Here is a 1,153,433-nt window from a genome sequence, read left to right on the forward strand (position 1 = left end):
GTCGTGCGGTAGCGTTCTCGCTTCCCACGCCCGGGTTCCCGGGTTCGATTCCCGGCGGGGTCAGGGATTTTCTCTGCCTCGTGATGGCTGGGTGTTGTGTGCTGTCCTTAGGTTAGTTAGGTTTAAGTAGTTCTAAGTTCTAGGGGACTTATGACCACAGCAGTTGAGTCCCATAGTGCTCAGAGCCATTTGAACCATTTTCCTCTTGTCAGCACGTTGTAGGTGTCTCCACCGACGCCAGTCTTGTGTGAATGCTCTGAAAAGCTAATCACTTGCATATCACAGCATCTTCTTCCTGTCGGTTAAATTTCGCGTGTGTAGCACGTCACCTTCATGGTGTAGCAATTTTAATGGCCAGTAGTGTATGTGCCTATACAGACAAAACCTGCGAAATAGCCGTAGGCGCCTATGGATAGGCAAGCTCTTGACATGCCTACGATGCCAATTGTCTGCCTGTCTGTCTGTAGGTACCTAGGACTAGCTCGCCTGTTTTCTCTGTAAAGGCATAATTCTTAACAAATGTGGTTTCTGATTAACTGGGAGGTTTATTCAAACACGTTTCAATTTCGCACCCCTCCGTCATCACGCTATATGAGGGAGTGAAACAGGAATATTGAAAATTAGGAGCACCCTTTGCTGCTTCGGATCACGTTCAAATTTCGTAGAATGCTTTTGGACAGTCCGTAGTGGCTCCACCCTCTACAACAGTGAAAAAATTGCGCTCGCACTGCACTTCAAAGGGATGAGATCATATTTAGTGGGGTTGCCAGCCTGCGGTATCCCGAGGAAAGGGTTGAAGCACCAGGGAAATCCAAGCAGTATCAAAGATTGTTAGGAAAACCTTCTGTTGCTCATCGCACTGGAAGCTGTCATTTTCTACCACGAAATTTGTGGGAATCAATGTCCCAAGGAAAGGGGTGGCTTCACTGGTACCCTTTAAGGCCTTTTCCTGTGGGTTTTGAGCGGTTGTGTGTCTGAAATGTTTTCCTTGGCCACTCATAAGAAAACCGTTTGATTTCAACTATGGGCTTCATGCTTCTGACCTCCATTGCAGGGGGGTCAAAAGAAGGGCTGATACGATCTTCCCATTGTGTAGCACGTCCACGTTGGTGCTGAGTAGAATTGTGGTAAAATTTGGTGCCAATGTTGCACCATAAATCCACTTCGTCCAGCTCATGTGATCTTCTGAGCTGTGGCCTTTTTTTTCCGAAAGCGTCGACATCTTGAATAAAATGTTCTCGTCTCGGGTTTCAAACCGCGTCATCTTGCTGTTTGAAGAGTGGCAGTGCCCCATGGTGACGTCACAGTGCGTCACCCTTTCGCACCATTGTAGACACCTTTGAGCCGAATTTCAAACTTATACGTCGCAATCGGACGGTTATGGGGTTTCAAAAAAGTGATCCTTTGATTCTGCTGCGCTGTATATTTGCAACAACAGAAAAAATCGGCACTTACAAGTAGAAATGGTCTTAACATCTGAACAGAATGCGACAAGGCAGATACCCTAAAAAACTTTTGCAATGTATACCCAAAGCGGTAAGGGATGGAGGTCGGCCAAGGAAACGAGAGAGCTAAGAGTTTCAAGCTGCAACAGGTTCTTCGGACCTAGTTGATGAATGCATACTGAAGCGCCAAGGAAACTGGTTTAGGCATACGTATTCAAATACGGGGTGTCCACAATGAGACTCCAACATTTGGACTCATAAAATCTGAGAGGAAACACAATTTATTGACGAACAAATAGAGGGAAATCATACAGCAGCTCGTCAAGTTTTCGTACACAGGTGGAGGGTTCAGTACACTTGACGTGGGCACCACTGGTAGCGCGAAGAATATCAAGTCTGTAATCGATTTCGTGCCATGTGTTGCGGAGCATCTGTTCTGTGACAGAGTTGATGACAATTCGTATGCGCTGTTTCAAGTCCTTCAGGTCCTTTACTGGTGCAGCGTATACCTGGTCTTTCACATAACCCCACAAGAAAAAATCGAGGGGGGTTGTTGTTGTTGTTGTGGTCTTCAGTCCTGAGACTGGTTTGATGCAGCTCTCCATGCTACTCTATCCTGTGCAAGCTTTTTCATCTCCCAGTACCTACTGCAACCTACATCCTTCTGAATCTGCTTAGTGTATTCATCTCTTGGTCTCCCTCTACGATTTTTACCTTCCACGCTGCCCTCCAATACTAAATTGGTGATCCCTTGATGCCTCAGAACATGTCCTACCAACCGATCCCTTCTTCTGGTCAAGTTGTGCCACAAACTTCTCTTCTCCCCAATCCTATTCAATACTTCCTCATTAGTTATGTGATCTACCCATTTAATCTTCAGCATTCTTCTGTAGCACCACATTTCGAAAGCTTCTATTCTCTTCTTGTCCAAACTATTTATCGTACATGTTTCACTTCCATACATGGCTACACTCCATACAAATACTTTCAGAAACGACTTCCTGACACTTAAATCTACACTCGATGTTAACAGATTTCTCTTCTTCAGAAACGCTTTCCTTGCCATTGCCAGCCTACATTTTATATCCTCTCTACTTCGACAGTCATCAGTTATTTTGCTCCCCAAATAGCAAAACTCCTTTACTACTTTAAGTGTCTCATTTCGTAATCTAATTCCCTCAGCATCACCCGACTTAATTCGACTACATTCCATTATCCTCGTTTTGCTTTTGTTGATGTTCATCTTATATCCTCCTTTCAAGACACTGTCCATTCCATTCAACTGCTCTTCCAAGTCCTTTGCTGTCTCTGACAGAATAACAATGTCATCGGCGAACCTCAAAGTTTTTATTTCTTCTCCATGAATTTTAATACCTACTCCGAATTTTTCTTTTGTTTCCTTTACTGCTTGCTCAATATACAGATTGAACAACATCGGGGAGAGGCTACAACCCTGTCTTACTCCCTTCCCAACCACTGCTTCCCTTTCATGTCCCTCGACTCTTATAACTGCCATCTGATGTCTGTACAAATTGTAAATAGCCTTTCGCTCCCTGTATTTTACCCCTGCCACCTTCAGAATTTGAAAGCGAGTATTCCAGTCAACATTGTTAAAAGCTTTCTCTAAGTCTACAAATGCTAGAAACGTAGGTTTGCCTCTCCTTAATCTTTCTTCTAAGATAAGTCGTAAGGTCAGTATTGCCTCACGTGTTCCAGTGTTTCTACGGAATCCAAACTGATCTTCCCCGAGGTTGGCTTCTACTAGTTTTTCCATTCGTCTGTAAATAATTCGTGTTAGTATTTTGCAGATGTCGGGCGAATGTTGCGGCCAAGGAAATGGACCTCCACGGCCAATCCATCGTCGCGGAAATGTGTCATTTACAAATTTTCGGACATCAAGGCTCCAATGGGGTGGTGCACCGTCCTGTTGAAACATCACAATTGGCTGCAGGTCTGTTATCTGTGGCACGGCAAATTGTTCCAACATGTCCAGGTAGATGGGTCCATCCGCAGTCGGATCCTGAAAGAAAAGCGGCCCAGCAATGCGATTTATCATCAAACTACACCACACATTAACTTTCGGACTGCCGCGCACGTGTTCCCTAGGTGCATGTGGATTTTCGGACCCCCAGATGCGCACATTGTGACGATTGACTGCCCCTGATACGTGAAAGGTTCCCTCATCAGTAAACATCATGCGTGATAAAAATGTCTCGTCCGCAGCAATGCGATCTAACATGACACATGCAAATTCTTCTCACTTTGATCGATCATCAGGCTTGATTTCTTGCACAACCTGCACTTTATATGCGTACAAACGTAATCGCTGACGAAGCACTTTGTGCAATGTTGACTGTTTCGTACGAAGTTCTCGTGCTGCCTGTCACACTGACTTCTGTGGACTTTGTTCGAATGACCGCCGCACTTGTTCCACACGATGTTCGCTGATCCCAGTCTTACCGGGCCGCCCGGGGTGGCAGAGCGGCTCTAGGTGCTACAGTCTGGAACCACGCGACCGCTACGGTCGCAGGTTCGAATGCTGCCTCGGGCATGGATGTGTGTGATGTCCTTAGGTTAGTTAGGTTTAAGCAGTTCTAAGTTCTAGGGGACTGATGACCTCAGAAGTTAAGTCCCATAGTGCTCAGAGCCATTTGAACCATTTGAACCAGGCTTACCACCACTGTGCCCTTTCGCAACACTCCCAGTAGCCAAAAACTGCTCACACCACTTCTTTATACTCTCGAACGACGGGGGCGCTTTGTTGTGAACTCGACGAAAGTTTCTTTGCACTTGGGTCGCCGATTTTGTCTCTGCATACCACCAGACCACTTGTGCACGCTCCTTCATATCAGCCATGCTGCTAAAGCAATTGATTGCAGATCCACTACGGCCACTTGCCGTATCAACTTTGCACACCACAAGCTTGTTGAGTTGCTCTGTCTGCCCCTTCAGGATTCACAGGTCCACCATCTGAAATGAGAAAGATATAGGATATTAAAGTGTTGGAGTCTCATTGTGGACACCCTGTATATAAAATAAGTGTCTGGCGCAGTTGTTAGATCGGTTACTGCTGCTACAATGGCAGGTTATCAAGATTTATGTGAGTTTCAACGTGGTGCCGTAGTCATCGCGCGAGCGATGAAACACAGCATCTTCAACGTAGCGATAAAGTGGGGATTTTCCCGTACGACCATTTCACGAGTGTACCGTGAATATCAGGAATCCGGCAAAACATCAAATCGACATCGCTGCTGCTGGAAAAAGATCCTGCAAGATCGGGACCAACGACGACAGAAGAGAATCGTCCATCGTGTCAGAAGTGCAACTCTTCCGCAAATTGCTGCAGATTTCAATGCTGGGCCATCAACAAGTGTCGGCGTGCGAACCGTTTAACGAAACATCATCGATATGGGCTTTCGGAGCCGAAGGAGCCCTCGCGTACCCTTGATGACTGCACGACACAAAAGCCCTACGCCTCCCTTGGGCGCGTCAACACCGACATTGAACTGTTGATGACTGGAAACATGCTGCCTGCTCGGACGAGTCTCGTTTCAAATTGTATCGAGTGGATGGACGTTTACGGGCATGGAGACAACCTCATGAAACCATGGACCCCGCATGTCAGCAGGCGACTGTTCAAGCTAGTGGAGCCTCTGTTGGTTGGTTGGTTGGTTTACGGAAGGAGACCAGACAGCGAGGTCATCGGTCTCATCGGATTAGGGAAGGACGGGGAAGGAAGTCGGCCGTGCCCTTTGAAAGGAACCATCCCGGCATTTGCCCGGAGTGATTTAGGGAAATCACGGAAAACCTAAATCAGGATGACCGGACGCGGGGCTGAACCGTCGTCCTCCCGAATGCGAGTCCAGTGTCTGGAGCCTTTGTAATGATGCGGGGCGTGTGCAGTTGGGGTGATGTGGGAACCCTGATACGTCTAGATACGTCACGTACGTAGGCATCCTGTCTGACCACCTGCATCCATTCATGTCCATTGTGTATTCCGCCGGACGGGCAATTCCAACAGGACAATGCGACACCCCACACGTTCAGGATTGCTACAGAGTGGCTCCAGGAACACTCTTCTGAGTTTAAACACTTCTGCTGGCCATCAAACTCACCAGACATGAACGTTATTGAGCATATCTGGGATGTCTTGCTAAGTGCTGCTCAGAACAGATCTGCACCTTCTCGTACTCTTACCGGTTTATGGACAGCCCTGCTGGATTCGTGGTGTCAGTTCCCTCCAGCACTACTTCAGACATTAGTCGATTCCATGCCACGTCTTACTGGGACACTAATGCATGCTCGCGGGGTCCCTGCACGATATTAGGCAGGTGTACCAGTTTCTTTGGTTCTTCAGCGTATATACCCAAACCGGAAAGGATGTAAGTCGGCCCAGGAAACGACAGAGCTAATAGTCTGAAGCCACAACAGGTTCTTCGAACCTAGTCTATGATTCTAGATGATGATTACTTAAACTAAAACTATGATCGGCATTTTATCCATTTCCCGTCGTGCCTTAGTTGCTTCAAAATTCACGCAGATGTACACTCCTGGAAATTGAAATAAGAACACCGTGAATTCATTGTCCCAGGAAGGGGAAACTTTATTGACACATTCCTGGGGTCAGATACATCACATGATCACACTGACAGAACCACAGGCACATAGACACAGGCAACAGAGCATGCACAATGTCGGCACTAGTACAGTGTATATCCACCTTTCGCAGCAATGCAGGCTGCTATTCTCCCATGGAGACGATCGTAGAGATGCTGGATGTAGTCCTGTGGAACGGCTTGCCATGCCATTTCCACCTGGCGCCTCAGTTGGACCAGCGTTCGTGCTGGACGTGCAGACCGCGTGAGACGACGCTACATCCAGTCCCAAACATGCTCAATGGGGGACAGATCCGGAGATCTTGCTGGCCAGGGTAGTTGACTTACACCTTCTAGAGCACGTTGGGTGGCACGGGATACATGCGGACGTGCATTGTCCTGTTGGAACAGCAAGTTCCTTTGCCGGTCTAGGAATGGTAGAACGATGGGTTCGATGACGGTTTGGATGTACCGTGCACTATTCAGTGTCCCCTCGACGATCACCAGTGGTGTACGGCCAGTGTAGGAGATCGCTCCCCACACCATGATGCCGGGTGTTGGCCCTGTGTGCCTCGGTCGTATGCAGTCCTGATTGTGGCGCTCACCTGCATGGCGCCAAACACGCATACGACCATCATTGGCACCAAGGCAGAAGCGACTCTCATCGCTGAAGACGACACGTCTCCATTCGTCCCTCCATTCACGCCTGTCGCGACACCACTGGAGGCGGGCTGCACGATGTTGGGGCGTGAGCGGAAGACGGCCTGACGGTGTGCGGGACCGTAGCCCAGCTTCATGGAGACGGTTGCGAATGGTCCTCGCCGATACCCCAGGAGCAACAGTGTCCCTAATTTGCAGGGAAGTGGCGGTGCGGTCCCCTACGGCACTGCGTAGGATCCTACGGTCTTGGCGTGCATCCGTGCGTCGCTGCGGTCCGGTCCCAGGTCGACGGGCACGTGCACCTTCCGCCGACCACTGGCGACAACATCGATGTACTGTGGAGACCTCACGCCCCACGTGTTGAGCAATTCGGCGGTACGTCCACCCGGCCTGCCGCATGCCCACTATACGCCCTCGCTCAAAGTCCGTCAACTGCACATATGGTTCACGTCCACGCTGTCGCGGCCTGCTACCAGTGTTAAAGACTGCGATGGAGCTCCGTATGCCACGGCAAACTGGCTGACACTGACGGCGGCGGTGCACAAATGCTGCGCAGCTAGCGCCATTCGACGGCCAACACCGCGGTTCCTGGTGTGTCCGCTGTGCCGTGCGTGTGATCATTGCTTGTACAGCCCTCTCGCAGTGTCCGGAGCAAGTATGGTGGGTCTGACACACCGGTGTCAATGTGTTCTTTTTTCCATTTCCAGGAGTGTATTTCATTTTGCAACTAAATGAAAGGCAGCTTATCTTCTGTCATAAGCGGTTCGTTTCTTTTATTTGTAAAGCTTCTTCAGTGTCCTATAATGCATTTTTGTTATGTAACAATAAATGCGTTATTTAATAATACAATACTCACAAGAACAGAAAAGCCGGCCGGTGTGGCCATACGGTTCTAGGCGCTTCAGTCTGGAACCGCGCGGCCGCCACGGTCGCAGGTTCGAATCCTGCCTCGGGCATGGATGTGTGTGTTGTACTTAGGTTACTTAGGTTTAAGTAGTTCTAAGTTCTGGGGGACTGATGACCTCAGATGTTAAGTCCCATAGTGCTCAGAGCCATCTTGAACAAACACAAAACAATAATATTCATGACATACTTAATGCACAGAAATGGTACACTTTAACATACAAACACACGGAATAGCAGATGTACTGAAGAAACAAGGATTACAAGTTGCTTGCAGAACAAGAAACACACTCCAGTCACATTTACAATCTGCAATAGACAAACCAGATCAATACCATGGAGCAGGCATATAGCAGTTAGAAGGTAAAGAATGCGAATCATTGTATCTGGGAATGACAGGCAAAAATTTCAAAACCAGATGTAAAGAACATATAAGAATATTTTAAACATGGCTGTGCTCAGCAACTGTAATTAATTACAATGTTAGTAACCTCCAGCCAACCGGTTGCAAGATCTTCAAACATTTTTCACTGAATGGTGGCCTCATATTAAATGAACAACTGCAGTTTAAATAGACTATATATTTTGGAAGAGTTACAGATCTTCAAAAAAACTAGAGCGATGTCCCTCATATTTTCCTTTTAACCACATGTGAGTATTTTTATGCAATTTAACTTGTAAAAATTAAGTATTTGTCCTATGCCTACCTGCTATTAATGTACCTTCCTGTGATATTGTTAGGTAAGGCAACAGTTTCTTCTGAAGATAGCGCCCCTAGTTGACGTTTAAAACCAGTTAAAGAATTTTATATTCTGTTTGCAACCGGTTGGCTGGAAGTTTGTAGCATTGTGACATGTAAGAAGCTGGGAAGTACGAAATTACCCATTCTGTCTATGGTGAACACCTGATAAAAGCTGAACATAAACCATCTAACATGGAACAGGAGACGAGAATTTTTAGAGTGGAAAATTACAACAAAACGTCTTGATATTACAGGAAAACTTTCATGTACAAACAGCACTCGCGATGAACAAGGAAGCGATTATTGACCAAGTCAGTGTAACCAATAACTTACTAATCATGTTGGCCACTAAAACAATTACGAACTGAGATGTAACCATTTTACGTTCTTTTGGACCCGCTGCATAGAATACGTCGGTACAAGACATTATGGAAAGCAATGCCCCAAATCAGCTGCGATGAGGTAATATGTTGTTTTTTTTTAATACAGGGTGTACATAAAGTCCGGGAACACTTTCAATTATTTATTGCACAAGAACCAAACATTGTACAGATATCAAACGTATGTCATTTTGAAGGGGAACCCTGAAAGTTTTTTTTTTTTTTTTTTTCCTCCATGTGCACCCCCTCAGCGTAGTTCGGTAATTTGCCGAGAGTCAGCGCTAGTTGCAAACATTGCGAGTTCAGGTGCGGAGAGAGCGTTTTGTGTATTGGACTTCGACATAAGCAAATATGCTACAGCTGTTCAACGGATGTTTAGAACCAAGTACTGGTAGCAGTTACTTCTGTAATATATCTGGGAGTATGCGTGCGGAACGATTTGAAGTGGAATGATCATATAAAATTAATTGTTGGTAAGGCGGGTACAAGGTTGAGATTCATTGGGAGAGTGCTTAGAAAATGTAGTCCATCAACAAAGGAGGTGGCTTACAAAACACTCGTTCGACCTATACTTGAGTATTGCTCATCAGTGTGGGATCCGTACCAGATCGATTTGACGGAGGAGATGGAGAAGATCCAAAGAAGAGCGGCGCGTTTCGTCACAGGGTTATTTGGTAACCGTGATAGCGTTACGGAGATGTTTAATAAACTCAAGTGGCAGACTCTGCAAGGGAGGCGCTCTGCATCGCGGTGTAGATTGCTCGCCAGGTTTCGAGAGGGTGCGTTTCTGGATGAGGTATCGAATATATTGCTTCCCCCTACTTATACCTCTCTAGGAGATCACGAATGTAAAATTAGAGAGATTAGAGCGCGCACGGAGGCTTTCACACAGTCGTTCTTCCCGCGAACCATACGCGACTGGAACAGGAAAGGGAGGTAATTACAGTGGCACGTAAAGTGCCCTCCGCCACACACTGTTGAGTAGCTTGCGGAGTATAAATGTAGATGTAGATGTAGATGTACTGTAAGAAGCCACCAACAAGGAAAGCCATTTACCGCAGGTATAAGAAATTCGTCACGACGGGTTGCTTGTGGCCGGCAAAGAGAAGTGGACGTCCCAGTGTGAGTGAAGTGAATGTGGAGCGCGTACGAGAGAGTCCAAAAATATCTCTGAGTCGTGCATCCCGTGAACTCGAAAGGGCTCCAATGACGTGTGGAAAGTCCTGCGACAGAAGCTGTCTATGAAACCATTCAAATTGGAGCTAGCGCAGAAGCTCAATGACGACGACAAAGACAAGTGTTTTGAGTTTTGTTCGCAGTTGCAACCATTGAATGACGATGGGGATGGCATTGTTGATCGCTTAATTTTTAACGACGAAGCCACTTTTCACACTAATGGGAAAGTGAACAAGCATAATTGTCAAATCTGGAGTACAAAGCATCCACACGAATGCATTGAATCTCACAAGGGGAGGCCGCCAATTGTGAAATTCAGATTCGATTCATACTGCGCATAATGAAAGCTCATGGCCAGAGGTGTAATGTGGCAAAGAACCAAGATGCACTTCTCAGCCGTTGTCGAGAAAATCGACAGTTAAAAGAAAACGTTGCGGTGAAATACTCTCGACGGTTAATGATTTCCTACAGCGTCGTGGCGCAGAGGTAAGCGCTTGGGTTCGTAATACGAAGGTCGCCGGATCGAATCCCGCACCATGCGACCTTTTTTTTATTATTAGTTTTTTGTAATTCAAATATATATATATATATATATATATATATATATATATATATATATATAAAATATTGATGAATTGCTTATGCATGTTGGTGAAGGCGGATCGCTCTCCAATTGTACCGCCTCCATTTTTCCGTTTTTTTAACAGGGTGTACCAAAGCTCTCCCGTCCGCACTGATTTTCGACGATGTTATAAGTTGCGCTAGGGACCGCATCTACCTTCTTTCGAAGTTAGCAGGCAACTACGCTGTTATGCAACTGCTCGTTTCGGCCCATTCAACATCTGTCCTTCAAGTGTAACGAGCGAGTAACGGAGTTTATATTTCATACCTGCCACAGCAAATTTGTGTTCGTGGCGTCTCTATTCTAATTCGAACGTTTGACTTACGCTATACGTATTCGTTTCGGAATATCGTTTCTACGTCTTCCGTTAACTAAACGTGGTTAACATTATGAAGATAGTTAATAACATTTGTGAAATACAACTTTGTTTGCGGAAAACATAATGATGTTCGAAGTCACCGGTTTTTCCACGACAAACGACTTTCAACAACTTATTATATGCATAATTGTTGCAACTGATTGCCGGGAATTTATATATATATATATATATATATATATATATATATATTTGAATTACAAAAAACCAATACTAAAAAAAAAAAGTTGCGTAGTGCGAGACTCGATCTGGCGACCTTCGGATTACGAACCCGAGCGCTTACCGCTGCGCCACAACGCTGTAGAAAATTATTGATCGTAGAGAGTATTTCACCGCAACGGTTTCTCTTAACTGTCGATTTTCTCGACAACGGCTGAGAAGTGCATCTTGGTGCTTTGCCACATCACACCTCTGGCCATGAGCTTTTATTATGTGCAGTATGAATCGAATCTGAATTTCACAATTGGCGGCCTCCCCTTGTCAGCGTGATTCCCCAAAGGTAAATGTTTTTTGCGCCTTGTCACGTCGAAAACTAATGGGCCATTCTTCTTCGCCGAGAGCACTGTCACTGCATATTCCTACTTGAACATGTTACAACAATGGCTGATGCATGAAATGCAGTCGGACTTTCTGCATCTAAATCTACATATATACTCCGCTAGCTACCGAGCGGTGAGTGGCGGAGGGCGCTATTCGTGCCAAAGTCATACACTCCTGGAAATGGAAAAAAGAACACATTGACACCGGTGTGTCAGACCCACCATACTTGCTCGGGACACTGCGAGAGGGCTGTACAAGCAATGATCACACGCACGGCACAGCGGACACACCAGGAACCGCGGTGTTGGCCGTCGAATGGCGCTAGCTGCGCAGCATTTGCGCACCGCCGCCGTCAGTGTCAGCCAGTTTGCCGTGGCATACGGAGCTCCATCGCAGTCTTTAACACTGGTAGCATGCCGCGACAGCGTGGACGTGAACCGTATGTGCAGTTGACGGACTTTGAGCGAGGGCGTATAGTGGGCATGCGGGAGGCCGGGTGGACGTACCGCCGAATTGCTCAACACGTGGGGCGTGAGGTCTCCACAGTACATCGATGTTGTCGCCAGTGGTCGGCGGAAGGTGCACGTGCCCGTCGACCTGGGACCGGACCGCAGCGACGCACGGATGCACGCCAAGACCGTAGGATCCTACGCAGTGGCGTAGGAGACCGCACCGCCACTTCCCAGCAAATTAGGGACACTGTTGCTCCTGGGGTATCGGCGAGGACCATTCGCAACCGTCTCCATGAAGCTGGGCTACGGTCCCGCACACCGTTAGGCCGTCTTCCGCTCACGCCCCAACATCGTGCAGCCCGCCTCCAGTGGTGTCGCGACAGGCGTGAATGGAGGGGCGAATGGAGACGTGTCGTCTTCAGCGATGAGAGTCGCTTCTGCCTCGGTGCCAATGATGGTCGTATGCGTGTTTGGCGCCGTGCAGGTGAGCGCCACAATCAGGACTGCATACGACCGAGGCACACAGGGCCAACACCCGGCATCATGGTGTGGGGAGCGATCTCCTACACTGGCCGTACACCACTGGTGATCGTCGAGGGGACACTGAATAGTGCACGGTACATCCAAACCGTCATCGAACCCATCGTTCTACCATTCCTAGGCCGGCAAGGGAACTTGCTGTTCCAACAGGACAATGCACGTCTGAATGTATCCCGTGCCACCCAACGTGCTCTAGAAGGTGTACGTCAACTACCCTGGCCAGCAAGATCTCCGGATCTGTCCCCCATTGAGCATGTTTGGGACTGGATGAAGCGTCGTCTCACGCGGTCTGCACGTCCAGCACGAACGCTGGTCCAACTGAGGCGCCAGGTGGAAATGGCATGGCAAGCCGTTCCACAGGACTACATCCAGCATCTCTACGATCGTCTCCATGGGAGAATAGCAGCCTGCATTGCTGCGAAAGGTGGATATACACTGTACTAGTGCCGACATTGTGCATGCTCTGTTGCCTGTGTCTATGTGCCTGTGGTTCTGTCAGTGTGATCATGTGATGTATCTGACCCCAGGAATGTGTCAATAAAGTTTCCCCTTCCTGGGACAATGAATTCACGGTGTTCTTATTTCAATTTCCAGGAGTGTATTTCGTCCCCCTCTGTTCCATTTGCGGATAGCGCGATCAAAAAACGACTGTCTGAACGCCTCAGTCATTGCGCGATTTGAAAGTTGGAGGTAATAATATATGCTCTACATCCTCGGTGAAGATCGGATTTCGGAATTTAGTGAGCAGCCCCTTCCGTTTAGCGCGTCCCTAAACGTTCGATGAGATTTGTAACGCTCTCGCTATGGTTATGTGTACCAGTCACGAAACTTGCCGCTCTTCTTTGGACCTTCTCAATGTCTTGAATCAGACCCAAATGACAAGGATCCCACACATACGAACAATATCCTAAGACTGGACGAACTAACGTACTGTAAGCAATTTCCTTTGTTGAATGGCTGCATCGCTTCAGTATTCTACCAATAAACCGCAATCTAGAGTTCGCCTTACCCGTTACTTGTGTAATCTGATCATTCCATTTGAGATCATTTTGAATAGTCACACCCACATACTTGACGGATGTTACCGCTTCCAAAGAGTGATCATATATTTTGTACTCGTACATTAATGGGGATTTTCGCCTTGTTATACGCAGTAGGTTACACTCACTAATATTGAGAGATAACTGCCAGTCGTTACACCACACGTTTATTTTCTGCAAACCCTCGGCCGGCCGCGGTGACCAATCGGTTCTAGGCGCTCCTGTCAGGAACCGCGCGACTGCTACGGTCGCAGGTTCGAATCCTGCCTTGGGCATGGATGTGTGTGATGTCCTTAGGCTAGTTAGGTTTAAGTAGTTCTAAGTACTAGGGGACTGATGACCTCAGATGTTAAGTCCCATAGTGCTCAGAGCCGTTTGAACCATTTGCAAACCCTCATTGATTTGTTCACAACACTCGTGTGACACTACTTTCCTGTAGACTACAGCACCATCGGCAAACAGTCTAACGCGGCTGTCAGTACCATCAACCAAATCGGTTATGTAAATCGTAAAAACCAGAGGACCTATTACGATGCCCTGGGGCACAACTGAAGTTACGCTTGTCTCTGTTGAAGTCACCCCGTTCAGGACGACATATTGCTCCCTGTCTGTTAGAAAACTTTGTATCCAACCGCGTATGTCAATGGATAGAACGTAAGCACGCACTTTTTGGAGCAAGCGAGAATGCGAAACTGAGTCGAACGCCTTTCGAAAGTCGAAGAATATGACGTTCATCTTTCAGCAGGATGGGGCTCCACCCCATTTTCATCGTGAAATTCGTGGTTACCTGAACACGGAGCTGCCACATCGATGGATCGGCTCTGCTATAGAAGGGGACAGCTGTTTCATGAAATGGCCTCTGCGATCACCAGATCTCACTCCGTGTGACTTTCTTCTGTGGGGACACATTAAAGACCTGGTGTGTGTACCGCCTCCACCACGTGATGTAGCAGAGCTCCGGGAGAGAATACGGGAAGCGACTGCCACAGTCGACGATGCCACGCTGGTACCGGCATGGCAAGAATTCGATTAGCGTATTGACGCCTGCCGGGTCACTCATGGTTCGCATATCGAGTGTTTGTAAAAAAATAACTTTCAGAGTTTCTCTTCAAAATGCAATATGTATGACATCTGTACAATTTTTAGTTCTTGTGCAATAAATAATTGAAACTGTTCCCGGACCTTATGTGCACACTGTATTTTACGTGAGAGGCCTGTTTCCGCTTACTGCCGTTATCGAGTGACGTCTAGTTGGAAATGACGACCATATTGCATCTATAGTCCAGTCTTTCTGTCATGTCTTGGTAATTGTAATAGTTCTTGTAGCCACGAAACGTAAAAATATGTTTTTGTCAGATATTTTGCCAGGTTAGTTTTGACAGTTCTTAACTGAACTATTAAAATATCTGACGAACACGTAGCACAAGAAGTATTATGCTTACCGATAGTATAACAGTTACCGATAGTATAATAGTTTTTGCAGTTCTGAAACGTAAATATATGTTTCCTCAGACTTTTGACAGTCCACTTTTGACAGTTATTTCCTAAAGTGTCAAAATATCTGACAAACGCGCACTACAAGAAGTATTATACTTACCGATAGTATAATAGTTAGCGATAATATAACAGTTACTGCAGTTACGAAACGTAAAAATACGTTTTTTCTGATATTTTGACAGTTCACTTTTGACAGTTCTTTGCTATTATACCGATAGTATAATAGTTACGGATAGTATAATAGTTACCGATAGTATAATAGATCTTGCAATTGTTGTTGTTGTTGTGGGCTTCAGTCCTGAGACTGGTTTGATGCAGCTCTCCATGCTACTCTATCCTGTGCAAGCTTCTTCATCTCCCAGTACCTACTGCAACCTACATCCTTCTGAATCTGTTTAGTGTATTCATCTCTCGGTCTCCCTCAACGATTTTTACCCTCCACGCTGCCCTTCAATACTAAATTGGTGATCCCTTGATGCCTCAGAACATGTCCTACCAACCGATCCCTTCTTCTAGTCAAGTTGTGCCACAAACTTCTCTTCTCCCCAATCCTATTCAATACCTCCTCATTAGTTACGTGATCTACCCACCTTCAGCATTCTTCTGTAGCACCACATTTCGAAAGCTTCTATTCTCTTCTTGTCCAAACTAGTCATCGTCCATGTTTCACTTCCATACATGGCTACATTCCATACAAATACTTTCAGAAACGACTTCCTGACACTTAAATCTATACACGATGTTAACAAATTTCTCTTCTTCAGAAACGATTTCCTTGCCATTGCCAGTCTACATTTTATATCCTCTCTACTTCGACCATCATCAGTTATTTTACTCCCTAAATAGCAAAACTCCTTTACTACTTTAAGTGTCTCATTTCCTAATCTAATACCCTCAGCATCACCCGATTTAATTTGACTACATTCCATTATCCTCGTTTTGCTTTTGTTGATGTTCATCGTATATCCTCCTTTCAAGACATTGTCCATTCCGTTCAACTGCTCTTCCAAGTCCTTTGCTGTCTCTGACAGAATTACAATGTCATCGGCGAACCTCAAAGTTTTTACTTCTTCTCCATGAATTTTAATACCTACTCCGAATTTTTCTTTTGTTTCCTTTACTGCTTGCTCAATATACAGATTGAATAACATCGGGGAGAGGCTACAACCCTGTCTCACTCCTTTCCCAACTACTGCTTCCCTTTCATGCCCCTCGACTCTTATAACTGCCATCTGATTTCTGTACAAATTGTAAATAGCCTTTCGCTCCCTGTATTTTATACCTGCCACCTTCAGAATTTGAAAGAGAGTATTCAAGTTAACATTGTCAAAAGCTTTCTCTAAGTCTACAAATGCTAGAAACGTAGGTTTGCCTTTTCTTAATCTTTCTTCTAAGATAAGTCATAAGGTTAGTATTGCCTCACGTGTTCCAACATTTCTACGGAATCCAAACTGATCTTCCCCGAGGTCCGCTTCTACCAGTTTTCCATTCGTCTGTAAGGAATTCGCGTTAGTATTTTGCAGCTGTGACTTATTAAACTGATAGTTCGTTAATTTTCACATCTGTCAACACCTGCTTTCTTTAGGATTGGAATTATTATATTCTTCTTGAAGTCTGAGTGTATTTCGCCTGTCTCATACATCTTGCTCACCAGATGGTAGAGTTCTGTCATGACTGGCTCTCCCAAGGCCATCAGTAGTTCTAATGGAATGTTGTCTACTCCCGGGGCCTTGTTTCGACTAAGGTCTTTCAGTGCTCTGTCAAACCCTTCACGCAGTATCTTATCTCCCATTTCGTCTTCATCTACATCCTCTTCCATTTCCATAATATTGTCCTCAAGTACATCATCCTTGTATAAACCCTCTATATACTCCTTCCACCTTTCTGCCTTCCCTTCTTTGCTTAGAACTGGGTTGCCATCTGAGCTCTTGATATTCATACAAGTCGTTCTCTTCTCTCCAAAGGTCTCTTTAATTTTCCTGTAGGCAGTATCTATCTTACCCCTAGTGAGACAAGCCTCTACATCCTTACATTTGTCCTCTAGCCATCCCTGCTTAGCCATTTTGCACTTCCTGTCGATCTCATTTTTGAGACGTTTGTATTCCTTTTTGCCTGCTTCATTTACTGCATTTTTACATTTTCTCCTTTCATCAATTAAATTCAATATTTCTTCTGTTACCCAAGGATTTCTATTAGCCCTCGCCTTTTTACCTACTTGATCGTCTGCTGCCTTCACTACTTCATCCCTCAGAGCTACCCATTCTTCTTCTACTGTATTTCTTTCCCCCATTCCTGTCAATTGTTCCCTTATGCTCTTCCTGAAACTCTCTACAACCTCTGGTTCTTTCAGTTTATCCAGGTCCCATCTCCTTAGATTCCCACCTTTTTGCAGTTTCTTCAGTTTCAATCTGCAGTTCATAACCAATAGTTTGTGGTCAGAATCCACATCTGCCCCTGGAAATGTCTTACAATTTAAAACCTGGTTCCTAAATCTCTGTCTTACCATTATATAATATATCTGATACCTTTTAGTATCTCCAGGATTCTTCCAGGTATACAACCTTCTTTTATGATACTTGAACCAAGTGTTAGCTATGATTAAGTTATGCTCTGTGCAAAATTCTACAAGGCGGCTTCCTCTTTCATTTCTTCCCCCCAACCCATATTCACCTACTATGTTTCCTTCTCTCCCTTTTCCTACTGACGAATTCCAGTCACCCATGACTATTAAATTTTCGTCTCCCTTCACTACCTGAATAATTTCTTTTATCTCGTCATACATTTCATCTATTTCTTCATCATCTGCAGAGCTAGTTGGCATATAAACTTGTACTACTGTAGTAGGCATGGGCTTTGTGTCTATCTTGGCCACAATAATTCGTTCACTACGCTGTTTGTAGTAGCTTACCCGCACTGCTATTTTTTATTCATTATTAAACCTACTCCTGCATTACCCCTATTTGATTTTGTATTTATAACCCTGTATTCACCTGACCAAAAGTCTTGTTCCTCCTGCCACCGACCTTCACTAATTCCCACTATATCTAACTTTAACCTATCCATTTTCCTTTTTAAATTTTCTAACCTACCTGCCCACTTAAGGGATCTGACATTCCACGCTCCGATCCGTAGAACGCCAGTTTTCTTTCTCCTGATAACGACGTCCTCTTGAGTAGTCCCCGCCCGGAGATACGAATGAGGGACTATTTTACCTCCGGAATATTTTACCCAAGAGGACGCCATCATCATTTAATCATACAGTAAAGCTGCATGTCCTCGGGAAAAATTACGGCTGTAGTTTCCCCTTGCTTTCAGCCGTTCGCGGTACCAGCACAGCAAGGCCGTTTTGGTTAATGTTACAAGGCCAGATCAGTCAATCATCAAGACTGTTGCCCCTGCAACTACTGAAAAGGCTGCTGCCCCTCTTCAGGAACCACACGTTTGTCTGGCCTCTCAACAGATACCCCTCCGTTGTGGTTGCACCTACGGTACGGCCATCTGTATCGCTGAGGCACGCAAGCCTCCCCACCAACGGCAAGGTCCATGGTTCCTTGCATGGTTCCTTGCAATTACGAAACGTAAAAACAGGTTTTTTGAGATATTTTGACAGTTCGCTTTTGACAGTTCAGTTATACCGATAGTATAATAGTTCTTGCAATTACGAAACCTAAAAATACGTTTTTTCAGATATTTTGACAGTTCACTTTTCGCAGTTCTTTACTGAACTGTCAAAATATCTTACAAACACGTACTGCAAGAAGTATTATACTTACCGATAGTATAATAGTTACCGATAGAATAACAGTTCTTGCAGTTACGAAACGTAAAAATAAGTTTTTTCAGATATCTAGACAGTTCAGTTTGGACAGTTTTTTACTGAACTGTAAAACTATCTGACAAAATCGTATTTTTACGTTTCGTAGCCACAAGAACTATTACAATTACCGAGACATCACAGCAAAACTGTACTATAGGTGCAATATGGTCGTCACTTCCAACTAGACGTCACCTGGTAATGGTAATAAGCCGAAACAGGCGTCTCATATAAAATATTAGAAAAAAAACATAACACTTTATTGCAGCATTCATTTCCATAATGTCTTATAGAGATATAACCAGCCGATATAACAAAATAGCCTTTCCTCTCTCTCTCTCTCTCTCTCTCTCTCTCTCTCTCACACACACACACACACACACACACACACACACACACACACACACACTTACTCTGTCTCCGTCACTCACATGCACACACTGAACAAATGAACAAATTTGAAACCACACTTACGCAACACAAACATAAGTCGAAAGATAAACTCACCACTACAGTTGGCAACACTGCATACTCTAAACGCACACATTTAATACACCGTGAAAAGTGGAGACGACGTGCTAAAGTAAACGTGGTCGAAAAATGCCGAAAATATGCCATCTGGAGTACTCGGACGGAATAACTACTTCTCCAAGAGGACGCACATGGACTGAAAACACCAGGAATCGTAACACCAAATAATAATTTAACCTCGCAGCTCTTGTGCTGAAAAAATTGTTTCTAACTTAAAAACAAAGAGAATAACAAGAGAAATGTAAGATAGAAATACATTTGTAACTACTATATACAGCGTTTGTTGTATAAATAAAACGAAAATGTGTTACAGGCCACTGAAAGCGCCTCACAAATAAAATAAGCGAAACGAGTCTGGCAAAAAAGCAAACTGACTTTGAATTTAGATGTACACGCGAAATACACGTCCATAAACATATAAGTATTCGGTTAGATAGAGCAGCAATCAGTCGTAGAATTAAGTTGCTTTAATATGACATTTATAGTCACAACGCAGATCAGATTTCGACCTGTGTCAGGTCATTTTCAATGCTAAAACAAATACAAGAGTATATATTACAATGTGGTTTACAAAAGTTATAAGTCCATCGCATCATTGTCTTTTAATGTTAACATTACATACCAGTGCGGAATTGTAGCAGTTGTTCGTGCTCAAGTGAATGGTTAGGTTACACAGTTCATGTGGTGTCACCACCAGACACCACACTTGCTAGGTGGTAGCCTTTAAATCGGCCGCGGTCCGTTAGTATACGTCGGACCCGCTTGTCGCCACTGTCAGTGATTGCAGACCGAGCGCCGCCACACGGCAGGTCTAGAGAGACGTCCTAGCACTCGCCCCAGTTGTACAGCCGACTTTGCTAGCGACGCTATACTGACAAACTACGCTCTCATTTGCCGAGATGATAGTTAGCATAGCCTTCAGCTACGTCATTTGCTACGACCTAGCAAGGCGCCATTACCAGTATATATTGAGATTGTAATTATGTATCATCAAGAGCGATGTTCTCCAATTATGGATTAAAGTTAGGTATTCCAGAAGCTATGCACTATTTTTGGCTACTATAATTCCTTGTCATTTTCCAGACCTCACGCCAGCCTGCGTGAGCTTAAACGCGTGCCTTTCGGCTTCCTTCAAACTCCGTGAATTGGCTCCTGCCAATTCACAACATTTCAACCATTACTGTCACAAAATGACATGTTGGTTTCACAGTACACATCGGTTTTGCGTATGGCGCCCTCTATGAGCTGCGCCTGAAGTTTACAGTTTTGACGACATTTTTTGTAATATTTATGTTGTATATTAACTAAGTAGTAACATGAAATTATTATGAGTAAAACTATGTAAAATTACAATTCTTACTTTTTATCATGTCTGTAATGTGCTAGATGTTTAAAATTCCTACGAGGTGCATTCAAGTTCCAAGGCCTCCGATTTTTTTTCTCCGGACTGGAAAGAGATAGAAACATGCGCATTGTTTTAAAATGAGGCCGCGTTCATTGTCAGTACATCGCAGAGATGGCAGCACCGTACGGCAGATGGAATTTTACCGCCAGCGGCGAGAATGAAAACTGTTTTAAACACTTAAAATGGCGGCGTTTTCCTTACTTGAACAGCGTGCAATCATTCGTTTTCTGAATTTGCGTGGTGGGAAACGAATTGAAATTCATCGCAGTTGAAGGATACATGTGGTGATGGAGTTATGGATGTGTCGAAAGTGCGTTCGTGGGTGCGACAGTTTAATGAAGGCAGAACATCGTGTGACAACAAACCGAAACAACCTCGGGCTCGCACGAACCGGTCTGACGACACGATCGAGAAAGTGGAGAGAATTGTTTTGGGGGATCGCCGAATGACTGTTGAACAGGTCGCCTCCAGAGTTGGCATTTCTGTGTGTTCTGTGCACACAATCCTGCATGACGACCTGAAAATGCGAAAAGTGTCATCCAGGTGGGTGCCACGAATGCTGACGGACGACCACATGGCTGCCCGTGTGGCATGTTGCCGAGCAATGTTGACGCGCAATGACTTTTTCTTTTCGTCAGTTGTGACAATGGATGAGACGTGGATTCCATTTTCAATCCAGAAACAATGCGCCAGTCAGCTCAATGGAAGCACACAGATTCACCGCCACCAAAAAAATTTCGGATAACCGCCAGTGCTGAAAAAATGACGGTGTCCATGTTCTGGGACAGCGAGGGCGTAATCCTTACCCATTGCGTTCCAAAGGGCACTACGGTAGCAGGTGCATCCTACGAGAATGTTTTGAAGAACAAATTCCTTCCTGCACTGCAACAAAAAAGTCCGGGAAGGACTGCGCGTGTGATGTTCCACCGAGACAACGCACCCGCACATCGAGCTAACTTTAAGCAACAGTTTCTTCGTGATAACAACTTTGAAGTGATTCCTCATGCTCCCTACTCACCTGACCTGGCTCCTAGTGACTTTTGGCTTTTTCCAACAATGAAAGACACTCTCCGTGGCCGCACATTCACCAGCCGTGCTCCTATTGCCTCAGCGATTTTCCAGTGGTCAAAACAGACTCCTAAAGAAGCCATCGCCGCTGCCATGGAATCATGGCGTCAGCGTTGTGAAAAATGTGTACGTTTGCAGGGCAATTACGTCGAGAAGTAACGCCAGTTTCATCGATTTCGGGTGAGTAGTTAATTAGAAAAAAAAAATCTGAGGCCTTAGAACTTGAATGCACCCCTTATAGCATGTAACAGTGACGGTTTGCGCCTCCTGGGCTAAAATTAATTATAAAACTGATCTGGCTACGCAAAGTATGTTATAGGAAGTACTGCATATTTTGTCGTGTTGGGACCTGTCTTAACTTAATTACACTCCTGGAAATTGAAATAAGAACACCGTGAATTCATTGTCCCAGGAAGGGGAAACTTTATTGACACATTCCTGGGGTCAGATACACCACATGATCACACTGACAGAACCACAGGCACATAGACACAGGCAACAGAGCATGCACAATGTCGGCACTAGTACAGTGTATATCCACCTTTCGCAGCAATGCAGGCTGCTATTCTCCCATGGAGACGATCGTAGAGATGCTGGATGTATTCCTGTGGAACGGCTTGCCATGCCATTTCCACCTGGCGCCTCAGTTGGACCAGCGTTCGTACTGGACGTGCAGACCGCGTGAGACGACGCTTCATCCAGTCCCAAACATGCTCAATGGGGGACAGATCCGGAGATCTTGCTGGCCAGGATAGTTGACTTACACCTTCTAGAGTACGTTGGGTGGCACGGGATACATGCGGACGTGCATTGTCCTGTTGGAACAGCAAGTTCCCTTGCCGGTCTAGGAATGGTAGAACGATGGGTTCGATGACGGTTTGGATGTACCGTGCACTATTCAGTGTCCCCTCGACGATCACCAGAGGTGTATGGCCAGTGTAGGAGATCGCTCCCCACACCATGATGCCGGGTGTTGGCCCTGTGTGCCTCGGTCGTATGCAGTCCTGATTGTGGCGCTCACCTGCACGGCGCCAAACACGCATACGACCATCATTGGCACCAAGGCAGAAGCGACTCTCATCGCTGAAGACGACACGTCTCCATTCGTCCCTCCATTCACGCCTGTCGCGACACCACTGGAGGCGGGCTGCACGATGTTGGGGCGTGAGCGGAAGACGGCCTAACGGTGTGCGGGACCGTAGCCCAGCTTCATGGAGACGGTTGCGAATGGTCCTCGCCGATACCCCAGGAGCAACAGTGTCCCTAATTTGCTGGGAAGTGGCGGTGCGGTCCCCTACGGCACTGCGTAGGATCCTACGGTCTTGGCGTGCATCCGTGCGTCGCTGCGGTCCGGTCCCAGGTCGACGGGCACGTGCACCTTCCGCCGACCACTGGCGACAACATCGATGTACTGTGGAGACCTCACGCCCCACGTGTTGAGCAATTCGGCGGTACGTCCACCCGGCCTCCCGCATGCCCACTATACGCCCTCGCTCAAAGTCCGTCAACTGCACATACGGTTCACGTCCACGCTGTCGCGGCATGCTACCAGTGTTAAAGACTGCGATGGAGCTCCGTATGCCACGGCAAACTGGCTGACACTGACGGCGGCGGTGCACAAATGCTGCGCAGCTAGCGCCATTCGACGGCCAACACCGCGGTTCCTGGTGTGTCCGCTGTGCCGTGCGTGTGATCATTGCTTGTACAGCCCTCTCGCAGTGTCCGGAGCAAGTATGGTGGGTCTGACACACCGGTGTCAATGTGTTCTTTTTTCCATTTCCAGGAGTGTAGTTGTTACTTGACAAAATATATAACGTGAACTTTATTTACAAAATGCACTTTGTTGGCGCTAGTAGCGCTTGTAAGCATCATTTCAATATGTCGCACCTAGTGGCCGAGAAATAAGAACAATATGATAAAGCGTTATCTTTTGAACACTTATTGTCGCGCAGACCGTAGGGTAATAGCTCCGTCTTCCAATGCATTAGTCACCCAAAACACGAATCGATTCAGTTGGCACAGCTCTCCACGACAGCCATTACTGGTTTTTAGCATCTTTCTACCTCGCTCCACTTTATAACGCCGTTCGTCACCACCTACTGTATCTTCGCTCAGCTAAGATGCGTTATGTGGGAATACAGCTGCGACGCCAACAGCCAGAAACGTCACAAAGGAACTGGTCCTATGGAGAGAACAACGCTACACGACTTGTTCCGACTCATGACGGAGGCAAGTAATTTATTAGCGGTGCCTCTATAAGCGAGTCTTATTTCACGTTAACAACCCAGTCCTATCCCATTACAACTGGACTCTCTCGAGCTACGAACCGCCCGATTCGGCGGTGACCGCGTGAAGAGACCGCTAGCTCGGGAAATTTGGGTGACACCGGAGTGGGGTTTTGCGGCAGTTTTGGCCGCTTTTAAAGCGACGGCGACTAAGTCACAAAATTTTGGTGTATTCCCACGCGACTCCGACACCGTCTTTATTGCGGGATGCGTAAATTAGCGGGCAGACACCAGAAGCGAGGAGGAGGTTGTATGTTACAAAGTCGGCGTTAGTTTCTGCGTACGGGAACAAGGCAGATGGAGCAGGCCGCAGATTTCCGTGTAGCGAATGGGACGTCTGGGTCCGGTTAGTCCCGCCGTGTGGGAAGTTCTACGCTGCTTGTCGTAAATTAAGCAACAAAGTAGAGGAGGTAACGCAGACAGGAAGAAAACTAATGCAGACTACGTGAGTCATACGTGGTATGATAGCTAAGATTGGTGGTAACAAGCTTTATGCGAACATATTTCCAGTATTTCCCTTACAAAAACGCACTACATTTAATAACACCGTAAGAAACATATGCGAAAACACAACAGCCGCTTTAGATGTAAACCTGACAACATTTTTCGTTAGTGGCGGCAGGTGGGTGGTGGATGGGGGGGGGGGGGAGGGGGGGGGATTGGTGTAGCATTTCGCTGACGCTTTTCAATATGCAAGGTGATTCAAGAAGATATGCAAATATTTTAATTTGCTATTTTACAAGTAAAACTAAAGAAAAAAGTTCATATAGGGTAAATCAGGGTGATATGGTGAACAAGGCCCCGGGAGTAGACAACATTCCATTAGAACTACTGACGGCCTTGGGAGAGCCAGTCCTGACAAAACTCTACCATCTGGTGAGCAAGATGTATGAGACAGGCGAAATACCCTCAGACGTCAAGAAGAATATAATAATTCCAATCCCAAAGAAAGCAGGTGCTGACAGATGTGAAAATTACCGAACTATCAGATAAATAAGGCACGGTTGCAAAATACTAACGCGAATTCTTTACAGACGAATGGAAAAACTGGTAGAAGCCGACCTTGGGGAAGATCAGTTTGGATTCCGTAGAATTATGGAAACACGTGAGGCAATACTGACCCTACGACTTATCTTAGTAGCTAGATTAAGAAAAGACAAACCTACGCTTCTAGCATTCGTAGACTTGGAGAAAGCTTTTGACAATATTGACTGGAATACTCTCTTTCAAATTCTGAAGGTAGCAGGGGTAAAATACAGGGAGCGAAAGGCTATTTACAATTTGCACAGAAACCAGATGGCAGTTATAAGAGTCGAGGGACATGAAAGGGAAGCAGTGGTTGGGAATGGAGTGAGACGGGGTTGTAGCCTCTCCCTGATTTTATTCAATCTGTATACTGAGCAAGCAGTAAAGGAAACAAAAGAAAAATTCGGAGTAGGTATTAAAATCCATGGAGAAGAAATAAAAACTTTGAGGTTCGCCGATGACATTGTAATTCTGTTAGAAACAGCAAAGGACTTGGAAGAGCAGTTGAACGGAATTGACAGTGTCTTGAAAGGGGGATATACGATGAACATCAACAAAAGCAAAACGAGGATAACGGAATGTAGTCGAATTAAGTCGGGTGATGCTGAGGGGATTAGATTAGGAAATGGGACACTTAAAGTAGTAAAGGGATTTGCTATTTGGGGAGCAAAATAACTGATGATGGTCGAAGTAGAGAGGATATAAAATGTAGACGGGCAATGGCAAGGAAATTTGTTAACATCGAGTATAGATTTAAGTGTCAGGAAGTCGTTTCTGCAAGTATTTGTATGGAGTGTAACCATGTATGGAAGTGAAATATGGACGATAAATATTTTGGACAAGAAGAGAAGCTTTTGAAATGTGGTACTATAGAAGAATGCTGAAGATTAGATGGGTAGATCACATAAGTAATGAGGCGGTATTGAATAGGATTGGGGAGAAGAGGAGTTTGTGGCACAACTTGACTAGAAGAAGGGATCGGTTGGTAGGACATGTTCTGAGGCATCAAGGGATCACCTATGTAATATTGGAGGACAGCGTGGAGGGTAAAAATCGTAGAGGGAGACCAAGAGATGAACACACCAAGCAGATTCAGAAGGATGTAGGTTGCAGTAGGTACTGGGAGATGAAAAAGCTTGCACAGGATAGAGTAGCATGGAGAGCTGCATCAAACCACAACGACAACAATATGGTGAACAAAAAATTTGGGCCTCGTAGAAGACAAGAAATTGTTTTAAATAAACAAAATAAAAACACTCTCCTTTCACAAAATACATAAGTAACACATTAACAGTACCACATCCTCTTTAAGGCACTCCAAAAGTTAAAAAAAAACAATACTTATTTTTATCATTTCACCGTTTCACCCATGTATATGTGTGAAATGGCGAATGCCCTTTGGGTGAAATGGTGAACATCTTTCCGCTGCTTTTTGCCACATACGTCACACATAGATTGATATTTTGAACAGTCTTCATGCAGCCAACGTTGCCAGCTAATACATTTGATCCAATCCACATCCTTTCTACTGCAGCTGTACAGTTCACCGCACCCTATACAACAACACTCTTTCATCATCCGCGCCGCCATCATCCTCTTGCAACTGGATATCCAGCGACGCGTCGGATCTGTGTCAGTGGTAGACGCTTTTCGTTTCTTAGGCTGCTTCTTTTTGAGAATTCCTTTGGTAGTCTCTTTGATTACGGTTTTTCCTTTGGTTACAGTTTTTCCTTTGGTTACGGTTTTTCCTTTGGTTACGGTTTCTCCTTTGGTCCTCTTTTTAGCATTTGCTCTACTCTTGACTTGACCGTGCTTGTGAAACTCCTTCCGATTTGCGGATTGAGAGTTCCGGATTTCTTTTTAAGAATAAATGTAGCCAGTCCATTCCAGCAATTTCCTTTTCTTGGTTAAATTTGTGATGTTGGTTATATTTCTCAGCTAGTTTCTATGCCATAGTACGTACTTGTGTCGTTGTCGCTGCAAATCCGATGTTTTGTAATTTTATGATATGTTTTACCAACTTTTCCTCACATACTTGTGTTGGTATAGGCGGCCCACCCAAAGGTAAAGCATCCGTTTGCTAATCGTCTCTTCAGCGTTGACCATGGAACGTGAAACTCCTTTGAGGCTTTATTCAGGCTAATTCCATTTTGCACAGCTTTTACGGCATCATCAAGTTGCTCCTCTGTCCAATCAGCACGGCTGGATTCTTTTTGTCTTTTGTAAACTGTAGGCATCTTTGTCTGGAACAATGGCGGTAGTTAGAACATTTACTTTTTTAATCACTGACAAACCAAAATGTACTCGCAAAAAAATATAGAAACGATTGTATTGAGACGTCGGATGAAACAGAATATATTTCTCGCACGGGATAGGAAACGCTAACATTTCATGACTTGTCAAAAACCCTGCTTGGGATGTACCTAAATAAAAGCTTTACATTTTACACATAAGAAAAGTACTTCACCGTATATACTCCTGCCCGAGTTCACCATTTCTCCCATTTGCTGTGGGTGAAACGGTCAATAGCACGGCAATAAATTCAAAGCACTAGACGCAACGATTTATAGGTTATGTAGTACATAAGCAGTATAAGATGGCAGAATATATCAAAAAATACCCCGCGGACTACGCTACCTCAAGTACATCTACAAATGCATGCAGCATATAAAAATTATTTAGCATCGAAAACAGTTTTGTACAAAGTGCTAATGGTTTTTAAAACGGAGCTGGTTTTCAACACGTGCACACTGCACAGATGATCAGAGACTGTTGGCATGCAGACATACAGAGACATCTGTTTCACCAGTACAGAATTAAAGCAATTCACCATATGACCCGATTCACCATATCACCGTGACTTACCCTAAACATAGATCCGCAAATGTTTAGTTACGGAGTTACAGCTAATAAAAGTTTTGCCTGAAATTTAGCAACTTCGCTAATATGAAGCCATCGCAAAACTGTACGAGGTTAAAATAAAGCACAATTTCCATTTATTTTGTTGTTGTTCATCTGGTAAATCTAATAAAACATGTCCCAGACGTGTATGTGCAGCAGTTTTCCGTAACATCCAGATTATGAACGCTAGGTATAGAACCTGTCTCGCATAACATTCGAAATACTCCACTCGTGCATTCGGAGTCCACCGAGTTGGATAACGTACGCGATATTCGTTAACTGCAGCCATAGCATTATAATCACATTTGCCATTAATAAACACCACATCGGTGATTCCTCTCTCGTAATTTCTTATAGGCATTCCTATTCCATAAATCTACAAACTACAACAGTTACTGTGTGGCTTCACTTAAATACACTGTTGTTGTTATGTTCTTCCACTGAACAATACAGAAAACTAACTCGTTTCAAGGTTAGAAAACCACTGAAACAACTCACTAACGGTTGCCAACAATCACATAAACGTTTCTATATTCTTAATGGAAAGTAAACCAATTTACTTGTATAGTAATCTTTGCTTCTCTGGGTGTTCTGGTAAACTACTGCTGATACACGTCTGGGACATGTTTTATTAGATTCACCAGATCAATAACAACAAAATAAGTGGAAATCGTGCTTTATTTTATAACCTCGGACAGTTTTGCGATGGGTTTATATTAGAGAAGTCGCTAAATTTCTGGCAATGTCATTTATTAGCCTAACTCCGTAATTAAACATTTGCGGACTTATGTTTATTTGAACTTTTTTCTTTAGTTTTACTTGTAGAATAACATATTAAAATATTTGCATGTCTTCGTGAGCATTATCAAAACCAACAAACTTCAGGGAAGGATTCGTGACTCGAAACGGAGGAAAAAAGGTCCTAAAACATGTATCCGGAAATGCATCATTGCCATGGTAGATGGCGCTGAGGAATGACAGTTCCTCTGACCACGTGCCGTGTGTTCACCATGTGTTGCTGGGTGTCTGATTCACGCAGCATACTACAAACAGCCGAATGGTCCGGTTTTCATGTCTGGAACGAGCCGAGATGGTGTTTGTGTATGGCCAAGTAGAGGCAAACATTCGAGAGCAGCACGGCTGTACCAAAACAAGTACCTTCACAGACACCGACCACGTTACACAACACTTTGTAACGCGACACCCTCCTCTAGCATTACTCTTCCTCAACATTAGTTGTCGATAGCAATATTATTTTTCGAATTTTGGTCAGGTCAATATTATTTCAGCTGCTTTTCTGAAAACTTTCATATAATTTCATGCACAATATATTATATTTGAAGCTAAAGTTCATGAAAAGGACTTGCTTTGTCTTCGATGTTACAATCGATAAGTACTGGCCCTGAATGTAGAGTTAAAATTATTTTTTTTAGAAACTTTTGAAATTACGTATTATTTGGCACATTTAAAATTAATATTATTCATTACGCAATCTAGTACTTCAGAATGAGATTTTTCACTCTGCAGCGGAGTATGTGCTCATATGAAACTTTCCTATCAGATTACAACTGTGTGCCGGACCGAGAGTCTAACTCGGGACCTCTGCCTTTCGCGGGCAAGTGCTCTACCAACTGGGCTACCCAAGCACGACTCACGCCCCGTCCTCACAGTTTAACTTCCGCCAGTACCTAGTCTGCTACCTTCCAAACTTTACAGAAACTCTCCTGCGAACCTAGCAGAACTAGCACTCCTGAAAGAAAGGAGAGCTTCTGTAAAGTTTGGAAGGTGGGAGACGAGGTACTGGCAGAAGTAAAGCTGTGAGGACGGGGCGTGAGTCGTGCTTGGGTAGCCCAGTTGATAGAGCACTTGCTCGCGAAAGGCAGAGATCCCGAGTCTCGGTCCGGCACACAGTTTTAATCTGCCAGGAAAGATTCAGTCTAGTACTGTTTACTATGTTTATTTCTGGATTCATTTGTGAAATAATAATCGAAATTAATAGAAATTCATTTGTCAACCAAAATTGTAAACCCTTTGCAGTATGGTTATTACAGCAGAGTGAAGTAGTAGTGAACATGCCTTTGTTATGATTGGACGTATTTTTTATCTTTGACGAACAATGTAATTCCGGCTTTGTTAATGTGAAAATTCGAAATACTGTATTGGGTGATCATGGGTCATTTCAGACAGACAAACGTGCACAGAAGCGGCGGACTGTGCATATTCCAGATTTGGAGGACAACTCTAATACAAGTTCGAGGCAAGCGGCCCGCCAACATAGTGTAAAGCAAATTACGAAAGAGTGCGGCGGTCCATGGTCCGACGTGTGAACGCGTGCATTGCATCACATGGAGGCCACTTGCACATCTGCTGTGACGTGGATGCGATGCAACTCTGTGCCGTGTTTCGGGACTATCTGTTGTTGCACGCACATCGTACATTTCCAGACACATGTTCATAGGACGTTTTTTCCCTCCATTTCCTGTCAGTAATCCGCCCCTGCAGCGGATCCGTTTTATTAATATTCACCCTGGATATATTTTACATCACTGTCACACATCATGACTCAACGGTGTGAAGCATATTCGCCACGCTTGCTTCAGAACGTACTGGCGATATGATTTTCAAGACTGTCCTTAACATTTATCTTGACTTCCGGAAGGCGTTAGATACAGTTCCGCACTGTCGCTTTACAAACAAAGTAAGAGCCTACGGAATATCAGACCAGCTGTGTGGCTGAATTGAAGAGTTTTTAGCAAACAGAACACAGCATGTTGTTATCAATGGAGAAACGTCTACAGACGTTAAAGTAACCTCTGGCGTGCCACAGGGGAGTGTTATGGGACCATTGCTTTTCACAATATATATAAATGACCTAGTGCAACGTCCCCTTAGAAAAATTATACATGACTGTCCTTAAACTGACACACAATATTTTTAGCGCAACGCAGTCTGTCTTTCAAAAATCCCTACAAAAGAATGGCCTTGACTAACAATAACCTCTACCTTTCATGAATCACTTACCTCACAAAAATCTTCGTTACTCGAACTACTGCAATACAGCGAACGCCAATACTGCCAGCTAAATAAAAGATTCTAACTACTGAAGTCACTAACTACTGATAGGCATAGTTAGCAAATGAAAGATTTTGATAGAGAACAAACAATGTATTTACCTTAATAGTGTCCAAAGGTCATAATACATATATCAGTTCATGACATCCAGTCTTACAAATTTACTGTCTCTGACGACACACGTCCAGATCATCCGCTCTCAAAACTCCGCTATCTCTCTCCCCACATCCACAACTGCTGGCCGCTCACCTCCAACTGCGCAACGCTACGTGCTGTTAACAGCCAACTGCCCAACACTACAATGGCGAATATTACTACAATGCCAACCAGCCACAGACTGCACACAGCACAGCCAGTGATTTTCATACAGAGCTACATGGCGTTACCAATATAAAAACCAACCAATATAAAAGCCTACTTACAATAGTGTCGGAAGTTCCAAGCGGATTTTCGCGGATGATGCTGCAGTATACAGAGAAGTTGCAGCATTAGAAAATTGCAGCGAAATGCAGGATGATCTGCAGCGGATAGGCACTTGGTGCAGCGAGTGGCAACTGACCCTTTAACATAGACAAATGTAATGTGTTGCGAATACATAGAATGGCTCTGAGCACTATGCGACTCAACTTCTGAGGCCATCAGTCGCCTAGAACTCAGAACTAATTAAACCTAACTAACCTAAGGCCATCACACATACATGCCCGAGGCAGGATTCGAACCTCCGACCGTAGCGGTCACGCGGTTCCAGACTGAAGCGCCTAGAACCGCACGGCCACACCGGCCGGCAGTACATAGAAAGAAGGATCCTTTATTGTATGATTATATGATAGCGGAACAAACACTGGCAGCTGTTACTTCTCTAAAATATCTGGGAGTATGCGTACGGAAAGATTTGAAGTTGAATGATCATATAAAATTAATTGTTGGTAAGGCGGATGCCAGGTTGTGATTCATTGGGAAAGTGCTTAGAAAATGTAGTCCATCAACAAAGGAGGTGGCTTACAAAACACTCGTTCGACCTATACTTGGGTATTGCTCATCAGTGTGGGATCCGTACCAGGTCGGGTTGACGGAGGAGATAGAGAAGATCCAGAGAAGAGCGGCGCGTTTCGTCACAGGGTTAGTTGGTAAGCTTGACAGCGTTACGGAGATGTTTAACAAACTCAAGTGGCAGACTTTGCAAGAGAGGCGCTGTGGATGGCGGTGTAGCTTGCTGTACACATTTGGAGAGGGTGCGTTTCTGGATGAGGTATCGAATATATACTTATACCTCCCGAGGAGATCACGAATGTAACATTAGAGAGATTCGAGCGCGCACGGAGGCTTTCCGGCAGTCGTTCTTCCCGCGAACCATACGCGAGTGGAACAGGAAAGGGAGGTAATGACAGTGGCACGTAAAGTGCCCTCGCCACACACCGTTGGGCGGCTTGCGGAGTATAAATGTAGAATGTAGAACATGGAGTATAGACGGCTTTGGCTGATCGTTCCTATGGAGTACACACTCCGCCCAGGTTGCTAGTTTTGGTCCGCTCCGGGTATGTCATTTCCCCTGTGCCACCCATATCTGGGAGACTGGGAGACTTTCCCCGCTCGGTCACCTGCACCTTGGGAGGCGCCGGTGATAGCCTAGCAACCCCGCACGGTCATATATATTTGTGCGAGAGTCTTCATCTCTGAAAAACTAACGCACAACCTACATCCTTCTGAATCTACCTCTGTTTCCATCTCTTGGTCTCCCTTTACGAGTTTTAGCCTCCAAATTTCCCTCCAATACTAAATAGGTGATCCCTGGACGTCTCAGAATATTTTGTCAACCGGTCTTTTCTTCTACTCAGGCTGTGCCACTAATTACTTGACTCCGCAGTTCTGTTCAGTACTTCCTCATTAGTTAAGCGATCTACCCGTCTAATCTCCGGCATTCTTCTGTAACTCATTTCAAAAGTTTCCATTTTCAGCTTGTCTACTGTTTATCGTCCATGTTTCACTTCCATACACGACTGAACTCCAGACAAACACCTTCAGAAAAAACTTCCTAACTCCTAATTCTACATTCGATGCTAAAACGCCTTTGCTACTATTGCCAGTCTTCATTTTATGTCGTCTCTACTTCAGGCATCATCTGTTACTTTGCTGCCCTTGTAAGTAGGCTGTTTAGGTTTTTATGTTGGTAACGCCACGTAGCGCTCTATATGAAAATCACTGACTGTGCTGTGTGAAGGCTGTGGCTGGTTGGCATTGTTGAAATATTCACTATTGTAGTGTTGGGCAGCTGAATGTTAACAGCCCGTAGCGTTGTGCAGTTGGAGGTGAGCCGCCAGCAGTGGTGGATGTGGGGAGAGAGATGGCAGAGTTTTGAGAGCGGACGATCTGGACGTGTGTCCATCAGAGACAGTAAATGTGTGAGACTGCATCTCATGAACTGAGATATATATATATTTTAAGGTAAATAAATTGTTTGTTCTCTATCAAAATCTTTCATTTGCTAACTATGCCTATCAGTAGTTAGTGCCTTCAGTAGTTAGAATCTTTTATTTAGCTGGCAGTATTGGCGCACGCTGTATTGCAGTAGTCTGAGTAACGAAGATTTTTGTGAGGTAAGTGATTCATGAGAGGTATAGGTTATTGTTCGTCAGGGCCATTCTTTTGTAGGGATTTTTCAAAGTCACATTGCGTTGCGCTAAAAAAATATTGTGTGTCAGTTTATGCACAGTCATTTATAATTTTTTTAAGGGGACATTTCATCCTAGTAGAAAACTCAAAACTCATCTCCTACTGTAAGTGTCTCATGTTTCGTTCCCTAATGTAATTCCCTCACCAACACCTGATTTAATTTTACTCTCTCTCTCGCGCGCTATCATTTTTTCCACGGTGTGTGTACACCTAGGGATTGATTAATGAGAGGATACGGGGCAAAAAATCTAAAGAACGTATCTCCGGAAATGCTTGCTTTCCAAGCTTTTTTGATTCATCAGTTTTCTGATTGGTTTGATGCGGCCCGCCACGAATTGCTCTCTTGTACCAATCTCTTTTTCTCGGAGCAGCACCTGCAATCTCCGTCTTCAATTATTTGCTGGATGTATTCCAATCTCTGTCTTCCTCCACAGTTTTGCCCTCTACAATTCCCTCTAGTACCATGGAAGTAATTTCCTCATGTCTTAACAGATGTCCTATTATCCTGTCCCATCTCTTGTCAGTGTTTGTCCACATATTCATTTCCACCCCAATTCTGCGCAGAACTCCTCATTCCTTACCTTATCACTCCACCTAATTTTCAACATTCGTCTCTAGCAACACATCTCAAATGAATCGATTCTCTTCTGTTCCGGTTTTCCCACTCTCCATGTTTCCTACAATACTACTAACATCCTCAGAAATTTCTTCCTCAAATTAAGGCCTATGTTTGACACTATTAGGCTACTCTTGGCCAGGAATGCCCTTTTTCCCATTGTTGACTTACTTTTAATGTCCTCCTTGCTCCGTCCGTCATTGGTTATTTTGCTGCCTAGGTAGCATTCCTTAACTTCATCCATTTCGTGGCCTTCAGTCCTGATGATAAGCTCTTCGCTGTTCTGATTTCTGCTACTTCTCTTTATTTTCATCTTTCCTCGGTTTACTTTCAGTCTGTATTCTATACGCAGACTGTTCATTCCATTCAGCAGAACACGTAATTCTTCTTCACTTTCACTCAGGATAGCAATGTCATCAGCGAATCTTATCATTGATATGCTTTAATTTTGAATTTTATTTCCAATCTTGAATCTTTCTTTTATTTCCATCGTTGTGGATTCAAATATAATGTATCATTTAATTTTATTAGTAACTGAGCACTAGAGTATATTTCGGTTCAAACGTAATGGACTACAACCTTATACAGTTTAATTCTATTTGCAACTGTGCATTAGATAATATTCTAGGTTCAAACATAATGAACTACCGTCCTCGATCGTCTAATTCAACTAACATGGGAGCAGTACAGCAAATTCTGTGTTCAAACGTAGGGGCCTACCCTCCCATGTTGTATAACTCAATTAATAACTGACCACAAGACCATACTTTTTGATTGGCGACTCGATGGAGTGCTGTGTGCACAACGACCATATATGTTAAAGTAAAAGGAAGGTCAGCGTTGGCTGTAATATTGATGTTTTATTGATAGCAGAATCGATTTTCGATCACATAGTGATCATCTAGAGTGCTGATATGTACAAATTAAACTCGGACACTGGTATCAAGTTATCAACAACCAAACCTGAGAAGCGATAACAATAGCTGAAATGTTCAGTTATTGTGATCGCTTCTCAATTTTGGTTGTTCATAACTTGATACCAGTGTCCGAGTTTAATTTGTACATATCGGCACTGAAGATGACCACTATGTGATCGAAAATCGATTCTGCTATCAATAAAACATCAATATTACGGCCAAAGCTGATCTTCCATATTTTTTGCTCAAACATCCTGTACCGCTTAATTTTGTTAGCAGTTCAGACATAACGTTCTGTGCCGTGTACCTCTAATTAGTTGAGGAGTCGAACATATTCTGGACTTAACATAATGATCTACCATCCCGTAATGTTAATTATGAGGGTTGCGCAGAAAGTAATGCACCGCATTTTTTTTCTTCAACAGTTCTTTATTGAACTTAATGAGAATTACACACACGAAAGAATGGTGTTTTATCTGCACACCTTATTTTTCCACGTAATCTCCATCACGTTCTATGGCATTCCTCCAGCGCAAAACAAGGGCGTCAGCCGGCCGCGGTGGTCTAGCGGTTCTGGTCGCTTCAGTCCGGAACCGCGCGACTGCTACGGTCGCAGGTTCGAATCCTGCCTCGGGCATGGATGTGTGTGATGTCCTTAGGTTAGTTAGGTTTAAGTACTTCTAAGTTCTAGGGGCTGATGACCACAGATGTTAAGTCCCATAGTGCTCAGAGCCATTTGAACCATTTGAACAAGGGCGTGTATTCTCTGTCGGTACGAATCCTTGTCCTGGTGGCGGAGACAGTGTTTACTGCATGAATCACCTCCTCGTCGTCCTCAAAATGTCGTCCACCTATGACATCCTTAAATACTCCAAACAAGCGGAAGTCCGAGGGGTCTAGGTCAGGGCTGTAGGGTGGGTGGGTTGACACTGTCCAACCCTGTTTTGCTACGTGTTCAGCAGTCCTCAGACTTGTATTATCGTGTTGCAGCCAAACATCTGCTGGGTTACTGTAGCGCCGAAGTCACCGGAAGCGCGTCTTTTGTTAATGTGTTGACATATGCATCTGAATTAATGGCACTGCCTCTTGGCATCTCATCAATCACAATCAAACCTTCACAGTCCAAGAACACGGTGATCATGACCTGACCGGCGGAAGCAGCTGCTTTGAATTTTTCCTTCTGTGGGGAGTGGGAATGGCGCCATGCCATCGACTTGTTCTGGGTTCAAAATGGTAAACCCAGATGTCATCTCCTGCCACAATCCGGGACAAGAAGGCCAACCCGTCAGCTTCAAAACGTTGCACCAAATCAAGAGTAACGTTTTTTTTCTGTGCGATTTGTGATCCACTGTTAAAGTGCGCGTCATTTATGTTGGCGGCCGAGTTTAGGTTCGTTCTGCGCATCTGACGTCACAAAACACAGTCAGCCAATGAACAGAGAACGACGTTGCCAGATCTCGACTGCAGTGCAGAGCACAGGGACGAGTGTCTCCAGTTTTAGAAACGTTCAGTCATAAAAAAAGTAATAGAACAAAAGCAATGTCTTGATAGCAGACTTTCTTTTATAGAAAGTTTGGAAAAAGCATTCTTTATACCAGTTGCTTCATATTCTATTAATTACTTAAACCAAACAAGCAATAAGACTCCTAACTCAGGCGATAGCAAGGAAAGGTGTTTGTATCAATCTCACGAACCGCTTTTTCGCAATAAAGAACAGCGGTAATTGTTTATTTCCTATTGTACTTTGACGAGGCTTGAGTAATTCATACCGACAGCGTTTGTCAGTATTTTGCGTGACGTGTTAGAGTCCTCATGGTGCATTATAACGTGTCTCATGGTGTATTATAACCCAATGAGCAACGTTAGTGTAAAAGTTAAGGTGTTGGTCTACAAAACGAAAAGTAATGGGTTCAAACCTTGTGCAGTGCATAATATTTTCTTTATTTAAAAACAATATCTAACTGTCTTACTTCACGGATTTTATTCGTTTGAATGCAGTTCTTTGAAATTTCTAGTGCTTTGTCTCTTCATTAACTCTTTCGCTGCTGCAGACACGCGCTCCCCGCATTCCGCGCTGTGCGCGATTTTGTCATCACTGCACTGCTCGCCTGTGCAGACACATGGTGTTCCCACTGCCTTGACACACTTATCATTCGATTTCACAAAAACTATTTGTCCCAAAAATTAGATTTTTACAAATCTTCTTGACCGATACCTTCCCCCCCTTAAATGACAATTTTGTTTCGATGTTCAGCGCAGTTATTGTGCAGTATTAGATGTAGTAAACCATTGCACGAAATTTTGCAGAGCTTGCAGAGGTAAAAGTCCATAGTGTATACTTTCCGTATGGTCGATTTTAGTTGCCGCAATGTTGAGAATGAAATGTGGACAACATACCTAAATTTCATATAAAATTTACTGTATAACAATATCTCATTTAATTTAAGTACCACATAGGTGTCGCATGTAATATTGAGAAATATTTCGTCTTTCGCGACTGTAATAAAAGTTTTTGTGGAATCGAATGATAAGAGTGTCAAAGCAGTCGGAACACCATGTGTCTGCACAGGCGAGCAATGCAGTGACAAAATCGCGCACAGCGCGGAATGCGGGGAGCACTTCTTTGTAGCAGCGAAAGGGTTAATGCGGCCTTGGTGGCTTTACTTCATAAACTGCGCGCTCCCCCCTAAACGTAAGCTTGCGAACTATGCTACACCGTGGCGCTGCTTTTCTTGACGCGTGCATCGTGTGCAACTGGCAACGCAGCAATCTCCCGCGTCTGGACGGGCATGCGCGAGCCGCCAAGATAAACGAATTGAACTAGACACCACAGGACCCATCTTGCATACGCTTTGTGTTCTGCCTTACGGCGGGTCTTGTCATGAGGGAAGCCTGGTCAGAGAGGTCCACCGCATCAGCATCTACGGAAGTGATTCCAGTGGTGGTTTCCCATTGGATTCCATTGGTGATGATGAAATAATAATAAGGGCAACACAACACCCAGTCCCTGAGCGGAGAAAGTCTCCGACCCAGCCAGGAATCGAACCCGGGCCCCCTGGCGTGAATATCCAAGAGTGCTGATAATTGCACCCACACATCCTTTTCTGATTGACAGATGCAGCGCCAACTGCCGAGTCGTAATGCATCTGTCCTCGTGAATGCTAAAAGGTACGTTTACACTGGGATACATGTATCGCGACATGTATGAGCGACATGTCAATTTGAAATGTCACGATACATCACCTCATACAAAAATTCACGGAACTTGTTGTGGACCCTACAGGTCATACATGTTGCGTATACATTTTGTATATCGCTTTTTGGCCTTATACGCGACATGTATGAGCAACATTTGAAGAACTCGCGCATGCGCAGTACGAGGTGCATTCAAGTTCTAAGGCCTCCGATTTTTTTTCTCCGGACTGGAAAGAGATAGAAACATGCGCATTGTTTTAAAATGAAGCCGCGTTCATTGACAATACGTCCCAGAGATGGCAGCACCGTACGGCAGATGGAATTTTACCGTCAGTAGCGAGAATGAGAACTGTTTTAAATACTTAAAATGGCGACGTTTTCCTTACTTGAACAGCGTGCAATCATTCGTTTTCTGAATTTGCCTGGTGTGAAACCAATTGAAATTCATCGACAGTTGGAGACATGTGGTGATGGAGTTATGGATGTGTCGAAAGTGCGTTCGTGGGTGGGACAGTTTAATGAAGGCAGAACATCGTGTGACAACAAACCAAAACAACCTCGGGCTAGCACAAGCCGGTCTGACGACATGATCGAGAAAGTGGAGAGAATTGTTTTGGGGGATCGCCGAATGACTGTTGAACAGATCGCCTCCAGAGTTGGCATTTCTGTGGGTTCTGTGCACACAATCCTGCATGACGACCTGAAAATGCGAAAAGTGTCATCCAGGTGGGTGCCACGAATGCTGACGGACGACCACATGGCTGCCCGTGTGGCATGTTGCCAAGCGATGTTGACACGCAACGACAGCATGAATGGGACTTTCTTCTCGTCGGTTGTGAGAATGGATGAGACGTGGATGCCATTTTTCAATCCAGAAACAAAGCGCCAGTCTGCCCAATGGAAGCACACAGATTCACCGCCACCAAAAAAATTTCGGGTAACCACCAGTGCTGAAAAAATGATGGTGTCCATGTTCTGGGACAGCGAGGGCGTAGTCCTTACCCACTGCGTTCCAAAGGGCACTACGGTAACAGGTGCATCCTATGAAAATGATTTGAAGAACAAATTCCTTCCTGCACTGCAACAAAAACGTCCGGGAAGGGCTGCGCGTGTGCTGTTTCACCGAGACAACGCACCCGCACATCGAGCTAACGTTACGCAACAATTTCTTCGTGATAACAACTTTGAAGTGATTCCTCATGCTCCCTACTCACCTGACCTGGCTCCTAGTGACTTTTGGCTTTTTCCAACAATGAAAGACACTCTCCGTGGCCGCACTTTCACCAGCCGTGCTGCTGTTGCCTCAGCGATTTTCCAGTGGTCAAAACAGACTCCTAAAGAAGCTTTCGCCGCTGCCATGGAATCATGGCGTCAGCGTTGTGAAAAATGTGTACGTCTGCAGGGCGATTACGTCGAGAAGTAACGCCAGTTTCATCGATTTCGGGTGAGTAGTTAATTAGAAAAAAAATCGGAGGCCTTAGAACTTGAATGCACCTCGTACTATCATTTCGTGTCGTCTTGTCGACTGCCGCTTATTTCGACGGTTAGCGCATGAGTAGTACCAGGCTCTTTGGCGGCTGTTTGAGTTTTGAAGGTGCCGACTGTCGTTTCGACGTTAATGTATCTGCATAGAATATCAAAAAGTCCCATATGCAACATTATTCTTCGTGTTTGCGAGGCCATTGTGCAAGTTTTATCCCAAGAAGTGAAGGTAAAAGTTTTATATATATCAGAGTATGTAATACATTCTATAACTTTTTCATGCATCTGGCACGTATATCAATTTTTTGCTATTATTCCGGCGGCCTCGCGTGATAATGTTGACAACGGATGCCGACAATCGTGTGTGAGACGTTGGCATTAGCAATCGCGCGACAATGCAAATGTTTTGTAATGGAATCTTCGTTTCAAGAGGAATCCCCAGTGGCCAAAAAACGGAGTGTTACTGCCAACTGATCCTCTGGTGGAATCGCTTCCCGAAAGTTTGTGTTGGTTTTGGACACAAGAGGAGCCACAAGTGATAACAAACCGCGGAAATCCTCCATAATCATCCTAACATAATTTCTAAAATATGCGCCATCCTCTAGCGTTAATTCGCGAGAAACTCTCTGTGCCACCATCTTCGTTTCCTCCGCCTTTTCTTCCTATCATCTTCCAAAAGAGCAAGTGTATCAGCACATAAAACTGTGAAATCTTCCAAATCATCGTCGGAAGCTATCGCACAGTGATACATATCAACCAGTGTAAACGCACGCTCATACATGTATGAGGTTGATACTTGTCAACTCATACATGTCGCGATACATGTCGCAAAGTCGCATATACATGTATCTCATACATGTGCCGATACAAATCGCAGTGTAAACGCACCTTAACATCATCTCGCTGCAACCTGTCAGGTGTGACAGCCGTGGACGGTCTCCCCGACCGCTGCAAATCGTGGAGCTCCGCCGAACCGTCTTCTGAAGACCTCACCATCCGTGCCCAGAGACTAACTGCACTTCTGTCCACAGCAGATGCTCCATAGGCTTTGCACAAGCGTTTGCAGGAATTCCCCCGCAGTTTCTTTCTCTGCAGTGAGAAGTTCAGTGGCGGCGCGTTGCTTGTAACGTACTGTTGAGTGGTACTTAAGTAAATAAATTAGTGAAATCAAAGTGAACTAGAAATTAGGATATAAATGAAAAACTTGGTTTAGTTTAGAGAGTTACATACTGGCAAACAGCGGGCAAAACAGCAGAACAGAAGAGACAATGACCGTGAAGTCAGCAAGTTCCACATAAGCTCACGTGTTTCTCAGTCGTCACGTGTGATCAAAGGCCCTCGCCTACATTCCAAGAGCCAATGACCGACGTTAAGAAGATTCTTCGAGGAGCTTATCAACGTGACAGAAGAGGGAATGACCGTGAAGTCGTTCACCTCAAGTAAACTGAAGTGAATAAATACGCGAGACGCAGTGGGAGTCCGTGGTTCGAGTCCGGGACACTGGCCTTGCCCCGCCGCGCCGCTCCGCTGGTCGACGCACAACACACGCGGCCGCTTAGAGAAGAGAAACACTGGGACGCCACATCCAAGGTATCACCATCCGATGCACGACTTCGCTCTCAATAATTAAACGGGCCACCTCGCGCTGCGCGTCTCCAGTCAACTGGGCGAGACGGCGACACGAGATACACACCGCTACGCGTAATCAGACGACGCCGCCGCCGCCGCCGCCGCCGCCGTTGCCGCAGCAGAAGACTTCACAAACGACACAGCTGCCGCTCTCCGAACCAGAACTTCCAGTAAGATACAGTTGTACAAATCTTCAATAAAAGTTATCTTATGTAAAAATGATGTTTCATTTGCACACTGACAGAATGCTTTGGAATGCTCATCCTGACAATTGACAGCATCAAAAGAGAAAACCCAGTTACATTTAGTGACAGAAGTGTCACTTTTAGTATCACAACTGTTACAGTAGGTCACCTACAGGCAACATTTTGAAACTGTCCTGCAGCTACGCTGTGTGTTGGGAGTGACGGAAACTTGGCGCACTCACTCAAGAGACTTCAAATAATACAGGGTGTTTCAAAAATGACCGGTATATTTGAAACGACAGTAAAAACTAAACGAGCAGTGATAGAAATACACCGTTTGTTGCAATATGCTTGGGACAACAGTACATTTTCAGGCAGACAAACTTTCGAAATTACAGTAGTTACAATTTTCAACAACAGTTGGCGCTGCAGTCTGGGAAACTCTATAGTACGATATTTTCCACATATCCACAATGCGTAGCAATAATATGGCGTAGTCTCTGAATGAAATTACCCGAAACCTTTGACAACGTGTCTGGCGGAATGGCTTCACATGCAGATGAGATGTACTGCTTCAGCTGTTCAATTGCTTCTGGATTCTGGCGGTACACCTGGTCTTTCAAGTGTCCCCACAGAAAGAAGTCACAGGGGTTCATGTCTGGCGAATAGGGAGGCCAATCCACGCCGCCTCCTGTATGTTTCGGATAGCCCAAAGCAATCACACGATCATCGAAATATTCATTCAGGAAATTAAAGACGTCGGCCATGCGATGTGGCCGGGCACCATCTTGCATAAACCACGAGGTGTTCGCAGTGTCGTCTAAGGCAGTTTGTACCGCCACAAATTCACGAAGAATGTCCAGATAGCGTGATGCAGTAATCGTTTCGGATCTGAAAAATGGGCCAATGATTCCTTTGGAAGAAATGGCGGCCCAGACCAGTTCTTTTTGAGGATGCAGGAACGATGGGACTGCAACATGGGGCTTTTCGGTTCCCCATATGCGCCAGTTCTGTTTATTGACAAAGCTGTCTGGGTAAAAATAAGCTTCGTCAGTAAACCAAATGCTGCCCACATGCATATCGCTGTGATCAATCCTGTGCACTATATCGTTAGCGAATGTCTCTCGTGCAGCAATGGTAGCGGCGCTGAAGGGTTGCTGCGTTTGAATTTTGTATGGATAGAGGTGTAAACTCTGGCGCACGAGATGATACGTGGACGTTGGCGTCATTTGGACCGCAGCTGCAACACGGCGAACGGAAACCCAAGGCCGCTGTCGGATCACCTGCTGCACTAGCTGCGCGTTGCCCTCTGTGGTTGCCGTACCCGGTCGCCCTACCTTTCCAGCACGTTCATCCGTCACGTTCCCAGTCCGTTGAAATTTTTCAAACAGATCCTTTATTGTATCGCTTTTCGGTCCTTTGGTTACATTAAACCTCCGTTGAAAACTTCGTCTTGTTGCAACAACACTGTGTTCTAGGTGGTGGAATTCCAACACCAGAAAAATCCTCTGTTCTAAGGAATAAACCATGTTGTCCACAGCACACTTGCACGTTGTGAACAGCACACGCTTACAGCAGAAAGACGACGTACAGAATGGCGCACCCACAGACTGCGTTGTCTTCTATATCTTTCACATCACTTGCAGCGCCATCTGTTGTTGAAAATTGTAACTACTGTAATTTCGAAAGTTTGTCCGCCTGAAAATGTACTGTTGTCCCAAGCATATTGCAACAAACGGTGTATTTCTATCGCTGCTCGTTTAGTTTTTATTGCCGTTTCAAATATACCGGTCATTTTTGAAACACCCTGTATATGCGTAACGTCTCGCATTCATAGAATTGTCCTCGGCTGAGGAAAAAAAAATAAAAAATAACCGCCGTGCATTACTTTCTCGACAACCATCGTAATTAGTGCCATGACTTGCCGTTAGAGCTCGGTACTGATACGGCGACGTAGGGCTGAAACACAAGCGTGAATGTCCATTACAGACGCGTCTGGAGAAGGTGAGCAGGATTTTATTCATAAAATTGATTTTATTAAAACTACAGTAGCACTGCTCTTTGCGAGTCTGACTGCCTTAACTGAACGCGGAGCGCTAGAGAAGAGGATTCGGAACTTCGTATTTGTGGTGTCACCGCCAGACACCACACTTGCTAAGTGGTAGCCTTTAAATCGGCCGCGGTCCGCTAGTATACGTCGGACCCGCGTGTCGCCACTGTCAGTGATTGCAGACCGAGCGCCGCCACACGGCAGGTCTAGAGAGACTTCCTAGCACTCGCCCCACTTGTACAGCCGACGTTCATAGCAATGGTTCACTGACAAATTACGCTCTCATTTGCCGAGACGATAGTTAGCATAGCCTTCAGCTACGTCATTTGCTACGACCTAGCAAGGCGCCGTATTCAATTGATATTTATCTTCTGAAGCATGTGCTGTCAAGAGAGATGTTCACCAATTGTGGATTAAAGTTAAGTATTCTGCCAGTTACCTCCTGTTTTGTTAGTCTTATTTCTCTGACCTGTTCCAGACCTCACGCCAGCCTGCGTGAGCTTAAACGCGTGCCTTTCGGCCTCCTCCAAACCCCGTGAATTGGCTCCTGCCAATTCACAACAGTATTAACTAGCGATTTGGGGATTGCTCCTAGGAGAGGCGGACTGCCAACTGCGCCACGAGTTGCTGAAGAAGTTACTGTAGCCGTAGCTGAGAATTCTCCACACAATGTACGACCTTCTAGTTGCACGAGCTGTCTCACGACAACTGAATATTCCATGCTCTACCGTTCAGAAAGTGCTGCGGGAAATTGTGAAATGGAGGCAACGTTTGTAAACTGGAAAGTAAACATGGTACCCAATTAACAGATGTTGCCCTTTAATGCGGAAATTACACTGAAGCGCCTAAAACCTAGTATAGGCCTGCGCATTCAAATACAGAGATATGCAAACAGGCAAAATACGGTGCTGCGGTCGGCAACGCCTATAATAAGTGTCTGGTGCATTTGTTAGCTCGGTTACTGCTGCTAAAATGGCAGGTTATCAAGATTTAAGTGAGTTTGAACGTGGTATTATAGTCGGCGCACGAGCGATGACACAGAGCACATCCGAGGCAGCGATGAAGTGGGAATTTGTCCGTACTACCAATTCTCGAGTGTACCGTAAATAACACGAATCGGTAAAACATCAAATCTCCGACATCGCAGCGGCCGGAAACAGGTGCTGCAAGAACGGGACCAACGAAGACTGAAGAGAATCGTTCAACGAGACAGAAGGGCAACCCTTCCGCAAATTGCTGCAGATTTCAGTGCTGGGCCATCAAGAAGTGACAGCGTGCGAACCATTCAACGAAACATCATCGATACGGGCCCACTCGTGTACCCTTGATGACTCCATGACAAAAAGCTTAAAAGCTTTACTCCTCGCCTGGGTCCGTCATTGGACTGTTGATGACTGGAAACATGTTGCGTTGTCGTACGAGTCTCGTTTCAAGTTGTATCGAGCGGATGGACGTGTACAGGTACGGAGGTAACCTCATGAATCCATGGACCCTCCATGTCAGCAGAGGACCGTTGCAGCTGGAGTGCTGCAGTTGGAGTTATATGGGACCCCTGATACGTCTCAAAAATGTGTGTGAAATCTTAAGGGACTGCTAAGATCATCAGTCCCTAAGCTTACACACTACTTAACCTAAATTATCCTAAGGACAAACACACACACCCATGCCCGAGGGAGGACTCGAACCTCCGCCGGGACCAGCCGCACAGTCCATGACTGCAGCGCCTAAGACCTCTCGGCTAATCCCGCGCAGCTCTGGTGCGTCTAGATACGACTCTGATAGGTGACACGTACGTAAGCATCCTGTCTGATCACATGCATCCATTCATGACCGTTGCGCATTCCGACGGACTTGGGCAGTTCCAGCAGAATAATGCGACACCCAACACGTCCAGAATTGTTGTGATTCTTGAGTTTCTCCCTGCGTATTTGATAATCAAAATATCCACGGGTGTACTGCCGGTCTACAGTGTCCAACGGGCACAATATTTCGGCGATCATACATGTCGCCATCATCAGGTGAACTGACGGACTGAGCTCCTGTGAACGTGCCGGCACGGAGATCCGTACACTATGGCTGATCCAGAAATGCACTTCCGAGTTTAAGCACCTCCGCTGGCCACCAAGCTCCACAGCCGGACTAGGTGGCCGACCGGTTCTAGGCGCTACAGTCTGGAACCGCGCGACCGCTACGGTCGCAGGCTCGAATCCTGCCTCGGGCATGGACGTGTCCTTAGGTTAGTTTGGATGTGTGTGATGTCCTTAGGTTAGTTAGGTTTAAGTCGTTCTAAGTTCTAGGGGACTGATGACCTCAGATGTTAAGTCCCATAGTGCTCAGAGCCATTCGAACCAAACTCCGCAGATATGAACATTATTGAGCATATCTATGACACCTTATAATGTGCTGTTCAGAAGAGATCTCCACCCCCTCGTACTCTTACGGATTGATGGACAGCCCTGCGGGATTTCTGGTGTCAATTCCCTCCAACACTACTTCACACATTAGTCGAGTCCATGCTACTTCGTGTTTCTGTACTCTGCGTGGTCGCGTGGGCTCTACACGATATTAGACAGTTGTACCAGCTTCCTTGGCTCTTCAATGTAAATTTCGTTCCTTTCAGCGGTTCATTCGTTACTTCAAATGTCCTTAAAAATGTTTCCACAAAGTAAAAATACAAAACAATGTACAGAGTGATTTTGCAAAATGTGGACAAAATGAAAGAAACGTTTCCTAGCAGGATAAGGAGCAAAAAACGTCATTGGATGGTACGGTCTGAAATCTGTCCCAAACGAGGAACACCCATTTGAAAGTGGAGCTGAAAAGATCTTTGAGAGAGCGTGGGTTTCAGTGATGGAAAGTGTGAAGGGTCTGTCTCTGCTGGTGTTTTAACTCCACAGTGTAGAGGGCACTGAGATGGAGCACCATTACATGGCAGCCATATCACCTTTTCATACCACCAAAGACATGTCTTCCAGCAGAAGAAGCATTGTCATACGCATTTAGTGCAGATATGCCTCTCCTGTGTGTCACGGTGAATGGATGTTTGTCCACGAGGTAGTCGCAGGCAATCCCTGTCCACAATTCGAGGCTGAACTAATGCTGGTGGTTTGCTGTCACCATACTGTGGCGATTCTCCCTAGCCCAAAGGTGGGCGTTTTGATGGTTCATGATTCCGCCCCTTGTACAGAGGTGACCTCATCTGTGAGTAGGATGGATGACAGATGTCTGAGCACAGTGGTGGTCTGTGTGACAATCCATGGACAAAACTGTACCCAGAGTGGCTAGTCAGTAGATAGATTTGCAAGCGTTGTGAGTTCTATGGACAGCGCCAACTGACGTTGAGAAATGTTCCACATGGTCCTCTGGCATACTGGCGGGCTACCCATCTGCTGCTGATACAGGGCTCACCATCAAAGATCGACTTTCATGTGGGTGTACCTCCCTCGGAATACCTTTCTGGCCATAATCCCACATGATCTATGTCATTCCTTATCCTCTCAGAGAAGGTTTCTTGCAATTTGTCTCCATTTAACAAAATCACTCCGTATATTTAAAAATACATGACTTTCGTATGTGTGACAATGACATAACTGTGAAGATTAAAAGTTAAATAATGGGAGTTATTATCTTTGTTCTCATGTTAACAGTGCTGCTGCTGGTACTCCACATGATGATATTGGGGATGCCTGGTACATGTGACGATGTTGGATGATGCTGTTGCAGGTACTCCATTTCATGGTGCAGGTGATTCTGCTGATGGTGGTGGTGTTGATGGTGCAGTTGGTGGCACTCCAATGTTGATCGTGCTGCTGCTGGTACTCCAACGGGAGGTGTTGGTGCTACTGATGACACTCCAAGTGATGATGCCGATAATTCTGCTGCAGATATTCCAGGTGAAGATGTTGTTGCACTTACTCCAGTTGGTGGTAAAGGTGATGTTGCTGAAGGTATGTATGTCTGGTGATGTTGACGATGCTGTTGCATGTGCTCCACTGGGCGATATTCATGGTGCTGTTGCAGGCATTTAGGTGATGTTGTTGCGCTGGAGGCATCACTGGTTGTAGATGAATAGCACCCCAGAAGTCGTGGATGGGCTAAATGGGGAAAGGACGACTAAGCTAATGGTAGTGCTTGAATAAGCAGCTATGAAGCATAGGATGTGGGAGGCTCTGCAGGTTGATGCAGGTTGATGATGATGTTTGGTTTGTGGGGTGCTCAACTATGCGGTCATCAGCGCCCATGCAAAGGCCCAATTTTCACAGAGTCCAACTTGTACACATTCCAATCCAGGCACTGTTGCGAGTGATGATGATGATGATGAAATGATGAGGACAACACAAACACCCAGTCACTGGGCAGAGAAAATCCCCAACCCAGCCAGGACTCTAACCCAGAACCCCATGATACAGAGGCAGCAACGGTAGCCATTAGACAATTAGCTGTGGACAGGATTGATTTTATAGGGTTAGGCCATTGGATCATGTGAGACATGTAGGCTGGGAGAGGGAGAGAGGGAATATGAGGTTTATTATGATAATGACGAAAGTGTGGGGAGAAACAAACTGAGTTGGGCCAGATGAAAACCATACATAATTGACTGTGAAACTAGGTTGCTTTTTCGTTTAGAGGGAAGGAGGCGGATGCAAAGGATCATTTGGCATAGGATGTAGGATCGTCCAACAGATGAAAGTCGTGAAGGAATGTCAGGAAATGGCTGATGTCTTCAACTATGGGGCTGAGAACGGAGTGGAAAGTTTGATTGGCGAGGAACTTCAACTTTTTCTGCTTTGCTTGGGGGGAGGCTTTGATTTAAAGTCTTGGTACAGTTTTTGGAGGGGGATGAGGATTCGGTATTGCTTGTGGAATTGCGGTTCTGGGACAGGTGGAAGGGTTTTTGCAATTGTTTGTTGATCGATCATTCTACATCAAGCAATTCTGGCAGTAATAGTGTTGGGGGACGTTTCTGGTTACTAGTAAACACAGTCCAGTCACATTGGCTCTAAGCTCTATGGGACTTAACATCTGAGGTCATCAGTCTCCTAGAACTTAGAACTTCTTAAACCAAACTAACCTAAGGACATCACATACATCCATGCCCGAGGCAGGATTCCACCCTGCGACCGTAGCATCGAGTCACGGTAATGTAACCATTGTGTGTGACCGATGCGAACGTGCAATAATCTCCCACAGGTGATAGATGGCAGCACTAGCAGTGGAGGTTACATGAAGTGTGTTGGAGATGCAGAAAAGATGGCATCGTTGTCGCAAAGCGGAAATGGAGCAATTTATCTGACGTCCAAAAGATCATGATCATCGGCTTCCTGGACAAGAGTGAAAGCATTTAGAAAACGGCTAAGTTTGTAGACAGTTTGGGTGCTGCCATGGTTAAAGTATACCATTTGCGGCAAAATGAGACTATCCAAAACATGCTCCAAGGCAACTGTGGTGTACCATGGGCCATACATGACAGGGGTGAATGATGGTTGGACAGATGTGTGCAGACGAATACACTTTTAAGTGCTGGGCAACTGACTGTCCATATGAGCCAAGGTGCTTATAAAAACGTCTCCTCAACACCCCTTCAGCTAACGTTCCTGCAGGTGCCTGGTTCGTGCATAGAAGCTGAGTGCTGTTCATGAGCGACGAAGTCTGGAATTTGCACGTTAGTACCTCAGCTCGACATCCAATAAGTGTCTACAGGTTCCCATTTCAGATGATTTACGTTTTATGTTCCGTTGTTGTGGTCTTCAGTGCTGAGACTGGTTTGATGCAGCTCTCCATGCTACTCTATCCTGTGCAAACATCTTCATCTCCCAGTACCTACTGCAACCTACGTCCTTCTGAATCTGCTTAGTCTATTAATCTCTTGGTCTCCCTCTACGATTTTTACCCTCCACGCTGCCCTCCAATTGGTGATCCCTTGATGCCTCAGAACATGTTCTACCAACCGATCCATTCTTCTAGTCAAGCTGTGAGAGAATGACCTCTTCTCCCCAATTCTATTCAATACCTCCGCATTAGTTACGTGATCTACCCATCTAATCTTCAGCATTCTTCTGTAGCACCACGTTTCGAAAGCTTCTATTCTATTCTTGTCCAAACTATTTATCGTCCATATTTCACTTCCATACATGGCTGCACTCCATACAAATACTTTCAGAAACGACCTCCTGCCACTTAAATCTATACTCAATGTTAACAAATTTCTCTTCTTCAGAAACGCTTTCCTTGCCATTGCCAGTCTACGGTTTATATCCTCTCCACTTCGACCATCATCAGTTATTTTGCTCCCCAAATAGCAAAACTCCTTTACTACTTTAAGTGTCTCATTTCCTAATCTAATACCCTTAGCATCACCCGATTTAATTCGACTACATTCAATTATCCTCGTTTTGCTTTTGTTGATGTTCATCTTATATCCTCCTTCCAAGACACTCTCCATTCCGTTCAACTGTCCATCAAAGTCTTTTGCTGTCTCTGACAGAATTACAATGTCATCGGCGAACCTCAAAGTTTTTATTTCTTCTCCACGGATTTTAATACCTACTCCGAATTTTTCTTTTGTTTCATTTACTGCTTCCTCAGTATACAGATTGAATAACATCGGCGATAGGCTACAACCCTGTCTCACTCCCTAACCACTACTTCCCTTTCATGCCGCCGGCCGGAGTGGCCGTCCGGTTCTAGGCGCTACACTCTGGAACCGAGCGAGCGCTACGGTCGCAGGTTCGAATCCTGCCTTGGTCACGGATGTGTGTGATGTCCTTAGGTTAGTTAGGTTTAAGTAGTTTTAAGTTCTAGGAGACTGATGACCTCAGATGTTAAGTCCAATAGTGCTCACAGCCTTTTGATTTAACCATTGTTGGTGCTCCACATCTGGTGTTTGTTCTGTGAGCCGGTGAAGCTACGAACCGTTCCGGCAGATGGCAGAGCCGTAGTACAGCATCAAAATGGCGTCTACATACGACTCACGTTACAAGCAGCGTGCTGTTATTGATTTCTTGTGTGCAGGAAAAGAAACTGTGGTGAACATCCAGTGTATGACGATGCTGCAGTTGATAGAACAGTTGGGCGATGGGTAAAGAAAGTCACAGCCTCACAGAAATGCAGAACCAGAGCTCGACGATCAGCGACGCTGTCACAGCCACTGCTCCAGAAGTGCTGAATTGTGCGGATGCCATTATTCGTGCCGACCGGCGCATCACAACTCGACAATTGGCTCTGCAGTTGTCGGTCAGAATTAGAAGTGAGTCCGTAATGATCGGATATTCAAAGAGGTACTCGCGATGGGTTCCAAGAATACTCACAGCGGACCACAAGATTCAAAGAAAGGCCATTTCATCTGAATTGTTGGAGCTTTTTGAGACTGACGGAGAGGCCTTTCTGCCACGGATAGTTACGGGGGACGGAAGCTGGGTGCACCACTTTGCGCCGGAAACAAAAAGGCAGTCTACGGTGTGACATCAGCCTCATTCACCCCGAAAGAGGAAATTCGAAACAACCCCATCTGTCGCAATAGTCACAGTGACAGTCTTCTGAGATTGTCATGGCGATATTCTCGTGGATGTGATGCAAAGAGTGTCAACCATCAATTCAGAGCCATACATGAAGACACTGATCGATCTGACAAGAACGCAGCAGAAATCTTGTTCCATCACGGTAATGCGAGTCCACACACATGTCTCACAACCCGGGAACACATCGCCAAACTTGGTTGGACATAATTGCCTCATCTACCCTACATCTACGTGATTACTCTGCAATTCACATTTAAGTGCTTGGCAGAGGGTTCGTCGAACCACAATCATACTATCTCTCTACCATTCCACTCCCGAACAGCGCGGGGGAAAAACGAACACCTAAACCTTTCTGTTCGAGCTCTGATTTCTCTTGTTTTATTCTGATGATCATTCCTACCTATGTAGGTTGGGCTCAACAAAATATTTTCGCATTCGGAAGAGAAAGTTGGTGACTGAAATTTCGTAAATAGATCTCGCCGCGACGAGAAACGTCTTTGCTTTAATGACTTCCATCCCAATTCGCGTATCATATCTGCCACATTCTCTCCCCTACTACGTGATAATACCATACGAGCTGCCCTTTGTTGCACCCTTTCGATGTCCTCCGTCACTCCCACCTGGTAAGGATCCCACACCGAGCAGCAATATTCTAACAGAGAACGAACGAGTGTAGTGTAAGCTGTCTCTTTAGTGGACTTGTTGCATCTTCTAAGTGTCCTGCCAATGAAACGCAACCTTTGGCTCGCCTTCCCCACAATATTATCCATGTGGTCTTTCCAACTGAAGTTGTTCGTAATTTTAACGCCCAGGTACTTAGTTGAATTGACAGCCTTGAGAATTGTACTATTTATCGAGTAATGGAATTCCAACGGATTTCTTTTGGAACTCATGTGGATCACCTCACACTTTTCGTTATTTAGCGTCAACTGCCACCTGCTACACCATACAGCAATCTTTTCTAAATCGCTTTGCAATTGATACTGGTCTTCGGTAAATTACAGCATCATCTGCGAACAACCTAAGAGAACTGCTCAGATTGTCACCCAGGTCATTTATATAGATCAAGAACAGCAGAGGTCCCAGGACGCTTCCCTGGGGAACGCCTGATTTCACTTCAGTTTTACTCGATGATTTGCCGTCTATTACTACGAACTGCGACCTTCCTGACAGGAAACCACGAATCCAGACGCACAACTGAGACGATACCCCATAGGCCCGCAGCTTGATTAGAAGTCGCTTGTGAGGAACGGTGTCAAAAGCTTTCCGGAAATCTAGGAATACGGAATCAACTTGAGATCCCCTGTCGATAGCGGCCATTACTTCCTACAGTCCAGAGATGGCACCCTCGGACTTACATATCTCTGGGCCGCTTAAAGATTCTGTACTGTCAACACACTTTGAAGATGACGAGAGTGTCAGCCATGCAGTGTAAACATGGCTACGCCTGCAGGAGAAGAGGTCTTTCACGACGTTTGCGTACGGCCATACAACGTGATGGAGACTACGTAGAAAAGTAGGACATGGACAAGACATGTTGACGTATACTGTCACCAAAGTGTGACACTTCACAATAAATATGTTCTGAGGAAAAAAAATGTAGGGCATTACTTATTGAACGACCTCGTATACACACTCATGTAACACCTTGAACGGCTAGAGATGGGATGTTCGTATTCACAGGATATGTACAACAGTATGTTCTGCAGAAATTATTAGCAATTCAGTCACTTAGGCAACGTCCTTGCCGCAGTGGATACACCGGTTCCGGTGAGATCACCGAAGTTAAGCGCTGCCGGGCGTGGTCGGCACTTGGATGGGTGACAATCCAGGCCGCCATGGACTGTTGCCATTTTTGGGGGTGCAGTCAGCCTCGTGATGCCAATTGAGGAGCTACTCGACCGAATAGTAGCGGCTTCGGTCAAGAATACCATCATAACGACCGGGAGAGCGGTGTGCTGACCCCACGACCCTCCTATCCGCATCCACCTTGAGGATGACACGGCGGTCGGATGGTCCCGGTAGGCTACTCGTGGCCTGAAGACGGAGTGTGTTATTATATTAATTCAGTCACTTAGGCTCAGCGTGTGTTTTGTTGCCTAGTACGCAGAGTCCCTCATAACTTGTTCCGTGTGTGATGGCAATCTCTGCCTGTACGAAGCGAACGGCGTCCTGTGGTACAGCCATCCATGCAGCATCCACCTGGTTCCAAAGTTCATCTGTGATGGCTGGCATTGGAACACAGCGCTACAGTCATCGTCTCACCATGTCCGACACATTTTCGACTGGCGACAAGTTTGGTGATCTGGCGGCCCACGGCAAAAGGCTGACATCCTCTGACACCAAGAAGGCACGCTTTCTTAAGGAACATGTGGTCGTGCATTGTCATGCTGAAAAATGGCGTCTGCTGTGTTGTGCACAAAGGGTGTGGCTGTGGGTGGCAGGATGTCATTCACGTGGGTCACTCTGGTGACAGTGCCCTGGACACGCACCATCCGTGGTTGTACCTAATAGCACACCACACTGTAAGACGTTGCGTTGGCGCTGTATGTCTTGAGCGAATGCAGTCAGTGTAATACCGCACCCCGTGTCCGCAGTGAACCAACATGTAGCCATTATTTTGAAACAAGTAGAGCAATAGAGCAAGAGGAGTCAACCCACGACATCGGGCTGGCCGGTGCGAGCTGCGACGCCGTGAGACGGGAGATCGGCGCGCCTCGCTGTGTCCGTTGAAGCGGCTGGCAGCGGACGGTTCGGGGGAGAGATGTGGGGGTGCTGCGCCAGGTCTTCGACAGAAATCGCAGTTTATTAGAAGTTAAGTGATTGGAGATATGTTGTTTCATTTACTTGTTAAATTCTACTTGTTTTCTTGGTGACGTCACCAGCCGCTTGGTTTTGGGGTCGTCCCACCATTCTTATCCGTTTGCCCACCCGCGGGAAGGTGGTTATTTGTGAATTGGGTGGTCCGTTTTTCCCTTGTGGAGGTGGGGAGGTTTAGAGCAATCTGCGGTTTGGGTTGTTTAGTAAACCCCCCACCCCCTGTCAATCTGACATACATTTATAGCTGCCTCTGTCATGTTTGTAGGATTCGGTGTTGACGAATTTATTGCTTAAAGGCCGAATTCTTGAAATATGTTTCTATCTTGCTTATCATCTTGCGAGGTGGTATATGTGTAGAGCATGTTGTACATTTGATGTAAGTCTGAATTTCACGAGTTTTATTTAAATAGTCATTTTTATAAAGTTGCCACCTTTCCACCGTAAGACTCATTTTAAAAACAAATTGCACTTTTGGTGGCAAATAATTTCTTAGTGTGAGTGTTTGTACCATTTCCATCCCTCTTGGGGCGCAGAGTTAATGTATTTGTGTGAGTTGTCAAAATTTTTAGTTTAAAGTAATCTGGTGTGTTGCAGATTTGCACCAGCGTAGTCTTTCAGAGGTGGTTGTGAGCGGTCGTGACTACGGCCGTGTCGAAAGGGAGCGGCAAGTTTCTCAGCCCGAAGGCTCATACTGTCAGTATTGTTCTTTCTGCCTCTAAATAAAATTGTAACTTGATATTTCGAGGGTGCTTTCCTGCTAATAAATTTTAAATCTGTTTTTGAAAAGGTTTTTATGAATAAAATTCCCATTTGTTATAGGTAATTTCATTTTCATCAGTTACTCTCTGGCAATTACTTCCACGCTCACATAGTGTGATTAAATGTGTTAATGTTCTTGATGAATCGCTAGTAAATAAATGCTTTAAGAAAAGATTTCGAAAACAAAGTCACGGTTCATATGTCTTGAGCGAATGCAGTCAGTGTGATGCCGTTCCCCCTGTCCACAGTGAACCAATTATTTTGAAACAAATAGAACCTGGATTCGTCCAAAAACTCCATCTGATGCCATTCCTGTTCCCAGTGACGTTGTTCCTAGCACGATTCTGCACATTACTGTGTCTGGACTGCGTGTACGGTAGTACATGTAGTACAGTGTTGTTGCGTATAGTTCACTGTTTTAGCAAAGTATGGACTACCAGAATAGCTGCAGATGTGCAGGACGTTGAATGTGCTAACGGCCCAGCAAGGGTTTTAATCCACAGGCTGTGGAAAGTGCAGTTCACGCCAGACTTAGTTCTGCGAAGTTGGGCGGGTTACCGTCAACATGAACCATATTTTCAGAGACCAAGAGTCATCTTTTCTTCTGCACTGAGCCGTGGTAAAAAAAAATTGCTGTTTTGAAGAGCACGCCGCAGCACGTAGTGTGAAGCAGTCGCCCTCCGTTTCTGGCGGTGGCACCGCTGTGGCAGTCGCAGCTTTGGTGACTCCCTCTGGTGGGAAAGGGGAAAGGTTGGCTGTTCATGTGCTATGAGCTCGCCAGTCAGCCCCCCCCCCCCCCAAATTCTAAAAGTCCCTCCACCTCGCTATCCGTATACGCCTCCCGTCCCCCACGCGGATCCTCTATGATCTCATTCCTTTCCCCCATCTGCTCCTATTCCTCGAACATATCCGCATCCTCTACACCTCCCGCCGCCTTGATCCCCCTCACCCACTGGTTGCTCCTCTCATCCCTGTCCCCTGCCACGACTTCACTGTTGTGTCCCCCCTACCCTCCATGTCTACACCCTTCATCTCCTTTCCCAAGGTGGCTTCCATCAACTCCCCATCCCAGATGATGCCCTCTCTCCCTCCATTTATCCCTCCTATCAAATCTGATCCTCACTCTCCTCTGTCCTCTTCCCGGGCTCCCTCTCTGCCCCTTCCATCCTCTTTCTTCCCCACCTCCCCTCTCTCTGCCCCGTTCTCTCCCCCAAGTCCTTTTGCATTTCCCTCCTCTGCCTCCTCTCATTCCCTCTCGCGTCTGCCCTGCCCCTCCCCCCCTTTATTAGTCCTCTCCCTTCTTGGTCCCCCCCCCCCCTTTTCGTTTTTTTTCCTTCCTCCCTCCTTGTTCTTCCCCCTCCTCCAGGTCCCGCTCCCCCCCCATCTGCCTTTCGCTCGGGAGTGTCGTATTTGTGCCACCCTTTTCGTGCAGTGTTTTACAGTGAGTGTTTTACAGTGAGTGTTCCGTGTTGTGTTTTTTTGGGAAGTGTTGCGAACGGCCATCTTACTGTCGCTGGGTGTGCTTTTTATCTCTTGCGAACAGAGACCAGACTGTCGCCGTGTTTTTTAATTGTGTGTGTACTACGTTACTTGTCTGATTCCTGTGTCTTTTATTAAAATTGCCAACCCCTTTTGCCTTCTGTTTTAACTTTCCGCATTTTTCCGCCATTTTACACTTTATGTCACCTTTTTATCGCCTGTTTTTCTTGTTTCTTTTCTTCTTCCATTTTTTAAAATAAAAGTCTGTAGGTTGTAGAGCAGCGTACTAAGCTGCTGCCAGCCCACCCCCTTCGGGGGGAATTGAAAACAATAACGGAAAAAAAACTCACCAGTCAGTCAGTCTGGGTCAGTCTCTCGTCCCCAGCTGGCTAGTCTGTCTCTCGTCCGCATTTGTTAGGCAGTTAGTGTCTGTCTGTCGTTCGGAGTAGTAGTATGTCCGTCGCTCGGATCAACCTTTAAAGCCGGATAAATGAGAGACTTTCCACTCCGCCAGTAAGAGAACTCAGCGAATGGGCGCCCGGTAGGGGCTGAGTTCCTGCATCTGAGTCTGCGCGTTAGGCCGCCAGTCTGCTCGAGTTGCTCAGGCAACGGTCACTGGCGGTTGGATCGATCGGTTCGTCGGTCGCGCACTGAGACACAGGATGACTTGTCCGTCTTGAGCGTCGGCGCATGTGAGGTCGCCACGTGAGTCCAGTGGGCCGCGCCGTATAGCGAGGGGTAGTGGCTTCGCGGTCGACACGAGAGCAACAGGAGTCAACCCACGACATCTGTCTGGCCGCTGCGAGCTGCGACGCCGTGGGACGGGAGATCGGCGCGCCTTCCTGCGTCCGTTGAAGCGGCTGGCAGCGGACGGTTCGGGAGAGCGTTTTGGGGGTGCTGCGCCAGGTCCTCGCAGTTTATTAAAAGTTAAGTGATTCGTGGTATGTTGCTTCATTTACTTGTTAAATTCTACTTGTTTTCTTGGCCAGTCTCTCGCCCCCACAGGTTCGAATCCTGCCTCGGGCATGCATGTGTGTGATGGCCTTAGGTTGGTTAGGTTTAAGTAGTTCTAAGTTCTAGCGGACTGATGACCTCAGAAGTTAAGTCCCATAGTGCTCAGAGCCATTTGAACAATTTTTCTCTCGTCCCCAACTTGCTCGTCTGTCTCTCGTCCGCATTTGTTAGGCAGTTAGTGTCAGTCTGTCGGTCTGCCGTTCGTTAATAGCTGCCTCTGTCATGTTTGTCGGATTCGGTGTTAATGAATAGATAGAATTAAGGTGTAAAGGCCGAATCCCTGAAATATGTCTTATCTTGCCCATCATCTTGAGAGGCGGTTTACGTGTAATGTAGAGCATGTTAGTACATTTTATGTAAGACTGCATTTCATGGGTTTTTATTTAAATGGTCATTTTAGCATATAAAGTTGCCACCCTTCCACCGTAAGAGTTTACTTTTAAAAACAAGTTGCACTTTCGGTGGCAAGTAATTTCTTTTAATGTGAGTGTACACCTCTTAGGCGGTGCATAGTTTATGTGTTTGTATGAGTTGTTAAAATTTTTAGTTTAAAGTAATCTGGTGTGTTGCAGATTTGCACCTGTGTAGTCTTTCAGAGGTTGTTGCGAGCGGTCGTGAAAAAAAAAATTGTTATTTCTGTCTCTGAATATATTGTAGATGATATTTAGAGGGTGCTTTCTGATTATAATAATTTAAATCTGTTTTTTTATTAAAGGAAAAAGTTTTTACGAATAAAATTTCTATTTGTTGAAAGCGAATTTGTTTTCATCAGTTGTTGTTGTTCCTGACACTTAAATCTATACTCGATGTTAACAAATTTCTTTTCTTCAGAACCGCTTTCCTTGCCATAGTCAGTCTACATTTTATATCCTCTCTACTTTGACCATCATCAGTTATTTTGCTCCCCAAACAGCAAACCTCCTTTACTACTTTATGTGTCTCATTTCCTAATCTAATTCCCTCAGCATCACCCGACTTAATTCGACTATATTCCATTATCCTCGTTTTGTTTTTGTTGATGTTCATCTTATATCCTCCATTCAAGACACTGTCCATTCCATTCAACTGTTTTTCCAAGTTCTTTGCTGTCTCTGACAGAGTTACAAGTTTTTATTTCAAAGTTTTTATTTCTTCTCCATGGACTTTAATACCTACTCCGAATTCTTCTTTTGTTTCCTTTACTGCTTGCTCAATATACATCGGGGACGGGCTACAACCCTGTCTCACTCCCTTCATAACCGCTGCTTCCCTTTCATGCCCCTCGACTCTTATAACTGCCATCTGGTTTCTGTACAAATTGTAAATAGCCTTTCGCTCCCTGTATTTTACCCCTGCCACCTTCAGAATTCGAAAGAGAGTATTCCAGTCAACATTGACAAAAGCTTTCTCTAAGTCTACAAATGCTAGAAATATAGGTTTGCCTTTCCTTAATCTATTTTCTAAGATAAGTCGTAGGGTCAGTATTCCCTCACGTGTTCCAACATTTCTACGGAACCCAAACTGCTCTTCACCGACGTCGGCTTCTACCAGTCTTTCCATTCGTCTGTAAAGAATTCGCGTTAGTATTTTTCAGCTATGACTTATTAAACTGATTGTTCGATAATTTTCACATCTGTCAACACCTGCTTTCTTTGGGATTGGAGATATTATATTCTTTTTGAAGTCTGAGGGTGTTTCGCCTGTCTCATACATCTTGCTCACCAGATGGTAGAGTTTTGTCAGGACTGGCTCTCCCAAGGCCGACAGTATTTGTATTGGAATGTTGCCTACTCCCAGGGCCTTGTTTCGACTCAGGTCTTTCAGTGCTCTGTCAAACTCTTCACGCAGTATCATATCTCCCATTTCATCTTCATCTACATCCTCTTCCATTTCCATAATATTGTCCTCAAGTATATAGCCCTTGTATAGACCCTCTATATACTCCTTCCGCCTTTCTGCTTTCCCTTCTTTGCTTAGAACTGTTTTTCCGTCTGAGCTCTTGATATTCATACAAGTGGTTCTCTTTTCTCCAAAGGTTTCTTTAATTTTCCTGTAGGCAGTATCTATCTTACCCCTAGTGAGATAAGCCTCTGCATCCTTACATTTGTCCTCTAGCCATCCCTGCTTAGCCATTTTGCACTTCCTGTCGATTTCATTTTTGAGACGTTTGTATCCCCTTTTGCCTGCTTCATTTACTGTGTTTTTATATTTTCTCCTTTCATCAATTCAATATTTCTTCTGTTACCCAAGGATTTCTACTAGCCCTCGTCATTTTATCTACTTGATCCTCTGCTGCCTACACTAATTCATCCCTCAGAGCTACCCATTCTTCTTCTACTGTATTTCTTTCCCTCATTCCTGTCAATTGTTCCCTTATGCTCTCCCTGAAATTCTGTACAACCTCTGGTTTAATCAGTTTATCCAGGTCCCATTTCCTTAAATTCCCACCTTTTTGCAGTTTCTTCAGTTTTAGTCTACAGTTCATAACTAATAGATTGTGGTCAGAGTCCACATCTGCCCCTGGAAATGTCTTACAATTTAAAACCTGGTTCCTAAATCTCTGTCTTACCATTATATAATCTATCTGATACCTTCTAGTATCTCCAGGATTCTTCCAGGTATACAACTTTCTTTTATGATTCTTGAACCACGTGTTAGCTATGATTAAGTTATGATCTGCGCAAAATTCTACCAGACGGTTTCTTCTTTCATTTCTCTCCCCCAATCCATATTCACCCACTATGTTTCCTTCTCTCCCTTTTCCTACTGTCGAATTCCAGTCACCCATGACTATTAAATTTTCGTCTCCCTTCACTACCTGAATAATTTCTTTTATCTCATCATACATTTCATCAATTTCTTTATCATCTGCAGAACTTGTTGGCATATAAACTTGTATTACTGTAGTAGGCGTGGGCTTCGTGTCTATCTTGGCCACAATAATGCGTTCTCTATGCTGTTGGTAGTAGCTTACCAGCACTCCTGTTTTTTTTATTCATTATTAAACCTACTCTTCCATTACCCTTGTGTGATTTTGTATTTATAACCCTGTATTCACCTGACCAAAAGTCTTGTTCCTCCTGCCACCGAACTTCACTAATTGCCACTATATCTAACTTCAACCTATCCATTTCCCTTTTTAAATTTTCTAACCTACCTTCCCGATTAAGGGATCTGACATTCCACGCTCCGATCCGTAGAACGCCAGTTACCCACTGGCAACTACTTCCACGCTCACATAGTGTGATTAAATGTGTTAATGTTCTTGATGAATCGCTAGTAAATAAAGTAAATTCCTTAAGAAAAGGTTTTGAAAGTAAAGTCACGGTTCATACACCTTCATGATGACCGAGCGAGGTGGCGCAGTGGTTAGCACACTGGACGCGCGCATTTGGGAGGACGATGGTTTAAACCTGCGTCATGATTCAGGTTTTCCGTAATTTCCCTAAATTGCTTCAGGTAAATGCCGGGATGGTGCCTGTGAAAGGCACGGTCGACTTCCCTCCCCATCCTTCCCTAATCCGATGGGACTGATGACCTCACTGTTTGGTCCCCTCCCCCGAACCAGCCAACCAGCCTTCATGATGAGTGTGCTGTGGACTCCGCATCTTCCAAGATCAACAGCTGCTGCACATATACCTTCCCGATTTAACAAACATTAGGGCATCCAATCATACGCCGATCCGTCCTCTAAATCGACAATCATCGTCTCATGGATAATGTTTGTGAACTATTTGGAATGGTGGGTAAACTGTGTCACTAAAATACAGGCAATTTGGTGGTTACTGGAGATCTAATCATTATGTTTCCAGTTTGCTATAGCACGCCTGAACAAACTCTTACATTCTGTTCCTCGCTTAACTGAGTCCATTATCATTGTTGGTAATCAAAATATCCACGCGTGTACTGCCGGTCTGCAGTGTCCAACGGGCACAATATTTCGGCGATCATACATGTCGCCATCATCAGGTGAACTGACGGACTGAGCTCCTGTGGACGTGCCGGCACGCTATGGCTGCTCAGGGGGAACTGGGTTCTGTCGTGGCGGCGACCGATTGAAATACCCTCCGCCCGCGGCGCACTCCCTCCGCCGTCCGCGCCACGGTCGCGCGGTGGAACAGATTGCGACGGCGTCTGAGATGACGTCGGTGTGATGGCTCTGTCCGCCGTGGTCCTCACAACTATACGTTTGCTCGATATACTCTCGATTAACCCAATCGCTGGTTCCCAAGCCTTGCTACGATTATAGCCACAGTCACGGTTTATGAGGTCGTCATTGGTGCGAATTTAGATGGCCTCTCTAACAACGCTGTTCCAGTATCTCGACGTCTGTGCCAGAATCCTCGTGCGTTCATACTCCATGGCGTGATTTTCCGACAAACAATGTTCAGCGACCGCCGACTTGCTCGGATACATCAGTCGAGTGTGCCTCTGGTGTTCACGGCATCGATCCTCGACGGTACGCATCGTCTGACCAATATACGACTTGCCACATTGACACGGAATCTGGTACACGCCGGCCTTCCTCAAACCCAGGTCATCTTTGGCGCTCCCCACCAGTGCACGAGTTTTATTCGGAAGACAAAACACAGTTCCGACCAGGCGTTTCTTCAAAATGCGGGCGATTTTCCCCGAGAGTGCGCCTGTATATGGAATAAGCGCAGTGCCTGCCTCCTCCCTCGTGATTTCATCCATCTCCACAGGTTGTGCTGTAGTGGTTGGGCGGAGAGCACGTTGAATCTGCCACTCTGAGTACCCATTTTTTTCGAAATACAGTTCTCAGATGTTCCAATTCCTGCGGTAGACTCTCTGCGTCAGAGATAGTGCGCGCCCTATGTATTAGAGAGTGCCAAAGATGATCTCGGTTTGAGGAAGGCCGGCGTGTACCAGATTCCGTGTCAATGTGGCAAGTCGTATATTGGTCAGACGATGCGTTCCGTCGAGGATCGATGCCGTGAACACCAGAGGCACACTCGACTGATGTATCCGAGCAAGTCGGCGGTCGCTGAACATTGTTTGTCGGAAAATCACGCCATGGAGTATGACCGCACGAGGATTCTGGTACAGACGTCGAGATACTGGGGCAGCGTTGTTAGAGAGGCCATCGAAATTCGCACCAATGACGACCTCATAAACCGTGACTGTGGCTATAATCGTAGCAAGGCTTGGGAACCAGCGATTGGGTTAATCGAGAGTATATCGAGCAAACGTATAGTTGTGACGACCACGGCGGACAGAGCCATCGCTCCGACGTCATCTCAGACGCCGTCGCAATCTGTTCCACCGCGCGACTGTGGCGCGGGGCGCGGACGGCGAAGGGAGAGCGCCGTGAGCGGAGGGTATTTAAATCGGCCGCCGCCGCGACCGAACCCAGTTCCCCCTGAGCAGCCATAGCGTACGGATCTCCGTGCCGGCACGTTCACAGGAGCTCAGTCCGTCAGTTCACCTGATGATGGCGACGTGTATGATCGCCGAAATATTGTGCCCGTTGGACACTATAGACCGGCAGCACACCCGTGGATATTTTGACACAAAAAATTGTAGAATTTATATGAGTTTGCATTTCTTGGGCGTTTATTTAAATGATCACTTTAGCATATAAAGTTGCCACCCTTTCACCGTAAAACTTTTCTTAGAAGTTAAAATCAAGTTGCACCTTCGGTGGCAAGGTTGATATTTTAATTGTTAGTGTTTTGTACCATTTCCATCCGTCCTACTGGAGGTGCATAGTTTGTGTGCTTGTGTAAACTGTTAAAACTCTTAGTTTAAAGTAATCTGGTGTGTTGCAGATTTGCACCAGTGCAGTCGTTCAGAGGCTGTTGTGAGCGGTCGTAACTACGGCCGTGTCAAAAGGGAGCGGCAAGGTTCTCTGCCCGAAAGCCCGTACAGTCACAACTTGTTTCTTTCTGCCTTTGATATTTAGAGGGTGCTTTCTGATTATAATTTTAAATCTGTTTCTTTAAAAAATGCTTTTAGGCACTATTAAAGTGAATAAAAATCTCATTTGTTAAAAGGAATTTAGTTATGATTTCATCAGTTACTCCCTGGCAACTACTTCCATGTTTACAGAGTGTGATTAAATGTGTTAATGTTCTTGATGAATCGCTAGTAAATGAAATAAATACTTAAGGATATTCTTTGAAAATAAATCACAGTTCAGTCATAACACGACGATATATGGAATTGAAATTTTGTAACTAATTAAAAGGTTACGATTCTTTTCCGGAGATAATACAGGGTGATTCAAAAAGAATACCACGACTTTAAAAATGTGTATTTAATGAAAGAAACATAATATAACCTTCTGTTATACATCATTACAAAGAGTATTTAAAAAGGTTTTTTTTTACTCAAAAACAAGTTCAGAGATGTTCAATATGGCCCCCTCCAGACACACGAGCAATATCAACCCGATACTCCAACTCGTTCCACACTCTCTGTAGCATATCAGGCGTAACAGTTTGGATAGCTGCTGTTATTTCTCGTTTCAAATCATCAATGGTGGCTGGGAGAGGTGGCCGAAACACCATATCCTTAACATACCCCCATAAGAAAAAATCGCAGGGGGTAAGATCAGGGCTTCTTGGTGGCCAGTGATGAAGTGCTCTGTCACGGGCTGCCTGGCGGCCGATCCATCGCCTTGGGTAGTTGACGTTCAGGTAGTTACTGACATATAAGTGCCAATGTGGTGGCGCTCCATCCTGCTGAAATATGAATTGTTGTGCTTCTTGTTCGAGCTGAGGGAACAGCCAATTCGCTAACATTGCTGGATGCGTGCTACATTTTCATCACTCGTTCTCGGCCGTCCAGAACTTTTCTCTTTGCACAAACACCCATTCTCTGTAAACTGTTTATATCAACGTTTAATACACCACCTATCAGGACGTTTAACACCATACTTCGTTCGAAATGCACGCTGAACAACTATCGTCGATTCACATCTGCCGTACTCAATAACATAAAAAGCTTTCTGTTGTGCGGTCGCCATCTTAGCATCAACTGACGCTGACGCCTAGTCAACAGCGCCTCAAGCGAACAAATGTACAACTAAATGAAACTTTATAGCTCCATTAATTCGCCGACAGATAGTGCTTAGCTCTGCCTTTTGTCGTTGCAGAGTTTTAAATTCCTAAAGTTGTGGTATTCTTTTTGAATCACCCTGTATACTGCGTTGTGAGAATTTCGTTGTGTGGGGAGAACAATTGCAAGCTAGATGTGCCATTTATCTCGACATAATAAAAACAGGTGCTGCATTTAAAGAGGACTGATGCTATGATTCGACCCGTAGTACGATAACTGGAGTTGTTAGCGAAATTGGCCTATCTTGTAAGTACTGCTTGATATTGGTGGTCATTGTCATCTGAATGTTTGGATACGTCTACTCGTAGTGTAATCGTCTCATTGTTCGATCACGACGATGTGTATAGTAAGGGTGTTATCACTATTGGATATTCGAGCCGGCTGTATAGTCAGTGGTTGAGGTTGCTGCAGTAGTAACTATACAAAGGTTGATCCATATCCAATTTCTCCCTTGGGAGTGTGATTACGGTACGAGCTAGAATCTAGTACACTCCTGGAAATGGAAAAAAGAACACATTGACACCGGTGTGTCAGACCCACCATACTTGCTCCGGACACTGCGAGAGGGCTGTACAAGCAATGATCACACGCACGGCACAGCGGACACACCAGGAACCGCGGTGTTGGCCGTCGAATGGCGCTAGCTGCGCAGCATTTGTGCACCGCCGCCGTCAGTGTCAGCCAGTTTGCCGTGGCATACGGAGCTCCATCGCAGTCTTTAACACTGGTAGCATGCCGCGACAGCGTGGACGTGAACCGTATGTGCAGTTGACGGACTTTGAGCGAGGGCGTATAGTGGGCATGCGGGAGGCCGGGTGGACGTACCGCCGAATTGCTCAACACGTGGGGCGTGAGGTCTCCACAGTACATCGATGTTATCGCCAGTGGTCGGCGGAAGGTGCACGTGCCCGTCGACCTGGGACCGGACCGCAGCGACGCACGGATGCACGCCAAGACCGTAGGATCCTACGCAGTGCCGTAGGGGACCGCACCGCCACTTCCCAGCAAATTGGGGACACTGTTGCTCCTGGGGTATCGGCGAGGACCATTCGCAACCGTCTCCATGAAGATGGGCTACGGTCCCGCACACCGTTAGGCCGTCTTCCGCTCACGCCCCAACATCGTGCAGCCCGCCTCCAGTGGTGTCGCGACAGGCGTGAATGGAGGGACGAATGGAGACGTGTCGTCTTCAGCGATGAGAGTCGCTTCTGCCTTGGTGCCAATGATGGTCGTATGCGTGTTTGGCGCCGTGCAGGTGACCGCCACAATCAGGACTGCATACGACCGAGGCACACAGGGCCAACACCCGGCATCATGGTGTGGGGAGCGATCTCCTACACTGGCCGTACACCACTGGTGATCGTCGAGGGGACACTGAATAGTGCACGGTACATCCAAACCGTCATCGAACCCATCGTTCTACCATTCCTAGACCGGCAAGGGAACTTGCTGTTCCAACAGGACAATGCACGTCCGCATGTATCCCGTGCCACCCAACGTGCTCTAGAAGGTGTACGTCAACTACCCTGGCCAGCAAGATCTCCGGATCTGTCCCCCATTGAGCATGTTTGGGACTGGATGAAGCGTCGTCTCACGCGGTCTGCACGTCCAGCACGAACGCTGGTCCAACTGAGGCGCCAGGTGGAAATGGCATGGCAAGCCGTTCCACAGGACTACATCCAGCATCTCTACGATCGTCTCCATGGGAGAATACCAGCCTGCATTGCTGCGAAAGGTGGATATACACTGTACTAGTGCCGACATTGTGCATGCTCTGTTGCCTGTGTCTATGTGCCTGTGGTTCTGTCAGTGTGATCATGTGATGTATCTGACCCCAGCAATGTGTCAATAAAGTTTCCCCTTCCTGGGACAATGAATTCACGGTGTTCTTATTTCAATTTCCAGGAGTGTAGTTGCCAGGCGCTCCACTACGACTAGAATCTTCTGAAATCTGTCAGCGTTCCATAGTCCTAACATAAATTGAAACTGTATCGAATTAAAGCTGTAGTGGTCGATTGGTTCGCCCACGTATTTTGCGCGGCAGGAAGCTATACATCAACGGCGTAGCGACGTTGGTACAGTACGATCCTTTGTCGTTGTGAGTTCGATCTTGGGTGCCGCCAGTCGCCGCGTTACACTGTACCGTCCCTGGTGAACTCAATCAGACTCGAACTTGGGACCTTTGCCTTTCGCGGGCAAGTGCTCTACCATCTGAGCTACCCGAGCACGACTCACGCCCCGTCCTCACAGCTTCACTTCTGCCAGTACCTCGTCTACTACCTTCACAGAAGCTGTCCTGCGAACCTTGCAGAACTAGCACCCCTGAAAGAAAGGCAAAGGTCCCGAGTTCGAGTCTCGGTGCGGCACACAGTTTTAATCTGACAGGAAGTTTCATATCAGTGCACACTCCGTTGCAGAGTGAAAATCTCATTCTCAATGAGACTCTTTTGTGCGCCATCGTCATTCCAACACTTCAACAGTGTGGATGTGTGGGAAGGGATCATTTCTGTGCAAGATGGCACTCCTCCACACACCGCACAGCCAGTGAAGCAGCTTCTGCAAAGAAAGTTTTGAAATTCTGGAATAGTAAGCCATTATTTCCCTACAGTCTGGACGTCCACATCATATCATAATCCATGTGACTGTGGGATTATCTAAAGATGATGTACTCCGTGCGGTGATTACAATCATGGCTCAGTTGAAGGCATATGCTGCGGAACACTTTCTGAAGTGACTCCTCAGACACTCCGATCTGTTGTGAAACATGCTGCTTCCCGATTTCTGCTTGCGGCAGAAAACAGTGGACGGCAAGTTGTACGCAACTTGTGGCAGACACCTGAAAGTTAAAAATCGATTTCATTATTGCTATTTGTACAGTTTTTGGCCTCAGGCTACTTAAAAACGGATGTCATTATTACTTTCTATGCGGTTTCTGGCTCAGAACAATTAAAAAACGGAGTCATTGTTGAAACTTCCTGGCAGATTAAAACTGTCTGCCGGACCGAGACTCGAACTCGGGACCTTTGCCTTTCGTGGGCAAATGCTTTCTTCCAGGAGAGCTAGTTCTGGAGGGTCTGCAGCAGAGCTTCTGTGAAGTTTGGAAGGTAGGAGACGCGGTATTGGCGGAATTAATGCTGTGAGGACGGGGCGTGAGTCGTGCTTCGGCAGCTCAGATGGTCTGCCGGCACGGTAGCTCAGCGTGATCGGTCAGAGGGTTAGCTGCCAGATCTGTAATAAAAAACTGAGTGAATATATCAACCTGAAGGGCGTCAATGGATGTCCGCCCTGAACAAATGCAATGAACAATATCGAACAAAATAAGATGGTATAGTACTTGCCCACGAAAGGTCAAGGTCCCGAGTTCGAGTCTCTGTCCAACACACAGTTTTACTCTTTCATGAAGTTTTACATCAGTGCACACGCCGTTGCAGAGTGAAAATTTTATTCTGGATCTCATTGTTGATTTTTATGCGGCTTTTGGCTTGAGAATAACTAAAAACTATCATTGTTGCATTTTGTGTGGTTTTTGGCTTTAGAACAATTAAAACAGTCTGTCTGGCTTTTATTGATGTTTCTGGCCTCTAGCAATTGAAACAAATGTTATTGTCGCTGTTTATGCAGCTTTTGGCTCGAGAATAATTGAAAACTAATGTCATTGTTGCTTGTTATCTGGTTTTTGGCTTAAGAACAATTAAAACCGTCTCACACTCTCTAAGTGCAAACGCAGCCAAAACCTCTCAGACAAACAGAAGCTAAACGATGACAAAGTTAGCGTAAGGAGCGCTATGCGTGAAGCGTTCAGTGAATTCGAAAGTAAAATTCTATGTACCGACTTGACAGAAAATCCTAGGAAGTTCCGGTCTTATGTTAGATCAGTAAGTGGATCGAAACAGAATATCCAGACACTCCGGGATGATGATGGCATTGAAACAGAGGATGACACGCGTAAAGCTGAAATACTAAACACCTTTTTCCAAAGCTGTTTCACAGAGGAAGACCGCACTGCAGTTCCTTCTCTAAATCCTCACACAAACGAAAAAATGGCTGACATCGAAATAAGTATCCAAGGAATAGAAAAGCAACTGGAATCACTCAATAGAGGAAAGTCCACTGGACCTGACGGGATACCAATTCGATTCTACACAGAATACGCGAAAGAACTTGCCCCCCTTCTAACAGCCATGTACCGCAAGTCTCTAGAGGAACGGAGGGTTCCAAATGATTGGAAAAGAGCACAGATAGTCCCAGTCTTCAAGAAGGGTCGTCGAGCAGATGCGCAAAACTATAGACCTATATCTCTGACGTAGATCTGTTGTAGAATTTTAGAACATGTTTTTTGCTCGAGTATCATGACGTTTTTGGAAACCCAGAATCTACTCTGCAGCAATCAACAAGGATTCCGGAAACAGCGATCGTGTGAGACCCAACTCGCTTTATTTGTTCGTGAGACCCAGGAAATATTAGATACAGGCCCCCAGGTAGTTGCTATTTTCCTTGACTTCCCGAAGGCATTCGATACAGTTCCGCACTGTCGCCTGATAAACAAAGTAAGAGCCTACGGAATATCAGACCAGCTGTGTGGCTGGATTGAAGAGTTTTTAGCAAACAGAACACAGCATGTTGTTCTCAATCGACAGACGTCTAGAGACGTTAAAGCAACCTCTGGTGTGCCACAGGAGAGTGGTATGGGGCCATTGCTTTTCACAATATATATAAATGACCTAGTAGATAGTGTCGGAAGTCCCATGCGGCTTTTCGCGGCTGATGCTGTAGTATACAGAGAAGTTGCAGCATTAGAAAATTGCAGCGAAATGCAGGAAGATCTGCAGCGGATAGGCACTTGGTGCAGGCAGTGGCGACTGACCCTTAACATAGACAAATGCAATGTATTGCGAATACATAGAAAGAAGGATCTTTTATTGTATGATTATATGATAGCAGAACAAACACTGGTAGCAGTTACTTCTGTAAAATATCTGGGAGTATGGGTGCGGAACGATTTGAAGTGGAATGATCATATATAATTAATTGTTGGTAAGGCGGGTACCAGGTTGAGATTCATTGGGAGAGTCCTTAGAAAATGTAGTCCATCAACAAAGGAGGTGGCTTACAAGACACTCGTTCGACCTATGCTTGAGTATTGCTCATCAGTGTGGGATCCGTACCAGATCGGGTTGACGGAGGAGGTAGAGAAGGTCCAAAGAAGAGCGGCACGTTTCGTCACAGGGTTATTTGTTAAGCGTGACAGCGTTACGGAGATGTTTAGCAAACTCAAGTGGCAGACTCTGCAAGAGAGGCGCTCTGCATCGCGGTGTAGCTTGCTCGCCAGGTTTCGAGAGGGTGCGTTTCTGGATGAGGTATCGAATATATTGCTTCCCCCTACTTATACCTCCCGAGGAGATCACGAACGTAAAATGAGAGAGATTCGAGCGCGCACGGAGGCTTTCAGACAGTCGTTCTTCCCGCTAACCATACGCGACTGGAACAGAAGCGGGAGGTAATGACAGTGGCACGTAAAGTGCCCTCCGCCACACACCGTTGGGAGGCTTTCGGAATATAAATGTAGATGTAGATGTAGATAGTTGCTTTTTATTGTGTTTTGGCCTCAGAAAAATTAAAAACCGATATCATTGTTGCTTCTTGTGCTGTTTGTGGCCTGAGGATAATTGAAACCAATTTTTCCCATTTGACTGCCTAACGAGCAGTGGGCCAACTGTTGGATTCCAAACTTGTGCCGTCATTCACCTCATCAATATGATTGGTTTAAGGGTCGTAGGATCTCAAAAATTTTTAAAAATTCGATGTTTCAAAAATATGCCTATTTTATAGCTCACATCTTCCTGAATAGTTTGATATATAAAATACGTACATTTGAGAGATTATAAAGCATGTTATTTGGTCTTAAGTGTACCGAGATGCTGCACAACACCCGTTTGCACAGCATTCATCTGTCATTCGTAAGTGAAGAATATCACCACTGGAATTCTCTTCTAACTGCTGTAATAGAAGCCATCAAACCTATGTTCAGGGACCTTGCAAATGAAAACTTATTGAAGAAATGTCTTCATTGCGGTACACAAAACCCAGATGAAAGTTTTAACCAATGTGTATGGGAAAGATTGCCAGAAGCATTTTTTGTGGGAAGAAATGCACTTGCTATTGGTGTTTATGATTCAGTTTCATGTCTTAATGGTGGTGTGCAAAGCAGGAAATATGTTTTAGAGAAAATGCGAATTAAACCCGGAGTGAACTGCATCAAAGCTTTGTGTGTGATAGACAGAGAGTGTGTATTGAAAGCAGATAAATCATTTTTAGAGGTGATAAAATCAAGAAGAGTGCATCATAGTAATGTGAAAAGGAAGAAAACTGATTTACACATTAAAAAGAACCTGCTTATGGTGCTGGACAGTTCTAAAAGAATGCCAAATTCAAGCAGAAACTTTAATGGCCATTTTCTGAGAAACACAAATTTCTGTACTTAGACACATCTAATATCCAAAATAAATATCCTATTACTTTTTAACTTGGTATGCTTATTTTACACAAACTCCTTAATGCAAAACTCTAGAATTTTCCAAATTTATTAAACACTGTGATAAAAATTGAGATAATTAAGTATAAAATTTGAGGTTTTTCTAAACATGAAGTTTAAAATGTAACAGCTCATTCATTTTTTTTAATTAAATAAATTCTAGAGTTTCATACACCTGTAAGTATGGTTTGTATGCTCTGCAAAATTTGCCGAAGAATCTCTCTTACTTACGAAGAAGTAAAAAAATTCTAGAGTTTCATACACCTGTAAGTATGGTTTGTATGCTCTGCAAAATTTGCCGAAGAATCTCTCTTACTTACGAAGAAGTAAAAAAATGATGAAATTTCAATTGTAAAAAAAATTATTTTGTCATGTTTTTGAAGTCCCACTGGTATGAGTGTGAATCCTGAATCCTTCCTGGTCACGCTGATATTTATAGGTTTTATGAATTTATTTGTAAAAGTGTAGACAGTGGAAATTAAAATGACCTGTGGTGCTTCTCCTGCTCCAAGTCGGGACGTTTGACGTCCTACTCTCTTAAATGGGCAACTCGCACAATAGCTTCTGTATTGCGATTCATCTGACATTTGTACGGGGTGTTCAAAAAGTCACTCCGCAGTGCCGTATGCCGCAGCGAATATACCGAAATGAAACTCACAAGGAGAGGCCGCCAATTGTGAAATTCAGATTCGATTCATACAGCGCATAATAAAAGCTCATGGCCAGAGGTGCAATGTGGTAAAGCACCAAGATGCACCTCTCAGCCGTTGTCGAGAAAACCGACAGTTAAAAGAAACAGTTGCGGTGAAATACTCTCTACGATTAATAGTTTTCCACAGTGAATTCATTGTCCCAGGAAGGGGAAACTTTATTGACACATTCCTGGGGTCAGATACATCACATGATCACACTGACAGAACCACAGGCACATAGACACAGGCAACAGAGCATGCACAATGTCGGCACTAGTACAGTGTATATCCACCTTTCGCAGCAATGCAGGCTGCTATTCTCCCATGGAGACGATCGTAGAGATGCTGGATGTAGTCCTGTGGAACGGCTTGCCATGCCATTTCCACCTGGCGCCTCAGTTGGACCAGCGTTCGTGCTGGACGTGCAGACCGCGTGAGACGACGCTTCATCCAGTCCCAAACATGCTCAATGGGGGACAGATCCGGAGATCTTGCTGGCCAGGGTAGTTGACTTACACCTTCTAGAGCACGTTGGGTGGCACGGGATACATGAGGACGTGCATTGTCCTGTTGGAACAGCAAGTTCCCTTGCCGGTCTAGGAATGGTAGAACGATGGGTTCGATGACGGTTTGGATGTACCGTGCACTATTCAGTGTCCCCTCGACGATCACCAGTGGTGTACGGCCAGTGTAGGAGATCGCTCCCCACACCATGATGCCGGGTGTTGGCCCTGTGTGCCTCGGTCGTATGCAGTCCTGATTGTGGCGCTCACCTGCACGGCGCCAAACACGCATACGACCATCATTGGCACCAAGGCAGAAGCGACTCTCATCGCTGAAGACGACACGTCTCCATTCGTCCCTCCATTCACGCCTGTCGCGACACCACTGGAGGCGGGCTGCACGATGTTGGGGCGTGAGCGGAAGACGGCCTAACGGTGTGCGGGACCGTAGCCCAGCTTCATGGAGACGGTTGCGAATGGTCCTCGCCGATACCCCAGGAGCAACAGTGTCCCTAATTTGCTGGGAAGTGGCGGTGCGGTCCCCTACGGCACTGCGTAGGATCCTACGGTCTTGGCGTGCATCCGTGCGTCGCTGCGGTCCGGTCCCAGGTCGACGGGCACGTGCACCTTCCGCCGACCACTGGCGACAACATCGATGTACTGTGGAGACCTCACGCCCCACGTGTTGAGCAATTCGGCGGTACGTCCACCCGGCCTCCCGCATGCCCACTATACGCCCTCGCTCAAAGTCCGTCAACTGCACATACGGTTCACGTCCACGCTGTCGCGGCATGCTACCAGTGTTAAAGACTGCGATGGAGCTCCGTATGCCACGGCAAACTGGCTGACACTGACGGCGGCGGTGCACAAATGCTGCGCAGCTAGCGCCATTCGACGGCCAACACCGCGGTTCCTGGTGTGTCCGCTGTGCCGTGCGTGTGATCATTGCTTGTACAGCCCTCTCGCAGTGTCCGGAGCAAGTATGGTGGGTCTGACACACCGGTGTCAATGTGTTCTTTTTTCCATTTCCAGGAGTGTATATATATATATATATATATATATATTTGAATTACAAAAAACAAATACTAAAAAAAAAAAAGTTGCATGGCGCTAGATTCGATCCGGTGACCTTCGGATTACGAACCCGAGCGCTTACCCTTGCGCCACTACGCTGTGGGAAACTATAATCGTAGAGAGTATTTCACCGCAACGGTTTCTTTTGGCTCTCGATTTTCTCGACAACGGCTGAGAAGTGCATCTTGGTGCTTTGCCACATTACACCTCTGGCCATGAGCTTTTATTATGCGCAGTATGAATCGAATCTGAATTTCACAATTGGCGGCCTCCCCTTGTCAGTGAAATACAAGTTATTAAATTATTCAATATTCATTTTTACTTACAAATTTTCACATTAAATGTTACAAGTCTCCCCCCTCCCCCTGTTATTGAATACACAATTCAATTCGTCTAATCATGTTTCCAAACATGTAACAGATGCAAAGAAAGTGGATATTGCAGTTTTCAATTCATCGACGGATTTTGTACTGTTTTTATGTACAGTTGCTTTCGCTGCACCCCAGAAGGAAAAGTCAGGTGGTGTTAGGTCAGGCGACCGTGGAGGCCAAAGTCCATGTGAAATTATGCGATCACCAAAAACATCAGCAAGCAGTTACACTGAAACGTGAGCTGTATGCGCGGTTGCACCATCTTGTTGAAAATAGCCGTTCAGTATTTCGCTTAACACAAGTCCTCCAATGAACGGGTACAGAATATCACTGCAGTATCGTTGTGCGTTTATTGTTTCGTTGAAAAATATGGGACCCACGATCCGACTTCTAGAAATTGCAATCCAAACTCCTATTTTCACAGAATGAAGTGGTTCCTCATGAATACACAATGGATTTCCAGTACTTTACATACCAGAATTTTGCGAGTTCTTGTACCGGGATAAATGAAACCACGCGTCATCAGTGGAAAACATGTCGTTAAGAATATCCCTTCCATTCTGTTGAACGAAATTTTTGAACCATTGACAATAATGCAGTCTCCTGCCATGATCAGTATTCTACAGTCCTTGCACGACTGTCACTTTGTATGGGAAAAGTTCTAATGTTTTCCTTACAGCTGTGTGGGCCATTCCGACACTAACATCGAATTCCTGGGCGAGTTTTCTTACTGTCTAGTTCGGACTCGTGGACATTTTATTGGAAATATCGAGTAGTTTATCTTCAGACAAAACGCTAGGTCGACCACTTCTCGGTGCATCTGTCCCTCAACCCGTACTTCGAAATTTGTTAATCAGATCTCGCACAGTATCGCGATGTGGGAGTGTTGTCTCCGGGAAAACTGAATAAAATGACGAACTGAAACTGTGTATTTACCGCCAGCTTCGAACACTTGTTCGCCTAAAAACGCACATTCTCAATGGTTAGCATTTTAAAAGTGACAAAAACGAAACTAACGAATAAAGGAACTAAACTTAAACGTTCACGTCAACACGTAACGACACACACCAACGATACTACTGACGCTGGCTGAGATAAACGAAACAGTGGAATGTTGGGAGAGTCCACGTGAAGGGAAGTAACCCAGGCAGGCGAACAATCATACGGCACGTGCGGCTAACAATCATACGGCACTGCAGAGAGACTTTTTGACGCCTCGTAGCTGAACCCATTTACAGTATCATGATTACAGCGCGATGTAGTGCGAAAATTTTCTTATTTTTTCTCTCTTTCTATGACGTTTCCAGTGTTCTAATGACATACCAGACGAGGATTTGAGATAGTTAGTACCAGAAGTACCGTGGACATCTATTCACACCAGGAAGATCGCGGCGCGCAAACCAGTCACGTTTACCCGCGAGAATCACGCTCCCTGGAGCAGCAATACGAGACTGGAATAGAAGGGAGAACCGATAGAGGTGCTCAGGGTACCCTCCGCCACACACCGTCAGGCGGATTGCGGAGTATGGATGTAGATATAGATGTAGATGTAGACGCGTGATTGAGTAACCGTGCACGAACAGAAGTTGTTGGCTGCAAGTTGTACGCTGGTCAGAGTCTTGCTAGGGAGATGCTGCATAATGTTCGTCATATCTACGTCTTGAAGTCACGAGAGAGATGGAAGCAGTGGTAACCAGGCAGATAGTGGGCAGTCTTCAATAGAAACACCACAGTGAATAGAATTATCGTGTATGGACAGAGACTATCTACGTGGGAATTTAGCTGAGTACTTTTAGTTTGGGACCGGTTTTTCATTAGTACATACGATTAGTTTTCTTCTGTCTTAGTTCAGAGGACATTATTTAATTTGGTCCAAAACGCGCTGCTCCTACTGTCGCAGGTTCGAATCCTGCCTCGGTCATAGATGTATGTGATGTCCTCAGGTTAGTTAGGTTGAAGTAGTTCTAAGTTTAGGGAACTGATAACCTCAGATGTTGAGTCCCATAGTGCTTAGAACCATTTGAACCATTGTTATTTGTGTTCGTGGAACCGTAGTCAACACAAGGCAGATAGGGTAAACCTGCATTCTACAATCTGCTCTATCCAGTATTACACCGAGCGGGGTGGCGCAGTGGTTAGACACTGGACTCGCATTCGGGAGGACGACGGTTCAATCCCGCGTCCGGCCATCCTGATTTAGGTTTTCCGTGATTTCCCTAATTCGCTCCAAGCAAATGCCGGGATGGTTCCTCTGAAAGGGCACGGCCGACTTCCTTCCGAATCCTTCCCTAATCCGATGAGACCGATGACCACGCTGTCTGGTCTCCTTCCCCAAACCAACCAACCAACCAACCAGTATTACACAAATTGAGTAATAAGTTTTACTGTTCACTATACTGTGTTACCTCCCTTGAATGTGTGTTGTCCTAGAACCCACGCATCCGTCCTACTAGGGCACCTTCATTAGCCTTTCCAAGCAGCAGCGAGATTTTTATGAAAGTGGACACTCCCAGCCCACAACATTTCCGACTTCTCCTGGGCAGCTGTTCTCTCTCTCTCTCTCTCTCTCTGCCTTCCATTTTATGGTGTTTTGGAACTTTGATTACACCGCAGAACCAAAAAAATTGGTACATTTGCCTAATATCGTTAGGGCCCCTACAAGCACGCAGAAGTGTCTGAAGTAGTAATGGAGGGAACTGCCAGCATGAAGGGCTCTCCATAAATCCGTAAGGGGTGGAGGTTTCTTCCGAACAGCACGCTGCAAGGCATTCCAGGTATGCTCAACAATGTTCGTATCTGGGGAGTCTGGTAGCCAGCGGAAGTGTTTAAACTCAGAAGAGTGTTCATGAAGCTACCCTGTAGCAATTCTGGACGCGTGCGGTGTCGCATTGCGCTGCTGGAATTGTCCATGTCTGTTGTAATGCACAGTGGACATGAATGGATGCAGGTGATGAGACAGGATGCTTGCGAAGGTGGCACCTGCCAGAGTCGTATCTAGACGTGTCATGGGCCTCACATCACTCTAACGACACACGCTCCACACCATTACTGATCGTCCATCAACTTGAAGAGTCCCCTGCTGAAATGGATTCATGCAGTTGTCTCCACATCTGTATACGTCCATCCGCAAGATACAATTTGAAACGAGACTCGTCCGACCGGGCAACATGTTTCCAGTCATCAACAAATCAATGTCGGTGTTGATGGGCCCAGGAGAGGCGTAAGGCTTTGTGCTGTGCAGTGATGGCGGTACACGAGTGGGCCTTCGGCTCCGAAAGCCCATATCGATGATGGTTCGTTGAATGGTTCGTACGTTAACACTTCTTGATGCCCCAGCACTGAAATCTGCAGCAGTTTGAGGAAGGGTTTGACTTCTGTCACGTTGAACGATTTCATTCAGTCGTTATTGGTTCCGTTCTTACAGGGTCTTTACCTGGCCCCAGAGACATCGTAGTTTTGACATTTTATACGATTAATATTCACGGTACACTCGTGAAATGGTCGTACGAGAAAATCCCCACTTCATCGCTGCCTCGGAGATGTAGTGTCCCATCGCTCGTGCGCCGACTGTAACACCACGTTCAAACTCAGTTAAATCTTGATAACGTGCCGTTGTAGCAGCAGTAACCGATGTAACAACTGCGCCAGACACTTGTTGCCTTATACAGGCGTTGCCGACCGCAGCGCCGTATTCTTCCTGTTTACATATCTCTGTATTTGAATACCTATGCCTACACCAGATTCTTTGGCACTTCAGCATTAACCATATTCTGTTTCTTGATTGTTGATCATCGATTCAACTCATTTATTGTGTTAGTGCTAAGTGATGGAAGCCGGCAGCTGTGGCCGAGTAGTTCTAGGCGCTTCAGTCCGGAACCGCGCTGCTGCTACGGTCGCAGGTTCGAATCCTGCCTCGGGAATGGATGTGAGTGATGTCCTTAGTTAGGTTTAGGTAGTTCTAGCGCTGATAATCTCATATATATAAAAAAAAAAATGTCGTGTGACTGGGACCTCCCGTCGGGTAGACCATTCGCCTGGTGCAAGTCTTTCGATTTGACGCCACTTCGTCGACTTGGGCGTCGATGGGGATGAAATGATGACGATTAGGACAACACAACACCCAGTCCCTCAGCGGAGAAAATCTCCGACCCAGCCGGGAATCGAACCCGGGCCCTTAGGACTGACAGTCTGTCACGCTGACCACTCATCTACCGGGGGCGGACATGCCCGTATGTGTTAAATCGCTCAGAGCCATTTCAACCATTTTTTAACTGATGGAGTATAGACTCGAAACTTTCTGGCAGATTAAAACTGTGTGCCAGACCGAGACTCGAACTCGGGACCTTTGCCTTTCGCGGGCAAGTGCTCTACCGACTGAGCTACCCAAGCACGACTCACGACCCGTCCTCACAGCTTTACTTCCGCCAGTACGTCGTCTCCTACCTTCAGTCGGTAGAGCACTTGCCCGCGAAAGGCAAAGGTCCCGAGTTCGAGTCTCGGTCCGGCACACAGTTTTAATCTGCCAGGAAGTTTCATATCAGCGCACACTCCGCTGTAAAGTGAAAATTTCATTCTAGAAACATCCCCCAGGCTGTGGCTAAGCCATGTCTCCGCAATATCCTTTCTTTCAGGAGTGCTAGTTCTGCAAGGTTCGCAGGAGAGCTTCTGTAAAGTTTGGAAAGTAGGAGACGAGGTACTGGCAGAAGTAAAGCTGTGAGGACGGGGCGTGAGTCGTGCTTGGGTAGCTCAGTTGGTAGAGCACTTGCCCGTGAAAGGCAAAGGTCCCGAGTTCGAGTCTCGCTCCGGCACACAGCTTTAATCTGCCAGGAAGTTTCATATCAGCGCACACTCCACTGCAGAGTGAAAATTTCATTCGAGTACAGCCTCATTTTGGAGTGCTTGTGGTAGAGTCACGGTACCCTCGCTGAAGGCCAGCCTGCCGGTGCATTCAGGATGGGGTCGTTGCATCTGTGAGACGTTCATCCGGCTACTGAAACAGTCCAGTCCACAGCCAGGCCGGGCGCAATTACAAAACAACGATTTCCCACTTGCCGCCCGATTTTTTTATTACTATTATGATTTTTTTCGCTCCCGCCGCCGCCTCCTGTTTTACAAGAACACGACCTCGCTGTTTAACGGGTGGTGTGTGAGCGCCGGCACGTCGGCCGGGAACGACCCGCGTCAAACTGGTAAACGAGGTGACCGCGGAGAGGTGTCGAGGTAAAGAGGTGGCGAGGGGGTGGGAGGGGGGAGGGGGGAGGGAGGGAGGGAGGAGGTGAGAGGAGGGAAGCGCCGACAGCGGCCGCCGGCGCGGAGGCTTGTAATCTGGCGGCGCTGGCCGGCCATTACGCGGGGTCCCTCAGGGGACAGTTCCGGGACCGCCGCTGTCTGCCGGCTCGCCACTCAGAACGCGTCTGCGCGCTCCACAACAGGTCCTCGCGCTACGCTCACTCCACTACCTCTGCTGTACACACCTCACTCCTGGATCTCGCTTTCTGAATACCTAATCAATACATTAAATCAACAATTACCACTGTCAAGACGACATACGAGGGGCGTTTGAAAAGTCCGTGCAAAAATAAAACCTACTTACATTCACAGCCTATTACGTGTCTTATGCCGGCCGAAGTGGCCGTGCGGTTAAAGGCGCTGCAGTCTGGAACCGCGGGACTGCTACGGTCGCAGGTTCGAATCCTGCCTCGGGCATGGATGTGTGTGATGTCCTTAGGTTAGTTAGGTTTAAGTAGTTCTAAGTTCTAGCGGACTGATGATCACAGAAGTTAAGTCCCATAGTGGTCAGACCCATTTTGAACAGATTGCTGGAGGTATCAATGTTGGGCCATCAAGTGACAGCGTGCGAACCATTCGTCGAAGCATCATCGGTATGGGCTTTCGGAGCCGAATGCCCACTGGTGTACCCTTGATGTACGTTCGGTGTATATATATTTCTTTCTGTAACTTTTATAATTTGTCCTTTTGTAAAATTTTCAACAAAATGAATGTGCTTGTAATAAAACTCAATACGTAAAATCACAGAATGTATGATCTGCTGTACGATAACAGGCAGCAGGTGTTTACTTGCAAAATAAATAGTAAATAAATTTCTGACTGATGTTCTCTCTGGAAAACTAAGCCAAATTTACGAATTAAACTGAATGGAACGTCTTTTTGATCTTGAGATAAATTTCCCATAACTCCAGTTATTGTTTATTTGTCATATCAACGGCGTTTTTACACCAGCCCATGCTAGTGAAGATTGAAATTTATCATTGATGATGATGATGATGATGATGATGATGATGATGATGATGATTAGATTGCGGGGCGCTCAACAGCGCGATTATCAGCTCCCGTTCAAATTCCCAACCTCTGCTCAGTCCAATCTCGCCACTTACATGAATGATGATGAAATGATGAGGGCAACACAAACACTCAGTCATCTCGAGGCAAGTGAAAAGGCCTGACCCTGCCTGGAATCGAACCCGGAATAGACCAAGAACGAGTTAATAAAGTATTACATACAGTGCAACCAATACATACAAAAAAATGTTCGACCTATTTCACTGTTTCTGTGAAACTTAACACTGAGAAAGAAAGTCGTATGTCAAACCTTCCACACGAATAACAAAAGCAACACGCCGTGACATGGAATGAGGCCTCGATAGGCCGCTAGAGGGAGTTGGCACCACATCTACGCACACAAGTCAACCAATTCCCGTAATTCCGGGAATGGGAGTAGTGAGTTCTGATGCCATATTCAGTCACATCCCAAATGTGTTCGTACGAATTCAGATCTGGCGAGTTGGGGGGGGGGGGGCAGCACATGAAGTGGAACTCGCTACTGTGTTCCTCGAAGCACTCTATCATACTCCTGGTCGTGTGACATGGCACATTGTCTTTTTGAAAAATGGCATTGCGGTTCGGGAATATGATGGTGACTGGGGGGGGGGAGGAGGGGGGAGGGGGGTGTACGTGCTCTGTAACCAGTGTACGATACCGGATCAAAGGATCTACATCTACATTTTGTAAGTAGGCTGTTTAGGGTTTTTTATTGGTAACGCCACCTCTGTATGAAAATCACTGGCTGTGCTGTGTGCAGTCTGTGGCTGCTTTGCATTGTTGTAATACTCGCCATTGTAGTGTTAGGCAGCTGGCTGTGAACAGCGCGTAGCGTTGCGCAGTTGGAGGTGAGCCGCCAGCAGTGGTGGATGTGGGGAGAGAGATGGCGGAGTTTTGTAATTTGTCATGAACTGCTATATTTATATATGATTATATCAAGGTAAATAGTGGGTCTGCACCTCTGGTGGCCCACCAATACCGTAATCTCTACCAGGACTACAGTGGGTCTGCTCTGTGATGACCTACCTACCAGTACTCTTCAAAACTTCGACTGACTCTGCTGTGGGTTTGCTCTGTTGTGGCCCATTACCTGTCTGCATGTCGAGAGTCAGCACTGTCTTTCCATTGGAAGGACAACACTACTTCTTCAAGACTGCATGGAAATCCACTACTTCCGTGTGCATTTTCTTTTACTGCTCAGACTTTGAGAAAAACACTGCTATTCTCCTGTTATGTACGATTAGGACTGTCTTTATGGACTGTGAGACAATTTTAGCTTTTGACCAACATTGTATCAATAAGTGTGTGCATTTGATTTCTTTGTTATTGTAATTATGAAAAAAATTTTTCAAATCTTTATTGGCCACTGCCCAATCCAATTTGTAAAATTTTTGTGGGGAGCATGGGGGCTATGTAAGTAGGCTGTTTAGGTTTTTTTATTGGTAACGCCACATCTGTATGAAAATCACTGGCTGTGCTGTGTGCAGTCTGTGGCTGCTTTGCATTGTAATACTCGCCATTGTAGTGTTAGGCAGCTGGATGTGAACAGCGCGTAGCGTTGCGCAGTTGGAGGTGAGCCGCCAGCAGTGGTGGATGTGGGGAGAGAGATGGCGGAGTTTTGTAATTTGTCATGAACTGCTATATTTATATATGATGATATCAAGGTAAATACATTGTTTGTTCTCTATCAATATCTTTGATTTGCTAACTATCCCTATCAGTAGTTAGTGCCTTCCATAGTTTGAATCTTTTATTTAGCTGGCAGTAGTGGCGCTCGCTGTATTGCAGTAGCTTGAGCAGCGAAGATTTTTGTGAGGTAAGTGATTTGTGAAAGGTATAGTTTAATGTTAGTCAGGGCCATTCTTTTGTAGGGATTTTTGAAAGTCAGATTGCGTTGCGCTAACAAAGTAATTGCAGTAGCTTGAGCAGCGAAGATTTTTGTGAGGTAAGTGATTTGTGAAAGGTATAGTTTAACGTTAGTCAGGGCCATTCTTTTGTAGGGATTTTTGAAAGTCAGATTGCGTTGCGCTAACAAAATATTGTGTGTCAGGTTAAGCACAGTCTCGTGTAGAATTGTTCAAAGGGGAAGTTTCAATTTATACTCCGCAAGCCACCCAACGATAGTGGCTGAGGGCACTTTACGTGCCACTGTCATTACCTCCCTTTTCTTTTCGAGTCGCGTATGGTTCGCGGGAAGAACGACTGTCTGAAAGCCTCCGTGGGCGCTCGAATCTCTCTAATGTTACATTCGTGATCTCCTCGGGAGGTATAAGTACGGGGAAGCAGTATATTCGATACCTCATCCAGAAACGCACCCTCTCGAAAACTGGATAGCAAGCTACACCGCGATGCAGAGCGCCTCTCTTGCAGAGTCTGCCACTTGAGTTTGCTAAACACCTCCGTAACGCTATCACGGTTACCAAATAACCCTGTGACGAAACGCACCGCTCTTCTTTGGATCTTCTCTATCTCCTCGCTATTTTGTCAAAGTCAAAGTCGACATGTTAAAAAACGTGGCTGTTGTACTTAAGGTTTATAATTTATATAAAAAACCGCTACCAGCCACATGTATGGTTTAAAAAGGTTTATTATCTTCAGACCATGACCGGTTTCGGATTTTTCTTTACAAATCCATCTTCAGATGGCAGATTACAAGCATTCTTAGTTGGACCTAGTTTTGTTTATGTTATTCGTTTGCTGCAGAGCTGTGTAGTTCTGCCTGACGAAATATTCGTGCGTTTATGTTTTCGAACGCAAGCTTAATACACTTTTCAATATGCACTACGTGAGTGCTATTCCAGTCAATGGACGTCACTTTCAACTTCATCATCTTAATTACACACGCAGCACACACGAATAACGTTTACAAAACGTGGCCCAGCTTCAGAAGTGACGTCCATTGACTGGAATAGCACTCACATAGTGCATATTGAAAAGTGTATTAAGCTTGCGTTCGAAAACATAAACGCACGAATATTTCGTCAGGCAGAACTACACATCTCTGCAGCAAACGAATAACATAAACAAAACTAGGTCCAACTAAGAATGCTTGTAATCTGCCATCTGAAGATGGATTTGTTAAGAAAAATCCGAAACCGGTCATGGTCTGAAGATAATAAACCTTTTTAAGCCATACATGTGGCTGGTAGCTTTTTTTATATATAAATTATAAACCTTCTCTATCGCCTCCGTCAACCCGATCTGGTAAGGATCCCACACTGATGTGCAATACTCAAGTACAGGTCGAACGAGTGTTTTGTAAGCGACCTGCTTTGTTGATGGACTACATTTTCTAAGGACTCTCCTAATGAATCTCAACCTGGCACCCGCCTTACCAACAATTAATTTTATATGATCATTCCACTTCAAATCGTTCCGCACGCATACTCCCAGATATTTTACAGAAGTAACTGCTACCAGTGTTTTTTCCGCCATCATATAATCATGCAAAATACTAACGCGAATTATTTACAGACGAATGGAAAAACTGGTAGAAGCGGACCTCGGGGAAGATCAGTTTGGATTCCGTAGAAATGTTGGAACACGTGAGGCAATACTAACCTTACGACTTATCTTAGAAGAAAGATTAAGAAAAGGCAAACCTACGTTTCTAGCATTTGTAGGCTTAGAGAAAGCTTTTGACAATGTTAACTGGAATACTCTCTTTCAAATTCTGAAGGTGGCAGGGGTAAAATACAGGGAGCGAAAGGCTATTTACAATTTGTACAGAAACCAGATGGCAGTTATAAGAGTCGAGGGACATGAAAGGGAAGCAGTGGTTGGGAAAGGAGTGAGACAGGGTTGTAGCCACTCCCCGATGTTATTCAATCTGTATATTGAGTAAGCAGTAAAGGAAACAAAAGAAAAATTCGGAGTAGGTATTAAAATTCATGGAGAAGAAGTAAAAACTTTGAAGTTTGCCGATGACATTGTAATTCTGTCAGAGACCGCAAAGAATTTGGAAGAGCAGTTGAACGGAATGGACAGTGTCTTGAAAGGAGGATATGAGATGAACATCAACAAAAGCAAAACGAGGATAATGGAATGTAGTCAAATTAAATCGGGTGATGCTGAGGGAATTAGATTAGGAAATGAGACACTTAAAGTAGTTTTGCTATTTAGGGAGTAAAATAACTGATGATGTTCGAAGTAGAGAGGATATAAAATGTCGACTGGCAATGGCAAGGAAAACGTTTCTGAAGAAGAGAAATTTGTTAACATCGAGTATAGATTTAAGTGTCAGGAAGTCGTTTCTGAAAGTATTTGTATGGAGTGTAGCCATGTATGGAAGTGAAACATGGACGATAACTAGTATGGACAAGAAGAGAATAGAAGCTTTCGAAATGTGGTGCTACAGAAGAATGCTGAAGATAAGGTGGGTAGATCACGTATCTAATGAGGAGGTATTGAATAGGATTGGGGAGAAGAGAAGTTTGTGGCACAACTTGACTAGAAGAAGGGATCGGTTGGTAGGACATGTTTTGAGGGATCAAGGGATCACAAATTTAGCATTGGAGGGCAGCGTGGAGGGTAAAAATCGTAGAGGGATACCAAGAGATGAATACACTAAGCAGATTCAGAAGGATGTAGGTTGCAGTAGGTACTGGGAGATGAAGAAGCTTGCACAGGATAGAGTAGCATGGAGAGCTGCATCAAACCAGTCTCAGGACTGAAGACCACAACAACAACAACAACATAATCATACAATAAAGGATGCTCACGTGAATGTTCCCCAGAGCATAATGGAGCCTCCGACAGCTTGTCTCCGTCCCACAGCACAGGCGTCAAGGAGCTGTTACCCTGGAAGACGACGGATTCGCGCCCTCCCATTGGCATGATGAAGAAGGTGTTGGGGTTCATCAGACCGTGCAACGTTCTGCCACTTTGCCTGTGGTGTCACCGCCAGACACCACACTTGCTAGGTGGTAGCTTAAATCGGCCGCGGTCCATTTAGTACATGTCGGACCCGCGTGTCGCCACTGTGTGATCGCAGACCGAGCGCCACCACAAGGCAGGTCTCGAGATACGGACGAGCACTCGCCCCAGTTGTACGGACGACATTGCTAGCGACAATACGGACGAAGCCTTCCTCTCATTTGCCGAGAGACAGTTAGAATAGCCTTCTGCTAAGTCCATGGATACGACCTAGCAAGGCGCCATTAGCCTTACCTAGTTTGAGAGTTATCGTATAAATGTCTCAAGAAGAACGTTGTAAACCAACATAGAATAAAGTTAAGTATAATCCGAAGCTACGTATTTTCTTGATAGCAGTCATAACGTATCCTGTTCCAGACTTGACGCCAGTCGGCGTGTGTGTACGCGTGCCTTTCGGCTCCCTTCTCAGTGTGGCGTAGCTAGCTTGCTGCGCCACAACATTGCCAACGTCCAGAGCCGCTGGTCACATGCCCATTTCAAACGTAGTTGCCGATATCGTGGTATTAAGATTGGCACGTGCATAGGTCGTCTCCTGCAGAGGCCTGTCGTTAGCAATGTTCTGTGTCCTGTTTTTACCACTCTGGCCAGCCTACGACGAGCGACATCTGTAATGAGGGGCGGCTGCCCTCGACGTCTGGATGTGGTTTCAGCTTCACCTCCGAGAGTCTACACACGGGCAGCATGCTCACTGGTGCTACATGCACCGAGCGTGTGTCGGACTAGCGGTCATTCCTCGGCAGGTGACGCTGCTATCGCCTGGACGAGTTTATGTCGATAGTCGGTCCGTGGTCATAATGTTAAAAAAAAAATGGTTCAAATGGCTCTGAGCACTATGGGACTTAACATCTATGGTCATCAGTCCCTTAGAACTTAGAACTACTTAAACCTAACTAACCTAAGGACATCACACACAACACCCAGTCGAGGCAGATAAAATCCCTGACCCCGCCGGGAATCGAACCCGGGAACCCATAATGTTCTGGCAGATCAGTGTATCAAGTTGTGACTATACCAGCACTGTTCCATGGATGCGAAAACTGGACTCTTCTTAAGAGATGAAAGATTAGAAGCATGTCAAATGAATTTCCTCAGATACGTGGTTCAAAAATGCCTCTAATCACTATAGGACTTAACATCTGAGGTCGTCAGTCCCATAGAACTTAGAACTACTTAAACCTAACCAACCTAAGGACATCACACACAGCGGTCGCTCGGTTCAGGACTGAAGCGCCTAGAACCGCTCGGCCACAACGGCCGTCAATTATTTCCGCAGAACATACTAATGTACTTGTCCCATGAATATGAACATCCTGTCTCTAGTCATTCAAGGTGTTCCGTTTTTTTTTGAACATGAGTGTATATTTCTTCTGGCGATATAACGTATATCCAGGAAGGATAATAGACTCTTGAGGACTCTCTGCAATAACTTCGACTCTAAATTGGGAAACTGAATTTCCATAATGAAAAAGCATTCTGTTATTCACAACCAGCTTTCTGCTCCACTGTATCAGCCTGCTCTTCGAAGGTGGCTGGGTACAACACACGTTGCTGAATTGAAGAATGTAATTGAATTTGCATTTGACTTTGCAGCAAAAGAATGTGATTCTGAGAATTGTCCAGATACTGCTTTCGACAAATGTGCTTATTCTGACTCGACTCTGTATATTGTTTCAGACATTTTGTTGAGGAACCTCACGTCCGATAATGGTCAAACTAAGAATAACACAGTCGAATGCTTTCACGCTACTCGTCACAGTAGGACGTAAAGCTTCTAAATACGACTGGAGCACCGAATTCCTGTTCGAGCCGAGAGATTTCCCTTATAAGTATTCTGACATTTTCATGTTCAAATTTGTTGACAGCTTCATTATGGGTCAACAGATGCGTCGCATCTGTAGTTTTCACACATCATGTAGATGTATAGCTTTCCTCTTCAGATCGCCGAATACACTGATGACCCACCATCATTATGACCACTGCCCTCCCCCCCCCCTCCACTCACCGCGAGGTTGTATGCTGCCTAGGTGGTGCTGAGGGCACGTTATGCACTGAGAGAAGTACACACATCGAAAAAAGTTTTGCATCTCTTCCGTTCCGAGAGCTTCGGAACATGTACAGGCAATTGGAATAGAGATCAACATTAACATCATTTCCGCCCTTTTTATTGCTCATGAAAACCACACATTGCATGTTTTACGACCATACAGCCTGACCTTCAGAGGTGGTGGTCCAGATTGCTGTCCACACTCGTACCTCTAATAGCCAATAGCACTTCCCCTTGATGCATGCGTGTATTCGTCGTGGCATACTATCCACAAGTTCATGAAGGCACTTTTGGTCCAGATTGTCCCACTCCTCAACGGAGATTCGGCGTTGATTACTCAGAGTGGTTGGTGGGACACGTCGTCCACAAACAGCCCTTTTCAATCTACCCCACTTATGTTCCATAGGGTTCATGTCTGGAGAACATGCTTGCCACTCTAGTCGAGCGATGTCGCTACCCTGAAGGAAGTCATTCACAAGATGTACACGATGGGGGCGCAAATTGTCGTCCATGAAGACGAATGCCTCGCCAATATGCTGCCGATATTGTTGCACTATCGGTCGGAGGATGGCATTCACGTATCGTACAGCCGTTACGGCGCCTTCAATGACCACCAGCGGCGTACATCGGCCTCACATAATGCCACCCCAAAACAGCAGGGAACCTCCACCTTGCTGCACTCGCTGGACAGTGTGTCTAAGGCGTTCAGCCTGACAGGGTTATCTCCAAACACGTCTCCGACGATTGACTGGTTGAAGACATAAGCGACACTCATCGGTGAAGAGAACGTGATGCCAATCCTGAGCGGTCCATTCGATATGTTGTTGGGCCCATCTTTACCGCTTCCAAAAAGGAACCTCGCCGTGGACGTCGGGAGTGAAGTTGCGCATCATGCAGCCTACTGCGCACAGTTCTGAGTCGTAACACGACGTCCTGTGGCTCCACGAAAACCATTATTCAACATGGTGGCGTTGCCGTCAGGTTTCCTCCGAGCCATAATCCGTAGGTAGCGGTCATCCACTGCAGTAGTAGCCCTTGGGCGGCCTGAGCGAGGCATGTCATCGACAGTTCCTGTCTCTCTCTGTATCTCCTCCATGTCTGAACAACATCGGTTTCGTTCACTCCGAGACGCCTGGACACTTCCCTTGTTGAGAGCCCTTCCCGGCACAAAGTAACAATGCGGACGCGATCGAACCTTGGTATTCACCGTCTAGGCATGGTTGAACTACAGACAACACGAGCCGTGTACCTCCTTCCTGGTGAAATGACTGGAACTGATCGGCTGTCGAGCCCCCTCCGTCTAATAGGCGCTGCTCATGCATGGTTGTTTACATATTTGGGCGGGTATAGTGACATCTCTGAAGAGTCAGAGGGGCTGTATCTGTGATACAATATCCACAGTCAGCGTCTATCGTCAGGAGGTCTGGGAATAGGGGTGATGCAAAACTTTTTTTGATGTGTGTAGGCCGCGCGGGTTTTAGCAGAGCGGTCTAGGGCGCTGCAGTCATGGACTGTGCCGCTGGTCCTGGCAGAGGTTCGAGTCCTCCTCGGGCATGGGTGTGTGTGTTTGTCCTTAGGATAATTTAGGTTACGTAGTGTGTAAGCTTAGGGACTGATGACCTTAGCAGTGAAGTCCCATAAGATTTCACAGACATTTGAACATTTGATTTTTGATGTGTGTAGTTGCCAACAAGGAAGAAGTTGGCAATTCCGCTTTAAATTGGCGACTGGAGTTTTGTACAGAGAGTAAACATTGATTCATAAAATTGACCACTTAACACATTAACAATAGTAATAAAGAGAGGAATCGCCGAATATCGGCTACACTTGTAATGCGACACAACCAGGGCACAAAGCAGTTGCACAGACTTGCAACACGAAGTATCTCGGACCCACGTCCAGGTGCATTAAGGAATGTCTAGCGAAAATCAAAGTGGCTACACGGAGCAGTAACATCCAAAAGTTCTGAAACGTCCCCTTAGAAAAATTAATGAATTACTGTACTGGTAAACCCGTTACGTTATTTGATTTTCAAACAGCTGAGCAAAACTGAACGTACTCAGACATTTCGCTCTTTACCTATTCTGATCAACACTAAACTGACACACAATGTTTTTAGCGCAATGCAATCTGACTTTCAATAATCCCTACAAAAGAATGACCCTGACTAACAATAACCTATACCTTTCATGAATCACTTACCTCAAAAAAATCTTCATTACTCGAACTACTGCAATACAACGAGCGCCAATCCTGCCAGATAAATAAAAGATTCTAACTACTGAAGGCACTAACTACTGATAGGCATAGTTAGCAAATGAAAGATTTTGATAAAGAACAAACAATGTATTTACCTTAATAGTGTTTAAAAGTCAATATATATATATATCAGTTCATGACATACAGTATTACAGATTTACTCTCTCTGATGGACACACGCCCAGATCGTCCGCTCTCAAAACTCCACCATCTCTCTCCCCACATCCACCACTGCTGGCGGCTCACCTCCAACTGCGCAACGCTACGCGCTGTTAACAGCCAACTGCCCAACACTACAATGGCGAATATTACAACAATGCCAACCAGCCACAGACTGCATACAGTAGAGTTGGGCAACACGATTCTTTTTCCCGATTCGATTCCTACGATTCAATCTCACATTGCGAATCCTACCATTCGTTCACGATTCTTTCACGATTCAATCTAGTCTGCGATGGCACGATTCTTACGGAATGCAAAACGTTCTACATCTTACTCACAGATGGCAGGACATGTCTAAAATTGTCAATGGGGTTAGAATCGAACTGTGTCATGATAAGATATTCCAGAAATAGTTTATTTATGAGTAAACATGCATATGGCGTTACAAGTGTGATTCTCGATTTATACGTGTAATACCTTAATTGATTGCATCTATTGTTTTATTTCAGTATGCCAGGAAAGAGGAGGCGATTTGTGCGAAAGGTGGTGCAAAATTACGTGGTATGCCAGTTTGGTTGTCTAACGACAGACGTCTGTTTTATAGTAACAAAATCTAGCAGTGAGGCAGACGTGGTTTGGCTCATATCATCCTAAGTTTTTCAGTGCTAAGATGTCCTTCGAAGTCCACATCAGCCTTGTAATTCGTAACGCAATTGACAGCCCTCCCACACAGCAAATTTAGCTTAACTTTCATTTCTTCTAAATACAAAGCATAGGTATTTTGCTTTTAATTTGTCTGAGAACTTGCCACTGTCACTACTATTTACGTGAGAAGACGACATTCTTCTAAACAGTAGGATTCAATCGTATACAGCGAGATTACTTCACTAAAATTTAATATGAATCTGAACACGATAACATTCGAAAACTCGAACTTGAAATTATTAATTAAAAAGCTTTTGTTTAAAGACGGTATTACACGGCGATCCGCCAAGAAAGGTAATGGTTAGAGAGCCTACATTCTCTCTACATAGGCTCTGTAATATTGGTCTAGTGCGACAGCCATTTATTGGCGGCACTGGTGGAACTAACAGAATTAGCAAATTAGCAGTGAAGTAATGTTGCTGTATGCGATTGTATCCTACACTTTATAAGTATGTCGTCTTCTCACATAAATACAGGGCTATTACAAATGATTGAAGCGATTTCATAAATTCACTGTAGCTCCATTCATTGACATATGGTCTCGACACACTACAGATACGTAGAAAAACTCATAAAGTTTTGTTCGGCTGAAGCCGCGCTTCAGGTTTCTGCCGCCAGAGCGCTCGAGAGCGCAGTGAGACAAAATGACGACAGGAGCCGAGAAAGCGTATGTCGTGCTCGAAATGCACTCACATCAGTCAGTCATAACAGTGCAACGACACTTCAGGACGAAGTTCAACAAAGATCCACCAACTGCCAACTCCATTCGGCGATGGTATGCGCAGTGTAAAGCTTCTGGATGCCTCTGTAAGGGGAAATCAACGGGTCGGCCTGCAGTGAGCGAAGAAACGGTTGAACGCGTGCGGGCAAGTTTCACGCGTAGCCCGCGGAAGTCGACGAATAAAGCAAGCAGGGAGCTAAACGTACCACAGCCGTTTACAATTGCTACAAGCCCTGACACCCGATGACAAAGTCAAACGCTTTGAATTTTCGGCGCGGTTGCAACAGCTCATGGAAGAGGATGCGTTCAGTGCGAAACTTGTTTTCAGTGATGAAGCAACAATTTTCTTAATGGTGAAGTGAACAGACACAATGTGCGAATCTGGGCGGTAGTGAATCCTCACGCATTCGTGCAGCAAATTCTCAATTCACCAAAAGTTAACGTGTTTTGTGCAATCTCACGGTTTAAATTTTACGGTCCCTTTTTCTTCTGCGAAAAAAACGTTACAGGACACGTGTATCTGGACATGCTGGAAAATTGGCTCATGCCACAACTGGAGACCGACAGCGCCGACTTCATCTTTCAACAGGATGGTGCCCCACCGCACTTCCATCATGATGTTCGGCATTTCTTAAATAGGAGATTGGAAAACCGATGGATCGGTCGTGGTGGAGATCATGATCAGCAATTCATGTCATGGCCTCCACGCTCTCCCAACTTAACCCCATGTGATTTGTTTCTGTGGGGTTATGTGAAAGATTCAGTGTTTAAACCTCCTCTACCAAGAAACGTGCCAGAACTGAGAGCTCGCATCAATGATGCTTTCGAACTCATTGATGGGGACATGCTGCGCCGAGTGTGGGAGGAACTTGATTATTGGCTTGATGTCTGCCGAATCACTAAAGGGGCACATATCGAACATTTGTGAATGCCTAAAAAAACTTTTTGAGTTTTTGTATGTGTGTGCAAAGCATTGTGAAAATATCTCAAATAATAAAGTTATTGTAGAGCTGTGAAATCGCTTCAATCATTTGTAATAACCCTGTAGTAGTGGCAGAAGCAAGTTCTCAGACAAATTAGAAGCAAAATACCTGTGAGGGCTGACAGTTGCTTTATTGTGAAATATAAGGTGCTGTGGAACTGGAAAGAGCACAGGAAAACGTAGGATGATACGAATCCGCGCATGTGCACGATATAGGGATAGTAAATGGGAAATGCCTTTACGCTTGTTCCCGTCAGCCACCGCCAAATGTCTGCTTGGTTTTCACGAGTAATATTACGGCCCACAAACTTCGTTTGTTCGTTCCGAGCTTCCTTTGTTCACACGCATCCTGGCGGTCGTAACCATTCGGCACGACTCGGCATGATTCGGAAGTTGCATTCGAAGCATAACGTACTAAGAATCGATGAATCGTTGGAACTTGGAATCGTCACGACTCGGAAACACGCAATCGTTCTTACGATTATTTTGAACGGCGATTCGTCCGTATCACGATTCGATTCTTACGATTCTTTATTTAGAGTCGTTCAAATGAACGACTCATTCACGAATCGCTACAACTCTAGCACACAGCACAGCGAGTGATTTTCATACAGAGGGCTACATGGCGTTACCAACGTAAAAACCTGAACAGCCTACTTACAGTTCCACCACTAAACCGCTCACCGTTTTCAGTCAGTCCAGGAGCTCTCCGTTAAGGGGCTCCGGAACGGCCTATACTTGCAATGTTAAAATAACGCTTATAAATTACATCTTTCCTCACAAAGAATTTGAGGTAGGAAGTTGAACTTTTTACAGATTATTTATTGGAATATGGGCTACAACTTAACACAGGGATTTTACAAAATTTTGTTCAGTTATTAAAGATGATTTCTTTTCAATTGTAATGAAAATTCACAACATTTTTTTGCAATTTTTTATTTTTATATTCAAAAATATACAGTTTTTTGGAAAAAGGCTGTGTTAAATTATACAGAAGGTACTGTGCTACATTTACTGAAAGTTTGAAGCAAATATGTTTGGAAGATCCTTAGAAAACATGTAATTAGTATCAGAAAATAAAAGTTTTGGGAATCGAGCGACAAAGATTGGATTAACTTTTTAGTGCATTCCAGGTCCATAGGATGGATTATCTTCATCCTCTGCAAACTCCTCCTCCAGCTTCCTCTTGTTCCTCCTCCTGTTTACTCTTGCTTGTATTTCTAGACTCTTTACAGTCCTGTCTGCAGCCCGAAGGCGTTCCTTGTCTAAAGCAAGCATCGCTCGTTGTTGTGTTCGTAGATTTTGCTACCATTTTCTTCAGTTGCAGTTACTGCAACACTGTTCCAAAAGGTGGTCATGTATGAACACTTATCACATTTCAGTTGCATTTCACTAGCAAGTCCTACGTGCTTTATTATGGAGAGTTCCAGACCAACTTCACTACAATGAATACATCTTGCACAGTTTGAAAAAATTCCTTTGAGAACCGACATATCAAATATTTCATTCACATCCGATTCGCCCATAAAACAATCATAGTTTTCACTCATTGAACCAAGCTTCTTCTGTGAAGTATTTTCTTTCCCACTTTGACTGCTATGGGCAGGTGTACTTGAGAGGTTAGGTTCACTCACTTGGTTATCGTCACTATTGTTTACAGTAATAACACATACCTTTGGCTTTCCAACATTTCTCCTTTTCTTAAAAGCCTTCAGAGGATTTCTAATAACTTTACTTTTACTCATTATTATACTTCAACAAAACAGAGACTCAAGAAACAGAATTAATTAAGAAAATTTCCGAGATAACGACAGAGTAAATAAACATGAAACAGTCGACAATCACACCAGCGATATATATTGAACCATCACAGGTTAGCCACAACACATACTTTATCTCACATCACTAAAATGTACCTGATGAACACGGACGTTAATAATAACACCATTTGACAGCAGTTTAACAGCGCCACAGTGGGTCACGCCCATGTAGAACACATTTCAAAAAAAAAAATTAAAAATAGTTGTAGTCTTCGGAATTGAATAAATTAGATATCTATTAAATGGTAATAGTCTGCAGATTCAGAAAACGCAAAAAAGTAAAAATTGAACTTTTCATGATTTTGAGCCTTTCCGGAGCCCCTTAACATACGCGTCAGGGTAAACTCCGGCGCTCTCCTCAGGATTCGAGATAGATACGACTCTTAAAGAAAGCCTATGTTGACCGGTGACTGTTCCCGCACTCCAGTTCCGCTTGCCGCCAGACCCAGGTCCAAGAATATCAACACCGTGCGTCCTCGCACCACACCAAGCGCCGACTGATTACTCCCGATGCTCCCTGCGCTGTCTTCCCTCTGTCGCTGCCACCGACCGAGTCTCCGTCACTGCCCCCAAGTCACAGATCAATAATGTTGCCCGTCCATCGCGCTACACCGACTTATAAATTTTTTTTGAATCCGTAAGGAGGAGGTGCGGACGACTCGGGGACACTACCTGCTGGTATCTGTGAAACAGTACAGTAGTTTCCGCTCTATAAGCAGCAGGTTTCGCTGTTCGCTCGCACCGGGAAATAGAAACAGAGGCGGCCCCGCAGCCAATTTTATTACACGAAGCGGCCGGCCGCGGGTGCAACAGAACCCATGTGGACGGGTGGAAAGTGTTGTGGATTGGCAGGAGAGCCAACCCAGGAATACTAGAGGAAGCCGAAAGGCACGCATTTTAGCTCACACAGGCTGGCGTGAGGTCTGGAACAGGACAATGAAATTAGAATTTAGAAAAACGGACGTAGCTGGTGGAATACCTAACTTTAATCCATTAATGGTGAACGTCGGTCTGACGGTACATGAATTACAAGATCAATAGCAACTGATAATGGCGCCTTGCTAGGTCGTAGCAAATGACGTAGCTGAAGGTTATGCTAAACTATCGTCTCGGCAAATGAGAGCGTAATTTGTCAGTGAACCATCGCTAGCAAAGTCGGCTGTACAACTGGGGCGAGTGCTAGGGAGTCTCTCTAGACCTGCCGTGTGGCGGCGCTCGGTCTGCAATCACTGATAGTGGCGACACGCGGGTCCGACGTATACTAATGGACCGCGGCCGATTTAAAGGCTACCACTTAGCACGTGTGGTGTCTCGCGGTGACAACACAGAAAGAAATGTGTCAGGCTTCATAATACGTACTTATATGTGTCGTGTATTCTGCATTTCTTGTACGTGGATGTGAATCTGCACATGAACTTTCCTAATCCTCCTCACACCTTTCCGTAAAGCGTGGCCAAATCTTAGTTGGGAAGTAGTTCTGTAGTATAGTAGTGCCAACCTTACTCCTGGGTAGGGGATCAGAGAGACAGCACAGGCAGGTAAAAGTCAAAGACTTTCCAGTGTCACAAGATTTGGAGCGGAGAGGTTGGTCACGGCTAAGTGGTTCGACCACCCGCCATATTCTAGGAGTGTTACAGAAGACGGGTAAGTGAGCAGATGTGCCCTCAGTGCGTCTGTCTCAATGTTCACGCATGGAAGAGAGGTATTTGAATATTTGTACTAATTCTTTTATTTCCAGCTTCGGATTGTGTGCACCTTCGGATTGTGTGCTCGTTTAATTCCGGAAATTTGACCCCCTGTGTTAAAGTATCTGGTCCCCAGTTTGCACGTTATCTTCCTCACATAGTGAATGTCCTATGTAAAATATTGGGAGACTTTGGTGGTATACATTTGGCCAACGCAATTCCGTCTTACCCGTAGAAATGTGCGTGCAGATTAGTATATAATATACCCGAGCTATAAGTTGTAAAATTGTAATATCTGTAAACTGAAACAATTGCTGCTATCGCTGTAAAGTCGAGTGATAATGTTCAAAATAAATGGGTAATCAACTGTCATCAATCTTTAACATACCTTAAAAAATTACATAGGAGTCCAGTTAAAGGAATTCATTTAAAAATAGAAGCTACAGAATGCAGGAACCCACACATCAGCGTGTGAGCCCTCCAGCCCCTCACCTAGTATCGTACAGACAGGACACGCTCTCTAGGTAGCGCTCCCAAGCTCCCCTCCCCAGTTATCCGTTGCGCAATTTGGATTCAGAGCTTGACATCGACTTTCATCTGGCATCCCTAGGCAAGGAGGTATGACGGTAAACTTTCACCTGGACTTGTTCGAGAGACGTGGGAGCTATTACCTGCAAAGGCTACCTGCTTACGGGAGACTTGAGCCTCGCACGCGCGCGTTGTTCACCTTGTTGGATGTGGGAAGCCGCATAAGAACAGTATCTAGGCTGGCAGCAAACGGGCCGTTGTCATTGAGCCGTGCACAGCTCGTGTTCATCCCGTTTATTGTTTCTCATTTTCTATTACGGCACTCCCGGTGAGCCGTGGCAAAAAAAATGCTGTTTTGAAGAGCGCGCCGCAGCGCGTAGTGTGAGGCAGTCGCCCTCCGTTTCTGGCGGTGGCGCCGCTGTGGCTATCGCAGCTTTGGTGTCTCCCTCTGGTGGGAAAGCGGAAAAGTTGCCTGTTCACCTGAATTTAAGGGGCGCTATCAGCTCGTAACGAGTTTCTATCTCACCATCTATGGCCGTCCCAATTTCTAAAATCATTGGGGGAAGTGGCAACAAAACGACTATTCACGTTGGTGTGTAGAATATATGAGTCTGGCGACATACCATCTGCCTTTCGGAAAAGCATCATCCACACAATTCCGAAGACGGCAAGAGCTCACAAGTGCGAGAATTATCGCACAATCTCCTTAACAGCTCATGCATCGGAGCTGCTTACAAGAATAATATACAGAAGAATGGAAAAGAAAATTGAGAATGCGCTAGGTGACTATCAGTTTGGCTTTAGGAAAAGTAAAGGGACGAGAGAGGCAATTATGACGTTACGGCTAATAATGGAAGCAAGGCTAAAGAAAAATCAAGACACTTTCATAGGATTTGTCGACCTGGAAAAAGCGTTCGACAATATAAAAGTGTGCAAGCTGTTAGAGATTCTGAAAAAAGTAGGGGTAAGCTACAGGGAGAGACGGGTCATATACAATATGTACAACAACCAAGAGGGAATAATAAGAGTGGACGATCAAGAACGAAGTGCTCGTATTAAGAAGGGTGTAAGACAAGGCTGTAGCCTTTCGCCCCTACTCTTCAATCTGTACATCGAGGAAGCAATGATGGAAATAAAAGAAAGGTTCAGGAGTGGAATTAAAATACAAGGTGAAAGGATATCAATGATACGATTCGCTGATGACATTGCTATCCTGAGTGAAAGTGAAGAAGAATTAAATGATCTGCTGAACGGAATGAACAGTCTAATGGGTACACAGTATGGTTCGAGATTAAATCGGAGAAAGACGAAGGTAATGAGAAGTAGTAGAAATGAGAACAACGAGAAACTTAACATCAGAATTGATGGTCACGAAGTCAATGAAGTTAAGGCATTCTGCTACCCAAGCAGTAAAATAACCAATGACGGACGGAGCAAGGAGGACATCAAAAGCAGACTCGCTATTGCAAAAAAGACATTTCTGGCCAAGAGAAGTCTACTAATATCAAATACCGGCCTTAATTTGAGGAAGAAATTTCTGAGGATATACGTCTGGAGTACAGCGTTGTATGGTAGTGAAACATGGACTGTGGGAAAACCGGAAGAGAAGAGAATCTAAGCATTTGAGATGTGGTGCTATAGACGAATGTTGAAAATTAGGTGGACTGATAAGGTAAGGAATGAGGAGGTTCTACGCAGAATTGGAGAGGAAAGGAATATGTGGAAAACACTGATAAGGAGAAGGGACAGGATGATAGGACATCTGCTAAGACATGAGGGAATGACTTCCATGGTACTAGAGGGAGCTGTAGAGGGCAAAAACTGTAGAGGAAGACAGAGATTGGAATACGTCAAGCAAATAATTGAGGACGTCGGTTGCAAGTGCTACTCTGAGATGAAGAGGTTAGCACAGAAAAGGAATTCGTGGCGGGCCGCATCAAACCAATTAGTAGACTGATGACCAAAAAAAAAAAAGTGGCCGTCCTATCACCCTCACTCCCACCCTTAAGTACCTTGGCATCACCCTCGACCGTCGCCTCTCCTGGACTCCCCATCTCCGGACAATCCGAGGCACGCTCCCGTCTCCTCGAGCTCCTTTCCGGCCGTACGTGAAGTCTGGACCCCTCCACCATCCTCCACACCTATAAATCCCTCATCCGCCCTATTCTTTGCTACGCGCATCCGGCCTGGATCTCCGCCCCCCCTATCTTTTATAAATCCCTCCAAATCCCTGAACGTCATGCTCTCCGCCTCGCCTATTGCATCCATCTCCCCTCCCCCATGCGGATCCTGTACGATCTCATCCAGTTCCCCCACCTCCTCCTTTTCCTTGAAAGGATACTGATCCCGTACACCTCCCGCAAACTCGATCCTCCTCATCCGCTCGTCTCCCCGATCCTCTCCCACCCCCACCTGCTGCCGCGCCTGTATTCGCACGTCCCACCCGGTCTCCATCTCTCCACCCTCCTCACCCTCTCCCAAGGTGGCTTCCGCCAGCTCTCCCACCCTGATGATGTCCTCCTCCCCTCCATCTACCCCTCCTATCAACTTCGATCCCCCCCCCCACTTCCTGTGTCCTTTCCTTTAGGCACCCTCCCTCCCTTCTTTCCTTTTCCTCCGTCCCCTCCCTCCACCCCACTTCCCCCGTGCTTCCCCTCCCCCTTCCTCCCTTCCCCCTATCTCCCCTGCCCATGGCATCTGCTCTCCCCTCTCCCTCTCCAACCCCCCCTCCTCCTCTCTTGGCAGGCCCCGGACTCGTACACGGTTAGTGAACATTCGCTCGATCAACGCCTCGTGTTCTGTCTGTGCCGTCGTTTTGTGCTTAAGTGGTTCAGTGCAATTCGTTTTTGTGCACCTACGTTCACGTGTGACACTATTCGTCTCTGTCCAAGTGTCTGAACAACTTTTATCTTGGACTCTACGCCCGTGAACGGGTCCATGTATGTCTCCGTTTCTATGTCCACCATGTTTTTTCTCTCAATGTCTTCATTTGTATCTTGTATGTTTCTCTGAGGCAAAGAGCGGCGTAGCATGCTGCTGCTGGCCTGCCTGTTACCAGATTTAAAAATAAGAATAAAGGGAAAAAAAACTCGTAACGAGGTCAGTCTGGGTGAGTCTAGGTCAATCAGTCGGAGGCAGTTGGTCAGCCCACGCTGGGCGAGTCAGGTCGGTTGGTCAGCCAAGTTAGTCTGGGTCTGTCTCTCGTCCGCACTGGTGAGGCGGTTAGTGTTTGTCTGTCGTTCCTAGTGCTAGTGTGTCTGTCGTTCGGATCAACCTTTAAAGCAGGCAAAATGAGAGTCTTTCCACTCCGCCAGTAAGAGAACTCAGCGAGTGGTCGCCCGGTCGGGGCTTAGTTCCTGCATCTGAGTCTGCGCGTTAGGCCGCCAGTCTGCTCAGGCAATGGGCATTGACGGTTGGATCGGTCGGTTGGTCGGTCGCGCACTGAGACACGAGATGACTTGCCCGTCTTGAGCGTCGGCGCATGTGAGGTCGCCACGTGAGTCCAGTGGGCCGCGCCGTATAGCGAGGGGTAGTGGCTTCGCGGCCGACACGAGAGCAACAGGAGTCAACCCACGACATCGGTCTGGCCGGTGCGAGCTGCGACGCTGTGAGACGGGAGATCGGCGCGCCTTCCGTCGTCCGCTGAAGCGGCTGGCAGCGGACGGTTCGGGAGAGCGTTTTGGGCGTGTTGCGCCAGATCTTCGCCAGACATCGCAGCTTATTAAAAGTTAAGTGATTCGTGATATGTCCTTTCAGTTACTTGTTAAATTCTACTTTTTTTCTTGATCAATCTGTGGTGTCACCGCCAGACACCACACTTACTAGGTGGTAGCCCTTAAATCGGCCGCGGTCAGGTAGTATACGTCGGACCCGCGTGTCGCCACTATCAGTGATTGCAGACCGAGCGCCGCCACACGGCAGGTCTAGAGAGACTTACTAGCACTCGCCCAGTTGTACAGCCGACTTTGCCAGAGATGGATCACTGACAATTACTCTCTCATTTGCCGAGACGATAGCATAGCCTTCAGCTGCGTCATTTGCTACGACCTAGCAAGGCGCCATAGCATTGGATATTATTTTATATTGTGGTTATAACATGTACCGTCAAGAGAGATGTTCTACAATTGTGGATTAAAGTTAAGTATTATATCAACTACGTACTTTATTTGCTACTATTAATTCCCTTAACTGTTCCAGACCTCGCGCCAGCCTGCGTGAGCTTAAGCGCGTGCCTTTCGGCTTCCTCTCATTGTGACTTGGCTATCTTGCCAAGTCACAACACAATCTCTCGTCCTCAGCTTGCTCGTCTGTCTCCCGTCCGCATTTGTTAGGCAGCTAGTGTCTGTCTGTTGTCGGTCTGCCATACGTTAACAGCTGCCTGTGTCATGTCTGTCGGATGCGGTATTAACGAATTTATTGCTTAAGGTGTAAAGGCCGAATTCCCGAAATATGTATTTATCTTGCCTATCATCTTGAGAGGCGGTATATCTGTGTTTGTACATTTTATGTAGGACTGCATTTCACAGGTTTTTATTTAAACGGTCATTTTAGTATATGAAGTTGCCACCCTTCCACCGTAAGAGTTTTCTTTAAAAAACAAGTTGCAATTTCGGTGGCAAGTAAGTTTTTAATGTGAGTGTTTTGTACCATTTGCATCCCTCCTGCGGGGTGTTAGTTTATGTGTTTGTGCGAGTTGTTAAAAGTTTTAGTTTAAAGTAATCTGGTGTGTTGCAGATTTGCGCCAGTGTAGTCTTTCAGAGGCTGTTGTGAGCAGTCGTGACTACGGCCGTGTTAAGGTTCTCAGCCCGATAGCTCATACTGCCAAAATAAAAATAAAAAATGTTATCTCTGCCTCTGAATAAATTGTAACTTGATATTAGAGAGTGCTTTCTCATTATAATGTTTTTAAAATCTGTCTTTTTTTTTTAAAAAAAAAAAGGTTTTTAGGAATACATTTTCCATTTCTTGAAAGAAAATTGTTTTCATCAGTTACCCACTGGCAACTACATCCACGCTCACCTAGTGTGATTAAATGTGTTAATGTTCTTGATGAATCGCTAGTAAATAAAGTAAATTCTTTAAGAAAAGATTATCTTGAAAGCAAATCCACGGTTCAGCATCCTCGTTTTCTCATTCCATTTACTGGCCTGCCTTACATGCCTGCGAGTGGCAGCAGCAGCGCCTATCGATAGTGCACTGTCGTACCATATCTGGAGCGACCGATAGTACTTCCGGGTTCAGTTGGGAGCTCAGTTGGACCAGTACTGCAGTCGGGGACGGAGCGCCAGTGAGGTGCGGACAGACAGTACTTGCCGACTGCTGGCGACACACACGCACTGTCCGACGGAAGGAGGCTGGAGCGGGAACGACGGTTGCTTCGTCGTTCGGTCGGCCGTCCCATCAGCCGACGTCTGTTTGGTCCTATGACCATTTCTGGGTGGTGGCTGTCGATAGGTTGGGGCAAAGCAGCGAGGAAATGTTGAGTGCACCTGACACTAACTTATTTTGGCCCCTTTCCACAAATACGAGGTGCATTCAAGTTCTAAGGCCTCCGATTTTTTTGTCTCCTGACTGGAAAGAGATAGAAACATGCGCATTGTTTTAAAATGAGGCCGCGTTCATTGTCAATACGTCCCAGAGATGGCAGCACCGTACGGCAGATGGAAGTTTACCGCCAGCGGCGAGAATGAGAACTGTTTTAAATACTTAAAATGGCGACGTTTTCCTTACTTCAACAGCGTGCAATCATTCGTTTTCTGAATTTGCGTGGTATGAAACCAATTGAAATTCATCGACAGTTGAAGGAGACATGTGGTGATGGAGTTATGGATGTGTCTAAAGGGCGTTCATGGGTGCGACAGTTTAATGAAGGCAGAACATCGTGTGACAACAAACCGAAACAACCTCGGGCTCGCACAAGCCGGTCTGACGACATGATCGAGAAAGTGGAGAGAATTGTTTTAGGGGATCGCCGAATGACTGTTGAACAGATCGCCTCCAGAGTTGGCATTTCTGTGGTTTCTGTGCACACAATCCTGCATGACGACCTGAAAATGCGAAAAGTGTCATCCAGGTGGGTGCCTCGAATGCTGAAGGACGAGCACATGGCTGCCCGTGTGGCATGTTGCCGAGCAATGTTGACGCGCAACGACAGCATGACTGGGACTTTCTTTTCGACGGTTGTGACAATGCATGAGACGTGGATGCCATTTTTCAATCCAGAAACAAAGCGCTAGTCAGCTCAATCGAAGCCACCAAAAAAATTTCGGGTAACCGCCAGTGCTGAAAAAATGATGGTGTCCATGTTCTGGGACAGCGTGGGCGTAATCCTTACCCATTGCGTTCCAAAGGGCTCTACGGTAACAGGTGCATCCTACGAAAATGTTTTGAAGAACAAATTCCTTCCTGCACTGCAACAAAAACGTCCGGGAAGGGCTGCGCGTGTGCTGTTTGACCAAGACAACGCACCCGCACATCGAGCTAACGTTGCGCAACAGTTTCTTCGTGATAACAACTTCGAAGTGATTCCTCGTGCTCCCTACTCACCTGACCTGGCTCCTAGTGACTTTTGACTTTTTCCAACAATGAAAGACACTCTCCATGGCCGCACATTCACCAGCCGTGCTGCTATTGCCTCAGCGATTTTCCAGTGGTCAAAACAGACACCTAAAGAACCCTTTGCCGCTGCCATGGAATCATGGCGTCAGCGTTGGGAAAAATGTGTACGTCTGCAGGGCGATTACGTCGAGAAGTAACGCCAGTTTCATCGATTTCGGGTGAGTAGTTAATTAGAAAAAAATCGGAGGCCTTAGAACTTGAATGCACCTCGTATAACCTCATCTTCTCTGTCCTGCTAGCTCAGGGATTTCAGTCGTCGATCCACTGGGCGGATTCATTCAGAGGCTGAGGTACTTCCGGAATCCCGGGAACGACGTGCTAACGCGGACCGCTTTCCAGGCGGGTACCAGGACCAGTGGTCATGTGGTGTAAATACAAAAATTCTTAAGAATCAGCTTGATTATGTTTAACTTCAAATTGAAAGAAAATTATACATAAAAACGCTGGAAATCTATATTAAACGCACGTTCCCGCAGACTATTGCGACAACAGATAGTACAAGATGTGATCGAGAAAATACGATTTGTTAGCTTTCTATAAAAAGTATTCTGTATGTGAAAAAACAGAATATATTGATTTCAAAAACTTTCTCCTCATGTAACGTGTGCTTTAGATATCGTATTCAAGTGCTGAGCAAAAAATGGTTCAAATGGCTCTGAGGACTATGGGACTTTACATCTGTGGTCGTCAGTCCCCTAGAACTTAGAACTACTTAAACCTAACTAACCTAAGGGCATCACACACATCCATGCCCGAGGCGGGATTCGAACCTGCGACCGTAGCGGTCACGCGGTTCCAGACTGAAGCGCCTAGAACCGCACGGCCACACCGGCCGGCTGCTGAGCAAAACTGACTGTCGGTTGGTCCCGTGTTACGCATGTGTACAGTGTCGTGAAGTATGCATGAAATACAAAATTTGAAATAAAGGAAACGAATCTAACTGAATGCAAAAAGAAAATAAATGTGTGCTGAATGTAAAGTATGTACTACACTGAAGAGCCAAAGAAACTGGTACACCTGCCTAATGTCGTGTAGCGCCGCAACACGGCCTGCCATGGACTCGACTGATGTCCGAAGAACTGCTGGAGAGAACTGACACTATGAATCCTGTAGGGCTGGCCATAAATTCGTAAGAGTACCAGGGGCTGGAGATCTCTTCCGAACAGCACGTTGCAAGGAATCCCAGATATGCTCCATAATGTTCATGTCTGAGGAGTTTGGTGGCCACCGTAACTGTTTAAACTCACAAGAGTGTTCCTGGATCCACTCTGTACCGATACTGGACTTGGGCGGTGTCGCATTGCGCTGCTGGAATTGCCCAAGTCTGTCAAAATCCACGATGGACACGAATGCATGCATGTGATCAGACAGGATGTTTACGTACGTGTCACCTGTCAGTCGTATCTAGACGTATCAGGGTTCCCACATCACCCCAATTGCACACGCCCCGCATCATTACAGAGCCTCCACTAGCTTGAACAGTCGCCTGCTGACATGCAGGGTCCATGGACCCATGAGGTTGTCTCTATGCCCGTAAACGTCCATCCACTCGATACAATTTGAAACGAGACTCGTCCGAGCAGGCAACATGTTTCCATTCATCAACAGTCCAATGTCGGTGTTGACTGCCCCAGGCGAGGCGTAAAGCTTTGTGTCGTGCAGTCACATTAGTGGGCCTTCGGCTCCGAAAGCCCATACCGATGATGCTTCGTCGAATGGTTCGCACGCTGTCACTTGTTGATGGCCCAGCACTGAATTCTACAGCGGTTTGCGGAAAGGTTGCACTTCTGTCACGTCGTCGTCGTTGGCCCCGTTCTTGCAGGATCTTTTTCCGGCCGCAGCGATGTCGGATACACTCCTGGAAATGGAAAAAAGAACACATTGACACCGGTGTGTCAGACCCACCATACTTGCTCCGGACACTGCAAGAGGGCTGTACAAGCAATGATCACACGCACGGCACAGCGGACACACCAGGAACCGCGGTGTTGGCCGTCGAATGGCGCTAGCTGCGCAGCATTTGTGCACCGCCGTCGTCAGTGTCAGCCAGTCTGCAGTGGCATACGGAGCTCCATCGCAGTCTTTAACACTGGTAGCATGCCGCGACAGCGTGGACGTGAACCGTATGTGCAGTTGACGGACTTTGAGCGAGGGCGTACAGTGGGCATGCGGGAGGCCGGGTGGACGTACCGCCGAATTGCTCAACACGTGGGGCGTGAGGTCTCCACAGTACATCGATGTTGTCGCCAGTGGTCGGCGGAAGGTGCACGTGCCCGTCGACCTGGGAGCGGACCGCAGCGACGCACGGATGCACGCCAAGGCCGTAGGATCCTACGCAGTGCCGTAGGGGACCGCACCGCCACTTCCCAGCAAATTAGGGACACTGTTGCTCCTGGGGTATCGGCGAGGACCATTCGCAACCGTCTCCATGAAGCTGGGCTACGGTCCCGCACACCGTTAGGCCGTCTTCCGCTCACGCCCCAACATCGTGCAGCTCGCCTCCAGTGGTGTCGCGACAGGCGTGAATGGAGGGACGAATGGAGACGTGTCGTCTTCAGCGATGAGAGTCGCTTCTGCCTTGGTGGCAATGATGGTCGTATGCGTGTTTGGCGCCGTGCAGGTGAGCGCCACAATCAGGACTGCATACGACCGAGGCACACAGGGCCAACACCCGGCATCATGGTGTGGGGAGCGATCTCCTACACTGGCCGTACACCACTGGTGATCGTCGAGGGGACACTGAATAGTGCACGGTACATCCAAACCGTCATCGAACCCATCGTTCTACCATTCCTAGACCGGCAAGGGAACTTGCTGTTCCAACAGGACAATGCACGTCCGCATGTATCCCGTGCCACCCAACGTGCTCTAGAAGGTGCAACTCAACTACCCTGGCCAGCAAGATCTCCGGATCTGTCCCCCATTGAGCATGTTTGGGACTGGATGAAGCGTCGTCTCACGCGGTCTGCACGTCCAGCACGAACGCTGGTCCAACTGAGGCGCCAGGTGGAAATGGCATGGCAAGCCGTTCCACAGGACTACATCCAGCATCTCTACGATCGTCTCCATGGGAGAATAGCAGCCTGCATTGCTGCGAAAGGTGGATATACACTGTACTAGTGCCGACATTGTGCATGCTCTGTTGCCTGTGTCTATGTGCCTGTGGTTCTGTCAGTGTGATCATGTGATGTATCTGACCCCAAGAATGTGTCAATAAAGTTTCCCCTTCCTGGGACAATGAATTCACGGTGTTCTTATTTCAATTTCCAGGAGTGTATTTGATGTTTCACCGGATTCCTGATATTCACGGCACACTCGTGAAATATTCGTACGGGAAAATCCCCACTTCATCGCTGCCTCGTAGATACTGTGTGCCGTCGTTCTTGCACCGACTCTAATACCACGTACAAACTCACTTAAAACTAGACAACCTGCCATTGTAGCAGCAGTAACCGGTCTAACAACTGTGCCAGACACCTGTTTATATAGCCGTTGGCGACCACAGCGCCGTATTCTGCCTGTTTACGTATCTCTATATTTGAATACGCAAGTATATACCAGTTTCTTTGGTGCTTCAGTGTATAACTCAGTATGGAAGTACATTATGAACGTTTCCTGATATCAAGTGCAATGTTTGACTTGGAAAATCAACAAAAATAAATTAATGCTCTACTCGGAAGAAAATAACTCTTTGAAATTACCACCACTGTTCACTGAAAATTTATCTGCTTGCGAACACGACACGTAACACTCCTGACTACACACAGTTTGCACGAGAAAGCGAGGTGCGATCTGTCCTGAAATAAAATGAATTACCTCCTGCTCAGCACGCTGTTTTGTGTATGGTGTGCTGACGTTCTGGAAAGCAAATACAGATCAGCAGATGCAGTAGCTAGAGGAAAATACTCGTAATCTTGTTTGTCCTATCTGTGACTTCGTGTGGCATAAGGTGCAATGCAACCTCTTAAAAATATACTGCAAATCAAGGAAGTGGGGTTAAACACTGGACTCGCATTCGGGAGGACGATGGTTCAATTCCGCGTCCGGCTATCCTGATTTAGGTTTTCCGTGATTCCCCTAAATCGCTCCAGGCAAATGCCGGGATGGTTCCTTTCAAAGGGCACGGCCGACTTCCTTCCCCGTCCTTCCCTAATCCGATGAGACCGATGACCTCGCTGTCTGGTCTCCTTCCCCAAAAGAACCCAAGGAAGTGTGTTTCACTCTAAACAAAATCGTTGTTGAGAAATCAGCACAACATAAGCGGATTCTAATAATTACAAAATTCTCTCATTACAAAAATTACAATCATACCCTTAAGATTCCTCCGAAATCTTCTTCATCAGTGTAGAGAACAAGTAGATATTACAAATGAATTTTCATCTCCATAATAAATTGTTCCAAATAGGTTCTCCCCAATTCAAAAATAACAGATCTCTGTCTCTGAACAACGCAACTGCTCGTTACTAAGCGTCCAATAAGAATGTCCCAGAACGACTCAGACTGACTAGCAAGTCAACCACAGATACAACTGAACACAAAGTCAAGGATCTTATTCATTACTGATGCAGTGCGCACATTCATCTTTGTCCCTGTACAATAGCAGAAAACATATGAGAATTTACAGGTGAACGAATTTTTTAGCAGCAACTCCTGATGCTAAAATCATTTCCTGTAATTTGTCTGACAGCCTGATCCGTTGAGACAGGCAGCGTCGTGCTGTAACTCTTTCTCACTTGTCAGTCAACGTCCGGAGGCGCTAGATTCCGGTAGTCTTTACCGTGTCTGTCGCGCATCGTCGACTCCGAACAACGAGAGAACATTACATTCTGCTTCAGGAAGCAAAAAAGTGCCAGAGAACCCCATGAGATATTGAAACTTATGTATGGCGATAATGCTGTAAATCTGTAGACTGTTTACAAGTGTTATGAGCGACGTAAAAGTGCAAATGAGTCTGTAAAGGACGAACAAACATCGGGAAGTCCATTATCGTCATAAACAGAAGAAAATCTCCCAAAAGAGGCAAAAATTGTTCGTTCAAACAGGCGAACAACTATTCGAGAGCTCACGGAAGAACTTAGGACCTCGTACTGTTCTGTGAAAATCATTTTAACCGATAATTCGCAGTGAGACAAGGGAGCGCCAGATTTGTTCCTCAGCTTTTGAGTGATGAACAGAAGGAAAAATCGTGTGTCATTTTGCACGAAGTTGAAGGATCGTCCTCACTCATATCCGGACTTCATGTCCAAAATTGTAACTGGAGATGAAACATGAGTCTAATGTGTATCACCCTTGCACGAAAATTCAGTTCTCAATGGAAAACCAGTGAATCTCCTCGCCCTAGAAAGGCACGTCAGACAGAATCGAATGTCAAGAGTCATGCTCATTGTTCTTTATTGGATATTGTGAGCACAGTGTGATCAGAGCTCGTTCGAAGGGGAATAACTGTAAATCCCGAAGTTTACAAGGGCGCTCTGTAACCTATGCGAAACGATATACGAAAAAAAAAGACCAGACAAATAGGCCAATGGCTTCCTTCTTCATCACAACAACGCGCCGTGCCTCACCTCGTTTTTGATTCGCAAGTTTTTGGCCCGAAGAAGTGTTCCTGTCTCCCCACGCCCTGCCTTACTCACCAGATTTAGCACCATACGACTTCTACCTCTTCCCCGAAATTAAAACCACGCTTTAAAAAAACGCTTTTGCACCATTACCTGCATTGAGAGGGCCATGACAGAGCAGCTAAACGCCCTTCCAAAAGAAGCCTTCTGGAAATGCTTCCAGTCATCCAGTCAACGTTGGAATAAGTGCATTGTTAGCCACGGACAGTACTTTGAAGGAGATAAAAGTAGATTCTGTGTAAGCTATTACTTTTCTTTGAAACAACTGCAATTTATATACAGCTGTTGCGAAAATGGCCACTACAAGAAACATGTTATTACTTTGTTTATCATAAAATTATTCAACTTACTTTTGATCAGTCCAGCCGGCCGGTGTGGCCGAGCGGTTCTAGACGCTTCAGTTTGGACCGCTACGGTAGCAGGTTCGAATCCTGCCTGGGGCATGGATGCGGGTGATGTCCTTAGGTTAGTTAGGTTTAAGCAGTTCTAAAGTTCTAAGGCACTGATGACCTCAGATGTTAAGTCCCATAGTGCTCAGAGCCATTTGAACCATTTTTTGATCAGTCCTAGTAAATTTCTTTCTTTATTTTTCTTTTTCTTTTTTTACAGTGTCCTGAGCTGAATCCTATAGAATACCTTTGGGATGTTTTGGAAGGCCGATTCGCGCCAGGCCTCACCAACGGACATCGATACCTCTCCTCATTGCAGCACTCCGTGAAGAATGGGCTGCCATTCCTGAAGAAACCTTCCAGCACCTGATTGAACGTATGCATGCGAGAGTGGAAGCTTTCATCAAGGCTAAGGGTGGGCCAACACCATACTGAATTCCAGCATACCGATGGAGGGCGCCACGAACTTGTTAGTCATTTTCAGCCAGGTGTCAGGATACTTTTGATCACATATTGTATATGGATATGAAAGTTTAACGATAATAATTCTTCCCACACAGTATTCGCGAAGGGAAGGTGGGAGAGGGTAAGTCTGCAGTACCTCAACTACTCTACACTGCACGCGGTAAGTTGACTTATGGAGCATAGCATGGAGATGTATTAACTATAATGGAAATGTAATGTTACATTTGGCATAGAAAGTGCAATGTCAAAGTCACAACTGGTGAATACTGGCAGCGGAGTTCGGAATGGAGCTTCGCAATAAGCACCTCCAGTATTTATCAGACGCCGACAGCACGGGCGCTGCTAAAAGGCATCGTATAATTTATTTGTTTACTTTTTAATAACTGTCTCTTTGCCGCCGAAGTGCTGGTGACTTCAATGAGTGGTCAGAAGAACAACCGTTGGCCGTGGAACCTGCAGCTGGTACTAGATTACTGGGAGACCGGTTTAGCCGAGTTTGCGATATCTGAAGTACCCTCCGCTACACTCTAGACACCGTAAGATGCGTTGTAAAGTAGAAGATATAGACATAAATATATCAAAACTATAATGGAAAAGTGAGACCTTAGGTTACGTTTGGCGTAGAGAGTGCAATGCCTAAGGCCGGCCGTAGGTGGCCGAGCGGTTCTATGTGCAACCGCTGCGGTCGCAGGTTCGAATCCTGCCTCGGGCATGGATGTGTGTGATGTCCTTAGGTTAGTTAGGTTTACTTATTTTTAAGTTTTAGGGGACTGACGACCTCAGAAGTTAAGTCCCATAGTGCTCAGAGCCATTTGATCCTTTTTTTTTAAAAAAAAAAATGCAAGCAGTCGGAGGTGTGAGAGTAATAAACCCCGTGTAACCAGCAGTCCGGTTTGGAGCTTAGCAGAAAGCGCCTCTGGCATTAATTATACGCTTGCAGCACGGGAGCTGCCATTGGGCATTGCATTATTATAACAGCCTCTTTTACCGCCGATGTGTTGGTGACTTCAATGAGTGGTAAGGAGAGCAACTGTTGACCCTACGTGGAACCTGCAACTGGAGCCGATTTGATGTTGACGGACATCATTTTGAGCATTTATTGCATTAATGTCGTATTTACAGGTAATCACGCTGTAACAGCGTGCGGTCTCAGAAATGATAAGTTCACAAAGGTACATGTATCACACTGGAACAACCGAAATGTGACTATTACAGCGCCATCTATGACAAAGCGAAAAAAGTGGTCCAACTAAAACATTCATATTTCTTTACGTACTACATGAATATGTAATAAAAAATGGGGGTTTCTGTTTTTAAAAAAACGCAGTTGATATCCGTTTGACCTATGGCAGTGTCATCTAGCGGGCCAACCATAGCGCCGTCTGGTTTCCCCCTTCAAGCTAGACGAGTTTCGTTCTTTGTAGTTTTTTCGTTTGATGGTTATTTCGTGAGATATTTGGCCTGGTCACTATTAATGGACGACCCTGTATAGATGTAAATGTATAGAAACGACAATGGAAAAGTGAGACCTTGGGTTATATTTGGCATAGACAGTGCAATCAACGCCGAAGTTACAACAGGTGAAGACGCGGCCAGCCCGAGGTGTGAGGGTAATAAACCCCGAGTAACCAGCAGAGCTCGGCGCAAAAAGCGCCGCCGGTATTAATCAGACGCCGGCAGCACGGGAGCTGCCATTAGACTGGCTTAACTCCGGCGGCAGCTCCGGGCCGGGCGATGTCGGCGGAGAAACAAAACGAGGCGAGGCGAGGCGAGCCGCTGGGTGACGACAAAAAGTGCGCCATTTAGCGGGCGGCAGCCAGCTTCGTCGGCCGCGGCCGTGGCGGATGCAGAGGCGAGATTACAAGTTAGCGCGCCCAGCGCGAAATTAATGGTCCGCGGTGTGCACGCGGGCCGAGCGGGAGGGGGCCAGAGGCGGCCAATGGGGTGTCGGCAATTAAGGCCCGGCCGGCGGCCGCTGCAGAGAGAGAGTCGGCAGCTGCAGCGGCCTTGGGGAGGCGTCTTGCCGGTTGCCGGCACCTGCCGAGGACAAAGAGCGGGCCGGCTAACCAGCGCGGCGGGCCAGCACGCCGCCGCAGCCGCTACAGCCAGGGGGAGGAGTCGCACTACCACCTCGAAATAATCAAGCTACTTTTTTCCGTATTTTCAGGTACACTGTGGATCTCTTAGAAGGCGATCAGTTTTCGAAAGGTAAAGGCACCAGAGGGGCAGTTCTGACGCACATAATTCTGCAGTCTTCTGGAAGACGAGGAATAAGGCCAGTTTCCTTACCAACTTCGAAGATAAGGAAGATGCTATGTCCGCTGGAGGACAGACCCGGCCTCCGTGTCCCTTGGATTAATAATATCCTCTGTGAGTGAATAAGCAACTACACTACTGGCCATTAAAATTGCTACACCACGAAGATGACGTGCTACAGATGGCGAAATTTAACCGACAGGAAGAAGATGCTGCCATATGCAAATGATTAGCTTTTCAGAGCATTCACACAAGGTTGGCGCCAGTGGTGACACCTACAACGTGCTGACACGAGGAAAGTTTCCAACCGATTTCTTATACACAAACAGCAGTTGACTGGCGTAGCCTGGTGAAACGTTGTTGTGAAGCCTCATGTAAGGAGGAGAAATGCGTACCATCACGTTTCCGACTTTGATAAAGGTCCGACTGTAGCCTATCGCGATTGCGGTTTGCCGTATCGAGACATTGCTGCTCGCGTTGGTCGAGATAAAATGTCTGTTAGCAGAATATGGAATTGGTGGTTTCAGGAGGGTAATACGGAACGCCGTGCTGGGTCCCAACGGCCTCGTATCACTAGCAGTCGAGATGACAGGCATCTTATCCGCTTGGCTGTAACGGATCGTGCAGCGACGTCTCGATCCCTGAGTCAACAGATGGGGACGTTTGCAAGACAACAACCATCTGCACGAACAGTCCGACGACGTTTGCAGCAGCATAGAATATCAGCTCGGAGACAGTGGCTGCGGTTACGCTTGACGCTGCATCACAGACAAGAGCACGTGCGATGGTCTACTCGACGACGAACCTGGGTGCACGAATGGCAAACCGTCATTTTTTCGGATGAATCCAGGATATGTTTACAGCATCATGATGGTCGCATCCATGTTTGGCGACATCGCGGTGAACGCACATTGGAAGCGTGTATTCGTCGTCGCCATACTGGCGTATCACCTGGCGTGATGGTATGGGGTGCCATCGGTTACACGTCTCGGTCACCTCTTGTTCGCATTGACGCCACTTTGAACAGTGGACGTTACATTTCAGATGTGTTTCGACCCGTAGCTCTACCCTTCATTCGATCCCTGCGAAACCCTACATTTCAGCAGGATAATGCACGACCGCATGTTGGAGGTCCTGTGCGGGGCTTTCTGGATACAGAAAATGTTCGACTGCTGCCCGGGCTAGCACATTCTCCAGATCTCTCACGAATTGAAAACGTCTGGTCAATGGTGGCCGAGCAACTGGCTCGTGACAATTTGCCAGTCACTACTCTTGATGAACTGTGGTATCGTGTTGAAGCTGCATGGACAGCTGTACCTCTCACGCCATCCAAGCTCTGTTTGACTCAATGCCCAGGCGTAACAAGGCCGTTATTAAGACCAGAGGTGGTTGTTCTGGGTATTGGTTTCTCAGGATCTACGCAACTAAATTGCGTCAAAATGTAATCACATTTTAGTTCTAGTATAATAGATTTGTCCAATGAATACCCGTTTATCATCTGAAATTCTTCTTGGTGTAGCAATTTTAACGGCCAGTAGTGTACATTGGTCAGTGCATCCGTACCGTTTCAGGCCGCCGAGTTAAACATGAACGGCACATTGAAAATTGTGAACTTGAGAAAACAGCAGATGCTGAGCAGTTTCAGAAATAGACCAAAATTCTGTTTGAGGAAACAAAAGTTTCTGGTGATTTTGTTTTAGAAGATTCGGTGCAAATAAGAATATGCAGGAACAGCTTCAACTAGGACAGCGGATATAATCTTAGTGATGCTTGGAAGCGAGCTTTCCATGCTGAGAAGAAATTCGTCTCATTGTTTACACTTCTGCGGAAGCGGTGGCACCACCAGCTCTGAGGTTGAACCCAATATATGGCAGCCTGACGTAATGTCCACCAATCGGAAGCCATCCGAGTGCCATGTAAGACCACCACTGCAGTAGCCACGACAGTCAGTTGTGGCTGACAAGAATGATGGTAGTAACTGTCGAAAGCTCTAGGTTTTACCCAGAACCGAAGCGGCAAGAAGTCCAAGAATATTTTATACTGTCGTCTAGTGAATTTTCTAGCGGTTTGCCAGGACAAGTGGATGGAGTTGTCAAAGATTCATCCTCCAGCGGATAACAGTGGAGCCTGCAGGCTGATGTTATACACAGCGTAAAGGATTAAACTGCAGATATTTTTATACGTGGTACCTTAATACGTACTCACAACAGTGTGTTGATTTTTCTCTGTGCTGAACAAACATCCCTCTAATATGTCACAAACTTAACGGCCTGACGTTTTCTGCACGGCCGTAACTGCACAAGTTAGTGGACTACGCCTGTCAGTATAGAGTAACCGTTTTGCATCCACACGTCCACACTTTAATGCGTGATCTGCTGCTCAGGGGAAAATTAAAGGCTTGTTCTCGTTATATGTATTTGGCGGCACCAACCAACCTAAAAACGTATTACTCCTAATAAATTTTATTTCAAATCTGCAAGTGAAGTAAATACTGTTGTAACGCTGTTCACTATATTATCCTCAATCGCTGAGAATTTCGATGACTTCCCTGGAGAAGAGAGCTTCGTAAGTCTTCTCCACAACGGGAACCTTCGTGTCGGCGAATTTTATTCCGTGATCGATGTCAGAAATTGTCTACTCTACGAGGTCCATTTCTTTGTCTGTCCTTGCCTGCAATGCCATTTATGATTGGTGATCCTGGTATTGATGGATCATTCAGTCATTCTAATTCAGATTTTTCCACGCAAATTCGGTATGCGGTATACTTCTGAACTGCGAACTTGAAGAGTAGTCTATGTTGTCGATCCACAAATGGCAAGATCATCAAACATACACCGTTACAAATTGGTAACGAGAATTTCTTTCGAAAGGCCCGACCCTTTTTGTTCGACAGTTCGTCCTTCTGCTTTGTCACTAGTCATCTCGTCGACGACGATACGTTAAACTCCATTCTCCCTTTTTCTTCTTGTGACTAATTACATGTCACGGTTGTGCTGCATTTGACTTCGTGTATCAATCGCGCAATTATAAAAAAATAAAATAAAATAAAATAAAAAACTGCTACGCACTGCCGTCTTTTACTAACTGTGAAAACTTGTGACAGTATAATGTCCGCTGGAACTTTGTGATGAGAAGCCTGAAAACAAATGTGAACGTACCACTTAAGCGTACTAAGTAAATAAAAAAAGTCTATTTATGAGCTGCGATTCATTATTTTGAGGGAAGAGCTCGCAGTACAGTGCCTTAATTACTCGATTAATGACTTCATTCCAAACTAGGAATACTGATACTACGAATGGAAGTAATAAATGGACTGAAAAGGCTGGGAAAGAAAACAACTATACGAGTATATAATGTTCAGGCGCTGCAAGAGAACTGCCGTTTGCGAGAGATGACTTAGTTTAGGGGCAAGTGGATGACGTAACAGATCTCCCGCACGGCGATGAAGGGATCGACCGCGCGGGAGGGGCAGCAGAGGGTGCGAGGGGGGGAATAATGCCTTAGTGGAATTCGCCCGCCCAAAATGGCGTCCTATCCCGCCGGGTTGCCGTCCTAGCCTTGCATTGAAGTCTCCACGTAGCATACCTGTGACTGACGCAGTTTCCGTTCCGATGAGAGTCGCCACCCTTCTCTCATACCAATCTTCTGACCCAGTCACCTAGACATGTACACATACACATTCAAATACACAGAGAGATAGAGAGAGAGAGAAAAAGAAAGGAAAGCCATTCGATCGCTGCTGCGCCTCCTAATTCCCAGTAGACTTTCCTGTGAGTCACGTTCCAAACAGGTTCTCCGTCTTTCAAGTAGAGGAACTTTCGCTTTTATACTAGCGAATTTGCTGTCCGGATGCGATGTTTCACTGGCATTTCCAGACGGTGACGTCGGTCGAATGCCTAAATGCGCACGGATATACGGACTACAATAGAGAGAAGGAAAGAAAGAGAAAGAAATCTTTACACCATTCGAAGTGGTTTGTACGGTTCGTTATTTTCTTAGTGAATGCTGAGGATAGTCTTGTAATGTACGGGATATTACTGCCCTCTCTTCATCTCCCAGAACTTTGTAAACTTTCTCAAGCAATCGCACACAAAACTGTTTTACACCAGCCCAGCTAGTCACTGAACACTGCAGCAAAATTCGATGTATAATATTGAACTGTAACGACAGCGACTGTGAAAAACAACGACTTCAGCTGCAGTCCGTATATTTTTTCACTGAAGTGTACGGTATACTATCCACTGCCGCCTAATATAGTTATAAGATTCGAACTTCCGCTAGTTTAAATAACGTTATCAAAATGTATAACTACAACTAGTGTTTGTAGAATTCGGAGTTTATAATGTAACAATATCACTTGTATCGTCGGACATTCTTGACTCCACGTATGCATTCCTTAAGATTTCAACTTATAGCAATTTATTCTACGATAGTTGCGTAATGTTGTTCTTTCTTTTGGCGACATTCAGTATATAAAACAAAAGAGACGACGAGCATAGGCAGTGTCTCAGCGTAATCACTCGGCGCTAATGCAAAAAAATAATTATTTGAACAAATAGAAAAAGTTTATAATTTGATTACTATGGCACAATAACTCCGGCCCCTGCTGGGAGCAGTGTAACATTACAACGGCTTGTTCTGTTTATGGTGTAAATTGAAGTCGAGGTACTCATGTTACACACTCTAAATGTGTAAACTAACATCAGACTTTAAATATGGTTCAAATGGCTCTGAGCACTATGGGACTTAACATCTGAGGTCATCAGCCCCCTAGAACTTAGAACTGCTTAAACCTAACCAACCTAAGGACATCACACGCATCCAGACTGAAGCGCCTAGAACCGCTCGGTCACTCCGGCCGGCTCAGACTTTAGAGTTGGGCAGAGTACAAGTCTCTCTGAACAGACAGTGCATCGAACAAACGATGGGCCTCCGCAGCCGACAACCTGTGCACGTGCCAGTGTTAACACCACCACATCGGCAACTACGGCTGAAATGGGCACATGACCATTGGCACTGGAGGTTGGGGCAGGGCAGAGCGCTGCACGGTCTGGTGAATCCCAAAACTTGCTTCATCATGGCGATGGGAGGGCGTGAATCCCTCGTCTTCCAGAGGAACAGCTCCTTGACATCTGAACTGTGGGACGGAGACAGGCTGTCGGCGGCTCCATTATGCTCTGTGGAACATTCACGTGGCCATCCGTGGGTCCAGTGGAACTCGTGCAGGGCACTATGATGGCCAAAGAATATCGTACACTCGATGCAGACCCCCGTACACCCCTTTCTGACGATCAAGTTTGCCAACGGCAGTGGTATTTTTCAACAAGATAACGCATCATGCCAGAAGGTCACCCGCCATATTGGCGGGTGACCTTGAACGGGACTTAGCCGCAGCACGAGGCGCCTGGCGGATCGCGCTAGAGTTTTAACTAAGCGCGATCCGCACTAAAAAGGCCGTATCCGGTCGCCATGTCAGTTTCAGAGCGCTGTACTTCCTACCGCGCCCAGTCCTATCAGTAGGCACATCCGCTGTGCAGGCAGCAGCACGCTCATTTGACTCGAGGCAGCCGCACGAAGCACACAGCCATGCCGTACAGGAGGAGGAGATATACAAGAAGATCAAGAATGCCTGTGTACAAGACTGTCCACACTTTTACTATGACTCCTAATAATGTAGCACAAGGAGAGCTACTGACAGGCCCAAATACTTTTGTTGGTGCTAAGATTAATTTTTCTTGTACAACAACTGAGGCTGTTACTGGTAACAGTTGGTTGACTATTGCTATTGTAAGAGGTAGTGATAAACCATTACAAGGCTTGGAGGCCTACTATGACAGAGACATTGTCGCTTATCGTACCTTCTCTATTGGAGTGGTTCAAGGAACATCGTGGCGAGTCCCAATTGATGTGCTGGTCCCAAAACTCCCCAGATCTGAACCAGATCGAACACATCTGGGATGTGATTGAACGTGGCGACGTAGCTTACGCCCCCTCCCCCCATCCCTTACCAAGGCGTCATTGCTTCCACGCCACGACTCATCGTTGCTGTTATCCATGCTTAAGTTGAACATAACGACCATTAGGTAGGTGATGATAACGTTCTGGCTGATCAGTGCATGATTATGAGTCAAGTGCCAGATGAATTCTATATTGTGGGACTGCGCTGCAGGTCAGTCTGTTGAACGTATACACAATTCATATAATGTGGACGTGGTGGTTAGATTTATATAGCCAAGACAGTCTGAGTCATATCCTCACCATCACTCAGATTTCCAAATCAACGTTCTTGTTTTTAAGCAGTCGCAGTAGCAATCTATACCACTTGTCATGTGCTACGACATCAAGCAGTAACTTCACGTGATACAAGGTGCATTCAAGTTCTAAGGCATCCGATTTTTTTTCTCCGGACTGGAAAGAGATAGAAACATGCGCATTGTTTTAAAATGAGGCCGCGTTCATTGTCAATACGTCCCAGAGATGGCAGCACCATACGGCAGATGGAAGTTTACCGCCAGCGGCGAGAATGAGAACTGTTTTAAATACTTAAAATGGCGACCTTTTCCTTACTTGAACACCGTGCAATCATTCGTTTTCTGAATTTGTGCGGTGTGAAACCAACTGAAATTCATCGACAGTTGAAGGAGACATGTGGTGATGGAGTTCTGGATGTGTCGAAAGTGCGTTCGTTGGTGCGACAGTTTAAAGAAGGCAGAACATCGTGTGACAACAAACTGAAACAACCTCGGGCTCGCACAAGCCGGTCTGACGACATGATCGAGAAAGTGGAGAGAATTGTTTTGGGGAATCACCAAATGACTGTTGAACAGATCGCTTCCAGTGTTGGCATTTCTGTAGGTTCTGTGCACACAATCCTGCATGACGACCTGAAAATGCGAAAAGTGTCATCCAGGTGGGTGCCACGAATGCTGACGGACGACCACACGGCTGCCGGTGTGGCATGTTGCCGAGCAATGTTGACGCGCAACGACAGCACGAATGGGACTTTCTTTTCTTCGGTTGTGACAATGGATGAGACGTGGATGCCATTTTTCAATCCAGAAACAAAGCGCCAGGCAGCTCAATGGAAGGCACCAAAAAAATTTTGGGTAACCGCCAGTGCTGAAAAAATGATGGTGTCCATGTTCTGGGACAGCGAGGGCGTAATCCTTACCCATTGCGTTCCAAAGGGCTCTACGGTAACAGGTGCATCCTACGAAAATGTTTTGAAGAACAAATTCCTTCCTGCACTGCAACAAAAACGTCCGGGAAGGGCTGCGCGTGTGCTGTTTCACCAAGACAACGCCCCCGCACATCGAGCTAACGTTACGCAACAGTTTCTTCGTGATAACAACTTTGAAGTGATTCCTCATGCTCCCTACTCACCTGACCTGGCTCCTAGTGACTTTTGGCTTTTTCCAACAATGAAAGACACTCTCCGTGGCCGCACATTCTCCAGCCGTGCTGCTATTGCCTCAGCGATTTTCCAGTGGTCAAAACAGACTCCTAAAGAAGCCTTCGCCGTCAGCGTTGTGAAAAATGTGTACGTCTGCAGGGCGATTACGTCGAGAAGTAACGCCAGTTTCATCGATTTCGGGTGAGTAGTTAATCAGAAAAAAAATCGTAGGCCTTAGAACTTGAATGCACCTCGTACTAAAGAGAGCTGCAGAGAGACTGTGTCCGATTAGTAGTTTAGTTTCCCTAAGGATGAGTGAAGATTAAGAATGTGACACATGATATCAAAAACAGAAGATTTCACACCTAAAAATATTTCAAAGTATTGTCAGAAGACTTGACAGAATATATGTGTAGTTTTTGTTTCTTCACGCGTATCCGACATGTACACTGAAGAGGCAAAGAAACTGCTACACCTGCCTAACATCGTGCAGGGTCCTCCGCAAGCACGCAGAAGTGCCGCAATACGACGTGGCATGGACTCGCCTGATGTCTCAAGTGGTGCTCGAAGGAATTGTCACCATGAATCTTGCAAGGCTGTCCATAAATCTGTATGATTACCGGGCGATGGAGATCTCTTCCGAACAGCACGTTGCAAGGCATTCGAGATATGCTCCATAATGTTCATCTCCGGGGAGTGTTGTGCTCAAAAGAAGTGTTTAAACTCAGAAGAGTGTTCCTAGAACCACTCCGTAGCAATTCTGCACTTGTGTGGTGTCGTATTGCCCTGCTGGAATTGCCCACGTGCGTCGGAATGCACAATGGACATCAATGGATGCAGGTGATCAGGCAGGATGCTAACGTACGTCACTCCAACTGCACACGCCCCACACCATTACAGAGCCTCCACCAGCATGAACAGTCCCCAGCTGACATGCAGTGTCCATGGATTCATAAGGTTGCTGTGGTGTCACCGCCAGACACCACACTTGCTAGGTGGTAGCCTTTAAATCGGCCGCGGTCCGTTAGTATACGTCGGACCCGCGTGTCGCCACTGTCAGTGATTGCAGACCGAGCGCCGCCACACGGCAGGCTAGAGAGAGACTTCGTAGCACTCGCCCGTTGTACAGCCGACTTTGCTAGCGATGGTTCACTGACAAATTACGGTCTCATTTGCCGAGACGATAGTTAGCATAGCCTTCAGCTACGTCATTTGCTACGACCTAGCAAGGCGCCATTATCAATTGCTATTTATCTTGTGATGCATGTACCGTCAGACCGATGTTCACCAATTATGGATTAAAGTTAAGTATTCCAACAGCTACGTACTTTATTTGCTAGACTCAAATCCTTTAACTGTTCCAGACCTCACGCCAGCCTGCGTGAGCTTAAACGCGTGCCTTTCGGGTACCCGTCAATGTGGATTGGCTGTCTTGCCAGTCCACAACAGTTGCATCCATACCCGTACACGTCCATCCACTCGATACAATTTGAAACGAGACTCATTCGACCAGGCAGCATGTTTTCAGTCATCAACAGTCCATTGTCGGTGTTTACAGGTCCAGGCGCAGCGTAAAGTTTTGTGTCTTGTAGACATCAATGGTACACGAATGGGCTTTCGGCTCCAAACGCCCATATCGATAACGTTCCGTTGAAATGTTTGCACGCTGACACTTGTTGATGGCCCATCACTGAAATCTGCAGCAATATGCGTCACGTTGAACGATTCTCTTCAGTCACTGGTGCCGTTCTTGTTGCATCTTTTTCCTTCCTCAGCGATGTCGGAGACTGGATGTTTTACCGGTTTCCTGATATTCACGGTACACTCTTGGAACGGACGTACGGGAAAATCCCCACTTCATAACTACCTCGGAAATCCAGAATGAGACTTTCACTCTGCAGTGGAGTGTGCGCTGATATGAAACTTTCTGGCAGATTAAAACTGTGTGCCAGACCGAGACTAGAACTCGGGACGTTTGCCTTTCGCGGGCAGGGGAGCTTCTGTGAAGTTTGGAAGATAGGAGACGAGGTACTGGCGGAAGTGAAGCTATGAGGACGGGGCTTGGGTAGCTCAGTTGGTAGAGCACCTGTTTCATACCTCGGAAATGTTTCAAATGGCTCTGAGCACTATGGGACTTAACATCTGAGGTCGTCAGTCCTCTAGAACTTAGAACTACTTAAACCTAACTAACCTAAGGACATCACACACATCCATGCCCGAGGCAGGATTCGACTGTGCGACCGTAGCAGTCGCGCGGTTCCGGACTGAAGCGCCTAGAACCGCTCGGTCACAGCGGCCGGCGCCTCGGAAATGTCGTGTCCCATTGCTCGTGTGCTGACAATAACACCACGTTCAAACGAACTTAAATCTTGATAACCTGCCATTGAGGCAGCAGTAACCTATCTAACAACTGCGCCAGACACTTGTTGTCCTACGCATTCCGGAGGGCGACGGTTCAATAGCGCGTCCGGCCATCCTGATTTAGGTTTTCCGCGATTTCCCTAGATCGCGCCGGGAAAATGCCTGGATGGTTCCTTTGAAGGGGCACGGACGACGTCCTTTCACGTCCTTCCCTAATCTGATGAGACCGATGACCTCGCTGTTTGATCTCTTCCCCCAAAACAACCCCCCAACTTGTTGTCCTATGCAGGGTGTTACAAAAAGGTACGGCCAATCTTTCAGGCAACATTCATCATACACAAAGAAAGAAAATATATTATGTGGACATGTGTCCGGAAACGCTTACTTTCCATGTTAGAGCTCATTTTATTACTTCTCTTCAAATCACATTAATCATGGAATGCAAACACACAGCGACAGAACGTACCAGCGTGACTTCAAACACTTTGTTACAGGAAATGTTCAAAATATCCTCCGTTAGCGACGATACATGCATCCACCCTCCGTCGCATGGAATCCCTGATGCGCTGATGCAACCCTGGAGAATGGCGTATTGTATCACAGCCGACCACAATACGAGCACGAAGAGTCTCTACATTTGGTACCGGGGTTGCGTAGACAAGAGCTTTCAAATGCCCCCATAAATGAAACTCTAGAGGGTTGAGGACAGGAGAGCGTGAAGGCCACGGAATTGGTCCGCCTCTACCAATCCATCGGTCACCGAATCTGTTGTTGAGAAGCGTACGAACACTTCGACTGAGATGTGCAGGAGCTCCATCGCGCATGAACCACATGTTGTGTCGTACTTGTAAAGGCACATGTTCTAGCAGCACAGGTAGAGTATCCCGTATGAAATCATGATAACGTGCTCCATTGAGCGTAGGTGGAAGAACATGGGGCCCAATCAAGGCATCACCAACAATGCCTGCCCAAACGTTCACAGAAAATCTGTGTTGATGACGTGATTGCACAATTGCGTGCGGATTCTCATCAGCCCACACATATTGATCGTGAAAATTTACAATTTGATCACGTTGGAATGAAGCCTCATCCGTAAAGAGAACATTTGCACTGAAATGAGTATTGACACATTGTCGGATGAACCATTCACAGAAGTGTACCCGTGGAGGCCAATCAGCTGCTGATAGTGCCTGCACACGCTGTACACGGTACGGAAACAACTGGTTCTCCCGTAGCACTCTCCATACAGTGACGTGGTCAATGTTACCTTGTACAGCAGCAACTTCTCTGACGCTGACATTAGGGTTATCGTCAACTGCACGAAGAATTGCCTCGTCCATTGCAGCTGTCCTCGTCGTTCTAGGTCTTTCCCAGTCGCGAGTCATAGGCTGGAATGTTCCGTGCTCCCTAAGACGCCAATCAATTGCTTCGAACGTCTTTCTGTCGGGACACCTTCGTTCTGGAAATCTGTCTGGATACAAACGTACTGCGCCACGGCTATTCCCCCGTGCTAATCCGTACATCAAATGGGCATCTGCCAACTCGGCATTTGTAAACATTGCACTGACTGCAAAACCACGTTCGTGATGAACACTAACCTGTTGATGCTACGTACTGATGTGCTTGATGCTAGTACTGTAGAGCTATGAGATACATGTTAACACAAGCACCGAAGTCAACATTACCTTCCTTCAATTGGGCCAACTGGCGGTGAATCGAGGAAGTACAGTACATACTGACGAAACTAGAATGAGCTCTAACATGGAAATTAAGCGTTTCCGGACACATGACCACATAAGATCTTTTCTTTATTTGTGTGTGAGGAATGTTTCCTGAAAGTTTGGCGGTACCTTTTTGTAACACCCTGTATAGGCGTAGCGGATCGGAGTACCATGTTCTGTCTGTTTACGAATCTCTGTATTTGAATACGCATGCCTCTACGAGTTTCTTTCGCGCTTCATTATACTGAAGGACTGTAAAGAGATATAAAAAAGTAGACGTGTAAGAAAAAATCTTGTGTGTGTTATTTATGAAATGTTCCTTGTATGTATAAGTGGTCGAAAACCCTCGTCGGCTGCAGGTGCGTGACGAATGGCGCGGCGGAGATTTCGGAGAGTGGGGCGAGCTGCGGAGTGCACGAGCCATCCGTGCAAAATTTGAGAAAATAAAGAGAAGAACAGGAGAGTGTTGGGGAGTTCCGCTGTAAGTCGTTGGCTGGGTCCGCGGGCGGCGCGCCACGGATAGGAGGTCAGACTGCGATGCGGCAAATGTCGACGGAGCGCGGCCGGGTGAGAAAAGGAGGAGGACGAGGAGAAAGAGAGGAAAAGAGGTTCGGGAAGGAAGGCGGAGGAAAGCAAACGAGGCGAAAGATGGAGGGTCGGCTGCTGCGTTGCCACGGCGCGCTGCGGAGTCCGCTATATAAAGAGGCCGACCGCCAACGCCAGGGCCCGCCGGCTGGTCGGGGAAACAACGGGCGGGACGCCGAATGTCGTCTCCCGGGTGGGGTCCCACAGGGGTCAGTATCTGGACCACTGCTGCTCTCGCGACATGCAAATCAACTTCCCACCCGGCACAAGCCGGGTGTCTTCATCTGTACACTTGTACTGCACCAAGTCACCTTACCGTCCCTCCCCCCCCCCCCCCCCCCCCCTGTGTGGAGACGAATTGCTGCTCCACTCGGTACAGTGTTAGGACCAATACTAGTCTTGCTGTATGTACACTATTGGCCATTGAAATTGCTACACCACGAAGATGACGTGCTACAGACGCGAAATTTAACCGACAGGAAGAAGCTGCTATGATATGCAAATGAAGCGTACCATCACGTTTCCGACTTTGATAAAGGTCGGATTGTAGCCCATCGCGATTGCGGTTTATCGTATCGCGACATTGCTGCTCGCGTTGGTCGAGATCCAATGACTGTTAGCAGAATATGGAATCGGTGGGTTCAGGAGGGTAATACGAAACGCCGGGCTGGGTCCCAACGGCCTCGTATCACAAGCAGTCGAGATGAGAGGCATCTTATCCGCATGGCTGTAACGGATCGTGCAGCCACGTCTCGATCCCTGAGTCAACAGATGAGGACGTTTGCAAGACAACAACCATCTGCACGAACAGTTCGACGACGCTTCCAGCAGCACGGACTATCAGCTCGGAGAGCGTGGCTGCGGTTACCCTTGACGCTGCATCACAGACAGGAGCGCGTGCGAAGGTGTACTCGTCGACGAACCTGGGTGCACGAATGGCAAAACGTCATTTTTTCGGATGAATCCAGGTTCTGTTTACAGCATCATGATGGTCGCATCCGTGTTTGGCGACATCGCGGTAAACGGACATTGGAAGCGTGTATTCGTCATCGCCATACTGGCGTATCACCCGGCGTGATGGTATGGGGTGCCATTGGTTACACGTCTCGGTCACCCCTTGTTTGCATTGACGGCACTGCGAACAGTGGACGTTACATTTCAGATGTGTTACGACCCGTGGCCTTACCCTTCATTCGATCCCTGCGAAAACCTACATTTGAGCAGGATAATGCACGACCGCATGTTGCAGGACCTGTACGGGCCTTTCTGGATACAGAAAATGTTCGACTGCTGCCCTGGCCAACACATTCTCCAGATCTCTCACCAACTGAAAACGTCTGGTCAATGGTGGCCGAGCAACTGCCTCGTGACAATACGCCAGTCACTACTCTTGATGAACTGTGGTATCGTGTTGAAGCTGCATGGGTAGCTGCACCTGTACACGCCATCCAACCATCCAAACTCTGTTTCTCAATGCCCAGGCATATCAAGGCCGTTATTACGGGCAGAGGTGGTTGTTGTGGGTACTGATTTTTCAGGGTCTATGTACCCAAATTGCGTCAAAATGTAATCACATGTCAGTTGTAGTATAATATATTTGTCCAATGAATACCCGTTTGACATTTGCATTTCTTGTTGGTGTAGCAATTTTAATGGCCAGTAGTGTAAATGATAACTCACAAATCAGATGAGTTCATCATCTATGTTTGTACTGCGCCACGTCAATCGTAGGAGAAATTACTACCAGGGTTCCACTCGGTACAGTATTGGAACTAATATTAGTCTTAAAACACACAAATGACCTTATCAGCTGACACTGATAACGCACAAATCAGATGGGTTCTTAATCTACGCGTATGTATTGCGCCAAATCATCTTACTGCTGCCTTTGATTGGGACAAATTACTTCTGCCACTCCACAGGGTTTAATATTGGGCCCAATACTAGTGCTGTTGGATATAAAAGACCTTCTCAGATGACACTGATAACGCACAGATCAGACGAGGTCTTCACCTGCATCTGAAGTACTCCACATCACCTTGCACCTGTCTCTGGATGGAGACAAATTAGTTTTGACGCTCCACAGGTTTCAACATTGGAGCCAATACTAGTTTTGTTACACGTAAGCGACCGTCTTAGCTGACACTGTACAAATTAGACGAGTGCTTCATTTGCATCTCTACTGCACCAGACCACCTTACTGCTGCCTCTGGATAGAGAGAAATTACTACTGCTGCTCCGCAGATTTCAACACCAGACCAATACTAGTCTTTCTAAATGTGAATGAAGTTCCCAGCTGACACTGATAACGCACAGATAAGACGAAGTCTTTATCTACATTTGTACTGCGTCAAGTCACCTTATTGCTTCCTCTGTGTGGAAACAAATTACTATTGGGTTTCTGTTCGGTATAATATTGGAAACCATACTAGTCCTCTTGTTATGTGGAAACGACTTTCCCAGCTGACTGATAACGCACAACACAGACCAGCACTTTATCTATTTTTGTACTGCGCCAGTTCACGTTATTACCTCCTCTTCGTCGAGGCAACTTACAACTCGGTTTCCGCTCTGTGCAATATTCGGACCAATCTCTCTTACTACGTGTAAACGTCTTTCTCGGCTGACCCACATATCCGATGAGTTCTTTATCTGTATTTGTAATGCGCAAAACCACATTACTGCCTCTGGATGGAGACAAGATACTTCGCTACTAGTCTCGTCAAATGTAAATAATCTCCTCATGTGACGTTGATGAGACGGAAACCGTATAAGGTGCTTGTCTGCATCTTCATTGCGCAAGTCATCTTACTGATACCTATGAGTGCAGAAAAATTGCTGCAGGGGTTCCACTGGGTTCAATATTGAGGTCACGACGAATCTTGGTTTATGTGAATAAACTTCCCATCTGACACTGCCCCCCTTCTAACAGCTGTGTACCGCAAGTCTCTAGTAGAACGGAAGGTTCCAAATGATTGGAAAAGAGCACAGGTAGTTCCAGTTTTCAAGAAGGTCGTCGAGCAGATGCGCAAAACTATAGGCCTATATCTCTGAATCAATCTGTTGTAGACTTTTAGAACATGTTTTTTGCTCGCGTATCATGTCATTTCTGGAGACCCAGAATCTACTCTGTAGTAGTCAACATGGATTCCGGAAACAGCGATCGTGTGAGACCCAACTCGCTTTATTTGTTCATGAGGCCCAGAAAATATTAGATACAGGCTCCCAGGTAGATGCTATTTTCCTTGACTTCCGGAAGGCGTTCGATATAGTTCCGCACTGTCGCCTGATAAACAAAGTAAGAGCCTACGGAATATCAGACCAGCTGTGTGGCTGGATTCAAGAGCTTTTAGCAAACAGATCGCAGCATGTTGTTCTCAATGGAGAAATGTCTACAGACGTTAAAGTAACCTCTGGCGCGCCACAGGGGAGTGTTATGGGGCCATTGCATTTCACAATATATGTAAATGACCTAGTAGATAGTGTCGGAAGTTCCATGCGGCTTTTAGCGGATGATACTGTAGTATACAGAGAAGTTGCAGCATTAGAAAATTGCAGCGAAGTGCAGGAAGATCTGCAGCGGATAGACACTTGGTGCAGGGAGTGGCAACTGCCCCCTAAACGTAGACAAATATAATGTATTGCGAATACATAGAAAGAAGGATCCTTTATTGTAGTGGAATGATCATATAAAATTAATTGTTCGTAAGACGGGTACCAGGTTGAGATTCATTGGGAGAGTCCTTAGAAAACGTAGTCCATCAAAAAAGGAGGTGGCTTACAAAGCACTCGTTCGACCTATACTTGAGTATTGCTCATCAGTGTGGGATCCGTATCAGATCGGGTTGGCGGAGGAGATAGAGAAGATCCAAAGAAGAGCGGCTCGTTTCGTCACAGGGTTATTTGGTAAGCGTGATAGCGTTACGGGCATGTTTAGCAAACTCAAGACTCTGCAAGAGAGGCGCTCTGCATCGCGGTGTAGCTTGCTGTCCAGGTTTCGAGATGGTGCGTTTCTGGATGAGGTATCGAATATATTGCTTCCCCCTACTTATACCTCCCGAGGAGATCACGAATGTAAAATTAGAGAGATTCGAGCGCGCACGGAGGCTTTCCGGCAGTCGTTCATCCCGCGAACCATACGCGACTAGAACAGGAAAGGGAGGTAATGACAGTGGCACGTAAAGTGCCCTCCGCCACACACCGTTGGGTGGCTTGCGGAGTATAAATGTAGATGTAGCTGTAGATGTAGATCTGTAATCATAGGATGAAGGCAACTAATAGAAACTGGTAACAGAAAATGACTGACATATCCCCTTTTTGAGTTAAACAACATTGTACTGAAATATTGACTTAAGCGGCACAGACTCTCCGCTCGGCGTTTTGATATGCCGTGGACTGCAATAATTAAGCTTTCTTGCATACGATAGTTTCCTTGAAGCCAACTTTAACCTGCAGATACAAGTGAATTTGTATCGTAAAACAAAAATCTACATAATGGTAATACTGTAACCCTATTAACTATATGCCTTAACTATTTGCCCTAAAGATCTTACAAAACGTGGATCAAAGATGTACATTATTCGGGAACGAAATGGTTAATTAAGTAATATTACTCAAAAATGTTCAAATGTGTGTGAAATCTTATGAGACTTAACTGCAAAGGTCATCAGTCCCTAAGCTTACACACTACTTAACCTAAATTATCCTAAGGACAAACACACACACCCATGCCCGAGGGAGGACTCGAACCTCTGCCGGGACCAGCCGCACAGTCCAAGACTGCAGCGCCCATAGACCGCTCGGCTAATCCCGCGCGGTAATAATATTACTGTTGTCATGCCAATTACCATATAATAATAATTTGCTGTCCTTCCACGATTGGTAATGGAATTTGGGCGTGGTCTCCTTGCTTTTGGAACGAAGGGAAGAATGTGAGCACTCAAGTACCCATCCTGTCCATCTTCGTTGGGCATATTGTTGAATTCTGTCAACAATAGTTCCTTCTCAGCAAATGAGAACTTCTCAAAACATTTACGCCGTCATCTGTAAACAGATTGTGGTGTGCGTACTGTAAGACCTTCGGTACACACACCATCAGATTATTTGACTTGTCGCTCTAACGAAGTAGGCGAGTGTCAGCAATATGTCTCGTGGTCTTATCATGGAATGTTCATCTTCTGCCGTTAGGTCGGACGATAGAAATCCCACTTGCACGCTTAGAGTAGCAGATTGACAGTGACCAACTTTAAACAGAACTTGATTAATTTTTACACACATTTATAAAATTAGTAACAAGCATAAACCTTACGTAACTTGATTCTGGATGCTATTTACAATTGACAAGCTGAAGTTCCTTTGGTCTTGGTACGTTAATCTTATTCTCACATACCTCTGATACTTGACAAAGTGTCTATACATTTCTCTTCATGGCTATGTACAGGAATATGACAATCTTCTTAGTTGCAGACTGAAACTTGACTAATGACTGGTACAGACTAATGCAGACTGGTACAGACTGGTGCAGACAAATGCAGACTGACCAATCGGAGGCCTGTACACTCGTTATAATACCTCGAGCGTTCAGGTATCACTGCGCGAGTGTGATCCGCAGGAGAAAAGGTTCTACGTTAGCAGGAATCTCATTGGCTGCGTTACATATTAATACGCGGATCGGCGGAAGCAGAATTTGGTCCGTCTCTAAGGCAGCGCCATCTCGTAGTGCGGAGACAGACGAGCGCTGCGCCTGCGCTGTTGTGCTTAGCGGGGCGCACTCTAGTGGGAAAGTTGTGTACACGCTGACTACGCAGAACTATGTACACAACACAGATATTAGCGTATTATTAACCTATATACTCGGCGAATAACATATTTCTACCGATTTCCTGTATCACAACTAAAACATAAATTTCAACTTGGCGTCCAAGAAAGGAATTTATACTCACATTTTAGTACAATGTTTCTACACAACTTGCCTCTGCTACAGAATATTACATTGTGTACAGTGAATTCAAACAGTGAACATTGTATGACTATTTACCTCCAATCTGCACCTGTTTCCCTCCTAGGAACAATGTTCCCTTTCCAGTTCGCATGCTCCAAACCCTTGACCTTCTTTTGCTTAATCACGTTCCTCTTGCACAATTCGGGTCGTCTTTTCTTCCTTCTAAATTCATGTAAATCATCTTCGGACTCGTCTGATGGTTCCGTCAGTGAAGCCATTTGGAAATCTCACAGTTGATTATAGCACACCGCTACAGTTTTGCCCTCACGCCTCGCGTTCTTTCGTGCAGTATAGGGATTTGTTTCTGTGACAAGTCCTCTTTCTGCACGAAATGTAATTTCAGCACTGATTTTGACAAGGAAAAATCACTGAAGAAGTCACATTTTAGAACCAACAGATGCGGAATCGTGTGATAATACCAACTACAGTAATAATTCATAACCCCAGAAATGATGACAATTCGCGTTTCTGATCTCAACGTTTCAATTGCTGCTGGCGTTCCACTCGGTATAGTGTTAGGATGAACACTAGTCTTGCTGCATGTAAATGACCTTCGCGGCTGACAATGATAACACACAAATCAGTTGAGCTCATCATCTACTTCTGTACTGCGCCAAGTCATCTTATTGCTTCTCAAAGTGGGGAGAAATTACTACTAGGGTTCCACTCGGTACAATATTGGAACTAATATTAGTCTTAAAAAACACAAATGATCCTCTCAGCTGACACTGATAACGCGGAAATCAGATGAGCTCTTAATCTACGCACCTGCATTGCGCCAAGTCACCTTACTGCTGCCTCTGGTTGGGACAAATTACTTCTGCCGCTCCACAGGGTTTAATATTGGGGCCAATACTTGTCTTGTTGGCTGTAAAAGACCTTCTCAGCTGACGCTGACAAAGCACAAATCAGACGAGATCTTCATCTGCATCTGCACTGCTCCATATTACCTTACTGCTGCCTCTGGATGGAGACACTTATGGCGCTCCACAGGGTTCAATATTCGGACCAAAACTAGTCTTGTTACGAGTAAATGATCTTGAATGAGATTTTCACTCTGCAGCAGAGTGTGCACTGATATGAAACTTCCTGGCAGATTAAAACTGAGTGTTGGACCGAGATTCAAACTCGGGACCTTTGCCTTTTGCGGGCAAGTGCTCTTTTTAATCTGCCAGGAAGTTTCATATCAGCGCACACTCCGCTGCAGAGTGAATATCTCATTCTGGTAACATCCCCCAGGCTGTAGCAAAGCCATGTCTCCGCAATATCCTTTCTTTCAGGAGTGCTAGTTCTGCAAGGTTCGCAGGAGAGCTTCTGTAAAGTTTGGAAGGTAGGAGACGAGGTACTGGCAGAAGTAAAGCTGTGAGGACGGGACGTGAGTCGTGTTTGGGTAGCTGAGTTGGTAGAGCACTTGCCCGCGAAAGGCAAAGGTCCCGACTTCGAGTCTCGGTCCGGCACACAGTTTTAATCTGCCAGGAAGTTTCGTAAATGATCTTCTCAGCTGACACTGATAACGCACATATCAGACAAGCTTTTCATCTACATTTGTACTGCTAGGAGTCACCTGATTGCTTCCTCTGCGTCGGGACAAATTACTGCTGTGTTTCTGCTTGGTATAATATTGGAAACTATACTAGCCCTCTTGCTATATGTAAAAGACTTTCCCAGTTAACTGAAAACGCACAAAAGAGACCAACACTTTATGTCAGTTTGTAATGCGCCAGTTCACATTATTGCTTCCTGGGATTCCTCTCTGTACAGTATTCGGACCAATATTAGTCTTGTTAGATGTAAATGACCTTCTCAGCTGATATAACATTTCGGACGAGCTCTTGACCTGCACCTGTTCTGTGCAAAATCATCTTACTGTTGCCTCTGGAGCCACCGGAGTGACCGAGTGGTTCTAGGCACTTCAGTCTGGAACCACACGACCGCTACGGTCTCAGGTTGGAATCCTGCCTCGGGCGTGGATGTGTGTGATGTCCTTAGGTTAGTTAGGTTTAAGTAGTTCTAAGTTCTAGGCGACTGATGACCTCAGAAGTTCAGTCCCATAGTGCTCAGAGCCATTTGAACCATTTTTTTGTTGCCTCTGGATGGAGACAAATTACCTCTGCTACTCCATAGGATTCAAAACTGGGTTCGCTACTAGTCTTGTCAACTGTAAATAATCTACCCATGTGACGCTGATGAGACGTAAACCTTATGAAGTGCTCGCCTACATCTTTATTGTGCAAGTCATTTTACTGAAGCCTATGGGAACGGAAAAATTGCTACCAGGGTTCCACTGGTTTCCAAATTGAGCTCACGACGGATCGTGCTACATATGAACTATCTTCCTATCTGACACTGAGAAGGCAGTAACTGAGTTAGCTCTTCGCCTGCATCAGATCACCTCACTGCTGCAAATTACCGTCGGGCTTTCACAGGATTCAATACTGCTACATGTAAATTACCTCTGTAAGGAATAAATAGGATGACTTCTTCATCTACAACTTTACTGTGCAAACGACTTTACTGCTGCTTATCGGTGGGGACAAATTAGTAGACTACTAGTATTCCGCTCGAGACAACATTGGTACCAATACTGATCTTGCAGTAGGGAAATGACCTTCCCGGCTGACACAGATAAGGCAGAAAGTGGATAAACTCTTTATCCACATTTGTTGCGGTGTGTTGCGAAGAATACCTTCGATATCCCTTTTTTCCACTCCTCTCATGCTCCATTCACAACATCCAACTGTAGGTAGTGTAGTATCCCAGATGCTATTACACTCCTGGAAATTGAAATAAGAACACCGTGAATTCATTGTCCCAGGAAGGGGAAACTTTATTGACACATTCCTGGGGTCAGATACATCACATGATCACACTGACAGAACCACAGGCACATAGACACAGGCAACAGAGCATGCACAATGTCGGCACTAGTACAGTGTATATCCACCTTTCGCAGGAATGCAGGCTGCTATTCTCCCATGGAGACGATCGTAGAGATGCTGGATGTAGTCCTGTGGAACGGCTTGCCATGCCATTTCCACCTGGCGCCTCAGTTGGACCAGCGTTCGTGCTGGACGTGCAGACCGCGTGAGACGACGCTTCATCCAGTCCCAAACATGCTCAATGGGGGACAGATCCGGAGATCTTGCTGGCCAGGGTAGTTGACTTACACCTTCTAGAGCACGTTGGGTGGCACGGGATACATGCGGACGTGCATTGTCCTGTTGGAACAGCAAGTTCCCTTGCCGGTCTAGGAATGGTAGAACGATGGGTTCGATGACGGTTTGGATGTACCGTGCACTATTCAGTGTCCCCTCGACGATCACCAGTGGTGTACGGCCAGTGTAGGAGATCGCTCCCCACACCATGATGCCGGGTGTTGGCCCTGTGTGCCTCGGTCGTATGCAGTCTTGATTGTGGCGCTCACCTGCACGGCGTCAAACACGCATACGACCATCATTGGCACCAAGGCAGAAGCGACTCTCATCGCTGAAGACGACACGTCTCCATTCGTCCCTCCATTCACGCCTGTCGCGACACCACTGGAGGCGGGCTGCACGATGTTGGGGCGTGAGCGGAAGACGGCCTAACGGTGTGCGGGACCGTAGCCCAGCTTCATGGAGACGGTTGCGAATGGTCCTCGCCGATACCCCAGGAGCAACAGTGTCCCTAATTTGCTGGGAAGTGGCGGTGCGGTCCCCTACGGCACTGCGTAGGATCCTACGGTCTTGGCGTGCATCCGTGCGTCGCTGCGGTCCGGTCCCAGGTCGACGGGCACGTGCACCTTCCGCCGACCACTGGCGACAACATCGATGTACTGTGGAGACCTCACGCCCCACGAGTTGAGCAATTCGGCGGTACGTCCACCCGGCCTCCCGCATGCCCACTATACGCCCTCGCTCAAAGTCCGTCAACTGCACATACGGTTCACGTCCACGCTGTCGCGGCATGCTACCAGTGTTAAAGACTGCGATGGAGCTCCGTATGCCACGGCAAACTGGCTGACACTGACGGCGGCGGTGCACAAATGCTGCGCAGCTAGCACCATTGGACGGCCAACACCGCGGTTCCTGGTGTGTCCGCTGTGCCGTGCGTGTGATCATTGCTTGTACAGCCCTCTCGCAGTGTCCGGAGCAAGTATGGTGGGTCTGACACACCGGTGTCAATGTGTTCTTTTTTCCATTTCCAGGAGTGTATTTACTACGTCTACATCTACATCTACATGGTCTGCAAATCACATTTAAGTGCCCTGCAGAGGGTTCATCGAAACACCTTCAGAATTTTCTATTACTCCAATCTCGTATAGTGCGCGGAAAGAACGAACACCTATACCTTTCCGTACGAGCTCTGATTTCCTTATTTTATCGTGGTGATTGTTTCTCCCTATGTAGATCGATATCAACAAAATATTTTCGCATTCAGAGGAGAAAGTTGGTTATTGAATTTCGTGAGAAGATTCCGTCGCAACGAAAAACGCCTTTCTCTTAATGATGTCCGCCTCAAACCCTGTATCATTTCAATAACACTCTCTCCCATATTTCGCGATAATACAAAACGTGCTGCCCTTCTTTGAACTTTTTCGATGTACTCCGTCAGTCTGGTAAGGATCCCACACCGCACAGCAGTATTGTAAAAGAGGACGGACAAGCGTAGTGTAGGCAGTCTCCTTAGTAGATCTCCAACATTTTCTAAGTGTCCTGCCAATAAAACGCAGTCTTTGGTTAGCGTTCCAATTTAAGTTGTTCGTAATTGTATTTCCTAGGTATTTAGTTGGATATACGGCCTTTAGATTTGACTGATTTATCGTGTAACCGAAGTTTAACGGGTTCGTTTCACCACTCACGTGGATGACCTCACAGTTTTCGTTATTTAGGGTCAACTGCCACTTTTCGCACCATTCAGATATCTTTTCTAAATCGTTTTTCAATTTGTTTTGATCTTCTGGTGACTTTATTAGTCGATAAATGACAGCGTTAAGTGCAAACAACGTAAGATGGCTGCTCATATTGTCTCCCAAATCATTTATATGGAAAGGGAACAGCAAAGGGCCTATAACATTACCTTGGGTATCGCCAGAAATCACTTCTGTTTTACTCGATGACTTTCCGTCAGTTACTACGAACTGTGACCTTTGTGACAGGAAATCACGAATCCAGTCAGGTAACTGACACGATATTCAATAAGCACGCAATTTCACTGCAAGCCGCTTGTTTGGTACAGTGTCAAAAGCCTTCCGGAAATCCAGAAATACGGAATCGATCTGCAATCCCTTGTCGATAGCACTCAACACTTCATGCGAAAAGAGAGCTAGTTGTATTTCGTAAGAACGATGTTCTCTAAACCCATGTTGACTGTGTGTCAATAGACCGTTTTCTTCGAGGTAATTCAAAATGTTCGAACACAAAATATGTTCCAGAATCCTGTAATTTAGTGGATTACTCCTACTACCTTTCTTGAATATTGGTGTGATCTGTGCGACTTTCCAGTCTTTGGGTACTGATCTTTCGTCGAGCTAACGGTTGTATATTTTTGTTAAGTATGGAGCTAATGCATCAGCATACTCCGAAAGGAACCTAATTGGTATACAGTGTGGACCAGAAGACTTGCTTTTATTAAGTGATTTAAGTTGCTTCAGTACTTCGAAGAACATTTCTTAACAGATGTGCTATCATCCTGTCCCTTCTCCTAATCAGTGTTTTCCACATATTCCTCTCCTCTCCCATTCTGCGCAGAACCTCCTCATTGCTTACCTTATCAGTCCACCTAATTTTCAACATACATCTCAAATGCTTCGATTCTCTTCTCTTCACGGTTTTCGCACAGTCCATATTTCACTACCATAGAATGCTGTACTCCAGACGTACGTTCTCAGAAATTTATTCCTCAAGTTGAGGCCGATATTTGATATTAGTAGACTTCTCTTGGCCAGGAATGCCCTTTCTAGTCTGCTTTTGATGTCCTCCTTCTTCCGTCCGTCTTTGGTTATTTTACTTCCTAGGTAGCAGAATTCCTTAACTTCACCTACTTCGTGACCATCAATCCTCATGTTAAGTTTCTCGCTGTTCTCATTTCTATTACTACTTATCACTACCTTCGTCTTTCTTCGATTTACTATGAATCCACACTCTGTACTTATTAGATTATTCTTTCTGTTCAGCAGATCATGTAGTTTTTCTTCACTTTCACTCAGGATAGCAAAGTCATCAGCGGATCGTATCATTGATATCCTTTCACCTTGAATTTTAATTCCACTCCTGAACCTTTATTTTATTTCCATCATTGCTTCTTCGATGTACAGATTGAACAGTTGGTGATAAAGACTACATCCCTGTCTCACACCTTTTTTAATCCGAGCACTTCGTTCTTGGTCGTCCACTCTTATTATCCCCTCTTGGCTCTTGTACGTATCGTATATTACCCGTCTCTCCGTACAACTTACCCTTATATTTCTCAGAATTTCGAACATCTTGCACCGCTTTACATTGTCGAACGCTTTTTTCGGATCGTCAAGTCCTATGAACGTGTCTTTATTTTTCTTTAGTCTTGCTTCCATTAGCAAACGCAACATCAGAATTGCCTCTGTAGTGAATTTACCTTTTCTAAAGCCAAACTAAGCATCATCTAGCACGTCCTCAATTTTCTGTTGCATATTATTTTTATCAGCAACTTGGATGCATGAGCTGTTGAGCTGATTGTGCTATAATTTTCGCGCTTGTCAGCTCTTGCAGTCTTCGAAATTGTGTGGATAATATTTGGTGCTTATCCAAATTACAGTGCCTATGAGCTCCTAAGAGGCCCCAGTAAAGGTTTACCTTGCCTTATTTAATCTTGTTTGATTATTAGGCGATTATTCTCTTAAATAACGGTTTACATTGTTTCTTGTTATTGCTAGGAAGGTTAACTTGCAGTATTTATGAGCGCACCACACCTGTACTGAATTTTTAGTAGTTGGTTTCCTTGAAAGTTATCTTTGACTCCCCGTTTAAGTGTGGATGTGTATGTTAATTTCTATCAAACTTGTTTTGCTGTTCGGTGTATGTTGACAGCCTTGTATCGGCAGTGGTTGACGCGTTGTTGTTCTGCTGGTCCGGGGCAAGGACGCGTTTTCCTTCTGCCTCGGCGGTTTTCCCGTAGTCGGATGAGGCCTAGGTGAAGGCAGGTCACACGCGATTCCAGCCTCAACTTGAGTAGTTTGTTGTCATTCTTTTGGTATCGCTCAGCGGCGGGGCTGTCGTCGGATGAGATGTATGCATTTTATTATTGTTATTCACGTTTGGGCCCTACTGGACCACGCGAAGTACAATCACGGGACATTCAGTTATTTTCTTTTAGACTTTCTCTCTGCCCAAATTGTTTTCATTCTCTCGGAATGAGCTCTTTTCCTTTCATCAGACCATGTGGTTCCAGTTTTCTTTGGTTTTTCAGCTTGACCAACTACCCAGTCATGAATTTTTTGCCCAAATAATTTTCTGTCTTGAATTTCATCTTGTTTTATATCTGCCTATTTCATGTCCTCTTTTATAGCAGCAATCCATTTTATTGTCTCAAATTTAGCTTTACTTCGATTTTCGTAGAATTCCACTACTTGTTTAGTTAGTCTGGTAGCATCCATTCTTTTAATATGCCCATAAAATTTTAATCTGCGTTTTTTCATATCCGAATATATGCTGGTGTATTGTTGAATTTCACTATTTGCTCTTAGCCTGTATGTTCCTTCTTCAGTATATTTTGGACCTAGAATTTTTCTGATTACTTTTCTTTCTCTTTTTTGGATTTCTTGAATGTCCTTTTTTCTGTTTAAAATTAGCGTTTCAGCCCCATAAAGGCACTTTGGTTTTATGACCGTGTTGTAATGTCTCAATTTAGAGTACCTCGAGAGACATTTTTTTTTGTAGATGTCTTTTGTAAGTCTAAAAGCTGTCTCCATCTTTTGACAACGAATTTCATTTCCAATTTTTTCTAGACCAGTCTCTGAGATTGTTTCACCTAAATATTTGAATTGCGAAACTCTTTTGATTTTTCCATACATGCATTTTAATGTCTTTTATTTAACATTTGTTGAATTTACAGTGAAAGGCCAAAGAAACTGGTACACCTGTCTAATATCGTGTAGAGCCACCGCGGGCACGCAAATGTGCCGCAACGCGGCTCGGTATGAACTCAACTAATGTCTGAAGTAGTGCTGGAGGGAAGTGACACCATGAATGCTGCAAACTCTCCATAAATCCATAAGAGTACGAAGGGGTGCAGATCTATTCTCAACAGCACATCGCAAGGCATTCCAGATAGGCTCAACAATGCTCATGTCTGGGGAGTTTGGTTGGGTTGGGTTGTTTCGAGGCAGGAGACCAGACAGCGAGGTCATCGGTCTCATCGGGTTAGAAAAGGACGGGGAAGGGTGTCGGCCGTTTCCTTTCAAAGGAACCATCCCGACATTTGCCTGGAGCGATCTAGGGAAATCACGGAAAACCTAAATCACGATGCCCGGACGCGGGATTGAACCGTCGTCGTCCCGAAGGGGAGATTGGTGGGCAGCGGAAATGTTTAAACTCAGACGAGCGTTCCTGGAGCCACCTTGAAGCATTTCTGGATTGGAGGGATGTCGCATTGTCCTGCTGGAATTCCCCAAGACCGTCGGAATGCACAATGGACATGAATGGAAGCATGTGATCAAACAGGACGCTTACGTACGTGTCACCTGTCAGTCGTATCTAGACGTATCAGGAGTCCCAAATGACCCCAACTGCACACGCCCCATAACATTCCAGAGGCTCCACTAGCTTGAACAGTCCCCTGCTGACATGCAGGGTCCATGGATTCATGAGGTTGTCTCCATACCCGTACACGTCCATTCGCTCGATACAGTTTGAAACGAGACTCGTCGACCAGGCAACATGTTTCGAGTCATCAACAATCAAATGTCAGTGTTGACGGGCCCAGGTGTGGCGTAAAGCTTTGTCTCATTCACCCATCAAGGGTACATGAGTGGGCCTTCGGCTCCGAACGCTCATGTTGATGATCTTTCGTTGAATGGTTCGCACGCTGATACTTGCTGAAGGCCCAGCAATGAAATCTGCTGCAATTTGCACTTCTGTCGCTTTGAACGAATCTCTTCAGTCTTCGTTGGTCCCGTTCTCGCAGCATTTTTTCTCGCCGCAGCATTTTTTCTCGGCGCAGCGACGTTCGAAGTACCGCTTGTGTACCCTTGATGGCTGCACGACGCAAAGCTTTACGTTTGGACTTGCCCCGTTAACACCAACATTGGACTGTTGATGACCTGAGACATGTTGCCTGGTCGGACGAGTCTCGTTTCAAATTGTATCGAGTGGATGGATGTGTGCGGGTATGAAGACAACCTCATGATCCCATGGACCCTGCATGCAGGGGACCGTTCGAACTGGCGGAGGCTCTATAATGGCGTGGGGCGTGTGCAGTTGGAGTGATGTGGGACCCCAGATACGTCTAGATACGACTCTAACGAGTGACACGTACATAAGCATCCTGTCAGATCACCTGCTTCCATTCTACATCTACATCTACATTGATACTCCGCAAGCCACCCAACGGTGTGTGGCGGAGGGCACTTTACGTGCCACTGTCATTCCCTACCATTCCTGTTCCAGTCGCGTACGGTTCGCGGGAAGAACGACTGTCTGAAAGCCTCCGTGCGCGCTCTAATCTCTCTAATTTTACATTCGTGATCTCCTCGGGAGGTATAAGTAGGGGGAAGCAATATATTTGATACCTCATCCAGAAACGCACCCTCTCGAAACCTGGCGAGCAAGCTACACCGCGATGCAGAGCGCCTCTCTTGCAAAGTCTGCCACTTGAGTTTATTAAACATCTCCGTAACGCTATCACGGTTACCAAATAACCCTGTGACGAAACGCGCCGCTCTTCTTTGGATCTTCTCTATCTCCTCCGTCAGACCGATCTGGAACGGATCCCACACTGATGAGCAATACTCAAGTATAGGTCGAACGAGTGTTTTGTAAGCCACCTCCTTTGTTGATGGACTATATTTTCTAAGCACTCTCCCAATGAATCTCAACCTGGTACCCGCCTTACCAACAATTAATTTTATATGATCATTCCACTTCAAATCGTTCCGTACGCATACTCCCAGATATTTTTCAGAAGTAACTGCTACCAGTGTTTGTTCCGCTATCATATAATCACACAATAAAGGATCCTTCTTTCTATGTATTCGCAATACATTACATTTGTCTATGTTAAGGGTCAGTTGCCACTCCCTGCACCAAGTGCCTATCCGCTGCAGATCTTCCTGCATTTCGCTACAATTTTCTAATGCTGCAACTTCTCTGTATACTACAGCATCATCCGCGAAAAGCCGCATGGAACTTCCGACACTATCTACTAGGTCATTTATATATATTGTGAAAAGCAATGGTCCCATAACACTCCCCTGTGGCACGCCAGAGGTTACTTTAACGTCTGTAGACGTCTCTCCATTGATAACAACATGCTGTGTTCTGTTTGCTAAAAACTCTTCAATCCAGCTACACAGCTGGTCTGATATTCCGTAGGCTCTTGCTTTGTTTATCAGGCGACAGTGCGGAACTGTATCGAACGCCTTCCGGAAGTCAAGGAAAATGGCATCTACCTGGGAGCCTGTATCTAATATTTTCTGGGTCTCATGAACAAATAAAGCGAGTTGGGTCTCACACGATCGCTGTTTCCGGAATCCATGTTGATTCCTACATAGTAGATTCTGGGTTTCCAGAAATGACATGATACGCGAGCAAAAAACATGTTCTAAAATTCTACAAGAAATCGACGTCAGAGATATAGGTCTATAGTTTTGCGCATCTGCTCGACGACCCTTCTTGAAGACTGGGACTACCTGTGCTCTTTTCCAATCATTTGGAACCCTCCGTTCCTCTAGAGACTTGCGGTACACGGCTGTTAGAAGGGGGGCAAGTTCTTTCGCGTACTCTGTGTAGAATCGAATTGGTATCCCGTCAGGTCCAGTGGACTTTCCTCTATTGAGTGATTCCAGTTGCTTTTCTATTCCTTGGACACTTATTTCTATGTCAACCATTTTTTCGTTTGTGCGAGGATTTAGAGAAGTAACTGCAGTGCGGTCTTCCTCTGTGAAAGAGCTTTGGAAAAAGGTGTTTAGTATTTCAGCTTTACGCGTGTCATCCTCTGTTTCAATGCCATCATCATCCCGTAGTGTCTGGATATGCTGTTTCGAGCCACTTACTGATTTAACGTAAGACCAGAACTTCCTAGGATTTTCTGTCAAGTCGGTACGTAGAATTTTACTTTCGAATTCACTGAACGCTTCACGCATAGCCCTCCTTACGCTAACTTTGACATCGTTTAGCTTCTGTTTGTCTGAGAGGTTTTGGCTGCGTTTAAACTTGGAGTGGAGCTCTCTTTGCTTTCGCAGTAGTTTCCTAACTTTGTTGTTGTACCACGGTGGGTTTTTCCCGTCCCTCACAGTTTTACTCGGCACGTACCTGTCTAAAACGCATTTTACGATTGCCTTGAACTTTTTCCATAAACACTCAACATTGTCAGTGTCGGAACAGAAATTTTCGTTTTGATCTGTTAGGTAGTCTGAAATCTGCCTTCTATTACTCTTCCTAAACAGATAAACCTTCCTCCCTTTTTTTATATTCCTATTAACTTCCATATTCAGGGATGCTGCAACGGCCTTATGATCACTGATTCCCTGTTCTGTACATACGGAGTCGAAAAGTTCGGGTCTGTTTGTTATCAGTAGGTCCAAGATGTTATCTCCACGAGTCGGTTCTCTGTTTAATTGCTCGAGGTAATTTTCGGATAGTGCACTCAGTATAATGTCACTCGATGCTCTGTCCCTTCCACCCGTCCTAAACATCTGAGTGTCCCAGTCTATATCTGGTAAATTGAAATCTCCGCCTAAGACTATAACATGCTGAGAAAATTTATGTGAAATGTATTCCAAATTTTCTCTCAGTTGTTCTGCCACTAATGCTGCTGAGTCTGGAGGTCGGTAAAAGGAGCCAATTATTAACCTAGTTCGGTTGTTTAGTGTAACCTCCACCCATAATAATTCACAGGAACTATCCACTTCTACTTCACTACAGGATAAACTACTACTAACAGCGACGAACACGCCACCACCGGTTGCATGCAATCTATCCTTTCTAAACACCGTCTGTACCTTTGTAAAAATTTCGGCAGAATTTATCTCTGGCTTAAGCCAGCTTTCTGTACCTATAACGATTTCAGCTTCGGTGCTTTCTATCAGCGCTTGAAGTTCTGGTACTTTACCAACGCAGCTTCGACAGTTGGCGATTATAATTTCTGACGGACTTGGACAATTCCAGCAAGACAATGCGACACCCTACACATCCAAAATTGCTACACAGTGTGTCCAGGAACACTCTTCTGAGTTTAAACACTTTCGCTGGCCACCAAACTCCCCAGACATGAACATTATTGAGCGTATCTGGGATGCCTTGCAACGTGCTGTTCGGAAGAGAGCTCCACCCCCTCGTACTGTTACGGATCTATGGACAGCCCTGCAGGATTCATGGTGTCAGTTCCCTGCAGTAGAACTTTAGACATTAGTCGAGTCCATGCCACGTCGTGCTTCGGCACTTCTGCCTGCTCGCGGGTGCCCTACACGACTCCTCAGTGTACCTCTTCAACGCAATATTTGATGGCTGGTCATCAGGTTTGACGTTGGTTATTAGTTTTGAAGTGGGATGCACTAAAGACCATACGCACTTACTAAGATATAAAGCTTTTACGAGGTCTGTTCAAAAAATTCCGGAACATTTGTAATTTGGCCCCAGTGGTGTTGGGGGGAATGCAGTTGACATCCGTGCAGACGTCTGTGATTAATATGTGACTGCCGGAAGTTTCATTGTTGTATGTCTATTAGCTGTTGTTTATTGCTGTATTGAGTAGAACGTTGTGTGGTACAGTTTGCGAATTTTGAGGTGTCACAGTTGGAGTAGCTACGCGTCTTTATTAAATTTTGCGTGAAACTCAAGAAAACCTTTACAGAGACACACCGAATGATGCGGGAAGCCTCACGCCAGCCTGCGTGAGCTTAAACGCGTGCCTTTCGGCTTCCTCTCATAGTGGATTGGCGCTCTTGCCAGTGCACAACATCTCCCTCGTTCAGAATACGCTTCAACGTCCAACGACGACGCTCATGTCAGGAACGTCAACGAAACTGTGGGTGCCAGTCGAAGATTTGACTGTCACAGAGATTGCAGAAGAATGTAACTTTTCAGTTGGATCGTGTCATGTAATCCCGACCCAACATCTTACCATGGATCGTGTTGCCGCCGAGTTCGTTCCACGGCTCATGAGTCAAAACCAGAAAGACCTTCGCCTCGCAATCTGTGAAGAGCTCTTGGATCGCAGAAATGAGAAGTAAATGTTCTCTAACAGAATCGTAACCGGTGATGAGACGTGGGTCTACGGCTATGACGTTGAGAGAAGGTTCAATCTTCGCATTGCTAGGGAAAGCTGCTCCAAGACCAAAAACAGTTCGTCAGGTCAGGTCAAATGTCAAAGCCATACTGATGGTTTTCTTTGACTTTGAAGGACTGCCGGCCGGAGTGGCCGAGCGGTTCTAGGCGCTACAGTCTGGAACCGCGCGACCGCTACAGTCGCAGGTTCGAATCCTGCCTCAGGCATGGATGTGTGATGTCCTTAGGTTAGTTGGGTTTAAATAGTTCTAAGTTCTAGGGGACTGATGACCTCAGCAGTTAATTGCCAGTGCTCAGAACCATGTGAACCATTTTGAAGGATTATTTCATCGTGAATTCATGTCAGAGCGACAAAGTGTTAATCGATGGTAGTATCCGGTCGTGTTGCAGCGCCGGCGAAATGACTTGAGAAGGTTCAAACGGCTCTGAGCACTATGGGACTTAACATCTGAGGTCATCAGTCTTTAAGAAGGTAACGGCCTGAAATGTAGCGAGTCAGTTCGTGGCTCTTGCATCACGATATCGCACCCGCATGTTCATCCCCGTTGGTGCGTGACTACTGCAGAAGAAACGAAATCACTGTGATGCTTCATCCTTCATACTCTGTAGGCCTAGCCCCTACGGACGTTTTTCATTTCCAGATTTGGAAACCCCATTGAAAGGACAAAGATTTCCAACGACAGACGAGATAAGAGAAAATCTGCAGACGGCGCTTCACGCAATCCAGCAAGAGGCGTATCAAAAATGCTTCCGGAAGTGTTAAAACCGTTGGGGGCGGTTTATGAATTGTGGAGCAGAATATTTCGGAGTCCATGCACATTAAATTAAAGGTAAGCGCAGAGAAATTATGTGGACAAAGTTCCAGAATTTTTTTGAACAGACCTCATTCTTGATTGTGAGCTGTGGCTGACTCGTGGTATGCTTTGCATTAAACCTTGGTTGCTATTCTGTGATTAGTCTCCCGCAGTTATCACGGTTATGCTGTTATCCTGTCTCTCCGCGAGTCGCAGCAGCAGCGTGTATCGATATTCCCACTCTTGTACTATCTTTGGCCTCCGCTTATAGTTTCCGGCTGTGCCGTTGCACGATACTTGCTTTACGCACCCTCGGCAGGCCGCCTCAATTTTATAAATGGCACCTGTACTATAGAAGACGCCGGCGGCCATTTGCAGCAACAAGCATCAATACACAAACTAAAGTTTTAGTCGGTGGTTTTGATCAAGTTAGAATTAGAATATTATTATAATGAAGTTTTAATACCACCTTACAGAGTTTGTTAAATGAAATATGCCCATGAGCGATTAACTGAAATACGCATACCAAATATTCTGTGAAATGATAAGGGAATATGGTGTGGCTGGGGGAAGTCACTGTAACACATCTATATAATAACACAATCACATTTATTCAATAAACATTACCATCTCAAATATTCCCTCTCACTTATCACGGAATGCTGGCGTGATACAAATAGTATAATGTCTAAGTAAACTTAGTTAAACATCCGGCTAACATGTGCCGTGAATCGACAATGACTACCGCCTGCACATTTCTATCGTCATTTAGCCACACAAAAACACACACACACACACACTAACATTCACTCTATTCATTTTATCTAACAGATAAAAGAGGAAGGTTCCCATACACCGAGTGGGACAACATTGGGAGAGAGCACATGGTCCAACTGTAACTTTAATTCGGGCAAGTCCCGTCTTCCCGTTTAACTAACTCCGCGAGTTTTACCAGATATTATGAAGGAACAATTAAATCACACGCGTGAATTTACGTAGAAGATCCAGCTCGATCACGAAATGTGATTACGTCGAGCTGAAGCTTCTCACCAAGGAATGCACGGGGTCTGCGGACCACGTGTTACCAATCTCTCCACAATCAGGAGTCAATAAACACATTTAAATAAAATACACTTTGCATATATACGTCACACTCACACTGAAATGCAAATTGAGCAATTTTATTACTCGGCAATAAGCGCCTGTTCACTCCCAAGTGCAGTGAACGCAAATTCCCATGAAATTACTTGGCAAAAGAAATCATCTCCCTATCTCTCCTAACCGAGATGATTCTAGGAAATACCATAGTGGCTTTCCTCAGCAGGGAAGCTGCTCGCAAGTTCAAAGTGAACATGGAATTCTAAATCTTCGCTAACTATCGGAGCGATAGAGCAGAGCGTGCTTACTCAGCCAGGTCTTCCCAGCAACCACCCCGATACGGTCTCCCTCGTCCGGGTCCACACATCGTGGCCGCAGGGACTCAGAGATACCGCACACGGTTATTTGCCAACCTAACGAGCGCTAACGACGCGCGTGGAGCTTATGCCTCTCTGGTCCAGTGCAGTCGCGCTCTACTAGATTCGAGGTTGGCTGCACTTCCACTGTGCCTATAGCACACCCACAGCCGACATCTCACGCATACCTCATCATACGTTCGCATTCACACCTTGCAGACAATTACCATGTCTAATATTAAAATGATCGTCCATATTTAAATAACCCTATCTTACTACTTAGGAATACAAACGTCTCAAAAGTGAGATCGACAGTAAGTGCAAAATGGCTAAGCAGGGATGGCTAGAGGACAAATGTAAGGATGCAGAGGCTTGTCTCACTAGGGGTAAGATAGATACTGCCTACAGGAAAATTAAAGAGACCTTTGGAGAGAAGATAACCACTTGTATGAATATCAAGAGCTCAGATGGCAACCCAGTTCTAAGCAAAGAAGGGAAGGCAGAAAGGTGGAAGGAGTATATAGAGAGTTTATACAAGGGCGATGTACTTGAGGTCAATAGTATGGAAATGGAAGAGGATCTAGATGAAGACGAAATGGGAGATAAGATACTGCGTGAAGAGTTTGACAGAGCACTGAAAGACCTGAGTCGAATCAAGGCCCCGGGAGTAGACAACATTCCATTAGAACTACTGATGGCCTTGGGAGAGCCAGTCATGACAAAATTCTACCATCTGGTGAGCAAGATGTATGAGACAGGCGAAATACCCTCAGACTTCAAGAAGAATATGATAATTCCAATCCCAAAGAAAGCAGGTGTTGACAGGTGTGAAAATTACCGAACTATCAGTTTAATAAGTCACAGCTGCAAAATACTAACGCGAATTCTTTACAGACGAATGGAAAAACTGGTAGAAGCGGACCTCGGGGAAGATCAGTTTGGATTCCGTAGAAATGTTGGAACACGTGAGGCAATACTAACCTTACGACTCATCTTAGAAGAAAGATTAAGAAAAGGCAAACCTACGTTTCTAGCATTTGTAGACTTAAAAGCTTTTGACAATGTTGACTGGAATACTCTCTTTCAAATTCTGAAGGTGGCAGGGGTAAAATACAGGGAGCGAGAGGCTATTGACAATTTGTACAGAAAGCAGACGGCAGTTATAAGAGTCGAGGAACATGAAAGGGAAGCAGTGGTTGGCAAGGGAGTGAGACAGGGTTGTAGCCTCTCCCCGATGTTATTCAATCTGTATATTGAGCAAGCAGTAAAGGAAACAAAAGAAAAATTCGGAGTAGGTATTAAAATTCACGGAGAAGAAGTAAAAACTGAGGTTCGCCGATGACATTGTAATTCTGTCAGAGACAGCAAAGGACTTGGAAGAGCAGTTGAACGGAATGAACAGTGTCTTGAAAGGAGGATATAAGATGAACATCAACAAAAGCAAAACAAGGATAATGGAATGTAGTCAAATTAAGTTGGGTGATGCTGAGGGAATTAGATTAGGAAATGAGACACTTAAAGTAGTAAAGGAGTTTTGCTATTTGGGGAGCAAAATAAGTGATGATGGTCGGAGAGGATATAAAATGTAGACTGTCAATGGCAAGGAAAGCATTTCTGAAGAAGAGAAATTTGTTAACATCGAGTATAGATGTAAGTGTCAGGAAGTCGTTTCTGAAAGTATTTGTATGGAGTGTAGCCATGTATGGAAGTGAAACATGGACGATAAATAGTTTGGACAAGAAGAGAATAGAAGCTTTCGAAATGTGGTGCTACAAAAGAATGCTGAAGGTTAAATGGGTAGATCACGTAACTAATGAGGAGGTATTGAATAGGATTGGGGAGAAGAGAAGTTTGTGGCACAACTTGAGTAGAAGAAGGGATCGGTTGGTAGGACATGTTCTGAGGCATCAAGGGATCACCAATTTAGCATTGGAGGGCAGCGTGGAGGGTAAAAATCGTAGAGGGAGACCAAGAGATGAATACACTAAGCAGATTCAGAAGGATGTAGGCTGCGGTAGGTACAGGGAGATGAAGAAGCTTGCACAGGATAGAGTAGCATGGAGAGCTGCATCAAACCAGTCTCAGGACTGAAGACCACAACATCAACAACACATCTTACTAATTATCATCAGGCTCTTCCCTGAGTGTCGGAAGGGCACTCAGGTGTCTTTAGTTGTGGGGTCGAGCCATGTAGCGGCTTACATGGAGCCGTTACACCGTGTGCGGGCAGCTGGTCAGTTGGCGTGGAGCAGCGAGGAAGTCTCCGCGGTCCGTGTCTGGCCGGGCCAGCTGGCGGCGTCCAAGCGCGGTCTGAGTGTGTGGGGCCGTTCCGAGTTCCCATTGCTACGAGGTCCGTGGCTCACCGATCCCGGACACGAAAGTTGAGTCTTTACTTGATCTGCCAGCCAGCCCCTACTGTTCACACTGTGTCGTTCGAATTTCGTTGTGGGCTGTTGGGACATTCTCCTGAGCAACAACGTTTGTTTTCAAGTTGGCGAAATTCTGGCCGCCCTCCTGTGAAGTTTAACTTAACTTGATTATTTTTGGATTGAAGTGGACCAGCGGAATCTTCTGCTTTGTGGCCGTTAACGTTCCGGTTACCTCCCCTGGCGCTGACATTAATTCAGGCAGTGTAGTTTCCTCGTCGTGTTGTTGCTGAGCCGGCTGCGATGGTCTAGCGGTTCTAGGCGCTCAGTCCGGAACCGCGCGACTGCTACGGTCGCAGGTTCGAATACTGCCTCGGGCATGGATGTGTGTGATGTCCTTAGGTTAGTTAGGTTTAAGTAGTTCTACGTTCTAGGGGCCTGATGACCACAGATGTTAAGTCCCATAGTGCTCAGAGCCATTTGAAACATTTTTTGTTGTTGCTGTCGAGCATGGCGTGTAGTTTGACAACTGAATGTGTAATTCGTTGTGGGCGCCGATACTTTCTGCGCTGTTCCATTGAACTCCCTGTTGTGTGCTGGTCGGGTGGAGCGGTTTGCTTGGTCCGCTGACTGTCTGTCAGTTGGGTTGCCGCCGGATTGGGAATTGTTGGGTCGACTGCCTGTCTCACCTAAACGAGCGTTAGTGTTTGATTTCCAGGCCGACCTTGGAAACTTCTGAGCGCCGTTTGATATGCTGCCTGTTCTTATTTGTCCTTTTTGTTTGTTTATGTATGGCTTCTAGCCGATTTTAAATTAGATAATTGTTTTGCCCTTAAGGCGGCAGATTGTTTGAGCTTTCAGCCTGATTTAAAGAAATTTTAGGATAAGGCCTTCTGCTTTTAAAATTCAAATTCCTGTTCTGAGCCTTAAGCTATTGCCCTTCAACCGATTTTAATTTAAAATTGTCTTGCCCTTATGCCATTTGCTCATGAGAACAGTAGCGACCACTTTACCCTTCGCCCTCGGGCTGAGTATTGCTCGGTTCTTTGCCAAGGTTTGTTCTTCCGGCAGTGTCAGTCGTACGTTAACGGCCTCTCCTGTCCAAACGTAAATCGCGATACAACTCCGTTTAACGAATCCTTCGATACCATTCGATACCATTCATATTCATATATTGAAAATTGCATATATTTTGTTCATTATAGGAGCTTTCGAGATTATTATGTTCTTTGGCGACTATTGTTTGAAATTTCATTTACCATTTTATATTTTTCCGAAAAGAGTGCAAAAAATGTAAAAGGACATAGAGAATACTCCAACGAACAATTTGAAGGAGGGAACCTGGAGTCGGAGAAGCCAACTGAGGGAGATATGGAAATGAACCTGTCTGCCGCCTGTTTGCTAGCGTATTTACAACTAAAATGTGTACAAGTTTACACGTACTGTGCTGTTTATGTACTATACATACATTCTTTATTTCCTGCAAGGAAGTACGAGGGCGTGGCTGATTACTAGGGAGTCATGTTGCAGGGCTTGTTTACTTTATTTCTCCATAAGGTGGCTGTGTTGCATCGGATCTACACTGTTCGTGAGAGGTTGTGCATCAAACATGACGATGCACCGCCTCACTTCAGTGTGGATGTCCGCAAACGTCACAGTGCTGTATTCCCTGGCCACTGGACTGCAAGGTGAGGTCGTATGCCATGCCCTACGATGTCACCTGACATGAATCCCCCTGTTTATTTCCTATGGGACTATCTAAAGTCATCAGTGCATGAGACGCCAGTGGATACGAAGATAAGAATTACTTGGCAGATTGTAGCTGCCTGTGATGTGACAAGAAACACATCAGGAATCAACATGGATTCCGGAAACAGCGATCGTGTGAGACCCAACTCGCCTTATTTGTTCATGAGACCCAGAAAATATTAGGCACAGGCTCCCAGGTAGATGCTATTTTCCTTGACTTCCGGAAGGCCTTCGATACACTTCCGCACTGTCGCCTGGTAAACAAAGTAAGAGCCTACGGAATATCAGACCAGCTGTGTGGCTGGATTGAAGAGTTTTTAGCAAACAGAACACAGAATGTTGTTATCAATGGAGAGACGTCTACAGACGTTAAAGTAACCTCTGGCGTGCCACAGGGGAGTGTTATGGGGCCATTGCTTTTCACAATATATATAAATGACCTAGTAGATAGTGTCGGAAGTTCCATGCGGCTTTTCGCGGATGATGCTGTAGTATACAGAGAAGTTGCAGCATTAGAAAATTGTAGCGAAATGCAGGAAGATCTGCAGCGGATAGGCACTTGGTGCAGGGAGTGGCAACTGACCCTTAACATAGACAAATGTAATGTATTGCGAATACATAGAAAGAAGGATCCTTTATTGTATGATTATATGATAGCGGAACAAACACTGGTAGCAGTTACTTCTGTAAAATATCTGGGAGTATGCGTAAGGAACGATTTGAAGTGGAATGATCATGTAAAATTAATTGTTGGTAAGGCGGGTACCAGGTTGAGATTCATTGGGAGAGTGCTTAGAAAATGTAGTCCATCAACAAAGGAGGTGGCTTACAAAACACTCGTTCGACCTATACTTGAGTATTGCTCATCAGTGTGGGATCCGTTCCAGATCGGTCTGACGGAGGAGATAGAGAAGATCCAAAGAAGAGCGGCTCGTTTCGTCACAGGGTTATTTGGTAACCGTGATAGCGTTACGGAGATGTTTAATAAACTCAAGTGGCAGACTCTGCAAGAGAGGCGCTCTGCGTCGCGGTGTAGCTTGCTCGCCAGGTTTCGAGAGGGTGCGTTTCTGGATGAGATATCGAATATATTGCTTCCCCCTACTTATACCTCCCGAGGAGATCACGAATGTAAAATTAGAGAGATTAGAGCGCGCACGGAGGCTTTCAGACAGTCGTTCTTCCCGCGAACCATACGCGACTGGAACAGGAAAGGGAGGTAATGACAGTGGCACGTAAAGTGCCCTCCGCCACACACCGTTGGGTGGCTTGCGGAGTATCAATGTAGATGTAGATGTAGATGTAGGAATAATATTAGAACAAATAAGCCCACGCTCACAAATATTACGTCAAAATTGACCAGGTTTCGACGCTACTATGAGCGTCGTCTTCAGAATTAAACTAACTGTTCTAAAACATATTAGGTATATAATACATTAATAAAATTAAAGTTTGTACTGACTGGAAAGAGATGCAGTACTTACAAGCCACATTTAATAAAAATCTAATCCGGAAAGGCGACGTCATGAATAGTTGTAAATAAGATGGCGAGCCGCTAAGGGCTGCTCGTACCTGAGTGAACAAGGGTTGCAACAAGACTGAGGTGCCCACGTTAGAAAGTGTGGCCAAGTAAACATGGTGTTGCTACGAGCGCCAGCTAGTAGCCGCAGAAACAACTAGGCTACTGTACATTCAAAATTAGACACATGGAATTGTAATGAAGCTGATTCAGGCATAACGTAAGCACTAATAATAATAGGATGAAGTTACATATTTATCTGCTTCAAACAGATATACATTTTGTAACGTAAAAAAACGTCAGTTATGACATGCAAGAAAACAGCAAAGATGTAACAGGAAAATACCATTTCGGCAAACTGCATGAGGAAATCTGAATCAAAGATCAAGCAACGGCTTTATACAGCTGCAGCTTTTCGTTGAGAATGAGGCCATCATGACGAGATAGATGTTTTGAACATCTCCAATTCCTCTAAAACATCTAACTTAAGCCCCTTCTTTTCGGTATGCAGAATATTGCTATCGCCTATGGCTTTAGGCACGTGTCCAGTAATTAAGGGGTGATCGGCAAAGGATGAATTTAGGGGACTGGTGCCGTTTTTTCTCAAAAGATGTTCTTTAAATCTGACCGTGAAAGCACGTCCAGTTTGCCCTGTATAATAGGAGGAGGAGGTATCACAGATGATCTTGTAAACGCCAGAACTTTCTGTAGGGGAGCGAATGGATTTTAAATTATGAATGAAGTTTCTCTTCAGATTATTATTAGTAGAGAAGGCAACATTGCAGTTGCATTTGTTGCGAAGCATGCGCTGAATCTGATAGGAAATGGGTCCTATTAAAAGAATAGAAAACTTTTTTTGGGGTTAATTTCAGTGCATGAGATGTTGAGGGTGCTAGTTCTTCTGCATACTGAAAAGAAGGGGAGTAGGTTAGATGTTTTAGAAGAATTGGAAATTGTCAAACATCTCTCTCGTCATGATGGCCTCATTCTCAACGAACAGCTGCAGCTGCGAAATAAAAACTTTTTCGACTGTATAAAGCCATTGCTTGATCTTTGATTCAGATTTCCTCATGCAGTTTACCGAAATGTTGTTTTCCTGTTACATCTTTGCTGTTTTCTTGTATGTCATAACTGACGTTTTTTTACGTTACAAAATGTATCTCTGTTTGAAGCAGATGAATATGTAACTTCATCCTATTATTATTAGGGCTTAAGTTATGGTTGAATCAGCTTCATCACAATTTCATGTGTCTAATTTTGAATGTACAGTAGCCTAGTTGTTTCTGCGGCTACTAGATGGCGCTCGTAGCAACACCGTGTTTACTTGGCCACACTTTCCAACGTGGGCACCTCAGTCTCGTTGCAACCCTTGTTCACTCAGGTACGAGCAGCCCTTAGCGGCTCGCCATCTTATTTACAACTATTCATGACGTCGCCTTTCCGGCTTAGATTTTTTTTAAAATGTGACTTGTAAGTAGTGCATCTCTTTCCAGTCAGTACAAATTTTAATTTTATTAATTTATTATATACCTAATATGTTTTAGAACAATTAGTTTAATTCTGAAGACGACGCTCATAGTAGCGTCGAAACCTGGTCAATTTTGACTCAATATTTGTGACCGAGGGCTTATTTGTTCTAATATAATTCTGACACGGTCACTGAACCTTAGCAGCTATGTTCAATTTTTTACATCAGGAATATTCGTCAGAGGGCGTCAGAATCTTGTTCGCCGATGTCATGCTTGCACTGAGGTTGATGTCTCTCAGTTTCAGCACATTTTATAAGACACAATACAAATGACACATTCATTGTGTCAATGATGGTATTTGAAGTTAACTGTAACTAATGTAAATAAAGAAGCACACAGTACTGTGATTTTATTTCTGTTACCTCCTTAAGCTGGCTTCTCTGACCCCAGGTTTCCTGCATCAAATTGTTCATTGGAGCATTCTCTATGTCCTGTTAAATTTTTAACGCTCATCTCGAAGCACACTATATTTTGAAACTCCATTTCTTTCTTTCTCACTTACGAAAACGTTAATTGCCATACGAAACTGGATTTGTTTCTTTCGCCAATAACTGGCAGAAGGTGCTTCAGCTGCCCCTACTGATAGGTTGTGTGCAACCTATAATGCCTTAAAAAACCACATATTGCATATTCTCTCACTCGCTACACACAAACTGTTGGTTCTGCAGAGGAATGAACAGGACCTTTTAGTAGGAAATTTAGTGTAGTTAAATTTTGTACCCATACGTTATATCTGGAGGCAACTTTTTTGAGTTATTAAAAAAAATGCTCGTTTGAAGGTAAGTTTTGTATGTTTTTCTTCACTAACTCGAAAATTACAGCCTCTAGCGAAAATATATACCAGTACAAAATTGAACTACATTAAACTTCCTAAAAAGAGACCTGTTCATTTTTCCCGTAGGACTGATAGTTCGCGCATAGAGAGCGTGAGAATATGAAAACTTTGCGAGTGTTATTTGAAGGTGTTGCGGGTTGCATAACACGTATTAAATCGGACCCGCTGTAACTGCCCCGATAAGACGCGGTGTCTTTGTTTGCTGTAATATAACTTTGTCATGGAAGTGGCCACGAAGTGATGGAGGGCGAGGTGGTAGGAAACCAGATGGTGGAAAATTCGTCTCGTGAGTCGACTACGGACAAATGCATTTTTATCAACAACATCAACATTTGTAAGACATCAATATCAGATGAAATATAAAACCAGTCGATCTTAAAAGCAATGTTTAACTGGAAAGTGATCATTTTTTAACCAGTGTCATTTATGACGTAAATTAAGAGATATTATTAGCAGAGTTGATTTCAAGAATGCAGTACGACAAATCATCACTAACTGGTTAACGTTTCTTTCGTAAACCTGATAAGACCAGAGCCTCTGGAGCAAACACACTCCGAATTTTGCTGGACGACAAGCGGGGCCAAAAATACTTACGAAAAATCAATGTACGTCCATTTATTGCTTTTAATTACTGTTACAATCAACTTAGGAACAGCCAATCTACAATTCCGTTACGCTACTTAACATATTATACATTTATACGTTAATGGATGCTGCTAAATGTCAAAAACTGATGGAATTCTACATATTATGTTCGAGATAACTGGAATTCTTAGAATTGATACACACCTGCCTACATAGGTTTACCGATGAACAGTTGGCCAACATGCAGCTTGTGTTTGGGTTCACTCCCCGGCGGTAGCAATCACATCACAATACTTTTGCATCTCTCTAAGTGTTGCTGAATTATTCTTTTTTGGCTTTAATATTTTGAAGAGTGCATGTTACAGGTTGATTTTTTCCACCGTGTAAACACTCTACGGATAGATCGGTGAGATGATACGGAACAAAAAAGGGCTAATAAATTTACACTACTGGCCATTAAAATTGTTACACCACGAAGATGACGTGCTACAGACGCGAAATTTAACCGACAGGAAGAACATGCTGTGATATGCAAATCATTAGTTTATCAGAGCATTCACACAAGGTTGGCGCCGGTGGCGACACCTACAACGTGCTGACACGAGGAAAGTTTCCAACCCATTTCTCATACACAAACACCAGTTGACCGGCGTTGCCTGGTGAAACGTTGTTGTGATGCCTCATGTAAGGAGGAGAAATGCGTACCATCACGTTTCCGACTTTGATAAAGGTCGGATTGTAGCCTATCGCGATTGCGGTTTATCGTATCGCGACATTTCTGCTCGCGTTGGTCGAGATCCAATGACCGTTAGCAGAATATGGAATCATTGGGATCAGGAGGCTAATACGGAACGCCGTGCTGGATTCCATCGGCCTCATATCACTAAAAGTCGAGATGACAGGCATCTTATCCGCACGGCTGCAAAGGATCGTGCAGCCACGTCTCGATCCCTGAGTCAACAGATGGGGACGTTTGCGAGACAACAACTATCGGCACGAACAGTTCGACGACGTTTGCAGCAGCATGGACTATGAGCTCGGAGACCGTGGCTGCGGTTACCCTTGACGCTGCATCATAGACAGGAGCGCCTGCGATGGTGTATTGAATGACGAACCTGGGGGCACGAATGGCAAAACGTAATTTTTTCGGATGAATCCAGGTTCCGTTTACAGCATCATGATGGTCGCATCCGTGTTTGGCGGCATCGCGGTGAACGCACATTGGAAGCGTGTATTCGTCATCGCCATATTGGCGTATCACCCGGCGTGACGGTATGGGGTACCACTGGTTACACGTCTCGGTCACCTCTTGTTCGCATTCACGACACTTTGAAGAGTGGACGTTACATTTCAGATGTGTTACGACCCGTGGCTCTAACCTTCATTCGATCCCTGGGAAACCCTACACTTCAGCAGGATAATGCACGACCGCATGTTGCAGGTCCTGTACGGGCCTTTCTGGATACAGAAAATGTTCGACTCCAAATCTGTCACCACCTGAAAACGTGTGGTCAATAGTGGCCGAGCAACTGGCTAGTCACAATACGCCAGTCACTACTCTTGATGAACTGTGGTATCGTGTTGAAGCTGCATGGGCAGCTGTACCTGTAGACGCCATCCAAGCTCTGCCCAGGCGTATCAAGGCCGTTATTACGGCCAGAGGTGGTTTTCTCAAATGGTTCAAATGGCTCTCAGCACTATGGGACTCAACTTCTAAGGTCATTAGTCCCCTAGAACTTAGAACTAGTTAAACCTAACTAACCTAAGGACATCACACACATCCATGCCCGTGGCAGGATTCGAACCTGCGACGTAGCGGTCATGCGGTTCCAGACTTCAGCGCCAAGAACCGCACGGCCACTTCGGCCGGCAGAGGTGGTTGTTCTGGGTAGTGATTTCTCAGGATCTATGCACCCAAATTGCGTGAAAATGTAATCACATGTCAGTTGTAGTATAATATATCTGTCCAATGCATACCCGTTTACATCTCCATTTCTTCTTGGTGTAGCAAATTTAATGACCAGTAGTGTATGAAAGGAAATGCTTGGTTTCCATGGTAGAAACCATTTATTCAACCAGACACTGTTACAGAGACCGCTGTGTAACAAGCGCTATACCACGCAGTCAGAGTACTGTATCTGCCGAAAGCGGTTTCCATGTGCCTGCGTGTACGCGCAGTAGCATGTTCTGTGTCACACATTCCCATCGGCCAGGCTGCATCCGAACAAAGGCAGCACGAATACGCTGCTACAGTGTCTCCACATCTGGAATGAGGCCTGCATAAGCGCTACTTTTGAGATGGCCCCATGACCACAAATCGCACGGGTTGAGATCCAGTGAACGAGCAGGCCATGCAACTGGACCTCCTCGTCCGATCCGTCGAGCAGGGAAGACGGTTGAGACGCGCCCGCTAGTTAACGGCGAAGTGGGCTGGGGCCCCGACACGTAGCAGCCACATAATCCTTGGAATTATCAACGGCACCTCTTCCAGCAGGGCAGGCAAAGTCAACCGCAGGAGACGCCGATAGTTCTCGCCTGTTAGGCGACGTGGAAGGAAGACTGGTCCCAAAATAAGATCGTCAAGTATCCCGGGCCCAAATTCTGGCTGCACCGATGCTGATGATTCGCTCCCACCATACCACCTAGCGAGGATCGGGGAGGGCTTGGCCTTTATCACGTTTATGACAGAGCGGTCGCCCTATTTGTGAGCACATTAGTCAAACTACGGCACCGCCGTCCGGACAGTCTGACCAGTTTGTTAATAGAAGAACTAGCACCGCCCTCCCTGTTGCCGCCTGTGCCGATACACCATGTCCCCTCCTCGCTCTTCTACATCGGTGTCTTTTACCTCGAACTCAGTTACGTTCGACTTGCCTTACCAGCGACTCACCTGGCGACGGCAAAGGCGGTTTATAGGGTCCTGCAACGTGGACGACCCGATAACGTCGTGGAGAGTAAGCACTCGAACGTCAACTGGCGAGTAGTGTGGAGGACAATTCACCACGTAACACTGGACACTGACGTCACGGCGATGTGGTATATCACTGTCAACGGTAAGCAGGTGACCAGATCAAGGCTACATGCGATCCACATGGTGGACTCACCCACGTGCACGAACTGTGGCGTTCAAGACGACGATGAACACCGTCTTAGCTGTAGCGAGTCTACGGCAGTGTGGCACTTAGTGAGGCAAATGTCAGCATACTTCCTTCGGGTAACGCCGAATCATATCGACCCCAAGACTATCTTATTCCCGGATGAAACGTATTACCCACGCACTAAAACTAATGCAATGACGTGGCTTCGTGGACATGCAGTGCATTATTTGTTTCAAGACGGCACTAAGGACACTATAGACTTTTGGAGCTATCTGCCGGAACGACATTGCAAGATCCTCCGTAACCCTAAGTATCGACAATATTTTTCCAATTTTTTGTGGAGTGCGTTCCACGACCCTCCACGTAGCTGGAACATCACGGGTAAGAGAAGCTAAAATTACAATACGATGATAGAACACTACACGGTACGACGTGGGATCTACTTTCATCATTACGAGAAGTCATACCTGGATGATACAGCAGATGGAGAGTTTCGTTGTGAACCCTCACACTCTGTAGCAGTATTTGCCCCATTTCCTCTTTTTGTCCCCGGTGCGAAAAGGTCTTCGCAGTTTTAGTTTCCCCATCCGGTGCAAGATGTAGCACTGGTTAATGGTGGTATGGATTCCACCCTTCAATTTTGTTTCATGGTTTCCTTCGCCCCGCACTTTGCTCTCTTTCTTTATGCCTTTTTCTGCAACTATTAGCATGGTTTTAGTTATTGTATCAAACTCCTAAATTTCTTGTAGGTTCATAATAGGTGTTTTTTCAATAAAAAAAAATTAAATGTGTGCAAAAAAAAAAAAAAAAAGCGAGGTGGCGCAGTGGTTAGCACACTGGACTCGCATTCGGGAGGACGACGGTTCAATCCCGCGTCCGGCCATCCTGATTCAGGTTTTCCGTCATTTTCCTAAATCGCCCCAGGCAAATGCCGGGATGGTTCCCTTAAAAGGGCACGGCCGATTTCCTTTCCTGTCCATCCCTAATCCGATGAGACCGAACTTCGCGGTCTGGTTTCCTCCCCTCAACAACCTCCAACCACCATACCATGAAGGTTGAAACGTCCCCTTAGAAAAATTATACAGGACTGTTCTTAACCCTGACACACAATATTTTTAGCGCAACGCAATCTGACTTTCAAAAATCCCTACAAAAGAATGGCCCTGACTAGCATTAACCGATACCTTTCACAAATCACTTACCTCACAAAAATCTTCGTTACTCAAACTACTGCAAAACAGCGAGCGCTACTACTGCCAGCAAAATAAAAGATTCAAACTACGGAAGGGACTAACTACTGATAGGCATAGTTAGCAAATGAAAGATTTTGATAGAGAACAAACAATGTATTTACCTTAATAGTCATCAAAAGTCATAATATATATAGGAGTTCATAACATCCATTCTTACAAATATCAAAACTCCGCCATTTCTCTCCCCACATCCACCACTGCTGGCGGCTCACCTCCAACTGCGCAACGCTACGCGCTGTTCACATCCAGCTGCCGCTGCCCAACACTACAATCGCAGACAACAATGCAAACTAGCCACAGACTGCACACAGCACAGCCAGTGATTTTCATACAGAGCGCTACGTAACATTGCCAATAAGAAAACATAAACAGCCTACTTACAAGGTTCTGCATGCTATTCTGCATACTATCTCACAGATGACTGTTATGAAAGCTGAAGATATCAGTCCGCGTAAAAGTGGCCTCATCTATGAATAGAATGGATGACCGACCGAAATCCCGGAATCGTGGTTGCCTGGTGAAGAAACCAGTGGCAAAACTGCTCCCGATGTGGAAAGTCTGTCGCTACTAAGCCCTGCACTCGCTGTAAGTGATAAGGGTAGTAACAATAGTCATGGAGAATGTTCCACATAGTCGTTTGGCTTTCCCTGTACTGGCGGCCCAACTGCCTGGTACTGACACGGCGGTCGCCTTCCACAGTGCTAATCACATTTTCCTCCAAGTCTGGTGTCCGAACATTTCGGATACGTCCTTCACCATATCCTGCTTCCTGAAACGACCGTCTCAGACAAACGGCGAAACACTGTTGCAAACATTGAATGTTTTGTGGCGGCGTTCGTAGCGACAAGCAATTCGCTGTAGAAACGGCTTACAAAGTCACCGCCACACTTTTAATAGCGGGCCGACCGGTCCGCTGGAACAGTGAACAGAAAGATGAAAACCCAAACACTCTGATTAAATAGAAGTCGGTACTTATCTTTATTAACGAAGATACAGAAACACAGTAGTGAACTCCGCGTCTACAGAAATCTGTCTAGTTCGAGTCGGAGCGGCTAGGTCAGCGTCGGCTGACGACAAACAACAACTCTGCTGCGATGAACACACAACTGACTAGCAAGTACACAATTCGGTGGCGAGTATACAACTGAGCGGCGAATACAGAACTGTCCTAGCGCTCGCGACTCCAGCGCTTAAGAAGCCAGAAGCCAGCGGTGGCGCGCGCAGACTTGCGGCGATTTCCTGTATCGCTGGCGCTGCTTATGCGGACGGCGTCCGGACTTTGATGCTGCCAACCTTTTGGCAGCGGGCTCGGGTGGCATTACTGGCTAGGACATAACAGAATGCTGTGGCTGCTGTCGGCGGAGATAGGTCTCCTGATACAAACTTGTGCCCGTCGTCCGTTGCCATTTGCCTTTCCGTAAGCAAACACCATGTCGGCGAGCTCTCGTTTCGAATACGGAACCATTGTGTACAACTCTGTATAAGGCGTGAGCAAGAGAAGTGAATCGGACACAACATTACTATTGCAGGAGAGGGTGCTAGGGCAGTACGCATGAGGAAAAGTAGCACCCTCTAGGAGGAAACTGTGGTGTCACCGCCAGACACCACACTTGCTAGGTGGTAGCTTTTAAATCGGCCGCGGTCCATTAGTATACGTCGGACCCGCGTGTCGCCACTATCAGTGATTGCAGACCGAGCGCCGCCACACGGCAGGTCTAGAGAGACGTACTGGCACTCGCCCCAGTTGTACAGCCGACGTTGCTAGGAAAGGTTCACTGAGAATTACGCTCTCAATTGCCGAGACGATAGTTAGCATTGCCTTCAGCTGAGTCAGTTGCTGCGACCTAGCAAGGCGCCATTTATCCTCTGCTATGTATCTAATGAAGCATGTACATCAACAAGACCAAAGTTCACCAATTGTGGATTAAAGTTAAGTATTCCAGCAGCTACGTACTTTTCTTTATAGCATTCATTACGTATCCTGTTTCAGACCTCACGCCAGCCTGCGTGAGTTTAAGCGCGTGCCTTTCGGTTACCCGCCACTGTGGATTGGCTGTCTTGCCAGTCCACAACAGAAACCATGCAACTGTAAACTGTTGCTGCATGGTACAGCGTGTCGTTGGCCGCAGCGTTTGTAACAAAGTATGATTGAATAAATGGTTTCCAGCACGAGAACCTTGGATTTCTGGTCATAAGTTCATTAACGTTTTTGCTCTGCATCCTCTTATCGATGAATCCCCAGGGTTGGTGCACGGGGGAAATAGATTACCCTGCAAAGGTTTCCTCACTGTTGGGAAGTGAATTTCACAAACAACAGATAACTGGCGTAAGAAACAGGATAACTGGTAATTACCTTATTAGCGCGTTCCGATTCACTCGAGAACACGGGGTACCAAAGCGCGCAGAAAATTTCCCCAAACTACCTCAGAATGTCTGTCGGAGCAGTTCAGGCTTCGACTCCATATATGTGAAAACGACAGTTTCGGTTATTCGCGGTGTTTTGTCTGCCAGAAAAGGAGTTTATAGTGTTACGGGGTGTTAGTTAAGCTTCATTTCACTCACTGTATTCAGTATGGGCACTCCGTTTCCCTTCAACTATGTTTTACAGAGGATCATCGGCGAGTGCGTTGGTTTAAATTTTGACTGTTACTCTGCCTGTTGCCTGGTCGCACGAGTGTCGTTTCACATTGTATCGAGCCGATGGACGTGTACGGCTTTGGAGAGAACCTCATGAATCCATGGACCTTGCATGTCTGCAAGGGACTGTTCAAGTTGGTGGAGGCTTTCTAATGGTGTGAAGCGTGTGCACGTGGAGTGATATGGGACCCCTGAAACGACTAGATACGACTCTGACAGGTGACGTGCACGTAAGCATCGTGTTTGATCACCTGCATTCATTCGTGTCCTTGTGCATTGCGACGAACTTGGGCAATTCCAGCAGGACAATGCGACACGACACCCGATTCGTTGAGAATTGCTACAGAGTGGCTCCCGGAACACTCTTCTGCTTTTAATCGCTTCCGCTTGCCACCAAACTCCCCAGACATGAACATTACTGAGTATATCTGGGATGCCTTCCAACGTGGTGTTCAGTAGAGATCTCTCCCCCCCCCCCCCCCCTTGTACTACACTCCTGGAAATTGAAATAAGAACACCGTGAATTCATTGTCCCAAGAAGGGGAAACTTTATTGACACATTCCTGGGGTCAGATACATCACATGATCACACTGACAGAACCACAGGCACATAGACACAGGCAACAGAGCATGCACAATGTCGGCACTAGTACAGTGTATATCCACCTTTCGCAGCAATGCAGGCTGCTATTCTCCCATGGAGACGATCGTAGGGATGCTGGATGTAGTCCTGTGGAACGGCTTGCCATGCCATTTCCACCTGGCGCCTCAGTTGGACCAGCGTTCGCGCTGGACGTGCAGACCGCGTGAGACGACGCTTCATCCAGTCCCAAACATGCTCAATGGGGGACAGATCCGGAGATCTTGCTGGCCAGGGTAGTTGACTTACACCTTCTAGAGCACGTTGGGTGGCACGGGATACATGCGGACGTGCATTGTCCTGTTGGAACAGCAAGTTCCCTTGCCGGTCTAGGAATGGTAGAACGATGGGTTCGATGACGGTTTGGAAGTACCGTGCACTATTCAGTGTCCCCTCGACGATCACCAGTGGTGTACGGCCAGTGTAGGAGATCGCTCCCCACACCATGATGCCGGGTGTTGGCCCTGTGTGCCTCGGTCGTATGCAGTCCTGATTGTGGCGCTCACCTGCACGGCGCCAAACACGCATACGACCATCATTGGCACCAAGGCAGAAGCGACTCTCATCGCTGAAGACGACACGTCTCCATTCGTCCCTCCATTCACGCCTGTCGCGACACCACTGGAGGCGGGCTGCACGATGTTGGGGCGTGAGCGGAAGACGGCCTAACGGTGTGCGGGACCGTAGCCCAGCTTCATGGAGACGGTTGCGAATGGTCCTCGCCGATACCCCAGGAGCAACAGTGTCCCTAATTTGCTGGGAAGTGGCGGTGCGGTCCCCTACGGCACTGCGTAGGATCCTACGGTCTTGGCGTGCATCCGTGCGTCGCTGCGGTCCGGTCCCAGGTCGACGGGCACGTGCACCTTCCGCCGACCACTGGCGACAACATCGATGTACTGTGGAGACCTCACGCCCCACGTGTTGAGCAATTCGGCGGTACGTCCACCCGGCCTCCCGCATGCCCACTATACGCCCTCGCTCAAAGTCCGTCAACTGCACATACGGTTCACGTCCACGCTGTCGCGGCATGCTACCAGTGTTAAAGACTGCGATGGAGCTCCGTATGCCACGGAAAACTGGCTGACACTGACGGCGGCGGTGCACAAATGCTGCGCAGCTAGCGCCATTCGACGGCCAACACCGCGGTTCCTGGTGTGTCCGCTGTGCCGTACGTGTGATCATTGCTTGTACAGCCCTCTCGCAGTGTCCGGAGCAAGTATGGTGGGTCTGACACACCGGTGTCAATGTGTTCTTTTTTCCATTTCCAGGAGTGTACTTTATGGACAGCCCTGCAGAATTCACGATGTCAGTTCCCTCCAGCGCTACTTCAGACATTAGTCGACTCCGTGACACGTCACGTTGTGGCACTTCTACGTGCTCGCGGGAGCTCTGCACGATATTAGACAGGTGTACCAGGTTCTGCCAAACGTTGTACGGTAACGATCGTTAACTTTATCAAGTACATTTCGTCACCCAACGCAGAACAATAAAGAAGTCACAAGTATTGCAAACGCGAAAAACATAGACTTGGAAAAAATGCGTTATCGTTATTTGTCATTGCCCGAGATATACCACGGGGTGGGTTCATCCACCTTTTGGAAAGACATTGGTCCCTATCCTTACGGGTATGTGATAGTTGCGTCGTATATGTGCATTTGCGGAGTGTAAATGAGCCCGGCCGGTGTGGCCGTGCGGTTAAAGGCGCTTCAGTCTGGAACCGCGTGACCGCTACGCTCGCAAGTTCGAATCCTGCCTCGGGCATGGATGTGTGTGCTGTCCTTAGGTTAGTTAGGTTTAATTAGTTCTAAGTTCTAGCCGACTGATGACCTCAGAAGTTAAGTCGCATAGTGCTCAGAGCCATTTGAACCATTTGTAAATGAGCGCAATGCCGCAATGTATCGTGCCTACTTATGTGCTGATACTTAAAACGTGACATATACGAGAGTTGGGACTTTAATGGTGGCAACTACTTATTTACTGCTTAAGCAAAACAGGTACAGTTTCAGAGTTCTTCTGTCCTTCAAAGTAGACACCAGCATCGTGTATGACTAGAGTTGCGCTCTACCAAAATTGCGATTCGGTAGTTCTGGTAAATAACACAAATGAAGTAGTAAATGGTAGGGTTACCGGTACTACTGATAGAATTGGTAGATAAACAAAAATGAATGATTGTGTGAGAGAGAAAATGGGAGCCGACAACTTTTGTTTGTTTATCTGGTTGATTGTTTTGCAAAAAAATGGTTCAAATGGCTCTAAGCCCTAAACATAAGGTACAATGAAGAAAATCTTAAAACAAAAATATATCGTACATCGCTTCAATACTTTGTCGAACTCATAGAAAGCATGTTACTCTTAATCATAATCAACTTTCACATTTATCAACTCCAACAGGAAACTCTTGCCTTCGTTCATGATGAAGAATGTTCTATTGAGTACAAAGTAACAACAAAAAGTATATACATGTATTTTTTTTATTTTTATGCATTCGAAATGTACACAAAATCACTTAATATCTGAAGTCAAGAGTCCCCTAGACTTAGAACTGCTTAAACCTAACTAAACTAAGAACATCACACACATCCATGCCCGAGGCAGGATTAGAACCTGCGACCGTAGCAGCAGCTCCGTTCAGGACTGAAGCGCCTCGAACTGCTCGGCCACAGAGGCGGGCGTTTGTTTTGCGCATAATTGCAACCGCACATCATTCAGTGTTAGCCCACTGTGTATTTTATATCCTCGCAGAATACAAATCGCATTTTATAAGTGATATAAATAAGTCGATCCCGTAACTACTGGGCTTTTATGCACAGTTTGTATGCACAAAAATATAAAAAATACATGTATATACTTATTGTTGTTACTTGGTACTCAGTAGAACATCATGAGCGGAGTCAAGAGTTTTCTATTGGAATTGATAAATGCGAAAGTTGATTATGAGTAAGAGTAAGATGCTTTATATCAGTTCGGCAAAGTATTGAAGCGATGTAGGATATATTTTTGTTTTGCGATTTTTTTCATGTACCTTATTTGTTGAGGAAACTGCGTTTTCTAGCAGTATATAATAAATCTGTATTTTATCTTTACTATTACGTCAACGTCTCCCTTTCATGTTACCAGTCAACAATTTTCGAATAAAACCTGAAATAAACATCGACATTTTCAGTTTTGCTGTAAATACTATCCATTCTTATATAACAGACAGGAGGACAACTATATAGTACAAAAATATTCCGTGGGCTACCTGGCCCCTGATATAGCTTCACTCAGTTTCTAGACGGTTCAGCGATTCTGTGTTTTAGAGGAACCTAACAAGACATCGCATAAGTAAAGAAAGCCATCCTTATGAGGTAACCCCTGATAGGTATGCAACACAACTAACGGACATGTAAAGCAGGCACGAACTTAACTGACCTAGGCTACCAGGTTCAAATGGTTCAAATGGCTCTGTGCGTCTTAACATCTAAGGTTATCAGTCCCCTGGAGTTAAACCTAACTAACCTAAGGACATCACACACATCCATGTCGACCGCGTTTTAATTCTTACCCGTCGTACCAATATGGCGAAGGCCATTGAATCTTTAGTTCAGGACCTTCGTTGTCCATACGGGGTATTTTGTGAACCTTTCCCCAAGCGGAAGTCCTTGTTTTATCTTTGTCTTTCCTTCCATCGATCGGGATTAACCTGTTGTCGCTTTTAATTCATTTTTCGTCTTAGCGTTCTAAGGTTCCTACATTGGCGCGTATGATCTTATTTGTTTTAGTGTCCTAAAACAAAACAAAATAAAACAAAGTGTGACCCCGAAACCAGTCGTTTGAAATAAACTTCTTTGATGATGTGGCTATGGTGGTTTGTTTGCTTTATTTAGTCACATTTTCTTCCCACATGATGAACTTCACTGTTATCGTCTTTCTGTGCCCCTGTGAGCAATGGCCTCTTGCGGGGTGTTGACTCCAAATGTTCACTGCATGCAGTTGCCATCGCAATGTCCTCTGGCTAACAGGTGGGGATGGACCTTCATTCACCGCCTGCAGCAATTCATGTCGGCCACGCGGGATTACCCGAGCGGTCTGGGGCGCTGCAGTCGTGGACTGTGCGATTGGTGCCGGCGGAGGTTCGAGTCCTCCCTTGGGCATGGGTGTGTGTTGTGAGTGTTTGTCCTTAGGATAATTTAGGTTAAGTAGTGTGTAAGCTTAGGGACTGATGACCATAGCAGTTAAGTCTCATAAGATTTCACACCCATTTTTTTTTTTTAATTCATGTCGGATCTGGAAGCGATTTTGATTCACAAACACTGAAAGGTGTCTCTGGTCCCTCCCGCTCAGGATTTTATTCTTATTTTTATTTTACACGTCTAGTTCCGTAGGACCAAATTGAGGAGCAAATCTCCAAGGTCATGGAACATGTCAGTACATGAAATTACAATATAAAAGTAATAACAGATAAAAATAAAATGTTTATAATGTTTATGAACCCCAAAAAAGACATGCCATAAGTTTATGTAAACGCAATCAACAGTATAACACAGGAATCAGTTTAATTTTTCAAGGAACTCTTCGACAGAACAGAAGGAGTGACCCATGAGGAAACTCTTCAGTCTCGATTTGAAAGCACGTGGATTACTCCTAAGAGTTTTGAATTCCTGTGATAGATTATTTAAAATGGATACAGCAGTACACTGCACATCTTTCTGCACAAGAGAGAAGGAAGTACGATCCAAACGCACACTGGATTTCTGTCGAGTATTAACTGAGCGAAAGCTGCTAATTCTTGAGAATAAGTTGATACTGTTCACAAGAAACGGCAGTAAAGAATATGTGTACTGAGAGGCCAGTGACAGAATACCCCGACTAATGAACAGGGGTCGACAAGAGGTTCGCGAACTTACAGCTCTTATTGCCCAAACTGCCCGTTTCTTTTTCGTATTTCGTGGCCACGTGTGTTACACCACTAGTTGTAGGCATCTTGAAGAGCCCGCCACGAAACACTAACAAATCCAGCAAAATTCGCACACCTAATGGCCACGCGCACAGCCAAACAGCAAAACAGGTCACTGTGCCACGTCCTTGCACTTACCCACGTTTACGTACGACGTCCGTTTGAAACATAAACGTCTCACGGATCGCTACTTCCTTACTCTCACACAGAGGCAGTGCGCGCCCGTTTGAGCGCTTGACTTCGATCGCTGCGCCATCTATAAAGGCTTACGATTCACCTGTGCGTAATTTTTTCTCCTTAAGCTTAGCAGTATGCGGCGGAAGCTCTCTGAGGCTAGCCGCGGATGACGAGGTTATTTACAAGAGAGTAGCAACTCCAGAAATTAGTAAAGACTTGCAGAATAACCTACAGAGTATTGGTGAGCGGTGCAAGAACTTGGCCGGCCGGTGTGGCCGAGCGGCTCTAGGCGCTTCAGTCTGGAACCGCGCGACCGCTACGGTGGCAGGTTCGAATCCTGCCTCGGGCATGGATGTATGTGATGTCCTTAGGTTAGTTAGGTTTAAGTAGTTCTAAGTTCCGGGGGACTGATGACCTGATGTTAAGTCCCATAGTGTTAAAACCCATTTTTTTTTTTTTTTTTTTTTTTTGCAAGAACTTGCTTTTGATCTCGAACGTAAAAACAGACGTTTTCAAGTCTCATACCTCTATGGTGTACGTATGCAGACTGAAGCAAGAATGAAAATTTTGTACCAAAATTTGTACCCGGGTTCGAATCCCGGCCATGGTACAAATTTTGATTGGTCGCTTAAGTCTATGTACATACATCGTAAATAAGTACTGTATATTACGCACACATAGGAAAAGAAATTGGCTGCTGAACAACTGACTGATGGCAAATTGTTGGAAAAATATCTAGGTGTATCTATCTATAGCGATCTTAAACGGAATGACCGCACAGAACAAAGAGTAAGAAAATCAGACGCGAGACTGAGATTCATAGGAAGGAAATGTAACTCATCCAGTAAAGAAGTGGCTTGTTCTACTAGTTCTTGAATAATGTTCGTAATTCTGGGATCCTTACCAGCTAGGAGAGGTAGACAAGATCCAACGAAGAGCGGTCCGTTTGGTCTCGGAATCTTTTAGTCGGCGCGAGAGCGCGTCAGAGATGCTCGACAAACCCCATTGGCACACGCTACAAGAGAGGCGTTATGCAACACGGAGACGTTAAATTACGAGAGTGTATTTTTCGGGGAAGAATCGACAACATGTTACTTCCCCCCTCACCCCTGTATACGTCTCGCGAAATGACCATGAGGAGAAAATTCGAGTAATTTGAATAACGAGGCTTGCCGTCAACCACTCTTCCCACGCGTCATTCGCGTGTGGACCAGGTAAGGAGGATCAGTTAGTGGTGCCAAAAGTACCCTCCGCCACACACCGTCAGGTGGTTTGCCGAATATTGTTGTAGAAGTATCAACGCAACAGGCGCTGCTATCCAGCGACTTTCACATCGCTGGTGACGGGTTGTAATCAATATTAGTGATTACATGAAACGTATTTGCAGTTGCGAATATGAACAATCATCAACTGTGTAAGGGAATATCTTTGATTGACTCACGGCCAGACCCAGACCTCAATATGTCGCCTTCCTGCGTAACAGCCTCTGCTCGTACACACATTATGTAACTACCATGCAGGGATGGGATGGTTTAATACAAAGTTGTTGCCTTCTGTCGGGGGGGATAAATGCGGTACTGCTGTGTCTGCGTTGTCAAGGAGAACGATGCGATGTTCGTTCGGACGTGCATTCCGGCGTTCTTCTTAACAATACAGGCACTGCAATATAGATGGTGACTACTTTTGAAATACAGTAAAACTTCGAAACATGTAACTGTTTGGCATGAGCTGCAAATAAATGTTTGCCACTGTTTAGGTTCAAACCCTTGTATTATTGTACGTTGCTACTTCAAGAGCTTTCGGGTCCCGTTACAAAATGAATAGCGTTCATTAAAAAAACAAAAGAAGTCCGTTGCTAAAAGGATCGAGAGTGTTAAACTCGGAACGAAATTACGCGTCTTTTGCATATCATCGTCTGTCGTTTGCCTCGCGCTTCACGAAATGAAAGTGGTGCTAGCTCTTACGCCTCGCGCTACATTTACACAATTTTCCAGTTTCCGTATTGGGGGAGCCACTAAATACGCTCCTCCGAGCGATAGCGGTTTCGGCAAGACGACTTTCGGGAAGCGAAGAGCGGCAGAAACGCATAAATCGCTGACGCAAGTAGGTGATAACAAAGACAAAATCCAAGGAAGTTGGGGGGGGGAGGAGGAGGGAGGGGGAGGAATAAAAGAAAATAAAGAGCGACAGAGGACGGGGGAGAAACGACGTGACAATGGTCAGAGAGCTTTTAATCTCGAAACGGAAATCTTTTTCTTGTGTTTCGCTCCTGGGAAAAGACAAAGGGCATTAGTTTTCGGGTGTTCTCTGGCTGGCGGCGGCATCGTCTGCTCTTCCTCAGACGCTGCCTCCCCCCCTCCCCCCACCAAACCGCTGCTGGGATGCAGTTCTTCACCCCTCCCCCTCCCACGCCCGTCACAAGCGTGGTTGCCTGCGCCGATGCTTAAAACCCGTTGTTCCTTTGCGGTTGACCGCTCCCTAATATATTATAAAATCTTTTACCTGTGAACGCGCCCGACACCGCTGGCTCCATCCGCCCCCCTCCTCCTCCTCCCCCACCCCAACCCCGCACCATAACTGCCGTCGGCTTTTCCCCCTCTGCGTCCCTCCTACCACCGCGCACGGGACAGCGGCCGAAAATCTCGGCTACAGCGGAGCCTGCGCCGGCCGCACCGCGCATGCGCGCATACCGCGTACCCCCACCACCGCCTCCAGCGTCGCTCGGCTGTCTTCGCCACGCCCTCACCGGCCAACGGCGGCGCGCCGGGCGCTGTGACGTCACCCGCGCGGCCGGCCAATGGCGCGCCGCCAGGTGGAGGGGAGGGGGCCAGCAGCAGCCGTGGCGCGCGTTCGACGGGCATTTTCGTACCGTTCTCTACGCCAGTCGCAACCGCTCAGCCCGGTTCCGCCGCGACCTGCCGGGGTGCGTCGGCTTCGTGACCGAAACCGCGAGTGCCGTGTTCCGCTAATCGACTTGCCACCTTCCTCTGCGAGTTTTTATTTATTTATTTATTTGAAGAAAGTGAAGTGCCTAGATAGACAAGGCCGCCTGTTGCTTCTATCAGCTGTCAACGACAACCGCCTCCGAACTTGCTGAACGAGGAGCTGTTTGTTTACAGGCGCACTCTCCAAGATCTTCGCGCATCGGCGTACTATCGTCGCCGAGGACTCTCTTGGTTTTCACAGGTAATTAACACACCGCAAGTTTAGGAAGCGATACAGACGCCTTGAAATATTCTCTGCATTCTTGCCGCGTCAATTTGCACCGCGTGACATGTGCCGGTAAAAGTAACGTAGTGATCACATTTTTGACAGTTCATGTACGATATATGTGCACAATATACACCAAAATTATATTAGAACAAATAAGTCCTCGGTCACAAATATTAAGTCAAAATTGACCAGGTTTCGACGCTACTATGAGCGTCGTCTTCAGAATTAGACTAACTGTCCTAAAACATATTAGGTATATAATACATTAATAAAATTAAAGTTTGTACTGACTGGAAAAAGATGCTGTACTTACAAGTCACGTATTAAAAAAGATCTAAGCCGGAAAGGGACGTCTTGAATAGTTGCAAATAAGATGGCGAGCCGCTAAGGGCTGCTCGTACTTTAGTGAACAAGGGTTGCAACAAGACTCACCACATACTCGTCGCACATTTGTTCATTATCGAATATACATTTTCTGAAATTACGTTGCAGGTTTACCGTTTATTCTGAAAAGTGCGATAAATGCGGTAGAATCCATTTGAACATGACGCATACGTAAATATCAGGCTGTGACCGCTACCTTGATTTGGCATCCTCATTCACTGGCTTCTTCAACTTACATCCAGATTATTGATTATTATCCTTCAGCCTAGCTTACACCTCGGGCTTCTCTGCAGAACCGACTACATTCGTCAAAGACATAAGTGCCTGGCAGAGGGTTCTTCAAAACGCCTTCGTATTATTTCTCTATCGTTCCACTCCCACCACAACAAAGATTTCATGTGGTCCAGTGTCACACTCTAGTGCAGGTTCCTCAAAAAATTGTTAGGGAAAGTTACTTCGAGAAATGCAGCAAGCAACGACTTTTCATGGAGCTTTTTTTACCACAGGAAGCTTTGCCGGTTTTCATTCGTTTTCAGTCTACATCTGCAAGGTTATTCTCTAATTCACACTCAGGTCTTTGACGCATTGTGTGTACAAATGCTGCTTTTCTGCCGTTCTACTCTCGAATAGCGCGTGGGAAAAACAAACAGCTAAATGTTACCGCAACAGCTCTGATTTCTCTCGTTTTCTCACGATGGTTCATTTCTTTTTACGTAGATGGGAGTCAGCAAAACATTTCGGCATTCGGAGCAGAAAAGTTGGTGATAGAAATTCCATGAAAAGATATCAGTCAGCGACAAAGGTCTTTTTTCACAAGCTGCGACATCGTCGCGAAAAAACAGTGAACCCGTATATGTAATAAGTTTCTTTTAATTTACGTCTATGGTCACAAACTTTTGTTAACAGATTACCTGTTTCGGTCTTTAATGACCATCATCAGATCTGCAGTAAAAATGGGAAAAACATAAATACACTCCCAAACTGTATAAGGTATTTTTCTTAATGACGCAACGCCGACTTCTTCATTATTTATGCGAGATGAGCGAAAAGCCGGACCTCGGCTTGCCGTAAATAAAGCTACACAGGACGATTTTGCTAAATGAGGACAGATTTCAGGAATCGATACCTGGTGGGGTAAGAAGCTAAAATGGTCATATGGACATATTGCCGGCAATGTGTCCTAAGACACTTGCAGGTGGAGATCTTTGACAATGTACGCTCCTGTATGATTGCGTTCGTCTTCATTCTCAAGAGGGCTATAACGCTGCCAGTGGCGGCACTGCATTCTTGTGTGTGTGGAGCTAAAACACAAATAGAGACAGAAATTGCCGTCTTTGCTGGTGCACCCTACAAAAGGGCGTACCTCTTCTGGAAAACATTTCCGGTCATATTTCCATAAGCCTATGGCCGTTTTTGGCTCCTTAAATTCTCAAGGATCGTTTCTGTAATTTATTCCCGTTTAGCAAAATCATCATGCGTAAAGAACGGACGCTGATTTCTGCTATTGTTCGACCACCACAGGTGTAAGAGGTGCGTCCTTGGCGGTAGACCCGTTGAAGAATGTTCGTGTATACTATGCTGTGACAGAAGCAGTGTTGACTTTCTCGGTTTAGGTTGCACGAAAGGCGAGTAGCACACAGAGGCAGAGATTAGCTTCCATATTTTGGTAACGGGCAACATTTCGGTGCGAGACGCAACTCAACTATATATACGATATAACAATACCGGTATTGCTTACAAGTATGATGTAGTTTTCCTTCGGACACCAAACACTGCGGTGTTTACAGCAGCAATGAAATACGTGAAAGGTATTCGCAGTTGCGAATACGGACAACCATCAGCTGTATAATCGAATGACAACGCAAAATTTGTCCCGGATCGGGGCACGAACCCGGGTTTCCAGCTTGTCGTGAGAGGTCGCCTTACCACAGGGCAATTCGAGCACAACTCACGACTTAGTCTTCCATATGTCGTCAATCGTGTGTCTACAGCCTGTACTCGTACGTCCATTATACAGGGTGGTCCATTGATCGTGACCGGGCCAAATATCTCACGAAATAAGCGTCAAACGAAAAAACTACAAAGAACGAAACTTGTCTAGTTTGAAGGGGGAAACCAGGTGGCGCTATGGCTGGCCCGCTAGGTGGCGCCGCCATAGGTCAAACGGATATCAACTGCGTTTTTTTTTAAAATAGGAGCCCCCATTTTTTATTACATATTCGTGTTGTACGGTACGTAAAGAAGTATGAATGTTTTACTCGGACCACTTTTTTCGCTTTGTGATAGATGGCGCTGTAGTAGTCACAAACATATGGCTCACAATTTTAGACGAACAGTTGCTAACAGGTAGGTTTTTTAAATTAAAAATACTGAACGTAGGTACGTTTGAACATTTTATTTCTGTTGTTCCAATGTGACACATGTACCTTTGTAAACTTATCATTTCTGAGAACGCATGCCGTTACAGCGTGGTTACCTGTAGGTACCACATTAATGCAAATGGTTCAAATGGCTCTGAGCACTATGCGACTTAACATCTGAGGTCATCAGTCGCCTAGAACATAGAACTAATTAAACCTAACTAACCTAAGGACATCACACACATCCATGCCCGAGGCAGGATTCGAACCAGCGACCGGAGCGGTCACGCGGTTCCAGACTGAAGCGCCTTTAACCGCACGGCCACACCGGCCGGCCACATTAATGCAATAAACGCTCAAAACGATGTCCGTCAACCTCAGTGCATTTGACAATACGTGTAACGACATTCCTCTCAACAGCGAGTAGTTCGCCTTCCGTAATGTTCGCACATGCATTGACAATGCGCTGACGCATGTTGTCATGCGTTGTCGGTGAATCACGATAGCAAATATCCTTCAACTTTCCCCACAAAAAGAAATCCGGGGACGTCAGATCCGGTGAACGTGCGGGCCATGGTATGGTGCTTCGACGACCAATCCACCTGTCATGAAGTATGCTATTCAATACCGCTTCAACCGCACGCGAGCTATCCATGATCTTGGAAGTACATCGCCATTCTGTCATGCAGTGAAACATGTTGTAGTAACATCGGTAGAAAATTACGTAGGAAATCAGCATACATAACGCCATTTAGATTGCCATCGATAAAATGGGGGCCAATTAACCTTCCACCTATAATACCGCACCATACATTAACCCGCCAAGGTCGCTGATGTTCCACTTGTCGCAACCATCGTGGATTTTCCGTTGCTCAATAGTGCATATTACGCCGGTTTACGTTACCGCTTTTGATGAATGACGCTTCGTCGCTAAATAGAACGCGTGCAAAAAATCTGTCATCGTCCCGTAATTTCTCTTGTGCCCAGAACTGTAAACGTCGTTCAAAGTCGTCGCCATGCAATTCCTGGTGCACAGAAATATGGTACGGGTGCAATCGATGTTGATGTAGCATTCTCAGCACCGACGTTTTTGAGATTCCCAATTCTCGCGCAATTGTCTGCTACTGATGTGCGGATTAGCCGCGACAGCAGCTAAAACACGAACTTGGGCATCATGATTTGTTGCAGGTCGTGGTTGACGTTTCACATGTGGCTGAACACTTCCTGTTTCCTTAAGTAACGTAACTATCCGGCGAACGGTCCGGGCACTTGGATGATGTCGTCCAGGATACCGAGCAGAATACATAGCACACGCCCGTTGCGCATTTTGATCACAATAGCCATACATCAACACGATGTCGACTTTTTCCGCAATTGGTAAACGGTCCATTTTAACACGGGTAGTGTATCACGAAGCAAATACCGTCCGCACTGGCGGAATGTTACTTAATACCACGTACTTACGCGTTTGTGACTATTACAGAGCCATCTATCACAAAGCGAAAATGCGGTCCAACTGAAACATTCTTATTCCTTTACGTACTACACGAATATGTAATAAAAAATGGGGGTTCCTATTTAAAAAAAAAACGCAGTTGATATCCGTTTGACCTATAGCAGCGCCATCTAGCGGGCCAACCATAGCACCATCTGGTTTCCCCCCTCAAGCTAGACGAGTTTCAAAATGGTTCAAATGGCTCTGAGCACTATGCGAGTTAACGTCTGAGGTCATCAGTCGCCTAGAACTTAGAACTAGTTAAACCTAACCAACCTTAGGACATCACACACATCCATGCCCGAGGCAGGATTCGAACCTGCGACCGGAGCGGTCGCTCGGCTCCAGACTGTAGCACCTAGAACCACACGGCCACTCCGGCCGGCTAGACGGGTTTCGTTCTTTGTAGTTTTTTCATTTGATGCTTATTTCGTGAGATATTTGGCCCGGTCACTATCAATGGACCACCCTGTATATTATCCCGTACCGGGAGACATTTTTAATTGATAGTCGATTGCCCAGTATCGGCGGATAAATACGATTTGTGGTGCCTGTGTTATTCCGAATTACGAAGTAAAGTTCCTTCGCGCTTGTATGCGTGTTCGAAGGAACAACACAAGCGCTGGAATATCGTATGTATCCACCGACATCGGGCAAGCGACTCTCAATTAAATAAAAATGTCTCCCCTCTACGGGAATACACAGAATTTACGTACGAGTGCAGGTTGTGGATACATGGTTGACGACATATGGGAGTTTGGGTCTAACTGTGTGTTGTGCTCGGATAGTCCTCTGGTAAGGCGACCGCTCACGACAAGTTGGAAATCTGGGTTCGAGTCCCGGCCGGGCACAAATTTTCATTGTCATCATTCCATTGCACAGTGGATGGTTGTTCATAGTCGAAACTCCGAATACACTTTACGTACAGCTTAATATCTTTTCACACCTGACGGTGTGCAGCGGAGAGTACCTTTTCCCTGTTCCATCAGCGAATGGCGCATGGGAGGCATGATTGTCTGTAAGACTTTGTATTACAGGTACCTCTTAATTTCTCGAAGTTTCTTTCGTTGTGGTTATTTCACGAGACGTGTGCGGGAGGGAAGTAATGCGCGGCTTTTCCCGGAAGTGTCCTCGAATTTTCAGTACTAAACCTCGCTGTGATGGACAAAATCTCTGTTGTAACGTCTGCCACTCACTTCTGTTGATTATCTCTGCAGCGGTTTCGCGCCGGCTAAACGATCCCGTGACGAAACGCGTCACTCTTCTTTGGATCTTGACTGTGTCTTCTATTAATGTTCAAATGTATGTGAAATCTTACGGGGCTTAACTGCTATGGTCATCAGTCCCAAAGCTTACACACTACTTAACCTAAATTATCCCAAGGACCAACACACACACACACCCATGCCCGAGGGAGGACTCGAACCTCCGCCGGGACCAGCCGCACAGTCCATGACTACAGCGCCTCAGACTGCTCGGCTAACCCCGCGCGGCCCCTCTATTAATCTAACCAATTTTTGACAGTGTTTCACTGTATCGAGCTAGATGTACGCACTGGCCCACCGTTCGGCGATTCAAAATTCAGTCCGACCATTGGGATTTCCGTTATACCGTGGTCTCTCGTTAATCGCCTGAGTTGACTGCCGGGGTGTTTCCTTGATCCATCCCGACCTTGTGCTCTGTCTCTGGTGATCTAGTCGTCGACGGAGCGATCCAAGTCTTCATTCCTTTCTATCTTGTTTACGTACTGACTGAGCTGCAAATTAAGTGGGCTTTACACGGGCACATATCGTTCGCGCACCTTTACTTATGCACTTAACGACTGGCGTCTAAACACCCAAAATCACACGTCGTCGCAATTTGCGCACGAAGAAATGAAAGCAGAAGCCGACTCTGGTTACTTGCGCACGTTGGCCTCCCCGCCCACTAGTTTTTCGTCGTCTTCGCGACATGGCTCTTCTTGTCAATGGCATACAATCTATTTTTCCGTTCGGGTGTTGACATCATGCAAATTTTGTTTCCGAGGTCTGAAATACGATGGCAATGACAAAAAAACTGGCCGTTGCAGTATGCTGTGCAATTTCTGGAACTGTACAAAGAACACCCGTGTTCGTATGTATACAGAAATATGAAGGAAGAAGCCATAAAAGACACTGTAAACGGAATGAGGAAAAATGTACCACATACTGATGAAAATGGAGTGAAAGCCAAAATCCGAAGTTTACGAAATATTTACATGATAGAGAAGAACAAAATTAAGAATTCAGTGGGAAGGTGGTTCTTCAACAAGCGCTGTTTATAAGCCAACACTGCCGTGATTTTCTATTGCTGATCGGTTTTGAAGAACATTGTAGAGCGATGGAAGCGAAAAAACAATTTTCTAATCATCCCCCGTTAGATAATCTTTTTTCTCTGAATAGAAGCGCCTACGAATCTGAATAGATTTTCAGCGCTACACCAGTTCATTCGAAAATGGTTTTCTGAAGAAAGCTTCGTTCTCATTCTCCAACTCCCTAATTAGCATTCTAAACGCTCCGAACTCATTTCCACTCGCAACCCCCTTCGAACCCAATATCTAAGTCTCCTCTTTTCCATATTCGAGCGTTCTGAAATTTTTTAAATTGCAGTTAAAGCCACTGTTCTAATAACCGCACTCATTAATGCAGTTGTCGCCATGTTGGAAAGCTACACTGGACTTGATTGGAGTAAAAATTTTCACGTCTGCATGAACGGTCACTGACACACGTTGAAGTCATTTGGTGCACGCTAACACGCCCTTGTATAACGCCCTTTACGTATTGGTATTAGTGATCGCTCGCTTCGATCATACAGTGATCACCTTCAGATCTGAAACAGGCAGGTGCCATGTTGTGTAACATTACAACAGCCCCGAGGATTTCAGAATTCGCGCTGAAAGGCTACGAAAGCAGTTACCGCTTCTTTCACAGCTATAGCTTCGGCAAATCCACCTACCTATTTACAAACCAGATGCGTTTCCATAACGCAACAAGGTGGACGTTATTACCCATTGATGCACAACAAAAGGGTCACGAAATGACAGCAACGAGAAAAACCACGGAAATTTCTGTTCGTACACAGACCCCTCAACAGTCGTTCTTGCAATACGGCATGGAGCAGGACAAGATAGTGGAAGGACTCAGTAGAAGCGCGCACCACCGTACTCTGAGAACGGCGAACAATAATCGGAACGAAAATTTTAGAATTTCTGCGTCACTCGCAAGGACTGTGCGTGTACGTCATTGAGCGTTAGGCTTGTATTATACTGTCAAAGTTCTTTGGTCAAGGACGTTGGTCAAACATTATGTCAAACTTATTTGATCAAAGTACTTCGCAGGGTCTATTACACTATCGTCAATTTTTTTTCTTTAACCGACCTGCGAACGTTCAGTATTTATTAACGTACTAGTTTGTCAGACCTTCAGTATATTAAAGCGGCCTAGCACCATAAATAATACTGACAAAAATCGTCAGCTGACAACGCCGTTTTACAAGGCTAAGATGTCGTATTCCGAAAAGAAAGCGTGTGCTGCAGTTATATTAGCCACAGCTTTCAAGCAACAGATAACAAGAAAATGAGGAAGTTGGTCCGAGAATGGTTCAAAATGGCTGTGAGCACTATGGGACTTAACATCTGAGGTCATCAGTCCCCTAGAACTTAGAGCTACTTAAACCTACCTAACCTAAGGAGATGTGGTGCTATAGACGAATGTTGAAAATTAGGTGGACTGATAAGGAATGAGGAGGTTGTATGCAGAATCGGAGAGGAAAGGAATATGTAGAAAACACTGATAAGGAGAAGGGGCAGGATGATAGGACATCTGCTAAGACATGAGGGAATGACTTCCATGGTACTAGAGGGAGCTGTAGAGGGCAAAAACTGTAGAGGAAGGCAAAGATTGGAATACGTCAAGCAGATAATTGAGGACGTAGGTTGCAATTGCTACTCTGAGATGAAGAGGTTAGCACAGGAAAGGAATTCGTGGCGGACCGCATCAAACCAGTCAGTAGACTGATGACCAAAAGAAAAAAAAAACCTAAGGACATCACACACATCCATGATCCATGCCCGAGGTAGGATTCGAACCTGCGACCGTAGCGGTCGCGCGGTTCCAGACTAAAGCGCCTAGAACCGCTCGGCCATACCGGCCAGGTCCGAGAACAATTGAAAAAAAAAAGATGAAGGGACTGATTACATATTATCTTATTGACAATCAGAATCATGCACCCGAAAGATTTAATATTTTTTCCGATTAGTCTTGCACCGTATCGGTATAACACGTTATTAAGGTCGAAATGAGATAAAACAGAGACGCAAGGTACGTTGATGAGTGGGACAATCGTAATCAACAAGAGATTAGAAGTAACTTCGAAATTTCTGGCAACATATAGGTTATTCTAATGCTCGAGGTCTAGTTCTGTAATATCAGCAAACACAATTACTAAAATTCTACGGAAACCTGTGAAGCAGTTATATCCGCCTGCCAAGGATATGTCCAGGCAACTGAAGTAAGACTTTTTTTTAACGTTTTGTAAGTTTTTGGTGAAACTGACATGTATTTCTCATATCTCTTACTAGTCACTGCAAGTATATAATGTATTTTTCGGAGTGGAAGCGTTTTTTCGAACTACTATGTAATTCACCAACGTATACCGTACTAAAATAAGAAGTATCATAGAGAAGCCTCCTTTGACCATATATACAATAATTACCCTCGCATAGGTGCAGTAAAATTGTTTTATGTTAAAAGGCCTCTTAAAAAATTGAATTTGAGGTACTCGTACTATATAAACAAAGGCGAACTAAGCCGGCCCCTGTGACCGAGCGGTTCTAGGCGCTTCAGTCCGGAACCGCGCTGCTGCTACGGTCGTAGGTTCGAATCCTGCCTCGGGCATGGATGTGTGTGATGTCCTTAGGTTGGTTAGGTTTAACTACTTCTAAGTCTAGTGGACTAATGACCTCAGATTTTAAGTCCCATTTGCACCATTTGAACTAAAAAGAAATAGTCCACACCAACGCCGTGTAGCTGATATGTGAAGCGCTGTCACGATCTAAATGGAGAATATTGCCAAACCGTCAATACTTGACCTCAAATGTTCCGTATGTATTGAAAATACTGGGAATATTTTGAAGGCCATCAATAATGGTCGTCAGTATTCCTAGTACTGACAATACATCAGTAGGCGCTCTCAGACTGAATATACTGGCGGTTTGACAATATTACTGAAAGTATGAGGAGCCGTTATACTTGTTGGAGATTGTTTGCCGAACACTTAATCGTCTACACAGCAGAATTTAACGTAATATGAAAAGCGCGCATCGCTTAAAAAGAAATGGAAACGATCGTGTGTGAAGCCCTGGATAGCGAGAAGAGAACGCTCGAAGTCTTCACCAGAATTTGTTTCGTTGGTTACTGTGCGAGGACATAGAGAGCTACCAAAATGTATACAAGTTGATGTAGATTTGAGAATGGACGGACAAACATTTCAGACTGTCGTTATGAAAGTAGGCCCACATATCTGCAAAGAAGATACTGACTTCAGAAATGCGATTTCTAATACAAATCGTCTCTCGGTTATGTCAAAATGCAATATATGCAAGTGAATATATATATATATATCAGTTAAAGAGGAATTCATGAATGTTACATTACGTTATTAACAGTAGCAAAGATATACATTTATTTCACTTACTACACCACTTTTCGGCGGAGGTTCTAGTCCTTCCTCGGGCATGGGTGTGTGTGTTTGTCCTTAGGATAATTTAGATTAAGTAGTTTGTAAGCTTAGGGACTGATGAGGTTAGCAGTTAAGTCCCGTAAGATTTCACACACATTTGAACATTTTTTTGAACATCTCTTTTATTGCTATGTCACCGCAGACACATTAGTTCTTTTAATTTCTTCCTTGCGTCATCCACAGAGCAACAACTACGAATGCAGCTGAGGACTGCAGCTATTTCTTGGTGACGGTCTGACCGCTTAGTGAGGTTTTTACAACCAAAGTGTTTGGTGTTACGAAGATCGTCGCTTTCTTCATACTTGTAAATTATCAGTGTGGTGCTAGCTACACGCCATGTCATTTTATGGGTTAGAATCAACTGAAGCAAGTAAAACAAGGATACTGTTGTAACATGGCGAACTTTGATCAAACTTAGGTCTGCACTCTAACTTTGAACAAAGAAATCTTTGATTCCCTAGTACGCGTCAAAGATCTGACCATACGGCTTTGATCAAAAACGTAATACGGGACTTACGACGATCACGCCACTTACCAAGTGAAAGTTGCCTGTTAAGCCGGGTTCACACGTGCAACAAAAGTGTCGCCACAGCCAGCGGCATACAGTACTTGCCATGCAGTTGCATGTGTGAACCCCCCAGTTTTTAGTGGCGCAACTTAAGAAACGCAACTTTCGTGACGCCACAAAAAGTTCAACTTGGTTATACTTCGTTGCACCACTTTCAGTACTGCTCCGTGGTGGCTGCATTTCGAAACACGAGCATTCTGTCGCTATTGACGTGCTGTACTCTATTCGATTTGAGCGTTTTTTGATTTCATTATTAAAAAAATCAAAACAGCGGTCAGCAAGTACACTTTCGCAGCATATGCACCTACAACAACAACCTATGTTTGATTTTTCGCAGCAGTGTATGTGTGTGAGTGTGGGGAGGGGGGGGGGGTTGTATTTGAAAACCAGTGACGTATCTCACAATTTTAGATGAATAAATAAATAAACTTAATATATATAATCAAAAAAGCGAGCCGTGTAAGTTTCGTAATTTGTGATGCAAAGTATTGTATAAACTGCCGATTATATGCGGGAAATAGCTCCTGAGTGTGATGTGGCAGATGTTGAACTAAACGTTAGTTATTCGAAATGCTTATATCAATGAGTGCAATAAGGTTCTAGAATGTTAGGAAGAGTGACAGATGATATTTACCTGGTAGCTGTTGGTTGGTTTGCCATTGCAGACAGCATTTTCGTCTCCGAGTTTTGTTTTCTTTATAAATGTGTTTGTAGCCCCTGATTTATCCCTTGCATTAGCTCTTGTCACGGCTCTAATCCCATAACCTGCGCCATAACATTCATACCACTGCATGTGATTTCACCTGACACCATATTGAAAGCTGTGTAGCTACGTAGAATTCGTGGCGTCCTGTGTGAGCGGTAGCTCACCATGCCACTACAGAAAGCCACAAGCTGTGGCGCCATATTAGTTGCGTGTCTGAATCCGGCTTTAGACGGCCGCTCATTCTGGAAAGCACCGGCACTATCAAGCAGCAATGTATCATGTTGACAGGGGAGTATATCGCATCTTGCAAAAGTGTGTGTGTTAAACCTTATGGGACTTAACTGCTAAGGTCATCAGTCCCTAAGCTTACACACTACGTAACCTAAATTATCCTAAGGACAAACACACACACCCATGCCCGAGGCAGGACTCGAACCTCCGCCGGGACCAGCCGCACAGTCCATGACTGCAGCGCCTTGGACCGCTCGGCTAATCCCGCGCGGCTCTTGCAAGAGTAAGAACTGCCGAATTCTGGTGTGAGTGATACTGCGCGTGCTTTTCTTTGCACAAGAAGTGACTTCTTTCGCCCATGGAAGATTGGGTAACTATCGAATAACACGTTTCCTACCAGTCACTTTCGGTGTTACGTCTGTTAAAGGCTGTCGGTGGCCGTATGCTGAACTTTAAAAGCGAACGTTTCAGTTCAGGCTTTACCGTGACTCTTACTGATATCGAATGAAACAAGAAGTTTACTGTTACCGGTCACTATTTATATACACGACGCGTTTCGAAGGTTTAAACCTCCACCATCAGATGCATTTATATGTGCCAGTGTGACGCATTTGCTTGTTGTGTTGCTATTTTGGGGTAATGTGTGGCAGAGTTTCCCGTGGTCACAAGATACTTTCTCTGTCTTAACACATCACATGTAAACTGTCGTATTTTGTTAACATACATGTTTCCAGAAGCTATTTTTGTTTACAAAATATGACAGTTTACGTGTGATGTGACCACTGGAAACTGTGTCACACATTACCCTAAAATCGTAACACAGCACACACATACGTCACGCTGACACATGTAAACCACCTGATGATGGAGGTTCAAACATTCGAAACGCGTCGTGTACATAAATAGCGACTGGTAACAGTAAACTTGATGTTTCGTTCGGTGTGCTAAACTGTTAAGCAAACGGTACCCTCAGTTCGAAGGTTGACCCAGGCACCACAATGGCTTGATAGAAACGGCCTTTGTAGGACAGTAAGGTAAGGGGAGATTTACACCAAGGCACAGAAGCCAAACTCACGACAAATTATTTGCTTCTCTCTCAGAAGAGGGAATGTTGCATGAGAAAGAAACGACTATTGATAGCAGAATTCTAGGATTTGGTTAGGTAAAAACAATACAATTGCTCTGTATCCGATTACTTCTTAATGACGGTACATTTCGGAGGCTTACGAGATAAAAATATGTTGTTGTGTAACTTAAGACGAATTACGCATCTGAAGCACATCGGTGTTAAGGAGCGTTACACATGGTGAATGAGCAATAAAATCCAAAAATACTAGGGCATGGTTGGTTGGTTCATCTGGGGGAGGGGACCAAACTGCGAGGTCATCGGTACCATCCGATTAGGGAAGGATGGGGAGGGAATGGGTCGTGCCCTATCAAAGGAACGATATCAGCATTTAGGAAAATCAGGATGGTCGGACACGGGTTTGAACCGTCGTCCTCCCGAATGCGAGTCCAGTGGGCTAACCACTGCATCACCTCTCTCAGTCCCAGGGCATGAGAAAGATTTTCGTAAACTAGTTCTGTGATAACATTAAGACTATACCGGCGAGCTAGAATCGAAGTGTCACGCGAAGGTGTGACCAAGCATATATTCGTGCGGTAGCGTTCTCGCTTCCCACGCCCGGGTTCCCGGGTTCGATTCCCGGCGAGGTCAGGGATTTTCTCTGCCTCGTGATGGCTGGGTGTTGTGTGCTGTCCTTAGGTTAGTTAGATTTAAGTAGATCTAAGTTCTAGGGGACTGATGACCATAGCTGTTAAGTCCCATAGTGCTCAGAGCCATTTGAACCATTTGAACCAAGCATATATTCAAATATCTGTTAGCAGTGGTTAGCACACTGGACTCGCATTTAAGTAATTTAGGAAAGCAGATTGACGACTTTTTATTCTAGAGTCTAGCTGATTGATCCCCTCTCCACAGTTATGCAGGCTGTCGAATAAACCGGACAGCAATATCAGGATCAAACATTCTGTGAAATTAGTCCATTTTTGCAATGAAACCACTTTAAAACAGAAAGGATTCCATGACGAGTACAGCATATTCTATTGATATCATGTCTATTATTATTCTCACTATGTGTTTCGCTCATCAGTTGGCTTGATGTAAATTAATAACCCATCAGCGATGCATATGCAACAAGCAGGGCTTTCCTTCGGGACAGACTGGTTGTTTTTCGACCAGTATTTACATCACATACGTTTTCCGTAAAATGAATTAACTCTTCAATCCCATCATCATAATAAGCAAAAACTAAGCAATCAATTATTTTAAGAAGATGGTTTCATTTTGGAATATAAATTTAAAATTTTTCACATAATTAACCTTTACTTTCGCAGTAAGCAGCGAATTCAAGAAGAAATTGCCAAGAGGTAAACAGTCAATTTTTTTGAAGTTGCGATTTGACTTTGGAACCACTAGGACATAACAGTTTTCACCTACTCATCACTACACGAGATATGACTGAAAGCAATTTCGCATTTTTTTTTCCCCTAGACACATTCCCACATATCGGAACTTCCAGGAGCTTATAATACCTCAAACAAATTGCAGTCATAACTAACAAGCTAAAATGTGCCTAAAATTTAATAAAATTGTCAAAAATATACATTGATACATTGGTTTCACTGCTAAACTATTCATAAAAGCATAAGTAAAAAACCTCAGATTTACTTTACAGTAGACATACTTACTTCCAATGTCGATGATGTCCTCAACATGATCACTATATAAAAAAGTACCTGTCACTATCTCCGCACTGACTATGCCTTTGAACGCGCCAAGTGACTGCTACAATTCACTACATTCGTAGAAGTACCTCGGTGTACCACTAGATGTCTCTGCCTTGCAGTAGCATCGGTACTTTAATGCGAAAGGCATTGGTACTTCAAAAAAGTTAAGGAAAACTATGGTTTAGGCAGAAACCGCTGGTATTCAAGGGATTAAGCAAAGGTGGCATTAGGAGGAAGCAAGTACAGATTTACGGTGTAATCAGCCATATTTTTTATTGACCCCTCTACGCGTTTAGTAGCACTGAGTCACATTTTATCATAATTAATAAGAGGTGTGAGTTTTGTATGAACGGTGCTTTGTTAGCAACCCGTAGCACAATCCTCTTGCGGACGCACACTGCTTTCCCAGCTGGTATTTACATCGTATATCTCTTCTATACACTTTACTAAGCTAAGATTACGCATTAGGGGCTAACAAGAGCAAATGTTTGCTTGTTAGCTCCTTATACGCCTCTAGATAAATTTGGATTATATTAGTCGTTGTCTTTGTGGCCGTCAGTCTAAAGACTGGTTTGATGCAGCTCTCCATACTATTCAAGCCTATGCAAGCCTCTTCATCTCCACTAATGCAACCTACATTCAATTAAACATTCTTATTGTATTCATTCTCTATACTTTTACGTCCCATACTTCTTCTCCCCGCCCCCTCTTCCCCTCAATTAGCAAACTGACAATTCCTTGGTGTCTCAGAATGTTTCCTATCAACTTACCCTTCTTTTAGTCAAGTTCTACCACAAATTTCTTTTCTTCACTGTGCGGTTCAATAACTCCTCATTTGTTATTCCATGTACCCATCTAATCTCCAGCATTCTTCTGCAGCACCACATTCTAGAAGCTTCCGTTCTATTCTTGTCTGAACGACTTATCGTGCAAGCTTGTTACTTCAGTTTATAGAAAATATTTTTTGATGTAAATACGGCTGGACAAGCAGTCGGCGTCCATTGAAACATAACGCCATAGGCTGTCCACAAAAAGTCGTTCATACAAATCGTACATGCCTTCCTAATACGATATTATAATGTCTGCGTTACCCAAAGTTGCAAAGATGCAAAGTTCCTTCGGATATGCACGCGTGTCCAACATTGCATCGTAATTTGGAATAGCACAGTCACTGCAATATGGTATTTATCCGGCGACACCGGTAAAGTGACTTTCATTTAAAAAGTTTCCCCTGTACAGGAATATACATAATGGATGTACGAATACAAGTTGTAGACGCCTGCTCGACGACCTGTGGATGTTTGGGTCTGGTCTGAAGTGTGCTCAGGTAGCCTAATGTTAAAACAAACGCTCAAGAGAAGCTGGAAATCCGGATTCGAGGCCAGGTCTGGCACAAATTCTCACTGTCATTTCATTATACTGACGATTGTTGCCCATATTCGCAACTGCGAATACATTTCACGTATTTCATGCCCTATTAATAACTGTATACAAACATGATGGACTTGTAAAATCAAAAAATGGTTCAAATGGCTCTGAGCACTATGCGACTTAACTTCTGAGGTCATCAGTCGCCTAGAACTTAGAACTAATTAAACCTAACTAACCTAAGGACATCACACACATCCATGCCCGAGGCAGGATTCGAACCTGCGACCGTAGCGGTCGCTCGGTTCCAGACTGTAGCGCCTAGAACCGCACGGCCAGTCCGACCGGCTTGCAAAATCCTCCAAAAGTAACATAGCTAAGTGTCTGGTTGCAGTAATTTATATTTTCAATTGATAACGGTGACGGTCAACCATAACGTAAATTGTTCTCATTTAATCATAAACTGCGTTTGTTGTGTTCTGCGGAAGGTAGCCACTTTTGTCTTCTTTGGTGGAATTGTTTTGTGAGGATTTCTTGCAACTCTGACACTGAAATTTGACTCCGACATCGATAACATTACCACTCAACTGACGTAGAATACGCAGCCACTTCTAAAGTCATCTTTGGTGCTGTTCAGTTGTTTCACGCCTTCAATCGACGAGCCACCGCTAGACAATATGGCAGCTGCTAACCCAGACTACCCAATATCCCAGCATGCTGTTGTTCTACAGAAGTAAGATTACCAAATGCTCATATATGTGCTGTAGTTGTATTGAGATCGGTTCACACAGCGCAGCACGGAGTATCAGAACATTCCTCAATACATTTCAAATGGCGCTCAGAAAGATCGTCAACGAAACGAAATGTTTAGTTTGGGCCGGGGGATGCAGGGAAAGACATTGAAGTCGTGTACTAACTATTTTCGGCTCTCTTACTCTCGCTGTAAGGTTTTTGTGTCTTCTTATTCTTTATTTTATATTTTGCTCTCTTCCTGTGTCGCCTAGCGAAAGTTGCATGACTTCAATATTTTGTCCTGTGAGTATTTTTCCAGAATAGATGACAAATGTCTGAAAGTGGAAAGTGATTCAGAGCAGAGAAAAAGTGTACACTGTTTGTAAATAAAAACAACCAAAGACGCACAAAAGGAGAACGGACCCAAGCGGACTGCTTAGAGGACGAGATAGCGATAGTTTAACAGAAGAAGATGCAAGGACACAACTCGACAACTTCAGCAAGACAGCGAGAAGAGAGGGGTTATGCATTACCTGGAACAAGATAAAGGCATCGAATAGCACAGTGGATTGAAAGACACCGTGTAAAAGGAGGGAGAATATGAAACAGTAAGAGTCAGTAGCAAAGATGGAATAACAGAGAAGATGATGTCAGCTTTCTGTATGCGCAGGGAATATTTCTACAGACACAAAGATATGAAACTCCAAGGCAATGATGAGGAATACGGTATTATATGAGACGATAAAACTAGCAAGAATTGGTGCAGAGCAATAAGAGAGAAAATACTAGGCCCTAGAAGAGGTAGTGACAGATGGATGCAACGACCCAGGGAAGACCTGTACGGGAGACTGAAGAGAGTATCAGGAGAAATGAGATTGAGAGGGTGAGAGTTTTGCCGGGCATGTAATCGGGATGAATGTGGGTAGGATGATGAAAGAGTGTAGGAGACAACAGGGAGGACTAGAGAAAAGATGGGAATCAAGTGGGTTGTTGAACTCTGGGTCGGAATTGGGGATCAAAGTGGACGGAAAGGAAAATTGGAGAAGAACCGACTAATATGCCGGATATAGTCAGCAATGGAGCAGATAAGAGAAGATGGTACTGAAGAACTCAGAAGATCAGGAGGGCGAAGAAGAATAGATGAGGAGGTTCTGGGAGGAGAAGAGGGAAATGCAATCCACAAAGGTGCTACACAGGGCCGTAACGCCAGAAGATGAAGTAAGAACACAAACAGATGACACAATTTTCATTAAAAAAAACGTTTTAATAGGAAATATATGGATATTTTAACTCTATTCGTAGTGCTTTGGAGAATGTTGATGGAGACGTACTTAATGCAAAATGTCGTGTACTAGAATTCAGACGATTTTACAGAATTTTTTAGGCCTTCGTGGCCACTTGTTGACTTATTGCCTGTTGGCTTTCGTCGTTGTTTCTTTGGCTGGCGTTTATTTAATATTTTTTTCTGACCTTTCGCCAGCACGAGTGGCTGGAATTGTCAATGATTCAACCACCAGTCCGTCATGAGCAATGGAGACTGACTCTTTGACACTCGTACTGGAGAAACGTCAGAAAAATCATCGACGAAACTTCAGCCAAAGTTCCCCAGGCGAAAGCCAATAGGGAACGATCCTGCTCAGTTTGTGAACTTGCTTGTTCAGTTATGCTTGTTCAGTTATCAGTGATCCCCATCGAAGCACTGGGTGGTTATAACTAAAGTGCACCTGCTCTCAGAGGTCCATTGTGGCTGCAATTATCGTAACACAGCGAAACTTGGTAGATACGCTGATGCGTCAGTGCTGATCTTAATTACGCTAGAAAAAATTAGTTCCAATTCTGGCCACCAGGTGCAAATCTCGTCAACGTCTCCGGTGCTAATGTTCAACAAGTTGTTTAAGTAGCGGTTAATAATAAAATCAAAGTTATGCCTTCCTCATTTGTTTAACCCTTTTTTTCTCACGTCCCGTTCCTAATCCATTACATATCTAAATATTTCTCCACTTCTTTCTTGCACTCACAGCGCCAGATTTGCACCTGGTGGCCAAAATTGGAACTAATTTTTTTGCAGCGTCAATCTGTTGCACATTAACGCATACTATAACTACAGCCCTCTGTGAGTAGTTACACTTTAATTATAACCACCCTGTACGTCCCATTTCAGTCCATGTCCGATTGGATTCGTTCCGTTCCCTGTTCAGAAAATTTCTGCCTGTCGTTTTTCGCGACGTTGCGCAGGAGCTCCGACATTTTCGCTCTCCATCGCAGCTTAATAACTTCCGTAATAAGCTGCTAATACCCTGTTATTGGGTTAATCGATTTTGGTGAAACTCGCCACAGTTTAAGGTCGAAAACCGATCTCGTATACATGCGGATGTAGTCGTGCATGAGTAACGACGCTAGACGGCTGGACGAATAAGTGATGCTTCCAAGACGGGGGTATTGCCAGATAGTAGTTAGTCATCATTAAACGGGCTACATCTTTTGCATCACATTTCTCCATAATACCAGCTGCAAACGCCATCCTGTGAGCATTTAGGAGCGTAAATTCCCCCCTCCTGTGTATACATTGTAACCTGTACGGTGGTAGTATAATCTCTGAGTGTATGTATCTGATGTGTCACTTTGAGTCTAAACGTCTGGGCGTGTCCCGCGCTAGTCATCGCCGCCATGAATTTTAATGCACGTATACGTATCGTAAATTCTAGCTGCTGTACGCGCGACGACACATTACACTGTCGTTAATGGGTCATCTACCTGACTAACAGCTACGACGAGGCAGTCTATTACAGAGTCTAGGCACACGTCGCTCACATCGAGCCGTCTCATAGCGTTAGCGCGTTGCTACTGCCGGTAATTCAGCATAGGCGTGCTGAGCAATAAGTTCGAAGTATTGCATATGGAACTCAATCTTTGTCGTACACTTTTCCCGATGTTTCCATCTCACTATCTCTATTCGTGGCTAGGGATATCATGTCTTGAAGAGTATGTTCGGTGATTTTAAATTTGATGCTGTTTGCCACTGAGTAGTTCATTACAACTCAGTACCACAAATAAAATCAGGGAGTTTGATTGTTGGTTTCATTCCCATCTGCACATCACTATTATGTCCCCCAGTATCATGATATAAACTTTGCATAACCAGCTCGTCTTCTTACCTTGCATTGAAGTCTCCAGCGCTTCGCAAGACGCTGTTGTGCAAAATTGATGCAGCCTGTTGTTGCAATCTTTTACAGATATATCTGTACGTAAAAATCACCAGCCTTTTGCTGCAGAATACGCTTGAAATTCTGAGTTAAACGTAATCAATTTGATCCCTAAAAATCGGACACTATTTTTCTATGTGTTCATCTCATTTACCATGCTTGGAGGGAATTAACAAGATTTCACATGGCCGGTGATTGTAAAACCGATGGTACTTGCCGTGGGGGTGGTCGTTACACACAATTTCAGGAGAATACTTCAAATAAAATCTGGAATTTTGTTAGCAGCTTTAGTTACCCTCTGTACGTCACTGATGTGTCCTTGGTATGGAGACAACAATTTTTGCATAGACTGTTCCTCTTCTTAACATACACTGAAATCATCAACACGTCGGTGGTAACAATGTTGTTATTTTAGCAAAAGTTCATACAATTTGTTGCAGCAGCGTAATCTTCTGGGGAGGCATCCACATATAAAACAATGGCAGAATGTTAATAGCTTCTAGCACAATTTGAAACTCAACATTTTGAGCAGGACTTTATTCTGTCGCTCAGGAGAGTGATAGATGTTGCATGTTTCGTTATCCTTTGCTGATTAAGCCAATTTGAATTCCAATCACTACTAATTTACATGTAATATTGATTTACACATAAAATTTCTCAGATAGATGAAATTTTACAAGGTATTGTTCATATTTTACGAGAGGTTCATGAAAAAATAACTTTATTGCAATTTACATATACGCTAAGTCGTGAGTATTCTGTTATGTATGGTTTAAATTTGATTGAATAACACTGGAATTCGATTCTTTTATTTAACTCAAAACACCGGTAGCACAAACATGAAGGTATTTATAAAACTTGTGACACAGCTTGTGGTCGTAACAGTGATCATTCTTATCGTGTCACTGTGGGGAAGTAGTAAGATTTTAGTTACATTGCGGTTTTACCCTATAGTTTTAAGAATTTTCTCCTACTGTTGAAGTTGTAATGCTATATAAAAAAGATAAACTTACAAGAAACACCATTCTCTGGTTTTCTTTTCAAGGTGAAGCTCATTACATTTGAAAGGCTTATCCTTTTGCTCTTTGCAATTACATGACAATTGTTCGAAAATAGAGTGGATCGTTTGAACCTCTTACAATAATGAACTTTCTTGCACATAAGAGAGTATTTAAGGTCACACATAGTCTATGGTACTACATAGTAGTTGGTGTGAGGTGGCATAACACATAATATTAACTGAAAAACGACAACGTTTTTGATTCTTGATAGTAGAAAGAGGACAATACGCTTCTTTGTTGTGAATTTAAGTTGCTACATGATCTTTCGGGCATAAGATAGCTTCCATGAGACAAAGATTAAACAATACGTTGACGTGGCACAATGTGCAGGTTTCAGTCTCTTGGAAAGAAGAGCATGAACAGGGGGAAACCATTGTTATGCACTGTGATGTGGGTTCCGAAGCATGTATGAATGAATTTACTTAGCTGTACGCCGGCCGCGGTGGTCTAGCGGTTCTAGGCGCTCAGTCCAGAACCGCGCGACTGCTACGGTCGCAGGTTCGAACCCTACCCCGGGCATGGATGTGTGTGATGTCCTTAGGTTAGTTAGGTTTAAGTAGTTCTAAATTCTAGGGGACTGATGACCTCAGATGTTAAGTCCCATAGTGCTCAGAGCCATTTGAACAACACAAGCTATTAAGCAGATGGTCATAATGTTTTGACTCATCAGTGTATATAAGATGAATAAAATCGGTAAATACATTTGATGGTGTTATCCTTACTACATAAGCCGCGAGGGGTAGCCGCGCCATCTAGGACGCCTTGCTACGGTTCGGACGTCTCCCCCGACGGAGGTTCGAGTCCTCCCTCGGGCATGGGTGTGTGTGTGTGTGTGTTGGCCTTAGCTTAAGTTAAAGTTAGATTAAGTAGTGTTTAAGCCTAGGGACCGATGACCTCAGCAGTTTCGTCCCATAGGAACTTACCACATAGCATTACATTGCATTACTACGTAAGAGATACGAGGCGTGTTTTTTAAGTAAGTACCGTTTCCAAATTTAAAAAATACGTTCTAAGATATCTCAATTATTTTATTGTTACATGAAAGCCTGTACCTTAATCTACGCACTGACGCCATTACAGTCTGATTCTTCCTTGTTTACGTTGCGTACTGAGTGTTGAAGATGCCTACGATAATCGTGAGTAGGTTCAAATGGCTCTGAGCACTATGGGACTTAACTGCTGTGGTCATCAGTCCCCTAGAACTTAGAACTACTTAAACCTAACTAACCTAAGGACATCACACACATCCATGCCCTTAGCGGGATTCGAACCTGCGACCGTAGCGGTCGCGTGGTTCCAAGCTGTAGCGCCTAGAACCGCTCGGCCACTCCGGCCGGCGATAATCGTGAGTCCCGCCGACTGTGAAGTACGGCCTGTTATAAGATTTCTTAGTGCTAAAGGCCTAAAAGCGATCGATATTCATCGTGAGATCTGTGCAGTTTACGGAGAAAACATTACGAGTGATGGAAGGGTGAGAAAGTGGGTGAGAGCATTTAAAGATGGCCGCACAAATGTGCATGATGAACAACGGAGTGGGCGTCCTTCGGTCGTTAATGAAAGTTTGGTGCAGGAAGTGGACAGTAAGGTGAGAGAACTCAGACTCTTTACGGTTTCCTCCTTGCGGGATGACTTTCCTAATGTTTCTCGTAGTGTTTTGTATGGCACTGTGACCGAGCACTTGAATTACCGAAAATTGTGCGCACGTTGGGTACCGAAAATGTTGACGGATGTGCACGAAACCAAACGTTTCGACAAAAAAAATGGCTCTGAGCACTATGGGACTTAACATCTGTGGTCATCAGTCCCCTAGAACTTAGAACTACTCAAACCTAACTAACCTAAGGACATCACACACATCCATGCCCGAGGCAGGATTCGAACCTGCGACCGTAGCAGTCGCGCGGTTCCGGACTGAGCGCCTGAACCGCTAGACCACCGCGGCCGGCAAACGTTTAGACAGTGCACTGACTTTCCTCGAGCGATACCAGAACGACGATGATGATTTCTCAAGCCAAATTGTTACGGGCGATGAAACATGAGTGGCCTATGTCACATGAGAAACAAAGCAACAGTCCGTGAAAGTTGAACAAGGGCATCGTTTTGCTGCAAGACAATGCCCGTTCGCATGTGGCGAATCAGACCTAAGATCTCATCACATCTTTTCGATGTGAAACTCTAGATCATTCTCCGTACAGCCCCGATCTTGCGCCCAGTGACTGCCATCTGTCACTGCACTTGAAGAAACACCTGGGCGGTCAGCGTCTTCAAGGCGATGACGAAGTCAAAACAGTGGTGATGCAGTGGTTAACAAGTCAGGCGGCAGACTTCTATGAGGAGGGTATTCGAAAACTGGTACAACGTTATGACAAGTGCCTCAATATTGACGGAAATTATGTAGAAAAGTAGATTCAGGTACAGGCTTTCATGTAAAAATAAAATTATTGAGATATCTTAGCTCGGCTTTTTAAAATTTCAAAACGGTACTTACATAAAAAACACGCCTGGTACAATAACAGCTGTTGTCCCAATATCCACAAGAAGATGGATGTACAGAGAATCGTCGTCCAGTGACACAATTCGTTGACGTCCAGTGCAATGGCAGGCCTACATCCATTAATAATGATTGATGTTCTCCGCAGTCGTTTAATGAACAAAGTAAGAGCATATTGACTATCAGACCAATTGTGTGTTTGTATTGAAGAGTTCCTAGATACCAGAACACAGCATGTCATTCTCAATGTAGAGAAGTCTTCCGAAGTAAGAGTGATTTCAGGTCTGCCGCAGGGGAGTGTCGTAGGACCGTTGCTATTCACAATATACATAAATGACCTTGTGGATGACATCGGAAATTCACTGAGACTTTTTTGCGGATGATGCTGTGCTATATCGAGAGGTTGTAATAATGGAAAATTGTACTGAAATGCAGGAGGATCTGCAGCGAATTGACGCATGGTGCAGGGAACGGCAATTGAATCTAAATGTAGACAAGTGTAATGTGCTGCGAATACATAGAAAGAAAGATCCTTTATCATTTTGCTACAATATAGCAGGTCAGCAACTGGAAGCAGTTAATCCCACAAATTATCTGGGAGTACGCATTAGGAGTGATTTAAAATGGAATGATCATATAAAGTTGATCGTCGGTAAAGCAGATGCCAGACTGAGATTCATTGGAAGAATCCTAAGGAAATGCAATCCGAAAACAAATGAAGTAGGTTACAGTACGCTTGTTCGCCCGCTGCTTGAATACTGCTCAGCAGTGTGAGATCCGTACCAGATAGGGTTGATAGAAGAGATAGAGAAGATCCAACGGAGAGCAGCGCGCTTCGTTACAGGATCATTGAGTAATCGCGAAAGCGTTACGGAGATGATAGATAAACTCCAGTGGAAGACTCTGCAGGAGAAGGTGCAGTAGCTCGGTACGGTCTTTTGTTGAAGTTTCGAGATCATATCTTCACCGAAGAGTCAAGCAGTATATTGCTCCCTCCTACGTATGTCTCGCGAGGAGACCATGAGGATAAAATCAGAGAGATTAGAGCCCACACAGAGGCATACCGACAATCCTTCTTTCCACGAACAATGCGAGACTGGAATAGAAGGGAGAACCGATAGAGGTACTCAAGGTACCCTCCGCCACACACCGTCAGGTGGCTTGCGGAGTATGGATGTAGATGTGACATAGAGTGAAAAGCAGTCATGGACTGTGCGGCTGGTCCCGGCGGAGGTTTGAGTCCTCCCTCGTGCATGGATGTGTGTGTGTGTGTGTTTGTCCTTAGCATAATTTAGGGTAAGTAGTGTGTAAGCTTAGGGACTAATGACAACAGCAGTAAAGTCCCATAAGATTTCACACACATTTGGAACATAGAGTGAAAAGCTTTTCGGAAGTGAAGAAATACTGCATCTAATTACGCAAAATTAGCCCAGCCCACTTAAACAGTTGTGTTTATTTACCTTGGTGATCATCCAGCCGTTGTCCCAAACTGCCAAGTTCACAAAATCTCAACAACAAGGTTTCTGACTTCATTGTTTGGCGTGCACTGTTTTCTCTTCCCCAGTTCTTTACCACAGTCACACGGCTATGCGTGTAGTACAAGAGCGCGGATTGTGAATTCTGCCACTGCGTCTCTCCTGCATTGCGGTGCATGCAGCGCTCCAGAGCAAAAACCTGAACACTTGTCTGCTGCTACGTGAGCAGCCCGTGGAATGGCGCCTCAGACAGTGACGGCTCACCGTGGCAGGCTCTGAGCAGTGGTGACAGTTCTGTGAAGCAAGTGAAGCTCGTACAAGTTATCGGCGATGTATCACGGGCAGGTAGGAAATGGATAGGTTAAAGTTATAGTGTGGTTAGTGAAATTTGGCGGCAGGAGAAACAGGAAAATACAGGGTTATAATTACAAACTCAGATAGGGGTAATGCAGGTGTATGTTTAATAATGAATAAGTAAATTGGAATGCAGTAAGCTACTATGAGCGGCATGGTGAACGTCAAGATACACTACTGGCCATTAAAATTGCTACACCAAAAAGAAACGCAGATGATAAACGGGTATTCATTGGACAAACATATTATACTGGAACTGACAAATGATTACATTTTCACGCAATTTGGGTGCATAGACCCTGAGAAATCAGTACCCAGAACAACCACCTCTGGCCGTAATAACGGCCTTGATACGCCTGGGCATTGAGTCAGAGCTTGGATGGCGTGTACAGGTACAGCTGCCCATGCAGCTTCAACACGATACCACAGTTCATCGAAAGTAGTGACTGGCGTATTGGACGAGCCAGTTGCTCGGCCACCATTCACCAGACGTTTTCAATTGGTGAGAGATCTGGAGAATGTGCTGGCCAGGGCAGCAGTCGAACATTTTCTGTATCCAGGAAGGCCCGTACAGGACTTGCAACATGCGGTCGTGCATTATCCTGCTGAAGTGTAGGGTTTCGCAGGGATCGAATGAAGGGTAGAACCACGGGTCGTAACACATCTGAAATGTAACGTCCACTGTTCAAAGTGCCGTCAATGCGAACAACAGGTGACCGAGACGAGTAACCAATGGCACCCCATAACATCACGCCAGGTGATACGTCAGTATGGCGACGACGAATACACGCTTCCAATGTGCGTTCACCGCGATGTCGCCAAACATGGATGCGACCATCATGATGCTGTAAACATAACCTGGATTCACCCGAAAAAATGACGGTTTGCCATTCGTGCACCCAGGTTTGTCGTCGAGTAGACCATCGCACGTGCTCTCGTCTGTGATGCAGCGTCAAGCGTAACCGCAGCCACTGTCTCCGAGCTGATAGTCCATGCTGCTGCAAACGTCGTCCAACTGTTCGTGCAGATGGTTGTTGTCTTGCAAACGTCCCCATATGTTGACTCAGGGATCGAGACGTCGCTGCACGATCCGTTACAGCCAAGCGGATAGGATGACTGTCATCTCGACTGCTAGTGATACGAGGCCGTTGGGACCCAGCACGGCGTTCCGTATTACCCTCCTGAAACCACCAATTCCATATTCTGCTAACAGTCATTTTATCTCGACCAACGCGAGCAGCAATGTCTCGATACGACAAACCGCAATCGCGATAGGCTACAGTCGGACCTTTATCAAAGTCGGAAACGTGATGGTACGCATTTCTCCTCCTTACATGAGGCTTCACAACAACGTTTCACCAGGCTACGCCAGTCAACTGCTGTTTGTGTATGAGAAATCGGTTGGAAACTTTCCTCGTGTCAGCACGTTGTAGGTGTCACCACCGGCGCCAACCTTGTGTGAATGCTCTGAAAAGCTAATCATTTGCATATCACAGCATCCCCCTCCTGTCGGTTAAATTTCGCATCTGTAGCACGTCATCTTCGTGGTGTAGCAATTTTAATGGCCAGTAGTGTAATTCGCGTAAATAACGGGCCGCAGATTTGCACTCGCGGTAATGACATTCGGCAGCGACCCAGATGGGTTCTACAGGAGATACATCAGACGAATGTGGTCGCCGAGACATCAACGTGAGTTCACTATAATGCTCGTCAAACCACTGTAGCACGGTTCTGGCTCCGAGGCACGGCCAATTATACTGCTGAAAGATGACATCGTCGTCGGCGAAGACATCAAGCGTGGAGGGATGCAGGTGGTTCACATCTGTCAGCGTGTCTTCGATTACTACCACAGGTCCCACGAAAATGCAGGAGAATATCTGCCATAGCATAATACTGCTCCCACCACCCTGCCCTTTCGAGCCGCCATTCACCTCGATGACGGCGTTTGTGGAGATGACCATCGACAGAGCGTAGCAAAAATGCGATTCAGTCGAAGAGCCGACAGGTTTACATTGATCGACGGCAGAATCCCGATGGTCCCGTGCCCACTGCAATCGTAGATGACGATGTCGTTGGGTCAACACGTGAACGCGTAGGGGTGGTCTGGTGCGGAACTCCATGTCCTACAGTGCACTATGAACGGTGTGCTCTGAAACACTTGTGAGTGCACCAGCATTGTGCTCTTTCAGCAGAGATGCCAGAGATCACCATCTACCACACTTTACACAGCAGACCAGCCTCCGAACCCCACGTTCTGTGAAGAGTCGTGGACGGCCAACCATTTAGCCCCATGTGGTAGTTCCACGGTCCTCCTACATCTTACTGTAGATTCTCACGACAATAGCACGTGAACATTCGAAGAGCTTCACCGTGTTCGAGGTGCTCCTTCACAGGCTCTGTGTAACAATAATCTGTCCTTTGTCAAAGTTGTTTATCTCAGTCGATTTCCCCATTTGCAGCCCATATCTTCGATAGGGTGATTCCCGTCCGTGTCTGCTCAGCCTACACACTTTTGTTACGGGGTCACGTGCCCGCAACGTCACCAGGCGGCATCCAACGTCCCGGTGGGGAGTAGTCGTAATGTTTCGGCTTATCAGTGTAAGCTCGAATGGGGGTGAAATTCTCAGTGAACGTTACATTTCAGATGTGTTACGACCCATGGCTCTACCCTTCATTCAATCCCTGCGAAACCCTACATTTCAGCAAGATAATGCCTGACCGCATGTTGCAGGTCCTCTACGGGCCTTTCTGGATACAGAAAATGTTGGACTGCTACCGTGGCCAGCACATTCTCCAGATCTCTCACCAACTGAAAACGTCTGGTCAATGGTGGACGAGCAACTGGCTCGACACAATACGCCAGTCACTACTCTTGATGAACCGTGGTATCGTGTTGAAGCTGCATGGGCAGCTGTACCTGTACACGCCATCCAATCTCTGTTTGACGCAATGCCCGGGCCTATCAAGGCCGTTATTACCGCCAGAGGTGGTTGTTCTGGGTACTGATTTCTCAGGAGCTATGCACTCAAATCGCGTGAAGATGTAATCACATGCCAGTTCTAGTACAATGTATTTGTCCAATTAATACCCGTTTATCATCTGCAGTTCTTCATGGTGTAGCAATTTTAATGGCCAGTAGTGTATTAAGAAGGGGGCCAAAACTTTTCGGCTCATCAGTGTAGATCTTTCTCAAATGATTTTCTTGTAAAGTCTGTACATTATGGTCACGTATTGTAGTGTGGTAGGGTGTTTTAGTTGTTCCCTTTCTTTGTTATTCACTGCTCTGAATCTTCTAAGTAATCTTTAATTGTTTAGCATACACTACTTCCGAAAAACTGTTTAGCTGCAAATTTCAAGAGAACTATTTTAGTAATTCTTTCAACTCCTTTGCCAATTTATTATACAGTTTTATTTCCCTGGTACAAAATGCCGTTTTGAGCTTTTGCTCTTGTTCCACGATTATGCACAAAACTATTACATCTACATCTACATGGATACTCTGCAAATCACATTTAAGTGTCTGGCTGAGGATTCATCGAGCCACCTTCACAATTCTCTATTATTCCAGCTCGTACAGCGCGGAAAGAACGAACCCCTATATCTTTCCGTGGACTACTTGGTAATGCTTTCCTTGATTTGCTCAACAGGCTGGTAGATGCACTCCCTTGTTGCAGTGAGGATACCAAGTTCTTTAAATAGCTCTTTACCACGAGCCCGAGTAATTCTTCTATAAAATGGATTAAAAACGGTGTTGACGCCTATAAAATATTTATTTGTAATGGTAACATGTTTCGATCAGAACGTGGCCATCTTCAGACGATTTACACCATGGTGGTAGGCGGTGGCTTTGAAGAAGCAGATGCCGTAGTTCCACGAACGTGTGAAGATGGTCGTATTCTGACGGAAACTGGTTAACATTACAAGTCAGTATTTTATTGAGGTCAAGACTGTTTTTAATATATTGTTAAGTATTTTAGCTAGACAGCTGATTTTCTCCAAGACAAATGTTCTCAAAAATTGCTACTTAAACTTATTATTCTTACTGCTCTTGAGTGTACTTAGGAATAGTACGCCAAGACAAGATACTGGCTGTTACAGATTGACGAGAGAACCTGTTCATAACAAGCTGATGGCGTTCTTGTTGTCGGTATCTTTCTGTGAGTTCATTCTATGTTCACTGACAAACAGTAATATCCCTCAAAACTTTGTACTTGTCACACAATGTGTGGATTTATCATCTGTGCTAATGTTACATCGTTGACAGTGTCTAAGGTCCATCATGACCCAAGATGTAAGTCGGCTGCTTAGGTTTTCTTATTGGTAACGCCACGTAGCGCTCTGTATGAAAATCACTGGCTGTGCTGTGTGCAGTCTGTGGCTGGTTTGCATTGTTGTCTACCATTGTAGTGTTGGGCAGTTGGATGTTAACAGCGCGTAGCGTTGCGCGGTTGGAGGTGAGCCGCCAGCAGAGGTGGATGTGGGGAGAGAAATGGCGGAGCTTTGAAATTTGTAAGACTGAATGTCATGAACTGTTATGTATATTATGATTTTTCAACACTATTAAGGTAAATACATTGTTTGTTCTCTATCAAAATCTTTCATTTGCTAACTATGCCTATCAGTAGTTAGTACCTTCAGTAGTTTCAATCTATTATTTAGCTGATGACATTGTAATTCTGTCAGAGACAGCAAAGGACTTGGAAGAGCAGTTGAATGGAATGGACAGTGTCTTGAAAGGAGGATATAAGATGAACATCAACAAAAGCAAAACAAGGATAATGGAATGTAGTCTAACTAAGTCGGGTGATGCTGAGGGAATTAGATTAGGAAATGAGGCACTTAAAGTAGTAAAGGAGTTTTGCTATTTGGGGAGCAAAATAACTGATGATGGTCGAAGTAGAGAGGATATAAAATGTAGGCTGGCGATGGCAAGGAAAGCGTTTCTGAAGAAGAGAAATTTGTTAACATCCAGTATTGATTTAAGTGTCAGGAAGTCATTTCTGAAAGTATTCGTATGGAGTGTAGCCATGTATGGAAGTGAAACATGGACGATAAATAGTTTGGACAAGAAGAGAATAGAAGCTTTCGAAATGTGGTGCTACAGAAGAATGCTAAAGATTAGATGGGTAGATCACATAACTAATGAGGAAGTATTGAATAGGATTGGGGAGAAGAGAAGTTTGTGGCACAACTTGACAAGAAGAAGGGATCGGTTGGTAGGACATGTTCTGAGGCATCGAGGGATCACCAATTTAGTATTGGAGGGCAGCGTGGAGGGTAAAAATCGTAGAGGGAGACCAAGAGATGAATACACTAAGCAGATTCAGAAGGATGTAGGTTGCAGTAGGTACTGGGAGATGAAAAAGCTTGCACAGGATAGAGTAGCATGGAGAGCTGCATCAAACCAGTCTCAGGACTGAAGACCACAACAACAACAACATTTAGCTGGCAGTAGTGGCGCTCGCTGTATTGCAGTAGTTCGAGTAACGAAGATTTTTGTGAGGTAAGTGATTTGTGAAAGGTATAGGTTAATCTTAGTCAGGGCCTTTCTTTTGTAGGGATTATTGAAAGTCAGATTGCGTTGCGCTAAAAATATTGTGTGTCAGTTTAAGGACAGTCATGTATAATTGTTCAAAGGGGACGTTTCATAAAGATTACGTCACTATCAGAAATATTTTAAACTAGGCTGAAAACATTTCGAAACGTATATAAGGCACCGTCTGAGAGCATTACAGATTATCCAGGAAACAAACTCTGGAAGTGGGGTGTTTGTACCATATCGTAAACAGTACAAGGTGTTTCTTGAAACATTTATCCTATTTCTCAAGCCTATACTTTTTACATGAATGATGATACAAACTTGTGTCAAATTTTTACCTCGCGCATTTTCAACAGAAACGTCTGATTTTTACAAGGGAGTAAGTTTCACCTGTCTGCGCATACATCCTTCAGGTATTTTTCACAGGTATGCTTAGTATCACACTTGTCATTTACCTTTCAGAAAAGTGTTCCTTGTGCTCGATAAAGATGATAGAAAATACGGTCTTTTGGAATCGAAGAAATCTTTTCGAACACCCTGTATTTTGTCCACAGTTGTACACGATTTTTCGTAGAATCAAGACTACAGTACGCCGATGACATGCCTATATCATTCCAGCCATATTAAAGGTATGGCTGCAAGTACTTTGACTGCGGATGTTATCAGAAACTATGAAAAGCTTCGCACAGCAGCCTCGTAAGACTTACTCTACTACTGCGTCTTGTGTTTAAGAAATTTCCTGCAGCCTCAGTTGGGTACTTTTTTTTCTCTCTTTACCTTCCTTCCATTTTATTTGGTTTTTTACTCCACCGTAAAACGCTCCTTGCATTCCGGCAGTTTGTTTCGGGGAAGCGGCGGAGGGGCAGAACAAAAATAGAAGGATCCGGGCAAATAGCATCAATCTTTCCAAGTACAGGGTGCACCGCAAGTCGAGACCCCGAGTCTTAACACGTGCTCTCGACACCGATGGCTGAATGTGTAGTACTTTGCTTCACCACAGTACGATATCTAGGTTCAAACGGGGCCAATACCGACCGAACGTTTTCCTTTTTATTATTTTAAGAAATTAATGTGCCTGACAACATCGAATGGCGTCAGCATGGCATATAACAGAGACCTCCGCGTCTGTACGAAATACCGATACACACCGTTACCACAGTCTTAACAAAACAGTCGCGAAAGTACGTCTTTTTTACGCGACAGCAGCGCACCAAGTGGGTATCAAGCTACACATCTCTTTATGATATCAGATGAGAGCGAATTGTGTCATTCACAGTGATTTGTAACAAGGTTTTTGCAGTATGGAGCGTGTGTAGCACCGCAGAAATATGATTTTCGGTATTTCATACAATTTTAGAAAACAGATCTTCAGGCATATGCGAATAAGCAAGGAAAAGAGTTTTTGGCGAAGGTTGATCACTGGTGTATAACAGAGAAGCAATATCACAGGCGAAAGTACGCCCCGCTTTTGTTATCGACTGCGACAACAGCGCACTAAGCGGTCAGCAAGTTACATTTCTGATTATGATTTTGTAACAAAGTTTTTTACTGTATATGACGGTAGTATCTGTTCCCGAAAGAACAGTTACCGTGGATGACCATGCAGCTTTGCTAGAAATGAAATGATAATTAAATGGACACCCTAACTGCAAACAGGCGTTGAGGTACTTCATTGGGGACATGTTGAAAATGTGTGCCTCGACCTTACATGGCAGACGCTCTATCCATCTGAGTCACCGCGTACACAGAGGATAGTGCGTCTGCAGGGACTTATCCCTTGCACGCTCCCCGTGAGATCCACATTCCCAACATTTTCAACATGTCCCCAATGAAGTACATCAACGCCTGTTTGCAGTTAGGGTGTCCATTTAATTAAAGTTTTTTACAATAAGAAACGTATTTAGCTCCGTAAAAAACGATGATAACTTAAAAGCGACACTAGCTGTGTGTTTCTTTAGTTTCCTAAAGCCTCTGAGAGGCATGAAACTGTTTAGGGGACAGTTTATTTACCATTCTCTTGTACCGTAAATTGGAGCGAAGTGGTACAGTGGGGTGAACCGAGTCAAAACGCAGTGCTCCTTTTTTTTTACTAATATGACTGGAAATTCAAAGTAAATGTTGGGAATAATGACCTGTCTTTGTTATAATATGTCTCTGGCAATTCAATGTTGGCAACAATGATGTTAGCCTGGTCATCTAGGTCAGTTCTAAGGCCTGTGACAGTCAACTATTCTATCCTGCCAACTTTGCTAATCAGTTGTATTGTTTACTTTGACAGTTTATATTGTGCTGTTTTTAAGTCACTGGAAACTTTGCTCTCTCTAGATAATATCGTACATTTTACTAAAGCTGGATTTGCTATAAAAGTTAAGGGATATGTCTATGATCAATAGCCCGCATCTCGTGGTCGTGCGGTAGCGTTCTCGCTTACCACGCCCGGGTTCAATTCCCGACGGGCTCATGGATTTTCTCTGCCTCGTGATGGCTGGGTGTTGTGTGATGTCCTTAGGTTAGTCAGGTTTAAGTAGTTCTAAGTTCTAGGGGACTGATGACCATAGATGTTAAGTCCCATAGTGCTCAGAGCCATTTTTATGATCAATAACTTGTTATTGTTATTAGAAATTTTAAAATTAAAAAAAGAAAAAAAGACGTTGGTACTGCCAGGGGTTAGGGGATAGGCATACATAATCACTTCAGTCCATTGAACCTAAATTCTACAGAATTCAATTTTTCTCGATTTTTCGGCTAAAACAAGATGCCATGGTTTTACAAGAGTGCCCCAGGGACCAGAATTAGAAGATTTGGAAGTATCTCATGATAGCTATGGAGGATATGAAGAAAACTATACGGACGCCTCAGAAGGTGAGAAAAAACCTAAAGTAGTTGAGCCAGCCCCAGAAGTCGATTACGTGACCCACAGTGTAGGTAACTTTTTGGTTGGAAAACTAAAAGACCAAATAACAAAAAAAGATATGTTGTACAGTTCACAAGTCTCATGTTTATCGGAAATCGGCAATAGTTGTAATAGGTTCATAGGAGGAAGGTTTCTAAAACAGTACATATACCACAGAGACAACTTTTTATGTCCGGAAATCGAGGAGTCCGGCGTTGTATAACGTCTTCCAACGCCTGCAGCTCTTCGCTGCAGTTGCCTTTAATTTCCAAAGAACGGTTGTCTAATTTTTTGTAAGTAAATAGTTTTTTAAAACAACTATGTGTCTCAGTTCACCACAGAATTGTTAGAACATGATACGGTAGTAATTTCATTTTATCTGAGGTAAAGTAATACACGTGGTTTAAAAAAATCATAGGTAAAAAAATTTAAAAATGATTATACGGATTTATACTCCTTACACAGATGTAATCGACCATTTGTATAAATCCATTAAAAGAATTTGTCATAAGTGTTAACACGTTTTTAATTTGCAAATTTCACCCCCGTTTTACGGTAACACACAGACAATTGCTGAAGAATGTGATGTTGCTTGAAGAACGAAAAAATGGCTGGTAAACGGCGGAAGACATGCCCTTTTGCAGAAAGACGTCGCACATCCACCAAAAAAAGTGAAGTTTCGCTCGCTACACTTACAGCCAAATCACAGTGAATGGAACGTAGGAAGTTTGTACGAAATGCAATACCCACATTATTTAAAGCACCAAATAACCCATCACAACCGTCGATGAAGAGAAACCCACACAGATGTCTCAATAAAGCATCAAAAACAGTAAAATCGTTTCTCAACACAGAAGGAACCAATTATTCAGTTGTTGCTACCTCTGAGTCACAAACAGCAGGAATCTTTAACACAGTTGTCTTTTGAAGAAAATGTAATTACATTTACAAAAAATTTCGTGAATTAGAAAGTCGAGTAAAGTCTAATAAGAAAGAATGAATCATTATATTTTCCATACAAAATTGCTACGTGCCAATAAAAATCGTTGTCGTAGTAAAAATAGACAGTAGCAGAAATATATACTTGTAATGCATGAAATATAATGTCTGTATTACTTTGCTTTCAGCGGAGTTTGCTGGAATTATACGCATGGTCAAAAGTGTTTCTTGAATTCAGTGAGATTTGATTACCTTTTTAGAGTTATTTCACAATAATTCATGTCTCTGATAATTTACTATTGTATAGAACGCAAAAATATAACAGCTAGTCGGCCGGAGTGACCATGCGGTTCTAGGCGCTACAGTCTGGAACCGAGCAACCGCTACGGTTGCAGGTTCGAATCCTGCCTCGGGCATGGATGTGTGTGATGTCCTTAGGTTAGTTAGGTTTAATTAGTTCTAAGTTCTAGGCGACTGATGACCTCAGAAGTTAAGTCGCATAGTGCTCAGAGCCATTTATAACAGCTATTTCGTTAATTAAGCGGAAAAATAATTAAAAACAAACATCCTTATGATACATGCGACTGTTTCCTTTCTCACCGCTTGGAGCGCTGCTGTCGCTCCAGCTGGTAAACGATAAAAACTATAAAGACGTGAATGTCGCGCGACCTTATGTGTTTGACTGTGCTGTTAGTTCGTTGTTTTTCCGATAGATAGCACTGGTAGGAGTTATTACAGACGAGATATTGGGATTGCCCAATAGCGGTATCTGAAAAGAGAAATTACATTCACAAAGACATGGTGATGTTTCGAGTTAAAAGGAAACTACTCGTTTTCGCTTTCGGAAAATATATCTCTTATGTTTTCCGAACGGCTTCAAGATCATTTCCAGAGAACACAAAAACCAACTATTTCACTTCGAATCTGAGTTAACTGAATGGCTGATTACAACTTCGAACATTTTTTTTTTTTTTGTGCTATCGAATCTTCTAAATTGCGGTACATTATAGGCGAAGAGAAACTACATTTGTGCTAGGTTCGTTATCTTGGACGGTAAAAAGAAAAAAAAAACTGGATGTAATTTTTGTCATACTTTCTCCATGACGCTTCAGCTTCCACTAATTCTTAACAGACACCACGAATGGCAACAATTTCACTCATTAACAAGAATCTTGCTTTCTTTGCTTCGACCTTGTAGTCACGTCTACATTCATTTATTGTCGCTGTGTGCGTGATGTTCCCTTGTTTCCTTTCCTACACAAATTCAGTGTCCATGTTGCTTTTTTTAGTGTATAATACAAAAGAATTCATTCAGCCTTTCAGAAGGAGGGAACGATAGTCGGATATCACGTGAAACCTTCCTAAAAAAAAATATAGTTCCTTGCGGATAAAATTATGTACGAGTTTTGTTATGAAACTTAGTAAGGAATGAGATTATTTTTGTCGAATATAATCGTGGTTTGATAATCTCACCACCGTAAGTAATGTTATAAGTAACATTAAGCAGAGAGGAAATATAAACATAAGCTACTAATTTAGTTTGTTCTCTGTAACCAGTTGTCAATAATAAAAAAAGACTTTTTGTGTAACACTCTATCGTCGCTTTAGCTGACAAATATTACCATTCACGTTGCACAAAACAAAATTTACAGCATTTCATTACCCTTTCGGAATTGAATCCTTTCCATCGCCGTATTGTAGTTCGAGACCTCCGACTTTGTGTTGGATATAACGGTATTTATACGTCCTTCTGTAGAAGCATTATGAATGTTAAAGAAATTTTAGCTATCGAACTTCTTTCTCCTTTTTTTCACCAGGTAAAAGTGGGGATAAAATATGTTTTACTCAGATCGGGAACAAGTTAACATCGCTTAACTAGCAGACATTTCCGTGCAGGCTATTAAAAGAAAAAGAAAACTTTAAGAGTTTGTGCCTTTGGTTCTGCATGAAGCAACCATTTTATTAATTTTTTTAGGCACATGTACCTTATGCATGAAATCACAGATGCTACTGCAAAGCAGATATCCAGTGGTCCACTGAGGTGCTATGGATGCACTTAAAAATCACTTAGGGAGTTTAAAGCAACAGCCGATGAGGAGATTGTGAAGTGCCTTTTACATTATACAGTGGCTGTATTGAGGAGATCATTGACAGCGTAAATCTAAAGCTACTGGAATATAAATATGAATTTGTACTATTACTTTTATGAGCGATTTCGGAACGAACCACTGGAGCAAAATGTCCTTTTGATTTATATTTATTAAATTTTTGGTAGTTTCTGCTTCTTATTTAGAGCTATAATTTGTTTTAGGCATTATGAGTTCATGGAAGTTTCGGAATGTGGGATTGTGTCTAGGAAACATGCGGAACTGCTTCTAAATATCTCTCATGGAATGATGGGTGGTTCAAATCTGTATGCGGTTCCAGAAAGGAAACACAACCCTAAAAAGTTGCTTGCTTGCTTTTTGCCTACTTATTCTCGCATACATTGTTTATTATGATAACAAAACAATTTTTTTTCAGGCGACTGTTTACAGCATCGATATACTTGCAGAAATGCATGATAACACACTGTGATGCACCACAACATATTTATTCACTACTGGTTTCCATCATAGGTCATCTTCACAGTGGAAAAATATCTATTTTGACAACTTCACACCTCATTCAAGCTATTTAACCAAAGTATACAAGCCGGCCGTTGTGGCCGAGCGGTTCTATGCGCGACCGCTACGGTCGCAGGTTCGAATCCTCCCTCGGACATGGATGTGTGTGATGCCCTTAGGTTAGTTAGGTTTAAGTAGTTCTAAGTTCTAGGGGACTGATGACCTCAGATGTTATGTCACATAGTGCTCAGAGCCATTTTTGAACCAAATTATACACCACTGCTGACTTGAAGATGTTAAAATGATACTTAACTCCATAATACCGGCTCAAGTAAGCAAAAAACGTTGAAAACAGGAAAATATGTAACAGCAGTAACTGTACAGCACCATTGCTGAGGCACTACAACTCCCAGTAGTGAGTAAATGTATTGTAAGACACCATAGTGGGTTATCATGCATTTCTCAAACTATTATAATAGATGATGACTAACTGACATCCTCAGCTGCCGACAGGTGTTGTTGTGATACCTCGATGTGGACAGCTGAAAACGTGTGCCCCGGCCGGGACTCGAACCCGGGATCTCCTGCTTACATGGCAGACTATCTATTCATCTGAGCCACCGAAGACACAGATGAATAGCGCGACTGCAGGGACTTATCCCTTGCACGCTTCCCGTGAGACTCACATTCCCAACTGTCCACAATTCTACATATGTATTGTACCTTATAGACATTTGCCCACCCACTCATTACTCGCGCACGCTTTGGCGATTCCCGTAAGAGTTTGGGCAACCTGTGCGCATTCGCACAGACGATGATCAATGGCTGGGTAGCCTTTAACTATATATCTGAAGACAGTAACTTGTTTTCCAAAGAACAGTTACTGCTGATGACCGTCCAGCTTTTCCCTGGAATAAATCATGACTAACTGACAATCTCAGCTGCCGACAGGTGTTGTTGTTATACCTCGATGTGGACAGCTGAAAATGTGTGCCCCGACTGGGACTCGAACCCGGGATGTCCTTCTTACATGGCTGACGCTCTATCCATCTGAGCCACAGAGGACACAGATGAATAGCAGTAACTGTTCTTTCGAAAACAAGTTACTGTCTTCAAATATACAGGGCTATTACAAATGATTGAAGCGATTTCATAAATTCACTGTAGCTCCATTCATTGACATATGGTCACGACACACTACAGATACGTAGAAAAACTCATAAAGTTTTGTTCGGCTGAAGCCGCACTTCAGGTTTCTGCCGCCAGAGCGCTCGAGAGAGGAGTGAGACAAAATGGCGACAGGAGCCGAGAAAGCGTATGTCGTGCTTGAAATGCACTCACATCAGTCAGTCATAACAGTGCAACGACACTTCAGGACAAAGTTCAACAAAGATCCCCCAACTGCTAACTCCATTCGGCGATGGTATGCGCAGTTTAAAGCTTCTGAATGCCTCTGTAAGGGGAAATCAACGGGTCGGCCTGCAGTGAGCGAAGAAACGGTTGAACGCGTGCGGGCAAGTTTCATGCGTACCCCGCGGCAGTCGACGAATAAAGCAAGCAGGGAGCTAAACGTACCACAGCCGACGGTTTGGAAAATCTTACGGAAAAGGCTAAAGCAGAAGCATTTCTTAAACAGGAGATTGGAAAACCGATGGATCGGTCGTGGTGGAGATCATGATCAACAATTCGTGTCATGGCCTCCACGCTCTCCCGACTTAACCCCATGCGATTTCTTTTTGTGGGGTTATGTGAAAGATTCAGTGTTTAAACCTCCTCTACCAAGAAACGTGCCAGAACTGCGAGCTCGCATCAACGGTGCTTTCGAACTCATTGATGGGGACATGCTGCGCCGAGTGTGGGAGGAACTTGATTATCGGCTTGATGTCTGCCGAATCACCAAAGGGGCACATATCGAACATTTGTGAATGCCTAAAAAAACTTTTTGAGTTTTTGTATGTGTGTGCAAAGCATTGTGAAAATATCTCAAATAATAAAGTTATTGTAGAGCTGTGAAATCGCTTCAATCATTTGTAATAACCCTGTATATTATAATACAGATTAATTTTGTGAAAAAATTTTGAAATCATATTCCAATGTGAAACCACCCCATCAAAATTAACTGATTTACTCTTTGCTAATTTCTTTTTCTTTTTTGTTGCTTACTGTGATGACAAAGGTCAGTTTTAATGAAAATTTTTGAAATTAAATTTTTGCTGTAGTGTTGGGATCAAAGAGTTTCGTGCAGTTGCACGAGCAGGGCTAGAAAATAATGTGTGGGAAATATATTCGCAGTTGCGAATATGAACAACCATCCACTGTGCAATGGAATGATGACAATGAAATTTCGTGCCGGGCCGGGACTCGAACCAGATTTCCAACTTGTCGTGAGCGGTCGCCTTACCTCTTTTTTTTATCCGATTTTGTTCTATATTGTTCGCTGAATTCGTTCGGAGCGGGCGTCCGATGACTCCCGTTCAGGCTCTTCACTGATCCGTTCACTCAGTTATTTTATTACAGAGGGTAGCTAATCCTCTGACCGAACACGCTGGCGTACCATTTGGCTACCTCAGCACGACTCAAGGCAGGACACCAAACTTCCACATGTCGTCATTCCATTAGACAGCCGATGGTTGTCCATATTCGTAACTGCGAATACCTATCCTGTATTTCATAACGGCTGTAGTGGCTGCAGTCCTAGTCCTGGTTCCTTCGGACATGCATGTTCTTGGTTCCCTTTTTTTTTTTTTTTTTTTTTTTTTTTTTTTTGATGCGGTCCGCCACGAATTCCTCTCCTAAGCCAACCTCTTCATTTCAGAGTAGCAGTTGCAACCTACGTCCCCAATTATTTGCTAGATATATTCCGATCCTTGCGTCCCTGTACAGTTTTTATCCCCTATAGCTCTTTATCCCCTATAGCTCCCTCTAGTACCATGGAAGTCATTCACTGATGTCTTATCAGATGTCCTATCAACTTGTCCATTCTCCTTGTCAGTGTTTCCCACATATCCCTCTCCGATTCTGTGTAGCACCTCCTCATTCCTCACCTCATCAGTCCACCTAGTTTTCAACATTCGTCTGCAGCACCTCACCTCAAATGCTTCGATTCTCTTCTGTTCCGGTTTCTCTACAGTCCGTGTTTCACTACCACACAATGCTGTCCTCCAAACGTACATTCTCAGACATTTCTTTCTCGAATTGACGCCTATGTTTGATACTAGTAGACTTCTCTTTGCCAGCAATGGCCTTTTTGCCAGTGCTAGTCTGCTTTTGATGTCCTACTTGCTCCGTCCATCATTTGTTATTTTACTGCCTAGGTAGCAGAATTCCTTAACTTCATCTTCTTCGTGACCATCAATCCCCTGATGTGAAATTTGTCGCTTGTCTCATTTCTGCTGCCTCTCATTACTTTCGTCTTTCTTCGAATTACTCTCAGTCCATATTCTGTACTCATTAGGCGGCTCATTCCATCCAGCACATCATGTAACTGTCCTTCATTTCCTCTGAGGATAGAAATGTCATCAGTGTATCGTATCATTGATATCCTTTCAACTTGTATTTTAATTCCACTCCTGAACCTTTATTTCCATCATTACTTCTTCGATGTACAGAATGAACAGTAGGGGCGAAAGACTACATCTCTGTCTTAACCCTTTTTAATACAAGTACTTAGTTCTTCCTCATCCACTCTCATTATATAATTGCAAATTACCCGTCTCTCTCCATAGCTTTTTCTCAGAATTTCGAACACCTTGCTCCATTTTGTATTTTCCAGGTCGACAAATCTTATGAACATGCCTTGATTTTTGTTTAGTCTTGCTTCGATTATCAACTGCAATGTCAGAATGGCCTCTCTGGTGCCTTTACCTTTCCTAAATCCTACCTAATTGGTTGTCATCTGCCGGCCGGTGTGGCTGAGCGGTTCTAGGCGCTACAGTCTGGAACCGCGCGACCGCTACGGTCACAGGTTCGAATCCTGCCTCGGGCATGGGTGTGTGTGACGTCCTTAGGTTGGTCAGGTTTAAGTAGTTCTAAGTTCTAGGGGACTGATGACCTAGCAGTTAAGTCCCATAGTGCTCAGAGCCAGCCATTTGCCAATCACAATCCCATTATTTATTTTGCCGCCAACGGTTTCAACCCGCGATGGGGTCATTTTCAGGGCAATTTACGCCATTTGGTCACTCGCTAGAGTCGTCACCCTAAATTAATCGCTGTCATCTCCACACAACTATGTTGTCTAAAAATTTGTGACCATTTTATTTCATATAGTTCAATAACTGTCTTCCTGTCTGTCATACTAACAAACGTAAATCCTCCTGATGATGAAGGTTTACACTTTCGAAACGCGTCGTGGAGATTAACAAACAATTTTTTCTTTTTATTTTCAGTTAACTGATTCAGAGGACACTGCCACCTCCCATCACCGCCGAAGCCAGCCGCACCGCGACCAGACCCACAGTGCAGTGGATTCGACTCCGCCGCGGCAGCGCAACAGGTCGGACGCTCAACAAGTGTCTCCGGAGCGAGCTGCGAGCAGCCAGGGAGCAGCCGGGCAGCAGGTGCCCCTCCCCCTCCCCCGCCACCGCCCCCGCTCTCACCTGCCGGCCGCTGCGCACGGCTCGTTTCGTCCTCGCCGTCCTTTTTCCGACCGGCCGCTCTCCGCTCTCTGGCCCTCTCGCTCTCGCGGTGTCCGCGTGTGAGTCGCCGCCTTTCCTTTTTTTCGCCTCTTTGTTCCCCACTCCCTCGCGCCAGCGCCCGGCCCGGGCTATTATTTCGCCCCCTGTACCACTGGGAACGAGCTCCAGCTTCTTCCAGCCCGGGGAGAGGGGACGCAACGTCCGTTCGCCTCGCCTTGGAAACTGCTCTCTCTCTCTTCGTCTGTCTTTCTTTCTCCCACCCCCTCCTGCGCCTCATCTGTTCCTGCCGTCATCGCCGGTTTCCTTTTTCGCCCACAAAAAAACGACCGAGACTCGTCGGGGTCCTCGGTGACTCCACTCCGCCTGGTGGAATCTGTGGAATTTCGCAACGCACAACTCTTCTCCACTGGTGAAGACTCCCTTCCATGTGAGACTCTCGCTCTCCGACGAGAACTTCTCTTACTTCTCAATAACTGCCCAAAAACACTGAACGACCATTCCTCTGAACTACCAACTGGGACCTCCAGGCCGGTCCAGACCTCAGGGTACAGCCTACGCAGGGATCTATTTACCTCTTAAATCTCGCTACTGAACCAGCCAGTTCTGGCACGAAGATATCTGGTGGAATCTGTACAGTCCTGGAACCTACTACTTCGCCACTGGTAAACTCCCTCCCCTGCAAGGGCTAGCTTCTTCATAGACCCTCAATCTCTCACGATATTTCCACCCATTTGTCAACATCCCCCAAAAAAACGCCCTTCTCTGCTTCTCTGTACCCTAAAGTGCCCAACTGGAACAGTGTTTAGGGACTGACTGATTAGTTTGATGTACTGCCACAGTTCCTCGGACTTGTAAAATCTACGAGAGTTCACAGACATTCCATTGGAGTGACTTCTCTTGTTCGGTGTTGAGCAATTTTGGAAGAATTCCTGAAAGAAGTTAACCAGTGGATTCCAACTGTTATAAACTCCTGAGTGGGTTGCCATCAGTGTTCCTCCTGCAGTGCTGCTGAGCTTGTCCACTCGACTGGTGAAGAGCACTCGGGTGTGTCAGGGCTCTGCGAAAATGGGATGCGGTGTCAGACTGCGAGGCCAGTTGCTATCGTGTGAGTGACAGACCCAGAGTGTCTCGGTGTGTTGGGTGCGGTGGTGCTTGACAAGTGTGGACCTGCGAGTAGAACAGGTGCCGGCCATTTCCGAAGTGACACCAATCGGGGGCTCAGCAGCCGGTATCGAGGTGCCTCGACTCGGAGTGACCTCGTGTCGAATTCGTCGTTTGCCAAGAGTGACCCTCCAAAAGGGGCGGTGAGACTGATTGGGAAAGTTGAGGTGTGCAGTTTGGTGCCTCGAGTGACTTCCGGATCAGGTGGTAGATCGGACTGGTGGAGGTCGGGAGGCGTCCGGACGCCGGACGGGACGGACTAGAGAGTGCGCGGGCGGTCCTCGGGACCGGTGGAGGGCGTCGCGGCGTCGACGATGCGCCGCCAGCCAGAGGCACGATGAGGGCGGCGTGGGTGGTGGTGGTGGCGGCGCTGGTGGTGGTGCTGGTGCCCGCCGTGGTGCTCGGCTGCGGGCCCGGCCGGGGCGGCGGCGGGCGCGGACCCAGCCGCAAGAGGCTGACGCCGCTCGTCTTCAAGCAGCACGTGCCGAACGTGAACGAGGTGTCAATGGCGGCGGCGGGCAAGCCGGAGAAGCGCGTCACGCGCAACGACGAGCGCTTCCGGGACCTCGTGCCCAACTACAACGCCGACATCATCTTCAAGGACGAGGAGGGCACCGGCGCCGACAGGCTCATGACGCAGGTCAGTCCGCAGCGCCTCGCATTCCCCTCTTACAAGGGGGGGAAGGCCTCAGACACGGCCAACCGATTTGGCTCAAATTTGGCAGGTCGCTTGTGTACAACCTAAAACGAAGGAATCTAAGATATTTTGGGTCAACACCCCTGCTTTTTTTAGAGAATCACCCCTAAACGTTATGACGAGCAGTCGACCCAAAATCGACGGGATTGATAGATAATTGTAAATAGAGCATTTTTCATCATCAAGTATGGGGTCCGCAAACGCAAACGTTTCCAGAAATCGAGGATAGAAACTTTTACAGCTGCAGCTTCTATACCCACATGGTAAACGCTTTTCGCCGACAGCACCGATAGCATGCCGGCGCGGTAGCTAAGCGTGTTAGGTCAGAGGGTTAGCAGCCCTCTGTAAAAAAAAAAAAAAAAAAAAAAAAAAAAAACCTCAGTTAATCGATCAACAACGAACTTAAGCGGATATCTTACGACGTCCGCACCGAGCAGGTGCAACGAACGAAAGCGAACAAAATGAGATTAAAAAAAAAATAGCGTAACGGCCAAGGTAACTGGCTGCGAATAGGAGAACCCGGGTTCGAATCTCCAAGAAACCTAGTGGATGTTCTTTTCGTTTGTATTTTTCCATATCTCAATTGATAGATATAACAGGGTTAATAAGGTAAGTAAATCAATAAGGAATGATAATAATAAGGTAGGCAAATAACCCTCCTATCCCTATCAATTGAGATATGGAAAAATACAAACAAAAAGAATAACATCCGCTAAGTTTCTTCGAGATTCGAACCCGGGTTTTCCGATTCCCAGACAGTTACGTTTTTTTCTGTTTCTTTTTTTTTTCATTTTGTTCGTTGTTGATCGTTGGGTTTGGTCGTTGTGGATGACATCCATTCAAGTTCGTTTGTTGATCCTTCCACTAAGTTTTTTTTTTATTACAGAAGCCAACCAGCTCTCTGACCGAACACACTGAGCAACCGTGCCAGCTTTACCTTGGCCGTTGCGCTATTGCGGCTGTCACGAAAAGTGTTTACCATGTGGGTACAGAAGCGGCAGTTGTAAAAGTTTCTTTCCTCGATTTCTGGAAAACTATGCGTTTGTGGACCCCATACCTGACGATGAAAAATGCTCTATTTACAATTATCTATCGATCCCTCCAATTTTGAGTCGATTGATCGTCATAACCTTCAGGGGTGATTTTCTCAAAATCGTGGGGGTGTTGACCCAAAATATCTTAGAGTCTTTCATTTTAGGTTGTACACAAGCGACCTGCCAAATTAGAGCCAAGTCGGTTGGCCGTGTCTGAGGCCTTCCCCTTGTTAGTCTCTAATGCTTTCAGGGAGACACCGAGTCCTGTCAGGGTCGCCATTTCAGATATTCCAATGGAAGCCACTTTGTGTGTGGTAGTAGCACAGTCTAGTGAGGACAGTCAAGACACTCTTTGGTCTTATTACTGTTTGACAGCTAGAGCAACACTAGCGCTCCAAGCAGTGAGATATACGTCAAAGGATAATGTTTGGTTTTAAGGGGGGATGTAATGCAAAATATAAACATTTATTTAAAAAATCATTACAGTCATATTTATTAATGCACAAATCTAAAATTTTGCATGTGTAAAGCAAAAGAGCTGTGTTTTAATGAAAAATACAATAAAATACGCATAATTAATATTTTGCCAGAAATCTGAATTTTTAATTTTTTTAATGTACTTATTATAAAAAGCCATAACTCTAAACATGCAGTTAATCTGAAAATTTTATTGTAGTGTCCTGGGAAGGTTATAAGACGACTGATTATCATTTTATGGTACAAATTGTATTATTAACAGAGTTTTTAATTTTTCACATCCAAAATTAACTTTTTTTCCTACAAATCAGAATGTCATTGTAGAATCTCGTATTTTTTAGCTGCGAACAGTTCCTGAAAACTTTATACCACTAGACCATATACTTTTTGAGAAAAGGCTTCTAATAACGTAAAAAATGAAACACAGAGAAAATGTGGTTCAACTATTTTCCTCTCATACTTGTACATGTAACAAGGTCACCTCAATTTTAAAATCCTCCATACTGATACTCATCCTCCAGGTTTCTCTTCTCTCCTCTTCGAATCTGCCTGCCCTATATTACAGGTAAGACACCGATCTGTTAGCTTGCTCGACCCTGCTGTCGCCGATGGTGTAAAATGCATATGTTATAAACACACCAGCGTCTGCACCAAATCTCTTCAGCACTTCAACAGTGGAAAAACGTTGTGTGGAGTGACGAGTCACGGTACACGGTGTGGCGGTCGGATGGCAGGGCGTAGGTATGCGGTCGGATGGCAGGGCGTGGGTATGCGGTCGCATGGCAGGGCGTGGGTATGCGGTCGGATGGCAGGGTGTGGGTATGCGGTCGGATGGCAGGGTGTGGGTATGCGGTCGGATGGCAGGGCGTGGGTATGCGGTCGGATGGCAGGGTGTGGGTATGCGGTCGGATGGCAGGGTGTGGGTATGCGGTCGGATGGCAGGGTGTGGGTATGCGGTCGGATGGCAGGGTGTGGGTATGCGGTCGGATGGCAGGGCGTGGGTATGCGGTCGGATGGCAGGGCGTGGGTATGCGGTCGGATGGCAGGGCGTGGGTATGCGGTCGGATGTCAGGGCGTGGGTATGGCGAATGCGCGGTGAACGTCGTCTGCCAGCGTGTGTAGTGCCGACAGTAAAATTCGGAGGCGGTGGTGATATGGTGCGGTCGTGTTTTTCATGGAGGGGGCTTGCACCGCTTATTTCCGGTATTGTAACATAAAACTGCATCTAGACACCTATTTTGAGTACTTCAAGTCCACAGAATCCAAACTAAGTTATTCAGACTTTCACTTGCATTCTGTGTCTTTCCGTGAATACACTTCCTCAATAAATCTGGGTTTGCATGAAACCTGAATGTGGGCTTAATTGAATTCATAACTGGTTCTGGTAATGTGTGATTACGTGATATACGTCTCATTTCTGTTATTGAACTTATACCAATCGATCCTGAATTTCTCTCCACGCCACCATATCTCTTCCTTCACCGCCTCTACAGCACCTCATATTCGTCGCGTTAGAGATGCACACCAGGAACAGATGAACAAAATATACTGTGTGGTCAAAAGTATCCTGAAACCTCCAGAAATATAGGTTTTTCATATTAGGTGCTTTGTGCTGCCACCTACTGCCTGATACTCTACATCAGCGACTAGTCATTAGACATGGCGAGAGGGCAGAATGGGGAGCTCCGGGGAACTCACGGACTTCGATCGTGGTCAGGTGATTGGGTGTCACTTGTGTTATACGTCTGCACGCGACGTTTCCAAACTCCTAAACATCCCTAGGTCCACTGTTTCCGATGTGATACTGAAGTGGAAACGTGAAGGGACACGTACAGCACAAGAGCGTACAGGTCGACCCCGTCTGTTGACTGACAGAGACCGCCGACAGTTGAAGAAATTGTTCAAATGGCTCTGAGCACTATAGGACTTCACATCTGAGGTTATCAGTCCCCTAGAACTCAGAACTACTTAAGCCTAACTAACCTAAGGACATCACACCCATCCATGCCCGAGGCAGGATTCGAACCTGCGACCGTAGCGGTCGCGTGGTTCTAGACTGAAGCGCCTAGAACCGCTCGGCCACACCGGCCGGCACAGTTGAAGAGGTTCGTAATGTGTAATAGGCAGACGTCTATCCAGACCATCACACAGGAATTTCAGACTGCGTCAGAATCCACTGCAAGAACTACGACAGTTAGACGGGAGGTGAGAAAACTTGGATTTCATGGTCGAGCAGTTGCTCATAAGCCACACATCACGCCGGTAAATGCCAAACGACGCATCGCTTGGTTTAAAGAGCGTGAACATTGGACGATTTAACAGTGGAAAAGCCGGCCGAAGTGGCCGTGCGGTTAAAGGCGCTGCAGTCTGGAACCGCAAGACCGCTACGGTCGCAGGTTCGAATCCTGCCTCGGGCATGCACCCCTTGTTGTTTTGCGAGGCACTATCACAGCACAGGCCTACGTTTATGTTTTAAGCTCCTTCTTTCTTCCCAATGTTGAAGAACAATTCGGGGATGGCGATTGCAACTTTCAACAAGATCGAGGAGCACCTCTTGATAATGCACGGCCTGTGGCGGAGTGGCTGGAGACAATAATAGTCCTGTAATGGACTGTCCTGCTCAGAGTCCTGACCTGAATCCTATAGAAGACGTCTGGGATGTTTTGGAATGCCGACTTCGTGCCAGGCCTCACCGACCGACATCGATACCTCTCCTCAGTGCAGCACTCCCGCTACGGTCGCAGGTTCGAATCCTGCCGCGGGGATGGATGTGTGTGATGTCCTTAGGTTAGTTAGGTTTAAGTAGTTCTAAGTTCTAGGCGACTGATGACCACAGCAGTTAAGTCCCATAGTGCTCAGAGCCATTTGAACCATATTTTTGCAGCACTCCGTGAAGAATGGCCCGCCATTACCCGAGAAACCTTCCAGCGCCGGGTTGAACGTATGCCTGCGAAAGTGGAAGCTGTCATCAAGTCTAAGGGTGGGTCAACATCACATTGAATTCCATCATTACCGATGGAGGGCGCCATTTTCAGCCAGGTGTCCGGTTACTTTTGGTCACATAGTGTACTTTATTGTCAACGTAAACCACCAAAAATTCAATTCGGTGTGTGCGTAGTGGACGTGGTGGCCATCGCGTTGGGCTGTCTCTATCGATCCATCTGTCCGGAAAGATAAATAGCGGTGAGAGCACATGAAGAAATGTGTCCACAAAAAACGTCATGAGTTAAGCTACCACTACCAAAAAATTGTGTAAATGTATGGAAGTGTATCCATAAAAACACTTATGAGGTAATCCGCCATCTAACACAGTCTTTTAGAAATAAATTTTTGTCGTCAGAGAAGGACTTTATGCTCACCCTGTAGTAAAGCCTTCTCTCTCATACACTCTATTCTAGTGGGAACTGGGGTGAGGTCGCATCTACTGACGATATATTGCGGCGATGTTGGCGAGAGGGATTTTTTTTCCCCCTCGGATTCCTAACTTAATTGGACGTAAAAATGAGAAAGTTTTCCGGGTGTTCAGAAATGGGATAAGTACTCTTCTGAGGATGTAGAAAGTTGACCAGGGTGGATGGTCTTCAGATGAGCCTAGAATGCCATCAGCTCCAAGTAGAGCGTTGGTGGTGACAGGCTCATGTTTGTCTGTACGCACGTCCATGTATTTCTCTATTCATGCCTTATGTAAAAAGGGATAATGGAAATTCTGTTATGGTTTTCAAATTCTCAGACTGGAGTGAGAATGAATGTGTGACTTTTAGGTACTGATATCATCATTCAGCGCCCCAGACACTAGTCAACTGTCTCCGCTTTTCCCCTTAGGAGGAGTGGTCATGTCGTAATATATCATTCCTGAACATGAAGAGGAGAGGATTTGGTGAAGCAATGATAAATTTCAGGTTTTATTTGGAGGTATTAACTTTTTGTTTATTAGATGGTTCAAAGGGCTCTGAGCACTATGGGACTTAACTTCTTAGGTCATCAGTCCCCTAGAACTTAGAACTACGAGGGCAGTTCAATAAGTAATGCAACACATTTTTTTCTCGGCCAATTTTGGTTGAAAAAACCGGAAATTTCTTGTGGAATATTTTCAAACATTCCCGCTTCGTCTCGTATAGTTTCATTGACTTCCGACAGGTGGCAGCGCTGTACGGAGCTGTTAAAATGGCGTCTGTAACGGATGTGCGTTGCAAACAACGGGCAGTGATCGAGTTTCTTTTGGCGGAAAACCAGGGCATCTCAGATATTCAGAGGCGCTTGCAGAATGTCTACGGTGATCTGGCAGTGGACAAAAGCACGGTGAGTCGTTGGGCAAAGCGTGTGTCATCATCACCGCAAGGTCAAGCAAGACTGTCTGATCTCCCGCGTGCGGGCCGGCCGTGCACAGCTGTGACTCCTACAATGGCGGAGCGTGCGAACACACTCATTCGAGATGATCGACGGATCACCATCAAACAACTCAGTGCTCAACTTGACATCTCTGTTGGTAGTGCTGTCACAGTTGTTCACCAGTTGGGATATTCAAAGGTTTGTTCCCGCTGGGTCCCTCGTTGTCTAACCGAACACCATAAAGAGCAAAGGAGAACCATCTGTGCAGAATTGCTTGCTCGTCATGTGTCAAAGATTGTTACAGGCGATGAAACATGGGTTCATCACTTCGAACCTGAAACAAAACGGCAATCAATGGAGTGGCGCCACACCCACTCCCCTACCAAGAAAAAGTTTAATGCCATACCCTCAGCCGGTAAAGTCATGGTTACAGTCTTCTGGGACGCTGAAGGGATTATTCTGTTCGATGTCCTTCCCCATGGTCAAACGATCAACTCTGAAGTGTATTGTGCTACTCTTCAGAAATTGAAGAAACGACTTCAGCGTGTTCGTAGGCACAAAAATCTGAACGAACTTCTCCTTCTTCATGACAACGCAAGACCTCACACAAGTCTTCGCACCGGAGAGGAGCTCACAAAACTTCAGTGGACTGTTCTTCCTCATGCACCCTACAGCCCCGATCTCGCACCGTCGGATTTCCATATGTTTGGCCCAATGAAGGACGCAATCCGTGGGAGGCACTACGCGGATGATGAAGAAGTTATTGATGCAGTACGACGTTGGCTCCGACATCGACCAGTGGAATGGTACCGTGCAGGCATGCAGGCCCTCATTTCAAGGTGGCGTAAGGCCGTAGCATTGAATGGAGATTACGTTGAAAAATAGTGTTGTGTAGCTAAAAGATTGGGGAATAACCTGGTGTATTTCAATGCTGAATAAAACAACCCCTGTTTCAGAAAAAAAAAATGTGTTGCATTACTTATTGAACTGCCCTCGTACTTAAACCTAACTAACCTAAGGACATCACACACATCCATACCCGAGGCAGGATTCGAACCTGGGACCGTAGCAGTCCCGCGGTTCCGGACTGCAGCTCCTAGAACCGCAAGGCCACCGCGGCCGGCTGTTTATTAAAGTATGGCGCTATAGACCTCGTCTTGACAAGGCGATCTTTGCTATTTTGTGTTCAGAAGTTAACCACTGCTTCCTTTTTCTTATGCCATTTTAATAAATTCAGTCTGGCTATGAATCACTCCCGGTAGATATTTACTTATTATGTGTCACTGTCTCTTTCACTGGTGCGACAAACGTCAAGATTTGAAACTTTCAGTCATTATTCAGGTGTAATGTGTACTGTTAATCAATTCAGTTAACGACGGCCCATCAGGTGTATCGCTCCCTTATAAGGTTCTAAGCTGACGTGTTATTCCGTTTGTATGTGACAGAATCCTTTTTCTCTCACAGATTATGAAATACCTGCATTATTGTGTTAAGATTTTTCAGAGACTGGTACCAATCACTATTTTTTCTCGACTGCCTTCAATTACTTAACAAAGCAACATGTTTCGAGGTACAAACCTCGTCCTCAGGTTACAATGGCAATACAAAACAAATCATTTAACAAAAGTGCGCATAGATATTGAAGTTGTTCTAAACGGTTTTGGTATGTGCGATGGCCATGCTGCGGAGAAAGATCAGGATAACCTAATGCAAGGAAATATTCCCTTCTTTTTTAGCCTACTGTTCACGTGGTAAACACTTTTAAATGATCACTCTCCTCGTACGAAATGGCTGTCTTCTTGTGCTGTGGCTCTCATGACGAAAGCACATATCGAAACTGTAAAGGATAATTTTGATATCTTTGCGTAGTCTTGTGATATCATTTTTGAATTGCCATTGTATTCTATAGACGAGGTCTGTATCTCGTTATATGCTTGTTTATAAGAACTTTAAGTAAATCAACAAAAATTAGCGACTGTTAGCGGTGTCTGAAAATCCTTTTCATATTTTTAAGACAATCTGTCAACAGTCAATTTGACCTTGACTTTTTTTTTTTTTGTGTATCATGAGGGTGAAGAACTTTTTTTTAGAAATAATGTCCCATAATTGTTCAAGTTTTACAGTGGCTGTGAAGACGTTAGCCAAGGGAGTGAATTCCAGAATTTATTAACACCCAGATACTTCGACACCTGCTGTACTACAATCGTCAGTCTGAGCCGTATTCCTCTCTTCATACGATACAGTTTGACTTCGCCATGCTCACTGGGTTCCCTGTGGCTTTGGTGCATACGTTGGCTTCGTTTACGTAGGTTAGGAGTGCCAAGGTCACTCTGCCCTTAGACCTGTATCAGCGATGCTGGTTAGCGACCGGTTGCCCTATATGTGGGAACAAGGCCCCGCTCACAAAGGAAGCCCTGTTCTTGCAGATTCGCGCGTTGTTTGCTGATTAAGCAAAAGAGAACAGAATGGGGGAAATCAGAGGACACGGGTCAACAGAGCAGGTGGATGTTATACGTTGGGAGGGCCATTTATCGCCTTCGGATCTGTCAGCGCGCTCTCGAGGCAGACATAATTTTGAATGAATTTACAGTTAATAAGCTATAAGGCGCACTTACACAAAATCAGAATCCTCCCAGCACGGATGAAATCCATAATACACTCCTGGAAATGGAAAAAAGAACACATTGACACCGGTGTGTCAGACCCACCATACTTGCTCCGGACACTGCGAGAGGACTGTACAAGCAATGATCACACGCACGGCACAGGGGACACACCAAGAACCGCGGTGTTGGCCGTCGAATGGCGCTAGTTGCGCAGCATTTGTGCACCGCCGCCGTCAGTGTCAGCCAGTTTGCCGTGGCATACGGAGCTCCATCGCAGTCTTTAACACTGGTAGCATGCCGCGACAGCGTGGACGTGAACCGTATGTGCAGTTGACGGACTTTGAGCGAGGGCGTATAGTGGGCATGCGGGAGGCCGGGTGGACGTACCGCCGAATTGCTCAACACGTGGGGCGTGAGGTCTCCACAGTACATCGATGTTGTCGCCAGTGGTCGGCGGAAGGTGCACGTGCCCGTCGACCTGGGACCAGACCGCAGCGACGCACGGATGCACGCCAAGACCGTAGGATCCTACGCAGTGCCGTAGGGGACCCCACCGCCACTTCCCAGCAAATTAGGGACACTGTTGCTCCTGGGGTATCGGCGAGGACCATTCGCAACCGTCTCCATGAAGCTGGGCTACGGTCCCGCACACCGTTAGGCCGTCTTCCGCTCACGCCCCAACATCGTGCAGCCCGCCTCCAGTGGTGTCGCGACAGGCGTGAATGGAGGGACGAATGGAGACGTGTCGTCTTCAGCGATGAGAGTCGCTTCTGCCTTGGTGCCAATGATGGTCGTATGCGTGTTTGGCGCCGTGCAGGTGAGTGCCACAATCAGGACTGCATACGACCGAGGCACACAGGGCCAACACCCGGCATCATGGTGTGGGGAGCGATCTCCTACACTGGCCGTACATCACTGGTGATCGTCGAGGGGACACTGAATAGTGCACGGTACATCCAAACCGTCATCGAACCCATCGTTCTACCATTCCTAGACCGGCAAGGGAACTTGCTGTTCCAACAGGACAATGCACGTCCGCATGTATCCCGTGCCACCCAACGTGCTCTAGAAGGTGTAAGTCAACTACCCTGGCCAGCAAGATCTCCGGATCTGTCCCCCATTGAGCATGTTTGGGACTGGATGAAGCGTCGTCTCACGCGGTCTGCACGTCCAGCACGAACGCTGGTCCAACTGAGGCGCCAGGTGGAAATGGCATGGCAAGCCGTTCCACAGGACTACATCCAGCATCTCTACGATCGTCTCCATGGGAGAATAGCAGCCTGCATTGCTGCGAAAGGTGGATATACACTGTAGTAGTGCCGACATTGTGCATGCTCTGTTGCCTGTGTCTATGTGCCTGTGGTTCTGTCAGTGTGATCATGTGATGTATCTGACCCCAGGAATGTGTCAATAAAGTTTCCCCTTCCTGGGACAATGAATTCACGGTGTTCTTATTTCAATTTCCAGGAGTGTATCATTAAAGGTTTCTCCAATGATAAGGCCACTGGGGGGATTTCAGTAACTGCTGTAAAGTGGAAAATTGCACATGGATATGAGGTCTGTTGAAAAAATTCCGGAACAAACGTTTTCTGCGCCGACATTTTACTTATTGTGACGTTCTCGTTCGAAATACTCTCCTCCACAATTGGTACACCGCTCGCAACGCCGGAATCAGTCTTGGGACGCCTCTTGCTCGATCGTCGAAGCACCGTCTGTGAGTTTGCTTTTGTCTCGTCTATAGCTCCCAGTGTTCGTCCTTGCAACGGGGTTTTCAGATCTGGAAATAAAAGGAAGTCCGCAGAAGGCGACTATGGAGGATGCGGCAGCACAGTGATTTCGTTTCTTCTGCAACAGTCGCGCACCAACAGGGATGAAAGTGCGGGTGGGCTACCGTGATGGAAATGTCGTGTGGCTAGGGCATCCCGTCGGGTAGACCGTTCGCCTGGTGCAGGTCTTTCGATTTGACGCCACTTCGGCGACCTGCGCGTCGATGGGAATGAAGTGAGGATAATTAGGACAACACAACACCCAGTCCCTGAGCGGAGAAAATCTCCGACCCAGCCGGGAATCGAACCCGGGCCCTTAGGATTGCCAGTCTGTCACGCTGACCACTCAGCCATGAACTCTCTCATTTCACGCCGTTAACTTCTCTCTCGCAGGTGTCGCAACACGTCGCGATAGTACCATCGATTAACAGTTTGCCCCTTTGGCACGAATTCATGATGAACTAATGCTTCAACGTCAAAGAAAGCTATGAGCATGTCTTTGACATTTGGCATGACCTGGCGGGCTTTTATTGTGGAGAACCTTTCCCGACCCATTGTGAAGATTGAACCTTGGTCTCAACATCATCACCGTAGACCCACGTCTCATCACCAGTTACGAGTCTCGTAAGGAACATCTTGTTCTCATTTGCATGATCCAAAAACTCTTCGCAGATTTCGAGGCGAAGTCTTTCTGGTCTTGACTCATGAGCCGTGGGACGAACTTGGCGGCAACACGACGCATTGAAAGATGCTGTGTCGGGATTTCATCACGTGATCCAGCTGAAATGTCACATTCTACTGCAAATTCTTGGACAGTCGAACTTCGATTGGCACGGGCGATTTCGTTGACGTTCCTGGCAGGAGCGTCGTCAGTAGACGTCGAAGGTTCATATGGCTCTGAGCACTATGGGACTCAACATCTGAGGTCATCAGTCCCCCTAGTACTTAGAACTACTTAAACCTAACTAACCTAAGGACATCACACACATCCGTGCCCGAGGCAGGATTCGAACCTGCGACCGTAGCCGTCGCGCGGTACCAAACTGTAGCGCCTAGGCCGGCCGAAGTGGCCGTGCGGTTAAAGGCGCTGCAGTCTGGAACCGCAAGACCGCTACGGTCGCAGGTTCGAATCCTGCCTCGGGCATGGATGTTTGTGATGTCCTTAGGTTAGTTAGGTTTAAGTAGTTCTAAGTTCTAGGGGACTAATGACCTCAGCAGTTGAGTCCCATAGTGCTCAGAGCCATTTGAACCATTTTTTTTTGTAGCGCCTAGAACCGCTCGGTCACTCCGGCCGGCAGACGTCGAATGGCGTCCTGAACGAGGGTCATCTTTAATCATCGTCCGGCCATTTTTAAACAGTGTGAACCATTCGTAACACCGTAGGGTTACTGCACCATTTGGTGTGTTTCTGTAAATGTTTGAGTTTCATGCAAAATCTAACGCAAACCCTTTGCTCCTCTAACTATGCCGTCTCGAAATTCGCAAACTCTGCGACACAACTTTCTACTCAATACAGCACTGAACAACAACTGACAGACATACAACAGTGAAACTTCCGGCAGTTACACATTAAACACAGGCGTGTACAGGGATGCCAACCGCATTTTGTTCCAACACACCATTGTCACTAAAATACGGATGCTGCGAGATTTTTTAAACAGACCCCCTGTAACAGTGACAATCAGTCTGTAAGAGAATTCTGGAACTCTATACGCTTCCACATCCCGACCTTTGTATTTCACTTTACTTTGTATATGACAAGGGCCTTATCGACCATATGCCTGCTCTACGAGCCTCGTCCATTCTCTTCTGTCGACTGCTATGTTTGTCGACTGCGTCAAAAAAATGGTTCAAATGGCTCTGAGCACTGTGGGAGTTAAAAATCTGAGATAATCAGTCCCCTAGAACGTAGATCTACTTAAACCTAACTAACCTAAGGACATCACACACATCCATATACTTATATAAAATTACGAAATATTCACTTATATGTTAGATCATTATTATTTCATATTTGTTGCGGCAGTACAAAGCACATAAACAAGCCTAACACGTCTTAAAGAAGTAACTGTCAAAGACTGTAAGCTCTAGAAGACACAATAAATATAGAAGCATCACAGATAAAAGCTTACAAGTGTTAAGTGTCAGCCGGCCGGAGTGGCCGAGCGGTTCTATGCGCTACAGTCTGGAACCGCGCGACCGCTACGGTCGCAGGTTCGAATTCTGCCTCGGGCATGGATGTGTGTGATGTCCTTAGGTTAGTTAGGTTTAAGTAGTTCTAAGTTCTAGGCGACTGATGACCTCAGATGTTAAGTCTCATAGTGCTGAGAGCCATCTGAACCATTTTTAAGTGTCATCCGACCACCTTAATCCTTTGGAGGTGGCGTTGTGAATCATTATCTTTGCATTTACAATAGTAAAAATTTAAATCAGTGCGTACATGTCTCTTGTTTATTTGCTTTGTATTGCCGCAAAAAATATGACATAATAACCATATAATAAGTAAGTGAATATCTCGTAATTTTATATCAGTGTACATCTAATATTTCAAAAAATTCAATTTTTTACTGTGTGTCTTACTATTTGCATGTTCCAGCTTTTAGCGTTGTACTTAATAATGGCATAAAAGCCGAAATCTAGATAGTACAGAAGATAAATACAGTAATAAACTGTCAAATGGTATCTTTGCCTTTCGCGGGCAAGTGCTCTACCATCTGAGCTACCCAAGCACGACTCACGCCTCGTCCTCAAAGCTTTGCTTCTGCCAGTACCTCGTCTCCTACCTTCCAAACTTTACAGAAACTCTCCTGCGAAACTTGCAGAACTAGCACTCCTGAAAGAAAGGACATAGCGAAGACGTGGCTTAGCTACAGCCTGGTTGATGTTTCCAGAATGAGATTTTCACTGAGTTGCGTGCTTGGGTAGCACAGATGGTAGAGCACTTGCCCGCGAAAAGGCAAAGGTCCCAAGTTCGAGTCTCGGTCCAGGACACAGGTTTACTCTGCCAGGAAGTTTCATATCACCGCACACTCCGCTGCAGAGTAAAAATCTCATTCTGGAGTCAAATGTTAGTTTGCTACTTTTTTTAATGATAGGTCGGTTAGTTGGAGTTTAAGTATCTCACCAACTGTAAAGTAAGTTTTGGACTTAACCTAATGTCAAAATATTGCTTTTCAATTCTGCAGGTGTGATAGAACCGGTGTCCTTTGTCCCAGAACCATTTCTGTGAATATAACTTCGAGTGCTGTGGCTGGCCCCTCTTCCGAAGGATTCGTCGAGTAGCTGTCAATCGTATGACAAGCATCATTTGTTCATTTATTTAAACGAACCATATAGGGACAGTTGCCGACCGCTGTGGCCGACGGAGAGAGGTGGCGCAGTGGTTAGACACTGGACTCGCATTCGGGAGGACGACGGTTCAATCCCGCGTCCGGCTATCCTGATTTAGGTTTTCCGTGATTTCCCTAATCCGCTCCAGGCAAATGCCGGGATGGTTCCTTTGAAAGGGCACGGCCGACTTCCTTCCCCTTCCTTCCCTAATCCGATGAGACCGATGACCTCGCTGTTTGGTCTCTCCCCCCAAACAACCTGTGGTGTGCGTACTGTAAGACCTTCGATACACACACCATCAGATTATTTGACTTGTCGCTCTAACGAAGTAGGCGAGTGTCAGCAATATGTCTCGTGGTCTTATTGGGGCGTGTTTATCTTCTGCCGTTAGGTCAGACGATAGAAATGCCACTTGCACGCTTAGAGTAGCAGATTGACAGTGACCAACTTTAAGCAGAACTTGATTAATTTTCACACACATCTATTAAAATAATATAAATCATAGAAATTACTTATCTTGATTCTGGATACTGTTTACAATTGACAATCTGAAGTTCCTTTGGTCTTGGTACGTTAATCTTATTCTCACATATCTCTGATACTTGACAAAGTGTCTATACATTTCTCTTCATGGCTATGTACAGGAATATGGTAATCTTATTAGGCGCAGACTGAAACTTGACTATAGACTGGTACAGACAAATGGAGACTGGTGCAGACAAATGCAGACTGACTAATCGGAGGTCTGTACACTCGTTATAATACCTCGTGCGTTCAGGTATCACTACGCGAGTGTGATCTGCGAGGAGAAAAGGTTCTAAATTAGCAGCAATCTCATTGGCTGCGTTACATATTAATACCCGGATCGGCGGAAGCAGAATTTGGCCCGTCTCTAAGGCAGCGCCATCTCGTAGTGCGGAGACGGACGAGCGCTGCGCCTGCGCTGTTGTGCTTAGCGGAGCGCGCTCTAGTGGGAAAGTTGTGTACGCGCTGACTAGCGGAACTATGTACACAACACAACCCAACCCCAGCTGTGGCCGAGCGGTTCTAGGCGTTTGTCCAAAACCGTGCTGCTGCTATGGTCGCAGGTTCGATTCCTGCCCCGGGTATGGATGTGTGTGGTGTCCTTAGGTTAGTTAGGTTTAAGTAGTTCTAAATTCTAGGGGACTGATGACCTCATAAGTCCCATAGTGCTCAGAGCCATTTGAACAAACTGTCGGAACCGCGATACGCTGAATTCTGGCGTATTACGTTCCAGAGATAGACAAACAAGATATTACGCAGGTGGTCATTAGGTTTCGGTTCATCAGTGTATACGCTACATGGCCTAGTAAAAGTATTAAACACGTACAGCACTTGCGCAGAGAACTGTAACTCTAATAATTTACATACTTGCTGACGTGTATGAGAAATGTCGAAGCTGTTGCTTGTTTCCTGAATAGAGGGCACGGTGAGATAGAAAGTGTTGGCAGCTTTAATTGTCTCCGGTGAATATCGCAACCGAAAACTGGCGAAAGAGGTGCTAACGACACCAGATCAGAAAAGATGTTCAAAGATTTTAGCAGAAAAGCCTCTATGTACCCCGAGAAGAACTAGCTCAAGGCGACCAAACTAAGACACTACGACAGTGTGCACTGTACACTAGTGAATGAAAGCACCAAAAATTGGTCGAGAGATATCGACACAAAAGTCCTCAACAAGATAACAGGTTCAAAGACCGTGGATGGACGGTGGAGATTGCAATAAAGGGAAGAAATGTTTCACGTAAATGAAATGTTGGTTGCGTAAATGAATACGTAACAGAAGAAATACATTTTATAGACATTGTTTAAGATGAGGCTGGGAAAAACAGATTTTTAACGTATTTGGCAGCTGATAAAAAATTTCCTACCAGTGTTTTACGTAGGTGAAAAATGATCCTCGAATGGGCCGTATGAAATCGTGTAGAGATCTTAAGTGGCCCTCACACGTTCAGTAATGTCAAACAGTCAATACACTGAGCGTCTGAGGACGTATATTGGTCTACTGTCAGTACTAGAAATATGGACGAGCAGTATTGATTGCATTCAAAATAGGGGACTGACGATGTGGTGTCACCGCCAGACACCACACTTGCTAGGTGGTAGCCTTTAAATCGGCCGCGGTCCGTTAGTATACGTCGGACCCGCGTGTCGCCACTATCAGTGATTGCAGACCGAGCGCCGCCACACGGCAGGTCTAGAGAGATTCCCTAGCACTCGCCCCAGTTGTACAACCGACTTTGCTAGCGATGGTTCACTGACAAATTACGCTCTCATTTGCCGAGACGATAGTTAGCATAGCCTTCAGCTACGTCATTTGGTTCAAATGGTTCAAATGGCTCTGAGCACTATGGGACTCAACTGCTGAGGTCATTAGTCCCCTAGAACTTGGAGCTAGTTAAACCTAACTAACCTAAGGACATCACAAACATCCATGCCCGAGGCAGGATTCGAACCTGCGACCGTAGCGGTCTTGCGGTTCCAGACTGCAGTACGTCATTTGCTACGACCTAGCAAGGCGCCATTACCAGTTACTATTGATATTGTAAAACATGTACCGTCAAGAGTGACGCTCATCATTAATGGATTAAGTATTCCACGTGCTACGTCCGTTTTTCTAAAGTCTAAATTCCTCGTCCTGTTCCAGTCCTCACGCCAGCCTGCGTGAGCTAAAATGCGTGCCTTTCGGCTTCCTCTAGTAACACGGTGTTGGCGCTCCTTCCAACCCAAACAAGATGACCTCACATGTTAAGTCCCATAGTGCTCAGAACCATTTGAATAGGCACAGTTATTCAAGATCATTATTCAACCGTCGGGTACTAATTAATCACAGGCAACGACCTACGGAGGGTTTCCACCGCTACCACAACAACAACGTATGAGGACAATCTTCTGACACAAGTTCCAGAGTCCTTAGTGGGGTCGTCCAGTTCCAGACCTCTGCCCACCTGAGGCCGGAGACGAACATTCGGAGTCCCGTGGTGCGACTGTCGGCGAGACTTCCGGTGGGTGCCGGGATGAGGCGCTGGTATCGCGACGTCAATATTTGACGTCGGAGCTGCCCCGGCCGCCCTCTTCCTGTGGGTCCGCAGCGCCCACGCGTCTGGGCAAACAACGGTGGCGCCACAGGACGGCCCCTCGTTTCTCCCCTTCGTTTCCGACCGGGAATAAGTCGGCACAGCCTCCTGCTTGCACCGTGTGGCCAGACATCTCAATATGAGTGTTTCTTGACTTCCGCAAGGCGTTCGATACAGTTCCCCACAGTCGTTTAATGAACAAAGTAAGAGCATATGGACTATCAGACCAATTGTGTGATTGGATTGAAGAGTTCCTAGATAACAGGACGCAGCATATCATTCTCAGTGGAGAGAAGTCTTCCGAAGTAAGAGTGATTTCAGGTGTGCCGCAGGGGAGTGTCATAGGACCGTTGCTATTCACAAGCCCGAGATAATTACCGTAATGCCTAGCACAAACAACAACAGCTACACTACTGGCCATTAAAATTGCTACACCACCAAGAAATGCAGATGATAAACGGGTATTCATTGGACAAATACATTATAATAGACCTGACATGTGATTACATTTTCACGCAATTTGGGTTCGTAGATCCTGAGAAATCAGTACCCAGAAGAACCACCTCTGGCCTTGATACGCCTGCGCATTGAGTCAAACAAAGCTTTGATGGCGTGTACTGGTACAGCTGCCCATGCAGCTTCAACACGATTCCACAGTTCATCAAGAATAGTGACTGGCGTATTGTGACGAGCCAGTTGCTCGGCCACCATTCATCAGACGTTTTCAGTAGGTGCGAGATCTGGAGAATGTGCTGGCCAGGGCAGCAGTCGAACATTTTCTGTATCCACAAAGGCCCGTACAGGACCTGCAACATGCGGTCGTGCATTATCCTGCTGAAATGTAGGGTTTCGCAGGGATCGCATGAAGGCTAGAGCCACGGGTCGTAACACATCTGAAATGTAACGTCCACTGTTCAAAGTGCCGTCAATGCGAACAAGAGGTGACCGAGACGTGTAAGCAATGGCACCCCATACCATCATGCCGCGTGATACGCCAGTACGGCGATGACGAATACACGCTTCCAAGGTGCCTTCACCGCGATGTCGCCAAACACGAATGCGACCATCATGATGCTGTAAACAGAACCTGGATTCATCCGAAAAAATGACGTTTTGCCATTCGTGCACCCAGGTTCGTTGTCGAGTACACCATCGCAGGCGCTCCTGTCTGTGATGCAGCGTCAAGGGTAACTGCAGCCACGGTCTCCGAGCTGATAGTCCGTGCTGCTGCAAACGTCGTCGAACTGTTCGTGCAGATGGTTGTTGTCTTGCAAACGTCCCCATCTGTTGACTCAGGCATCGAGACGTGGCTGCACTAACCGTTACAGCCATGCGGATAAGATGCCTGTCATCTCGACTGCTAGTGATACGAGGCCGTTTGGATCCAGCACGGCGTTCCGAATTACCGTCCTGAACCCACCGATTCCATATTCTGCTAACAGTCATTGGATCTCCACCAACGCGAGCAATAATGTCGCAATATGATAAATCGCAATCGCGATAGGCTACAATCCTACCTTTATCAAAGTCGGAAACGTGATGGTACGCATTTCTCCTCCTTACACGAGGCATCACAACAACGTTTCACCAGGCAACGCCGGTCAACTACTGTTTGTGTATGAGAAATCTGTTGGAAACTTTCCTCATGTCAGCACGTTGTAGGTGTCGCCACCGGCGCCAACCTTGTGTGAATGCTCTGAAAAGCTAATCATTTGCATATCACAGCATCTTCTTCCTGTCGGTTAAATTTCGCGTCTGTAGCACATCGTCTTCGTGGTGTAGCAATTTTAATGGCCAGTAGTGTATAACTGCAAATTACCCGTCTCTCTCTATAGCTTTTTCTCATAATTTCGAACATCTTTTTATGGTGACGCTTTCTGGGTACGCAAGTCAAATTTCGCGGCTCCAGCTTCGTTAGTTTTGCGCCAGGATGCGTTGCAGACCGTAGTTTGAGCAAAATGGTGAATATCGAGAGAATCAAGAACCGTGCTGTGACTGAATATATCATTTGAACCGAATGTTATCTGTAGAGAAGGAGACGTTACAGTTATATTTTTTATTTAGAAGACGTTTAATCCTATACGATATGTTACCCAAGAACGGGATGGAAATAAATTTTTTAGTTTCTTTGGTATCGGTGGGAAGGTTATTTCTCAAAGTCGAACAATTTTGGGAAATTTTTTTATCGAGCAAGTAATCGATCATATTCTGATTGTACCCATTATTAGCAGCAATCGCTTTGATGACATTCAATTCATTTTGTTGATCCGCAGGTGATACAGGAGTAGTTACCAACTTAGAACTACTTAAACCTAACCAAGCTAAGGACATCACACACATCCATGCCCGAGGCAGGATTCGAAACTACGACCGTAGCGGTCGCGCGGTTCCAGACTGAAGCGCCTAGAACCGCACGGCCACACCGGCCGACTCGGACGAGTGTCTTTTCAAATTGTATCGTACGGATGGACATGTACGGGTATCGAGACATCTTCATTAAGCCATGGACCCTGCATGTCATCAGGGGACTGTTCAAGCTGATCCAGGTTCTGTAGTAGTGTGGAACGTCTGCGGTTGGAGTGATATTGGACGCCTGATATGTCTAGATACGACTTGACAGATGACACGTACGTAAGCATCCTGTCTGATCACTTGTATCCATTCATGTCCATTGTGCCTTCCGTGAGACTTGGGCAATTCCAGCAGGACAATGCGTCACCCCACACGTCCAGAATTGCTACAGGGTGGCTCCAGGAACACTCTTCTGACTAAACCTTTCCGCTGGCCACCAAACTCGGGAGACATGAATATTGTTCAAATGTGTGTGAAATCTTATGTTACTTAACTGCTTAGTTCATCAGTCGCTAAGCTTACACACTATTTAACCTAAACTATCCTAAGGACAAACACACACACCCATACCCGAGGGTGGACTCGAACACCCACCGGGACCAGCTGCACAGTCCATGACTGCAGCGCCTTAGACCGCCCGGCGAATCCCACGCGACAGACATGAATATTATTGAGGATATCTGGGATGCCTTACAACGACCTGTTCAGAACACATCTCTCTACCCCTGGTACCCTTAGGGATTTGTGTACAGCCTCCAAGATTCATGTTGTCAGTTTCCTCCAGCACTACTTCAGACAATCTTCGTTGATCCATTGTGGATCGTGGTACGACGACTGGCATGAACTTCTTGATGCAATAATTTACCAACAGCCGTATGATTTGTAGAAGTTCATTTTATTTTATGAACGTACGTAGGCAAACCTACGTTTCTAGCATTTGTAGACTTACAGAAAGCTTTTGACAATGTTGACTCCAATACTATATTTCAAATTCTAAGGGTGGCAGGGGTAAAATACAGGGAGTGAAAGGCTATTTACAATTTGTACAGAAACCAGATGGCAGTTATAAGAGTCGAGGGACAAGACAGGGAAGTAGCGGTTGGGAACGGAGTGAGACAGGGTTGTAGCCTCTCCCCGATGCTATTCAATCTGTATATTGAGCAAGCAGTAAAGGAAACAAAAGAAAAATTCGGAGTAGGTATTAAAATGTATGGAGAAGAAATAAAAACTTTGAGGTTTGCCGATGACATTGTAATTCTGTCAGAGACAGCAAAGGACTTGGAAGAGCAGTTGAATGGAATGGACAGTGTATTGAAAGGAGGGTATAAGATGAACATCAACAAAAGCAAAACGAGGATAATGGAATGTAGTTGAAGTAAGTCGGGTGATGCTCAGGGAATTAGATTAGGAAATGAGACACTTAAAGTAGTGAAGGAGTTTTGATATTTGGGGAGCAAAATAACTGATGATGGTCGAAGAAGAGAGGATATAAAATGTTGACTGGCAATGTTGTTTATGAAGAAGAGAAATTTGTTAACATCGAGTATAGATTGAAGTGTCAGGAAGTCGTTTCTGAAAGTATTTGTATGGAGTGTAGCCATGTATGGAAGTGAAACATGGACGATAAATAGTTTGGACAAGAAGAGAATATAAGCTTTCGAAAGGTGGTGCTACAGAAGACTGCTGAAGATTAGATGAGTAGATCACATAACTAATGAGGAGGTATTGAATAGAATTGGGGAGAAGAGGAGTTTGTGGCACAACTTGACAAGAAGAAGGGACCGGTTGGTAGGACATGTTCTGAGGCATCAAGGGATCACAAATTTACCATTGGAGGGCAGTGTGGAGGGTGAAAATCATAGAGGGAGGCCAAGAGATGAATACACTAAGCAGATTCAGAAGGACGTAGGTTGCAGTAAGTACTGGGAAATGAAGAAGCTTGCACAGGATAGAGTAGCATGGAGAGCTGCATCAAACCAGTCTCAGGACTGAAGACCAGAACAACAACAACATGAACTTCTATGTGCTACCAGTTTCTGCATTACATTGATGCCATCTTTAGGCCCCACTCGTCAGTCGTAAAATGGCTATACACGGAAAGGGCCCATATAACTGGATCCGTGAATCAAATCGTCCTGCAACAGCTCTTGGTGGCCCGCTGTCACAGACTCCTGAGCACCAAGAGCTGCTGCAGCTGTTGTATCAGTTTCTTTGGCTCTTCAGTGTAGTTCCTTATTTTTGTAATCAGCGAAAAACTTTATGCTGATCCTGTATCTTCCAGGATTCGATAATCGAACCGCCAGCCTCTTGAGCGGAGGCGTAGTTCGCTAATGTCGTTCAGTGATCATGTAGATTGCGGTTGGTAGGAGGAATGTGTGGAAACGTGTAATCTGAAACTGCACAAAGGAACTACCATTTTTTTCCCAAATCCCGCCCACGAAACAGCGCCCAGAAATTTAATAATTTCCCAGAACTGGCTCGCTCGCGCTTCCTTTCGATTAATTAACTCTGCAATCACGCCGCGCTGCCCGTATCGATTTCGGCGGCGTATCGGTTCGGCGGGCCGCGCGTCACGACCTCTCGGACGTGTTCCTTTTGCCCGGCCGCTCTATTAATTCCACGCCCACGGGCGAACCACCCACCCACCCAGCTACACCTCCCCCTGCTCCTCCGCCACCACCTCCGACTGCGGCACAAAGGATCTTAACGGCTCGGGGGGCAGGGCCGTGCCGCGCCGAGGCGGCTCCAATTAAAATCGATTTGTCGATCGCCGCGTCCGATAGGCGGCGTCCGAACTCGATTTATTCCGGAGCAGGGCTCGATAGTCTAGCGCGCAGCGAAGCGGCCGACCTGTTCTCGACCGCCCCTGGTATCGCACGCTGCAGCTCGGTTACACGCAATGCCGTCCAACTCATTACACGCACGCGTTATGTGCTCGATAATACAGCTTTGACATGCAGGATGCCTTCAGCCATCCAAAAGACATGTATAACTCTCTCTTCGATGTGTTCCTTAAGGACGAAACTCCACGAATACGGAGCTGAAAACCATTATTCAACATGGTGGCGTTGCTGTCAGGGTTCCTCCGAGGCATAAGCCGTAGGTAGCGGTCATCCACTGCAGTAGTAGCCCCTGGGTGGCCTTAGCGAGGCATGTCATCGACAGCTCCTGTCCCTCTATATCTCCTCCATGTCAGAACAACATCGCTTTGGTGTCCGGCCCCGGTAGCAGCGTGACGGAATGTCAATCCTAAAGTCCTGGTTCGATTCCCGGCTGGGTCGGAGATTTTCTCCGCTCACGGACTCGGTGTTGTGTTGTCCTAATCATCGCCATTTCATTCCCATCGACGCGCAAGTCGCCGAAGTGGTGTCAAATCGAAAGACCTGCACCAGGCGAACGGTCTACCCGAAGGGAGGCCCTAGCCACACGATATTTCATTTCATCGCTTTGGTTCACTGCGAGACACTTCCCTTGTTGAGAGCCCTTCCTGGCACAAAGTAACAGTGCTGTCGCTATCGAACCGTGGTATTGACCGTCTGGACATGGTTGAACTACCGACAACACGAGCCGTGTACCTCCTTCCTGGTGGAGTGACTGGAACTGATCGGCTGTCAGACCGCATCTGTCTAATAGGCGTTGCTCATTCATGGTTGCTTACAACATTGGGCCAGTTTAGCACCATCGCAAAAATGAGAGATACACAGGGGATCGACACAAATATAGAAACACCACAAACACAACTCATTACTGTGCCTAATACGCGGAGGTGACAAACGTCATGGCCTACCATATCCTACACACATCAAAAAAAAGTTTTGCTTCGCCCCGGTTCCCAGAACTCCTGAAGATAGACGTTGACTGTGGATATTGTATCACAGATACAGTCCCTTAGACTGTTCAGAGATGTCACTAAACCCGCCCAAAGATGTAAACAATCATGCAAGAGCAGCGCCTATTAGACGGAGGGGGTCCGACAGCCGATTAGTTCCAGTCATTCCACCAGGAAGAAGGTACACGGCTCTTGTTGTTTGTAGTTCAGCCATGCCTAGACGGTCAATACCGCTCTTCGATCGCAACCGCATTGTTACTTTGTGCCAGGAAGGGCTCTCAGCAAGGAAAGTGTCCAGGTGTCTCGGAGTGAACCAAAGCGATGTTGTTCGGACATGGAGGAGATACAGAGAGACAGGGTCGATGCCTCGTTCAGGCCGCCCAAGGGTTACTACTACAGTGGATGATCGCTACCTACGGTTTATGTCTCGGAGGAACAAATAGTTCAAATGGCTCTGAGCACTATGGGACTCAACTGCTGAGGTCATTAGTCCCCTAGAACTTAGAACCAGTTAAACCTAACTAACCTAAGGACATCACAAACATCCATGCCCGAGGCAGGATTCGAACCTGCGACCGTAGCGGTCTTGCGGTTCCAGACTGCAGCGCCTTTAACCGCACGGCCACTTCGGCCGGCTAGCCCTCGGAGGAACCCTGGCAGCAACGCCACCATGTTGAATAACGCTTTTCGTGCAGCCACAGGACGTCGTGTTGCGACTCAGAGTGTGTGCAATAGGCTGCATGATGCGCAACTCCACTCCCGACGCCCATGGCGAGGTCCATCTTTGGAACCACGACACCATGCAGCGCGGTACAGATGGGCCCAACAACATGCCGAATGGACCGCTCAGGATTGGCATCACGTTCTCTTCACCTATGAGTGTCGCATATGCCTTCAACCAGACAATCGTCGGAGACGTGGTTTTAGGCAACCAGGTCAGGCTGAGCGCCTTAGACACACTGTCCAGCGAGTGCAGCAAGGTGGAGGTTCCCTGCTGTTTTGGGGTGGCTTTATCTGAGGCCGACGTACGCTGCTGGTGGTCATGGAAGGCTCCGTAACGGCTGTACGATACGTGAATGCCATCCTCCGACGGATAGTGCAACAATATCGGCAGCATACTGGCGATGGATTCCTTTCCATGGACGACAATTCGCGCCCCCAACGTGCACATCTTGTGAATGACTTCCTTTAGGATAGCGACATCGCTCGACTAGAGTGCCGAGTATGAGTATATTCTCCAGACATGAACCCTATCGAACATGCCTGAGATAGACTGAATAGGGGTGTTTATGGACGACGTGGCCCACCAATCCGTCTGAGGGATCTACGCCGAATCGCCGTTGAGGAGTGGGACAAAAAATGGTTCAAATGGCTCTGAGCACTATGGGACTCAACATCTTAGGTCATAAGTCCCCTAGAACTTAGAACTACTTAAACCTAACTAACCTAAGGACATCACACACACCCATGCCCGAGGCAGGATTCGAACCTGCGACCGTAGCAGTCCCGCGGTTCCGGACTGCAGCGCCAGAACCGCTCGGCCACCGCGGCCGGCAGGGGTGGTACAATCTGGACCTACAGTGCCTTGATGAACTTGTGGATAGAATGCACGACGAATACAGCCATGTATCAATACAAGAGGACGTGCTAATGGGTATTAGAGGTACTGGTGTGTACAGCAATCTGGACACCACCTCTGAAGGTCTCGCTGTACGGTGGTACAACATGCAATGTGTGGTCTTCACGAGCAATAAAAAGGGCGGAAATGGTGTTTACGTTGATCTCTATTCCAATTTTGTGTACACGTTTCGGAACTCTGGGAACCGAGATGTGCGTGACATCGTGTCGGATCTCCTTTTGCGCGCCATACTGCTGCAGTTCGCCGTGGCATGGACTCCGCAAGTCTCTGGAAGCCCCTGCAGAAATAGTGAGCAATGCCGCCTCTATTTTCCTTTTTTTTTGTTTGGCCATCAGTCTTCTGACTTGTCTGATGCGGCCCGACACGAATTTCTGCCCTGTGCGAACCTCTTTGCCCTCCTTATCGGTGTTTTTTATACAGGTTGATTCAAAAAGAATACCACAAATTTAGGAATTTAAAACTCTGCAACGACAAAAGGCAGAGCTAAGCACTATCTGTCGGCGAATTAAGGGAGCTATAAAGTTTCATTTAGTCGTACATTTGTTCGCTTGAGGCGCTGTTGACTAGGCGTCAGCGTCAGTTGATGCTAAGATGGCGACCGCTCAACAGAAAGCTTTTTGTGTCATTGAGTACGGCAGAAGTGAATCGACGACAGTTGTTCAGCGTGCATTTCGAACGAAGTATGGTGTTAAACCTCCTGATAGGTGGTGTGTTAAACGTTGGTATAAACAGTTTACAGAGAATGGGTGTTTGTGCAAAGGGAAAAGTTCTGGACGGCCGTGACAGAGCACTTCATCACTGGCCTCCAAGGAGCCCTGATCTTACCCCCTGCGATTTTTTCTTATGGGGGTATGTTAAGGATATGGTGTTTCGGCCACCTCTCCCAGCCACCATTGATGATTTGAAACGAGAAATAACAGCAGCTATCCAAACTGTTACGCCTGATATGCTACAGAGAGTGTGGAACGAGTTGGAGAATCGGGTTGATATTGCTCGAGTGTCTGGAGGGGGCCATATTGAACATCTCTGAACTTGTTTTTGAGTGAAAAACAACCTTTTTAAATACTCTTTGTAATGATGTATAACAGAAGGCTATATTATGTTTCTTTCATTAAATACACATTTTTAAAGTTGTGGTATTCTTTTTGAATCACCCTGTATATTCCTTTCCTCTGCGACTCTGTCAAGAACCTCCTCATTTCTTATTTTATCAGTCCACTTCATTTTCAATATTCGTCTGTAGCACCACATCTCAAATGGTTCAATTCTCTTGTCTTCGGTTTTCCCATAGTGCATGTCTTACTACCATACAAAGCTGTACCCCAGACATACATTCTCAGAAATTTTTTCCTATGTTTGATGCTAATAGACTTCTCTTTGCCAGGAATGCCCTTTTTGCCAGTGCTAGTCTGCCTTTGATGTCCTTCTTGCTCCGCCCGTCAATGGTTATTTTGCTGCGTAGGCAGCAGAATTCCTTAACTTCCTCTGCTTGGTGACCATCAATCCTGATCTTAAGCTTCTCCCTGTTCTCATTTCTCCTACTCATTACTTTCATCATTCCTCTTTTTACTCCCATTCCATTCTCTGTACTTATTAGGCTGTTTATTCCATTCAGCAGATCATGCAATTCTTCACTTTCAATCAGAATAGCAGTGTCATCGCCGAATCGTTTCACTGATATCCTTTCACCTTGAACTTTTAATGTGGTGTTGGCAGAAGAGCCAACACCGTGTTACAACTGGAGGCCGAAATGCACGCGTTTTAGCTCACGCAGACTGGCGTGAGGAGGGAAGAACTATACTGACGTGAGGTCTGGAACATGACAAGGAATTAGAATTCAGAAAGCGGACGGAATTAGTTTGATACTTAACTTTAATCCATTATTTGATTAACGTCGCTCTTGACGGTACATGATTCACAATATTATCTGTTCAGGATACATAGTAACTGAATATGGCGCCTTGCTAGGTCGTAGCAAATGACGTAGCTGAAGGCTATGCTAACTATCGCCTCGGCAAATGAGAGCGTAATTTGTCAGTGAACCATCCCTAGCAAAGTCGGCTGTACAACTGGGGCGAGTGCTAGGGAGTCTCTCTAGACCTGCCGTGTGGCGGCGCTCGGTCTGCAATCACTGATAGTGGCGACACGCGGGTCCGACGTATACTAACGGACCGCGGCCGATTTAAAGGCTACTACCTAGCAAGTGTGGTGTCTGGCGGTGACACCACATTTAATTCCACTCCTCAGCCTTCCTTTTATTTCCATCATTTCTCCTTCGATGTGCAGATTGAACAGTAGGGGCGAAAGACTACAGCCCTGTCTTACACCCTTTTTACTCCAACCTCTTCGTTCTTGGTCGCCCTCTCTTATTGGACTCTCCCCATAGCATACCCCTGTTTTTCTCAGAATTTCGAACATCTTGCACCATTTTACATTATCAAATCATTTTTCCAGCTGAATGCATCCTATGAACGTGTTTTGATTTTTCATTAGTCATGATTCCACTATCAACCACGACGTGAGAACTGCCTCTCCGTTGTCTTTGCCTTTCCAAAATCCGTAAAAGACCTCTATTTATCCATTCCGAGACGTCTGTTTTCAATACCAACGGCTTTCCAACACCGTGTTAGAGGTGATAATGTGTCGTGTTTTCGGTGAAAATGGTTCAAATGGCTCTGCGCACTATGGGACTTAACATCTGAGGTCATGAGTCCCCTAGAACTTAGAACTACTTAAACTTAACTAACCTAAGGACATCAATCACATCCGTGCCCGAGGCAGGATTCGAACCTGCGACCGCAGCGGTCGCGCGGTTCCAGACTGAAGCGCGTAGAACCGCTCGGCCACCACGGCCGGCGTTTTCGGTGATTCCATATTTTGACCACTTTCTACAGCTTGTAATGTCTCTTGCAGCGGTCTCTCCGAAATATTTTCAGCAATTTTATAAATTATATAACTCACTACATATCTCGAAATATCTCTTCTTATCTTATCGATTCCTAAACTTTAATATACGATGATTATCAACGCAAAGTAGTTTCAAGCCCTATTATTCCTTGGAGCGTGCATTTACTCCATGGAATAGCTTCTCTGCTATCTATGTTTTCTCTTATGAAAAGAATGATTCAGATCTTGCCGATTAGCCGTGAAAGAACGAAGATTTACATGTATGTATTGTTGAGCTAGTCGCCATCTTGATGAGATTCTGTATGAGAAGGAATTTAATACATGAACTAAACTAAAGTAAGTGTGTTCACGTATTATTTAACTGATTATTATTGACAGTGTCTGCTTACTACGCTGTGTTGCACGGGATCAGTCGGAAACGTCTGATTTACACTGGACGAACCTGCCGTTTTGTATGCTCAAGATATCCAGTTACTTCAGATAAATAGGCTAACACGGTTTTACCAGTAGATCTCCGGTCTTCCTCATGTGATCACCGAAAGTTAATGATTATTACAAATGTTTCCAGGAGATCGACTGACAATTTTCGTCGCACCGAGACTTCGAAATTGCTTCACTGCCTTATGGAATTTAAGTTAAGCTCAATTTAATCAGGATAGAACAGTATTGAACTGTGTGAATGTGATAAGCGTGCTTTGTGAATGAAAATTCCCTTAATATACCCATGTTTTTTACTATCCTGGTCGTTGTTGTTGTGGTCTTCAGTCCTGGTACTGGTTTGATGCAGCTCTCCATGCTACTCCATCCTGTGCAAGCTTCTTCATCTCCCAGTACCTACTGCAACCTACATCCTTCTGAATCTGCTTAGTTTATTCATCTCTTGGTCTCCCTCTACGATTTTTACCCTCCATGCTGCCCTCCAATGATAAATTTGTGATCCCTTGATGCCTCAAAACATGTCCTACCAACCGATCTCTTCTTCTAGTCAAGTTGTGCCACAAACTTCTCTTCTCCCCAATCCTATTCAATACCTCCTCATTAGTTATGTGATCTATCCATCTAATCTTCAGCTTTCTTCTGTAGCACCACATTTCGAAAGCTTCTATTCTTGTCTAAACTATTTATCGTCCACGTTTCACTTCCTTACATGGCTACACTCCATACAAATATTTTCAGAAACGACTTCCTGACACTTAAATCTACACTCGATGTTAACAAATTTTTCTTCTTCAGAAACGCTTTCCTTGCCATTGCCAATCTAGATTTTATATCCTCTCTACTTCGACCATCATCAGTTATTTTGCTCCCCAAATAGCAAAACTCCTTTACTACTTTAAGTGTCTCACTTCCTTATCTAATTCCCTCAGCATCACCCGACTTAATTAGACTACATTCCATTATCCTCGTTTTGATTTTGTTGGTGTTCATCTTATACACTCCTTTCAAGACACTGTCCATTCCGTTCAACTGCTCTTCCAAGTCCTTTGCTGTCTCTGGCAGAATTACAATGTCATCGGCGAACCTCAAAGTTTTTATTTCTTCTCCGTAGATTTTAATTCCTATTCCGAACTTTTCTTTCGTTTCCTTTACTGCTTGCTCTATATACAGTTTCAATAACATCGGGGAGAGGCTACAACCCTGTCTCTCTCCCTTCCCAATCACTGCTTCCTTTTCATACCCCTCGACTCTTATAACTGCCATCTGCTTTCTGTACAAATTGTAAATAGCCTTTCGCTCCCTGTATTTTACCCCTGCTACCTTTAGAATTTGAAAGAGAGTATTCCAATCAACATTGTCAAAAGCTTTCTCTAAGTCTACAAATGCTACAAACGTAGGTTTGCCTCTCCTCAATCTTTCTTCCTGGTCAGTGAAGCTAAATCAGGCCGGTGTGAGACAGGTTTTTTAAATTTCAGATCCCACAAAAAAATATTAAAAGCTGTTACGGCAAACGATTGAACCGCAGTAGAAAATCAATTTCTAAGATCTATTTTGCGTTACGCTGTACCTGTGAATGCATTCGGAACCGTTGTTCCAGACGATATCTCACCCTGTGCGAGATTGGCAGAGGGAGCGAGCGGAGAGTTGGGGAAACTACAAAATAAGAAGGCGCCGCCGAGCCGCAATCCGCTGCGGTCTTCTCGTTAGTCGTAAACTGGCGCCTGGTTCTCGCGCTCGGGACAGAAATCGACGAAAAGGAGCGGACGCACGCCTCGATAGAGCGCCAGCGGTCCGGCCGGTCGTTATGCGTGAAATCCGATGCAGGCCGATTATAATTTTCGCCGGCTGGTTGCACGCGCGGTCGGCCGGGAAAAAAAAAAGGAGCAGTACGAACGCTGATGGGCCGGCATTACCATTAAAAGTGCGCCAAATGAGCCGCCGGAATAGCGGACGGCTGAGAGGCTGTTCATTTCGGTCTCTGAGGCGGCTGACCGTCTGCGCATGCGCGAGAGCGCCGTGCTCTGCGGTCTCGTGAATCCAATCTGCGATAACCGCAGGGGCGTGGAGCGGCCGTCTAGATGCACCGGGTTTCAATCCTGGGTGCGTTATTGGCGGTTTTGCAGCGTCATTTCTACATCAGCTCACTAGAGAAAAAAATTAGTCGCCCCCAATGCGCTCTCACCGATGAATCGTTAAGCCTTCACAGATGGCGAAGGTATAGTCACGTTTTCAACCATGAGCGCACTGTCTCTACGTTGAAAGTTATCTCAATAAAAATAATGTGATGGTTGTTATTTATTAAAAGTTTTGTTTGCTGGCAGTACAAGCTGTCTGTAAAAGTAATATACACTGCTGGCCACCGTAAATGCAACACCCTGAAGGAAGCATCCGAATCAAGTGAAATTTACACCATGGGTTTGCAGCGATGAGATATGCAACTGATTAGAATTTCAGCGCAGACGCACATCACGCGCGCCTGTGGCGCCACCTCATAGCGCCATTTAAGGCTTGGCGATTTCGACGAGTGTGCGTTCGGCACGTGTGTTTACCTTGCGGTTGTTTCACAAGACGATCAGTTATGCCTCGTAGACAACAGCGAACATCGTTTGATCAAGTATCCGAGTTCGACAGAGGAAGGATAGTGGCTTACCGAGATTGTGGATTATCATACAGAGAAATCGCTAGTCGTGTTGGACGAAACCGAACAACTGTAATGCGGATATGTGAGCGTTGGATGCAGGAGGGTACGACGGACCGACGTGGTCGATCGCATTCACCTCGGTGCACCACTGCACGTGCTGATAGGCAAATTGTGCGCATGGCAGTGACGGATCGCTCAGTGACATCCCGAACCATAGCACAGCACATTGCGTCTGTAACGCATCATCCAGTGTCTACGCGTACCATTCGACGCCGATTACAGCAGAGTGGTCTGTCCGCAAGACGTCCATTGCTTCGTCTACCATTGACGCAGAACCACAGACGTCTCCGTCGCCAATGGTGTGATGACAGACGGATGTGGACGGCAGAATGGAATGACGTTGTCTTTACTGACGAGGCACGCTTCTGTCTGCAGCACCACGATGGTCGGATTCGAGTGTGGAGACACCGTGGAGAGAGGATGCTGGACAGCTGCATTATGCACCGCCACACTGGTCTTGCACCGGGTATTATGGTATGGGGCGGTATTGGATATTACTCTCGCACGCCTCTAGTACGCATTGCCGGTACTTTAAATAGCCGGCGCTACATATCCGAGCGCCAATGGTGTGATGACAGACGGATGTGGACGGCAGAATGGAATGACGTTGTCTTTACTGACGAGGCACGCTTCTGTCTGCAGCACCACGATGGTCGGATTCGAGTGTGGAGACACCGTGGAGAGAGGATGCTGGACAGCTGCATTATGCACCGCCACACTGGTCTTGCACCGGGTATTATGGTATGGGGCGGTATTGGATATTACTCTCGCACGCCTCTAGTACGCATTGCCGGTACTTTAAATAGCCGGCGCTACATATCCGAGCGCCAATGGTGTGATGACAGACGGATGTGGACGGCAGAATGGAATGACGTTGTCTTTACTGACGAGGCACGCTTCTGTCTGCAGCACCACGATGGTCGGATTCGAGTGTGGAGACACCGTGGAGAGAGGATGCTGGACAGCTGCATTATGCACCGCCACACTGGTCTTGCACCGGGTATTATGGTATGGGGCGGTATTGGATATTACTCTCGCACGCCTCTAGTACGCATTGCCGGTACTTTAAATAGCCGGCGCTACATATCCGAGCGCCAATGGTGTGATGACAGACGGATGTGGACGGCAGAATGGAATGACGTTGTCTTTACTGACGAGGCACGCTTCTGTCTGCAGCACCACGATGGTCGGATTCGAGTGTGGAGACACCGTGGAGAGAGGATGCTGGACAGCTGCATTATGCACCGCCACACTGGTCTTGCACCGGGTATTATGGTATGGGGCGGTATTGGATATTACTCTCGCACGCCTCTAGTACGCATTGCCGGTACTTTAAATAGCCGGCGCTACATATCCGAGCGCCAATGGTGTGATGACAGACGGATGTGGACGGCAGAATGGAATGACGTTGTCTTTACTGACGAGGCACGCTTCTGTCTGCAGCACCACGATGGTCGGATTCGAGTGTGGAGACACCGTGGAGAGAGGATGCTGGACAGCTGCATTATGCACCGCCACACTGGTCTTGCACCGGGTATTATGGTATGGGGCGGTATTGGATATTACTCTCGCACGCCTCTAGTACGCATTGCCGGTACTTTAAATAGCCGGCGCTACATATCCGAGCGCCAATGGTGTGATGACAGACGGATGTGGACGGCAGAATGGAATGACGTTGTCTTTACTGACGAGGCACGCTTCTGTCTGCAGCACCACGATGGTCGGATTCGAGTGTGGAGACACCGTGGAGAGAGGATGCTGGACAGCTGCATTATGCACCGCCACACTGGTCTTGCACCGGGTATTATGGTATGGGGCGGTATTGGATATTACTCTCGCACGCCTCTAGTACGCATTGCCGGTACTTTAAATAGCCGGCGCTACATATCCGAGCGCCAATGGTGTGATGACAGACGGATGTGGACGGCAGAATGGAATGACGTTGTCTTTACTGACGAGGCACGCTTCTGTCTGCAGCACCACGATGGTCGGATTCGAGTGTGGAGACACCGTGGAGAGAGGATGCTGGACAGCTGCATTATGCACCGCCACACTGGTCTTGCACCGGGTATTATGGTATGGGGCGGTATTGGATATTACTCTCGCACGCCTCTAGTACGCATTGCCGGTACTTTAAATAGCCGGCGCTACATATCCGAGCGCCAATGGTGTGATGACAGACGGATGTGGACGGCAGAATGGAATGACGTTGTCTTTACTGACGAGGCACGCTTCTGTCTGCAGCACCACGATGGTCGGATTCGAGTGTGGAGACACCGTGGAGAGAGGATGCTGGACAGCTGCATTATGCACCGCCACACTGGTCTTGCACCGGGTATTATGGTATGGGGCGGTATTGGATATTACTCTCGCACGCCTCTAGTACGCATTGCCGGTACTTTAAATAGCCGGCGCTACATATCCGAGCGCCAATGGTGTGATGACAGACGGATGTGGACGGCAGAATGGAATGACGTTGTCTTTACTGACGAGGCACGCTTCTGTCTGCAGCACCACGATGGTCGGATTCGAGTGTGGAGACACCGTGGAGAGAGGATGCTGGACAGCTGCATTATGCACCGCCACACTGGTCTTGCACCGGGTATTATGGTATGGGGCGGTATTGGATATTACTCTCGCACGCCTCTAGTACGCATTGCCGGTACTTTAAATAGCCGGCGCTACATATCCGAGCGCCAATGGTGTGATGACAGACGGATGTGGACGGCAGAATGGAATGACGTTGTCTTTACTGACGAGGCACGCTTCTGTCTGCAGCACCACGATGGTCGGATTCGAGTGTGGAGACACCGTGGAGAGAGGATGCTGGACAGCTGCATTATGCACCGCCACACTGGTCTTGCACCGGGTATTATGGTATGGGGCGGTATTGGATATTACTCTCGCACGCCTCTAGTACGCATTGCCGGTACTTTAAATAGCCGGCGCTACATATCCGAGCGCCAATGGTGTGATGACAGACGGATGTGGACGGCAGAATGGAATGACGTTGTCTTTACTGACGAGGCACGCTTCTGTCTGCAGCACCACGATGGTCGGATTCGAGTGTGGAGACACCGTGGAGAGAGGATGCTGGACAGCTGCATTATGCACCGCCACACTGGTCTTGCACCGGGTATTATGGTATGGGGCGGTATTGGATATTACTCTCGCACGCCTCTAGTACGCATTGCCGGTACTTTAAATAGCCGGCGCTACATATCCGAGGTGCTGGAGCCAGTTGTCCTTCCTTACCTCCAGGGCTCGGCCACAGCCATATTTCAACAGGATAATGCGCGACCACACGTGGCACGCATTGTCCAAAGGTTCTTCGTCAATAACCAGATTGATTTGCTTCTCTGGTCGGCTCGCTCTCCGGATCTTTCGCCGATAGAAAACATGTGGTCCACTGTTGCTCAACGAGTGACCCAGATTACATCCCCAGCTGCCACACCAGATGATCTTTGGCAACGTGTGGAAGCTGCTTGGGCTGCTGTACCCCAGGAACACATCCAACGTCTCTTTGACTCAATGCCGAGACGTGTGGCAGCGGTGATCTCCAACAATGGCGGCTACTCTGGCTACTGATTCTGGCAGGAACCACATGTCACAGACGTCTGTAAACGTAATCATTTGATACTTGGTCAACATGTTACCTACAAAATAAATCTTGTTGTGCTGCCTCTTGTCTTTCTTTGTGTTGCATTTACGGTGGCCAGCAGTGTACATAGGATCTTATAGTTAAATTTTGTTCAATACACTTGAATCCGTGCAACAAATTTAGCTATAGGATTCCCACCCTGATAGCGAGGAGACTCGGTTTCAAGTCCCGGTTGCGCTATAAATTGATTTCTTCAGCTTCCATCATTATCGTAGATAGACTCAAGTGTCTCGAGGTAAATTTAATTATAAGATCTGTCCTACAATTTAGGTACAGGATTTCCCCTTTACGTCCGATGCTGTGGTGCTGTTTTGAAGATCTAAGAATAAGCGGAACTGTTGTGAATTGAATTTTGTGTTGCGGAGGGCAGTGGACTTGGGCAGTTCGTGCGGCAGCGTTAGCTATAGTGCAGTGATGTTGTAATGGGTAGCATTGGATGGATGGGCTGGTTGACTTTTTTTGGGAGGGGAGGGGGCAAGCAGCGGGGTCGCATCGGTTGAGGGGTGTCGGCCGTGATGTGCCTTTCAAGGGAGCCATCCCGGCATTTGACGTGCGACCTTACGAGAGATAGCGCCGCCGTCACACGGCACGTGCTGGCTAACGTGATTTACTCTGCAGCGGCCGTTGAATCGTAGACGACACAGTTTCTTTGCGAAAATGCACGCTCGTAAAACTCAATCGGACTTTCATTCTGTTTTCGGTTGTAAACTGAATATAGTGATGGTATAGTGTCTAATGTCAGTCTGCGTCTGTGTAATACCGACATTCTCGAAGCTGTATTGACTACCAACACACTGAAGCAACGCACATCATCACATAGATTTAAAGATCAAAATTCGTTTCGTAATGTTATTGGAATGGTAGAGATTTTTTTGAAGCTGGTCAGCGCCGGCCGCGGTGGTCTCGCGGTTCTAGGCGCACAGTCCGGAACCGTGCGACTGCTACGGTCGCAGGTTCGAATCCTGCCTCGGGCATGGATGTGTGTGATGTAAGCGGCCGGCGACAAGCAGACGCAGAGTACGGTGCCTGCCGCTGAGAGGACTGCCCCGCTCCACGGCCGGCCGCGTGCGCCGTCAGGTGGGCGACACCCGACGCCGCCCCCCGGCTGCCCCGGCGCCGGGTCAGGTGTCGCCCCGCACGCGCCCGCCCCAGCCGGGCGACCGCCCACGCGCGGAAGCGGCGGCGGTGGCGGCGCCATCTGGCGGACACACCTGCCGTCACCGCCGCCTACACCACCAGCTGACCCCCGGACACTCCCCGTGGCGATTACAAGCGACAGAAGAAAGGACAGGACGAATTTTATTGTACCTGTAGATTGGAGCTGCCGGCCTTGCCGCAGTGGTAACCCCGCCAGATCATCGAAGTTAAGCGCTGTCCGGCTTGGCTAACATATGGATGGGTGACCGTCCGGGTCTGCATATTGCTGTTGGCAAGTGGGGTGCACTCAGGCCTACCAAGACCAAGAGGATCTACACTACTGGCCATTAAAATTGTTACACCACGAAGATGACATGCTACAGACGCTACATATAACCGACAGGAACAAGATGCTGAGATATGCAAATGATTAGCTTTTCAGAGCATTCACACAAGGTTGGCGCCGGTGGCGACACCTACAACGTGCTGACATGAGGAAAGTTTCCAACCGATTTCTCATACACAAACAGCAGTTGATCGGCGTTGCCTGGTGAAACGTTGTTGTGATGCCTCGTGTAAGGACGAGAAATGCGTACCATCACGTTTCCGACTTTGATAATAATCGGATTGTAGCCTATCGCGATTGCGGTTTATCGTATCGCGACATTGCTGATCGCGTTGGTCGAGATCCAATGACTGTTAGCAGAATATGGAATCGGTGGGTTCAGGAAGGTAATACGGTGCGCCGTGCTGGATCCCAACGGCCTCGTATCACTAGCAGTCGAGATGACAGGCATCTTATCCACATGGCTGTAACGGATCGTGCAGCCACGTCTCGATCCCTGAGTCAACAGATGGGGACGTTTGCAAGACAACAACCATCTGTACGAACAGTTCGACGATGTTTCCAGCAGCACGGACTATCAGCTCGGAGATTGTGGTTGCGGTTACCCTTGACGCTGCATCACAGACAGGAGCGCCTGCGATGGTGTACTCGACGCCGAACCTGGGTGCACGAATGGCAAAACGTCATTTTTTCGGATAAATCCAGGTTCTGTTTACAGCATCGTGATGGTCGCATCCGTGTTTGGCGACATCGCGGTGAACGCACATTGGAAGCGTGTATTCGTCATCGCCATACTGGCGTATCATCAGGCGTGATGGTATGGGGTGCCATTGGTTACACGTCTCGGTCACCTCTTGTTCGCACTGACGGCACTTTGAACAGTGGACGTTACATTTCAGATGTGTTACGACCCGTGGCTCTACCGTTTATTCGATCCCTGCGAAACCCTACATTTCGGCAGCATAATGCACGACCGCATGTTGCAGGTCCTGTACGGGCCTTTCTGGATACAGAAAATGTTCGACTGCTGCCCTGGCCACCACATCTCCAGATCTCTCACCAATTGAAAACGTCTGGTCAATGGCGGCCGAGCAACTGGCTCGTGCCAGTACGCCAGTCACTACTCTTTATGAACTGTGGTATCGTGTTGAAAGTCCATGGGCAGCTGTATCTGTTGGACTCAATGCCCAGGCGTATCAAGGCCGTTATCAGGACCAGAGGTCGTTGTTCTGGGTACTGATTTCTCAGGATCTACGCACCCAAACACATTGCGTGAAAATATAATCACATGTCAGTTCTAGTATAATATATTTGTCCAATGACTACCCGTTTGTCATCTGCATTTCTTCTTAGTGAAGCAATTTTAATGGCCAGTGCTGTACTTGACTGAGAAGTAGCAGTTAGCAGTCACGAAAACTGACAACTGTAGGGGAGCACAGTGCTCACCACATGCCCATAGCTGGTGACGCCTATCGGTTAGGGTGACACGGCGGTGGGTAGGTACCGCGAGGCCTTCCGAGGCCTGTTCGAAAGGAGATTAGGGCTCCAGACTGCAGGTACTACATAACCCAGTCTCATTAATGTTATCCAGCGTATCTTTGATGTCAACTTGCAATAAACACAGATAGCAGGTGGCAGTACTAGTAGAAAGGGTATATAAAGAGTATCGGGTGGAGGAGGGACCGAGGAAAGAGACGCTGAAAACAAAGCAGTCATTGTTGGTAGTCGGAGTGATTTATCTGGCGTCCATATTAAAACCGGGCAAACTGAGTGACCAACCTCAGAGCTACCGCCCAATCGCCTTACTCAGCATGATCTATAAATTACTGGAGAGACTTATGTACAACAGAATGAGCGAAGTCATCCTGGAGGCTGTACCGGTAGCGGGCTTCCGGCCGAAAAGAAGCTGCACGGATCAGGTCCTCGCTCTAACAACCTACATCGAGGCGGGCTTCCAAAGACAGCAAAAAACATCAGTGGTATTTGTTGACCTGACGGCGGCGTTCGACACTGTCTGGAGACAGGGCCTGATTTATAAGCTCCTCCGCATCGTGCCATGTCTAAAAACGGCTAACCTTATCAACGAAATGCTCTGCAATAGACCATTCCAGGTTGTCATCGGTAACAACAGAAGTAAATTCATGAAACTTAATAATGGCCTGCCCCAAGGTTCAGTACTGGCTCCACTGCTTTTCAGCATGTATATAGCCGATATGCCTAGGACGAGATCCAAAATGTTCGGATATGCGGACGACTGGGCCTTGGCCACACAACACCGAGTGATGGAGGAAACCACACTATCCAGCGATTTGACCACTCTAGGAAAATACTTCCGTGACTGGAGGCTCCAACCCAGCCCATCCAAAACAGAGGCCACTTGTTTCCACCTGAATAACAAATTAGCAAACAAAGAGCTCAAGATCCGCTTTGATGGCGGCATTCTTCCATATAATAGAACACCAAAGTATCTGGGCGTGACACTCGATAGAACATTGAGCTATAAACAACACCTTGTAAACACTGCTGAAAAAGTCAGAACTAGAAACAACATTGTCCAAAAGCTTTGTGGCACTAGTTGGGGGTCCACTGCCTCCGTTCTGCGTAGCTCTGCTCTAGGACTTGTCTATTCTGCAGCAGAGTACTGTTCCCCAATATGGTTAAATAGTGCTCACATCAAGAAGGTGGATGCAGTCTTGAACCAAACGATGAGGATTATCTCTGGAACGATCAGGTCAACTCCTGTCCAATGGCTGCCTGTATTGAGCCGTATCCCGCCGCCACATTTGCGCAGAGAACACGCACTTGTCAGGGAGTGTCGAAAAAACCAAAATAGCCCAGATCTTCCTATCCACACCCTGAGTAATGGCATTGAGCAACATAGATTGAAATCCAGACACCCCCCTCTCGCAAGTGCCAAAGATCTGGTAAAGAACGCTTTTATTCTTGAGGACCGCTGGAGAGAAGAGTGGGAGAAAAAGACACCGCCTCAGGTTAACACCTTATTGGGAACATGTAACAGACCTCGGGGCTTTGACTTGCCCCGCAAAATCTGGTCCACCCTTAACAGGATCAGGACGAGCCACGGCCGTTGTGCGGACTCCTTGTACAAATGGAGCATAGCGCCATCACCACAGTGCGACTGCGGCGCTGACAGGCAGACAATTCACCATATCGTGGTAGAACGCCCTCTGAGGGCCTACCCTGGGCCAACAAGGGACTTCATGGATGCGACTAACAGTGCAATCGATTATATTTCTAACCTAGATGTTTGTTTGTGATATTGTAACTGTTTTGTGTGTTATGTACTTTTAGATTTTTCATACGTGATTTGTACTTGCCATACGCTAAATAATAAATAAATCTGGCGTCCAAAAGCGCATGATTGGCCATGGGTTGAAGCATGTCCGAAACGGCCAAATATTGAAACTGTTCACGTGTCGCCCTTACACTGTACCCGGAAGAATGGAACTATCTGTCGTGCCCCACAGGTCTAGATGGCAGGAGTGAACGACACCTGCAAAGATCTGTAGGTGGTTCAAATGGCTCTGAGCACTATGGGACTCAACTGCTGAGGCCATCAGTCCCCTAGAACTTAGAACTAAACCTAACTAACCTAAGGACATCACACACATCCATGCCCGAGGCAGGATTCGAACCTGCGACCGTAGCCGACATGCGGTTCCAGACTGAAAACCCTAGAACCGCTAGGCCACAACGGCCGGCACGAATTTGTACCCGGAGGACCAACGACATGCAAAGTGAACGGCACACGTTACTAGATCCGCTTCGCCAAAATGTGATCCCTGTTGTATGGGAGAGAGATCTCACGTTCTTCTTGGGGTCACTCGGTTACCATGTGGCACATCTGGAGGAAACCAAATTACTTGCGGATCGCTGCAAACTACGTGGACACGAAGATTACCAGATTTGTATCGGTGTTATTTCTGGCTGTGGGGTTTCCTGAAGGACAGCATTTATCAACAGGACACTAACACACGTTGGAGATTGACCATGAACATAGCGAGGGAGGTAGCCGACATCCAACCTGAGATATTTCGGGCGGCAGTGGAGCAGTCTCTGGTGCCGTTCCAGGCTGTCGTGGATACAGGTGATCGGCACATCTGCGACATTTGTAACCTGTAACGTAAACGTGGAACGCAATTGGCGAATATTACAGTCGCACGAGGAACCTGAAGTGTACATTATATGATCAAAAGTATCCGGACACCTGGCTGAAAATGAATTAAAAATTCGTGACGCCCTCCATCGATAATGCTGGAATACAATATGGTGTTCGCCCACCCTTAACTTTGATCACAGCTTCCACTCTCGTAGGCATACGGTCAATCAGGGGCTGGAATGTTTCTTGGGGAATGACACCCCATTCTTCACAGAGTGCTGCACTGAGGAGAGGTATCGATGTCGGTCGGTGAGGCCTGGCACGAAGTCGGCGTTCCAAAACATCCCAAAGGTGTTCTACAGGATTCACCTCAGGACTCTGTGCAGGCCAGTCCATTACAGGGATGTTATTGTCGTGTAACCACTCCGCCACAGACCGTGCATTATGAACAGGTGCTCCACCGTGTTCAATGATGCAATCGCCATCCCCGAATTGCTCTTTAATATTGAAAAGCAAGAAGGTGCTTAAAAAATCAATGTAGGCCTGTGCTGGAATAGCGCCACGGGGTGGAAACCCGCTCCGTGAGAAACACCACCACACCATAACACCACCACCTTCGAATTTTACTGTTGGCACTACACACGCTGACAGATGACGTTTACCTCAGGTGCAATTTTTCTCATTTCTGAAGTGAATATTATGCTCATCTTTCCTCTCCTAGTAATTACGATACAAAGTGCAAGCAAGCAGAAGACTAACGATTATTGAATACTAGGTACTGCTTTGCGATCCCTCTCTAATAACACGGTCTTTTGGAATGAACCGATTCTCTTTTGTTAAAAGCCAAAATTTATGGAACTTGCCCTACCAACACGGACAATCATAGTTGTTGAGAATCATATCCGTCTGACTTGCTCGTCAATAACAGCGTCAAGAATTTTTCAGAGCCAGATATTGAAAAGCTGTTTCTTACGCTGGCTGCTAAGAAGAACTTTAACCTTGGGTGCGCTCGATTGCACTCAGGAGACCCCACGCATTACTGTAAAATTAATGAATTACTCTTTTTCAGCCAAGAAGACTGTAATTAAGATCCAAAGCACTAAATGTTTTATTTTTTATGAAAAAGTCAGTTTCAATTTTCATATTGAAAAGTAACGCCAAAGGACAAATTTATTTAAATCCTTTAATACCAGGAAGGAAAGAGGACGTGGTAAGGGTAGGGAAGAGTAGCTACAATCAATTTTGCAGCAGAAAGTTCCGTGACCGCCTGTTTGTTGTTTTTGCTCTTATCAGGAATACTTAATACTTTTTCTAGTGGCCAAGGGAGGGTCATTAGAACCTTGTTGTTGTGTGGTCTTCAGTCCTGAGACTGGTTTGATGCAGCTCTCCATGCTACTCTATCCTGTGCAAGCTTCTTCATCTCCCAGTACCTACTGCAACCTTCATCCTTCTGCATCTGCTTAGTGTATTCATCTCTTGGTCTCCCTCTACGATTTTTACCCTCCACGCTGCCCTCCAATACTAAATTGGTGATCCCTTGATGCCTCAGAACATGTCCTACCAACCGGTCCCTTCTTCTAGTCAAGTTGTGCCACAAATTTCTCCTCAATTCTATTCAATAACTCCTCATCAGTTATGTGATCTACCCATCTAATCTTCAGCATTCTTCTGTAGCACCACATTTCGAAAGCTTCTATTCTCTTCTTGTCCAAACTGGTTATCGTCCATGTTTCACTTCCATACATGGCTACACTCCATACAAATACTTTCAGAAACGACTTCCTGACACTTAAATCTATACTCGATGCTAACAAATTTATCTTCTTCAGAAACGCTTTCCTTGCCAATCTACATTTTATATCTTCTCTACTTCGACCGTCATCAGTTATTTTGCTCCCCAAATAGCAAAACTCCTTTACTGCTTTAACTGTCTCATTTCCTAATCTAATTCCTTCAGCATCACCTGATTTAATTCGACTACATTCCATTATCCTCGTTTTGCTTGTGTTGATGTATTAGAACCTTATCTGACAGAATTAAATGCTCTCCGGAAGCCTTACAGATTTAGTATGAACATGTCTGTGCGTGTGTGTGTGTGTGTGTGTGTGTGTGTGTGTGTGTGGTTCGGGTAGAGCGCGGGCTTCCAGTGAAAAGCTGTGTGCCGAGAAAGAGCGTATTCTTAAAATTGCGAGAGCTCATATTTCCAATGCTATTCAAGAAAGATTACTCTTCTTCTCACCTACGTCCACGGTTAAAGGCGCTACAGTCTGGAACCGCACGACCGCTACGGTCGCAGGTTCGAATCCTGCCTGGGGCATGGATGTGTGTGATGTCCTTAGGTTAGTTAGGTTTAAGTAGTTCTAAGTTCTAGGGGACTTATGACCACAGCAGTTGAGTCCCATAGTGCTCAGAGCCATTTGAACCTACGTCCAATCTCAGCATGTAATGCGCTTGTGGTGCTTCCTCCAAGTGGTGGAAACAGCCATAAGCTGAGGAAACCCGCTTGCGATTGTCGTAGTCTCCAGGCGAGATCTATCCCGCTGCTGAAGCTACGTTACCCGCCGCGCAGAGATTTCTCATAGCTCGGCGCCGTGACGTAAATTACCGTTGCGGGTACTAAAAGCAGGTGGTCGCTGTGACGGCGTCGTAAAAGCTAGGCCCATTACCCGCACTCGCCGTCAGCCGCTCGGCTCGGGTCTGTGACGCGTGCCTGCCACAACACGTAACCCTAAACCACTCAGGCCCCCACCTGCCCACGTGTGCTGGCAGCCAATAATTCTCGATCCTGTCTTCAGAGCTGGAAAATTCTGTAAAGGGTCTTACATCATCGATACGCTGAGTTGGAAAAAGTCACGGGATACATCATGCCCTTTCGTACGGCCTAGTGCAGGAACTCGACATAGCGTGGACTTAAGAACGCGTTGGAAGTCCCCTTGCTGCTATAGCCGTCCATAATTGCGAAAGTATTGTTGGTGCAGGATTTTCTGCTCGAACTGACTTCTAGACGCCGGCCGGCGTGGCCGAGCGGTTCTAGGCGCTACAGTCTGGAACCGCGCGACCGCTACGGTCGCAGGTTCGAATCCTGCCTCGGGCATGGGTGTTTGTGATGTCCTTAGGTTAGTTAGGTTTAAGTAGTTCTAAGTTCTAGGGGACTGATGACCACAGCAGTTAAGTCCCATAGTGCTCAGAGCCATTTTTTGACTTCTAGACCACTGGTTCCCAACAGGTGGTCCGCGGACCTCCAGGTGTCCGCGAGCTATGCCGGAGGGGTCCGCAAGATGCTGTTAGAATAAAAAATACCGGGTGATCAGAAAGTCAGTATAAATTTGAAAACTTAACAAACCGCGGAATAATGTAGATAGAGGGGTCAAAATTGACACACATGCTTGGAATGATATGGGGTATTATTACAACAAAAAAGCAAAGTATTGGTAGACGCGTGAAAGATATCTTGCGCGCGTCGTTTGGTGATGATGGTGTGCTCAGCCGCCACTTTCGTCATGCTTGGCCTCCCAGGTCCCCAGACCTCAGTCCGTGTGATTATTGGCTTTGGGGTTACCTGAAGTCGCAAGTGTATCGTGATCGACCGAGATCTCTAGGGGTGCAGAAAGACAACATCCGACGCCAATGCCTTACCATAACATGCTTCACAGTGCTGTTCACAACATTAGTCCTCGACTACAGCTATTGTTAGGGATGATGGTGGACATATAGAGCATTTCCTGTAAAGAACATCATCTTTGCTTTGTCTTACTTTGTTATGCTAATTATTGCTATTCTGAACAGATGAAGCGTCATCTGTCCGACATCTTTTGAACATTTGTATTTTTTTTTTTTTTTGTTCTAATAAAACCCCATGTCATTCCAAGCATGTGTGTCAATTTGTACCTCTCTATCTACATTATTGAGTGATTTATTCAGTTTTCAAATTTATACTGACTTTTTGATCACCCAGTATATTAAATATATTTCGTATGATAACAGATTTTTTGTTTTGGCCGCTTCCTGCATCGGCAGGGCTTTAGCGAACTAAAAATTAAAACTAACTTTATACTGATGCAGTACTCTGTTGTAACTGTATTTTTTCAAATAAGTAATACCTTGTATAAAATTAGTATATTCTTATTTTTCACACATGTCTACTCAGTGAAATCCCAAGTGTAGGACACTTGAAAGACCAATACACTCAGTTTTAATTTTTTCCTGTCATTTTCAGTTCATACTCAATTTTTGTTTTTTTAAGGAGTTTGTTATACTAAACACCCAGATTTGAAGACAAAGATATTGAGCAATAATCAAAGATTTAACAATAACAATGATGGCTAAATTGAAAAAGTTTTAAGGTCAATATTTTTTCAATAGTGAATATGTCAATGTCTTTTCGTAGTACCAAAAATGGAAAACGTATAAAAAGACTCTTAATTTGGCTTTTTTAGGTACTTGATACTGTGATAAGGTACCAATCATGCTCGATGAGAGGGCCCTCGAGAAAATGTTGTTGGGAACCCCTATTCTAGACCATGTCCCATAAATGTTCGATGGGATTCATGTCGGACGGTCTGGGTGGCCAGATCATTCGCTCAGAATGTTCTTCAGATCGATTGCGAACAACTTGGGCAAGGTGACATGGCGCATTCTCATCCTTAAAAATTCCATCGTTGCTTGGGAACATCAGCCCTGTGAATGGCTGCAAATGGTCTCTAAGTAGCCTGACATAACCACTTCCAGTCAATGATCGGTTCTGTTGGAAAAGAGGACCCGGTCCATTCCACGTAAACACAGCTTATACCATTATGAAGCCAGTACCAGCTTGCACAGTGCCTTGTTGACAACTTGGGCCGCCGGCCGCTGTGGACGAGCGGTTGTAGGCGCTTCAGTCCGGAACCACGCAACCACTACTGTCGCAGGTTCGAATCCTGCCTCGGGCATGGATGTGTATAGTGTCCTTAGGTTAGTTAGGTTTAAGTACTTCTAAGTCTAGGGGTACAGAAACCAGATGGCAGTTGTAAGAGTCGAGGGATATGAAAGAGAAGCAGTGGTTGGGAAGGGAGTACGAAAGGGTTATAGCCTCTCCCCAATCTTATTCAATCTGTATATTGAGCAAGCAGTAAAGGAAACAAAAGAAAAATTCGGAGTAGGTATTAAAATCCATGGAGAAGAAATTAAAACTTTAAGGTTCGCCGATGACATTGTAATTCTGTCAGAGACAGCAAAGGACTTGGAAGAGCAGTTGAACGAAATGGACAGTGTCTTGAAAGGAGGATATAAGATGAGCATCAACAAAAGCAAAACGAGAATAATGGAATGTAGCATAATTAAGTCCGGTAGTGCTGAGGGAATTAGATTAGGAAATGAGACACTTAAAGAAGTAGATGAGTTTTGCTGTTTGGGGAGCAAAGTGACTGATGATGGTCGAAGTAGAGAGGATATAAAATGTAGACTGGCTATGGCAAGGAAAGCATTTTTGAAGAAGAAAAATTTGTTAACATGGAGTATAGAGTGAAGGGTCAGGGAGTCATTCCTGAAAGTATTTGTATGGAGCTGTATGTTCAATGTTACACAGATGAGATGTTATCCGACACTGATTGTTATGAGTTGTCGGAAATAAATGTTCCAGGTGTTATGACTTCTTGAACGAGCAATGAGTGTCAGACATGTGTTTTTCAGTCTGCATTCGTATTCTCCAACCTTCAGATTAAAGAGAGATTCACGGGAGACAAGTGAAGGTGACTGTACAGTCGAAGCGCTTTAATGAAGGAAATGTTTACCTGAGTTTTTGACTGTAATAAATTTTGAAGGTATTTAGTAACGCAGTTATAAAATGAGCATACGCCCTCGAATTTTACAACAGATTGAAGTCTGTATTATTGTGCTTTAATTTAAATTTACATTATTGCATCTAAAAAACTACTCTGCAATTCACACTTAAGCCTTAGGCAGAAGGTTCACAGAACTCTCGAACAGTACGTGGATACAACGAACACCCAAATCATTCCCTGCGAGCTCTGATTTCTCTTATATTATCACGTCGGTCTTTTCTCCCCATGTAGGTGCGAGTCAGCACAGTATTTCGGAGAAGAAACTTTGTGATTTAAATTGAGTGAGATGATCTCGCCGCAGCGCAAAACCCGTTCCTTTTAATTACTTCCACTCCAACTCGCTTATTATATCCGTGAAACTCTCTGCCCTATTTCGCGATAACACAGAAAGAGCTGCCCTTCTTTGAACTTTTTCGATGATATCCGTCAGTCCAATCTGGTCAGGTTCCCAGACCACGAGTAGTACTTTAGAAGACGGACAAGCGTAGTGTAGGCAGTCAATTTAGTAGATCTAAATTTTCTAAGTGTCCTGCCAATAAAACGCAGTCTTTGGTCGACTTCTCCACGACATTTTCTATGTCATCGTTGCAATTTGAGTTCTTCGTAAATGTACGAATTTAATTGAATCAACAACATTTAAATTTGTGTGATTTATCACATAATCGAAATTTAGCTGAAATTTTTCCAGTAGCCATGTGAAGGACCAGGCACAATTTATTATTTGGAGTCATGTCCATTATAATTATCCGGGCTGTTATGCCGTGGTCGGTTGATGAATTCTGTGGTGATTGCCAACGTTTCGTCTCCGACTGCGGGAGACATCTTCAAGGGGGTCCGTAGCTTGATGGAAGGTCCAACACACACACTGGCTCGCTACTGACTGCGGCTAAATTCCGTGTCCGCGCGCCCCCGCGCCGCGGCGTGACGTCACGTGTTTTGAAAACGTCAGTGCAATTGGCCGCTGTCCGTCGCCATCGATCACCGTTGCCATCACCCAGTAGTGGACGAGTAGTACACATCTTGTTTAACACCGGCATCCATATACCGTTTAATTTGACGCCCTCCTCCTTTCGGTTGAAATTATTTGGGTGTTTAGCGATTTCGATTGCCTCCCTGTAGAGCCTTTCGTAGTATCCGCTCGTGGCCGCTAGTACTTGCGTCTCCTCGAAACGAATATTGTGGTTCCCTGGCTGGAAAGCATGCTCCGCAACAGCTGATCTGGGGAGGTTCCCTTGTCAGTTGTGTGACTGGATTCGCCGGCCGGAGTGGCCGAGCGGTTCTAGGCGGTTCAGTCTGGAACCGCGCGACCGCTACGGTCGCAGGTTAGAATCCTGCCTCGGCCATGGACATGTATGATGTCCTTTGGTTAGTTAGGTTTAAGTATTTCTAAGTTCTAGGCGACTGATGACCACAGCAGTTACGTCGCATAGTGCTCAGAGCCATTTTTTTGTGACTGGATTCGTAACTTCCTCTCAGAGGGGTCACAGTTCGTAGTGATAGGCGGTAAATCATCGAGTAGAACAGAAGTGATATCTGGCGTTCCGCAAGGTAGTGTCATAGGCCCTCTGCTGTTCCTGACTTACATAAATGATCTAGGTGATAATCTGAGCAGCCCCCTTAGATTGTCTGCAGATGACGCTGTAATTTACAGTCTAGTGAAATCATCAGACGATCAATTCCAATTAGAAAATTATCTATTGAGAATTTCTGTATGGTGCGAAAAGTGGCAATTGGTACTAAACAAAGAAAAATGCGAGGATATCCACATGGGTGCTAAAAGAAAGCCGGCCGGAGTGGCCGAGAGGTGCTAGGCGCTTCGGCCTGGAACCGCGCCACCGCTACGGTCGCAGGTTCGAATCCTGCCTCGGGCGTGGATGTGTGTGATGTCCTTAGGTTAGTTAGGTTTAAGTAGTTCTAAGTTCTAGGGGACTGATGACCTCAGATCTTAAATCCCATAGTGCTCAGAGCCATTTGAACTAAAAGAAATCCGATAAATTTTGGGTATACGATAAATCACACAAATCTAAGGGCTGTCAATTCGACTAAGCACCTAGGAATTACAATTACGAGCAACTTAAACTGGAAAGACCACATAGATAATACTGTGGGGAAGGCGAAACAAAGACTGCGCTTTTTTGGCAGAAAGAAGATGCGACAAACCCCTAAAGAGACAGCCTACATTACACTTGTCCGTTCTCTGCTGGAATATTGCTGCACGGTGTTTGATCCTTACCGCGTAGGATTGTCGGAGGATATTGCAAAAGTGCAAAGAAGGGCAGCTCGTTTCGTGTTATCGCGCAATAGGGGTGAGAGTGTCACTGATATGATACGCGAGTTGGGGTGGCAGTCACTGAAACAAAGGCGGTTTTCTTTGCGGCTAGGTCTATTTACGAAATTTCAATCACCAACTTTCTTATCCGAATGCGAAAATAGTTTGTTGGCAGCCACCTACGTAGGGAGATATGATCATCGTAATAAAATAAGAGAAATCAGACCTCGAACGGAAAGATTTAGGTGTTCCTTTTTCCCACGCCCCATTCGAGAGTGGAATGGTAGAGAAGTAGTATGAAAATGTTTCGATGGCAGGGGCCAGGCACTTACGTGTGAACTGCAGAAAAGCCATGTAGATGTAGATGGAGGACTTTCCATTTCGTAGGTAAGGATCCGTCTGTCTTCTTGTACCTGGGAATGGCACCAAGCAGCGCTACCGTGTAGAAAGGAGCCTCTTTCACCTGTAGCGGTCTCGTTATTTCTAGAGCCAACTTGAGCCGAGGTGAGCCTACAGTGTGGTATTGGGGAAAGCCTTCAGACACTTCCGGCGGTCGATGACTGGCTTAGGGGGGGAGGGTGGAGAGGGGGAGGGGGCGGAAGGTGGAAATCCCACCGGCAGACCGGGTTAGATGCCATAATGCCGCAGGGCCGCGTCCGCCAGGCAATCCTTGTGTTCAGTTCCCACGTTACGCCAGAACCAAGATGCACTGCAAATCCCCGGAACGGAATGCCGGAAAAAGCAAACAGCAGCTGGTGGAAAATTTAGGATTATTCAGGGTGTGGTGATGGCTTTTCTTTGAATGCATCTATATAAAACAGGTTCAAATGGCTCTGAGCACTATGGGACTTAACATCTGAGGTCATCAGTCCCCTAGAACTTAGAACTACTTAAACATAACTAACCGAAGGACATCACACACATCCATGCCCGAGGCACGGTTCGAACTTTCGACCGTAGCGGTCGCGCGGTTCCAGACTGAAGCGCCTAGAACATTTCGGCCACTGCGGAAGGCGCACGTACATACATACTCTCTAAAGCGTCGTGAAGTGCATGGAAGAGGGTACGATCCATTGTAACACAGGCTGCAGTTTCTTCTCATTCCTTTCGTGTACGTAGAGTGGGCTCTTAGCTCCACAGTATCTGCGGGGTGATAGTAGGAGATTGTAGGGTATTCTTAGATTATTAATTATTAAAAATTTTGGTGAAACCTTCAGCTGTCCTTTATTTTGTACAATTCGCTACTAGTTTCCGTCGAATTAACATTATCAAGGTAAGCTGGCAAAAACGGCAGGAAAGTTTGACCGAATCTAGTAACGAATTGTGCAAAATGAAGGACAGCCGAATATTTTACCACGAATTTTAAAAATTATTTGGCGGCTGAATATCTTCATCTGCAAACATACAGCAATATATTCTTTGATTCATCACTTACAACGAGACTACAAAGCAATCGGATTTTTGTAATCTTTTATATTTATGATACGTGAAGTTCAGAACTCAATCACCCAGAGCAATCCGATGCAGCTGTAAAAAATTCTCGAAGAATCGACTTTGATGTTTTCTGTGCGCAAGTAACAGCGTAAACAAAGGCAGATATTTCGAAAGCTGGCATGGCTGTGTGGTAGAATGCCCATTTGCAACATAGGATCTGGCTTCGAATCCTGGGCAGTACAAATTTTTAAAGGAAGTTACGTGTTCTGCCAGCATTTTCGCGAAAAGTAAAATACAAGGATACGAATTTTTGCTTTTAAATTTAAGCGGTCTTTATTAACAATCTTTTATAAAATATCAGTAATGAAGTATTTATTTCAATGAAAATTGTTTGTTTGCTTGTGATAGGTGATTAGAAATTAAAAAATGTGCATTTACATTAAAAAGACAGTTGTGTATATGTTGACTAGCATATATTTCATGAATTTTTTAGTTAACTTAAGTAAGTGGTACTAACTGAGGTGCTGTTTGAAAAGTACTGCATGCGAAGTCTGCAGAGCGGTGTGCTAATCCCACACACCTCCATACCGCACCCGAATGACGGCGTACGATTGAGGATAGCGTGGCGAACGGTAGACATCGCGCGGTGTTGTTGGACTGCCTCTAGGTAGTTGCTACCGCCTCGTTATGTGGTGACGCCGTATGGGAAAGGAATACGCGGCGGTCGGTCGGCGCCATGTGTCCCTATGGGACGGCCTGTAAGTGATTACTACCGCCCCATTCTGGCGTGACGCCGTATGGTAAGGGAAGATGCGGCGGTCGGTCGGCACCGTGCGGTCCTATGGGACGGCCTGTAGGTGTTAACTGCCGCCTCGTTTCGGCGTGACGCAGTATGACAAAGGAAGACACGGCGGTCGGTCGGGATCGCGTAATCCTCAAGGACCGCTACTGTAAGACTATACGTTGACGTATGCTACAAATATAGCACCATTCTTATCCATCATCTATCAGAGATCACTGGAACAGCGGAAAGTTCCACGTGACTGGAACAAGGTCAGGTCATGGCAATCTATAAAATGGGGAGAAAATCGGATTCACATAATTACCGGCCAGTTTCAGTGACATCGATTTGTTGTAGAATCACGAAACATATTTTGTGTTCAGACATGACGAACTTTCTAGACTGAGAAGCTCATCTGCAGAAGCCAGCACGGTTTTAGGAAACAGCTGTGCATGATATACAACAGGCTCTAGATGCAGGCTCCCAGGTTGATGCCATATTTCTCGACTTTCGAAAGGCGTTCGACTCAGTTCCGCACTGTCGCTTGCTACAAAAAGTGCGTGCTTACGGTCTATCCAATGACATATGCGTTTGGCTAGAATGTTTTCTAACAGACGGGGAGCAGTATGTCGTCCTGAACGGGGTAACTTCACCAGAAACAAGCGTAATTTCAGGTGTACTCCAGGGTGACGGAATAGGTCCTCTGCTTTTTACGATTTCCATAAATGATCTGGTTTCGTGGTATTGACAGCGGCATTGGACTGTGCCGATGATGCTGTTTTCTACAGGAAAGTAGTATCACACGAAAGTTGCGAACAAATCAACGAGAATTTGCAGAAAATAAATGCGTGGTGTAATGACTGGCAGTTACCTCTCAATATTAGTAAGTGTAACCTACTGCGTATAACAAGGCGAAAATCCCCATTGATGAACGAGTACAAAATAAATGCCTAGTCTTTGGAAGCAGTATCATGCGTCAAGTATCTGGGTGTGGCAATTCGAAATGATCTCAAATGGAATGATCAGATTATGCAAGTAACGGGCAAAGCGAACTCTAGATTGCGGTTTATTGGTGGCATCCAGAAGCAATGCAGACCTTCAACAAAGGAAATTGCTTACAACACGTTAATTCGTCCAGCCTTATTGTTCGTCTGTATGGGACACCAATTGAGTCTAGCCGGCCTTTGAGACCGAGCGGTTCTAGGCGCTTCAGTTCGGAACGGTGCTACTGCTACGGTCTCAGGTTCGAATCCTGCCTCGGGCATGGATGTGTGTGATGTCCTTACGTTAGTTAGGTTTAAGTAGTTCTAAGTGTAGGGGACTGATGACCTCAGATGTTAAGTTCCATAGTGCTTGGAGCCATTTGAACCAGTTGGGTCTGATTCAAGAGATTGAGGAGGTCCAAAGAAGAGCGGCAAGATCCGTGACTGGTACATTTAGCCACCGCGAGAGAGTTACAAATCTCACAGAAAGTTTGAAGTGGGACACACTTGCTGATAGACGACGCGCTAAATGGAAGGGGCTTCTCGCTAAATTCCGAAATCCGATCTTCGCCGGGGATGTAGAGCATAAATTATTACCACCAACTTTCAAGTCGCGCGATGATCACCATTCTAAGACAAGGGAAATTAATGCTCGTACTGAGGCGCTCAGAGAGTCGTTTTTTCCTCGCGCGAACCGCGAGTGGAACAGAGGTAGGGAAACATGACTTTGGCGCGAATTGTACCATGCGCCACACACCGCTTGATGGCTAGCAGAGTATATATGTAGATGCTTTGTAACGGGGTGACGCGATAGGGCAAAGGAAGATACGGCGGTCGGTCGGCACCGCTCGGTGCTGTGGGAGTGGCTGCAGGTGGTTACTACCGCCTCGTTACGGCATGGGAGCGTGCGTGGCGCAGGCGTGTCGGCGGTAATTTGTGGCGCCCTCGTCGGGACGGCGGATTTACAGCTCGGCGGAAGCCTCCAATAAAGGCCGCGCCTGCGGTGGAGGCGGCGAGGTGGCGCCTGCCACAGGGAGAGTGCGAGGTGGGTTAGCAGCCACAGCCGGCTGTACGGTCGTCCGCACCACATTATCTATAGTTTCCTGCTATACATGTCGTTTTGTTACCATTACTTCCTTCTCCATTCTGCCGTCAAGAACCTGAAACCACTTTCCCCGGATTCCTCATCCCTTCCAGAAGTACACGGCCCAGTCACGTTAACCTCACCACCGACAGTATTCGATGTCAACGTGCAATAACCATTCACAGACAGCAGCACTAGCAGTGGTGGGTACATAAAGCGTGACGCCGGGACGCGGAAAACAGTGCAGTCGTTGTTTCTCCTACTCACGTGTATTAGCTTACATTGGTCTATATTTAGAGCAAGCTGCCATTCATCACACCAACTAGAAATTTTGTCCGTCTTACATCGCCTTACAGTCACTCAACGCGCCGTCTTCCCTTACACCACAGCATCATCAGCAAAAAGCCACAGACTGCTTCTGACCCTCGTCGTCTACGACAACATACTGGGTAATTATTTATTTCAAGTTTCTGCTACCAGTCACTTTTCATTTTAGGCTTCATCTAACATAATTCAGCGCGTTTCGAACATGTTATGTTCATCTTCAATAGCTTGAAGATGAAAATAACATGTTCGAAACGCGTTGAATTATGTTAGATGAAGCCTAAAATAAAAAGTGACTGGTAGCAGAAACTTGAAATAAATAACTATCCCACACAGTCACGGTTCACAAACATAGCCATTATGGCTGAAAATAACACACTGGGTTCTTAGGAAGCCTTCCAGTCACTCACATATCTGGGAACCTATTGTGTATACTCGAACCTTCATTAACGGTCTCTAGTGGTCACGTTTTTAAACGCCTTCCGGAAATCTGGGAATATGATATCTGGCTGTTGTCCTTGGGCCATGGGTCGCCGGATGTCATGCGAGAAAAGGGGCAAGCTCAGTTTCGCACGAGCGATGCCCTCTGAATGCTTGTTGATTTTTGAACAGAAACTTTTCTATTTATTTTATATAATTATTTTATATATATCAAGATGGTATATATATATATATATATATATATATATATATATACAGGGTGTTACAAAAAGGTACGGCCAAACTTTCAGGAAACATTCCTCACACACAAAGAAAGAAAATATGTTACGTGGACATGTGTCCGGAAACGCTTCGTTTCCATGTTAGAGCTCATTTTATTACTTCTCTTCAAATCACATTAATCATGGAATGAAAACACACAGCAACAGAACGTACCAGCGTGACTTCAAAACACTTTGTTACAGGAAATGTTCAAAATGTCCTCCGTTAGCGAGGATACATGCATCTACCCTCCGTCGCCTGAAATCCCTGATGCGCTGATGCAGCCCTGGAGAATGGAGTATTGTATCACAGCCGTCCACAATACGAGCACGAAGAGTCTCTAAATTTGGTACCGGGGTTGCGTAGACAAGAACTTTCAAATGCCCCCATAAATGAAAGTCAAGAGGGTTGAGGTCAGGAGAGCGTGGAGCCTTGGAATTGGTCCGCCTCTATCAATCCATCGGTCACCGAATCTGTTGTTGAGAAGCGTACGAACACTTCGACTGAAATGTGCAGGAGCTCCATCGTGCATGAACCACATGTTGTGTCGTACTTGTAAAGGCACATGTACAACATTACCTCCTTCAATTGGCCCAACTGGCGGTGAATCGAGGAAGTACAATACATACTGACGAAACTAAAATGAGCTCTAACATGGAAATTAAGCGTTTCCGGACACATGTACACATAACATCTTTTCTTTATTTGTGTGCGAGGACTGTTTCCTGAAAGTTTGGCCGTACCTTTTTGTAACACCCTATATATATATATATATATATATATATATATATATATATATATATATATATATACAGGGTGAGTCACCTAACATTACCGCTGGATATATTCCGTAAACCACATCAAATACTGACGAATCGATTCCACAGACCGAACGTGAGGAGAGGGGCTAGTGTAATTGGTTAATACAAACCATAAAAAAATGCACGGAAGTATGTTTTTTAACACAAACCTACGTTTTTTAAAGTGGAACCCCGTTAGTTTTGTTAGCACATCTGAACATATAAACTAATACGTAATCAGTACCGTTTGTTGCATTGTAAAATGTTAATTACATCCGGAGATATTGTAACCTAAAGTTGACGCTTGAGTACCACTCCTCCGCTGTTCGATAGTGTGTATCGGAGAGCACCGAATTACGTAGGGATCCAAAGGGAACGGTGATGGACCTTAGGTACAGAAGAGACTGGAACAGCACATTACGTCTACATGCTAACACCTTTTTATTGGTCTTTTTCCCGGGTTCGCGTTCCGGTCGGGGCACACATTTTCACCTGACTTATATCAACGCCTGCATTCAGCTAAGGGTATTCACTTCATTGTAAAATTTCTTTTATTCGAACTCAGTGGAAATGACTTGGAATCCACAAAGGTAAAAGGAACAGGAAGTGTAACTTATAAGCTATTTATTGGGAAGAAGCAATCCACAAACATTATACGGAGAAGAAAAAAGTTAGCATAAATGACTTCCCAGCTTTTCTACCTCTGTTTAATATCTTTTTCAATGGTGATAGTATCTTCAAGGATAGTAGCAAAGTTTTAGATGAACACAGACGAATAGGGATGCTCCTTATAATCCGACCCTAGAGCTTTGAAAAATATTCTTTCCATCGTTAAAGAAAAAAAAAAGCTAGGTAAATAAATGTCAGTGCCTTATAACCTATTAATTGCTGATTGTTGATTACACTTCATCTCACTCTGTAAGACACAAATCTAATGAGTGATAGGAATTTTTAGAAACTTACCCTCGGAAATTTCGCAAACATTTTCTTAAGCAGCAATGCTGGTAAGTCGTTAGAACTACTTACAGGACTTTTTCACTTACAAATTGAATATTGACGCACCTGTTGGCTCGGTGAGGGTTGTTATATCCAGCGTCAAAATCGCTGTCGGTACCCGCGGATGTATGGACACCCACACAGACTACTCTCAACCCTCCCCACACGCCTTTACGGTGCTTTGCAGAGTACAAGTGTAGAGCCAGGTAGAAGAGATTTGTTTGTGGCGGAGTTTTCCAGCATAGACCGAACAGAGCTCTGGGTGCAGCCACGGTGAGCTACATAGCCAGAGTCCGTCTAGCGCGCAGAGCCGAGACGGTAACTGGATATGAGCTGCCTGTGTGTGCGTGGGTGTGTGTGTGTGTGTGTGACGCGTGGCTTCTCGCTTCCTGCGCATCTGCGCCTTTTCCTGCCCTCAACGTGTACGACATTGTGCCAGAAGGCACACCACTGACGTCACGATATTAGGTCCCTTACTGTGCACGTGCCACATATAAGAACAACCCGATGTAAACAAATACGCGACATCTTAAGAATGTCAATTTTTTGTGGGGTTGGCAACACTGAGTGGTAGCGGGGGATCCCCTGACCAGAGCGAGCATCGCAGCAACATGGTTGTACGCAAACTCACGGTCTAGTGTCCAGTTGCACAAAATACACTCCTGGAAATTGAAATAAGAACACCGTGAATTCATTGTCCCAGGAAGGGGAAACTTTATTGACACATTCCTGGGGTCAGATACATCACATGATCACGCTGACAGAACCACAGGCACATAGACACAGGCAACAGAGCATGCACAATGTCGGCACTAGTACAGTGTATATCCACCTTTCGCAGCAATGCAAGCTGCTATTCTCCCATGGAGACGATCGTAGAGATGCTGGATGTAGTCCTGTGGAACGGCTTGCCATGCCATTTCCACCTGGCGCCTCAGTTGGACCAGCGATCGTGCTGGACGTGCAGACCGCGTGAGACGACGCTTCATCCAGTCCCAAACATGCTCAATGGGGGACAGATCCGGAGATCTTGCTGGCCAGGGTAGTTGACTTACACCTTCTAGAGCACGTTGGGTGGCACGGGATACATGCGGACGTGCATTGTCCTGTTGGAACAGCAAGTTCCCTTGCCGGTCTAGGAATGGTAGAACGATGGGTTCGATGACGGTTTGGATGTACCGTGCACTATTCAGTGTCCCCTCGACGATCACCAGTGGTGTACAGCCAGTGTAGGAGATCGCTCCCCACACCATGATGCCGGGTGTTGGCCCTGTGTGCCTCGGTCGTATGCAGTCCTGATTGTGGCGCTCATCTGCACGGCGCCAAACACGCATACGACCATCATTGGCACCAAGGCAGAAGCGACTCTCATCGCTGAAGACGACACGTCTCCATTCGTCCCTCCATTCACGCCTGTCGCGACACCACTGGAGGCGGGCTGCACGATGTTGGGGCGTGAGCGGAAGACGGCCTAACGGTGTGCGGGACCGTAGCCCAGCTTCATGGAGACGGTTGCAAATGGTCCTCGCCGATACCCCAGGAGCAACAGTGTCCCTAATTTGCTGGGAAGTGGCGGTGCGGTCCCCTACGGCACTGCGTAGGATCCTACGGTCTTGGCGTGCATCCGTGCGTCGCTGCGGTCCGGTCCCAGGTCGACGGGCACGTGCACCTTCCGCCGACCACTGGCGACAACATCGATGTAATGTGGAGACCTCACGCCCCACGTGTTGAGCAATTCGGCGGTACGTCCACCCGGCCTCCCGCATGCCCACTATACGCCCTCGCTCAAAGTCCGTCAACTGCACATACGGTTCACGTCCACGCTGTCGCGGCATGCTACCAGTGTTAAAGACTGCGATGGAGCTCCGTATGCCACGGCAAACTGGCTGACACTGACGGCGGCGGTGCACAAATGCTGCGCAGCTAGCGCCATTCGACGGCCAACACCGCGGTTCCTGGTGTGTCCGCTGTGCCGTGCGTGTGATCATTGCTTGTACAGCCCTCTCGCAGTGTCCGGAGCAAGTATGGTGGGTCTGACACACCGGTGTCAATGTGTTCTTTTTTCCATTTCCAGGAGTGTATGTCACTAAGAAGTCCGGTGGCTCATTGGGAAAAGCAAACCAGTAATGAAACTTCCTGGAAGATTAAGACTGTGCCGGACCGAGACTCGAACTCGGGACGTTTACCTTTCGTGGGCAAGTGCTCTACCATCTGAGCTGCCCATGCAAGCTCACGCACCGTTCTCACATCTTTACTTCTGCCAGTATCTCGTCTCCCAAACTTCACAGAAGCTCTCCTGCGAACCTTGCAGAACTAGCACTCCTGGAAGAAAGCATATTGCGGAGACATAGCTTAGCCACAGCGTGGGGGATGTTTCCACAACGAGATTTTTCACTCTGCAGCGGAGTGTGCAATATCCTTTTTAGACAACAGTCCTACATCGGTGTTGACAGGCCCAGGCGAGGCGTAAAGCAGTCACACGAATGGATCTTCGGGCCTCAAAGGCCACATCGATGATGCTTTGTTGAGTGGTTCGCATGCTGACACTTGTTCATGGCCCAGCATTGAAATCTCTAGCAATTTGCGGAAAGGCTTCATTTCTGTCCCGTTGTACGATGCTGTTCGGTTGTCGTTGGTCCCGTTCTTGCCGAATCTTTCTCCGCCTCCAGCGATGTTTTATTGGATTCCTGAAATTCACAGTACACTCGTCAAACGGTCGTACAGGAAAATTCCCAATTCGTCCCTACCTCGGAGATGCTGTGTTCCATCGCTTGTGCGCTGACACGCTCAAACTCGCCTATTTTTTAATAATTCCCATTGTATCAGCAGTAACCGATCTAACAACTGCGCCAGACCCTTGTTGTTTTATACAGGCGTTGCCAAACGCAGTGAGTATTCTACCTGTTTACGTACCTCTGTACTTGAATATGCATCCCGATACCAGTTTCTTTGCCGGCCGAAGTGGCCGTGCGGTTAAAGGCGCTGCAGTCTGGAACCGCAAGACCGCTACGGTCGCAGGATCGAATCCTGCCTCGGGCATGGATGTTTGTGATGTCCTTAGGTTAGTTGGGTTTAACTAGTTCTAAGTTCTAGGGGACTAATGACCTTAGCAGTTGAGTCCCATAGTGCTCAGAGCCATTTGAAGCAACAAGTCTCTTTGGCGCTTCTGTATGTGTCCTGCCTGTATCAAAATGGTTCAAATGGCTCAAATGGCTCTGAGCACTGTGGGACTTAACATGTGAGGACATCAGTCCCCTAGAACTCAGAACTACTTGAACCGAACTAACCTAAGGACATCACACACATCCATACCCGAGGCAGGATTCGAACCAGCGACCGTAGCAGCATCGTGGTTCCAGACTGAAGCGCCTAGGACCGCTCGACCACAGCTCTCGGGGAAAATGGTTCAAAATGGCTCAAGTACTATGGGACTTAACATCTGAGGTCATCAGTCCCCTAGAAGTTAGAACTACTTAAACCTAACTAATCTTAGGACATCACAGACATCAACGCCCAAGGCAGGATTCGAACCTGCGACCGTAGCAGCCGCGTCGTTCCGGACTGACGCGCCTAGAACCGCTCGACCACAGCTGTCGGCCAAAATGGTTCAAAATGGCTCTAAGCATTGTGGGACAAAATCTGAGGTCATCAGTCCCCTAGACTTAGAACTACTCAAACCTAACCATCACACACATCCATGCCTGAGGCAGGTTTCGAACCTGCGACCGTAGCAGCACCACGGTTCCGGACTTCAGCGCCTAGAACCGCTCGGTCACAATGGCCGGCCTGCCTGTAACGTAAAATGACGTTGCATTCCTCCGCACGAGGCTAAAATCCGATATGCACTTCGCCTACAGGCTACGAGTGGCCTACCGGGACCATCCGACCGCCATGTCATCCTCAGGGGAGGATACGGATAGGAGGGACGTGTGGTCAGCACACCGCTCTCCCGGTCGTAAAATGGTATTCTTGACCGAAGCCGCTACTATTCGGTCGAGTAGCTCTTCAATTGGCATCACGAGGCTGAGTGCACCCCGAAATATGGCAAGAGCGCAAGGCGGCCTGGATGGTCACCCATACAAGTGCCGACCACGGCCGACAGCGCTTAACCCTCGGTGATCTCACAGGAACTGGTGTATCCACTGCGGCAAGACCGCATCGCAAGAACAGGGTAGTACGTAAACTCAGTTTCTAGTGTCTAGTTGCATGAAAGATGTCACTAAGAAATTCCGCGGCTCAGTAGGAAAAGCAAACACGTAATGTTCGGATAGAGCATGACGCAGTCACCTGGTTTAAGTATCTGAGCGTAACCTTGCAAAGCGATATGAAATGGAATGAGCGTGTGAACACTGTGGTAGGAAAGACGAATGGTCAACTTCGGTTTATTGGGAGGATTCTAGGAAAGTGTGTTTCAGCTGTATGGGGGACCACATATAGGATGCTCGTGCGACCTACTCTTGAGTACTGTTCGAGTGGTTGGGGTAAAAAAAGAAAAAAATAGTTCAAATGGCTATGAGCGCTATGAGCCTTAACATCTGAGGTCATCAGTCCCCTAGAACTTAGAACTACTTAAACCTAACTAACCTAAGGACATCACACACATCCATGCCCGAGGCAGGATTCGAACCTGCGACCATAGCAGCAACGCGGTTGTGGACTGAAGAGGCTAGAACCGCTCGGTCACAGCGGTCGGCCTGCCTGTAACGTAAAATGACGTTGCATCTCAGTTTCTCTGCAGGAGGCTAAAATCTGATGTGGCTGATTCCTCGTTTCACGCGCCGCAGTGGAATGGTACGCGAAATGCCACGCTGTGACGTCACCGGCCTCTCGTCAACGAGCGTTTTCACGTCCCGTGAGAGGACGGCTTTAGAGGGGACAACTATCGGGATCTGGCGCCGTACGAACGTCTCGCTGTCAGCTCCTACGGCCCAGATAGACGCACAGGGCAGCAGCGGCGGCCAGCCTGGGACCATTACGATAAGCGGCGGCCATTGTTACGTGAAATTACGGCGGGGGCCCATTGAGAACTGGGAACAGGCCGTAAACAGCGCCTCGCCAGAGGGGACCAACGCGCAGTACGTTAGGGCCGCGTTTAGGACACCGTAATGCCCAGCGGTGCGCATTTCTTCTTGTTTAGTACGTCGTCTCCCCTCTCATACGTGTACCTAACTGTGTACGTGTGCGTGGGAGAGGGAGAGGAATAATTTATGCGAGCGTCCAGCCACAACGTAGAGGCAGTATCGTTAATTCCGAGAGTGCATAAAAATGACCACGACCCGGTCTTTCAGTTTCGTGTGGCTCGCGGCCGACAGTCATCTCATTCGTTACGTCACTCTCCCGCCCCTCCTTCCCCGTCTCTCTCTCTCTCCCCCTCTCCCTCTCTATCTCTCTCTCTCTTTCCCCTTTCCCTATCCCCTTCCCCTTCCTGACAAACGACATCCCGGTACATCGCGAGGTGGACGTAATGGGAGGACACCAGCCTCTTAACGAGCGTTAATTTAGTACAGCAGGCAATCATATAGCGTGTAATTTCCAGCTACGGTTGCGTTTGCTAAGGACAGTGGATTCGTCTCTAGCACAAACCGAATCATAAATAATAATAACTCCTGGAAATTGTATCATAACACTTCCTACAACATCGGAACGACTTTGAAACTTGTTCAGCAGTTGAGCCACTTCTATTCAATTTCTTACCATAAATTATCTATCACATTTACTATTACGGTACGCAACCTATTCATCATTATTACTATCCTTTTGTCACCTCATCAGAACTACGACGGTGCTACGTGAACGATCTCTCTCCATCATCTCTCTCTCGTATCCATACGTATAAAAATGTACGTACGTATTTACCAGAAGTATGAAGCCAGAATTTAGTTGCATTTATTACACGTCTGTTGTTTGAAACTGATAAACAATACTTATTCAAAATAATCTCCATCGCTATTTATACATTTCTCCCACCTCTCCGGCAGGCCATGAACGTCACGCCAGAAAAAAAAAAAACCTTCTTTTGAAGGGAACCAGTTAGCGAGCCATTTTCGTACACTACTGGCCATTAAAATTGCTACACCGCAGACGCTACAGACGCGAAATTTAACCGACAGGAAGAAGATGCTGTCATATGCAAATGATTAGCTTTTCAGAGCATTCAGACAAGGTTGGCGCCGGTGGCAACACCTACAACGTGCTGACACGAGGAAAGTTTGCAACCGATTTCTCACACACAAACTGCAGTTGACCGGCGTTGCCTGGTGAAACGTTGTTGTGATGCCTCGTGTAAGGAGGAGAAATGCGTACCATCACGTTTCCGACTTTGATAAAGGTCGGATTGTAGCCTATCGCGATTGCGGTTTATCGTATCGCGACATTGGTGCCCGCGTTGGTCGACATCCAATGACTGTTAGCACAATATGGAATCGATGGGTTCAGGAGGGTAACACGGAACACCGTGCTGGATCCCAACGGCCTCGTATCACTAGCAGTCGAGATGGCAGGTATCTTATCGGCATGGCTGTAACGGATCGTGCAGCCACGACTCGATCCCTGTCGGGACGTTTGAAAGACAACAACCATCTGCACGAACAGTTCGACGACGTTTGCAGCAGCACGGACTATCAACTCGGAGACCACGGCTGCGGTTATCCTCGACTGCATCACAGACAGAAGCGCCTGCGATGGTGTACTCAGCGACGAACCTGGCCGCACGAATGGCAAAACGTCATTTTTTCGGATGAATCCAGGCTCTGTTTACAGCATCATGATGGTCGCATACGTGTTTGGCGACATCGCGGTGAACGCACATTGGAATCCTGTATTAGTCATCGCCATACTGGCGTATCACCCGGCGTGATGGTATGGGGTGCCATTGGTTACACGTCTCGGTCACCTCTTGTTCTCATTGACTGCACTTTGTACAGTGGACGTTACATTTCAGATGTGTTACCACCCGTGGCTCTACACTTCATTCGATCCGTGCGAAACCCCACATTTCAGCAGGACAATGCACGGCCGCATATTGCAGGTCCTGTACGGGCCTTTCTGGATACAGAAAATTTTCGACTGCTGCCCTGGCCAGCACATTCTGCAGGTCTCTCACCAACTGAAAACGTCTGGTCAATGGAGGCCGAGCATCTGGCTCGTCACAATACGCCAGTCACTACTCTTGATGAACTGTGGTATCGTGTTGAAGCTGCATGGGCAGCTGTACCTGTACACGCCATCCAAGCTCTGTTTGCCTCAATGTCCAGGCGTATTACGGCCGTTATTACGGCCAGAGATGGTACTGATTTCTCAGGATCTATGCACCCAAACTGCGTGAAAATGTAATCATATGTCAGTTCTAGTATAATTTTTTTGTCCAATGAATACCCGTTTATCATCTGCATTTCTTCTTGGTGTAGCAATTTTAATGGCCAGTAGTGTACACAGATCCGTGCGAAACCCCACATTTCAGCAGGACAATGCACGGCCGCATATTGCAGGTCCTGTACGGGCCTTTCTGGATACAGAAAATTTTCGACTGCTGCCCTGGCCAGCACATTCTGCAGGTCTCTCACCAACTGAAAACGTCTGGTCAATGGAGGCCGAGCATCTGGCTCGTCACAATACGCCAGCACTACTCTTGATGAACTGTGGTATCGTGTTGAAGCTGCATGGGCAGCTGTACCTGTACACGCCATCCAAGCTCTGTTTGCCTCAATGTCCAGGCGTATTACGGCCGTTATTACGGCCAAAGATGGTACTGATTTCTCAGGATCTATGCACCCAAACTGCGTGAAAATGTAATCATATGTCAGTTCTAGTATAATTTTTTTGTCCAATGAATACCCGTTTATCATCTGCATTTCTTCTTGGTGTAGCAATTTTAATGGCCAGTAGTGTACACAGAGCGCTGAGCGCAGAAGCTGTGTCCGTCCGCGAACAGCCATCCTTGGCTGCCGGCTCGCGACCTTGACGGACCCGGTGTTCACCGGACCCTCGAGCTGTTTGAACTCCTCTCCAGAGGCGGAGAGCTTTTGTACTGTCGACCGCGTCTCGCGACATACTCTCTCTGTCTTTCTGTGTGTGACGCACGCGCGGTCTACAAAAGGAAAGTGAGTCGGACAGAGAAGGAAGACGCGGGGTCGTTGCGTCACAGCGGCGCGGCCTCCAGACGGTAGCTGGAAGCTGGTAGCTGGAAGCCGGCGGCTGCCTCGCGCTCAAGGCCGGCGCTTTCGCCAAAAACTGGGGCCGACCTCCTCCCACTCACCTCGCCGCCATCTTGCCAGACTGCGCCATGTCTGCCGTCTCTGCACCGGAGGCAGTGCATTACCAAAACGCACTAACATAAATTCGTGGGGGTATGTTCCGTCTATGCAGCTACCAGGTGCGATTTGCAGGGGGGATGGGGGGGGGGGGTTTCCCCCCCCCCCTTTGCATCAGACCATCCCCACCTCTGGTTTTAGTTTATGCATCCCAACCTGGGATGTTTATTTCCCACGCACTGAAGTAAAACTTTACATATAATTTAAATTTGTGGAGCCGATCACTGTAAGTTTACTATTAATATGTTTGTTTATTAATTTCGAAAAAGTGTTATGTAGTAGTTAAGCATTTCAAAACATTTAGAACTAAATGACAAGACGACGCACGCCGCATTTCCGTAGCATGCCACAATGTTCCAAGACGTCGCCCCAGCGTAAACGAGGCTTTAGAGCCAGGTCTGTATTGTATGGTGGATGTGATGTGTTGCGTACGGAACTAAAACCTCCAATCAGATCCAAACGTTGTGGAAAACTGTGAAGAGGTGTCATCCTGCAACAAGATAACGCTCGCCCACATTCTGCTGACGCAATAAAGGAGTTGAGATTCGAGGTGCTGGAACATCCACCATACAGTCCAGACCTGGCTCCAAGCGATTTTCACATCTTTGGACCCTTAACGGAAGCACTACAGGGAAGAAGATTTGAAAGTGATGAAGACGGCATTGCTGCGGTGCAAAATTGGTTACAGATGCAACCGATAAACGTATTTTCTAATGAAATAAAAAAAAATCGTAAAACGACGGGAAAACTGCATTGAAGTCCAGGGAGATTACATAGAAAAATAACGCATGTTTCAGTTTTCTATCATCAGAATAAGTACAGCTTTTCACAAATGTGCCTTTACTTTTTGAATTCCCCTCGTATACCTGTATGTAGATGATTTTGTAAATAAGCTTTACCTATAATGTACTTTTAAAGATATAACAAGAGATGGCTTTTCTGATAGTGCATTAGCGTGAATAGTGAGTTTCGGCATTAACATGTATTTATAAACCATGGGTAACGCCACGGTCCAAGCTAGTAACATATGTAATTATACTAACCCCCTAAGACATCCCCCCCACTGATAGAACCACAAATCGCACACTGGTGTACCAGTATGAAATGAGCGTTTTTTTTTTTTGTGACAATGAAACACTAATTTTGAATTTAAAAGTGAAAACATTTTATTCAAAGTACTGACCATTGCTTTCTATACATTTTGACCACCTTTCTGGAAATTTTTGGACACCACGCTGTTGAAGCAAACCAATCAGACACCCAATTTTCGACTTCTTCGTAGGAATCGTAGAGTTCCTCAGCCAATGCGTGTCCCATTGATGAAAACAAATGGTAGTCGGAGGGGCCAAGTCTGGTGAATACGGCGGGTGGGGTAGCAGCTCCGAGCCAAGTGTTTTGATTATGTCCTGAACCAGTTTTGCTTTGTGTGCAGGTGTATTGTCGTGTAAAAAAATTGTTGTTGTTGTTGTTGTTGTCCTCAGGAGACTGGTCTGATGCAGCTCTCCTATCCTGTGCAAGCTTCTTCATCTCCCAGTACTTACTGCAACCTAAATCATAGAGGGAGACCATGAGATGAATACATACATGGCTACACTCCATACAAATACTTCCAGAAACGACTTCCTGACACTTAAATCTATACTCGATGTTAACAAATTTCTCTTCTTCAGAAACGCTTTCCTTGCCATTGCCAGACTACATTTTATATCTTCTTCACAATATTGTGAAGAATTTTAACAGTTGCTGCTGCAGCCATGTTTAAAATCTTGTTTTATATCTTCTCTACTTCGACCATCATCAGTTATTTTGCTCCCCAAGTAGAAAAACTCCTTTACTATTTTAAGTGTACAAAAATTACTTTCACATACCTTCTGACCCATTCTGGTCCTTTTTCGATCAATGCATAGTTCAAATTGATCATTTGTTGTCTGTAGCGATTAGTATTCAGTTTCACCGGGTTTTAGAAGCTCATGAGACACCACACTTTCTAATCCCACCAAACACAGAGCATTGTCTTCTTGCCGAATCGATCTGGTTTTGCAGTCGATGTTGATGGTTGTCCCGGATTAACCCATGATTTTTCCCGTTTAGGATTCTTAAAATAAATCCATTTTTCATCGCCAGTAACATTAAATGCAAAATTGATTTTCTTTCATGTCTTTGAAGCAAAATTTGACAAATGGTTTTTCGGTTTTCGATCTGTCTTTCATTACATTCATGTGGCAACCATTTTCCACACTTTTGGATCTTTCTCATAGGTTTCAAACGGTCAGAAATTGTTTGTCGTGCAACATTTAACATTGCTGCCATTTGCTTCTGACTCAGAGTATCATCTTCATCCAATATTGCTTGCAATTCGGCGTCTTGGAACTTTATTGGTGGTCTTCCACGTTCTTCATTTCTTACATCAAAATCATTATTTCTGAACCGTTGAAACCATCTTTTGCATGTTGCTTCTGATAGAGGACGATCACCATATGCCTCGACAAACATTCGATGCGACTCTGCAGCACTTTTTTTCAAATGAAAACTAAAAATTAATGCTTTCCGCAAATCATCACTTTCTGGTACAAAATTCGACATTGTTAATACGATGAAAACATATGATGTTGTTTGTTGCATGACTTGATGTATACTAAATATCTTTGACAGATATCATACCAACCAAACAAAAAAAAAAAATTAAGGCGCGTTCACAACAAATGTTCCCTACCCACAAATTTGTATCTTAACGCTCATTTCATCCTGGTACACCTGGTAATTGAAGGCAGTTTATTTATTGTCATACGCGTATCACTTCTTTTACCAATGAAGCATCTTCAGTGCCCTGTAAGACGTGTTTCTTTTGCAACTATAATAAACATATTATGCAGTAGTTACAATGTGTGACTATGTTGCATTTTATCGTCTTCTCCTCTTCTTTTTTTTAAAGTTAGAATCGACATCTGTAGCACAGATTTCGTGATTTGAAATTATCCTTCGGTGTTACGATTTCCAGCTCTGTTAGCCCGTGAGTCTGCTACATGTGGCCGGCCGAAGTGGCCGTGCGGTTAAAGGCGCTGCAGTCTGGAACCACAAGACCGCTACGGTCGCAGGTTCGAATCCTGCCTCGGGCATGATGTCCTTAGGTTAGTTAGGTTTAACTAGTTCTAAGTTCTGGGGGACTAATGACCTCAGCAGTTGACTCCCATAGTGCTCAGAGCCATTTGAACCATCTCCTACATGTAAATGTGTCACAAGGGCCTCCCGTCCGGGTACAAGACTTTACATTTGACGCCACGTCGGCGATTTCCGCGTCGATGGGCGTGAAATGATGATGATTAGGACAACACAACACCCAGTCCCTGAGCGGAGAAAATCTCCGACCCAGCCGGGGATCGAACCCGGGCCCTTCGGATTGACATTCTGTCGCGCTGATCACTCAGCTACCGGGGGCGGACCGTGATTCTGGTACTGCAGATGTTTTCATTAGTCTGCATGCTCCAGCTGGCCGATTTACGGCACTCTTTCACGCACATTTCATTCAAGTGATGTATGCGATGTGTTCTTTCACCCACATTTGATTCAACACATCGCGCACATCACTTGAATCAAATGTGGGTGAAAAAGTGCCATAAATCGTCCGACTGGACCATGAAGACTAGACAACACATCTCCAGGACCACATGCATGGGCTAACAGCGCCGGAAATCATAAGTATAACCGATTGATAATGTCACGTCACGAAATTTTTGCTACAAAAGTTGGTTGTAACCTAAAAAAGAAGGGGGAAAGACGAGAAAATGTAACATAGTAACATATTGTAACTGCCACATAATCCGATTATTATATGTATAAGAAGGAAAATGTCTTACAGGCTAGTAAAGATGCTTCACAAATAAAAGAAGCGAAATGCGTATGGCAATAAATAAACTTCCTTCAATTAGTTGCATAGACGGAAAATACCTCCACGAAGTTTGAAGCAACTAGAGAAGGACAGAAAAAAAATAATGACACTAACATAAAATTTGCGTACTACACACGACACAATCATCGAACACCATCACACTTCCGACAGACAAAACCAACCGTATATTAGAATCCAATTCAATGGTCGGCCAGGATGGCCGAGCGGTTCTAGGCGCTACAGTCTGCAACCGCGCGACCGCTACGGTCGCAGGTTCGAATCCTGCTTCGGGCATGGATGTGTGTGATGTCCTTAGGTTAGTTAGGTTTAAGTAGTTCTAAGTTCTAGGGGGCTGATGACCACAGATGTTAAGTCCCATAGTGCTCAGAGCCATTTTTGAACCAATTCAATGGAAAGTATGTGATAAATTATAAACAGGTCAAAATGGACGGAATTTAAATATTCGATACCTAGAAAATGTCAGGAAGAACGACAATAACCCGTCAACTTTCTCCCACCACTTAAAGAGAGAACAACACAAAGGGCTGTCCATGTTTCACACATTTCACAAAAAGGACCACTAATGAATATATGAAGATGGTATCTGTTCCCGAAAGAACAGGTATCATTGATGCCCGTGCAGCTTCTCTAGAATGAAATGATAATTAAATCTTTCGGGAACAGATACCATCTATAGTTAAGAGGTACCCGGCCATTGACCTTCTTCCGTGCGAATGCGCACATTTTGCCTGAACTCTTACGGAACTCGTCAGCTTAGTCTGGCGCGATTAATGAGTGAATGGGCAAACATCTATTAGGAACATTACGAATGTAAGTTGTGGAGAGCTGGGAATGTGGGTCTCAGGGGAAGCGTGCAAGGGATAAGTCCCTGTAGTCACACTATCCTCTCTGTCCTCGGTGGCTCAGATGGGCATAGCGTCTGCTATGTAAGCAGGAGTTCCCGGGTTCGAGTCCCGATCGGGGCACACATTTTCAGCTCTCCCCAATGATGTATATCAACAACACCTATCGGCAGCTAAGGCTTTCGGGTTAATTATCATTTCACTAATGAATGTACTTGAAGAGATCGAAACATACTAACATACACAAAATTACATTTAAGTAGTCTAAACGAACAGATCGATTTGAAACACAAACATTTCTGGAGGAGGAGGAGGGGGAGGAGGATATCAGTGTTTAATGTCCCGTCGACGACGACATCATTAGAGACAGAGCACAAGCTCGGATTAGGAGAGGACGGAGAAAGAAAGCGCCCATACGCTTTCGAAGGAACCATCCCGGCATTTGACTGGAGCGATTTAGGCAAATCACGGAAAACTTAAATCAAGATGGCCGGAGGCGGGTTCGAACCGTCGTCCTCCCGAATGCGAGTTCAGTGTGCTAACCGCTGCGCTACGCCACCCGGTGCAAACATTACATATATAATTTTATTGAGTTTATCCTCCCCAACACGAGATGAGTAGAAAAACAAAGTCTACAACATACCAGAGATCAGGTTACTCGAAATTAAAAATAACCACTGCAAAGCACGTGTTTGAGGGTAAAACAACATCGGAAATTGTCATAAACCTCTCACACTACACGCTCTCGTAAACTGACGCACGGCCGGGAGAGCGGTCTGCTGACCACATGCCCCTCCATATCCGCATCCAGTGACGCCTGTGGGCTGAGGATGACACGGCGGCCGGTCGGTGCCGTTGAGCCTTCATGGCCTGTTCGGAAGGAGTTTTCTCACACTACAACATTATCTGGCATAACAAAAAAAAGAACGATTAAATTAAATATGTGGATAGAACCACATAAAGACGAATAATATAAGCAACGCAATATAGCTGATAAGAACAAAGATGTGACCTACAGAAGAATACCATAGAGACAAATCATATAACATCGCCGTCAAGACAGTTGTCAAGTAACGCAATTATGAAATCAACTTTCATAGCTGGACAACATTAGAAATGACTGCTCCAGCTAAAGTTTTTAACACCTACTATCGTTCCAGGAACATGAAACAAAGGAGAAAACTTGTACAGTAGTGACAGCAACCAAGACAGCGATATCATATGGATATTAAGGCCACCTGATGTACAAAGTGAAAATTATTGAACTATATAAAAGAAAAACGTAAATTAGTTACACACTACGGAGTGCACACACTTTATCCAACATGTAAATATGCTAAATGGATAAGAGATGTTCGAGATACTCTGTACTTCTTATCAAATTTTGTTCTTAGGGAACGAGCTTTTTTCAAACTCACCAAATAAGTTATACAGGGCTATTACAAATGATTGAAGCGATTTCATAAATTCACTGTAGCTTCATTCATTGACATATGGTCATGACACACTACAGATACGTAGAAAAACTCATAAAGTTTTGTTCGGCTGAAGCCGCACTTCAGGTTTCTGCCGCAAGAGCGCTCGAGAGCGCAGTGAGACAAAATGGCGACAGGAGCCGAGAAAGCGTATGTCGTGCTTGAAATGCACTCACATCAGTCAGTCATAACAGTGCAACGACACTTCAGGACAAAGTTCAACAAAGATCCACCAACTGCTAACTCCATTCGGCGATGGTATGCGCAGTTTAAAGCTTCTGGATGCCTCTGTAAGGGGAAATCAACGGGTCGGCCTGCAGTGAGCGAAGAAACGGTTGAACGCGTGCGGGCAAGTTTCACGCGTAGCCTGCGGAAGTCGACGAATAAAGCAAGCAGGGAGCTAAACGTACCACAGCCGACGGTTTGGAAAATCTTACGGAAAAGGCTAAAGCAGAAGCCTTACCGTTTACAATTGCTACAAGCCCTGACACCCGATGACAAAGTCAAACGCCTTGAATTTTCGGCGCGGTTGCAACAGCTCATGGAAGAGGATGCGTTCAGTGCGAAACTTGTTTTCAGTGACGAAGCAACATTTTTTCTTAGTGGTGAAGTGTTTAAACTTCCTCTACCAAGAAACGTGCCAGAACTGCGAGCTCGCATCAACGATGCTTTCGAACTCATTGATGGGGACATGCTGCGCCGAGTGTAGGAGGAACTTGATTATCGGCTTGATGTCTGCCGAATCACTAAAGGGCCACATATCGAACATTTGTGAATGCCTAAAAAAACTTTTTGAGTTTTTGTATGTGTGTGCAAAGCATTGTGAAAATATCTCAAATAATAAAGTTATTGTAGAGCTGTGAAATCGCTTCAATCATTTGTAATAACCCTGTATAATAGTTCGGGTTTACAATTACGAATTGGATGATGTTGTGGGGAAAGCAAACTAAACATTTAGTTATGCAAATTACACTACACTTCCCCTCCCGCCGGATGTTCGATTCCTCCCACGGGCACGGGTGTGTGTGTGTGTGTGTGTGTGTGTGTGTGTGTGTGTGTGTGTGTGTGTGTTGTTCTTAGCATAAGTTAGTTTAAGTAGTGTGTAAGTCTAGGGACCGACGACCTAAGCAGTTTGGTCCCTTAGGAATTCACACACATTTGAACATACACTACACTTGTCGGCCCTCTTCTGGAGTATTGTTGCAGGATATGCATCAGATAGGATTTACGGAGGACATCGAAAAAGTTCAAAGAAGGGCAGCACGTCTTGTACTAACGCGAAATGGGGCGAGAGTGTCACTGACACGAGACAGCTTTTGGGGTGATTATCATTAAAACAGATGCGTATTTCATTTTCCATTTCGGCGGGATCTTCTCACGACATTTCAATCTACAACTTCCTCCTCCGATTGCGAAAATATTCTGTTACTGCCCAGCTACGTACGGAGGAATGATCATCATAATAAAATAACAAAAACCAGAGCTCGCAGGGAAAGATGCATGTTTTCGTTTTTCCAGCTCGGAAATTGGAATTGGAAATTTGTGGTAAGGCCTTCTGGGACCAAACTGCTGAGGTCATCAGTCCATAAGCTTAACACTATTTAATCTAACGTAAACTAACCTACACTAAGGACAACACACACACCCATGCCCGAGGCAGGACTCGAACCTCCGACGGGGGGAGCAGCGTGGACCGTGACAAGGCGCCCTAGACCGATCGGTTACCCCGCGCGACTTTTCCCGCTCGCCGTTTGAGAGTAGAAAGGTAGGGAACATTTTGAAGGTGGTTCGATGAACCACCTGCGAGACACTTACTTGTGAATTGCAGAAGTGTAGATGTAAATAAAACTTGATAATGTTGCAATTTCGGCAAAGTATCAGTGGACGCTCATGTGAACTATGTTAATATTTTTAAAAATATCGGGTACACGATATATAGAAATTTAAAAAGTATCATTATCGGCCATCTGTATATCGAAAAGAGGCATCGATGTACCAGTGGAAAAAGTGTCGATATGTCGGCCTATAAAAATATCGGGTGCACATTGTATATACAGGGTGGTCCATTGATAGTGACCGGGCCAAAAATTTCACGAAATAAGAGTCAAACGAAAAAACTATAAACAACGAAACTTGTCTAGCTTGAAGGGGGAAACCAGATGGCGCTATGGTTGGCCCACTAGATGGCGCTGCCATAGGTCAAACGGATGTCAACTGCGTTTTTCTGAAATAGGAACTACCATTTTTATTACGTATTCGTGTAGTACGTAAATAAATGTCAATGTTTTAGTTGGACCACTTTTTCCGCTTTGTGATAGATGGCGCTGTAATATAAATGATGAAGACTGAAGGTATTAGTGTCGCGGCAAATGACCAAATTAGAAAAAAATAATGAAAATGGCGGCCACAAAGGTCCCTTTCAAGGACAGTAAGGGGTTGGTATCTGGTTGCTGGTTCACGCCAGATGAAAATCCGGAGAGAATCACTTTTCAGACTATAGCTGGGCTCGTCCGTGAACATAACCTGGGACCGCTGTTCCAATGACCACGTACTGTGTTCTTGACGCCAGGCTTTACCACGGGTCAGTGGAATTTATCTTGCAGGTCTCCGGGCGAATATACCGTGTCTGTTCAGTCGTCTGTAGACTGTGTGTCTGGAGACAACTGTTCCAGTGGCTGCGGTAAGGACCCGAGCAAGGCTACTTGCAGTACTCCGAGGCCGTCTGCAGGTACTGATATTGAGATATCGGTCTCAAAAATGGTTTAAATGGCTCTGAGCACTATGGGACTTAACATCTGAGGTCATCAGTCCCCTAGAACTTAGAACTACTTAAATCTAACCAACCTATCACACACATCCATGCCCGAGGCAGGATTCCAACCTGCGACCGTAGCGGTCGCGCGGTTCCAGACTGTAACGCCTTGAACCGCTCGGCCACTCTGGCCGGCAAATATAGGTCTTCTTGTGGTGTTGTACACTGTGAACGTCCCGTGCTGTAGCGCCTGGACAAGTTTCCTGTCGGCTGGAATCGTTGCCATAATCTTGAGATCACACTTTGTGGCACACGGAGGGCCGTGCTACGACTTGCTGTGTTTGACCAGCCTCCAGTCGCCCTAGTATTCTACCCCTCGTAACGTCATCGTGTTCTTTGAGACAACACACAGTCACCATTAGCACGTCTGGAGTCGTCTGCACACTTAACTCTCTGCACGGTACTCCGACATGCACCCACACACCTCTGCGTATGTGCCAGCGCCACCATGCGACGACCGCAGGTCAAATGCACCGCATGGTCACACCCCGAGGTGATTTAAACCCGCAAACTGCCTACCAGAGCGTTGTTTCATCATGTATCGTCAGTGTCTTCAATTTATGAGCATGATTGTAGACGTATGGGTGACAAAAAGGGAAGTTGTGCGTGCTCAAAGCAGAAGCCTCTGAAGAGCGTGCATAGCACGGGAATGCTAGTTATGAGAGGGAGTAGGGAGCCAGCCGGGGTCCCTCTTTGGAGGCGGAGACAGTTCGGGCGAAGCGCCGGCCACCAGCGGCGAGAAATCCGCTCCGCCAGAGTGCCTGCCTGCTATACTTCGCTATGCTGTGCCCTGGACTGGACGCCGTAGCCAATCGCGGAACCCCCGGGGAGTCTTTTGTTGTCCGGCCCCAGGAGGCGGGCGGCAGCGCCTGTCGCCTTGTACGTGTGTGGGTGGCGGTCCGCCCACGCGTCGCTTTGTGTCAAAACTAGCGGCGCCTTTGTCCCGGCAGCGGCTCTGCGCTAGCAACGGAAGGAGGTCACCTCCAAGCGATCCTCGATCCCACCAGGTTCCACCAGCACCGGCTCGGCACCTATAGTGCGATGCTCAGGTGAAGGAGTCGCAGCAATCAGTTTGATTACAAGTTCTCATAGTCTCGACTGCAATTAGGCAACTGGGCACCAGTGTCCTTCTGGTTCTGTACCTCAACAGACATGCTCTTACAACATTCTGGATATTTTAAGAAGTCGAGTCCTAGTGATGGTTAACTAAATAACCATCACTAGGACTTGACTTGACTTGACTTAACACTGTTGACATCTCTGGTACCCCTTGCAGTGAAAGTATGATCACTAGGTAGTTGTCATACGACTTTATAGCTATCAGTATAAAGTAATTCATATGATAATTAAACCGACACCCTAGCTGCAAACAGGCGTTGATATACCGGGTGATCAAAAAGTCAGTATAAATTTGAAAACTGAATAAATCACGGAATAATGTAGATAGAGGAAAAAATTGACACACATGTTTGGAATGACATGGGGTTTTATTAGAACAAAAAAAAAGTTATCGGGCCTTTTTTCTTCGAGGAAATGGGTGATTCTGGTATGGAAACTGCTACCGTGACGGGTGAGATGTACGCCGATATGTTACAGAATCGCATCATCCCCAGCCTGGCTGATAAACACCTGCTGGAAGGTACGATATTTATGCAGGATGGCGCTCCACCCCATATTGCTAGATCTTACGCGCGTCGTTTGGTGATGATCGTGTGCTCAGCCGCCACTTTCGTCATGCTTGGCCTCCCAGGTCCCCAGACCTCAGTCCGTGCGATTATTGGCTTTGGGGTTACCTGAAGTCGCACGTGTATCGTGATCGACCGACATCTCTAGGGATGTTGAAAGACAACATCCGACGCCAATGCCTCACCATAACTGCGGACATGCTTTACAGTGCTGTTCACAACATTATTCCTCGACTGCAGCTATTGTTGAGGAATGATGGTGGACGTATTGAGCATTTCCTGTAAAGAACATCATCTTTGCTTTGTCTTACTTTGTTATGCTAATTATCGCTATTCTGATCAGATGAAGCGCTATCTGTTGGACATTTTTTGAACTTTTGTATTTTATTTATTTATTTATTTTTTGATCTAATAAAACCCCATGTCATTCTAAACATGTGTGTCAATTTGTACCTCTCTAACTACATTATTCCGTGATTTATTCAGTTTTCGAATTTGTACTGACTTCTTGATCACCCGGTACATCATTGGGGACATTATGAAAAATGCGTGCCCCGACCGCGACTCGAACCCGGGATCTTCTGTTTACACGGCAGACGCTCTATCCATCTGAGCCACCGAGGACACAGAAGATAGGGCGCCTGCAGGGACTTATCCTGTGAATCCCGGTCGGGGCACGCATTTTCAAAATGTCCTTAATGATGTATATCAAAGCCTCTCTGGAGCTAGGGTGTCGACATAATTATCATTTCATTCTAGAAGCTGCACGGTCATCAATTGTATCTGTTCGGTAACAGATACTATCTTCATATATAGATAAAATGATATCTCGCCACTGTAACTTCCACAGTTGCACTTTCGAACGTAAGTTATTTTCAAGTGGTAGAGTGCTGAAGACACCAGAGCCGTCAACATTATAAGTAAAATGGATGTGAACCTGTAAGGCTTACGTCACCATTAGATACATACACCACTCACGTACGGTCCAGGCACTACGACTCCAGTTTCACGAGACATTTCCATTTACGGCGTACGTTACTGACATCTGTAGGAACAACGAATTACGTTTTACGAGATTTACTTCCATATGTTACGTACCGATGGTGTATGTGATGAATTGCTGACATAAGGCATATAGGTTCACATGCTTTTTAATTTCATGGACGTTGAGAAGAGTATTTTCAACACCTGAACCAATTGAAGATAAGGACGAAACTACAATTGTCGACATTATATACTGAAGTGCCAAAGAATATGTTACAGGCATGCGTATTCTAATTCAGAGATACGTTAACAGGCAGAATACGGCACTGCGTTTGGCAAAGCCTGTATAAAACAACAAATGTCTGGCGCAGTTATATCGGTTACTGCTGCTGTAATGGCAGGTTATCAAGATTTGGTTCAAATGGCTCTGAGCACTATGGGACTCAACTGCTGAGGTTATTAGTCCCCTAGAACTTAGAACTAGTTAAACCTAACTAACCTAAGGACATCACAAACATCCATGCCCGAGGCAGGATTCGAACCTGCTACCGTAGCGGTCTTGCGGTTCCAGACTGCAGCGCCTTTAACCGCACGCCCACTTCGGCCGGCTTATCAAGATTTAAGTGAGTTTCAACGTGGTGTTATAGTCGGTGCAAGAGCGATGGGACACAGCACCTCCGAGGTACCGATGAAGTGGGGATTTTTTTCGTACGACCATTTCACGAGTGTACCGAGAATATCAGGAATCATGTAAGACATCAGATCTCCGACATCGTTGGGGCCAGAAAAAGATCCCGCACGAACAAGACTAACGACGACTGAAGAGAATCGTTCAGCGTGACAGAAGTGCATCCCTTTCGCAAATTGCTACAGATTTCAATGCTGAGCCATCAACGACTGTCAGCATGTGAACCATTCAACGAAACATCATCGATATGGGCTTTCGCTTACTCGTGTACCCTTGATGACTGCACGACACAAAGCTTTACGCCTCGCTTCGGCCGTCAACACCGACATTGGACCGTTGATTGGAAAGATGTTACCTCGTCGGACGAGTGTCGCTTCAAACTGTATCGAGCGGATGCATGTGTACAGGTGTGGAGGCAACCTCATGAAACCGTGGACCCTGCATGTCAGCAGGGGACTGTTCAAGCTGGTGGGGATTCTGTAATGGTGGTGTTGGGGGGGGGGGGGGGGGAGAATGTGCAGTTGGATTGATATGGGACACCTGATACGTCTATATACGACTCTGACAGGTGACACGTACGTAAGCATCCTATCTGATCACCTGCATCCATTTATGTCCATTGTTCATGCGGACGGACTTGGGCAATTCCAGCAGAGCAATTCGACGCCCGCACATCCAGAATTACTACAGAGTGGCTCGAGGAACACTCTTCACTTCCGCTGGCCACCAAACTCTCCACATACGTACATTATTGGGCACATCTGTGATGCGTTGAAACCTGCTCTTCAGAAGAGATTCCACCCCCTTGTACTCGTACTGTTTTGTGGACAGCCCTGCAGGATTCATGGTGTCAGTTCCCTCCAGCACTACTTCAGACATTAGTCGAGTCCATGCCACGTCGTGTTGCGGCACTTCTGCGTGCTCGCGGGGGCCCTACACGATATTAGGCAGGTGTACCAGTTTTTTTGGCTCTTCAGTGTAAATAAATACACCGGTAAATGCCGAAGACCACGTCATTTACATTTGTATTAAAACTTGTACTTCTGTTCGTACGATACTCTTACTTCGAAACCCAACGATAAAAACGTATCTCACCATAATTAGCAGCCGGCCGCTGTGGCCGAGCGGTTTTAGGCCTTTCAGTCCGGAACCGCGCTGCTGCTACGGTGGCAGGTTCGAATCCTGCCTCGGGCAGGGATGTGTGTGATGTCCTTAGGTTAGTTAGGTTCAAGTTCTAAGTCTAGGGGACTGATGACCTCAGATGTTAAGTGCCACAGTGCTCAGAGCCATTTGAACCACAATTAGCAATGATGTTCTCAGACGTGTTATGACAACTTGCAGTAAAATTTACTCAGTGATCAAAAAAGACATTTATATATTTTACTACAGTTACCGATCACAACATGTGGTGTCACCGCCAGACACCACACTTGCTAGGTGGTAGCCTTTAAATCGGCCGCGGTCCGTTAGTGTACGTCGGACCCGCGTGTCGCCACTATCAGTGATTGCAGACCGAGCGCCGCCACACGGCAGGTCTAGTCTAGAGAGACTTCCTAGTACTCACCCCAGTTGTACAGCCGACTTTGCTATCGATGGTTCACTGACTACATACGCTCTCATTTGCAGAGACGACAGTTTAGCATAGCCTTCAGCTACGTCATTTGCTACGACCTAGCAAGGCGCCATATTCAGTAATTACAATGAATTCTGAACAGACAATATTGTGTATTATGTACCGTCAAGAGCGACATTCATCATTAATGGATTAAAGTTAAGTATCAAACTAATTACGTCCGCTGTCTGAATTCTCATTCCTTGTCATGTTCCAGACCTGACGCCAGCCAGCCTGCGTGAGCTAAAACGCGCGCATTTCTGCCTCCTCTAGTAACACGGTGTTGGCTCTTCTGCCAACAAAACACAACATATTTTATATTTTATAAGACTGAAGATGATTATTGCTTACAGAAAATAAGTATCTGATGTATTTTAAAAAAAATATTGTGATACGTCACGGGGATAAAGTATATAAATTTTATGCAACGTTCCATCTGAAAGGAAAAATCATGCAAGGACAGGATATTTCATTTATTTCTTTAACAGTACAGAGTAACCCACCGCCTTGAAATGTAATGTGGGTCGGATGCTTCTGAATCTCATTGTTACAGTCTTATTGATATACAGTTGTTAATGCTTTTTTTTTAATATAAAGAACATAATCCACAAAGATTTTTCTGAGAACAGGACAGTTTAAGCTTTTCACGAAAACAAATCTAGTTTACAGTTCGGTACAGACTATGACGTAGACCGGGGCTTCCCAACGTGTGGTCCGCGGACCCCCTAGGGGTTCGCCGGCTCTTTCTAGGGGGTCCGCGGCCACCTTTCACCAAATCGTGTAAAATAATGAGTAAAATTATTGAATAAAAATGTGAAAATCAAATTCATCCCTTTTTTTCGTGTGAAAAACATGTGTACATTTACTTTAGGTCGTATTCCCAAGTAGCCTTTACTGTTCCTACAACTGAGAACGCATACACAGTTTAACGCCGGAGAATGCGGCTTCTCTGATTGTTTCGCAACAATACGGGGGTCGTTTGTGCGCCGGCTCACGGCGCTAGATGCGCTGAAACCTTTTACGCATGCGCGGAGCGAGCTTTGTCGACCAATCACAGCGCTCGCTGGGACGTATGCGGCCCCAGGCGTCATTAAGTGTTAAACTTGCCTGGCCAGTGCACTACCTGTTTCATAAGTCGATTCTTGACCTTCAAGTTGTTTTCATTCATCTCTAAATCAAAGACTAATGATACTTCGGGTTGGGGGGAGGGGGGGGGGGGGGAGGAGGAATCATTGGGAACATGGAACTTGCATTAAGAAGCTTTCAGTTCCCATGGGTTTCTACATCTACATCTACATTTATACTCCGCAAGCCACCCAACGGTGTGTGGCGGAGGGCACTTTACGTGCCACTGTCATTACCTCCCTTTCCTGTTCCAGTCGCGTATGGTTCGCGGGAAGAACGACTGTCTGAAAGCCTCCGTGCGCGCTCTAATCTCTCTAATTTTACATTCGTGATCTCCTCGGGAGGTATAAGTAGGGGGAAGCAATATATTCGATACCTCATCCAGAAACGCTCCCTCTCGAAACCTGGCGAGCAAGCTACACCGCGATGCAGAGCGCCTCTCTTGCAGAGTCTGCCACTTGAGTTTATTAAACATCTCCGTAACGCTATCACGGTTACCAAATAACCCTGTGACGAAACGCGCCGCTCTTCTTTGGATCTTCTCTATCTCCTCCGTCAGACCGATCTGGTACGGATCCCACACTGATGAGCAATACTCAAGTATAGGTCGAACGAGTGTTTTGTAAGCCACCTCCTTTGTTGATGGACTACATTTTCTAAGCACTCTCCCAATGAATCTCAACCTGGTACCCGCCTTACCAACACTTAATTTTATATGATCATTCCACTTCAAATCGTTCCGCACGCATACTCCCAGATATTTTACAGAAGTAACTGCTACCAGTGTTTGTTCCGCTATCATATAATCATACAATAAAGTATCCTTCTTTCTATGTATTCGCAATACATTACATTTGTCTATGTTAAGGGTCAGTTGCCACTCCCTGCACCAAGTGCCTATCCGCTGCAGATCTTCCTGCATTTCGCTACAATTTTCTAATGCTGCAACTTCTCTGTATACTACAGCATCATCCGCGAAAAGCCGCATGGAACTTCCGACACTATCTACTAGGTCATTTATATATATTGTGAAAAGCAATGGTCCCATAACACTCCCCTGTGGCACGCCAGAGGTTACTTTAACGTCTGTAGACGTCTCTCCATTGATAACAACATGCTGTGTTCTGTTTGCTAAAAACTCTTCGCTCTGAAATTTACTGTGCTCTTGACTGACTAGAGGTCCGCCACGGATTTTCGACTGAAGAACTGGTCCACCTGCTGAAAAGGTAGGGAAGCCCTGACGTAGAGGTTCGCGGCTCTAGACGTGAGATGGCGCCGTGTAGCGGCTGGCCCTACCTGGAGGGCAATAAGGGCCGAGGAGCGCGGGTCGCGACCCCGGGCCCTTTATGGCGCGGCCATCAGCGGCTGAGCAAACACGGCGGCCCTTAAAGGGCGACACGCGCCCAATTAACGCCGTTTAGGCGGCGAGCGGCCCTTTGCCGGCCACACCTCGCTCCGTGCGAAGCCATCTCGGAGGATGCTTCAAGTACCGAAATGCTGTGTATAAAACAGTCTCAGATTACAAATGAGATGTGCAGTCAGGAGTGAAGCGAACCACTGCAAAGCATCGTGGTAATAGTACGCCCAATCATGATCTGTTTTCTGGCACTTCCTAATAACGCAAAAAAAAGTGTGTGAAATCTTATGGGACTTAAGTGCTAAGGTCATCAGTCCCTAAGCTTACACACTACTTAACCTAAATTATCGTAAGGACAAACACACACACCCATGCCCGAGGGAGGACTCGAATCTCCGCCTGACCAGCCGCACAGTCCATGACTGCAGCGCCTAATAAAGCCGTCGGCACACGGACCGTGCATCCGAACGTTGAGCGTTGAGCGTGCCGAGTTTCTGACCTCATAGCGTGGAATAGCACGTCCACGTTTCACTTCCGTACATGGCTTCACTCCATACAAATACTTTCAGAAACGACTTCCTAACACTTAAATCAATACTCGATGCTAACAAATTTCTCTTCTTCAGAAACGCTTTCCTTGCCATTGCCAGTCTACATTTTATATCCTCTCTACTTCGACCATCATCAGTTATTTTGCTCCGCAAATAGCAAAACTCCTTTACTACTTTAAGTGTCTCCTTTCCTAATCTAATTCCCTCGTCATCACCCGACTTAAATCGACTACATTGCATTATTCTTGTTTTGCTTTTGTTGATGTTCATCTTATACCCTCCTTTCAAGACACTGTCTATTCCGTTCAGCTGCTCTTCTAATTCCTTTGCTGTCTCTGAGAGATTTACAATGTCATCGGCGAACCTCAAAGTTTTTATTTCTTCTCCGTGGATTTTAATACCTACTCCAAATTCTTCTTTTGTTTCCTTTACTGCTTGCTCAATATACATATTGAATAACATCAGGGAGAGGCTACAACCCTGTCTCACTTCCTTCCCAACCACTGCTTCCCTTTCATGTCCCTCGACTCTTATAACTGCCATCTGGTTTCTGTACAAATTGTAAATAGCCTTTCGCTCCCTGTATTTTACCCCTGCCACCTTCAGAATTTGAAAGAGAGTACTCCAGTCAACATTATCAAAAGCTTTCTCTAAGCACAAATGCTATAAACGTAGCTTTGCCTTTCCTTAATCTTTCTTGTAAGATAAGTGTTCAGTTCCCACGTTACGTCAGAATCAAGAAGCACTGCAAATCCTAGGAAGGGGAAATGCTGGAAAAAGTAAAGAGCAGCTGGCAGAAAATTTAGGATGATTCAGAGTGTGTTGATGGCTTTACTTTATATGTACCTACATACATACTCTGCAAAGCGCCGTGAAGTTCATTGGAAGAACTTTGTAACAGGCTGCAGTTTCTTCTCATTCCTTTAGTGTACGGAGAGTGGGCTCTTGGCTCCACAATATCTACGGGGGTGATACATTGGAGATTGTAGGGTATTCTTACATTATTAATTAACTTTTGGTGAAACCTTAGGCTGCCCTTTATTTTGTACAATTCGCTACTAATTTCCGTCGAATTACCTTTATCAAGCTAAGCTGGCAAAAACGGCAGGAAAGTTTGACCGAATCTAGTAACGAATTGTGCAAAATAAAGCCGGCCGGTGTGGCCGAGCGGTTCTAGGCGCTACAGTCTGGAACTGCGCGACCGCTACGGTCGCAGGTTCGAATCCTGCCTGGGGCAGGGATGTGTGTGATGTCCTTAGGTTAGTTAGGTTTAATTAGTTCTAAGTTCTAGGGGACTGATGACCTCAGCAGTTAAGTCCCGTAGTGCTCAGAGCCATTTGAACCATTTGATAATATTGGTGTGAACAAGCCTCCACAACGAATTGCACCGTGGCTTTCATAGTGTACATGCATGTATTAGGCAGTGAACTTTCCAGTCGCATATCACGTTGACGAGCTCGTTCCCTGTGACGGTTTCTTAGCGCTCACCCGTGCGGACGACTTTTATGGTATGGGGGCGGCGGGTGGTTTACCCGTGGGATCGGGTTAAGCGGCCGCGTCAGCGGACGCGATAAAGAGGGAGTCAGTGTATGTGTAGCGCGCGGCGCCTTTGTTCCTCTCCACCCCCTCCCCCCCTCCACCCCCACTCGCACACACACACCTGCAGACCGCGTCACGGTCGCGAACCGCACATCTCTCCCACGCACTGGTTTCACGGACCGGCTCGCCACGGGCGGCGGCGAAGACCGGCGCTCGTAAACTTTCGGAAACGCTCGTAAAAGTTCGTGACAGGCGCGCGCATGCGCCGCGGCGCGCGGTGCGTTGGACGCCGACCTCGTGACGTCAGCCGGGCGTGACGCGTGACGTCGTAAATGTGGCGGCGTAGCGCCGATCCAAGGCGTCGGATTCTCGCCGCGTCTACTCGGCGTGAAATCGGGGCGAGCGCTTCGAGAAACGCAGGCTAGCGCCGGCTCGAAATTTTACGGGAGCGGGAGATGGAGTGAAGAAGAGGGAGAGACAGAGAGAGAGAGAGAGAGAGAGAGAGAGAGAGAGAGAGAGAGAGGAGTGAGGGAGCGCGGCTGCGAATTTTTTACCGAATTGTAATTTTATTCTTTTTAAATAAACTCTTCTGAAAGGCTTTTGGGATCATAAATTAATTCTACGGACTGCTTAGGTATGATATTACGAGCGGAACAGTGCTCGTGTACGCGCGCAAAACATGTTCTTTCCAGAATGAGATTTTCACTCTGCAGCAGAGTGTACGCTGATATGACACTTCCTGGCAGATTAAAACTGTGTGACGGACCGAGACTCGGGACCTTTGCCTTTCGCGAGCAAGTGCTCTACCATGCCGGCCGGAGTGGCCGTGCGGTTCTAGGCGCTACAGTCTAGAGCCGAGCGACCGCTACGGTCGCAGGTTCGAATCGTGCCTCGGCCATCGATGTGTGTGTGATGTCCTTAGGTTAGTTAGGTTTAATTAGTTCTTTGTTCTAGAGGACTGATGACCTCGAAGTTAAGTCGCATAGTGCTCAGAGCCATTTGAACCATTTTTTGCTCTACCATCTGAGCTACCCAAGCACGACTCACGCCCCGTCCTCACAGCTTCATTTCTCCCAGTACCTTGTCTCCTACCTTCCAAACTTCACAGAAGCTCTCCTGCAAACCTTCCAGGACTAGCACTCCTTCAAGAAAGGATATTGCAGAGACTTGGCTTAGCCACAGCCTGGGGGATGTCTCCAGAATGAGATTTTCATTCTTCAGCGGAGTGTGCGGTCATAGGAAACTTCCTGGCAGATTAAAACTGTGTGCCGGACCGAGACTCGAACTCGGGACCTTTACCTTTCGCGAGCAACTGAGCTACCCAAGCACGATTCACGACCCGTCCTCACAGCTTCAATTCTGCCAGTACCTCGTCTCCTGCCTGCCAAATTCCACAGAAGCTCTTCTCCAAACCTTGCAGGACCAGCACTCCTTGAAGAAAGGATACTGCGGAGACATGGCTTAGCCACAGCCTAGGGGATGTTTACAGAATGAGATTTTCACTCTGCAGCAGAGTGTGCGCTGACATGAAACTTCCTCGCAGATTAAAACTGTGTGCCGGACAGAGACTCGAACTTGGGACCTTTGCCTTTCGCGAGCAAGTGCTCTACCAGCTGAGCTACGCAAGCACGACTCACACCCAGGCTGTAACTAAGCCATGTCTCCGCAATATCCTTTCTTCCAGGAGTTCTAGTTCTGGAAGGTTTACAGAAGAGCTTCCGTGAAGTCTGAAAGGTAGGAGACGAGGTACTGGCAGAATCGAAGCTGTGAGGACGGGTCGTGAGTCGTGCTTGGGTAGCTCAGTTGGTAGAGCACTTGCCCGCGAGAGGCAAAGGTCCCGAGTTCGAGTCTCGATCCGGCATACAGTTTTAATCCGCCAGGAAGTTTCGTGTTCCTCCTTATAAGACTCTGATAGAAACCTACTAACCAAAAGTTATGACATATGAACATACTGGTTGTCTTTCCCACAACCATGTACTCTGTACTCTGTTTCTCCTCTTTAATTTGTAACACTATTTTCCTTGTAATATTTCTGTAAGAATTTGTCATGAGCTCAAACTTCACCTTGGTGCCACTTATTAGAAGAACACCGTCTGCATACGGAAGCCCATTTATTCTTTATTACCTAGTCTTATTGCAGCTGCACAGAAATTTTTTTCTCTGTCTGTTTTTTCTAAAATTAAGTTGAAATGCATTGGAGAGTAGGAGTCTCCTTCTCCCAGTTCTGACTTCAAAATTGTCTGACGTTACTGTACTGATTTTTTCTCCACAATAGGTTTTCTCTGAACACACATGCACTGCACGTATTAGCGTTTGTGGAAACTGACAATTTTTCGAAACTTTTGTGATTGTGCTGCTACTTTGGAGTCATAACGATTTTTCAAGTCAACGTAAACTATGTTAATGTCAACGTTTCATTCTCTTCAGTATTATTCACTTAAGGACTACGACGATGAGACACGAGAAAGCAGGGTTCATACGGAGTCATATAGACACTCGTTTTTCACTCACTCTATTTGCGAGTGACATCAGTACATACTTTCTAAAATAGCTTAATAATAGCAGTCTTGTTTTAAATAATGAAAACTGCAGTAATTAAGTTTTGATGCTTAGCAAAACGCTTTTCGAGAATTTATTCTCATTGTGAAATTTTCTGCCTCAAAAGAGGCAGAAAATAGCATATGCAAACATCACCAAACATATGATTTATTCTCATTGTCAAGTGCATTTGTGCATATGAGTATATTTGGTGATGGTTGCATATGTGATTTCCTGCATCTCTTCGGCAGAAAATCACATATGCAAACATCACCAAACATAGCCGTGCAAACAAGTGCACAAATGCACTTGGAAATGATAATAAATTCTTGAAACGCGTTGTGCTAAGCATTAAAACATAAGTAACTGCTGCAAGTTTCATTATTTAAATCGTGAATAACACAGTTGCAGACTTTCCTGAAACATCTAATATGATGAACGAAATTAAACAACTTAGTTGCAGACATGTCATAAGCCTTTACCTATAGTTCCATCTGGGTGAACATCACGCGATGCATAATCTGCGAAAAATGTCAGTTTGCAACCAGTTCCATCCAACAAATTGTTAAGATACAGCACGCCTACCGTCTCTCCTATTACACTCCCCTGTAGCACGGCAGATGTTACATGCGGTGCCTCCTCTGGAGCCAGCTGGTGACGGTGTTAGAGGATTAGGGAGCTGAGATGTTCCTGACCAAAACGAAAAGCAGAATTGGGAGCAGACACCTAACAACAGAAACTGGAAGAGCAGGCGTAATTTATAGCGGGCAGCCTCTGGTCGGAGAACGGAAACGTTTTGTGTTGCGGGCGAGCATACTTCAAGGCGCTCGTGCGTTCATTGTCCAGCGATACAATCGTGCGGTGGTTTGCGGAGTATCCTGGGTGGATTTAGATGTAGATGCAGACGCTGATGTAGATGTAGCTGTAACAACAAAATGAAACTATACTCTGCAGTCACGTTACATGAATATGTTTCATTCACTACCCGGTTCGGTGTGGTTTCACTCAATGTGAGACCACCGACTGACAAGTCTGTGTCTGTTATATCTGTGATCTGTCCATGAAGGAGTGTTTTTATCTTGCTCAGACTTTCCAGATATATGTGAGCCATGATTAGAATTGTTAGTCAATTTTAGAGACAATTAACGTAGCCTATTTCGAGAAGAAATAAGTAAAAAGTATACAGGTGAATCTCGTTAAAGGCGATGTTCCGCCGAATAGCCGCGCATACCGAATTGGCGTAGATCGAGAGTCAATTTAGACAGGGTATTCGGAAATTTCCGTTACAAACTTCTAGGAATGAAAGAATATATTGTCGGTTGGAGGCTGTATTGTCCTTCCTTAAAATCGTGCTATTAATTGATGTCGGGAGTGAGCCATTATAAGGCATCTGAAATAAATCAATGTCTGCATAGGTCGTCACGTATAAATAAAGCATTCCATAACTCACATTATGTAGCAATTTACAAAGCAAAAAACATTATTTACATTTGCCTTGTCATGTATTACATATCGTGCTCACCATATTCTTTTACGTTACATACATAACACCAGAAATCGTATTGCATCGTAATATACTCTAGGTGCTGCAGTCTGACAACTAAAACAGCTGTTACGGTGTTGTCAAAGATCTGCTTACCTTGCAAACATTGTAAACGTATAGACTGCTATGTGCTATTACATTACATATACTGCTGCTGTGCCAGGTATCGTAGAAGTATTATGTACGCGGTAATCGGTGACCAGAGGTCACTTACGGGCAAATATATTCTTTACAGTACATTGCAAACATATATATATATATATATATATATATATATATATATATATATATATATATATATATCGTGAAGTATTAACAGAGAAAAAATCTGTTTATTACTGGCGTGCCAGACTTAACGAAAATATTGCGACGTAGGTCATCAGTTACTTAAAGCTACACACAGAAAATACAGATAAAAATAATTCCAAGACATGCATCGAATAGATTAATGTAACCTAAATAAATAAATAAATATATATATATATATATATATATATATATATATATATATATATATATGTGTGAAATGTCTTTAAACTGATCACTGTGTGTAAGCCTTAAACGCTAATTGTCTACGATAATGTTTACGCACTGAAGAACCAAACACACTGGTACACCTGGGTAATATCATTCAGAGCCCCTCTCCGCGCCTTACCTGTGTTGTTGACCGTCAAACACAACCATCCCATTACTACCACTGTTGACATCATACGTACGTTGCTCCGTTTTTACCGGTCAGTGTCTCTTCTGTCGAGTTCAGCGTTTTTCCAATATTTTTTTGAATTTTTATCGTGTCCGAGAGTTTATCAAGTGTTTTTAACTGTGCTCCCTGTCCACATTTTATCACTGTTTTTCAAATGATTCAAGAAAACAGAATTTTATTACTTATATTTCTCCCGTTCATGTCACTTTTTGAGTTATTTTTAAATTCACTGTATATGTGTCTCACTGTTTTCTTTTGTTTTTAGCATCTGTGTTAGAATTACGTCGTACTAACTGACGAGCGTTATTTATAGCTCTGTCAATCCACTCAACCCCCCCCCCCCCCACCCCCTCCGTCTGCATGGGACAAGGGGATATGAAAAAACAATAAAGAAAGAAAATAAGTTTTAAACATGGCTGAAACAACAACTGTTGAAATTCTTCACGGTAAATGACAACAGCCACTGTTTGACTGTTATCATTTACCGTGTAAAAAGAAAATAGGAAAAACGAATTTAATAACAAAGTTATCCCAGAAGTGTTCCGTTTTTATCAACTGAGATTCAGAACCCTAAAACGCGACGGTATGCAAAGGTCCTCCCCTAACTCTTGTTGCGAAGCACTGGCGGATATAGCACGTACGTCAGTACACTGTTCAACCTCTAGAAATAATTTTTTCGTATTTTTATACCAAATTGTTATTTGTTGTGTACTTTCATAACAACTGGCATATGGGACACATGATTTTACAACAATCTTCTCTTTCTTTCAGGTAAGAGACGATATTAACCGAAAACGTGCCATTTTTCTGAGAGTGTGGTAAGTCAAACTTTCCTCCTTATTTGTTTTGTGCTGAGGTCGACTGCGTGAAATAATTCACATGAAATTTCCGTGTTCGGCATTCAAAATTCGATAAGATGCACTCTGCAAGTCTTCGGTTGCTTGTAAGATATCTATTTCTCTAACTCAAATTTTGACATATTTAAAGGAGGGTCTGGTGGAATACAATCATCATTTTGGTCTAAAATATGAATATGTTTGAATTTTTTACTTTCTATTCGAACCATTCAGTCATCATGTATTTATTTGACACCAACGATTGATTGAAAATTTCGATTACGGAAATTTTAGAAATTAACCACAATTTATTGAGTCAGATGCATGCTGTATTCGATCTTTAGATAACAGATTTTAAAATGGACAGCTTACACCATCAAACCCCGATACGAAATTCCTCCATTAGTTGATTGTTGCCACATAGGGTGATTTAGCTGCCACTGCCGATGTCTTTTTATGTAGCCCGCAATGATACACCTGGCCTTCAAAAACCACACACAAAATTTTCAAATTCCCTCGCTTTGTTGCCCCAAGCTAATAGTACTATAGAAAAAAATGAACAGCAGTTTTTTATAGGAAATTTAATGTAGTTCAATTTTACACAAGGATATGTTTTCCTTGGAGGCCACGGTTTTTGAGTTATTCAAGGAAAATTCACAAAGGCATGTCCACCCTCCACACTCATTCCGCGCCATTCAGGATTTCTAGTACGTTGTTCGTGGTACTCCCGCCAATCACTGTAGAAAAATTTCAGGCTACACGTTCCCGATATTCGACCTTTTTTTGGTCTATTGATTGGGCTATTACACCAGCAGCACAGTCTCCTGTTTCGTTAGCATTGTTAATTTAATCGTATTCGTGAGAATATGAAACATCCCCTTAGGAAAATTTATATTTTACTGTGCTGGAAAACCTCTACGTTATTTGATTTTCAAACGGCTGAGCAGAACTGAATGTACTCCGACATTTCGCTCTTCACTTATTCTGATCAACACTTGTAACACACCACCCATCACTTAGCTGGTTTTGGCGTGTGTTCACCCCAACTAATTGACTAACAGATCAACAGATGACTCTCCTACCAGGCAGTGGTAATAAATTGTGTTTGCGTTGAGTAAAGCTCGATAACTCAAGAGTAATTCCTATCGACTGACCCAGGCGTAATGCGAAGTGCGAGAATAATTCTACAATACACAGCCCATGAAACCCTCGTGGGAACTTTGCCGACGCGATCCAACAAATTAATCAGTGGCCGGAGCGGGCGCAATATCGCCGAATTCAGCGTGGTGGAGCGGCGTCGTTGTGTGGACGTCAGCCGACCTCGTGGCGCTGCAAGGCTGCGCTCGTCTATTCACTCCTATCTGAACCAAAACTTCCTATTTCCAAGCTCAATCATTCCATTTGCTAAGTCCTAAACTGCAGAGATGCTCACTCTTTCTCAGACAAGCTGAGTAAAGAACGCCACATCTGCACTCTAGGCAAGCTGGGACCGGAAGACCTCTACGGGGACTTCTCCCAGTCCGCTCTTCGTCTCAGGTTCCCCTCCAGCAAAATCACTTACGCCAATTGCAGCGCAAGTCATGTTAATTATGCGTCGCTTCCCAGTGCCGACCAATGCCTGCTCTGGGCAGTGAACAAATTCCCACAAAATTTCCCTTCCTCTCAACTTCTTCTATTTAACTCCCCCCCCCCAGGCCACCCATCAAGGTTAGTGTCTGCACAAAACACCAAGTTTTCCGGAATTCTGACTCCCAGGAGAGTACTTCAAATTCCTTGGTCCTACGTTCCCAACGGACGCCGGCGTATTTCATTCTGTCGCTCTTAACCTGATGTACTTCAGACTCTGCAGACTGTGAATTCAGCGTGAAGTTGCTATAGTCACGAACACGCATATTTTGACCTCTGTTGATCGCTCCACTGTAGCTTTGCGCGGCTTTGTCGCATGTTTCACAGAAAACGGGACGACGGACATTTATCAACAGGGATACAAGTTCTCCGTCTGTTTCCCGGTACACCAGCATGGAGTCGGGGTCGACCGCCCACTCACTGTCACTCATCGTGTACCGACTTCGAGGGAGGAGGGAAGAATAACGAGAGAGGTGCCGCCAGACCCTCCTGAACGAGAAGACCTAGGACACAGCGCCCAGACGGCGGGAGAACTGAAGCTGTACCTGGAAGATGCTACGGCGCCTACACGCATGGAAACCATTTTCAACACATACTGTAACTGTGGCTGCACAGTACAGTGCGTATTAGATCGCAATCTCTGTAACACTGTGCCATAGAATAAATGGTGTCTAGCATGGAAACTGTTGTGTACATAGTTCCGCGTAGTCACCGCGTACACAACTTTCCCACTAGAGCGCGCCCCGCTAAGCACAACAGCGCAGGCGCAGCGCTCGTCCGTCTCTGCACTACGAGATGGCGCTGCCTTAGAGACGGACCAAATTCTGCTTCCAGCAATCCGTATATTAATATGTAACGCAGCCAATGAGATTGCTGCTAACGTAGAACCTTTTCTCCTCGCGGATCATACTTGCACAGTGATACCTGAACGCTCGCGGTATTATAACGAGTGTACAGACCTCTGATTAGTCAGTCTGCATTAGTCTGTACCAGTCTATAGTCAAGTTTCAGTTTGCGCCTAATAAGATTATCATATTCCTGTACATAGCCATGAAGATAAATGTATATACACTTTGTCAAGTATCAGAGATATGTGAGAATAAGATTAACGTACCAAGACCAAAGGAACTTCAGGTTGTCAACTGTAAATAGCATCCAGTATCAAGTTACGTAAGGTTTATGCTTGTACTATTTTAATAAATGTGTGTGAAAATTAATCAAGTTCTGTTTAAAGTTGGTCACCGTCAATCTGCTATTCTAAGCGTGCAAGTGGCATTTCTATCGTCTGACCTAACGGCAGAAGATAAACACGCCACGATAAGACCACGAGACATATCGCTGACACTCGCCTGCTTCGTTAGAGCGACAAGTCAAATAAGCTGATGGTGTGTGTACCGAAGATCTTATAGTACGCACACCACAGAAACCATACACTTCCGGACGTAAGTTCAATAGACCTTTTTTGTTCCGTATCCTCTCATCGATCAGTTCTAAGTACACGGTGGAAAAAATCGCCCTGTATGTGTGCTGTCCATCGAATTTTGTCACGGCATTGGATTCACGGCTCCAATCACAGTACAGCGTACACTCGCCCCAAAGTGGTAGGCGTGACCGCACTACAGGGAACACAACGCCGCCTGCCTTCGCCGTCGGGCGCGTACTCGGGTAGTACGTTCACGCGCGCGTTTCTTCGGACGCTCTCGGTGCTTGTGGACGCAGGGAGAAGAGGCTCTCGCATCGGCCATCAGCCCAATCATCCGCAAATGGGCGACGAGAGCAACGCAAACATTGGCTGCGTCGCATTCTCTCGCACTGAGCGTTTCCGCCACGCCTCTCCCTGTCCTCAGGGTGGGCAAACACGGCCAGATGTGGGGTCGGGTTTCGTCGCAGGTGCGTCGTTGCCCGGTGTTTGCACCCGCCGGTCGACAAAGGCCTTTGACTTTTCTAGCACCGTCCGTGCATTTCCTGCACTTACACAGCTTGTCTCTTCACAAGAGTCAGGTAGAATTATTTATTTACACCGGGTGGGTATAAACATTCCCTATTTAACACGTTAAAACACGGAAACTAACGTACCAGTACCAAACTTGGTAGCATTAGTCTGAAGGACATGAGGAAGAGAAATAATGCAGAATCAGTCCAACTGAAACACTCTTAATGGTAGAGCACTCGCCCGTGAAAGGCAAAGGTGCCGAGTTCGAGTCTCGATCCGGCACACAGTTTTAATCTCCCTTGCAACAACAGTCATTCAGCCACTTACACTTGTAAGTGGGCTATTTAGGTTTTTATGTTGGTAACGCCACGTAGCGCTCCGTATGAATGATCAACATACCGTAATATTTCACGCAACTGAGGAAGACAGGACTACAGAAGTTGAAGATGTCTTGTGTGGAAACTTTTAGTGACCTGTCTGTAGTGGAGCTGAAGCCCAATCTTCCGCAAGAGACCCGTGGAGACATGATAATGATGTTGGGCGTTCGTCTCTGAAGCTAAGTCGAAGTTCTATCTTAACGTATTGTGTTCCATTGCGTTCAAATCGCAAGTCTACATCTACAGCTATATAGATACTCTGCAAGCGACCGCGCGGTGCGTGATGGAGGGTGTCCTGTTGTAAGTAGGCTGTTTAGGTTTTTATATTGATAACGTGACGTAACGCTCTGTATGAAAATCACTTACTGTGCTGTGTGCAGTCTGTGCTGGTTTGCATTGTTGGAATATTCGCTATTGTAGTGTTGGGCAGTTGGATGTGAACAGCGCGCAGTTGGAGGATGTGGATGTGGGGAGAGAGGTGGCAGAATTTTGAGAGCGGACGATCTGCACGTGTGTCCATCAGAAAGAGTAAATTTGTAACATTGGATATCATGAACTGACATATATTATGACTTTTGAACACTATTAAGTTAATACATTGTTTGTTCTCTATCAAAATCTTTCATTTGCTAACTGTGCCTTCAGTAAGAATCGTTTATTTAGCTGGCAGTATTGGCGCTCGCTGTATTGCAGTAGTTCGAGTAACGAAGATTTTTGTGAGGTAAGTGATTTATGAATGGTATAGGTTATTGTTAGTCAAGGCCATTCTTTTGTAGGGATTTTTGAAGGTCAGATTGCGTTGCGCTACAAATATTGTGTCACTTTAGTGTTGATCAGAATAGGTAAAGAGCGAAATGTCTGAGTAAGTTCAGTTCTGCTCAGCTGTTTGAAAATCAAATAACGTAAGGGGTTTATTAGCACAATAATTCATTAATATTTCAAAGGGGATGTTTGACCTGCTCTGTCTATCAGCACAGTAATTCATTAATATTTCAAAGGGGAGGTTTCACACTGTGTGATCAAAAGTATCCGGACACCCCCAAAAACATACGTTTCTCATATTAGGTTCATTGTGCTGCCACCTTCTGCGAGGTACTCCATAGCAACGACCTCAGTAGTCATTAGACATCGTGAGAGAGCAGAATGAGGCGCTCCGCGGAACTCACGGACTTCGAACATGGTCAGGTGATTGGGTGTCACTTCCGTCATACTTCTATACGAGAGATTTCCACACTCTTAAACATCCCTAGGTCCGATTTTTCCGATGTGATAGTGAAGTGGAAACGTTAAAGGACACGTACAGCACAAAAGCGTACAGGCCGACTTCGTCTGTTGAGTGACGGAGACCGGCGACAGTGGAAGAGGGTAGTAAAGTGTAATAGGCAGACATCTATCCAGACACCTTTAATGTGCCGCTATGGTACATCGTACCATTACATACCGGTACCAAACTTGGTAGCATTAATCTCAAGGACATGCAGAATCAGTCCAATTGAAACACTCTTAATGGTAGAGCACTCGCCCATGAAAGGCAAATGTCCCGAGTTCGAGACTCGATACAGCACACAGTTTTAATCTCCGTTGTGACAACAGACATTCAGTCACTTACAAAAGTATCCGGACACCCCCAAAAACATACGTTAGGTGCATTGTGCTGCCACCTACTGCCAGGTACTCCACATCAGCGACCTCAGCAGTCATTAGACATCGTGAGAGAGCAGAATGAGGCGCTCCGCGGAACTCACGGACTTCGAACGTGTTCAGGTGAGTGCGTGTCACTTGTGTCATACGTCTGTACGAGAGATTTCCGCACTCCTAAACATACCTAGGCCCACTGTTTCTGATGTGATAGTGAAATGGAAACGTGAAGGCACATGTACAGCACAAAAGCGTGCAGACCGACCTCGTGTGTTGACTAAAAGAGACCGGCGACAATTGAAGAGGGTCGTAATCTGTAATAGGCAGACATCTATGCAGACAAGGAAGTTTCGCTTTTAATGTGTTGCTACGGTACATCATACCATTACATACTAGTACCGTTACTGCTATAAAAGGGTCTCAGTATGGGACCAATCAGAGTCCAGAAGAGTCTGAAAGCGCTGAATTGCATTCTGCACAGCAGAATGTTGTCCGCAGGTATGCTGGCTACATCTCTTGATATGCTGCGCTTCATGTCAGCACATGCGTGAATGTTCCCCTGGTAAGCCCTGTCCTTCAGGTAGCCCTACAACCATCAATCACAGGGAGTGAAACCAGGTTATGGTGCCAGCCAAGCATTTGGAAACGATCGGCTGATAATGCGATCGTTTCCAAAAGTGTTTCGGAGAAGCACGTGAACCTAAAGAGCGATGTGCGGTGGTGCCCCATCTTGGATGGAAACTGTTAAAGAGTTCAATGCGTCTCTCTCCTGTAGAGGGGTATGGCTTTTATTTATTTATTTTTATTTATTTATTTATTGCCAGGTTTGCAGGAGAGTTTTTGTAAAGTTTGGAAAGTAGGAGACGAGGTACTGGCAGAAGTAAAGCTGTGAGGACGGGGCGTGAGTCGTGCTTGGGTAGCTCAGTTGGTAGAGCACTTGCCCGCGAAAGGCAAAGGTCTCGAGTTCGAGTCTCGGTCCGGCACACAGTTTTAATCTGCCAGGAAGTTTCATATCAGCGCACACTCCGCTGCAGAGTGAAAATCTCATTCTGTTACCTGATGTTTAAAACAGGTCGTACTTCTTACAATTTTTGTTTTTCATCTTTTTACAGTTTTCTTTCCTTTTGTTTTATCTACAACATTTACAAAGAATGATACTTTTCAAAATAACAATAATTTATAGCATGCTGGTGAAGCAGATCGCAGTAACACTGGCCCGTCACATCGCTCGTCTTTGGTCCTTGAGCGCCAACCTGTTCAAAAAAGAATGGGCCAATGATGGGCGTAGCCGTGAAGCCACACCATATGGTGACACGTTCACTATACAGAGGAACTTCAGGCACAGTGAATGGAGGTGAACAGCCGGCGTGGCCGAGCGGTTCTAGGCGCTACAGTCTGGCACAGCGCGACCGCTACGGTCGCAGGTTAGAATCCTGCCTCGGGCATGGATGTGTGTGATGTCCTTAGGTTAGTTAGGTTTAAGTAGTTCTAAGTTCTAGGGGACTGATGACCTCAGACGTTAAGTCCCATAGTGCTCAGAGCCAAAGAGGACCCTTCCGTAATTGTTTCAGCCAGCGATATTCTAGAAGCGCAGCTGCTGCATTACTGTTGTTTTGATAACAGAGCTTCACCAATAATGACCTGCTCGTTTTGTCCGAGCTCATGATGACTCGTCAAGTGCACTGCTGCTTGTCAGCTTTAAATGGTTCAAATGGCTCTGAGAACTATGGGACTTAACATCTGAGGTCATCAGTCCCCTAGAACTTAGAACTACTTAATCCTAAGTAACCTAAGGGCATCACACGCATCCATGCCCGAGGTAGGATTCGAACCTGCGATCGCAGCGGTCGCGCGGTTCCAGACTGAAGCGCCTAGAGCCGCTCGGCCACACCGGCCGGAAATGGTCAGGTGTGAGAGACAATGAATCACGATGACTGATTATGGCACTTGGTGGCCACAGTTGGAACTGGACGGTGGCGCTGTGGTGCATGGAAACCATGCACCCCATACTCTGGACATTAACGCTACCAAGTTGGTACTCGTACGGTAATTAGTTTCCGTTGTATAACATGTTAAATAGGGAAAGTTTAATTACAACCACCTGGTATGTTCATTGAGCCAACGGCCGTGACACAGGGTAACACAGGTTCCCGTCAGACCACCGAAGTTAAGCGCTGTCGGGCTGGGCTAGCACTTGGATGGGTAACTGTCCTGTCTGGCAAGCGGGGTGCACTCAGCCCTTGTGAGGCAAACTGAGGAGCTACTTGATTCAGAAGTAGCGGCCGGGAAAGCGGTGTGCTGACCACCTGCCCCTCCATATCCGCATCCAGTGACGCCTGTGGTCTAAGGATGACACGGCGGTCGGTCGGTACCGTTGGGCCTTCATGGCCTGTTCGGGAGGAGTATAGTTTAAGTTTAGGTATATTTGTTAACATTGCAGAATGACACCACCTTGCTACTACATACTACAGAATTTTAATATTGTTTTTTATATAATTAAATTGTTAGTTGAAAAAGAGAAACAAAATAAAAAGCTCAAGATACATAAGGTACAATTTGGGAAAGGAAGGAAAGCAATCAAATTTTACTGTATTCGTAAGTAACCACTTTCCACACAGAGCACGTCCATGTCTCACCACTGACTTCTAGTATCAGCCGTACGCAGTTGACGTCGACAAGTGTATGGGCCTGAAGATGACGTTGTTACAACGTTGAAACTAGTTGCCAAAATAAAATCGACACCTTAAATACAGCTGGAGGAATTTCTTCATTTTTAATATAAATTTGTACCAGCTGGCGTCCCACTGTCGTCCATTTCAACAATGGGCGTACGAAGGAGTTATTCTAGTTTTACCGTTAGATATACGTTTAGTTTTTTGTCAAAAAAAGAACCCAAAACCATGTTCCGAAATAGTGTTTTGTTTCTGCACTAGACAGTGCCACAAGTTCCTCCAAAAATCGTAACGCAAAACACACGTTGTCATACTAACAAAAGTAAATCCTCCTGATGATGGATGTTTAAATGTTCGAAACGCCTCCTGTAGATAAGTAAACAGTGACTGGTAAGAGTAAACTTGTTGTTTCATTCGATAACCTAAACTTAACTAAATTTTTTAGTGTATATGTGGAAGACCTCACACTTTTTATCATTTAGAGTCAGTTATCACTTTTCGCAGAATTCAGATGTTGTCGATGTGGTCTTAAGTCCAGAGACTGGTTTGATACAGCTCCTCATGCTACTCTGTCCTGTGCAAGCCTCTTCATCTCCCAGTACCTACCGCAACATACATCCTTCTGAATCTGCTTAGTGTGTTCATCTCTTGGTCTCCCCCTACTACTTTTACCCCCCCGCGCTTCCCCCCAATTCTAAATTGGTGATCCCTTGACGTCTCAGAACATGTCCTACCAACCGAGCCCTTCTTCTAGTCAGATTGTGCCACAATGTTCTCTTCTTCCCAATTCTATTGAGTACCTCCTCATTAATTACGTGACCTACTCATCTAATCTTCAGTATTCTTCTGTAGCACCACATTTCAAGAGCTGCTATCCTCTTCCTCCATAACCGGTTTATCGTCCATGTTTCACATCCACGCCTGGCTACACTCCATAAAAATACTTTCAGAAAGGACTTCCTGATAGTTAAATCGATATATTCGATGTTAACAAATTTCTCTCCTTGCCATAATCAGTGTATGTCCTCCCTACATCGACCATCATCAATTATTTTGCGCCCAAATAGCAAAACTCATCTTCTACTTTAAGCGTCTCATTTCTAATCTACTTCCTTCCCTGATTAATTCTGCCACATTCCCTTATCCTCGTTTTACTTTTTTTGATGTTCATCTAATCCTCCTTCCACGACACTGTCCATTCCGCTCAACTGCTCTTCCAGGTCCTTTGCTCTCTCTGATAGAACAACAATGTCATCGTCAAACCTCAAAGTTGTTACTTCTTCTCCCTGAACTCTAATTCCTACTCCGAATTTTTCTTTTGTTTCCTTAACTGCTTGCTCAAAATATCGGGGATATGGTACTCCCTTCCCAACCACTGCTTCCCTTTCGTGCTCCTCGGCTTTTATGACTCCCATCTTTTTTCTGTACAAATTCTAAATTGCCTTTCTTTCCCTGTATTTTACCCCTGCTACCTTTAGAATTTGAAAGTGAGTATACCAGTCAACATTGCAGATACTTTCTATAAATCATTTTGCAATTGTGGCAACAGATTGATCTGTAGGTTAGTCAAGGTTTGCTGGTTCTCAATCAGCGAAGCCAAAAAAATTGAAACAGAAGAGATACCTGAGATGTCGTTCCGCAGAAATGACAACACGTGAATTTCGGCTAAAGTGTCAGTCGGCACGACAGCCACAAACTCACGTGCTTCGTTACGCAATGTCGGCTCGGTGACGACAGGTACCGTGCGCCCATGTGTACCTCCGACAGATGGCTTTCCGCCTTGTGTAACAGGGGGACGGAGCGCTCCCTAGGGTGGGGACCTGGCTGGAAATTCCGAGCCACGCTGTGCGGTAACGCCGGACGGCTTACACAGCGGACGGGCAAACACCTCCGTTTATCCGGACACTAATGGACGGACTCGCGGGCAAACCCGATTTCCATTCCTGTCCTCACCTCACCTTTAAAGGGGTCTGCACACATTCAGTATTTATTAACTCTATTTGCTTGTCAAACCATCAATATATTGAAATGACCTCACGCTATCAATAACATTGACAAAAATTCTCAGCTGACTACTAGGTTACGATGTCGAGGACCCAAAAGAAAGTGTGTGCTGTAGTTCCACTACGTGATCAAAAGTATCCGGACACCAGGCTGAATATGACTTAAAAAATCGTGGCGCCGTCCACCGATAATGCTGGAATTCAGTACGGTGTTGGCCCACCCCTAGCCTTGATGACAGTTTCTTCTCTCGCAGGCATACGTTCAGTCAGGTGCTGGAAGGTTTCTTGGGGAATGGCAGCACATTCTTCATGGAATGCTGCACTGAGGAGAGATATCGATGTCGGTCGGTGAGGCCTGGCACGAAGTCGGCGTTACAAAACATCTCAAAGGTGTTCTGTAGGATTCAGGCCAGGACTCTGTGCAGACCAGTCCATTACAGGGATGTTATTGTCGTGTAACCACTCCGCCACAGGCCGTGAATTATGAGTAGGTGCTCGATCGTGTCGAAAGATGCAATCACCGAATTGCTCTTCAACAATGGGAAGCAAGAAGGTCCTTAAAACGTCAATATAGGCCTGTGCTGTGATAGTGCCACGAGAAACAATATGGGGTGCAAGCCCCCTACATGAAAAACACCACCGCCTCCCAATTTTACTATTGGCACTACACACGCTGGCAGACGACGTTCACCGGGCATTTGGCATACCCGCACCCTGCGATCGGATCGCCACATTGTGTACCGTGAATTTGTCACGTTTTTCCACTGTTCAGTCGTCCAATGTTTACACTCTTTAATACCAAGCGAGGCGTCGTTTGGCATTTACTGACGTGATGAGTGGCTTATGAGCAGCCGCTCGACCATGAAATCCAAGTTTTCCGGCTTCCCGCCTAACTGTCATAGTACTTGCAGTGGATCCTGATGCAGTTTGGAAATCCTGTGTGATGGTCTGGATAGATGTCTGCCTGTTACACATTACGACCCTCTTCAACTGTCGGTGGTAGACGAGGTCGGCGTGTACGCTTTTGTGCTGTACGTGTCCCTTGAAAACTCCCCTTAGAAAAATTTATGAACGATTGTGCTGATAAACCCCTTACGTTATTTGATTTTCAAACAGCTAAGCAGAACTCAACGTACTCAGACATTTCGCTCTTCACTTATTCTGATCAACACTTAAGTGTCACACAATATTTTTAGCGCAACGCAATCTTACTTTCAATAACCTCTACAAAAGAATGGCCCTGACTAACAATAACCTATACCTTTCATGAATCACTTACCTCACAACGTTACTCGAACTACTGCAATACAGCGAGCGCCAATACTGCAATACAGCTAAATAAAAGATTCAAACTACTGAAGGCACTAACTACTGATAGGCATACTTAGCAAATGAAAGATTTTGATAGAGAACAAACAATCTATTTACCTTAATAGTGTTCAAAAGTCATAATATATATATAATCAGTTCATGACATCCAGTCTTACAAATTTCCTTTTTATGGAGGACACACATCCAGATCGTCCGCTCACAAAACTCCGCCATCTCTCTCCCCACATCCACCACTGCTGGCGGCTCACCTCCAACTGCGCAACGCTACGCGCTGTTCACAGCCAACTGCCCAACATTACGATAGCAAATTCCAACAATGGCAACCAGCCACAGACTGCACACGGCACAGTCAGTGAATTTCATATAGAGCGCTACGTGGCATTACCAATATAAAAACCTAAACAGCCTACTTAGGAGTGTGAGAAATCTCGCGTACAGACGTGTGACACAAGTGACACCCAATCACCTGACCACGTTCCAAGTCCGTGAGTTCCACGGAGCGCCTCATTCTGCTCTCTCACGATGTGTAATGACTACTGAGGTCGCTGATATGGAGTACCTGGCAGTGGGAGGCAGCACAATGCACCTAATAGGAAAAACGTATGTTTTTGGGATGTCCGGATACTTTGGATCACATTGTGTATACTACCCATAGCTTACAAGCAATACAAAACAACGAAAAAGAGAAAATTTGTCCGAGATTGGTTGAAAAAAGGAGCGACGGGTCTCACGTTGATTTAGTAAAGTCAGAAGCAGGGACACTATAGGTGTTTTTTTTTTTGTGGTAGTTTCCTATGGTACCAAACTGCTAAGGTTATCGGTCCGTAGGCCTAGACATTACTTAACCTAACTTAAACTAACTTACGCTAAGGACAACACAGACGCCATGCCCGAGGGAGGGCTCGAAGCCGTGACAAGGCGTGTGAGACCACGCGGCTACCCGAAAGATGTTATATATTATTTTCCGATGACATCTGTATCGTATGACAGGTTATTAGTTATGATATAGAGAAGCGAACTACATTAATGACAGAGGCAGTCGCTTTCGCCAAGCGATTAGGAGCAGCTTAGAGATGTCTGGAAAGAGAAAAGTCATTGTAATGATCGAAGTTTAGTTCTGTGATATCAGCATGCACAATTAGTAAAAGTCTGTGGAAACCTATGTAGCAATTACGCTGAAGCGCCAAAGAAACTGGTATAGGCATACCTATTCAAATACAGGGTTATTACAAATGATTGAAGCGATTTCACAGCTCTACAATAACTTTATTATTTGAGATATTTTCACAATGCTTTGCACACACATACAAAAACTCAAAAAGTTTTTTTAGGCATCCACAAATGTTCGATATGTGCCCCTTTAGTGATTCGGCAGACATCAAGCCGATAATCAAGTTCCTACCACACTCGGCGCAACATGTCCCCATCAATGAGTTCGAAAGCATCGTTGATTCGAGCTCGCAGTTCTGGCACGTTTCTTGGTAGAGGAGGCTTAAACACTGAATCTTTCACATAACCCCACAGAAAGAAATCGCATGGGGTTAAGTCGGGAGAGCGTGGAGGCCATGACATGAATTGCTGATCACGATCTCCACCACGACCGATCCATCGGTTTTCCAATCTCCTGTTTAAGAAATGCCGAACATCATGATGGAAGTGTGGTGGAGCACCATCCTGTTGAAAGATGAAGTCGGCGCTGTCGGTCTCCAGTTGTGGCATGAGCCAATATTCCAGCATGTCCAGATACACGTGTCCTGTAACGTTTTTTTCGCAGAAGAAAAAGGGGCCGTAAACTTTAAACTGTGAGATTGCACAAAACACGTTAACTTTTGGTGGATTGCGAATTTGCTGCACGAATGCGTGAGGATTCTCTACCGCCCAGATTCGCACATTGTGTCTGTTCACTTCACCATCACGAAAAAATGTTGCTTCATGACTGAAAACAAGTTTCGCACTGAACGCATCCTCTTCCTTGACCTGTTGCAACCGCGCCGAAAATTCAAAGCGTTTGACTTTGTCATCGGGAGTCAGGGCTTGTAGCAATTGTAAACGGTAAGGCTTCTGCTGTAGCCGTTTCCGTAAGATTTTCCAAACCGTCGGCTGTGGTACGTTTAGCTCCCTGCTTGCTTTATTCGTCGACTTCCGCGGGCTACGCGTGAAACTTGCCCACACGCGTTCAACCGTTTCTTCGGTCACTGCAGGCCGACCCGTTGATTTCCCCTTACAGAGGCATCCAGAAGCTTTAAACTGCGCATACCATCGCCGAATGGAGTTAGCAGTTGGTGGATCTTTGTTGAACTTCGTCCTGAAGTGTCGTTGCACTGTTATGACTGACTGATGTGAGTGCATTTCAAGCACGGCATACGCTTTCTCGGCTCCTGTCGCCATTTTGTCTCACTGCGCTCTCGAGCGCTCTGGCGGCAGAAACCTGAAGTGTTGCTTCAGCCTAACAAAACTTTATGAGTTTTTCTACGTATCTGTAGTGTGTCGTGACCATATGTCAATGAATGGAGCTACAGTGAATTTATGAAATCGCTTCAATCATTTGTAATAGCCCTGTACAGAGATACGTAAACAGGCAGAATACGGCGCTGCGGTCGGCAACGCCTATATAAGACAACAAGTGTCTGGCGTAAGTGTTAGATCGGTTACTGCTGCTACAATGACAGGTTATTAAGCTTTAAGTGAGTTTCAACGTGGTGTTATAGTCGGCTCACGAGCGATGCGATACAGCGTTTCCTAGGCAGTGACGAAGTGGGGATTTTCCCGTACGACCATTTCACGAGTGTACGGTGAATATCAGCAATCCGGTAAAACATCAAATATCCGACATCGCTGCGGCCGGAAAAAAAATCCTGCAAGAACAGGACCGTCGACGACCGAAGAGAATCGTTCAGCGTGACAGAAGTGTAACCCGAAATTAGAATTAGATTAATACATTCAGCTGCTAACGGGCGTTGACATATATCAACGGGGCCGGGTGAAAATGTGTGCTCCGACCGGGACTCGAACCCGGCATCTCCTTCTTACATGGCAGACGCTCTCTCCATCTGAGCCACCGAGGGTACAGAGGATAGTGCGACTGCAGGGACTATCTCGCGCACGCCTCCTCCGTACCCACATTCTCACCTTACATGTCCACACACTACATTCGTAGTGTCCCACCCCAACACACTCATTACTCGTGGAAGACATTCTCACCAAGTCCCGTAAGAGTTCGGGGAATATATGTGCATTCGCAGAGAAGAGGAAGGTCATGGCCGGTGTTGCCAGAACTATGTACTTATATCGATATGGTGTCTGTTCTTTCGGACATGTCCTTAGCAACTTGTATTGCTGTGTTCCTGAATTTCCCTCAACATTTTTATACTTCCTTCTTTCGTCGATCAGCAGAAGTGGTTCTTCTGTTACCAGTGCTTCCTTCGCAGTTACCTTCCTTGTGCCGACCGCCGTGGCCGAGCGGTTCTAGGCTCTTCAGTCCGGAACCGCGTTGCTGCTACGGTCGCAGGTTCGAATCCTGCCTCGGGAAGGAAAGAGCAGACACCATATCCATATATGAAGTGTAACCCTTCCGCAAGTTGCTGCAGATTTCAGTGCTGGGCTATCAACAAGTGTCAGCGTGCGAACCATTCAACGGAACATCATCGATATGGGTTTTCGAAGCCGGAGGCCAACACGTGTACCTTTGATGACTGCACGACACAAAGCTTTACGCCTCGCCTGGACCCGCCAACACCGACATTGGACTGTTGATGACTGGAAACATGTTGCCTGGTCGGACGTGTCTCGTTTCAAATTGTATGGAGCGGATGGATGTGTACGGGTATGGAGACAACCACATGAATCCGTGGACCTTGTATGTCAGCAGGGTACTGCTGAAGATGGTGGACTCTGTATCGGTGTGGAGCGAATGCAGTTGGAATGATATGGGACCCTTGATACGCCTAGATACGACTCTGACAGGTGGCACGTACGTAAACATCCATTCATGTCTATTGCGCATTCCGACGGACTTGGGCAATTCCAGCAGGATAATGCGACACCCCACACGTCCAGAATTGCTACAGAGTGGCCACAGAAACACTCTTCTGAGTCTAAACACTTCCGCTGGCCACCAGACTCCCCAGACATGAACGTTGTTGAGCATATCTGGGATGCCTGGCATCGTGCTGTTCAGAAAGAGATCTCCACGTACTCTAACGGATTTATGGACAGCACTCCAACATTCATGGTGTCAGTTCCCTCCAGCAGTACCTCAGACATTAGTCGAGTCCATGCCACGTCGTGATGCGGTACTTCTGCGTGTTCGCGGAGGCCCTACATGACATTAGACGTACCAGTTTCTTTGGCTCTTCAGTGTATATGGCTGCTCTTTACAGTTCGTCCAGTGCTAGGGACAGGTTGAGAGGTAGACGGCTACGGGCGCGCAGCCGGCACGTGGGCAGGGGCGGCGCGTATCAGTGCTGAGGCAGTCCCAGATAGCGCCCCACCCACTCAGCCACCACTGACGCACACCTCGAGGCCACGGACGTTGCCTGCCGGCCATTCGGCGGCTCCAGCTCCCTGGCCTGCACGTCGCGCGGCATTACCTCTGAGGTCGTCAACATTGCCAATATGACGTTACTAACTATCAATTGTACCGGGTGATCAAAAAGTCAGTACAAATTTGAAAACTGAATAAATCACGGAATAATGCAGATAGAGAGGTACAAATTGACACACATGCTTGGAATGACATGGGGATTTATTAGAACCAAAAAAATACTTAAGTTCAAAAAATGTCCGGCAGATGGCGCTTTGTCTGATCAGAATAGCAACAATGTAAGACAAAGCGAAGATGATGTAGATTATGCTTATCCATTACGGATATTCTAAAACCGTGACTGTATATTGAATGTAAATAAGTTATACACGACTGCAACCGCCGGCCGAAGTGGCCGTGCGGTTAATGGCGCTGCAGTCTGGAACCGCAAGACCGCTACGGTCGCAGGTTCGAATCCTGCCTCGGGCATGGATGTTTGTGATGTCCTTAGGTTAGTTAGGTTTAACTAGTTCTAAGTTCTAGGGGACTGATGACCTCAGCAGTTGAGTCCCATAGTGCTCAGAGCCATTTGAACCATTTGAACGACTGCAACCACTTTTTTGAATAATAATGCTTTATTCCATGAACCGGTTTTCGAACCTTTTCAGGTTCATCTTCAGATGGTTTTGGGAAGTTACATCATTACTGGTAGTAGCATAATACTGGATGCTGGTTTGCGACAGTATAGGCGGCTTTTTTCTTATCTGTCTGCCTCCATTTTGATGGAGGCAAACTATATTAGTTTACACTTTGACAGTTACACTTTTCCAGCATCCAGCATGCGCATTACAACTGTTGCTTGTAACAAAAATCTTGACAGAAAGATATGGCTCAAGCCTACTTTGTACAGAGATGTAATTGTTGTTCTTTACATGTGTTAAAGTCGATATAAGGGCAAGTATGTTAATCAGAATGGCGATAACATGAAAGCACAAGATAAAATAAATAAATAAATTATTACAAGAACAAATTTCAGGTGATCTGATATCTTATTTCTACTTCCATATTACAGGTACGTTCTTTACAGGAAACGCTCAATATCTCCACCATCATTCCTCAACGATAGCTGTAGTCGAGGAATAATGTTGTGAACAGCACTGTAAAGCATGTCCGGAGTTATGGTGAGGCATTGGCGTCGGATGTTGTCTTTCAGCATTCCTAGAGATGTCGCTCTATCACGATACACTTGCGACTTCAGGTAACCCCAAAGCGAATAATCGCACGGACTGATGTCTGGGGACCTGGGAGGCCAAGCATGACGAAAGTGGCATCTGAGCACACGATCATCACCAAACGACGCACGCAAGAGATCTTTCACCGTCCAGCAATATGGGGTGGAGCGCCATCCTGCATAAACCCCATGTCATTCCAAGCATGTGTGTCAATTTGTACCTCTCTATCTACATTATTCAGTGATTTATCCAGTTTTCAAATTTATACTGACTTTTTGATCACCCGGTATATTAGGCTACATAGTCTGTCTGAACAGCTCGGTAGGTAGTACAGTTGAAAAAAAAAATGGTTCAAATGGCTGTGAGCACTATGGGACTTAACATCTGAGGTCATCAGTCCCTTAGACTTATAACTAGTTAAACCTAAATAACCTGACATCACACACACCCATGCCCGAGGCAGGATTCGAACCTGCGACCACAGCAGCCGCGTGGTTCCGGACTGAAGCGCCTAGAACCGCTCCGCCACAGCGGCCGGCAACAGTGAGGAATTTACATCTCTAAAAAGGGTAATCACAGAAGATGGAAAAAAACATAGGTATAAGGAAGGTAACGGCGAAGAAAGCACTGGTAAGAGAAGAAGCAGTTCTGCTGATCGACGAAAGAGGGAAGTGCAAAAATGTTGAGGGAAATTCAGGAACACAGCAATACAGGTTGCTGATGAATGAGGAGGGGCAGGGAAGATAAGAGGAAATGGCTGCATGAAAAATGTGAAGAACTGATTGTCAGAAGGACTGACTCGGCGTACAGAAAAGTCCAAACAACCTTAGGTGAAATTAATTGCAAGAGCGGTGACATTAAGACTGCGAATGGGAATTGCACGGTTAAATGTAAAGGAGAGAGCGGATAGATAGAAAGAGCACACTGAAAGCGTCTATATGAGGTGGAAGAGGTGTCTGTCGATATGACAGAAAAACACGGGTCTGTAGGGAAGAGATAGGGATTGGCGACTCCATGTAAGTGTTGTGTGCACCACGACCAAATAGTGCATAGAATTGGAAGGAAAATCAGCATTGGCCGTATTTTGTTGTTTTATTGTCAGCAAAATCGATTTTCAGTTACTTAGTGACCATCCTCAGTGCTGTAATATACAATTAAAATTGGTAGGCACTGGTATCAAGCTATAACCACAAGCTTAGAGCCAGTATTAGAATCACAATTTAAAGCAGTTTTTGAGGACCTAAAATCAGATAAGGCAGAAGGGATAGACAATATTTCATTGGGGTTTCTAAAATTCTTGGGGAACGTCGCAACAAAACGACTATTGACGTTGGTGTGTAGAATATATGAGACTGGCGATATACCATCAGACTTTTGGAAGAACATCATCCATATAATTCCGAAGATGGCAAGAGCCGCCAAGTGCGAGTATAATCGTACAATGAGACTTCGAGTATCCAAAATGGTGCAAATTCTTGGAAATTCTCTGATAAATTGTTGTAACGTACAGAGAAAGAAGGGTAATAGGTACTACGTATAATTCCAAGGAGGAACAATAAAAGTGGAAGACAAAGCACGAAGTGCTCAGTTTAAAAAGGGTATAAAACAGCGACGTAGTCTTTCGTCCCCATTGTTCAATCTACACATCGAAGAAGCAATGACAGAAATGAAAGAAAGGTTCAAGAGTGGGATTAAAGTGGAAGGAGAAAGGATATCAATGATGAGTTTCATAGTGATGACATTGGTATCCTCAGAGGAAGTGAAAAATAATTACAGGGTGTGCTCAATGTAATAAACAGTGTAATGAGTACGGAATATGGACTGAGAATAATTCGAAAAAAGAAGACGAAAGTAATGAGAAGTAGCAGAAATGAGAACAGCGAGAAACTTAACATCAGGATTGGTGATCGCGAAGCAGGCGAAATTGGCAAATACTGCTACCTAGGCAGGTAAATAACCAATGACGGCGGAGCAAGGAGGACATCAAAAGTAGACTAGCACTAGCAAAAAGGGCATTCCCGGCCAAGAGAAGTCTATTAGTATCAAAAATAGACCTTAACTGGAGGAAGAAATTTCTGAGAAAGTATGTTTGGAGCGCAGCATTGTTTGGTAGTGAAATACGAGCTGCGGGAAAACCGGAAGAGAATCGAAGCACTTCAGATGTGGTGATGCAGACGAATGTTGAAAATTAGGTGGACTGGTAAGGTAAAAAATGAGGAGATTGTGCACAGAATCGGAGAGAAAGGAACACCTCAAAAAAAGAAAGGAAAAAAACTGACAACAAGAAGGGACAAGACGATAGGGCATATGTTAAGGCATCAGGGTCCTCGTTTTTGTGCGCATCTACGAAGTCTGTGCAAAAAAATCCGGAACTTTGTCCGTAAAATTTTCCTAGGCTTATCATTTACTTATTGTGCATGGTCTCCTTCGAAATACTCTCCTCCACTTCCGGAAGCAGCCTTGGTACGCCTGTTGCTGGATCGCGCGAAGCTCCGTCTGCGAATTCTCTTTTATCTCGTCTGTCGTTGCAAATCCTCGTCTCTCGGTGTGGTTTCCTGTTTTGGAAATAAAAAAAAGTCCACATGGGCCAGGTCTGGAGAGTACAGAAGATGAGGCAGCACAGTGATTTCGTTTTCTGTGCAATAGTCGCGCACCGACAGGGATGAAGGTGCGGGTGCCTTATCGTAATGCAAGAGTCTCGCCACATTTCAAGCTGTTTCCTTCTCACATTTTCTTGCAGACACGTCCGGATAGTACCATCGGCTTCCGTTACGGCCGAGCGGTTCTAGGCGCTTCAGTCCGGAACCGTGCGACCGCTACGGTCGCAGGTTCGAGTCCTGTCTTGGACATGGATGTGTGTGATGTCCTTAGGTTACTTAGGTTTAAGTAGTTTTAAGCCTAGGGGACTGATGATCTCAGATGTTAAGTCACATAGTGCTCAGAGACATTTTTTTTTTGTAGTACCATTGATTAACAGTTTGTCTCCGTGGCACGAATTCATGATGAACTTATCCTTCAGAGTCAAAGAAAGCTATCAGTATAGCTTTGACATTTGACCTGTCCTGACGAGCTTTTTTTGGTCTTCGAGAACCTTTCCCGACCCATTGTGAAGACTGAATCTCGGTCTCAACATCATAACCGGAGACCCACGTCTCATCATCAGTCATTATTCTCTTAACCAACATCTCATTTGCTCGACGCAAAAGCTCTTCACAGATTGCGAGGCAAAGTCTTTCTGGTCTTAACTCATGAGCTGTGGGACGAACTTGGCGACAAGACGATGCATTCCAAGATGCCGTGTCAAGACTTCATGACAAGATTAAAGTGAAATGTTACATTCTTCTACAGTCTCTCGAACAGTCAATCTGCGATTGGTACTCACAATTTCGTTGACGTTACTGACATGAGGTCTAGGTAGGTATCGATGGGCATCCTGAACGAGGGTCATCTTTAACATCTGTCCGTGACACCGGACCATTCGTAACACCGTAGGCTTCCTACATCATTTGGTGTGTCTCTGTAAAGGTTTTCTTGAGTTTCGCGCAAAATTTAATGCGTTGCTCCTCAAACTCTGCCATCTCTAAATTCGTGAACTGTGCGACGCAACGTTCTACTCGAGTTTTATGTTTATTCTTGGTAAATGTAAGTTGAGTCTATCTCTTATTGCATGTTCATGGACAGAGCTATTTATGCAGTAATTAGCAATGTTATTTTCGATGTGTACAACTGACTGGTAAATGTATTCACATGGAATGTAACTACGGACAACTACTACAGTAGTTACCCTGCAGCCCAGTATCTTTTAGAAAATGGGCTAGAAAATGGGCTAACGTTCACTGGAACATTGAAAAAGAACAAGAAGGAAATTCCTCCGGAATTTTTGCCCAACAGATCGCGAGAAATTGGAAATTGTCTTTTCGAATTTCAAGATGACTTTGTTTCGTGCCAAACAAAAAGGAACAAGGCTGTGCTTTTCCTGTCGTCAATGCACGAAACTGCTGAAATCGACACCGCTACAAGCAAGTCTTTTGTAAATTTGGACTACAATGCAACAAAAGGTGGAGACGATACTGTGGATTATATGTGTACATCCTACTCTACACAAAGGACCACAAGAAGATGGCCCTTAGCATTGTTTTTTCGTTGTCTGGATATTGCTGGGATAGATTCCCAGGTCTTGTTTTCTGCAAACAATCCAGAGAAAAGATTCAGAAGAAGAACCTGCCTAACAAACCTGGCCTCGGCTCTGATGGACTGCCATTTGAAAGAAAGGGCTCAGCTCTCTATCACGAGATATGGATTTCTGTCGCCCCATCCATCAATTCCCGCCAATCACGATGAGACTGTAAGAAAGTGTGGGAGGTGTCATCTTTGTGGTGGTAAAAAAAAATAATAAAACTACTGTCACTTGCAATAGCTGCAAAAGATTCACAGTCATGAAGCATCCGGCAGTTACACATTGAATACTGGTGCGTGCATGGATGCCAACCGCATTTCGCTCCAACACACCACTGGCGCCAAATTACGAATGTTGTGGAATTTTTTGAACAGACCTCTTAGATCCACACTATGTAAATCACTATTAAGGACTTCTTGCTGTATCATCTTACGAACATAATTCTGAAGATGGCTGACCTAATCTGACATACACATCAAATAAATTATTTTCAGTTTCCAGAATGAGATTTTTCACTCTGTAGCGGAGTGTGCGCTCATATGAAACTTCCTGGCTGATTAAAACTGTGTGCCGGACTGAGACTCGAAAGCAAATGTCCTGAGTTCGAGTCTCTGTCCGGCACACATTTTTAATCTGTCAGGAAGTTTTATTTTCAGTTTATTATGTTCATGCGGTAGGACGATGGTTCCTTACAAAATTTTTATCTCGATGCCTTATGTGGGAATTAAGGAACGAATGTTAGCATGCCACACTAATTTTTATGCCAATCTGATGATGCCGCAAATGGGCGAAACGCGTCATTTCCCGTAAATGAAAAAGATTTTGGAACTGAGACCGTCTTATTTTAAGAAATTCGTAACTGGTTGCTGCATCAGGCCCCCAGTATAGAATGGAACCAATTTTAGGCATTGGGAGATCCGTCTCCTAGTGGCATAAATCTGTCAAGCGTGTGGTGATTGCTTTTGAATGGGACCATTCCACGGTCCCGTTGTGACGGGTGTCGGGTTTTCATTTGACTATACAGGGTCTATTGATAGTGACCGGGCCAAATATCTCACGAAATAAGTGTCAAACGAAAAAACTACAAAGAACGAGACTCGTCTACCTTGAAGGGAGAAACCAGATGGAGCTATGGCTGGCCCGCTAGATGGCGCTGCCATAGGTCAGACGGATATCAACTGCTTTTTTAGAAATAGGAACCCACATTTTTTATTACATATTCGTGTAGTACGTAAAGAAATATGAATGAGTTTCTTGGACCACTTTTTTTTTTTTTTTTTTTTTTTTGCTTTGTGATAGATGGCGCTGTAATAGTCACATAGTATAAGTACGTGGTATCACGTAACATCCCGCCAGTGCGGACGGTATTTGCTTCGTGATACATTACCCGTGTTAAACTGGACCGTTTACCGATTGCGGAAAAGGTCGATATCGTGTTGATGTATGGCTATTGTGATCAAAATGCCCAACGGGAGTGTGCTATGTATGCTGCTCGGTATCCTGGACGACATCATCCAAGTGTCCGGACCGTTCGCCGGATAGTTACGTTACTTAACAGGAAGTGTTCAGCCACATGTGAAACGTCAGCCATGACCTGCAACAAATGATGATGCCCAAGTAGGTGTTTTAGCTGCTGTCGCAGCTAATCCGCACATCAGTAGCAGACAAACAGGGCGAGAATCGGGAATCTCAAAGATGTCGGTGTTGATAATGCTACATCAACATCGATTGCACCCGTACCATATTTCTATGCAGCAGGAATTGCATGGCGAAGAGTCTGAACGTCGTGTACAGTTCTGACACTGGGCACAAGAGAAATTACGGGACGATGACAGATTTTTTGCAAGCCTTCTATTTAGCGACGAAGCGTGATTCACCAACAGCGGTAACGTAAACCGGCATAATATGCACTATTGGGCAACGGAAAATCCGCGATGGCTGCGACAAGTGGAACATCAGCGACCTTGGCGGGTTAATGTATGGTGCGGCATAATGGGAGGAAGGATAATTGGCACCCATTTTATCGATGACGATCTAAATGGTGCAATGTATGCTGATTTCCTACGTAATGTTCTACCGATGTTACTACATGATGTTTCACTGCATGACAGAATGGCGATGTACTTCCAACATGATGGATGTCCGACACATAGCTCGCGTGCGGTTGAAGCGGTATTGAATAGCATATTTCAAGACAGGTGGAGTGTTCGTGGAAGCACCATACCATGGGCCGCACGTTCACCGGATCTGATGTCTCCGGATTTCTTTCTGTGGGGAAAGTTGAAGGATATTTGTTATCGTGATCCACCGACAACGCCTGACAACATGCGTCAGCGCATTGTCAGTGCATGTGCGAACATTACGGAAGGCGAACTACTTGCTGTTGAGGGGAATGTCGTTACACGTATTGCCAAAAGCATTGAGGTTGACGGACATCATTTTGAGCATTTATTGCATTAATGTGCTATTTACAGGTAATCACGCTGTAACAGCATGCGTGCTCAGAAATGATAAGTTCACAAAGGTACATGTATCACATTGCAACAACCGAAATAAAATGTTCAAACGTACCTAAGTTCTGTATTTTAATTTTAAAAACCTACCTGTTAACAACTGTTCGTCTAAAGTTGTGAGCCATATGTTTGTGACTATTACAGCGTCACCTATCACAAAGCGAAAAAAGTGGTACAACTAAAACATTCATATTTCTTTACGTACTACACGAATATGTAATAAAAAATGGGGGTTCCTATTTAAAAAAAACGCAGTTGATATCAGTTTGACCTATGGCAGCACCATCTAGCCGGACCAACCATAGCACCATCTGGTTTCCCCTTTCAAGCTACACAAGTTTCGTTCTTTGCAGTTTTTTCGTTTGGCGCTTATTTCGGGAGATATTTGACCCGGTCACAATCAATGGACCACCCTGTATATAAATGTGAACAGAAGCGTTTTAGAAATGACGCCCATACCACCGCTAGGAGATCAGCTGCTCGCTGCCACGGCAGACGTCTGCCTGTGTCCGGCCCTTCGTAAGTGGGTTAGCAGTGCGTGGGCGTCAGATAGCGCGCACTCCATCTGACGCCGCGTCAGCGCTGATACCTGTCCGCAGGGCTGCCAACGCCGCCTCTCGCCTCCCAACCGCGGCTCAAAGAGTCTGCTAGACTTTTCTGTCCAGTGCAGTGCATAACGCGGAAGAAATATGTAACACTGGAATTACGAGTGAAAAACGCCTTCAGTCGCAACTTTTAGTGTTTTATACGGGGTGAAAAGCATTTAAACCGACAAACTCTGGGAGGTTGTAGGAGACATCGAAACACAACATTTTTCACTAATGTCACTTTTTCCTGTAAGGAGTATTTAAACCGGTAGAGGAAGATTTCTCTGGCGGCAAATTAATTAAACCAACAAACACTTTCCCATTTTTTTATGACCAAGAATGACAACACATTAACACAGCCCTATTTTAATATACAGTAGATTTTCAAAAATGCCTCCATTGACATGTAAACAAAGGTTCCACCGTCGGATCATGTTCTGTCTGACAAGAGCAAAAACCCCAGGAGTATCCTGAATTGTTCCTGCTGCTGCTACTGTCCGGGCAGCCAGATCCTCTTCTGACGCAACAGGAGTTGCGTAAACAAGGTTGCGCATCTCTCCCCACACAAAAAAGTCCAGAGGGGACATATCTGGGGATCGATCAGGCCATGGTACAGGACCACCTCTGCCAATCCACGTTTCTGGGAACTCTCGGTCCAGGAATCGCCGCACACGACGACTGAAATGTGCCGGCGCCCGTCATGTTGGAACGACGTGCGTTGTCTTGTAGGGAGCGGGACGTCTTCCAGAAATTCTGGCAATGCTCTGGCGAGAAAATTGTAATAGTGCCTGCCATTTAATGGCCTAGGTAGCAGATACGGCCCAATTAAACAGTCCCCAACAACACCGACCCACACATTAACGAAGAACCGCACTTGATGAGCGCTAGTAACTGTGGCATGTAGATTATCCTCACTCCAAACATGCGAATTGTGTATGTTGAAGACTCCATCACGCCCGAACGTTGCTTCATCGGTAAAAAACACAGATGGAGATGTAGGATGCACTTCACACTGTTCCAGGTACCACTGGGAAAACTGTGCTCTGGGTGGATAATCAACTGGTTCCAGGGTGTGGACACGCTGTTAAGTGAGATGGACGTAACAATTGCTCTCGAAGGACTGTTCTTACATTAGTCTGATTCGTCCCCATGTTGCGTGCAATTGCACGAGTGTTGATTTAAGGATCCCGCTACACATGCTGCGAGACAGCTTCCTCAAATTGCAGCGTTCTTACCGTGCGACGGCATCCCTGTCCAGGTAATCTGCTAAATGACCCGGTCTGACGCAGACGTTGGTACACAGCAGCAAAGGTCGTATGATGCGGGATACGGCGATTAGGATATTGTTGTTGATAAACCCGCTGTGCAGCCCGTCCGTTGTGGTGCGCTACGTAGTACGCACCAACCATATCAGTGTACTCACTCCAGGTGTATCGCCCCATTAGTAGACAATTCACTACTACACTGGTAGACAGCAGTTGCCTACAACTGAATAGCGTAATACGGCCTCTAACAACTGGAGAGCGTAATACAGCCTCCACCGGTTTAAATAATCCTCACAGGAAAAAATTACATTAGGGAAAAATATTTGTTTTGATGTCCCCTACAACCTCCCAGAGTTTGTCAATTTAAATACTTTTCACCCTGTGGTAGTAGTAGTGTGGTATTCTGCCTTACGGCAGGTTTTGTCATGTGTTAAACGTCTTCCACTTTTGTCTGTCCATAGCCAGTCTTTTCATTTCTGAATATTTGCCTCCTTTGATATTGCCCAGCATTTGATGTCTTCTTTTTCCTCTTCCCCATTTTCGCTCCACCGTTCCTTCTATTCCTTCTTTCAATAAACAGGGGCATTCAAATGAAACCCGGTCACTAGTGTAAAGTGACGGTGACGATTTTATTAACTCAAAAATGTTGTTATACACAGTAGACATACTCAAAAATAGTCGCCGAAACTGTTGGCGCTTTTATCCCATTGCGACACTAGCAGGTCGATTCCATCCTTGAAGGAGTTAGTAGGCTAGAATGAGATTTTCACTCTGCAGCGGAGTGTGAGCTAATATGAAACTTCCTGGTAGATTAAAGCTGTGCCGGACCGAGACTCGAACTCGGGACCTATGCCTTTCGCGAGCAAGTACTCTACCATCTTTTTTTTTTTCATTTGTTCCTTATTGATCGTTGTGTTCGGTCGTAGCGGACGTCACATGACATTCATTCAAGTTCGTTTGTTGATCCTTCCGCTTACTTTTTTTATTACAGAGGCCAACCAGCTCTCTGACCGAACACGCTGAGCTACCGTGCCGGCATTATCTGAGCTGCCCAAGCACGACTCACGCCCCATCCTCACAGCTTTAATTCCGCCAGTACCTCGTCTCCTACCTTCCAAATTTTACAGAAACTCTTCTGCAAACCTTGCACAACTAGCACTCCTGGAAGAAAAGATATTGCAGAGACATGGCTTAGCTACAGCCTGGCGGATGTTTCCAGAATGAGATTTTCACTCTGCAGCGGAGTGTGCGCTGATATGAAACTTCCTGGCAGATTAAAACTGTGTGCTGGACCGAGCCTCTAAGTCGGCACCGAGTTCGAGTCTCGGTCTGCCACACAGTTTTAATCTGCCAGGAAGTTTCAAACTAGCAGGCTGCTGTCGGATTCAGGTCTGGACCCAGTCACACACTTCCATGTCTGTGAATACCTCGTTTTAGATGTTCAAACATATGAAAGTCACACGGTGAAAGGTCGGGACTGTATACTGTATGTTCCAGCGTTTCTCACGGGAACTGGTGCAATATCGTCTTCACCGCATTGGCCGTGTCTGGGGTGGGCATTGTCGTGCTGGAGGATAACGCCATTGGACAACATGGCGTTTCGACTCGATGGCTGGTCTAAGGTTCTGTAAAGTGGCTTGATGTCCCTGGGCATTGATGGTGGTTCTCCGTTCAAGGAATTCGACAAGCAGTGTGCCCTCGTAGGACATCGTAACCTTACCAGAACTGGTGTGCACGGCCTTTAGTTTCGTTGGAGGTGGTGAAGTCGCATGTTTCCACTGCTTGCTCTGACGCTTGCTTTCCGGTTCAAAATGGTGACACCATGTTTCGACACCTGTTACAAGGCGCGATAGAAACCCGTATTCCTCTTCATGATAACGTTGCAGATGACAAAGACAGTGCCATTCGAGTATTGCGGTGTTCGGCATTCAGTTGCTGGGGATCCCCTCTGCTCGCAGATTTTGTCGAAAGTTCCAGTGTTGATGGATTATGGTGTGGGCGGTGCCCACGCTAATACCCAGTAACCGACGGATCTCGTCCACGGTGATTCTGCGGTTGTCCAAGACTAAAGCATTCACCATTTCCGGTGTGATGACACGATCAGCCTGTCCAGGACGAGCTTCGTCTTCCAGTGACTCGCACCCCTCAACGAATCGTTCGCGCCATTGCACAACACTTGAACGACTCAGACTGTACTCACCGTACACAGCCTTCATCTGTCGATAGATTTCACGTCCTCCAGTTCCCTCCACCGCCAAAAGTCGAATCGTTCCTCGTTGTTCCTGCTTAAACACACATGACCACAGTCTGTGGCAGCTGATGCCACACTCACAGTTTAATGCACTGACTTGCTTTTTCCTTTCTTTTTAAATACCCGGTCCTTTTTCTAATCCTGCCATGTGGGAACAGACACGAGATGGAGGCGATCAGCGAAAATGGTGCCGTAATCCTTGCAAGTAATACGACCTTGCGGATTAGCCATGGGGCCCATGGAAGACCACGATCGAGCTCCCCAAATCGTCACCGAACCCCCTCCCCCCCTCCCCCCCACCATGTTACACACCTGGGACGTAAACTCGGAAAAAGCGCGAAATATGCTTCATCGGAAGAAATAACTTTCTTCCATTCCTCCATAGCCCAGGCTTCATTGATTCGACGCCACGCGTTCCTGTTATGGCCATTTACAAGAGTGATGAGTGGTTTTGGAATTCTAGCTCGTTCTGCAATAGAGCTACATTCGGCTTTTCTTGGTGCTGGCGGAGTTCGCGATATTCAGTTCTGCAGCGACCTTTTCAGCTACTGTCGGCTCATTTTTCGCCACAAAAAAATGGTTCCAATGGCTCTGAGCACTATGGGACTTAACTTCTGACCTATGGACATCACACACATCCATGCCCGAGGCAGGATTCGAACCTGCGACCGTAGCGGTCGCGCGGTTCCAGACTGTAGCGCCTAGAACCGCTCGGCCACCCCGGCCGGCTTTTCGCCACAATCTTCTTCGATAGAATTTTCTCATTTTCAGAGTATTGAAGGGCGAACATCCTTGATTTTAAAAAACATTCAAAAGACAAGATCGCATTAAAAATTTCTTTGTTTAAGACGACTTGTTTCAACAGTCATTACTGTCATATTCAGGTCTGTTACATCTTTTTGTTGCATAACATTTTCATTTTACTGTTAGCCTCACGCACAAGACATCAAGTGGATAAAATCCATCACAGTGCAAATCCATTCAGGGTGAAATCATCATTTTCTTGTGGCCTTTGTGCCACTTCAATGCGGGGTAGGCAGTGTTAGCATGGAGTTGGTGATGTTAGTGTCAAACGATGGCCAGATCCCCTTCTTGTCGCCACCCTTTACCCACCAGGACGGATTGAATGTACCCTAGCTGTCTGTGTCTAGTTTAAGCCATGAAAGTGTTTTCAATTGTCTGCGAGTCGTGTAACTGAGGCGGGACCTGGGAACCAGCCCAGTACTCACCTTGCCGGATGTGGAAAACCGCCTAAAAACCCACCCAGTCTGGCCAGCACACCAGCCCTCGACGCTAAATCAGCCGGGCGTATTCGGTCCGGGGTCGGCGCGCCTGCCCGATTCCAGGAAACGGCGCATTAGCGCTCTCGGCTCACCTGGCGGATCACTCAGCGTAAAGTGAAAATGTTATATAACAAAACGATGTAAAAGACCTGAAGATGATAGCACTGGCTGTTGAAACAGGTCGTCTTAAATAGAGAAATTTTTTATGCTATCTGGGCTTTGGATGACTTTTAACACTTCTCTTCAATGACTGTCCGTCACGGATCACTCAACACACTATTTTGTTCGCGTTATGATTTACGGGATAATGTTCTTCCTCTTTCGCTGCATGACAAACAAATCTTCGATACGATGCCTCTTGGAACACCAAACACTTTGACTACCTTGCTTACAGAAACACCCACCATACGAGTACCAAGAATTTGGTTTGAACTCTCTTAAGACCGGCCTAGTACACTCACAACTACATAGAACACTATTCTGACTGCGACAGCTACTGAGGACAATGAACAGAGCAACCTATATATATGCTTGGCTGGAATCTGCATTTATGTTCAAGGGCGCATTTTCTGTCGCTGTTTCCATATTATTTCCTAGCCCTTGTAATGCGTTAAATGTTAAACTGGAACAGCTGATATACGAGGGTCATTCGATGATCAAAGAGACAAATTGGTCTGGAGAAAAAAAGCATTTATTTTTACAAAAGAATACTTTTTCTACTTTTCAACATAATCCCCTTGTTCCAACGAGCTAAAAGCCTTTTTTTATTCCGGCTGCAAAGAACTCTTTATCTTGATGAAACTTCCTGGCAGATTAAAACTGTGTGCCCGACCGAGACTCGAACTCGGGACTTTTGCCTAACGCGGGAAAGTGCTCTACTAACTGAGCTACCGAAGCACGACTCACGCCCGGTACTCACAGCTCTTTATCTTGATGTTTGAACCAATTTCCCACAAACTTTTTCACTTCTTCGTTGTCCTGGAACCTCTTCCCACGTAACGCCACCTTCAGTGCACAAAACAAATGGAAATCACTAGGACTGGGCCGCATCAAACGAGTCAGTAGACTGATGACCAAAAAAAAAAAATCTACATTATTCCCTGATTTATTCAGTTTTCAAATTTATACTGACTTTTTGATCACTCGGTATATTCACTGGTTTCTCACCTTTAAGTGAAAAACGAATAACAGAACGTTGTTCAACTAATGTGGACGTTTCAAGCGGACTCACCATCTTGTATTTTTTAGGTTATAAACAAAACAATGTTGATACATCAGGTGATCAGGGCTCATCCTAGTGATGCCAACTTTTTTTTTTTTTTTTTTTTTTTTGTCATCAGTCTACTGACTCGTTTGATGCGGCCCGCCACGAATTCCTTTCCTGTGCTAACCTCTTCGTCTCAGAGTAGCACTTGCAACCTACGTCCTCAATTATTTGCTTGACGTATTCCAATCTCTGTCTTCCTCTACAGTTTTTGCTCTCTACAGCTCCCTCTAGCACCATGTAAGTCATTCCCTCATGTCTTAGCAGATACCAACTTAAAGGCGTAAAAGTACCAAACTTGCCCTACTAACAGTTTTTCCCCAGTCCACTTTGTCTCTTTGGTTATTGAATGCCCCTCGTAAATTATTTGCTTTGGACGAACAGAGGGTCATCAGAGGTTTGTGAACGATCATAGGGAGACCGCCTCTCTACTTTCAAAACCATTGCACTACTTGGGTTGGTGCGACTCGAGGAAGACTGAAAGCTAGCAGAGCATAGCGAGTGTAGATACGTGGGGTTAGTGATCTGTTCATGTGCGTGCGTGCGTGTGTGTGTGTGTGTGTGTGTGTGTGTGTGTGTGTGTGTGTGTGTGCGCGCGCGCTTATGTTTGAAGGGGGCCAGAGCTCTTCCGCCGGCAGAGAAAGAAGTTTGAAGCCCTCCTCCTAATAGACGCTAACAGCGTCTGCCAACTGGAGCCGGCGTCACTTAGAGGGGTCGGACTGCTACGTTGTTGGCGCGCGGGAAATCCTAGCACGGACCACTTCTTAGCTCTGCGTGTTCTTCATTTCCATCGTAATGACTTGGCAGACAATATTTATACTAAACTCAGGCTTTCTGCAGCTGATGTACGAGGACACTTCGAAAAGAGAGTCACATACACTACTGGCCATTAAAATTGCTACACCACGAAGGTGACGTGCTACAGACGCGAAATTTAACCGACAGGAAGAAGATGCTGAGCCTTTCAGAGCATTCACACAAGTTTGGCGCCGGTGGCGACACCTACAACGTGCTGACATGAGGAACGTTTCCAACAGATTTCTCATACGCAGCAGCTGACCTGCGTTGCCTGGTGAAACGTTGTTGTGATGCCTCGTGTAAGAAGGAGAAATGCGTAACATCACGTTTCCCACTTTGATAAAGGTCGGATTGTAGCCTATCGCGGTTGCGGTTTATCGTATCGCGACATTGCTGCTCGCGTTGGTCGAGATCCAATGACTGTTAGCAGAATATGGAATCGGTAGGTTCAGGAGGGTAATACAGAACGCCGTGCTGGATCCCAACGGCCGAGTATCACTAGCAATCGAGGTGACAGGCATCTTATCCACACGGCTGTAACGGATCGTGCAGCCACGTCTCGATCCCTGAGTCAACAGATGGGGACGTTTGCAAGACAACAACCATCTGCACGAACAGTTTGACGACTTTTGCAGCAGCATGGACTATCAGCTCGGAGACCATGGCTGCGGTTACCCTTGATGCTGCATTAGAGACAGGAGCGCCTGCGATGGTGTACTCGACGACGAACCTGGGTGCACGAATGGCAAAACGTCATTTTTTCGGATGAATCCAGGTTCTGTTTACAGCATCATGATGGTCGCATCCGTGTTTGGCGACATCGTGGTGAACGCACTTTGGAAGCGTGTATTCGTCATCGCCATACTGGCGTATCACCCGGCGTGATGGTATGGGGTGCCATTGGTTACACGTCTCGCTCACCTCTTCTTCGCATTGACGGCACTTTGAACAGTGGACGTTACTTTTCAGATGTGTTACGACCCGTGGCTCTACCCTCCATTCGATCCCTGCGAAACCCTATACTTCAGCAGGATAATGCACGACCGCACGTTGCAGGTCCTGTACGATCCTTTCTGGATACAGAAAATGGTCGACTGTTGCCCTGGCCAGCACATTCTCCAGATGTCTCACCAATTGAAAACGTCTGGTCAATGGTGGCCGAGCAACTGGCTTATCACAATACGCCAGTCACTACTGTTGATGAACTGTGGTATCGTGTTGAAGCTGCATGGGCAGCTGTACCTGTACACGCCATCCAAGCTCTGTTTGACTCAATGCCCAGGCGTATCAAGGCCGTTGTTACGGCCAGAGGTGGTTGTTCTGAGTACAGATTTCTCATGATCTATGCACCTAAAATGTGTGAAAATGTAATCACGTGTCAGTTCTAGTATAATATATTTGTCCAATGAATACTCGTTTATCATCTGCATTTCTTCTTGGTGTAGCAATTTTAATGGCCAGTAGTGTATACATTGTCCAGCAATATTACTGCGTCTACCTGCCAAAAGCCTGAATAACCGCATTTTGCATTGCGGACCGCTGCGACACGTGCAACATGAGAACCAGTGAGTTTCCGTCATGGACGTGGAGTCGTAGCGACGCCAATGCCTTGGTCAGCTGCGCTAGGTTGCTCACGATGTGAGCAGCTCGATCGAGCTATATATTTTTGGTTGGTTTAAATACGGGGCGTCTGCTGGCCAGGGCAATACGGTAAACTCGTACTGGTGCTCTTCCAAACACTCGCGTACACTGTAAGCTGTGTGACTCGTTGCATTGTCCTGCTGGTAGATGCCTTCGTGTCCAGCAAAAAGAAGAACTGCCTGCAGGGGCTGGATAGATAACATACTTCTTGATCTATTGTGGCTTCCAGAATGACGCAGCCAGGGAACGCTACGAAAATATTCCCCACACCATAATGCTCTCTACTACGGCCTGGACTCTTATGGCGATTGTTACAGAGTTTTGATTTCAGTCCGACGGAGCATAAAACGTGATTCACGTGAAAGGGCCACCTGTCGCCACTCAATGGACTTCCAGTTTACTGGCGTGCCAAATCTAGCCTTTGTCGCCGATGTGGAGCAGTCGGCACGGGAGCGTGAACCAGACATCAGCCGCGGAGGCCAATACGCAGCAATGTTTGCTGAACGCTCTTTGAGGATAGGCTGTTGGTAGCCCCTTGGTTGATCTCGGCGGTCTTCTGCTGAACAGTTGCATCTCTGTTCACCCTTGTCAAAGTATGGCCACAGTTACCTCAGCACCGGCTTCCGAAATGCTTTGGCCCCTAGCCCGATAACCAAACATCGTGCCTTTTTGGACGTCAGGTAAATCGCTGATTTCCGTGTCGCCCCCGATACCCTCTATACAGGGTGTTACAAAAAGGTACGGCCAAACTTTCAGGAAACATTCCTCACACACAAAGAAAGAAAATATGTTATGTGGACATGTGTCCGGAAACGCTTAATTTACATGTTAGAGCTCATTTTATTACTTCTCTTCAAATCACATTAATCATGGAATGGAAACACACAGCAACAGAACGTACCAGCGTGACTTCAAACACTTTGTTACAGGAAATGTTCAAAATGTCCTCCGTTAGCGAGGATACATGCATCCACTCTCCGTCGCATGGAATCCCTGATGTGCTGATGCAGCCCTGGAGAATGGCGTATTGTATCACAGCCGTCCACAATACGAGCACAAAGAGTCTCCACATCTGGTACCGGGGTTGCGTAGACGAGAGCTTTCAAATGGCCCCATAAATGAAAGTCAAGAGGGTTGAGGTCAGGAGAGCGCGGAGGCCATGGAATTGGTCCGCCTCTACCAATCCATCGGTCACCGAATCTGTTGATGAGAAGCGTATGAACACTTCGACTGAAATGTGCAGGAGCTCCATCGTGCATGAACCACATGTTGTGTCGTACTTGTAAAGGCACATGTTCTAGCAGCACAGGTAGAGCATCCCTTATGAAATCATGATAACGTGCTCCATTGAGCGTAGGTGGAAGAACATGGGGCCCAATCAAGACATCACCAACAATGCCTGCCCAAACGTTCACAGAAACTCTGTGTTGATGAAGTGATTGCACAATTGCGTGCGGAATCTCGTCAGCCCACACATGTTGATTGTGAAAATTTACAATTTGATCACGTTGGAATGAAGCCTCATTTGCACTGAAATGAGGATTGACACATTGGTGGATGAACCATTCGCAGAAGTGTACCCATGGAGGCCAATCAGCTGGTGATAGTGCCTGCACACGCTGTACATGATACGGAAACAACTGGTTCTCCCGTAGCACTCTCCATACAGTGACGTGGTCAACGTTACCTTGTACAGCAGCAACTTCTCTGACGCTGACATTAGGGTTATCGTCAACTGCACGAAGAATTGCCTCGTCCATTGCAGGTGTCCTCGTCGTTCTAGGTCTTCCCCAGTCGCGAGTCATAGGCTGGAATGTCCCGTGCTCCCTAAGACGCCGATCAATTGCTTCGAACGTCTTCCTGTCGGGACACCTTCGTTCTGGAATTCTGTCTCGATACAAACGTACCGCGCCACGGCTATTGCCCCGTGCTAATCCGTACATCTAATGGGCATCTGCCAACTCCGCATTTGTAAAAATTGCACTGACTGCAAAACCACGTTCGTGATGAACACTAACCTGTTGATGCTACGTACTGATGTACTTGATGCAAGTACTGTAGAGCAATGAGTCGCATGTCAACACAAGCACCGAAGTCAACACTACCTTCCTTCAATTGGGCCAACTGGCGGTGAATCGAGGAAGTACAGTACATACTGACGAAACTAAAATGAGCTCTAACATGGAAATTAAGCGTTTCTGGACACATGTCCACATAACATCTTTTCTTTATTTGTGTGTGAGGAATGTTTCCTGAAAGTTTGGCAGTACCTTTTTGTAACACCCTGTATAGAGGGGCCCAAAATATGTATCCACTGTTTAAAAGCCCATAACTGGCAAACTAATTGACAGAGGTGTCCCATCTTTGTTAGTGTAGTAGTTTGCAGATTCGGCAATCGCCACACAAGCGTGTTATTGCGTTGTTTTGTTTTGTCAAGTGACAGTCACCAGACAGTCAGTGTTTTGTTCCTACTTGCACCTAGTTACTCGAGTAAACATGGCTGGCGCAAGGCTTTGAAGTGGTATTTTAAATACGAAAACATTAATGAGGTTCAACGGCAATGGCGAAATGAGCATCAAACAGAGCCACCGACACGTTTAAAGTTTCGTCGCATTCGAGACAAATTTGAAGCCGAAGGCTGTGTTAAAGATGTACACAAACAACGATGTGGACGACCTGTAATAGTAACAAGTCCAGCTAACTTTCGTCGTGTGTTACAGCAATTCACTCGCTCACCACGGAAGTCTATGAGACAGTGTGTCCGTGAAACTGGAGTGAGTCGCTCAAGTGTTCGGCGAATTTTGAAGACAGCAAAGTGGAAGTGCTACATCCCACGATTGCTACACGTAATGAACGAGGACGATCCTGATCGTAGAATGGAGTACTGCGAGTGGTTTACTAACACGGTGTTGCAGAGATGATTGTGTGGTCTGATGAGGCACAGTTCAAACTCAATAGTACAGTAAATCGCCACAATTGCATCCACTGGGCCGCCGAAAATCCGAAAGTCCATGTAGACAAAGCCGTGAATTTGCCAGAAGTAAATGTGTGGTGTGGGTTGTCTTACCGGGACTTGATTGGGCCATTCTTCTTTGACGGCACAGTTACCGGTGAGGTGTACCTTCAGAAGCTTCAGACATCCATTTTACCTGCCATCCTGTCAACAACATGGTGCACCAGTCCACTACCAAAATCGTGTTAGGGCGTATCTCGACGAAAATTTACTAGGAAGATGGATAGGCCGTAGAGGTGCTGTGGAGTATCCACCACGTTCCCCAGACCTAACGCCTCTGGACTTTTACCTGTGGGGAACACTAAAGGACGTCGTTTATCGACAAAAGCCACGCAAGGCAATCGTAAAATGCGTTTTAGACAGGAACGTGCCGAGTAAAACTGTGAGGGACGGGGAAAACCCACCGTGGTTCAACAACAAAGTTAGGAAACTACTGCGAAAGCAAAGAGAGCTTCACTGGAAGTTTAAACGCAGCCAAAACCTCTGACAAACAGAAGCTAAACGATGTCAAAGTTAGCGTAAGGAGGGCTATGCGTGAAGCGTTCAGTGAATTCGAAAGTAAAATTCTATGTACCGACTTGACAGAAAATCCTAGGAAGTTCTGGTCTTACGTTAAATCAATAAGTGGCTCGAAACAGCATATCCAGACACTCCGGGATGATGATGGCATTGAAACAGAGGATGACACGCGTAAAGCTGAAATACTAAACACCTTTTTCCAAAGCTGTTTCACAGAGGAAGACGGCACTGCAGTTCCTTCTCTAAATCCTCGCACAAACGAAAAACTGGCTGACATCGAGATAAGTGTCCAAGGAATAGAAAAGCAACTGGAATCACTCAACAGAGGAAAGTCCACAGGAACTGACGGGATACCAATTCGATTCTACACAGAGTACCCGAAAGAACTTGCCCCCCTTCCAACAGCCGTGTACCGCAAGTCTCTAGAGGAGCGGAAGGTTCCAAATGACTGGAAAAGAGCACAGGTAGTCCCAGTCTTCAAGAAGGGTCGTCGAGCAGATGCGCAAAACGATAGACCTATATCTCTGACATCGATCTCTTGTAGAATTTTAGAACATGTTTTTTGCTCGCGTATCATGTCGTTTTTGGAAACCCAGAATCTACTCTGTAGGAATCAACATGGATTCCGGAAACAGCGATCGTGTGAGACCCAACTCGTTTTATTTGTTCATGAGACCCAGAAAATATTAGATACAGGCTCCCAGGTAGATGCTATTTTCCTTGACTTCCCGAAGGCGTTCGATACAGTTCCGCACTGTCGCCTGGTAAACAAAGTAAGAGCCTACGGAATACCAGACCAGCTGTGTGGCTGGATTGAAGAGTTTTTAGCAAACAGAACACAGCATGTTGTTCTCAATGGAGAGACGTCTACAGACGTTAAAGTAACCTCTGGCGTGCCACAGGGAAGTGTTATGGGAACATTACTTTTCACAATATATATATATATGACCCAGTAGATAGTGTAAGAAGTTCCGTGCGGCTTTTCGCGGATGATGCTGTAGTATACAGAGAAGTTGCAACATTAGAAAAATGTAGCGAAATGCAGGAAGATCTGCAGCGGATAGGCACTTGGTGCAGGGAGTGGCAACTGACCCTTAACTTAGACAAATGTAATGTATTGCGAATACATAGAAAGAAGGATCCTTTATTGTATGATTACATGATAGCGGAACAAACACTGGTAGCAGTTACTTCTGTAAAATATCTGGGAGTATGCGTGCGGGACGATTTGAAGTGGAATGATCATATAAAATAAATTGTTGGTAAGGCGGGTACCAGGTTGAGATTCATTGGGAGAGTCCTTAGAAAATGTACTCCATCAACAAAGGAGGTGGCTTACAAAACACTCGTTCGACCTATACTTGAGTATTGCTCATCAGTGTGGGATCCGTACCAGATCTGGTTGACGGAAGAGATAGAGAAGATGCAAAGAAGAGCGGCGCGTTTCGTCACAGGGTTATTTGGTAACCGTGATAGCGTTCCGGAGATGTTTAGCAAACTCGAGTGGCAGACTCTGCAAGAGAGGCGCTCTGCATCGCGGTGTAGCTTGCTCGCCAGGTTTCGAGAGGGTGCGTTTCTGGATGAGGTATCGAATATATTGCTTCCCCCTACTTATACCTCCCGAGGAGATCACGAATGTAAAATTAGAGAGATTCGAGCGCGCACGGAGGCTTTCAGACAGTCGTTCTTGCCGCGAACCATACGCGACTGGAACAGAAAAGGGAGGTAATGACAGTGGCACGTAAAGTGCCCTCCGCCACACACCGTTGGGTGGATTGCGGAGTATAAATGTAGATGTAGATGTAGACATTGGATGAACTTCGAGAATTCATCGTACATTCATGTGCAAAACATCCAGCTGAACACGTTGCAGTCAGTAGTTCGTGCTGCAGTTCGGCGGCATCGTTTGTGTTTGGATGTTAATCGTGACCATTTCGAACACCTAGAGTGATATCTGTAAGTTGGACTTTAAGCTACACTTTCACTAAAAATGACACAACTCCGTCAATTAATTTGCAAGTTATGGACTGTTAAACAGCGGATACATTTTTTTGGACCCCTCTGTATATCCCGCACCTGCCGTGTCGAATAAGAACAAGTAAGTGGTCCGAATTTGCCCTGTTACAGGAAGAAACATGAGATCCCAGTTCGAGTCCCGGCGCGACACAAACTTTCATTTATCACGAAAGACTCATTATTTGGGAGGTGTGGCATCTCTGGTCGACATTATTTCACGTTACTACACCTTAACTGCTGTAATTGTCACTGGCGTTCCAGTGGCTTTAATTGGATCTGTATTACTTAGCGGAAAACATGCTTTCACGACGCACGCTTTCAACGTCCCCGGAGCGCGCCGACATGAATATGCAGGACGCCGTGGACGCTCGTAAACTCGCATTTGATGTGACGAACCCAGAGGGCGATTTACGGCGCACCTCGTCTCCGACTGACAGCTCCGAGAAGCGTCATAAAAGCTCTGCCCATCCGACCAACCAGCGCATAGCTCAGTTCCTCTGACGTCTCGCCGCAGCTTACGGACAATATCAGTCGCAGCTGTCTCCTTCTCTCTGGTATGCTATAGGCATTCGAATCAAGAACAGGTGCCAACATGAGTAACTTAGAAGCAGATATCCTCGGAGTAGTGAAACAACTTAAAATACTTAATAAAAGGAAGTCCTTTCAGAGTATGCTGATTCAATAGCTCCATACCTAACGATCATACACAACCACTTGCTGCAGGAAAGATCCGTATCCAAAGACTGGGAAGTTGCCCAATTTTCAAAAAAGGAAGTAGGAGTAATCCATTACAGGCCCATATCATTCAAGGCGATATGCAGCAGGATTTCGGAACATACATTGTGTTCGAACATTATGAATTACCTCAAAGAAATGACCTATTGACACATAGTCAACACGGATTTACGAAACATCGTTCTTGTGAAACCCAACTAGCTGTTTACTCGCATGAAATGTTGAATGCTATTGACAAGGGGTTTCCAATTGATTTCGTATTTCTAGATTTTCATAAGGCTTGTGACACTGTACTACAAAAGCAGCTTCAAGTGAAATTGCGTGCTTGTTGAGTATCGTCTCAGTTATGTGACTGGATTCGTAATTTCCTGTCAGAGAGGTCACAGTTCGTAGTAATTGACGGAAAGTCATCGAGTAAAACAGAAGTGGTGTTATAGGCCTTTTGCATTTCCTTATCTGTGTAAACGACTTGGGAGACAATCTGAGCAGCCGCCGTAGGTTGTTTGCAGATGACGCTGTCGTTTCATTACAAAAGACTTAGAAAATGCCGGCCGCAGTGGCCGAGCGGTTCTAGGCGCTTCAGTCCGGAACCGCGCTGCTGCTACGGTCGCAGTTTCGATTCCTGCCTCGGGCATGGATGTATGTGATGTCCTTAGGATAGTTAGGTTTAAGTCTAGGGGACTGATGACCTCAGAAGTCCCATGGTGCTTAGACCCATTTGAACCATCTGAACTTAGAAAAAATACTTGTATTGTGCGAAAGTTGGCAGTTGACCCTAAACAATGAAAACTGTGAGGCAAGTCGCCCATTTTGGCGTTGACTCGGCGGCCTATCTTCCCCGGACGGGACCTCCCGACCTACAATGCCACACGCTAATTTCCTTTTTTTCTTGACGTTGTGATTTTTTTCCGTCAGTGTATATTATTAAATTGTAATTTAGGGAGCTATCTTTTATAGATTACGTCTGCTACGATACAATATACGATTCCACACTACGCACTATTTGCCAAAGAGGCAGAACATGAACATACAATTCGTATTTTTCTCTTATTTGCCACTTTTGGTTTTGACTTTTCATTAGTTTATGCGTGAATAATCCGAAACTAATGATACCAACATAATCAGGGCTTCAACGATAAAGTTTGTTTATAAGTAACTTTCTGCTAGTAGTCAAGATTTTATTTTATTTATGCTTTATTTATGCGTTTCGGTAAATGATACCCGTTTTCAAGTTTGTATTTATTTGTACTATTTGTACTATTCCATTTTTTCGTAACGTGAGTTTCTGCTCTGTTTTGTTGACATTACTGCGCTACATAAAAAAGTGCTATTTTTAGTCGTCGATTTTTATATGTAGTTAGTGGCGCAATTTGGAACGTCTTATACTTACAGCTTTCTTTGGTCCATTTGTGCAGACTCTCACACATGTTAAAAATCACTGTTGTGAGTGTTCCAGCCTTTCGATACAATTCGAAACGAGACTTCTCCGACCAGGCAACATGTTTCTAGTCATCAACAGTCCAATGTCGGTGTGTCCAGGCGAGGCCTAAAGTTTTCTGTGGTGCATTAATCAAGGATAGGCGAGTGGGCCTTCTGCTCCGAAAGCCCATATCGATGATGTTTCGTTGAATGATTCACACGCTGACACTTGTTGATGGCCCAGCATTGAAATCTGCAGCAATTTGCGGAAGGGTTGCCCTTCTGTCACGTTGAATAATTCTCTTCAGTCATCGTTGGTCCCGTTCTTGCAGGATCTTTTTCCAGCGCAGCAATGTCGGAAATGTGATATTTTACCGAATTCCTTATATTCACGGTACGCTCGTGAAATGGTCGTCCGGAAAAATCCCCACTTCATCGCTACCTCGGAGATGCTGTGTCCCGTCGCTCGTGCGCCGACTATAACACCACGTTTAAAATCACTTCAATCTTGATAAGCTATATCCCTATGTTTGAACACACATGCCTATACCAGTTTCTTTGGCGCTTCAGTGTACTATATGAACATTGTCGGCGACAGTACCGACCTTTGAGGGATTCCTTGTTCCAATGATTTTATGCTTGATTGTTCTTTATCAATTTTTACGAAAAACTTCCTGTGTGTGAGAAAGTCGTCTATGATTTTCATGTAGGGGTCGCGGACGCGGTCCTAAATACCCGCATGGCGGAGGTACACTGCTTCCTGATTTGCTGCCCGTGACACTGGAAGGTACAGCAAAAGGTTCGTCGTACAAGCGACCTCTCTTGCTGATTTACACGCCCTCTGTACTGTGGCGCGGTGTACGCAAAGATCTGCAAGTGACGGAATCTGAACGTCTTGTAGTCGCAGGGGCTGAGTAGGCAACCAACCCGACAGTGGTGTGTTGCGTGTGGCGCCCGCGCTTGACGCCTTTTGCGGCCCGACAGTCATCATAGCCAGCGGCTCATGTAAGCACAGATGAACATCAGAGGGAGCCAGCTCCTTGCTGTGTGGTGGGTGATCACTTACCACTGAAAACGCTGAAGGAGCGTCCTCATTTCCCCTGCAGAGGGCGGGCGAGAAATGAAAAATGAGATGCGTGACAGCTATGTTATGCGGGCTGCATGAAATCAGGCGAAATCGCTCACCAGACCCTCATACTTGGTGGGGGACACTACTTTTTACGTATCTTTACATGCTCACTTCGCGCTCAGAACTGAAAAGAGCGGCGTGACGCCATCGATGGCCATAGTGAAGACACTGCCCAACACATCTGTGCAAAGCTTCATCGGATTTTTACTATTGTTTCAATTGCATGATCAATCAGACCTTACTTTCCGAATAGTCCTCGTACAAGGAAATTTCATCCTGTTACCAATCGGAGTTGTGGGAGGGGGGGGGGGGGGGGGAGTTTGGCAGAACTGATACCGACAGAGAAATACATGCCTCTCGAAATAAAAACTAGTAAAAAGTTGCTACTGGTGGTGGGTGTTGCTGCTACTATGGTCATTTAGATTAGATCAACAAAACAAAAATGAGGATAATGGAATGAAGTCAGTAAAGTAGTAAAGAAGTTTTGCTATTTCATTTAATGTCAATAACAATCACGGTAAAGCCTAACGTAAAATGTTCGCATTTAAAGTTGGTACTCAACAAATTTTGTGACTGGGAGAGGTGTCTTTCCTTATTTTTGGAACAGTCACTGTCGATTAATGGTCAATATGGATTTCAGATCATTAAAAATGCTACTGATAGGGAAGTTTTCGATTCATTGTACTTCTCAGCTTTCTTTTTCTTTTTTTTCTTTTTTTTTTTTTTTTGCCAGAAATAGCGACTATTGCTTCTACGAAAGGGAGAAGAAAAACCAAGTAATTGAAAATTGGGTTGTTTTGAAAATTCGGCTTATGCATACACAAATAGTTTATTTTTTATATTTGCCTAGACATATTTCGACGCCTATGTGTCATCTTCAGTGGGTCAAATTTTTATTTCTGTAAAATACAATATCAAATTTGTAATAATTTAACTGTTGTAAGCGTAAGAATTACAATATATGCAATTCGCTTTGTTTTGTTTAGCGGCTCACCTTAAAATTACATCGCTAAATAAACTGCATTATAATACACCGTTTTTTGTGTTGTTTTTCGTCCTTTTCTTGGTTAGTTCGCAGACGACATGCTGTCAGAAAAACGACCAAAACGAGCACAAATAACTGGTGTATAATAATGCAGTTCATTTACTAACGTAATTTTAAGGTGAGCGTTTAAACAAAACAAAGCAAATTGCGTATATTGAAATTCTTAGGCCCAAAACAGTTAAATTATTATAAATTTGATATTGTATTTTACAGAAATGAAATTTGACCCACAGAAGATGACACGTAGCTGTCAAAACATGTTTTGGTGAGTACAATAAACTGTGTTTGCATAAGGCGGGTTTTCAAAACAACCCAATTTTTAAATAGCAAACACGGACGAATGTCAAGAGGAGCTAATTGCCCCGGCAAGACGTTACTTCGCAGTAAGAGCACCCCGCGGCTACCAAGTGCAGACAGGGGCCACGGGTAGCGCAGAGCCGGCGCTGCGTGCGTCTGTACAAGTCTGGGGCTGGCGCCGTGGGAGAAGAGTCCGTCTGACCCCGACCCTGCGCGTGATGCCCCGCAGGGGGGAGGGTGGGGGCGGGGGAGCGGGACCCGCCCACCGACACAACAAAAGCCGAACCACAGCGGGGCTCCTCACCAATGCCTCGGCTCCAGAGCCCTGTCCGCTTACGGCCTCGTGCGAGCGTTTCGATCCCCGCCGCGTCGTCCCAGCCGACGCCATAAATAACGCCAGGGTCGCCGCAGAACTTGGCAGTCCCTGATACACCTGGACTCGGCGGCTCACTCTGGGAACGTCATCAGGGCAAGAGTACTTGTCCTACAACTTGGAAGAAAGTTGCGATGGGAGAAGGGGGCGTTTATGGAGGATAACATTTTCAGAATGGCCAAAATATTCTGAAGTTAAGCCTCTTTACAAGAAGGGGGATGAAGAGATACCATAAAACTATCGACCAATTTCACTTTTTCCGGCTTTACCAGAAATACCTGAAAAGGTTGTGTTCAAGCGTCTCCTTAAGCATATGACTGCGTAATACAGGGTCATTCAAAAAGAATACCACAACTTTAAAAATGTGTATTTAATGAAAGAAACATAATATAACCTTCCGTTATACATCATTACAAAGAGTATTTAAAAAGGTATTTTTTCACTCAAAAATAAGTTCAGAGATGTTCAATATGGCCCCCTCCAGACACACGAGCAATATCAACCCGATACTCCAACTCGTTCCACACTCTCTGTAACATAGCAGGCGTAACAGTTTGGATAGCTGCTGTTATTTCTCGTTTCAAATCATCAATGGTGGCTGGGAGAGGTGGCCGAAACACCATATCCTTAACATACCCCCATAAGAAAAAATCGCAGGGGGTAAGATCAGGGCTTCTTGGTGGCCAGTGATGAAGTGCTCTGTCACGGGCTGCCTGGCGGCCGATCCATCGCCTCGGGTAGTTGACGTTCAGGTAGTTACGGACAGATAAGTGCCAATGTGGTGGCGCTGCATCCTGCTGAAATATGAATTGTTGTGCTTCTTGTTCGAGCTGAGGGAACAGCCAATTCTCTAACATCTCCAGATACTGTAGTCCAGTTACAGTAGCACCTTCGAAGAAAAAGGGACCAAAAACTTTTTTTGGCTGAAATGGCGAACAAATGTACAACTAAATGAAACTTTATAGCTCCCTTAATTCGCCGACAGATAGTGCTTAGCTCTGCCTTTTGTCGTTGCAGAGTTTTAAATTCCTAAAGTTGTGGTATTCTTTTTGAATCACCCTGTATATTCTCAAAGTCATAGTGTTGTGGGCTGGCAGGAGACCAACCCACTAAATTGAGAGGAAGCCGAAAGGCACGCGTTTTAGCTCACGCAGGCTGGCGTGAGGTCTGGAACAGGACAAGGTAATTAGAAAAAAGGAGGTAACTGGTAGAATACTTAACTTTAATCCATTAATGTAGAACGTAGCTCTTGTCTGTACATTATTTACAATATCAATAGCAACTGAACATGGCGCCTTGCTAGGTCGTAGCAAATGACGTAGCTGAAGGCTATGCTAAACTGTCGTCTCGGCAAATGAGAGCGTAATTTGTCAGTGAACCATCGCTAGCAAAGTCGGCTTTACAACTGGGGCGAGTGCTAGGAAGACTCTCTAGGCCTGCCGTGTGGCGGCGCTCGGTCTGCAATCACTGATAGTGGCGACACGCGGGTCCGACGTATACTAACGGTTCGCGGCCGATTTAAAGGCTACCACCTAGCAAGTGTGGTGTCTGGCGGTGACACCGCACATAGTTCGGGTTTCTTAAGGGTTTTGAGATAGAGAAATCTATTTGCACACACAGTGAGAATAAACTTAATTCATTCGATAACAAATTAGAGGCTAGTCGCATTTTCTGTGAGCTGTCAAAAGCCTTTGAATGTGCAATCACAGCATTCTCTTAAATAAATAAGAATATTATGGTGTCTCCGGCAGCGCTGCGAGATAGTTTAAGTCTTATCTAACTAACAGGAAACCAAGGGTGTCGTTGTACCTGCGCAGTAAACTGTCAGTCTTCATCTCATTGGGAATTAATTTCATGTGGTGTGTCTCTAGGTTGCATTTTAGGTCCGTTGCTTTTTCTTGTGTTCATAAATGACTCCTCGTCTGTCACATTGGCAGGTGCTAAATTTGTTTTGTTTTCCAGTGATACAAACATTGCAATGAGTAGCAAGTCAAGCATGATTTTAGAAATGGCTGCTAAACAAATTTTCACTTACATTAATGAATGGTTCAAAGCTAATTCACTGTCATTAAACTTTCAAAAGACTCACTACATGCAGTTCAGAAGCTGTTACATATTCCCTTCTAGTACGTGCATAACATGCGAAGACACGCAGACCAAAGAAGCTGACAGTGTTAAACTTCTGGAATTACAAATTCAGGTTGGAAGGGCATACCACAGAATTGCTGAAGCGCCTAAACAAGTCAGTATTTGCAATGCGAATGATGTCAGATGTATGAGACATAAATTTAAAAAAAACTTACATGTTTTGCTTACTTTCATTCTATTATGTTATACAAGATCATTTTCTGGGGTAACTCGTCAAACAAAGCAAAAGTTTTTAGGGTGCAAAAGCGTTTAATAAGACGCATTTGTGGTGGAAATTCAAGAAAATCATAAAGAGATCTGTTCAAGGGACAATGTATTCTAACCTCTGATTCTTAGTATATCTATTCCTTAATGAAATTTGTTGTAACTAATATATCTCTATTTCCAATCAATAGCTCAGTACATAGTACTAATACTAGATATAAGAACAGTCTACATAAAGACCTAAAATCACTTGCCTCAGTCCAAAAAGGGGTCCAATATTCAGGAGCACGTATTTTCAATAAATTGCCAGCAACCACTAAAAACTTGGTTTCAGATGAAACACAGTTTAAACAGAGTTAGAGAAACTTTTTGATAGGCAGCTCCATCTGCTCTATAGCTGAATATCTTAACAGGTAATGTTAGCCCAGCTTAAGTAAAAATGTCTGTTAGATTTCAGTTTTCACATAACTTGGTCACAACAGTGAAGATTAGGTATTTTGTGTGTGATAAATTTATTAAAAGTGCAAAACCATGTTCATTCTGACAGTGTTTTAGTTCCGTAAATATTAGCAGTTCCAGTTTGGTGTAATGTATTCACCTATTTTGAGAATCTCCTGACAGTGATCAGCGTAGTAAGTGTTATTTTGAAATGATTTATGTTTTCTATGTTATACTTTCTGAAATGTTCCACATCCACAAGAATCAATTCAGTTTAGGGTCTATGGAACGAAAACTGAATCTGTTGTTGATGTGGCCTTCAGTCCTGAGACTAGTTTGATGCAGCTCACCATGCTACTCTATCCTGTGCAAGCTTCCTCATCTCCCAGTACCTACTGCAACCTACATCCCTCTGGATCTGTTTAGTTTATTCATCTTTTGGTCTCCTCTACGATTTTTACCCTCCACGCTGTCCTCAAATGCTAAATTTGTGATCCCTTCATGCCTCAGAACATGTCCTACCAACTGGCTCCTTCATCTTGTCAAGTTGTACCACAAACTCCTCTTCTCCCCAATTCTATTCCATACCTCCTCATTAGTTACGTGATCTACCCATCTAATCTTCAGCATTCTTCTGAAGCACCACATTTCGAAAGCTTCTATTCTCTTCTTGTCTAAACTATGTATCGTCCATGTTTCACTTCCACACATGCCTACACTCCATACAAATACTTTCAGAAACGACTTCCTGACACTTAAATCTATACTCGATGTTAACAAATTTCTCTTCTTCAGAAATACTTTCCTTGCCATTGCCAGTCTATATTTTATATCCTCTCTACTTCGACCATCATCAGTTATTTTGCTCCCCAAATAGCAAAACTCCTTTCCTACTTTAAGTGTCTCATTTCCTAATCTAATTCCCTCAGCATCATTCGACTTAATTCGACTACATTCCATTATCCTCGCTTTGCTTCTGTTGACGTTCACCTTATATCCACCTTTCAAGACACTGTCCATTCCGTTCAACTGCTGTTCCAGGTCGTTTGCTCTCTCTGACAGAATTACAATGTCTTCGGCAAACCTCAGTTATTATTTCTTCTCCATGTTAACCTAATGCAGATCGTAACAAAGTACAATTATTTCGAATTCAATGGACAGCTGTACCAGCAACCTGATGGTCTTGCTATGGGCAATCCCTTTTGTCAACTCTCTAGAAGAGACATTTTTCAAAAATTTTTCCACTACCACCTTAGGAATTGTTTCATATTCTAGGTACGTCGATGACATTTTAATCGTCTATAACGGAACGAACGATGGCATTAACCACCTGTTCGAGATCTTTAAGGAACTACATGAAAAAGTGACCTTCACATGTGAACTTGAAAACAGCTCCTGTCAGTTAAATTATTTAGACTTAACTTTGACAATAGTGAATGACAAAATTTCTTTCAATATTTTTCGTAAGGATTCTTTTTCTGACCAAATTGTGCCAGCCTGTTCCATACACCAACGATCTCACAAAAAAGCATTTTTTCACTCTGCTGTCCATAGAGCAATCTCTACCCCTTTGTTCTCTGAAAACTTAAAAACCGAATTGAATCTAATAAAAACCATTGCAGTTAATAATGGTTACGAACCAAATATAGTAGATGATGTCTTCAGACAGAAAACCAATAATAGAATTACCACGCTTGGGACCACTATTGACGAGCCTAGAGATTTGAAGAAATACTTCTCTTTACCGTATGTAGGGCCAATAACCTACAGATTGCAACGTCTCCTTAAAAATAAATATGGCTGCAACGTAGTTTTCTCTGCCAACAACTCTCTCAAAAATAATCTTATCCATAATTTAGAACCAAGACGGTCGCCTCTGCAAAACTGAGGCGTTTATAAAATCACCTGTGACACTTGCTCAGCTTATTATATAGGACAGACTGGACGAGCTTTTTTGATTAGATATAAAGAGCATCTATTAGGGAAAAAAGGTACGAACGTACATAATTCGTCATTCGCTGACCACCTTCTTATCACAGGACACAAACCTAAAGATGTTCATGATATTAGTATCTTACATACAGAAAAGAAAGGCTTCAGACTTGATATTCTTGAACAGTTGGAAATTTTCAAAAATTTTTCCCGTAACGAACAATGAGCAATTACATTTACGTGATAAAAATTTATTTGATGGTATAAAGCCCTTCCTTAAAATCACTTAACGCGGAATATTGCTATTATGCTTCCCGTACTGTAGCCTTAAATATTGTTCTCTCTCTCCCTGTTTTACAGTATAATATTTTGTTCAGCTTTCGATCTGTTACATACTATCTGACATAATGTAATCAGCACATTACGTGCACTCCTGTTCCAATGCTTCTGACAGCTGTTGTCACTGTAAATTACCAGCATTCAGTACTAGATGGCGCGATACAAGGTGCCGACTTGCTAACATCGACGGCGCGCGCGCTCTGTCAGTCTGGTGCTGTTTACAGTGCCGGCCGCACACGCGACCCTTAGCGGCGCGTCTTAATCAAGTTGTGCATTCCTAGGAAAATTTTATAATGTACAAATATATTTTTATCTTTGAAGCGAGCACTGTTGCTCTAAACCATTTCATAACTATTTACTCTATGTAAGTATGCTTTCTTTGTCTACTGTACCGTAGCTGTTAGCTATGATGTAATTTTATTACATATGTTTAGTTTAATAATTTTTATGTTATTCCAGAACTCTGTTATAGGTAATGTAAAAATTTTTTACTTCTAATGAAGGCTGCCTTAATTCCTACTCCAAATTTTTCTTTTGTTTCCTTTACTGCTTGCTCAATATACAGATTGAATAACATCGAGGATAGGCTACAACCCTGTCTCACTCCCTTCTCACCCACTACTTTCCTTTCATGCCACTCATAACCTTTCACTCCCTGTATTTTACCCCTGCCACCTTCAGAATTTGAAAGAGACTATTCCAATATATTTGCAATATAAAAAAGTGTAGATCCAAGCATTAGAGCAAGTAGGCACAAATATACTATCATACCTGGTGTCAACGACGCTATTAAAGATTTTTTCTCGTCATGTCGTCCATTACTTTTGAAGGGGAATTTTACTGGAGGGATGCTAGCTGATGAAGTTCTTGTTTGTCTTTTTCTTATATTTATCTTTTGTTTTGACAGTCCTCTTTCTTTCTGTTTCAGGTAAGAGATGACATTCCTGATATGCGCAAATGTGCTGGCTTTCTGTGTGGTAAGTTAAACTTTCTTCATTAGTTATTCCGTCCTGAGATGGATACTTTTCTTCGATTGTACTATATAGTACTCATGAATTTGCCTGGTTCGACATCTGTAGTTCGATAAAAAGAATTCGGTTCTTGATATCGAGCGACCGTCACCCACGGGCGCTCACTACGGAACACCTCGTCTCTTCACCACTGGCTTCCCAGCAACTCTGCTTCCCACCCTCCTAATTCCGAAAACGAATCATATTCCCGAAACCACGGAATATTCTCCCTCTCTACAGACTCTTCCGAACGCCGACCAACCATATTTTAGTCTTTTGTCGTCCAGCGCGGAAAGTTTATGAGGAAAAACATGTACTCGTACAATGGAACGCTTTTGAGTGAAAATCGGCGGAAATAACCCAGCCTGCGTGGTTTCTGAGGTGACGCTTCCGCATTCCTCTGTTGCGTCCAAGATTTTCGTAGTTTCCGAAGTATAATCCTTCCCGTCCGGCTACAATACCGGCCAGTCGGGACTCTATTGTGCTCCAGCGCTGAGGTGTCTCAACATCCGTCTTGCTACTTCCTGTGTTTAAGCAGGACCAGCGCACCTGTGTGGGCCTTCCACCCAGGGCTTGAGTTCCACCTGCCGTTTCATCTCCACTGTCGTTCCAACTACTAGTATAGGCAATCATAGAAACTTTCTGGCAGATTAAAACTGTGTGCCGGACCGAGACTCGAACTAGGGACCTTTGTCTTTCGCGGGCGAGTGCTCTACCAACTGAGCAAACCACGACTCACAGCCCGTCCTCACAGCTTTACTTCTGCCAGTACCTCGTCTCCTACCTTCCAAACTTTACAGAAGCTCTCCTGCGAACCCTGCAGAACTAGCACTCCTGAAAGAAAGGATATTGCGGAGACATGGCTTAGCCACAGCCTGGGGGGTGTTTCCAGAATGAGATGTTCACTCTGCAGCGGAGTGTGCGCTGATATGAAACTTCCTGGCCGGTTAATACTGTGTGCCGGACCGAGACTCGAACTCGGGACCTTTGCCTTTCGCTCTACCAACTGAACTACCCAAGCACGACTCACACCCCGTCCTCACAGCAAAGGTCCCGTCTCGGTCCGGCACACTGTTTTAATCTGCCAGGAAGTTTCATATCGCCGGCCGAAGTAGCCGAGCGGTTCTCGGCGCTACAGTCTGGAACCGCGCGACCGCTACGGCCGCAGGTTCGAATCCTACCTCGCGCACTGATGTGTTTGATGTCCTTAGGTTAGTTAGGTTTAAGTAGTTCTAAGTTCTAGGGGACTGATGACCTCAGAAGTTAAGTCCCATAGTGTTCAGAGCCATTTGAACCATTTTTGAAGTTTCATATCAGGGCACACTCCGCTGTAGAGTGAAATTGTCATTCTAGGCAATCATTCATTACGCCGTTCTGATAATAAAGAGACTCCATCACCTTTCATGCAATAAGCGTTAATTATTTACAAGGCGCACGTGAAAACGTCAGTCAAGTATACAATGTACAACCTGTCACATGATACCTAACTTTGTTCACGGCAAAGAATGTGGATGAGTGCTTGTAAGGTGCGAAATAATAGCCGCCTTAGAACAGTATTCTCTCCGGTGTCATTCAAATGATCTAGACACTTTAAAGTGCTTGTAAAAAGTGCATATATTGACGTAATGCGCTGTATGTCTATATTTATGGGAACAGCAACACGAAACTTCTTTTTTCTGCTTTGTTCACAAATGCTCATTGCGTGCGTTGCTATTCAGGAGGCACACGTATAGTCTAAAGAACAATCCAGCTCACAAAAAAATGGCCCTGAGCACTATGAGACTTAACATCTATGGTCATCAGTCCCCTAGAACTTAGAACTACTTAAACCTAACTAACCTAAGGACATTACACAACACCCAGTAATCACGAGGCAGAGAAAATCCCTGACCCCGCCGGGAATCGAAACCGGGAACCCGGGCGTGAGAAGCGAGAACGCTACCGCACGACCACGAGCTGCGGACTCCAGCTCCCACCCGTCCCGAAGTGTCAACGTCTGTTTCATTCACAGCTGCCCTGACACGTCCCGGTATGGTAAGTCGGCAATGTTGTGGGTAGGAGTAGGAATGAAAACAGTGTCTTTGATGTGACGCCACAGGCAAAAATCAGTGCCAGTTCCGGTGAACGCTGGAGCCACGGCCAGATACTCCAGGTTGCCGGCTGAGGCAAGACCGATCCATTACTGTGGCAAGTCTGCATCCAAGAAGTCACGAACATGAGTGTGTAAGTGTGATGGAGCACCTGTGTGTATTGTCTTTAGCGTAAGTTAGTTAGATTAACTAGTGCGTAAGCTTAGGGACCGATGACCACAGCAGTTTTGTCCCATAAGACCTTACCACAAATTTCCAATTTCCTCATCGTTGAAAATCCATCTGCATGTGAAATCTCCCTCTTCGATTAAGTGCCTCACACCATTGCAAAACTCTTTCCGCAAGTGTAATGCAACTGAATCCGATATCGTTTCATTTGCAGGGTTTTCCTCACCCTATCCAAACAGTTGGTTGTGGAATTATTCGCTCGCGACTGGCAGGAAATGATGATTTTTTGCGTATTGTTGTTGTTGTGGTCTTCAGTCCTAAGAATGGTTTGATGCAGCTCTCCATGCTACTCTATCCTGTGTAAGCTTCTTCATCTCCCAGTACCTACTGCAACCTACATCCTTCTGAATCTGCTTAGTGTATTCATCTCTTGGTCTCCCTCTACGATTTTTACCCTCCACACTGCCCTCCAACGCTAAATTGGTGATCCCTCGATGTCTCAGAACATGTCCTACCACCCGGTCCCTTCTTCTAGTCAAGTTGTGCCACAAACTCCTCTTCTCCCCAATTCTATTCAATACCTCCTCATTAGTTATGTGATCTACCCATCTAATCTTCAGCATTCTTCTGTAGAACCACATTTCGAAAGCTTCTGTTCTCTTCTTGTCTAAACTATTTATCGTCCACGTTTCACTTCCATACATGGCTACACTCCATGCAAATACTTTCAGAAACGACTTCCTGACATTTAAATCTATATTCGATGTTAACAAATTTCTCTTCTTCAGAAACGCTTTCCTTGCCATTGCCAGTCTACATTTTGTATCCTCTCTACATCGACCATCATCAGTTATTTTGCTCCCCAAATAGCAAAATTCCTTTACTACTTTAAGTGTCTCATTTCCTAATCTAATTCCCTCAGCATCACCCGACTTAATTCGACTACATTCCATTATCCTCGTTTTGCTTTTGTTGATGTTCGTCTTATATCCTATTTTCAAGACACTGTCCATTCCGTTCAACTGCTCTTCCAAGTCCTTTGCTGTCTTTGACAGAATTGCAATGTCATCGGCGAACCTCAAAGTTTTTATTTCTTCTCCATGGATTTTAATACCTACTCCGAATTATTCTTTTGTTTCCTTTATTGCTTGCTCAATATACAGATTGAATAACATTGGGGATAGGCTACAACCCTGTCTCACTCCCTTCCCAACCACTGCTTCCCTTTCATGTCCCTCGACTCTTATAACTGCCATCTGGTTTCTGTACAAATTGTAAATAGCCTTTCGCTCCCTGTATTTTACCCCTGCCACCTTTAGAATTTGAAAGAGAGTATTCCAGTCAACATTGTCAAAAGCTTTCTCTAAGTCTACAAATGCTAGAAACGTAGGTTTGCCTTTTCTAAACCTAGGTTCTAAGATAAGTCGTAGGGTCTGTATTGCCTCACGTGTTCCAATATTTCTACGGAATCCAAACTGATCTTCCCCGAGGTCGGCTTCCACCAGTTTTTCCATTCGTATGTAAAGAATGCGCGTGATAATTTTGCAGTTGCAACTTATTAAACTTATAGTTCGGTAATATTTGAATATCTTCTTGAATCACCCTGCATACATACATTCACTGGAGGCGGCGCCTATAAATTTGGCAGTCTGTCGCGTCGTCCAATGATGTTTTCGAACGTTGGTTCCCCCCGTAAAACTTGATATACCAAGTCCCCTCTACATTCTGTTGATAACTGTTTAACCGCGGGTAACACCGCAGCCCACAGCAAACAATGAATAACATTATGCAGTACGTATGAAAGATATCTTATAACAATATTTTCTGCCAAAGCATTTCCGCATTGAGGTCCTGTCCTCTGCACGCCATTACTTTGCGGGGAAGTGGCGGCGGGAACCAGAGTGTCTGTAGCGGTTTGCCGCCTGCGGTGCAGAAATGGCGGACCGTGCTCGGCTGTTGTGTGTGTAGTGCGGTCTGCGTGGTCTTGTTAGCGGTCCGGCCGGCGGAATGTCGGTACAGGTGTAATCCGTCACGGAGGCCAGCGAGCAAAATAAACGCCCACGAAGGGCGGGACGCACCGCGCATGCGCCATTGGCGTGGCTCTGCCTGCCGCTCCGTACCTTAACCTTCGGGGCCTACCTCCAGGCGCCCGCGTACAGCTGGGGCCGGCGGGTACATTTCAAACAGGGAGCAACTCGGAGTTGCGAGCAGGAGCAACACCGACTCAAAGGAAGGCCTCGGCACTTGTTCGTGACGTCACGTCAGCTAGGCGCGGCGAACGCCAGGTCTGTTGCAGGCATACTCATAATGGTGGTGTCTCCCTCCCTGACACAGGAAAATGTGGAACTATTGGCGGTAGTTGACCAACACACATTGTTCTGAGAGATTTCTGCAATCAATTAATTGTGCAATTCGTTACACTTTGTAATATTGCTACATGAATTTGCTATGCTGAAATCGGGTGCTAATAGTAGAATAAAAGCTGGTTAAAAGCTGTGAGCTGTCTGGCGAAGTTAATCTTGTGTTACTAAGCAACTGTTTCATCAGGTATCTAGTCTAAGTTTACCAAATTCCCAAACAGACTAACATTGATTATAATCTTTTACAGTCATACAACAACCGGTAATATATCTATATATATAAAGGAGAATTTAAATAAAAAGAAAGAAATCAGTTTATATTTGGAAATTTATTTTAAGATTGTTCATTGAAATTTCAGCATATTATACGTGAGTTATAACTGAGCTGGTGCCTTGTTTAAGGATTGTAAAAATGTGAGATTTTAATCTTACGGAACACATCAAATATGGAGCCAAGATTGGGAGACTGCATACAACCCTGCATTCACAAAACAACACCCAAAGAACGTTGAAACATAAGCAAGGAGAAATTAACCACAACCAACAGATTCAGTTTTCACCCAAAGAAATTACGTTCGTAACACAATCCTGTCCGTCATGTAATTACCACACACTGGTATACTAAATTCATATTAACTCTTTGTAAAATCTTCCCAAAAGGAATAGCTGAAGGCTACTTTGATGATTACACCACATGCTCCACGTGGTCAACTTGGTTTACAGAAAGCGTATAACTCCACAGTAATTTTGATAATTAAAATAAATTCGATCGAAAAGCAATTGACAAAAGAAAAACCTTGAACTGGTTACTAACGTCTTACTATTAACCTGATGGGTCAAACAGTTATATAAGCACGTGGTACTGGTCTCGCAAAGTACACTCCACGTGGGTTGAACATAAAGAAAAGCATAAAGAAAAGTTGCTATATTGTAAAATATTGTCAAGACGAGACGTTATAATCACACAAGCATTCACATTTAAGATTGATGAACTTAGTTAGAGTTACTGATCAACACGTGGTTCCACTTTACTCACAAAGTAGTAACAAAGCAACAACCGGAAAATAATATGAACTTCACACGAGAATTACACTACGCTGCAATTGAAGATAACCTTAGATATTTTAGAGCTAAACCCGAAATAAAGATGATTAAATTTTCAGTTAGGCTGAACTTAAGAAATCCATTGTCCTACGGACTTAGCAGACACGCGCTTAGTCGGAGATCTTACCACTTCAGGCGCTCGCCACGGTCCCACAGCAACTGCCCTACAGCCGAGCGTGCTTCCTGAGGGTGGCTCACAAAGACCAACGGAAGTGGCCAGAGGGGCAGCTTCCTATACCAACATGACAACGGACGGACAGGACCATACTAAGGATAGAAACCTCTCTGCTTTAAGAAAGCGTAGCTACCTGTTCCGACGTTGGTCCTACTGTTCTCTAGCAGACAGCCTTGTCTGCTACCCTCAAGCATGCAACTACAAATACATTTGCTCATTCATACTCTCACACAGAAGGGAAGGGGGATGACAGTATCTTATCATATACAGTATATAAAAGAAAGCGGATGTAGGTTCCGTATGAGACTGTCTGGCATGAATTACATATAAACTGTGTTTTAAAGTGTAGTAGTGTGACAGATCGTTCTTGTTTATGTGTAAAAGTAACACGTTCCACTACTCAGTCTCCTCCCAGATAGTCAGAAACGCCACAGTAAATTTAGAAGAGGAATTTATTCCATAAATGATAACAGATTTAAGAAATCAAACATGAAAGGAATCCAACAGAGACCTTTCAACTTCTTAACAAATACTGTACTCCTGAACTTAAATTTCCGCCTGTTTTAAGGATTGACATACAAAAACAACTTCATGGTCCAGCAGCAACAGAATTCGTGCTTCTTTACCTTATTTGTAACTCTGAGGAAGTTACGTTTGTACTGGGTTGCTTTTACAAGAAACTGTGAACATATTGGTGCTCTTCTTTGGGTATCTTTAGGTGACTATGGGGTGAGGAGCACTGAATGTTAATGAAACATCTTGCGATTCTACACGTTGGGGGAGGGGGTGGGGTGTGGTGTCACCGCCAGACACCACACTTGCTAGGTGGTAGCTTAAATCGGCCGCGGTCCATTAGTACATGTCGGACCCGCGTGTCGCCACTGTCAGTGATCGCAGACCGAGCGCCACCACAAGGCAGGTCTCGAGATACGGACGAGCACTCGCCCCAGTTGTACGGACGACGTAGCTAGCGACTACACTGACGAAGCCTTTCTCTCATTTGCCGAGAGACAGTTAGAATAGCCTTCAGCTAAGTCCATGGCTACGACCTAGCAAGGCGCCATTAGCCTTACATAGTTTGATAGTTATCGTATGAAATGTCTCATCAAGAATGCTGTATTCACAACAAGGATAGATAAAAGTTAAGTATTCGAGGAGCTGCATACTTTTCTTATTAGAATTCACTACTTATCCTGTTCCAGAATTCACGCCCGTCTGCGTTACATAGCGTGCATTTCGGCCTCCTCTATCTACAAGGTGTTGGCACATTTGCCAACACATCATGGGGGATAGTAGAAGAGGGAAAAGAGAGATACTAGTTTTATCAAATAAAATTTTTTTATCTTATATAGTTTCTCCTTTCAGTTGCAAGAGGGGGAATATTTATCTTTTCTAATGTGCATGTTTCAAAAAGTTTAAGCTCAGCAGTATTTTCGATGTACGAAGCTATTTTGTTTCCTGTTTAGAATTCCTTTCGTTGAAAACGACTGTAATCTGATGACTGGCAACACATGTAAATTAGTTCACATTTCCAGTGATGATGTCAAACGAAAATATATTAATAAAAGAAACGAGTTCATTGTAAGGGGGTTGGGGTAAGTTTCGACAGCAAAATGGATCAAGTAAATATAGTTACTTGAATATAAAATTTCCGAAGCTTGCAATGGGGCAAAGCATCTTCTCATATTGATCTACGTTTGTTTCGACAGGATTCAGTAATACAGATGATCTCCATTTGTAGCTTTGCGATGGTAAGAATATCTTTCATCTAAATAAAACTGCGGAATCCAAAAGAATACCAAACATTTTGTCCAAAAATAAGAGATTTATAGTGATAAGCACGCCCAGGTCTTTCTGCCTGCAGCAGACCTGGCGGTCGCCGTGCCTAGCTGACGTGACGTCACCAATAAGCGCCGAGGCCTTCCATTGAGTGGTGTTGGCAGGAGTCACGCTAGGGGCTGCCATTTATTTTCAGAGGAGGACCTCTTCGGTTGTCATCCGCGGCACCTTACAGCACAGCGCTACCTCGACGGTAATTCTACGCTCCGTTTTGTTGACCTGCATGGCCAGCCACCCTGCGCTTACATTTCAGCAAGATAACGCCCGCTCGCACACGGCAAGAGTTTCTACTGCGTGGCTTCGAGCTTGGCAAACGTGGGTGTTATAGTAGATGAGAAATGGAGGTTCACCAGGCACAAATAGTTGTTAGAGGTCCTAAATAATCTCATCACGATAGGGCATAGGCGGTTCCATCTTCCCCCAAACTTCATCAAGTATCACAACACAATACTCGCCTCCATCGTGGGCTACGGGCCCGGAGTCTGGGCTCGCAGGCTCACGAGGGTCGTTCCTGCTACGGCCATGAGGAGAGTGCAGCGCAACATGCTACTGCATTCAGTCGGAGCCTACCGTACATCCCCAGGGGGAGCACTGTTGATTCTCATGGGGCTGTGCCCCTAGGTGTAAAAATCAGGAAGCAGGCTGCATGGTACTGGGCAAAAAGGGGACAGACTGAAAAAATTGAGGACATCATGAGGGTTCGAGTGGGGGGTAAACCATCAATCAGAAGAAGGGAACTATGGCAAGAGATCTGGGATGGGGATGAGACAGGGAGAAGAACATGCCAGTTACTACCAAACATCCAGGAGTGGTTAAGAATGAAGCATTTTCTGCCTAGTAAGGGAATGCTTTCGAAATGTGGTGCTACAGAAGAATGCTGAAGATTAGATGGGTAGATCACATAACTAATGAAGAAGTATTGAATAGGATTGGGCAGAATAGAAGTTTGTGGCACAACTTGACCAGAAGAAGGGATCGGTTGGTAGGACATGTTCTGAGGCATCAAGGGATCACCAATTTAGTATTGGAGGACAGCGTGGAGGGTAAAAATCGTAGAGGGAGACCAAGAGATGAATACACTATGCAGATTCAGAAGGATGTAGGTTGCAGTAGGTACTGGGAGATGGAAAAGCTTGCACAGGATAGAGTAGCATGGAGAGCTGCATCAAACCAGTCTCAGGACTGAAGACTACAACAACAACAACAACAAGGAAATGCTGCACTTCTTCACGGGGCATGGTCCGTATCCGGCACATCTTTGCCGTTTCAGTGACTGTGGTGCTGTGATAGGTACACCGGACCACGTGGTCTATGAGTATCCCATTTTCGATGATGTTTGAAACGTCCCCTTAGAAAAATTACTGACACACAATATTTTTTTGGCGCAACGCAATCTGACTTTCATAAATCCCTACAAATGAATGGCCCTGACTAACATTAACCTATACGTTTCACAAATCACTTACCTCACCAAAAATCTTCGTTACTCGAACTACTGCAATACAGCGAGCACCACTACTGCCAGCTAAATAAAAGATTCAAACTACGGAAGGCACTAACTACTGATAGGCATAGTTAGCAAATGAAAGATTTTAATAGAGAACAAACAATGTATTTACCTTAATACTCATCAAAAGTCATAATATACAGGGTGATTCAAAAAGAATACCACAACTTTAGGAATTTAAAACTCTGCAACGACAAAAGGCAGAGCTAAGCACTATCTGTCGGCGAATTAAGGGAGCTATAAAGTTTCATTTAGTTGTACATTTGTTCGCTTGAGGCGCTGTTGACTAGGCGTCAGCGTCAGTTGATGCTAAGATGGCGACCGCTCAACAGAAAGCTTTTTGTGTTATTGAGTACGGCAGAAGTGAATCGACGACAGTTGTTCAGCGTGCATTTCGAACGAAGTATGGTGTTAAACCTCCTGATAGGTGGTGTATTAAACGTTGGTATAAACAGTTTACAGAGAATGGGTGTTTGTGCAAAGGGAAAAGCTCTGGACGGCCGAGAACGAGTGATGAAAATGTAGCACGCCCAGGAAAATCGACCCGCAGAGCTAGCAGAGAGCTGCAAATTCCACAGTCAACTGTATGGAGAGTCCTACGATAAAGGTTAGTTATGAAACCTTATCGTCTGAAATTGGTTCAAGCACTGTCTGCAGTTGATAAGATTAAAAGAATCGATTTCTGTGATTTTATCCTTGCTCAAATGGAAACAGATGAATCTTTCGTTTCAAAGATTGTGTTTAGTGATGAAGCAACTTTCCACACTAACGGGAAAGTCAACCGTCACAATGTCTGTATATGGGGCACTGAGAATCCGCGGGAAACAACCCAGTATGAACGTGACTCGCCTAAGGTGAACGTTTTCTGTGCCATTTCAGCCAATAAAGTTTTTGGTCCCTTTTTCTTCGAAGGTGCTACTGTAACTGGACTACAGTATCTGGAGATGTTAGAGAATTGGCTGTTCCCTCAGCTCGAACAAGAAGCACAACATTTCATATTTCAGCAGGATGGAGCGCCACCACATTGGAACTTATCTGTCCGTAAGTACCTGAACGTCAACTACCCGAGGCGATGGATCGGCCGCCAGGCAGCCCGTGACAGAGCACTTCATCACTGGCCTCCAAGAAGCCCTGATCTTACCCCCTGCGATTTTTTCTTATGGGGGTAGGGTTAAGGATATGGTGTTTCGGCCACCTCTCCCAGCCACCATTGATGATTTGAAACGAGAAATAACAGCAGCTATCCAAACTGTTACGCTTGATATGCTACAGAGAGTGTGGAACGAGTTGGAGTATCGGGTTGATATTGCTCGAGTGTCTGGAGGGGGCCATATTGAACATCTCTGAACTTGTTTTTGAGTGAAAAAAAAAGCTTTTTAAATACTCTTTGTAATGATGTATAACAGAAGGTTATATTATGTTTCTTTCATTAAATACACATTTTTAAAGTTGTGGTATTCTTTTTGAATCACCCTGTATATAGCAGTTCATGACATCCAGTCTTACAAATTTCCAAACTCCGCCATCTCTCTCCCCACATCCACCATTGCTGGCGGCTCACCTCCAACTGCGCAACGCTACGCGCTGTTCACATCCAGCTGCCCAACACTACAATGGCAAACAACAATGCAAACTAGCCACAGACTGCACACAGCACAGCCAGTGATTTTCATACAGAGCGCTACGTAACGTTGCCAATAAGAAAACATAAACAGCCTACTTACATGTTGCCACGGACTTAAGGAACTCACTGCCAAACACAGACACCTTTCATCTAATCAGGAACCCGATTACCTTTAATATCATCGACAGACTAGCCAGCCAGGTATCCGCCAAGTCCTGCGAGAATACCGTAGTGAGATAGAGTAACGGATGAGCAATAAAGTGACATCCTACACCTATCCCATTCCACCAGGGCGCGTACTGGCCGACCGCTGTGACGATCGGGATCCGTCGCGTCCAGCATTAGAGGGAGGGTCTGAACCTACCGATTATAGAGACCGCACACTAATTATGACCCAGTAGTTAGAATTTACTAGTAGAAAATAGATTTTAGGATACTCTGAAAAGACCTGCAGCGATTTTCCATTAAGGCCAGCCCAGTGCCATGGGCACGCCCTCTAGGATTAGCTCGGTGGGCCAGGCCGACAATGTAGGTTTGTATTCTGCTGGCACACTTGTAACGCTGCAGGATGTAGCTTAGCAGAATAGAGTAGATAGATAGATAGTAGGTTAATAGTAGGTCAGATAGTAGGCATGCCCATAGAGCAGCTAACCTTCCATCCTGTAGTTAACACTAACAATAAGTAGATAAAGTCTTGGTAAATGCTGCTTGATAATTAAGAACTTTTATATGTTACTTCGAACCACTAATATTTTAGGTGGTGGCTTACTATGTATATTATGGGTTTCGATGAATTTCTTAAAAAAAAAAAAAAAAAAAAAACTGCCTTCGCCAGCAAAGTCGCCGGACCTCTCCCTAATTGGAAAAGCTTAGAGCGTTATGGGCAGGGCCTTCCAACGAGTATCTAACTCGCCAATTGCACAGGATTTAGCAGCATATCCATCAAAAGGACATTGTAATGGCACGCCCTAGTCTAACATATGAAGGGCGTTTGAAAAGTCCGCGCAAAAATAAAAACTTCTTACGTGTTAGGGGTAAATCTTTCTTATTTTTCGACATAGTCTCCTTTTAGACTTATACACTTCGTCCAACGTTGTTCTAATTTGTTGATCCCTTCCAAATAATAGGAATTGTCCAACTCTGCAAAATAGCTATTAGTTGTTGCAATCACCGCCTCGTTTGAATAAAATCTTTGTCCCGCCAGCCATTTCTTCAAATTGGGTAACAAATAGTAGTCCAAGGGAGCCCAGTCTGGAGAATAGGGGGGATGTGAAACGAGTTGGAATCCTATTTCCACTCATTTTGCGACCACAACTTCTCAGGTGTGTGCCGGTGCATTGTCGTGATGGAAAATGACTTTCTTGCGGCCCAATCACCGGCGTTTTTCTTGCAGCTCGGTTTTCAAACGGTCCAGTAACGATGAATAATATGCACCTGTAATAGTTTTACCCTTTTCCAGATAGTTGATGAGGATTATTCCTTGCGAATCCCGCAAGACATTCGCCTTAACCTTTCCGGCCGAAAGGTTGGTCTTCGCCTGTTACGGTACATATTCCCCCTTGGTACCCCATTGTTTACATTGTTGTTTGGTCTCAGGAGTATAGTAATGTATCCATGTTTCATCCATAGTGAGGAAACGATGCTTTAAGTCCTGCGGATTCTTAAAAAAAAAAAATGGCTGCGAGCAGTGTGGGACTTAACATCTATGGTCATCAGTCCCCTAGAACATAAAACTACTTAAACCTAACCAACCTAAGGGCATCACACAACACCCAGTCATCACGAGGCAGAGAAAATCCCTGACCCCGCCGGGAATCGAAACCGGGAACCCGGGCGCGGCGGATTCTTCCTGGACAGCTGTAAACCATCCTTGCAACACTTCACATGAATCCGCTTTTGGTCAAGCGTGAGCAATCGCGGAACCCATCTTGCGGATACCTTTCTCATGTCCAAACGTTTATGCAAAATATTATGCACCACTAGCAATCTCACGCACCTAAACTCTTCTGTCCATCACCATATTATGGATTTTATCAATCATTTCTGGAGTCGTAGCCTCCACAGGCCGTCCAGAACGTCCGGCATCACTTGTGCCTATATGGCCACTCCGAAAATTTTGAAACCACTTATAAACTGTTCTAACCGAAGGTGCAGAGTCACCGTAATGTTTATCAAGCTTCTCTTTAGTCTCCTCAAGCGTTTTGACTTTCATATTTAATCACCACACGAACTTCTTTTTGACAACCACTCGACTTCCTTCATTCACACGAATGCCAAACACAAAGTAATAGACCAATATGGCTGACTGACACTTGGTGTGCGTTCTTTCCAAAGATGCTACTAACTAAACATGATCTCGATACGCGCCGGTAGTGCCATCTTCCGGACTTTGCGCGGACTTTTCAAACGCCCCTCGTAAATAGACGATACTAGGAGCATTTTCGAACCTTGTATAAGTGAATCTCAGCTGTTTAACGAAATCTCATTTGATTTTGTATGCAGTGCGTCATATTTCGGACTAAAATCTATAAAAAAAAGTTAATGTGCTACAATCGACATGTACTAACTCTGTACATACAGTTAAAATTACTCTTCTTTGGGAAAATTTGAAATTACGAAATATGTGACACACTTAAAATTGTTACTATTATTTACGCAATCTGTCGTTATTAAATTTATTCCTGGATTCATTTACAAAATAATGGCTCTGAGCACTATGCGACTTAACTTCTGAGGTCATCAGTCGCCTAGAACTTAGAACTAATTAAACCTAAGGACATCACACACATCCATGCCCGAGGCAGGATTCGAACCTGCGACCGTAGCGGTCACGCGGTTCCAGACTGAAGCGCCTTTAACCGCACGGCCACACCGGCCGGCTACAAAATAATGATGTAACTTCTATTGTCAAGAAAGTTTGTAAACTCTTATGTTTTATAAACTCTTTGGAATATTGTTAGGACCGCAGAATACGTTAAGTAGTGTTCGGCATGCCTCTGATGGAATCTGACGTGTTTTTAGATTTGGTAATTACAATGTAAATTTCTGTTTTATGGGAGCGGAGATTGTAAAGACACTGTGTCTTAGAAAAGTGGGATAAAATAAGGAAGTCATAGAAACAGGAATAAGCATTACTTAATATTTATCGTATCATCAGGAACACACATAGTTACGAAAAAAATTAGCCTCAAGAATGTACCCCTAGACGTGACGAACTGCAGCCAACAACGAGAAAATGAAGATGCATAAAAAATTATCTGTAGATCTTACGGCTCTCGAAGATTTTGAAAAGAATTAATCTTTATGAAAAACTGAAAATAGACTGGTGTTGTGTGGGAGGGTAAGATTACAGCATCCAGTAACACCATGAATCAGTGCCAAGCGGAATAGCTGCTTGCATAAGGGGCCTGGAGGTGGACCAAAGCATTATTAACTTGCTCGGTTTCTGAAGCTCTTTCTCTTAAATAAATCATCCAATTTTTCCGAAATTGTAATAGTTCGTTTGTCCGCACACATACATCACATCCGCTAATTTCCGTCCCATTCGGATAACTGCTTAGTGGTGTGCCATTTTGTCTTGGAGTGTATGTTACTGAATCGCACAGTACCACGTGCTTTTGATGTTACGCTTCATTTCCAGTACCACTGAGCATTCCGTTTGGTTTCGTTAGCGAGTACAGGGGCCACGTTTGACTGCAGTGAGGCGTCGGCATTTCTCTTGCATGTACTACGAGTACCTGTACTTTAAATGATCATTAAATCAAAACCCTCAGCTGCCGACAGGCGTTGATATACATCAACGTGGAAAGTTGAAAATGTGTGCCCCGACCGGGACTCGAAACCGGGATCTCCTGCTTACATGGCAGACGCTCTATCCATCTGAGCCACCGGGGACACAGAGGATAGTGCGTCTGCAGGTATTTATCCCTTGCACGCTCCCCGTGAGACCCACATTCCAAACTTAATGTCTACACACTACATTCGTAGCGCCCCTGCCCGTTACACTCATTACTCGAGCCAGACAATCTTACCGAGTCCCGTAAGAGTTCGGGCAATGCGTGTGCATTCAGCGCAGAAGAAGGTCAATGGCCGGTTAGCCTTAACTATATGAAGATGTTATCTGTTCTTTGGCACATATCGAGTTCTTGAACGACTGTCACTTTGTATGGGAAAAGTTCTAATTTTTTCCTTATAGCTGTGTGGGCCATTCCGATACGAACATCTACTTCCTGGGCGAATTGATTTACTGACTTGTTCGGACTCGTGGACATTTTATCGTAAATATCGAGTACATTATCCTCAGACAGAACGCTAGGACGATCACTTCTCGGTGCATCTGTCACTGAACCCGTACTTCGAAATTTGTTAATGAAATCTCACACAGTATCGCGATGTGGGAGTGTTGTCTCCGGGAAAACTGAATTAAATGTTTGACGAACTGAAACTGTGTATTTACCGCCAGCTTTGAACACTTGTTCGACTAAAAACACAAGTTCTTCAATGGTTAGCATTTTAACACTGACAAAAACGAAACAAACGAACAAAGGTAGTAAACTTGAACGTTCACGTCAACACGTAACGACACACACCAACGATACTACTGACGCTGGCTGAGATAAACGAAAACAGTGGAATGTTGGGAGAGTCCACTTGAAGGGAAGTAACCCAGGCAGGAGAATAATCATACGGCACGCGCGGCTAACAATCTTACGGCACTGCGGTGAGACTTTTTGAACACCCTATATAATAACACTTCACGGAAGAAGCAAGATAGGACATGAAAAGCGCCGGCCGGAGTAGCCGAGCGGTTCGAGACGCTATAGTCTGGAATCGTGCGTCCGCTACTGTCGCAGCTTCGAATCCTGCCTCAGGGATGGATGTGTGTGATGTCCTTAGGTTAGTTAGGTATACGTAGTTCTAAGTTCTAGGGGACTGATGACCTCAGAAGTTAAGCCCCATAGTGCTCAGAGCCATTTGAACCATTTTGAACATGAAAAGCAGACCAGCACTGCCAAAAGGGCGTCTCTGGCCGACAGAAGTTACTGGTATCAAACTTCGATCGTGAATTGAGGGAAAAATTTCTAAGAATGTACGACTGGAGCACAGAATTGTATGGTAGTGAAAGATGGCCTGTGGGAAAATCGGAACAGAAGAGACTCGAAGGTTTGAGTTGGGTGCTACAGAAGAACGTTGAAATTTAGGTGGATTGACAGGGTAAGGAAAGGGGAGATAATACTCAGAATCGGAGAGGAAAGGAATATGTGGGAAACATTGAGAATAACGGACAGGTTGTTAGGACATGTGTTAAGGGGATAAGTAACACGGTAGCACAGGGAGCTGTAGAGGGCAAAAGCTGTAGACAGAGAGTGGAGTATATCGAATAAATAATTGAGGATGTAGGGTACAACACTGAGATGTAGTGGAGACAAGAGAGGAATTCGTGGCGGGTCGTTCTAAACAGTCAGAAGACGGATGAGTCAAACATAATAAGCGGTAAGCGGCGGCTCCGCGGAAGGGGGCCTTGTTAGCACCTTATTTTCAGATCAGCGCTGCCATTGCTTTGCCATTATACGGCTGCCGCTACACGCTAGCGGTCGCTTTCTGCTTAGCGTCTGTCAAATCAAATACGGATCACCTCTTGCCTCGGAGCTACTCCCAGTGAAGTAACGCGGCATGTCTGCTGCAGAGGCTTAATACGCTCTCCGAGTTCTTTTCACGACGAATGCAAATACGCTATGTGATTAAAAGTATCCGGACACCTGCCTGAAAATGGCATACACGTTCGTGGCGCCCTCCATTGGTAATGCTGGAATTCAGTATGGTGTTGGCCCACCCTTAGCCTTGATAACAGCTTCCACTCTCGCAGCTATACGTTCAAGCAGGAGCTGGAAGGTCTCTTGGGGAATGGCAGTCCATTCTTCACGGAATGCTGCACTGAGAGATATCGATGTCGGTCGGTGAGGCCTGGCGCAAAGACGGCGTTCCAAAACATCCCAAAGGTGTTCTATAGGATTCAGGTCAGGACTGTGCAGGCTAGTCCATTATAGGGATGTTATCGTCGTGTAACAACTCCGCCACAGGTCGTGCATTATCAACAGGTGCTCGATCGTGTTGAAAAATGCAATCCCTATCCTCGAATTGCTCTTCAACAGTGGGAAGCAAGAATTTGCTTAAAACATCAATCTAGGCCTGTGCTGTGATAGTGCACCCAAAACAACAAGGGGTGCAAGTCCCCTGCATGAAAAACACGACCACACCATAACACCACAGCCTCCGAATTTTACTGTCGCCACTACACACGATGACAGATGACGTTCACCGGTCATTCGCCACACCCACACCCTGCCATCGGATCGCCACACTGTGTACCCCGATTCGTCACTCCACACAACGTTTTTCCACTGTTCAATCGTCCAATATTTACGCTCCTCACACCAAGTGAGGCGTCGCTTGGCTTTTACCGGCATGAGCAACCGCTCGACCATGAAATCCAAGTTTTCTCACCTCTCGCCTAACTGTCATAGTACTTGCAGTGGCCGGCCGGAGTGGCCGAGCGGTTCTAGGCGCTACAGTATGGAACTGCGCGACCGCTACGGTCGCAGGTTCGAATCCTGCCTCGGGCATGGATGTGTGTGGTGTCCTAGGTTATTTAGGTTTAAGTAGTTCTAAGTTGTAGGGGACTGATGACCTCAGAAGTTAAGTCCCATAGCGCTTAGAGCCATTTGAACCATTTGAACTGTCAGTGGATCCTGATGCAGTTTGGAATTCCTGTGTGATGGTCTGGATAGATGTCTGCCTATTACACATTACGACCCTCTTCAACTGTCGGCGGTCTCTGTCAGTCAACAGACGAGGTCGGCCTGTACGCTTTTGTGCTGTAGGTGTCCCTTCACGTTTCCACTTCACTATCACATAGGCAACAGTTGACCTAGGGCTGTTTAGTAGTGTGGAAATCTTGCGTGCAGACGTATGACACAAGTGACACCCAATCACCTGACCACGTTTGAAGTCCGTGAGTAGTTCCTCGGAACGCCCCATTCCGCTCTCTTACGATGACTACTGAGGTCGGTGATATGAAGCACCTGGCAGCAGGTCGCACCACCGAATATGAAAAACGTTTGTTTTTCGGGGCGTCCGGATACTTTTGATCAGATAGTGTATCGCCGGATCTTATTATTTCTTCCGTAGAGCAAAGTGCATCCAGTTCTTTTACGGGAATATTACAAATAAACTTTCGGTACGTCAGATGGCTGTGAGTGATCTTAAGAAGATGCTGTGATATGCAAATGATTAGCTTTTCAGAGCATTCACACAAGGTTGGCGCTGGTTGCGACACCTACAACATGCTGACATGAGGAAAGTTTCCAACCGATTTCTCATACAAAAACAGCGGTTGACGGGCGTTGCCTGGTGAAACGTTGTTGTGATGCCTCGTGTATGGAGGAGAAATGCGTACCATCACGTTTCCGACTTTGATAAAGGTCGGATTGTAGCCGATCGTGATTACGGTTTATCGTATCGCGACACTGCTGCTCGCGTTGGTCGGGATCCAGTGACTGTTAGCAGAATATGGAATCGGTGGGTTCAGGAGGGTAATACGGAACGCCGTGCTGGATCCCAACGGTCTCGTATCACTAGCAGTCGAGATGACAGTAATCTTATCCGCACGGCTGTAACGTCTCGATCCCTGAGTCAACAGATGGGGAGTTTGCAAGACGACAACCATCTGTACGAACAGTTCGACGACGTTTGCAGCAGCATGGACTATCAGCTCGGAGACCACGGCTGGGGTTAACCTTGACGCTGCATCACAGACAGGAGTGCCTCCGATGGTGTACTCGACGACGAACCTGGGTGCACGAATGGCAAAACGTCATTTTTTCGGGCGAATGCAGGTTCTGTTTACAGCATCGTGATGGTCGCATCCGTGTTTGGCGACATCGCGCTGAATGCACATTGGAAACGTGTATTCGTCATCGCCATACTGGCCTATCACCCGGCGTGATGGTATGGGGTGCCATTGGTTACACGTCGCGGTCACCTCTTCTTCGCATTGACGGCACTTTGAACTATGGACGTTACATTTCAGATGTGTTACGACCAATGGCTCTACGCTTCATTTGATCCCTGCGAAACCCTACATTTCAGCAGGATAATGCACGACCGCATGTTGCAGGTCCTGTACGGGCCTTTCTGGATACAGAAAATGTTCGACTGCTGCCCTGGCCAACACATTCTCCAGTTCTCTTACCAATAGTAAACGTCTGGTCAATGGTGGCCGAGCAACTGGCTCGTCTCAATACGCCAGTCACTACTCTTGATGAACTGTGGTATCGTGTTGAAGCTGCATGGGCAGCTGTACCTGTACACGCCATCCAAGCTCTGTTTGACTCAATGCCCAGGCGTATCATGGCCGTTATTACGGCCACAGGTGGTTGTTTTGGGTAATGATTTCTCAGCATGTATGCACTCAAATTGCGTGAAAATGTAATCACATGTCAGTTCTAGTATAATATATTTGTCCAATGAATACCCGTTTATCATCTCCATTTCTTCTTGGTGTAGCAATTTTAATGGTCAGTAGTGTATATTTGTATTTAAAGCTCACCGGCCATTTCACCATTTTCTTCTGTGCAGATACACAAACAGTGCCCGATCGCTTACTGGAATCGGCGATAAAACCGCGAGTAATGAATGTGATTGGCAGGGGCACTATGAACATAGTGCGGGACAATAAGCTGCGAATGTGGACTTATCTCTGGCACGCCTGTGTCCTCGGTGGCTCAGATGGATGCCGCCGGCACGGTAACTCAGCGTGTTCAGTAAGAGAGCTGGTTGGCCTCTGTTATAAAAAAAACTGATGGAAGGATCAATAAACGAACTTCAACGGATGTCTTATGACGTCCGCAACGATCAACAAGGAACAAAATGCAAAAAAAAAGAAAAAAAAAAGAAAGGATAGAGCGTCTGCCATGTAAGCAGGAGATCCCGGGTTCGAGTCCCGGTCGGGGCACACATTTTCACCTGTCCCCGTTGATATGCAGCTAAGGGTATTCATTTCATTGTAATTTCATGATAAAATTTGAAACGTCCCCTTAGATAAATTATAAATGACTGTGCTTAAACTGACACACAATATTTTTGGCGCAACGCAATCTGACTTTCAAAAATCCCTACAAAAGAATGGCCCTGACTAGCATTAAACTATACCTTTCACAAATCACTTACCTCACAAAAATCTTCGTTACTCGAACTACTGCAATACAGCGAGCGCCACTACTGCCAGCTAAATAAAAGATTCAAAGTACTGAAGGCACTAACTACTGATGTATTTACCTTAATAGTGTTCAGAAGTGATAATATATATATCAGTTCATGACATCCAGTCTCACAAATTTACTGTCTCTGATGAACACACGTCCAGATGATCCGCTCTCAAAACTCCGCCATCTCTCTCCCCACATCCGTGGCTGGCGGCTCACCTCCAACTGCGCAACGCTACGCGATGTTAACGGCCAACTGCCCAACACTACAATGGCGCCTATTCCAACAATGCAAACCAACCACAGCCTTCAGACAGCACAGTCAGTGATTTTCATATAGAGCGCTATGTGGCGTTACCAACATAAAAACCTAAACAGCCTACTTACAAATTTATTGCACAAGTCGGCCAAAAGAAGGGATTCTGTATTGTGTATGGAACCGGGGACCTAGAAACGACGGAGAGGCTTCATCCCGCCGTAGCCCTCATGGTTCACAACCCCACAACAGGCCACAGCAGTCCACCCACCCCACCGCCGCCCCACATCGAACCCAGGGTTACTCTGCGGTTCTGGCCCCAGTGGAACCCCCCCCCCCCCCCCCCCCCCACACACACACACACACCCGGGAACGTCTCATACGAGACGAGTTAACCCCAAATGTTCGCGTGGTAGAGCAATTATGGTGTAAGACGGGGTTTGCGCAGCAATCGCCGACATAGTGTAACTGAGACGTAATAAAGGGAACCAGCCCGAATTCGCCGAGGCAGGTGGAAAACCGCCTAAGAACCATCCACAGGCTGCCTGGCACACCGGACCTCGACACTAATCCGCCGGGCGGATTCGTGCCGGGTGCGGCACGCCTTTCTGGTCGGGAAGCAGCGCGTTAGACTGCTCGGCTAGCCGAAAGAAGGGATTGGTTGATAGGACACATTATGAGGTATGAACGACTCGTCAATTTGGAAATATGTGTGGGTGGGGAGGTTGATTGGCTGCGGAGGAGGGGCGGGGGGAGGGAGTGAGGGAACAGAAGGACAGATTGATAAATTGATAAACTGTTAAGGGAGACCAATAGATGAATACAGTAAGCAGTCTGGAATTGATGTACGCTGCAGTCGTTATGCAGAGATGGAGAGACTCGCAGTCTAGGCTACGGTGGAGGTCTACATCAGACCAGTCCCCTTCTGTGGAAGGAGTCTTACTTACTGTACGCTACAATAAAGAAACTTTATAGCGATCTGCGGAGTTGTAGATGCAGATGTAGATGCAGATGCGCGTGTGCCGGTCCCTCCCACTGCACTCGGCGGCCTCATCGAATCCCAAAGCAGGGTCGGGGGTCGCGGCGATTATGGACCCCGGCTGCCGTGCGCCTGCTTTACGGCGGCATTGTCTCGCCGGCCCTGCCTTACATGGCGCTACGAGACTGCCGGCACGACTTGCTAATGCCGGCAGATCACATGCTAATGGCCGGCCGCTCCCGCCAGCCTCCTCCATCATACCCTCCACTACTGTTCGCCGAGGTTGCAACACCCAGGCGCATTTTAACATTGCCATCCACTCTTGAGGAGGACGCGGCGTCTCATCTCGGACGGGGAGCCAGCTGTAGTTGAATTAATTTCACGCGTTCCCCAGGGCACTGTGTTGGGACCTTCGCTGGTAACGCTATGAATTAACAACCTGCCAAATAAGAAAGTTCCCGGCAGATTAAAACTGTGCCGGACCGACGTTAGAACTCGGGACCTTTGCCTTACACGGGCAAGCTCTCCACCATCTGAGCTACGCAAGCACAACTCATGACCCAGGCGTTCCCCAGGGCACTGTGTTGGGACCTTCGCTGGTAACGTTATGAATTAACAACCTGCCAAATAACAAACTTCCTGGCAGACTAAAACTGTGCCGGACCGACACTCGAACTCGGGACCTTTGCCTTACACGGGCAAGCTCTCCACCATCTAAGCTACCCAAGCACGACTCACAACCTAGCTGTTCCCCAGGGCACTGTGTTGGGACCTTCGCTGATAACGTTATGAATTAACAACCTGCCAAATAAGAAACTTCCTGGCAGACTAAAACTGTGCCGGACTGCAATTCGAACTCGGGACCTTTGCCTTTTGCGGGCAAGTGCTCCACCAACTGAGCTACCCAAACACGACTCACGACCTAAGCGTTCCCCAGGGTACTGTGTTGGGACCTTCGCTGCTAAGGATATGGATTAACAATCTGCCAAATAAATAACTTCCCGGCAGATTAAAACTGTGCCGCACCGACATTTGAACTCGGGACCTTTCCCTTTCGGGGGCAAGTGCTCGACCATCTGAGCTACCCAAGCATGACTCACGACCTAGGCGTTCCCCAGGGCACTGTGTTGGGACCTTCACTGGTAACGTTATGAATTAACAACCTGTCAAATAAGAAACTTCCCAACAGATTAAAACTGTGCCGGACCAACATTCAAACTCGGGACCTTTGCCTTTCGCGGGCAAGCGCTCCACCATCTGAGCTACCAAAGCAGGACTCACTACCCCTCTTCACAGCATCAGTTGCGCCAGTAGCTCGTCTCCGAAACTTCATACAAGCTCTCTTGCAGACCTTGCAGAAGTTTCATATCGGCGCACACTCCGGTGCAGAGCGAAATTTTCACTCTGGAAACATCCCCCAGGCTGTGGCTGAGCCATGTCTTCGCAATATCCTTTCTTACAGGAGTGCTAGTTGTGCAAGGTCTGCAGGAGCGCTTCTGTGAAGTTTGGAAGGTAAGAGGCGAGGTACTGGCAGAATTTAAGCTGTGTAGCACGTCATCTTCGTGGTGTAGCAATTTTAATGGCCAGTAGTGTATACATATATGAAGATGGACATGTCCGAAAGAACAGATCCCATCTTCATATAAATATAAATTTTATCGCCATTTCGTTTCACTATCTCCTCATTAGCCACTCGATATACACATCGCATCTCGAACGTTTTTCTATGGTATCTTATTTCAAAAACTTCTGTTCTTGTTGTTGTTATGGTCTTCAGCCCTGAGACTGGTTTGATGAAGCTCTCCATGCTACTCTATACTGTGCAAGCTTCTTCAGCTCCCAGTACCTACTGCAGCTTACATCCTTCTTGATCAGTTTGCGCTATTAATCTCTTGGTCTCCCTCTGCGATGTATACCCTCGAGGCTTCGCTCCAGTAATTGGTGATCCCTTGGTGCCTCAGAAAGTGTCCGCGAATTCCTTCTCTCCCCAAAAAGCGCGGGGTAGCCGTAGTTTAAGTCAGATTAAGTGGTGGTTAAGTTTAGGGACCGATCACCTCAGCAGTTGGTCCCATAAGACCTTACCACAAATTTCCAAAATTTATCCCCAACTCAATTCAGTACCTCCTCATTACTTACGTGATATACCCATCTCGTCTTCAGCATTCTTCTGTAGCACCTCATTTCGAAAGCTTCTATTCTCTTCTTCTCTGAAATATTTATCGTCCATGTTTCACTTCCATACATGGCTACACTCCATACAAATACTTTCAGAAACGACTTCCCGACGCTTAAATCTATACTCGATGTTAACAAATTTCTCTTCTTCAGAAACGCTTTCCCTGCCATTGCCAGTCTACGTTTTATTTCCTCTCTACTTCGACCATCATCAGTTATTTTGCTCCCCAAATAGCAATACTCATTTACTACTATAAGCGTCTCTCTTCCTAATCTAATTCCTTCAGCATCGGCCGATTTAATTCGACTACATTCCATTATCCTCGTTTTGCTTCTGTTGATGTTCATCTTATATCCTCCTTTCAAGACATTGTTCATTCAGGTTGCTCTTCCAGGTCCTTCCCTGTCTCTGACAGAATTACAATGTACTTTCGGTCGTTGGACGGCTTGTAGTACACGACAAACTCTCCTGAGGAAACCGTGACAGGTGTGACGACCCTATTGCAGGAACGTATTATATCACCTTCACATTATCATCGTGACGTGCGGAAGCTACCAAGAATCAGAACAAATGATTAAGACACAATGTACGTAGTTTTTTTGTGTAGCATCTGATTCTGCAAAAAAAAAAATAAAAAAAATGGGAGTTCCCATTTGAAATTTTAAAGTTGCCTCCCGCACCACCTCCAGGCAGCTGGGGTGGCGGGCTAATTTTAGCACCAGTACATGTCCCCCTCGAAAATAATAAACGTTGGGTTCTAGATGTGAAGCTTATTTTTCGAGTTATTCTGGTTTGTCAACTTCAAATTTACACCCTGTATACTATGCTGTCACGAATAGAAAATAAGGCATTATGAAGGCATTCGCATAAAACAATACTTAAAAAAGTACAGGTTCAAATGGCTCTGAGCACTATGCGACTTAATTTCTGAGGTCATCAGTCCCCTAGAACTTAGAACTACTTAAACCTAACTAACCTAAGGACATAACACACGTCGATGCCCGAGGCAGGATTCGAACCAGCGACCGTAGCGGTCGCGCGGTTCCAGACTGTAGCGCCTAGAGCCGCACAGCCACTCCGGCCGGCAAAGAAACAGTACACATGTAATAATTATAATTTTTATAACTATGCTATTTCTGCTTGTTTTTAAGCTAAAGAAACCACTAATGATGGCGATGTTTGTCACTGAAAGTAGTTTGGGGAATAAATAAATAAATAAATAAATAACAAAAGCATTTTCCATCAGGGTGGGCCCACAAAAAAATGGTTTAAATGGCTCTGAGCACTATGGGACTTAACATCTGAGGTCATCAGTCCCCTAGAACTTAGAATTACTTAAACCTAACTAACCTAAGGACACCACACACATCCATGCCCGAGGCAGGATTCGAACCTGCGAACGTAGCGGTCGCGAGGTTCCAGACTGAAGCGCCTAGAGCCGGCCGGTGTGGCCGTGCGGTTCTAGGCGCTTCAGTTTGGATCCGCGTGACTGCTACTGTCGCAGGTTCGAATCCTGCCTCGGGCATGGATGTGTGTGATGTCCTTAGGTTAGTTGGGTTTAAGTAGTTCTAAGTTCTAGGGGACTTATGACCTCAGATGTTGAGTCCCATAGTGCTCAGAGCCATTTGAACCATTTTTTTGAAGCGCCTAGGACTGCTCGGCCACAACGGCCTGCAGCGGGCCCACAATTCCCCATGTTGCTGTTTTTGTATCAGTATAGTATTAATGTTTTGTGGCAAAGGCATGACACAGGCGCGCACTGAGCTTCTCTGAAACGAGGAAAATTCTGTACAAAATTGCATTCTGCCTGCCTTTTAGTACCTATTGCACGGAGAAAAATATTCCCAGTTGCGTCGTCTCGGTAATGGTCAGCCATTAGGGGAGTTGGCGTGTTCTTCGCACCCGGACCGCGGCTCACCGTAATCTGTCGGCATTACAGCGAGTTCGTGGAAACTCTTAGAGATGCAAATTCGCGGACTGCACTCCTGGCGCAGTATATGAGATTCGCCTGCAGCAATGCGCTGCCCACTTGAACAGCAGGGGTCGCCGCTTTTACGGGGAGGGGGGGGGGGGGGGGGGGGAAGGGGTAACGGAATTGCAACTCGCTGTTTATGGCACGAAAGTCCGAAGGGCGCCCTTCAGGCCGACACCTGATAAACAGGTCGTTTGGCTAACGCGGCGAAAATGGCCCCGCTTTTACGGGCCCACGTGAGTGCCATTTTGATGGCGATTGCTTGTCGCAATGTCCGCGCCTGAGAATTCCTTCTTATTACTCTCCGGAGCACGTCACCTGCCTAAAAAACAAAATTAGGAGAAAACACCATTACAGCTCGGTAACACTGCATTCCGCGCTCCCAGTCTCGTCAACATCTAAGGCATTATACAGGGTGATTCAAAAAGAATACCACAACTTTAGGAATTTAAAACTCTGCAACGACAAAAGGCAGAGCTAAGCACTATCTGTCGGCGAATTAAGGGAGCTATAAAGTTTCATCTAGTTGTACATTTGTTCGCTTGAGGCGCTGTTGACTAGGCGTCAGCGTCAGTTGATGCTAAGATGGCGACCGCTCAACAGAAAGCTTTTTGTGTTATTGAGTACGGCAGAAGTGAATCGACGACAGTTGTTCAGCGTGCATTTCGAACGAAGTATCGTGTTAAACCTCCTGATAGGTGGTGTATTAAACGTTGGTATAAACGGTTTACAGAGAATGGGTGTCTGTGCAAAGGGAAAAGTTCTGGACGGCCGAGAACGAGTGATGAAAATGTAGCACGCATCCAGCAAACATTTGTTCGCAGCCCAGGAAAATCGACTCGCAGAGCTAGCAGAGAGCTGCAAATTCCACAATCAACTGTATGGAGAGTCCTACGAAAAAGGTTGGTTATGAAACCTGAACGTCAACTACCCGAGGCGATGGATCGGCCGCCAGGCAGCCCGTGACAGAGCACTTCATCACTGGCCTCCAAGAAGCCCTGATCTTACCCCCTGCGATTTTTTCTTATGGGGGTATGTTGAGGATATGGTGTTTCGGCCACCTCTCCCAGCCACCATTGATGATTTGAAACGAGAAATAACAGCAGCTATCCACACTGTTACGCCTGATATGCTACAGAGAGTGTGGAACGAGTTGGAGTATCGGGTTGATATTGCTCGAGTGTCTGGAGGGGGCCATATTGATCATCTCTGAACTTGTTTTTGAGTGTAAAAAAACCTTTTTAAATACTCTTTGTAATGATGTATAACAGGTTATATTATGTTTCTTTCATGAAATACACATTTTTAAAGTTGTGGTATTCTTTTTGAATCACCCTGTATAGTGGAATTTAAAACTGTGATTTTTAAACCAAGCTACTGGTTCCTTGTGTAGCGTCTACCAAACTACATCGCCTAGCAGAAAAAAGTAAAGCATCCTTGGCGGGGGTGGGGGAAGGAGGCGGAAACGAAATGAAACTTCACTGGTTCAGAGCATGGAGCAAATACACTCAAGAGCCAAAAATTTGTACACCTGCCTAATATCGTATAGGGAACCCGCGAGCGCTCAGAAGTGCAGCAACAAGACGTGTCATGGACTCGACTGATGTCTGAAGTAGTGCTGGAGGGAACTGACACCATGAATCCAGCAGGACTGTCCATAAATCCGTAAGAGTACGAGGGAATGGAGATCTCTTCTCAACAGTACTTTGTAGTGCAGCCCAGATATGCTCAATAATGTTCATTTCTGGAGAATTTGGCGACCAACAGAAGTGTTCAGAAGAGTGTTCCTGGAACCATTCTGTAGCAATTCTGGACGTGTGGGCTGTCACATTGTCCTGCTGGAATAGCCCAAGTCCGTCGGAATGCACAGTGGACATGAATGGATGCAGGTGATCAGACAGGATGCTTACGTACATGGCACCTGTAAGAGTCGTATGTAGGCGAATCAGGGGTCCCATATCACTTCAACTACACGCCGCACACCATTACAGAGCCTCCACCAGCTTGAACAGTGCTCTGCTGATATGCAAGGTCCATGGATTCGTGAAATTGTCTCCATACCCGTACACGTTCATTCGTTCGAAACAATTTGAAACGAGACTCGTCCGACCAGACAACATGTTTCCAGTCATCAACAGTCCAATGTTGGTGTTGACGGGTCCAAGCGAGGCGTAAAGCATTGCGTCGTGCAGTCATCAAGGGTACACGAGTTGGCCTTCGGCTCCGAAAACCCATATCCATGGTTTGGTCGAATGTTTCGCACTTTGACACTTGTTGATGACACAGCATTCAAATCTACAGCAATTTGCCGAGGGGTTTCACGTCTGTCAAGTTGAACGATCTGCTCCAGTCGCCTTTGGTCCCGTTCTTGTAGGATCTTTTTCCGGCCGCAGCGATGTCGGAGATTTGATGTTTTACCAGATTCCTAATATTCACAGTACACTCGTGAAATGGTCGTACGGGAAGATGCCCTCTTCACCGCTACCTCGGAGATGCTGTGTCCCATCGCTCGTGCGCCGACTACTACACCTAGTTGAAACTCACTTTAATTTTGATAAGCCTCCATTGTAGCAGCAGTAAGCGATCCAACAACTGCGCCAGACACTTGTTGTCTTATATAGTCGTTGCCGACCGCAGTGCCGTATTCACCCTGTTTACATATATTTGCATTTGAATACGCATGTCTATACCAATTTCTTTGGCGCTTCAGTGTATATACCCTGCACTGCTAGTGCTTCTACCTGTCTTTTATGAGTGGTTATCGTACGATGAGATCGAATATAGGCGGTGGTCACATTAATGTTATTACACCGTGTAGTTTTTGGGAATAAATGTCTTCAGTTGTTTTATTAAGCTGGTAGGAATTCCCAAATTGTAGAGCCCGTGAATAAAGTTGAAAATCGATAATATTGGTACGAACAACCCTCCACCATGTACTGTACAATGGCTTTTTATAATGTACCGCAGCGCTGTATTCTGTCTGTTTGTATATCTTTGTATTTGAATGCGCATGTCTGTCTAGTTTCTTTGGCGCTTCAGTGTATATCTAAGGAGTGAGTATAATATACGGGGGTCGTTCTCGACATCAAACCAGGCCAGTCACGTGATTCTGGTACGACACTGTTTGTAATAGCGAAACTTGAATATCACGCGAATTCGCCTTGTTTTACACCCGTTTCTGCACGTTTGAGTTTTAGTAACAGCTATGATGCCACGGATGTAAAGAGAAGTACGTGAAAAGAGGACTAGTTACTTTTCATAGGTACGCACAACGAATGCATAATCGTTAACGTCTGATTGATATGAGGCACTTTACATGTTGCAAAATATAGCGACGCAGTATTATGCAGTCTTGAGTTGTAGAGATAATCTCTGCGATTTTATGATCATGTGTTTACGAGACAAGTGCTAGATAAGTATGCAAATGTGTGCAAGTCGAATGCCAGCCAGTCTACACACATGTTGCCGCTATGTTCATATGCAGATAAAATTTTTACATGACAGTCTGATTAATTTCATCCAATTTATGTAGGTTCTCAAACCCCTTCGTGTGCCGAAGTATTTCTGCTTAAGACAGTTTCCTATTCAGTGTCATTGTAGCGTGATTAATTGAAACAGATTTGACAACAGGAGTCAGTCCAAAAGAAAATATTAAAAAAAATATTGGTGGCTGTCACTTCTTTTATTACCACAGAATTCGAATGTTGATCTTGTACTTCTTATTTTTTCGTGGGCACTGTATGAATTTACTTTCCTTAAGAGATGGCGAAAAAATTTTATAGACATTTCACTTTATAACAAGCAGTAGGGTAAAGGAAAATTGAAAATAATAATTGATAAACGGGTGGTGGAAATGCTTACTGCATTTACTGTAACACTTTCATTGTTCCAAATGCGCTGCTTTTTCGTGACACTTGGACGCTGTCTACAATGTCTTGGTAACATAATTAATTACTGTCCGCCCCCGGTAGCTAAATGGTCAGCGCGACAGAATGTCAATCCTAAGGCCCTAGGTTCGATTTCCAGCTGTGTCGGAGATTTTCTCCGCTCAGGGACTGGGTATTGTGTCGTCCTAATCATCATTTCATCCCCATCGAAGCGCAGGTCATCGAAGTGGCGTCAAATCAAAAGATTTGCGCCAGGCGAACGGTCTACCCGATGGGAGGTACTAATCACACGACATTTACATTTCACATAATTAATTAGAAGAGAAATTCGACAATATTACGTGCAACAGAAAAAGTAAAAAAATATTGTTGGCTGTCACTTCTTATTCTGTCACCGAAGAAAGATAAATAAAGTGGTTCAAAAATGGTTCAAATGGCTCGAAGCACTGTGGGACTTATCTTCTGAGGTCGTCAGTCCCCTAGACTTAGAACTACCTAAACCTAACTAACCTAAGGACATCACACGCATCCATGCCCGAGGCAGGATTCGAACCTGCGACCGTAGCAGCAGCGCGGTTCCGGACTGAACCGCTCGGCCTCAGGGGCCGAAATAAAGTAGAATCTGAGCCACGATACTGTGGCGGAAAATCACAGTACTATTGCTCCTTACCATCTGTAAGCCAACTTCAACTCCTTGTTTCAAACTGTCAAGACGTCTCTAATACGTGGTAGTTGCACGGTACTTCCTCAGGTGATCCATCTGTAGCAGCGAAGTAATAACACTCAAAATACGCTACGTGCTATGCGGGCTAAAATGCACTGTCCCAAAATCACGTGACTTTAGCTGCAGGAGATGTTGCAGACATTATAGTTCTGCGCTTCCGAATGCTTACTCCGTAGGTATTTATACTCTGTGGTTCAGAGGCTGCGTGATGTTATTTCAGTGTTTATAGTATTGAGTCAGATTTGCGTAGAACTGGGAAGTGAGAGTCTACTTATCAGCATGATGCAGCACCCCTCTGGCCAGGATGAATGAGCTGATTCGGTTAGAAAGAGTGCCTAAGAGCCATGAGAATCCTTAGAGCGAAGGGGAAGTTCTTCTCAGATGCTATTGTGAAAATTTAGAGAACTAGCATTGGAAGCTGATTGGCGAACGATTCTACTGCCGCTAACGTACCTTTCGCGGAAGGACCATGAAGATAAAATTCGAAAAATTAGCGCTGATACGGACGAATACAAAGAGTCCTTTTTACCTTCCTGTATTTGCGAGTGGAACAGGGAAGGAAAATATTAGTTGTGGTACAATAATTAATGCAGCAACATGGACGAAAATATACGATGAAACAGAACAGATTAAATCGATGTTAATACGTAGCGACCATTAAAATCACATGCATAAAGATTCCCACTGGAAAACGAATGACCGGAATTAAAAATGAGAGCAATTGAAAAAGATAGTACGGTGATTAAAATGACGAGACAAAGGAATACAAATAAAAAATACGTTTAAGATCCCGGGTTCGATTCCCGGCGGGGTCAGGGATTTTCTCTGCCTCGTGATGGCTGGGTGTTGTGTGCTGTCCTTAGGTTAGTTAGGTTTAAGTAGTTCTAAGTTCTAGGGGACTGATGACCATAGATGTTAAGTCCCATAGAGCTCAGAGCCATTTTTTACGTTTAAGAAAATTAAGTGAATAAAAATAATTATCAAAGTAATTTCGATAAAGATTTAAAAGTATAAGATTTCAAAGCACCTAATAAGAGCCGGCCGCTGTGGCCCAGTGGTTCTAGGCGCTTCAGTCTGGAACCACGCTATCGCTTCGGTCGCATGTTCGAATCCTGCCTCGGGCACGGATGTGTGTGATGTCCTTAGGTTAGTTAGGTTCAAGTAGTTCTAAGTTCTAGGGGACTGATGACCTCAGATGTTAAGTCCCATAGTGCTTAGAGCTATTTGAACCATTTTGCACCACTGAGGAGAGGTATCAATATCGGTCGGTGAGGCCTGGCATGAATTCGGCTTTCCAAAACACTGCAAAGGTATTATGTAGGATTCAGGTCAGGACTCTGTGCAGGCCAGTCCATTATAGGGATGTTATTGTCGTGTAACCACTCCGCCACAGGCCGTGCACTACGAACAGGTGCTCGATCGTGTTGAAAGATGCAATCACCATTCCTGAATTGCTCTGCAACAGTGGGAAGCAAGAAGATGCTTAAAACGTCAATGTAGGCCTGTGCTGTGATAGTGCACGCAAAACAACAAGGGGTGCTAGCATCCTCCATGAAAAACACGACCACACCATAACACCACAGCCTCCGAATTTCACTGTCGGCACTACACACGCTGGCAGCTGACGCTCACCGGGCATTCGCCATACCCACACCCTGCCATCAGATCACCTCATTGCGTACCGTGATTCGTCACTCCACACAGAATTTTTCCACTGTTGAATCGTCTAATGTTTACGCTCCCTACACGAAACGAAGTTCGTTTGGCATTCACCGGCGTAATGTGTGGCTTATGAGCAGCTGTTCGACCATGATATTAAGTTTCCACATCTCTCGCCTAACTGTCATAGTTTTTACAGTGGATCCTGATGCAGTTTGGAATTCCTGTGTGATGGTCTGGATTGATGGCTGCCTCCTACACTTCACGACCCTCTTCAACTATCGGCAGTCGCTGTCAGTCAACAGACGAGGTCGGCGTGTACGCTTTTGTGATGTACGTGTCCCTTCACGTTAGCACTTCAGCATCACGTCAGAAACAGTGGACCTAGGGATGTTTAGGAGTGTGGAAATCTCGCGTACACACGTATGCCACAAATGACACCCCATCACCTGACCACGTGCGAAGCCGGTGAGTTCGGCGGAGCGCCCCATTCTGCTCTCTCACGATGTCTAGTGACTACTGAGGTCGCTGATATGGAGTACCTGCCAATAGGTGGCAGCACTTAATGCGAAAAACGTTTGATTTTGGGGGTGTCCGTATACTTTTCATCGCATTGCGCTTAAGGACTACGAAGATAAGTTTCGGGTGATTAGGGCTCATACGGAGACGTAAAGATAGTCGTTTTTCTCTCGCTGGGCGCCCGTTGTGGCCGAGCGGTTCTAGGCACTTCAGTCCGGAACCGCGATGCAGCTACGGTCGCAAGTTTGAATCCTGCCTCTGGCATGAATGTGTGTGATGTCCTTCGGTCAGTTAGGTTTAAGTAGTTCTACGTCAAGGTGACTGATGCCTCAGATGTTAAGTCTCATAGTGCTCAGAGCCATTTGAACCATTTCCCTCGCTCTGTTTGCGAGTGGAGCAGGAAAGGAAGGGAGAAGTACTGGTACAAGGTACCCTCCGCCCCGCTCCGTACGGAGGCTTGTGGAGTATCTATGAATACGTAGATGAAGATGAAGGCAGTCGATGGAGATGAAACTTCCTCGCAGATTAAAACTGTGTGCCCGACCGAGACTCGAACTCGGGATCTTTGCCTTTCGCGGGCAAGTGCTCTACCAACTGAGCTACCCAAGCACGACTCACGCCCCGTCCTCACAGCTTTACTTCTGACAGTACCTCGTCTCCTACCTTCCAAACTTTACAAAAGCCCTCCTGCGAAACTTGCAGAACTAGTACTCCTGAAAGAAAGGATACTGCGGAGACATGGCTTAGCCACAGCCTGGGGAATGTTTCCAGAATGAGATTTTCACTCTGCAGCGGAGTGTGAGCTGATATGAAACTTCCTGGCAGATTAAAACTGTGTGCCCGACCGAGACTCGAACTCGGGACCTATGCCTTTCGCGGGCAAGTGCTCTACCATCTAAGCCACCGAAGCGCGACTCACGTCCGGTACTAACAGCTTTACTTCTGCCAGTATCTCGTCTCCTACCTCCAGTCGATGGAGATGCAAACCAGACTTCCTCCGGTTTCCAGTTGCGTAATTTGTCAGGCAGATACGTACGAGTTCCTCGCGTCGCTCTGACGCCGATTACCTTCTCCGTAGGCAGCAAACGAGAGAGGACGTTAAACGGCAGATTGAAGTCCGCGATAAAGTTTAATGAGCTACACTGTAGCACTAGCTTGGGCGATTAATCATATCCTATTAGCAGCGAACGCCGGTAGTTGGCGCGCGCGAGGCCCTTGTGTTGAGCGAGTGGTAGTTCTGTCTGTCGTGCGTGCTGGGAGAGCGCGCGAGCATTTCCATAATGACATGCGGGACCGACGTCTAGGCGTGAAGAGTTGTCAGGTGCGGGAGTACGCCCGCCCGTGTGTGCGGGGCTAAGACCACGAGAGCGGCGTTGTGCGTCGCGGCCGTAACCTCAAAAGCTGGTCTCGTGTAGGAACGCATCGCGGGAGTGAAAGCCGTGATAATTGGGAATTCGTGTGCTGTCTGCCTCCTTACTGCGGCTTTCGCTCTCTGCCACCATTTCTTACTCCCATCCTCTCCCCCTACCCCCCCCCCCCCCCCCCCGCCCTCCCACGCCCTCACGAATACACTCCCCCGAACAAGAAAAAGAGAAGGCAACCGCGAGACACGGCCGGATGTCAATGTACGAGGGTCACTCCAAAAGAAATGCACATTATTTTTTTTTAATGCATCTCTTATTCCACATGTTTGAAAGTTTTACAGTGTGTAGATATATCCTTTAGGAAAAATATTTCTATTTCTCCACATAATTTCCATACCTCTCAACTGCCTTAAGCCATCTTGGAACCAGCGCCTGTTTACCTGCACGGTAAAATTCTAGACCAACCTGTTGGAGCCACTCTTTGGCAGCGTGCACAAGGGAATCATCATCTTCAAACCTTGTTCCACAAAGAGAGTCTTTCAGTTTCCCAAAGAGATGATAGTCACATGGAGCCAGGTCAGGGCTGTAAGGCGGGTGTTTCAGTGTCGTCCATCCGAGTTTTGTGATCGCTTCCACGGTTTTTTGACTGACATGTGGCCGTGCATTGTCGTGCAACAGCAAAACATCCTGCTTTTGCCGATGTGCTCGAACACGACTCAGCCGAGCTTGAAGTTTCTTCAGTGTCGTCACATATGCATGAGAATTTATAGTGGTTCCACTTGGCATGGGTGAATTTGCATGATGCCTCTCCATTGATTGCCTCTTTGGTGAAAAATGATGCCATGTTTCATCACCTGTCACAATTCTTCCAAGAAATTCATCTCCGCCATTCTCGTACTGTTCCAAAAGTTCGCTGCATACCGTTTTTCTTGTTCCTTTGGGACCCACTGTCAACATCCTAGGAACCCAACTAGGACAAACATTTTTTAACGCCAGCAGTTTCAGTATTCTGCAAACACTTCCTTCCCCTATCCCAACGTAGCGTGACAATTCGTTCACTGTGATACGTCTGTCAGCAGTCACCAATTCGTTAACTCTCTGCACATTGTCTGGAGTGTGTGCAGTACGAGGCCGGCCGCTGTGAGGACAATCCTCAATATTCCCGTGCCCGCTTTCGTCACGTAACCTGCTTGCCCACCGACTAACTGTACTGCGATCGACAGCAGCATCTCCGTACACCTTTTTCAACCTCTTGTGGATGTTTCTACTGTCTCGTTTTCGCATCACAGGAATTCTATGACAGCACGTTGCTTCTGACGAACGTCAAGTGTAGCAGCCATCTTGAACACATGCTGTGACGGCGCCACTCACGGGAACAGGTCGAAGCAAGTTTGAAAACAAGCGGGAAGCATGTATCTACACACTGTAAAACTTTCACACATGCAGAATGAAAACTGTGTTTTTATAAATATAGTGCGCATTTCTTTTGGAGGGACCCTCGTAGTTCCTACACATACACACCATAGGCGAGTAAGTAAATGATTATAGAGTTGCAATTCTCCGTGACTGTTAGAACGGCCACGTCCCTGCATCATCGCTCAGCCCTCGCAGAGTATACGCGGCGTCCCAAGAGGAATGGTCAGTATTCAGGGATATGGCAGAAACGATCATTCGAAGCAAAAAATTATGGCAAGATTGGCTTCTGAAATGCGTACCTTTTTTTTCAATTGTAATGAAAATTCACAACATTTTTTGCAATTTTTTATTTATATATTCAAAAATATACAGTTTTTTGGAAAAAGGCTGTGTTAAATTATGCAGAAGGTACTGTGTAACATTTACTGAAAGTTTGAAACAAATATGTTTGGAAGATCCTTAGAAAACATGTAATTAGTATGAGAAAATAAAAGTTTTGGGAATCGAGCGACAAAGATTGGATTAACTTTTTAGTGCATTCCAGGTCCATGGGATGGATTATCTTCATCCTCTGTAAACTCCTCCTCCAGCTTCCTCTTGTTTACTCTTGCTTGTATTTCTAGACTCTTTACAGCTCTGTCTGCAGCCCGAAGGCGTTCCTTGTCTAAAGCAAGCATCGCTCGTTGTTGTGTTCGTACATTTTGCTACCATTTTCTTCAGTTGCAGATACTGCAACACTTTTCCAAAAGGTGGTCATGCATGAACACTTGTCATATTTCAGTTGTATTTGACTAGCAAGTCCTACGTGCTTTATTATGGAGAGTTCCAGATCAACTTCACTACAATGAATACATCTTACACAGTTTGAAAAAATTCCTTTGAGAACCGACATATCAAATATTTCATTCACATCCGATTCGCCCATAAGACATTCATAGTTTTCACTCATTGAACCAAGCTTCTTCTGTGAAGTATTTTCTTTCCCACTTTGACTGCTATGGGCAGGTGTACTTGAGAGGTTAGGTTCACTCACTTGGTTATCGTCTTTATTGTTTACAGTAATAACACATACCTTTGGCTTTCCAACATTTCTCCTTTTCTCAAGAAACAGAATTAATTACGAATATTTTCGAGATAACGACAGAGTAAATAAAGATGAAACAATCGACAATCACACCAGCGATATATATTGAACCATCACAGGTTAGCCACAACACATACTTCATCTCACATCACTACAATGTACCTGATGAACACGGACGTTAATAATAACACCATTTGACAGCAGTTTAACAGCGCCACAGTGGGTCACGCCCATGTAGAACACATTTCAAAAAAAAAATTAAAAATAGTTGCAGTCTTCGGAATTGAATAAATTATATATCTATTAAAAGGTAATAGTCTGCAGATTCAGAAAACGCAATAAAGTAAAAATTGAACTTTTCATGATTTCGAGCCTTTCCGGAGCCCCATAAGAGCTACACTCAAGAGCCAAAGAAACAGGTGTAGGCATGCATATTCAAATACAGAGATATGTAAACAGGCAGAATACGTTCGGCAACGCCTATATATGGTGTAAGTAGGCTGTTTAGGTTTTTTATTGGTAACGCCAACTCTGTATGAAAATCACTGGCTGTGCTGTGTGCAGTCTGTGGCTGCTTTGCATTGTTGTAATACTCGCCATTGTAGTGTTAGGCAGCTGGCTGTGAACAGCGCGTAGCATTGCGCAGTTGGAGGTGATCCGCCAGCAGTGGTGGATGTGGGGAGAGAGATGGCGGAGTTTTGAAATTTGTCATGAACTGCTATATTTATATATGATGATATCAAGGTAAATACATTGTTTGTTCTCTATTAATATCTTTCATTTGCTAACTATCCCTATCAGTAGTTAGTGCCTTCCATAGTTTGAATCTTTTATTTAGCTGGCAGTAGTGGCACTCGCTGTATTGCAGTAGCTTGAGCAGCGAAGATTTTTGTGAGGTAAGTGATTTGTGAAAGGTATAGTTTAATGTCCCCCCCCATGAACCATGGACCTTGCCGTTGGTGGGGAGGCTTGCGTGCCTCAGCGATACAGATAGCCGTACCGTAGGTGCAACCACAACGGAGGGGTATCTGTTGAGAGGCCAGACAAACGTGTGGTTCCTGAAGAGGGGCAGCAGCCTTTTCAGTAGTTGCAAGGGCAACAGTCTGGATGATTGACTGATCTGGCCTTGTATCAATAACCAAAACGGCCTTGCTGTGCTGGTACTGCGAACGGCTGAAAGCAAGGGGAAACTACAGCCGTAATTTTTCCCGAGGGCATGCAGCTTTACTGTATGATTACATGATGATGGCGTCCTCTTGGGTAAAATATTCCGGGCGGGGACTACTCAAGAGGATGTCGTTATCAGGAGAAAGAAAACTGGCGTTCTACGGATCGGAGCGTGGAATGTCAGATCCCTTAATCGGGCAGGTAGGTTAGAAAATTTAAAAAGGGAAATGGATAGGTTGAAGTTAGATATAGTGGGAATTAGTGAAGTTCGGTGGCAGGAGGAACAAGACTTCTGGTCAGGTGACTACAGGGTTATAAACACAAAATCAAATAGGGGTAATGCAGGAGTAGGTTTAATAATGAATAGGAAAATAGGAATGCGGGTAAGCTACTACAAACAGCATAGTGAACGCATTATTGTGGCCAAGATAGATACGAAGCCCACGCCTACTACAGTAGTACAAGTTTATATGCCAACTAGCTCTGCAGATGACGAAGAAATTGAAGAAATGTATGATGAAATAAAAGAAATTATTCAGATTGTGAAGGGAGACGAAAATTTAATAGTCATGGGTGACTGGAATTCGAGTGTAGGAAAAGGGAGAGAAGGAAACATAGTAGGTGAATATGGATTGGGGGACAGAAATGAAAGAGGAAGCCGCCTGGTCGAATTTTGCACAGAGCACAACATAATCATAACTAACACTTGGTTTAAGAATCATGAAAGAAGGTTGTATACATGGAAGAACCCTGGCGATACTAAAAGGTATCAGATAGATTATATAATGGTAAGACAGAGATTTAGGAACCAGGTTTTAAATTGTAAGACATTTCCAGGGGCAGATGTGGACTCTGACCACAATCTATTGGTTATGACCTGTAGATTAAAACTGAAGAAACTGCAAAAAGGTGGGAATTTAAGGAGATGGGACCTGGATAAACTAAAAGAACCAGAGGTTGTACAGAGATTCAGGGAGAGCATAAGGGAGCAATTGACAGGAATGGGGGAAATAAATACAGTAGAAGAAGAATGGGTAGCTTTGAGGGATGAAGTAGTGAAGGCAGCAGAGGATCAAGTAGGTAAAAAGACGAGGGCTAGTAGAAATCCTTGGGTAACAGAAGAAATATTGAATTTAATTGATGAAAGGAGAAAATATAAAAATGCACTAAGTGAAACAGGCAAAAAGGAATACAAACGTCTCAAAAATGAGATCGACAGGAAGTGCAAAATGGCTAAGCAGGGATGGCTAGAGGACAAATGTAAGGATGTAGAGGCCTATCTCACTAGGGGTAAGATAGATACCGCCTACAGGAAAATTAAAGAGACCTTTGGAGAAAAGAGAACGACTTGTATGAATATCAAGAGCTCAGATGGAAACCCAGTTCTAAGCAAAGAAGGGAAAGCAGAAAGGTGGAAGGAGTATATAGAGGGTCTATACAAGGGCGATGTACTTGAGGACAATATTATGGAAATGGAAGAGGATGTAGATGAAGATGAAATGGGAGATATGATACTGCGTGAAGAGTTTGACAGAGCACTGAAAGACCTGAGTCGAAACAAGGCCCCCGGAGTAGACAATATTCCATTGGAACTACTGACGGCCGTGGGAGAGCCAGTCCTGACAAAACTCTACCATCTGGTGAGCAAGATGTATGAAACAGGCGAAATACCCTCAGACTTCAAGAAGAATATAATAATTCCAATCCCAAAGAAAGCAGGTGTTGACAGATGTGAAAATTACCGAACTATCAGCTTAATAAGTCACAGCTGCAAAATACTAACACGAATTCTTTACAGACGAATGGAAAAACTAGTAGAAGCCAACCTCGGGGAAGATCAGTTTGGATTCCGTAGAAACACTGGAACACGTGAGGCAATACTGACCTTACGACTTATCTTAGAAGAAAGATTAAGGAAAGGCAAACCTACGTTTCTAGCATTTGTAGACTTAGAGAAAGCTTTTGACAATGTTGACTGGAATACTCTCTTTCAAATTCTAAAGGTGGCAGGGGTAAAATACAGGGAGCGAAAGGCTATTTACAATTTGTACAGAAACCAGATGGCAGTTATAAGAGTCGAGGGACATGAAAGGGAAGCAGTGGTTGGGAAGGGAGTAAGACAGGGTTGTAGCCTCTCCCCGATGTTGTTCAATCTGTATATTGAGCAAGCAGTAAAGGAAACAAAAGAAAAATTCGGAGTAGGTATTAAAATTCATGGAGAAGAAATAAAAACTTTGAGGTTCGCCGATGACATTGTAATTCTGTCAGAGACAGCAAAGGACTTGGAAGAGCAGTTGAATGGAATGGACAGTGTCCTGAAAGGAGGATATAAGATGAACATCAACAAAAGCAAAACAAGGATAATGGAATGTAGTCTAATTAAGTCGGGTGATGCTGAGGGAATTATATTAGGAAATGAGGCACTTAAAGTAGTAAAGGAGTTTTGCTATTTGGGGAGCAAAATAACTGATGATGGTCGAAGTAGAGAGGATATAAAATGTAGGCTGGCAATGGCAAGGAAAGCGTTTCTGAAGAAGAGAAATTTGTTAACATCCAGTATAGATTTAAGTGTCAGGAAGTCATTTCTGAAAGTATTCGTATGGAGTGTAGCCATGTATGGAAGTGAAACATGGACGATAAATAGTTTGGACAAGAAGAGAATAGAAGCTTTCGAAATGTGGTGCTACAGAAGAATGCTGAAGATTAGATGGGTAGATCACATAACTAATGAGGAAGTATTGAATAGGATTGGGGAGAAGAGAAGTTTGTGGCACAACTTGACCAGAAGAAGGGATCGGTTGGTAGGACATGTTCTGAGGCATCAAGGGATCACCAATTTAGTATTGGAGGGCAGCGTGGAGGGTAAAAATCGTAGAGGGAGACCAAGAGATGAATACACTAAGCAGATTCAGAAGGATGTAGGTTGCAGTAGGTACTGGGAGATGAAAAAGCTTGCACAGGATAGAGTAGCATGGAGAGCTGCATCAAACCAGTCTCAGGACTGAAGACCACAACAACAACAACAATAGTTTAATGTTAGTCAGGGCCATTCTTTTGTAGGGAATTTTGAAAGTCAGATTGCGTTGCGCTAAAAATATTGTGTGTCAGGTTAAGCACAGTCATGTATAATTGTTCAAAGGGGACGTTACATAATCGTGGCAGGGTCGCCATATGTAACGTCCCCTTTGAACAATTATACATGACTGTGCTTAACCTGACACACAATGTTTTTAGCGCAACGCAACCTGACTTTCAAAATTCCCTACAAAAGAATGGCCCTGACTAACATTAAACTATACCTTTCACAAATCACTTACCTCACAAAAATCTTCGCTGCTCAAGCTACTGCAATACAGCTAGTGCCACTACTGCCAGCTAAATAAAAGATTCAAACTATGGAAGGCACTAACTACTGATAGGGATAGTTAGCAAATGAAAGATATTAATAGAGAACAAACAATGTATTTACCTTGATATCATCATATATAAATATAGCAGTTCATGACAAATTTCAAAACTCCGCAATCTCTCTCCCCACATCCACCACTGCTGGCGGCTCACCTCCAACTGCGCAATGCTACGCGCTGTTCACAGCCAGCTGCCTAACACTACAATGGCGAGTATTACAACAATGCAAAGCAGCCACAGACTGCACACAGCACAGCCAGTGATTTTCATACAGAGTTGGCGTTACCAATAAAAAACCTAAACAGCCTACTTACAATGGCACAACAAGTGTCTGGTGCAGTTGTTAGATCGGTTGCTACTGCTACAATGGTAGGTTATCAAAGATTTAAGTGAGTCTGAACGTGGTGTTTTAGTCGGCCCACGAGCGATGGGACACAGCATCTCCGAGGTAGGGACGGAATGGGGATTTTCCTGTACGACGATTTCTCGAGTGTACCGTGAATATCAGGAATACGGTGAAACGTCGAATCTCTGATATCGCTGCGGCCGGAAAAAGATCCTGCAAGGACGGAACCGACGACGACTGAAGAGAATCGTTCAACGCGACGAAGTTCAACCCTTCCACAAAGTGCTGCAGATTTCAGTACTGGGTCATCGTGGTCTCGTGGGCGCGTTCTCGCATAGGATAGGGTAGCATGGAGAGCTGCATCAAACCAGTCTCCGGACTGAAGACCGAACAACATCATGTTTTTGAAACGAATTCTGCGTCTTAATTTGTACTCTTTCCCATTTATTCTCCTCATTGGCTCGATTTTTCTTTGTTTGATGTGAAATTAATTTTTTTCGCCCTTTCCGCCCCTAAAATTCTGCCACCCCAGGCGGCCGTCAAGTCTTACCTAATAGCAGAAACGAAACTGCTTACACGTAAACAGGAGACCGAAAATCCGCTGCCGAAATGCGGTTTCCGTGTTGAGCCGGTTCTGTTGCCCGTGGACGTGGAGGCGCAACAGGTGGAGTGGGTGATTCATTACAGTGGACCACAGCGCCCCGGCGGACTCTGTCGTCCATCCAGCTAATTGGTGCTAAGCGCCTTCTCTGGATCGCGCGGCACGGAAGACACAGACAGAAGGGACAAGGGAAGAGTGCCCCAGCTGTGCCTTTGTGGACCGCCGACAACAGCTGCTGCTCTCCTAATGCCAGCTACGCGGCATGTACGCAATGCATACAACGCGCACCGTGTTGTTTAAACACTTCCTCCCCCCCCCCTCCTCCTCAATGTTCGAGCATCGTTCAATAAGTGATGCCCCACATTTTCTTTTCTCAGAACGTACACTACTGGCCATTAAAATTGTTACACCAAGAAGGAATGCAAATGATAAACGTGTATTGATTGGACAAATATATTATACTAGAACTGGCATGTGATTACATTTTCACGCAATTTGGGTGCATACATCCTGAGAAATCAGTACCCAGAACAACCACCTCTGGCCGTAATAACGGCCTCAATAAGCTTGGGCATTGAGTCAGAGCTTGCATGGCGTGTACAGATACAGCTGCCCATGCAGCTTCAACACGATAGCCCGCATCTCGTGGTCGTGCGGTAGCGTTGTCGCTTCCCACGCCCGGGTTCCCGGGTTCGATTCCCGGCGGGGTCAGGGATTTTCTCTGCCTCGTGATGGCTGGGTGTTGTGTGCTGTCCTTAGGTTAGTTAGATTTAAGTAGTTCTAAGTTCTAGGGGACTGATGACCATAGATGTTAAGTCCCATAGTACTCAGAGCCATTTTTTTCAACACGATACCACAGTTCATCAAGAGTAGTGACTGGCGTATTGTGACGAGCCAGTTGCTCGGCCACCATTGACCAGATGTTTTCAATTGGTGAGAGATCTCGAGAATGTGCTTGCCAGGGCAGCAGTCGAACATTTTCTGTATCCAGAAAGGCCCGTACAGGACCTGCAACATGCGGTCGTGCATTGTACTGCTGAAATGTAGGGTTCGCACGAATCGAATGAAGGGTAGAGCCACGGGTCGTAACATATCTGATATGTAACGTCCACTGTTCAAACTGCCGTCAATGCGAACAAGAGGTGATCGAGACGTGTAACCAATGGCACCCCATACCATCACGCCGGGTGATACGCCAGTATGGCGATGACGAATACTCGCTTCCAATGTGCGTTCACCACGATGTCGCCAAACACGGATGCGACCATCACTATGCTGTAAACAGAACCTGGATTCATGCGAAAAAATGACGTTTCGCCATTCGTGCACCCAGTTTCGTCATTGAGTACACCATCGCAGGCGCTCCTGTCTGTGATGCAACGTCAAGGGTAACCGAAGCCACGGTCTCCGAGCTGATAGTCCGTGCTGCTGCAAACGTCGTTCAACTGTTCGTGCAGATGGTTGTTGTCTTGCAAACGTCCCCACCTGTTGACTCAGGGATCGAGACGTGGCTGCACGATCCGTTACAACCATGCGGATAAGATGCCTGTCATCTCGACTGCTAGTGATACGAGGCCGTTGGGATCCAGCACGGCGTTCCGTATTACCCTCCTGAACCCACCGATTCCATATTCTGCTAACAGTCATTAGATCTCGACCAACGCGAGCAGCAATGTTGCGATACGATAAACCGCAATCGCGATAGGCTACAATCCCACCTTTATCAAAGTCGGAAACGTGATGGTACGCATTTCTCCTCCTTACACGAGGCATCACAACAACGTTTCACCAGGCAACGCCGGTCAACTGCTGTATATGTATGAGAAATCGGTTGGAAACTTTCCTCATGTCAGCACGTTGTAGGTGTCGCCACCGGCGCCAACCTTGTGTGTATGCTCTGAGAAGCTAATCATTCCCATATCACAGCATCTTCTTCCTGTCGGTTAAATTTCGCGTCTGTAGCACGTGATCTTCGTGGTGTAGCAACTTTAATGGCGACCGTGCATTTATTGTTAAGAGTCAGAATTTCGTGACAATGTACATCACCATGTCGTGCCCATGTCCTACTTTCTACATAATCTCCATCACGTTCTACAGTGGTACCCGAGTGCTGTGGAACAGCATTTATTCCCTGCTGGTAAAAGCTCTTGTCCTGTAGGCGTAGCCATGTTTTCACTGCACGACTGACACTCTCGTCATCTTCAAAGTGTGTTCCCCATAGAGAATCTTTAAGGGACACAAAGAAATGGAAGTCCGAGGGTACCAGGTCTGGACTGCATGGTGGCTGAGGCAATGATGTCCATCCCTATTTTACGATGTGTTCCTGGGTTCTCAGACTTGCGTGTGGGCGTGCGTTATCGTGTTGGAGCAAGATTTCTGCTGGATTCTCGTCGAATCGAACACGTCGGCAAAGGTCATGTGTGAATCCATGGTTTAGCGGCTATATGAATTAATAAGATTTTCTCGGGCTTCCAACCGCGTCAGGTGGTTAAAATCCCACGAGCTTTCGACCGAGCTCTCCTCAGTCATTGTCAAGTGGTAAGACTGACTGCTGACTGCGTCGTTATAGAGCCGCACGGCTGGCTGTGACGTCATTGGTGCTCTCTTCCTCGCCATATTTGGTAATGTTTTCATCGCGATGTTAAAACGGGCGCGGCGGACGCGGAATGAAAACATTACCATGTATGGCGAGGAAGAGAGCACCAATGACGTCACAGCCAGCCGTGCTACTATGTAACGAGGCTGGCAGGGTGACACAGCAGTCAGCCTTACCACTTGACAATGACTGGGGAGAGCTCGGTCGAAAGCTCGTGGGATTTTAACCACCTGACGCGGCTGGAAGCCCGAGAAGATTTTATTAACGTTGGAAAAGGTTCTCGACTTTATTCAGTGTCTTCACGTATGGTCCTGAAGTGATGGTTGACCCTCTTTCCATCACATCCACGAGCATGACGCCATCACAATCCCGCGACTTTTCCGACAGATGGGGTTGTCTTGAATTTCTTCTTTTGAGGTGAATCAGGATAATACCACTCTATGAACTGCCTTTTTGTTTCCGGCGCAAAGTGGCGCACCCAGCTTTCGCGCCCCGCAACGATCCGTCGGTCTCAAAACGCTCCAACAATTCAGATGAAATGGCCTTTCTTTGAATCTTGTGGTCCGCTGTGAGCATTCGTGGAATCCACCGTGAGCACCTCTTTGAATATCCGTGAGTCTCTATCATTGCAGCCGCACTTCCAATGCCGCCCGACAACTGTAGAGCCAATTGTCGAGCTGTGATGCGCCGGTCGGCACGAATAATGGCATCCGCACGCTTCAGCACGTCTGGAGCAGTGGCTGTGACAGGACGGCCCGAGCGTGGCTGATCGTGGAGATCTGTTTCTGCATTTCCTCAGGCTGTGACTTTCTTCATCCATCGCGCAACTGGACTCCTATCAACTGCAGCATCGCCATACGCTGCACACAAACGTTCACGGATGTTCACCACGGTATCTTTTTCTGCACACAAGAATTCAATGACAGCACGCTGCTTGTAACGTGAGTCGTATGTAGGCGCCATTTTGACGCTGTACTACGGCTCTGCCATCTGTCAGAACGATTCGAAACTTCTCCGACGCAAAGAACATACATCAGATGTGAAGCACCCACAAGAACGTTTGTCTACATCTACATAAATACTCCGCTAGTAACTAAGCTGTGTGTGGCGAAGGGCACAACTGGCGCCAAAGTCATATTCCTAACCCCCCACCCCCACCCCTGTTGCACTCAAGGATCGCGCGAGGGAAAAACGACTGTCTGAACGCCTCAGTACGAGCTCTAATTTCCCTTATCTTTGAATGGTGATCATTGCGCGATTTGAAAGTTGGTCGTAATAATATATGCTCTACATCCTCGGCGAAGATTGGATTCCGGAATTTAGTGAGCAGCCCCTTCTGTTTAGCGCGCCGTCTATCTGTAAGTGTGTCCCACTTTAAACTTTCTATGAGATTTGTAACACTCTCGCTATGGCTAAATGTACCAGTCACGAATCTTGCCGCTCTTCTTTGGAACTTCTCAATCTCTTGAATCAGACCCAACTGGTAAGGCTCCCATACAGACGAACAATATGACTGGATGAACTAACGTATTGTAAGCTATTTCCTATGTTGAAGAACTGCATCGCTTCAGGATTCTACCAATAAACCGCAATCTAGAGTTCGCCTTGTCCGTTACTTGTGTAATCTGATCATTCCATTTGATATCATTTTGAATAGTCACACCCAGATATTGACGAATGTTACCGCTTCCAAATACTGATCATTTATTTTGTACTCTTACATTAATGCAGATTTTCGCCTTGTTACACGCAGTAGGTTACACATACTAATATTGAGACATAACTGCCAGTTTTAACACCACAAATTTATTTTCTGTAAATCCTCGTTGATTTGTTCACAACTTTCCTGTGACACCACTTTCCTGTAGATTACAGCATCATCGGTAAAGAATCTAATGCCGCTGTCAATACCATCGACCAGATGATTTACTTAAAACGTAAAAAGCAGAGGACCTATTACGCTGCCCTGGGGCTTGTTTCATGACGACATACTGCTCTCCGTCTGTTAGTAAATTTTCTATCCAACCGCATATGCCATCGGATAGACCATAAGCGCGCACTTTTTGGAGCAAGCGACAGTGCGGAACTGAGTCGAACGCCTTTCGAAAGTCGAAAAATATGGCATCAACCTGGGAGCCGGTATCTAGAGCCTGTTGTATATCGTGCACAAAGAGGGCCAGCTGTGTCTCGCATGACCGCTGTTTCCTAAAACCGTGCTGGTTTCTGCAGAAGAGCTTCTCAGAGTCTAGAAAGGTCATTATGTCTGAACACAAAGTATGTGCCATGATTCTACAACAAATCGACGTCAGTGAAATTGGCAGGTAATTATGTGCATCCGATTTTCTAACCTTTTTATAGATTGCTATGACCTGGGCCGTCTTCCAGTCCCGTGGAACTTTCCGCTATTCCAATGGTCTCTGATAGATGATGAATAAGAATGGTGCTATATTTGTCTACGTATATTAATGGATTTCTTAAGAAATTGGGGCATAACTTATTGGACAACCCTCTTATATTGTTGTGGTGAAGGCAAACCAATGTCAGCGTTTTATCGGCAGAAGATTTAGAAGACGCAACAGGTCTACTAAAGAGATTGCCTACACCGCGCCTGTCCGTCCTCATTTGGAGTACTGCTGCGTGCTGGATGGGATCCTCACCAGATAGGATTGACTTAGGGAATCGAAAATGTCCAAAAAATTGCAGTTTCGTGTTATCGAGAAACAGGGGAGACGCGAGTTAGGGGTGACAATCATTGAAAGAAAGACGTTATTTATTGGAGTGAGATCTTTTCACAGAATTTCAGTCAACAACTTTCTCCTCTGGCAGCGGAAGTATTTTATTGGTGACAGCCTACGTTGGGATAAATGAAGGTCGTAATAAAACACGAGATGGAGTTCACACGGAGAGGTCCCCGTGTTCAGTTCTCTTACACGCTTTTCGGGAGTGGAGCGGTGAAGAAATAAAGTGTGATAGAGCGTAATGTCGGCGCCGGCACGCCAGTCGGGAACGACAGGGAAGAGGAGGCTGTGAGAAGAAGTCAGCCAATCGCACGCTGACCGGACCTCCCTTCCAGGACGACAACGCTACAGCAGCGGCCCATATGTGAAGAGGACACAAGCGGTGCGCCCGACTGGTGGGCGCGCACTTGGATAGCAGCTTCGATGCTGGCCACTTTGTTAGGAATCTCTATGCAGCACAAGCTAGTGTTTCTCTAGCCCAAAGAAGACTGATTATTTTGTGTGTTGCCCTTTTCTTGCGACACACATCGAAATTATTGTAATTGTCTTATTGTAATAAAACTGATTAATACGATTTGTTCGATTGTTTGTCTAGCCAACCGACTATGCAGGATTCAAACAAGAAGGTGTTTCGATGACCCCCCTACCAGACACTTACGTGTTCATTGCAGAGGAGTCATGTAGATTTGGATGATGTGTGTTTCGAACACTTGTATCTGCGCGATCTGTTCTGTTCTCCTGTTGAATATTACAGCTCGGCCCTTTGATCCATTAAAGCCTATTTTCTATTTACACTCATGCTCATAAATTAAGGATAATGCTGACACATGGTGAAACACCGCTCTGGTGGGCGGTTTGCGGGTTTAAATCACCTCGGGGTATGACCATACCGTGAATTTCACCTGCGGTCGTCGCACGGTGGCGCTGGCAGCAGTCCACATACGCAGAGGTGTGTTGGTGCATGTCAGAGTACCGTGCAGAGAGTAGGTGTACAGACGTGCTAGTTGTGTGTTGAAAATGGCTCAGAGAACACATATTGATGACGTTATGAAGGTTAGAATACGAGGGCGACTGGAGGCTGGTCAAACACAGCAGGTCGTGTGCCACAAAGTGTGATCTCAAGATTATGGCAACGATTCCAGCAGACAGGAAACGTGTCCAGGCGCTACAATACTGGACGTCCACGGTGTACAACACCACGGAGTACTGCAGGTAACCTTGCTCGAGACCTTACCTCAGTCACTGTTGTCTCCAGACAGACAGTCTACAGACGACTGAACAGACACGGTTTATTCGCCCAGAGACGTGCAAGATGCATTCCACTGATCCTGGTCACAGGAGAGCCCATAAAGCCTGGTGTCAAGAACACAGTACCTGGTCATCGGAACAGTGGTCCCAGGTTATGTTCACGGACGAGTCCAGGTATAGTCTGAACTATGATTCTCGCCGGGTTTTCATGTGGAGTGAACCAGGAACCAGATACCAACCCCTTAATGTCCTTGAAAGGGACGTGTGTGGAGGTCATGGTTTGATGGTGTGGGGTGGGATTATGACTGGAGCACATACACCCCTGCATGTCTTTGACAGAGGAACTGTAACAGGTCAGGTGTATCGGGACATCACTTTGCACCAGTATGTCCGCGTTTTCAGGGGTGCAGTGGGTCCCACTTTCCTCCTGATGGATGATCACGCACGGCCCCACCGAGCTGCCATCGTGGAGGAGTACCTTGAAACAGAAGACATCAGGCGAATGGAGTGGCCTGCCTGTTCTCCACATCAAAACCCCATAGAGCATGTCTGGAATATTCTCGATCGACGTATCACTGCACGTCTTCAAACCCCTAGAGCACTTCAGAAGCTCCGACAGGCACTGGCGCAAGAATGGGAGGCTATACCCCAGCAGCTGCTCGACCACCTGGTCCAGAGTATGCCAACCCGTTGTGCGGCCTGTGTACTTGTGCATGGTGATCATATCCCATATTGATGTCGGCGTACATGCGCAGGAAACAGTGGCGTTTTGTAGCACATGTGTTTCGGGACGGTTTTGTCAACTTATCACCAATACCGTGGACTCACAGATCTGTGTCTAGTGTGTTCCCTATGTGACTATGCTATTAGCGCCAATTTTGTGTAGTGCCACGTTGTGTGGCACCACTTTCTGCAATTATCCGTAATTTATGAGCAGGAGTGTATAACATCATTTTTCCAAGTCTTGCGGCTTCTGTCAATCGATTATGGCCGTCTGTCACGAGAAAAGATGGCGGTATCGTCGACGTGTTTACCTTGTTCCAGAGTTGGCGGCTATGGTAGGTCTGAAGTCCAGATTGAACCGAAAAACGGCCAGAGAACGTGTCCGTGCGACATTCCGTTTCTTGTGCGCTGGACAGTAAACGTGGCTACCTCGATGAGGATCTGCAAATTTGTGTGCTTAGCCTGTCCTCACTCGGGGCGAGTTAGCTGACGTTTACGTCGAGCTGTAAGAGTTTTGTGACGTCATTTCCTGTTATTTCACTCTCTGGATTCACTGGTGCGCGTGGTAGACAAAATAAGCTCTGCGATATTTCGGAAACTTGCCGTGAAATGTTGAACCAATCAGAAACAAGAACGCTCTTTGCGTCACAAGCAGAACTTCGGAGATACCATATTAGATTTCGTCGTTTTCGATCGATACCGATATCTACTGGGCTTCATGTTATCACTTACGTCCTATGAATATAAGCTGTTTCAGAGCATCAACGCAATGAAGATTCTCTAAAACGTGTCGTTATTGATACGATTTATTGAGATGAAATGACGCGGAACGTCATATTTGGGGTTAAAGAACTATCGTATTATTTTTGCATTATAAGGAGAGTTCAGATGGCTCTGAGCACTATGGGACTTAACGTCTGAGGTCATCATTCCCCTAGAACTTAGAACTACTTAAACCTAACTAACCTAAGGACATTACACACATCCATGCCCGAGGCAGAATTCGAACCTGCGACCGTAGCGCCTAGAACAGCTCGGCCACTCCGGGCGGCTATAAGGAGTGTTCAAAAAGTCTCTCCGCAGTGCCGTATGATTGTAACCACGCGTGCCGTATGCCGCAGTGAATATACCGAAATGAAACTCAGTGAAATACAAGTTACTAATTTATTGAATACTCATTTTTATTTACAAAGTTTCACATTAAATGTTAAGTGTCTCCCCTGTTGTTGAATACACAATTCAATTCGTCTAATCATGTTTCCAAACAAGCTGTAACATTTCTTCTGTAACAGAAGCAGTGGAAGTGGCTACTGCAGTTTTCAATTCATCGATGAATTTTGGACGGTTTTTATAGACAGTTGCTTTCGCTGCACCCTGAAAGAAAAAGTCAGCTGGTGTTAGGTGAGGCGATCGTGGAGGCCAAAGTCCCTGTGAAATTATGCGATCACCAAAAACATCAGCAAGCACTGACATTGAGACGCGAGCTGTATGCGCGGTTGCACCATCTTGTTGAAAATAACCGTTCAGTATTTCACTTAACACAAGTTCTCCTATGAATGGGTACAGAATATCACTGCAGTATCGTTGTGCGTTTATTGTTTCGCTGAAAAATATGCGACACACAATCCGACGTCTAGAAACTGCAATCCAGATACCTATTTTCACAAAAGGAAATGGCTCCTCATGAATACAGAATGGATTTGCAGTACTCCACATACGAGAATTTTGCGAGTTCATGTACCTGGATAAACGAAACCACGCCTCATCAGTGAAAAACGTTTTATTGAGAATATGCCTTCCATTTTGTTGAACGAAATTTTTGAACCATAGACAATAATGCAGTCTCTTGCCATGATCAGTTCAGTTCTTACACGACTGTCACTTTGTACGGGAAAAGTTCTGATTTTTTCTTAACAGCTGTGTGGGCCGTTCCGACACTAACATCGATTTCCTGGGCGAGTTTTCTTACTGACTTGTTCCGTCTCGTGGACATTTTATCGAGAATATCGAGTAGTTTATCCTCAGACAAAACGCTAGGACGACCACTGCTCGGTGCATCTGTCACTGAAACCGTAATTCGAAATTTGTTAAGCAAATCTCGCACAGTATCGCGATGTGGGAGTGTTGTCTCCGGGAAAACTGAATTAAATGTTTGACGAACTGAAACTGTATTTACCGCCAGCTTTGAACACTTGTTCGACTAAAAACACACGTTCCTCAATGGTTAGCATTTTAACAGTGATAAAAACAAAACAAACGGAGAAAGGAACTAAACTTAAACGTTGACGTCAACACGTAACGACACACACCAACGATACTACTGACGCTGGCTGAGATAAACGAAACAGTGGAATGTCAGGAGAGTCCACTTGAAGGGAAGTAGCCCAGGCAGGCGAACAATCATACGGCACTGCGGAGTGACTTTTTGAACACCACGTATCTTGGGTGTTAGAAAAGTATGCTGTTTGAAGGCAATGGCACATTGGAGAGACATCAAAACCGCATTGTTATTGATGGGATTTGCTGTAATCAAATGTCAGTTAAGAACATATAGGTGATAAAGCCTTCACGAGATGGTAACACTAAGCACAAGGTCGTGGGTTTCAGAAGTTCGGTATAGTGTAGTGGATAGTGGTTCAGAGTTACAACGTAATCTGTAGCAGGTTCAGATCTTTCTGCATCCAAAATTATTTTCATTCACTTTCACGTCCATGAATTTGTGGCGTTGTCTCCATAGCTGTACACGTCCACCCACTCGATACAATTTGAAACGAAACTCGTCCCCCTAGGCAACATGTTTCCAGTCATCAACAGTCCGATGTCGGTGTTGACGGACCCAGGCGAGGCGTAAAGCTTTGTGTCGTGCAGTCATCAAGGGTACACGAGTGGGTCTACGGCTCTGAAAGCCCGCATCGTTGTTTCGTTGAACGGTACGCACTCTGTCACTTGTTGATGGCCCAGCATTGAAATTTGGAGCAATCTGTTGAAGAGTTGGTCTTCTGCCACGTTGAACCATTCTCTTCAGTCGTCGCTGGTTCCGTTCTTGCAGGATCTTTTTCCGGCCGCACCGATGTCGGAGATTTGATGTTTTATTCCTGATATTCACGGCACTCTCGTAAAATGGTCGTACGGAAAAATTCCCACTACGTCGGTACCTCGGAGATGCTGTGTCCTATCGTTCGTTCACCACGTTCAAACTCACTTAAATCTTGGTAACCTGCCATTGCAGCAGCAGCAGCAACCGATCTACCAACTGCGCCAGACCCTTGTTGTCTTACATAGGCGTTGCCGACCGCAGCGCCGTATTTTGCCTGTTTACATATCTCTGTATTTGAATATGCATGCATATACTAGATTCTTTGGCGCTGTTTAGCAATATGTAAACAATTAAACAATGATAGGTGAGCCGGTTTACAATACCAAACGCCAGAAATAAATGAACTGTCAAATATGGCTCGTCCAAATATACATCGAGGGACCGTACACCTTTGAATGCAGAGGTGGATGATTTCCATAGCAGCTCTTGTCTTTTTGACACGTCAACAAATGCTGCATCGCAGCATTCCCTTAAGCCGTCGACACACGGACCGTGCATCCGAACGTTGGGCGTTGAGCGTGCCGGATTTCTGACGTCACAGCATGGAATAGCACGCTCGGGAGTCTTTTCGAACGTGCAGAGCAATATCTGGCATGTCAGATATTCTGAGCGTGCGTCAGAGCGTTGACCAATGAGATGTCACAACGCCACCTACGTCACAAGCACGCCGTCTCCCTTCAATACAGAGTTGTGAGGCGCCATATTGGCATTCATTACAAGCCTATACGTATATATGCAGTGTCTGAGCACCAGCAAATTGAGAATCACTGCAAAACCCGTTGTTAACTGTGTGATTCGTTCCAATAAAATAATGAGAAACATCACATTCGTGGCAAAAGAATTATTGTAACTTGCATTTTATGAGAGTAGGCTATTTGAAGGCAGCGACACACTGAAGATACACCCAAAACGCATTATTCTTGGTACAATTTGTTATAGTTAAATTTCAGTTAGTAACATATCTACGATTAAGGTTTTTAGCGACCGGTAAGATACTATGATTAGATACGAAAGGCGTCATGTTGCTTTAGCTAGCCGGCACGGTAGCTCAGCGTGTTCGGTCACTTGGCTAGCTGCCCTCTGTAATAAAAAAAAACTGAGTTAATGGATCAACAACGAACTGAAGCGGGTGTCTTTCGACGTCCGCCTAGAGGAAATACAACGAACGAAAACGAACAAAATGAGAGTTAAAAAAAAAAAGAAAAAGAAAGCGTATTCGGTCAGAGAGGCGGTTGCTATCTGTAATAAAAAAAACTGAGTGGAAGGATCAACAAACGAACCTGAACGGCTGTCATTGTGACGGCGGCAACGACCAAACACAACGAACAAAACGCAAAAAAAGCGTAATTAATAGGGTCACTGTCCAGAAATGAGTTTTTTTGTTGGTACGGTGGTCGCGTTCTGACACAACCAATTTTTTTTCGCCTAACATTCGCGTTTTTATTAGGTTCTGATACTTTAATAGTTCAATATATGTATATAATATTTGATGTTATGTACGTGGTGTCACCGCCAGACATCACACATGCTAGGTGGTAGCTTTTAAATCGGCCGCGGTCCATTAGTATACGTCGGACCCGCGTGTCGCCACTGTCAGTGATAGCAGACCGAGCGCCACCACACGGCAGGTCTAGAGAGACGTACTAGCACTCGCCCCAGTTGTACAGCCGACTTTGCCTGAGATGGATTACTGACAATTACGCCCTCATTAGCCGAGACGATAGTTAGCATAGCCTTCAGCTACATTGGCTACGACCTAGCAAGGCGCCATTACCAGTATATAAAAATGGAGATTATATCTGTACAAGAGCGATGTACACCGATTATGGATTAAAGTTAAGTATTCCAGCAGCTACGTACTTTTCTTTATAGCATTCATTACGTATCCTGTTTCAGACCTCACGCCAGCCTGCGTGAGTTTAAGCGCGTGCCTTTCGGCTTCCTCTCATTGTGTCTAGGCTGTCTTGTCTAGATACAACAATGTAAATACAAGTTCACCTTTTTTGAGGGGTGTCTTTGTTCGATTGGCTTAATCTATAGGACAGCTTGCGCTACTTGTATAAAGATATTTTGCTGCTTTTTCTTTTACGCTTCGTAATTCATAATAGGATTAAAAACAGCCGACCAGTTGCAAAGGATAAAGTAATCTTTACCTAGGTTTCGATAGATTTAAATCTATCTTCTTCAGAAGGCGGCAGTATTACATTAACATGGAGTGATATGTCATTATCGTTTTTACAAACATCTGCATAGCTCCATTAGTCCAAATAAAATATAGCCCTGAGAATAGGGTTTGTCAGACAAATTAAAATAAGTACATGGAAGTTGGAGAGCGCTCTCCAACTTCCATGTACTTATTTTAATTCTCAGGGCTATATTTTATTTGGACTAATGGAGCTATGCAGAGGTTTGTAAAAACGATAATGACATATCACACCATATTAATGTAATATTGCCGCCTTCTGAAGAAGATAGATTTAAATCCATCGAAACCTAGGTAAAGATTACTTTATCCTTTGCAACGGGTCGGCTGTTTTTAATCCTATTACGTGGAACCGTTGCTGTTGCGCAGCTATGTTTAAAATACTTCGTAATTCAAATGTTGCAAAGGTTCTGCTACTGGGTAGGAACAGTGATCAAGTAAGACTGACCTTGGGGTTTTACTAAAATGTGGGAGTGATGAAATTATGTTTATCAGATGTGGAGAAGTATTCCAAATTTGTACTACACTGTTTGTTATGGAACTTTTATAAGCCTGTGCCCTTACTGATTGGACACGGTACTTTCCTTTGCTTGGACGATGGAGGAAATGTACGTTCTAATAGAGCGAACGTGGAAATTTTACGCGCGCCCGTTGAGTAAACAGTGTGATTTACGAACTAGAAACATCCCTCAACTGCCGCTGGAGTGCGTTGTGATCGCGTGTACCACGTTGGGGTCCACGTACCGTATGCACAAGTCGCATCGTTCCTGAGCGTTCAGCAGCACGTTGAACTTGGCACGCTCAACGTTAACGTTCGACAGCTCGGTCCGTGTGCCGACGGCTTTACAGCGCGGGGGCCGTATCGTGTGGAGCAAGTGCCATGTGGATGCGTTGGGAGGATGCTAAGTTCACCGGACTTGGATACGATGTGACGTCATTATGACGCATACACGCTACATCGAAAACGATAGAAACCGTATATCGACTATTCGACTTTTGTGAACTTTCGAGAGATTGTGACATGGTAGCGCTGTGCTCTGCGCCATTCGATTAAATGTGTTTTGCGTTTAAATCGTGTATTGTACTGTGTTTGTGTCCTGTGCGTTGTTTTCCGTTTGCTCGTCTCTAATTATGTGTTCACCATTCGAGAGACTAATGAGAGAAAAGCTTACCACCATGGAATGCTTTGACACTGCATTCAATCATTTCATACGTCAATCAGTACTAGACACTAACCTTTGGTTAATATTACATTGAGAAATCCACTTCCCCTCGTATATCATCTCCGGTCGACGATTTTTCTTCAACAATGCCTCATATTTTTCTTTTTAAGTTCGAAATTCAATCATTCTACACATCAGTCATTACTGGATACTAAGGCACCTGTCCGAGTGTAAAATTACTTGGAATTATGGTTGATAAAAGACTATCTTGGGATGGACATATAAATTACTTAGCTAACAAACTTGCACGAGTTCTCTTTCAGCTATATAAATTAAGAAAAAAAAGTCAGCAAGTGTATGCTGCTGCAATCTAATATGTACTGACAAGACCAATTGTATGAAACCATACTAAAATGTTGATAATAAATAAATATTATTTTCGGCGTGAGCATTCAATACAACAATCACACAATCTAATCTGGTCGAGACATAAGAAGACTTCACTTTTTTACGTGGTGTTTTCAAGGCCACGGTCAGGAATATTTCTATTAATATCCATCTCTTTTATTTTGGCGAAATACATATACGCTACCACACTGAGCTGTTTTCAGAATCGCACGTGTCAAAACAAGCCACTAGCTGACGTCAGTTTAGAATCTCGAACGTTCGTAAAAGTCGATAGGTGTGTTAATCGACTAAAGCGTATATACGTCATAATGACGTCACATCATATCCAGGTTGGGTGAACTTAGCATCCTCCGATGCGTTGCTCCACAGAGTCTGTCAGACTGTGCTGCGTGCGGCAGGAGAGAGACAGTCCAGGTTTATTGTTAACAGCACTTGTGTGGGCCCTGCGGCAGGAGGGTTGAGGGGGTGGGGTGGCTGACACGTGTCGAGCATAAGCCGTCCAGGTGTCGGCAGCAGACCGCAGAGGCCAGCCGCCTGTCGCGAGCTCGTCAACTGCTCGGACCCAAACTCCTCGAGGCCACAGCGGCACTCGACGTTCGCTTCTCTGGTCAGCTCGCGCCCCGATGCCTAGGCACGACCTGTCTACAGAACGGCGAGGACGATGACGGCCTGCGAAAACACACCGCTCCGGAGCATTGAGAAAGTTTGGGGGAGGCTCGCCTGCCTTAGCAAACACTCGGACAGAGCGGCCGCCCCTCTGGATTTATTCAAACGTGTCAGAAACATCCCCCTAATATATAAGAAACTATCAGGCTCGATTGCGGTAATGAAACCAACCTTTACCTAGATTTCAGCCGAAATAATTGAGCCTTCTTTAGAAGATATACATGAATCTACACCACTCACCATTATAATTGCTACACCAAGAAGAACTGCAAATGATAAACGGGCATTCGTTGGACAAATATACTAGAACAGACGCGTGATTACGTTTTCACATAATTTGGGTGCATAGAGCCTGAGAAACCAGTACAGAACAACCACCTCCAACCGTCCGTCCGTAATAATGGCCTTGATACGCCTGGGCATTGAGTCAAACAGAGTTTGGATGGCTTGTACAGGTACAGCTGCCCATGCAGCTTCAACACGATACCACAGTTCCCCAAAAGTAGTGACTGGCGTATTGTGACGAGCCAGTTGCTCGGCCACCATTGACCAGACGTTTTCAATTAGTGAGAGATCTGGAGAATGTGCTGGCCAGGGCAGTAGTCGAACATTTTCTGTATCCAGAAAGGCCCGTACAGGACCTGCAACATGAGGTCGTGCATTATCCTGCTGAAATGTAGGTTTTCGCACGGATCGAATGAAGGGTAGAGCCACGGGTCGGAACACATCTGAAATGTAACGTCCACTGTTCAAAGTGCCGTCAGTGCGAACGAGAGGTGACCGAGCGTGTAACCGATGGCACCCCATACCATCACGCCGGGTGATACGCCAGTATGGCGATGACGCATACACGCTTCCAATGTGCGTTCACCACGATGTCGCCAAACACGGATGCGACCATCATGATGCTGTAAACAGAACCTGGATTCATCCGAAAACATGACGTTTTGCCATTCGTGCACCCAGGTTCGTCGTCGAGTACACCATCGCAGGCGCTCCTGTCGGTGATGCAGTGTCAAGGGTAACCGCAGCCGTGGTCTCCAAGCTGATAGTCCATGCTGCTGCAAACGTCGTCGAACTGTTCGTGCAGATGGTTGTCGTCTTGCACGCGTCCCCATCTGTTGACTCAGGGATCGAGACGTGGCTGCACGATCCGTTACAGCCGTGTGGATAAGATCCTTGTCATCTCGACTGCTAGTGATACGAGGCCGTTGGGATCCAGCACGGCGTTCCCTATTACCCTCCTGAACCCACCGATTCCATATTCTGCTAACAGTCATCGGATCTCGACCAACGCGAGCAGCAATGTGGCGATAGGCTACAATCCGACCTTTATCAAATTCGGAAACATGATGGTACGCATTTCTCCTCCTTACACGAGGCATCACAACAACGTTTCACCAGGCGACGCCGGTCAACTGCTGTTTGTGCATGAGAAATCGGTCGGAAACTTTCCTCCAGTCAGCACGCTGTAGGTGTCGCCACCGGCGCCAACCTTGTGTGAATGCTCTGAAAAGCTAATCATTTGCATATCACAGCATCCTCTTCCTGTCGGTTAAATTTGGCGTCTGTAGCACGTCATCTTCGTGGCGTAGCAATTTTAATGGTCAGTAGTGTATAATTTGTCTAAGATGGCATGGTGGGGAAATAAAAAAAGAGCCGGAATAGGCGTAGTCACACTTCAAAAATGCGGTACATAAGTACTAAGTCAACACCAAGACTTAAACTCTGTCGTGCGCCTCGTCTCCATTGATGCCGTGCTGTGGGGCTCGGGAGCTCCCGAGTGAGAAATACATTTATAGAAGATTTTGAAAGCGACAATCTACAGCATCAATACGCAGCTGTGCACGTCTCATCATAAAATTCGGCTACCGATGGCAGCAGTTTCAGTGCTGATCTTGTCTTTCAGTTCCTGTATTTGTGGATTTGTTTCACAGACCTTGCTCTTCAAGTGTCCCCACGGGAACAAATCGCGCGTTGTTAGGCCCGGTGAGCATGGTAACCATAAATCTTTGCTGACAGTTCGTTTTTCAGTGGAGACATCGCCAGGAGTTTGGCATGTTGCTCAGTCTTGCTGGAAGAGGCAGAATTGTCTTTCATATCCAATGCGTTGAGCACAAAATCTATCAAGAAGTTCCATATATCTACATCTACATCTACATCTATACTCCGCGAGCCACCTTACGGTGTGTGGCGGAGGGTACTTATTGTACCACTATCTGATCCCCCCTTCCCTGTTCCATTCACGAATTGTGCGTGGGAAGAACGACTGCTTGTAAGTCTCCGTATTTGCTCTAATTTCTCGGATCTTTTCGTGGTGATCATTACGCGAGATATATGTGGGCGGTAGTAATATGTTGCCCATCTCTTCCCGGAATGTGCTCTCTCGTAATTTCGATAATAAACCTCTCCGTATTGCGTAACGCCTTTCTTGAAGTGTCTGCCACTGGAGCTTGTTCAGCATCTCCGTAACGCTCTCGCGCTGACTAAATGTCCCCATGACGAATCGCGCTGCTTTTCGCTGGATCATGTCTATCTCTTCTATTAATCCAACCTGGTAAGGGTCCCATACTGATGAGCAATACTCAAGAATCGGACGAACAAGCGTTTTGTAAGCTACTTCTTTCGTCGATGAGTCACATTTTCTTAGAATTCTTCCTATGAATCTCAACCTGGCGCCTGCTTTTCCCACTATTTGTTTTATGTGATCATTCCACTTCAGATCGCTCCGGATAGTAACTCCTAAGTATTTTACGGTCGTTACCGCTTCCAATGATTTACCACCTATGGCATAATCGTACTGGAATGGATTTCTGCCCCTATGTATGCGCATTATATTACATTTATCTACGTTTAGGGAAAGCTGCCAGCTGTCGCACCATGCATTAATCCTCTGCAGGTCCTCCTGGAGTACGTACGAGTCTTCTGATGTTGCTACTTTCTTGTAGACAACCGTGTCATCTGCAAATAGCCTCACGGAGCTACCGATGTTGTCAACTAAGTCATTTATGTATATTGTAAACAATAAAGGTCCTATCACGCTTCCCTGCGGTACTCCCGAAATTACCTCTACATCTGCAGATTTTGAACCGTTAAGAATGACATGTTGTGTTCTTTCTTCTAGGAAATCCTGAATCCAATCACAAACCTGGTCCGATATTCCGTAAGCTCGTATTTTTTTCACTAAACGTAAGTGCGGAACCGTATCAAATGCCTTCCTGAAGACCAGGAATACGGCATCAATCTGCTCGCCAGTGTCTACGGCACTGTGAATTTCTTGGGCAAATAGGGCGAGCTGAGTTTCACATGATCTCTGTTTGCGGAATCCATGTTGGTTATGATGAAGGAGATTTGTATTATCTAAGAACGTCATAATACGAGAACACAAAACATGTTCCATTATTCTACAACATATTGACGTAAGCGAAATAGGCCTATAATTATTCGCATCTGATTTATGACCCTTCTTGAAAATGGGAACGACCTGCGCTTTCTTCCAGTCGCTAGGTACTTTACGCTCTTCCAGCGATCTACGATAAATTGCTGATAGAAAGGGGGCAAGTTCTTTAGCATAATCACTGTAGAATCTTAAGGGTATCTCGTCTGGTCCGGATGCTTTTCCGCTACTAAGTGATAGCAGTTGTTTTTCAATTCCGATATCGTTTATTTCAATATTTTCCATTTTGGCGTCCGTGCGACGGCTGAAGTCAGGGACCGTGTTACGATTTTCCGCAGTGAAACAGTTTCGGAACACTGAATTCAGTATTTCTGCCTTTCTTCGGTCGTCCTCTGTTTCGGTGCCATCGTGGTCAACGAGTGACTGAATAGGGGATTTAGATCCGCTTACCGATTTTACATATGACCAAAACTTTTTAGGGTTCTTGTTTAGATTGTTTGCCAATGTTTTATGTTCGAATTCGTTGAATGCTTCTCTCATTGCTCTCTTTACGCTCTTTTTCGCTTCGTTCAGCTTTTCCTTATCAGCTATGATGGTACAGTCAAAAAAATATCGCTCCAATTGTGAGCGCCCCTGCTACACCGCACCAAACGCCGATTTTTTTCATCATGGAGTCGTTGCTGAATCACAATGTTCAAGTTCTCCCTTGTCCATTACCTCGTGTTCTACGAATTCACTTGACCGGAAACATGAAACCATGCCACATCATCCATGACGTGTCCGCCCCTGGTAGCTGAGTGGTCAGTGCGACAGTGTGTCAATCCTAAGAGCCCGGGTTCGATTCCCGGCTGGGTCGGAGATTTTCTCCGCTCAGGGACTGGGTGTTGTTAATCATCATAATTTCATCTCCATCGACAAGCAAGTCGCCGAAGTGGCGATAAATCGAAAACCTTTCACCGGCGAACGGTCTACCCGACGGGAGGCCCTAGTCACACGACATTTACATTTACATTTTATCCGTGACCTAATGGAAAGGGTCTAACAAACCATACCGAGCGGGGTATGGTCATCACCCTGGACTCGCATTCGGAAAAACGACGCTTGAATCTCGCGACCAGCCGTCCAGATTTCGGTTTACCATGATTTCTCTAAATCGCTCCAGGCAGATGCAGGGATGGTTCCCTTGAAAGGGCGCAGCCAATTTCCTTCCCCATCCTTGAAAAAATCCGAGCCTGTACTCCGTCTCTAATGACCTTGATGTCGACGGGACGTTATACCCAATCTACCTTCCTTTAACACACCATCGTTGATGTTTCCCAAAAGCCACGTGCAGTAATCCACACGTTTCCGACTGGGATCCTCCCATAACTGCTGCACAACCGTCACACGATATGACTTCACATTAAGACTGTTCAATACCCTCTCGCAACTCTCCAACTTACATGCACCTGTTTACGTGTAGACTGTGAATAATTCTTCGCCGAATGTCTACACTAACATGTGGAGTGCGAACTGAAGGAATTCTGTGTCGTTTTACATTTTGCACAGATCTGTAGATGCATCAGTTTTTATACAGACTCTATATTTGGTCCGCAGCTCGTGGTCGTGCGGTAGCGTTCTCGCTTCCCACGCCGATTCCCGGCGGGGTCAGGGATTTTCTCTGCCTCGTGATGACTGGGTGTTGTGTGATGTCCTTCGATTAGTTAGGTTTAAGTAGTTCTAAGTTCTAGGGGACTGATGACCATAGCTGTTAAGTCCCATAGTGCTCAGAGCCATTTGAACCATTTTGAACTCTTATATTTCTCTCTTTGCTGGCAGCCCTCTATCCGGATACTTGACCCCGAAAATTTCGCGTCTCTTATTAATCGAATCTTCACATGCGCTTCCACAATTTCAATTTTTTCTTCTATCGACAAAGTCATCTTGTAGACTGCAAAGAGTAGCGTCTGAAATAAACTGAAATGCTGACAGAAGACTGCTAACAATCCATTATTATGGGTCCAACAACCCCCCCCCCCCCCCCTAAGGCTTCCATGCTATAGAAAATTTCCCTTAGTAGGATTTCGTATTTCTCATCTCTACAACAATGCAAGTTAGTTTCTTGTTGGTTGGTATTCTTGATATTCACAACAATCGGTTTACTTTCAGAGGAAGTGACTGTTGATGTCAGTCAGCTGTTATTTATCTTGTAAACTTGCAGTGAGTTAGTGCAGTTTCGAACACGTAGGCCTCCAGTAACTTTGGTGTCCTACACAGCAAAAACGTAAAAACTTACTGATGTCAACAATGCACCAAGATAAAGGCACTGTTGGAGGAGAGAAGAATAAAACCGAGATAAATGCATATTATAATTCCACTAAAGGTGGAATTAATACTATTGATCAAATGGCGCGTATGTACACCTGCAAGAGGGGAGCAAAGAGATGGCCTCTATCTGTATTTTACTCTCTCATCGACATTTGTGCTATCAATGCAACCACCATATACATCCAGCAACATCCAAGATGGAATGAAAAGAAACACAACAAACGGAAACTTTATCTTCTGCAAGCTGGGAGGGAACTAGTGAAATTGCAGGTAGAAGGAAGATGTGCCAATGCAAGAGGGTAATCTAACCAAATTGTTCAATCAATGGAGACTATTCTACAAAAGAAAATCAAAGAAGTGACAACAGAAGTACGTCAGCCTCCTGCAGGGAAAGGTCGGTGCCATAGTTGTGTAAGAGAAGCTAAAACAAAGAAGCAGAACTACAACAATCTAAGTAAACCAAAACAATATTGTGAACAGTGGCCGGCCAGTGTGGCCGAGCGTTTCTAGGCGCTTCAGTCTGGTACCGCGCGACCGCTACGGCCGCAGGTTCGAATCCTGCCTCGGGCATGGATGTGTATGATGTCCTTAGGTTAGTTAGGTTTAAGTAGTTCTAAGTTCTAGGGGACTGATGACCTCAGAAGTTAAGTCCCATAGTGCTCAGAGCCACTTTTTTGTGGACAGTGTCATAAACATTCAGAAAAAAAATTGTGAAGTGTGTCTCTTGCCTCGAAGTTGAGGACTCAGAGTAGTTTATTGTATATGAACACTTCTGTATTTTGTATTGTAATATGTCAATTTTTTATTCACTCAATCCAATATTTATAACAATCAACAACATTTATAAACCGATGCCTTAGTTAAAATACATAAACCATTTTGAATGTTGTAATACCTGTGTGCTCGCCGAACCCTTCCCCCCCCCCCCCCTTAGGCATCCAAGTTAGAAAAAAAGGCTTGGGCGTCCTAGGGTTAAAACTTCCTGGCTGATAGGCCGTGGTCGATGTATGAAACTCTACCGTGACGTTTCGTCTCCGACTGCGGGAGACATCCTCGTAGGTAAGACAGCGAACTGCAAAGAGAACTCGAGGAAGTGCTGATGATATAGGCAGTGCAGAGGGCACCACTGTCGACCACGTGACGTCGGCTATGAGACTGTCTCTGGTGATGCCAACATTCTCGATTGAAAGTAATCGATCGTCACGCTTGCGGTGCAACGCAGACATCCAAATTTTATCCAGTTTAACATCTTCGTCTTTCCTGTTAAAATTATTATGGTGTTTATCAATCGCGATAGCCTCTCTATACATGTGCGCATAATAGTGCGAGGTTTTAGATATGACGCTCGTCTCGCTGAATTTTATTTCTTGATCACCTTCCTGGTAAACATGTTCCGCTCACGGCCGATTTATCCGTGTGACCCAGGCGGCAATGTCTCTAATGTTCAACAAGACGGGTTTTCACGCTTCTCTTTGTGGTACCGATATAAACCTGTCCACCACTACAAGGAATTTCATATAACCCCGGTGTAGCCAGAGGGTGTGGTGCATGTTTTGAAGATCTTAGATATTCTTTTATTTTCCTGGTGGGTCTGAAAATAGTTTCCACTCCATAGTTGCTTAAAACTTTCCCAATGCGATCTATGACCTTACTAATGAACGGAAGAAGAATCTTGCCCTAGAGCGAAGTGCTCGATCTATATCCTTGCTAGAATAGCCATTCTTCGCGAAAGTTGACCGTAGATGTTCAATCTCATCTTTTAAATAAAAAGGTTCACAAATTTTGTATGCCCTGTCTACCAAGGTTTTCATTACACCTCTTTCTTTGTCTAGGGTGGTGGTTTCAATCTTTATGCAGATAACGATCAGTATGTGTGGCCTTTCTATACACCTTATGGTCCAACGTTCCGTCCCGTAAGGGGAGAGTTTTGTACATCGACCACGGCCTATCAGCCCAGAAGTTTTAAGTGAAGACAATACCAGCCGTGAAAGCCTATATTGCTTGTTAGACTTTTTTCTTGTTTTGGTCCACAGCACCATCTCTGAAAATTGCCTACCCTACAATATTAACAATAACAACACCAGTACGCGTGTTCCAGTGTCAGAGGAATCAGAACGATTTTCGCTTATAACTTTTGACCAGGTAGTTTCCCGACAACGGTCTCGTATCTCAAATTGTTGCATTTACCCCTCTCGACGGTCGCTGAAAGTTTCTAGCATCGTCAAGTAATCACCCTGTATATTTCAGAGTCATTATTAAAACGCTAATGTTGGATGCTCGGTTGAAAAGGTACACTCCTGGAAATTGAAATAAGAACACCGTGAATTCATTGTCCCAGGAAGGGGAAACTTTATTGACACATTCCTGGGGTCAGATACATCACATGATCACACTGACAGACCCACAGGCACATAGACACAGGCAACAGAGCATGCACAATGTCGGCACTAGTACAGTGTATATCCACCTTTCGCAGCAATGCAGGCTGCTATTCTCCCATGGAGACGATCGTAGAGATGCTGGATGTAGTCCTGTGGAACGGCTTGCCATGCCATTTCCACCTGGCGCCTCAGTTGGACCAGCGTTCGTGCTGGACGTGCAGACCGCGTGAGATGACGCTTCATCCAGTCCCAAACATGCTCAATGGGGGACAGATCCGGAGATCTTGCTGGCCGGGGTAGTTGACTTACACCTTCTAGAGCACGTTGGGTGGCACGGGATACATGCGGACGTGCATTGTCCTGTTGGAACAGCAAGTTCCCTTGCCGGTCTAGGAATGGTAGAACGATGGGTTCGATGACGGTTTGGATGTACCGTGCACTATTCAGTGTCCCCTCGACGATCACCAGTGGTGTACGGCCAGTGTAGGAGATCGCTCCCCACACCATGATGCCGGGTGTTGGCCCTGTGTGCCTCGGTCGTATGCAGTCCTGATTGTGGCGCTCACCTGCACGGCGCCAAACACGCATACGACCATCATTGGCACCAAGGCAGAAGCGACTCTCATCGCTGAAGGCGACACGTCTCCATTCGTCCCTCCATTCACGCCTGTCGCGACACCACTGGAGGCGGGCTGCACGATGTTGGGGCGTGAGCGGAAGACGGCCTAACGGTGCGCGGGACCGTAGCCCAGCTTCATGGAGACGGTTGCGAATGGTCCTCGCCGATACCCCAGGAGCAACAGTGTCCCTAATTTGCTGGGAAGTGGCGGTGCGGTCCCCTACGGCACTGCGTAGGATCCTACGGTCTTGGCGTGCATCCGTGCGTCGCTGCGGTCCGGTCCCAGGTCGACGGGCACGTGCACCTTCCGCCGACCACTGGCGACAACATCGATGTACTGTGGAGACCTCACGCCCCACGTGTTGAGCAATTCGGCGGTACGTCCACCCGGCCTCCCGCATGCCCACTATACGCCCTCGCTCAAAGTCCGTCAACTGCACATACGGTTCACGTCCACGCTGTCGCGGCATGCTACCAGTGTTAAAGACTGCGATGGAGCTCCGTATGCCACGGCAAACTGGCTGACACTGACGGCGGCGGTGCACAAATGCTGCACAGCTAGCGCCATTCGACGGCCAACACCGCGGTTCCTGGTGTGTCCGCTGTGCCGTGCGTGTGATCATTGCTTGTACAGCCCTCTCGCAGTGTCCGGAGCAAGTATGGTGGGTCTGACACACCGGTGTCAATGTGTTCTTTTTTCCATTTCCAGGAGTGTATTTTACTGCTACTAGTTACGTAGGGTTCTAAATCATCGTCCTTGAGGATGAGCAGTAATGCTTTGTAAACTGAGTGTTGTCGATTAATAGCTACATGTACCAGGGGCGTTTGAAAAGTCCGAGAGATGGCACTACCGGTGCGCATCGAGGTCATGTTTAGTTGGTAGCATCTTTTGAAACAACGCACACCAAGTTTCAGTCAGCCATATTGATCTATTACTTTGGCATATGCGTGAGTCAAGGAAGTCGAGTGATAGTCAAAAAATGGACGAAAAAGAATTTCGTGTACTGACTAAACATTACTTTATGAAAGGCAAAACGCCTCAGGAGACTAAAGAGAAGCTTGATTAACATTACGGTGCCTCTGCACCTTCGATTAGAACAGTTTATAAGTGGTTTCAAAATTTTCGGAGTGGCCATATGGGCACAAGTGATGCTGAACGTTCTGGACGCCCTGTGGAGGATACAACTCCAGAAATCATTGATAAAATCCATGATATGGTGATGGATGACATAAGAGTTAAGGTGCGGGAGATTGCTAGTGCTGTGAGCATTTCGAATGAACGAGTACATCATATTTTGCGTAAACAAAAAAAAAATGTTCAGATGTGTGTGAAATCTTATGGGACTTAACTGCTAAAGTCGTCAGTCCCTAAACTTACACACTACTTAACCTAAATTATACTAAAGACAAACACACACACCCCTGCCCGAGGGAGGACTCGAACCTCCGCCGGGATCAGCCGCACAGTCCATGACTGCAGCGCCTAAGACCGCTCGGCTAATCCCGCGCGGCTTGCATAAACATTTGGACATGAGAAAGCTATCCGCAAGATGGGTTCCGCGATTGCTAACGCTTGATCGAAAACGGAATCGTGTGAAGTGTTGCAAGGATGGTTTGCAGCTGTTCAGGAAGAATCTGCAGAACTTTAAGTATCGTTTCGTCACTGTGAACGACACATGGATACATTACTATACTCCTGAGACCAAACAACAATCTAAACAATGGGTTACCGAAGGACAATCTGCACCAAAAAAGGCGAAGACCATTCCTTCAGCCGGAAAGGTTATGCTGACTGACTGGGATTCGCAAGGGATAATCCTCATCGACTATCTGGAAAAGGGTAAAACTATTACAGGTGCATACTACTCAAGGCGAATTGACCGTTTGAAAACCGAGCTGCAAGAAAAACGCCGGTGATTGGACCGCAAGAAAGTCATTTTCCATCACGACAATGGACCAGCACACACCTCAGCAGTTGTGGTACTAAAATTAATGGAAATAGCATTGCAACTGGTTTCACATCCCCCCCTATTCTCCAGATTTGGTTCCCTGGGACTATTATTTGTTCCCCAGTTTGAAGAAATGGCTGGCGGGACAACGATTTTATTCAAAGGAGGAGGTGATTGCAGCAACTAATAGCTATTTTGCAGAGTTGGACAATTCCTATTATTCGGAATGGATCATCAAATCTAGGAGGAGACTATGTCGAAAAATAAAAAAGGATTTACCCCAAACACGTAATTAGTTTTTATTTTGGCACGGACTTTTCAAACGCCCCTTGTATGTTCCACGGAGTTTCTGACAGTAGCACCGCTCTTTCGATCATACTGGTAGGGAAGAAAAAATCTCACGCTCGGCAGATGGTTTACTGAGCTTATCCAGAAGTGCTACAGCATCAGAAGTGCAACAGATCGGCTACGGCAGCTCTCGGAAGTCAAAGCAAACAACGGGATTCGTTATCGGCTTTCAAGGCCGAGGTCGCTCGCGGAGAGTGTTCGCTACACAGAGCGTTTCCTGTACCATCGATACGCTCCTACCGACAGACGCACTAACACACACAAACACACACACACCCACAGAAAAGAGAGAGAAAGAAGAGAGATACAAATAGAGAGATGTATCACGGAGAGACAGTTGGGAAATTATTTTTGAGAATTTGAGAAACCAGGGGGGGGGGGGGGGGTTGGGTTAATTGAACAGTGCATAGTAGTCACACGTTCAATAATATTGCCAAACTGTCAATATATTGACTATCTCAGGGCGTGTATTGTCAATACTACACTCATGCTCATAAACTAACGATAATGCTGGTACATGGTGATACAACGCTCTGGTGGCCGCTTTGAGGCATTAAATCACCTCAGTGTATGACCATACGGTGCATTTGACCTGCAGTCGTCGCACGGTGGCGCTGGCAGCAGTCCACATACGCAGAGGTGTGTTGGTGCGTGTCAGAGTACGGTGCAGCGAGTAAGTATGCACACGTTTTCAGGCGTGCTGATGGTGACTGTGTGTTGAAAATGGCTCTAAGAACACATATTGATGACGTTATGAGGGGTAGAATACTAGGGTGACTGGAGGCTGGTCAAACACCGCAGGTTGTAGCACGGGCCCTCCCTGTGCCACAAAGAGTGATCTCGAGATTATGGCAACGATTCCAGCAGACAGGAAACGTGTCCAGGCGCTACAGTACGGGACGTCCACAGTATACAACAGCACAAGAAGACCGATATCTCACCATCAGTGCCCGCAGACGGCCACGGAGTACTGCAGGTAGCCTTGCTAGGGACCTTACCGCAGCCAGTGGAACATTTGTATACAGACGACTGAACAGATACGGTTTATTCGCCCTGAGACCTGCAAGGTGCATTCCACTGACCCCTGGTCACAGGAAAGCCCGTAAAGCCTGGTGTCAAGAGCACAGTACATGGTCATTGCAACAGAGGTCCCAGGTTACGTTCACGGACGAGTCCAGGTTTAGTCTGAACAGTGATTCTCGCCGGGTTTTCATCTGCCGTGAACCAGGAACCAGATACCAACCCCTTAATGTTCTTGAAAGGGAGCTGTATGGAGGTCGTTGTTTGATGGTGTGGGGTGGGATTATGATTGGTGCACGTACACCCCTGCACATCTTTGACAGAGGAACTGTAACAGGTCAGGTGTATCGGAACGTCATTTTGCGCCAGTATGTCCGCCTTTTTCAGGTGTGCAGTGGGTCCCACCTTCCTCCTGATGGATGATAACGCACGGCCCCACCGAGCTTCCGTCGTGGAGGAGTAGCTTGAAACAGAAGATATCAGGCGAATGGAGTGGCCTGCCTGTTCTCCAGATAAAAAACCCCTAGAGCATCTCTGGGATATTTTCGATCGACGTATCACTGCACGTCTTCAAACCCCTAGACCACTTCAGGAGCTCCAACAGGCACTGGTGCAAGAATGGGAGGCTATACTCCAGCAGCTGCTCGACCACCTGATCCAGAGTATGCCAACCCGTTGTGCGCCCTGTGTACGTGTGCACGGTGATCATATCCCATACTGATGTCGGGGTATATGCGCAGGAAACAGAGGCGTTTTGTAGCACATGTGTTTCGGGACGGTTTTCTCAACTTATCACCAATACCGTGGACTTACAGATCTGTGTCGTGTGTGTTCCCTATGTGCCTATGCTATCAGCGCCAGTTTTGTGTAGTGCCACGTTGTGTGGCACCGCATTCTGTAATTATCCGTAATTTATGAGCGTGAGTGTAGAAATAATGATAATCCATGTTGACAGGCCTCGAAATTCTCTCAGTATTGTCAATACATATTGAAAGTGTGAGGTCAAATATTGTCAATACCCTGTATTCAGATGTTGGCAGAGCTTCAGGAACCAGCCGCGCGGCGTTAGTGTGCACGGTTTATTTTTTCAATTCTCCGTCCTATATCTCATTCACCAGATTCAATTTTTAAGGAGTCTTTGTACACTTAGGGATTTTAATAAGCCTATACAAGGGTAATCATTGTACACGCCACTTCAGAATGGTTAACAGAGGATTCTCTATGACACTGCTTACTCCATTAATTTAAAAATGTAGTATAGATCGCGGTGTTACACAGCAGTTTTGAAAATCACTCCCATTTCGAAAAATATGTTATATATCTGCAATGACTAGTAAGAGGTCCCTACAACGCATGTCAATTTCACTAAATTACCGCAAAGCGTTAAAAATGTTTTGCGTTGATTGCCTGAACAGGTCCTTCACAGATAACTATAATTACTTGACAGGTTTCCATAGCACTTTACTAATTGTGCATGCTGCTATTACGGAATACTTCGAGAATTAGAATGTCGCCAGGCATCTGGAAGTTGCTCCTAATCTCTTTCGAATGCGGCTGCCTCTCTCATTACGGTATTTTCCTTGTCTATTTTATCTTGTATCAATGATAATAACTCGTCGTACAATAGTCATCGGACTCATCGGAAAATAATTTAGGAAATCTTCGGATCCGTGATTCTGATTTCAGTGAGTAAATTAACATGTGACTAGTGGCTCCTCTTTTCAACCAATCTCCGACCCATTTCATCTTTCTCGTTGTTTTCTGCTGCTTGCAAGCTGTAGCTAATGTAATTGCAGCACTCGCTTCCTTTTGGGTGTTCTACGTATTGTTGTTGTTTCTGTTGTTGTGGTCTTCAGTCCTGAGACTGGTTTGATGCAGCTCTCCATGCTACTCTATCCTGTGCAAGCTTCTTCATCTCCCAGTACCTCCTACTGCAACCTACATCCTTCTGGATCTGTTTAGCGTATTCATCTCTTGGTCGCCCTCTACGATTTTTACCACGCTGCCCCCCAATACTAAATTGGTGATCCCTTGATGCCTCAGAATATGTCCTACCAACCGATCCTTTCTTCTAGTTAAGTTGTGCCACAAACTTCTCTTCTCCCCAATCCTATTCAGTACCTCCTCATATGATCTACCCATCTAATCTTCAGCATTCTTCTGTAGCACCACATTTCGAAAGCTTGTATTCTCTTCTTGTCCAAACTAGTTGTCGTCCATGTTTCACTTCCATACATGGCTACGCTCCATACAAATACTTTCAGAAACGACCTCCTGACACTTAAAGTAATACTCGATGTTAATAAATTTTTCTTCTTCAGAAACGCTTTCCTTGCCACTGCCAGTCTACATTTTATATCCTCTCTACTTCGACCATCATCAGTCATTTTGCTCCCCAAATAGCAAAACTCCTTTACTACTCATTTCCTAATCTAATTCCTTCAGCATCACCCGACTTAATTCGACTACATTCCATTGTGCTCGTTTTGCTTTTGTTGATGTTCATCTTATACCCTCCTTTCATGACACTGTCCATTCCGTTCAACTGCTCTTCCAAGTCCTTTGCTGTCTCTGACAGAATTAAGTTTTATTTCTTCTCCATCGATTTTAATACCTACTCCGAATTTTTCTTTTGTTTCCTTCACTGCTTGCTCAATATACAGATTGAATAACATCGGGGAGGCTACAACCCTGTCTCACTCCCTTCCCAACCACTGCTTCCCTTTCATGCCCCTCAACTCTTATAACTGCTATCTGGTTTCTGTACAAATTGTAAATAGCCTTTCGCTCCCTGTATTTTTCCGCTGCCCCCTTCAGAATTTGAAAGAGAGTATTCCAGTCCACATTGTCGAAAGCTTTCTCTAAGTCTACAAATGCTAGAAACGTAGGTTTGCCTTTCCTTAATCTAGCTCCTAAAATAAGTCGTAGGGTCAGTATTGCCTCACGTGTTCCAACATTTCTACGGAATCCAAACTGATCTTCCCCGAGGTCAGCTTCTACCAGTTTTTCCATTCGTCTCTAGAGAATACGCGTTAGTATTTTACATCCGTGACTTATTAAACTGATTGTTCGGTAATTTTCACATCTGTCAGCACCTGCTTTCTTTGGGATCGGAATTATTATATTCTTCTTGAAGTCTGAGGGTATTTCGCCTGTCTCGTACATCTTGCTCACCAGATGGTAGAGTTTTGTCAGGACTGGCTCTCCCAAGGCTGTCGGTAGTTCCAATGGAATGTTGTCTACTCCCGGGGCGTTGTTTCGAATCAGGTCTTAACTTCGGAAAATAGCGTTGTTAACTGACAATTTCTGTCAGTTTTATTGGTAGTGTGAGGTCGCTTCGGTATATATTGAAGGTTTGACGAACTAGTATTGTCAGTAAGTATTGAACGTGTGCAGGCTCCCTTAACCGCGTACTTCAGTACCTAAGTCTACATCTACATCTACATGGATCTACATCTACATGGATCCTGCAGTAATTATCGTTGGATTGTGTAATTAATAATACGAATTTTAATTATGACAGATATTACGTAATTCCAAATATTTCTAAAATAAGAATAATTTTAGATACACAAACAGAGATAGTAAATATCGATTGTAAGAAATTAATTTCTTTTTGTATATTTTAGCCTGAAATACAACATATCGTATACAAATTCATATGAAATTATTTCAGTGAAACAGCCGAGATAATGATCACCCGTACGAGATTCGAAAATATTCCCGGTATCGGCTATTTCCATAAAGAAAGGTAATGTCAGAATAGGGTGTTCCATTACAAACAGCAAAGGTCCTAACATACGTACTCTCTTGGAACAGGCCTGAAGTCACTTCCTCATGTGTCTACGAGTCTCCGTCCATAATATGCTGCCTCCTCTCGACCAAAAAAATCCTCAATTCAGCCACAAATTTCGCTTGATGTGCCATGCAATCGCACTTTCGACGACAAACGTTAGTCTGGTACTGATCCGTGCCTGTCGGTACGATTCGTGCGCCTTCAACCTTCAATACTGCTCAAGGCTCTTGCGATTAGGCACAAACTTATATTCCATGACGATCGCAGTTTCTTTTCCTGTGCAAGCTTCTTCATCTCCCAGTATCTACTGCAACCTACATCCTTCTGTATCTGTTTAGTGTACTCATCTCTTGGTCTCCCTCTACGATTTTTACCCTCCACGCTGCCCTCCAGTACTAAATTGGTGTTCCCTTGATGCCTCAGGACATGTCCTACCAACCGATCCCTTCTTTTAGTCAAGTTGAGCCACAAACTCCTCTTCTCCCCAATCCTGTTCAATACCTCCTCATTAGTTATGTGATCTACCCATCTAATCTTCAGCATTCTTCTGTAGCACCACATTTCGAAAGCTTCTATTCTCTTCTTGTCCAAACTGGTTATCGTCCATGTTTCACTTCCATACATGGCTACACTCCATACAAATACTTTCAGGAACGATTTCCTGACACTTAAATTTATACTCGATGTTAACAAGTTTCTCTTCTTCAGAAACGCTTTCCTTGCCATTGCCAGTCTACATTTTATACACTCTCTACTTCCGCCATCATCAGTTATTTTGCTCCCCAAATAGCAAAACTTCTTTACTGCTTTAACTGTCTCAATTCCTAATCTAATTCCCGCAGCATCACCCGACTTGTCGAAACAAGGCCTCGAGAGTAGACAATCTTCCATTAGAACTACTGACGGCCTTGGGAGAGCCAGTCCTGACAAAACTCTACCATCTGGTGAGCAAGATGTATGAGACAGGCGAAATACCCTCAGACTTCAAGAAGAATATAATAATTCCAATCCCAAAGAAAGCAGGTGTTGACAGATGTGAAAATTACCGAACTATCAGTTTAATAAGTCACAGCTGCAAAATACTAACGCGAATTCTTTACAGACGAATGGAAAAACTGGTAGAGGCCGACCTCGGGGAAGATCAGTTTGGATTCCGTAGAAATGTTGGAACACGTGAGGCAATACTAATCCTACGACTTATCTTAGAAGAAAGATTAAGGAAAGGCAAACCTACGTTTGTAGCATTTGTAGACTTAGAGAAAGCTTTTGACAATGTTGACTGGAATACTCTCTTTCAAATTCTGAAGGTGGCAGGGGTAAAATACAGGGAGCGAAAGGCTATTTACAATTTGTACAGAAACCATATGGCAGTTATAAGAGTGGAAGGGCATGAAAGGGAAGCAGTGGTTGGGAAAGGAGTGAGACAGGGTTGTAGCCTCTCCCCGATGTTATTTAATCTGTATATTGAGCAAGCAGTAAAGGAAACGAAAGAAAAGTTCGGAGTAGGTATTAAAATCCATGGAGAAGAAATACAAACATTGTAATTCTGTCAGAGACAGAAAAGGACCTGGAAGAGCAGCTGAAGGGAATGGTCAGTGTCTTGAAAGGAGGCCTATTTCCATAAAGAAAGTAAATGTCAGAGTAGGGTGTTCCATTACAAACATCAAGTGTCCTAACATACGTACTTCTGCATCTGTCTACGAGTCTCCATCCATAATATGCTGCCTCCTCTCGACCAAAAAAATCCTCAATTCAGCCACAAATTTCGCTTGATGTGCCATGCAATCGCACTTTCGACGACAAACGTTAGTCTGGTACTGATCCGTGCCTGTCGGTACGATTCGTGCGCCTTCAACCTTCAATACTGCTCAAGGCTCTTGCGATTAGGCACAAACTTATATTGGATGATGATCGCAGCTTCTTTTCTGGACATCTATTATTGGAACGCTCTTGGAAGGTCGTGGCAGTCGTAAGGGGACAAGTGCTGGCTCATCCACGTCCCTTCAGTTTTGATGACGGACAGAGAGAGAGAGAGAGAGAGAGAGAGAGAGAGAGAAACAAACAGAGAGGGTCACTCGAGTCACCGAGAGACGAGCTGCGAAGGTCGCAGCTGCCCGGCTAGCGAGCTGGCTTCTCTTTCCTCATTCCTCGCCTCTACATGAGTTGACGCAAAGCCGTAGAAATAGTCGTCACGGCCCTGACATAAACGCCCACAAACAAATCACGAGTGCTCTTCACTTGTTCGCAAACACCTGCGGGGACACTTGGCGGTGACGACAGCCTGTTCTAGAAACAGGCCGAGCCTCTAGTGTGTTGGTAAGTCAGGCTGGGAACCGCAGGTAAAGGACATTGGGCGGACGCACCCAGCCGGCTATGCGGCAACCTACAGTTTAATGGGGGCTCCGAGCCACAGGCGTCGTGGAGACATTTCACAGAAAAAAGGAGTCCTGGGAACTACTCAGGATTCAACTCCAGACATTTACATTTGTGGTGTATACAATATGAGAGGATAATGGAATGTAGTCGAATTAAGTCGGGTGATGCTGAGGGAATTCGATTAGGAAATGAGACGCTTAAAGTAGTAAAGGAGTTTTGCTATTTGGGGAGCAAAATAACTGATGATGGTCGAAGTAGAGAAGATATAAAATGTAGACTGGCAATGGCAAGGAAAGCGTTTCTGAAGAAGAGAAATTTGCTAACATCGAGTATAGATTTAAGTGTCAGGAAGTCGTTTCTGAGAGTATTTGTATGGAGTGTAGCCATGTATGGAAGTGAAACATGGACGATAAATAGTTTAGACAAGAAGAGAATAGAAGCTTTTGAAATGTGGTGCTACAGAAGAATGCTGAAGATTAGATGGGTGGATCACATAACTAATGAGGAAGTATTGAATAGGATTGAGGAGAAGAGAAGTTTGTGGCACAACTTGACCAGAAGAAGGGATCGGTTGGTAGGACATGTTCTGAGGCATCAAGGGATCACCAATTTAGTATTGGAGGGCAGCGTGGAGGGTAAAAATCGTAGAGGGAGACCAAGAGATGAATACACTAAACAGATTCAGAAGGATGTAGGTTGGAGTAGGTACTGGAAGATGAAGAAGCTTGCACAGGATAGAGTAGCATGGAGAGCTGCATCAAACCAGTCTCAGGACTGAAGACCACCACAACAACAACACTATGAGATCAAAAGTATCCGGACAGCCCCAAAAAATACGCTTTTCATATGATGTGTATTGTGCTGCCACCTGCTGCCGGGTACTCCATATCAGCGACCTCAGTGGTCAATAAACATCTTGAGAGAGCAGAATGGGGCGCTCCGCGGAATTCAGGGACGTCGAACGTGGTCAGGTGATTGGGTGTCACTTGTGTCATACGTATGTACGCGAGATTTCTCCCACTCCTAAGTAGGCTGTTTAGGTTTTTATGTCCGTAATGCCACGTAGCGCTCTATATGAAAATCACTAACTGTGCTGTGTGAAGTCTGTGGCTGGTTGCCATTGTTGGAATTTGCTATTGTAATGTTGGGCAGTTGGCTGTTGACAGCGCGTAGCGTTGCACAATTGGAGGTGAGACGCCAGCAGTGGTGGATGTGGGGAGAGAGATGGCGGAGTTTTGAGAGCGGACGATCTGGATGTGTGTCCTCCAGAAAAAGGAAATTTCTAAGACTGGATGTCATGAACTGATTATATATATATATATATATATATATATATATATTATGACTTTTGAACACTATTAAGGTAAATAGATTGTTTGCTCTCCATCAAAATCTTTCATTTGCTAAGTATGCCTATCAGTAGTTAGTGCCTTCAGTAGTTAGAATCTTTTATATAGCAGGCAGTATTGGCGCTCGCTGTATTGCAGTAGTTCGAGTAACGTTGTGAGGTAAGTGATTCATGAAAGGTATAGGTTATTGTTAGCCAGGGCCATTCTTTTGTAGAGGTTATTGAAAGTAAGATTGCGTTGCGCTAAAAATATTGTGTGCCAATTAAGTGTTGATCAGAATAAGTGAAGAGCGAAATGTCTGAGTACGTTCAGTTCTGCTTAGCTGTTTGAAAATCAAATAACGTAAGGGGTTTATCAGCACAATCATTCATACATTTTTCTAAGGGGAGTTTTCAAGGGACACTACAGCACAAAAACGTACACGCCGACCTCGTCTACCACCGACAGTTGAAGAGGACCGTAATGTGTGATATGCAGACATCTATCCAGACTATCGGACAGGAATTCCAAACTGCATCAGGGTCCACTGCAAGTACTATTACAGTTAGGCGGGAGGTGAGAAAACTGGATTTCATGGTCGAACGGCTGCTCATAAGCCACACATCACGCCAGTAAATGCCAAACGACGCCTCGCTTGGTGTAAGGAGCGTAAACATTGGACGATTGAACAGTGGAAAACGTTGTGTGGAGTGACGAATCACGGTACACAATGTGGCGATCCGATGGTAGGGTGTGGGTATGCTGAATGCCCGGTGAACGTCACCTGCCAGCGTGTGTAGTGCCGACAGTAAAATTCGGAGGCAGTGGTGTTATAGTGTGGTCGTGTTTTTCATGGAGTAGGCTTGCACCCCTTGTTTTGCGTAGCACTATCACACCACAGGCCTACATTGATGTTTTAAGCAAATTCTTGCTTCCCACTGTTGAAGAGCAAATCGGGGATGGCGATTGCATCTTTCAACGTGATCGAACACCTGTTCATAATGCACGGCCTGTGGCGGAGTGGTTGCACGACGGTAGCATCTTTGTAAAGGACTGGCCTGCACAGAGTCCTGACCTGAATCGTATGGAACACCTTTGGGATGTTTTGCAACGCCGACTTCGTGCCAGGCCTCACCGACCGACATTGATACCTCTCCTCAGTGCAGCACTCCGTGAAGAATGGGCTGCCATTCCCCAAGAAACCTCCCAACAGCCGATTGAACGTATGCCTGCGAGAGTGGGAGCTCCATTCACTGCCGATAAGACCTTACATTCCGAATAACCCTCTTATATTCCTAGAGTCATCATAGTCAGGGAAATTTGCGCTACGTTATAAGAAAAACTAGCGTTTGACGCTTCTCACTGTTTGTGATTTATCCCCAGAACTATCTGCCGTACAATACTATAATTTTGCAGGTACGTTCTGTCATATATGTGCATACTTTCTGCAAACTGTTGCAAATAGAATTAGTAGCAAAGAAGTAGTAAATTAAAACACCATGCCTGATGCTGAGGCTTCACTGCATCTGTGACGAAGATCTAGTAAGAGATAAACTTTATTCTTTCTACGATAACGATGTAAGGCGAAGAAATTAATTAAAATTTGTGCTGTGGCCGGGATTTCAACCCGGGTCTGCTTGCTTAATGGGCAGGTATGCTAGCTATGACACCACCGCGGCATTATAGCTAACATACTTGTAGCAGAACAGACTCTGCCAAACACTAACTTCAATTCACATCTTCAGCTTATTTTTCCTTTCTCACATTGTCACTTTTTTTCGTTATTATGTGGGGGATGTTAACGAGAAAAAGCTTCAAAACTATCTGAAATTATATCCTAAGTTCGTTGGGTGTCGCTAAGTCCTCTCATTCTAACAGGTTTATCACCCATCTTAATTGCATTAATTTTTTTTACATGATCGGTTTCAGTTCAACATGAATCATCCCGAGATCTGAATGTATCGGTTACAAGCGTAACCTGTGCAACTGATAGCAAAATTTACGTGCCACGTCACATTATACACAGAGTGATTCAAAAAGAAAGAACAGATTTCAGTTATTTAATGCAGACGAGCTATGGAAGATCGACACACATCGGACATGCAATGGATAGAGGAAGTTGCAATGTTTTATGTTTCCGGAGACACTGTAATATACTGGGTGATCAAAAAGTCAGTATAAATTTGAAAACTTAATAAACCACGCAATAATGCAGATAGGTAAAAATTGACACACATGCTTGAAATGACATGGGGTTTTATTAGAACCAAAGAAAAAAAACAAAGTATTGCTAGACGCGTGGAAGATCTCTTGCGCACGTCGTTTGGTGATGATCGTGTGCTCAGCCACCACTTCTGTCATGCTGGTCCTCCCAGGTCCCCAGACCTCAAAAATGGTTCAAATGGCTCTGAGCACTATGGGACTCAACTGCTGTGGTCATCAGTCCCCTAGAACTTAGAAGTACTTAAACCTAACTAACCTAAGGACATCACACACATCCATGCCCGAGGCAGGATTCGAACCTGCGACCGTAGCAGCAGCGCGGCTCCGGACTGGAGCGCCTACAAGCGCACGACCACCGCGGCCGGCTCCCCAGACCTCAGTCCGTGCGATTATTGGCTTTGGGGTTACCCGAAGTCGCAAGTGTATCGCGATCGACCGACATCTCTAGGGATGCTGAAAGACAACATCCGACGCCAATGCCTCACCATAACTACGGACATGTTTTACAGTGCTGTTCACAACATTATTCCTCGACTACAGCAATTGTTCAGGAATGATGGTGGACATTTCCTGTAAAGAACATAATCTTTGCTTTTTCTTACTTTGTTATGCTAATTATTGCTGTCGGACATTTTTTGAACTCTTGTACTTTTTGGTTCTAATAAAACCCCATGTCATTCCAAGCATGTATGTCAATTTTTACCTCTTTATCTACATCATTCCCTGATTTATTCAGTTTTGAAATTTATACTGACTTTTTGATCACCCGGTACATTCAACATGCACACTGTCAGTTGTTCGGGAAACTTCGAAACGTAGTCCATCTCATTCCACACACGAATCAACACGTCCCTATTTACTGTAGCGACAGTTTCAACGATTCGATTTCTCAGCTCCTGAAGAGTAGCAGCCAGATATAGGGCAAAGACTCGTCTTTTATGTACCTCCACGGAAAAACATCGCAAGGTTTGAGGTCTGGTGACCTGGGAGGCCAAAAGCAATGAACAAGATCTTGTTGTCCACCTCTTCCAATTTAGTTAGTGGGACGGGGTTTATACCTCTTAAGAGTAGATTAAGACAGTATTTTCTAATTTTAAATTCCGTCAATACGGAAGGCATTACATAGACAATATGCAACAGGAATTTTACACTGGTTTAGCCGTTTAATATATACTGAATGTCCATAAAGTCCCGATATCACTTCAAAGAATCGAACGTTGTAAACTATTGGAGATAGTTGGCTCTGAGCACTATGGGACTTAAATTCTGAGGTCATCAGTCCCCTAGAACTGAGAACTACTTAAACTTAACTAACCTAAGGTAATCACACACATCCGTGCCCGAGGCAGGATTCGAACCTGCGACCGTAGCGGTCGCGCGGATCCTGACTGTAGCGCCTAGAACCGCTCGGCCACTCCGGCCGGCTTGGAGATAGAGCATCGTGGTTTGTTGTAAAGCGTTTAGCAACACTGAAAGATTTTTTTTATGTTATGCTAGATTTTTAATGGTTACCTCACTCATCGCTCGTAGATCATCAAGGTAATATTCTAGTTCAGCAGTTCTAACTTTTACTGATTCGTGTACGAAAGGCCGCCGTGTCCTTGAGTGGTGGTGTCGCAGTTGCAAAAAATGAATTCTAACGCCGTGACATCAGGAGAGCTTGTGTATGCGGAGAGGGGGGGAGGGGGGGGGGGGGAGAAGCTTGCGTTGGGACAATAATGAGCCATCCGCCTCTCGACAAATGTGTCATTCAGCACATCCCACGAGTTCAAATTCCAATGCGGGATTGCACAGTCATGCTAGAAGATGAAGCTACGCTGTAAGCTCTTCGATCTCTTGTAGTAGGAACTGTTCGAACACGTCCAGATGAAAGGTTTCTTCTGCGAAGAAAAATTACGCTATCTTTTTATGAAATTTGAATCAACAACTCTCTCCTCCGAATGCGAAAACATTTTATTAGCGCCCATATAAACAGGGAGAAGTGATCATTCTAATAAAATAAGAGAATTCAGAGCTCGCACGGAAAGATTTAATGCCAGGTTCTCCTTTAAATGAACAAAAAATGTACAAAGTTTGGAATTTTTTTTTTTTTTTTTTTGCAATGAAAAGACATACAAAGAATCAATGGGCATTATGATTGCTCTTACTTTGAACTTTATTTTAGATTTTCAATGTAAAAAAAATGGTGCACGTAACTGTGGTTTGCAAGGGCCTGCGAGTTTGAAGTACGCGGACTGCGAGCAGTGTAGCCCCTGTGGAGTTATCTGAAGTCAAAAATGGATAAAATCAGTCGGTACCGTGTAAAATTTATGGGAGCTTATTCCTAACCACAAGGAAATAACCCTAAATTTAACGGTATGGTGATAACTCAAACTTCTGAGGTCGATTTTTGAGAGTTTGTTTCACTCTTTATGGCTTCACAAAAATAGTTACTATTAACAAGTTTCATATATTATAGGTGTAAGCTCCCAAGAAAAGTGTTTACTTTTCGGGGGCCAAAGGTAGAAGACAACAGGTTGAACCGTTTTTATTTTATAGTACATGCAGTTTTGAAAAATCCCTTTCTGGAGAAAAAACCTGTTTAAAGTTTAGAAAAATCTTTTAGATGTATTATTAGTTCAACTGCATAAAAATTACGTGTTATTATATGTTTCTCATGTCGCTGAACACAATCCTGAAGTTGGATTTTCGAAATTCAAAATGGTTAATCCAAAAAGTTATGTATTGGCCAATTTTGACCGAAATTTGACTTAAAAAATCATTTTTCAGTTCCTTACCTTTAGTCTGTAATTCCACGACCATATACAGGGTGTTACAAAAAGGTACGGCCAAACTTTCAGGAAACATTCCTCACACACAAATAAAGAGAAGATGTTATGTTGACATGTGTCCGGAAACGCTTAATTTCCATGTTAGAGTTCATTTTAGTTTCGTCAGTATGTTCTTCCACCTACGCTCAATGGAGCACGTTATCATGATTTCATACAGGATACTCTACCTGTGCTGCTAGAACATGTGCCTTTAGAAGTACGACACAACATGTGGTTCATGCACGATGGAGCTCCTGCACATTTCAGTCGAAGTGTTCTTACGCTTCTCGACAACAGATTCGGTGACCGATGGATTGGTAGAGGCGGGCCAATTCCATGGCCTCCACGCTCTCCTGACCTCAACCCTCTTGACTTTCATTTATGGGGGCATTCCAAAGCTCTCGTCTACGCAACCCCGGTACGAAATGTAGAGACTCATCGTGCTCGTATTGTGGACGGCTGTGATACAATACGCCATTCTCCAGGGCTGCATCAGCACATCAGGGATTGCATGCGACGGAGGGTGGATGCATGTATCCTCGCTAACGGAGGACATTTTGAACATTTCCTGTAACAAAGTGGAGTCACACTGGTACGTTCTGTTGCTGTGTGTTTCCATTCCGTGATTAATGTAATTTGAAAAGAAGTAATAAAATGAGCTCTAACACGGAAAGTAAGCGTTTCCGGACACATGTCCACATAACATATTTTCTTTCTTTGTGTGTGAGGAATGTTTCCTGAAAGTTTGGCCTTACCTTTTCGTAACACCCTGTATAGACCCTTCCCTCGTTCTTCTTGGAGACAAAAGCCGATCTGACTGAGCTGGATATGTTTCGTTTGTCAGCCTGCACACATTGCTCCTCACCTTTGTCGGCGAGTCTGTTTGCACGCATACCGCAGTGTAAACCATTTCGTGAACGTGCGTCACGGTACGACGAGTTTTCTGCCTGAGCCGGGCGTCTCCGTCTGAGAGCGTCCCACGGTGGGCAAGACACTGCTGCAAACAGTTGGCTGTAGAAACTTTTGTGACGCACGGATTAAGAAAGTTTTTCGTCCCAACATTCTAGACACATATACCTTTCGAAAATTGAATTTTCGACCGTTTTGAATGAGAAGCTGGCCTTAAGGCACGGGTCTTCACATGACATTTCAATCACAAATTTTCTCCTCCCATGACGAAAATGTTATATTGGCGCCCGCCTACATACGCGGAATGATCATTATAATAAGAGAAATCCGGGCTTCCGAGGTAGCAATGAAGTGGGGATTTTCCCGTACGACCATTTCACGAGTGTACCGTGAATATCAGGAATCTGCTAAAACAACAAATCTCCGACATCGCTGCGACCGGAAAAAGATCCTGCAAGAACGGGACCAACGACGACTGAAGAGATTCGTTCAACGTGACAGATGTGCAACCCTTCAGCAGATAGCTGCAGATTTCGATGCTGGGCCATCAACAAGTATCAGCGTCCGAACCATACAACAAAACACCATCAATATGGGCTTTACAGCAGAAGGCCCACTCGTGTACCCCTGATGACTGCATGACAGAAAGCTTTACGCCTCGCCTGGGCCCGTCAACACCGACATTGGTCTGTTGGTGACAGGAATCATGTTGCCTGGTCGGACGAGTCTCGTTTCAAATTGTATCGAGCGGATGGACGTGTACGGGTATGGACCTTGCATGTCAGCAGGGGACTGTTCAAGCTGATAGAGAGATATGGGACTCTTGAAACGTCTAGATACGACACTGACAGCTGCAAGTACGTAAGCATCCTGTCTGACCACCTGCATCCATTCATGTCCATTGTCCATTTCGACGGTCTTGGGCGCTTCCAGCAGGACAATGCGACACTCCACACGTCCACAAGTGCTACTGAGTGCCTCCAGGATCACTCCTATCAGTTTAAATACTTCCACTGTCCACCAAACTCCCCTGTAATTGTTATTGAGCATATCTGGGATGCTTTGTAACGTGCTCTTCAGAAGAGATCTCCACCCCCTCGTACTGTTACTGACTTATGGACAGTCCCGCAGGATTCATGGTGTCAGTTCCCTCTAGCACTACTTCAGACATTAGTCGAGTCCACGCCGCGTCGTGGTGCGGCATTTTTGCGCGCTTACGGGGCCCATACACGATATTAGGCAGGTGTACCAGTTTCTTTGACTCTACCTTGAACGTGGTTCGATGAACCCCGTATCAGGCACTTAATTGTGAATCGCACAGAAGTCATATCGACGTGGGCTGTTAGTGATATATTCACCTCTGTTGTGAGGTTTTTAAGGTCATGGTTTTTCGAATTGAAACTTTACAATGTGTAATATGTATAGTGTGTAATAATGTATGTTTCTTTTTTTTGTCATCAGTCTGCTGACTGCTTTGATGCGGCCCGCCACGAATTCCTTTCCTGTGCTAACCTCTTCATCTCAGAGTAGCACTTGCAACCTACGTCCTCAATTATTTGCTTGACGTATTCCAATCTCTGTCTTCCTCTACAGTTTTTGCCCTCTACAGCTCCCTCTAGTACCATGGAAGTCATTCCCTCGTGTCTTAGCAGATGTCCTATCATCCTGTCCCTTCTCCTTATCAGTGTTTTCCACATATTCCTTTCCTCTCCGATTCTGCATAGAACCTCCTCATTCTTATCAGTCCACCTAATTTTCAACATTCGTCTATAGCACCACATCTCAAATGCTTCGATTCTCTTCTGTTCCGGTTTTCCCACAGTCCATGTTTCACTACCATACAATGCTGTACTCCAGACGAACATCCTCAGAAATTTCTTCCTCAAATTATGGCCGGTATTTGATATTAGTAGACTTCTCTTGGCCAGAAATGCCTTTTTTGCCATAGCGAGTCTGCTTTTGATGTCCTCTTTGCTCCGTCCGTCATTGGTTATTTTACTGCCTAGATAGCAGAATTCCTTAACTTTATTGACTTCGTCACCATCAATCCTGATGTTAAGTTTCTCGCTGTTCTCATTTATACTACATCTCATTACCTTCGTCTTTCTCCGATTTACTCTCAAACCATACTGTGTACTCATTAGACTGTTCATTCCGTTCAGCAGATCATTTAATTCTTCATCACTTTCACTCAGGATAGCAATGTCATCAGCGAATCGTATCATTGATATCCTTTCACCTTGTATTTTAATTCCACTCCTGAACGTTTCTTTTATTTCCATCATTGCTTCCTCGATGTACAGATTGAAGAGTAGGGGCGAAAGGCTACAGCCTTGTCTTACACCCTTCTTAATACGAGCACTTCGTTCTTGATCGTCCACTCTTATTATTCCCTCTTGGTTGTTGTACAATGTACATATTGTATATGACCCGTCTCTCCCTATAGCTTACCCCTACTTTTTTCAGAATCTCGAACAGCTTGCACCATTTTATACTGTCGAACGCTTTTTCCAGGTCGACAAAACCTATGAAAGTGTCTTGATTTTTCTTTAGCCTTGCTTCCATTATTAGCCGTAACTTCAGAATTGCCTCTCTCGTCCCTTTACTTTTCCTAAAGCCAAACTGATCGTCACCTAGCGCATTCTCAGTTTTCTTTACCATTCTTCTGTATATTATTCTTGTAAGCAGCTTCGATGCCTGAGCTGTTAAGCTGATTGTGCGATAATTGTCGCACTTGTCAGCTCTTGCCGTCTTCGGAATTGTGTGGATGATGCTTTTCCGAAAGTCAGATGGTATGTCGTCAGACTCATATATTCTACACAACAACGTGAATAGTCGTTTTGTTGCCACTTCCCCCAATGATTTTAGAAATTCTGATGGAATGTTATCTACCCCTTCTGCCTTATTTGACCGTAAGTCCTCGAAAGCTCTTTTAAATTCCGATTCTAATACTGGATCCCTGTTTCTTCTTCTATCACATCAGACAAATCTTCACCCTCATAGAGGCTTTCAATGTATTCTTTCCACGTATCTGCTCTCTCCTCTGCATTTAAATGTATGTATTAACGTCATAAGAGCACCTGAATACGACAAACCTCGTTGCCGGTTTGTTGTTGAAGATAAAGAAAGTGGAAAAACGAGTGAAGAGCTTTGTCAGTGGCATCATGACAGGGTTTCGTTTAATTTTTGATGGGTTGGTCACACTTACGTCCTCACTCGGCAGTGTCTTAGGGTCTGCTTCTCACAATATGTACGCTGTTGTTACGGAGAATATATGACAGAGCCGTCGTTAGAGCTGCAGAGGGTCGTCTGCTATGACACTGCAGGCATGACAGGTTGGCAGCCGTGACATTTACCTGAAGATATCATGCAGCAACTGGGTAGAAACGTCATGCTGCTTTCTTCCGCGTTCTGTCATCCGCTCGCGTTGCTACGACGGGGAACTCCACAGCATTCAAAGACACACATCCCCAAACCACCTGAACATTTCATATGCCAGGAACCGTTAGTTTGTAACTATTCGTCCCAGAGGCAACGTTCATTGTATTCATGTACTATGTATAAAGCAACCACGATTTAATTTTGCCTCCCGCAGTTTCGACTCGATTCTACAATGCGCAAGAAAATTAAAGAACCACTTTCCGAAACTCTGTAGTTGCGCAAAAGCCTGGCTTCCTGTGACGTAGCCCTTGGGGTGGAAACAGCAAGGTTTCTCCATATGAGGAGAGAGAGGCCTCCGGTTTGACGTGTAAAGTGGATTAATGATGTCCCATTATAGTCAGTCGGTAAACTGAAGAGCGAGCGAGCGAGTCCCCACTATGCCTACCCTGCTACGTCACAGGGTGCATCTACAGCCTGTTTCGCAACGTATTACCGTCCCTGTCGTGGCGCGCGCTTTAAATCTCTGGCGACGCCGTGTACAGATACGTCTCGGCTGCGTTTATTTTTAGACAAATGCGTTAAGAGTACAAGGAAAACAAAAGACGATAGCTTCTTTCGAAACACTACGTTGTTGTTGTTGTGGTATTCAGTCCTGAGACTGGTTTGATGCAGCTCTCCATGCCACTCTATCCTGTGCAAGCTTCTTCATCTCCCAGTACTTACTGCAAACTACATCCTTCTGAATCTGCTTAGTGTATTCATCTCTTGGTCTCCCTCTACAGTTTTTACCCTCCACGCTGCCCTCCAATGTTAGATTTGTAATCTCTTGATGCCTCAGAACATGCCCTACCAACCGATCCATTCTTCTTGTCAAGTTGTGCCACAAACTCCTATTCTCCCCTATTCTATTCAGTACCTCCTCATTAGTTACGTGAGCTACTCGTCTAATCTTCAGCATTCTTCTGTAGTACCACATTTCGAAAGCTTCTATTCTCTTCTTGTCCACACTATTTATCGTCCATGTTTCACTTCCATACATGGCTACACTCCATACAAATACTCTCAGAAACGACTTCCTGACACTTAAATCTATACTCGATGTTAACAAATTTCTGTTCTTCAGAAACGCTTTCCTTGCCATTGCCAGACTACATTTTATATCTTCTCTACTTCGACCATCATCAGTTATTTTGCTCCCCAAATAGCAAAACTCCTTTAGTACTTTAAGTGTCTCATTTCCTAATCTAATTCTATCAGCATCACCCGACTTAATTCGACTACATTCCATGATCCTCGTTTTGCTTTTGTTGATGTTCATTTTATATCCTCCTTTTAAGACACTGTCCATTCCGGTCAACTGCCCTTCCAAATCCTTTGCTGTCTCTGACAGAATTACAATGTCATCGGCGAACCTCAAAGTTTTTATTTCTTCTCCATGGACTTTAATACCTACTCCGAATTTTTCTTTTGTTTCCTTTACTGCTTGCTCAATATACCGATTGAATAACATCAGGGAGAGGCTACAACCCTGTCTCACTCCCTTCCCAACCACTGCTTCCCTTTCATGCCCCTCGACTCTTATAACTGCCATCTGGTTTCTGTACAAATTGTAAATAGCCTTTCGCTCCCTGTATTTTACCCCTGCCATCTTCAGAATTTGAAACGGAGTATTCCAGTGAGCATTGTCAAAAGCTTTCTCAACGTTATAGAGTAGATAATATTAACATAAGAACGGAAGTCAGTATTCTACTACAAACATAGAACCGAATGCCTATTCATGTGAATGTATGTTCCTCTATTCGTAAGACGAATCAGATATAGTGCAATCAATCTGTAGAATTTAAGGCTTGTTCTTACTTTGTGTTTCTACTAAAAGGTAGAAGTTTCCTTTGAAGGGCTGCATTGAAACTGAACAATTCCTGCAACTCGAAGAGTGTTTAAAAAGTAACCAGAAATTTATAATTTCGTGTGTTGTATTAGTTCGATTCGCACTGTCTTCGTATACATGTCTGGAAAGTATTTCCAGGTGTAAGTAGGCTGTTTAGGTTTTTATATTGGTAACGCCGCGTAGCGTTCTATATGAAAATCACTGACTGTGCTGTGTGAAGTCTGTGGCTGGTATGCATTGTTGGAATCTGCTATTGTAGTGTTGGGCAGTTGGCTATTAACAGCGCGTAGCGTTGTCCAGTTGGAGGTGAGCCGCCAGCAGTGGTGGATGTGGGGAGAGAGATGGCGGAGTTTTGTAATTTGTCATGAACTGCTATATATATTATGAGTATTAAGGTAAATACATTGTTTGTTCTCTATTAATATCTTTCATTTGGTAACTATGCCTATCAGTAGTTAGTCCCTTCAGAAGTTAGAATCTTTTATTTAGCTGGCAGTATTGGCGCTCGCTGTATTGCAGTAGTTCGAGTAATGAAGATTTTTGTGAGGTAAGTGATTTGTGAAAAGTATAGGTTATTGTTAGTCAGGGCCATTCTTTTGTAGAGATTATTGAAAGTCATACTGATTTGCGCTAAAAATATTGTGTGTCAGTTTAGTGTTGATCAGAATAAGTGAAGAGCGAAATGTCTGAGTACGTTCAGTTCTGCTTAGCTGTTTGAGAATCAAGTAACGTAAGAGGTTTAACCAGCACAGTAATTCATAAATTTTTCTAAGTGGACGTTTCATGTGTCGACCCTTAGCCGAGGATACTTCACTGGAATCTTCAAATTTTTTCTTGTAGTTTGTGTAATTAGTGTAGCTATTGTTTATTGCTAGCGCGTAATTATAGAGAGAATTTCCTTTGTAGTTGTAGTTTTTCATTTTTGTACAGTAAAATAGTTGTGGCATGCATGTACATTTGCACCAATTAACTAGATATTATTTTCAGTGCTATGTTAATGTGTTCCCCTATTTTTCCTCTTCAAATTGTGTTTTTCTGTGTCGTCGTGTGAAATATTGTGACAATAATGGCGTGTGAAAAACGTAATACTAGGCTCCAAAGTAAACTGAGAAATGACAGTGAAGACGAAAGCAGTGTGTTAGCGCCACCGTGTAATGAATCAACAAACCTTCAGAGTAGTAATTTGGTAATTGTGCATAGGGAAATGGAGCGGGCGGCAAATAATGGCGTAGACAGTGAAACAATTAGTGAACAGGGAAGCATTATCGATCGATCGGTCGGCAACAGCTCACCTATCCGAAATGACAGGACACAATCTTGCAAATACTGCAGATTCAGGTTTTGCGTCCTCACCGTTTTCTCAAGTAAGTCAAGACACATTTTCTGCTTTTCAAAATTCGAATATTGCCGGTTCAAATGCACTGCCGAATAGCACTGAGGAACATGTTTCAGACACCAGTGCATTGTAATTACAGTTAATGCAACAAATGGGACAAAGGCTACAAAAGTTAGACACAACGCTTGCATAAAATCAGAAACAAATGGGACAAAATCTTCAAAAGTTAGACAGGTAAATCCCATTTCACGCAAAGTCTTGTGTAAAACATCTTTCTGCCAAGGAAAATGTATTTTTTGTTTCACGGCGGTAAGTAATTTCCGTAATGTGGGCACTATTTCTTGGTTTATGTAAAAGTCTTCCATCGTTTGTCGAATGACCGATTTTGTGAAACTGCCTATAACGACTGGTTTCTCCCCTAAATTATTAGTTTTCCTTCGCGGCGATTCCAGTGAACCATGTGGCTTGTTTTGGCGTTTCTTCCTTATGCGACCTATTGTGGCGAGGCTGGCGTTTGCACAAATAGCAGGCCTTTGATTGGGACTGGTAATATTAGCCAAAAGTTCTTTTTGTGTCGCCTCCTTAACACACGCTGTAATAACATTAGAGACAATCGAACGCTCGTTACTGCGCAAATACCTCCTCTCCTTCGTATTCTGTACATTTTCTTGCAATGCAGTGCGATTATCCATCACTTCCGGATATTGTAGTATAACAGTGAGTACACAAAGTTAACTGACTGACACTGGCAACTAAGATCCCACGAACAGAAACGACGTATATCACTGCACGCTGATCTACACCTCTAGACAGGTAACGGGCAACTGATTTTGGGTGGCCCTGTAGGCCAGTGGCAGCGTTCTTCCGGGAAAGGCCACTTCCCCCACCAAAAGCGCTGCTCGCTCTTCAGCTTCCCGACAGAGTATAACACCAAATTAAACCACAATTCACCGCAATCCCACCCTGAACGTGCCTTACAATGCGAAGGTCGTCACAGTCTCTCTTACCCACATTTCTGGATTTCCGGAAGGCTTTTGACACTGTACCACACAAGCGGCTCGTTGTGAAATTGCGTGTTTACGGAATATCGTCTCAGTTATGTGAGTGGATTCGTGATTTCCTGTCGGAGAGGTCACAGTTCGCAGTAACTGACGGAAAGTCATCGAGTCAGGTAGTGTTGCAGGCCCTTTCCTGTTCCCTATCTATATATAAACGATTTGGAGAGACAATCTGAGCAGTTGTCTTCGCTTGTTTGCAGATGATGCTGCCATTTATAGACCTGTAAAGTCATCAGAAGATCAAAACAAATTGCAGAATGATTTAAAAATGATATCTGTAAGCTGGCTGGAGTGGCCGTGCGGTTCTAGGCGCTACAGTCTGGAGCCGCGTGACCGCTACGGTCGCAGGTTCCAATCCTGCCTCGGGTATAGATGTGTGTGATGTCCATAGGTTGGTTAGGTTTAAGTAGTTCTAAGTTCTAGGGGACTGATGACCTCAGAAGTTAAGTCCCATAGTGCTCAGGGCCATTTGAACCATTTTTTTGATATCTGTATGGTGCGAAAATTGGCGCTTTACCCTAAATAATAAAAAATTGTGAGGTCATTAACATGAGTGCAAAAAGGAATCCGTTAAACTTCAGTTATACGATAAATCAGGCAAATCTAAAGGCAATAAATTTAACTAAATACCTAGGAACTAGCCGGCCGGGGTGGCCGAGCGGTTCTAGGCGCTACAGTTAGGAACAGAGCGACCGCTACGGTCGCAGGATCGAATCCATCCTCGGGCATGGATGTGTGTGATGTCCATAGGTTGGTTAGGTTTAAGTAGTTCTAAGTTCTAGGGGAGTGATGACCTCAGAAGTTAAGTCCCATAGTGCTCAGAGCCATTTGAACCATTTTGAACCTAGGAACTACAATAACGAACAACTTAAATTGGAAGGAACACGTGGAAAATGTTCTGGGAAAGGCTAACCAAACAGTGCATTATTGGCAGGACATTTAGAAAATGTAACACATCTAGTAAGCACACTACCTACACTACGCTTGTCCGCCATCTTTCAGAATACTGCTGCTCGGTGTGGGATCCTTATCAGATTGTATTGACTGAGTACATGTGAAAGTTTACCGTCTTACCTCCTTGCCTAGGGACGCCAGATGAAAGTTGATGTCGTCAAGCCCTGAATCAAAATTGCACAACGGATAACTGGGGAGGGGAGCTTGGGAGCGCTACCTAGAGAGCGTGCCCTTTCTGTACGATACTAGGCAAGGGGCTGGAGGGCTCACACGCTGACGTGTGGGTCCCTGCATTCTATAGCTTCTATTTTTAAATGAATTCCTTTAACTGGACTCCTATGTAATTTTTTTAAGGTATGTTAAGGACTGATGACAGTTGATTACCTATTTATTTTGAACATTATCACTCGACTTTACAGGGATAGCAGCAATTGTTTCAGTTTACAGATATTACAATTTTACAACTTATAGCTAGGGTATATTATATACTAATCTGCACGCACATTTCAACGGGCAAGACGGAATTGCGTTGGCAAAATGTATACCACGAAAGTCTCCCAATGTTTTACATAGGACATTCACTATGTGAGCAGGATAACGGGCAAACTGGGGACCAGATACATTAACACAGGGGGTCAAATTTCCTAAATTAACGAGATCATTCATTTCCTTACACAATCCGAAGCTGGAAATAAAAGAATTAGTACAAATATTCAAACACTTCTCTTCCATGAGTGAACATTGAGACAGACGCACTGAGGGCGCGTCTGCTCACTTACCCGTCTTCTGTAACACCCCTAGAATATGGCAGGAATCGTTAGCGCTAGGATTTCACCCGGAACAAGTCCCGCCCACTCACCCCCGGTTTTCCCGGTCTCTGTTCAGCGCCTGGGCATCGCTTCAGTTGACCCACGTGGTTTACCGCGTTCGGCTGCACTTGGAGTGAATGTTAAACTAATATCTTGCTAGGTCTTAAATTTTGCCAGACACGTTACAAAAAAAGTGCACAATTGGCGTCAGCTGTGCCAGGTACTTCCACAGCAACCATAAGAGGAAACAATATAGCACTGAATTTTTTAAATACGAGAACTCAGTATTCAGGTGAATAGCCTATGAAGAAACATACTTCTATCTGAGAAAAAGCACCCAGAGCTAAAACAGGAAAAACTTACCTTCAAAGAATAATTTGCTTGGAGAAAGAGGAACCACAGTATAATTGACACTTAAGTTTCAGAACTCAGACAGTATATGTGAAACAAGCACCAATGTTCACTATATTTTCAGAGGGCCTCAAAATTACTTTGTTCTTGCTAGATCTATCCAAGCTGATTTCGCGTGCTATTCACTGAACAGTTTTGCTGAAAAGTTTTAGGGGTGGAAGAAGAACTAGCACAGCACGAAGGACGTTTTACAGCCGTGAAACACCGCAGCATTTATTTCCTCCATAACTGCTCTGTGACAAACACACACATCATCATTATTATTTTTAAAAAATGGTTTGAATGACATTTACGAAATTAATAAATGTTTTGGTTAAAAACAGACAGGACAAAGAATAACGACACTTTCATGAGACGTTTACAACAGCATATACGACATTAATCACACAGAAACAACCACAATTCTTTGTAACCTCGTTTATAAAGCGCAGGTACTGCACTGGAATAATTTACTAGTTAAAATTCACCCATTACCCATGGAAATACTGACGAAATATGTCATATAATCAAATATCTTACTGTTTTCATTGGGCATTTCTACTTTATGGCATTCTTATATTCTTTAATTTTCGTGAGCTACTGTGAGGTCCTACATAAACAAAAAGACTTTGACTTACTTCTATATTACGTTGATTTTCGACAACAGAGTTATTCGACTGCATCCATGGATTTATTACCGACATGACAGATTCAAAACCATTTTTTCGCATTGTATGTTTGCTCTGCTGTTTCCCTCAAACAAACGTATTATAATAAATGAATTACTTAATGAAAATTCGTCCATATTGCCCTTAAATAACACCTGTATTTTTTGTTTTCTATTGCTAGCGATGCTTTCAATTCTCTATAAATATTTTTATTTCTTTAATAATGCACATTCATATTATATTACTATCCAGAAAAACTTAAATTTCTTATCATTACTGAATTTCATCAAAGTGTAACATGTGTTGGACTGTGACGATAATAACTTTGACGTAGTTTCCAGTTTGCGGAACTGGCGACTGTTTAGGGGAGGGCCTTACACTATGGATAGGCATGGAGGGGGGTGAATGGGCGGGACTTGTTTCGGGTAAAATCCTAGCGCTAAGGGCACGTGAATATGGCGGGCACCCGGAGGTCTTTCTGGGCCCCGGTGGAGGGGGTGGTCGAACCACTTGGCCGTGACCAACCTCTCCGCTCCAAATCTTGTGACACTGGAACGTCTTTGACTTTTACCTGCCTGTGCTGTCTCTCTGATCCCCTACCCAGGAGTAAGGTTGGCACAACTATACTACAGAACTACTTCCCAACTAAAATTTGGCCACGCTTTACGGAAAGGTGTGAGGAGGATTAGGAAAGTTCATGTGCAGATTCACATTCACGTACAAGAAATGCATAATACACGACACATATAAATACGTATTATGAAGCCTGACATTTCTTTCCACCCGTCCACATGGGTTCTGTTGCACCCACGGCCGGCCGCGTCGTGTAATAAAATTGGCTGCGGAGCTGCCTCTACGAGGTGCATTCAAGTTCTAAGGCCTCCGATTTTTTTTCTAATTAACTACTCACCCGAAATCTATGAAACTGGCGTTACTTCTCGACGTAATCGCCCTGCAGACGTATTTCCCCGTGCCAGCGAAACCTGCTGCTTATAGAGCGGAAACTACTGTACCGTTTCACATGGAGAAAGTTTAAAAAAGGACACTACACGAATGGAATAGCACAGACATTTATTGGATGGAAGTACCCTCCATCATTGTTCATTGGCTGACTGGTGTAGATCTAGAGCGCCTCGCCAAGCCACTGTATAGGGCATCAGCTGCGTCTCTATCTCGTGAACTGTGAATTCGAAAGTTACGTACGCCCAGTTGGTCCCACGTGCTTCGCACATGTTCCTCCGCTCGCATGTGACGCATCCGATTCCGTTCTGATTCAAAGCAGAGCTTCCGGCCGTCGGTGCAAAATGAACGCGGCCGACTCTTGCAACAGGTGTTGCGTGGGAGGGCCCGGCGCTATGACGTCACACACGGCGCATTTTTCCCAGCCATCCTTTTCAAGTCTACAGACGGGGCAACGGCATCTGCAGTGTCGTCCTCACCCGCCGTGGGATGGTCGGGACAGTACACAGACGGAGCCGGAGTGACCGAGCGGTTCTAGGCGCTACAGTCTGGAACCGCGCGACCGCTTCGGTCGCTTGGTCGCATCCTGCCTCGGGCATGGATGTGTGTGATGTCCTTAGGTTACTTAGGTTTAAGTAGTTCTAAGTTCTAGGGGACTCATGACCACAGCAGTCAAGTCCCATAGTGCTCAGAGCCATTCGAACCATTTTTTTTGACGGAGCCTTGATGCATCCGCCGGATAGGGCGGATTGCGGCAACAAGCGCTCTGACCAGTTTGCCATAATGGTCAACAATTAGCAACCATTCAGCCTCAGATCCAATGTTCGAATCTCACTAGTCTCTCCTCTCACCATCTTCCCAGAAACAGAATGTCTTGATACCCACTTCCGAAGTGCCACATATGCCTAGAATTTAGATCACAATAATAATAAACCGTAAAAAGTTCTTAATACACTACTGGCCATTAAAATTGCTACACCACGAAGATAACGTGCTACAAACGCGAAATTTAACAGACAGGAAGAAGATGATGTGATACGCAAATGATTAGCTTTTCAGAGCATTCACACAAGGTTTGTGCCAGTGGCGACACCTACAACGTGCTGACGTGAGGAAAGTTTCCAACCGATTTCTCATACACAAACAGCAGTTGACCGGCGTTGACATTGTTGTGATGCCTCGTGTAAGGACGCGAAATGCGTACCATCACGTTTCCGACTTTGATAAAGGTCGGATTGTAGCCTATCGCGATTGCGACTTATCGTATCACGACATTGCTACTCGCGTCGGTCGAGATCCAATGACTGTTAGCAGAATATGGAATCGGTAGGTTCAGGAGGGTAATACGGAACGCCGTGCTGGATCCCAACGGCCTCGTATCACTAGCAGTCGAGATGACAGGCATGTTATACGCACGGCTGTAACGGATCGTGCAGCCACGTCTCGATCCCTGAGTCAACAGATGGGGAGGTTTACAAGACAACAACCACCTGCACGAACAGTTCGACGACGTTTGCAGCAGCACGGACTATCAGCTCGGAGACCACGGCTGCGGTTACCCTTGATGCTGCATCACAGACAGGAACGACTGCGATGGTGTACTCAACGACGAACATGGGTGCACGAATGGCAAAACGTAATTTTTTTCAGATGAATCCAGGTTCTGTTTACAGCATCATGATGGTCGCATCCGTGTTTGGCGACATCGCGGTGAACGCACATTGGAAGCGTGTATTCGTCATCGCCATACTGGCATATCACCCGGCGTGATGGTATGGTGTGCCATTGGTTACACGTCTCGGTCAGCTCTTGTTCGCATTGACGGCACTTTGAACAGTGGACGTTACATTTCAGATGTGTTATGACCCGTGGCTCTACCCTTCATTCGATCCCTGCGAAACCCTACATTTCAGCAGGCTAATGCACGACCGCATGTTGCAGGTCCTGTACAGGCCTTTCTGGATACAGAAAATGTTCGACTGCTGCCCTGGCCAGCAAATTCTCCAGATGTGTCAGCAATTGAAAAAGTCTGGTCAACGGTGGCCGAGCAACTGGCTCGTCACAATACGTCAGTCACTACTCTTGATGAACTGTGGTATTGTGTTGAAGCTCCATGGGCAGCTGTACCTGTACACGCCATCCAAGCTCTGAACCAATGCCCAGGCGTATCAAGGCCGTTATTACGGCCAGAGGTGGTTGTTCTGGGTACTGATTTCTCAGGATCTATGCACCCAAATTGCGTGAAAATGTGATCACATGTCAGTTCTAGTATAATATATTTGTCCAATGAATACCCGTTTATTATCTGCATTTCTTCTAGGTGTAGCAATTTTAATGGCCAGTAGTGTATAAACACGTGTTTATCTTGTAAAGCATGCATTTCCAGACCCATGTTTGTTGGACTTATTTTTCTTCTTTCGATGAATAATACCACAGTTTTTGTTGGATCGTGTACGTGTAGAGAGTTTCATAAACGCTAATCGGTATGTTGTAGATTTTGCTCGTATATAATTAGATGCCGTCTGAGTCTTGTTGGCGCTGAGGACGAGGCAGCGCTAGAGAGACGTCTCTATCGAATGCGTCAGCAAACGCGAATGATGAATGTAGTTAGAGCGCTAGCAGCGAAAGTAAGCGACCTTGGCCTGCGGCGGGCTATAAACAGTTACTGCATGCATCGGGAAGGAGACGTGATGTTTCCCAGAAGGCGATTGGCAGCTGCTGGTGCTGCCACATGAGGTACACGGACGTATCTCCTCAGCTGTGTTAGAAATCTGTCACCAGCCAAGAAACAGGGCTGTACTAACCAGAGCACTGTTAAGGGCTTAGGACGTCAAAGGGGCAGACCTGGAGCAGGAGAGGCACCACAGGACATTTTAATTTCCACTGTTCGTACTTTTACAAACAAATTCATAAAACTTGAAACTTCCTGGAAGATTAAAACTGTTAGTCTGACCGAGGCTCGAACTCGGGACCTTTGCCTTTCGCGGGCAAGTGCTCTACCATCTGACCGAGTTCGAGTCTCGGTCGGGCACACAGTTTTAATCTGCCAGGAAGTTTCATATCAGCGCACACTCCGCTGGAGTGTGAAGATCTCCTTCTGAAATTCATAAAACTTTGTCAGCATGATCAGGAAGGATTCAAAAGGTTCATATGGGTCTGAGCACTAGGAGACTCAACATCTGAGGTCATCAGTCCTCTAGAATTTAGAACTACTTAAACCTAACCTAACCTAAGGACATCACACACATCCATGCCCGAGGCAGGATTCGAACCTGCGACCGTAGCAGGAAGGATTCAGGATTCACACTCATAGTAGTGAAAGTTTAAAAACATAACTAAATAACTGTTTTTATGTGAAATTTCATCATTTTTTCACATACTATTGGCTGCATATGTTGCTATAGGTACTCGTTCCTTCATACGTAGCCGGCCGCGGTGGTCTAGCGGTTCTAGGCGCTCAGTCCGGAACCGCGCGGCTGCTACGGTCGCAGGTTCGAATCCTGCCTCGGGCATGGATGTGTGTGAGGTCCTTAGGTTAGTTAGGTTTAAGTAGTTCTAAATTCTAGGGGACTGATGACCTCAGATGTTAAGTCGCATAGTGCTCAGAGCCATTTGAACCTTCATAAGTAAGAGACACTCTTCAATGAATTTTGCATAGCATACAAACTATACTTACGGGTGTATGAAACTCTAGAATTTTCCAAATCCATTAAAAACTGTGGTAAAAATTGAGATAATTAACTATCAAATTTGGGATTTTTCTAAACATGAAGTTTGAAATGCAACAAAAAAATGGCTCTGAACACTATGGGACCCAACTTCTAAGGTCATCAGTCCCCTAGAACTTAGAACTACTTAAACCTAACTAACTTAAGGACAGCACACACATCCATGCCCGAGGCAGGATTCGAACCTGCTACCGTAGCGGTCGCGCGGTTCCGGACTGTAGCGCCTAGAACCGCTCGGCCACAACGGCCGGCAACGGTGCAGTTTCTGCCGGTAGCGCCTAGAACTGATTACGTCAGCATTTTTCCCTCACACGTCTCCGCCAACCGCAAACACCGATCTTGTCATTCAGATTTTTGTTCATCAATTTCAGCAACTACTTTTGAAGAATGATGATGTAAAGGAATAGCACAAACTGTTTTTTAAGGCAACTGGTCCGCTACTTCTTCACACCGTATACCTTGTTGAAACTTCCTGGCAGATTAAAACTGTGTGCCCGACCGAGACTCGAACTCGGGACCTTTGCCTTTCGCGGGCAAGTGCTCTACCACTGAGCTACCGAAGCACGACTCACGCCCGGTACTCACAGCTGTACTTCTGCCAGTACCTCGTCTCCTACCTTCCGAGCTTCGCAGGAGAGCTTCAGTAAAGTTTGGAAGGTAGGAGACGAGGTACTGGCAGAAGTGAAGCTGTGAGTACCGGGCATGAGTCGTGCTTCGGTAGCTCAGTTGGTAGAGCACTTGCCCGCGAAAGGCAAAGGTCCCGAGTTCGAGTCTCGGTCGGGCACACAGTTTTAATCTGCCAGGAAGTTTCATATCAGCGCACACTCCGCTGGAGTGTGAAGATCTCCTTCTGAAATTCATAAAACTTTGTCAGCATGATCAGGAAGGATTCAAAAGGTTCATATGGGTCTGAGCACTAGGAGACTCAACATCTGAGGTCATCAGTCCTCTAGAATTTAGAACTACTTAAACCTAACCTAACCTAAGGACATCACACACATCCATGCCCGAGGCAGGATTCGAACCTGCGACCGTAGCAGGAAGGATTCAGGATTCACACTCATAGTAGTGAAAGTTTAAAAACATAACTAAATAACTGTTTTAATGTGAAATTTCATCATTTTTTCACATACTATTGGCTGCATTTGTTGCTATAGGTACTCGTTCCTTCATAAGTAGCCGGCCGCGGTGGTCTAGCGGTTCTAGGCGCTCAGTCCGGAACCGCGCGGCTGCTACGGTCGCAGGTTCGAATCCTGCCTCGGGCATGGATGTGTGTGAGGTCCTTAGGTTAGTTAGGTTTAAGTAGTTCTAAATTCTAGGGGACTGATGACCTCAGATGTTAAGTCGCATAGTGCTCAGAGCCATTTGAACCTTCATAAGTAAGAGACACTCTTCAATGAATTTTGCATAGCATACAAACTATACTTACGGGTGTATGAAACTCTAGAATTTTCCAAATCCATTAAAAACTGTGGTAAAAATTGAGATAATTAACTATCAAATTTGGGATTTTTCTAAACATGAAGTTTGAAATGCAACAAAAAAATGGCTCTGAACACTATGGGACCCAACTTCTAAGGTCATCAGTCCCCTAGAACTTAGAACTACTTAAACCTAACTAACTTAAGGACAGCACACACATCCATGCCCGAGGCAGGATTCGAACCTGCTACCGTAGCGGTCGCGCGGTTCCGGACTGTAGCGCCTAGAACCGCTCGGCCACAACGGCCGGCAACGGTGCAGTTTCTGCCGGTAGCGCCTAGAACTGATTACGTCAGCATTTTTCCCTCACACGTCTCCGCCAACCGCAAACACCGATCTTGTCATTCAGATTTTTGTTCATCAATTTCAGCAACTACTTTTGAAGAATGATGATGTAAAGGAATAGCACAAACTGTTTTTTAAGGCAACTGGTCCGCTACTTCTTCACACCGTATACCTTGTTGAAACTTCCTGGCAGATTAAAACTGTGTGCCCGACCGAGACTCGAACTCGGGACCTTTGCCTTTCGCGGGCAAGTGCTCTACCACTGAGCTACCGAAGCACGACTCACGCCCGGTACTCACAGCTGTACTTCTGCCAGTACCTCGTCTCCTACCTTCCGAGCTTCGCAGGAGAGCTTCAGTAAAGTTTGGAAGGTAGGAGACGAGGTACTGGCAGAAGTGAAGCTGTGAGTACCGGGCATGAGTCGTGCTTCGGTAGCTCAGTTGGTAGAGCACTTGCCCGCGAAAGGCAAAGGTCCCGAGTTCGAGTCTCGGTCGGGCACACAGTTTTAATCTGCCAGGAAGTTTCATATCAGCGCACACTCCGCTGGAGTGTGAAGATCTCCTTCTGAAATTCATAAAACTTTGTCAGCATGATCAGGAAGGATTCAAAAGGTTCATATGGGTCTGAGCACTAGGAGACTCAACATCTGAGGTCATCAGTCCTCTAGAATTTAGAACTACTTAAACCTAACCTAACCTAAGGACATCACACACATCCATGCCCGAGGCAGGATTCGAACCTGCGACCGTAGCAGGAAGGATTCAGGATTCACACTCATAGTAGTGAAAGTTTAAAAACATAACTAAATAACTGTTTTTATGTGAAATTTCATCATTTTTTCACATACTATTGGCTGCATTTGTTGCTATAGGTACTCGTTCCTTCATAAGTAGCCGGCCGCGGTGGTCTAGCGGTTCTAGGCGCTCAGTCCGGAACCGCGCGGCTGCTACGGTCGCAGGTTCGAATCCTGCCTCGGGCATGGATGTGTGTGAGGTCCTTAGGTTAGTTAGGTTTAAGTAGTTCTAAATTCTAGGGGACTGATGACCTCAGATGTTAAGTCGCATAGTGCTCAGAGCCATTTGAACCTTCATAAGTAAGAGACACTCTTCAATGAATTTTGCATAGCATACAAACTATACTTACGGGTGTATGAAACTCTAGAATTTTCCAAATCCATTAAAAACTGTGGTAAAAATTGAGATAATTAACTATCAAATTTGGGATTTTTCTAAACATGAAGTTTGAAATGCAACAAAAAAATGGCTCTGAACACTATGGGACCCAACTTCTAAGGTCATCAGTCCCCTAGAACTTAGTACTACTTAAACCTAACTAACTTAAGGACAGCACACACATCCATGCCCGAGGCAGGATTCGAACCTGCTACCGTAGCGGTCGCGCGGTTCCGGACTGTAGCGCCTAGAACCGCTCGGCCACAACGGCCGGCAACGGTGCAGTTTCTGCCGGTAGCGCCTAGAACTGATTACGTCAGCATTTTTCCCTCACACGTCTCCGCCAACCGCAAACACTGATCTTGTCATTCAGATTTTTGTTCATCAATTTCAGCAACTACTTTTGAAGAATGATGATGTAAAGGAATAGCACAAACTGTTTTTTAAGGCAACTGGTCCGCTACTTCTTCACACCGTATACCTTGTTGAAACTTCCTGGCAGATTAAAACTGTGTGCCCGACCGAGACTCGAACTCGGGACCTTTGCCTTTCGCGGGCAAGTGCTCTACCACTGAGCTACCGAAGCACGACTCACGCCCGGTACTCACAGCTGTACTTCTGCCAGTACCTCGTCTCCTACCTTCCGAGCTTCGCAGGAGAGCTTCAGTAAAGTTTGGAAGGTAGGAGACGAGGTACTGGCAGAAGTGAAGCTGTGAGTACCGGGCATGAGTCGTGCTTCGGTAGCTCAGTTGGTAGAGCACTTGCCCGCGAAAGGCAAAGGTCCCGAGTTCGAGTCTCGGTCGGGCACACAGTTTTAATCTGCCAGGAAGTTTCATATCAGCGCACACTCCGCTGCAGAGTGAAAATCTCATTCCGGATACCTTGTTGTTACATTCACATCGCCAATCGGACTACTTCTGTGTGCCATCTATACTTGCTTCACGCAGTCAAAGAGAAAGTTTAAGCGTGATGGAAGCTCAAAAAGTAGTAAGACTCTTTCACACAGTGAAGGTAAAATAAGGTTCTACTACAATTTCAAATGTTTACCGACAATTGCAAAAAAATGTAATTTGAAATAAATACATCAGCAGTCGGTATTGCCATTACGATATCGATGTATTTGCGCGATACTATAGAGCCGGTATTAATCGATTTTTGTGGAAAAAATATCGAGATGTTTATCAACCGCCCTATGGCGTTCTGCAGAAACTGTGAACATTTGCCAAGAAAGCACTGACCATCTTGTTTCACAGTGGGGTAAATGCATTAACAATTATGAACATTACTTTTGAAATAACAAACAGTTCACTTACTTTTTTTCCACGTGTCTTGTTCTTATTTAACAACCCATTATAGATGTAGATTTCTTCTATGGGCAACAATTACGACCATGACTGTCCGTGACAATGAATGAAGGTCGTTTCCACTCACGAAATGCTTTTTATTAATTTGACTAATTATTACCATTTTTATTAATTTGCATTTTGAACCGTTTGAGGTCGTCTTTACGTGTTTTTTACATACTATATTGTCGATGCCATAGGTCAATAGCAGAATATCTTTGATGCGCCTTTTCATATATTGCGTCTTTCACGAAGTTGTTCTGTAAGTTAGGAACAAAAGAAAAACAAGATATATATTTAATAGTTGTGCTGTGAGAATAGTGTTTACGGAACGCCTCAGGACTTCTGCATTGTGTCGTACGTAACCTAAGCGGATATGACGAAGGTGGAAGGCATTTCAGTGCGAGTGTTGTATGTCATCCTCATGTAAATGTCACGGTGTGGAAAGTTTACACCTAACAAGCAGTCCTTTGCTTCGTTAACCTCGGCTGTGTCATATTTCAATGCGTAGACAGCTCCTCCGTCTATAATAAGGCGCGACTGTTGTGAAACTTTAACTCTGTACGGCAAATCTTTGACGTAGTGCGATGGAATTGCTGGAGGTGTGAAAATTTCACGCATTACTGTGCTTCAGACACTTCTCTTCATTTCCAACAACAGTACTATACGAAACGAGCAGTTTCGGCAGCCCGTTTGACTTTCAGTTTCTCATTTGTTATTATAACAACACTAGCTAAGAAAGCTGCCGTTGCTCGGGTATTTATTTACTCCAGTCTTCTATTACTCCACCTCCCTCCTTTCTCTGTCAGTCCCCTCCTCCCTCTGTTCTCCCTCTGTTCCATTTCCTCATTCCCTTCTCTCTGTTCATCGCCTCTTACTCCCTTTCTTTCCATGTTGTCACACTTATCCTAATACGTGATAAGTTTCTATGGGTCCAAACTGCTGAGGTCATTGGTCCCTAGGCTTATACACTACTTAAGCTACCTTAAACTAAATTACGCTCAGGACAACACATATTGATGGATTCGAACCTTTGACGGGGCTAGCCGCGCGAACCATACAAGGCGCCCTTGACCGAACGGCTACCACGCGCGGCTCCAATAGGAAGCTGTTGGTTGTTACCCCTACAGTATTTCTTTCCAGATCGTAACCAATATGTGTACCAATTTTGATTGAAATCTTTCGAGGGGCTTAGGACGCGCTTTTTACCAGTCGCTTTGTCGCATACGCACATCTAAAATGTACAGTATGTGATCAAAAGTATCCGGACACTTGGCTGAAAATGACTTATAAGATCGTGGCGCCCTCCATCGGTTACGCTGGAATTCAACATGGTGTTGGCCGACCCTTAGAGTTGATGACAGCTTACACTCTCGCAGGCATACGTTCAGTCTGGTGCTGGAAGGTTTCTCGGGGAATGGCAGCCCATTCTTCACGGAGTGTTGCACTGAGGGGAGGTATCGATGTCGGTCGGTGAGGCCTGGCACGAAGTCGGCATTCCAAAACATCCCAAAGGTGTTCCATACGATTCAGGTCAGGACTCTGTGCAGGCCAGTCCATTACAAAGATGCTACCGTCGTGCAACCACTCCGCCACAGGCCGTGCATTATGAACAGGTGCTCGATCACGTTGAAAGATGCAATCGCCATCCCCGATTTGCTCTTCAACAGTGGGAAGCAAGAAGATGCTTAAGACATCAATATAGGTCTGTGGTGTGATAGTGCTACGCAAAACAAGGGGTGCAAGCCTACTCCATGAAAAACACGACCACACCATAACACCACCGCCTCCCAATTTTACTGTCGGCACTACAGACGCTGGCAGATGACGTTCACCGGGCATTCAGCATACCCACAGCCTGCCATCGGATCGTCACGTTGTGTACCGTGATTCGTCACTCCACACAACGTTTTTCCACTGTTCAATCGTCCAATGTTTACGCTCCTTACACCAAGCGAGGCGTCGTTTGGTATTTACCAGCGTGATGTGTGGCTTACGAGCAGCCGCTCGACCATGAAATCCAAGTTTTCTCACCTCCCCCCAGTCATAGCACTTGCAGTGGATCGTGATGTAGTTTGGAATTCCTGTGTGATGGTCTAGATAGATGTCTGCCTATTACACATGGTAATGGTTCTTTATTTACGTGACCATTACGGCACTCCAACCCCAGTTCTCGATACCAGTAATGTCGTACTACATTTCTGGGAAGTAACAGACATATTTTTGTGACAATATTCACATTTGGTTTTATTAATCTATAGGTACTCCGATGTATCGATATATTACAGTGATATGACTCTTGTGTGTATTCATTTCTGTGAGACTGTTATAATCTTTGACTTACTTGTAACCGTTTTGGCGCGAATGCGCACAGGGCAGTCTTTGTTTCACTTTGGAGAAGTTAAGTTGTTATTTCGCTTTGTAAAAGAACAGTCAAGTCTTGTGTTTGGTTAAAGTGGAAATTAAATATATGAAGATTGATACAAAACTGTTTTCTTGATTATGTAACAATTAAGAAGAAGTATATGTGAATTTATAAGAAGTTTAATAAAAAAGTGGATCGTGAACACCAAGTCAAAAGTTATTTTAACCATACCATTATTCTGATCTGGGATTGTTCGATCATTAAAAATTTCCTGAAAAATGCATTTGTTAGGTCTTCCAATATTGCTAAAATACAGATCTGGACCTTCTAGCAGTCAAAGTGGAATTACCCTAGAATCAACAAGATGAGCCATAACAACTTCGACGAAATCTACGTGGGAATCCATTCAAGATAAGTGTCAAAATTAATGACTTTTTTTACAGTGACATCATTATTTCCATTCCGACGATACCATCCACAGTCAATAACTTTGTTGTTGCCCGATAAAGCGAACATATGCTGCGTGAGAAACATTATTAATCTGATTTCTAACCTACTTTGCAAGTGGTGGTATTGTTAGAACATTACGACCCTCTTCAACTGTCGGCGGTCTCTGTCAGTCAACAGACGAGGTCGGCCTGTACGCTTTTGTCCTGTACGTGTACCTTCACGTTTCCACTTCACTATCACATCACCAAGGGATGTTTAGGAGTGTGGAAATCTCCCGTACAGACGTATGACGCAAGTGACACCCGATCACTTGACCACGTTCGAAGTCTGTGAGTTCCGCGGAGCGCCCCATTCTGCTCTCTCACGATGTCTAATGGCTACTGAGGTGGGTGATGTGCAGTACCTGGCAGTAGGTGGAATTACAATGCACCTAATATGAAGAACGTATGTTTTTGGGGGTGTGGAGATACTTATGATCATATTGTGGCGACCCCACCGGTGTGGAATAATAACAGATAGGGTTCATAGAAGAGATAGAGAAGATCCAACGGAGAGCAGCGCGCTTCGTTACAGGATCATTTAGTAATCGCGAAAGCGTTACGGAGGTGATAGATAAACTCCAGTGGAAGACTCTGCTGGAGAGACGCTCACTAGCTCGGTACGGACTTTTGTTGAAGTTTCGAGAACATACCTTCACCGAGGAGTCAAGCAGTATATTGATCCCTCCTACGTAAATCTCGCGAAGAGACCATGAGGATGAAATCAGAGAGATTAGAGCCACTCAGAGGCATACCGACAATCTTTCTTTCCACGAACAATACGAGACTGGAATGGAAGGGAGAACCGATAGAGGTACTCAAAGAAGGTACCCTCCGCCACACACCGTCAGGTGGCTTGCGGAGTATGGATGTAGATGTAGATTGTGTAAGTAGGACCTACTTCCAAAAGCGCACCAACACGTGTGCTACGGCTTCTGACCAATCATCGCGTTTGTGTTCCTTTACATCAGGCTTATTCTTATGATGAACGGATTATGAAGACGTTGCTCATATGCCGCTGCCGGCAATGAAAGGTGTTCGTATGGTTGAACGTTTCCCCTGCCGCGCGCGAAGGGCTGGTGATGTCACACTAAATCGTCGTCGCTCGTTACGCGAAACATCGCTCGTTAAGCGAATAATTTTACAATTTGTTTTGCTCGTTACGCGAATTGCGCATTATGGGAGATGCTCGTGAAGCGAGGTTCCACATATGTAAATTCGGACTGCCGGGAATCGCACTGTTTCTGTATGCCAATGTGGGCACCTGGGTGTACGTATTAGCAGAAGGTGTTGTGTGCGCCGGCTGAGCGGGAACAGAGAGAGGTTGCGCCAGGTCAGGTCGCACGTGTGGGGCAGCGGCCGGAAGCGTGTCGCCATAACACGCAGCCAGATAACACACACACACACACACACACACACACACACACAAGCACAAGACGCGTGCATCGCACCTCCCCCTCCCCCCCCCCCCCTCTGCACCTGCGTCCCCCTCACGCCGCCAGCACCACACACAGTCCCCTTTCGCCGGTCCCTCGCGGCAACTTCCGTGGCGCCAATACCAGAACCCACACCCCTCGGTGGGATGGACGGCACGCTGCACAAACTACGCGACGTAGCAGTCCGACTGCTTCAAGAAAGACTCCGACATCCGCCCACTATACTGGAAAATAGCACCTTGAAATATCTCAACCAGGGCAAGACATAAATACGAGGGTCACTCCAAAGGAAATGCACACTATTATTTTTAAATTCCATCTATTATTCTACATGTTCGAAAGTTTTACAGTGTGTAGTTACATCCTTCAGGAACAATATTTTCATTTCTCCACATAATTTCCATCTCTCTCAACTGCCTTACGCCACCTTGGAACCAGCGCCTGTACACCCGCACGGTAAAATTCTGGACCAACCTGTTGGAGCCACTGTTTGGCAGCGTGCACAAGGGAGTCATCAAACCTTGTTCCACGAAGAGAGTCTTTCAGTTTCCCAAAGAGATGATAGTCACATGGTGCCAGGTCAGGACTGTAAGTGTTGTCCATCCGAGTTTTGTGATCGCTTCCATGGTTTTTTGACTGACATGTGGCCGTGCATTGTCGTGCAACAGAAAAACATCCTGCTTTTGCCGATGTGGTCGAACACGACTCAGCCGAGCTTGAAGTTTCTTCAGTGTCGTCACATTTGCATCAGAATTTATGGTGGTTCCACTTGGCATGATGTCCACAAGCAAGAGTACTTCGGAATCGATAAACACCATAGCCATAACTTTTCCGGCACGAGGTGAGGTTTTGAACTTTTTTTTTTCTCGGGTGAAATTGCGCGATGCCACTCCATTGATTGCCTCTTCGTCTCTGGTGAAAAACGACGGATCCATGTTTCATCACCTGTCACAATTATTCCAAGAAATTCGTCTCCACCATTCTCGTACTGTTCCAAAAGTTCGCTGCATACTCCTTTTCTCTGTGAGCCACTGTCAACATCCTGCGAACCCACCTGGCACAAACCTTCCCCTATCCCAACGTAGCGTGACAATTCGTTCACTGTGATGCGTCTGTCAGCAGTCACCAATTCGTTAACTCCCTGCACATTGTCTGGAGTGTGTGCAGTACGAGGCCTGCCGCTGCGAGGACAATCCTCAATATTGCCGGGCCCGCTTTCATCACGTAACCTGCTTGCCCACCGACTAACTGTACTGCGATCGACAGCAGCATCTCCGTACCGCTTTTTCAACCTCTTGTGGGTGTTTCCCACTGTCTCGCTTTCACAGGACAGGAATTCTATGACAGCACGTTGCTTCTGACGAACGTCAAGTGTAGCAGCCATCTTCAAGACATGCTGTGACGGCGCCACTCACGGGAACAGGTTGAACTAAGTTTGAAAACAAGCGGGAAGGATGTATCTACACACCGTAAGACTTTCACACATGCAGAATGAAAACTGTATTTTTACAAAAGTAGTGTGCATTTCTTTTGGAGTGACCCTCGTACGATATACAAACTATCAAATGATACCTAACTGCGGTTGCACATCACGGCAAAGTACGTAGATGAGTGCTTGTAAGGCGCGAAATTACAGCCACCTCATAACCTAACTGTATAAGGATGTAACGAATGTGATATACCGGAGTTAGGGCAGGTCCGACGAGCGTGCACGGATAGCCGAAGCGACTGCTCGCGATAAGTGAGAAATACGGCTTGTAGTCCCGGACTGGCAAAAATGTTCATATGTCCCCATTGGCTTATAGATCTGTACATAATACAGCTGATGTTAAGGAATCTGCAGTCAGCGAATTTCGAATCACTTTTAGTGTCTCATTGCTTACAAGGGAACCTCCCCTTCGCACCCCCTTCAGATTTAGTTATAAGTTGGCACAGCGGATAGGCCTTGAAAAACTGAACACAGATCAATCGAGAAAACAGGAGGAAGTTGTGTGGAACTATGAAAAAATAATCAAAATATACAAACTGAGTAATCCATGTAAAAGGCAGAGAACATCAGGGACAGCGGGAGCACAGCAAGGCCGTGGTCACGTGGTTAGTGTGAGCAGCTGCGGAACGAGAGGTCCCTGGTTCAAGTCGTTCCTCGCGTGAAAATTTTAATTTTTGACTTTCAGTTTATGTGACAAACTCTTATGTTTTCATCACTTTTTTGGGAGTGATTATCACATCCACAAGAAAACCTAAATCGGGTAAGGTAGAAGAATCTTTTTACCCATTCGCCAAGTGTACAAGTTAGGTGGGTCGACAACATATTCCTGTCATGTGACGCACATGCCGTCACCAGTGTCGTATAGAATATATCAGACGTGTTTTCCTGTGGAGGAATCGGTTGACCTATTACCTTGCGATCAAATTTTTCGTTTCCCATTGGACAGGCACGTCCTTTCGTCTACTAATGGCACGGTTTTGCAGTGCGGTCGCAAAACACAGACGCTAAACTTATTACAGTAAACAGAGATGTCAATGAACGAATGGACAGATCATAATTTTGCGAAAATAAAGAAAGCAAACCTTTCAGTCGAGGGAAGACTTGAACCAAGGACCTGTTGTCCACCCACATAAGTAGTACACCTGGCGAATGGGTAAAAAGATTCTTCTACCTTACCCGATTTAGGTTTTCTTGTGGATGTGATAATCACTCCCAAAAAAGTGATGAAAACATAAGAGTTTCTTACATAAACTGAAAATAAAAAATTAAAATATTCACGCGAGGGAAGACATGAACCAGCGACCTCTCGTTCCGCTGCTGCACGCGCTAGCCACGGGACCACGGCGCTCCCTTGCTCAAATTATTCTTGACATTGCCTATGTTGCACATGGTCTACTGAGTTTGTACATTTTGCTTATATTTTTCCTAGTTCCACACAACTTCTTCCTGTTTTCTCGATTGATCTGTGTTCAGTTTTTCAAGGCCTATCCACTGTGCCAACTTATAACTAAATCTGAGGGGGGTGCGATGGGGAGGTTCCCTTGTTAGAGTAATTCTCTCGTCATCCCCTGATTTAAGTCGACTGCACTCCATTAACCTTGTCTTAAGTCCGTTGATGACCTGAATACATGGCACCCTCAGCCATAAATTCCCCTGCTATTCACAGCGTCCAGATGCAGACTGGCTCTGCGAGAGCCGATAGGAAACACGCAGTTAACCGGGACAGCTGCTGTCGCTGTGTAAAGTTTGTCAAACACGTCAAATGTTTACCGACGTTTAAAGCACTGCGTGCTGTTGCTGTTTACTTTTTTTTCTCTGCTTCCCTACAAAGTGCACTCAAAGAAACATGGAACGTTTACTGTCGCTTGTATGCTTAACCCTGCAATCTGTCAACTGGCGACGTCCTTCAGCATGAAAAACCCTCCTGTGTCCAGAAAGCAGTATCTCCCTGCCGTCCTTGACGTTTTGGAGGCGCGAGATCTCCCACCTATCTGGGGCAGCCGCTACCGGAACGACAGATAACGCGTTTACAGAGCAGCGGCTGACAAGAGGGTGCGCCAGTACGCAGCAGAACGCGCATTGATCCGAAACTTCCACACAGGTTGAAAATTTTTTTGAATCCGGTCTCGCTCCCTGGTCCTTCTAGGATCAATGCTGAGACGCACTTCGACAACTCAGAGATTCTATATTTACTTTTAAACTCTGCGATTTCCGGTAAATTGTCCATTATATTGGATGTTGAGCTCCGTGGCTGTGGATTATATTATTTTAGGAATATCATTAACCATTCACTTTTTTATGTATTTTTATTTAAGCTAATACGCGTCTCGAGCTTTCACTCATCTTCGGTTAGCATAAAACGTATTTGCATCTTCAGAAAAAACATCGTTAAAATACTGACAGCGAGTTGGATGCTGCAGTTGTCCTGTGCAAAATAACAATTTTGTTTACCTACTGCATTTTGGCTTTTGACAATGTTGACTGGAGTACTCTGTTTCAAATTCTGAAGGTGGCAGGGGTAAAATACAGGGAGCGAAAGATTATTTACAATTTGTACAGAAACCAGATGGCAGTTATAAGAGTCGAGGGGCATGAAAGGGAAGCAGTGGTTGGGAAGGGAGTGAGACAGGGTTGTAGCCTCTCCCCGATGTTATTCAATCTGTATATTGAGCAAGCATTAAAGGAAACAAAAGAAAAATTCGGAGTAGGCTTTAAAATCCATGAAGAAGAAATAAAAACTTTGAGGTTCGCCTTGTAATTCTGTAGCAGACAGAAAAGGACCTGGAAGAGCAGCTGAACGGTATGGACAGTGTCTTGAAAGGAGGGTATAAGATGAACACCAACAAAAGCAAAACAAAGATAATGGAATGTAATCGAATTATATCAGGTGATGGTGAGGGAATTAGATTGGGTAATCAGACGCTTAAAGTAGTAAATGAGCTTTGCTATTTGCGGAGCAAAATTACTGATGATGGTCGAAGTAGAGAAGATATAAAATGTAGACTGGCAATGGCAAGGAAAGCGTTTCTGGAGAAGAGAAATTTGTTAACATCGAGTATAGATTTAAGTCGTTTCTGAAAGTATTTGTATGGAGTGTAGCCATGTATGGAAGTGAAACATGGACGACAAATAGTTTGGACAAGAAGAGAATAGAAGCTTTCGAAATGTGGTGCTGCAGAAGAATGTTCAAGATTAGATGGGTAGATCACGTAACTAATGAGGAGGTATTGAATAGAATTGGGGAGGAGTTTGTGGCACAACTTGACAACAGGAAGGGAACGGTTGGTAGGGCATGTTCTGAGGCATCAAGGGATCACAAATTTAGCATTGGAGGACAGCTTGGAGGGTAAAAATCGTAGAGGGAGACCAAGAGATGAATACACTAAGCAGATTCAGAAGGATGTAGGTTGCAGTAAGTACAGGGAGATGAAGAAGCTTGCACAGGATAGAGTAGCATGGAGAGCTGCATCAAACCAGTCTCAGGACTGAAGACCACAACAACAACAACTGTATTTCGCTAACTTATATTTATGGAAGATTGTTGGTTATGTGTACGTACTTTCTACTCTGCTTTTTTTATACCGGTTGTAGATGTAGCAGAAATCTTTTTCCTCTTCTGTCTTGTAAAAAAACGACCCCGTATCCACCATGTTGACGGCTGACATCACAGAACACCAAAATATCAGAATTGCAAAGCCTGTCTTACGGAGAAGACAACAGCGCACCAAGTGGTGAGGCAGTGAACTCTAAATACGTGAAATATGTCGCGGAAGTGCGTGTTATTGCTTTTCGAAATACTAGTACTAGATGATAATATTTTTCAAATCAAATGGCTCTGAGCACTATGGGACTTAACTTCTGAGGTCATCAGTCCCCTTGAACTTAGAGCTACTTAAACCTAACTAACCTAATGACATCACACACATCCATACCCGAGCCAGGTTTCGAACCTGCGACCGTAGCAGTCGCGCGGTTCCGGACTGAAGCGCCTAGAACCGCTCGCCCACAGCGGCCGGCATAACCACTCCGTGACAAGACATAAAAAAGCTGACTGCCAGTACTGCCAAAACCAGCTAACATTGAGTTCTCCGTTAAATGCGAAGAAGTACGGATAACGGATGCAAACAAAAATAACGTAGAATACGAGCAATATTCTTACATTGCATTTAAATCGAACAGTTCACACTCAGGTTCGCAAAAATAGCATACACACAGAAGTCTGCAGAACACCAAACAACGAATGCAGCTTCTGTTTTTATATGAAAGAAAACGAATTTGGAATCACTTATTCCGTCCAATACTACGGATGCGAGTAGAACTTAATTAGAACCCGTTGCCAGCGATGTGGAAGTCGTAGGATACTCTTAGCAGTGCCAGTTGTGTTGACAGTTCGAGCGGCACGGTCTATAGCCCAACAAATTTGTAGCAGTTCTGAAACGAATGCCGTGAAGTGTTTCCTTCAGTTTAGAAATCGAGTGGAACTTACGAGGGCTTAAGTGAGGAGAGTGCAGTAGGTGGTATAGCACTTAGCAGCCCAATCAGTCAAAGAAATCAGTAACAGCTTGCACGGTACGTGCTTGAGCATTGTCCTGCAAAATGATGGTCAGGTCCTGCAGAAAGTGTCGTCACTTCTGTCTCTATGCTGTTCATTTTTGGAACACAACCTACGACCAGCTTAGAGACGGAAGTAATGACACTTTCTGTAGGACCTGACCATCATTTTGCAGGTACTCAAGCACGTACAGTGCAAGCGGTTATTGATTTATTTGACAGCTGGGGCTGCAAAGTGCTATACCACCTACTGCACTCCCCTAGTTTAAGCCCTCTGGAGCTCAACTCGATTTCTTAACTGAAGGAAACACTTCACAGCATTCGCTTCAGAACTGCTACAAATTCGTCAGGCAATAGACCGCGCCGCTCCAATTGTCAACACAACTGGCACTGCTAAGAGTGTCCTACGACTTCCACATCGCTGGCAACGGGTTATACACAATGCTGGTGACTACAGTGAAGGTCAATAAAACTTTGAAACACGTATCTATTTTGTGCAAGCTGTAAATAAATAGTTGCCACTATTGAAGTTCCAACCCTCGTATATGAAGCTTAGAGCCTATTAACTTCAACAATGAAGATCTAAGCAGGAAACTCGGAAATCAGGGCGTCTAAAATCATAGACATGAAACTTATTTATTCCTCGTTGATTTCCATTTTTCCGGAACGTTGTAATGAATAGCTAATGCAGAGCATCACGCCACACTTCCACTTACTCCACATTAAGTGTATAGTAGTTATATACTAAATAATAAGTTTTCTGCTGTAATGTGAGTGCTGGTCCATGTCTTGTGGCAGTCAGCAGGCGACAGTATTTCCCGCACGAATTCTGGCAAAATAATTGCTGTAGGCTGTGTACTATCTACGGTCTAACGAGCATTAACCACTCTCTCTCTGTATATAGGCTTTCTAGTGCAGGGCGCCTTGCGAATCAAACTCAGTTATTAAAAGCGGCCCGGGCGATAATACAGGATGAGCGTAAGGTCTTTCACTGATTATAAAAAATTGTTTCCAAGGAGCCGGCCGGGGTGGCCGAGCGGTTCTAGGCGCTACAGTCTGGAACCGCGGGACCGCTACGGTCGCAGGTTCGAATCCTGTCTCGAGCATGGATGTGTGTGATGTCGTTAGGTTTAAGTAGTTCTAAGTTCTAGGGGCTGATGACCTCAGAAGTTAAGTCCCATAGTGCTCAGGGCTATTTGCCATCCTTCTCCACATCCACCACTGCTGGCGGCTCACCTCCAACTGCCCAAAGCTACGCGCTGTTCACATCCAACTACCCAACACTACAATAGCGAATGAGTCCAACCAGCCACAGACTGCACACAGCACAGCCAGTGATTTTCATACAGAGCACTACCTCCCGTTACAAACATAAAAACCTAAACAGCCTACTTACAATTGTAACCTTTTGTTTAGCTGTCCATGTACGTCACAACTGTTAATTTGCTGATAATTCCTTGCTGGTGCGTCATATTTTTGTCTCCAAGTGTATTTTATTGTAATTTGGGCTAGTTGACATCCAAGCGGAGAGTACTCATTAGAACATAGCTCGAAGCACCTGAAGAAGACGACTGGCTAGATGACGAAAAAATAACACAGAAAAATACGAGAATAAGACAAATGTAAACCTTAAACATTTTTTAAATATTATTTACTGTGCAGAAGTGGTACAAAGCTGTATCACTTTTCAACATAATCTCTCCCACGCTCAATGCAAGTCCTCCAGCGCTTACAAAGTGCATAAATTCCTTTAGAAAAAAATTCTTTTAGTAGTTCGCGCAACCACTCGTGCACCGCGTGGCGTACCTCTTCATCAGAACCGAACTTCTTTCCTCCCATTGCCTCATTGAGTGGTCCAAACATGTGGAAATCACTTGGGGCAAGGTCTGGTGAGTATGGTGGATGAGGAAGACACTCAAAATGCAGGTCTGTGATTGTTGCAACCGTTGTAAGGGCAGTGTGGGACCTTGCATTGTCATGTTAAAGGACACCCGCTGACAGCAATTCACGTGGCTTTGTTTTGATTGCAGGCCGCAGATAATTTTTTTAGGTTCATATGGTTCAAATCGCTCAGAGCACTATGGGCCTTAACTTCTGAGGTCATCAGACCCATGGGACTACTTAAATCTAACTAACCTAAGGACATCACACCCATCCATGCCCGAGGCAGGATTCGAACCTGCGACCGTAGCGGTCGTGCGGATCCAGACTGTAGCGCGTACAATCGCTCGGCCACCTCGGCCGGCCGATTTTTTTACGAGATCTGTGTATGATGCACTGGTGACAGTGGTCCCTCTTGGCACGTAATGCTCCAAAATGGCGCCATTTTCGTCCCAAAAGGGAGTCAGCGTAACCTTCCCTACTGATGGTTCTGTTCGAAGCTTCTTTGGTTTTGTTGATGAGGAATTGTGCCATTCCTTGCTCGGTCTCTTCGTTTCCGGTAAGTGCAAGTGAACCCAGGTTTCGTCCCCAGTAACGATTCTTGCAAGGAAGACTTCTCGTTCAAAGCGCCGAAGAAGTTCTTCACAAGCATCAACACGTCGTTCTCTCATTTCAGGAGTCAGCTGCCGTGGCACCCATTCTGCAGTCACTTTGTGAAACTGGAGCACATCATGCACAATGTGGTGTGCTGACCCATGACTAATCTGTAAACATGGTGCAATGTCATTCAGTGTCAGTCGGCGGTTTTCCTTCACTATGGCTTCAACTGCTGCAATGTTGTGTGGAGTCGCAACTCGTTGTGCCTGACCTGGACGAGGAGCATCTTCCACTGAAGTCACACCATTTGCGAACTTCCTACTCTATTCGTAGACTTGCTGCTGTGCAAAAATGCTACTGAACCTTCATTCGTCGATGAATTTCAGTAGGTTTCACACCTTCACTACGCAAAAACCGAATAACTGTTCTTCCCTGGTGCAAGTCGCAAGTGGGGCGGCCATCTTTATACTGATACTGCGACGGTATGTGTGCATCTGCACTATACTACAGGCCATTCTGCACGCTGTTTGTAGCACGCTTACCAACTTACAGGATAACGGCGTGAAATTTCGATTTGTTGTTACAAATTTAAGGTTTTCATTTGACTCACCCTCGTAGATTTCACGCCGAGGACGCCTGTGAGATGAGCAATGCCCTCAGCTGTTGTACACATAGCCCAACTCCACAGCGCGGCAGCGTTCAGCGAGGCACAGGTGGCAGTTTCGCAAGCAAGCGCGGCCCTCACCCTGACGTAGCACGTGTGTCTGGCTGACACATTGCGCAACACCGCCTCGGGGTCCATACTGCATCGCCTTCCACTGCAGAAGCCAGTCACCGCTGCTCTTTTGTTCAGCAAGGTCGGGACGTATCTTCCTGCACGTGAAGGACACGCGAGAAGTACTCACAGCGCGCCGGTGGGGGTGTTTGCATCTCCCAATCTTTCTATAAGGTCCTACCGGACAGCCATCATTCACGTGAGCTCAAAATGAAGGGAAGGGGTCCTCATTTAAAGGGGGGGGGGGGAAATGGAAAGCTCGCGTCAGCTTTTTAATTCAGAGAATATAAATTATTATAACGGATGAAATTTCGCTTTATACACGGTCTACCTGCAGAACTCCGTGGCCGTCAGCGGGCACTGATGGTGAGATATCGGTCTTCTTGTGCTGTTGTACGCTGTGGACGTCCCGTACTGTAGCGCCTGGAGACTTTTCCTGTCTGCTGGAATCGTTGCCATAATCCTGAGATCACACTTTGTGGCACACGGAGGGCCCGTGCTACAACCTGCTGTGTTTGACCAGCCTCCAGTTCAAAAAAATGGTTCAAATGGCTCTGAGCACTATGGGACTCAACTTCTGAGGTCATCAGTCCCCTAGAACTTAGAACTACTTAAACCTAACTGACCTAAGGACATCACACACACCCATGCCCGAGGCAGCATTCGAACCTGCGACCGTAGCGGTCGCGCGGTTCCAGACTGAAGCGCCTAGAACCTCTCGGCCGCTCCGGTCGGCCCAGCCTCCAGTCACCCTAGTACTCTACCCCCCATAACGTCATCTATATGAGTTCTTTGAGCCATTTTCAACACACAGTCACGATTAGCACGCCTGAAAACGTCTGCACACTTACTCGCTGCACCGTACTCTGACATGCACCAACACACCTCTGCGTATGTGGACTGCTGCCAGCGCCACCGTGCGACGACCGCAGGTCAAATGCAGCGCATGGTCGTACCCCGAGGTGATTTAAACCCGCAAACAGCCCACCAGAGTGTTGTTTCACCATGTGTCAGCATTATCCTTAATTTATCAGCAAGCGTGTAAAAATTTAGTGTATAACGGTGTAAGTAGGCTGTTTAGGTTTTTATATTGGTAACGCCACGTAGCGCTCTGTATGAAAATCACTGACTGTGCTGTGTGCAGTCTGTGGCTGGTTGGCATTGTTGCAATATTGTAGTGTTGGGCAGTTGGCTGTTAACAGCGCGTAGCGTTAATCAGTTGGAGGTGAGCCGCCAGCAGTGGTGGATGTGGGGAGAGAAATGGCGGAGTTTTGAGAGCGGATGATCTGGACGTGTGTCCATCAGAGACAGTAAATTTTGCAAGACTGGATGTCATGAACTGCTGTATATATTATGATTTTTGAACACTATTAAGGTAAATACATTGTTTCTTCTCTATCAAAATCTTTCATTTGCTAATTATGCCTACCAGTAGTTAGTGACTTCAGTAGTTAGAATCATTTATTTAGCTGGCAGTATTGGCGCTCGCTGTATTGCAGTAGTTCGAATAACGAAGATTTATGTAAGTGATTCATGAAAGGTATAGGTTATTGTTAGTCAGGGCCATTCTTTTGTAGGGATTATTGAAAGTCAGATTGCGTTGCGCTAAAAATATTGTGTGTCAGTTTAGTGATGATCAGAATAAGTAAAGAGAGAAATGTCTGAGTACGTTCAGTTTTGCTCAGCTGTTTGAAAATCAAATAACGTAAGGGGTTTATCACCACAGTAATTCAGCCGGCCGGAGTGGCCGAGCGGTTCTACGCGCTGCCGTCTGGAACCGCGGGACAGCTACGGTCGCAGGTTCGAATCCTGCCTCAGGCATGGATGTGTGTGATGTCCTTAGGTTAGTTAGGTTTAAGTAGTTCTATGCTCTAGAGGACTGATGACCTCTGCAAAGTCCCATAGTGCTGAAAGCCATTTTTGAACAGTAATTCATAAATTTTTCAAAGGGGAGGTTTCAAGGGGGCGATTAAAAAGTTTTCGTAAGATGATGTTGCTTCAGCGTATACGTGAAGAAGCGCAACTTTGATGCGAGTGTATTAGCACCGACAAGTAGGCAAGGTACTGCAGTGGCATCAAGTCTGTCCGACGTGCGTGCGGTAAATGTGGAAACATGAACAATGGTGACGCTGTTACCAAATGTGTCCAGAAAGGACCAAGGAGCTGTTAATCTATTCTGTGGTGGTGAAGGACAAACGCGGATAGACATCCATCGGAGAATGATGTGTTGGGCAGCATGTCTGTCCAAAATGATCGTGCTGCTTCTTCATGACGCACGACACCATATTGCAAATGTCGTAACGCAGAAGTTACGCCATCTCAAATGGTAGACATTCGAACACCCGCCCTGTAGTCCTGACCTCTCCCCATGCAATTATCACGCCTCGGTCCCTTAAAAAAGTCCTTAAAGAGTCGAAGTTTCCTGTCGGTCGTGTATGTGCAGCAGGCAGTTAAGGACTTCTTAATACAGCAGGACAAGGTGCTTTACTAAACGGATATTTTCAACCTGGTGCATCCGTGGGATGGTTGCCTCTATGGTGAATGCAATGTCGCTTCATTGATATAGCGATTCTGGGCGCTACGGCCTTCGAACGGGAACTTTTTGCTCGCCCCTTTTATTTATAATTCTGTTGGTGAGGCGTAAGAGTCGAAGCCGGCAAACTGTTGTTGTACTCGTGAGTCTGTCGAAGGTTTAAATGGTTCAAATGGCTCTAAGCGCTTTGGGACTTAACATCTTAGGTCATCAGTCCCCTAGACTACCGGGTGATCAAAAAGTCAATATAAATTTGAAAACTTAATAAACCACGGAATAATGTAAACAGATAGGTAAAAATTGACACACATGGTTGGAATGACATGGGGTTTTATTAGAACCACCCCATATTGCTAGACGCGTAAAAGATCTCTTGCACCCGTCGTTTGGTGATATCGTGTGCTCAGCCGCCACTTTCGTCATGCTTGGTCTCCCAGGTCCCCAGACCTAGGTCCGTGCGATTATTCGCTTTGGGGTTACCTGAAGTGTATCGTGATAGAGCGACATCTCTAGGAATGCTGAAAGACAACATCCGACGCCAGTGCCTCACCATAACTCCGGACATGCTTTACAGTGCTGTTCACAACATTATTCCTCGACTACAGCTAATGTTGAGGAATGATGGTGGACATATTGAGCATTTCCTGTAAAGAACATAACTTTGCTTTGTCTTACTTTGTTATGCTAATTATTGCTATTCTGCTCAGATGAAGCGCCATCTGTCGGACAATTTTTGAACTTTTGTATTTTTTTGGTTCTAATAAAACCCCATGTCAGTCCAAGCGTGTGTGTCAATTTGTACCTCTCTATCTACATTACTCCGAGATTTATTCAGTTTTCAAATTTATACTGACTTTTTGATCACCCAGTACTTCACACCTAACTAACCTAAGGACATTACACATATCCATGCCCGAGGCAGGATTCGAACCTGTGACCGTAGCAGCAGCGCGGTTCCGGACTGAAGCGTCTAGAACCGCTCGTCCATAACGGCCGGCTCTGTCGAAGGAAATAAAGGGAGTTGTGAATAGGGAATTAATTAGAACCCTTCCGCGTGTTGTCGTGACAGTCTGCACCGTGACAGGATGGAAACGTTCGCTACAGGCCAAAAAGGTTATAGGTGGTTACTTCATTGCTGTCGGGTTCCCAGGTATATGCCGTGTTTCTTGACTTCCGCAAGGCGTTCGATACAGTTACCCAAAGTCGTTTAATGAACAAAGTAAGAGCATATGGACTATCAGACCAATTGTGTGATTGGATTGGAGAGTTCCTAGATAACAGAACGCAGCATGCCATTCTCAATGGAGAGAAGTCTTCCGAAGTAAGAGTGATTTCAGGTGTGCCGCAGGGGAGTGTCGTAGGACCGTTGCTATTCACAATATACATAAATGACCTTGTGGATGACATCGGAAGTTCACTGAGGCTTTTTGCAGATGATGCTGTAGTGTATCGAGAGGTTGTAACAATGGAAAATTGTACTGAAATGCAGGAGGATCTGCAGCGAATTGACGCGTGGTGCAGGGAATGGCAATTGAATCTCAATATAGACAAGTGTAATGTGCTGCGAATACATAGAAAGATAGTTCCCTTATCACTTAGCTACAATATAGCAGGTCAGCAACTGGAAGCAGTTAATTCCATAAATTATCTGGGAGTACGCATTAGGAATGATTCAAAATGGAATGATCATATAAAATTAATCGTCGGTAAAGCAGATGCCAGACTGAGATTCACTGGAAGAATCCTAAGGAAGTGCAATCCGAAAACAAAGGAAGTAGGATACAGTACGCTTGTTCGCCCACTGCTTGGATACTGCTCAGCAGTGTGGGATCCGTACCAGATAGGGTTGATAGAAGAGATAGAGAAGATCCAACGGAGAGCAGCGCGCTTCGTTACAGGATCATTTAGTAGTCGCGACTCTGCAGGAGAGACGCTCAGTAGCTCGGTACTGGCTTTTGTTGAAGTTTCGAGAACATACCTTCACCGAGGAGTCAAGCAGTATATTGCTGCCTCCTACGTATATCTCGCGAAGAGAGATTAGAGCCCACACAGAAGCATACCGACAATCCTTCTTTCCACGAACAATACGAAACTGGAATAGAAGGGAGAACCGACAGAGGTACTCAAGGTACCCTCCGCCACACACCGTCAGGTGGCTTGCGGAGTATGGATGTAGATGTAGATGTAGATGTAGACTGCTGGTTGCCTAGTGGGCACTTGTAGGTACAGTGAAGAGGAAACTCGTCCCAGTATCCCAGTCCACAGTTTAGTGCCGGAAATGGTGGGAGAGCACTAATGAAATCAGGGAGGAGCACTTCCGGGGTGCTCCGCTTGGCGAGCGGGTGCTAATCGGCTCTGTGTTTGTGTCTGCCAGAGCCGATAAGGATCTGGGTCAACAGCCTGCGCGGCTGCGCAGGTAGAAGACAAAAGGGCGAGGCACTGAGAGGGACAAAGGGTAAGAAAGAGAGAGATAGAGCGGAAGTAAGTGACTCACGTGAGTAGAGGGGTGTCTACATTTGTCAACTATGCAGATCGTACTACGATGTAGTATATGTACATCAACAATTAGTTTGACCTTAAGTTTCCTTTAATTTACGTTTATGTTCACAAACTTTTTGTATACAGATTACCGGTTTCGGTCTATTATACCCATCTACATCTACACTTATACTCCGCAAGCCACCCAACGGCGTGTGGCGGAGGGCACTTTACGTGCCACTGTCATTACCTCCCTTTCCTGTTCCAGTCGCGTATCGTTCGCGGGAAGAACGACTGCCGGAAAGTCTCCTTGCGCGCTCTAATCTCTCTAATTTTACATTCGTGATCTTCTCGGGAGGTATAAGTAGGGGGAAGCAATATATTCGATACCTTATCCAGAAACGCACTCTCTCGAAATCTGTACGGCAAGCTACACCGCGATGCAGAGCGCCTCTCTTGCAGAGTCTGCCACTTGAGTTTGCTAAACATCTCCGTAACGCTATCACGGTTACCAAATAACCCTGTGACGAAACGCGCCGCTCTTCTTTGGACCTTCTCTACCTCCTCGGTCAATCCGATCTGGTACGGATCCCACACTGCTGAACAATACTCAAGTATAGGTCGAACGAGTGTTTTGTAAGCCACCTTCTTTGTTGATGGACTACATTTTGTAAGGACTCTCCCAAGGAATCTCAACCTGGTACACGCTTTACCAACAATTAATTTTACATGATCATTCCACTTCAAACCGTTCCGCACGCATACTCCCAGATATTTTACAGAAGTAACTGCTACCAGTGTTTGTTCTGCTATCATATAATTATACAATACAGGATCCTTCTTTCTATGTATTCGCAATACATTACATTTGTCCGTGTTAAGGGTCAGTTGCCACTCCCTGCACCAAGTGCCTATCCGCTGCAGACCTTCCTGCATTTCGCTGCAATTTTCCAATGCTGCAACTTCTCTGTATACTACAGCATCATTCGCGAAAAGCCGCGTGGAACTTCCGACACTATCTACTAGGTCATTTACATATATTGTGAAAAGCAATGGTCCCATAACACTCCCCTGTGGCACGCCAGAGGTTACTTTAGCGTCGGTAGACGTCTCTCCATTGAGAACAACGTGCTGTGTTCTGTTTGCTAAAAACTCTTCAATCCAGCCACACAACTGGTCTGATATTCCGTAGGCTCTTACTTTGTTTATCAGGCGACAGTGCGGAACTGTATCGAACGCCTTCCGGAAGTCAAGGAAAATGGCATCTACCTGGGAGCCTGTATCTAATATTTTCTGGGTCTCATGAACAAATAAAGCGAGTTGAGTCTCACACGATCGCTGTTTCCGGAATTCATGTTGATTCCTTCATAGTAGATTCTGGGTTTCCAAAAACGACATGATACTCGAGCAAAAAACATGTTCTAAAATTCTACAACAGGTCGATGTCAGAGATATAGGCCTATAGTTTTGCGCATCTGCTCGACGACCTATCTTCAAAACTGGAAGTACCTACCCTCATCAGATCTGTTTTATAAAAACAAAGTCGTAATGTACTGCAGCCATAGTGACCTTGTTCTGGATTTACAAGTTACCGTTCTCTATTTTTACATACACACACACACACACACACACACACACACACACATATATATATATATATATATACTTCACAGGTTATTTGATTATTTACTATTAGAAACGAAACTGACGAATAGACGACAATGAAGCAAAGAAATAATCCAGATAAGTATAGAATAAAATTTTCACTCTTCAGGTGAGTGTGTACTGATATGGAACTTCCTGGTAGATTAAAACTGTGTGCCGGACCGAGACTCGAACTCGTGACCTTTGCCTGTTGCGGGCAACTGCTCTACCAGCTGAGCTGCCGACCCGTTCTCGTGAGTCGTTCTTGGGTAGCTCAGATGGAAGAGCACTTACGCGCGAAAGGCAAAGGTCCCAAGTTCGAGTCTCGGTCCGACAAACAGTTTTAATCTAATAAAATGGTTCTGAGCACTATGGGACTTAACTTCTGAGGTCATCAATCCCCTAGAACTTAGAACTACTTAAACCTAACTAACCTCAGGATATCACACTCATTCATGCCCGAGGCAGGATTCGAACCTGCGACCGTAGCGGTCTCGCGGTTTCAGATTGTAGCGCCTAGAACCGCTCGGCCATCCCGGCCCGCGTCTCACCCTTATACAAAATATGTGTGTGTTCATATGTATGTATTTATATTTATATTTACACATATGCATGTATGTATGTACGTATAAAAAATTTCCCTGACTGCTGTAAATACACTCCTGGAAATTGAAATAAGAACACCGTGAATTCATTGTCCCAGGAAGGGGAAACTTTATTGACACATTCCTGGGGTCAGATACATCACATGATCACACTGACAGAACCACAGGCACATAGACACAGGCAACAGAGCATGCACAATGTCGGCACTAGTACAGTGTATATCCACCTTTCGCAGCAATGCAGGCTGCTATTCTCCCATGGAGACGATCGTAGAGATGCTGGATGTAGTCCTGTGGAACGGCTTGCCATGCCATTTCCACCTGGCGCCTCAATTGGACCAGCGTTCGTGCTGGACGGGCAGACCGCGTGAGATGACGCTTCATCCAGTCCCAAACATGCTCAATGGGGGACAGATCCGGAGATCTTGCTGGCCGGGGTAGTTGACTTACACCTTCTAGAGCACGTTGGGTGGCACGGGATACATGCGGACGTGCATTGTCCTGTTGGAACAGCAAGTTCCCTTGCCGGTCTAGGAATGGTAGAACGATGGGTTCGATGACGGTTTGGATGTACCGTGCACTATTCAGTGTCCCCTCGACGATCACCAGTGGTGTACGGCCAGTGTAGGAGATCGCTCCCCACACCATGATGCCGGGTGTTGGCCCTGTGTGCCTCGGTCGTATGCAGTCCTGATTGTGGCGCTCACCTGCACGGCGCCAAACACGCATACGACCATCATTGGCACCAAGGCAGAAGCGACTCTCATCGCTGAAGACGACACGTCTCCATTCGTCCCTCCATTCACGCCTGTCGCGACACCACTGGAGGCGGGCTGCACGATGTTGGGGCGTGAGCGGAAGACGGCCTAACGGTGTGCGGGACCGTAGCCCAGCTTCATGGAGACGGTTGCGAATGGTCCTCGCCGATACCCCAGGAGCAACAGTGTCCCTAATTTGCTGGGAAGTGGCGGTGCGGTCCCCTACGGCACTGCGTAGGATCCTACGGTCTTGGCGTGCATCCGTGCGTCGCTGCGGTCCGGTCCCAGGTCGACGGGCACGTGCACCTTCCGGCGACCACTGGCGACAACATCGATGTACTGTGGAGACCTCACGCCGCACGTGTTGAGCAATTCGGCGGTACGTCCACCCGGCCTCCCGCATGCCCACTATACGCCCTCGCTCAAAGTCCGTCAACTGCACATACGGTTCACGTCCACGCTGTCGCGGCATGCTACCAGTGTTAAAGACTGCGATGGAGCTCCGTATGCCACGGCAAACTGGCTGACACTGACGGCGGCGGTGCACAAATGCTGCGCAGCTAGCGCCATTCGACGGCCAACACCGCAGTTCCTGGTGTGTCCGCTGTGCCGTGGGTGTGATCATTGCTTGTACAGCCCTCTCGCAGTGTCCGGAGCAAGTATGGTGGGTCTGACACACCGGTGTCAATGTGTTCTTTTTTCCATTTCCAGGAGTGTATATTAACCAAAAATGTAACTATTCTGTTTCATTGGAAAAATTTTCTATGTTTTCCGCGACAGGTGTGGACTCTAGCATTGATGGTATTATGCAGTAATTTTGTAATCGTATACATTTCGCATCTTAATTTTCGTCTTACTCTCTCACTAAACACACCTTCCTTAGGGACAGTCTGATGCGGCGAGTCGTTGATTTTCGGCCTGTGGCCGCTAAAGCATAACAGCAAGTCAGTCCACTCAGCTTCCGAGCTATGTCACGGTGTTACGCTCCTGCACGCTAAGGCGGAACTGTAGAGCGGAGCGAAGAAGTCAGTACGTCACTGACGTAACGGATGTCTTCAGTTCTGACGTAGGCAGACCTCGCCCGCTCCGTTTCTGATCTCTAACGATTTCGGTGCTAAGTCTATCTGCCGGCAGGACGTCAAAGAAAGAAAGGGCGCGACTGGGATCTTCGGAGAAATGTTCTAATCTGCGTCCGCGGTGGTACGGGTAGGTACAGGAAGCACTCTGGGTATTGATGTCGCCATTTCGAGGAAGACAGCCGCTCCCAAGAAGAGAGCTTCTGACTCTAGCTTCAGAAATATCGTCGGCCCAAACTGCTGAGGATGCGAGTCGGCTAGTCTGACTGAGATAGCGCCCCTTCCGGGTATGTAGGCCGCGGCCCGCTTTGTTTCACGCCTTTGTCAACAGGATTTTTTTAATTTTTTTTTATTTTATTTTTTTTTTTATTTATTTATTTTTTTATTTTTTATTTTTTTTTTTTTTTGCACTATGGGACTCAACTGCTGAGGTCATTAGTCCCCTAGAACTTAGAACCAGTTAAACCTAATTAACCTAAGGACATCACACACATCCATGCCCGAGGCAGGATTCGAACCTGCGACCGTGGCGGTCTCGCGGTTCCAGACTGCAGCGCCAGAACCGCGCGGCCACTTCGGCCGGCGTCAACAGGATTCATACAGCAGCAATGCGGCTCTACGTAAGTGAACCCCTGGCTGTTTCACCTTCGTTCCTTTTGTTTTGTCCCACGGCAGAAGGTGAGCGGCAATAGAAGCAGAAAAGGGTTGGATAAACGCTGACTGAGAAGGAGGTAAGCCAGCCGTGTAACGTATCTACACTCATGCTCATAAATTAAGGATAATGCTGATATATGGTGAAACAACGCTCTGGTGGGCGGTTCGCGGGTTTAAATCACCTCGGGGTATGACCATGCGGTGCATTTGACCTGCGGTCGTCGCACGGTGGCGCTGACAGCAGTCGACATACGCAGAGCTGTGTTGGTGCATGTCAGAGTACGGTGCAGCGAATACGAGGTGCATTCAAGTTCTAAGGCCTCCGATTTTTTTCTAATTAACTACTCACCCGAAATCTATGAAACTGGCGTTACTTCTCGACGTAATCGCCCTGCAGACGTACACATTTTTCACAACGCTCACGCCATGATTCCATGGCAGCCGCGAAGGCTTCTTTAGGAGTCTGTTTTGACCACTGGAAAATCGCTGAGGCAATAGCAGCACCGCTGGTGAGTGTGCGGCCACGGAGAGTGTCCTTCATTGTTGGAAAAAGCCAAAAGTCACTAGGAGCCAGGTCAGGTGAGTAGGGAGCATGAGGAATCACTTCAAAGTTGTTATCACGAAGAAACTGTTGCGTAACGTTAGGTCGATGTGAGGGTGCGTTGTCTTGGTGAAACAGCACACGCGCAGCCCTTCCCGGACGTTTTTGTTGCAGTGCAGGAAGGAATTTGTTCTTCAAAACATTTTCGTAGGATGCACCTGTTACCGTAGTGCCCTTTGGAACGCAATGGGTAAGGATTACCCTCTCGCTGTCCCAGAACATGGACACCATCATTTTTTCAGCACTGGCGGTTATCCGAAATATTTTTGGTGGCGGTGAATCTGTGTGCTTCCATTGAGCTGACTGGCGCTTTGTTTCTGGATTGAAAAATGGCATCCACGTCTCATCCATTGTCACAACCGACGAAAAGAAAGTCCCATTCGTGCTGTCGTTGCGCGTCAACATTGCTCGGCAACATGCCACACGGGCAGCCGTGTTGTCGTCCGTCAGCATTCGTGGCACCCACCCGGATGACACTTTTCGCATTTTCAGGTAGTCATGCAGGATTGTGTGCACAGAACCCACAGAAATGCCAACTCTGGAGGCGATCTGTTCAACAGTCATTCGGCGATCCCCCAAAACAATTCTCTCCACTTTCTCGATCGTGTCGTCAGACCGGCTTGTACGAGCCCGAGGTGGTTTCGGTTTGTTGTCACACGATGTTCTGCCTTCATTAAACTGTCGCACCTACAAACGCAATGTTGACACATCCATAACTCCATCACCACATGTTTTCTTCAACTGTCGATGAATTTCAATTGGTTTCACACCACGCAAATTCAGAAAACGAACGATTGCACGCTGTTCAAGTAAGGAAAACGTCGCCATTTTTAGTATTTAAAACAGTTCTCATTCTCGCCGCTGGTGGTAAAATGCCATCTGCCGTACGGTGCTGCCATCTCTGGGACGTATTGACAATGAACGCGGCCTCATTTTAAAACAATGCGCATGTTTCTATCTCTTTCCAGTCCGGAGAAAAAAAATCGGAGGCCTTAGAACTTGAATGCACCTCGTAAGTGTGCAGACGTTTTCAGACGTGCTACTGGTGTCTCGGTGTTGAAAATGGCTCAGAGAACACATATTGATGACGTTATGAGGGGTAGAATACTAGGGCGACTGGAGGCTGGTCAAACACAGCAGGTCGTAGCACGGTCCCTCCGTGTGCCACAAAGTGTGATCTCAGGACTATGGCAACGATTCCAGCAGACAGGAAACGGGACGTCCACAGTGTACAACACCACAAGAAGACCGATATCTCACCATCAGTTCTAGGAGACGGGCACGGAGTACTGCAGGTAGTGACCGAGCGGTTCTAGGCGCTACAGCCTGGAACCGCGCGACCGCTACGGTCGCAGGTTCGAATCCTGCCTCGGGCATGGATGTGTGTGATGTCCTTAGGTTAGTTAGGTTTAAGTAGTTCTAAGTTCTAGGGGACTGATGCCCTCAGAAGTTAAGTCCCATAGTGCTCAGAGCCATTTGAACCATTTTTGAACCATTCTGCTGGCAGTGTCTCCTTCTCCCATATCAAGTGGATCAGTAGATATATCTCTAATTGTCAGCTCTCACCTCTCTCCCTGATTAATTCTGGTGTTATTCCGTCCTCCCCTGGGGCTTTGTTGTTTCTGAGTTCTTTGATTGCGATTTTCACGTCTTCTTCACTAACTTCCCATTCTTCATCTTTGCTTTCCTCCGCAGCGTTTGCAGGTAATATCCCGTCTTGGTCTGGGCGATTCAACATTTCTGAGAAGTATTCTTTCCATCTTCCTACAATTCTCTGGTTGTCATAAATCAAGTTACCGTTCTTATCTCTAATGTTCAAACATACCAGTAACAAATCCAGCAGCCCGCCTCTGAACTGCTTTGATGTCTTCATTCAATCCCGTCGCGTTCGTGTACAGGCTTGTTAAAAAATATATCGGCTCAAAACACTAAGAGTGACGCGTTTCGGAAGTCAAGCTTCCACCATCAGAATTAGAAAAAGTAAAAGAACCTATTAAAACTCACTAAAATGGAACATGCACCCGGCACAATAAAATTGATAATTAAATTAAAACATCGTGGCTACTTCCCTTGTTGCAGCCGTGTCTTCCAAGGTGCATCTCCACATAGTCGTCAAAATATTAAAAACTCTAAAATGGTGTCGCCTATGGTGTTCAATATCTAACCACATGGTTCTCTCTTCTATCGTAGTTGATACCACACACCACGTAGCCAAACACGACACTGAAACGCGAGTGAGCTCACGCGCAAGTAAACAAGGAAGTCACTGAGTTGTCCATACAAACAGATAACGTGTTCATGTTCCAAGGACCTCATGAAATGATGGTGTCCCGCCAATTGCTAAAAATTTAGTTACTAAAAGAAACCAGTGAAATGTTTGAAAAAGTTATTTGTATCACCAGTTAGCTGTTCATTCAGTGTGTTCTGATTATCCACTCTATGTATCGTAATTTCCAGCTGTTCTAGTAGATCCAGCTTTTTGCCTTTGTCCTGTCTATGTACAATAACGAGATCCTGATCTATTCCCAAATATGCGTGGCTACAGCTGACTTTTCGAAATTATTAAGCCGGAAAGCATCGCTATGTTCTTCGTAACGTACTTTAAAGGACCTACCAGTTTGGCCTACATAGCTTGCCTTGCACGTGTTACACTGAATTTTATAGACCCCAGCTCTCTCATATTTATCGCTTTCCTGCTGTAAATTATTTCATAGTTTAAATCGCAGCGTATTATTGGTCTGAAAAGCGGTATGAACGTTAAAAGGGTCGAAAATGTTAGCCACTTTTTGCGAAATATCACCAAAGTATGGAAGTGTAACTCTCGTAATTTTATTTGCAGTATTCTTCCTTGCATTCGCGCGCTGTTTCTGTCGTATTAATTTACTGACAACGTTTTGGTGATGTGGTGTGTGTACTGTAAGACCTTCGGCACACACACCATCAGGTTATTTGACTTGTCGCTCTAACGAAGTAGGCGAGTGTCAGCAATATGTCTCGTGGTCTTATCGTGGCGTGTTTATCTTCTGCCGTTAGGTCAGACGATAGAAATGCCACTTGCACGCTTAGACTAGCAGGTTGACGGTGACCAACTTTAAACAGAACTTGATTAATTTTCATACACATTAAAATAATAACGAGCATAAACTTACTTAACTTGGTTCTGGATGGTATTTACAATTGACAATCTGAAGTTCCTTTGGTCTTGGTACGTTAATCTTATTCTCACATATCTCTGATACTTGACAAAGTGTCTATACATTTCTCTTCATGGCTATGTACAGGAATATATATGATAATCTTATTAGGCGCAGACTGAAACTTGACTATAGACTGGTACAGACTATTGCAGACTGGTACAGACTGGTGCAGACAAATGCAGACTGACTGATCAGAGGTCTGTACACTCGTTATAATACCTCTCGCGTTCAGGTATCACTGCGCGAGTGTGATCCGCGAGGAGAAAAGGTTCTACGTTAGCAGCAATCTCATTGGCTGCGTTACATATTAATACGCGGATCGGCGGAAGCAGAATTTGGTCCGTCTCTAAGGCAGTGTCATCTCGTAGTGCGGAGACGGACGAGCGCTGCGCCTGCGCTGTTGTGCTTAGCGGGGCGCGCTCTATTGGGGAAGTTGTGTACGCGCTGACTATGTGGAACTATGTACACAACAGGTGATATCCGTTAGCTCTGGCTAGTTGTTTCACGATTTTCAGCTCAGTCATTCTGTCTTCTTCATTCATAGAGACTCTAAAGGCTCTATCTATCAAAGATCTAAAAGCAGAAAGTTTCTGGCTATTAGGATGGCAGGAATTATTTTGTATCAACACATCATTTGTGGTTGGTTTCCTAAATATTTTAAAACATGCCTACCATTTTGTTTCCTAATACTTAGGTCGAGAAATTGCAGTTCACCATTTTTCTCTTCTTCCACAGTGAATTTAATTTTACCGTGTAGCTCGTGTAGGCTTTTTAATGTTGTGATGGAGAGAATGAATAGGGCAGTTAAAGATATAGTAAAAGATAAAAGACAAAAAGATGATTTTTGCAGATGATATGGTAATATGGGGTGGTAAAGAGGTAGATGTACAGTTACAGCTTGACACATGGAAGGAAATAATGAAAAGGTATGGATTATTAGTGTGAAATCTTATGGGACTTAACTGCTAAGGTCATCAGTCCCTAAGCTTACACACTACTTGCCCTAAATTATCCTAAGGACAAACACACACACACCCATGCCCGAGGGAGGACTCGAACCTCCGCCGGGACCAGCCGCACAGTCCAGGACTGCAGTGCCTTAGACCGCTCGGCTAATCCAGCACAAGGTATGGATTAAAAATAAATAAAGATAAGAGTGAAGTAATGGTATTTGGAAGAGAGAAAGGAATCAACGGAAATATTACCTTGAATGGAGGACCCCTCAAAGTGGTAGAAAGTTTCACTTATTTAGGGAGTGAAATATCTAGGGATGGAAGAATAACTAACGAAATTAATAGGAGGTTACAGAAAGGAGGCAATTTCTACCAAACAATAAAACACCTGATTTGGAATAATGAAGTTTCAGAAAGAGCAAAACTCCTTATGTATAAGAATTATTACATCCCTATTGTCACCTATGGTGGAGAAACATGGACAATGACAGAAAGGGACTGGAGCAGACTGCAAGCAGGGGAAATGAAATTTCTCAGAGCAGTTAAGGGAAAAACAAGAATGGACAGAGTTAGGAATGTAGATATTAGAAAGGACCTCAAACAAGAAAGTACGAGAGAAGAAATTGAAAGAAAGAGATTTAGATGGTATGGGCATGTTAAGAGGATGCATGGGAAGAGACTCCCCAAAATTATGGAAGAACTAAAGATATCGAAAAAGATATGGTTGTGGGAAGGACAGACTCAGCATACAGGAAAGTCAAAACAACCTTTGGTGACATCAAAAGCAACGGGGTAACATTAAGAGTGCAACGGGAATTCCACTGTTAAATGCAGAGGAGAGAGCAGATAGGTGGAAAGAATACATTGAAAGCCTCTATGAGGGTGAAGGTTTGTCTGATGTGATAGAAGAAGAAACAGGAGTCGATTTAGAAGAGATAGGGGATCCAGTATTAGAATCGGAATTTAAAAGAGCTTTGGAGGACTTACGGTCAAATAAGGCAGAAGGGATAGATAACATTCCATCAGAATTTCTAAAATCATTGGGGGAAGTGGCAACAAAACGACTATTCACGTTGGTGTATAGAATATATGAGTCTGGCGACATACCATCTGACTTTCGGAAAAGCATCATCCACACAATTCCGAACACGGCAAGAGCTGACAAGTGCGAGAATTATCGCACAATCAGCTTAACAGATCATGCATCGAAGCTGCTTACAAGAATAATATACAGAAGAATGGAAAAGAAAATTGAGAATGCGCTAGGTGACGATCAGTTTGGCTTTAGGAAAAGTAAAGGGACGAGAGAGGCAATTCTGACGTTACGGCTAATAATGGAAGCAAGGCTACAGAAAAATCAAGACACTTTCATAGGATTTGTGGACCTGGAAAAAGCGTTCGACAATATAAAATGGTGCAAGCTGTTCGAGATTCTGAAAAAAGTAGGGGTAAGCTATAGGGAGAGACGGGTCATATACAATATGTACATTGTACAACAACCAAGAGGGAATAATAAGAGTGGACGATCAAGAACGAAGTGCTCGTATTAAGAAGGGTGTAAGACAAGGCTGTAGCCTTTCGCCCCTACTCTTCAATCTGTACATCGAGGAAGCAATGATGGAAATAAAAGAAAGGTTCAGGAGTGGAATTAAAATACAAGGTGAAAGGATATCAATGATACGATTCGCTGATGATATTGCTATCCTGAGTGAAAGTGAAGAAGAATTAAATGATCTGCTGAACGGAATGAACAGCGTAATGAGTACACAGTATGGTTTGAGAGTAAATCGGAGAAAGACGAAGGTAATGAGAAGTAGTAGAAATGAGAACAGCGAGAAACTTAACATCAGGATTTATGGTCACGAAGTGAATGAAGTTAAGGAATTGTGCTACCTAGACAGTAGAATAACCAACGACGGACGGAGCAAGGAGGACATCAAAAGCAGACTCGCTATGGCAAAAAAGGCATTTCTGGCCAAGAGAAGTCTACTAATATCAAATACCGGCCTTAATTTGAGGAAGAAATTTCCGAGGATGTACGTCTGGAGTACAGCATTGTATGGTAGTGAAACATGGACTGTGGGAAAACCGGAACAGAAGAGAATCGAAGCATTTGACATGTGGTGCTATAGACGAATGTTGAAATTTAGGTGGACTGATAAGGTAAGGAATGAGGAGGTTCTACGCAGAATCGAAGAGGAAAGGAATATGTGGAAAACACTGATAAGGAGAAGGGACAGGATGATAGGACATCTGCTAAGACATGAGGGAATGACTTCCATGGTACTAGAGGGAGCTGTAGAGGGCAAAAACTGTAGAGGAAGACCGAGATTGGAATACGTCAAGCAAATAATTGAGGATGTAGGTTGCAAGTGCTACTCTGAGATGAAGAGGTTAGCAGAGGAAAGGAATTTGTGGCGGGCTGCATCAAACCAGTCAGCAGACTCATGACCCGCCCCCCTCCCCCCCCCCCCCCCTAAAAAAAAAAAAAAAAAAAAAAAACCCGAATGGATGGGAAAAGACCTACAGGGCGCCCAAGAACAACACGGTGGAAAATGGGAGTGAGAATATCTGTAGAAAGGAGAGGTGTGACCTGGCAGCAAGTGGTGGGAGGACCGAGCCAAATGGAGAGGACTCATCAGCACCCAGGCCCGGCAGTAGCTGCAGCCGGATTCGGATATAGATAGAACTCCTGTAGACAAACGCGCATTTGGCAGACAACTTTGATTGTTTACGGGGGCCTTCGGAGCTTTCCTTGGTGTCATCGATGGCCGGATCGCTATTGACGCGTCGGCAGCGGCCTCACGCCTAGGCGGATCTCCATAAATCTGCCGCGCGCCGTGTGGCTGCGAGAACAGTGGTGGAGTCCAGAGGGGTAGCTGGCGGCAGATTTATGGCGCGACTACCGGACAAAGGGCGGGGGTGGCGGGCGGCAGCGGACGAGCGACAGGTGAGAGCGGGTTCCCGCAGCGGACTGGGTCTCTCCTGTGTGTTGGCTGCTCTCCACTATGCCCAGCCTTTATACAGCACTGTTCGACACTTTGTTCCCGTCCACACTGGCGCGTCACCAAGCTGATGGATCGCCGTTCCTGCGGCAACAGGGGGCTCGCCGCTGGGTGCGGCCAAAGTGAGGAGAAGTGCTGAGGGGTTCCATGCCAAACCACAGCTGTCGTGTCTCCTATTAAAGTACACTGTTCAACCGCTACGTTATATGCCTGAGCATGGCCGATGCGACGCGGCCAAAGCGTCGGATTAATTTCGCTATTTTGATTACACTACTGGCCATTAAAATTGCTACACCAAGAAGAAATGCAGATGGTAAACGGGTATTCATTGGACATATTACACTAGAACTGACATGTCACTACATTTTCACGCAATTTGGGTGCATAGATCCTGAGAAATCAGTACCCAGAACAACCACCTCTGGCCGTAATAACGGCCTTGATATGCCTGGGCATTGAGTCAGAGCTTGGATGGTGTGTACTGGTACAGCTGCCCATGCAGCTTCAACACGATGCCACAGTTCATCAAGAGTAGTGACTGGCGTATTGTGACGAGCCAGTTGCTCGACCACCATTGAGCAGACGTTTACAGTTGGTGAGGGATCTCGAGAATGGGCTGGCCAGTTCAGCAGACGAACATTTTCTGTATCCAGAAAGGCCCGTACAGGACCTGCAACATGTGGTCGTGCATTATCCTGCTGAAATGTAGGGTTTCGCTGGGATCGAATGAAGGGTAGAGCCACGGGTCCTAAAACATCTGAAATGTAACGTCCACTGTTCAAAGTGCCGTCAATGCGAACAAGAGGTGACCGAGACGTGTAACCAGTGGCATCCCATACCATGACACCGGGTAATACGCCAGTGTGGCGATGATGAACACACGCTTCCAATGTGCGTTCACCGCGATGTCGCCAAACACGGATGCGACCATCATGATGCTGTAAACAAAACTTGGATTCATCCGAAAAAATGACGTTTTGCCATTCGTGCACCCAGGTTCGTCGACCAGTACACCATCGCAGGCGCTCCTGTCTGTAATGCAGCGGCAAGGGTAACCGCAGCCACGGTCTCAGAGCTCATAGTTCGCGCTGCTGCAAACGTCGTCGAACTGTTCGTGCAGATGGTTCCTGTCTTGCAAACATCCCATCTGTTGACTCAGGGATCGAGACGTGGCTGCACGATCCGTTACAGCCGTGCGGATAAGATGCCTGTCATCTCGACTGCTAGTCATTCGAGGCCGTTGGGATCCAGCACAGCGTTCCGTATTACCCTCCTGAAGCCACAGATTCCATATTCTGCCAACAAAGCAACGCAATGGCGATAGACTACAATGCGACCTTCATCAAAGTCGGAAACGTGATGGTACGCATTTCTCCTCCTTACACGAGGCATCACAACAACGTTTCACCAGGCAACGCCGGTCAACTGCTGTTTGTGTATGAGAAATCGGTTGCAAACTTTCCTCATGTCAGCACGTCGTAGGTGTCCCCACCGGCGCCAAGGTTTTGTGAATGTTCTGAAAAGCTAATCATTTGCATATCACAGCATCTCGTTCCTGTCGGTTAAATTTCGCGTCTGTAGCACGTCATCTTCGTGGTGTAGCAATTTTAATGGCCAGGGCTTATTCGGATAGTGGTACAACTCTGTTTTTGGTCATTCTCAGATACAGAGTCATAAAGTTAAATGATACCAGAAATTTTCAACTCTGTCCCTCTGACTCTCGTCAAAGAACAGAGGGACAGAATTAGTGCTGCCTCACCTGTTGATTAATAGTTACTATCGATATTTCTGATGTTGGTTATATTTGTGTGTATTGACACTTCTGTATGTGTTTCTCCTCTGTGAACCGAGGTATTAAATTCCGTTCCACATTTCCTCCTCCTTGCGTTTGTGCCTTGCGAATGGCAGGATGTGCTCCTGTCGAAATATCTGCGGTGGTCGACGACCTCACCCGGTAGCAAGCCTGTAAGTTATTTGAACACATTCTGAGTCATCAAGGGGCCACGAATTTAGTGTCGAAGGGAAGTGGAAGGTTAAAAAAACGGCTCTAAGCACTATGGGGCTTAACATTTGAGGTCATCAGTCAACTTAGAACTACTTAAACCTGACTAACCTAAGGACATCATACACAGCCATGACCGAGGCAGGATTCGAACCTGCGACCGTAGCAGCAGCTCGGTTCCGGACTGAAGCGCCTTGAACCGCTCGGCCACAACGGCCGGCTGAAGTGGAAGTGTTGGGGGGGGGGGGGGTGAAATCGTAGAGAGAGAACAAGAAATGAATACAGAAGCAGTTTCAAAAGGATGCAGGTTGCAGTAGGTACTGGGATACTGGGAGATGAAGAAGCTTGCACACGATAGAGTAGCATGGAGGGCAGCAGTCTTCGAACTGAAGGCCACAGAAATCAACGAAGCACTTTTATAATGCTAGAGCAGTCTCTTAGGAACGGGTCTATTGTTCCGTGATTCTTTCGGAACTCAGCACGGTTGTCTGGATCAATTTTGTGGTAGTTGCTTAGTTCTGTTTTTCTCTGTTCCGAACTCTTGAGAGCAGAACTAGTGGTTGCTGAACTACGTTCTTTTCGGTAATTTCCAAGAGTGATTGCCTATCGAAGTCGCGTGGTCCAAACGATGCCTATCGAACGTGCGATCGTAAATGGATCATGCGACTCTGGCGGGCGTTATGAGTATGTTTACGTTGGTCAGTACAGCAACGACAAAAGAAGTGAGTTAAAAACAATACTTGTAATTGCAAAGGAGACGACTTACCTTACTCGTCGTCGGTGTTGTCGTCATGTGAAAGTCCATTACGATGGTGTGGATGGATAATTTGGAAGAGACGAATCGTGTATTCTTGCTGATACTCGTTCGTTTTTCGCACTGTCCGCAATGAAATTGTAACGGTATTTCAGCGTCGAAACTGTTCTTACGAGGTTTTACGTATTTCGCACCACCACAGTCTACACAGTCCCTTCTTTCCTCATCCGGTAGTACTCCATATTTGCTACAAAAAGTCAAACAATTTTCTACGCTGCATAAACATGGAATTAAATTCTTCGAAGTGAGAGAATCCGCCGAAGAAACGTCAAGAACACCAGACATCTCACTCACTAACGACATAAATCGTTCAAAAATGGTTCAAATGGCTCTGAGCACTATGGGACTTAACATCTAAGGTCATCAGTCCCCTAGATTTAGAACTACTTAAACCTGACTAACCTAAGGACATCATACATAGCCATGCCCGAGGCAGGATTCGAACCTGCGACCGTAGCGGTCCTGTGGTTAAAGACTGAAACGCCTAGAACCGCTCGGCCACACCGGCCGGCGACATAAATCGTCTGGGTTTCCCTAGCAACTCACAAATAATTCGCGGAGGTATGTTATTTTTGAGCAAGTAAGGGAACAACGGAAAACAGATAAAAATATATACAGGGTGTTACAAAAATGTACGGCCAAACTTTCAGGAAACATTCCTCACACGCAAATAAAGAAAAGATTTTACGTGGACATGTGTCCGGAAACGCTTAATTTCCATGTTAGAGCTCATTTTAGTTCTTCCACCTACGCTCGATGGAGCACGTTATCATGGTTTCATACGGGATACTCTACCTGTGCTGCTAGAACATGTGCCTTTACAAGTACGACACAACATGTGGTTCATGCGCGATGGAGCTCCTGCACATTTCAGTCGAAGTGTTCGTACGCTTCTCAACAACAGATTCGGTGACCGATGGATTGGTAGAGGCTGGCCAATTCCATGGCCTCCACGCTCTCCTGACCTCAACCCTCTTGACTTTCATTTATGGGGGCATTTGAAAGCTCTCGTCTACGCATCCTCGGTACCAAATGTAGAGACTCTTCGTGCTCGTATTGTGGACGGCTGTGATACAATACGCCATTCTCCAGGGCTGCATCAGCGCATCAGGAATTCCATGCGACGGAGGGTGGATGCATGTATCCTCGCTAACGGAGGACATTTTGAACATTTCCTGTAACAAAGTGTTTGAAGTCACGCTGGTACGTTCTGTTTCTGTGTGTTTCCATTCCATGATTAATGTGGTTTGAAGAGAAGTAATAAAATTAGCTCTAACATGGAAATTAGGCGTTTCCGGACACGTGTCCACATAACATCTTTTCTTTATTTGTGTGTGAGGAATGTTTCCTGAAAGTTTGGCCGTACCTTTTTGTAACACCCTGTATACTAAGATGGTATCTGTTCTTTCGGACATGTCAGAAAAACAGTTACCAGCGGTGACCATGCAGTTCGTTAGAATGAAATTACAATGAAATGAACACCCTTAGCTGCTTTCAGATGTTGACATACGTCAACTGCGACAGATGAAAATATGTGTTCCAACCGGTACTCGAACCCGGGATATACTGCTTACATGGCAGACGCTCTACCCACCTGAGCCACCGAGGACACAGAGGATAGCGCGACTGTAGGGATTTATCTCTGGCACGCCTCCCGCGAAACCCACATTCTCAACGTATTGTCCCGCACTGTATTCGTAGTGCCCCAGCCCATTATACTCTTTACTCGCGGCGCGTTGCCGATTCCCGTAAGAGTTCGGGCACTGTTTGTGCATTCGCACAGAAGGAGAAGATGGTCAAGTGGCTGGATGACGATCATAACGACCGCCACCGGGGTCGCATGATCGATCGCACGTTCGATATGTATCGCCTACTCCGCGACTTCGATAGGCAATCATTCTTGGAAAGTACCCCTTTCAAATAACACCAGCAGGCTCTGAGTCTTGTGCAACTCGTGTATCCTGTAGGATGCAGGTGGCGTCCTGGAAGGCACCAGGGAGTGGGGCGCAGTTCCAGGGACACCCGGACGAGGCTGGAGCGGCCGCGGCCGCGTGTGCTCTGGAGCTGGAATGCGGCGGATCGCCGGCAGTGTAACCCAAGCCCCGCAACGCGTTTTCTCCAGCCAGTGGTCGCGTTATGGAGCGCGCCCAGCGGTGGAGGTGACACTTCCCACGGGACAACACACACCCACGCGCACACACACACGCACGCACACGCATGGGCAGGCAACTTTGTCATCGCCACGGGACGGCTCCGCAGCACTTGACACGCAGCTGCGCAATCACGCCGCACGTAATTTCAACTGAAGCCGTGCAACATAAATGGCAGCACCCACTTTGAGTTTCACTTCATGGGTGACTTGACGTCACGTCAAATCAGTCTATAGTGGGTGCTTAAAAAATAGATATGCTTATAGCTAACGGCTTTGCCGCAATGGTAACACCGGTTCCCGTCAGATCACCGAAGATAAGCGCTGTCGGGCTGGCCTAACCCTTGTATGGGTGACCATCCGATCTGAAACTTCCTGGCAGATTAAAACTGTGTGCTGGACCGACACTCGAACTCGGGACCTTTGCCATTCGCGGGCAAGTGCTCTACCATCTGAGCTACGCAAGCACGACTCACGCCCCGTCCTCACAGCTTTACTTCTGCCAGTATCTCGTCTCCTACCTTCCAAACTTTACAGAAGCTCTCCTGCGAACCCTGCAGAACTAGCACTCCTGAAAGAAAGGATATTGCGGAGACATGGTTGTGAGGACGGGGCGTGAGTCGTGCTTGGGTAGCTCAGTTGGTAGAGCACTTGCCCGCGAAATGCAAAGGTCCCGAGTTCGAGTCTTGGTCTGGCACACAGTTTTAATCTGCCAGGAAGTATCGTATCAGCGCACACTCCGCTGCAGAGTGAAAATCTCATTGTAGAACCATCAGATCTGGTGACCGCTGTTGTCAAGCGGGGTGCCCTCAGCCCTTGTGAGGCAAACTGAGGAGCTACTTGATTGGAAAGCAGCGGCTCCGGTCTCGGAAACTGAAATACGGCCGGGAGAGCGGTGTGCTGACCACATGCCCCTCCATATCAGCATCCAGTGACGCCTATGATCTGACACGGCGGCCGGTCGGTACCGTTGGGCCTTCCAAGACCTGTTCGGGAGGAGTTTTCACAAAATGGTTCAAATGGCTCTGAGCACTATGGGACTTAACTTCTGAGGTCATCAGTCCCCTAGAACTTAGAACTACTTAAACCTAACTAGCCTAATAACTTCACACACATCCATGCCCGAGGCACGATTCGAACCTGCGACCGTAGCGGTCACGCGGTTCCAGACTGTAGCGCCTAGAACCGCTCGGCCACTCAGGCCGGCGGGAGGAGTTTTATTTTAGTTTAGGCATATTTGTTAACATTGTAGAATGAGCCACCACCTTGGTGACTATAGTCTGCCGTTTGCTACTATATACTAGTCAGTTTTCAGAATTGTAATACTTTTCTTGTTTTTTATATAATGAAATTGTTAATTGAAAAAGAAAAACAAAACAGAAAAAAACTCAAGCTACATAAGGTATAATTTGGGAAGGGAAGGACAGCAAACAAATTTTACTGTATTCTCAATAAGAAAAAATACGCGAAAGGAAAGAATTAGATAGCAAAAGATGTCTCTTTACCTAGCTATTGTAAGTGGGAGGGCTTCGGTAAACGCTTAACGCGTGTATTAACTAGTTACTACGGTATGTATGTGTGTTGTGATATTAACTCTACGTGATTTGTGTATTAAGGTATGACAGTACTACTTGTTAATGCAATTCCTTCCTCCGCTTAACACCGCCGTCACCATTAGACCCAAAGAAGGCCGCTGCAATCGTGGCCGAAACATTGGTTTTTCTCCAGCAGCGGTAGTTTTTACATTATGAAGCGGTACCATACCCAGAAAACATTTATGTTGACCGACTGAGTAACTTGTAATACGTCAACAGATACTGAGACAGAATAAAGAATTGGGTGGAATTACTTTTCAGCACGCACTCGAACCATTACATCTATACAGGCAGGTGACTGGACTAGTAAAATATAGATCTGCCATTGTCTCTGTCCTTGCGAAGTGCTCAAAGGATTCGTTGACAGAAACAGAAGTAACTCCGCGTGTTTTGTGTGCGGCGGTGGGTAATTTGCGTGGACGGTATACAAGTCTGGTACGAGAACGCTGCCTTGAGGTATTCTTGTTTTGTTTTGAATGTTCTATCTTAATGTCTGTTGTAATAGTAATGATAAGCAGCGATAAGCGAGGAGCGAGGGGGCAGCTCTTTATTCCCGGAGACTCTCACAGTGCAAGTTCATCAACCCACGCCGAGCTGCTGGTGTTGATGTTGTGTCTGGGTTGCGAACCCGGGTCCCCGGCGGGCGCTTCCGGCGTCCGAGAATAAACACAGCAAAACATCCGCCGCCCGGCAATCAACAACGCACAACTCCGTCTCAACACAGCTAACAGCTACCAGCGCGGCTCTGATAAGGACACCAGCACATACCTAATATACTCGGAGCGTTCCGAATTACGGAACACACCTATTTGGCGAACGGTTGAGAGATATCGAAGCGAGGTTTTCGGAAAATAACAATACGCAAAAAAATTCGTATTTTTGTTCCATGTACAAAGCTAAGCAACTATGAAGCAAGGAGGACATGTTTCAATGAACAAAATGTCTCTAGAGGAACGGAAGGTTCCAAATGATTGCAAAACAGCACAGGTAGTTCCAGTTTTCAAGAAGGGTCGTCGAGCAGATGCGCAAAATTATAGACCTATATCTCTGACATCGATCTGTTCTACAATTTTAGAACATGTTTTTTGCTCGCGTATCATGTCATTTCTGGAAACCCAGAATCTACTCTGGAGGAGTCAACATGGATTCCGGAAACAGCGATCGTGTGAGACCCAACTCGTTTTATTTGTTCATGATACCCAGAAAAATATTAGATACAGGCTCCCAGGTAGATGCCATTTTCCTTGACTTCCGAAAGGCGTTTAACACAGTTCCGCACTGTCGCCTGATAAATAAAGTAAGAGCCTACGGAATATCAGACCAGCTGTGTGGCTGGATTGAAGAGTTTTTAGCAAATAGAACACAGCATGTTGTTCTCAATGGAGAGACGTCTACAGACGTTAAAGTAACCTCTGGCGTGCCACAAGGGAGTGCTATGGGGCCATTGCTTTTCACAATATATATAAATGACCTAGTAGATAGTGTCGGAAGTTCCATGCGGCTTTTCGCGGATGATGCTGTAGTATACAGAGAAGTTGCAGCATTAGAAAATTGCAGGAAGATCTGCAGCGGATAGGCACTTGGTACAGGAAGTGCCAACTGACCCTTAACATAGACAAATGTAATGTATTGCGATTACATAGAAAGAAGGATCCTTTATTGTATCATCATATGATAGCGGAACAAACACTGGTAGCAGTTACTTCTGTAAAATATGTGGGAGTATGCGTACGCAACGATTTGAAATGGAATGATCATATAAAATTAATTGTAGGTAAGGCGGGTACCAGGTTGAGATTCATTGGGAGAGTCCTTAGAAAATGTAGTCAACAAAGGAGGTGGCTTACAAAACACTCGTTCGACCTATACTTGAGTATTGCTTATCAGTGTGGAATCCGTACCAGGTCGGGTTGACAGAGGAGATAGAGAAGATCCAAATAAGAGCGGCGCGTTTCGTCCCAGGGTTATTTGCTAGGCGTGATAGCGTTACGGAGATGTTTAGCAAACTCAAGTGGCAGACTCTGCAAGAGGGGCGCTCTGCATCGCGGTGTAGCTTGCTGTCCAGGTTTCGAGAGGGTGCGTTTCTGGATGAGGTATCGAATATATTGCTTCCCCCTACTTATACCTCCCGAGAAGATCACGAATGTAAAATTAGAGAGATTAGAGCGCGCACGGAGGCTTTCAGACAGTCGTTCTTCCCGCGAACCATACGCGACTGGAACAGGAAAGGGAGGTAATGACAGTGGCACGTAAAGTGCCCTCCGCCACAGGATTCGAACCTGCGACCGTAGCGGTCGCGCGGTTCCAGACTGTAGCGCCTTTAACGGATCCAGTTAAATGGCTCCTGTGTATATCGATTTTACGGCTATGACGAATTGGGCCTGAAGATGGCATCAATGTAATGCCGAAACTGGTAGCACATAGAAGTTCATAAAATAAAATAAATTTCTACAGTACATACGGCTGTTGGTAAATTATTGCATCAAGAAGGAAATGGAAGTGGCTAGCAGTGGTAAAAGGTACCGTCCAAGCATGGTTTGTGGAGGATGTTTGATGATACAGGTGTAGATAAAAAGGGCAGCGAACTCATACAGCATTATAGCACAAAGAGAATGTGTTTCTCGTTTATATATGATAATGAGATTTTTTTACGATGACGACGCCTTGTCGGCACCCTTGGGGTGGCTTTGTTTTTACGCGGCTTGGCCGTCTTCCCACAGGAGAGCCGGCCGCTAAGTGGCTGCCTCCTCTCCAGGTAGCAGCGACCAGCTAACTGCTACGGCAAGCGCCATCATGGAGCCCTCTCGCCTCGCACGAGTTACTGCCCTCCTTCCCGAACGGAGAAACAAGAGGGCACAAACCGTCCGTGCCACGGCGTTACTGATACTCTGATCTCTGTCACATCGCACGTCACCACTTTCTAGCACCGACGATTTTCGGTATCGGCTCCCGCGACACTGCTCGGTATTTACAGCAGAGACCTTCGCGCTGTATCAAGCCACGCAGTGGATCCGGCGACACTGGTTCTTCCATTGCGTCATTTGCTCCGACTCTCTCATTACCCTTCAGAGCCTCCGTGTGCTGTACACCGTCCATCCCTTACAAGGGGAGGCCACTACGTTTGGAACGCGGATATACTTCAAACTTCGTACACTCGAGGACAATAAAATGTGTGAGCAGTAGCGCGTACTTCTCAAGCGTTATCGAAAACATCGCAAGATAATTTCGGTCGTCAAATACACTCCTGGAAATGGAAAAAAGAACACATTGACACCGGTGTGTCAGACCCACCATACTTGCTCCGGACACTGCGAGAGGGCTGTACAAGCAATGATCACACGCACGGCACAGCGGACACACCAGGAACCGCGGTGTTGGCCGTGGAATGGCGCTAGCTGCGCAGCATTTGTGCACCGCCGCCGTCAGTGTCAGCCAGTTTGCCGTGGCATACGGAGCTCCATCGCAGTCTTTAACACTGGTAGCAGGCCGCGACAGCGTGGACGTGAACCGTATGTGCAGTTGACGGACTTTGAGCGAGGGCGTATAGTGGGCATGCGGGAGGCCGGGTGGACGTACCGCCGAATTGCTCAACACGTGGGGCGTGAGGTCTCCACAGTACATCGATGTTGTCGCCAGTGGTCAGCGGAAGGTGCACGTGCCCGTCGACCAGGGACCGGACCGCAGCGACGCACGGATGCACGCCAAGACCGTAGGATCCTCCGCAGTGCCGTAGGGGACAGCACCGCCACTTCCCAGCAAATTAGGGACACTGTTGCTCCTGGGGTAACGGCGAGGACCATTCGCAACCGTCTCCATGAAGCTGGGCTACGGTCCCGCACACCGTTAGGCCGTCTTCCGCTCACGCCCCAACATCGTGCAGCCCGCCTCCAGTGGTGTCGCGACAGGCGTAAATGGAGGGACGAATGGAGACGTGTCGTCTTCAGCGATGAGAGTCGCTTCTGCCTTGGTGCCAATGATGGTCGTATGCGTGTTTGGCGCCGTGCAGGTGAGCGCCACAATCAGGACTGCATACGACCGAGGCACACAGGGCCAACACCCGGCATCATGGTGTGGGGAGCGATCTCCTACACTGGCCGTACACCACTGGTGATCGTCGAGGGGACACTGAATAGTGCACGGTACATCCAAACCGTCATCGAACCCATCGTTCTACTATTCTTAGACCGGCAAGGGAACTTGCTGTTCCAGCAGGACAATGCACATCCGCATGTATCCCGTGCCACCCAACGTGCTCTAGAAGGTGTAAGTCAACTACCCTGGCCAGCAAGATCTCCGGATCTGTCCCCCATTGAGCATGTTTGGGACTGGATGAAACGTCGTCTCACGCGGTCTGCACGTCCAGCACGAACGCTGGTCCAACTGAGGCGCCAGGTGGAAATGGCATGGCAAGCCGTTCCACAGGACTACATCCAGCATCTCTACGATCGTCTCCATGGGAGAATAGCAGCCTGCATTGCTGCGAAAGGTGGATATACACTGTACTAGTGCCGACATTGTGCATGCTCTGTTGCCTGTGTCTATGTGCCTGTGGTTCTGTCAGTGTGATCATGTGATGTATCTGACCCCAGGAATGTGTCAATAAAGTTTCCCCTTCCTGGGACAATGAATTCACGGTGTTCTTATTTCAATTTCCAGGAGTGTATATACCTGTGCGTGGCCGTTTTTACCATAAAGCGGCGGCAGCGGAGTGGTTGACGTTCAAGCCGCTGGATCGCTGGATCGAGTCCCGTTCGTCTGTTATCTTTTTTTTATTTTCAACACAGTCATTTTCTTTACTATTTATATTACAACTGATATAATGGGGAAAATACGTGTAATCGGATGAACTTTTATTAAATTTACAATGTTATTTGGCAGTCTACCAATTTTTATTATCACAAATAATGTAATATTCATAATTATCGAGCCGGCCAGTGTGGCCGAGCGGTTGTAGGCGCTTCAGTTTGGAACCGAGCGACCGCTACCGTCGCAGGTTCGAATCCTGCCGCGGGCATGGGTGTTGTGTGATGTCCGTAGGTTAGTTAGGTTTAAGTAGTTCTAAGTTCTAGGGGACTGATGACCTCAGATGTCCCATAGTGCTCAGAACCATTTGAACCATAATTATCGACAAGTAAACGAGCAAACGCATAAAGTGATGCTGAAAATGTATGCTTGTCCGTGATTTCAGAAATCCCTTATTCCCTGGAAGGAGCCCGAAACGACTTGTTACCTGCAAGCTTCGGCCGCCACAGACGGCTTTCGAAAGATGTACAATTAATCGTCGCTTTCGACATTACAAGTTTCAGGATGGTATTTTTCTTAAAAACATGGAAAACCTAAAGTTAAATGGCACCAGCTGCATTGAATAAATGCTATGTTTCCGCATACGCAAGGTCTTTTGACGTTTTCTGTGGAAAAACAAACCTCGTTAACATTTTCAAAAACCTCTCTTTCAGACGATAATTTGGAAGCAAACCACGCATACTGCAGTATTTCCTTAAAAATCGGCGCTGATAATTGGTTATGCAATATCGAATGTATGTTAATAGCGTCTTCCGAGAAGCAATTCCTCGTTCTCTTTCGATTAAGTACGAACAGTTTTGAAGACACGGAGAAGCATACATTTTCGGTATCGCGTTATGCGTTTGGTCGTTTACTAGCTGAAAGTTATTAATATTATATTATTTGTGATAATAAAAATTAGTAGATTGCCAAATAACATTGTAAATTTAATAAAAGTTCATCCAATTACACGTATTTTCACCAACTGCGACATAATCGCGTGTACAAACAGTGATCCAATACTGTAAAACGCTTTTTTATTCCAGTCTATGATCACAAATGAATTCTTTAGACGATGACCGGTTTCAGTCTGAGGATGGTCATTACAGACTGAAACCGGTCATCGTCTAAAGAATTCATTTGTGGTCATAGACTGGAATAAAAAAGCATTTTACACGTGTTTTTCCAATTATATCAATTGTAATATAAATAGTAAAGAAAATGACTGTGTTGAAAATAAAAAAAACTGACGAACTGAACTCGATCCAGCGATCCAGCGGCTTGAGCGCCAACAACTTTTTTTTTTTTATTATTCTATATTGCTCTTTGAATTTTCTCAGGACGGACGTCCGATGATACCAGTTCAATTTGGTCGTTGACCCGTTCGCTCATAAGCCACACATCGCGACGGTAAATGCAAAATCACGCCTCTCTTGTTGTAAGGAGCACAGATATTGGACGATTTAACAGTGGAAAAACGTTGAGTGGAGTGACGAATCACGGTACACAATGTGGCGATCCGATGGCAGGGTGTGGGTGTGGCGAATGCCCGGTGAACGTCATCTGCCAGGGTGTGTAGTGCCAAGAGAAAATTCGAACGCGGTGGTGTTATAGTGAGGTCGTGTTTTTCATGGAGGGGGCTGCACCCCTTGTTGTTTTGCGCGGCACTATCACATCACAGGCTTACATTGATGTTTTAAGCACCTTCTTGCTTCCACTGTTGAAGAATTCGGGGATGGCGAGTTCATGTTTCAACACGATCGAGCACCTGTTCATAATGCACGGCGTGTGGCGGAGTGGTTACACGACAATAACATCCCTGTAATGGACTGGCCTGCACAGAGTCCTGGCCTAAATCCTATAGAACACCTTTGGGATGTATTGGAACGCCGACTTCGTGCCAGGCCTCACCGACCGATATCGATACCTCTCCTCAGTGCAGCACTGCGTTAAGAATGGGCTGCCGTTTTCCAAGAAATTTTCCAGCACCTGATTGAACGTATGCTTGCAAGAGTGGAAGCTGTCATCAAGTGTAAGGGTGGGCCAACGCCGTATTGAATTCCAGCATTACCGATGGACGGCGCCACGAACTTGTAAGTCATTTTCAGCCAGGCGTCCGGATACTTTTGATCACATAGTGTATGCTATGATGCCGCTGATGATGCACATAAGCGTTTGATATTAGTGAAGCAACAAAAACATAAAAGTTACGCTCCATTGGGGACATGTTACTACGGCTCGGTCTCTTCCAGCTTCCAGTATGTGGTAACTGGATACTCGTCCTATTCCCCTCCTTTTCTGTCAACCTCCACCTGCCCCTCTCTTCGTCGTCCTCCTTCCTCTTTCTCTGTCAATCATCACCTCCCTGTCCATCTTCTCCTACATCCTCTCTCTCCATCTTTTCCTGCCCTCCCCCCCTCCCCCCTCTTCACAAGGAAACCGTTGAGGTCACAAAAGGCCAAGGATGTTTATGGCATTCGGCGCCCCACATAATGTCTACCGTGCAACCAAAATATTCGCTGCTAATGGCAAGAGGGTGCCGTACTGGAGGTATCCAATGGTGAGCGCAGCATGAGGCCACGGAGCGTAGTTCAACTGCTTAGGTCCGGTCGGAGTGGCCGTGCGGTTCTAGGCGCTACAGTCTGGAACCGAGTGACCGCTCCGGTCGCAGGTTCGAATCCTGCCTCGGACATGGATGTGTGTGATGTCCTTAAGTTAGTTAGGTTTAATTGGTTCTCAGTTCTAGGCGACTGATGATCTCAGAAGTTAAGTCGCATAGTGCTCTGTCAGAGCGACGTGAACCACTTGAACTGCTTAGTCGACGAGTAACTCACAACAGTGCTGAAGTGCTGGTGGTGTTGATACAAAACAGAGCAATGGAGACGATAAACAAAGCGAACAATGCATAATAGTTACAGCAACAGTTGCCGAAGTTGACATTTCGCCAGAGAGGAAGCCAGAGTAAGACAGAAGTGGCAAATGAAATGTTAGCTTTTCTCCAAGATGGATCTGTGGAAAGTGTGGTGTCGTATGCGATCGACAGTGCGGACAATGTGCGTGAGGAGTACAATGATGACGATGCGTGCTTAAAAAGTGAAACAGCTGTCAAGCCATGTAGATTATCATCCTTGTCGGACAGGGAGCAAACATGGAGCGGGTACTTAACATAATACATACATGGAAGATCATCCGGAGCATAGGAAAAAACAATTATGAAGTTTCCAGTAAATCCGCACTAATGTGACAGTGTATTACATAAGAAAAACTACAATTACTGAAGGGAGGACAAGGCGCTCTTGTTACAAAAACTGGTGTTTCTGTCTTTTAAGGATGCTCCATACAATTTACAGGACGTGCATGATAGCGACCCACTACGTTATACACATCAAATTGCGTGCGACATAGATTATAGTGATTTCAAGGGAAGCGGTGGGTGGCTTCGTAACTTCAAACAGAGCTAAAGAATTGGAAGACGTAAGGTAACGACATCCCAAACATAACATCAACTTGACGATGCACACCAAACTACGAAATTAGCAAATTTGTTGGTAGAGCACTTGCCCGAGAAAGGCAAAGGTACTGAGTTCGAGTCTCGCTCCGGCACACAGTATTAATCTGCCAGGAAGTTTCATATGAGCGCACACTCCGCTGCAGAGTGAAAATCTCATTCTGGAAACATCCCCCAGGCTGTGGCTAAGCCATGTCTCCGCAGTATCCTTTCTTGCACAGGTGCTAGTTCTGCAAGGTTCGCAGAAGACCTTCTGTGAAGTTTGGAAGGCAGGAGACGAGGTACTGGCAGAAGTAAAGCTGTGAGGACGGGGCGTGAGTCGTGCTTGGGTAGCTCAGATGGTAGAGCACTTGCCCGCGAAAGGCAAGGGTCCCTAGTTCGAGTCTCGGCCCGGCACACAGTATTAATCCGTCAGGAAAGTTTCATATCGGCGGACACTCCGCTGCAGAATGAAAATCTCATTCTGGAATATAGTGCGTATCATAATTAATGGCTCGGACGATCAGTGCGAGCAAAAAAAGGGGTCAGTAAGTTGGTTGGAATACTCTAGGAGCTTATAAACAAATTTGCCGTATTGAAGTACGGCTTTTCTTTGTCAGCAGTACGTCCGCAGCTCGTGGTCGTGCGGTAGAGTTCTCGCTTCCCACGCCCGGGTTCCCGGGTTCGATTCCCGGCGGGGTCAGGGATTTTCTCTGCCTCGTGATGACTGGGTGTTGTGTGCTGTCCTTAGGTTAGTTAGGTTTAAGTAGTTCTACGTTCTAGGGGACTGATGACCATAGATGTTAAGTCCCATAGTGCTCAGAGCCATTTGAACCATTTTGTCAGCAGTACGAGATGGCGAGACAGGTTCGCTACGTGAAGCAGTCTCATCCAGTTAACATGTCTGGGGTCCCACTGCGATTAAGCAGGGGGCGATAGCATATTAAGACGTAGTTAGCAGCGGCTGTGGCTGCCGCATATCTCGAATGTGCTTTTTTGCGGCTGTAGCTTTCATTCCGCGCCTCGTGCTGCTTTACGACTCGGGAAAGAGAGTTTTGAGGCCGGCGCAGGCGGAATAATGGGGGAGTGTTTGTGTAGCGGCGACGCGGACAAACAGACGCGCTCGTAAAGGAGCGGGCAGGTGGTGGAGGGTGCTTTACGTGTGCGCCACGCGGTCAGCGGCGACCACACTTATTCCCCCCTGGCGTCAGTTAATTCGGCGTCCGACTAAGTGCTGGCCGTGTTTACAAACAAGGCAGCGGCGGGCGCGGGCGTGCTGTCATTTAGACCTGCGGGACAGCTGATAACGGCTTCTGGGGAAATTGCGTCGCGATCTGCCTGCATTCCTGCAAAGATAAGCACCAGCGCGGTGTGGCGCTGATTACGCTAACGGACGGGCTGGAAGAAGGACGTACAGGACGTAAGTGCTCTGCTGGAGATCGGCTCTGAGCACTATGGGACTTAACATCTGTGGTCATCAGTCCCCTAGAACTTAGAACTACTTAAACCTAACCAACCTAAGGACAGCACACAACACCCAGTCATCACGAGGCAGAGAAAATCCCTGGCCCCGGCTCTGCTGGAGAATTTGTGTGCGGTAGTGAGAATGGACGGCAGAGGACAAGGCACATGAAACTTCCTGGCAGGTTAAAACTGTGTGTCGGACCGAGACTAGAACTCGCGACTGCCTTACGTGGGCAAGCGCTCTACCAACTGAGCTACCCAAGCACTACTCACGCCCCGTCCTCACAGCTTTAATACCGCCAGTACCTCGTCTCCTACCTTCCAAACTTTACAGAAGCTTTGCTGCGAACCTTGCAGAACCAGCACTCCTGGAAGAAAGGATATAGCGGAGACATGACTTAGCCACAGCCTGGGGGATGTTTCCAGAATGAGATTTTCACTCTGCAGCGGAGTGTGCGCTACTGTGAGACTTTCTGGCAGATTAAATCTGCGTGCCGGACCGAGAGTCGAACTCGGGACCTTTGCCTTTCGCGGGCAGGTACTGTACCAATTGAGCTACCCAAGCACGACTCACATCCGTCCTCACAGCTTTCATTCCGCCATTACCTCGTCTCCTACCTTCCAAACTTCACAGAAGCTCTCCTGCGAACCTTGCAGAACTAGCACTCCTGCAAGAAAGGATCTTGCGGAGACATGGCTTAGCTACAGTCCGGGGCATTTTCCGGACTGAGAATTTCCCTCTGCAGCGGAGTGTGCGCTGATACGATACTTCCTGGCAGATTAAAACTGTGTGCTGGACCGAGACTCGAACTCGTGACCTTTGCCTTTCGCGGGCAAGTGCTCTACCAACTGAACTACCCAAGCACGACTCACGCCCCGTCCTCACAGCCATGTCTCCGCAATATCCTTTCTTTCAGGAGTGCTAGTTCTGCAAGGTTCGCAGGAGAGCGTCTGTGAGGTTTGGAAGGTAGGAGACGAGGTACTGGCAGAATTAAAGCTGTGAGGACGGGGCGTGAGTCGTGCTTGGGTAGCTCAGTTGGTAGAGTACTTGCCCGCGAGAGGCAAAGGTCCCGAGTTCGACTCTCGGTCCGGCACGCAGATTTAATCTGCCAGGAAGTTTTATGTCAGCGCACACTCCGCAGTACACTGAAAATTTCATTCGACAAAGCATATGCTACGAGCTGACATCTCTTGTGCTATGTGGCCACACTAACAGTCGTCAACAAGATTGGTCAGAGCGCCATATTAAAATATTGCCCTATTATTTTCCATAAGATATGAGAAAACAATGTGGACAACTGAAAGTGGCTAATTAGTTTTTGTTGTGTAGTAATGTATTGTTATACACGGATGAGCCACAAAAACTGGTACACCTCCCTAATATCGTATACGGCCTCCGCGAGCACTCACAAGTGCCGCAACACGACGTGGAGTGGACTCGACTAATGTCTGAAGTAGTGCTGGAGGGAACTGACACCATGAATCCTGCAGGGTTGTCCATAAATCCGTAAGAGTACGAGGGGGTAGAAATATCTTCTGAACAGCACGTTGCATGACATCCCAGATACGCTCAGTAATGGTCATGGTTCAAATGGCTCTGAGCACTATGGGACCTAACTTCTGTGGTCATCAGTCCCAAAGAACTTAGAACCACTTAAACCTAACTGACCTACGGACATCACACACATCCATGCCCCTAGGCAGGATTCGAACCTGCGACCGTAGCGGCCACGCGGTTCCAGACTGTAGCGCCTAGAACCGCTCGGCCACTCCGGCCGGCAGTAATGGTCATGTCTGGGGTGTTTGGTGGCCAGCTGAAGTGTTTAAACTCAGAAGAGTTTGTTCATGGAGCCACTCTGTAGCAATTGTGAAGGTGTCGCATTGTCCTGCTGGAATTGGCCATGTCCGTCTGAATGCACAATGAACGTGAATGGATTCAGGTGATCAAACAGGATGCTTACGTACGTCTCACCTGTCAGAGTCATTCTAGATGGATCTAGAAGACAATCTGACCAGTCCTCTTACATTGTTTGCATATGATGATGTCATTTACCGTCTTGTAAAGTCATCAGATGATCAAAACCAACCGCAAAATGATGTGGACGAGATATCTGTGTGGTGCAAAAAGTAGCAATTGATTCTAAATAATGAAAAGTGTGAAGTTATCTACATGAGTACTATAAAAAATCCGCTAAATTTCAGCTACACTGTAAATCACACAAATGTAAAGGCCGTAAATGCACCTAAAAAAAATAAGGATCACAATTACGAATAACTTCAATTCGAACAATCACACAGAGAATGTTTTACGTAAACCAAAGACTGCGATTTATTGGCATAACACTTAGAAAATGCAACAGGTCTGCTAAAGAGACTGCTTACACTGCTCTTTCCCACCCTCTTTTGGAATATTTCCATGCGGTCTGAGATCTACATCAGATGGTACAGACGGACAAGTTCAAAGAAGGGCAGCTCGTCTTGTACTACCGCAAAGAGAGAGTGCAACGTACATGATGAGTGAATTAGGGTGGCAGTCATTAAAACAACGGCGTTTTTCAGATGGTTCAAATGGCTCTAAGCACTATGGGACTTACGAGGTCATCAGTCCCCTAGAACAGAACTACTTAAACCTAACTAACCTAAGGACATCACACACATCCATGCCCGAGGCAGGATTCAAACCTACGACTGTAGCGGTCCGGCGGTTCCAGACTGTAGCGCCTAGAACCGCTCGGCCACCCCGGACGGCAAGTCCCATAGTGCTTAGAGCCATTTTGAACCAATGTTGGTCTTTGCGGTGGGCAGGGAGGTGTGAGGGGAAATGCTGTCATAATCGACGCTACCAACAAAACTGCAACGTTTAACTTCACCACGCAGTTTGACGCTACAGTTGCTGGGTCCACAATTTGACGCTACAATTGCTGGGTCGCTGGCGTTGGCAGACGTGAAAAAACAGAAGTTGACATGAAGTGTTCCAGACAAATTAGAACGACGGACCCATCGGATACCTTTTATTCTGCCACTTACCTGCAGTCACCACTGTTAGCAAAGTGTTTATCGCCAAGCGTGAACGTGCATCGTTTTCCTTTCAATTATTGCTCTGAGGGGATAAGCAGGCAACTAGCTCGTTGATATACAGCGTATATAATAATAAATCAATACTTGAATATAGAGAGCTCTACGGTATATTTACGATGAGCAGCCGATATTCTTGGCCGGCCGAAGTTGCCGTGCGGTTAAAGGCGCTGCAGTCTGGAACCGCAAGACCGCTACGGTCGCAGGTTCGAATCCTGTCTCGGGCATGGATGTTTGTCATGTCCTTAGGTTAGTTAGGTTTAACTAGTTCTAAGTTCTAGGGGACTAATGACCTCAGCAGTTGAGTCCCATAGTGTTCAGAGCCATTTGAACCGATATTCTTTTTGGCCGCTACGTCGATATTTTTTCTCACGATATATCGATCATTTTTCCGTACATCAAGTGCCAAGAACGATATGTTTTTGAATATCTATAAATCCGCTCCCCGATATTTTTTAAAAATATCAACAGTCCTAGCAGAAATATGAAAAAAATACACCTGGTGTCGGGTTGTGCATTACTTTTGTGTTTCGCGTTCTACGATACTGCTTGACACTGGTAGTCGCATTACAGCGTGCAGTTGGTACTGTGAGGTCTTCGAGGCCGTTACAACTGGAACGTTGCTACCGCGTAACACCAGTAGACAAAGGCTAGGAAGTCGGTCGTAACAGATTTACAGCCCCTTGCAAAACGCTCCATTCCGCCAGAAAGCTGCGGCCGAGAGTGGTGCAGTAATGCCTCGTACACGTGGTTACCGCATTTGCGGATGGAGTGATGGCTGTTCTGGGAACGCCGCTTTCGCCGTGCTGCAGACACGGCCGTATCGCTTTAATGCATCGTCCTTTCCGCCACAGTCGCGGCGAGATAAGTGGAGCGACAATAACACAATGTTCAGACTTATCTCGGTAGGTGACCGGCTATAGGTCCAGCGGCACGGCAGCGCATTTAATTTCATGTGGTAGTCTCACAGATAACTCCGTTTATCGTCTGCTTTAACGCTGTCAGGTAACACAGGTGTGTATAGCTGTTGGCACTTGCCGACATACCGGACTATTAAACATGCTATTTGCAGTTCTCAGAAACGCAACTGCTATTAACTTGTTAACGCTTCAGCAGTTGAGTATCACATTCTGCTTACAAACCGGTGTCCTTCCAATAACAGCGCAGCACAAGGCAGAGGTTGGTTTTTACTGTACCATACCTTTATTCCGTTACGTTCAGGGATGACAACGTGGAAAGAATGTGACTGTATGTACTCCTCCCGTATCTAAACTATTGGCCATTAAAATTGCTACACCACGAATACGACATGCTACAGACGCGAAATTTAACCGACAGGAAGAAGATGCTGTGATCTGCAAATGATTAGCTTTTCAGAGCATCCACACTAGGTTGGCGCCGGTGGCGACACCTACAACGTGCTGACATGAGGGAAGTTTCCAACCGGTTTCTCATACACAAACAGCAGTTGACCAGCGTTGTCTGGTGAAAAGTTGTTGTGATGCCTCGTGTAAGGAGGAGAAACGCGTACCGTCACGTTTCCGACTTTGATAAAGGTCGGATTGTAGCCTATCGCGATGGCGGTTTATCGTATCACGACATTGCTGCTCGCGTTGGTCGAGATCCAATGACTGTTAGCAGAATATTGCGTGAAAATGTAATCACATGTCAGTTCTAGTATAATACACTCCTGGAAATTGAAATAAGAACACCGTGAATTCATTGTCCCAGGAAGGGGAAACTTTATTGACACATTCCTGGGGTCAGATACATCACATGATCACACTGACAGAACCACAGGCACATAGGCACAGGCAACAGAGCATGCACAATGTCGGCACTAGTACAGTGTATATCCACCTTTCGCAGCAATGCAGGCTGCTATTCTCCCATGGAGACGATCGTAGAGATGCTGGATGTAGTCCTGTGGAACGGCTTGCCATGCCATTTCCACCTGGCGCCTCAGTTGGACCAGCGTTCGTGCTGGACGTGCAGACCGCGTGAGACGACGCTTCATCCAGTCCCAAACATGCTCAATGGGGGACAGATCCGGAGATCTTGCTGGCCAGGGTAGTTGACTTACACCTTCTAGAGCACGTTGGGTGGCACGGGATACATGCGGACGTGCATTGTCCCGTTGGAACAGCAAGTTCCCTTGCCGGTCTAGGAATGGTAGAACGATGGGTTCGATGACGGTTTGGATGTACCGTGCACTATTCAGTGTCCCCTCGACGATCACCAGTGGTGTACGGTCAGTGTAGGAGATCGCTCCCCACACCATGATTCCGGGTGTTGGCCCTGTGTGCCTCGGTCGTATGCAGTCCTGATTGTGGCGCTCACCTGCACGGCGCCAAACACGCATACGACCATCATTGGCACCAAGGCAGAAGCGACTCTCATCGCTGAAGACGACACGTCTCCATTCGCCCCTCCATTGACGCCTGTCGCGACACCACTGGAGACGGGCTGCACGATGTTGGGGCGTGAGCGGAAGACGGCCTAACGGTGTGCGGGACCGTAGCCCAGCTTCATGGAGACGGTTGCGAATGGTCCTCGCCGATACCCCAGGAGCAACAGTGTCCCTAATTTGCTGGGAAGTGGCGGTGCCGTCCCCTACGGTCTTGGCGTGCATCCGTGCGTCGCTGCGGTCCGGTCCCAGGTCGACGGGCACGTGCACCTTCCGCCGACCACTGGCGACAACATCGATGTACTGTGGAGACCTCACGCCCCACGTGTTGAGCAATTCGGCGGTACGTCCATCCGGCCTCCCGCATGCCCACTATACGCCCTCGCTCAAAGTCCGTCAACTGCACATACGGTTCACGTCCACGCTGTCGCGGCATGCTACCAGTGTTAAAGACTGCGATGGAGCTCCGTATGCCACGGCAAACTGGCTGACACTGACGGCGGCGGTGCATAAATGCTGCGCAGCTAGCGCCATTCGACGGCCAACACCGCGGTTCCTGGTGTGTCCGCTGTTCCGTGCGTGTGATCATTGCTTGTACAGCCCTCTCGCAGTGTCCGGAGCAAGTATGGTGGGTCTGACACACCGGTGTCAATGTGTTCTTTTTTCCATTTCCAGGAGTGTATATTTGTCCAATGAATACCCGTTTATCATCTGCATTTCTTCTTGGTGTAGCAATTTTAACGACCAGTAGTGTTCATCTACATCTGCGAGGGGCGTTTGAAAAGTCCGTGCAAAAATAAAAACCACTTACGTGTTTGGGGTAAACCTTTTTTATTTTTCGACATAGTCTCCTTTTAGACGCTGTTCTAATTAGTTGATTCCTTCTGAATAATAGGAATTGTCCAAGTCTGCAAAATAGCTAGTAGTTGCTGCAATCCCTCCTCGTTTGAATAAAATATTTGTCCCGCCAGCCATTTCTTCAAATTGGAGAACAAATAGTACTTCGAGGGAGCCAAGTCTGGAGAATAGGGGGGGGGGGGGATGTGAAACGAATTGGAACCCTTTTTCCATTACTTTTGCGACCACAACTGCTGAGATGTGCGCTGGTGCATTGTCGTGATGGAAAAGGACTTCTCTGCGATCCAATCGCCGGCCTTTTTCTTGCAGCTCGGTTTTCAGACAGTCCGATAACGGTGAATAATACGCACCTATAATAGTTTTACCCTTTACCAGATAGTCGATGAAGATTAGCCCTTGTGAATCCCAAAAGACAGTCGCCATAACCTTTCCGGCTGAAGGACTGGTCTTCGCCTTTTTTGGTGCAGATTCTCCCTTGGTAACCCATTGTTTAGATTGTTGTTTGGTCTCAGGAGTATAGTAATTTATCTATGTTTCATCCACACCTACGAAACGACGCTTAAAGTCTTGCGGATTCTTCCTGAACAGATGCAAACCATCCTTGCAACACTTCAAACCATTCCGTTTTTGGTGAAGCGTGAGAAATCGCGGAACCCATTTTGCGAATAGCTTTCTCATGTCCAAATGTTTACGCAAAATATTATGTATCTGTTCATTCGCCGGCCGAAGTGGCCGAGCGGTTCTAGGCGCTACAGTCTGGAACCGCGCGACCGCTGAGGTCGCAGGTTCGAATCCTGCCTCGGGCATGGATGTGTGTGATGTCCTTAGGTTAGTTAGGTTTAAGTAGTTCTAAGTTCTAGGGGACTGATGACCTCAGAAGTTAAGTCCCATAGTGCTCAGAACCGTTTTTTTGAACCTGTTCATTCGAGATGCCCACAGCACTAGCAGTCTCACGCGTCTTAGCTCCACCGCCATATCATAGATTTTATCAGTGATTTCTGGAGACGTAACCTCCACAGGGCGTCCAGAACGATCAGAACCACTTCTGACCATATGGCCGCTCCGAAAATTTGGAAACCACTTATAAGTTGTTCTAATCGAAGGTGCAGAGTCACCGTAATGTTTATCAAGCTTCTCTTTAGTCTCCTGAGGCGTTTTGCCTTTCATAAATTAATGTTTAATCACCACGCGAAATTCTTCTTCGTAAATTTTTTGACAGTCACTCGACTTCCTTGATTCACACGAATGCCAGACACAAAGAAATAGAGCAATATGGCTGGTGTGCGTTCTTTCCAAAGGTGCTACTAACTAAACATGACCTCGATTCGCGCCGGACTTTTCAAACGCCCCTCGTACGTAGAAACTCCCCAACCCACAATACGGTGCGTGGCGTGGGTACCCTGTACCACTACTTGTCCTTTCCCTTCTTGTTCCTCTCGGAAATATAGAGTGAGGGAAGAACGACCTTCTGAATGCCTCCGAATGAGCCCTAATTTCTCGTATCCTATCCCCGTGGTCTTTGGGCGCAATGATTTTTGGCGGCAATAGAAGCGTTCGGCATTCAGCTTCAGCTACAGGTTTTCTAAATTTTCTCGATAGTGTTTCGCGAAAAGAACGTCGCCTTTCCTTCACGGTTTCCCATTTGAGTTCCCGAAGCCCTGCGTATCACTTACGTGTTGTTCGAACCTACCGGTAACAAATCTAGCAGCCCGTGTCGCTTCGATGTCTTCCTTCAATCCGTCCTGGCACGTATCCCAAACACTCGAGCAGTACTCAAGAATAGGTCGCCCCAGCGTCCCATATGCGGTCTCCTTTATACGCGGTCCCCTTTCTCAGGTGAACCACTCCAAAAATTCTCCCAATAAACCGAAATCGACCGTTCACCTTCCCTACAAAAGTTCTCACATGCTCCTTCCACCTCATATCGCTTTGCAACGTTACGCCCAAATATTTAAACGACTTGACTGTGTCAAGCAGAACACTAGTTATACTGTTTCCGAACATCACACATTTGATCTTGCTATTCATCCACATTAAATTACATTTTCCACACTTAGAGTTAGCTGCTATTCATCACACCAACTGGCAATTTTGTCTAAGTCGGCCGGCCGCGGTGGCCAAGCGGTTCTAGGCGCTTCAGTCCCGAACCGCGCTACTGCTACGGTCGCAGGTTCGAAATGGTTCAAATGGCTCTGAGCACTATGGGACTCAACTGCTGTGGTCATCAGTGCCCTAGAACTTAGAACTACTTAAACCTAACTATCCTAAGGACATCACACACATCCATGCCCGAGGCAGGATTCGAACCTGCGACCGTAGCAGTCGCACGGTTCCGGACTGCGCGCCTAGAACCGCGAGACCACCGCGGCCGGCCGCAGGTTCGAGTCCTGCCTCGGGCATGGATGTGTGTGATGTCCTTAGGTTAGGTTTAGTTAGTTCTAAGTTCTAGGGCACTGATGACCACAGATGTTAAGTCCTATAGTGCTCAGAGACATATGAACCATTTGTCTAAGTCGTCTTGTATCTTCCCATAGTCACTCAATTCCGACACCTTACCCACACCACTACATAATCAGCAAACAACGGCAGATTATTTCCCAATCCGTCCGCCAAATCATTTATGTATACAGATAACAGCAGCTGTCGTGGCACTCTTCCCTGGACCACCCCTGACGATAGTCTTGTCTCTGGTGAACTCTCGCTGTCAAGGATAACATACCGGGTTCTATTATTTAGTACGTCAACGTCATAACTTCCCCATTTTATGTGTCTATATCAAATTTACCCCAAACTCTCCCATTCTATACAGAGACTGCATATTACCAAAACTACACTCATGCCCATAAATTAAGGATAATTGCAGAATGTGATGCCACACTTCGTGGCACTACACAAAATGGCGCTAATAGCATAGGCACATAGGGAACAGACACGGCACAGATCTGTAAGTCCACGGTATTGGTGATAACTTGAGAAAACCGTCCCGAAACACATCTGCTACAAAACACCACTGTTCCCTGCGCATGTACCCCGACATCCGTATGGGATATGATCACCATGCACATGTACACAGGTCGCACAACGGGTTGCCATTGTCTGGATCAGGTGGTCGAGCAGCTGCTGGGGTATAGCCTCCCATTCTTACACCAGCGCCTGTCGGAGCCCCTGAAGGGGTTTGAAGACGTGCAGCGATACGTCGACCGAGAGCATCCCAGACATGCTCTAGGGGGTTTTGATCTGGAGAACAGGCACGCGGCTCCATTAGCCTGATATCTTGTGTTTCAGGGCGCTCCTCCTCGATGGAAGCTAGGTGGGGCCGTGCGTTATCATCCATCAGGAGGAAGGTGGAACCCACTGCACCCCTGTAAAGCCGGACATACTGGTGCGAAATGACTTCCCAATACACCTGACCTGTTACTGTTCTTCTGCCAAAGACATGCAGGGGTGTACGAGCACCAATCATAAACCCACGTCAGAGTATCCCATGTGTGTGCTACTCCCCTGGGCCCGTCAACACCGACATTGGACTGTTGATGACTGGAAATATGTTGCCTGGTCGGACGAGTCTAGTTTCAGATTGTATCGATCAAATGGACGTGTACAGGTATGGAGAGTATCTCATAAATCCATGAATACTTCATGTCAACAGGGGGCTCTTTGAGCTGGTGGAGGCTCTGTAATAGTATCGGGCGTGTGCAGTTGGAGTGACATGGGACCTCTGATATGTCTACATACAACTTTCGCAGGTGACTCGTACGTAAGCATCCTGTCTGATCACCTGCATCCATTCATGTCCGTTATGCATACCGACGGGAAATTCCAGCAGGACAATGCAACACCTCACACGTCCAGAATTGCTCTAGAGTGGAACCAGGAACACTCTTCTGAACAGCGCTAGGCACCAAACTTGCTAGATATGAACATTATTGAGCATATCTGCGATGCCGTGCAACGTGCTTCTCAGAAGAGATCTCCACCCCCTCGTACTCTTACGGGTATATGAAAAGGCCTGCAGGATTGGTTCAAATGGCTCCAAGCACTATGGAACTTAACATCTGAGATCATCAGTCCCCTAGAACTTAGAACTACTTAAACCTAACTAACCTAACAACATCACACACATCCATGCCCGAGGTAGGATTCGAACCTGCGACCGTAAATGCAGCGCGGTTCCGGACTGAAGCGCCTAGAACCGCTCGGTTACAACCACTGGCCCTGCAGGATTAATGGTGTCAGTCCCCTCCATCACTACTTGAGACATTAGTCGAGTCCATGAGACGTCGTGTTTAGGCACTTCTGCGTCCTCGCGGGGGCCCTACACAATATTAGGCAGGTGTACCAGTTTCTTTGCCTCTTCAGTGTATTTAATGCGTTTCATAACGGGTGTAGTCTCCGCACTGCCTAGAGATGCGTGCATGTCGGAATAAACTTTGCGTCGTAATTCAGAATTATGCTACTGGCCATTATAATTGCTACACCAAAAAGAAATGCAGATGATAAACGGGTATTCATTGGATAAGTATATTATACTAGAACAGACACGTGATTACATTTTAACGCAATTTGGGTGCATAGGTCCTGAGAAATCAGTACCCGCAACCACCACCTCTGGCCGTAATAACGGGCTAAATACGACTGGGCATTGAGTCAAACAGAGCTTGGATGGCGTGAACGGGAACAGCTGCCCATGCAGCTTCAACACGATACTACAGCTCATCAAGAGTAGTGACTGGCGTATTGTGACGAGGCGGTTGCTCGGCCACCATTGACCGGACGTTTTCAATTGGTGAGAGATCTGGAGAATGTGCTGGCCAGGGCAGCACTCGAACATTATCTGTATCCAGAAAGGCCCGTACAGGACCTGCAACATGCGGTCGTGCATTATCCTGCTGAAATTTAGGGTTTCGCAGGGATCGAGTGAAGGGTAGAGCCACGGGTCGTAACAAATCTGAAATGTAACGTCCACTGTTCAAAGAGCCGTCAATGCGAACAAGTGGTGACCGAGACGTGTAACTAATGCCACCCCATAACACCACAGCGGGTGATACGCCAGTATGGCCATGACGAATACACGCTTCCAATGTGCGTTCACCGCGATGTCGCCAAACACCGATTAGACCATCACGATGCTGTAAACAGAACCTGGATTCATCCGAAAAAATGACGTTTTGCCATTCGTGCACGCAGGTTCATCGTCGAGTACACCATCGCAGGCGCTCCTGTATGTGATGCAGCGTCAAGGGTAACCGCAGCCACGGTGTCCGAGATGATAGTCCATGCTGCTGCAAACGTCGTCGAACTGTTCGTGCAGATGGTTGTTGTCTTGCAAACGTCCCCAGCTGATGACTCAGGGATCGAGAGGTGGCTGTACGATCCGTTACAGCCGTGCGGATAAGATGCCTGTCAGCCCGACTGCTAGTGATACGAGGCCGTTGGGATCCAGCACGGCGTTCCGTATTACTCTCCTGAACCCACCGATTCCATATCTGCCAACAGTCACTGGATCTCGACCAACGCGAGCAGCAATGTCGCGATACGATAAACCGCAATCGCGATAGGCTACAATCCGACCTTTATCAAAGTCGGAAGCGTTATGGTACGCATTTCTTCTCCTTACACGAGGCATCACAACAACGTTTCACCAGGCAACGCCAGTCAACTGTTGTTTGTGTATGAGAAATCGGTTGGAAACTTCCCTCATGTCAGCACGTTGTAGGTGTTGCCACCGGCGCCAACCTTGTGTGAATGGTCTGAAAAGCTAATCACTTGCATATCACAGCATCTTCTTCCTTTCGGTTAAATTTCGCGTCTGTATCACGTCATCTTCGTGGTGTAGAAATTTTAATGACCAGTAGTGTACAATGGCACTGCAATATGGTACATACTGGTTTTGGATGCTATGTACGTGTAGCTGGGGCTGTTGGTTCCGGTCTTCAACCCTTAGTGCGGGTTGCCACACACCTCCAGTGTTGTGGCAGAAGCCGGGGTGTACAATCTGGACGTCACGTGTTTTGGCTACGCTGTACGTCAGGCTGGGACAAATGGTCCCGCTCTGGAACCCTGTGGAACACCTCCTGTTAGTACGGGCCGCCGCTGACCTGCGGTGTTGTGGGGGCACCAGGAGTGAAAAGCAGCGACGTACACGGAGCTAGCGACCTCGACACAATGTCGGTAGCAGGTTCCCCGGCCGCGGCTCTGATTAATGGAGTGGGGCCTTAATCCCCCGCGCTACGTGTTGTGACAGCGCGCGCCCGCCGTGTCACCCCCAGCCGGGATCAGGGAGGGCGCAGGGCGAGCCATTCACGCCTCACCCGCTTCATTATCATCACACAGCTATGTAGCGATACACACGCACAGCTAGGGAGGGCTGATAACACACGACGATCAGATGTATTAGTAACAGTTACAAGTACCTCACCGCACTTATACTGATAAGCCAAAACATTATGACCAGTGCCCATCGCGACATCGGATGCCGCATGGTAGCGTTGCGGGCAAGTGACGCGGTAACAAAAGCATGTATGCGGAGCAGACACAGAAGGGTGATAGCGGCTGTAAATTGGAAATCCATTGAGATGAACTACTGTGACAAAGGGCAGATTATTATTACACAAACCTGTGACCGAGTATCTACACTACTGGCCATTAAAATTGCTACACCAAGAAGAAATGCAGATGATAAACGGGTATTCATTCGACAATTACATTATACTAGAAATTACATGTGATTACATTTTCACGCAATTTGAGTGCAAAGATCCTGAGAAATCAGTACCCAGAGCAACCACCTCTGGCCGTAATAACGGCCTTGATACGACTGGGCATTGAGTCAAACAGAGCTCGGATGTCGTGAACAGGTACAGCTGCCCATGCAGCTTCGACACGATACCACAGTTCATCAAGAGTAGTGACTGGCGTATTGTCACGAGCCAGTTGCTCGGCGACCATTGACCAGACGTTTTCAATTGGCGAGAGATCTGGAGAATGTGCTGGTCAGGGCAACAGTCGAACATTTTCTGTATCCAGAAAGGCCCGTACAGGACCTGCAACATGCGGTCGTGCATTATCCTGCTGAAATGTAGGGTTTCGCAGGGATCGAATGAAGGGTAGAACCACAGGTCGTAACACATCTGAAATGTAACGTCCACTGTTCAAAGTGCCGTCAATGCGAAGAAGAGGTGACCGAGACGTGTAATCAATGGCACCCCATGTAGTGGACTGGCCCAAAAGCCAATCCACTATGACTCGTAGCCGAAAGGCACGAGTTTAAGCTCACGCAGTCTGGCGTGAGGTCTGGAACAGGTCAGAGAAATCAGACTAGCAAAACAGGAGGTAACTGGTAGAATACTTAACTTTAATCCATAAGTGGTGAACATCGGTCTGACGGTACAGGCATCACAAGTTAAATATCTGTTGATAATGGCGCCTTGCTAGGTCGTAGCAAATGACGTAGCTGAAGGCTATGCTAACTATCGTCTCGGCAAATGAGAGCGTATTTGTCAGTGAACCTTTCCTAGCAAAGTCGGCTGTACAACTGGGGCGAGTGCTAGGAAGTCTCTCTAGACCTGCCGTGTGGCGGCGCTCGGTCTGCAATCACTGACAGTGGCAACACGCGCGTCCGACGTATACTACCGGACCGCGGCCGATTTAAAGGCTACCACCTAGCAAGTGTGGTTTCTGGCGGTGACACCACACCCCATACCATCACGCAGGGTGATACGCCAGTATGGCGATGACGAATACACGTTTCCAATGTGCGTTTACCGCGATGTCGCCAAACACGGATACGACCATCATGATGCTGTAAACAGAACCTGGATTCATCCAAGAAAATGACGTTTTGCCATTCGTGCACCCAGGTTCGTCGTCGAGTACACCATCGCAGGCGCTCCTGTATGTGATGCAGCGTCAAGGGTAACCGCAACCACGGTCTCCGAGCTGTTAGTCCATGCTGCTGCAAACGTCGTCGAAATGTTCGTGCAGATGGTTGTTGTCTTGCAGACGTCCCCATCTGTCGACTCAGGGATCGTGGATGCACGATCTGTTGTAGCCATGCGGATAAGACGCCTGTCATCTCGACTGCTAGTGATACGAGGCCGTTGGGATACAGAACGGCGTTCCGTATTACCCTCCTGAACCCACCGATTCCATATTCTCCTAACAGTCATCGGATCTCGACCAAAGCGAGCAGCAATGTCGCGATACGATGAACCGCAATCGCGACAGGCTTTAAAGTCGGTAATATGATGCTACGCATTTCTCTTCCTTACACGAGGCATCACAACAACGTTTCACCAGGCAACTCTGTTTGTGTATGAGAAATCGGTTGGAAACTTTCCTCATGCCAGCAAGTTGTAGGTGTCGCCACCGGCGCCCACCTTGTGTGAATGCTCTGAGAAGCTAATCATTTGCATATCACAGCATCTTCTTCCTGTCGGTTAAATTTCGCGTCTGTAGCACGTCATCTTCGCGGTGTAGCAATTTTCTTGGCCAGTAGTGTAGAAATCGGCCAAGTTGGTCCATGTTCACAAGCTACTGTCATGAGCATCTGAGGAAAGAGCTAAGACAGTGAAACTACAACTAGACGCTAAATGTTTAGACGTCCATGTCTACCGAGCGAGGTGCCGCAGTGGTTTGCATACTGGACTCAAATTCGGGAGGACCACGTTTCAAACCCACGTCCGGCCACCCTGATTTAGGTTTTCCGTGATTTCCCTGAATCGCTACGGGCAAATGCCGGGATGTTTCCTGTGAAAGGGCACGGCCGTCTTCCCTCCCCAGCCTTCCCTAATCCGATGGGACCTATGACCTCACTGTTGGTCTCTTCTCCAAATCAAACAACTAGTCGATGTCAACAACCCTTCACAGAACGTTAGGTTTGGACGCTTGTCCTCATTGTTGAGCAGGATAGATGGTGATCTGTGGCATTTCTGCCGAAAGAGCACAATGCTGGTGCACGCACTAGCGTTTCGAAGCACACTGTTTATCGTACATTGCTGACCAAGGAGCTGCGCAACAGACCACCCCGCCCGCATCTCGTGGTCGTGCGGTAGCGTTCTCGCTTCCCACGCCCGGGTTCCCGGGTTCGATTCCCGGCGGGGTCAGGGATTTTCTCTGCCTCGTGATGGCTGGGTGTTGTGTGCTGTCCTTAGGTTAGTTAGGTTTAAGTAGTTCTAAGTTCTAGGGGACTTATGACCACAGTAGTTGAGTCCCATAGTGCTCAGAGCCATTTGAACCATTTTTGAACAGACCACCCCTACGTGTTCACATGTTGACACAAGGGCATCGTCAATCGCGTTTGCAGTGGATACAACAAGTGTCTGGTGCAGTTGGTTACGGCTGCTACAATCGTAGGTTATCAAAATTTAATTGCCTTTGGACGTGGTGTTACAGTCGGCGCGCAAGCGATGGTACACAGCATTTCTGAGGTAGTGTTGAAATGGGGATATTCCGGTACCACCATTTCACGAGTGTACCGTGAATATCAGGAATCCGGTAAAACATCAAATATCCGACATCGCTGCGGCCAGAGAAAGATCCTGCGAGAACGGGAAAAGAATCGTTCAACGTGACAGAAGTGCAACGATTCCGCAAATTGTTGCAGATTTCAATGCAGGGCCATCAACAAGTGTGAGCATTCGAACCATTAAACGAAACATCATCGAAACCGCGCGACCGCTACGGTCGCAGGTTCGAATCCTGCCTCGGGCATGGATGTGTGTGGTGTCCTTAGGTTAGTTAGTTTTAAGTAGTTGATACGTTCTAGGGGACTGATGCTTAGAAGTTGAGTCCCCTAGAGCCCAGAGCCATTTGAGCCATTTGAAACATCATCGATATCAGCTTCCGGAGCCAAAGGTCCCCTCCTGGACCCTTGATGAATGCACTACACAAACCTTTACGCATCGCCTGGGCCCGTCAACACCGACGTTGGACTGTTGATGACTGGAAAAATATTGTTCGAATGTGTATGAAATCTAATGAGACTTAACCGCTAAGGTCATCAGTCCCTAAGCTTACACACTAATTAACCTACATTATCCTAAGGACAAACACACACACCTATGCCCGGGGGAGGACTCGAACCTCCGTCGGGATCAGCCACACAGTCCAGGAAAAATATTGCCTGGTCGGACGAGTCTCGTTTCAAATTGAATCGCGCGGATAGACGTGTACGGGTATGGAGACAACCTCACGGGTCCATGGACCCTGCATGACAGCAGGGGACTGTTCAAGCTGGTGAAGGCTGTGTAATGATGTGGGACGTGTGCAGCTGGAGTGATATGGGACCCCTGATATGTCTAGATACGACTCTGACAGGTGACACATAAGCATACTGTCTTACTGCCTGCATCCATTCACGTCCAATGTGCATTCCGAAGGACTTGGGCAATTCCAACAGAACAATGCGACAACCCATACGCCCAGAATTTCTACAGACTGGGTACAGGAACACTATTCTGAGTTTAAGCAGTTCCGCTGGCCATCAAACTCCCCAGATATGGACATTATTGAGCATATCAGGGATGCCTTGCAACGTGTTGTTCAGTAGAGATCTCCATCCCCTCGTACTCCTACGGATCTATGGACAGCCCTCCAGTATCCATGGTTTCAGTTCCCTGCAGCGTTACTTTAGACATCAGTCGAGTCCATGCCACGTCCTGTTGCGGCTCTTAGGGGGTCTCTAGACGGTATTAGGCTGGTGTACCAGTTTCTTTGACTCTCCAGTGTAGATGGAGCAGTAGAAAGAGTGAGACGGATACAGTTGGACATTCCTCGTCGCGTCTGCGTCCCCTTGCTACCCGTGCTGTGGTCTCGTCGTGGGAGCGCCTACCGCTGGAGCCATCTCCGATCCCGAGGCAGGCGGAGCTGGAGCGGGCCGCCGCAGGCAGGCAGGCAGGTAACTGGAGACGGCCGGGCTGGCTCGCGACCGCTTCCGGCGCCGACGTCCGTTTCGGCGCCTCGCGGCGAGTCGGGTGTCCGCGGTGGCAGCCAGGCGCCTGTTGCGTGGGACCGAGCGGCCGGAGAGCTCTCCCTGTCTCTCTCTTCCGGCCGGCCGGCCACCTCATCACGCGCCCACGCTCGCGCTCACACACATACACTACTGGCCATTAACATTGCTACACCAAGAAGAAATGCAGATGATAAAGGGGTACTCATTGGACAAACATATTATACTAGAACTGACATGTGGATTATATTTTCACGCAATTTGGGTGCATAGATCCTGACAAATCAGTACCCAAAACAATCTACTCTGGCCCTAATAACGGCCTCGATACGCCTGGGCATTGAGTCACACAGAGCTTGGATGGCGTCTACAGGTACACCTGCCCATGCAGCTTCAACACGATACCACAGTTCATCGAGAGTAGTGACTGGCGTATTGTGACGAGCCAGTTGCTTGGCCACCGTTGACCAGACGTTTCCAATTGGTGAGAGATCTGGAGAATGTGCTGGCCAGGGCAGCAGTCGAATATTTCCTCTATCCAGAAACGCCCGTACAGGACCTGCAACATGCGGTCGTGCATTATCCTGCTGAAATGCAGGGTTTCGCAGCGATCGAATGAAGGGTAGAGCCATGGGGGCGAAAGACATCTGAAATGTAACGTACACTGTTCAAAGTGCCGTCAGTGCGAACAAGAGGTGACCGAGACGTGTAACCAATGGCACCCCATACCATCACGCCGGGTGATACGCCAGTATGGCGATGACGAATACACGCTATCAATGTGCGTTCACCGCGATGTCGCCAAACACGGATACGACCATCATGATGCTGTAAACAGAACCTGGATTCATCCGAAAAATTGACGTTTTGCCATTCGTGCACCCAGGTTCGTCGTTGAGTACACCATCGCAGGCGCTCCTGTCTGTGATGCAGCGTCAAAAGTAACCGCAGCCACGGTCTCCGAGCTGATAGTCCGTGCTGCTGCAAACGTCGTCGAACTGTTCGTGCAGATTGTTGTTGTCTTGCAAACGTCCCCATCTGTTGACTCAGGGATCGAGAAGTGGCTCCACGATCCGTTACAGCGATGCGGATAAGATGCCTGTCATCTCGACTGCTAGTGATACGAGGCCGTTGGGATCCAGCACGGCGTTCCGTATTACCCTCCTGAACCCACCGATTCCATATTCTGCTAACAGTCATTGGATCTCGACCAACGCGAGTAGTAACGTCGCGATACGATAAACCGCAATCGCGATGGGCAACAATCCGACCTTTATCAAAGTCGGAAACGTGATGGTACGCATTTCTCCGCCTTGCACGAGGCATCACAACAACGTTTCACCAGGCAACGCCGGTCGACTGCTGTTTGTGTGTCAGAAATCGGTTGGAAACTTTCCTCATGTCAGCAAGTTGTAGGTGTCGCCACCGGCGCCAACCTCGTGTGAATGCTCTGAAAAGCTAATCATTTGCATATGACAGCATCTTCTTCCTGTCGGTTAAATTTCGCGTCTGTAGCACGTCACCTTCGTGGTGTAGCAATTTTGATGACCAGTAGTGTACGATTTTGCAGGAAAACGAGTGGGAATTTATATGTTGTACTGCAATCGTGAATAAAACCAACCTCCTATCAGAAAAATAATTTGTGTTACATTACTTATTCACTTTACTTCTTTCACCGGGACCGGTTGGTAGGACATGTTCTAAGGCATCAAGGGACCACCAATTTGGTACTAGAGGGCAGCGTAGAGGGTAAAATCGTAGATGGAGACCAAGAGATGAATACACCAAGCAGATTCAGAAGGATGTAGGTTGCAGTAGGTACTGGGAGATGAAGAGGCTTGCACAGCATAGAGTAACATGGAGAGCTGCATCAAACCAGACTCAGGACTGAAGACCACAACAACAACAACATACTTATTCAACTCACCTCGTAAAAAGTAACCGAATAGGTTACAACGTTTTCAAAAGGTGAGCGTGAAGTATTCCTCATTCCACTTGTGAGAAGGTTAAAAGAGAAATTTTAAAAATTGCCTCGTGAAGGCAAATCGCAACGGTCTGCGCTATCACAGCGACTTCGCGAATAGGAGTGTGGGGGAAGGGTCAGCGCAGTGAAAGAGGCAGGACACTGGAGACAGGCGGTCCCGACCCTGCCTTTGTGTGGGCGGCGGTGCCGGCGGCTTTGAACAAGGTGCGGCCGGTGTGTTCCGGTGTGTTTGTGTGCTGTGTGCCTGCCACGGCCGTTGCCACCCCCACCTTGTGTGGGCGTCAGACAGCTCGGCATCGCCCACCAGTCAATCACGCGACACAGCCACCCGCGGAGGCTCACCTGCGTTCTAGTTCCACGTGTCAGTCTCACCCCACCCTCTTATGTGTGTGTGTGTGTGTGTGTGTGTGTGTGTGTGTGTGTGTGTGTGTGTTTGCGCCCGCTCCGCAAAACAAGTCCAAAGCACAGAGTAGTACCTTCACCTACGAAGTCACCATCACTAACGGCAGATAACGAAGTTAAGCGCTGTCGAGCTCGGCTACCACCTGGATGGGTGACCGTTTGGTGTGCCGAGCGCTTTTGGGAAGCGGGATGCACTCAGCCCTTGTGAGATCAATTGAGGGGCTAGATGACTGATGGATAAACTCCAGTGGAAGACTTTGCAGGAGAGACGCTCAGTAGCTCGGTACGGGCGTTTGTTGAAGGTCCGTGAACATAACCTCACCGAGGAGTCGAGCAGTATCTACATCTACATCCATACTCCGCAAGCCACCTGATGGTATGTGGCGGAGGGTACCTTGAGTACCTCTATCGGTTCTCCCTTCTATTCCAGTATCGTGTCGTTCGTGGAAAGAAGGATTGTCGGTATGCTTCTGTGTGGGCTCTAATCTCTCTGATTTTATCCTCATGGTCTCTTCGCGAGATATACGTAGGAGGGAGCAATATACTGCTTGACTCTTCGGTGAAGGTATGTTCTCGAAACTTTGACAAAAGCCCGTACGGAGCTACTGAGCGTCTCTCCCGCAGAATCTTCCGCTGGAGTTTATCATCTCCGTAACGCTTTCGCGATGACTAAATGATCCTGTAACGAAGCGCGCTGCTCTCCGTTGGGTCTTCTCTATCTCTTCTATGAACCCTATCTGGTACGGATCCCACACTGCTGAGCAGTATTCAACCAGTGGGCGAACAAGCGTACTGTAACCTACTTCATTTGTTTTCGGATTGTAGTTCCTTAGGATTCTTCCAATGAATCTCAGTCTGGCATCCGCTTTACCGACGATCAACTTTATATGATCATTCCATTTTAAATCACTCCTAATGCGTACTCCCAGATAATTTATGGAATTAACTGCTTCCAGTTGCTGACCTGCTATTTTTAGTTAAATGATAAGGGATCTATCTTTCTATGTATTAGCAGCACATTACACTTGTCTACATTGAGATTCAATTGCCATTCCCTGCACCATGCGTCAATTCGCTGCAGATCCTCCTGCATTTCAGTACAATTTTCCATTGTTACAACCTCTCGAGATACCACAGCTTCATCCGCAAAAAGCCTCAGTGAACTTCCAATGTTATCCACAAGGTCATTTGTGTATATTGTGAATAGCAACGGTCCTATGACACTACCCTGCGGCACACCTGAAATCACTCTTACTTCGGAAGACTTCTCTCCATTGAGAATGACATGCTGCGTTCTGTTATCTAGGAACTCGAACTCTTCAATCCAATCACACAATTGGTCTGATAGTCCATATGCTCTTACTTTCTTCATTAAACGACTACGTATATCTCGCGAAGAGACCATGAGGATAAAATCAGAGAGATTAGAGCCCACACAGAGGCATACCGACAATCTTTCTTTCCACGAACAATACGAGACTGGAATAGAAGGGAGAACCGATAGAGGTACACAAAGTACCCTCCGCCACACACCGTCAGGTGGCTTTCGGAGTGTTGATGTAGATGTAGAAGAAACGGCTCCGGTCACCAAAGCTGACAACGACCGGGAGATCGGTGTGCTGACCACATGCCCAATCCGTAGCCGCATCGAGTGATTCCAGGGATGACATGGAGGTCGGTCAGTTCCATTGGGCCTTCCAAGGCTTGTTCGGATCGAAGGTTTTGTTTTTCATTTATCTTTAAAAATCACCAGGCGCTTTCGACATTACTCGTAACCATCTCCACATTAGGGCCGGCCGTGGTGGCCAAGCGGTTAAAGGCGCTACAGTCTGGAACCGCTCTGCCGCTACGGTCGCAGGTTCGAATCCTGCCTCGGGCATGTGTGTGATGTCCTTAGGTTAGTTAGGTTTAATTAGTTCTAAGTTCTATGGGACTGATGACCTTAGAAGTTAAGTCCCATAGTGCTCAGACCCATTTGAACCATTTGAACCATCTCCACATCGAAAACAAAAGTTGACAGCATTTAGAGGTTGTCAATCATTTATGGCTGACACCCGCGGTTCAAAGACGTCACTGGTGCTATTTGTGGTAAGAAGATGCCTACCCGCCTAAAACAACGGTGGCCGTGCGGTTCTAGGCGCTAGAGTCTGGAACCGAGCGACCGCTACGGTCGCAGGTTCGAATCCTGCCTCGGGCATGGATGTGTGTGATGTCCTTAGGTTAGTTAGGTTTAATTAGTTCTAAGTTCTAGGCGACTGATGACCTCAGAAGTTAAGTCGCGTAGTGCTCAGAGCAAAGCCAATTACTCACTGAGGGGTAAAATTTAATTTTCAGAGGGGCAAAAAGGAATGTGATTAACTGTATTTCGGTCATGAAACTAAATTATTTTTTAAATATCAATACGAACATCACTATTTCGTAAGACTGTAGTATGGATTACATAAGGTGGCATTGCTTAATTTCTGTTTTCAAACGCTAACATTAACGCGTGATGCAATGGGGTGGAGTGAATGTGTGAACATCATCTTCCTTGTATAGCCCTCCTGCTATATACACACTTTGTACCATGTTTCTCTGATATTAAAACTGAGACATATACATCATACATGCTCAAATATCTCATGAAAATTCTCGCTACAGACCAAAAATTCCTTCGTTTTTCACTTCACAACAGTAAATGAAGAAACTAATAGTTCAACTCGACAGTAACTACACTCTAAGACACAAAGAAAGACGCACCACGTAGGAATTATCCAAATGGAACAGAAATCGATAGATGTCATGTACATTTACCGCCAAACACATGATCACAATTTGAGGAAAATTGGATCATTTTTTGAAGAGAGAGAGCCACCCAAATTGGGCAAGTCAATGACGAGTTATTCCACCTCTGGCCCTTGCGCAAGCAGTTATTCGGCGTGGCTTTGATTGATAGAGATGTTGGATGTCCTCATGAGCGATATTCTGCTCAATTCGCACGGCAGATCGTCAAAATCTCGAGCTTGTGGGCGGGCCCTGCCCATAGTGCTCGTAACATCCTCAACTGGGGAGAGGTCCACCGACGTAGCTGGCGAAGGTAGGGTTTGGCAAGCACAAAGGCGAGAAGTAACTTCGGGTGTGCCCCAGGGAAGTGTGTTGGGTTCCTTGGTGCTCATGTTCACGACTTTGTGGACAATATTAGTGGCACTCCGTCTTCAGGCCACAAGTAGCCCATTTTTTTTTTCTTTTTTTTATTTTTTTTTGTTTTTTTTTGTTTTTTTTTTTTTTTTTTTTTTAGTCGACACACGATGAAGTGATATCAATCCACTTAGCTGGAACGAGGCAGGAGACGAGGAGATACTACCTGTGCCGCGACATGTGGCAATTTCGAGGATCGCCTGGTCTTGAACACACACTATTGCGCTACGCAAAAATGACAATCCTCCTGCGGTGGCCGGGAATCGAACCCGGATCAACCGCTTTTTTTTTTGCACGGCCACTTTTTTTTTACCTTTCGCGGGCAAGTGCTCTACCATTTGAGCGACCGAAGCACGACTCACGCGTTTTTTTTTTTTTTTTTTTTTTTTTTTTCTCGGGATAGCGCGTTTCCACAGCGCTTTTATTTTTATTTTTATTTTCCTGGACCTCTTCCACTTCAGGCGTTGGCCCCTATCATCCATATCACCCCCAAACTCCTATCTAACCTAAAAAAAAAATAAAAAAAAAGAAATTCTGTTGCCACCGCCACTTTCACCCTAACTTAACCTACTTTTTTATTTATTTTTTCATTTTTTTTTAAATAATATATAAAGGAACTGAATACATCTTCTTGCCGTGACAATCTGTCCAGTACCCGTGAAACAGAAGAACACGAAATCAATCAAGCACTTCTGATGTGTTTTATGTTACGGCTTCTGGCAAAATTAGTTTTCCTGAGGCACTTTCACCTGCTGTACTATAAAAATAAATAAATAAATGCCAACTTAATTATAATGAAGCACAAGTAGTATCAACTCGCTGTAGTGTTGTGCACCAACCCCAAAAAAAAAAAAAAAAAAAAAAAAATTACCGCTTCCTTATGGCAAAGTGTGAAGTAAGAAATTTTGAAACAAAGCTTTGTATTTCCGACTCGTTTTAAGGTTGTGGTGCTCTTCCATTATATACTGTATGTACTCGTCTATACTCGCATGTGTATTCGTAACTGCAAAATATGCAAACTGGCCGATAATCCAAACATAGCTATTGTGCTTTGTTGCAGGAAAGAAATGCCAGTCTGGTTGAAGTACATCTTTAAGTGTTATGGCAGAGTCTATGGTTCTAGTAATTATTGCGAGTTTTTTTCTAGTCCTGTTCCATATGTGGTATTGGTCGCGGCAGATGAGAATGTGTGCCAAGGTATCTACAGTATGGCAATGATCGCAGTACGGACTCTGCTTCATTTTGATATTGTGCAACTTTTCACCTGTGGGGACCTTCTCGTTCACAATGTCATACCACGTGGACACTACTTTGGAGTGGAGGATGGGATTGTGCCCATCGGGACCATCCGACCGCCGTATCATCCTCAGATGAGGATGCGGATAGGAGGGGCGTGGGGTCAGCTCACCGCTCTCCCGGTCGTTAAGATGGTGTTCTGTGACCGGAGCCACTACTATTCGGTCGAGTAGCTCCTCAATTGGCATCAAGGGGCTGAGTGCAACCCGAAAAATGGCAACAGTGTGTGGCGGCCCGAACCGTCACCCACCCAAGTGCCGGCCACGCTCGACAGCGCTTAATTTCGGTGATCTGACGGGAACCGGTGTATCTACTGCGGCAAGGCCGTTTCATGGACAATATTAATAGCAGACTCAAACTTTTTTGATGATCAAGTAATGCTCAAAAGAAGCTGCACAAATATTGTGTCAGAACTTGATAAAATTTCAAAGTTGTGCACAGACTGCAACTTGCTTTAAACGTTCATAATAAACTGTGCACTTCACAAAACGAAAAAAACACACTATTTTATAATATCAAAGAGTCACAGCGGAAGTCGGCCAACTCATACAAATACCTGGGTGAAACACTTTGTACTGATATGAAATGGCATGATCACATAGCTTCAGACGTGGGTAAAGTAGGTGGTAGACTTGGGTTTATTTGTAGAATACTGGGGAAGTGTAAGCAGTGTAGAACGGAGATTCCTTACAAATCACTCGTGCGACCTATCCTAGAATATTGCTGAAGTGAGCTGCACCCATATCAGATACGACTAATAGATTGTTGTTGTTGTTGTGGTCTTCAGTCCTGAGACTGGTTTGATGCAGCTCTCCATGCACGACTAATAGGACTAAAAAGGGGAGGCCGCCAATTGTGAAATTCAGATTCGATTCATACTGCGCGTAATAAAAGCTCATGGCCAGAGGTGTAATGTGGCAAAGCACCAAGATGCACTTCTCAGCCGTTGTCGAGAAAATCGACAGTTAAAAGAAACCGTTGCGGTGAAATACTCTCTACGATTAACAATTTTCCACAGCGTCGTGGCGCAGCGGTAAGCGCTCGGGATCGTAATCCGAAGGTCGCCGGATCGAATCTCGCGCCATGCAATTTTTTTTTATTATTAGTTTTTTGTAGTTCAAATAATAGTTATATATATATATATATATATATATATATATATATATATATATATATATATATATATAACTATTAATGAATTGCTTATGCACGTTGGTGAAGACGGATCGCTCTCCAATTGTACTGCCTCCATTTTTCCGTTTGTTTAACAGAGTGTACCAAAACTCTCCCGTCCGCACTGATTTTCGACGACGTTATAAGTTGAGCTAGCGACGGCATCTACCTTCTTTCGAAGTTAGCAGGCAACTACGCTGTTATGCGGCGGCTCGTTTCGGCCCATTCAACATCTGTCCTTCAAGTGTAACGAGCGAGTAACGGAGTTTATCTTTCATACCTGCCACAGCAAATTTGTGTTCGTGGGGTCTCTATTCTAATTCGAACGTTTGACTTACGCTATATGTATTCGTTTCGGAATATCGTTTCTACGTCTTCCGTTAACTATACGTGGTTAACATTATGAAGACAATTAAGAACAAGCCGGCCGAAGTGGCCGTGCGGTTAAAGGCGCTGCAGTCTGGAACCGCAAGAGCGCTACGGTCGCAGGTTCGAATCCTGCCTCGGGCATGGATGTTTGTGATGTCCTTAGGTTAGTTAGCTTTAACTAGTTCTAAGTTCTAGGGGACGAATGACCTCAGCAAATGAGTCCCATAGTGCTCAGAGCCATTTTTGAATTAATAACATTTGTGAAATACAACTTTGTTTGCGGAAAACATAATGATGTTCGAAGTCGCCAGTTTTTCCACGACAAACGACTTTCAACAACTTATTATATGCATAATTGTTGCAACTGATTGCCGGGAATTATATATATATTTGAATTACAAAAAACAAATACTAAAAAAAAAAGTTGCATGGCGCGAGATTCGATCCGACGACCTTCGGATTATGAACCCGAACGCTTACCGCTGCGCCACGACGATGTAGAAAATTAGTGATCGTAGAGAGTATTTCACCGCGGCGGTTTCTTTTAACTGTCGATTTTCTCGACAACGGCTGAGAAGTGCATCTTGGTGCTTTGCCACATTACACCTCTGGCCATGAGCTTTTATTATGCGCAGTATGAATCGAATCTGAATTTCACAATTGGCGGCCTCCCCTTGTAAGAAAATTTATTGAACGTATGGACAGAAGGGCAGCACGGATTGTCACAGGTTTGTTCGAACCGTGGATCAGTGTTACAGAGATGCGGAAGAAACTCAACTGGCAGACACTTGAAGATGCTAGTAAATTATTCTGTGTAAGTCTAATAACAAAGTTTCATGAACCACCTGTTGGAAAGCAATATAACACCAAACTTATCACTCACATAGGGATTGTGAGGGTAAGATTAGATTTATTATCGAGTGACGGATTCAGACAATCATTCTTCCCGCGCCCCAAACGTGAGTGGAACAGGAAATAACCGGAATAAATCGAACTGTGGAATGTACCCTCTGCCATTCAATTAACAATGATCTGCATACTTCAGATTTACACTGATGGGCTAAAGAAACTGGTTGTTGTTGTTGTGGTCTTCAGTCCTGAGACTGGTTTGATGCAGCTCTCCATGCTACTCTATCCTGTGCAAGCTTTTTCATCTCCCAGAACCTACTGCAACCTACGTCCTTCTGAATCTGCTTAGTGTATTCATCTCTTGGTCTCCCTCTACGATTTTTACCTTCCACGCTGCCCTCCAATACTAAATTGGTGATCCCTTGATGCCTCATAACATGTCCTACCAACCGATCCCTTCTTCTGGTCAAGTTGTGCCACAAACTTCTCTTCTCCCCAATCTTATTCAATAATTCCTCGTTAGTTATGTGATCTACCCATCTAATCTTCAGCATTCTTCTGTAGCACCACATTTCGAAAGCTTCTATTCTCTTCTTGTCCATACTATTTATCGTCCATGTTTCACTTCCATACATGGCTACACTCCATACGAATACTTTCAGAAATGACTTCCTGACACTTAAATCAATACTGGATGTTAACAAATTTCTCTTCTTAGAAACGCTTTCCTTGCCATTGCCAGCCCACATTTTATATCCTCTCTACTTCGACCATCATCAGTTATTTTGCTCCCCAAATAGCAAAACTCCTTTACTACTTTAAGTGCCTCATTTCCTAAGCTAATTCCCTCAGCATCACCCGACTTAATTAGACTACATTCCATTATCCTTGTTTTGCTTTTGTTGAAGAAACTCGTACTCCTGCCTAATATCGTGTAGGGCCCGGTTGGGCAAGCAGAAGTGCCGCAACACGACGTGGCATGGACTCGACTGATGTCTGAAGTAGTGCTGGAGGGAACTGACGCCATGAATCCTGCAAGATTGTCCGTAAATCCGTATAGTACGAGGGGGTGGAGGTCTCTTCTTAACAGAACGTTGCAAGGCGTCCCAGATATGCTTAATAATGTTCCTGTATGGGGTGTTTGGTGGCCAGCAGAAGTGTTTAAACTCAGAACAGTGTTCCTCGAGCCTCTCTGTACCAATTCTGGACGTTTGGGGTGTCGTATTGTCCTACTGGAATTGCCCAATTCCGTCGGAATGCTTAATGGACATGAATTGGATGCAGGTGATCAGACACGATGCTTACGTACGTGTCACCTGTCAGAGTCGTATCTAGACGTATCAGGGGTCCCATTTAACTCCAACCGAACACGCCCCACACCGTTCCAGAGCCTTCACCAGCTTGAACAGTCCCCTGCTGAGATGCAGGGTACACGGATTCATGAGGTTGTCTCCATACCCGTACACATCCATATGCTCGACACAATTTGAAACGAGAGTGGTCCGACAAGGCAACACAATGATTCAAATGGCTCTGAGCACTATGGGACTTAACATCTGAGGTCATCAGTCCCTTAGAACTACTTAAACCGTCCTACGGACAGCACACACATCCATGCCCGAGGCAGGATTCGAACCTGTGACGGTAGCAGCAGCGCGGTTCTGGACTGAAGCGCCTAGAACCGCTCGCTCACGACAAGGCAACATGTTTCCAGTCATCAACAGTCCAATGTTTGTGTTGACGGGCCCAGACGAGGCGTAAAGCTTTTCGTCGTGCAGTCATCAAGGGTACACGAGTGCGTCTTCGACTCGTAAAGCCCAAATATATGATGTTTAGTTGAATAGTTCGCACGCTGACACTTGTTGATGGCCCAGATCTACAGCAGTTTGTGGAAGGGTTGCACTTCGTCACGTTGGACGATTGTCTTCAATCGTCGTAGGTCCCGTTCTTGCAGGATCTTTTTCCGGCTGTAGCGATGACGGAGATTTAATGTTTTACTGGACTTCTGACATTCACGTTTCACTCGTGAAATGATGGTACGGGAAAATCCTCACTTCATCGCTTCCTCGGAGATACTGTGTCCCATCGCTCGTGCGCCGACTGTAAGACTGTAAGACTCAGTTAAATGTTGATAACCTGCCATTGTAGAAGCAGTAACCGATGTAACAACTGCGCAAGACACTTGTTGTCTTATATAGGCACCGAGCGAGGTGGCGCAGTGGTTAACACACTGGATTCGCATTCGGGAGGACGACGGTTCAATCCCGCGTCCGGTCATCCTGATTTAGGTTTTCCGTGATTTCTCTAAATCACTCCAGGCAAATGCCGGGATGTTTCCTTTGAAAGGGCACGGCCGACTTCTTTCCCCGTCCTTCCCTAATCCCATGATACCGATGACCTCGCTGTTTGGTCTCTTCCCCCAAACAATCCAATCCAATCTTATTTAGGCGTTGCCGACCGCAGCGCCGTATTCTGCCTGTTCACATATCTGTATTTGAATACGCTTGCCTATACCAGTTCCTTTGGCACTTCAGTGTAGATAAGGGTATCAGCAAATAAAAAAAAAAAAATAAAAAAAAATGGTTCTAATGGCTGTATCCCAAAAGTCTGCTGTCTTGGGTTCATGTTATTTCGCGAATTGCATCCGCCACTTCAAATGGCTCTAAGCGCTAGAACTTAGAACCACTTAAACCTAACTAACCTAAGGACATCACACACGTCCATGCCCGAGGCAGGATTAGAACCTGCGACCGTAGCGGTCGCTGGGTTCCAGACTGAAGCGCCTAGAACCGCTCTGCCACACCGGCTGGCCCATTTACTAGCAGCTCGGTTTGCATTTTCGGAAGTGAGGTCGGCCCAGTGCAACGGCTGGCTTTGCCACGGGACATTGCCCCTCGGCTCGGCTCGGCTCGGCGCGTGAGCCGAGCCTCTGGCTCAGCTGCCAGCGGGGAGAGCCAGCGTGTCAGCAGCCCCAGCCGCCGTCAATGGCCGCCTTGTCAGCGCCGGCGCTGACGCCCGCACTCCCACGCAGTCAGACGCTGATAGCGAAGGCGCCCACCTCTCCACGTGCCGTGCTCTGCCTAGCACCTAGCTGCGAGGATACATCTACGTCTCCGTCCGTAAGGTGGATTAACCACAACCCCTACAAGCGCACGCGAACAAGCGTTTCGTGCAAACCGCCGCTCAGACCAACCATGACTGTACAAGGACCACTTTGTGCTTTGGCTATGCGGAGCTCTAGCGAACACGTTGTCCTAGTACTGACGTTCCTGCCTTTGTGATGTGGGGAAAAAGAAAAAAAAAACGAAAGAGTAATCGCGATGTATTGGGTTAAGACTGATTAATGAAATTAAAAATCGTAATGTTAACATTAATTTAAACCGTCCTCAAACGGACGTGTTTCTGAAAGCACGCCACACGTGCTTCATATCGTGACTGGTTGGGTTGGGTTGGTTTGGAAGAGACCAAACAGCGAGGTCACAGGTCTCAACGGATTAGAGAAGGACGGGGAAGGAAATCGGCCGTGCCCTGCCAAAGGAACCATCCCGGCATTTGCCTGGAGCGATTTAGGGAAATCACTCGTGATTGGTGCACGGACTGCAGCGCTCTCCAGCCGCAGTTGTCGGCTGTATCTGGCTTGCAGTTCATTCTCACTTTGTTTACGAAAAAACACGGACGTAAAATTCCTACGTTAGCTCTGTTAAAACGCTCATTTCCTTCGTTGTCGGCCGGCCGGCCGAGCGGTTCTAGGCACTACAGTCTGGAACCTCGGGACCACTACGGTCGCAGGTTCGAATCCTGCCTCGGGGTTGGATGTGTGTGATGTCTTTAGGTTAGTTAGGTTTAAGTTGTTCTAGGTTCTAGGGGACTGATGACCTCAGAAGTTAAGTCCCATAGTGCTCAGAGCCATTTGAACCATTTTTGATTTAAGTAGTTCTAAGTTCTAGGGGACTTATGACCACAGCAGTTGAGTCCTATAGCGCTCACAGCCATTTGAACCATTAAACCATTTTTGAACCTTCGTTGTCGTTCTGTCTATATTGAAAATAAATAAAGAGTTAAATATCCATGAACATTCTCAAGACCCACATTGTACATGGATATTTTTCCGATGCTCCATATGGGAATGCAATAAAGTAGTAAACTCGTAATACAAATACTGTTGTGGATTGGCAGGAGAGCCAACCCACTAATGTTAGAGGAAGCCGAAAGGCACACGTTTAAGCTCACGCAGGCTGGCGTGAGATCTGGAACAGGACAAGGAAATTAGAACTTAGAAAAACGGACGCAGATGGTGGAATACTTAACTTTAATCCATTAATGTTGAACGTAGCTCCTGTCTGTACATTATTTACAATATCGATAGCAACTGATAATGGCGCCTTGCTAGGTCGTAGCAAATGACGTAGCTGAAGGCTATGCTAACTATCGTCTCGGCAAATGAGAACGTATTTTGTCAGTGAACCATCGCTAGCAAAGTCGGCTGTACAACTGGGGCGAGTGCTAGGAAGTCTCTCTAGACTAGACCTGCCGTGTGGCGGCGCTCGGCCTGCAATCACTGATAGTGGCGACACGCGGGTCCGACGTATACTAACGGACCGCGGCCGATTTAAAGGCTACCACCTAGCAAGTGTCGTGTCTGGCGGCGACACCACAGATACGACATAGATACCTATGCGGTCTGCACGTTGATTTGAGGAGTAGCTAGCTACGCACATCCAGATTTGATACAGGGTGGCCCGAAACCACGCGGCTGCTACGGTCGCAGGTTCGAATCCTGCCTCGGGTATGGATGCGTGTGATGCCCTTATGTTAGTTAGGTTTGACCAGATCTAAGTCTAGGGGACTGATGACCTCAGATGTTAAGTTCCACAGTGCTTGGAGCGGTTTGAAAATTTGGCCACCAGACTCCCCAGATATGAATATTATTGAGCATATCTAGGATGCCTCCAATGTTCTGTTCAGTAGAGATGTTCACCCCCTCGTACTGTTACGGGTTTATGGACAGCCATGCAGGATTCAGACATAAGTCGAGTACCTGCCACGTCGCATTGCGACACCTCTGTGTGCTCGCAGGGACCCTACACGATGTTAGGCAGGTGTACCAGTTTCTTTGCCTCTTCCGTATATGTTGACAAACTATTACCGAGGAACAACTTATGTGGCAAATCCATTATTTACATGTCACAATGGGCTATAATGAGTAACCCAGTAGAACCCCATCAGTAAAACCTGTATCAACATATGTGCGACTACATATAATGGCCCATAAACTAAGAAATCCAGCAGAATGTACTTATCAGCACCCAGGAACAAGACAAAGAAATCCGATTTTGCAGTATGATGACGTGGTTGGAGACCGTGGTTGTTATTTGAAGACAAATGTTGATGTGTTGAGACAGCAACTAGCCACAAATTTATTTTAAGTTCCTTTATTCAAAAGGTGCCGTTACCGGTTTCGAATCGTTACGATTCATCTTCAGACGGCTTTCATGTTTTCATTACAACATGTGTTGCGTTTTTTACTGATTAGTTAACGTAAAATATAAATAATACATAATTATAAGCACGTCACAAGGATGGTTGCATTGTGATGTGACTCACGAGAAATGTCGGTTTGTAGAATATGTTTTCATAGTTTTCGTCCAGCAGACAACATTTGTAGTTTTCGCCGTATTCACATCGTCGCAAATCTGTACTGGTGTAAAAGGCGTTTCAGTTGCATGAGTGAATATATGATTTTTTTCGAAACATGTAGCATCTTTGTAATGTTACGATATATCATTGAATCTTTGACACACATATGTTTGTAAGCACTATGAATCTATCAAAAAATGCGGTGCACGTTAGAAGTCTGTTCTGTGACTGAGCTGCTCAGTGATAAAAATATACGAGTGCAACGATTTAAATGTGGTGGAAATGCATTTAGTGACAAATCTGAAGCGCTCAATTATGCAAGTTTATGTGTGCAGTGATGTGAATGCGACGAAAACTACAAACGTTGTCTGCTGGACGAAAACTACGAAAACAAGTACTCCAAACCGACATTTCACGTGAGTCTCATCCCAATGCAAATCTGTAAGTCAACCATCTTTGTGGCATGCTTATAACTATTTATTATTTACATTTTAGGATAAGTAATCAGTAAGAAAAGCAGCACATGTTCTAATGAAAACATGAAAGCCGTCTCACGATGAATCGTAATGATTCGAAACCGGTAACGGTGCCTTTTGAATAAAGGAACTTAAAATACACTACAGACCATTAAAATTACTACACCACGAAGATGACGTGCTACAGACGCGAAATTTAACCGACAAGAAGAAGATGCTGTGATATGCAAATGATTAGCTTTTCAGAGCATTCACACAAGGTTGGCGCCGGTGACGACACCTACAACGTGCTGACATGAGGAAAGTTTCCAACCGATTTCTCGTACACAAACAGCAGCTGACCGGCGTTGCCTGGTGAAACGTTGTTGTGATGCCTCGTGTAAGGAGGAGAAATGCGTACCATCACGTTTCCGACTTCCATAAAGGTCGGATTGTAGCCTGTCGCGATTGCGGTTTATCGTATCGCTACATAGCTGCTCGCGGTGGTCGACATCCAATGACTGTTAGCAGCATATGAAATCGGTGGTTTCAGGAGGGTAACACAGAACGCCGTGCTGGATCCCAACGGCCTCGTATCACTAGCACGCGAGATGACAGGCATCTTATCCGCATGCCTGTAAGGGATCGTGCAGCCACGTCTCGATCCCTGAGTCAACAGATGGGGACGTTTGCAAGAAAACAACCATCTGCACGAACAGTTCAACAAGGTTTGCAGCACCATGGACTATCAGCTCGGAGACCGTGGCTGCGGTTACCCTTGACGCCGCACCACAGACAGGAGCGCCTGCGATGCTGTACTCGACGACGAACCTGGGTGCACGAATGGCAAAACGTCATTTTTTCGGATGAATACAGGTTCTGTTTACAGCATCGTGACGATCGCATCCGTGTTTGGCGACATCGTGGTGAACGCACATTGGAAGCGTGTATTCGTCATCGCCATACTGGCGTATCACCCGGCGTGATGATATGGGGTGACATTGGTTACACGTCTCGGTCACCTCTTGTTCGCATTGACGGCACTTTGGACGTTACATTTAAGATGTGTTACGACCCATGGCTCTACCCTCCATTCGAGCCCTGCGAAACCCTACATTTCAGCAGGATAATGCACGACCGCATTTTGCAGGTCCTGTACGGGCCTTTCTGGATACGGAAAATGTTCGACTGCTACCCTGGCCAGCACATTCTCCAGATCTCTCCCCACTTGAAAACGTCTGGTCAATGGTGGCCCAGTAACTGGCCCGTCAGAATACGCCAGTCACTACTCTTGATGAACTGTGGTATCGTGTTGAAGCTGCACGGGCAGCTGTACCTGTACACGCCATCCAAGCTCTGTTTGATTCAATGCCCAGACGTATCAAGTGCGTTACTAGGGCCGGAGGTGGTTGTTCTGGGTACTGATTTCTCAGGATCTATGCACCCTAATTTCGTGAAAATGTAGCCACATATCAGTTCTAGTATATGTCCAATGAATACCCGTTTATCATCTGCATTTCTTCTTGGTGTTGCAATTTTAATGGCCAGTGGTGTATATATTTGGATGACTAATCATTAAAAAACGCAGCAGATGTTGTCATGAAAACGTGAAAGGTACGATTCGAAACTGGTAGCGGTACCCTTTGAATAAAGGAACTTAAAATAAATTTGTGGCTGGTTGCTGTGTCAACACCATCAAGACAAATCCGTGTGTGTCGATTAATGTTGGAAAAAAATGTCAATATATGGATATTTTACGGACAGCCCGACTATGGACCTATACACAGCGAATGGTAAATATGGTTCACGGCGACACAGGAATACCCTGGCTCGCTTTGTCCTGGGGCTCCCAGTTCGAAAGCCGGCCGGTGCATCTCGCGGGGCAGAGACTTGCGGTTGTCGACTGTTGTGCCGAATGCAGCCGCCGACCGGCCGCCCGGCCATTACCATACAATACAATACAGTACAGCACAATACGGTGCCGCTACGGCAATAAGCAGCAGTCGCGTTGGCGTCCGCTGCGGTATAATAAACTCTCATTGCCGATTATTCTCTCGCATTCCTCTCGCCGTGTTCTCTTTTTTCGGCGCGGGTACCGTTCTGTAGCGGTGAACCGACCGGCTGGGAGCATTCGGAAGGACACCGAGTCTATAAGAGGAGCGGCCGAGTCGAATTTCTTCATACAGTTCAATGCCCGGACGAAATTTTCGTAAAGCACTCCGACGCAACTTAACAAACGGGCAAGAGTGGGTAGCGCTCGTTCTGTACAAACTTAATCTCTGTACATACACTTCCATATGTCGTCAGCCACGTGCTTACAACTGGTACTGGCACATCCACTATGTACCCGGAGATCAAAAAGTCGGTATAAATTTGAAAACTTAATAAACCACGCAATAATGTAGATAGAGAGGTAAAAATTGACACATATGTTTGGAATGACATGGGGTTTTATTAGAACCACAAAAAAACAACGTTCACAAAATGTCCGACAGATGGCGCTGGATAGCAAAACGTCAGTGACTGCGCATGACAATCGTGTATAAAAGGAGCTCTGATGAGAGAGATAATCAGATGCGCCAGCAGTCGCAGCATATTGACGTTACCTGAAAAGGCGCTTTTAGTGAAGCTGTGTTATCAGAATGGGGAATGTGCTAGTTCAGTGTTACGATCCTATCGCCATAGGAAGGGGATTCGAACGGGTAAAGGTCAGTTGACAAATGCACCTGTGGCGAGAATGATTTCGAAGTTCGAAACCACGGGTTGTTTAGACGATAGACCCCGTAGTGGCCGACCGAGCACAAGGCGTAATGCTGCTGAGACAGTTCAGGAAGAAACGGAGACTGTAGTGGGTTTGTCTACGCACGGGGAAGTCAGCGCTCGTGCAGTCGCACGTCGCACCGGCATTCCATACACTACTGTTTGGTTGGCACTTAGGCGTACCCTTCGATGCTATCCGTACAAAATCCATCGGCATCATGAACTGTTACCTGGCGAATTAGTGAAGCGGAGGGCATTTGCGGTGAGAGCGTTTCAAAAGATGGCGGAAGATCACGATTGGTTGAGTAACGTGTTGTGAACCGACGAAGTTCATTTCACGCTCCGAGGGTCTGTTAACACCCACAACTGCGGAATTTGGGATACGGAAAATCCTAGAACTGTCGTGGAAACTCCATTGCACGACGAGAAGGTCACGGTATGGGTTGGATTTACCACATCTACCGTTATCGGGCCTTTTTTCTTCGAGGAAATGCGTGCATCTGGTTTTGTAACTGCTACCGTTACGGGTGAGAGGTACGCCGATATGTTACAGAATCGCATCATACCCAGCCTGGCTGACAAACACATGCTGGAACGTACGATGTTTATGCAGGATGGCGCTCCATCGCATATTGCTAGACGCGTGAAAGATCTCTTGCGCGTGTCGTTTGGTGACGATCGTGTGCTCATCCGCCACTTTCGTCACACCTGGCCTCCCAGGTCCCCAGACCTCAGTCCGTGCGATTATTGGCTTTGGGGTTACCTGAAGTCGCAAGCGTATCGTGATCGACCGACACCTCTAGGGATGCTGAGAGACAACATCCGACGCCAATGCCTCACCATAACTCCGAACATGCTTTACAGTGCTGTTCACAGCATTATTCTTCGACTACAGCTATTGTTGAGGAATGATGGTGGACATATTGAGCGTTTCCTGTAAAGAACATGATCTTTGCTTTGTCTTACTTTGTTATGGTAATTATTGCTATTCTGATCAGATGCACCGCCATCTGTCGGACATTTTTTTAACTTTTGTATTTTTTCGGTTCTAATAAAACCCCATGTCATTCCAAGCATGTGTGTCAATTTTTACCTGTCTATCTACATTATTCCGTGATTTATTCAGTTTTCAAATTTATACCGACTTTTTGATCACCCGGTATATTTCCCAATTTTACTTGAATCTTGCACGATGTCGGCGGATAGTTACTACAAATAAATGGGTCAAATGGCTCTGAGCACTATGGGACTTAACATCTGTGGTCATGAGTCCCCTAGAACTTAGAACTACTTAAACCTAACTAACGTAAGGACATCACACACATACATGCCCGAGGCAGGATTCGAACCTGCGACCGTAGCAGTCGCGCGGTTCCGGACTGGGCGCCTAGAACCGCTAGACCACCGCGGCCGGCTAGTTACTACACATTATATATAAATGACCTAGTAGATAGTGTCGGAAGTTCCATGCGGCCTTTCGCGGATGATGCTGTAGTATACAGAGAAGTTGCAGCATTATAAAACTGCAGCGAACTGCAGGAAGATCTGCAGCGGATAGGCACCTGGTGCAGGGAGTGGCAACTGGCCCTTAACGTAGACAAATGTAATGTATATCGAATACATATAAAGAAGGATCCTTTATTGTATGATTATGTGATAGCGGAACAAACACTGGTAGCAGTTACTTCTGTAAAATATCTGGGAGTATGCGTACGTAACGATTTGAAGTGGAATGATCATACAAAAGTAATTGTTGGTAAGGCGGGTACGAGATTGAGATTAATTGGGAGAGTCCTTACAAAATGTAGTCCATCAACAAAGGAGGTGGCTTACAAAACACTCGTTCGACCTGTAGTTGAGTATTGCTCATCAGTGTGGGATCCGTACCAGGTCGGGTTGACGAAGGAGATAGAGAAGATCCAAAGAAGAGCGGCGCGTTTCGTCACAGGGTTATTTGGTAAGCGTGATAGCGTTACGGAGATGTTTAATAAACTCAAGTGGCAGACTCTGCAAGAGAGGCGCTCTGCATTGCGGTGTAGCTTGCTGTCCAGGTTTCGAGAGGGTGCGTTTCTGGATGAGGTATCGAATATATTGCTCCCCCCTGCTTATACCTGCCGAGGAGATCACGAATGTAAAATCAGAGAGATTCGAGCGCGCACGGAGGCTTTCCGGCAGTCGTTCTTCCCGCGAGCCATACTGACTGGAACAGGAAAGGGAGGTGATGACAGTGGCACGTAAAGTGCCCTCCGCCACACACCGTTGGGTGGCTTGCGGATTATAAATGTAGATGTAGAAAAGACAAAGAAATTCGTACACCTGCGTAATTCCATGCAAGGCCCCCGCGAACATGGAGAAGTGCCGCAGCGACATGGCATGGTGTCGACTAACGTTTGATTTAGTGCTGGAGTGAACTGACACCATGAATCCTGCAGGGCTGCCCATAAATCCGTAAGAGTGCGAGGGGGTGGAGATCTCTTCTGAACAACACGTTAGAAGGCATCCAAGATATGCTCAATAATCTTCATGTCTGGGGAGTCTAGTGGCCAGCGGAAGTGTTTAAACTCAGAAGGGTGTTCCTGGAGCCACTCTGTAGCAATTCTGGACGTATGGGGTGTCGCATTGTCGTGCTGGAATTGGCCAAGTCCGTCGGCATGCACAATGGGCATGAATGGACGCAGGTGATCAGACATGATGCTTACGTGCGTATTACCGGTCAGAGTTGTATCTAGACGTATCAGATGTCCCATATCACTCGAACTGCACACGCGCCACACCATTACACAGCCTCCACGAGCTTGAACAGTCCCCTGCTGACATGCAGGATCCGTGTAGTCATGAGGTTGTCTCCATAGCCACCGTACACGTCCATCCGCTCGATACAATTTGAAACTACACTTGTCTCACTAGGCAACATCTTTAGAGTCATCAGCAGACCAATGCCGGTTTTGACGTGCCCAGGCAAGTCGAGCGGTCATCAAGGATAAGTGGGCCTTCGGCTCTGAAAGCTGACATCGATGATGGTTCGTTGAATGGTTCGCACGCTGATACTTGTTGATGGCCCAGCATTGAAATCTGCAGCAATTTGCGGATGTTTGCAGTTCTGTGACGTCGAACGGTTCTCTTCAGCCGTCGTTGGTCCCTTTCTTGCAGGATCCTTTCCAGGCCGTAGCGACGTTGGAGATTTCATGTTTTACCGGATTCCTGATATTCACGGTACACTCGTGAAATGGTCGTACTGGAAAATCCCGACTTCTTTGCTACCTCATGATCCTGTGTCCCATCGCTCATGCGCGGACTATAACACCACGTTCAAACTCACTGAAATCTTGATTACCTGCCATTGTAGCAGCAGTAACCGATCTAACAACTGCGCCAGACACTTGCTGTCTTGCGTAACCGTTGCCGACCGCAGCGCCGTATTCGGCCTGATTAAGTATCTCTGAATTTCAATATGCATGCCCGTATCAGTTTCTTTAGCGCTTTAGTATATCCAGGGAGATTCCGTGATGATGTTACAAACTTTGTAGGATCATACAGATGGGTAAATTCGAGGTAAGGATCTCTGAACCGAAAACGAACGAGTGGAAGTTATAAGCAAAAAACAAAAATTCTGATAGCTCTGACGGTGAAATACATGTACTGGTATTGTTGTTGGTAAGTGTGCGGCAGTTAAGTTTCAAGAATGATACTGACAAGAGAAAAAAACAAAAAAAAAAACAAAAAAAAACAGAAAATGTGCACTAAACTTGGGCTCTAAAATGCGTACCTTAAGAGCCATGATCCCTTATTCATAATAGGAGATGCATTTCACAGTAGTGGAGATAAAAAAGTGCTGATAGGTCCTCAGGTATTCATTTTAGACCCCTTTTTCTTGTTTTGGTATGTACAACCACCTCTGACAGCTGTCTACCCTACAATCATATCCACAACAGCGCCATTACATGTATTCCACTGTCAAAAGTATCAGTACGGTTTTCGCTTATAACTTACGACTCGTTCGTTTTTAGTACAGGTACCGTTACCTCAAATTGATACATTTATGCGTCTCCAGCGTCCTTGAAAGTCTGTAACATCGTCACAGTGTATATACATACATTTATAGGCGCTGGTACCTATGACTTTGACGCTCTGTAGAGTCATTGGATGACGCCTCCGGACATGGGTTCCTGTGACAAATCTGATCTACTAAGTTCCCTCTGCGACCTCTAGAAGTGTGTAACGTGAATTGTGATACACTCTATATATAGAGATGTCTGTGCATGTTGGTATTTATAGATTGCCGGCCGGTGTGGCCGAGCGGTTCTAGGCGCTTCAGTCTGCAACCGCGCGACCGCTACGGTCGCAGGTTCGAATCCAGCCTCGGGCATGGATGTGTGTGATGTCCTTAGGTTAGTTAGGTTTAAGTAGTTCTAAGTCTAGGGCAGTGATGACCTCAGAAGTTAAGCCCATAGTGCCCAGAGCCATGTGAACCATTTGAACCATTATAAATTAAGAATAATGTTTCGTTATAAAATTGGCGTACAATATAGTGACGGTCTTTTTGCTTCTTGTTTACATAGTCTGGATACCACTACTTTTTGCTTCTTTATTAGCGGATGTTGAAGTCGGAAGAAAATTGATTGCACCTTCATTTTTCCAATTTTTCCCCCTTTTTTTGCAAGCACTTTTTCTTACGTTACTTTTGTATTTTTTCCCATTTCACCACTCTTTTGTAAAATTTCACAAGGCGATCAGTACTGTAGTTTCATATGTTTCGCATTGAACACGGAGTTTATTCATTTGTTTTCCGTTTAGGCAGTATTGCCAACGTATGAATGGAAAAAGTCGATTCATATATATATATAAGGAAAGAGTCGATTCATACGTTGACAATACTGCCTAAACGGAAAACAAATGAATAAACTATATATATAGGAAAAGCAACTGGGAGGAGATGATACTTCATTTAAAAATAAGACATTTCGTGTTTATGTATCGGATTTTAATGTATTTTCATGTGAATTGTGGATACTTACAATTTGTGCAATTAGTATATAAAATTAAAAAGATTTTAGTTTTTTTTAATATGGTGGTTCAGTGCTTGTTAATTATTATTTCCATCTGATAATACATATGGAAATGGATTAATATTTCAAAAAGTTGCTTCTCCCGACTATCGAATAAAGTTCACGGTTATAAGAAAACACACTAAATCCTTTTTTATATATATGAAAAGAAGTATCCATGTATGTCACGATATAATAGTGGAATGGTTCCTACGACTGGGTAAAAGTTTTCTTCTGTAAAAGACAATCCGCAGCTATCGTCACTGCAAAATATTCATATATTTATTGGTGAATTTTTCGAGTTTCAAAACTGGACCGTACTGCTTCAGAAGATTAATGTCCTGTAGCTCTGGCTTTCAAGCGCGAACAAAATTCAAGAGGGTCAATCTGCAAGGTGTCAATGCTAGAGAGCAATGGCTTGATCATGCTACTTGTTATATAGAGAATAAATATTGGGTGCAGCTCTTGGGACAATCTATTGAACCTCTGCTTTGAACGAGCAGCGAGTTTCGTCACGCTCGACACTCAAGACGTGCCTTAGTGACAGACAGAAAGAGAGTTTCCCACGGGAATGACCATACATCAGCAGCAGGCCGGGGCTTTGACAAATACGGCGATTAGCCGGACGCGGCTATGGCTAATGCTCCTGCCTCAGAGCTTCCTGTGGCAAAGTCCGGAGTTGCGGGTCTGGAGAGGCCGGAAGACAGGTAGCAGGAGGCTTCCCGCAGGTTCGAGCCGTCCCCCGGGACCTCCTACAGGTGGTTCCCACACACTTGCCCGGCGCGCAGACCCTCACCTCCGGGAATTCGCGTATTTTCCTGTTTTGCTGTTCCGCGCGGTCGCACAGCAATGCTGAATGAAATGTCCTGGCCATGCGTCCCGCGCACATCGCTGAGTCATCGCGTGTGGTGCGAGGGGCTCATGAAAATACGGACCCGTTCCTTGGCATTTCGCTATCATCCTCAAAATAGTAAAATCGAATTAAATTTTGGAAGGTTTTTTTTTATCTACACTACTGGCCATTAAAATTGCCACACCAAGAAGAAATACAGATGACAAACAGGTATTCATTGGACAAATATATCATACTAGAACTGACATGTGATTACATTTTCACGCAATTTGGGGTGCACAGATCCTGAGAATTCGCGTTAGTATTTTGCAGCTGTGACATCTGGTAGAAGCCGACATCGGGGAAGATCAGTTTGTATTCCGTAGAAATGTTGGAACACATGAGGCAATACTGACCTTACGACTTACCTTAGAAGAAAGATTAAGGAAAGGCAAACCTACGCTTCTAGCATTTGTAGACTTGGAGAAAGCTTTTGACAATGTTGACTGGAATACTCTCTTTCAAATTCTAAAGGTGGCAGGGGTAAAATACAGGGAGCCAAAGGCTATTTACAATTTGAACAGAAACCAGATGGCAGTTATAAGAGTCGAGGGGCATGAAAGGGAAGCAGTGGTCGGGAAAGGTGTGAGACAGGGTTGTAGCCTCTCCCCGATGTTATTCAATCTGTATATTGAGCAAGCAGTAAAGGAAACAAAAGAGAAATTCGGAGTAGGTATTAAAATCCATGGAGAAGAAATAAAAACTTTGAGGTTCGCCGATCACATTGTAATTCTGTCAGAGACAACAGAGGACTTGGAAGAGCAGTTGAACGGAATGGACAGTGTCTTGAAAGGAGGATATAAGATGAACATCAACAAAAGCAAAACGAGGATTATGGAATGTAGTCGAATTAAGTCGGGTGATGCTGAGGGGATTAGATTAGTAAATGAGACACTTAAAGTAGTAAAGGAGTTTTGCTATTTGGGAAGCAAAATAACTGATGATGGTCGAATTAGAGAGGATATAAAATGTAGACTGAAGAAGAGAAATTTGTTAACGTTGAGTATAGATTTAAGTGTCAGGAAGTCGTTTCTGAAAGTATTTGTATGGAGTGTAGCCATGTATGGAAGTGAAACGTGGACGATAAATGGTTTAGACAAGGAGAGAATAGAAACTTTCGAAATGTGGTGCTACAGAAGAATGCTGAAGATTAGATGGGTAGATCACAAAACTAATGAGGAAGTATTGAATAGAATTGGGGAGAAGAGGAGTTTGTGGCACAACTTGACAAGAAGAAGAGACCGGTTGGTAGGACATATTCTGAGGCATCAAGGGATCACAAATTTAGCATTGGAGGGCAGCGTGGAGGGTAAGAATCGTAGAGGGAGACCAAGGGATGAATACACTAAGCAGATTCAGAAGGATGTAGGTTGCAGTAGGTACTGGGAGATGAAGAAGCTTGCACAGGATACAATGGCATGGAGACCTGCATCAAACCAGTCTCAGGACTGATGAGCACAACAACAACAACAACATCAAAAAATGGTTCAAATGGCTCTGAGCACTATGGGACTTAACAACTCAGGTCATCAGTCCCCTAGAACTTAGAACTGCTTACACCTAACCAACCTAAGGACATCCCACACATCCATGCTCGAGCCAGGATTCGAACATCCGACCGTAGCGGTCGCGCGGTTCCAGACTGTAGCGCCTAGAACCGCTTGGCCACCAAGACCGGCTCCTTATTTTATCGTATTGATCGGTGTCAACAAAATATTTTCACATTCGGAGGCGAAATTTAGTGATTCGAATTTCGTGAGAAGATACTGTCGCAAGGAAAAACGCCTTTCTTTTAATCATGTCCAGCCCAAATCCTGTATTATTTCTCTGATACTCTCTCCCATATTCCGCGATAATACGAAACGTGCTGCCCTTCTTTGAACTTTTTTAATGTACTCCGTCAGTCCTATGTGGTAAGGATCCCACACCGCGCAACAGTATTCTAAAAGAGTACGGACAAGCGTAGTGTAGGCAGTCTCCTTAGTAGGTCTGTTACATTTTCTAAGTGTCCAGCGAATAAAACGCAGTCTTTGGTTAGCCTTCCCCACAACAGTTTCTGCGTGTTCCTTCCAATTTCAGTTGATCGTGATTGTAATTCCTAGGCATTTAGTTGAATTTACAGCCTTTACATTTGACTGATTTATCGTGTAACAGAACTTTTAAGGGATTCTTTTTAGCACTCATGTGGATGACCTCACACTTTTCGTTATTTAGGGTCAACTGCCCATTTTCGCACCATTCAGATATCTTTTCTATATCGTTTTGCAATTTGTTTTGATTTTCTGATGACTTTATTAGTCGATAAATGGCAGCGTCATCTGCAAACAACAGAAGGCGACTGAACCGGCCGATGTGGCCGAGCGGTTCTAGGCGTTTCAGTCTGGAGCCGCGCGACCGCTACGGTCGCAGGTTCGAATCCTGCCTCGAGCATGGATGTGTGTGATGTCCTTAGGTTAGTTAGGTTTAAGTAGTTCTAATTTCTAGGGGACTGATGACCTCACATGTTAAGTCCCATAGTGCTCAGAGCCATTTAACATTTTTTTTTTTTTTTAAGACGGCTGCTCATTGTTTCCCAAATCGTTTATATAGATAAGAAACAGCAAAGGCCTATAACACGAATTTGGAGAACGCCAGAAATCACTTCTGTTTTACTCGATGACTTTACGTCAATTACTACGAACTGTGACCTCTCTGACAGGAAATCACAAATCCTGTCACATAACTGAGAAGAAATTCCAGAAGCACGCAATTCCACTACGAGCCGCTTGTGTGGTACGATGTAAAAAGCCTTCCGAAAATCCATAAATACGGAATCGATCTGAGATCCCTTGTCAACAGCACTGAACACTTCATGTGAATACAGAGCTACTTGTGTTTCACAGGAACGATGTTTGCTAAACCCATGTTGACTGTGTGTCAATAGACTGTTTTCTTCAAGGTAATTCATAACGTTCGAACACAATACGTATATGTTCCAAAATCCTTCCGCATATCGACGTTAACGATATGAGCCTGTAATTTAGTGGATTACTCCTACTACCTTCCTTGACCTCGGGGAAGATCAGTTTGGATTCCGTAGAAATGTTGGAACACGTGAGGCAATACTAACCTTACGACTTATCTTAGAAGAAAGATTAAGAAAAGGCAAACCTACGTTTCTAGCATTTGTAGACTTAGAGAAAGCTTTTGACAATGTTAACTGGAATACTCTCTTTCAAATTCTGAAGGTGGCAGGTATAAAATACAGGGAGCGAAAGGCTATTTACAATTTGTACAGAAATCAGATGGCAGTTATAAGAGTCGAGGGGCATGAAAGGGAAGCAGTGGTTGGGAAGGGAGTGAGACAGGGTTGTAGCCTCTGCCCGATGTTATTCAATCTGTATATTGAGCAAGCAGTAAAGGAAACAAAAGAAAAATTCGGTGTAGGTATTAAAATCCATGGAGAAGAAATAAAAACTTTGAGGTACGCCGATGACATTGTAATTCTGTCAGAGACAGCAAAGGACTTGGAAGAGCAGTTGAACGGAATGGACAGTGTCTTGAAAGGGGGATAGAAGATGAACATCAACAAAAACAAAACGAGGATAATGGAATGTAGTCAAATTAAATCGGGTGATGCTGAGGGAATTAGATTAGGAAATGAGACACTTAAAGTAGTAAAGGAGTTTTGCTATTTGGGGAGCAAAATAACTGATGATGGTCGAAGTAGAGAGGATATAAAATGTAGACTGGCAATGGCAAGGAAATCATTTCTGAAGAAGAGAAATTTGTTAACATCGAGTATAGATTTAAGTGTCAGGAAGTCGTTTCTGAAAGTATTTGTATGGAGTGTAGCCATGTATGGAAGTGAAACATGGACGATAACTAGTTTGGACAAGAAGAGAATAGAAGCTTTCGAAATGTGGTGCTACAGAAGAATGCTGAAGATTAGATGGGTAGATCACATAACTAATGAGGAGGTACTGAACAGAATTGGGGAGAAGAGAAATTTATGGCACAACTTGACTAGAAGAAGGGATCGGTTGGTAGGACATGTTCTGAGGCATCAAGGGATCACCAATTTAGTATTGGAGAGCAGCGTGGAGGGTAAAAATCGTAGAGGGAGACCGAGATTCAGAAGGATGTAGGTTGCAGTAGGTACTGGGAGATGAAGAAGCTTGCACAGTATAGAGTAGCATGGAGAGCTGCATCAAACCAGTCTCAGGACTGAAGACCACAACAACAACCTTCCTTGAATATTGGTGTGACGTGTGCAACTTTCCAATCTTTGGGTACGGATCTTTCGGCGAGCGAACGGTGGTATATGATTGTTGACTATGGAGCTAATGCATCAGCATACTCTGGAAGGAACCTAACGGGTACGCAATCTGGACCGGAAGACTTACTTTTATTAAGTGATTTAAGTTGCTTCACTGCTCCGAGGATATTTATTTCTACGTTACTCATGTTGGCAGCTGTTCTCGATTCGAATTCTCGAATATTTATTTCGTCTTCTTTACATTTCAGTACATTAAATTACCACACAAAAGTAATAACAGATAAAAATAAAATGTTTATGAACACAAAAAGAGTCAAGCCACAAGTTCAAGTGAAGGCAATCAGCAATGTTACATAAGAATCAGCTTAATTTTTCAAGGAACTCCTCGACAGAATAGAGGGAGTAACACATGAGGAAACTCTTTCAGTTTCGATTTGAAAGCGCGTGGACTACTGCTAAGATTTTTGGAGTCTTGTGGTAGCTTATTGAAAATGGATGAAACAGTATACTGCACACTTTTCTGCACAAGGTTTAAGGAAGTCCGAACCAAATGCAGGTTGTATTTCTGCAGAGTATTAACTGAGTGAAAGCTACTAATTCTTTGGAATAAGCTGATATTGCTAACAAGAAACGCCAGTGAAGAATATATATATTGAGAGGCCAATGTCGAAGTACCCAGATAAATGAACTGAGGTCGACTAGAGGTTCGGGGGCTTACACCAGTTACTGCCCGAACTGCCCGTTTCTGAGCCAAAATATCCTTTTAGATTGGAAAGAGTTACCCCAAAATATATTACCATACGACGTCAGCGAACGAAAATAAGCAAAGTAGACCAACTTTCGTGTCGAACGATCGCTTACTTCAGATACTGTTCGAATAGTAAAAATGGCAGCATTATGTCTTTGAACAAAATCCTGATCGGGGCTTTTCCTCGACAGCTTACTATCCATCCGAACACCTAAAAATTTGAACTGTTCGGTTTCAGTAATCATATGCCCATTCTGTGAAACTAAAACGTGGGGCTTTGTTGAATTGTGTATTGAAAACTGTAAAAGCTGAGTCTTACTGTGATTTAGCGTTAGTTTATTTCCTACGAGCCATGAACTTATGTCATGAGCTGCACAATTTGAACCAGAGCCAATGTTGCACACAAAATCCTTTAATACCGAGCTAGTGTCATCAGCAAACAAAAATATTTTAGAATTGTAAGTAATACTAGAGGGCATATCATTTATATGGTTTGATAAGTCTGATAAAAAAAAACAAGAAAAATGTTTGTTTCGTAAACAACTCACCTTACTTCTTGACACAGTCTCTGTTTCGTAAAGCCGGCCGCGGTGGTCTAGCGGTTCTAGGCGCGCAGTCCGGAACCGCGTGACTGCTACGGTCGCAGGTTCGAATCCTGCCTCGGGCATGGATGTGTGTGATGTCCTTATGTTAGTTAGGTTTAATTAGTTCTAAGTTCTAGGCGACTGATGACCACAGATGTTAAGTCCCATAGTGCTCAGAGCCATTTGAACCATTTTTTTTGTTTCGTAAACAAATCACCTTACTTCTCTACTTAGTCTCTTTGATGAATATACATCCGGCCCAGCGCTCCTCCAGCTTTTTCATTAAATCGGAAAAAAGAGATTCTGTCGAACTCTGCAGAGTACGTGCTGACTGCAACTGTGGCTTCCTCGTTTGATAAAAATTTCTTCCCAGCAAGCGAAAGTTTCCAGTTCGGGAACAGTAACAAACCGCTTGGAACTACATCTGGTGAACTGCCATTCTTATCGCTGAGGTGTGCAGTGGTGCATTATCCCTGTGAAACAGCACTTTTTGCTTGGCAATGCTGGTCCTTTTTTCAGCCAACGCGAATTTAAGACGATCCAACAACGGAGCGTAATAGGATACTGTTATGTTTCCGCCTCTTTCCATCTATGCGGATCATTTCTTGTGAATATAAAAAACATTGGCCAACACCTTACGAGCTGTGAAAAAGATCTTCGGTGTACTTTCGCCATCCTTTTTCCATTATTTTGACCCTGGTGTGTAGTGACCGATACAGGTTTCATCGACAGTCACAAATCGGCGGAAAAACTCTTGCGAATTGCGATTAAACGTTGCCAGACATTGTGTTGAAATGTCGTTGCCGAATGCGTTTTTAATGAACTGCGAACAATCGGCGCACCCACCTTGCACACAGCTTCTTCGTAGCCAATGCTGTGGCCGAGCGGTTCTAGGCGCTACAGTCTGGAACCGCGACCGCTACGGTCGCATGTTCGAATCCTGCCTCGGGCATGGATGTGTGTGATGTCCTTAGGGTAGTTGGGTTTAAGTAGTTCTAAGTAGCTGATGACCTCAGCTGTGAAGTCCCATAGTGCTAAGAGTCATTTGAACCATTTTCGTAGCCAATTCTCCGTACAGGATAACATGCACTCGCTCTGTTGACATGCTTATTGTCTCATCAGGCCCACAAGTTTTTAATCGGCGGTCTAGAATTACCATATCATGGATTCTGTCGATGGCTCCCTCTGTGGTGAACTCAATTGGACGGCCGGAGCGCGCTACGTCATCGGTGCTTGTCCGACCACGTTTAAACGCATTAATCGAAAAGTAAATGGTCTTCAGTGATGGTGCAGACCGGGAGTGAACTCCATCTAATTCTATTTTGATTCAAGCGACAGCAAACTCTTCAAATGAAGAAGCTAATGCACACTGGTAGCTAATGTCTTTAATTCTTTTGTTTCGTGCTAATAAAATTTCGTTTCTGAACTTCCTGCAACTTTCAGTTTTCAGTGCATAAAGAATATTTTCTGACGAACTATTCCAGATAAAAAGATCAAATTTGTTTAAATTTTTATAAAATACACATAACTTTGAAAAACTGTTGCAAGACTGGTATTAACGTACCGGTTCACATACTAGTTTATCTAATTACTGAGCTTGAAAGTGATAAATAAAGTAGCCTTTGAGAAAATGTTCCTGCTACGTATAGTGTACTTAAACCACGTCATATTTAATAAAAACAGGTTTACTTTGATACTTTAATCAAACTAAACCGGTTTTTATTACACTACTGGCCATTAAAATTGCTACAACACGAAGATGTACTACACAAGCGAAATTTAACAGACAGGAAGAAGATGCTGTAATATGCAAATGATTAGCTTTTCAGAGCATTCACACCAGGTTGGCACCGGTGGCGACACCTACAACGTGCTGACATGAGGAAAGTTTCCAACCGATTTCTCATACACAGACAGCAGTTGACCGGCGTTGCCTGGTGAAACGTTGTTGTGATGCCCCGCGTAAGGAGGAGAAATGCGTAGCATCACGTTTCCGGTCGGATTGTAGCCTATTGCGATTGCGGTTTATCATATTGCGACATTGCTGCTCGCGTTGGTCGAGATCCAATGACTGTTAACAGAATATGGAATCGGTGGGTTCAGGAACGCCGTGCTGGATCCCAACGGCCTCGTATCACTAGCAGTCGAGACGACAGGCATCTTATCCGCATGGCTGTAACGGACCGTGCAGCCACGTCTCGATCCCCGAGTCAACAGGTGGGGACGTTTGCAAGACAACAACCGTCTGCACGAACAGTTCGACGACGTTTGCAGCAGCATGGACTATCACACCGGAGACCACGGCTGCGGTTACCCTCGACGCTGCATCACAGACAGGAGCGCCTGCGATGGTGTACTCAACGACGAACCTGGGTGCACGAATGGCAAAACGTCATTTTTTCGGATGAATCCAGGTTCTGTTTACAGCATCATGATGGTCGCATTCGTGTTTGGTGACATCGCGGTGAACGCACATTGGAGGCGTGTATTCGTCATCGGCATACTGGCGTATCACCCGGCGTGATGGTATGGAGGCCATTGGTTACACGTCTCGGTCACCTCATGTCCGCATTGACAGCACTTTGAACAGTGCACGTTACATTTCAGATGTGTTACGACCCGTGGCTCTACCCTTCATTCGATCCCTGCGAAACCCTACATTTCAGCAGGATAATGCACGACCGCATGTTGCATGTCCTGTACGGGCATTACTGGATACAGAAAATGTTTGACTGCCGCCCTGGCCAGCACATTCTCCAGATCTCTCACCAACTGAAAACGTCTGGTCAATGGTGGCCGAGCAACTGGCTCGTCACAATACGCCAGTCACTACTCTTGATGAACTGTGGTATCGTGTTGAAGCTGCATGGGCAGCTGTACCTGTACACGCCATCCAAGCTCTGTCTGACTCAATGCCCAGACGTATCAAGGCCGTTATTACGGCCAGAGGTGGTTGTTCTGGGTACTGATTTGTCAGGATGTATGCAACCAAACTGCGTGAAAATGTAATCACATGTCAGTTCTAGTATAATGTATTTGTCCAAGGAATACCCGTTCATCATCTGCATTTCTTCTTGGTGTAGCAATTTTAATGGCCAGTAGTGTATAATCGACCTGTATGCTCATCATGTTCAGAGGTGCCCACTAGCGCGCTGAAAATGAATTACTGATTCGCCGGAAGTGCGTCCTGGAATCGCACCAAGAATGAGCGGATCGTTAGGCAGCATGCATCCCCTGTTAGTATGCTGCCGGCACGCGCAGCATATCATGGCAGAGGTGGGGTGTTGCCTGTGGCTCGAGCAGACAGCCCAGGTGGTCTTTCAACTGCAGAGGCGTGTGTGTGTGTGTGTGTGTGTGTGTGTGTGTGTGTGAGTGCGCCGTGTTAACAGACTCTGCGATCACACAGGAAGCCGCTGAACTAATCCCAACGCTGGCTCATCCGAGCCCCACACAGCGTTGCACTTCCAGCCCGGCACGACAATGGGAGTCGCTTGTTTGTAGACACAGCTGCCCGCCTTCACAAATCGCGAGGTATCGATTCCGCGCCGCTTGACCGCCGGCATCCACCCCCGCTACGAGAGGCCCCATCCTTTCGTTGGCCCGCAACAAAGGCGAACCAATTTCGCGCGCAGTTGACCAATGCGGACACGGTTTGCCTCCTGGCTTACAAAAGCTACCCACCGCCAGGGCCAGTATCTGCTCAGCATCTCGCTTCGCCAGGCAGCTTCTGCGCTACGAAAACACGTGTAATGCCAACTTAGCGCCGCAAATCTCCGCTCACATCTCCTGTTTTCCTCTTCGTCGGCTTCTCTTCCAGTTCCGTCTCGAGGTCAACGCGGCCTTTCGCCTGCAGCCGGTACGAACGCCACGAGCTGTTGAACAACACCTGTAGTTGTGGTCTTCAGACCGAAGACTGGTCTGAAGCAGCTCTCGATGCTACAATCCTGTGCGAGCCTCTTTATCTCCGAGTAACTACTGCAAAATACATCCGCTTGAACATGACGGCTTTTTTTTTTTTTTTTTTTTTTTTTTTTTTTTTTTTTTTTTTTTTTGTCATCAGTCTACTGACTGGTTTTGCGGCCCGCCACGAATTCCTTTCCTGTGCTAACCTCTTCATCTCAGAGTAGCACTTGCAACCGACGTCCTCAATTATTTGCTTGACGTATTCCAATCTCTGTCTTCCTCTACAGTTTTTGCCCTCTACAGCTCCCTCTAGTACCATGGAAGTCATTCCCTCATGTCTTAGCAGATGTCCTATCATCATGTCCCTTCTTCTTATCAGTGTTTTCCACATATTCCTTTCCTCTCCGATTCTGCGTAGAACCTCCTCATTCCTTACCTTATCAGTCCACCTAATTTTCAACATTCGTCTATAGCACCACATCTCAAATGCTTCGATTCTCTTCTGTTCCGGTTTTCCCACAGTCCATGTTTCACTACCATACAATGCTGTATTCCAGACGTACATCCTCAGACATTTCTTGACCGCTTATAAAACACTAATACCACTTATTCTTGAGTACTGCTCGAGAGTTTGGGATCCCTATCAGATCGGATTGAGGGAGGACATAGAAGCAATTCAGAGGCGGGCTGCTAGATTTGTTAGTGGAAGGTTTGATCATCACGCGAGTGTTACGGAAATGCTTCAGGAATTCGGGTGGGAGTTTCTGGAGGAAATGAGACGTTCTTTTCGTGAATCGCTACTGAGGAAATTTAGAGAACCAGCATTTGAGGCTGACTGCAGTACAAATTTACTGCCGCCAACTTATATTTCGCGGAAAGACCACAAAGGTAAGATAAGAGAGATTAGGGTCCGTACAGAGGCATATAGGCAGTCATTTTTCCCTCCTTCTGTTTGGGAGTGGAGCAGGGAGAGAAGGTGCTAGTTGTTTTACGAGGTACCCTCCGCCACGCACCGTATGGTGGATTGCGGAGTGTGTACGTAGATGTAGATGTAATGCCTTCGAGACTTAGTCTCCCACTACAATTCCCCCCTCCCTCCGCACCGGAACCTCCGTCCATTACCAAATTGACTATTTCTTGAGGTCACTCTTCGTGCCCTTTCGAACAATCCCTCCTTTTAGCAAGCGCTACTATAAATTTCTATTCTCCCCTGTTTGATTCAGTACCTCCTACTGACAGCGAACACTCTATTTAAAAAACAAAAGAGGAGGAGGTTGTTGTTGCTACTGTTGTCTTCAGTCGTGAGACTGGTTCGATGCAGCTCTCCATGCTACTCTATCCTGTGCAAGCTTCTTCATCTCCCTGTACCTACTGCAGCCTACATTCTTGTGAATTTGCTTAGTGTATTCATCTCTTGCTCTCCCTCTATAATTCTTACTGCGCACGCTTCCCTCTAAGCCAGATGGTGTGGTCGAGCAGTTGTAGGCGCTTAAGTCTGGAACCGCGCGACCGCTACGATCAAACGTTCGAATCCTGCCTCGTGCATTGGTTCAAAAATGGCTCTGAGCACTATGGGACTCAACTGCTGTGGTCATAAGTCCCCTAGAACTTAGAACTACGTAAACCTAACCAACCTAAGGACATCACACACATCCATGCCCGAGGCAGGATACGAACCTGCGACCGTAGCAGTCACACGGTTCCGGACTGCGCGCCTAGAACCGCGAGACCACCGCGGCCGGCCCTCGTGCATTGATGCGTGTGATGTCCATAGGTTAGTTAGGTTTAAGTAGTTCTAAGTTCTAGGGGACTGATGACCTCAGATGTTAAGTCCCATAGTGCTCAGAGCCATTTGAACCATTTTACTTCCCTCTAACACCAAATTGGTGATCCTTTGATGCCTCAGATCGTGTTCTACCAACCGGTCCCTTCTTCTAGTCAAGTTGTGCCACAAATTCCTCTTCTCCACAATTCTATTACCTCCCCATTAGTTAATGTGATCTACCCATCTAATCTTCAGCATTCTTCTGTAGCATCACATTTCGAAAGGTTCTCTTCTTGTGTAAACTATCTGTCGTCCATGTTTCGCTTCCATACATAGGTACACTCCACACAAATACTTTCAGAAAAGACTTCCTGACAAATCTATAATCGATGTTACTGAATTCCTATTCTTCACAAACGCCTTTCTTGCCAGAGCCAGTCTATATTTTATATCCCCTCTACATCCACCATCATCAGTTATTTTCCTCCCCAAATAGCAAAACTCAACTCCTACTTTAAATGTCTGATTTCCTAATCTAATTCGCTCAGCATCACCTGATTCGACTGCCTTCCATCCTTGTTTAACCTTTACTGATCTTCATCTTATCATCCTTTTTCAAGATAACATACATTCCGTTAAACTGTTCTTCCAAGGCCCTAGACACCCGTAACAGAATTAGTCTCATCGGCAAACGTCGAAGGCTTTCAGTCCTCTCTTCCCAAATTTCTCCTTTTTTTCTTGCACAGTTTGCTCAGTGTGGACGTTAAATTACATGCCGATAGGCTACAACCCTGTCGTAAGAGAACCTCAGACGTCAGCCGCAATCGGGCACTGAAATAAATCCGATGGCGACCATTAAAAATTTTGTTCCGGATCGGGAATTGAACCCGGATTTCCCACCTTATTGGAGCGGTTCCATTACCTTCGGGCTGGCAGGCCCTGAGAGTTAGGATGTATTGGCACTGAAGGTATCATTAGTTGTCGTCAAGGCGCGTGTATAATGTTACACTGAAGAGCCAAAGAAACTGGCACATCTGCACAATATCGTGTAGTGCCGCAACACGATGTGGCATAGACTCTAGTAATGTCTGAAGTAGCACTGAGGGAAACTGACACCATGAATCCTGCAGGCCTGTACATAAATCACTATGTGATCTTTTTTGAACAGCACGTTGCCAACATCCCAGATATGCTCAGTAATGTTCATATTTGGGGGGTTTGGTGGCCAGCGGAAGTGTTTGAAATTAGAAGTGTGTTCCTGGAGCCTCTGTGTAGCAGTTCTGGACTTTTGGGGTCTCGCATTGTCCTGATGGAATTGCCCAAGTCCTTCAGAATGCACAGTGGACGTGAATGGATGCAGATGATCAGACAGGATGCTTACGTAGGTGTCACCTGTCAGAGTCGTATCTAGACGTATCGGGGGTCCCATATCACTCCAACTGCACATGCCGCACACCATTACAGAGCCTCCACCAGCTTGAACAGTCCCCTGCTGACATGCAGGATCCATGGATTCATGAGGTTGTCTCCATACCGTCGGTCGGTGTGGCCGAGCGGTTCTAGGCACTTCACTCTGGTACCGCGCGACTGCTACAGTCGCTGGTTCGAATCCTGCCATGGGCCTGGATGTGTGTGATGTCCTTAGGTTAGTTAGGTTTAAGTAGTTCTAAGTTCTAGGGGACTGACGACCTTAGATGTTGTCCCATAGTGCTCAGAGCCATTTGAACCATTAGCAAAACTTGGTAGGTATGCTAATACGTTAATGCGGAATCGAATTAGTTCCACTTTTAGCCATTAGGTGGAAATCTAGCGCAGTGAATGTAAGAAAGACGACTAGAAATGTTTCCATAAGCAACAGATTAGAAACGAGACTTGGGCAGAAAAGGTCATACAACTGAGAAAGACATAAAGTTAATTGTATTATTAACCTCCGATTGTTCTGTGTGAGTACCGGAGAGGTACAGCGCCGGAATTGCACCGGCCAAAATCGTAACTAATCTTTTTTTTTTTTTTCAGTGGAAATCGGTTCCACATAAATGCATTAGCATATCTACCAAGTTCCGCTCCATACAATTACAGCCCATACTGCACCTTCACGAGTAGCTGCAGTTAATTATAACCACCCGAAACTTTTATGTGGTCATTCAATTTAGGTTTCTCCGAACGGTTACTGCTAAGTATTTTTCAAGCTTACTGTTTCCGGTGGTTTATTGCCAATCGAACAGCAATTAGTCTTGCCGCCAATTTCGCTGCTGGTCGCTTCTCCGCACCCTGCACATGTAAACGCCGCACGTCGAACGTTTCCCAAGTCTCTCTCCCCCACGCCCCCGGACGAGACAAAGCCCCATAAACGCCTCTCACGCCATTTTACGCCTCCGCCGAAGTCTAGCCGATCGGTTCCAGAGTGTTGGGCCGCAGCTCCGTAAACAACGCGCGCGATCAGCAAGCCGTGTCTCGTGGGCGATAAATATCCTCTCCACTCACGTCTTTCCACCTGCTGCAACTGCTGCTGCCTTCGTAAAGGACGCACTGTACTAGGGCGACCATATTTTCTTCGGACAAAAGTGGGACTTTCATACTGCTATATAGCTAGGGAAGGCCGAAATGCACGCTATAAGCTCACGCAGGATGGCGTGAGGTCTGAAACAGGATACGTAATGAATGCTATAAAGAAAAGTACGTAGCTGCTGGAATACATAACTTTAATCCATCATTTGTATACATCGTTCTTGATGAGACATGCTTCATACGATAACTATCAATTGCTATGGCGCCTTGCTAGGTCGTAGCCATTGACTTAGCTGAAGGCTATTCTAACTCTCTTCTCTGCAAATAAGCGAGGCTTCGTCAGTGTAGTCGCTAGCAAAGTCCACCGTACAACTGAGGCGAGTGCTGGGAAGTCTCTCGAGACCTGCCTTGTGGTGGCGCTCGGTCTGCTATCACTGACAGTGGCGACACGCGGGTCCGACATGTACTAATGGACCGCGGCCGATTTAAAGCTACCACCTAGCAAGTGTGGTGTCTGGCGGTGACACCACACATACATTTTCTTGGCAAAAAGACAATTTTTATTTCTCGTTAAATATCATTTTTAATGCTAACATTTCTTCTTCCTCTGCAAATATAGCCTTCACTGATATTTGTGTATTTGTATGTGTGTGTGTGAGTGTGTGTGTGTGTGTGTGTGTGTGTGTGTGTACAAAACCAAACAAAGAATGGAAAGACTGGAAAGAAGTACATTTCAAGTTTTCAGAAATTTACGTATTAAGAAATGTAACATTCATAACATAGAAAGTAGAAAGACATACAGTAACAATCACTACAAAAAAAGTTCTTACAAGGGAACCTCCCCATCGCATCCCCCTCAGATTTAGTTATAAGTTGGCACAGTGGATAGGCCTTGAAAAACTGAACACAGATCAATCGAGATAACAGGAAGAAGTTGTGTGGAACTATGAAAAAAATAAGCAAAATATACAAACTGAGTAGTCCATGTGCAAGATAGGCAACATCAAGGATAGTGTGAGCTCAGAAACGCCGTGGTCCTCTGGTTAGCGTCAGCAGCTACGGAACGAGAGCACCTTGGTTCAAGTCTTCCCTCGAGTGAAAAGTTAACTTTCTTTATTTTCGCAAAGTTATGATCTGTCCGTTCGTTCATTGACGTCTCTGTTCGCTGTAATAAGTTTAGTGTCTCTGTTTTGCGACCGCACCGCAAAACCGTGCGATTAGTAGACGAAAGGACGTGCCTCTCCAATGGGAACCGAAAACATTTGATCGCAAGGTCATTGGTCAACCGATTCCTCCACAGGAAAACACGTCTGATATATTCTATACGACACTGGTGACGGCATGTGCGTCACATGACAGGAATATGTTGTCGACCCACCTAACTTGTACACTTGGCGAATGAGTAAAAAGATTCTTCTACCTTGCCCGATTTAGGTTGTCTTGTGGTTGTGATAATCACTGCCAAGAAAGTGATGAAAACATTAGAGCCGGCCGGAGTGGCCGTGCGGTTCTAGGCGCTACAGTCTGGAGCCGAGCAACCGTTATGGTCGCAGGTTCGAATCCTGCCTCGGTCATGGATGTGTGAGATGTCGTTAGGTTAGTTAGGTTTAATTAGTTCTAAGTTCTAGGCGACTTACGACCTCAGAAGTTAAGTCGCATAGTGCTCAGAGCCATTTGAACCATTTTTTGAAATCATAAGAGTTTGTCACATAAACTGCAAGAAATGAGTGCAAATAGTTTCACAGTCGCACAGCTTTCCCTGTGCTCTGTCAAAACATATGTTATTAACGTTTTCAAATTTTTCCGCGTGTAGACCGTCAAATCCTGCATATGTCCAAGCAAATCTGAACATGTCCTGGAATTTTGGAGAGCGAAGTTGATTACATAAAAAGTTAAACTTTTCACTCGAGGGAAGACTTGAACCAAGGACCTCTCATTCCGCAGGTGCTTACACCAACCACGGGACCACGGCGCTCCTTAGTTCACACTATCGTTGATGTTGCCTATCTTCTCATGGACTACTCAGTTTGTATATTTTGCTTATTTTTTTCATAGTTCCACACAACTTCTTCCTGTTTTCTCGATTGACCTCTGTTCAATTTTTCAAGGCCCATCCACTGTGCCACCTTATAACTAAATCTGAGGGGCGTGCGATGGGGAGGTTCCCTTGTTAGTGAACACAAGGAATTTATGCTTTTGTGGATTCCACACTGCAGCCATATTTCTTCGAAGATGAAATTTCATTCAGCAACTCAGGTTGGCCTAATAGGTATGAATAGAAGTCAGTGCAGCTGTATTTACTGAAATTTAAACAGGTCAGTAAAATACACTTAACGCTCCTCACCGTAAATCTATTCCTCTCATCTGTCCACTGTGACGATAGTAAGCTGAAAACTCTTTCAGCATTTGCATTGTGGGCGGGGAGTGAAAAGACGTACTGCGCTATATTAAGCGATTCCCTGAACTGTTCATTACACTGGCAAGATCTGAAAAACCTACACCATTTTTCATGTGCCATCAACTGATTCCATTGTTCACTGTCCGTTTCCACTTGTTATTTTACAAATGACGGTATATGAACTATTTCATCAAATAAGAGGCTGTCATTTACTAGAATGCCCTTTTCGTTTAGCCACATTAAAGTTTTTTCAACTACTGACCATTCTGGTGGTTCTGTGATCATCATCCATGAAAATACAGAAAACTCAGCTATTCCCTGTAACCATGAGGATAAATAGTCTCCTGAAGCATCATAAAACGTTGATACTGCTATGTCAAATTTCTTAACAGACTGGTCATCACAGTCATTCAGCAGTTTTTTTACACTTAGTGGTTCAAAATGTTGATGTTTCCTTGAATTTAGACTTGTCAAAGCTTTATTTAAGACTGCTAATACTTCACATATGGGATTATTCTGTTTCTCAATGCTCAGAATGGATTGTTGGAAAACACTCATTTGTGAAAGTACAAAAAGTAAATAACATTCATTTATAGGATCACTGGAAAAAACTCTTTAAGATTGCAGGGCACTTTGAGTTAGACTGTGACAAAAAGTAAGATTTCAAAGGTTCATACATTTTCAAGATCCTTTCTATGGCTGGCAACAATGAAAGCCACCTTGTTTTGGAATAGGAAAGTAAATTTTTGTAAGTGACACCAACAAATTCACAGAATTCAGTGAGTTCTGCAACACGAATAGAAAAAATGTGGAAATGGTTGTACAACTTCATGACAATGCAGTCAATGTCAACAGGTAAAACATCACAAGCACTTTGAAGTGTGTCATGAACAACATGGGCTGGACAACCTATGCCAACAATGTTAAAGGTTTTTAATTTTTCTTTCAGATGTGTGAAAACATTATTACCGTCTTTCTCCATTAACCCTCCAAAATTACAGTCAGTATTGTCTGCACCAAATGCAACACACTTTGTGATGATACTCACTGACTGTATAACATGAGAAAGATAATTGGTAATTGTTTCGGACTTTTCATCAAGATTAAGCAATTTCGTCTGCAGTCCATCCTCACTTACAGAAAAATACTGAACTATCACAGGAAAAATTTTCTGATGCCCATGGTTGCTAGCATCAGTTGATATTGAAAAGTATTTTGCACTGTTTGCAGCAGCTATTACCTGTTTCTGGGAATGCGGAGCTATAACATTGTTGATAATTGCTTCACACTTTGTTCTTCCACACGAAACATTTTCTGCAATCTTAGAATCAGGATTTTTTGTTTTGTTTAGTTGAACACTGCAGTCATTAGAACGATGGCTTTGGTGGTGTTTAACAACATGGAATGACAGGGTTCCTTCTGCTGCAGCTACGTTTTTCTGTTCCTGTGTATTTCAAGTTACAAAATATCTCGTCATTTTTTGCGAGGAACCTGCCGATCGAAGATTTTTCCTTTGTTTCTCTGATTCCAACCGATGCTTGAGATCCGCAGCACCACCATGAGACACGGATACAGCACAGTTACGTACGTTACGTTTTGCTGAACAGTCATTGTCTGTAGCAGTGAAGCAAGGAAATTTCCTCTGAAGCTCTTCCGAAAACTTTGATTTTCGTTTCGGCACGACACTGATACTGAGCTCTGACAACAACGGCAAGCAAAAGCAAAGAGAATAAGAGTACGCAACAATTATAGTGCTTAAGCTGTAGATTATCAGGGGGTACCGACGTACGGAATGTCAGTTTCAATTGATAGTTTATAAAATCGACACTCAGAAAATATTTTAACCACTTTGTAAATGTCTGAAAATAATCCTTGAAAATCGGGACAAATTGCTTGTTTTTGAAAAAAAGTCGGGACAAATTTTGGAGCCTCAAAAAGCGGGACTATGCCGATTAATCGGGACGTATGGTCATCCTAGGTACATCGTACTAGTACTCTTGTTCAACTCACTTACTGGGCGAGGGAAAATGACTTTCTGTACACAATCTGGTTTAATGAATCCGGTTACCTATTACTGGGCGTTAGTATGAGGTGTGTCTACCGTTCCCTTTTACGACGGCTTAAACTCTTGTGTGGAAACTTTTAGTGACCTGTCTGCAGTGGAGTTGAAGCCCAACCTTCCTCAAGAGACCACTGGAGACAAGGTAATGATGTTGGCCGTTCGTCTCTGAAGCTAAGTCGAAGTTCTATCTTAACGTATTGTGATCCATTGCGTTCAAATCACAACTCTACGTCTACAGCTACATAAATACTCCGCGAGCGATCGTACGGTGCGTGATGGAGGGTGTCCTGTGCCACTAGTGTCATTCCCTACCCTGTTCCACTACGAAATACAGCGAGGGAAAAACGACTATCTGTATGCCTCCATATGAGCCCTCATTTCGTGTATCTTATCTTCGTGGTCCTTATGCGCAATGTAGATGAAGATGAAATGGGAGATATGATACTGCGTGAAGAGTTCGACAGAGCACTGAAAGACCTGAGTCGAAACAAGGCCCCCGGAGTAGACAATATTCCATTGGAACTACTGACGGCTGTGGGAGAGCCAGTCCTGACAAAACTCTACCATCTGGTGAGCAAGATGTATGAAACAGGCGAAATACCCTCAGACTTCAAGAAGAATATAATAATTCCAATCCCAAAGAAAGCAGGTGTTGACAGATGTGAAAATTACCGAACTATCAGTTTAATAAGTCACAGCTGCAAAATACTAACACGAATTCTTTACAGACGAATGGAAAAACTAGTAGAAGCCAACCTCGGGGAAGATCAGTTTGGATTCCGTAGAAACACTGGAACACGTGAGGCAATACTGACCTTACGACTTATCTTAGAAGAAAGATTAAGGAAAGGCAAACCTACGTTTCTAACATTTGTAGACTTAGAGAAAGCTTTTGACAATGTTGACTGGAATACTCTCTTTCAAATTCTAAAGGTGGCAGGGGTAAAATACAGGGAGCGAAAGGCTATTTACAATTTGTACAGAAACCAGATGGCAGTTATACGAGTCGAGGGGCATGAAAGGGAAGCAGTGGTTGGGAAGGGGGTAAGACAGGGTTGTAACCTCTTCCCGATGTTGTTCAATCTGTATATTGAGCAAGCAGTAAAGGAAACAAAAGAAAAATTCGGAGTAGGTATTAAAATTCATGGAGAAGAAATAAAAACTTTGAGGTTCGCCGATGACATTGTAATTCCGTCAGAGACAGCAAAGGAGTTGGAAGAGCAGTTGAATGGAATGGACAGTGTCTTGAAAGGAGGATATAAGATGAACATCAACAAAAGCAAAACAAGGATAATGGAATGTAGTCTAATTATGTCGGGTGCTGAGGGAATTAGATTAGGAAATGAGACACTTAAAGTAGTAAAGGAGTTTAGCTATTTGGGGAGCAAAATAACTGATGATGGTCGAAGTAGGATATAAAATGTAGACTGACAATGGCAAGAAAAGCGTTTCTGAAGAAGAGAAATTTGTTAACATCGAGTATAGATTTAAGTGTCAGGAAGTCGTTTCTGAAAGTATTTGTATGGCGTGTAGCCATGTATGGAAGTGAAACATGGGCGATAACTAGTTTGAACAAGAAGAGAATAGAAGCTTTCGAAATGTGGTGCTACAGAAGAACGCTGAAGATTAGATGGGTAGATCACATAACTAAAGAGGATGTATTGAATAGAATTGGGGAGAAGAGAAGTTTGTGGCACAACTGGACTAGAAGAAGAGATCGGTTGGTAGGAGATGTTCTGAGGTATGAAGGGATCACCAATTTAGTACTGGAGGGCAGCGTGGAGGGTAAAAATCGTAGAGGGAGACCAAGAGATGAATACACTAAGCAGATTCAGAAGGATGTAGGTTGCAGTAGGTACTGGGAGATGAAGAAGCTTGCACAGGATAGAGTAGCATGGAGAGCTGCATCAAACCAGTCTCAGGACTGAAGACCACAACAACAACATCTTCGTGGTCCTTATGCGCAATGCATGTTGCCTGCAGTAGAATCGTTCGGCACTCAGCTTCAAATGCCGCTTGTCTACATTTTCTCAATAAAATTCCTCGAAAAGAACGTCGCCTTTCCTCCAGGGATTCCCGTTTGAGTTCCCGAAGCATTCCCCATTACCCATTACCTGGCGTCTCCGGATCAGATAGAAGGGTATACGTAAGCGTTAATGTTAAGTATGTACTACAATATTTGATGTTATGTAAATATAGGTTCACCTTTTTCTGATGGGTGACTTTGTTCGACTGGCTTCATCTACAGGACAGCTTGCGCTACTTGTATAAAGATATTTTGCTCCTTTTTCTTTTACGCTTCGTAATTCACATGTTGCAAAGATTCTGCCACAGAGTAGGAACAGTGATCAAGTAAGACTGACCTTGGAGTTTTACTAAAATGTGGGAATGATGAAATAATTGTAGAATGAAGGCTTTCACGACCGGGTGACATGGCTGTTGATATACTTTCCGGGATGTGAGGTCGTGGTCCAAGAACTTTTCTGCTCCTTACGTTTCGTCCAGGACTGCGCTGGACTTCCTCAGAGGCGCTGCTCCGCTGAGTCTTGCCGACTGACTGGTCGGGTGTCTGAGAGCGACTTAAATATTGTGAGAAAGGGGGGCGTCGTTCAGGTGACACGTGATGAGCAGTGATAATCCATAGCAAAGATAAGGATGACTATCGATTACCACCTTGTCAAAGATAAAAATTGTTAGCAATTTTGTAGAAAAGTCAGCTGTAGCGGAACATGCTCTTCAACCAGGCAACCACCAAGTGAAGTTTTCGGATACCGAAGTTTTATCTACAACGCTAAATTACTATCCACGGCTATATAGAGAAGCTATCGAAATTTATAAACATCACGATAATTTCAATAGGAAAGAGGAGGCTATGAAACTAAGCGATATATAAACAGTGGCTCTACAAAATTGCTAACAATTTTTATCTTGGACAAGGTGGTAATCGATAGTCAACCTTATCTTTGCTACGGATTATCAGTGGCTCTACAAAATAGCTAACAATTTTTATCTTTGACAAGGTGGTAATCGATAGTCTTCCTCTGAGGAAGTCCAGCACGGTTCTGGACGAAACGTAAGCAGCAGAAAAGTTCGTGGACCACGACCTCACATCCCGGAAAGTATATCAACAGCAATGATGAAATAATGTTTTCTTATGCGGAGAAGTATTTCAAATTTGTACCGCGCTGTTTGTAATGGGACTTTTATAAGCCTGTGTCCTTATTGACCGGTCATGGTAGTTTCTATTTCGTGGACGATGGAGGAAACGTGCGTTTTAATAGAGCTAACGTGGGAATTTTACGCGCGCCCGTCGAGTAAACAGTGTGATTTACGAACTAGAAACATCCCTCAAACTGCCGCTGGAGTGCGCTGCGATCGCGTATACCACGTTGGGGCCCACGTACCGTATGCACAAGTCGCGTCGTTCCTGAGCGTTCAGCAGCACGTTGAACTTGGCACGCTGAACGTTAACGTTCGACTGCACGGCCCGTGTGCCGACGGCTTTAGCGCGCAGCGTCGCTCGGTGGCGCGCCGGTTCGCCCACTACCCGCGACTTGGGCCACCCCCGCAGCCGCCAGCTCCCCGCGGCGCGCGCGATCGGAACACAATGGGGACAATGGCCCGCGCCAAGCGCCGCATTGCTGTTGTTTCTGCTGCTGCAGCTGCTGCCGGTGTTGTTGTATGCAGATGACGGCGGCGGCGCCACTGCAGCGATGCAGGGGCGTGGTCGCCATTGTCGCTGCATCTCCTGCAGACGAGAGGCGAAGCTCGCAGGTTCCATTCAGACCGCCTCCCTCATCAAGGTCGCACGTGCGCTCGCTCCGAGTATGACAGCCGCCAAAAACACGGTTATTATTATTATTAACGTATGCATCAATTACAGTAATACACATTTAGAAAAACAAATATATATAAAAAGGAACATGTGAAATTATACTAATGGCCATTAAAATTGCTAGACCAAGAAGAAATGCAGATGATAAACGGGTATTCATTCGACAAATATATTATACTAGAACTGATATGTGATTACATTTTCACGGATTTGGGTGCACAGATCCTGAGAAATCAGTACCCAGAACAACCACCTCTGGCCCTAATAACGGCCTCGATACGCCTGGGCATTGAGTCAAACAGAGCTTGGATGGCGTGTACAGGTACAGCTGCCCATGCAGCTTCAACACGATACTACAGTTCATCAAGAGTAGTGGCTGGCGTATTGTGACGATCCAGTTGCTCGGCCACCATTGACGAGACGTTTTCAGTTGGTGAGAGATCTGGAGAATGTGCTGGCCAGGGCAGCAGTCGAACATTCTGTATCCAGAAAGGCCCGTACAGGACCTGCAACGTGCGGTCATGCATTGTTCTGCTGAAATGTAGGGTTTCGCAGGGATCGAATGAAGGGTAGAGCCACGGGTCGTAACACGTCTGAAACGTAACGTCCACTGTTCAGAGTGCCGTCAATGCGAACAAGAGGTGACCGAGACGTGTAACCAATGGCACCCCGTACCATCACGCCGTATGATACGAACAGTATGGCGATGACGAATACACGGTTCTAATGTGCGTTCACCGCGATGTCGCCAAACACAGATGCGACCATCATGATCCTGTAAACAGAACCTGGATTCATCCGAAAAAATGACGTTTTGCCATTCGTGCACCCAGGTTCGTCGTTAAGTATACCATCGCAGTCGCTCCTGTCTGTGATGCAGCGTCAGGGGTAACTGCAGTCACGGTCTCAGAGCTGATAGTCTGTGCTGCTGCAAACGTTGTCGAACTGTTCGTGCAGATGGTTGTTGTCTTGCAAACTTCCCTATCTGTTGACTCAGGGATCGAGACGTGGCTGCACGATCCGTTACAGCCATGCGGATAAGATGCCTGTCATCTCGACTGCTAGTGATACGAGGGCGTTGGGATCCAGCACGGCGTTCCGTATTACCCTCCTGAAGCCATCGATTCCATATTCAGCTGACAGTCATTGGATCTCGACCAACGCGAGCCCAATGTCGCGATACGATAAACCGCAATCGCGATAGGCTACAATCCGACCCTTAACAAAGTCGGAACCGTGATAGTACGCATTTCTCCTCCTTACACGAGGCATGACAACAACGTTTCACCAGGCAACTCCGGTCAACTGCTGTTTGTGTATGAGAAATCGGTTGGAAACTTTCCTCATGTCAGCACGTTGTAGGTATCGCCACCGACGCCAACCTTGTGTGAATGCTCTGAAAAGCTAATCATTTGCATATCACAGCACATTCTTCCTGTCGGTTAAATTTCGCGTCTGTAGCACGTCATCTTCGTGGTGTAGCAATTTTTATGCCCAGTAGAATTTATATAAAAATTAACATATATACAGTACACAAGTTTTAAAACGGCTCAGACTACACTCGGATGTTGATGGTCGAGCGGAGTGCCTCGTGGGATGCTTGATTGAGCTTCCGAATGCCACCAGGGAAGCGTCTGATTGGACATTCATTCACAATGTGGCTCATTGTTTGGGAGTCACCACAGTCACACACACTGTCACTTGAAAAGCCGCACTTGTGCATGTTGTATTAGCACCTACCCTCTCCAGATCGATATCTGTTTAACTGCACCCCACCTCCCTTGGTTGGTGGAAGCCTGGAACTGGAACTGTTGGATTGTCCACAAGTTCGTGGTTTCGGGCTGTTGTAGCTTGCCACTCACGTTTCCACTCTGCGTCCTGGTCGAATCCTGTGGATAGCATTTGGACTGCCGTTTCATATGCTGGTCTTCTAGATTTGACGCGTTTCCTGGACAGTGAAACCAAATGGTCATGAACAGGGATCGAGTTGTTTTCAGAAACTTGCTGACAGAGGTTGTAAAGAGCAGCCTTCCGACGGAGGTCCGTTTGAAAGCACTGGTAGCCAGCAAGTAGGTGTAGACCGGACTGTGCCACTAATTACTCTCATAACTGAGTTCATTCGCACGTCTGCTTTCGCTACGTGGGTGCTTCGGAGCCAAACTGGTGCACAGTATTCTGCTGCAGAGTATACCAGTGCAAGGAATGCTCCTAGGAGGACTGATGTGGTTGCTCCCCATGTACTGCCTGCCAGTTTTCTCACAAGGTTCACTCGTCTTCACTTAAAACTTCCGGACTGATAGGCCGTGGTCGAAGTATAAAACTCTCTCCTGACGTTTCGTCTCCGACTGCGGGGGACATCCTCGGAGGTAAAGCGGCGAACTGCGAAGAGAACTCGAGAAAGCGCTGATTATATAGGCCGTACAGAGGGCGCCACAGTCGATCACGTGGCGTCGGCTATGAGATTGTCTCTGGTGATGCCAACATTCTCGATTGAAAGTAATCGATCGTCACGCTTGCGGTGCAACGCTGACATCCACATTTTATCCATTTTAACACCTTCGTCTTACCTGTTAAAATTATTACAGTGTTTATCAATCTCGATAGCCTCTCTATACGTGTGCGCATATTAGTGCGAGGTTTTAGATATGACGCTCGTCTCGCTGAATTTTATTTCATGACACCTTCCTGGTAAACATGTTCCACTACGGCCGATTTATCGGTGTGACCGAGGCGGCAATTCCTCTTATGTTCAACAAGACGGGTGTTCACACTTCTCTTTGTGGTACCGATGTAAACCTGTCCACAACTACAAGGGATTTTATATACCCCCGGTGTAGCCAGAGGGTGTCGTGCATCTTTTGCCGACCTTAAAAATTCTTTTATTTTCCTGGTGGGTCTGAAAATAGTTTCCACCCCATACTTGCCTAAAACTTTCCCAGTGCGGTCTGTGACCTTACTATTGAACGGAAGAAAAACTTTGCCCTTGGACGACTGTTTTTCGTCGTTACTCCTGATTCTCTGCCTAGAGCGAAGTGCTTGCTATAATAGTCATTCTTCACGAAAGTTGACCGTAGATGTTCAATCTCATCTTTTAAATAAACAGGTTCTCAAAATTTGCATGCCCTGTCTACCAAAGTTTTCATTACACCTTTTTTTTGTCTAGGGTGGTGGTTTGAATTTTTGTGTAGATAACGATCAGTATGTGTGGCCTTTCTATGCACCTTATGGCCCAACGTTCCGTCCCGTCGTTTAATCACAGACACATCCAGGAAGTTCAATTGCCCATTCCTTTCCGTCTCCATAGTGAATTGGATTTTCGATTACTTTCAGCCGAGAATGTTGGCATTACCAGAGACAATCTCATAGCCGACGCCACATGATGGACAGTGGCGCCCTCTGTACGGCCTATATAATCAGCGCTTCCTCGAGTTCTCATCGCAGTTCGCCGCTTTACCTCCGAGGATTCCTCCCGCAGTTGGAGACGAAACGTCAGGAGACAGTTTTATACTTCGACCACGGCCTATCAGCCCGGAAGTTTTAAGTGAAGACACTACCGGCCGTGAAAGCTTACATTGTATGATCAAGGTTCACTCGTGTTTGTATCTTCTTGGCCAAGTTGGGAAGGTGTTTTTTGTATGTTAAAGTTCTGTCCAGAGTGATTCCCAGGTATTTTCGGCTTTCGCTGAATCTGTCTGTGCCAAGAGAGCCGAACTGTGGACTGATCTTTGAAAGGCGATTAGAGATAAGGAACAGGCTTACCTAGGTTTTAAAAACATTTGCTGTCAGTCGCCATGGTGCCTAACGAGAAAAGTAAAGAAGCACAACTGGAGGGGGGGGGGGGGGGGGGGACGAAATGAAACTTCACTGGTTGATGGGGTATGTTATCTTACTTCAGTGCTTACAGAATGCAGACGAATTTACAAAATAAACATGGCAGCATGAGCCCATTTATCAGTAAGACGTTGCGCCCATTCTGGCCCACACGTATGAACGTATTCATTGGGAAAGGTGTCACAAAGCCGAAATATCCTCCACTGAGGCAAGATCACCTCAAAAATGGTTCAAATGGCTCTGAGCACTATGGGGCTTAACATCTCCAGCCGGCCCTCCGAGGCCACAGAGGACAGTGCGACTGCAGGGATTCATCCCTTGCACGCTCCCCGTGAGACCCACATTCCCAAATTAGTGTCTACACACTACATTCGTAGTGCCCCTGCCCATTACACTCATTCCTCGCGGCAGACAATCTGACCGAGTTCGGGCAATGCGTGTGCATCCAGCACAGTAGAAGAACGTCAATGGCCGGTTAGCTTTAACTATATGAAGATGCAATCTGTTCTTTCGGAGTCCGCAGCTCGTGGTCGTGCGGTTGCGTTCTCGCTTCCCGCGCCCGGGTTCCCGGGTTCGATTCCCGGCGGGGTCAGGGATTTTCTCGGCCTCGTGATGACTGGGTGTTGTGTGATGTCCTTAGGTTAGTTAGGTTTAAGTAGTTCTAAGTTCTAGGGGACTGATGACCATAGATGTTAAGTCCCATAGTGCTCAGAGCCATTTGAACCAATTTTTGTTCTTTCGGACATGTCCGAAAGAACAAATACCATCTTCATACTGGTTGCTTCCTTTTCTGTTTCACTCGCAAATAGAGCGAGGGAAAAAGACCGTTGTATGCCTTCGTATGAGCCCTAATTTTCCGTATCTTATCTTTGTGGTCGTTACGTGCAGTGTATGTTGGCGTCATTATAGTCGTTCGCCAGTCGGATACAAATGACGGTTCTCTAAATTTTCTCAATAATGTTTCTCGAAAAGAACGTCGACTTTCCTCCAGGGATTCCCCTTCGAATTCCCGACGCATCTCCGTAACACTCATGTGTTGTTCGAACATGTTGTTGTTGTTGTTGTCTTCAGTCCTGAGACTGGTTTGATGCAGCTCTCCATGATACTCTATGCTGTGCAAGCCGCTTCATCTCCCAGTACCTACAGCAACCTACAGCCTTCTGAATCTGCTTGGTGTATTCATCTCTTGGTCTCCCTCTACGATTTTTACCCTCCACGCTGCCCTCCAATGCTAAATTTGTGATCCCTTGATGCCTCAAAACATGTCCTACCAACCGATCCCTTCTTCTGGTCAAGTTGTGCCACGAACTGCTCTTCTCCCCAATTCTATTCAATACCTCCTCATTAGTTATGTGATCTACCCATCTGATCTTCAGCATTCTTCTGTAGCACCACATTTCGAAAGCTTCTATTCTCTTCTTGTCCAAACTATTTATCGTCCATGTTTCACTTCCATACATGGCTACACTCCATACAAATACTTTCAGAAATTACTTCCTTACACTTAAATCAGTACTGGATGTTAACAAATTTCTCTTCTTCAGAAACGCTTTCCTTGCCATTGCCAGTCTACATTTTATATCCTCTCTACTTCGACCATCATCAGTTATTTTGCTCCCCAAATAGCAAAACTCCTTTACTACTTTAAGTATCTCATTTCCTAATATAATTCCCTCAGCATCACCCGACTTAATTCGACTACATTCCATTATCCTCGTTTTGCTTTTGTTGATGTTCATCTTATACCCTCCTTTCAAGACACAGTCCATTCCGTTCAACTGCTCTTCCAAGTCCTTTGCTGTCTCTGCCAGAATTACAATGCCATCGGCGAAACTCAACGTTTTTATTTCTTCTCCATGGATTTTAATATCTACTCCAAATTTTTCTTTTGTTTCCTTTACTGCTTGCTCAATATACAGATTGAATAACATCGGGGAGAGGCTAAAACACTGTCTCACTCCTTTCCCAACCACTACTTCCCTTTCATGCCCCTCGACTCTTATAACTGCCATCTGGTTTCTGTACAAATTGTAAATAGCCTTCTGCTCCCTGTATTTTACCCCTGCCACCTTTAGAATTTGAAAGAGAGTATTCCAGTCAATGTTCGAACATACTGGTAACAAATCTAGCAGCCCGCCCCTGAATTGCTTCGATGTCTTTCTTTAATAGGACACTGTACGGATCCCAAAGTCCAGCAGCACTCGAGAACAGCTCGCAGCAGCGTCCTATATGCTATCTCCTTAAAAAATGAAAAAAATGGCTCTGAGCACTATGGAACTTAACTTCTGAGGTCATCAGTCCCCTAGAACTTAGGGCTACTTAAACCTAACTAACCTAAGGACAACACACACACATCCATGCCCGAGGCAGGATTCGAACCTGCGACCGTAGCAGTCGCGCGGTTCCAGACTGTAGCGCCAGAACCGCTCGGCCACCAGCGGCCGGCGCCCAAGGCAGGATTCGAACCTGCGACCATAGCGGTTGTGCAATTCCAGACTGTAGTGCCTAGAACCGCTCGGCCATCCCGGCCAGCTGTTTCCTTTTTAGATGAATCGCACTTTCCTAAAATACTCTCAGTGCTTCCCTTCAATTCGGTGCTTATGTACCCGAATCTGAGTCACTTTAAGTTGCATATACGCTGTAGCAACTCCCTCAATTGGAAACTTTTGGATAGGCCTTTATAACTGATTTATAAGTGCGATACATTAAAGAATTGCGGGTTGGGATGGTGTTCCTGGTCTGGTTACATTCTACAACCCCGTTAGTATCGCTCCGATACGGATCGTGAAGACAGACTGGGGCTAGTTACAGAGCTCAAATACGCATTTAAGCAGCCATAGGCAACTGGTAAAGGAGGAATCCCTCAGTTGTAGTGCGATGCTAAGTACCCTCCCCCACGCACTTCTAAGTGGCTCGCAGCGTATGTATGAAGAGGTAGAAACTGCCGCCAGATTGCGACTGTTAGACAGTGTGCAACAGACGGACGCGAGCCGTCGTTATGAACGGCCGTGGCATTCACCTGTTGTGTCGGCGACACGGCGGTGATGTCAGATAAGGCCGATGGGGGACGCTAAACAGCCGGCGTTACACAACAGTGCAGTTACGTAGCTGGCAGCGAGCCCAGACACCGTGACCCAGCGGAAAGCGACACGTCTCGCTCTCTCCCTCCCTTTTTAACTCTGTGTATACCACGAGACTTTGCTCTCTGCTTTGGAGCATCAGTACGCATCCATGAAGAACCATACAGCTTGTTGTATTCGCACACGACACGCTGTTAACAGTACATGCGGATGAACAGGTAGATATCGTCTTCCTAGATTTCCGAACAATAACAACACTCAACACTCAATAACCAGTGAAATTGCCACGAAAATTATACAAATTAAAAAGTAAAGAATGATGGGCTGTTTGCAAACACCGCATACCTCTATGAAGGTGCTTTATTCGCAACTACCAGTTTCACGTCATTATAGACGCAGGTTTATGATGGTTACATTTCCATATTGTAGATGGACAATTACGGAGACCCAAATGGTTCAAATGGCTCTGACAAGGGAACCTCCCCATCGCACCCCCCTCAGATTTAGTTATAAGTTGGCACAGTGGGTAGGCCTTGAAAAACTGAACACAGATCAATCGAGAAAGCAGGAAGAAGTTGTGTGGAACTATGAAAAAAAGTAGTAAAATATACAAACTGAGTAGTCCATGCGCAAGATAGGAAACATCAATGACAATGTGAACTCAGGAGCGTCGTGGTCCCGTGGTTAGCGTGAGTAGCTGCGGAACGAGAGGTCCTTGGTTCAAGTCTTTCTTCGACTGAAAATTTTACTTTCTTTATTATCGCATCTTTGTTTTCGCAAAGTTACGATCTTTCCGTTCGTTCATTGACGTCTCTGTTCACTGTAATAAGTTTAGTGTCTGTGTTTTGCGACCGCACCGCAAAACCGTGCGATTAGTAGACGAAAGGACGTGCCTCTCCAACGGGAACCGAAAACATTTGATCGCAAGGTCATAGGTCAACCGATTCCTCCACAGAAAAACGCATCTGATATATTCTATACGACACTGGTGACGGCATGTGCGTCACATGACAGGAATATGTTGTCGACCCACCTAACTTGTAGACTTTGCGAATGGGTAAAAAGATTCTTCTACCTTGCCCGATTTAGGTTTTCTTGTGGATGTGATAATCACTCCCAAAACTCCACATAAGAGTTTGTCACAGAAACTGAAAATAAAAAGGTTAAACTTTTCACTCGAGGGAAGACTTGAACCTTTGGTTCCGTAGCTGGTCTCGCTAACCACGGGACCACGGCGCTCCTGAGTTCACATTCTCCTCGATGTTGCCTATCTTGCGCATGGACTACTCAGTTTGTATATTTTACTAATTTTTTTCATAGTTCCACACAACTTCTTCCTGTTTTCTCGATTGATCTGTGTTCAGGTTTTCAAGGCCTATCCACTGTGCCAACTTATAACTAAATCTAAGGAGGGTGCGACGGGGAGGTTCCCTTGTGAGAACTATGGGACTGAGATCATCTGTTCCCTAGAACAAAATGGTTCTAATGGCTCTGAGCACTATGGGACTTAACATCTGAGGTCAGCAGTCCCCTAGAACTTAGAACTACTTAAACCTAACTAACCTAAGGACATCACACATCCATGGCCGAGGCAGGATTCGAACCTGCGACTGTAACAGCGCGGCTCCGGACTGAAGCGCCTAGAACCACTCTCTTATAGCGGCCGGCCCAATGCGATGCGCCACACATGTGGCTCCAGGAAGAGTTTAAATACTTACGCTGAGCACCAAACTCCCAAACATGAACATTATTGAGCATATCTTGCCTTGCAACGTGCTGTTCAAAAGAGATCTCCACCCCCTCGTACTGTCTCGCATTTCTGAACAGCCCTGCAGGATTCGTGGTTTCAGTTCCCTCCAGCGCTATTTGAGAACTAGTCGAGTCCATGGCACGTCATGTTGTGGCACTAGTGCGTCCTCACGGGGTCCCTACACGATATTAGGCAGGTGTACCACTTTCTTTGGTTCTTTACAGTGTGTTTCTACCAGTGGCATGCTAGGTAGGAAATAAAACTGCGAAGATGAGTCCTGAGTAGTATTAGGGTAGCTCCTGGTAGAGCACATGTCCGCATAAGGCAAAGGTCGTGAGTTCGATTCCAGTAATCTGTCTCGAAATTTCGGCATTGTTGAATAAACCGAAAACAATTTGTTTTCAAAAAGAGAACACAGGTTTGTGGTTAGTGCTGTTCTCTGTGTCCTGGCTTGTGATGTTTATACAGTATTTGCCATTAAAATTGCTACACCACGAACATGTCGTGCTACAGACGCGAAATTTAACCGACAGGAAGAAGATGCTGTGATATGGAAATGATACCTTTACAGAGCATTCACACAACGTTGGCGCCGGTGGCGACACCTACAACGTGCTGACACGAGGAAAGTTTCCAACCGATTTCTCGAACACAAGCAGCAGTTGACCGGCAGTGCCTGGTGAAACGTTGTTGTGATGCTTCGTGTAAGGAGGAGAAATGCGTACCATCACGTTTCCGACTTTGATGAAGGGCGGATTGTAACCTATCGCGATTGCGGTTTATCGAATCGCGACATTGCTGCTCGCGTTGGTCGAGATTCAATGACTGTTAGCAGAATATGGAATCGGTGGGTTGAGGAGGATAATACGGAATGCCGTGCTGGATCCCAACGGCCTCGTATCACTAGCAGTCGAGATGACAGGCATCTTATCCGCACAGCTGTAACGGATCGTGCAGCCACGTCTCGATCCCTCAGTCAACAGATTGGGACGTTTGCAAGACAACAACCATCTGCACGAACAGTTCGACGACGTTTGCAGCAGCACGGACTATCAGCTCGGAGACCATGGTTACGGTTACCCTTGACGCTGCATCACAGACAGGAGCGCCTGCGATGGTGTACTCGACGACGAACTTGGGTGCACGAATGGCAAAACGTTAGTTTTGCGGATGAATCCAGGTTCTGTTTACAGCATCATGATGGTCGCATCCCTGTTTGGCGACATTGCGGTGAACGCACATTGGAAGCATATATTCGTCATCGCCATACAGGCGTATCAGCCGGCGTGATGGTATGGGGTGCCATTGGTTACACGTCTCGGTCACCTCTTGTTCGCATTGACGGCACTTTGAACAGTGGACGTTACATTTCAGATGTGTTACGACCGGTGGTTCTAATCTTCATTCGATCCCTGCGAAATCCTACACTTCATCAGGATAACGCAAGACCGCATGTTGCATGTCCTGTACGGGCCTTTCTGGATACATAAAATGTTCGACTGCTGCCCTGGCCAGCACATTCTCCACATCTGTCACGAATTGAAAACGTCTGGTCAATGGCGGCCGAGCAACTGGCTCGTCACAATACGCCAGTCACTACTCTCGATGAACTGTGGTATCGTGTTGAAGCTGCATGGGCAGCTGTACCTGTACACGCCATCCGTGCTCTGTTTGACTCAATGCCCAGGCGTATCAAGACCATTATTATGGCCAGAGGTGGCTGTTCTGGTTACTGATTTCTCAGGATCTATGCACGCAAATTGCGTGAAAATGTAATCACATGTGAGTTCTAGTATAATATATTTGTCCAATGAATAGTTTATCATATGCATTTCTTCTTGGTGTAGCAATGTTATGGCCAGTAGTGTAGATGTAGAGGTTCTGGAGCCGGCAGTGACGGCAAGTGGTGTGTGGCGTGTTGCAGCGGTGCAAGGAGCGGCTGAACACGCTGGCCATCTCGGTGATGAACCAGTGGCCGGGCGTGCGGCTGCGCGTCACCGAGGGCTGGGACGAGGAGGGCCACCACTCGGCCGACTCGCTGCACTACGAGGGCCGCGCCGTCGACGTCACGACGAGCGACCGCGACCGCGCCAAGTACGGCATGCTGGCGCGGCTCGCCGTCGAGGCGGGCTTCGACTGGGTCTACTACGAGTCGCGCGCGCACATCCACTGCTCCGTCAAGTCCGGTGAGTACCCCACCCGCCTCTCTGTCTGTCTGTCTGTCTGTCTGTCCATTACTACGTTACTCTCCAGCTAGCAGAGCACCTGGGCTGCCCACTGCTCCACCTGGCACACTCTATACTCGTCTCCACTGTCTCCGTACAGAGATAAGTTGCAAGAGCGTATGGACACGTCCGTGCTGCAGTGAGTCGAAGAAGAAGGACCATTCGCACATCTTAGCCTGTGTTCACTGCCATCACGGAACAAACGTTTACACTGCAGCAGTGGTTCCCAATGGTTCTGAGATCACCATCCTAGACTGCTATCCGATATTAGCCAGCAACCCCTCCCCAACCTGCTTTCCACCCCCTCCCAACTTTCCCCCTCCCCTGCCTACCATCTCCAGGATTAATGCATTACTAAAATTTAGAAAAAAATAATTTTCGGTGCACATTGTCAGTTTCAAAGTGACGAAACTTAAATTATACGAGGTCGTGCTGAAGAGTAATTCCTCCATTTTTTTTTATAGGAAACACTTTAAGCTTGCCTCACGACACGTCCTTACAGCTTCAATTCCGCCAGTACCTCCTCTCCTATTTGACAGAACTTCTACTGCGAATCATACAGAACTAGCACTCCTGAAAGAGAGGAGATTGTGGTAATATGCCTTAGCCACAGCCTGGGGGATGTTTCCACAGTGAAATTTGCACTCTGCGGCGGAGGGTGCGCTGATATGAAACTTCGTGGCAGATTAAATGTGTGCCGCCCCGAGACTTGAAATCGGGACCTTTGCCCTCCGCAAAGAAGCACAAGGTACTGGCAGAATTGAATCTGCGAGGACGGGTGTGAGTCGTGCTTGGGTAGCTCGGTCGGTAGAGCACTTACCCGCCAAAGGTAAAGGTCCCGAGTTCGAGTCTCGGTGGGGCACACAGTGTTCATCTTCCAGGAGAGCTTCTGTAAAGTTTGGAAGGTAGGAGACGAGGTACTGGCAGAAGTAAAGCTGTGAGGACGGGGCGTGACTCGTGCTTGGGTAGCTCAGTTGGTAGAGCACTTGCCCGCGAAAGGCAGAGGTCCCGAGTTCGAGTCTCCGCCCGGAAGTTTCAACGTCCCGGCTGTATCTAAGCCATGTCTTCGCAGTATCCTTTCTTCCAGGAGTGCTACTTCTTCAAGGTTCGCAGGAGAGCTTCTGTGAAGTTTGGAATGTAGGAGACGAGGTACTGGTTCAAATGGTTCAAATGGCTCTGAGCACTATAGGACTTAACAGCTGTGGTCATCAGTCCCCTAGAACTTAGAACTACTTAAACCTAACTAACCTAAGGACATCACACACATCCATGCCCGAGGCAGGATTCGAACCTGCAACCGTAGCAGTCGCGCGGTTCCGGACTGCGCGCCTAGAACCGCGAGACGAGGTACTGGCGGAATTGAAGCTGTGAGGACAGGTCGTCAGGCAAGCTTAAATAGTGAAGAGGGGTTGTGTCTGGTGAACATGAACATGTTGGAGCATCTCTATAGATTCATCTCTCCGGGAACGTTTCATCCAGGAAACGGCATATAAAGAATCCACAAGATGAACTTGCAGCATCTTGTTGCAAAACTATCCATGGTAGAAATTTTTGTAACTGTAGTGAAACGTAAAGTTCCAACATGTCCAGGTAAGTTGTTGCGGTAAAGGTACGCTCCGTGAAAAAGAACGGTCCAACACACCGTACATTCACTTTCAGGCTATCCCTCATGTACTGTACAACAATATGTGGGTTCAACGACCTTAGATCCGAGCACTGTGCTTGTTTACTATCTCGGAGATGTGAAAGTACTCATAGGTTCATCGGATACCAAACTCGTGACGTCTGGATCTGCGAACTGCGTGACTGTGTGTAGCAGCAGACTACCAGTGCTGAAATCGAACATTATGGGTTTGTTTTTCCTAGTCATCTGCATTAGCACACATTTTTCTGTATTTAGGGGTACACTGAAGCACCAAAGAAATTAGTATAGAGATGCGTATTAAAATATAGGGATATATATATAGGCAGAATACGGTCCTGCGGTCGGCAACGCCTGTATAAGACAACAAGTGTCTGTCGCAGTTGTTAGATCGGTCACTGCTGCTACAGTGGCAGCTTATCAAGACTTAAGCGAGTTTGAACGTGGTGTTATAGTCGGCGCACAAGTCATGGGACACAGCATCTCCGATGTGTCGATGAAGTGGTGATTTTCCCGTACGGTCATTTCACGAGTGTACCGTGAATATCACGAATCAGGAAAAGCATCAAATCTCCTGCATCGCTGCGGCTGGAAAAAGATCTTGTAAGAACGGGACCAACGACGACTGAAGAGAATCGTTCAACGTTACAGAAGTGCAGCCCTTTCGCAAACTGCTGCAGAATCAATGCTGGGCCTTCAACAAGTGTCAGCATGCGAACCATTCAACGAAACATTGTCGATATGGGCTTTCTGAGCCGAAGGCCTACTACTTTACCCTTGATGACTGCACGACACAAAGCTTTACGCCTCACCTGGGCCCATCGACACCGACATACTGTTGATGACTAAAAACATGTTGCCTAGTCAAAAGAATCTTGTTACAAATTGTATCGAACGGATGGACGTGAACGGGGAGACAACCTCATGGATCCATGATCTCAGCAGGAGACTGTTGAAACTGGTGGAGGCTCTGTAATGGCGTAGGGCGTGTGCAGTTGGAGTGATATGAGACCCCTGATACGTCTAGATACGATTCTGACAGGTGGCACGAACGTAAGCATCGAGTCTGATCACCTGCATCCATTCGTGTCCATTGTACAATCCGACGGACTTGGGCAATTCCAGCAGGACAATGCGACACCTCGCACTTCCAGAAATACTGCAGAGTGGCTCCAGGAACACTCTTCTGAGTTCGAACACTTCCATTCTCCCCAGACATGAACACTATTGAGCATATCTGGGATACCTTGCATCGTGCTGTTCAGAAGAGATCGCCACCCCCTCGTAATGGATTTATGGACAGCCCTGCATGGTTCATGGTGTCAGTTCGCTCCAGCACTACTTCAGGCATTTGTCGAGTCCATGCCACGTCGTGTTGCGGCACTTCAGTGTGCTCGCGGGGGCCCTACACGATATGAGGCAGGTGTGCCAGTTTCCTTGGCTCTTCAGTGTAGCTGCCATCCATCATACCAACTAGAAATTTTGTCTAAGTCATCTTGTACCCTCCTACAGTCGCTCAACGACAACACCTTCCCATACACCATAGCATCATCAGCAAACAGTCACAGATTGCTACCCATACTGTCCTCCAGATCATTTACATATAGAGAGAATGAACACTTGCCGTGGTGGACAACTTACAAGGTTAGGACTTACGAAGTCTTCGAGGCACTCACATATTGGGAACCTGTTCAGTACGCCCGTAGCTTCGTTAAAAGTTTGTAGAGGGGCACCATGTCAAACACTTTCCGGAAATCTAGGAGTGCGGAATCTGACTGTTGCGCTTCGTACACAGTTCGAAGTTTCGCACGAGCGATGCTTTCTGAAACCGTCGTTATTTGTGCAAAGAAGCTTTTCCTCTGAAGGAAATGTTCCAACTGGGAACATGATGAAGACCTCTGCAGGAAAGGGCATTGGTCCGGCGTTCCTTCACGCTTGTTCTATAGAGGAGTTTTCTGCGCTTTCTTCAGTCCGCCCCGATAGCTGAGTGGTCATCGTGACGGATTGCCGTCCTACGGGCCCAGATTAGATTCCCAGCTAGGTCGGAGATCTTCTCAGCTGAGGGACTGGGTGTTGTGTTGCCTTCATCATCATTTCATCACCATCCGGCGCGCAGGTCGCCCAATGTGGCGTCGAATGCAATAAGATCTGCACCAAGGCGGCCGGACCTGCCCCGCCATTGACGCCAAACGATCATTTTATTTCACTGCGCTTTCTTCCAATCGATTCTCCTTGGAACACATTTACATCGCTGTACGTAGTATAGTTTCTATGGTCATCCCGTGCAGTTCTTACAAGGGAACCTCCCCGTCGCACCCCCCCCCCCCCCCAGATTTAGTTATAAGTTGGCACACTGGATAGGCCTTGAAAAACTAAACACAGATCAATCGAGAAAACAGGAAGAAGTTGTGTGGAACTATGAAAAAATAAGCAAAATATACAAACTGAGTAGTCCATGTGCAAGATAGGCAACATCAAGGAAAGTGAGAACTCAGGAGCGCCGTGGTCCCGTGGTTAGCGTGAGCAGCTGCGGAATCTGAGGTTCTCGGTTCAAGTCTTCCCTCGGGTGAAAAGTTTACTTTCTCTATTTTTGCAAAGTTCTGATCTGTCCGTTCGTTCATTGACATCTCTGTTCACTGTAATAAGTTTAGTGTCTGTATTTTGCGACCGCACCGCAAAACCGTGCGATTAGTAGACGAAAGGACGTGCCTCTCCAATGGGAACCGAAAGCATTTGATCGCAAGGTCATAGGTCAAGCGATTCCTCCACAGGAAAACAAGTCTGATATATTCTATACGACACTGGTGACGGCATGTGCGTCACATGACAGGAATGTGTTGTCGACCCACCTAACTTGTACACTTGGTGAATGGGTAAAAAGATTCTTCTACCTTGCCCGATTTAGGTTTTCTTGTGGATGTGATAATCACTCCCAAAAAAGTGATAAAACGTAAGCGTTTGTCACATAAACTGAAAAAAAGTTAAAATGTTTCATCCGATGGAAGGCTTGAACCAGGGACCTCTCGTTCCGCAGCTGCTCACGCTAACCACAAGACGACGGCACTCCTAACCTTAGTACTTTATTGTTATTGCCTATCTTGCGCATGGACTACTCAGTTTGTATGTTTTGCTTATTTTTTCATAGTTCCACACAACTTCTTCCTGTTTTCTCGATTGATCTGTGTTCAGTTTTACAAGGCCTATCCACTGTGCCAACTTGTAACTAAATCTGAGGGGGCTGCGATGGGGAGGTTCCCTTGTTAGCAGCACTAAACACGGATCAGAGAAAACCAAGACTCGCTCAAGGAGCTGACCAGGAAGAACAAATAGAATAACATCACTCAATAAACATACAGATTACCGTAAAAATTGAAAAGTGAAGAATGATGATGTATTTGGGAACGCCGCATAGATCTACGAAGGTTCTTTATTCGCTACTACCATTTGCACTTAGTTCAGACCCATCTTCAGTTTCGTAGTGGTTACTGTAGATGGACAATTACGGAGACCCAGCTTTGAGGATGTTGTCCACGTTAGGAGTCAAACAACATTGGTGGGTTGTCATAATAAAATGTACAAAGCATGACTGCTAAATGGGGTGGGCCGAATAACACCGTATAGGATATTGTGGTAAGCATGTTTCGGGTGTGCTCAATTTTATTACTGCAACCCACCAACGCGCTTTGACTCTTAACGTGGACAACTTCCCGAAAGCTAGGGCTCCGTAATTGTCCATCTAAAATATCAAAATGTAACCATCATAAACCTGCGTCTATAGTGACATGAAACTGGTAGTTGCGAATAAAGCACCTTCATAGAGGTATGCGGCGTTTGCAAACACCTCATCATTTTTTACTTTTTAATTTTTATAATTTTCATGGTATTTTCTTTTGAGTGTTGAGTGTTGTTATTGGGGTTGCCCTCAACAGAAAGTTGTTTGTAAAAATAAATACCACAAGATGATGCAACAGATCCAAGTACCAGAATAAAACTATAGTCCCTGGATCTACAGCATATGGTACACTGTGGAGGAAACTATCGCAGCAGATCCTGCTTCATCTTGAGCTTGTGTCTGGTCTTTTGTTTGGTCTTTCGCCTGTCGATCGCCTAACGTGAGACAAATTTTTCCAATGATTCGTCGCGCGACAACAAGCATTTAGCACTTTGGAGCGTGCTGCCTGCAGGAAGATGTCGGCAGAGCTTTTCTGCCAATCACATCTAGCAGCTGCAGCACAATGGTACCTTCCTTTTTCCTTGTCTCCCACACCTTGCGAGATGATTCTCGGAATCCTCACTGCGGGAATTCCCTGTTGCTGAGATGCTGGAGAACTCCACGACCTCACTGAACAATAGTGGGCTCTTATCGACCCGTCAATAGCTCCGCAAACTTCCTTATTGCTTCGCCGGACGCGGGGGTATTTGGTTTACGGCCAAAGAGGCGCGGCGCAAACGTCCAAACCTCCAGATGCCAGACACTCACATAGCTACCAAACGATGTATGTCGATAGAGTATGAACCAAATCTCCGATGTAGTTTGTACTATGTGCTGTCGTCCAGAAGAATGGACGTTTTAGTTAAAAGTAACACGAGAAGTACGGAGCACAGGAAGAACACTGTCAGTAATTATTAAATATCTTCCGTGGAGAAGTTGATAGAGCGTTGGATCGTCGTCCTGGGTTCAAACCCCAATCATAACAATTTTTACTGTATTATGCGAGAAAGTGTTACATGAGACAAAACGTTTATGTCACGTAAAAGGGCAGTTTGGAGTTTACAGCAAAGTTCTCTTCGCAGTCTGCTTTCGCTTCGTTTCTTTAAAAGCAGTAAAAATATAGAGTGCATTCGTAGTTTCACAGAATATACGATCAGAACAGAAAAATAACGAAACAATTGCATCACGCGTGTGGAAGTAATGGTGCTAATAATAACGGTAAACTAGTAGTAGTAATAATAAACATAATAAGAAGATCAATAATAAGTACATAACATTCAACAATCAATGAAAAAACGTGCGGGTGCGATCGTGCACTCAGTACATACATTCAGGCTGACTGTGAGGTTGCGAATAAAAATTAGTTTTAGGAAGATTAGTTAAAAGCCCAGCGCATCAACTCTATGCTGTATAAATCGGCAGTCCATCAGGTCTTGCGCCTGCTAACAAGGGAACCTCCCCATCGCACCCCCCTCAGATTTAGTTATAAGTTGGCACAGTGGATAGGCCTTGAAAAACTCAACACACATCAATCGAGAAAACAGGAACTATGTGTGGAACTATGAAAAAATAAGCAAAATATTCAAACTGAGTAGTCCATGCGTAAGATAGGCAACATCAAGGAGAGTGTGAGCCCACTAGCACCGTGGTCCCGTGGTTAGCGTGAGCAGCTGCGGAGTCTGAGGTTCTCGGTTCAAGTCTTCCCTCGGATGAAAAGTTTACTTTCTCTATTTTTGCAAAGTTCTGATCTGTCCGTTCGTTCATTGACGTCTCTGTTCACTGTAATAAGTTTAGTGTCTGTGTTTTGCGACCGCACCGCAAAACCGTGCGATTAGTAGACGAAAGGACGTGCCTCTCCAATGGGAACCGAAAACATTTGATCGCAAGGTCATAGGTCAACCGATTCCTCCACAGGAAAACACGTCTGATATATTCTATCCGACACTGGTGACGGCATGTGCGTCACGTGATAGGAATATGTTGTCGACCCACCTAACTTGTACACTTGGCGAATGGGTAAAAAGATTCTTCTACCTTGCCCGATTTAGGTTTTCTTGTGGATGTGATAATCACTCCCAAAAAAGTGACAAAACGTAAGCGTTTGTCACATAAACTGAAAAAAAGTTAAAATGTTTCATCCGATGGAAGGCTTGAACTAGGGACCTCTCGTTCCGCAGCTGCTCACGCTAACCACATGACCACGGCACTCCTAACCTTACTACTTTATTGTTATTGCCTATCTTGCGCTTGGACTACTCAGTTTGTATATTATGCTTATTTTTTCATAGTTCCACACAACTTCTTCCTGTTTTATCGATTGATCTGTGTTCAGTTTTTCAAGGTGGATACACTGTGCCAACTTGTAACTAGATCTGAGGGGGCTGCGATGGGGAGGTTCCCTTGTAAGTAAAGAGAACGATTCCGCAGCGCATCTGAATGACGTAACATCGTATGCCTGCGATCACAGCAGCGCCAATATCTGTGGATTCCGCCGACGATTGACATCGTCAGAAGACGGCTGATCTTTTTAAATCAGTACGCCACTACGTGTGCGGTCACAATATAGTCGATCTCATGGCCCGAACGTACGGATTTCGGACGACAATCGGTGAAATTCAAATCAGTTCGTTTTTTTCAGTCATAATGGCCGATACGATACGAAGCATGGACTGTGGGAAACTGATACGTTTAATCAGAGGAGTAGTTTATGGCCTCCTGAGGATGAAAAATGCCGTAATCGGGAGATAACTCGGAATCTATGAACTGAAATCGCGGGTTTATTAGAAACCATAAGTAGACAAAATCTTTACCGGGAATCTTAGATGTAGATTATAACCTCGAAAACTAATTTCTTCAAGTGACGAAGATAGTGTACCTTATGATTGAAGTTACTGTAGTGGATCTTTTTGGGTTACCCGCCAGGGTAGCCGAGAGCGAAACGTGCTGCTTCCTGGACTTGGGTAGGCGTGCTGGCCCCGGATCGAATCTGCCTGGCAGACTGACGACAAGGCCCAATGCCGGCCAGCCTGGATGTGGTCTTTAGGCGGTTTTCCACATGCCACTAGGTGAATACTGGGCTGGTCCCCACGTTGCGCCTCAGTTACACGACTCGCAGACATTTGCAACACGTTTGCACTATTCCATGGCTTCCACTAGATGCAGACAGCTGGAGTACGCTGATTGTGTCTCAGGGGCGTATGTCGTGGCGACATGGCCACCCATTAAAACTGGCATGCCACGTCCATTTAACCATAACAGCAGACCCCTCTAGTCGCGATTAATGCTTGGAAAGAGAGAGTGGATCTCTTTGGGTTGTGGTTACTATAACTGCTTACTGCCGTTTTTATGTCAGTAGACTGGTTATTCTGTCCCAAGAAGTGGTTTGCAAATGGGGTCCATGTGTGCTTTCCCACTTTACATTGCTGTAGGTTTCAGAGTATCTTTTTCCAGACTTCATGTTTGGCATTCAAACGTATGCTGAATGACAGAAAAAAACGGCTCTGAGCACTATGGGACTCAACATCTGTGGTCATAAGTCCCCTAGAACTTAGAACTACTTAAACCTAACTAACCTAAGGACATCACACACATCCATGCCCGAGGCAGGATTCGAATCTGCGACCGTAGCAGTCGCGCGGTTCCGGACTGAGCGCCTAGAACCGCTAGACCACCGCGGCCGGCTGCTGAATGACAGACATTGAATGTTGACTGACATATGTCTGCACAACATTTCTAGTGTTTGCCTAGAGTTGAGATTTGAGCTCTATTAAAAAATCCGACATGCACATTAAATATGCAATTTTGGCTCGAGTAAAACCTAGAATTGACACTTTGATATTTGACGTCGGGCGATTACATCTTTCCAATGATTAGGCCTTCACTGCGCTCTGAAAAGCACAGTTTCAAAGATTGTGTGTGATGTTGGATGTTATTTACCATGGCCTAAACACTAATCTAAAAGCTAATATTTTCACTCTTGCACCAATACTACGAAATTTTTAATTTATTCTATATCGAGTTTTGGAGATATGCTTCAGTAGGGAGATGGGTTGCATCATATCAGCATCCATCAACCAGTCTCGAAGACTGCGAGCAGTTTCGCAGGAGGGATGGGCGTTACCGCCTCAACATTAGACTGATGACGTCATTCACTGTACGGCCCGTATTGTTGCCAGAGGTGGTCACACCCCTTACTGAGCACTTTAACCAGTTGCTTAATATGTGTGCAAGTCACTTAACTTGGAAAAAACGAAGAACGTTTTTTTTCTACCGTTATGCATATTGTAGTTGTTTGCGTTCTGTATTCTTTACATCAGGGTTTCCCAACAAAATTTTCTCGAGGACCCCCTCATCGAGCATGATTGGTGCCTTGTCATATCACAGTATCAAGTTCCTAAAAAAGTCAAATTAACAGTCTTTTTGAAACTTCCTGACAGATTAAACTGTGTGCCCGACCGAGATCCGAACTCGGGACCTTTGTCTTTCGCGGGCAAGTGCTCTACCATCTGAGCTACCGAAGCACGACTCACGCCCGCTCCTCACAGCTTTACTTCTGTCAGTATCTCGTCTCCTCTTCCAAACTTTACAGAAGCTCTCCTGCGAATCTTGCAGAACTAGCACTCCTGAAAGAAAGGATACTGTGGAGGCATGGCTTTGCCACAGCCTGGGGGATGTTTCCAGAATGAGATTTTCACTCTGCAGCGGAGTGTGCGGCGATATGAAACTTCCTGGCAGATTAAAACTGTTTCGCCGACCGAGACTCGAACTCGGGACCTTTGCCTTTCGCGGGCGAGTGCTCTACCATCTGAGCTACCCAAGCACGATTCATGCCCGGTCCTCACAGCTTTACTTCTGCCAGTATCTCGTCTCCTCTTCCAAACTTTACAGAAGCTCTCCTGCGAATCTTGCAGAACTAGCACTCCTGAAAGAAAGGATACTGTGGAGGCATGGCTTAGCCACAGCCTGGGGGATGTTTCCAGAATGAGATTTTCACTCTGCAGCGGAGTGTGCGCTGATATGAAACTTCCTGGCAGATTTAAACTGTGTGCCCGACCGAGACTCGAACTCAGTTTTAATCTGCCAGGAAGTTTCAATTCAGCGCACACTCCGCTGCAGAGTGAAAGTCTCATTCTGGTAACAGTCTTTTTATACGTTTTCTATTTTCGGTACTTAGAAAAAATATTGACATATTTATTATTGAAAAAATATTGAGCTTAAGGTTTAGGCTGTTGCTCAAGTCCAGTGAACGTAAAACCGATTTCCAAGTAATCAGAGTTATATTTTCTAAATTTTGTCGGCCGGTGTGGCCGTGCGGTTAAAGGCGCTTCAGTCTGGAACCGCGTGACCGCTACGGTCGCAGGTTCGAATCCTGCCTCGGGCATGGATGTGTGTGATGTCCTTAGGTTAGTTAGGTTTAATTAGTTCTAAGTTCTAGGCGACTGATGACCTCAGAAGTTGAGTCGCATAGTGCTCAGAGCCATTTGAACCATTTTTTTCTATTTTTTCCAGTAAGCTTAACACTGATCTTGTAAGGGTTAGGTTCAAGGGACGCTGACGATTTACGTTCAATGGACACTGACAACTTCGGTTCGAGAGTCGCTGACTAACTTGCTTGAACATCAAATGCATTATCTTCCTCTTCATCTGTAGGTCTTACTCGTTTTAACGAACCACTTTTTAACCAACGGTCCATTTTTAACTACAGGAATTGTAGCTTCCGCGAAAAACAACGCTTTACAATCACTACCGTTTCAATACAGAATATTGAATACGTAAACAACACGCTCTGTGAAAGCACTGGCAATAAATTAACAATGGCCGTTTGTCGTCTGAAATGCGGGTTTGTGTGTAAAGTGACTGTCAGTTGTCGGCTGCAAAGAAGCAGCGCGCGCAGTCTAACGGCATACAGCAGAACTATTTGCCTCTGTCTAATTCTAGTTTTGCGCTAGAGTGTGCTAGCGTCAGTTGGTTCTAGGAAGACGTTAGACGCTGAAGCTCTGCTCATGCAGCAAGCGTCAAAACCAAAAAAAATTGTTATAATACGAAATATATTTAATATATTTTTTTATTCTAATAGCATCTTGCGGACCCCCCTGGCATAGCTCACGGACCCCTGGGGTCCGCGGACCACCTGTTGGGAACCACTGCTTTACATTGTTCCTACTTTACTGTCACCTACAAACGCAACCGTGCAAAATTTCGTTTTGTTGCTGTAATTTTGGACACCGGTGGACATGGGTATTTCGTTAAAGTTTTCTGGTAATTTCAACAGCTGAAGGCAGAGTGTTTGGTACTAGAAACGTTCTTTTCGAGGCAGATGTAGCTCATTCGGCATCTCTTTAACGGCAAACACCGCATTTCAGCACAGATGCGTCGTGGTAGCCATCCCACCCAAGGAGGCTAAATTATAGCCTACTTCCTACATAGACTAGATTCTAACCCAACACCGTCGAAAACTGACGAATGAGATCGGACGCACCGTGACTAAGCTATCGTCCGATGTTATCGGGCGACCTCTGGCGATCACATCTGACGACCGTTCGCGGTGTCACTGTGAACGCTGATCGAGTGGTTCAAATGGCTCTGAGTACTATGGGACTTAACAAAGAAATGGTTCAAATGGGTCTGAGCACTACGCGACTTAACTTCTGAAGTCATCAGTCCCTTAGAACTTAGAACTACATCTACATCTACATACATACTCCGAAATCCATCATACGGTGCGTGGCGGAGGGTACCTCGTACCACAACTAGCATCTTCTCTCCCTGTTCCACTCCCAAACAGATCGACAGAAAAATGACTGCCTATATGCCTCTGTAAGAGCCCTAATCTCTCTTATCTTATCTTTGTGGTCTTTCCGCGAAATGTAAGTTGGTGGCAGTAAAATTGTACTGCAGTCAGTCTCAAATGCTGGTTCTCTAAATTTCCTCAGTAGCGATTCACGAAAAGAACGCCTCCTTTCCTCCAGAGACTCCCACCCGAGTTCCTGAAGCATTTCCGTAACACTCGCGTGATGATCAAACCTACCAGTAACAAATCTAGCAGCCCGCCTCTGAATTGCTTCTATGGCCTCCCTCAATCGGACCTGATACGGATCCCAAACTCTCGAGCAGTACTCAAGAATAGGTCGTATTAGTCTTTTATAAACTGTCTCCTTTACAGATGAACCATATCTTCCCAAAATTCTACCAATGAACCGAAGACGACTATCCGCCTTCCCCACAACTGACATTACACGCTTGTCCCACTTCATATCGCTCTGCAAAGTTACGCCCAAATATTTAATCGAAGTGACTGTGTCAAGCGCTACACTAATAATGGAGTATTCAAACATTACAGAATTCTATTTCCTGTTCATCCGCATTAATTTACATTTATCTATATTTAGAGTTAGCTGTCATTCTTTACAACCAATCACAAATCGTGTCCAAGTCATCTTGTATCCTCCTACAGTCACTCAACGACGACACCTTCCCGTACACCACAGCATCATCAGCAAACAGCCGCGCATTGCTATCCACCCTATCCAAAATATCATTTATGTAGATAGAAAACAACAGCGGACCTACCACACTTCCCTGGGCCACTCCAGATGATACCCTCACCTCCGATGAACACTCACCATCGAGCACAATGTACTGGGTTCTATTACTTAAGAAGTCTTCGAGCCACTCACATATTTCGGAACCAATCCCATATGCTCGTACCTTACTTAAGAGTCTGCAGTGGACACCGAGTGAAACGCTTTCCGGAAGTCAAGGAATATGGCATCCGTCTGATACCCTTCATCCATGGTTCGCAAGATATCATGTGAAAAAAGGGCGAGTTGCGTTTCGCAGGAGCGATGCTTTCAAAAGCCGTGCTGATGCATGGACAGCAACTTCTCTGTCTCAAGGAAATTCATTATATTCGAACTGAGAATATGTTCGAGAATCCTGCAACAAACCGATGTTAAGGATATTGGTCTGTAATTTTGAGGATCCGTTCTTCTACCCTTCTTATATACAGGCGTCACCTGCGCTTATTTTCAGTCGTTCGGGACTTTACGTTAGGCAAGAGATTCGAGATAAATGCAAGCTAAAAAAATGGTTCAAATGGCTCTGAGCACTATGGGACTTAACTTCTGAGGTCATCAGTCCCCTAGAACTTCGATCTACTTAAACCCGACTAACCTAAGGACATCACACACATCCATGCCCGAGGCAGGATTCGAACCTACGACCGCAGCAGCAGCGCGGCTCCGGACTGGAGCGCCTAGAACCGCACGGCCACCGCGGCCGGCGTGAACGCTGCTTAAGACGTAGTAGAGCAAAGCGAGTGGCCAGAATCTAGGCTGCACGCCGAGGTATGCCGCTGCATGAATATTCAGGCGCGGCTGGATGCCTTCGCCCGTCCCTTCGGCCCGTCCATCACAATTAACGAGGCCCAGACCCGTGGGCGTTGCGAAAGCGGCCTGGCGCGCCGCCGGTCGACGTCTGCGTCGTGAGGGCCGCGGCGAGTGGGCGAAGCGCGTTTTGGGGGAGCCACCTGGCCCGCGTGCTCGCATCAAATTACGGGAACCAATCAGCACGTGGGCGGACGTTTCCCCGAGACAATACTGCTCGTCCGCTTCCTTTCCTGCCTCCACGCTGCCTCCACCGTTCAATCAATGCAAACTGCCGCGACCACAAACATAAAATTTTCATTCTAACGTAGGGGGGCGCTAATAGCAACGTCGCCAGAGTTTCCTAATGCCCGAGGAGCCAAAGAAACTGGTACACCTGTCTAATATCGTGTAGCGGTCCCGCGAGCACGCAGAAGTCCTGGGACGTCAGCTGTTCCTGATCTATATAAATGATCTGGGTGACAATCTGTTGTTCGCAGATGATGCTGTAATTTACCGTCTAGTAAGGTCATCCGAAGACCAGTATCAGTTGCAAAGCGATTTAGAAAAGATTGCTGTATGCTGTGGCAGGTGGCAGTTGACGCTAAATAACGAAAAGTGTGAGGTGATCCACACGAGTTCCAAAAGAAATCCGTTGGAATTCGATTACTCGATAAATAGTACAATTCTCAAGGCTGTCAATTCATCTAAGTACCTGGGTGTTAAAATTACGAACAATTTCTGTTGGAAAGACCACATAGATAATATTGTGTGGAAGGCGAGCCAAAGGTTGCGTTTCATTGGCAGGACACTTAGAAGATGCAACAAGTCCACTAAAGAGACAGCTTACACTACACTCGTTCGTCCTCTGTTAGAATATTGCTGGGCGGTGTGGGATCCTTATCAGGTGGGAGTGACGGAGGACATCGAAAGGGTGCAAAAAAGGGCAGCTCGTTTTGTATTATCACGTAATAGGCGAGAGAGTGTGGCAGATATGATACGCGAGTTGGGATGTAAGTCATTAAAGCAGAGACGTTTTTCGTCGCGGCGAGATCTATTTACGAAATTTCAGTCACCAACTTTCTCTTCCGAATGGGAAAATATTTTGTTGAGCCCAACCTACATAGGTAGGAATGATCATCAAAATAAAATAAGAGAAATCAGAGCTCGAACAGAAAGGTTTAGGTGTTCGTTTTTCCCGCGCGCTGTTCGGGAGTGGAATGGTAGGGAGATAGTATGATTGCGGTTCGATGAACCCTCTGCCAAGCACTTAAATGTGAATTGCAGAGTAGTCATGTGCATGTAGATGTAGATGTAGATGTAGAAGTGCGCAACAAGACATGGCCTGGATTCGAGTAATGTATGAAGCAGTGTTAGAGGGCTGCAGGGCTGTCCATAAATCTGTAGGAGTACATCTACATATATACTCCGCTAGCCACCAAGCGGTGTGTGGCGGAGGGCACAATTCGCGCCAAAGTCATATTTCCCCCCTCTGTTCCACTCGCGGATCGCGCGAGGGAAAAACGACTGTGTGAACGCCTCAGTACGAGCTCTAATTGTCCTTATCTTTGAATGGTGATCATTGCGCGATTTGAAAGTTGGTGGTAATAATATGTGCTCTACATCCTCGGCCAAGGTCGGATTTCGGAATTTAGTGATGGTTCAAATGGCTCTGAGCACTATGGGACTTGACATCTGTGGTCATCTGTCCCCTAGACTTAGAACTACTTAAACCTAACTAACCTAAGGACATCACACAACACCCAGTCGTCACGAGGCAGGATTCGAACCTGCGACCGTAGCGGTCGCCCGCTTCCAGACTGTAGCGCCTAGAACCGCTCGGCCACAACGGGCGGCGCAGCGATAAGACATACCAAACTAGATGCATTAAGTTGACTGCGGAGAGAAAAAGTGTAGCAGTCGCAGGGAGCCGCAGTAGACACGGTGAATCTGAAGCTCACGGACAACACTCCAGGGGGTGTTTAGGGATATTTACTCAGACATGTGGCTTCCCGTGGCCCGTTGCAGAGAAATTAGATTTCGTTTGATCTCTGAAAATATCTGCACAACAGAGATGATGTAGCTCGTTGTTCCGTCTCGCGTTTGTTTTTTCCGCAGCGTTAGTTGTACGTTTACAGAACTGTACAGACAGTATGTTCGGCTATATAAGAGCCAAATAATCCTAGAAAATATATTTCCGGAAACTGTTGGTTTCGCTGGGCAGGCAAGTAATCGTAGGCGACATATTTCCGGATATCATTGGTTTCCCTGGTTCTGGGAACGAGTGTGGTCACGCTAAATTTGTAAGGGATGATCAAAGGGTTTCCGTTTGTGGGCGTTCCTGCAGCGTACACGCAACGTAGTGTGACTCGGATGTGGGTATGTAAGGACCGACATGTCGGCAAGGCATTAGTGTTTCCGACGTTCGCGTGGAAAATGCGGAAACGTGAACTATGGCGACGTTATTACCAGCTGCGTCCAAACAGGACCAGCGTGGTATTACTGTTTTCTTGGCTGCCAGGGACAAACATCGGTAGACATCCGTCGGAGAATGAAGTATGTGGATGGGGCAGCATGTCTGTCGAAAATCACGGTTATCGAATGCAGACTGCTACATCATTATAATGCACGTCCCCATATCCAAAATATCGTAATGCAGAAGTTACGGCAACTCAAGTGGGGAAAAGCTCGAGCACCCGCCCTATAGTCACGATCTCACCCAATGTGATCATCACAGCTTCGCTCCCTTAAAAAATGCTCTGAAGGGTCGGCGATTCCTGTCGGACGAGAATGTGAAGAAGGCAGTTGCGGACTTCTTCACGCAGCGGGACACGGTGTTTTAGCAGTCGCGTATCTTCATCCTGGTGCATCTGTGGAATGATGGCTCACAGCGATTTTGCCTCATCCGACTGCCGATTCTGGACTGTACGATTTGCGAACGGACACTTTTTGAACCTCCTTATTACATTGTTAAAGTGCAGGCTTGCATCTATATCTACATCGATACTCTGCAAATCAACACTTAAGTGTCTCGAACCACCTTCACAATAATCCCCTACCATTGCAGTCGCGAACAGCGCGCGGGGAAAATGAACACCTACGTGTGAGCCCTGATTTGCCTAAAAAAAAATATATTCAAATGGGTGTGAAATCTTAAGGGACTTCACTGCTAAGGTCATCAGTTTCTAAGCTTACATACTACTTAAGCTACATTATCCTAAGGACAAACACACACACACACCCATGCCCGAGGGAGGGCTCGAACCTCCTCCGGGACCAGCCGCACAGGCCATGACTGTAGCACCCCAGACCGCTCGGCTAATCACGCGAGGCTGATTTTCCCAATTTTATTATGATGATCGTTTCTCGCTATGTAGGTCGGCGTCATCAAAATATTTCCGCATTCGGAGGAGAAAGCTGGTGATAACATCCCGCCGAAACGAAAAACGCCTGTGTCGTTTCACTGACACCTTCTCCCCTATTTCTCGATAATACAAAACGTGCTGCCCTTCTCTCAACTTTTTCGATGTACTCCGCCACTCCTATCTGGTAAGGATCCCACACCCCTCAGCCGGATGTTGTAGCCGAGCGGTTCTAGGCGCTTCAGTCCGGAACCGCGCTGCTGCTACGGTCGCAGGATCGAATCCTGCCTCGGGCATGGATGTGTGTGATGTCCTTAGGTTAGGTACGTTTAAGTAGTTTACGGGACTGATGACCTCAGATATCAATCCCCATAGTGCTCAGAGCCATTTGAACCAAGCCACACCGCTCAGCAGTATTCTGAAACAGGATGGACAAACGTAGTGTAGGCAGACCCCTTAGTAGGTCTGTTACATTTTCTAAGTGTCTGCCAATAAAACGTAGTCTTTGGTTAGCCTTCCCCACAACATCTTCTAAGTGTGTCTTCCAATTTAAGTTGTTCGTAATTGTAACTTGTAGGTATTTAGTTGATTTTATGGCCTTTAGAATTGACTGATTTAAATTATAACACAACTTCAACGGATTCCTGATAGCACTCAAGTGGATGACTTCACACTTTTCGTTATTTAGGGTCAATTGTCAATTTTTGCACCATACAGATATCTTTTCTAAATCGTTTTGCAGTTTGTTCTGATCTTCTGGTAAGTTTACCAGACGATAAACGACAGCATCATCTGCAAACAACCTGCCGGCCGTGGTGGCCGAGCGGTTCTAGGCGCTTCAGTCCGGAACCGCGCGACTGCTACGGTCGCAGGTTCGAATCCTGCCTCGGGCGTGGATGTGTGTGATGTCCTTAGGTTAGTTAGTTCTAAGTTCTAGGGGACTGATAACCTCAGAAGTTAAGTCCCATAGTGCTCAGAGCCATTTTGATGTTCATAATTGTAACTCCTAGGTATTTAGTTGAATTTACGGCTTTTAGATTAGACTGATTTATCGTGTAACCGAAGTTTAACGAGTTCCTTTTATCACTTATGTGGATGGGCTCACACTTTTCGTTATTTAGGGTCAACTGCCACTTTTCGTACCACTCAGATATCTTTTCTAAATCGTTTTGCAGTTTGTTTTGATCTTCTGATGACTTTATTAGTCGATAAACGACAGCGTCATCTGCAAACAACCGAAGACGACTGCTCAGATTGTCTCCTAAATCGTTTACATAACGAACAGCAGAGGGTCTGTAACACTACCTTGGGGAATGCCAGAAATCACTTTTGTTTACTCGATGACTGTGCGTCACTTACTACGAACTGTGACCTGTCTGACATGAAATCACGAATCCAGTCACATAACTGAGACGATATTTCATAAGCACGCCTACATTTATATCGAAACACCGAAAGTGATGCGTAAATTGTTTAAGTGTTAAACAGCCTTCGTTTGATTTTATTATCACTCCGGTTACGCAGGTACTGGAAAATAGCGCTTCGACAACTTACTGTATGTATTGGCCGTGGCTCCCCAGAACCATAGCCTCGCACGTATACCGACTTGAACGCGTTGGGCCGGCCGCGGTGGCCGAGCGGTTCTAGGCGCTACAGTCTGGAACCGCGCGATCGCTACGGTCGCAGGTTCAAATCCTGCCTCGCGCATCGATGTGTGTGATGTCCTTAGGTTAGTTAGGTTTAATTAATTCTAAGGTCTAGGGGACTGATGTCCTCAGAAGTCAAGTACCATAGTGCTCAGAGCCATTTGAACCATTTTTGAACACGTTGGTTTTTTTTTTGTGAGTATATTCAAAAGCTTTGGTGTATCAGAGCTCTTTGGATATTGTCGGATTTTGATACATAAAAAACATGTGGTGCGTAGTAGAAATCTTCTCAGTGACAAATCTAAAGTGTGTAGTGAGAAAAATTTACGTGTGGAACAATCAGAATGCAGTGGGAATGTATCTACATCTGTTGGACAAATGTTATGAAAACAAACAATCCGAACCGACATTTCACGACAATTAATCTGTAAAAAATCGCGCCACATGTTATAAGGAAAGCGTGTAAACCGTCTGAAGATGAATCACAACGATTCGAAACCGGTCGCAGGTTCGAATCCTGTCTCGGGCATGGATGTGTGTGATGTCCTTAGGTTAGTTAGGTTAAGTAGTTCTAAGCTCTAGGGGACTGATGACCGCAGACGTTAAGTCCCATAGTGCTCAGAGCCATTTGAACCTTTTTTTTTTTTTTTTTTTTTTTTTTTTTTTGTCCTTAGGTTAGTTCGGTTTAATTAGTTCCAAGGTCTAGGGGACTGATGACCTCAGAAGTTAAATCCCATAGTGCTCAGAGCCAGCAATAAACTGCAGTAAGCTCAATACGGTTAACCGGTAATAACTCATTTTAAAAGCCGCTGCAGAAGAGGGCTTTGCAAACAAACGTATAAAAAAAGCCTTGTTTAAAAGTGTAGTTGTGAGTAGAACTAAAGAAAGTAATGCCTTCATTGGTGCTAGCATTAGTCTACTCATCTACCTGGTTTCATGTACATGATTACTCTGCAATTCACATGTAAGTGTTTGGCAGAGGGTTCATCGAACCACAATCCTACTATCTCTCTACCATTCCACTCCCGAACAGCGCGCGGGAAAAACGAACACCTAAACCTTTCTGTTCGAGCTCTGATTTCTCTTATTTTATTTTGATGATCATTCCTACCTATGTAGGTTGGGCTCAACAAAATATTTTCGCATTCGGAAGAGAAAGTTGGTGACTGAAATTTCGTAAATAGATCTCGCCGCGACGAAAAAAATGGTTCCAATGGCTCTGAGCACTATGCGACTTAACTTCTGAGGTTATCAGTCGCCTAGAACTTAGAACTAATTAAACCTAACTAACCTAAGGACATCACACACATCCATGCCCGAGGCAGGATTCGAACCTGCGACCGTAGCGGGCGCTCGGTTCCAGACTGTAGCGCCTAGAACTGCACGGCCACTCCGGCCGGCTCCGCGACGAAAAACGTCTACAGATTCATTAGGATTGTATACAATACAAGTCGCGAGGTAGAGTCATAAGCAGATTTACCAAAGTCTTTATTAGCGATCTCAAACATATGGTAGGTTCGATAGGCAATTACATCTCTATCATTAAAACTTTCAAGTCCAGGTACACTAGACACTCCACTACCACCTCTCACTATGGCAACAGTGAACCATCCATTTCCATGTGAGAATGTGTCGTATACACATCCCGGAAACTGACTCATTCGACAGCACTTCGATAAAAGAGTCTTACAAATGATGTGGTGAACATGTAACTGACAAACTAATTTGATTTAGAGATTGCGATTTTGTGACGCAACAGCGTTCACACACTACGGTCGCTCGTCCACTACTTAACACCGCCTGGTCGCAACTGATTGGTCGAACGCGTATGTTTTTTTTACTTGTTAGTTCAAGCTGGCACTGTAGTTACAGCACTGACTAAGAATAAAACCAGTCTCGGAATTTTTTTATGGCGGACGGTATGTGCTTGGACAGGCGGAGCGCATATTGGCAGGTTTGTTTGGCTGCTGTGAAAGTTGAAGAATTGCCGAAAAGCGCGCCGAAGATGACGAAGGCGGCGCGGCAGTTGAGGTGAAGATGGGAAGACAGCCGGAGCGGTATCTTCGCAGCCAGGGGGCGGTCGCTGCCTGTAGTGGAGCTTCGTGGCTGGACCCGCCCGCTGGCACACCCTGCCCAGAAAGTCGCGCGCCGACTGGACACACTCCACCCGACCAAGACGGACGTCCGCGCAGCCGGTTTACAATACTTACGCCCCAGAAACACCAGCTACAGGCGTGTCCGGCGGCGTAAGGAACAGTCTGACACCTGTGTGCAAGTGTATGTTACAAATAACGCACAATCCAATACACCCAACTACGGAATGACGTTTCACGAAAACTCCAAAGTAACACTCATTTAATGTTCTCATCAGATGAAAACCAACAGCCGTTAAGTGCTTTAGAAAATACATTTTAACCATTAGCTGTGTTATTTGTCTATACAGGGTGCTCCATTGATAGTGACCGGGCCAAATATCTCACGAAATAAGCGTCAAACGAAAAAACTACAAAGAACGAAACTTGTGTAGCTTGAAGGGGGAAACCAGATGGCGCTATGGTTGGCCCGCTAGATGGCGCTGCCATAGGTCACACGGATATCAGCTGCGTCTTTTTAAATAGGAACCCCCAAATTTTTGTTATATATTCGTGTAGTACGTAAAGAAATATGAATGTTTTAGTTGGACCACTATTTTCGCTTTGTGATAGATGGCGCTGTAATAGTCACAAACGTATAAGTACGTGGTATCACGTAACATTCCGTCAGTGCGGACGGTATTTGCTTCGTGATACATTACCCGTGTTAAGATGGACCGTTTACCAATTGCGGGAAAGCTCGATATCGTGTTGATGTATGGCTATTGTGATCAAAATGCCCAACGGGCGTGTGCTACGTCTGCTGCTCGGTATCCTGGACGACATCATCCAAGTGTCCGGACCGTTCGCCGGATAGTTACGTTATGTAAGGAAACAGGAAGTGTTCAGCCACATGCGATACGTCAACCACGACCTGCAACAAATGATGATGCCCAAGTAGGTGTTTCAGCTGCTGTCGTGGCTAATCCGCACATCAGTAGCAGACAAACTGCGCGAGAATCGGGAATCTCAAAAATGTCGGTGTTGAGAATCTTACATCAACATCGATTGCACCCGTACCATATTTCTATGTACCAGGTATTGCATCGCGACAACTTTGAACGTCGTGTACAGTTCTGACACTGGGCACAAGAGAAATTACGACACGATGACAGATTTTTTGCACGTGGTCTACTTCGCGACGAAGCGTCATTCACCAACAGCTGTAATGTAAACAGGCGTAATATGCACTATTGGGCAACGGAAAATCCACGACGGCTGCGACAAGTGGATAACAGCGACCTTGGCGGGTTAATGTATAGTGCGGCATTATGGGAGGAAGGATAATTGGTCCCCATTTTATCGATGACAATCTAAATGGTGCAATGTATGCTGATTTCCTACGTAATGTTCTACCGATGTTCCTACAATATGTTTCACTGCCCATTGGCACAGACGAAAGTCAATGGGTGGGTAGCCTATAACTTTATATGTGAAGATCTTCACATATATATAAAAAAAAGTGTGAAATCTTAAGGTACTTAATTGCTAAGGTCATCAGTCCCTATGCTTACACACTACTTAACCTACATTATCCTAAGGACAAACACACACACCCATGCCCGAGGGAGGACTCGAACCTCCGCCTAGACCAGCCGCACAGTCCATGATTGCAGCGCCTATGACCGCTCGGCTAATCCCGCGCGGCTTCACATATAAAGGCTACCCAGCCATTGACCTTCGTCTGCGCGAATGCGCACAGGTTGTCCGCTTCACAAATCAAGTTAAAGGCTACCAGCCATTGACCTTCGTCTGTGCGAATGCGTACAGGTTGCCCGAACTTTTACGGGAATCGTCACCTTAGTGTGCGCGAGTAATGAGTGGATGGGGAAATATCTATTAGGTACCTTACAAATGTAGATTGTTTACAGTTGGGCATATGGTTCTGACGGGAAGCGTGCGAGGGATAAGTCCCTGCAGTCACGCTATTCATCTGTGTCCTCGGTGGCTCAGATAGATAGAGCGTCTGCCATGTAAGCAGGAGATCGCGGGTTCGAGTCCCGGTCGGGGCACACATTTTCAACTGTCCCCATCGAGGTATATCAACAACACCTGTCGGCAGCTGAGGGTTTCAATTAATTATCATTTACCCTGTATAGGAGCCTTAGCGCACCCAATGACGTCGTGACAGAGGATGACACGGCGTTCGGTCGGTGCCGGCTGGTCCGCAGGGACCTGTGGACGGAGTTTACGTTGACGGTCTCTTTACTACTAAGTAATAACTGATACCGTACAGAAGTGCAGCTGAGGGTTTCAATTAATTATCATTTACCCTGTATAGGAGCCTTAGCGCACCCAATGACGTCATGACAGAGGATGACACGGCGTTCGGTCGGTGCCGGCTGGCCCGCAGGGACCTGTGGACGGAGTTTACGTTGACGGTCTCTTTACTACTAAGTAATAACTGATACCGTACAGAAGTGCAGCTGAGGGTTTCAATTAATTATCATTTACCCTGTATAGGAGCCTTAGCGCACCCAATGACGTCATGACAGAGGATGACACGGCGTTCGGTCGGTGCCGGCTGGCCCGCAGGGACCTGTGGACGGAGTTTACGTTGACGGTCTCTTTACTACTAAGTAATAGCTGATACCGTACAGAAGTGCAGCTGAGGGTTTCAATTAATTATCATTTACCCTGTATAGGAGCCTTAGCGCACCCAATGACGTCATGACAGAGGATGACACGGCGTTCGGTCGGTGCCGGCTGGCCCGCAGGGACCTGTGGACGGAGTTTACGTTGACGGTCTCTTTACTACTAAGTAATAGCTGATACCGTACAGAAGTGCAGCTGAGGGCTTCAATTAATTATCATTTACTCTGTATAGGAGCCTTAGCGCACCCAATGACGTCATGACAGAGGATGACACGCCGTTCGGTCGGTGCCGGCTGGCCCGCAGGGACCTGTGGACGGAGTTTACGTTGACGGTCTCTTTACTACTAAGTAATAGCTGATACCGTACAGAAGTGCAGCTGAGGGCTTCAATTAATTATCATTTACTCTGTATAGGAGCCTTAGCGCACCCAATGACGTCATGACAGAGGATGACACGCCGTTCGGTGGGTGCCGGTTGGCCCGCAGGGACCTGTGGACGGAGTTTACGTTGACGGTCTCTTTACTACTAAGTAATAACTGATATCGTACAGAAGAGCCACGAGCGTGGATGTGGCGCCATCTCGTCCGCTGCTGTTCTACAGAATGTCGAGGCAGCGCGATGACGGGGCAACAAACACGAGCGCGGACGGACGGGCGGGCAGAGGCCGTGTTGTATATTTCTTCCTCTGCTCCTCTCCGGAGCGGAGATTTGACGGCGTTTACTCTACCAGCACAAATAAATCCGCAGCCGCCGTCGCTGACGGCGTCTTTGTTTGGGTTCGACCGGGCCCGCCGCTTATGAATGGGAGATAATATTTGTGGAATGCCGCTAAGTGCGCGCCGTAAACTCTATTTCCGCTCCGCCAGTCGGAATTCCCTGAGCGCTCACAGACTGCCCCTCCCTGCCCCGTCTTCCGGCCGGCAGGTGTATTTCCCAAGTGACTCGTCTGACGTACGACGTGGGGACACAGGAAGAGACAGATTCTTGTAGCTGTTAGGATTAGGTGGCAATGCTGCCACGACAAATTATGAACAGCTAGATTAGTGTTTAACGACCCCGTCGCCGGGTAGAACATCAAAATCGGAGCGGTGATTACGGGAAATACAGGGTGTCCGAAAAGTCCTTCCCTGATTACCTAAATTGATAACTCAGGCTAGAAGTAAGATACAGATATGAAACTGGTGTCTAATTGTGTACAGACTATCAAAGTTTTTTTCACACATCAGTAAACTTCCACATGAGCACCCTTGGTAGCACGTAGCACATGTAGGCGATATTCAATTTCCGTCCACACATTAGCCAACATCACTGGAGGGATCGATTCAACGACTGTGGTTATCCGTTGCCGCAGGGTTTCAAGATCTGGTACACGTGTTCGGTAGACCTCGTCCTTGGCATAACCCCATAAAAAGAAGTCTAATGCGGTTATGTCAGGAGCTCGGGGAGGCCAAAGCGTTGCCCCATCACGACCAATCTAGGCACGGACGTCCAAACCCCAATGAGGCGGTGCACCGTCTTGCTGAAACAAGACATTGGGGTGATACTGAAGCAGCTGAGGAACAGCATACAGTTGCAACATGTCCAGATACACTGCAGATGTGACCGTAGCCTCAGTGAAGAATAATGGCCCGATAATTCGATTGTGCAATAGCGCGCACCAAACATTCACCTTTGGACTGCCTCTGGTGCACTCCATGACTTCGCCAGGGGGTTGTGAATCCCAAATGCGCACATTGTGGCGATTCACTACTCCACTCACAAAAATGGTCGGAAAAGACAATTCGTCTGAGATAACCATCATCGTCCTCAATATGTTATGGCATTTCAACCGCAAAGTCATATCGACGTGTACTGTCATTGGGCAACAAGGCCTGAACGATTTGCACTTTGTATGCACGAAACAATAAACTTTGAGAGTTTGTAAACAATTAGATACTAGTTTCATATTTGTTTCTTACTTCTACCCTGCGTTATAAATTTGTGTAATCAGGGAAAGACACACCCTGTATTACGAAGGCGAAATCGGCCGTGTCTTTTTCAGGTGAATCATCCGGGGGTTTGCCTGAAGCTCCACAGCCGAAAAAAGGAACATCCTCAAGGACTGTGTTCTGTGCCGCCACCTACTTAATAACCGATATGTACATCTTTGGCACGGGGCTTACCGAAGCGCCATAATTCAGAAACCCAAAAAAAGTTTTTTTACCATTTTTTCGTACCAAAACTGAACCAAGCGTTGCAAGACTGGTATGCACAGCAAATGGATATAATTTTTTCGATATATTCCTAAGATCCCGATCTCCAACAACATTGAAAATTTTATCGAGATCTTTATCCATTTCCGGGATACAGACGTTTAAACTTATTATCTTACAGAGAACCCCCAAAAAGGCATTTTGATACTGTTTTTGCACCAAACCGAGCCGCGGATCCCAAGGCTGTTATACACAGCAAATGACGGCAACTCTTTCGGTATATTCCTATGATCCCGATCTCGAAGACCTTGAAAATTTTCTTGATATATTTATCCGCTTCCGATACAGATTTTCAGAGTTACCCTACTTGAGCAGGTAAACACGAACGTGAAATCCGGTGTGAGGCGAAAACGTAGATTATAAAATAACGTAGACGAAGGAAACATGCTGTAAAGTGTCTCTGTTATCAGCAGAAGGGCTCCAGAAACCACATGTTGTAGTAATGAAGCACTTGCAAAACTTTTGTGCACGTAAAATCCGGTTTGATGTGTAAAATTCGTTATTTCAATTTCACGTAAGTGACCTATCAATATTTTATTGCCGGCCGGAGTGGCCGTGCGGTTCTAGGCGCTACAGTCTAGAATCGAGCGACCGCTACGGCCGCAGGTTCGAATCCTGCCTCGGGCCTGGATGTGTGCGATGTCCTTAGGTTAGTTTAGAGATGACCTCCGCAGTTAAGTGCTCAGAGCCATTTGAACCAATATTTTGTTGACCCATAAAGTGCTTTTCATATGTGACTTGCCCTCCTGCGACTAGGAAAAGCAGGGAGCCAGCGGAAAAATGCTCCTATCGAAGCATAAAAAAGGCGAATATGCTCCTGTTTAAAAGGCTCTGTATGAAAAGTGGGGTACCAGCTCCACTTTCTACTTTTCTCAGCACCTTTAAAAAGATCTCCAAAAATTGTTGCATGAGAACATATTAACGCTTGTTTATGCTGGGGAAGAATAAGACAGTGTCAGTGGGAAAGAGACGTAAAAGTAAAAAATACTGGAAGGTAATGGACAGTGGTTGTGGTGTAGAAACAACGAAGGACCCCCGTGGCAGTGTGAGAGAAAAAGGAGGACACAATGGCAGTGCAAAGGAGTTGATAGTGACAAACAGTGGCAGGAAAATAGTGAAGGAGATAGTGGCAGTGGGAGAGGAATAAAGCTGAGGAGAAAGTAGAAGTGGATGAGAGTCAGTGATAATGAGAGTCTATGACAATAACAACGAGGAAGAGAGAGACAGTGACAGTGAGAAAACAGCAGTGGGAAGGAACGAGTGAGACAGTAGCAGTAAGAGAGATCAAGAAGGAAACAGTAGGACAGAACGAAGGAGATTGTGGCTGTGAGAACGTGACTGTTTAAGAACCACAAATAGTGACAACAGTTGGACTGTAAGTGTAAGTGAGAATGGGCAAGTGGAATGGATGACTATGAGCGACTTGCAAATATAAGTTACAGTTTGGGGAGTGAGACGTCAGTTGCATGTTAATAAGAGCGCGAATATGTTTGCATGCCAAAAATTTGGGGAAAATTTTTGAAGCTGCTGAGGAAGGCAGGATGACGCAGCTGGTAACGCACTTTTCGATGAGAGTGTTTTAAAAAGGGAGTATTCGCAATTTTTGTGCTGCGATAGACCATTTTTTTGATGGCTGTGTATAAAAATGTATGTCAAACTATTTCATTCGATGAGAGGGTTAGAGCACTGTAATTGGACTTCGTCTACACGAACTACTGTGGAATTTATTAATGTCTCTTTACTGCTGTTTGAATTAATACTAATTAAAATATCGTCTTTTAGGTAGAACTAGTTGTCAGAAGCGAGGTATTTTGACTTCCTGCTACGATTAAAATACATCAAATTCTTCAAAAAGCTCCCCTAAAAATTGTCGAAATGAAGGTGAGCGGTGGTTTCACATGCCAACAGTCTTGCCGCAGCGGTAAAACCGGTGCCCGTCAGATCAGGGCTGTTGGCAAGCAGGATGAATTCAGCCCTTGTGAAGCCAGTTGAGGAGCTACTTGACTCAGAAGTAGCAGCTTCGGCCACGAAACCTGACAATGGCTGGAAGAGCTGTGTGCTGACGAAATGCCTTTCCACATCCGTATCCACTGACGCTTACGAGCCGAGGGTGAATTGGCGGTCGGTCGGTACCGTTGGACCTATCCCGTCCTGTTCGGGCGGAGATTTTTTTTAGTGTTTTCATGTCAGGCTTTGTGGGACTACTTCATAGAAGCCATGAACCACAAAACTATTAAGTCACTAGGAATAAGAGGTTGTTCTGACTTCCACCGAGCGAGGTGGCGCAGTGGTTAGCACACTGGACTCGCATTCGGAAGGACGACGGTTCAGAAACTTCAGTCTGAAACCGCGCTACCGCTACGGTCGCAGGTTCCAACCCTGCCTCGGGCATAGATGTGTGTGATGTCCTTAGGTTAGTTAGGTTTAAGTTCTAGGGGACTGATGACCTCAGATGTTAAGTCCCATAGTGCTCAGAGCCATTTGAACCATTTGAACCTTCTCTATCCTTCTCATACTATCTTCCTCCCTCCCTCTGCCTCTCTCTCTCTCTCTCTCTCCTCTTCTCTTGCCTTTGTCTCTCTCTCTCTCTCTCTCTAATACACTGTCTCACTTATCATCTCATACTCTCATCCTCTCCCACTGTTATTACTCTTACTCTCTCTCTCATACTCTCTCCCTCTCTCTGTCTTTCTCTATTTTCTACTCTCTTACTTTCTCTCTCTCACTCTCACTTATCATCTCATACTCTCTTCTTCTCCCTCTCTTGCTATGTATCACTCTAATACTCTCTTCCTTTCTCTATCCCTCTCATACTATCTTCCTCTGCCCCCCCCCCTCTCTCTCTCTCTGTCTCTCTCTATCTCTCTATCTCTCTATCTCTGCTGAGTCATTCTCTTATTACCTTGTACTCACTTCCTCTCCATTATTATCTTGATTCTCTTATAATCTCTTTCCCTCTTACTATCTCTTCCTCACTCACTCTCTCAAACTCTGTTGCCTTTCTTCCTCGCTCTCTCTCTCTCTCTCTCTCTCTCTCTCTCTTTCTCTCTCTCTTTCTCTTTTTTCTATCTTACTTTCTTTCTCTCTCGCACTCTGTCTCACTTTTCATTTCTTACTCTCTTCCTCTCTCTCTTTTTCTATGTAGCACTCTACCGTTCGACTGTTACGGTCGCAGGTTCGAATCCTGCCTTGGGCACGCATGTGTGTGACGTCCTTAGGTTAGTTAGGTTTAAGTAGTTGTAAGTTCTAGGGGACTGATGACCTCCGCAGTTAAGTCCCATAGTACTCAGATCCATTTGAACCATTTTATGTAGCACTCTCTACCCTTCTCTATCTGTCTCATACTATCTTCCTCCCTCCCTCTGCCCCCCCCCTCTCTCTCTCTCTCTCTCTCTCTCTCTCTCTCTCTCTCTCTCTCTTTCTTTCTCTCTCTCTGTCTCTCTCTCTCCCACTGACTCACTCACATACACTCTGATTCTCTTATTACCTCATACTCACTTCTTCTCCCTCTATTATTATCTTGATTCTCTTATAGTCTCATTCTCTCCCCTTCATCTGTCCCTTTCTCTCTCTCATACACTGTCTCACTTATCATGTCATACTCTCATCCTCTCCCAATGTTATTACTCTTGCTCTTTCTCTCTCATACCCCCTGTCTCTCCCGCTCTTTCGCTCCCTATTTTCTACTCTCTTACTTTCTCTCTTTCTCTCTCTCACTCTGTCTCACTTATCATCTCATACTCTCTTCCTCTCCCTCTCTTGCTATGTAGCACTCTAATACTCTCTTCCCTTCTCTATCCCTCTCATACTACAAGATTTTAAAAATGGCTGAAACAGCAACTGTTGAAATTCTTCACAGTAAATGATAACAGCCAAACAGCTGCAGGATAAAGATTTATTAAAATTCTTGACCACAGTTTCGGTATATCTAAATATACATCATCAGAAGTAAAATTCACTAAAATCACATCCTGCAGTGGAGATACACCAGGATTAACTCCCAGCTTTTTCCGTACCCAACACTTTCCAGTAGTGCCACAACTGAATGTAATAACAGTATCATGAACTCCTAGTTTCATTGTATGCATGCCTACAACTACAGTTTTAGGAAGGCGGTTCCAAATTATGCTGTTGAATAATTCATTTGGGTTCTGTGTTGCCCATGCAGACATTTCCTTAGAAGGTCAGGACGACCTGAAAATAGGTTATTTGCAGTGATAACAGCAACAGGAAGAGAAGGCTGGTCAAAATAAGATTCTCCAGTTGCCTGCGCCCTATTGTATTTGCACCACGAATTTTCTACTGATGGACACAATCCAAGACATGGATTATCATCAGTAGAGATCTTATGGAAGAATATGGCCCAAGCATCTCTCTTCATTGCCTCCAGATTTTCTGTATTTAACCTAATTGCCTGCTCATTGTATACCTGCAAGTTTTCTATTTCAATTTCAGTTAACCGACTCTGTCCAGTCAACAATTTTCCATCTAATTTTTTTCCTCTCATATCAAGAGTTAGTTTTCTCAGCCTTGTTGGCTGGCTCTGAGCACTATGGGACTCAACTGCTGAGGTCATTAGTCCCCTAAAACTTAGAACTAGTTAAACCTAACTAACCTAAGGACATCACAAACATCCATGCCCGAGGCAGGATTCGAACCTGCGACCGTAGCGGTCTTGCGGTTCCAGACTGCAGCGCCTTTAACCGCACGGCCACTTCGGCCGGCTCAGCCTTGTTCCCAGACGTTTTTGAACATGGCCTACACATTCTATTTTGCTAATAATGGCATCTCCATATGGTTTAGAGTAGACAGTGGCTGGGTTGACAGTGGGTGACAGAAAAGTGGGCGTGGCACATAAACACACGTGGTGGGAAAATGCTCTTTAAATGCTCGAAAAACGTTTTCCGGGAAAATCCTTTTCAGAGTACTTAAATAAAACCTTAATCTATCCAAATATGACGAAAACCGAAAATCGACTTTTTTTCGACCTGAACCACGGTGTGGTCCCCTTCAGTAATTCACCTTGAAGCGATTACGAGACGGGAGTGGCAAAATGAGAGATGTGTCCGGACTCCGCACGGAAGGGAACGACATCCACTTCCGCGTGTTTCTCGCATCGTTAGCGCGCGCGTGGCGGGGCACGCATCCTGTCTCGTGTAGAGACGGGGCCGGGCGATCACCCGACGACGCCGCCGCATAATGGCGCAGTTAATACTCGGCGGGCCGTTGCCGGAGCGGCGCTGATTAACGCCTAAAATATGGTAAGCGCATGCGCCCCGCACGTGCCACGTCGGCCCACGTGCGACGCCAGTCCCACACGCCCACCCGGCCGTACTGCTGGCGCCAGTACGCTGGCGTCGCCGTACCACGCGGCTCCGTTTCGGGTCCCACAGACCAGAATTTCCCAAAAAATGGCTCTGAGCACTATGGGACTTAACTGCTGAGGTCCTCAGTCCCCTAGAACTTAAAACTACTTAAACCTAACTAACCTAAAGACATCACACACATCCATGCCCGAGGCAGGATTCGAACCTGTGACCGTAGCGGTCTCGCGGTTCTGGACTCTAGCGCCTAGAACAGCACGGCCACTTCGGCCGGCCTAGAATTTCCCAAACCGTGTTCCTTGCAATACCGGTGTTCCGCAGGCGTTAAATAAATGCAAAATCTTGTACATGGCTGCACGCTCAGAGACCGTGAATACACTCCTGGAAATTGAAATAAGAACACCGTGAATTCATTGTCCCAGGAAGGGGAAACTTTATTGACACATTCCTGGGGTCAGATACATCACATGATCACACTGACAGAACCACAGGCACATAGACACAGGCAACAGAGCATGCACAATGTCGGCACTAGTACAGTGTATATCCACCTTTCGCAGCAATGCAGGCTGCTATTCTCCCATGGAGACGATCGTAGAGATGCTGGATGTAGTCCTGTGGAACGGCTTGCCATGCCATTTCCACCTGGCGCCTCAGTTGGACCAGCGTTCGTGCTGGACGTGCAGACCGCGTGAGACGACGCTTCATCCAGTCCCAAACATGCTCAATGGGGGACAGATCCGGAGATCTTGCTGGCCAGGGTAGTTGACTTACACCTTCTAGAGCACGTTGGGTGGCACGGGATACATGCGGACGTGCATTGTCCTGTTGGAACAGCAAGTTCCCTTGCCGGTCTAGGAATGGTAGAACGATGGGTTCGATGACGGTTTGGATGTACCGTGCACTATTCAGTGTCCCCTCGACGATCAACAGTGGTGTACGGCCAGTGTAGGAGATCGCTCCCCACACCATGATGCCGGGTGTTGGCCCTGTGTGCCTCGGTCGTATGCAGTCCTGATTGTGGCGCTCACCTGCACGGCGCCAAACACGCATACGACCATCATTGGCACCAAGGCAGAAGCGACTCTCATCGCTGAAGATGACACGTCTCCATTCGTCCCTCCATTCACGCCTGTCGCGACACCACTGGAGGCGGGCTGCACGATGTTGGGGCGTGAGCGGAAGACGGCCTAACGGTGTGCGGGACCGTGGCCCAGCTTCATGGAGACGGTTGCGAATGGTCCTCGCCGATACCCCAGGAGCAACAGTGTCCCTAATTTGCTGGGAAGTGGCGATGCGGTCCCCTACGGCACTGCGTAGGATCCTATGGTCTTGGCATGCATCCGTGCGTCGCTGCGGTCCGGTCCCAGGTCGACGGGCACGTGCACCTTCCGCCGACCACTGGCGACAACATCGATGTACTATAGAGACCTCACGCCCCACGTGTTGAGCAATTCGGCGGTACGTCCACCCGGCCTCCCGCATGCCCACTATACGCCCTCGCTCAAAGTCCGTCAACTGCACATACGGTTCACGTCCACGCTGTCGCGGCATGCTACCAGTGTTAAAGACTGCGATGGAGCTCCGTATGCCACGGCAAACTGGCTGACAGTGACGGCGGCGGTGCACAAATGCTGCGCAGCTAGCGCCATTCGACGGCCAACACCGCGGTTCCTGGTGTGTCCGCTGTGCCGTGCGTGTGATCATTGCTTGTACAGCCCTCTCGCAGTGTCCGGAGCAAGTATGGTGGGTCTGACACACCGGTGTCAATGTCTTCTTTTTTCCATTTCCAGGAGTGTAGTTACAATTGAAAGAAAATCAGCCCTCGGTTATTATTTGTAACAAATTAACCTGCTTTCTGCACTGCTAGGAATGTCTTCCTCAGAATATAAGACAAAGAATGGTCTATATTCTATAACATGGTCACAGAATTATGACTAAAAATGTGTGATAGAGTATAAGTACGGAGTAGTCCGGAACTACTCGGCTGCTGCGGTCGCAGGTTCGAATCCTGCCTCGGGCATGGATGTCTGTGATGTCCTTAGGTTAGTTAGGTTTAAGTAGTTCTAAGTGTAGGGGGCTGATGAACTCAGATGTTAAGTCCTATAGTGCTTAGAGCCATTTGAACCATTTGAAAATAAACGCAACCTTGCAATGTTTCCGTTTGTTGCTATAATTTTAAACACCAGTGTGCAGGCGATGGGCAAAATAAAGTACTTACTTGTGAATGGTTTATTAATAAGGGGTTGGATCCCCATTTGCCGGTAATAAATCTGCGATTCTTCTTGAAATATTGGCGTATAATGATTGTATACTCCCCAGTGAGATCTTATGCCACTACTGGATCAGAACCACTTCTAAGTCCTGTAATTACGAGGGAGTTTGCGCTCCAATACCGCCCACAAGGGTTTGATAATGCGGGACTGTGCCAGCCAGGGAAGACGTTGCAGTTCAGTTGCATGCTCCTCATACACCGACTGTACTGTCCTGGCTCTGTGGACAGGAGCGTTATCGTCTTGAAATATGGCATCATTGTTGGGGAACAACATTTGAATCATGGGGTGCACCTGATCGCCTAAAATGTTCACATAATCGTTGGCTGGAACACTGCCTTTAAGAGTAATGATGGGACCAGCAAAATGCCATTATATGGCTGCCCCCACCATCACACTTCCACTGCCATGGCTAACCATTGGAATCAAACAAGCAGGATTATAGGCTTCTTCTGGCGTTCTCCAGACGTAAACCGGACCCGATGTAGCAAATAACGAACACGTTGACTCGTCATTACGACGTGTTTCCACAGATCAGCCGCCCAGGATTTATGCTCCTGACACCATGTTTTACGCTTCTTTGCGTTCGTTGCCGTCACTGATGGTTTCGGTGTAGCAGCTCGTCCATGAATATTCGCTTTATGGAGTTCTCGGCGGACAGTGTCGGTAGATATGTGGTCTCGAAGATGGCTATTGAGCTCTTTAGTCACTTTACCCTTCGTAGTTTTGTGTTGTTTTGATACAATTGGTGATCTCTGTCATTTAGTTTCGATTTGGGCGCATATTGTCTCTACACGGCCAGCTGCCTTGCCGCGGTGGAAACACGGGTTCCTGTCAGATCACCGATGTTAAGCGCTCTCGGGTTGGACTAGCACTTGGATGGCTAACCATCCAGCCTGCCGAGTGCTGCTGGCAAGCGGGGTGCACTCAGCCCTTGTGAGGCAAACTGAGCAGCTGCGCCGGCCGGGGTGGCCGAGCGGTTCTAGGCGCTACAGTTTGGAACCGCGGGACCGCTACGGTCGCAGGTTCGAATCCTGCCTCGGCCATGGATGTGTGTGATGTCCTTAGGATAGTTAGGTTTAAGTAGTTCTAAGTTCTAGGGGGCTGATGACCTCAGAAGTTAAGTCCCATAGTGCTCAGAGCCATTTTTTTTTTTTTTTTTTTTTTTTTTTTAGCAGCTACTTGACTGAGAAGTAGCGGCTCCGGTCTCGTAAACTGACATACGGGCGGGAGAGCGGTGTGCTGACCATATGCATCTCCATATCTGCAACCAGTGACGCCTGTGGATTGAGGATGACACGGCGGTCGGTCGGTTCCGTTGGGCCTTCCAAGACCAGTTCGGACATAGTTTTAGTTTATTATCTTCACACAATGATGTCTTTCCATTTTTTGGGTAGGCTGTCATGACTGCTGAAAAAGTTGCTCTTGAAACGTTCAGTAAGTTTCCAGAATAAGAAGACGAGGCACTGGCGGAAGTAAAGCTGTGAGGACGGATCTTCAGTCGTGCATGGGTAGCTCAGTTAGCGGAGCAGTTCCCCGAGTAAGGCAAAGGTCCCAAACTTGAATCTCGGTGTGACACACAGTTTTAATCTGCCAGGAAGTTTCATTCAGTAAGTTGGCTGTCTTGGTGACTTAAGCTCCAGCTAATAGGGCCCCCACAATCTGCCCTCTTTGGAACTCTGTTAGGTGTGGCATTGCACGTCGACCTCGGCCTCCGAATGAAAATATAAAGTGGCCACTACTTGTAAACAACCTGCACTGATGCCTAGTCCGTACTGAAAATGCACAGTCCAGCATGACACGTTCCTTTCCTGCATTGTTGACCGTCAAACACGACCATCCCATTACTACCACTGTTCACATTATTTCGCCTGCCCCCTGTACATTTACTGCAAAATAAAAGTGGTCCAAAAACAATGCCCTGAGGAACATCGATAATTTTCATTTTTTAATAATGTTTCTGGAACCTGTTACGTACAGACTGTTTCTATAACGGTAACTGGCTAGTTTTATACTCCCAGTTTTCCGCGTAAAGTCGCTCAGACTCCGTGTTTGCCACGCATTAGTGCTGCCGACTTCGGGAGAACGCGGCTAGCTCTGGCTCACAGTACGTTATCTGTGGGACCGGGCGTTAAATCGCGCTGCCTCCCAAAAGCGGCACCGGTGGCGTTTGGCCTGAATTAGTGTGTTCTCCCGACGGTGGTCGCTGGCCGACGTTTTCACTATGATGTCTTTCCATGCCTTTTTGTAGGCTGTGAACAACAGTTGCTCTTGAAACATCCAATAAGTTTTCTATCGTGGTTACTGATGCTACAGCTAATTGGGCCCCCACAGTCTACCCTCTTTGGAACTCTATTAGGTCTTTCATTCCACGTCGACCTCGGCCTCTGAATGCAAATACGAAGTGTGTACTACTTGTAAACAACCTGCGCTGATGCCTAGTCCGAACTGAAAATGCAGTCCAGCATGACACGTGCCTTACCTGCGTTGTTGACCGTCAAACATGACAATCCCATGACTACTAATGTTCACATTATTTCGCCTATCTCCTGTACATTTACTGCAAAATAAAAGTGGTTCAAAAACAATACCCTGAGGAACATAGATAATTTGCATTTTTTTTAATAACACCTCTGGAACCTGTTACGCACAGACTGCTTCAATAACGGTATCTGACAAGTTTTATACTCACAGTTTTCTGCGTAAAGTCGCTCAGCCTCCGTGTTTGCCACACATTAGCGCTACCGACTTCGGGAGAGCGCGGCAAGCTCCAACTCACTGTCGCAGGGTGTACATTATCTGTGGGACCGGGCGTTAAATCGCACACGCTGCCTCCCAAAAGCGGCGCCGGCGCCGTTTGGCCTGAGTTACTGTGGTCTCTCGGCGGTGGTCGCTGGCCCACGTTTACACTATAATGTCTTTCCAAGTTTTTGGTAGGCTGTGACAAACAGTTGTTCTTGAAACATCCAATAAGATGGCTATCTTGGTTACTGACTCTCCAGCTAATCGAGCCCCCACAATCTGTCCTCTTTGGCACTCTGTTAGGTCGGCCATTCAACGTCGACCTTGGCCTCTGATGCAAATATGAAGTGAGCACTAGTTGTAAACAACCTGAACTGATGCCTCGTCCGTACTGAAAATGCATAGTCCAGCATGAGACGTGCCTTACCTGCGTTGTTGACCGTCAAAGACGACAATCCTATTGCTACCACTGTTCACATTATTTCACCTACCACCTGTACATTAACGGCAAAATAAAAGTGGTCCAAAAACAATGCCGTGAGGAACATCGATAATTTTTCATTTTTAATAATATCTCTGGAACCTGTTACGTGCAGACTGCTTCTATAACGGTAACTGGCTAGTTTTATACGCCCAGTTTTCCGTGTAAAGTCGCTCAGACTGCGTGTTTTCCATGCATTAGTGCTGCCGACTTCGGGAGAATGCGGGTAGCTCCAGCTCACAGTTGCAGGGTGTACATTATCTGTGGGACCGTGCGTTAAATCGCACACACTGAGTCCCAAACACAGCGCCGGCGCCGTTTGGCCTGAATTATTGTGGTCTCCGGCGGTGGTCGCTGACCCACGTTTACGCTATGATGTCTTTCCATGTTTTTTGTAGGCTGTGACAAACAGTTGCTCTTGAAACATCCAATAAGTTGGCTTTTTGGTGTGTGAAAGCTTATGGGACAACTGCTAAGGTCATCAGTCTTTAAGCTTACACAATACTTAAACTAAATTATCCTAGGGACAAACACACACACCCATGCCCGAGGGAGGACTTGAACCACCGCCGGGACCAGCAATAATTTGGCTATCTTAGTTACTGATGCTCCAGCTAATGGGGCCCCCACAATCTGCCCTCTTTGGATTTCTGTGAGGTCTTTCATTGCACGTCGACCTCGGCCTCTGAATGCAAATATGAAGTGCGCACTACTTGTAAACAAGCTGCACTGTGCACTAGTCCGTACTGAAAATGCACAGTCCAGCATGACATGTGCCTTCTGTGTTGTTGACCGTCAAACACGATCATCTCATTACTACCATTGTTCACATTATTTCGCCTGTACATTTACTGCAAAATAAAAGTGGTCCAAAAACAATGCCCTGTGGAACATTGATAATTTTCATTTTTAGTAATATCTCTGGAACCTGTTACGTACAGACTGCTTCGATAACGGTAACTGACAAGTTTTATATTCAAAGTTTCCCTTGTAAAGTCGCTCAGCCTCCGTGTTTGCCACGCATTAGCGCTGCCGACTTTGGGAGAATGAGGCTAGCTCCAGCTCAGAGTCGCAGGGTGTACGTTATCTATGGGACCGTGCGTTAAATCGCACACACTGCCTCCCAAAAGCGGCGCCGGCGCCGTTTGGCCTGAGTTACTGTGGTCTCTCGGCGGTGGTCTCTGGCCCACGCTCCACAGTAAGGCCCGCACCGCCGCCATTGTCCCGGGACGGCTGGCCGCATATCTCACTTTCACACCTTTCCCGCTTTTGTCCGCTGCGCGCCGCAAACGCCGTATCTCGCCCGCAGACGGACTGCCGCTCTTTTCTCGGGACACGCGCGAGTCAGACGCTCCGTTTGTGAGGTCCACGGGTTAAAGAGGAACCGAATTATGGCGAGTTTCAGCAGCCCACCCAAAGGTCATTCACCAACCCGGTACAGATTAGTGGTGAAAATCTTGAGCACGCCACATCCCGGAAGTTCAAGGTGACAGTTATCTAAATACACTACTGGCCATTAAAATTGCTACACCACGAAGATGACGGGCTACAGACGCGAAATTTAACCGACAGGAAGAAGATGCTGTGGTATGCAAATGATTAGCTTTTCAGAGCATTCACACAAGGTTGGCACCGGTGGCGACACCTACAATGTGCTGCCTTGAGGGAAGTTTCCAACCGATTTCTCATAGATAAACGGCAGTAGACCGGCATTGCCTGGTGAAACTTTGTTGTGATGCCTCGTGTAAGGAGGAGAAATGCGTACCATCACGATTTCCGACTTTGATAAAGGTCGGATTGTAGCCTACCGTGATTGCGGTTTATCGTATCGCGACATTGCTGCTCGCGTTGGTCGAGACCCAATGACTGTTAGCAGAATATGGAATCGGTAGGTTCAGGAGGGTAATACGGAACGCCTTGCTGGATCCCAACGGCCTCGTATCACTACCAGTCGAGATGACGGGCATCTTATTCGCATGGCTGTAACGGATCGTGCAGCCACGTCTCGATCCCTGAGTCAACAGATGGGGACGTTTGCAAGACAACAACCATCTGCACGACGTTTGCAGCAGCGTGGACTATCAGCTCGAAGACCTTGTCTGCTGTTACCCTTGACGCTGCATCACAGACCGGAGCGCCAACGATGGTGTACTCGACGACGAACCTCGGTGCACGAATGGCAAAACGTCATTTTTTCGGATGAATACAGGTTCTGTTCATCATGATGGTCGTATCCGTGTTTGGCGACATCGCGGTGAACGCACATTGGAAGCGTGTATTCGTCATCGCCATACTGGCGTATCACCCGGCGTGATGGTGTGGGGTGCCACTGGTTACACGTCTCGGTCACCTCTTGTTTGCACTGACGACACTTTGAACAGTGTACATTACATTTCAGATGTGTTACGACCCGTGGCTCTACCCTTCATTCGATCCCTGCGAAACCCTACATTTCAGCAGGATAATGCACGACCGCATGTTGCAGGTCCTGTACAGGCCTTTCTGGAGACAGAAAATGTTCGACCGCTGCCCTGGCCAGCACATTCTCCAGATCTCTCTCCAACTGAAAACGTCTGGTCAATGGTCGCCGAGCAACTGGCTCGTGTCACAATACGCCAGTCACTACTCTTGATGAACTGTGGCATCGTGTTGAAGCTGCATGGGCAGCTGTACCTGTACACGCCATTCAAGCTCTGTTTGACTCAATGCCTAGGCTTATCAAGGCCGTTATTTCGGCCAGAGATGGTTGTTCTGGGTACTGATTTCTCAGTATCTATGCACCCAAATTGTGTGAAAATGTAATCACATGTTCTAGAATAGTATATATGTCCAATGAATACCCGATTATCATCTGCATTTCTTCTTAGTGTTGCAATTTTAAGGACCAGTAGTGTTAATAAAACCAATATCAATGGTAGCTCTATTTCTGATAATTAGATCTGAGCTGTAATAATACACTATGTGATCAAAAGTACCGGACACCCCCAAAAACATACATTTTTCATATTAGGTGCATTGTGCTGCCACCTACCGTCAGGTACTCCATACCAGGGACCTCAGTAGTCATTAGACATCGTGAGAGATTGGGGCGCTCCGCCGAACACACGGACTTCCAACGTGGTGAGGTGATTGGGAGTCACTTGTGTCATACGTCTGTACGCGAGATTTCCAAGCTCCTAAACATCCCTAGGTCCTCTGTTTTCGATGTGATAGTGACACGTGAAGGGACACGCACAGCACAAAAGCGTACAGGCCGTCCTCGTCTGTTGACTGTCAGAGACCGCCGACAGTTGAAGAGGGTCGTAATGTGTAATAGTCAGACATCTATCCAGACCATCACACAGGAATTCCAGACTGCATCAGGATCCACTGCAAGTACTATGACAGTTAGGCGGGAGGTGAGAAAACTTGGATTTCATGGTCGAGCGGCTGCTCTTAAGCCGCACATCACGCCGGGAAATGCCAAACGACGCCTCGCTTGGTGTAAGGAGCGTAAACATTGGACGATTGAACAGTGGAAAAACGTTGTGTGGAGTGACGAATCACGGTACACAATGTGGTGATTCGATGGCAGGTTATGGATATGGCGAATGCCCGGTGAACGTCGTCTGCCAGCGTGTGTAGTGCCAACAGTAAAATTCGGAGGCGGTATGTTCGTGTTTTTCATGGTGGGGGCTTGTTTTACGTGGCACTATCTCAGGACAGGCCTACACTGATGTTTTAGGCACCTTCTTGCTTTACACTGTTGAAGAGCAATTTGCGGATGGCGACTGCATCTTTCAACACCATCGACCACCTGTTTATAATGCACGGCGTGTGTGGGAGTGGTTACACGACAACAACATCTCTGTAATGGACTGGCGTGCATGTCATCAAGGCTGAGGGTGGGCCAACACCATACTGAATTCTCGTATTAGCGATGGAGGGCGCCACGAACTTGTAAATCATTTTCAGCCAGGTGTCCGGATAGTTTCGATCACATAGTGTAAATGAAATGTCTTAATGAAACTTGTACTGTCCTAATGTGTATTCAAAGCTGCATTGTAATAATATTTAATTTTCGTAATGTAAAGGGAAGTCGTTCATACCGTAGAAGTTAACAAACTGACTGCAAGAATTCTGAACAGTACAAACTTTGGCTTAAAACCTACGATAATTAGTTTTGCAAAACTGATCCCAGAACTAAAAGTGATACACAATATAGAAAATCTAACTGTCTCTGAAGTCGGCCCTGATTGAATAAAAACAAAAAAACGTCAAAATATTTAGTTGTTACCTCTATTCTGCGCAAATCTGGATAACGCATTCCAGTACTGCTCTATCTTGCGCGCCGCTATTCTAAAGCTGCAAATTAGTATATCTACACACAGAGACACTCGTCAGGCGCAATGACTTCCCTCTTAGTTGTGAATGGAGGTATACTTTTGGAAAGACTACGATCAACTAAAAATTGTAAGAGAAAGGCAAGTGGAAAATAAAATATGGGGATAAATGACAACACTAAGTTTTTTTTGCATACTGTGAAAAACTGCTCAAGGCAGATTTTTAAACTTAACGAACGCATTAACATGCAAACAATTCACTTTCCTATCTTTCAAATCCGGCAATTCCCAGTACAATAACCAAGTTAGTTCGATGGCGCAGTTATAATGAAAAAAAAATAGCATCAATATAACGTTTACCTCTGACATCCCACTTCTGGTATACACTTAGTTCCATTAACCTTCCTCCTTCACAAATCTGTTTTCGTTACAATCTTGATATAATCATGTTCATTCAACACTTTGACAAATTGAGACTTTACGTTTGAGACATACCATTAGAATTGCTTCCTCACTCTAACACAGCTTAACATTATCTGCTCACTGCTCCCTCGCTCAGGCTTCTGTCCTGACTTCTGCGACCGTCGTTTGACGATTTTTCTAACGTTTCGCCAGCACGAATGACTGGCTTTGTCAAAGCTTCATCTTCCATTGCTGGTGGCACACTGGAGTCTATTGCCATTTCCAGCATCAACGATCGAGTACACTTATAGTGTGAATGACCGGTGGACTTTGCCAAAATGCCTTCTATCTGAGATATGGAGTTTTGAAATGGTGGTTTTTTGAGATGTGTAATAATAATAATAATAATAATTATGTGCGATTAGGATCATACAGAGCTTCTTGATTCTTTTTCCCTTTTTTTCCATACTGCTGTCATTTATTCTGCATGCGCTCTCTTTCTTTCCTCCGTCCATTTCGTTCCTGCTCTCTTCGAAGCTTCGTTCTCTGGCCTAACTTCCCACCTGTCAACTTTCTGTTTAAATACCTCTCTGTCCAAAATATCTGAATTATTTTTTCTGAGCGTTTTGTAGGTCCTATTTGACCTCTTGTATCCAGGGTATAATTTTAAGTCCTTCTATGTATTTAAGAATTTTGCGCGTAAGTCTTGATTTGGGAATCCTGGAGACGTGCTCATAAAAATTTAATTGCCCTTTTCTAATGTCTGCTGCAAGGTTGGACAATTTCTCAGTTGTTTGACGAGATTGTAGTCTATAGTCCTCTTCTGTTTCATTTGGCCCTAGTATCTTTCTGATTTTGCGTTCTTCAATACGTTTTCTAGGTCCCTTTTATGTGCACTGTCAGTGTTTCATTGGCATACAGGACTTCGAAGTTTTAATACTGTATTATAGTGCCTAATTTTAGTGTTTTTGGACAAGCATTTTTTATTGTACACCTTGTAGGTTCTTCCATAGGCTCTCTTTAGTTTTTGGAGGCGAATGTTTTGTGCTATTTTTTTCTCGCCCCGAAGGTTCAAGGACTTTACCTAAGTACTTAAAATATGGGACTTTATTGATATGAGATATTTTGTAGTCAATTTTTGTGTGTCAGTTTCTGTCGCGATGAGCTCAGACATCAGGAAAGATATTTGCAGACCAACTTTCTAGGCGTTTCAGTCTGGAACCGCGCGACCGCTACGGTCGCAGGTTCGAATCTTACCTCGGGCATGGATGAGTGTGATGTCCTTAGGTAAATTAGGTAAGTAGTTCTAAGTTCTAGGGGACTGATGACCTCAGAAGTTAAGTCGCATAGTGCTCAAAGCCATTTGAACCATTTTTTTGAACAAACTTTCTCTGCACATTCCTTAAGGGTTTCAACCTGTTCGATTGCTGTTATCTCATCATCCGCTAGTAAGGTGAAGTCGTCAGCAAAAGCTAAGCATGAAACTTTTATGTCATCCTTGTCTCATCTGTATAGGTTTACAGCAAGTTTTATTCTTCAATTCCTTTTCTCGTTCGCGGATGACCTTGTCCAGCACAAGGCAGAATAGGAAAGGAAACAGACCATCCACCTTGTCTGACGCCAATTTTGATCAGGAAGGGCTCGGATATTTCACCCACGAATTTCACCTTGGAGGTAGTATCGGTCAATGTTTTTTTGATGAGGTTAAGGGCTTTCATATCTAACCCTTGTTCTTCAAGGATATCAAAAAATGATTGTCGGTCAACTGAGTCGTACGCTTTTTAAAGACAACAAACGTGCAAATTATTGGACTGTTTCTGACTGTTTAGTATTTTATCACAGTCTTTAGATTGAAAATTTGTTCTGTGCAGGATCTACTGGAGCGAAAGCCATCTTGGTATTCACCAATTTTGTTTTCCAGTTGCTCTTGTGCTCTTCGAAGAAGACTGGCTGATAGAATTGAGACGTATAATTATACTTACACGAATTTTTGTTTTGGGTAAAATACAACGCTAAGTCTAAAGTGGCGAATTAGTGTATATTTTTCAGATCTTTGAAGTTTACGTGGAATGGGACGGAACCAGGGGATGAGATGATTTGGAATGGAGAATTTTCAGAATATCTGTAGAATGGATGTGTTCTTCGTTAAATGAGTGAGGTGATGGTGGACACATTACTGTCTTGACGGATAAGTTTGTCGATCCAGGCGTGCCTGTGATGATTCAAGGAGCCTTGTCTAGGAAGCTCCGAATCTTTTTCAAGTGACTGTCTGCGGCCATTCCCCAGCCGTCACAACCATATAATAAATAAGAAAGGACCACCATCTTCCATACGAGTTATTTTGCCCCAGTGGTCTGCCCATTATCTTTCGGTAATTGGTTTGTTGATGTCGTGGTCTTCAGTCTTGAGAGGTGGTTGTTCTGGGTACTGATTTCTCAGGATCTACGCACCCAAAATTGCGTGAAAATGTAATCACATGTCAGTTCTAGTATAATATATTTGTCCGATGAATGCCCGTTTATCATCTCCATTTCTTCTTGGTGTAGCAATTTTAATGACCAGAAGTGTATACCACTTCACTACCACGACTTAACGTCGGCTGCGGAGGCTCACGTGACGGCCAGCTATCTGTTGGGGATCATCTACGTTGATAAAGTGGACGATGTGCTTTTTTGAGGGCTGATTTTTTTAGTGAGGCTGTAACAACTGATTATGCCATTCCAGAATGAAATTTCACTCCATAGCGGACTGTACACTAATTTCACGCTTCCTGTTAGAGTAAAACTGTGTGACCGTGAATGTTGCGAAAACATTCTGTTGGTACTGACCTACACAGGGAGAAATATTCATCACGTTAAAATAAGAGAAATCAGGGCTCGCACCGAAAAATTTAAGTGCTTATTTTTCCCGCGTGCCGTTCGAGAGTGGAACGGTAGAGAGACAGCTTGAAGGTGGTTCACTGAACCCTCTTCCAGGCACTTTGTTGTGAATAGCAGAGTAATCACGTAGATGTAGATGTAGATGAATCGAGTGCTCTAACGACTGATAATCAAAGCACGAATTACGATACGCCAACACAGCTTCACTTCCGCCAGTGCCTCATCTTATAAGCCCTATAAACTTCACAGAACTTTTCTCACATGTCTTGCAGTACTAGGACTCACGGAACAAAATCGTTTATGTGGCGACGTGGTTCAGCCACAGCCTGGCGAGTGCCATTCTTCTTAAAAGCACGCCTCCTTTAGGTCACGATGATGATGATTGGTGGTGATAATGCGCCGGTACCGTGGAACTGTAGTAGAAGCTCTCCGGAGGTCTCGAGACGTTAAGTAATTACCTGCGACTGGGTACAGATTAAATCCGCGGAGGAGCGGGGCAGGAACGACACGAGAGGGTGTTAATAGAAGCGGCGGGCGAGCGTTTACACGGCCGCCAGTGGGGACGGGCATCCATCCCTCAGGAGCGGACGGGCAACAAAACGACTCTGCCTGCACAGACAAGGGGACAGGGACCACCGGAACAGAGCCAGGGTGCTGGCGGGCGGGAAAAAACGGCGCCCGATAAATACGGCCGGCAGCGGCCGAACAAGAAGGCGCAGCCGGCGGCGAGTAATTGAGTGCCGGTTTGATTGGGACGGTCGCCCGCTACCGGCGCGGCGTTAATTGGCAGCGGGGGACGAGAAAAAGCGCTTAGCGGAGGCGCTGCGACCAGGACGCAACTCTGCGGATCATGTCACACGTTACTGGCTCTCCCTGTCCATCTCCCTGGTTCTCTATCTAACTCTCTCTCTCTCTCTCACACACACACACCTGTCTGTCTCTCCCTTATTGTCTTATACTTTCTTTCTCTCTCTCTCTCTCTCGTATTCTACTCCTCCCTGTCTCATACTTACTCTCTTCCCCTCTTTCCTCTTCTCTCTCCCTCTCTCTCTCTCTTTCTGTCTGTATCTCTCTCTTCTCGTTCCTTCCTCACTCCCTTTCTCTCTCACACACACTCTGTCTCACTTATCATCTCATACTCTCATCTCTCCCACTGTTATTACTCTTCCTCTTACTCTCTCTCTCCAGGCAAATGCCGGGATGGTTCCTCTGAAAGGGCACGGCCGACTTCCTTCCCAGTCCTTCCCTGATCCGACGAGACCGATGACCTCGCAGTTTGGTCTCTTCCCACAAAACAACCCAACTCTTACTCTCTCTCTCATACTCTCTGTCTCTCCCTCCCTCTCTCTCTCTCTCTCTCTCTCTCTCTCTCTCTCTCTCTCTCTCTCATTCTGTCTCTCCCTCTCTCTCTCTTTTTCTCTATTTTCTACTCTCTTACTTTCTCTCTCTCACTCTGCCTCACTTATCATCTCATACTCTTTTCTTCTCTCTCTATTGCTATGTATCACTCTAATACTCTTTTCCCTTCTCTATCCCTCTCATACTATCTTCCTCAATCCCTCTGCCCCCCCCCCTCTCTCTCTATCTCTCTATTTATCTATCTATGTCTCTCTCCTGCTGAGTCATTCACATACACTCCGATTCTCTTATTACCTTGTACTCACTTCCTCTCCATTACTATCTTGATTCTCTTATAATCTCTTTCTCTCTCATTATCTCTTCCTCACTCACTCTCTCAAACTCTCTTCTCCCCCCCCCCCTCTCTCTCTATGGCTATCTATCTATCTTTCTATCAAAAATGGTTCAAATGGCTCTGAGCACTATGGGACTCAACTGCTGAGGTCATTAGTCCCCTAGAACTTAGAACTAGTTAAACCTAACTAACCTAAGGACATCACAAACATCCATGCCCGAGGCTGGATTCGAACCTGCGATCGTAGCGGTCTTGTGGTTCCAGACTGCAGCGCCTTTAACTGCACGGCCACTTCGGCCGGCATCTATCAATCTATTTCTCCCACTGAATCACTCACATACACTCTGATTCTCTTATTACCTTGTACTCACTTCCTCTCCATTAGCCAGCCGGAGTGGCCTTGCGGTTTAGGCGCTACAGTCTGGAACCGCATGACCACTACGGTTGCAGGTTCGAATCCTGCCTCAGGCATGGATGTGTGTGATGTTCTTAGGTTAGTTAGGTTTAAGTAGTTCTAAGTTCTAGGGGACTGATGACCACAGCAGTTACGTCCCATAGTGCTCAGAGCCATTTGTACCTCTCCATTATTATATTGATTCACTTATAACCTCTTTCTCTCTTATTATCTCCTCTTCACACACTCTCAAACTGTTCCCTTTCTTCCTCGCTCTCTCTCTCTCTTTCTCTATTTTCCACTCTCTTACTTTCTTTCTATCTCGCACTCTGTCTCACTTATAATCTCATACTCTCTTCCTCTCTTTCTTTTTCTATGTAGCACTCTACCGTGCGACCGCTACGGTCGCAGGTTCGAATCCTGCCTTGGGCATGCATTACCTTAGGTTAGTTAGGTTTAAGTAGTTCTAAGTTCTAGGGGACTGATGACCTCAGCAGTTAAGTCCCATAGTGCTCAGAGCCATTTGAACCATTTTATGTAGCACACTCTACCCTTCTCTATCTGTCTCATACTATCTTCCTCCCTCCCTCTGCCCCCCCCTCTCTCTTTCTCTTTTTCTTTCTTTCTCTCTCTCTGTCTATCTCTCTCTCCCACTGACTCACTCACATACACTCTGATTCTCTTATTACCTCGTACTCACTTCTTCTCCCTCTAGTATTATCGTGATTCTCTTATTATCTCTTCCTCACTCACTCTCTCATACTCTCTTCCCTCTCTCTCTTTCTCTCTCCTCTTCTCTTCTCTCCCCTTCATCTCTCCCTTTCTCTCTTACACTGTCTCACTTATCATCTCATACTCTCATCCTCTCTCAATGTTATTACTCTTGCTCTTACTCTCTCTCTTATACCCTCTGTCTCTCCCTCTCTCTCTCTCTATTTTCTACTCTCTTACTTTCTCTCTTTCTCACTCTGTCTCACTCTGTCTCACTTATCTACTCTCTTCCTCCCCCTCTCTTGCTATATAACACTCTAATACTCTCTTTCCTTCTCTCTTTCCTCTCATACTACAAGATTTTAAACATGGCTGAAACAGCAACTGTTGAAATTCTTCACACTAAATGATAACAGCCAAACAGTTGCAGGATAAAGATTTATTAAAATTCTCGACCACAGTTTCGGTATATCTAAATATACCTTCATCAGAAGTAAAATACACTAAAATCACATCCTGCAGTGGAGATACAAAAACAATTGTGATGATGTTTTAACTACTGACGGCACCTTTGGCACAATTGTTTTATGTATCTCCACTGCAGGATGTGATTTTAATGTATTTTACTTCTGATGAAGGTATATTTCGATATACCGAAACTGTGGTCAAGAATTTTAATAAATCTTTATCTTGCAACTGTTTGGCTGTTATCATTTACCTCTCATACTATCTTCCTCTCTCTCTCTCTCTCTCTCTCTCTCTCTCTCTCTCTCTATCTATCTATCTACCTATCTATCTATCTATCTCTTCCACTGAGTCACTCACATACACTCTGATTCTCTTATTACCTCATACTCACTTTTTCTCCATTATTATCTTGATTCTCTTATACACTCTTTCTCTCTTATTATCTCTTCCTCACTCACTGTCTCAAACTCTCTACCCTCTTCCCTCTCCTCTCTCTCTCCCTCTCCCTCTCTCTCTCTCTCTCTCTCTCTCTCTCTCTCTCTCTTTATCGCTCTCTCTCTTTCTCTCTCTCTCTCTCTCTCTCTCTCTGTCGCTCAAGGTTCTGTTAGGGCTCCTGACTAGAATTTTTAATGCTCAGTCATCCCTTTTTTGAGTCGCTGCTCAAATGCATTCATTGTTTTAGAATCAGCACCCTGTGCCCATTCTAATACATATATTTTTTAAAGTAAGGCTCAGGTTTATGTTTAAGCAATTTTAATATCCATGTAAATCACTATTCACATTAAATATCACTAGATCGACCGATTCTTGAGTGTTATTCGTCAGACTGGGCCCCTTAACAGTTAGGCCTGGTAGAAGACATGAAAAGATCCAATCATTTAGTTGGTGTGACGGTGTTGCAGAGATCCTGAAAAAACTCCAGTGGGAAATGCTACTAGAGAAGTGTTGTGCATCATGACTCGTTTACTGTCGAAATTCCGGGAGAGTGCATTCCTGGAAAAGACAGATGACATATTATTTCCCTCTACATACATCATGTGCAATAAACGTACCGAGAAAATTCGAAGTATTGGAGCTATTCCAGAAATTAGACCTAACAGAGAGACATGCTGACAATCATTCTTCCCAAGCGTCATTCGCGAGTCGAACATGGAAGGGGGGATCAATTGGTGGTACCAAAAGCATCCTCCGTCACACACCATCAGCCGGCTTGCAGAATATTTATGTAGATGTAGAATATACTTTTATTTGTTCTCAGTGTGGTTGGCTCTTCTGCTGCTTTCCCTCCATGTTGTGAGGTTCTTCAAGCTTTAACTTATGTGTTATTAGTCGTTAGCCAGCCATCTGCAACATTTAGCACAGGTTTCTGCTAATTATCGTTTATACAGTATATGTATATATTGTGGGAGCCCTGAGGAATTACTTCGAGCTTTACTAACAATCACGGAAACGTTTGTTACTTTCATGAGGCATGAACCATATGCAATTAATTTGTAAGAAGGTTATCAGCATTCTATTATGGTCATTACAGAGGAACATACATTTGTTTGGACACGTGTGGTCAAGGAAATTGACAATGGTCTTTTTTAAAGGAATACGACATCGTACACATGACGTGAATCAAAGACAGCAAAGTAAACCTGTTTACGTCTTGTGTCATCTTACACCATTACTTGCAAAAGAAATTACTTTTGAATACATTATGGGAGTGACAGTGATCAATGTGTTACAAATGTTTACTATCAAAAACAGTCTTGATCACAATTTATTTATTACGGTGACCGGTTTCAACCACTTCTGTGGTCATCTTCAGACCAATGAGTAGGGACCTCCTTCTGCTGGAGAATCACTACTCAGCAGTGATTCTCCAGCAGAAGGAGGTTCCTACTCATTTGTCTGAAGATGAACACAGAAGTGGTTGAAATCGGTCACTGTAATAAATAAATTGTGATCAAGACAGTTTTTGATAGTAAAAACTTGCAAAAGAATATACATCTTGTTGAAACGATGGAATAATTTAACTTTCGAGGTCAATAAAGGTATAGCAGTACAAGTAGCTTATAGGATATATAATAGTATATATCTACAGAAAGAAGAACATCAGCATGATGATGCTTTGGTCTACAGGAAAGCAGTATCACACGAAAGTTGTGAACAAACCAGTGAGGATTTGCAGAAAATAAATGAGTGGTATAATGACTGGCAGTTGTCTCTCAATATTAGTAAGTGTAACCTACTGCATTCAACAAGGCGAAAATCCCCATTGATGAACGAGTACAAAATAAATGCCCAGTGTTTGGAAGCGGCAACATCCGTCAAGTATATGGGTGTGACTATTCGAAATGATCTCAAGTGGAATGATCAGATTACACAAGTAACGGGCAAGGCGAACTCTAGATTGCGGTTTATTGGTAGAATCCTGAAGCGATGCAGTCCTTCAACAAAGGAAATTGCTTACAGTACGTTAGTTCGTACAGTCTTAGAGTATTGTTCGTCTGTATCGGACCCTTACCAGTTGGGTCTGGTTCAACAGATTGAGAAGGTCCAAAGAAAGGCGGCAAGATTCGTGGCTGGTACATTTAGCCATCGGGAGAGCGTTACAAATCTCATAGAAAGTTTGAAGTGGGGCACACTTGCAGACAGACGGCGCGCTAAGCGGAAGGGGCTGCTCACTAAATTCCGAAATCCGATCTTCACCGAGGATGTCGAGCTTATTTTATTACCACCAACTTTCAAATCGCGCAATGATCACCATTCAAAGATAAGGGAAAAGAGGCCGTACTGAGGCATTCAGACAGTTTTTTTCCCCTGCGCGATTCACGAGTGGAACAGAGGGGGGGGGAATATGACTTGGCGCAAAATGTGCCCTCCGCCACAACGCGTGCCTAAAACTCACCTACTTCCCCTCAGCGTGGAAAACTGCTAAGGTAATCACCCTCCCCAAACCTAACAAAAACCTTCTCCTACCCGAAACTTACAGACCAATTTCCTTACTCACTGGCATGAGTAAAATCCTTGAGCTGCTAATACTCACAACCCTCCAGCAATTCCTTACTGACAACAACATCCTGTTGCCTGAACAGTTTGGATTCCGCGCTGAGCACTCCACAGTCCAACAATGCCTGCGCTCGGTAGAGCACGCTTGTCTGGCCAGGGCAAAGAGAGAATCCACAGGAGCAGTATTCCTGGACATAGAGAAAGCATTCGTCCACGTCTGGCACGATGGCCTAATATTCAAACTAGATCACATAGGGTGCCCAGAACATATCATAAAGATCATTGACTTCTTCGTAAGAAATGGGACAGGATCGAGCCAGATGCGACCGATTGCGGCCGGAGTTCCGCAAGGTTCGGTTTTAGGTCCCGTCCTATACTCCGTTTACACGAACGACATACCGAAGCAGGTCGGCGGAGAGATCGCTCTCTACGCCGATGACACTGCCATCTACAGGAGTAGCCGCAACCTTGACTTCATACGACGAAAGCTGCAAGCCCACCTCGACTCCATAACGCAGTGGTGCAATTTATGGAAAATTAAAATCAATCCGAGTAAAACCCAGGCCATATACTTCACAACCAGGCTAAAACTCCCAGACCAACAACTAACAATTGGTGGTCGGGACCTAGCCTGGCGAAATTGTATCACCTACCTCGGGATGGAGATCGACAACCGCCTCGCATGGAGACAACACATAAAGAAAGCGGCAAACAAGGGGTGCGCGCTCCTGTCCCAACTATACCCTCTTCTGAAGGGTGAAGGACTCACCTTAAAATGCAAAATGCTTCTCTGGCGCCAACTCATGCTTCCGGTCATCTTGTATGGTTCGGAAGTGTGGTCAATGGCGTCAGACACCTCACTTTCAAGACTACAACGGCTACAAAATAAAACCTTCCGGGTAATCACAGGTGCTGACAGATACGTCCGCAACACACAGATCAGAGATTTCTTAGAACACCCCACCATCTATTCCCTCATAAAGGAAAAATCTGCCAAACTTTATGAGAGGACACAAACATCGCCCCATCACCTCATTCGAAATTTAGGCTGCGAACATCCAGACCTTCAACATAAGAGACCTAAACTAACCCTTACGCGCCACATTAGGGACATATAAAACACACAAACACACACTCAAAACAAACATTTACTCAAAAACACGCACACAAACCAAACCACCATCTTCATGAACCCCCTAGCGCATTCCTAGAAATCAGACGGGCACAGCCCAGTGGTACTTCAATACAAGAGTGCAAACAGAAGGCCTGTCCGCCACAAATCGCTTGGTGGCTAGCGGGGTATATATGTAGATGTAGATGTAGCATGGAGAAATGTACTCGTGTTCCGTATTTACTTTTCACCTGGAGATCGGTTTCCTCATTCAGTAGTTGACAGTTTCATTAATACCATCGTATCAGCATGATGCGAGAAAAAACTTTTATCCTATTTAATTGATAGGAATAAAAGCAACGTTTTTTCTTGTTAAAAGTGTTTGTGTGTCTGTCCTTCCGACCCAGCGCGGTGTAATGCAGCCTGAGGAATATCTCACTTCTAGACAGATGCAGGTCGCATTCAGAGTGCTTTCTCATGTCTGCAGTGAAGTGACGCCAGCGCTTCGCACAGGTCACACAAAATATGGCGAAACACTTCCGCCTCCACTGAGGGTCCGTCACACTGCAGCTTTCACATGTGTTGCGGAACAAAGCCTCCTGCCAAAAGCTCAGATGTCACGACCTAAGTGACCTCTTTCCCCGTTTGGACCCGGAAAATTTCTCCTTGGCGTAACAACATTGTACTGTATGACACAATGGATTGAAAGTAATGAAACTGGGCCGTCTGCTTGTGACAAAATTCGCTTTGCATGCCAAAATTTTCCAGTTCTTCAGTTTGCTCCTTCCGAGTGTATTTACACTGAAGAGCTATGGAAACTGGTACACCTGTGTAATATCGTGTAGAGCCCCTGACAGCACGCAGAAGTGCTCCAATACGACGTGGCATGGACTCGACTAATGTCTGAGGTAGTGCTGGAGGGAACTGACACCATGAATCCTGCAGGACTGTCCGCTATTCCGTAAGGGTGCAAGGGGTGGAGATCTCTTATGAGCAACACGTTGCAAGGCATCCCAGATATGCTCAATAATGTTGATGTCTGGGGAGTTTGGTGGTCAGCGGAAGCGTTTAAACTCAGAAGAGTATTCCTGAAGCAACTCTGTGGCAATTCTGGACGCATGGGGTGTCGCATTCTCCTGCTGGAATTGCCCAAATCCGTCGAAATACACAGTGGACGTGAATGGATGCAGGTGATCAGACAGCCTGCTTACGCACGTGTCAACTGTCAGAGTCGTATTTAGAAGTATCAGCGGTCCCATATCACTCCAACTGCACATGCCCCACACCATTACTGCAAGGTCATGGATTCATGAGGTTGTCTCCATACCCGTACACGTCCATCCGCTCGATACAGCTTGAAACGAGAGGCGTCCGACCAGGAAACATGTTTCCAGTCATCAACAGTCCAATGTCGGTGTTGACGGGCCCAAGTGAGACTTAAAGCTTTGTGTCGAGCAGTCATCAAGGATAGACGAGTGGCTTTCGGCTCCGAAAGCCCATATCGATGATGTTTCGCACACTGACACTTGTTGATGGCCCAGCATTGAAATCTAAAGCAATTTGCGCAAGGGTTGCACTCCTGCCACGTTGAACGTTCCTCTTCAGTCGTCTTTGGTCCCGTTCTGGCAGGATCTTTTTCAGCCGCAGCAATTGCACCGGAATCCTGATATTCGCGGTACACACGTGAAATGGTCGCAGGGAAAAATCCTCATTTCATCGCTACCTCGGAGATGTTGTGTCCCATCACTTGTGCGTCGACTATAACACCACGTTCAAACTCACTTAAATCCTGATAACTTAACGTTGTAGCAGCAGTAATCTATCTAACAACTCCGCCAGACACTTGTTATCTTACATAGCCATGGCCGACCGCAGCACCGTATTCTACGTGTTTACATATCTCTGTATTTTAGTACGCATGCCTATACCTGTTTCCTTGGTATTTTATTGTATTATCAAGTTGCAACCCCAAGAATTCAAAACTGTCAACGTCTTATATCTACACGCCGCAGAAAGTGGTTACATTAATGTGTGTTTCATGCACACTTTGGATGGAACCACCTCGCAAGTTCCGAACTCCATATTATTAGGTTTTAGAATTTTAATTTACAGTGAATTGGCTAAAAACCAATAATTACTCTTGATGTAGATTTCATTACCAGCTGTTCTAAAAACTATGTTTGATTCACCATTTATCACATTTTTTATCATATACAAACCAGACTTTTTGCATCTGCAAATAATGTTGTCGAAATGTCAATGGTTTAAAGTCCTCCGCCGCATTTTACTGGCTGTATGTGAAGGCTAATCTGAGGATTATTGTGGAGGATTTTGATGCGGTTTTCTCTAGAGATAGACTGACACTCGTGGAACACTTGTGTTTATCACTACATATTATAAATAAGTCATCTGAATATACATACGTGGTGCTACCCGAGGAAGCCGGGATGGGGCTCTAGTACATACTAAAATAAGTAAGTGTCGAAGACGCAACGTTCCGGGGCATTAGATTTGATTAGGTTCCATTCGGACCTTTACAGACAACAAAATTGTCGTGGCGGCTATGATGTTATGTGGGGGAGCAAGTGAAACAATTTTGCGATGTTGGAATAGTAATAAAGAGTGATACGCAGGCTGATATAATGTATGAGCATCGGTGGCGATTATGTGCGAATGTAAATGAATGTAGGATGGATGTTGGTAGACCTGGAACTGCTTCGTTAGGTTGTGGTGCGTGCCTGGCGAGTTAGTCACTAAGACTATGAGGGTCCGGATTTGAATCCTGGACTGTTACACACCTTTCACCTGTCCATTCATAAACAAAGGAGTGTTTAAATCGGATGTCAAATTAGATAATAGGAAAATCTACCACATCAGAATTTTTTGTGGTTTGTATTTTCACATATCACACGCCTCACACGTCGTCTGACTCAAGTTCTCCGTGATATTTGCTTTTGATTTACCTCACTTTAATTTTCTCCATTTATCGCTATTGCTGACACATATTCTCCGTATCGCTTGAATGACCTAGCATCGAAAGAGAAAAAAAGCTCTTGTTACAAGGAATTCGAATGGAAGCTAAAATCCCTAATCCGGGCCATCCTATTCACATTGCTCCTTTTTAAACAGTCTCGAAGTACCGGTAATAAGAATAATGCGCTAGCGTTAAAAGACAGTTTTAAGCCGTGCGAAAGTCAGATCTGAAATTCCCAGATTTAAGTTTCCCGTGCATAATTCAAGAGAAAGAAATATATTTGGTGTCCTTTAATAAAAGGCCAATTTCGTGTCTCTTATCTCCTGAGAATTGAAAGAGAATCTACTGTCAACTTTTTTGTTGCCGTGAATCGCCATTTTGAAGGATATTAATCACAGTTTTGGCAAGAAGCTGTAGGATGAAAATAGGTGAACTCTTTCATTGGCAGAATGCTACCGAATGTTCAGTTTATTTTCTACCTTATAACTGTTAAAGAGCTACAACTTACGGAAGCTCACAGAGACATGAGTGTTTTCGAATAGGGTTCCTCTCCCTACCGAGCATTGGAATCACCGATGTTTGTAAAGGACTCATCACTTGCCTGTGTCAGCCAATATTGGCCCCAAACAATGTGAACTGTTCTCTTTCAGCAGGTTCTAGTTATGGCAAGTTTTGCAGTATATATGATTTCGAATGGCGGCATTCTTTTTGCTTCAAAATGGTTCAAATGGGTCTAAGCACTATGGGACATCTGTGGTCATCAGTCCCCTAGACTTGGAACTACTTAAACCTAACTAACCTAAGGACGTCACACACATCCGTGCCCGAGGCAGGATTCGAACCATCGGCCGTAGCAGTAGCGCGGTTCCGGACTGAAACACCTAGAACCGCTCGGTCACAGCGGCCGGCATTCTTTTTGCTCGAAATACTCTCAAGTAACGATGGAGAAATTAGTTTCATTAAAGCAGCTGTGATATTTATAATAACTGTAAATGTGATAATAGATATATTCTTCAGCTGTAACAGAACCACAGCAACATATCCACAGTTGTGAAATGAGACAGATTAGGAAGATCATTCTTACCAACTAGAAACGACATTTTGCAGTAATCTCAGTGAGATGATCTCGTTGCTGGTCTCCCATTTCCAACCGTCTCATAGTAATTGAGGTGAGCTAAACCAGTAATTAGTCCTCTCCGTGGACCGAGATACAGCTTCTGTAATTTTACGAGTGAAAATAGATGGAACATAAATTAACTGCCAGTGAGAACTATCACCTGTTCAATAAAACTTCTTTCACTGCCTTAATTTTCTACTAGATACAAAGAAGAATGGCAGTTGGATGATCCAGGGTTTGGAGCAGGGTGTGTTACCCACTTTCTAAAATATGTATCTCCCTCTATCGTACTATACAGGAGCTGTTGGAGAATGGGAGAAAAGTTCCCAAGGTGCGAGTGTTGTATGATTGGAAAGATCAATAGTGCACTAAGAAAACGTGGGTAGAGGTTATTGTCATTTATTTACCTGCCCTGATTGATGACACAGGTGTCTAAATCCAAGTGCTTGCCTCATTTGGCGACTCAAAATTAAATTTAAATTCATTGGAGGTATTCATTAGCGGTTAGGAGTTAGTGAATTATATGGATGTGTGGCGTCGTGTCCGAAAGAACACTACACTACAAATTCATGTAATTGATTCGTCTCAGTGGGCAACGAATCCCACTTCTTCAGAGCGGATGCACCATTACATCTGACACCCTGCAGGAATCTCAGAGTAGCGAGTATGGAGACATGAATAGGGATTGCAGATAGGCGGTGCTAGGTTCGAGTGAGGGTCGGTCGAGAGAGTCTGTGCAGTTGTGATAAATGCTGTGTTTGGCTGGCGCTGCGGTTAACACACGTACCTGGTAAGCAAGAGATACCAGGTTCGAATCCCGGTCTGGCACACATTTTCAGTCTTCGTCAATGATTCCGTGTAAAGTCCCGAAGCAGCTGACACCAACAGTCCCTTTCCTTTCTCCCCACCCCAGCTTCAATTTACATACCGTAAGTGACTTCCGTAGAAATACAGGAACACGCGACGCAGTATTGACCCTACGACTTATCTTAGAAGATAGATTAAGGAAAGGCAAACCTACCTTTCTAGCATTTGTAGACTTAGAGAAAGCTTTTGACAATGTTGACTGGAATACTCTCTTTCAAATTCTGAAGGTGGTAGGCGTAAAATACAGGGAGCGAAAGGCTATTTATAATTTGCAGAAACCAGATTGCAGTTACAAGAATAGAGGGGCATGAACGGGAAGCAGTGGTTGGGAAGGGAGTGAGACAGAGTTGTAGCCTCTCCCCCATTGTTATTCAATCTGTATATTGAGCAAGTAGTAAAGGAAACAAAAGAAAAATTCGGTGTAGGTTTTAAAATCCATGGAGAAGAAATAAAAAATTTGATGTTCGCCGATGACATTGTAATTCAGTCAGAGACAGCAAAGGAAAGAGCAGTTGAACGGAATGGACAGCGTCTTGAAAGGAGGATATAAGATGAACAGCAACAAAAACAAAACGAGGATAATGGAATGTAGTCGAGTTAACTCGGGTGATGCTGAGGGTATTAGACTAGAAAATGAGACGCTTAAAGTAATAAATGAGTTTTACTATTTGGGGAGCTAAATAACTGATGATGCTCGAAGTAGAAAGGATATAAAATGTAGACGGGCAATGGCGAGGAAAGAGTTTCTGAAGAAGAGAAATTTGTTAACATCGAGTATAGATTTAACTGTCAGGAAGTCATTTCTGAAAGTATTTGTACGGAGTGTAGCCATGCATGGAAGTGAAACATGGACGATAAATAGTTTAGACAAGAAGAGAATAGAAGCATTGGAAATGTGGTGCTACAGAAGAATGCTGAAGATTGGATGGGTAGATCACATACCGAAAGAGGAGGTATTGAATAGAATTGGGGAGGAGTTTATGGCGCAACTTGACTAGAAGAAAGGATCGGGTGGTAGGACATGTTCTGAGGCATCAACGGATCACCAATTTAGTACTGAAGGGCAGCGTGGGGGGTAAAAATCGTAGAGGGAGACCAAGACATGAATACACTAAGCAGATTCAGAAGGAAGTAGTTGCAATAGGTACTGGGAGATGAAGAAGCTTGCACAGGATAGAGTAGCAAGGAGAGCTGCATCAAACCAATCCCTGTACTGAAGACCACAACAACAACAACAACAAGTGATCCATTCACAGAACCCTTGTAGCTTCTGAAAAGTACTTCGTGGCTAATTTTACAGAGAAATTCAAGCCAACAGTAGTGTTGTGCAAAATCGTGATTCAAGCAGAAAATGTGGTGTGGGCATTCAAACCAGCAGTGTCAGAAGAAAGAGGGGGAAGATTTGGGTTCAACAACCGAATGGAGTCAGCATGAGTTTGGATTGGTATGGATATGGAGGGTTTCTTTATTCCAGTTGATCATCGAGTACACAGTCAGGGTTATTGTGAATACGGCTGTATATTGATCGACTAAAATTAAAAAACCAAATATACATACAAAATGTTGTACAACTCTTGTAATTCGAAATGACAGAAACAATTAATTGACAAAGAGAAATTTCTGCATTGGCCATTACCAGCATCTTTCAAAGCTATATACAACAAACTGGTTCAAATGGCTCTGAGCACTATGGGACTTAACTTCTGAGGTCATCAGTCCCCTAGAACTTAGAACTACTTAAACCTAACTAACCTAAGGACATCACGCACATCCGTGCTCGACGCAGGATTCGAACCTGCGACCGTAGCGGTCGCGCCTAGAACCTCTCGGCCACTACCGCCGGCCCTTCCACTACAGCTGTATGTTTTGCACACACTGTTCTGTTCCCATTCAAGGGAAGCCATCCTGGGGTTACATTTCAGCAAGATAATGCCAGTCCGCAAGCGCCTATAGTCTCTACTGCTTGCCTTCGTGCTTGCCAAACCCTAAGTTGGCCAGCAAGGTCGGCGGATCTATCCCCGTATGAGAACGATCGGAGCGTTATAGGCAGCGATCTCCAGCTAGCTCAGGATTTTGACTATCTAATGCGCCAGTTGGATAGGATTTTACACGAAATCCCCAGGAGGACACCCATCAACTCTACAGACCAGTTGTTGTTGTTGTTGTTGTGGTCTTCATTCCTGAGACTGGTTTGATGCAGCTCTCCATGCTACCCTATCCTGTGCAAGCTTCTTCATCTCCCAGTACTTACTGCAACCAACATCCTCCTGAATCTGCTTAGTGTATTCATCTCTTGGTCTCCCTCTACGATTTTTACCCTCCACGTTGCCCTCCAAAACTAAATTTGTGATCCCTTGATGCCTCAGAACATGTCCTATTGTAGCACTATGTAACAACAAAAACTTTTAAAATCAAATGTAAAATGAAAAACCTTTCGTAAACTGTGCATCACAAAAGCCTTTTTTAGGACACAAATGTAAAACTTGCAAGAAATCAAATCGGACGATGGTCTCAGATGCGAATCTAGAAATGGTATAATAAAACCATTTCAAGAAAAATTTTAATAAACATTTTTGGAGCAGTGATCAAAAATTTTTTAAATTTTTCTTTCAATAATTCAGTCTTGGTCACACCATGTATGCTTCAAGAACATAGGTGACCGGTTTTGGTAATATTACCTGACTATCATGAGACCCCTGGCAACCTTTGAAGATGGCAGTTGGAGCACTGTTCTCAGCTGCTGTGATGTCAACTGGTCATTTCATGAAAAATTGTAGCTGGTTGCGGTATTTCCTACAGTCTAATGGTTATAAGCTCCCCTCCGCCCCCCCCCCCCCCTCTCTCTCTCTCTTGTCTATCTGCCTGCTACTCTACAACTGTTACACAGAAGTGGCTACTTTAACTGCTGTAATTGTCTCCACATCACTGTACTTGGAACATAAAAAAGGCCTTCAAACACCCATTACCACAACGCAGGTCGTCAAAGGTGCCGTGTTAGTCGCCGAGGAAACATCGTGCCGTACCCGCACCTTCAGAGGCAGGGAATCTGTGAATCTCTTTTTCAGCACCTCCGACAGGAGAGACGATAAACGGCGCTCAGTTTGCCGCTGTTACGAGGACAATACCTCTGTCGGTGTTTTCTTGTCGCGCGTGTTTCTGTGAACAGCAGTGCGGCTACTCCGCGCCCGGTCACGTATTCTTCACGACATTAGTGAACAACAATGTCGGCAATGTACACCGAGAGAGGGGAAAAAAAGGAGGAGCGAGTTGGCCTCCAGTGTGAGACGGGACGTGACAAGTTGCGGCGGCCCCAGAACTGGTCCCGGAGGAACACCGCGGCAGCGGCAGCGACAGCAGCGCACCTCGCGGCACGCCGCCGCACCACGGCATTCCGGCGGCGCCCGGCAAGAACCTGCGGTATAAATCACGCCCGCTACTGTGCTGAGGTGTTCTCCTTGGACGTCGCGAGCTCAGCCCTCGTTTTTGGGGACCGCGGCGACATTAATTATCAGCGGCGACCATTCTTCTTATTCTCGTCTGCTCGCAAAAGCACGTGCGTGCGAGAGGCCCCGCGAGACGCCAGATTGCCCTCGTCCTCCACTCATTTTATTTACTTATTTTTTTCCCGAGCAGCCATTTCTTGTAGGACACGGCGACGACGACTCCGAGGCCCGAGATCTCTCCTCCGGTCTGCGGTCCGGCCAGGAATTCCGACGCCGGATGGGATCAAGGAGATCCGAGCGTTGCGCGGACAATAGTGGGTGGCCGTGGGCCGGCCGAGGAGGAGCCGAAGAGTGGGTGGGGAAGACGGAAGAAAGGCGGAGGAAAAGAGGCGGGGGCAGGGGGTGATTAATGAGGCGGCCGGCGCAGCCACACATCACGCCGCGAGATCCAGATCAGTGCTGCAGCAGCCGCCGCCGCATCCGAGACTACCGGCTGGCTTCGGCTCGTTAGCAAGCCGCGCCGGATGACTGCGGTGCCGGCCAAAAGGAACAAGCTCGTGCGCGCCCTACTGCCGGCGGCGATACTCGGTGCTCCACAGGGTTCCGCCCTAGGGCCGCTCTACATACACTAAGGAATTATCCGAATGGGACGGAAATCGGTAGATGTGATGTACAGGTGCTGACAAACAAACGATAATTTCAGAAAAATTAGATGATATATTCAAGAGAAAGAGCTTCTGAAATTGAGGAAGTCAGTAACACTTTGGTGCACTTCTGGCCCTAGCAGAAAGGTGGAAGGAGTGTATAGAGGGTCTATACAGAGGCGATGTTCTTGAGGACAATAGTATGGAAATGGAAGAGGAGGTAGATGAAGATGAAATGGGAGATATGATAATGCGTGAAGAGTTTGACAGAGCTCTGAAAAACCTAAGTCGAAACAAGGCCCCGGGAGTAGACAACATTCCATTGGAACTACTGACAACCTTGGGAGAGCCAGTCCTGACAAAACTCTACCATCTGGTGAGCAAGATGTATGAGACAGCTGAAATTCCCTCAGACTTAAAGAAGAATATAATAATCCCAATCCCAAAGAAAGCAGGTGTTGACAGGTTTGAAAATTACCGAACCATCAGTTTAATAAGTCACAGCTGCAAAATACTAACGCGAATTCCATACAGACGAATGGAAAAACTGATAGAAGCCGATCTCGAGGAAGATCAGTTTGGATTCTGTAGAAATATTGGAACACGTGAAGCAGTGCTGACCCTACGGCTTATCTTAGAAGAAAGATTAAGGAAAGGCAAACCTACGTTTCTAGCATTTGTAGACTTAGAGAAAGCTTTTGACAATGTTCACTGGAATTTTCAAATTCTGAAGGTGACAGGGGTAAAATACAGGGAGCGAAAGGCTATTTACAATTTGTACAGAAAGCAGATGGCAGTTATAAGAGTCGAGCGAGGGACATGAAAGGGAAGTAGTGGTTGTGAAGGGAGTGAGCCAAGGTTGTAGCCTCTCCCTGATGCTATTCAATGTGTATATTGAGCAAGCAGTGAAGGAAACAAAAGAAAAGTTCGGAGTAGGTATGAAAATCCATGGAGAAAAAATAAAAACTTCGAGGTTCCCCGATGACATTGTAATTCTGTCAGAGACAGCAAAGGACCTGGAAGAGCAGCTGAACGGAATGGATAGTGTCTTGAAAGGAGGATATAAGATGAACATCATCAAAAGCAAAACGAGGATAATGGAATGTAGTCGAACTAAGTCGGGTGATGCTGAGGGAATTAGATTAGGAAAAGCGAAATTTAAAGTAGTAAAAGAGTTTTGCTATTTGCGGAGCAAAATAACTGATGATGGTCGAAGCAGAGAGGATATAAAGTGTAGACTAGCAATGACAAGGACACTGTTTCTGAAGAGGAGATATTTGTTAACATCGAGTGTAGATTTAAGTGTTAGGAAGTCGTTTCTGAAAGTATTTGTATGGAGTGTAGCCATGTATGGAAGTGAAACGAGGTCGATAATTAGTTTAGACAAGAAGAGAATATAAGCTTTCGAAATGTGGTGCTACAGATAAATGCTGAAGATTAGATGGGTAGATCACATAACTAATGAGGAGGTATTGAATAGAATTGGGGAGAAGAGGAGTTTGTGGCACAACTTGACTAGAAGAAGGGATCGGCTGGTAGGACATGTTATGAGGCATCAAGGGATCACCAATTTAGTACTGGAGGGCAGAGTGGAGGGTAAAAATCGTAGAGGGAGACCAAGAGATGAATACACTAAGCAGATTCAGAAGGACGTAGGCTGCAGTAGGTACTGGGAGATGAAGAAGCTTGCACAGGATAGAGTAGCATGGAGAACTGCATCAAACCAGTCTCAGGAATGAAGACCACAACAACAACAACAACAACTGGTTGATAGAGTTGTTGGGTGTCCTCCTGGGGATTTCGTGTAAAATCCTATACAACTGGCGCATTTGATAGTCAAAATCCTGAGCTAGCTGGAGATCGCTGCCTATAACGCTCTGATCGTTCTCATACGGGGAGAGATCCGCCGACCTTGCTGGCTAACTTAGGGTTTGGCAAGCACGAAGGCAAGCAGTAGAAACTATAGGCGCTTGCGGACTGGCATTATCTTGCTGAAATGTAACCCCAGGATGGCTTGCCTTGAAGGGGAACAGAACGGTGTGTGAAAAACATATAGCTGTACTGGAAGGGCCGGCCGTGGTGGCCGAGAGGTTCTAGGCGCTACAGTCCGGAACCGCGCGACCGCTACGGTCGCAGGTTCGAATCCTGCCTCGGGCATGGGTGTGTGTGATGTTCTTAGGTTAGTTAGGTTTAAGTAGTTCTAAGTTCTAGGGGACTGATGACCGCAACAGTTAAGTCCCATAGTGCTCAGAGCCATTTGAACCATTTTTTGTACTGGAAGGGTAGCATGCATGACAACGAGAGGGATCGTGCCATAAAAAGAAGTGGCACCCCAAGAAACACTCCTGGTTGTCAGGCCATATAATGATCGACAGTCAGTTTGGTATCCCATTGCTGTTCAGTGCTTCTCCAGACACAGTCTGGATTCTGACTGGAATTGAATTGTCTTCAGTCATAAGTCCCGCTTCGAACTCAGCCCCGATGACCAGCAAAGATGGATATGGAGAGGCTATGCCGGCCAAAAGGAACAAGCGCGTGCGCGCCTTACTGCCGATGGCGATACTCGGCGCTCCACAGGGTTCCATTCTAGGGCCGCACTACATACACTCTAGAACGACGCTACCACGAAGGAATTATGCGAATGGGACGGAAATCGGTAGGTGTGATGTACAGGTACTGACAAGCAAGCGATAATAATTTCAGAAAAATTAGATGATATATTCAAGAGAAAGAGCTTCTGAAATTGAGGAAGTTAGTAACACTTTGGTCCACCTCTGGCCCTTATGGATGGAGTTGTTCGGCTTGACACTGGTTGATAGAGTTGATGGATGTCCTTCTGGGGGATTTCGTGTCAAATCCTATCCAACTGGCGCATTAGATCGTCGAACTCCTGAGCTTGTCAGAGGACGCTGCCTATAACGCTCTGAACGTTCTCGTGCGGGGAGAGATCCGCCCACCTTGCTAGCCAACTTAGGGCTTGGTAAGCACGAAGGCAAGCAGTAGATACTATAGGCGCGTGGGGACTGGTATTATCTTGCTGAAATGTAAGCCCAAGGTGGCTTGCCATGAATGGGAACAGAACGAGGCGTGTAAAACACACCACTGTACTGAAAGGGTGCCCTGCATGACAACGAGAGGGATCCTACTATAAAAAGAAGTGGCACCCCAAAAACCACTCCTGGTTGTCGGACCATATAGTGGTCGACAGTCAGTTTGGTATCGCACTGCTGTTCATTGCGCCTCCAGACACGGCCTGGAATCTGACTGGAATTGATTTGTCTTCAGTCCTGCTTCATACTGAGCCCTGATGGGTTGGGTTGTTTCGGGGAGGAGACCAGACAGCGAGGTCATCGGTCTCATCGAATTAGGGAAGGCCGCCGGCCGTGTCCTTTCTAAGGAAACATCCCGGCATTTGCCTGGAGCGATTTAGGGAAATCACGGAAAACTTAAATCAGGATGGCCGGACGCGGGATTGAACGGTCGTCCTCCCGAATGCGAGTCCAGTGTGCTAACCACTGCGCCACCTCGCTCGGTGAGCACCGATGACCAGCAAAGATGGCTATGGAGAAGCCCCAGGCAGTAATGGGGTACCCACTGTCGCCTACCATGGAGCCTGACAACCTGTAGCTCTTACCTGAGGTGCATTTCGTTTCATGGCTTTGATCTCTTTGGTTGTTATCTGCAACACCCTTAAAGTGCAGCAGTATGTCGACAATGTTCTATGTCCAGTTTGTTGTCCTGCATGGCAAGTCATACTGGGCTTACATTCCAGCAATATAACGGCCGCCGACGCACCGCGAGAGTTCCTAGTGCTTGTCTTCGTGCTTACGAAACCCTGCCTTGTCCACCAAGGTCGCCGAATCTCTTTGCAGTTCAGAACCTTTGGAGAATTATGAGCAGGCCCTCCAACCATCTCGGGCTTTGGACCATCTAACGTGCCAATTACACAGAATTTGCTACGATGTCCGTCAGGAGGACGTTGAACAACCATACCAATAAATGCCAAGCCGAATAACTGCTCGTTTAAGGGGAGCCGGAGGTGGTCAAATCCAAAAAATTACGATTTTTTTTTTTTTTGCTACCGAAAATTAATTGGAACATTCCTCTTTAATGTAAACTTTGAATTATTGTTCTACACGCCCTAGAAGTGGAGTTATTACCATTTTCCCCCACGCCTGCAGAGGAAATGGGCGGCCGCTGAATGCATCTAACACCCTCTCGTGACTTCCTGGCGAACTGCTTGGGATTTTCTCGGCGTGTTACGCATACCGCGCCTTATGTTGCGCATACAGCAAGTGTGCAAGAGTTGGCTACATTGTTTTCTGTGACAAATATTACCCGTATTTCCTTACAGCTTACTCCTATTTTCCTCAGAATTTCGAACATCTTGCTCAATTTAATATTGTCGTACACTTTTGTTCTGGTTACGATGCCACGTTTTAGTAACCGTGTATATAAGAGGAAGAACGTAGAGAAAACGAAATTAACACTAATACCAAGTTGCGATACTACAATGAATAAGAGCGCGGAACATCGTCTCTTTGCTGTTTACCGTTTCGAATTAGTTCAGTGTTGCGCCTGTTGTTGGTACTATTATACTTCTTGTGTAAAGCGGGTAATATGCAGTATGTACAAGAATCAGGAGGGAACAATAAAACCAATTTTTCATGACTTAGCACAGCCAGAATTGTTACACAAATGTCTACACGGAAAGACGCATAATCCTAATGAGAGCGTAAACGATTTGATTTGGAAAGTGATTCCTAAAAGGGTGTTTGTAATCATAAAAACACTGCACTTTGGCATTTATGATGCAATAGCAACCTACAACCCAGGGAACAGTGTGAAGTGTGAAGTTCTGAAGGCAGTAGGATTTACAGCTGGAGTGAACACTGTACGGGCACCCAGAAATATTGACAGAGAAAGGATAAGAGGAGCAGAAAGAAGAGAAAGGCATATGAAGTATGACGGAACAACATGCCAGAAAAGAAGACAGAAGAGAAAGCTTTTGGAGGATGAAGAAGAGGACCCTGATAATCCATCCTATAGTGCAGGAATGTATTGAGAAACTTTGATAGCCATTTCCCGTAAATTAGAATTTTTCGAATATAAAGAACATTTTCTCAAAATCCACTCAAGCTAGAGAGATGAAATTTTTATGCAGCACTCCTAGTGGTCAAACTTACATTGTAACATAGCCATTTGGCAATATGTTCAGTAGATTCATTTCAGTTTAATTATAAAGCAATTATTTGTAAAAAAAATTTGGGTCATTAATAAAAAAATAATTGGAAGGAAACTAGAAAAGATACTCCAAAATCCCTCTGTCATAACTGCAATACTAAACCACTCTATATGTAAAAAAAATTCAAATTTTTCTATTTGGTAGTTTATTCATAAATGTTCCTCAAACTTAGTGATTTTAACATGGGCAGCATAGGCACCTCCGGCTCCCCTTAAGGCCAGAAGTGGACCAACTCGTTATTGACTTGCTCAGTTTATGAAGCTTTTTCTCTTGAGTAAATCATCCACATTTCCAGCAATTATAATTGGTTGTTTGTCTATACAAGTACATCACATCTACCGATTTCCGTAACATTTGGACAGTGCCTCCGTGGTTCATCTTTTTTCTTTTTCCTGGAGTGTATTTGATCATCAGCGTTGCTGTTGTCGGTAAAGCTTGAGTTGCGGTGGCTTTCTCCTTCCGTGGAGTTCTCATTTACTCAGCGATTTCATATTGTTTCTTCTTTGAAGTCATTACACATTCCACAGTTTCAGTGCTATCTTCTCCTTCTTCTACTTTGTACTATCTTTTGTCACAAGCCGAGCGCGGGCTAGGGCGTACTGTCACAGTTCGCGCGGCTCCCCTCCCCCCTCCCCCCCCCCCCTCCCCGTCGGAGGTTCGAGTCCTCCCTCGGACATGGCTGTGTGTGTTGTCCTTAACGTAAGTTAGTTTAAGTAGTGTGCAAGCTTAGAGACCGATGACCTCATCAGTTTAGTACCATAAGATCTTACCACAAATGGTTCAAATGACTCTGAGCACAATGGGACTTAACTTCTGTGGTCATCAGTCCCCTAGTACTTAGAACTACTTACACCTAACTAACTTAAGGACGTCACACACATCCATGCCCGAGGCAGGATTCGAACTTGCGACCGTAGTGGTCGCGCGGTTCCAGACTGTAGCGCCTAGAACCGCTCGGCCACCCCGGCCGGCATAAATTCCCAAATTTTTGTCATATTTATATGTCATCCATCACAAACATAAATATCCCGCGGATTAGGGTTTAGGTCTGTTCCGACTGGCTGAATGCTCTCTACAAGTCAGCACAAGCAGCGATCTGTGATCGTGGTAAGTGGTCAGCATGTCGACAATCCCTCCGCCCCGTATTTCCAGTAGATGCTGCTGTTTATTCAAGCAGCTCCTCATTTGGCCTCGCGAAACTGAGTTGCCCTGTTCCAGACCTACCTATCTCAGAAAAATCCAAGAGGTACCGGGTATCAATCCTTAGTTCTTTTGCACTGGAGGCAGCGACAGTAACCATTCGGCTATGGAGGTTTCTGCATTATTTGTCTTCGATAATTCATTTTACAGTTTTTCTTTCACTAACAGGCATGTTTAAGCTTACCATTGTCGGCAGTTCTTGGTGTTCCACAAGGTGCCACTCTGGGGCCCGTCTATAATTCTGAAAATAACAATGTCTGCTGCAAGCAATTCTGAAATATATCACTTGCTGGATGAGTATTTTGAGTGATAGAACCCAGTGCATTGTCCTGGACGGCGACTGTGCATCAGGGATACAGGTAAGGCCAAGGATGTTTTCGAATGTGAACATCCTCCATAATACTTTTTACAACTGTTTTGTCAGTTACAGTAAACGTAACCACTATTTGTGGCAGTCGTTGATGTTCCAAAGGGCTCCATCCTTAGGCCCCTTTATGTACTAAAAATCAGCCTTTCTCAAATATGTCACTGGCCTGAAGACTTTTTGAGAATGGGGCCGGCATGTGTGGCCGAGCGGTTCTAGGCGCTTCAGTCTGGAACCGCGCGACTGCTACGGTCGCAGGTTCGAATCCTGCCTCGGGCATGGATGTGTGTGATGTTCTTAGGTTAGTTACGATTAAGTAGTTCTAAGTTCCAGGGGACTGATGACCTCAGATGTTAAGTCCCATACTGCTCAGAACCACTTTTTGAGGATGAGGGACTAGAATGTTTCCCTGGAAGGGAGTACCCTCGGAAAATCTGCGGCACAGAAACCATGTGTCGGGTAAGGAGAACAGCAGTACAGACTGTGTTCGCCAGTTTCAGCCGGACGAGGAAGTGCAAAAGTGGCTGCGGTTGTTGATCCATCAGCGCCCCACCGCGTTCCCCGAAAGAGGCATTGATCGTCTCTTCTCCCGATGGGATAAATGTCTTAACGCCTGTGGCGATTACTTTTGAACGGAACCATTCCATGCTGTCGCTGTGGTGGGTGTTACGTTTTCATTTCACTGTCTCCTATTGATTTCCATGTGACACTGGACAGAACACTGGAAGAACAGTTCAATGATTTCCGGCCGGAAACAGTTTGACATGGCTCCCCATTGAGGACAATTCAAGAAGGTCCGAGCATACGGAACACGTTCCAAGATACGTGAATGAGTCGAAGACTTCTTAAGTGACGGAGGCCAGTTTCTTGTCGTCGACGATGAGTGTTCATCAGAAACACGGCTATTCTCAAGAGTGTCCCAGGAAACCGTGATAGGACCGCAGTTATTTTCTACACACGTAAATGATTTGGCGGAGAGGGTGGGCAGCAACCTACAGTTGTTTGCTGATGATGCTGTGGTTTACGGGAGATACAAGATCGTTGTTGTTGTTGTGGTCTTCAGTCCTGAGACTGGTTTGATGCAGCTCTCCATGCTACTCTATCCTGTGCACGCTTCTTCATCTCCCAGTAACTACTGCAACCTACATCCTTCTGAATCTGCTTAGTGTATTCATCTCTTGGTCGCCCTCTACGATTTTTACCTTCCACGCTGCCCTCCAATACTAAATTGGTGATCCGTTGATGCCTCAGAACATGTCCTACCAACCGGTCCCTTCTTCTAGTCAAGTTGTGCCACAAACTCCTCCCCAATCCTATTCAATACCTCCTCATTAGTTATGTGATCTACCCATCTAACCTTCAGCATTCTTCTGTAGCACCACATTTCGATAGCTTCTATTCTCTTCTTGTCCAAACTATTTATCGTCCATGTTTCACTTCCATACATGGCTACACTCCATACAAATACTTTCAGATGCGACTTCCTGACACTTAAATCTATACTCGATGTTAACAAATTTCTCTTCTTCAGAAACACTTTCCTTGCCATTGCCAGTCTACATTTTATATCCTCTCTACTTCGACAATCATCAGTTATTTTGCTCCCCAAATAGAAAAACTCTTTTACTACTTTAAGTCTCTCATTTCCTAATCTAATTCCCTCAGCATCACCCGATTTAATTGGACTACATTCCATTATCCTAGTTTTGCTTTGTTGATGTTCATCTTATATCCTCCTTTCAAGACAGTATCCATTCCGTTCAACTGCTCTTCCAAGTCCTTTGCTGTCTCTGACAGAATTACAATGCCATCGGCGAACCTCAAAGTTTTTATTTCTTCTCCATGGATTTTAATGCATACTCCCAATTTTTCTTTTGTTTCCTTCACTGCTTGCTCAATATAGAGATTGAATAACATCGAGGAGAGGCTGCAACCCTGTCTCACTCCCTTCCTAACCACTGCTTCCTTTTCATGTCCCTCGACTCTTATAACTGCCATCTGGTTTCTGTACAAATTGTAAATAGCTTTTCGCTCCCTGTATTTTACCCCTGCCACCTCCAGATATTGAAGAGAGTATTCCAGTCAATATTGTCAAAAGCTTTCTCTAAGTCTACAAATGCTAGGAACGTAGGTTTGCCTTTAGTTAATCTAGCTTCTAAGATAAGTCGTAGGGTCAGTATTGCCTCACGTGTTCCAGTATTTCTACGGAATCCAAAACGATCTTCCCCGAGGTCGGCTTCTACCAGTTTTTCCATTCGTCTGTAAAGAATTCGCGTTAGTATTTTGCAGCTGTGACTTATTAAACTGATAGTTCGGTAATTTTCACATCTGTCAACACCTGCTTTCTTTGGGATTGGAATTATTATATTCTTCTTGAAGTCTGAGGGTATTTCGCCTGTCTCATGCATCTTGCTCACCAGATGGTAGAGTTTTGTCAGGACTGGCTCTCCCAAGGCCGTCAGTAGTTCCAATGGAATGTTGTCTACTCCTGGAGCTTTGTTTCGACTCAGATCTTTCAGTGCTCTGTCAAACTCTTCACGCATTATCATATCTCCCTTTTCATCTTCATCTACATCCTCTTCCACCGCGGTGGCCGAGCGGTTCTAGGCGCTTCAGTCCGGAACCGCGTGACCGCTCCGGACGCAGGTTCGAATCCTGCCTCGGGCATGGATGTGTGTGGTGTCCTTAGGCGAGTTAGGTTTAAGTAGTTCTAAGTTCTAGGGGACTGATAACCTCAGATAAGTCCTATAGCGCTCAGAGCCATCTGAACCATTTTTGAAGATGTCGAAGCAGTTCAGAGGCCTGCTGCTAGATTTGTTACGGGTACGTTCGACCAACATGCGAGTGTTGTGGAAATGCTCGGTCAATTCAGGTGAAAATCTTGGAGATTTAATGGCATGAAATAATGAACGACATATTGTCTGGATCAGTGTGTGTAGATGAGAGGACATTTAAATGCGTGCGGCAGTGCCCGCACTGAGAATTGCACACGCGCGGTCTCCAGTAGCCGCCAGACGGCGGAGACATCAATACGCAGCGCCCGGATGACGAGTAAATGCCGGCCGTCGCCGACGCACATTACGCGTCGTCCGTTGCGGGGGAGGGCGCTAGGCTGCTCTGCGTACGTCGTCGGGGCGTGGAGCCGGAGGTTTGTTTGTGCGGCGCTATTTCTGAAAGGCGCCCGCCGTGGCCTCGTAGCCGCCCGTGAAGCCGATTCCACAGCTCTCGCTTTCACCGGACCGGGAGCCGCGTGCGTGTGCGCGTGTGTCACTGCGAAGCGGCCCGCGTAGCACGGACGCGCGGCTAGATCGCTTCCGCGGCTGAACGAACATCGCCCACGCTGTGTACACAAACACGGTATGCGAGTTGCGTGTGAAGACACGCTAACCTCAACTGAACGGCTGACCTTGAGGCGCCAGAGTAAACGATAGCGCGACAGAATACGTACACAGTTCTAATATTGACCTCTGACGCAAGGACACTTCTCAACCACTGAGCTGTGCTGTCCCAATTCCCCACCGACACATTGTAATGGGACACCCTCCTTTCTTTATAGACATAGCCGACGCAAGGGATATTTTCGAATCCCGTATAGCTGACCATTATCTCGGCTGTTTCACTGAAAGAATTTCGTATGATTTTGTATACGATGTGCTGTACTTCAAGCTAAAATGTATAAAAAGAAATTAATTTGTAACAATCGATGTTTATTAGCACTGTTTGTATAGCTAAAATTATTCTTCTTTTAGAAATCCCATAGAGGTGACCATTATCTCGGCCGTTTCACTGAAAGAATTTCGTATGATTTTGTATACGATGTGCTGTACTTCAAGCTAAAACGTATATAAAGAAATTAATTTGTAACAATCGATGTTTATTAGCACTGTTTGTATAGCTAAAATTATTCTTCTTTTAGAAATCCCATAGAGGTGACCATTATCTCGGCCGTTTCAGTGAAAGAATTTCGTATGATTTTGTATACGATGTGCTGTACTTCAAGCTAAAATGTATAAAAAGAAATTAATTTGTAACAATCGATGGTTTACTAGCACTGTTTGTATAGCTAAAATTATTCTTCTTTTAGAAATCCCATAGAGGTGACCATTATCTCGGCCGTTTCACTGAAAGAATTTCGTATGATTTTGTATACGATGTGCTGTACTTCAAGCTAAAACGTATATAAAGAAATTAATTTGTAACAATCGATGTTTATTAGCACTGTTTGTATAGCTAAAATTATTCTTCTTTTAGAAATCCCATAGAGGTGACCATTATCTCGGCCGTTTCACTGAAAGAATTTCGTATGATTTTGTATACGATGTGCTGTACTTCAAGCTAAAATGTATAAAAAGAAATTAATTTGTAACAATCGATGGTTTACTAGCACTGTTTGTATAGCTAAAATTATTCTTCTTTTAGAAATCCCATATAGGTGGCCATTATCTCGGCCGTTTCACTGAAAGAATTTCGTATGATTTTGTATACGATGTGCTGTACTTCAAGCTAAAATGTATAAAAAGAAATTAATTTGTAACAATCGATGGTTTACTAGCACTGTTTGTATAGCTAAAATTATTCTTCTTTTAGAAATCCCGTATAGGTGACGATTATCTCGGCCGTTTCACTGAAAGAATTTCGTATGATTTTGTATACGATGTGCTGTACTTCAAGCTAAAATGTATAAAAAGAAATTAATTTGTAACAATCGATGTTTATTAGCACTGTTTGTATAGCTAAAATTATTCTTCTTTTAGAAATATTTGAAATTACGAAATATGTGGCATGCTTAAAATTCATGTTATTATTTGCACAATCTAATGTTAATTATTAAATTTATTTCTGGATTCATTAACAAAATAATGATAAACGCAAAGTATCCGGACACCTGGCTGAAAATGACTTACAAGTTCATGGCGCCCTCCATCGGTAATGTTGGAATTCAGTATGGTGTTGGCCCACCCTAAGCCTTGATGACAGCTTCCACTCTCGCTGGCATACGTTCAATTTGGTGCTGGAAGTTTTCTTGGGGAATGGCAGCCCATTCTTCACGGAGTGTGTACGGAGGAGAGATGTCGATGCCGGTCGGTGAAGCCTGGCACGAAGTCGGTGGTCCAAAACATCCCAAAGGTGTTCTGTAGGATTCAGGTCAGAACTCTGTGCAGGCCAGTCCATTACAGGGATGTTATTGTCGTGTAGCCACTCCGCCACAGGCCGTGCATTACGAACAGGTGCTCGAAGGTGTTGAAAGATGCAATAGCCATCCTCGAATTGCTCTTCAACAGTGGGAAGCAAGAAGGTGCTTAAAACATCAATGTAGGCCTGTGCTGTGATAGTGCCACGCGAAACAACAAGGGGTGCAAGCCCCCTCCAGGAAAAACATGAACACACCACAACACCACCTCCTCCGAATTTTATTGTTGGCGCTACACACGCTGGCAGATGACGTTCACCGGGCATTCGCCATACCCAAACCCTGCCATCGGATCGCCACACTGTGTACCGTGATTCGTCATTCCACACAATGTTTTTCCACTGTTCAGTCGTCCAATGTTTACATTCCTTACATCAAGCAAGGAATCATTTAGCATTTACCGGTGTGATACTTCGCTTATGAGAAGCAGCTCGATCATGAAATCCAAGTTTTCTCTCCTCCCGCCTGTCATAGTACTTGCAGTGGACCCTGATGCAGTTTGGAATTCCTGTCCGATAGTCTGGATAGATGTCTGCCTATTACACACTACGACCCTCTTCAACTGTCGGCAGTCTCTGTCAGTCAATAGACGAGGTCGGCCTGTACTCTTTCGTGCTGGACGTGTCCCTTCACGTTTCCACTTCACTATCACATCGGAAACAGTGGACCTATGGATGTTTAGGAAGTGTGGAAATCTCACGTACAGACGTATGACACAAGCGACACCCAATCACCTGACGGACTTCGAAGTCCGTGACATCCGCGGAGCGCCCCATTCTGCTCTCTCACGATGTCTAATGACTACTGAGGTCGCTGATATGGAGTACCTGGCAGTAGGTGGCAGCACAGTGCACCTAATACGGAAAACGTACGGTTTTGGCGGTGTCCGGATACTTTTGATCATATTGTGTAACTTGGTGATGATTCTTCTTTTGTCAAGAAAGTGTAAACTCCTTTGTTTTGCAAACGTTTTGGAATGTGTTAGTACCGTAGAATGAATTTGCGGTAGTGGGCATGCCTCTGATGGAAACGAATGTGTTTTTAATTTTGGCAGTAATAATGTAATTTTTGGTTTTATGAAAACTGAGACTGTGAAGTCAGCGTGATATAGTAGAATGGGATAAAATTACAAGATGTCATAGAAACAGAAAGTACTTCATCAATTTTTATGTCAACTGGAACCCGCAAAGTCAAAATTGCAGCCTCAAGAATCTACCCCTAGTCGTACTGCAGCCAACAACGAGAAAATGAAGACAAGTAAAAAATTTTTAAACATTTTTATTGCCTGAGGTCAAGGAACCGTACGTTAATTTAATTACAGGATGTATGTATAGCCACCTCGGCTGCACAAAACTATTGTCAAGTTGACCATGCTATCGACAGCACTTTGGCTGCTATATTACCGTGTCCTGTAGCTGCTGAACGAATACGCACAATGCACTTCATTACAAGGTTGGGCAAGCAAAGGTGTCGGCGTGTCGAAATAGTAAGAAAGATCGTCAGCACAAGCTAAGGGTTCATTATCAAGACTACAGACGGTGCTACAAAGTACAGGGTGATTCAAAAAGAATACCACAACTTTAAAAATGTGTATTTAATGAAAGAAACATATAATAACCTTCTGTTATACATCATTACAAAGAGTATTTAAAAAGGTTTTTTTTCACTCAAAAACAAGTTCAGAGGTACTCCAACTCGTTCCACACTCTCTGTAGCATATCAGGCGTAACAGTTTGAATAGCTGCTGTTATTTCTCGTTTCAAATCATCAATGGTGGCTGGGAGAGGTGGGCGAAACACCATATCCTTAACATACCTCCATAAGAAAAAATTGCAGGGGGTAAGATCCGGGCTTCTTGGAGGCCAGTGATGAAGTGCTCTGTCACGGGCTGCCTGGCGGCCGATCCATCGCCTCGGGTAGTTGACGTTCAGGTAGTTACGGACAGATAAGTGCCAATGTGGTGGCGCTCCATCCTGCTGAAATATGAATTGTTGTGCTTCTTGTTCGAGCTGAGTGAACAGCCAATTCTCTAACATCTCCAGATACTGTTTTCCAGTTACAGTAGCACCTTCGAAGAAAAAGGGACCAAAAACTTTATTGGCTGAAATGGCACAGAAAACGTTCACCTTAGGCGAGTCACGTTCATACTGAGTTGTTTCCCGCGGATTCTCAGTGCCCCATATACAGACATTGTGACGGTTGACTTTCCCGTTAGTGTGGAAAGTTGCTTCATCACTAAACACAATCTTTGAAACGAAAGATTCATCTGTTTCCATTTGAGCAAGGATAAAATCACAGAAATCGATTCTTTTAATCTTATCAGCTGCAGACAGTGCTTGAACCAATTTCAGACGATAAGGTTTTATAACTAACCTTTTTCGTAGGACTCTCCATACAGTTGATTGTGGAATTTGCAGCTCTCTGCTAGCTCTGCGAGTCGATTTTCCTGGGCTGCGAACATTTGCTTGCTGGATGCGTGCTACATTTTCATCACTCGTTCTCGGCCGTCCAGAACTTTTCCCTTTGCACCAACACCCACTCTCTAAAATGGTTCAAATGGCTCTCAGCACTATGGGACTTAACATCTATGGTCATCAGTCCCCTAGAACTTAGAACTACTTAAACCTAACTAACCTAAGGACATCACACAACACCCAGCCATCACGAGGCAGAGAAAATCCCTGACCCCGCCGGGAATCTAACCCGGGAACCCGGGCGTGGGAAGCGAGAACGCTACCGCACGACCACGAGATGCCACCCATTCTCTGTAAACTGTTTATACCAACGTTTAATACACCACCTATCAGGAGGTTTAACACCATACTTCGTTCGAAATGCACGCTGAACAACTCTCGTCGATTCACTTCTGCCGTACCCAATAACACAAAAAGCTTTCTGTTGAGTGGTCGCCATCTTAGCATCAACTGACGCTGACGCCTAGTCAACAGCGCCTCAAGCGAACAAATGTACAACTAAATGAAACTTTATAGCTCCCTTAATTCGCCGACAGATAGTGCTTAGCTCTGCCTTTTGTCGTTGCAGAGTTTTAAATTCCTAAAGTTGTGGTATTCTTTTTGAATCACCCTGTACATTAAAAAAAAATAACACCTTGAACGCCTAGAGATAGGGCGTTGGTATTGACAGGACATGTACATTAATACGAGGGTCACTCCAAAAGAAATGCACACTTTTTTTTTAAATCCATCTTTTATTCGACATGTTTGAAAGTTTTACAGTGTGTAGATACACCCTTTAGCAACAATATTTTCATTTCTTCAGTAAACTGCAGTAGCCTGTAAACAGCAATCTACCGCTGCAGTTTACTGCATATGTGACTAGTCATGGACTAACGAACATGTCTACAGACTATATTGTTTTATGACATATGGCTATGTGTGCTCGCACTATGTAACAGCGTCACCAATGTATTTAACAGTAATGACAACGACCTATAAATGTGTCAGCTCATTTTAAGTTGACATGGCCTCATAGCCGTAACATCTTCACTTGATAATGGACTAAGGCCGAAACTGCTCTCGTGAAATAAAGAAAGTGTTACAGTCACTGGCGTTAATATGATGTCTTTTATCAGTGGAGAAAACTGAAAATTTGTGTTGGCCAGGATTCGAACCCGGGTCCCCCGTGCGGACGTGTCCGAAAGCATAGATACCACATACACAGTTAAGCCCAGGATGATGTAATATCTCTTTACATTCGATGAATTATTCTGATACAATTCTACCCTTGGATGAAGTTTACTAATTTTCTATCTTCATACTCGCAGAATCCATGCGCAAAGTAGTTTCATACAATATCTATGCCATGAGCGCATAATTATTCTTTGTAGTACTCTCTCCATAGTGGTTGTTAGGAAAAAAAGCTTCCGAGATTGTCTTCGTGCCGATTAGCCTGAGCATTGTTTGAAGAATTGTAATCTGAATATTGAGATTTATGACAAAAGATAACTGATACGAAATTGTACGATTAAAAGGGAAATATATATATATATATATATTGCTCCTTCATACGAAGGTGTGTATTTGACATTTGAGAATTAATGATATTCATCGATATATTGTGTAGTTGTTAATTAGAAGGGAACTTCCGAAAGACTGGATAGGAAGCTGCATCTAATAATCCAAGAGCTGCATTACTTCTTCGGAAGGTTAAACTTCATCAAAGCCAAATATCCGCTTGATCTGAGGTTTCCCGACTGATTATACAAGGCTCCCAAAATTACGAGGCATTTTATTTCTACAGATTAGCAGACTGCCGCAAAGCACGAGCCTGCAGAGAAGAAAAATCATCGCCTGATTTCATTCTAACAAGTAAAAGTGACTGAGTTATGACTGTGTTTCCTATTATGAATGATTGATTGCTCGAACGAATTGAGAACTACATGACTACATAGATAGGAGGAAAAATTACAATGACAGTGATCAGTTCAGTGCGTGAGCACTCTTTACGGGAATCGGCGAAATGCCGCGAGTGGTGAAGGTAATGGCGAAGCGGCAGTACATTAGTGGTGTGTGAATGGGTTGAGAATTTAGGCTTGACGGGAGACGTGGTAACGTCGTCCGTGCAGTTACAATGACCAATGGGTCCGGATAGCTGCCGGCACGGTAGCTCAGCGTGTTCGGCCAGAGGGTTAACAGCCCTCTGTAATAAAAAAAAACTGAGCTAATCGATCAACAACGAACTTAAACGGATGTCTTATGACGTCCGCCCCGAACAGATGCAACGAACAACAGTGAACAAAATGAGATTAAAAAAAAAAAAAAAAAAAGAGATAGCTCGGTGAGCAGAGCATTTGCCTACGGAACAGAAGACCTAGGTTCGAATCCCGGCCCGCCACAATTTTTCAAATTTTCCCATTCATGTAAATCATTGCTAACTGGTAGCTAACGTCATTAATTCCTTTGTGTCCTGATTACTATTGACAACCGTATCATCTGGGAACAAAGCATCCGGTAATAGCTTTGAAGGTCTCGGAAGAACGGAGAGGCTAGGTGAGAGAAAGGGTGCACCGTTGTGGAATGGAGGGAGACGGGAAAAGGGGGAGAGCAGAAAAGGAGAAAAAGAGGAGGTGATGGAGGTAGGTCATTAAGGATCGTAAGCACGCTCCGGCTGCCGATAACGCAAACAAGTGGGCGCGTTACGCCGGCCGTCGGGAGTGTGTGGCTTAGGACGGGGCAACAGAGGGAAACGATTTTAAAAATTTGTCCATTATAATAATGAAATGCCGGCCGATGCGGGAGATTAGGCGCCGCGGGCCGTGTAGTCGCTAGGTGGTCCGCGCTATCGGCCGAGTTATCGCTGTCGGCGGCGATTACACGCCGGCTACCGTCGCGTCCCCGCGAGATTTGTTTGGCCCTCCGGGGGCTGGGAGCTTTCACGTAATCTGGCCAGGAATGCCCCGGACCGGGTATTCATGAGGCGGCCGCGGAGGGCGAGCAAGTTTCGCTGTCCCGGCGTCTAATCTCGGAACCAGCTTTCGCACTCGACTCCGGCGCGGTACCATGTACCGGGCGGCATCCCCGGGTTCTCCAGGTGCCTGGACAGACTGGATAAACCTTGGTCTCTCTCGCTTCGCTACATACACTCCGTGAGCCAGATCGCTGGTCGATCGTCAGCGATCGGCTTATCTTTGGCGCGTCCCATGGAGGTAAGAATAAGGGGAGATGGTGCTACGTATCCCAGCCGTACTACGTTTTGAAGCCATGGGGGCGTGGCTCGCTGCCATGACACTCTGACCAAAACATTGCCAGTGTGCTATAGCGCTGAGTGTATTACAGTCGCTAATTGCACCATATACGCATGTAACGTCATCAGATTATTTGTTTCAAAGTTTTTGTTTAAAATAAAATCTCGTAAAGGCGAAATTCCGCGTTTCTTCTGATTAAAAATAGTTTTTAATGTAATATTACGAATAGCTAGCCTTCAATGTAAACGATACAATTTTGTTACTTCAGTAATAATACAAACTGAAAACTAAGTTAGCTATACCCTCCCTCCAAAGCCCCATAAATACATCTTGTTTGTAATACGTACTGGGACATTTCAGTTACGTTTCACTACTGGGAAACACTGTTCATTACCACCAATATTTACTGAAATACGGTACATAGAATGGCAAATCTACACAGTGTCCTGTTTAGGCCTATACTTTACGCCAGTTAATGTAGTGTTAGCTTTTAATTTGGTACATGATGAAGACAAAGTGAGTTACTCAACACTTCGATTATCGACGATACGTACGTATTACACTGAAACGTGAACTTGAAAACTAAGAATTTAATTCTTTGAATTAACATACCTTTTGCAAATGTTTTGGGTGTGTAGGGAAAACTGATGGTACAGCATTTTCTCGGAACCTTACTGTTGAAAGGGAAGTTCGGTCTATGTCCTCTTCTCGGAAATCCTGAGAACATATAGTGCTCCATTTAGGCGCACGCCAATTCTTCCTCCTGACGGCATTCTCCCACAGAGCTTTACGACTTTCATTTTTAGGAAATCTAAAATCATACGGGAGAAAAACACGCTATAGTACAAGTACCGATGTAGCACACGTTCATTCACAATGAAGTTGTAAAATCACACTTAACGAGACAACTTACACGTGAAATGTTATTCCCTTCGATTTCGCATCACAATCAGAACGATTCGTACATCCGAACACCACACAAGTCACCATAATAGCGCAAAATCGTTCCAAAAGCGAGCGACAAGCCTATGCACACAAGCTTACAGCAGCAATGTTTTGGTCGGACTGAGATGGCTACCCTCGGCTTCACAGCTGTGACGTCACGGCGTCTCCCTCTATTCTTGCCTCCATGGCGCGTCCCCGGGCACGAGCATCTTTGCCTTTTCGGCTGGGGCGCGCGAGACGGCGAGAGGCAGTCGGTTTGGGGCGGCCGGTGAGACTGGCGGAGTTGTGGCTCGGGCGTAAAGCCGTCGACACACGGACCGTGCTGTCGAACGTTAACGTTGAGCGTGCCGAGTTCAACGTGCTGCTGAACGCTCAGGAACGATGCGACTTGTGCACACGGCACGTGGGCCCCAGCGTGGTATATGCGATCGAATGCACTCCAGCGGCAGTTTGAGGGATGTTTCTAGTTCGTAAATCACACTGTTTATCATGTGTTGGTAAATGTGCCAACACCTTGTAGATAGAGGAGGCCGAAATGGAATCTATCTCCTGGTTCGCAGGAGAGCTTCTGTAAAGTTTGGAAGGTAGGAGACGAGGTACTGGCAGAAGTAAAGCTGTGAGTACCGGCCGTGAGTCGTGCTTCGGTAGCTCAGTTGGTAGAGCACTTGCCCGCGAAAGGCAAAGGTCCCGAGTTCGAGTCTCGCTCGGGCACACAGTTTTAATCTGCCAGGAAGTTTCATAACGCTTGTGATCAGGGACTTTATACCACCACCCCTCCCTCAGTTTGCCGTAAAGTCAAAGCAGCCAACAGTAACAGGCGCACCCATTCGGTTGCCCGTCCAAGGCGAACATTGCTGACGTGAACCGGTATAAACAACGGACAAATCCGCTGCCAAGGTAGTGATGTCCGGGCCTCACTCCATCGTGTTGATGATGCCCGAACAACAGTTTTCCGGCAGATTAGCGCCTAACTTGTAAACGCTATACCGGAAATCGTTTTCCGATATTCACTTTTCCTCTTGCGCGAGCTGTGACGGTTGTGAGCGCACGACACACCGTAGCTAGTCCTACAGGAGCCAACGCATGTGTGTGTGTGTGTGTGTGTGTGTGTGTGTGCGTCAGCGGCTGGTGTACGCCGGCGCGGTCCGCTGTCGGCTTTGGACCATTAATACGGATCACCGCCTATCCGTCTTCATCTCGCGGCTACCGTGTAGCGCTGCGCTGCGTGTCCTGAAACCTTACCCGCCCCGCTATACCTGCAGACACGTGTACTGCCGCTGCCGTCACAAATGCTGCTTCTCGCCTTTTCGAGCTCAGCTACATACTGGTAAACCTCACCTCTCCACAGCCGATTCTGTAAACAACCGAACTGCCATTTACACACTACTGGCCATTAAAATTGCTACCCCAAAAAGAAATGCAGGTGAATAACGGGTATTCAATGGACAAATATGTTATACTAGAACTGAAATGTGATTACCTTTTCACGCAATTTGGGTGCATAGATCCTGAGAAAGCAGTACCCAGAACAACCACCTCTGGCCGTAATAACAGCCTTGATACGCCTGCGCATCGAGTCAAACAGAGCTTGGATGGCGTGTACAGGTGCAGCTGCCCATGCAGCTTCAACACGATACCACAGTTCATCAAGAGTAGTGACTGGCGCATTCTGACGAGCCAGTTGCTCGGCCACCATTGACCAGACGTTTTCAATCGGTGAGAGATCTGGAGAATGTCCTGGCCAGTGCAGAGGTCGAACATTTTCTGTATCCAGAAAGGACCGTACAGGACCTGCAACATGCGGTCGTGCATTATCCTGCTGAAATGTAGGGTTTCGCAGGGATCGAATGAAGGGTAGAGCCACGGGTCGTAACAGATCTGAAATGTGAGTCCACTGTTGAAAGTGCCGTCAATGCGAACAAGAGGTGACCGAGACGTGTAACCAATGGCACCCCATACCATCACGCCGGCTGATACGCCAGTATAGCGATGACGAATACACGCATCCAACGTGCGTTCGCCGCGACGTCGCGAAACACGGATCAGCTGTAAACAGAACCTGGATTCATCCGAAAAAATGACGTTTTACCATTCGTGAACGCAGGTTCGTCGTCGAGTACACCATCGCAAGCGCTCCTGTCTGTGATGCAGCGTCAAGGGTAACCGCAGTCATTGTCTCCGAACTGAAAGTGGATGGTGCTGCAAACGTCGTCGAACTGTTCGTGCAGATGGTTGTTGTCTTGCAAACGTCCCTATCTGTTGACTCAGGGATGAAGACGTGGCTGCCCGGTCCGTTAGACCCATGCGGGTAATATGCCTGTCATCTCGACTGCTAGTGATACGAGGCCGTTGGGATCCAGCACGGCGTTCCGTATTACCCTCCTGAACCCGCCGATTCAATATTCTGCTAACAGTCATTGGAATTCGACCAACGCGAGCAGCAATGTCGCGATACGATAAACCGCAATCTCGATAGGCTACAATCAGACCTTTATCAAAGTCGGAAACGTGATGGTACGCATTTCTCCTCCTTACACGAGGCATCACAACAACGTTTCTCCAAGTAACGCCGGTCAACTGCTGTTTGTGTATGAGAAATCGGTTGGAAACTTTCGTCATGTCAGCACGTTGTAGGTGTCGCCACCGGCACCAACCTCGTGTGAATGCTCTGAAAAGCTAATCATTTGCATATCACAGCATCTTCTTCCTGTCGGTTAAATTTCGCGTCTGTAGCACGCCATCTTCGTGGTGTAGCAATTTTAATGACCAGTAGTGTAAATCAGCGTGTACATCTACACTGAGTCCTTAAAGAAACTGGTACAGGCTTTTGTATTCAAATACAGTACGCCCCTGCTAGCTGAGTGGTCAGTGCGACGGAATGTTATGCCTAACGGCTCGGGTCCGATTCCTGATTGGGTCGGAGATTTTCTCCTCTCACGGACTGGGTGTTGTGTTGTCCTTATCATTATCATTCCATCCCCATCGACACGCATGTCGCCGGAGTGGCTTCAAATCGAAAGACTTGCACCCGGCGAACGGTCTACCCGACTGGAAACCCTAGTCACGCGACATTTACATGAACAAAAATCTAAATGACAAGACTGGTCTTTGCAGTGGGCGGAGATATGTGAGGGGAAATGCTGACGTAATAGGCGCTCAGTGCTACCAACAGAAACTGCAACGTTGAGCTTCACCATGCAGTTTTGACGCTACGTCTGCTAGGTCGCTGGCATTGTCAAAAATGAAAAAAGAGGGAAGTCGACATGAAGGGTTCGGGACAAATCCGATATGAGACGAAATCGAACGATGGACCCATCGGACACCTTTTATTGTGCCACTTACCTGCAGTCACAACTGGTAGCAAAGTGCTTATCGCAGAGCGTGAACTTGCGTCGTTTTCCTTCCAATTCTTGCTCCTACGGGTATAGCAGGCTGCAAGCTTGTTGATTTACAGAATGTCTAATGATAAATCAATACTTAAATATACAGCTCTAAAACCGGCAGCATACAGCATATTTACAATGTCCAACCGATATTTTTATACGCCGGTGCATCGAGATTTATATATATATAGGGTGTTACAAAAAGGTACGGCCAAGCTTTCAGGAAACATTCCTCACACACAAAGAAAGAAAATATGTTATGTGGACATGTGTCCGGAAACACTTTCCATGTTAGAGCTCATTTTATTACTTCTCTTCAAATCACATTAATCATGGAATGGAAACACACAGCAACAGAACGTACCAGCGTGACTTCAAACACTTTGTTACAGGAAATGTTCAAAATGTCCTCCGTTAGCGAGGATACATGCATCCACCTTCCGACGCATGGAATCCCTGATGCGCTGATGCAGCCCTGGACAATGGAGTATTGTATCACAGCCGTCCACAATACGAGCACGAAGAGTCTCTACATTTGGTACCGGGGTCGCGTAGACAAGAGCTTTCAAATGCCCCCATAAATGAAAGTCAAGAGGGTTGAGGGCAGGAGAGCGTGGAGTCCATGGAATTGGTCCGCCTCTACCAATCCATCGATCACCGAATCTGTTGTTGAGAAGCGTACGAACACTTCGACTGAAATGTGAAGGAGCTCCATCGTGCATGAACCACATGTTGTGTCGTAAAGGCACATGTTCTAGCAGCACAGCCAGAGTATCCCGTATGAAATCTTGGCGGTGAAGCCGGCCACGGTGGTCGTGCGGTTCTAGGCGCTCCAGTCCGGAGCCGCGCTGCTGCTACTGTCGCAGGTTCGAATCCTGAACCGGGCATGCATGTGTGTGATGCCCTTAGGTTAGTTAGCTTTAAGTAGTTCTAAGTTCTAGGGGACTGATGACCACAGCAGTTGAGTCTTATAGTGCTCAGAGCCATTTGAACCATTTTTTTTTTTTTTCTCGGCGGTGAATCGAGGAAGTACAGTACGTACTGACGAAACTAAAATGAGCTCTAACATGGAAATTAAGCGTTTCCGGACACATGTCCACATAACATCTTTTCTTTATTTGTGTGTGAGAAATGTTTCCTGTAGTCCTACCAGAAGCACTTTATGCTGCAGAAACTTCAGTGATTCATCGTCATACGAAGATAAAAAAAAAAATGGTTCAAATGGCTCTGAGCACTATGGGACTTAACTGCTGAGGTCATCAGTCCCCTAGATCTTAGAACTACTTAAACCTAACTAACCTAAGGACATCACACACATCCATGCCCGAGGCAGGATTCGAACCTGCGACCGTAGCAGTCGCGCAGTTCCAGACTGTAGCGCCTAGAACCGCTCGGCCACCTCGGCCGGCTACGAAGATCAGAGAGATTGCAAAGCAGCAGAGAAAAATACTGACAAGGGAGCCTCCCCATCGCACCCCCCTCAGATTTAGTTATAAGTTGGCACAGTGGTTAGGCCTTGAAAAACTGAACACAGATTAATCGAGAAAGCAGGAAGAACCTGTGTGGAACTATGAAAAAAATAGGCAAAATATACAAACTGAGTAGTCCATGCGCAAGATAGGCAACATCAAGGACAGTGTGACCTCACGAGCGCTGTGGTCCCGTGGTTAACTTGAGCAGCTGCGGAACGAGAAGCCCTTGTTACAAGTCTTGCCTCGAGTGAAAAGTTTAATTTTTTATTTTCAGACAATTATTATCTGTCCATCCGTCCGTCCAATGCGAGGTAACTACGCCGCAGTATGGGGACGCTACACCTAAACAAACATCGAAACAAAACATATGTTTTGACAGAGCACAGGGAAAACTGTGCGACTGTGAAACTGTTGCATTCATATGTTGCAGTTTATGTGACAAACTCTTATGTTTTCATTACTTTTTTGGGAGTGATTATCACATCCACAAGAAAACCTAAATCGGACAAGGTAGAAGAGTCTTTTTACCCATTCGCCAAGTGTACAAGTTAGGTGGGTCGACAACATATTCCTGTCATGTGACGCACATGCCGTCACCAGTGTCGTAAAGAATATATCAGACGTGTTTTCCTGTGGAGGTATCGGTTGACCTATGACATTTCGATCAAATGTTTTCGGTTCCTATTGGAGAGTCACATCCTTTCGTCTGCTAATCGCACGGTTTTGCGGTGCGGTCGCAAAACACAGACACTAAACTTATTACAGTGAACAGAGATGTCAATGAACGAACGGACAGATCATAACTTTGCGAAAATAAAGAAATTAAAATTTTCACGCGAGGGAAGACTTGAACTAAGGACCTCTCGTTCCGCAGCTGCTCACGATAACCACGGGACCACGGCGCTCCTAAGCTCACATTCTCCTAGATGTTACCTATCTTGGGCTTGGACTACTTAGTTTGTGTATTTTGCTTTTTTTTTTTCATAGTTTCACACAACGTCTTCCTGTTTTCTCGATTGATCTGTTTTCAGTTTTTCAAGGCCTATCCACTGTGCCAACTTATAACCAAATCTGAGGGGGGTGCGATGGGGTGGTTCCATTGTGAGGTAAATACATGGACCAGTGTTTCGGGAAGGAATTTGGACGTAGAGGCCAACTAGGGAGATTTACAAAGGCGTAGAAACAATAACAGGCACCATTAGAAAGAGAAGGATGAAATTTTATGGACATATCAGCAGGACGAATAAAAGCAGGCTCACAAGACAAACCTCTGAGATAGTAAACAAGAGCAAAAGCAAGACAAAGTGGATCAGTGAAGCAGAAGAAGACATTAAAGATGTGGGGATCACGCAAGACAACATAAACAATAGAGAACAGTTTAGAAACATCATACAGAAACACACTCTTAAACAAGAACATACAGAGAACAGAACGGGAAAATGAACGCAAGAGAGAACACAGTGACCGTATGAAGAGAATTCGGGAAGAACGAAGAAAGAAGAAGAAATCATGACTACTCAAGTTAAGTCGCTCTCCCAAGAGGGAATAATAGAAAATAGTAATAATAATACATCGAGGGACGATAACGACAGTTTTTTAAATATCGATATATCGGAATCCCGATGTTTTGTTTAAAAAAATCAACATTTCTAGTGTGTTGACGTGGTAGAGCAGGGTAGTCTGATAGTCTTCTGTTCTCACTATCCGCATTTGCATGACACGCTGTCAGCACTTCTGGGCGTGAGCCAACACGTGCCTGATTCAGTGTTTCTAGGTACTGTAAACCTTGTGAGTCAATACGGCATCGATTAAAGGATTCCTGCTGTCCATCTACCCCGGTTAGCCACAGGTTCAAAACTTTACTTGCAGGCAGGAGACATTGCGTTTTCCTGGGCAGAGAGTACGTCTGGCTTGTACCAGCCGAGAGTAATAGCTGTAATCTTAGACTATACACAGAAGTTGCAGCATTACAAAATTGTAGCGAAATCCAGGAAGATCTGCAGCGGATAGGCACTTGGTGAGGGAGTGGCAACTGACCCTTAACATAAACAAATGTAATGTATTGCGAATACATAGAAAGCAGGAGTCTTTATTGTATGATTATATGACGGCGGAACAAACACTGGTAGCAGTTACTTCTGTAAAATATCTGGGAGTATGCGTGCGGAACGATTTGAAGTGGAATGATCATATAAAATTAATTGTTGGTAAGGCGGGTGCCAGGTTGAGATTCATTGGGAGAATCCTTAGAAAATGTAGTCCATCAACAAAGGAGGTGGCTTACAAAACACTCGTTCGACCTATACTTGAGTATTGCTCATCAGTGTGGGATCCGTACCTGGTCGGGTTGACAGAGGAGATGGAGAAGATCCAAAGAAGAGCGGCGCGTTTCGTCACAGGGTTATTTGGTAACCGTGATAGCGTTACGGAGATGTTTGGCAAACTCAAGTGGCAGACTCTGCAAGAGAGGCGCTCTGCATCGCGGTGTAGCTTGCTCGCCAGGTTTCGAGAGGGTGCGTTTCTGGATGAGGTATCGAATATATTGCTTCCCCCTACTTATACCTCCCGAGGAGATCACGAATGTAAAATTAGAGAGATTAGAGCGCGCACGGAGGCTTTCAGACAGTCGTTCTTCCCGCGAACCATACGCGACTGGAACAGGAAAGGGAGGTAATGACAGTGGCACGTAAAGTGCCTTCCGCCACACACCGTTGGGTGGCTTGCGGAGTGTAAATGTAGATGTAGATGTAGACTATAGAAATGACATGTGTGTGGTGTTCTTTTTTTTTTTTTTTTTTTTTTTTTTTTTTTTTTATTACCAATCGCTTCGGAGAAAGAGAGTCAGAGCGGTCGGCGTCAGTGTAACGATTAGCCATCGCCGGAGACGGAAAACGTGACTAAGCGCGGTGAGGTACAGGGGAGAGGTGACTAGGCAGCGCTTGGCGGCCAAAGACACGTGACGGGTGTGTCTGGGGTCTGCGCGAGAGAAATGATGGGTCGACGCGCATGCGCAGTGCCGCTAACACGGCACGCCGTGTTTATGTCGCGCTGATGGGACGGCGCGTGAGTAATGGCTGCGATACCATCTCCAGGAACGCCACCCCAGCACACACACACACACACGACGCTGAGTGTGCGGACGGCCGCTACCTTGATACGCAGCACGCGGCTGTGCACACCCACGCAGCAGCATCGCTGCGCTAGAAGAAGCGGCAACCAAATGCGTTATGGGCGGGTTACTCCACTCGGGAGCGGAGTGTGGCCCACAATCAAATTTCCTGACAGTCAGCAGATGCGCCGGATCGGGAACCTAAACCTGCGCTTTTGCCATTCTATCGGAACGCTTTCACATGCAGCTTTATAACCGCAACCAGTGAGATAACATTCTCAATTAACATACATCGCTAATACTGGCCATGAAAATTGCTACACCAACAACAAATGCAGATGATAAACGGGTATTCATTGGACAAATATACTAGAACTGACATGTGATTACATTTTCCCGCAATTTGGGTGCATAGATCCTGAAAAATCAGTACCCAGAACTACCACATCTGGCCATAATAACGGCCTTGATATCCTGCTGATATGTAGGGTTTCGCAGGAATCGAACGATAGGTAGAGCCACGGATCGTCACACATCTGAAATGTAACGTCCACCGTTCAAAGTGCCGTCAATGCGAACAAGAGGTGACCGACACATGTAACCAATGGCACCCCGTATCATCACGCCGGGTGATACGCCAGTATGGCGATGACGAATACGCGCTTCCAATGTGCGTTCACCTCGATGTCGTCAAACACGGATGCGACCATCATGATGCTGTAAACAGAACCTGGATTCATTCCATGTAGGCTTTCACAGCCGGCGTCTTTATCAGTAAACTCTTCCGGGCTAAGTTGCTGTGGTCGATCTGTAGAACTTCTTCTCCCTGACGTTTCGTTCTCAACTACGGAGAACATCTTCCGAGGTGAGTCGACTCACCTCGGAAGATGTTCTCCGTAGTTGAGAACGAAACGTCAGGGGGAAGAAGTTCTACAGATCGACCACAGCAACTTAGCCCGGAAGAGTTTACTGATAAAGAATCTGGATTCATCCGAAAAAATGACGTTTTGCCATTCGTGCACCCAGGTTCGTCGTTGAGTACACCATCGTAGGCGTTCCTGTCTGTGATGCTGCGTCAAGGGTAACCGCAGCCGTGCTCTCCGAGCTGATAGTCGATGCTGCTTCAAACGTCGTCGAACTGTTCGTGCAGATGGTTGTTGTCTTGCAGACGTCCCCATCTGTTGACTCAGTGATCGAGACGTGGCTGCACGATCCGTTATAGTCATGCGGATAAGATGCCTGTCATCTCGACTGCTAGTGATACGAGGCCGTTGGGATCCAGTACAGCGTTCCATATTACCCTCCTGAAGCCACAGATTCCATATTCTGCTAACAGTTATTGGATCTCGACCAACGCGAGCAGCAATGTCGCGATACGATAAACCACAACCGCGATAGGCAACAATCCGGCCTTGATCAATGTCGGAAACGTGATGGTACGCATTTCTTCTCCTTACACGAGGCATCACAACATCGTTTCACCAGGGAGCGCCGGTCAACAGCTGTTTGTGTATGACAAATCGGTTGGAAACTTTTCTCAAGTCGCCGGCCGAAGTGGCGGTTCTAGGCGCTGTAGTCTGGAACCGCGAGACCGCTACGGTCGCAGGTTCGAATCCTGCCGCGAGCATGGATGTGTGTGATGTCCTTAGCTTAGTTAGGTTTAAGTAGTTCTAAGTTCTAGGGGACTAATGACCTCAGATGTCTAGTCCCATAGTGCTCAGAGCCATTTGAACCATTTTCCTCATGTCAGCACGTTATAGGTGTCGCCACCGGCGCTAACTTGTGTAAATGATCTGAAAAGCCAATCATTGGCATATGACAGCATCTTCGCCCTGTCGGTTAAATTTCGCGTCTATAGTTCGTCATCTTCGTGGTGTAGAGATTCATCAAGGGAGTAGAAGGAGCTGGCCACCAATAAATACTTTAGGCTTCTCTTGAATTGAATTTCATTGGTTGTTAAGCTTTTTTACGGCTGCTGGCAATTACTTATTGAATGCCCCTTGTAGTTGGATGAACCCTCTGCCGAGCACATGAGTGTGAGTTGCAGAGTAGCAATGTAGGTGAGCGAAACGGCGTGGTGGAGAGATACTGGTATCCAAGAAATTCCCGTATTACTGTTGAGATTGAAGTTTTCCGTGATTTCTGAAAATCTCTTCAGCTACACTACTGGCCATTAAAATTGCTACACCACGAAGATGCCGTGCTACAGACACGAAATTTAACCGACAGGAAGAAGATGATGTGATATGCAAATGATTAGCTTTTCACAGCATTTACACAAGGCTGGCGCCGGTGGTGACACCTACAACGTGCTGACATGAGGAAAGTTTACAACCGATTTCTCACACGCAAACAGCAATTGACCGGCGTTGCCTGGTGAAACGTTGTTGTGATGCCTCGTGTAAGGAGCAGAAATGCGTACCATCTCGTTTCCGACTTTGATAAAGGTCGGATTCTAGCCCATCGCGATGGCGGTTTATCGTATCGCGACATTGCTGCTCGCGTTGGTTGAGATCCAATGACTGTTAGCAGAATATGGTATCGGTGGGTTCAGGAGGGTAATACGGAACGCCGTGCTGGATCCCAACGGCCTCGCATCACTAGCAGTCGAGATGACAGACATCTTATCCACACGGCTGTAACAGATCGTGCAGCCACGTCTCGATCCCTGAGTCAACAGATGGGGACGTTTGCAAGACAACAACCATCTGCACCAACAGATCGACGACGTTTGCAGCAGCACGGAATTTCAGATAGGAGACCACGGCTGTGGTTACCCTTGACGCTGCATCACAGACAGGAGCGCCTGCGATGGTGCACTCAACGACGAACCTGGGTGCACGAATGGCAATACGTCATTTTTTCGGATGAATCCAGGTTCTGTTTACAGCATCATGGTGGTCGCATCCGTGTTTGGCGACATCGCAGTGAACACACATTGGAAGCGTGTATTCGTCATCGCCATACTGGCGTATCACCCGGCGTGATGGTGCCATTGGTTACACGTCTCGGTCAGCTCTTGCTCGCACTGACGGCACTCTGAACAGGGGACGCTACATTTCAGATGTGTTACGACCCGTGGCTCTACCCTTCATTCGATCCCTGCGAAACCCTATACTTCAGCAGGATAATGCACGACCGCATGTTGCAGGTCCTGTACGATCCTTTCTGGGTACAGAAAATATTCGACTGCCGCCCTGGCCAGGACATTCTCCAGATCTCTCACCAATTGAAAACGCCTGGTCTATGGTGGCCGAGCAACTGGCTCGTGACAATACGCCAGTCACTACTCTCGATGAACTGTGGTATCGCGTTGAAGCTGCATGAGCAGCTGTACCTGGACACGCCATCCAAGCTCTGTTTGAGTCAATGCCCAGGCGTATCAAGGCCGTTATTACGGCCAGAGGTGGTTGTTCTGGGTACTGATTTCTCAGGATCTATGCACCCAAACTGCGCGAAAATGTAATCAGATGTCAGTTGTAGTATAATATATTTGTCCAATGAATACCCGTTTATCATCTGCATTTCTTCTTGGTGTAGCAATTTTAATGGCCAGTAGTGTAAATGCACGGCTGACTTCTTTCCCCCGTCTTCCCTGGCTTGTGCTGGGTGTTAATGACGCCGTCGGCGGCGGGACGTGTTGCCCCAACCTTCCCCGGCTGCTTGCCTCAAGCGACACGTCCCCGCGGCCCGTTCCCTCCCCGGCGTCGCCCGCGTGACCTACTGCGGCTTCGCCGTTAACGACCCCCACGTTGACGGCCCTTTAAAGTGTAATCCTGTTCCCGGGGCAGCTGGGATTCCGGGCGCTTTGCGTGGGCGTCCAGCGGTAGGCTAATGGCGTCCAATTTGTGGAGCCGGCCAGCTGATGGATGTCCGCAGATAGCATCGCCCGGCGGTCAGGGCACGCAGCGGCCAGGGAACTCCCAGCAGATGGCCACCGCTCAGTCGGTCCGAGGCGAACACACGTCAGCTACTGAGCAGGGGGCGCTTAAGGTTGTGTTTCAAGCTCACTACCTGTCGCAAACGTGATTAAGTCAAACGCAACTTACCTCCAGCGTGTCCTACAAAGGACACCCTGACAGTCTTACCTTTTTTTGTCCCTTTGTTCGCATCGAAAGGGCCGGTATTGCTACTGGATTTGGCATGGTTAGTTCAAGGGCTGGTCGGGTGACCTTCCTGTTCTTCTTCTTCTTCAGTAGCTCTACAGCCCTTGGTGAGCCTTAGCTTATTCAACAATCTTCCTCCACACTTCTCGGTTATTTGCTGCTCTTTTCCACCCCCGGACTCCCATACTGGTGATATTATTACCTCTTCGATCCATTTTCTTCTAGTTCTCCCTTTCCGCCTAACTCAATGTATCATACCTTTCATCATTTTCTTTGCAATTCTATCCACTGCCATTCTCTCAGAGTGTCCTATCCATCGTGTTCGCTGTGATTTCACAAATTTTACTATGTCCCTGCCTTGTATTAACTCTTGTAATTCGGCATTGTAGCGTATTCTCCAGCCTTCTTCCTCCCTTATTGGCCCATAGATTTTGCGTAGTACGAGGGCTATCCACAAAGTACATTACGTTTTGCAATTAAAAATAAATAAAGTATTGGAATTTTTTTATTATATACAGATGAAAGCCACACTTAAATACTACTTTTCTACATAGTTGCCATTTAAATTAAGGCACTTATCGTAGCGGTGGACGAGCTTGGAAATTCCTTCGTCGTAAAATTCGGCCGCGTGCGCCTTCATCCACGTGGTTACCTCTTCTTGAAGCTGTGCGTCGTCATCAAAACGCTGCATAGCCAACCACTTCTTCATTGCTGGGAATAAGTGGAAGTCGCTCGGTGCCAGGTCGGGACTGTACGGCGGGTGAGGAAACAACTCCCACTTAAAAGATTCGAGAACTTCACGAGTGGCATTTGCCGTGTGGGCCCGGGCGTTGTCGTGAATCAGCAAGATCTTTGAGCCCAACTTTCCCCTGCGCTTGTTTTGTATCGCTCTTCTGAGGTCTTGCAGAGTTTGGCAATACCTTTGAGAGTTTATTGTAGTGCCTCTTTCCAGGAAATCCACAAAAATCACACCTTTTCTGTCCCAAAGGACAGTCGCCATAACCTTCCTTGCCGACATTGTCTGCACGCATTTCTTGGGCTTTTGGGGGGAATTTGTGTGCCCCCACTGCATTGACTGCAATTTTGTCTCGCAGTTCACATGCTTAACCCATGTGTCGTCACCAGTAACGATGCGATCGAGTAATGAGTCGCCATCTTTGTCGTAAGCGTCCAAAACCGCTAACGCTGCAGCCATTCGCTGATTTTTGTGAATCTCTGTCAAGAGTTTTGGTATCCATCTTGCACAAAACTTGTGGTAACCGAGCTTTTCGGTAATGATTTCGTGCAACAAACGTCGTGAAATCTCGCTTCCCACGCCCGGGACCCCGGGTTCGATTCCCGGCGGGGTCAGGGATTTTCTCTGCCTCGTGATGGCTGGGTGTTGTGTGATGTCCTTAGGTTAGTTAGGTTTGAGTAGTTCTAAGTTCTAGAGGACTGATGACCATAGATGTTAAGTCCCATAGTGCTCAGAGCCAAATGTCGTGAAATTTGTGGAAAGCTCATAGAGAGTTCCGTTATTGTGAAATTACGGTTTTCACGGACCGCGGCGTCGACTTTTTCGACAAGTTCGGCAGTCACTATGCTGGGTCTTCCATTTCGCTCTTCGTCGTGAACGTTAGTTCGGCCATTTTTAAATTTTATGACCCATTCACGCACTCCACCTTCAGTGATTACGTTGTCCCCATACACTTCACAAAGCTGCCGATAGATTTCTATCGGTGTACAGTTTTTTGCAGTCAGAAACCTTATTACAGCACGCACTTCACACTTCGCGGCATTTTCAATTAACGCTGACATTTCAAACTGTCACAGTAACAAGGCTATTTTTGAAAAGTTGCATATTTGCAAAGTAAGCTCTGTTTCCTGCTTGTATTCTTTCCCTTACAGCCTTTCCAATACTGTTATCATTTGTTATTAGGGCTCCCAATTGGTTAAAAGAGGACACTCCATTGAAGCATTTCCCATTGATGTTTAGGTTTTTACGGGTTCTTCTGGCCTCAAATTGTGACATTACCATGTACTTTGTTTTGTTTTCATTTACTATGAGGCCAATTTTTAAGGTTTCTGTTTCCATTGCCCGGTATTTTTCTAGGAGTGTATTGGTATTTCTTCCTACTATAGCAATGTCATCAGCGTATGCACATATCTGGCTAGTTTTCATAAATATGGTGCCTCTTTTGTTGATTTTATTTACCACACTAAGCAGGGCTATATTCAATATGACAGTGGAGAGACTATCACCTTGCTTCACATCTTTATTAAAGTCAAAGCTTTCACTTGTTCTGCTTAGGTTCTGAGCACTATGGGACTTAACATCTGTGGTCATCAGTCCCCTAGAACTTAGAACTACTTAAACCTAACTAACCTAAGGACATCACACACATCCATGCCCGAGGCAGGATTCGAACCTGCGACCGTAGCAGTCGCGGTTCTGCTTAGGACCTTTACTATTGCTCTTGTCTCTGTCATTATCATTCTGATTAATCTTATTAATTTAGCACATATACCAACTTCTTTCGGTACTCTGTATAGTTGTTGCCGATTTATGCTGTCAAAGGCTTGTTTGAAATCGATGAATAGGAAATGCAGACCTATATCATATTCATAGAACTTTTCCATCATTTGTCTTATCACAAATATTTGATCAGTTGCTCCTCTGCCTGGTCGAAAGCCACACTGATATTCTCCTAGTATGCCTTCTGCACACTTCTGTATCCTTTCGTTTAATATACTTGTGAAGATCTTATGAGCTGTACTTAGGAGTGTTACACCTCTATAGTTTGCACATGCTGTTCTGTCCCCTTTCTTATAAATGGGGACTGTTATTCCAATTTTCCAATTATCTGGCATAGTTTCTGTTTCCCATATATCTTATATTAATGTGTGCAGTTCCTTTATTACAGCCACACCACCAGTTTTTATTAATTCAGCAATTTTGCTGTCTTCCCCAGGGGCTCGGTGGTTTTTTTGACTTGTGACCTTCCTGCTACCATCCCGTTATCACAACCCCCCTCAACAACGAAATACGCTGAGGAGTCAGAAGTCAAGGGCAGCCTCCTATATCGTGATCGCGTCGGACCTCTTCTTGACCAGTGTGGTGCAGTAACTCGGCGTCCCATGGACTCAAGTCGTCGGAAGTCCCCTGCAGAAATATTCTATAACCGTTCATAGTTCAGAAAGTGTCGCTGGTATAGGACTTTGTGTACGAACTGAGCTCTCGAGCACGTCTCATGAATGTTCGATGGAATTCATGTCGGGCGTCTGGGACGGACAAATTATGCACTCGAATTGTCCAGAACGTTCTACAAACCAATCGCGAATAACTGTGGCCCGGCGACTTGGCGCACTGTCATCCATAAAAATTCCATCGTTGTTTGGGAACATGAAGTCCATGAATTATTGTTGTTGCTCTTGTCTTAAGTCCTGAGACTGGTTTGATGCAGCTCTCCATGCCACTCTGTCCTGTGCAAGCTTCTTCATCTCCCAGTACCTACTGCAACCTACATCCTTCTGAATCTCCTTAGTGTATTCATCTCTTGGTCTCCCTCTACGATTTTTACCCTCCGCGCTGCCCTCCAATACTAAATTGGTCATCCCTTGATGCCTCAGAATATGTCCTATCAACCGATCCCTTCTTCTAGTCAAGTTGTGCCACAAATTTCTCTTCTCTCCAATTCGACTCAATACCTCCACATTAGTTATGTGATCTACCCATATAAACTACACTCCTGGAAATGGAAAAAAGAACACATTGACACCGGTGTGTCAGACCCACCATACTTGCTCCGGACACTGCGAGAGGGCTGTACAAGCAATGATCACACGCACGGCACAGCGGACACACCAGGAACCGCGGTGTTGGCCGTCGAATGGCGCTAGCTGCGCAGCATTTGTGCACCGCCGCCGTCAGTGTCAGCCAGTTTGCCGTGGCATACGGAGCTCCATCGCAGTCTTTAACACTGGTAGCATGCCGCGACAGCGTGGACGTGAACCGTATGTGCAGTTGACGGACTTTGAGCGAGGGCATATAGTGGGCATGCGGGAGGCCGGGTGAACGTACCGCCGAATTGCTCAACACGTGGGGCGTGAGGTCTCCACAGTACATCGATGTTGTCGCCAGTGGTCGGCGGAAGGTGCACGTGCCCGTCGACCTGGGACCGGACCGCAGCGACGCACGGATGCACGCCAAGACCGTAGGATCCTACGCAGTTTCGTAGGGGACCGCACCGCCACTTCCCAGCAAATTAGGGACACTGTTGCTCCTGGGGTATCGGCGAGGACCATTCGCAACCGTCTCCATGAAGCTGGGCTACGGTCCCACACACCGTTAGGCCGTCTTCCGCTCACGCCCCAACATCGTGCAGCCCGCCTCCAGTGGTGTCGCGACAGGCGTGAATGGAGGGGCGAATGGAGACGTGTCGTCTTCGGCGATGAGTCGCTTCTGCCTTGGTGCCAATGATGGTCGTATGCGTGTTTGGCGCCGTGCAGGTGAGCGCCACAATCAGGACTGCATACGACCGAGGCACACAGGGCCAACACCCGGCATCATGGTGTGGGGAGCGATCTCCTACACTGGCCGTACACCACTGGTGATCGTCGAGGGGACACTGAATAGTGCACGGTACATCCAAACCGTCATCGAACCCATCGTTCTACCATTCCTAGACCGGCAAGGGAACTTGCTGTTCCAACAGGACAATGCACGTCCGCATGTATCCCGTGCCACCCAACGTGCTCTAGAAGGTGTAAGTCAACTACCCTGGCCAGCAAGATCTCCGGATCTGTCCCCCATTGAGCATGTTTGGGACTGGATGAAGCGTCGTCTCACGCAGTCTGCACGTCCAGCACGAACGCTGGTCCAACTGAGGCGCCAGGTGGAAATGGCATGGCAAGCCGTTCCACAGGACTACATCCAGCATCTCTACGATCGTCTCCATGGGAGAATAGCAGCCTGCATAGCTGCGAAAGGTGGATATACACTGTACTAGTGCCGACATTGTGCATGCTCTGTTGCCTGTGTCTATGTGCCTGTGGTTCTGTCAGTGTGATCATGTGATGTATCTGACCCCAGGAATGTGTCAATAAAGTTTCCCCTTCCTGGGACAATGAATTCACGGTGTTCTTATTTCAATTTCCAGGAGTGTATTTATCGTCTCCGGCCGGTGTGACGGAGCGGATCTAGGCGCTATAGTGTGGAACCGCGCGACCGCTACGGTAGCAGGTTCGAATCCTGCCTCGGGCGTGGATGTGTGTAATGTTCTTAGGTTAGTTAGGTTTAAGATTAACGTACCAAGAGTAAAGGAACTTCAGATTGTCAATTGTAAACAGCATCCAGAATCAAGTTACATAATGTCTATGCTTTTTATTATTTTAATAAATGTGTGTGAAAACTAATCAAGTTCTGTTTAAAGTTGGCCACCGTCAATCTGCTACTCTGAGCGTGCAAGTGGCATTTCTATCGTCTGACCTAACGGCAGAAGATAAACACGCCACGATAAGATCACGAGACATATTGCTGACACTCGCCTACTTCGTTTTAGCGACAAGTGAAATAATCTGATGGTGTGTGTACCGAAGGTCTTACAGTACGCACACCACACTCTTAGTTTGTTTATCAGGCGACAGTGCGGAACTGTATCGAACGCCTTCCGGAAGTCAAGGAAAATGGCATCTACCTGTGAGCCTGTATCTAATATTTTCTGGGTCTCATGAACAAATAAAGCGAGTTGGGTGTCAGACGATGGCTGTTTCCGGAATCCATGTTGATTCCTACAGAGTAGATTCTGGGTTTCCAGAAATGACATGATACGCGATCAAAAAATGTGTTCGCCGGCCGAAGTGGCCGTGCGGTTAAAGGCGCTGCAGTCTGGAACCGCAAGACCGCTACGGTCGCAGGTTCGAATCCTGCCTCGGGCATGGATGTTTGTGATGTCCTTAGGTTAGTTAGGTTTAACTAGTTCTAAGTTCTAGGGGACTAATGACCTTAGCAGTTGAGTCCCATAGTGCTCAGAGCCATTTTTGAAAAAACGTGTTCTAAAATTCTACAACAGATCGAGGAGTCGTACGGCCAATTAGGGACAACATCTGTCGCACCAGTAATGGGACACCTCCAGCCGATCAGGCGAGGTCTCGGAGCAGGGAGCCGCGCGGGATTAGCCGAGCGGTCTTAGGCGCTGCAGTCATGGACTGTGCGGCTACTCCCGGCGGAGGTTCGAGTCCTCCCTTGGACATGGATGTGTGTGTAGGATAATTCAGGTTAAGTAGTGTGTAAGCTTAGGGACTGATGACCTCAGCAGTTAAGTCCCATAAGACTTCACACACATTCGGAGCAGGGAGGTGGGCGGAAGAATTCTGTGGAGCCGGCCGCTTTTAGCGTGTTTAGCGGGGCTGTTGGCAGAATCTGGAGTGTTTCGCGCTTCCCTGGAAGTCATTAGTATTGGGCCTGCCTAGGAGGCGACAGATGCTGTCTCTGGCGTAATCGCCGGCCGGAATGAAGGCAAAGCGAGGCGAGACAGGCCAAACAAACGCAGGAGACGGGCGTCCATCCGCACCGCCACAGGAAATCAACGCCCCTTCACTTAGGTGACGGGACGAGCCGGGTCAAGGCACGCACCGTGTGGTGCGCGCGATTCCTCCGTACTGCTGTATCGCCTCGCCATTGCCGAGTTTGCATTAGGGCTGTTGGTAAAATAACGATATATGGAAATGTTTTCAGGAAAGTACCGATATATAAAGGCAATACATACACTACTCGCCATTAAAATAGCTTACCCAAGAAGAAATGGAGATGATAAACGAGTATTCATTGGAGAAATATACTAGAACCGACATGTGATTACATTTTCACGCAATTTGGGTGCATAGATACTGAGAAATCAGTACCTAGAACGACCACCTCTGGCCGTAATAACGGCCTTGATACGCCTGGGCATTTAGTCAAACAGAGCTTGGATGGCGTGTACAGGTACAGCTGCCCATGCAGCTTCAACACGATACCACAGTACACCAAGAGTAGTGACTGGCGTATTGTGACGAGCCAGTTGGTCGGCCACCATTGACCAGACGTTTTCAATTGGTGAGAGATCTGGAGAATGTGCTGCCCAGGGCAGCAGTCGAACATTTTCTGTCTCCAGAAAGGCCCGTACAGGACCTGCAACATGCGGTCGTGCATTATCCTGCTGAAATGTAGAGTTTCGCAGGGATCGAATGAAGGGTATAGCCACGGGTCGTAACACATCTGAAATGTAACGTCCACTGTTCAAAGTGCCGTCAATACGAACAAGAGGTGACCGAGACGTGTAACCAATGGCACCCCATACCATCACGCCGGATGATACGCCAGTATGGCGATGACGAATACACGCTTCCAATGTGCGCTCACCGCGATGTCGCCAAACACGGATGCGACCATCATGTTGCTGTAAACAGAACCTGGATTCATCCGAAAAAATGACGTTTTGCCATTCGTGCGCGGAGGTTCGTCGTTGAGTACACCATCGCTGTCTGTGATACAGCGCCAAGGGTAACCGCAGCCGTGGTTCAAAAATGGCTCTGAGCACTATGGGACTCAACATCTGGGGTCATAAGTACCATAGGACTTAGAACTAATTAAACCTAACTAACCTAACGACATCACACACATCCATGCCCGAGGCAGGATTCAAACCTGCTACCGTAGCGGTCGCGCGGTTCCACATTGAAGCGTCTAGAACCGCTCGGCCACAAGGCCGGCGCAGCCGTGGTCTCCGAGCTGATAGTCCATGCTGCTGCAAACGCCGTCGAACTTCGTGCAGATGGTTGTTGTCTTACAAACGTAACCATGTGTTGACTCAGGGATCTAGACGTGGCTGCACGATGCGTTACAGCCATGCGGATAAGATGCCTGTCATCTCGACTGCTAGTGGTACGAGGCCGTTGGGATCCAGCACGGCGTTCCGCATTACCCTCCTGAACCCACCGTTTCCATATTCTGTTAACAGTCATTGGATCTCGACCAACGCGAGCAGCAATGTCGCGATACGATAAACCGCAATCGCGTTAGGCTACAATTCGACCTTTATCATAGTCGGAAACGGGATGGTACGCATTTCTCCTCCTTACACGAGAGATCACAACTACGTTTCACCAGGCAACGCCGGTCAACTGCTGTTTGTGTATGAGAAATCGGTTGGAAACTTTCCTCATGTCAGCAACTTGTAGGTGTCGCCACCGGTGCCAACCTTGTGTGAATGCTCTGAAAAGCTCATCATTTGCATATCACAGCATCTTCTTCCTGTCGGTTAAATTTCGCGTCTGTAGCACGTCATGTTCGTGGTGTAGCAATTTTAATGGCCAGTATTGTAACAATACCGATACAACGATACATCGGTGAAATGTATATCGCCTGTATACGGAATTTCCTATATTTACCGAAAATTGCGAAAAAAATTTAACATGAAACGAAAATATCGGCACTCAACATCTTGTTTAGCATTATATTTTTTCTGCAATTTTCGGTAAATATTGGATATTCTTCATTTGAAACCTACACCGTAAATGATAACAGCCAAACAGTTGCAGGATGAAGACTTATTAAAATCCTTGACTACGGTTTCGGTATAGCTAAATATACCTTCATCAGAAACAAATACTAATGAGCGTTTGGCATTGGTGGCCGGGAGACCCCTCACGGTTCGGTTCGGCCGCCGCTCCACAAGTTCTTTAACGCCTCTACGGCGACTTGCGAGTGAATGAGAATGAAATGATGTTGAAAGACACACAACACCCAGTCATCTCGAGGCAGAGAAAATCCCTGACCCCGTCGGCCGCCGGCCGGGGTGTCCGAGCGGTTCTAGGCGCTACAGTCTGGAACCGCGGGACCGCTACGGTCGCAGGTTCGAATCCTGCCTCGGGCATGGATGTGTGTGATGTCCTTAGGTTACTTAGGTTTAAGTAGTTCTAAGTTATAGGGGACTGATGACCTCAGATTTTAAGTCCCATAGTGCTCAGAGCCATTTGAACCATTTGAAACTATCTACCAACTTTGTTTTACCTAGTCGTTACCGACCGCAGTTCCGAATTCTGCCTGTTTACATATCTCTGTATCTCAATACGCACGCCTATACCAGTTTCTTTGGCGCTTCAGTGTATTTATTTCTCAACATAGTTCCCCTAGCGTCAGACACGGTTCTCCCAACGAGACACCAGTTTGTTGATCTACATCTACATAGAAACCCCGCAAGCTACCGTACGGTGCATGGCGGAGGGTATCTTGTACCAATATTAGTCGTTTCCTTTCCTGCTCCACTCGCAAACAAAGCGAGAGTAAACCAAATGTCTATATGCCTCCGAATGAGCCCTAATTTCTCGAAACTTTTCTGACTTTGTGTGTGTGTGTGTGTGTGTGTGTGTGTGGTGTGTGTGTTTGATCATGTTTGCGGCCTAGGCCCTCAATTATTTGCAGGATGTATTCCAATTTCTGTTTTCTCTGCACTTCCTATCCCCTGCAGCTCCTTCTGTTAGCACGGAAGTTATTCCCTGATGCCTTATCTCACGTCCTATCAGCCTGTCCCTGTTTCGTGTCGGTGTGTGCCATAATTTATGTTCCTTTCTTCGCTGATTCTGCGGAGAACTTCCTCATTCCTTATCAGTCCACTTAATTTTCAACATTCTTCTGTAGCACCTAGGGTGGCCACACCTACCTGGGACCTCGTCAAGGCACTCTGAGATGGGCGTGTAGGAATAAAGTAAAAAATTTATTTGGTAAAATCACTTTTTCTTTAGAACACAATTCCGTGCAACATGTTGCGGCAGAAGTAGTTGGTACACCTTTTTCAGCAACCCTTTTTTTTTACTTTTTCGTATTTATAAAACTCCATGCAAGTCAGCTTGTAGTTAAACTGGCACTATAAGATTCATTCCACAGTCCCTGGCAGCTGTCGATTTCCATCGTCCGTCCACTGGGGCGACATCAGCGAAAATACTCCTTATACAGTGGCGTTGCGTGCGGGATTAGACAACAAATACATAATTTTAGCATTGGCATTTGCGTTCAAGATTTCCGGTTTCCTTAAGAAAGTAAATCCACCTTTCATCCAAGGAGTGTTTAGCCTTCCATTCTTCCGAGTCAAGTTTAGTTTCTGAAAAGCTCTCCAGATACATATATTACTGAAAACAATTGTCACTTGATATATTCGGGTATATAATAGTCTTTTCAGTCATCACCCGGTATGGGGTTTCCGATAACTTCAACAAAATATTTGATATTTATTAAAAGAAAGAGCCCATTTTTCTAAGGAATCAAATGCTATCGTATAAAAAGGCATTGTCGCTTCCCCAAATTTCGAAATCAAATTATTTCTTGGTTACAGTTCTCATTCTTTAATTAGCTCAAATTAATGGAGTTTCATAAGTACGTAAGAGGGAAAAGAGAGTTGCTGTAAACGCCAATAAAACATGCTTTCCTTCATTCAGACATCTTTGAGTGTCGATTAATATATTTCTTATTTCAATAACGAAGCTTAATTATCTACCACACTTTTTGTGTATTTTCCAAACAGAGCCAAGGTTAACTGCAGAAACATGAAGTAAATTTCACTGTGGATGGGTACACAGAGCAGCAAGTAATCGAAATGAGAACTGAGTCTGGGAAATCACGAGGAATATTAATTTTTTATACTGCCACTAATTATTAGCAATATAATTCACGTAACATAGCTGCTAATACTTCTGGTAATTAAAGCAGTGGCGTGGGGGACGGTTTTACACTTTGCATAAACGATCCCCCCTATGTTCATTCACAAATTTAGGGAGTAGGCTTACTTCTGACGAAGGCGGTGTAAAGATGCTGCAACAACTTTTCCAGCTCTCATTTTTTGAATTATTGCTGCAATACAGGCCATTAAAATTGCTACACCACGAAAATGACGTGCGACAGACGCGAAATTTAACCGACACGGTGAAGATGTTGTGATAAGAAAATGATTAGCTTTTCAGAGCATTCACACAAGGTTGACGCCGGTGGCGACACCTACAACGTGCTGACATGAGCAAAATTTCCAACCGATTTCTCATACACAAACAGCAGTTGACCGGCGTTGCCTGGTGAGACGTTGTTGTGATGCCTCATGTAAGGAGGAGACATGTGCACCATCACGTTTCCGACTTTGATAAAGATCGGATTGTAGCCTATCGCGATTGCGGTTTATCGTATCGCGACATTGCTGCTCGCGTTGGTCGAGATCCAATGACTGCTAGCAGAATATGCTATCGGTGGATTCAGGAGGGTAATACGGAACGCCGTGCTCGATCCCAACGGCCTCGAATCACTAGCAGTCCAGATGACAGGCGTCTTATCCGCGTGGCTGTAACGGATCGTGCAAGCACGTCTCGATCCCTGAGTCAACAGATGGGGACGTTTGCCAACAACCATCTGCACGAACAGTTCGACGACGTTTGCAGCAGCACGGACTATCAGCTCGGAGACCGTGGCTGCGGTTACCCTTGACGTTGCATCACAGACAGGAGCGCCTGCGATGGTGTACTCAATGACGAAACTGGGTGCACGAATGGCGAAACGTCATTTTTTCGGACGAATCCAGGTTCTGTTCACAGCATCATGATGGTCGCGCCCGTGTTTGGCGACATCGCGGTGAACGCACATTGGGAGCGTGTATTCGTCATCGCCATACTGGCGTATCACCCGGCGTGATGGTATGCGGTGCCATTGGTTACACGTCTCGGTCACCTCTTGTTCGCATTGACGGCACTTTGAACAGTGGACGTTACATTTCAGATGTGTTACGACCCGTGGCTCTACCCTTCATTCGATCCCTGCGAAACCCTACATGTAAGCAGGAGAATGCACGACCGCATGTTGCAGGTCCTGTACGGGCCTTTCTGGATACAGAAAATGTTCGACTGCTGCCCTGGCCAGCACATTCTCCAGATCTCTCTCCAATTGAAAATGTCTGGTCAGTGGTGACCGATCAACTTGCTCGTCACAGTACGCCAGTCACTACTCTTGATGAACTGTGGTATCGTGTTGAAGCTGCATGGACAGCTGTACCTGTACACGCCATCCAAGCTCTGACTCAATGCCCAGGTGTATCGAGACCGTTATTAGGGCCAGAGGTGGTTGTTCTGGGTACTGATTTCTCAGTATCTATGCACCCGAGTTGCGTGAAAATGAAATCACACGTCAGTTCTAGTATAATATATTTGTCCAATGAATTCCCGTTTATCATTTGTATTTCTTCTTGGTGTAGCAATTTTAATGGCGAGTAGCGTATATCGAGAGACTGACAATGAGGTTCAGATACATATGAACGTAACAATGTGGTTGGAATCCGTATTTAAACATGAATTAATATGGTACTGTGTGGTAATTTGTGTTACGATTCTCAACATCGCACTATCAATTTTTTCACACTTGTTTCATTAATATAAAGCTAAAGCCAAAGGCAGAACATAGGTAAAACATACTTAATACTGACTGTTTTGTTGAGATGGAATTTTTGTCTGCGGGCAAGCATATGTATCTTATATCATATAACAAGTCAGGAAGAATCGTTGAAAAATGTTAATAACACCATTTCAACTAACTTTTTGTCAGTTGGGTCACTGAAGCATTACATATGCTCTCACAAATTATTGCCCAGATAGGTGACAACATACATTTGGTGATCAAAAGTATCCGGACACCTGGCAGAAAATGACTTACAAGTTCGTGGTGCCCTCCAACGGTAAGCCTGTAATTTAATATGTCTTGGTCCACCCTTTACCCTTGATGATAGCTTCCACTCTCGCAGGCATACTTTCACACAGGTGCTGGAAGGTTTCTTGGGGAATGACAGCCCATTTTTCACGGAGTGCTGCACTGAGGAGAGGTATCGATGTCGGTCGGTGAGGCCTGGCACGAAGTCGGCGTTCCAAAACATCCCAAAGGTGTTCTGTAGGATTCAGGTCAGGACTCTGTGCAGGCCAGTCCATTACAGGGATGTTATTGTCGTGTAACCACTACGCCACAGGCTGTGCATTATGAACAGGTGCAATCGCCATCCCCGAATTACTCTTCAACAGTGGGAAGCAAGAAGGTGCTTAAAACATCAGTGCAGGTCTGTGCTGTGATAGTGTCTCGCAAAACAACAATGGGTGCAAGCCCCCTCCATGAAAAACACGACCACACCATAACACCATGGCCTCCGAATTTTGCTGTTGGCACTACACACGCTGGCAGATGACGTTCACCGGGAATTCGCCATACCCACACCCTGCCATCGGATCGCCACATTGCGTACCATGATTCACACTCCACACAACGTTTTTCCACTGTTCAATCATCCAATGTTTACGCTCCTTGCAGCAAGCGAGACATCGTTTGGCATTTACCGGCGCGATGTGTGGCTTCAGAGCAGCCGCTCGACCATGAAATCCAAGTGTTCTCACTTCCCGCCTAACTGTCATAGCACTTGCCGTGGATCCTGATGCGGTCTGGAATTCCTGTGTGATGGTCTGGATAGATGTCTGCCAATTACACATTACGACCCTCTTCAACTGTCGGCGGTCTCTGTCAGTCAACAGGCGAGGTCGGCCTGTACGCTTTTGTGATGTACGTTTCCACTTCACGTTAGCACTTCAGCATCACGTCGGAAACAGTTGACCTAGGGATGATTAGGAGTGTTGAAATCTCGAATACAGACATATGACACACACCCAATCACCTGACCACGTGCGAAATCCGTGAATTCCGCGGAGCGCCCCATTCTGCTCTCTCACGATGTCTAATGATTACTGAGGTTGCTGATATGGTGTAGCAGATGGCAGCATAATCCAGCTAAAATGAAAAAGTATGTTTTGGGGGTTCCGGATACTTTTGACCACAGAGTACATTTCTGGGCTACATTGACAGAGTTCACTTCTTACTTGCGAGTAATGACACTGTAACATCTACAGTGATAAATCTCTTAAAGCGCAGAAATCGCGTACATTGAAGGAGTAGCAAAAATCGCAGAAGTCGCAGACATAGCGTAGGGATACAAGTTGCGATAAGTACGAGGGGCGTTTGAAAAGTCCGTGCAAAAATAAAAACTGCTTACGTGTTTGGGGTAAACCTTTTTTTATTTTTCGACATAGTCTCCTTTTAGACTTACACACTTCGTCCAACGCTGTTCTAATTTGTTGATCACTTCCGAATAATAGGAATTGTCCAACTCTGCAAAATAGCTATTAGTTGCTGCAATGACCTCCTCATTTGAACAAAATCTTTGTCCCACCAGCCATTTCTTCAAATAGGGGAACAAACAGTAGTCTGAGGGAGAATAGGAGGTATGTGAAACGAGTTGGAATCCTATTTCCATTAATTTGGCGACCACAACTGCTGAGGTGTGTGCTGGTGCATTGTCGTGATGGAAGATGACTTTTTAGCAGTCCAATCGCCGACGTTTTTCTTGTAAATCGGTTTTCAAACGGTCCAGTAACGATGAATAATATGCACCTGTAATAGTTTTACCCTATTCCAGATAGTCAATGAAGATTATCCCTTGCGAATCCCAAAAGACAGTCACTATAACCTTTCTGGTCTTCCCATTTTTTGGTGCAGATTCTCCCTTGGTAACCCATTGTTTAGATTGTTGTTTGGTCTCAGGAGTATAGTAATGTACCCATGTTTCATCCACAGTGACGAAATGACGCTTAAGGTCCTGCGGATTCTTCCTGAACAGCTGGAAACCATCACACGATTCTGTTTTTGGTCAAGCGTGAGCAATCGCGGAACCCATATTGCAGATAGCTTTCTCATCTCCAAATGTTTATGCAAAATATTATGTACCTGTTCATTCGAGATGCCCACAGCACTAGCAGTCTCACATACCTTCTTATGTCCAGTACTTTTTTTCTAAAAAAAAAGTTTGATGGTACTCCGACATTGGATATAATGCAGCGAAAATTACTTATAACTGAAGCATGGGATGCCACCCGTCTGCTTTTAGCCATGACGTCATCAACATGTCGAACTACAAAAAAAATAAGGTATCGGACGCTTCAGTTGACTTTACTATAGCAGGAGAACAAGTTAAATGGTTTGTTAGTTTTCTGCTCATCTCTCACCTCCAACTTAACTTACAAGTTGCACCGAAAGGCAGGACACACTGTAAAACTTGGCACAATCAACAAGAACGGAACAGCAAACACAAACGAATAAAGAACAACAAAACAAAGATGGCAAGGAGTCGCGAAGGATCATGGTAGCGGGACCGTAGACACATCTATCGGTAGCTCGGCGTTTGAGCATACGCATATCCGTTAAACACTACCATCGCCCACTATTAGCGGGCGAGGGCGCTACATGCATGTCGAACTGGCTGCCAGCGAATCAGTTGTCGAGAACGGTTGCCGCAACTTCGAAATGCTTGAAACAGTCAATGACATCGCTTTTCCCACCAAAAACTGCACTGGTATCGTTCGTATTGCAACTACCGACACGAAAAAAATGAAATAAAAAATTTACGTCCGTGAAATAAATCTTTGGCACTCTTCCAAGTTCTCAGCATCGTAAAAAAAACTACTTTGTCGATGAAAAAGTTTAGGGGTACGCATCCCCCAGCGTTCCCCCAGAAAAACAGCACTGCTTATGTCATCCATCACCATAATGGATTTTATCAATTATTTCTGTAGTCGTAACCTCCACTGGGCGTCCAGAACGTTCAGCATCACTTGTGCCCATATGGCCACTCCGAAAATTTTGAAGCCACTTATAAACTGTTCTAATCGAAGCTGCAGAGTCACCGTAATGTTTATCAAGCTTCTCTTTAGTCTCCTGAGGCGTTTTGCCTTTCATAAAGTAATGTTAAATCGCCACACGAAATTCTTCTTCGTCCATTTTTTGACAATCACTCGACTTCCATGATTCAGTCGAATGCCAAACACAAAGAAATAGGCCAATATGGCTGAAACTTGGTGTGCGTTCTTTCCAAAGATGCTACTAACTAAACATGACCTCGATACGCGCCGGTGGTGCCATCTCTCGGACTTTGCACGGACTTTTCAAACGCGCCTCGTAGCATTCACAGAAATGACATCGGAAAATCGCAGTTCAGCCAATCCCTACTTGCTGGGATTGTCGGGTTTACAGACGAGTCACGCTGCGAACAAGAACGGGGGGGGGGGGGGCGGTGAGGGAGGGAGTGAGGAATCGCAGCAACAGAGGTAAAGGCAGACAGCAGCCGTGGCAGGCGTAGCTAAAGCGCGGCCGCTATATTCTACCCCGCGTGGCGCTGCGTGGGCGGGTCGCGCGAGATAAACGGCCCGTCCACTTCCTGCCCGCCGGGACATGTTTGTCAACAAAGGCGCGCACAAAGCCGCCTCTACCTGGCCGCGCGCCGCATTCTTGGCGGCCACTTGAAAAGAGCGCCAGAGGGACCACCCCACCACCCACAATGCTGTCGCGAAGTCAGCGCGCCGCGTCGCCGCCTACCCCCTCTGCTGCAGTGGAGTCTAATCGCGAGATAACAGCGCGGAGAGTTAAGGAGATGGGACCTGGATAAACTGACTAAACCAGAGGTTGTACAGAGTTTCAGGAACAGCTTACGGGAACAATTGACCGGAATGGGGGAAAGAAATACAGTAGAAGAAGAATGGGTAGCTTTGAGAGACAAAACAGTGAAGATAGCAGAGGATCAAGTAGGTAAAAAGACGAGGGCTAGTAGAAATCCTTGGGTAACAGAAGAAATATTGAATTTAATTGATGAAAGGAGAAAATATAAAAATGCAGTAAATGAAGGAGGCAAAAAGGAATACAAACATCTCAAAAATGAGATCGACAGGAAGTGCAAAATGGCTAATCAGGGATGGCTAGAGGACAAATGTAAGGATGTAGAGGCTTATCTCAATAGGGGCAAGATAGATACTGCCTACAGGAAAATTAAAGAGACCTTTGGAGAAAAGAGAACCACTTGCATGAATATCAAGAGCTCAGATGGAAACCCAGTTCTAAGCAAAGAAGGGAAAGCAGAAAGGTGGAAGGAGTATATAGAGGGTTTATACAAGGGCGATGTACTTGAGGACAATATTATGGAAATGGAAGAGGATGTAGATGAAGATGAAATGGGAGATACGATATTGCGTGAAGAGCTTGACAGAGCACTGAAAGACCCGAGTCGAAACAAGGCCCCGGGAGTAGACAACATTCCATTAGAACTACTGACGACCTTGGGAGAGCCAGTCCTTACAAAACTCTACCACCTGGTGAGCAAGATGTACGAGACAGGCGAAATACCCTCAGACTTGAAGAAGAATGTAATAATTCCAATCCCAAAGAAAACAGGCGTTGACAGATGTGAAAATTACCAAACTATCAGTCTGATAAGTCACAGCGGCAAAATACTAAAGCGAATTCTTTACAGACGAATGGAAAAACTGGTAGAAGCGGGCCTCGGGGAAGATCAGTTTGGATTCCGTAGAAATATTGGAACACGTGAGGCAATACTGACTTTACGACTTATCTTAGAAGAAAGATTTTTTTTTTTTTTTTTTTGTATAAATGCAGAGTCTCGAGGCTATATCATCGAATAAAATGTTCTCGGGTTTTCAACCGCGTCAGTTGCTGAAAACTACACAAGCTTTCGGCCAAGCACTCCTTGGCCATTGTCAAGTGTTATGACTGTCAGTGGGCTGTTGGTGCGCGCTTGTGTACGCTAGCTGCCGGCTGTGACGTCACTGGTGCCCGTGACATTGCCACATATGGGCATGTTTTGAGTCGGCGTTCGATGTGCCGCCTTCAACCGCGCGATCGCTGGATCCCACACAGCGCTGAGCTGCAAGCCACCGTCTCCATTCAGGGTTTTTGCGGTAATTTTTATTTCAGTAGTTTCCTTTATGAAACTGTCCCAGAAGCCGTTAATAAAAGAAGCGCCCAGGTCTTTGCACGGGGAGTCGCTGCTTTGTTTGGGCTCAACTATTCCTTTCTTTTATTTATGTCAGTATAGAGATAGAATTTCCCGTCACTAGTAACGATGCAGGATGGGAATGGTTGGTGATGTTCACGTGCCCATTGATGACCAGCTATAGTGCACTAAAGTATGCAAAACTCTAACTTGGGTGGGACGAATTGATATTGTGGTGAACGGCATATACCGACCGCGAGAATCGGCCATTCCGTGCTAATAACGCATCTCTGTGTCTTACCGAACGAAAGATTTGTTTCATGGACTCATTGTGAAAGAAATGGAGAGATCGGACGTGTGAGAGGAAGAGAGAGATTGTACTGTTGTGAGACGCCATTATGCTATATATTAAATTTTCAAATAGTTTTTTTGCACAAAATGAAACCCAGTAACTAACATCAAGTATTCAAGGTGTGTATATCTCCATACCGAAATTAGTTAATTATCACGGTATAGATATTGCGAGACGCAGATCGCTCGGAGGTGAAGTTTGGAACTACAACGCGAACCTGCATTTTCCACGGTCAGAATTCGTAGACAGATTATCTCCGAATTAATAAACTTTAACTTGCTGAATTGTTGGACCAATCATTCAAACTCGTCAAACAACACAGCATACAGTTGTGCTGAACGATCTGCGTGGCGAGTAAAGGTTTTAGAGGTTTCAGGTGGAGCAGATGACGACGAGGAATTCGGCGAGATCGCCGCTACGGAATACATCTCTTGCTCTCCACTAGTATTTAAAACGAAATATTTATATTTCCCAGGCTTTTAGAAAAGATGAAAGGAAATTAGGAACTAAGTCAATAATTAATAACTAAACCAATAATTAAAATAAGAGCATATATAAAATATATATATATATATATATATATATATATATATATATATATAATAAATACAGGGTGAGCACAAAATCTTGACCTGATTATAAAAATATACAACAGAATAACCGTTTGTCATAATAAGTTACATTTGCTGCCGTTACATAGGTGAGTGTTACTATTTTTTTTTTTAAGACCACTACGTTAGTAAACCTCAAGGTGTGCTCCCTTGATAGCTCCGAGAATGTCAAGGCTGCATTCCAGTTCCCGCCAGGTGTTTCGTAACATATGTTCTGTCACAGAATTACAGCAGCTTGTATCCTAGCCTTCAGTTCGCCGACGTCAGCAGCTGGTGTGACAAAGACTCTGTCCTTGACGTAGCCCCAGGAAAAAAAGTCAAGGGCGTAATGTCTGGGAGAGCGGGGTGGCCAGGGTGTTGGACCGTTCCTTCCAATCCTCCGATACGGACATTACTACCAAGGGAGCACACGTTGAGGTTTACTAAGTAAGTGGTCTAAAAAAAAAAAAAAAAAAAAAAAAAAAAACTAGTAACACTAACTTATGTAACGGCATCAAATGTAACTTATTATGTCAAACGGTTATTCTGTAATAAATTGTTGTAATCAGGGCAAGACTTCGTGCTCACCCTGTAAATAAAGAAAATTTTTAATTAACTGACCAATAATAATATAGTAAACGAACAAGAAGAGATGTACGTATGGCCACCCGTCGATTTTTGTGATTTTCGTTTAGAGCATGCGGTACCCGATATTTGAACTTTTGCCATTGCATGAAAATGTGGCTAGACAGTGGAATAACCAGAGTTCATCACATTTTGCAACTCTCGAGTACATTGACGTGGATAATTGTGTATTTATGAGTTTAAATAATGTCCATTAAACTCCAAAAGTCTTCCTGAATGTGGAGAGTCCTTAGAAAATGTAGCCCGTCAACAAAGGAGGTGGCTTACAAAACACACGTTCGACCTATACTTGAGTATCAGTGTAGGATCCGTACCTGGTCGGGTTGACAGAGGAGATAGAGAAGATCCAAAGAAGAGTGGCGCCTTTCGTCACAGGGTTATTTGGTAAGCGTGATAGCGTTACGGAGATGTTTAGCAAACTCAAGTGGCAGACTCTGCAAGAGAGGCGCTCTGCATCACGGTGTAGCTCGCTGTCCAGGTTTCGAGATGGTGCGTTTCTGGATGAGGTATCGAATATGTTGCTTCCCCCTACTTATACCTCCCGAGAAGATCAGGAATGTAAAATTAGAGATTCGAGCGCGCACGGAGGCTTTCCGGCAGTCGTTCTTCCCGCGAACCATACGTGACTGGAACAGGGCAGGGAGGTAAAGACAGTGGCACGTAAAGTGCCCTCCGCCACACACCGTTGGGTGGCTTGCGGAGTATAAATGTAGATGTAGATGTGGAGAGTCTGTAATGTGAAAACGATCGTCCTTAAAACGAGGAAACCATTTTCTTACCGTATTCTGTCCAACGGCATAACCTCAATAGACTGTGCAAATGTTTCCGTGTGCTGCCACCCTCTATTGAACTCAAACGGAAGAATTTGTTGGAAATATTCCGATTACTCCATTTTGCACTCTATTTTCTACTGTCCACACTTCCTCGCCCTATCTGCAAATGATTCAATGACAATATGCAAACTCAAATAGCAAAAATGGCTCTGAGCACTATGGGACTTAACTGCTGTGGTCATCAGTCCCCTAGAACTTAGAACTACTTAAACCTAACTAACCTAAGGACATCACACACATCCATGCCCGAGGCAGGATTCGAACCTGCGACCGTAGCGGTCGCGCGGTTCCAGACTGTAGTGCCTCAAATAGTAACAGTGAGCTAGGAATAAAGAATGATAATCGATAAATACCCCCGTAGCAACCGGAACAATGACATTTATACACGATTGCAAATATGGATTACCGTCACGTGTATAATAAAATGACGCCGGACCTGGACTCGAACCCACGTTTCCCGCTTATCGCGAGCGCAGTCGCCTTACCCTTTCTTTCTTTCTTTTTTTTTCTTTTTTTTATCGTTTTGATTGGTCGTTGCGGACGTCACATGACATTCGTTCAAGTTCGTTGTTGATCCTTTCACTCAGTTTTTTTTTATTACAGTGGCCAACCAGAACAAATACTCCAAGAACAATTTTAATAAACATTTTTGGAACAGTGATCAAAAATTTTTAAAAATTTTCTTTCAAAAATTCAGTCTTGATCACACCACGTATGCTTCAAGAACATAGGTGGTCTAGTATGATAAAAAATATTATTACTATTATTAGGTTAAATATATTTCAATTCTATCAATTTAAATCTGTGTTTCATACTAGAATGTCGTGTTCCCAGTTTGGCACAGCTTTGCCACAGGAGACACGAAAGCGCTCGAAGGCGTCCGTCTTCTGGTCGGCTCCTGATCGTTGTCAGAAGGAGGCTAGTTTTTTGATTACGCAAAGACTTCTATTACTTGGAAAATAACAACCCGGATTTCTTTACGTAATCAGTATGAATTTTTTAATTACCTAAGGGACCTTTAACAATGAACAGTAAAAAAAAATGCATTTGCAAATGAAATCATTAATAAATGGGGCAGCTATGAGTTGTATAGAAGACAAGGGGCGGCCTTCTGTACACGACCAGGATGCCGCAGTATTCTCTGCTGTAGTAAAGGCTGTTTGACATTTATAAAAATAATATGGCATGGAGGATAAAAAAAGTATAAAGGAAAAGAATAGAATAAGAAATCTGGTAAACACTAAATATATTCTAATAATTCTCACAAGCAATTAGAGCTACTTTATAGACAGCATAACTTACATAAGTAATTATCTAACTCTATGGTGCGATCACATTTCAGCCTGTCCTTTACTAGCTCCTATGTTCGCGTTTTTGTCACAAATTACAGTCACTTTTCTCCTTCGTTAAAGACTATTCTTGCACTGTTCAACACCTCCGATAACAATAGCTTGCCGAGTTACAGTTTCGAACATAAATTACTTGAATGTTATTAATTAATAATGTTGTCTGCATGCTGGCAAGACCGCTCACTTTTTTAGCTTAAAGTCGACCTTCTTCACGCTTTCACACCACAAACAGAAGTACATTAAAAAAAAATCTGAAGATCTACCAAAGTTTTTTTTTTACTGTCATCTTTTATTTAGATCGAAGCGGAACGTCGTTCAGCTTCTGTTAAAATGTTTCTTTGACTGCGCAATCGATGTATTAGCGTCCGCGCTAGATGCGCATCTTTACAGTAATGCTAATTATATAAAATAAATGCCGGCCGAAGTGGCCGTGCGGTTAAAGGCGCTGCAGTCTGGAACCGCAAGACCGCTACGGTCGCAGGTTCGAATCCTGCCTCGGGCATGGATGTTTGTGATGTCCTTAGGTTAGTTAGGTTTAACTAGTTCTAAGTTCTAGGGGACTAATGACCTCAGCAGTTGAGTCCCATAGTGCTCAGAGCCATTTGAACCATTTGAGCCATATATAAAATAAATGTCTTTCATGTTAATTATATAAAATAAATGTCTTTCAAAGAATATGTCTCATAAGTTGATCATTTAATATACAGATAGTTGAATGCCTTTCCAAGGGTACTTAAAGTTTTCATAGGACGGAAATACCAATAATATTACAGTGGCCGGATTCGGTCATATCACATGAGCATCTTCGAAGGTCTGGTGATGGTCATGTGGTATGACCGAAACTGGTCACCAATGTTTTTGAAGCAAACGTGGTGTGATCAAGACTGAATTTTTGAAAGAAAATTTTTTAAAAACGCTAAGACTTTAAGCACGGACCGAATACTCCTCTTCAAGTTTAGTCTGGAATTGGCCTCCTTTTATTTGCTTCTTTTTTTCGTTACGTAGTAACGTAAATCCATTCATAGGAGTTGCTTTGGAGTGGTTCCCGACCAAACGACAAAACTCATTCAGTTCGTTGAGCTGCAGAATCTGGCCTCTTCTTTCAGGTGGTGCGCCAGTGACGCAGCGACTGGGGGGGGGGGGGGGGTCTGGTCCGCCGTGCCAAATGGGTGGTCGAACGGTTCCCGGAAGATGTCGAGACCTCCTCAGCGGTGTTCACTCTCGGGGACAACAGGCAGTGCGCGGGTGGTCTCGGCGCTGAAGGGTTGAACGCACGGGACCCTTTGTGGGCTGTGTTAGCCTCCTGTCCGGGATAATTAGTGCGAGTGGTCAGTTTCCGCGAGGGCAGAGCTCCGTGGGAGGCGCCTGGAGACCTTCAGCTCCCGGGTCCCTGGCCGCGGCACAAAGCGGGTGGCGAGGTGCCCGACCGGATTATCCGTCCGACTATCCCTGGCGGATAGCGGCTCCTGTCCGCCGCGTCGGCAGCTCGTCCGTCTCCCCGTTCCAGGAATACGCGGACTCCTTTTGTCGCGCCTAGCGGTCCCGAAACGGTGCCTGCCCCCCTATCCTCCCACGCCCCACACCTGCCCTCACCTGTTCTCAGCTAATAGTTAACGGGAGGGTAGCTGATGACGTCCTGCATCATCTCGCACTTGACGCGTTACCACCAGGAGCTTCATCTTGTTCACCACTCCATTCATCACTTAGACCACGGACACGTACAAACTGCAAACGCCACTACTTACAAATAGACACAGGAAAAAAATCGTGTTAGCTTATGGCTTTTGTATCCCGCCTGACCGGCCGGGGTGGCCGAGCGGTTCTAGGCGCTTCACTCTAGAACCTCGCGACCGCTACGGTCGCAGGTTCGAGTCATACCTCGGTCATGGATGGGTGTGATGTCTTTAAGTTCTACATCTACATCTACATTTATACTCCGCAAGCCACCCAACGGTGTGTGGCGGAGGGCACTTTACAAGCCACTGTCATTACCTCCCTTTCCTGTTCCAGTTGCGGGAAGAACGACTGCCGGAAAGCCTCCGTGCGCGCTCGAATCTCTCTAATTTTACACTCGAGATCTCCTCGGGAGGTATAACTAGGGGGAAGCAATATATTCGATACCTCATCCAGAAACGCACCCTCTCGAAACCTGGCAAGCAAGCTACACCGCGATGCAGAGCGCCTCTCTTGCAGAGTCTGCCACTTGAGTTTGCCAAACATCTCCGTAACGCTATCGCGCCTATCAGATAACCCTGTGACGAAACGCGCCGCTCTTCTTTGGATCTTCTCTATCTTCTCCGTCAACCCGACCTGGTACGGATCCCACACTGATGAGCAATACTCAAGTATAGGTCGAACGAGTGTCTTGTAAGCCACCTCCTTTGATGATGGACTACATTTTCTAAGGACTCTCCCAATGAATCTCAACCTGGCACCCGCCTTACCAAAAATTTTATATGACCATGCCACGTCAAATCGTTCCGTACGAATACTCCCAGAAATTTTACTGAAGTAACTGCTACCAGTGTTTGTTCCGCTATCAGTAATCATACAATAAAGGATCCTTCTTTCTATGTATTCGCAATACATTATATTTGCCTATGTTAAGGGTCAGTTTCCACTCCCTGCACCAAGTGCCTATCCGCTGCAGAGCTTCCTGCATTTCGCTGCAATTTTCTAATGCTGCAACTTCTCTGTATACTACAGCATCATCCGCGAAAAGCCGCGTGGAACTTCCGACACTATCTACTAGGTCATTTATACCCTACTCGCCATTAAAATTGCTACGCCAAGAAGAAATGCAGATGATAAACGGGTATTCCTTGGACAAACATATTATACTAGAACTGACATGTGATTACATTTTCACGCAATTTGGGTGCATAGATCCTGAGAAATCAGTAACCAGAACAACCACCTCTCGCCCTAAGAACAGCCTTGATACGCCTGGGCATTGAGTCAAACAGAGCTTGGATGGCGTATACAGGTACACCTGCCCATGCAGCTTCAACACGATACTACAGGTCATCAAGAGTAGTGACTGGCGTATTGTGACGAGCCAGTTCCTAGGCCACCATTGACCACACGTTTTCAATTGATGAGAGATCTGGAGAATGTGCTAGCCAGGGCAGCAGTCGAACCTTTTCTGTATCCATAAAGGCCCGTACAGGACCTGCAACATGCGGTCGTGCATTCCCAGGGATCGAATGAAGGGTAGAGCCACGGGTCGTAACACATCTGAAATGTAGCGTCCACTGTTCAGATTGCCATCAATGCGAACAAGAAGTGACCGAGACGTGTAAACAATGGCACCCCCTACCATCACGCCAGGTCATACGCCAGTATGGCGATGACGAATACACGCTTCCGATGTGCGTTCACCGCGATGTCGCCAAACACGGATGCGGCCATCACGATGCTGTAAACAGAACCTGGATTCATCCGAAAAAAATGACGTTTTGCCATTCGTGCACCCAGGTTCGTCGTTCAGTACACCATCGCAAGCGCTCCTGTGATGCAGCGTCAAGGGTAACCGCATCCGTCTCCGAGCTGAAATTCTGTGCTGCTGCAAACATCGTCGAATTGTTCGTGCAGATGGTTGTTGTCTTGCAAACGTCCTCATCTGTTGACTCAGGGATCGAGACGCGGCTGCACGATCCGTTACAGCCGTGCGGATAAGATGCCTGTCATCTCGACTGCTAGTGATACGAGGTCGTTGGGATCCAGCACGGCGTACCGTATTACCCTCCTGAACCCACCGATTCCGTGTTCTGCTAACAGTCATTGGATCTCGACCAATGCGATCAGTAATGTCGCGATACGATAAACCGCAGTCGCGATAGGCTACAATCCGACCTTTATCAAAGTCGGAAACGTGATGGTACGCATTTCTCCTCCTTACACGAGGCATCACAACAACGTTCCACCAGGCAACGCCGGTCAACTGTTGTTTGTGTATGAGAAATCGGTTGGAAACTTTCCTCATGTCAGCACGTTGTAGGTGTCGCCACCGGTGCCAACCTTATGTGAATGCTCTGAAAAGCTAATAATTTGCATATCACAGCAACGTCTTCCTGTCCGTTAAATTTCGCGTCTGTATCACGTCATCCTCGTGGTGTAGCAATTTTAATGGCCAGTAGTGTAAACTGACACAGGAAAACAATCGTTTTACTCTATTGCCAAAATCTTTGTTATTTGTTTTACCTTCATCGGGGTTATTTTTTGCCAAAATCGGTGTCACATCTGCAGATTAGTTAATACTTTTGCCATCGATGTATTTTTTTTTTTTTTGCCAAATTTGATATCTTTTCGACATAGAACGTTTCTGGGTATGTTACCGCGTTATAATGTATGAAACTACTGCTGCTGAAAAAAAACCAACGTTTCGGCTACGGTTGCAGCGGCCTTCTCCTGGATAATGGTCCATTGTGTTCACCATTAGACCAAGAAGAACGCCACAGCAACCGTGGCCGAAAGGTTGGGTTTTATACATTATGGCTCGGTGTCACACCCAGAAAACTTTTATGTCGACTTACTCTAGCCGCGGAAGCCTATGCTGTTATATTGATGTCTTTTCGCTACATTTGATATAATTTTCTGCCAAAGTCGGTGTTGGTTTTGCCAAATTCGATAACTTATTTTGCCAAATTCGATCACTCATTTCGTCAAATTCGATGACTAATTTTGCCAGATTCGGTGACTTATTTTGCCAAATATAACGACCTTTTAGCCTAATATGATGATATGGTGACTTCCTTGCCAAATGTGGTGACTTCTTCGCCAAATATGGTGAATTCTTTGCCAAATTTTGTGACTTTTTTACCAAATTAAGTGATCTTTTCTGCCAGGCTCTGCGTTACTTTTTTGCCAATTTGGGTGCTATTTTCTTGCCAGAATCGGAGTTATTTTTTTCCAATGGTGGTGTTATTTTTTTATAAAATTTACTGGTAATTTTTAATCAAATTCGTTGTTACTTTTACCAAATTCGATGTTACATTCTTACCTAATTTCATGCCTTATTTTTGGCAAATGCGATGTGACACTTTTGTGAAATTCAGTTTTTTGTTGTCATATTTGGTGTTTTGTTGTCACGTTCGGTGTTTTGTTGCCAAATTCGGTTTTTTACCACATTCGATACTTTTCGACAAATTTGGTGTTTTTTGTCAAATTCGGTGTCTTTTTGCCAAATTCCATGTTGTTTTTGCTAATTTTGGTGCTATTTTCGTAGTCATATCAAAGTTTATTACACAGTAAATGAACTTTCAGGTTAAGGTTATACACGAATCTCATCGTTGAAGAGATCAGAAATGAAAATGCAGTTTTAAGATTCAGTAACTATCAGTTATAAATATTAGTAAACTGCCGTAACCAGATTTATAACATTTCTACAGGACTAATTTACAAATTTACCGATGTTTCGTACAAATTACCGATTTTGCGTTATTTCCCTAAAATTCGCTAGTTTCGCCTTATCGTTTTCTCATTATCGCTTCCGCATAGTCTTCCAGTCCCTACTTATGCTACGTTAAGAATTGAAACCAGGCTGAAAGTCAGGTGACGGACGGCCAACTTCCGAGTTTCCGTTGTTAAGTACTAAGCGAACTGGAGACGACGGCTTTACTTTTCCTCATTTATAGCTGAAATAAAGCTCTGTTTTAACAGTTGAACGACTTGCATTAGTCTTATACCTATGCCATTGCACTTAACCTTATTTCTCCAAATTCTCAACATTAATCCGACGGTCATCGTTTCTACGCTTGACCAGGTACAACAGTAACAGTTTGAAACATTGTATTCTTTTTACAATCGAGAGAATTACAGTCCTTCAGTGAATTCCTGTTTTTGTTGACTGCGAGTTTACCGTCTCCGAAGGAGAAGAAGACAAAACGTCAGTTTTCGATACTGCAATGCCTGTGATGTTCCGAATTACGATGCAAAGTTCCTTCGCACACGCATGTATGGAAATACGAGGGGCGTTTGAAAAGTCCGTGCAAAACTAAAAACTACTTATGTGTTTGGGGTAAACATTTTTTATTTTTCGACATAGTCTCCGTTTAGACTCATACACTTCGTCCAACGCTGTTGTAATTTGTTGATCCCTTCCGAATAACAGGAACTCTGCAAAATAGCTATTAGTTGCTGCAGTCACCTCCTGGTTTGAATAAAATCTTTGTCCCGCCAGCCATTTCTTCAAATTGGGGAGCAAATAGTAGTCCGAGGGTGCCAAGTCTGGAGGATAGGGGGGATGTGAATCCTATTTCCATTAATTTTGCGACCACAACTGCTGAGGTGCGTGCTGATGCATTGTCGTTTTGGAAAAGGTCTTTTTTCCGGTCCAGTCGCCGGCATTTTTCTTGCAGCTTGGTTTTCAAACAACCTCGTGAATCCATGGATCCTTCATGTCAGCAGAGGACTCTTCAAGATGGTGGAAGCTCTGTAATGATGTTGGCCTTGTGCAGTTGGAATGATATGGGGCTCTTGACAGGTGACACGAACGTAAGCATCCTATCTGATCACCTACATCCATTGATGTCCATTGTGCATTCTGGCAAACTTTAGCAATTCCAGCAGGACAATGCGACACCCCGCACGTCCAGAATTGCTACAGAGTGGCTCCAGGAACACTCTTCTGATTTTAAATACTTCCGCTGGCCACCAAACTCCCTGGACATGAACGTTATTGAGCATATCTGGGATGCCTTGCAACGTGCTGTGCAGAAGAGATCTCCACCCCCTCGTATTCTTACGGATTTATGGACAGCCCTGCAGGATTCATGGTGTCAAATCCGTCCACGCTTACTTCAGACATCAGTCGAGTCCATACCACGTCGTGTTGCGGTATTCCTGCCCTACACGTTATTAGGCAGGTGTACCAGTTTCTTTGGCTTTTAAGTGTATGATCTGTGGCTCAAATGGCTCTGAGCACTATGGGACTTAACATCTGTGGTCATCAGTCCCCTATAACTTAGAACTACTGAAGCCTAACCGACCTAAGGACCTCACACACATTCATGCCCGAGGCAGGATTCCAACCTGCGACCGTAGAGGTCACGCGGTTCCAGACTAAAGCGCCTAGAACCGCACGGCCACACCGGCCGGCCTATGATCTGTGTATGATTTGTTTTTCATATGACCATCCCTTTCGTATTGTATTATGTCTATGAAGTTTTCGAAATAGTATTTATTTATAAAGCCTATGTGTTCATTTAGAATTTCCTGTGTATAGTTTCTTGTGAGAATATATCTTTCCAGATCTTCGGGAATATTCATAGTAAATCCTTTCGGTATTCTCTGTAATATTTCTAATGCAACTTCAATTTTCTCGGCTTTGTGGCGTTGAGTTTTCGCAGAATATGCCGCTTCTGGAATATACAAAATCATCTGTCACGATTGCAACAACTTCTGTATTGGCCAAAAAGGTGAGAAAATTGAAACTGTGTTACAATGGTAGATATCCTGTGGAGATGGTCAACGATGGAAACCTGTAAATATTGATGTTCAAATAAAAATAAGCTGATGGTTAAATTGGGTGTTTTCAATTACGTAAAGGCTGTTGCATGTCACCTAATCAAAACATTATAGAAAATATGACATCTGGTATAGGCAGGAAAAAAGGGAAAAAGTGTTTCGAGAATCTTTTTCATGACGTCATAACTACGACAATATGCAGTGATACAAGGGAAAAAACAAAGAAACATACACTTTCCTTGCGTCATAACTTAATCACCGTTTTCCGCCGTCGTGAAGCGTATACATTGTGCCCCATCTTATAGCAAAAGAAAATAGCTTTGAATTTTTCACAAACTTTTGGATGATGTGTTTCTGAATTGGTGTTCTTTGTGTGTTTCTATAGAGTTACAAAGAATTCGTATCATTACTGTAGATCAAAAGAGACAAATGAAAATTGCCTCCCTAATTTTACTTGATAAATAATAACTGAAACTGAAAAATTTGTGTAATTTAATTTAGATTCTCGGAAAGTTCAGTTTCGTAATAGAGAAGCTAAATGAGAGCAGAACCGCTAGAAGAAAGCCGTGGCGAGCGCCTGCGTGCGTTCTCTTAGGCTGACCGCAACACAATACTGTTGTATGTATTGCCTACTCTAGCTCTTGCAGGCGCCATATACCGTCCATTTTATCGGGCGCGCAGAACTGCAATCACTCAAGATTTCAGCCATTTCCTAGTCGTGTAAAGCGGCTTCGTAGTTAATTGTTGCTTTTTTAAGCCCTTTCGAGGTGTAGGAATGTTAGAAGTACCGTTACAAAAAATATGAACAGTATTCTCAGATGGCAGCAAAGAGCCCTAATAAATTGAGATTTTATTAGGGGCTTATAGCCTGGCGCCCTACTTTGTACGCAGAGAATTTCAGAGTCAGTTCACGGACATTATTTTCCTAAATCAGTGCGACGCAACTGTCAGGAAAATCTGCAATGATTTAAAGATATCAATTCAAGCACTGTAAAATAACAAACATTTCGATTATTGTAGCAGAATCATTATTGGCTGATGGCGTAGCATGTAAGCATTGTATTTGCAATGTCCCTTGATCTTTTCTCGTGAAAGCATTTTTTTCTTTTATTTAAATTTTATATTTATTATCAAATGGAAATATTACTTATGAAATATTAAATCATATTTTTAATAAAAATTATTTTTTCCATTTTAGTTACTAAATGCGAAGGTTGATTTGAACACTACAGTACTTACTTTAACACGCATGATGCTAGTTAGTATTGGTGTGCTGTTGCCTTCGTCTGACGTCTGAAATGACTTACACAGCGAGTTACAGTATGGGGACCTATAATTTAACTTGGATTCCCAATCACGATGCTAGTAATTGCATGAAAATACGGGGATTCACAACCAATTAAAAATTGGTAGAAAAATGGGAAACACCGAGGGTATATATACAGGATGGTCCATTGATCGTGACCGGGCCAAATTTCTCACGAAATAAGCGTCAAACGAAAAAACTAAAAAGAACGAGACTTGTCTAGCTTGAAGGGGGAAACGGAAGGCGAACTACTCGCTGTTGTGAGGAATGTCGTTACACGTATTACCAAATGCATTGAGGTTGACGGACACTATTTTGAGAATTTATTGCCTTAATGTGGTATTTACAGGTAATCACGCTATAACAGTATGCGTTCTCAGAAATGATAAGTTCACAAAGGTACATGTATCACATTGGAACAACAGAAATAAGATGTTCAAACGTACCTACGTTGTGTATTTTAATTTAAAAAACCTACGTGTTACCAACTGTTCGTCTAAAATTGTGAGCCGTGTATTTGTGACTATTACAGCGCCATCTATCACAAAGCGAAAAAAATGGTCCAACTAAAACATTCATATTTCTTTACGTACTACACGAATATGTAATAAAAATAGGGGTTCCTATTTTTAAAAAACGCAGTTGATATCCGTCTGACCTATGGCAGCGCCATCTAGCGGGCCAACCATAGCGCCATCTGCTTTCCCCCTTCAAGCCAGACAAGTTTCGTTCTTTGTAGTTTTTTCGTTTGATGCTTATTTCGTGAGATATTTGGCCCGGTCACTATCAATGGACCACCATATATATATCCACTTAAACGTTTCAGCGCAAATATCTGTAGAAAAATAACAAACATTGAACAACGATTTTCGCGTGAATGTATGTATGAAAGAAATCACTATGTAACATTCCAAAAGGTAAGCAAATATTTTTTCAACACAGCCCCATCCTTTGTTATGCGAGCATCGCTTGGATTTCCGCCCCTCCCCGGTTCTATAAAGCCCTCCAAATCCTCGAACGCCATGCACTCCGCCTCGCCTTCCGCATCCGCCTTCCGTCCCCCACGCGCATCCTCTACGACCTCATCCCCTTCCCCCACCTTCTCCTTTTCCTTGAACACATCTGCACACTATATATTGTCCGCCGCCTTGATCCCCCTCACCCCCTGGTGTCTCCCTTCCTCTCCATTCCCAACCAGTTGCCGCGCCTTTACCGTTGTGTCCCTCCCTCTCTCCATCTCCACACCCTCCATCTCCTTTCCCAACACAACTTCCACCGTCTACCACTCCCAGATGATGAGCTTCGCCCTGCCATCTACGCTTCCTACCAACTCTAACCCCCTTTTTCTGCCTCCTCCTCTGGGCTCCCTCTCCTCCCCCTCCCTCCTCCTGAACGGCTTCCCCCTCCTACTCCCCCTCCATCTCTTGTGCCTCCTTTCAGTGTCTCTGCGCTCCCTCCTGCCCTGTCTTCCCTTTTCCTCTCCCGCCCCACGTGTCTCCTGCCTCTTCGTGAACCCAAGGTTGCCCCTCCTCTCTTCATCCCGCCGCTTCCTCAGCTGCCCCATGCTCTCCCCTCCTTTTCCATCCTCTCTGACCTTTCCCTCGGCAGGTCCCACCTGGTAGTTTTACTCATCGTTGTGTGTGCTGCTAGTGGGCTTTAAGTGTGTTGTTTCGGAGTGTTTTTAATACTGTGGCCGACTTTTAACCTGTGCATGCGCATTCAGTGTGTGTTTCAAGCATCGCCAACTGTGTTTTTTAACTTTCTGGTGACTTTTTTAACTGTCTCCCATGAACGTCCATGTCTTTTTACCTCCATTTTCTCCCCTTACTCTGTTTTATGTTCCCCTTTTTTATCTCCTTATGTATGTATCATTTTATTCTTGTTTTAGTTGTCGTGTCTCTCGGCTGAAGAGCAGCGGATTGTGCCGCTGACAGCCCTCCCCTGCCCATATGGGGCAGGGGAATGAAATCACAATAAAGAAAAAAAAAAATTTCAACACAAACTTATTTTTCCTTAAATAGACACCCCGTGTCATTTCTTGCATAAGCAATAACACGAAAAAGCATAAAAAGAATGGCGTTGATTGCATCGCAATACGTCAATTACATTCCGAGAATGCAAAGTGAAGTTGACGTTTGAAATAAATGAAACGCGCCGCTATTGCACACCCCGAGATGCAAGTGTGAACCCTACGTTGCTCGTAACCGTGGTGTGACTGACGTATGTAATCTTACTTTCACTGTTATCAGGAGGACTGAAAGTAATAATAAGGTTTTGCTGCCACACACACACTGATATGTACATAACAGTTTACCTCTTGCATGTGCTACGAGGGCTGTCCAGAAAGTAAGTTACGATCGGTCGCGAAATGGAAACGACTATGAAAATCCGATAAAGCTTTGCAAAGATGTGTTGGGCAGTGTCTCTAGTACGACTCTAGGTAGAATTATGTCGCTCTTTTCATTCCTGAGCTCTTAGTGAGCGGGTAAAGATGTTATAGAAAATAGTGTCTCCCGCCAAGTACGAGGGCCTGGTGAGAATTTTCCCCTGAAGCTATGCAACCAACATTACATAACTGTCGTGCGGTTTCTTCTTCAAGACAATTCTCAGCCTCATTCTGCAGGGGCAATGAAGATGTTCCTGCATCGTTTCAATTGGAAATGTTTGGTTACCCACAATACAGCCCGTAATTGTCTCCCACTGAGTTTCATCTCTGCTCAAACGAACCGCTGGCTATGAAGACAACATTTTGGCACAGACAACGAGCTTTAGTCCAGCGTAGAGAATTGGCGCAAAGAACTGGCGGCTGCCTTCTATGATGAGGGTATTGGAAAGTTGGTACTACGCTACGACGAATGTCTGAGTCAGAACGGCGACTACGTAGAGAAGTAGCTGAAAGGTGTAGCTAACTGTTACAAATGAAACATTTCTGATTTTCATTGTGACTTTCATTTCGCGATCAATCGTAACTTACTTTCTGGACAGCCCTCGTATTTACTTTCGTACACTCTACAGAGCGCTACTGATCAGTGTACTAACCTAACAGTTCTCAAATCGATGGATAGGACTCGCTAATCCTGTCAGATTTCCCACGTGGTCGCCAAAGCTCATCCTCATTAACTTTTTTATCTGAGAACATGTGAAAACTGGGTGTATAAGAAGTTTCAAAGAACAATTGACAACATGAAAGCCCGTATTACCGCTGCATGTGCCGCAATAGCACCAGAAACACTGACAGCAGTGAGTCGATCAGTGTTGGACCCTACACAGTGGTGTTTCCATTCAAATGGCAATCTCTCCGAACATAACATTGTAATGTTTCTGCTGTGAGAAATGTGTCTTTCTGAGAAGACGTATGCTGGCCATTGTGGCCGAGCGGTTCTAGGCGCTTCAGTCCGGAACCGCGTGACTGCTTCGGTCGCAGGTTCGAATCCTGCCTCGGGCATGGATGTGTGTGTTGTCCTTAGGTTAGTTAGGTTTAAGTAGTTCTAAGTTCTAGGGGACTGATGACCTCAGATGTTAAGTCCCATAGTGCTCAGAGCTATTTGAACCACTTTTTTTTTTTGAGAAGACGTATGTTTGTTTGTAGACACTATTGTACGTTTATGTAGTGGTTTCATCATGTGTAAAAGTTCAGTTGTAACATAATCATTAAAAATGTTCAGGGACAATGTCTTGCACGTGTTAGGAACCATTATTTAACTGATGTACAACTATCGTTTACCCCTCTGTTAGATCCTTAATTATGTTTAGTCTGGCCGGTGATATTGGATATCTTGTTACCGTGATGTCCTTTCTATTACTGTAACAAAAATCAATAAAACACGAACGGCCACGCGGAGTGACCGCGCGGTTTGAGGCGCCATGTCACGGATTGCGCGGCGCCTCCCGCCAGAGGTTCGAGTCGTCCCTCGGGCATGGGTGTGTGTGTTTTGTTCTTAGCATAAGTTAATTTAAGTGGTGTAAGTCTAGGGACCGATGACCTGAGCAGTTTGGTCCCTTAGGAATTCACTCATATTTAAATTTAAATAAATCACGAACGAGTAAACCCTTTCCTTATTTTTCGTTGTATGTGACTGGACATCTGCATTGTTTCCAGTAAGTAGCAGTAAATACAGCGTTTGTCGCGTTGTAGTACGCCATTATGGGTAACGCGGGGTTCACGCTTTCATCTCTGGATGTTCAATAGCGGCGCGTTTCGTTTATTTCAAGCGTCAACTTCGCTTTGCAATATCTCTGGATGTAATTGACGTATTGTGATGCAACCAACGCCATTCTCTCTCTGACTTTTCATGTTACCGATTGCGTAAGAAATAATACTGAACGTCTATTTAAAAAAATAAATAAATAAATAAATTTGTGTTGAAAATAATATTTGCTTACGTTTTAGAATGTCTCATAGTATTTACTTTCATGAGCGCGCAAAGTCGTTTTTCAGTATCTGTCGTTGTTCCAGAACTATTTGTGCTGAAACGTTTAAATGGGCCACCTCGTCTATATACGGTGGTCAGGAAATGTCTGAAACCTTTGTAGGGATGTTGCAGGACACGTTGTACTGAGACTGAAATGTTAAGAAAAAAAATTCGATTCGTTGCGCCGTTTCCGAGCGATTTAGCATTGCAATTAGCCAATCGGGGCGTCGCGCGCTCACATTCCTTTTTTTTTTGTCAGCTGTAACTTGAATTCGCGCTCGCAATGACCTGATTGGAAAACTTCAGACTAAATAACTCGGAAACGGCTCTACATATCGAATTTTTTTCGTAACATTTATGTCTCAGTACAGCCTGCTCTGCGACATCCCTACAAGCGTTTCAGACATTTCCTGACCAACATGTATATGTATGTACATACCAAATTTTAATTTTTTCATTTCATTAGTATTTAGAAATAAAATATTTTTTGTAATTTGTAATTTACGCCACTCAGAAATCTTCTAATATTCAATGGTCATATTTTCGAGTATTCAGTATCCAGTGAATTGACGTCTGGGCACTATGTATTAAATATAGTACAGATGAAGAAGTGTTAGAGCCAATCATTATCCGACAGATGATATCAGTAAGCTGATTTTGATGTTTATTTTGTTACGCAGTTAATCCTGTGTCGCCTGTGAGATGTCACGACACACCCAACCCATTGGGGAGGAGAGTTTTGCCCAGGTGGAGGCTCTGATTCGAAACTGCTAGACCTGAAGCTGTAACTGTGGTTTCATGTCCTGCCCATCTCTCAAATACACGGAAAAAGAGGATCACTTCCTTACTACCCAATTCAGTGGATGCTCTAATATTTGGTGCAGTGGGAAGTACCCTCTGCCATGTTCTTCATAGTGGTTTGCAGAATATTAATGTAAATTTCTGGGGGGGAGGGTCCAAATTTTTCTGTAATTTTATGTTATGTGTATAAAGTATGCTCATATTAATCTTGTGTCACGTTCTGCTACCTAAAGCTATTTACAATAACAAAACCATAACAAATATCTGCAGAGTCATCGCAGGCAGCGCGCTCTGGTGGCTGCTTCCCGGGCGACGCGACGGTGCTGCTCTCTGACGGGCAGCGGCTGCCACTGCGGCGGCTCCGCATAGGCCAGCGCGTGCAGGCAGTTGACCTGGAGAGTGGCCAGACACTCTTCTCGGAGGTCATCCTCTTCCTAGACCGCAGCCCTAATGTGAGTATCCATCTCACTACAATGCTCACTCTTTATATGATTATCTTCGAAACTCATTAACATGATTCATTCTGCAGGAGAAACAGTGTATCAATAATTGTGCACTAGTTAGCATACAAATCATACCGTATTACTCAATAGTCATGACTCTGCAATGAGAAACTGCAATTTGTATTTAGAAATGCGTCATATCTTACCTCATGTGGATCACATATATGTAATCATCACTTTGCTATCTCTACTACCCTACAATAGCACTGAAAAATATTTTTTTTTCCGTAGAAAAGAGGAAAAGGAATAGCAAATCTTAAAGGAAAGAGAACAAATGAGGTGCAAGTGTAAGAAGAGCAGGAAGTAAGTTACATAAGAAATGTAACAATGTAACCAATAGATTGGGAAGATAGATCACAAATAGTAAAAATAAAGAGAGGGAGATAGGGGCATATAATGACAAACTGAGAAAGAATGAAATACGAAGGGAAAGAAGAAAAATAGGTTATAGAACTAAGGAAGGAAATAGGAAACACAAAAGAAAGAGTCAATAAAGCAGAAGACATAGAGATAGCAGGCATAGCAGGCAAAAGAAAGAGGTAAGAAAAATGAAAATATTAAGAAGAATAAAGGAACAAAAAAGAAATAACTAGAAAGAGAAGGAGGTATAACAGAGAGGGAGATTGATGCAGAGAAGAAATAAGTAAAGAAGGAGGAGGACATTAGCGTTTAACATCTCATTAACAATGAGGTCATTAGAGACAGAGCACAAGCTCAAGTTAGGGAAGGATGGAGAAGTAAAGTGGTCACGCCATTTCGAAGGAACCCTCCAAGCATTTGCCTTACGTATTTTAGGGAAATCACAGAAAACCTAAATCAGAATGGTCGGACTTGGGTTTAAACCGTCGTCCTCCTGAATGCGAGTCCAGTGTGCTAATCACTGCATTGCCCCTCTCAGTAAAAACAAATGAATTATGTCTGGAACGAGAAATGGTCAGACAGGCTGCAAGACGAGAAAGGAGCAAAAACAGAGTAATGAAAATAAACATAGAAAAATATACGCAAAAGAGAAGGGAATCTCCGCAGAGTTGAATTAAGAGTGTGAAAAGAGAACTGAAAGATATTAGAAAACAGAAGGAAGGAAATGAACTTGCAAAGAAAGCAATGGAGGGATTGAGATGAAGATGGGAAAAAAGAGTCTAAGAATAAAGAAGAGAGAAATGAGAGAGAATGAATTAAAGAAGGAAGGAGTAAGGGAAGAAATAGAGGTTTGAGAAGGAAATGAATAGTACAAAGAGAAAGAGAAAAAGGATAAAAGAGAAATAAGTATGTGGGATCAAAAGTAATAAAAGAGAAAAGAAAGTAATTAAATGGTATGGAAGGTGATTGAGATGGAAAAGAGACTGGATAAGAAGCAGAGTCAAAAGGTATAGAGAAAAGGTGAATTCAGAGAGAGAAGAATAAAAGAAGAAAGTACATAAGGAAAGTTAGCTTCATGCAGAAGAAGTAGAAGAAGAGCAAAGGGAAAAGAAAGGGACAAGGAGTGCGCCACATGATGGTAAGGATTGATAAGGACAGAGCAGAAAGAGAATGACATGGTAGGAACAAAGAGGTAGTCGAGAATATAAGAAAGAACGAGTGACACTGGTAAGAGAAGGAAATAGAACATAGAAAGTTAAAAGGAAAGGCCAGAAAGAGATAGGGGGAGGGGGAGGATGTAATATTTCCCATGTACACACCTTATTCCTTGTTCCTACTGCTCACGTGCACCATTCTGTTTGCAGGAGGAGCGACCGTTCTTGCGGCTGTCCCTGACATCCGGCAGTGCCCTGCTGGTGACACCAGCTCACCTGCTGCCCGTGGACAGGGGCTCGAGAGGTGTGCAGCAAGTCTTCGCCGGCAGCGTGCGCCCGGGAGACCGTCTCTTTGTAAGTTTCCTGCTCTCTGTACCGGTTAATTCCAATGCCAGTTTACCCATTCCTGCACCCAAGTCCACACCGTACACTTCATATCAGATCTTTCCACACGTTTGTATGCTCCACCCAGATGATGGGACCAGACTGGCTCACCATCACCAATTTTGCCCAAATTTTTGGTGTATGCAGGGCTTGGCTCAAAATGAAAGTGACACAAAAGGGAGTATTTAGAGGAAATAACATTTTTGACATGACTCAGGTCAGGTATGAGGCATTTATAATAGCTTAGTGTCCAGGCAGCAGTTGGCATGGTATAACAAGTACAGAATTATAATCAGATAGTGATAGGGTTGAGCCTTCTATGGAGCCTGTTATTTTCTTTCTTCTTCGTTATTTTCAATATTTATTTTAATCACACTCAAAATAAACTGAAATAATGTTTAATATATATTTTGCGTTAATGTTTTCATAAAAGCATCACATGGAAATGCAAAGGAAAATTTGGGATGCACAGGAACGGATTTCTTCTATTAATTGGCTTGTGGAGGGACAAAAAAATCCACTGTTATGAGATTTTTCAAGATAAAGGGTTTCCATCATGTAAGATTAAAGAGAATCCCCTCAAATGCATTCCACTGCTGCAACCCTACAATGTCTATTTTTTGTTATGTAAAGAATTTGATCAAAACACTAGAAAACTGGTCTTGTCTCATCATCTACATCTACATACATACTCTGCAATCCATCATACGGTGCGTGGCGGAGGGTACCTCGTACCACAACTAGCATCTTCTCTCCCTGTTCAACTCCTAAACAGAACGAGGGAAAAATGACTGCCTATATGCCTCTGTACGAGCCCTAATCTCTCTTATCTTATCTTTGTGGTCTTTCCGCAAAATATAAGTTGGCGGCAGTAAAATTGTTCTGCAGTCAGCCTCAAATGCTGGTACTCTAAATTTCCTCACTAGCGATTCATGAAAAGAACACCTCCTTTCCTCTAGAGACTCCCACCCGAGTTTCTGAAGCATTTCCTTAACACTCGCATGATGCTCAAACCTACCAGCAACAAATCTAGCAACCAGCCTCTAAATTGCTTCTATGTCCTCCCTCAATCCGACCTGATATGGATCCCAAATGCTCAAGAAAGAGAGAAAGAGAAATTGCACCCTTAGAAGACTACATCAAAAAACTTCCTTTCTACATCACCAGCTATCCTCATGAGTACTTTGTAACATGGTGTGTTTGGTGACGTTTGCTGCCAACCTACTTGATGAAAGTAACAGAAACTTTAAAACAAACATGCAATTGTAAAAAGGCAGCATTTGTAACACGTGCAAGATGCCAAGATAATTACTGCTTCCCCTGTTTTTAGAGTGAATGCAACCCCCACACATGAAAATCAACAACTGTAAAATAATAAAATTATCTAATTTTATGTACAAAATCATTGTGTACATCTTACTGCCCCTTACTGGGAATGTTCGAATCACAAGTTTTTGCAGTGCTTTTCCTCTTCATGCTTCTTATGGAAATATTAATAACAACATTGTTGTGAACATAGTTTCAGCTTGCTAAATGTAAAAACTGAAAATTAAAATTAAAAGAAAGTTTCCACATTGGGACTCGACCTCACAACCCTTCATTTACCATTGTGTACTATTTCTGCATGCCAGCTTCAGCCTGCAAGCTACGCTGATGAAAATGGCTCATGCTTCCCATGACCCACTCCAAAAATCCATCTGGAGCTCTCACTTCTCCCACTTTTATTTCTGGCCAAGCCCTGCACGTACCACAAATTTGGATGAAATTGACGACGAAAAGTTGGCGCAGTGTAGGATACACCACCTAGTTGGCACATAGCAATACATTTTCACTCTGCAGTGGAGTGTGTGCTGATTTGAAACTTAAGGGCAGATTAAAACTGTGTGCCAAATCAGAGTCAAACCTGAGCTGAGACCTTTGCCTTTGACAGGCAAGTGCGCTACTGACTGAACTATCAAAGCACGACTCACGATCCACAAACAGGATTTCACTTCTGCCAGTACCACGTAGTGGATCATGTACTGCACTTGCATAGATTTGTTATTTGTTATTCATTGAGCATCCATTTTGTCATATACAATGATATAGGAGTTGTCATGTTACATTATATGAGTTTGTAATTATACAGTAAATTAATAACATAGGCCTACGGTGGTAAAACATATATAAATATATATCTCGTGCAGCATATAGTAGAGAATAACGAAACAAACAATCATTAATTATTTATAGAGCATACTATTTTCATACATTTCTTTTTCATATATGACTTATCATTATAATTGACCACTTTAGTAGGGAATAACAGAACAAACAATAATTAATTAATTATAGTGTGTACAGGCAGACTATTTTCATAGATTTGTTCAAATATGAATTATCATTATCATTGACCACTATGTCACTATGTTCTGAAAATCCATGTACTCTGTAACACTGTAAAAACATTCTCTTAATAACATTTTTAAGCTCATTTTTAAAAATGTAAAACTTTTCTATCTTAAGGGAAGAGCACTAAAAAGGATTTTGGGGTGATATATTGCACTTTTGTGATATTGGCCTGTTTTGTGTGTTTCTCTGTGGAAATCATTCCTGTGTCTTGTTGGGTAGTCATGGCACTCACTATTTAAAGAAGAAAATTGGGGATGAGATTTGAAAAAGCAGGTACTTTCGTAGATATATAAAGACGGAAGTGACATTATTTGAAATTCTTTGAAAATTTCCCTGCAGGCTCTCTTGGTTCAGCCCCTTTCATTATTCTTAATGCTCATTTTTGAATAATGAATGACCGGTTTGCCAGACTTGAATTACCCCAAAATAAGACACCATACCGCAATAGACTATGCATAAGAGCATGATAAGCACATATTACAGTTTTTTCACTGCAGCAGTTTTTCAGCATTCTGAGTATGTAGCAGCATTTACTTAGCTTTTTATTGAGCATTTCAATATGTTTATTCCACTTTAGACGCTCATCTAGCCAGATACCTAAAAATTTTGTGTTTGAAGTTCGTAAAATCTTCTGTTCACCAAGTTTCAAAACTATATTGGGCTTTACTTTATTCAATACGTGGCTGAAATTCATCTATACTGGTTTTTTTTCTCATTTACAAATAAACAGTTATCTCTAAACCATTTTCCTCCTTCTTCTTTTGTTGTTTCTACTTTGTGTTGCAAGTCGGTCTCATTTTGAGCTTTAATAAAAAAACTTGTATTGTCCGCATACAATACATCATTAGCTAGTGTTAAACAGTTTGGTAGGTCATTTATGAAAATCAAGAACAAGAGGGGTCCCAGCACAGAACCTTGTGGCACTCCATTACTAACTTTCTTATATTCTGTTAGTAGAGTTCTAGCCTGTGAAAGGCAAAGGTCCCAGGTTTGAATTCCAGTCTGGTACACATTCTTAACCCTACAGTAAGTTTAAAAAACTCTTGTAGTCCACTTAGTGGAGCACTACGACCGTGCAGAAAACATCAAGTTGTAAAGTTTGTGAATGTTTGTTTGTGGGGAGACTGTTTGATGCAGAGAGAAAAACAACCAATCTGCTGATGTGTGTGCATGTTAATGTACCACAGATAAAAATATATTCATTTATACCCATTACACCCCCTGTATATGTATTGGATTTAGAAGTGAAGAGTGATTTTCTTTTCAAGCAGTTGTTTCATCCATTTCTTATATCCTCTACACAGCTTTCATTCCCAGTCTCCAAACTTTGTAACCAATCTTCAAGATTTGACTTGCTCCTTGATCTTACCTTTCAATGATACATTTTTATATGAAGGCAACAAACGTTACTCAGGCTGTAGAAAGTTTATTAAAACCATGGCCGGTTTCACACCAGTTTAAGAACATCCTCAGGTGCTATAATTGTATCTATAACATTATTTATGTAACAATTTTCTTGAAGCCTCTCCCCATCCTTAACAGCATTATATAAAGCTTTCTTGAAGCCTCGCCTCATCCTTTCATGTCACTGATAAAATTAAAACCCACTAGAAGCGTTTGTCAAATAGATAATACGAGGTGTCCCATAACATCAGTTGGAGGTGGATTGGGCTCAGCTATAAGCAACCTTCAATGAAGTTTTGACAGAGCCTTAATGTTTACTGATTCTCACCACTTTGACCTTTTCTACTAATATCCATGTTCTGGTCTCTTTTTCCTGTTTCTTTTGCATGGCAGGGAGAGGAGGACAAGTGGAATAGAGTTCATGATTGTAAGACTTTGTGCAAGTACACTCTGTGCCGTGTCTCATGGATTGACGTCCTGTGGCACTATAGATGCATCCTAGTTTTTACCTACTTCTTTCATTATCATCATCATCATCATCATCATCAAAATAATAAATTACATGACCCCACATCCCATAAACTAACTACATTTAACAGATGTTGTTGTTGTTGTGGTCTTCAGTCCAGAGACTGGTCTTACGCAGCTCTCCATGCTACTCTACCCTGTGCAAGCTCCTTCATCTCCCAGTACCTACTGCAGCATACGTCCTTCTGAACCTGCTTAGTGTATTCATCTCTTGGTCTCCCTCTACAATTTTTACCCTCCACGCTGCCCTCCAGTACAAAATTGGTGATCTCTTGATGCCTCAGAACATGTCCTACCAACCGATCCCTTCTTCTAGTCAAGTTGTGCCACAAACTCCTCTTCTCCCCAATTCTATTCAATACCTCCTCATTAGTTACATGATCTGCCCATCTAATCTTCAGCATTCTTCTGCAGCACCACATTTTAAAAGCTTCTATTCTCTTCTCATCTAAACTATTTATCGTCCACGTACCACTTCGTACACTCCATACAAATACTTTCGGAAACGACTTCCTGACACTTAAATCTATACTCGATGTTAACAAATTTCTCTTCTTCAGAAATGCTTTCCTTGCCATTGCCAGTCTACATTTTATATTCTCTCTACTTTGACCATCACGAGTTATTTTGCTCTCCAAATAGCAAAACTCATTTACTACTTTAAGCATCTCATTTCCTAATCTAATTCCCTCAGCATCACCCAATTTAATTCGACTACATTCCATTACCCTTGTTTTGCTTTTGTTGATGTTCATCTTATATCCTCCTTTCAAGACACTATCCATTCCGTTCAACTGCTGTTGCAGGTCCTTTGCTGTCTCTGACAGAATCACAATGTCATCGGCGAACCTCAAAAGTTTTTATTTCTTCTCCATGGCTTTTAATTCCTACTCCAAATTTTTCTTTTGTTTCCTTTAATGCTTGCTCAATATATAGATTGAATAACATCAGGGAGAGGCTACAACCCTGTGTCACTCCCTTCCCAACCACTGCTTCCCTTTCATGCCCCTCGACTCTTATAACTGCCATCTGGTTTCTGTAGAAATTGTAAATAGCCTTTCACTCCCTGTATTTTACCCCTGCCACCTTCAGAATTTGAAAGAGAGTATTCCAGTTATAGTTAAGAAATAACTTTCAAATGTAGCCACCAACATGTGCCATTGTGCAAGATGGAAGTAAAGCATTTCAATTAGGGAGCTGAAGCTACCCCTCAGTGTGTCCTAGCTAACAACACAAACCAACTTCACCCGATGCTACTTCCCACCTCCTCCATCATAAATTGTAATTATTCCTCTTGATGTGATATGACTCATTTTATGTGTCCACTGTGAACATCGTATTTCTTCTGTATACTTATTTTAAATTGGATACATGTATACAAATCTGATCTGTCTTTGTATGCAGATTCTATCTGGTAATATTTATTATTAGTATCCAGATAGTTTTTTTAATCTGGATGACAATGTAAGATATTAATATACTCCTTGGATTGGCAGCCAGATCATCAAGCACCTTGACATGATATCTCCACAGTCCACCCAGCTGCAATCTTCAGGCGAACTGCTGTTGCGTGAACTTCCTGGAACTGAATTCTGAATGCAAGCAGGAGCATAAAGCACCACAGTAGGCCAACAGCACATACACAAGAAATTGTCATAACTATGAAAAGAATCTATTGAAAATGACAATCATACAAATAGAGACAAGGGTTACCCTTTAAGTAAGATTTGGTACTCCACTTTATCAGACATTAAAAAACAATGGTCTTTGATTCAAACATCAGGACAGTTTATAACAGTGATTTATCGATTTCGCCAGCTTCCACCACTATATGTCCACTTGCACTAGAGTGCAATTATGACAATTTCTTGCACACACACTGTTGACTTTCTGTGGTGTATAAAGGAGCAACGGTTTGCAGTCTGTATTCCAACCCAGCGAGTTTCTGCAACAGCAGATTCACCTGAAAATAGTGTCCAGGTGGACTGCAGAAATATTGTGTCATGTTGACTTCATTATCCAGCTCTAAACAAGAGATGAATATTACCATTTATTATGCCAGAAAAGCCTGCGTAGTTATGGCATAGATACTATTTATTTTTTGTTGCTATAGCATGAAGAGAAGATAACTAGCAATGCTGCAACGAGCACTACTTTCCAAATTCATACTAATAATACTCAAATATATTAAACTTATTATTATTATTGTTATGAGTACATTTTCATTATGAGCACTTGTAATACTAACACATATTAGACTTTTGACTAGATCATTTACATTGTCCTTCTTCCCATAAAACATCAAATATTCTGTCTTGAAAAATGCTTTTCTAGAGACATAGAGCGCCCCCCCCCCTCCCCCTCTTCACTCACACCTGTGCACCGGCACATTGCATTATATACTAGAATGTGTGTGTGAGGAGAAGGCAGGGGGTCAGAAGGGGAGGCACATACACATTTTACTCCAGCTCAACTGAGGATTTATTCCAAAAGCTAGCAAGTTTTCTTTCTGTTTTGTGTGTACCTGTCAAGAAATGAACACTTCTGCTCTTCAATAGCTCACCTCCTTTACGCCTAAATTATTTATGTTCTATCATACCTTTCATACTATATTTACTTCATCAGATTATAGCCAAACCAGTAACTTCATTACCTTTGTCTTTTAGATAGACTTCAGTATTCGTGATATCACAAACAAAAATAAATGTTTCTTGTAGTGGCCATTTTCGCAGCGGCTGTATATAAACTGCAGTTGTTTCAAAGAAAATGCCTTTTTTTGCATGCTGCACATCAAAATTTTTATTTTTATTTATGCACCCAGACGTGTTTTGCCTTTTTTACAAGGCATCTTCAGTGGGTGTCAAGTAACTTCTAATTCACTGCATCTAAGCAAACTGCTTTTTCTCATCTGGCAACTAGGTGGACATCTTACAGTTCATTTTCAGTTCACTGTCTACGTTAACTTTAAAAAGATGGCAGTACGTAAACGGTGAACTGAAAGTGAACTGTAAGATGTCCACCTGGTTGCCAGATGAGAAGCAGCAGTTTGATTATATGCAGTGAATTAGAAGTTACTTGATACCCACTGAAGATGCCTTGTAAAAAAGGCAAAACGTGCCTGGGTGCGTAAATAAAAATAAAAATTTTGATGTGCAGCATGCAAAAAAGGCATTTTCTTTGAAACAACTGCAATTTTAAAAATAAATGTGTCTTTTTCACCATACTTTTAGAAACTCATACACTGTAAATACTACTCTCTGCTTAACAACTTTCACATTGGTTTATTTCGTGACAGAATACAATACACACAGTGCAGGTCACACTGATAATTAAGTCCATCCCTGTGTGAATGTGTAAGGATGGATGAACATGAACTTGAACAGAAACAGGAAGATACATCTTTCTCACACTTCTATTTTATTTTATTTTATTTTTTTCTGTTATAATTCTCATAGGGAATTGGAACATAATGGCAGTTCTTGTGGAATTGGCTGTTGGCTAAATGTGTTGTTCTAACTGGGGTGGCAATGAACCGCTCCCAGTGGGGCATATGCAGTCTCGTTTCTCCAGTCCCGACTCATTCAACATGAAACATAAAAATATATATAGCATATAACTATTACACAAAATCATTACATGAAAAATTCTTTAGTTATATATTAAAAGAAACACTGGTATATCCTTATGTCACTTATGTGGCAAAGGCAGCAGTGTCCTCAAAAATTGCATCGCACTAAACTCTGATTCTACCAACAATCCTCAAGTGTCTGGACATATTATATCTTTACCCTTTCTCCTCCTGCAATTAAGCCTCTTGCTTTCCTTACACTTTCCCTCTTAGTTTTCTTTGTGCCATGTGAAATGTCAACGAAAAATTAATCAGCACCAGTCTAATATTCATTCAACAGTCTCTAGATCCATGTGCATATAGAAACACAGTACAATAAATGTAAATTAATGCAGATGAATAGGAAAAAGAATCCTGTAATGTTTGAATACTCCATTAGTAGTGTAGCACTTGACACAGTCACGTCGATTAAATATTTGGGCGTAACATTGCAGAGCGATATGAAGTGGGACAAGCATGTAATGGCAGTTGTGGGGAAGGCGGATAGTCGTCTTCGATTCATTGGTAGAATTTTGGGAAATGTGGTTCATCTGTAAAGAGACCACTTATAAAACACTAATACGACCTATTCTCGAGTATTGCTTGAGCGTTTGGGATCCCTATCAGGTCGGATTGAGGGAGGACATAGAAGCAATTCAGATGTGGGCTGCTAGATTTGTTACTGGTAGGTCTGATCATCACACGAGTGTTACGGAAATGCTTCAGGAATGCGGGTGGGAGTCTCTGGAGGAAAGGAGGCGTTCTTTTCGTGAATTGCTAATGAGGAAATTTAGAGAACCAGCATTTGAGGCTGACTGCAGTACAATTTTACTGCCACCAACTTACATTTCGTGGAAAGACCACAAAGATAAGATAAGAGAGATTAGGACTTGTACAGAGGCATTTAGACAGTCATTTTTCCCTCGTTCTATTTGGGAGCGGAACAGGGAGAGAAGATGCTAGTTGTGGTACGAGGTACCCTCTGCCACGCACCGTATGGTGGATTGTGGACTATATATGTAGATGTAGATGTAGAAAACAATGATGTACAAATGTTCCACTCTCTTTCATTCTGGATGCCCTCCGTTTGCCAGGTGTCGGGCGAGAACGTGACGTCGGTGCACGTGGAGCGGGTGCTGGCAGTGTCGGAGGAGAGGCGGTCTGGCGTCTACGCACCGCTGACGCGCCACGGCACCGTCGTCGTGGACGGCGTTGCCGCGTCCTGCTACGCCGTCGTCTCCAGCCACTCGCTGGCCCACTGGTCCTACGCACCCTACCGCTTCGGCTCCGGTGTCCGGGACTTGTTCCGGAAACTGTTCTCGACCGGTCCAGAAGGTGGCGGACCGGAGGCCGCGGGCTCCGAGCGGGCGACGCCCGGTTCTGGCGTCCACTGGTACGCCCGTGCTCTGTACGCAATTGCCAGGTTCGTCCTGCCCTCCGGCATGCTGTACAAGTGATGCTGTCGGAGTGCTCTCTGTGATAATGTAATTAGTGACATTGACTCATTAGTTGGGGAACTTTCAGCATACCTGTGCTCATCCTCAGTGTATTTTTCCTACTCTGAAGAAGATACTTGCCTTTGACAAAAACTGCGACAAGGTGAAGAGTAATACATTTGAGAACTTGTTGGTGTCACTGTACCTATAACGCATTACATACACTATGAAGTAATGCTCCAGTGTAGATAGTGTATATCCTGGTGATAAAAAAAATGAACAACAATATAGTGTGATGATGTCGCTTGTTTCCATCGCTATAGAAAATTAGCACGATAGTTCCATTTATTGACTAGGTGTTTATAAGACACCACAAATAATATTACAATGCACAAACTGCAAATGCCAGAATATATCCTAAATTGTGATCCGAGTTGGCCATCGTAATAGAAGGAATGTGTGATTTCATCTCTGATTCGATACCTAGTAAAGTGTTTGTCAGTACCAGCAGAAATATTTAATCTTCAGGTGAAAATATAGACCTGATTTTGCTATTGCTTTTACAGCATGTGGCAGGTTTGTTAGTGCTTGATATTTGTACTGAACACCTAATCATGACTCAAGAACCAGCCTGCAATTTTTGATTTAATTGGCAACTGATAGTTTGCCATTGTCTTCTGACATTACCTTCCTTTATTATTGCCTTACAACTACCAAAATGAGACAACAAAACTTATGAAACCTGGATTCCTCCACATTACACCCCTGAATGAAGGTGCCAATAAGAAAGAAATTACACACAGTCATAGGTATGGTGCAAATGTGGAAATTATTTACCTGCGATGCTGGACATCCACACTGCTTACAAAAAGAGTATGACAGAGAGTTTAAGCAGCAGTATTGTCAAGTACAGGAAAAGATAAACCAGGTTTGTTTGGGAACAAAATATGTGAAAAGAACACAGTATGATGCACAAAGACTGAACAATTTGGTCAATCTTTGTATTGTTAACTCATTTTCATAAAAGTTCCATTCGGAGTAGAAGTGTCCAAGGCTTCCCTCTTCATTTAGAAAATGTATTGACAACAAGCACCCTCTCCTTCAGGCTCATGGGATCCGAGACTAAACAGATAACAAGAAAAAATGAATAACCCAATACACACATTTGTGACGGAAACTACTGTTTACTGCATTTAGAAAACATGTTACATATCATATATCACCAGAAACTGACTACTTTACAGATTTGTACTTAAACCATGCAGTATTTTCTATTACTTGTTTATAGTTCACTTTCAGTTAATAATTGTCCAATATTAAAGGAGTGATCCAGAGGGAAATTAAGTAGAACAAAATGTATTTCATCTGCTTGAAACTTTTTTTTGCAGCTAACAACAGTTATCCATATGCGATTTCTGTCTCTAGGCTTCCTCACTGTCTCATCTTTGGGTGTGCAGGAGAGGTCACAGATTTTCTTATCTCCTCTTCATTTGTCATGCAGCAATTCACTGAAAATTCTCATCAAACACTTTAATTTAGCCATTGTTTGCATTTTGACATTTGAAACTTTCACTCACTATTGCTGTGCTAATCACACATAGCATGCATTATCAGTGTCATGCAAGTTCAAGGACATGATAACCAAGTAATGATGTTGACACGCAGAGTTTGAGCTTTCCGCAGTTATCAGTGCAACATATACGTCTCTCACTTTCATCCCTTGCACAACCATTTTCCTAAACTACAAATTCATTTTCAGCTTTCACCAGTTTCTTTTAATTTCTCTATTCTCTATCTCATTTTACAACTCATTTAATTATACGCTATATTAAGGACCCACACTTTTTCTTGGTGTTCCATACCTTGTCTTTTCCTGCCCCTACATGCACTCTCTCTCTCTCTCTCTCTCTCTCTCTCTCTCTCTCTCCATTTCTTTAATGTCCTATGTCCTCTACCCCTCCTCTCATTCATTCTACCTCTACCCATCTACCTCTACCCATCCTCTTGTCTCACTCATTTTACATGTCCTTTTCTTGCCATATCTTACACTCATTCTCTTTCATTATAATGCAACACAAAGTGAAAATTTATTTTAGAAAAAGAGGTCCCATAGCATTAACTGATAATGATTTTCATTTGGTAAGTTCAAGACAATAATAGCCACCTGATTTTTCTGGGTTCAACATGGCAATTTTCTTCATGTTTTAGAACCATACATGATTTATAAAGGGCAAGACATCTGCAGACTTCAAAATTATAATTTCTATTGTTAATAGAACACTCAACTATCCTAACTCTGGTATACATGATACAGGCCTAATGCCCTAAAACCTATTGTCAGCACATGCTTTTCTTCCATAACAATACTAAAAAGAAACAGCACTTTTACCATTAGGTATAATTTTTGTCTAAGCTGCATAGCAAATGGAGAGCTCAATCTTTCGATAGTCACATATTTGATGGCTATCATGAATGAGTTTCCTTATACACAAAAACGGCTGGTACAAGAGCCTTCTTTGAGCACCAATAACGAATGCTTTTGTCATTAATAAAATTCAGATCTATGTTTCATAAATTGTGGTAGTGAACCACAGTGCAACATAATTCTGTTCATGATTAAATGGTTCAGTTTTCCACTGAAATAGAAGTAACTGAAAGGAGATTTGTTTACTGATTTCACTTATAGATGAGTGTAGCCATCTGTTTCTTCAGTCATGAATCCTGCTGCTTACAAAATAAGCAAGCCTTACATTCCCTCTTATTATGTTAATGAGCTAGTATGGTGAGCATTTTTAACAGTTAAAATAAACAGCACAAGATGTAAGATGCAAGTTCTTGCACTTTACAGTGCACACTTTGTGTCCCTGTAAATGAATTAATTATTTATCAACTGATCAACAACAGCTTTATTTTAGCTATCACAATATCAATTGACTGTTTTAGTTCTAGAAGAAACTGTTGTATATAATGGAGAGAACAGTATAACGCATGAATTATGATAGAGGGTTTGTACCCTCAGCAGAAATGTGACCAGTTATGAACTGAGTTTACTTTTAGATACTAACTCTTGAGTTTATATACAGTAGAAGCTTTGTACTAATATTTTACTGTGTTATATTCTCGTTGTCCTGGCAGCAGCACAGACATTTATGGCAAGAATACAGAGGAAGGAAAATGTACATTGGCGTGATAAATAATATTATAATGTGTACAGTTGAATTATTTATGTTTTTGTATGATTTATATAATACTGAAAGAGTAATATAAAAAGTGAGATATAAATGTTGAAAAAATTACATCTATTTATTTTATTTGTATGTTTTTGAGAGGTATTGAGATGTCCATTTTAGTTTATATGTAAAAGTTTGTTTATCAGTGTACTATAAATTTGAAAACAAGAGACTGAAATGTAATTAAATGTGCCTAATGACACAATCTCTGCTATTCACAATATGCCTTAAAATAAATTTTTATCACAAATACCAAGGATGAATGTCACAAAAAAATAAAATGTACACCATGGGATTAAAAAAAGAAGTTTGTGTCAATATTTAAACAGTAGATGAACAATGTGAACAGCATAGAATTTCTTTATCAGAGCTATATTTTGCTTCATAAATGGTAGACACAGATTTGATTAGATATGGTATTTTCTTCCTCTCAGTATAGATATCACACACAATTTTTGAGAATTGAGAACAGGAAAATTAAAAAATAAGATAGCCTATCATTGAACTATCTCGTATACATATTGTGTATTTTTATAACAGTCCCCCATTTGTTAAATGTAAACTACAGCATTTACATATAGAGAAAATTCACTTTCTCACTCCCTGCTGACTTAATGCTTCCATCTCCACTTACTTTTTTTTATCTAGTTGTCTGATTGTTACTGTGGGATATGTGTGCAGATCACACATTATTTGAATTAAATGTTTGGTATGCTAAGCAACAACAGTACTGGAGTACCAGCAACATTTTTTCACTGCAGTTCATAATGATCAATGTATTACCAAAGACTCAAGTTTCACAATACCACAACCATTTCTTGTCTAAGAGCACATGGGGTCTGAGGCAATAATGCTTGTTTCCCTAGCAGGCTTAGCTGGGAAACTATGAGTAAACTAACTATAACAATAAAATACTGAAGCAAACATATTTTACAGTAACTTTATATCTTTCTCTAAACCAACAGCAAGTTATTTACCAGAAGTTACTGAGTTGAGTAAGATAAATTTCATATTTTATGTTTAAAGTTGATTTTGAACTACCTACACATGAATGTCAAATAATTACCAGCACAGTCATTCATTAACCACAGGTGTAATGATATAGTGCAATTAAAAGTCATGCATGTGAATTAACAGCCCAATATGCTAGTGTATAATGGCAATTGTCTCTCAAGTAGACAATAATTCATTAATTAAATAAAACAGTTATAGTAGCTGGCTTCTAAGGCTGAAAGATAATTGTAAACCATTCCCAGGGATGTCATGCAGGTAACATATTACAGACTTTCGTATGAAGCATCTCAAGATCATTTCACAGAGCTCCATATTGTAAATGTGCATTCCTCCATAAATGAGTAACTTGTGTCACAAAGCTGTCAATCTACTTACTGACATACATATCCTAAAGATTGTGAAAGTTCCTACTTTTCTGATAAGTGAGCTCACTTTGTTAGAGCTTTCAAAATATTCTAATTTTCTTGTTATCTGTGGACATATCCATTATAGTGACAACTGAGTGTCATGAAAGCAGTTACTCTCATAAAAATTTCTTTTCTGTTTAGTTACTTTGATTCCATATCTATGATGATCATTGTGATTTACATGCAGTTTGTACGACTATGTTTTTATGTGATTATTTTTTTTGATTAATCTACTCTGAAAAATTGTGAAATGTACTGAATTTGAATTAATTTTATTGTAAACAATTTGTTAAAAGCATCTGTAGTAAAGTTTATATTATGCTGCAATTCAGTCAAAAATGCTTTAACATTACTTTCCACAAATGTAAAAAATACATTAATTAAAACTCTTAATGATGTTTACATTGGGACAAGATTTCTGTAATAGAAAGAACTGTAGATATGGATGTAATTTTGTTCTGTACAGAAAATATATGTAATAGTAGGAAATGATTGAAAATTATTTTGCTTGAAAAATGTTTGTACAGTTTTGATTAAATTATGTTTCAAACATATCAATACCTATGTGACTGTTGAGGTGGAACTACTTTTCTATTTAATATTGTGCAAACCGTGTTTCTTCTTCTCATATAACTACAAGCTCATGGAATTTTGAAATACAAATTTATATTATGTCAACTTGGGAATTTTGTACAATACTGAATACTGTTAATTTAAGGTTTAAAAGCAGTCCACTTAGGACCAAAGCGGCCATGCTCAGTAATGTTCAACATAAAATTACACTGCTTGATACACTGGTGGAATATGTTTTGGAAATTATACAGCTATCATAGTCTCCTCATTTCTTTTCTCAGCAGAAAACTGAAATGTTCAAACAGCAGCAAAATCTTACTCATGTTGTGAACTAACCATGACATATATTAAATGCAGTAAATAAAATTGCATCTTTTCAACAATGTCCTTTATTAATAATGCTTCAAATTTCACAAGATTACTCCTTCATTTTCAAACATCTGTCTCTCGATATTACATTATTGAGAAAGTGCAGACATAAATTAGCTGAAATTAGTGCCATATAAATAAAACATGTAGCTTGCTATACCATGGGCAGTTAGTTCCATGTGGCAAAGATTTTGGTAAATCTATGGGCTTCCAAATTTACTTAGGCCATAGCACCTGAGAAGAACAATTAAGTGTACCAGGTAAACTTCTAATCTCCATGAACTTGGTTTTTCAGTGCATAACGTAATAGCAATTTACAACATTTTTTCTTTTGTTACTACATGTCAGAATCATCATGCTTACATTATGTAATAATTTGTGACAGAACAGCACCAAACATATATTATATTAAAACTAAAATTGTTCTAGTGAGACCTTACACCAAAATGGTACTCACAACCAAACCACATATGCCAAAGGGGAAATCCCAAAAAGGAACAAGTATAATAAGGTCCAAGTGAATCTGAAATACTCACTACCAGACAAGGAAAATTAGCAAACACCATGACCTACACACAAAGAAAATATTTTTTAACAAAAGGAATGATTGAATCATGTGAAAAGCAAACACGATAACTGAAATTTAGGTGGGAACCAGGAGTGTAAACATGATTTAAAAAGCAGCATTGTGGAAACATGTAAATAACCTCTGAAGATGTCTACGGTGTCAATCTCAGACTTTTTGCAGGTAAAGTACTGCCTGAAAAAAAGCTGCTCATACGTCTGGACATATATTTACAAAATTTAAAAGTGGAGCAATGATCGCCAATTTGTTGTAAATGTTCAAACAAGGAAAATTTGCACTTCACAGGACACAGAAAAGTGGTATTCTATGCTGAAACACCAGTAAGTCACAATTTGGATTAGTCTACTTATACACACACCATTGTGTAATAATTTACGGGGTTATGAAACAGAATGATCTCACAGACACAGCCATAGCAAGGTGGATGGCAGACTATGATTCATTCTTGAGAAAATACAGTCAGTCTTCAAACTAGACTGAATTACAAACCAATTGGGCACCTCATCTCAGAATATTGTTCACTTGTTGGTACTAATAACAATTAGGACTAACTCAGTATCTTGAACTTATACAGAGAAGGGTGGCAAAAGTGGTCACAGGTTTGTCTGGTTTGCATAAGAGCTGCAGAAATGTTGAAAAACGGAAATTAGCAGATGTTGGAAGGTAAGCACCAGTTACCCAAGAAAGACTAATTAAAGTTTCAAGAATCAGTATTAAGAGAAGAACTCAGATATATTTCTCTGCCCACTCACTATACGTTATAACACTACCGTCTGCTACTACTATACCATAACCTCAAAGCTGAAGGCAGTTGGTATAATGAAATTATTCTTATTCAAGTAATTATAGTATGAAGAAACAGAGCAGTGTTACCCTCTGAGAGGAATTTCGTTATGTTGACCGTGTTGTACCTAACGCAGGTGGCTTATCAGAAGTGAAAGTCAGAATTACGTAAATATTCAAACAGTAACAAATAATATTTTACCTAGCTACACTGTTTAACTATCAGTTTAATAAGTCACAGCTGCAAAATACTAACACGAATTATTTACAGACGAATGGAAAAACTGGTAGAAGGCGACCTCGGGGAAGATCAGTTTGGATTGCGTAGAAACAATGGAACACGTGAGGCAATACTGACCTTACGACTTATCTTAGAAGAAAGATTAAGGAAAGGCAAACCTACGTTTCTAGCATTTGTAGACTTAGAGAAAGCTTTTGACAATGTTGACTGGAATACTCTCTTTCAAATTCTGAAGGTGGCAGGGGTAAAATACAGGGAGCGAAAGGCTATTTAAAATTTGTACAGAAACCAGATGGCAGTTATAAGAGTCGAGGGGCATGAAAGGGAAGCAGTGGTTGGGAAGGCCGTGAGACAGGGTTGTAGCCTCTCCCCGATGATATTCAATCTGTATATTGAGCAAGCAGTAAAGGAAACAAAAGAAAAATTTGGAGTAGCTATTAAAATCCAGGGAGAAGAAACAAAACTTTGAGGTTTGCCGATGACATTGTAATTCTGTCAGAGACAGCAAAGGACTTGGAAGAGCAGTTGAATGGAATGGACAGTGTCTTGAAAGGAGGATATAAGATGAACATCAGCAAAAGCAAAACAAGGATAATGGAATACAGTCGAATTAAGTCGGTTGATGCTGAGGGCATTAGATTAGGAAATGAAACACTTAAAGTAGTAAAGGAGTTTTGCTATTTGGGGAGCAAAATAACTGATGATGGTCGAAGAAGAGAGGATATAAAATGTAGACTGGCAATGGCAAGGAAAGCGTTTCTGAAGAAGAGAAACTTGTTAACATTGAGATTTAAGTGTCAGGAAGTCGTTTCTGAAAGTATTGGTATGGAGTGTAGCCATGTATGGAAGTGAAACATGGACAATAAATAGTTTGGACAAGAAGAGAATAGAAGCTTTCAAAATGTGGTGGTACAGAAGAATGTTGAAGATTAGGTGGGTAGATCACGTAACTAATGAGGAGGTATTGAATAGGATTGGGGAGAAGAGAAGTTTGTGGCACAACTTGACTAGAAGAAAGGATCGATTGGCAGGACATGTTCTGAGGCATCGAGGGATCACAAATTTAGCATTGGAGGGCAGCGTTGAGGGTAAAAATCGTAGAGGGAGACCAAGAGATGAATACACTAAGCAGATTCAGAAGGATGTAGGTTGCAGTAGGTACTGGGAGATGAAGGAGCTTGCACAGGATAGATTAGCATGGAGAGCTGCATCAAACCAGTCTCAGGACTGAAGACCACAACAACAACAACACTGTTTAAAGAATAAAGAAAACGGTCACCAGCCTAATTAGGCATCCTTGTTTAAGAAAGTAGGTATGAGTAACTTTAACGGACAAACAATCTATATTTTGCCACACGCGGGTGCAGTGAAATCTGACACTTGCATACGTTAACGTTACTGGTAAGTCTGGAGCTGACAGAGTTGAAAAGATTATTTGCATAAATATAGCAGATAACAATACACACTATTACTTTCAGGACTTATTCAAACTGAACGTTCTCTATAACATTACTATTAATATACACTGTAGAATCCCAAATTGGACATAGGTTCAGTATTACTTTCCAAACATTTTCCTAGCTGACATAAAATTGTAAATGTAGTTCACTGCAAAATTATGAACTGATTACAGGTTAAGTCTCTCCCAACTAAATATTATTCTATTTAGAATGAAAGTTAATTGGAATTCACTGACAGGTTACTTCTCACTGTCTTTTGACTAAAGAAATTATTGTTTTCATAAATAGTGATCTTTCTATTAATTGTTATTTATCATGAGCAAAAAGGATAACCTGTGGATCGTATTACTCTAGTAATATGAACTTTCAATACCCAAAAGAAACCAGTGCTTAGCAAGTATGAGAATATGACTTTCCACTATTGCAGTTTTCCACTTTTACTACAGTGAGACACAAAATTAACATATTTGTAAGATACTGACTCACCTTTTAAGATTTACAACAGGCAGCAATGTGATCATTTAATAAGCAAAACTTTATAAGCCTCAGTTTTAAGAACCTTTAATTTTGAAGTTGGCAACAACATATTAATAAGCAGTTTTAATAGGAAAATTATTTTCTGCAAGCATCATTTACTGTAACTCACTCTCTTGCCACTTTAACTTTAACTTTCTTTTTACTATGTTCAAGAGGCATTATTTAGTTAAAACACTATGCTTCAATGTTCTTTCAATAAGGAGACTCGGTAATCACTTTAGTTCAAGCGGAGAGGAACCTGAGAGGTGTTATGAATTCAGGTAGATACATAAATTCAGTTATAAATTAACTTATATTTGAGCACACTAACAGATCCAACAAGCTGGCCCTTCACTGTACATTACTATAGTGTTCCACTACAGTGATTGCGCAATGTGGTGGCGATTGCATGTTGGTAGGTGGATTTGCAGGCAGAATTGCTGGACTCTGTTTCTTCTTGTTGGCGATGATAGATACCAATTTCAGAATAGTTCCAGCTCTTTATCCATCCATCCGAGGCATTGGAAAGCGTCAGGGACAGCCTCTGTCAGAACCAGCACAATGTACAATTTTACATGGGCAGTTCACAGTTTGGTAGCTCGTCCCCGACTGACTCTTGGTTCCACCTTTTCTACCTAGGCCAACCACAATTTGCGAGCGCTACTCAGTTCCGTTCCCTAGGGGACACCTTTTACATGGTATAACTAAGAACCCTAAGTGAAGGTCGGCAGTTTACATAACAACAAACAAACATTTTAAATAAAACAGAACATTTGCACATATTAACATTTTTATAAAAAATTATTTAAACAACAGCACAGTTATATACACTAAGTTTTGTCTCCCTCCAAATGAGACAAAGATTTTTAAATGATAGATACACTACATTGCATACAATCAAACCATGACATCAAAGTTTTTTACACAGAAAAGAATAAACACTCTCATGATATCAATTCAATCCAACAACATTTACAGATACTCAATGTTATAACATTAAACCAAAACAAAAGGCAAAATACATCTGTACAGCATTAGAGCTGTGGTGTTACAACGTGGCTCTCATAAGATCTGTGAATGTAACATTAGACTAACTGCTACATGCACAGAGACATTTAACGCAAGAATACACAAGCTATTTTATCACAGCAGACATCCGAGATGAGTCTGCAGAACTCAGGTATTTTTTTTTTTTTTTTTTCATGTTGTTGTTGTTGTAGTCTTCAGTCCTGAGACTGGTTTGATGCAGCTCTCCATACTACTTTATCCTGTGCAAGCTTCTTCATCTCCCAGTACCTACAGCAACCTACAGCCTTCTGAATCTGCTTGGTGTATTCATCTCTTGGTCTCCCTCTACGATTTTTACCCTCCACGCTGCCCTCCAATGCTAAATTGGTGACCCCTTGATGCCTCAGAACATGTCCTACCAATCGATCCATCCTTCTAGTCAAGTTGTGCCACAAACTTCTCCCCAATCCTATTCAATACCTCCTCATTAGTTATGTGATCTACCCATCTGATCTTCAGCATTCTTCTGTAGCACCACATTTCGAAAGCTTCTATTCTCTTCTTCTCTAAGCTATTTATTGTCCATGTTTCACTTCGATACATGGCTACACTCCATACAAATACTTTCAGAAACGACTTCCCGACACTTAAATCTATACTTGATGTTAACAAATTTCTCTTCTTCAGAAACGCTTTCCTTGCCATTGCCAGTCTACATTTTATATCCTCCCTACTTCAACCATCATCAGTTATTTTGCTCCCCAAATAGCAAAACTCCTTTACTATTTTAAGTGTCTCATTTCCTCATCTAATTCCCTCAGCATCACCCGACTTAATTCGACTACATTCCATTATCCTCGTTTTGCTTTGTTAATGTTCATCTTGTATCCTCCTTTCAAGACACTATCCATTCCGTTCAACTGCTCTCCCAAGTCCTTTGCTGTCTCTGACAGAATTACAATGTCATCGGTGGACCTCAAGGTTTTTATTTCTTGTCCATGGATTTTAATTCCTACTCCGAATTTTTCTTTTGTTTCCTTTACTGCTTCCTCAATATACAGATTGAATAACATCGGCTACAACCCTGTCTCACTCGCTTCCCAACCACTGCTTCCCTTTCATGCCCCCTGACTCTTATAACTGCCATCTGGTTTCTATACAAATTGTAAATGGCATTTCGCTCCCTGTATTTTACCCCTGCCACCTTCAGAATCTGAAAGAGAGTATTCCAGTCAACATTGTCAAAGGCTTTCTTCATATTGTTATCTTTTCACTTAAGACAATAAGGAAAATATGAATAAATACTATTACAGCAAGGTTTTATTAATAACAATATATTTACTGTGGTTAAGTCACAATATTTTTTGTTTTAATTCACTCAGTAATAAACCATGAAAAAAAAACACTGATAGGAAAAAAATTGCAACACCAAGAAAGAGTTGTGCAACATAAAAGAGTGTCAATAGGTGTGTTTCTGCATCTGAAAGGTGACTTCTACTCAAATTTCATGCCGGTTGCATAAGAGTGGCATTAGTAGCGCCACTGTGAGGATGCAACTCAGGTCGTGAGGGACCGGATGTGGTGAGCTGATGTTAGTCGAGAATGCCTTTAAGGCAACAAAGATGTCATTTTTATCAACACCTCACTGAGTTTCATTGAGGCCATATAATAGGGCTACAAGAAACTACATGTTCCTTCTGCAATAGTGCAAGAAGACGTGGCAGGAATGTAGCCACTGTGCACGATAACTGGCAGCCGTGGTCACGAGAATGTACGGTTGCAAGAAGACTGTGCTCCAAACAGCCGTGTGGCAATACCGAGAGGGAAGATGACCGTGTTCGGCATATAGCTCTGGTGCTTCGCACAGCATCTGCAGTAGCAATTTCAGCACCAGTTGGCACTGAAGTGACGTAATGAACTGTCACAAATCAGTTACTTCAAGGGCAGCTCCAAGCCAATGCCCTGCATTCCATGGGACTGGAAGAAGGCCCAGGTCTTAGCAATCTATAAAAGGGTAGAAAATCGGATGTATATAATTACCGGCCAATTTCACTGACATCGATTTGTTGTAGAATCGTGGAACATATCTTATGTTCAGACATAATGACCTTTCTAGACTCTGAGAAGCTCATCTGCAGAAACCAGCATGGTTTTAGGAAACAGCGGTCATGCAAGACACAGCTGGCCCTCTTGTGCATGATATACAACCGGCTCTAGATACTTGCTCCCAGGTTGATGTCATATTTCTCAACTTTTGAAAGGTGTTCAACTCAGTTCGACACTGTCACTTGCTACAAAATGTGCTCGCTTATGGTCCATCTGATGACACATGCAGTTGGATAGAAAGTTTTCTAACAGACAGGAAGCAGTATGTCGTCCTGAACGGGGTGACTTCAACAGAAACAAGCATAACTTCAGGTGTGCCGCAGGGCAGCGTAATAGGTCCTCTGCTTTTTACGATTTACATAAACGATCTGGTTGATGGTATTGACAGCGGCCTTAGACTGTTTGCCGATGCTGCCGTAGTCTACAGGAAAGTAGTATCAGACAAAAGTTGTGAACAAGTCAATGAGGATTTGCAGAAAATAAATGCATGGTGTAATGACTGGCAGTTATCTCTCAATATTAGTTAGTGTAATGTACTGTGTATAACAAGGCAAATATCCCCATTAATGTAAGAGTACAAAATAAATGCCCAATCTTTGGAAGCGGTAATATCCGGCAAGTATTTGGGTGTGACTATTCAAAATGATCTCAAATGGAATGATCAGATTACACAAGTAATGGGTAAGGCGAACTCTAGATTGCGGTTTATTGGTACAATCCTGAAGCGATGCAGTCCTTCAACAAAGGAAATAGCTTACAATACGTTAGGTCGTCCAGTCTTGGAGTATTGGTCGTCTGTATGGGACCCTTACCAGTTGGGTCTGATTCAAGAGATTGAGAAGGTCCAAAGAAGACTGGCAAGATTCATGACTGGTACATTTAGCCATCGCGAGAACGTTACAAGACACATAGTAAGTTAGAAGTGGGACACACTTGCAGATAGATGGTGCGCTAAACAGAAGGGGCTGCTCACTAAATTTAGAAATCCAATCTTTACCGAGGATGTAGAGCATATATTATTACCACCAACTTTCAAATTGCACAATGATCACCATTAAAAGATGAGGAAAATAAGAGCTCGTACTGAGGCGTTCAGACAGTCGTTTTTCCCTCGCACGATCCGCGAGTGGAACAGAAGGGGGGGGGGGGGGGGGGGGAATATGACTTTGGTGCGAATTGTGCCCTCTGCCACACACTGCTTGGTGGCGAGCATAGTATATATGTAGATGTAGATGCAGCATGCATTCCGCTGACCTCAAACCACTACCAACTGTGACTTCAGTGCTGTCAGCTGAGAGCTCAGTGAACGGCAGAGTGGAGGTCTGTTGTATTGTCTGAGGAGAGCATTTTCCATTGTTACAACCTCTTGATGTACTACAGCATCATCCGAAAAAAGCCTCAGTGAATTTCCGATGTTATCCACAAGGTCATTTATATATTCCCCTGCGGCACACCTGAAATCACTCTAACTTCAGAAAACTTCTTTCCATTGAGAATGACATGCTGCGTTCTGTTATCTAGGAACTCTTCAATCCAATCACACAATTGGTCTGATAGTCCATATGCTCTTACTTTGTTCATTAAATGACTGTTGGGAACTGTATCAGTCAACAATGAACTATAAACAAAGCCAAGAAATGAAAAAAAATATCAAATGTGTCTGAGAGACTGAGCTCAAGTATTAAAGCACAAATATTTTTAAAAACCTATTTAGGTATAAAAAAACGATATAAAATCTTTGTGCTTGCCATTTGTAGGAGCAAAAAACAATCCTATGAGTCTGCAGTTCATGGTCTAGTGCCTAGCATTGCTACTTGTAATCCCAGGTTCGATTCCTGGCCGGGTTAGGGACTTTCTCTGCCCGGGGATTGGATGTTTGTGTTGTCCTCATCATTGCATCATCATTTGTGAATGTGGCTAGATTGGACTGTGTAAAGATTGGGAATTTCTACTGCCACTGACAACCTTGCAGTTGAGTGCCCCACAAACTAAACACCACCATCACAATCCTAAGAGAACAGTTAAATGATGAAATAGCAGTACAAATATTTACAGTTAATGAAAATGAAAATGTAATATAATGAGTCTCAGAGACTCGCCTTAGGTGATCGAATGTTAAGCAGTCATACTTCCAACATTAAATATGAGATTCAAACATGAACAGACATGTGGTACCATGCTAAGTAGTCTTTGCCATATACATTACAGAGATTTGCAATGTACAAGGTGTTTCACAATTCATGTTACACGTCTCTAGAGGTTGTGGAGGTGATTAATAGATCCAGTTTTGCATAGGAACCCATGTCCAGAAATGTCATCCAACAATGTTACAGAGCAACAAAGTTAAAGGCACTGTAAATGTACGTTTGCTGCAGTACCAAGACTGTTTCTGGAAGTGGAAACGGCACTGGGAGCAGTGTATCAATTGTGGAGGGGAGTATTTTCATGGAGACCATGTACAATAAGGAAAAGGTAAGCATAAATATACTCTCAGTATGCCTTAAGTCTGATGTACTTCTTAGCTGTTCACTCAGGCACTACAAAGTGTTAACTTCTCAACTTACATTTCATCTGGGATGTCTTCCAGAACTCATTTTGCAGATCATATGAAAGTTAAGGTAGTAGCCATGACACAACGTCCATAGGTGCAGTTAGACAAAACCAGGGCCTTCAAATCTTCAAAAAATGAATGCAGATTGCAAGTTTTCAGCTACCCTCAAAACAGACATGTGGTGCTGAATCACCAATCATCATATACAATAAGTATTCTAAGGAACAAGTGAAACTGAAATACTCACTTCCAGACACAGAAAATTACCACTAAGCAAGACCTACACACAAATATCATGTAGGCAAAAGCTTTGCCTAATCATATGTAAAGCAAACATGACAACTGAGCAGGTGAATGTAGACTTTCCTACCCTATACATTCGATGGAAAGTTCTCAGGTTTCCAGCCAGGTGGCAGTGTTATAAAACTATGGTGTTTTGACAAGTGACACACTTGTTGTCTTCTGGGAAAGTGTTGAGATTTTGTGGATGCCATCTTACTTATATCTGTGGTATGTCCCCCTCCACCTGGCTCCAGGACACTGGGGACAGAGAGGTCAATGGGTAAGGGGGGGGGGGGGGGAGGCAAAGTCGAGGTGGTAAGGGTAGTAAGCACACCATTTGCATCCCTGTCAGAGCATTCCAGCCCTTTCTCGCGAGGACAATGGTGGTGTGCACACTCTCGATAAATTGCCACTGTCACTGGATTCCGTGCCACACTCAGCCGGAATCCTCTGTCTCTGCTTACAAGATTCTCATCAACCTAAATTTCGGGACTCTTTTAGGATGCTGTCCCAATAGCCGGCAGCTTAGCAGAGGATATTAGTGTTCTCAAAGTCAAATGTGTGGCCCTCCTTGATGCTGTGTCCTGCTATTGCCAATTTCTCCATGTGACCAAGTCACACGTCTGATGTGTCCTCACAGCTTTTAGAAATACTTCGCAGCATTTGTCCGATGTATTGTTGACTGCATTTGCATGCTATGCTGTAAATTCCTGGTCTGTTGAGTTTAAGTGAGCCTTTCACAGAGCCAAGCCACTCCATCTTCAGCAGTGTCCAGAAGACAATGTTCAATTTTTCCAGAAGCCTGCCAATTTTGGCTGACAGAGGTCCCAAATATGGAAGAAAAGTGTCTACATCTACATCTACATACATACTCCGCAATCCACCATACGGTGCGTGGCGGAGTGTACCTTGTACCACAACTAGCATCTTCTCTCCCTGTTCCACTCCCAAACAGAGCGAGGGAAAAATGACTGCATATATGCCTCTGTAAGAGCCCTAATGTATCTTATCTTATCTTTGTGGTCTTTCCGCGAAATATAAGTTGGCGGCAGTAAAATTGTACTGCAGTCAGCCTCAAATGCTGGTTCTCTAAATTTCCTCAGTAGCGATTCACAAAAATAACGCCTCCTTTCCTCCAGAGACTCCCACCCGAGTTCCTGAAGGATTTCCGTAACACTCGCGTGATGATCAAACCTACCAGTAACAAATCTAGCAGCCCGCTTTTACGTCCTCCCTCAATTCGACCTGGTAGGGATCCCAAATGCCCGAGCAGTACTCAAGAATAGGTTGTATTAGTGTTTTATAAGCGGTCTCCTTTACAGATGAACTACATCTTCCCAAAATCCTACCAATGAACCAAAGACAACTATCTGCCTTCCACAGCCATTACATGCTTGTCCCACTTCATATCGCTCTGCAATGTTACGCCCAAATATTTAATTGATGTGACTGTGTCAAGCGCTACACTACTAATGAGTATTCAAACATTATGGGATTCCTTTTCCTATTCATCTGCATTAATTTACATTTATCTATATTTAAAGGTAGCTGCCATTCTTTACACCAATCGCAAATCCTGTCCAAGTCATCTTGTATCCTCCTACAGTCACTCAACGATGACACCTTCCCATACACCACAGTATCATCAGCAAACAGCCGCACATTGCTATCCACCCTATCCAAAAGATCATTTATGTAGATAGAAAACAACAGCGGACCTACCACACTTCCCTGGGGCACTCCAGATGATTCCCTCACGTTCGATGAACACTCACTCTTGTCCTCTTCTCCCTCTTCCCAATTTTCCACGACCTGTCTCATCTTGAATGCCTTCCTAAACTGTGCTTTCTGTACACATTTTTGAGAAATACCTCCTTCGAGTGCTGCAGTTCATCTGAGAGGCATTCTTCGCCACAGACGACTTGCACCCAGTGCACCAAGGTGGACAGTACTGTTTGCCACTGCACTGGATGGTGTCAGCTTGTTGCATGCAGGTACAGGTATATGTGCATCTTCTTCCTATATACTGAATGACACAGTGTGCCACCTGCTTCTTTCTTATTAGTATATTGAGAAATGGGAGGTACCCATTCTTATCTATTTACATAACAAAGGCGATGTTTTCATGGATACTGTTAAGGTGGTCCAGAAACTCATCCACAGCCTGCCTGCCATGCTGCCAAACCACAAAAGTATTGTCAACATAGTGGTTGAAAGTCCTTGGGTTTTTGGTGGGCAGTTTGGAGGGCCACGTCCTGAAAGTGTTCCATGCATAGATTTGCAATGCCTGGAACAAGAGGGAATCCTGTGGCCACTCCATCTGATTCGAGCAATGAGGGAATAACAGAGAGGATAAATAAGATGAGGTCAGCCTTCTACATGACGAGAGAGATATACAATGAAAAGAATATATCCACAGAGGCAAAGATACGCCACTACAAAGCAACAGTGAGGAATGCAGTAGGAAGAAATGGGGCAGAACAACTAGAGAAAGAAGAGAGAAAACTACTGAGAAAAATACTAGGTCCCAAAAGAGGTGGATGCGAAGACCTAGGGATGAATTGTACCAGGACATGGGAACAATATCCGAGGAAATCAGACTCAAAAGGGCAAGGTTTGCTGGGCATGTAGTTAGGATGAGCATGGACAGAATGATGAAGAGAGTGTGGAAAACAACAGAAAGGACAAGGGGAAAGACAGGAACCAAGTGGGTTGTTGGACTTTGGAAGGACTGGTTGGAATTGGGGATCTAGGTCGAAGGAAAGGAAAATTGGAGGAACAAATACACACCGACAAATATGCCGGAGATCAATGACAGAGAAGAATACAGGAAAAGATTAGAGTGTCACCAGTGGAGCCGCCAGGAGAAACGGAAACTGAAGATCTCGGAAGAAGAGCGGGAGAGAAGAAGAGAAAGAATGAAGAGGTTCTGGGAGAAGAAGAGGAAAATGCAGTCCACAAAAGGGCTACCCGTGGTCCCACAGAGGCAGTAATGGAAGAAGAATAAGAATGTGGGTGGTTGTTAGTACATGTTCAAAGAATTTCTCTTTTTGAGGCTCGAAATGTCAATTCAGCGGAGCCAAGGAGTCTTGCAGAGGTACTTGCATGAAGCTCACTAGAAAATCATTTCTTTGTAATCGCATGTCCTTAAGTATTCCCACGAAATCTACCCACTTGTTCACATGATGTCAAGTGTCCCACAAGGGGTTTTAGGAGTGTTGCCAGATGTTTGGCCAGTCCATAGTTGTACAAATTGATGGTGTCGAGTATTAGTCGTAGAGGCACCCCCTCTTTGTGTATCCTGGGCAGTCCATACGCACAACTGGCCATTAAAATTGCTACACCACGAAGACGACATGCTGCAGACACGAAATTCAACCGACAGGAAGAAGATGCTGTGATATGCAAATGATAAGCTTTTCAGAGAATTCACACCGGTGGCGACACCTACAACGTGCTGACGTGAGGAAAGTCTCCAACCGATTTCTCATACACAAACAGCACTTGACCAGCGTTGCCTGGTGAAATGTTGTTGTAAGAAGGAGAAATGCGTACCTTCACGTTTCCGACTTTGATAAAGGTCGGATTGTAGCCTATCGCGATTGCATTTTATCGTATCGCGACATTGCTGCTCGTGTTGGTAGAGATCCAATAACTGTTAGCAGAATATGGAATCGGTGGGTTTAGAAGGCTAATACGGAATGCTGTGCTGGATCCCAACAGCCTCATATCACTAGCAGTCAAGATGACAGGCATCTTATCCACACAGCTGTAACAGATCGTGCAGCCACGTCTCGATCCCTGAGTCAACAGATGGGGACGTTTGCAAGACAACAACCATCTGCACAAACAGTTTGATGACATTTGCAGCAGCATGGACTATCAGCTCGGAGACCGTGGCTGCGGTTACCCTTGATGCTGCATCACAAACATGAGCACCTGTGATGGTGTACTCAACGACGAACCTGGGCGCACGAATGGTGCAATGTCATTTACTAGGATGAATCCAAGTTCTGTTTACAGCACCATGATGGCTGCATCCATGTTTGGCGACATCACGGTGAATGCACATTGGAAGCGTGTATTTGTCATCACCATACTGGCATATTACCTGCCATGATGGTATGGGGTGCCATTGGTTACGCGTCTCGGTCACCTCTTGTTCGCATTGACGGCACTTTGAACACTGGACGTTACATTTCAGATGTGTTACGTCCTGTGGCTCTACCCTTCATTCAATCCCTGCAAAACCCTACATTTCACCAGGATAATGCACGACCGCATGTTGCAGGTCCTGTACGGGCCTTTCTGGATACAGAAAATGTTCGACTGCTGCCCTGGCCAGCACATTCTCCAGATCTCTCACCAATTGAAAACGTCTGGTCAATGGTGGGCGAGCAACTGGCTTGTTACAATACACCAGTCACTACTCTTGATGAACTGTGGTATCGTGCTGAAGCTGCATAGGCAGCTGTACCTGTACACGCCATCCAAGCTCTGTTTGACGTAATGCCCAGGTGTATCGAGGCCGTTATTACGGCCAGAGGCGGTTGTTCTGGGTGCTGATTTCTCAGGATCTGTGCCCCCATATTGCGTGAAAATGTAATCACATGTCACTTCTAGTATAATATATTTGTCCAGTGAATACCTGTTTATCATCTGCATTTCTTCTTGGTGTAGCAATTTTAATGGCCAGTAGTGTAGTTACGGTGTTCAAAAATGGTTCAACTGGATCTAAGCACTGTGGGACTTAACATCTGAGGTCATCAGTTCCCTAGACTTAGAACTACTTAAACCTAACTAACCTAAGGACACCACAGACATCCATGCCCGAGGCAGGATTCGAACTTGTGACCGTAGCAGCAGCGCAGTTCCGGACGGCAGCGCCTAGAACCACTCGGCCACTGTGGCCAGCTAGGGGAGGTGTTGTTGGTGCTCTGGGATACAGCCATTCCCTGACTGCCTCTAGTAAATCCAAGTTCTTCAGCAGCTCCATGGTTTTTCTGGTCATCGTTGGGCTGACAACTGAAATTTAGAAGCAGATCAGGAATGCAAAACGCCTTTAAATGTCTACACAGTGGAAATGTGTAAATAAACTCAGGAAGGTGTCTACAAAGCCAACCACAGACTATTACTATCCACAGATACACCAGAGGGTATCCACATTTGTGCAAGCTTCTATCCATGAAGTCGCTCTCACTGTGGATATATCCACACCTATGTAGATGTCACTTACTTATGCGAGCAGTTATCAAAATCTGATACACTCCTTAGAGCCCTTCCATGAGATCCTGTCAGAGTTCTCAAAGAATCTGGTGCAGACTTAATCTTTTCTATACCAGCAGAAAAATTTCTCCTGTCAGAGCGCAAAAAAGATGAATATGTTCTTCTGATAGAAAAGTGGGCAAACAGTTGTCAAAATCCTCATACCTCCTTCCTTACCAAGAATTTTGGCATGTGAACATATCCAGACTCTTTTAATACACAACATTCTAAATCCTTTTACCCGGCATCTGTCTAGTTAAGCCTTCATACTCAGCATTTCTTCATGGTGTGGGTTCCTGTAGTCATGTCCTAGTTCATGAACCATGGGCAACGTACGAGTGGCCAAGTAAGTGGGCCTGATAGTCAGAATACCAGTTACTTTGGAATAAAACTGGGCATCTCGGACATAGTCTGAGTCGTGGTCACCTTTGTGCTCAGACGGCAAAGACTACCAAATACACCGATTAGTCCCTCAACCGTTAGGGGTAAAACTCAATGGGACCCGGGGCAAGTAAGGCTAGCAACCTGCTTCCCTGGTACTTTAAATATGATGCTGGCAACAATCAGAGTAAAATGCCTCGGACCTTTGGAGGTGACGGAGTCCCACCTCTAATTGACAAACCAGGGACTCCTAGGATACAACTCGGCAAATGAATGGTAATGAGATGGGGAGCTATTAATATCAATGGGGGCTACTCTGGGAAGAAGGTAGAGTTGGAAGAGGCTGCAAGTAACATGGGGTTGGACGTTTTAGCTCTTAGTGACATTCGGGTAAGGGGTGAGAAAGAAGAGGAAGTGGGAGAATACAAGGTCTACCTGTCAGGAGTCAAAGCAGGAATAGCACAATGGGGTGTAGGGCTTTACATCAGGAAAGAAATGGAACCCAGGATAGTTGCAATAAGGTATGTAAACAAACGACTGATGTGGATAGATTTGACAGTGTCTACCAAAAAATTAGGATTGTGTCAGTATATTCACATTTTGAAGGGATGATCAAGATAAGATGGATAGTTTTTATGATGCACTCAGTGATGTAGTTGTTAGAGTAAATGAAAAGGACAGTGTTCTGCTCATGGGTGATTTTAATGCCAGGATTGGAAATCGAACAGAAGGGTATGAAAAGGTTATGGGTAAATTTGGAGAGGATATGGAGGCCAACAGGAGCGGGTAACAACTCTTGGATTTCTGTGCCAGTATGGGCTTAGTAATCACAAACTCCTTTTTTAAACATAAGAACACTCACCAGTATACTTGGGAAAGCAGGGGAACCAGATCTGTCATTGACTATATAATAACAGATCAGGAATTCAGGAAGGCTGTGAGGGACACACGTGTATTCAGGGGATGACACAGATCACTATTTAATCTGCAGTGAAATTGGTATTGTGAGGCTGAAAGTGCAGGAGGTCAGGTCCATATGTAGGAGGATAAGAGTGGAGAAACTTCAGGGTAAGGAAATCAGGCACAAGTACATAACAGTGATCTCAGAAAGGTACCAGTTAGTTGACTGTAGTCATTAACAGTCATTGGGAAAGGAATGGACAAGGTACAGGGACACACTACTAGAAGTGGCTAAAGAATGTCTTGGAACAGTAGTGTGTAGAGGTAGGATGAAGCAAACAGCTTGGTGGAATGACACAGTCAAAGCAGCCTGTAAAAGGAAAAAGAAGACGTATTAAAAATGGCTACATACTAGAACTCAGGTAGACAGAGAAAGTTATGTTGAAGAAAGAAACAAAGCCAAACAGATAATTGCAGCATCCAAGAAGAAATCTTGGGAAGACTTTGGAAACAGGTTGGAGACTTTGGGTCAAGCTGCTGGAAACCATTTTGGAGTGTAATTAGCAGTCTTCAAAAGGGAGGTAAGAAGGAAATGACAAGTATTTTGGACAAGTCAGCAAAACTGCTGGCGAATCCTGTTGATGCCTTGAGCAGATGGAGGGAATATTTTGAAGAGTTGCTCAATGTAGGTGAAAATCAATAAGTAATGCTTCAGATTTCGAGGTTGAATGGGATAGGAATGATGATGGAAATAGGATCACATTTGAGGAAGTGGAGAAAATGGTCAATAGATTGCAGTGCAATAAAGCAGCTGGGGTGGATGAAATTAAGTCGGAACTCATCAAATTCAGTGGAATGTCAGGTCTTAAATGGCTACACAGGGTAATTGAAATGGCATGGGAGTCAGGACAGGTTCCATCAGACTGGACGAAAGCAGTAATCACACCAATCTTTAAACATGGAAACAGAAAAGATTGTAACAACTACAGAGGTATCTCTTTAATCAGCATTGTGGGTAAAATCTTGTTGAAAGGAAAGTGCGAGTATTAGTTGAGGATCAATTGGATGAAAATCAGTGTGGGTTTAGGCCTCTTAGAGGTTGTCAGGACCAGATCTTTAGCTTACGGCAAGTAATGGAGAAGTGTTACGAGTGAAACAGGAAATTAAATCTATGCTTTATAGATCTAGAAAAAGCATATGACCGGGTTCCTAGGAGGAAGTTATTGTCTGTTCTATGAAATTATGGAATAGGAGGCAAACTTTTGCAAGCAATTAAAGGTCTTTACATAGCTAGTCAGGCAGCAGTTAGAGTTGATGGGAAATTGAGTTCATGGTTCAGATTAGTTTCAGGGGTAAGACAAGGCTGCAACTTGTCTCCACTGTTGTTCATATTATTTATGGATTATATGTTGAAAACAATAGACTGGCTGGGTGAGATTAAAATATGTGAACACAAAATAAGCAGTCTCGCATATGCGGATGACTTAGTTGTGATGGCAGATTCGATTGAAAGTTTGCAAAGTAATATTTCAGAGATAGATCAGAAATGTAAGGACTATGGTATGAAGGTTACCAGCTCCAAAACGAAAGTAATGTCAGTGGGAAAGAGCTATAAACGGATTGAGTGCCAAATAGGAGGAACAAAGTTAGAATAGGTGGACGGTTTCAAGTACTTAGGATGCATATTCTCACAGGATGGCAACATAGTGACAGAACTGGAAGCGAGGTGTAGCAAAGCTAATGCAGTGAGCGCTCAGCTACGATCTACTCTCATCTACAAGAAGGAAGTCAGTACCGAGACTAAGTTATCTGTACACCGTTCAAACTTTCGACCACCTTTATTGTATGGGAGCAAAAGCTGGGTGGATTCAGGTTACCTTATCAACAAGGTTGAGGTTACGGATATGAAAGTAGCTAGGATGATTGCAGGTACTAGTAGATGGGAACAATGGCAGGAGGGTGTCCACAATGAAGAAATCAAAGAAAAACTGGGAATGAACTCTATAGATGTAGCAGTCAGGGCAAACAGGCTTAGATGGTGGGGTCATGTTACACGCATGGGAGAAGCAAGGTTACCCAAGAGACTCATGGGCTCAGCAGTAGAGGGTAGGAGGAGTCGGGGTAGACCAAGGAGAAGGTGCCTGGATTCAGTTAAGAATGATTTTGAAGTAATAGGCTTAACATCAGAAGAGGCACCAATGTTAGCACTGAATAGCGGATCATGGAGGAATTTTATAAGGGGGACTATGCTCCAGACTGAACGCTGAAAGGCATAATCAGTCTTAAATGATGATGATGATGATGATGATGATAATGACTCAGCATTTCTCTCTCACTAATATTGTCTATACATTGTCCCAATGACACCTTTTCCTGTGGCTGATTTATAGTGTATCCTGCTGTCATTGCCTCCTCTCTCACTTACACTGCCTCCTTTTGTCTTTCTTTCCCACTGCCACTGTCTCCACCAAACCTCGGCAGCTCAAAAATTATGAGGGTCCAACTTACTTTTTCCCCTATACCCACATGTTTAAAATGTCGGTACAAAATGCACTCTCCCCTGTACCTATGTTTTAAAAGTTCACCAGCCTGGGAGGGTACACATGACCCCAAGCCTATGTATGGCCTCCACTCATCTGTATTTTTCATTTTGACTGTCTCGTCTCTTGTTTGCTCCCACTGCTTCTGTCTCCATCCATCTCCGTTTCTCTCTTACTGCTACTGTCTCTCACTGACCATCTCCTCTCTCCTTGGCGCCAACTGCTATTGTCGCCATCTGTCTCTTGTTATGTTTCACTACCAATTTCTCTCTCCCACTATCACCATCTCATTTCTCTTCCACCATCACTTTCTTTCAGTGCACGAAAGCATGAATAAGTTCGCATGCCAAAATTTTTGGTGAGGAAGGCAGAATGAGGAGTGAGGCCTCCCCACTTTTTTGTCAGTCTTTTAAAGAAGAACATATTCATTCTTTTCTGTTCTTTGTCACAAGCATTTTGTTGCTGGTTCCCTTCTTTTTCCTGCCCAGTATGGTGTGCTGTTTACCTGAAATGAATTCTGTTGTTGTTGTGGTCTTCAGTCCAGAGACTGGTTTGATGCAGCTCTCCATGCTACTCTATCCTGTGCAAGCTTCTTCTTCTCCCAGTACCTACTGCAACCTACATCCTTCTGAATCTGTTTAGTGTATTCATTTCTTGGTCTCCCTCTACGATTTTTACGCTCCATGCTGCCCTCCAATACTAAATTGGTGATCCCTTGGTGCCTCAGAATATATCCTACCAACAGATCCCTTCTTCTAATCAAGTTGTGGCACAAATTTCTCTTCTCCCCAATTCTATTCAATACCTCCTCATTAGTTATGTGATTTACCCATCTAACCTTCAGCATTCTTCTGTAACACCACATATCAAAAGCTTCCATTCTTTTCTTGTCCAAATTATTTATCATCCATGTTTTACTTCTATACATGGCTACACTCCATACAAATACTTTCAGAAATGACTTTCTAACACTTAAATCTATACTCGATGTTAACAAATTTCTCTTCTTCAGAAACGCTTTCCTTGCCATTGCCAGTCTACATTTTGTATCCTCTCTACTTCGACCATCATCAGTTATTTTGCTCCCCAAATAGCAAAACTCCTTAACTACTTTAAGTGTCTCATTTCCTAATCTAATTCCCTCAGCATCACCTGACTTAATTTGACTACATTCCATTATCCTCATTTTGCTTTTGTTGATGTTCATCTTATATCCTCCTTTCAAGACACTGTCCATTCTGCTCAGCTGCTCTTCCAGGTCCTTTGCTGTCTCTGAGAGAATCACAATGTCATTCACGAACGACAAAGTTTTAATTTCTTCTCTATGGATTCTAATTCCTACTCCAGATTTTTCTTTTGTTTTCTTTTCTGCTTGCTCAGTATAGAGATTGAATAACATCAGGGATAGGCTACAACCCTGTCTCACTCCCTTCCCAACCACTGCTTCCCTTTTATGCCACTACACTCTTGTAATTGCCATCTGGTTTCCGTACAAATTGTAAATAGCTTTTCGTTCCCTGTACTTTACCCCTGTCACCTTCAGAATTTGAAAGAGAATATTCCAGTCAACATTGTCAAAAGCTTTCTCTGAGTCTACAAACGCTAGAAACATAGGTTTGCATTTTCTTACTCTATTTTCTAAGGTAAGTTGTAGGGTTAATATTGCCTCACATGTTCCTACATTTCTACAGAATCCAAACTGATCTTCCCCGAGGTCAGCTTCTACCAGTTTTTCCATTTGTCTGTAAAGAATTCATGTTAGTATTTTGCAGCAGTGGCTTATTAAACTGATAGTTCGGTAATTTTCACATCTGTCAACACCTGCTTCCTTTGGGATTGGAATTATTATATTCTTTCTGAAGTCTGAGGGCATTCCGCCTGTCTCATACATCTTGCTCACCAAATGGTAGAGTTTTGTCAGGGCTGGCTCTCCCAAGGCCATCAGTAGTTCTAATGGAATTCTGTCTACTCCCGGGGCCTTGTTTCGACTCAAGTCTTTCAGTGCTCTTTCAAACTCTTCACGCAGTATCATGTCTCCCACTTCATCTTCATTTACATCCTCTTCTATTTCGATAATATTGTCCTCAAGAACATCGCTCTTATATAGACCCTCTATGTACTCCCAGTTTTCTGCTTTCCCTTCTTTGCTTAGAACTGGGTTTCCATCTGGGCTCTTGATATTCATGCAAGTAGTTCTCTTTTCTCCAAAGGTTTCTTTAATTTTTCTGTAGGCAGTATCTATCTCATCCCTAGTGATATATGCCTCTTCATCCTCACATTTGTCCTCTAGCCATCCCTGCTTAGCCATTTTGCAGTTTCTGAATTCTATAGTCCAGTAAAGTTTTGAATGTTTATTTATATACTTCACCCCAATTATATACTTCAACACATGAAAACAAAAAATAAGTATGTGTAGTATAAGAGTAACACAAAATTGTTTGCATCTTTGAATTTTTTCTGGATACTTTGCTAATCAATCACAATTCATTGAAAACACCTCACTTATAATTTGTTTCTTAAAAGAGTAAATTTTATTAGGACTACTTTACTGAGTTTGCTATCTTTACAGTTTTACATATTTTTTGAAAATCATTTTAAGTTCTTCTCATGTATGTTAAGCGCATTTTTAGCCTATTTTGTGTGACTGCAGTACCTCTCTGGGAATATTTTGTATAGGTATCAAGTGCATGTTATAGAGACACCACATTATAAAGCTTCAGTGGTGATAAAATGCTGAGTAAGAACACAGTTTGGCGACTTCAGAATTCTTGTGATGACCCTAGAACACTTGCCACATGCTCACTATGTCAGTTTTAAACTACATTTATGCATATACGAGGGCAGTTTGAAAAGTTCTCAAAATGGAATAGAAAAAAAGTACTTACATCACTGAATTTTTTTTATTTTTTTATTTTTTTTTATTTTTCAATGTAGCCTCCTTGTAGGTTAATGCACTTAGCCCAATGATGGTCCAGTGCCTTGATCCCATCTCGAAAATGAGTTTCCTCCAAGCCTGCAAAATAGTTGTCAACTCCGGCTTACAGAATTATTTTCTGTAGCAGTACACCTACAGTAAATGAAGTGTTTGTCCAGCAGAAGGAAGAAGTAAGAATGCCGGGTAAAGTAGATATCTGTACATTTTGCAGAAGTCTTTTTAAAAATCTTGTAGTTCTTTCAGTCATATCGCTGTACATGGTTTTTGCAGCTGATGATAAAAATCTGTTTCAACTGAACTGTGATACACACAATCACAATACAAGATACAAAAATAATTTTCATGTACTTTGCCGCCTTGTCCTGGGTTCAGAGTGGAGGCAAGATATTCAAGAAGCTCCCATCCAGCATGATGGAAAAATTTTGAATCCCTTCAAGTTGAAAAGTAAGGGTAAAAATAAATAAATAAATAAAAAGACCACATTAACAAAAAGCAAATACAGCAGTGTCTTGGTCTCATAGCATAATATATAAGTAAATATTAATCTACTAATAGCAGATAAAGAGCGGCTATATGATAAAATTGAGGAGGCAGCAGTTATTTTCAGAGTAGCAAATTTCTTACTAATTTACTCAGTTATATTTAGGTGGTACAATAGTGAACAGAATTAAGCAATATAGTGACAATATACAGTTAATACAGTAGGGATATCACATTAATTTTTATGATGCCTTTGTCTTATGATAATGTATACCTAGACTCATTCCAGCTCCCTGAAAGTTATTCTTGTGGGAGGCTACAGAATATGATAAACAAATGAATGAAACAATGGAAAATCACACACACAAGTCATGGGCCCAAGTTGTCAACAAGACAATGCGCAAGCTGGTGGCGGCTTCATAATGGTGTGGGTTGTGTTTAGATGGAACGAACTGGGTCCTTTGTTTCAATTGAAATGATCATTGACTGGAAATGGTTTTATATGACTACCTGGAGACCATTTTCAGTCATTCGTGGACTTCTTGTCATAGATGACAATGTGCCATGTCACCGAGAAACAATTATTTGTGATTGGTTTTAACCCTCGAGTGGGCGCACCAGTGTATAAAGTGCGCCAATCAAAAATAAAATGATTTTGTGCAGTTCCATTTTTGTTTCCCAAGTGCAAACCTATACCTATTCTTTCAGTATTGCTTCGGTAATACAGTTATAAATTGCATTGTCATACATCCAAGGGAGCAGCAGTAATATAAAATACAAAGCAATCATGGCAAGAAAAAATTTACAATCAGTTCAAAAAACTGAGCCCAGCTACAAACTAGCATAATAATCCCACATTGAGCCAGTTGTTTATGAGATAATTAGTGATTGAATATGCAGCTGACTGAGATCTGATGCAACTGCACTGCTTCATTCTTCGAATGTGTCATTGCTGTCTCTTTAACACCTGTCCTTGGCAACAGAGAGTTACAGTGAAAATTTATTTCATTATTGTTTACTAACACAGTAGTTTAGCTCATATTATGTAAGTTTATTTTCTCCTTGTTGAAATAAACAAAGATTAAACTGTGATATTGATCATACATGACTTACCTTGGGAACATACGGAAACATATTCTTTTCACGTGTACAAAGTGCACCGCACGCCCGCTCGTGTTATGAAAAACGTCACGCCCGCTTGAGGGTTAAGAAGATTATGGACAATTCAGGCAAATGATTGGCTACTCAGGCAGCCTAACATGAATACCATCGAACTTTCATGGTAAATAATCAAGAGATCAGTTTGTGCACAAAATTCTACACTGGCAGCACTTCCACAATTATGGATTTCTATTGAGGTATTATGGCTCAATATTTCTGGAGGGGACTTCCAACAACTTATTGAGTCCATGCCACATTGAGTTGCTGCATTGTGCTGAGCAAAAGGAGGTCCGACACGATATTAGGAGGTACCCCATGACTTTTGTCACCTCAGTGTACATATCCCCAGCAAATAATTGCAAGCAAAGAATACATCAGTAATTGTTTCACCACTCATGTTGTTGCCAAACACAGATGCAACCATCATGATGCTGTAAACAGAACCTGGATTCATCCCAAAAAATTACGTTTTGTCATTCGTGCACCCAGGTTCATCATTGAGTACATCATTGCAGGCGATCCTGTCTGTAATTCAGCGTCAAGGGTAACCTCAGCCGTGGTCTCCGAGCTGATAGTCCGTGACGCTGCAAATGTTGTCGAACTGTTCGTGCAGATGGTTGTTGTCTTGCAAACGTCCCCACCTGTTGACTCAGGAATTGAGACGTGGCTGCACGATCTGTTGCAGCCATGCAGATAAGATGCCTGTCATCTCGACTGCTAGTGATACGAGGCCATTGGGATCCAGCACGGCGTTCCTTACTACCCTCCTGAACCCACCGAATCCATATTCTGCTAACAGTCATTGGATCTTGGCCAACGCGAGCAGCAATGTCATGATACAATAAACCGCAATCGTGATAGGCTACAATCTGACCAAGTCGGAAATGTGATGGTACGCATTTCTCCTCCTTACATCAGGTATCACAACAACATTTCACCAGGCAATGCCGGTCTACTGCTGTTTGTGTATGAGAAATTGGTTGGAAACTTTTCACGTGTCAGCACATCGTACGGGTCGCCACCGGTGCCAACCATGTGTGAATGCTCTGAAAAGCTAATCATTTGCATATCACAGCATCTTCTTCCTGTCGGTTAAATTTCACATCTGTAGCACGTCATCTTCGTGGTTTAGAAATTTTAATGGCCAGTAGTGTATATAAAAAATTCACTGAAGATTTTCCTGAATATGAATCCCTGTACTAATGTTTTGGTTACCCATACACATTAATGGTTGTGCTGCATTTTTATTTGGATCTTTTTATAGAAATTCTTGGATACTGTTTTCTGGTGATTCATTAACTTTATAAGTAGCTGATCATGATAGGAGACAGAAGAGTAGATAATGAGTACTGACAGAATGGAACAAGGAGAAGGACAAGCTCACCTTGCCTGAAAATGAATGGTTACAGTACTTCACTTATCTTTGGAACAAGAAGAATTAAAATCAAATACTCAAAGGAGTAGGTAAAACACAATATGCAAGTATTTAAATAAATCTGATAATGACAGATGAATTGAATACAGTTTTATCAACACTAAGAAATAAAGAGGCACCAATATGTGCTGATATACATTTTAATCTGTTTAAGTAAGCAAAAAAACAGACATATTTTTCACATTTTAAACTGTTCTTGGAAATCTGGCCATTGGTCAGAGGAATGGAAAATAGCACTAGTGCAGCTCATATTTACAAATGGACATTAAATTACAGGGTAAAGCTTGGTATACACAACATGTAGAATATATATAAATACAGAGGGGGTCCAAAAAAATGTATCCACTGTTTAACAGTCCATAACTGGCAAACTAATTGACGGAGGTGTCTCATCTTTGGTAGTGTAATAGTTTGTAGTTCTGGCAATCTCCACACAAGTGTTGTATTGCATTGTTTTGTTTTGTCAGATGACAGTCGCCAGATAGTCAGTGTTTTGTTCTTAGTTGCACCTAGTTACTCGAGTAAACATGGCTGGCACAAGGGTTACATTCGATGAAAGGAAGTCAGTTTTGAAGTGGTATTTTGAGTACGAAAACATTAATGAGGTTCAACGACAATGGCGAAATGAGTATCAAACAGAGCCACCGACACGTTTAACGATTCGTCGCATTCGAGACAAATTTGAAGCCAAAGGCTGTGTTAAAGATGTACACAAACAACAATCTGGACAACCTGTAACAGTAACAAGTCCAGCTAACTCCCGTCGTGTGTTATAACAATTCACTCACACACCACAGAAGTCTGTGAGACAGTATGCCTGTGAAACTGGAGTGAGTCGCTTGAGTGTTCTGTGAATTTTGAAGACAGAAAGGTGGAAGTGCTGCATCCCATGATTGCTACACGCAATGAACGAGGATGACCCAGACCGTAGAATGGAGTATTGTGAGGGGTTTACTGACACGGTGCACAATGATGAAGAGTTTGCAGAGATGATTGTGTGGTTTGATGAGGCCCAGCTCAAACTCAATGGTACAGTAAATCGCCACAATAGCATCTACTGGGCCACCGAAAATCCGAACGTCCATGTAGACAAAGCCGTGAATTTTCCAGGAGTAAATGTGTGGTGTGGGTTGTCTTACCGGGGCTTAATTGGGCCATTCTTCTTTGGCAAAACAGTTACCGGTGAGGTGTACCTTCATAAGCTTCAGACATCCATTTTACCTGCCATCCGAGACTTGTATGGAGACAGAAGAGTTTAATTTCAACAAGATGGTGCCCCAGCCCATTACCAAAATCGTGTTAGGGCGTATCTCGACGAAAATCTACCAGGAAGATGGATAGGCCGTAGAGGTGCTGTGGAGTATCCACCACATTCCCCAGACATAACTCCTCTGGACTTTTACCTGTGGGGAACACTAAACAACGTCGTTTATCGACAAAAGCCATGCACATTGGATGAACTTCGAGAATCCATCGTACATTCATGTGCAAATGTACAACTGAACACGTTGCAGTCAGTAGTTCGTGCTGCAGTTCGGCATCGCCGTTTGTGTGTAGATGTTAATGGTGACCATTTCAAACACCTACAGTGATATCTTTAAGTTGGACTTTAAGCTACACTTTCACCAAAAATGAGACAACTCGTCAATTAGTTTGGTTATGGGCTTTTAAACAGTGGATACATTTTTGGACCCCTCTGTATAGTACAAAGAAGAGTTGGCGTAACAGCAGAAGCAATTATAAACTATGCACAATATCGTTTCTTTAATGATACATCATGTACAGATCATTTTTCCCCATAATTTTGAGGACAAAATTGTGTTTGGAAAATTTGAGCTTGACAAAGCCTTCTTCTGTACAGAGCCAACATCTGAAAATTCTATCAACAGTCTGAATGGGGCTATACATAAACAATAAAAGTCTTATTATATATCTCCAATGGAGATGCATGTGGTGGTGGTACACATGTATGGAACAGAATTCTATGAGCAGGAAATATGTTTCTGACTCTTATGAACTCTTTTGGGACTGAAATAAATTTTTTTAGGTCAACCACACACAAGTGGTGGCAAAAATCGGTGAATAAGTTTAACTGTCAACATCAAAAAATAGGAGACATGTCTTCAAGCCTCATATCAGAGTTACTGATAACTAGCAAGGAGAATGCTACACTTAAATTTCACAAAGAGTTGGCTAAGAACAAGACATGTTCCTGATTTGTGGGGCAGAAAGCAACAGGCAGAATGGAACATGGATTTAAATTGGTAAATATTACATTAAACACTACTGGCCATTAAAATTGCTACACCAAGAAGGTGACATGCTACAGACATGAAATTTAACCGGCAGGAAGAAGATGTTGTGATATGCAAATGATTAGCTTTTCAGAGCATTCACGCAAGGTTGGCGCCAGTGGCGACACCTACAACGTGCTGACATGAAGACAGTTTCCAACTAATTTCTCATACACAAACAGCAGTTGAACAGTATTTCCTGGGGAAACATTGTTGTGATGCCTCGTGTAAGGAGGAGAAATGTGTACTATCACATTTCCGACTTTGATAAAGGTCGGATTGTAGCCTATCGTGATCGTGGTTTATCGTATCGCGACACTGCTGCTTGAGTTGGTCGAGATCCAATGACTGTTAGCAGAATATGGAACCGGTGTGTTCAGGAGGTTAATATGGAATGCCATGCTGGATCCCAACAGCCTCATATCACTAGCAGTTGAGATGACAGGCATCTTATCAGCATGGATGTAACAGATCGTGCAGCCACGTCTTAATCCCTGAGTCAACACATGCGGATGTTTGCAAGACAACAACCATCTGCATGAACAGTTCTACGACGTTTGCTGCAGCATGGACTATCAGCTCGGAGACCGTGGCTGTGGTTACCCTTGACACTGCGTCACAGACAGGAGCGCCTGCAATGATGTACTTAACGACGAACCTGGGTGCACGAATGGCAAAACGTCATTTTTTTGGCTGAATCCAGGTTCTGTTTACAGCATCATGATGGTCGCATGAGTGTTTGGCGACATCGCGCTGAACGCACATTGGAAGCGTGTATTCGTCACTGCCATACTAGCGTATCATCCGGCGTGATGGTATGGGGGTGCCATTGGTTATACGTATCGGTCACCTCTTGTTTGCATTGACGGCACTTTGAACAGCGGATGTTACATTTCAGATGTGTTATGACCTGTGGTTCCACCCTTCATTCGATCCCTGCAAAACCCTACATTTCAGCAATATAATGCATGACCACATGTTGCAGGTCCTGTATGGGCCTTTCTGGATACAGTAAATGTTTGACTGCTGCCATGGCCAGCACATTCTCCAGATCTCTCACCAATTGAAAACGTCTGGTTAAGGGTGGCCGAACAACTGGCTCGTCACAATACGCCAGTCACTACTCTTGATGAACTGTGGTATTGTGTTGAAGCTGCATGGGCAGCTGAACCTGTACACACCATCCAAGCTCTGTTTGACTCAATGTCCAGGCGTATCAAGGCCATTATTACAGCCAGACGTGGTTGTTCTGGGTACTGATTTCTCAGGATCTGTGCACCCAAATTGCGTGAAAATGTAATCACATGTCTGTTCTAGTATAACATATTTGTCCAATGAATACCCATTTATCATCTGCATTTCTTCTTGGTGTAGCAAATTTAATGGCCAGTAGTGTATGTGGATGGGAGCCCATCTCACCTGAAAACTATCATCACACATGACAATAATCGGTTTAGGGGAAACAACTGTACTGCTGCACACCAGAAAAATTTGGATGTGAATTGTAATTTTTTTTAAACCTTTTCCTGCCACAGCTTGGCAGTACAGGCCAGTGAAGCTGATGCGCTAAACAAGTAAGCCACTGGGCACTGTCATGTGAAGCACATAGGACTGCTGATGCTGCAACACAGTGTGACCAGGACTGAAGTAACATTTTGTAATTTGAAGCACTTGCATGCTACTGAGAGACTCACACATTGCAAATTTAACTGGTTCTAGCAACCTGTGCTTGGGGTAGAGCAAGTTAGGAAAAAATGACACAGCAAGTATATGGCAAACCTACTTTCCTACCCCTCCCCCATAGAGCTTGTAAGGTACCTCTTACATGAGGAAGACATTTTTACCAGTTTTAATAAATTATTGTCTCTCATTGATGTATTCACGATAGTTAGGAAGTGCTGTAGTCCGTAGCTGGCCATGAATTGGAGAGCATTTCCCATGCTGGCTGGCTAGGTGACGAAGCAACCATATGTCATGCAGAGTGGGGTGGGGCTCGGCGCTGGACCGTAGCAACAATCGTTAGCCTGGGAAATATACATGACTGGAAGTACCGCCATCTTGGTGCCAAAATCACCGATTTTGTTTATTTATATTTAATAATTAAAGTCATTTATGACAACATGAATACTAGGAGGAGCCTCTGGATGTTTAAAACTTTTTATCATTATTTTGCCTCATTAAAATTCACACCCGTTCATTAACAAATGCATATCTTAGTAAGTACGAACTTGATCAGAAATCCATGAACTGTGACGAAACTAGTAGGAGATACGGACTGCGTGCCAAAGTTGGCAGTCGGCGTTAAGAGCTCTTCCTGTCTTGTTCGATGATAGCCGTGCTCTCGGTTACGAGTACTTTGTGACATGAGTGTTTCATTATTGATCTAATAGGAATAAAAGTGATATTACGGCATTCTGAATGTTAATTTCGAGTAAATAGGTACCCCAAAGTTGATCGACAGCAATTTCAGATAATTAGCTTCCACCGACAGAGACATCCAATGCGCCAATGAAGAATCTGCATGGGACGACATTTACAATAATTGCACCGTGCCCAGGTAGGAGGAAATCTGACAACACGACCCACCAAGGCAGATCAGAGAAGGCCCGACTTACACCCGCAAATTCCAGGTGGAAATGCTGACCAGTCATACTGTACGTCACATATACCACCCTCTACGGACTCGCGGCTAAGCTGTGTAATAACAGTATCAGTTTAGAAGCGAGGGGATCTTGCAAGCTATGAGCTTAGGGGCTCATCAAAGCATTCAGTAATGTTGCCGTTCTACAGGGTCACAATTACTGAACTATATGAAATAAAATCATGACAACTTCTGAAAAGTTTGCATCAGGACATTCAAACTGCACAGTTGGCTGTGGGACATGATGGGAATTAGCATGTGCACACACATTGTTGTTAGTGAGAAAGCCCACTTTCATTTGGATGGGTTTGTCAATAAGCAAAATTGGTGCACTTGTGGGTCAGAGACTCCACATTTTGCAACAAAGAAGTCTCTTTACCCTCAACAGGTGACTCTACGGTGTGCACTCTCCACTAACGGAACAATCGGGGCGATATTCCTTGACGGAATGGTGACTACCGAACAGTAGATGATGGTTTTGGAAGATAATTTCATCCCCATTGTCCAAAGCAACCCTGATTTCGACAAAATGTAGTTCATGCAAGATGGAGCTCGGCTCCATCAAAGTAGGAGAGTGTTTGATGTGCTGCAGGACATTTTGGGGGCCACATTCTGGCTCTGGGGTACCCAGAGGCCACTGGCATAGACCTCGATTGGCCGCCATATTCTCCAGACTGAACACATGCGACTCCTTTTTGTGGGGCTATATTAAAGACCAGGTGTACAGCAATAATCCCAAAACCATTGATGAGCTCAAAACAGCCATTCAGGAGGACATCGACAGCACTGATGTTCTGCCACTTCAACGGGTCACGCAGAATTTCGCTATTCGTCCATGCCACATCATCACCAATGATGGCAGGCATATCGAACATGTCATAACCTAAATCCGAATAACTGTAGTGATGTTTCCGTGCTGAATAAAGTGTGCGCAAGCCATTGTTTGTAACTAATTTACGTTCATTTTCAAAAAGTTCAATAATTGGCACCCTGTATCTATACCCAGAACTGGAGAGGATAGTGGGTTTTGAGTTTCAGAAAAACCATACAACATTTGGTGATGAAAATCGGCTGCCTACCTGTCCACTGATTAACTAATTGAGTTCTGGCACTATGTGCCCCATACTTGTGCCATGGCGGCTGCAGGACTTGGGGAAACTTCACTGATGCAGGGAGCTGGTATCCAGCCAGCCACTGCCCTACAAGGGACTTTGGCAAACAGACTGCAAGCTGTCTACAATTCAGGCGGGGGAGGCACACCCTCACGGCATCCTAGTCATCATCGGCAACACTCCAGGTAAGCTGGGTGAGCACGCTCATTCTTCACTGCCGGCAACACACACAGCACCGCAGTAGCTGCCGGCTGTGGCCTAGGATAGTGGACAACACAGGTGCCATCGGGGCATCAGTATATTACACAGTGGGCTGCATATTCGTGCACACATTGCACCCCTGAGGCCAACTGGAGTGCTGTATAGTGTTGCCTGAATAAATGCTGTCAATTCTGTCACAGAAGCTGAGAGGTGGAAGGACTATATTGTAGGCTCTACAAGGGAAATGTGCTCGAAAATAATAATATATAAAGGGAAGAGGAAATAAATGAAGAGAGATGGGAGATATACAGCAAGAAGAATTTGACAGAGCACAGAAAGACATAAGTTGAAATAAAGCCTCTGGAGTAGCCAACATTCATCACAATTTTTGAGTTCCTTGGGAGAACCAACAATGACACAACTGTCCTGCCTGGTGTGCTATATGTATGAGACAGGTGAAATACCCTCAGACTTCAAGGAGGATATAATAATTCCAATACTAGGTGCTGACAGGAGTGAATACTACCAAACTACCAGTTTAATAAGTTATGGTTGCAAAACACTGGAAAATGGAAAAACTGGTAGTAGGTGACCTCAGAGGAGATAAGTTTGGGCTCCAAAGAAATGTGATACCACGCATGGCAATACTGCCCCTATGACTTATCTTAGAAATTTGGGTAACAAAAGGGAAGAGTAAGTTTATAGCATTTTTTGATTTAGAAGAATCTATTGACTGGACTACACTTCAAAATTTTCGAGGTAACAAGGATAAAATAAAGGAAGTGAAAGGTTATGATTCCGTGGATTTTCCCGGCATCTTATATGTTTATGCTCTTCAAGGGTATGCTGCCAGATATGATAGTTTACCGAAGGTACGTAAACCTGGAATTCCTTTTTGTCCTATTGTTAGTACTTTGGGAGCTCCCACTTACAATTTTGCTTTATCTTGCACCCGTCCTCAGCGCTTATGTTAGGAAATGTGAACATCATTTATCTAGCTCGACTGATTTTATTCAACGGTTGAAGTCTTTATGCACTGGAATATCTGACCTTTTAGTTAGTTTTGATGTGGTTTCTCTTTTCACCCAGGTACCTTTGGAGAGTCTCTGTTGTTAATTGGTCAACTTTTCTATGATAAAACTACTGAGCTGTGTCACCGTGTGTTGATATCGACATATTTTTTATTTAATGATGTATTTTTTGAACAAACTGACGGTGTGGCTATGGGGAGCCCTCTTTCCCCTATTGTCGCCAATCATTTTATGGAAGATTTTTAAGATATCGGACTCAGGACTTCTTCTCTTCAACCTACATGTTTTTGGAGATATGTGGATGATATTTTCATTGTTTGGCCATATGGAATGGAAGCTCTTAATCGGTTTTTAGATTATTTTAACTGTCCTCATCCATGCATCAAATTTTCGACAGAAATTGAAAAAGATGGCAAATTACCTCTTTTTGGATGTTCTAGTACACAAAAACGAAAATGGTACCTTGGGACATGGTGTATATTATAAGCCCACAGATGTGGACCGCTATCTTCATTCTATGAGCTGTCGTCCACCACATCAATGCATGGGAGTTCTACGTACATTGGTCAAGAGAGCTTATGCAAATTCTGATTTCGAAAATTTGACACAGGAACTGGATCGTCTTAGGGCTGTCTTCAAGCTCAACGGATATACCAATCATCAAATTAATCATGCTTTTCAGTTTGGACCATCAAGGGAACCATCACTGGATACTAGTAAATCAGATGCTTTTCTATCCTTTGCTGGAAGTATTTCTTCAAAAATTTCTAGAATTCTCAGGAAATATGATATTAAAAGTGTTCTTTTGCCTTTGGCCAAGACTAGGGCCCTGTTTGGATCTGAAAAAGATGATCTGGGATTGAGAAAGCCTGAAGTTTATAAAATTCCCTGTCATTGTGGAAAGGCCTATATTGGACAGACTATTCGCACTGTTCATGACTGATGCATGGAACATCAGCGTCATATATGTTTGTTCCAGCCCGAAAAATCCGTCATCACTGAACATTGTCACAATGAAGGGCATAACATGTCTTTTAAAGAGACGCAAATCATTGCTGCGGCTTCTTGTTACTGGGATTGTGTGCTAAAGGAATCCATCGAAATACGATTATCTGATGACATTATTAATAGAGATAAATGTCTTCCTTCAAGTAAGACATGGAATCCTATTTTATCTGATGCAAGACAACAATGGTCTGGTTTTCAGCCCACTACATCTTAATTTGCGATTTATCACTTTCGGTAGTTTCTACCGCCGGCGCTACTGCAAGGCTCCGCTTCGCCGGGGGCAGCCCTTCCACTTCTCGCACAGGCACTGTGGCCTCGACCTGGGATATAAAGAAGCTGTTGTTTCTGATGTTCATTCAGTTACGGCGTGATTGTGTACTCAGCGATCGCACCTGAAGGTGGCGGCCAGATGGATCGCCGAAATATCGTGTAGTGAAGACAATCATATCCTGAAGTGAAAGATTATTTACAACGTGTACAGGAATCAGACCGCCGTTAGAGTTGAAGGACATGAAAAATAAGATAAGATAATTTCCCCCATGAACCATGGACCTTGCAGTTGGCGGGGAGGCTTGCGTGCCTCAATGATACAGATAGCCGTACCGTAGGTGCAACCGCAATGGAGGGGTATCTGTTGAGAGGCCAGACAAATGTGTGGTTCCTGAAGAGGGGCAGCAGCCTTTTCATTAGTTGCAGGGGAAACAGTCTGGATGATTGACTGATCTGGCCTTGTAACATTAACCAAAACGACCTTACTGTTGTGGTACTGCGAACAGCTGAAAGCAAGGGGAAACTACAGCCGTAATTTTTCCCGAGGGCATGCAGCTTTACTGTATGGTTAAATGATGATGGCGTCCTCTTCGGTAAAATATTCTGGAGGTAAAATAGTCCCCCATTCAGATCTCTGGGTGGGGACTACTCAAGAGGACGTGGCATTCTACGGATCGGAGCGTGGAATGTCAGATCCCTTAATCGGGTAGGTAGGTTAGAAAATTTAAAAAGGGAAATGGATAGGTTAAAGTTAGATATAGTGGAAATTAGTGAAGTTTGGTGGCAGAAGGAACAAGACTTCTGGTCAGGTGACTACAGGGTTATAAACACAAAATCAAATAGGGGTAATGCAGGAGTAGGTTTAATAATGAATAGGAAAATAGGAATGCGGGTAAGCTACTACAAACAGCATAGTGAACGCATTATTGTGGCCAAGATAGATATGAAGCCCACACCTACTACAGTAGTACAAGTTTATATGCCAACTAGCTCTGCAGATGATGAAGAAATTGATGAAATGTATGATGAGATAAAGGAAATTATTCAGGTAGTGAAGGGAGATGAAAATTTAATAGTCATGGGCGACTGGAACTCAACAGTAGGAAAAGGAAGAGAAGGAAATGTAGTAGGAGAATAGGGATTATGGCTAAGAAATGAAAGAGGAAGTCGCCTGGTAGAATTTTGCACAGAACATAACTTCATCATAGCTAACACTTGATTCAAGAATCATGAAAGAAGGTTGTACACATGGAAGAACCCTGGAGGTACTAGAAGGTTTCAGACAGATTATTTAATGGTAAGACAGAGATTTAGCAACCAGGTTTTAAATTGTAAGACATTTTCAGGGGCAGATGTGGACTCTGACCACAATCTATTGGTTATGACCTGTAGATTAAAACTGAAGAAACTGCAAAAAGGTGGGAATTTAAGGAGATGGGACCTGGAAAAACTGAAATAACCATAGGTTGTACAGAGTTTCAGGGAGAGCATAAGGGAACAATTGACAGGAATGGCGGAAAGAAATACAGTAGATGAAGAATGGGTAGCTCTGAGGGATGAAGTAGTGAAAGCAGCAGAGGATCAAGTAGGTAAAAAGACGAGGGCTAGTACAAATCCTTGGGTAACAGAAGAAATATTGAATTTAATTGATGAAAGGAGAAAATACAAAAATGCAGTAAATGAAGCAGGCAAAAAGGAATACAAACATCTCAAAAATAAGATCAACAGGAAGTGCAAAATGGCTAAGAACGGATGGCTAGATGACAAATGTAAGGATGTAGAGGCTTATCTCTTGAGGAGTAAGATAGATACTGCCTACAGGAAAATTAAAGAGACCTTTGGAGAAAAGAGAACCACTTGCATGAATATAAAGAGCTCAGAAGGAAACCCAGTTCTAAGCAAAGAAGGGAAAGCAGAAAGGTGGAAGGAGTATATAGAGGGTCTATACAAGGGCGATGTACTTGAGGACAATATTATGGAAATGGAAGAGGATGTAGATGAAGATGAAATGGGAAATATGCATGAAGACTTTGACAGAGCACTGAAAGACCTGAGTTGAAACAAGGCCCCGGGAGTAGACAACAAACCATTAGAACTTCTGACGGCCTTGGGACAGCCAGTCCTGACAAAACTCTACCATTTGGTGAGCAAGATGTATGAGTCAGGTGAAATTCCCTCAGACTTCAAGAAGAATATAATAATTCCAATCCCAAAGAAAGCAGGTGTTGACAGGTGTGAAAATTACCAAACTATCAGTTTAATAAGTCACAGGTGCAAAATACTAACATGAATTCTTTACAGACGAATGGAAAAACTGGTAGAAGCCGACCTTCGGGGAGTGCAGTTTGGATTCCATAGGAATGGTGGAACACATGAGGCAATACTGACCCTACAAGTTATCTTAGAAGAAAGATTAAGGAAAGGCAAACCTACATTTCTAGCATATGTAGACTTAGAGAAAGCTTTTGACAATGTTGACTGGAATACTCTCTTTCAAATTCTGAAGGTGGCAGGGGTAAAATACAAGGAGCGAAAGGCTATTTACAATTTGTACAGAAAGCAGATGGCAGTGATAAGAGTCAAGGGACATGAAAGGGAAGCAGTGGTTGGGAAGGGAGTGAGACAGGGTTGTAGCCTCTCCCCGATGCTATTCAATCTGTATATTGAGCAAGCAGTGATGGAAACAATAGAAAAGTTCAGAATAGACATTAAAATCCATGGAGAAGAAATAAAACCTTTGAGGTTCGCCGATGGTACTGTAATTCTGTCAGAGACAGCAAAGGACTTAGAAGAGCAGTTGAACGGAATGGCTAGTGTCTTAAAAGGAGGATATAAGATGAACATCAACAATATCAAAATGAGGATAATGGAATGTAGTCAAATTAAGTTAGGTGATGCTGAGGGAATTAGATTAGGAAATGAGACACTTAAAGTAGTTAAGGAGTTTTGATATTTGGGGGGCAAAATAACTGATGATGGTCGAAGTAGAGAGGATATAAAATGTAGACGGGCAATGGGAAGGAAAGCGTTTCTGAAGAAGATAAATTGGTAACATCGAGTATTGATTTAAGTGTCAGGAAGTTGTTTCTGAAAGTATTTGTATGGAGTGTAGCCATGTATGTAAGTGAAACATGGATGATAAATAGTTTAGACAAGAAGAGAATAGAAGCTTTCAAAATGTGGTGCTACTGAAGAATGCTGAAGATTAGATGGGTAGATCACATGACTAGTGAGGAGGTGTTGAATAGAATTGGGGAGAAGAGGAGTTTGTGGCTCAACTTGACTAGAAGAAGGGTTCGGTTGGTAGGACATGTTCTGAGGCATCAGGGGATCACCAATTTAGCATTGGAAAGCAGCGTGGAGGGTAAAAATCGTAGAGGGAGACCAAGAGATGAATACACTAAGCAGATTCAGAAGGATGTAGGCTGCAGTAGGTACTGGGAGATGAAGAAGCTTGCACAGGATAGAGTAGCATGGAGAGCTGCATCAAACCAGTCTCAGGACTGAAGACCACAACAACAGGCCTTTACAACAATAGACAATTTTTTCATACATGTAACATAATCATTACATTAGCATATAGAACTGTTTGGCCATTTCAGTTGTTAGCTTACAATCCCATGTTATAGTCAAAAAATTCTTTTAATGCATAGAAGGGGTTGGCAACAAGCCATTTATTTAATGTTTCCCTAAATTCACACTATGGAAGTCCTTGTACCATCTGCGGAAGCTTGTTAAATAGTTTGTGGCCCACTAGCTCACAGCTATTGATTGACTTTGATAATCCACGATATGACATATGTATGGAATTATTATTTCTTGTGTTGTGACCAGGAATATTATTTTTTACTCCATTGCCGGTCCCAAGCCCGGATGAGAAAGGAGGAGGGTTAGAGGATGGGCCAACCCCCCATCCTCTGTAAAAAAAAGATTCTGGTTAAAGAAAAAGACAAAAGGAAAAACTGGACGGATCAAAATGGTGACGAAACTGGATACGTAAATGGATTTTCTGGATTTAGAATTGGAACATGGAATGTAAGGTCAATCATGACGGGGGGAATGAAACAACTTGGAGGAGAACTGAGTAAATATCAATGCATAGTGGCAGCAATTCAAGAAACAAGACTTCCTCAGGGTGTTATGAAGATTGGAGATACTCACACGCTCTTTAACAGCAATGAGCTAAGCCCAGCCTGGACTTCTGGAGTTGGTTTTGCTGTACACAATAAAATGATATCGGCTGTCAACAAATGGTCTCCTGTAAACGACCGAATCTGTTGGATGATTTTACACGCTAAACCATATAAGATCTGCCTAGTCAACTGTCATGCCCCATCAGAGGATGCCGATGAAGAAACAAAGAATAACTTCTATCTAGAACTAGAGAATGTAGTAGACAAACTCCCAAGACACTCAATTCAGTTGATAATGGGAGACTTCAATGCCCAAGTGGGAAGAGAAGTGCAGTATCGTCCAACGATAGGGCCTGATAGTATCCATGAAACAAGCAACGAGAATGGTATCAAATTAATTAACCTTGGCGATACAAGGAGAATGATCGTTAGAAGCACATACTTCCCCCGCAAAGCAGTGCATAAAGTAACCTGGATATCCCCAGATGGAAGCACGATGAACCAGATCGATCACGTTCTTGTTGACCGAAGACATCATTGTAGTGTCGAGCATGTAAGATCCTTTCGCGGGGCAGATATGAATTCAGACCATTTCTTAGTGGTAGTCAAACTACGTCTGAAACTTTCAACCATGTGGAGAAGAAATTCTGAAATGATGGTCCGCTTCGACAAGAATAAGTTGAAAGATGTAGAAGTGAGACAGCGCTATCAAGAAAAAATTGCAGAACATCTCACAATAACAGAGAACCCTACCAGTGTGGAGAACGCATGGATGCTGCTGAGGAATGCAGTGTTAGAAAGTGCAAATGAAGAACTAGTTTGCGATGCAAAACGAAGAAGTAAACCTTGGTTCGATGAACAATGTCGAGAATCTGTTGAGATTAGATCAGCGAAGAGGATAAAATGGCTACAGCAACTCTCGGAAGAAGCAAGGGTAGCTTACTACGAAGCGAGGCGTAACACGGACCAACTCATGAGAAAGAAGAAACGGGACCACCACAAAAGTCTGTTGATTGCAGTCGAAGAAGCAAAGTCGTCACGCTCGTTTTTCCAGGCCTCAAGATTCGCCAGAGGCGCATACAGACAACGTACATTGGTCCTAACGAATGAGACGGGTGAAGTTGTACCGCCAGAAGAGCAAGCAACCCTATTTAAAAAACATTTTGAAAACCTATTGAATCCCGACAACCCACCAGTAGGGACAACACAGACGGATGCCCGTTTTGACAGAGTTGAAGTCCCTGAACCATCTGAGGAAGAAATCAGTGTTGCCCTAAAAGCACTCAAGAACAACAAGGCTCCAGGAGGTAGTGGTATCACAGCTGAGATGCTTCGCTTGGGAGGGGAAACACTGGTGGGTGCTTTGAAACGATTAATTTCTACCATCTGGGAAGCAGAAGTTATTCCTGAGGAATGGAAGGGAGCAATCATATGTCCCATATTCAAGAAGGGAGATGCTACTCATGTATCCAACTACCGAGGGATTTCGTTACTTGAAATTGGCTACAAAGTTTTTACAACACTGCTACTAAACCGCATGAAACCACTGGCTGAAGGAATTGTAGGGACCTATCAATGTGGGTTCGTTGCTGGACGATCGACAATTGATCACATATTTACTCTGAGGCAGTTGATAGAAAAATTCTACGAATTCAATAAGGATCTACACCTCATCTTCATCGATTTTCGACAAGCTTATGACAGCATTGACCGCGCCACGTTATGGGAAACGTTAGAGGAACTTGGCATCCCATCAAAATACATCCGCTTAATTGCTGCTTGCTACTCTCAGTCTACGGCCCAAGTGCGGTTTGGTAATCAACTATCGCCATCATTCAGTATACAAAATGGATTGAGACAAGGAGATCCATTGGCGCCAATATTATTCAATTTGGCCCTGGAAAAAGTAAGCCGTGACACTTGTCGAACCAGAGAGATGGAGATGGTGGGAGCAGACACAATCTTGGCATTTGCTGATGATGTTGTGATCCTTGGCGACACTCTAGAGCAAGTACGCAGGGATACTTCCCGATTCCTCCACAATGCAGAGAAAATTGGGCTGGTGGTGAACGAGGAAAAAACTAAATATCTTGTTGTATCACGCCGCCGAGATCTCCCTCCTTCCATTGATGTCGACAGGCATACCTTCGAACGAGTTGAAGAGTTCAAGTACCTGGGCTCCATACTAACAAATAGAAGTGAAGTAACGAAAGAAGTACAGCAACGTATAACAAATGCTAATCGCATGTTCTTTAGCCTGAACAATCTTTTCAGATCTCGGCTGATATCGCAGAAGAACAAGATCCACCTATACACGACACTGGTGAGACCAGTACTTTTATACGGCTGTGAAACTTGGGCAACATCAGCAACAGCAGAAGAAGCAATATGTGCATTTGAAAGGAAGGTACTTCGGAAGATATATGGACCCATCTACAATGCCATGGAAGGTAAATGGGAACGAAGAAAAAAAGAAGATTTATACCAGCGGTATGGAAAGCCACACATTGGACGAATATTGGCGCAGAAGAGACTCCAATGGTTTGGCCACATCCTACGGGCAGACGGATCCCTTCCAAACAGAGTCCTCCACTCTCAACCCACAGGAAAACGCCCTAGAGGACGCCCAAGAACTCGATGGAAGGATAGGATAACAACGATCCTGAAAGAAGTGGAACCAGCAGCCGTGGAGGAGGACGCCAACGACCGGATGAGATGGACTGCCATCTGCAACAGCTCCCTCCTCTCGTGTAATTGACAGACACTGCGTGTGTGTTGTTTTTTTTCTGTTTTTTTGTTTCTGTAATGTATCCCTCTTGCCTTTTAAACCTTTGATTGAATGCCCTGTTTATTTTTTCGTTTTTCTTTAAGCTGTAATGTACATATGTAACTTTTACTACTGTATAGAGTACTTTTGTAAGTCTTTTTGTCTTTACTTTTCCTTTTGTTCTTCTTGCTGTAGGCCTTAAAGGCCCGATAAGGCAATAAATGATGATGATGATGATGATGATGATGATGTAGATTCTTTTTTGTATGGGTTAACACTTGGTACATATACAGATTTATGTCATTATTTTACAATCAGAGAACATAATAATAATAATAATAATAATAATAATGTCATGTGATGAGGGTCTCCCGTCGGGTAAACCGTTCGCCTGGTGCAAGTCTTTCGATTTGACGCCACTTCGGCGACTTGCGCATCGATGGGGATGAAATGATGATGCTTAGGACAACACAACACCCAGTCCCTGAATGGAGAAATCTCCAACCCAGCCGGGAATCGAACCCGGGCCCTTTGGATTGACATTCTATCGCGCTGACCACTCAACTACTGGGGGCGGACATCAGAGAACAAAGGCTTACATTGTGCTTTATGCTGAGAACATGTAATGACTCTGATTGCTTTCTTCTGCAGAAGAAATACATTTTGAACATAGCTTGAGTTTCCCCTGAGAATAAGTCCATATGACATGGTTCTTTGCAAAACTGCAAAATGGTACACATTTCATAAGACATCTTAATAAGTAAATTACTACACTAATGTATTTTATGTGTTACTCCTAGGACAATTCGTCATCTAGGTATACCCCCAAGAACTTTATATAACAGGGATCATTAAAAGGACTTTTATGCTTAGGGACTAAATACCGTTTTTTGTGTTTTGTTCTCATTCCGGACAAACCTATTTGACCTGAACCAATATGACACTTAGGAGAGTGTATTGTCAGCAGAATCTATTAACTTATTTAGGTCGTTGTTGTACTTTAGGAAGGTAGTGTCTTCTGCAAATAGTACTGTTATGGAACTTATAAAGGAGGGTTGGTCACTGATCATTACCAAAAACAAAAATGGTCCCAATACAGATCCCTGCAGACCTCCCACCTTTTTTTGTTTGTTGGTAGACTTTTCTGTGCCAATATACACTATGTGCCTACAGTTTTGGAGGTAAGACATTAGTAGTTTTAGGGCTGTTCTCCCTGATACGACAAAAATGTAGTTTCTGCAGAAGTGTGTCATTTTCTACACAGCCAAAAGCTTCACTCGGGCCACAGAACGTGGCATGAGCAAATCCCTTCTCCTCAGACACTTTGAGAATATATTTAATTACAGAGTCTATTGCACCTCTTGTTGATGACTTTTTTCTAAATCCATATTGTGCTAAATTAAATATTCCAAGTTTTTCAAAATGAGTAGACAACTGATGGTGCATGATGTATACTTTTATTTTGGCCACAACTAGAACTATTGATATTCGCCTGAAACTTGCAGGGTTGTCTTTGTCACCCTTTTCATACACAGGAACCACCGTAAATAATTTCAGCTTCTCTGGAAAGTATCCCTTTGATAAACATTTATTTATGCAGTGAGTCAATGGATAAACAATGGAATCAATGACTTTCTTCAGCAAATTGCGAGGCATGTCATAAATATCAGCACTATCTGATGACTTAAAATTCCTTACTATTTTTAATACAGTACTAGGTGTAACCTCAGAGAAAGAGAGAATAGTATTGCGTCCCATGGTAATTTTTTTCTAAGAGTTCTGATGGACTTGTATCAGATTTACTGATGCCACTGCTTACTTCCTTGATAGATTTAATAAAATAATCATTTAACTCATGTGGGGGGATATTCATTTTTACCTTAGGTGATTCTTTGGTAACACTATTTATGAGATTCCAAGCAGCCCTGCATTTATTGTTAAAAGTCTCAATGTACTGGGCACTGTGCGACTTTTTCGCTTCAATAACTGCTCTTTTATAATCGTTTCTCAATCTTACATATGGAGATTTTGCATTTTCAGACCTAGTATTATTGTATATATCTAACAGCATCATTACATCATCTTTCATGTCAGACAGTGTTTTAGTGAACCAAGAATTTTTCTTTTTTAACACCTTCTTTTTACAACTTCTGTCTGTTACTTTACATTTTCTAATTGGAAGACTATCATTAAATATTTGCAGAAATAAGTTAAAGAAAGGTTCAAAATTTAACTTAACTGACTCATTCTTGATAGACAAAGATTACCATCATGTCTCTGGCAGAAGCAATCTCTATCTGCAAGAGTTTTCCTGAACTTTTCAATTTTTCCATTGGTCATTGGCCTAGTGATCATCATTTTTGAATTGGCCATGTCACCACTACCATTGACTGGGCTGGTCCTGTTATCATATATTAAGGACACTGATTTGTGGTCAGAAAAGAGAAGCATTGTTACATCATATTGGGCTTGAGCACATTTAAAACTAACAAATATATTGTCTGAGCACACTTGTTCCCTAGTACGTTTATAGTTAACACACTGTAGATTGAACTGTCGTAGTAGGTTTTCCAAATCACTAACACTGCACTTGTCAGCTGACATGTCAAAATCAGAATTAAGATCACCACCTATTCTAATGTCATATTTGGTAAAACTTTTCTCAGTGAGTGCACATAAAAGGATGTCCAATTTTTCTAAGAACACACTGCTAATACCATTGGGGACCTGTGGAATAATACTACTATTAGCTTCATACTACTTATGAGTATACCAGTGGCTTCAAAATTCAGTTCTTCACATAAATAATTTAGATCTAAGTTATGGTGCAATCGATCGATCTACCAACATAAATTGCTACACCACCTCTCTTGTGAACTCTTCTGGAGTAACTGTTTGATAAACTATAATTTTCGAACTCATAAATGAATAATGAAAGGGAAGCAAGGAATGAGAAGGGAGTCAGATAAGGTTGTCTCCCTTTCTCGATGTAATTCAATCTGTACATTGAGCAAGCAGTGATGGAAACCTAGGAGAAATCTGGAAAGGGATTTAAGTTCGGGGAGAAGAAATAAAAACTTTGACGTTTGCCGATGAAGCTGTATTTTTGTCATATGTGCAAAGAACTTGGAACAAAAGTTGAATGGAATAGTGTCTTGAAAAGAGATTATAAGATGACATCAACAAAAACAAAACCGAGGTAATGAACTGTAGTTGTGTTAAATCAAAGGATACTGAGGGAATTACCATGAAATGAGACACTAAAAGTATTAGATGAACTATCTGGGCAGGCAAAATAGCTGACAACGGCCAAAGTATCGAGGATACAAAATGCAAACTAGCTACAGCAAGAAAAGCATTTCAGACAAATGAGGAATTCTTAAGATGTAACGCACTCTAACTCAAAAAAAGGACACCCCACGAAGGAATTATCCGAATGGGATAGGAATCAGCAGATGTGATGTACTTGTACAGACAAATAAATGATTACAATTTTAGAGAAATTGAATAACTTATTCAAGAGAAAGAACTTCACAAATTAAACAAGTCAATAACACATTAAACCACCTCTGGCCCTTAAGCAAGCAATTAATTGGCTTGGAATTGACTGATAGAGTTGTTGGATGTCCTCCTGATGGATACCATGCAAAATTCTGTCCAATTGGTGTGTAGATTTTCAAAATCCCAAGATGGTTGGGGCGCCATGCCCATAGTGCTCCAATTTTCTCAACTGGGGAGAGATCCAGAGACCTTGCTGGTCACAGTAAGGTTGGCCGAGCACAAAGACAAGCAGTAGAAGCTCTCACCATGTGCAGGCACACATGATCTTACTTAAACGTAAGTGAGCCATAGTAAAAATTGCTGTTTTGAAGAGCGCGCCGCACTTCGTAGTGTGAAGCAGTCTGGCGGTGGCGCTGCTATGGCAATCACAGCTTTGGTGTCTCCCTCTGGTGGGAAAGGGGAAAGGTCGCCTGTTCACGTGCATTTAAGGGGCGCTATGAGCTCGCCATTGAGCCAGTCTGGGGTCAGTCTCTCGTCCCCAGCCTGCTAATCAGTCCCTCGTCCGCATTTGTTAGGCAGTTAGTGTCTGTCTGTCATTCGGAGTGTTAGTATGTCTGTCATTCGAATCCACCTTTAAAGCCAGCAAAATGAGAGTCTTTCCACTTCGCCAGTAAGAGAACTCAGTGAGTGGTTCTCCGGTCAGGGCTTAGTTCCTGCACCTGAGTCTGCGCGTTAGGCCACCAGTCTGCTCGAGTCTGCTCAGGCAATGGTCATTGGCGGTTGGATCGATCGGTTGGTCGGTTGCGCACTGAGATACAAGATGACTTGTCCGTCTTGAGCGTCGGCGAATGTGAGGTCGCCATGTCAGTCCAGTGGGCTGCGGCATATAGTGAGGGGTAGTTACTTCGTGGTCAACACGAGAGCAACAGGAGTCAACCCACGACATCGGTCTGGCCGGTGCGAGCTGCGACGTCGTGAGATGGGAGATCGGCGCACCTTCCTGCGTCCGTTGAAGCGGCTGGCAGCGGACGGTTCGGGAGAGGGTTTTGGGCGTGTTGCGCCAGGTCTTCTTGAGAAATCGCAGTTTATTAGAAGTTAAGTGATTGGTGATATGTTGTGTGATTTACTCTTGTTAAATTCTACTTGTTTTCTTGGTCAGTCTCTCATCCCCAGCTTGCTCGTCTCTCTCTCGTCCGCATTTGTTAGGCAGTTAGTGTCTGTCTGCCGTTTGGAGCTGCCTCTGTCATGTTTGTCGGATTTGGTGTGTTAACGAATTTATTGCTTGGAGTGTAATGGCCCAATACCTGAAATATGTTTTGATCTTGCCTATGATCTTGAGAAGCGGTATCTGTGTACTGTAGAGCATCTTAACTTGTTTGGCCAACCTTGTAGAATTTCATATAAGATTGCATTTCATGGGCTTTTATTTAAATGATCATTTTAGTATATAAAGTTGCCACCCATTCACCGTAAGACTTTTCTTAGAAGTTAAAATAAAGTTGCACCTTTGGTGGCAAAGTTAATATTTTAATGTTTTGTACCATTTCCATCCCTCCTACAGGGGTGCGTAGTTTGTGTGCTTGTGTAAATTGTTAAAACTTTTAGTTTAAAGTAATCTGGTGTGTTGCAGATTTGCACCAGTGTAGTCTTTCAGAGGCCGTTGTGAGGGGTCATAACTATGGCCGTGTCAAAATGGAGCAGCAAGGTTGTGTGCCCAAAAGCTCATACAGTCAAAACTTGTTTCTTTCTGCCTCTGAATAAATTGTAACTTTGGTTTTTAGAGGATGCTTTCTGATTATAATTTTAAATCTGTTCCTTTTAAAAAAATAGCTTTTAGACACTATTAAAGTGAATAAAATTCCCATTTGTTAAAAGGAATTTGGTCATGATTTCATCAGTTACTCCCTGACAACTACTTCCACATTTACACAGTGTGATTAAATGTTTTAATGTTTTTGATGAATCGCTAGTAAATAAAATAAATTCTTAAGAATATTCTTTGAAAATAAATCACGGTTCAGTAAGCCCAGGATGACTTGCCATGAAGGACAACAAAACAAGGCATAGAATATTGCCGATGTACTGCTGTGATGTAGAGGTCTTGTGGATGAAAATCAAACGGTATCTGCTATGGAGAGGAATGGCACCTCAGACCATCACGCCTACCTGTTGGACCGTATGATGGGCAACAGTCAAGTTGGTATCCCACGGCTGTCCTGGGTGTGCAGCCATATCTCCGTTGGTCATCAGGGATCAGTTTGAAGCAGGGCTTGTCAGCATACAGTCTGGCTTCAAACTCCAAAGAAGTGACAGGAGGCACCCCAGATAGCAATGGGATATCAGTCTGACTGTTGCATCCAACAACTCTGTCAATCAATGCCAAGCCGAATAACTGCCCAAATAAGGGCCAGAGGTGGACCAATGTGTTATTGATTTGTGAAGCTCTGTCTCTTGAATAAATCATCCAATTTTTCTGAAATTGTAATCATTTGTTTGTCTGTACATGTACCGGGTGATCAAAAAGTTAGTATAATTTGAAAACTTAATAAACAACGGAATAATGTAGATAGAGAGGTAAAAATTGACACACAGGCTTGGAATGACACGGGGTTTTATTAGAACTAAAAACAAAACAAATTTCACAAAATGTTCGACAGATGGCGCTGGACAGCAAAATGTCAGTGACTGCGCATGACAATCGTGTATAAAAGGAGCTGTAATGAGAGAGAGAATCAGATGCGCCATCAGTGGCAGCATGTTGACGTTACCTGAAAAGGCTCTTTTAGTGAAGCTGTATTATCAGAATGGGGAATTTGCTAGTTCAGCAATACGATCCTATCGCCATAGGAAGGGGACTCGAATGGGTAAAGGTCCGTTGACAAATGCAGCTGTGGCGAGAATGATTCGAGGTTCAAAGCCACTGGTTGTTTAGACGATAGACACCATAGTGGCCGACCGAGCACAAGGCGTAATGCTGCTGAGACAGTTCAGGAAGAAATGGAGACTGTAGCCGGTTCGTCTATTCACGGGGAAGTCGGCACTCGTGCAGTCACATGTCGCACCGCCATTCCGTACACTACTGTTTGGTTGGTACCCTCCGATGCTATCCGTACAAAATCCATTGGCATCGTGAACTGTTACCTAGCGATTTAGTGAAGCGGAGGGCCTTTGCGGTGTGAGCGTTTCAAAAGATGGCAGAAGATGACGATTGGTTGAGTAACATGTTGTGGAGCGACGAAGCTCATTTCACACTCTGAGGGTCTGTCAATGCCCACAACTGCAGAATCTGGGCTACTGAAAATCCTAGAACTGTTGTGGAAACTCCATTGCACGTTGACAAAGTCATGGTATGGGTTGGATTTACCACATATACCGTTATTGGGCCTTTTTGCTTCGAGGAAATGCGTGATTCTGGTTTTGTAACTGCTACCGTGACGGGTGAGAGGTACACCGATATGTTACAGAATCGCATCATCCCCAGCCTGGCTGATAAACACCTGTTGGAACGTACGATGTTTATGCAGGGCAGCACTCCACCCCATATTGCTAGACGCGTGAAAGATCTCTTGGGCGCGTCATTTGGTGATGATCGTGTGCTCATCCGCCACTTTCGTCACACCTGGCCTCCCAGGTCCCCAGACCTCAGTCCATGCGATTATTGGCTTTGGGATTACCTGAAGTCGCAAGTGTATCGTGATCAACCGATATCTCTACGGATGCTGAAAGACAACATCTGACGCCAATGTCTCACCATAACTCCGGACATGTTTTACAGCGCTGTTCACAACATTATTCCTCGACTACAGCTATTGTTGAGGAATGATGGTGGACATATTGAGCATTTCCTGTAAAGAACATCATCTTTTCTTTGTCTTACTTTGTTACGCTAATTATTGCTATTCTGTTCAGATGAAGCGCCATCTGTCGGACATTTTTTGAACTTTTGTATTTTTTTGGTTCTAATAAAACCCCTTGTCATTCCAAGCATGTGTGTCAATTTGTACCTCTCTATCTACATCATTCCGTGATTTATTCAGTTTTCAAATTTATACTGACTTTTTGATCACCCAGTACATACATCTCTACCAGTTTCCATCCCATTCAGATAATTCCTTCACTGCGCTTTGTTTAATCTTCTATGCATTCCTATACCATTTATTGGATTACAATAAACCTTTGATGAGTTCTTGGGCCCAGGCTGTAAAAGTTTCTGTAGTGGTAAGGATCGCCTATCACCTACAGGAGTGGGGGTGAAAAGGGAATGGCACAGAATTTTAGCTCCAGAATGTCAGGAGCAATTTCAATTAATACCCCAAACCACCTTTAAGGATGGGAGTCTGGGTGAGAAGACATGACATGTAAAAATATTCGATAACAAGCAATCTATATTTTTTTGATGATGTTTGACTCCTAAAAATGGGTAAAGGGGAGGGAGGGGGGTGCAGCATGCAAAGACTGTGACTTATCAGCATATCTCGGTAATGCATGGAGGAATTTCTACCAAAGTTGGCTCACATATCACTTGCTGTGTAGAAAAATATACTGCGACAGTATTACCTCTTTCATCAATATGGCTGAGCATTTGGAGTGAAAATGCATGAAATAGAAGCTCAACTCAGAACAACTACAGCAATTTTAATCAAATCAGGTACGTACGTCATTATTTGCACAAAAATACTGTCACAATAAGGTACACTACCTACCAATAGGAGTGGGGTTGATGATGAGAAGGGGATGGCATGTAGAAGTATCCAAAATGGCATGCTTGTATTACTTTCCTGTAATTGGAATATTTTAAAACTATGAAGTACAATCTGTTTCTCATTTGCACTGTTCATTGCATCAATGACATTGTGTTTAGGGCCGAAGATCATCCTGCATTGCTCAATGCCATAAATACATTTAACATCTGCTCTACAATCACATGGTATTAAACAAACAGACAATTGCTGGCAATATTAAGTGTAAGGAAGCCTTTTCTGAAGGTATTGGCTTGAAGTGTGACCTTGTATGGAAGGGAAATGTGGACAATAAACAGTTCAGACAAGACAAGAATAGAAAGTTTTGAAATTTGGCACTACGAAAGAATACCGAGGAGGAATTAGGTCACTATAATGCAGTAAATCTTCTTCGCAAAATGGGATTTCAATCATGCTGCTAAAATCTTGTGCTGGCTTTGTAGCCCCCCATCCTTTCTGTTACTTTTGTGACCAGTCAACATGGCAATTTTTCTTGTTTAGTTGGGTCTATAATTAGAGGTCAGTTGCTTATCTCCATTTTTATGTGAGGCGGTACCCAAAAAGACCTGGACTTATTTTTTTAAAAGCTATATATTTTCAAATTATTTACAAAACAACTTATCCCCTTCAAAATACTCTCCATAACAACTAATACATTTGTCCCACCAGTGCTTCCACAGTTCAAAACATTTTGTGTAGTCATCTATAGAAATGGCTGAAGCTTCTCCCTCGTTTTTTTCTCGACTTCTTCAGTGTTGTCAAATCGGTGTGCTTTTATGCCCATTTTCAGGCGTGGAAATAAGAAAATGTCACACGGAGTCAGGTCGGGCAAGTAAGGTACACGGGGCAATAGAACCCTGCCATTTTTAGCCAAAAACTGCCTAACAGAGATGACTGTGTGCCCAGGTGCATTCACTGCAACCCTTTTCAATCCCAAATTTTCCTTTAAAATTCACTGAACCGAGCTCCAATATAACCCACTAATCTCTGACAGCTGATCAATTGTCTGTCGACTGTCTGTAAGCACAAGCTCTCCAATTTTTTCAATATTTTCGTCAATTCGGACAACTGATGGACGTCCAGAACGAGGTTTGTCATCAGTCGAAATGTCGCCATTTTTGAATCGAGCAAATCACTTGTACACTTGAATTTTTGCCATAGAGTCATCTTGGTAAGCTGTTTGCAACATTAAAAGAACTTCAGCAGCATTCTTAGACAGTAGAAAACAAAATTTCAGAGCTCCACATTGTTTACTTAAACTCGTCATCATAAAAAACAAAACAAGAACAAAACAGTGCCAGCAAAAACAGTCACTCCAGGATAACAGCACAAGCCAGGTCGGCTACACAGGTGACACTGAACTGGCTATGAGTTGTGCTATACGTGACACAAGCTCTGCCCATGGCAATATTATTCTGCTTTTTTTTTGGGGGGGGGGGGGGTACCCCCCTTTTAAGGGGGGGGGGGGGGTACGGTTGGAGGAAGGCAATGGCAAACCACCTCCGCTAGGACCTTGCCTAGTACAGCGGTGCGGGTCTCCCTCATTGTCCCCTACGCTCTGTCAAGGAATATGGGACTTCCATCATCATCCCCTTCTAAATGGGGGTTACTACCTTATTCTTCAGTTTTCCAGGAAATACACTTTGACTCTGTGACTGATCACAAAATCAAAAAAGGGGAAGTCCAGATTGGAATATCAACACAAAGATGGAGCAGACGTTGTGGAGACTGTCACTCCCAACTTCAACCCCTTGCTGCAGAGATCACATCCCTGTGGAAGACCCATGTGCAAGACCTGCCCAATCCACCAACTCAGCACTTCCTATTCCAGTCCTGTCATAGGCTTCTCTTACCCCATCCCAGGCCGGGCCATATGTGAAACCAGCCATGTCACATACTGGCTCTGCTGCAATCACTGTACAGCTTTTTTATATTCGTATGACTACCAACCAGCTGTCCACCCAGATGAATGGCCACAGCCAGACTGTGGCCAGGAGCGAAGTAGACCATCCTGTGGCACAACATGCAGCTGAACATAACAGGCTTGATTTCAATGGCTGCTTCACTACCTGAGCCATCAGAATCCTCCCCTCCACCACCAGCTTTCCTGAACTAAGCAGTTGGGAGCTGTCCTTACAACACTTTCTCTGCTCCCAAAATTATTCCGGCCTCAATGCATGGTATCCTACTATCTCAGCATCCTTTACCCAATGGTTTCCACCTCGTCCCACAACCTCTCCCCTGTTCTTGTCTTCTTGCCCTCTTTATGTGCCACCCTCTGCCAATGCTTCCATCCCTCTTTCCCCTTTCCACTTCTCTCCTTTTTCACTCCATTTTCCTCTTCCCTACCTCACAGCCTCCTGACACTGCACCTGTTGGCAGTCTAGTCCCCACACACTCTGCCAGACAATGCTCTTCTCTCACCCCACCCATACCCTGCTATCCCTTCCCTTTTCCTACCCCCCTCCAGATTGCTGCTTCCATTTTACGTTGCATTCCAGTTTGAGTTGCTAGAGATGGCGGTCATTTGTAAGTGAGATGCACTTCCCTGTGTGAACGAAAGTTTGTGTTTCATTTTCTGAAGAAGGCTTTGGCTGGAAGCTATTGTGTAAGCATCTTTTCACTGTGCCCATCTGCAACTAAATGTGTCATCTTTACAGTGGGTAGCAATCTATCTTTTCCTTATATTGTTGATATTACAACCTGAAGTTTGATTTTGTAACCAGTCAATGGGTCAAAATGTATTTCCTGAAAGACGAAGAATACGGTAGTAACTCCAGTTATAAAAGTGGAGATAAGCAACTGACCATTAATCATAGACTTAACTAAGCAAAAAATTGTCCTAATGTTATTTTATGTGATCTCACCAAAGCTTTTGATTGTACATTATTAAGTTAAACTTTGGAAACTAAAACAGTGTAATGTTAATGGCATTCTCCCTGCATGGATAGAGATCATAACAACAGAAAGCAGAGGATCGCATTAGCAAATGATATGGCAAGAATGAGACTCAATGGATGACTACAAAAACTGAAATGTTAGCTGATGACAAAGGGCCTCAAAACAACGATTCTAGACACAGGCAGGAGAATAATGGAATAAGCTTACAACTGGTTAAAAGCTAACAGCTTAATGATTAATTGTACAAAAATTCCAATTTTAATATTCCAATCCATACACAAAAAAAGATGACTCATGGATACAAGAATACGAGAATATGTTGGATGAAGCTCCATGTATGGGATTCTTAGATAGCACCTGCACATCTATTGCCTCATTAGCCCTAAAATGAGGTGGATCTGTCTCATCCTGGAGTCTGAGTGAGCTGCCTTTTACTTTTAACTTTTTCATCTTACCACCACAAGAAAGGGGCCAATAGTTCTAAAAGCTAGAACAGTCCACATACATTATATACGTGTTAACCCTCCCCCCCCCCCCCCCCCTCCTCGCCACCATGAACCATGGACCTTGCCATTGGTGGGGAGGATTGCTTGCCTCAGCGATACAGACAGCCGTACTGTAGGTGCAACCACAACAGAGGGGTATCTGTTGAGAGGCCAGACAAACATGTCGTTCCTGAAGAGGGGCAGCAGTAGTTGCAGGGGCAACAGTCTGGATGATTGACTGATCTGGTCTTGTAACATTAACCAAAACGGCCTTGCTGTGCTGGTACTGCAAACAGCTGAAAGCAAGGGGAAACTACAGCCGTAATTTTTCCCGAGGGCATGCAGCTTTAGTGTATGCTGATGGCGTCCTCTTGGGTAAAATATTCCAAAGGTAAAATAGTCCCCCATTCGAATCTCTGGGTGGGAACTACTCAAAGGACGTCGTTATCAGGAGACAGGAAACGCGTTCTACAGATCAGAGTGTGGAATGTCAGATCCCTTAATCGGGTGGGTAGGATAGAAAATTTAAAAATGGGAATGGATAGGTTAAAGTAAGATATAGTGGAAATTAGTGAAGTTTGGTGGCAGAAGGAACAAGATTTCTGGTCAGGTGAATACAGGGTTATAAATACAAAATCAAATAGGGGTAATGCAGGAGTACGTTTAATAATGAATAAAAAACAGGAGTGCGCGTAAGCTACTACGAACAGTATAGTGAATGAATTATTGTAGCCAAGATAGACACGAAGCCAACGCCTACCACAGTAGTACAAATTTATAAGCCAGCTATCTCTGCAGATGACGAAGAGTTTGAAGAAATGTATGATGAGATAAAAGAAATTATTCAGATACTGAAGGCAGATGAAATTTAATAGTCATGAGGGACTGGAATTCGATAGTAGGAAGAGGAAGAGAAGGAAAAGTAGTAGGTGAATATGGAATGGGGGTAAGGAATGAGAGAGGAAGCCACCTGGTAGAATTTTGCACAGAGCATAACTCAATCATACCTAAAACTTGGTTTAAAATTCATGGACGAAGGCTGTACATGTGGAAGAGTCCTGGAGGTTTCAGATAGATTACAGAATGGTAAGACAGAGATTTAGCAACCAGGTTTTAAATTGTAAGACATTTCCAGGGGCAGATGTGGACTCTGACCACAATCTGTTAATTATGAACTGTAGATTAAAACTGAAGAAACTGCAAAAAGGTGGGAATTTAAGGAGATGGGACCTGGACAAATTGAAAGAACCATAGATTGTAGAGAGTTTCAGAGAGTGCATTAGGGAACACTTGACAAGAACAAGGGAAAGAAAGACAGTGGAAGAAGAATGGGTAACTTTGAGAGATGAAATAGTGAAGGCAGCAGAGGATCAAGTAGGTAAAAGGACAAGGGCTGGTAGAAATCTTTGGGTAACAGAAGAAATACTGAATTTAATTGATGAAAGGAGAAAACATAAATCCAGTAAATGAAGCAAGCAAAAAGGAATACAAACGTCTCAAAAATGAGATCGACAGGAAGTGCAAAATGGCTAAGCAGGGATGGCTAAAGGACTAATGTAAGGATGTAGAGGCAAATATCACTATGGGTAAGATAGATACTGCCTACAGAAAAATTAGAGACCCCTTTGGAGAAAAGAGAACCACTTGTATGAATATAAAGAGCTCCGATAGAAAACCAGTTCTAAGCAAAGAAGGGAAAGCAGAAAGGTGGAAGGAGTATATAGAGGGTCTATACAAGGGTGATGTACTTTCGGACAATATTATGGAAATGGAAGAGGACGTAGATGAAGATGAAATGGGAGATATGATACTCCATGAAGAATTTGACACAGCACTGAAAGTCCTAAGTCGAAACAAGGCCCCAGGTGTAGACAACATTCCATTAGAACTACTGATAGTCTTGGGAGAGCCAGCTCTGACAAAACTCTACTATCTGATGCGGAACATGTATGAGTCAGGCGAAGTACCCTCAGACTTCAAGAAGAATATAATAATTCCAATCCCAAAGAAAGCAGGTGTTGACAGGTGTGAAAATTACCAAACTATCAGTATAATAAGTCATGGTTGCAAAATACTGACACAAATTCTTTACAGATGAAAACTAGTAGAAGACGACCTTGGAGAAGATCAGTTTGGATTCCGTACAAATGTTGTAACACGTGAGGCAGTACTGACCTTACGACATATTTTAGAAGATTAATTAAAAAAAGGCAAACCTCCATTTCTAGCATTTGTACACTTAGAGAATGCTTTTAACAATGTTAACTAGAATACTAAATGATTAATGGAAAATCTCATATAAAGATGTGAAACAAATACCAACAAAGAGATAGAGGGGCTGGCCAGTACTTACCTCAGCTCAGTACAGCTGATAGATACACAAAACAGAACAGAAAATTTACATCTTAGCTTTCGGAACTTTGTTCCTTCATCAGGGAGGACAGAGGGGAAAACAGGAAAGAAGGGAAAGTGGATTCAGTTACTCACAACCCAGGTTATGAAGCAACAGGGAAAGGTAAACAGGGAGGGTAGTAAGGATGGAGGTATGGTCTTCAGAGGGAAGCCAAAGATATTCTACTGTAAGTACTTTGCCAGCTTCAAACCAAAGTGGATGCATACAGAAGTAAAGAGGTATATACTATAAAGATACACACATCTATGTAGGAAGAAAAGATGCATGAATGGCTAAAGAGGAGAGGGAAAAAGGAGAAGACAGAAGAGTAAATGGGAGTGAGGTTGGTTAACGCAGGTTCAGCCCAGGGGGATGGCGGGATGAAAGGATGTGTTGGAGTGAAAGTTCCCATCTCTGCAGTTCTGAGGGACGGGTGTTGGGTGGGAGAAGCCAAATGGCACGTACGGTGTAGCAGGTTCCTAGGTCCCTAGAATTATGCTGGAGGGCATGCTCTGGTACTGGGTATTGGACATCTCCTAGGCGGACAGTTGGTCTGTGCCCGTTCATGCGCTCAGCCAGTTTAGTTGTCGTCATACCGATGTAAAAGGCTGTGCAGTGCAGGCATGTCAGATGATAAATGACATGTGGTGTTTCAAAGTGGCCCTGCCTTGAATTGTGTATGTTTTACCAGTATTGGGACTGGAGTAGGTGGTTGGGGGGGGGGGGGGGGGATGCATGGGGCAGGCTTTACAGTGGGGTCGGTTACAGGGGTAGGAACCGCTGGGTAGAGAAGGTGGTCTGGGAAAATTGTAGGGTTTGACAAGGACGGAGGTTAGGTGGGCGACGAAAGGCAACTCTGGGTGGTGTGGGGAGAATATTGTCAAGGGATGATCTCATTTCAGGGCTTGACGTGAGAAAGTCATATCCCTGGTGGAGTAATTTGTTGATGTACTCGAGGCCAGGATAATATTGGGTGACAAGGGGGATGCTTCTGTGTGGTCTGGGTGTAGGAACATTGTTGTTGGACGGGGAGGAATGTATTGCTCGGGAGATCTGTTTGTGGACAAGGTCTGCAGGATAGTTGCAGGAGAGGAAAGCACTGGTCAGGTTATTGGTGTAATTGTTGAGGGATTCGTCACTGGAGCAAATACGTTTACCACGAATACCTAGGCTGTAGGGAAGGGAGTGTTTGATGTGGAATGGATGGCAGCTGTCAAAGTGAAGGTACTGTTGTTTGTTTGTGGGTTTGATGTGGACAGAGGTGTGGATGTGAGCTTCAACAAGATGAAGGTCAACATCCAGGAAGGTGGCTTGGGTTTTGGAGAAGGACCAGGTGAAATTCAGATTCGAAAAGGAGTTGAGGTTATTGAGGAAATTAAGGAGTGTTTCTTCACCATGAGTCCAGACGACGAAGATGTCATCTATAAACTTATACCAGGCCAGGGGAGGCAGCTGTTGGGTCTTCAGGGAAGCCTCCTCCATGCGGCCCATGAAGAGGTTGGCATAGGACGGAGCCATCCTGGTTTCCATGGCCGTTCCCCCGATTTGTTTGTAGGTCTGGCCTTCATAAGTGAAGTAATTATGGGAGAGGATGAAGTTGGTAAGTGTGATAAGGAACGAGGTTTTTGGAAGATCTTTGGATGGGCATTGGGAGGGGTAGTGTTCAACGGCAGAGAGACCATGGGTATGTGGGATGTTTGCGTAAAGGGATGTAGCATCTATGGTGACAAGAAAGCTTTCAGGTGGGAGGGGAGTGGGAATGGATTTGAGGCGTTCTAGGACGTGGTTCGTGTCTTTGATGTAGGATGGGAGTCTGCGGGTGATAGGTTGGAGGTGTTGGTCTACCAGAGCTGAGATACATTCTGTTGGGGCGTTGAAGCCTGCTACAATGGGACGGCCAGGATGGTTCTCTTTGTGGATTTTGGGTAATAGGTAGAAGGTAGGGGCACGTGGCTCAGGTGGAGCGAGTAGGTCTATGGAAGCCGTTGTGAGGCCTTGTGAGGGACCTTGGATTTTTAGGATTTTCTGTTCTGTTTTGTGTATCTATCGGCTGTACTGAGCTGAGATACGTACTGGCCAGCCCCTCTATCTCTCTGTTAGTATTTGTTTAACTGGAATACTCTCTTTCAAATTCTGAAGGTGCCAGGGGTCAATGGCTATTTACAATTTGTACAGAAAAGAGATGGTACTTATAAGACTCGAGGGGCACAAAAGGGAAGCAGTGGCTGTGAAGCGAGTGAGACAGGGTTATAGCCTATCCCCGATGTTATTCGATCTATATATTGAGCAAGTAATAAAGGAAACAAAAGAAAAATTTAGAGTAGGAATCAATGGAGAAGAAATAAAAATGTTTGAAGATTGCTGATGACATTGTAATTCTGTTAGAGGCAGCAAAGGACCTGGAAGAGCAGTTGAACTGAGGATACAAATTGAACATCAACAAAAGCAAAACGAGGATAATGAAATGTAGCCGAATTAAATCACGTGATGCTGAGGGAATTAGATTAGGAAATGAGACATTTAAAGTAGTAGATGAGTTTTGCTATTTAGGGAGCAAAATAACTGATGGTGCTCAAAGTAGAGGGGATATAAAATGTAGACTGGCAATGGCAAGAAAGGCGTTTCTGAAGCAGAGAAATTTGTTAGCATCGAGTATAGATTTAAGTATCAGGAAGTCTTTTCTAAAAGTATTTGTATGGAGTGTACATGGACAATAAATAGTTTAGACAAGAAGAGAATAGAAGCTTTCGAAATGTGGTGCTACAGAAGAATACTGCAGATTATATGGGTAGATCACATAACTAATGAGGTGGCACTGAATAGAATTGGAGAGAAGAGGAATTTGTGCTGCAACTTTACTAGAAGAAAGGATCGGTTGATAGGACACGTTCCGAAGCATCAACTTAGTACTGGAGGGCAGCACGGAGGGTAAAATTCATAGAAGGAGACCAAAAGATGAATACACTAAGCAGGTTCACAAAGACATAGGCTGCAGTAGTTACTTGGAGATGAAGAAGCTTGCTCAAGATAGAGTAGCATGGAGAGCTGCATCAAACCAGTCTCTGAACTGAAGACCACAACATCAGAAATATTACAAATTTTGCTCCTGAAGATAAAATTTTGGCAGAGTTCTGGCTCACAGTTATCCACTTTCCCTCAACAGCTCAGCTCTGCATCCCTTTAAATGTGAAAGCTCTCACTGTGTTGATCTACAGACACAATTGCTACTTTCGCTCACTTATTACTATACTAGGCACAGTCTTCTAGGGCAGCAACAGTCTATTCTTCAGAAGTGTGTGATAAGAACAATGTGTTGATAACCGATCTTCTTGCAGAAGACTCACAGAGATCTATGGATCCATACACTTATGTGGCATTAAGATGAATTCAGCTATTCACAACCAAAAGTATTGAATCTATAATTGTAGTGGCGCAATATCTAAACTTTGAACAGTACGCATGTATTTTCCACAATAAAGGAACATTTGAAAATGGAGTTAACTTTTTCTGCCTTTGCTTTCTTACCTTCAATTTCAGTTCCATGAGCATCTGGACATTAATTCGATGGGATTAACATGGGACCAGAATTGCTTTAGATTCAAGAGATCTTTCAAAAGATTAATAAATGTAAATGTCTTGTGACTAGGGCCTCCCATTGGGTAGACCATTCACCGGGTGCAAGTCTTTCGATTTGACACCACTTAGGCGTCGATGAGGATGAAATGATGATGATTAAAACAACACAACGTCCAGTCCCTGAGCACAGAAAATCTCCAACCCAGCCAGGAATCGAATCCAGGCTCTTAGGATTGACATTCTGTCGCACTGACCACTCAGCTACCAGGGATGGACTTCAAAAAGATTACACTACAGTAGTCATTGAGGGCTTCAAGTATTACCCTGCTGACAGCCAAACATTTCATTCTGCATCTCTCTCTCTCTCTCTCCGGCCCCTTCCTTTGTTATCTAATAAGTAGTAGTTGCTGTTTTTGGAGTGTCCAACCTTTTAGCTTAACTGAGCTACATTGGAATAAAATGGGCTACCACAATATATTTAACACTAGCTGCTAGACAGATGGGATGGGGGGGAGTAGGGGGGGGGGGGGGGGGGGGGGGGAACTGTATACCATGATGGATCCATTCCATTATGATTTGCTCTATTGGGTACATACCCATCCAGTTGATGGTCAGCAGTTCTTTTAAATATGAACCATAGTTCTGCATGCTCCTGCCCAGAGTTAGCCAACTCAAGTACCTCACTGAGACACACTCATGACACAAGACATTATGACCACTGCTCACTGCAAGACTAAACGTCACCTCGTAGCAGTGCAGGCAAATGAGAGGGTAAGAAAAGTAAAGGATGTACCTCTCCATCTCCCACATTACTGTAACACCTCAAAGAATTTATAAATAAAGAATCAATACACTTCTGCAAGTGAATGATTTGTAGCATGAAGAATATCGAGTGTGTTCGACTTCTTGCCATGTTGTTAATGTGTCCTCTGCCATTGTTGCAAGTACATCAGTGGTAAAACATCTTAACACAGGAATGTCTTCCACTTTCCCTGAATGTGATCCTTCATGAATCCAAAGAAATCCAGTGGCATGTGTTGGGAAAAGTAGTGGTCAGGCAGTGGGTTCTACGCATCTGATCCAGCAACAGGGAAATTTTGTATCCAAGAACTTGCAAACAGCTGTTTACTAATGCAGCAGAGCTTCATCTTGCTTAAAGTTTATGTTGGGTTGCAAGCCTTGAATTTGAGGGTACACAAAATGCTCCCGAATGCCCAGGTACACTGACTTGTTCACTGTGTTTTCTGAAAAGAAGAATCCGACAATCATTTCATGCATTTAGCCCATACCTGACTAACTTAGCCCCTTTGGTTGATAAGTTGTGTACATTCAGAGCTCTCCTTAAGTGTTCAATGGTACAGTAACAACTAAGGTCATTATAGCATATAAGTAAATTAGTAGCTACCGTGTGCTATCTATTGAAGGTTTCACTTTTATTTGTTTATTTCTTGGAAAGAGAGAACATTTCATAGGCATGAATATTGCTCAAGTTTTATTTACATTATCATATCCTGTAAGTTACATGCCGATTTCAATGAAGTTCAGTTTGTATTAGTGTCTTCTTACACACCACCCATTTGACACTAGTAAGCAGCCAAAGCGAACTAGTCAAGAAATAGTGAAAATTTCATGTGATGTAGGCTCAGTGTCTTGTTAACTATTGCTCCATAATGTAAACAACAGTTTTTATCATTTATATGTCTCCAAAAGTTTTGGATTAATATCCAAACTTTAGGTCTAAATGTTCTATGAACTTTAATATATTTTTTAACTAGTCTATGAAGTTTTCTTATTCAATTTACACTAAAGGTAAAATCAACTTGTCACAAGTGCTGTGTGAAGTGTATAACTTGCTGAAGGACTTAGTTCCAAGGTGTGATGTGATTATTGTTGCAGATTCTTTCCTGTGGGTAACTAGTGGCATGGTGATTGGGGAAATAAACAAGGATGTATTTGTTTTGTAGGATTTGTTAAGATTGCTGTTCTTCCAGTGGAACTAGATAAGGCAAAACAATATCTGGAAAGGTTAAGGGGAGGGGAGAAGATGAAATATGTGGGACGTGACATCACAAATGAAATTGGGCTTTCACAGACATTTTGAAACAAATGTGCAGTAACAGACAGCATGTTAAATCTGCAGCTGTGATACATTATGTGTGAAGGTGGAAAGAAAGAAAGAGATAAATGAAGGATTACTAATGTCAGCTGCATCCCAGTGCAGTTGACATCTGTAATCCCCTGATCTTTCCTCCTCCTCCCACCCACTTTCCATTGAAATATAATCACACATTTTTGTTATATGGTAAACAGCTTTGATCCATTATCACAGTTAGAAACCAAAGCCACAAGTAGATGTAGCAGACACACGTGCACAATTTCAATAGAGATTTGAAAAAAATTTAAAGCCCTCAAACAAGGTTAGTAACTACTTTTCACATAAGTATTGTAGCTTAACCATTGTGCTATGCAATCAGTCTACACAACATTTGTGTGTTATGTAGATCATCATGCAAAGTTACATTTTTCTTTTTTGTAGCTTACTCACAAACTGGGGACTGCCATGGTTTGATTCCTCTCACAAACCCTTACCTAAATGACTACTCTGACACACTCAAGTGCTTGGCTGAGGGCTCACAGATAGGAATGAGCAAAGAAACAGCACCTCCTTGTATCAGTGCAGCTACAAAGAACAATTACTCTCACACAGGCTGTTAACAATACTTGCCTGTCAGTAGTGTATGCTACAACAAAAACGTTACGTCACTTGGCAAGCCGATGTTAGTTTACTGCACCACAGAAAGAAAGCAAGACCCGATCAGTTGTGTGTGAGGATGGCCTGTTTTTGAATGTTTTATCACATGTAAAATAATGAAGTGACTACCTCACTAGAACAATGAATTTCTAGACTGCTTTCAGGTCACCTATTCTGCTTTCAATTTCAGCTCTTGTTGGCCTGTTTTACCTGTACCTTGCTGCAATGCAAAATTGTGACTGGCATTGTTCAGATAGCTACACATCTAGAAGAAACTAAATATCCATCTCTTGAGGCCCATCATATTTATGTGCAATACTAAATCTTAAGTAAAGCATGAAATTTGTGATAAATTACCTTTTTCCCAATTTAGAATTTCATTTATCATAGAAAATCGTAACTTCAGCTTTACTTTTGCCAATTTCACAGTTGTCTGTCTTCTGTTATGCAACATGCAGTTCTCTAAACTATCTGCAAAGGATTACCAACTTCTCAGTGACTCTGCACCACAGTTTTGTATCAGTGTGTACTTGGGCAGCATCAGCAAAGCCACAAAAATTAGAATACAACTAACAGTGAACACTTCTCTAACTTTCGCAATCCATGACAGAGTGGAACTAGGATTTGTGTATTCATTATATAGTGAAGCAAGCAAAGTTTCAGAAAATTTAGTTTGTGATTACATACTTTTCCAGAATTTCAGTAGAATATTCTATCACATTTTTGAATGTCTTACTGAAACAGTCAAGGAATTGCACAGCCAACATCAAAAGATACATTCACTACAACCAGATTGATAGAAGTTAAGTACATCACCAGTGATGATACAATTACACTACAGCTTTACATTGTCACCAAGCCATTGTGCAACCCTGGATTTTCCTTATCAACAAACACTGCCACAAGTGAAGCTGACTGATTAAAAATCCTGGGACTGATCAAGGACTGAACTACCTTTGTAACCACAGACAAAACTTATTGCAATGAAGTTTAACCACAGACAAAACTTATTGTAATGAAGTTCTTTATTTGTATAGCACAAACATGGCTTTCAAACACCCAATAATGAAAATTGCTTTCATTCTTTGAGTTTAAATCAACTTTAACATGTGGTTGAGACTTACCAACTTTAAAAAGAAAACTGTTAAACCCTATCAGACATACGTAAATAGAAAATCCACAATAAGAAAACAATGATGTACTTTAAAATCATCATCCTAATAAGAGCAGAGTTCACTTTCAATATGTAACATTTGTAATTGGTATGTTAAATTACTGTAATCTGCTTAATACTAGTCTTCCCATCTTAAAGCAAGCAGCATCCGTGCATTTCAAATATACCCTTTATGTTACATACTCTGCATACCACTGGAATGCATGACAGGTTATGTCCCATTGCAACACTCAATTGACAGTGCAGAAAAAAAATGCTACTGTAGCCTAATCTTGTCCTCAATACCTATACAAGAGATACATGGCCAGTTTTATTCCCACAATCATTCAAAGCCAGTCTCCAAAACTACAAGTAGACTGTTTTCAAATGTCTGCCAGTTTCTTCAGCACCTCTGCAACATTCCCATGGGAGAAAAAACCTAACTCACGCTGCCCTTATCTGTATTTGTTTAATAATATCTAAGTCCTATTCAATGTGGATCCCCGTAAACAAGAAATTTTAGAATGGGTTAATGTCAATGCAGGCAATGTTTTTGCAGATTGCAATTCTCCAGTATTTTTACCTCTTGCTTTACTCAAAACCACTTATTCCATTTAATATTCTTACAAAATTGCACACAACTGAAGTTTGCCAATTCCAACTAACAATGTGTTCTTTGTCAAGTAATTTTACAAATCTGAAAATTTTAAGCATGTTACCTAGCTTTGCACCACTTTGAATTCTTATGGTATGAATAAATATTCAAGCAGCTTCTTCTGGACAGATAGTGTTAGGTCTGCAGGGACACTACTGTCTTATCTCTCACATTACTATCAATACTTGTTTAAACTTAAATCTTTATGGACAATGTTTCGAATTATGCAACTGCAACACCCTCAAATGTTTGAACACATTCCTGCGTGAATGTACTATATCAAATACTCTTCCCAAAGATAAAACCTGATACTGTTACTGTCATAGTTCTGAATTTTCCAGTACTGTTACTACTAAAATGTAGTTGCAAATAATACAATCTCAGAAACACTCATTTCTGCAACTAACCATATGAAAAGTTTACAGAATAATCACAACTAACATCTGCACCACTCACTGAAAATACTAAACCTCTCACATCCCCTAATGGATACTGCAATTTTTTTTTAATGAGACAGTGAAAGGTTGTTGAAGTCGTGTAAATTACTCTCAATCCTATGTGAAATCTAAATTTGGGTCTCTGAAGTTTCATTTTCAAACTTACCTCAGGTTAATCAAGTACATATCCTTCCTCAAAAGCGAAGCACCAAGTTCACATCTCACCTCTGCACTACAGTAACACACTGGAGTGGCATTTCTTCCTTGCTACAAGTGTCCTGGGGCAACTAGCCACCCAACTTCAATATTTGTTCACTACAAAATTTAACACCGTACTACTTACTACTGTAGAGGTACCAAGTTACCTCTGCTTGTATACTGCAAAAATTTGATTAGATGACTAAGTAAATATTTGTGGACATAAGTCTACTTGCTTCCAAGTGACAAGTGCAACAAAGTAATACATGAAGCACCAAAACTAAGTTTCCACAGAACTTAACATTTACACTTCAATCTGGAATGCTCAACTATTCAGCACCATTACAAAATAAACTTTCACAATTTTACTTTCAGTGTGCCATGAATCTTTCTCTCACACACACACACACACACACACACACACTCAACATTACCAGTCAGCTAGTATCACTGCATTTTCCATAGTTTGGTGTAAATACTCCAAATATTCAGCTTTATCAGTACATCTATTTACTTATCAAGTTCATTACTTATGGAGCAAATACAATATTACCAAACTCATTTCACTTTAACTGCCTTTACTGAGAACATGTTTTCCAGCCAACTTATATTTTGCTACACACTGCATCAGCCTCACACCAGCAAGCACCACTGCAGTAGCCCTTATTGTTAATTTTGTCTCAGGAATGTCAATAGGTTAAAGAAAGAAGACAATTTTATTAGAAAAAGTTTATTTAGAACATAGGAAAATTATAATACATAAATGCATTTCACATGGCCTATTGTGTTGGAAAGTACAAAAACGGGGGCTTTTTAAAATTAAAGATATACAGTCACCAGCAACTGACCTTTTATGCAGGTGAGCCCTTGGTTCAGGATACCAAAAACTCACTTGAATGTCTTCCAAACATCCAAAAACTCGGATCCAAAAAGAAACGGAGGGGAAGAGAGAGAACAAAGAAACCAGTAATTAGTGACACGTTGGGATTACAGATCTTTGTACTCACTAATTATTTACTGCATGAAGTTCTAAGCATACAGATCAATTCCTCATTCACTTAACTTTCAATGCAATATACTAAAACTGCTTTTATATCATAAAATGGCAAGAACTACAATAAATTAGTGAGGGTACCTTTGAACACCTACAAGCCTGCAGTTTCGCACTTATGATTTGGTCCCTCAAAAGAAAACTGGATTCCTTCTCACAAAGACTAAGGTGTATGACCACTTAAAACCTATACAAAATGTGAGAGCCAGCTAAATAAATACAATGACCTATAAAAGTTCATACAACTGGTTTCTCGGCATTATCAATCAGATACTGGACAAAAAGTTAACTTTCCAAAACATTTGTACTCATTCCTCAAAACTACAGGCATTTTTGATCATAATTTGTAAATGGTTTATATTTTCAGGCCAAGATTTCCAGAACTGTATCTGACAACTATTGAGCAACTACAATAAAATTACACATCTTAAAAAGTCGAAGATAATTACACAAGACATAGGATGTAGACTACTTCACTAACTGATAATGGTGTCAAGGGTGAGATTGTTTAAAATGGAATGACTGATGATGCAGTACACACGATTGCTCTAGCAACGAACTGATCCATGTCCTGTTCTGCTCATTTGCTCTTCTGTCTCTGCTCAAGGTTAAACCTGCCTGCCTGCCTCTCCTGTGCTCTGACTTTGCCTGTCTCCTACATCTGACAGCCTCAGCTACTTATAGCGAAGTATCAGAAATAGGCGACACCTGAATAAACAAGGTTCAGAGAGAAAACAAAATGCATAAAACATTAGTTAACATCTCACAAAATATTATCCACTATCTACCTAAACAAGTTTATCACATAATCCTAACCATCAAGGTACTAATACTCTACCAAAAGACAGCATAAATATTAATTACCTCCAAATTCTCGAAGGGATTTTTGTCTTAAGGACTTACACCATATTCCTAAACACTGAAAGAGCTATAACTTCAATCACAATTAGATCCATAATGATAAATTTCCAAATGAAACCAATCTAATACATTTTCCACTCAAAGTGGCTACAACCTCAGGCACAAGGTTACTAATACTAGCTTTCATTAAGAACAAAAAAGATTAATGATGGAGAAGACTATCCAGGAATTAAGTCAGCCAGGACCTCAACTCCAGGGGGACAGGACATGTCATCTGTCCTACTGTGGGCATTTCATTTCATCAGAACTTTCCTATCACCTGAATAGCCCAGTTTCTATTACTCTGCCTAAACTGCTGCGTAAGTTACTTTGAAAGCTAGCAGCATTTTCTGTTCCTGAATATGCCAGAGCTTGCTGCCACCAAGTTCAGCTGAATATATTGTATATTCAAGTGCACTTTTGACTTTCCAATGCAAGTAAACTGCATGTCTAAAAAATTCTGCAATGTTCAATTTTTTTAGGCTAAGTGCACTAACAGTGTACTGCAGCTCTTCTGTTGTGGCAGCTGTCATCACTTTGTTCACAATCACATGACAGTATACAGTAGCTAATCACTATTTTTCAAAATACCTAAATTTTGGAGTTTGTGGTCAATCTGAGACCACATACAGCTTAAGTAATCACAAGTGAAACCAAACCATTTACCATCATAGGAAGTTATGAACAAGCAATACAACTTGCTACCCTCAACCAACTCAAGTCTTATTTCCACATTAATATGAAAGACTTAGCAGCACAAACAGGAAAAGCATAGTACACATTTACTGCACTTCAACCTAAATTTATTCTGTATTAATCATTTATCTTAATCATGTCTACATACGTGTTTTAGTCCCTAATCATTGAATAACCGAAAGTATTTTGTGCAATTTCACTACTTTCCCAAAAAGGAGGCTGAACTAGACAATCTGTATCTTAAACCTCTATGAAATGCCTGCCTAACAGTTTCCTAAACGTTACTCAACATTTCAAGATTGTATGCATAATATTGACAAATTTAAATGTACTACAAGAATTACATACCTGCACAGGGAGGAAAGGAGTGCCACAGCACTTAATACCTGCGGCCACCACCGGAACCGTAACCGCCACCTCCACCACCTGAAATGCAATAAAATTTTTGCAAATTGCTTGATCACCCTGCAACAAACAGCAAAATCCTCTTTAAAAGCTCACCTCGAGATCCTCGATCAGAGTATGGAGCAGACCGGCTTCCACCATAACCACTAGAACCACGAACTGCACCTCCTCCATAGCTTTGCTTGTAGCCGCCACCGAATCCGTCAGACTGTGGTCCACTATTGTAACCATCATTGGACCATCCACCACTGCGTCCACCGCCACCGCCGTACCTGTCACCCCCTCCCATTCCACCACCCCCACCCCACCTATCTCCACCACCCATACCGCCACCACCACCTCCCCATCGGTCACCGCCACCACCACGGCCATTCTCCCATGGATCAGCACCTGAAAATAAATCAATGTTATAAACAATATAAAGACTAGAATTAAAACTCAACAGAAGCATGAAGACTGATGCAGCAATTACTAACCTCCCCAGCCACCACCTCCACCGCCACCAGCACTTCCACCCCAGTCACCACGTCCTCCGCCCCAGCCACCACCTGCGCCACCACCAACCCCGCCTCTGCCTCCACCTCCACGGCCTCCTGGAGCATCACCTTTGGGTAAGGCTTTTTTGACATCTATATGCTTCCCACGGATCTGGTGATTGCGACTCACTGGAAGAATTAGAACTTAAGATTACAACAGGTCAACTTCCACACCAATTCTGAGTTTAGTAACAAATTGCAAGCCACAGTAAAAAACTTTGGTACATCAAAATGCAAAGTTCTGATACACAAAAAATGAGCTATTGAACATATTTGATGCCTCAGAAGTTCAGGTAAGCACTGAATAGCCCACAAGGCTCAGTGCTCTAATTGAAAATTAAAGGAATCTCATTTTAAAAATTTCGTCTGCAAATTAACAAAAAAGTTAAGTAACTCAGCAACACATGATAATAAATTTTACACTTTGCACTACCATAAGTATAAAATACATTCCGTCACACTACCAAAAATATACACAACTATTTTAAATGCCATAAAGATAAGTCGACACTTACAACATATTTTGTCAACTGGATCATAATCGTCAAATTCTACGAAAGCGAAGCCACGCTTCTTGCGAGTCTCCTTGTCAACGACGATTGCAGCAGAGACGACAGTGCCATACTGTTTGAAATAATCGCGCAGATCGTTTTCTTCCATCTCTTCCTTAATTCCACCAACAAATAGCTTTTTCACAGTGGCTCCCGCTTCTGGCCTACCTATCTCCGTGCGAGGAACAGCTCTTTTCGGCTCCACAACACGACCATCAACTTTGTGTGGGCGAGCATTCTGAGCATCATCCACCATATGTGCTCTGGAGTAAGTTATGAACCCAAACCCTCTCGACCTGCAAGACATGAAGAGCTATTAACATTTCCTTAATAAAGTAATTTTATCATGCGTTGAACTTAAGCTGTTTTACGCACCTCTTCGTTTTAGGGTCCTTCATAACCACCACATCAACTATTTCACCCCATTGTTCAAAATGTTGCTTTAGGGACTCGTCAGTTGTTCTATAGTCCAATCCACCAATAAATAGTTTTCTAACATGCTCTGGCTCACCGTGATCATTCTGTAGGAAGGAAATTCAATTAGTATCATCACACTTTCTAACTAATAACTTAATTATAATTTATACTATTATTTAAAGCCTTGACCGGGTCCGTGAGCGAGTTTCTAGCTCACAACCAAACCTATGGCTTTACATTTATTTTCTTCCAGGCAACAACCAGAGCTGCTATAGTTAACAGCGCGGTGCTGAATGGAAGGCAAAATGGCGACCACTCGTTTCCACGTATCCATGTTATATCACGCGTTAAAAACCCGCTCACTATAACAAAACTGTAGGCCTTTCCAACATACGGGGATCATGGAATATTACCATGTATAGAAACAGTATAAAATTGATTAATGTAACTGTAAGTACAGAGGTGGTCAACTCCTTCCGCCATTAATGGCGCTCAGAACTACATGTTACATATATTAACTTATCACAAAATTGACAACAAAAAGTGAAAAATTAATCTTTCAACGCGTAATGCGCGATATTTTACACACACACACACACACACACACACACACTCACACACACACACACACACACACACACTCACTCACTTTCAGAACACGTAAACTTGCCTCACCAAAGGACGTCGTACTGCAATTAATACAATCACAAGAAGAGTATTATAAACATTTAAAAATTCTAGCCATTAGGACAGTTATTAACTTTCAAAAAGTTCCAAATGATTTTAGAACCCGTTAAACCAACTTCCGTTGCGTCCATTGACCAGTTAGGATCGATGAACTCTTATCCAAGTATTTACAGTCAGAATTAAAAATAATTGAGTACTTTCTCACCTCGCGATCCATATTCACCATCTTGAATGAATTTTTCTTTACTGGGACAACTTCTACCTACAAATACCCACAGTACAAGTTTCCCTACTTCCCTAACGACGCTACTCCTGCCGCTTCAAAATGGAGAAGAAGGAACTGACGCTTTGCACGCTAGGTATAGCAGTAACTACGTAACTCAAAAGCGAACTCAAATAAATGCGTTCGCTGACTTCTGTAATTTTCACACAATATTCACCACAAAAGAATATGTTTAAGAAAATATATGTTATTAAATCCATAAACTTTTGACGTATTCTGCAAGAATTAGTTTGACAAGAAATTAAATGACTAGTGTTCCGGGCGATTTCCTTCCCCCGCCTCCCCCACCCGGCCAAAACCCATAAAAATCGAAACAACGAAAATTTTCTCACCTCAACAATTCAAATATATTTTACTATATTTCACATTATATGAATATTATCCTCAAATTTAAAATGAGATATATATTGCAGCACTGGTACCATATATTTTTTCAGTTATTTATTTACAATAATGACTACCCATTACATGTTCAGAATTTCTCAACGAGATAATTAATATATGTAATACTCCTGAAGTAATGAATTGTGTGAATAAAAATATTTAATATATCTGTCACGTTTCAATCGCATGCACTTCCGACTATTATCGATAAAGAACTCGCTTCTGCTTTGGCGCCTAAAATCTGAAGGAGTAGTTGGAAGTTTGGTTGTACGCAGCAAACAATTTCGTGTTTTCACTGAACATGCCTAGTCTAGTTGATTTGTGTGAAAAATACTTTGGGCACAAAGACTTTTATGATGTTCTACGTATACCGAAAAATGCAAATGAAAAACAAAGTAATAATTGATTTATAACCTCAATAGTTCAGTAGTTGACATTTTACATCCCAATGTAATAATGATATTTTTTTGTAGTTAGGAAAGCGTACCATAGGCTGTCTCTGCTTGTGCATCCTGATAGAGTTGAAGAGCAAAAGAAGGCTGAAGCAACGGAGAAATTTAAAGTTTTGGGAAAGGTTCATTCAATATTGAGTGACAAAGAGAAGAAAGTGGTTTACGATGAAACAGGTATTATTATCGCTCAGCCCTATAGTTTTATTTACTGATCCGTATTATGATGTATTTTAGTAGTTCTACGTTCCATTAAAATGGCCATACACATGTTGGACTTAACGTTCAGAACATGGCATCATAACTAATTTGATGTGAAGTGTATGATTCGTTGCGCTAGTGATTGTTTACGTTGGGTATTTCCTATCTTTAATAAATGGTACTTTTGTATGACAGGCACTTCTATATTGTTATGAAATTCACGTCCTACAGCGCGTTTTTCGTATCTTAAACTTGCTTTTTACCTAATTTTACTGACGGCAGTACGCTAGTTCAGACTTACAGTATTGAAAACACATATTTCATTCAAATTAGTCACAACAGTAGTACAGAGGCAAAAACTTTTCTGCATCTTAACAAACTGCATTGTAAATAAGCAAAACTAACACGCCGACCCAAAGCGTTAACTATATGTTACTGCCAACGTTTATGAATGTTTATATTCAGTTGTCAAGAGCTTCAACACATTCGAGGAGGTACTCATTTCTGTTCAACACACTCTAGACAGCTAGTATCGTTTTGTTCCTAGGGAAGACAGAGTATGTGGTTTACATCCTGAATCTCCCCACAGTTGCCCTGTGTTGGTATGAACTGAATTCTATGGAGATGTGCATAGTAGCAGCCATTTCAAAGCTCAGTGGAGTTACATGTCATATCTCAATTTCCAGTGTACCATTGTGCATTTGATATATAAGAATGGATTTGTCTGTATCAGATGGCCTTGTCAGATCTTTGGTCTTCCGCTCCTGTTACATTTGCTTCTTGACATATCCATGACTAAAAGCAATTAGATCCCCAGCTGGAACACACATCTCATGTTCCATTCATTACCTCTTGATTAACCCATTCCTTGCAATCCCATTACAACCCTTGGTCTGTGCAAATAAGACTTTAAAAAAAATGTTTCTTCACATTTCTGCTGCAGTAGGAGGTATTTGATATGGCAAACAGCAGGTCCCTTTATGCTTAGGAATTAATTTTAGTATTTTCAATGCTTAGTGTGTGTGTGTGTGTGTGTGTGTGTGTGTGTGTGAGAGAGAGAGAGAGAGAGAGAGGGGGGGGGGGCGCGTTTTTTTTTAAAAAAAACATTCTATGTGAGGTGGTCCTCAAAGATGTGGCAAAAAATTGTCAACATCTCCCCCCCCCCCCCCCCTCGAGCAGTTACCACAAACAATTTAACTTGTACATGCTGCTACTCATATAGTAGTTCCTAGACCATTGTAACACTGCCATTCACTCTAGTGGTTTGTAGAGCATTGTTAATTATTCATTTAGTTACGTCCACCTGCTTAGCCGAATGGTCGTGTGCTTGCCTCCCAAGCAGCGGCCCGGGTTGGAGATTTTCTCCGTTCGTGGACTGGGTGTTGTGCTGTCTTCATCATTTCATCCTCATCACTGACACTCGAGTTGCCCAATGTGGCGTCAATTGCAGTAAGATTCAAACTCAGTGGCTGGACTTCCCCGGATAGGGCCTCCCAGCCAGCAATGCCATATGATCGTTTTATTTTTTCGTTTAGTTGCATTAGACAAGCAAAGTCCCAAGAACTAATAATAAAGTTTGAAATATAGCTTTATAGCACAGAAACAGTGTGGATAACTGATCTTAAAACAGCATTCATATTAAATGGTACAAGTAATATATCGACTTCTGGTACATAAATTTGACATGTTTGTATTATAGTTTCTCATTTTTCAAAAAGAATGAGTTGTATGTATAACCTTAATTTATTAACTCCCTAAAAATTATTTACTCAATTAAATCGGTGTAGCATATCATATGTTCAATATTTGTAATGTGTTATACGTAGTGCTTAAGCATGGAGCAATTTTCTGCTGATAATAATGTGCTACGTAACTATGTTAGCTGGTTGTGCATAATGTAAAACAGTTATTTTCTTGCAGGATCATATGATGAGGAAGATGAGAAGGCAGAGAGAGATTGGAATGAGTATTGGAGACTGTTGTTCAAGAAAATCACAATTGAAGATATCAACAGATATAAGAAACAATATCAAGGTATAGATGGATTGCTGTTTCACTTGCTGATATACATATTTTTGTGTGTATACATGTATATCTGTGACATACTGTACTGATTGTATTGAAATGGGTCTAAAATATATTGGACAAGTCGATGCCCCCAGTTATAGACTGTGCAGTGTGATGAGTAACTTAATGTGAACTATAGGTGGCTGGTCTATATTACCAACTGACTAACTCAGTGGCTTAGTTCCAGTTGTAGGTACCATTTCTAATGGTTTACAGGAGCAACAAACAATTATACTTCGAAATCAGCGTTTCATATAATTATAGACCAGATTTAAAACACTGTCATAAACCAGTCATGAAGGGGTATAACCTTATGTTAAAGGCTTACAAAGTAAGAGAAGTTTCAGAGTTGGAAACAGTGTGTGTCTGGAGGCAACATAGCTCGTACACGCAAATTACCACAATAATATTTGTCCAGTATTTGAGAATCTGAACATTTATCAACTTACAACAAACTTTTCTTTCTAAACTACTACGTGCTTACTTGTTAAACATCAGACATTAAATGGTATAACACATTTGTAAAGTAATCAAGGTTTGAAGCTGTTTCATGCATGTGATTTGTGTAATAATATGTAAACTAAATTTTATGTGGTTATTTGCAATAAAAGAAAAGTGTACTCTTAACTTTTAAATGCAACTACAGAAACAAGTAACTAAACTTCAGATTGTGTTATATTAACACAGAATGTAGTGTCAGTCAATGAATATTTATTTTTGCTTTGTAATTTCATGAGACAGTAAGATAAAATAATAATTTAGATCCGAATATCTAATAACTTGATTATTTTTTAAAATACGAACTCCAGGGTAAAATGTGTTTTTAATTTTTAAGTTTAAACAAAAGTTTCAGCTATTAATGGTAAAGTTTCTCAGGATACAGCCACATACTGCTTTACTTTGTAACTAAAAACAAACTTCAAAGATTTTATATAAAAAAGAATATTTCAAAAAAATCAAGTAACACTACAGTGAATGTTTAAACATTTTCCTTTTATCACAATAATTCCTCAAAGGAAATATCAAAAATCAGTCAAATAAAGCATTACTGTTTTTTCTTGCACAGCACTCTCTGCACGCAGAAAATAAAGTAGAACTCTGACTGTCAGGAGACCCAGCTAACTGGTTCTTTCCATCTGTATGTTCATAGTTTCACCATTCAGATATCTTTCATGAACATGGAAGTGTTGACCCCTATATGTTTTGATTTACAATGATCAGGTTTTTTTTTTTTGCCAATTTTAATGGACTGCACTGTCAGTGTAAAGTGTTAGAGGTTGTTCCGTCATTTCAACTAATTCCATAAATAAACAACATAACCAAATTAAATCTTTGGCCACTTCACTTGGTGATATAATTTCTGCTTCAGTTGTATAAATAGCCACCACCTTCTGCAACTGACCTGCCCATGATACAGCACCACCAGAGAACTTTGTCATGATGGCAGTTGTTGAATTTCTTCTCCACTTAACCACAGTGAAGTCAGCATCACTGTAAATTCTCAAATTTTCTTCTCTATCATAAGTAATACCATAATTAAACGTACATATCAGCTACAGGATTATGGATTCCGGTCCTTGGTAGTTGGTTTTTGCGTAGTTCGGGCAGCTTTATTCACTGAAAAAGTTATTTCTGGACATGTTGCTATTGAGAGGGACATAAGACATAAAATATCCTCACAATAGGGTGCAGAGGATGAAACTGCTTCATCTTGATTATTTTTCTTCACATCCAACTAGAGTTGAAATCACATTAGATTCTGCCATTAAATTTTTCCAATGTTTGTTTCACGTATTTTACTTGAGTTATCGTAATTGCTTAATCTTCATTTCGCTTTATTTTTTTGTCAAGGAAATTGTCAAGGGTCCCCACTGTTACATCAAATTCCCGTAGTAAATTGTTCAGAAAAGCAGTAATTTCATCATCATTGTCAACAATTAGACAATCATAAACATAAATTTAATACGGTTAATAATTTAATAATAAATAAATACGCTTGAAGTAGTAAATGAGTTTTGCTATTTGGGGAGCAAAATAACTGATGATGGTCGAAGTAGAGAGGATATAAAATGTAGACTGGCAATGGCAACGAAAGTGTTTCTGAAGAAGAGAAATTTGTTAACATCGAGTATAGATATAAGAATCAGGAAGTCTTTTGTAAAAGTATTTGTATGGAGTGTAGCCCTGCATGGAAGTGAAACATGGACAATAAACAGTTTAGACAAGAAGAGAATAGAAGCTTTGGAAATGTGGTGCTACAGAAGAATGCTGAAGATTTAGATGGGTAGATCACGAAACTAATGAGGAGGTATTGAATAGAATTGGGGAGAAGAGGAGCTTTTGGCACATCTTGACTAGAAGAAGGGATCGGTTGGTAGGACATGTTCTGAGACATCAAGGGATCACCAATTTAGTATTGGAGGGCAGTGTGGAGGGTAAAAATCGTCGAGGGATACCAAGAGATAATACACTAAGCAGATTCAGAAGGATGTAGGTTGCAGTAGGTACTGGGAGATGAAGCAGCTTGCACAGGATAGAGTAGCACGGAGAGCTGCATCAAACCAGTCTCTGGACTGAAGACCACAACAACAAACATTCTTATGTAATGTCTTATTTTCCTTTTATTTTCAATAGAACCAGGATCTGCAGCATTGTTTTGACAACCTGCTTCATTCATGACTACCATAAAACATTTGTCACAGCAGCGTGTTGCTTGTCTGAGTCTATGGAGACTCATTGTATTATTTCTGAAGCCTTTTGGTTGTTCCATACACACTTCATCCTGAAGTATTCCATTCAGAAAGGCCATCTTCACATCAAATTGTTTAAACACCATCTCCTTCAAAGGAAACTATCACTAGCAAAACTCTAATGGTGTCATAACATGCAGTGGAACTATGCGCATCTTCATAATAATTTCCTGCTTGTTAAATATACCCTTTAGCAATTAGTTGGGCTTCGAAGTGGGTGCTTCCATCAGCTGCAACTTCTCGATGTAGAACCCTGTGATTTTGAAATGCCTTGGCATTGTGGGATGTTCAGCTAACACCCACATATTGTTTCTCTTTACTGCTTCTGTTTTTTCATTAATAGTTTGTATCCGTTTTTCCTTTTCAATGGACTGCAATATGTCAAAAAACAGTTCGTACCTATTTGCCAGCACTAACTTTTGTCAGCATCAAGAGATCACTGCTTTCTATCCAGGCTTGTTTTCTTCTTTGCCTTCTGTTCTCCAGTTTCTTCATCAGAAAATTCAGAGTCTGTTGATTATATATTTTGTCATCTGAGAATTGACTTCCTCCAGAATCAGATGCATTAAATTTTTCTTCACTTTGGCATCCTCCAGAGGCAGACTACCGAGGAATGTCAAATTTAATATTATCACTGAGCAAATTGCAAACTATTTCTGGCTTAAATTTTACACCTTCACTCAAGACCGCTTTCTTTTTGGAATGATCCGGACTCTTAATCCATCTTTGTTATTGGCATACCCAACAAGTTGAACAAAAACAGCCTTTTCATTAACCTTTGGATGAAAATTTTTGTTTGTATGAACATAGGAACCTGTACCAAAAACTCTGCTGTGATCAAGTTTTCCAGCTTGAACCATAGCTCATAAGGAAATTTGACCGGAGCTGCAGACCTTCCAGAATGATTTAAAATATAGACTGCTGTACTGCAGTCTTCTGCGCATAATCCTGTTAGTAGTTTCCTTGCCTCCAGCATAAAATGTGCTGATTCAAAAATTGTTCTATTTTTCATGTTCGGTCACATCATTTCCTTCAGGAGTATAGATAAGGTGGAGGAATCAGTAATTCTGTTCTTTTATCCATGAGCTGTTCTCTAGCTCTGTTGTTAAAATTCTTTACCTCCATCTCATCTAAACTGTTTAACCCCCCCAGGGAGCTCGCGCACCTTTCGTGAGTATGTGTGTGACGCACACAGGGCCCCAAGCTATTGCAGCCCATTCTTCCTTCCCAGGCTGCGCTTCCTTTCCTGTGCCCCTTCCTCCCTATCTTCACTCCTCCCCTACTGCCGCCTCCTTCCCTTCTCTTGATATTTCTACTTATCCACCTAGTCCGTCCCTTCACACCAGGGGGCTCGCCACTCTTTGGTGGCTTTGTGCTTGGCCACCATGGGGCCCCAGCCTTTGCAGCATATTTACCTTTCTGTGCTGCATGTCTGTCATCTTGCTATTCTTTCTCCTCCCGTGGGAAACGTGTCTGGGGTGTTATTGGGAATGTTCCGCATTGTCTATCGCTGACATACGAACAGTCTCGCCACTGTTTTTCATTTCCTTTTCCTTTCTTTGTTTCCTTCTCACATTCCTCCGCTTCGGCGTTCGAGGTTTCTCTTTTTCTTCTTCCTCCCTGTGCCCTCCTGAGGGCAGGCCCGTGCGGCTGACACACAACAGGTGACTGAGTAACACGTTATTCCCAGCCCCGGGTAGACAGGTAGGGTTTGCACGTACCCCCTGGTACAGGCCAGGCCCAGGGAGGGGTGATTGCCTGAGCTGCTGCCTTCCCAAATTACAGATTGTTCCCTCGGTCAGGTGTTTGGGAGGTGTGACTTGAGGTGTGAACAGTGAACAACCATCACCTAAGGCAAGTGTGCCCCCTTGTCAAGGGTTTTGTCCAGAGCCTCTAACGGCCTGTATCCTGCCGGGCATCTCCAGCTCCCTTTTTGTTGGCAGATTTTGCCATCTGTTGAAGTCCTCTGTAGGCATAGCTCGTCTAGCGGTGTCTTCAGTGATGTCTTGATCATCTTTACTCCTGGAGCATCGGCAGTGGCTTTCGTTTTTCCACTGACAAAACCGTCTGTAAGACTTTCTGGTGGCACAATTGGTTTCTCCCACCATCTTTACATCATGGGTGTGTTGCTCTTCTGTTAATTGAAACCACGAAATTCCTGGGGCCCATGCTCAATAGGAAACTCTTGGTCTTCCCATGTGTCTTACTTGTCAGCCTGCTGTACATGGTCCCTCAATGTCCTACGTGGCCTCAGTGGTACTTCCTGGGGTGCTGATCGAACCTCCCTCCGTTTATATTGGTCCCTTACCCGTTCGAGACTTTGCGTCTGCACGTCCATTGCTCTTTATGCCATCTCAACACTATCTACCCTCGTGGCATCTGTTAGGCCGCTGGTGCCTTTTACACTAGCCTGGTTGAGTCTTTATGCTGAAGCTGCTGAACTACCACTGTCCTTCAGCCACGACTTTCTCCTCAGCAGGTATGCATGCCGTTTTTCTGCCTTGCGTGGCCACCCATCCTGTCAGTGATTCCTTTAATCACCACTATGGGGCGTGTTCCTCTTCTATTACCTCCTGGAGTCTACTTTCGGCACTTGCTTTGGTGGCTTAACTTCACACTACCTCCAACTTTCTTGGTGGGTGTGAACCCTTCACCACCTTGGCTTCGTGAAGCGGCCCATGTTAACCTTGGCCTTCATTTGCTTGCTAAGGACACTACTTCGGCCTTGCTCTATAGCCTTAAGTTTCACGATCTTCGTGTGGAATTTCGCGATAGTACCTTTGCGTACACTGATGACTCTCGGGCTGACTGTGGTATCGGGTGTGCCTTTGTCATTGGCACCCACGTCTTTCGATATCGGCTTCCAGCACACTGCTCAGTATTTACAGCCGAGCTCTTCACCTGTATCAAGCCACGGAGTACATCGGACGACTCAGACTTTTCAATTGTGTCCTCTGCACAGACTCACTCAGTGCCCTTCACCTTCAAAGTGTGTGCTGTACTCCTTCCATCTCTTAGTCAGGGTGTCTACGAGCCGGGAGATTCGGGAAAAACCCGGGAATTTTTTCATCCGGGAGAAAACCGGGAAAAACCCGGGAATCTTTTTGAGTTCCAGGAATTTTTCATTGTTTTAGTTTTCAGTTAAGTTTTTGTGATTTTGACTGGTAAGAATCAATACTGTAACAAAAAAAATACTGTATCCCGCTTCTGCAGAGTAATACTGCAGCAACAAAACATGAACGAGAGAAAAAAACGAAAATAAAACTTAAGTCGCAAAGAAAACGCGCCATATACAACAACAAAACACAGTACTCATACAAGCGTCTGCCAACAGCAAAGTGTGTCTAAGGCTTTAGGAAGAGTGTGCAGTGCTTCTTAACAACAAATTGCCTCCAATGAACGTTACGTGACAGTTTTTTACATTAGATTCGTTTTAATGCAAGATTTTTTAATGTTTCACTCGTACGAACATGCGGGCTTCCTGCGTCATCGTAGCTGCGCAAGTGCAGTGACGCCTGTTACCTGGCGCTCTCTGGCAACTGCTGAAGCGTACCTTTCTAATAGGTCACGGAAAATATTGCGAATATTGCTTTGAAAAGCATTACTTTCAAAGTAAATTTCCTTTTATGTAAGATAAACTATGTGAGAGAGTGTACGACGAATTTCTTAAATCACAGAACGTTTGACTCTCATTTAAAAATCAATTCTGTGGGGACGACCATATGAAGAATTTCGAGCCCAGAAGATCAGAAATTTACGTCGTTATTAAAAAATTTTACTGGCACATTTATGTGATGTATGACGCGCAAAAAGATCAACAATATATGTGGAAGCTTAGCTTCTCTTGCAGCTTACTAATCTTAGAGACCAATATTATATGTGATAGCTTTGCTTTTCTTGTAGCAACAATTGTACATTAATTTAAGCCATTAATTTTTCTTATTTGCATGTTCGCGCTACCTAAGAGTGATCTAGCAATTGGCCGACTACATCACGTGTCAAATGCGGTTATCAGCTGGCGAGATCAGGTGACATGAGCTGTGACTGGCTTACAAAAGCGCGTCGCAATCTCAATTTTAATAATGCCTCGGAAAGTAACATGCGGTGTTTGGTGGAACTCGAATTTATTCCTTCGTAACACGGAAATGTGCAGTGTATATGTTGCTGCACATCAAAGATCTTTCGAAAGCGTTTTTTTTTTTCCCCTGAGTTTCATTTTCTAAAGTGCCGGGAAATTCTACGCCGGTGTATAAAACCATAAAAGGATTGATAATGCCGATAAAAAGTATACTGTCGCTTAACACAGAAAAAATGTATTTTCACCCAGGAGAAAGTGTATTTTCAACTGGGAAATCCGGGGAAAATCTGGGAATTGTTTTTCCTTGTCCATGTAGACACACTGTTAGTGCAACGGGCCCAGGAAAACTGTCACTTGCTCACTCTTGGTCGATCGACTGTGATGTTTGTGGGTTCCTGGTCATGTCGGTCTGCCAGGAGACGAGGCTGCTGCCAAGGCTGCAGTCCTGGTACCTCAGCCCACTAGTTCCTATATTCCCTCCAATGATCACTGTGTTGCCGTCTGTCAGGAGGTGGTGTCCCCATTGGTCCTCCCTTCACGGGAATAAACTCCGGATTATTAAGCCTCTCCCAGCAGCTTGGATGACCACCTCTAGGTGCTCCCGCTGGCAGGAGGTCATTTTAACTAGGTTGCATATTGGGCCCTGCCTTTTTAGCCATTGTCATTTGATAAGTGACGATCCCCCACCACTTTGTACACATTGCGCCCAAGTTTTAACTTTCCGCTACTTCCTAATGGAATGCCCATTTTTAACTGTTTACGTTTCTGCTTGGGTTTGCCATCTGAGTTATCGGCCATTTTAGCAAATGACCCACGGCCTGTCGACCATGTTTTACTTTTGATCCGTCAAAGCAGTATGGCGAAGGCCATTTAATGTTTAGTTTTGGACCTTCATTTTGGTATGGTGTCTTTTGTAGTCCTTTCTCCATGTCCCCGTCTTCTCTTACGTCAATTGGGATTGACGTATAGTCGTTGCTTAACTCCTTTTTGTCTTCGTGTTCAATTAACTGCATCAACTGTCTTAAAAGACATAGTTAAGAGTAAGACAGCGGGATGAATGGTGTATGTTAGCTGTTTCCATTATATGTAGTAGTATTGTCTCATGTTTTGTTTTTGCAGCAGTATACATTGTAACCTTTGGCAGTGTCTTCTGCAGAAATAAATAAAAAGGGCAGAAAAATTGCATTTAGTCCAAAACTAGAAACTTCAAAATAGTGCCTCAGTGTACATTCATGTTGACTGTGAAAGTCTGCATTGTGTTATAACACTTTTAATTGCCCAACAGAAAATATAGTTGAGGATTAAGTGTATATCAAAACACATGCCCCCTGTGTAAAATTGCTGCTTAGATATTTCAAATTGTTGTTCAGGTGTTTTGAATTTGACACTGCGTATATTTCAGCTATCTTCACTGGTGAAGAAACTTCACTGGTGAAGAAACTTCACTGGTGAAGAAACTTCACTGGTGAAGAAACTTCACTGGTGAAGAAACTTCACTGGTGAAGAAACTTCACTGGTGAAGAAACTTCACTGGTGAAGAAACTTCACAGCGCATTTAGGCAGCATTTTAAACTTAAATAAATGCCTGTTTAACACTTAGTGCTAATACCACTTTAACAAAATTGCAGGCTCTGAAGAAGAGTTATCAGACTTAAAACGGGCCTATACTGATGGAAAAGGTGACATGGACTTCATCCTGGAATCTGTACCATTTAGTAATACAGAAGAGGAGCCACGGCTTCGCTCATTGCTGCAGGGAATGATTGACAGTGGGGAAGTTCCCGCATTCCGTGCATTCACTCACGAAACTCCTCGCAAGCGAGAGCGGAGGAAGAGGAAGGTGAGTTCTAAATAACAGTAGACTGAAAAATGAGGATCAGGAGACAATGGGGTATATGCCGGCAGACCAATCACATCATTGAGTAGGCAGAGTTAAAAGCCTGGAGACTTTATCGGTGGATGTCTAACATCGCAACACGGAAACATTATCAAAACAAAAACTAGCAAAGTAATGGGGCATCAGTGTGAATAGAAGTGTTTGCGTAGTGTTCTTGTAATAACCATGAAAATCTGACTTCAGAGAGAAAGTATTGGTTTAATTAGTGATGTAAATATTCTTGGCGAGTTCATTAGGCTTTGCCATCTAGCAATTAGGTTGTCGCCTAATGTAACTTAGACATAGTGGTAGAGTACAGATCAGTTTAACAGCAGAACTTCCATTAAAAAGAAGAAATAGTGCCAACAGTTACAATATTTGTCAAAGCAGACCCACAATCCTGCAGTCTTCACTACACCTGCTCTTATCAGCAGGCTTGTACGGATCTGCTAGATGACAAATCCAGCATTGCCCATGCATTCATTTTGCCACTTTTCCGTTAGAATTGAACTGAGTTTGTAGTGCAGTAATGAAAAATTCCATTTCCATATATTCTCTTTGCCTTTACAAATGTCTGTATGTGCAGATGGGTGTGTGTGCGCGTGTGCGTGTGCGCGCGCGCGCGAGTGTATACCCGTCCTTTTTTTCCCCCCTAAGGTAAGTCTTTCCGCTCCCGGGATTGGAATGACTCCTTACCCTCTCCCTTAAAACCCACATCCTTTCGTCTTTCCCTCTCCTTCCCTCTTTCCTGACGAAGCAACTGTTGGTTGCGAAAGCTAGAATTTTGTGTGTATGTTTGTTTGTGTTTGTTTGTGTGTCTATCGACCTGCCACTGCTTTTGTTTGGTAAGTCTCATCATCTTTGTTTTGTTTTTAGATATATTCATGAAAACAGTTAGAAATTACAAAACAGTCGTACAAAGAAGTATGCATAACGTACAAATGTGTAGTACAGTATCCGAATAAACGCGATCCTGGACGATCTTGTGTGTATGCTGTACACGGATATGGGCATGTCTACAATGTGATTTTGTAAACGTCTCAATGGCAACAATTCTTCATAGCCAGTTGTTGTTTCTGCCTAGATCCATTTGCGTTTTTGCAGTTGAAAGCTGTCAGAAGTGCTGCCAGATGTCTGGGATTTCCTTAAGTTGATTCAACTGTAAGAGTGTCGTAGAAGTAAAGAATAAATGTATTAAAACTTCAACCATGATGTGGCGTTCGTGGCATTATCTCAGTAGTTATGACATACCTCTTGAGTTATGTTCTATACAATGAGACATTTGCTTAGGTACAGTCAGTGGCATATTTAGATACTGTCTGCAAAATATGTTGTGAATAGAGTTGGTAGGAAAGATGTACTAAATTTACCGTATTTACTCAAATCTAAGCCGCACTTTTTTCCGGTTTTTGCAATCCAAAAAACCGTCTGCGGCTTAGAATCGAGTGCAAAGTAAGCGGAAGTTCTGAAAAATGTTGGTAGGTGCCGCCACAACTAACTTCTGCCGTCGAATATATGTGGCGCTACACAGGCATGCTTTGCAGGCACAAAGATAAATACTGGCGCCAAAACCTCTGAGTCAGTAAATAAATTTAAAAAAAGGTGGAAGACGAGCTTTTTCTCTGCCTCGAGTTTCGACCACTGCATTTTCATACATTATCCAATGAAGAAAATACAAAATCCGTATTGTTCAACTTCGAATGTAGCAGCATTTCAATGTACTACGAAAATCCGTCTGGCAAGACTGTTTGGGATGTTTGTCAACATGGCCAACTCTACGTTCTGAATTTTTTCCCACCTGTGAGAAGAGGTGATTGCTAATAGGAACTTTTATGAATTGTGAATCACATGCAGTATTCTCTTCACCATAAGAATAATACGAATATAAACATTTTGGCATGTATTCTTTCGTGTTTGCTGCTATCTCATTTAAACTCCGTTTGCCTAACAAACTAAGAAACTAGAGTGAGACAACAGCAAACGTGGAAGAATATACATATCATGTCATGTTTATGTTCGTATTATTCTTATGCCTAATAGTGATAGTCAGAAATGAGACATGGCAATTGACTAGATTTTTAAATCTAAGATGACTCTAATTTCTGTGAAGAATGTAATGTGCTAAAGAGACGTCTGCAATGATTTTCAAACGGAGAAAAATTTTGGCTAAGCTCTCATTCAGAACATCTATCATACACAGCCTATTTTTTAGTTCTTGTTGATCATTATCAAAGAAAGCAGCAGTGTAAGTAACAACAAATAGCAGTCTCTTACCATTGTTTCACTAATGAGACGATTCTTCTCTCCTTTTTTAACTGTAAGTGGCGGTAGCGCGCACAAAAGCAAGCCATGCCACGAGCGGCGACAGGCTGTAAACACTCATTATCAGAATGCGACAAACAATGCATGACGAAGTACAGTAATGCATTTTCAGCTTAGAGTGACGTAAACGCCTACAACAAAGAGAACGACACTTACCAGATCAAAGCAAAATAATCAATCAATTCAAACCAGACGAAGCACGTGAAAAAGGAAGGGTACCCCTATAGATACGGACAGAGCGCCTGACGCATGGTGATGGCTACCTGGTAAAGCTTAACTGCTAAGCTTACAACTCGAAGCAAACTACTGTAGCTGTATTTTCACTCATTCGACCTAAATTGTGTCTCATATTACAATGGACCAACTTTGTTTTGATTTGGAGGTGCGGCCTAAAACTTTTCTCTCCCCTTGAATTTAGAGTCTCAAATTTCAGGTGCGGCTTAGATTCGGGAATTTTTTTTCCTTGATTTCGAGTCTCATTTTTCAGGTGCGGCTTGGATTCGAGTGTGGCTTAGATTCGAGTAAATACGGTAAACGGCATGTGTGATGGTGCAGTGTTTCACACATTTCATTGTTTATGAATTCGTATCACCCGAACTAGGATAGGTAGGTGATCCTTACCCTACAGCAATTCTTGCCTGCCAGTAAGGAGATATGTGTGCCAAGTTTGGTTGAAATTGGTTCAGTGGTTTAGGGGGAGATGTGGAACACGTAGACATTTTTATAATATGTATGGATTACATGAAATCATCAGTTACTGTCCATCTGTACCCCTCCTCGTGCTGTATGGACCATTACATTAACTCGACCTATCAGAATGAATTAAACACCACATCAAATTACCACCATCAAGAACACGATATATTTTAAGTAAGGCAGGAATGATATATAGAGCTGAAACAAACAACAGTTACCATCTACATTACATATGCGACACTTCAGAGAGTTAACTGATTCCAAAATAAAATTTTCGCTGTGCAGGAGCGTGTGCGGTGATTTAAAACTTCCTGGCAGATTAAAACTGTGTGCCGGACAGAGACTTGAAATCAGGGCCTTTGCCTTTCACGGGAAAGTGCTCTACTGTCTGAGCTACCCAAGCGTGACTCTCGACCTGTCCTCACAGTTTCAATTCTGCCGAACACAGTTAGCAAGTGGGGTGCATCCAGCCCTTGTGAGGCAAAACTGAGGAGCTACTTGATTGAGAAGTAGCAGCTCCAGTCTCATAAACTGACATAAACTGGTGTGCTGATCACCTGCCCTTCCATATCCCCATCCAGTGATGCCTGTGGGTGACACTGCGGCCAATCATTTCTGTTGGGTGTTTGTGGCCTGTTCGGGTAGAGTTTCTTAGTTTTTGACGGATATTATGTCAGTGCCAATGGTTTGAAAGTGCCCCTTACATCTTTTGGCGATGGTCCCAGTGTGTCAAGAACCAATGGGACCACTTTGACTGGTTTATGCCAGTCGCCGCAGGTACATTTTAATTTTGGTAAGCTTTTCCACTTCTCAGTGATTCTGCTATGGTGAAATACTGAAAATCTAATAATGTTTTGCATTATTTAGGAGATAGACATTAAATGAGGACTGTAGTCCAATGTGTGCATATTTTATTTCATGAACACTACAGATGTGTTGTAGAAATGACAGGGTGTTTGTGTTGTCCTCATCATTTCATAATCATTCATGCAAGTGGAAGATCGGACTGAAAAACGGTGCGCTGATAACCGCACAGCTGAGCGCCCCACAATCCCCAATCATCATAATCATCATCAGATGTGTTGTCAGTTCAGTGTTAACGTGTCAAGTTTTGATAACTTGATGAGCGCACTGTCACTCTAAACGTGTTGTTGATTTGTGTTAAGTATGATTAAAGTGGTTGACTGCTACCAGTTATTATTGATAAAATATAATAATCATTTCCTCACAGCCAAAAGATAATGTGAAACTGGTTTGTGGCATGGGCAAGCCTTTGTAGTAGACACTGTTGCAGTATTTTGCATGCTAGATTTTATAGACTTGGCTTGCATAATAGCAAGATCTTCATTGTTCAAATGTTTTAAAGTGAACGTGAGAGCACTTCTAGTGTGTAAGGTTCTGTGTTATTCCTTATAATGGTAGAGTAGAGGAGACCAGATTCTTCTTGGACATATTTCACATCTTTTGACGATTCTGCTTCACTTTCATTTTTTTTTATATCCAATTTCTTCTTTTTAATCGGCCAAGTTGTCCGGAACATCAGACAAGACGTCTGTGCATTCATCGTAAATAATCATATTGTCTCTTTCGTGAGCTATAATGAAAGTGCACAAGTACCTGTAAAAACAAAAAACTTGTTGATGTGTGTAACTTATTGTTACCTAAACAAAACACCAACAGAATGAAAAAGGTACTAAAGTGCTGTCACCAGCCACTGCGCGATACTATGCTCACGACACCACTGTGGTGTTGCCGGCCAATGAGCAATACTGTGCACACAATACCACTGTGGTGTCGCCGGCCATTGGCCGCTTTTTCGTGCACGACACCACTGTGGTGTTGGCAGATGGCAAAGTGTTAAAATACTAGAGGGTAATCGCCAAAGCATTCACAGCAAAGTGCCAGAGTTGAAAGTGCTCATACAAAACAGTAAAGCTTACATATACAGGTACAGAAAGCTGGTTGAAACTTGAGGCTTACAGCACTGAGATACTTGGGGAATTTTAGGTATATATTGAAAGAATAGTGTAACAGGCGAATGGAGGAGGTGTATTTGTCCCAGTAGAGACATTCAGATCCACTGTGATAGAGATTCAACCAGCCATATGAGATTGTTTGGGCTAGGCTCAGTAACAGGGGTGTGCATAAACCTGTAATTGGAATCTTCTATCACTGTACTCATCTCCAAATGTAACTGAAAACTTAAGGGAAAACCTCATTTCACTTGTTCTTAAGTTTCTTAATCATACTGTAATTATCGGTGGTGACTTCAGTCACCCCATAGTCAATTGAGAAAATTAGTTTTGAGATGGGCATGACAAGATGTACTGATAAACATTACTAAATACATCTAAAAACTATATAGAACAAATGGTTCAGAACCCCAGTCATGATGGAAATATCAGCTCTTAGGCTACAAATAAACTTGACCTTGTTGAGCATATCCACATTGAAACTGGTATCAGTGACCATGACAGTTGTGGGAAAATGGTCAATGAAGTACAAAGAGCAACTAAAACAGGTAGGATATATGTGTTCAGTAAACTAAATAAAAAAACAGTAGTGTTATCTCAATGAGGAACTTGAAATTTTAGTGCAGGGCAGGAGAATTTGTAGGAGCTATAGCTCAAGTTTAAAAGAATGGTAGACCATACAGTAGAGAGATATATAACCAGTAGAACAGTTCATAATGGGAGGGACCGTACGTAGTATACAGTCACTGTAAAAATAAAAAGAAACAGATTATTGTATAATATGTGTAAAACAAACCATAGGGTTATGCATGGATAGATTCTGAATGAAATGCGTTTGGCAGTCAAAAGAGCATTGTTTGAAGCATTTGATCACTACTGTAGCAGAATATTGTCCAATGATCTTTCACAGAACCAAGGAAATTCAGGACATGTGTAAAGGCTGTTAGTGGCACCAAAGTTAATGTCCAGTCACTAGTGAACGGCACAGAAACTGAAATAGAGGGCAGTAAAGCAAAAGCTATAATGCTTCACACAGTTTTTAAATGTTCCTTTGCAAATGAAAACGCAGAAAAATTGTCTCAATTTAATTCTCATATTACAGAAAAGATGAGTGAAATAAGTTTGTGTCAGTGGTGTTAAGAAACAGCTGAAATTGTTAAACTGAACAGATCTCCAGGGCCCAGCCCAATGGAATACCTACCAGATTCTATACTGAATTTGCGACTGGGGTAGCCCCTCTTCTAACTATAATCTGTTGCACATCCCTCGAGCAAAAAACTGCGCCCAGGTCGTGGAAAAAGCACAGGTTGCGCTTGCCTACAAGAAGGGTAGTAGAAGTGATTAACAATACTACTGTCAAATATCCTTATCATCAATTTGTTGTGGAGTCTTGGAATATATTCTGAGTCAAACATTGAGATCTCGAATAGAATGACCACCTCTATGCCAACCAGCTCGGATTCCAAAAGCTTTGGATGGAGGAAGTCAGATAATGTGGTATTTCTCAATTCCAGAAAAGCATTTGACTAAATAACACATCTACTCTTATTGTCAGAAGTATGCTTATATGGCGTATCAAATGAAATTTGACTGGATTGTGGACTTTTGTTTGGGAGGACGCAGCATGTTATCTTGGCTAGAGAGTCGTCGGATTTAACATTTGGCACGCCTCAGGGAAGTGTGTTGGGACGCTTGTTGGTCGTGTTGCGTATTAATGACTTTTGGGCAATATTAATAGTAGCCTCATAATTTTTGCAGATGATGCAGTTGCCTATAGGGAAGTACTGTCTGAGGCTGCATAGATATTCAGTGAGGTCTTGATAAGATTTCAAGGTGGTACAAAGATTGGCACTTGATTTAAATGTTTAGTAATGTAAAATTGTGCTCTTCGCAAAACAAAAAGGTGCAGTATCCTATGACTATAGTCTCAATGAGTCACAGATGGAATTGGCCGTCTCATACAAATACCAGGGTGTAACTAACAATTTACAGGGATATGAAATGGAATGATCACATAGGTTCATTCTTGGATAAAGCAGGTGGTAGACTTTGGTGTATTGGCTGAATGCAGGGGAAGTTCAGTCAATCTAAAAAGGAGATTGCTTACAGATCACACATGCAACCCATTCTGGAATATTGCTGAAGTGTGTGGGACTCGTACCAAATAGGACTAACAGGGGATATTGAATGTGTAAAGAGGTTTGTTTGATCCATGGAAGAGACAGGGATATGCTGAAGAACCTGAACTGGCTGACTCTTGAAGATTCCCAAGAAAGCCTGCTTACCAAGTTCCAGGAAATGGCTTTTAATGATTACTGCAAGCATAAACAACCATTCCATATGTATAGCTCCCATCCCCCATGCACGCCAATGCTCAGAACCCATTGGTAAAGATTTTTAGTATGTTGAGGAGATTCCCTTTTAGCACTGTGCAAAAATTTGCAACTATTAGATTTTCCCCTCTAATTTACATTTCTTGATTTCGTTGACTGGGCTAGTTCATCAGGGGAAAAAGGCTGCTGCTTCTCAACAGAAAAAAAAAATCAGTTGCTGAAAGATCAAATAGTGAGAAGAAGGAAAGCGACCATAAATTGTTTTGGAAAAAAATGTTTAGAGGTAACTTCTATGTTTTTCTCGAACAACTCAAAAACCATGACTTTAGCAAAAATGTTCCCCAGTACAAAATTAAACTGCATCGCATTTCTTAAAAAAAAAAAAGGTCCTATTCATTTTTTCTCTAGGACTACCAATTTCCGCATTTTATCAGCCATTGTTAACAGGAACATATTTTACATAAATGCTCTCATAAGGGGAAAACTTGATTGGCAGAATATGCTGACAGGTTTTGTAGTGTATTAGCTAACTTGCTGTAGTATGGATTGCGGATACAATGTAACGTTGAAGTCGGCTACAAATGTAAACAAATGATACCTCTCATGAAGTAACCTCCGAAAATTAGTTACCAGTATCTTATGCAGTCCTAATTTAAAACACCCACCACCTAGAAGTGTCTTGGTAAAATGTCTGTATTACATTAATTTTCGAATTTTAGCAACCAGAGAAATGTACATTTGTATTTTATGAGAGGCTATTTAAGCATCCGCACTGTGTGCCTCCAGAGCTTAACTTTGAGTGCAGGTGCACTGATACGTAGTTGCATTCGCATGCATGGATTCTCTCTCTCTCTCTCTCTCTCTCTCTCTCTCTCTCTCTCTCTCCCTCTCTCGTGGGGTTTTGCCAGATGTAAAATACCAGTAAGGAAAACTAGGTTATATTTTCAATATTTGTATGAAGAAAATAGCTTTCTCAGATAAAATTATTAAGCTGGAGCTGAATAAAATTTGTGTTTTATATTTAAATGACATTAAGAAAAATATTAAATGTGTGTACCATTTTTAAGTGCAGTAGGGTTGTATTAAGGGATAAAATTTGGGTGTGGGGTGGTATAACCTAGTTTTGCTTACTGGTGTTTTACATCTGGTGAAATGGTATTTGTTTGTTTATTTTGCATTTCGAGGTAAAATTTGTATCTGTATTCACATTAATTGCAGATGTGGACTTTTCAGGTCCCTAATAATATGGTATAAAGCAACATAAGGTGTGTTATTTCTAAGCTGTAGCTGACAGTGTATCCTGAATTAGGCTTTGTTCTGATTTAGGTGCACAGTTGATTACCATTCGTTGCAGCTGCCAGTCCAAAGGCTGGTGTAATGCAGCTCCCCAGGCCAGTCTTGTCATGTGCAAATCTCGTAATAACTGCAAAATTACAGTAACCTGCATTCTTTTGTACCTGCTTGCTGTAGTCAAGCTGTGGTTTCTCTCTAAAAATTCTTGCCCCTCACACTTCCCTCCATTAGCTAGCTACCAATTTCTTGATGCTCCAGAATGTGTCGTACAAACATAATCCCCATTTTTTAATCAGTGTGTACAGTGAAGTTAATTTCTTCCTGATTAAATTCCATACCTCTTCATTGGTTACCCAATGTACCCCACTAAGATTCAGCATCTTTGATTAAGCTTTGTGTACAACTTTCTTGTGTGTTTGCCTACACTGTTGCCATTTAATGAAATGCATGTTTTTGTACTTTCATTTCTGCAATTAGTTTCTTGATTAATTTCACACTAAATATTTCTGCAATTGACTGACAGAAAAAACATATTTTTCTGCTTCTCCATTGCTCAGACTTTGTTGTTTCATTTTTAATACCTCCTAAATTTTATAACAAGATAAGATTTTATCTTCTTAGTAAACTGTTCATTGTTATGTATTGGGCTTTAAATGGGATAGTTGCCATTGACTATTATTGCTCATTAACCTTATATGGACAGAATTATGAAATAATAAAGAAAAGATTCTAAATGCCATATTTGTCACTTAAGGGTCACGATGTACGTATATTGGTGAATGTACATAGTCATATTTTATATAATATATTTTGCAGCTATATATATGTATATTTTCAATGCTCAAACTAACATTCCAGTTCTGCCCAATAATGTACTTTCTTTGCAGTTTGGCATCTTGCATGTACCTCTTTTCACACACAATTGGCCATGTCCAACATTGTCTTGATGAACAACCTTTAAGCTAACCAGTTCTTATGCATGCGTTATTTTCTTATTCTTTGCATATTCAGTATCTATGCTTAAAGAAGGTCTTCTCCCCTATCTCCCACTAAACATCCTTGTTCATTTTATGCAGGGTATCAGCTATTTCAGCTTTGATCTAACAAAATTACCTCTGCTTATTTTGGGGTATACAGAGAGTTAGTCCCCCCTCTGCAGTAGCCCCATATTTACTACCTTCGTATGAAGGAAGTGGAAAAATAGCTGATGGTAGTACTTCTTCAATCTGATGTTGATTCTATATAAAGTGATTACTGAATCTCGCAGATTTGCTCCTCCCATACAAACATTGTAGAGTAGAATAATTGGTGGAACAACTGACTTCAGGCCTTTCTTTGGCCTTCCTGTCCAGTCAGTTCACCTTATTTAATGGTGTCACTAGAGTAAGCACTGATGAAACAATCACTCCCTCCATCAGCCTCACAGGTGACAAAACTCCTCTTTTCATAAAATACTGAGAAAAAGAGATCGCTTGTGAATGCCGAAGTTGTGATGTCTAAAAAATACCATGTCAGATTCTGTGAGTAATGTTTATTATAAACCTTTATCAAGATATATCTCACAGTTACCTCTGTCATGTGGTTTTAACTTAAGTTTTCAAGATCATTAAAAATATATAACCCCAGCTGCAATACACACGTCCATGCTACACTGAACTCACAAGATGCGGCTGTCCTAGTAGTTGGTGAAATTCTCACAGTGCAGTGCGATTTCTCCTGTGTACTTTCATTTAAAGTGTTAAGAATCTACTACGCGTGGCGACAGTGAGACGATTCTTCTCGCTACAAAAATACGGCAACGTGTTACAAATTTGTCAAGCTTGTTCATAGAGGGTTAAAGAAGTGTTTGCTTTCATTTTTATTTAGATTTTTAGGTTCTTTCCACTATATTCATATATACAGTAACCTCTTTCAAATTTTTAAAGTGGGAAAAAGAAGCACAAGAGGCAGAGAAAATGAAGGTGGAAATGAATATGGATGACGGGGAAGAAGGACTACGAGCCATAATCCAGGCTAAGCACGCCCAGAGGACTGTCGACGCCGACGCGTTCTTCGACCATCTGGCAGCGAAATACAGTGGTGGAGGTGGTAGTGCTAAGAAGAAAGGCACGCGACAGCAGCCTGCGAGGAAGCAAGCCAAGAAGTAGTGCAGCAGTGGGCTGTCCAAGAGCGGAGTGAGGCTACAGACTGAAAACAAATTTATTTCTGGTGTATTTTATCAATGTATAACTTGCTACAGCATTGTTTAAGAACTTGTTTGACCCAAATCTGTCACACATAGTTTACCTTGAATGAAAATGTAATTTGTGGGCCATGTTATACATTTGTCGATTTCTAAACATTTTGTGTGTGTGTGTGTGTGTGTGTGTGTGTGTGTGTGTGTGTGTGTGTGTTTTGAGAACACTCAGAAAGACTGTCGACTGTTACTTGTAGTTATACTGCCAGCTCAGACATACTGTTCTTCTCCTTTGGTTCACATATACTTTGTTAAAAATTAGTACACAGTTTTCATTTTGAAAATGAGTTCTTAATGTGATTAAGTTCACCAGGAAAAGCTAAAAACTGTGATACAACTTTACTGTCCTACCCTACACTTGGACTGCCACCGTATGTTGTGCAGTGTGAGGTAGTGTTATCTTTGTGTGTGGCTGCTTTAAGTACAATGAAATCTTTAAAAAGTGATTATTTTAATTTGTAGTACTAGCCTTGAATCATTCATGATGATCTGAAACAGCAATAAGGGATCCTTCAAGCACCTGGGAAGTACTTGAGGTTCCACATGTCATGTGAAGGACACAGTACTGGAAACGGAAGGTGTGATTTGCAATTTTAAATTTGAAAGTACTGGCATAACTTTAACAAGATGATGCATAAAGCATTGTGGTTATCCAAACAGTAATTGTATCCTGTGATGTGTTGTTGGATTTGACAGATGACTGCCACTATCACCTGTGGAGACAGTCTGTCATAGGCCCAATAACTATTCTCACAGTTTATAGCCATTATGTGTTTACACTCTGGATTGATATCAGTGGAATAACCACATACAGTGAAATCCCATTTTAACCCTTTTCAAGGGACTTTAAAAAAAGGTGTAAATTATGAGAAATAACTTTTTAAGCAGAAAGTTACTTTTGTGCCCCCCCCCCCCTTCCCCACTTGCATCTTTGTTGTTTATGTATATGTAGATAATAGGATAAAAATACTTGTTTATAATCCAATAAAGGCCATCTAATGTCGACTAGAACTGGCAACTGTGTGGGATGTAGAAATGTGACTTAATTTGATTCATTATAATCAATGTTTTTGGAAAGCCTGCAGTTGTCATTGGTTATTTAAGAATGAATCAGTGCACTAGTTTTATTTTTTCATATGTAACAGTGTTTTTTGAGAATTCATTGTCATCTGTAAATTGATGTAAGTATTTTGTTTGATGTTTGCCTATATGCTGTTCTGATTCCCTTGTGCTGTAGTCATATTTTTGATGTTGTAAATACTTAATAAGGATTTGCACTGGACGATGGGAATAAATTCACAAAACACATTTTGCTATGAATGAAAAAATGTGTAACTGGTGCAGTGTGTCATTAATTGAACCACAAACATTTGAGCAATGCAAAATATGAAAACTGTGAATTAGTGCTGCAAGTGAACAAACAATGAAACTCGGGAAATATGTGTTAGAGGTGTCATGATGATCACAAACTTGCGCATCTGCATTAGAGGTAGTTTAATAATTGTCATGGTTGGTCATTATTTGAACAAACATAACTACTCCCGACAGCCAACACACCAAGTAGAGCTTGGAAGTGGCAGAAGATAAAACACGAATTGCTCAGACTTTCCACTGATTCAGATTTGTTGAGTACAGTGCCCTGGTCTCACACTTACGCACATAATGTTTGTAAGCTTTACTTGAAAGCCAGCACCGTGGGAGTGTCATTTCATATCAATTAAGTCAACTTTTTCTCCACCAGGGTTGATTCATAAATTGTAAATCACGGGAAAATTAAAAATGTTAATGCAAAATCAGGAGCGAATTAACATTGTAAACATAGGAAATTTGATGGGAGTGATAAAAAAATTATCAGAAACGGTGGGAAAACATTAATTCTGAGAACGTCAGAGCAGGGTTACTCTGTAATTGTTATTAAATAAGCTTACCACCAGATGTTCTCGAGAGTTAATTTACGAAAGAAAATTATACGAAGTGTAATATTTGGTCTTAAGTAGGTTTATGTAACTAGAGGACAGAATGCTACAGTGAAGGGATGTGTGGTTCGGTGTAGTCAGTTGATATTGTTTAGTCTCCTGTTCTGACCTTCTACCACCTTCCCTTACTTCCAAGAACTGCTAGCAACACATGTTTACCATATATGTTGGAGTGACTGTTTTGACAGTATTTTATTAAGCCAAATACTGTCAACTGGGTGTACTTGAGAAACTTTAAAACTTTGAAAGCACACATAAAATCTGATAGTTGTTCAAGAAGCAAAACTTTCATCTGCTTTCCAGCTTTGAACTCCAGGATAGGAAAGTTAAGGTTTTATTCTGTCCCATGTTACTCCCCAGGTTGGCTATATTGGGGCAGAAAGCTTGAAATATCAATTTTGTTATATAATCATGTAATGTTTTAACTAAATGATAATATTCAATACATTAGGGACCAGGAAATGTTTTGAAAATAATTTCATTACTACGTTTTAAAATAACCTTATTAAGTGGACATAAAAGAAACATTAACAAATTTTAGTTCTTATCACTCAGAAAGATATTTATCTCTTCACTGCCTTTGGCATAATACAATTTGAGCAAGAGAAACTACAGAAATGTCATCATTTGGGAGAATAAACACTTTGTTTCCTTTATAATGCCTCATGAACTCGCACCCACTTGATCCGTTGTTAGCAATGTGCCAATGAAGTTTTTGTTGGTCTGTCTTTTTGTTCACTCATAAACAACCTGAACTTAAGCAAAATCTCCACACTGAGCTGATAAACACTGCTGCTGAATATATAGTGTTTGTGCAAGAGCTTCATTCACATCATTATTCTGGGCTTCAGTTCTATTGTTCACCACCATTTGCAATTCACATTCTTGAAGTGAGTAATGTTCTTCCTGTTTTTCTTCAACTGAAGGTTGATTATCACCCTCTTCTTTGGTGGATGCTGTAAACCCTTATTGCTACTTAATTTTTCCCATTTTGCTTTTCTCCTTATCTTTTTCAGAAGCACTTATTGCTGTCTAAAAAAAAAAAAATCAGATGTCACACTTGATCCTGGGGAAATATCCAATTTTTCTCTCTTCTTTATACTTGTGTGTTTTGCTGGTTTCCTGGAGGTATCCTTCAAATGAATTATTCCATTTTTGCATTTGGTCTTGAGATTTGTGGTACGTGTGTCGTGGCTTTTTGTGGCTTAATGGGATGTATGCCACTTGCTTCAAATCCACTAAACAGGTTTCGCATTATGGAGCCCTGTTACTTCTCAAGAGTTTTCTTAAGACATTGAAAATATCTTAAAGGAGTGAGGCATGATATTTTGCTTTCCACTCCTCCAATACCTCCCTCGATTTTACTTCCTCCTGGAAAAAACAATAGATCCAAATGCAGAGCCAACAGCACAAGCCATATGATGATCTGTTCACATTATTCTGTTACTGATAAATGGCTTGCCAAATTATCTCCTATTATGACTGGGTCCATCACATACTTTTTTGAGATACGGAAGTGCTGTAGGTAAAACCATTCCTCAAAACTTGCACCCTCAATCAATCCTGATCTTGAGCAATGAAAATGAGTTCCCTTTGGTCCACCTTCTATCCATGTATGGTATAGCTGTTCTGATTTGTACACAGTGTACTTAGGGAGACAATATCAAGATGCTGTACCAGTAAAAATTACTGAAGTGCTTGATTCTGAAATATCAATGATTTTCAGGACGCTTGTGTTGTCTTCTTACAGTGACTTTTCTTCTTCGGTGAGCTGTCTGCCATGTTTATTTCATCATACTTCAATATAGCATTTTGCAGAATTCCACTGAATCAAACATTCAGCTCTTCAAAATATGATTTTTATTGTATCTCACTTACAGCAACGTTCCATCTTTTCACATTCTCAGAAAATCTAATTTGAGTTTTATTTCTGTTTGAAAATAATTTTGTCCGTTGTACACCACACATTAATTTTAACTTCTACGGAGCCCTTCTTTTCAAACTATTTTGATGATAGGCTAACACTGAATTTGATTAGAGTGGTGCCCCATTTGCCACCGCTTGAAGCTTTTCCACCAAACCCTGTCCCTCTGTAATGCTAAGTGCAGGAAGGTGGCCATATTTACCCACATTCCTGTACTTCGTCTTTCTGTTGAGAGTACTTTCTGGAACTCCATATCTTTCTACAGCTTTCTGAAGACTAAGGTTCTTATGGTCTCCTTCCCATATTTTAATGATTGAGATGAAATAAACTGTAAAAATTGAAAAGGAAGTATTACAGTGCTTTTCCGTAAACTTCGATTCGTTCCCAAGTAACACATAATGAACACATTTAGAATGAATGAAAATAATTCAGAGATAACAGTGTGTGGTCACATTGAACTTCATTGTAGCTATAAATCACAAATGAGGTTAGAATAGGACATGTAAACCAAAGTTTTATCTCCAACAACATTAGAGTGAAAATTAAAGCAAAATTAAAACAAAAATTTTGTTTTTTAAATTTTGTTGAATCAGTACTTGGAAGGCTTCGAAATATGTAGCAATTATTACAGCCATTCATGAAACACATTCATAAAAATATAAACTTTCCAAAATCCCTTTATCAGTGGTGCCAGTACTTAAAACAAAAATACAAATTTTGTTCGAAGTTACACCTGCTGTTCAAAGTACACCCAGTTGATAGTACCTAGTTTTCTCTCACTATTTAACATCTTGGCTCTAATGGTTGGTACACAATTATTGGTGACTGTTCTAATAGCACAAGTTTGCTCAGTAGCTATTTTTCTGAGAAGCATATTTGTAGTCTTGATTTGCATTATATTATGGCTTATCTTTCTTTCTATGGATGACATAATAAAGAAACACCATGTAAGAGTGTAATCTGTTTCCTACCTTTTTTATTCAAGATATGGATTGTTCTGCAGTCAGATTGTGCTATGTATATAGTAACAACCCATTAATGAAGTTACACAAAATTAATTGAAAGCCTTAAAAACCTCTCAACTAATTTGCAATTTGCCCAAAATGTCAGCTTATCAGCTCCAGGCAGTTGCTCATTACAGATCAGTACAGCACTAGTTTTCACATTCTCTTGTGTGGAAATGACATTTACATTTGTTGGCAGAATTTGGTGTACAGCCTATTGACACAATACTCTCTTAAACTTGTTCCTGACAAGGTCGGTATGGGGTTGTTTTCAGTATTATCAGGTTTCTGTTTAACACAAAACTAACTCTCTCTCTCTCTCTCTCTCTCTCTCTCTCTCTCTCTCTCTCTCTCTCTCTCTCTCTCTCTCTCTCCCCCCCCCCCCCCCCCTCTCTCTCCCTCCTCCCCCCCCCCCCTCACCTTCTTTTAAAATGCCATTTTAATAGATTGTTAAATACCAGTGAATTACTGGAAATAAAAATATTTTAAATCTTCAAAAGAAGTTTGATTAATAGAAAATTGATATGTGTTCTTGTATTGATTTTGTAGTTTGAGAGCCGGTCAACAGTTGTGATATAGGATGTTTTGCCCATTTTTACATAACTGATGTGTGCATTTATGTTGGTAGCATATGTTTGTGATATTTTTTATTTTATTAATGACCATATTATGGAAAGGATAGATTTGTGCTCACCATGTAGATGTTCAGTTGCAGAAAGGCAGAACGAAAAGACAGCTAAACATTTGAGCTTTTGGCAACAAGGCATTCTTCTAAAATAAGAAACATACACACAAGCACAACTCACGGACATGATCACATCTCTGGCCACCGAGGCCATGTGGCCAAAAGCTCAAATGTGTAGCAGTCTTTTTGTTGTGGCTGTCTCCAATGTGGCGTCTCCTCCGTATGGTGAGTAGCAATCTACTGTCATTACTCCATCCTGGATGTCCCTTTGTTTGATTTGTATTCATGTGATTTGCTGATTGCCATGCTCCCTCTCCAGACTAAATGCTAAATTTTGTTTTGTATGTATCAAAAGTTTCCTAAAAGTAACTTGCTTATTAAGTCATTGTTCAATTAAATTACCCTTAAAGGGCAAGGATTTTTTCATAAACTGCGTGATGAATTTCCTTTTATTCAAAGACAGTGTCTTTGATGTGCATTAAAAGATACTATAAGATTGGAAATGAGGAAACTGAACCCAGTAAAATGCTTTAAATAACCATTTATATTGACAGGGTAAATATTAACTAATACCTTACAAATTACCAGCTCATTGATAAAAACAAAATTAGGGCATGAGTACACTTAAAGCCCAAGAACTTTTTAGAATTTGATTAAGGGTAAAGCTTTCTAGTCTAAAATCTGAGTTTCTCATGCATTTATAGATTGAAAATCAGAGGAGTGGCAGCTTGAATTTTTGCTACGGTGTTCCTAGCGAGATTAAATTTTACTCCACTATTTGTCATATGATGAATGTAACATAGATACTGAAATATTTATTGATGTGCTGTGTATACGTAATGCATGTGAAACAGGAACTGTAGATCTTGACGGATTGTAATGTTAAATGTTTTTGTCAATAAAATTATTTTCATTTATACTTATGTCTTTGTCATGCAGTTTGCCCAGTACCTTGTAATTGTCTTTCACTGTCAAACATACAGATTGTATAAAATGGTATGAGCTTCGCATCTAACTTCCAGCATCTTTGTAGCACCACACTTCAAAAGATTCTAGTATTTTCTTGTATGAACTGCTTATTGTTGAAGTTACATTTCTATGCAAGGCTACAGGTACCACATACTTACGAAAAATTTTAGTAAGACCTAAATTTACTGCCACCTGTGGACAGTGTGTCTAAATTGATAGCTCCCTTCTCCAGTATGCCAAGTCTCACAAGGGCCTTCAGCCAGTTGTGTGTGTTGCCTTTTGGATTGAAAGCATTAGTGTCAGAATTCATTGTAGCACATGATTAGGCACTAGGCCAAATAATAACAGAATGTGTAATTCAGTATGTAGATGACTTACTGCACCTCAAACACAGCAAGGTCATATTCATAGTAAACAAATTGTGTTCAAAAATTTGAAGAATATTTAATCTGGGAAAGGCCAAATTTGGCAGGACGAATTAAAATTTCTAGAACACATTATTAACAGCAAGGGAAAGACCAGTAGTTGTTGGACAAGAGTTTCACTCCTTGGGCTTAGTTTCTTCAAGAGTTTGATTTAGAGATACAGTACATAGAAGAGCAAAATTCAGTGGATGATGCTTTGTCGTGACTGCCATTGAATGTGGAGGGAACAAGTGGTGTGGCTGACAGTGCATTACAAGTCTTATTTTTTACAAAGAGAGGGTAGGCATGAAATGAAACTACTGAAAAATATAAAAGAGCAACCAGCTGATGTGGGGATCAGTAAGTAAGTACATAAGTTAACAGAACAAAGAGAGGAAAAGGGGATGAAATTTGTACTTCGTGAGGGCATACTGTTCAGTTGTTGGGTGCAGAAATACCATGTTGATGAGGGGAAGCATACCTAATGACTGTGGTACCTTTGATCAGGTATGTTCAAACAGTTTGGTTTCTTTGTGCTAAAGTGCCTCAGTTACACGAGTAAATATTATTTTAAGGGAATGGCTCAGAGGTAAGTAACATTTTAAAAACTTGTGCTGTATGTATGTAATAAAGTATATTTTAAGATTGAGCAATCTGATATGTTACCCAATAGAGATGGAGCAAATTTGGGGTCTTGTATGTGTCAGTTTCTATCAAACATTACAAAGAGGACCTTAGTGTGTTTTCATGTATGTGGTTATGGAAGGGTGGTCTGAACTTGTAAAGTTTTATCCCTGTGTCAAAGCTACAAGCAAGACAGTGATGAAAATTATGGGTAATGAGTATTTCAACAAAGTGGGAAAACTAGGCAGACTTCGTCAGACAATTTATTGCAAGTTACATCCAATGTGTTTAAGGAATTTTTAGTTGAATAAGAATTGTGGCAAGTGCTAATATATAAACTTCACCCACAATGGAGGTAAACAGTGAGTGATGAGGCAACTTGGTAGACTATTCCATACACTGCGTAATGAACAATGCAGTCAATGGTCAAGATGGGAAAGGGATGTAAAGATAATTTTAAACAGTTTATTACTTCCAGGGATAGGGGTGACTCAAAGTGAGGTAGCAGGAGAATATTGAGATAGTGAATCTACTCTCAAGATAAATGAAAATAATCAATGAACCTACTCTCAAGAAAATGAAAATAATCAATTTTGATAATGTAATATAATTGGATAGATAAGTCTACTCACAAAGTGGTGGCAGAACAACACATAAAGAAACTGAAATCTGCAAGCTTTTGGAGCCAGTGGCTCCTTCTGGCAGAAGAGTCGAAGGGAAGGAAAAAAGGACTGGGAAGGTGTAGGAAATGGGAAGAGTTCAGAAAAGTCACTTGGAACCACAGATCACAGGAGACTCCGGGTGCGATAAGAAGGAAAGACTGAAATGGTAAACAACAATCTACAAAATAGCTAAACAATACCAGAAGAATTTCAATAATAGGACTGCAGAACCTGATTTTCAGACAGGAGAATATGTATTTGTCAAAGAGTTACAAGAAAAATAGCAAGGCTGTAAAACATATTAGTTTTATTGTTTTTACGAGGGACCTTCAGCAATTGCAGAGAAAACTCACAAAGGCTTTCATGCCAAAGTAATGGTAATGGAGTATTCAGCTATACAGGGTGTCCCATTTATCTTGACCACCCTAAATAATCCTCACCAACCCGAACTTCTTCTCCAATGTTCTATTTACTGATAAATATTCCTTCTCAAACAAAGGACAGGTAAACACAAGGAACATGCATTATTGGTCCAGTGACAACCCACGACGGCTTAGACAGGTGGAACATGAGTGTCAATGGAGAGTTTAACGTGTAGTGTGGGATGCTTGATACTACAATTCTTGGTCCTTATTTCATCAATGCCAAGTTCCTCAGAAGAATTCTTCCTCCCCTTCTGGATGAAGTGCCGCTAAGAACCAGAACGCTTATGTGGTATCAACACGATCGATGTCCAGTGCATAATGCCTTGTGTGCACATCGTGTTCTGAACTGAAGGTATCCTTTCAGATGGATTGGTCGAGGAGGAACAGTTACTTGGCCTGCTATGTGTCCTGATTTAAATCCTCTGGACTTTTGTCTTTTGGAATGTATGAAAGACATTGTATGTCGCGATATTCCAACAACTCCAGAGGACATAACAAGAACGTATCGTGCTTGCTTGTAATTCTCGTCAGCAGGCAACACTGGAAACAGTAAATAATTCTTTCATTCAACGAGTGCGACAGTGTATTGGTGTCCAGGGTCATCACATTGAGCACCTTTGAATGTGCTACTCCTGGGCAATGGTACAGGAAAGTCAGTAAATTTTGTTATGTTTTTGCTTGGTTTTCATTTGTTTTCTGGCAACTCTAGCAAGTGGACGAGTTTGTGATCCCATGCTCAAAGTTAGTGTTATGTAATTAATAACATTGTGTTTCAGTGAATGGTACACTGTGATAGATTTTTGAATACGTCTTGAGGAGAGGAAATGAATTACTGAATAAAAATACAGGATGTAATTTTAAAAAATCATACCGCTGTTCATATCTTTGTAAAAAACAAAGCTACAATGAAGGCAATCATGCTGATTGATGTCCCCGTGACTTCTAAAGAACATTTGCTTGAAACGTTATGTAATTTGCATCTGAACAAATAGTTATTTAGTGTGATCAAGATAAATGGGACAGCCTGTACATCTGGAGACTAGATGTGTGGAAAAACGGTATCGGAGGTTTAATTCAAGGTGAAGTGAGTGGTAAATACACTGATATATTTTTTGATACTGGAAGCTATATGAGCCTAATTAGTGAGGGTTTTTAACACACATTAAAGATCCAAGTGATCTTGGGTTTCCTGTGATGTGGACACAATTATGCGGTATAACAGGACAGGGATCCACATGAAACAGGAAAGGAGTATTTTCTTAGAATAACTATTGGTCATTTTAGTTGTTTTCAGTCAATACTTGTGGTAAGATGCATGTGTATGAAAGTGTTCTTGGGTACTTATTGGTGTGTGTGTGTGTGTGTGTGTGTGTGAGAGAGAGAGAGAGAGAGAGAGAGAGAGAGAGAGAGAGAGAGATATTAACTTTGGGAAAAAGATTGTGACCATGAAGAATGATGGTGTAGAAATGAGAAGTTTATTTGGGACATTACGGAGAACACATTAGATGGAAAGGAAATACTAAGGAGCTATCTTGAGACATGGTAAATGAGGATAAATAAATTGCAGGCCGACTTGCAGAGGAAGCAGTATAAAATAGGGAGTGAATTGCTCCATAACAGACAGTTGTACACAGCATTGAGTTTTTTATCTTCTGTTTGATCATGAACGTAACAGACATTTTAGTGGGGAGCAAGGACATGTATTTCTTTAAGGGAAGCAGTTACATGACATGATCAATTACTGAGGTTAATGATGCAAAAGACTGCTCATTGAGACATATGCTGATGGGTGTGGGAGAATTTTTGTGTGGATATTACATAGAGTAAAGTTGTTTTATGTGATGTAGATAAAAGTTTAAGTAAGTTGATTACAAGTAAATACAATTATTATCCTGGAGGAATGTTGACCCTTATGAGTATATGTATATGAAGGCAATTAATGAAAAAAGGTGTAGAAGGGGACACCTGGTCCTAATGGGAGTTATTGTTAGTTGTGAATGTGATGGTGAGAACTAAATGGATGGTTGTGAGGTTGAATGTGGTGGTTTTTGGGCTGCTAGAGGTTCAAGTGATCCTGTAATCAATGTTTTCTTTAATATTTAAACTGCCAACGGAAGATTGTCTTTTCCCTGCTGGAGTTACCAATTCTTGTTCTTCCACTTAATTGTTTATTAGCCAGTTCATTCAATGTAAACAAATAGATGTGTGCCATTATACAGGGTGAAAAGTATTTAAACCGACAAACTCTGGGAGGTTGTAGAGGACATCAAAACAAATATTTTTCCCTAATGTCATTTTTTCCTATGAGGAGTATTTAAACTGGCAGAGGACGATTTCTCTGGCAGCAAATTAATTAAACCAACAAACACTTTCCCATTTTTTATGACCAAGATACAACACATTAACACAACCCAATTTCAATTACAGTAGATTTTCAAAAATGCCTCCACTGACATGTAAACAAAGGTTACATCGTCGGATCATGTTCTGTCTGACATGGGCAAAAACCCCAGGAGTATCCTGAATTGTTCCTGCTGCTGCTGCTATCCGGGCAACCAGATCCTCTTCTGATGCAACTAGAGTTGCGTAAACAAGGTTGCGCATCTCTCCCCACACAAAAATGTCCGGAGGGGACATATCTGGGGACCAAGCTGGCCATGGTATAGGACCACCTCTGCCAATCCACGTTTCTGGGAAACGTCGGTCCAGGAATCGACGCACACAACGGCTGAAATGTGCCGGTGCCCCGTCATGCTGGAACCACATGTGTTGTCTTCCAGAAACACACATCCCTTCGATAATTGATGCCATAAACCTGCATCACATAGTCACCTACGCAGAATGAAGTACCAGTTCAGTTGCGAGCTGTTTTCCTGTAATGCTCTGACAACATTTTCGACAGATGTCGGATCTACTGCTTTCCTCCCTCTGCCACATCACACTTCAAAAGAACCTGTCTCTTCGAATTTTGTAATCTTTTCTTCGAATCTTTAGCAGAAATCTGGCCAGTGACTTTTCTCAAGCCCTTGAATGTCAGGAACTTGCAGGGATACAGGTACACAGACACCATTCTTGTAAAAGAGTTTTACCAGCGGCACTCGATCCTTCGTGAATACACTCATGTTAGGCATGTCAGATGTAAACCTAGGAACTGCCATGTGCTGCGCATCTATTGGGGCGCATGTTCTAGCACAGAGACACCTGATGCTCAAATTTTCATTAATTTTGATTTGTTGCATGATGTTCCTCCTTGCATCAATAGTATGCTGTTCAATTTTGGTGACATTCTGAGCAGTAGTTCTCTCTATACCACATTTTGAAACTGGAACTTTAATTTTATATATTAAGTTGTTTATGTATGTCCAATTGATAAAAGTACATATTTTGTACAATCAATTAGCAAAGAGGAGCAATGTGAGGTTACAATCTACTCAATTGGTACTGCACTCTACAGTTTCTGTTTTTGCGTGTCCATTGGTTTTTCTATTGTTTTCTTATTGACATTATAATTGTGCAGCCTGATTGCAAAAAAACATGCATATCAATGATTTCCTCCCGGTAGTAGAGTAAGAATCCTTAAATATAGGAGGCGGACGGCAGACGCATCTACAGATGCAGTGCTACTTTTATCTTTTTCTTGTAATGAGACCACATGCAAACAGACGACAATATTTCCTTGCAGCACTCCCATGAACCAAGTACAGTGTCCTTATGTCGGTTGTTAGCTTGTAACACACACAGACAGCCGTGAAGTTTAAAAACAGATAGTATCACCAAAGCTTTAACCAGTATCGGAGACTGACAAATTAACTTTTATATTAAGAAGTATCTGTGTAATTTTATTTAATACCAGGTACATTGTATATCGGTGCCTCTTGTTTGTAAGCTGAAGATGTATCTGCCAAGAGATAACTAATTATTTTATTCATAGCTATTATTTTTAAACAATGGCTCTGAGCACTATGGAACTTAACTGCTGAGGTCATCATTCCCCTATTTTTAAACAACTGTAGCATTTATTTCAGAACAAAATTCAGTCATCAGGTGCATGAATATTTTTATTTCAGCTTACCAGGTTCAACAGATTAATTTATCATCTTCAGAAGCCTACAAAATTTGGAATTTTCTAAATCTTGAGATATTGGCTGTACATCTATGTAAAGTGTAAGAAGTTTATTACAGGCACTTATATAGTATTGGTGTGTCAGATGTCAGTATCTCCTTCACAGAAGTGTAATGCCATATGTCCAAAAATGTACATATATGTGATTATTGTAAACACAGATTGACACACACAATTTACAGTAACTGAATCACATCCTTGCACACTTGACAGCAATAAAAGTGGACCGCTGCTGAATGAAATCAACATAACATAGCTGTGCTAGCAACCATGTTATTAGAGATGAAACAGTCCCTAACCCTTGTAAATTAAACTTCATTACAATAAGCCACACTTCAGAAGTCTTGTCACATTCATTAAATGACATGATGAGTTGTTCATGATTCGAATTTCAACCCACTATTAACCAAAGCAAGCTTGCGTGTCTGATGGAGACTCGAGTAGGCACAAACAGACGTAAAATATCGAAGTGTTCACCAGTATCGGTTTACAAGGCCAGTGGTTCGAACCTGGAAATGACGATATGTTTACCACTCCACGAGGAACACCATGAAGCTTTTATTGCTCCTGATAAGTAACCATGAAAGGTATGTAATAAAGTGCAACACAAAAATGTGAAATGCTAAGTTGTAGTGATGGAAGGTGAGGAGAACCCAGTATCTACGAGGCGTATTTTTTAAGTAAGTACTGCTTTGAAATTAAAAAAAAAAAAAAGATGTGGTAAGATATCTCAGTAATGTTATTTTTACATGAAAGCCTGTACCTTAATCTACTTTTCTACATAATTTCCGTCAATACTGAGGCATTTGTCATAATGTTGTACCAGTTTTCGAATACCGTCCTCATAAAAGGATTAATCACTGCATCACCACTGTTTTGACTTCGCCATCATCTTGAAGAAGCTGACCGCCCAGGTGTTTCTTCAAGTACAGGAACAGACGGTAGCCACTAGGTGCAAGATCGGGGCTGTACGGAGGATGATCTAGAGTTTCCCATCAAAAAGATGTGATGAGATCTTTGGTCTGATTCGCCACATGCGGACGGGCATTGTCTTGCAGCAAAACGGTGCCCTTGCTCAACTTGCCATGTCTTTTGTTCTGAACTGAACAGCACAGATTGTGCAATTTCTTACAGTAAGCTGCTGCATTGATTGTCTCATTACGAGGCAGAAATTCCACAAGTAATACTCCTTTACTGTCCCAAAAAACTGTGCACATGATTTTCCGGGCAGAAATTGTTTGCTTAAACTTCATTTTTCTGGGTGAATCTGAATGCCGCCATTCCATGGACTGTTGCTTTGATTCTGGTGTGACATAGGTCACCCATGTTTCACCTTGAAGAAACACCTGGGCGACTAATGACCTCAGCAGTTGAGTCCCATAGTGCTCAGAGCCATTTGAACCATTTGAAACACCTGGGCGATCAGCATCTTCAAGGCGATGACAAAGTCAAAACAGTAGTGATGCAGTGGTTAACAAGTCAGGCGGCAGACTTCTATGAGGAGGGTATTCAAAAACTGGTACAGCGTTATGACAAGTGCCTCAATATTGACGGAAATTATGTAGAAAAGTAGACTTTCATGTAAAAATAAAATTATTGACATATCTTGGCACGTCTTTTTTAATTTCAAAATGGTACTTAAAAACACGCCTCATATATGAAAACTTATCCAAGCACAATCAGATGTCAGATATTACAAATGTTCACCAATAGCTTGATAATGAAACCTGAAATGATGATACAAAGGATGTTTGCCTGACAAGGACCTGAACCCAACACCTTTCACTATTGCCTCATAGCAACAAATAGCTATGATATTTCACCAATAGCAAAACATGCACATGTTCAGCTAGGGGTAATGCTATGAATAGTTCTGTGCTGTCTGGGACTCCAACTCCACGTATATTTGTCACTGTTGACCCCATACGAAGAGGTGTCGAGTATCAAATTGTCTTTTACTAGTAGTTAGGATTGCTCCAGTCATACAGACTTGGAGGAGTTTGGCATATGGGGAAACAACAAAATGATGGGACAGTATCATCTTGAAGGGTTCAAATCGAGAGAAAATTTGGAATCCCAGTTAAGCGTCAATATTTTCAAAATCTCAAGGTCACTTAAAATAAGAAATGAAAGTCCTATGACCTTACATGACGATTGGATCGTGAACTAAAATAACATTACCAGTATAAGAACACTTATTAGAGACAGAGTTTCTGCAAGCTGTGATTCATCCTCTGACATCCAAAACTAATCCACCTCTGTTCCAATCGGTAGCAAATGGACATGTTGACTTGGAACCATGGCACAGTCCTACAATCTTTACTTGACATTACTGGACGCAAAGAGGGTATGTTTTTGACTTCAAAATCAAACCCACATCTTAGTTGTTACAAGCTAGCCTCAGTCTGTTGCTGAATTTCAAATGTGTCAGCATCATGTTTTTGTTATAATGGGGTACACAGCATATGGCATAGGAAATATTGAGCTCCACTTGAGCTGTTGTATGAATAACATTTGTGGTCTACTAGTCAACGTCATGTGATGTGGATGCAAAGCCATGATATCAAACCCATCCTTTGCCTTTTAAGCCGTATTCCATCTGTCTGCTACGAGCATCAGAATGACAGAGAGAGTTTTGTTAATTTTCTAACCATCCTATAATAGAATAATATTGTGGAAACATGATTGTGAAAGGGCTTGTAGGTGTCTGTCGTGGTAAGACCAATGTCAGCACCAGCAGATGCTTGATACAGACTGGCATCAGCCCAAGTGATTACGACGCATTGGGCATAGAGCATATGATCTGCAGTGAACTTTTATGTGCTTGAATTAGCAAGTATAACATTGTGTACAATATAATACTATGTTTCAGCATGCTCCGTGACGATTTTATATGCATGTTGCTATAAGTGTACTTAACTATGGTTTTTTTTTTTTTTTTTTTTTTTTTTTTTTTTTTACAAGTTCGTAGTATAGATTGTGCCATAACATCTCGAATATTTCTCACGTTCGACATTATGAGGAGCATTGTTTGTGCATTAGGAAACGAAGTCTAAAACAGAGTAAAGTCAAACATTTGTGACATTGTGTACTGTTTGTGTTTAATAAAAGGATGAAAGCAGCGGAGGTAATGTAAAACACCTGTGCCCTGAATGGAGTGAGTGCTATTGAGACAGTATGTTGTACTGTTTCAGGTATGATCATTTTGAGATAAATTAATCACGACATTCAGGAATACAAACAGGCATTGAAGGTGGATGTTTCTGAAATTTACTACCATGGTCAGTGACAGTGTGTCAAATAATTAGCAAGCGTGATGACCAATTAACCTTTGTGCGACATGTGCTTTGAGTCATATTAAGGTTAAGAGAAAGGGAGAAGGATTACAGTACAAAATTTTGTTGGAAACAAGATTAGATGTGAAGCAGAATCTCCTGGAATTTGCCATAGTAGATGTAAGGAGATCACCATAAACCTAAATCAGTGCAGCCTGATGGCAATTTGAAGAACTGTACGGTAACTTCATAAAGAGAAAATCTTGGATAAGCCATAACAAACATCTCGAACCATGGCCTATGTATGTCCACAAAATATATTGTTATTTATATACATCTGGTGAAATGAAGAAGGCATTTTGCATTACGAACAGCTTCAGGGGGAGGTGTCCTTCACAGCTGACATTTGGTGCCAATGAATGAGATGCCTTGCAGTCACAGAGCATCAAATGTGATCTGGAAGACAGCACCAAGGAGAAAGGTTGGCAAACACACCTACCGCACATCTTCTAATTTGGCACCCACATGTGTTTACTTTTCTTCCTCCTTGCTGATCAACCACCAAGAAAGTTAGCTTTTGTTTTTGTTGGTTTGTTTGTTTTGACGATTGCGATTCAGACAAAGCTTAACTCAGAATCAGCATCGAAAATCTACCCGCACACCATCAGAAGGTTTTTGTTAATGAGGTAGAATACATTGTTGACAATTTCTTTGATATTTGTGTCTATTTTGTTAAACAACCTAACGCAAAACACTAGTAATGTGCACTACACTAATAAAACTGGTCTCTCAAAACAACACCATCACGGTGTATACGAACCGGGAGGTCCGGAAAAAACCTGTGAATTTTTTCATCCGGGAGAAAACCAGGAAAACACAGGATTTTTTTTTAGAATTCCGGGAGTTATTCACAGTTTTAGTTTTCAGTTAAATTTTTGTAATTTTGACTGGTAAGAGCAGATACTATAACAAAGGATATTCCATCGTGGCTGCGCAAGCGCGGTAACGCCTGTTGTCTGGCGCTCTCTGGCAACTGCTGAAATGAACCTGTTTCTAACAGGTCGCGGGAAAATATTGCGACTGCTGGTTTGAAAAGCGTTACATTCAAAGTAAATTTCCTTTAAGCAAGATGAACTATGTGCGAGAATGTACGATGAATTTCTTAAATCACAGAGCATTTGACTCTCATTTAAAAATCTATCTTTGATGACTAGTCATTTAGAACAATTTCGAGCCCAGAAGATCAGACATTTATGTCGTTATTAAAAATTTTATTGGCACGTTTGTGTGACATATCTTAAAGAGTAACACGCGCAAAAAAATCAACATTATATGCGAAAGCTTAGCTTCTCTTGCAGCTTATTAATCTTCGAGAACAATATTATATTTGAAAGCTTTGTTTTTCTTGTAGCAACACGATGTATATTAATTTAAACCGTCAACTTTTCCTGTTTCTGTGTTCGCGCTACTTGACAGTGATGTTGAGGTTCGTTTGAGCAGTTGCCAGCGGGCTCGTGCGCATGCGCAGAGCTGAATTCGCGTATGAGCAATGGGCCTTCTCCCACTTCTGGCTACTTGAAGCGTAGCTGTTTGCTGTATGAGCAGTAGCAGCAAGTAGCCAGATGCTACCCGGAAAAATTTTTCCGGCGCGTCTACAAGCAGCCAGATTCGCGCATGCGCAGAGCAAGCTGAGGTATAGTTGGGAGGGTGTCCTCCACGTGACCTGTATATTATGTTCCGTGTTATTGCTGGTCTCTCTCAGTTTACACTTTACAGCTCCCACGTCAAATGAAAACAAAACAGATTTCTGTGGCTGGGAGCTGTCAAGTGAATTAATATACATTCTCATAATCACGAAAGACCAAAATAAGTTGATAGTTTGAATTTTTCCACGTTATTAGCAATCAACCATTAATGTCTTAATGAACCTATTTCTGTCAGTTTTGTAGAGAAATTTGTTTCGATTAATTTTTTCAGCTGAGGCAGTTAGTTTATTTGAAACGAAGTGTTTCATTTCGCACTATTGACTACTTTCAACTTCGTTCAATTTCAAGTGCAAATTTTCATTTTCTGGGACGAATGACATTATACCATAATAAAGAACCAAACATGAGAATACGGTACTGGACCTCCAAGAAAATTGGTATCACGATAACCACATACAAAATCCGAATATCAGGTACTTCAGAGTGCATCTGGACAGAAATATCCAATTAGAGCGGAATGAAGCATTTTAGTATGGCTTATGAAATTCCGATGCTACTGGAGTAGTCTCTGATGTCCTGTTCCTTTTATGAGGCAAATTTGGTCAATAGTTTTGAACTAAATATTTTGTTTTTCAAATATATTGACAGCTGTAGCAGAATTTTACAAATCTGCCTTCTGTGAAACAGTGTTTAGTACTTAATCTAGGCCTGAAGTTATTCCTTAATTTGTGTTAACATCTTAAATTTATAGAATGCCATTCTATGCTAAATTGTAGACTGGCAGCATACCATGTTTTATCGTTTAACTCCCCAAATGGTTTTATATTTGTTCCTAGAGTTGAATACAAACTGTCAGTTGTACAGTTTCTTTGCCTCTCAGATAACCTTGTTAATTTTTTTTACACATATTGAAACTTTTTCCCCTTGAGTTTCGTTTTCTAAAGTGCCGGGAAATTCTACGCCGATGTATAAAACCATAAAATTGATACGTTTTACGGTTCGGAGGAAAGTATACAGTCACTTAAAACGGAAAAAAAGAGTATTTTCACCCGGTAGAAAGTTTATTTTTAACCAGGAAACGCGGGAAAATTCCGGGAATTTTTTTTTCCTTGTCCGCGTATCCACACCGACCATACAGTAAAATGTAAATAGCTGTATTAAATAGAGGTGGGCCAAACGGTTATTCTGGAGTAACCGTTATCACAGTTCCAGTTATTCTTTGATAACCGTTATCGTTAACGGTTATTAATAACTGCCAAGTTATTTTTCGCTAGCGAATACCGATAACTCCGACAGTTAAATAACGACATAGTTGGAATCCATCAGTTTAGTTATCAGTATAACTGCGAGTAGTGTGAAATAGCAGGAATGTCGTATGAATCGTGTCATAACCTCAGCTTATTAACTCCGGGTACATTTTAGTTGATGTTAGAACGATTATTAGTGTTTCAGATTATATGTTTGTAGGTTATCGGTCGCTATTAGAAATATTATCTTCGCAGCTGCGACAGAAAGTACGCGGAACTTCGCCAAAGTACTGTTTAAGTAAAATGTTAACAACGTGCGTTTTTAAGTATGAAGTAATATGTAAACTGAGTACTGTAGGTTAAATTCGAAGCTTAATTTCTTGTGCTGCTCACATAATAGAATAAAGTGTACAGCCTTGTAATACAACAAAAAATATACGTAATGTGACAGATTCGTTTACTCCTGTGCTGTAAAAGCTAGTCCTATTGGGGAAAGTGTGAGTACGCTAATCCAAGTTTTATGTCAGATTTGCAAACTGCTCGATTTCTCCAGCGACAGCATGTTTATAACATATGAAGACATGCAGATCGAAAAGGTTGACAGTGTTACATTTCTGGGACTACAACTCGATAATAAATTCAGTTGGGAAGGGCATACCACATTTTTTCATTCTATTATTTCATAAGGGAACATATTCTGTGGTAACTCATCAAACGTAGCAAAAGTTTTTCGCATGTAAAAGCGTGTAATAAAAATCGTTTGTGGTATCAATTCAAGAACATCATGTAGGAACCTGTTCAAGGAACTTTGTATTCTAACCACTGCTTCCTTGTATATTTATTCCTTAATGAAATTTGTTACAAGTATTTCCAACCAATAGCTTGATACATAATATCAGTACTAGAAATGGGAACAGCAATCTACATAAAGACCTAAAATTACTTACTTTGGTCCAAAAGGGGTCCAATATTCAGGAACATGCATTTTCAATAAGCTGCCAGCAAGTCAGCAACCATTAAAAACTGGGTTTCAGATAAGGCACGGTTTACAGTGTGTTTGAATGACTATTTGATACATAAGTGTCTGATTCCACCCATCATCAATATGCCAGAAATGTCTATTTTAAGTGTGTCTATGACGTCACTACATACACATGGCAACAAACACGAAGATACATATAAATAATACAATAACATTTCCCACCAAAAATACAATCAAACCAATGGGACAACTGCGGGAAGTTGGGGGTTTTAGGGTGAGGACAAGCTAGTAAAAAAAACACACCATGATCCCAAAACACAAAATGAAGAACAAAAAAGAAAAAAAATACAGCATTCTGCTACACCAACAAAAATCTGCAGGAATCGGACACTTCCCTTGAACAATATAGGTCAACTATAGGTGACCATACCAAAACACCAATACCCACAACTAAAAGTACGAAAATTGGAATCAGACATTTCCCTTGACCTACATAGGTCAACCTCAGATGACGATACTAAAACATCAACACACACAATTATGAAAATGGGAATCGGTCATTAACCGGTGACCTATATAGGTCCATCACAGCTACTGATGCCAAAAAACCAACACCTACAACTGCGAAAAATAAAACCACAATCCCAAAAGTCCACAAATCAATCATCCCTACAATTTGGTCAATAGTTTTGAACTAAATATTTTGTTTTTCAAATATATTGACAGCTGTAGCAGAATTTTACAAATCTGCCTTCTGTGAAACAGTGTTTAGTACTTAATCTAGGCCTGAAGTTATTCCTTAATTTGTGTTAACATCTTAAATTTATAGAATGCCATTCTATGCTAAATTGTAGACTGGCAGCATACCATGTTTTATCGTTTAACTCCCCAAATGGTTTTATATTTGTTCCTAGAGTTGAATACAAACTGTCAGTTGTACAGTTTCTTTGCCTCTCAGATAACCTTGTTAATTTTTTTTACACATATTGAAACTTTTTCCCCTTGAGTTTCGTTTTCTAAAGTGCCGGGAAATTCTACGCCGATGTATAAAACCATAAAATTGATACGTTTTACGGTTCGAAGGAAAGTATACAGTCACTTAAAACGGAAAAAAAGAGTATTTTCACCCGGTAGAAAGTTTATTTTTAACCAGGAAACGCGGGAAAATTCCGGGAATTTTTTTTTCCTTGTCCGCGTATCCACACCGACCATACAGTAAAATGTAAATAGCTGTATTAATTTATTAAACACGGAGTCTTTTTGTCATACTGAAGTAGCTTTCCCGAACTATAACATAATTACGACTATGTGGCTATGAGAGTAACAGCTGAGTGAAACACAGTTAACAGTGTGTTCATTGATATTGCTGTATTTTCAATAGCAGTTCCACATTATTTATGTTTCTTACTTGTAAATTAGAACTACTGACAGCCTTGGGAGCGCCAGGCGTAACAAAACTCTACCATCTGGTGAGCAAGATGTATGAGACAGGCTAAATACACTCAGACTTCAAGAAGAATATAATAATTCCAAGAAAGCAGGTGTTGACAGATGTGAAAATTAACGAACTATCAGTTTAATAAGCCATGGCTGCAAAATATTAACACGAATTCTTTACAGACGAATAGAAAAACTGGTTGAAGCCGACCTAGGGGAAGATCAGTTTGAATTCCGTAGAAATGTTGGAACACGTGAGGCAATACTGACCCTACGACTTATCTTATAAAATAGATTAAGGACAGGCAAACCTACGTTTCTAGCATTTGTAGACTTAGAGAAAGCTTTTGACAATGTTGCCTGGAATACGCTCTTTCAAATTCTGAAGGTGGCAGGGGTAAAATACAGGGAGCGAAAGGCTATTTACAATTTCTACAGAAACCAGATGGCAGTTATACGAGTCGAGGGGCACGAAAGGGAAGCAGTGGTTGGGAAGGGAGTGAGACAGGGTTGTAACCGCTCTCCGATGTTATTCAATTTGTATATTGAGCAAGCAGTAAAGGAAACAAAGGAAAAATTCGGAGTTGGAATTAAAATCCACGGAGAAGAAATAAAAACCCTGAGGTTCTCCGATGACATTGTAATTCTGTCAGAGACAGCAAAGGACCTGGAAGAGCAGCTGAACGGAATGGACAGTGTCTTGGTAGGATATAAGATGAACATCAACAATAGCAAAACGAGAATAACGGTATCTAGTCGAATTAAATCGGGTGATGCCGAGGGAATTAGATTAGGAAATGAGACGCTTAAAGTAGTAAAGGAGTTTTGCTATTTGGGAAGCAAAATAACTGATGATGGTCGAAGTAGAGAGGATATAAAATGTAGACTGGCAATGGCAAGGAAAACTTTTCTGAAGAAGAAAAATTTGTTAACATCGAGTATAGATTTAAGTGTCAGGAAGTCGTTTCTGAAAGTGTTTGTATGGAGTGTAGCCATGTATGGAAGTGAAACGTGGACGATAAATAGTTTAGACAAGAAGAGAATAGAAGCTATCGAAATGTGGTGCTGCAGAAGATGTTGAAAATTACATGTGTAGGTCACATAACTAATGAGGAGGTATTGAATAGAATTGGAGAGAAGGGAAATTTGTGGCACAACTTGACGAGAAGAAGGGACCGGTTGGTAGGACATATTCTGAGGCATCAAGGGATCACCAATTTAGTATTGGAAGGCAGCGTGGAGGGTAAAAATCATAAAGGGAAACCAAGAGATGAATACACTAAACAGATTCAGAAGGATGTACGTTGCAGTAGGTACTGGGAGAAGAAGAAGCTTGCACAGGATAGAGTAGCAAGGAGAGCTGCATCAATTCAGTCTCTGGACTGAAGACCAAAACAATAACAACTTGTAAATCTACAGGTTACTGAATGTGGCGAGATGTCTTATGATTATAAAATTTCTAAGGATGTTGTGAGTCCGATATACCTGTTTGTAGCTCTGTCAAAGTTGAAGTAAAATGTTACTCTCACACCAGTTTGGAACTGAAAGCTACTGCCTCTTAAAGTGTGTCGACATGCTCATGGAGCAAGTGACCAACTGCAGCGTTCATTGCCTCCTTGTTGCCCTTGTGATGGATGATACAGATAATGTGGAATGTAGACAATGAGATTAGTTGTAGGTGCTGCGTGAAAGTAATTTCCACTCTCTGTAAACATATATTTGTTAAGTCGATGACACACCAAAGTGGAATTCATTCGGAATTGGTATACCATATATATATCAAGTGAATCTTCCAAGTTAAGTATCTGTCATTCCAGGAAGTAGCAAAACTATTACAGTGTCGCCAGACATGTTCCTCTTATGTTGTCATAACCCTATCAGACAATGCCTTTCTTGAGTGGGCTAAGGATTTATGAGTGCACCTTGTGCGTAAACGATGCAGTGGCTTAATTACATTTCCTATGATGTCATGAGGAGTATTCTAGTATTTACGGTGAGGGGGAAGAATGGAAAGCTGCACAGCCCACCACAACACATACAAAAGAAAATAAATGTAACACACTGAGTTACAGATCCATTTAATTGACATCGACATGTAGCAGGATGTATGAACAAATACTTTCTTCCAACATTATGGAATACATTACCTATTGACATCAATCCAGCATGTGTTTGGAAAGCATCATTCTTGTGAGAGACAACTGGCACTTAATTCGCACGACGTACTGCGTACAGGGACCCTCAAATTGCTTCTGTATTTATAGAGTTCCAAAAAGGCTTTTGATATAACTCCCCATAAGCAGCTTCCAGCCACATTGCTTTCTTATGGATTATCATATCAGTTGTGCAACAACTGGATTTGTGATTTCTTGTCTGAAAGGTCACAGTTCGCAGGAACTGACAGGACGACACCCAGTGAAATGGAAGTGATGGATGTGATTCTGCAAGTAAAGTGATGTAGACCTTCTGCTATTTTGAATACATATAAATTATTAGCAGACAATCAGAACATTTCTCTTAGATTTGTTGCAAGTAATGCTGCCTTCTAGTAAACTCCTCAGAAGAGCAAAGCCAATAGCAAAATGGTGTTGAAAAAATATTCTCGTGGTGCAAAACATGACAACTGACCCTAAACAATAAAACATGTGAGGCTCTTCACATGATGCCTAAGAAAGTTTCATCAAGCTTAGAGAAATTAGTAAGCAAAAAAAAATTAAGGTTATAGATCTAACGAAAGTCCTAGAGGTAACAAATATAAACAACGTAACTGGAAAACATGACGTGTTGTTGCAAAGGTGAAACAAATGTCAGGTTATTGACCGAAGAAGTTTTCTAAGGAGACTGCCAAGTACTACAGTTGTTCAACTTCCTCTGGAATATTGCTGAGCACTGTGTGATCATTACCTGATGGGACTAATGGAGGACATTGAGAGTGCTGAAAGAAGATAGCTGATTTTGTAGTATAGCAACTTAGGGGAGTGAGTGTTGAAGATGTTTTGCTTTTTTTTACCCTTGATGTTGGAGGGGGAAGAGGGCAGGGGGACAAGTTGGGGATGCAATATTAAAACAAACGCTTAATTGGAAAATTCATATTTTGGATCTCCTAAAGCGACAGGGTTCAGCAACTTTTGCAATCAGAATAATTGCAAATTTTGAGGATGTAGAAATTAGTAAGCTAATATGCTTTGCATACTTCCACTCTGATGTCATATGGAATAATATTCTGGTGCAACTCAACACTTAGGCAAAAGGTATTCACTGCTCAAAAGAAAGAAGTTAGAATAATGTGTGCAGTTCATAGCCACACATCTTGTAGGCATCTGTTTAAAAGGTTAGGAATTCTTACAACTGCTTCACAGTACATTTACTCAGTAATGAAATTTTTTCTCAACAACATGGACCAGTTTAAAATCAACAGCGACATTCGTGATTACAGTACCAGAAAAAAGTAAGACCTACACTATCCTTTACTTAACCTATCTTTGGCACAGGGGTAAAATATGCTGCTATAAAACTTTTTGATAAATTACCAGATGAAATAAAATGTCTGACAGACAGCAGTAATAGTTTCAAAAACAAATTTAAATCGTACCTGCTTGGCAACTCCTTCTATACCATAGATGAATTCTTGAATATGAGTAAATAAATCTGGAGATATAATATATGCATTTTGTGCTGTTTTAGGGAATGGGATAGATAATAGAAATATTTAGGTATAACACTATAATGTAAAAAAAAAGAAAAAAAAGACCTTGTTTCCTGTGCGCATTTCTTGTGCATTTGACACGTTCCACATCATAACGGTTTTTCCATGCTATTGATCAGTGGAACACGTAACTAACTAACTGTGGCACATTATTTCCATGACATTTCAACCAGCATCGTTCTCCTCCGAATGCAAAGAGTTTTTGTTGCCAGTGGCATACATACGATGATGTTACAACTGTGATAACACAAGAGAAATTAGAACTTACATGTAAATATTTTGGTGTTCATTTTACTCCAGCTTTGTATGTGAGTGGAATGGTTGAGAAATTGAAGTGGCTCTGTGAACCCTTTACGTAACACTTAACTCTGCATTACAGAGTTATTGTGTATCATTGCAATGTAAATGAAATGCCTCAGCAGAATGTAATTTCCATTGCACAGCACTTATTGTTTTAGAGACACTGAGTACATTTTATAAGTGCTCAAAATATGAATGATATACTACGTATCCACAATTATTTGGTAAGGTTGCTAGCAAAACTGTTTACTTTTGCAATTCCCTTAGTTACCTTGGTAGTATACATATTTTCTTAAGATGAGGTTAACACAAGCGCATACATGAAAGAATAGTTTCCTGCGTTGTGTGACTGCTAGCTAGTTGAAGTATTTTGTGGTAGCTACATTTAGGATGAGTGTATTATTATTATTTTTTTGTTAAATATTTGAATGAAATGTCAAAAGCAGATGTCCCTGCTTATGTTATAGCAAAATAGCTCTAACTGTATTAGTTTATACTACAGACTTGGTAGGGTAGATGAAATGTTTGATCCTTGAAGGGGTGAGCGTGGCTTTGCAGCTGGAGCCTGAACTAGCCACAGCTCACGAGCTATGGGCATGCCAGGCTTGACAGCTGACATGCTGGGTGGCCAGCTACAGCCTGATGCCAAGGCAAACAGGCTCCACTGCCGTTTCATGCCAAATGTGAGTTGCACACAGTTGTTCACTTTCTTAACATGTAGAAAGTTCATCCACCTAAAATTCATCATTATCTGACTGCCATGTATGGCTACGTGATTAACCAGCGTCATGTTAGTAAGTGCTCTTCCGAGCTCTTGAGTGGTAGGACCAGTGTACACGATGAGGAAAGAAGGGGAAGGAGGCCTTCAATTGATGACAAATCGTAGGAGAAAATTGAGATTTCATTGAGGTGACAAAAGTCATGGGATACCTCCTAATATTGTGTCACACTTCCTTTTGCTCTGGTGAGCAAGATGTATGAAACAGGCTAAATACCCTCAGACTTCAAGAAGAATATAATAATTCCAATCCCAAAGAAAGCAGGTGTTGACAGATGTGAAAATTACCGAACTATCAGTTTAATAAGTCACAGCTGCAAAATACTAACACGAATTCTTTACAGACGAATGGAAAAACTAGTAGAAGCCAACCTCGGGGAAGATCAGTTTGGATTCCGTAGAAACACTGGAACACGTGAGGCAATACTGACCTTACGACTTATCTTAGAAGAAAGATTAAGGAAAGGCAAACCTACGTTTCTAGCATTTGTAGACTTAGAGAAAGCTTTTGACAATGTTGACTGGAATACTCTCTTTCAAATTCTAAAGGTGGCAGGGGTAAAATACAGGGAGCGAAAGGCTATTTACAATTTGTACAGAAACCAGATGGCAGTTATAAGAGTCGAGGGACATGAAAGGGAAGCAGTGGTTGGGAAGGGAGTAAGACAGGGTTGTAGCCTCTCCCCGATGTTGTTCAATCTGTATATTGAGCAAGCAGTAAAGGAAACAAAAGAAAAATTCAGAGTAGGTATTAAAATTCATGGAGAAGAAATAAAAACTTTGAGGTTCGCCGATGACGTTGTAATTCTGTCAGAGACAGCAAAGGACTTGGCAGAGCAGTTGAATGGAATGGACAGTGTCTTGAAAGGAGGATATAAGATGAACATCAACAAAAGCAAAACAAGGATAATGGAATGTAGTCGAATTAAGTCGGGTGATGCTGAGGGAATTAGATTAGGAAATGAGGCACTTAAAGTAGTAAAGGAGTTTTGTTATTTGGGGAGCAAAATAACTGATGATGGTCGAAGTAGAGAGGATATAAAATGTAGGCTGGCAATAGCAAGGCAAGCGTTTCTGAAGAAGAGAAATTTGTTAACATCCAGTATTGATTTAAGTGTCAGGAAGTCATTTCTGAAAGTATTTGTATGGAGTGTAGCCATGTATGGAAGTGAAACATGGACGATAAATAGTTTGGACAAGAAGAGAATAGAAGCTTTCGAAATGTGGTGCTACAGAAGAATGCTGAAGATTAGGTGGGTAGATCACATAACTAATGAGGAAGTATTGAATAGGATTGGGGAGAAGCGAAATTTGTGGCACAACTTGACCAGAAGAAGGGATCGGTTGGTAGGACATGTTCTGAGGCATCAAGGTATCACCAATTTAGTATTGGAGGGCAGCGTGGAGGGTAAAAATCGTAGAGGGAGACCAAGAGATGAATACACTAAGAAGATTCAGAAGGATGTAGGTTGCAGTAGGTACTGGGAGATGAAAAAGCTTGCACAGGATAGAGTAGCATGGAGAGCTGCATCAAACCAGTCTCAGGACTGAAGACCAGAACAACAACAGTGCAGTGACTCGATGTGGCATGGACTCGACAAATCATTATAAGTTCCCTTCAGAAATATTGAATCGTGCTGCCTCCATTGCCATCCATAATTTCAAAAGTGTTGCCGGTGCCAGGATTTTGTGCACGAATTGATCTCTAGATTGTGTCCCATAAATGTTCGATGGGATCAATGTCGGGTGATCTGGGTGGTGAAATCAGTCACTGGAATTGTTCAGAATGTTCTTCAAACCAATTGCCAACAATCGCGGCCTGGTGACTTTGTCATTTTGGTGAAGATGAAGCCCGTGAAAGCAAATGGATTCTAAGTAATCAACTTAACCATTTTCAGTCGATGATTGGTTCAGTTGGACCATTCAATGTAAACATAGCACTCCGTCTTCAGGCCACAATTAGCCCGTCGGGACCATCCGACCGCCGTGTCATCCTCAGATGAGGATGCGAATAGGAGGGGCGTGTGCTCAGCACACCGCTCTCCCGGTCATTGTGATGGTTTCCTTTGACCGAAGCCAGTACTATTCAGTTGAGTAGCTTCTCAATTGGCATCACGAGGCTGAGTGCACCCTGAAAATAGTAAACATACCCCATACTTCTATGGTGTCACTGCCGGCTTACATAGTCCCTTGTTGACAACTGCGTCCCTGGGTTGTACACCACACTCGACACTACCGTGAGCTCTTACCGACTGAAATCTGGACTCATCTGGACAGGCCACGATTTTCCAGTTGTCTATAATCCAACCGATATGGTCACGAGCCCAAGAGAGGCGCTGCAGATTACCAGTTTCGGTCTTTAATGACCATCATCAGATCCGCAGCAAAAATGGGAAAAATAGAAATACACTCACAAACTGTATACAGGTTAAGAACAATACATAGACCATAATGAAAAGTAGTACTGACAAAATTTACATTTGTGTGCTTTAAATATGAAGAGGCATACCTGTTTCATATAAACAAAGTCCTAATATACTGAAGCCGTAGTGGCATCGTCAAATGTTAAATGCGGAATCAGCACCAGCATCGTCAAATACATATAGATAACATCACATGCACGAGCTATGTTGTCAGTAGTACTGCTGTTTAAAACAAGCTGCTGTACAGTAGCCACAATATGTCTGTGTTGTAAGTTCACCAGATGTCGCTAATGTCGGCACACACTAGTTTTCAATAATTAATTGAAACAGCGAGAATAAAGGGGGATACAATAGTTGAAGTCTGTAATAAGCTTAAAAAGTATAAAAGGCATTACAGTAATAAAAAGCAATAAAAAGAAGAACATGACAAAAGTAATATTGTTAAAAAGTTTGTGAGTGTATTAATATTTTTCCCATTTTTGCTGCGGATCTGATGATGGTCATTAAAGACCAAAACCGGTAACCTGTTAAACAAAATGACCGTAGACGTAAATTAAAGGAAACTTATTAGATACATTCATTTTGTGTACCACACTAATTTTTGTGGTTATTTCATGCAGTGTTGCTTGTCTATTACCACTGACCACTTTACGCAAACACGAAACCTGTCAGTCGTTAAGTGAAGGGTGTCAGCCACAACGTTGTCCATAGTGAGAGGTAATGCCTGAAATTTGCTATTCTTAGCACACTCTCGGCACTACAGATCATGGAATATTGAATTCCCTAAAGATTTCTAAGATGAAATGCCACATGCACCTACCTCCAACTACCACACCGGTTTCAAAGTCTGGTAATTCCTGTCGTGTGGTCATAATTGCATCAGAAACCTTGTCACGTGAATTACCTGAGCGCAAATGACAACTCTGCCAATGGACTGCCCTTTCATACCTTGCATACACGATACTATTGCCACTTGTATATGTGCATATCGCCGTCCCACAGCTTTTGTCAGCTCAGTGTAAAGTACATGCAGACTGCTGTCTGAAGTCTGAGACCTCACAATTTTGATGCCATGTCACCAGTCAACAATGCAAACCATTTTAACAGAAAAACTGGGGCACGTTAAAGTGTGCACTCATTGGGTGCCAAAAATATTTACAAAGGTTCGAATGCAAAATCGTGTGGCAAGTGCTCGGAAATGTTTGGGCCTTTTTGAAAAGGAAGGAGGCGAGGTTTTGAACTCAGTCATTACGGGTGATGAAACATGGGCTTTCTGCCATACACCTGAGTCTAAAAGACAATCAAGGACATGGCACCACATCAGTTCACCCACTGTCCAAAAATTTTGTGAGGCAATCTCTGACAAAGTCAAAGTCATGGTTGAACCATCAATTTACTTTCAAAACTTTTTCTTAAGAATTTACTTTATTTATTAGCGATTCATCAAGAATATTAACACCTTTAATCACACTATGTGAGTGTGGAAGTAGTTTCCAGGGAGTAACTGATGAAATGAAAATGAAATTGTTTTTAACAAATGGGAATTTTATTCCTAAAAGCCCCTTTTTTTTAAGAAACAGATTTAAAATTATAAGCAGAAAGCACCTTCTAAATATCAAGTTACAATTTATTCAGAGGCAGAAAGAAACAAATTTTTGAGTGTATGAACTTTTGGGCTGAGAACCTTGCCTCTCCCTTTTGACACGGCCGTAGTCACGACCACTCACAACAACCTCCGAAAGACTACATAGGTGCAAATCTGCAACACATCGAATTACCTTAAAGCAAAAGTTTTAACAATTCATACAAGCACACAAACTATGCACCCCATAGGAGGGATGGTAATGGTACAAAACACTAAAATTAAAAGATTAACTTGCCACCGAAGGTGCAACTTGATTTTAACTTCTAAGAAAAGTCTTACAGTAAAAGGGTGGCAACTTTATATACTGAAATGATCATTTAAATAAAAGCTCATGAAATGGAATCTCATATAAAATTCTACAAGGTTGGCCAAACAATAGTTAAGATGCTCTACAGTACACCACCTCTCAAGATCATAGGCAATAACATCAAAGTTTCCAAAGATCAAAACATATTCCAGGTATTAGGCCGTTACACTCCAAGCAATAAATTCGTTAAACCACCAAATCCAACAAACATGACAGAGGCAACTACTAATGTACGGTAGATTGGTAGGGAGATTACCGAACAACCCGAACTGCAGGTTGCTCTAACCCGCCCCTACTCCACAAGGGAAAAACGGACCACCCAATTTATAAACAACCACCTTCCCACGGGTGGGCAAACGGAGAAGATTGGTGGGACGACCCCAAAGCAAAACGGCTGGTGACCTCACCAAGAAAACAAGTAGAATTTAACAAGAGTATATCAAACAACAAATCACCAATCACTTAACTTGTAATAAACTGCGATTTCTCGAGAAGACCTGGTGCAGCACCCCCAAATCGCTCTCATGAACTGTCCGTGGCCAGCCGCTTCAACGGACGCAGGAAGGCGCGCCGATCTCCCGACTCAGACTGGCGCCAGAGTGACCAACTGATTAGCTCATAGCGCCCCTTAAATGCATGTGAGCAGGCAACCTGTCCCTTTTCCCACCAGAGGGAGACACCAAAGCTGCGACTGCCACAGCGGCGCCACCGCCAGAAACGGGGGGGCGACTGCCTCACACAATGCGCTGCAGTGCACTCTTCAAAACAGCAATTTTTACCACGGCTCGATGGTCAGCGTATTTTAGGCTCAAAAAGGAGTTCTCCTTGTCAAATTTTTGCTGAAGGGGAACAAAACTGACACTGATGATTATTATGCAATGTTAAAAAAACTTTGAAGAGTGATACAAAATAAGCGAAGAGGTAGGTTGAGCAAGAGCGTCTGCTGGTTGCTTGACAATGCCTGACCCCATACAGTGGCTGTAACCACCATGCTGCTGCAATCTTTCTAGTGCTATATCCTTAGCTATCTACCTTACAGGCCTGACCTCATGCCCAGTAATTTCCATCTCTTCCTTCACCTTAAGAAACATTTGCATGGGAAACAATTCTTGACTGACTAGACAGTCCAGGAAGAGGTGTCAAGTTCTAATGTTTCTCACGACAGAGTGTGTGTGAAGTGTATGAGCAAACTCCCCACTTCTCTTACAAGAGTTGACTTACTTGGGAATGTGCAGCCGATCTTCTCTGGATAGCCGGCTTGTGGAATCTCTACAAACTTCTTCTCCAAAGAATGATGCTAGTCGCAGGGACCTTTAAGACTATCTCTCACTCTCTCTTTGTGAAATAAAGAGGTGCTCAAAGAATACTTTTCAACAACTATCGGTATATCTGAATTTCCACAAAGGACAAAATTCACACTTCTCAAATAAACAACTGATTTCTTGTAAGACACCCGTGTCGTCTCACATTAGAAATAATTAAGTTACATTTACAACAGATTTGGTTTAACAACCACAGAAATTGTGAACATGTCTTGCCTCTAGCAAGTCTGAGTTAAAAGTTACTAAAAAATCTTTTTCCACTCGATTGTTCTTTCATCACTAATAACAGCCACAGTTACAAAACAGCACAGAATAACACAGAAGTTCCTCAGCTCTGCCATGCGCTTTCATTATGACTTCCATGGACCGAACGACAAGTACTTGTCGGTGCCGTTCGACCGCCATGTCTACCGTCTTCGTACAACAAACTTCAAACCTGTACACACACACACACACACACACACACACACACACAGGTGACATGCAGTAGATAGGGTTCCTTTCTCCCAGTCACATCTAAAATGTGCCGAGTCTGTTCAAGACAGTGAAAGGCTGAATGGTTCTAGAATTTATGCCGAAATTTTCAAAGCACTACAAAGTTGGTTACGGACTGTTATGGGAGATTTTCTTGACAAAGTGATAAGAACCTCAATATCCAACTCAAGGAGTGCATGAAACTTGCCAGGGGTTATTTAGAAAAGAAGTGTAGCCATGTAGAAATTTTGCACAAATGAAATTTTCCTGGCCAGTCAGGGTGGCCAAGCAGGTCTAGGCACTACAGTCTGGAACCGCGTGACCGCTACGGTCGCAGGTTTGAATCCTGCCTCGGGCATGGATGTGTGTGATGTTAGTTAGGTTTAAGTAGTTCTAAGTTCTAGGAGACTGATGACCTCAGGTGTTATTTTGAAATTTTCCTGATTATTAAAACAGAAACAATCTTTAATTTGTGGACAACTCTTGTAACTACAGGAAAGAAAACAATGCAAATGTACAAACAATTCAAAATGTGTCATGGTAAGTGTTGCTTTTCACAAAAATGCATGAAAAATTAATGTGAGGGGCATTCAATAAGTAATGCAACACATTTCTTTTTCCTAAAGCAAACTGCTTTTTCAGGATTCCATCTACAAAGTGCAAGCCACCACCTGCGTCCTCGATCGGTCACTCGGGGAACTGGGATTGATCGACTTCTGACGGAAGTGCAGGGCACTCCTCATCCACTGAACAGCGACGTGCCAGACCGACCATCCGAACAGGACAACACAGCCATATTGGATCGATACCGGCCTCAGTCACAATGCGCTCCAGTTTCAGTAGTGGGCATCCCCTTCGGGATGTCCTACGTCAGGGAATTTTATCTCACTCACAGTTATGTCTTGGAGGTGGCTACAGATCGGAATGCGTCGGCTTGACGGATCTGTAAAGCTCTCCTAGGCTGTCCACCAGTGCACAAACTGGAAATACAAATGCCAACGGTCATCTGGAAGTAGGCCTGTGTTAATATTAACAACCTATTCCTGCCATCAGACATAAGTTATGTTGTGGTACTGAGTCGTCAGTGACACCTTTCCAACAAAGCAGCGACTAGCAGACATCCACCTCATCCAGACAAATGAATGCAGCTGCCGACACCAGAGACCACCGTATAGCGTGCCGCTACGTGTGGGGAGTATGGGAGTTATGCTGATTGATGGTGGTGCTTATCAACCAGACTGCACCTTCCAGTGTGACACCAATGTGGATAATCGTTCCTGACCTTAAACTGCACCCCAAAACAAAGTGCAACGCCGTGGCCTGGCTGCTGGGACACACTGCCTATGCCATTTTTTAGTTACAACTCAGTGACGCCGGGCAGAACATGGCCTACCTGTGGGAATGTCATCAATGATTGGAACGTTCACTGCTGTACCAACACTTTATCGAAGTATCCCTTTTGTTTCTTCTTTCTCATTTGAGTTTCCCATTTTCTCTTAGTTTCTTACCTGATACACTTATTTCAATCTTTGTTTACATTTCACAACTCATACAGATCTCTTTTTTTTTTTTTTTTTAGAATTGTTACTAAAAGCTCTCTGTGAATAACTTGTCACACATTTCACTTGTATCTATTTCTGTTCTTAAAGGATTTCGATTATGTGAAATATTGACCAGCTATTCACAATTACATTTTTCTGTTCATGTATTGTAATGATGTTAAGTTCATAAATAATTTTTTTTTAAAAATGCGCGTCACTCGGGCACATAAGTTTTGGTAGTCGGAATTGGGTTCGCACTGTCCTCACAAATTATTGAAAAACAAAAAAAACACAATATTATTCCACACTCTTTTTGGCTACAAAAACCTATTTTTCAACATAATTGCTGTTCAAGGTGATGCCCTTACGCTACCTTACTGGGAGGACCTGTATGCCCACATTGTACCAGTCTACTGGTTGACATCAGGTACAGTATCTTGATGCATCAATAACCTCCTAATCATTCACATATTGCTTCCTGCTGAGTCTGTCTTTCATTGGGCTAAATAGATGGAAGTGTGAAGGTGTGAGGTCCAGGCTGTAGGGCGGATGAGGAAGAACAGTCCAATGGAAGTTTTGTGTGGTCCTCTCGGATTGTGTGAGGCCTTGCATTGTCACGGAGAAGGGGAAGTTCTTTTGTATTCTTGTAGTGACGAACACATTGAACATTGCAGGAGTCAAAGCTGTGTGCAGCTGGCTGGCACGTGGGAAATCGGACAGGTTTGCATGACCTTGTTGCGATTATGACAGACACATTGCCCAATGACTCACTAGGCTTTTGTTCACTTCCAGGTCTCTGTAGCCATTCTGAAAGTGCCTACAAATATCTGTGATTCTCTGGTTTTTCTGCTGAAAGAACCTCAGCTCTTTGCTGGAATGCGCCTCCACAGTGCTGACCATAGCTCAATGAGTTCATTTCAATGTCTATCTGTTTTATCTATTAGAATGCCATGAACTTGTGTACCAACTCAATAGTAAAAGTTACACAGGAACAATTTCCATTGGAACTTTATGAAATTACAGGGGCTGAAGGAAGAATAATTCACAATGTCCACAACAAATTCTGTATTTTTTTTAACCGAAATTATCTGAGAAAAGGAAGTGTTGCTTTACTTATTGAATGCCCCTCGTACATCAAGGAGATGACTTAGAACCACGTAAAATTTGTTCGAAAGACTAATGAGCAAGATCAACTTGGAGGAAATTTGCAGTTTTTTCTAAATATACGTAAATTTTGTTTTATAACCTGATATAGTTGTGGTGTCACCACCAGACACCACACTTGCTAGGTGGTAGCCTTTAAATCGGCCACGGTCTGTTAGTATACGTCGGACCCGCGTGTTGCCACTGTCAGTGATTGCAGACCGAGCGCCGCCACACGGCAGGTCTAGAGAGACTTCCTAGCACTCGCCCCAGTTGTACAGCCTACTTTGCTAGCGATGGTTCACTGACCAATTACGCTCTCATTTGCTGAGACTATAGTTAGCATAGCCTTCAGCTACGTCATTTGCTACGACCTAGCAAGGTGCCATTACCAGTTACTATTGATGCTGTAAAACATGTACCGTCAAGAGTGATGTTCACCAATTATGGATTAAAGTTAAGTATTCCAGAAGCTACGTACCTTTTTTGCTAGTCTCAATTCCTTGTCCTGTTCCAGACCTCACGCCAGCCTGCGTGAGCTTAAACGCGTGCCTTTCGGCTTCCTCATAGTGGATTGGCTGTCTTGCCAATCCACAACAATAGTAATCTAACGAATACCATAATACTTGGTTTGTCTGTAGACATCAGCAAGAATATGTGATCTTCTTAAACAAGAACACCTGCTAGGGAAGAAATTATTGCCATGGTGTTAAGTTATTGCAAAATAAAAATCATCTTATTTCGAGATTCACATTGCTTTTGTCATTGTGAATCATTCTATTTGATAAGGAAAATTACAGATTGCTTCTATAATCTGTGGAAGGTATAGAACACTTGAATTCCAGTTTACTAAGTTCATGCATATTTTCGTAACATTTTTGTTTTGCATGTTGTTATTCTGACTGAGCTGTGGTCACTAGAAAATGGAGTGCTAAGTGAAGAAATTAGAACATCAACTAAGTTGATGCATATGTTCGTAACATTTTTGTTTGGCGTGTTGTTATTCTGACTGAGCTATGGTCACTGGAAAATGGAGTGCTAAGTGAAGAAATCAGAGCATTTCTGACATATTCTTCTGTTTGAGTCTATTAGAGGGATGACAGCAGCAGAGGCAGCCAGAAACATCAGCACTGTGTATGAGGATAATGCCACGGGACGGAACACAGCAAGAATGTGGTTCTCTCATTTTGAGGAGGACCATTTCAACGTTAGTGACTCTCCTCATTCAGAAAGACTTTCGGGGCTTGATGCACGTAATTTGAGCGTATTAATCCACAGTGATTCATGTCAGTGTACTTGAGAACTGGCAAATAAGATGAACGGTGATCATTCCACCATCGTACGACATTTGTGTGCAGGTTCAAAAATTGGGTTTACGGCTACCGCATGCTCTAAGCCAAAATCGCAAAAATCAGCTAACACAAGGAAAAGAAAGAAATGGTTCATCCAAAATGACGCAGCAGCTTTCCGTACTAAAACCTGCACACATCCACAGAAGATAATGCTATGCATCTGGTGGAACAGTGACGGTGTGGTGTACTACAAATTGCTTCCCCGAGGTGTAACTATTGCTGCTGACATTTATTGTCAGCAACCGAGGCATATTGCACATGCAGTATGAGAACCACGACTGTGAAGTGATGCTACTCTATGATAATGCCCGTCTGCATTCTGCTAGGCTGACAAAGAACACTATACAGGAGTTGGGTTGGGAAGTCATTCTGCACCTGCCTTATTCAGCTGATTTTACACCCTCAGATTTTCACCTTTTCTGCTCTCTATTGAACAACTTTATGCTCTGAACATGGCTCAGTGAGTTCTTTGTCTCAAAAGCACTCAATATCTACTTTCATAGCACCGAGAAGTTACTCCAGTGATGTGAATCTCAAATTTATCCAGGCGTATTTTATGATGAAATAAATCTCGGGTGAACAGCCTGGTATGAGTGTGCATAGGACACAATATTTCAGCAATTGACCACATTCCCGTCATCAGGTGTGCACCTGGTGATGGCAACGTGGTCGATTGCCGAAATATTGTGTCCTGTGCACACTCATACCGGGCTGTTCACCCGAGATTTATTTCGTCAGTTACTCCAATGTTGGCAGACTGTTGCAAATAGTGAAGGAGGATATATTACTGATGACTACAGTCCGTTACATGTGTCTGTTGTGTCTATTAAACTTATGGAAAAAGCCATGAGCTTATGTGACAACCCAATAATAAAGGTTCCAAACAAGCAATCTTCAGCCAGTGTATCAAAAGGAAAACATACTACAGAAAACTAATAGATTATGAGACACAGTTTCTGGATAGTAGTTGTCTTCAGAAGGCAGTAAATTAAGTATTACCAATAGATACACAAACATATACTGCTCTGCAAAACTTAAGGGTGATATGGGTAAATTAACATATTAACTACTTGACAGAATCGAATGAAAGTGCAGGAGAAAGATGTTGTCAGGAACACCCAGTCATCCACAGGAAGTTGGATCTCACATGCCATGACTACAGCGCCAAATGGCACTGCAGCCACAACACGAGGCAGTTGAAGCAATAGGAAAAGACAGTTTGTCTAAATCAGTAAGCAGTTGCGGTGCACTGTGGTGGTGTTCTTCATTATGGCAGGGCTCAGAGACAATGTATTTCATACAGGGAAGAATTGCTAGAAACTGGGAGAAGGATGAACTGTGACAAGTGAAGGCAGCAGATAACTGCCACTTTCTGCAGGTAAGAAAGATCCCATATCAAGAAGCGGGTGCAAGTGCAGCAACCTTTAATACAATCCCGAGGCACGCAATCTCACACTCTGAGTGGCACAGAAATTGTACGGGGGCGGTCTCTTCGACTGATGACCATTAAATTGTATTTTGGCAATACCCGCTGTGGGGTGGCGGGTGGAAAATAATACATTATTTTATTTGTATGTCGCTGTTCTCAACACAGGCTCTCTAACTACAATGTTGACAACCAGAAAGTGATTAGCAAAAACGTGATGCCTGTAATTAGAGTTCACTGTGCCCACTCTGATTGAGAATAAAAGTTGTTGATTATTGAAGTTCATTACTCTGAGGATTTAGGATGATGTCTGTAATTCATAGAATATGCAGTTTACTATAACAATTTTCACTATATTCTGAAAATGATAAAGTGTAAATGTCCAGACAAGTGATTACCCTTATCAGCTATTGCACTATCAGAGCTGTTCAGGGTCTATTGCGTGGACCCTATTATCCCTAGATAATGAAACTGTTCAATAATCGTTATCGATGTAAGTGTTCAAAGTGAATGCTTGCCAAAATTTGATGTTAATACTCATCAAATGCATGCTAGTAATGATAGAAAGTCTGTCCTGCGGCAACACGTGAAAATACGACATATGCAAACTGAGAATAAATCACTGATGTCAATCCACAATTAACACTTTACCCCAATACACACTCATTGTTATGTTCATACCGAGATACATAATACGGCATCCGAGGCTATTCCTGGCAACTGTACAAACGCGATGCGGCTTCTGACACGGAGTGCGCGCTGATACGAATCTAGAAGAGAGCTGGGGCCTTACTCTAGCCCGCACACTCTTATTTATATAGCCACGGTGCAGACTGCTGAAGGCACAGCCGACAACATTTGCCTTTCTGACCAGTCCCTGGGGTAACGGAATACCACTACAAGTTACCAAATAATTAATTGCTTCATTTGCTGAAGGCCAATGAAGCTCTCAATTTAATTGTGCAATCAGCACACAGGTAAGTATCTATGAAAAAATTCTAATGTGACTAGGTTAAATACTTTTGGTGAGAGAATTATTTTAGTTGTACTGCACGCAATAGATGAGCACTGAACTTGCCCTTTGGAGAGACGCTATAGCTATAGTTTTATAGCTACCTTTTTGAAACTTCTCACATCTTTGTTATTATAGCGTATCTCCATTCTACCTAAATTTAAACATCCTAGCTTTATCTAGTCACTTCCTTAATCTATCTTGCTTCTGAACTTTTAGGACACAAAACAGAAAATCACGAATTTTAACCAAAATATTACTTTGTGAGATCCAGCATGCTGTTTCCGTTAAATTACGATGAAAAAGGAATCCGAATATAAATTTTGAAGTTTCTAGCTCCTTCCTGTTGCGTCGATGATTTTTACATAAAACTTCCAAATTTTGAAAACTGTTTAAGTATCAAACTGAAACTTAATACATTATTATTTTAGCATCACTCCTGACATGCTATTAACTTTTCAGATTATTTACTTTACTTTTAAGGTATTCTGCAACATTCGTGATGTCATAGCTAGTTACAGCGGACTATGCTGGCATACAATGGAAAGCATATGAATTTTATATGGCGTGAGTAGGCTGCTTCCCTACACCGCACATCAGCTGCATCATTTGTGACGGTACCAAGAGGATAGGGACCAGACCGACAAGGAGTGGGGTCGTGCTCTCATCTCAGATGAGAGAGCAGATTTATTCTGTGTAGTGGTTCTGAACATATCCTCCTATGGTGAGAGGTGGGAACATTTAATGCAACTATGAACACTGTTGAACACAGTCGGTTTGGTGGTCCATGTGTTATGATGTGGGGAGGCGTAATGTCGTGCGGGAAAACTGACCTCCAAATGTTTGAACACAGTACACTCACCGGTCAGTGCTATTATAACACTATACTCCCCCATGTGCATCTTTTCAAGGTGTATTCATCCCTGACCTCGTTTTTATACAGGGTGGTCCATTGATCGCAACCAGGCCAAATATCATATGAAATAAGTGTCAAACGAAAAAACTACAAAGAATGAAACTTGTCTAGCTTGAAGAGGCAAACCAGATGGCGCTATGGTTGGCCCGCTAGATGGCGCTGCCATAGGTCAAACGGATATCAACAGCATATTTTAAAATAGGAACCCCATTTTTTATTACATATTCGTGTAGTACGTAAAGAAATATGAATGTTTTAGTTGGACCACTTTTTTCGCTTTGTGACAAATGGCGTTGTAATAGTCACAAACATATGGCTCACAATTTAGATGAACAGTTGGTAACAGGTAGGTTTTTTAAATTAAAATACAGAACGTAGGTACGTTTGAACATTTTATTTTGGTTGTTCCAATGTGATACATGCACCATTGTGAACTTATCATTTCTGAGACCGCATGCTGTTACAGCGTGATTACCTGTAAATACCACATTAATGCAATAAATGCTCAAAATGATGTCCATCAACCTCAATGCATTTAGCAATACTTGTAACGACATTTCTCTCAACAGCGAGTAGTTCGCCTTCCGTAACGTTCGCACATGCATTGACAATGTGCTGGTGCATGTTGTCAGGTGTTGTCGGTGGATCACAATAGCAAATATCCTTCAACTTTCCCTACAGAAAGAAATCTGGGGACATCTGGTCTGGTGAACGTGCGGACTATGGTATGGTGCTTCGACAACCAATCCACCTGCCACGAAATATGCTATTCAATACCACTTCAACCGCACACAAGCTGTGTGCCAGACATCCATCATGCTGGAAGTACATCGCCACTCTGTCATGCAGTGAAACATCTTGTAGTAACATCGGTAGAACATTACATAGGAAATCAGCATACATTGAATCATTTAGATTTCCATCGATAAAATGGGGGCCAATTATCCTTTGTCCCATAATGCCGCACCATACATTAACCCGCCAAGGTCGCTGATGTTCCACTTGTAGCAGCCATCGTGGATTTTCCGTTGCCCAATAGAGCATATTATGCCAGTTTACGTTACCGCTGTTGGTGAATGACGCTTCATCGCTAAATAGAACGTGTGCAAAAAATCTGTCATCGTCCCGTTATTTCTCTTGTACTTAGTGACAGAACTGTACACGATGTTCAAAGTCATCGCCATGCAATTCCTGGTGCACAGAAATATGTGACGTTTTTGAGATTCCCGATTCTTGCGCAATTTGTCTGCTACTGATGTGTGGATTAGCCGCGACAGCAGCTAAAACACCTACTTGGGCATCAGTCATTTGTTGCAGGTCATGGTTGACATTTCACATGTGGCTAAACACTTCCTATTTCCTTAAATAACGTAACGATCTGGCGAATGGTCTTGACACTTGGATGATGTTGTCCACGATACCGAGCAGCATACATAGCACACGCCTGTTGGGCATTTTGATCACAATAGCCATACATCAACACAATATCGACTTTTTCCGCAATTTGTAAACAGTACATTTTAACACAGGTAATGTATCACGAAGCAAATACCGTCCACACTGGTGGAATGTTACGTGATACCACGTACTTATACGTTTGTGACTATTACAGCGCCATCTATCACAAAGCGAAAAAAGCGGTCCAGCTAAAACATTCATATTTCTTTACGTACTACACAAATATGTAATAAAAAATGGGGGTTCCTATTTTTAAAAATGCAGTTGATATATGTTTGACCTATGGCAGCGCCATCTAGCGGGCCAACCATAGCGCCATCTGGTTTCCCCCTTCAAGCTAGACGAGTTTCGTTCTTTGTAGTTTTTTCGTTTGATCCTTATTTCGTGAGATATTTGGCCCGGTCACGATCAATGGATCACCCTTTTTGTCAATGTGCAACTGCATTAAACAGTGTAGATGGAGGAACTCTCAGAATGAGAAGATATTCGGCGAATGGACCGGCCTGCCTGTTCCCCCGACTTAAATCCCATCGCACATGTGTGGGATGCATTGGCGAAATGTACTATAGCGTGTCCGCGTGCACCAACAACCTTGCAGCAGTTGTCAACTGGAGCAATGGAATGCTCTACCACAAGAATTCCTTACCAACCGTGGTTAGTGTGGGAGCATGTGTTAATATATGTGATGATCCCACTCCCCATTAAGAACCATTTCACACTTTTTGTAAAGTCCAGGGGACCATCACAAATTGCAGTGACTTCACTGCAATATGACCTTTAAATAAAGCATCATTTCTGCTAGTCTCATTGCACATGTCTTTCAGTTGTCTTCTGTTCTATACTGGAGAAGTTCTTTCTCTGTACATTCCAAGTTTCGATGAATTGGGTTACTTGGCAGTGACACATGCAAAAGTTACTTTCATTCTTAAGATTTGCACACCAGTGTGCATGACACTGTCCTACATATGTGTCTACATGACTACTCTGCAATTCACACTTTACTGCCCAGCAGAACGCTCATCGAACCACATTCAAACTATTTCTCTAACATTCCACTCTCAAACAACACGTGGGAAAAACAGACACTTAAATGTTTTGTGTGAGCTCAGATTTCTCTTATTTTATTACAATGATCATTTCTCCCTCGGTAGGTGAGTGTCAACAAAATACTTTTGCATCCATAGTACATTGGACAAGTAATTTCCTAAAAAGACATCACCACAACAAAAAATGCTTCTGTTATAATGACTGCTACCCCAGCTCACATATCATATCCTTGGCACTCTCTCCCCTATTTTGCTATAATACAAAACGAGCAGCCCTTCTTTGAACTCTTCCAGTGTTCGCCTTCAATTCTATCTGATTAGGATCCCATACTACACAGCAATATTCTGGCAGAAGACAGACAAGTGTAGTGTGAGCGGTCTCTTTGGTAGCTCTGTTGCGTCTTCTGAGTGTTCTGCCAACAAAACGTAGTCTTTGGTTTGTCTTTCTCATAATATTTTCTATGTGACTGTTTCAGTTTAAGTTGTTTGTAATTTAATTCCTTGGTATTTAGTTGAACTGACAGCCTTTAGACATGTCTGGTTTATCACGTAAACAAAATTTAATGGATTCCTTTTAGTGCTCATGTGGATGACCTCATGCTTTTCATTACTTGTGGTCAATTGCCACTTTCCACACCATACAGATATCTCGTCTAAATTATATTGTAGATGTTTTTGATCTTCTGATGACTTTACTAGATGGTAAATGACAGCATCATCTGCAAACAATCTAAGAGGGCTGCACAGATTGTCTCTTAAATTGTTTATGTACATTAAGAACTGCAGGGGGCCAATAACATTTCCTTGGGGAAAGCCAAATATCATTACTGTTTTACTCAATGACTTACCATCAGTTACCACGAACTGTGACCTTGCTGACAGGAAATCATGAATCCAGTTGCACAACTGAAACGATACTGCATAGGCATACAATTTGATTAGAAGCAGCCTGTGAGGACAGTATCAAATGCGTTCTGGAAACTTAGAAATATGAAATCACTTTGAAATCCTGTGTCCTTAGCTCTTGTTACTTCAAGAGAATAAAGAGCTTCATGAGAATAGAGAGCTAATTATGTTTTACAAGAATGATATTTCTTGAATCTGTGCTGTCTGTGTGTCAACAGATCATTTTCCTCAAGGTAATTCATAGTATCCAAACACAGTAAAATCCTACTGCAAATCAGTGTCGGTGATATGAGCCTGTAATTTAGTGGATTACTCCTACTCCCTTTCTTGAATATTGGTGTGACCTATGCAAATTTTCAATCTTTAGGTATAGAACTTTTGTTGAGTGAGCAATTTTTTATGATAGTCAAGTATGGAGCTATTACATCAGTATTCTCTGAAAGGAAACTGATTGGTGTACAGTTTGGACTAGATGACTTGCCTTTATTAAATGATTTAAGCTCCTTTGATACACCGAGGATATCTACTTCTAAGTTACTTGTATTGACAGCATTTCTGGATTCGAATTCTTTACTTCGTCTTCTTTGGTGAATGAATTTTGGGAAACCATATTTAGTAACTCCACTTTAGTGGCACTGTCATTGGTAACATTGCCATCCCTATTGCGCAGTGAAGATATTGACTGTGTCTTGCCACTGGTGTACTTCACATATGACCAGAATCTCTTTGGATTTTCTGCCAGATTTCAAGGCAGAGTTATGTTGTGGAAACTATTAAAAGCATCTCACATTGAAGTTTATGCTAAATTTCAAGCTTCCTTAAAACTTCACCAATTCTGGGAATTCTAAATTCCTTCGGGCATGCTTTTTTGTTGCTTCTGCAACAGTGTTCTGACCAGTTTTGTGTACCATGGGTGGTGGGAGAGGAAGGGGTTAGTTCTGTGTCTTATTAATTTATTTGAAATCTCTCCATTGCTGTCAATACAGGTTCTTTGAATTTAGGCACATCTGGTCTACACTGTCATAGTCAGTTCAGAAGGAATGGAGGCTGTATCCTAGAAAGACATCTGAAGTGTGACATGTCATTCTGGGAATGAGATGCCCCACTTCCCTGCTCTCCATTGGCCAGTTAAAGATGTTCACGAGCTAAGATCATTAGTAAGTAGAAAGCACCCCACTTTTGGGAGGTGCTTTATTGTACTGATTCTGTGCTATTGGTGAGGCAGGCCGCAGATGGGTGCTTCTACCTACTGGGTGGAGTCATGCACTCTGCGGTGCTGTAGGTGAATGGCATGGAGAAAATGCGACTCCCATTATGTCAAAGATGACGACGAGGCCCCATACTCCGAGGAGCATAGGGACGATGTGGGAGACCCGCATCGCTGACTGGGTAAGGTCCTAGTGGAGGTGGTTTGCCGTTGCCTTCCTCCGATTGTAATGGGGATGAGTGATGATGATGATGATGAAGACGACACAACAACACCCAGTCATCTCGAGGCAGAGAAAATCCCTGACCCCGCCGGGAATCAAACCCGGGACCCCGTGCACGGGAAGCGAGAACGCTACCGCAAGACCACGAGCTGTGGACATTATGTCAAAGAAATGCTCACTAGAGAACAAATGTTGAAATGTACTGCCAGCAAAAAAATTTAGAAAGATTTGGAAGTTATCAGTTCAATCAAGATTTATTGTTGCAACAGTGGGGCACATGGAGTACATGAAACGATTACATTTACAGATCAATAACACAAGTGGTTCTGAGGCACCAGGCATCAATCCGTGCTGAAACACCCATATTATTAAATGGTATAGCCTCCACAGGCAGCAATGTAGCTGCTGTCTCTGGCATCCAGTCAGTCGTACAGATTTTTTATTTATTTATTTATTGTTCCATGGGACCAAATTAAGGAGAAGTCTCCATGGTCATGGAACGAGTCAATACATGAAATTATAACACGATATTAGAAACAGATAAAATGAAATATAAAAAAACATATTCAGGTGACAAGTCGTAAGTTTAAGTGAAGAAAATCAACAATGTAACACTGGGATTTGCTTAATTTTTTAGCTCTTCCAGGAGCTCCTCGACAGAATAGAAGGAATAAGCCACGAGGAAACTCTTCAGTTTAGACTTCAAAGAGTTTGGGCTACTGCGAAGATTTTTTAGTTCTTGTGGTAGCTTATTGAAAATGGATGCAGCAGAATACTGCACTCCTTTCTGCACAAGAGTCAAGGAAGTGCATTCTACATGCAGATTTGATTTCTGCCTAGTATTAACTGAGTGAAAGCTGCTAACTCTTCGGAATAGGCTAATATTGCTAACAACAAACGACATTAAAGAAAATATATACTGTGAGGGCAATGTCAGAATTCCCAGATTTTTGAACAGGGGTCGACAAGAGGTTCTCGAACTTACACCACATATAGCTCGAACAGCCCGTTTTTGAGCCAAAAATACCCTTTTTGAATCAGAAGAATTACCCCAAAAAATAATACCATACGACATAAGCGCATGAAAATATGCGAAGTAGACTACTGTTCGTGTTGAACTGTCACTTATTTCAGATACTGTTGTAATGGTAAATAAAGCACCATTTAGTTTCTGAACAAGATCCTGAACATGGGCTTTCCACAACAGCTTACTATCTATCCGAATGCCTAGGAACTTGAACTGTCCCATCTCGCTTATGATATGCCTATTCTGTCTGATCAAAATATCGGTTCTTGTTGAATTGTGAGTTAAAAACTGTAAAAACTGAGTCTTACTGTGATTTAGCATCAAATTATTTTCCACAAGCCACTAACTTATTTCATGAACTACATTATTTGTTACTGTTTCAATATTACACACAAGATCCTTCACTATCAAGCTGGTGTCATCAGCAAACAGAAATATTTTTGAGTCACCTGTAATACTAGAAGGCATATCATTTATATAAATAAGAAACAGCAGTGGCCCCAGCACCGACCCTTGGGGAACGCCCCACTTAACAGTGCCCCATTGGGACTGAACATCACTACCACTCTCAATATTGCAGAGAATTACCCTCTGCTTTCTGTTCTTAAAGTAAGAGGCGAACCAATTGTAAGCTACTCCCCTTACTCCATAATGGTCCAACTTCTGCAGTAATATTTTGTGGTCAACACAGTCAAAAGCCTTCGTTAAATCAAAGAAAACACCTAGCGTTCGCAACCTTTTATTTAATCCGTCCAAAACCTCACAGAGAAAAGAGAATATAGCATTTTCAGTTGTTAAACCATTTCTAAAACCAAACTGAACATTTGACAGCAAATTATGTGAATTTAAATGCTCCAGTAACCTTATATAAACAACCTTCTCGATAACTTGGCGAATATTGTTTTGGAATACGTTACGCCACACTTCAACTGTTCGTGTAGTTCTGTACGAGTTGTTGGCTGATGAGTCCCATCACATCCCACACATGCTCAATTGGAGACAAGTCTGGAGATTGTGCTGGCCAGGGAAGTTGCTGCACATCTTCCACAGCACATTGAGTTTCATGGGCAGCATGTGGCCAAGCGTTATCCTGTTGGAATAACACATCACCTTCCTATTGCAAAGGTGGCAAATGAATGTGTCTAGCAACAGTCCTTACAACCTGAGGACTGATTAGCATCCCCTCCAGAAACACCAAAGGTGAATGAGAGTTGTAGCTCATCACACCCCAGACCTTAAGGCCTGGGGTGGAACCAGTGTGCCTCAGACTTATGCACTCTACGAGACAGCACTCACGGGTCTCTACATCTACATCTACATCTACACTCTACAAGCCACCCGAAGGTGTGTGGCGGAGGGTACCTTGAGTACCTCTATCGGTTCTCCCTTCTATTCCAGTCTAGTATTGTTCGTGGAAAGAAAGATTGTCGGTATGCCTCTGTGTGGGCTCTAATCTCTCTGATTTTATCCTCGTGGTCTCTTCACGAGATATACGTAGGAGGGAGGGAGCACTATACTGCTTGACTCCTCGGTGAAGGTATGTTCTCGAAACTTCAACAAAAGCCCGTAGCGAGCTACTCAGTGTCTCTCTTGCAGAGTCTTCCACTGGAGTTTATCTATCATCTCCATAACACTTTCGTGATTACTAAATGATCCTGTAATGAAGCGCGCTACTCTCCGTTGGATCTTCTCTGTCTCTTCTATCAACCCTATGTGGTACGGATCCCACACCGGTGAGCAGCATTCAAGCTGTGGGCGAACAAGTGCACTGTAACCTACTTCCTTTGTTTTTGGACTGCATTTCCTTAGGATTCTTCCAATGAATCTCAGTCTGGCATCTGATTTACCAATGATTAATTTTATATGGTCATTCCATTTTAGATCACTCCTAATGCCTACTACCAAATAATTTATGGAATTAACTGCTTCCAGTTGCTGACCTGCTATGTTGTAGCTATGAATTCGCAGCACATTACACTAGTATAAATTGAGATTCAATTGCCATTCCCTGCACCACGTGTCAATTCATTGTAGGTCCTCCTGCATTTCAGTACAATTTTCCGTAGTTACAATCTCTCAATATACTACAGCATCATCTGCAAAAAAGCCTCAGTGAACTTCCGATGTTTTTCACAAGGTCATTTATACACTCCTGGAAATTGAAATAAGAACACCGTGAATTCATTGTCCCAGGAAGGGGAAACTTTATTGACACATTCCTGGGGTCAGATACATCACATGATCACACTGACAGACCCACAGGCACATAGACACAGGCAACAGAGCATGCACAATGTCGGCACTAGTACAGTGTATATCCACCTTTCGCAGCAATGCAGGCTGCTATTCTACCATGGAGACAATCGTAGACATGCTGGATGTAGTCCTGTGGAACGGCTTGCCATGCCATTTCCACCTGGCGCCTCAGTTGGACCAGCGTTCGTGCTGGACGTGCAGGCCGCGTGAGACGACGCTTCATCCAGTCCCAAACATGCTCAATGGGGGACAGATCCGGAGATCTTGCTGGCCAGGGTAGTTGACTTACACCTTCTAGAGCACGTTGGGTGGCACGGGATACATGCGGACGTGCATTGTCCTGTTGGAACAGCAAGTTCCCTTGCCGGTCTAGGAATGGTAGAACGATGGGTTCGATGATGGTTTGGATGTACCGTGCACTATTCAGTGTCCCCTCGACGATCACCAGTGGTGTACGGCCAGTGTAGGAGATCGCTCCCCCCACCATGATGCCGGGTGTTGGCCCTGTGTGCCTCGGTCGTATGCAGTCCTGATTGTGGCGCTCACCTGCACGGCGCCAAACAGCATACGACCATCATTGGCACCAAGGCAGAAGCGACTCTCATCGCTGAAGACGACACGTCTCCATTCGTCCCTCCATTCACGCCTGTCACGACACCACTGGAGGCGGGCTGCACGATGTTGGGGCGTGAGCGGAAGACAGCCTAACGGTGTGCGGGACCGTAGCCCAGCTTCATGGAGACGGTGGCGAATGGTCCTCGCCGATACCCCAGGAGCAACAGTGTCCCTAATTTGCTGGGAAGTGGCGGTGCGGTCCCCTACGGCACTGCGTAGGATCCTACGGTCTTGGCGTGCATCCGTGCGTCGCTGCGGTCCGGTCCCAGGTCGACGGGCACGTGCACCTTCCGCCGACCACTGGCGACAACATCGATGTACTGTGGAGACCTCACGCCCCACGTGTTGAGCAATTCGGCGGTACGTCCACCCGGCCTCCCGCATGCCCACTATACGCCCTCGCTCAAAGTCCGTCAACTGCACATACGGTTCACGTCCACGCTGTCGCGGCATGCTACCAGTGTTAAAGACTGCGATGGAGCTCCGTATGCCACGGCAAACTGGCTGACACTGACGGCGGCAGTGCACAAATGCTGCACAGCTAGCGCCATTCGACGGCCAACACCGCGGTTCCTGGTGTGTCCGCTGTGCCGTGCGTGTGATCATTGCTTGTACAGCCCTCTCGCAGTGTCCGGAGCAAGTATGGTGGGTCTGACACACCGGTGTCAATGTGTTCTTTTTTCCATTTCGAGGAGTGTATATATTGTGAATAGCAATGGTCCTACGACAATCCCCTGTGGCACACCTGAAATCACTCCAACTTCAGAATACTTCTCTCTATTGAGAATGACATGCGGCGTTCTGTTATCTAGGAACTCTTCAATCCAATCACACAATTGGTGTGATAGTCCATATGCTCTTACTTTGTTCATTAAACTGTATCAAACACCCTGCAGAAGTCAAGAAACACAGCATCCACCTGGGAACCCATGTCTATGGCCCTCTGAGTCTCGTGGATGAATAGCACGAACTGGGTTTCACACAATCATCTTTTTCGAAACCCATGCTGATTCCTACAGAGTAGATTTCTAGTCTCCAGAAATGTCATTATATTCGAACATCATACGTGTTCCAAAATTCTACAACTGATCGACGTCAGAGATATAGGTCTATAGTTCTGGACATGTGTTTGAAGTCCCTTCTTGAAAACAGGGATGACCTGTGCCCTTTTCTAATCTTTTGGATCGCTACGCTCTTCTAGAGACCTACGGTACACCACTGCAAGAAGAGGGGCAATTTCCTTCGCTTACTCTGTGTAAAATCGAACTGGTATCCCATCAGGTCCAGCGGCCTTTCCTCTTTTGAGTGATTTTAATTGTTTTTCTATCCCTCTGTCATCTATTTCGATATCTACCATTTTTTCATCTGTGCGACAATCTAGAGAAGGTCTGTGTCGTACATGCAAACAACCGTCAGTTGCATGCAGGAGTCTGCTTTCATCACTGAAGTCTACAGTGTGCCTTTCCATCTTCCAATCGGTCCTCGATAGTAGCAGTCCAGCCGTGCATGTTGATGATGTGGTGTTGTGGGAGACTGACTAGAGGTGTGCATGACCATGTCTCACTGCTAATAACCAGTTTGCAAAAGTTTGTGTTTACACATCTAAACTCACAAGCCCTGTTATCTGTGCTGTAGTAGTTGTGTTACCTGCACTGCTGCCCTTACGGTATAAAGTTCCTGTGCTGCGTGGACACCTAAGGATGTGAGAATGTTCATGTGATACCGGCATCATTGCACATCTGACTCAGCACATTCAACTGATGCGGCAGTTTTCCAAAAGGACCATCCTACCACTCGGAAGGCCACAATTGGACCTCTTTAGAAATCGCTCAGTTGACTGGAAGAAGCACGAGTGTGTCTCTGTAGCACAGTTGCCCACTTGCTTCACACATTTTCACCACACTGAGCCTTCTCGGTACGAGCATTCCCTATTAAAGTGTAGAGACAGACGGCACTCTGGTAGCTATACCACTATATTATCTCTTGACAGATGGTGTTGAAACCATTATCAGTACATCCACTCTTCCCCATGTACGAGGGCTATCCACAAAGTACATTACGTTTCGGAATTAAAAATAAATAAAGTATTGGAAATTTTTTTATTACATACAGATGAAAGCTACACTTAAATACTACTTTTCTACATAGTTGCCATTTAAATTACGGCACTTATCGTAGCGATGGACGAGCTTGGAAATTCCTTCGTCGTAAAATTCGGCCGACTGCGCCTCCAACCACGTGGTTACCTCTTCTTGAAGCTGTGCGTCGTCATCAAAATGTTGCATAGCCAACCACTTCTTCATTGCTGGGAATAAGTGGAAGTCGCTCGGTGCCAGGTCGGGACTGTACGGCGGATGAGAACTTCACGAGTGGCATTTGCCGTGTGGGCCCGGGCGTTGTCGTGAATCGGCAAGATCTTTGAGCCCAACTTTCCCCTGCACTTGTTTTGTATTGCTCTTCTGAGGTTGTGCAGAGTTCGGCAATACCTTTGAGAGTTTATTGTAGTGCCTCTTTCCAGGAAATCCACAAAAATCACACCTTTTCTGTCCCAAAAGACAGTCGCCATCACCTTCCTTCCCGATATTGTCTGTATGCATTTCTTGGGTTTTTGGGGGGAATTTGTGTGCCCCCACTGCATTGACTGCAATTTTGTCTCGCAGTTCACATGCTTAACCCATGTTTTGTCACCAGCAACAATGCAATCGAGTAATGACTCGCCATCTTTCTCGTAAACGTCCAAAAACATTAACGCTGCAGCCATTCGCAGATTTTTGTGAATCTCTGTCAAGATTTTTGGTATTCATCTTGCACAAAACTTGTGGTAACCAAGCTTTTCGGTAATGATTTCATGCAACAAACTTCGTGAAATTTGTGGAAAACTCATAGAGAGTTCCATTATTGTGAAATTACGGTTTTCACGGACCGCGGCATCAACTTTTTCGACAAGTTCGGCAGTCACTATGCCGGGTCTTCCACTTAGCTCTTCGTCGTGAACGTTAGTTCGGCCATTTTTAAATTTTATGACCCATTGACGCACTCCACCTTCAGTGATTATGTTGTCCCCATACACTTCACAAAGCTGCCGATAGGTTTCTATCGGTGTACAGTTTTTTGCAGTCAGAAACCTTATTACAGCACGCACTTCACACTTCGCAGCATTTTCAATTAACGCTGACATTTCAAACTGTCACAGTAACTCAACAGAGTACAGCACAAACCTCCCGCTAGCACGGCAGGATGCCGACTGAGCGGCGGAATGCCACGACACCAAGACGGCCGTGCTAGCCCCGCTCCTAACTGACACAAACGAAAACGTAATGTACTTTGTGGATAGCCCTCGTAGTATATGCCATCACTGGATCAAAATTGATTTCATCCTTCCATGTGTACTACATTTTTTTTCCAGCAGTGTATATTTGTACAGATTGTTATTGTCTTGATGGACTCTGATAGACATACATTTTCTTGTCTGACTGGAATACGTGCAGAGATAGTTGATCTGTCACCATCTGGAATTATATATTATAGACAATACATAGAGTCCAAACCATCTTTGTCCATTATTCCAGTAGATACATTGAACAACAGAAGTCTCTTTTTAGCATCTCCCAGTGCAAAAAGAGAAGAAGCACAGGGAGACGAGCTGGTCCACGGCTAGAGGGGCACTGATTAGCAGAACCCTTTCAGCAAAGAAATACATCACTTTGAAGAATTACCCTACAAAAATTCTACAATTTGATCCCCCAAATCATCACCACTGGGTGTGTCCTAATGTTGAAGCCGAGCCTAATGTTGGAGCTCTCAACTACCAGCTATCCCACACTCTGTGACTGCCTGGACCTTGCAGGCCAAGAGGTTTCTTCTAAAACAGGACAAGCAACTCAATCTGGTTCAGGATCTTTATCAGCCACAGACAGTCCCTTAAACCTGTTTGTCAGATGAAACAGGGATGTCTTTCAATGAGCCCCAGGAAGAGTCTTTCACTGACTGCTACATCTTGGTTGGACCTCGAGCACAACAATGGGTGAGAGGTCAACCTTAGTGTGGGCTGTAACCGGGGCATCAACAGTAAGGGACCGATTGCAGGACATGAGGCACATGCTGGACGCCCCTCAGATACCCACATCCAGTCCCCCACAATGATGCCCATTGGCACCGAACTCAAGCTGCATGAGCAAAGGTTCACCTACTGAGCCTGCATACAAACACAGTCCCCATCTATACTAAAGACAGCAGAAACTGTACATTACAGTTATTAAAATGCTGGACTGTGCCTGCACAAAATTTAAGAATTAAACTACACAACTGGCCATTAAAATTGCTACACCAAGAAGAAATGCAGATGATAAACGGGTATTCATTGGACAAATATATTACACTAGAACTCACATGTGATTACATTTTCACGCAATTTGGGTGCATAGATCCTGAGAAATCAGTACCCAGAACAACCACCTCTGGCCGTAATAACGGCCTTGATACGCATGGCCATTGAGTCAAACAGAGCTTGGATGGTGTGTACATGTACAGCTGCACATGCAGCTTCAACATGATACCACAGTTCATCAAGAGTAGCGACTGGCGTATTGACAAGACGTTTTCAATTGGTGAGAGATCTGGAGAATGTGCTGGCCAGGGCAGCTCTCGAACATTTTCTGTATCCAGAAAGGCTCATACAGGACCTGCAACATGTGGTCGTGCATTATCCTGCTGAAATGTAGGGTCTCGCAGGGATCGAATGAAGGGTAGACCCACGAGTCGTAACACATCTGAAATGTAACGTCCACTGTTCAAAGTGCCGTCAGCGTGAACAAGAGGCGAGTGAGACGTGTAACCGTTGGCACCCCATACCATCACGCCTGGTGATATGCCAGTATGGCGATGACGAATACACGCTTCCAATGTGCGTTCACCGCGATGTCGCCAAACACGGGTGCGACCATCATGATGCTGTAAACAGAACCTGGATTCATCCGAAAAAATCACGTTTTGCCATTCGTGCACCCAGGTTCGTCGTTGAGTACACCATCGCAGGCGCTCCTGTCTGTGATGCAGCGTCAAGGGTAACTGCAGCCAAGGTCTCTGAGCTGATAGTCCATGCTGCTGCACACGTCGTCGAACTGTTCGTGCAGATGGTTGTTGTCTTGCAAACGTCTCCATCTGTTGACTCAGGGATCGAGACGTGGCTGCACGATCCGTTACAGCCGTGCGGATAAGATGCCTGTCATCTCGACTGCTAGTGATACGAGGCCATTGGGATCCAGCACGGCGTTCCGTATTAGCCTCCTGAACCCACCGATTCCATATTCTGATAACAGTCATTGGATCTCGACCGACGCGAGCAGCAATGTCGTGATACGATAAACCGCAATTACGATAGGCTACAATCCGACCTTTATCAAAGTCGGAAACGTGATGGTACGCATTTCTGCTCCTTACACAGGAGATCACGACGACGTTTCACCAGGCAACGCTGGTCAACTGCTGTTTGTGTATGAGAAATTGGTTGGAAACTTTCCTCATGTCAGCACGCTGTAGGTGTCGCCACCGGCGCCAAGCTTGTGTGAATGCTCTGAAAAGCTGATTGTTTGCAAATCACTGCATCTTCTTCCTGTCGTTTAAATTTTGTGTCTGTAGCACGTCATCTTCATGGTGTAGCAATTTTAATGTCCAGTAGTGTAGTCTTTACACAGGTAACTGAAAATAATTCGAACTTCTATAACTATTAGTTTCTTGTAGAGGAGCGTGGCTTATGTTGGGGAAAGTTAAAAGGGAGGCCAGGTCAGAATGCAGGGTTTCATGGGTTATTTATCAGCTAACCTGGGTCCACTGATAGTGTTGTATAGAGATGTAGATATAGTAATGACAGCCATTAACAAAAGAGTCAGAGTCACGGTTCCTCACTTACTCCAATTATATTTATCAATGACTTTTTTTTACATTGTCAAATCTGTTATGTAGAATGTGTGGACAGAAATCCTAGGTCAAAATCGCTAAAATTCCTTCATTGATTACTAATTTCAGATCACTAATGAATCACCTTACGATCTGAAATACAGAAAATTTCATAGAATAGGTGAACAGTAGTATCATACGTTATAGATAAGATACAAACAAATAAAATTTTTAATTTAATTCAGCATGTATTAGCCAACAGGCGCTACACATCATCATAATCTGTTGAGCTGAATCGCTCTTGCTATGTACACAGAGAAAAATTTTTACAGATCGTGACAAAAATAAAGACATACGAAGTACATCTGGTAAGTAGTATGGAGCTATAATTTTACCTAAAGTAGGTCATCATGTGTATTTAACTTACATTTGCCATATAAGTCTCCATTGCTCATACTGCCACACTTTTGTTTCAATGCAAGGAGATTCCAACAATGGTAACTATCATACAGTCCACGTGTGAATGTAAATATGGCATATCACTCACAACACTAGCTACAGGACAAGGAAGCAGATGTATTATGGCTGTCACAGAAATGGCAACAATTAGTGCTACATGTAGACAGTAACAGCCAGATGGCACTACTAACCAATGAAGCCTCTATAATAATACAAGGAACTGTAACATAACAAATTTTTTGTTAGATTTACATTACATACAAGTTGACATTGTAATTCTGTCAGAGACAGCAAAGGACTTGGAAGAGCAGTTGAACGGAATGGACAGTGCCTTGAAAAGAGGATATAACATGAACACCAACAAATGCAAAACAAAGATAATGGAATGTAGTCGAGTTAACTCAGGTGATGCTGAGGGAATTACATTAGGAAATGAGGCACTTAAAGTAGTAAAGGAGTTTTGCTATTTGGGGAGCAAAATAACTGATGGTGGTCGAAGTAGAGGGGATATTAAATGTAGACCGGCAACAGCAAGGAAAGCGTTTCTGAAGAAGAGAAATTAGTTAACATCGAGTATAGATTTAAGTGTCAGGAAGTCGTTTCTGAAAGTATTTGTATGGAGTGTAGTCATGTATGGAAGTGAAACATGGACGATAAATAGTTTGGACAAGAAGAGAATAGAAGCATTCGAAATGCGGCACTACAGAAGAATGCTGAAGATTAGATGGGTAGATCACATAACTAATCACGAGGTATTGAATAGAATTGGGGATAAGAGGAGTTTGTGGCACAACTTGACTAGAAGAAGGGATTGGTTGGTAGGACATGTTCTGAGGCATCAACGGATTACAAACTTAGCATTGGAGGGCAGCGTGGAGGGTAAAAATCGTAGAGGGAGACCAAGAGATGAATACACTAAGAAGATTCAGAAGGATGTAGGTTGCAGTAAGTAATGGGAGACAAAGAAGCTTGCACAGGATAGAGTAGCATGGAGAGCTGCATCAAACCAGTCTCTGGACTGAAGACCACAACAACAACATTGCATACAATGTAAGGAATTATGTTCAGTCTCTACAATCTATAGTAACAATATACAAAACATAAGGTGTTCATTAAGTAATACAAAACCAGTACACACTAAAAAAGGAGGAAATTAATGTGGTCATAATTCAAAGCAGTGCAAAATTTTTAAGATACAAGAACATGTGTACAGTGCCAATGATTAAAAATTATAAAACAATAATACTGAATAATAAACTGTGTCATACTGTAACCCAAAGTCTAAGTGCTGATTACAGTCAGCATTATAAGTGGCTTTAATTAAAAACGAGTGAATAGACGGATAAAACCTATGTGGTAAAATTGAGCCATTAGATGCTACATTAGGGATGGGTACAAGGATCAAACTTCATGAACATAATCATAGGACTTTACACCTAGGTATCTGCTATAGATTATATCATCAAACAGTACCACGCACTATGCATGTCAAAATGCAGGTTGACTGATGAACAATAAACATCATTTCTGTTTATTTTGTAATACATATTCTTGTAGTGTACCATATTTGAACCAAGATCCAGAGGACGTGGACATATGAATAATCCAAGTGAAGGTCTAGGAGTTACACACACAATACATGAATACAAAGGTAACTCAGTTTTAGTGCTTCATATGAAAGAAGTTAACAGCTGAAGTTACATAACCTGAGGTGTAGGAGCAAAGTATAACTAGCATTATATGTGTTCATTAGTATGAAACCTAACAAACAATACAGGAAACATGAAAGTGGTACACTGGATCCATTAGATGTTAATTACAATCAAAGCAGCCTTAAGCCTATGTACGACACAGAGTAACTGATGGTATGTAGTACATAGTGACTGAAATTATTTGAAGACCAAGATCTGAAGATATAAGCCACAGAGAACAGATACAGACTACATGCAGCTGAATGTCTATGTTCAAGCACATGATAATACACTGAGTGCAATAGCATACAATTAAGTGCTTCATATACGAGAAGCACTTATTGTGGTGCTATACTACATGAATAAAAATGCAATAAAACAAACAACCATATAAAACCAGAGTAGAAAATGGTATCACAGTGTCCATGTGTATTAAATAATCAGTATGTAGCCTTACGTCTAACTGCAAAGTGCCAAGCGCATTAAACAAGGCTACATCTGAAATCAGAGAGGAATGTAATCCAAATGTAACTTAAGGTCTAGGTGTTATTCAATGATATACCAACTAAGGTAGCACAGATTTTAGTGCTTCATATAAAATAAGCAAACGGCTGGAAGTTACACAGTGTTGTAACCTGAGGTACAAACAGTTTTATATGTGGTCCATATTAAAAGTAATACAGAAAAAACAAATGTGTAAGTGATATACAGAAACTTTAGATCTTAATTGCACTAATAATTATTTATTTCATCCTTTCATGATTCAAAGAACTAAATAAATAAATTACAGTAATAAGTAGTTTATGGCTCTGTGTTTGATACAGAATAAAATAACTGCTCATTTTGAGTAACAATATAAGTTACTACTACAAGCACCTAATGCCAAATATATCCAAAGATAATAACAATAAACTTGATTTCGATAATCTGTTATTTTAAGGTGTTTGTTGGAACCATTTTTACTCAATTTTTCAGAGTGATTCCCTAATGACAAAATTTCTATACTATGAACTACATTATCATACAATCATTTCGATGCAGTGAATTATGAAATTAGACATTCTAAACAGCAAAATCTCATCATTAATGAAATCAATTTGAAGTATGTAACGAATCTGATTATGGCAAGGCAGTTCAATCTGGATTTTGCTACAAGAAGTGCACCAGAAAAATTAAGACTGTATCTGAAGAAGAAATAATGTTGCTAAAGGAAAACATGTGAACATGCATTACTGACATACGAGAGTAGTTGCAAGAAAGATCACCCTCCAAATACAGCTTAAAGTGCATTTTCTTGCTTGACTCCAGAAATCACAGTAAGCCATGAAGTACATCAAAGAAGATGGATGCCATGTCCTGAAAAGTTGGTATAAAATGGAATAGTGACAGATTCAAATCAGAGCATGTAAACTTGAATTTGTGGAGATTTATAGAAAAATAAGAATTGAAGACAAGATGAAATCTTACAAGAGAAGTGAAAATTGTTTTGATAACTTCTGGACTGTTAATAACTTGAATACAAAGTATTAATGTTCCACAATAATTATGGATTGAAATAATAAAATCACATTCAAAACCATGCACAAATATCCAAGATTTTGTGCTAATTATTTTAATAATCTCACATGGAATGTTCCCACATAGTGAGGCTTTCCTGTTAACTCCCGTGTTATAAACAGAAAAAAAGTATTATTGTTCAAAGATACATATATGATACAGCCTGGAATGCCAATGGAGTTGACAATTTCAACATAGACTAAAATCTTATGCACAGTTTTTGCAATGCACATTCTTTGTACAAAGATGATATCGAAAACAAGGAGAAGGGAGGAGCTAGAGAAATGGACGAATGATTATTGAGCCAACAAAAGCAAGCTGAAATCAAATATTAGAAACAAAACGAGCAAATATGTTAAGTGAAACCTCAAAGGTTTCGGCAGAGATAGAAAATTTAAAGAAATTATTTATTCATGACAAATTTCTAGAGTTTGTTTCTTTAATCAGAAAGTAATAATGTATATACAGAGTGATTATAATTGAAGCTAAACTTTCAAAATGCAGAAATAATACCACTGGTCAGAATGACGTCAAATCGCAACAGAACATTATCGGAGAAGGGGAAAACGTATGGCAGAAGAAAAAAAATAGTGAAAATTCATCAATAGATGGGGCTGTATGTGTCAGAATACGTAAATGAAAACACCTGTCATGCACATGACAAATTGAAGATGGTATAAACACGCCGGGTACACGGCTTTTATGTTTTTGCGTCTGTGATGTTCGCCATGACTGTCTCAATGCAGGATCGCACTCTACTTGTAAAGCTGTATTACAAGGATGACGACTGTGCACACGTCACTCTCCAGAACTTCTGAACACTGAAGAGTTTGAAAAAAGGCGCTGGTCCGATGACTGCCCTGAGTCCGGAGAAAATGATTCGGAAATTCTAAAAGACGGGTTCTTTTGGTGTGCAACCTGGTAGAGGGAGGAAACAAATTGATTTGGCGTCAATGGAAGCAGTGTTCACAGCAATGCAGGAGGAGACGTGTGGTGGTGTGCAAATGTGTAGTGCACGGAGAATTGCCCAAACATGGGACATACCCATGAGTACGGTGTGTAAAATCCTATGAAACATCCTTCTTTGCTATCCATTCAAAATTACAAATGTGTATGAGTTGCTTCCTGTTGACCTGCCAGCAAGAGAGACCTTTGCTTTAAAATTTCTTGCTCCCATGGAAGTGGACAATCATTGGCCATGGAAGATTTTGTAAACAGACGAAGCCCACTTCCATCTAACACGATATGTCAATACACAGAATTGTCAAATATGGGCAACGGAAAATCAACATGCAAATCAATCAGTACCACTTCATACTGACAAGGTCACTGTGTGGTCCAGGTTTACGGCATCATTTATCATAGGGCCATATTCTTTCATAGAGACAGGTGCTTCCAGTCCTGTTACCTGTACCGTCAATGGAAATCACTATGAGTGTCTTTTGCGCAACCACGTCATTCCAGCTTTCCAACAACGTGGATGGGATCATTTTTATGAAAGAGGGCGCACCTTCACACATTGCAAATCCAGTTAACCAGCTGCTGAAGCACCATTTTGGAAATGCTAGAATTGCCAGTAGCCATTTCCCTACAGCCTGGCCGTCCTGATCACCTGATCTTAATCCATGTGACTTCTGGCTGTGGGACTATCTGGTAGATGTTTTGTTCAGTGTTCTGATTGCAAACTTAGTTGCACTGAAGGCATACATTGTGCAACAGACTCTGAATGTGACCCCGGAAACAGTTCGATCAGTTGTGGAACGTGCTGTTTCTCGATTTCAACTTGTTGCAGAAAATGGTGGACAGCATATTGAACATGTTTTGTGCCAGTCACACGGAAATTAATAATCTGATTTGATTTTGATTGATGCTTTTTATGCGGTTTTTGGCCTCAGCACAATTAAAAACCAATTTTTCCTATCTGACATGTTATGACCTTGCTGTGGTGGATGGGCTTACATAACTAACAGTATCACACCTGTACACCCATGCACACTGAGAAGTACAGCTTGTTTAACGTCAAAAGTACACCTTAGGCATTGTTGTATGATTCATTTGTCATTTGCAGCTGACCACTATTAAATTATGACTCTTACAGTGCTATCTATTGTTACATTTTGTAACTATTTATTATTCTTCTGTCATACATTTTCTCCCTTCTCCAATAATATTCTGTTGCAATTTGATATCATTCTGACTGGTGGTGTTATTTCTACAGCAGTTTGAAAATTTAACTTTAATTATAATCACGCTGTATATTTGTAAATGCAGAACTTCTAATTTTTTATTTGGTATTTTCTATTTTCAGTAAATCAAAGTATAGTAAGCTCCTACATTTTCAAACCTCGTCCGATGCAGTCCTCAACACTCAGTCTTTAATTCTCATCCATTTTGGTAAGCCTTCCCTGACCCAGCAGTCTCAGTAACTTTCCCCATTTCCTAAACCTCACCAGTCCTTCTCCTTCATTCCTTTTCCTTGGCCCTTAACTCTTCTGTCAGAAGGAGCCTCTGGTTCTGAAAGCTTGCACATTTCCACAACTTTTGTGCATGTTTTCTTCTGGTGACACTTAGTGAGTAGATTTCACAGCCACCCAGTTATTTTTTCAAATATGTAGTATTTAATATTTTATAGATTCTAATGATTATCAGTAAATTTCATGGAAAATGGCTCTGAGCATTATGGGAGTTAACATCTGAGGTCATCAGTCCCCTAGAACTTAGAACTATTTAAACCTAACTAACCTAAGGACATCACACACATTCATGCCCAAGGCAGGATTCGAACCTGCGACCGTAGCAGTCGCGTGGTTCCAGACTGAAGCGCCTAGAACCGCTCGGCCACACCGGCCGGCTATATTTTATGGACTATAGGACTCTACAGACTATAAGACACACCTTAATTTCTAAGCAATGTTCTTTTAATAATATTTTACCATGTTTATTATTAGATTGCAAAGCCAGACTAAAAAAAAATTCTTAGTATATAAAACTTAACTGACCTTTAAAATCCTTGAAGATAGTTATCTCAACTTTTTTCTTCGTCTCCTCCTTTTTCTTCTTCTTCTTCCTCTTCATTGTCCTCTATGCTGTTACTTTGAATTTATAGTCTGCATCATATGAATACCTTTTATTTTGTTCCATTACGAAACTAGCCACTAATAAAGATATTGTATTGTTATCTATAACACAAATCAATTTCAATAAAAGTTCACTGGCACCAGAGACTGCAGTGACTCATCACAGGCTAAGGCAGTGTTCTGGGTATGATGGCAGGAGAGGAGGGAGACAGTGTTAGCAAGCTCGTGAATCCCTGAAACTCTCATTCGTCGCATCGGTGCACTGTTACTCCCACTTGAATCCATTATTTCCAGATATAGGTTTTCTACAGCATTTAATATACGACCATTTTTAAGATTGGTGGAAATTTTAACTCAAACACTGGAATTTGTATATAAATTTCGAGTATAAGACGCACCTGAATTCTGGAGGAATAAAATGCGTCTTATAGTCAGTAAAACACAGTACTTTTGAAATAAGGAATTTTGTTGTTAAATTCAATAAAAAATTAAACTGCAAAAAAATTGCCTTGAAAAACCTGGAAAAGATTTTGAATTTGAAAATGACCAATTGCTGGACACCCTAAATGTGCGTACTTCTCACTTGCACACTCACTACCTACATATTGCATTCCTTTTTGGGGCATCTCACACAGATAGATATTACGCAGAATCGAATAATTAAGACGATGAGACAAATGTCTCTCCTCCACCACTACACACCTATTCCCAGACCTCTGTACACTTTTACATATATTCACAATATAGTGTGTTTTAATCATGAAAATTCTCATATTTTCACAAAAAAAAGTCATCTGTCAGTATCAGATCCATCATTTCAATGATTTATCTATTATTAGTCAAAAGCTATGTAAAGAATGCAGGAGCGTGAGGGACATGGGAACTGTTTTGTACAAAAACCTACCCAAAGTCGAACAGACGCAGGTGGCTTCAGTGAAACACAGAAACTGCTTCTTCAGAAGAACTGCTCATTTATGAATGCCAGTCTAAAATAACCAAGCTGAATATTTTTTTTCATTTACATGTTTATAGCTGATTAGTTCATTCTACAGATGTTGCTGTTAGGTTTTATATTGTTGTTGTGGTCTTCAGTGCAGAGACTGGTTTGATGCAGCTTTCTATGTTACTCTATCCTGTGCAAGCTTCATCATCTCCCAGTATCTACTGCAACCTACATCCTTCTGAATCTGCTTAGTGTATTCATCTTTTGGTATCCCTCTATGACTATTACCCTCCACACTGCCATCCAGTACTAAATTGGTGATCCCTTGATGCCTTAGAACATGAACTACCAACCAATCCCTTCTACCAGTCAAGGTGCGCCACAAATTTCTCTTCTCCCTAATTCTATTCAATACCTCCGCATTAGTTATGTGATCTACCCATCTAATCTTCATCATTCTTCTGTAGCACCACATTTCAAAATCTTCTATTCTCTTCTTGTCCAAACTATTTATCGTCCACGTTTCACTTCCATACATGGCTACACTCCATACAAATACTTTCAGAAACGACTTCCTGACACTTAAATCTATGCTCAATATTAACAAATTTCTCTTCTTCAGAAACGCTATCCTCGCCATTGCCAGTCTACATATTATATCCTCTCTACTTCGACCATCATCAGTTATTTTGCTCCCCAAATAGCAAAACTCATTTATTACTTTAAGCGTCTCATTTCCTTATCTAATACTCTCAGCGTCACCCTATTTAATTCGACTACATTCCATTATCCTCATCTTGCTATTGTTGATGTTCATCTTATATCCTCCTTTCAAGACACTGTCCATTCCATTCAGCTGCTCTTCCAGGTCCTTTGCTGTCTCTGACAGAATTACGATGTTATTGGCGAACCTCAAAGTTTTTAAGTCTTCTCTATGGATTTTAATTCTTACAACCCTGTCTCACTCCCTTCCCAACCACTGCTTCCCTTTCATGTCCCTCGACTATTATAACTGCCATCTGGTTTCTGTACAAATTGTAAATAGCCTTTTGTTCCCTGTATTTTACCCCTGCCACCTTCAGAATTTGAAAGAGAATATTCCAGTCAACATTGTCAAAAGCTTTCTCTAAGTCTACAAATGCTAGAAATGTAGGTTTGCCTTTCCTTAATCTATTCTCTAAGATAAGTCGTCGAGTCAGTACTGCCTCATGGTGTTCCGACATTTCTACGGAATCCAAACTGATCTTCCCCGATGTCGGCTTCTACCAGTTTTTCTGTTCGTCTGTAAAGAATTTGCGTTAGTATTTTGCAGCCGTGACTTATTAAACTGATATTTCAGTAATTTTCACATCTGTCAGCACCTGCTTTCTTTGGGACTGGAATTATTAAATTCTTCTTGATGTCTGAGGGTATTTCACCTGTCTCATACATCTTACTCAGCAGACGGGAGAGTTTTGTCAGGGCTGGCTCTCCCAGGCTGTCAGTAGTTCTAATGGAATGTTGTCAACTCCCGGAGCCTTGTTTCGACTTAGGTCTTTCAGTGCTCTGTCAAACTCTTCATGCAGTATCATATCTCCCATTTCATCTACTTCTGCCTCCTTTCCATTTCTATAATATTGTCCTCTAGAACATCACCCTTGTATAGACCCTCTATACACTCCTTCCACCTTTCTGCTTTCCCTTCTTTGCTTAGAACTGGGTTTCCATATGAGCTCTTGATATTCATGCAAGTGGTTCTTTTTTCTCCAAAGGTCTCTTTAATTTTCCCGTAGGCAGTATCTATCTTACCCCTAGTGATACATGGTTCTACATCCTTACATTTGTCCTCTAGCCAACCCTGCTTAGCCATTTTGCACTTCCTGTCAATCTCATTTTTCAGACGTTTGTATTCCCTTTTGCCTGCTTCATTTACTGCATTTTTATATTTTCTCCTTTCATTAATTAAATTCAATATCCCTCCTGTTAGCCAAGGATTGCAATTAGCCCTCGTCTTTTTACCTACTTGATCCTCTGCTGCCTTCACTACTTCATCTCTCAGAGCTACCCATTCTTCTTCTACTGTATTTCATTCCTCCATTCTTGTCAATTGTTCCCTAATGCTCTCCCTGAGTCTCTCTACAACCTCTGGTTCTTTCAATTTATCCAGGTCCCATCCCCTTAAATTCCCACCTTTTTGTAGTTTCTTCAGTTTTAATCTACAGTTCATAACCAATAGATTGTGGTCAGAGTCCACATCTGCCCCTGGAAATGTCTTACAATTTAAAACCTGGTTCCTAAATGTGTGTCTTACCATTATATAATCTATCTGACAACTTCCAGTATCTCCAGGCTTCTTCCATGTATACAACCTTCTTTTATGATTCTTGAACCAAGTGTTAGCTATGATTAAGTTATGCTCTGTGCAAAGTTCTACCAGGCGGCTTCCTCTTTCATTCCTTAACCCCATTCCATGTTCACCTACTGCGTTTCCTTCTCTTCTTTTTCCTACTGTTGAATTCCAGTCACCCATGACTATTAAATTTTCGTCTCCCTTCACTATCTGAATAATTTCTTCTATCTCATCAAACATTTGATCAATCTCTTCGTCATCTGCGGAGCTAGTTGGCATATAAACTAGTACTACTGTGGTAGGCATGAGCTTCGTATCTACCTTGGCCACAATAATGTGTTCACTATGCTGTTTGTAGTAGCTTACCCGCATTCCTACTTTTTTATTCATTATTAAACCTACTCCTGCATTACCCCTATTTGATTTTGTATTTATAACCCTGTATTTACCTGACCAGAAGTCTTGTTCATTCTGCCACCAAACTTCACTAATTCCCACTATATCTAACTTTAACCTATCCATTTTCGTTTTTAAATTTTCTAACCTACCTGCCCGATTAATGGATCTGACATTCCACGCTCCGACCCGTAGAACACCAGTTTTCTTTCTCCTGATAACAGCATCCTCCTTAGTAGTCCCCTCCTGGAGATCCAAATGGGGGCCTATTTTATCTCTGGAATATTTTACCCAAGAGGATGCCATCATCATTTATCCATACAATAAAGCTGCATGGCCTCGGGAAAAATTACGGCCGTAGTTTCCCCTTGCTTTCAGCCGTTTGCAGTACCAGCAATGCAAGGCCATTTTGGTCAATGTTGCAAGGCCAGGTCAGTCAATCATCCAGCCTTGCCCCTGCAACTACTGAAAATGCTGCTGCCCATCTTCAGGAACCACATGTTTGTCTGGCCTCTCAGCAGATACTCCTCCGTTGTGGTTGCACCTACGGTACGGCATTCTGTATCGCTGAGGCACGCAAGCCTCCCCACCAATGGCGAGGTCCATGGTTCATGGGGGTGGGGGAGATACATGACTTAGGAGAACTAAATATACAACATTAAACAGTTAAAATAACTGTCGGGTCAGTGAGGCCCGGTGCGACCGCTCCTGTTACCATGAGGAGTGCAACCTCTGTCGGGTTAATCTTTGAAACAAAATTGCGCATCGTTGCAATTTTCCATGGTAGCCTAGTTCATTGTTTTCTCAGCACACCTCGGTGCATGTTTTGGAGCAGATGACAGGGAGCAATGAATGAAATAAGATTTTTGTTTGAGCAATGGAAGGCCATATTGAAGTGGTACTGGAAGTACGAAAACATGATGGAGGTACAACGGCAATGGTTTAATGTGTACGGATCTCTGCCACCAACATGCAAAATATATGTTCTACAGAATTAAGATTTTGTTTATATTTAGGGGTTAAAAGTGCACTCACATTACTAATCAAAACTAATTTCTTGTTCTGCTTGATGATCCTGTAAAACTTACACAGTATTGTGCTTTTGTTTTTTTACGTTCTACAAAGAAGCAGTGAATGAACAAATTCATTGGTGTATGGCTAAGAGGGAGTACAAGTAAACATTATCATTTTGTAAACAAATGACATTGCATGTCATGTGGTTCATAGCCTGATTTATTGACTTCTGGGTTCCTCACCAAGGATTTTATCACCATCATCTGTAACTTCAAATTCTGCACTTTCACAAGACATTTGGCATTACTGAAATTTCAGCTATCCTCCTCCAATTTACCACATTTTAACTGCAAAACTTCCAAAATGTCCAGTAACTGATTGACAGTGAATTTTTCTACCTTTCTACATTTTTTTTAGTTTGGGAAGGTTCCAGATGTCGGTCGATTAGCCACTGTTTCAAACGATGTACATCACAGACAACTAAGTATAAAAAAAGTGTAGACACAAAAACATGTTCCCAGAGACAGACTTGCTTGTACAAATATGTTCACAGCTGCACTGAACATAACTTGTGGATGTGCACGTTAATAAAGCAAGTGGGTCAATGGCTGCAGAAAGGCTTAGGTATTATCAGCGCCTGTGTTAACACATCCCTCTCCCCCTTTTTCTGCCACATTCCAATACTTAACTGCACTATTCATTTCTTTTCTTCTTAATCTTTATTTACTTCTCATTCTGTAATAACTGTAGTGTGTTAGTAAGCGCTGTTAGATTCACTATCTTCAATTTTCTTGGGCTCTCACCAGCTCTTCCATTTAAACTTAACCAACCCATCCCTTTCTTCCTCAAAAAAAGGAACTAATAGTTCCAGAAGTTTTGATAGTGTCATGTACTTTTTAGTACATGTAATTGGCAGTACTATCTTCCACCCCCTACCAGTCATCAGTTTTTATTGGGCTGGTGCATAAATTTGTAGCATTTTTGCATTAGTTTAATAAACACAACAGACATAACAGAGGCTTAATTCAACAATACTCATACATTGCTTACTGCCAATGTCGGGGTAACTTTTCAATTCCTTGACTAGAAATTGTGTGGTTTTCAGGCAAAGAATTCGTGGAGCCATATTGGGAGTGTAGTTTCATCCAGAAAGGAAGCTCATTATGGCTGTTTGATAGAGAGCAGAAAAGGAGTAAATAAGAGGGCACAATATTATGTGAATAAGGTGGGTGCGGAATGACTTCCCAACCAAACTCCTGAATATTTTTGCCAGTCTAGCTGAATGCACGTGGGCCTTATTGTGGAGTGGTTTCACACCATTCAGTCTTCCTGGGAATTTTTCTTGGATTGCATCTGCAAGACATCTCACTTGTTGTCAATGTGTCAATGTTGTCAATGTGGTTATGCCTCTGGGAAGCAATTTGTAGTACACCACATCACTGTTCCACAAGATGCATTACATTATCTTTTGTGGTTGCCCACAGGTCTTTGTATAGGGAGTTGCATTGTTTGCATTCAACCGTTCCTTTCTTTTCCTTATGTTAGCCTAAAGACACATCTTGTCACCAGTAAGAATACAGGATAGGTATAGTCGATGTTTTTCTTGAGCCACTCTACTTGCACGCACAGACGCCTGCTGAGTTTTGTGATTTTGGCTTAGAGCATGCGCTTCCTGTACGTCAATTTTTGAATCTTCCACATTGCATGCAAATGTCACATAATGAACTATTTAGTGTTATTTAGGTTGGTACGATACTATTCGGATGAACTTTTTAAATACATTTTATGATAGACTGCTGGAACAGCTGCAACTTGACACGACCACGATCATACAAAAGGTTTATCATACATAAACGAAATTAATACAATTTACTAGACAGTCTTGTGCAAATTACAAGTACCTACCTACAGCAGTTTGGATTTTATATCTTAGTGTCAGAGATCACAGGCTAAGATCTGAGCACAGGGAATGGAATTTTGCCATTGGCCTTCAAACAGAACTTCCCTACTTTTATCATCAGTGACTTGCAAGGACCATAGGAAACATGAATGAAGGATGGCAGGGATTGGAGTTGAAGTAAAGAAGATCAGAGTCTAAAGTCCCTTCTAACAACACAGTCATCAGAAACTAAAACAAACTCTAATCTGGAAAGGCAATTGATTGTCCACCATCCAACCAATTGCCTTAAGTGATTTAAGGAATTGTGCAAACTCTATATCTGGGTGGATGGATACGGGTTTAAACCACTTTTGTCATGAATATAAGTTGTGTCTGACCATGGTGCCATCTTAGTGGTATGGGTTTGAATCCTGCTCTGCAAGAATACTAGTGTACAAACACGACTTTTGACATTCTCACTTGGTTCTCATAACCAATTCCTACATGAACTTTAACAATATTATGAAAAGGCTGGTTGCTACTCACCATATAGTGGAGATGCTTAATTGCAGATAGGCACCACAAAAAGACTGTTCTGACAATCTTTTGTTGTGTCTATTTGCAACTCAGCATCTCAGCTATATGGTGAGTAGCAACTATCCTTTTCATAATATCGTTACATTTCATCCTCGATTATCCATTGTTCCACGTGAACTTCTGGACAAAAATTTGTGTGAGTTGCAAAGAGGTATGAACCAAACTGTTCCTGTTGAAAGGGATAGGAGGAAAGGGGTATAAGAAAATAGATTCAGTCAATCAGATATGCTGAGTATATTTTCAACTTTTTTCCTTACAGTATTACTTCAATGTAGTTTTCCTTTCTTTACCAACTTACACAAAATTTAATACATATCAACAATTATCGGAACCAGATATTGCCCAACAGTTTTTAAATAGCTATAAGTTAATAAAAATAAATTAAAATTATACTGTCATCAGGAACAATTACATTGTATGCTTGGAAACTGCCAGGCTCTATGGAGGGGAAAGTTAACTTTTTATAGGTTCAACAGTAATATAGATACATCAAATATATATCACAACGTTAACTCTGCCTTCTTAATTATAAACTATTTGTGTTACATACATTACAGTGTTTTCCATGCCGTGTTCAATAACTACTTCCAACATTTTAATACTGAAAATATGCATGGCTGGGTATTTTTCATTTCCAGGAACAATAGAATTGACAACATGATTGAACTAAAGCACAAATACACAAAACTGACGGGCGCACACACACCGCTTGAACATACAACAATATTTTGAAGAGGACAGCTTTTGGCGCATTCACCATGAAACAGTGAACATGAAACAGAGGAGTAAAATTCCTCAACAAAGCAGCCAGGTGTGTGTGAACTGAGTAGTTATCTTTGGCAGTACCTCACTGACTCTTCCTAAATATGGAAGGACAGTCTACAGACAACACAGTCTAGCATTTGCTGCTACAAAATTTTATTACATTACACGGCATACGGGCACTGAGATGCCAACAGAAAGCCAAACGAAAGATGGGATGAAATGTTTCAGCAAGCAGCTACAACGGACTTGGCATGATTACACGTGACTGAAACAAAAGACACCAAATAAATTACATACAGTTCAAAAGATTCAACCAGACTATGTACACTTTTCTCCTTTTAAGTGGACTGATTTTTTATGGATTATTCCAAAAGAGTCCAATAGTAAAGAAATACAGGGTGATTCAAAAAGAATACCACAAATTTAGGAATTTAAAACTCTGCAACGACAAAAGGCAGAGCTAAGCACTATCTGCCGGCGAATTAAGGGAGCTATAAAGTTTCATTTAGTTGTACATTTGTTCGCTTGAGGCGCTGTTGACTAGGCGTCAGCGTCAGTTGATGCTAAGATGGCGACCGCTCAACAGAAAGCTTTTTGTGTTATTGAGCACGGCAGAAGTGAATCGACGACAGTTGTTCAGCGTGCATTTCGAACGAAGTATGGTGTTAAACCTCCTGATAGGTGGTGTATTAAACGTTGGTATTAACAGTTTACAGAGAATGGGTGTTTGTGCAAAGGGAAAAGTTCTGGACGGCCGAGAACGAGTGATGAAAGCCTCCAAGAAGCCCTGATCTTACCCCCTGCGATTTTTTCTTATGGGGGTATGTTAAGGATATGGTGTTTCGGCCACCTCTCCCAGCCACCATTGATGATTTGAAATGAGAAATAACAGCAGCTATCCAAACTGTTACGCCTGATATGCTACAGAGAGTGTGGAACGAGTTGGAGTATCGGGTTGATATTGCTCGAGTGTCTGGAGGGGGCCATATTGAACATCTCTGAACTTGTTTTTGAGTGAAAAAAAACCTTTTTAAATACTCTTTGTAATGATGTATAACAGAAGGTTATATTATGTTTCTTTCATTAAATACACATTTTTAAAGTTGTGGTATTCTTTTTGAATCACCCTGTATATCAGATGAGTAGATTCTGGGTGTACCAATAAGTATGCAACCATTGTAAATAAGGTAAGTTATGTAACTGCTATCTCTAAAACTGAAGTGTGTTACAAAAATTCATGCAACTTCCTAAAATTAGAACAATTTACTTGTTACAAAATTAAGGGTTGCAGCTTTTAGTGCAACACATTGCACTTCAAGATACTTCCACATCACTGTGTTACACTAAACTAGGTGTAGAAAAGATTTATCACTAGATATTCCAACAAATTATGCCAATTATAATGTCATGGTAGTTAACTGTTATGTCCAAACTAAAGAAAACAGAGATTAACAGCACCATTCAGGCAGTGACTTCTTGCAGACTATTGTAGAAAGTGTCAAACTTCCACTTCATGTAAGTAATTTGCAATTTTCACAGCAATGAACATGTCGTAGAGAACAAAATTTTTATATTTTTGATCTTGCTTTAAAATTCAAACCAGTCTCCCCTTACACACTAACAAGGGACACCTTTGACCTCTTATGATCTCAACTGCAAGAAACAATGCTCAAAAATAATAAAACAACAATGGCCAGTGTAATTTCCAAGCAAAACTTTACATTCTACCACACATGACATTTTAATAGAGAGAAAGTAATAAGATTGCAATACCACAGGAGGGAAATTATAGATCATTCAGAGATGTCATTGTACCATTACATTTTCAATCGACAGTGCCAAAAACACTAATTATAATAGCACAAAACACCCACATCCTACACACTTTATAGTGTTTATTTTAATCCTCACAGCACAGATGCGGGATTTTGATGAAGTGGTTAAAACAAAATGGAAGATCATTTGTGCACCTCACTAAATTAGCCACCTTTTCACATTCAAGCAGTAAATATTAAGTCACACTAATTGCATTTTTAAATGATCATATGGTTATGTCAACATCTTAACTTGCCTTTTGTCAAATGCAATACAACACAGGCATATGCTTTGATGTAAAACATCGATTGTAAGTCACAGAGAAGTTTGATGATGAAGTAACAGTCATGTATCTTCCTCCTGACAGAGCTTATATTGCTAAAACAGGTAGACACCAGGGGGTTGGCAATGTTATGTTGTTTTCAATAGCAATATCTTCAGCATAACATCCTTGTTTGGAAAACTTGCACCTAGAAGGGAACGATCTGTGCAACCTGACCAGGAATCTCACAGCAATAGGCTCTTTTGCTTGGGCATTTTCACCATGGGCTGAAGTTAGAAAATGTTTCACGAGTTCTTTAGTCTTTTTTGCACTTTTGATTGTCTCCACATGAATGATTCACATGCAGGCTGTTTCAAGTTTCTTTGAAATATTTGGACCGAAAGTGCTTTGCACCTCCTGAGAACAAATTTATAGCCTTCATAACTGTTCTCTAGTACGCTGTCATCAATGTGTACTAATACACCGGGCATTGACTGTTTGGAAGGAGATAGTTCTTATTCACTCTGGACTACTACTGTTGCTCTGGAGGTGAACGTCGTGTACTACTTAAATAGCCAGCTTCACATGCAAGTTCTTTCTGTCCTTCAAAATCACTGTCTATCAAGTGTAACATCATCCCCAATATATTTCTGAATTTTCTATACTCGACCTCTATCATTTCCATATTCAGCATGTTGCAACTTCCTAATATACGAGGTGCGGCTAGAAAAAACCGGACTGATGCTGGAAAAAACATTTATTTACAATTTCATGTTATCTCCTTCAATGTACTCTCCTCCTCGGTCTCCACACCGCTCCATACGAATTTTCCACTGTTCATAGCAATGCTGCAGATCATTTTCGGTAAGTCCATACATTACTTCCGTCGCTTTTTCTTTTACTGCTTCAACAGTCTCAAATCTAGTTCCTTTCAAAGCTGACTTGACTTTAGGGAAAAGAAAGAAGTCACAGGGGGCCAAATCAGGTGAGTAGGGTGGATGATCTAAGATGGGAATGTTGTGTTTTGCCAAAAACGTCTTCACTGACAACGCACTGAGCCGGGGCATTGTCTTGGTGAAGGATCCATGACTTTTTTCTCCACAAATCGTTCCGTTTTCTCTGTACTCGCTCACGCAGGGTAGCCAGGACGCTAATGTAGTAATCCTGATTCACTGTTTGTCCCTCTGGTACCCAATCAATGTGCACAATCCCTTTGATGTCAAAAAAAAACAATCATCATTGCCTTGAATTTCGATTTTGACATTCGTGCTTTTTTTTTGTCGTGGAGAACCAGGAGTTTTCCAATGCATCGATTGGCGTTTAGTTTCGGGATCGTAAGTAGAAAACCACGATTCATCGCAAGTAATAACATTTTGTAAGAAGGTGGGATCACTTTCAATGTTTTCCAGGATGTCAGAACAAATCATTCTTCGGCGTTCCTTCTGTTCAATTGTGAGACACTTTGGAACCATTTTTGAACACACTTTGTTCATGTTGAAACTTTCATGAAGAATCTGCCTAACACTTTCCTTGTCAACTCCTGTTAACTCACACTGCTCTGATTGTTAAACGGCGATCTTGTCGAACAAGTTTACCGATTTTTTCAATGTTTGCATCAGTTTTTGCTGACAATGGTCTGCCAGCGCGAGTGTCATCACTGGTGTCTTTGCGGCCATCTTTAAATCGTTTAAACCACTCAAACACTTATGTTCGCGATAAACAATCATCGCCGTACACTTGTTGTAACATTACAAATGTTTCACTTGCAGATTTTCCTAGTTTGAAACAAAATTTGATGTTAACACGCTGTTCTTTCTGTACACTCAACATTTTCTGACGCACAGACAAAACGTCAACTACTTAGAACAGACGCCACGGGCAGACTGAGTGCAGGAGGCAGATGAAACTCGAGCAGTAGGCGGAGCGAGAGTCACGTGACAGGCCACGCGACTTTCAGCCTTATTGCATTCGTTTTATTGTTTCACCAGTACTAGTCCGGTTTTTTTCTAGCCACACCTCGTATGGACCAAATTTGTAGGATTAATTCTCTTTATGACATCACTGCACACAGTAAGCAACATGCAAAAATACCAAGAGACATTCTTACTGCAGTTATACCATGAATGCAACTAGCACTTGTTAGTGGAGCTACAATATGCCGCTAACAGACTAGTGCGGAGTTTTGCATGGACACGACACAGCCAACAGTTTCTGTTTATTGGCTGTTAGTCTAAGCATGGTTTCGTGCAGTTCCAAGCGTTCAAGGTCAAATGTGCCCCTTAAAAAAAAATATATATCTCAACTATTTTCTTCATAAACTAATTTCAATAAGATTTGTTAACCATTTTTTATTTCAAAATTATGTTGTGACATTTATTAATATTTCACCAACTTCATATACTGAGCAAGTTCAAACATTAGAAAATAAAAAGGCAGTCACATGTGTAGTGAAACATTTATTGAGATTACATTATCAAAGAATAGTGTTAACTAAAAATGTCAAGCATCAAACAGTAGCATACTTTTACCACATGACTCAATTATCTCTCACCAAATGATTAAGACACAGTACACATGTATTAAAAAAAGAGGGGTGGGGAGGAAAGGTCCAGTTAACAACCCCTACAAGGAAAATTATCATCCAACACTTAGCTAAGAAAACAGAATACCGTTTCATACAGCACTGTTGCCAATTCACAGCTATCTCCTGGCCAAATGTTTGGTGTCCCTTGTTTGGTGGCAAATGAACCTTCAGACTTTCCATTATATAAAAAAAAAAAAAAAAAAAAAAAAAAAAAAAAAAAAAAAAAAAAAAAAAAAAGCTGATGAAATCAGAAAAAGAAATTTGGATGAATCCAAAGAATGAGTCATATAAGATGAACAAGATAAACAACAGTACATGACTTTGAAAAATTAAAAGGCAAAGCTAATTTACTTAGGAAAGCACAACCATCAGGCAGTACACAAATCAAGAAAATGAAGACAATATAGAAATAAATTAAGAAATGGGTAGTTTCCAAAAGGAAACAGTTTCACGATATTAGGAAAGAAAAAGTAATCAGAAGAAGCACCACTGGAAATAGCATGCAGCTAATTTAGCTGTTTAAATGCTATCTGTCTTTGGCCCAGAACAAGAGCAGCACCTCTGGATAATCAACACTGAAGATTGTGTTAAAAAACACACATTCCCATTTTAAATGATAAAGCTAAAATTTAGAATTAAGCATGCAGAATTCCACCTCAGGAATCTCCTCTTCCTCCTCCTCTTCTCCTCCCTCCTCCTCCCCCCCCCCCCCCCCCCCAAAAAAAAAAAAAAAACCTTTAACTAGACTGTTTCTCAATATATCTGGCTGTTTTAATAGCTAACTAGAAGACTTTTCTTTGCATTAAAACAGCACCACCTTTCTGACCACAGCTTCGACGCCAAAGATACAATCACAATGACTGCAGTGTAGTTTGTTCTGGCTAGTCGTATCTCATCGAAGCTCATGCCAGACACCCTCCACTTCCTAACTGTTTAGGCTACTGGGGATACATACACAATGCGCATCGTGTTTGTGAATCCGGAGCCCTGCTTCCAGCCAGTGACGACGATTACTGGGTCTCCGTCACGAATGAAACCACGAGACTTGCCGAACTGCAAACCAAACTGGACACGCACGTCCACATCCTTCAGCCAGTCCTGCAGCGGTGGTGCTGAAACACGTGAATTAACAAACATTGTGGCAGTCAGCTGAAACTATCTCATTTTAAGCTACAAAATTCATGTGGCACCACATCAGTAAATACACTGGCAGAAACATACAATTATGGCCATTACTGCTCTGGGAGCCAAAATGTCGTCACCGTCACCGTCACCGTCACCGTCACCGTCACCGTCACCGTCACCGTCACCGTCACCGTCACCGTCACCGTCACCGTCACCGTCACCGTCACCGTCACCGTCACCGTCATCATCATCATCATCATTATTGATGTTGTTGTTATGGTGGTCTTGTCTGAGAACTGGTTTCCTGCAGCTCTCCATGCTACTCTATCCTATACGAGCCTCTTCACCTCCGAGTAACTACTATAATCTACATCCTCCTGGATCTGCTTACGGTCTTCATCTTTGCCTCCCTTTATTGTTTTTATCCCTCACTCCCTCCACTATTAAATTTATGATCCCTTGATATCCCAGGATTAGTCCCATCACCAATCCTTTCTATTGGTCAAGTTGTGACATAAATTTCTCGTCTCCCCAATTCTACTCAGTACTTACTCATTAGTTACATGATCTACATCTACATCCATACTCCGCAAGCCACCTGACAGGGCACCCTTTCCCAATCCTTTGGAACGCTACACCCTTTTGGAGACCTACGGTACACCGCTGCAAGAAGTGGGCAAGTTCCTTCACATAATCTGTGTAAAATCAAACTGGTATCCCATCAGGTCCAGCGGCCTTCCTTCTTTTGAGTGATTTTAATTGTTTCTCTATCCCTCTGTCGTCTATTTCGATATCTATCATTTTGTCATCTGTGCGACAATCTAGAGAGGGAACTACAGTGCAGTCTTCCTCTGTGAAACACCTTTGGAAAAAGACATTTAGTGATTGACCCATCTAATCTTCAGCATTCTTCTGCAGCACCACATTTCGAAAGCTTCTGCTCTCATTTTACCTAAATGGTTTCTTGTCCATGTTCCATGTCCATACATGGGTACACGTCAGACAACCTTCATAAAAGATATTCAGTGTTAAATTTCTGTTCTCCAGAAATTCTTCCTTGGTATTGCCAGTCTTGGTCGTCATCAGTTATTTTGCTGCCGAAATAGCAAAACTCGTCTACTACTTGAAGTTTCTCAATTCCTAATGTAATTTTATTATCACCACGTGATTTAATTCTACTACATTTAATTACCTTGTTTTACTCTTGTTGATGTTCATCTTAAATCTTCCTTTCAAGACACTGTCCATTCCATTTAACTCTTCTTTTGTCACGCATTAATGCTAGTACTTGGAAAAAATTGTGACTCTTTGAACGTAAATGATAGTATTACAGTCTCATGAACTAGTAACAAGCTAGTAACAAGCTAGTAACAAGCTAGTAACAAGCTAGTAACAAACTAGTAACATTAACTCTGTTGTTTTTACCCCACAGAAAACACCGTTTTACCCCTCTGGTGGTAATAACACCCAGATTGGGAACCGCTGTTCTACACACATCAAAAAAAGTTTTGCATCACCTCGGTTCTGAGAGTTCCGGAACTTGTACAGAAAATTGGAAGAGAGATCAACATAAACATCATTTCCATCCTTTTTATGGCTCATGAAAACCACACATTGCATGTTGTACCACCATACAGCAAGAGCTTCAGAGGTGGTGTTTCGGATTGGTGTACACACCGGTTCCTCTAATACCCAGTAGCACATCCTCTTGCATTGACACATGCCTGTATTCGTCACGGCATACTATCTACAAGTTCATCAAGGCACAGTTAGTCCACATTGTCCCACTCCTCAACGGCGATTCGGCGTAGATCCCTCAGAGTGGTCGGTGTGTCACGTCATTCATAAACAGCCCTTTTTTCAATCTATCCCAGGCATGTTCGATAGGTTTCATGTCTGGGGAACAGGCTGGCCACTAGTTGAGCGATGTCGTTATCCAGGAGGAAGTCATTCTCTAGATGTGAATGATGGGGAAGTAAATTGTCGTCCAGGAAGACTAATGCCTCGCCAATATGCTGCCGATATGATTGCACTATCTGTCAAAGGATGGCATTCAGGTATCTTACAGCTGTTACAGCACCTTCCTTAACCACCAGCGGCATAAGTCAGCTCCACATAATGCCACCCCAAAACAGCCTGACCAGGTTGCCTCCAAAGTTCTCCAACGATTATCTGGTAGAAGGCATATGTGACACTAATCGGTGAAGAGAACGTGATGCTAATCCTGAGTGGTCCATCTGACACATTTGACCCAGCCCTTTTTTCAATCTATCCCAGGCATGTTCGATAGGTTTCATGTCTGGGGAACAGGCTGGCCACTAGTTGAGCGATGTCGTTATCCAGGAGGAAGTCATTCTCTAGATGTGAATGATGGGGAAGTAAATTGTCGTCCAGGAAGACTAATGCCTCGCCAATATGCTGCCGATATGATTGCACTATCTGTCAAAGGATGGCATTCAGGTATCTTACAGCTGTTACAGCACCTTCCTTAACCACCAGCGGCATAAGTCAGCTCCACATAATGCCACCCCAAAACAGCCTGACCAGGTTGCCTCCAAAGTTCTCCAACGATTATCTGGTAGAAGGCATATGTGACACTAATCGGTGAAGAGAACGTGATGCTAATCCTGAGTGGTCCATCTGACACATTTGACCCATCTGTACCGTGCTGCACAGTGTTGTGGTTGCAAAGATGGACTTCCCCATGGACGTCGGGAGTGAAGTTGTGCATCACGCAGCCTATTGCACACAGTGAGTCTTAAAATGACGTTCTGTGGCTGCACGAAAAGCATTATTCAACATGGTGGCATTGCTGTCAGAGTTCCTTCGAGCCATAATCCGTAGGTAGTGGTCACCCACTGCAGTAGTAGCCCTCAGGCGGCCTGAGCAAGGCATGTCATCAACAGTTCCTGTCCGTACTGTATCTCCTCCATGTCCGAACAACATTGCTTTGGTTCACTCCGAGATGCTGGACACTTCCCTTGTTGAGAGCCCTTCCTGGCACGAAGTAACAATGCGGACATGATCGAACTGCGCTACTGACCGTCTAGGCATGGTTAAACTACAGACAACACGAGCTGTGTTATCTCCTTCCTGGTGGAATGACTGGAACTGATCAGCTTTTGGTATAAGGATGATGAGGATTAACATAGTGATGCCATAGATGACAAGGGCCAGTAAGAAGAAACTGTAGAAAAGAAAACAGTTTGCAAATTAATGTAAACCATTTCTTGTCATTTATTTTATTTTGCTTTGTATTATCAAAATGTAGACAATTAGTAAACGGCATAAACTTAGAATAGGTATAATCTTAACTTTTTGGAACATACTTTGTCATGATCCCTATATTGTGTGAAAGTCTTCTGTTGTGCCTATCTGCGACTCAGCATCTCTACTACAGAGTGAGTAGCAACTATTCTTTTCATAGTATTGTTACATTCCATCCAGGATTTCCCATAGTTTGTAGTTTTGGTTAGTCAGTACAGGGTTATTACAAATGATTGAAGCGATTTCACAGCTCTACAATAACTTTATTATTTGAGATATTTTCACAATGCTTTGCACACACATACAAAAACCCAAAAAGTTTTTTTACGCATTCACAAATGTTCGATATGTGCCCCTATAGTGATTCGGCAGACATCAAGCCGATAATCAAGTTCCTCCCACACTCGGCGCAGCATGTCCCCATCAACGAGTTCGAAAGCATCGTTGATGCGAGCTCGCAGTTCCGGCACGTTTCTTGGTAGAGGAGGTTTAAACACTGAATCTTTCACATAACCCCACAGAAAGAAATCGCATGGGGTTAAGTCGGGAGGGCGTGGAGGCCATGTCATGAATTGCTGATCATGATCTCCACCACGACCGATCCATCGGTTTTCCAATCTCCTGTTTAAGAAAGGCCGAACATCGTGATGGAAGTGCGGTGGAGCACCATCCTGTTGAAAGATGAAGTCGGCGCTGTCGGTCTCCAGTTGTGGCATGAGCCAATGTTCCAGCATGTCCAGATACACGTGTCCTGTAACGTTTTTTTCGCAGAAGAAAAAGGGGCCGTAAACTTCAAACCGTGAGACTGCACAAAACACGTTAACTTTTGGTGAATTGCGAATTTGCTGCACGAATGCGTGAGGTTTCTCTACCGCCCAGATTCGCACATTGTGTCTGTTCACTTCACCATTAAGAAAAAATGTTGCTTCATCACGAAAACAAGTTTCGCACTGAGCGCATCCTCTTGCACAAGCTGTTGCAACCGCGCCGAAAATTCAAAGCGTTTGACTTTGTCATCGGGTGTCAGGGCTTGTAGCAATTGTAAATGGGTAAGGCTTCTGCTTTAGCCTTTTCCTTAAGATTTTCCAAACCGTCGGCTGTGGTACATTTAGCTCCCTGCTTGCTTTATTCGTCGACTTCCGCGGGCTACACGTGAAACTTGCCCGCATGCGTTCAACCGTTTCTTTGCTCACTGCAGGCCGACCCGTTGATTTCCCCTTACAGAGGCATCCAGAAGCTTTAAACTGCGCATACCATCGCCGTATGGAGTTAGCAGTTGGTGGATCTTTGTTGAACTTCGTCCTGAAGTGTCGTTGCACTGTTATGACTGACTGCTGTGAGTGCATTTCAAGCACGACATACTCTTTCTCGGCTCCTGTCGCTATTTTGTCTCACTGCGCTCTCGAGCGCTCTGGCAGCAGAAACCTGAAGTGCGGTTTCAGCCGAACAAAACTTTATGAGTTTTTCTACGTATCTGTAGTGTGTCGTGACCATATGTCAATGAATGGAGCTACAATGAATTTATGAAATCGCTTCAATCATTTGTAATAGCCCTGTATATGTTAAAATTAAATTTTTCTCAGGCATTCTCTTTTTTTTAAAAAAACAAAAAAAGAGGGGTGGGGGGGGGGGGGGACTTATAATCAGGGTCAATATGGTAGTGTGTAGTTATTACTTCATTGTCTTGCGAATTAAGAAAGAAATTAGGAGGCAATACTGCTTGGCTAATTCTCCTTCATTTAATAGAGTAAAAATGTTTAAGTAACTTTCTTCATCATGCTATCAGTAACAATTACAGTGTAGAGGTCACTGAAGAACCCAATGTCAATATTGCAACAGATACAAACGACATTCTACCTTACCTGTGTAATGCAAGGGCAGAATAGCCCTGTAGAGATGGCACTGACGAGCCACTTGTCCGTACCGCGTGACGGCGATTATCGGGCACCTGGGACGGTACTTTGAGATTAGGTGTGCCGACCGCCCAGTGGTGGTGATCACAATGATGGCAGTGGCCAAGCACTTCATGGAAGCCTCCACAGTGGCGATCGCTACCGATTGTGCTACGTCCATTGGAGGAACAGCCTGTGGAATGTGGAAAGGTACGTTTTACTAGCTTAGCGCCCAGTGCTTCACTTGCAGTAACTGTACGATTTGTACATTTCTTTGTTTTTATTTCATCAAATTTTGTGTTGTTATGCCCAATGCTCAAGTGTAAACCAACACACTGTGCAAACAGTGTAAAACCAAATGTCAATTTTCGCAGCTCTACCTTTCGTCCCCTATTTCACCGTCTTGGTATGGAATTTCAAAAAATCAATTCTTAAATGATGCCTAGAGTGTAAGACCAACACCCTCTCCAAATTTAAAGTTTCTATCTTCAATGGTCTGGGCTGGGTGGTGATGAATCAGTGAATCAGTCAGGCCCTATTTCACCCCTTTAAGGGCTGAATTTCCAAACACCCTGAAAAGTCCCCCCCCTCCCCCCAACCGAGAAGCCAAATACAAATTTTCATTGATTTGGCCTTAAAAATGCTTCCATGATGAATTATTGCCATGAAATATTTCAACACCTATTTAAACCCCCCTTCCCCCAATTAGTGGTTAAATTTCTAAAAACATAAAATGTATTTTTTTCTAACTGAAAAATCAAATCTCAATTTTACACAGACATAGCTTTAAAAATGCTGCAGTACTTTTTTTTTTAATTAATTATGTACTTAAAAACCTTTCACCCACTATTTCATTCCCCAGGGGCTCCATTTCCAGATATGTTGAAACAGGCATTTTTTCAGAATGAGAAAACAAATACCAACGTTTGTAGCTACAGTTTCAAAACTGACATTTTGCGAAACAACGTTTTATCCCCTATTTGGGCCCCTTATGAGAGGAATTTCGAAAAATCCCCTCTTAAATGATGCCTACAGTACAAGGTCAACATTCTCTACAAATTTCAAGTTTCTTCCCTTTGCAGTTTGGGCTGGGCAATGAGTCAATCAAGACATTCTTTTATACATATAGCTGTATTGCCATCGTAATAGAACTAGAGTTATGCTGCCATGCTTGAAATTAATTATGGGCCTGAAAATGTTAGCATGTATTTTTGGTGAAATAACTGTTTCTGTATATGACGGGAAGACGGGAGGGGGGGGGGGGGGGGGGTCCTGACTGGAATATGTACTTTGACAGAAACACAGAAACGTGAACAGTTTTTTCTGAAATGGTCTTTTCTTCTTTTGGCTCAATAAATTTCCAACAAACAATTCTCAACATAATCAGCAGCATTCTCCTCAAAGATAAATAGTACCTCTCTAATTTAACATGTTTCTTGAAATTTTTCTTTTATCACTCAATTCAGTAGTAACAAAATTGGTAGAAAATTTATTTTTGATCTTGTGTGGCCATTTATAGCTGTCCAGCCCACACCTGACAAGCTATAGAACTAACAAGGTACTTAGCATAGAAGCAGAATGGAAAATAACTCAATGTTAGGGGAAGACTTTCAGATTGGTTGAAACACACAAAGATTTTGTGTTCTGGTTGTTTTAGTGCAGAGTGTCGACACTAGGTTAGCAGTGAGTGCTAGTGTGAACAAATGAGAATTATGACCGTCAGAGGTGACACTGATAGGGATGCCGATCCCTTCTTGTATTGCAAGCATTGTAATCTACCTCCATCCAACTGTCTTTTCCTACATTGCTGATATTCCTACCTGGAGTTTGGATTGTTTAGTTATATTTCGATAGTGTGTATTACCATTTAAAATATCAAACAAATGTGCCAGAAACATTTTATTAATTAATGGCACAAATAACTGGTTTTGTGGGCCTAAAATTTTTCCAAGTGCAGGACCTCAAGTGTTAAATGTGGTGGTTAAAAGCAAAGTGGTGTAAGTGACAAAACCAAATATCTGGAGATATAGACACCATATCGTAGTGGAAAAAAACCATATCTGGTGGCATCAAGACATAGATGTATCGAATAATTTGAACTGCTTCCTACAAGTTATTTGAAGAATTACAACACACTGTCGGGTTGCAGACAAATGGTGGACATACAGAAGTTCGGGTCGGTCCTGGAGGCACGTTCAGATGACCGAGGCAGTTAAGGCAACTGCTCGCATAATGGGGGAAATCTGGGTTCAAGTCTCAGTCGAGCACAAATTTTCATTGTCATCACTACAATGTACAGCTGGAATCTGATCATACTCACAACTGTCGATACATATCTTACGTTTGAAAAACTACTTAAGAAGTGCTTTCTCTTTGGATGCAAAGAGATGCAAGTGCACATGCAAGGACATGTTCTCAAAACATATAGAAGAAACTAGCAAGTAGAGGACCTATCACACTAACTATGCGGTGTTTAATAAAAAGATATGCAAGTATTTGCAAATGGTAAGAGGTTGCTAGGAAATGTGTGTTTCTTTATGTAACACTGTTTATTCTTGTGCCTTATCCACTCCACTACTTGTACAGCCAAGAAAAGTTGTGGGTATGGATTAATGTAATAAGTGGAACTGGGACAAAATATTGTAGAGGGTGATTCAAAAAGAATACCACAACTTTAAAAATGTGTATTTAATGAAAGAAACATAATATAACCTTCTGTTATACATCATTACAAAGAGTATTTAAAAAGGTTTTTTTTCCACTCAAAAACAAGTTCAGAGACGTTCAATATAGCCCCCTCCAGACACTCTAGCAATATCAACCCGATACTCCAACTCGTTCCACACTCTCTGTAGCATATCAGGCGTAACAGTTTGGATAGCTGCTGTTATTTCTCGTTTCAAATCATCAATGGTGGCTGGGAGAGGTGGCCGAAACACCATATCCTTAACATACCCCCATAAGAAAAAATCGCAGGGGGTAAGATCAGGGCTTCTTGGAGGCCAGTTATGAAGTGCTCTGTCACGGGCTGCCTGGCGGCCGATCCATCGCCTCTGGTAGTTGACGTTCAGGTTTCATAACTAACCTTTTTTGTAGGACTCTCCATACAGTTGATTGTGGAATTTGCAGCTCTCTGTTAGCTCTGCGAGTCGATTTTCCTGGGCTGCGAACAAATGCTTGCTGGATGCGTGCTACATTTTCATCACTCGTTCTCGGCCATCCAGAACTTTTCCCTTTGCACACACCCATTCTCTGTAAACTGTTTATACCAACGTTTAATACACCACCTATCAGGAGGTTTAACACCATACTTCGTTCGAAATGCACGCTGAACAACTGTCGTCGATTCACTTCTGCCGTACTCAATAACACAAAAAGCTTTGTTGAGCGGTCGCCATCTTAGCATCAACTGACGTTGACGCCTAGTCAACAGCGCCTCAAACGAACAAATGTACAACTAAATGAAACTTTATAGCTCCCTTAATTCGCCGACACAGTGCTTAGCTCTGCCTTTTGTCGTTGCCGAGTTTTAAATTCCTAAAATTGTGGTATTCTTTTTGAATCACCCTGTATTACGTTGTTGTGAGTCATTCAAATCCTGAATTACTGATAGTCAAAGAGATGTATGTGACATCTTCTGAGCAGAGGGGTGTGAAACCATATTATTGATAAAAATCTCACTGAGCACAGTACTCAGTTTAACTGATTGATATTGCATTTATAGCTTCATTAATAACCACTGCATATGAGGGTTACTGTAGGAAATATAACAAATGAACACAGAACTTCAGAGTTGACACAAACTTTGTGGAGTAGGCATTACTACAGAAGCTACTGGCTTTAAGGGTTAGTACAGAATATTGTGCTGCATGTGAAATTTTCTTAAGCACACTTCTTTCTACGATGTTACGACTTGCCTGCCGGTTGAGAACTTATTTTGCCCTAGCTAATCACCACAATTCAGAATCGTCACAATTGAATTATTGGATTATGGCCCTCACATTGCAGCAAAACTTACCGATAGCTGTAACACCTAGCTCACCTTGGAACTGAGGTCGCTGAAGATCTGCCTCTGCCAGATGGCCGCTTCTGCCTCCTTGCAGATGTTTGCCATGGTCAGCACACACTCCAGGGGGTAGTCTCCCTTGGCAGTCTCACCAGACAGCATGACACAGTCGGCACCGTCCAGGATGGCATTTGCAACGTCCGAGGTTTCGGCCCTCGTGGGTCGGGGCTTCTTCACCATGGACTCCAACATCTGTGTCGCACAGATGACTGGCTTCCCGACCTGTAGAAGGAAATGACCACTGTTTCAGGGATAATGTTAGAAAGAAATTAAATACAGACCTGTCTAGTCATCCAAATCGAAGGAAGACTGAAGCAGATTTATGTAATTCATAACACTGCTAGAAAGCCCTAAAAGTACACCAGAATTTCCTCAATAATATATCTACAGGACTAAATTTTCGTCTAATGATTTTGTTGAGATTCAAATTTTACCGTCACATAATATCGTTGGTGTCCACAGATGATGTTATGTACACAGTTGTCCTAGCAGTGTGTGTTCCTTTACGAATAAAGTTGTTCTTTAAATATGAGTCGTTGCTGTAATTTGAAGTCCTAATCCTAACAGATATACTGTAAATGGGACTGAGTTTGCAAAGGCCAGTAGCTATTATTGCTGCGAAAAATAATTTAATCTAGTATATTAAGCTATCAATTTGAGATACAGTAGCTACCTACTACAAACAAGGAGAAAGCAGTTAACAAATCTGCATCTAAATTTTTTTGTTTGTAAATGAGTAGACATACAAATTAGAGAGAGTCACTAAGTGCCGTAAGACAAAACCTTAATGCTTTGAAATCTACTTAGAAAAAGGGGAGAACTGTGGAGCCTTACGACTGGAATGTTTTGCTTCTTCCTTCTTTTGGCCCCATTTAAGCTTCCAACAAATGCCTGTTTTTGTTTAGAATAAGGAGCGTTTTCGCACTGGTGAACAGAAAGCCTCATTGATTTAACGTATTACAACTTTTTGCTTCCCACACCCAATTCGATAATTACGTCTGCAGAATATTGATTTATATCTTTTGCAGGCAATCATAACCATGCAACCTACACTTGACAATACTCCAGATAGAACTGACAATGTACTTAGCATAACTTCATTTGTTAGGGGAAGACTTACAGCAAATCTAAAAATGTTAATAGATTTTTTTTCCAGATGCAACAGTGCAGACACTATAAGAAGGCAGTTGGCCACACGCATCAACTAGGATCGTCAAAATAAGAAAAACAAATGAGCAACATGCAATACAAAGAACTTGGTAATGGATACCGTGCAGCTGCTTTCTGCTATTGGGAGTGTCAAAGTAGTTCAGGCATGACATCTACTGGCATTTGATGCTACCCCAGTTCGAAACACCTGCCACCTAAAACTGCCCCGTTCTAGTGTGTGTGTTATACCAACTTCTGAATTTTAGCTGACAGACATCTATGAGGGGCATTAAATGAAAACCAAACACCCACCACAACAGATGAACTGGGAATAAGGGGACTTGTGAAAAAGTGGTTCCAGTCACATCTAAAAAATAGAAGACCTAACTGACATCTCTCATATTTCAAGCTGCTCAAACTATATTGTAAAGTATACTTCAGACCCAAATTATGTAAATATAGGTGTCCCCAGGATATAAAACTAATGTAAGGTACTTTAAAAATGTGTGTAAATATTAATTTTGTGTGTATAAATTGTAGGTATATTGTATTGTATACGATTTTGCTGACGAGATTCACACAATGTAAATTGTTACATGGATTAATAAAGATATCAATCAATCAATCAATCAATCAATCAACAGCGCCATTTAAAAGTAATCACCATATGCATTAAGACATTTATCCCATGGGGAGACAATGATCAGTTCCCATATTCTATAGAACGTGATCAGTCACTGACCTACAACAGCACCCACTCTTTGATTTCCTCATTCGACAAACCAAGTCCACACATCTATCTTCAGGTTGCCAAAGATGCAGAAATCACATGGTGAAAATCTGAGCTGTATGGAGGGTGTCTCACAGTTTCCCAAGCTAAAGTGTAGTGTAGCCTTCATCCAATTCACAGCGTGGGGATGGATGATGTAACAAGATGGTTCCATCTGATGTTTGGACTTTATAGTCTGTCAGTGTCTATAGTGCTGTGCACTGATTGTGGCTGCAAGCTCGACAAACTTGTCTTGTGGAGGGGACCTGCAGTCAAATGAGGTCCTAGTGACCTTACAGAAACTTGTGCGAACAGCTCTGGATTTCCTTGGAGGGGGGAGATGGGGATGTTTCTACTGATGGCTTTGCTGTTTGCCCTCAGGCTGTCAAATGGAATCCCTGTTGCATGGTAACACCCACCCCCACACTGCTACGCTTCAGCAATTTGGTTAAAAAACACTGCAACACCCTCCATACAGCCTCGATCCTACACCGCAATTTTCACACATTTAGTGAGCTGAAGAAAGTCGCACATGGATGTCCGTTTCACGAAATGCGAGAGTGGGTGCAGTTGTGGCCCCATCAGGGGCTGACCATGTTCTATGAAACAGGAATTGACCGTCTCATCTCCCAGTGCGACAAATGTCTCAATATGTGTGGTGATTTCTTTTGAAATGAACCATTCCATGGTCTCATTCTGCTGGGTGTTCAGTTCTCATTTGACTGTCCCTTATACACTGGATTATCTGGCATGTACCAGGTATACCGGTATGAAATGAGCATTAAGATACAAACGTGTCGATAGGGAAGACATTTGTTGTGAACGAGCCTTAAATTTTTTTTGTTTGGTTGGTATGACACATTTCATCGTATTAATGTCGGATTTTGTACCAGAAAGTGATGATTTGCCGAAAGCATTAAATTTTGGTTTTCAATTTGGGGGAGGGGGGGAAAAGAGAGAGAGAGAGAGAGAGAGAGAGAGAGAGAGAGAGAGAGAGAGAGAGAGAGAGAGAGAACTGCAGAGTCGCATCGAATGCTTGTCGAGGCATATGGTGATCGTGCTCTATCAGAAGCAACATGCAAAAGATGGTTTTTACAGTTCAGAAATAATGATTTTGACGTAAGAAATGAAGAACATGGAAGACCACCAAAAAAGTTCGAAGACGCCAAACTGCAAGCAATATTGGATGAAGATGATACTTTGAGTCAGGAGCAAATGGCAGCAATGCTAAATGTTGCACAACAAACAATTTATGACCATTTGAAAGCTATGGGAAAGATCCAAAATTGTGGAAAATGTGTGCCACATGAATTGAATGAAAGACAGATGGAAAACCGAAAAACCATTTGTCAAAGTTTGCTTCAAAGACACGAAAGAAAATTAGTTTTGTGTGTAATTGTTACTGGCGATGAAAAATTGATTTATTTTAAGAATCCTAAATGGGAAAAATCATGGGTTAATCCGGGACAACCATCAACATCGCCTGCAAAACCAGAGCGATTCGGCATCGGACAATGCTCTGTGTTTGGTGGGATCAGAAAGGTGTGGTTTATCATGAGCTTCTAAAACCCGGTGAAACTGTGAATACTAATTGCTACAGACAACAAATGATCAATTTGATCTATTCACTGATCGAAAAAAGACCAGAATGGTCCAGAAGACACGGCAAAGTATTTTTTTTGCACGACAATGCACCTGCACACAAAGCAAAACTGGTTCAGGATACAATCAAAACACTTGACTGGGAGCTGCTGCCCCACCCGCAATATTCACACTTGGCCCCTTCCGACTACCATTTGTTTTCATCACTGGGACACGCATTGGCTGAGGAACACTTCGATTCCTACGAAAAGTTGAAAATTAGGTGTCTGATTGGTTTGCTTCAAAAGACGAACATTTCTACTGGCATGGTGTCCACAAATTGCCAGAAAGGTGGTCAAAATGTATAGAAAGCAATGGTCAGTACTTTGAATAAAATGTTTTTACTTTTCAATTCAAAACTAGTGTTCCATTTTCACAAAAAGATGCTCATTTCATACCGGTACACCTGGTTCTTATACAGAACCGCTGAAAACTGGTGTTGCACCAGAGCACTGAGCACAATGACAAATTACATCCACGCATTTTTTATTTTTCAAACATTTGTTATGCACATTATCTTTCCAAACTGGAGATGATCTGCAATACTAATAATTGAAATTGTGCGATTTTCATTATTTATATATAGAAAATAAAGCTATTTTGAACTATCTCTGATAGAACAGTATCTGGATACAATTCACCATGAAATTGCGTTTATTAGCTAAATTTGCTTCCACATTCTGAGGCAGATATCACATCTATATTCTTATTTATATGGTGATAGTTGTTATTACAGTATACAGATTGAGCTACAACATTTTTTGTCTTTTGTTCTTTACTCTTACCACATTCGTCAAGCTGGTGCTTACTGTAAAATATATAGGAAAAACTATCCAGAATGAACTTAAGCGGAATATGTACTTAAAATAAATAGTTCAAAAGCAGATGCAGGACAGATTTGTAGGAAGAATCTTAAGGAAATTTAATTCATCCATGAAGGAAGTGGCTTACAAGACGGTTGTTTGACTGATTCTTGAGTATTTTTCATCAGTCTGTGACCCTTACCATGTAGAACACACACACACACACACACACACACACACACACACACACACACACACACACACACACAGAGAGAGAGAGAGAGAGAGAGAGAGAGAGAGAGAGAGAGAGAGAGAGAGAGAGAGAGAGTAGAGTAGAGTGGCACATTTCATTATGTAGTACCCTCCGCCACACACAATTAGGTCACTTACAGAGCATTACATGTAGATATAATAGCTGTCATTGATAACTGAGCTTGCACCTACATATTGGTTACATACTTACACACAGACTATAGCAGTGAAAATTTAACTGCCTTGCACATGAAAACTGTGGAAGTCCATCAGGTTTTTATAAATTAAGAATTCAGGTCCAGTTAATACCGCACCAGAGAACTGTGAACCATTATTGTATTTTTTTTTATTATTTGTCTAACAATTTCCAATTCATCACCAGTATGTGGTGATGTGTTTTGGTTGTTCGGCAAAGTAAAAAACAGACAACCAGTTTTCATGAAAAACATCAAAATTTTGTAACGTTTTAATGAAGCGAGTACATTAGACCTGTTAATATTTTTCCATTACAAAGAATAATTTTTTCCTTATAATTCTAACAAGAAGTCAACATGTTAACTAGACTCTTTCAGGTTTGTTGATTTCCAAAACTGTCAGAGGTATTTACAAACTCTTACCTTGTTGCACCTGGAAATCATTGCCTTCTGAGCAAGGAAGACCTTTTCAGGAGGAATTTCAATACCCAGGTCACCACGGGCCACCATGATGCCATCAGATGCCTCTATGATCTCGTCCAAATTAACCATTCCCTGATGGTTTTCAATTTTTGAGATGATAAGAATCTTCTTTCCTCCTTCACCTGAAAATTCAAAACAAGTTGCCATTACATTCTTTCCTGACAGAACTCAAAACGCTGTTTACAATACCTTGCTAGTAGAAGAAAAACTAAACATTCCCTCCCATACAACCTTAGCATTTGAGGCAAATTTATTTGTTGGGATGCAGACTCTACAGCAATACACCACCACTTTGACCTCAGCCTTCACTGGATGTAACTATCCCAAAGCAGATTTCCCAAGCCATTACATCCAATCCTGATATTGGTGAACAATTTCGGTGTACCCCACTTGTCACTCAGTGTTATCCTGGCCTTGAATGTACAGGGTGTCCGAAAAGACTTTCCCTGATTACATAAATTGATAACTCAGGCTAGAAGTAAGATACAAATATGAAACTTGTGTCAAATTGTTTACAACTATCAAAGTTTTTTTCTGTTTCAGGTTCGCGATATGTAAGTAGTGGATGAGGTGCAGTGCTCAAGAAGCCATGTTAACCAATCAGGAGAAGGCACAGTGTGTCCTGTGGTACCATGAGAGACCATCACCAACCACAGTGCAGACACACTTCCAGACAACATTTGGAAGGAATCTGCCTGATGTCAAGAACATTAAAGCCTGGTATGAGAAATTCAAGAACACAGGAACGGTTGCTGACCTTTCGAGGTCTGGTCAACCAAGAACCTCACCAGACAGGGTGGAAGCTATAAGGCGGTCTTTTCTGCGAAGTCCGAAGAAATCTGTGAGCAGGGCCTCACATGAATTATAGATGCCAAAAAGCTCTCTCCACGACATTTTACACAAATGTTTAGTGTTTCGTGCATACAAAGTGCAAATCGTTCAGGCCTTGTTGCTCAATGACAGTACACGTCGATATGACTTTGCGGTCAAAATGCTATCACGTATTGAGGACGATGATTGTTATCTCAGATGAATTGCCTTTTCCAACGAAGCGACCTTTTTTTGTCAGTGGAGTAATGAATCGCCATAATGTGCGCATTTGGGGTTCACAACTCTCTGGCGAGGTCATGGAGTGCACCAGAGGCAGTCCAAAGGTGAATGTTTGGTGCGCGCTATTGCACAATCGAATTATCGGGCCATTCTTCTTTGCTGAGGCTACCGTCACATCTGAGGTGTATCTGGACATGTTGCAACTGTATGCTGTTCGCCAGCTGCTTCAGTATCACCCCGATGTCTTGTTTCAGCAAGACGGTGCACTGCCTCATTGGGGTTTGGACGTCCGTGCCTATCTCGATACGACCTTTCCTGGGCAATGGATTGGTCGTGATGGGCCAACGGTTTGGCCTCTAAGCTCTCCTGACATAACTCCATTAGACTTCTTTTTATGGGGTTATGTCAAGGACGAGGTCTACCGAACACGTGCACCAGATCTTGAAACTCTGCGGCAACAGATAACCACAGTCGTTGAATCAATCCCTCCAGTGATGTTGGCTAATGCGTGGACGGAAACTGAATATCGCCTAGATGTGCTACGTGCTACCAAGGGTGCTCGTGTGGAAGTTTACTGATGTGTGGAAAAAATAAATAAATAAATAAATAAATAAACTTTGATAGTTTGTAAACAATTAGACAGCAGTTTCATATTTGTATCGTACTTCTAGCCTGAGTTATCAATTTATGTAATCAGGGAAAGACTTTCCGGACACCCTGTATTAATCCGCTACTTCAACGAGGCAATGACTGCCCAAAGCCATGCACTGAAATTAGGTCCATTCTGTCAGATTTTGTCTGCCAAACCTAGAACAGCCTTTCGTCACTCTCCAAATTCTGCAATATCCTTGTCAAACCCTATGCTGCTCCTGCACCCATCTCCCTACCCCTGTGACCGTCCCCGCTGCAAGACTTGCCCTATGCACTCTCCTAACACCACCTATACCCACCCTGTAACTGGCAAAAGGAGAGAACTGTGAAATGGCATGTCATGCCAACTGTTACGTAAACAGTGTTCGGCGTTTTACAATAGCGTGACTACCACCAAATTATAAGTTACGATGAATGAGCATAGGCAGCACACAATATCCTGTTGCTGACCATGCTCTACAGCATGACAGTCTTGACCTCGGGATCTGTTTCACCACACATGTCATCTGAATACTTCCTCTAGAGACAGTTTCTCACAACTCTGCAGGTGGGAAATTGCACTACAACATGTCCTCACTTCTCACTGCCCAACTGGACTTAATTTACATTAATTTCTTCAGTCTCTATTTTCCACATTAATTATTCCTTTCTTCACTCTTTTAGTTTCCTACATCTTTCATTTTCTGATCTGTATTTTTCACATCCCCTCCCACCTCTATTACATACAATGCACTTAGCTTGTCACTCTTATTAACTTGTGCATGGGGCTTTAGCAGTAATCATCATCTCGCATATTACCCTATCTTCCACCTAAGCTCTCAGGTTTTTAAAATCTTGCCTGTTGCATTCCCAACAGTCAGTCTTTCCTTCTCACCTGCCCCATAACTCTCCCCTGACCTGGATTTCTGGGTGACTTTTTCAAACTCTACCCCTTTTCCTAAACCTTACCAGTCTTTTTCCTTCGCCTCTCTTCTTTGCTCTTCAACCGTTCATCCGGAAAGATCCACTGACTGAAAACAAGCCAACTGTAATACCTTTGTGTGTGGTGTTCTGCTGCTTCTTCGCTAGTATAATTATCTGCCCAATTTTTATATTTTCAAAAATTGATTATTTTCATGAACAGACTAATATGACACTCCATCACAGCTTAGACACAATTTTAATCTTACCGATCAGAAAAAGTAAACAATTTGCAAAAACTAAAATGGAGACATTTAATATCAGGCATCTGTGAAGGATCAGAGTTAGGGTAATTTATTTCACAATGCCAGGACTGCATTTCAGCAGGCAGATTAGGGTAAGAGTTGTGTCAGGTGGGGTGGGTGAGGGGAGGAAAGAGGGAGTTGGGTTGGGGAAGTGTGGCTGACAGTCGGAGGGAGATAGCAGATGTGCAAAATAGGAATGTGGATTGGAGAGGCACGAGATAGGAACACAACACATGGGCACCAGAACAAGTGACTTTGTGCAGTGCACAATGATAGGAGGGAGTAGATTAGGAATGGATTACGCAATACAGGAAAGGGGAGACTGGGGAATAAGGTGTGGGTTAGCCGATATTGAAGCCAGGATTATTTTCCACACATATAAATGAGACACCTGTAGAAACAACTGCCATAGATGTCTGACAAGGAGACCACATAGCAATTAAATTGCTGTATTTATGGTGCATGTAGCTCAGAACTTAAATAGCAATCACCCAAAGCAGTTCAGTACAACTCAGGTGGAGGTGGAGGTGGTGGAGGAGGGGGGGGGGGGGGGGGGTTAGGAGATGGAGGAGAGGGGGGAGGGGCGGGCGGAATTCTTTAGGAAACTGACTGTTTGAAGTTTTCTGATCTATAATACCATAAACAATGCCACTTTATGCCAGGATACTTTGCTCTGTGGTAGAATTCTCACCTGCACATGGGAGGCTGGGGTTCGATTCCTGGGAGAGTTTTAAACAAAGGTGCATGTTTCGGACGCATTTCTGCTAAAATAAACAGAAAAAAATTACAAAATTAAATATATTTTCCTCCACAGCTCCTTTTAAGGGATTGATCTGAAGCATGTTTTGCATTGTGTCATTGTTTATTCTGTCCTTTCTCATCTTGCACAGAAGCCCTGGTAGAAAGCACATTCTTCACTTTTGTTCTACTCAGATCTTTCACTGTCCAGGCCCAACTCTCCGCCATATGTCAAAATTGGTAGATAATATGACTTGTATAGGGTGGTCTTTCCAGCTCCAAGATACATATGATATATAGGGACAGAAAAACTTTATGAAAAAGAATGCAAAAAAATAACATGAAATTTGTAGTTTTTAGACAAATCATGGAATCAGCAATTTTTATGAAACATTACGAAATTTGTCATTTACTGGATGGGAAGTGTTGAATCCTGAGTATGGTAGTTTACTAATATTCATAACTGTTAATGTTTGGACGACATTTTGACTTTTTTCCCTTCAAGTCTGAGGATCGTGTGTACTCCTAAAATGACAGCTCATTGACCATGTAATGGACTATAATGCGGTATCATAAATAGCACATCATTGGGCAAAAATAGCACCAAATTTCACAAGCAATTAGCCCAAACTTGACAGAAAAAGTGCCTAATTCGGCATAATCACTACCACTGCATTTGTTTGAAAAACCACACTATTTAGCAAAACAGTTACACTGAAATTAACCATAAAGCTTTTTCCCTGTCCCTACTGATACGCTAAAATATTGAGCAACATTTCCTTTTGTGGTTTGCTTACTTCCTAAATATTTGAAAGCAATTACTTCTTTAAAAAATTTTCCATTACAACTTAACATCCATCAACTTATTGTTTGTTCTTGTTGATTTTCATTGCCTCACTTTTTGTTACTCTTATTTCCTTGCATGCTTCTTCAATTACCCTCTGCCTGTGATTTTCATATTTGCTGTTGACCCTTTGTGGATTTTCCTTATGATGTTTACCAGGACTATTACAGCGCACTGGTGACCACAAACTTCCTTGTCTGACCCCTCTATTCTAAACATTTGTTAAACATGTTTATGATTGAGCTGCATTCCCTTAGAAATTCCAGTCTATTTGAACCTTGTCATACCTCATCCTTTCTAGCTCTCTATGGATGAAACTACAATGTCTTTCCAAAATTTCTGTTTCTTTTCTAACACATATCTAGCTACACGTATGCTATCTGTAGTTCATCTTCCCGACCAAAATCCTGTTCTCTTAATTGTTGTTCTATCTTCTTCTCGATTCTCTCCAAAATTATCTTTTAATTAATCTTCATGCACAGTAATGCCATTTCTCTGTAAATCTTACACAGCACCCTTTTAAAACTATTGGCTTTGTGCAATAATCAGTAATCTCTCCATAAGTTCACAGTATCCTCATTCTATATGGCCTCTAACTCCAACAGGCGCTGCAGGATTAATTATTTCCAATGAAATGTCATCTATTCAAGAAATTTTATCTTTTATCACTTCTAACAATTTTATATCCAACACATGCATATCTTCCCTTTCTATTTCATCAAGCTGTTTACACATATTTTCCTCTTATTTTGTTTTCCTCTACTATGTTACACCTATCCTTCATATAGATTTTGGTAATACTGTTCCCACACTTTCTACACTTCTTCCTTACATACAGGCTTTCCTTCTTTGTGGACTATTTTTTTTCCACTCTTGTTATGTAGTATTCAGTATACCATAATACACTGAAATTATCTTCTAATTCTTCCATGAATTTTTTCCACAACATTTCCTTAGCAAAAGCTATTTTTACCTTTGTGTGCTGCTTAGTGTTTCAATTTACTGCACAGTATTATTTCTTATCCTCTTATTTTTAGTGATCTCAGCCCTTTCCTCATGAAGCGGGTATTACACAATGATCCGTCACGAATGGTACTGGTCTACCGCGACAGCCATCTAGCAGTAGAACAGGTCAAACTACAAAAATTAGCAGACATTATCTGTGCGCCAGAATAGAGAGCAGATCTAAACTGCTGTCGATCCGAGCATGTGCACTAGGTAGCGATAACATGCGCATGCACAGAAGGGACTACCGCAGTGTTTTCTGCTTGTTATTTGCTTATTGCTTGGTGGCTAGTAGCTCATTTCAGATCTTCCGCGTTTTTCAGTAATAAGTTTCCATAAACGCAGAGAATTTTTTTTTTTTGCCGGTAGACTCTTTTATACTAGCTGTTTGTGAAAGCATTATTTCTATTGATTACTTCGTATTCTAGAAATGAAATGGAGCAAAGAGGCGTCTTAATTCAGGCATACAACAAGGAAAGGTGTATGTGTGACTGTGTAGTATAATACAATACATCTGCAATCATTTTTTTCTGAGTAATATGCATAATATGCCACACGGTGATTTTCGATTTGTATCGTAATGCACTAGGTAGCGATAAATTCATGGAAGAATTAGAAGATAATTTCAGTGTGTTATGGTATACTGAATACTACATAACAAGAGTGGAAAAAAAATAGTCCACATGCGCTTACAAAAGTTCATGTTTGTTTTGATTGCATCTCTAATTTATTTCAGCATGCCAGAAAAGAGAAACTGGCAGTAATAGGCGAAGTAGTCTGTGTAGTTTCATCCAGTGCAACAGAAGAGGGCTGAGAAACTCTGAGCAGCACATATACCATATATTCAGAACTTTGACAAGTAATATAAGTACACCTTTAAGTACTGGTCCTTTGAAGTGCTGCAAAATTGCAGTGCATACATTCACAACAACTTTTGAAATGGTGAGCTGTGCTATTCTGTGGATAAAAGCCAGATTTAAAAGATTCCTCATTCACAAGGAAATGTAATGTTCCAACCAGCCTGCAACATAACAGGGCGTTTACTGGTATTTTATCAGTGATCTAGGCTGGTATGATCACAAAACGTATAAGCATACGATTTAATTCTTACTTTCGAGAATGTGAGATAGCCTCCCTCACGACTGTGTTGCACTTGCTAAATCAGTCTTCTATCATAAACAGCAGCTTCTCAAAACAAGCTATGTCCATCCTAATGAAGTTCCGAAATTCTTGCGAATCTTCAGGCCTCCGTTCTTTCATTAACAGTGAATAAATTCCCCTGCCTTCATCCCTTTTCAGCCAGGGTCGATCCCAACATCGTCTGACTTTTTGTTTTTGTTGCTGTCCTGCCCTAATCTGAAGATTTACTGTCACTGTCACTGCCAAGCCAATACCTCCAAAATTAAGTGGATCCTTCATGTGCAATGTGCTGTATAAATTTAAATTTCAATATACATATACCTGTGTAACCAAGTGTCATAACATTAAACTGTCGAGTCTGTAATTCAGAACAGTACTAACCTACATAAGAGAAAAACAATTACTTAATAAGTAACGGTAAAAAACAATTTCTTGTTTAATAGGAACCTTGAGCTCACAGAAATAATCTGAACCTATGACACTCCAGTATATCATATGGTCACCCTTGAAATGTGCGCGGTAGATTGAACGACTTTACAAGACATCGGACAGTTGGACAGTTCTCTCTTCTTTTTGCACGAATCGTCTGCCGCTCGCACATACCGTCTTCTGCTGTGCATGTACGCTAGATATATCCTGCGTGGATGGTATAACAGGTCGGAAGTGAACCAGCCTGTAGTTACAGGTATGCCCGTTAGGGGCGCTGGTGCATAGCTGTACGGTTCAGGCACACTGTGTAATACAGGCTTAAGATGGTCCCTACATTTATTCTATCTCAAATCCAAACACACAAATAAATTATGAAACTACGAACAAAGAGTAAATGACAAAAATTAGCTTACTCACCAGGTGGCCAAGAAACTGTTGAAAATGGGATACAGAAATTAATTTGGTCTAAAGGGTTAACAAATCCTGGAGCTACGTCGATACACTCGACCGATAGGAAACTTACCCATGACACTGCGTATCTCCTGGAGAGCTGCCGCATTCCGTATGAATGATGCGAACACCATGTCCACCTGCTGCTCCACACCAAACAGCAGGTCCTTTTTATCCTTCTCAGAAACAGCTGGCAAGTCTACAGGGAGGCCAGGCAGGTTAACACCCTTGCGAGATCCCAGCATTCCTCCATTCTCCACAGTGCACACCAAGTGAGGTGGGGCTGGGAACAAACAACGTATCCTGTTAAACTGTGTGAGGAACCGTAACAGCAAACGGTACACTTTCAGCCTCATAAGAGATGTGGGTATACAGTCACAGACAAACAGAAAAAATTAATGGTGTAAATGTACACAGCGTAGCTACAAGAAAAGCTAAGCTTTCAAGTATAGTATTTGTCTTCTTTGCACGTGTTACACATTAACCCTTTTAGTGCCAAATACGATCTGATCGTGATCCAGATTTTCGGCGAAAAATGCCAGTAACGATCTGATCGTGATGCCTTTCTCATTCATTTTTTCTGCGCTTGAAGGCAAAGTTGTTAGTATTTCCTAGCTAAGACGCAGGAGGAAGGTCGAAGGCACAGCATATCGATCTTCTTTTCGACTGTCAGTGCGATATTTCGAGTAAAATAAACTTCTCTGGTGGTGTTTTTTTACCGACTATTTCGCGGCAGCATGGCGTCGCCAAGTAAAAAGTTGCGGTCCGATACAAGTGATTTAGACAATAATATGGAAAGTAGTGGAAGTGAAGATGATTTTGCAGGATTTGCAGAAAGTGAATCGGATTATGAGATGTCAGGTGGAGAAGAGGACTCGTCGTTTTCTTCAAGTGACGATTGTGCGTCAGCAAATGACGACGACGACGACCAAACACAACTACATTGCATTGCAAATACTTTTGTTGAAGTAATGGATGAGGCATCAGATAATCCACCTCCTCCAAGCTTTGTGTATGCAGACGTACCAGGCCCTAAACATATACCAGCAAACGCCACACCAATTGATTTTTTCAATTTGTTCTTCTCACTGCAGCTTTTTACGATTATGGTGACAGAGACTAACAGATACGCTCGCCAGGTGATTCAGTCAACGCATTTATCGCCAAATTCGAGAATCAAACAGTGGCAACCAACAACTGTAGCAGAAATGAGGGCTTTTATAGCCGTAATGTTGAATATGGGACTGATAAAAAAAAACCGACGATTTTTAGTTATTGGTCGACTGATGCAAACCTGTTGACACCGTGGTTTTCACAAATGTTTTCACGTAACAGGTTTCAGTTGTTGCTGCGGTTTTTCCATTTTGTAGACAACTCGAAACTTCACCCTCCTGGTCACCCATTATATGATCCAACAGCCAAGTTTCAAGTGTTGGTGGATATTGCCAACAATGTTTTCCGTCGCTACTACACTCCACACCAGCAACTGAGTGTCGATGAAAGTCTTGTTGGGACAAAGGCGCACTCACAGCTAATCCAGTACCTTCCCAATAAACATCATCACAGATCGGGAGTCAAATTTTGGATGCTGTGTGATTCAGTCGTAAATTACTGCCTAGGGTTTTATGCATACCGTGGTGTAAAAAGTGATGATGACAAAAACGAAATAAAAGAGAATGGCCTGGGATATGTAGTCGGCATGAAACTACTAGCTCTTGGGAGCTACATGCAAAAAGGTTACCATGTGTTTTGGGATAACTTTTTTACATCTATTCCTCTGGCAGAAAAGCTGTATTCAGTTGGCACTTATCTAACGGGAACAATTAGAAGAAACAGAACATTCCTGCCACGTGGTATTCTGTCGAATTATGCTGTAGGTCAGCTAAAGTGTTTCAAGAAATCTTTTATACTTCTCTGTGGCTTCAGACAGAAGAAATCACAGAGAAATCCAGTCCTCCTTGTGAGTACATCATCCTCCGCTACATCATCAGAAAAGACAATTCGCAATAGACAGTCGGTCAAGAAACTGGATGTTATTTTTGAATATAATAAGTATATGGGTGGCATTGACTCATCTGATATGATGGCATACTGCTATTTAGACGAGAGAAGGACTGTCAAGATGTGGAAGAAGGTAGTGTTCAGCATAATTGCCAGGATGTTGCCGAATGCATATGTTTTGTATAAGGAAAGCCTAAACCCCAGCGACAAACCACTGACACGGCTGAAGTTTAACGGCATAGTCATTTGCAAACTTTCTCAATAGTGGTTTCAGGCAAGGACTGCAACCACAAGTGCAATAGATATAAATGTACCTGCTCCAACAGTATATGGTGTAGAGACTCTTCCAGGGAGAAAGGAACACTACTGTAGTGTTTGTTCTACGAAGGATAAGAAGCGGCGTTCACGAACAGTGTGTGTTTGTTGCAAGAAAGGACTGCATCCTTCATGTGTTGGTCAGCATGTGTGCAAGTAGTTGTCATAACTGCAACCTCACATTTGTCAGTGATTTATGACTGAAGGACTGAACACGTTCAGAGCAAAACAATTTTTTTTTGTAATGTTATGTTCTTTTTTATTTTTTCCTTAGTGAAATAAAAAAATTTGTAGTCCTTTATGGTGTTTTTGTTAAGGAAACTACAGAGATTATATATATACCTGAAAATTTTGAGTATATCATCATTTGATGGGTCTCAGAGTAAACTGAAATCAAAGTTTTAATTTTTTTTCGATAAACCCCATCATGAAAATATTTTTTTTCTCTGAAAATATGTTCTTTGACAATGTGTATTGCACATATTACTGTAGCCAGCAGCATTCCCTAAAAATTAAAAAAATTACATTCCTTTACGCATTAGTTTCGATTTTATTGCAAGTATGGCAAAGGTCTGCATTTTACTGTAAAATCGCATGGCACTTTTAACATGATCGTTTGAGAAAATGTCTGGCACTAAAAGGGTTAAGATACATCATGCAAATGTGCCAGTAAAATTTTAAATAATGACAAAATTAAATTTACTTTGAAAGTAACAATTTTCAAACCACCATTTACAATATTTTCCTGTGACTTGTTAGAATTCATTTCACCAATTAGACACCACCAGATAACAGGTGTTACTGCCCATGCACAACTACAATGACGTAGGAAGCCTGTATGTTCGTATGCATATAGCATTTACGTATCTTGCATAGCATTAGGAGATCTAACATCAAGTCAAACAAAACAGAACATCACATGATAATCCGAAAACATCGGAATTTCGTAAATAATACTAAAATACATAATTCGGCTTAAAGCGTGTCCAGATTCACAAGATGTAGGCCTCAACCTGATATAAAGTTTTCGGGATGCAAATTTTCTTTGAGTACCGGTACTGTATTGTCTCTTGCTAGGTTCTTTATTATGGCGTAATGCCATACATGCCGGAAGATGAAAATGTGCATTTGAAATTTAGCAAATAGTTGAAACTAGCCAATGGTGTGGAATGAAACATTTCGTTTCAAATAAATTTACTACCACTGTGAAAAAGACTAATGAAAGGCAAATTTCTTTAGCACATAGACAAAAATTACTTCATTGTTCTGCAAGGCGATTAATGCTTTGACTGCCAAAAATGTGAAATCAAAATCAGGAAACATACTAATAACTATTTTAGCCTTATGTAATTATGTGAATTATTTTAATTTACTTGATAGCTCCAGGCCAGAGAATTATATTTTGTTTTCATTTAACGTGAGAGCTGTAAATAAAGAGTAAATAGCAAAATCACTAAAAGTGGAGACTATTCCCCTCCCCACAACAACTCAGACTGCTTTGTGCATGTGCGAATCTAGCAGCTTGGGCACATCAGAAAAATTTCTCCGGGTAGCATCTGGCAGCTTGTTTGTACTGCTGATACAGATAACACACTTAACAGCGACACTTCAAGTGGGCAGACGTGGTAGAAGGTACTGCTCATACGCGACTCAACAGTGCACATGCAACAGCCCGCTAGCAACTCTTCAAACAAACTTTATGTGAACAGTTGTGACATTACAGTCATCGGAAGCAGGTTGTTATGAAGAATTGCATAGTCTTCGTCCTGTAGCCTTTGACACATATCGCTGTCGGTAGACGCTTATGCGTGCACTGTGTTTTGTTGTGGTAAATGGCTCATTTCCTTTGGAAAGTTTTATTTTAATTTTTTTGTCTCGTTTATGTTTTATGGCAGCAGTATTGTTCTGCAGTGGCAGGATACAGTCAAATTCTCTGTTAGAGTATCATTTCTTACCAGTCAAAATTACGAAATTTAACTGAAAACTAAAACGATGAAAAATTTCCGGAATTCTAAATTCTCAGGTTTTTCCCGGTTTTCTCCCACACGAAAAAATTCCCGAGTTCTTCCTGGTTGTCTCAGGGTGTATACACCCTGTAGAAACATTCCTATTTAGTTATTGTCGCCCTAAATGTACTCGACTCCTCCATCTCTACAGCACTCCATTTTTAATGAAGGCTTGACTTTCATAAATAGATAAATCAAATGGTACTAGTGTAGTGGTTCCGCCTGCTTTATTTCTTCTTTTGTTGTCCTCTGTGTTTATGTACTGGCTGGAAAATTGGGCGTGAAAGTCAAACATGGACTACTTTAAATGATGTAGCCCACAGATGCACAGCTGAGTTTCACTGTCTTTCTTTCACTTTTCTCAACCTCCCCCCCCCCCCCCCCCCCCATATGCACATTTATATGGCCAGTGCACTATTGGTTATCACTGTTAGCATTCAACCACGATTCTTATACATATATTTTAACAACGCATTTCAAGAGACAATGCTCTCATCATCAGGTTGTAAAGTCTACGTCATGAAATTAAACGGACTAAAAAGACAAAATACCATCACTAATAGTTGGGAAGTCCATAGAGTATAACAGAATTAGAAGTATATTGGATTGTGGGTCCTCGCCTTACATTGAAGTTGTTGACACAAGTCGATGGCCGTCCCTTAGCTACCAAGTATGCTGTCGCACTGTGCCGGCTCGGGAGCTGTTGTGGACTGACGTGCCTAGGTGTTGTGGCGTGGTTACAGCCGTGTGCTTGACGGTAACGCTATGCTGTTGGGAGCCTGATTTCCTTATTGCATTGGTCTGCCATCGTTAGCCTCTCGCAACTCCGTCAGTGACATGCTACAAGTTTAAAGTCGCATACCTACCCTAAAATAATTCCAAAAACCCGCTAAAAAATCTCATTTCTTTAAAATTATCTTGTGCATTTAGAATATTGCTTTGTTTCTTTTCACGGATAGCTATCTCGAATTCCTCTAGTAAATCAAGTTTCCCCCCTTTCTTTTCTGCATGCAATATTTCTACGTTATCTTCTATGCTATTAAGGGGATGGCCTGTTTCATATATATGGTTCGCAACAGCTGATTTGTCAATTTCCTAACCTGAACGAATCTTTATGTTCTTTATACCGGATTGCGAATGATCTTCCTGTCTGCCCTATATATTATCACGATGCCATACTACGGAACAGTCTCACAAAAGATAGCAAATATTTTTAAGCCATACGATGTTAAAATAGCTTTTCAGACTAATAACCTAGTGAGGTACAGCCTTAAGCACGATATTGGCGAGAAGAGAAATAAGTTTGAAAGATCGGGAGTTTATAAGATTCAGTGCAGAACTTGTGATGCAAAATATATACGGCAGACAGGAAGATCATTCGCGATCCGGTATAAAGAACAAAGACGCGTTCAGGTTAGGAAATTATGACAAATCAGCTGTTGCGAACCATATATATGAAACAGGCCATCCCCTTAATAGCATAGAAGATAACGTAGAAATATTGCATGCAGAAAAGAAAGGGGGGAAACTTTATTTACTAGAGGAATTCGAGATAGCTATCCATGAAAAGAAACAAAGCAATATTCTAAATGCACAAGATAATTTTAAAGAAGTGAGATTTTTTAGCGGGTTTTTGGAATTATTTTAGGGTAGGTAAGCGACTTTAAACTTTTAGCATGTCACTGATGGAGTTGCGAGAGGCTAACGATGGCAGACCAATGCAATAAGGAAATAAGGCGCCCAATAGCATAGCGTTACCGTCAAGCACACGGCTGTAACCACGCCACAACACCTAGGCACGTCAGTCCACAACAGCTCCCGAGCCGGCACAGTGCGACAGCATATTTGGTAGCTATGGGACGGCCATCGACTTGTGTCAACAACTTCAATGTAAGACGAGGACCCACAATCCAATATACTTCTAATTCTGTTATACTCTATGGACTTCCCAACTATTAGTGATGGTATTTTGTCTTTTTAGTCCGTTTAATTTCATGACGTAGACTTCACAACCTGATGATGAGAGCACTGTCTCTTGAAACGTGTTGTTAAAATATGTGTAAATCAAGTTTCCCCCCTTTCTTTTCTGCATGCAATATTTCTACGTTATCTTCTATGCTATTAAGGGGATGGCCTGTTTCATATATATGGTTCGCAACAGCTGATTTGTCAATTTCCTAACCTGAACGAATCTTTATGTTCTTTATACCGGATTGCGAATGATCGCGGTTCAATGCTAACAGTGATAACCAGTATAACGACAACTGCTACTTCGACCCCATAATGGATTATATTAAATCAGTGCACTATTTTTTTCCTTTCCATAAGCCTCGTTAATAGTTTGCAGGTGAACATCCACATACTGCTGCAACAGTTTCCTGTTGAACATCTATGAGCAGTCAAATCTAACCACAAAGTTCACAGTTCTTTAAGAATAATCAGGTACATATGGAGCCAACACTGTCACTGTTTTTATACACGGCCTAACTGTTTAACACTTATTCCACAGTTAAGGTGAAGCATCGTTGTTCTAACCAACACAAGTTTCTCGTCTGAAGCACTGCTGTAGACTGACTGTCTCGTGACCAAAAATCGGGCCTTTATATATGATCACAATAATCGGTGCTGCAACTACACGTAATTTAAAGTTAAATTTACAGAAGTTGCAGTTAAAACTTACCTCATTAAATCAACTGAATACATAGAAAAACTGGTTCTTTTTAACAGTTTCTTCTTCTACAAGGGTTAAGCTCAATTGTGTGTTTAAATCACAAAATTAACAAATATAAGTATGCAAACATACTTTGGACAAAACTGTTAATTACTTTGGAATAAGACCCAGCTTTGCTAACATGTTTTTGAATAGAGCTAAATAAATCCTTTAAGGTTACTAGTATTTCGTCTTCCAAATGTTTAAAATTAGTACAGAATTTATATTTGTTTATACGTCAACAACAGAATTTACGTTACGAAACAATTACCGATTTCACCCTGTAACGAAAGATACTAACTAGGAATAGCCAAAATAAATTAGAAAATCAAATATATAAATAAAACTAAGCACAAAATTAGATCTGGTGTTATATTCTTTAAAACTGAGGGCCAATCTTTCTCTTATATGAAAATGCAGACTATACTCACATATGTTAATGGGAATTAGTTGGAAGAAAAAAGAAAGAAAAAAAAAAAAAAAAAAAAAAAAAAAAAGAAAAAGAAGAAGAAGAAGAAGAAGAAATTTAAGGTGGCAGATGGCAAAAATGGCAAAAAAAGAAGGAAATTAAAATTATCCCAGCTTGCTTAGTCACACTGGGTCAGGAAAATAATGTGGGTGGTCTAACACTGATCTGCTGTACTTTGTTAGAAACCTCTTAACAGAAAATACAGACTCAGCTGGTGTGTTTAACTGCATAGCTCATTGCTTGTTCTTACACAATTCAGGCCTTTTTCTTTCTTATTGTGTCTCAGAGCTGACCAAGAACCTCAAGAAGTTAAGTTGATTAATAGATCAACCTTTAGGAAGCCTTTCAAGATACCCGATTCCATGACTCCATCACTTTAAATCTCGATTTGCTCATTCGACATTTTTTCGGTCTCCGTGAAGTTGGGCCCTTCCAATGGATGGATTGGTGCTTAGGCTCTGGATCATATGTGAAAAACCAAGATTTTTCCCCCCCCAAGAAATTAGGATCATTTTCAATAGTTTTCAAAGCATCAGTACTCATTTTCACATGCTTATTTTTGCTCAATCAGGAGAATTTTTGGCACTAGCTTGCATGCACTTTTCTCATTTTAAATTGGTTATGTAAATTTTGCCTTAAGCACTCTTTGTTAATTCCTACAGCTTTAGCAGTCAACTGAATACCTAAACAATGGTCAGATCAAATCATTACCTACTTTTTTGATATTGTCATCTGTGTTTGATGTTTAACCACTTAACGATTTTCTTCCCTTCAAATTATGTTCAAAGGGTTTCTATATTTTTTTATTGATGAAAAACATCCTATAATGAATGACATTAAATAAAGAGATATTTTGAAGTTCAAAATAATGAGTTACAAAATTTTGTACGTCGCCAATAATAAAATCCTGAGTATACTTGTGCACTCTACTTCGACTAAAATATCCTGGTACTGGAAATCATTTTTTTAGTTTCTGTGTAGCTGCAATGTCAAACCATTTATATCATAATAGTTTCCTGTGAACGGAAACCTTGTAGAAGTTGGCTCGAGCACAGTGGACATATTTATCTCTTACCACTGCTGAACACATGTCACTCAACTGACGAACAGTCTATACTTTCAGTCTCTTAACGAAGTAACATCACATTGTTCTTCACTTTCCAAGCTGGTTAAATTAAATGTCAAACTCAGGACCAATAGAGCCATCCTTTCTTGTAAGCACTGCTTAAAAAACTACACAGGAGAGAATCTGAACGCACACGTTTTGTTGTCAAGTATCTAAAGTCGCACGCAGTAAAGTCAGTATCTAGAGGCAACCACTACAACCTAAACACGACAGCAAGCTACAAATGTAGGACCAGATGCTCTCTAGCAGCCAAACACTTAACTATTCATGCTGAAACGGATATATTGGGCTTTCATTTTTCCAAAAGTCTCTTCTTAAGTTGGCCAAGTAGTCTGCATTTTAAGTTTCTGTTAAAATAATAAAAATGAGGTAACTTGTGGTTTCATGTTAAGGGCATCTCGTGCGCAAGTCGTCTTCAGTGTCTTCTCACCCCATCTTGGAAATGCTTGAACCACTTAAAAACTTGTGTACGTTCAAGTTTTCACCATACACTTCTTTTGGTAACGACAAATTTCAGTAGCTTTTTTTCCCCCCAAGTTTCATGTGAAGCTTCATGACACTACATTGCTCTATTACTGCACTTATTTCTCAAGCAAAACAAAACAACACCTCTCGCAAAAACGAAGACCCCACACACTGAATTGTCTACAGACATCATCAGAGATGCCACATCCATCTGAGAAACTCTGTGACAGCATCCGTCCCATTATTTTATAGCCACACCTTGTATAATGCTGTCAGTCAGCACATGTTTAATATAACTAATGATGCTCTGGTAGTTCTTTATTAATGCAGTCTGTTATTAATGTTAGGGATCATTCTAACAAACTAGTGTAAAAGTTTGAAAGCAAACTGACAAGACAGCAGCTCCCGGCAGCTCCCCACTCACATTGAAAACCAAGTCAAGAGACTCTCTTGCTAGTTAAGAGCCAGTGTTCTCTACTTGCAAATCTAAACTGAAACAGCAAATAGACATTCCTTTGCATGGAAGACAGACCCAGGCAAGCAGACATTGAACAGAAGATGATAAATTATTATATTCCACAACCTGTACACAGTAACATTACCACGTGCACCCTGAAGGATTTCAATCGGCTACAAAGTAAGTAACAATATCAAACTTGCTGCCAGATTAAAACTGTGTGCCACACCAAGACTCGAACTCGGGACCTTTGCCTTTCACGGGCAAGTGCTCTACCATCTGTGCTACCCAAGCACGACTCACGTCCCATCTTCACAGCTTGAGGTACTGGCAGAATTGAAGCTGTGAAGATGGGCAGAATTGGTCTCCTATCTTCCAAACTTTACAGAAGTTCTTGCTCATTTGTCAAAAAAATTTAAGGTAGCTGTAGTCATACACTGAAGAAAAAAATGGTATAGGCACATGTACTCAAAGAGATATCTAAACAAGCAGAATATGGCGCTGCAGTCGGCGACGCCTATATAAGACAATTAGAGTCTGGCGTAGTTGTTAGATGGGTTACTGCTGCTACAATGGCAGGTTATCAAGATTTAAGCAAGTTTCAACGTCGTGTTATACTCTGTGCATGAGCAATGGGACACAAAATCTCTGAGGTAGCAATGAAGTGGGGATCTTCCCATACCACCATTTTACTAGTGCACCGTTACTATCAGGAACCTGGTAGAACATCGAATCTCCAATATCGCTGCAGCCGGGAAAAGATCCTGCAAGAATGAGACTAATGACGACAGAAGAGAATTGTTCATTGTGGCAGGAGTACAACCCTTCTGCACACTACTGCAGATTTCAATGCTGGGCCATCAACAAGTTTCAGTATGTGAACCATTCAATGAAACATCATCTATATGGGTTTTTGGAGCCGTGGGCCCACTTGTGTATCTTTGATGACTGCAGAACACAAAGCTTTACACCTCCCCTGGGCCCATCAACACCAACATTGGACTCTTTATGACTGGAAACATGTTGCCTGATCAGACAAGTCTCTTCAAATTGTATCAAGCAGATGGATGTGTACGGGTATGGAGACAACTCCACGCATCCATGTCAGGAGGGGACTGTTCAAGCTGGTCAAGGCCCTATAGTAATGTGGAGTGTGTGCAGTTGGAGTGATGTGATGATGGAGAGGGTTTTAAGGGCACACAATGGCATGGTCTTCAGCACCCGCTCAGTAACAGATTGAGATGGGTGTCAAGAAAAGACTCAGAACAGTAAGATAAAACAGAATGTAAGACACAAGAAACCAGCGTGGAAAAATATGTGCCTACCCACACGGAAGTGTGTGTCGAAGCATGCCGCTAGCAGTAAAACATGGACAACCCAGGAAGAAAGTGGTAGAGGGAGGTAAAACAATATAGCAGATGGTAGTGGCTGGCTGACCACAAGGAAAAAGGGAGGAGCTACTCACTTTGCAATACACTAAAACCTCCAGCCTAAAAGTTTAGGCCAGAGTCCAGACACATCACAAAACTTTAAAACCCTAGACACACGTCTCATTAGCTAAAACACAGGGCAGATCCCCATCAACTTGTGCTTCTGCCATTGCATCACGGTATAAAATGCAGTCTGTTAAAGTGTACCGGACAGAGATGTGCACACCACAAGCAGCATAAATCGGGCGATCCTCCCGCCGTAATAGAAAACTATGTGTGAGAGGACAGTGCCCAATCTGAAGACGCGAGAGGGTCACTTCTTCCCGCCTGAGCACCCGGCAAGAGGTACGCCACATCCGAGTTGTTGACTTCGCCAACCGCAGTTTATTGGCCGTCGCCACCAGCCTTTCTTCCTCCCACAACTCCATACACTTCTTGTGGAGTGCAGAAATGACAGACTGCAAGGGAATAGGACACTGGACTACATCCTGCTCTCTGCAGGACTCCTTGGCAGCCCGATCGGCCTGTTCATTGCTCCATATTCCTACATGACCAGGCACCCAGCAGAAGGACACCACCTTATCCCACCGTTGGAGCAAGTGATGTGGGACCCCTGATATGTCTAGATACGACTGACACGTGACAAGTATGTAAGCATCCTGTCTGATCAAACTGCATCCACTCATGTCCATTGCCCATTCCGAGGGACTTCGGCAATTCCAGCAGGATAGTGCAACACCTCACACATCCAGAACTGCTACAGAGTGGCTCCAGGAAAACTCTTCCGAGTTTAAACATTTCTGCCGGCAACCAAACTCCCCAGACATGAACATTATTGAGCATATCTGGGATGCCTTGCAATGTGCTGTTCAGAAGAGATCTACACTCCCCGTACTCATGGATTTCTGGACAGCCCAGCAGGATTCATGGTGTCCATTCCCTCCAGCACTACTTCAGACATTAGTGGAGTCCATGCTGTGGGGTCCTGTCCACTCGTTGCCTATACTGTGCCCAAGGGATGCTGCGTTCTCAGAATGATATACAACAATTCAAGCAAATAACATTAGTAGTTTTATTTCAATAAAGCAGATTGACAATACTTAACTTTGAATTAACGATAGTGTTGCAAGCGATGGGAGAGTCCTTTGCTATATACAATGTACAGGCATAATTGACAGGCAGTGTGTGGATCACTAATAACTGCTATTATAGCGTTCTCGGCTAGGCCTGTGCATATACTGTCCGAATACTGAGTGGCCAACACTGGCAGGAGCAGCGCTTCTATTCTCCTCTTGTAGAGGCCGCTCCTGCCAGTGGTGCGGTCCTAATCAACAAACCATTGGCTGACGTTTCACCACCTTCTCTTCTCTTGTATTTTTCATCTTTGTTCCGACACTTGTGGTTATGCCGGACCACATGCCACGTCTTATTGTGACACTTCTGCGTGCTCGCGGGGACCCTACATGATATTAGACAGGTGTACCAGTTTCTTTGGCTCTTCAGCGTATGATAAACAGCTACAAAATCATATAGATATAATAGAGGGAAACATTCCACGTGGGAAAAATATATCTAAAAACACAGATGATGTGACTTACCGAACGAAAGTGCTGGCAGGTCGATAGACACACAAACAAACACAAACATACACACGAAATTCAAGCTTTCGCAACAAACTGTTGCCTCATCAGGAAAGAGGGAAGGAGAGGGAAAGACGAAAGGATGTGGGTTTTAAGGGAGAGGCTAAGATCTTTGCCTCTGTACTTCTGCCTCAACTGACATCTCTGCTGAAACTCTTTGCCTTTACAAATGTCTGCTTGTGTCTGTGTATGTGCGGATGGATATGTGTGTGTGTGTGTGTGTGTGTGTGTGTGTGTGTGTGTGTGTGTGCGTGTGTGTGTGTGTGTGCGTGTGTGCGTGTGTGTGCGTGTGTGTGTGCGCGCGCGCGCGCGTGTATACCCCTTTTTTCCCCCCTAAGGTAAGTCTTTCCGCTCCCGGGATTGGAATGACTCCTTACCCTCTCCCTCAAAACCCACATCCTTTCGTCTTTCCCTCTCCTTCCCTCTTTCCTGATGAAGCAACCGTTTGTTCCGAAAGCTTGAATTTTGTGTGTTTGTTTGTGTTTGTTCGTGTGTCTATCGACCTGCCAGCACTTTCGTTCGGTAAGTCACATCATCTGTGTTTTTAGATATACAAAATCATATAAAGTTATGTATCCAAAAGTAGCAGTAGACACCATTTGATATAGCTCAAATCAACAAGACTTCTTTAAGTAGCAGCACTGCTACTAATTTTATTATGCAATTTATACCCATCACACATAAATAGCTTTTAGGAGAGTAATTGCAGTTAATTGTTAGTATAACTTAACAGCTTTAAGTCTTTGTAATTAGTTAATGATGTTATCTCCAGGATGGGACCTTTAGGGAACTATAAACCCTAAATTAAATTTATGCTTAATGAATTTTAAGCTCACTCCTCACACACTGAAGTATTGTCTCGGATACTGCACCGCATCTCAATTTCACCAATGAGTTAACTTTCTCTCGCACTGAATTTCTGTGCCCAACCTACTGATGAAGATGGAGGTCAGCAAGGTGTTTAGAAAGACGACACAGGGATTTGGAAAGTGATGTATCGCACACATTTGTTTTTACTCACCTACAGAGGTGCAGATAACAGAAATAAGTCCGTCATCAATGAAGATGCGGTTTCCCGGCTTCACCACATTCAGGATGTTGTCGTAGTCCACGTACACAGTCTCAGAGGTCCCCCTCTCCATGTAAGCCTTGTCTGTCGTCAACTTTATGGACTGGCCCTTCACCAACTCCACCTCAGCTGAGCCGCCCTGTTGTCGTAAAACAGTTACACAATGAATTTACAAAGTGTCAAGAATTTTTTTCAACATTTTCCCTTAAAATTAGTCATCAAGTGAGAAACTTGGCTAAACAGTATCACATGCACCATAATTATTTTATAAAAGCTCTCAGTAAATGCAATTCTTCAGCACTTAAATTTTTTTTGCAGCCTCAACTCTTAACATATTTAAACACGAACAGGCATGAAATACAGCAACATACAGTAGGCTTTAAAAATCAAAGCAATTTGCAAAATGAATAGCCACTACACAGTGGTGGGAAACTTGCAAGAGTTTGACAGATTTAAATTTTAGCATTTCAAAATTTGTTTCAATGAAAAAACTTGGAGGACTAAACAGGAAGTTAACATAGTGCTGACAAACAGTATCTTCTACCTAGGAAAATAACTAGAGAGATCTGAAACCAATATATTTAAAGGAAGCAATCAAAGTATGCCTTAAGTAATCATGCACACCACTAAAGATTTAGATTATGAAGTAGAGACCATTAGAAATTTAACATAAATGAATAATAAAACAATTATCCTCACTCATACTAAAAGGCAATACACGGTTATTACAAATGATTGAAGCGATTTCACAGCTCTACAATAACTTTATTATTTGAGATATTTTCACAATGCTTTGCACACACACATACAAAAACTCAAAAAGTTTTTTTAGGCATTCACAAATGTTCGATATGCGCCCCTTTAGCGATTCGGCAGACATCAAGCAGATAATCAAGTTCCTCCCACACTCGGCGCAGCATGTCCCCATCAATGAGTTCGAAAGCATCGTTGATGCGAGCTCGCAGTTCTGGCACGTTTCTTGGTAGAGGAGGTTTAAACACAATCTTTCACATAACCCCACAGAAAGAAATCGCATGGGGTTAAGTCGGGAGAGCGTGGAGGCCATGACATGAATTGTCAATCATGATCTCCACCACGACCGATTCATCGGTTTTCCAATCTCCTGTTTAAGAAATGCTTCTGCTTTAGCCTTTTCCGTAAGATTTTTCAAACCGTCGGCTGTGGTACGTTTAGCTCCCTGCTTGCTTTATTCGTCGACTTCCGCGGGCTACGCGTGAAACTTGCCCGCACGCGTTCAACCGTTTCTTCGCTCACTGCAGGTCGACCCGTTGATTTCCCCTTACAGAGGCATCCAGAAGCTTTAAACCGCGCATACCATCGCCGAATGGAGTTAGCAGTTGGTGGATCTTTGTTGAACTTCGTCCTGAAGTGTCGTTGCACTGTTATGACTGACTGATGTGAGTGCATTTCAAGCATGACGTACACTTTCTCGGCTCCTGTCGCCATTTTGTCTCACTGCGCTCTCTAGCACTCTGGAGGCAGAAACCTGAAGTGCGGTTTTAGCCGAACAAAACTTTATGAGTTTTTCTATGTATCTGTTGTGTCGTGACCATATGTCAATGAATGGAGCTACAGTGAATTTATGAAATCGCTTCAATCATTTGTAATAGCCCTGTACAATGAGAAAATTGTTATGACCAAAACAGTGCTTTCACCATCATGAGCTGTCTCCATTATGCATCATCAGCACTTAACTGTTTTTAAGACTGACAACACGGGAAAGCAACAGCCTCACAACTATATATTTGTCGATTTATTATCTTTCAACTATGTTTAATTACTTTTATTATATCGACATGTCTTGCATCATAGTAAAATTATCAGAAGGGAGGAATGAAGAACTTACTAATTATAAAAATGTGAACATTAAACAAACTTGAGAAATCCACTGATAACATGAGGGACTGACAGGTAATATTAGAAGTTATTTGTATTTCTACAATCTTCCACAATATTCTCTACTGCTTGTCCAATTTGAAATATAACTCTCGGATACATCTGAAGTTTGTCATGTTTTCCAACGAGCACAGTTTATCTCATTCGTTATGTTACTGAAATCTCTAAACAACTATTTTTTCGTCTTTGCTTCATTCTCATGAAACTTAATGGAAAAAAGTCCAAAAACACATTGTCATGACAACTGATAACGAGTTAAAAAATTTTTGATTTCTATTATTTCCTCACATCAGGGAGGACAAGTGATTTAAAAAGTTTAATCAAGCTAAAAATATTATATATACACGATTTTTAACTGTCCAAATTGCAATTTTACCAGGTGTACCAGTATCAAATGACTTTTTTGTGAAAATGAAACACTAATTTTGAATTTAAAAGTAAAAACATTTTATTCAAAGTACTGACCATTGCTTTCTATACAGTTTGACCACCTTTCTGGTAATTTGTGGACACTATGCCAATAGAAATGTTCGTCTTTTGAAGCAAACCAATTAGACACCCAATTGTCGACTTCTTCGTAGGAATCAAAGTGTACCTCAGCCAATGCGTGTCCCATTGATGAAAATAAATGGTAGTCGGAAGGGGCCAAGGGTGAATACGGCGGGTGGGGTAGCAGCTCCCAGCCGAGTGTTTTGATTGTATCCTGAACCAGTTTTGCTTTGTGTGCAGGTGCATTGTCGTGTAAAAAAATTAATTTGTCATGTCTTCTGGCCCATTCTGGACTTTTTTTGATCAATGCTTAATTCAAATTGATCATTTGTTGTCTGTAGCGATGAGTATTCACAGTTTCACCGGGTTTTAGAAGCTCATGATACACCACACCTTTCTGATCCCACCAAACACAGAGCATTGTCTTCTTGCCAAATCGATCTGGTTTTGCAGTCAATGTTGATGGTTGTCCCGGATTAACCCACGATTTTTCCCATTTAGGATTCTTAAAATAAATCCATTTTTCATCGTCAGTAACAATTCGATGCAAAACTGATTTTCTTTCATGTTTTTGAAGCAAAATTTGACAAATGGTTTTTCGGTTTTCCATCTGTCTTTCATTCATGTGACACCAACTTCCCACACTTTTAGATCTTTCCCATAGCTTTCAAATGGTCAGAAATTGTTTGTTGTGCAACATTTAGCATTGCGGTCATTTGCTTCTGACTGAAAGTATCATCTTCGTCCAATATCGCTTGCAATTCCGCATCTTTGAACTTTTTTGGTGGTCTTCCACGTTCTTCATTTCTTACATCAAAATCATTATTTCTGAACCATAATAACCATCTTTTGCATGTTGCTTCTGATAGAGCATGATCACCATATGCCTCGACAAGCAGTCGATGCAACTCTGCAGCACTTTGTTTTTCAAATGAAAACAAAAAATTAATGTTTTTCGCAAATCATCACTTTCTGGTGCAAAATTTGACATTGTTAACACGATGAAAACATATGATGTTTGTTCCACGACTTGATGTATACTAAATATCTTTGAGAGATGTCATACCAACCAAACAAAAAAAAATTAAGGCTCGTTCAAAACAAACGTTCCCTATCGACACATTTTTATCTGAACACTCATTTCATACCGGTACACCTGGTGTAATATTTAGTAACTATTAGTTTCAGGTGAATATTCAGACTTCAACTCAATTATCAATTTGAGTGCAGTGTCTATCTAATCTTATAACCAGACACTGTACTAAAATTGGTAATTGATCTGAAGATGGTTTCATATTCAGACAAAACTAGTAGTCATGGAATATCATCCAATAGCAAGCTGGACTTAAAAGAATCTTTATGTGAAACTTTTTATGCCTCTTTACTACCACCGTAATGCCAGGCATTCACATGACAAATTCATATTACAATTTGTTGCTTTGTAGGTTCTGTCACATGAAAATCTTCAACACTATGAATGCCTTCCTGCACAATACATTATTTTTTTTAAAAAGAAAGGAAAAAGTGTCTTTAAATTGCACACCCTCCCTACAATGCTGTGAGTCAATAGTTGTTACAAAAATGTCTCTAACCTACATTACCTATAAACACAGTTGAACAACTGTGACAAATGAATATATAAATTCACGTACAAATACTATAAATTCAAATACACATGAATATATTTAACTAAACAAAATTTCATATGCTTCCACATGTAAGTATTGTTTCTTAATTAGAATGGCAAAAATCTTTGCATTGTTATTTCAGTTGTAACGTCAAATTCTGTTTCTCACCCCCTCAAGCAGCCCTGTTCGAATCTCTGGCCCTTTTGTGTCAAGGGCAATTGCCAGTGGATATTCCATGCCCAATTTCTTGCTGTAATTGGCTGCGGCTTCACGAATGTTCTTTATCGTCTCTGCATGGTACTCATGACTGCCGTGCGAGAAATTCAATCTCGCTACGTTCATACCCGTTTCCATCATCTTTTCCAGCACAGCAGGATCACGAGACGCTGGCCCTATGAAAGGAAGGAAGATAATGTAATGCAATCAACAGCCTAATGGATTATTTGCTTTGCAAGCAGTTAACTTTTGCTAACCTAGAGCCTTAGCAACTGAAGAAGAATCAGTCTAATTTAAAGCACTATACCTACTACATACTCTGCAAACCACCATGCTGTGCACAGCAGAGGCTATCTTATCATTACTAGTCATTTCCTCTCCTGTTCCACTTGCAAAAGGACTGAGGAAACAAACTGTCTATACATCTCCATACGACCCTACTTTCTCTTGTCTTTACAGTCCTTATATTAAATGCACACTGGCAGCAGTTGAGTGTCTGCACTCAGCCCTATATGCCAGTTTTCAATTTTCTTATTAGCATGTTGCAAAAAATTTTGTATTCCCTCTAGGGATTCCCATCTCAGTTCGTGAATCATCTCCACAATTACGGCATGTTGACTGAACTGACTGGTAAAAAATCTAGCACATTCCTCCTACTTGCTTTCATGTGATCTGGTGAAGATGCCGAACACTCAAGCGGTAGTCAATAACTATTTGCACTAATGTTCTATATGTACTCCTTTATAGGCGAGCTACACTCCTCTAAAATTCCCTCAATAAGCCAAAGTCTACCACTGGCCTTCCCTGGTACGAACTTTGAGAACCCGAGGAATTTGTGACAGGACCACCCTTGTTCTCTATGTACCACAATTCTCAGCTGGTCCATGTCCAGGGCATTGTAACCTATGTGAATGACATCCTGTGACCTGTAGCCATACCCTTTCCACACAACACCCCAGGCACCATTTTTCAGCAAGACAACGCACGACCACATGTCGCTGCGTGAACTGTTGTCTTCTTGGTGTCACAGGATGTCAGCCCTTTTTGCTGGTCTGCCAGGTCACCAGACTTGTCCCCAGTCGAAAATATGTGGGATATGGCGAAATGACAGGTTCAGCACTGTGACCCAATGCCGACCGCCACAGATGAACTTCGGAACCAGATGCATTCAGCACTGATGGTTATACCACAGGACGCCACTCACGCCTTATGTGCATCTATGCTATCACGCATGGAACAAGTTTCAGGACCCATGGCGGACCCTGTGTCTACTAGGCAGAGGGACACATGCTGAACTGAGGTGACCGAAATGCTCATCATTTCTGTAGAACATACTAATGTATATGGCCTGTGAATATGAACACCTAATCTTTAACCCCTTACCGCATACTGTGCCAGATATGGCACATACCACTTTTCTCTTTGTCAATCTCATATCTGAGAACATATTTCCAAACTGCATGTTAGGACAGATATTGCACACAGTCAAGAACAGCTGTGCAAGTAGTGTATGCCATCTGTTGGGAGGTAAGGAATTACGTGTTATGAATCTTTGCTTTGTGTTGCTAGCTGTTTACATCCAAGTTTGGTCACACAAACAGTTGCATCAGATACAGTAAACGATTGATTTCAGTATTTATATTATTTGCAGAGGAAAAAGGACATCTGTGGACAGTTATAAGTTTATATATTTGTACATTAGAATACATATAATATTGAAAAACAGGTCTGTGACGGGTATGGCATTACATGCAGCCTAGAAAGCGCCGAGTAAAAATTGAACAATAACCTAACCTTTCCTACTAACATATAGCAGTTCGTTTTCTTTCATTTCAGCTCTGTCACTGCAATGAACGTAAGAAAGTTTTATGGCTCTTCGGCCGCAATAAGAGTTATAGAGGACGGAAATGCTAGTGAGGATCCTGATATGTCAGATGACGAAACTTTGTCCATGGAAAAATACTTGCAAAATGGACATCTTGTTTTCTGTTCGGAATCGGACAGTGATGATGATATTAGGCCTAAGAGTTATAATACAAAAAATGAAAGTACTGTGATATCAGAAACGGAGTCAGAAACAGAAGACAACAGTGAGATTTGGTCTACTGATGATTGTGACCTTGGTAAGACAGTTCGGACACTTAAGGAATACAACCGCACATCACTTCTAGTAGGACCATTCCTACCAAAGCACTGTGGTGCTCAAACCAACCTTCATGTTGTCACAGCTTTGCTTTCCTGCTATTAATCTTACACTATGTGACCAAAAGTATCCGGACACACCCAAAAACATACCGTTTTCATATTAGGTGTATTGTGCTGCCACATACTGTCAGGTACTCGATATCAGCAACCTCAGTAGTCATTACACATCGTGAGAGAGCAGAATGGGGCACTCCACGAAAGTATCAGACTTCAAAGCTGGTGAGATGGCTGTGTCACTTGTGTCATACGTCTGTGTCTGTATGCGAGACTTCCACACCCCTAAACATTCCTAGGTGCACTGTTTCTGATGTAACAACGAAGTGGAAACATGAAGGGACATGTACATCACGTTAGTGTACAGGCCGACCTCGTCTGTTGACTCACGGACGACCGACAGTTGACGAAGGTCGTAATGTGTAATAGGCAGACATCTATCCAGACCATCACACACAAATTCTAAACTGCATCAGGATCCACTGCAAGTACTATAACAGGTGGGTTGGAGGTGAGAAAACTTGGATTTCATGGTCAAGTGGCTGCTCATAAGCTACACACCACACCGGTAATTGGAAAACAACACCACGCTTGGTGTAAGGAGCGTAAACATCGGACAACTGAACAGTGGAAAAATGTTTGTGTGTAGTGATGAATCACGGTACACAATGTGGCGATCCGATGGCAGGGTACAGGTATGGTGAATGCCCGGTGAACGTCATCTGCCAGCGTGTGTAGTGCTAATAGTAAAATACAAAGGCAGTGGTGTTATATTGTGGTAATGTTTGGCAACGGTGATTGCATCTTTCTACACGATCAAGCACCTGTTCATAATGTACGGCCTGTGGCGGAGTGGTTACGCGACAGAAACATCCCTGTAATGGACTGGCCTGCACTGAGTCCTGACCTGAATCCTATAGAACACCTTTGGGATGTTTTGTAACTCAGACTTCGTGCCAGCCTCACTGAGCGACATCGATACCTCTCCTCAGTGCAGCACTCCGTGAAAAATGGGCTGCCATTCCCCAAGAAACCTTCCAGCACCTGTGTGAAAGTATGCCTCCGAGAGTGGAAGCTGTCATCAAGGCTATGGGTGGGCCAACACCATACTAAATTCCACGATTACCGATGGAGGGCACCACGAACTTTTAAGTCATTTTCAGCCAAGTATCTGAACACTTTTGATCATATAGTGTACGTTATTTCTACATTACTTCACCCAAGTGCAGAGCCAAGTGCAGATCCAAGCGGTGTGTGGTATGCTTGTCACCGAGGTCATGACAACCTCAACCACCAATCAACATTTTACACAAAAATTTTACATTTGCAACTTTGAACATGGCTGACGTTTGCAGTAACCGTATACACAAATTTGAAAAATATGTAAAAATCTGCCAACCGGTTGCATAGATTTCCTATATACCCGTAATACATGTCCAGCATTTTATATTGGACAGACAGGCAGAGCTTTTAACTTAAGATACAAAGAACATCTTTTAGGCAAAAAAAGGCACTAAAGTGCACAATTCAACATTTGCAGAACATCTTTTCATAACAGAGCATAACCCCAAAGAATTAAACGAAATGACAATTCTGCATAGAGAAAGGAAAGGGAGAAAACTTGATGTCTCAGGAAGAACTTTAAATTTTTAGGCACACACCAAATAAAGATGACATGTTGAATGAACAAGTACAGTTGAAAAATAGAAATTTCTTTAATGCTTTTAAACCAGTGCTCTCAGTTTTATGATACTTATAATCCAGGTTCTCTCCTCCTTTTCAGAAACATTATTTTACCACTGTTAAGTTACACTCATTACTAACACACCAGATGACCTCTGTGCCTTACTTATGCAAGCTTTCTTTCAAATTTTGTGTCATATAATGTGAACTGATGTTCTTCATTACGTATGTAATTCCAGTCTTATTTAACTCTGGTTCTACCTGTGCTACGTAAAACGTAGCAAACTTTGTACTATTTTATCCCATTTGAAGCTCATTTATAAATGTTACTCAATAATTTGTAAAATTAATTTTTGTTAAAAGCTATATTGGCTATACATATGATTTACTTCAGAAAATGTGTAATATATAAAAATTGTTTTGCTCACGTAACTAGTGGCTCGCGCCCTACATTACGTTTACTTGGCAGCGTGACTAGTTGCCACACATTCAGTCTCCTCACACCACACCAGTATTACTTATGTTTTAATGTTTGACTTTTTGAAGAACATTATGTCTCATATTTTAATGTATGACTTGAGCAACTCAGCTCTTAAATCACTGTACATCTTTGACAATATGTTCTTCATGTAAGTAGTATTTGTTTTACATGCATTTAAATTAATCTAAACTTTTATTAGATAAGATATTTAATCTGACATATTCATTTTAGGTAATTACCCTACCTTCTGATGAAATCGCCCTTAGAGGTGACGAAATATGGTTAAGGTATATAGGAAATCTATGCAACCGGTTGGCAGATTTTTACATATTTTTCAAATTTACATTTGCAAATTTTCCAGCTAAGTTTCAAAGAAAGTAGCGGATAGTCTTGAGAAAGTCAAGAAACTGTAAAAACTTACAAGCCTCCTAATATAGGATATACACTGATAATCCAAAACATTATGACCACTCCCATCACAACGTTCAATGCCACATGGCGGCCTTGCAGCCACGTGACGTGTTAACAAAAGTATGTAAACGGGGCACACAGTTGGGGGATCATCCTACTGAAGTTATGGGCTGCAAATAGGAAACCCATTGAGATAGACACCTTTGACAAAGGGCAGATTATTAATACATAGAGCCTGGGAACAAGTATCTCAAAAATGGCAAAGGTGGTTGTATGTTCACAGTTACCATCATGAGCATCTACAGAAAGAGGTAGAAGGACAGTGAAACTACCACTAGGCACTAAATCAGGCTGTTCCAGCTCGTGGGCTCCGCTGTGAGCCGCGGAGCGCTCCCTGCTCCAGGGAGCCGCGTCACTCGCTGTGACCAGTCAACTGGCCCGGCACGTGGCACGGCTGGCTGAGGCAGGCGGCAAGGCAAGGGTTTTGATGTGCCAGCTGCGTCTTACAAGATCGAAAACCTCACACTCTTAGCTGCTAAGACGTGGTGACGTGCTACACCAGGAAATACGATCTTCAGGAAATAAATAAGAAACAAATGTTTTACAAGAAATTGCATACTAAATTTATTGGGCCTCTGTAGTTTGAAATTTTCTTTTCATTGCAAGATCGGAAATATCAGGCGTCAAATCGCAGCGTTAATGCGGAGGATGGCCTTCATTGTCGCATCCTGAAGAAGCAACCGTTCCTTACTTTATAACTGTTTTCGTTGCTCAGAAAAGCTGCTCACATCAAACGTAAATCCAAACATGCACATGATCTGAGCGGCATTGTTGTGAAGTTTGGGAAATGTTTTGTCTGTAATGAACACTACCATCGTGACAAATCCAACGTGTTGTAGTACCTCTCTTTCAACAAAGTTGAATTTTGCAAATCAATAATCTCCAATTGAAGCGACGATGACGAGTCATCGGTGGAAACTGAAAAAGGAGTGCTGAATACCTTAAGTTCCATTTCCAAACTAGTGAGGTCTCGGAATCGTGTTTCAAACGACGTGATGAGCTGCTTTAACTTTCTTTGGTAATCGCCGAAAGTAGTACCATCAGGTAGTTTTAAAGAAGCAAGATGATTGAAGAAAGTTAGATGTCCATTACTCATCTGTCTCTCAAATAAACGTAACTTTTCCATGAACACTTTGATCTGGTCGTGCATGTCAACGATTAGCTGCCCTTTGCCCTGCAATGACAGATTTAAATTATTCAGATGCATAGTTATGTCACCTAGGAACGCCAGATCGGATATCCATTTTATATCTTTCAGACAACGCATTTCTTCCCCTTTCATTTCGAGAAAATGGGTATTTCCTCAGTAATGGCAAAGAAAACCATCAAGAACTTTTCCCCGACTCAGCCAACGAACTGTACTGTGGTAAGATATATCCCCATACTCCGCTTCCACATCTTTCAGGAATCCTTTGACGATGCACAAAATTCACACAGTTCACGACATCTTTCATTACGCCACCTAGCTCTACTGTTTCAGCACACAGTGCCTCTTGGTGCATTACAGAACACGAACTATGTTGCACGTTTTGATACCCTCCGTATTACGAATCCGTTTTTAAACATACGTCTACTGGTATGTCGTTCTTAAGCCTGGCTACCAGTTCTCTGCGTGCAACGCCTTCTACCTGACTGTATTTAATTCTGTATATTGTACCTCTTCGCAGAATTAAATACTTTATGACATACAAAACACTGCGGTCGACCATCCCTCTCAATGAATAGAAAGGTATCCTCCAATAGAGGTACAGAGCTCCCGCGGCTAGTCATTGCTGTCATTGAGCACGGATTATTACGGCTGCATGCGGCCAGGGGGCAGTGAGTTCGCTTTCCCCCTCCACGTGGGCTCCAAGCTGCTGCAGTGAGCGCTCCGGCTCCCTGGAGCTCGGTTGGAACAGCCTGCACTAAATGGATGGATGTCCATGACTCTTCACACAATGTGGGACACAGAGGCTTGTTTGCTCTTGTAAAGTAGGATAGATGATGATCTGTCACATCTCTGCCAAAAGAGCACAATGCTGGGACACACATGAGTGTTTCAGCACACACCATTCATTGTGCATTGTTGAACAGCCCTATATGTTCACATGTTGACCCAATGACATCAGTTACAACTGCAGCAGGCACGGGACCATGGGAATTTGAGTGTCAATCAATGGAAATGTGTCGGCTCTTCAGATGAACCACATTTTTGCTACATTAGGTCACTGGCCATCTCTACAAACGCCGTCATCAAGGTGAACGGCAGCTTGAAATGTGTAGTTCGCCACAGACACAGGCTGGTGCGAGCAGTACAGGGTGATTCAAAAAGAATACCACAACTTTAAAAATGTGTATTTAATGAAAGAAACATAATATAACCTTCTGTTATACATCATTACAAAGAGTATTTAAAAAGGTTTTTTTCCACTCAAAAACAAGTTCAGAGATGTTCAATATGGCCCCCTCCAGACACTCTAGCAATATCAACCCGATACTCCAACTCGTTCCACACTCTCTGTAGCATATCAGGCGTAACAGTTTGGATAGCTGCCGTTATTTCTCGTTTCAAATCATCAATGGTGGCTGGGAGAGGTGGCCGAAACACCATATCCTTAACATACTCCCATAAGAAAAAAATCGCAGGGGGTAAGATTAAGACTTCTTGGAGGCCAGTGATGAAGTGCTCTGTCACGGGCTGCCTGGCGGCCGATCCATCGCCTCGGGTAGTTGATGTTCAGGTAGTTATGGACAGATAAGTGCCAATGTGGTGGCGCTCCATCCTGCTGAAATATGAATTGTTGTGCTTCTTGTTCGAGCTGAGGGAACAGCCATTTCTCTAACATCGTCAGATACTGTAGTCCAGTTACAGTAGCACCTTCGAAGAAAAAGGGACCAAAAACTTTATTGGCTGAAATGGCACAGAAAACGTTCACCTGAGGCGAGTCACGTTCATACTGAGTTGTTTCCCGCGGATTCTCAGTGTCCCATATACAGACATTTTGACGGTTGACTTTCCCGTTAGTGTGGAAAGTTGCTTCATCACTAAACACAATCTTTGAAACGAAAGATTCATCTGTTTCCATTTGAGCAAGGATAAAATCACAGAAATCGATTCTTTTAATCTTATCAGCTGCAGACAGTGCTTGAACCAATTTCAGACGATAAGGTTTCATAACTAACCTTTTTCGTAGGACTCTCCATACAGTTGATTGTGGAATTTGCAGCTCTCTGCTAGCTCTGCGAGTCGATTTTCCTGGGCTGCAAACAAATGCTTGCTGGATGCGTGCTACATTTTCATCACTCGTTCTCGGCCGTCCAGAACTTTTCCCTTTGCACAAACACCCATTCTCTGTAAACTGTTTATACCAACGTTTAATACACCACCTATCAGGAGGTTTAACACCATACTTCGTTCGAAATGCACGCTGAACAACTGTCGTCGATTCACTTCTGCCGTACTCAATAACACAAAAAGCTTTCTGTTGAGCGGTCACCATCTTAGCACCAACTGATGCTGACGCCTAGTCAAGAGCGCCTCAAGCGAACAAATGTGGAACTAAATGAAACTTTATAGCTCCCTTAATTCGCCGACAGATAGTGCTTAGCTCTGCCTTTTGTCGTTGCAGAGTTTTAAATTCCTAAAGTTGTGGTATTCTTTTTGAATCACCTTGTATTATGCTATGGAGACATTCTCCTCCACTCTCAGGGTACCTGTGGTAGTAATCAAAGACACAATGACAGCTGCAGATCACCTGCATCCCTTCACACTTTGTGTCTTCCCCCGACAGCAATGACACCTTTCAGCACTAAATTGTCCGTGTCTCCGAAAGAACCGTGCTTCAGTGGTTCAAGAAGCATAATAATAAACTCACAATGTCTCGGTGACCACATTCACCTGATGTAAATCCTATGGAACCCATCTGGGTTGCTACTGGGCACAATCACCGTGTATGCAAATCAGCAGCACATTATTTACATGAATTACATAACCTGCAGGTAGAAGTCTAATGCCACATACCTCCACAAACCTACCAACAAACTGTTAGATCCCCGATATGCTGTAGTTATGTGTTTCATTCCAAAGACGGACAAACAAGCTATTAAGCATGTGGTCATAATGTTTTGGCTCATCAGTTTATTTCCAGTTGCTTTCCCGAGGTCTACCTCACATGAATTGGTTTGCAGCCATGAAAAGGTGCCCATTCATAGGGTGAGGAACCCTACTGAAAGCAGCAATTCTGACAAGTTAAGAGCTCACACATTTGGAATATGGCAAAACAGGGAGTTCAGTAAGGCCAGAGAGAAGGGGGGAAGATGTGCCAGTCAGGAAGGCTGACTTTCCCAAAGCAAGAAAAACCAACAAAGGCTGCAACGCAAAACTTTGTGGCAAATGGCATGAAATGGGTTCTGTACTAAATAAAACTGTACCTATCCAAAAATGGTTTTAATACCAGAAAATATTGCTTTAATGCTATTCTAAATATTTCTAGACCAGTTGTATTTGGCTTACTCTGTACTTTACAAATGAATGAAATGATGTCCATTCTGTCCGATATTTTTCCACCAGACCTGGTCAGATCCTATGCTGCTCCTGTGGCCATTTCCCTACCCTTTGGTTTCTACCCCTGTAATTCTTTGCTCCAATACTTGCCCTATGGGCCCTCCTACCACCACCGATATCATGCCAGCGCCAAAACTGGCAAAACATATAATTTCCGAAGGAGAGCCACCTGTGGAACCTGTCATGTACCAGCTGTTATGTAAACACTGTTTGGCCTTTTGCACTTGTACGACTACCACCAAGTTATCAGTCAGGATGAATGGACACAGAAGGTGTACGCTGGCAACACATTTACATTAAATTCTTTGTTCTCAGCATTTCTTATCAGTCTTCAATCCCTTTTAGTTTTCTATATCTTATTTTCTGACCAGAATTTCTTCCAATCCTCTATCTCTAACACATATAATGTGCTTAGCTTTCTGCACAATATTTGGTCAATAATCAGTGTCTTGCTTATTATCCTATCTTCAAGCTCTCTGATTTCCAAATATGACCCAGAGCAGTTCCCCACAATCCATCTTTCCTTCTAACCCATCTGGCAAGTCTCCCATGGCCCAGGGTTCTGGCCAACTTTAACAAACTCTGCTCATTCCTTAAACCAGACAAGTCCTTTTCCTTTGTCCTTCTTTCTTCCCCTTCAACTCTTCTGCCAGGAGGAGGAGCCATGGGCTTGAAGCTTGCAAATTTCTATACTTTCGTATGTGTGTTCTCCCACTGCTTGGCCAGGAGATCTCTTCCATATCCAATAACAATATGTGAGGGCTGTTCAAAAAGTAAGATGACTTTTCAAATTGCGTGGGCAACATAGATTCAATTATCGGTCTTTTTTGTTATGTTGGTACACGTCCTGAACATATGTTCACAGTTTAAAGTGTACAGCATATTTCCTTTTTCTTTTTTTGTCAGATAGAAAGGTTAGACATGTTTTAGTGTGCTCAGAAATGTTCAATTATTATAAAAAAAATTAGAGCAAAGAATTTTCATCAAATTTTGTGTGAAAAATGGAATCAAGTGCTCGAAATGCTTGAAATGTTGACAGTGGCATGCGGCGAATCTGCTCTATAATACAAAAAATGTTTACAAGTGGTACAAGCTCTTCCAAGATGGTCAAGATGATGCCAATGATGAACCTCGCTCTGGACGGCTCAGCACACCAACAACAGATGATAAAGTCGAAGCAATGAAGAAAATTGTTTTGGAAAATAGTCAAATTACCGTAAGAGACATTACTGAGGATGTTGGTATACCAGTCAGCTAGTGTCATGTAATTTTTTAAAAAGGTCTGTTCCAAAACTTTGCAATTTTTATCACAACTGTCGCATGACCATCGCTCAGGAGCTCTTGAATGACATCAATGACGATCCTGATTTGCTCAAAAGGGTCATAACTGGTGACAAAACATGTGTTTACGGTTATGACGTACAAACCAAAGCCCAATCGTCCCAATGGAAGCATCCCGAAAAGCCAAAACCAAAAGAAGTATGGCAAGTTCGATCAAATGTCAAAGTTTTGCTCACTTTTTTTTCCCTCTCTCAATTACTGTGCGTAGTGCATCATTAATTTTTGCCTCAAGGTTGTATGGTCAATAAGGAGTATTACCCTGGCATTATGCACCATCTGTGAGAAGCAACAAACAAACACACACACACACACACACACACACACACACACACAAATAAATAAAACATAAAAAAATATCCGGAATTGTGGAAAAACAATTCATGTCTTCTGCATCACAACAATGCACCTGCTCATTTGTCGTAGCTTGTGAGAGATTTTTTGGCCACAAACAATACGACAATCATGCCTCAGCCACAATATTAACTGGATTTGCCCCCTGTAACTTTTTCCTGTTCCCAAAACTGGAGGGACATACGAAAGGACGAAGGTTTTCAACAAATAAAAATTGCATCTCAGGAAGTACCCAAGGCTGTACAAAAAAGTACTTATGAGAAGTGCTTCAAGGATTGGAAGAAGTGTTGGCACAAGTATAAAGTATTTGAGGGGGATTAATGTGAAGAGGACAACACAAATATTGATGAATAAATGAATATTTTTTCATAAAAATATAAAGTCACCTTACCTTTTGAACACACCTTGTATTTTCAAAAATGTATTATTTCATTGATATCCTATATATCTTACTGTTATAAATAGTAGGTATCTGCTGTCTGTTAAAACTAGGGCAATGGCAGGTAGTGAGCAGGGAAAGAGTAACACACCATGTACTACTACTACTACTACTACTACTCCTCCTCTCCCCCCCCCCCCCCCCCTCCCTCTCAGAACCAAACCCTGGATGTGTGTGGTTGAGAAACCCTCCCCTTTAGTGTATGTACAAATCACTGTTGCTTTCACTGGTTTAAGAGCGCTCGCTCTCTCTCTCTCTCTCTCTCTCTCTCTCTCTCTCTCTCTCTCTCTCTCTCTCTCTCTCTCAAACTTCCTGACAGATTAAAGCTGCCAGGAAGTTTCATATCAGCACACACTCCGCTGCAGAGTGAAAATTCCATTCCGGCTTTTTCTCTATTCCTGGCAGCTTTTTTTTTTTTAATCCATAAAGGTACCTCTTTTACCCCTGTTTAAAAAATGAATTATCAGCCTTCAGTAGCTACTCCTCTTCAAGACATTGGAAAAAGAATGATTTTAATGCCTGCAAACAAAACCACAAAAAACCTACAAGAAAAGCAAATTTCAGAAGACACATTTAGGTGTTGGCAGGTTGACATGTGCAATGGCTATATTTTACAGATGAGAGTGAAACTTACCAATCGTACAAATGATGCCAGAGAGACGAACATATGAAGCCTTCGAGTCAATGTCGAGGGCGCACATATGGTCGAGGTGGCTAACTGCATCTGCTGCTTGCATCTGCATTTTTGGCAGATGACTAGGTTGGTCTGTCATTGTCTGAAATACGGTAAAAGAGAGCATGCAAAAGGTCCGCCACAAAGATTTCTAATTCATCTATTGTAAATACAAAACTTGCTAATAGACAAGAAGTACTACTATCAGTTCGGTGCAACACTTTAACTTAAGTTTCACTATTACACCCATCCCATGCTAAGATACGAGGACTACCATTGAGTCAACAGCAATGAAACCAGTAGAAATCTAAGAGCCTATAACCTCTATTGTCTACAATTCACTTCAAGGAAGTGCCATACTTAAATGTAACTTACAAACTACTGAAGAATAATATAAAACCTGTTAGCTTTGCTTGATCACACTAGAAACAAGGGATATATTCACCAGCACTGCTTAGCCACTATGCTAACTATGACCTCATATATTCACAAATTATAGCTAGCATAGCTAAACCCACCAACAATATGAAGTATTGTTGAGGTCTACTCATGTTGTTAATTCCTTTAAAAAACTAAAATATCTGACTACGGTAAAAAAATAGGGGCTTTAGTGAATGAGTGACAAAAAACAAAAGCGGGAAGGAAAATTTACAGCCAATGGAGACTGCGCACACTGATTATAAAATGATTGGGAAGGAAACAGGCTACACCATTTTCAAAGGAACAATTCTGGTATTTGACTGGAGTGATTTAGGGCAAACATGGAAAACATAAATCTGAACAGCCAGAGGGGAATGGGATCCGTCGTCCTCCCAAATGTGAGTCCTGTGCGCTAACCACCACATCCTCTCGCTCGGCTGCTCACAACCAAACCATCATCAGCCAACCTAACCTAGACCTCGGGCTATGCTACAGTGCAATTTGTCACCACAACTGTCATAACTAAATAAAAATAAAGTGTCAACAATAATGATACCAGTCAAAGCAGAACAGCAGTATCACAACCTTCATAACACCCCTATCTTAATACTAATGGTTCAGAGCTAGTGTTTTATTACACTTTTGACCAATTACCGGGGAACCTCTCAGTTACTATCTGAATGCTTAGATAATTCATCTCACAACAAAGGCTATATTGCTGAAGCAACAGCAGACTGCAATATCTATTCTTAATTGTTTGTGTTTCAGGCAAGCAAACATCTGAGCCTCTCTGTTTAAAGAAATAAAAACAAAGGAACTATACATAGATTGCCAATGTAATGGTATGGTTGTATTTTTGTAACTTTCTAGACAGTATCAACTCCTCAATGGGCAAACTACAGTTTGATTCATAAATAAACAAAATTTCATGCAGGAGTCTTATGAGTATTGTCAGTAACAAGACCGCAGGTTTTTATGTGCACCTTGGTCTGGTCACATAATTTTACATGTACAAATTATGAGAAACAGGTAATAATTACAACCAACACAGGTGATTCTATCCAACAATATGTATTAAATCTTAATGTAGTGGACATTATATTGAAGCATATTTCCATTGCTCTTAAACTCTCCTTTTCCTTTTTGTTTACAATCTCTGTTTTGGTATTTGTAATATTACAACATGTGACAAAAGGTAATGCACCAGCATTAACTTCTTAATTAATCAGGACATATGTATTCCTATACAAAACCTGAAAGATATAATACAAGACCAACAGAACATCAAATGACTGTAGTAGACTACCTGACTACACAAGTTTTCTTTCATGTAAATACTAACCTCTCCCAAACATTCTATAGAATACTATTAATGAAGTTTACCTCCACCATTCAGATATGTTCTAATCTCACCTACTTGAGTCTTCAATCTTATTGAGAAAAAAATATATAAAAAACCATACGCTTAAGTGAAACATTACTGTGATTTACACTGACCATGACAATAGTCCTCAAAGTTAAAGAGACTCAAAATCAGCTTTATTCTTTTCAGCAAATCAAAATTTGCTGAAAAGTAAGACTATACAAATCAGACTGCACTACACACTTGGCTCGCAAAACTTCTTGCAGCACACTGTCAGTTAAATGGTATCAACCAACTACATGCAAAGCAAAGGTGCAAAAGATACTTACAAAGTTTAAACTGCAAGAAAAATTAAGGCAAATTAAAGCTGGAAAACAGAAATCGATATGCTCATTACACCGATGTGAACTGAGACACCAGTTCTGCACAATGTCTCTTGTGATGTTAAAAACTGCTCTCCAAAACTAAGCACAAGCTGCAGCTCATGAGAAAAACTATAAACAATGAACAAAACATGCAGATAGTCACTGTACAAAATGAAATGCACAAGCTACAGCATGTTTACATAACATTCACATCAACAAGTGTTATTTGCAAGTGAAAAGGGTGAGCTAAATAACAAAACTGAGGAGACTTGGCGATCTACGGTATACAAAGATTCTGGCGAGCTTATGCTTTTAGCATGCGCTCATAAAGAAAAAAATTCTACAAAAAAGAAAAATACTTTTAGTGCCAAACTTTACAGGGAAGAGATGTTACAGGAACTGCGAGAAGTAAAAAGCCGCATCCGTGGAGGTCATAATATACAAACAGAATAAAGTGATGCAGCTGTTTTTCCATCAAACTACCACACTGACCTTATCAGTATCGTAAACAGTTGACCAAACCATACTTCTCCTTTGATTTACCAACCTACAGGCACCAGACTGCAAGAAAAATTGAATACGGATGAGAGGTGATACACTGCCCTTGAAACAACCTACTACAAAGTTAAGGCCCCCTGCAAGGAGTGGCCTTCTCATAAAATGCTACCTGAGTGACTGGCAACACTCCCAGTCACTGAGCATTGGGCTCTGGGCCTAGTCTAAATATAGAAGCTCAGAAGTTCACTCCGAACAGTCTAACACACACAATTCACTGGGTCATCAGTGCCACTCGAAGTTATGCTTGGTGTCACATGAAAGCATTTCATCTCAGTAGTATGTAAGTTTTTGCTCACTGGAACATTTGTTGTGGTACTTATATACTCAACTAATTATATTCATGATAAATATTATTTTTTGGCACATATAACTTTAACAAAATATGTTTATGGCTACTAACTAACCATTTAATTATAAACCAATTAGTTATTCCTAGTCAGGAGTTTCTTTATTGTGACAGGTAGTCAAGTTAAAACAATTTTGGTTTACATTAGGAAACACTTCCGTTGACTATCTGACATTTGCATAAGCACACTATCAAAGATTTTTACAACTGTATTTTACTCCTTTTTGTTCTGAATTTAAGATTGACCAAAGTGCAGATCTTATTTCCTTGATTACTCTCAAATTGTTGCAATGGCCTGTTAAACTACCAGTGTATCAACACACTGTCAAGTGACAATATTTCTAACTGTTTTAAACAGATTCCTGCCAAGATTCACATGTTTGAGACCCAGCCAGATTCAATTACTTGTACTTTATTTTATGCATAAAGTCAGCAGCTACCCCAGAATATTATCCCACAGCACACCAGGAAATGAAAATATGAAATGTGTTATCTTACAGAATTCTGTGTCAAAAGTAGAAAACTATTCTGATTGTAAAAGTATGTCTACTTCATTGTTTTTCTTAGTTTAAATTTTCATGAATATCACTGTGCAGAACTTTGAATCTTATACTGCTTATCTTTTTTTGTTGATGCACTTGCACAAACACTAATGTCAAGCTTACTATACAGTAGTGCAGGAAAATAATGTGTCCAGAAATATAGTTATTACTTATTACTGAAATTCATAAATTACTGGCCATCAAATCAATTCACAAACGAACAGCTTGATTAGCACTGCACGTTTGTCAACATGCAACATAATGTCTAATGTCACTGCAGACAGGACGTTCTGCATCTTTGGACACACAGTATAGCAACCGATGATATTTGTAAAGACATTGACATATCAGTGTACTTATTGCTTTATATGGGGCATCAGGGGGAGATATTATCCGCTAATGTAACTCCATTCCTGTAGCAAACTCTGCATTTGCTTCGAAAACTTTGGAGTCTTAATAAGAGAGACAAATAATCACAAACCTACCTGCACACAAAGCACTAAAAATGTACGTTGCGCCAGATTCCTTTAAGCTACAACTGAAAACCAGGGATCCCAAGCGCCTACAAATTAGATTGATGTATCCCTTATGATGTTTAGAACGCCGGCTGAGTGGTACATTATGTTACTTAACACACCGGCAGCTAATTATACGCAACAGTTAACTTTTAATTTAGTTATCCATTCTTACAGTCTGTGAGCGAGGTGTGAACTAAAGGACAACGGTTATTCCTGGTATCCGTGTCCTTACTCTGGAGGATACGAAAAGCAAAATTTATTCTATTATAACAAAGGCCAATATTATCTTCCAACTTAATACCTTCTGGTGTTTCCCGCCTATACTATAAAATATTTCGCTTTAAAACGTCACAACTCTTTAGAAGTTTACACACATTCCGGTTAACAACCAAGAATGATTTTAGCTATAAAGATATTCGCCTGTCAAAACTGTTTAAACGAATGTCAAATCACGCGCACTTCAAAGGGGAAGTTAATGAAATAATGAAACAAGCAAAAACGGAATAGCACAGTGAAATGGTGAAAAGGGAGTGTCTTGTATGCGGTCAATGGCATTACGTGACATTTATATTGACTATTTTTCACAAGTTTACGAAAAAACAGCCTTTTCGCAGTTCCGAATTTGATTACACTGTGACCTTCTGCAAAATAAAACTCAATTAGTCTTGTATTACAATTACAAATAACGTGGGGTATTTCACAAGTGCCAAATTCCTGGAACTGATGCCGTACCTTCTTAACGTGGAGCTGTGCAGCTGTCTCGAAATCCTTTAGCCGAGTGCGAAAGGACGTTAGAGGTCAGGCCGTGTGGTAGAGAGTTTCCCGTCACCCGGCACTGAACGATCAATAAAAATCCTGTTTCCTGCAACTCGACGCTCTGATAATCGCTATCACAAACGCAGAAGACGTATCCTAAAAATCGGCGAGCAATTTACAGACTGGATAGAAAAGGCATTAATCTACGATTATATACTTATTGCAACGTAAAAATGTCTTTCAATCAATAGCGTAGTCTCACGGCCGGATCAGCTGTTCCGCCAAGGACGCTTCCGCCAGCCGCGAGAATTAAGCAGTTGTACTAAATCATCAATTTACGGAAGGAAGTGAGACATCTCGACGGCCAGGGAACAAGTGTAGACTTGATAAAACAGTCCTCTATTCGGTTAACTGACATTCTATGCAAATATAGCTGTCATAAAAAGTTTTAGCTTGCGCAATGTCATCTCAACGTGTGGGAAATCAATCTACATAATAAACCACTTTCGGCACTACATTGAGAGAATTAAAAATAAAGCATAAGCTCTGTTTCCAGCGAATGCAGATGACAAAAGCATCATTGTGAAAGACGTGGGAATGTAATGTAAATGATTTAGCAAATAAGGTATCAAATAAACAGTGAAAGTGAACATTTTCAAATTTTGGGACTGAAAATAGATGAAAAGCACTCTTGGAAGTATCATATTCAGGATCTCATGCAGAAACTAAATGTTGCTATCTATACTACATTGAATACGAATCATCTCCACTTCCTGTAGCTCTGAAAAGCGAAGGCTTGTGCGGTTTGTATATTTCCACTCTACTGTACAAAGTGGCATATTCTGAAACACCGCTGCCCATTCACAAAGAATATTCTTTGGGCAGATAAAGGGCTGTCAGAACTAACTCCAGAATCACTTTACGAACCTCCAGCTGTCTTACAATTCCAATTCTGCCATCCGTATATGGAAAAGCTATTTGCACTAGTACAACACATGTTTAATCTGTATAAAAATGTGCGCACTATTTTGCAGTTTTCATCTTCAATAGTCTAGCAACAGTATTAAAAATTTAAGCATAAAATTAAGATTTCCAAATGAAATTTGAAAGGCTTCCTTGTGGCACATTCTCTTTTGTTTACAGGAATTCCGCGTAACACACCGACGGAAAAGTAGCTATATTAAGAAATAATTACTGTCAAGTAACATTTCGCGGCCAGAAGCCTTGGCTCAATTATCAGACCACCAAAGTCAAGCGCTGTCGGCTACGGCAGGGGTCTCCCAACTTTTTAGTCCGCCGGCCACATTGACTCTTCCACTAAGTCATATGGGCCATGATCTACCTATTGGGTTTAAAGCACCCTAGCACGCCATGATCACCGTAATGTAAGGCTAAAGGAAAGATGAAACCGCAAAAATCTAAGGGTCCTGGGAATAGCTAACACTGAAACGAACTACGATTTTTATTTAATTACATAATTTTGATTGGTGGACGTACCTGACCGAAATTCTGGCGTATTTCACCGACAAAAAAGTATGTCACTGCACATTCTTCACGAAAGCGTCCTGCAAAGTTAACGAAATCTCAAAATCATTGTTAGCAACACTGTTGCTGCAAGACGAAGAGGTAGAGAATGTCAACGTATTGTTATTTCAAGCGGCGCAACAATAAGTTTAGATATGTAGTCTTGTAGCAAGTAGCATATATTTGATAGTTCTGTTGCGTGATTGGTCCGACAATATCGCGGTGTATTGGTCGCGATAGGCCTCGAAACTCAATTGTTGACAGTATAGGTACCACCTCATATATTTGGCGGGCCGGATACCGGGGATGGCCGGCCAGCTAACGGGGGCCGTAGTTTGGAGACCCCTGGGCTACGTCATGGATGTGTGACCGTTCCAGTCTTCCTAGCGCTGTTGACAAGCCCTTGTGAGTTCAATTGAGGAGCTACTTGGCTCAAACGTAGCGGCTTCGATCACGAAAGCTGACAACGACGGGGAGAGCAATGTGCCGACCACAAGTCCCTCTATATTCGCATCCAGCGACGCCTTTGGCTGAGGTTTACACAGCGGAGCCTTTCGAGGTCTGTTCAGACGGAGGACGAGAGTTTAGTGAAATTTCGCGAATGCATTTGTCTGGGTACTTGAAGCAAGCATGCAAAGGTGCATGTATTGTGTTGAACAGGTGCCTGATGTCAATACGTGGGATCGAGTTCCATGCCTCTTGCACTTGGTGGGTCAAGTGGAGGGGGGAGGGGGAAGGAGGTTTAATGCTGAAACTTCCTGGCAGATTAAAACTGTCTGCCGGACCGAGACTCGAACTCGGGACCTTTGCCTTTCGCGGGCAAGTGCTCTACCAACTGAGCTACCCAAGCCCGTCCTCGCAGCTTTACTTCTGCCAGTACCTCGTCTCCTACCTTCCAAAATTTATAGAAGCTCTCCTGCGAACCTTGTGAACTAGCACTCCTGAAAGAAAGGATGTTGCGGAGACATGGCTTAGCCACAGCCTGGGGGATGTTTCCAGAATGAGATTTTCACTCTCAGCGGAGTGTACGCTGATTTTGAACTTCCTGACAAATTAAAACTGTGTGCCGGACCGAGACTCGAACAGCGTACACTCCGCTGCAGAGTGAAAATTTCATTCTGGAAACATCAAAAAATTTCAAATGGCTCTGAGCACTATGGGACTTAACTTCTGAGGTCATCAGTCCCCTAGAACTTAGAACTACTTAAACCTAACTAACTTAAGGACATCACACACATCCATGCCCGAGGGAGGATTCGAATCTGCAACCGTAGCGGTCGGGCGGTTCCAGATTGTAGCGCCTAGAACCGCTCGGCTACCCAGGCCGGCTCTGGAAACATCCCCCAGGCTGTGGCTAAGCCATGTCTCCGCAATATCCTTTCTTCCAGTAGTGCTAATCCTGCAAGTTTCGCAGGAGAACTTCTGCAAAGTTTGGAAGGTAGGAGACGAGGTACAGGCGGAAGAAAAATTGTGAGGACGGGTCGTGAGTCGTCGTGCTTGGGTAGCTCAGTTGGTAGAGCACTTGCCCGCGAAAGGCAAAGGTCCCGAGTTCGAGTCGTGGTCCGGCACACAGTTTTAATCTGCCAGTAAGTTTCAAAACCAGCGTACACTCCGCTGCAGAGTGAAAATTTCATTTAGGTTTAATGCTGTGGGTGATGTCCTTAGGTTAGTTAGCTTTAAGTAGTTCTAAGTTCTAGGGGACTGATGACCATAGATGTTAAGTCCCATAGTGCTCAGAGCCATTTGAACCATTTTTTTAAACGCTGTTTGTGGATGACGCTGTAGTCCCATTATGTCCCATATCTGCTCCATTGGAGACAGATCTAGTGATCGAGCAGGCCAAGGCAACATGTCGACACTCTGCAGAGCATGTTAGGTTACAACAGCAGGAGCGTTATCCTCTTGGAAAACACCCCCTGGAATGCTGTTCATGAATGGCAGCACAACAGGTCGACTCACCAGACTGACGAACAAATTTGCAGTCAGGGTGCGTGGGATAACCACAAGCGTGATCCTGTTGTCATACGAAATCGCACCAGACCATAACCCCAGATGTAGGTCCAGTGTGCCTAACACGCAGACAGTTTGGTTGTAGGCCTTCAGCTGACCGTCTCCTAACCAACACACGGCACTGAGGCGGAATCAGCTTTCATAAGAAAACACGACAGACCTCCACCCTGTCCTACAATGAGCTCTCGCTTGACTCCACTGAAGTCGCAAATGGCAGTGGTTTGGGTTCAGTGGAATACACGCTACAGGGAATCTGGTTTGGAGCCGTCCTTGAAGCAACCGATTTGTAATAGTTCATTGTGTGTGTGTGGTGCCAACTGCTGCTCAAACTGCTGCTGCAGATGCAGTACAGTGCGCCGGAGCCAAACACAATGGTGTTCCCTCCCGGTACTGACACGGGGCCATCTGAAGGCCGGTCTTCTTGAGACCTACATTCTCGGAGCCACCACTGCCTGGGATCATGTACGGTGGCTGCATTCCTGCCAAGTCTCTCTCTCCAGTATCACAGAAGGAACATCCAGCTTCTCATAGTCCTATTACGTGACCTCGTTCAAGCTCAATGAGGTGTTGATTAACAACGTCTTTGTTGTCTTAAAGGCATTCTTGGGTAACATCAGCTCACCACGTCCTACCTCAAAGGTAACTAACGCTCATGGTCGTTACATTATGTATTTAAAGCATACCTGATTTGCATCCCCATAGTGGCGCTACTAGCTCCACTCTTATGCTGCTGCTGTTGTTGTTGTTGTTGTTGTTGTTGTGGTCTTTCGTCATTCCCACATTTTAGTAAAACGCCAAGGTCAGTCTTACTTGATCACTGTTCCTGTCCAGTAGCACAATCTTTGCAACATGTGAATTACGAAGCGTAAAAGAAAAAGGAGCAAAATATCTTTATACAAGTAGCGCAAGCTGTGCTGTAGGTTAAGCCAATCAGTCACCCCTCAAAAAAAGGTGAACTTATATTTACGTAACATCAAATATTATAGCATATATTTATATTAAAGTAATAATAAAGCATCAGAACGTAATAAAAACGCGAATGTTAGGAAAAAAATTTGGGAGTGTCGAGTCGCGAACCACCGCCTCTAACTGACAACTCTTTTCAGAACAGTGACAGTACCTCATGACGCTGAACCAACACCACACATCTTATGTCTAATCATGGTATGTTACTCCTTGCTGAAAACCTTAATCGTAGATATGTTACTAATTGAAATTTAATAATAACAAATTGTATCAAGAACAATGCGTTTTGGGTGGGTCTTTAGTGTGTCGCTGCCTTCAAATAGCCTACTCTCATTATACGCAAGTTACAATAATCCTTTTGCCACGAATATGATATTTCTCATTATTTTATAACGAATCACACAGTTAACGACGGGTTTTCCAGTGATTCTCAATTTGCTGGTGCTCAGAAACGGCATATATACGTAAAGGCTTGAAATGAATGCCAATTTGGCGCCTCACAACTCTGTACTGAAGGGAGACGGCGTGCGTGTGACGTAGGTGGCGTTGTGACATCTCATTGGTCAACGCTCAGACGCACGCTCAGAATATCTGACATGCCAGATATTGCTCTGCACGTTCGGAAAGATTCCCGAACGTGCTATTCCACGCTATGACGTCAGAAACTCGGCACGCTCAACGTTCGGATGCGCGGTCCGTGTGCCGACGGCTTTAAGCTGGCTTCTCCATCAGGTTCCCTACCTCAAACTGTTCGGTGGAGCATCCTCTACATCCTGCTAAATTTTTATACAAATGGTATCCGAATATCCCAAAACCCGAAATCAGTTCCCAGTTGCCTATCTACCAGCTCTCAGGAGCAACGACAATCTGATTTTCAGTACTTCGCATTATTAAGACCCAATTTAAAAATTTCAATTGTTGTCATAATCTTCCCATTAAGAGCTATATTCGAATAGTTTAACACAGTAATAGAAGTAGAGGGTGGCGCACGAAATGGGTTACCATTTTGTATTTGAATATAAACTTTATTGTCAATACCATATGAAAGGAACATATACTACAATGAAGAGCCGTCCATGGAGATTTGCTCTAACTCAGCACATGCTCAATATGTCCACCATTTTGTTTCCTAACTTACTTGAAACGAACACTGAAGTTAGTGATCACCCTACGGCACATGTCTTCCGTAATTTCACTGCAAGCTTGAAGAATAAGTCTTGTGAGTTCCATTAAATCACGTGGACGTTTCGGTAAATTTTTTTCCTTTCGGTACCCCCGAAGAAAAAAGTCACACGGATTGAGGTCTGGACTACTGGAGGGCCAATTTTGTCCGTCATTGAAGCGATCTGGAAACCTGAGTGAAATGATTCGCATGTCGAAATGCTCGTTTAAAAACTCCAACACAGTGTTTGCAGTATGTGGCCTTGCTCCATCTTGCATGAACCACTGTGTGTTGAAGGGCAAGGCAGTAGCAAGAAGCTGTGGAACGAAGCTATTGTGAAGCATGCTCAAATAACGCTCGCTGTTCACAGTTTCTTCAAAGAAAACGGGTCCAATAAGTCCGTGACTGGAAATTGCTGCCCACACTGTAATCCTCGGAGCTTAATGTTGTCGCTCATAAAGCACTTGTGGGTTTTCAGTGGGCCAAAAGCGTACATTTTGTTTGTTAACCACACTGTCTGAATGAAAATGCGCCTCGTCTGAAAACGTTGTTGAGAGTTTCTTCCCTATCCTCTGCCCACTGAGCAAACAGTAGTCTCTGCTGCTTGTGTTCTTCAGTGAGCTTCTGTGCACATGACATCTTGTATGGGTACATGTGGAGGTCACTTTTAAGAATGCGTTGAACGGAGCGTCTGGATATTCCCAGTTGCACTGCTGCCTTTCTACACGATTTCCCGGGTCTTCTCTGTACAGCAACTCGTACCGCTTCAATATTCTCCGGCGAACAAACAGGCTTAGGCGGAGGTCGCTTCGCTTCCAATACTGTTCCTTCCTGTACAAATTTATCGTACAACCTGTGGATGGTCTTCTTGCAAGGGACCCATCGTCATGTTAAACTGTTATCGAAAACGCCTCTGAGTCACAACAAGGGTTTTCGTTTCATGAAAAAGTAACACAATTGCCGATCGTTGCTGTGTCGTCAGTCTTCCATTGTCAGCCATTGCTGCTTACTAGTCTCCTAGCGGCAGTATCGTGAATTATACGTCATTTCGTAACTCATTTGTTTTTCCGAGTTCTGCTGGTACTGCTGTAGAGATCCCAGTGGGATATCTAATGTGCGTCGTAAATTGTGAAAGAAACAATTGGTAGCACATTTCGTGCGCCACCCTGTATTACAGTTCGACCTGCGGGTTGATCTTGAGGCATGGTAAATGACCGCGCGCTAATACCTGGATTTGATTCATCCAGTATTTGAGGATGAGAGCACTTACCAAATCACAACAAACATTGCATGTACACATAGGTAACAAAAGTCCTTGGATATCTCTTAAAATCGTGTCGGACCTCCGTTTGCCTGTCGTAGTGCAGCAGCTCAACGCAGTATGGACTCAAGTCGTTGGACGTCCCCTGCAAAGATATTGAGCCATGCTGCCTCTATACCACCACCAAAATGAGGCCCCATACTCCATGGAGCGTAGGGGACGATTTGGGAGACCCGCACCGCCGACTAGGCAAGGTCCTAGCGGAGGTGGTTTGCTATTGCCTTCGTCCGACCGTAACAGGGATGATGATGGTGACACAACAACACCCAGTCATCTCAAAGCAGAAATAAATTCTTGACCCCGTCGGGAATCGAACCAGGGACCCCGTGCGCGAGAAGCGAGAACGCTACCGCCTTTTTTTTTTTTTTTTTTTTTTTTTTTTAGAACTCATTTTGCTCGTTTCCGTTCATTGTATCTGCTCGGGGCGGACGTCGCAAGACATCCGTTTGCTTTCGTCGTTGATCCATTGACTCACTGTTTTTATTACAGAGGGCAGCGAACCCCCTGACCGAACACGCTGAGTTACCGTGCCGACTCAAGACCCTGAGCTGCCTCTATAGCCATCCACAATTGCGCAGGTGTTGCCGGAACAGGATGGTTGCACATGAACTGACCTTTCGATGTCCCATAAGTGTTCGATGGGACTCATATAAGGCGATTTGTATGGCCAATTCATTTGCTCGAATTATCCCCAGTTTTCTTGATACCAATTGCGAACAATTCTGGCCAGGTGACATGGCGCATTGTCATCCATAAAAATTCCACTGTAGTTTGTGCACATAAAGTACATGAATGGCTGCAAATAGTCTTCAGGTAGCCGAAGATAACCAGGATCCAATTCTTCCATTCCATGTGAACACAGTCCACACCATTGTGGAGCCTCCACCGTACCTTGTTGACAACTTGGGTCTATGGTTTGATGGGATCTGAGCCACACTCCAACCCTACCATCATCTCTTACCAACTGAAATCAGGGCTCACCTGACCAGTTGTCTAGGGTCAAAATGTTATCGCCCGAGCCCAGGAGAGGCACTGCAAGCTAAGGGCTGTTAGCAAAGGCACTCGCGTCCGTCATCGGCGATGATGAAAATTTGTGCCACAACTGGACTCGAACCCGGATTTCCCGTTCATCACGAGCGGTCACCTTACCATTTGGCTACCTGAGCACGACTCACGGCCAAAGCCAAACTTCCGTATGTCGTCAACGATGCGTCTAGAACCTCTACTCGCACATCCGTTATACAGGGTGGTCCATTGATAGTGACCAGGCCAAATATCTCACCAAATAAGCGTCAAACGAAAAAACTACAAAGAACGAAACTCGTCTAGCTTGAAGGGGGAAACCAGATGGCGCTATGGTTGGCCCTGTAACAAATAAAAAAATAAAATATAATAATAAAATATAATAATAATAATTTGTAATATTAATAATTGTTAGTTTGTTTGGATAAGTAATTGAGGGATTAAAATTTTACGCCGTGAATTAATCGAGCTTCGCACGTCCGAAGATGTACGGAACGTAGCCAGGGCTCATTATGTATTTTTTTTGTAGACAGAGTCTGATATCTGACCTCAGCATCAATCATGAAAATGGAGTGACTAAAACTACTAAAACAAAGAAAAGCATACGATTAAATAAACATATATTCATTTCAACATATACATTACGATATAAATTACACTTACGTAAAATTCTAGATAAATAATGGCAGATCATTCACAAATGAGAGCGACTTATTAATTCTGCGCCTCTTTTCTGCTAATAAATATCAATATGGCTAACTGTGGAGCCGCACAAAATATTAAGTCCTTCTAGGACAACGAATGACATGAGAGTGTTGATGCCTACTCGCTGTGACAAGAGAGCGGTGTTAATTGCTTTATTTTGCATTCTCTTGTCTTAAAAAATCGATACATATAATCTAAGTTAACTAAATTAAATATTGTCTGTGCTCGAGTGCAAATGGTTCCTTAAACTGCCCCCCAAATTGCGAGAGCAAAGGTGTACCACCTGCAGCTGAGCAATTTGTTGACGTATTTTCTTTATTTGTCATGTCATGAATCATAAGTTATTACGTATCTTGTTTCACAGATTCAACATACTTAAAATATCATAAAATGTCATACATCCACAAAAATACATAAATAATAATTACATACAAGATCAATGAAAGTGAAAAGAAAATAGAAAAATATTCGCTTCCGAGCAGTATTGAACTCTGGAACTGCAGCATCAGAGACTAGCGAAGTGGCTCAGTGCTATCACTGCTAGCATGCATACAGTTCTCAATTTTATGTAACAGTTCTACACAGACTGTACCTAATTTCATATTTCGTATTCACTTGTGCTCTTACTTTGTAAAAATTTTGTTGGGCATATAGTCCGTTGTTCTCTTTCACTTCAAAATGTTATTACACATGTTCATTCAATAAATAAAATTAATTAATGGTTTTGTGCATATTCAGAGATATGTGAACATATTCTCTTTAGAATGTCACTTGGTAGTAAAGGTTTATACTGTGCTAAAGTCTTTGCACTTTAAAATAAATGTCACGTGTCACACGTTTTGTTTACGTTGAGACGAAAGTTCTTGAAGAAACAAGTTGGAGATCAAGAATCTCGCAACGATGCGTGCTTTGGAAGACATAGTTAAAATGTGGTTTCGTCTTGGTAGGAATTCATGGTGTCAGTGGTTCCATACTGACCAGTCCGTGTTACATCTACTCAATAACCTCCATATTTCGTCTTCCAAAAAGCGTATGTCGTCTCCTGGATATTGTGTCGTCGTTTCGTCGAAAAGTGTGCCGTGATTTTGCTACTCACGTCACCTATAGTGTCCCATCATGAGCGCAGTGAACCGTTTTTTTTGTAATATTTGCACACAACTTGTTCATACATTGTTCGTTGCAAAACAAAATGTTCGTTCACAACAGAGAGCACAAAACATAACAAATATCACTTCACTTTGAGTACAGTTTTCTGTTACATATTTACATAGATATAAAAATTTTCTGTGAAACATGTATCTATGCATTTACACTACATTGTTTCGTAATACATATACATATTTTATATTTTTCAATTGCATTAAACTAGATATTTACAAATACATATGGGTCAGACATAAAAAAAATTATCTAATAGGTTCAGTGTATTGTGATACATTCAGAAAATCCATTTTCTTTTATAGGTCTCTTCCCCTTTTTAATAAAGTTTTCTTTTTAAGTATATTTTCCTTTACATCAGTACTACACAATAAGTGTTCTTCCTCATTAAATGTTTCCTGCAACATAAACTTTCATAATAGGTTAGAAAACATCCTTGAGATGATCTGTCCTGAAAAGTCATGATTACAATAAGACACGACACGTCACATCCACAGTCAATTCCAAATTAGCACATGCACAAAGTATCATTTACAAATAAAATAAATTATATAGCCTTGCTCAGTTAATCTCATTTGTCATTTCCTGTAGAGTGTTTTTTTTTTTTTTTTTTTTTTTTTTTTTTTTTGTGTATGTTGTGTTCATGTGGATTGTGGTGTGAGTGTGAATAGCAAATCAAGTGTCTATCATGCCAATTAATATATCAGGTTCAGAGCAGCAATTGCCTCCGGTCATTTAGTCTGTCAGCTTGTCTGCAAGGTATTAACAAATATAATCAGTAACTGTGCTTTGCATGAAAATTGTTAGTTCTTCCTGTGTCTTATCTTCTTGCTGCTGCTGCTGCTGCTGTTACTGCTGGTGCTGTAAAATGTAGATACTTAAGATTATAGCTTATATCTTCTTCTTCCAGCTTGAAGTACCAGATGTGACTTACCTTGTTTTTGTATCAGCATACTCTGTTAAGGGCTAAAAGTTTTCAAATCTTTGTGAGGGTACAAACCTAAAATTCTCTTATTCTTGGGGTTTTGTAACAGATATGCTCCTGGGTGTGGTATATCAATGATTGTGTAAGGACCTTCATATAGCGGACGCCACTTAACATTACGTTTTAGAGGTAATGATGATTTGTAGTGGGTCTTAAGTAAAACTTGCATGCCTATTGTAAAGTTTTGCCTTCTTTTCAGATTAGCACCATAGTTCTTATTTCTAATGTCAGCTTGTTCAGTAATTGCCATGAGTACTTCCCTTACCTTTTCCTCGTGTGAAGGTTTGGTGTCAGAAAATTTTGGTAGTGGGTTGCTCCATTCATTAGTTTCCTTTGTGTCAAACATGATTTCTCTGGGAGTGTAGGGTGTGTTGTATATATTTAAATTGTTGTGTATTTCCTCAAAAAGTGCTAGGTAATGTATCCAGTTTGTGTGCTGTGTTGAGGTATAAGTTCTCATGAATCTATTTAATTCTCTAAAAACTCTCTCACAAGGGTTGGCTGATGCATGAAACTTTGAAATAAAGATGCTCTTAATGTTATTGTCCTTTAGAAATTTTCTCCAGGTGAATCCTGCATAATACTTGGCGTTATCTGATAGAATGGCTTTAGGTTTTCCACAGTATGGCATGTAATCATTCGTGAATCTTCTGATGATGGTGTTTGCTGTGGGTGACTTAATGGCAAAAAGTTTGATGTGCTTAGAAAATATGTCATAAAATGCTAGAATGTATTTGCAACCTCCGATGCTAGTTGGATGAGGTCCGCTAACATCTGTACAAAGTATCTCTCTAGGTCCAGTAGGTAAGATAGAGTGCAAATCTGTTTTGGTGGATTGATTTTGTGGCTTGGATTTTTGACATATGAGACATTTGCTGATAACATCATGTATTTTTCTTCTCATGTTTGGAAAATAGCAATATGTATGTAACTTGTTTAGACATTTCTTTGTTCCGTAGTGTCCCCAAACTGTGCGAGTGTGTGCAACGAGATTGTGTACAGAATCTTGTGGTATGCAAACGCACCAGTTAGTAGCATTTGTGTGTCTTTTGTAGAAAAGTATGTTGTTGTGTAACATGTATCTGTCTTGTAAAGTGTCATTGTGTTGTTGTACTATGATTTGTTTTATTTTGTACCAGTGTGGATCTGAATCTTGTAGTGTTGCCATGTTCTTGCATAGGTCTATGTAGTATTGTGTAAACTGTTTGTCTTGCATGAGTAGTATTCTGTAATCGTGTGTGTTCTCAAAGTCTGTATTGTTATGATGTAATCCTTGCGGTAGTCTTGAAAGTGTGTCAGCTATTATGTCGTCTTTTCCCTTGATGTGCTTGATTTCAAAAGAGTAATTCTGTAATGCAAGTGCCCATCGTGTAAGTCTAGGATGAATGAGTTTACATGACAAAAGGAATGTAAGTGCTTGATGGTCAGTGTATATAATGGTGTGTCTTCCATACAGATAATAATTAAACTTTTTAAATGCCCATATAATAGATAATGTTTCCAATTCTGTGGTGGAGTAAGATCTTTCACATTCTGTTAAAGTACGACTGGCAAAACCAATGATCTTAATATGTTCTGAAGTTTCTGTATTAACAAGTTGAAATAAACAACATCCCAAACCAATGTTTGATGCATCACAAGCAATACAAAAGTTCAAATTGAAGTCTGGATGTTCCAGCATGTTAGAATTTACTAAGGCTTCTTTGATTTTACTAAAGTCATTTTCACAGTCATGGTTCCAAATCCATACCTGGTTCTTCTTTAATAAGTTTAGTAAGTATCTGCTATTGAGTAACTGTTTAGGTATGAATCGTCTGAAAAACGAGCATAGACCGAGAAATGATTTTAACTGTTTCTTATTAGTGGGACTGGGGAAATGTCTGATAGCATCTAATTTTGAAGGGTCAGGTTTAATGCCTTGTGTGTTGATGATGTGTCCTAGGTATTTGATCTCACAACAAGCAAATCTAGATTTACAAATATTGGCAGTGATACCAGCTTGTGTGAATCTGCATAGTAAAGTGTTCAGGGTATCAGTGTGATCCTTCCAGGTTTTTGAGGCAATCAGTATGTCATCTACATAGTGTGTAACAGTTTCTAGTAAATCATCACCGAGTACAGAGTTTAGTGCAGTAATGAATACTCCTGAGCTTACATTTAGGCCAAATGGTAATACACAAAATTGATAAGTTCTGCCACCAAACATAAAGGCTGTATATTTTCTGGATTCTTTGCTTATTGGCACCTGCCAAAACGAATTTTTAAGGTCTATTGTAGAGAAATATTTTGCATCCAAGAACTTCTGAAGTTGTTCGTCAAGATTTTCTGGTTGTGTCCTCACAGGTAAGATAATTTGGTTGATAGCTCTTGCATCTAATACTAACCTGATACTTCCATTGTGTCTTTTCACTACATGCAAAGGGCTACAATATGGAGATGTTGATGGTTCTATAATATTCCATGTAATCATTTTCTTTAGTTCTTCCCAAACTGCAGGTCGCAGAGCTAGAGGTGCATTGTATGACTTGTGGTAATAGATTTGGTGAGGCTTGACTTCAATCGTATACATATATGTGTTGATCCTACCTGGCTTACTAGTGAAAACATCCTTATTCTTAAGTAAAATATGTTCAAGCTGGGATCTCTCCTCTTCATTAATAGCATCACATTCTGATAACTTAGAATTAATTTGTGTAAGTACATCATTCACTACCTCACCGTGTGATACAGGTTGTTGTGTGGAATCTATGTCAGTCTCACGTATAATCTGTATCTTGTAGCCAGAACAGTGCTTGTTATGGTCTACTAGTCGAGTGTCCAAGTTCAAAACTATGTCTTTGCCTTCATACTTAAAATAACAAATGCCTTTGGAGAAGTCTATAGTACAGTCCTTCTCGCAAAGAAAATCAATACCCAATATACAATTGGCAGCAAGGTTTTGGACAACTAGGAAAGGCCATTGTACGATTCCATTTCCCATATTAACAGTCACAAATACCTGCTTATTAACTCTACTTGACTTATTACCTAATGCAGTTAATATTAAACAGTTCTGAACTGGGAACTCTGGTATCTTAGAAGTTTTCTTCATCATAGTATAAAAATTGTGAGAAATCACACTGACAGCAGCTCCTGTATCAATAATTATGTTAGTAGGTATACCTCCTACAATGCCTGAGGTGGAAGACAGTACAAATCTTTTCTTTACATTGTGACATTGTGTGTTATTTATCAGATCATCAGCTAAGTTTCCACTTTCATTATATCTTAAGAATAGTGTAGGCAACTCTTGTTGTGTAAATGTTAATTTTTCTTGATTCACAGTTTCACTAGCAAGTGTGTATTCAAACATAGTTTCTAAATTGAAGTTGCCCCCCAAATGTTCTTCAGTCACGACCTGGGGCTCAGTAATGACTGGTTCTAGTTTACCTGGTTTGTCTGGTCATTGGCAAGTGTAGTTGTAGTTTCATTAGCTACGTCAATAATATTTACATTAGGATATTGTCTTTGCCAATCACCTGTCTGTTTTCGGTTGGCTGAAGTCACTTGTTGGTTTGTGTTGCTTGTTTGCACAAAATTCCCTTGTGGCATCTGAACATGATTTTGTGGTGGCGGTTGCGGTGTTTGCCACTGTCTCACATCATACTGGTTGTCGTTCTGATTAAAGTGCGGTGTAAGTGTTCCATTTCTTGTGTAATCTGTGTTGTTGTTTCTTTGCCAGTGTTTGTGTTTTGCTTTGTGTCCGTTGTTGTTTCCATTATTGCTTCTTGAATTAAAATTGTTGTTTCTTCGTTTTTTGTACGGGTTATCTCCCTGTGTATAGTTGCAGTTGTTGTTTGTGTGCAGCTGTGAGTTGTGGTGATTGTTTTGCATGTTTACTGTGTGTTGTGAATTTTGCTGTGTGTTTGGTAATGTAGCAATGTAGACATGTTGATTCCTACTGCGTGAGTTGTGTGTTGGTTCTTGTTCTTCATATAGTAAATCAACAGCATCTAACTTTTCCAAAAAATATTCAGGATCGTCGTCCGGTAAGTACAGTAATTTCTCTTTAATATTAAAAGGAAGTCTTGCTTTCAGTGATCGGATCACATCTTTTGGTTTCACTGGTTCATTAAGGAGGTGTGTCATGTTTAGGTACTTCTCGAAATATCTGCGCAGGTTGCCGTTTTTAGGATTGAAGTGTTTGGGTTCAGTGACTTGTTTGCGGATGCGTTCCTGCACAGTGGGTGACCAAAACTTATTCAAGAAGGCGCGTTCAAACTGCTCGTATGTTACACATCTGTCGCTTTCATGGTAAGCCCAGACAGCAGCGTCCCCTTGAATGTAATCCACAACGTACGCAATGCGTTTGTGGTCGCTCCACGAACGTGGGAATGCGTTCCTAAAAGCTTTTAAGAAGATGACAGGGTGTACAGTGTTTTTGCCTGGTATAAAAGGTTGGAATTTACGGTGCTTGAATAGACTTTCTTCTTCTTTGTTACGTGTTCGTCTGTTTCTTTCCGTGTAATCATTGAATTCTTCCCTGTGTGTACATGGTTCATCATCAGAATAATTGTATTGTATTTCAGGTGATGGGTATCTGTTGCTATGCGTGTCAGTGCATTGTGTATTTGAGTGTTGAAATTCGTGTGTGTACATGTGTTCATTTCCGAATCGAGATTTTCTTCTGTGTGTGTAAAAATGTGTAGTGGGTGTACTATTCTGTTGTGCTTGGCATTGAGTTGTCTTTGTTTGCATATCGTCATCGATTACTTGTCTATTGTTGTTCATGTATTCCACTACAGAATCGTGCACAATATGTGGCAATTTGTTTTGTATACATTCTTCAAAAATTTCGTGTTTGTGTGCCGTCCATTCTTTAAATTGTGAATTAATGCGAGACAAGTGGGGTTCAGCCTCTATCTGTATTGTTGTGTGAATCTGTTTGTGAATGTCAGCTACGTTTGTTTCTATTGTATTCACCTTTAAATTAATTTCGTCACATGCGTGCGTGTTTGATTCTAGTTTGCAATTAATAGTTTCACAGGTTTTTGTCAAGTCATGGATGTGATTGGCATTGTCGCTTTGTCGTAACTCTAAATTTTCGAATTTTTCCGTAAGATCGTCGACCTGTTTGGAAAGACGTGTATTAATTTCATCTACCTTTTGAGTCAGTGTGGCGAAGTCTGATTTTATGTCATTCCTGAAGGCTGCATTGTCTGTCATTAATTGTGAGAATTTTTCGTCATTATCTTGCTTAATATTGGATATGCCTTCCAAAATTGAATTCAGTATAGCGCCAAAATTTTGATTGCAAAATGAGCTTGCCCCCGCCGCGTCATTAGACGTGACGTGGTCTCTCAGGTTTGGTTCTGAATTGCTCCTCTCGGCGTTTATTTGTGTCTGTAGCGGATTATTTTGATGTGTTTGCGTGTCTGTATTAATTTCTGTGTCTGAATGTGTCTGTGTATCCATGTTTGCATTACTTGATTGTTGTTCCATTGTGTACTGGTGTCGAGTTTTTACCATATCGTGAATAAATTGTGTGCAAGAAAAAAATTGTTTAAACGCGTAGTGTGAAAATGTACTGCCTATGTGTGTGTTTTTATGACTGAGAATGATTGAGAGATGACTTTAAAGATCGAAAGTAGCATACGTGTTAATGGTGACTAGCCATGTTGCTTGAATCTTGTACAATGTCGGCCATATTGTGCAATGTAACTTGCGTATTGTTGGATCGGAATGTAATCGTCTGAATAATGAGATTTCGTGGAATTTGGAAAAAATTACTGAATGGAAACTGAATACTGAATTTAATGCTGAGAAAAATAATTTTGAATGAAAAATGTGCTTGGAATCAATTGTGGATGCGCGAGTGCTGCGTCTTACCGTGCATATCGTCTTGATGCGAAGATTGCATTTCCAGTCCAAATTGTCTCCAGATTTTATTCGTTTTCTTCAATATTCTCGTCACATAGGTTGTTACCGGTCAGGATGTACATGAAAAAGAACAATTAGTTGTAGTACAGATACAATAATGAGTCCTGGCACATAGTCGCCAGTGTAACAAATAAAAAATATTAAATCAAATGATAATTAAATATAATAATAATAATAATAATTTGTAATAATAATAACTGTTATTGTTTTGATAAGTAATTGAGGGATTAAAATTTTACGCCGTGAATTAATCGAGCTTCGCACGTCCGAAGATGTACGGAACGTAGCCAGGGCTCATTATGTATTTTTTTTGTAGACAGAGTCTGATATCTGACCTCAGCATCAATCATGAAAATGGAGTGACTAAAACTACTAAAACAAAGAAAAGCATACGATTAAATAAACATATATTCATTTCAACATATACATTACGATATAAATTACACTTACGTAAAATTCTAGATAAATAATGGCAGATCATTCACAAATGAGAGCGACTTATTAATTCTGCGCCTCTTTTCTGCTAATAAATATCAATATGGCTAACTGTGGAGCCGCACAAAATATTAAGTCCTTCTAGGACAACGAATGACATGAGAGTGTTGATGCCTACTCGCTGTGACAAGAGAGCGGTGTTAATTGCTTTATTTTGCATTCTCTTGTCTTAAAAAATCGATACATATAATCTAAGTTAACTAAATTAAATATTGTCTGTGCTCGAGTGCAAATGGTTCCTTAAAGCCCGCTAGATGGCGCTGCCATAGGTCAAACGGATATCAACTGCGGTTTCTTAAATAGGAACACCCATTATTTATTACATATTCGTGTAGTACGTAAAGAAATATGAATGTTTTAGTTGGACCACTTTTTTCGCTTTGTGATAGATGGCGCTGTAATAGTCACAAACATATGGCTCACAATTTTAGACGAGCAGTTGATAACAGGTAGGTTTTTTACATTAATATACAGAAACTTTGAACATTTTATTTCGGTTGTTCCAATGTGATACATGTAACTTTGTGAACTTATCATTTCTGAGAACGCATGCTGTTACAGCGTGATTACCTGTAACTACCACATTAATTCAATAAATGCTCAAAATAATGTCCGTCAACCTCAATGCATTTGGCAATACGTGGAACGACATCCCTCTCAACAACGAGTAGTTCGCCTTCCGTAATGTTCGCACATACATTGACAATGCGCTGATGCATGTTGTCAGGCGTTGTCGGTGGAACACGATAGCAAATATCCTTCAACTTTCCCCACAGAAAAAAAATCCGGGGACGTCAGATCCGGTGAACGTGCGGGCCACGGTATGGTGCTTCGACAACCAATCCACCAGTCATGAAATATGTTGTTCAATAGCGCTTCAACCGCACGCGAGCTGTGTGCCGGACATCCATCGTGTAGGAAGTAAATCGCCATTCTGTCATGCAGTTAAACATCTTGTAGTAATATCGGTAGAAAATTATGTAGGAAATCAGCATACATTGCAATATTTAGATTGCCATCGATAAAATGGGGGCCAATTATCCTTCCTCCCATAATGCCGCACCGTACATTAACCCGCCAAAGTCGCTGATGTTCCACTTGTCGCAGCCATCGTGCATATTATGCCGGTTTACGTTACCGCTGTTGGTGAATGACGCTTGGTCGCTAAATAGAACGCGTGCAAAAAATCTGTCAGCGTCCCGTCATTTCTCTTGTGCCCAGTAGCAGAACTGTACACAACGTTCAAAGTAGTCGCCATGCAATTCCTGGTGGACAGAAATATGGTACGGGTATAATCGATGTTGATGAAGCATTCTCAACACGGACGTTTTTTAGATTCTCGATTCTCGAGCAATTTGTCTGCTACTGATGTGCGGATTAGCCGCGACAGCACCTAAAACACCTACCTGGGCATCATCATTTGTTGCAGGTCGTGGTTGACGTTTCACATGTGGCTGAACACTTCCTGTTTCCTGAAATAACGTAACTATTCGGCGAACGGTCCGGACACTTGGATGATGTCGTCCAAGATACCGAGCACACGCCCGTTAGGCATTTTGATCACAATAGCCATACATTAACACGATATCGACCTTTTCGGAAGTTGGTAAACGGTCCATTTTAACACGGGTAATGTATCACGAAGCAAATACCGTCCGCACTGAAGGAATGTTACGTGATACCACATACTTATACGTTTGTAACTATTACAGCGCCATCTATCACAAAATGAAAAAAGTGGTCCACCTAAAACATTCATATTTCTTTACGTACTACACGAATATGTAATAAAAATGTGGGCTCCTATTTGAAAAAACGCAGTTGATATCCGTTTGACCTATGGCAGCGCCATCTAGTGCGCCAACCGTAGCTGGTTTCCCCCTTCAAGCTAGACGAGTTTCGTTCTTTGTAGTTTTTTCATTTGGCACTTATTTCGTGAGATATTTTTAGCCCGGTCACTATCAATGGACCACCCTGTATATTCCCGTACAGTTGAGCAGTGGCGTATACATATGGGGGGGGGGGGGGGGCCCGCGCCTTCCCCCTTGTGAGACTGCCCGCATTGCCACCCCCGCCTGTCAGCCGGCACGCTATTGGTTCGTTTCTTTCGTCAGTCGACTCGACTGAATAAAGTTATTTAGTTGTACTTTCCTATCTAAAACGCTCGCCCGTGTCATCGTATTATATACATCTACATCTACATCTATACTCCGCGAGCCACCTTACGGTGTGTGGCGGAGGGTACTTATTGTACCACTATCTGATCCCCCCTTCCCTGTTCCATTCACGAATTGTGCGTGGGAAGAACGACTGCTTGTAAGTCTCCGTATTTGCTCTAATTTCTCGGATCTTTTCGTTGTGATCATTACGCGAGATATATGTGGGCGGTAGTAATATGTTGCCCATCTCTTCCCAGAATGTGCTCTCTCGTAATTTCGATAATAAACCTCTCCGTATTGCGTAACGTCTTTCTTGAAGTGTCCGCCACTGGAGCTTGTTCAGCATCTCCGTAACGCTCTCGCGCTGACTAAATGTCCCCATGACGAATCGCGCTGCTTTTCGCTGGATCATGTCTATCTCTTCTATTAATCCAACCTGGTAAGGGTCCCATACTGATGAGCAATACTCAAGAATCGGACGAACAAGCGTTTTGTAAGCTACTTCTTTCGTCGATGAGTCACATTTTCTTAGAATTCTTCCTATGAATCTCAACCTGGCGCCTGCTTTTCCCACTATTTGTTTTATGTGATCATTCCACTTCAGATCGCTCCGGATAGTAACTCCTAAGTATTTTACGGTCGTTACCGCTTCCAAAGATTTACCACCTATGGCATAATCGTACTGGAATGGATTTCTGCCCCTATGTATGCGCATTATATTACATTTATCTACGTTTAGGGAAAGCTGCCAGCTGTCGCACCATGCATTAATCCTCTGCAGGTCCTCCTGGAGTACGTACGAGTCTTCTGATGTTGCTACTTTCTTGTAGACAACCGTGTCATCTGCAAATAGCCTCACGGAGCTACCGATGTTGTCAACTAAGTCATTTATGTATATTGTAAACAATAAAGGTTCTATCACGCTTCCCTGCGGTACTCCCGAAATTACCTCTACATCTGCAGATTTTGAACCGTTAAGAATGACATGTTGTGTTCTTTCTTCTAGGAAATCCTGAATCCAATCACAAACCTGGTCCGATATTCCGTAAGCTCGTATTTTTTTCACTAAACGTAAGTGCGGAACCGTATCAAATGCCTTCCTGAAGTCCAGGAATACGGCATCAATCTGCTCGCCAGTGTCTACGGCACTGTGAATTTCTTGGGCAAATAGGGCGAGCTGAGTTTCACATGATCTCTGTTTGCGGAATCCATGTTGGTTATGATGAAGGAGATTTGTATTATCTAAGAACGTCATAATACGAGAACACAAAACATGTTCCATTATTCTACAACAGATTGACGTAAGCGAAATAGGCCTATAATTATTCGCATCTGATTTATGACCCTTCTTGAAAATGGGAACGACCTGCGCTTTCTTCCAGTCGCTAGGTACTTTACGTTCTTCCAGCGATCTACGATAAATTGCTGATAGAAAGGGGGCAAGTTCTTTAGCATAATCACTGTAGAATCTTAAGGGTATCTCGTCTGGTCCGGATGCTTTTCCGCTACTAAGTGATAGCAGTTGTTTTTCAATTCCGATATCGTTTATTTCAATATTTTCCATTTTGGCGTCCGTGCGACGGCTGAAGTCAGGGACCGTGTTACGATTTTCCGCAGTGAAACAGTTTCGGAACACTGAATTCAGTATTTCTGCCTTTCTTCGGTCGTCCTCTGTTTCGGTGCCATCGTGGTCAACGAGTGACTGAATAGGGGATTTAGATCCGCTTACCGTTTCTGTCTGCCACATAGGTAGCTAACTACCGTTATTTGAAGAATAATCACTCTTTGTGATTAAAGGACATCACACACGTCCATTCCCGAGGCAGGATTCGAACCTGCGACCGTAGCGGTCGCGCGGTTCCAGACTGTAGCGCCTAGAACCGCTCGCCCACCCCGGCCGGCGAAGGAGGATCGACTTAATGGCTTAGCTCTGTTGAACACTTACCCTGACATTGATTGTCCTATTGACGATGTAATTAACTAATTTTCCAGGAAGAATAGGCGCATAGAATTCATCATTTAAGGAAGATAACCACAATTGTAACTTTTTTATATAATATGGCATTGTCTTGTATATGTGTATAATCGCCGGCCACTGTGGCCGAGCGGTTCTAGGCGCTTCAGTCCGGAACCGCGCGGTTACTTAGGTTTACGTAGTTCTAAGTCTAGGGGACTGATGACCTCAGAGGTTAAGTCCCATAGTGCTTAGAGCCATTTTAACCATTTGTGTATAATCAATTTAAATAAATCTTTCTTAAACTTTGTTTGTGATTTGATTATTTTTTATTACGGTAGAAGTAAAGGTAACTCAAAATATCTTTAGCGCCCCCTCCTTGAGGTTTTTCTGTATCCGCCACTGCAATGGAGACATTTTACTTGAAACTCACTTGCTCGCTGTTGGCGGGAAGATATTTCAAGCGAAGTTCAAATGGTTCAAATGGCTCGGAGCACTATGGGACTTAACTTCTGTGGTGATGTCCCGTATAACTTAGAACTACTTAAACCTACTTCTGTGGTGATCAGTCCTGTAGAACTTAGAACTACTTAAACCTAACTAACCTAAGGACATCACACACATCCATGCCCGAGGCAGGATTCGAACCTGCGACTGTAGCGGTCGCGCGGTTCCAGACTGTAGCGCCTAGAACCGCTCGGCCACCCCGGCCGGCTTCCAGCGAAGTACAGCATCACAGTCTTATACAGTCCTCCTTATTCGCCTAGTCTAGCAACATGTGACTTTTATCTATTCCCCAAAGCGAAATCTGCATTAAAGGCAACATGATTTCAGTCCATTGACGCAGTGAAAAAAAATAAATAAAAAAATGAAAATAATAAAAATAAAGCGGCATGCTTCATCAACGAGCTCACAGAGAAAGCACTGATTCCATCAATGCAAAACTTGTATCGAGCGTTACAGAGATAGAGGGGAGTATACCGTATTGAGAGTGACAATAACGAAATATGTATATTTTTGAAATAAAATGTTTTTACAGCAATAGTCTCGTTATTTTATAACCACACCTTGTAGAATGTTAGTAGAGTTTTCATTTAAAAATCTTTAAGATTTTTCACATAAAGAATTCGGAGGCATATTTCGGAACGCCCTCTTAGTGTTCTTGAAGGTCGCGCCAGTTATAACAGCCATTTCGTAACGCCCCATCACGCGAGTGCTTTTATCTGCGATTACACAACTCGGAAGCGACGGCTCCGACCCTCCCTAACATCCAAGCCGCGTGTGCTATTCACCTCTGCCTCCGTGAACTTTTACGTAACTCACGCAGACCACAGTGTACAGTTTTACACAGAACACGCTCTCAGTCTCAAATCATAGTAATACCTGAGCCCTCGGGCATTCTCAGCTATTTCCTCCTCAAATTAACGCCGATGTTTGATGGTACAAGAGTTCTCTTGGCTAGGAATGGCCACTTTTCCTGTGCTAATCTACTTTTTACGACCTCCTTGCTTCGTCTTCACGTGTTATTTTGCTTCCACGTAGCAGAATGCAACCTTTACAAGTTTTCAGTGTGTGTAATTAAAATGAGGAATATAATACCGACAAAGCCTTGCGAAATTACAAAAGCATTACAGCAACGATGCTGCTTGTCTCCTACATTGTTGTCCGCCCCGATAGCTGAGTGGTCAGAGTGACGGATTGCCGTCCCACGGACCCGGGGTCGATTCCCGGCTGGGTCGTGGATTTTCTCCGCTCAGGGAATGGGTGTTGTGTTGTCTTCATCATCATCATTTCATTCCCATCGCAGGTCACCCAATGTGGCGTCGAATGTAATAAGGTCTGCACCAAGGCGGCCGGACCTGCGCCGTAAGGGGCCTCCCGGCCAACGACGCCAAACACTTATTTCCATTTTTCCTACACTGTTTAAATAGACATCGAGAAAGCCTTAGACTTATGGAGTAGGTAGCATGCAGGAATGGGAATTCAGATAACGAAGGACCAATGTGCGTACACCTTGTTCTTTACAAATGATCAAATAGTGGTAGCTAGTGACGAGCATGGTATCTGCTTTTTGTTAACAAAATTATTACAAGAATATCACAGGTGGGGATTGAAATAAATATTTCTAAAGACGGAATAACTATGTTGTGGAGAATGTGTAGGAGACACAATAGTAGAGGGCCAGCACGTTGTTGTTGTTGCGGTCTTCAGCCCTGAGACTGGTTTGATGCAGCTCTCCATGCTACTCTATCCTGTGCAAGCTTCTTCATCGCCCAGTACCTCCTGTAACCTACATCCTTCTGAATCTGCTTAATGTATTCATCTCCTGGTCTCCCGCTACGATTTTTACCCTCCACTCTGCCCTCCAATGCTAAATTTGTGATCTCTTGATGCCTCAGAACATGTCCTACCAACCGATTACTTCTTCTAGTCACGTTGTGCCACAAACTCCTCTTCTAAAATTGGTTCAAATGGCTCTGAGCACTATGCGACTTAACGTCTGAGGTCATCAGTCGCCTAGAACTTAGAACTAATTAAACCTAGCTAACCTAAGGGCATCACACACATCCATACCCGAGGCAGGATTCGAAGCTGCGACCGCAGCAGTCGCTCGGGCCCAGACTGTAGCGCCCAGAAACGCACGGCCACTCCGGCCGGCAAAAAACTCCTCTTCTCCCCAATTCTATTCAATATCTCCCCATTAGTTATGTGATCTACCCATCTAATCTTCAGCATTCTTCTGTAGCACCACATTTCAAAAACCTCTGTTCAATTCTTGTCCAAACTATTTATTGTCCATGTTTCACTTCCGTACATGGCTGCACTCCATACAAATACTTTCAGAAACGACTTCCAGAAACTTAAATATATATACATTCGATGTTAACAAATTCCTCTTCTTCAGAAACGCCTTCCTTGCCATTGCCAGTCTACAGTTTATATCCTCTCTACTTCGACCGTCATCAGTTATTTTGCTCCCCAAATACCAAAACTCCTTTACTACTTTAAGTGTCTCATTTCATAACATAATTCCCTCAGCATCACCCGACTTAATTCGACTACATTCCATTATCCTCGTTTTGCATTTGTTGATGTTCATCTTATACCCTCCTTTCAAGACACTGTCCATTCCGTTTAACTGCTCTTCCAAGTCCTTTGCTGTCTCTGACAGAATTACAATGTCATCGGCGAACCTCAACTTTTTATTTCTTCTCCACGGATTTTAATACCTACTCAGAATTTTTGTTTTGTTTCCTTTACTGCTTGCTCAAGATTGAATAACATCGGGGAGAGGCTACAACCCTGTCTCACTCCCTTCCCAACCACTGCTTCCCTTTCATGTCCCTCGATTCTTGTAATTGCCATCTGGTTTCTGTACAAATTGTAAATAGCCTTTCGCTCTCTGTATTTGACCGCTGCCACCTTCAGAATTTGAAAGAGCGTATTCCAGTCAACAATGTCGAAAGCTTCCTCTAAGTCTGCAAATGCTAGAAACGTAGTTTTGCCGTTCCTTAATCTATCTTCTAAGATAAGCCAGCACGTTAAAGAATATAAAAAAAATTAAATATTTGGGTAGCGTCCTATAGGAAGATGGAAGAAATAATTGGGAAATTCACTGAGATACCATAAGCCATGGCATGCCTCCGAATATTGTATCGCACCTCTTTCTGCCCGGTGTGATGCAGCAACTCGACGTCACATGGACCAAGTCGTTGGAAGTCCCTACCTCTATAGCCGTCCATAATTGCGAAAGTGTTGCCGGTGCAGGATTTTATGCACGAACTGGCCCCTCGATTATGTTCCATAAATGTTCGATGGGTTTCATGTCGGGCGGTCTGGTTGCCCAAATCACTCGCCGAATTGTCCAGAATGTTCTTCAAATCAGTCGCAATTGTGGCTCAGTGACATGAGACAGTTGTTTGGGAACAAAAACTCCAAGGACTGCATATTGTCTCCAGGAAGCCGAACATAACCAGGAGTCAGTCAGTGATCGGTTCACTTGGACCAGAGGACGCACTCCATTCCATGTAAACACAGCACACACCATTATGGAGCCACCACCAGCTTGGTTCAAATGGCTCTAAGGACAATGGGAATTATCATCTGAGGTCATCAGTCCCCTAGACTTAGAAATGCGTAAGCCTACACAACTAGCCATTAAAATTGCTACACCAAGAAGAAATGCAGATGAGAAATGGGTTTTCATTGGACAAATATATTATACTACAACTGACATGTGATTACAGTTTCACCCAATTTAGGTGCATAGATCCTGAGAAATCAGTACCCAGAACAACCACCTCTGGCTGTAATAACGGCCTTGATATGCCTGGGCATTGAGTCGAACAGAGCGTGGATGGCGTGTACAGGTACAGCTGGCCATGCAGGCTCAACTCGATACCACAGTTCATCAACAGTAGTGACTGGCGTATTGTGACGAGCCAGTTGCTCGGCCACCATTGACGAGATGTTTTCAGTTGGTGAGAGATCCGGAGAATGTGCTGACTAGGGCAGCAGTCGAAAGAAAGGCCCGTACAGGACCTGTAACATGCGGTCGTGCATTATCCTGCTGAAATGTAGGGCTTCGCAGGGATCGAATGAAGGGTAGAGCCACGGGTCGTAACACATCTGAAATGTAAAGTCCACTGTTCAAAGTGCCGTCAATGCGAATAAGTGTGACCGAGACGTCTAACCAATGGCTCCCCCATACCATCAGGCCAGGTGATACGCCAGTATGGCGATGACGAATACAGGCTTCCAATGTGCGTTCACCACGATGTCGCCAAACACGGATGCGACCATCACGATGCTGTAAACAGAACCTGGATTCATGCGAAAAAATGACGTTTTGCCATTCGTGCATCCAGGTTCGTCGTCGAGTACACCATCGCAGGCGCTCCTGTCTGTGATGCAGCGTCGAGGGTAACCGCAGCCACGGTCTCCGAGCTGATAGTCCATGCTGTTGCACACGTCGTCTCACTGTTCGTGCAGATGGTTGTTGTCTTGCAAACGCCCCCATTTGTTGACTCAGGAATCGAGACGTGGCTGCACGATCCCTTACCGCCATGCGGATAAGATGCCTGTCATCTCGACTGCTAGTGATACGAGGCCGTTGGGATCCAGCACGGCGTTCCGTATTACCCTCCTGAACCCACCGATTCCATATTCTGCTAACAGTCATTGGATCTCGACCGACGCGAGTGGCAATGTCGCGATATGATAAACCGCAATCGCGATAGGCTACAATCCGACCATTATCAAAGTCGGAAACGTGATGGTACGCATTTCTCCTCCTTACACAAGGCATCACAACAACGTTTCATCAGGCAATGCCGGTCAACTGCTATTTCTGTATGAGAAATCGGTTGGAAACTTTCCTCATGTCAGCACGCTGTAGGTGTCGCCACCGGCGCCAACCTTGTGTGAATGCTCTGAAAAGCTAATGATTTGCATATCACAGCATCTTCTTCTTGCCGGTTAAATTTCGCGTCCGTAGCACGTCATCTTCGTGGTGTAGCAATTTTAATGGCCAGTAGTGTAGTAATGATCTTATGAAAATAATTTAGTTTCGTGGCTGAAACAGAATTGAATCGTTTGGCTTTTACCACTCAGAAAATTTAATTTTATACTCTAGGGGTAATTACCGTCAGATTGGGAACGACTGGTTTAGCATAACAATGCACGGTTCATTTGACAGGAAGGTGAATACCTCAAATGTAGTCTTGTGAAATTGTTTCTATAGCTATCCTCTTGAATTATAAGCAAACGAAGCAAATCTCCTCGTTCTGTCTGAGACTGGCCATTCGGGACCGACCGACTGCCATGCCATCCTTTGACAATGGCGTTATTTGGATGCGGTGTGGAGCGGCGTGGGGCCAGCACACCGCTCTCCCGGCCGTCGGGTCGGCTGTTTTGACCTTCTTCTCAATCAAGTAGCTCCTGAAGTGGCGTCACGACGCTTCGTGGACCCCGCCCAGACCTCTTACGAAGGAAAATTCCAGGGCTGTACCGGGAATTGACCCCGATCCACAGCACAGCAGCCAACCCAGCTACGTCAAGAGGCTCTTCTACAGGCTGTTTCACAACGCAGTACCGACCCTGCCGCGGCGCGCGCTTTGAATCCGTGCGCCGCCGTGTACGGATACGTCTCGGCTGCGTTTAGTTTTAGACAAATGCATAAGGAATACAAAAGACGATAGCTTCTTCCGAAACACAATATTATAGAGTTAATAATATTAACATAAGAACGGAAGTCAGGGTTCTTCTACAAACACAGAACCAAATCCCTGTTCATGTGAATGTATGTTCCTCTATTGCTATTCGTAAAACGAACCCCATATAATGCAATCAGTCTGTAGAATTTGAGGCCTGTTCTTACTTTGTGTTTCTACTAAAAGGTAGAAGTTTTCCTGTGCGGCTGGTCCCGGCGGAGGTTCGAGCCCTCCCTCGAGCATGATATGTTTGTTTGTCCTTAGGATAATTTAGGTTAAGTAGTGTGTAAGCTTAGGGACTGATGACCTTAGCAGTTAAGTCCCATAGGATTTCACACACATTTGAACATTTTTAGAAGTTTTCTTTGAAGCACTGCATTGAAACTTAACAATTCTTGCCGCACAAAGAGTGTTTAAAAAGTAAGTAGAAATTTATAATTTTGTGTGTTGTATTAGTCCGATTTGCACTACTTTTTCGTCACTGTCTTCGTAAACATGCCTCAAAAGTATGTGTACAATGTTATGCATATTGGGTATTTACTCTGCTGTCGGCTGTCAGAAAGGTTACATGTGTTTTGGTAGCATTACCGACTATTTATTTTGTATAAAAATAAATTAGAGACTCTGTGTTAAATTATGTTATAAGAATGGAATAAAGTATATGAAATTTTTAGAAATGGTAAATATTGCTTTTGGTAAGCCTGTCATGAGTAAACCAAGGGCAGACAAGTGGTATAAACATTTCAACGCAGGCCTTAAAGGACATCGGTTTTACAAGCATGGATGAGATTAAAAATGCACAGTTAAGAGACCTATAAACTATCCCGAAGAAACAGTTCCTAAAGTGTTTCGGGAATTGGAAAAAGCACTGGCATAAGTGTATAGTATGTAATGGGGAATATTTGGAAGAGGATTACACTGCTGTAGATTAACGAATAAAGTTCTTACCAAAAAATAAAAATTAATAGGTGAACGCACCTCGTATGTCAAGCTTTTTGCTTAGAAGTCCAGAAACGGTGTACATGTTTCGAAGGAAATTTCAGCAACGTTTAAAATAGCTATTGCGCACATGTTTTAAGCAATATGTCTTAGAGTCAGGTGAATAGTGACCGAGATAGAGATTTAGTGTTTCATAAGCGTCAAAGGTTTTACGTGATTTTGAAACGGGCTATAACGATGACTTTCCTCCCAAATTTGTTAGTTTTCCTTCGTGGCGATTCCAGTAACCCAAACGGCTTATTTTTACGTTCCGTCCTTACGTGTCCTATTGGGTGATACTGACGTTTGCATAAATTGCAGTCCTTTGATTGGGACTAGTAATATTAGCCAACAGTTCTTTTAGGGTCGCCTCTTTAATACAAGCTGTAATAACATTAGAGGCGATCGAACGTTCATTACTCCGTAAATACCTCCTCTTCTTCGTATTCTGCACATTTTGTTGCAAACGCTAGACGATTATCCATCACTTCCGGATATCGAAGTACCTCAGTAAGTATACAAAGTTAACTCACTGACACTGGCAACTAAGATCCCACGAACAGAAACGACGTATATCACTGCACGCCGATGTACACCGCTAGACAGATAATGGGCAACAGATTTTGGGTGCCCCTGTAGGCCGGTGGCAGCGTTCTTCCGGGAAAGGCCACTTCCCCCACCAAAAGCGCTCCTTGCTCTTGAATTTACAGACAGACTATACTAACGTCCCTTCACCGATTAGATTCGTACTGGTAGGGTGTGTAGGGCACGACTAGGACTTCAACATGTGTAAATAGGAAGACGTAACTCTAGACCTATTTTGAAAAAACCGAGTTTGAAAATTTAGGCTTGCTTACGCTTTAAGGGTAAGGGCACTATTATTCGAGTAGCCGAGAGAGAAAGCACTTACACCCAAATCTGCAGATGTGAGACACTCAGATCGGTACCAAAAGTTGTGTGTCGATAGAGTATCAACCGATTTAGTTCGTGCTGTGAGCTGTCGTCCAGTAGAAGATGCGTAAACGGTAAGTAAAAGGACAACAGAACTACGGAGTATAGGCAAACCATATCTGTGAGCTGCGGAAGTGAAGATCTGTGGTAGGTGAGTTGGTATAGCGTCAGATTGTCGTGCTAAGGTCCTGATTTCAAAACCCATTGATTGTGCAATTGTTAAGAAGGGAGAATATTTTTCCGCTATGTAAAAGGATGTTTCGGAGTTTGTAGCAGTGTTCTATTGGCAGTCTGGTTTCGCTGTTGTAGTTGTGGTCTTCAGTCCTGAGACTGGTTTGATGCAGCTCTCCATGCTACTCTATCCTGTGCAAGCTTCTTCATCTCCCACTACTTACTGCAACCTACATCCTTCTTAATCTGCTTAGTGTATTCGTCTCTTAGTCTCCCTCTACGATTTTTACCCTCCACGCTGACCTCCAATGCTAAATTTGTGATCCCCTGATGCCTCAAAACATGTGCTAGTCAAGTTGTGCCACAAACTCCTCTTCTTCCCAATCCTATTCAATACGTCCTCATTAGTTACGTGATCTACCCACCTAATCTTCAACATTCTTCTGTAGCACCACATTTCGAAAGCTTCTATTCTCTTCTTGTCCAAACTATTTATTGTCCATGTTTCACTTCCATACATGGCTACACAACATACAAATACTTTCAGAAACGACTTCCTGACCCTTAAATCTATACTCGATGGCTACACACCATACAAATACTTTCAGAAACGACTTCCTGACCCTTAAATCTATACTCGATGTTAACAAATTTCTCTTCTTCAGAAACGCTTTCCTTGCCATTGCCAGTCTACAATTTATATCCTCTCTACTTCGACCATCATCAGTTATTTTGCTCCCCAAATAGCAAAACTCCTTTACTACTTTAAGCGTCTCATTTACTAGTCTAATTCCCTCAGCATCACCCGACTTAATTCGACTAGATTCCATTATCCTCGTTTTGCATTTGTTGATGTTCATCTTATATCCTCCTTTCAAGACCCTGTCCATTCCGTGCAACTGCTCTTCCAAGTCCTTTGCTGTCTCTGACAGAATTACAATGTCATCGGCGAACCTCAAAGTTTTTATTTCTTCTCCCTGGATTTTACTACCTACTTCGAATTTTTCTTTTGTTTCCTTTACTGCTTGCTCAATATACACATTGAATAACATCGGGGAGAGGCTACAACCCTGTCTCACTCCCTTCCCAACCACTGCTTCCCTTTCATGCCCCTCGACTCTTATAACTGATCTGATTTCTGTACAAATTGTAAATAGCCTTTAGCTCCCTGTATTTTACCCCTGCCACCTCTAGAATTTGAAAGAGAGTTTTCCAGTCAACATTGTCAAAAGCTTTCTCTAAATCTACAAATGCTAGAAACGTAGGTATGCCATTCCTTAATCTTTCTTCTAAGATAAGTCGTGAGTCCAGCAGTATTGCCTCACGTGTTCCAATATTTCTACGGAATTCAAACTGATCTTCCCCGAGGTCGGCTTCTACCAGCTTTTCCATTCGTTTGTAAATAATTCGCTTAGTATTTTGCAGCTGTGACTTATTAAACTGATAGTTCGGTAATTTACACATCTGTCAACACCTACTTTCTTTGGTATTGGAATTATTATATTCTTCTTGAAGTCTGAGGGTATTTCGCCTGTCTCGTACATCTTGCTCACCAGATGGTAGAGTTTTGTCAGGGCTGGCTCTCCCAACACTATCAGTAGTTGTAATGGAATGTTGTCTACACCTGGGGCCTTGTTTCAAAAAATGGCTCTGAGCACTATGGGAGTTAACATCTATGGTCATCAGTCCCCTAGAACTTAGAACTACTTAAACCTAACTAACCTAAGGACATCACTCAACACCCAGTCATCACGAGGCAGAGAAAATCCCTGACGTCGCCGGGAATCGAACCCGGAAACCCGGTCGCGGGAAGTGAGAACGCTACCGCACGACCACGAGCTGCGAACCGCCTTGTTTCGACTTAGGTCTTTCAGTGCTGTGTCAAATTCTTCATGGAGTATCATATCTCCCATTTCATCTTCATCTAAGTCCTCTTTCATTTCCAAAATATTGTCCTCAAGTACATCGCCCTTGTATACACCCTCTATATACTCCTTCCACCTTTCTGCTTTCCCTTCTTTGCTTAGTACTGGTTTTCCATCAGAGCTCTTGATATTCATACAAGTGCTGCTCTTTTCTCCAAAGGTCTCTCTAATTTTTCTGTAGGCAGTATCTCTCTTACCCATAGTGATATTTGCCTCTACATCCTACATTAGTCCCCTAGCCACCCCTGCTTAGCCACTTTACACTTCTTGTCGATCTCATTTTTGAGACGTTTGTATTCCTTTTTGCTTGCTTCATTTACTGCATTTGTATATTTTCTCCTTTCATCAATTAAATTCAATATTTCTCCTGTTACCCAAGGATTTCTACTTGCCCTCGTCCTTTTACCTACCTGATCCTCTGCTGCCTTCACTACTTCATCCCTCAGAGCTACCAATTCTTCTTATACTGTATTTTTTTGCCCCCATTCCTGTCAATTGTTCCCTTATGCTCTCCCTGAAGCTCTGTACAACCTCTGGTTTAGTCAGTTTATCCAGGTCCCATCTCCTTAAATTCCCACCTTTTTGCAATTTCTTCAGTTTTAATCTACAGTTCAAAACCAATAGATTGTGGTCAGAGTCCACATTTGCCCCTGGAAATGTCTTACAATTTAAAACCTGGTTCCTAAATCTCTGTCTTACCATTATATAATCTATCTGATACCTTGTAGCATCTCCAGGATTCTTCCATGTATACAACCTTCTTTCATGATTTTTGAACCAAGTGTTAGCTATGATTAAGTTGTGCTTCGTGAAAAACTCTACCAGGTGGCTTCCTCTTTCATTTCTTACCCCCAGTCCATATTCACCTACTAAGTTTCCTTCTCTCCCTTTTCCTACTCTCGAATTCCAGTCACCTATGACTATTAAATTTTCGTCTTCCTTCACTACCTGAATAATTTCTTTTATCTCATCATAGATTTCATCAATTTCTTCATCATCTGCAGAGCTAGTTGGCATATAGACTTGTACTACTGTAGTAGGCGTGGGCTTCATGTCTATCTTGGCCACAATAATGCGTTCACTATGCTGTTTGTAGTAGCTTAACCGCACTCCTATTTTTTTATTCATTATTAAACCTACTCCTGCATTAACCGATTTGATTTTGTATTTATAACCCTGTATTCACCTGACCAAAAGTCTTGTTCCTCCTGCCACCGAACTTCACTAATTCCCACAGTGTCTAACTTTAACCTATCCATTTCCCTTTTCAAATTTTCTAACCTACCTGCCCGATTAAGGGATCTGACATTCCACGCTCCGATCCGTAGAACGCCAGTTTTCTTTCTCCTATAGCTACGTTAGTTGAAAACCTACAGAGTACATTTGTATAGATAGGTGTGGTGTTACGCTATAGCTCTCCAACTTTCAGCTAACGAAGTGAAAGCAGACTGCCAAAAGAACGTTGCTACAAACTCCGGAACGTCCTTTTATATAGCAGAAAAATGTTCTCCCATATAACAACGTAACACGAAAAACAAAAACAAAAAAACGGTGCTAGTGAGTTTCGTTCTTGTTATCTACAGTATGGTGATATGACGACCAACTCACCTACCAGAGATCTTCACATACGTATCTCCGTAGTTCTGATGTAACTTTTAGTTACCGTTTACGCGTCTTCTACAGGACGACAGCACACAGCACAAACTAAATCAGTGTTTTGCTTGATATTCTGTCAACACACAGAGCTTGGAACCGATCTGAGTGTCTGATATCTGGAGGTTTGGGTGATAGTTTTGTATGTGCAAGGTGTCTGGATCGATCCTCGCGGCCGGTAGTTTATTTTCATTCCCACTTAATTCTAACAACAGATTTATTACAACCGTCAAAAGTATCAAAAGTATCAATATCATCTGCGATTTTCCTAATCTTTAACATGAAAAAAGGACATTGGAAATGAAGAAATAACATAAGAGACCTTTCAATCGAATTAGTCTAGTCATATTATCTATATTATTAGAATTACATTTGTGACCAGTAAAATGTGTAACCTAACCACTGCACGAATCAGAATGATACTGATAGGAGAAACACGGAAAACAATTATTATCGCGACGCCCAGCAGATATAAGGAACACAGGATTTTTGGATGTCTATGGTTTTCCAATGTGTCTACTGTAAAACAAAATTTGGTTTACATTCGCAAACGTTTCTCGGTTGTCAAACGATTTCGCAGCACACCACGCTTACTGAAATACAACACCCATTTCATGGCACACCATGCTTACTGAAATGCAACACCGACTTCGCAGTGCACCATGCTTACCGAAATACAACACCGAATACTGGTGAAGGTAGCTCAAAAAAAAGTAGTACAGGCAGCAAGATTCGGCCGAGAGACCTCAGGTGTATCAAAATAAGCTAAGGTAAAACCTTCTACCAAAACAGAGTTGTATATTAGTCTTTTTTTCGCAGACTCCGGTCACCTGTGGATTAATAAACAGTTACTCAAAGTGCTCTCGCTCTGTTGTGTTTGCTCCTTGGTGAAGATTCTTCCACATTTCCTTTCGTTTTCTAGAAAACTCTAGAAGTTTTTTTGTTTTTTTATTTTGGGTCTAAATTTTTCTGTGTTTCGATTGTCTTCTTCAGTTATGTCGATCTCTTCTGAGTCTGTTTGAATATCTTTTATACACTCTGCGCGGACTCTTCCGTCGAAGGTTCGAGTCCTCCCTCGGGCATGGGTATGTGTGTTGTTCTTAGCATAAGTTAGTTTAAGTAGTGTGTAAGTCTAGGGACCGATGGCCTAAGCAGTTTGGTCCCTTAGGAATTCACACACAATTGAACATTTTTTTATGCACTGATTTTGTTCTTTTTGCTATTGAAATATTGGGATACTCTTAGTTAACCTATTCTCCTCAACTTTTTCACATGTGCAAAAAACCGACCTACGTTCTCCGGATTGTGTATGAAAGTTTTTTTCATACAGTTCTTCGTTGCGTCTTAATTTGTAGTTGCCATTTTTGTTATGCTAAATCCGATAATTTTTCAAAAAATTCACTTCACCTTTTTTCCTATTCCTCCGACTTTAAATGTGGTATGCACTCTGCTCCATAGAGCGCTTGAGGTTTTGTAACTGTTTCAAAATGTCGTATTTTCGCATTAATTTTATTGTAGGTAACTCTGGAGGGTTGATGCTATATGTCCATCTTGTCTGCTATGTCGTTATTTCCTTCTTTGCTCAATTCATTGATCTGGATGTCTATCGTTCATATTTTTGTTTTAGCTAGTAGTTTTTTATTTGTCTTGTAGTGTATCTTGACTGATTCCTAAATCAAACCAACTGTGTCTGTTTCAGATCTGAACCAGCTACACGGAAAAAGCCACCTACATTTTCCGCATGTGTGTAGCTGCTACCGGAAGTTAAAGCAGCATCTAAAATATTAGCTGCAGGTCTACATTTTGTCATCTGGAGATTTATCTCATACTTCCACGCAGCAACGGATGGGCATGATATGAAAATAAAATAAACCTAAAGAGGAACAAGCCAAAACTAAGACACTGACTCAGAAATCTGCCATTCAATTCTTGAAGGAGAGCTCTTCTCCGTTAAGAAAACGTGTTGGGTTCTGTCTGCTGATAATTCGTGAGTTTGGCCTTAAACCAGTTCCGATACAAGTTTGTACCGTGTACGATCTGCCGATCATCGACGCAGCTTTGAGCCTAGACTCAGAACTTCCCAGCAGAGATAATGGTTCAAATGGCTCTGAGCACTATGGGACTTAATATCTGAGGTCATCAGTCCCCTCGACTTAGAACTACTCAAACCTAACCAACCTAAGGACGTCACACACACATCCATGCCCGAGGCAGGATTCGAACCTGCGACTGTAGCAGCAGCGCGGTTCTGGACTGAAGCGCCTAGAACCGCTCGGTCACAGCGGCCGGCTGCGGAGAGAATGCAACACGTCATTCTTACCGGGACAAATTAACTATACACAGGGTGGTTCAAAAAGGTTCTGCACAAATTGTAGGAGCTGACAGAGAAATATAAACAGAACACCTCTGGAATAGCAACTTACGGTCTCAGCCAGTGTAATCTTTGGAATGTCAGCTGCAACAAGGATAACAATAGTCTTTTAGTATTTTAAAACTTTTTTTTATGGTGATTTGTTGAAAGGAAGTGTTCTTGAATCAATTTTTTATGCTGATTCTAGAAATAACGACCGTTTTTGAAACTTCCTGGCAGATTAGAGCTGGGTGTCGGACCGAGACTCGAACTCGGAACCTTTGCCTTTCGCGAGCAAATGTGCTCTACCAACTGAGTTACCCAAGCACGATTCACGCCCCGACCTCACAGCTTTACTTCTGCCAGTACCTCGTCTCCTACCTTCTGAACTTCACAGAAGCTCTCCTGCGAACCTTGCAGAACTAGCACTCCTGAAAGAAAGGATATTGCGGAGACATGGCTTAGCCACAGCCTGGGGGATGTTTCCAGAATTAGATTTTCACTCTGCAGCGGAGTGTGCGCTCGTATGAAACTTCTGGCAGATTAAAACTGTGTGCCCGACCGAGACTCGAACTCGGGACCTTTGCTTGTAGCGGGCAAGTGCTCTACCATCTGAGCTACCCAAGCACGACTCACGCCCCGTCCTCACAGCTTTACTTCCGCCAGTAGAGCACTTCCCCGCGAAAGGCAAAGGTCCCGAGTTCGAGTTCAGTCTGGCACACAGTTTTAATCTGCCAGGAAGTTTCAAAAGAAATATATTCTTCTCACGCATGAAATGTTTTTCCTCTTGTTTTCAGTGGAGTATACTGCAATTGTACACATATTTGAAAGTATTTCATTTTCATAATTAAGTTGTAGCTTATGTCACTGAATTAGGGAGATTCGGCTGTTTTTACACGAATCTCATAATCATTCACGCCTCTTGATAAAGTAATAACACTTGGAGGGCAAACGTTTAGTAACTATTTGATAATTAACTAGAATAGTGATTAAAAATAAAACTATAATTTTACGGCTGCTTTCTCGCCGTTGGGCGGTAGCGTGGCGCTAAGTGCCAGACGGTAACAATTTTCACAGCAGTGTGTGTCGCGACTGTATGTTAGACTTAACTCTCGTCAGAATGGCATTTGGGAAACTCTTGAGGTTAGCAGAACCACACATACAACGGTAGGGCACAAATTTTAGACCTGCAGTATCACCGGCAAAACTTCGACATTTGGCAACAGGTGACAGTTATACAAGTTTAATGTACTATCATCGAATATCAGTGGCCAAGATTAGTGAAACTGTGCCTGGAATGAGCTGGTTATCGTGAATGTACTCAAGTACCAATTCGATTCTACACCGGATACCAATTCGATTCTACACAGAGTACGGGAAAGACTTGCCCCCCTTCTAACAGCCGTGTACCTCAAGTCTCTAGAGGAACGGAAGGTTCCAAATGATTGGAAAAGAGCACAGGTAGTCCCTGGCTTCAAGAAGGGTCGTCGAGCAGATGCGCAAAACTAGAGACCTATATCTCTAGCATCGATCTGTTGTAGAATTTTAGAGCATGTTTCTTGCTCGCGTATCATGTCGTTTCTGGAAACCCAGAATCTACTCTGTAGAAATCAACATGGATTCCGGAAACAGCGATCGTGTGAGACCCAACTCGCTTCATTTGTTCATGAGACCCAGAAAATATTAGATACGGGCTCCCAGGTAGATGCCATTTTCCTTGACTTTCGGAAGGCGTTCGATACAGTTCCGCACTGTCGCCTGATAAACAAAGTAAGAGCCTACGGAATATCAGACCAGCTGTATGGCTGGATTGAAGAGTTTTTAGCAAACAGAACACAGCATGTTGTTCTCAATGGACAGACGTCTACAGACAAAGTAACCTCTGGCGTGCCACAGGGGAGTGTTATGGGACCATTGCTTTTCACAATATACATAAATGACTTAGTAGATAGTGTCGGAAGTTCGATGCGGCTTTTAACGGATGATGCTGTAGTATACAGAGAAGTTGCAGCATTAGAAAATTGCAGCGAAATGCAGGATGATCTGCAGCGGATAGGCACTTGGTGCAGGGAGTGGCAACTGACCCTTAACATAGACAAATGTAATGTATTGCGAATACATAGAAAGAAGGATCCTTTATTCTATGATTATATGATAGCGGAACAAACACTGGTAGAAGTTACTTCTGTAAAATATCTGGGAGTATGCGTGCGGAACGATTTGAAGTGGAATGATCATATAAAACTGTTGGTAAGGCGGGTGCCAGGTTGAGGTTCATTGGGAGAGTCCTTAGAAAATGTAGTCCATCAACAAGGGAGATGGCTTACAAAACACTCGTTCGACCTATACTTGAGTATAGTGTGGGATCCGTACCAGGTCGGGTTGAGTGAGGAGATAGAGAAGATCCTAAGAAGAGCGGCGCGTTTCGTCACAGAGTTATTTGGTAAGCGTGATAGCCTTACGGAGATGTTTAGCAAACTCAAGTGGCAGACTCTGCAAGAGAGGCGCTCTGCATCACGGTGTAGCTAGTTGTCCAAGTTTCGAGAGGGTGCGTTTCTGGATGAGGTATCGAACATATTGCTTCCCCCTACTTATACCTCCAGGGGAGATCACGAATGTAAAATTAGAGAGATTAGAGCGCGCACGGAGGCTTTCCGGCAGTCGTTCTTCCTGCGAACCATACGCGATTGGAATAGGAAAGGGAGGTAATGACAGTGGCACGTAAAGTGCCCTCCGCCACACACCGTTGGGTGGCTTGCGAAATATAAATGTGGATGTAGATGTATTTTCTAAAAGTAGTCGGGAGTCAGCATTGTACAAAAAGAAAAATAAAGCAGGCGATACGCCAACGCGAATGCGCCAGTCACTCAACTCTGCCGTGTTTTTGAACATCGACCATAAGCCACAAGCTCGTGACAAAACGTCTCTCAACCAGTCTCAACTCGCTATTCCAAACAGCTGTTGACAACAGTTGAAAGCCGGCCGGTGTGGCCGAGCGATTCTAGGCGCTACAGTGTGGAACCGTGCGACTGCTACGGTCGCAGGTTCGAATCCTGCCTCGGGTATGGATGTGTGTGATGTCCTTAGGTTTGTTAGATTTAAGTAGTTCTAAGTTCTCGGGGACTGATGACCTCAGAAGTTAAGTCCCATGGGGCTCAGAGCCATTTTAACCATCTGAACAGTTGAACACTAAGTCAAACTTCGGGTTGAAAACAGCTGTCAATCGAGTTTGTTGTTTCGGTGTGAGAGCACTGTTCAGTAAAGACAGCACTTCGCGATCGGACATTAGGCGGCTGCAGTGGAGCAGAGACAGTGACATACCAGTGCGTGCGAAACTTCAAAAGGTGTACTTTCAGATATGCATACTAACAGAATTACCGCCCAAATCTGCTCTCGGGGTTGATCTCTGGCGTGTCTTTTCCCCGTAGAATATGACGTTAAGTTGGAAATGTTTTCTTGTTAATGAACACATGGAAACCAATGGCACTGTTAAAATATCCATTTGCTAACTATAAAAAAAGTCATTTTACTGGGATCTCCACTAATTATCCGCCGATACACGACGCCTGGAGTACATACGACCAGTTATAGCTTACGACCAGTTACAGCATTCGAAATCTACTATAGGGAACTCATTTGATGTGTTTACCGTTTGACCTATTCTAAAAAATGGTTCAAATGGCTCTGAGCACTATGGGACTCAACTGCTGACGTCATTAGTCCCCTAGAACTTAGAACTAGTTAAACCTAACTAACCTAAGGACATCACAAACATCCATGCCCGAGGCAGGATTCGAACCTGCGACCGTAGCGGTCTTGCGGTTCCAGACTGCAGCGCCTTTAACCGCACGGCCACTTCGGCCGGCTGACCTATTCTAATAATAATAATAATAATAATGGCTGCAGTACTGAATATAGCTGCGGATACAGGACTACAGCCGGCCGGTGTGGCCGAGCGGTTCTAGGCGCTTCAGTCTGGAACCGCGCGACGGCTACGGTCGCAGGTTCGAATCCTGCCTCGGGCATGGATGTGTGTGATGTCCTTAGGTTAGTTAGGTTTAAGTAGTTGTAAGTTCTAGGGGTCTGATGACTTCAGATGTTAAGTCCCATAGTGCTCAGAGCCATTTGAACTGGACTACAGTTATAGCTACATATAACCGGCTGGAAACGCCAGATTTAATAAGATGAGAATATAAATGGTTCAAAAGGCTCCGAGCACTATGGGACTTAACATCTATGGTCATCAGTCCCCTAGAACTTAGAACTACTTAAACCTAACTAACCTAAGGACATCACACAACACCCAGTCATCACGAGGCAGAGAAAACCCCTGACCCAGCCGGGAATCGAACCCGGGAATAAGAATATAATTTCATACCGTTAAATCAAAGATGTAGTATCCGTATTCATACTCTTTTAACTCAAAAAGATGTACCTTGCATACACTAATGACGTTTTATTTACAGAGACTGAAGCGGCGAGTGAAAATATGTAATACGGCACGGAATCGTATGCGGGTCTCTTGCTTACTAGGCAGGTTCATTAGCCGCTAAGCCACCTGGTACAGCGGTTCACATACCTGCACGGACTACCCTGGCACTCCTCTCTCCTCGATTCAAATTCTCACTGCCGGCCCAGTCTACTTTAAATTCCTCCATAACACACGAACAGAATTGCCAAAGGTCTCCATGTTCTGGAACAGCACCACGCCATCGAAAGTAAATGGGGGATCCAGCCAGAAACCCAGGTGCAGGTCCTTATACAAGGGAAATGACACAATTTTAGAGACTTTACTGTTCTTACACAGACATGATTTTATGTACATAGACTGATGTGGCGGATCGCTTACCGGCGTTCGAACAAATTGTTACTCGCCGCTCAGTCTATGAACATACAATCATATCTGTTTGAGACCAGCGAAGTCTCTGAAATTGTGTCATTTCATTTTTACTAATGAGGTTTAATGTAAAGTCAGGAAATTTTGAACTGAACCTTTCAAATGTGTGGCATACAATTTTGTGTTGTCTACTTCCTGTCAAATTTAGTTCTGACGCTCCGAACGTATCGAATCAGATATGTAAACAATGGCGGCACCTATCGATTTTAGGGGGACACCCTGAAATCTTTGATTTTTTACCGATTATCGTCAATTTGACTATGCTGATCACGAATATAACATTTTTCATCAGTTTTGAAACAGTAAAACAACACATTGTCATTTAATCAAATGTCGAACAAATTTACCATACGAAAATCGGTCAAATCAGGGAAAATTCTAGTCACTACGAGTTAGAAGAACAAAGGCACAGAACAAACACCGAACTAACACTTAACTACACTGTTATTTGACTTTAGTGTAAACTGAGTGAGGCGATTTTATCCGATTGCTTTGATGCGCTACGATTTAGCTTGAATGATGTTTGCACATAACATATTCGTGGTCTGGTCAAAAAACGAGAAAAAAATTTTTTCTCTCGATATATTAAAAAGTTTTTATCTGGGATAACAATAAATAACATCTTCGAGATCAACATAGTCTAACTGATCAAATAGTGAGAAAAAATATTTTCGAAAAATTTGTCCCCCCCGAAACTCGATAAGTGCCACAATGGCTATATTGGAATCTTGCATCTTTTGGATAAATTTCTGCAAACGTCCAAGGCAACGTACTAAATAAAAATTCAACTAACATTTTAATATATCGCACAAAAAGCGTTAGATAAATTACAACTCAACTGACAACACTTGAAAATGGAGAGAAATTTATCAATAATGCTGTAACAAAAAACTTGGGTGGCAAATATAGAAACAAAGCCATAATATAAACGACGATAAAATAAATTCAATACACTACACTTGAAGAAAACCGATCCGCTACATCTGACCGCAAGAGAACATTAAATTCTGAGAGTGCTATGCAGGCACGCACTTGAACGTATTAAACTGGAAGAAAACGGTGTGAGACAGTATGTATTACAAACTTACGTGAGGATACGTCAGGTTGTGAAGCACCATCTTCGTATTAGGTGTGATCCACAACAGAAGAACTCCGCACTACGACGAAGAGTTGCTAACCTCCGCCAACACGAACGACAATGAATGTTTCATCCGCAGTTGCCATATCAACAATCGTAAACAGCATCGTATATTACGCAGTGTGGTATTAAACTGTCGTACACCCAGAAAATTTTTAAACTGTGGCAACAGCTTACACGAGCAGTAATTTCCATTTCGATCGCTAAGACTCCAAACACTGGAACAACAAACGTTATTAATGTGATGAGCTTTGTACACAAAAGAAGATAACGTCCACGCTATATCTTTGTAGCTGAAAGAAGGTCAAAGATGAAATACGTATCCCATTTGTACAGCTTGAAGTGTGCAAACGGTATCTTCATATTCATGATGACAAACCACGACGGCAGTATCATGCCTTATGCTATTCGGCTGTTACCGTTACAGCTTCGTCACAGTAAAAGATATTCAAATGTTAGTGTCGTTCTCAAGGAACAAACACAATAAAGTATTTGGGCACTCATCGAGTTTAGGGGGACACTCATGAAATCTTTGATTTTTTACCGATTATCGTCCATTTGACTAGACTGATCACGAATATGACATATTTTTCATCAGTTTTTAAACACTAAAACAATATAATGTCATTTAATGAAAATGTAACAATACAAGAACATAACAAGAGATCAACATAGTCTAACTGATCAAAAAGTGAGAAAAAATGCCGGCCGAGGTAGCCGAGCGGTTCTAGGCGCTACAGTCTGGAACCGCGCGACCGCTACGGTCGCAGGTTCGAATCTTGCCTCGGGCATGGATGTGTGTGATGTTCTTAGGTTAGTTAGGTTTAAGTAGTTCTAAGTTCTAGGAGACTGATTACCACAGAAGTTAAGTCTCATAGTGCTCAGAGCCATCTGAATCATCTTTGAGAAAAAAAAATTTCGAACATTTTGTCCCCCTAAACTCGGTAAGTGCCCGTATTTGCCTGTTTTCTGGAAATCGTCTTAAATGGTTAAGTATGTCATTTTATATTCACAACACGCCTTTTCTCTGTTTAATTTCAGTATTCTTTCATAAAAACGGAAATGACATACAAATAATTTGGAAGCCCGCTAAAACGCTCCATTCGAGTCAAGCCTGTGACGTCACTGGCTAGCACGCTGGTCCGACAGTCACAAAGCTATTTCACAGTGAGGTCTTGCTTTGGAATTTACGGTTTGGTAAATGGCTTTCAGATTGTGTGTAACGCCACACTGTACAAATAAATCCATAAAAACCCTTGAAAAATTGATTTTGAGTGTTTCAGAGAATAAAATAAAATGTAAATGTTGTCTTACTAGGGCCTCCCGTCGTGTAGACCGTTCGCCGGGTGCAAGTCTTTCGATTTGACGTCCCTTTAGCGGCTTGCGCGTCGATGGGGATGAAATAACGATGATTAGGACTACACAACACCCAGTCCCTAAGCGGAAAAAATCTCCGACCCAGCCGGGAATCGAAGCTGGGCCCTTAGGGTTGACATTCAGTCGCGATGACCACTTTTTTTTAATCTCATTTTGTTTGTTTTCGTTCGTTGTATCTGTTCGGGGCGTACGTTGCAAGATACCCGTTTCAGTTCGTCGTCGACCCATTAACTCAGTTCTATTTATTACAGAGGGCAGCTAACCCTCTGACCGGACACGCTGAGTTACCGTGCCGGTCCCCTCTCAGCTACCGGGGGCGGACGTTTCAGAGAATGAAAAGTTCTCCAAAAATTGGTTGCACTGTATCGGCAATATGCCACCACTTAACTAATAATGTCTTACAGGCTGAAGTTAACATTAATTTACCGCGAGATACGCGTTCCCATTGTTACAAAGGAGGATAGCGTCAGTCGACGAAATTAAACCCTTAGCAAAAATTACAGTTAATAGCTTCTTTGCCACAGCATTGGTAGCTCGATTGGTAGAAGGGTGAATTGTAGAATACAAAAACATGATGTCTCTAGGTTGCCGGTTCGAGTATAGCGTGCAACAATCTTTTAACTTATTTAGAAAAGAAATCGACAGTCCTTTCATATGAAAATCAAATCGCAATTGAGCCGTGCGTGGCTCGCGGTCATACCGTTTATTGTTCGTCATCCTGTTTTTGTGCTTCTGTCACCTCGTTTTTTTCTTTCAATTCGATTTACTGGTTGGTTTGCTTGCCTGTAAGTGGCAGCAGCAGCGCTTATCGATAAGTGTACTGTCGTACAATCTCTAGAACATTCGCCAGGTTAGCCGAGAGCGCTAATGCGCTGCTTCCTGGACTCGGGTAGGCGCTCTGGTCCCGGATCGAATCCGCCCGCCGGATTAACGACGAGGGCCGGTGTGCCGGCCAGCCATGGATGTGGTTTTTAGGCGGTTTTCCACATCCCTCTAGGTGAATACTGGTCTGATCCCCGCATCCCGCCTCAGTTACACGATTCACAGACATTTGAAACATATCCGCACTTTTCCATGATTTACACTGGACGCAGACAGATGGGGTACTATGATTCCGTCCCGGGGGAGGGGGGGTACGAGGTGGTGGCAGGAAGGGCATCCGGCCACCCCTCCAACTTAACATGCCAAAGACGATTTAACCACGCCAACCCTGCGCAACCGATAGTACAATCTCTAGAGCGACCGCTGCTATTTCCGGGTCATCGTCTGTGGGAGTCGGTCCGGATGCAGCAGCAGTGAAGTCGGGGAAGGAACGCCGGTGGGGAGCAGACAGCCCATGCTCGCCGACCGCTGGCGACACACATGAACTATCTGACGCAAGGAGATTGGAGCAGGACAACCGTTGGTTGGTCGTTCGGTTGGTTGTCTCATCGGGCGACATGTATTTGGTCTTTTGACTGTTTCTGGACCTTGTCACTTGGTCATCTTGCCGGAGGTGGGTCGGTTCCTTCCTTGTGCAGAGATGTCGTGGCCAATGGGCAAGAGTTACCTCTACATGGTTGGGTCCGAGCCAGTGTGACTGGGTCGCCTTGTCTCCGAGCTCCGAACGGACATGTAGTTGAGTCGGGTTGGAGCTGTAGTCAGCTTCGGAAGGCCAAGACTCGCCCAACAGTCACCGACCCGACACTTGAGTGGGAACGACCTGGGTTGGTCGTCTCATCGTCCGACGTGTATTTGGTCTTTTGACCGATTCTGGGCCTCTTCAGTTGGTCATCTTGCCGGACATGGGTTGGATCCTCCCTTGTGCAGAGATGTCGTGGCCAATGGGCAAGAGTTACCTCTGCATGGTTGGGTCCGAGCCAGTGTGACTGGGTCGCCTTGTCTCCGAGCTCCGAACGGACATGTAGTTGAGTCAGGTTGGAGCTGTAGTCAGCTTCGGAAGGCCAAGACTCGCCCAACAGTCACCGACCCGACACTTGAGTGGGAACGACCTGGGTTGGTCGTCTCATCGTCCGACGTGTATTTGGTCTTTTGACCGATTCTGGGCCTCTTCAGTTGGTCATCTTGCCGGACATGGGTTGGATCCTCCCTTGTGCAGAGATGTCGTGGCCAATGGGCAAGAGTTACCTCTGCATGGTTGGGTCCGAGCCAGTGTGACTGGGTCGCCTTGTCTCCGAGCTCCGAACGGACATGTAGTTGAGTCAGGTTGGAGCTGTAGTCAGCTTCGGAAGGCCAAGACTCGCCCAACAGTCACCGACCCGACACTTGAGTGGGAACGACCTGGGTTGGTCGTCTCATCGTCCGACGTGTATTTGGTCTTTTGACCGATTCTGGGCCTCTTCAGTTGGTCATCTTGCCGGACATGGGTTGGATCCTCCCTTGTGCAGAGATGTCGTGGCCAATGGGCAAGAGTTACCTCTGCATGGTTGGGTCCGAGCCAGTGTGACTGGGTCGCCTTGTCTCCGAGCTCCGAACGGACATGTAGTTGAGTCAGGTTGGAGCTGTAGTCAGCTTCGGAAGGCCAAGACTCGCCCAACAGTCACCGACCCGACACTTGAGTGGGAACGACCTGGGTTGGTCGTCTCATCGTCCGACGTGTATTTGGTCTTTTGACCGATTCTGGGCCTCTTCAGTTGGTCATCTTGCCGGACATGGGTTGGATCCTCCCTTGTGCAGAGATGTCGTGGCCAATGGGCAAGAGTTACCTCTGCATGGTTGGGTCCGAGCCAGTGTGACTGGGTCGCCTTGTCTCCGAGCTCTGAACGGACATGTAGTTGAGTCAGGTTGGAGCTGTAGTCAGCTTCGGAAGGCCAAGACTCGCCCAACAGTCACCGACCCGACACTTGAGTGGGAACGACCTGGGTTGGTCGTCTCATCGTCCGACGTGTATTTGGTCTTTTGACCGATTCTGGGCCTCTTCAGTTGGTCATCTTGCCGGACATGGGTTGGATCCTCCCTTGTGCAGAGATGTCGTGGCCAATGGGCAAGAGTTACCTCTGCATGGTTGGGTCCGAGCCAGTGTGACTGGGTCGCCTTGTCTCCGAGCTCCGAACGGACATGTAGTTTAGTCAGGTTGGAGCTGTAGTCAGCTTCGGAAGGCCAAGACTCGCCCAACAGTCACCGACCCGACACTTGAGTGGGAACGACCTGGGTTGGTCGTCTCATCGTCCGACGTGTATTTGGTCTTTTGACCGATTCTGGGCCTCTTCAGTTGGTCATCTTGCCGGACATGGGTTGGATCCTCCCTTGTGCAGAGATGTCGTGGCCAATGGGCAAGAGTTACCTCTGCATGGTTGGGTCCGAGCCAGTGTGACTGGGTCGCCTTGTCTCCGAGCTCCGAACGGACATGTAGTTGAGTCAGGTTGGAGCTGTAGTCAGCTTCGGAAGGCCAAGACTCGCCCAACAGTCACCGACCCGACACTTGAGTGGGAACGACCTGGGTTGGTCGTCTCATCGTCCGACGTGTATTTGGTCTTTTGACCGATTCTGGGCCTCTTCAGTTGGTCATCTTGCCGGACATGGGTTGGATCCTCCCTTGTGCAGAGATGTCGTGGCCAATGGGCAAGAGTTACCTCTGCATGGTTGGGTCCGAGCCAGTGTGACTGGGTCGCCTTGTCTCCGAGCTCCGAACGGACATGTAGTTGAGTCAGGTTGGAGCTGTAGTCAGCTTCGGAAGGCCAAGACTCGCCCAACAGTCACCGACCCGACACTTGAGTGGGAACGACCTGGGTTGGTCGTCTCATCGTCCGACGTGTATTTGGTCTTTTGACCGATTCTGGGCCTCTTCAGTTGGTCATCTTGCCGGACATGGGTTGGATCCTCCCTTGTGCAGAGATGTCGTGGCCAATGGGCAAGAGTTACCTCTGCATGGTTTGGTCCGAGCCAGTGTGACTGGGTCGCCTTGTCTCCGAGCTCCGAACGGACATGTAGTTGAGTCAGGTTGGAGCTGTAGTCAGCTTCGGAAGGCCAAGACTCGCCCAACAGTCACCGACCCGACACTTGAGTGGGAACGACCTGGGTTGGTCGTCTCATCGTCCGACGTGTATTTGGTCTTTTGACCGATTCTGGGCCTCTTCAGTTGGTCATCTTGCCGGACATGGGTTGGATCCTCCCTTGTGCAGAGATGTCGTGGCCAATGGGCAAGAGTTACCTCTGCATGGTTGGGTCCGAGCCAGTGTGACTGGGTCGCCTTGTCTCCGAGCTCCGAACGGACATGTAGTTGAGTCAGGTTGGAGCTGTAGTCAGCTTCGGAAGGCCAAGACTCGCCCAACAGTCACCGACCCGACACTTGAGTGGGAACGACCTGGGTTGGTCGTCTCATCGTCCGACGTGTATTTGGTCTTTTGACCGATTCTGGGCCTCTTCAGTTGGTCATCTTGCCGGACATGGGTTGGATCCTCCCTTGTGCAGAGATGTCGTGGCCAATGGGCAAGAGTTACCTCTGCATGGTTGGGTCCGAGCCAGTGTGACTGGGTCGCCTTGTCTCCGAGCTCCGAACGGACATGTAGTTGAGTCAGGTTGGAGCTGTAGTCAGCTTCGGAAGGCCAAGACTCGCCCAACAGTCACCGACCCGACACTTGAGTGGGAACGACCTGGGTTGGTCGTCTCATCGTCCGACGTGTATTTGGTCTTTTGACCGATTCTGGGCCTCTTCAGTTGGTCATCTTGCCGGACATGGGTTGGATCCTCCCTTGTGCAGAGATGTCGTGGCCAATGGGCAAGAGTTACCTCTGCATGGTTGGGTCCGAGCCAGTGTGACTGGGTCGCCTTGTCTCCGAGCTCCGAACGGACATGTAGTTGAGTCAGGTTGGAGCTGTAGTCAGCTTCGGAAGGCCAAGACTCGCCCAACAGTCACCGACCCGACACTTGAGTGGGAACGACCTGGGTTGGTCGTCTCATCGTCCGACGTGTATTTGGTCTTTTGACCGATTCTGGGCCTCTTCAGTTGGTCATCTTGCCGGACATGGGTTGGATCCTCCCTTGTGCAGAGATGTCGTGGCCAATGGGCAAGAGTTACCTCTGCATGGTTGGGTCCGAGCCAGTGTGACTGGGTCGCCTTGTCTCCGAGCTCCGAACGGACATGTAGTTGAGTCAGGTTGGAGCTGTAGTCAGCTTCGGAAGGCCAAGACTCGCCCAACAGTCACCGACCCGACACTTGAGTGGGAACGACCTGGGTTGGTCGTCTCATCGTCCGACGTGTATTTGGTCTTTTGACCGATTCTGGGCCTCTTCAGTTGGTCATCTTGCCGGACATGGGTTGGATCCTCCCTTGTGCAGAGATGTCGTGGCCAATGGGCAAGAGTTACCTCTGCATGGTTGGGTCCGAGCCAGTGTGACTGGGTCGCCTTGTCTCCGAGCCCCGAACGGACATGTAGTTGAGTCAGGTTGGAGCTGTAGTCAGCTTCGGAAGGCCAAGACTCGCCCAACAGTCACCGACCCGACACTTGAGTGGGAACGACCTGGGTTGGTCGTCTCATCGTCCGACGTGTATTTGGTCTTTTGACCGATTCTGGGCCTCTTCAGTTGGTCATCTTGCCGGACATGGGTTGGATCCTCCCTTGTGCAGAGATGTCGTGGCCAATGGGCAAGAGTTACCTCTGCATGGTTGGGTCCGAGCCAGTGTGACTGGGTCGCCTTGTCTCCGAGCTCCGAACGGACATGTAGTTGAGTCAGGTTGGAGCTGTAGTCAGCTTCGGAAGGCCAAGACTCGCCCAACAGTCACCGACCCGACACTTGAGTGGGAACGACCTGGGTTGGTCGTCTCATCGTCCGACGTGTATTTGGTCTTTTGACCGATTCTGGGCCTCTTCAGTTGGTCATCTTGCCGGACATGGGTTGGATCCTCCCTTGTGCAGAGATGTCGTGGCCAATGGGCAAGAGTTACCTCTGCATGGTTGGGTCCGAGCCAGTGTGACTGGGTCGCCTTGTCTCCGAGCTCCGAACGGACATGTAGTTGAGTCAGGTTGGAGCTGTAGTCAGCTTCGGAAGGCCAAGACTCGCCCAACAGTCACCGACCCGACACTTGAGTGGGAACGACCTGGGTTGGTCGTCTCATCGTCCGACGTGTATTTGGTCTTTTGACCGATTCTGGGCCTCTTCAGTTGGTCATCTTGCCGGACATGGGTTGGATCCTCCCTTGTGCAGAGATGTCGTGGCCAATGGGCAAGAGTTACCTCTGCATGGTTGGGTCCGAGCCAGTGTGACTGGGTCGCCTTGTCTCCGAGCTCCGAACGGACATGTAGTTGAGTCAGGTTGGAGCTGTAGTCAGCTTCGGAAGGCCAAGACTCGCCCAACAGTCACCGACCCGACACTTGAGTGGGAACGACCTGGGTTGGTCGTCTCATCGTCCGACGTGTATTTGGTCTTTTGACCGATTCTGGGCCTCTTCAGTTGGTCATCTTGCCGGACATGGGTTGGATCCTCCCTTGTGCAGAGATGTCGTGGCCAATGGGCAAGAGTTACCTCTGCATGGTTGGGTCCGAGCCAGTGTGACTGGGTCGCCTTGTCTCCGAGCTCCGAACGGACATGTAGTTGAGTCAGGTTGGAGCTGTAGTCAGCTTCGGAAGGCCAAGACTCGCCCAACAGTCACCGACCCGACACTTGAGTGGGAACGACCTGGGTTGGTCGTCTCATCGTCCGACGTGTATTTGGTCTTTTGACCGATTCTGGGCCTCTTCAGTTGGTCATCTTGCCGGACATGGGTTGGATCCTCCCTTGTGCAGAGATGTCGTGGCCAATGGGCAAGAGTTACCTCTGCATGGTTGGGTCCGAGCCAGTGTGACTGGGTCGCCTTGTCTCCGAGCTCCGAACGGACATGTAGTTGAGTCAGGTTGGAGCTGTAGTCAGCTTCGGAAGGCCAAGACTCGCCCAACAGTCACCGACCCGACACTTGAGTGGGAACGACCTGGGTTGGTCGTCTCATCGTCCGACGTGTATTTGGTCTTTTGACCGATTCTGGGCCTCTTCAGTTGGTCATCTTGCCGGACATGGGTTGGATCCTCCCTTGTGCAGAGATGTCGTGGCCAATGGGCAAGAGTTACCTCTGCATGGTTGGGTCCGAGCCAGTGTGACTGGGTCGCCTTGTCTCCGAGCTCCGAACGGACATGTAGTTGAGTCAGGTTGGAGCTGTAGTCAGCTTCGGAAGGCCAAGACTCGCCCAACAGTCACCGACCCGACACTTGAGTGGGAACGACCTGGGTTGGTCGTCTCATCGTCCGACGTGTATTTGGTCTTTTGACCGATTCTGGGCCTCTTCAGTTGGTCATCTTGCCGGACATGGGTTGGATCCTCCCTTGTGCAGAGATGTCGTGGCCAATGGGCAAGAGTTACCTCTGCATGGTTGGGTCCGAGCCAGTGTGACTGGGTCGCCTTGTCTCCGAGCTCCGAACGGACATGTAGTTGAGTCAGGTTGGAGCTGTAGTCAGCTTCGGAAGGCCAAGACTCGCCCAACAGTCACCGACCCGACACTTGAGTGGGAACGACCTGGGTTGGTCGTCTCATCGTCCGACGTGTATTTGGTCTTTTGACCGATTCTGGGCCTCTTCAGTTGGTCATCTTGCCGGACATGGGTTGGATCCTCCCTTGTGCAGAGATGTCGTGGCCAATGGGCAAGAGTTACCTCTGCATGGTTGGGTCCGAGCCAGTGTGACTGGGTCGCCTTGTCTCCGAGCCCCGAACGGACATGTAGTTGAGTAGGTTGGAGCTGTAGTCAGCTTCGGAAGGCCAAGACTCGCCCAACAGTCACCGACCCGACACTTGAGTGGGAACAACCTGGGTTGGTCGTCTCATCGTCCGACGTGTATTTGGTCTTTTGACCGATTCTGGGCCTCTTCAGTTGGTCATCTTGCCAGACATGGGTTGGATCCTCCCTTGTGCAGAGATGTCGTGGAAAATGGGCAAGAGTTACCTCCGCATGGTTGGGTCCGAGCCAGTGTGACTGGGTCGCCTTGTCTCCGAGCTCCGAACGGACATGTAGTTGAGTCAGGTTGGAGCTGTAGTCAGCTTCGGAAGGCCAAGACTCGCCCAACAGTCACCGACCCGACACTTGAGTGGGAATGACCTGGGTTGGTCGTCTCATCGTCCGACGTGTATTTGGTCTTTTGACCGATTCTGGGCCTCTTCAGTTGGTCATCTTGCCGGACATGGGTTGGATCCTCCCTTGTGCAGAGATGTCGTGGCCAATGGGCAAGAGTTACCTCTGCATGGTTGGGTCCGAGCCAGTGTGACTGGGTCGCCTTGTCTCCGAGCTCCGAACGGACATGTAGTTGAGTCAGGTTGGAGCTGTAGTCAGCTTCGGAAGGCCAAGACTCGCCCAACAGTCACCGACCCGACACTTGAGTGGGAACGACCTGGGTTGGTCGTCTCATCGTCCGACGTGTATTTGGTCTTTTGACCGATTCTGGGCCTCTTCAGTTGGTCATCTTGCCGGACATGGGTTGGATCCTCCCTGGTGCAGAGATGTCGTGGCCAATGGGCAAGAGTTACCTCTGCATGGTTGGGTCCGAGCCAGTGTGACTGGGTCGCCTTGTCTCCGAGCTCCGAACGGACATGTAGTTGAGTCAGGTTGGAGCTGTAGTCAGCTTCGGAAGGCCAAGACTCGCCCAACAGTCACCGACCCGACACTTGAGTGGGAACGACCTGGGTTGGTCGTCTCATCGTCCGACGTGTATTTGGTCTTTTGACCGATTCTGGGCCTCTTCAGTTGGTCATCTTGCCGGACATGGGTTGGATCCTCCCTTGTGCAGAGATGTCGTGGCCAATGGGCAAGAGTTACCTCTGCATGGTTGGGTCCGAGCCAGTGTGACTGGGTCGCCTTGTCTCCGAGCTCCGAACGGACATGTAGTTGAGTCAGGTTGGAGCTGTAGTCAGCTTCGGAAGGCCAAGACTCGCCCAACAGTCACCGACCCGACACTTGAGTGGGAACGACCTGGGTTGGTCGTCTCATCGTCCGACGTGTATTTGGTCTTTTGACCGATTCTGGGCCTCTTCAGTTGGTCATCTTGCCGGACATGGGTTGGATCCTCCCTTGTGCAGAGATGTCGTGGCCAATGGGCAAGAGTTACCTCTGCATGGTTGGGTCCGAGCCAGTGTGACTGGGTCGCCTTGTCTCCGAGCCCCGAACGGACATGTAGTTGAGTCATGTTGGAGCTGTAGTCAGCTTCGGAAGGCCAAGACTCGCCCAACAGTCACCGACCCGACACTTGAGTGGGAACGACCTGGGTTGGTCGTCTCATCGTCCGACGTGTATTTGGTCTTTTGACTGATTCTGGGCCTCTTCAGTTGGTCATCTTGCCGGACATGGGTTGGATCCTCCCTTGTGCAGAGATGTCGTGGCCAATGGGCAAGAGTTACCTCTGCATGGTTGGGTCCGAGCCAGTGTGACTGGGTCGCCTTGTCTCCGAGCTCCGAACGGACATGTAGTTGAGTCAGGTTGGAGCTGTAGTCAGCTTCGGAAGGCCAAGACTCGCCCAACAGTCACCGACCCGACACTTGAGTGGGAACGACCTGGGTTGGTCGTCTCATCGTCCGACGTGTATTTGGTCTTTTGACCGATTCTGGGCCTCTTCAGTTGGTCATCTTGCCGGACATGGGTTGGATCCTCCCTTGTGCAGAGATGTCGTGGCCAATGGGCAAGAGTTACCTCTGCATGGTTGGGTCCGAGCCAGTGTGACTGGGTCGCCTTGTCTCCGAGCTCCGAACGGACATGTAGTTGAGTCAGGTTGGAGCTGTAGTCAGCTTCGGAAGGCCAAGACTCGCCCAACAGTCACCGACCCGACACTTGAGTGGGAACGACCTGGGTTGGTCGTCTCATCGTCCGACGTGTATTTGGTCTTTTGACCGATTCTGGGCCTCTTCAGTTGGTCATCTTGCCGGACATGGGTTGGATCCTCCCTTGTGCAGAGATGTCGTGGCCAATGGGCAAGAGTTACCTCTGCGTGGTTGGGTCCGAGCCAGTGTGACTGGGTCGCCTTGTCTCCGAGCTCCGAACGGACATGTAGTTGAGTCAGGTTGGAGCTGTAGTCAGCTTCGGAAGGCCAAGACTCGCCCAACAGTCACCGACCCGACACTTGAGTGGGAACGACCTGGGTTGGTCGTCTCATCGTCCGACGTGTATTTGGTCTTTTGACCGATTCTGGGCCTCTTCAGTTGGTCATCTTGCCGGACATGGGTTGGATCCTCCCTTGTGCAGAGATGTCGTGGCCAATGGGCAAGAGTTACCTCTGCATGGTTGGGTCCGAGCCAGTGTGACTGGGTCGCCTTGTCTCCGAGCTCCGAACGGACATGTAGTTGAGTCAGGTTGGAGCTGTAGTCAGCTTCGGAAGGCCAAGACTCGCCCAACAGTCACCGACCCGACACTTGAGTGGGAACGACCTGGGTTGGTCGTCTCATCGTCCGACGTGTATTTGGTCTTTTGACCGATTCTGGGCCTCTTCAGTTGGTCATCTTGCCGGACATGGGTTGGATCCTCCCTTGTGCAGAGATGTCGTGGCCAATGGGCAAGAGTTACCTCTGCATGGTTGGGTCCGAGCCAGTGTGACTGGGTCGCCTTGTCTCCGAGCTCCGAACGGACATGTAGTTGAGTCAGGTTGGAGCTGTAGTCAGCTTCGGAAGGCCAAGACTCGCCCAACAGTCACCGACCCGACACTTGAGTGGGAACGACCTGGGTTGGTCGTCTCATCGTCCGACGTGTATTTGGTCTTTTGACCGATTCTGGGCCTCTTCAGTTGGTCATCTTGCCGGACATGGGTTGGATCCTCCCTTGTGCAGAGATGTCGTGGCCAATGGGCAAGAGTTACCTCTGCATGGTTGGGTCCGAGCCAGTGTGACTGGGTCGCCTTGTCTCCGAGCTCCGAACGGACATGTAGTTGAGTCAGGTTGGAGCTGTAGTCAGCTTCGGAAGGCCAAGACTCGCCCAACAGTCACCGACCCGACACTTGAGTGGGAACGACCTGGGTTGGTCGTCTCATCGTCCGACGTGTATTTGGTCTTTTGACCGATTCTGGGCCTCTTCAGTTGGTCATCTTGCCGGACATGGGTTGGATCCTCCCTTGTGCAGAGATGTCGTGGCCAATGGGCAAGAGTTACCTCTGCATGGTTGGGTCCGAGCCAGTGTGACTGGGTCGCCTTGTCTCCGAGCTCCGAACGGACATGTAGTTGAGTCAGGTTGGAGCTGTAGTCAGCTTCGGAAGGCCAAGACTCGCCCAACAGTCACCGACCCGACACTTGAGTGGGAACGACCTGGGTTGGTCGTCTCATCGTCCGACGTGTATTTGGTCTTTTGACCGATTCTGGGCCTCTTCAGTTGGTCATCTTGCCGGACATGGGTTGGATCCTCCCTTGTGCAGAGATGTCGTGGCCAATGGGCAAGAGTTACCTCTGCATGGTTGGGTCCGAGCCAGTGTGACTGGGTCGCCTTGTCTCCGAGCTCCGAACGGACATGTAGTTGAGTCAGGTTGGAGCTGTAGTCAGCTTCGGAAGGCCAAGACTCGCCCAACAGTCACCGACCCGACACTTGAGTGGGAACGACCTGGGTTGGTCGTCTCATCGTCCGACGTGTATTTGGTCTTTTGACCGATTCTGGGCCTCTTCAGTTGGTCATCTTGCCGGACATGGGTTGGATCCTCCCTTGTGCAGAGATGTCGTGGCCAATGGGCAAGAGTTACCTCTGCATGGTTGGGTCCGAGCCAGTGTGACTGGGTCGCCTTGTCTCCGAGCTCCGAACGGACATGTAGTTGAGTCAGGTTGGAGCTGTAGTCAGCTTCGGAAGGCCAAGACTCGCCCAACAGTCACCGACCCGACACTTGAGTGGGAACGACCTGGGTTGGTCGTCTCATCGTCCGACGTGTATTTGGTCTTTTGACCGATTCTGGGCCTCTTCAGTTGGTCATCTTGCCGGACATGGGTTGGATCCTCCCTTGTGCAGAGATGTCGTGGCCAATGGGCAAGAGTTACCTCTGCATGGTTGGGTCCGAGCCAGTGTGACTGGGTCGCCTTGTCTCCGAGCTCCGAACGGACATGTAGTTGAGTCAGGTTGGAGCTGTAGTCAGCTTCGGAAGGCCAAGACTCGCCCAACAGTCACCGACCCGACACTTGAGTGGGAACGACCTGGGTTGGTCGTCTCATCGTCCGACGTGTATTTGGTCTTTTGACCGATTCTGGGCCTCTTCAGTTGGTCATCTTGCCGGACATGGGTTGGATCCTCCCTTGTGCAGAGATGTCGTGGCCAATGGGCAAGAGTTACCTCTGCATGGTTGGGTCCGAGCCAGTGTGACTGGGTCGCCTTGTCTCCGAGCTCCGAACGGACATGTAGTTGAGTCAGGTTGGAGCTGTAGTCAGCTTCGGAAGGCCAAGACTCGCCCAACAGTCACCGACCCGACACTTGAGTGGGAACGACCTGGGTTGGTCGTCTCATCGTCCGACGTGTATTTGGTCTTTTGACCGATTCTGGGCCTCTTCAGTTGGTCATCTTGCCGGACATGGGTTGGATCCTCCCTTGTGCAGAGATGTCGTGGCCAATGGGCAAGAGTTACCTCTGCATGGTTGGGTCCGAGCCAGTGTGACTGGGTCGCCTTGTCTCCGAGCTCCGAACGGACATGTAGTTGAGTCAGGTTGGAGCTGTAGTCAGCTTCGGAAGGCCAAGACTCGCCCAACAGTCACCGACCCGACACTTGAGTGGGAACGACCTGGGTTGGTCGTCTCATCGTCCGACGTGTATTTGGTCTTTTGACCGATTCTGGGCCTCTTCAGTTGGTCATCTTGCCGGACATGGGTTGGATCCTCCCTTGTGCAGAGATGTCGTGGCCAATGGGCAAGAGTTACCTCTGCATGGTTGGGTCCGAGCCAGTGTGACTGGGTCGCCTTGTCTCCGAGCTCCGAACGGACATGTAGTTGAGTCAGGTTGGAGCTGTAGTCAGCTTCGGAAGGCCAAGACTCGCCCAACAGTCACCGACCCGACACTTGAGTGGGAACGACCTGGGTTGGTCGTCTCATCGTCCGACGTGTATTTGGTCTTTTGACCGATTCTGGGCCTCTTCAGTTGGTCATCTTGCCGGACATGGGTTGGATCCTCCCTTGTGCAGAGATGTCGTGGCCAATGGGCAAGAGTTACCTCTGCATGGTTGGGTCCGAGCCAGTGTGACTGGGTCGCCTTGTCTCCGAGCTCCGAACGGACATGTAGTTGAGTCAGGTTGGAGCTGTAGTCAGCTTCGGAAGGCCAAGACTCGCCCAACAGTCACCGACCCGACACTTGAGTGGGAACGACCTGGGTTGGTCGTCTCATCGTCCGACGTGTATTTGGTCTTTTGACCGATTCTGGGCCTCTTCAGTTGGTCATCTTGCCGGACATGGGTTGGATCCTCCCTTGTGCAGAGATGTCGTGGCCAATGGGCAAGAGTTACCTCTGCATGGTTGGGTCCGAGCCAGTGTGACTGGGTCGCCTTGTCTCCGAGCTCCGAACGGACATGTAGTTGAGTCAGGTTGGAGCTGTAGTCAGCTTCGGAAGGCCAAGACTCGCCCAACAGTCACCGACCCGACACTTGAGTGGGAACGACCTGGGTTGGTCGTCTCATCGTCCGACGTGTATTTGGTCTTTTGACCGATTCTGGGCCTCTTCAGTTGGTCATCTTGCCGGACATGGGTTGGATCCTCCCTTGTGCAGAGATGTCGTGGCCAATGGGCAAGAGTTACCTCTGCATGGTTGGGTCCGAGCCAGTGTGACTGGGTCGCCTTGTCTCCGAGCTCCGAACGGACATGTAGTTGAGTCAGGTTGGAGCTGTAGTCAGCTTCGGAAGGCCAAGACTCGCCCAACAGTCACCGACCCGACACTTGAGTGGGAACGACCTGGGTTGGTCGTCTCATCGTCCGACGTGTATTTGGTCTTTTGACCGATTCTGGGCCTCTTCAGTTGGTCATCTTGCCGGACATGGGTTGGATCCTCCCTTGTGCAGAGATGTCGTGGCCAATGGGCAAGAGTTACCTCTGCATGGTTGGGTCCGAGCCAGTGTGACTGGGTCGCCTTGTCTCCGAGCTCCGAACGGACATGTAGTTGAGTCAGGTTGGAGCTGTAGTCAGCTTCGGAAGGCCAAGACTCGCCCAACAGTCACCGACCCGACACTTGAGTGGGAACGACCTGGGTTGGTCGTCTCATCGTCCGACGTGTATTTGGTCTTTTGACCGATTCTGGGCCTCTTCAGTTGGTCATCTTGCCGGACATGGGTTGGATCCTCCCTTGTGCAGAGATGTCGTGGCCAATGGGCAAGAGTTACCTCTGCATGGTTGGGTCCGAGCCAGTGTGACTGGGTCGCCTTGTCTCCGAGCTCCGAACGGACATGTAGTTGAGTCAGGTTGGAGCTGTAGTCAGCTTCGGAAGGCCAAGACTCGCCCAACAGTCACCGACCCGACACTTGAGTGGGAACGACCTGGGTTGGTCGTCTCATCGTCCGACGTGTATTTGGTCTTTTGACCGATTCTGGGCCTCTTCAGTTGGTCATCTTGCCGGACATGGGTTGGATCCTCCCTTGTGCAGAGATGTCGTGGCCAATGGGCAAGAGTTACCTCTGCATGGTTGGGTCCGAGCCAGTGTGACTGGGTCGCCTTGTCTCCGAGCTCCGAACGGACATGTAGTTGAGTCAGGTTGGAGCTGTAGTCAGCTTCGGAAGGCCAAGACTCGCCCAACAGTCACCGACCCGACACTTGAGTGGGAACGACCTGGGTTGGTCGTCTCATCGTCCGACGTGTATTTGGTCTTTTGACCGATTCTGGGCCTCTTCAGTTGGTCATCTTGCCGGACATGGGTTGGATCCTCCCTTGTGCAGAGATGTCGTGGCCAATGGGCAAGAGTTACCTCTGCATGGTTGGGTCCGAGCCAGTGTGACTGGGTCGCCTTGTCTCCGAGCTCCGAACGGACATGTAGTTGAGTCAGGTTGGAGCTGTAGTCAGCTTCGGAAGGCCAAGACTCGCCCAACAGTCACCGACCCGACACTTGAGTGGGAACGACCTGGGTTGGTCGTCTCATCGTCCGACGTGTATTTGGTCTTTTGACCGATTCTGGGCCTCTTCAGTTGGTCATCTTGCCGGACATGGGTTGGATCCTCCCTTGTGCAGAGATGTCGTGGCCAATGGGCAAGAGTTACCTCTGCATGGTTGGGTCCGAGCCAGTGTGACTGGGTCGCCTTGTCTCCGAGCTCCGAACGGACATGTAGTTGAGTCAGGTTGGAGCTGTAGTCAGCTTCGGAAGGCCAAGACTCGCCCAACAGTCACCGACCCGACACTTGAGTGGGAACGACCTGGGTTGGTCGTCTCATCGTCCGACGTGTATTTGGTCTTTTGACCGATTCTGGGCCTCTTCAGTTGGTCATCTTGCCGGACATGGGTTGGATCCTCCCTTGTGCAGAGATGTCGTGGCCAATGGGCAAGAGTTACCTCTGCATGGTTGGGTCCGAGCCAGTGTGACTGGGTCGCCTTGTCTCCGAGCTCCGAACGGACATGTAGTTGAGTCAGGTTGGAGCTGTAGTCAGCTTCGGAAGGCCAAGACTCGCCCAACAGTCACCGACCCGACACTTGAGTGGGAACGACCTGGGTTGGTCGTCTCATCGTCCGACGTGTATTTGGTCTTTTGACCGATTCTGGGCCTCTTCAGTTGGTCATCTTGCCGGACATGGGTTGGATCCTCCCTTGTGCAGAGATGTCGTGGCCAATGGGCAAGAGTTACCTCTGCATGGTTGGGTCCGAGCCAGTGTGACTGGGTCGCCTTGTCTCCGAGCTCCGAACGGACATGTAGTTGAGTCAGGTTGGAGCTGTAGTCAGCTTCGGAAGGCCAAGACTCGCCCAACAGTCACCGACCCGACACTTGAGTGGGAACGACCTGGGTTGGTCGTCTCATCGTCCGACGTGTATTTGGTCTTTTGACCGATTCTGGGCCTCTTCAGTTGGTCATCTTGCCGGACATGGGTTGGATCCTCCCTTGTGCAGAGATGTCGTGGCCAATGGGCAAGAGTTACCTCTGCATGGTTGGGTCCGAGCCAGTGTGACTGGGTCGCCTTGTCTCCGAGCTCCGAACGGACATGTAGTTGAGTCAGGTTGGAGCTGTAGTCAGCTTCGGAAGGCCAAGACTCGCCCAACAGTCACCGACCCGACACTTGAGTGGGAACGACCTGGGTTGGTCGTCTCATCGTCCGACGTGTATTTGGTCTTTTGACCGATTCTGGGCCTCTTCAGTTGGTCATCTTGCCGGACATGGGTTGGATCCTCCCTTGTGCAGAGATGTCGTGGCCAATGGGCAAGAGTTACCTCTGCATGGTTGGGTCCGAGCCAGTGTGACTGGGTCGCCTTGTCTCCGAGCTCCGAACGGACATGTAGTTGAGTCAGGTTGGAGCTGTAGTCAGCTTCGGAAGGCCAAGACTCGCCCAACAGTCACCGACCCGACACTTGAGTGGGAACGACCTGGGTTGGTCGTCTCATCGTCCGACGTGTATTTGGTCTTTTGACCGATTCTGGGCCTCTTCAGTTGGTCATCTTGCCGGACATGGGTTGGATCCTCCCTTGTGCAGAGATGTCGTGGCCAATGGGCAAGAGTTACCTCTGCATGGTTGGGTCCGAGCCAGTGTGACTGGGTCGCCTTGTCTCCGAGCTCCGAACGGACATGTAGTTGAGTCAGGTTGGAGCTGTAGTCAGCTTCGGAAGGCCAAGACTCGCCCAACAGTCACCGACCCGACACTTGAGTGGGAACGACCTGGGTTGGTCGTCTCATCGTCCGACGTGTATTTGGTCTTTTGACCGATTCTGGGCCTCTTCAGTTGGTCATCTTGCCGGACATGGGTTGGATCCTCCCTTGTGCAGAGATGTCGTGGCCAATGGGCAAGAGTTACCTCTGCATGGTTGGGTCCGAGCCAGTGTGACTGGGTCGCCTTGTCTCCGAGCTCCGAACGGACATGTAGTTGAGTCAGGTTGGAGCTGTAGTCAGCTTCGGAAGGCCAAGACTCGCCCAACAGTCACCGACCCGACACTTGAGTGGGAACGACCTGGGTTGGTCGTCTCATCGTCCGACGTGTATTTGGTCTTTTGACCGATTCTGGGCCTCTTCAGTTGGTCATCTTGCCGGACATGGGTTGGATCCTCCCTTGTGCAGAGATGTCGTGGCCAATGGGCAAGAGTTACCTCTGCATGGTTGGGTCCGAGCCAGTGTGACTGGGTCGCCTTGTCTCCGAGCTCCGAACGGACATGTAGTTGAGTCAGGTTGGAGCTGTAGTCAGCTTCGGAAGGCCAAGACTCGCCCAACAGTCACCGACCCGACACTTGAGTGGGAACGACCTGGGTTGGTCGTCTCATCGTCCGACGTGTATTTGGTCTTTTGACCGATTCTGGGCCTCTTCAGTTGGTCATCTTGCCGGACATGGGTTGGATCCTCCCTTGTGCAGAGATGTCGTGGCCAATGGGCAAGAGTTACCTCTGCATGGTTGGGTCCGAGCCAGTGTGACTGGGTCGCCTTGTCTCCGAGCTCCGAACGGACATGTAGTTGAGTCAGGTTGGAGCTGTAGTCAGCTTCGGAAGGCCAAGACTCGCCCAACAGTCACCGACCCGACACTTGAGTGGGAACGACCTGGGTTGGTCGTCTCATCGTCCGACGTGTATTTGGTCTTTTGACCGATTCTGGGCCTCTTCAGTTGGTCATCTTGCCGGACATGGGTTGGATCCTCCCTTGTGCAGAGATGTCGTGGCCAATGGGCAAGAGTTACCTCTGCATGGTTGGGTCCGAGCCAGTGTGACTGGGTCGCCTTGTCTCCGAGCTCCGAACGGACATGTAGTTGAGTCAGGTTGGAGCTGTAGTCAGCTTCGGAAGGCCAAGACTCGCCCAACAGTCACCGACCCGACACTTGAGTGGGAACGACCTGGGTTGGTCGTCTCATCGTCCGACGTGTATTTGGTCTTTTGACCGATTCTGGGCCTCTTCAGTTGGTCATCTTGCCGGACATGGGTTGGATCCTCCCTTGTGCAGAGATGTCGTGGCCAATGGGCAAGAGTTACCTCTGCATGGTTGGGTCCGAGCCAGTGTGACTGGGTCGCCTTGTCTCCGAGCTCCGAACGGACATGTAGTTGAGTCAGGTTGGAGCTGTAGTCAGCTTCGGAAGGCCAAGACTCGCCCAACAGTCACCGACCCGACACTTGAGTGGGAACGACCTGGGTTGGTCGTCTCATCGTCCGACGTGTATTTGGTCTTTTGACCGATTCTGGGCCTCTTCAGTTGGTCATCTTGCCGGACATGGGTTGGATCCTCCCTTGTGCAGAGATGTCGTGGCCAATGGGCAAGAGTTACCTCTGCATGGTTGGGTCCGAGCCAGTGTGACTGGGTCGCCTTGTCTCCGAGCTCCGAACGGACATGTAGTTGAGTCAGGTTGGAGCTGTAGTCAGCTTCGGAAGGCCAAGACTCGCCCAACAGTCACCGACCCGACACTTGAGTGGGAACGACCTGGGTTGGTCGTCTCATCGTCCGACGTGTATTTGGTCTTTTGACCGATTCTGGGCCTCTTCAGTTGGTCATCTTGCCGGACATGGGTTGGATCCTCCCTTGTGCAGAGATGTCGTGGCCAATGGGCAAGAGTTACCTCTGCATGGTTGGGTCCGAGCCAGTGTGACTGGGTCGCCTTGTCTCCGAGCTCCGAACGGACATGTAGTTGAGTCAGGTTGGAGCTGTAGTCAGCTTCGGAAGGCCAAGACTCGCCCAACAGTCACCGACCCGACACTTGAGTGGGAACGACCTGGGTTGGTCGTCTCATCGTCCGACGTGTATTTGGTCTTTTGACCGATTCTGGGCCTCTTCAGTTGGTCATCTTGCCGGACATGGGTTGGATCCTCCCTTGTGCAGAGATGTCGTGGCCAATGGGCAAGAGTTACCTCTGCATGGTTGGGTCCGAGCCAGTGTGACTGGGTCGCCTTGTCTCCGAGCTCCGAACGGACATGTAGTTGAGTCAGGTTGGAGCTGTAGTCAGCTTCGGAAGGCCAAGACTCGCCCCACCGTCGCCGACATGGCACTTGCGTGGGAATGACCTGGATTGGTCATGTCATCGGACGACGTGTATTTGGTCTCCGACCGCTTATGGAAACTCTGTGTGTCGAAATGAGTCGTCCTTGTTGTTCCACAGTGATTGCTTTTACGAATGTTCGAGTTCTTGTGCAAGTGTGTTTACGTCGAACTGTGAGTGGCTTCTGTGATTTCCACTGAGCACATGAATGCTGTCAGCGTACTGGAACAGGCAGTTGGTCGATTGCGACAGAGGGAATTGATTAGGTTGTTGGTTCGTTCTTCAGCTGTCCCTAGTTCGTGTTGCAACCCGATTGTTTAGTGTTACGCTTGGCTGCCTGTCTCACGTAAACTGTGGTTAGTTTCCTCTCCAGGCCGACTTTCCCAACACTTCTGAGCACCACTTTGTTGTTTGTGATTGTCATTGTATTTGGTTGCGGGTACTGTGTCAGGCCTTCAGGCATGTATTAATATCGACTGTGTTATGTTTAGTACGTGGCCTTCAGGCGAAATTCATGACAACTATTTTAAGATTAGGCCTTCAGCCGTGTTTTATTTAAAATTCTTGTTGCCCTGTTTTAAGGTCTCCAGCCGCGTTTGTTTCAGAATACGTGACTTAAATATGTAAATCCATGTCTGTAAGGTTTCTCTTTATCTTGATTTCTTGAAACGGTCTTCACCCGTGTTCTGTAAATGTTTATCTTAAGGTGGTCTTTGATTATTCTAGAGTAATTGTTTGGGCCTACAGCCGACAGGATACTTCAAGTTTTCTTAAGATGTTTTTCTGCTGTAATGTGTAAAAGCCTATCTTTAAAGCGTCTCTTTCATTATGCAATTTTTTAATATTGGGCTTTCAGCCGAAGAATTAATTTGAAGGCCGGCCGCTGTGGCCGAGCGGTTCTAGGCGCTTCAGTCTGGAACCGCGCGACCGCTACGGTCGCAGGTTCGAATCCTGCGTCGGGCATGGATGTGTGTGATGTTCAAAATGTTCAGATGTGTGTGAAATCTTATGGGACTTAACTGCTAAGGTCATCAGTCCCTAAGCTTACATCCTACTTAACCTAATCTATCCTAAGGACAAACACACACACCCATGCCCGGGAGAGGACTCGAACCTCCGCCGGGACCAGCCGCACAGTCCATGACTGCAGCGCCCCAGACCGCTCGGCTAATCCCGCGCGGCTTGTGTGTGATGTCCTTATTTTAGTTAGATTTAAGTAGTTCTAAGTTCTAGGGGACTGATGACCTCCGATGTCAAGTCCGATAGGCTCAGAGCCATTTGAACCAATTAATTTGAATTTGCCTTAATATGGCCTTAGCCGAAATTTGTAAATGCTTGGCGTTTAAAGAAATTCCTTAGCTGATCTGAAATAGTATTTCGGCCTTTAGCCGAGAAGATATTGCAATTTTACTTGAGTAAGGCCTTCAGCCATTACTCCTGCTGTATTAAAATGAATCATTTAGATTTATTCTGCAGAAGTTACTTGGGCCCTCAGCCGTGAATTGATCTTTGATGTTTTAGAGAGAAAACTGTCCATTCGTTTGAGGAATAAAGTTGTGTGCGTTCTTTTATAACTAACAGTAATTGACCTTGACCCCTTTCCACAATCTGATCCGGTCTGTCCTGCGTAATCAGATTTCAGCAATTACAAAACTTCACCACACCGATTAGAAACAGAGTACTGCTGTGTTTTCCTTGATGTGTACATGCACTTACATTTTCAGTAGGTGTTCATATACGCCGCACTCAAAAAAATATATTCTAGTTAATGTGACTACACACGTTTTACTTTATTAGAATAAAAGTTTTTTGTTTATCTCCATACTGTCCAAATGGTTCAAATGGCTTTGAGCACTATGGGGCTTAACTTCTGAGGTCATCAGTCCCCTAGAACGTAGAACTACTTAAACCTAACTAACCTAAGGACATCACGGACATCCATGCCCGAGGCAGGATTCGAACCTGCGACCGTAGCGTTCGCGCAGTTCCAGACTGTAGCGCCTAGAACCGCTCGGCCACCCAGGCCGGCCATACTGTCTAACCAGGATCCTTATTGTTTAAGCTCTTGAAGTTTCATCATCTTACGTAAAATGAAGTTAAATCTGCTTCAGACATTGACGTTAGTTTACACTCACAAACAGCACAGCCCTTACATTTGTGTCAGTCGCATGTCATACATACTTTATAGCTCTCCGCATATAAAACCTCATAGTCCTACACCTGGTCGTAGTATGGAAGGGTGGTAATACATTCACTACCAGCAACGCTCTCCAAAAAAAAAGGTAATTGTTTTTTAAGCAAATTAGATGCATTTATCCGCAGTTGTCCATTTCTCAAACTAAGATTAATGAGAAGCTACACTCCTGGAAATTGAAATAAGAACACCGTGAATTCATTGTCCCAGGAAGGGGAAACTTTATTGACACATTCCTGGGGTCAGATACATCACATGATCACACTGACAGAACCACAGGCACATAGACACAGGCAACAGAGCATGCACAATGTCGGCACTAGTACAGTGTATATCCACCTTTCGCAGCAATGCAGGCTGCTATTCTCCCATGGAGACGATCGTAGAGATGCTGGATGTAGTCCTGTGGAACGGCTTGCCATGCCATTTCCACCTGGCGCCTCAGTTGGACCAGCGTTCGTGCTGGACGTGCAGACCGCGTGAGACGACGCTTCATCCAGTCCCAAACATGCTCAATGGGGGACAGATCCGGAGATCTTGCTGGCCAGGGTAGTTGACTTACACCTTCTAGAGCACGTTGGGTGGCACGGGATACATGCGGACGTGCATTGTCCTGTTGGAACAGCAAGTTCCCTTGCCGGTCTAGGAATGGTAGAACGATGGGTTCGATGACGGTTTGGATGTACCGTGCACTATTCAGTGTCCCCTCGACGATCACCAGTGGTGTACGGCCAGTGTAGGAGATCGCTCCCCACACCATGATGCCGGGTGTTGGCCCTGTGTGCCTCGGTCGTATGCAGTCCTGATTGTGGCGCTCACCTGCACGGCGCCAAACACGCATACGACCATCATTGGCACCAAGGCAGAAGCGACACTCATCGCTGAAGACGACACGTCTCCATTCGTCCCTCCATTCACGCCTGTCGCGACACCACTGGAGGCGGGCTGCACGATGTTGGGGCGTGAGCGGAAGACGGCCTAACGGTGTGCGGGACCGTAGCCCAGCTTCATGGAGACGGTTGCGAATGGTCCTCGCCGATACCCCAGGAGCAACAGTGTCCCTAATTTGCTGGGAAGTGGCGGTGCGGTCCCCTACGGCACTGCGTAGGATCCTACGGTCTTGGCGTGCATCCGTGCGTCGCTGCGGTCCGGTCCCAGGTCGACGGGCATGTGCACCTTCCGCCGACCACTGGCGACAACATCGATGTACTGTGGAGACCTCACGCCCCACGTGTTGAGCAATTCGGCGGTACGTCCACCCGGCCTCCCGCATGCCCACTATACGCCCTCGCTCAAAGTCCGTGAACTGCACATACGGTTCACGTCCACGCTGTCGCGGCATGCTACCAGTGTTAAAGACTGCGATGGAGCTCCGTATGCCACGGCAAACTGGCTGACACTGACGGCGGCGGTGCACAAATGCTGCGTAGCTAGCGCCATTCGACGCCCAACACCGCGGTTCCTGGTGTGTCCGCTGTGCCGTGCGTGTGATCATTGCTTGTACAGCCCTCTCGCAGTGTCCGGAGCAAGTATGGTGGGTCTGACACACCGGTGTCAATGTGTTCTTTTTTCCATTTCCAGGAGTGTATATACAATACATCCCACCATCGAAACAACTGCTTCAATAAGTTCTTGCGAACGCTATTTTTATATTTCGTGTGAAACTTTTACAAATTTACGAACCTTCCTGCATTTGAACCGATGTTCTCGATATCTGTAGTCAGAAGCGCTATGCGTTGCACCCCACAGCGCGGGATAAGGTAGTGCCTGTGCTCAGTATGTTGTACAGCGGAAATCAGCACTACGATTTGCCACAAGAATAATTGTAATGTGCTTTGGGTCACATTTCACGACTGATAGTCGACAATCTAGATGTACGATATGGGCTGATTTGCAAAAGTTACACAATTCCTTAGTTTTGAGCGAGTTTAATGATGGTGCAGAGAGCAAGGAAAAGAATGTCCGTCGTTGCACATGTCGCTTTCGTAAGGTTTCCAGTATCAGCCTTCACAAAATTGCTTTCTATTGTTACTTAGAAAGTTACGATTTCGCGTTATCTACCACTGAATAGCTAAACTATTTGCAGAAAAAGTACGTAAAAACCTAATAACTTCGGCTAATAGTCCTGTAACACATGCATAGCTTCGTCTTACTCCTAGTCTGTGACGCCAGCAAAGTTTCTGCCAATAACAGAGCGCCAAAGAAACTTGTACAGGTAAGTATATTCAAATACAGAGATGTGTAAACAGGCAGAATATGGTGCTGCGATGGACGACGCCTATATAAGAGAACAAGTGTCTGGCACAATTGTTAGATCGGTTACTCCTGCTACAATGGCAGGTGATCGAGGTTTAAGTGAGTTTGGACGTGCTGTTATAGTCGGCGCAAGAGCGATGGGACACAGCATCTCCGAGGCAGCGATGAAATGGGAATTTTCCTGTACGACCATTTCACGAGTGTACCGTGAGCATCAGGAATCTGGTAAAACATCAAATCTCCGACATCGCCGCGGCCGAAAAAAGGTCCTGCAAGAACGGAAACGACGACGACTGAAGAGAATCATTGAACGTGACGGAAATGCAACCCTTCCGCAAATTGCTGCAGATTTCAATACTGGCCCTTCAACAAGTGTCAGCGTGCGAACCGTTCAACGAAACATCATCTATATGGGCTTTCGGAGCCGAAGGCCCACTCATCTACCCTTGATGACTGCACGGCACAAAGCTTTAAGTCTCGCCTGGACCCGTCAACACCGACATTGGACTGTTGCTGACTGGAAACATGTTGCCTGGTAGGACGAGTCTCGTTTCAAATTTTATCGAGCGGATGGACGTGTACGGATATGGAGACAATCTCGTGAGACCATGGAGTACGTCAGCGGGAGACTGTTCAAGCTGGTGGAGGCTCTGTAATGGTGTGCGCGTGTACAGTTGGAGTAAGAAGGAACCATTGATACGTCTAGATATGACTCTGACAGGAGACACGTACGTAAGTATACAGTCTGATCACCTCCATCCATTCATGTGCATTGTGCAATCCGACGGACCTAAGGGGGTTCCAGCAGAAGAATGCGACACCCCACACGTCCAGAAGTGCCACAGAGTGGCTCCAGGAACACTCTTCTAGGTTTAAACACGCCCGCTGGCCACCAAACTCCCCAGACATGAACATTATTGAGCGTATCTGAGATGCGTTGAAACTTGCTGTTGAGAAGAGATCGCCACCCCCTCGTACTCTTACGGATTTATGGACTGCCCTGCAGGATTCATGGCGTCAGTTCCCTCCAGCACTACTTTAGTCCATGCCACGTCGTGTTGCAGCACTTCAGCATGCTCGCGGGGGCCCTACGCGATAGTAGGCAGGTGTACCAGTTTCTTTGCCTCTTCAGTGCAGTGTATTTTGAATAGGAACCCGTGGCCAGGAACGTACCGTTTCCGTTCTACGACTGTTTCAGTTCAGATGTATGACATGTCCACGACAGCTGAGGGGAAGAGAAAAGTGTTAGAGCTATTTGTCCTGGTATGAAATATGATAGACAGGATGACGTGTACTACGTCATAAGTTCACCTGATGTCACTTAACGACTGCTTTACTGCGAGTGGAATCGGACACTAGAACTGACCCAAAAATATTATGTGCTCACTCCCCTCCACAAGTCCTAGAAGTTTGTAACTGGAACTTCCGAAAACCCTGTATACAGGGTGGTCCATTGATAGTAACCAGGCCAAATATCTCACGAAATAAGCATCAAACGAGAAAACTACAAAGAACGAAACTCGTCTAGCTTGAAGGGCGCTATGGTTGGCCCACTAGATGGCGCCGTCATAGATCAAACGGATAACAACTGCGTTTTTTTAAAAATAGGGACCCCCATATTTTATTATATATTCTTGTAGTACGTAGAGAAATATGAATGTTTCAGTTGGACCACTTTTTTCGCCTTGTGATAGATGGCGCTGTAATAGTCACAAACGTCTAAGTAAGTGGTATCACGTAACATTTCGCCAGTGCGGGCGGTATTTGCTTTGTGATACATTACGCGTATTAAAATGGACCGTTTACCAATTGCGGAAAAGGTCGATATCGTGTTGATGTATGGCTATTGTGATCAAAATGCCCAACGGGCGTGTGCTATGTATGCTCGGTATCCTGGACGACATCATCCAAGTGTCCGGACCGTTCGCCGGATAGTTACGTTATTTAAGGAAACAGGAAGTGTCCAGTCACCTGTGAAACGTCAACCACGATCTGCAGCAAATGGCGATGCCCAAGTAGGTGTTTCAGCTTCCTGTCGCGGCTAATCCGCACATCAGTAGCAGACAAATTGCGCAAGAATCGGGAATCTCAAAAATGTCGGTGTTGAGAATACTACATCAACATCGATTGCACCCGTACCATATTTCTATGCACCAGGAACTGCATGGTGACGACTTCGAACGCTCCGGTCGCAGGTTCGAATCCTGCCTCGGGCATGGAAGTGTGTGATGTCCTTAGGTTAGTTAGGTTGAATTAGTTCTAAGTTCTAGGCGATTGATGACCTCAGAAGTTAAGTCGCATTGTGCTCAGAGCCATTTCAACCATTTCTGACTTTGAACGTCGTGTACATTTCTGCCACAGGGCACAAGAGAAATTACGGGACGATGACAGATTTTTTGCACGCGTTCTATTTAGCGACCAAGCGTCATTCACCCACAGCGGTAACGTAAACCGGCATAATATGCACTATTGGGCAACGGAAAATCCACGATGGCTGCGACAAGTGGAACATCAGCGACCTGAGCGGCTTAATGTATGGTACGGCATTATGGGAGGAAGGATAATTGGCCCCCATTTTATCGATGTCAATCTAATTGGCGCAATGTATGCTGATTTCCTACGTACTGTTCTACCGATGTTACTACAAGATGTTTCACTCAAGACAGAATGGCGATGTACTTCCAACATGATGGATGTCCGACACATAGCTCGCTTGCGGTTGAAGCGGTGTTGAATAGCATATTTCATGACAGGTGGATTGGTCGTCGAAGCACCATACCATGGCCCGCGCGTTCACCGGATCTGACGTCCCCGGATTCCTTTCTGTGGGGAAAGGTGAAGGATATTTCCTATCGTGATCCACCGACAACGCCTGACAACATGCGTCAAGCGCATTGTCAATGCGTGTGCGAACATTACGGAAGGCGAACTACTCGCTGTTGAGGGGAATGTCGTTACAGGTATTGCCAAATGCATTGAGGTTGACGGACATCATTTTGAGCATTTATTGCATTAATATGGTATTTACACGTAATCACGCTGTAACAGCATGCGTTCTCAGAAATGATAAGTTCACTAAGGTACATGTATCACATTCGAACAACCGAAATAAAATGTTCAAACGTACCTACGTTCTGTATTTTAATTTAAAAAACCTACCTGTTACCAATTGTTCGTCTAAAATTGTGAGCCAAATGTTTGTCACTATTACAGAGAAAAAAGTGGTCCAACTATAACCTTCGTATTTCTTTACGTACTACACGAATATGTAATAAAAAATGGGGGTTCCTATTTAAAAAAAAAACCAGTTGATATCCGTTTAACATATGGCAGCGCCATCTAGCGGGCCAACCATAGCGCCATCTGGTTTCCCCCTTCAAGCTGGACAAGTTTCGTTCCTTGTAGTTTTTTAGTTTGACGCTTATTTGGTGAGATATTTGGCCCGGTCACGATCAATGGACCACCCTGTATATTGACTTGTTACACTTGCCGTACACAAACAAGCCAAATGCTGTTGCATTTATCCGTTCAAAGCATTTAGTGAAGTAATATTAGATGCCAAGTCGAACTATCGAAACGTATATGAAACGCGTGCGCAAAAACCACGGTACTTTTGAACGAGACTTGTATGTACCAGCGATGTAATGACATTCAAATTAAGCGGAGCGCTTTATGTACAGACCTGTCGCCCCAGAGTCACGTGTTATTGGAAGCGACGTACGTAGCGACAGGAATTCTGTTACGCGCAACATCTGGAGTCCGGTATCCCTACGTTACGTTTGCGCTGCAGAAATAACTGACCTGCCATTCTCGCATTGCGACCCTCTGCGTCTTCTCCGGGTGTCTCTGACTGACGGTGAGCGGAGAAATGCTGCACATAGCTTCCACACGGCTGATAATTACACCGAAAAAGCTAAACACGCCCACTGTCACGAGCGCACTGCCATTCAAAGAGAAAAACAAATCTTCAGATGTTTCAGCGATCCCACAGACAGCCAACGAGCGTATTTCAATAATAATGGACTGTCCGCAGTCACTTCACAATCTAATATGCCGCGACACTCGATCTCGGTTTTGTTTCCCACTGCGACAGTAGCGCCCCAAGCGGTCAGCAAGCGACACTTCCGAATACGATATCTGATTATTAAATGCGTATAGTAACGTTTATAATGGTCTGAGACATAGTTTTTACAATCGGGAATCCATGTAGTGCCATAAAAATCGATAATAACTACAAAATCACACCACATTTGTCATATTTTAATTTACTTTCGTTTTCCTGTAATAGTAAAATTTGGATTCCGTAGAAATGTTGGAACACGTGAGGCAATACTAACCCTACGACTTATCTTAGAAGAAAGATTAAGGATAGGCAAACCTACGTTTCTAGCATTTATAGACTTAGAGAAAGCTTTTGACAATGTTGACTGGAATTCTCTCTTTCAAATTCTGAAGGTGGCAGGGGTAAAATACAGGGAACGAAAGACTATTTACAATTTGTACAGAACCCAGATGGCAGTTATAAGAGTCGAGGGACATGAAAGGGAAGCAGTGGTTGGGAAGGGAGTGAGACAGGGTTGTAGCCTCTCCCCGATGCTATTCAATCTGTATATTGAGCAAGCAGTAAAGGAAACGAAAGAAAAGTTCGGAGTAGGTATTAAAATCCATGGAGAAGAAATAAAAACTTTTGAGGTTCGACGATGACATTGTAATTCTGTCAGAGACAGCAAAGGACTTGGAAGAGCAGTTGAACGAAATGGACAGTGTCTTGAAAGGAGGGTATAAGATGAACATCATCAAAAGCAAAACGAGGATAATGGAATGTAGTCGAATTAAATCGGATGATGCTGAGGGAATTAGATTAGGAAATGAGACACTTAAAGTGGTAAAGGAGTTTTGCTCTTTGGGGAGCAAAAAACTGACGATGGTCGAAGTACAGAGGATATAAAATGTAGACTGGCAATGGCAAGGAAAGCGTATCTAAACAAGAGACATTTGTTAACATCGGGTATAGATTTAAGTGTCAGGAAATCGTTTCTGAAAGTATTTGTATGGAGTGTAGCCATGTATGGAAGTGAAACATGGACGATAAATAGTTTGGACAAGAAGAGAATAGAAGCTTTCGAAATGTGGTGCTGCAGAAGAATGCTGAAAATTAGATGGGTAGATCAGATAACTAATGAGAAGGTATTGAATAGAATTGGGGAGGAGTTTGTGGCACAACTTGACTAGAAGAAGGGATCGGTTGGTAGGACATGTTCTGAGGCATCAAGGGGCCTCCAATTTAGTACTGGAGGGCAAAAATCGTAGAGGGAGACCAAGATATGAATACACTAAGCAGATTCAGAAGGATGTAGGCTGCAGTAGGTACTGGGAGATGAAGAAGCTTGCACAGGATAGAGTAGCATGGAGAGCTGCATCAAACCAGTCTCAGGACTAAAGACCACAACAACAACAGTAAAAAATTGCCAGTAAACACCAGAGGACCTGACCTTTTGCAGAAAGATGTTGTGCTGGATGGTTATAGTTAAACTTTCCCTATTTAACACGTTATAACTCGGAAACTAATTACCGTACAGGTACCAATGTTGGAAGCATTAATGTCAAGGACGTGGGGAAGAGAATTAATTCATAATCACTTCAGTTGAAACACTTTTAATGTGCTGCTACGTTACATCATACCAGTACATACTGGTACCATTACTGCTACAAAAGGAGCTTAATATGGCGCCCATCACGTCTGCAAGAGTCAGAAAGCGAAGGATTGCATTGTACACAGCAGAACGAAGCATGTCCGTAGGTAGTCTGGTCACCTCATGCTGCGCTTCAGATCAGCAAAAAAAATGGCTCTGAGCACTATGGGACTCAACTGCTGTGGTCATAAGTCCCCTAGAACTTAGAACTACTTAAACCTAACTAACCTAAGGACATCACACACATCCATGCCCGAGGCAGGATTCGAACCTGCGACCGTAGCGGTCGTGCGGTTCCAGACTGAAGCGCCTTTAACCGCTCGGCCACTCCGGCCGGCTCAGATCAGCACATGTTTGAATGTTCCCCTGGTAAACCCTGTCCTTCAGGTAGCCCCACAACCAGAAATCGCAGGGAGTGAGATCAGGCGATCGTGCCGGACAAGCATTTGGAAAGGATCGACAGATAATCCGATCATTTCCAAGTTTCTGAGAAGCAGGTGAACTTCGGGAACGATGTGCGGTGGGACCCCATCTTGCACGAAAACTGTTGAGTTCAATTCATCTCTCTCCTGGGTATGTCACGCTGGTGAGGCATATTACAGTAACGCTGGCCACCCACACTGCACAGCTTTGGTCCTTGAGCGCCAACCTGTTCAAAAAAGATTGAGCCAATAATGAAGATGGCCGAGAAGCCACACCATACGGTGACACGTTCAACATTCAGAGGATCTTTATGCACAGTGAGTGGAGGTGAAGACCCCCCACATTTGGTAATTTTGGGTATTCACCTCACGCATCACAGAAAAATGAGCTTCGTCTGTCCATAGTTTGGTCCAGGGCCAGCCCTCGCCAATCCTTGCGAGAAAGTGGAGAGCGAAGTCAACACGTCGTTGTGTGCCCTGTGGTGCAAGCTGCTGTATTATATGAGTCTTGTACGAATACCATTTGAGAATGGTTCGAAGCACCTTCCGTACGCCGGCCGGTGTGGCCGTGCGGTTCTAAGCGCGTCAGTCTGGAACCGCGTGACCGCTACGGTCGCAGGTTCGAATCCTGCCTCGGGCATGGATGTGTGTGATGTCCTTAGGTTAGTTAGGTTTAAGTAGTTCTAGGGGACTGATGACCTTAGAAGAAGTTAAGTCCCATAGTGCTCAGAGCCATTTGAACCATTTTTGAACCTTCCGTACAGTGGACCACGGGGTGTTCAACTGTCGTGACACAGCACGCGCACTGCCTGACTATAGGGAATTGCACGCACGGTTGTCTGTCATAGCGACAACGATTTCGTCAACCACCTGTGGTGCAACCGATCGTCGGCCTCTTCCAGGATCGACGCCCAGTTCTCCAGTTGAACTTCTTCATCATGCTCCGCACGGCAGGTGGAGAAAGAGGACCCTTCCGTGATCTTTTCAGCCGGCGATATTCTCGAAGTGCAGCTGCTGCATTACTGTTGTTTTGGTAACAGAGCTTCACCAAAAATTCCCTGATACTTTCATCCAAGCTGATGTTGACACGTCAACAATTGCACTGCGACTGGTCAAGTGTGTGAGGCTATGAATCACGGTGACTGATCACGGCACCTGGTGGTTGTAACACCTCCATTGCGTCCCGACCTGATCTGATCGAATAGCAGTCCAATATTTATTATTAACACGACCGTGAACCTAATGGGGCTGGTAATCGGAATTGACTGCTACAGAATGTTACTTTCCAGTTCGTTCTGCTCAGTACTATAATACTGAATGTGTGGTAATGAGGAACACCAACACAGTTTTACTAATTACGAACTTATATTCTTCTCAAAACACAAAAGAGGAGACAGCCACTGCCTTCGTCATACATATCTAATTACGGCTAATCTCAGCACAGGCTTTCTTCATTTTCCATTATCGTCACACGCTAATCCATCACTGCATCCAACACTGCAATCCAAGGTTAGGCCGGCGCGGTAGACGCGAAACCAAATATCGGCACTCGTAACGTCACTTATCACTTTCGTAATGATACTTCTTCACTTTCCCGGTATTAATCTATTACATAGGGGTCTAACCACGGCGATGGCGACACCCTTCTCCGTTAAAGCCCTGTATTTCAACAATGGCCTTCACACATATATACCCGCCAATCACACTGGCGCAGCTCGACACTCGCTCTCTCAACACGTCACAATCGATTGTTCGTCCTATCGACCTGTGCCAAGTGCAAAGTTATAGTAAGGGCCTATGGACCCCTTACAATGTCATAGTCAAAACTGGAGGGTGGCGCTGTGATGCATGGAAATCACGCACCCCATACTCTGGACATTAATGCTACCAAGTTTGGTACTCTTACGATAATTAGTTTCCGTGTTTTTTCGCTTCACTTTCAGCCAAAAAATGGTTCAAATGGCTCTGAGCGCTATGAGACTTAACTTCTAAGCTCATCAGTCCCCTAGATCTAGAACTACTTAAACCTAACTAACCTAAGGACATCACACACATCCATGCCCGAGGCAGGATTCGAACCTGCGACCGTAGCGGTCGCGCGGTTCCAGACTGTAGCGCCTAGAACCGCTCGGCCACAACAGCCTGCACTTTCAGCCAAATCAGTGATTTTGGAACGTAGGAATCCTATATGGAATGTACGAGGGTAATCCCAAAAGTAAGGTCTCCTATTTTATAAGTACATAGACCTGTTTATTTCTACAATGGTTTACATCAGTTTACAGCCTGAACATTTAGCTATTTTTCGACACAATCACCATTTCTGTCGATGCATTTTTATGGACACTGTGGCAGTTTTTGTATGCCCATGTCATACCAGCTCGCCGCCATGCTGTTCAGAAGTTATGAACCTCTTCTTTCACCTCGTCGTCGGAGCTGAATCGCTTTCCGGCCAAATGTTCTATTAACCTAGGGAACAGGTGATAGTCACTGGGCGTCAAGCCAGGACTATAGGGTGGGTGGGTGATTATGTTCCACTGAAGCTGTTGCAGGAGAGCAACGGTTTGCCGAGCGATGATAAGGTGTGCGCAAGATGGGTGCCACGCATGCTGACTGAGGACCACATGCGGCAACGAGTTGATGCTTTCCGCTCATTTCTTCACCGCCTTGCAGAGCCGAACAGGACAACTTTGTGGACTCTACTGTCACGGGTGACGACGAAACCTGGGCATACCACTTTACGCCTGAGACCAGCCAACAATCAGGCCAGTGGCGGCATCCTTCTTCGCCAAAGCCGCGGAAATTCAAACAAACACAGTCTGCCGGTAAAGTCATGACAACCGTTTTCTGGGATGGGAAAGGGGTATTGTTGGTCGACTTTATGCTCACTGGGACCACAATTAACGCTGACAGGTACTGTGAGACTCTGAAAAAATTCAAACGGGCAATTCAGAACCGGAGAAGGGGAATGTTGAGCAAGGGCGTACACATTCTCCATGACAACGCTCGCCCACACATCGCTCGGCAAACAGTTGCTCTCCTGCAACAGAGGAACATAATCACCCACCCACCCTACAGTCCTGACTTGGCGCCCAGTGACTATCACCTGTTTCCTAGGTTAAAAGAACATTTGGCCGGAACGCGATTCAGCTCCGTCGACGAGGTGAAAGAAGAGGTTCAAAACTTTCTAAGCAGCATGGCGGCGAGCTGGTATGACATGGGCATACAAAAACTGCCACAGCGTCTACAAAAATGCATCGACAGAAATGGTGATTATGTCGAAAAATAGCTATATGTTCAAGCTGTAAACTGATGTAAACCATTGTAGAAATAAACAGGTCTATGTACTTACAAAAAAATAGGAGACCTTACTTTTGGGATTAACCTCTTATATATGAGGCGTGTTTTTTAAGTAAGTACCGTTTTGAAATTAAAGAAAAGACATGCTAAGATATCTCAATAATATTAATTTTACATGAAAACCTGTACCTTAATCTACGCACTGACGCCATTACAGTCTGATTCTTCCTTGTTTACGTTGTGTACTGAGTGTTTAAGACGCCTCCGATAATCGTTGAGTCCCGCCGACTGTGAAGTACGGGCTGTTATAAGATTTCTTAGTGCTAAAGGCCTAAAAGCGATCGATATTCATCGTGAGATCTGTGCAGTTTACGGAGAAAACATTATGAGTGATGGAATGGTAAGAAAGTGGGCGAGAGCATTTAAAGATGGCCGCACAAATGTGCACGATGAACAGCGGAGTGGGCGTCCTTCGGTCGTTAATGAAAGTTTGGAGCAGGAAGTGGACAATACGGTGAGAGAAAACGGACGCTTTACGATTTCCTCCTTGCGGGATGACTTTCCTAATGTTTCTCATAGTGTTTTGTATGGCATTGTAACCGAGCACTTGAATTACCCAAAATTGTGCGCACGTTGGGTACCGAAAATGTTGACGGATGTGCACAATCCAAACGTTTAGACAGTGCATTGACTTTCCTTGAGCGGTACCACAACGACGGTGATGATTTCTTAAGCCAAATTGTTACGGGCGATGAAACATGAGTGGCCTATGTCACATGAGAAACAAAGCAACAGTCCGTGAAAGTTGAGCAAGGGCATCGGTTTGCTGCAAGACAATGCCCGTCCGCATGTGGCGAATCAGACCAAAGATCACATCACAACTTTTCGATGGGAAAGCCTAGATCATCGTCCGTACAGCCCCGATCTTGCGCCCAGTGACTACCATCTGTTCCCGCACTTGAAGAAACACCTGGGCGGTCACCGTCTTCGAGACGATGACGAACTCAAAACAGTGGTGATGCAGTGGTTAACAAGTCAGGCGGGAGACTTCTATGAGGAGGGTATTCAGAAACTGGTACAACGTTATGATAAGTGCCTCAGTATTGACGGAAATTATGTAGAAAAGTAGATTAAGGTACAGGCTTTCACGTAAAAATAAAATTATTGAGATATCTTAGCACGTCTTTTTTTAATTTCAGAACGGTACTTACTTAAAAAAACACGCCTCGTATGTAGAAATGAACATGAACTAAAGTAAAACAAGTGTAATGGAATGTAAGCGACTGAAGTGAGGTGGTTCTGAGCGAATTAGACTAGGAAATGAGATCCTAAAAGTAGGAGATGAGTTTTGCTATTCAGATGGTTCAAATGACTCTGAGCACTATGGGACTACACTTCTAAGGTCATCAGTTCCCTAGAACTTAGAACCACTTAAATCTGACTAACGTAAGGACATCACACACATCCATGCCCCAGGCAGGATTCGAACCTGCGACCGTAGCGATCGCGCGGTTCCAGACTGTAGCGCCTAGAACCGCTCGGCCACTCTGGCCGGCTGAGTTTTGCTATTTGAGCAGCAAAAGAACTGATGATTGCCGAAACAGAGGAGATATGAAATGCAGACCTGCAGCTGGGAAGGAGTAATTTGTTAATATCGAATTTTAGTCTTTGAAGAACAGTGGGTCTATTGGCCTGAACCTATAGAGTACATTCTACATCTACATCAATACTTCGCAAGCCATATTACGGCGCGTTGCGGTGGGTATGCGGTACCACTACTACTCATTTCCTTTTCCACTCGCAAATAGAGTGAGGGCAAAACCACTGCCTATAGACCTCCACACGAGTCCCAATTTCTCGTACCTTCTCGTATCTTCTTGGTCCTAACGTGAAATGTATGCCGGTGGCAGTAGAATCATTCTGCAGTCAGCTTCAAATGCCGGTCCTCTAAATTTTCTCGATAGAGTTCCACGGAAATAACTTCACCCTCCCTCCAGGTATTCACATTTGAGTTCCAGAAGCATCTCACAAGGGAACCTCCCCCTCGCACCCCCCTCAGATTTAGTTATAAGCTGGCACAGTGGATTGGCCTTGAAAAACTCAACACAGATCAATCGAGAAAACTGGAAGAAGTTGTGTGGAACTATGAAAGAAATAAGCAAAATATACAAACTGAGTAGTCCATGCGCAAGGTAGGCAACATCAAGGATATGGCGGACTCAGGAGCGCAGTGGTCCTGTGGTTAGCGTGAGCAGCTGCGGAGTGAGAGGTTCTTGGTTCAAGTCTTCCCTCGGGTGAAGTAATTTTATTCATTATTTTCGCAAAGTTGTGATCTGTCCGTTCGTTCATTGACGTCTCTGTTCACTGTAATAAGTTTAGTGTCTGTGTTTTGCGACCGCACCGCAAAACCGGGCGATGAGTAGACGAAAGGACGTGGCTCTCCAATGGGAACCGAAAACATTTGATCGCAATCTCATAGGTCGACCGATTCCTCGACAGGAAAACACGTCTGATACATTCTATACAAGACTGGTGACGGCATGTGCGTCACATGACTGGACAATGTTGTCGACCCACCTAACTTGTACACTTGGCGAATGGGTAAAAAGATTCTTCTACTTTGCCCGATTTAGGTTTTCTTGTGGGTGTGATAATCACTCCCAAAAAGTGATGAAAACATAGGAGTTTGTCACATAAACTGCAACAAATGAATGCAACAGTATCGCAGTCGCACAGTTTTCCTTGTGCTCTGTCAAAACATATGTTTTTAACGTTTTCAATTTTTTCCGCGTGTAGACCGTCAAATCCTGCATATGTCCAAGCAAATCTGAACATGTCCTGGAATTTTGGAGAGCGAAGTTGATTTTGTGTAAGTGCTTGAACTTTGATAATTATCTGAAAATAAAAAATTAAAATTTTCGCTGCCGGGAAGACTTGAACCAAGGACCTCTCGCTAAGCAGCTGCTCACGCTAACCACGGGACCTCGGCGTTCCTCAATCGACTTTCACATTTATTTTGCATATGTTGCACATGGATTACTCAGTTTGTATATTTTGCTTATTTTTTTCATAGTTCCACACAATTTCTTCCTCTTTTCTCGATTAATCTGTGTACAGTTTTTCAAGGCCTATCCACTGTGCCACCTTATAACTAAATCTGAGGGGGGTGCGATGGGGAGGTTCCCTTGTCAGTAACACTTTCATGTTGCTCGAACCTACCAGCAACAGATCTAGCAGCCCGCCTCTGAACTGGTTCGATGGCTTCCTTTAAGCCGACCTGGTACGGATCCCAAACACTCGAGCAGTACTCAAGAATTGGTCGCACCAGCGTCCTATATGCGGTCTCCTTTACAGGTGAACCACTCTTTCCTAAAATTTTCCCAATGAACCGAAGTGGACCATTCGGCTTTCCTACCACAATCCTTACATTCTCGTTCCATCTCATACCGCTGTGCAACGCTACTCCCAGATATTTAAACAACGTGACTATGTGAAGCAGGAATTTACTAATGTCGTATCCGAAACTTACGGGTTTGCTTTTCCTACTCATCCACATCAACTTAGTTTTTCTACAACGCTAGCTACCATTCATCACACCAACTAGAAATACTAAGTCATTTTGTAAGTAGCCTGTTTGTATGTTGACAGCGGTATAGACTGTGTTAATATCGCTGACAGTGCTCTGCGCCGTGGGCAAGAGATTCTGTGGTTGGACGGACTAGCAGTTAGTGAGAGGATAGGGAGTGTATGGACATGATATTCTTTGTGGAGACTCTGTGTTGGTAGGACGTCCATAGTAGAGTGAGATGAAATGATGTGCTTATAAGAAAATACGCAAGGAAATGTATGATAATGGATATTTGGATGATAGTGTGATGCTGAGGGAATTAGACTAGGAAATGAGATGCTTGAAGTAGTAAATGAATTTTGCTATTTGGGGAGCAAAATAACTGATGACGGTCGAGGCAGAGAGGATATAAAATGTTGACTGGCAATGGCAAGGAAAGAGTTTCTAAAGAAGAGAAATTTGTTAACATCGAGTATAGCTTTGACTGTCAGGAAGTCGTGTCTGAAAGTATTTGTATGGAGTGTAGCCATGTATGGAATTGAATCGTGGACGATAAATAGTTAAGACAAGAAGAGAATAGAAGCTTTCGAAATGTGGTGCTACAGAAGAATGGTGAAGATTAGATGGATACATCACACAACTAATGAGGAGGTACTGAATAGAATTGGGGAGGAATCTGTGGCACAACTTGACTAGAAGAAGGGATCGGTTGGTATGGCATATTCTGAGGCATCAAGGGATCACCAATTTAGTATTGGAGGGCAGCGTTGAGTGTAAAAATCGTAGAGGGAGACCAAGATATGAATACACTAAACAGATTCAGAAGGATGTAGGTTGCAGTAGGTACTGGGAGATGAAGAAGCTTGGACAGGGTAGAGTAGCACGGACAGCTGCATCAGACCAGTCTCTGGACTGAAGACCACAACAACAACAACAACAACAACAACAAAAATGGTTCAAATGGCTCTGAGCACTATGCGACTTAACTTCTGAGGTCATCAGTCGCCTAGAACTTAGAACTAATTAAACCTAACTAACCTAAGAACATCACACACATCCATGCCCGAGGCAAGATTCGAACCTGCGACCGTAGCGGTCCAGACTGAAGCGCCTAGAACCGCACGGCCACACCGGCCGGTAAACAACAACAAGAACAATGGGCAGTGGAATTATTGACAACTATATAATTTTTGGAATTGGATGTCACAAGAATAAGCTAAAATTTTTCTAGATACATTGTTTTCAGCAAAATCTTTCTTACTCTACCCATAAGTCTCCTAGTAGTTAGAGCCTATAGTATCCAGAATGAGATTTTCACTCTGCAGCGGAGAGTGCACTGATATGAAACTTGCTGGCGTATTAAAACTGTGTGCCGGACCGAGACTCGAACTCAGGACCTTTGCCTTTCGCGGGCAATTGCTCTACCATCTGAGCTACCCAAGGATGACTCACAGCCTGTCCTCACAGCTTCACTTCCCCCAGCACCTCGTCTCCTACTTTCCAAACTTCACAGAAACTCTCCTGCGACGATGGTCCGTGAGTCGTGCTTCGGTAGCTCAGATGGTAGAGCACTTGCCCGCGAAAGGAGAAGGTCCCGAGTTTGTGTCTCGGTCCGGCCCACAGTTTTAATCTGCTAAAAAATTTCAGAGTCTATAGTAGTTAGAATCTTTTTATTTAGCTGGCTGTAGCTGCTAGTTGCTGTAGTTCGTGTTATGAAGATTTTCTGTGAGGTAGTCTTATGAAAGAGAATGGGGTTTGCACTGTTGGCATACATGATTGAAATGAGTTTAAGCAACTAACAGAGTTGGAGGTAGTTTCATATTTCTTTAATTTCATTTTTTTAAAATTTGTGTTGTTGTTAGGATTTCTTGCAGTTCAGGGCCATTCTTTTGTGTTAATTATTGGAAGTCACGATTTCAACGTATAGCAGTCGGATTGCGTTGGGCTTGTATATTGTGGGTATTAAATGAATAGGTTAAGTTTCAGATTTCTTTGTCAGGGAAAATTCTGTAGGTCAGTGTGAAACCTCCCCTTAGAAAAATTAGTGAACTACTGTGCTGATAAACCTCTTACGTTATTTGATTTTCAAACAGCTGATCACAATTGAACGTAGTCAGACATTTCTCTCTTTACTTATTCTGATCAACTGACAAACTGACAAACAATATTTTTAGCGCAACGCAATCTGACTTTCAGTAATCCCTACAAAAGAATGGCCCTGGCTAACAATAACATATACCTTTCATGAAACACTTACCTCACAAAAATCTTCATTACTCGAACTACTGTAATACAACGAGGTGTGCCAATACTGCCAGCTAAACAAAAGATTCTAACTACTGAAGGCACTAACTACTGATAGGCATAGTTAGCAAATGAAAGATTTTGATAGAGAACAAACAATGTATGTACCTTAATACTGTTCAAAAATCATAATATATATACAAGTTCATGATATCCAGTATTACAAATTTACTCTTTCTGGCGGAAACACGTCCAGATCGTCCGCTCTCAAAACTCCGCCATCTCTCTGCCCACATCACCACTGCTGGCGGCTCACCTCCAACTGCACAACGCTACGCGCTGTTCACATCCAACTGCCCAACACTACAATAGCAAATATTCCAACAATGCAAACCAGCCACAAACTGCACACAGCGCAGCCAGTGATTTTCATACAGAGCGCTACGTGGCGTTACCAACATAAAAACCTTAACAGCCTACTTACAAGTGTTTAATAAAAAAATAATTAGAGTGGTGGTTTCAATCTTGCATGGTCCCACAGTCATTCAAATGGTTCAAATGGCTCTGAGCAGTATGGGACTTAACATCTGAGGTCATCAGTCCCCTAGAACTTAAAAGTACTTAAACTTAACTAACATAAGGACATCATACACATCCATGCCCGAGGCAGGATTCGAACCCGCGACCGTAGCGGTCGCGCGGTTGCAGACTGTAGCGCCTAGAACCGCTCGGCCACACCGGCCGGCCCACAGTCATTCAACTTGGGCACTTTACCGTACACCACAGCATCATCAGCAAACAGCCGCACCAACGAACTACACTCTAGGACAACACCGCGTCTACGTTAAAAGTGTATTTGGGGCGCTTGGCAGTGTGGGTAGCTTGACTTACCGGAGAAGTCCAGCGCCTCCCGATGCTCTTCATGGCTGGCGCTGCGCCGTGGCTGTCCGGAGCTCAACTGACTGTTGTCGGTTGTGGCCGAGCCTATCTGGCGACCCGCGTCCAGAAGAAAGCCGACCGCAGATAGGGGTATCTCCGTCAGCCGGCGACCACGAGAGATCCAGACAACGGCCGCGTCAGCACTGGACGCCAAGTCCGTCTGATAGCCGCCTGCTCTGGTGATAGTGTCGCAGCCCTGACCTGCGGCCGTTGCGGCTGATTGTCCTCTGCTACGAGACTCTGCGTGATTCCCCCCCAGTAGGGACAGCGCGGTCACGTGTGCGGCGATCTCCACAGTACTTTCTGTACGCACCATTCTTTCAGACGACAGAAGTGGACTGAGAAAAATGGAAAACACTGCACCACCAACACCGACCTCTACCAAACGGATACTCCGGCTTTTCCACGTCTGTGGGACATCTCGATTAAAATTACACTACTGGCCATTAAAATTGCTACACCAAGAAGAAATGCAGATGATAAACGTGTATTCATTGGACATATTATACGAGAGCTGTCCAGAAAGTAAGTTACGATTGGTCGTGAAACGAAAATCTCAGTGAAAATCAGAAATGTTTAATTTGTAACAGTTAGCTACACCTTTCAGCTACTTCTCTACGTAGTAGCCGTTCTGACTCAGACATTCGTCGTAGCGTTGTACCAACTTTCCAATACCCTCATCATAGAAGGCTGCCGCCAGTGCTTTCCGCCAATTCTCTACGCTGGCCTAAAGCTCGTTGTCTGTGCCAAAATGTTGTCTTCATAGCCAGCGGTTCGTTTGAGCAGTAATGAAATCCTAAACTCAGATTGGAATGTATACCGCAGAGACAGGCTGGACAGTGAAGGGGGAGGCGTGTTTATAGCGATAAGAAGTGCAATAGTATCGAAGAAAATTGACGGAGATCCGAAATGTGAAATGATTTGGGTGAAGGTCACGGTTAAAGCAGGCTCAGACATGGTAATTGGATGTCGCTATAGGCCCCCTGGCTCAGCAGCTGTTGTGGCAGAGCACCTGAAGGATAATTTGGAAAATATTTCGAGTAGATTTCCCCACCATGTTATAGTTCTGGGTGGAGATTTTAATTTGCCGGATATAGACTGGGACACTCAGACGTTCATAACGGGTGGCAGGGACAAAGAATCCAGTGAAATTTTTTGAAGTGCTTTATCTGAAAACTACCTTGAGCAGTTAAACAGAGAACCGACTCGTGGCGATAACATATTAGACCTTCTGGTGACAAACAGACCCGAACTATTTGAAAAAGTTAACGCAGAACAGGGAATCAGCGATCATAAAGCGGTTACGGCATCGATGATTTCAGCCGTAAATAGGAATATTAAAAAGGGTAGGAAGATTTTTCTGTTTAGAAAAAGTGACAAAAAGCAGATTTCAGAGTACCTGTTGGCTCAACACAAAAGTTTTGTCTCAAGTACAGATAGTGTTGAGGATCAGTGGACAAAGTTCAAAACCGTCGTACATAATGCGTTAGATGAGTATGTGCCAAGCAAGATCGTCAGAGATGGAAAAGAGCCACCGTGGTACAACAACCGAGTTAGAAAACTGCTGCGGAAGCAAAGGGAACTTCACAGCAAACATAAACATAGCCAAAGCCTTGCAGACAAACAAAAATTACGCGAAGCGAGATGTAGTGTGAGGAGGGCTATGCGAGAGGCGTTCAATGAATTCGAAAGTAAAGTTCTATGTACTGACTTGGCAGAAAATCCTAAGAAATTTTGGTCTTATGTCAAAGCGGTAGGTGGGTCAAAACAAAATGTCCAGACACTCTGTGACCAAAATGGTACTGAAACAGAGGATGACAGACTAAAGGCCGAAATACTAAATGTCTTTTTCCAAATTTGTTTCACAGAGGAAGATTGCACTGTAGTTCCTTCTCTAGATTGTCGCACAGATGACAAAATGGTAGATATCGAAATAGACGACAGAGGGATAGAGAAACAATTAAAATCACTCAAAAGAGGAAAGGCCTCTGGACCTGATGGGATACCAGTTCAATTTTACACAGAGTACGCGAAGGAACTTGCCCCCCTTCTTGCAGCGGTGTACCGTAGGTCTCTAGAAGAGCGTAGCGTTCCAAAGGATTGGAAAAGGGCACAGGTCATCCCCGTTTTCAAGAAGGGACGTCGAGCAGATGTGCAGAACAATAGACCTATATCTCTAACGTCGATCAGTTGTAGAATTTTGGAACACGTATTATGTTCCAGTATAATGACTTTTCTAGAGACAAGAAATCTACTCTGTAGGAATCAGCATGGGTTTCGAAAAAGGTCATGTGAAACCCAGCTCGCGCTATTCGTCCACGAGACTCAGAGGGCCATAGACACGGGTTCACAGGTAGACGCCGTGTTTCTTGACTTCCGCAAGGCGTTCGATACAGTTCCCCACAGTCGTTTAATGAACAAAGTAAGAGCATATGGACTATCAGACCAATTGTGTGATTGGATTGAGGAGTTCCTAGATAACAGGACGCAGCATGTCATTCTCAATGGAGAGAAGTCTTCCGAAGTAAGAGTGATTTCAGGTGTGCCGCAGGGGAGTGTCATAGGACCGTTGCTATTCACAATATACATAAATGACCTTGTGGATGACATCGGAAGTTCACTGAGGCTTTTTGCGGATGATGCTGTGGTGTATCGAGAGGTTGTAACAATGGAAAATTGTACTGAAATGCAGGAGGATCTGCAACGAATTGACGCATGGTGCAGGGAATGGCAATTGAATCTCAATGTAGACAAGTGTAATGTGCAGCGAATACACAGAAAGGTAGATCCTTTATCATTTAGTTACAAAATAGCAGGTCAGCAACTGGAAGCAGTTAATACCATAAATTATCTGGGAGTACGCATTAGGAGTGATTTGAAATGGAATGATCATATAACGTTGATCGTCGGTAAAGCAGATGCCAGACTGAGATTCATTGGAAGAATCCTAAGGAAATGCAATCCGAAAACAAAGGAAGTAGGTTACAGTACGCTTGTTCGCCCACTGCTTGAATACTGCTCAGCAGTGTGGGATCCGTACCAGCTAGGGTTGATAGAAGATATAGGGAAGATCCAACGGAGAGCAGCGCGCTTCGTTACAGGATCATTTAGTAATCGTGAAAGCGTTACGGAGATGATAGATAAACTCCAGTGGAAGACTCTGCAGGAGAGACGCTCAGTAGCTCGGTACCTTCACCGAAGAGTCAAGCAGTATATTGCTCCCTCCTACGTATATCTCGCGAAGAGACCATGAGGATAAAATCAGAGAGATTAGAGCCCACACAGAGGCATACCGACAATCCTTCTTTCCACGAACAATACGAGACTGGAATAGAAGGGAGAACCGATAGAGGTAAGGTACCCTCCGCCACACAGCGCCAGGTGGCTTGCGGAGTATGGATGTAGATGTAGACGTAGATGAAACTCAGTGGGAGACAATTACGGGCTGTATTGTGCGTAACCAAACATTTCCAATTGAAACGGTGCAGGAACATCTTCATTGCCCCTGCAGAATGAGGCTGAGAATTGTCTTGAAGAAGAAACCGCACGACAGTTATGTAATGTTGGTTGCATAGCTTCAGGGGAAAATTCTCACCAGGCCCTCGTACTTGGCGGGAGACACTATTTTCTGTAACATCTTTACGCACTCACTAAGAGCTCAGGAATGAAAAGAGCGACATAATTCTACCTAGAGTCATACTAGAGACACTGCCCAGCACATCTTTGCAAAGCTTTATTGGATTTTCATAGTCGTTTCCATTTCGCGACCGATTGTAACTTACTTTCTGGACAGCCCTCGTACTAGAACTAGAACACATGTGATAACATTTTCACGCAATTTGGGTGCATAGATCCTGACAAATCAGTACCCAGAACAACCACCTCTGGCCGTAATAACGGCCTTGATACGCCTGGGCATTGGTCAAACTGAGCTCGGATGGCGTGTAGAGGTACAGCTGCCCATGCAGCTTCAACATGATACCACAGTTCATCAAGAGTAGTGACTGCGGTATTGTGACGAGCCAGTTGCTCGGCAACTGCTAACCAGACGTTTTCAGTTGGTGAGAGATCTAGAGAATGTGCTGGCCAGGACAGCAGTCGAACATTTTCTGTATCCAGAAAGGCCTGTACATACCTGCAACATGCGGTTGTGCATTATCCTGCTGAAATGTAGGCTTTCGCAGGGATCGAATAATTGGTAGAGCTACATCTGAAATGTAACGTCCACTGTTCAAAGTGCCGTCAATGCGAACAAGAGGTGACCGAGACGTGTAACCAATGGCACCCCATACCATCGCGCCGGGTGATACGCCAGTATGACGATGATGAATATGAACCGTGAATTTATTTTCAAAACCTTTTCTTAAGAATTTACTTTATTTACTATCGATTCACCAAGAACATTAACACATTTAATGACACTATGTGAGCGTGGAAGCAGTTGCCAATTGGTAACTGATGAACAAATTAAAAATTTTTTTTTTCAATAAATGGAAATTAAAATTTTTTTTCAATAAATGGAAATTTTATTCCTAAAAGCCTTTTTTTTAAACAGATTTAAAATTATAATCAGAAAGCACCCTGTAAATATCAAGTCACAATTTACTCAGAGACAGAAATATTATTTTTTTTATTTTTTTTATTTTATTTTATTTTTTTTTTAATACTATGAGCTTTCAGGTTGAGAACCTAGCCGCTCCCTTTTGACACGGCCGTAGTTACGACCGCTCACAACAGCCTCTGAAAGACTACACTGGTGCAAATCTGCAACAAACCAGATTACTTTAAACTAAGAGTTTTAACAATTTACACAAGCACACAAACTATGTCCCCCCGTAGGAGGGATGGAAATGGTACAAAACATTAACATCTAAAACATTAACCTTGCAACCGAAGGTGCAACTTGATTTTAACTTCTAAAAAAAGTCTTACGGTGAAAGGGTGGCAACTTTATGTACTAAAATGGTCATTTAAATAAAAGCCCACGAAATGCAATCTTATATAGAATTCTACAAAGTTGGCCAAACAATAGTTAAGATGCTCTACAGTACAGAGATACTGCCTCTCAAAATCATAGACAGTAATATCAAAGTTTCCAAAGACCAAAACATATTTCAGTATTAGGCCGCTACACTCCAAGCAATAAATTCGTTTACACACCAAATCCGACAAACATGACAGAGACAGCTACTAACGTACGGTAGATTGATAGGGAGATTAGCGAACAACCCGAACCGCAGGTTGCTCTAACTCACCCTTACTCCACACGGGAAAAACGGACCACCCAATTTATAGACAACCACCTTCCCGCAGGTGGGGAAACGGAGAAGAATGGTGGGACGACCCCAAAGCAAAACGGCTGGTGACCTCACCAAGAAAACAAGTAGAATTTAACAAGAGTAAATCAAACAAAATATCACCAATCACTTAACTTCTAATACACTGCGATTTTGGAGAAGACCTGGTGCACCACCCCCAAAACGCTCTCCCGAACCGTCCGCTGCCAGCCGCTTCAACGGACGCAGGAAGGCGCGCCGATCTCCCGTCTCACGGCGTCGCAGCTCGCCCCGGCCAGACCGATGTCGTGGGTTGACTCCTCTTGCTCTCGTGTCGACCGCGGCCCACTGGACTTACGTGGCGACCTCACATGCGCCGACGCTCAAGACGGACAACTCATCTCGTGTCTCAGTGCGCGACCGACCAACCGATCGATCCAACCGCCAGTGACCATTGCCTGAGCAAACTCGAGCAGACTGGCGGGCTAACACGCAGACTCAGATGCAAGAACTATGCCCCGACCGGGCGACCACTCGCTGAGTTCTCTTACTGGTGGAGTGGAAAGACTCTCATTTTGCCGGCTTTAAAGGTTGATCCGAACGACAGACATACTAGCACTCCGAACGACAGACAGACACTAACTGCATAACAAATGGGGACGAGAGACAGACTAGCAATCTGGGGACGAGAGACTGACCCAGACTGACCCACTGGCGAGCTCCTAGCGCCCCTTAAATTCACGTGAACAGGCAACCTTTCCCCTTTCCCACCAGAGGGACACACCAAAGCTGCGATTGCCACAGCGGCGCCACCGCCAAAAACTGAGGGCGACTGCTTCACACTACGCGCTGTGGCGCGCTCTTCAAAACAGCAATTTTTAGCACGGTTCAAATTACATCCTAATTGTTGAATACTGTCCACTCGTCAAATGTGGGGTGTCTAGGAAACCTACTTTCTCAGATCGCTAGCCAAGCAAACCGTATTGAAGAATTTTATTGCGAAATGAACAATGACAACACCTAACTTTCACAATAACACAGAAGTGTCGCAAGCAAAGGGCGACATGCAAATACGAAATCTCTTCAGTATATACAAGGGTCACTCCAAAAGAAATGCACACTATTTTTGTAAAAATACAGTTTTCATTCTGCATGTGTGAAAGTTTTTAGTGTGTAGATACATCCTCCCCACTTGAATTCAAACTTAGTTCAACCTGTTACCGTGAATGGCGCCGTCACAGCATCTCTTCAAGATGGCTGCTATACTTGACGTTCGTCAGAAGCAACGTGCTGTCATAGAATTAATGTGCTGTGAAAACGAGACAGTGGGAAACATCTACAAGAGGTTGAAAAATGTGTACGAAGATGCTGCTGTCGATCGCAGTACAGTTAGTAGGTGGGCAAGCAGGTTACATGATGAAAGCGGGCACGGCAATGTTGAGGATTGTCCTCGCAGCGGCAGGCCTCGTACTGCACACACTCTACACAATGTGCAGAGAGTTAACGAATTGGTGACTGCTGACAGACGCATCACAGTGAACGAATTGTCACGCTACGTTGGGATAGGGGAAGCAAGTGTTTGCAGAGTACTGAAAGTGTTGGTGATAAAAAAGGTTTGTGCCAGGTGGTTTTCCAGGATGTTGACAGTGGCTCACGAAGAAACAAGAAAAACGGTATGCAGCGAACTTTTGGAACAGTACGAGATTGGTGGAGATGAATTTCTTGGAAGAATTATGACAGGTGATGAAACATGGCTGCACCATTTTTCACCAGAGACGAAGAGGCAATCAGAGGAGAGGCATCATGCAAATTCACCCAAGAAAAAAAATTCAAAACCATACCTTCTGCTGGAAAAGTTATAGTTACGGTGTTTTTCGATTCCGAAGGACTTTTGCTTGTGTACATCACGCCAAGTGGAACCACCATAAATTGTGATGCATATGTGACGACACTGAAGAAACTTCAAGCTCGGCTGAGTCGTGTTCGACCACATCGGCAAAAGCAGGATGTTGTCCTGTTGCACGACAATGCACGGCCACATGTCAGTCAAAAAACCGTGGAAGCGATCACAAAACTCGGATGGACAACACTGAAACACCCGCTTTACAGTCCTGATCTTGCTCCATGTGACTTATCATCTCTTTGGGAAACTGAAAGACTCTCTTCGTGGAACAAGGTTTGAAGATGATGACTCCGTTGCGCACGCTGCCAAACAGTGGCTCCAACAGGTTGGTCCAGAATTTTTCCGTGCGGGTATACAGACGCTGGTTCCAAGATGGCGTAAGGCAGTTGAGAGGCATGGAAATTTTGTGGAGAAATGAAAATATTGTTCCTAAAGGGTGTATCTACATGCTGTAAAACTTTCAAACATGTAGAATAAAAGATGGATTTAAAAAAAAAAGTAGAGTGCATTTCTTTTGGAGTGACCCTCATACAATTCCGAAGTCGCTGCTCCTGAAGTGCCTAATATTGATGCTGCTGTCGAAATGGCCAGATCAGTCTGCGCGGCGCTTGTGTCTTCGCATAGAGTCCGCTGCCGTTGCGTTGTCGTCCTGGAGGAGGGGTCGGTCAGCGTGGCATTGGCTGACGTCTCAGCCCTCTCTCCTCAATCGTTTCCGACGGGCGTGGCGCTTGACTTTACGCTGATGCGGGATTATCTACACTACGCAACACAATTGATGGATCGCTTTCTCAAATGTCCATAATTGTCTACCACTGTGGCACGGAAGTTTGAAATTTCGCGCGACAGTGGGTACAAACTTCCCTCGTGATACGAAATTGCAGTGCGTGAGTTATTCTGATGACGATGCACCGCGACCACCACAGCCGTTACGAAACACATCAGATGAATTCGTAATTACGAATAATGACTACCATCAGCTGTAGAATGGAATAACAACAATGAAAATTTTTGCCGGACCAGGACTCGAATTCGGATTTTTCGCTAATCGCGAGCGGTCGCCGTACCATTTTTTTTTTGTCTCATTTTGTTTGTTTTCGTTCGTTGCATCTGCTCGGGGCGCATGTCGCAAGACACCCCTTTCAGTTCGTCGTTGATCAACGAACTCAGTTTCTTTATTACAGAGGGCAGCTAACCTTCTGACCGAACACGCTGAGTTACCGTGCCGGCAAAACCATCCACAGACTAGTCGGCTTCTAGTATGATAAAAGAAAAAAACGAAAATTGATCTCCGAGCTGGTAGTCCATGCTGCTGCAAATGTCGTCGAACTGGTCGTGCACATGGTTCTTGTCTTGCAAACATCCCCCATCTGTTCACTCAGGGATCGAGACGTGACTGCACGATCCGTTACAGCCGTGCGGATAAGATGCCTGTCATCTCGACTGCTAGTGATACGAGGCTGTTAGGATCCAGCACGGCGTTCCGTATTACCCTCCTGAACCCACCGATTCCATATTCTGCTAACAGTCATTGGATCTCGACCAACGCGAGCAGCAATGTCGCGATGCGATAAACCGCAATCGCGATAGGCTACAATCCGACCTTTATCAAAGTCGGAAACGTGATGGTACGCATTTCTCCTCCTTACACTAGGCATCACAACAACGTTTCACCAGGCAACGCCGGTCAACTGCTGTTTGTGCATGAGAAATTGGTTCGAAACTTTCGTCATATCAGCACGTTGTAGGTGTCGCCAGCGGCGCCAACCTTGTCTGAATGCTCTGAAAAGCTAATCATTCCTGTCGGTTAAATTTCGCGTCTGTAGTACGTCATCTTTGTGGTGTAGCAATTTTAATGGCCAGTAGTGTATTTCTCCTGTTTCCCAGAGTTTCTTCGTAGTTGCCTTCTTCGCACCTATGTTTTTCTCTCCAACTTCTGTGATTGTCCTCTTGCGAGACGCCCATTCCTTTTCAACTGAACTATCTACTGAGCAATTCCTTATCGCAGCATCTATGGCCTCAGTGAACATCAAGCGTACCTCTTCATTCCTGAGTACTCCCGTATCCCACTTCTTTGCAGACTGATTCTTCTTGACTAGTCTCTTAAACTTCAGCCGGCTCTTCATCATTACTAAATTGTGATCTGAATCTATATCTGCTCCTGGGTACGCCTCACAGTGCAGTATATGATTTTGCAATCTCTGTCTGACCATGATGTAATCTGACAAGGGGAGGCCGCCAATTGTGAAATTCAGATTCGATTCATACTGCGCATAATAAAAGCTCATGGCCGGAGGTGTAATGTGGCAAAGCACCAAGATGCACTTCTCAGCCGTTGTCGAGAAAATCCACAGTTTAAAGAAACCGTTGCTGTGAAATACTCTCTACGATGGATGATTTTATACAGCGTCGTGGCGCAGCGGTAAGCGCTGGGGTCCGTAATTCAAAGGTCGCTGGATCGAATCTCGCGCCATGCAATTTCTTTTCATAATTAGTTTTTTGTAATTCACACACACACACACACACACACACACACACACATATATATATATATATATATATATATATATATATATATAAAAATTGCTTATGCATGTTGGTGAAGGCGGATCGCTCTCCAATTGTACCGCCTCCATTTTTCCGTTTGTTTAACAGGGTGTACCAAAGCTATCCCTTCCGCACTGATTTTCGACGATGTTAAGTTGCGCTAGGGACCGCATCTACCTTCTTTCGAAGTTAGCAGGCAACTACGCTAGTTATGCGGCGGCTCGTTTCGGCCCATTCAACGTCTGTCCTTCAAGAGTAACGAGCGAGTAACGGAGTTTATATTTCATACCTGCCACAGCAAATTTGTGTTCGTGGGGTCTCTATTCTAATTCGAACGTTTGACTTACGCTATACGTATTCGTTTCGGAATATCGTTTCTACGTCTTCCGTTAACTATACGTGGTTAACATTATGAAGACAATTAATCACATTTGTGAAATACAACTTTGGTTACGGAAAACATAATGATGTTCGAAGTCGCCAGTTTTTCCACGACAAACGACTTTCAACAACTTATTATATGCATAATTGTTGCAACTGATTGCCGGGAATTTATATATATATATATATATATATATATATATATATATATATATTTGAATTACAAAAAACAAATACTAAAAAAAATTGCATGGCGCGAGATTCGATCCAGCGACCTTCTGATTAAGAACCCGAGTGCTTACCGCTGCACCACGACGCTGTAGAAAGTTATTAATCGTAGAGAGTATTTCACGGCAACGGTTTCTTTTAACTGTCGATTTTTCTCGACAACGGCTGAGAAGTGCATCTTGGTGCTTCGCCACATTACACCTCTGGCCATGAGCTTTTATTATGCGCAGTGTGAATCGAATCTGAATTTCCCAATTGGCGGCCTCCCCTTGTGAAATCTTCCTTTATCTCCTGGGCATTTCCAAGTATACGTCATCCTCTTGTGATTCTTGAACAGAGTGCTCGCTATTACCGTTTGAAATTCATTGCAGAACTCAATCAAGGGGATGCTGCCAAAAACGGCACTAGTGAAAAAAATCGAAAAATGAGTCAGAGGCGCCATCATGTAGCCTTCAGCAACCGGTTTTGTCAAAGACATCTCACGTCGTACTGTGTAAGCCTCTAAAAATACGACGATTCTGCAAAAACACCAAAACTCTGGACTGTTTATAACAACAACACCACAAGTCAGTGGTGGTTCAGGCAGCTGCCGGAACAGCACTGCTCAGTTCCCGACAAACAACCGATACGATACACGTTGTTTATAGCCGTCCCTGTTCATCTAGATTATACTGCTATTCTCCAAGATTTTACGTTAACATGGACACAAATTATCCAGAGTGAGCGCTAAAGGGAGCAAGTAAGGCGAAAATTAAGGATAATATTCGTGAAGTGGCGAGGAACTCATTAATCAGTTCGAGAAACCATACCAGATCACATGGAGAGGACTGCAGGTTCGTAGCATTACGTATTTATTGTACTGTCGTTATTGATTGGATTCGCATACATTATCATAAGGTGACCACTTATAAACATCCCAAACTAGTACATTTGGAATAGCTCAGACGTCAGTTTTATTTCTTTTTATCTTTACCTTTATTTTAAATGTACTTCTTTTATTTATACTATGAAAGTAATTTTGGAAAACAAAATGTACACTACTGGCCATTAAAACTGCTATATCAAGAAGATATGCAGATTATAAACGGGTATTCATTGGACAAATGTGTTACACTAGAACTGACGTGTGGTTACATTTTCACGCAATTTGGGTGCACAGATCCTGAGAAATCAATACGCAGAACAACCACCTCTGGCCGTAATAACGGCCTTGATACGTCTGGACATTGAGTCAAACAGAGCTCGGCTGGCGTGTACAGGTACAGCTGCCCATGCAGCTTCAACACGTTACCACAGTTCATCAAGAGTAGTGACTGGCGTACTGTGACGAGCCAGTTGCTCGGCCACCATTGACCAGACGTGGAGAATGTGCTGGCCAGGGCAGCAGTCGAACATTTTCTGTATCCAGAAAGGCCCGTACAAGATCTGCAACATGCGGTCGTGCATTATCCTGCTGAAATGTAGGGTTTCGCAGGGATCCAAAGAAGGGTAGATTCACGGGTCGTAACACATCTGAAATGTAACGTCCACTGTTCAAAGTGCCGTCAATGCGAACAAGAGGTGACCGAGACGTGTAACCAATGGCACCCCATACCATCACGCCGGGTGATACGCCAGTATGGCGATGACGAATACACGCTTACAATGTGCGTTCACCGCGATGTCGCCAAACACGGATGCGACCATCGTGATACTGTACACAGAACATCGATTCAGCCGAAAAAATCACGTTTTGCCATTCGTGCACCCAGGTTCGTCGTCGAGTACACCATCGCAGGGGCTGCTGTCTGTGATGCAGCGTCAAGGGTAACCGCAGCCACGCTCTCCGAGCTGATAGTCCATGCTGCTGCAAACGTCGTCGAACTGTTCGTGCAGATGGTTGTCGTCTTGCAAACGTCCCCATCTGTTGACTCAGGGATCCAGACGTGGCTGCACGATCCGCTACAGTCATGCGGATAAGATGCCTGTCATCTCGACTGCTAGTGATACGAGGCCATTGGGATCCAGCACGGCGTTCCGTATTACCCTCCTGAAACCACCGATTCAATATTCTGCTAACAGTCATTGGATCTCGACCAACGCAAGCAGCAATGCCGCGATACGATAAACCGCAATCGCTATGGGCTACAATCCTAACTTTACCAATGTCGGAAACGTGATGGTACGCATTTCCCCTCCTTACACGAGGCATCACAACAACGTTTCACCAGGCAACGCCGGTCAACTGCTGTTTGTGTATGAGAAATCGGTTGGAAACTTTCCTCATGTCAGCACGTTGTAGGTGTCGCCACCGGCGCCAACCTTGTGTGAATGCTCTGAAAAGCTAATCATGTGCATATCACAGCATCTTCTTCCTGTCGGTTAAATTTCGCGTCTGTGGCACGTCATATTCGTGGTGTAGCAATTTTAATGGCCAGTAGTGTATATTTTTCTATTTTTTGTATTTCACAACCGTATTGGTTTGTTTTCTGAACAATCAAGGGCGGTGATCAAAGAAACTGTTCTGTATTGGTAAAACCATTACGAATGGCCACCTCAATTATCGCCACTGTTATTGTCAGCTCCCATTAATTCTTTGACTGTTGTACATCTGTCATATCTAAGTAAACCGCAATCACCGATCAGTTTGTCTTTAAAAGATAATCAGTTTTTTTCTGTCTGTTCTTGGCTAGGTGTTCGAGGCTGCGCTGATTTGAGAAGTGAAGGAAGAAGCTCGACGCAGTATCATTGGAGGCTTTAACAAAATAATCTCGAAAGACGCCCAAGATAGCCGTCTCAGTGGTTTGGCAAGCATACATATTATCGCGAATTTTCGATCAAGGACGAATGATGAAGACAATTTGACATCTCGGGTCGCGACATTCACCTACAAAGTGCGGGTAACAGGAGAAGATGTTGTTTTTAAAAAAATGGTTTTTCAAAATTTTGTATTTGTGGGGATCCGCAGCCTCCAGATGTTTAACAAACGTAAACATGGTCCGTATTAGGCTGTAATGTGATTTTTATTTAACCGTGCGATTAGCTAATTTCGACTTCTTGTCATTGTCAAGCACCTCTTAACGTGAGGTGTGTGAAGTGTTATTTATACATGGAGATGTATGCAGACAATGTAGTGCTTTTCCAAGTTGGTTTTCAGGTGCTTGACAGTGACAAGCAGTCGCAACTGAGCGAGCCGCACGATTAAGTAAAAGTCACGTTACAGCCTACTGCGGACCATGTTTACGTTTATTAATTGTGCTTTTTTAAGTTTGTGTGGAGTTAATTGTGACAGACTGAGAAGACTGCAGAATAACATAGTTCATTGTGGGAGCTCTCCAACAGAAAATGGAGATAAATATACCAAACGTCCACGCCAAGTACCAGAACAGCATGTAAACGTTATTGAGGCCCACATCACGTACTTCCCTGCCCGGAAATCCCATCACTCACTCAGAGATAATCGCAAGTGACGCTGTTTGGCATAGATCTCACTGTCAAGGAGTGCATGAAGATTTCCTTAGCGCCTACCGAAAAAATATGCCCTACGAACTTTACTGGCAGATTTCCAAAACTTTCAACGACCATTTCGGATGCGATTCGCTTCAGCAAAAAAGTAAACGCTGCTAAACAAGATACGAAGAGAAATCCTTTGAGTGGAGGCTTTCTTGGATGAAACACGAACTTCTATTGTGGAAGCCAGTCAGGGAAACGTCAACTGCATCTTGACTGATTTTATGCAGAATTTACCTCTCCCTCATTTACCAACGAGCGTTGTATATTACATGCATCAGTTGTGCTATTATGTCTTCAGGATACACGATTTGGGAACAGGAAATGACAAGTATACAGAAATTTGGAAAATGAGGGAAAGAAGCGTGCCAATGAGGTTATCGTAATACTGCTACATTTTTTAAACAGCGCCCGACATTCAGAGTTAACGGAGGAGCTGGTTTTAATAAGTGACAGTTTTCCTGGACAAAACTAAACAATGGTTTGCTTCGTCTTCTGTGTTGTGGACATTCTAAAATTTTTTAAAGAGTTTCATACCTTTTCCCCATTGGTGGTCATAGCTACCTACCAAACAATCAGAATTTTTCACTAATTTGCGCTCAACGCAGGAAGATTACCATCGCTCAACTTCCCGAAATCTGGTGTGAAAGGAATCTGAAGGCCCGAACGCGTCAGTCTCCATTTCTTGGAGATATTTATTCACCACGATTTCAAGGATTTTAAAAAGGCAACCGCCAGTTAGTTTTAAAAAACCCAAAAAGCCAGCGTTCAGGTTTCAGGGTGTTCGATCTACGCAGTTTGACTTCAAAAACGAAGCTGTATGTTTGCGGAACGCGTACCATGGTACTTGGAGCTGTCACACCACCACATTCCGAAGCTCAAAACTCCCGATACAGTTAACTTAACCAAGAGCTTTCACATCCGCTCCTGAAGTGAAACCTGCAGAGGCATGTTAAAACTTGTGGAACACGTCGAAAATCATGTAGATAAACAGAACTAACCAAACTGTTTGCACAGCTGTATCAGTGGATGTATCTACAACCGGTCTTGGCTATGAAACCAATGATGACACTAGTGATGGTGGTGAAGATTATTATTATGAAATGTCATTGTATACTGTATATTACATTTTTCGTTCTCTGTAATTTAACTAATACAAGTCGTAAGATATTACTTCAACTTGTCAATGACATCTACGTGATATGTAACTATAATATTATTAAGCATTATATTAGTGGCATTTTATTGAATTACGGAAAAGCCCAACTAGTCCAGTCCGTTTTCCTTCTCCACAACCAGAGAATATAATTTGGTATCACTCAATTAGTTCTAACAATATTCTTGATACCTACAAAATATTTAGACAAAACCAAAACAAATTACCTACTTGTAGGACGAAGATAAGTGTTTTTCTTTTTCGTTTTTCCAACATTGTGATTTCCTGAGTAGTGGAGTTTTTGCCGGCAACTCCTCAATTAGTCTTTCTCCTCTCTCATTCCCAGTACCAAGCCCACATTCTTCCGTCATCGTTCATTCTACTCCTTTCCCTACAACTGCTTTCCAGTCCCCCCCATGAGTATTAGATTTTCATCTTTCTTTACGTACTGAGCTAACCGTTCAGTATCCTCAAATACTTCCTCTATCTCGACTATACAAGGGGCGTTTGAAAAGTCCGTGCAAAAATAAAAACTACTTACGCGTTTGGGGTAAACCTACTTTATTGCCCGCATCTCGTGGTCGTGCGGTAGCGTTCTCGCTTCCCACGCCCGGGTTCCCGGGTTCGATTCCCGGCGGGGTCAGGGATTTTCTCTGCCTCGTGATGGCTGGGTGTTGTGTGATGTCCTTAGGTTACTTAGGTTTAAGTAGTTCTAAGTTCTAGGGGACTGATGACCATAGATGTTAAGTCCCATAGTGCTCAGAGCTATTTGAACCTACTTTATTTTTCGAGATAGTCTCCTTTTAGACTTATACACTTCGTCCAACGCTGTTCTAATTTGTTGATCCCTTCCGAATAATAGGAACTGTCCAAATCTGCAAAATAGTTGTTAGTTGAAACTTCCTGGCAGATTAATACTGTGTGCCAGACCGAGACTCGAACCCGGGACCTTTGCCTTTCGCGGGCAAGTGCTCTACCAACTGAGCTACCCAAGCACGACTCACACCCCGTCCTCACAGCTTTACTTCTGCCAGTACGTCGTCTCCTACTTTCCAAACTTCACAGAAGCTCTCCTGCAAACCTTGCAGAACTAGCACTCCTGGAAGAAAGGATATTGCGGAGACATGGCTTAGCCACAGCCTGGGGGATGTTTCCAGAATGAGATTTTGACTCTGCAGCGGAGTGTGCGCTGATATACCTTGGAATGTAGGAGACGAGGTACTGGCAGACGTGAAGCTGTGAGGACGGGGCGTGAGTCGTGCTTGGGTAGCTCAGATGGCAGAGCACTTTCCCGCGAAAGGCAAAGGTCTCGAGTTCGAGTCTCGGTCCGGCACACAGTTTTAATCTGCCAGGAAGTTCCATATCAGCGCACACTCCGCTGCAGAGTGAAAATCTCATTCTAGTTATTAGTTGCTGCAATCACCTCCTCGCTTGAATAAAATCTTTGACCTGGCAGCCATTTCTTCAAATTAAGGAACCAATAGTAGTCTGAGGGAGCCAAGTCTGGAGAATAGGGCGGATGTGAAACGAGTTGGGATCCTATTTCCATTAATTTTGTGAACACAACTGCTGAGGTGTGTGCTGGTGCATTGTCGTGATGGAAAAGGTCTTTTTTGCAGTCCATTCGCCAGCCTTTTTCTTGCAGCTCTGTTTTCAAACTGTCCAATAATGACGAATAATATTCACCTGTAATAGTTTTACCATTTTCCAGATAGTCGATGAGCATTATCCCTTGTGAATCCCAAAAGACAGTCGCCATAACCTTTCTGGCCAGAGGAATGGTCTTCGCCTTTTTTGGTGCAGATTCTCCCTTGGTAACCCATTGTTTAGACTGTTCTTTGGTCTCAGGAGTGTAGTAATGTATCCATGTTTCATCCACAGTGACGAAACGACACTTAAAGTCCTGCAGATTCTTCCTGAACAGCTGAAAACCATCCTTGCAACATTTCACACGATTCCGTTTTTGGTCAAGCGTGAGCAATCGCGGAACGCATCTTGCGGATAGCTTTCTCATGTCCAAATGTTTATGAAAAATATTATGTACCCGTTCATTCGAGATGCCCACAGCACTAGCAATCTCACGCACCTTAACTCTTCTGTCATCCATCACCATATCATGGATTTTATCAATGATTTCTGGAGTCGTAACCTCGACAGGGCGCCCAGAACGTTCAGCATCACTTGTGCCCATATGGCCACTCCGAAAATTTTGAAACCACTTATATACTGTTCTAATCGAACGTGCAGAGTCACCGTAATGTTTATCAAGCTTCTCTTTAGTCTCCTGAGGCGTTTTGCCTTTCATAAAGCAATGTTTAATCACCACACGAAATTCTTCTTCGTCCATTTTTTGACAATCACTCGACTTCCTTGATTCACACCAATGCCAAACACAAAGAAATAGACCAATATGACTGAAACTTGGTGTGAGTTCTTTCCAAAGATGCTACTAACTAAACATGACCACGATACGCGCCGGTGGTGCCATCTCTCGGAATATGCACGGACTTTTCAAACGCCTCTCGTATTTCGTATAAATAGCTACATCCAAGTGCCATATTGCTCTGACTATCCTTGAATGATTATTAACTTCACTCTATTTCAGCATAAAATATGGCTTTGCACCCAAACCCTTAGCACGACTCCATGTGAAAACAAAAGACAGATTGTCAGTTAAGTTTTTCATATTAATTTCTTCAGCGACTCTTTGTTGGGGACTCCAAGGTGGTCGACCTATTGCATACGTGCTGATCACGTGTTTGGGGGACGGTTTCTCAATTCACTGGTCAGCCAAGGCAACGCAGCTTTAACGAAGGATACCTCTACAACATATTTACCAACATATTAGCCTCCATGGATTTTCCTCGCACCAGTGGCTCGACCCGATCTCAGCTGTAGTGCCGGCCGGAGTGGCCGAGCCGTTCTAGGCGCTACAGTATGGAACTGCGCGACCGCTACGGTCGCAGGTTCGAATCCTGCCTCGGGCATGGATGTGTGTGATGTCCTTAGGTTAGTTAGGTTTAAGGAGTTCTAAGTTCTAGGGGACTGCTGACCTCAGATGTTAAGTCCCATAGTGCTCAGAGCCATTTGAACCATCAGCTGTAGTCTTAGGCCCGTTTCACACTGGGACAATGGTGACGGGCGCCAGTGATGGTCACCAATGAGTGTGGTAATCACTCCTGGACCACTGGTGTCAGACACTGCAGTTGAAGCCAACTGATTAATTAGTGAAATTGACTCGTAAATGGGTAGCAACTAAATTTCGCTAGCGTTTTATGGTCCGAAAAATAAGGTACTAAATTTGAAAAAAGTACATACAACTTACTAATTTTGTTTTTCTCAATCATGCTTTCCTCATTGAAATGAGGCACAAAGTTCGTTATACTTTCTTGCCACGCATTCGTTTTCATCACTTTGTTGCTATAGTCATTGCTTTTCACATCCGAAATAGGAGGGCGACTTTCTGCTTCACTTATAAATTCTTCTGTGTTAATCAAATCTAAACTCATGGGTACAGTGGGTACAGTATAGTATATGATGAATGTTTTGCGTCACTGTCTCAAAAAGACTGCCTGTCGGTTGGCAAACCTGCAGCGCTGTGCCTGTGATCTGTGTCTCAAGTGCGAGCACTCCAATTGAAACTAATGGACGTCCGGCGGTGACTGCTGTGAACACAGTGACCTTGTCCGTCATATGTGGCGAGGGTGAGTCACTGCTGACAAGGAAACCTCCTTATCGCACCCCCCTCAGATTTAGTTAGAAGTTGGCACAGTGGATAGGCCTTGAAAAACTGAACACTGATCAATCGAGAAAACAAGAAGAAGTTGTGTGGAACTATGAAAAAAATAAGCAAAATATACAAACTGGGTAGTCTATGACTAAGATAGGCAACATCAAAGATAGTGTGAGCTCAGGAGCGCCGTGGTCCCGTGGTTAGCGTGAGCAGCTGCCGATCGAGAGGTCCTTGCTTCAAGTCTTCCCTCGAGTGAAAAGTTTACGTTCTTTATTTTCGCAAAGTTATCATCTGTCCGTTCGTTCATTGACATCTCTGTTCGCTGTAATAAGTTTAGTGTCTCTGTTTTGCGACCGCACCGCAAAACCGTGCGATTAGTAGACGAAAGGACGTGGCTCTCCAATGGGAACCGAGAACATTTGATCGCAAGGTAATAGGTCAACCGATTCCTCCACAGGAAAACACGTCCGATATATTCTATACGACACTAGGGACGGCATGTGCGTCACATGACAGGAATATATTGTCGACCCACCTAACTTGTACAGTTGGCGAATAGGTAAAAAGATTCTTCTATCTTGCCCGATTTAGCTTTTCTTGTGGCTGTGATAATCACTGCCAAAAGACGGACAGATAATAATTGCCTGAAAATAAAGAACGTAAACTTTTCACTCGAGGGAAAACTTGAACCAAGGACCTCTCGATCGGCAGCTGCTCGCGCTAAGCACGGGACCACGGCGCTCCTGAGCTCACACTCTCTTTGATGTTGCCTATCTTGGGCATGGACTAGTCAGTTTGTATATTTTGCTTATTTTTTTCATAGTTCCACACAACTTCTTCCTGTTTTCTCGACTGATCTGTGTTCAGTTTTTCAAGGCCTATCCACTGTGCCAACTTGTAACTAAATCTGAGGGGGCTGCGATGGGGAGGTTCCCTTGTGAGCAACATTGGCTCAATGAGGCGGTGTAGTGCCCCGGCGTGAATGCTCCAGTTCAGACGAGTGCATCTCTGTCGGTGACCATCGCTGGTGACCGTCACCAACGTCCCAGTGTGAACGCGCCTTGGTCATCGTGTTATTAACCCATCCAAGTAGGGTAGCGCGGTGGTTACTACAGTGGACTCGCATTCGGGATGATGCCGATTCAACCCCTGTACGGCATTTCTGATTTATGTTTTCCGTGATTTCCCTAAATCGCTTGCCAGGATAGTTCCTTTGAAAGGGCACGACCGGTTTCCGTCTCCATCGTTCCCTAATTCGAGCTTATACTCTCTCTCTCTCTAATGACTTTGTCGATGGCACGTTAAACACTAATCTCCTGCTTCTCCTATTTGCCCACGCTTTAAGGAATGCCAACAAATAAGGAAGAGTGAACCTTCACATGTTGCCGCTACGAGGGCTATTCAGAAAGTAGTGAATCTTTTGGCATTAAAAAAAAACCAAGTACAAGAAATACATTTTATCTAGGTGATCAAAAAGTCAGTATGAATTTGAATAAATCACGGAATAATGTAGATAGAGAGGTACAAAGTGACACACATGCTTGGAATGACATGGGGTTTTATTAGAACCAAAAAAATACAAAAGTTCAAAAAATGTCCGACAGATGGCGCTTCATCCGATCAGAATAGCAATAATTAGCATAACGAAGCAAGACAAAGCAAAGATGATGTTCTTCACAGCAAATGCTCAATATGTCCACCATCATTCCTCAACAATAGCTGTAGTCGAGGAATAATGTTGCGAACAGCACTGTCCGGAGTTATGGTGAGGCATTGGCGTCGGATTTTGTCTTTCGGCATCGCTAGAGATGTCGGTTTTCATAAACGGTGTGAGATATCGAAATGAGATTTTGACAAATGACTGTGTGCAAAGAGGAGAGTATTTTACCGTGTTGTTGTTATGCAAAATTTCATTATCTACAGTGTTATTCCACTAAGAATGTAATTTTTAGGGCCATCGATAGCTGGTGAAACGAGAAATGGTGTGGGTTTTGGAACAACATAAGTGAAGACATTACACGTTCATTTTGTACTGATGATGTGATTTTTCAAAAAATTCTGGCTTTACTTTTCCTCATTTCCTCACTTACTGAACTCCAGAATTCTCTCGCAGTTGCGTCTGCACAACATGTTAGCGAGCTAAGTGGAAATGAGCGTTTGGCGTCATTGGCCGGGTCTTATTACAGCGACCCGCGCGCCGGATGGGGCTGAAATGAAGACAGTACAACACCCAGCCTCGGAGCGGAGAAAATCCCCGGCGCAACCGGGAATCGAACCCGGGTCCCCAGGACGGCAATCCATAACGCTGACCACTCAGCTATCGGGGCAGATATGTTAGAGAGCTGACTGTGTAAACTCCGCTGTGTTTTGCAAAAAGAAGCAAATTTTGACAAGGCAACCAGAGAATTGTTCAGGTTTTACTCAAACGTCACTCATGACGCTTCTCTGAAAGTTACAAATGGTTAAAAAGCCAGGCGAAAATAAATCGCTGCATTTTTGGCAGAATTCTTTTCAGATACTAACCAAAGCAGAGGTGATGGGCCTTTGCGATTGGCAACCATGCAAGTGTGGTTATGGAGGGTCCAGACTTAATATTTACAAAAAATGTGAGCACAGGCTTTGGTTTAGAACGGTACTTCCCCTCCAGCATTCCGCAATTCCCCTACAACGCCTACCGGTAACCCCCACTACCACCACTCTCCCCACACGTGCATCTACCGGCCATGGTATTCTACGCAGGCCCTACGTCGTGATGAGAGATCACGAAGTTATTTGTTTCAAGTAAAACTTTCGACCTTCTGAATTAAACCGTACAGCCAGCTAGCTGCACTCACGTCAGTATGCGCTTAGGCGACAGAATTGGTGCTTGTTCATACTTCTCTGGGTCTTTTCTTTAGGTCGTCAGCAATCATTGGTGATTTTCGTGGACTCAGATTTCGTTTCATTCTCTCTCACATCCACCTACCTGAGCCAAGGCTTTGTAACCTCCCCCTCACTTATCGACCTTAATGACAGTGAAAAATTAAACCGCGTGCACCTAATGGAAATTTGGGAAAAGCAATCGTCACCGAAGTCAATTTGTCGGTAAAGAAGGAGGAAAGGGTTACATCTAAATGAAAGGAAAAAATGCAAATGAAATTGGTGGAAATTAATCTTGAGAAAAGAGTAAAATTAATAAAGAAAGTAAATGTGCGGTCGTTACGTTAACAATTAACTGACGTTAATTAGATATTTGAGATTTGGGGAAAATTACGGTCGCCAGTCCTATGGGCAACTATTATAATAACTGAAAAAGAAAGGTTATTGCACATATAATTAGCACTGAAAGCGTGGCAACTGAAGGTTGACACGTGTTGTGTGAAAACTGAATGTTTGTCAGAGATAATAAATTTCGCTACACTCTGACTTAATTTAGCAAAAGAATTAATAAAACCGGAAAATTGAAAGTTAATTTAGTGACTGAAATTAATAGTGAACTTTGTTTCTGAAGCTATACGAAATTCAGTAAAATAAGGTTAGCCTTGGGCTACCTCAACAATCATTTCAAAAGCTACTTGAATCTACGCAGTTTAGAAATAACAGAGTTAACTTTGAACTTGAATTAAATGATTCTGAACAATTAACAATAGTAAAACTTAGTACGTACCAAGCTGAGCTGCAGCCACAGGTAAGCTAAAATATGGTAACAAAACTGGCACTCTTAATTTGTGCTTGTGTAATCTAAGTATTGTAGCCAGCTATGACTACCTTAACTGAACTTTGAAATTAAAGCAGTGAAATCGAATGATATTACTTTAATGCTGGCGTTTGAATTTCAGCGAGACTCGGGTTCATTCCGGAAAAGGAAGGGACCCTGCTTGGTAATGCAATTGGGACAATGAGCAACAAAGGTTCACGCTAAGTTGCTGTAATTTTGTGAGGCAAATGGGACAATTTTAAAAGCTGAAGTCTGCCATACAGTTCTAAAACTTTACTTGCTTTCAGTCTTCCTTGTTGGTTGATTGAAGTTTGAAGTCGCCGATCGAGGAGGTGGCGACAGTCACTCATTGTCGGCCGTCGCTGTTGCCGAAGCTGGATGTTGGCGCGCCTTCTTCTCGACACGGTCACCAGGGCTCTTGATGTGCGCCAGCTAATGCTTCCCGTCCGCGACACCGTGTCAGAAACTATTATAGCAAGTCGAGCGCAATTACATGCTGCCAAACCCCGAAAGCGCGGCAACTCGCGGGAGCGTCACGCAACACACCTGCTCCACCGCCCTACGCCAGCCAGACTCTGCTCTGCCCGCGCTCCACGGGAGGATGCTAAGTTCACCGGACTTGGATACGATGTGACGTCATTATGACGTATACACGCTACATCGAAAACGATAGAAACCGTATATCGACTATTCGACTTTAGCGAACTTTCGAGAGGTTGTGACAGGGTAGCGCTGTGCTCTGCACCATTCGTTGACATGTGTTTTGCGTTCCTTGCGTTTAAACCGTGTATTGTACTGTGTTTATGTCCTGTACGTTGTTTTTCGTTTGCTCGTCTCTAATTATGTGTTCAGCATTCGAGAGACTAACGAGAGAAAATCTGAAAGAGTTCAGCATCGATGACGACAGGCAATTGCGTGGTTATTGTGAATCTCAAGCAGAAATTGATGTACTTCTGACCCAGCTGAAGTGCGTCGGTTATTTGTACTCGGAGAGAAGAAGCACTCAGCAGCCAAAATCTTTAGATGCGTCAAGACACTAACCTTTCGTTAAGATTACATTGAGAAATCCACTTCACCTCGTATTTCATCTCCGGTCGACGATTTTTCTTCAACAATGCCTCATATTTTTCTTTTTAAGTTCGAAATTCAATCATTGTACACACCAGTCATTACTGGACACTAAGGTACCTGTCTCTGCGGTCCGAGTGTAAAATTACTTGAAATTATGGTTGATAAAAGACTATCTTGGGATGGACATATAAATTAGTTAGCTAACAAACTTGCACGAGTTCTCTTTCAGCTATATAAATTAAGAAAAAAAGTCAGCAAGAGTATGCTGCTACAATCTAATATGTACTGACAAGACCAATTGTATGAAACCATATTAAAATATTGATAATAAATAAATATTATTTTCGGCGTAAGCGTTCAATACAACAATCACACAATCTAATCTGGTCAGGACACAAGAAGACTTCATTTTTTTACGAAACGTGTTGTCCGTAGTGTTTTCAAGGCCACGGTCAGGAATATTTCTATTAATACCCAGCTCTTTTACTTTAATTTTTGCGAAATACATGTACGCTGCCACACTGAGCTGTTATCAGAATCGCACGTGTCAAAACAAACCACTAGCTGACGACAGTTTAGAATCTCGAACGTTCGTAAAAGTCGATAGGTGTGTTAATCGACTAAAGCGTGTTACGTCATAATGACGTCACATCATATCCAGGTTGGGTGAACTTAGCATCCTCCGCGCTCCACGCGGCAGAGCTAACACTACCAAAGATCCTAAACACTTTGGTTCTCCACACGACCTATCGATGTAGTCGTTCGATAGCATAGTTTTCCCTAGGCCAGACCCAGCGCAAAAATACAAATAATATTTACAAAACAAACCAATTATACATCGACATAAATGCATATATATATATATATATATATATATATATATATTCATTATTTTGTTACCTGAAGATACGACATTTCTGTGTCTTCATATATTATAATTGTTTTACTATTTGTATATATATATACACTCCTGGAAATTGAAATAAGAACACCGTGAATTCATTGTCCCAGGAAGGGGAAACTTTATTGACACATTCCTGGGGTCAGATACATCACATGATCACACTGACAGAACCACAGGCACATAGACACAGGCAACAGAGCATGCACAATGTCGGCACTAGTACAGTGTATATCCACCTTTCGCAGCAATGCAGGCTGCTATTCTCCCATAGAGACGATCGTAGAGATGCTGGATGTAGTCCTGTGGAACGGCTTGCCATGCCATTTCCACCTGGCGCCTCAGTTGGACCAGCGTTCGTGCTGGACGTGCAGACCGCGTGAGACGCCGCTTCATCCAGTCCCAAACATGCTCAATGGGGGACAGATCCGGAGATCTTGCTGGCCAGGGTAGTTGACTTACACCTTCTAGAGCACGTTGGGTGGCACGGGATACATGCGGACGTGCATTGTCCTGTTGGAACAGCAAGTTCCCTTGCCGGTCTAGGAATGGTAGAACGATGGGTTCGATGACGGTTTGGATGTACCGTGCACTATTCAGTGTCCCCTCGACGATCACCAGTGGTGTACGGCCAGTGTAGGAGATCGCTCCCCACACCATGATGCCGGGTGTTGGCCCTGTGTGCCTCGGTCGTATGCAGTCCTGATTGTGGCGCTCACCTGCACGGCGCCAAACACGCATACGACCATCATTGGCACCAAGGCAGAAGCGACTCTCATCGCTGAAAACGACACGTCTCCATTCGTCCCTCCACTCACGCCTGTCGCGACACCACTGGAGGCGGGCTGCACGATGTTGGGGCGTGAGCGGAAGACGGCCTAACGGTGTGCGGGACCGTAGCCCAGCTTCATGGAGACGGTTGCGAATGGTCCTCGCCGATACCCCAGGAGCAACAGTGTCCCTAATTTGCTGGGAAGTGGCGGTGCGGTCCCCTACGGCACTGCGTAGGATCCTACGGTCTTGGCGTGCATCCGTGCGTCGCTGCGGTCCGGTCCCAGGTCGACGGGCACGTGCACCTTCCGCCGACCACTGGCGACAACATCGATGTACTGTGGAGACCTCACGTCCCACGTGTTGAGCAATTCGGCGGTACGTCCACCCGGCCTCCCGCATGCCCACTATACGCCCTCGCTCAAAGTCCGTCAACTGCACATACGGTTCACGTCCACGCTGTCGCGGCATGCTACCAGTGTTAAGGACTGCGATGGAGCTTTTTTCCATTTCCAGGAGTGTATATACAAATAGAAAAACAATTACAATATATGAAGACACAGAAATGTCGTATACAAATAGTAAAACAATTACAATATATGAAGACACAGAAATGTCGTATCTTCAGGTAACAAAATAAGGAAAAAATTTATATTACAATAGATGGAAATAGGAGGATATACATTTCCAGCGTTACAGCTTATCATACATGTCTTTGCATACTTTGTAAGGTGGCTATAATTTCGCACCTTACAAGCACTCATCCACATACTTTGCCGTGATCTACAAACACAATAGGTTGTTCATTGTATATATGAATATATAAAGGAGACTGACATTGTCACGTAGGCCTTGTAAATAATTGTTAACGCTTATTGCATGAAAGGTGACGGAGTGTCTTTACTATCAGAACGGCGTAATAAATGATTGCCTATAGTAGTAGAGGTTGGAACGCCAGTGGAAATGAAACGGCAGGCGAACTCAAGCCCTGAGTGGAAAGCCCACACAGGTGTGGTGGTACAGCTCCACACAGAAAGTGCCAAGATGGGCAGTCTGGACACTGAGTGCGAAGACACAATACAGGGATAGCCACCGAGCGAGGTGGCGCAGTGGTTAGCACACTGGACTCGCATTCGGGAGGACGACGGTTCAATCCCGTCTCCGGCCATCCTGAATTAGGTTTTCCGTGATTTCCCTAAATCGTTTCAGGCGAATACCGAGATGGTTCCTTTGAAAGGGCACGGCCGCTTTCCTTCCCAATCCTTCCCTAACCCGAGCTTGCGCTCCGTCTCTAATGACCTCGTTGTCGACGGGACGTTAAACACTAACCACCACCACCACCACAGGGATAGCCGGGCGCTATTGTAGTGGGGCCGGAAGGATAACCGGATAACACTTCCGAACTCTGCACATCTTGGACACAGCTGAGAGGAACAAAGAAGTGTCACCTCGGAAATCACGCAGCCTGGGTTATTTCCAAGGATAATTACTAAGAAGCATACCATTGTACGAGTATAGGTATTTCCTCGCAAACCCTCCGCGCTGGACGACAAAAGACTAAAATTAGGCTGGTCGGCGTTCGGAAGAGTCTGTAGAGAGGGAGAATATTCGGTGGTTTCGGGAATATGATTCGTTTTCGGAATTACGAGTGTGGGGAGCCGAGCCTTGCTGGGAGGCCAGCGGTGGAGAGGCGATGTCTTCCGTTGTGAGCGCCCGTGTGTGACGGTCGCTCGGTATCAGCTTTGTCGGTACAGGCGGACTTGCTGTCTTCGCTCTCAGGAGAGTTTACAGTCAGAACAGTTATGCACTGTACTGTTGCAAACCTATACGATTCTGAACTTCACCTACAGATTGGAAGTCGTCGTTGAGTACGCAGCGTTCAGTGATTGAGAGCACTTCCTCTGCCTATACTTACATTGAGACGTTATCTGAACTCCGTTCTTGTAGCTGGGGGCATTTCTCGTCTGTAGGACACAGAGAGGAGAAGACAGTGTTAGAATATATTAGTCAGAGGACCGCCTTCTGCGGTGCTAGTGTTTGAAAGAGTTTATTTGTGGCTGGAGTTCTTCCATCGTCGCAGACGGGTACGAGAACCATCACTTCGACGCACCGGACGCAGTACATATGGTGATATTGGTAACTGCTTTGGCTTATTAGGGCTATGAAGCTAAGCAGCTGTGATCACGTTAGTTTATTTCCATTGAGGTTGCACACCACCTTAGATCATCTTTGAAATTAGTATCTTCTAGTGCTCACTACGTAGATGATGTCAGTCATTTCGCGTTAGTGATATTAGACCGCGCAGTCATAATAACGGGCAGAGTTGGGCAATTGATTAATAATTTTAGTTAGAAGATATGGGCAATTGTACTTATAGGGTTGATTTTAATCTATAATAAATATATATTGAGCAACAATGTTTATCATTTAGCACTATTAGTTGCCTTCATCATTCATTTATGTGTAGTTTGTAATTTGTAGCCGGCCGAAGTGGCCGTGCGGTTAAAGGCGCTGCAGTCTGGAACCGCAAGACCGCTACGGTCGCAGGTTCGAATCCTGCCTCGGGCATGGATGTTTGTGATGTCCTTAGGTTAGTTAGGTTTAACTAGTTCTAAGTTCTAGGGGACTAATGACCTCAGCAGTTGAGTCCCATAGTGCTCAGAGCCATTTGAACCATTTGTAATTTGTATGTAGAAAACAGCATTAAGAAATCCTAAGATCTGCTTCAGATGGTAGTCAGCCAGGGCCAAATCATCATTTTAGCTTTTATTATTTTCCGTTGCGCACATTCGGTTTTACACCCGCCTCAAGTAGCATCTTGAAACTTATGCTCTTTTATAATTATTTGTATTATTCGGTCATCGATTGGGGTCCTAAGATGGCCAAAACTAAAGAAGAAGAAGAAGAAATATTAGAGTCATATAAATGCATCTAGCAAATAATTAGATTGTTACAGTGACCTTTAGTTTCATTTAGTAGCTTGATGGGAACTCTTGACAGTGTTTCTATGGGAGTTGTGGTGCACATATTTTAAGTTCAGTTGGGCCATCCCTGTATATTTCAGACAGGTTACTAGCCATCTATTGTGTGACTTTGGTTTTTAATTTTACATGACCTCGTGGGCAGCAATCAGTTCGCTGAATAGCTCACTGGGTTCCAATGTGTATAATCTCAGGAGTATGCTAAATGCACCGCCCCGGTAGCTGTGTGGTCAGCGCGGCAGTCTGTCACGCCAAAGGGCCCGGGTTCGATTCCCGGGTGGGTCGGAGATTTTCTCCGCTCAGGGACTGGGTGTTGTGTTGTTCTCAGTATCATTTCAACATCACCAGTGGAAGGCAACGGGAAAACCACCACTGGAATCACTTCCCTAGTCGCTCAGGCGGTGAACTTATCTGACGAGGCTTCCCCCGTGACAAGTCCTGACGTAAGGCAGAACACACAAATAAAGAAATTATGCTAAATGCTCAAACAACACTTTGAAATGACGATAAACTTGTGTCACATTAACCTTTCAGTACTATTAACATTCTACAGTTGTTTCTTGGTAATTATCAACTTATTTTAGTTAATGGAACTTTAAAGGCTGTTATGATATATGGTGACTACAACATAAACTTCATGTATCATATTTTTTCCCATTATATTTTGAAAATCCACTTCTTTGTGTTTTTCCTGTATCTCTGAAAACGCTAATTATGCTGTTAAATCAGTATTGTTTTCTTCGCCAGGTGCCGGCATATAAACTTATTTTTGGCAAAACGCAAATTATAGGGTGTAGAAAAATTTCCGCTACCAGTCACAATAAAAAGTTATTTATTTGTCACACGACCGGTTTCGGGCTTGCGTCCTGTTTATGTACATGTTTATATTGCCGGAGACCAATAAAGATGAAGCATCATTGTTATAGTTACGCTGTGGTGACAGTTTTTCCATTTAGTTGCACAGTTGTTATCGTTTTCACGTCCATGTTTCAGATGTTTGTATGTCAAAACAGTGTATTTGACGAGTGCACATCGTAATAGTGAAATACGCAGCTGAACTTCATAAAACTGAAATATGGACGTGAGAATGACAATAAGGGTGTAACTAAGTGGCAAAACTGTCACCACAGCGTAACTATAATAATGATGCTTCATCTTTATTGATCTCTAGTAATATAAACATGTACATGAATGTATAAACACCTGAAGATGGGCGCAAGCCTGAAACGGTCGTGTGACAAATAAATAATCTTTTATTGTGATTGGTAGCAGAAATTTTCTACATTCTGTAAAGGAATAGTCACGGAGTTCAACAGTATCCACTGTGGATAAAATTCATTTAAAACGCAAATGATTAAAAATCGATTATAGAAATGGCATTTGAAATTACCTAATCATTTATGCTTTACAAAATGTGTTTGTCATTCTAATGATACTTTCTATGTAAAGGTTATCGCAGTCTGATTGCGATGACATCTATGAAACTCTTTGTACTATCAAAATGTATCAGCTTTATAAACTTTGTAATTTCTGGTAAGTTAATTGCGAGAGTGTCTGTGTCCTGGAGAAGGGAAGTGGGGAGTCAAGTTAACGACTTGTCTCCATTTTAACTATCAAATACGCATGAATTTAAAATTCGGTGATGATTGGATTCAAGAATTCTTTCGATTTTGATCAAAGTAAAATACATGAAGTGTGTAATTTATAAAGTGTTTCAAATTCAAGAATACTGATGGTTTCTCCGCCCTAATTATTTTGAAAGTTAACAGAAACTTATTACGCGCATAATTGTTTCACGAATGCGTTACAAAATATCATCGCTATCAGGGAAGATATTTTTCACTGAAATTCGCCAAATGCGTGGCCACCGCAGACAACATACAGCGCTTTAACTTCTGTATATTGCCACAAACAACATAGGCGCTGCCTATGTAGAACCTTTGTTTCCAAACTGAACTGCGCATATTTCTACGTCTGTTACTTCAGACAGAAATGTCATAAAAAATTAGTTTTGTGTTTGATTAATTACCTACCTGATTATCACACTGTGGAACGGGGTTCTTAGGACCTCACACGATGATCATTTACGAGGGGCTTTATTAAGTGATCTCTTTGGCACTCCCTTTGGGCAATAGAATAACATCAGTATTTGTTTTAATCAGACTTCCAGTTGCTAATTATGTTGTAGTATACGCCGAAGTCAGCATGTTCGCATAATAAAACAGTAAAAATTGACCTAAAGACATTTGAAAGTGACTCGTAAGAAGTCGAAACCGGCTGTGAAAATGAAATTACAACATAATTGGAGCGCTTGATTTCAATAAAGAGGAAATCAAAAGTCGGGCAGGAACTGCAATCCATAGAGGAGTGTTTACTCAGCCAAAAATCTGATGATCGAGGCAGTATGCTGACGACATCTGCTACAGATGTGACGAAATTTGAGGTGAATTCTGTAGGTAATCCCGTTTGTACTGTGAGAATTGCCTTTATCTAAGATCAGCCACTTAATTTTCAGTTATATGGATTCCCTTACGGGGTTTTGAAATGCATCTTATCGTACACCTGCTCTTAAGAATGACATTTTTATATCTTTATCTCCCGGAATGACCGCCTTTATCTATATCCAGATTATGCAATAACGGAAAGTATTTGTGATTTCAAACATTCTCCAATAAGCATTGATTAAACGCGGAATTATCTTGAAGTTCTCGTCATTATCTTCTGCAAACTTTTCTCTGTCACTTACTCGTCAGGAACGGGAATGAGTGAAAAATTAGCCATGTGCAAGGCAGACTCGGGTACTCAGGGTTCTGTACAGACTTAATTACATATTCAGACAATTCATCCATCCCGGGACTCGAGAATGTCGTCCATTTTTGCCTGTTATCGACATTGATACTGGCAAGGAATCCGAGGGATTTCAAGTGCTTCTAGAATGTTTTGATTTCAATAATACAGTTGCGACATAAAAGTCTTGCAGGAGGCAGGGAACTATCATCACAATAATCACTGTTTGTTGGTTGTTACTTAAAAGAAAAAATTCTGTTGGTTATCTTTTTGTACAAATAATCGGGTCTGCTTCTTTGTGTCTAGAAATAGCTTACAGTCACTGATGACTTACGATTTAAGGAAGGCGCTGTACCAGGCACGCCAGTGAGTGATGGAGTATTGTATTTCAAACATTTGTGGAATTTTGTATGTACGAGGTGCATTCAAGTTCTAAGGCCTCCGATTTTTTTTCTCCGGACTGGAAAGAGATAGAAACATGCGCATTGTTTTAAAGTGAGGCCGCGTTCATTGTCAATACGTCCCAGAGATGGCAGCACCGTATGGCAGATGGAATTTTACCGCCAGCGGCGAGAATGAGAACTGTTTTAAATACTTAAAATGGCGACGTTTTCCTTACTTGAACAGCGTGCAATCATTCGTTTTCTGAATTTGCGTGGTGTGAAACCAATTGAAATTCGTCGACAGTTGAAGGAGACATGTGGTGATGGAGTTATGGATGTGTCGAAAGTGCGTTCGTGGGTGCGACAGTTTAATGAAGGCAGAACATCGTGTGACAACAAACTGAAACAACCTCGGGCTCGCACAAGCCGGTCTGACGACATGATCGAGAAAGTGGAGAGAATTGTTTTGGGGGATTGCCGAATGACTGTTGAGCAGATCGCCTCCAGAGTTGTGCACAATCCTGCATGACGACCTGAAAATGCGAAAAGTGTCATCCAGGTGGGTGCCACAAATGCTGACGGATGACCACACGGCTGGCCATGTGGCATGTTGCCAAGCAATGTTGACGCGCAGCGACAGCATGAATGGGACTTTCTTTTCATCAGTTGTGACAATGGATGAGACGTGGATGCCATTTTTCAATCCAGAAACAAAGCGCCAGTCAGCTCAATGGAAGCACACAGATTCACCGCCACCAAAAAAATTTCGGATAACTGCCAGTGCTGAAAAAATGATGGTGTCCATGTTCTGGGACAGCGAGGGCGTAATCCTTACCCATTGCGTTCCAAATGGCACTACGGTAACAGGTGCATCCTACGAAAACGTTTTGAAGAACAAATTCCTTCCTGCACTGCAACAAAAATGTCCGGGAAGGGCTCCGCGTGTGCTGTTTCACCGAGACAACGCACCCGCACATCGAGCTAACGTTACGCAACAGTTTCTTCGTGATAACAACTTTGAAGTGATTCCTCATGCTTCCTACTCACCTGACCTGGCTCCTAGTGACTTTTGGCTTTTTCCAACAATGAAAGACACTCTCCGTGGCCGCACATTCACCAGCCGTGCAGCTATTGCCTCAGCGATTTTCCAGTGGTCAAAACAGACTCCTAAAGAAGCCTTCGCCGCTGCCATGGAATCATGGCGTCAGCGTTGTGGAAAATGTGTACGTCTGCAGGGCGATTACGTCGAGAAGTAACGCCAGTTTCATCGATTTCGGGTGAGTAGTTAATTAGAAAAAAAATCGGAGGCCTTAGAACTTGAATGCACCTCGTACGAGTACCTCATATGTATTTTCGTTAATATGATGTTTAAATGGTTCAAATGGCTCTGAGCACTATGGGACTTATCTGCTGCGGTCGTCAGTCCCCTAGAACTTAGAATTACTTAAACCTAACTAACCTATGGACATCATACACATCCATGACCGAGGCAGGATTTGAACATGCGACCGTAGCGGTCGCACGGTTCCAGACTGTACCGCCTAGAAGCGCTCGGCCACTCCGGTCGGCAGAGTGATGTTTGAAACAATGTAATTCGTCTGGTGATATGCCATGTACTGTATACAATACTTTATGTCCATTTGCATGCCTACAATGTATTCTTTGATCGGTGACTGTTTTTATACACTGAAGAGCCAAAGTAACTGGCACACTTGCTTAATATCGTGTAGGGCCCCCGCGAGCACGCAGAAGTGCCGCAACACGACGTGACATAGACTCGATTGATGTCTGAAGTAGTGCTGGAGGAAACTGACACCATGAATCTTGCAGCACTGTCCGTAAATCCGTAAGAGAACGAGGGGATGGAGATCTCTTATGAAGAGCACGTTGCAAGGAACCCCACATATGCTCAATAATATTCATGCCTGGGGAGTTTGGTGCCCAGCGGAAGTGTTTAAACTCAGAAGAGTGTTCCTGGAGCCAGTCGGTAGCGTTTCTGGACGTATGGGTTGTCGCATTGTCCACCTGGATTTGGACAAGTCCGTCGGATTTCATAGTGGACACGAATGGATGCAGGTGATCAGACAGGATGCTTGCGTACGTGTCACCTGTCGGAGTCGTATCTAGACGTATCAGGAGTCCCATATCATTCCAACTGCACACTCCCCACGCCATTGCAGAGCCTCCACCAGCTTGAACATTCCCCTGCTAACATGCAGGGTCCATGGATTCATGAGATTGTCTCCATGCCGGTACACGTCCATCCGCTAGATATAATTTGAAACGAGACTCGTCCGGTCAGGCAACATGTTTCCAGCCGTCAACAGTCCAAAGTCGGTGTTGACGGGCCCAGGCGAAACATAAAGCTTTGTGTCGTGCAGTCATCAAGGGTACACGAGTGGGCCTTCGGCTTCCAAAGCCCATATCGATGATGTTTCGTTGAATGGTTCACACGCTTACACTTGTTGATGGCCCAGCATTGAAATCTGCATCACTTTCTGTCACGTTAAATGATTCTCTTCAGTCGTCGTTCGTCCCGTTCTTTCAAAATCTTATTCCGGCCGCAGCGATGTCGGAAATTTGATGTTTTACCGGATTCCTGATATTCACGGTACACTCGTGAAATGGTCTAACTGGAAAATCCCCAATTCATCGCTACCTCGGAGGTGCTGTGTCTTATCGCTCGTGCGCCGACTATAACACCACTTTCAGAGTCACTTAAATCTTGATAACGTGCCATTGTAGCAGCAGTAAGCGATCTAACAACTGTACCAGACACTTGTTGTCTTATATAGGCGTCCCCGACCGCAGGACCGTATTTTGCCTGTTTATTTATCTCTGTATTTTAATACGCATGCTTTGACCATTTTGTTTGGCGCTTCAGTGCAGAAATAGCTTTCAGACAGCCATGACTTACAATACAAGGCAGACGCTATGGCTGGCACGCCAGCAATTGATGCAGTATTCTATTTTAATCATTTGTGGAATTTTGAACATACCGTATACATATTTTTGTTAACATGATGTTTAAAATAATGTAGTTTCTCTGGTGATGTGCCATGTACTGTATACAATATTTTATGTCCATTTGTATGCCGTCAATGTATTCTTTGATCGCTGACTGTTTTTATACATGACATCAACTAAGTCTGGAACGCCAGCAATATATGTAACGTGCCTATGACATGTCCTATTAAGAGCCTTAAAGTCTTGGATGAATATGTATCTGCGACAACAAATGCCTGTTGCTGTCAGTTACCATGTGGTTGTAGACAGAGCAAAGTTCAGAATACGATCTTAAAAGGTGCCACTGTAGTGTGGATCCTTTCGTAAAATGACGAGATGTGGCTACTTTGTACTTGTTATTAAGAGTGATTTGAAAATGACATGAATACAGACGTCACAAATGTAAGTTACCTTAATGTGAGGTGTGTTCAAATGGCTCTGAGCACTATGGGACTTAACTGCTGTGGTCATCAGTCCCCCAGAACTTAGAACTACTTAAACCTAACTAACCTAAGGACATCACACACATCCATGCCCGAGGCAGGATTCGAACCTGCGACCGTAGCGGTCGCGCGGTCCCAGACTGTAGTGCCTAGAACCGCTCGGCCACTCCAGCCGGCTGAGGTGTGTAAAGTGTTGCTTTCACATGGCGATGTATGCAAACAACGTAGTGCTTGAAAGTTCCTGGCAGATTAAAACTGTGTGCTGCACAGTGACTCGAACTCAGGACCTTTGCCTTTCGCGGGCAAGTGCTCTACCAACTGAGCTACCCAAGCACGACTCACGCCCCGTCCTCACAGCTTTACTTCTGCCAGTACCTCGTCTCCTGCCTTCCAAACTTTACAGAATCTCTCCTGAGAACCTTGCAGAACTAGTACTCCTTGAAAGTAGGAGACGAGGTACTGGCGGAAGTAAAGCTGTGAGGACGTTTCATATCAGCGCACACTCCGCTGCAGAGTGAAAATCTCATTCTGGAAACTTAGTACTTTTCCATGTTGGTTTTACAGGTGCTTGACAATGACGTTTATTCGAAATTAGATAATCGCACGATTAAACAAACGTAGCGTTACAGCCTACTTAGGATGATGTTTACGTTTATTAAGCAACAAAGTCATCCCTTGACAGAGTTGTACACGTTCCGCTCTTAACCTCCCCGTGCTTGCCTGTTAGCGAGGCAGGCAAGCTGTCGCACGTTATCTGCGGAATGGGCAGGCTGTTCCACTCACATCTAAATCAAGCTGTGCCCAACTCACAGGCTGCAGGCTCTTGCTTCCCTGCCCGTCTTCCTGCTGTGCTACAACACGTAGCAGTTCGTTCTGTACGCATTCAAAAATTGTTCAATTGGTGGCTCTAAGCACTATTTGACTTAACATCTGAGGTCATCAGACCCCTAGAGCTTAGAACCACTTAAACCTAACTAACCTAAGGACATCACACACATCCATGCCCGAGGCAGGATTCGAACGTGCGACGTAGCGGTCGCGTGGTTCCACATCGAAGCGCCTAGAACCGCTCGGCCACACCGGCCGGTGTACGCTTTCACTGTTGCTTTGTGAATAGAGTTCGGATGTTGACGAAAATATTCGACTATCACAGACATATATGTTCATTTTGGGTCACTGCAAGGCAGGAAATTGAGGATAAGGTTTGTCCTTTTTTTTCCTTTTCAGCGTATTTCGGGCTTATATATTTATTTCGATATTAACTCCTTCGACTAGTACTGGATACTCTCAAGCGGAACCATCATCAAGTCACCTCCAGTAGATATTTTCTGCAGTAAGCACAACCATCTCTGAAAGTTCAGATCCTTTGCACCTAAGAACCTGAAGATGTCTTCTGTACTGCAACACCAACTAAAGTGAGATTTAGAAGTCTAGTTTCTGTAACCTTAGTGTGTTTGAAGTGTTGGCAGAAAGGCCAACACCGTGTTGCTAGAGGAGGCCGAAATGCACGCTTTTAAGCTCACGCAGATTGGCGTGAGGTCTGGAACAAGCTAAAGTAATTATCCTATAAAGAAAAGAACGTAGTTCTTGGAATACTTAACTTTAATCCACAATTGGATAACATCGCTCTTGTTGATACAAAATTTATAATCTCTATATAAACTGGTAATGGCGCCTTGCTAGGTCGTAGCAAATGACGTAGCTGAAGGCTATGCTAACTATCGTCTCGGCAAATGAGAGCGTCTGTAGTCAGTGTAGCATCGCTAGCAAAGCCGGCTGTACAACTGGGGCGAGTGCTAGGAAGTCTCTCTAGACCTGCCGTCTGCAATCACTGACAGTGGCGACACGCGGGTCCGACGTATACTAATGGACCGCGGCCGATTTAAAGGCTACCACCTAGCAAGTGTGGTGTCTGGCGGTGACACCACAGTGTTACACTCAAATATGAATCCACTTATAACCATTTTAATTCATTTATCATGGATCTATATTGCAGGTTCACTGTGGGAGGTTCCTACCCCATTCTGTGGCATCTAATAGGCAAACTAGATGAGTGGCTTGCCAAGAGAGTGCAATTATTATTCGCACATCAGAAATATTTTCATGATTATCATACCCACTGCAACTATGCTTGAAATATGAGCCCTATTGCCTTTGAGTTAAGCTATAATTTATTCTCGTCCTTACTTTTTAAGGCAACGGAATGGATAACGCATCGGACCAATAGCTAGTGTACATTTCTGATGGACTCACTCCACCCTGGCTAGGCCACATTTCGTTCCCCTGTCGTATATGTTTTATCCAAAGCTTGGACAACCCAGCAAGAAAATGGATGTTATGCTAAAATACCTCAACAAAATGGCTACCTGCAACTCAATAATCAAGATCACTATTTGTCTCTATAGCTCCTCCTTTATTACAATAAATTCTTTCAAGCTAATGTTACAAAATTTCTTGCATTACACTTAAACACATTAGTAAAACATGGGATTCTCCACTCAATGGGCATGATAAAACATGAGCATTTTACTATTCCACGATCTGGTAATGTTTCTGTCTATTGCTACTCTGCACTTTCTGGATTGGTAAGGAATCTTTTGCTACTTCATTCTCTCCCACACTCTCGTAATCTCATTCATTAGCAACATAACGAATTTACTGACTTTCGTGCTGTACTGGGAAAAATCATGCTCTGCCCACTAAATTCGCTACTATCTCATGCAAATCACACAGATAAAATACACACAATAAATCAACTGACAGTATAAAACACATCTCTAAAAACAAAATGTTTGGAATTTCTACTCGTTCTGCTTTCCCACATCAAACAATAGTTGTCCCAGATTCACACGTCACTGACCCACGTAATAACTTTCCTACCACAAACTCTGGAGGATTTATGCACATCTCCCTGTGCAATCAACGCACATGGAGTTAGCGGGTAGATGGCTGACTCACCTTAATTCACTCTCAGAGTATCTGAATATCATGCCGGCGTCACACGAATGTACCTCATAATGGAAGTTTTGGTACCTTATTTATCTCATACACGGATCCTCAGCTGAATGCTAGGGCAAGCACTTCTAATTCCTTTTATTGTCTAATAGTCAGGATGAGACTCGCACTGTACTCACCAAGTGGCAGTACTTGCTTCTAATTCAAGTTCTGCACACGGAAATCTTAATTATTTTCGACTTAGGTTTACACACCTAAGTATTTCATCTTAATACTACCACACGCTACTATTTCGTCTTGTGGTTACAACATGTGGTTTCTTTGTCACTTCCGAAGAATCCTACGTTCCCCGTGAATTTTTACCTGCCCATCTTTTTCAGAACAATTGAAAGGTGGCTACACTGAGTCACAGCGCCAGAGATCGCGCCAAAGAGATTTATTCCGCCGCCTCCACTGGCAGTGCTTGTTCAGAAGTTGTGATGGTTGGTGCTTTGCTGAGAGGATGTTGATAGCTGTACTATTTGAGGCCATATCGTGTGCAGTTGTTTTGATGGGCTAGACAGCAGATGTCGTTCGAATGGAGATGTTGTAATGATCAGAGTATATTTTTAGTCAATATATACGAAGGTAAAAAACATTTTTTTTAATTTTTTTTTTTTAATTTCCTAACTAACAATGCCTCTTGGTCACAGGTTCAGTCAACAAAGCATCTGTCTTGTGTTCATGTATTAGACTGTAATTCGGGTTTCTATGTGCAATTATAGTATTTCAGTTTTTTTAAATTAATTAATTCAGTGTAAATGGTATTTAAAATACTTTGTCTTACTGAGGAAGAACCGTGCCAGATGTGTACGTTGAATCACACTTCCACACACAGAACAGTTACACTTGTGCTTTGTTGTTCCGTAGTTTTTGTTTCGTAGCTTTTATAGTTGCTGGGGACTTAATTAATTAATTGTGTTAACGCAAATTTCCTTCCGTTCTTTGTTGTTATTCTATGCAGTCAGATTGCGGAGTAATACTAGTCAGGGCCAACCCGCAACGAGACTTCGTAACCGGACAGACAGCGACAAAAAATAAAATTATTTGCATTGTATTTAATTAAGCCCCATGCACAATTTACATCAGCCTCCCACCAAAAGTTTCTGAAAAGAGAAATTATTAGTTCATCTACTCCTAAATATTCTTCATGCATACCATTTTCATTTAACTTTATTTTTATGGAGCACAAAAAAATGGCTCTGAGCACTATGGGACTTCACTTCTGAGGTCATCAGTCCCCCAGAACTTAGAACTACTTAAACCTAACTAACCTAAACACATCACACACATCCATGCCCGAGGCAGGATTCGAACCTGCGACCGTAACGGTCTCGCGGTGCCAGACTGTAGCGCCTAGAACCGCTCGGCCACTGCGGCCGACACTACAGCTGAGATCGGGTCGAGCCACTGGTGTGTCGAAATCCCATGGAGGCTAAAATGTTGGTAAATATGTTGTAGAGGTACCCTTCGTAAAAGCTACGCTGCCTTGGCTGACCAGTGAATTGAGAAACCGTCCCCCAAACACGTGATCAACGTGTATGCAGTAGGTCGACCACTCTGGAGTCCCCAACAGAGAGTCGCTGAAGAAATTAATATGAAAAGTTGACTGACTGTCAGTCTGTCTTTTGTTTTCACTTGGAGTCGTGTAGGTGCAAAGTCATATCTTATTACTGAAATAGAGTGAAGTTAATAATCATTCAAGGCCACCCCGGCCGCCTCTGGAGCACACACAGAGCACGTCTTCACACCTCAGAGTGCTGAAACATGGCCGTTCATCCGGTCATCCCGTGCTGCCACAGAACCGGGGGGGGGGACGTTGCCACCGTATTGGTCAGCCACACTCCAGGCCCTCTGGTGCTCTGGTATACTACCTCTCCTTGGTTCAGCCAGAGGTGACCAGAGAACTGTCTCAAAGATGATTATATAATCTACCTTCACTATCTGTGGTCAGCAGACGACCAGCCATTCATTCAATTCACAAACGATGACTAACTGAAACCCTTGGCTGCCGACTGGTGTTGTAGATTTACCTCGATGCTGACAGCTGAAAATGTGTGCCCCGAGCGGGACTCGAACCCGGGATCTCCTGCTTACATGGCAGACGCTCTATCCATCTGAGCCACCGAGGACACAGATGAATAGCGCGACTGCAGGGACTTATCCCTTGCACGCTTCCCGTGAGACTCACATTCCCAACTGTCCACAACTCTACATATGTACTGTACCTTATAGACATTTGCCCATTCACTCATTACTCGCGCACGCTTTGGCGATTCCAGTAAGAGCTTGGGCAACCTGTGCGCATTCGCACAGACGAAGGTCAATGGCTGGGTAGCCTTTAACTACATATATATGAAGACAGTAACTATTCTCGAATGAACAGATTACTGTGTTGACTGTGCAGCTTTTCCCTGGAATAAATCATGACTAACTGAAACCCTCGGCTGCCGACAGGTGTTGTTGATATACCTCGATGTGGACAGCTGTCCCTGCAGTCGCGCTATTCATCTGTGTCCTCGGTGGCTCAGATGGATAGAGCATCTGCCATGTAAGCAGGAGATCCCGGGTTCGAGTCCCGGTCGGGGCACACATTTTCAGCTGTCCACATCGAGGTATATCAACACCAGTCGGCAGCCGAGGGTTTCAGTTAGTCATCATTTATTCCAGGGAAAAGCTGCTCGGCCAACACAGTAATCTGTTCCTTCGAGAATAGTTACTGTCTTCATAGATATACAATTCGCAAACGTTACCAAACTGGATTCAGGGATCTATTTTAAGGAAGTGCACATCTGAACAGACATGTCCCTTTCAAGGACGTTAAGGGGTTGGTACCTGGTTCCTGGTTCATGCCAGGTGAAAATCCGGCGAGAATCACTGTTCAGACTATACCTGGACTCGTCCATGAACAAAACCTGGGACCACTGTTCCAATGACCATGTACTGTGTTCTTGACACCAGGCTTTACACGGTCTCCTGTGACCAGGGGTCAGTGGAATGCACTGTGCAGGTCTCCGGGCGACTAAACCGTATCTGTTGACTCGTCTGTAGTCTGTGTGTCTGGAGACAACTGTTCCAGTGGCTGCGGTAAGGTCCCGAGCAGGGCTACCTGCAGTACTCCGTAGCTGTCTGCGGGCACAGATGTTGAGATATTGGTCTTCTTGTGGTTTTGTACACTGTGTGTCCCGTACTGTAGCGCCTGGACACGTTTCCTGTCTGCTGGAATCGTTGACATAATCTTGAGATCACACTTTGTGGCACACGGACGGCCCGTGCTACAACCTGCTGTGTTTGACCAGCCTCCAGTCACCCTAGTATTCTATGCCTCATAACGTCATCAATATGTTACGGTATATTGATAATTTTTACTTATGGACCCTCTGACAGCAACTGAATAAAACACAATTTTAGTGCCATACGCGTTTCGCCTTTATTTCCTGCAAGGCATCATCAGTGGCAGGTTGCGTGCACAGTTTCTTACATACTACACTCCTGTTGCATTTTTGGTGTTGTTCTTCCTCTTATGAACGCCAATTTGCGGTTTTTCCCACATTCCATAGCACTATGCTCTGAACGCTTGCTTTAATGCATTCCATGGCACTATGCACTGAACGCTTGTTTTAATGCATTCCATTGCACTACGCACTGAATGCTTGTTTTAATTCATTCCATTGCACTACGCACTGAACGCTTGTTTTAATGCATTCCACAGCACTATGCACTGAACGCTTGTTTTAATGCATTCCACAGCACTATGCATTGAACGCTTGTTTTAATGCATTCCATAGCACTATGCACTGAACGCTTGTTTTAATGCATTCCATAGCACTATGCACTGAACGCTTGTTTTAATGCATTCCACAGCACTATGCACTGAATGCTTGTTTTAATGCATTCCACAGCACTATGCACTGAACGCTTGTTTTAATGCATTCCACAGCACTATGCACTGAACGCTTGTTTTAATGCATTCCATAGCACTATGCACTGAACGCTTGTTTTAATGCATTCCACAGCACTATGCACTGAACGCTTGTTTTAATGTATTCCACAGCACTATGCACTGAACGCTTGTTTTAATGCATTCCATGGCACTATACACTGAACGCTTGTTTTAATGCATTCCATAGCACTATGCACTGAACGCTTGTTTTACTGCATTCCACAGCACTATGCATTGAACGCTTGTTTTAATGCATTCCACAGCACTATGCACTGAACGCTTGTTTTAATGCATTCCATAGCACAACGCACTGAACACTTGTTTTAATGCATTCCATAGCAATACGCACTGATCGCTTGTTTCAATGCATTCCTTAGCACTACGCACTGAACGCTTGTTTTAATGCATCCATAGCACTATGCACTGAACGCTTGTTTTAATGCGTTCCATAGCACTATGCACTGAACGCTTGTTTTAATGCATTCCATAGCACTATGCACTGAACGCTTGTTTTAATGCATTCCACAGCACTATGCACTGAACGCTTGTTTTAATGCATCCATAGCACTATGCACTGAACGCTTGTTTTAATGCATTCCATTGCACTACGCACTGAACGCTTGTTTTAATGCATCCATAGCACTATGCACTGAACGCTTGTTTTAATGCATTCCACAGCACTATGCACTGAACGCTTGTTTTAATGCATTCCACAGCACTATGCACTGCACGCTTGTTTTAATGCATTCCATAGCACTATGCACTGAATGCTTGTTTTAATGCATTCCATAGCACTATGCACTGAACGCTTGTTTTAATGCATTCCACAGCACTATGCACTGAACGCTTGTTTTAGTGCATTCCACAGCACTATGCACTGAACGCTTGTTTTAATGCATTCCATAGCACTATGCAGTGAATGCTTGTTTTAATGCATTCCATAGCACTATGCACTGAACGCTTGTTTTAATGCATTCCACAGCACTATGCACTGAACGCTTGTTTTAATGCATTCCACAGCACTATGCACTGAACGCTTGTTTTAATGCATTCCATAGCACTATGCACTGAACGCTTGTTTTAATGCATTCCATTGCACTACGCACTGAACGCTCGTTTTAATGCATTCCATAGCACTATGCACTGAACGCTTGTTTTAATGCATTCCATAGCACTATGCACTGAATGCTTGTTTTAATGCATTCCATAGCACTACACACTGAACGCTTGTTTTAATGCAATCCATAGCACAACGCACTGAACGCTTGTTTTAATGCATTCCATAACAATACGCACTGATCGCTTGTTTCAATGCATTCCTTAGCACTACGCACTGAACGCTTGTTTTAATGCATCCATAGCACTATGCACTGAACGCTTGTTTTAATGCATTCCATAGCACTATGCACTGAACGCTTGTTTTAATGCATTCCACAGCACTATGCACTGAACGCTTGTTTTAATGCATCCATAGCACTATGCACTGAACGCTTGTTTTAATGCATTCCATTGCACTACGCACTGAACGCTTGTTTTAATGCATCCATAGCACTATGCACTGAACGCTTGTTTTAATGCATTCCACAGCACTATGCACTGATCGCTTGTTTTAATGCATTCCACAACACTATGCACTGAACACTTGCTTTAATGCATTCCATAGCACTATGCACTGAACGCTTGTTTTAATGCATTCCATAGCACTATGCACTGAACGCTTGTTTTAATGCATTCCACAGCACTATGCACTGAACGCTTGTTTTAATGCATTCCATAGCACTATGCACTGAACGCTTGTTTTAATGCATTCCATTGCACTACGCACTGAACGCTTGTTTTAATGCATCCATAGCACTATGCACTGAACGCTTGTTTTAATGCATTCCACAGCACTATCCACTGAACGCTTGTTTAATGCATTCCACAGCACTATGCACTGAACGCTTGTTTTAATACATTCCACAGCACTATGCACTGAACGCTTGTTTTAATGCATTCCATAGCACTATGCACTGAATGCTTGTTTTAATGCATTCCATAACACTATGCACTGAACGCTTGTTTTAATGCATTCCACAGCACTATGCACTGAACGCTTGTTTTAATGCATTCCACAGCACTATGCACTGAATGCTTGTTTTAATGCATTCCATAGCACTATGCACTGAATGCTTGTTTTAATGCATTCCACAGCACTATGCACTGAACGCTTGTTTTAATGCATTCCACAGCACTATGCACTGAACGCTTGTTTTAATGCATTCCATAGCACTATGCACTGAATGCTTGTTTTAATGCATTCCATAACACTATGCACTGAACGCTTGTTTTAATGCATTCCACAGCACTATGCACTGAACGCTTGTTTTAATGCATTCCACAGCACTATGCACTGAATGCTTGTTTTAATGCATTCCATAGCACTATGCACTGAATGCTTGTTTTAATGCATTCCACAGCACTATGCACTGAACGCTTGTTTTAATGCATTCCACAGCACTATGCACTGAACGCTTGTTTTAATGCATTCCACAGCACTATGCACTGAACGCTTGTTTTAATGCATTCCATAGCACTATGCACTGAACGCTTGTTTTAATGCATTCCATAGCACTATGCACTGAACGCTTGTTTTAATGCATTCCATAGCACTATGCACTGAATGCTTGTTTTAATGCATTCCATTGCACTACGCACTGAACGCTTGTTTTAATGCATCCATAGCACTATGCACTGAACGCTTGTTTTAATGCATTCCACAGCCCTATCCACTGAACGCTTGTTTAATGCATTCCACAGCACTATGCACTGAACGCTTGTTTTAATGCATTCCACAGCACTATGCACTGAACGCTTGTTTTAATGCATTCCATAGCACTATGCACTGAATGCTTGTTTTAATGCATTCCATAGCTGCACTGAACGCTTGTTTTAATGCATTCCACAGCACTACGCACTGAACGCTTGTTTTAATGCATTCCATTGCACTACGCACTGAACGCTTGTTTTAATGCATTCCATAGCACTATGCACTGAACACTTGTTTTAATGCATTCCATAGCACTATGCACTGAACGCTTGTTTTAATGCATTCCATAGCACTATGCACTGAACGCTTGTTTTAATGCATTCCAATGTGGAATGTGGGAAAAACCGCAAATTGGCGTTCATAAGAAGAAGAACAACACCAAAAACGTAACAGGAGCGTAATATGTAAAGAATTGTCCACGCAACCTGCCACTGATGATGCCTTGCAGAAAATAAAGGCGAAACGCAATGGCACTAAAATTGTGTTTTATTCAGTTGCTGTCAGACGGTCCATAAGTAAAAATTATCAATATACCGTAATATTACACGCAACTGAGGAAGACAGGAATACAAAAGTTGAAGATGTCATCAATATGTGTTCTTTGAGCCATTTTCAACAAGCAGTCACCATTAGCACGTCTGAAAACGTCTGCACACTTACTCGCTGCACCGTGCTCTGACATGCACCAACACACCTCTGCGTATGTGGACTGCTGCCAGCGCCACCGTGCGACGACCGCAGGTCAAATGCACCGCATGGTCATACCTCGAGGTGATTTAAACCCCCAAACCGCCCACCAGAGCGTTGTTTCACCATGTATCAGCATTATCCTTAATCTATGAGCATGATTGTAAAAAATGGTTCTAATGGCTCTACATCTACATCCGTTATTGCACTTTTGTGTTGCTGATTGCCAACGTAAATCATTTAACAGTATTTTAAAATATTGTGAATGTAAAACCATATATGTTGAGGGCAATTGGATGTTTTGTGACAGAGAATTCAATCATACGAATCGAATTTGATTTACATCTGTATACGGATTTAACGCCTTACTGCGAATTCAAAGCATGACGTAATCAACGCTGTGCTGCGACTTGAGTTGACAAAGGCAGTGACCTAGCCTGCGGACGCAGAATTACTGTTTTTTCCTGCAAATAATCGGCATACGGGATACAGCAAAATAAGAGGACTGTTCAAAAAAATTCCGGAACCTTCGTAATTACCCGCCAATATTGTGTTGGAGTAAAATGCGGTTGGCATCTCTGCACAAGCCTGTGTTGAATGGGTAACTACTGGAAGTTTCACTGACGTATGCCTGTTAGTTATTGTTGAGTGCTGTTTTGAGTATAACGTTGTGTCGCACAGTTAGTGAAGTTAGAGACGGCTGATTTAGAGAAGCAACGCGTCCGTATTAAAGATTGCGTGAACCTCGAGAAAACCTTTACAGGGACACATCAAATGATGCGTGAAGCCTACACTGATGAGTACTCAAGCCGTACTTGGCCTTACGAATGGTTCACACGGTTTAAAAATGGCCGGAAGGAATTTAAAGATGACCCCCGTTCAGGACGCCCTTCGACATCAACCGACGACGCTCATCTCAGAGACGTCAACGAAATTGCGCGTGCCAATCGAAGATTGACTGAGAGATTGCAGAATAATGTAACATTTCAGTTGGGTCATGTCATGAAATTCTTACACAGCGTCTTGGAATGCATCGTGTTGCCGCCAAGTTCTTCTTCCGACGGCTCATGAGTCAAGACCAGAAAGACCTTCGCCTCGCAATCTGTGTACAGCTTTTGGATCGCGCACATGAGAACGAGGTTTCTGAAGAGAATCATAACTGGTGATGTGGTATGGGTGTACAGTTATGATGTTGAGACCAAGGTCCAGTCTTCGCAGGGGGTCGGGAAAGGTTCTCCAAGACCAGGGACACATCAAATGATGCATGAAGCCTACACTGATGAGTACTCAAGCCGTACTTGGCCTTACGAATGGTTCACACGGTTTAAAAATGGCCGGAAGGAATTTAAAGATGACCCACGTTCAGGACGCCCTTCGACATCTACCGACGACGCTCATCTCAGAGACGTCAACGAAATTGCGCGTGCCAATCGAAGATTGACTGAGAGATTGCAGAATAATGTAACATTTCAGTTGGATCATGTCATGAAATTCTTACACAGCGTCTTGGAATGCATCGTGTTGCCGCCAAGTTCTTCTTCCGACGGCTCATGAGTCAAGACCAGACTGTGTACAGCTTTTGGATCGCGCACATGAGAACGAGGTTTCTGAAGAGAATCATAACTGGTGATGTGGTATGAGTGTACAGTTATGATGTTGAGACTAAGGTCCAGTCCAGTCTTCGCAGGGGTCGGGAAAGGTTCTCCAAGACCAGGGACACATCAAATGATGCATGAAGCCTACACTGATGAGTACTCAAGCCGTACTTGGCCTTACGAATGGTTCACACGGTTTAAAAATGGCCGGAAGGAATTTAAAGATGACCCCCGTTCCGGACGCCCTTCGACATCAACCGACGACGCTCATCTCAGAGACGTCAACGAAATTGCGCGTGCCAATCGAAGATTGACTGAGAGATTGCAGAATAATCATAACTGGTGATGTGGTGTGAGTGTACAGTTATGATGTTGAGACTAAGGTCCACTCCAGTCTTCGCAGGGGTCGGGAAAGGTTCTCCAAGACCAGGGACACATCAAATGATGCATGAAGCCTACACTGATGAGTACTCAAGCCGTACTTGGCCTTACGAATGGTTCACACGGTTTAAAAATGGCCGGAAGGAATTTAAAGATGACCCACGTTCAGGACGCCCTTCGACATCTACCGACGACGCTCATCTCAGAGACGTCAACGAAATTGCGCGTGCCAATCGAAGATTGACTGAGAGATTGCAGAATAATGTAACATTTCAGTTGGATCATGTCATGAAATTCTTACACAGCGTCTTGGAATGCATCGTGTTGCCGCCAAGTTCTTCTTCCGACGGCTCATGAGTCAAGACCAGACTGTGTACAGCTTTTGGATCGCGCACATGAGAACGAGGTTTCTGAAGAGAATCATAACTGGTGATGTGGTATGAGTGTACAGTTATGATGTTGAGACTAAGGTCCAGTCCAGTCTTCGCAGGGGTCGGGAAAGGTTCTCCAAGACCAGGGACACATCAAATGATGCATGAAGCCTACACTGATGAGTACTCAAGCCGTACTTGGCCTTACGAATGGTTCACACGGTTTAAAAATGGCCGGAAGGAATTTAAAGATGACCCCCGTTCCGGACGCCCTTCGACATCAACCGACGACGCTCATCTCAGAGACGTCAACGAAATTGCGCGTGCCAATCGAAGATTGACTGAGAGATTGCAGAATAATCATAACTGGTGATGTGGTGTGAGTGTACAGTTATGATGTTGAGACTAAGGTCCACTCCAGTCTTCGCAGGGGTCGGGAAAGGTTCTCCAAGACCAGGGACACATCAAATGATGCATGAAGCCTACACTGATGAGTACTCAAGCCGTACTTGGCCTTACGAATGGTTCACACGGTTTAAAAATGGCCGGAAGGAATTTAAAGATGACCCACGTTCAGGACGCCCTTCGACATCTACCGACGACGCTCATCTCAGAGACGTCAACGAAATTGCGCATGCCAATCGAAGATTGACTGAGAGATTGCAGAATAATGTAATATTTCAGCTGGATCATGTCACGAAATTCTTACACAGCGTCTTGGAATGCATCGTGTTGCCGCCAAGTTCTTCTTCCGACGGCTCATGAGTCAAGACCAGAAAGACCTTCGCCTCGCAATCTGTGTACAGCTTTTGGATCGCGCACATGAGAACGAGGTTTCTGAAGAGAATCATAACTGGTGATGTGGTATGGGTGTACAGTTATGATGTTGAGACCAAGGTCCAGTCTTCGCAGGGGGTCGGGAAAGGTTCTCCAAGACCAGGGACACATCAAATGATGCATGAAGCCTACACTGATGAGTACTCAAGCTGTACTTGGCCTTACGAATGGTTCACACGGTTTAAAAATGGCCGGAAGGAATTTAAAGATGACCCACGTTCAGGACGCCCTTCGACATCAGCCGACGACGCTCATCTCAGAGACGTCAACGAAATTGCGCGTGCCAATCGAAGATTGACTGAGAGATTGCAGAATAATCATAACTGGTGATGTGGTGTGAGTGTACAGTTATGATGTTGAGACTAAGGTCCACTCCAGTCTTCGCAGGGGTCGGGAAAGGTTCTCCAAGACCAGGGACACATCAAATGATGCATGAAGCCTACACTGATGAGTACTCAAGCCGTACTTGGCCTTACGAATGGTTCACACGGTTTAAAAATGGCCGGAAGGAATTTAAAGATGACCCCCGTTCAGGACGCCCTTCGACATCAACCGACGACGCTCATCTCAGAGACGTCAACGAAATTGCGCGTGCCAATCGAAGATTGACTGAGAGATTGCAGAATAATCATAACTGGTGATGTGGTGTGAGTGTACAGTTATGATGTTGAGACTAAGGTCCACTCCAGTCTTCGCAGGGGTCGGGAAAGGTTCTCCAAGACCAGGGACACATCAAATGATGCATGAAGCCTACACTGATGAGTACTCAAGCCGTACTTGGCCTTACGAATGGTTCACACGGTTTAAAAATGGCCGGAAGGAATTTAAAGATGACCCACGTTCAGGACGCCCTTCGACATCTACCGACGACGCTCATCTCAGAGACGTCAACGAAATTGCGCATGCCAATCGAAGATTGACTGAGAGATTGCAGAATAATGTAATATTTCAGCTGGATCATGTCACGAAATTCTTACACAGCGTCTTGGAATGCATCGTGTTGCCGCCAAGTTCTTCTTCCGACGGCTCATGAGTCAAGACCAGAAAGACCTTCGCCTCGCAATCTGTGTACAGCTTTTGGATCGCGCACATGAGAACGAGGTTTCTGAAGAGAATCATAACTGGTGATGTGGTATGGGTGTACAGTTATGATGTTGAGACCAAGGTCCAGTCTTCGCAGGGGGTCGGGAAAGGTTCTCCAAGACCAGGGACACATCAAATGATGCATGAAGCCTACACTGATGAGTACTCAAGCTGTACTTGGCCTTACGAATGGTTCACACGGTTTAAAAATGGCCGGAAGGAATTTAAAGATGACCCACGTTCAGGACGCCCTTCGACATCAACCGACGACGCTCATCTAAGGGACGTCAACGAAATTGCGCGTGCCAATCGAAGATTGACTGAGAGATTGCAGAATAATGTAACATTTCAGTTGGATCATGTCACGAAATTCTTACACAGCGTCTTGGAATGCATCGTGTTGCCGCCAACTTCTTCTTCCGACGGCTCATGAGTCAAGACCAGAAAGACCTTCGCCTCGCAATCTGTGTACAGCTTTTGGATCGCGCACATGAGAACGAGGTTTCTGAAGAGAATCATAACTGGTGATGTGGTATGAGTGTACAGTTATGATGTTGAGACTAAGGTCCAGTCCAGTCTTCGCAGGGGTCGGGAAAGGTTCTCCAAGACCAGGGACACATCAAATGATGCATGAAGCCTACACTGATGAGTACTCAAGCCGTACTTGGCCTTACGAATGGTTCACACGGTTTAAAAATGGCCGGAAGGAATTTAAAGATGACCCCCGTTCCGGACGCCCTTCGACATCAACCGACGACGCTCATCTCAGAGACGTCAACGAAATTGCGCGTGCCAATCGAAGACTGACTGAGAGATTGCAGAATAATGTAACATTTCAGTTGGATCATGTCACGAAATTCTTACACAGCGTCTTGGAATGCATCGTGTTGCCGCCAAGTTCTTCTTCCGACGGCTCATGAGTCAAGACCAGAAAGACCTTCGCCTCGCAATCTGTGTACAGCTTTTGGATCGCGCACATGAGAACGAGGTTTCTGAAGAGAATCATAACTGGTGATGTGGTATGAGTGTACAGTTATGATGTTGAGACTAAGGTCCAGTCCAGTCTTCGCAGGGGTCGGGAAAGGTTCTCCAAGACCAGGGACACATCAAATGATGCATGAAGCCTACACTGATGAGTACTCAAGCCGTACTTGGCCTTACGAATGGTTCACACGGTTTAAAAATGGCCGGAAGGAATTTAAAGATGACCCCCGTTCCGGACGCCCTTCGACATCAACCGACGACGCTCATCTCAGAGACGTCAACGAAATTGCGCGTGCCAATCGAAGATTGACTGAGAGATTGCAGAATAATCATAACTGGTGATGTGGTGTGAGTGTACAGTTATGATGTTGAGACTAAGGTCCACTCCAGTCTTCGCAGGGGTCGGGAAAGGTTCTCCAAGACCAGGGACACATCAAATGATGCATGAAGCCTACACTGATGAGTACTCAAGCCGTACTTGGCCTTACGAATGGTTCACACGGTTTAAAAATGGCCGGAAGGAATTTAAAGATGACCCACGTTCAGGACGCCCTTCGACATCTACCGACGACGCTCATCTCAGAGACGTCAACGAAATTGCGCATGCCAATCGAAGATTGACTGAGAGATTGCAGAATAATGTAATATTTCAGCTGGATCATGTCACGAAATTCTTACACAGCGTCTTGGAATGCATCGTGTTGCCGCCAAGTTCTTCTTCCGACGGCTCATGAGTCAAGACCAGAAAGACCTTCGCCTCGCAATCTGTGTACAGCTTTTGGATCGCGCACATGAGAACGAGGTTTCTGAAGAGAATCATAACTGGTGATGTGGTATGGGTGTACAGTTATGATGTTGAGACCAAGGTCCAGTCTTCGCAGGGGGTCGGGAAAGGTTCTCCAAGACCAGGGACACATCAAATGATGCATGAAGCCTACACTGATGAGTACTCAAGCTGTACTTGGCCTTACGAATGGTTCACACGGTTTAAAAATGGCCGGAAGGAATTTAAAGATGACCCACGTTCAGGACGCCCTTCGACATCAGCCGACGACGCTCATCTCAGAGACGTCAACGAAATTGCGCGTGCCAATCGAAGATTGACTGAGAGATTGCAGAATAATCATAACTGGTGATGTGGTGTGAGTGTACAGTTATGATGTTGAGACTAAGGTCCACTCCAGTCTTCGCAGGGGTCGGGAAAGGTTCTCCAAGACCAGGGACACATCAAATGATGCATGAAGCCTACACTGATGAGTACTCAAGCCGTACTTGGCCTTACGAATGGTTCACACGGTTTAAAAATGGCCGGAAGGAATTTAAAGATGACCCCCGTTCAGGACGCCCTTCGACATCAACCGACGACGCTCATCTCAGAGACGTCAACGAAATTGCGCGTGCCAATCGAAGATTGACTGAGAGATTGCAGAATAATCATAACTGGTGATGTGGTGTGAGTGTACAGTTATGATGTTGAGACTAAGGTCCACTCCAGTCTTCGCAGGGGTCGGGAAAGGTTCTCCAAGACCAGGGACACATCAAATGATGCATGAAGCCTACACTGATGAGTACTCAAGCCGTACTTGGCCTTACGAATGGTTCACACGGTTTAAAAATGGCCGGAAGGAATTTAAAGATGACCCACGTTCAGGACGCCCTTCGACATCTACCGACGACGCTCATCTCAGAGACGTCAACGAAATTGCGCATGCCAATCGAAGATTGACTGAGAGATTGCAGAATAATGTAATATTTCAGCTGGATCATGTCACGAAATTCTTACACAGCGTCTTGGAATGCATCGTGTTGCCGCCAAGTTCTTCTTCCGACGGCTCATGAGTCAAGACCAGAAAGACCTTCGCCTCGCAATCTGTGTACAGCTTTTGGATCGCGCACATGAGAACGAGGTTTCTGAAGAGAATCATAACTGGTGATGTGGTATGGGTGTACAGTTATGATGTTGAGACCAAGGTCCAGTCTTCGCAGGGGGTCGGGAAAGGTTCTCCAAGACCAGGGACACATCAAATGATGCATGAAGCCTACACTGATGAGTACTCAAGCCGTACTTGGCCTTACGAATGGTTCACACGGTTTAAAAATGGCCGGAAGGAATTTAAAGATGACCCACGTTCAGGACGCCCTTCGACATCAACCGACGACGCTCATCTAAGGGACGTCAACGAAATTGCGCGTGCCAATCGAAGATTGACTGAGAGATTGCAGAATAATGTAACATTTCAGTTGGATCATGTCACGAAATTCTTACACAGCGTCTTGGAATGCATCGTGTTGCCGCCAACTTCTTCTTCCGACGGCTCATGAGTCAAGACCAGAAAGACCTTCGCCTCGCAATCTGTGTACAGCTTTTGGATCGCGCACATGAGAACGAGGTTTCTGAAGAGAATCATAACTGGTGATGTGGTATGAGTGTACAGTTATGATGTTGAGACTAAGGTCCAGTCCAGTCTTCGCAGGGGGTCGGGAAAGGTTCTCCAAGACCAGAAGAAGCTCGGCAGGTCAGGTCAAAGGTCAAAGCCATGCTGATAGTTTTCTTTGGCTTTGAAGGATTATTTCATCATGAATTCGTGCCACAGGGACAAACGGTTAATCGATGGTACTATCGAGACATGTTCGACGCCTCGGAGAAAAATGTGGGAAGAAAATGGCCAGAAATGTGGCTAGACAATTCATGGCTCATGCATCACGATAACGCACCCGGACATTCATCCCTATCGGTGCGTGACTGTTGTACAAAAAACGAAATCACTGTGTTGCCTCAACGTCCATACTCTAGTCCTGCCCTGCGGACTTTTTTTGTTTCCATAGTTGACAACCCCGTTGAAAAGACCCAGATTTGCAACGACAGACGAGATAAAGGAAAATTCGCATACGATGCATCGCGCGATCCAGCAAGATGCGTACCAACACTGCTTCCGGAAATGGAAACGCCGTTGGGACCGATGTATGAATGGTGCAGGAAGGCATTTCGAAGCAGACCATGCACAATAACTGAAAGGTAAGCGTAGAAAAATTTTGTGGACAAAGTTCAGGAATTTTTTGGAACAGACCTCGAATAGTCAGGCCCAGGATGCAAAACTTTGATACTCAGAGAGGCATGTTTTGCATGTCGAGCGCTTTGATTTCGGCGAAGTAAGAAAAAAGCCATTTGAATCATTTTGAAGCTCTAAGCACTATGGGACTTAACATTTGAGGTCATCAGATTTGAGGTCATCAGTCCCCTAGACTTGGAACTACTTAAACCTAACTAACCTAAGGACATCACACAGATCTATGCCCGAGGCAAGATTCGAACCTGCGAACGTAGCAGCAGCGCGGTTCCAGACTGAAGCACCTAGAACCTCCTCGTGCACAACGGCCGGCGATTCGTTTCATATAGTGGGAGCTGACTTTCTCTAAGTAAACAACCTAAAGTAGGGCTAGCATTAACACTTTGGTCATTAACAACCGAGACAGCTAAGTTAGTGGTGGTTCGACATTTCAATAGCTGCTATATCTCAGATAGTTTGTGATGTCTCCAGTGACATGTGCGAAGTGCTTCAAGGATTTTATTAGAGTGTGCGGACGGAGACTCACTGGCTCTAACCTCCCCCCCCCACCCAATAATATTGCTGCCGCAGCGAGAACAACTGTATATTTGCCAGATCAGTTCTGTGTGCTACGCGCTCTATGCTACACGTGTTCTGTATACGCTGCGAGATTAAAGGTATTCATAGTAAGTGAAGCCGGCCGCTTTGATCGAGCAGTGCTAGACGCTTCAGTCAGGAACCACGTTGCTGCTACAGTCGCAGGTTCGAATCCTACCTCAGACATGGATGTGTGTGATGTCCCTAGGTTAGTTAGGTTTAAGTAGTTCTAACAAGGGGAGGCCGCCAATTGTGAAATTCAGATTCGATTCATACTGCGCATAATAAAAGGTCATGGCCAGAGGTGTAATGTGGCAAAGCACCAAGATGCACTTCTCAGCCGTTGTCGAGAAAATCGACAGTTAAAAGAAACCGTTGCGGTGAAATACTCTCGACGATTAGTAATTTTCTACAGCGTCGTGGCGCAGCGGTAAGCGCTCGGGTTCGTAATCCGAAGGTCGCCGGATCGAATTTCGCGCCATGCATTTTTTTTTTATTATTAGTTTTTTTGTAATTCAAATATATATATATATATATATATATATATATATATATATATATATATATATATATAATGCATGTTGGTGAAGGCGGATCGCTCTCCAATTGTACCGCCTCCATTTTTCCGTTTTTTTTAACAGGGTGTACCAAAGCTCTCCCGTCCACACTGATTTTCGACAATGTTATAAGTTGCGCTAGGGACCGCATCTACCTTCTTTCGAAGTTAGCAGGCAACTACGCTGTTATGCGGCGGCTCGTTTAGCCCATTCAACATCTGTCATTCAAGTGTAACGAGCGAGTAACGGAGTTTATATTTCATACCTGCCATAGCAAATTTGTGTTCGTGGGGTCTCTATTCTAATTCGAACGTTTGACTTACGCTATACGTATTCGTTTCGGAATATCGTTTCTACGTCTTCCGTTAACTATGCGCGGTTAACATTATGAAGACAATTAATAACATTTGTGAAATACAACTTTGTTTGCGGAAAACAGAATGATGTTCGAAGTCGCCAGTTTTTCCACGACAAACGACTTTCAACAGCTTATTATATGCATAATTGTTGCATCTCGCGCTATGGAACCTTTTTTTTAGTATTTGTTTTTTATAATTCAAATATATATATATATATATATATATATATATATATCGATCCGGCGACCTTCGGATTACGAACCAGAGCGCTTACCGCTGCGCCACGACGCTGTAAAGAATTATTAATCGTAGAGAGTATTTCACTGCAACGGTTTCTTTTAACTGTCGATTTTCTCGACAACGGCTGAGAAGTGCATCTTGGTGCTTTGCCACATTACACCTCTGGCCATGAGCTATTATTATGCGCAGTATGAATCGAATCTGAATTTCGCAATTGGCGGCCTCCCCTTGTAAGTCTAGGGGACTGGGGACCACAGAAGTTAAGTCACATAGTGCTATTATGAACCATAGTGACAGAAGTGCGAATGATTATTTATCATCGTAATTACAATGCCTGCTCCTCACTACCTACAAAAGTGTGTATGGGGAAGGTAACGACATTAAAAGATTAGTGAAACGTAAAATATACACACTACCTGTCACATGCGCTACTTGATAAAATGTCAGAGACATATAGTTTGTTACCAGGGCAGATAGCGTAATCCCGGATAAACCATCAAGTGAGGTGGCGCAGTGGTTAGCACACTGGACTCGCATTCCGGTGGACGATGGTTCAGACCCGCGACTGGCCATCCTGATTTAGGCTTGACGCGATTTCCGTAAATCGCTTCAATGAAATAAGGGGTTGGATCCTTTGAAAGGACATAGCCGGTTTCCTTCCCCATCCTTCCCTAAACCCATGGGACCAATGACCTCGCTGTTTGGTCCGCTTCCCCCCAAATTAATCAACCAATCCATGAATGTAAGCAACGAGAATCATCAGGCCTTTCTTAAATTTTTAATTGTAGTAAGCAGAATATGTACATATTCGCACTTGTTTACTTTCGAGGAAATTTACTGTGCTTTTGTTTTTTAACAAACATACGAGGGCAGTTCAATAAGTAATGCAACACATTTTTTTTCTCGGCCAATTTTGGTTGAAAAAACCGGAAATTTCTTGTGGAATATTTTCAAACATTCCCGCTTCGTCTCGTATAGTTTCATTGACTTCCGACAGGTGGCAGCGCTGTACGGAGCTGTTAAAATTGCGTCTGTAACGGATGTGCGTTGCAAACAACGGGCAGTGATCGAGTTTCTTTTGGCGGAAAACCAGGCCATCTCAGATATTCATAGGCGCTTGCAGAATGTCTACGGTGATCTGGCAGTGGACAAAAGCACGGTGAGTCGTTGGGCAAAGCGTGTGTCATCATCGCCGCAAGGTCAAGCAAGACTGTCTGATCTCCCGCGTGCGGGCCGGCCGTGCACAGCTGTGACTCCTGCAATGGCGGAGCGTGCGAACACACTCGTTCGAGATGATCGACGGGTCACCATCAAACAACTCAGTGCTCAACTTGACATCTCTGTTGGTAGTGCTGTCACAATTGTTCACCAGTTGGGATATTCAAAGGTTTGTCCCTGCTGGGTCCCTCGTTGTCTAACCGAACACCATAAAGAGCAAAGGAGAACCATCTGTGCGGAATTGCTTGCTCGTCATGTGGCTGAGGGTGACAATTTCTTGTCAAAGATTGTTACAGGCGATGACACATGGGTTCATCACTTCGAACCTGAAACAAAACGGCAATCAATGGAGTGGCGCCACACCCACTCCCCTACCAAGAAAAAGTTTAAAGCCATACCCTCAGCCGGTAAAGTCATGGTTACAGTCTTCTGGGATGCTGAAGGGGTTATTCTGTTCGATGTCCTTCCCCATGGTCAAACGATCAACTCTGAAGTGTATTGTGCTACTCTTCAGAAATTGAAGAAACGACTTCAGCGTGTTCGTAGGCACAAAAATCTGAACGAACTTCTCCTTCTTCATGACAACGCAAGACCTCACACAAGTCTTCACACCCGAGAGGAGCTCACAAAACTTCAGTGGACTGTTCTTCCTCATGCACCCTACAGCCCCGATCTCGCACCGTCGGATTTCCATATGTTTGGCCCAATGAAGGACGCAATCCGTGGGAGGCACTACGCGGATGATGAAGAAGTTATTGATGCAGTACGACGTTGGCTCCGACATCGACCAGTGGAATGGTACCGTGCAGGCGTACAGGCCCTCATTTCAAGGTGGCGTAAGGCCGTAGCATTGAATGGAGATTACGTTGAAAAATAGTGTTGTGTAGCTAAAAGATTGGGGAATAACCTGGTGTATTTCAATGCTGAATAAAACAACCCCTGTTTCAGAAAAAAAATGTGTTGCATTACTTATTGAACTGCCCTCGTAATTACAGAGTTTTGCTCATTCGCTATGTTCCCACGTGACCATTAAAAGAGTAAGTCGTCTTTGTCGCGCCCCCGTTGGGAACTCTGAGCGTTTCGGAAATTTTCTAGCAGCCACTGTGTTCTAGATCTCTTGGATTCAATAAGCACATACGATAAAAATTATATTGTGTCAGCAACACCACAGTTCTCTTGATACCACTCCATCGCTCACGTGACTCACGCTAACACAACAAGAGTACACAAGATAGCAGAAGAAAGCTCTCTGTACTGCTGGCGCCGAAGCGGAGAGGATGCGACTTCCTTTGAGCGTCCGCTTCAGGCCTCCACAACCGCACGAGTGGTCGACTGTGAAGAGCGGACAAATTGAATAGCTGGGCGGCGGCCATTAGAGTGGTAAACTGACGCGCGGAGTTCGAATGTTTATACATCGCTTTTGGTTATAAAATGCCTTCCCTTGAGTTAGGTCGCAAACATTATGCCTCATTTAAATACGTTACTACAGTATACTTTTTGATTTATTAACAGCAACTAGTCACTGTTTATGAATTTATCTTACGTACTACATGGAATCTGCCGTAGCTAAAAGTTATGTACTGGACCCCTAGCATTTTTCGTAGTTCATTTACGATAGATGTACGCAAAATGCATCAAAATACTCGAAGATTTGCCTACTATATTAATAGATATTTTCTGACTCTACCTTGCTTTAGATTTTATGACGAGAAGTGCGTTATATATGGCATAGTGCTTTGGCAACTCACGACCAAATTATCAAGTTTCAACCTAACCTAGACCATGAAAACACTACCGATAATCCAACTTTCTTCAGAATGATCAGAACATGTAAAATGGTATTCTGTCGGTCGGAAATCTTGCTTCCCGACCGCGTGCAACCATTTTTGTAACAGCTGTGGTTTTGAGAAAGGAAACCTGCAAATAGATGCACAGACATTATGCTAATACCGTGTTACAAAAACATTTATTAAGCAAGCGCACTGACATACAAAACAACTTAAAATATTCACATACCTGTGAAATGTAATATTCGTTCCTTTCTCGAATTTATTTGTGCAATTAATCGCTGCACAGCTCTTCACCATTGTACTTCTTTTGATTGGAATGTACAGACAGTAGAATTACGAGTAACAAATACTGTATGTACGCCCCAACAAATATATAACGTTGAATCAGGGTCCTCATAAACAACAATACTACACATCAGATTACAACCACTATAATGGCGTCCAGCCGAAGGTTCAAATTATCCCGCGACTGCAGTGCCATCAGTGAGTCTAGTTATTTTCTACAAGGTCTTTGGTCCGCTTAAAGACGACAACCAGCGGAACACGGGCGAACACGAGGGAACGCGAACCGGACACGACCGAATGCCGTTGGCCCAGGCGCGCGCAACATTTACGACCGGAGAGAATTCTCGTCCGCCGTTGCACTCTCGCTCTCATTCGGTTCGAAGTACAGGGGTCTTACGGTAGTGGCGTATTTTAGGCCTTTATCAGAGCGGCCTTGGGTAACAGAAGAAATATTGAATTTAACTGATGAAAGGAGAAAATATAGAAATGCAGTAAGTGAAGCAGACAAAAAGGAATACAAACGTCTCAAAAATGAGATCGGCAGGAAGTGCAAAATGGCTAAGCAGGGATGGCTAGAGGACAAATGTAAGGATGTAGAGGCTTATCTCACTAGGGGTAAGGTAGATACCGCCTACAGGAAAATTAAAGAGACCTTTGGAGAAAAGAGAACCACTTGTATGAATATCAAGAGCTCAGATGGAAACCCAGTTCTAAGCAAAGAAGGGAAAGCAGAAAGGTGGAAGGAGTATGTAGAGGGTCTATACAACGGTGATGTACTTGAGGACAACATTATGGAAATGCAAGAGGATGTAGATGAAGATGAAATGGGAGATACGATACTGCGTGAAGAGTTTGACAGAGCACTGAAAGACATGAGTCGAAACAAGGCCCCAGGAGTAGACAACATTCCATTAGAACTACTGACAGCCTTGGGAGAGCAAGTCCTGACAAAACTCTACCATCGTGGGAGCAAAATGTAAGAGACAGGCGAAATACCTTCAGACATCAAGAAGAATATAATAATTCCACTCCGAAACAAAGCAGGTGTTGGCAGATGTGAAAATTACCGAACTATCAGTTAAATAAGCCGCGGCTGCAAAATTATAACACGAATTATTACAGACGAATGGAAAAAATGGTAGAAGCCAACCTCAGGGAAGATCAGTTTGGATTCCGTAGAAATATTGGAACACATGAGGCAATACTGACACTATGACTTATCTTAGAAGAAAGATTAAGGAAAGGATAACCTACGTTTCTAGCATTTGTAGACTTAGAAGAAGCTTTTGACAATGTTGATTGGAATACTCTCTTTCAAATTCTGAACGTTGCAGAGGTAAAATACAGGGAGCGAAAGGCTATTCACAATTTGTACAGAGACCAGATGGCAGTTATAAGAGTCGAGGTGCATGAAAGGGAAGCAGTGGTTGAGAAGGGAATGAGACAGGGTTGTAGCCTATCCCCAATGTTATTCAGTCTGTATATTGAGCAAGCAGTAAAGGAAACAAAAGAAAAATTCGGAGTAGGTATTACAATCCATGGAGAAGAAATAAAAAGTTGAGGTTCGCCGATGACATTGTAATTCTGTCAGAGGCAGGAAAGGACGTGGAAGAGGAGTTAAATGGAAGGGACAGTGTCTTGAAAGGGGGATATAAGATGAACATCAACAAAAGCAAAACGAGGATAATGGAATGTAATCGAATTAAGTCGGGTGATGCTGAGGGAATTAGATTAGGAAATGAGACACGAAGTAGTAAAGGAGTTTTGCTATTTGGGGAGCAAAATAACTGATGATGGTCGAAGTAGAGAGGATATAAAACGTAGACTGGCAATGGCAAGGAAAGCGTTTCTGAAGAAGAGAAATTTGTTAACATCGAGTATAGATTTAAGTGCCAGGAAGTCGTTTCTGAAAGTATTTGTATGGAGTGTAGCCGTGTATGGAAGTGAAACGTGGACGATAAATAGTTTGGACAAGAAGAGAATAGAAGCTTTCGAAATGTGGTGCTACAGAAGAATGCTGAAGATTAGATGGGTAGATCACATAGCTGATGAGGAGGTATTGATTAGAATTGGGGAGGAGTTTGTGGCACACCTTGACTAGAAGAAGGGATCGATTGGTAGGACACGTTCTGAGGCATCAAGGGATCTCCAATTTAGTATTTGAGGTCAGCGTGGAGGGTAAAAATCGTAGAGGGAGACCAAGAGATGAATACACTAAACAGATTCAGAAGGATGTAGGTTGCAGTAGGTACTGGGAGATGAAGGAGCTTCCACAGGATAGAGTAGCATGGAGAGCTGCATCAAACCAGTCTCAGGACTGAAGACCACAACAACAACAACAACAGCATCAGAGCGGCGAGCCGTGGAACGCCTGGGCAGCTCGTGTTTGCAATGTAAAGGAGGCATGCACGCCGCCCGTGCTGCTATCATGCTACTAGGCGGACTGTCACGTGACAGGCAGCTGCGACGTCACGCTGCTGACCTTCCTCTTTCCAGACGGCGAGAGTGACTAATCCACGCCGAGGAAGTACAGGGCATTCCGCGCCGAGCACGGCAGGAATACAGGAGCGCTGCCAGCAAGTGAAGTAAATGACAGGGACGCCACTTTCAAGGGAAACTCCCCACTACACCTCTCCCCCTTCCCCCCCCCCCCCCCGCCGCGCCAGTAGTAAGACAGCTTAGAGGCCAGCCCGTCAAATCCCGAACACAGAATTAAAACAGGAAGAAGGTGTACTGAACTGTAAAAAAAAAAAAAAGCAAAATAGAAACAGTGAATGCTCCAAGCAAGTATAAGGCAGCCTGAAACAGCAACAGTGTCGTGCTTAAATGGTCACCGTGTTGGAAGAGCGGGCGAGCCGTGTTCAAACATCTCTTTTGCCATTTTTTTTAGCTGTATTCAAATTTGTGACAGCACAACTACTCTGTTAGCAGCCAAACAGAAGCGGATTTGGAATGGGAAAAGCATAATGTTTGATAACAAGGGGACAAGTCAACCGAATCCTCCACCGGAAAACACGTCTGGTGTGTCATACACGGCATTATTCACAGTACGTCTGTCTTATGATAGGAATCTCTTATCGACACACCTAACTTCTACGCCGGCTAAGTGAGTGAGATATGCCTCCTTGCCCGATTTAGGTGTTCGTATGAATGTGAGGATATAAGATGAACATCAACAAAAGCAAAACGAGGATAATGGAATGTTGTCTAATTAATCGGGTGATGGTGAGGGCATTAGAATAGGATATAAGATGCTTGAAGTAGTAAATCAGTTCTCCTATTTAGGGAGCTAAATAACTGATGCTGGTCGAAATAGAGGGGGTATATGATGTGGACTGGCAATGGCAAGGAAAGAGAAATTTGTTAACATCGAGTATAGATTTAAGAGTCAGGAAGTCGTTTCTGAAAGTATTTGTATGGAGTGTAGCCGTGTATGGAAGTGAAACGTGGACGATAAATAGTTTGGACAAGAAAAGAATAGAAGCTTTCGAAATGTGGTGTTACAGAAGAATGCTGAAGATTAGATGGGTAGATCACATAAATAATGAGGAGGTATTGAACAGAATTGGGGAGAAGAGGAGTTTGTGGCACAACTCGACTAGAAGAAGGGATCGGTTGGTAGGACATGTTCTGAGGCATCAAGGGATCACCAATTTAGTACTGGAGGGAAACGGGGACGATAAAAATTGTAGAGGGAGACTAAGCAGATTCAGAAGAATTTAGGTTGGAGTAGGTACTGGGAGATGAAGAAGCTTGCACAGGGTAGAGTAGCATGGAGAGCTACATCAAACCAGTCTCGGGACTGAAGACCACAACACATGAATGTGAGTGTGAACACTACCACGGAAATGATGAGAATATGATTGTTCGTCACATAAGCTGTAACAAATGTAAGCAACAATTTCACAACCACTCACTTTCTCTGTGCTCTGTCAAAACTTCTGTTTTAACGTTTTTGAAGATAGATTCCGTTTTGGAAGTTCTGACCCATGACTTCCTTTGTTGCAATATAGTTCACACCCGTTTATTTGTTGTTTTCATTGCTGCGAGACGTCTATGTGGTATCTAGTCTGCTCTCACTATTCATCATGTTTACTTGCGACGATAACGTATTCTTACCACACGACTCATATCCTCTAACCAATGTATAGTATGGCAACTGCCAAGACTACATAAAGAGAACAATCATTCCAATGACTGGACGAACAGTTCATAATGTGAAAACACGATTAAAAACAAATGGCAAAATAGGGTTTTGAACACGGCTCGTTCGCTTTACAGTCCAAGACCATCCCTATTATCAATAACGCCGTTGCTATTCCAGGCTGCTCTATATTGTACATCTTTTTCTTGGTTCGTTCGCTGTTGCTATGTATTTTGCTTCTTTTTTCACAGTTGTGTGCAACTTCTCCGTGTTTTCATGGTTGATCTGTGTTCAGTTTTTGACGGGCCGGCCATTGGGCCATCTTAGAAGGGAACCTCCCCATCGCGACCCCCTCAGATTTAGTTATGAGTTGGCACAGTGGATAGGCCTTGAAAAACGGAACACAGATCAATTGAGAAAACAGGAAGAAGTTGTGTGGAACTGTGAAAAATAAGCAAAATATAGAAGCTGAGTAGTCCATGGGGCAAGATATGCAACATCACGGATGGCGTGAGCTCAGGAGCGCCGTGGTCCCGTGGTAGCGTGAGTAGCTGCGGAACGAGAGGTCCTTGGTTCAAGTCATACCTCGAGTGAAAAGTTTACTTTCTTTATTTTTGCATAGTTATGATCTGTCCGTTCGTTCATGGACGTCTCTGTTCACTGTAATAAGTTTAGTGTCTGTGTTTTGCGACGCATCGCAAAACCGTGCGATTAGTAGACGAAAGGGCGTGCCTCTCCAATGGGAACCGAAAACATTTGATCGCAAGGTCATAGGTCAACCGATTCCTCCACAGGAAAACACATATGATATATTCTAAACGACACTGGTGACGGCATGTGCGTCACATGACAGGAATATGTTGTCGACCCACCTAACTTGTACACTTGGCGAATGAGTATAAAGATTCTTCTACCTTGCCCTATTTAGGATTTCTTGTGGATGTGATAATCGCTTCCAAAAAAGTGATGAAAACATAAGAGTTTGTCACATAATCTGAAAATAAAAAATTAAACTTTTTCACTCGACGGGAAATTTGAACCCAGGATCTCTCGTACCGCAGCTGCTCACGCTACCACGAGACCACGGCGCTCCTGAATTCACGATCTCCTAGGTGTTGCATATCTTGCCCATGGACTACTCAGTTTGTATATTTTGCTTATTTTTTCACAGTTCCACACAACTTCTTCCTGTTTTCTCAATTGATCTGTGTTGAGTTTTTCAAGGCCTATCCACTGTGCCAACTTATAACTAAATCTGAGCTGGTGCGATGGGGAGGTTCCCTTGTTAGCACTAAATCTGAGAGGGGTGCAGTGGGGAGTTTCCCTTGATAGAGGTGTGTGATGAGTTGAGAATTTGGGTCAGACGATAAGCGCTCTCAAAGAGCCATAGCGGTTGACCCTGCAGTAATTGCATGGATTTCTGTTACATTATTGGTCGAGCTGGTGACAGCTGTCACCCACCGTTATTTTCAATGTTATTGTAACAACAGTGAAACAAAATCTGTTTTATACTTGCCTAATGATACAGGGTGATTACTATATACTTGAATGACCTATATTTTTTTAATAATACACAAACTATTTTGAAACTTCGTGGCAGATTAAAACTGTGTGCCCGACCGAGACTCGAACTCGGGATCTTTGCCTTTCGTGGGCAAGTGCTCTACCAACTGAGCTACCCAAGCACGACTCACGCCCCGTCCTCAGAGCTTCACTTCTGCCAGTATTTCGTCTTCTACCTTCCAAACTTTACAGAAGCTCTCCTGCGAACCTTTCAGAACTAGCACTCCTGAAAGAAAGGATATTGCGGAAACATGTCTTAGCCACAGCCTGGGGGATGTTTCCAGAATTAGATTTTCACTTTGCAGCGGGGTCTGCGCTGATATGAAACTTCCTGGCAGATTAAAACTGTGTGCCCGACCGAGACTCGAACGCGGGACCTTTGCCTTTCGCGGGCAAGTGCTCTACCAACTGAGCTACCGAAGCACGACTCACGCCACCTCCTCACAGCTCTACTTCTGCCAGTACCTCGTCTCCTACCTTGCAAACTTAACAGAAGCTCTCCTGCGAACCTATTTTAATGAAAACTAACAAAAGTGAATTTATATTGCGGTAAAAATAAGAAGTGTAGTTTGTTAACCAAACACTGAATATGCCTATATGAGCCTCACTTATACGGCAGTTAAACCATAATTTCCAAAATTATTTTCTGACACATGTATTTTTTCAGTCCGCTCTGTCCAAACAACTAACACAATCTTCCTTCTAATCCTTTTTAAAGGAAATTGTTTATTTTAGTATAACCCAGGTTTCGCTGTTTTATGCCATTTTCAAGTATTTGATTTTATGTCCTTAACATATATTGCAGGACACGTAACATGTCGTCAAACTCAAAGTTGGCCACAAATTTAGAAAAATATTGGCTCCCCACGAAACGCCAGATGTACTCATAAAATCACCATCTTGTAACAGATCAGTAAATAATCGCGCCGCATTTAGTAAAAACAGGCTTACGTTGGTAAATAAAAGATGAGAGCATGTCCTTCAAACGTTATGATGATGAACTCAAAGACTATGAATAATAGAACAACTGAATATTAAAATGACAAAAAGTCTCTTTCATTTCACTGTCATTAAGGAACAAATGAACGCCGACGGGGTTAAGAAACACAACATAATGCATACCGCGTTTTGCGAAGTGGAAAGCCCTTATAAAAAACGTAATTACACAAAGTACATTAATGCGTGTGTGCAGTGCCCTCAGAACGCAAAAGAAGGATGAGTCACAAAAAAACGTGAGTAGTGACGAATATATACCCAAATCATTTTGACAAGTCAAAACCAGTTTTTTTTAAATTAAGAATGTGTTAACTCGCAGATGAAATTCAGATTTCCATTATTTGGTTCGCAGATGACAAGCTATCAATGCTGGACACCATACAGATGGTCCTGCAAAACCGTATAATGTAAAATCACGGTAAGAACCGAAAGAAACAAAAAGTTTCTTCAGACCTCACTTTGTCAGTTCGGTTACAACCTAAAATAAGTTCACTTTTAATAGTTTTCAGTAAATAAAACCCAATGATGATGGCAAAGAGGCGCCGAAACATGTTTGGGTAGAAAGAAAAAACAGTGTTTTTGAAAAAAAAGGCGGAACCTATATCCTATAATCACTGATCAAAACCTGCAGAGTACTTTCCGGTGACCTAGAAGCATGAAATTTGTCAAGAAGCCAGATTTCACTGTTCAAGTAAAAGAAAACATCAGATAATTGTTAATTTGTAACTACGTCACACGAAAAAAAAATTTTTTTTTATTTGTCGCCAGGCTGTCTGCCACTTCTCTCAGCATCTACTAAACGCATCAAGTTCAAATTTATGTCACACACTAAGGTGTACGGTTCCTTGGTGAAATAATAAACATTAGCTTCTAAGCCAATGCAATCAACAGATAGGGCCATTTATGTCACATTTTGACACTCGCAAACTCATCCAATAAAACCGGCACACTACATCCCCTTGACGTGGAATCAGGAAATCTGGAGGGATGGTTCAAATGGCTCTGAGCACTAAGAAACTTAACTTCTGAGGTCATCAGTCGCCTAGAACTTAGAAATAATTAAACCTAACTAACCTAAGGACATCACACACATCCATGCCCGAGGCAGGATTCGAACCTGCGACCGTAGCGGTCGCTCGGTTCCAGACTGCAGCGCCTAGGACCGCTCGGCCACCTGGGCCGGCTATCTGGAGAGAAGAAACGTTTCACAACAAAAATAGAAAAAAAACAGAAAATTGTTAATTTGTAATTACAGCACACGAAACGAATATTTCTTTTGTCGATGGTTATCAGGCTTCAAAGTTGAAATTAAAACATTCTCGAAAGTCTTGGAATCCGTAGGACTGATATTTTGCCAAAATCAATGTCGATAACAGGCTAAAATCGTTCAGATCCTTGGTTCCTGGGGTGGATGAAATGTCTGTATATATAATTCCGTTTGTACGGAACCTTCAGTGCGCTAGTCCTTTTCGCAGCTGGTTCATCGTCTTGTGTTCATTTGACTGCGCCTTATAACATGCGATCTCTTGCTGATACAACTTGTCGGATTTTTTAAATCCTATTTTTCGAATATTTGCTTGTACAATAGACAAGTAATGTTCGAAACTTGCATACAACATTCTCAGGAATTGTTTGATCTCAAGAAAGTCCACCGATTTCTGTTCATTCAGTAGTGTATCTCAATAACTTAAAATACGAAGGTCATTCATTAAGTAATGCCACACATTTTTTCTCAAACATATTTATTGTTAAGCGTCAGAATTTGGTGATAATATACGTTAACATGTCTTGTCCCTGTCCTGTTTTTCTATGTAGTCTCCATCACGTTCTATGGCCGTACGCCAGCGTTGTGGAAGAGCATGTATTCCCTGCTGGTAAAAGCTCTTGTCCTGTAGACGTAGCCATGTTTTCACTGCATGACTGACACTCCCGTCATCTTCAAAGTGTGTTCCCTGTAGAGAATCTTTAAGCGAGAGATGGAAGTCCGAGGGTGCCAGGTCTGGAGTTTAGGGTGGATGAGGCAGTGATGTCAACCCAGTTTGGCGATGCGTTCTCAGGTTCTCAGACTTGTATGTGGGCGTGCGTTATCGTGTTGGAGCAAGATTTCCGATTTCCGATCGAACACGTCAGAAACGGCTCTTGAATTTACTCAGAGTCTTCATGTATGCCTCTGAATTGATGGTTGATCCTCTTGGCGTCACATCTACGAGAATGACGCAATCTCAATCCCTGAAGACCGTCACTGTGACTTTTCTGGCAGAGGGAGTTGTCTCGAATTTCTTCTTTTGTGTTGAATGAGGACGATGCCACTCCGTGGACTGTCTTTTTGTTTCTATTGCAAAGTGGTGCACCCAGCTTTCGTCCCCCGTAATGATTCGTGACAGAAAGGCTTCTCCGTCGGTCTCAAAACGCTCCAACAGTTCAGATGAAATGGCCCTTCTTTGAAACTTGTGGTCCGCTGTGAGCATTCGTGGAACCCATCGTGAGCACGTCTTTCAATATCCGAGAGTCGCTATCATTGCAGATGCAATTCCAATGTCGATCGACAACTGTAGAGCCAATTGTCGAGTTGTGATGCGGCGGTCGGCATGAATAATGGCATCCGCACGATTCAGAAGGTCTGGAGCAGTGGCTGTGACAGGACGTCCCGAGCTCTGTTTCTGCATTTCCTGAGGCTGTAACTTTCTTTACCCATCGCCCAACCGTACGCCTGTCAACTACAGCATCGCCATACACTGCACACAAACGTTTATGGATATTCACCACGGTTTCTTTTTCTACACACAGGAATTCACTGCCTGAAACGTGAGTCGTATCTAAACGCCATTTTGACGCTGTACTACGGCTCTGCCATCTGCCGGAACAGCTCGAAACTTCACCGACGCAAAGAACAAACATCAAATGTGAAGCACCAACAAGGACGTTTGTCTATGTATATTAAACGCTTTTTAAAAAAATGTGGTGCATTACTTGTTGAGTCAACGGACTTGGCGCAGTGGATACACCGGTTATATCTACATCTACATCTACATTTATACTCCGCAAGCCACCCAACGGTGTGTGGCGGAGGGCACTTTACGTGCCACTGTCATTACCTCCCTTTCCTGTTCCAGTCGCGTATGGTTTGCGGGAAGAACGACTGTCTGAAAGCCTCCGTGCGCGCTCTAATCTCTCTAATTTTACATTCGTGATCTCCTCGGGAGGTATAAGTAGGGGGAAGCAATATATTCGATACCTCATCCAGAAATGCACCCTCTCGAAACCTGGCGAGCAAGCTACACCGCGATGCAGAGCGCCTCTCTTGCAGAGTCTGCCACTTGAGTTTATTAAACATCTCCGTAACGCTATCACGGTTACCAAATAACCCTGTGACGAAACGCGCCGCTCTTCTTTGGATCCTCTCTATCTCTTCCGTCAAACCGATCTGGTACGGATCCCACACTGATGAGCAATACTCAAGTATAGGTCGAACGTGTGTTTTGTAAGCCACCTCCTTTGTTGATGGACTACATTTTCTAAGCACTCTCCCAATGAATCTCAACCTGGTACCCACCTTACCAACAATTAATTTTATATGATCATTCCACTTCAAATCGTTCCGCACTCATACTCCCAGATATTTTACAGAAGTAACTGCTACCAGTGTTTGTTCCGCTGTCATATAATCATACAATAAAGGATCCTTCTTTCTATGTATTCGCAATACATTACATTTGTCTATGTTAAGGGACAGTTGCCACTCCCTGCACCAAGTGCCTATCCGCTGCAGATCTTCCTGCATTTCGCTACAATTTTCTAATGCTGCAACTTCTCTGTATACTACAGCATCATCCGCGAAAAGCCGCATGGAGGAGGAGGAGGAGGATATTAGTGTTTAACGTCCCGTCGACAACGAGGTCATTAGAGACGGAGCGCAAGCTCGCGTTAGGGAAGGATGGGGAAGGAAATCGGCCGTGCCCTTTCAAAGGAACCATCCCGGCATTTGCCTGAAGCGATTTAGGGAAATCACGGAAAACCTAAATCAGGATGGCCGGAGACGGGATTGAACCGTCGTCCTCCCGAATGCGAGTCCAGTGTGCTAACCACTGCGCCACCTCGCTCGGTAAAGCCGCATGGAACTTCCGACACTATCTACTAGGTCATTTATATATATTGTGAAAAGCAATGATCCCATAACACTCCCCTGTGACACGCCAGAGGTTACTTTAACGTCTGTAGACGTCTCTCCATTGATAACAACATGCTGTGTTCTGTTTGCTAAAAGCTCTTCAATCCAGCCACATAGCTGGTCTGATATTCCGTAGGCTCTTACTTTGTTTATCAGGCGACAGTGCGGAACTGTATCGAACGCCTTCCGGAAGTCAAGAAAAATAGCATCTACCTGGGAGCCTGTATCTAATATTTTCTGGGTCTCATGAACAAGTAAAGCGAGTTGGGTCTCACACGATCGCTGTTTCCGGAATCCATGTTGATTCCTACATAGTAGATTCTGGGTTTCCAAAAACGACATGATACTCGAGCAAAAAACATGTTCTAAAATTCTACAACAGATCGACGTCAGAGATATAGGTCTATAGTTATGCGCATCTGCTCGACGACCCTTCTTGAAGACTGGGACTACCTGTGCTCTTTTCCAATCATTTGGAACCCTCCGTTCCTCTAGAGACTTGCGGTACACGGCTGTTAGAAGGGGGGCAAGTTCTTTCGCGTACTCTGTGTAGAATCGAATTTGTATCCCGTCAGGTCCAGTGGACTTTCCTCTATTGAGTGATTCCAGTTGCTTTTCTATTCCTTGGACACTTATTTCGATGTCAGCCATTTTTTCGTTTGTGCGAGGGTTTAGAGAAGGAACTGCAGTGCGGTCTTCCTCTGTGAAACAGCTTTGGAAAAAGGTGTTTAGTATTTCAGCTTTACGCGTGTCATCCTCTGTTTCAATGCCATCATCATCCCGGAGTGTCTGGATATGCTGTTTCGAGCCACTTACTGATTTAACGTACGACCAGAACTTCCTAGGCTTTTCTGTCAAGTCGGTACATAGAATTTTACTTTCGAATTCACTGAACGCTTCACGCATAGCCCTCCTTACGCTAACTTTGACATCGTATAGCTTCTGTTTGTCTGAGAGGTTTTGGCTGCGTTTAAACTTGCAGTGGAGCTCTCTTTGCTTTCGCAGTAGTTTCCTAACATTGTTGTTGAACCACGGTGGGTTTTTCCCGTCCCTCACAGTTTTACTCGGCACGTACCTGTCTAAAACGCATTTTACGATTGCCTTGAACTTTTTCCATAAACACTCAACATTGTCAGTGTCGGAACAGAAATTTTCGTTTTGATCTGTTAGGTAGTCTGAAATCTGCCTTCTATTACTCTTGCTAAATAGATAAACCTTCCTCCCTATTTTTATATTCATATTAACTTCCATATTCAGGGATGCTGCAACGGCCTTATGATCACTGATGCCCTGTTCTGCACTTAAAGAGTCGAAAAGTTCGGGTCTGTTTGTTATCAGTAGGTCCAAGATGTTATCTCCACGAGTCGATTCTCTGTTTAATTGCTCGAGGTAATTTTCGGATAGTGCACTCAGTATAATGTCACTCGATGCTCTGTCCCTACCACCCGTCCTAAACATCTGAGTGTCCCAGTCTATATCTGGTAAATACCGTGGGATCATCGAAGTTAAGCGCTATGGGCGTGGTCCGCACTTGGATGGGTTACCATCGAGGCCGCCATGTGCTGTTGCCGTTTTTAGGGGTGCACTCAGCCTCGTGAGGGCAATTGAGGAGCTACTCGACCGAATAGTAGCGGCTTCGGTCAAGAATACCATCATAACGACAGGGAGAGCGGTGTGCTGACCACACGCCCCTCCTATCCGCATCCTCCACTGAGGATGACACGGCGGTCGGACGGTCCCGGTAGGCCACTCGTGCCCTGAAGGCGGAGTGCTTTTTACTTATTGTACGACCGTGGTATGTACGCCTCTGTATCGATTGCGTCATCAAAACTTTTCCTTTTTTTCTCAATTTTTTGTCTTTAATCATCATTTTTCTTCAACAATAATACCGCAACAACAGTGACAGCTGCTCCAGTTTTTGATCACGACACTGTAAACTTTCACTTGCGTATCTGAGAACGCAACTATGGTGGATGCACTGCTGCAAAGTACTTGTGCTAAGTTCCTGAAATTAATTTGCCCAGGCGTCTTGCAGAAGTAAACTTGCGCAATTGTTTGTTCTAATGTGAACAGCACAGCAATGCTTGCAGAAGTTCCTTGCAGAAGCTACATCCTAGTGGACTCACCCCGTAAGAACAATGCGGGTCTCCGGAGCACAGTCTTTTGTTTGCTCATATGTTAGCACACGGCTTTCAGACAGATAGTCGCCTGCTTACACAAGGCTACGTCACAGAGAGCTCTGTTGCATCCGCAAACTTCTGTATCGGGAAGTGGCCCGCGGGCGAGGTTCTCAAAATAGCTTCTCAGCAGACATTCGCTTATCGCTGATACGGTGCTGCAATTTCCTATTCAGACATGGGAAATATCGCGGGCGGAATGTTACGAGATAAAAGCGTCCGGCAGCGCACACTACAACTATACTGAGAATCAACGAGGATCGTTCAGTAAGTAATATCCCACATAAAAAAATTAATATACGTAGACAAACGTCCTTGTTGGTGCTTCACATTTGGTGTTTGTTCTGTGCGCCGCGAAGTTTCGAACCGTTCTGGAAGATGGCAGAGCCGTAGTACAGCGTCAAACTGGCGTCTACACTCATGTTCATAAATTAAGGATAATGCTGATACATGGTGAAACAACGCTCTAGTGTGCGGTTTGCGGGTTTAAATCACCTCGGGGTATGACCGAGCGGCGCATTTGACCTGCGGTCGTCGCACGGTGGCGCTGGCAGCAGTCCACATACGCGGAGGTGTGTTGGTGCATGTCAGAGTACGGCGCAGCGAGTAAGTGTGCAGACGTTTTCAGACGTGCTAATGGTGACTGTGTTGAAAATGGCTCAAAGAACACATATTGACGACGTTATGAGGGGTAGAATACTAGGGTGACTGGATGCTGGTCAAACACAGCAGGTCATAGCACAGGCCCTCCGTGTGCCACAAAGTGTGAACTCAAGATTATGTCAACGATTCCAGCAGACAGGAAACGTGTCCAGGCCTTACAGTACGGGACACACAGTGTACAAAACCACAAGAAGACCGATATCTCACCATCAGTGCCCGCAGACGGCCACGGAGTACTCCAAAGTAGCCTCGCTCGGGACCTTACCGCAGCCTCTGGAACAGTTGTCTCCAGACACACAGTCTACAGACGACTGAACAGACACGGTTTATTCGCACAGAGACCTGCAAGGTGCATTCCACTGACCCCTGGTCACAGGAGAGCCCGTAAAGCCTGGTGTCAAGAACATAGTACATGGTCATTGGAACAGTGCCCAGGTTTTGTTCATGGACGAGTCCAGGTATAGTCTGAACAGTGATTCTCGCCGGGATTTCATCTGGCGTGAACCAGGAAGCAGATACCAACCCCTTAATGTCCTTGAAAGGGCATTGGAAGGCCCTGTCTTACATCTGCCGCGGAACAACTCATACCAAAATTATGAAAAAACGTTTCCAATAATAATCTACATCTACACAGATATTCCGCAAGCCACCGTACGGTGCGTGGCGGAGGGTACCCTGTAATACCACTAGTCATTTCCTTTCCGGTTCCACTCGCAAAGAGAGCGAGGGAAAAACGACTGTCTGTATGCCTCTGTATGAGTCCTAATTTCTCGTATCTTATCTTCGTGGTCCATACTCGCAATGTACGATGGTTATTCGGAAAGTAAGGAACGATCGGTCGTGAAGTGGAAACCACAGTGAAATCTGATGAAATTTTGCACAGGTGTGTTAGGCAGTGTCTCTAATATGCCTGTCGATCGCGTTACGTGGTTCTTTTTGTTCTGAGCACACAGGGAGCACATAAAGATACCTAGAACAATAGTGTCTCCCGCCAAGCACGAGGGTCTGGTGAGAAATTTCGCCTGAAACTATGCAGCCAATATTACATAACTGTTACGCGTTTTCTTCTTCAGGACAATTCTCAGCCGCATTCTGCAGGGGCAATGAAGATACTCCTGCATCGTTTTCAATTGGAAATATTTGATTACCCACAGTACAGCCAGTTATTATCTCCCTCTGAGTTTCATCTGTGCTCACATGAACCGCTGGCTATGAAAACATTTTGGCACATACAGGGAACTGTAGGCCAGCGTAGAGAATTGACGGTAAGCACTGGCGGCTGCCTTCTATAACGAGGGTATTGGAAAGTTCGTAAAACGCTACGACAAACGTCTAAGTCGGATCGACGACTATGGAATTAAGTAGCTGGAAGTTGTAGCTAACTGTTGCAAATAAAACAGTTTTGATTTTCACTGTGGTTTCCATTTCGTGACCTATCGTTCCTTACTTTCCGTGTAGCCCTCGTATGCTGGCGGCAGTAGAATAGCTCGGCAGTCAGCTTCAAATGCTGATTCTCTAAATATTCTCAATAGTGTTCCTCGAAAAGAACGTCGCCTTCCCTCCATGGATACCCATTTGAGTTTCCGAAGCATCTACATAACACTTACGTGTTATTCGAACGTACCGGTAACAAATCTAGCTGCCCGGCTCTGAATCGCCTCGAGGTCTTATTGCAGTCCGACCTTGCACGGATCCCAAACACTCGAGCAGTACTCAAGAACAGCTCGCACCAGCGTCCTACATGCGGTCTCCTTTACAGGTGAGTCACTCCGTCCTAAAATTCTCCCCATAAACCAAAGTCGACCATTTGCCTTCCCTACCACAGTTCCCACATCCTCGGCCCATCTCATATCGCTTTGCAACGTTACGCCCAGATATTTAAACGATATAGACAGGGTCAAGGAGTACAGTAACAGTACTACAGACAGGTTTGATCTTCCTACTTATTTTATTTATACTATGAAAGTAATTTTGGAAAACAAAATGTACACTACTGGCAATTAAAATTGCTACACCAAGAAGAAATGCAGATGATAAACAGGTATTCATTGGACAAATATATTATACTAGAACTGACATGTGATTACATTTTCAAGCAATTTGGGTGCATAGATCCTGAGAAATCAGTGCCCATAACAACCACCGCTGGCCGTAATAACGACCTTGATACGCCTGGGCATTGAGTCAAACAGAGTTTGGATGGCGTGTACAGGTACAGCTGCCCATGCAGCTTCAACACGATGCCACAGTTCATCAAGAGTAGTGACTGGCGTATTGTGACGAGCCAGTTACTCGGCCACCATTGACAAGACATTTTCAATTGGTGAGAGATCTGGAGAATGTGCTGGCCAGGGCAGCAGTCGAACATTTTCTGTATCCAGAAAGGCCCGTACAGAGCCTGCAACATGCGGTAGTGCATTATCCTGCTGAAATGTAGGGTTTCGCAGGGATCAAATGAAGGGTAGAGCCACGGGTTGTAACACATCTGAAATGTAACGTTCACTGTTCAAAGTGCTGTCAATACGAACAAGAGGTGACCGAGATGTGTACCCAATGCCACCCCATACCATGACGCCAGGTGATACGCCAGTATGGCGATGACGAATACACGCTTCCAATGTGCGTTCACCGCGATGTCGCCAAACACTGATGCGACCATCATGATGCTGTAAACAGAACCTGGATTCATCCGAAAAAAATGACGTTTTGCCAATCGTGCACTCAGGTTCGTCGTTGAGTACACCATCGCAGGCGCTCCTGTCTGTGATGCAGCGTGAAGGGTAACCGCAGCCATGGTCTCCGAGCTGACAGTCCGTGCTGCTGCAAATGTCATTGAACTGTCCGTGCATATGGTTGTTGTCTTGCAAACGTCCCCATTTGTTGGCTCAGGGATCGAGACGTGGCTGCACGATCCGTTACAGCCATGCAGATAAGATACCTGTCATCTCGACTGCTAGTGATAAGAGGCCGTTGGGATCCAGCACGGCGTTCCGTATTACCCTCCTGAACCCACTGATTCCATATTCCGCTAACCGTCATTGGATCTCGACCAACGCGAGCAGCAATGTCGCGATACGATAAACAGCAGTCGCGATAGGCTACAATCCGACCTTTATCAAAGTCGGAAACGTGATGGTACGCATTTCTCCTCCTTACACGAGGCATCACAACAACGTTTCACCAGGCAACGCCGGTCAACTGCTGTTTGTGTATGAGAAATCGGTTGGAAACTTTCCTCATATCAGCACGTTGTAGGTGTCGCCACCGGCGCCAACCTCGTGTGAATGCTCTGAAAAGCTAATCATTTGCATATCACAGCATATTCTTCCTGTCGGTTAAATTTCGCGTCTGTAGCACGTCATCTTCGTGGTGTAGCAATTTTAATGGCGAGTAGTGTATATTTCCGCATTTAGGGTTAGCTTCCATTCATCACATCAACTGAAAATTTTGTCTTAAGTCGTCTTATATCTTCATACTTCACTTACCTTCGACACCTTACAATACACCACGGCATGATCAGCAAATAACCGCAGATTGCTGCCCACCCTGTCCGCCAAATCATTTATGTACGAGGGTTGGAACTTTAACAGTAGCAACTATTTATTTACAGTTCATACAAAATAGATACGAGTTTCAAAGTTTTACTGACCTTCAAAGTAGTCACCAGCTTTGTGTATAGACCGTTCCCAGCGATGTGGAAGTCTTAGGATGCTCTTAGCAGTGCCAGTTGTGTAGACAGTTCGAGCGGCGCGGTCTATTGCCCGACGAATGTGTAGCAGTTCTGAAGCGAATGCCGTGAAGTGTTTCCTTCTGTTTACTAACCGAGTTGAACTCACGAGGGCTTAAGTCAGGGGTGTGCAGTAGGTGGTGCAGCCCCATCTGTCAAACAAATCAGTAACAACTTGCACTGTATCTGCTTGAGCATTCTCCTGCAAAATGATGGTCAGGTCCTGCAGAAAGTGTCATCACTCTATAAGCTGGTCGTAGGCTGTGTTCCAAAAATGAACAGCATAGAGACAGAAGTGACGACACTTTCTGCAGAACCTGGCCATCATTTTGCAGGACGATGCTCAAGCACGTACAGTGCAAGCTGTTACTGATTTGTTTGGCTGATGGGGCTACTAAGTGCTATACCACCTACTGCACTCCCCTGATTTAAGTCCTCGAGAGTTCAACTCTATTTCTAAACTGAACGAAACACTTCACAGCATTCGCTTAAGAACTGCTGCAAATTCGTCAGGCAATAGACCGCGCCGCTCGAGCTGTCAACACAACTGGCACTGCTAAAAGTATCCTACGACTTCCACATCGCTGGCTACGGGTTATACACAATGCTGGTGACTTCTTTGAAGGCCAGTAAGACTTTGAAACACGTATCTATTTTGTTCGAGCTGTAAGTAAATAAGCCGGCCGGAGTGGCCGAGCGGTTCTCGGCGCTTTGGTCTGGAACCGCGCGACCGCTATGGTCGCTGGTTCGCATCCTGCCTCGGGCATGCATGTGTGAGATGTCCTTAGGTTAGTTAGGTTTAAGTAGTTCTAAGTTCTAGGGGACTGATGGCCTCAGATGTTAAGTCCCATAGTGCTCAGAGCCATTTGAACCTTTTTTTTTTGTAAATAAATAATAGCCACTATTAAAGTGCAGCCCTCGTATGTAGAGAGCAGCGGTTCTATCACACTTCCCTGGAATACTGACGATACCCTTGTCTCTCATCAACATTCCCCGTCGAGGACAACATACTGGGTTCTGTTATTTAAGGAGTCTTCGAGCCACTCACGTATCTGTGAACTTATCCCATATGATCTTATCTTCGTTAACAGCCGTCAGTGGGGCACCGTGTCAAATGCTTTTCGGAAATCTAGTAATACGGAATCTGCCTTTTGCCCTTCACCCATAGTTCGTTGTATATCATTTGAGAGAAGGAGAAGCTGAGCTTCCCACGACCGATGCTTTCTAAAACCGTGCTGATTGGTGCATAGGCTTCTCAGTCTCCAGAAAGTTTATTATATTTGAACTTAGAATATGTTAAATTATTCTGCAGCAAACAGAAGTTAAGGATATTGGCCTGTAATTTTGCGGATCCGTTCTTTTACCCCTCTTATATAGTGGAATCACCTGCCCTTTTTTCCAGTCGCTTGGGACTTGTTGCAGGGCCACAGATTCGTGATAAATTCAAGGGTCCAATTCTGTACTCATTGTCAAATCGAACTGGGATTCTATCCGGACCTAGTGATTTATTTACTTCCAAATCTTTCAGTTGTTTCGCTACGTAAGGGATGCTTATCACTATGTCGTTCATACGGGAGTCTGTCCGATGGTCAAATGACGGCATGTTTGTACGGTTCTCCTGTGTGAACGATTTCTTAAATGTGAAATTTAGAACTTGGGTTTTAGTTTTGCTATCTTCAACTGCCACACCAGATTGGTCAACCAGGGTCTCAACAGAAGCGTTAGACTCGCTTAGAGCAGAATTTTCTCGGGTTCACTGCCAGATCTTTTGCTAAGGTGTAACTAGTGACGTGGGCTGGGTATATTCCCAGTGAGAGGGAACTTATAAAATGGGAATATTGCCGGGAATATTTCTTTGTCCCGGGAAGATTCCCAAAAATTGGGAATCTATGAAAATTATTAGATTTTTAGATTTTGAATGTTTTAACACTTATTAATACTCAGGGAACCTTAAAACCAGGTTAAATAGGTAAATTCATACATTGGAATCCAAGATTTATCATTCCATGCATTAATTTCCATTCAAATTCCAGGGAGATACAACCTTGTTCTCAAAAGGAGACAATGTTGAACAGGCAGTCCAACAAGTAGAAGTCTTGTTCAGTGAAGCTAAGACCTGGTTTATCATGAACAAAATGCGAAACTTACTGGCAGATTATAACTGTGTGCCGGACCGAAACTCGCACTCGAGACCTTTGCCTTTCGCGGGCAAGTGCTCTACCATCTGAGCTACCGAAGCACGACTCACGCCCCGTCCTCACAGCTTTACTTCTGCCAGTATCTCGTCTCCTGCCTCCCAAACTTTACAGAAGCTCTCCTCCTTGGTAGAGCACTTGCCCACGAAAGGCAAAAGTCCTGAGTTCGAGTCTCGAACCGGCACACAGTTTTAATCTGCCAGGAACTTTCATATCAACGTACACTCCGCTGCAGAGTGAAAATCTCATTCTGGAAATATCCCCCAGGCTGTGGCTAAGTCATGTCTCCGCAATATCCTTTCTTTCAGGGGTGCAAGTTCTGCAGGGTTCGCAGGAGAGCTTCTGAGGATCTTTACTTCAAGCAAAAACATAGACCACTGTAAACCAATTTCCACCAGGTTAGGAGTTCTGACTGTTTACAGCCACTATATATTGAACTGCCCCTTCCACATAAAGAGAAACCATGATGTTTACAGAAAGAGAGACGAAGTTCACAAATACAGCACTCGCAACAAAGACAGTATCGACATGCCAAGGTGTTGATTAGCAAAGACACAAAACAGCTTCCCAATGGTGGCCCTAAAATTGTTTAATGCTCTATCTGATCACATTAATGCTCTTTCTGGTCACATTCATATTTTGTGTAAGCTAAAAGAGCAACCCTTCTACAATATTGAAGAATTCTTCTCTAGTAATAGCATAGTGTTTACTTGAGCTACAGCTCAGTTCCATGACTCCAACAGTAACCGTTATATTTAATTTCATTGTATACTTATACCTATTTTGTAGTGATATTGTTGTAATCTAATTTATAACTTAAATATGTCTTGCGGTATTAAATTACTATCATAGTAGAGTTGTATTCATGTATTTTGATAATGTTGTATCTTGACGATGTCTGTCCAGCTGTGGCTGGTGAATGACGTAGAATTTGTAACAAGGTAATAATAAGGCAAAACATAATTTACCATAAGTCTGGTGGAAAAAATTATTTAAAATATTCGCTAGGCCTACTGTTTTTAGGCAAGTTGAACCCCACATTTCTCTGAATGAAACCTAAACGTACAAAATATTTCTCTGGAAACATAATTCTCAACCGGCCATTATCTGTAGTATTTTTTAATTTTTCCAAACGAATGACTAGAGGTGTTTCAGAATTCAAAGACTCCTCATTTCCTGCTGTGAATTATGATGTATAAATTGTTAATTAATATTTGACCACGTTCTGTGTCAATAAAATCAGTTAAATTTTCAAGTAAATCATAAATCTCGGTGTGATTATTTGCATAATTTTTCGCTGAAATGCCATTTTCAATTACTAATGTTTACAAAATTTGCATGAGCATATTTTAAACTTTATAGCCTAAAATATCTCTAAATCGACAGAAAACTAACACATTGAATAAACAAACTTCCCTGTGTATTTTAGTAACTTAAGTTACTCACTAAATGGCATTTCAATATTATAAATTCGGTTTTCCTAAAGGTTGATTATTTCAACATTGGCAGTTTTAGGTAATGTAAGAGAGGTAAATGTCGATGCTTGGCAATTCTAGGGCTAATTCTTTGATGTTTAAAACATTGAAAACCAAAAAATGTGTTTATTTCTAATAAGGAGGTTAAGTCCAGATCCATCCTACTGGAGCCTACATACTTCTGAATCTCCTTAGTGTACTCATCTCTTGGTCTCCCTCTACGATTTTTGCCCTCCACGCTGCCCTCCAGTACTACATTAGTGATCCCTTGGTGCCTCAGAACATGTCCTACCAACCGATCCCTTCTTCTTGTCAAGTTGTGCCACAAACTTCTCTTCTCCCATTTCTATTCAATACCTCTTCATTAGTTATGTGATCTACCCATCTATAATCTTCAGCATTCTTCTGTAGCACCACATTTCGAAAGCTTCTATTCTCTTCTTGTCCAAACTATTTATCGTCCATGTTTCACTTCCATACATGGCTACACTCCATACAAATACTTTCAGAAAGGACTTCCTGACACTTAAATCTATACTTGACAAATTTCTCTTCTTCAGAAACGCTTTCCTTGCCATTGCCAGTCTACATTGTATATACTCTCTACTTCGACCATAATGAGTTATTTTGCTCTCCAAATAGCAAAACTCATTTAGTACTTTAAGAGTCTCATTTTCTAATCTAATTCCCTCAGCGTCACCCAGTATAATTCTACTACATTCCATTATCCTCGTTTTGCTTTTGTTAATGTTCATCGTGTATCCTCCATTCAAGACACTTTCCATTCCGTTCAGCTGCTCTTCCAAGTCCTTTGCTGTCTCTGACAGAATTACAATGTCACTGGCAAACCTCGAAGTTTTTATTTCTTCTCCATGGATTTTAATTCTTACTTCATATTTTTCTTTTGTTTCCTTTACTGCTTGCTCATCGGGGATAGGCTACAAATCTGTCTCACTCCCTTCCCAACTACTGCTTCTCTCTCATGCCCCTCGACAGGTATAACTGCCACCTGGTTTCTGTACAAATTGTAAATAACCTTTCACTCCCTGTATTTGACCCCTGCCACATACAGAATTTTAAAGAGAGTATTCCAGTCAACATTGTTGAAAGCTTTCTCTAAGTCTACAAATGCTAGAAACTTAGGTTTGCCTTTCCTTAATCCATCTTCTAAGATAAGTCGTAGGGTCAGCATTGCCCCACATGTTCTAACATTTCTACGGAATCCAAACTGATCTTCCCCTAGGTCAGCTTCTACCAGTTTTTCCATTTGTCTGTAAAGATTTCTTAACACAAATAATAAATATAATAATAATAATAAATGACGTTTAGAATGATATGGATTAGCTTAGCACATTTGAAACCATGTTGGCGTTATCAGAAGCCGAATTGATAAAGGGAGAAGAAAAGACTGAAATGATAGTGACAGTGGTTGTTAGGAAAGAACAAAACATAAATAAAGAACTCTGTCAACAAAGGGTAGGACGCAGGTCTGGGGGAGGGTCGCTTGGTGAGAGAGAGCTGCAGAGAGTATAGGAGAGATGACTATTGTGGCAGAAGGTGGACCATTAGCTGTCCCATCATAGCCAAGTGTGGAAGGTACTTAATTTCTCTGATATGTTGATGAAAATTTTCCGAAGTCACTTTCCTGGTACAGAAAGTTATATAGGGAACCTGGCAGTGTGACTAGATGGTACAGGAAGAATTTTACTTTGTTGAGAACGAGTATTTCTGCTGTGCTGTTACGATAGTAATGTAAGAGTAGAAGCAAATAAAAGGAAGTGCAGTGATTGAAAAGATGATAGAGCAAACATAATGATAGCCTCTACACTTATTGGCACCATAGCCATGATAGTTGTTCATATGCTGATGCGAGATAGCCGAAAAAATGTACGTCACAAATGTATCGTTCACGCGTCTCTATCGCCATTCCAGCCTGTGTTAGGTTTAGTACAAAAGTCCTTGGAGAACGACATCACCATAGCTAACTATGGGAAGATTAGTGTCTCTATAAACTTCTTTTTAGGCGAGAAAGGAAATACCTTTTTTTAAATTTCTGTAGTGAATAAAGTGTCGCTGACACCTTCTTACAGACTGCATTTGCATATTCAGTCGGGTCTAAGTGACGGTCCAGAATTATCCCCAAGAACAAATCGTTATTTCTGTGGCGTTTAGGGTTAACGGTGGAAGAGATTTTCTCAACTGAGGGGTAAGAAGTCTAAGATTGCTCGCATTTCAGATGGGTTTAAGTTACAAACCTATGCCCTGCTCCCATTCTGACAGGGCAAATAAATAGGTATTTACATACTGAATAGCCAAGCGCCTGTTTGTTGGACTTGCACTTAGATATAACTGAACATAGTGTATAGGTAACATCTGCAGAGGAACAGAATAGTTGACACATCATTAACATGTACTGGTAATGTGGAGAGTAATGGGCCCAATACTGATCCTAGTGGGATCCCTAATATTACATACCTACATTGTGGCCTTTTTGTTCCAATCATTATACACTGTTGACAAAATGTAAGATTTAGTGAAGTGCATAATATTAGATTTCTGGATATTTAAATTAGGTAGTCCATCTTTGCACAACTCTGAAATCGTATCACGACCTGACAGAATACTTCCGCTGCTTTTTTCAGACACTGCTTCATTATAGATAACTGCAACAGCTGCGAAAAATCTGAAGTTGCTGTTAATATTGTCTGCTAGCTTATTAATGCACAAAATGAACAGCAAGTGTCCCCAAACACTTCCCTTAAATTACTTCTACATCTGTGTCCGGCTCTAAATCCAAGATAACATGCTGCTTCCTACCTGCCGAGACTTCCCCAATCAGGGTACAAATTTCGCTTGATACCCCTTATCATCTTACGTTTGGTAAGTGGCGTAAGTGTGGTACTGACTCCAATGCTTTTTGGAAATCTACTAGAATGCCAGTATCCATGGCTTTAAGGATTGATGAGTGCACACAGAAAATTCTCGCAACAGGATCCATAGATACTGACTGAAGTAATGTATTCTCTAGGCAACAACTTACAACGGATTTGTTTGGTTATTGTTAGTTATGTAGGTACTACTTCGAAAATACGCATCAATTTAATTGGAAAAAATTTTGCATCGGCCGGGAATCGAACCCGGGCCGCCCGCGTGGCAGGCGAGCATTCTACCACTGAACCACCGATGCCTACAAATTGCGGCAGGTGATTGTGCAACTTATTCAAACGTCCTTTTATATAAGAAATAATACAATAAGGTGGTGATCAGAGGCCGGTACAACATACTGCAGCCTTAAGAAGGAAGCAATGGATAGCAAGAAAATGAAGAGGCAAAGGACTTGCTAATATAGCAGAAAATAGCCGAAAACGATGATGATGATGATGATACTAAGGCGGTAATTACCTTTCCCAAAGCGTGAAAATATATTCCATCGATACAAACACAGTATTATTGTCATTCGGAATTATTTTCATGTTGTAATAAAGTGCGAGTAAAACTGTACCTACCGTACTTGACCTGACAGATTTGAGACACAACAGGTGTTATATTTAATTACTCAATACTGCACTTCAATTTAAATGTTGATACAGTTCACTGGATAAAAGCTACGTTGTGAACCCCACATTGCATTTTTCGTAGTTTATTCATACTGCGTACTCTATATGTCTCCAAGTACTCGTCTAACATATAGGGCCTGATATACGTTTACTCTCATTACCTAACAATTTTAGTTTTTATAAAGAAAAGTGCGTCAAATACTGCAAAGTGCGCTTAAATATGGCGCGAACGTAAACATTAAGCTACGTTAAAGATCAATATGTTACCACAAAATCTGTTTGGCATTCACATTCGTTGACTGCGGGCTCCGCAGCACATCATTCTGTCAACACATCAAGATTTGAGGGGTGGAGGGAGGGACTGCAAGGTCACACTCGAGCCATTTACTAAACTAATAAAAAAGAAAGGCATTTTGCAAACAACGGAAAATCCAGGCTGGAATAACGACCAATACCTTAAACCTATTACCCGCAACTTACCCGCCTATATAAAGATACCAATCATTCCCTCCACCGACTCCCCTCAATTCCTGTTCTTTTACCATGCGATGCCCTGCTCGTCACTATTCATGCAACGTCCCTTTACACTAACATCCTTAATGCCCGTGGCCTTGACGCTATTGAACACTACCTTCCCTGACAGATTCCAGGACTACAATCTGCTTCATGGTCACCATGACCAACTACATCCACACCCAATATGACTTCTCCTTTGAAGGCATCTCCTACAAACAAATCTGGGATATAGCAACGGGTACACGCAATGCACTATCCTATGCTAACCTATTCATGGGCCATCTAGAGGAATCCTTTATCTAACCAGTCACAATCGCAAGCCCCCCCCCCCCCTTGTTCAGATTCACCAATGATATCTTTGTGATCTGGATCAAGGATGACACCCTGTCCAAATTCCTCCAGACCTCAACACCTTCTCCCTCATTCGCTTCACCTGGTCCTCCTCAAGCCTCAAAGACAGCTACATCAGCACCTCTGTCCATATCAAACCTACCAACCACCACAAATACCTCCACTTTGACAGCAGCCACCCATTTCATAACAAGAAGTCCTTTCCATACAGCCTAGCCACCTGTGGCCGCCACAACTGTAGTGACGAGCAGTCCCTCTTGAAATATACTGACTTCTTACTGAGGTCTTCATAGACCATAATTACTCTGCCAATCTTGTACAGAAACAGATCTCCAGTGCCTTATCTCTCTAGTCACCCCAACCCCCACCTCCAAAAGTTCCACTGTCTAGCCACAGAGAAGCATTCCTCTCTTGACTCAGTACCACCAAGACTGGAGCAACTTGTGATATCTGAAATGTAATAGCTCTGTATTTTAACAGTTTGTAATTTCTGTACTATGGGTGTCTTTATATAGGAGATGAGCCAGTTCGAATCCTTGTGCTGGAAAATTTCTAGTTGCAGTATTTACACAGCAAGGGGAGGAGAGATTGTGGCATAAAGCAACAGGTGCCCAGAAAGTAACATGAACTTTGCACCATTTTGTCATGGCTTTATCATGTTTGTTATCTGCGATCTTTCCCATTAGTAGCCTGATAGCTTTGGTGTGGTGAGCATTGTTGTTTGATGATTATTTTTGCCATGGAGTGGATGACAGCTGAGCGACATATCCAAGTGATAAAAAGTTATCACAAAAACAGTGAAAGTCTCATGGGAACAATTGTGAATTACGTGTGACATTTGGACATAATGCTGCTCCAACCAAATAGTCAGTTCAAAAGTTGGTCCAGAACTCTGAGACTGCACGTTCTGTTTCTAACATTAAGAAAACAGGATGATCACATTCTGTTCAAAAACAAGAAAACATTGCTGTTATGTGTGACAATGTGATTGTAAGCCCCAGAAAATCGGTTCGCCAGCAAGCTCAACAATCATCAAGTTCACTGCATGAAATCCATTCAAAAGACCCGAAAATGCATGCGTATAAGATTCAGCTTACACACGAGTTGAATCCTGCAGATCATGGAACGAGACATCGATCTGCTCAGTGGGTCTTCACTTGAGAAGTGGAGAACGAGAACTTCACAAAAAGAATAATTTTCTCAGATGAGGTGCACTTCCACCTCAGTGGGTACGTGAGTAAGCAGAATTGTAGAATTTGGGGGGTCACGAAAATCTGCAAGTGACTGTGGAAGATGAGATGCATCCACAGTGCATCATGACTGTATGGTGTTAGTTCTGGGCAAGAGAAGCAATCGGCCCATACTTTTTTGAAAATGCTGAGAAAGCTGCCATCACTGCAAATGGCGACCATTACCAGAACATGCTTTCGGACTGGTTTTCCCTCTTATTAATGAAAATGAAGATTTTTGGTTTCAGCCATATGGTGCAACATGTCACACGACCTGTGAAATGATTGCTCTGCTGAATGAAAAGTTTCCTCAAAAATTTATCACACACAAAATACCTAATCTTGACTGTTGTGACCAAGTGCTGTCAAAACTGAAATCTGACTGACATTTTTACTTAAGCTGGCTTAAAATTCTGTTAAGATATTCATCTATAGAGTAGGAGGAGTTGCCTATCAAAAAGTCTTCCAAACTCTGTTCAAACTGTGCTTTATCTGAAACCAAGTTTTTAATGGTTGCTGGGAATTTATTGAAAATGTGTGTTCCTGAATATTGGACCTCTTTTTGGACCAAAGTAAATGATTTTAGGTCTTTATGTAGATTGTTCTTATTCCTAGTATTGATACTATGTACTGAGCTATTGGTTGGAAATAGAGATGTATTACTTCCAACAAATTTCATTAAGGACTAAATATACTGAGAAGCAGTGGTTAAAATACGAAGTTCCTTGAACATGTTTCTACATGATGTTCTTGAATTTACACCACAAATGATTTGCATCACACTCTTTTGCACCCTAAAAACTTTTTCTTGGTTTGATGAGTTGCCCTAGAATATGATCCCATATGATATAACAGAATGAAAGTTCTTTTATATTTATATCTCCTACAACTGACATCATTCTCACTGCAAATACACACTTGTTTAGGCGCTTAAGCAATTCTGTGGTATGCCCTTCCCAACTGAATTTATTATTGAGTTGTAATCCCAGAAATTTAACAGTGTCAACCTCTTCAATCTGCGTGTCTTCATATGTTATACACTTGCTGGAAGGAAATCTCTTACATGTTCTGAACTGCATATGGTGGATCTTCTCAAAGTTTAATGACAGTGAATTATTTAATGACAGTGAATCTTGAGAGTGTCTTTCTTCCATCACACGACTAGTTTCAGCAGCACATTGCCACCATCCTCCGCTCCCACCACTGCCAAAAGAGTATTTGCCTTCCTTGACGCATTTTCTGTGGGACCCTTGTTACTAGTGCATGTGGGCTAGTAACAAGAATCCCACAGAAAATGCGCCAAGGAAGGCAAATACTCTTTTGGCAGTGGTGGGCCCTGAGCATGACAGTAATGTACCGCTACAACTAGTCATGTGATAGAAGAAAGACATTATCAAGATACAGCTGTGGTGGTACTTTTTCTCTTATATAACATCAGCTGAAGTCCCTCGTCCATACAATAAGATGGACAGCCATAAATATCACCTTTTCCTCAGAATATAATATTCTCATTATCTTATCTTTATTACCGTTATATGTGAGGTGTCTGTTCTTTTGAACACGTGACACTGTCACGACTCCGCAGCTGATGTATACATGATGAAAGAGAAGTACTGACATCAACCACATGAGGCCACTGAAATAATTCAGTGGTAACATGTGAAAATTTGTACTTGACTGGGAATTGAACCTGGGAGGGAGGGAGGGATGAGTGTTTAATGTCCCGTCGACAACGAGGTTATTAGAGACGGAGCGTAAGCTTGGGTGAGGGAAGGATGGGGAAGGAAATCGGCCGTGCCCTTTCAAAGGAACCATTCCGGCATTTACCTGAAGTGATTTAGGGAAATCATGGAAAACCTAAATCAGGATGGCCGGAGACGGGATTGAACCGTCGTCCTCCCGAATGCGAGTCCAATGTGCTAACCACTGTGCCACCTCGCTCGGTGCTAATTGAACCTGGAATTCCAACTCTATGTGAGCGGTTGCCTTAACCACTTCGCCTGTCTGAGCTTGCTACGTATCTGACTCAAATTCCCTAGTTGTTGCACACTGCTTCTGTAGGGCCCCCTGTCCATTTTCCTCATTGCTCGCAGCATCTTGCACAATTCCTAGGTCAGTCCTTGGGTGCATCCACACTGAAGATATTGTGAAATGCCATAGAGGCAAGGATATTACTATTACATGTGTGGTTTGTTCTTTTGGACAATTTTCACTTGTTGCCATTAAATATTTCAATGCCCCCATGTGACTGACATCAGTATTTCTTTTGGACCTCTTGTGGAAATTGTGCAAGACGCTGCAAGCAATGGAGAAAATATAATTGTATAGACTTCCGTGGCCATAGTCATTTGACATGAAAGTTTTCTGGGTATGGTACCGCGTCATGATGTATAACACTACTGCTGCTGAAGGAAAACCAACGTTTCAGCCACGGTTGCAGTGGCCTTCTTCTGGGTCTAATGGTCACCATTAGACCCAGAAGTGACCATTACCACCAGGAGAAGGCCGCTGCAACCGTGACCGAAATGTTGGTTTTCCTACAGCAGCAGTAGTTTTATACATCATGACGAGGTACCATACCCAGAAAACTTTTATGTCGAATGGAGAAAATATTCAGGAGGCCCTACAGAAGTAGTGTGTGACAAGTTGGAAATTTGGGTCAGACATGAAGTGTGCTCAGATAATTGAAGTGGTTAAGGTAACCACTCACATAAACTAGGAAATCTGGGTTGAGCCCCTGTCGGCACAAATTTTCACTTGCCTTTGAAATATTTCATTTCTCTATGTGGCTGATATCAGTATTCTTCTTTCATCTTATCTTTGTATTGACAAACTAGGATCACGTAACTTCAATTTCTCTTCTTTCTTTGTCATTCTGTGTTTTTTGAATACTCCATCTTCTTGCTGTGTTGGCTTTTCTTTTCTTCCATCCCTATTGTTCCTTATTTCCCACTTATTCAGCCTTGATAGCCTTATAAATTTAGCATTTCAGTTCAAAACTGTTCTTTCTGTTATTTCTTATTCTTTGATGAAGTTTCTTTCTAGAACCCAACTTATTTCTGTAATCCATGCTGTTGTTGACTTCTTTTTCCATAAATACACACACATTTGTTTTGCTAGCCTGTTACCATTGATTCTGTAGGAATGTCTGAAGATGATTAATCTTTGTTTTGCCACCACTTTTGATACCTTTTGTACATTTTGACAAATCTCATTTTCCAAGCATCAGTAGTTTGTATTGCATCATTTATTTTTCCAGTAATCCGTCTTTCAAGTATCTATATTTTGTTCAGCTTACAGTTCATCGTTAAACATTCATGTACATACAAATGTTCTGCTATTATGAGCACGGTATTGTGTTTTAGCTTTGTTCTTCCAGGAACACGTTTCTTGAGGTAGATATATCATTTCCCTTTCATGCAATATCAAACTGGGTTGGGATTTTTGTGATACTTATCCACTTCCCGCTGTCTTTTTGCCACTGGAATCAAGAGGAGCATCTGATACAAGTTATCAGCTTTGGGTAGTGACATAGGAAACATGCAACAAACACTGCAACAATATGGTGAGTATATGTGATATCAGTGAGGATTTTTCAAGCAGTTTAAGTTACATGTCAGTCTGTCAGCATAATCTCACTTTTTTACTCTCCATTCGTTATCTTCACCAACTCACAACCAGATTCTCACATTCCACCCTAACCTAGACCTCAGGAAAAAGTGTAGATCAATCTGTCAGCACAACCTTTTTTTTTCCTTCCGCATTTTTGGCTTCCCCAACTAAAAACAAAACAGTGAATATACACACTCAAAGGTGACACCATAGCCTTACTCTTGAGTATCCGTGGTTCCTACCTGAAACCACCATTTTCATTAATTTTTTAAGGACAAATGTATTTCTCATGAAACCACCAACGATATTGCAAGATCTAGGCACTCAGTCCGGAACCGCGCGACTGCTACGGTCGCAGGTTCAAATCTTGCCTCGGGCATGGATGTGTGTGATGTCCTTAGGTTAGTTAGGTTTAAGTAGTTCTGGGACTGATGACCACAGATGTTAAGTCCCATAGTGCTCAGAGCCATTTGAACCATTTGATATTGCAAGACAGAGACATGAAATGGGACAGAGAGGTATGTCTACAAATGTAGTATGTTGTAACAATCACTTACGGCATTCAAAGCAACAGCTGGTGTGGAGATTGTGCAACACAACTGTATGAGATTTTGTCATGTGGTTTTTTTATAGTGATCATACTGAAGATATCACTGACAGTGAAAATAAGTATATCAAAAACTACTGTAACATAAATTTGAGTTTGTTTTACCGCTTTTATGAGTGGTTTTGAAATGAAACAACTGGAGCAGAATGTATTTTTGATATGAGTTTATTAAATTTAAAGACCCTTTTTGCTTGTTATTTAGGACTATAATTTATTTTAGGCATCACAAGTTCATGGAAGTTTCAAAATGTGGAATTGTATCTAGGAAAATGCAAAATTGCTTTCAAATATACGTCACGAAATGATGGGTAGTTGAAAACTGTATTTCCCAAAGTGAAACAAAAACTTTAAAACAAGTGATTATATACTATTTGTCGGTTACTCCTTGTATTCGTTGCTTACTATGATGATTAAGGTCAATTTGGAGAAAAAATTTAAAACATTCTTGGGACTCAGATAGTTAACATCATGTCGGTGGTCAAAGCTGATAATTCATAATAATATAACTGTTTTGTTCCAGTCCAGATTTATTCTTCTTAAACAAGTGTTGATTGTGTCAAGTCATCTAGCTCGGGGTCTTCTTCTCCTGAAACTAGGCCTCCATCATTCATTTTAGTATTCTTCCATCTTAATGTTGTCTTTAAATATCCAAACCATTTTAATCTATTATTCTAAACACTATCATTTACTCCAGTTTCCTCCCTAACATCCTCATTTCTTATCTCAACTCGTTTTCCATTACATAATTAGTAGAAGTTACGTTTCACTGGCTTGGATTCTACTCTTGTCTTCTTGTCATTGTCCAGGTCTCCATTGCGTATGTCAATATGGGTGTAAAGTATCTCTTGTACAGCACTTGCTTACACTTCATTGGCACTTTTCTTCCTCAGACTCAGCCTTCATACACTTGTAAAATGCAGTGCTCTGTTGAACCATTTTGCTGATTTCTTCCTCCATACCTCCATTCTTTATCATGCTACTTAGGTACTTACTGTTACCCACAATTTCAATATGTCTTCTTTGATATTAATTTGATATTTACCTCCTATAGTTATCACCATAGTCTTGATTTTCTCCACAGTGCATTTCATCCCACTTTTTTTTCCATTTAAGATGTCTTGTTGTTCTTGTACATACTTTCTGTTTGTTGCCCACCACACAATTTCATTGGCAAATATCAATAACTTAATCGCACTTCCTCTATGAGCCACTTCTGTGTCTCTCACAATTTCATCCACTGCCCTGTAAATAATAATGGTGACACCACACTTCCTTGCCTCACCCTCTAACATTCCAAAATCCATCAGCCCTTCCAACTTGAGTGTGGGCAGAGCTGAAGCTTTCATCATACATCACTTGAAGAATTTGAACTATTTGTTTTCCAACTCTCTCTCTCTCTCTCTCTCTCTCCAAGGCTTCCAGTACCTTTTCTCTGGAGACACTATTGTATGCCTTCACTAGGTCAAGAAAAGTCATCACCAGATCTTTCCCATACTCCTAATGTCTTTTCATCAAATGTCTCATACTAAAGATTGTGTCCACTGCTGGTCTACCATGTTGAAATCCACAATGAGCCTCTTTCAAGTGCCCTTCCACTTTTTCCTTTAATCGTCTTTCCAATGTCCTCTCCATTATTTTTGCTTCTTGTGATATAAGCACGATCCCTTGATAGTTTTCACATACTTTTCCGTATGTCTTTTTGAACACTGGAATTATTATTGCAATTCTGTTTTCCCCAGGCACACATTTCTGAGTCCATTTGCATGTTAGCAATCTATCTCTACACATATTTCATCTATTCCAGCTGCCGCCTTTTCTGCTTCCATTCCAACAACTGTTAGTTCCACTTCTATCACTGTAATATCTTTCTCTTTTTACAGGCCCATATGTGTCCACCATACTCCTCTTCCCCTTTCATTGATATTTTTTACATTTAGTAGTGCTCTTTCCATCTTTTCCTTATCCCCCTCTGGTTTGTTATAGGCACTCCACTTTCCCTTTTCACTAGTTTTGAGTTCATGTTTTCCTTCCTCTTACTCCTTGTAATTCCATACAGCATCCTTTTACCCCCAATTACCATCCTTTTCCAAACTCTTTCTTTTGCTGCCAGTTTCTTATATTTCTTTTATTTCAGTGGTATTCCCTTTTAGTTGCTTCCTTTTTGTCTCATTATGTACGCAAAGAAATCACTACTACAGCATCAGAAACAACATGCACCATACTAAATAGTAATATGTTACAATATAACACCATTCTGTCTAAAATGGGTGAAAAACACAAAAGTTTTGCTGTTTGCACATGACAAACTGTAGAATGTGTGGTAGATATAAAACTACAAGGACAAACTTGTTGAGAGAGTCATGTAAGGTATGAACAACTGTATATCTTTAATTTCCAAATTAATACTCTAGACCTAATTTTCAGTGTAGTGTAAACATGCAACAGTTACTGGCTTTACCTATATATGTGAAGGCCTTATTTCAATAATGATAGACCTCCAATTTTGGGCTGGGATACCTGAAACATTACAGTCCATCACTTGTTTCTGGGGGTTACTGTTTCTTTGTACTGTCATCACTCAGTTATATTTAGGGCACATTATCTCAAAATACCACTATTGAAATAAGGCCTTCATATGTCTTTTGCTACATATGTAAACTAAAGTAAAATCTAAGTCCTCTATATATGTAAACAGCTTAAAGCTGAAATTCCTAAAACTCCACAAGAAGTCACTGTTTCATAGCAATGTTCAGAAAGAGTAATAAGCCCCCACTGAAGCTAGCAATGTGTTTGGGTAATGTGAAAATAATGAAACAGTGTCTTGCATGGTGCAGGATTTATTTTCAATTTTTCTTAACAACCACAGAAAGTAAGAAGAGATTAAACATCCAAAAAATGATTAAAAGCGATATAACAGAGACAAATAGATTTGTCAAAAATCTAAATCACTTTTAATTTATGGCCACCAGCACACATTTACATTCCAAAGATAGTTCTATTGTCATTTAAAAATTCTGTTTCCAAATAATATTTTGTCATGAGGATGGAATGTTATTCCCTTTCAGCAAATCTAGTTGTATACTGTGGGTGTTTCTCGCTTTCCTTTTATTACATATTTTCATGGCTATGTGCTGTATGGTCTGGGAATAAAGTTTCAGTGTGTAGAAAAGTGAAATTTTCTTCATTCCTGGTGTTGAACACATGTCAGTAGTCGTTCCTTGTACATAATTCTGAATTGTCATGTATACTGGCTGTTAGTACTTACCTTCATGCGGGGTGATTCCAGTACTGCTGATTGAAAACAATTATTCTCAGTTTTTAGAACTGTTAGTTTCCACCTCAGAAAGAAATGAGAGATAATTTTGGGATGGTTTGGTTGGAGGGTAATTCACTCAGACCCCAATCTGAGAGAAAACTTCCTGTTGTGGGGATGATCACAAACAAAGATCTTTACCAATCTTAAATCCATTACATACACACAGTTTTTTAATGGTAGTAATACTTAAATATCTTAGTGTTATGCAAATTTCTAACACATTATTTCTCTGGTAACAAAACACTAGTTTTGGTATGTGCATTCCCCCTAAAGATAATTCCACATCTTAGCACTGACTCAAAATAGATGTGAAAGACAATTTCTCTTTCTCCATATCACTTATATAGGGCAGCATTGTCATTCCGAATGCAGGCTGCTTAATTTGTTTTCTGAGTAGTTTATATATGAAGGCAATAATTTTTTTCCTACAAAGATTGCCAAGAATCTAATACTCTTTGCTTCATGGAGCCTCCTGTTTTAAAAATTAATTTCAACTGTTTAGTTGAGCTGTGTCAGTTGTATCTTTCAAATGTTTAATTCCAATCAGTTTAAATCAAACCAATGTTCAGTTGTTTAGGGGGTCAGTGGTTAATTTAAATTAAAACTAGAAATGTTAAAGTCAAGGAAAAAAGTGTACTGGTGACATACAATTACAAAAGCAGCATATTTTTTTCACAGTAGTTTACTTTGAAATGGTTCATTTGTTTTTGCACAGGATCAGCAGTTTCTAGATTCCTCATCACAAAAAAGCACTCCAATGACAGATAATGAAGCACCCATTCTTCAAACAGTGCACTGTCACTCAATTTGCATCCTCAGTACTCTGCAGCTCATGGTCGGCATTGTTGCCTCTAGATTCTGGGGTCCCAGGTTCAATTCCCAGCTGGATTGAAGAATCTATTCCCTCAGGCACTGGGCGTATGTCTTGTTGTCATTGTTTAATCTCATCACCTTTGATGGACAAGTCACTGAAGTGGCGTCAAATAGAGGGACTTGTGCTCAGCAGCTGAACTATTCCAGGTGTGGCCTTCCACCCAATACTGCCATACAATCATATAGTTGTTTTTTCATTTCTTCCACTAGCTCTTTTTCAAGGGTTCCAATACTGTCTGAAAGAAGCATGCTCCAGAGGTGTCTAGTGATTTTGATAACGTTTATTGCTGTTTAATGTGCTGCTGTATACAGCAGAACAGTCGCACAGATGTACACTCCTGGAAATGGAAAAAAGAACACATTGACACCGGTGTGTCAGACCCACCATACTTGCTCGGGACACTGCGAGAGGGGTGTACAAGCAATGATCACACGCACGGCACAGCGGACACACCAGGAACCGCGGTGTTGGCCGTCGAATGGCGCTAGCTGCGCAGCATTTGTGCACCGCCGCCGTCGGTGTCAGCCAGTTTGCCGTGGCATACGGAGCTCCATCGCAGTCTTTAACACTGGTAGCATGCCGCGACAGCGTGGACGTGAACCGTATGTGCAGTTGACGGACTTTGAGCGAGGGCGTATAGTGGGCATGCGGGAGGCCGGGTGGACGTACCGCCGAATTGCTCAACACGTGGGGCGTGAGGTCTCCACAGTACATCGATGTTGTCGCCAGTGGTCGGCGGAAGGTGCACGTGCCCGTCGACCTGGGACCGGACCGCAGCGACGCACGGATGCATGCCAAGACCGTAGGATCCTACGCAGTGCCGTAGGGGACCGCACCGCCACTTCCCAGCAAATTAGGGACACTGTTGCTCCTGGGGTATCGGCGAGGACCATTCGCAACCGTCTCCATGAAGCTGGGCTACGGTCCCGCACACCGTTAGGCCGTCTTCCGCTCACGCCCCAACATCGTGCAGCCCGCCTTCAGTGGTGTCGCGACAGGCGTGAATGGAGGGACGAATGGAGACGTGTCGTCTTCAGCGATGAGAGTCGCTTCTGCCTTGGTGCCAATGATGGTCGTATGCGTGTTTGGTGCCGTGCAGGTGAGCGCCACAATCAGGACTGCATACGACCGAGGCACACAGGGCCAACACCCGGCATCATGGTGTGGGGAGCGATCTCCTACACTGGCCGTACACCACTGGTGATCGTCGAGGGGACACTGAATAGTGCACGGTACATCCAAACCGTCATCGAACCCATCGTTCTACCATTCCTAGACCGGCAAGGGAACTTGCTGTTCCAACAGGACAATGCACGTCCGCATGTATCCCGTGCCACCCAACGTGCTCTAGAAGGTGTAAGTCAACTACCCTGGCCAGCAAGATCTCCGGATCTGTCCCCCATTGAACATGTTTGGGACTTGATGAAGCGTCGTCTCACGCGGTCTGCACGTCCAGCACGAACGCTGGTCCAACTGAGGCGCCAGGTGGAAATGGCATGGCAAGCCGTTCCACAGGACTACATCCAGCATCTCTACGATCGTCTCCATGGGAGAATAGCAGCCTGCATTGCTGCGAAAGGTGGATATACACTGTACTAGTGCCGACATTGTGCATGCTCTGTTGCCTGTGTCTATGTGCCTGTGGTTCTGTCAGTGTGATCATGTGACGTATCTGACCCCAGGAATGTGTCAATAAAGTTTCCCCTTCCTGGGACAATGAATTCATGGTGTTCTTATTTCAATTTCCAGGAGTGTATTTATTTCATGTGATCAGATTAGATGCTTCATGCCTTCTCTTACAATGGACCAGGGAAGTAGATGTTCCTGTGACAGGTAGTTTCATATCCAGCACAGCAGTAGGCCAATTCCATTATCATTGCCTTCATATCCTGAAGAAAATCAATGCCCAGAACACTGTTTGAAGCTTGAAGGAGTTGTCAGAGGTTCTAGTGCTGACAGTCCAGATCTGATCCTTGTCTGAATCCTCCTTTTGCTCACGAAGTACTCATCCTCAAGCACTCCAGTTCATAGTGAGTGCCATGTCTCATTACAGGTTATAATTTGCCACAAAGCTGCTCTCCTAATTCCGCAAGTTGACTCAAAAACTGACAGATGCCCTGTTCTTACCGAGAAGATGAGAGAGCCACCTACCTAGACACTGTAATACTTGACACATTTTTTGAGAATGGTGGGAACACTACCCATACCTAAAATAGCCTGTGTCAGAATCTCAAGAAGAGCTTGAGTGCAGATCATATACCAGGTGTACCGGTATGAAATGAGCGTTTTTTTGTGAAAATGAAACATTAATTTTGAATTGAAAAGTAAAAACATTTTATTCAAACTACTGACCATTGCTTTCTATACATTCTGACCACCTACCTGACAACTTGTGGACAACACGCCAATAAAAATATTCATCTTTTGAAGCAAACCAATCAGACACCCAATTTTCGACTTCTTCTTAGGAATCGAAGTGTTCCTCAGCCAATTCGTGTCCCACTGATGAAAACAAATGGTAGTCGGAAGGGGCCAAGTCTGGTGAATACAGTGGGTGGGGTAGCAGCTCCAAGCCAAGTGTTTTGATTGTATCCTGAACCAGTTTTGCTTTGTGTGCAGGTTCACTGTCATGTAAAAAAATTACTTTGCCATGTCTTCTGGCCCATTCTGGTCTTTTTTCGATCAATGCATAGTTCAAATTGATCATTTATTGTCTGTAACAATTGGTATTCACAGTTTCACCAGGCTTTAGAAGCTCATGATACACCACACCTTTCTGATCCCACCAAACACAGAGCATTGTCTTCTTGACGAATCGATCTGGTTTTGCAGTCGATGTTGATGGTTGTCCTGGATTAACCCATGATTTTTCCCATTTAGGATTCTTAAAATAAATCCATTTTTCATCACCAGTAACAATTCGATGCAAAATTGATTTTCTTTCATGTCTTTGAAGCAAAATTTGACAAATGGTTTTTTGGTTTTCCATCTGTCTTTCATTCAATTGATGTGGCACCCATTTTCCCCACTTTTGGATCTTTCCCATAGCTTTCAAACGGTCAGAAATTGTTTGCTGTGCAACATTTAGCATTGCTGCCATTTGCTTCTGTCTCAAAGTATCATCTTCATATGTTAAGTCCCATAGTGCTCAGAGCCATTTGTCATCTTCATCCAATATTGCTTGCAATTCAGTGCCTTTGAACTTTTTGGTGGTCTTCCACGTTCTTCATTTCTTACATCAAAATCATTATTTCTGAACCGTTGAAACCATCTTTTTCACGTTGCTTCTGATAGAGCACGATCACCATATGCCTCAACAAGCATTCGATGCGACTATGCAGCACTTTTTTTCAAATGGAAACAAAGAATTAATGCTTTCCGCAAATCATCACTTTCTGGTACAAAATTCGACATTGTTAACACAATGAAAACATATGATGTTGTTTGTTCCATGACTCGATGTATACTAAATATTGTTGACAGATGTCATACCAACCAAACAAAAAAAAGATCACAAACTGTGACAATGTTGCCTTGTGCTATGAAGACAGAGCTCTGTCTAATTCAGAGAAAAATTTGTAGTCAAGAGTTAAAATGACATTGCTATCAGCAGTGTAAAATACTCTCATCTGTATTTTTTAAGACAATCTGGAAAATTGTTAAAAAACAAATCTATAGCAATAGTGGTGACACTACGAAATGTTGACCACCAAATTCAGTGATTACTTCAACACAGGGCACAAACCATAGCGTCCATTACTAGTCAACCACTATATGTGCATTAAATTTACTTGCACTGACACTATGTGCACCACTAACAAACGTTAGTTCCAAAAATGCAGCCCGTGCACAGATTACATAGTTTGTCATGTCACTAAAAAGTAGTAATTTTGCTGGATATTATGGTGTTTGTAGCTGTCTAGATAGCCTAGTGCATTAAAGCATCCACTTCTCGGATACAGGGAGATGCACCAACCCCAGATCAAACTTATCTCACAGATGACAGAGGAGGCAGGTGCACTGGCCGGCCACAACATCGTTCTTAGGCGGTTTCCCACATCCATCTTGGTAAATATAGAGCTGGTTCCCACACCCTGTCTAAAATAAGATTCAGACACTTTGCAAAATAATGTCACATTTCACCATGCAATTACACTAGATGCAGACAGCAGGGGTTCACAGATTTCATGCTGGCAGAGGAGTGGGGTGGGGGCCAAGGAACTGGCAGGAGCTTTAAAATGTCTTTGGGAGTGGCAACTTCATCACATAATACTCTGTATTCGGGTACAGTTGACTCTCCATGAAATTGGTGAAGTACCATAACAGTCCTGACCAGAAGTTGGGTGGACAAAGAGCACTGCACAAAAAGGAGGAGGATGGTGTTTCTGGCACAATATTAAAACCTTGTGCTGACTCGAAAGGATTGCTCTTCTCCCCAGTTCGTTTCACCTAGACCTTCTTGACCCAACAAGCCAGGTTCCTCAACGTTGACATCGGACGGTTACATCAGTACCTCTGTCCACATCAAACCTACCCACCACAGCAGTACCTCCATTATGACAGCTGCCAATCATTCCATACCAAGATGTCCTTCTGTACAGCCTAGTCACTCGTGGTTCTCACATCTCTAAATGTGCCAAAGGTCTCAAGGCCTTCACAGACCTTGTCCAGAAAAAGATCAGCCGTGCCCCATCTCTTCAGTCACCTACTATCTCCCACCTGCCACAGTTCAGTCACAAAGCAGCATTCATTACATGACTAAGTACCTACCAGGACTGGAAGATCTGAATCACATCCTCTACAAGGGTTTTGACTATCTCTCATTATGCCCTGAACTCAGGAATCCACAATCCTCCCCACACCTCCCACATTGGTATTCCAAGGCCAACTGAACCTACACAATATCCTCGTCCATCCCTACTCTCAACCCCCCGCCTCACAGCTCATATCCCTGCAACAGGCCTAGATGTGAGACCAGTCCCATACATACACCCACTACCACCTTCTCCAGCACTGTCTCAGATCCCATCAAAGACAGGGAAAAACATATGAAAACAGCTATGTGATCTACAAATTATGCTGCAACCACTGTGCCGTTTTCTCTGTTGGCATGACAATTAACAAGCTGTCTTGTCTGCATGAAATATTGCTCCAGAAGTTGGACCATTACGGAATACGGGGAGTAGCTCACATTGGTTCACCTCTTACTTTAGCAACAGGCAGCGAAAGGTCATTATTCATCAATACACCATGTTGATAATGGCTGTGATGTGGGGTCTGAGTGGGGTACTGTCAAGTGGGGGTGCCGCAGGGATCCGTGTTGGGGCCACTCTTGTTCCTTATTTATACAAATGATATGCCCTCTAGTATTATTGGTAACTCTAAAATGTTTGTGTTTGCTGATGACACTAGCTTGGTAGTAAAGGATGTTGTGTGCAACATTGGCTCGGTTTCAAATAGTGCAGTATATGATCTCAGTTCATGGCTTGTAGAAAATAAAAAAAAAAGCACTCCGTCATCAGGCCACAAGTGGCCCATCGGGACCATCCGACCGCCGTATCATCCTCAGATGAGGATGCGGTTAGGAGGGGCGTGTGGTCAGCACACCGCTCTCCCGGTCGTTACGATGGTTTTCTTTGACCGGAGCCGCTACTATTCGGTCGAGTAGCTCCTCAATTGGCATCACGAGGCTGAGTGCACCTGTAGAAAATAAACTACCACTAAATCACAGTAAGACTCAGTTTTTATAGTTTCTAACATACAATTCAACAAAACCTGACATTTTATTTTCACAGAACGGGCATATGATTAGTGAAACTGAACAGTTCAAATTTCTACGTGTTCAGATAGATAGTAAGCTGTCGTGGAAAGCCCACATTCAGGATCTTGTTCAAAGACTTAGTACTGCCATTTTTGCTATTCAAACGGTATCAGAAGTGAGTGATCGTTCGACACGAAAATTAGTCTACTTTGCTTATTTTCATTTGCTATTGTTGTTTGGTATTATGCTTTGAGGTAACCCTCCCATTCTAAAAGGATATTTTTGGCTCAGAAATGGGCGGTTTGGGCAATAAGTGGTGTTAGTTCATGAACCTCTTGTTGACCTCTGTTCACGAGTCTGGGTATTTGGACATTGGCCTCTAAATATGTACATTCCTTATTGTCGTTTCTTGTTACCAGTATTAGTTTATTCCCAAAAATAAGCAACTTTCACTTGGTTAATACTCGGCAGAAATCAAACCTGCAATTGGATTAGACTTCCTTAACTCTTATGCAAAAAGGTGTGCAGTATACTGCTGCATCCATTTTCAATAAGCTGCCACTTGAATTCAAAAATCTTAGCAGTAGTCCACGCACTTTCAAATCGAAACTGAAGACTTTCCTCATGGGTCACTCCTTCTATTCTGTCAAGGAGTTCCTTGAAAAATTAAGCTGATTTTTATTGTATTGCTGATAGCGTTTACTTAAACCTATGGACTGACTTTTTTTAAGGTTCATGAACATTAATTTTTATCTGTTATTACGTTTATGTTGTATTGCATGTACTGACACGTTCCATGACCTAGGTGATTTGCTCCTCAATTTGGTCCTACGGAACTTGATGAGTAAATAAAATAAAATAAATAAAATGGATGGCCACAGCCAGTCTGTGGCCAAGAGACAGTTGCACCACTCAGTTGCAGAACACGCTGCTCAACACAATGTGCTTCACTTCAGTGACTGCATTCACCTCCTGCACCATCTGGATCATTCCTAACAACACCAGCTTTTCTGAAATGTGCAGTTGGGATTTTTACTACCACATATCCTTTGTTCTCGTAACCCTCCCTGGCCTCACCCTTTGCTACTCCCAGCCCTCCACCTCCTTTAGCACTCCCACTCCAACACTACCCATGCCTTTATTCAACCCACTAGTCTTTTCCCCTTGTCTATGTCCCTCCTTTTCCCTTCCCCCTGCACAGCCTCCCGACTCTGCACCTTAGCAGCCCTATCCCATCCCCTTCTCACCCCTGTTCACTCTGCCAGCAACACATCTTCCCCCATCCCACCCTCTTATTCCTCCACCTCATGCCTCCCCCTTATTATCACCAGCCAACATGGATTACTAACATATCAGATGCAGGCACGACCTCTAGTCAGGCCCATAGGGCTGTAGACAGCAGGTGTGGGTGCGTTTTCTGCTTCTGAAGGAGGACTTTTTTGGCCGAAAGCAAAAAGTTTAGCAGTCTTTTCATTGTGTCTGTCTGTGACTCAACACCTCCTCTATGTGGTCAGTTGCAACCTATCCTTTTTGTATTGTTGTTATTCCATCCTGGACTTTACAGTGTTTGATATTCATAGAAAAGGATATGTTTAGTAACTTAACAGTCAAAAATATTATAAATGGCCTCTCTGATTATGAGAGACAGTTTCCCACCATAAACTAATAAATGTAGAGAGAAAAGTAAATTTCATTTCGAAAAACATGAGAATTACAAACACACACACACACACACACACACACACACACACACACACACACACACACACACACCATGGAAAATATTAATAATGAACTATAGCTTGATTACTGGTCTCTGCTATACAATGCTGTTGATGGGAACTCCAGATTTAGTATATTTATCGCTGAGATTATGAGTCTATTTGAAGAAATGTTTCCTAAGATGATAGTGAGAGAAAACCTGTTTAAATCAGATTATAGGCCTTGGATTACTGTGGAAATCAGAAACTCTTGTAGAATGAAAAGGGAGGGAGCTTTATGCAGCAGCTAAGAGATCAAGTGACCCCAATAAGATTAGACATTAAAAATTGTGCAGCAGAATTCTTAAAATGACCACAGAGACATCAAGGAATATATTCTTGGAGACAAAAAACTCACACAATAAAGTAAGAAGTAAGTGGAATTCTGTAAAGAAGGACATGAGGAAAAGTGCGACTTGTAAAGAATATATCCAAATAACAAATGAGGATCTGAAAACAGTTGCCGATACATTCAACAAACATTTTTCAACAGTAACAGAACAAACAGGATCACTTGGCTCCATAAATCAGCTCATGAATTTTCTGCAAGCCTGTGTTTCTAGCACAACAGTTACTTTACAGGAAATTGAATAAATGATTAAATCTCTGAAAAGTAAAAACTCTACAGGAATTGATATCTAGTAAATTATTAAAATACTGCTACTCTGCCATATTTTCAATGCATCATTTAAGCAAGGAATGGTTCCCGAAAGGCTTATGTATACAGCTGTAAAACCACTATGTAAGAAGGGAGGAAAGACAGATGCTGCTGACTATAGACCAGTCTCACAACTGATAAGTTCTCACAAAGCACCTTGTGTTGTATTGTATGTTAACCGGGGACCTAGAAACGACGGAGAGACTCCGTCCCCGCCGCAGCCGCAGTGGTCCACAACCCCACGACGACTACCGCAGTCCACTTCACCCCTCCACCGCTCCACACCGAACACAGGGTTATTGTGTGGTTCAGCCCCCGGTGGACCCCCCAGGGAACGTCTCACACCAGACGAGTGTAACCCCTATGTTTGCGTGGTAGAGTAATGGTGGTGTACGAGTACGTGGAGAAATTGTTTGTGCAGCAATCGCCGACATAGTGTAACTGAGGCGGAATAAGGGGAACCAGCCCGCATCCACTGAGGCAGATGGAAAACCGCCTAAAAACCATTCACAGACTGGCCGGTTCACCAGACCTCGACACAAATCTGCCGGGCGGATTCGTGCCAGGGACCGGCACTCCTTCCCACCTGGAAAGCCGTACATTAGATTGCACGGCCAACCGGGCGGGCACAAAGCACCTTAGTGACCTATATCATAAGTGTAAGTCTGTTTATATTTCAGAAACAGCTATCAACAGAAGATGCAATATTTGTATTTTGTACCAATGTTTTAGAATCCATGAAAAAAAGGGGATGGTTGAAATATTTTGTTTCAGTCATCAAATACTTTTATGCAAAGGTATAAGTGGTGCAGGACAGAAGTGACATGATTCCTGCCTTTCAAACAGAAAACAGGAATTTGTACTGGATAGTTGTGAATGTGTTTTGACATCATCAGAACGGGATAGTATCACTTGTGGAATGCATGAGGGCTCAGTTCTGAGGGCCCTACTTTTTAAAATGTTATTAATAGAATATTGTACATTCACCATGTTTGCTGACGACACTACATCGTTTACTGACAACTGGTTAGACAAACTTGAGATGTCAGCTAATAATGATTGATTTGTGGGGCACTCAACAATGCAGTTATCAGGGCCTGTACAAATTCCCAATCTTTTCACAGTCCAGTCTCGCCATTTTCCCAAATGATGAGGACAACACAAACATCCAGCCCTGGGGCTAAAGGTGAAGAACTAGGAGGAAAACTAGCTGACCAGCAGATAGCTAGGATGGATGCTTCAACATATCTGTTATTTCATACTGATAACAAACTAAGCTGGTCAAACAACATCATGATTTTTGCTTTATTTGTTCTTATAGAAATAGTGAAAAGATTAAATCAACTTATTGTGGTAATTTATATGCCAGTGTGATCTAATAGGTAAAAAAACAAGACCTAGTAGAAATCCTTTTATGTCACAGGAGATATTGAATTTCACTATGAAAGGAGAAAAATATTTTAAGCAACAAATGAAGCAGGCAACACAGAATACAAATGTGTAAAAAAGAGACTGACAGAGTGCAAAATGGCTAAGTAGGAATGGCTAGAGGACAAATGTGAGGCTATAGAAGCATGTATTGCTAGAGGAAAGACAGATAACACATAGAGGGAAATTAGAGGCCTTTGGAGAAAAAGGTAGCATTATTAATATCAAGAGCTCATGTGGAAGAGGGGAAAGCTGAAAGGTGGAAGGAACACACAGTGGAGTTATACAAGGGAAAAGAACTTTATGGCAATATTATAGAAAGGGAAGAGGAAGCAGGTGAAGATGAGATGTGAGTATAATACTGCAAAGAGAATTTGGAAGAGCACTGAAAATCCAAAGCAAAACAAGGCCCATGGAGCAGACAAGATTCAGTCAGAACAATTGATAACTTTGGGGGTGCCAGGCTGACAAAACTGTTCCACCTGAAGTGGAAGATACATGAGACTTGAAGTAGAATGTAACAATACCAGTTCCAAAGAAAGCAGGTGCTGGCAGGAGTGAATATTACTGAACTATCAGGTTAATAATTCATGGTTGCAAAATACTGACAAGAATTATTTACAGTTTTCTGTAGTATTTATGCTTCTGTAATGCAACCTAAGTTATCAACACTTCTTAAGTATGAAATTAATTAATATTATTTACATGATACCATAGAATGTAATCACAGCAACATTTTGAAACTGGCACATTACATAGCCTATGATATAGTAACAACATAGATAACCAGAACACAAAAAAATAAATAAATAACACAAAAATTTAAGATTAAATAATGGAAAGTCCGGGATGTGGTGACTAGCAATATGTTGATATTTATCTGAATTAAAGTGTTATATTCTATTCATGCTATAAAGATTACAAATCAACTTTATTTAAGACATACCTACAAGCTCAAGAAGGCACAGGTCTTCCTCTTACAGTTTCATGATAAATGAAGAATTTAATAACATTGTAAAGAAGGTGCACTAGCAATGCAAAGTCCAATTTATATTCAAACACTATATGCATGACAGTGACAAAAGATACACAACACTTTCATTTTCACAACTACACAAAGAATGGAAACATTTTTGATCAAATACTGGTATCTCTTTCATTATAAAGTTGCTTTATCAAAATGTTTATTGATTTAATTTATGACTTCTCCTGTAACAAATGAATGACCTCTACTACACTGACAAAGTTCTTCAAGGTTTAATTATTAAGTATCTATTTTGGGTTTTGTTTTTATATACCGTAACTGGACCTTCTGCCACTGTAGCACAACAAACCATACAAAAAGGGATGTGGAGATCTTTAAAGTGCTGTATCACTGAGATTGCATATTTTTAAAACATGCAAATATAAACACAAAAGCCACCAAAGCTTTAGAAACTGTGAAAGTGAGATTGCTCTGCATAATGTGCTTCTGTTAGACAATCGGAGCGCAGGACATGTGATCTAATTGGCAAGCACAGCACAGAATCAGAGCACAACATGTGATGTAATCAGCCAGTTACATCATATTTTCAATGTGTGAACACACAAATGATGAAAAAACATTAAGCATGAAACCAGCAGATGTCCCAAATGATGATGATGATTGGTTTGTAGGGCGCTCAGCTGCGCAGTCATCAGTGCCCTTACAAAGTTCCAATTTTTCACACAGTCCAATTTTTTCACAATCCAATCTAGCCACTGTCACAGCTGATGATGTTGATGATGAAATGATGAGGACAACATAAACACCCAGTCCCCAGCCAGGAATCGAACCTGACACCCCGTGATCCAGAGGCAGCAACACTAGCCACTAGACCACGAGCTAAGGAAGTGGATGTCCCAAAGTAATATACAAAGTGTACATCATCGCAAAAAGTAACTCTGTAACATACCTTTAATATTGAGGAAAGTGAAGCCACCTGTCTCCCTGAAATGCACAAAATTTTAGTTTCTAGCCAAACTTGCAGTGTCCTTCAAAGTAATTATTGCGCCACAAGTCTACCAGGTGGATAAAGTTTACCTGCCACAATAAAAAAGCGATGTAATATTTCTTTCTACTGTGTATGAACACAAAGCCTTTGACTGTGTGAGCCATGAAATCCTCCTTTCAAAAGCAGCCTATTATGGTTTAACTGACACAGTGGGAATGTGGCTTAGATCATACCTGACTGACTGAAAGCAGAGGGTATTGCTGAATCATGAAGATGGCTCAGTAGCTTCATCTGGCTGGGAAACAGTTAGTGTAGGCGTGCCGCAATGTTCGGTGCTTGGCCCTTTGCTCTTTCTTATTTTTATTAATGACCTTTCTCACTGATCTGTGGCTACCATCAAATTTATTCTTTTCGCAGATGATACATCCCTTGTAATTGAAAAAACACCTGAAAATGATATTGCGTCATCTGCCAACTTGGTATTCCATGACCTCCATAAGTGGTTCAGATGCAACGGCCTAACTTTAAATCTAAAAAAAAAAAAACCCAGTTCATACATTTCCATGGGTCTCACCAAGTTCAGGATGACATAAGTCTAAGCTGTAATGATCAAGATATACATCAAGTTTATTCAACAAAATTTTTAGCCCTCCACATTGACTATAAATTCAATTGGTCTTGCCATATTTTGGACTTGAGAAAAAGACTTAGTTCAGCAACATATGCTCTACGTATTATAGCAACAACTGCTAATAGTGATGCTGTTAAGGTTGCTTATTTTGGCTATTTCCATTCATCATTATCCTATGGCTTAATATTCTGGGGTAACCAACCAATGGCAAATAAAGTATTTGTAACTCAGAAAAGAGCAATTCGAATTATAAGTGGAGTTAACAGGAATCATTCATGCAGAAATCTTTTTAAAACACACAAAATATTAACAATGACCTCACAATATATCTTATCCATTATGTGCTTTTCAGCTAAGAACCTACACATGTACAAAAGCAATACTTCTTATCATGACTATGACACAAGAACAAAACATGACTTTCATGTTGACAGAAAAAACTCTAGTCTGATACAAAATGGAGTATACTACTCAAGCATAACGGTGTTTAGTGCACTCCTGTCCCACATAAAAAACCTTACCAGTGAAATGCCAAAATTTAAGAGTAAATTGAAGGAATATCTTCTAGAAAAGCGTTTTACTCTCTTAATCAATTCTTTAATGTAACATTGTAACTTAAATGTAATACTTTACTTGTAATATTTGCTATTGCCACTTTGTAACTTAATACATCTTACACCAGTACGGGAATTCGTGTTCAGGCAATTGGCACTATCAAATTCCTGCTAATGTATAGTTTGTAATATGGAAAATAGTAATTTATTATTTTATCGTTTTATACCTCTGTTTTGCCATATAAAATGGTTAAGCCTTTAACTAGTAACACATTTTGTTTCTTATACACCAATTGCAATTTACATTTGTTAGCATATACAAGTAGGCTACTGTACATTTGTATTGTATTTCTTTATTGGTCCTGTAAATCGTGTTTAGGTACATATTTTGCACAAATGATGTAGGACAAGTCAGGTTGGTACAGTATATACATCATCATACACATTATATATAAAAACAAAGATGAGGTGACTTACCGAACAAAAGCGCTGGCAGGTCGATAGACACACAAACAAACACAAACATGCACACAAAATTCAAGCTTTCGCAACAAACTGTTGCCTCATCAGGAAAGAGGGAAGGAGAGGGGAAGACGAAAGGAAGTGGGTTTTAAAGGAGAGGGTAAGGAGTCATTCCAATCCCGGGAGCGGAAAGACTTACCTTAGGGGGAAAAAAGGACAGGTATACACTCGCACACACGCACATATCCATCCACACATACAGACACAAGCAGACATCCGCTTGTGTCTGTATGTGTGGATGGATATGTGCGTGTGTGCGAGTGTATACCTGTCCTCATCACGTGATTTGATTAGGATATTTGTCATCTGCAAAAAGTACTGTTGTCCCTTTAGTTATTCTTTCTGGCAAATCATTAACATAAAGAATGAAACGAATTGGCCCAAGGACTGACCCTTGAGGAACTCCATATGTAATGTTTTGTGCATTACTGTAAAAATTACAAATTTTTTGTGTTTTTATGTCTTTGTATTGTATTTGAGTGATCTGTTGACGGTCATGAAGGTAGGAATGTATCCACTTGTTTGGCAGGCCTCGTATTCCATAATTACCTAGCTTCTGCAACAGAGTATTATGATCAATTACATCGAAGGCTTTACTAAGGTCAAGAAATATGCCAGACACATGTTGCTTATTATCTACTGCAATTAGAATTTTATTTAAGAAGGTATAAATAGCTGACTTTGTTGATCTGCCAGTTCTGAATTCGTGTTGCGCATCACTTATTATGTTTTCTTTATTTAGAAAGGCTGTCAGCCTTCTAAGAAATAGTTTTTCAAGAATTTTACCAAAGCCTGGCAATACTGATACGGGTCTAAAGTTTGCAGCTTCATGTATGTCCCTTTCTTGTACAGTGGTGTCACTTTTGCCATCTTCAGATTTTTCGGGAATATACCACTCACGAATGATGAATTGAAAATATCCGTTAGTGGCTCTATGATAGATGTTACACTTGCTTTGATGATAATATCTGGTATTTCATCAGTACCTGCTGAATACTTATTGGGTAACCTTTTTATAATGACAGATTATTCCTCAGGTGTTGTTGGAGTCATGAATAGGGTTGTTGTAAGAATTTTTGTATCTGACTGGAGTGTATTGCTGTGCGGTTGTGAGTTGTAATGTTTGGTAATCAGGTGGTGTGCAACATGAGAAAAGTAGTTGTTAAATTTATTAGCCACTACTGTGGGGTTGATTATTTTATTGTTGTTTTCATGAAGTTCTATATTTTTGTGGGCTAATGATGTAGTACCTGTTTCTCTTTTTATGATACTCCAGGTTGCTTTAGTCTTATTGCTGGAATTTTTTATTTGTTTGTCATTTTCCATTAATTTATATTGTGACTCGTTCCATATCAATGGAATTCTTTTGTATACTGGATCTACAGAACACAAATAAATAAATAAATTAACTTTTTGATTTACAAGTTCAGACTTTGTTTGACTCTAAGGTGCTGGAAATCTTCACTGCCTAGTGATGTATGATCTGGAGCAGTCACTAATGATTGTCATCCCAGAGAGAATATGTATATTTTTTATTATTCCTGTAAAGACTTCCTTTGTCAACAATTCAATGGGTTAAGGAAGAATTTTTCACCCTCCCTGAATACCACCAAAATCTCAGTTTCAGACAAGCCCGACAACAGAAGGAAGATCAGCACAAACGTGCTGAAATTTCTGACTAGTCTCACCATCTTGTAATAATACATGGAGATCCACTTGGCACAGAGGTTGTAGTATTTTCAATCTGTCATTAGCAAATCACTGAGCCAAGAACCAATCCAGAGCACTCAGCCTGAATGTGCAACAGTAAAATGTTATATGGTGCATGTCATCTAGGGCATTACACTGCTCGTGGCAGTATGTTGTGTTCCACCAACCATGACCTTAAGTCAGCTTTCCATTAGTCTATAAAACACACTTTCATCTAGAAGCACCTGTGGCACACCATTTTTAGCATTGAACTATGATTAGCTTAAAGATACTCACCTTTGAATGGGCCCAAATTTCGCAGTATGTCACAGTACTCACTACTGTATTGCCACTGGTTGAACAATAACATCAATTTGACTTGTGTGGAGCTTGTGCTAGGGTTATGCTATAAATTAACCACAAGCTACAACTCTGCTCAAAAACTGACAGTTTCATGAAAAAGGAAATTTATACTTTGTGTTGTAAGAAATAGTAGGCTCCATCAACTGAAGTTGTGGTCCTAGTTTCCTGCCTGTCCACACCCTTGGAAATCATGACGTATTTAGAAAAAAAGCCAAATATTTGCCCAAAGCTACAGATAAATCTGTCACCACAACCTTATTTTTTGCTTTCACATTTGCTGGCCTCATCACCTCATAACCAAACAGTTACATTCGAACCTAACATAGACCATGGGCTATGCCATGGACCAGTCTGTCACCACAACCAGATATAGTGCTTTCACATTTGTTGGCTTCACCAACTCACAACAAAGCTGTTACACTCCCACACTACACTATAGATCAGTCTGGCAATAGAAATGGGTTTTTCTGTGATGGTTCAAGCTGTGCTCTTGTGTCAAATATTTGTGACAGTAAAGAATATAAATGTCACTGCTTCATTCCCAGCAATTTCAGTTTTGTTTCATTCACACCTAACCGTACATTTTGGAATCATGAAATATTCAAGGGGTGGGTGGGGGGAGGGGGGGGGGGGGGAGGAGAGGCCGAAACAGACAACTATTTTTCACAAATAATAATAGGAATGTCACTGCTTCACTCATAGCAATTTAAACTCTGCTCCTACACCCCAGCATAACCACAGCCCTGGGAGGGAAGGGAGGGGACAATATTTGTGACAACCAAAATTACATGTTAAGGCATAGCTCTGTTTAATACTAAACTGCATGTATATTAATTTGTATGTGTAAGTGATGAAAAAGTCACATTATAATAGACTCACTAGATCACATCTGCCGCTCTCACTTTTGGCTGACAGCAGGAAATTGAGCAGCTGCTATGTTAATAATAGAAGTGAATGTGCCCTATGTTGTGGATATCGTATTTATACTTTGTAAAGAGACACCCTCCTCTAGCATCACTTTTCCTCAACAGAAGTAGGCAATACCAGAAATATTTTTGAATTCTGAATAGGTTAATATTATCTCAACTGTTTTTCTAGAAAATTTCATGTGATTTTGTACACGTTGTGTTATATTTCAAGCTGACATTTATAAAAAGAAATTACTTTATTTTACTTGTCACAACTGATATGTAGTAGCTCTGTATGTACAGTTAAAATTTTTTCTTTTAGAAACATTTGAAAGTACAAAATATTTCGCACATTTTAAAATTTCTATTATTAATTACGCAATCTGATATTATTCATTATGTTTATTTCTGGATTCATTTACAAAATAATAATATAAATTCATTTGTATAGAGAATTTGTAAACCCTTTGAAATATTGTTATTACTGCAGAGTGAAGAAGTAGTGGGCATGTTTCTCATGTGATCGGATGTGTTTTTATATTTGGGAAGAACAATGTAATTTCAGCTATGTTAATGTGAAAAATTCAAAAGACAGTGTGACATAGAAAAATGTGAGAGAATGAAATATTCTTGAAAACAAAAAATACAGCACAGGCATTCTTCAGAGTTAATTCTGCCAATTGGAACTGTGAGATTCTAAAACATGAAAATTTCAGCTTCAAGAATCAACCCCGTGACATGAAGAGCTAGAGCCAATTGCGAGAGAAGAAGATAAGTAAAAAGTGTATTGTAAATCTCACTCCTCTCGAATCTTATTGAAAGAGTTAACCATAAAGACAGTGACAACAACAAATTTTGAGTGAGGGGGAGATTACAAGTGGTGGCATCGTCTGGGATCAACTGACTAATAATGAAGTTTTGTCTGTTGCAGAAGAAGGGAAAGCGATTTGTGTCATTTGCAATTTATGTATGAATGGATTTCTGATTACATGAAGAAAGATGACTGAGGGCTCCCCAACAAAATAAATTACATCAACAGTACTACCAACAATGATGGAGTGGATTGAATGGAAGGGACACCAAAAAGGAAAGATAAGCACAAACTATTTGTGAAGTTAATTTGTTTGTGGACTCATGTGATTGTTAAAAAAATGAATAGAGATGAGGATAGGAGTGATGTAGAAATGAAAGCTGTAGGATTCAGCCAGGACGTGTCTGAGCCAAGTGAAATCTTAGTCTGTAAAGAAACAGTAAGAACTGATATTTTGCAGATAATTTCGGCAATCCATGGAAATGTAGACAGATAACAATAGAAAATTTAGTGCAGTCAATGATCAGTTAACTGGAATAAGAACAGATAATTATAGCAAATTTACTTCACTACAAGGACAATTAAATGACCTGAAAATAGTAGTAAAATGGACAGGTTACAAAACCAAATGGGCCAACTTAGTAATCAAGTTTCAGAGGTAAAAGCTGGGTTGTCAGAGGGGTTAAAAAGTGTGAATGAAAAAGTTGATGTATTAGAAAATAAATTTATTGTTTTGAATAATGAGTTGATAGTTGAATCAGCAAGACAATCGAAGAATGTTAATGACATCAGAGTTGAACAGAAGGCTGTAGGGAAAAAATGGAACAAACATTGCCAGTTTAGACAAAAAAAATTTAAAAGTTGAAAACAATATGCAGACTAATGTAATTGTTTTAGATCAAAAAATTTCAGCGGTTCAGGAAACATGTGTGAACCAAAGTCTATGTGCATACAACAGTACTGCATGATCCAACACTCCAATCAAAAGTTTTCCATCAGACAATTTACATCCAGTGCATTTTCTGCACCACTGTAGAGACAGTTTTATGTCACGCATGAATGACAATCAAAAAATTAAATTTGTTAAAAGATGTGTTGAAGGTGAAGCTCTATCACAGGTAAATTTAAATTTAAGTCAGTGGGAAACATATCAAAGTTTCGAAAAAAAGTTTTTTAAATAAATTTTGATCGGAAGCTGAATAGGAGAGAATTAAAAGTGAATTTTTGAATGGTCCCAATTATAGGAGTAGGGATGGTACTTTGAAAGAGTTTTGTAAGAATAAATTTAAGAAATTAGTGCACCTTGACAAACTATTTGACAAAATGACCTTGATTGATACAGTTAAAAGGAGATTACAAGAGAGGTTGCAGTGGGCTTTAGTACAAGGACCTGACTATTGTCTTGAACTATTTTTACGATATGTTGACAGGCTGCATAGGGCAGTAGAAAGAAGTATGTACCAGAATAATCAGGATGATAGAAATCACAGTGGAAATAATTACAGAAACAGATATAATGGTAACTTCTCTCAGGATCAAAGTGTCAATAGAGAGAGAAATTTTGAACATCAGCAGGATAGGAATAATGGGGATAACCATGGGCATTTTAATAGGAGAAACAATCATAGAAGCAACTACTTGAGAAACTGCAGTTCACCTCAATGAAGGTCCACAGTTTTGGGGTGAGGAAACACAACAAGCACAGGAGTCACAATTTACACTCGCAATTAGACAAAAACAACAATGTTAATGATATGGCACAGGTATTTGAAATTGAACAAAAGAAATATCAAATTACTCATTTATGTTTTCATCAAAAGTTTTGGGATACTATGTTAATTATGGTGATATATGTACTAATCACAAACCAGAGTGTGAGAGAAGTGAGAATTTTGATGTAGTTTGTACTAATGAATTCTTCTCTTGGTTGGAAAACAATGTTATTGATGTATGTGAATCAGGTGGTAACTGTAATGGATCTGAACTAGGTCATATTTGTGATGCAGATGTGAATGAGAGCTGTGAAATAACTGAGGTTGGTACGTCTGAGAGTGGTAGCTTATTGCAAAGGAATAGGTGAGGTAAATGACTTTGATGGAGATGAGACTAGTATTGTTAGTGAAGTTGTTGATGAGGTAATTTTGGAGGGATATGAACTACTGACGGCCTTGGGAGAGCCAGTCCTGACAAAACTCTACCATCTGGTGAGCAAGATGTATGAGACAGGTGAAATACCCTCAGACTTCAAGAAGAATATAATAATTCCAATCCCAAAGAAAGCAGGTGTTGACAGATGTGAAAATTACCGAACTATCAGTTTAATAAGTCAGAACTGCAAAATACTAACGCGAATTCTTTACAGACGAATGGAAGAACTGGTAGAAGCGGACCTCGGGGAAGATCAGTTTGGATTCCGTAGAAATGTTAGAACACGTGAGGCAATACTAACCTTACTACTTATCTTAGAAGAAAGATTAAGAAAAGGCAAACCTACGTTTCTAGAATTTGTAGACTTAGAGAAAGCTTTTGACAATGTTGACTGGAATACTCTCTTTCACATTCTGAAGGTGGCAGGGGTAAAATACAGGGAGCGAAAGACTATTTACAATTTGTACAGAAACCAGATGGCAGTTATAAGAGTCGAGGGGCATGAAAGGGAAGCAGTGGTTGGGAAAGGAGTGAGACAGGGTTGTAGCCTCTCCCCGATGTTATTCAATCTGTATATTGAGCAAGCAGTAAAGGAAACAAAAGAAAAATTCGGAGTAGGTATTAAAATTCATGGAGAAGAAGTAAAAACTTTGAGGTTCGCCGATGACATTGTAATTCTGTCAGAGACAGTGTCTTGAAAGGAGGATATAAGATGAACATCAACAAAAGCAAAACGAGGATAATGGAATGTAGTTAAATTAAATCAGGTGATGCTGAGGGAATTAGATTAGGAAATAAGACACTTAAAGTAGTAAAGGAGTTTTGCTATTTAGGGAGTAAAATAACTGATGATGGTCGAAGTAGAGAGGATATAAAATGTAGACTGGCAATGGCAAGGAAATCGTTTCTGAAGAAGAGAAATTTGTTAACATCGAGTATAGATTTAAGTGTCAGGAAGTCATTTCTGAAAGTATTTGTATGGAGTGTAGCCATGTATGGAAGTGAAACATGGACGATAACTAGTATGGACAAGAAGAGAATAGAAGCTTTCGAAATGTGGTGCTACAGAAGAATGCTGAAAATAAGGTGGGTAGATCACGTAACTAATGAGGAGGTATTGAATAGGATTGGGGAGAAGAGAAATTTGTGGCACAACTTGACTAGAAGAAGGGATCGGTTGGTAGTACATGTTTTGAGGCATCAAGGGATCACAAATTTAGCATTGGAGGGCAGCGTGGAGGGTAAAAATCATAGAGGGAGACCAAGAGATGAATACACTAAGCAGATTCAGAAGGATGTAGGTTGCAGTAGGTACTGGAAGATGAAGAAGCTTGCACAGGATAGAGTAGCATGGAGAGCTGCATCAAACCAGTTTCAGGACTGAAGATCACAACAACAACATGATGATGAGTATATGGTATTTGTGGAGTTTAAGAATTATGAAGTTTCAGAGTTGTTTGTGAATGATGTGGACAATACAGCTAAGGCAAGTGATGTATGTGTTGATGTAAGTGAGAGTCATGGAATACCAGTCCAGTCAAAGCAGTTTTTCATTAATGTTATGCAGAGTAATGATCGAAACAGTAAAGGTGAGTTATCTGAAAGCCTAGAGAATAAAGGTGAAAACTTTTTGAAGTTAGTTTGGGGCTAGATTGATGACAACATACATAAATGTGCATTCTGGAATAAGTTAGCTATGGTTACTCAGAATTTGTATCCAAATTGGTGGAATGAGGTGAAACAAGATCTAAGCAGGAAGTGTAATTTTTGCAGTAATATATTTTGCATTCCTTCTGTAACAAGTGATGTTAGTTGTGCCATGGAATCCACTCATTGTGTTCAATCTTTATCTGATAACATGAGTAACGATGGTAATGCTATGATACCAGTAAAGTTGATAAAACCCTTTAAAGACAGTTTGGATGGAGCATTTGATAGAATTAAAAGTGATCTTTTTCATGACATGTCTAACAACAGAGAATTTGATTCAGATTTTGGGTGTCGTTACATTAAAATTAATATTGATCAGTGGGAAGGGAACTGTTTGATTGATACAATTTGTAGTGTATCTGAACAATTTAGAGAGAAGATCAAGTATAATAAGAATTTTGTGGAAATGCACATGTACATGCAAAAATAAGAGGAGCTATGGGTAAACAAAAAAAAATTGGTTAAATCTCAAGTACTTTTAACTTTTAGTACAGAAGACAAGACCTTTGAACATGGATACATAATGATCCCTAATCTGGAAGAAAATATTTGCAGATTCATATGACTATATAATTGTGTTTTGTTGGTCAGGAATGTACTATATGAGATGATGTGATTACTAAAGTTTTGTCGTATCTATGGCTGAGTTGAAAAATATGATACACTATATCTGCAGATTCATACAACTATATAATTATGTTTTGTAATAGATTTGTACTTTATCACCTTACTAGTCCATTTTTCATTGCATCTGTTTATAAAAGTTCCATACGTGAAAACTTTTTAATCCTTTCTGATGTAAAGTCTGTATACTTTTTTTGTATATAAATAAGCAGAGCATATGCTGTGTGATGTGAGGGAGGTACTGAACTGCATATTTAGTACACAAAACAATGTTTCAGGATTTGATGTGAATACTAGAGAGGAAGTTACGTATCCACTAGCCCCTGTGATGAGAACTCTAGGGAGGAAACTGAAAGATGTGGGTGGTTCCACTCCCACACTGTTGTATGGCTGTGTAATGTACTCAAGCATCTGTCAACTGTGACTGAGGTTTGTAAATTTAGAAACATTTTAAATTACGAAATATATGACACACTTAAAATTTCTATTATTAATGTATGTTTTTTCAAGTATGGGGAGGGGGGTGTCAAAACATTTTTTGCTGGTGTGTACCCAGTGTGGTTTGGACTCATGGGTTGGTCCCCACATGGTAAGCTTAGGCCCTAACATTATATATATATAACACAAACATACACACAAAATTCAAGCTTTCGCAACCAACGGTTGCTTCATCAGGAAAGAGGGAAGGAGAGGGAAAGACGAAAGGATGTGGGTTTTAAGGGAGAGGGTAAGGAGTCATTCCAATCCCGGGAGTGGAAAGACTTATCTTAGGGGGAAAAAAAAAAGGATAGGCATACACTCTCCTCTAACATTACCCTTTTTTTTTTTTTTTTTTTTAACTAACTGATACCATGTATACTATCAATTCTTGTATAGGTGAACATTATATCGGCTGTCTAACTGAATGAACTTAATATGATTTTTTTATACAATGTGTTATGTTTTGGGCTAAAGTATGTAAAAAAAATTAATTTGTTAGTACTCTGTACATACAGTAAAAATTACTCTTCTTTTAAAACTATTTGAAACTGCGAAATTTCTGGCACATTTAAAATTCACATTATTAATTTTACGATCTAATGTTAATCATTACATTTATTTCTGGTTTCATTTACACAATAATGATATATTTCAGTGAAGATTGTTCTTTGGTCAAGAAAGTCTGTAAAATCTTTTGCTATGTAAACTCTTTGGAATATTGCGAGTACAGCAAAATGTAAGTAGTAGTGGGCATGCCTCTGATGGAATCAGATGTGTTTTTGAGTGTGTCACTAACAATGTAATTTGTAGTGTGACAGAAGTGAAAATGTGATTCTTCAATTTCTCCAGGTGTATTTTTTGACAAAATAAATCTTGGGTGAACAGCCTAGTATGAGTGTGCATAGGACACAATATTTCGGCAATCGACCACGTTGCACACCTGATGATGGCAACGTGGTCGATTGCCGAAATATTGTGTCCTATGCACACTCATACCAGGTTGTTCACCTGAGATTTATTTCGTCAGGAGTGAAAATTGTAAAGTCGATGTGATTTAGAAGAAGGGGATAAAATAAAAAGATATTCGTAGCAACAGGCAAATCTTCATCAGCTATTCAGTTATCAGGAACCCCTTAAATCAAAATTTCCGCCTGAAGAATATACCCCTAGACACAACAATAATTGGAGCCAACAAGTAGAGAAAATGAAGATAAGTAAAAAGTTTCTCTTTTATATATCTTATTTGCATCGACAGTGATGAGATAATATCGACAATGATGGATCAAATAAATTGAAAGAGGACTTTACGAATACAACAAAGGATATCAGAAGAGACAAGCACAAATCATTTGTGAAATTAATTTTTTTTTTGTCTGACTTATGTGATTGCTAGGTAAATGAATAGAGACAAGGGTTGTTGTTGTTATGGTTTTCAGTCCAGAGACTGGTTTGATGCAGCTGTCCATGCTACTCTATCCTGTGCAAGCTTCTTCATCTTCCAGTACCTACTGCAACCTACATCCTTCTGAATCTGTTTAGTGTATTCATCTCTTGGTCACCCTCTACGATTTTTACCCTCCACGCTGCCCTCCAACACTAAATTGGTGATCCCTTGATGCCTCAGAATATGCCCTACCAACTGATCCCTTCTTCTAGTCAAGTTGTGCCACAAATTTCTCTTCCAACAATTCTATTCAATACCTCCTCATTAGTTATGTGATCTACCCATCTAATCTTCAGCATTCTTCTGTAGCACTACATTTCGAAAGGTTCTATTCTCTTCTTGTATAAACTGTTTATCGTCCATGTTTCACTTCCATACATGGCTACGCTCCATACAAATGTTTTCAGAAATGACTTCCTGACACTTAAATCTATACTCAATGTTAACAAATTTCTCTTCTTCAGAAACACTTTCCTTGCCATTGCCAGTCTACATTTTATGTCCTCTCTACTTCAACCATCGTGAGTTATTTTGCTCTCCAAATAGCAAAACTCATTTACTACTTTAAGCGTCTCATTTCCTAATCTAATTCCCGCAACATCACCCGATTTAATTCGACTACATTCCATTATCCTCATTTTGCTTTTGTTGATGTTCATCTTATATCCGCCTCTCAAGACACTGTCCATTCCATTCAGCTGCTCTTGCAAGTCGTTTGCTGTCTCTGATAGAATTACAATGTCATCAGCGAGCCTCAAAGTTTTTATTTCTTCCTGGATTTTAATACCTGCTCCAAATTTTTCTTTTGTTTCCTTTACTGCTTGCTCAATATACAGATTGAATAACATCGGGGAAAGGCTACAATCCTGTCTCACTCCCTTCTCAACCACTGCTTCCCTTTCATGTCCCTCGACTCTTATAACTGCCATCTGGTTTCTGTACAAATTGTAAATAGCCTTTAGCTCCCTGTATTTTATCCCTGCCACCTTCAGAATTTGAAAGAGAGTATCCCAGTCAACATTGTCAAAAGCTTTCTCTAAGTCTACAATCATTACAAATGTAGATTTGCCTTTCCTTAATCTATTTTCTAAGATAAGTCATTGGGTCAGTATTGCCTCACGTGTTCCAACATTTCTGCGGAATCCAAACTGATCTTCCCTGAGGTCGACTTCTACTAGTTTTTCCATTTGTCTGCAAAGAATTCATGTTAGTGGTGATGAAATCAAAGCTGTAGGACCCAGCCTAGACGTGTTTGAACCAAGTGAAAGTGTAGAAAGCAAAGAAACTGTGAAAACCAATTTTATTCAGTTGATTTTGCCAAAATTGAGTGCAGATAACAATCAGTTAACAGAAATAAAAGCAGCTAACAATAACAAATTTAGTGCAGCCAATGATCAGTTAACGGAAATACAAGCTGAAAACAATGATAAAATGGACAAGGTACAATAGCAAATAGACTAAATTAGTACTCAGGTTTCGGAGCTAAAAGATGGGTTGTCAGATGGATCAAAAAGTGTGAATGAAAAAGTCGATGTATTAGAAAATAAATTTATTGTTTTGGAAAATGAGTTAGCTGCACAACCTACAAATCAGTAGGGGAACATTAATGACATCTGAGTTCAACAGAAGGCTGTAGAGGAAGAAGTGGAACAAAACTTTGGTAGTTTAGATCAAAAAATTTTAATTGGTGAAAACAGTATGCTAACTAATGTAAATGTTGTAGACCAAAAATTTCAGTAGTTCAGGAAAATTGTATTCACAACCATCTGTATTCAAATAATGGTATTGTGTGGTCCAATATTCCAACCAAAAGTTTTCCATCAGACAATTTACATCCAGTGCATTTTCTGCATCACTGTAGAGGTAGTTTTGTAGTGAGCATGAGTGACAACCAAAAGATTAAATTTGTTAAAAGATGTCTTGAAGGGGAATCTCTATCTTGGGTGAATCTAAATTTAAGTCAGTGGGAGACAAATCAAAGTTTCAAAAAAAAGTATTTTAAATAAATTTTGGTCAGAAGCTGAACAAGGGAGAATTAAAAGTGAATTTCTGAATGGTCCAAATTATAGGAATAGGGATGGTACCCAGAAAGAGTTTTGTAAGAATCAGCATAAGAAAGTAACACACCTTGAGAATCGATTTGATGGAATGACATTGATTGATGAATTAAATAGAGATTACCAGGAAGGTTGCAGTGGGATTTAGTACACATAACTGACAATTGCCTTGAACAATTTGTAGGATATGTTGACAGGCTGGATAGGGCAGTAGGAAGAAGCATGTACCATAATAGTGGAAATAATAGAGATCACAATGGTAATAACTATAGAAACAGAGATAATGGTAATTTCTACCAGGGTCAAAATGGTAATAGAGACAGAAATTTTTAACATCAGCAGAATAGGAACAATGGGGATAACCAAGGGCATTTCAATAGGAGAAACAAGCACAGAGGCCACTATTCGGGAAACGGTGGTCTGCCTCAATGAAGGCCTCAGTTTTGGGGCAAGGAAATATAAGTACAGGACCCCCCAATTTATACTTACAATCAGACTATAATAACAGTATTAATAATATGACACAAGTATCTGAAGTTGAACAGAAGCAACATCAGATTTCTCTTTTATGTTTTGACCAAAAGTTTTGGAACACTATATTTAATTATATTGATGTAGATACTAATCACAAACCAGAATGTATGAGTAATGACAATTTTGATGTAGAGCGTACTAATGATTTCTTTTCTTGGTCGGAAAACGGAGTAATTGATATATGTAAAACAGATGATGATTGTATCGGATCAGAATTTGGTGGTATTTTTGATGTAGATATGAATGAGAGCTGTGAAATGACTGAGGCTGTTAAGTCTGTGAGATTGGTAGCTTGTTGCAAATGAATATACGTGAAGTATGTGGCTTTGATGGGGATGAAACTTGTAGTGTTAATGATGTTACTGATGTATTAATTTTGGAAGAATATGATGATAATAAGGATGATGATGATGTTTCAGGTATTTGTGGAGTTTAAGAATAATGAAGTTTCAGAGTTATTTATGAATACAAGTAAGGTAAGTGATGTATGTGATGATGTAAGTGAGTCATGGAATACCAATCCAGTCAAAGCAGTTTTTGTCATGCAGAGTAAAGATATAAACAGTAAAGGTGAGTTATCTGTAAGCCTAGAGAATAAGGGTGAAAATTTTTTGGAGTTTGTTTGGGACAAATTGATGATAACATAGATAAATGTGCATTCTGGAGTAAGTTAGCTGTGGCTAGTGAAAATCATTATCCAAATTGATGGAATGAATTGGAAGAAGACCTAACTAGGAAATGTAATTTTTGCAGTAATATATTTTGTGTTCCTTCTGTAATAAGTGATATTAGTTGTGTTATGGAACTCATTCCATGTATTCAATCTTTACCTGACAACATATGTAACCAAAATAATGCAATGGTCCGGTAAAGTTGATAAAACCCTGAAAAACAGTGTAGATGTAGAATTTGATTGAAATTGAAAGTGATCTCTTACAACAAAGTGTCCAATAACAAAGATGATGATTCAGATTTTGGATGTCCTTACATTAAGATTATGATTGACCAGTGGGAAGGGAACTGTTTGATTGATACAGGTAGCCCAATTTGTGACATATCTGAACAATTTAGAGATGAGAACCAGTATAGTAAGAATTCTGTGGAAATGTCCATTACACCTGTAAAGACAAGAGGAGCCACTGGTAAGCAAAGCAAGTATGTAAAATGTCAAGTACTGTTAACATTTAGTATAGAGGACCAGATATATGAACATGGATGCATAATGATTCCTAGTCTAGAAGAAAATATTCACTATGTCTGTAGATTTTTAAGACTGTGTAATTGTGTTTTGTTTGCCATGAATGTGGTATATAAGATCATGTAGTTTGTAGAGTTCTGTCTTATCCATTGACTGAGTTTAAATCTATCTGCATATGCATAAGGCTGTATAACTGTGTTTTGTTTTCTGGGATTTAGTATGTAAGATGATGTGATTTTTAAATTTCCATCTTTTCTATTGACTGAGTAAAAAACCTATTATATATTATATAAATATGTTCTGTAATATATATGTGCTTTAGAATTTGATACATATATGCCTTGAGACTAAATTAGTTGATCTTTTTGCGATTCTGAAAGGGACAATGTTCATAATCTGCACTGCAAAGATTAGGAATGGTATCTGAGCATATCTGTGTGTATTATCTTATTAGTCTTTTTTTCATTGCATTTAACTTTGTTTATTAATGTTTCATATGTGAACACTTATTAATTTCACCTGACATAAATCCCATATAATTGATTTTGAAAAATTTCTAAGAACGTGATGTGAAGAAGGTATTGAACAGTATATTTAGTACATGAAACAATGTTTCAGGATTTGATGTGAATGCTATACAGGAAGTTACCTATCCATTGGTGTGTGTGATGATAACTCTAAGGAGGAAGCAGAAAGATGTTGGCAAATCCATGCCCCACACTGCTTTATGGCTGTACCTTGCTGGACCAGTCAGCTTGCAAGAGACTGCAGATGCTGGGTAACATACTTGAGCATCTGTTAACTGGATCTGTGTTGTGACTGATATTTTTAGAATTGTTAGCCAAGACTGCTAAAGACAGTGTTATTCAGAATAAATGCACATAGGGGGATTGACATTCCAATACATTATGTAACTTTAAAATCAGTATGTATTTTTTTCTTATGAATTGTAAATGATTCTTCTAGGCCTTTGTGTACATAGGTTAGTTTGTATGGACAAATTAGCAAATAGTGTGGAAGACATTTACTAGTATGGACAACATAACGAGATATATACATGTCTGCTTTCATACTCTGAATTTGGTTCTCAAGTTAATGGATTGTGTCATCATTCAAAGCTATTTACAACTATGTTTACCTGAATTTATCCTCTGTATTGCGCTATTGTATCTGATTCGATCTTGAGTTGTGGACAGACTCATGCTTGGTTCTGTTTTGGGCACCCCTGGCCATTGCGACTCTGTGTGTGTGTGTGTGTGTGTGTGTGTGTGTGTGTGTGTGTGTGTGTGTGTGTGTACTCAAGGAGAACAATTGATAGAAGCTAGATGCTTCTTACAGTTACTCTTTGCAGATAATTGGACTTATTGATATTATTATGAGCTTTATTGATTTTGTTTAGTTGAAACTTTTTTGCTGGTTTGTACCCAGTGTGGTTTGGATTCATGGGTTGATCCCCACATCATAAACTTCGGCCATAATATTTTTCCATTAGTTTGTTCTTTCATGGGCCAACATATCCATAAACTCTATGGTTTATATGGCTAATTGATTCCTGCTCATGATTGAGTATATTCTTCTGGTCTGTACCCATCGTTGTGAGTTTTTTGAGTCGGCTCACTCATCATACACTTAGGCTCTGAAATTTTTTCTCTTCTCTTTTAAAGATTTTGAAGGTTTGATTGTATAGATCTTAATTTAAAATTTATAAATTCTAGTAATTTACATTGTCTCTGTATTTATTTCTATAGTGTAGTTGTGTCATGTTATAATTTTGACCTTGTATTATTTGTCTTGTGATAGTATGTTCCATAGATCTGAAAATTTGAATGCCATATCCTGATATATGTATAGATTATGATTTGTATAGTAGATATTTTTCTTATGTTCTCTGAAATATGTTATGTATCACATACTTCTATACATCTATCTGCTATCCTGGGCATCATTTTATACACTGTCTGGCAAGCCTTATAGTCTGTTACAAAATATTGTAAACATTCTGTTCCCAAATTTTGTGAGGGGGATATTGTAATGGGTCACCCTTCTCTAACATTACTTTTTTTAAATGTAAATAAGCAATACCATGTATGCTATCAATTCTTGTATAGGTGAACATTATTTCAGCTGTCTAACTGAATGAACTTAATATGATTTTTATACAATGTGCTATGTTTTGGGCTAAAATATGTAAAAAAATTTAATTTATTAGTACTCTGTACGTACAGTTAAAATTACTCTTCTATTAAAAACATCTGAAATTATGAAATTTCTGGCACATTTAAAATTCATATTATTAATTGTGCAATCTAATGCTAATCATTAAATTTATTCACACAATAATGATATATTTTAGTGAAGATTCTTCTTTGGTCAAGAAAGTTTGTAAACTCTTTTGCTATGTAAGCCCTTTGGAATATTGTGAGTACCGCAAAATGTAATTAGTAGTAGGTATGCATCTGATGGAATCAGATGTGTTTTTGACTGTGTCACTAATAATGTAATTTGTGGTATGATAGGAGTGAAAATTGTAAAGTCGGTGTGATTTAGAAGAATGGGATAAAATAAAAAGATATTCATAGCAACAGACCAGCTATTTAGTTATCAGGAACCCATTAAATTAAAATTTCAGCCTCAAGACTGTACCCCTAGACACAACAGTAATTGGAGGCAACAACAAGGAGAAAAAATGAAGTAAGTAAAAAGTTTCTTTTTTTATATCTTACGCCTCTCAAAGCTGTCAAAATTTTTATAGACAGAGAATTTTTATAGTGATATGTGTAGGAGGGTAAGATTACACACCTTATTACATGACCTTGTTCAAACTCAGTGAGGTGTTGACTATCATCAACACACCACATCAAATCTCAAAGGTGACTAAAGCTCATGACCATTCATCATTCATTCATTCATGCAGTGAGGCCCAGTTGACCGCACACCACCACAATTAGAGCTCTCCATCTAGCTCTGTCTTCTGCTACCTGTCTCCAGTTTTCTGTGACTCCCAGCTGCAAAAAGTCTTCTCTCACTCCATCGATCCACATCTTTCTAGGTCTTTTCACTGGTCTGCTGCCTGACGGGCTCCAGTCGATTGCAATTTTGGCCACCTTGTTGCCTCCATTCTGACTACATGTCCAGCCCATTGCAGTCTTTTGCTTCTCATCACTCCCAAGATGTTAGGCTCCTTGTACAGCTCTTCTAATGCTGTGTTATGGTGTGTTCTCCTTTCTCCAGTAGTCCAATCTCAGACTGGCCCAAATATTTTCCCGAGAACCTTCCTTTCAAATGTAAGCAGTCAGTTAAAGTCTCGTGTTTGAGTGCTACATGTTTGAGAACCATAAAGTACCACTGGCATTATTAATGTCTTATGCTATCATCTCTTTATTTGTTGAGAGACACTTCTACATTTTAATATAGGGTCTAGAGAGTGATAGCATCTGTTTCCCGCCTGCAGTCATGCTTTTATCTCTGCTTTAGTTGATGTCAAAATTAAATCTTGAGAGTTTTGGATCTTTCTTCCTATGGTCATATACTTAGTATTTTCAGAGCTTATTTGTAGACTGATCCTAGCTGCCAATAACTACAAGGTCTGGATACTTGTTTTCAGATCTTCTTGTGTGCATGCTAATAGTGCAATGTTGTCTGCATAGGCCAGGTATGTAATGTGTTCATTGCCAATTTGAATGCCCTGGAAGTTTTCTTTGTTGAAATCCTGCATTACCTTCTCAAGTGCCAGGTTGAAGAGGACAGGTGATAGCCAATCTCTTTGGCGTAATCCTGTTACAACTTGGAAGCTTTCTGTCATTTTATTGCCTATCTTAACCTTAAGTTTTGTGTCATTTAGGCATACCTCTACCAGTTTGAACAATTTCTTTGGCATACTAAACTCTGTCATAGTTCTAATAAGGCTAGGTCTATGTATACTGTCGTAAGCCTTCTTGAAGCCTACAAACAGCAGATGTATCTCTTGGCCGTATTCATACATTTTTTCACAGACCTGTTTTAGAACAAAAATCTAGTCCATGGTTGATCGTCCTGCTTGAAAACCTCCTTGGTATTCTCCAATTATGTCCGTTGCTACAGGTTTTACTCATTCTAATAGGCAGTTGGAGAAGATCTTATAACAGCTGTTGAGTAGTGCTATGCCCCTGTAGTTGTCACATACTGATTTGTCTTTCTTTTTATATATGGGGCATATCACAGCTCCCTTCCATTCCTCTGGTATTTCATGTTTTGCCCAAATTTGCCAGATTAGCTTGTGGATTTTGAAACAGAGCATTTTGTCTCCAGCCTTGAGAAGTTCAGTGAGAATTCCTTCCTCTCCTGGACTTTACTTATCAGGAGAAAGACAACTGGTGTTCTATGGATCAGAACATGGAATGTCAGATCCCTTAATCAGGCAAGTAGGTTAGAAAATTTAAAAAGGGAAATGGGTAGGTTAAAGTTAGATATAGTGGGAATTAGTGAAGTTCGGTGGAAGGAGGAACAAGGCTTCTGGTCAGGTGAATACAGGGTTATAAATACAAAATCAAATAGGGGTAATGCAGGAGTAGGTTTAATAATGAATAAAAAATAGGAATGCAGGTAAGCTACTATAAACGGCATAGTGAACGCATTATTGTGGCCAAGATAGGTATGAAGCCCACGCCTACCACAGTAGTACAATTTTATATGCCAACTAGCTCTGCAGATGATGAAGAGACTGATGAAATGAAATGATGAGATAAAAGAAATTATTCAGATAGCGAAGGGAGATGAAAATTTAATAGTCATGGGTGACTGGAATTTGAGAGTAGGAAAAGGAAGAGAAGGAAACATAGTAGGTGAATATGGAATAGGGGTGTGGAATGAAAGAGGAAGCTGCCTGATAGAATTTTGCACAGAGCATAACTTAATCATAGCTAATACTTGGTTCAAGAATCATAAAAGAAGGTTGTATATATGGAAGAAGCCTGGAGATACTGACAGGTTTCAGACAGATTATATAATGGTCAGACAGAGATTTAGGAACCAGGTTTTAAATTGTAAGACATTTCCAGGGGCAGATGTGGACTCTGACCACAATCTATTGGTTATGAACTGTAATAACTGATGATGGTTGAAGCAGAGAGGATATAAAATGTAGACTGGCAATGGCAAGGAAAGCGTTTCTGAAGAAGAGAAATTTGTTAACATTGACTATAGATTTAAGTGTTAGGAAGCCGTTTCTGAAGGTAGTTGTATGGAGTGTAGCCATGTATGGAAGTGAAATATGGACAATAAATAGATTGGCCAAGAAGAGCATAGAAGCTTCCGAAATGTGGTGTTGCAGAAGAATGCTGAAGGTTAGATGGGTGGATCACATGAGGAGGTATTGAATAGAATTGGGGAGAAGAGAAATTTGTGGCACAACTTGACTAGAAGAAGGGATCGCTTGGTAGGACATATTCTGAGGCATCAAGGGATCACCAATTTAGTATTGGAGGGCAGTATGGAGGGTAAAAATCGTAGGGGGAGACCAAGAGATGAATACACTAAGGAGATTCAGAGGGATGTAGGTTGCAGTAGGTACTGGGAGGTGAAGAAGCTCGCACAGGGTAGAGTAGCATGGAGAGCTGCACCAAAACAGTCTCTGGACTGAAGACCACAACAACAACAACAAGGTTTTTTATCTGGTTCCTTATCTCTTCAATGGTGGGTGGAGGATATTCTGGGTCTACTGTTACTGGGTCACCAAATTCGAATAGTTCGGTTGGTTCATCAGAGTTTGGTAATACTGTGAAGTATTCCACCCATCTTCTTCCAATTTTTTGATCTTCTGTTTTCTTCCATTGGCATCTTTTATGAATTTGTGTTTATGGTATGTCCCTCCTTGTGTCTGTTGCTGTATTTCTTCAAACTTTGATTTTTCTTCTTGCTGCACATTACTTTGTATCCACAATAGTTTAGCCCATTGTCTCTTCCTGATAGCTTCCTCACACTCATCATCAAACCACACTCTTTTTCCCTCAGTTCACTTCTTGGGCTGTTTCTTTAATGGTCTTTGCATTCGCCTTCCAGTTCTGATCTAACACAGTATCTCCTTCCTCTTCATTCAAAGCCTCGAAATGGTTTGTCAGTGCTATCTTGAAAGTTCTTCTTATATTATCTTGAAATCAGTCTCTCCTGGTCATATCAAGTGACCCTTTGCATTCTTTTGTACTTCCTGGCTCTCGATATTGTTTTCATCCATCCCCTGACAAGGAAGTGGTCAGATCCACATTTCGTATCCCTTGCCATTTTGACATTTTGTATCCACTTCTTTATTCTCATCTCTACAATTAGATGGTCAATTTGGTTCATTGCCTTCCCATCCAGAGACACACAGGTTCCTTTATATAATCTCTTCCTGTAGAAATCAGTACTACTTATAAACAAGCCTTTTGCAGTCGCAAAGCTAACCAGCCTAGTGCCGTTATCACTGCTCACATCATGTAAACTGTGCTTTCCAATGGCCCCGTGAAGGCTGCTTCTTTCCCTATTTTCACATTAAAATCTCCAAGGATAATTTTTTAATGTTCACTTGGTACATTGTCCAAACCATTTCTAATTCCTTGCAGAAAATATCTTTTTTGATATCATCACTTTTTTCGGTTGGGGCATAACAAATTATATATGTGAGTTTGTGTTTTCCTGTGTCTATGGTTAGGAGAGAGATTCTGGGGTTGATTGATTTAAAATCTATGAGGGTGGTACAGAGTGATTTCTTCACTACAAAACCAGTTCCTAGTGAGTGGTTTGCTTCTGAGGCTCCCTGGAATATCACATAGTTTTCCATTTCTGTAGCTCCGGTTTCTGTCCACCTTGTCTCTTGCAGAGCCAGTAGATGTATTTGGTACTTATCTGCTTCCTTTACTATGCATTTTGCTGCCCCAGGTTGGTATAGGCTTCTGACATTCCAGATGCCTAGTTGTATTTCCTTCCATAGTCCTTGTTCTCGCTTAGGTCGTTTTACACCAGTCCTATCTGAGGCTCTTTTGTGATGTTTGTACCGGTGATTATTTTTTCCAGGATGGATTGATAGCCCATTGCCAACCCCCAACCTGGAAGGCAGGATTTTTTATTTGGGGTTTCCTCCCATAGAAAGATTGGCTTCTCCACACCTATAGAGGTCTTTCTGCCCCTTTGTACATATACCAGGGTATGACAGGAAAAGGAAATGGTGAGGTTTGGGATAGGAAAGGGGAGCAATGAGTCGTTGTGGGACATACTCCGTCTGGCTCCTCCCCTTCGGCCTGTCCAGCTTGGGTGACCCTGCTGGTAGCTACACTACCACTGGCATAGCCCTTCGGATCCTGAGCTTGCTAACCTCCTCGCCCGCATGGACAGTGCTACGTTAAGGCATTGTCCCCTGAGGAGGCATGACCATTACTACACGTATTTAAAGGAAATACGATTTGCATCCTCATATTGGTGCTACTAATGCTGCTCCTATGCAGCTGTTTTGAAATTTGAATAGATATAAACACATGCATGTTAACTTTCATTTATGTTACAGCTGCATGGGATTAGCCGAGCGGTCTAAGGCGCTGCAATCATGGACTATGCAGCTGGTCCCAGTGGAGGTTCGAGTCCTCCCTCGGGCATGGGTGTGTGTGTGTGTGTGTGTGTGTGTGTGTGTGTGTGTGTGTGTGTTTGTCCTTAGGATAATTTAGGTTAAGTAGTGTGTAAACCTAGGGACTGATGACCTTAGCAGTTAAGTGCCATAAGATTTCACACACATTTGAACTTTTATGTTGCACAATTCTTTCTTGGTGTTGCAATTTTTTTCCCATCAGTGTGTATGCTATGTGTCACTGTGTGCATTAGTGACAGAGCTACAACTTAAATACCGTAACTAACAGCGGAACCACACTCAGACTACTAGTAAATTAGTCGATCATTCTTCACTGAATTACATTTAGATCAATGTTCAGAACGTAGCCTCGGTGACATGCACTCTCATCATCAAACTAAACTTCAGTATTCCTCTTAAGAAATTATTTTAATTGTTATTGATTGTGTTTCCAACATTATTTCTGTTGCAGCATTAACAAACCCAGTGACAAGAAATACACTGTGTGTGAGCACACAACCTCTTTACAGCATTTTCTGCTACCGTTAGGTTGCGTACTACTAAGTTTATTTGGTGGCTACATTTTCTGTTTCAAGATACGACTCCATCCACATCGAAGGCATCCATTTATTCATTTTCTGTAGAACCCGTGAAGGAGGAAATCTTCAGGGATGTGTAACAAGTTAAAATCTACACTAATAAAAGACAAGCAACTTTCAGAAATGCAACTAGTACTCATCATTAAAAATAGACTATCAGTACACTGCTTGATACAGCATAGGTTGGAACTTAAATTGGCAACACTGCTGTGGAGACACTGTGCAATGGAATCTACTATTGTTGCTGATAGTGTACGTTGTTGACATACCTGCCTTACCTCCGAGCAAATGGACTCGCCCGTCCCATGTCACCGGCATACGCACAATCGAGGGAAACACAGTCACTCGTGAGCGAGCTAACGTAATAGTGTCACTATGTTTTTGAAGCAGGAACAACGGAGTTGGATCAAGATTCAATGTGCCAGACAGTGTCATCGAGGTCCCCAAGAGGCATGCGGAGAATCGACATTGCTGTACAGAAGAGTGGCACATTCGGTAAAAGCTTTCAACAAAGGTTGGAAAACTGTGGCAGACATGCATCAGGCAGATCATCCTAGTGTCTCCGAAGAAGAAGTGCATGTTGTTGCTGTGTTAGTGGACAGTGATGGACGCCATACAATTCATGAGCTCGCCCATGAAACTGGATTAGCACATACGACTGTGCAACGCATCCTGAAGGAATGCCTGGGCATGCTAAAAATTGCATCACAATGGGTTCCGCTTGACTTGACGGAAATGCAGAACTGGACGTGTTACGATGCTGCTCAGACGCACTTGGAGCGCTATGAGCATGAAGGAGAGGCTTTCTTATGCCGTATCGTGACACTGGATAAGACATGGGCTGCATGGTACGAGCCCAAACTGAAATGCCAATCCAACGAATGGCATCATTAGGGGTCACCACAGAAGTTGAAAGTGCATCAGAGCTCCAGTATGGTGAAAGTTGTGGTGATTCTTGTGTGCGACTGTGATGGTGTTATCCTAATGCAATACGTTCCTCCATGGCAGACTGTCAGTGCACAGTATTACTGTTCATTTTTGGAGCATCACCGATGACCAGCCTTGCAAAAGAAGCGCCGACAGTTTCTGCGCAACCCCCAATCATTTTGCATGACAATGCGTGTGTCCATACAGCACAAGCTGTGGCTCCTCTGTTCTGTCGATGGAACTGGGAAGTACTGTACCATCCACCATACTCCCTGGACTTAGGTTCTTGTGACTT

The 1,153,433-nt window shown here is 44.0% G+C and overlaps 5 protein-coding genes and 2 non-coding genes across 10 annotated transcripts; 3 read left to right on the forward strand and 4 right to left on the reverse strand.

Moving 5' to 3' along the window:
- Positions 1 to 47,420: 47,420 nt before the first annotated feature.
- LOC124552265 (POU domain, class 4, transcription factor 2-like) lies at positions 47,421 to 168,927 on the reverse strand. The gene is made up of 2 exons (XM_047126545.1): positions 168,750 to 168,927; positions 47,421 to 47,908 (listed from the first exon to the last, which is right to left on the reverse strand). Exons 1-2 carry the CDS (start codon positions 168,925 to 168,927, stop codon positions 47,421 to 47,423), a joined length of 666 nt encoding a protein of 221 aa, XP_046982501.1.
- LOC124552266 (sonic hedgehog protein) lies at positions 168,926 to 717,403 on the forward strand. The gene is made up of 7 exons (XM_047126546.1): positions 168,926 to 169,195; positions 210,798 to 211,105; positions 212,652 to 212,847; positions 572,902 to 573,163; positions 700,352 to 700,533; positions 702,309 to 702,452; positions 711,507 to 717,403. Exons 1-7 carry the CDS (start codon positions 168,926 to 168,928, stop codon positions 711,867 to 711,869), a joined length of 1,725 nt encoding a protein of 574 aa, XP_046982502.1. The 3' UTR covers positions 711,870 to 717,403.
- Positions 717,404 to 781,031: 63,628 nt separating this feature from the next.
- LOC124552493 (heterogeneous nuclear ribonucleoprotein A1, A2/B1 homolog) lies at positions 781,032 to 785,922 on the reverse strand. Its single transcript, XM_047126777.1, has 7 exons — positions 785,766 to 785,922; positions 784,832 to 784,977; positions 784,421 to 784,752; positions 783,846 to 784,034; positions 783,466 to 783,759; positions 783,313 to 783,390; positions 781,032 to 782,076 (listed from the first exon to the last, which is right to left on the reverse strand). The coding sequence occupies exons 1-6, from the start codon at positions 785,784 to 785,786 to the stop codon at positions 783,344 to 783,346; spliced, it is 1,029 nt and encodes a 342-aa protein (XP_046982733.1). The 5' UTR covers positions 785,787 to 785,922; the 3' UTR covers positions 781,032 to 782,076; positions 783,313 to 783,343.
- A 545-nt stretch (positions 785,923 to 786,467) lies between these two features.
- On the forward strand, positions 786,468 to 809,316 carry LOC124552615 (dnaJ homolog subfamily C member 9). Its single transcript, XM_047126940.1, has 5 exons — positions 786,468 to 786,622; positions 786,701 to 786,853; positions 788,798 to 788,911; positions 797,401 to 797,612; positions 808,191 to 809,316. The coding sequence occupies exons 1-5, from the start codon at positions 786,529 to 786,531 to the stop codon at positions 808,410 to 808,412; spliced, it is 795 nt and encodes a 264-aa protein (XP_046982896.1). The 5' UTR covers positions 786,468 to 786,528; the 3' UTR covers positions 808,413 to 809,316.
- A 67,763-nt stretch (positions 809,317 to 877,079) lies between these two features.
- LOC124552234 (pyruvate kinase-like) lies at positions 877,080 to 1,023,191 on the reverse strand. Of its 4 annotated transcripts, XM_047126512.1 has the most exons (11): positions 940,407 to 940,493; positions 938,203 to 938,271; positions 935,524 to 935,665; positions 923,334 to 923,557; positions 919,084 to 919,270; positions 905,517 to 905,726; positions 897,872 to 898,053; positions 892,617 to 892,862; positions 888,545 to 888,767; positions 883,246 to 883,402; positions 877,080 to 877,894 (listed from the first exon to the last, which is right to left on the reverse strand). In XM_047126512.1, the coding sequence occupies exons 2-11, from the start codon at positions 938,233 to 938,235 to the stop codon at positions 877,885 to 877,887; spliced, it is 1,614 nt and encodes a 537-aa protein (XP_046982468.1). In that variant the 5' UTR covers positions 938,236 to 938,271; positions 940,407 to 940,493; the 3' UTR covers positions 877,080 to 877,884. The 4 variants fall into 4 exon arrangements, with proteins under 4 accessions (XP_046982468.1, XP_046982469.1, XP_046982470.1 ...); XM_047126513.1 differs by lacking the exons at positions 938,203 to 938,271; positions 940,407 to 940,493 and adding an exon at positions 1,023,045 to 1,023,191; XM_047126514.1 differs by lacking the exon at positions 938,203 to 938,271 and having other exon boundaries at positions 940,407 to 940,530.
- Positions 1,023,192 to 1,063,352: 40,161 nt separating this feature from the next.
- Trnat-ugu lies at positions 1,063,353 to 1,063,426 on the forward strand. Its single transcript has one exon. It is a non-coding gene; the product is annotated as a tRNA-Thr (tRNA).
- Positions 1,063,427 to 1,105,843: 42,417 nt separating this feature from the next.
- Positions 1,105,844 to 1,105,914, reverse strand: Trnag-gcc. The gene has a single exon. It is a non-coding gene; the product is annotated as a tRNA-Gly (tRNA).
- Positions 1,105,915 to 1,153,433: the final 47,519 nt, after the last annotated feature.

The sequence above is a fragment of the Schistocerca americana genome, chromosome 10 (genome assembly GCF_021461395.2).
Source record: "Schistocerca americana isolate TAMUIC-IGC-003095 chromosome 10, iqSchAmer2.1, whole genome shotgun sequence".
In the NCBI taxonomy this organism is placed as follows: domain Eukaryota; kingdom Metazoa; phylum Arthropoda; class Insecta; order Orthoptera; family Acrididae; genus Schistocerca; species Schistocerca americana.

What these genes read in the sequence shown, in the direction of transcription:
- LOC124552266 (XM_047126546.1), top strand. Translation starts at nt 168,926, where the DNA reads ATGCGCGCATACCGCGTACCCCCACCACCGCCTCCAGCGTCGCTCGGC. An exon ending in CCGACAGGCTCATGACGCAG is followed by an intron (nt 212,848 to 572,901) that starts GTCAGTCCGCAG and finishes GGCGTGTTGCAG; the next exon opens with CGGTGCAAGGAGCGGCTGAA. An exon ending in TCCTAGACCGCAGCCCTAAT is followed by an intron (nt 700,534 to 702,308) that starts GTGAGTATCCAT and finishes TTCTGTTTGCAG; the next exon opens with GAGGAGCGACCGTTCTTGCG.
- LOC124552265 (XM_047126545.1), bottom strand. Translation starts at nt 168,927, where the DNA reads ATGCGCGGTGCGGCCGGCGCAGGCTCCGCTGTAGCCGAGATTTTCGGC. An exon ending in GGTGTCGGGCGCGTTCACAG is followed by an intron (nt 47,909 to 168,749) that starts GTAAAAGATTTT and finishes TTCCCCATTTAG; the next exon opens with CCCATCCACGACTTCTGGGG.
- LOC124552493 (XM_047126777.1), bottom strand. Translation starts at nt 785,786, where the DNA reads ATGGTGAATATGGATCGCGAG. An exon ending in TCCAGTTGACAAAATATGTT is followed by an intron (nt 784,035 to 784,420) that starts GTAAGTGTCGAC and finishes TAATTCTTCCAG; the next exon opens with TGAGTCGCAATCACCAGATC. An exon ending in CTCTGATCGAGGATCTCGAG is followed by an intron (nt 783,391 to 783,465) that starts GTGAGCTTTTAA and finishes ATTGCATTTCAG; the next exon opens with GTGGTGGAGGTGGCGGTTAC.
- LOC124552615 (XM_047126940.1), top strand. Translation starts at nt 786,529, where the DNA reads ATGCCTAGTCTAGTTGATTTGTGTGAAAAATACTTTGGGCACAAAGAC. An exon ending in AAATGCAAATGAAAAACAAA is followed by an intron (nt 786,623 to 786,700) that starts GTAATAATTGAT and finishes ATTTTTTTGTAG; the next exon opens with TTAGGAAAGCGTACCATAGG. An exon ending in AGTGGTTTACGATGAAACAG is followed by an intron (nt 786,854 to 788,797) that starts GTATTATTATCG and finishes ATTTTCTTGCAG; the next exon opens with GATCATATGATGAGGAAGAT.
- LOC124552234 (XM_047126511.1), bottom strand. Translation starts at nt 938,367, where the DNA reads ATGAGAAGGCCACTCCTTGCAGGGGGCCTTAACTTTGTAGTAGGTTGT. An exon ending in TGATTTCCAGGTGCAACAAG is followed by an intron (nt 892,863 to 897,871) that starts GTAAGAGTTTGT and finishes TTCCTTCTACAG; the next exon opens with GTCGGGAAGCCAGTCATCTG. An exon ending in TCTGCCCTTGCATTACACAG is followed by an intron (nt 883,403 to 888,544) that starts GTAAGGTAGAAT and finishes CACGTGTTTCAG; the next exon opens with CACCACCGCTGCAGGACTGG.